Source organism: Harmonia axyridis, chromosome 6, assembly GCF_914767665.1.
Source record: "Harmonia axyridis chromosome 6, icHarAxyr1.1, whole genome shotgun sequence".
In the NCBI taxonomy this organism is placed as follows: Eukaryota; Metazoa; Arthropoda; class Insecta; order Coleoptera; family Coccinellidae; genus Harmonia; species Harmonia axyridis.
Window position 1 is genome coordinate 31,771,394 of NC_059506.1, and position 1,153,433 is coordinate 32,924,826.

The following is a 1,153,433-nucleotide window of genomic DNA, read 5'->3' on the forward strand; positions in this document are numbered from 1 at the left end:
CAATATTTATCAATTCAATTGTCACCTCAGCTGTAGTTTTCATTTTTACCAGTTCATCACATTAATAGACCTGTTACTTCGATTGATATAACGAATACTAATAAAGTTACCTGAAATACTTATCATCTGCTTCACTCCATATAGGGGCACTATGAAAAGACACACTTCTCTGTCACAAGAAAGAACCTATTTGATTCAAGGGATAGGAAAAATGAAGTGTTGCATAAATGAATAAACTCTTTGATTTGAAATACGTCAATGTCCTATAAATGAATATCAGTTTAATATAATTTTTTTTGAAGTTTTCAAACAATTGAAGATATTTCTTTAGATGACAATATAAAAATAATTTTGTATTGTCTGCATCTACTGTACACTATTTTTCACAAATTACATTCAGGACATAGAATCTAGATGTCTAGTATTGAAAATATCCGTTATCAAATTCTTCTACGCAGTGAGTGTAGGATTACCGCTGATGTTTGATATTTTTGAAAGAGTCCATTGTTTACACAGGAAATGAAATGGTTGAAATAAAAGAATAAATTAAAACAACAGGTTCTTCTCTAATATATTTAAGTAATGCTCTTACATAAATATATTACACTAAAATACCAGTTGTATTAATCTATTAATATTTAGTGTGCACAACCATCCTTGTCAATGAAATAAAAGAATATATGTAAATAAATACTAGAATCTTTATGATAATAACCAATTACAGTACACTATGTATCGTAGAAGGTCATGTCCTATTATTTGTGCCAACAGACTTCATGGAAGAGGTACTCAAATATATTACAGAATGTTTATTTTGTCAGAGAGTCCATGGTCTTCTTTAAATCCTTTTCAAATACCTTTTTCGTATCAGAAAATCCATGCTTAGTTTTACCAAATGAATTAGGTCCCGATGATGTAGGTGTATCCCTGAAAACTGAATTGTTAATACATATCTAATAAAAAACTCAACAATGTTTCTGATATTCATAGAAAATACAAATTAATTAGAACAATATCATATAGAAAAATAACTTATGTATTTTAAATTTAATTGTACCTTCCAATGTTTCTCATTCGCATTTTAGCTTCTGGTGGCATTTCTTCCGGTTCACTATCTTCATCTGCATTGAAAACGGCTGCTACCGAAAGTTTTGGTTTATTTATATCTTTAGGCTTACTATTTCCCAATTTCATTTGGATCCCCAAACTTTTCAGCCTGTTTTTCGCTCCTAGAGCAATGTTATCCAATTTCTTTTCTTGTTTAAGGATTCCTTCTTTAGTGTCTTTGGATCGTTCATGAGGGGATCTTGACCTGGATCTTTGTCGAGAATCTTCCGTTCCTAGTAAATACTGACAAATTTAAAAATTTTAATAAAAACATCAAGTATGGCATTTCACTCGAATATCTATTATTAAATAATCAATACCAATACTGCTAACTTACTGTGTCTGTTTTCTCTGATACCTGACTTTTCATCCATATTGATGAAGTTTACTGAATCTGTATGATGAAGAAAGTTACTTTAGAAACTAATTAATGATAATGAGAGAACTTCGAATGACTTTAAATTCAATCGAAGCTATCAAATTTGTGTAATCTGTGGCTGTCAATTATTGGGATTCTATGGATGTCATCTGTCAAGACTGACATTTGAGCACAGTAAAAAGAACTTATTCTTTTCTTTTAATTTCGGTCTTCTACATTATTTTCATCAACAATTCCTTTTGGGTTTTCATAAATCAATCAAAGATCAATTAATTCAAGAGTAAATGCATAACTATTATATTTATCTCATTCATTATATAGTTCAAGCTACCATTAATCATTACATTTTTATTTTCATAAAAACGATTTTCAAATATACAGATTATTTAAACATATATCAAAGATCTGACCAATAGATAAATATTAAATAATAATTATGAATTTCTTTATTTCTATGAAATAGAAAAATTCATACTCATATTGAAAATGAAAGCATTGTTAATCTATATTTCATAAGGAATATAATAATGAGAAATTTATGTCTAAAATTCTATATCACAGTCCGATGATTTGTCTTACTTTTAATGTCTTAATAGTAATAACAAATAATTTAAGGAATTCAAAAATTATTATTAATGAGCTATACGTTATTATAAAAAAATTGCATCAAATTTATATAAGTAGTGCTCATATACATATTTCTGATTAAAAGAATATTCAATTTTTCTTCCACAAAAAAATGATTGTTGAATATTGATATTTTGGCATATTCAACTATTACACTGCTCATATGAGGTAATAATCCAACTTTGGAAACTTCCAAACGTTTTTATCTGCATTCGTATAAAGAACATTACACATTTTTATGACGAAGCATAGAGGGTACAATTGAATTCTCAGAACTGCAGCTGCCAACGGACCTTCTATGTACCCCTTGCATAGACTATTTTATACCTCCGTGCTCACAACAGACACAGAATCGGCTTATCTTCTACAATTGAAGGTCTACTCCGAACTTCTGTGCGCAACTTTTTATCCACGGTGCGAAACTTGCCACTCTGGTGTAAACTCCAGGTCTGTCTTTCTTGGCACAGCCATCTCCCCAGGATACAATGCCTATTAGTTCGTATCTGCCGTAACGTTCACATACTAGGGGACCTCCAGAATCGCCTCCGCACGCGTCTATGCCACCCCTTAGGTGTCCCGCGCAGAGCATAGAATCGAGAATGGGTTGTTGGCGGCCTCCGTAAATTCCCTCCTTGCGACATGTCTCCAGAGATAAAAGTGGGACGGCAGCTGAACGCAGAACAGGAGAAAGCTGATCGGGCGTTTTGGGGTCGCTGGCACCCCATCCTGAGACCTCACACCAGGTGCCAGGGGGTGGGGAGTCATGGGAGAAGCAGGCTGGGGTCACGGCTAGGTTGATGTTCATCCCTGGAAAATTAAAGGATGGTCATAGAGAACAATATGAAAGTGTACGGATCTCGGAGTACTAAACATAGATAGAGGGAGCATATGACATTTTCAGTAGGCAAATTTTGTCCCCAACATGAACTATCAAATTTGACATGAAGCGCGCGGAAATGAAAACATATCAGTGATACGATATTTCACTCAATTCTCCACAAAGTACGCACTTCTTATGTCCCATAGCGAATCAACGTTTCATATGAACTCAAAATATATTGGAATAAATTCCTTAATATATCAGAAATTCAGAAAACAAACTTCAAGCGCGCCAAACAACGTGAAACAACCGATGACACTAGGACAGCAAAAGTTGCCAAACCTTGGATTTAAACAGGTAGATACAGAAAATAATAAATATTCTGCTTATTATAATTTCAATAATTAGGAAAAATATCGGATTCCAAATATTCAAATTTGCATGTTTAATCGGGAATCACTCAAATAAATATCTTCCATTCAATATAATAACAATCATAACGATATAGTAAAATTGTGGATTTGAAAATATATCACAATTCGACAACGTAATCTAACCATGTTGAGGACATCTAATAATTGCGTGTACTCTATGTTTATTACTCTATGATCGGATCAAAAACGCTTTCAATGCTCTCAACGCAAAATGTAAGATGACTGAAATACTGATGTGTCCAGACTGATTTGCAGATTTTGTTTGAGTAAATGTTGGTATTTTGAACTAAGGACTGCCAAGGTTGTTCCCTCTTTTTCTGTAGAACGCCCTAAACCTCCCCTCTGGCTACGCCCATGGTTCTAAACATCTAAATATTGCTTCAAAACGAAGAAAGGTTAATAATATTGGCTAGAGTCAAGAATCTGACAGTGTAAGGTCAATATACAATGTAATAAGACAAATAGGCTAAGGAGATATGTTAGGAAGTGTATATAACCTACCGCAAGCTAGTTTTTTCTGAACATCCGATATACAGGATGTTCCACATGCTTTATGGGAAAATTTGAAAGATGATTGCTGTACTTATTCTGAACATTTTGTTTTCTACGGAGGTAGATCCATTTCCATTTCGTTTAGAAGTTACAATTTTTACTGTTTTTGAAAACTGGCGTCACCACTGCTAGGCAGCAAACTAAGGACTTTCCTGCCTAGGCAGCTAAATGATTAGTAGTCAAGACTTTTTCGGGGTTGATTGTACCATAAAATACTATATTGAGCATTAAGCCTGCCCAAAAGGTCTTAATTATATAGATGTTAAATGGGTTAATTTTTTCGAAATAGTTTTTGTTGAGCATATTTTTATTCCCAGTTTTAATTATTAAAATTAATGTAATGAATTTTGAATTGCAACAATTCATGAAAGAGGTTTTGGTTTTAAATCTTCAATGGTAGGTAGGTATATTTTTGACATAGTTCAAGAATTTTCTTTCTTTCTATAAAATACGTTTTGGAGTCATATCTTTAAATTTAGAAAGTTAAAAATTAAGGCCCCACTTGAAAAAACTTTTTTCGCATACTTGAAATGCAACTGAAAAAATGGAAAATTGTGTAGGTATCATAATATTGAATGTTACACTAATAAATAACTCAATAGTTGAATAACAACGACATTTGATTTTGAAACCCAGTTTCCAACCTTTTGGCGTGAGAATACGATCTGTACATTCTGAAAGCTGAAAAAATAGTTATGGTGGAAAACTATTCACTAGAAACAATGACTTGAAATATATATTCAAAAATTTCACTCTTAGTTACTTGTTCAATATTGCCATTATGTGCAAATTATTACCATTTGAACTGTAGTATCAATGGTATTGCAGCTTTTTGTTCAGTAATAATCATCATCGATGGTGTAAATAATTTAGCAGCCTATTCCGTGAATTTTGAAGTTCACAGAAAAGAAATTAAAACTACTTGTTATAAAATATTTCTTTTCGATTCGATTCTAGAATCTCTATGATAAATGTTTTCACCTTATGGTGAAAAAGTGCGAACCAGATGTTGTAAAAGCTCTTAATTCTTATCACGCAGTGAAACAAGGTGTGTAATTTCGTTGAGAATTCGTAATTTTTATTGTGATTTTCTACCTTCTATCAATCAGAGGCATCCATAATTGTTCAGCTAGGAAACAGCAACACATCTACTCATCAGGTGAGTTACAATCATATTTTCTTCCATTTGTATGAATTTCACCGATGAAAAAATGGTTTTTATCAATTTTTCATCTATATCACGAAAGTTACAAATTGATCGATCAAATGCGATCATAAACTTCTTGAAGTCTGGATGTGTTTGATCAGTTGCTTTTTGTGAGTTGATGAGAAAAAAGTTTCTCCCATTCTACGTATTATGACAAACGAATTTTGAACATTACGTAAATAAAGTTCATATTTTGTAACTGCAGTTCTAAACTCTCGAATAATATCAGAAGATGAAAGATCGAAACTGCAGTAACGAAAAGTTAATCTTACATAATGCGATTCAGTAATCACCGAAGTCTGGTTTTAATTATAATGTTTACGGAGTACCTAATTTGAATAACTGAGAATTGAATTGAGCGTTTCTTTAGAACCAATATAACAGATTTTGATGTTGTTTTAGTGGATTTTTTCCTTATTAGGACCTGAATGATTTTTAGGACACTTGCATTGCAGATACGATTTTTGAAAATTTTATTCCAAGTTTCCTGAAATTTCAATAACTTGATAATATTCAAGAATTATGTTATGGTTATTTTATTAAATTATAATAGTAGTTAGTCTACTCTTGAAATGTATTTCTCATCAATTATAATTAAACATGAATTACTCTTTCGAATAGTAGATATATTTGAAATGGACTAGTGACATACAGGGTATGGAAAATACCTTTCCAAACTTTGTAAACGTGAATTTGGACATTTTTTCTTGTTTCAAATCGAATGCTATGTATATTCTCGATTCATAAGATGCATAAACGAAAGCTCTACAAATGTTATCTTGTATACCATATTCTGAAATCCATTGGTTTTCCTTGAAAAACTTAGATTGTGAATATCCTGCTTCGTTTGCGAGTTACAGGGCGTTTTTGAAAAATTATTGTTTCATCAAATTAGCTTTATATTGGTTTCTGTTCGAGATATTCAAAAAAGGCAAGAATTTCGAGAATTTTTATGGTTAATAAGATACCTACTCATAACAGATCATAAAAATTGATTATGTTTTAAAGATATAGGGGAGAGTTGGTGTTTTTTAAATTGGACACCCTATATTTTTTTCACGCAGTTTTTAAGCAGCAGATTTGTCAAAAACTATCCTGTTTTCGGTTCTTCAAAGTGTCATCCGCTTGACAAAAACATTTTAAAATCTTTCGAATATTTCAGACAGAAATTAAGAAAAATATTTGAAACATTTTTCATAAATGCTCTATAAATTGAGAACCAAACAACGATCTGATTTCCGATATATTATTATTTCGAAAAAAGAGAGCTGGCGTTCTTGAAGTTTTTTTTCGCCAAGCCTTATAGCTTTCGAGATGCTTTAAGTGAGCATCAATTTTGGAACATCCTATACATATAATATAGAATTCAGTGGATTTTACGATTTGGTATAGTACTCAAAACTTGTAGAGCTTTCGTTTGTACATTTCGTTTCCTATTGGGAAATATACAGTATGTTTCATTGATAATTCTCCATATACTTAGTGACTGAAGGACTTAAGTGAAAATATAGATATTTCAACTAAGAAACCAACATGATATATCTCTTTTTAGCAAGCTAAAGGGTATTTCATTATAAAGATCCAAAAATGTCTTGAGGTGATTGTTTCAACACCTTCCTAAAATTTTTCATTTATACTTGTTGGCATACTTTGAATAGTAATAAAAAATAATTTTCTCCTCTTACTAGGGGTGTGAGGTTGCGATACTCGATTTTTTTTTGATACACATCCCACATCAGTTTCGTATATACCAATTTCACCGAGTTAATAATAAAATTGGTTAATAATTAACAGTTTTTCACTCGAAAGTGAACTGAAATCCTTTTTGAATATTTTTACTTTGGGTTGAATATTTCGTTCCAAGTACTATATGGATAATAAGGTACTAAATATTCGGTAAAAATTGAAAAAACATACCTGGCTTAGCCAAAAGCAAAACGGCAATATCATGACTGTAAGGACCCAACTGCCTAAAATTGGGGTGCAAAATACCCCTTTCAACGGGCACCAACTGCTCGAAGGGCGAAGTACCAGTAATACCATGAGCACCACCAACAGCAGTAAGACCCTCCTCGTAGCAATGTGCAGCAGTCAAAACCAATCGATTAGAAATGAGCGCACCACCGCACTGATGTTGATCACCACGTCTGAGCTCCACCTGCCAAGGTACCGCCCCATACGGTGGTACCTCACCACCAACAACCCTCGGTTCCCTCTCAGGCATCCAGGAAATGGCTCTGGCACCACAGGCAGAAGCGGGAAACTTGGGGAACCCACCGCTACGCGTTGACTTGACGGTACTAGCGGCGGTACCGCTCAGCAGGAGTAGTACCGCGAGTACCACTCGTGAAAATCGCGTTTGGATCAAAGACATGACTTCGTCTTAACGGTAGGTACTGCCTCTGCTCAGTAACTTTTGATAATGAAAGTACCGAGACGATTTTATTTCGGTAGTACCCTGTGGTGCAGGTTGGACGGTGCGCGGGGCTTAAGAATTGTGTCGAGCCCCAGCGATATTGTGCCACGGTTATGTCATTGGCCCGCACGAAACAATTGCGTCGCGACACAGTTTGATAGGAAATCACCTTGGCCGAGGATCTTCTCACTTTCTCATAGCTCACTATCTGGCGGTCGAATGCCAGATCCGGATATGATGAATACTAAATACTCTCGCTTTCTGCTAAGAGATTCCGATCGGTGGAAGTCCATTCATCGATGTTGTATATGGGATTGTGGCGGTGCTTGATGCAGAAGTTGGGAAAACCCACTTTTGTTGGATTTCTGAGTCGTTTATTCTGTGAGTTTTTGGGAGACAGCCTCAGAGTAATAGGCATAGATAGAGGGAGCATATGTCATTTTCAGTAAGTAAATTTTGTCCCCAAGATGAACTATCAAATTTAACAGGAAGCGCGCGGAAATGAAAACATAACAGTGATACGATATTTCACTCAATTCGCGAGTTTCTCCACAAAGAACGCACTTCTTTAGTCCCATAGTGAATCAACGTTTTATATTAACTCAAAATATATTGAATTAAATAATTAAATATATCAGAAATTCAGAAAACAAACTTCAAGCGCGCCAAACGACGTGAAACAATGATGACAGTAGAAGAGCAAGAGTTGCCAAACCTTGGATTTCAGCTGGTAGATACAGAAAATAATAAATATTTTGCTTATTATAAATTCGACAATTAGGAAAAATATCGGATTCCAAATATTCAAATTAGCATATTTAATCGGGAATCACTGAAATAAATACAGGGTGATTCACCGGGATGGCCTATCAGATGTTTTTGGAAAACTAATCATAATTGAATTTTGCATATTGGGGTTTGAGACGATGGTATTTCTCCCTAAAATATTTTTAGATCTCTACAACTTCCGGTTGTATATTATTGCATCATTAGATAGTTTTTTGATGACAATTTCGGAATATGCCATACCTTGGGTGAAAACTCAACGGTTCATGAGTTAATCTGATTCTTATGAAAAAAATGATGGCGATGAGGCCTCACATTTTTTCGAATAGTTCTGAAGAAAAAGATTTTTTCGAAAAAACCTTTATCATTTTTGATTCTGCAAATACGTAGTATTATAAACCTGTTCGCGGTGAGGACGAAAATTGTACAGAGTGTTTATCAGAAGATCATGAACTCGGACAATTCAAATTCATCAAAATTCAAGATTTTCAAATTAGAACCTATATTTTTTTATTATTTCAAACTTGAGTTTTGATGAATTTGAGTTGTCTAAGTTCATGATCTTCTTATAAACACCTTGTACATTTTTGATCCAAACTGCACACAGTCTTATAATACTACGTATTTGCAAAATCAAAAATGAAAAAGGTTTTTTCGAAAAATAATTTTTCTGCAGAAATATAAAAAAAAAATGTGAGTCCACAACGTCACCATTTTTTTCGTAAGAATCCCATTAACTCATGAACCGTTGAGTTTTCACCCAAATTATTGCATATTGCCGAAATTGTCTTCAAAAAAGTTATCTAATGATGCAATAATATACTGGGTGTTCAATTTGAAATAAGTAAGTAGTAGTATGTTTCCGGTACAACCGAAAGTTGTAGAGATCTGAAAATATTTTAGGAAGAAAGATCATCGTCTCAAACCCCAACATGCAAATTTTCAGCACAAAATTATGATTAGGTTTCCATAAACGTCTAATAGGCCTTTGCGGTGAATCAACCTGTATTAAAACGTCATTATACGTTCGAAAATATTCGAATTTTTCATATGACACGTTCCACATTTTATTCAAATCGTGTGAAGACTCACCCCTGGAAGATCCAATCAATCGACCTTCCGAATATCCCTCAAAAGTCAAAACAATGCGATAGAGCATCTGGAAGATATCGATTATGCATCTCATATGGTAATGACACACATAATTTATTACAATACATTTCTATTTGCGCGTTATATTATATGTGGGACATGCAGGGGAACCATAATAAAAGCACGTGGATGCATAAATTGCAGAAAGATTATTCAAATGTCGACTATTTTTACTGCGTATGAGGAACTTTCACTATTAGCCAATATACGTTCGTTTCGGTTGATTCTTGACAAAAATTTCAACGGCTATTTATTCCATCTGTGTGTGAATATGTTTTAAAATAATTACTATGCAATTTTCTCCTTCGGCTCTTTATAAACATGATAATTATCAAAATATTGCATAAGCCTCAGAAAGTCGTGGAATTCGTGGATATATCTCCCAGTTCTTGAATCGAATTAAGGTGAACATGGGTAGCTTGATTTTTTATCGAGTTACGTGGTTTCGTTTCTTGAACCAGATTATTCGAGTCGAAAGTAGGTGATTGCTCTGCTCTTATAGGCATGGGGGAACCCTTAATGTCGCGGAATGTATAACGTATGTCCCAAAAGTTTCAGCACGAATTAATGTACCGGGTGTTGAAAAATAATGTTTCAATATTTTGGGAGCTGATTCTACACCGCAAAATAAGTAGAAAGTTTCATATAAACATGGGTCCGCAGAAGAGCCGTTTTGGAGATATACCTTAACTTTTTTTCAAAATACCTCGCCTGATTTTCTAGACATGGTAACAGGTCAATTGAAGAGTTCCCGGTTTACCATAGTAAAACACATTTTTTTGGCAAAATTCGATTTTATTGTTCAACATAGTTGCCTTCGAGGGCGATACAGCGATTATAGCGATTTTCCAACTCTTCGATACCATTTTTGTAGAACGATTTGTCTTTCGCTTCAAAATAGGCCTCAGTTTCAGCAATTACTTCTAATTGGCGCTAAATTTCTTTCCAGCGAGCATTCTTTTGAGGTCTGAGAACAGAAAAAAGACGCTGGGGGCAGATCAGGCGAATACGGTAAATACAGAAGCAATTCGAAGCCCAATTCATGACATTTTGTCATTGTTTTCATTGATTTGTGACACGGCGCATTGTCTTGATGAAACAGCAACTTTTTTTCTTCAAATGAGGCCGTTTTTTAAAGATTTCATCCTTTAAACGACCCAATAACGCTATATAATAATCGATGTTGATGGTCTGGCCCTTTTCGAGATAATCAATGAATATTATACCTTGCGCATCCCAGAATACTGATGGAATAATCTTGCCAGCTGACTGTTGTGTTTTTCCTCGCTTTGGATTCGGTTCATCGAGTGCAATCCACTCAGCTGACTGTTGATTGGACTTCGGAGTGAAATGATGGAGCCATGTTTTATCCATTGTCACTCATCGACGCAAAAATTTATTGCACTTAAATGGCTTCAAATACTGCTCAGAATCATTAAAACGTTGTTGCTTATGATCGATGACTACGTCAACAAACAAAACTGCCGCATTTGGAGTGAAGCTAATCCTCAAGTGTATGTCGAAACACCGTTACATCCAGAAAAACTGACTGTTTGGTGCGCTTTATGGGCTGGTGGAATCATTGGTCCGTACTTCTTCAAAAACGATGATGGCCAGAACGTTACAGTCAATGGTGATCGGTATAGAGCCCTGATTACTAACTTTCTCATTCCTGAATTGAACAACCATGATGTCCAGGAGTTGTGGTTCCAACAAGACGGCGCAACATGTCACACAGCTCGTGCCACAATCGATTTATTGAAAGACACGTTTGGTGACCGCCTAATTTCACGTTTTGGACCTGTGAAATGGCCTCCAAGATCTTGTGATTTAACACCGCTAGACTACTTTCCGTGAAACTATGTAAAGTCATTGGTCTATGCGGATAAGCCACAAACCCTTGACCATTTGGAAGACAACATTCGCCGCGTTATTGCCGATATACGGCCACAAATGTTGGAAAAAGTCATCGAAAATTGGACGTCCAGATTGGACTACATCCGAGTCAGCCGTGACGGTCATATGCCAGAAATCATATTTAAAATGTAATGCCACAAGATTATCTTGCGGATAAATAAAATTCATGTCAATCGAATAATCCATCGTTGTTTTATTGCAATTTAAAGTTCTATAGCTCTAAAAAAAACACCCTTTATATATTATGATAGCACTGTTAATCAATGTAAAGGTGTATATTTAATAGTTCCACTGATAATTCTCATTTCTATGAGAAGCTGCGCATCAATGTGAAAGACAATGCGAAATTCAAGCAGAAGGATAGGATATAGCGACTCCTCTGAATCCTGATGATCAGAATGTGCCTCTTCGCCTCCATGACTGTTGTTTACTTCCAGAGATGCACAGCTGCAATCTCGCGCGTCAATTTCCTTGCTGACGTTAAGGTTAACGCCCTTGATAGCTTCTAGAGGACCCACATATGTAATTATTGTTCATTTTTGGAATCTCCAGAACTGCAATAAACGGATCCTTGGGTAATTTTCGGCTCGTATTTTGCATAAACAAACGACGCGAGAGCACAGGCACTTCCTCAATTTCGAAAGGTCCTTGCTCTTCTCGAAACCAATTTGCTTTATCAAAACACGAATGGAATTCGAAATTGATATCGATTATGGGGTTCTTCCTGGAACGGGTGCAAAAAACAAAGTTCCTAAATTGAAATCAGATCTCGATCTTGAAGGTATGGGCCTTCACAGTGACGTCCTGAAAATTATCGGTATTCTCGAAATCCATCTCGATTGGGGTGATGAAATATGGTGCAATATTTCGTTAGCTTGATTGTTTTTTAGCCCAAGCGTCCCGCCCAGTCTGATTGATAAATGGTGTATCAATAACGGTGCAAGATTGAAACTTTGTAGTATGACATCAAGTCATGAAGGAGCGATAATAACAATAGCAATAATTTATTGATTTTCTATATGCAAGGTGTTTCCAAATTAGACGTGAACCTTGAAGGACGTGTTAGCATGACTCATTTGCTGTCGTTTAAGCCATATTTAGTGATAACCAAAAATCAACAGTTTACGAGATATTTGAGTTCTTGTGTTTTTTAAAAGATCTCACCTCACTTCATTTTTCGTCAATTTTTTCCAGGTTGACCAAATTTGATTATAATATTGGATTATATTCGTGGCCAGCGAGAAGTCCGGATCTAACACTGTTAGAATAGACGAAGCAGCGAGTAGATTGAGAGTAAATTTCAGGTGGAAAGTAACAACCAAAGAAATAAGAAAGAGGCCACGTGATTGTAACGGGTGTTTTTTTTCGAGGTATATAACTTTGAGTTGGCATTACTGTTCGAGATGGCGACCGATTTAACAGCTGTTAAGTGATTTATTCTCGGTTTGGTTTGGCAATTCATCATGAATAGACTCACACCTGAACAACGCTTGCAATTAGGGCAATTTCATTTCGAAAATAATGGTTCTGTGCGGAATACGTATCGCGCACTACGTCCATTTTATCTTTTATCATTTCTGGTTGAATGGCTACGTCAACAAACAAAACTGCCGCATTTGGAGTGAAGCTAATCCTCAAGTGTATGTCGAAACACCGATACATCCAGAAAAACTGACTGTTTGGTGCGCTTTATGGGCTGGTGGAATCATTGGTCCGTACTTCTTCAAAAACTATGATGGCCAGAACGTTACAGTCAATGGTGATCGGTATAGAGCCATGATTACTAACTTTTTCATTCCTGAATTGAACAACCATGATGTCCAGGAGCTGTGGTTCCAACAAGACGGCGCAACATGTCACACAGCTCGTGCCACAATCGATTTATTGAAAGACACGTTTGATGACCGCCTAATTTCACGTTTTGGACCTGTGAATTGGCCTCCAAGATCTTGTGATTTAACACTGCTAGACTACTTTCTGTGGGGCTATGTAAAGTCATTGGTCTATGCGGATAAGCCACAAACCCTTGACCATTTGGAAGACAACATTCGCCGTGTTATTGCCGATATACGTCCACAAATGTTGGAAAAGGTCATCGAAAATTGGACGTCCAGATTGGACTACATCCGAGCCAGCTGTTGCGGTCATATGCCAGAAATCATATTTAAAATATAATGCCACAAGATTATCTTGCGGGTAAATAAAACTCATGTCAATCGAATAATCCATCGTTGTTTTATTGCAATTTTAAGTTCTATAGCTCTAAAAAAAAACACCCTTTATAATTTATGAATATATTTTCTACTAAAATTTTGAGTTTAATTGCAATAAAAATATGTAATTCATCACTTCCCTTTCTTTGCTTCTTTCCTCTTTCAAATCAAAATCTACTGAAACAAAACCAGTGCCTGCATTCTGACGAAAACTTTTTTAGGAAATAGAGAAGGAATTTGGCAATTTTTTTAAAATAATTCTGTCATACATGAATTATGGAATTCGAAAGTTGCAGGCAAATTTATACTAAAAATTTACTATTATTTTCCTCATATATCAACTTTGAAATCATACTAAGTCTTATTCAACATCTAATACAGCTTAGTTTCCTTTTTTCATATATATTATATCCTTTACAGATGAAAATAATCCAAAATTTAAATCAAACTTGGTCAACGTAGATAAAATTGACGAAAAATGAAGTGAGGTGAAAAATTTTTAAAAAAACACAAGAACTCAAATATCTCGTAAACTGTTGATTTTCGGTTATCAATAAATATGACTCAATCGACATCAAATGAGTTATACTAACACCTCCTTTAAGATTTACATCTTATTTGGAAACACCCTGTGTAATATTGACAGAAATACTTTTCGATAGAGTTTTCTATTTGTTTTTCAACATTACTTTGGGGGAAGGGGGTAAAGGTAGATGTGTTCGAAATCAATGGCGCAGCCATCAAATGAGTCATCAAATACCTGGTGGCAAAAAAATTCGAATTTTATGGTTATATTTGAGAAGCAACCCCTTAGAATTTTTTTCCATATAGAAGTTGCCGATCGAAGCAATAAATCATGCTGAGTTTTAAAGAATAAACAGAAATCCATTAGAGACATAATGTTCTTTCCATTGATCAAATTTTTCTGACTTGATGGTATTTTTTGGGGGGGGGGTGTTGCAGTCCTAAAGCCCCTCCTAACTTCGATAGTATTCGAAATCACTGAAACAGTTGTGCAAAACCTTTCATTAGAGGCATTATCCTTCTCCAGAACCAAGTCTTCAGTGTAAAAATATTGACAAAATGTTCTAAAAACCCCCAGACACTTCTCTTAAGTAGAAAATTTCCTCAATTAAGAGAAATCATCATCCAATCTTCATCTAAAATATTGATTGGTACTCAATCAACTAAATATTCACGAAGATCAACGATTTCCGAGTCATTTCCAGGTAGCTACGCCCTCTATGGCACTAGCGAAAATGGGTTTAATATTCAGGCTCAGTTCATATTGGCCGATTAATTAAGGATGTCGTTTAATATGCAGCGCAGCATCCTCCCTTAACAGTTGCCGTAACGGTAACGACCTCGTTAGTGCGAAATAAATACAGCAGGTTGAGAGGATATGCCCTCACGCATTTTAGGACATCGAGTATATCATGGCGCCCTCTAGAAAGGAACTCATGAAAGTTTCAGTGTGAAAGGGGTACTTTGGGAATGAACAGATTGAAAGAAACGAGATGCTTTTAATCTTTGAGTAACGTTTCTGCTCTCTATTCTATTCATCGTTACGAGAAATGTCGAGAATTCAGGGTATGTTGATATGGCTTTGAATCATGAGATTTTCATAAGAAAAATCCATAGATACATCCAACCTCGAGATCTTTTTTCCAGAAACCATGGCTGTTTTTTGTAAGACCTTTGATAGAAGAATCAGATGCCATACTGCAATGGTTTTCCTAGTATGACATACCAGTTGAATTAAATATATAAAATCATGAAATTCATATACAGGATGGTGGCGACGAGGATTCACATTTTTTAAAATATTTCTATAGAAAAAGTGTTTTCAAAAAACCTTTATCTTTTTCAATTCGAGTCGAACTGGTGGTGCCATCTGTGCGATTTTTGAATTTATAAAATATTAGCTAGACAATTATAAAGTTCTTTCTTCATACTTGTTGATGAGTCCTGTGATATGAAATTATAAAATAAACCATAGCATGAAATTTCAAAACTCAGCAAAAATAATCGCAGGTAGTTAAATCAGGATAGTGGAATGGCCACTCCAAATCAAAAATTTGATGAGATCTGTTGCTCAAGCAAGCTATGGATACCCAACACGCTGCTTTAGTGATGAGAGTCCAAAATTTAATTTGCTGAGAAATCCATTATTTATTTCAGATGAGAAGGTACTAACACTTTACTGCATTTCGAGAAGATGACGTTGAGTTGCCCCACCCTGTATGAGGATGTCCTTATGACCCATCTGGTATCAATTAAACAATTGCTACAGTGAAAAAATGTAAGAGACTTTACCAGAGAAACTTCTCCGGAGAGAGAAGACATAATAAATCATTGAAAAAAAACCAACAGTTGAAACTTCGATAATCATGGTATTATACAGGGTTTCACTACCTGGACGGCATATCAGAAGTTCTTACGATTAATTTGAAGATCTGGAAAAATGAAGCAATATACAATTATACAGGGTGATTCATTGTGAATATCTAATCTTTGAAGTGTAGATTGTGACCTCAAAATATGATTTCTGACGTATATAAGTTGTAATATGGATTTTTATTTTCGCAATAATGTTTTCACAATTTCTTTTTGAAAATTTGCAATTGTACATGTTATGGTATGTGAATTTCTAAGTTGGACTCTAATTTGGCATTGCTGAAAGGGCGCTAGTAATCCTTGGTTGTGCTTTTTGAATCAAAGAAAATTTTCTTGTAACTCTAGAGGTTTTGTCCTCCTCGAAGGATTGGACGTCGAGCTGAGTTTGCTTGGTCGCAGAGAAGTCCTGATTTGAATCCTCTGAATTTTTGGTTTAGTTGCAAATGAAACCATTAGTTTACACAAAAAAAAAATAATTACTTGCCAGAATTGCTACAGAAAAGATGCGAACGTGATTTAAAATATTAGACAGTTATTTGATATTGAAAGATCATTGCGAAAACTGATCTTAAAAATGTATAGAAGTAAATTGTGGGCATTTTGATTATTTACTTGGAGTTTTTTATTCTGTTTTTCAAATTGTTATTGTTGAACATTTATGGAATGAAACTTATCATAAAATTAATATGCATTGTACTTTTTAGAATCAAATAAAACTATAACCACCCGAGAGGTATAATAATATATTCTAAAACAAGTTGCAGAAAAGGCTCTTATTCCAACACGAATGCGCAAGAGTGTTGGAATTGCTTTCTGCAACGAGTATTAGACGATATTTTCTCTATTTCAGACAAGTTTTGTGAAATATTGTCGAAATTCAGTGTTTTTATAACTGTAATGAACTCATTACGATACTGAAATAGAGAAATGTTTTTCTGTTATTTCACTCAGTTCAGCGAAAATAAAAATTGCACCGATTAACTAAATTGAATCAATCAAAATTCATATTTAAACTTCAAACGGAAATCAGCAATATTTGTACGAGTCACGTTGGTCAGATTTATCACATTTTGAGGTCTGGAATATACATTTCGAAGATTGGACATTATTGGTGACTCACCCTGTATCATTATCATCTCAAGATGAGCCGGAAAAAATAAACGAGTCGAAATCGAAAGTACCATCGATCGAAAGTTGCTCTGGCATTTCCGAATTGTTGATCTAAATTCGGAATTTATGATAATTCAACTGTGGCCGGCGCCTGGGTGGATTCTGTCTTCGAGTTTCTTCTTTTCGCGCTCGATACACATCCCATTCGTACAAGAAACAGTGTTGCAACCTTCAGGCGTATCAATTTTATTCGAAAAAAGTACCTGTAGATAGTTTCTTACTTATACGTCAATAGGTTACGGATCCAGAATTTCCTGCCTTATTAGTTACTTCGCTGAAAAAAGTTTTAACAATCAAATTATAATGGGGACAGCGGTATATATACAGGGTGACCGATTTTATAGGCATCCAATGTGTAATGGGATCTGAATACTAAATGGAAATAGATAGAGGGGGTATACGCAATTTTTACATGTCCCCAAAATGGTTAGATTATGTTGTCGGATTGTGATATATTTTCAAATCCACAATTCTACTATTTCGTTATGAATGTATTTTATTTAGAATGAAAAATATTTATTTGAGTGATTCCCGAATAAATATGCAAATTTGAATATTTGGAATCCGATATTTTTCCTAATTGTCGAATTTATAATAAGCAGAATATTTATTATATTTTGTATCTACCTGCTGAAATCCAAGGTTTGGCAACTTTTGCTCTCCTAGTGTCATCGGTTGTTTCACGTCGTTTGGTGCGTTTGAAGTTTGTTTCCTGAATTTCCTATATATTTAGGTATTTATTTCAATATATTTTGAGTTGATATGAAACGTTGATTTAATATGGGACATAAAAAGTGCGTTCTTTGTGGAGAAACTCGCGGATTGAGTGGAATATCACTGATATATTTTCATTTCCGCGCGCTTCATGTCAAATTTGATAGATCATGTTGGGGACAAAATTTGATTACTGAAAATGACATATGCTTCCTCTATCTATGTTTATTACGCTGAGATGAGGTCCATATTATAGATAAAAAATTTAAAAAATCCACTAATCTTTTATTACGATAATTGTTTTGCCTATACTGTGGCTTCATCAGGTACATTTCGACTGTAACCTTAAGAATACATCGTCTGTAAAGTTCGGTGAACGAGCGCTCAAAAACAATATTTATGACCTGCAATTTTCTATCTCTATCTAATTGGGCAAAATTTACATTTTTGTTCTCCAGAGGCCAACTAAGAAGGTGTAAAGTTCATCCAGTGTTCTTCGTCATTTTGAAACCCAATTTCCAAAAAAAAATGAAAACTTATCAAGTACAGATCCGTGTAACGTAATTAAAATCTCAATTACAACAATCCAAAGCGTGGAGAAAACGAGTCCGGAATATCGTACGCCCGAAAAAAAATTCCATTACGGACGTATATAGCTGACGAATCGAATGACGCAATATCAGAAATCCATACCCATTGGCCGAAGTGGAGAAAACCGCTATTCGAAATAATTGAAATAATAAATCTCGCCGTCTTGACATTCCCGTCATCCGCCAGATAGCGGAGATGATAAAATAACAATGAGTTCTCCATTCAGGACGTTATTTCGGCTGGTTTTAATAAGGGCACCCACCGATGAGGCGTCTTACATAAGTGGATTTCTCGAAAAGTTCAGATTCATAACGGACGTCAAAGTGTCGCAGTTTGAACTTGAATTATATACACCTCGATGGGTAAATTGGTAGCTGTTTCTTTGGTTTGGAATGTGTTCGGTTCATCTTCAGCAATGGAGAGTATATCAATAACACTACAAGGTTCAATAAAATTTTTTTTGGATCAAAGCATCGTAATCGGGATGTAAATTAGTACAAGTATTATTCTCACCATCAAACTTCCCCCACAAATTAAGTAGGCACGTACAAGAACAAAACAATGGACAATACATAATACAGGGGAACTAGACAAATACACATATAAATAATGAGTAATATACGAAAATATCTACAAAAAACAACAATAAACAACAAACCAAACTAAAAAATCGAAGTCGAATTAAACGTCACTACAAAACGTGGATGCTAATACGAGTATAACAAATGAATAGAGAGAACACAAGAGTACCAAAATAGAGAAAAACGCATGCGCCTAAGCGGTATTTCAACAATGCACATTCAAAATTTTAGACCACATCAGCCTAGGTTGGATGCATGCTCTGGAACTTGAACGAAAATATGTTATATAGGAAAACTATGGCATTTTGTTCAACATGGTTGATTTCTGTATTTTATATTTTGTGTATGTATAGCTGTAGCGGTAAGTGGTAGTCGAAATAAATAGATCGTAGATGTCATAAAATTACCTAAGGTAATTGTAAACATAACGCCATCGAAATAATAGTCGATTTGTGTCTGCATCCTAAAGTTATTCTCGATTGAACATGTCAGCTGACGAGCCAAATTCTCCTCATTTGCGGGAGGTTTTAATTTTCTGAATTAATATGAAGAAATCTGCAGCTGAGACTAATCGAATGCTCTCAAATACCTATGGTGAGGTCGCTATTAATGAAAGACCGTGCAAAGAGCGGTTTTAACGCTTAAAGAACGGTGATTTTGACGTCGAAGATCAGCATAGCGGTGGAAGAGAGAAGGTTTTCGAAGATGCAGAATTGGAGAGATTACCTGATCCAGACTCGTGTCAAACGCAACAATAATTGGCAAGATCATTGGGAGTGACGCAACAAACCATTTCAGAACGCCTGAAAGTCATGGTAATGATTGAGAAACAAGAAAATTGGGTGCCGTACGAGTTGAAGCCGAGAGATGTTGAACGGCGTTTGTTTGGTTGTAAACAGCTGCTTGCAAGGCAAAGACAGAAGGGATTTCTTCCACGTTGACGGCCAAACCGAATATTCATGGTTTCAAGATCATGCCCAGTATTTGGTGGGTCCAGCTGGGCTTAGTGTATTATGAGTTGTTACAACCGACTGAAACAATGACGAGCGATTATTATCGAACGCAATCAATGCGTTTGAGTCGAGCAACAAAAGACAAACCTAACCTAACCTCAATGTTTGAATTAAAACTGTAGTTTTTCAGATTCCTTTCATCATTTCTATTAATTCTTCATTTTATTATTATTTCATTATATTATTTTCTATTAAAACCATTACTTCTTAGAGTTTTTAATATTTTCATCTAGCCTGTTGTCCACAGAATTGAATTCAGGACTTAAAAACAGCTTCCTTCCGCATTCGATTCAATCCAAATATTTATTCATGCAGAAATCCCTACTATACACCCGATTCCATATTAATCAGATTAGCCTCCTTGATTTTTTCCAATTGGTACACTCGAGTCACCCTACCATCACTTATTCAATCAGGTCGCCTTTGCCTACCGCTTCAATCTTTTTTTTTCCCCGTTTCGGATGTTTACATTTCATAAGTTGGCCAATATATATTCAAATAAGGCCAAAGAAAAACCAAGGGCTAATAACTACCCACAGAAATGACGCGAAACGATATCGACGGTAAAAGTTCCAGTTTCCGAAACCAGGGGGCGCGCCGTTCGCCATAAATAATAAGGGCGAAGATTTGAGGCCCTCCTCAATTATTTATGGTTAATTAATACTGGCATAATGAATGCAGTATTTTGACTATGGAAATTCATCCGGGGATCTGGGGGGAAGTGGAGTGGGAAAGAATGGCGGATTTTTAGAGTCCTAAATGTAATTGGGTGTCCCATCAATATTTAAATGATTCGATTTTGGACCGGGGTTTTCAGGGGCGTCGCTAGTGTAAATATTGGCGCTCGACCAACATGTGTGGTGGAATATTAGGGGAGGGAGTTTTAATAAGGCTTGTGTTGGTTGTCGGTTATCTTGTTTGTTTATTATTTTTAACTTGTTGTTTTGAATTATTCAAGGAATGGGCTTGAGGGAATGTTGGATTTCTTTTTGATGTCAAGTAATCAAAACTTTTGCTTATACTGACGCGGAGTCTCAGAGACATATGTCGTTTAGCTTTTGCTTACTTCATTTTGTTTTCCTCCTGACTGTTTCTATGATTTCAATATTGAATGAATCAGAAAATCCTTCTGGAATTATGTATTGAAAATGTAATTTAATGGAACGAAGCTCTGAAATGTGATATATTAGGTGTACAACTTTGCTTTCGCCGTTTTGCAATGGATGGCTGTAGCGTTAAGTGCAAGAACGTGCTGAGAGTGGTTTCAACGCTTCAAGAATGAGGGTTTTTGACGTTGAATAGAGAAGGTTCTCGAAGATACAGAATTGGAGGCATTACTTGATCAAGACTCGTGTCAAACGCAATAAGAATTGGTAGGATCATAGAAAGTGATGCAACAAGCCATTTCAAAACGCCTGAAAGTCATAGGAATGACTCAGAAACGAGGAAATTGGGTGCCGTACGAGTTGAAGCCGAAAGATGTTGAACGGCGTTTGTTTGCTTGTGAACAGCTGCTTGCAAGGCAAAGACGGAAGGGATTTCTGCATCACATTGTGACTGGAGACGAAAAATGAGTTAATTACGATAATCCCAAGCGTAGAAAATTATAGGGATTTCCCGGCCATGCTTTCACGTCGACATCCAAACCGAATATTCACGGTTCCAAGGTCATGTACAGTCGTTGGTGGACCATCTCGGCGTAGTGTATTATGAGTTGTTAAAACCGAATGAAACAATCACAATGGAATAAACATGCATTGATCTTTCCAAAAGATACTTTTTTTTATTATGGAAATATAACCTTTTATTGGACGCCTTCCGGGTCTTGCATTTTTATGTCACGCAGTAAAGCTAGATGAAAAAGTTCAATAAAAACCTAAACCACAAGTCAAACTCATACTCTTCATAAATTGAAGGTAATAACAAAGCCTCCTGTTTTTTTTTTAACCGAAAGAACCAAACAAGTCATCCGCTTCCACTCTCTCGTCCCAACTGATGTAAAGCCCGCCATTAGCTCCCTAACCTCTAAAAACCTCCACAAAACACCGGATCCGGTGAATCCTACGAAATCAGGAATGCAACAATTCCGGTCGTTCTATACGAAACTCCTTTCGTCGGAAATCTCTGAAGAAATTCAAGGAGAGAGGGTAGGGGAGAAGAGGAAGTAAAACGTCTCCCAGTGCAATTTTACGGCCCGGCAATTCGGTTGGATTTAGACCGAGAGGAGGTTATGTTATTGTTAAAGTTTAGGTTTTGGGGGATGAACGCATCCCCCCAAGAAGATCTCTGAGTAAGGCTAGGTGGTGTGTTTTCAACACTTGATTAGGGTGAAAGCCACATCGATTTCTGTCCATCCGGTGGGCTTTAAAGAAGAAAAGTGGGAAGAGAAACAGTCGAGTTAAACGATTACTTTGGGGTTATACGGGGTGTTCACAAGCTCCATGACAGACTAGGACAAATGATAGTTGTGCTCATTCTAAACAATATTTTTTCTTCGAATGAATGATGAGTTTTTGTAGCATTGTAGACAAATGCACCGACAAGAAAGAGTTTCAGAAAAAAGAGGTACCTAACCAAAAGAGAAAAACTCTGGCGAAATATTCCTGGTCTGGATCAGTTTCTTCGAAACTTTGACTCTACAAGATCCAAGAAGTATCTGGATCTTAGTAAGAATATGCTACACCTCCTCACTGGATTCCTCACAGGGCATTGCCGCATTAGAAAACACCTCATGAGAATGGGTCTAACAGAAAATGACAAGTGCAGATTCTGTGGGGAGGAGGAAGAAACTCCGTATCACCTGGTGACGGAATGCCTCGCCATCGCTAGCCAACGCAGAACCTGCCTTGGACACGAAACTTATAGAAGTGAGGAATAAGCCTCCTTGAAGCCATCGCAGATATTGGAGTTCATCAGAACTTTGGAACTGGAAGGCGAGCTGTAGATGACGTTATGGAGAGAATAGTTCTGATGGGGGGGCACAACAGACCATTAGATCGCAGTGAAACGTAACCTCCTTAATTGAATCTAATCTAATCTAAGGTGATGCTCTACCTGAATCAACTGAAATAAAATCAGGGGTACCCCAGGGGAGTATACCGGTCCACTGCTTCATCTCATATATAAAGGGTGTTTTTTTTAGAGCTATAGAACTTTAAATTGCAATAAAACAACGATGGATTATTCTATTGACATGAATTTTATTTATCCGCAAGATAATCTTATGGCATTACATTTTAAATATGATTTCTGGCATATAACCACCACGGCTGGCTCGGATGTAGTCCAATCTGGACGTCCAATTTTCGATGACTTTTTCCAACATTTGTGGCCGTATATCGGCAATAACACGGCGAATGGTTTCTTCCAAATGGTCAAGGGTTTGTGGCTTATCCGCATAGACCAATGACTTTACATAGCCCCACAAAAAGTAGTCTAGCGGTGCTAAATCACAAAATCTTGGAGGCCAATTCACAGGTCCAAAACGTGAAATTAGGCGGTCACCAAACGTGTCTTTCAATGAATCGATTATGGCACGAGCTGTGTAACGTCTTGTTGGAACCACAGCTCCTGGACATCATGGTTGTTCAATTCAGGAATGAAAAAGTTAGTTATCATGGCTGTATACCGATCATCACGTTCTGGCCATCATCGTTTTTGAAGAAGTACGGACCAATGATTCCACCAGCCCATAAAGCGCACCAAAGAGTCATTTTTTTTGGATGTAACGGTGTTTCAACATACACTTGAGGATTAGCTACACTTCAAATGCGGCAGTTTTGTTTGTTGACGTAGCCATTCAACCAGAAGTGCGCTTCATCGCTAAACAAAATGAAATGGACGTAGTGCGCGATACGTATTCCGCACAGAACCATTATTTTCGAAATAAAATTGCACTATTTGCAAGCGTTGTTTAGGCGTGAGTCTATTCATGATGAATTGCCAAACCAAACTGAGAATGGAAGAGGAGAGACCTGCAAGACAGATATGGGAGGCGAGAGTAGACAACAAGAGGAAGAGAGAAAGACCAAGACTGAATTGGGACGATATGGTTCGAAAGGAAATTGTAAAAAGAAAAATAGAGAATAATGGAAAAAATTCATCAAGTTGAAATTGTAGTAATAGAATATTGAATATTTTGTTATTTTACCAAACACCGAAAGTTATATTAAGTAAGATTATATATATAAATATGACACAAAAGCAATAACTGAAACATATGTGGCAAAGGATATCTTGAGGACAGTCGAGATGAAGACTCTGAGAACAATAGCAGGAACGATAGACAGAGGGACACAGTCATAAGAAATAAGTGTCAACCAGATGATATAGTAAAAATGTTGGTCATAGATCTGGTAGAACACCCTGTATAATCTTGACTATTGCAGACAAAGCATCAGTTCCTCAGCTTGTTGTTTGTCCAGAATTTCTCCCAATGAAAAATTGTTGAATTAACAGCCACGAGGTGAATTCACGAAAAATGTCCAGGCGTAACATGCACCCCTATATCCAACCCTTGCGTTCTGTTCAGGCCATCAATTGATGGCCACAACCGCCCAAGAACAACAACAAGAGCAATAGGTGATGAATCGGACCTTCCAGAAAGTGGAAAACGAAAAACGAAGAGTTCAGCCGGTGGCAAACAACTGGTCATCATTTTTATTTTATCTTTTATCTCTTTTCGACCTCAGTACCGGGCCTAAATGCCTATCATCGATCAAGTTGTCGGGAAAACAGAGTTGGACATAAGTATGGGCATAAATAAAAGGAGGTGGAAACTACCTTTTTGTTTGCGGGTAGCCAGAACGGTACGTGCTCTAGATAATAAACTGACTGGGAAGGTGTTGGAGGAGAATTTTCCGAACTGGAGGGGATGGAGTGAAGAGTTGAATGGAAATGTGTTCTTAGGGAAAGTTTTGGTTAGGTTCGTTGGGACGAAGTTAGGTTTTTTGTTGACGATGTGATCATTTCCGATAATGCCTGACCTACTCTTTTGAAAACTTTTTTTTTAGCGGTTGGTGTCTGAGAATGAGGAGAAGGCCATGGATTTTTTTCGAAATTTGACACCTATTTTTGTGTGGTGTATTTGAACTGCTCGTCAAAAGTTACGGATATTGATGTTTTTTCGATACGATCATATTTTCTGGTTTATCATGAAGCAAATTTTTATCAATTTAAACAATCATTTTTGGTTTATGTGAAGAATAAAAACCGTATGCGTCACTCGAAACAACTGAGAATATTTCTAACCGCAATTATTCGAAAATGAGGTTGGTGCTTCTCTTACGGCGAATGTATTGCTCTACTGAGCTATGATTAATAATTGTTTATTTCCGGAATTCAGATATATTACGCTTATTTTCAACTAGGCGGCGCTAAGTGCCACACAGCTATTACTACTACTACTACTACTTCCCAAGAAATATGATATTATTCGAAGATTCACATAGGCGTACAACTTTGCTTCCGCCATTTTTTTCCGAAATTCGAGTATTTATTGGGAAGAACTGGTTATTCTTTCATGATTCAAAGTATTGTCCATCACTGACCACTACTTTCTCCCATCTTTCGGGCAGCGTACGAATTCTATGTTGAAAAAACTGGTCATCTTTTGAAGCGACACACGAATCGATCCAATTTTTTACTCCTTCATGAGATTGGAAGTGTCACTCGTTGTATTTCGGCCGTTTGTTTTTCAATTTTTTCAGTCACAATGCAATGCAGAAATCCTTTCCATCTTTGCCTTGCAAGCAGCTGTTCAAAAGCAAACAAACGCCGTTCAAACACCTCCCGGCTTCAACTCGTATGGCACCCAATTTCCTCATTTCTGAGTCATTCCCATGACTTTCAGGTGTTTTGAAATGGCATGTTGCGTCACTACCAATGATCCTGGCAATTCTTGTTGCGTTTGACAAGAGTCTTGATCAAGTAATTCCTCCAATTCTGCATCTCCAAAACCTTCTCTCTTCCACCACCATGCTGGTCTTCGACATCAAAATCACCTTTCTTGAAGCATTTAAACCACTAACGGCATATTCTTTCACTAATAGCGGCCTCATCATAGGTATTTGAGAGCGTTCGATGAGCCCCAGCCGCAGATTTCTTCATATTGAAGCAGAAAATTAAAACCTCCCGCAAATAACGAGAATTCAGCTGAAATGTTTAATCGACTAATTTTTCGATGGCGTTATGTTAACAAATACCCTCGCAAATACCTAAGCTTATTGTATGACATCTACGATATATTTATTTCGACTGCCACTTTCCGCTACAGCCATCTATTACAAAACGGCTGAATCAAAGTTGTACACCTAATAGTTTCTATTAACAGATCTTCGCAGTAAAAGAACAAATAATAAAAATTATTAACGTGAAAGTAGATCAAATACCGAAAATCTATTAAAAACAGTCGACTACCGAATTTTAGACCCAGTAATCGAAAAAGTAAAGACCTACAGAAAGTGAAAACGCAGCCCTGACGTATTATCCAGATGAAAGTGGTACACCAAGATCACGTCGTGAGGTAATATCGGGGGTAAACTTTTACACCCCAATTCTAGCCAGCCGTGCGACTTGTCCTCTTTTAATGAAAGGGTACAGAGGGGTGGAGGGGTCCTGAAATCAACGCTCAAGAACAAAAGGCCTCGCCGATTAACATAGGAACATGTGCGTCTGAAAATATAATACGGCTGGCTTTGGGTTCGCGTCATAATTTGTCTGAACGCAGAAATAATGGACCGTAGAAAAGTCATTAGGGGTATGAGTACGTCCTGTTGGGGGGTGAAAGGGGTTTGGGCAGGGTGTTAGAGATGAGGAGTTTGTCCAGGTTGGGCTTCGAGCATCTTGGCGTATTGTTTTAGTTCAAGAATATATAAGTTTTTTGTTATTGCTAGTTTTTCTTCTATGATTTTCCTTTTTTATTCTGTTATTTCTTTGTTTTTTATTTTAAAATCTGATTATACTCCAAATAATAAGGGGTGTTTTTTTAGAGCTATAGAACTTTAAATTGCAATAAAACAACGAGGGATTATTCGATTGACATGAATTTTATTTATCCGCAAGATAATCTTGTGGCATTACATGTTAAGTATGATATCTGGCATATGACCACGGCTGGCTCGGATGTAGTCCAATCTGGACGTCCAATTTACGATGACTTTTTCCAACATTTGTGGCCGTATATCGGCAATAACACGGCGAATGTTGTCTTCCAAATAGTCAAGGGTTTGTGGCTTATACGCAACCAATGACTTTACATAGCCCCACTGAAAGAAGTCTAGCGGTGTTGAATCACAAGATCTTGGAGGTCAATTCACAGGTCCAAAACGTGAAATTAGGCGGTCACCAAACGTGTCTTTCAATAAATCGATTGTGGCACGAGCTGTGTGATATGTTGCGCCGTCTTGTTGGAACCACAGCTCCTGGACATCATGGTTGTTCAATTCAGGAATGAAAAAGTTAGTAATCATGGCTCTATACCGATCACCATTGACTGTAACGTTCTGGCCATCATTGTTTTTGAAGAAGTACGGACCAATGATTCCACCAGCCCATAAAGCGCACCAAACAATTAGTTGTTCTGGATGTAACGGTGTTTCGACATACACTTGAGGATTAGCTTCACTCCAAATGCGGCAGTTTTGTTTGTTGACGTAGCCATTCAATCAGAAGTACGCTTCATCGCTAAACAAAATAAAATGGACCATTATTTTCGAAATAAAATTGCACTATTTGCAAGATTTGTTCAGGCGTGAGTCTATTCATGATGAATTGCCAAACCAAACTGAGAATAAATCACTTGACAGCTGTTGAATCGGTCGCCATCTCGAACAGTAATGCCAACTTAAAGTTATATACCTCGAAAAAAAACACCCTATAGTTTATAGAAACTAATTCTCAAATATTCTATATTGATTTCTTCAGTCCGTTCAAACATAAGGCTGAGCAATATAAACTAAGCAAATCGGATGGTTTGCGCATAAAGCTTCTGTTATTGGTCAAACGGTTATAAATCCTATCCCTCCTTCCGCCTTAACAGTGTGCCAGGACCGTAATCGCAATATAATGTCGATCACTTTTAAATTGATGAATTGCATATCCATTTCACAGAATAGTAAGAAAATCTATGGCTATTCTTGTTGAGATATATTTTATGTTGAGTTGTTTTGTATATTTCATTTGTAGATTAATATATGAGGTACAAACTGAACGATTATGTGAATTATCCTTAGGATAAACAGTACCTCTTCATATTCGAAGACCCTACTATTTATGCGTGAATTTGCTTTTATTGCTCCGTCTTATATTTGAATAGACTATAGAACGCATTTCTTGTTAAACGTGGGTTGCCCCTTATATTTATGTAATTGTCAATCCTGATGACCAAATCTCAAAAACGACGTTTGTCGTAAAATTGACGAATGTGTGTTCCTTAATTTTGATCTGGCACAAGAAAATGATAATCAAATGACAAATTTTTTTCTTGGTATTCGACCTGTATTTGGGGACTACGCTTTCTAGATGGGGTTTCATGCTCACATTCAAGGAACACATCAATCATTTTTTTCGGTAGCCCGATTCGTTCAAACAAGATTAGGCAGGGTTATTTCTGGAGCTGTATCAGAAGTTATTACGTATCTCTCAGGAATAGAAGTCCTATGTTGAAAATTTATTGGTGACTGAAGAACAGATAATAATATTTGGATTGAGTGGAATTAGATTGGATTGAAAGATGAGTCCTTATTTCGATGAACCTAATCAGGATGAGACTTACTATATCGTTAGGTTAGCAGTATACGTCGAGAACACTTCGACTTCCACATTATGGATTATTCTGCTTCCGATATACGAATATTATTGCTACGAAAAAATGTTTGTCCCCGATTTCAAAATATCCTTGAGCAAAATGTAGTTTCGTGTCTCTCTGTCGGTTTGTGCATTCGCAAATTCTTGAACTTTCTTAACTTCTGTAATTCATCATATCCGATTCACATTAAATTTAGTATAGGGTGTTTTTTTCGAGGTATATAACTTGAAGTTGGCATTACTGTTCAAGATGGCGACCGATTTAATAGCTGTCAAGTGATTCATTCTCAGTTCGGTTTGGCAATTCATCATGCATTGACTCACGCCTGAACAACGCTTGCAAATAGTGCAATTTTTTTTCGAAAATAATGTTTCTGTGCGGAATACGTATCGCGCACTACGTCCATTTTAGCGATGAAGCGCACTTTTGGTTGAATGGCTACTTCAACAAACAAAACTGCCGCATTTGGAGTGAAGCTAATCCTCAAGTGTATGTCGAAACACCGTTACATCCAGAAAAACTGACTGTTTGGTGCGCTTTATGGGCTAGTGAAATCAAAAACGATGATGGCCAGAACGTTACAGTCAATGAAAGATATTGATGTGGACGACGTTATTTTCAACGAGACGGCGCTAGGTGCCACACAAGTAACGAAACAATGGCTCCACAATTTAAAAGACCTTAAATATGGAATTCGTGAAGGTATAGAGGACATACATCGAATTGCTCGAGGAAAATTGGAAAATGGTGCAGCAACCGCAGCCATGGCTTCCATTTGGCTAATATCATTTTCCATCGTTAATAACATATCTTTCTATTCATAATGAAATAAAGATCCATTGGTTTCTCTGGATTCTCTGGAAATATACACTTTTTTTATTATCAAAATGAAACCTCTTATTGGAAAACCCTTTGGATACACTTCCATATCTCATTTATTTCGTGGAAAGAAGACTTGAAGTTATACAGTTATTATGCAACACAAAATTGCCAAACGAGTATTAACAGAAACGGAAGTTTTGGAAGTCGATGAATACTTCATCATAAACCAATGAATATATTATATTCATTGGTTGAAATGAGAATACAATGAATATCCAAAAGGTAGAACCAGTCATTGTGCAAATAATGAAGTATCCCTGGACTTTCAAAGCAATTAAAAAAAGTCCGAACAACTCTTAACAGTAGCAGAGTTGAACAAATAGTTAATGGGATAATAGAATATTGACCAACAACTTAGAACACATGCTTTTGTCAGAATAGTCACTAACTAATGTAGAATAATAAATGAATTTTTATAAAAGGAAATTGCCAACATAGAAATGGAAAAAAAATGCAATTCATTCAAGTGCTCAAATGCTTCACTGTACTGTCTTCTTCAGAAATGAACATAGAAAAATAGCGCAAAAAAGACAAATGTCTTGAAGGCACCTTCCAACAGATTGAAATCCCGAACGCAGCTGAACCACAGATCCTAGACCAATCCAGCTAGACATAGCACATCTCCCGACCAAAAAGATATATTTTCGACGGCATTATCAATTTATAGGACTGCGTGATATGACGTGCGAGAGCACAGATGGCGCCACCATTAATACGTGCCGTGGGACTCATCAATCTTCCAGGCCACTGGAACCAGAACGCGTTTAATTCGCGGTTTGGCAGCTAGGGGGCGCATTTCTCAATAGAAGGGAGAGTTTAAGGGTTTCTTTTGGGAGAATGAAGTTGAATTTAGTGTTACAAGGAATGAGGGGGTGTCCCCGAGATAAACTGGATGGTGGGATGGGGTAATTTATGAGGCGGATTAGTAGTCCTTTTCTTCGGGTATTTGGCGGATGCGCTAGGCGGATTGTATTCCGTGGACTTTCACCATAGACTGAAATTTACCGGGAGTGATTTTGAGAACTATTTGAGACATTGAGGAATCTGAATTTTAGTTAATTTTCTTCAGTTTTCAACAGCATGAGAAACTACAGATCATTGGATGCCATAGAAATTACCATTTTTTTGCTCAATTTGAATAATTTTTGAAATTGTATTCGTCTAAAATTCAATATGTATAGTGAGTCGATTTAATGAAGAATGTCTCCCATCTATTCTTCCTAAATTTTTCTCAGTGTTCATAAATGAGCACTGATTTTGATGAAATAATACAACTAGCTTTAAATGTTGCTGAAGCGTATCAAGATGTTTCAATCACCTGAGTGCCTTCTTTGGGGATATACAGGGTGATGTTTATCTTATGAGTGAAATTTTACAGTTCAATAACTCTTCAACTAATCGACCGAATAATTTTGAAATTTTGTCACCCTTTCCTATCGCCTTCCTTCAATATTTCTGAATTCGAGTAAATCAGATCCGGACTAGGAAAATTTCAGACTTTTCCTATTTTCGTGAATATTGGAACAACCTGTACGTGAACATTATGATTTTTTCCCATTTTCGGAACCACAAAGAATCAATTCATTATAAAAATTCTAAATCTCTGCTTGGCACGGTCATACAGGGTGATCAATAAACATTCCCTCATGAGTGAAAATTTTTTAGTTCAATAACTCTTCAACAAATCCACCGAATAATTTCAATTTTTGAAGTTTTGTCGCCCTTTACTATCGCCTTCCTTCAATATTTCTGAAATCGAATAAATCAGATCCGGACTAAAAAAATTTTAGACTTTTTCTATTTTCTTGAATATTGGATCACTCTGTACATCAATATCATAATTTTTTCGTTTTCGTAACCACAACGAATTAATTCATAATCAACATTCTAAAACTCAGCTTGCCACCGTCATACAGGGTGAATTTTCATACGTATAATTGACTGAAAGTATAAAAATATAGGTTGCAACTTGAAATTCTTGAGTTTTTATGAATTTGAGTTGTCCAAGTTCATGATATCTCCGTGAACATTATGCATATTTTTGGTCCAAACCGCAAACAGTCTCATAATAGTACGTTTTGCTAGAATATAAAATGAAGAGGGTTTTTTTTGAAAAAAACTTCTTCTGCAGAAATATTGAAAGGAGTGAGTCTTTGTCTTAAGATAAACTAACCGACAACAATGGCATAATACTAAAACTCAAATCTACTTGAAAATGTTAAATTTAAATATCTAACAACAAAACAACAACAATAACTCCAGCATAAGAACCCGAAAGAATTTCGTCTTTTAAAAACAACGACATCTCAGAAACCAAACCACGTACGAAAATAACCTCAATCCTAAGTTAAGTCCCCAAACACATCTCCCCACCCGCAAAACTAATCTCCCAACTACGCCATTGTGAATATTGAATGAACCTATCCAATCAAAACCAATTTACCTCTGAAAAACTTCTCCATTGTGCAAAACTTCCGAATATGAAAATCCAGAAAAAAAAACCTCCTTTATTGCCCAGAATACGCTCACAATTCCACCTCAAAAGTTACAACTTCTTTGTACCGTGCAACAGCGCACGAAAGGAAAGAATAGTAAAACCTGCCGCAATTCCCCATTCAATGTAAAAGCCAATATATGAAAAATATTTCCAAGCCGAACAATAAATCTTCCCAGATTTCTAAAGGCAGGTCCAGACCGAACGTTTAACTGCTGCATGAATGAAAAATGAAACTGACGGAGAAAAATTAGACGTATCCGTCCATCGTTTGGCCTTTGTCCTCTCCTGATTCGACTCTGATGGAATTTAGATATTTCGTTTTGTTGTGTGCCTGTCTGTATCGAGGACAAATTGAAATCCTGCCTTGAATTGGAGAAATGGGACGTATGCTTCGGACTCAGCAGGATGTTTTTCGAATCAATCATTTGGAGTCCTGTGGAATTGAAGGATGAAGGGTAGAAGACGTATTTTTTACAATTGGGAGGAACAGTCAATGGAATGACTGATTTCGAAACAACTTGAAAAACATTTTGGAAAGCACTGATGCCTTTTACGAGCTCATTCAATGACAGTTCAGTAATTATTAATAATTGGCTCAAAACTACGAGATTCTTCAAAATTATAAAGTTTCTACATAGGCTTTCGTCGTTTTTTACGAAATTCAAGGCTTTATTGTAAAAAACTGCTGGCCACTTCTTCCTGCTGTCTTTTTCCGCATTGAAAAAACTGGTCATATTTTGAAGCGACACACGAATCGATCCAATTTTTTTAATCTTCATAAGATTCTTGGTCAGCCAGGCCGTGGGCTATTGATCGAAACAAGTGATAGTCCGAGGGAGCAACGTCTGCAGAATATGGCGGGTGGAGTAGGACTTCCCATTTCAACGTTTCCAAGTATACTTTGACCACTTTCGCAACATGGGGTCGAGAATTGTCATGCTGTAAAATCACTATATCACGTCTTTCGTTGTATTGAGGCCGTTTGTCTTTCAATGCTCGGCTCAAACGCATTCCTTGCGTTTGATAATGATCACCTGTTATTGTGTCACTCACATCAACTCATAATATTCTACCCCGAGCTGGTCCCACTAAATACTGAGCATGACCTTGGAACCGTGAATATTCGGTTTGGCCGTCGGCGTAGAAGGGGATCCCCATGATCTGCGCTTGAGATTATCGAAATGAACTCATTTTTCGTTTCCAGTCACAATGCGATGTAACGGGTGTTTTTTTTCGAGGTATATAACTTTAAGGTGTCATTACTGTTCAAGATGGCGACCGATTCAACAGCTGTTAAGTGATTTATTCTAAGTTTGGTTTGGCAATTCATCATGAATAGACTCACGTCTGACCAACGATTGCAAATAGTACAATTTTATTTCGAAAATTATGGTTTTGTACGGAATACGCATCGCGCACTACGTCCATTTTATTTTGTTTAGCGATGAAGCGCACTTCTGGTTGAATGGTTACGTCAACAAATTAAACACCGTTACATCCAGAAAAACTGACTGTTTGGTGTGCTTTATGGAATCATTGGTCCGTACTTCTTCAAAAACGATGATGGCCAGAACATCAATGGTGATCGGTATAGAGCCATGATTACTAACTTTTTCATTCCTGAATTGAACAACCATGATGTCCAGGAGCTGTGGTTTCAACAAGACGGCGCAACATGTCACACAGCTCGTGCCACAATCGATTTATTGAAAGACACGTTTGGTGACCGCCTAATTTCACGTTTTGGACCTGTGAATTGGCCTCCAAGATCTTGTGATTTAACACCGCTAAACTTCTTTCTGTTGGGCTATGTAAAGTCATTGGTCTATGCGGATAAAGTCATCGAAAATTGGAAGTCCAGATTGGACTACATCCGAGCCAGCCGTGGCGGTCATATGCCAGAAATCATATTTAAAATGTAATGTCACAAGATTATTTTGCGGATAAATAAAATTCATGTCAATCGAATAATCCATCGTTGTTTTATTGCAATTTAAAGTTCTATAGCTCTAAAAAAGAACCCTTTATAAATACCTTTCGTCTTTGCCTTGCAAACAGCTGTTCACAAGCAAACAAACGCCATTCAACATCTCTCGGCTTCAACTCGTACGACACCCAATTTCCTTGTTTCTGAATCATTCACCTTAACAAGTCATGGCATTTTGCTGAAATTGTCATCAATTTATCTGATAATGCAATAGTATACTGGGTGTGCCATTTGAATTAACGAAGTAGTAGTCCAACCTGCAAATTTTCAGCGCAACACTATGATTAGTTCTTCAAAAACGTCTAATAAGTCATCGCGATGAAGAACCCTGCATGCGATCATAAAATATTCCTGAAAATAATTCATCTTTACGCCCACGTTGCGCTAAAAAATTGCCGGCAGTACAAGGTTATAACTTCCCTGTCAGATATCGAACTAAGGGTTGTCGAGCACCGGTCGACGATAAGGGAGAACGTTTAGACTAAGACGGCGCTAGAGCAAATACGTTTAAACTCGCTGCCACGCTCCTATACAACAAGCGATCAATTTCTGCCGCTCTCGAGAATACGTTCCTCCTCCGACAAATTCAACTATCCCAATTTATCAGGAAAATTTAATATGCGACAGTTTCGTCGCGCTACGTTCCGTAAACAAAAACGAATCCCTGTAAAGCGTATTTTTCGACATTCGAACAACCTTCGGGACCTTGTTATGATAATTCGACGGGAAAATACGTCGTTGGAAAAACTCAGATTCTACGCGAGATTGAAGAGATCGTTGTTTTTCCGAAGGAGATAGAATCGCGTAGGAAAATCCAAGAATGAAAAGATTCTTCATCCTCAACGTGGCACTGTTTGGTGCGGTTTTTGGGTTGGGACCTTACTCTTTCGAAAATAAGGCAGTTAAAACTTTTTTCTAATTCTGTGGTTATTCCGTTCATTCTTCCACATCTTGTAGAACAAAATCGTGCGAGAATATATCAGAAACGCACAGTTTTCATGGTTATATTTTATTATTCTATGTTGGTACTCCGAACTTTCCGCTACGGCTTTATCTGTCAATTCATCAATTTGCCTTAAAGAAATCAGTTCTGTCAACCAACATTATTCAATGCAAAAATCACTAAATTATATTTATGGAAATATTTCATTAATTTCAATGAAAATGCAATGAATTAGAGAAAACAATGTATAATACTCGTACAGAAGGCTCATTCTACCACTCGTTCATTCCAAAACTCGCCACTTCGTGGCTCGTTTTTGAATTTTGAACTCGTGGAAGAATATCAATGCCTTCTGCACTTGTATTATAAATAACTATTACAAGACGGCGCTACGTCCCCACAAGCATCGCAACAATCGCAATTTTGCTAAAAAAGTTTCCCACAAGAGGTGATCACAATAGGACACCGAGATCTTGTGATTTAACACCTTTAGACTTTTTTCTTCGGGGCCACGTGAAAGATAAGGTCCATACCAATGCACCACAATCGATTCGAGACCTTAAAGAAAAAAATCATGAAGTTATGGAAGATATACAGCTACAAATGAGCGAATTGGTCATTTCATGAGAAGGATAAGATGCTGTAACTCTAGTTGTGGAGGCCATTTGGCTGATATATTTTTCCATCGTTAATGGCAAACCTGAAGTAACTGACAGGTGCGTTCATCGAATACTGCCCTGTGAGGTATCATCTAAAAACAGAGGAAAAGAATCTGAGGACAAATTGTCAAAACCTAATCCTTAAAAAAAAAAGAAAATTTAAAAGATCCTATATTGGAAGTTTATAACATTCTTTCGATTGATACGATGAAAATTCAATTTTTACGGCTTTTTTCCAAATTTCGAGTTCAAAATTCCCATAAACTGTGAGCTCTACGATCAATCGGTGAGCGATATAAGAGTGAACCATCCCCAATGAGCCGAATTTCGAACTCACCCGAAAATTTTTTGTTTTTCACTAAAATTTTCAATACCTAACCCTTAAAAAAAAACGAAAGTTTAAAAGTTCCTAAATGTGAAGGTTATACAATTCTAACGATTGAAACGATGACGTAGATCGCGAAAAAGGCTGTAGTTAACCGGTTAGTCCATTATTTCAGGATTTATAGGCTGTAAACTAAAATTTTCAAGAAAATTTTTATAATATTCTCGGAGCTGTCAATTCTCCTTGAGGCAAGATACCGACTTGAAACCTCGATATGTTTTAAATCGCATCTCGATCTATGAAAAACGTTTTTATTTGAGGGGGCTATGACAAATAATGCAGAAGATATTACGGATTTTGTGTAGAAATTCAATTTTTACAGCTTTTTTTTGAATTTCGAGTACGAAATTCTCATGTGAGCTCTACGATCAATCGGTGAGCGATATTAGAATAAACCATGCCCAATGAGCCGAATTTCGTACTCGCCCGAAAATTTTTTGTTTGTAAAATTTCACTAAAATTTTCAATAACTAACTCTTGAAAAAAACGACAAATTAAAAGGTCACTTCTGTCACTGAGATAGTCAAACACTTGCTTTGCGAATGTGAAAATCTTAACCGGAAAAAGCTACAACACTTTGGCATTATTGCCAGACCGGTAGGCAGAGCGGGGATGTACAGTAGATCTTTAGGTCAAGGTGCAGGCGAGGTCGGATGATCTCCTCTAATCTAATCTGAATCTAGGATTTCCTAGCCATGTTATTTCTCTGAGGGATGATCACAGTCAGCCAATGAGATCATGTGATTTAAGACCTACAAACTTTTATTTGAAGCCACGTCTATAAAGCAAGATTTGCCGTAAAATTCCAAACTACAAAACTTAAATTGGGTTCTCGGCAAAGTAGGCCATTCAACTCAAACAAACATTAGTTATGTACATCTATATTTCGGATTTATGTTGGCCCCTTCATCAGGCTGATCTAACTGCGGTTGTGTAAAAGACAACAAGAAACATGAATTAGCCAAACAAAATCATTTAAATAATTAAATATAACATTTCTTTCCTTCACGGTGAACTTTTATTAAACCAACGGTTGTTTGAATTGAATGGTCTACTTTGCCGACAACCCAATTGAAGTCTAAATCTAATCATATCTAATGGCACATCTTCCTTTTCACAATGAAATAAACATCCAATGATTTCTCTCAAAATACACAATTTTTTTTTTTAAATAAAAATGAAACATCTTATTGGAAAAACCTATATGTATAAAACTCTGGATACATCCAGACGAACTATACCATAATACGAACAAACCATTCTCTCGTGAACACAGAACACATCCCCCACTACCAAATCTCGATCAGATCAAACTCGCAAACCCGACGAGAACTAGGTAGCTACACCTAAACCCCGCCAACATCAGCCAGCCCAGATAAAACCCAATTTTATTATCGTCACTTTCCATAAATCCTCAGATCTCCTGCTAAACGTCCGCCAATTCGTGTTCCTCGCCTCTAAAAAAGACGTTGCACGTTCAGATCCGCCCTATCCAATCTGGAGGACCATCAATTCAGAGCCGCGGAGACGCGGAAGGCTGGTTTGCGCGAAAACGAACACACTATCAGAAGTGCATTTATGCACTCTTTATCTTCGTCCTAACGAAAACGCCAGCCGTGGCTTTGAGACGTGAGAGGATCAGTTTCCAATAATCCCTATCGGTGGCAACATCTTAGGAGGCGAGGCGAACGGCATCTGATATGCGAGATTGATTTTTCTTATAATAGGGTGCGGTAGAATTGTTGGGATGATGGTTTTGGAAGCAGGACACTTGATGGGGTGACTGGAGAGGATTGGAAGGTTGAAGATGGTGATTTATCGTGGTGGGTGATGATCTTTTATTTCATGAGTTAAATGAAAATGAAGAAAGCACCGATGTGTCCCCTTGGAGGCCCTGACCATATATGTATATTACGAGACATGTTGAACGGCGTTTGTTTGCTTGTAAACAGCTGCTTGCAAGGCAAAGACGGAAGGTATTTCTGCAGACTGGAGACGAAGAATGGGTTCATTAAGATAATTCCAAGCAAAGAGAATCATGGGGTTATCCCGGCCATGTTTCCACGTTGACAGCCAAATCGAATATTCACGGTTCCATAGTCATGCTTAGTATTTGGTGGGAACAGCTCGGCGTAGTGTATTAAGAGTTGTTGAAACCGACTGAAACAATCACAGGCGATCGTTATCGAAAGCAATTAATGCGTTTGAGTAGAGCATTGAAAGACAAACGGCCGCAATACAACGAGAGATATGATAAAGTGATTTTACAGCATGACAACGCTCGACCCCATGTTGCGAAGGTGGTCAAGATATACTTGGAAACGTTGAAATGGGAAGTCCTACCCCACCCGCCGTATTCTCCAGACGTTGCTCTGTCAGAATATCATTTGATCAATGGCACACGGCCTGGCTGACCAGCATTTCCGGTCTTATGAGGAAGTAAAATATTGGTTCGATTCGTGGATCTCTTAAAAAAATGAGCAGTTTTTCAACGTGGAATTCGTACGCTGCCCGAAAGACATGTGGAAGTAGTGTCTAGCGATGGACAATAGTTGGAATTATCAGTTTTTCACAAAAAAGCCTCGAATTTCGGAAAAAAAGGGGAAAGCAAAGTTGTACGCCTATGCAGGTATATACAGGTTTGGTAAATGTAGTCCGAAAGATATGATATTCAACGTTATTCCAGAGAGTACATGTTTCAGTGGAACAGTGAAACAATCAAATATCTTCGTGATACAATATCGAGTTATCGTTCTATTCCAATGGCGAAGTGGGGATAGAGCTCGAATGCGAGGAATTCATTCGTGACAATGAATGACAAAAGACTCCGGAATAACTTTCAATATCCTATCTTTCGGAATGCATTTACCATACCTGTATATGGTCTTCAGGGGCGCAATTGGTTCATTGATTTTTGAAATCTTGTTATAAGCTTTTAAGTGCTGGTTTATTTATGCGCCAATTACACCCTTGGCTGGATGATGTTATCAGCGTTTGATCCTATTTCCAATCCTAATCTTTTTACTATCCTTTTTAGATCGAAACAGAGAACATTAAGCAGCCTAAGAGTATTGAGGGTTGCACCTCTTATTCAGCAATATTCGTTTAACCAGCTATGAATAATAGCAATTTGTATTGAGAAGATCTTGTGTTTTCAAATTTTAATTGTTTCTTCTTGTTAAGGAAATTGTTTCTTCCTGCACAAGTTGAAACCTTCTGGCATGGTTTGTTGCTTCTGCCTTTGAAATATCGAACAGACCATTTCAGAAAAGGATATTATTTGAATAAGAAAAATTTCTATCCACCTTTGTCCTAAACTTCTCTATTTTTGAGTAGAGTTTTGGTGGAATTTACCTATTCTCCTTCAAAATTTGGCAACCCTGCCAGAGGATACAACATACCGACTGCAAGAAAGCGTCTCGTGTATACATGCAAAAAAAATTTCCAGAAAAACCAATCCAACTCCATGTTCACATTCCAGTGAAATCATTAAAGAAATTGCTTCAGAATAATCCTTTCCGATACTAGAGAAACGAGGAGACTGCACAAAGCGAACGCATAACGTCGAAGCAGCGTTGTTCCACTCGGAAAGGGATTATCAGCCGTTCGGGACGGGGTGCGTTGGGTAGGTACAGGGGCGGAGAGGGGGGTTGAGGGTGCGTAATTTACTTCTCTACGTCGCTCACGTCTGCCCGAGCTCAGCCCCTTTCTGGTGTAAGGGATAACGTTCCGGGAAAACTCTGTCAGAGTGGGCCTTCGCGCGAGGCCAGTGAGGTAGGAATGAGGAAGAGGAATCGCCGAGTGTTTCCGCCTAATGAGAATTCAAGATTTGACCTGGTTAGGAGGGTTGCGGTATGAAAAACGTTGCAGATTTCGAAAGGGTTCGTATGGCAAAATTCACGAATAAATAATGAACTAGTAATCTAGATATATGAGGTGTGTAGGAAATTTCCAGCAATATTTTAAGTTGTGATGGAACACCTGTAAATATAAGGTATAGTAAAAAGAAAGTCCGATCGGGTTCCACTGAACGGTGTTAGAGGGATGAGTTTTTGTACTATAAAATCTCTTCTGGCAGTTTTGTGATCAATTGACTCAGTTTAGTTTGCGCGACCGTCGAAGATGAATACTTGCATGGAGAAAATACACTATATTTTACAGTTTTTCTTCGATGAATGCGAAAATGCAAGGTAGGCGGGTGAAAATGAGAATAGTGTTGATGGTCACGATACTATAACAACCAATCACGCGCAATTTTGGTTTCGTCGATTCCGTTCCGGTAATATCGATGTCAAAGATGCGTCAAACAATGGAAGGCCAAATTGTCGAAAATATCGAAAAAATCATGGACATTGTCGAGTCCGACCCTCATGTAAGCACTGTTTCGATTGTCCAGGAGCTAAAGATTGCACAAAAAACTGCTTGGAACCACTTGTTGAGGCTGGTCTCAAGAAGAAGCTCGATGTATGGGTACCACACGAGTTGACGCAAAAAATCTCATGGACCGAATTTCTATCTGCCAATCGCTTCTGAATCGCAACAAAATCAACTCATTTTGAAGTGGTTGGTGATAAAAAGTGTATCATTACGACAACGTCGAGCGAAAACGGCCAGGAAGGTTTTGCTGTGTGTTTTTGGTGGGATTGGCAGGGAATTATCTACTAGGAGCTGCTTTTCTACGACACAACTGTTAACTCGGAACTGAACTGTCAATAAGTCGACCGTTTGTAGGAAGTAATCGACCAGAAGCGGCTTGTTTTGGCCAATAGAAAGGGAATTGTGTTCCATCAGGACAACTCCAGGCCACACACATTGATAGTGACTCGCCAGAAGCTTCGCGAGCTTGGTTGGTAGATTCTTATGTATCCATCTTATAGTCCGAACCTGACTCCAATTGATTACCATTTATTCCTGTCCATGGCGAACGAATTTGAAAATTTCGCTTCAACAGTGGTTTGCGAAAATCGAATGCCTCAATTTTTTGCCAATAGAGACGAGGACTTTTATGAGAGAGTCAAAATGATATAACTTTCAAAATGGCAACAAGTTATTGAAAAAAATGGCGCTTATTCGACCTAAATCGGATCTTTTTAACTATGGTAATTATTAAAGCCTTGTACAATAAGGAATATAAACTAGAAATTTTATTACATTCAAATATTCAAAAGGGAACCGACGGTGGCGCCATCCATTGGATTTCTCTTAAGTATACGATTGTTTGCAACTGCAATTTCTCCAGTCATTTTTTTTTAAGTTTTTTGCAGAAGGAAACCACTTTATTGTACCAAAGCATATAGGAACCAATTACTAAACGTCTCGCCCTTCTACGCCACTGCACCCTCGCCCGAAAATACGATCTGGAATTCCGTTTGTTGTGTGCGGCGACCGGAGGATAATTAAAGAATGGCCAGCTTCTTTGACCGGATCAAGAATTCAACATCAAACGTCGGCTGGTGGCGGTCAACGGCGGTCAGTTCAATCGATTCCTTTCGAACCGAAATTTCCTACCCCAGACTTGGAAATTTCTTGCGCTTTGGCCTCTCTAATTGGCGGACGGTCGGCCAGTCAAGGGTTGCTTCTCGATATTTATCAGAAGATTGGCCGGGGTCTTCAGGAATCGGGAATTTCTGGATTAGCAATCTGACGAAGGGAGGAGGAGGGGGGTCTTATTAAATATTTTCGGGGAAGCGGGAATTCCGGAGAAAAATGACGACCGCCATTGTGGGGTGAAAGGGGTTTCTTGGAGGTTGGTTGGAGCGTCTTGGAGGAGAAAAGGGAAGTATTACTCTTCTTCGAGGTTCGATTAAAATGCAGAAAGGGTTTTGTAGAATATCAGTTGATTTTGTATGAACATGTTTGAAAGTTATCTGATTAAATGAGAAAAGTTCAGAGCTGCAAAATGGCGAATGCGAAGGTTTCAGAATTACTCTAATAAATGTTCAAGAAATTTGATAATTGGCTTTGTATTTAGTCAAAAACCTTCGCTAGATTGTACTCATCACTTTCTTCCAGTTTCATGGCGCTGGGTTGGATGATGCCGTGGTGTATGAAGGACAAACATACATTCATTGATTTTTTGTTCATTGATCATTTCGATATAATTTCATCGTATTGTTGTGTCATTTGGGAGGAAAATATGATAATTTCTAAAAAAACAAACTAAAAACTGTTTGACGTTTGAATCCATTAGTCTGGCGAAATTTTGTTGCAGTAAGTCTTCGAAAAACACAAATTCGATTGAATTGAACTCAGACTTTCAAATGTAAAATTGGAAGATTCTCTTTGAAATGTTGGATATCATGGGAATTTCAAGCCACAGTCGGTTGAAATTTCATGTCAACTTATAGGAACACAGAGTAATAAACAATAGAGGAAGTATACGCTATTTTTACATGTCCCCAACATGGTTGGATTACGTTGTCGGATTGTGATATATTTTCAAATCCACAATTTTACTATATCATTATGAATGTATATTATATTGAATGAAATATATTTATTTGCATGATTCCCGATTAAATATGCAAATTTGAATATTTGGAATCCGATATTTTCCCTAATTGTCGAATTTATAATAAGCAGAATATCCATTATTTTCTGTATCTACCTGCTGAAATCCAAGGTTTGGAAACTTTTACTCTCCTAGTGTCATCGGTGGTTTCAGGTCGTTTTGCGCGCTTGAAGTTTGTTTTCTGAATTTCTGATATATGTAGGTATTTATTTCAATATATTTGAAGTCAATATGAAACGTTGATTCACTATGGGACATAAGGAGTGCGTTCTTTGTGGAGAAACTCGCGAATTGAGTGAAATATCGTATCATTGATATGTTTTCATTAACGCGCGCTTCATGTCAAATTTGATAGTTCATGTTGGGGTCAAAATTTGTTTACTGAAAATGATATATGCTATCTCTATCTATGTTTAAAACTCTGAGACAAGGAATCGTTTTCGATTGTTCCTCCAATTTACAAGCACCCTGGATATTGGGTCATGTAAAAAAGTATATTCGAATCAGAAAAAAAATCTAATAACTTTCAATACGCTTCTCAACATCTCAAGAAACCCCCACACCTCAATTTCAAATCCCATATGCCTCCCTCGAAAAAAATACTCCCAAAAAATAATCGAATCAAAACTCGAATCCGCCTCCAGTAATCATATAAGAACAACAAGAAAACAAGAACGCATCCTCCACCGATCATCCCGAAACAGACGCACCATCACCAAATCCCGACGCCGACGTCGCGACGTCGACGACGTCCAAATTGCGTTAGGCCCCGAACACGCTGCTCCGAAACGAAACCAATTACCGAAACGCGAAGAACAGTCGGCAGCCCGAGTGGGCCCTCTACACGCCGGGCTTTTAATTATTTCGGGCAGAAAAAGATGGAAGGGGAAGGGGTGGGGGGCGTTGAATAAAACGCAACGTCGCTCGTTTGCAGCCTCCCTGTTCAAAGACATGTTTCGAGCCGTTTCGCGAGCTTTTCAAAAGTCGTAATTACGGCTTTTTTTTTGGCCTGGATAGCGGACGTCGAAAGTTACATGATGATGAAAATGTATAACGAGAAAAGGAAGAGGTCGTTGAGCGTGGTGGGATTGAGGGTTTAGGAGTGGTGGGGGGGGATTTGACGTTGTTTTCCGCGGATGCGGGTTGGATAGTTTTGATAAGATGAAGGATTGCGGATTTGTTTTTCGAGTGGTGGTGGTAATTAGGGTGGTTTCGTGGTGGGGGTATTGGAGAATACTGAGAGAAGGGTTTTTATGAGTGATCGGAACTCTTTCTTTACTTCTGAGAGGGTGTTGGAAAGACTTAGGGAAGCACTGACGTGAGGTCAGAAGTTCTTGAAGGCTCTTCATTTATTTGTCCAATGCACATACCACAAGGTGGTCAATATCGGGAACTCTTCATTACATAAACTATCATAGCCACATCCAGGGATCTACAATTTATTTTCATTGAACATTAAGTCAACATCATCAAAATGCCAGTAAGACTTACCGAAAATTTAGTTGTTACTGAAAAAATTGTTTCATCCAAAATTTTTTTCTCTGATAATAAGACTACTACATCAACTTTACTCTGATACAAATAACTTCTCTCAATCAGTAGAGAAAGTAGAGTAGAGAATTGGGGAAGTATAAATTGGATTGAAGAAGATAACATCCTTTTCACAAGTGTCTAAAAAATCTTCTTCAATCCCATATCAACTTCTACAATTCTCTACTCTTCTACAAATAACTTCTTTCAATCAGAAGAAAGAGAAGAGTAGAGGATGTGGAAGTTGACATTGGATTGAAGAAGATAACACTGCACTTTACAAGTGTCCAAAAATTTTTCTTCAATCCCATATCAACTTCTATAATTTTCTACTCTACTACAAATAACAACTATCAATCCGTAGAGAAAGTAGAGTAGAGAATTGTGTACTTGTTTTTGGATCGAAAAAGATGACATCCATTTTAGAAGTGTCCAAAAAATCTTATTCAATCCAATATCAACTTCAACAATTCTCTATTCTATTACAAATAACTACTTTCAATCAGTAGAGGGAGTAGAGTAGAGAATTGTGGAAGTTGATATGGGATCGAAGAATATAATATCCACTTTACAAGTGTCCAAAAATTCTTCTTCAAACCAATATCAACTTCTACAATTCTCTACTCTACTACAAATAACAATTATCAATCCGTAGAGAAAGTTGAGTAGAGAATTGTGGAATTTGATTTTGGATCGAAGGAGATAACATCCACTTTAGAAGTGTCTAAAAAATCTTATTCAATCCAATATCAACTCCCACAATCCTACTCAACTACAAATAACTATTGTCAATCAGTAGAGAGAGTAGAGTAGATAATTGTGGAAGTTGATTGAAGAAGATAAAATCAACTTTACAAGTTTCCAAAAAATCATTTTCAAGCCAATATCATTTACTATAATTCTCTACTCTACTACAAATAACTATTCTCAATCAGTAGCGAGAGTAGAGTAGAGAACTGCGGAATTTGATATTGGATCGAAGAAGATAACATCCACTTTACATGTTTCGAAAAAATATTCTTCAATCCAATATCAGCATCTATAGTTCTCTACTCTACTACAAATAGCTACTCTCATTCAGTAGAGAGAGTAGTGTAGAGAATTGTAGAAGTTGACTTTGGATTGAGGAAGATTGTTTCGGATACTTGTGAAGTATATATTTGTAGCCTTTCAATAAGAGGAAAAAAGAGTTTTTGGATGAAGTTTTTTGGGGAATAACTCAATTTTCGGTAAGCTTTATTCGAAGTTTGTTGATTTTTACTTAATGTTGTATACTGCTTGCAATTATTATTCTATATATACACGCAAAATGTCGATTCTATCGGATATGTAATCACCAGAAAGTGTTTCTTTTAAAATATTCATCTTGAATTTTATATGGTGCTAATTATGTAATAAGCTTGAAATTTTGCACAAGGCTTGAAAATGTTTCTCTTCCAAATTCTCAACTGAGCTATCAATTCTTGATACTTTCCCAACAGAAAAGTCCTGTTTCTAGCTTTCGTACTTTTCTCTCACACCCCACATAATCAGCCGATGAGAGAACCCCAAATTCGACACTCTCACCCCCAACAAAAACAAATTTTTCCCTCTATCCTAGAAAATCCCGATACAGTCCCAACGACCACAGCCTCCTACAACCGAAAGTATGAACCTGAATAAATATCCACCCCCATCAGCCGAAAGCCCTCCAGAAAATGCCAATTGGGACTCCGGAGGATTCATCCCCCGGTCTCTCCTCTTCTGTCTACTTCAGTAATCAGTGTTTGCTTAGGTCTCACTCTCTTAATCTCGGGGGTTGTTGTGTTTGGTTTTTCCACAGGCCAGAACTTGTTTGTATTCGTTTCGAGTGCGATGCCAAACTTAATTTGCCATTTTCCGGACAATGGAGGGGGAAGGGGGTTGGAAAATTGACAGCTGCATGTCTGATTCCCGCTAATCAGGTTAATACAGGGAAATGCAATCCGGTGTACGTGTGTAAAGGGGTGAGTATTGGATGACCTCGTAAATTTTATGAGGCGATGATGGATATTGAGTAAGGGTAGAATTGGGTCACTGGGTGTGCGTTGGCAAGTGTGTTTTACTAGTGGTTATTGAGGGTTTACTGCTTTCTGGGTGGTTGAGAACTGTTCGAAGAATTTATGTTATTTGCTGTTTCCAAAAAGTGGAATACGGCATATTAATAAAAAAAGAAAAAGGTCAAGGTAATGTCGAAGACCAATAATACAGGGTGTTCCTAAATTTGAGGTAAAAACAAAAACGGCAGATTTTCGGATCATTTTACGAAAGAAAAAACCTATAAACATGTGCACACCAATTCTTTGTTTTCGAGATACAGGGTATTGATTTTTTTTCAAGTTTTTTCTTATAGTCTCTCTCCTTCACAAGATATTTAAATTGAATTCAGCATATGTATTCTAATTTAAAGATTTCATCATTTGATATGTGAAACGATTTTGCAAGCTCCTAATTTATGTCACGTTACTGGAATTTGCAGAGACGAGGAATTTGTCAATTCATCGTACGTGATTGGTGGCTGATGAAACGGCTAGAGGAACGCGTAGCTACAGAGAGAATTTTCTGAAAGATTTCGATAAGTTTAGCACAAGTGGAAAATTGTAACGTTAAAAATGAAATTTTTCGTAAAACAGTGTCCGCTTCTTTCTCACAATATTTTTTTGCTGGACCACTGGTAGTTTCGAAAAATATAAAAAAAAACTTGGTCCAGTACTACACTCCTCAGTTTTTTGTAGTTTTTTTCGTATCTGCTACCGATTTCGAGAGAAAAAATTTCATATAATTCTCTAGTAATCCTCAGGAAAATCCAAACTATTATAAAGATCCAGTTAGTAAGCATCAATGAATATATTAATTATAAGTTTTGGTACTTATTTATTCAATCTATAGCGAAGATTAATGAAGATTCGATGAACTGGTATAATATCACAAAAAGTAGGACTACAAGAAACACCCTGTATCTCGAAGACAAAGCGTTCGCGAGTTCATGTTATAAGTTTTTTTTTCATGGAATTATCCAAGGAATCTCTCATTTTCCTTTGTACCTCCAATTTAGGAACACCCTGCATAATAAATTATTTCTCCCTCAAAGGCGTGAAGTCAGTAAAAAGTACTCAATTGAAAACTATTTCATTAAATTTGTTTGATATTAACATTCACATCAATATTGTGAACAATGCTTAACAAATATATTAATGACATTATTGTAAGATGAAAATTGGTCTTTATTTTCCAAATGTTTCTCTGCAAGAATCTTCTCAGTAATCATTTTCTTATTTTCAAATTAATTTTCAGCATAAGTCTCTGCAACACCAGTAGGCAGCCTCAACGCAGTGTGATGGTACTGATATCAGTAACTGTATCGACCACCAAAAATATTGATGAGCGTCCTCTGTGGAGAGATGAATCAGGTATTCAGCTATTTTGTTTTAAATTATATAATTCCTATTGAAACACCCTTTATTTCTTAAAAGGATATATGTTATTTTCATTGATATCATTATCATAACTTCAACGCTCAATCATTTCTATTGGAAAACCCGTTATTTTTTAAAGCGTTATACGTTATTTCCATCGATATCATTATTATAAGTTCAACGCTGCTCTTCAGCTATTCGCACCTGTTACTGCTACGTACGTTAGTGTTTTTTTACACATTTCCACCTTGATCTTCGCCGATAACGTCCTTATCAAAACTATCTTTAAATCAATAGTTATATCAACACTAACAGCTCAAGTGTGTTTACTGAAATACTATACGTTCATTTCATCAGACTACTATCTTCAAATAAGCAATATCTCTTACCCTCATCAACTACCGCCCCTTTCTCATCCACTCTCCAGAATCTTACTGCAAACACCTACCTCCTACTCCGTGTCTCTCGACTCCCTTCAAAAACTCCAATAATGATAAAATCCGACGTGGAGGACCATTCAAGTCCCCCCAATTGCTGGAGTGTGTGTGTGTTCAAGCAACCCGCTACTTCAACGACGCTTTCAATGTTGCAGACTCGGGATTTGTCGCTGCCCCTGCGAAAGGGGTAGATACGCCAAGAGCAACCCGATAGCTGGATAGGAGAGTCGCTTTGAGCACGGCACGGAAAGACGACACTCGGACTCTCAAGGAAACTATTGTCTTTGTTGGGGGATCATCGCGCTCCTGTTCGTCCTTCAGGTGATAATTTGAAGGACTCCGATTTTGCGTCTAATTGAATTAGGGTCTTCTCTCTTTGGGGGCGAAGAGTTGGGATGGTTGGTTGTGGAAATCTGAAAGGAATGCTGGATACTGACTATACTTCTATGATGAAAAAGTAGAGAATATTGCTTAATGCAAAGAAAAACATTGCTACAATAGAATTCGGAAATATTGAACTGTTTCAATTGTTAGTTTATCACCCAGAGTAATAAACATAGATAGAGGGAGCATATGTCATTTTCAGTAAGCAGATTTTGTCCCCAACATGAACTATCAAATTTGACATGGAGCGCGCGGAAATGAAAACATATCAGTGATACGCTCGGTTTCAACTCGTACGGCACCCAATTTCCTTGTTTCTGAATCGTTCCCATGACTTTCAGGCGTTTTGAAGTGGCTTGTTGCGTCACTCCCAAAGATTCTGCCAAATTCTTATTACGTTTGACACGAGTCTTGATTAAGTGAGGCCTCAAATTCTGTTTCTTTGAAAACCTTCTTCCTTCCGCCGCCATGATGGTCTTCGACGTTAAAATTACCGTTCTTGAGACGTTGAGGCCACTCTCGCCACTAATAGCGGCCTCACCATAGGTATTTGAGAGCATTCGATGAGCCTCAACCGCAGATTTCTCCATATAAAAGCCGAAAATTGAAATCTCCCGCAAATGACGAGAATTCGGCTCGCAAGCTGACATGTTTAATCGAGAAAAACTTTATGTTGCAGACACGAATCGACTAATATTTCGATGGCGTTATGTTTACAAATACCTTAGATTATTATTATGACATCTATTGCAAAACGGTGGAAGCAAAATTGTACACTCAATAGTTTCCCAATTTTAAGAGAAAAACTATCAAGGCCATTTCAATTAAAGGGATGTTTTCAATATTCAATCGCGCTTTTCTCCTTATCCTATAAAAGAAAATCATCCACAAAGGCAGCCAAAAATCAGTTGAAAAATGAACGCAGAGATTTCCCATAACCGTTTCCCGAACAACGGCGTTATTTCTAATGGTTTTTCCCCGACAACAGCCACTTCGAAAATGAATGAACCTCGGCTCTTATCAACCATTTCCATTCCACTTCTTGCATTGTGCTGTACAACCCTCATTATTACCCTTTTTTGCCACCTGCCACCATCTGAAAGAGGACGCGCCGGGATGCCTCATTTACCGACGTGGACTTTATTGCCCGTGAAAACAAGAATATATTCACCGTCGGTTATAAGGCGGATGAAAATGGCGCCGTTGTAAAAAGGGCAACGTATATTTCATCTTGATTGACACCGGTTGTTGGAATCTGGAAAATGAATTTTATGATCCTATTAAGGTGTGTTCTGTTATTGCCCTCTTTGTAGTTTCGTGGTGATTCATCCTGTAATTTGTTCGGGAACTGACGTGTTTGGGATTACCGGCACTTTCGCCATTTTGAAACTAGTTAAGTTGTAAGTGACTAACGTTATTTCGTGAACTGTGATTTAATCGCAGTTATCTCAAAATCACAAGTTTTCACAAATCCTCGCCAGTTATAAATAACGTGAATCTTGATCATAGTTTAGAGCTGTGTCTACTCGCCTAGTCACCTAACAGGCCAATTGAAAAGTATACAGTCTACCATAGTAAAACACTTTTTTTTTCAAAATTCGATTTTATTATTCAACATAGTTGCCTTCGAGGGCGATACAGCGGTTATAGCGATCTTCCAACTTTTCGATACCATTTTCGTAGTACGATTTGTCTTTCGATTCAAAATAGGCCTCAGTTTCGACGATTACTTCTTCATTGGCGCTAAATTTCTTTCCAGCTAACATTCTTTTGAGGTCTGAAAACAGGAAAAAGTCACTGGGGGGCAGATCTGGCGAATACGGTGAATGCAGAAGCAATTCGAAGCCCAATTTTGCCATTGTTTTCATTGATTTGTGACACGGCGCATTGTCTTGATGAAACAGCTCCTTTTTTCTTCAAATGTGGCCGTTTTTTAACGGTTTCAACCTTTAAACGATCCAATAATGCCGAGGTTGAAACCGAGAGATGTTGAACGGCGTTTGTTTGCTTGTGAACAGCTGCTTGTAAGGCAGAGACAGAAGGAATTTTTGCATCGCATTGTGACTGGAGACGGAAAATGGGTTCATTACGATAATTCCAAGCGCAGAAATTAATTGGGATATTTTGGCGATGTTTCCACGTCTTAGGCCAAACTGAAAATTCACGGTTCCAAGGTCATGCTCAGTATTTGGTAGTGTAACATGAGTTGTTGAAACCGACTAAAACAATCACAGACGATAGTTATCGAACGCAATTACTATCACTTGTTTCGATTAATGGCACACGAATTTGGTGACCAGTGCAAAAAATTTGATCGATTCGTGGATCTCTTCAAAAGATGACCAATTTTTTCAACGCGGGATTCGTACGCTGCCCGAAAGAAGGGAGAGTAGTGGCCAGCGATGGACATTACTTTGTATCATAAATGTTCAATCAGTTTTTTACAATAATGCCTAGAATTTCGGAAAAAACGGCGGGAGCAAAGTTATACACCTATGTAATTCCTCAAGGTGGCTTGCAATGTAATCACTTACATGATAATCACTGCTATTGATGTGTTGGTTCTGCAATGGGGATGTGGGGTGTATAAGGCAGGGACCACTGAATTTTAATACTGGCGATTACATCAATGGTCCCAGGATTCCTGAAAAAGAGCGCATCATAAAAATTGGCTGACCACGTCTCGCCACAAATGATATTTGACCATGAATTCCGAAGTCAGTCACCTAAAATATCATGCATTGAGAGATGTGGATTATAAAACAACAACAGAACTCGGCGACGTTTCCTATTAGGAATGAAAAGGTTCTTCTGTGTCCCGCATTATTTTATTTATATTGCTTATTCCGTTAGAAAAAACTGTATGATCCTTCAAAGACCCCTTCCCAGACATCTTCCATGATGAGAATTTGAATGGTAAGTAAACTAAAATTCATAATTCAAACCCTCACGAATTTGGCCGGCATTAGACTCTTGTGTAGTTCATTCATAAAGTCGATGAATAATTCAGTAGACCGTATACGTAGTGGACAGACACTAGGCGGTAGCATATTGAGGTACATGAAACTTTGCCATCACCAACGTAAGTGGTATTGAGCAATTTCAGCTCACATCACTCTTTCATCGGCATTAAAGTTTTATTTGACATGACTGGGATGGAGAGGTGTTTCCACAGTTTTATTACAAGTTTTGTAGATGAGGATATGAGGAATTGTATGTTACATTTTCATTATTAAAGATGTGGACATTCCTTTGAAAAGGAATGAAGGGAATTGCGAATTTGTATTCAGGGTATAGGTGCTAATAGTTTGGAGTGTAATGAAAAGTTTACAAAGTTGTAGATGAAATTGTTGTGTATTTGGGGAAAGTTGCAATAGGTGAATTTCCGTCTTTTTAATTTATTCCAGCAGGGAAATGAAGAATTCTTCAATTTGAAGATTCTCTTCTAGAAAATAAAATGTAGTTTTCGAAGATACAATGTTAATTTGATATGGATTCACAATGGCTAGATCATGAAATTGACAGATTTTTGTTCAAGTCTGTTAATCTTCTCTATCTTTATTGATTCTTTGACCAATCAAAACATAACTAACAGCAACACAACATGATGAAGGATTAATTTCTACCGTTTATTACACTAATATATACTCGTATCAAAAACAGTAGAAGAAAGGATCATTGAACAATGTTCTCTGATCTCTTTATACTGACAGAGGGGTTTTCCAATATTTCTTCAAAATTTTAACTATTTGTGTGTGTTATTGCCATCTGCATCCATTTCCATTTTTAGTAATGGCGTAATTATTACTGCTGTCACTTTTGAAGCTGTCAATGTTTGACATTCGACAAGTATTAATTATACCACTTCTAAAAATGGAATGATACAGGTTTCGATAATGCACAAATTGTTTAAATTAACTACAAAAATAAAAATTTTGCAATTATCACAATTCGCAAAACTAAAGCACTTTGAGGTAGTCGTGAAGCACATTCTCGGCCAGCAATTGTGAAACAGGTGGAAAGATTTGACCTGTTGGGATAAGTTAGTGATGTGGAGAATCGAAACCGTATGTGTCGCTCGAGAACAACTGAGATAATTGCTGCTGTAGTCCGAAGTGTTGACAAAAACTCAGGTTTGTCGATCCCTCATCTATTTTGCGAATTAAGCATTCCCCAAAAAACATTACACCTTATTTTGCGTGAAAACTTAGATCTTAAAATCTAAATTTTCAAAATCCAAAATTTTGAAATTCGAAAATTTCAGAAATTCAAAAATTTTCAAAATTCAAAAATTTTCAAAATCCAAAATTTTGAAATCCAAAAATTTTCAAAATTCAAAAATTTTCAAAATTCAAAATTTTGGAATTCAAAAATTTTCAAAAATCCAAAATCTTCAAAATCCAAAAATGTTCAAAATCCAAAAATTTCGAAAATTCAAAAATTTTCAAAAATCTTCAAAATCCAAAATTTTGAAATTCAAAAATTTTCAAAAATCCCAAATCTTCAAAATCCAAAAATTTTCAAAATCCAAAATTTTCAAAATCCAAAATTTTCAAAATCCAAAAATTTTCAAAGTTCAAAAATTTAATCCGTTACAAATAGCGCTATTTTCTGCAAAATAATTTCAGAAAATTCATGAAATTCATTCAAATCGAAATTAAATGACAGTTATACATAATATTTAGTTTTTGTGCTTCGATACATACTTGATCAATTTAAATAACTGTTATTAACAGTTATTCCAGATTTTACATCTTGAATAACTGCTATTAAAAGTTATTTCAGATTTACATCTTGAATAACTGCTATCAACAGTTATTTCAGATATTACGTTATGGATGTTATGAACAGTTACAGTTACAGAAAAAAGTTACGCTTGCCAAAGCAAACTTCGGAACTGACGTTTTTTAACATTATATCTAAACCTCAAATTAGGTCACAGACTTCGAATAAGACTCCAAACAAAAAACCATAAGATCACAGCCTCAATTTCCTCATCGCCAACTAATTTACCAAAATCTCCTTCATCCAACTGAACCGCAAAAGGGAGCGTACACGAGATTTCACTCTAACCCCCCCCCCCCCTCCCCTCTCCAGAAGAAGGGTTGGAGGGACAAGTGTGAACGTGTGAATGTTTGATGGCGCTCTCAGCAAGCGTTGAAATATTGATGGAAGCAAACGATAGTCTTTGAAGCCAGTTATCAACATCCCATTCGTTGTCGATTTGGTCGCATATTGTTGGGACGCAGATTCCGCTGGACCAGTTTTGGCTGGGGAAGATGACGATAAGATGTATCTGAGGAGGGATGATGAGACGTGCGCTGGAGTGTCGCTAATGGATGTTGGGGAATATTGTATGTGGTGTTTCCGGTTTGGGATGCTCGTAGAGCCGTTGCGTAGCTGGAACTGTTACATGAGTTTCTGTTCTCGGATTCGTCGTTTTGCGAATGTATGTATCTACTTAAGGAAGAGGAAGAAATAAGGGAGATGTTGATGGAATATTCACGCCAGGGTGCTTGACACCTTGGTCCTTGTGATGTGACATTATTTTGTTACGTTGTAGGTGAATACGATTTATGTTTAGGAACAAAGCGGAATTCATTTGAGATATCTATTATACATTGCCGTACAACTTTGATTCCGAAATTCGAGGCTTTATTGTGAAAAACTGGTTATACTTTCATGATTCAAAGTATTGTCTATCGCTGGCCACTACTTTCTCCCATCTTTCGGGCAGCGTACGAATCCTGCGTTGAAAAAACTGATCATCTTTTGAAGCGATCCAAGAATCGATCCAATTTTTTACTTCATCATAAGACCGAGAGTGCTGATCAGCCAGGCCGTATGCCTTTAATCGAAACAAGTGATAGTCCGAAAGTGCAACGTCTGGAGAATACGGCGGGTGGAGTAGAACTTCCCATTTCAATGTTTCCAAGTATGTCTTGATTACTTTCGCAACATGGGGCCGAGTATTGTCATGCTGTAAAATCACTTTATCATGTCTCTTGTTGTATTGCGGCCGTTTGTCTTTTAATTCTCGGCTCGAACCCATTTATTGCGTTTGATAACGATCGCCTGTGATTGTTTCAGTCGGTTTTAACAGCTCATAATACACTACGCAGACCTGATCCTACCAAATACTGAGCATGACCTTGGAACCGTGAATATTCGGTTTGGCAGTCGATTTAGAAGCATGGCCGGAATATCCCCATGATTTTCTGCGCTTAGGATTATCGTAATGAACCCATTCTTTGTCTCCAATCACAATGCGATGCAGAAATTCCTTCCGTCTTTGCTTTGCAAGAAGCCATTCACACGCAAACAAACGTCGTTCAACATCTCTCGGCTTTAACTCGTATGGCACCCAATTTCCTTGTTTCTGAATCATTCCCACGACTTTCAGGCGTTTTGAAATGGCTTGATGCGTCACTCCCAATGATCCTGCCAATTCTGTTTGAGTTTGAAACGAGTCTTGATCAAGTAATGGGTCCAATTCTCCATCTTCGAAAATATTCTCTGTTCCACCGTCAAAACCACCGTTCATGAAACGTTGAAACCAACCTCGGCACGTTCTTTCACTAATAGCAGCCTTACCATACGTACTCGAGAGCATTCGATGAGCCTCAGCCGTAAATTTCTTCATATTAAACCAGAAAATTAAAACCTCCTGCAAATGACTAGAATTTGGTTCCTAAGCTGACATGTTTAATCGGGAATAACTTTATGAGAGCTGGGTATCCACCTCGGTAGAGACACCGTGAAGAAGAATAGGTTACGACCTAAATAAAAGAGGAAGAAGAAGAAGAAGAACTTTATGATGCAGACACAAATCGACTAATATTTCGATGGCGTTATGTTTACACATACCTAAGCTTATTGTACGATATCTACGATCTATTTATTTCAACTACCACTCACCGCTACAGCCATCTATTGCAAAACGGCAAAAGCAAAGTTGAACACCTAATACAAAAAATGATTTTTTTCTTGATGACGATCGCAAATGTGTAAAAATTGAGGGAGACAAAAAAATGTATGATAGAATAAAGAATTTATTTCAAATGTTAGAATTCACCAGCTGGTGACTACGGAAAGTTTATTGGGCGAAAAAGGGCTTGACCCCTGAAAAATATCACCTTGTAGCTTTTCATTATCACCCGGCATAATGGATGATATAGACTCTAAAATGTAACCTATATTTCAAATTTGATCTTAATATCTCAAAAACTGAAGGAGCTATGATGAAAAAACAGAAAAAATCTTGAAACTTTAACGCTCTGTAATTCGGCAAGGAAGAGTTTGCGGACACAAGTTTATGAACAAAAAAGTCTTATCTTTACTTGAAAAATACGCCCCTGAAATCTTAATACCGAATTTTGAATCACCCAATATATCGAAGGTGAGCAAAAGATAGACGAAGATTGCCAGGTGTGAGTTTCTCGCAAAAAGGCATCCATATTGATTTTACGCTTTCACACACAAATTCATTCCAACGACGCCTATGACTCACCTTGAGTGAGATGGAAAAGGGGGGAGGCATCTAAAGGGTTTATTTTCCCATGTTTGACGACAGCACAAAATAATTAAAAGAACATCAGCTCGGAATTAATTAAAAGGTGCTCAAGAAGCGATTAAGGAAATTTAGTAGGCTATAAGAGAATATTACCTACCTTGTCGAGCATGCATGTGCCCTTCATTTCGGCAATCTGGGAAAGCGAAAACATTGATTCACTTTCGTTGAAGGTTCATAGGGATGAGATGTTATCGTTGAAGAATTATTATATATAGGAGGCGCACGCTTTGGAGAGTTTCTGGTTTGGAACTGTAGCTGATTTGATTTCCATCGATCTACTATCTGAATTCACTTAGTTGTGTTCTCATTTTTACTTCTTTTTTTTTTTGATCATCGTAGATTCGATTTAATGTAGGATTTGAATGGCAAAAAAAGCAGCTCTTCAACATTTCAACTAATTTATGCCATTTTCTTTTATCCTTGTCAACAATTCCAAGTAGTCTAACATATTGGCTCATCTGACAACGTTCATGAAAGTAATGACTATCACTTTTATGTGTTGCTTTGCAGTGTTATCTTTGGGCTGGTCAGTTCTGGACATTGTCATGGTATGTTCAGCAGATTCCATGTTCACTTTGAACCTAAATTTCTTTTATAGTTAGGCTGCTTCATCTCAGTGTTTTTCATCTTTGGTGTAGTGAAGAGTCTTGCTCTAGCAGGTGGTAATATGCCAGTAAGAATTATTTGTGTAATCTTTGGTCTCCTGTGTTTTCTCGGGGCCTTTTCATCGTAGTTGCAAGACTTCCTCAAAAGGGAGTGTAATTTTTCGCTTTGTTGAAGGTCTTCACCGTTAGTTATATCGTCTAAGAATGGTGTTTGCAGGTCTTCACGTATCTGTATCGAGGAGGTATCAATCCCATATACTTGACCTTGGTTTTCCATTAGATCTTCCTTCCGAACTTCACGATATGTTATTTTGGATGTTCCTTCTTTCAGCTGAAGAGAACAACCTTGCCTTTCTCAGGGTTCACTTCGATTGTCCATAGAGAAAACTATGATGTCTTGAGATGACTTCTTGCCGGTACTTTCTTGTAATTTTGGAGCACCACGAACTGAAAAAAATGGCAGTATCGTTAGCAAAGAGTACCCTGGAGGTTTTCTCTGTTTTTGGCATATCTGATACCTAAAATGTGAACAATGGGGGCGATAGCATAGATCCCTGCAGGACTCCAGAAAAGAGTGTCCTCTCTGAAGACATCAACTTTGACTGAACCAATCCATGCCCTTGTACAATTTCACAAAAATCTTCATCTTATTGTCTGGGTGTATTTTTCCAGAGAGATCTCTCATCTCATCTCTCGTAATGCTGAACTGTAGTTTAAGTCCACAGAAGGGTTCAGATCCAGCGAATGTTATTCATGATGACCCATTTGCTTGCTCATCAGCTCGTTTACTTTCAATATCACAATGCTTGGCCCCCACAGTATAATAACTTTGTCGATTTCAACCAGATGTTGTTCGCATTTCAGGGTAAGCAAAGAGATGATCCCAATATCCTCAGCTTGACCTGAATGTCCACTTCTTTGAGGTCCCTTTTAAGGTAATTTTGCTGAGTTCTGTTAACTCTTATTCCACATCGATTTTCAATATGTGCTGTAGGTTTTTCCCTAATCCTCTGAAGGCATGATTTAATCGATTTTTTTGGCACCTTCATCTACTGAGTTACAAGAAATAAAGGTATGAGGTCAAACGTAGAAAATGTTAATGATGGTTTGACTGATCTGATTAGATATCACCATAAATAACTGCCACATAATTGTATTGAGCAGGTTCTTCGCAAAGAATTGAAACATTTCAACCACGCACCATTTTTTATGCTTTATTGTAGTCATTATTGTTGAATCACCTTCTACATCCACATTTTCTTCAGGGCGCACAATCTTTACGGTGATTGTTTCGATAGGAGTTGAAAATTAATATGAGCAATAACATTTGCCTATCTAAATTGATTCCGTCAACTTTCCCCTGTATCATATTTCACCCCTGGTATGAGTATAATATGACAGCGATTAGACTCCACCCTTACAGGTTCATAGGCGGGCGGTAAGTAGCTAGGTACTCATTACTTCATAGCGGGGTTGCTTTTGTTACATGAATCAGTTTGCAATTAATTGGTTTTCGACTATAAAGTTTCAGGAGATTGGATTCTCTGTACGCTGACGATGGTGGCAGCTCCCCATGTCGTGGGCAAAATTAGAAACCTCTCAGGGACGAATCTAGAGGCTTCGATAGTTGTTCTTTGATCTATACTTTGGTAGAAAAGTGAATGGGCACTTTTAAACCATGAAAGAATTCCATTTCAAGTAAGGAATTTCTTCATAATTTGTCTTTTTGATTTTTTACCAAAATACACTTGGCCTGAAACTTCCTTAGATTATGTTCTTCTCCAACGTTTTTCATTTATGATTCTCTATTACTTTCAAAATTTGGGTACCAGGGCATTGTGGTATCGAAGGTGATGAAAAATCCATTGATCTTGCAAAAAAGGCATCTATACGTCCTGAGCCCTTCTGTGGGTTTGAAAAATACTACCTAATACAAGGCAGCGGTGGGAAGGGGACAATAGGAAAACCCTCTGGAGAAATACTCCGGGTCTTGCTCAGGCAAAGAAATTTGTGATGTTTTCACCAACCTACACCAGAAAGTTCCCGAAGCTACCACGAGTTGAGCTTCGGGTAATGGTTGGACTGCTGACAAGATACTGTCGGTGCAAATATTGTTTGTACCGCATGAGTAAGTCTGCAGATGAGATCTGCAGGCAGTTGCCATATATGTAACTGAGAGTACAAAAGGTTAAATGACCGTATTGAAGAATCCAATAACTAATTATCTTAGAGAACATATTTCTTCGCGGAATGTTAATCTTCCTGATGAGCTTGTGAAGTGGAGACGAAGACATGAGGACGAGAAGTCGGTGGACAGATGACATCAAAAAGAGTGACTGACAACTGGATTCAGGTGGTACAAGATTCAACAAGAAGGCTACAGTTAAGGGAGGCTTTCGTTCAGTAGTGGACGAGATAAGCTTGATGATGATGATAAGCTAAAAAGATTTAGTCGTTTTGTTTTTTTTAGAGCTATAGAACTTCAAATTGCAATAAAACAACGATGGATTATTCGATTGATATGAATTTCATTTATCCACAAGATAATCTTGTGGCATTACATTTTAAATATGATTTTTGGCATATGACCGCCAAGGCTGGCTCGGATGTAGTCCAATCTGGACATCCAATTTTCGATTACTTTTTCCAACATTTGTGGCCGTATATCGGCAATAACACGGCGAATGTTGTCTTCCAAATGGTCAAGGGTTTGTGGCTTATCCGCATAGACCAATGACTTTACATAGCCCCACAGAAAGTAGTCTAGCGGTGTTAAATCACAAGATCTTGGAGGCCAGTTCACAGGTCCAAAACGTGAAATTAGGCGGTCACCAAACGTTTTTTTCAATAAATCGATTGTGGCACGAGCTGTGTGACATGTTGCGCCGTCTTGTTGGAACCACAGCTCCTGGACATCATGGTTGTTCAATTCAGAAATGAAAAAGTTAGTAATCATGGCTCTATACCGATCACCATTGACTGCTCTGGACATCATCGATTTTGAAGAAGTACGGACTAATGAATCCACCAGCCCATAAAGCGCACCAAACAGTCAGTTTTTCTGGATGTAACGGTGTTTTGACATACACTTGAGGATTAGCTTGACTCTAAATGCGGCAGTTTTGCTTGTTGACGTAGCCTTTCAACCAGAAGTGTGCGTCATCGCTAAACAAAATAAAATGGACGTAGTGCGCGATACGTATTCCGCACAGAACCATTACTTTCGAAATGAAATTGCACTATTTACAAGTATTGTTCAAGCGTGAGTCATGATGAGTTCATGATGAGTTGCCAAACCAAACTGAGAATAAATCACTTGACAGCTGTCGAATCGGTCGCCATCTTGAACAGTAATGCCAACTTAAAGTTATATACCTCGAAAAAAACACCCGTTACATTCCTCTGGAGATATGACGGCATATGAGAGATTTCGAGCTAGATGAAAATAATATAGTAGCTTTGATTCGCAATAATATTTTCAAAAATAGTAGATCACTACATCTAGCCTATTCTTAACACCTTGAAAAGGCTGACTATCTCTCCAAAACCTCCAATGGCACTTGCATAAATTTGCGAGCTATAAATCCATTTAGAACTGGCAGAGGAAATAGCCCTTCTCACCTTCCTATAGCAGTTGATTACGAATGCACCCAGCCTGCAGATAATTAATACCAGGCAAGTTACACTGCATCCCTTTCACCCTAGCACTCCAACATCGACATCCTTTAGCAAGTTTGTCCCTGTCTTATCTGCAAACTGTAATTACCCTTTTTCGACCCTGTTAGTTACGGAATTCCGAAATCGAAATCGATAACTTCACATTACCGAGGGGTGAGCAGTCCTGAGAATCCTGAGAGTGTAACCAGGTGATGAATGGGGTACAGATCGTGATGCTGCAGCTAGTTACACCTTTTGAGCGCGGATAGATATCACGTTACAGTCGTTTGTATGTTCAGGAAGATGTTCTGGATGTGATGTATGAATTGGTGGTGTATGGCAAGGATAATTCTGTTTAACACAGAGATTTAGAAATTTGCTGGTTGTTTTTTAAGAGCTTGAGAACTTCAAATGATAATTAAGGGTGTTTTTTTTAGAGCTATAGAACTTTAAATTGCAATAAAACAATGATGGATATTCGATTGACATGAATTTTATTTATCCGCAAGATAATATTGTGGCATTACATTTTATATATGATTTCTAGCATATGACCGCCACGGCTGGCTCGGATGTAGTCCAATCTGGACGTCCAATTTTCGATGACTTTTTCCAACATTTGTGGCCGTATATCGGCAATAACACGGCGAATGTTGTCTTCCAAATGGTCAAGGGTTTGTGGCTTATCCGTATAGACCAATGACTTTACATAGCCCCACAGAAAGTAGTCTAGCGGTGTTAAATCACAAGATCTTCGAGGCCAATTCACAGGTCCAAAACGTGAAATTAGGCGTTCACCAAACGTGTCTTTCAATAAATCGATTGTGGCACGAGCTGTGTGACATGTTGCGCCGTCTTGTTGGAACCACAGCTCCTGGACATCATGGTTGTTCAATTCAGGAATGAAAAAAATTGTAATCATGGCTCTATACCGGTCACCATTGACTAAACATTCTGGCCATCATCGTTTTGAAGAAGTACGGACCAATGATTCCACCCATAAAGCGCACCAAATAGTCAGTTTTTCTGGATGTAACGGTGTTTCGACATACACTTGAGGATTAGATCCACTCCATATGCGGCAGTTTTGTTTGTTGACGTAGCCATTCAACCAGAAGTGCGCTTCATCGCTAAATAAAATTCGCTTATGAAAATCGGGAACAACGGCAATCTCATTTTGGGCCCATTCGACGAATCTACGCCTTACTTGATGTTCGTTTGGCTTCAATTCTTGCACGAGTAGGATTTTGTAAGCACGCAAACCAAGATCCTTCCGCAAAATCTTCCATAAAGTGGATGGACACAGATCCAATTCCTGTGCTCGATGGCGGATAGACTCATTCGGGTCTTCCTCAATGCTACGCTCTACAGCAGCAATAGCTTCTTCTGTACGCACCGTACGGAGTCTCTGGGGATGCGAGTTATCAATAAGAGTAAGGCCCGGTGCACACATCCGACTTTTGCAGTTACGACACCCGTTGCGGTGTCGTACCTATTCAATGCACACTACATACGACACCGTCGTGGTTGCGGAGCCGGATCAATTCACTTCAATGAAGAGCTCAATATCCAATTCCCTCTCTGCCATTGTGCGAACTCACGACAAACGTCGTATGTGTGCGCAGGCCAATTTGGAATAGAGTACTGAGAGATCGCATGTACGACTGCGGCACAGTTGCGGCCTAGAGGGACATGCTACGAAAAAACGATCGTATGCTGGCAGTTACGACGTCGCAACTGCACGGCGGGTAGTGTGCATGCTCCCATTTGATTCTTTGTACCACAGGCCGCAAGTACGACACAGCAACGGTGTCGTAACTGCAAAAGTCGGATGTGTGCACCTGGCCTAAACGTGGTGCGAAAACGTTTCATGGTTAATCGAATTAACTGCTCTGATGGACGATTTTGTCGATGATAAAATGGACGTAGTGCGCGATACGTATTCCGCACAGAACCATTATATTCGAAATAAAATTGCACTATTCGCAAGCGTTGTTTAGGCATGAGTCTATTCATGATGAATTGCCAAACCAAACTGAGGATAAATCACTTGACAGCTGTTGACTCGGTCGCCATCTTGAACAGAAATGCCAACTTGAAGTTATATACCTCGAAAAAAAACACCCTTCAGTTTGTGCTCCTTTTTTGGCAAGTGTGTTGGCTGGCCTACTTATTATCTTTAACTCTTGAGTGACCTCTCGAGGAACTGAAATGGCTATTTTGTGAAGGATACTTGGCGTATATCGTTATGAGAATTCTAAAGTTTAGATTAAATATCACAATTTCAGGGGTGTAGAAAAAATTGTTTCTTCATACATTTCCGAAGGTTCTTTATCACAGATAACAAACCTAAAATATTCAATCCCACCTTTCAAACACGTTAAACAAGATCCCTTTGAACCATAACCTTTTCCATCTAATCCCACCATCATCGTTTATCCTTGTACCGTTACATAATTCATAAACAACCGGCCACCGTTCAAAGAGTTGAGGACCCTCCTGGCAGCATGTGTCACATCCACGTTGTTTATTCGCCCGCACAAAAAAAAAACCCGGAGAGCCTCGTTGTCAAACGTTCATTTTTCGAACGGCGTTACAATGACCGTCCCATCCACTTAACCTAACAATAATTTTCGGACCGTCCACCACCGAGGAAATAATTCGTATCTCGTTAATAAAACAGAAATGTTAAAATGTCCACCCGATTATGCTGGTCGCCCACGCGGAGTGTCCTCCGGTGATAAATCGCCTGTCGAGGGGGCGCCACTTGCGGACGAGACACGTGACCCGGTTAGGTTAGGCGTTTGTTACTGAACGGGTATTGTGAACGGGGAAACCGATGATGAGAATGACGTGGTCTTGGGAAACAAAAAAGTTCTTGTTCTTGATGGGATGGTCGTGATTAACAGATGACGTGATGAATGGGACTGTGCAAAGGACAGTTTGTGTCCTGGGAACGTGGCTTTTTTTAAATAGGTTACATTGCGTTTGCTGAATTTTTTGAGACTGTTATTTACAGGGAAATAACATCATGTCATGTTGATATGATAATTTTCAAATTCCGCAAAAAGTACTTCCTCGAGCGGGACTCGAACCCGCAACCTCCGAATCACTAGTCCAGTGCCCTGAGCTACCGAGAAAGTTCTCCCAGAATCAAATGTTAGTTGTAGGTACACCTCACGAACTATATAGTTCGCAAAGGTTTTTGAAAAGTCGATGTTAGAAAGGAACCTATTTACTGCTATTTACTGGAATATTTCCCTCCTGTCAAAAATTCTTTGTAAATCGAATGCAATTATCGAAAATTACAACGATATTGCATTGTAGGAAGCGAAATAGCACTGCGATAATTGTTGTGTTCATAGATGCATAGTTTCTATGAATCTTACACAGTTCGAATCTATGGCAATTCCATTCTACATCAGTTTGACAAGTGATGTAACAGTTTATTCGGGAAATATTCGTAAGTAATTGCACAAGTGCATCAAAATTACCGATAATTTTGCATGACAGCGTGTTGTCATAAAAACTGCATGAGTTCATTTTCATTTTTGGAGAGAGAGCCCGACACCGAAGGTGGAGGGAAAATGACCGAATGCAGTTTTTCAACGAAAACACGCTGGAATGCGAAATCATCCGGCATTCCAGCGTGTTTTCTTTGAAAAACTGCTAAAAGAAAATGAACTCATGCAGTTTTTATGGCAACACGCTGTCATGCAAAATTATCGGTAATTTTGATGCACTTGTGCAATTACTTACGATAACTGACAGTCTACAGTTAGATGCAGACATCGAAATAAGATTAAGAAAAGAGTATGCTAGATTAGCATTTGAGCGAATGAAAAGACTTTTAATTCGAGGGCGTGGATCTTTTTTCTCTTGGGGTGTAATCAAAAAAATAATTCGTCATCTCAAAGTAATAAACATATATAGAAGGAGCATATATCATTTTCAGTAAGCAAATTTTGTCCCCAACATGAACTATCAAATTTGATATGACGCGCGTGGAAACGAAAACATATCAGTGATACGATATTTCACTCAATGCGCGAGTTTCTCCACAAAAAACGATCTTATGTCCCATAGTCAATCTATATATATGAAATTCCAGAGAACAAACTTCAAGCGCGCCAAACGACGTGAAACAACCGATGACACTAGGAGAGCAATATTTGCCACACCTTGGATTCCAGCAGGTAGATACAGAGAATAATAAATATTCTGCTTATTATAAATTCAAGAATTAGGAAACATATCAAATTCCAAATATTCAAATTTGCATATTTAATCAGGAATCATTCAAATAAATATATTTCATTCAATATAATATACATTCCTGATGATGTAGTAAAATTGTGGATTTGAAAATATATCACAATCTGACAACGTAATCTAACCATGTTGGGGACATGTAAAATTGCGTGTACTCGCTTTATCTATGTTTATTACTCTATGGTACTTATTAAGGTCAATCTTTCTTTTTTGCAACAATTCTGTTCTTAACTAAGAAAATAAGCTCCACAAGGTACAATTGTGCATTTCCTTTTTTCACTCAGAATACGCTTGCAAAGCTTTTTCGTTTCCACCATAACTAAATATGATCCTCGATTATTTGTAGATAGCGTCGACTCTGTCGCTTCCTCAATGTTGCTTGGTAAACCGTTGTCTAAATCAGACATTGTATATTCTTTCATTTCTTTTGACTATCAAAATCACGTAAGGTGACACTAAACAATATTTGCTTCCATAGCAAGTAAGAAATATCTCCGAATTCACTAGAATATTTGAACGACTTTGGCCTATCAACCAGTAATCAAAACTTACCGTGAGTTATCCAGAAAGCTGTATCTGTAGTCAACTTTCAAACCATCATACCAGCTTTTTTGAATTATAGCGGAAAAAATTCACATGACATACGGCAACATGCCTGATGAGTTGAGTCTGATTGATAAAGATTGGATCTGTAGCTATTGTAAGAAGGAGGGTCGTTCACTTCGTAGTGGATCGGTATCATCCCCTTCCCAGCATCTAAATAAACCGGTCTCGACTTTAAACTCACAGTCTTCCTCGGCTTCCTCACTCAGTGGTGATCAATTCGCTGCCATTATGGCAAAATTAAACGAAATGTCTCTTGATATGTCTACCATAAAATCCACCCAACTAGCGATACAGTCAGATTTATCCGAGTGCAAGTCTGTTTTGAAGGAACATTCTGAGGATTTGCGCCGTCATGAGAGCCTTCTCGATGAACATTCCAACTCCATCATTAAGTACGAAACTGATATTAAGGCCTGCACTTCTAAAATGCGGAGTTTAGAGGAATCGAATGAACAACTTTCCGTCGCGATTGATAACGCCAGCACCAAAATATCCGAGATTGAGATTCAGCCGGCTGAAATGTTGGAACGCTTACGTAGGTCCCACAATATACTGATTCGCGGAATTCCTGAAGCTAGCCCCGCGGATGACGAGGCGAGTGTTTCTCAAGTTCTCGACCGCGTGAATCCAGATGCTAATTCGCAACGTACCTCCATCTCTAGAATAGGAGTATCGACTAACAACCGTCCAAGAATTCTCAAGGTATCTTTCAACAACCCACTGATAGTCACGAGAATTCTCAAAGACAGGCGAGTCATCGCCAGCGTACGCGACTGGCGGAAATATAGCATCACTGACGATAAAACACCTTTACAAGTAAAAGAGCTCAATGATTTGCGTGCCGAACTAAAGCACAGAATCGACGCGGGCGAGTCTAACATCAACATCAAATATATCTCCGGTAAGCCTACTATCAGAAAGATCTCTACTTCTAAGAGCGCAAAAAACTAGACATTCTCCATGAGTGGACCATCCTTTATACCAACGCACAGTCTCTGTTCTCCAAGTACTTGGAATTGTTAGCTTATGTGGACGTCCATCATCCAACTTTCATCTTGATTGCGGAATCCTGGCTTCATCCTGGTATTCCAGACTCACTGGTTTCCATACCCGGTTATTTGATTTATAGGCAGGACAGTACAACAACTGTGGGTCATGGTGGTGTTTGCATGTATGTGGCCACGAATATCTCTTTATCTTTTTCTCTGAAAGTAACTAACCTTGACCTGCCAGGAATTGACAATATATTCCTTGATCTGTTGGAGGAGAAGTCTTGCTTCTTTACCATCGGCTGCATTTATCGACCTCGCCCTTGCCAATCCGATACTTCACTGGCTGCTCATCTGGGTAGTCTTTCCACGACCAAGCGCAATCTATATATAGCTGGTGATTTCAACATGCCCGATGTTGAATGGCCTATGACATCAAAGACCTATAATTCGGCATCTAGCGTTTATGTAGACGCTATCCGCGACTACAACCTCTTTCAACTGGTGGACTTTCCTACGCGCTTTCGCAATTTGCAGACTCCTTCTCTTCTAGATCTATTGCTAACGAATGATACTGACCTTGTTTCCAAGATTGAACAATATCCACCCTTAGGCAAATCAGACCACATTACCTTACTCTCCACCATTCATATGAGATCACGTACACCATCCAATAGGTCAAGAAAACATTTGAAAATCATAGACTATCATCAACTTTGTCTGAGACTGGGGGACGTCGATTGGAGTACACTTCTTGCGCCCAATACTGATACTGAGGAGATGTGGGCTGTTTTTACCACAACCCTTCTAAACTTGACCAATGAATGCTCATCTGTGAGAAATATTGTTTACATACCAGCTAAGCCCTGGATCGATCAAAATATCCTTAGACTAATACGTCACAAGAAGTCCATATGGCAACGTTACCTACGTCGTAAGCAAGTAAGAGACTACGAAGACCATCGACGTTTCTCCAATTCACTTTCATCACTAATTGCCGATTCCAAAAGGGAATTTGAATCCAATCTAATACATTCTAAGAACAATAAAAAGTTTTTCAAATACGTCAGATCAACCCTTAATTCTAAAGTTGACATACCATTGGTTCGCAATTCTAGCAATACTCCCTGCTCCTGTCCCGAGGAGACGGCAAACGTCCTAGCTGATTCCTTTGCTGCCTCTTTTACAAGAGGAGCCCACCAACTTCCTGGATTGAACGTTGAGAGGAATTCTTCTGAAATAACAGAGTCTTCTTTCGACCCTGCAGTCGTTGAAGCCCATTTATCTTCACTCAATGTTAACTCCTCTCCTGGTGCGGATGGTATCACTGCTAAAATACTCAAGGAATGTGCCCAACCTCTTTCGTATCCTCTTTCTATTTTGTACAAACGTTCACTTCAAACATCCTGCCTACCCTCTGCTTGGCGTAATGCACTTGTAACGCCTATTTTCAAGAAGGGAGATAAACGTGACGCAGAAAATTATCGTCCAATTAGTCTGGTTCCGATTGTGGCAAAGGTGTGCGAGAAGATCATCTTGAGTGGTGTCCTTGAGTTTGCAATTGGCGGTAACCTTATTCCCGAATGTCAACACGGCTTCCTTCCTGGTAGATCAGTCATTACTAACCTCCTTGAGTGCGTAAACTCCTGGTCTGAGTCCCTTGATATAGGCTGTCCAGTCGACATTGTTTATCTGGATTTTTCTCGGGCATTTGACCGTGTACCACATGATCTTCTCTTACATAAACTCGAACATCTTGGGGTCCGCGGCCGCCTGCTTTCTTGGATTGAAGCATTTCTTACCGATCGAACCTTCCAGGTTCGAGTCGATAAATCTCTCTCTTCGGCGAGACCTGTTGGAAGTGGAGTTCCACAGGGTTCTGTTTTGGGTCCACTACTTTTTCTCCTCTACATCTCTGATTTACCCAAGATCTTCAACTCTCAGTGTTCCCAATTTGCCGACGATACCAAATTATTCGGTAACCCCAACGTGGCAGCTCATCTGATTCAGGAAGATATGGAGAAATTGAACCATTGGTGCCAGGAGTGGAGGTTGCCTCTGAACTACGAGAAGTGTGTTGTTCTGCACTTGGGTGCTCGCAATCCCCGTCGTCAGTACTATATAAACAACAACCCCATCGCTACTTGTAGTAGTCATGCTGACCTTGGTGTAATTGTGTCAGAGAATCTAAGCTGGTCCGACCACATTCTTCAGGCGGTAAACAAGGCCAAAAGAACTTTATTTATGGTTCAGAAAGCTTTTGGTAGATGTGATCCCTCCACCTGTGCTATCCTTTACAAACTCTACGTGAGACCCATACTGGAGTTTGCTGGCCCTGTGTGGAGTCCTTCATTGAGTAGAGACTCGGCATTGTTGGAGAGCGTCCAGCGTCGGGCAACTCGCTTGCCCTACGGCATCTTACGTCCCAGTTATGGTGAAAGACTGTCCATCATGAATCTGTCCACGTTTGATGACAGGAGGCTGCGTGGTGATCTCATCATTACTTTTCGTGCTCTTCACAACTTTTTTGGAGTTGACCTCAGTGGTCTCTTCAAGTTGAACCTGGACGACCGTCTGCGAGGTCACGCTTTCAAGCTGAGGAAGGAAAGTTTCAAGACATCCCAAAGACAGTTCTTCATCACAAACCGCGTGTTTACCGTTTGGAACTCTTTACCTTCATCGGTGGTGAACTCAGTTTCTGTGAACTCTTTTAAAAACAACTATGACATCTGGTTTCGTCGCGAGTGAGTGCTACTTGTGGAGCTGTGAATTGCTTTTTCTTTTGTAATGAATTTTTTTTAGTTTCGGTGTATTTTTTCATATATTTCAATTTTTGTGAGTTTATAGGCTTGGCCTCAACTCTTTACCTTGTAATAATAATAATAAAACATAAAAAGGCTTTATTCAAGTGGGAATATGGAAGCCATTGATGTTCAGGAAGACGTAGTATGTTACACTCCTATTAATAAAGACATGGAGATGCGCAAAGCAAAGAGCAAGTACTGACAAATTAATAATTATGTTTATTCCGGAATCCTCCTTTGCCATGGTAATTTCGACGTGGATTTGCATAAACAGGATGGGGTATTTTGCATATTTGAGTTCACGAGAAAGTCTTTGAACACTGCAATAACTATGTTCTCCATTATATGAGCCGATTATATTCCACTAGAATTGTACATGGTGAAGTGATATGATGATGGTATTTCGTGTATGTGCACGAAATGCTGAGAAGCTTTATATGGAAATGGGAGGTTGATGATTATTTTTTTCAAGTCTCCCAGGTTTAGCAGAACGTGAATAGGTTAGGTAATTACATGTCTTCAATAATCATAATTCCCATTATTAACGGGTATGTCTTTCATTGATATACCCGCGTCTCATGTTTGTCATAATGATATATTGATTATGTCATTATAAATCGATAGGTGACATTTGACAGTTAGTGAGCATGAAGTGTTATCAACACAACGGAAAGTGCATACTGTTATCAGTACAAAAAAAATTCAAGAATAAATCACTGTATATAATATATTGTTGATATGAATAAATCACTGCAGTGACTCTATCTGCCCCAGAGATGGCGTGGTGGGTGTCGCACCGCACTTTACCTTAGTCCCGGCAGATAAAAAAGGGTAGCCGCGTTGCAGCAGAGTTACCTCTCCAGGATGGTGTGAGAGGGTGTGAGAGGGCAGATATGGTTTGTCTATCTGAAGAGTCGGGGCGATCTCGGCACAAAACACCCCTGGGAGAGGGTGCACCTACGTAAATTTGTCTTGAGAAAGACTCGCCAAATCATGATTTCATAAATCTACTCAAATGTGCACTTTTCATCCAAATAAATAAAAAATCCCTTAGTTTTTTTGAGTTTTTGATTATTGCTCAAGTGTAAGTACAAAGTCTTAATGTCGTAAATCAAATTTAACTATTAATGATGTCCTTAGTGATTAAGTTAATTATCTATGGCTTTCACTATACAAAAAAAGCGCGGCAACATTGCCCTTGGTTCTTCAAAGCATTTTCTAGCTCAGGGTGGATCCATAATTAGTAGAATTGTAATTGAAAAAAATGTTCAAGACTTCCTCTATCCGGCAACTTTTAGTTGCCGATTCGAACACTCTAATCAATGCTGATTCTGCTTTTATGCTGTTTAACTTAATTGGATTTATCTTACTCTAATTTTTCTGTTAGTTAAAATCTAGAGGCAATCCAATCTTGAGGTTTCATTCAGGTTTTCTTTTGCAACTTCTCAGATGTTTCCTAGTTGGTTAAGGTACAACGGTGTGGAGAATCAGGATTTTATTTTTCATAACCAAACATATGCTTTTTCTGTATTTTTAGTGAGAGTAAAGCTGATGATGAAAGCTTTTAGACAGCTGAATACAGTTGAAAAAAATGCTTTTTTTCTATTGTTATCTCGTACCAACTGGTTCAAATAAAAATCAATCAATACTAATCGATTTTCAGAAAATATTTTTGCAATCTTGTTATTGTATGAGTTATAGTTTCTATACATTTTCTATGCATTTTGAAATAACTACTCAGTTTGAATTGATTATCAGAGGAGCGTATTAGCTCATGTAAGCCATAAATTTAAATTGGAAATAATAAGTTATACCATATTCATATTTTCAGTTGATATGAAGTTTCAGGAATTGTATTGTAATAGAATTCTCACACTTTTGTTTCATGTTTCATCTTTCAACATTTGTTTTTCTTTCTTGTTATTTCAACAGAACTTCATGGAGAATAAAGGCAGGGATTGAAGAATGAGATCAGTAAAAAATCTGTATATCATATAATAATTTATTTATAAAGTAAATACCTTTATACAGAAAAGATTACATACATAATTTTAATATTCTGTAAATATAATGTACTAAACGCTAGTTTAAGTTTATTGCTTAAAATATAACGGACTAGTTGTGTCGTTCCTCCGGGACCGGTGCTATCAGCCTCTGAAGACTGAGATACTCGTTACCAGACCTCGGTCTCAGCGTACAGCTAGGTGGAGGTGCTTCGCTAGAACTATGCGAGGATAAAGACAGCGTCTCGAAATAATCGGACATATCAGACGTCCCACTACTGGTAGATCCCGAAGGACAGACAGGAACCTCGGCCTCGGCACTGGCAGATTTACCATCAGTCTTGTTGAATTGAAAACTAAGATCCCTAAGCGGATCCGACGACTTAGAACGTCTAGGAAGAGTAGTTGGACATAATTGAACCTTGCGTGGCAGTTCGAATACACCTGAATCGTTGGAACTCGACGAATCCCTGTTGGACTTGCAGGGCACGGAGGAAGACCTCCTTACCGCTATCTGCTGGCTGCACTGGCAAGTCGTTGGAGGCGTCGGTGAAGACATCTCGGTCTCCTCGCATCTGCTGGAGGAATCTGCAGAGTTGGATCTCTTTCGTTGTAGGTTATCCGTGTAGTCTAGTATTTGTTTTCGTTGGTAGATGTTCGCCTGGAACATGGAAGACCCTGAAGGTTTGTTCGAGCGATCTAAGGCTGGTCCTAAATTCGGGTTACTATTAGACAACACCTTCTCCAAACGCTGCTTAACAGCAGGTGACATCGGGAGGTAGCCAGGGTGTGGTTGTGCAGGCTTGTTGGACGGCTCCATCATCAGATAATCCTCTTGAGAATGACCGCACTTCTCGCACGTATCCCTGCATTTGTCCTGGATCTCTTTGGAGTTCTCGTAGAGCTGAAGCGTTTGAGCAAATTCCATGTTTTCGTAGTTGGTGGCAGCTGGAATGGTTGGTGGTTGGGTCTTTTCCGGTGGACGTTCGATGGCTTCGTTATGCGGTGCTAGGTTGGCGTAGTTTGCGTTGCTGGCGGTAGGTTGCGTCCGATGACACTTCTTGCTTTTATCTACAGTTGCGTAAAGGGCGTGTACGTCTTCGGTGGTCGTCCAGCAGGACATTAGTCGTTGGCAGACGCATGGACGATCTGGTTGTTTTTCAGGGTGGCGTTCTGGTTGTCTTTCCGGCTGTTTCTCTCCTTCCGGTTGGCGGATGCGTACTATGCAGCCGCAGGGTTTCTGTACAGTTTCGAATATGCATTCCTTGAGCTTCCTTGGTGTGTCGTAGTGCTCGTCGCCTTTTGATTCCTGGAACAAAGGAGAGACGAGATGAGAATAGAATAAAAAGAAATTGTCGATTCAAAGGGGATGACGAAGGATTCAAGGTAGAATTGTTGGACAGGGTTTGAATGATTTTATGGTCCTCCGACCCGGGGATCGAACCATTGATCCTTTGTTTAGGAGAATGGAGTACTAAACAGCAAAGAAATCGATCCATTTTTGAAGCGGATGGTGACTCAAGATGACAAATGGGTTACTCACAGAAATTTTAAGCAACATATATCGAATAAACGACCAGGAAGGTGTTGGTTCAAATTTGGCTTGAATAGAGGCCTCTAAAAATTGGTTATCCGAGTTTTTTTGCCAATAGGGATCAGAACTTTTACGAGAGGGCATTATGAAGTTAGTTGGCAATAAGCTATCGAAGATAACGGCGCATATTCGACTGTAGTAGGATGATTGTAACAGTTTTAATACGAAATTAGTTTTTCTCCAACCTGCTTCCGCCATTTTGCAATATATGGCGGTAGCGGTGAGTGGTAGTCAAAATAAATAGATCGTAGATGTCATACAATATGCTAAGGTATTTATAAACATAACACCATCGAAATATTAGTCAATTTGTGTCATTCTCGATTGAACATGTCAGCTCAAGAGCCAAATTCTCGTAATTTGCGGGAGGTTTTAATTTTCTGCTTATTAGAGCAGAAAATTAAAACCACAGATTCCTTCATATTAATGAAGGAATCTGCGGCAGAGGCTCATGGAATGCTCTCAAATACCTATGGTGAGGCCGCTATTAGTGAAAAAACGCGCCGTGAATAGTTTCAACGCTTCAATAACGGTGATTTTGAAGCCAAAGACCAGTGGTGGAATAGAGAAGGTTTTCGAAGATGCAGAATTGAAAGCATTACTTGATCAAGACTTGTGTCAAACGCAACAAGAATTGGCAGGATCATTGGCCATTTCAAAGTGCCTAAACGTCATGGGAATGATGCAGAAAGAAGGAAATTGGGTGCCGTACGACTTGAAGCCGAGATATGTTGAACGGCGTTTGTTTGCTTCTGAACAGCTGCTTGCAAGGCAAAGACGGAATGGATTTTTGCTTCGAATTGTGACTGAAGACGGAAAAAGGGTTCATAGCGATAATCCCAAGAGCAGAAAATCATGGGGATATTCCGGCCATGATTTCGCATCGACGGCCAAATCGAATATTCAGGGTTCCACGGTCATGCTCATTATTTGGTGGGACCAGATCGGCGTAGTGTATTATGAGTTATTAAAACCGACTCAAACAATCAAAATTGTTCGTTATTGAACGCAATTAATGCGTTTGAACCGAGTATTGAAAGACAAACGTCCGCTATACAACGGGAGACATGATAAAGTGATTTTACAGCATGACCAATGCTCGACCCCATGTTGCGAAAGTGGTCAAGACATATTTGGAAACGTTGAAATGGGAAATCTTATACCACCCGCAATAATTTCCAGACGTTGCTCTCTCAGAATATCACTTGTTCCATTCAATGGCACACGGTCTGGCTGACTAGCACTTTCGGTATTATGATAAAGTAAAAAATTGGATCGATTCGTGGATCGCTTCGAAAGATGACCAGTTTTTTCAATGCGGAAATCGTACGCTGCCCGAAAGATGGTAGAAAATAGTGGCCAGCGATAGACAATACTTTGAATCATGAATATATAACCAGTTTTTTACAATAAAGCCTCGAATTTCGGAAAGAAGCGGCGGAAGCAAAGTAGTACGTCTATGTATAATGGAGCATCAACTTTTTTTTTGACTCCAGTAATGTAAGAATGTCATAACTGACATTCTAGCTCATTTCACAGGGTTTATTTTAAGCAACTAGCCACTTGAATGAAGATGCAAAGGTGACAGAAGGAGAAGAACGGTTCTGGTGAATCAGAAAGCAAAACAAAATCGTTACTCACCACTGGATATGGTATTTTCGGTACGTCATAATTATCGTAGCTAGGTTGACCTTGATTGGCCTTAGTAGGACTCATAACCGAACAGCCAGGTTTGGGTGGCCTAGCCGGAGGCCTGGTTATCGTCTGACTCCATCCACTGCTGTCCGAACCGCTGCTGATCGAGTGACCATCACAAGTGTGCTCCCAGAAAGGCGTCAAGCCCATGGGTACGGTGGCCGTGGAAGACCTAGACAAGGCTCCGAGTTTGCTGATGCAGCTCATACACCTTTCTATAGGAGGTGGACCCCAACCGTCATTTGATATACTATCTCCACAGCCGTAGTTACTTTCCAGGTCCGTATAGGGCGAGTCTGCCCTGGACATAGAGCCTTCGCTTAGGTCTAGGACTGCGCGTCCATCGCTTCGAAGAGGAGGTCGACGGGGACTGTCCATAACTGGAAGAATAAGAAGATTGGTTATCAGATATATAAAATATGTTTCTTCATGGAAAACTTATGTTTTTGATAGGAAGTGGTGAATATTTAGTGGAGGTTTGAGAAATGGAGACAAATTGGGCTGGTTGGATTGTATTAACACTACCAGAATTGAGAGAAATTGCGAAAAATGTTGCAAATCATTTCACTATTTCCAAATCATATTATATTGACAATTATTGACGTTTGTTGAAATTTGATAGGATTGGAAGAAACGAAAAATATAACTGAAAACGAGCTGTAATGAGTTCATTACATCACTGTTTTAGAACTGTAATGAACTCATTACGATAATGAAATAGAAAAAATACTTTATTTCACACACAACTCAAAACAAGCAGTACTTTTTCCACTAAGTATACACCTTTTCCTTCTCCCAAAAAAACATTACCACAAACTCACCTGACATATTCCTAGAAACAGGCCTCCTTCTAGAACTGTGCAAGCTACCGGTCGCAGCCACCTTGAACGTACTCGTTATTTCATCCCCCTGATCCGTCAGCAAGACATGCAGCCCCTCCCCCTTTCCACATCTGGACCCACCCTCGAAACAGAACCTCCCCTCCACCACTCCATACCTCCTCAGGTTGCTGATGAGCCACTGACCGGATATCCTTGGAGGCACCCCTGTCGTCAGACAGAACCCCCTCTCTTGCACGTGCAACCTGGCAGGACCCTGGGGAATTCTGGATTTTGGCGGGGCGGAAGAGATGAGTACCAAGAAGTGCGGTCCGTCACCCAGGTGTGAACTGAGCTTGACCTGCCACTGCATGAGGCGCTCTCTGTTGTCGAAGGCTAGGACTACTACGACGTCCTGGCATAGTATGGCTACTGTGTGGGATTCCTTGTCTAGGGTGAAGCCTGACTCGAGGCCTAGGAAGTGTTCTAGGGATAGGGAGGCCTTGGTCTGGCCTTGCTTGTAGCGGTCTTTGGAGTCTCTGTACAGTTGGAGATGCAGGCAATCTGGAAAGAAGAAAAATTGATTATAGTTTTGAAGGTAGGCATTTGAAGTTGTTGAAGTGAGTTTGAGGTTTATAAACAGCGTTTGATTGTGCATAAATTGTGAAATATAGTTTTGGAGATATTGACGATATTGCTTCAGAGTCTATCGACGCTAGAGGAAACTTTGTGATCACTTCTGGGTTACCTGGGAAGTTAATATCAATAAGTCCTTCATTTTCAATAGGTAAACACCGAATAACAGGAAATAATCAAACCTAGCAATAAGAAAAACTGAACTACAGCGCAAAAATAAGATGAAAAAAAAACAAAAAAAGAATACAGCAATAAATTGACAATATTGAGTCACAACAATATAAATAAGTTTCTATACGTAACACACTAAAAATAAATACTGAGAATTAATATATTTCAAGAGCAAGGAAATAACCGTATACCAAAAATACAATAATATACGCATCCAACAACACTCAACCTAATCCTATAACATATTTATCGGCAATATACGCCAATGAATCAAAGTGAATGTCACACTCTCTCGCAACTGGGTTCAAAGTAGACTCTATGAACCAAATGGGGGACTGCATCAAAGAATTGGTCCTCGGTGTCACCAAGTGGAATAACTCCACCGCACGGGAAGCAAGTCTTGGAACACCAAATCTCAAAGCAGCCAGAAGAAGTAGACTATCAATACTGTTGTGCAGTAGTTGGTATAGGAATCTGAGACACAATATTCCTCTCCTATCTCGCAGCGAAACCACACTGAGTCGACTAAACAATGCACCATCGTCGAATCCTCCCTCCAAAATAAGACCTTCAAAAAACTCCACTGAACGGCCTCAAGGTGCTATTGATGGCAAAATAAAGAGGATGCCAAATAATGCTGCCATACTCCAACTTGCTTCGGATGAGGGAATGAAAGCGACTCAAAAATGTTCAAGTATAACTGAAATATTTGCCATTGCGAGCAATGAATCCATATCTTTTCGAAGCAGATGAAATAAGTTGGCAGATATGTGGAAATAAAGTAAACTTCCGATCAAAAACCACACCAAGATCTTTGACTCCATCAATACGAGATAAAACTTAATCCCCGACGAAATACTCACAACTCAGCATATTTATTTTTTTTGTGTAGGTAACAACACTTTGCACTTTGAAATATTCAAACTCAAAAGATTATCCTCACACCATTTGGCAACACTATCCAGCTCGAGCTGAAGTTGAACACAGTATTCCAGTGACTGAATTTCATACTATAATTTTAAATCCTTCGCGAACAATCAAGATCATCCATCAGATGATTCACAAACAAAATAAATAGGAGTGGCCCAAGGTTAGAGCCCTGAAGTATCCCAGAAGTGGGTATAAATTCAGATGACCGTACACCCTCCAGCTGCACGAACAGAAGACGATCAACCAGCTATTTTTCGGTCTGGATGTAATATGTAGTGGCAAATTAGTTCTCTAGGAACGAAGGACAAGGAAGCAGTGAAGAGTTAGGAGAAGAAGATCTTATTTCACATCAAGGTTTTTCCCCGATTTTTTTCCCTTCCAAACAAATTGTAATCGGATCCATACGAACATCTGCACTATAACAATTCTCATCATATCCTTCGAGATTACGCATATATGATGAATTTCAATGAAACCCAGATTAACAGCATTACAAATCATTTTGGCCAATCGCCCTATTTTCCAGAAGGGACAAAACGAAGGGTGCAGGCCGTGAGTGAAATGAATCATATTCCACAAGAGACATATCCATTGTTTTGGCCGGCTTAAATACATTTCGTTCGCTATTATTCATTTTCGGTGGACAGGTTTTGGATGTACATATAAATAACTTTGAAGAGGCCTCTGCGCGCTGAAACATTCTCTGGCAATTGAATCATTTTTGGGTTGCGTCGTTATTAGTTTGTGTGAATGGACGAATTTTGGAACGTACACTGCCATCCGTTTTGCGTAATTCGCTTTTGTTATTTTGTATGTTTTAATTGCTGATTGAGTGGTTTTGAATCAACGGAATGGGTGTAGCTAAATTGGCCTTTTGCGAAATGATTATTTTGTGTTTTTGCGATTTGGCGTTTTAGTTCGGTGTTGTTTTGTGATCACCTAATCTTATTAGGTCGATATCGTAGAGTAATAAACATAGATAGAGAGGATACGCAATTTGTACATGTCCCGAACATGGTTAGATTACGTTGTAGGATTGTGATATATTTTCAAATTCACAATTTTACTATATCGTTATGAATGTATGTTATATTGAATGAAATATATTTATTTGAGTGATTCCCCATTAAATATTCAAATTTGAATATTTTGAATCCAATATTTTTCCTAATTGTCGAATTTATAATAAGCAGAATATTTATTATTTTCTGTATCTATCTGCTGAAATCCAAGTTTCGGCAAATTTTGCTCTACTATTGTCATCGGTTGTTTCACGTCGTTTTTCGCGTTTGAAGTTTGTTTTCTGAATTTCTGATATATTTAGGATTTTTATTTCAATATATTTTGAGTTAATATAAAATTTTGATTCACTATGCGACATAAGAAGTGCGTTCTTTGTGGAGAAACTCGCGAATTGAATGAAATACAGTTTCACTGAAATGCTTTCATTTCCGCGTGCCTCATGTCAAATTTGATATTTCATGTTGAGGACAAAATTTGCTTACTGAAAATGACATATGCTCCCTCTATCTATGTTCATTACTCTGAGGGAGCATATATCTACTTTAATATACATTTTTGCCATGAGTTTATTCATCAAACTATACTTATTTTTCAATGTACTATCACCCCCAGAAAGCTCGGTACACGTTTATGACTCACTCTGTAGCTTTAAAACTACAATCAACGAGTTGATCGAAAGTTTTATCAGACCCGTTGTAAGTCGTTTTAGATCTTTCTTTCTCATCTAGGACTCCACTTATCCAACACATTTCTATCACACACATCTGTCCATCAAAACGCGAGAACAAAGAAACCCAAATCGACATTTCCCTCATGTCTGACCATTTGGTTCACAGCATCCTCGCGGGTTTAAGACGCTCCCGAGACGAGATCTTAAGAATCGGCCGGCTCGTTAACGATATCGATTTCTCCTTCGACAAAGCAACATCCGACAACGGCCTGGTCGCCCACTCTGCAATTTCCGGTTCCCGTGTGCACTTGTTAAAACTTGTACTTTGTCAGTGATTTCTTTACGGCCGCCATTACGGTGCGTTATGACGTCTTTGAGACGGCCGGTCGGCCTGTCCTCTATCTTTTTTATGGGTTAACTAGGGCGGAATGTATTCGCCCGCAGGATGTAATGACCTCTTCAGGAACTTTCTGGGAGACGCGTTGTGTTTACGGGAATTTGGCCTCGGGAACTCGGCCTAAAGTGCGGAGTTGGCTCTTGTGTTGTTTCGCTCATTATTCGAAAGTTGTTCGCAGAAAATTTTCTTTCTACTCGAGAAGTATGAGGTTAAGTTTCCTGGTATTGTATTAGGTGTTTAAGACTTTGCTTCAGCCGTTTTGCAATAGATGGCTGCAGTGGTAGGTGGTAGTCGCAATCTTCTTCTTCAGGTGCCGTCTTCGTTCTGAAGTTTGACTATCATCAAAGCTATGCCTATTCTCGATACTGCAGATCTAAACAATTGGCAGTTGTTGCAATTGTACCATTCTCTTCTTCTTCAACCATGAGTTTCTTGTTCTTCCTATTGATCTTTTGCCCATTACCTTTCCCTGGACAATAAGCTGCAGCTACTGCTATCAATCTCCCCTCATAATATGACCCAGGTATTGCAGTTTGCGCTTTTTAATAGTCAGTATTCATTCTTTCTCTTTCTGCATCTTCCGCAAGATCTCCACATTCGTTACTCTCTCTGTCCACGATACTCTTAGTATCCTACGGTACATCCACATCTCAAATGCTTCTATCCTTCTGGTATCGATCTTCTTCAATGTCCACGCTTCCATTCCGTAGAAGAGAATTGACACCACGTAACATCGTACAAGGCGAATTTTAAGTTTAAGGCTCAGATCTCGTCCACAGAATATCTTTTCCATTTTAGTAAATGTGGTTCTAGCTTTTTCCACTCTGATCCAGATTTCTTCAGAGCTATCGTTATTTTTGTTGACAACAGTTCCCCGGTAATTATACTTTCTATACTATACATAACATACATATATTATATTAGTCGATTTTTGTCTACATCTTCAAGTTATTCTCGATTAAACATGTCAGCTTACGAGCCAAAATCTCGTCACTTGCGGAAGGTTTTAATTTTATACTTCAATATGAAGAAACCTGCGGCTGAGGCTTATCGAATGCTCTCAAATACCTATGGTCAGGCCGCTATCAGTGAAAGAACGTTTCGAAAGATGTTTCAACCTTTCAAGAACGGCGATTTTGACGTCAAAGACCAGCGTGGAAGAGAGAAGGTTTTCGAAGATGCAGAATTTAAGGCATTACTTGATCAAAACTCGTTTCAAACGCAACAAGAATTGGCAGGATCATTGGGAGTGATGCAACAAGCCATTTCAAAACACCCGAAAGTCATGGGAATGATTCAGAAACAAGGAAATTGGGTGCCGTACGAGTTGAAGCAGAGATATGTTGAACGGCGTTTGTTTGCTTGTGGACAGCTGCTTGCAAGGCAAAGACGGAAAGGATTTCTGCATCGCATTGTAATTGAAGACGAACAATGGGTTTGTTACAACAATCCCAAGCTCAGAAAACCATGGCTACATTCTGGCCATGCTTCCACTTCGACGGCCAAACCGAGTATCCACGGTTCCAAGGTCATGCTCAGTATTTGATGAGACCAGCTCGGTGTAGTGTATTATGAGTTGTTAAAACCGAGTGAAACAATCACAGGTGATCGTTATCGAACGCAATTAATGCGTTTGGGCAGAGCATTGGAAGACAAACGGCCGCAATAACACGAGAGACATGATAAAGTGATTTTACAGCATGATAATGCTCGACCCCATGTTGCGAAAGTGGTCAAGACATACTTGGAAACGTTGGAATGGAAAGTCCTACCCCACTCGCCGTATTCTTCAGACGTTACTCTCTCAGACTATCACTTGTTTCGATCAATGGTACAAGGCCTGAGTGACCAGCACTTCTGGTCTTATGAAGAAGTAAAAAATTGGATCGATTCGTGGATCGCTTCAAAAGATGACCAGTTTTTCAACGCGGGATTCGTTAGTTTCCCGAAAGATGGGACAAAGTAATGGCCAGCGATGAAAAATACTTTGAAGACTCGAATTTCGGAAAAAACGGCGGAAGCAAAGTTGTACGACTATGTAGATGATTAAATTAATTAGATTGCTTAGAAGCTAAATATGTTCTCACATGAATAACTAAACTCTGTATAAAAAAAGTGGTACGAAGTTCTGTTTGCTTGATACTTTAAAAACCGTTTCGAATATTGTTGACCTAAATATGAAACCCCGATTTGATATCGAAGCCAAACAAACAATGACAGATGAGGTCGTAAATTAGGCCATATTACTGACGGTTCGAAATCTGCTCTGAAAACATCCGAATAAAATTTTCATTATATCGCTAAACCTATAAATGGGTCGTAACAATAACATTTGAAATATGTACGCTCATATAATTTGCATTCGACCACTACTCCGTATGTGTGGAATAGAACATATTTCCGATTGTCACTCGAAATGGAATTCCGATTGGCATGAAGAACGAGTCGATAACATTTCGGGTGAAATTCGTTTTTAACCCAATGGAACTGATTCGAACGAAATCTGATCGAAAATGAAATATTCCATTGATTCCGGTCATTTGTTATTTAGCAGAGTGACATTGTGGGATTAGTATGGTAGGAGGTTTTGTGGATTTTTCAATGTCGATGCTTTTCAGAATCGAGCATTATACACGTCAGTCTGTTATTTTACAGGAATCGACGGGATATTTCAAAGTTCATAATAATGTGATGGATTGGTCTTTCGTAACAAGGATTGTCCCATGTGGACAAGGTCACTTTCGTCTATATTTTAACGCTTTTTTATGTTCATTCCTAATGCGAGAATCCCGACACAAATCTCGCCGATAAATTGAATTCTAAATCTCAAATTATACTAGTAATGGCTGAAATCTAAAACAAGTTACGTATCTTTCTTGAAGACTCGATAATTCTTGAAAATCTTTCGGAAAATTCTCTCTTTTTCCTAATTTAGATACGCGCATCCGCATCCCGACCAATGGCAAACGATGAATTGACAAATTCTAAAATTTTTAAATTGCAAAATCTATTGAAATAAAACTTAGCGTTGGTATTAAAACCATTCAAAATTGTAAGATTACTATTGAAAAACCCTATCCCAAATACAATTTGCAATTTGCACATGAATGAACGAGCACTCAAAAGCTCCTGACTTCACGCCAGCAACCTCCTAAGTGTTTTTCGTTAATATACCTTTATCCCTTTCGAGAAATCGTAAAATACACTTGAGGAGAACCGGCAAATGAATCACAGTAAAAAAACTAAATGACAGACGGTCTTCGCTTGGACTGAACATCCAAAGAACTTGAATTATGTCAATTTCAATTTCCATAAAAAAAACCGACACAGTCGACTGATATGTAAATTTGAATAGAAACAGCCTAAAATCAAGCTATACCAGTCCTGCCAACATCAAACACGAACAAAAAGCCATTGTACGCCACAATACCTCTAAATAAACTTTTGATCGAGTCAACATATCCGGACAATCAATTCAATTTCCAATAACGATTTCCAGAGTAACTCGTAAAAGCTCCTAAATGAATAAATCGATTTTTATTACCGAAAAAAACCCATATAGGATGAAGACATAAACACGTTAAAAATAGCCAGTATAAATAAAGGGTCACGAACATCAAACGATTTGTGCTCTTGTCACTTTGACAAGAGTGGTATTAAAGCGATACTCGTGTTAAGTAGGCCCAAGCCAGCCGGCGAACATTCTTTAAATATGAATGAGGTCTTGTCAGGGACGGACACAGGGTCGTATGATGGATAGACTTGTGAAATTGGTGAACATGACGTTGTTTACCCTCGTACTTTACCTTAGACTGCTTGTGGCGGGTTTGAACGTCAGTCTCCGAATTTACGTTATCGATCATAGAGTTCTTCTTCTTTTTGGCAGGATCGGAGGAGAGTTTATTCACGCCTCTAATTTATTATATAACGTATGCCCTAAACGTTTTTGCACAAATTTCAACTGCATGAAAAAGTTCAAAATGTCGAGTCAGCATTGAAAAGAATAGTCATTCAATAATTTGTCATTTTAAAGACAGTTAAGTTTATGAAATTGATTGAATGCCTATAATTTGTAGCTTAGACATTTGTGATGCAGAATGATCGAGATTGCAGACATTGTGAAGATATCATCTGAACGTGTACATCATATCATTCACGAATATTTGTACATGAGAAAGCTGTGTGCAAAATGGGTACCACGCGATCTCACAACGATCAAAAGTAACAAGGTGTTAATGATTCTGAGCAGTGTTTGAAACTGTTTAAGTGCAATAAACCTGAATTTTTGCGTCGATATGTGACAATGGATGAAACATGGCTCCATCATTTCACTCTGGAGTCCAATCGACAGTCAGCTGAGTGGACTGCACACGTTGAACCGAATCCAAAGCGAGGAAAAACGCAACAGTCAGCTGGCTAGGTTATGACATCAGTACTCTGGGATGCGCAAGGAATAATATTCATTGATTACCTCCGAAAGGGTCAGACTATCATCAGCGATTATTATTGTATAAGGTTATTGGATCTTTTAGAGGATAAAATCTTCAAAAAAGGCCCTATTTGAAGAAAAAAAGATGCTGTTCTCTCAAAACAATGCTTCGTGTCACAAATCAATGAAAACAATGGCAAAATTGCATGAATTGGGCTTCGAATTGCTTCTGCATCCACCGCATTCGCCAGATCTGGCCCCCGGCGACTTTTTCCTGTTCTCAGACCTCAAAAGAATGCTCGCTGGAAACAAATTTAGCGCCAATAAAGAAGTAATCGCCGAAACTGAGGCCTATTTTGAAGCAAAAGAAAAATCGTACTACAAAAATGGTATCGAAAAGTTGGAAGATCACTATAATCGCTGTATCTCCCTCGAAGACAACTATGTTGAATAATAAAAACGAATTTTGCCAAAAAAATTTGTTTTACTATTGTAGACCGTCAACTTTTCAATTGGCCTGTTATAATCGATTTTAGTTTATCAGCGACGTGAATTTTGTGTCGTTTCCCAAATTCAATCCGACGATCAAATTAAGAAATCAAGAATCTTCCATGCCTACAGGTCATTCCCCCCATCGTTGTTTCCACTGAAGTAAAAGTTAATCAATATCAATTCATTCAATTTAATTTTTTCTTTTTTCATCCCCGTTTCTTTTATCCGAGTATCTCCAATTTCAACAAGCCAATAATATTTCCGACTACGTATATTAACCCACGGCCAAAGACCATCATTATTCAATTCCGTTCCGTCCGTCCAATTTGATCCCCCCCCCCCTCTCCCTAAAAATATCCGCGCGCGGCGTATCGGCATCAGACTACGTTTTCTTTTGTGGAAAAAGATCAAACGCTACCCGATATCAAACGGGCGGTAACAAAGGGACGACGTCGACGTCGCGACGTCGTTCTATAAAAGTGAAATATACTTTTGTTACGCGACGCGTCCACGGTAATGAAAGAGGTATGAATCTGACAAGCGGTCCGATAAATAATAACGATATAAATGGAAAGAAGCCACGAATTTTACCGCCGGTGTTCAGAGAGAAAGGGCAGGGAGTTATGTGCATGTCGGAGATATGTATCACTTCCAGTGGCGTGCCGAAGTTATTGGCTTTTTTTTTGAGTCGATGGTTTATTTCGCATAAGACTTTTCCTATGTCATTTTTGTTCTGTGTAGGTTATGCCAGTTAATCAAGAGTATACACTGTGTGTAAAGTATGGAACAAATTCATTTTCAGTTTAACAGACCATTTTTAGAAATAATCCTGAAACACGTCGATTTTTGATTTTAATTTACCGTATTTTAAAATAATCATCTAATATACAGGGTGAATTACTTTCGTCACCGTCATTTTTTTAAATGAAACACCACCATTTTGTCTCAATTTTCCGATTACACTAGCTGAGCTGATTCCAAAAATGTATCACATGTTGATTCCAATTGGTACAGGGTGGACAAAAATACAATTGTTTTCTGTGTGCTCATAAAATAACGCGTAACATTCTTTATTATTTAAATAAACAATCAAAAATCAAAAATATCAAAAATACTTATTGTCTATCGGCAATTGGTTTGAATAAAACACCCTGTAGTTCGTTACATTTTAGATTAATAAAAATGAGCTGTTTCCAAACATGTTTGGTACTTGTGGTCTAGCAGACAGAATATGAAAGGAATTATTCCTTATCAATTCAAAAAAAAACATAGTCGTCTAGTTTTTTGTGAAATGTCATTATTTGTTTATTGCCGCCAGACAATAAGTCTTTTTGATAATATTGTTAATTTAACTAATAAAGAATGTTACGCGTTACTTTATGAGCACACACAAAACTAATAATTCCTTTCATATTCTGTCTGCTAGATCACAAGTACCAAACATGTTTGGAAACAGCTCATTTTTATTAATCTAAAATGTAACGAACTACAGGGTGTTTTATTCAAACCAATTGCCGATAGACAATAAGTATTTTTGATAATATTGTTTATTTAAATAATAAAGAATGTTACGCGTTATTTTATGAGCACACAGAAAACAATTGTATTTTTGTCCACCCTGTATCAATTGGAATCAACATGTGAAACATTTTTGGAATCAGCTCAGCTGATTCCTCCTATCCCATTTGTATAAATAAAAATTAATTTTTCATGGATTTTCAACAGCCTGTACCTTTTCAACCGAGTCGATTAGGAAAAAATGGTGAAGGCGAAAAGTGTTTCCTTTGACCTCAGGAAACTCCGGTTGAAAGACTCACCCTGTATATAGGCACAGAATCCACACGAAGCTTGAAATTGTTATTCTTAATATACACACAAAATCTCAACCAGATCGTATCTGTTGTCGTGTAAATGTTGGATATTTTCAATTTTTTCTTATCTTCTTGAATTTTCTCTGATTTCTCTGATAATGTGATTTAAACGATTATATTCACGGAACTTCTTCGATTTAAGCCCATTAACAAACTTGACCGTGGTATTAGAGATCTGAAACTTCATTAAAAATTTCAAGTTCAGAATCGAATTTGAGGACTTATCATTGAGTCGATCCTCATAGGATCATAATTCGAATAAAACCAACATTATGACGAAATAAAAATGCAATAGCTTCAGGCAACAATCGCTCAAAAAGTATTCATTTCAATAATTCGCCTTTGACATGATATTTTTCACCAAGCTTTAATTTTAATTCATCCGAACTCATAACGCACGCCACTGACTCGGAACGGAAGAGCCCGAATCCTTTTGTTCTTGCTCACGCTCAATCTTCGGTAACGACAAAGCTTTTATAATTAAAATTTTCCTGATTACCACTCGAATTACCAAACACATTGTAAAGCCGGGGTCGGACACATTTTTTTTTCGCATTCCTCCCAAAATGGTCAAACAAGGAGTCCCGATTCCAATTGCTGGAAGGGTTGAACCCGGCTGTTGTTTAATTATCGTTAGTCTTTGTTGATCCTCCGTTTCGCCAACATTTCTCCCCCCCGTCGACCCCCTGCACTGGACTACTGAGTCCTCGATTACCATTTTTATTCCTTCCCTGTTCAAATTTGCGGCATAACCGTAAAACTCAACAATTCTTTCTTGCCTGTGTCTTCATTCACGCTTAGGGGATAAAAGGTTGTTTTCTTATCGGTTTAATTGCTTCACTTTTGAATACTTGAGTGTTTCCATTGGCGTTTGGGAGATTATCTGCTGCTATTATACAGGATTTGCCATGGCTACCTCCTTCTTCATTTTTGGAAATTGGGAACCAATCAAACTAGAAATGAAAGACTCAACAAGAAGGTATCAATATTACATCTTTACTCAATACCATGAGAAACATTAACATTTTGAATGGGACGTTATTCAGAAATGGTTAGTTTTGGGCATTCATTTGCCTGCTAAAGAAATTTTGAGCAATTTTGGTTTTCAGTCATATACCTAAGTTAGAAACGGGACTCAGTGGAAGCAGCTAAACGAGCATTTCGTGTTCATTCAAACATCCGAATGACTTGCAAACTACTACGTGACAGATTCTGACAGTGGACGAAACATGGATTCTTCACTACACACCTGAGTCAAAGAGAGCGTCAGCTGTGTGGAAAGCAGTTGGTGAAAACTTCAGAGTAATGAACATAGATAGAGGGACATATGTCATTTTAAGTAAGCAAAGTCCCCAACATGAACTATCAAATTTGACATGAAGCGCGCGGAAATGAAAACATATAAGTGATACGATATTTCACTCAATTCGCGAGTTTCTCCACAAAGAATGCACTTCTTATATCCCATAAAGAATCAACGTTTCATATCAACTAAAAATATATTGAAATAAATACCTAAACAAACAGAAATTTAGAAAACAAACTTCAAGCGCGCCAAACGACGTGAAACAATCAATGACACTAGGAGAGCAAAACTTGCCAAACCTTGGATTTCAGCAGGTAGATACGGAAAATAATAAATATTCTGCTTGTTATAAATTCGACAATTAGGAAAAACATCGGATTCCGAATATTCAAATTTGCATATTTGATCGGGAATCACTCAAATAAATATATTTCATTCAATATAACATACATTCAGACCGATATGGTAAAATTGTGGATTTGAAAATATATCACAATTCGACAACGTAAACTAACCATGTTGGGGACATGTAAAAAATGCGTATACTTCCTCTATCTATGTTCTTTACTTTAGAAAGGTGGCTATACTAACGAATAAAATAGAATTATCAAGAAAAAATGTGTTTTTCCTGCCTGGGCCCGTAACTTATTGACTGAAATCTTTCCAGAAACCAGGCTTCTCACCGAACCGTATTTCTTCCGACTAAATCAGTGGCCCCTTTTTATAGTTTGCAAATTTTGACTTATCGGACCGGGAGGGTAGCAACGAAACCGATAGAATTTACTGCTTGAAAGCACGTCCCACCCCCATAACTCTCTTAAATTAGAGTTTATTTAAAAAATGAAGTCGGGGAGCTCGACGGTCGCGTCCAGAAGCCATAAAACCAACACTTAGGAAGCTTAAAATGGCCTTTTTCTTCGTAATCGATGGCCAACCCTGAATAATGGTGTTTGTTACCGTAGAGATTATCCGGTTTCGATTCCGGTAGGGAAAAATGGAGAATTCGAAGCGCCCCCGCAATTTGGGGTGAAGAGATATATAGGGTGGAAGTTTTTTTCGATGCGTTCTTTCCAAGATCGGTACAGGAAGAGTTTTGGTCTGGTCTGGAAAATGTAAGGTTATTCAGGCGTTTGTCTACAGTTAATCATGCAAATTGGAAATTTTTTCATTTTTATCTTTAAAGTAAATTTTTCTTTTCTCAAAATGTAGTGGATAAATCTTAAAGAATCAGACTGATGCATGACCTGTGTATTCAAGTTAAATTTAGTAATGCACAAATGCAATTCCTCGAAGTTAGGTGCAATTAATTCCTAACACACTGATACAATTTATTGAACAATGTTAAATTTGTTAAAAAAAAAGATTCTTAAAGCACTTAAATATGCAAAAGATCTTTCAATGCTCACCTCAAACACATTAATCGCTTTCGAAAACGATTGCCTGTGATTGTTTAAGCCACTTTTAACAACTCATAATACACTACGCCGAGCTAGTCCCACCAAATACTGAGGCATGACCTTGAAACCATGAATATTCGGTTTGGCCGTCGACGTGGATGCATGGCCGGGTTATCCTCATGATTTTCTGCGCTTGAGATTATCGAAATGAACCCATTCTTGGCCAGTTATTTCACTAAAAGCGACCTACCAGCTATTTGAGGGTATTTGATGAACCTCAGCCGCAGATTTCTTCTTATCAAAGCAGAAAAAACCTCCCGCGAATGACGTGAATTTGGCTCGTAAGCTGACATGTTTTATCGAGAATAACTTTATGATGCAGACACAAATCGACTAATATTTCGATGGCGTTTACAAATACTTAATTTTATTGTATGACATCTACGATCTTTTTATTTCGACTACCACTTATCACTACAGCAATCTATTGCAAAACGACGGTTGAATGGGGAAGAAGAACAGTGCATGTATAAAGTCAAATAAGGAATAATGATACTACCAAAAAAAATTCTGGTATATTTGTGCTGATTTCAACTATGACGCACCTGAATTACCAACAGGTCAAACCAAAAAACTCAAGACGTAATTTCGTCCCGCATTCCCGAACAGTTATAAATCCAAAAACAAAGACCACAATTGACAAACGTCGTCTAAAGTCTGTGTTCAGCTCTTCCTTCCGGCAATAGTCTATGTCTACCGGGACCATCGAACTCCTCCCCTTGACATAACTCTATCGAACTGCTGTAAGCACTGCACTCACGTCCCCCCCTGTCTGCCCTAATGCGATAACAAGAATCGTTATTCCGAGTTGGCTGCGGAGTCTATCAAATCGAAGGCTCAAGGTGGGACGGTGTTCCTGGTTGCTGCCCCCCCTCGAGGACATGAACGGCTCAGCTTGTCTCGACGTAGCTACAACCGCACCGGTAGATCTATGTTCTCACGGAGCAGAGAATGGGATTTCCTCATTGCTTCCAATTTCCTGTTCGATGGAAGTTTTTTCTATGGCGAGAGAAGACATGACGTATTATTGAGTTGATCCGGTTTTGTTTCAGTGGCGAACTAGGTTGAGCTTTACGGGTAAGTTGATGGAGTCATTTTGGGTTTTTTTAGGAAATGAATGACCATCGAAGATATTCGATTTATTCTGCTGAAGAAGAAGACAGCAATAATGTCGCTGACTGTTCAGCTGACATAACAGATGAAATTATAAGGATAAGTGACATAGAGACTGATTTTTCTAGTACAGTTCAGCCTATGTTCGATTATTGATAATAGTATATTATTCAACGAGCGGTAATGTAGGTCATAACTCCCGCAGATGAAGTTTGCAGCACTCGCCTGCGGCTCGTGCTGTAATTCATCAAGTGAGTTATGACTATTACCGCAAGTTGAATACTATACTTTATCTACGACTATAACAATGAATACTAAAATTCAAGATAAAGAAAGAACTTTATTGACAAACCTTGATATTTACCAATAAACGTCAAAATTGTCAAAGTGACCTTCCTCTCCTCAATAACAATAATGGAATGTTCCGTTTCGGCCAACCGAATAGAAGCACAGAAGTATAGAAGCATAGAGCCATCTTTTTTCCATTTATTATAGTGAGTTATAGCAGCGAGTTATTATAACTCACGTTCTTCGTTAATAGATACTATTAATTTCTCAAAAGCAGTTGAATAATGAAGATATAATTCAATAGGAGTAGATGAAGTGATTTTACATCATGACAATGCTCGAACCCATATTTCGAAAATGGTCAAGACATACTTGGAAACATTTGAAAGGAAAGTTCTACCCCACAAGCCGTATTCTCCAGACGTTGCTCTCTCGGACTGTTACTTGTTTCGATCAATGGCACACGGTCTGGCTGACCAGCACTTTCGGTCTTATGAAGAAGTAAAAATTGGATCGATACGAAGATCGCTTCAAAAGATGACCAGTTTTTTCAACGCGAGATTCGTGCGCTGCCCGAAAGATGTGAGAAAGTAGTGGCCAGCGATGGACAATACTTTGAATCATGAATGTATAACCAGTTTTTTACAATAATTTCGAGAGAAAAATGGCAGAAGCAAAGTTGTACGCCTATAGTTTCAAATACAGGATTTCATTTCGATAGAATATACAGTTCTGAAATTAAGAGGAAGACAAAATAACGATTTTTCATATTCTTGTTCTTTACGCCCGAACGGAAGCATATTCTTGAATCTAAATACAACTTTGCCATCAGCGTGTCGAACCTTATCGTTCGAGACCAACTTCGGCTCACAATTCGAAAATTACAGACTTCGTGACGAAGTGACAGAGCCATCTGTTCGGGAAACAAGATCTCTCAAAAAAAAAATCGACCATCCCAACTCTATCATAAAAACATCAAACCGAAATGCTGCTACTCCCCTGGACACAATTCCTTCGACTACCCGTTTTCGAATTCCGAAGATGTCCCCTGTCGAAAGATCTTATCAGTCTGAGATGTAGGAGCTTACGTGCCTCCTTTTAAGGAGCAGACGCCGTCGAAAACGCGGCAGTAGCCCGTTCTTCATTTGACGATTCGAGCATTCGAATCGATAGATGCGACCCTCTCTCTGACCCCTACGCCTCTGATCCGTGAATACAGATGAAAGGAACATGGGATGCTGGGAGGTGAGCCGATGGGCCAGCAGCCTATAGACGCCATAAAGATAATGAAATTTCGGTGAACAAGAAACGCGTTCATGTTTTTTTTTTCGAATGTATGGTTTTTACGAAAAAGGGAATATCTAAATGAGAATGTTGTTGCTTTTCTGTGGAGATAGAGTCGAGGATGCACCACTAGATTATGTTAGTTTACATAAATTTATCGGTTTCGGGTGTGCAACTTCTGAATTATTCATTTCGGAAGATTATTGAAGTATGTGATTGTGAAATATTTGCTTATTTAAATTAAAGATCAACCTACGTAGAAACCATTCAACTTTATGTTCATGGGCGCCCGCAGGGGGGGGCCAGGGGGGGCCATGGCCCCCCCTGAGATTTTGATTGTCTCATTTTTCATTATTTATTTTCATTTATTTCATTATTTTCATTTATCGTTTTTCAATAATTTTCATTTTGCCCCCCCTGAGAAAAATTTCTGCGGGCGCCCATGTTTATGTTGACGTTGATACTAAAAGTTTGAGCGGTTAATATGAGAAAAGAAGATGAGACCGAATATAAAGAAGCAACGACGAAGAAAATGTGGAACGTTTTGTAGAAATTCCTACAAAAAGTACTATAATGACTATAACATTATGATTGATCCATTTAAGAATATAGTATTTAAATGAGCCCGAGATGCCCACGATGCAATGTTAATAGATCATCTAAAATAGGGATTAGCAACAAATCTAATGTATGGTTAAATTTTGATAAAGACAAAATTTTTTTGTCAAAGGCATTGACAAGTGTCTCATAATTTTATGACAAATTTCTCAAGATCGTATCTTGATGACAACGAGCTTTCGATTATCATAAAATTATCTCGTCTATTATCAATGTCCTAGGGATATTACTACTGAAAGTGAAATTATAGTTATACTGTATTAGTATTTATCTTCGAATCTGTGACGTAACGTTCTATGATTCAGTACAATCTGTCCACTTTTTTTACCTGTCAACAACCCCATTTGCTTTGTAGCTTAGAAAATTACTGATTTCGCCAAATGTCAGTACTCGAATCAAAACAAACTTCTGATATATTTCAGTTCGAGTCAAGTGAGAATAGTTCAATAGACGACCTCGCGGGACAGAGGTAGTTCACCGCGCCGACGGCAGAGGGCGGCACGAGTCTAGGCGACCCGGGCAGGCCCTAATTTGACACGTCCGTCGAGATTAGATCGTGTTTGTGATATATAACGGCCCATTTTACCTTGTTATTCAATATTAACTTTGCTGTCGCGCTAGTTTTGGGTCGTGGCCTACCCGTACACCTGAATATCGGTCTGGATTTTAATGAACTAATAAATTTTTCGGCGATCGCCTTCTTCTGGCGTCTGGACGCGCGGGGACTGGCGTCGTACGAAGTCGGTAGTGATAATTTGCGAGATTAATCGTTGTTTGTTGATTTAACACTAGTTTATTGTTGGTTTGAATTAGGAGGGATTGTAGGGGATTTGCAGGTTAATTTACGAAATTTAGAGGAATCGTACACGATGAAAGTTGTTTGATATTGAGAATAGTGGAGAAAATCCACGAATTTTTTTTTAAATAATTTGATATCGAGTTGAAGATTTTCGAAATTGTCAATTTTAATTCAGGTTTGTCAAGGATGACTTCTTTGTACTCCATAAAATTGTATGAAATATATCCAAATGCTCATATTATGTGTCTTGTGTACTTCATTGTTTATTTCTGTATTGAGAAATATTTATTAGGAATTTTATCTACGAAAAACTTATAATATGTATATTGAACTACTGATTTCTGCAGTTTAATTCCATATAATATTGCTTCAGAAGTAACTAGCATTTATTCATTCTGCTTTTGCAGTCAAAAAATCATTCAGTAACAAAATATATACATTTATAAAACGAAAGTAAAAAGAATTGATGAATTCAATTTCAACGCTTCAAGAACGTTGATTTTGACGTCGAGGACCAGCATGGCGGTGGAGAAGGTTTTCGAAGATGCAGAATTGGAGGCATTACTTGATCAAGACTTGTGTCAAACGCAACAAGCATTGGCAGGATCATTGGGAGTAACGCAACAAGCCATTTCAAAACGCTTGAAAGTCATGGGAATGATTCAGAAACAAGGAAATTGTCGTACGAGTTCAACAGCGTTTGTTTGTTTGTTAACAGCTGCTTGCAAGGTAAAGACGGAAGGGATTCATTTTTGCATCGCATTGTGGCTGGAGACGAAAAATGGGTACATTAGGATAATACTAACCAAAAAAACCAAGGGGATATCCCGGCCATGCTTCCACGTCGACGGCCAAACCGAATATACACGGTTTCAAGTATTTGGTGGGACCAGCTCGGCGTAGTGTATTAGGAGTTGTTGAAAACAAACTGAAACAATCACAGGCGATCGTTATCGAACGCAATTAATGCGTTTGAGTCGAGCATTGAAAGATAAACGGCCGCAATAGAACAAGAGACATGATAAAGTGATTTTACAACATGCCAATGCTCGACCCCATGTTGCAAAGGTGGTCAAGACATACTTGGAAAGGTATAAATGGAAAGTCCTATTCCACCCGCCGTATTTTCCAGACGTTGCTCCCTCGGACTATCACTTGTTCCGATCAATGATACACGGCCTGACTGAGCAGCACTTCCGGTCTTATGAAGAAGTAAAAATTTGGATCGATTCGTGGATCGCTTTAAAAGATGACCAGTTTTTTCAACGCGGGATTCATATGCTGCCCGAAAGTTGGGAGAAAGTAATGGTCAGCGATGGACAATACTTTGAATCATAAATGTATAAACAGTTCTTCACAATAAAGCCTCGAATTTCGGAGAATTAAAACGGGGGAAGCAAAGTTGTACGTCTATATATTTATTCTAAATAGATAAAGTGGCGAAATGGCGAAGGCGCCGGTACACAAAAAAGCACTATCCTAAATTCCAGAAATTCACTAGATTCAATAAGGAACCGGAAGATATATCAACCGGTCAAAAGTCGACTAATCCATTTCTACCAGGGCCGCATCTCCGGTCCCACGAAAACTGGAACATCCGGATACAAGCCACCCCAATTTTACATAAAATATACATAAATATCGCACAAGCCAGAGGAGTCCATGACATACGCGATCGGTCAGGATAGAGGATCACGGCCAACTTTGATCGGTAACGCAGTTTCAGTGGTTCGCGCGCATTTACATATTATAATGATATGAATTCTCTTTCCCCTAATTTGAATAAATCCTGGTTAACTGACCATAAATATACATGAAACTTTGGAACTCTATGTCGAATCAAATTCCGGGACAAACGTGCAAACTGGAATTTTGCATATCTGGGTTACGTATGTTCCCGCCTGTAGCGCCCGCTTTGCGGTTAAAACTATGATGTGCTGGGCTGTCGAGAGTGTTGTATGGTGTTTTAGTTTTCCTTTTGATCTGTCTGAGGTTTATTTGAAGATGTAGCTAGTAATTCATTTGGAATTGTCATCGCTTTGTTGTGGTCGTTTGCCATCAAAAAGAACTTTTACAAGACTAACTCTGATTTTTGTTGCCGAAACACCAAGATTGTGCAATAAAGAGAAAGGTTTTATGTCTGTACTAACCTCTATAGGCCTTCAAAATGATAACTTTAGGCAAAAGTTCGAAAAGATTGAAATGCCTCGAACCAAGAGGTGATCCACATTGACTCATCCTACACATTTTATGTATATAGCAGATGGAATATCATTTTCTTTCAAACATTTGATAGATTGTTAGCAGCTTTTGGACCTCGTTCTTCATTATGACACGTTTTCTGTCTTCCCCTTCATTTCTGTTAAACTTCTTGTTTCTGTGGAGTATATTTCATTCTTGGTCTTCTCTGATGATTCTTTCGTACTAAAGTAGTTAAGGAGGTTTCGTTTCGTGCGACCTAATGATCTATTGTGCCCTCATCAGAGCTATTATCTCAATAACCTGATCTACAGCTCGCCTTCCAGTTCCAGAGTTCTAATGAACTCCAATATCTGGGATGGCTTCAAGGAGATTCCTTCCTCACTTCTACAAGTTTCTTGTCTAGAGGAAATTTTGCGTTGGCTAGTGATGGCGTCACCAGGAGATCTAGAGTTTCTTCCTCCTCCGCACAGAATCTGCACTCGTCATTTTCTGTTAGACCAATTCTCATGAGGTGTTTCCTAAAGCGACCATGCCCTGTAAGGAATCCAGTGAGGAGGTGCAGAATATTTTCACTAAAATCCAGATATTTCTTGGATCTCGCAGAGTCAACGTTTTGAAGAAACTTTTTGGAGTGATCCAAGCCAGGAAGATTCTACCAGAATGTTTCACTTTCGGTTACTTTCTTCTCCTGGAACTCCCTCTTGTAGGTACATTTGTCTACGCCACAGAAAGGTTCCGGTACGACGAAAGGAGTTTGTGCTCCTTTTCTGGCAAGTGTGTTGGCCTCTTCATTCCCTCTTATTCCCGAATGGCCGGGATTCTTGGCACTCCAAAAACATCTTAGAATGAAAGGTATGTGAGCTCAATGCTTTAATTGAAGCCTGACTATCAGAATGTATCGCTATATCACATTTCTGATAGTTTCTTGCTACACATCTTTCTATTGCAAGTATCTTTGCTGAAAGACACTTAGACAGCGTCCTAAAGATATTGCGCATTTGGTACCAGTCCCGAAAACTCCAGCGCCAGTCACCGTCGTGGTTTTTGAACCATCTTAGAAAAGGTCTTATTCAATATTTAACTATTTTCATTTTATGACCTGTTTTCTGTCTTTCCCTTCATTTCTGTTTAACTTCTTGTTTCTGTGAAGTATATTTCTTTCTTGGTCTTCTCTGATGATTCTTTCGTACTACAATATCTTTTATCAATGAAAGATGTCTTATTCAATTTGTTATTATTTCCACATTGTATTCATTAGTTCTTTTTTCTTACAGCAAAATGTCTTATTCTTTCATGATATGTGACTGTAAAAAAGTATTTAATTCGATAAAAATATTTGAAGACTCATCCTTTCTTGATATTCTGTTGGAAAATATTCAAATGAACAGTTCCCTTTTCAAGCAAACCCTCAGCACCTTTCATCCCCAAATTCTACCCGTATCATCCCGAAAATCAACAGCCCTACTGATTTATAGGCCGGAGTTACAAAAACTTTCAATTCAGCCCTTCTCGTCCAAATACGAAAGAAATTAGAAGGTGAGAACCCGATAGCTTATCCGGCCGAATATATGGCCTACCCCTCTCAGCCCCTCCTTCACACCAATCCATTTTCGGACAGTAGGACCTCTTATCCAGATAATTCATTAGTTCAAACGTGGGAAACAAAGACGGCTCGCGACAGAGGAACCGATAGAAGATTTTGGGACCCGAAGAGAAGAATCGGCGCGTAACTAATATAATTTATACGAAACTGATTTCTTCTGATTAGAAATCTCCTCAAAGGGATACCAGCGGAGGGTGTCCCTTTAATTAAGTGAACAAAGGCAGGGCTTCATTAATTAATTCGTTAGACATTTATGAAACAGTATAAATTATTCGGCCAGTTTCCTCCTCCAGGAATCGAATTACCGGGCGGGATTATAGTCTTAACGGGAATTACGACGTTGACGGGAATGTACAACGAGGAATTGCAGCATTTTCGAGAATTTGAGCATTTCTCCAAAAATTGCAGTATTTTTCGAGAAATTACAGTATTGTTCGGAAAAATGCAGTATTGTGCGAGAAAATACAGTATATTTAGGGAATATAGGCATGTTTCGGAAAAAGACTAAATTGTTCGAGAAATCACAGCCTTTCACGAAATTATACAGTATTTTTCGAAAATACAAGCATGTTTCAGGAATATACAGTATGCTCCGAGAAAACACAGTATTTTTTTTGGAAATACAATATTTTTCTTTTAAATGATGGGTGTTCTTTCAAGAATTTCGAAACTTCGAATAATAAATAAGACAGATAATTATTGTTGGAATTAATTTTTCATGATTATAATCTGGTAGATAATTTCATGGCATTCAATTTTAGAATATTATTTCCGGCATATTTTCGCCGTGGCTACGAGTTACATAGTCCATTCGATTAGTCCAATTTTTCACTACTCATTCCAAGCCAATGGTGGCTTGAATATTGGCTGACAATGCTTCAAGAATTGCTGTTTTTCGGTGCATAAACCAATGACTTAACATAGCCCCATAAAGAGCAATCGAGGGGAGTTAAGTCGCACGAACGAGAGGGCCAGTTAACAGAACCACTTCTGGAAATAAATTTGTCAACAAATTGTATTTGCCATAAATTGATGGCGAAGCGCGCTGTATGGCAAGTTGTACCGTCTTGTTGGAAACGAATGTCGTCGATGTTTATCTGATTCATTTATGGGTACAAAAAAAATCAATCTGCATGGCTCGATAGCGCTCAACTTTCACCGTTACTGCAGGTGCTTCCTTATTTCGAAAGAAATAAGGACCGATGATGCCGCCAGCGCGAAAATTGCACCAAACAGCCAAATCAATGGATGTAATGTTAATGGTTTGGGAATTATCTTTGCTCCATATATGGCAATTCAGTTTTATGGCGAAGTCATTTAACCAGAAATAGCTTCATTACTGAACACAAATCTCTGGTAAAAATGCTCATTTTCGACCATAAATTTCCGTTCGACCTTGAAATTCACCAAGTAGTCGAAGGACAAAGGCCAATAAGTTGAGAACGACGACGTTCCTACATTTCGGCGTCTTTTTCAATACTACAGCAATCATGTTCACTTTTTTACGTACATTTCTTGATCTTGTTGATGATTTTGGATTGAGAAGAGTGAAATTAGTACCAAAACGATTAATAACTGCACGAAATGCTTGCTCACTAGGGCGATTATGTTGACAGTAAAATGGACGATGTGCTATATGAACTTCGCCAACAGATTAATTTCTTAAAAAAGTGAATTTCCACAATTTGGAAGCATTGTTGTGTCGCTGAACGATTCATGATGAATTGTCAAACCTTACTGAACGGAAATGTCAACACATTTTGACATTCTCAACTGTCAAACCATAGACAACGATCATCGAAACATCTCATTAGCATATTTAGGAAATGTAAGCATTTTTCTGGAATATACAGCATTTTTCGAGAACTTGCGGTATTTTTCGAGAAATAACAGTATTTTTCGAGAAAATACAGTATTTTACGAGAAATAACAGTATTTTACGTGGAATCTCAGCATTTTTCGAGAATATACAAAAGCACAAGGTAGGAAAATATTTATTTTGTCATCTCCCTTTGAACTAATCACGTCCAAACCCCCCCAGAACACATCTCACTGCCTCATTCTCCTACGACTTGTTTCTCCCAACGTACAACCGGGCCAATTTGCAGCCACCTTCTTCCGTCCATAATCCACGATTTACCCCGCATCCATCCAAAACTGGGTCACCGCTCCGAGCCCCCCAACAAGCAGGCTTCCTTCTACTTCCTTATCGGGCGACTACGACCCGGCATCCGCGATTCCCAGCAGCGTCAGCCACCGTCAAACGGGATCCCCGTAATTCGACGAATTGGTCCGTCGACTCGGATGCAATTTGTAGCTGCGTGATCGCGCCACGTCAATTATTAGCGCTGGGTAAGGAGAGGGGTGGGGGTAAAAGGCGATCGGTTTGAGTCGTCGGGAGAGGATACGATTGAGATTTGCGGCACGCGCGCGCTCGCGAGATTGGAGAAGAAAGTTTTTCGGACGCGGGTCAATTATTAGAGGATTTTCGTTGGGGGTTTTTTGGGGGTATTGGAGTTGGGTTGATTTGTTGGCGTTTTTTTTGGGTGGATTTATAAGGTTAGTTCGATAGGGGAAGCTTTGTATTGTTAATGATTTATACGAAATTTTGTTCTCAATTTATTAATTATTAGGTCAATTGAAGAGACCGCGGTCCTATGCACAGATGGCGGTGCTGGTATCAAATCCATATGAATTTTAGTTAGTACCAACCTTCAAACGATACGTGTTAAAATTTGACAGCAGTCCGACCATTAGTTTGTGAGATATTGCGTTGTGAGTGTAGCTACTTTTGTTATTTGAAAAAAGATGGAAGAAATAATAATTTCGTGTGCTGATAAAATATTGCTTTTTGAAGGGAAAAAATACAGTTGAAGCAAAATATTGGCTTGATGATTAACGATCAAAAGAGGCTGTAACCGAAGAAAAAATCGAAAAATTTCACAAAATAATTTTGAATGATCGTGAAGTTGATCGAGATAGCAGACATTGTGAAGAAAGCCTCTGAACGTATACATCAAATCATTCACGAATATTTGTATATGAGAGGGCTGTGTGCATAATAGGAGCCACGCGAGCTCATAATCGATCAAAAGCAACAACGTGTTAATGATTCTGAGCAGTGTTTGAAGCTATTTAAGTGCAATAAACCTGAATTTTTGCGTCGATATGTGACAATGGATGAAACATGGCTCCATCATTTCACTCCGGAGTACAATCGACAGTCAGCTGAGTGGACTGCACACGATGAACCGAATTCCAAGTGAGAGAATACACAACAACCAGCTGGCAAGGTTACGGCATCAGTATTCTGGGATGTGCAAGGTATAATATTCATTGATTACCTCCAAAAGGGCCAGACCATCAACAGCGATTATTATATACCGTTATTGGATCGTTTGAAGGATGAAATAGTTAAAAAACGGGCACATTTGAAGAAAAAAAGTTGCTGTTTCATTTAGATAATACGCCGCGTCACAAATCAATGACAACAATGACAAAATTGCATGAATTGGGCTCCGCATTCTAGCTCCTAGCGACATTTTCCTGTTCGCAGACCTCTAAAGAATGCTCGCTGAAAAGAAATTTAGCGCCAATGAAGAAGTAGTCGCCGAAACTGAGGCCTATTTTGAAGCGAAAGACAAATCGTACTACAAAAATGGCATCGAAAAGTTGAATGATCGCTATAATTGCTGAATCGCCGTCGAAGGCAACTATGTTGAATAATAAAATAAAATTTTGCCAAAAAAATGAGTTTTACTATGGAAGACAGATATCTTTTCAATTTGTTATGCAATTGTGTTATTTATAATGTAATAGGTATTTTTTCAGCTACATGAGAAGTTTAAATGGTTGTTGTCTATTGTTTGATAGTTGAAAATGTCACAATGTGTTGACATTTCTGTTCAGTAAGGTTTGGAAAATGATCATGAATTGTTCAAATTGTTGTAGCAACAAAGGAGGAGGAATCATAGTGACATATCCATTGGAATAAACAATTTGAAATTTATTTATTCGGAAATTCCATAACCTGGAGTTATCTACACCGACCATTGCCTAATCAGCATCAATTTCACTCGAAGCAGAAACCCAACGACCTGTTTTTGCAGGATTACCTATTTCCACTTCTTCTTCTTCCCGCCCATTCTTTAACGATCGACGTGTCCAAAACCCCGAAGAACTCTAATCCCCCACTCCACGAGCCTGATTTGAATTGTGAAAATGAGCAATTCCCGAATTTTTAATGCCTCTTATCGTCATTAATTTCGAATTTGAAATTCAAATGCAATCCAATTCGAAATGGAACGTTAACGGGTACAATTTCAATTATCTTTCTGCGACTGAAATAAATTGAAGGAGCTGTTTTCGTCCTCCGTAAACTCCGGATGATCGGACAACTACGACGAGAAGTCGGGTTGTGGGGTTTTAGTGTCCGGGGAAACTAATTTTGGAGTTGAAAACGTTGAGATAAAATCAAAAAAAGGTGTGCGTTATTTGCTTCAGAGGCCTACTTATATACTGGTTTGATAGTCATCCACCTTCTTAACATAACCTCAATGCAGAAAGTAATTTCCTTCTACTGCAAAACTCCCTAATCTAAAGTGCACTCTCCCCGCCAGCACATAAATTTTTAGGGATATTTATATATTATGGTGATCTGTGTTGACAAGTCGACCAGACCAAATGTCAAACTGCGGGGTTTCAATATCAATTTCTACACCCTCGGTTGACGCGTACCTCTTAAGGGATGGGGCACTAAGTGGATGACAAAGTGTTTTCATGTAAACCCCGCGGAAAGAGGGTTCCTGACTACATTTGTCATCATCACAGGAGATATTTCATTTTTCTGCTGATCCCTTACTTTTACTTGTGTGTGGCTTGTGGAAGGTTTATTATTATGAGATAATTGGACATCTGGTGGTCAATGCGTCATAGAATGTCTAAGTTTGTCCATAATTGTATTGTTTCCAAATAGAAATTATCCAAACCTATCCAATACTTTGAGTATTCTAGGATACGAGCGACATATGTATATAATTTTTATTATTTGTGATTATTTGAGGAATTACTAATCTTTAAAGTCTTGTATTCTATATTGATGAGTTCTTCCATTAGTGGTTTATCGTTCTCTAAAGATGAAAGGTTCAGAGCATAGAGTAAAAAACATAGATAGAGGAAGTATACGCTATTTTCACATGTCCCCAACATGGTTAGATTACGTTGTCGGATTGTGATATATTTTCAAATCCACAATTTTACTATATCATTATGAATGTATATTATATTGAATGAAATATATTTATTTGAATGATTAGCGTTTAAATATGCAAATTTGAATATTTGGAATCTGATATTTTTCCTAATTGTGAAATTTATAATGAGCAGAATATTTATTATTTTCTGTATCTACCTGCTGAAATCCAAGGTTTGGCAACTTTTGCTTTCCTAGTGTCATAGGTTGTTTCACGTCGTTTGGCACGTTTGAAGTTTTTTTTTGAATTTCTGATATATTTAGGTATTTATTTCAAAATATTTTGGGTTAATATGAAACGTTGATTCACTATGGGACATAAGAAGTGCGTTATTTGTGGAGAAACTCGCGAATTGAGTGAAATATCGTATCAATGATATGTTTTCATTTCCGCGTGCTTCATGTCAAATTTGATAGTTCATGTTGGGGATAAAATTTGCTTACTGAATATGACATATGCTTCCTCTATCTATGTTTATTACTCTGAGGTTCAGAGAGGACATACTTTTTCAAAATTTACGACATTGACTACCGGTTTCGACTGACGCCATCCTCAGGCCAGTATTTTTGAAGTGTTAAATGGTCAATGTTTAGGACTAACTAACTTTATTATAAACAATGACCATTCTACACTTCAAAGATAACAATGAAGTAAAATTTGAAAAAGTTGGATCTTTCTCTGATACTTTCATGTTGTACTATACTTGCATATTATTCTTTCTAGTGATTTATGAACTCGACTGTAGCACGTCTGGCATTGCTATTCATTCGTTATAGTGAATAATAAAAATATTGTATGAATCCAGATATTTATATTGAAATAAAAAATGGTTAGGTTTTGACTTATCTTAAAATATTCGGTACTGTAAAAAAATATAAAATATTTTTCATTCTTTCTAATAGTTATTGTCTGCGAGCAATTCTTATGTTAGGTAATTTCTAGAAACAGCACTTCCTCCTTCGAATTTCTTCAGCTCCGACTGAGATTAACCACGATAAATCATAGAGAAAAAATTTGACACCTAAAATATTCCGTATAGTGAAAGCGTGGACTCAGACGTCAATGCCACTTACAGACGGAAATATGAGGCACTCAGAAAAGCCTCTAACCGGCCCAACCTACCGTTTTCAACACATACAAATTACCCACTTATTCAATATTAAACCCACTAAAAGGATAAAAGGCAAAAACTTTTGTGTGGCTTTGGACCGGTATTAGTTATGACTGTCTGAACGTATCCAAATCGAGAGCTCTCGGTTTAATTTTGAGACCGCCCAAAACGGAAGAAGGCCGAGGTTTCGGGAGCAGCTGTCTCGGATGAAGTCTTCCGAGGAAATGCACTTCATTTGTCATAAAGTAAGCGTGAGCTTTTTATGGCGTTTTGTGCTATTAAACGCAGGAAAGAGTTATCTTAGTTTGGAGGATCTCGAGGATGCAGTATTTTTTTGCGAGGAAATTCTTCTATATTTTCAGCGATGGATTAATGTCTCACTTACTCATATAGCGAAATCTGGGTGGATATCAAGAATTCTCTCTTGTAGAAGTGGATTTTTATATTTAAAGTTCTTGAAAATCGACTGTTATATTTGAAGTCTGGAAAATTGAATTAATTGAGAAAATTGTCAGGAAGGCAGCGATGATGACCACTGGTAGAATATAGTGGAAGAAGTTCACTAAGTATTTTCGAATCCCTATTTACTATCGCATATTTCATTTTAGACTTATTGTCTTTTATAATTCAATGACGAATTTTCAATCAATTATTGGATATTACATATCAGAAACAATGTATTTTTGCCGTATTTTGTACTATTTTGCAGGTGTGTGCCTATGATCACACCATTTACAAATGGAGATAATACATCATAATACACGTCGCCGAGCTGGTCCCACCAAATACTGAGCATGACCTTGGAACCATGAATATTCGGTTTGGCCGTGGACGTGGAAGCATGGACGGGATATCCCCATGATTTTCTGCGCTTGGGATTATCGTAATGAACCCATTTTTTGTCTCCAATCACAATGAGATGTAGAAATCTCTTCCATCCTTGCCTTGCAAGCAGCTGTTAACAAGCAAACAAACGCCGTTCTACATTTCTCGGCTTCAACTCGTACGTCATCCAATTTCCTTGTTTCTGAATCATTACCATGACTTTCAGGCGTTTTGAAATGGCTTGTTGAGTCACTCCCAATAATCCTGACACTTCTTGTTGCATTTGACACGAGTCTTGATCAAATAATGCCTCCAATTCTGCATCTTCGAAAACCCTTCCCTTCTCTGGTCTTCGACGTCAAAATCACCGTACTTGAAGTGTTGAAACCACTCTCGGAACGTTCTTTCACTAATACCGGCCTCACTATAGGTATTCGAATGCATTCGAAGAGCCTCAGCCGCAGATTTCTTCATTTTAATGCAGAAAATTAAAACCTCCCGCAAAGACGAGAATTTGGCTCGTAAGCTGGCATGTTCTCTCCTTGCAAATCAATTTGATTGTAAAAACGTGTTCTTTTGCACCAATCCCATAATTATAAACATACTTATCTTACTTCCGTCATTTGATAGTTGTTGGAATTTACCTGTAACAAAAAAAATATATGAGTTTGATACTAGTATTTCAGCAAAAGGATTTAACGAACAACAAGATTTTGATTTCAATTTTTTTCAACCAGAGTAGTGAAGTAAGTACAGTTGAATGATGTGATTTTTTCAAACTTAATTGTTAACAAGCATAATGCTTATAGGAGTTTGTTTTTTGCCATCAAGAATTCAATATCTGTGCGTGTAACGCTATACTGTATAAGTTGTTATTTAGCCAAATATGCGGGTTTACTAATTGATGGCTATGAAACATAGAGTAATACACATAGATAGAGGGAGTATAAGCAATTTTTACATATCCCCAACATGGTTAGATTACGTTTCAAATCCACAATTTTACTATATCGTTATGAATGTATAAAATATTGAATTAAATATATTTATTTGAGTGATTCCCGATTATATATGCAAATTTGAATATTTGGAATCCGATATTTTTCCTAATTTTCGAATATATGATAAGCAGAATATTTATTATTTTCTGTATCTACCTGCTGAAATCCAAGGTTTGGCAATTATTGCTCTCCTATTGTCATCCGTTGTTTCACGTCGTTTGGCGCGCTTAACGTTTGTTTTCTGAATTTTTGATATATTTATTTAGGTATTCATCTCAATATATTTTGAGTTGAAATGAAACGTTGATTCACTATGGGACATAAGAAGTGTGTTCTTTGTGGAGAAACTCGCGAATTGAGTGAAATATCGCATCACTGATATGTTTTCATTTCCGCGCACCTTATGTCAAATTTGATACTTCATGTTGGGGACAAAATTTGCTTACTGGAAATGACATATAATCCCTCCAACTATGTTTATTACAGTTAGGTATGAAATAAACGGTTTATAGTTTTTCTTCAATTTTTGGAATAGTTCATTTCATCTCATGGGAAAATTGCGACGTTGCCACGTCTATTAAAAATTCAGAAAAATCGGGAAATTTTAGAATTCTTGTTAAACTTTCTAACTTATCGAATATCAGTCAGTTGGTTAGGTGTTTTGCAGTTCTCAGTCTTCACCTACGTTGAATATGAGTCTCCCGAAATTCTCCCCCTTTTCACCGGACAATAACCATCCTTGCTTGCCTCCAATTCCACCCCAACCCCAACAACGGCGATAAAACTATCGCAAAGGGGGTGTGGCAATTCGAGCAATATAACCTCCATTTATCACCCCGCTGCTGCTTCGGATATTTAGGGAAACCTTTTCGCTTCCCAAACTAAGTCGTCTACGCTGATAGCGGCTGCTAATGTCTCGACGTAATATAAAGCTGTCCGCAATAAAAACCCCCACACATCGGGATAACTCATTTGGGGCCCAGGCAACGACTGCGGGGACATTTATCAGAAATCGGGGGCGGTGTATCAAGCAGGGCAGTGGACTTGTGGTGGTGGTGGCGGGGATTGAATGTGGGAAATCTGGGTGAACATTGTTTTCTACGTTCGACGATTGATTTTCTATCGATAAAAAACGACAATCGTTTTAAACGGCTGTTTGATTGATAATCACGGGGCTTTTAGGGATTTTAGAGCTGATTTTAACTATATTTGGGACGCTTAATTTGTAAAGGGTGTTTTTTTAGAGCTATAGAACTTTAAATTGTAATAAAACAACGATGGATTATTCGATTGACATGAATTTTATTTTTCCACAAGATAATCTTGTGGCATTACATTTTAAATATGATTTCTGGTATATGACCGCCACGGCTGGCTCGGATGTAGTCCAATCTGGACGTCCAATTTTCGATGACTTTTCCAACATTTGTGGCCGTATATCGGCAACAACACGGCGAATGTTGTCTTCCAAATGGTCAAGGGTTTGTGGCTTATCCGCATAGACCAATGACTTTACATAGCCCCACAGAAAGTAGTCTAGCGGTGTTAAATGACAAGATCTTGGAGGCCAATTCACAGGTCCAAAACGTGAAATTTCGCGGTCACCAAACATGTCTTTCAATAAATCGATTGTGGCACGAGCTGTGTGACATGTTGCGCCGTCTTGTTGGAACCACAGCTCTTGGACATCATGGTTTTTCAATTCAGGAATGAAAAAGTTAGTAGTCATGGCTCTATACCGATCACCATTGACTGTAACGTTCTGGCCATCATCGTTTTTGAAGAAGTACGGACCAATGACAAACAGTCAGTTTTTCCTGGATGTAACGGTGTTTCGACATACACTTGAGGATTAGCGTCACTCCAAATGCGGCAGTTTTGTTTGTTGACGTAGTCATTCAACCAGAAGTGCGCTTCATCGCTAAACAAAATGGACGTAGTGCGCGATACGTATTCCGCACAGAACCATTATTTTCGAAATGAAATTGCACTATTTGCAAGCGTTGTTCAGACGTGAGTGTATTCATCATGAATTCCCAAACCAAACTGAGAATAAATCACTTGACAGCTGTTAAATCGGTCGCTATCTTGAACAGTAATGCCAACTTAAAGTTATATACCTCGAAAAAAAACACCCGTTACAAGATATTATCGATAGAATTATGCCGAAAATTATAGTTGGCTATTCATCATAGTCTCGGAATATAACCACCGAATATTCTTCCTGGAATAATGACTATTAATACCTCAGGTGTTAAAAGCCACAATTATTAACTCTTGCCAAAATCAATTAACATCTACCAAGAAGGTAACTCTGTCAAAGCGACATATACGTCACATACTTTATATTACAAAAGTATAAGCAAACACAACACAATATTCCAGCATCCCGCATCTTCCCGGAGAAGACGTCCCGGAAAATATTCCGGGAAACATCCAGTTATCGCGGTATATTAAAAATACCGCAGTACTGGCGGAAGCAATCAGACGCGGAAAACTTTTCGGATGCCTCTCCTCTCCCCTACTTGATAATACTGGCGTATCGGCTCGTGCCGTTGCGTCGGGAATATGGGGAAACGTCACAGGTTCCTGACGGAACAGTTCTTTCACCTCGTCCCGGAAGCGGGGATGAGCGACGGGCGTCTTGACAGAGACGCGCGGCCGGGGAGAATTTATGGAGATCACTTTATTTGATGTGCCGTCGCGTGCTTCAGACAGTGGTACACCTGGTGCTTGTGGATTAGTTGCAGGGAAGGGGGAATTTTGTGTTTTAACCGACGCTTGGGTGAAGAGGCTAGTTCGCAAATCTGAAAATTGCATGTGCAATTTTTTTTTTAATCTGTCGAGTTTTACTTGAAATCTACTTCGGTAATTATGAGTCTCTGAATAGGTACACAGGGAATTTTACTTGAAATTTACCTCGAAAAATTTCTAGTCTCTGAAAATACTACGCCACTTTTATCAGGTATCGATCACTCTTTCAGATGCCCACCCTACGCATTGCTGATTTGCTTCCAGGAAATCTTGATCAATTTGATATGAGGGATAGCTACACAGGGCTGCCTCCAATTGAGAGCCAGAAGTGTTTATCGAACAATATATTCTACACACTATTATACATATCGTGCAAAGACTACAATTTTCAACAATGCTTTCACCGTTCTTTCCCGAAACACGGGGGTTTATTGTGAAAAAACTGCATATACTTTTATGATTCAAAGTTTGGTCCATTGCTGGCCACTACTTTCTCCCATCTCTCGGGCAGCGCACGAATCTCGCGTTGAAAAAACTGGTCAACTTTTGAAGCGATCCACAAATCAATCCAGTTTTTTACTTCTTCATAAGACCGGAAGTGCTAATCAGCCAGTCCGTGTTCTATTGATCGAAACAAGTGATGGTCCGAGGAAGCAACGTCTGGAAAATACGACTGGTGGCGTAGGACTTCTTATTTCAACGTTTCCAAGTACATATGTCATGCTGTAAAATCGCTTTATCATGTTTCTCGAAAATTGTTTCAAAATATAACCGCTAAGGCTGTTCCGTTCGGTTTGTTTTCCGCAATTAGCACCAACACCAAACGCATAACCTCTTAGCATTTACCGAGTTGAAGACGTATCTAAATTGATTAGCAACTCCGGCAACTAGAACAAGGCGTGGAAACGGAAACAAACCTAGCGGAAGTGATAACGCCCCTAATAACAAGTTCCAACAAGGAGCGCGTAATAGTTTTCGGCGAGATAATCATAATTCCTATGCCGTTTTAAAAGCTTAATGGAGAACACTATCGAAGTCCGGGACAAGTATCAAGGGCGCTCTCGTGAACTTTGCCAAATGGAAAAGTTATGTTGCGATTCCTAGACCGCGCCACCGTGAAACTTTGCCGTTACTGTTTTATAATAGTTCTGAAAGGAGGGCCGCTGACCCGAGACGCTCGCTTTGAGACTTGAATATATACAGAACTGTATATATCTAAGTGCCAGGCGTGAGCAGAGAAGACAATTTTTTTCTTGAAAAGACGAATTATATTACTCTTCAATGCCATTTCTATCGAAAGATTCGTCTTTGCCAACTTTCTCTTGTAATGACTCTGCATGCCCAACAGATGGCGTTGCTGGCTCCGCATCACTGTCTAGCGAGGTATCGGTGGGTTCATAAAGAATCCCCGAATTAGTTCAGAGTCACCTCCCCACGATGGTGTGAGAGGGTGTGTCTTGGGCAGATATAGCCCAACCGATGAGTTCACTAGTTCACTGTTGGCTTACTTACCCATTTAATCAAACCATCTGTTCTGATTGATATACAAGGTGCGGCACGGAGGGCGGACGTTTTTCAGATGGGCATAACTTTCCCCCACTGAGGACGAGAGAAGTGGGGAAGGTGCCGTTAGACTCGTGTGTTCCTAGCATTTATTAACCCAAAAGCCCAAAAGTTACGGTTTGGTGCGCTGTATCGCAAACTCGCATCATTGGCCCTTACTTCTTCGAAGACGTTAATGGTCGTGCTGTTACCGTGAACTCAGAGCGGTACGTCGAAATGATCAACAACTTCTTTATCCCCGAATTACGACGGCAACGTGTTCCAATCCGACGTGTGTGGTTCCAACAGGATGGGGCGACCGCCCACACAGCCAGAGCATCAATGGACGTTATTCGCCCTCTCTTCCCTGGTCGCCTTATTTCCAGGTTTGGCGATGTTCATTGGCCTCCCCGGTCCCCAGATTTATCCATATGCGATTTTTTCTTATGGGGACACCTCAAGGCTAGAGTATACGAGACCAAGCCCCGAACTCTGGACGAATTGAAAAGGGCTATTCGCGTGGAAGTTGCCCAAGTTGAGAGAGCGATGTTGGAGAGAGTCTACGCGAACTTCCAAGAGCGCCTCCAGCACTGCATCACCGATTTCGGCCACCACATGCCTGATGTGATTTTCCACACTTGACTGTCTCAAATGCTATTTCCTTGAGAATCTGATTCCGTCAATAAATGTGTTTTTGAGTAAAAATTAACGCTTTTATTATTTTTTTAAAACCATCCATCCTCAGTGCCGCACCCTGTATTATCAGCCTGCACCTAAAACCAACTGACGAAGTAATATCAATGGGATCCGTTTCTGTAATTTTTTGTATATTCCAATTTTTTTTAAATTTTGTGATAATGTTTCTCGGACTCGCAATGATGCCAGATTGTAGAATAATTCCTGCGATAAGTTCATCAAAAATATTTCAAAGATCGCTTCGATAGTACAATCATTTATAAAGAGCCAGTATAAGTTTAAAATGTAATTAATGAATATTGTTGGAATGTTCGTTAATTGAAAAAGTATTCGAATGAAATCTCGTTTCCTGTATAAACAAAGAAGCGGAGGTGAATTCCCAGCTCGACTCTGCTCTTTATTCAAACCTGGAACTTCGGATTTGCATTTATTACTGTAAAATCAATGAACACCGTACGTCATTCTGTTCACATCCGCAGAGGGGGGTTCTGGTTTGCGGAATGAGATGAATAAAAAGAAGGTTGACAGTTTTTTTTTCCGGATAAAATATTCTTGTACCGAATATTTCATGGAATGATCTCTAAAAGGCTAAATGAATGGGTTGAAGAATCCAAGAAGTAATAATGGTCTTGAAGAATAATATATGATGAAAGGATACCAAAAAATTATCTGTTTCAATGTATAAATATTAGTCGATTAATTAATAAATTAAATTTCTAATCAGCACGTCTTTCAAAAAATCTAATTAACACTGAAACAGAAACTTTATATTTTGTTCTGTGAGAACAAATTTTACTCGAAATAAAACCAGCAATTCGAAATGCCTTGTTTATTCCTTAAAAATGACAGTGACAAACTTTTATCTTCGAAATCATTTAGATGTGACCGGATTGCACGCCTCTTGTGTTGCCTCAAAATAGAAAATATCTTCATAAAATAGGGTAGGCATGAAAAATTTCGTTTGAATCCAAGTTTTTTTATGGAAGCATAAAAATGATTTTTTCTTGTGAATTTCAATACCCTGGATCGAGATAGAGGTATATAATATAAATTTTCAGAATCAGAACAACGAGGAGACTAACCCATTAAAATTTTAACGATTAAAACTGATACACCCTGTATAATAAAAAATACTTCATAACAGTCTAAAGCAAAATCCCTCATATCGGAAATTTTCCATGTGATCCTGGACGTCAGATGTCATCTGTCAATAGTAGAGGTACATAAACACAGCAAAAATTGAGCTGTTATTCCGTTGGAAGAGACTGACAAATAACACAACATTCGAAAAAAAAGTTCAATCTACAGTCGCCTATCCCGTCATATATCCAACATAAACGAGCAATTTTTCATTCGATTCATTCAAGTGTCAAACCGGTATTCGCAGCCAAAAAAAAAATGAGAGATATTCTCGTTTCCGGCACATTTTAAATAATCCCCGAAAAAGGCCCTATATAAACAATAAACAAACGGTCACAATGGCCCTCCACAAATTCTCCCTTGACGTTCCGATGAATTTTCGATTGTTCGGTATTCATTTCATCGGTAATAAATGAAATGATCTAGTTAGTGAAGTGTTTCATAATTCAGCGGCAGATGGGATTGCGAATAGTTCGAGCCTAATGTGGAAAACGTTGATTATGCGCTATTTGTTCTCTTCAATCGGTTGGAATTCGTTTTAGCATAAATGGTATACGTAATTGGAGGAGTATGGTTCATTATTCAGATATTGAGTGTTTTGAATTGTTATAATGCGAAATACCGACCTAAATTTTACCAGAAAGGATACCGCACACTTTATTGGAGTGCCGCCCCTATAAAAATGCGTAAAAATTTCAGACGACCCAGCATTCTGTCAAGGCTTCAATGGACGTGTCATATTTGGAAATATGAAAAACAATCTTTTTGGAGTTTGTTGAGTAGGGTATTCAATAAAGGATCAAACTAATCAAAACCCTAAAAAACTAATTTCTACGCAAAAAACCCTTACTTCCAATCTAATCTGATCATTTTAAAAAGTGATATAATTTGAAGGTCCCATACAACCTATAAATATTCATGTTCAAACTCCAGTTACTCCTCTTCAGAAAAAACTCAACAAACATCGAGATGATACCGTATCAGCGATTTCACTCAACTCATACTCCCAAATATCCAATATCCCAAAAAATTCAATTTCAACTTCCACCCTCCCACACCGTCTCATATTGCCCAGATCACGCCAACATACCAACCTGACGACAACGAAACTCCTACAAGGAAACAACGTTCGATATCTCCGCGAAATTAATTTTTTCCCTTATCGCTTGGCGTCTTAATAAATTCATCCGCGTCATCAACACCCTGTCGAAAGTCGACAAATATTGCCCCATAAAAGACGAAAGGTTTGACGGCTCCAACCCTCCAGCCCTCGTCTGTTTCCTACGACCTATCGCACCCCACCGCCAGGTGGCGCTGAACAATGCGGTGTGGCGTAATTGAGGCGAGATTAATAAAGTGAAAGTAATTCGGAATATTCGACGTAGACGGGTGTTTTTCTTTGTTTTGCGTTCTTTGTGTTCTGTCCGCCGACAGCGAGGCTTGGGAGCGTTGAAAGTTTTCGCGCTGTTGGGGGGTGTTGGCGAAGTGTTAGTCGAGGTGGTTGGAGATGAAGAATTGGGGTAGAAGGACGAATTATTTTGATGAAACGTCTTAAATAAACAGTTAGTGCTTCCGCTTCTTTCAAGTCGGTCGAAAATAATTGTAACATTTAGTAGATTTTTATCCCTAATCTTGTAATTGAAAAAAATATTAGATATTCCCACATTTACATTGCAAATGTCAGAACTGGCAAAGTACAATAATTGATTTTCTCGACAAGTCAGTTCCGAATCCCCATAATGTAAAAAATGTGTTTTTACGATAATCCGAAAATCATGGGGATATTTCGGCCATGCTCAGTATTTGGTGGGACCAGCTCGGCGGAGTGTATTATGAGTTGTTAAAACCGACTAAAAAAATCACAGGCGATAGTTATCGAACGCAATTCATGCGTTTGAGCCTAGCATTGAAAGACAAACGGCCGCAATACAACGAGAGACATAATAAAGTGATTTTATAGCATGACAATGCTTGACCCCATGTTGCGGTCAAAACATACTTGAAAACGTCGTATTCTCCAGATGTTGCTCCCTCGGACTATCACTTGTTTCGATCAATGGCACTCGGCCTGCCTGACCAGCATTTCCAGTCTTATAAAGAAGTAAAAAATCGGATCGATTCATGGATTGCTCCAAAAGATGACCAGTTTTTTCAACGCGGGATTCGTACGCTGCCCGAAAGATGGGAGGAAGTAGTGGCCAGCGATGGCCAGTAATTTGAATTATAAATGTATGTTTTTATAATAAAACCTCGAAATTCGGAAAAAAAAAACGGCGCGGTGGAAGCAAAGTTGTACGCCTATGTAATAGCCAAGGTTTCCAAATACAATGTCACATTTGCCAATGCCATCGACCAACTCCTTGAGAATTGTTGGTTAGAATATAGAACAAGTCGACTGTAGTAATTAAAGGATATTTTCCAGCTAAAGTATCTCTACATTCAATTCTACAATTAACTTCTAATCCTCCATAAAAATCGATTTTCTGCTCTCAATATTACAATGCACTGTACGTTGAAATAATGATTATAGTTATTGAAGGACGTTTTCTAGCTGATGTTAGTAGTTCTACATTAAAATTTATAATTAAGTCTGAATCATCAATGAAAATATACCTGCTGCAATGAATTTTATAATGCTCTGCTACAGAAAATTATGTTTTACTGGATCTTTAAGTCTTCTATTCGTATTGAGATACACATGTTAGGTTATAGTGGTTTATCTACTTTAAAATGACCGCTTAGAAACCCATCCTTCTGCGAAACCAAGTACTTGAGATTAAAGAAGATTAGGAAGGATCGTTTTAAGAACACTGCCATTGGACGTTTTCTCTTCAGTCTCCGATGAGCACCAAGCAATCCACTATTAGTCACCGTACCAAAATATGCATCATCTGACGTGACTGTCTGGAAGGAAGACCACCCAATAAACTTTGTTATCACCCAATAAATCATGTCACATTCATATAAATTCCTCAGGAACTTCAGCCTCCCCCTCTCCAGACTCTTCGAGCCCATGTTTCAGGAATATTATTCACTAATGAGTTCGGTGAGCAACTGCTGTCATCAAGAGGGGGGCACCAAGAGACGCAAATTGCGCACTCTTCTATTTCCACGTATCTCCGCAAATAGAACGCAATAACTTCTTTGAAGTCCTGTAGTTCGGGATGGGTTGCAATCATATGTAGCGTCAAGAACCAATTTACGGAATTCTTTGGAGTTTTCGCTGATACGGCGTGCATCCTCGATGGAATATAAATAAGCGGAGGCAGATGACGGCGTAATGTCATGTTCGAGCTCGTCTACGGGAAATTCCGAGGGGACACCTTTGTCAGGATGAGAGGAGTTACTGACCTTCGTTAGGGTCGTGCAGTGTATCGTCGCTGACGACGCAATATAGAGAGAGTTGGGAATTGTGGGTTGTTGCTGGTTAGGATTCGGTACGAGATGCTTATTTATTAGTAGATGAAACTATGGTTCATTTTTTGTATGAGGGATTTCAGGATCATAATATGAGAAAAAAATTGGAAATCAGTCAAATCACGTGGTGGCAATCCCTCTTAACACCCAGGCGTCAGGTTTTAGATTCAATACGTATCAGATTACATCATTTTTTGTGAGATAAAAGAGATAATAGGCATATTGAAAAGACCCCGGACTGCCATAGAAAAACACATTTTTTTTGGCGAAATTCGATTTATTATTCAACATAGTTGCCTTCGACGGCGATTCAGCGATTAAAATAGGCCTCAGTTTCGGCGATAACTTCTTCATTGGAGCTAAATTTCTTTCCAGCAAGCATTCTTTTGATGTCTGAGAACAGGAAACAGTCGCTGGGGGGCAAATTTAACGAATATGGTGGATGCAGAAGCAATTCGAAGCCCAATTCATGCAATTTTGCCTTTGTTTTCATTGATTTGTGACACGGCGCTTGTCTTGATGAAACAGCACCTTTTTTTTTTTCAAAAGGGGCCGTTTTCAACGATTTTATCCTTCAAACGATCCAATAACGCTATATAATAATCGCTGTTGATGGTCTGGCCTTTTTGTAGGTAATCAATGAATATTATACCTTGCGCATCTTAGAATACTGATGCCATAACCTTGCCAGCTGATTGTTGTGTTTTTCCTCGCTTTGGATTCGGTTCATCATGTGTTGCCCACTCAGCTGACTGTCAATTGTACTCCGCAGTGAAATGATGGAGCCATGTTTTATCCATTGTCTATCGACGCGAAAATTCAGGTTTATTGCACTTGAACAGCTTCAAACACTGCTCAGAATTATTAACACTTTTTTGCTTTTGATCGATTGTGAGCTCGTGCGGCACCCATTTTGCACACAGCTTTCTCACTCAAATATTCTTGATATGATGAACACGTTCAGATGATATCTTCACTATGTCTGCTATCTCGATCAACTTAACTTAACGTCCATTCAAAATTATATTGTGAACTTTTTTGATTTTTTTGTCGGTGACAGCCTCTTTTGGGCGTTCACTGCTTTCGCCGTCTTCGGTGCTCATTTCACAACGTTTAAACTCAGCATACCAATCAATGATGGTTGATTTTCCTGGTGCAGACCCGGAAACTCTTCATCAAGCCAAGATTTTGCTTCAATTGTATTTTTTCCATTCAAAAAGCAATATTTTATCAGCACACGATTTTTTTTTTCATATTTTTTTAAATAGCAAAAGTAGCTACACTCACAACGCAATATCTCACAAACTAATGGTCGGACTGCTGTCAAATTTTGACACGTATCGTTTGAAGGTTGGTACTACCTAAAAATCATATGGATTTAATACTAGCACCACCATCTGTGCATCAGACAGGGACTTTTCAATTAGCCTAATATATTCCTCACAACCCTTTCATAAGAATGGCTCCATCACATTTTACTGTTTTCCATCGATCCAACCCAAGCAGAATTGCCAACATCCGTCCCCGAACGATCCCAGCGCTTTATCATCGGGAATTAATAAACCAAAAAAGCCACTGATGCCAGAATTTTATTAAGTATACATTTCGGATAGCACAGTCTATCATCTGCATGCATCGCCCGAATTTATGAACTGTAAATGCCAGACGCCGATAGGGTCACTTCAATTCTGAATTTTTATCGCTCGCGTGGAATTTTATGCGCGCAATAATTCCATTGTTCGCAATTCGATGCGGGTTCCGTATTGATTCTTCGCATTTTTTTCAGAACGCGCGGAACGGGTAACTTTATGATTGGCTAGTTATAACAGATGATGGATCTTATGGATGTCATTGGATGTATTGGCGAAATTTGGAGTGTGGGCTTATACTCGTAGATTTTATGTTCGTGATTTATTGTGAAATATACGAGGCTTGTCCTTGTTGCTGTGATTGATAGGCGGATCTATATGTGATGGCGATATGTGACTCCTTTGTTTGGTAGTTTTTCGATAATATGACAATAAATTTTAATGGGTGAGGAAGAAATATCGTTTTTTTATTATAGTAACTGACAAAGGAACTGCAACACCCAGTAGGAGCTGTTCAAATTTTGAATTTTTTTTTGGTAAAACATAGATAGTATAGCGGAGAATAAATGATTGAATTTTGGAAAAAAAATCGTGAAGGTTTTTTCATGTGATCAATTTTTGTGACTCAAATATTCTAGTCGTTTTTTGCAAGTTTTTTAAAATTCACAACCAGCTGTTCGACGAGATCCAAAGTCGATGTTTAGTTGTTGTTGGAATGCATAAAGCACGTGTACGTGGAATTCATTGCCAGCTAAGTGGATTTGAAAGAGGTCGAATTATTGGTCTACAGGAGGCGGGGTTATCATTACAAGAAATCGCAAAACGTACGAAAAGAACTCCAACTACTGTTATGAAATGTTGTCAAGCGTGGTTTGATAATGCCCAAAATCGAAGAATAGTAGGCTCCGGACGTTGAAGAGACACAAATGAAGTTCAAGGCCATTTGAAACCGATTTGCGACAACTCGATCTTTGGCTGATGAGTAGTTAGGAAAACAAGGCCATCCTGTAACTGTCCGAACGGTTTACCGCCAGATAATGTCTTTTGGACTACAGCATTATCGACCCCATCTTGTGTTACCTCTGACGGTTGAGCATCGCCGGCAAAGATTACAGGGGTGCAGAGAACGTCAACATTGGAAAGTGGAATGGCATCAGGTCGTCTTTTCTGGTGAATCTTGATTCTCCTTGGGTCCATATGAGGGCCGGAGAAGGGGTAGACGACGTCGGGGAGGAAGACGTGAACCTCAGTTCGATTTTGAGCGTCATGTACACCGGACAGTAGGCGTTGTGGTATGGGGTGCTATTGCACATGCAAGTAGGTTACCTTTAGTCTTTATTCGAGATAACATAACAGCACTGCGTTACCATCAAGAAATACTGGAGCCATATGTTCTCCCTTACTTTAACCGGCTCGAAAATCCCAATATTTCAGCAAGATAATGCCCGTCCTCATGTTGGTCATGTTAATTTGAACTTTTTCGAAGCGATCCATGTGAATCTTTTTCCATGGTCGCCTAGTTCCTCCGTTCTTTCGCCAATAGAGCATGTTTGGACATCATGGGTAGAAGGCTTGGAGATTTATCCCAGCCCACAAGGACTTTGGCGGCTCTGAGACATGAAGTATAGGTAGCTTGGAATAGTATCCCTCAAGAAGAAATAGAGCATCTTATTGCATCAATGCCGAGACGTGTTGTGGAGTGTATAGATAATCGCGGTGGACAAACACATTATTAACAAATTCATTGAAAAAAATTGTAGCCCCTCCGTTGTTTTCTCCGAAATTCGATCATTCACTCCTTGCTATACTATCTATGTTTTACAAAAAAAAAAAAAATTAAAAAGCTCCTTTTTGGCGTTCTTTTTCAATAAATATATTCTAAATTCTCTATAGAAGTATTGATGGCTTGAATTAGACGCTGCATTTACATCTCTAGATTTGTCTATTCTTACGGTGTTAGGTCCGGACTCGCTTGCCACGAAAATAATCCAAAATTCAAATCAAATTTGGTCAACGTAGAAAAAACTGACGAAAATTGAAATAAGATGAGAAATCTTTTGAAAATCACAAGAACTCAAATATCTCGTAAACTGTTGATTTTAGGTTATTACTAAATATGGCTTAAACGACAGCTAATCAGCCATACTGAAACGTCTTGAACCCTGTATGGTATAGTAAAAAAGGAAATGAATAAGGATCAAAGTGGAAAAGATAAAATAGTTCATCAGGAATTGGGGTAACTACTCGTCCAAACAAAAATTATAGATCTTCAATTTTCACATATATAACTTCCGATGGAAATTCTGCAGCGCAATTTTCCCACTGAATCCATATACATGGAAAACCTCATTTCACAATATGCGTCCCATCCACACTCAAACGGAAAACGATGCTTTTTCAGGCCATTCGACGCCCAATGTCGAACGAAATGAGTTCCTTTGTCGAGAAATAAGCCCACTCCACTCGATGGGAATATTTTTCCATTACATAAAATCCGACGCCTGCTATGATTGAAGAGCGAATTTTTTTTTCGCGCGGAAAAACACCGTCGAGAGAATCGAATACCCGTACCGGACGAATATTCGGTTCTTTCCAGTCGCGTCGTATCGACTAAGGCCTCAGAGTAATAAACATAGATAGAAAGAGCATTTTTAGTAAGCAAATTTCGTCCCCAACATGAACTATCAAATTTGACATGAAGCGCGCGGAAATGAAAACATATCAGTGATACGATATTTCACTCGCGAGTTTCTTCACAAAGAACGCACTTCTTATGTCCCTTAGAGAATCAACGTTTCATATTAACTCAAAATATATTGAAATAAATACCTAAATATATCGGAAATTCAGAAAACATACTTCAAGCGCGCCAAACGTCGTGAAACAACCGATGACACTAGGAGAGCAAAAGTTGCCAAATCTTGGATTTCAGCAGGTAGATACAGAAAATAATAAATATTCTGCTTATTATAAATTCGACAATTAGGAAGAAAATCGGATTCCAAATTTTCGAATTTGCATATTTAATCGGGAATCACTAGAATAAATATATTTCATTCAATATAACATACATTCAAAACGACATAGAAAAATTGTGGATTTGAAAATATATCACAATCCGACAACGTCATCTAACCATGTTGGGGACAGGTAAAAAGTGCGTATACTTCCTCTATCTATGTTCATCACTCTATGACTTCGGCTTATCGATTCACCAGCCCAGAGAATTTCACCCTATATGCAAATCCAGAAAGAACTGGTATATTTTTGTTTGCTATTCACGGACTGATACTCTTGGTGTGGATCCAGGATACCTTCCTGTGCTTTCGAATGGTTTATTCGACGCACGACGTCGCGACGTTTCTCGACGTTGGATAATCCGGGGACGGAGAAGCGGGAGCGTCGGAAAATTCCAGTTTTTCGCGGGAAAATTGTCAGGACGAATTGGGGGGTTTTCGTTCGATTTTTCCGAGGGTAATGATGGCTTTGTCTTGAAGTTGTCGATGTAGGTGAGTTGAATTGCAATTGATGATTGCCTTTTCCTTTTTTGTTGGATTAATTTTTGTTTGTTTTTGGATGGTATGAATTGAAGCTTCACACATGAGTTTTCTGCTGAATATTTACATATTACATTTATATAGAGCTGTAAAAGTTCTTGTAGGTCTGAAAGTCAAGGTTAAATTTTAAAAAATGGTTTTATTCTAGAGCATACACCATCTAGCATGCAGAGTGTACAAGAAACAAAATACAAAAACCGATATCATTTATTTCTCGATAATGATTGCAGAAACATTTGAACTAAAAAAGTTAAAAAAAAAAACGATTTGGAATTTTTTCAATATATCGAACAAAAATCAAGATACAGCGAAATGTTTGAAACAGTCATTTTCCAGAAACACCCTGTAGCTCGAAAACGAAGCAAAATATTTAAGATCTCCTTTCTGATATCTGATTATTTCAAAGTCTTATAGATCTCAAGATGCTATCAATGAGCCTCAAATTTGGGACACCCTGTACAGTGTATCTTGCTATGATGTTAATCTCCAGAAAATTATATGAAGCTCAACATACGCGTCGTTTTCAGGCCAAAAGCCTACAAAACTTGCTGGATATGTCCCACAAAGGCGCCTCTATGTGGTGCCAAATAAACTAGTTATCATGATTCCGCTGTGTTGAAGCCGATACCACCCTCATAACGTCGTTAACTAGCAGTGATAAAACAGGGTGTGTTATCTTTATCGTAAGAGCTGCAAGATTGCCAGATCGAAATGTCGGGTTTTCTGGTCTGACCTGGCTTTTATGAAACCGAGGAAATTTCCAAGTAACGATTACAGTGGTGCAGAGAACGTCAACATTGGAATGTGGAATGGCATTAGGTCGTCTTTTCTGATGAATCTCGATTCTCCTTGGGCGCACATGATGGCCGAAGAAGGGTTAGACGACGTCGGGGAGAAAGACGTGAACCCCAGTTTGATGTTGAGCGTCATCTACACCGGACAGTAGGCGCTATGGTATGGGGTGCTATCGCACATGCAAGTAGATCACCTTTAGTTTTTATTTGAGGTAACATGACAGCGCTGCGTTACCTTCTAGAATTAGTGGAGCCATATGTTCTCCGGTTCAAGAATCCAATATTTCACCCAACCTCATGTTGCCAGAGTTAGTTTGAACTTTTTCGAAGCGACTTATGTAAATCTTTTTCCATGGCCAACTAGATCTCCCGACCTTTCGCCCATAGAGCTTGTTTGGGACATCATGGTAGAAGGCTTGGAAATTTACCCCAGCCCCCACGGACTTTGGCGTCTCTGGGACATGAAGTATAGGTAGCTTGGGAGTGTATCCCTCAAGAAGAAATTGACCATCTTATTGCATCAATGCCGAGACGTGTTGGGGAGTGTATAGATGATCGTGGTGGACAAACACATTATTAAAAAATTAATTAAATAAAATTGTGAACCCTTCGTTTTTTTCCGCCAAATTTCAATCATTTACTCCTTGCTATACTATCTATGTTTTATCAAGAAAAAATTTTAATTCAAACAGCTCCTTCTGGGAGTTAAAGGTAATGGTCAGTCAGTATATGTTGATATATACAACATTGCATTTTTACATCAGATGAACATCCCTAGATCGTAGCTACGTGTGTACTTCATCTGCCAATTTCCATCTTCACATAAATAAGACCAAGCTTTGGCCTCTTCTAGTCTGAAATTCCTACGCTATAAAACTGCCAGATCCTATCTTTTCACCCCCTACGCATTGATGACGATTCGAAAATTCGACCTTTTCCCAAACACCTCAGCATGATGGTATCCCGACCTTTAGAACATCCCCCAAAGAACGGTTCCCCGAAGATTCATTTCGTCACGACATAAAGCAGGAAGGCATCGAGTACGATATCGTCGGCATCTCTCACACCCTCTCTGCCCGGCCGTCTTCATTTTTAATACCATCCCCTCGTGTATAAAGGAAATTGTGATGTAAATTCTCAGCGTTTTCACTTTGAGGTCCCAGTCCGGACCCGGTTGGGGTGGCGAGAAAGGTTGAAGGTGTAGTTTCACCGGGATCCTTAGACGGGAGAAAAATTCCTCCTTGGGGGAGTGGAGAACTGTCTGACGGAATCATTCATGATTGAAGGAATATGTTTATGGGGTGACTTGGTGGCGTAAAGTCATCATTTTTATGGTGATCTCCAATTTCATGAGACTGATGTAAAAAAAAAGGTATAGTCTATTGATATTAGCAATGGCATGATGTCAACGATCGGATGAAAATGACGTCGAAACAATCCGTCTTCTGCTCACCGAAGAAAGTTTTGAGATTCTACTCCGAACGTTTCTTTGTATACTTGAAGATAAATTATGATTCATTCAAATTCTTATGAAATCGATATTTTACAGAGAAGCTGATGAAGAGTAGTATGACAGGTGAAAATTGAATCGAAAACAACCGAAACCAATTCTTATTACGAACGCACAATCGGTATAAGCACATCGCCAACATTGCAAACTGTTGACAACCACTTTTAAAGTATCTTTGATACGTCATCAGTGACGTCATGCCATTGCTAAAACGAATTTACTATACATTATTTCATTGAGAATGAAAATACGATTTTTTATGACGAGATGAAACCTTTAGATGATCCTCTGAAGTACTTTTATCCTAATGAAAGAAATTTTTTTCTCTGCAAGTAACATTGGAATGCGAGTATCGAGAAATTACCTTTAAATACTGAAGAAAGTTTAAACTGAAATCAAGAGAACACTTTTTAAAATTCGCACATCTCAGGATAATTTTTCCCACGGAATTTTTCATGTTGATTTTTCTTCACTATACTTAACTCAGTATTTCAAACACGAATCTGAATTCAAAATTTCATGGGCTGGACATCTCCAATGCATGACATGGCAACATAATGTCATGTATCAGTTCTTTGGAACAAATTTCTAGGAAGAAGAATTGATCTTTTAAATGGAATTCATTATTCCCTTGAAAAATATCAAACTTCAACAGACGCTGGTCAAAATTTCAGATCATTGAGTTAAGTTTGGATGGAGTTATTGAAAATTGGGAATGCTACATGTATTGCTGTTTGAAAAATGGATAAAAAGTATAATGCTTCGTCAAATATCGATTTTTGATGAGAAAAAATAATGTACAAGCAAAGCAATTGCTTGATAAGACTCACTCACCTCCAGGAAGAGAAATTTAACTCAAATGAAAAAATTATTGCGAGGTTGAACCTTGTTAAGAAAACAAGGGCGAAACTTTCTACAGAAAAGGTATTGAAAAGTTATTAGAGCGTTGGAGTACATGTATCACTCTTCAAGGTGACTATGTTGACAAATTTTCACGAACAAAAGTGTTTTACTGGTTAAGCTTGGGGCATTGCATGAAGTGTTATCATATCTAGTTTTCGAGAGTTAAATTAAAATTAAGTGTCACCGTTGAATTTTTGTTGATTAACTTTTTTGTTCAAAATTATTCAACACTTTTAAACGTTAATAAAATGGATATTTTCCAAGATTTACGGAAAATATCGATGTTTCAAATGGTTTGTGAAATTTTATTGCAATAAATGTATTGAGAACTTTCGAGTTGAGACATTAGGTTAATAACCAATGATTCTTGCGGACCGATCCGTTGAAACGAATATTGCCCTGAAGAATACCATTCCGTCCGCTCGAACGTGAAGAAAGGAAGTTATCAGTGCCCCTCAACCCTCAAAACTTCCGTCCCCTCACAAAGGAAAGGAGGAAACAGGACCCTTCAAATCTCCGAATACAAGAAAATTGCGATGTAAATTCCTCACATTCCCGGTGTCTGGAGATCCGAGATCGAACCGCAAGAGGTCGGGAGGTGAGGAGGGGGGGTCCGCCAACACCCCCCTACTCCCCCCAAGAGGAAAATATCTCTCAACTTTCCCACCCTTCGCCCAGTTCGATATTTATACATGGGACAGGCCAAATTCGAGTTGTTTCTTAAATAAAGAGTCATTTTTCATCGGAATGTCCTGCCGTGAAGCGAGGGGTTGCGAGAAACTTTTCGGGAATTATTGGAGGGGGGGACCAAGTGGAAAAAATGTAAACGATTGGAGTCGGCCGTGAAGCCACTGGGGCGTGAAGTTGTTGGCAGCTCCTTTCTTTCGTCGCTTCATATCGGAAGTGGAGTCTGGAGTTGCTTTTAAAAGGAAAAAACAATTTACATGCCACCGTTACAGGGTTATGACTTTGGTTGGGAGAGGGGAGGTGTTCTGGTTTCAATTTGGGCAACGTATTGAGTCAATATCTGATCGAACATCATTTCACATTGGGGAAAAAGTAAATTTGTATTTCTTGCTTTATTTCAACGCATTATTTCATAAAAAGTATTGTAATTTGAGTGAAATATGCGCCGTTCTGTCCAATAACTTGTTGACAATGAGAATCCAACTTCATAATGCCCCTCTCGAAGAAGCCCTTCTTTCTATTGGTAAAAACCTTGGATAACCAATTCTCACAGGCCTCTATTGAGCCCAAATTTGTACCCCCAAGTGCGTTGGCCATATAGACAGGTGGTAGTCACTTGATGCTAGGTCTAGACTATAGATGTGGAAGTATAAGAACTTCCCATCTGAGCTCCTGGAGCTTCTGGTGCATCGTCAAAGATGTGCAGCCTAGAGTTGTCCTGATGATGCACAATTCCTTCACTATTCACCAATTCTGGTAGATAGCCAGCTTCAAGAGTTCGAGTTGTTCACAGAAGAGGGCAGAATTGAGCGTTTAGCCATATGGGAGCAAATCTCGGTAGAATATTCCCTGCCAAACTGAAAGCAATAATTTCCTGGTGATCAATCCTCGCTTGGTCACGGTTTGGGCAGCTTTGTTGGCTTCTGACTAGGAACTCTATCGCTTGGCATTGTCGTAAGTGATCCATTTTTTATCTCCAGTCTCTATCTGCTTCAGAAATGGGTCGATTTTGTTGCAAATAAGCAGCGATTCGCAGATGGATATTCCGCCAATGAGTTTTTTTGCGTTAGATCTTAGAACGTGTGGCTCTCAAACAATCGAGGTGTTTGTTTTATACTAGACCTATTTAAATAGTTCGAAACGGTTTCCCTTTCAACCAGTAAAAATGTAAAGTATGGTGAATTTCTTAATTTGATACCTCCATACTCGACACAGGATGGTCCAAGAATGAACTGATCAAGATCAAGCGCAATTCTGTCGTTCTCGAGTGATCATTCGATTCTGCAATGTTCTTGAAAATATTTTTTTGTTTCTTGAAAGTATTCGACTGTGTTCATCCTCCTTCTTTTCCCTAAACGATACCAATGATTCATTATTGAAATTGGAAGATTTCATTTATGGACAAGATTATTTTGAATCGACATCTGCAATGATATAAATATATTTCCAAGCGAATCACTAAAGATTACTAATGTCACCTCTATTTTGGGTTGGTCAGTAGAGTGTTTTGATACCTAGTATAGTTTCAACACTTTAAGTCGAATAATCTTAAAGTATACTCACTACGCCACTTTGGTTTTGTGAAGGTACATACCTGAAACAGAAAAATTGATATTAGAACAATATTGATACGCAAAAAAATGATTATAATTCATTTATGAACAATTCATCATTTTATATTAAACGTATATTATCATTTAGGGTTATTTCTAAGTGAATTTATCCAAAATTTTAAATTCTAGGCTAATCTGAAAGAAAGATCTATGTCATACTATTCATAATTTTTAGAAAATGACTGATATTTCCAGTTTATTCACGTAATGAACTCAAATATAAAATTTTCCTGTTTAAACAAATATTCCCAAAAGTGACAAAACCCATACTTTTCATACCCGAACCAAAAACGTGAAAACAACGAATAAGCAGCGAATAGTCAGTCATATTGAAATGCCCAACCCCGTGAAAGCTCGTAATATTCCACCCTGTTTGTCGAATCCGGCAACGAATATATATTCAATATGTAGTCGGAGGGGCAATAAACACTGGAGCGTATTTTCCATTTCAGTAAGTTCGATTTTCAGCAACTTTGTCGAGGGATATGCACTTATTCAATGAGGGAGTTGGTTAGAATGTATGGAAAGTAGCAATTGTTGAACATCGACCCAAAAAGAGCGCTGAGTTTGTCTTAATCAGATGGATTCATTGAAAAAAAACACACTGGGTCGATCTTTCAGAGGATCATCAGGATGAGTAAATGATGAGGTATTGGAGCCATAACAAAACCTAGCTGTGATTTATCACAACATAATCGTGACAATGGAGTGATACTATAAAGCTACTGGTTAGATGCAACAACGTGACTTTCCTGTGGGGGCTAAGGCATTGTGGTTTTGGAGGCAATCAAAAGTCGATAAACTTCAGGAAAAGGCCTAAGTAAGAGAACTTTAAAGGCAGTGATCCAGTAGTGGAAACTAAGAAGCAAAGATACCTTTTGGAGGAACACAGCTTCCGGTCAAGGGATTGTTAGAAATTTTAATACTTTGCAAACTGAAGAGCTAGAACTAGCTGGCTAAAGGGGTATGCACCAAAGCAAGCCAGTTCTTAATCCTCACGATTTGATAACTGAGGCTCTTCCGGACGTTCTCTTTAGTTCTTTTTAGTACCAATAGAGCAGGACATCAGAAGAAACTAACATCTGGTTGATAGCATCCATGGTTTTGCTGGATTATAATTACTTTTTCTGCTGAATATCTAATACAGTGTCTAATTTGGTTTCAAGCCTATTAAGTATATAACAATATCTTCCATATGGTATATCAAATTTTTTTTTTAGTAATGGCATAACGTCACACCTAGTGAAATACTTCTTGTGATTGCTTGAAGCGTTCAAGAATCTGTGGATATTTGCTTGCTATGCTGGTTCCATTAATTCACTACGTACACATTCTGTGTTATTCTGATTGAGAATATTTTTACAACGATTTCGAGTTTATGGTGCAAATAGAGAAAGCATCCACAGTCAGGCAAGGATGCTAGAAAACCTTTCAACACATCATTCCACTGATAAAATGACCAGAGTATAACAAAATAACGTTTCTGAGCAATCTTTCAGACATAACATTGAATTGTAACATATTTACTATTTGATCTCTCCAAAGTTTGACGATAAAAGTTGAAAAACACCCCCGTCCCATTCCATCAACCCCTAAATAATTGGAAAATTTTCGCAAAATATCGCAAACACCATTTGTCAACCTTTCACCGAAGCCCCACATTTTCAACGGTTTATGATTCACGGAGAGGAGTAGCAAAAATTAGTCGGACATAAATAACACCCTGTTTACCAACAGTTCCGTTACCCCCCGAATCATCCCCATACATAAATCCCTTCTATTCATTCCCGGTACTCCCGATGGAAACCCATAAACCAGACGAATATCGCCGAACAAAAATAACCGACAGGATCCAGGGACAATTTATCGAGTACGCCACTGCGCGGTCGGACGCGAAAACAGTGCAACAAACAATGGGAGTTCTGGAGGATGTATAGAAGCCTGATCGAAAAAGAAAATAGATTTAGGGACGTGCAACGATATATGGCGCTTTTATACCGAATTTGTTTGAGTCCTATCTTCCGACAGGGGATTTTTAAATTAGAATCACACGCGATGGACTGCTTATAAAAAGGGAAAAAGGTATACGGCGTTTTCCGGCCAGTGGCGTACGCGCTGGAGATCCACAATGGTTTTTATCTCGATTTGATCGCACGGCTTAGGAGTTTATTGAACCGTATCATCCAAATTTCAGTTATGAGCAATGACTGAGTCAAGTCTTTATGGATTTTCCGATGAGAGGTTTCATTTTGAATAGCCCGCTGCCACTTTTGAAGCTGTTATCTTTTGACATTCGACAAGTACCTAAAATCTACGCCATCACTAAAAATGGAACGATACACGTTTGGGGTATCGTTTTCGTGGGGATTATTTAAACACTGATGGACGACAGACGAGAACTTTAATGTGGTACAGCACGTGGAAACATCCTTGAACACTCTACTAACTCAACTGGTCATCAACATGTAGCTTACTCTACTGAAATCTCTTTTTCCCATTCTCATTCCTGGGTTACAAACATAAAATCTTATTGTACACCTTGAATTTCTTCTTCCTTTTCTTATTCTCTAAGTTGTATGTCTGCGCAATGGTATTATAGTGACTGCACATTAATTAGGATAGGGGAAAGATATTCTCTCTTGTATCGATATTTGTATCTGAGAACCTTATGAATGAGAAAGTAGTATGCACAAGTACCATGAAAAAACATTGTTACACTAATGCAGGTACATTTATATTGAATATTTTTAATATGACAATGAAATCTCTTATTGGAATACACTTTAGTATTCTAAGTGGCCTTAATGCTACAAGTGAATCTAGAGCAATCACTCAGTATTGTTCAGCAATATATGATTGTACCGAATTCAAAATATTAATGATCACTACCTGAAATATTGATTAAAAACAATCATATTCTGCTCTGATAGAAATTAATGCATAATAGATGAATAATTTCGAATTGGAATACATTATTTGTAGATGAGTTTCTGTGGAAATAATTTGTGGTTCACACGCTAAATGAACTAATTGAAATATCAATTTATTGAGAGCAATGTTTCGACTACACATTGAATTGTAATCATGATGCAAGTCATGGAAAATTGAAAATAGAATCGGTTGAATTTTTGTAGTAACTATAATTAGAACGGTTATAATTGTCATGATCAGTCTGAACCACAAAAATCACTATATTTCATTGTTTTTTCCTTGCAATAATAATAATAATAATATGTTTTTTCCTTGCAATATTCCTACATAACACAAGAATACTGTAGCGTTTCTTTGCTAGTTTGAGAGATGGCTTTTTGGAATTATCTAACCCAGGAAGATTCCACCAGAGTGTTTCTTTTTCGGTTTTTTTCTTCTCCTGAAACTCTTTCTTGTCAATACCACAGAAAGATTCCGGGCCAATGAAAGCAGAAGTGTGTTGACCTCTTCATTACCTTTAATTCCCGAGAACTTAGTCTGAAAAAACCTTGTTATTCTCATCTATTTCGTTGAGATTTCTTCGATACTCCAAACCATATTAAAATAAAAAAAAAAACAAAAAAAACAAGTACGATTTCCAATTGTGTAATATCATAAGATATTAATTTACTATCTGGTTAATGTTTCGGGAATATGCCATCCACATAACCATTGTCAAACAGAAGATTTCCACGCCACGTAAGAGTCATAATCGAACGTTACCCAAGGAGAATGCATGTCATCAAAGGAGAGTGTCGATATACCGGTTTCACCCTTATTAGGGATCATCAGTACCGCATAACTCAACCCAAGATGACGAACAAACGAAATAGCAGGTACCTTATTGAACGCTATCAGAATATGAGTACGGTTTAGGATTGAATGATTAGATCTTAAGGATTTCTTCTTTTGAAATGGTTAACATCGCCGAGATTTGATGGGAAATACTAAAAAACATTCTAATATGAAATGGACTCGTATAACCCAATCCTGAACGATCAGAGCGATTCCCAGCTTTGAATATATCAGCTTTCTTGTGTATCTTAATTGGATTCGCCAAGAGTCTACCGCACCGTCAACGACCGAACAGACGAGAGGAGAGAAAAAAAAATTGTATCCAGGGATCTTTCGGGCGGAATCCCTGATTTGTTGGGATGTCGAACAATACAAACAGAATCGAATTGCGAAGTTAGGAAACACGTGATGTGCACCAATAGCATTTTCGTCAATCTCGAGGTCGTAATGAAATCACTTACATTTCGGTTTCTCTCTTCGGGAGAAAACGCAGAAATTCAATTTCCTATACCGCCGACTTATCGGTCGTTGTTCGGCGAAAAAAATTAATATTTTCGCTGAGGAATCCACGTTTTTTTTTCATGTCGATGACGGAGGATCGATTGCCGAATCCAGTTAGCGAGGCAGTTTCAGGAAATTATTTTCCGGTGGAGATGAGATTGGTAGCGCTTTAACTAGCGAGGAGAGTGGAATTAAAAAGTTTTTTAGGGGTGTATAGCGCAGGAGCGGATTTGTTGTTTACCGGAAGGTTCTGGAAAAAAAAAGGTATTGCCGTTTTTTTTTTATCCTGATGAAACTGAAACGCAAGATGATAGTAGATGTAGACCCCATAAAGAGCAGTTATTGAGATTTGGAAAATTAGATTTGGATTACAGTTTGCTGAATCACTTCAAGTTAACTATCAATTGGAAATTTAACTGCGGGGTAAAAAAAGCTATACATTTTGCTTTAATATGGAGAAATCTGCAGCTGAGGCTCATGGAATGCTCTCAAATACATTTAACATTAGTGGAAGAACGTGCCAAGAGTGGTTTCAACGCTTCGAAAACGGCGATTTTGACGTCGAAGACCAGCATGATGGTGAAAGAGAGAAGCTTTTCGAAGATGCAGAATAGAGGATTTACTTGATCAAGAATCTTGTCAAATCCAACAAGAATTGACAGAATCATTGGGAGTGACGCAACAAGCCATTTCAAAACGCCTGAAAGTCATGGGAATGAATCAGAAACAAGGAAATTGGGTGCCGTACGAGTTGAAGCCAAGAGATGTTGAACGGTGTGTGTTTGCTCGTGAATTGCTGCTGGCAAGGCGAAGGTGAAGGCGGAAGGGATTTCTGAATCACATTGTAACTAGAGACGAAAAATGGGTTCATTACGATAATTCCAAGCGCAGGGAATCTTGGGGATATGCCGACCATGCTTCCACGTCGACGGCCAAACCAAATATTCACAGATCCAAGATCATGCTCACTATTTGGTGGGACCAGTTCGGCGTGGTATTAGGAGTCGTTAAAACCGACTGAAACAATCACAGGTGATCGTTATCAAACGCAATTAATGCGTTTAAGATGAGCATTGAAAGACAAACGGCCGCAATCCAACGATAAACATGATAAAGTGATTTAAAAGCATGATAATGTTGCGAAAGTGGTCAAGACATACAGGGAGAAAAAAGTGACCAGCAATGGACAAAACTTTGAATCATAAATGTATAACCAGTTTTCTACAATAGAGCCTTGAATTTTTGAAAAAAAACGGCGGAAGCAAAGTTGTACGCCTATGTAGAATCTCTTGAAAATTCTGCCAAAATAGTACGTGTGAGCTACCGAAGCTGTAAAGGCCAGTAACTAGATATGTTGTTCTAAATAAATGAATAAATTATTATTACATAGTTCCCGAACGGTTACCAACAACGTGAACTTAGCTGTCAGCCCCCTACTGTCCTAGATATTGAGATGATCATGGCAGCGAAGTGCTGGCAGCTAAATTAATGGTGTCAGTTACTTTGTGTAAACTGGAGATGAAAAGCAAGGATTCAAATGTCACCTACGATCTACAATGCTTAAATATTGAATTTTTCAATCTTGATATCTTTATTTTTATGCTGAGGTTTTTTGATATTTATGATGATTAGTGCTTACAACGTTGTTTGATTGAACAGCCGAAAATTGTAGCCTATGAAAGTCGTAAATATTAAGAGCTGGCAACCAAAATAATGGTGTCAGGTGTTCGAATTTGTGTAAACTAGACCTACAAAGCTTCAGTATTGAATTCTTCAATCTTGATAGCTACATTCTTCAAGCTGAAGTTCTTTGATATTTATGGTAATTAGTGTTAATAACGTTGATTGATTAATCAGCCAAGAATTGTAGCCTATAAGAGTTCCAATCAATCCGGTGAAACATTGAACAAACCGAATTAATATAAATAACGCTGAGGTATCTTCCAACAGTCTCTGGAGCAAAAGCTAGCCGCCGGCAACGAAGCGGAACATCGTCAGCAGGCCAGCCAACCTCCAACAATCGACGTCAGGCTCACCAACCGGAATAATACGCACCATTCCTTATTGCACATAACGCAATTTGTCCAATGTACGGCCGGACTTCCTATTAGGTGTAATTCTATTTCGGGAATATATTTCTGGCGACGTGCGCCGCTGTACGGCGTTCTTAATTCGTCGGCGAGGCTCTCCACGGATCCCCCAGGTCCCCCCAGGGGGGTTGTTGTGCGGTTTTGTAATGTAACTTAATCCGGAGTCGCTGGACCGAGTGCTATTTAATTTCAAGGTTTGTCTATGCGCTTATTCGTGACTAATAAGTCTTTGGCAAAGCCGCAAGTTGGGGGAATAGGGGACCCAATTCGGATGTCTCGGACTGTTCAAATATGGTGGATGCAAGATGCAAAATAGGGGATGGGTCTTGTGGGAAGCAGCAAAATAGGTTTTTTTCGAGTTTGTTTTTCATTCTGTAGATTATTGATGTGTCTACTCTTCTATTATGACGAGTTTTACTGAAGATACCAAAAAAAAAAAAATTGATGACATCAGGAAAAAGTTTTATGGCAAACACCTAGCTTCCAAAATACAGTATATTCAAGTTTTTTTTTTTGTGGTACGTCACTGCTATCTGAAATTAATTCAAAAGTCTTTGCTATGGACAAAGAAATTGTTCGGGAGAAGAGAAAACTAGATGGCTCCATCTTCCAGGGTTGTATCTAGTCTTATATGCACTAAAGTATATTAGGCCAATTGAGAAGTCCTCGGTCTGATGCGAAGATGGCGGTGCTAGTATTGAATCCATATGATTTTTAGTTAGAACAAATCTTCATACGATACGTGTTAAAATTTGACAGCAGTCCGACCATTAGTTTGTGAGATATTGTCTTGTGAGTGTAGCTACTTTTGCTATTTGAAAAAAAATGGAAAAAAGAATTTCGTGTGCTGATTAAATATTGCTTTTTGAAGGGAAAAAAATATAGTTGAAGCAGAATCTTGGCTTGATGAAGAGTTTTCGGGGACTGCACCAGGAAAATCAATCATCATTGATTGGTATCCTAAGTTTAAACGTGGTGAAATGAGCACCGAAGAGGGCGAACACAGTGGACTCCCAAAAGAGGCTGTCACCGACGAAGAAATAAAAAAAAACACAAAATAATTGTGAATGCCCGTAAAATGAAGTTGATCGAGAGGGCAGACATTGTGAAGATATCACCTAAACGTCTATATCATATCATTCACTAATATTTGTACATGAGGAAGCTGTGTGCAAAATAGGTGCTGCGCGAGCTCATAATCGATTAAACGTGTAAATAATTCTGAGCAGTGTTTGAAGCTGTTTAAGTGCAATAAACCTGTATTTTGCGTCGATATGTGACAATGGATGAAATATGGCTCCATCATTTCACTCCGGAGTTCAATCGACAGTCAAATGAGTGGACTTCACACGATGAACCGAATCCAAAGCGAAGAAAAACACAACAGTCAGCTGGCTAGGTTATGGCATCAGTATTCTTGGATGCACAAGGCACAATATTCATTGATTACCTCCAAAAAGACCAGACCATCAACAGCGATTATTATATAGCGTTAGTGGATCGTTTAAAGGTGCTGTTTCATCAAGACAACGCGCCGTGTCATAAATCAATGAAAACAATGGCAAAATTGCATGAATTGGGCTTCGAATTGCTTCTGCATCCACCGTATCCGCCAGATCTGGCCTCCAGCGACTTTTTTCTGTTTTCAGACCTCAAAAGAATGCTCGCTGGAAAGAAAATCAGCGCCAATGAAGAAGTAATCGCCGAAACTGAGGCCTATTTTGAAGCGGAAGACAAATCGTACTACAAAAATGGTATCGAAAAGTTGAAAGATCGCTATATCGCCCTCTGAGGCAACTATGTTGAATAATAAAATCAAATTTTCCAAAAAACAGTGTTTTACTATGGAAGACCGGGGACTTTTCAATTGTCCTTTCATTAACTCGTGATGAAAATGCTAGGATTGACTTCTCGAGACATCTAATCATAATTTTCGAGAAAAATAGACATAAATTAATCAAATTTCAAAGTTTCAAAAAAGATCTACCATTGAAAATAACAAACCAATACCAGGGAACAAAGAGAAGAAAAATTACGTTTTCGAAACCCGCCATCTAAAAAACAACTCCATCATCAATCCTCCCCATCAAGCCGGATATCATTCGAGTTCCAGCTAATCAAGTTAGCCAAACTTCGAGCCGCGCACCCCCGCCCTACACAGGAAAATGACATTTCTCAAATTGAGATTAATCCAAATGGAAAAGTATGATAAGCGCAGATACAGTCATTGATGATTAATTTTTCAGCCCCCACGGTTTATCGGAGTGTGTCGACCTTGTGCATTAGAAATGTCACCCCTACGAAGGCGGCGTGTGTGTGAAATCCCTTTGTCATAATTGAAGTTCCCTTCGGGGGTTGGAAAGTCCCATCGATATATTTTTTTTTTCAAAGTTCATTCTGGACGGTTGTCAAAATCTCGATTAATTTCGTTCTGCTCGAATAACGGAAGTTTAGGAGTGATATATTGGTTGTATTAAGTCTTTCTGTTTTTTTTTTTTTTGCAGCCTAATAGGTGTAGCAAGTTTCAAAGCCACCCCTTTGAATTTGCTCCATGTGTGGAATAATTTGGAAGTGAGACTGAATACCATTTTGGAGCAAAATCGAATTAAAAATGACGAAGAAGAATGGAAAGTAAATAATATTTTAAGCATTCTACACAAACGTACAAGATACCCAAATTTACAAAAGATTTTTCTTTCTAAGATCTCGTATGCTGAGAATTGATGAATAGGATGCCTGATAAAGAACCAGACACCTGAATTTGAGAAAAATAATTACTGATTAATTCTAAATGTAAATATTGATCTTTGTAGACCTTTATGTCATTAATAAGGAAAACTGATGAGAAGACTCTGGTCAACGCTGGTTTTTAAGTTAATGGTGTAAAGTAGATTCAGATTTGATTAAGGAGGTTACGTTTCACTGCGACCTAATGGTCTATTGTGCCCCTCATCAGAGCTATTCACTCCATAACGTGATCTACAGCTCACCTTCCAGTTCCAGTGTTCTGATGAACTCCAATATCTGGGATGGCTTCAAGGAGGCTAATTTCTCGCTTCTACAAGTTTCGTGTCCAAGGCAGGTTTTGCGATGGCGAGGCATTCCGTCACCAGGTGATTCGGAGTTTCTTCCTCCTCCCCACAGAATCTGCACTTGTCAATTCCTGTTAGTCCTATTCTCATGAAGTGTTTTCTAAGGTGGCAATGCCCTGTGAGAAATCCAGTGAGGAGATGTAGCATATTCTTACTGAGATCCAGATACTTCTTGGATCTTGTAGAAACAAACTTCTGAAGGAACTTTTTGGAGTGATCCAAACCAAGAATTGTTTTTCTCTTTCGGTTACCTCCATTTCCTGAAACTCTTTCTTGTAGGTTCATTTGTCTACACCACAGAAAGGTTCCGGGCCGATGAAAGGAGTTTGTGCTCCTTTTCTGCCAAGTGTGTTGGTGGTATAAAGTAGATATGATAACTTTTGAACCAGGAAAAATATTCGAAAAGTTTTTCTGCTACTTTGCAGATTGAAGGGCTAATCTTCACTTATCGCTAAGGTTTTTTTATGGGCATTTGATACTACTACGTTAATTCATTATTTAGTTTTTTTTCAACGCCCCATATCAATTCTTGTTCATTCAATTCCTTATCCCCCCAACAAATATCAGAGTCGGCGTGTCGCCGAAAATCCCCATAATGCACTAGTTTAGCAAAGTGGCAGCCCTGGCGCATTTTATCGTACAAATCAATTATTCGAGGAACCCTAACCCCTGTGTGTTGCATTCAGCGCGCCAAATGAGAATTTTCACAATAACGTTCACACATACAGGTCGGCGATATGTGCAATGTGTGTGTGTGTGTGCATTGGCGGGGGACCAGGGGGGGTTGAGGGTGTTAGGGGTTCGAAAATTGCGAAATATAGTCGGCCGTGGCGCATTTTGCAGTTGTCGCTATTATGAATTCATGGTGGAGGGCTATGGTCGCGAATTTGGCTTCTCGTTGATTTTCGGGGTTTTGCCCTTTTGAGCCCGTAGGGTGGAAATTAGATTCCGTTATTTCAACGTTCATATTTTACGGGCTTATTTTATGAGGTTTATGAGGTCAATGAAACGGAAGTTTTTGTATGGATGACTACTCAGATGGTTTAATTAGTGTTTTAGTAATTTAAAACGAATTTGGAAACAAACATTGCTCAGCAGTCGATGCTGGTATTTTCTTAAATCGAAGAGCCAACTGATTATAGTTATATTTGAAATATATCGTTTTATATCTTCAAGGTTCGCCAAAATGATATTCACTAAAAGCATATAGAGAACTATAAAAAAAATCTTCGGGAACAATTAATTTATTTGTCACATGCAACAATGATGACAACAGTTGATGTGAAATATGTCAAACTGTTTCTTGGAAGAAAAAAAAACTAAAAAAATTTAAAGTTTATATTCTCATCCTCTTTATCAGTATCAACCCAACTCTGTCAACTCCAAATCGTCCTACGACGTCGAACTGAATACCTCCAGGAAATATACCTGCAACAAAAACCGGCAGGCTCCGTTTACGTCGCATGTAACGCAACACTCCTCTTTATCTCTCTCTCCCTCTAAAGTTCCCCGACTCGAATTGTTTCCTCGCACCTATTAAAATTACTTTAATTGCCCGAAACTTTATAGGCGCGTCTCTCCTTCCCATCCCATCGGATCGGAAAGCACCGACAAAAGATGTATTTCTGTGCGCTGCCGCTTAAAATAATCGTTTTCAGTGTCGCGAGACGCACGGTGATGTATCGCCCGATAAGCGGAATTCCCTTACGACAAGACGGGGGTGTTGATTTCTTACTTCTGACAAAAAACGCGCCGTTAAATTGGCAGCAGACGAAAGAAAGGCGGCCGGGAGGTTCGAACGTAGATGGCGTTGTGTTGACGGAGTGTTCCGAATGACGTATGTCATTTTTGACGTTTGAAGGTTATGAAGGATTCTGTGGTTAGAAATCGTACTTTTTATTTGTGAAATTTACCTGTTAAACGAATTGTTCTCTTCTCGTCGAAACTTAACGTGAATGAGTAAAGTTATCGCATTTGTGACTTGTGACTAAAAATTCAAGAATCATTGTTGAAAATTCTCTTCATCCTCAACGGTGCGGTTTTTGGGATGGTGGGGTGATTGACCTTATTCATTCGAAAATGAGACTCGTTCAACTGTTATGGTGAAGGATTGCGAACATTGTCGAGACTTGTAAAATAAATAAATTTTGAATTAATTAACGCACATATTATAAGGCATTTAATATGCAAAAACCAGTGATGTAACATTTACACTTATGGATTCATCAAGCCAAGTCGCTTGACATTTTAACCAACTACTTGACTTGAAAATTAAGCTCTTGAAAAATTACATAGTTGAGCTTGGCTTCACTCGATTTTAGATATTTATTGCTTGACTTGATATCAAGCTACTTGATATTACTTGAGCTAGATATGCAACGTCGCACGGCATATATTTCTGCAATCTCGTGCACGCTTAGACGAAATAAGGGGATTCCTCGAGCCACGAGAGACTGAAGCATTTGCCAGTGTGACTTTATTCGTAGTATTTTAACATTTCTATGAAATTTATTGGTAGATTTCGGTAATTTAAGAAATATCTTTCCAAACTTGGCCAAAATGGCCAAAGATTTTTTATCAACGCCAGCATCTTCAGTCCCTGTTGTAAGACAATTTTGCAGAGCTGCTCTTACAGTGTCAAAAACCCGCAATAGTTTAGGCGACAAATCTATAAGATGTCTCATGTGTCTAAGATCCTGGATGGAAAATTATGTGATCAAACAAAGTCTGGAGGTGTTTCAATATCAAGAAACTTAATGCTTTTATCATTTTTTATTTTGTTATGATTTATAGTGATTTGATTTTCGTTTCTATTTCAAAAAATTTGATAATTTCGGTTCTTTTATACAAAAAGCTCAATAAATAAAAGTGTTTTTTGCAATGTTCCTTCTCATTTCATCATTTTTTTATTGATGTGACACTACACATAAAAACTGCTGAAAATCTAGTAGCTTGATATGATTTGAGTACTTGACTTGAGCTCGACTTGAAATCAGGTCTAGCTTGAAAATCAAGCCAAGCCGTGATCCCTACTTACACTATAATATAAGTCGTAGATTGAACAGGTTACGTTAGTACCATACCAACAAAGGAAGGAAAACCATGAATATTCAACGATACCAACAATAAGTTCATAACCTAGCAGAAACCGATTGATACGTCACACGCCTCTCCCTCAAATCCGTCCTCTATGAGCACCCTTAAACGGGCGCTAAACAGCGTAAGTGAAAGCGACACCTCGCCTAAAATAAACAGTGTTTGTTTTTAAACACGCGCTCTCAGTAGTTACATTATATCCTGGCGTCATTATCTCTGTTTACCGAGGCAAACAGCTGCGACGCGAGCGTAGGGACTGGGGGTAGACAGGGGGAAGGGGGGATTGCACGCACATATATATATATATATCGGGGGAAGTATATTTTATCAGGCGGACATTCCTATCGTTTGGGAGAAGCGTTTAGCCCGTAAATTAACTGGCGAAGATGGTTTTCTTAGGGCCTAGAGGATGGAGAGAGCTTTGTTCATTTCCGGATTTTGTGGTTGGAGTTGTTCTCTTACAACCCCGTGTCTTGTTTGACATGACCTAAAAACCCTAATAATGAATGGTGAGGATTCTGAGTGAATTGCGTCTTTTGAGAGTACCTACATTTCATCATTTATTTTGGAAAAAAAAAAGATTTTTTTCGTGAAGGTGAAGATTGTTGAATTTATCGAAGCCAGTTCGTGACTTTCTTTAATAGACTCACTTTTAATCCTCAACTAATTATGACTTACAGTATTTCCATTAGGGATTCATCAAGCCACGTAGCTTGACATTTTAACCAACTACTCGACTTGAAAATCAAGCTCGTGAAAAATTACATACTTGAGCTTGACTTGACTTGATTTCAGATATTTATTGTTTGACTTGATATCAAACTACTTGATATTACTTGAGCTTGATATGCACGCGTCGCATGCCATATAATTCTGCAATTTCGTGCGCGTTTAGACTGAATAAGGGAATTCCTCGAGCGCCGAGAGACTGAAGCATTAGCCAGTGTGACTTTATTAGTAGTTTTCTCACATTTATATGAAATCTATTATTGGATTTTGGTAGTTTCAGAATAGTTATTTATAATACAAGTGCAGAAGGCATTGATATTCTTCCACGAGTTCAAAATTCAAAAACGAGCCACGAAGTGGCGAGTTTTGGAATGAACGAGTGGTAGAATGAGCCTTCTGTACGAGTATTATACATTATTTTCTCTAATTCATTGCATTTTTATTGAAATTAATGAAATATTTCCATAAATATCATTTAGTGATTTTTGCATTGAAAAATGTTGGTTGGCAGAACTGATTTCTTTAAGGCAAATTGATGAATTGACAGATAAAGCCGTGGCGGAATGTTCGGAGTACCAACATATAATAATGAAATATAACCATGAAAACTGTGCGTTTCTGATATATTCTCGCACGATTTTGTTCTACAAGATGTGGAAGAATGAACGGAATAACCACAGAATTAGAGAAATATCTTTCCAAACTTGGCCAAAATGGCCCTGGATTTTTATCAACGCCAGCGTCTCCAACTCTTGTTGAAAGACAATTTTCCAGAGCTGCTCTTACAGATACAAAAACCCGCAATAGGTTAGGTGACAAATCTATAAGATGCCTCATGTGTCTCAGATCCTGGATGGATCTGAATTATGCAATCACACAAAGCCTGGAGTTTCTCAATATTGAGAAACTTTATTTTTTCATTTTTTTGTTTGTTCAGTAATGTTTGGCAATTTATCATGAATCGTATAACGCCAGAACACCGCTTCCAAATTGTGGAAATATACTTTCAAAATCCAAGAGGATTAATCTGTTCATAGAGCACTAATAATCCTCTTCTAGATTCAAAATATCAACCAGAAAAAGAAATGTGAGTACCGGAGAGAATATTGTTGCTGTGGCGCGAAGTTTCGAAAAACACACCGAAAAATTGCTGCGTTGCTGTTCTCAAATAATTGGCCTTTGTCCCTCCACTACATGAGAAATTTTATTTGAGGATCTTGTCTATAAAATTTATTTTGTGTAAGAATTGAAGCCAAGTGAACATAGCTCACGTTGCATGTTTGCTGATTGAGTTCATTTGAAACTGGCTGCAGATGAGCTTTTTTCCGAAAAATAGTATTTTGGTGTTGAAGCTCATTTCTGGTTGAAAGGCTTCGTCAACAAGCAAAACTGTGGCATATGGAGCAAAGACAACACTTAAGCCATTAACGAATCACCATAACATCCATTGGAATTGACTGTTTGTTAGGTTCTAATATGGGATCACAGGTAGTGTGTGTATGTTAGTAAGTGTATTTCAGAAAGAAGCATTTAATATCAATATAGTACAATATCAATACAATATACAATATCAATACAGTAGAAATTCACAAGAAACGAGGTTTTATTGTTTTATCTATATCAAGTGACAAGAAGCTAACATTTTTTGATCCAATTCCAATTCAGAATCATTAGAATTACAAAAGAATTATAATGGAGCGATATGTTCCTCAGTTACAGGAAACTTTGATAGTCTGTAAGTTTTCACCAGTGAAACATGAAATGTAATTGTGTTTTCTTTCATTTTAGTTATTTAACCTGTGTTCTTCTACCTGAAAACCAATCAAAGACTACATATTTAGAATTTCTCCTTTGTGAATTTCTTCTTTGAAATGTATCACAAGAAATAACCAACCTGAATCTGCAGTAAAACGTTCTACCCTGTCTCAGAGTAGATTTCCTTCGACAGCTCCGCTGTTAGCACAACCACAACATGGATCCGACGAGGGGTAAGCCCCAAAACTTGACGTTCGTACATCGGGAGAAGTAGTGTAGGGAAATAAATATTTCACGGACAGACATTTATTCACATAGGCCCATTTCCACAAGAACGCGCCATATTCATAAATTACTCAGGCTCTCTCCCCCTATAAAACGCGCTTGTAAACGATAAAATCTGTGTGCTGATTGAATGGGATTGAGGTTTATTAAAATTGTTTTTAAAACATGTCAACGGCTACGTTTTTTTACAAGAATGCGCTCGGTTTGAGTCTGAAGATTTATCTTCGAGGCGTGCGGTAGAAATAAGATTGGATTTCAGGGTACATGAAATTATTTTAGAAATATGTTCGAAGTTATAGAAGTGATATATCATTCTTGTAAATGAATGTGATGATTAGTTGAAGCTGAGTCAGTATGTTTTCACTAATTTTAACATGGATTTCTGAAAGTTGGATCATATAACAGTTCATTTAAAAATTCCAGTAGAACACTTATCGAAAGATTGGAAAATTTATATTCAATTTATATTTATTTCCATTGAAATTTGTTAAAGAACCGCCAGTATGATATTATTCGCTTTTATCTCACCAATTCACCTGTTCCACAGCTTTTCACAAATTTTCATTGTTGATTGAGTTGATAATCCAGAAGATTTTTCTCCAAGAGAAAGTTTATTGAATCACTGTTGATTGATTGCAAAAAGCTTCATCACCCAAACAGCTCCATCGTTAACTTTTAACTTTTTCTTTGTACAATGTACTCATTAAGATTAGAATCGTTACATTTTTGTTTGACAATTTCAATCGTTCAAAAAGTTGTCATTACAACTATTGCATATGAATTTTTTTCTATTGGAAAATCCTTCTTATGAAGCAACGACCTTTTTCCAAAGAGAAGACTGAAGGCAATACCACAAGAAATCCAAGGTATTCACAAAGGAAAAAAGAATCTCTAAAAAATCTTGAGACCGAATTCTTCGTCACTGAATCTGACTTAATGCATCTTCTGTTTAGCCAAATTTTATCTACGTAGAAACACACAATAAGAAATGAATAAATTAAGAAAAAATCAGTTGTTAGTTAAGGACAAACTTCTCTTTAATTATTGAATAGTTATACCAAGGTGATTTTTCAATTTATTCTGTGCAAACTTAAATGATTTCAGTTGAGGCATTAAGTTCTACTTCTTTGCTACCTAGTAAAACAAATAACTATTTTCACTAGGATCTTCAGTACAGCTTCATTGAAATAATCAGGATACGATTGAAAAGCCTTCCAATTTTCAAAGTGATATAAATCAAAGACAATCATCATTTTCTTGAGAAAAATCAATGAGTTTGTTCTGAACTATCATACGAAAGTTCCTTCCAAAACTGAAAAGATCCAATCAAGCATTTTCCGCACATAATCAAAATGAAGATGGACCTAGTGAGAAAGGAGGTGTATACCTTTAATAATGTACCATACCCAGGAGAGAATTTTTCTAAAAATTATTCCAACTTGTATTAAGTTCTGTTGCAAGAATTTTGAACATCGAATTCTCCAAAAACAAAATGACTCACCAACGTTATAGAGCGCGCCACTCCCTCGAAAAAGACCCCTTACATCGACATAATAAAGTCTCTCTTTTCGACGGCCCATAAAGTGATCGGAAGCTCACGGATTGATTCACGTTCAGAACAATAAAATTCGTCCCGATTCGGCTGTAAAATTCGCGATTTTCGCGGGCCATTTCCGTCACGTGATTTGTGCACGCGTGACACATCAGTCAACCCACCCCCTACCCTTCGCGTCTCCCGCACACGTACGCAGCTGTGCGAGCGGCCAAAACGCTCATAAAGATAACGATCGCGACGCCCATAACCTAGGTTATTATTTTCGTGATTGATGCGATGCACTATTTTCGGCCAATTTTCCAGCAGTGTTGATAATCGCCGTGTATTTATCTGAGGGGGAAGAAGTGTATGATTTATACCTTCCTGGGTGTAATTAGGGGAGGAAGAAGTTGAAATGTTTTCTGATGAAGACGTATTATCAAGTTACAGCCTTACGTACTGACCTTATAAAGATATAGGATAAGAATGTTGACAATAAGTAGCATAATGCACGAATGTGCTTCAAGCATTTCAACTCCTTTCCTCCAATACACCTACATGCAACTTAGTAAGTGATGTTCATTGGATAATGCTACATTTCGAACTAGTGAGGGGTTTTTTAATGATTTATTTAAAACAGTTATAATAGCAACACTGTATTATGTTTTTATTTCTTATGTGATTCAGTGTGTTCAGTAGGTCACCCTTAGTGCCCACATTCCTCGGTAATTATACCTATCATTATTGCTTCGTAGTAAAGGGTGTTTTTTTTAGAGCTATAGAACTTTAAATTGCAATACAACAACGATGGATTATTCGATTGACATGAATTTTATTTATCTGCAAGACAATCTTGTGGCATTACATTTTAATATGATTTCTGGCATCTGACGCCACGGCTGGCTCGGATGTAGTCCAATCTGGACGTCCAATTTTCGATGACTTTTTCCAACAATTGTGGCCGTATATAGGCAATAACAGGGCGACTGTTGTCTTTCAAATGGTCAAGGGTTTGTGGCTTATCCGCATAGACCAATGACTTTACATAGCCCCACAGAAAGTAGTCTAGCGGTGTTATATCACAAGATCTTGGAGGCCAATTCACAGGTCCAAAACGTGAAATTAGGCGGTCACCAAACGTGTCTTTCAATAAATCGATTGTGGCACGAACCGTGTGACATGTTGCGCCGTCTCGTTGGAACCACAGCTCCTGGACATCATGGTTGTTCAATTCAGGAATGAAAAAGTTAGTAATCATGGCTCTATACCGATCACCATTGACTGTAACGTTCTGGCCATCATCGTTTTTGAAGAAGTACCAATGGTTCCACCAGCCCATAAAGCGCATCAAAAAGTCAGTTTTTCTAGATGTAACGGTGTTTCGGCATACACTTGAGGATTAGCTTCACTCCAAATGCGGCATTTTTGTTTGTTGACGTAGCCATTCAACCAGAAGTGCGCTTCATCGCTAAACAAAATAAAATGGACGTAGTGCGCGATACGTATTCCGCACAGAACCATTATTTTCGAAATAAAATTACACTGTTTGCAAGCGTTGTTCAGGCATGAGTCTATTCATGATGAATTGCCAAACCAAACTGAGAATAAATCAATTGACAGCTGTCGAATCGGTCGCAATCTTGAACAGTAATGCCAACTTAAAGTTATATACCTCAAAAAAAAACACCCGTTAGAAGCTAAAAATAAAACATCGATGATTATTTCGATGCCATAATTTTATTCCCCGGCAAAGATTGCTGTTATAAGTCCACTCATCTCTCAACACAAATACTCTTTCCCCTAGTCCCATGAAAGCCATTTCTGTTTCCCAAAGTTGCAAGCCAAAAACTGGCTTGTGTTGACGTGCTGTGAATGCGGTTCGTCGACGTGTTGAAGAGTTCTTGGATAACCTGCGAGTCTGGGCGATAAATCATGGAAATTCAATTTCTGCACCGAGATACACATGTACGTTCCTTTTGTTTCACGTGAAAGTTACGTGTTTTTGACAGAACGAAAATGGGATAGAGGCGCGGAAAGAATTTCCACATTTTGTCGCTTTCAAACGAGGTTTAGAGTCGCTTGAGGGAAATCTGGCGTGATGGTCTACGGTTGTGGGACGATAAATGTTGGATCGACAGAACAAAAAAAAAAAAAAAAATACGTTGTGCGTTTGATAGAAATTTATGGAAAATACACTTTTGTCGATGAGTGTTGAAATTTGAGAATGGATAAAATCATTTCTTCTGTATTCTATTTGCTCGGTTGGTTCAGATTCAGTGCTTCTGTTCCGTCGCTTAGTATTCTTGCAATGATTTTCTCAACTACTTTTCCAAGTCCTGACAATAGAATTATTGGCAACAGTAGTGCATTTCATTGTGGGAACGAGTTGTGAATCTGCCAATGAACAATGCGTTTTGATGACTATTACGCAGCATGCACCATCGTCTTACGGAATTGCAATGAGCCATCACAGCTTTTATTGTTTACTGGGTGTTTAAATCAACTTGAAGGTTTTTTTTTTGGTTTAAATATCACTAAAATCGACATGAGAACTAGGAGGTAAACGGAACATCTGAACCTGAATTACCTCTGGCTTCCTCCATTTTTGGAATATGTTCTGCCAATCCGAGAGCTATCTGATACACTGAGAGAAGTGTTTATTTGATATAATCGAAAATGCATTATAGTTAATAAATCATTTATTGGATATGTGGACAAACAAATATTAGTTTCATGGAAATAAATAATTTATTTGAAATTCCACCAATGATCATCATTTATTAATACACTTCATTTATTTACGCATAACTTATATTAAAAACGCTGAAGAAATATCCATTTGAAGGAAATAAATATAGTCGAGGTTAGTATAGCATTGAGTAATAATTAATAAACCTTATTTATATGTAATATGTATCCATGCTGAATAAAAATAATATTTCAATTCAGTAATGGTTAACGTATTTTTTAGATAATTATTTTCGTTGTTCCTTTTTTCCGATTGTTACGGTCTGAGAAGATCCGTTTGCCAAACAAGGTAATTTTTTAGAGTTCATATTGAGGGTATCCGGGTTTGAACCCTAGTCATCTTGATTGCATCTTTCTCCTCTAACCACTGTTCTGCCAACATCACTAATAACTAAGCAGGTACAAACGATCTAAACCCAAAATTCAGTACAGAAGAGCTAAGAGGCGTTCAATGAGCCCATAGTAACACACATTTTATGTTTAAAAAGGAAATTCAAATCAAAGGAGAAGTTCAAGGACCGATCCTTCGAAGAGATGCGCTTCTCTTTGAGGGATGTGTCCTTGAACTTTTCCACAGATTGTATCGCTAGAATTATGTTAGTTTGTTGATTATCAATGAATCCTATATTCTGAGTGATAAATTATTGAATTCTTGTAAGAGTTTATTCATAAATAGCAAATGTTCGTTAACTACCAGTTGAAAATTTGGTGACACTGAATTTATGTTATTTGAGGAGATAACGTAAGTTCATATAAATTATTTATCACCGAAATATATTAAATATTATTAAATACCTTGTAAACAAATATTTTATTCTCTATTAATGAACTTTTTTGAATGCATAATTTAACTATTAATGAATATATCACATATAAATCTGGTGTAATAGTTGTGAATAAATAACCTCCAAATAAGCGCTTTATTAATAAAAAAATATGGATTTCTCTCAGTGTACAGCTCCATCTTGTGGTTTATCTGCTTCTCCAACGTTGACCGCCACCGGACGTTTACACATAGGATCGGATGCATCCTTAGTTATAACCACTAAAATCCTGCGAGTAGGTAGATCCCGTCAGCAGCCCAGTAAGTTACACAAAACTCTCCAGCTAGACTACCTCTAATCCTCAACGCTCTACCGCTAATCTCATCTCCTCCAGACGAACCCTATTAAGCTGGCCGCCAGTGGTCGTTCCAACGGAATCAAATGAGGACTAGCAACGATTAATAATGCCATCAAAGTAAGCGACGGTTCCAACCGCGAGCAGCACGCTTACGGACCGCGACCGGTTGGTAAAGCAGAAGTACGGGTGAGTTATTGCTCGGATCGTGTTTCTGTCATCGGACTGTTGCATCGTCGGATTGATCTACGCTACGCTGTATTGGCCTGAGTTATTATTAGACGTGTACGATGGACAGAGCGGTGTGTTGCACTTTCTCCTCTTGTTATTCGCAAGTACAAAGGGCCGTGTTTCGGTTGGGACAGGTGGAGTAATCTGTGTTAATCGATGGTGACGATCGCAATGGAGGATGTATGGGTTTGGGTACAAGGTGCCAGGTGATAGGTGATTGAATGAGTGGAGAATGTTAATTTGTGTAATGAGGATTTATTGTATGTTTCGTACTGCCTGTCCTAGGCCGCTGGGATACTTGTAAGAAAACCGATTGGTCTCTCTGTTGGCTTTATTTGTGTGAAATTAAACCCTCTAGTGGACTTGGAGAAGAACACTATGAGATGTGTTAAAAATGATAAGGACTTCTTAGTCAAGTTTCCTAGTCACTGAGGAATCAATAGACAGATATAAATGCCAGAAAGGGTGCACAAAAGCCTTTGACTGTTCCAGAACTTTTGTTTTTTGGTTGAGAGAAAAGCACCTATAAGAAAGAGTTTTGAGAAAAAAAAAAGCAGTGAAAAAAACTTTGGCGTAATTTACTAGGGATATCACTGCAAAAAGTACCTTCAGAAAAACCGAGAAGATTTTTGAATGGGCAAGTCAACATCCAAGTGATGAGCTAAAAGACCAATGGGCTACAAAACTATTGAAGATGTTATAAGGATGCCAACATTGCCAACCTATCACGAAAGACCTAGAGATCACAAATTGATATCAAATATCAAAAAAAAAACTCTCCCATGAAAGACATAGTTGTACACAAAAAAAACGACTGAATTCGTGGAGAAGTCACAAACAAAAGGAATCAAAAAGATGATTGATAACAAATAGATGCCTGGAACCTTGGAAAGAGCAGGTTAGGTATAGTAAGCTGTCTTCTTCTTCGAACACTGCTTTGGGATGAAACATTTCAATCTCCAAAGGTAGGACAGGGCGCACCATCAATATTGGTTGAGAATAAAGTAAAATTTACTAGAATAAGATTCGAATTAGGATGAGAGGGAATAATAAGAGAAAAGAACCCCTCGCCTAATATCAATTTCGCAATAATTGTCTACAATAAAATCATGAAAAGATGTAAAAAAACTCATTATTAACATCATCATACAAAATGATCAAAAGCTAACATATTAACTGCTTCTCGAAGTAAAAAAAGCCAATACTGCTTCAAGATCTTTCCTCTTTTTACGCAATATACATGCCATAAACCGTTCTGTTCCCTGCTGTTAACAGACCCGAAAAAAAACTCCCATATTCTACATACGATATGAGGCATCTAACATTTTGTTTTCATAAAAACATCGTCGCCTGCGGCAACGAAAAAGCGACCCTCATGGAAAAACGTTTGAAACGATTTTCCAGTTATGCTACGAAAAACGGATGATTTTCAGACCGCGGGCAATCTTTTCCCCTTCCATATTTCCAGCCGATCGAGTTCTGGTAAAGGAAATGTTGGGATAATTTGCATTTAGATGACCGCATCAGTTTCGAATCTGAAATATTGTCAATTAGGAAGATGGGGAGATTGTATGGGATCAGTATCCGTTTTGGTTTATTGCTTCTGGTAATAATGGTTTTTATTGTATTGAATGAAAATGCAACATTTAAAGTAGAAATGTTGTGTTGTCATTCGACTTCTTTGAGAATGGATGATTTTCGGAGATAAAGGATTTATCTTAGGAGAGAACTTCGAACAGTATAATTACAATCGTAGCTCGTAGCAGCAGCAATCACAGCAACAACCTACCTCTAGAAACGGATCGATAAAAAACGTCAAAAAAGCAAAGTACCTGGTAGTCATTTTCAATGAAGATGGAAATCGTAAAGATGAGATTCAGGAAATAATAACAAAGGAAATAAAAACATTGGAGCACGCAATTCCATACTCTAGGAAAACAATACCAAGGAAGAAACAAAAATCTACTAATCAATAGTACAATATTATGAGATTTCAATTAAACTAACAGACAAAACTGCTGTCTATAAAGATGGATTTTTGAAGGATTTGCAGAGGATCCAGATTGGAGAGTATAAAAAAGATGAACATCGAGTGAGATGCTATTGACGACGTATAGATAGGAAACAATTGATATGGTTCAATGGATGGAACAAGAATGTCAAGAAGAGTGTTGGAATGGATAACTCCAGAAAAACGGAAGGCTGGAAGATCAAGACGGAGCTGGAGAGATAACATAGAAGGAGCCACGGATACAAGAACTTGGAGGAAGAGTGTTTTGGCAGAAGGAGTTGACAACGAATCTAAAGATTGATGTTCCAAAAGAGATGCAAAAAGTGTTGAGCAGACACAAATAGATGTAACTTGCCAGGAGATCACTGAAGAGTTGAAAGAGATAAAGGAAGAGAAATCTATAAACATAGATAGAGGGAGTACACGCATTTTTTACATGTGCCCAATATGATTAGATTACGTTGTCGGATTGTGATATATTTTCAAATCCACAATTTTATTAAATAATTATGAATGTATATTATATTGAATGAAATATATTCATTTGAGCGATTCCCGATTAAATATGCAAATTTGAATGTTTGGAATCCGATATTTTTCCTAATTGTCGAATTTATAATAAGTAGATTATTTATTATTTTCTGTATCTTCCTACTGAAATCCACGGTTTGGCAACTTTTGCTCTCCTAGTGTCATCGGTTGTTTCACGTCGTTTGGCGCGCATGAGGTTTGTTTTCTGAATTTCTGATATATTTAGGTATCTATTTCAATATATTTTTAATTAATATGAAACGTTGATTCACTATGGGACCTAAGAAGTGTGTTTTTTATGGAAGAACTCGCGAATTGAGTGAAATATCGTATCACAGATATGTTTTCATTTCCGCTCTCTTCATGTCAAATTTGATAGTTCATGTTGGGGACAAAATTTGCCTACTGAAAATGACATATGCTCCCTCTATCTATGTTTATTACTCTGAGTTTACGAATAATTCAACGAATCTCCTGGAACTATATAAAAAACTAAAAGCTACACAATCAAACCTCCGACAACGATAAAAAATTCACCAACCACTTAAAACGAACGAACGATGGCAGCAAACGAATAGAACATCGATGTCGACCGACCAAACCCCCCCTCCTCTAACGAAACAAACTTCCCCCCCTCCCACCGCACCAAATCTGCACAGAATACAGATTGTTCTCCCCCTAGGGGCAGAGCCCAAATCGCCCAGGAATAATTCATTCGAAAATCATCTGAATAAATAATTCCGCATTCTCAGATGATGTAAAACAACTGCTAAATATTCAAAAAGTTTCCCGGAAACGGGAAACTGATGTTGTAAGTCCCTCGGGACTCCGGATTTGAGACCGGATCGGGAAAGGGACGATGTCCCCACAGTCAGCATCGATTTTTCATTAGAGTCAAGTAAAAGATTCATCCCGTAAGTATGTCATCTTTTATTGTCCCCTAGTCCCTGGGGATGGGGTAAGGTCGGATAAAAAGGAGAAAACAGGAGTTTGTCCCTCGCATTAGAGACAATACGGAGCCGCTCAGGGGTACCAATCGAAAAATTGCACAACTAGGAATTGAATTCGGTCGTCTACGTGATGACGGATTTGTTTGTGTTTTTCATTTCTTACTTTTTATTTACAACTTTCTTTGTTATTCTTGCTATCGGTATCTGAGGTCCTGACAACCATTTTTCAGTTATACAGGTTCTCGTCTGGAACACATATGCATTCATTCATTTGAGGTCAGTAGGTACTCAGAGTAATAAACATAGATAGAGGGAGCATATGTTATTTTGAGTAAGCAAATTTTGTCCCCAACATGAACTATCAAATTTGACGTGAAGCGAGCGGAAATGAAAACATATGAGTGATTCGATATTTAACTCTATTCGCGAGTTCCTCCACGAGGAACGCACTCCTTATGTCCCATTGTGAATCAACGTTTCATATCAACTCAAAATAAATTGAAATAAATAACTAAATATATCAGAAATTCAGAAAACAAACTTCAAGCGCTCCAAACGACGGACGTGAAACAACCGATGACAGTAGGAGAGCAAAAGTTGCCAAACCTTGGATTTCAGCAGGTAGATGCAGAAAATAATGAATATTCTGCTTATTATGAATTCTACAATTAGTAAAAATATCGGATTCCAAATGTTCAAATTTGCATATTTAATCGGGGATTACTCAAATGAATATATTTCATTCAATATAATATACATTCCTAACGATATAGTAAAATTGTGGATTTAAAAATATATCACAATTAGACAACGAAATGTAACCATGTTTGGGGACATCATTATCAAAAACAGTGAGCATATTTCACCGACACCAATAATTGTTTGAGAGGTAGTTCTTAGCGATCGTGTTTTTGGTGTTTTTTTTTATTTTAGCTTAATTTCAATGGACTGTTCTCCACTTATAATAATATTCATATCCATGCTCTATTTGAAAACGATATATCATCATCGAAAATTGTTCTTCTATCGAGGATAATAGCATATCATCGATATAAATCACGAATGAAATATATTCAAGCACAGAACCCTGGGGCAAACCAGTTTAAAGTTAAAGTCAAAAGACTTGCTAAAATTGATACAAGTTATCTTATCCCTATTGTGAATTGTCCAATGACTGCAGAATGAATTCAATCAATAATTACCTAAACGTCAAAAGTTTAAATGAAAACGATATTTCTGCTACATCATAAAGTGTCTCTTTTGTCAACAAATATATTGTAATTTTTTTCTCCAGGGAAAGAGAGTTGGTTCTTATGTAGAAGTTATTGCCGATATGGAAGCAAAGTCGAATCTTTGTACATAAAAAGCAATGAAGAGGTAGAGGAGCGTTGGAGTCGATGTATGACTCTTAAAGGTAGACTCTGTTGACGAATATAATCGATTTTTAAGACAAAACTGTTTTTGCTAGACGCCGGACTTATTGAGTGAAGTTTCACCTAACTTTAGTTGTTTCTCATCAACTAGTCATCCATCATCTGTATTTCGGTGTTCTTTTATACCGGAAATACTGATTCTGGAAGATTTTCCGACAGAAAGTAGAACTTAATCCATATTTTCCGCCCGACAATTTCGAAACAACACGTTTCCCCCTTCACTAATATTCGTTAAACTCCACCTCACAACCTCAACGACAATTCCCAGTCAAAAGAGACAATCCAATCCACCCGCCGCCTTTCTGACAGGTCTATTTGTGCCCATCTGATTCATACACACACCTCGACAGACAGACGTAACCGAACAATTCTCTCGATTTGTACAGATCGATAGAGAACATGAAGCAAGCTATTCGGTCGACATATTTACGGAACACTGTCTTTGACAAGAAAGACGAACAAAAACATATCTACCAATAGGAGCTGTCGAGCCGTTTTTTCGAGAATGCGTACAATGCGGCCTGTAGGGACCAATTAAAGGCATACCTTGTGTCGCGAGCTGGCCTAGACGGAGATTAGGCTCGGATTCGGCGTTACAAATGGGCACCACGTGCCGTTGTTCTGCCCTGATGGGTGGTAGACGTTGATGAAACGATGAGTGGCGTAGAAGAATGGTTTTGTGGCTTATGGTGGTTTATAGAGATTGATTCAGGTGGTCGGTGAAGTTTGATATGGGCACGAAATAAGGCTCGGCTGAATGATGCCTGGAATCTTATCAGCTTCTGTTTCGCTGTATCGGTCGAACGCAATTATTTCAGAACCTGGCGACTGTTGTTGGAAACATGTTACCAGATTTTCTGGATTTAAACTCAAAAACTGTTTTCGTATTACCACCAAATTTCTTCAATATTGATTGTACCGACGGATAAACTCTCTTTTAGAAACACAAATTACTACTCAGAGGAACTAAAGGGTGTTTTTTTTTAGAGCTATAGAACTTTAAATTGCAATAAAACAACGATGGATTTTTCGATTGACATGAATTTCTTTTATCCACATGACAATCTTGTGGCATTACATTTTAATATGATTTCTGGCATATGACCGCCACGTCTGGCTCGGATGAAGTCCAATCTGGACGTCCAATTTTCGATGACTTTTTCCAACATTTGTAGCAGTTTATCGGCAATAACACGGCGAATGTTGTCTTCCAAATGGTCAAGGGTTTGTGGCTTATCCGCATAGACCAATGACTTCACATAGCCCCACAGAAAGTAGTCTAGCGGTGTTAAATCACAAGATCTTGAAGGCCAATTCACAGGTCCAAAACGTGAAATTAGGCGGTCACCAAACGTGTCTTTCAATAAATCGATTGTGGCACGAGATGTGTGACATGTTGCGCCGTCTTGTTGGAACCACAGCTCCTGGACATCATGGTTGTTCAATTCACGAATGGAAATGTTAGTAATCATGGCTCTATACCGATCACCATTGACTGTAACATTCTGGCTATCCTTGTTTTTGAAGAAGTACGGACCAATGATTCCATCAGCCCATAAACAGTCAGTTTTTCTGGATGTAACGGTGTTTCGACATACACTTGAGGATTAGCTTCACTCCAAATGCGGCAGTTTTGTTTGTTGACGTAGCCATTCAACCAGAAGTGCGCTACATCGCTAAACAAAATAAAATGGACGTAGCGCACAGAACTATTATTTTCGAAATAAAATTGCATTATTTGCGAGCGTTGTTCAGGCGTGAGTCTATTCATGATGAATTGCCAAACCAAACTGCGAATAAATCACTTGACAGCTGTTAAATCGGTCGCCATCTTGAACAGTAATGCCAACTTAAAGTTCTATACCTCGAAAAAAAAACACCGGTTACCTACTTTGTTAATTTCCTCTATAGCCTTGATGAAGTCTAAATATATAGATGAATCGTTAGCTTAGTCCAATTGAACTTAAAAATTTTAGGTATTTTTGTTGGAGCAGTGTGACCACCATTCACCTTCCGAAAATTTACCCCAAAGACATGGAAAATAAGTCTTTTCGAAGCTGCATCCACCTTACACCCTCCTCAATCCTTCATAATCTCAGCTGGAACAATCCATCATCCTAATACCTCCTTCAAATAATCAACCTGTCCGTGCGCACAAGCGGGTTCGGTGATAGATCTTTTCAATTACTAAATTGTTTCTTTGTCCGTCCTCCCATACGAACGGCCGTGAGCCTGGAACAGGACCTTCATTTCCTGGCGTCCTTCACACGGTGACCCCTGCGTTATTACCGCCTCCCCGAGCTAGAAAAACCCTCCAAGAGACCTCCAACTTCCATTATTGCGCCAGCCCTTATTTATTCTATGCTCTGCCGATCCGAAATTGCGTGACTCTCGGAGACACAAGGACCGCGTTTTCCGGAAAAGTGTTTTTCACGATGAATAAGCGGAAAAGGTAACGACCAGCGGAAAAATGCGCGAACGGAATTTCATAAGATGCGATGATGAAATTTCGTTTCCAGAGATTTTCGTAATCCCCATGAGGGGATGGAAGGGGGATGTGCTTTATGAACAGCAACTGAGTTTTTCTTTGTTTGTTTCCCCTACGTCGTTTTTGATATCGACGAAGAATTTTAGGATTTTCTGGAGGAATAATGACTGTTCTGGAGTCGGCTTAACGAAACTGAATGATTTTGTCGGTAAAATCGGTGGAGTCGATGTAAGGATTGAATTTCATTCAAATTGAGAAAAATAATAAAGATAATAAGAGAGTTTATTCAAGAATTACATAAAAAAAACTCTAAGATAATGTAGAGTTGAATGAATTTCGACTGTACTGAATGTGTAATAAAAATATAAATTTCTTGATCTAAAATCGACATCTCAAAGTTTTTCCCGATTAAACATGTTAGCTTACGAGCCAACTTTTCGTTATTCGAGGGAGGTTTTAATTTTCTGCTCTCATATGAAGAAATCTGCGGCTCATTGAATGCTCTCAAATACCTAAAGTGAGGCCGCTATTAGTGAAATAACGTGCCGAGAGTGGTTTCAACACATCAAGAACGGTTATTTTGACGTAGAAGACTAGCAAGACGGTAGAAGAGAGAAGGCTTTCGAAGATGCAGAATTGGAGGCATTACTTGATCAAGACTCGTGTCAAACGCAACAGAATTGACAGGATCATAGAGAGTGACGCAACAAGTCATTTAAAAACGCCTGAAAGTCATGGGAATGATTCAGAAACAAGAAAATTGGGTGCCGTACGAGTTGAAGCCGAGATATGTTGAACGGCGTTTGTTTGCTTGTGAACAGCCGCTTGCAATGCAGAGCTGGAAAGGATTTCTGCATCGAATTGTGACTGGAGACGAAAAATGGGTTCATTACGATAATCCGAAGCGCAGAAAATCATGGGGATATCCTGGCCATGCTCCCTCGTCGATGGCCAAACCGAATATTCACGGTTCCAAGGTCATGTTTTGTATTTGGTGGGACCAGCTGGGCGTAGTGTGTTATGAGTCATTGAAACCGACTGAAACAATTGCAGTCGATCGTATACGAACGAAATTAATACATTTGAGCCAAGCATTGCCGGCACAATACAACGGGAGACATGATAAAGTGATTTTACAGCATGAGAATGCTCGACCCCATATTGCGAAAGTGGTCAAGACATACTTGGAAACGTTGCTCCCTCAGACTATCACTTGTTTCGATCAATGGCACACGGCCTGGCTGACCAGCACTTCCGGTCTCATGAAGAAGTAAACAATTGGATCGATTCGTGGATCGCCTCAAAAGAAGACCAGTTTTTTCAACGCGGGATTCGTACGTTGCCCGAAAGATGGAAGGAAGTAGTGGCCTGCGATGGACAATACTTCGCATTCTTAATGTACAACCAGTTCTCTACAATAAAGCCTCGAATTTCGGAAAAAAAGGCGGAAAAAAAGTTGTTGGCCTATGTACTTATAACTTTTTATATGTGCTGGATATGGGAATATGGTGAAAAAATAAAGTGTTTCAGTTGATGATAAGAATCTATGGGTAAAAGTAGTTAAATCACTTTGAGACTCACTTTGTCAAGTATCCCTGGCTCAACAATCGGTGAGCGAGAAACCTCTAAATATGCTTATCGTAGTTGTAGGTGAAGACCAGACTAGTCTACAGCTAGAATATCCAAAGCCTTCCGCATTATATCAAAAATAGATCAGATATAGCTACCTCAGATTCACCCCAAATCCCTCAATCCATCACCCAATTCCTTCTACGAAACTCCCCGGCGATTGCAACGACCTCCTGCGGTCTCTTTCTCACCCCGTTAAGATGACGTTAGATGGGCGGAAATGGGTGCATGTGTTTATGAGCGCAAACACCACCTTAATACCCGGTAAAACGGCCATTAAACCTGCTCAAACGTACTCCCGACCGCTCTGCGAGGATCCGACTTTGGCTCGCCTCTTAACATTCCAAGATATACGGACTGCGGTAATGGCAGTTTCATTCATGGGACGCCTCGGAATTGCAGAATCTCCAGCCGATTTCACTTTGTGTCGTTTTCGCGGAGGGCAATCCCTCCAATTTTGGTGGAAGCTTTCGTTATGATTTATGTGAAGTCGGGAGAAAGAGTGTAACGAGTTTGAGCATGTGGATCGAGCTGTTGGAGTGATAGTGTGTGATTTTAAAAGGAGAAAGTTCCTAGAGTTTCATTAATAGGAGGATAAAGAACGTAATTTTCCATCACATTTTTTGAATACTATGTCTACTACTATACTATTCTACTCTACTATACATCTTCCTTCATATTTCTTCATTCAAACAGTTTATTTGGCGAAGGTTACTAAGATAATATTCATGATGCAAAACGGAGTTTCGTTCCACTAGCCCTGATGAAATCACAAGTAAGATATCTCAGTGGTCCCTGCATTACTAATCTCTACACCACCGTTAGCGAAGAGAAGTGATTCTACCAGCAACAGTTGGGTTCATATCCCATCATACTGATCATTGCTTACTGCTAAAGGTTTCCTTTGAATGCGATCTTAAGGTCTATCAAATGTGCCACATCAGAGCTATTCTCATAAACGCATCATATACAGCTCGCCAGTTCCAAAGTTTTTTTGAGCTGCAGCATCTGGGACGGCTTCAAGAAGATAACATCACCATCCTTAGAAATTTCTCGTCTAAAGCATTTCTTGCTTTGACCTACAATGGCCAGGTGACCAGATTATCAGGAATTTCTTCCTTCCCCCATAGAATCTGCACTCGTCAGTTTCTTCTAACTCTAATAGTATTCAACTATGTAGTGGCAGAGAGGACAGGGGAAATAAAAATCCTTAATGAGATGCCGACGTTTCGACCTTTATTTCTGGTCTTTTTCAAGGCTGGAAACAGAACGACATTGAAAACATGGGGCATAACATAGTGCCATAATATAAAGAAAGTAGTATACTCTAGTAGGTGCAGAAACAAAATACAACAGAGCATTACAAAAAACATAATCTAAAACACATACCAATTCATATGAATAATCCCTCACAATATTCTGAGGTGGACATAAAACTGTGTCGTCAATTTTTTAAGAACTCAATATACAATATACAATATATAGGTCCACTGGTCAACAGATGAAACTATCTATAATCTTTTATTATAATTTTAGGGTGTTCAAAAGATTTTTCCACATTAAGTACAATAAACAGCTGAAAACTAGTCTCCGTGTCATCTGTCATATGCAGAACGTCGAGCGTCATATGGTTATCTAATGTCAAAGAAAGGGGTATGTTCCTGAAATTCGTCAAGAACGAATCATCCGTTTGTATCTCTCTAAGATGTTGTGATATATTGTGCTCAAATTCTGTACATCAGTCCTCAAATTTACCGTCTCATTTAGAGAAATATGAATCATCTCACCGATACATCTCTTTTTATAGTTTTTTTCTCTTTTTCTAAGATGGTGACGTTCTCGAAATCGAAATTGTGGTCTTCGTTGAAGTGATGAGCGGCTAGAGCGGTTTTTTCATTTTTGTCTTTATTAGTGGGTCTACAATCATATCCGTGCTGGTAGACTCTATTTTTAAGATACTGTTTGGTCATACCTATGTAGCATCTGCTGCAGTCTTTACAAGGGATCTTGTATATTAAATCGGATTGCAAACCATCTGGAGTTTTATCTTTGATTTTCGAGAAAAGGGAACTGACGCATTTCAGTGGATAGAAAGCCAGTCTTGCAGAAGAGTTAGCTTGTTGCAAGGCTCTGCTCATGTTTTCAGATAGACCTTGAATATAAGGAAAACGGTAATATCTGGTTCGTTCATCATTCCTCGAACCTGCATCGTTAGTGAGCACTTTCCTTTTATATTGATTAAGAATACGTTTGACCAAGGTTGTTGGGTAATTATTTCTTGTTAGTAACTCAGTTATCTTCAGTTCATTTTCTCTGTGAAATCTTTCATCACTCAAATGAATAGCACGGAACATCAAGTTTGTTATAGTTGCTATCTTCTGGGATGTGGGGTGTTGTGATCGGTAGTTCAACATTCTACCAGAGGAGGTGGGTTTGGTATACCAATTGGTGCTTATGGTTCCATCTTCATTTCGAATCAACAGTACATCTAAAAATGGTATTGTTGCCTCGGACTCTAGTTCAATGGTGAATTGCAGTTTATGATGAACGTTATTGAATTTTAGGAGTAATTCGTCCGATTTCCCTTTCGGTATAGAGAAAATCGTGTCATCTACATATAGTTTAATGAAATGGACATCAAAGGTTAGCGTTCTTAAGCTTATCGTTATTACTTCATCCATAACTAAGGCGGCTAGTGTGCCGCTAGCCGGATTTCCCATGGCTGCGCCATCAATCTGCATATATATTACACCGTTAAAGGAGAAGTAACTAGAATCAAAAATGTACTCAACTATTTTGCAAAATAAATTTTGTGGAATTGTTGTGTATGCAGATATATATTGCCATCGTTTCTTTATAATGTGCAAAACTAGGGCTTTAGGAATATTGGTATATAACGATATAACGTCGAGTGACACCCATTCACTTTCCTTAGGTACTCTAATTTCCTTGACGAAGTCTACAAAATCTTTGGAATTCGATATATTGTATTCGAAGTTGTAGTTTTCAGCTGTTTATTGTACTTAATGTGGAAAAATCTTTTGAACACCCTAAAATTATAATAAAAGATTATAGATAGTTTCATCTGTTGACCAGTGGACCTATATATTGTATATTGTATATTGAGTTCTTAAAAAATTGACGACACAGTTTTATGTCCACCTCAGAATATTGTGAGGGATTATTCATATGAATTGGTATGTGTTTTAGATTATGTTTTTTGTAATGCTCTGTTGTATTTTGTTTCTGCACCTACTAGAGTATACTACTTTCTTTATATTATGGCACTATGTTATGCCCCATGTTTTCAATGTCGTTCTGTTTCCAGCCTTGAAAAAGACCAGAAATAAAGGTCGAAACGTCGGCATCTCATTAAGGATTTTTATTTCCCCTGTCCTCTCTGCCACTACATAGTTGAATACTTAAAAGTCAGGACACGAATGCCAGTGATGAATCTAACTCTAATCTCATTAGGTGCTACCTGAGACAACATTGTCCAGCCATTTTCACGGCTAATCAAGTTGTAGCAAGAACATGTAGAATGTTTAATGAGATACAGACCCGAATAAAGGATTGTAAGATTGTAAAATAATTTCATGCTTATGAATCAAAACTCGAAGCGGAACAAATATTGCTGAAGTCAGTGTCTTCAAAATAAGATTAATATTTGGAAAGTATATTTCCACGCAAATCTTCATGCTTCGACCAGAAGATTTAGACATCTACATAAAGTGTTCCAAAGCATCAGTCAAAACCCATCTAGTTGCAATGCTATTAAAAGAGAAACAAGAAGAAAAATATCTTCAGTCATGATCGAATGGATTTTTCATTATGTCAGCCAAAATGACGCATAATCTCAATCTTGCACTCGAACTGATGAACCTATCAATACTGAATCTTTTCAATTCAATCCCACAAGTACAGAAAGGCTCCAACTCTCAGTCAGCGTCTTCCTCGACCTTTTTTTTCTCCAAACGCGTTTGTCCCTAACAAACGATGCACATGTCCAGCCTATCAGTGACCATCGATTCGAGGGAAACCGGAAGTCGAAAGGGAGAACACAAGAGAGACGTCATTACGCGAAATAGCCTTTTTCTTCGTGTAGAAAGCCGCTTTCCAATTTTCACGTCTCTTTGTGCGATAATTTATCGCACTTCAACGTGGAGGTCATTAATTATTTCCAGCCTGCGGCCGATAACTTCACGGGCAGGTCGATACGGACAAAAACCGTTAGGGGGGGCTATAAATCATCCTCCCAAATCGGATTTTCTTCCCAGATGTCTTCGGTCGTCGAAGACGATTGTTGCGTCGCTGGTGCTCAGGGGCTGATACCTTCCTGCGCGGTCTCAATCATCCGGGTCCGGTCCAGATACGTTTTTTTTGGGACAAAAGTGTTCTGAACGGCCGGGACGTTTTTCCTACATCGCTTGACGTCGTTCTGACGCTGACGCAGGCTGGGGTTGTTTATTTCTCTGGGCCTCTGGGCCAAACTTGTTTTTTCGCCATCATCGACGTTTTATGTTGATTTATGGGCTTCAGCACGCGTCGCGGACTTGAATGGCGGGAGATGTGGAGGAAATGGGTCATTCCAACATTCAAATCATAAGTTACGAGCCGCTAGAAGAGGGGTAGAGGGGTTCTGGAGACGATAAAAACAACTTGGCTAATGGATGGTTGTGTCGAGGATTTGGATGTATGGAAAGAAAGATGGAGATGGTGTTGAGGAATACTTGCAGCACAATATTTAGTTGGAGTTTTGTTGATGATTTTTAGCTTTGGTTAGTTGGAAATTCATCTTCGTATGGTCACAATGGTTTAACTACAGAGATTGAGGATTTGTAAAAGTGCGAAGTAATTTTATTCTATAAGAGGTAAGATCTGTGAAGTGAGTAGATCTGTAGGATATGTTGATATGCTGACTACATAAGTTTAAATAGTTCATTTACATATTGAGCTGATCCAGTCGTTACTAATTGGTCAGGATGAAAACAAGGTTATAGAGAGTTTTTCAATAAGAAGTTTCATTTCGATATTAACAAAATAAAAGAGTAAATTTCAAGAGGATGGGTTGTTGATGTCATTGTAAAATTCATACCCTTGTCAGGAGTCAGGAAATCAGATTAACTGGCGCCCTTTTTCTGTTTGTTCGACTCTTGATAATAAGGGTTGAGAACCTACCTCTTAGAGCTAGCTGGTCACCTTTTGTCAAAAGAATTTCTTTGATCATTGAATGTTTCCATTTTTTTTACAAGATCAGCCAACTAGCTAGATATACCGATTATGTAGTTCAATATTGAATATGAGCACTAGGTTTTCATCAAATACTAATCGACGACCACTATGAACATCTTAGAAATTCCTTTTGGTTTTTTTAACCAAAATAATCACTTGATCGAATGAAATGAAAAATGCCAGAAGAACTAAAAACAATTGAACAAGTTCCAATATATACTTACAACCAATGGCTAATTGGAAGCATTCAAGAGGTACATACCTGCAAAAAAGAAAAACACTTGTTAGTAAAGGATTTGAGTTGAGTTTATCTGAATAAATGGTAAATAAATATCTCGAATCGCCGGAAAAAAGAACTTCGAAATGTAAGGACAATTTAGGGGTTACTCAATAATAAAAATGAAATTTCAATAATAAAGTCAACTTCAATAAGTTGACTTTGTGATATCTGGTTGACAGCTAAGTCCTAAGTAATAGTGAGTCGATTAAGTGAACAATGTTTTCTAAGAATTCTTCTTTAAATCCTCTGAGTATTCACAAACGAAACTTAATTTTGATGAAAAATTTAACAACTTCTAAACATTGTTGAAGCGTATACCTCAAGCACTCCACAAACACTTTCTATAAAGAATACTTTTCTCCAGATAATGTTGAAGTTTCAACTTTCATCTTTCAACTACCTGCTACCTGCCAAAGCCACGATGATCTCAATTTTTTGGTAGCTACATCTTCTTGACCCTATTTGAGACCTTGCGTATATAGAATCATAGCTTTCATACTATGAGGTAGGTAAGGCATACAAAGGTATTTAGACCACAATCATTTGGATAAAATTTCTTACACATTTCGGCGGCTTGGTTGGATGAAAAGTTCTCACAAAAATTTCGCAGACAAAGGAATTAAAAAAAAAACTGTCAGAAAAACAACACTACGATATTCGAACTAAAGCCTACACCCCACCCAGAAACAATAACCTCACACAACACGACTCAAACGGAACCGCTTGTACTGTATCAACAAGACGGCATACCCGCGCATCAACATCAAAGCAATAAATATCTCCATTCTCACGCGCTATCGAACTCCTACCGTCGGCCAAATTGACTATTCATCCGAACGTTTAACCCCATTCAACCAACCTCCACCCCCCTCTTCTCATAATATTTCGCTTCTCGGCCGCGCCACTGCTAAACGTCATCAGTTCGCCGCCAAAACCGAGCCAATTCTGGCATGCAGGAATACCTCCATTGAATTAAATTAAGGGTACTGGCGCTGCTGAGGCAATGCAAAACAAATAGAGGCGATATGTGGGACTTTGTGCTCGGCCCTCTATGTATATACGTGCATTTCGAACATCCCGTTCCGTTTTTACACTTTGATAACTGGAACGGAAGGCGAGCCTCGGGCTGATGCGGAGAGAAAACCGGACGTGTGGGTTTTACGTCGGACCTTTAGCTGGATGTTTTTTGGAAGAGGGGTGTCTTTTGGTGTTTTTGGAGGGCTTCGGGGGTCTTGTTTTGTTTATTGTCTTATCGTATCGTTCTTGAACTATGTTATCAGGGTTAGGTCTAAGGCTTTTCTGGACGAGAAGGTTTTTTTTTGGCGAGGCTGTGAAAATGAAAGAACGAATATGAAGCTAAAACCCAGTCATTACTGGGTAAACAACAAGTTCAGATTGTCCAGTTCTGTGTGGATACGGATTCGCCATAATAGTCCATTTGAGCGCAGAATTACTGAGACAGTGAAAATACTCGAAAATACTGAATCTGTAACGCATGTTTTGAAGCTCATACATCATCGAAATGCACGCTCGAACGAAAATATTGCTGCTGTAAGTAAAAGTGTTGAAGAAGATCCAACTTTCCTGGCGCGTACAATATTTTGGCCTCTCTTAAGGCACGCTATGGCGTATTTTGCATCTGGATTTACATCTCCATTCGTATTTGGTTCAGTTGAATCAAGAACTAAAGCCAGCTGATCATGGAAAGCTTAGAAAATATGCCGATTGGGGTGCTTGAACAACAAGGTTTGTATATCTTCACATACCAAGTATATCGTCACATACAAAATATACCTTTACATACAAAGTATATCATCACACACAAAGTACAGACGCTGAATATGGACCATTAAATTCCATATCACAGAAATCTACCAATCTCTCAATAAAATTCGAGGTCAACCAATCTTCTTCTTCTTCTTTCTCTTTTCTTAAGACTTAGTCTTGTTTCTTCCACTATTCAGCCTCCTGGGAAACAGATGTCCAGCTTTCGTGCCATCTCTTCGGAGGTCGGCCGGGGGGTCTCCGTGAATTTGGTCTTCCATCCTTTGCCCATTTTGCCCATCGATCTTCCGTCAACCAATCAAATGTCAAATTCATTACGACCCCCAAATACACCAAACCATTCCTCCCGATCAAACTTTCACGTAGGTATCCCTAGAAATCTTATATATTCTTGGCGTCCTCCGTAATCTTGGAGGGTCAGCGTTTAGCCGCCATAAACCGGTGCCATCTGACCAATGGGGCCTCGTTTTGTGTCCTACCCCCCTCTAAACCCCCCCACCCAAAGACCTCGATCCTGCCGATGGCACGTAAGAGCGCCGCGGCGTCACGTACGTCTCAAGATTTTTATTCGGCCAATTTTCGCCGAGGTACGAAAGTAGTTGTGATAAACAGCAACGTTATTCAGATCACGGTGCCGTTACATTTTGCCGAACGATGTATTGGGACCGGAGGAGGAAAAGTGAATTTCATTTATGCATTAGGTGAGTCGGCATAAGACGTTGGAGGTGGAGGGTTTATTGATATTGGAGGGTGGGATGAATGATATAGGGATTTTCGGGTCGTCCAGACTGATGTGGACTTCTTAGAGATGAGTGATACCGTGATTTTCGAATCACGTTATGAAACGTGATCGTTACTTAATGATAACAGTGAAATTTAAGTGTGACGTGATCACTGCTTGGGTATCGCGGATTTGGTCAATATTCGTATAAATCACTTTAATCTTCGCTCGTTTATCTCGAATTGGTGACAATTTCTTAGAGCTTACAGGTTTTTGAAATCCTTATATGGATATGGAAAATTTTGGGCATCCAATAATAAATAATACACACAAATTCAAACGTTAATATATATACAAAAAAATAAATAATAACATTTAGGCATTAATTCAGTTCGCACTTAGTTATATTTCTTTGTAGCAGGTATTATGATTGCACACGTCCTACAAAAATGCTTCCTAAAGCCGACGAAGTTGCCAACGGTTGCTGGGATAGTCATAATAATGCAATTATGTTAGTCAAAAAAAGGGTTATGTGATCTGTACTAACTGTGATAACGTCACGCTCTGTATTCGTTTTGTGGAACTGTGACTACCTGTGAAATTCTGATATCAGTGATTAAATCACAGTTCGTGATATATCGCTGATCTCTAGTTCTTCTAGATGATGGATACGGTTTAGTTTGATGGTAATTGACTTAGGAGAAGGTAAAGGGTTAGCAATTTTCTGGTTCGGGAAGTAAACGTCAATAACAGACACTTTTATATAGAATAACGATCGAATTTTCATTTCAATATTATGTTGATTGGTTGATTATACATACAATGTTCTACAAAAATAATTGTTTCGAGTCTCAGAGTAATTCTGGCAGGACATCTGCTGAATCCACCAATGTAAATACTCAAACTCCTTCATTCGACGATGTTTTTCGCGCAACCAAGAAACCAAATCAATTCGCAGATACCAACGCCCCTGCGTTCCAGCGCACCCCATAAAAATTCAAGGCTGCAACCGAAAAAGCATCGACCTACATCTAAAAACACCTTGTCTTCTTCTTACCCACGCTTGTCCTCGGTCGAGATATACACGGAATATTAAAAAGCGAATAATAAGGGCGCCAGCTGCTCAGCCGGGTTCGCAAGGTGTATTTTATCAACCTCATCGTGTAGAATCTTACGGTAGCAGAATGATTCTCTATGCGAGGGGAATAACTCATGGCAAAAGTGAGATTTCTCGTAAAACATGCTATCTCACGCGTACTGGCGAGTTACAAGGGTGCATAATTTGGGGAGAAGCACCGTTAATGGAATACACATAAATTACGTTGGTATTAAGGTCTTGGCGCACGCCGACGAAGTCACCTCCTGTATAAGAAATGGCTCGTGATGCTTGGATGTCGTCGTAGATTTATCTCTTGAGGAATCGGTGATGAATCTGCTGCGTAGGATGAAATGTTGATTGATCCTGGGATTAGGGATGGTGACGAATACCAGAAGTTAGGCTTTTGGGATGTTATGCAAGTAGCATCGGGTTCTGTTTGCCTAACTTCTGAAAAACGAATACAGGAATATCTGCCATGAGCGATGACAGAAACACTTCTATGTCAATTGAAACTAATCTCGAAAAATGATTAAATATAGTACAACAAACTCTATATTCCGCCTCATGAAGAAATAAAGAGTGTTTCACAACTATTCGAGTGAATTTAAAACTGGAAATCTTGAATGTCATTAGATAGAACCTATCCATGGATGCTTTAGCGTAATAGCCTATTCCACAGTTGCGTTAAGTGTTCGTTTTATTGTTGTCATTGCCATTACCAGTCACTTTCACTTTTACACGCTGGTTCTGAGTACCATTTGTTTGTACTGTCAGTAGTTTCTGGTTCAATGGGATAGTTTACCCGATAATTTTTGGAAATGGGTGGAACCTGATCAAAACTTTTGGATTTATAGCCATGAAATATACAAGGTGTCTCCAAGTTCGATGATAAGCTTTGAGAAATGATAGCTGTATTCATTATGATTTTTTTTATATAAACTTGAGTCGAATTCGTTTTCGTTTAGAAGTTACTAGAATTTATGAATTATTTTCTATCGAATGGATTGAGATGCGGTGAACAAGGTGGCCATGCCATTAGTTAGGACAAGAGTCCTATCTATTTATTCCGGAGTATTCGCAGAGTAAGACATGTCAATCTGGAATGTATTGACACAATAGTTTATTGAAGATGAGGACAGATCAGAAAATATGGTTAATGTGTTTATCAGTTGAACGGGAGAGAGATTGCGTCCATAATAAGGCTGATATTCAATATATTCACATGGATCACTCCAAATCCAAAAGAAAGTTCTGTAAATTACTCTTTACTATTTTCAAACGAACACCAATTCCACGAAAAAAAACCCCAACAAATTTTCTGGAACGAAAGTATAAATGTTACCCGAAACGAAATAACTCAAACGCCCCGCAGGATGAATTAACCAAGCTCTCGTAACAAATGAATTGTTAAAGTTCATTCTACCTCTACTTACTTGCTTGTTTGAAATATAAAACATGAAACAATGAATATTAAACACAAAGACCTCCCACAAAGGGAATAGTGGTAGTTGCTAATTCATTATATGTTAATTCAGTTCTTTAGCAGGGCGCCGGTATACCAGAGTGTTTTCCATTGTTTCTTCCGTGAAATACTACGAGAGGTGTATCACATTTCGTAGAATTCATTCCGGCAATGTGAAACAGCTTGCTGAGAGGTTTTGGACGATGTGATTCGTCAGAGTTCATTACCTCGTCAAATATGTAGATGCCGGACTCATCCTTCAGTAATTTTAAGATTGTGTTTTGTGATATGGTCTTGATCTAATTCCCATCGAAATTTCTTCCATATTTAGTAGTTTCGGGATAAAAAAAGACACAAATTGAAGAACAGAAGAATAATTCTTTCAAATTCAGAAGAACCTCTCAGCCAATTGAAATTCCAAGATACAATAATAAGATATAAAAGCCATATACAACAGATTGATGATAACATTTCTACAACAAAAATTGGAAGCATTATTCTCTAATTGTAAATACATTAAACTATATCGAAGTAAAACATGAATTACATTGAATTATTGATCTATGAGCAAAGCAGTTCCACAGAAATCAATAAATGCCACTCGTAAATCTCTCTTTTACATATCACCATACCTGAAGGTGAATCATTGCAAGGTCGGCGCAAGGTGATTTGGACACTCTATAAAAAGTAATTCGCGGAAAGTAATCTTTGCATATCTAATTATAGAAGCTGCAAAAATGACGAATCTAACACCTACACACAGAAACCTAATTACCGATCTGACCACATCGATTTTTCTAAGAAATTCTCGAACATGTAGGATTATAATTTATACCTCTTCATTAGAATTTGGTTTGATTAGATTAAATTACTGTTATTTATACCGTTACTACGATTATTAGTGAAAACCGAAATTTGGCTCATTGTTCGTAGGAAGGATCATTCCCAAATAGAAGAATCATGTTTATGCTGAAGTCTGACTTGAATTACTCAATTGTTAATAGATTCTCGTTGAATATTACGAAATTTCATTGCAAAATTATCTAATATCTTACTTAGAACACAATACAACGATAAGTAGTTTGAGAATAATTTATTTCATCGTTTTATGTCATATATTCCCTCTGATTTTTTTTCGAAAGAAAGGTAATATCAGTCAATATATCTAAAGGCTTTAGACCACCACCTACTATAGAACTGAAGACTGCCTGTTGAGGCTACTAGGGATTCATCAAGCCAAGTAGCTGGACATTTTAACCAACTATTTGACTTGAAAATCAAGCTCGTAAAAAATGAAATACTTGAGCTTGACTTGATTTTAGATATTTATTGCTCGACTTGATATCAAGCTACTTGATATTCTTCAGCTTGATATGCACGCTTCGCACGGCATATATTTTTGCAATCCCGTGCGCGCTTAGACTAAATTATATGAAATCTATTGGATAGATTTTGGTAGTTTCAGCAATATCTTTCTAAACTTGGCCAAACTGGCCATGGATTTTTATCACCACCAGCATCTTCAGCTCCTGTTGAAAGACAATTTTCCAGAGCTGCTCTTACAGTAACAAAAACATGCAATAGATTAGGAGACAAATCTAAAAGATGTCTCATGTGTCTTAGATCCTGGATGGAAAATTATGAAATCAAACAAAACCTGGAAGTTTCTCGATATCAAGAAACTTCATTTTTTATTATTTTTCTTTTTATTTTGATTTAATTTATGTTTTTATTTCAAAAAAGTTGATACCTTCGGTTCTTCTATACAATAAGTTTGATAAGTAAAAGTGTTTTTGGCAAGGTTCCTTTTCATTTCATCATTTTTTTATTGATGTGACACTACACAATAAAACTGCTAAAATCTAGTAGCTTGATATGATTCAAGTACTTGTTAAATAAATACTTGACTTGACTTGATATTGAAAAACTACTACTCGAATTGAGTTTGACCTGAAATCAAGTTAAGCTCAAGCCAAGCTGTGAATCCCTAGAGGCTTCTATAGAGATTTTGTTTGTGAAAAAACATAGAAAGCCCGTAACGTTACTGAAACTCCCTAATTTTTTTTTGCTAGGACAAACAACACCCCCATAATCAAATCCCGCCTCCACCCACCAATAATGAAGTTACCCCGAATACATCGAACCATTTAAAATTCAAATGCCCCTTCACTCTAAACTTTTCGTCACTGACCCTCTAACGGTCAGCTGATCCGTAACTAACCCGATCGGATTTTGCCCAATTAAGCCATTATCAATTCCAATTGTTTTGATAATGACCGAAATGGTCCAGGCATTGATCGGTCATCCATAAAACAATATGCAAATTGGGAACGAGACCGCCAGGCTAGACCGTTGGATGTCCCTGGTATTGAAAGTGGACACGGAATCAGGTCAGGCGGCAGATCAGATCCCAGTGCGAGAAGAGCTTGGATACAGGGTCGAATGAGGAAATTTTTTTTAATTTTTTCAGTATTAGAAAAGGACATGTGAAAGGGACATCATACATTTCAATGCATGATACAAGAGTTCAGATGAAAACCTCAGCAGGAACTCTGTCTCCCTGTATAGTTGTAGTGATTGATTTGGGTATTTGTTTACAGAATAAGTTGATTTATTTATATTGAAAGGCTTCTTATTCATCCAACCAAATTTTTTTTCATCATTCCTCTTCACCAAAACTTGACGAAACATATATTATAATTGAATCTGTAAATCGAAAGGGAAGAGCCAGAAAGAAATCATAAATGTCATAGCTTCCATTATATTGATTTGAAGTTATCGACCCATTCTAAAAGAGAATCTGAAACTGAATGGATAGCTTGGAAACCACCATGAAATTTATAAAATGGACATCTATTCACCATGTAAGCTGAGAAAAATTTCCTATCTCGGTCACGTTCTAAGAGGACGCCAATACTCTATGCTGCAACTTATAATGAAAGGCAAAATAGAGGGGCGACGAGGAGTTGGTCGCAGACAGATATCGTGGCTGAGAAATATTCGCGATTGGACCGGCATCAGTAGCGCCGAACAACTTCTCAGAGTAGCTGTGGATCGAATGGCACTCTCCGAAGTGATCGCCAACGTTAGGGGGACCTGACACAGCACGTTAAAGAAGAAGAATTCACCAAGTGGGCAATGGTTTCTTCTTCGCCACACTTACAGAGTGAGCTTTCAATAGAATGCCATTTGAAGAGCATACTGAAGCAACGACCATGACCTGTCCTAAGTCGATTTGAAGTACACCAAATTTTCCTATGAATATTGAAACCTGAAACTTTCTCTGAAGGATAAACAATCAGACTTTTGTTGAAGACCTTACAAGAACTCCATTCCGAATTTCCTTATCATTTTCATGAGATTGAAGAAAAGTATTAATCCATAAAGGTTAACGTGACTCTAATCTGGCAGTTCTAGTATCTAGGAGGTAAGATACAATTGGAAAAAGAAATCCCAAGATTTCTTGACAGCAACCTGTCCACGAATACGAGACGGAAGTATATGTGATAGCACTGGTAACCAATGTAAAGGTGTAAATCTGATACTTCACAATAGATTGGTGGTGTAGGATCACAAAAACAGGAAAATGATACTCTGTTACACCACCAATCAATCGTGAAGTAAAATTTTTGGATAACCACTTCAGATCTTGTAAATCTAATAGTTTCACTGATAATTCTCATAGAGACGTTAAGCTGTGCATCAATTTTACGAACATGAGTTCTGTTGAACCAAACAGAACAACAGTATTCAGCATGAGAAAAACCAAGGCCAAAGCTACCGTACGAAGTCTGAAGGCATCAGCTCCCCATGAAGAACCAGCTAATTTTCGAAGAACATTATTCTTCAAATTTCATACGCAAATTTTTCAAGTGGACCTTGAAATTCGAATAAGAATCACGTTCAACTCCAAGATATTTGGGAGTATTATTATGATTCGAGTGGAATTATTGAAAGTTACTTTCAAGTTTCTATATTCTTGATTATTCAAATGAAAACAGGAAACTTCTGTTTTATTTGGATAATAAACATAATAATAATAAACATAATGGGCATAAACGCCATTCAAGAAAATAGAACGATTTTTCCATACTTTTCAGTTCTTCATTCAAAGTATTTTCAATAATTCCGTAATCAGAATGAAGAAACACAAGGGCATTATCATCGGCATAGATGAATTTCTCAGATAAGGTAACAGGGATGCCACATAAGTACAAACTGAAAAGTATGGGAGACAAAACTGATCCCTGTGGAAGCCCATTATGCAACATTTTGAAACTACTACTTTTGTATCTGGGAGGTGAGATACAATTGGAAGTAATCTTGATCTGAACCGCTTAACGAAGATCGCAATAAAACTCAAACCTAATCCATACGTCCGAAATCTTCTCGTGCCTGCCCTGTCCACCTTAACCGCGCCGCCCCGAAAAGACAGAATTGCTCGGAACTCGAGGGGTGCGGATGTGCCTCGCATATCAGACTCGGCCCCCTCGGCACATTTCCCAGGTCCGCGGGACTGACCTCCAGTCTTCCCCTGGTCCTTCGGGCCGACCGATAGCAGGAAATGAACAGTACGAGATGCATTTAGTTGGGATAGTTCGAAATGCCGGCCTGAATCAGAATTAGACGAGGTCGCCATCCGGAGATAGTTCACTCTCTCGCAAAGTTTGGGTCTTCGAGAGTGAATAGCCTCGGCGGAAAATGAAGAATGTGTCGTGGATTTAGCAGCGCTGGGCGTAATGGCGTTGTTTGTCTAATATATCATTGGTATTGATGGCAGTTTGGGAGTTTTACTCCGAGTATTTTTGGTGTTGTACTCCCGAAATGGTTTGGTGCTTTGATATCGGAGTATGATGGCGATTATTGAAGTATCGTGGTCGTATTTTATCCAGAATAGCCTGTTGTTTGTATTCCGTTTGATTTAGAGATGGCTTTTGTACTGAACCTTCAAGAGGTCAACCAAAGTAGCAAATAATCGAGCGCAAGACTCGATGAATAATCAGAATGAAATTCTTGAACTGTTTCGTTAGCTAGAACCGTAAGATCTCATTACATTTTCGTGGTGATTATTGAAACACTGATGAACGAGAGATGAGAACTTCAATGTTTTACAGCACTTGGAAACATCCTTGAACTGGTCATCACCTCTTAACTTTCTCCATTTTTTCCAGTTTTATACCTGGGATAAATACAGAAAATCATATTGTACACCGTGAATTTCTTCCCCCTTTTCTTATTCTCTAAGTTGTATGCCTGCGCAATGGTATCATGGTTCCTGCACACTAATTAGGGTAGGGAAAAGATGTTCTCTATTGTATCTTTCTGAGAACCCTTTGAGTTAGGAAGTATAACCTTTTAACTGAACTGAATCCTCATATATACCATTTTTTGGGTATTATCTTAAAAATGACCTGAATGGATTTAATGGTTGAGTTTCATGATTGAATTTGGGTATACCATGAGAAGATATACCATATACTGACACTAACTCATTGATAAATAATAATAAACTGTTTTCTTAGCTAGAAACGCACTTAGAAACATCCTAGAACACTCTATCAACTCAACTGGTCATCACCTCCTAACTTACTCCACTGAACTATTCTTTTTCCAGTTTTATACCTGGGTTACAAACATAAATCATATTGTATGCCTGCGCCATGGTATCAAGGTGCCTGTGCACTAATTAGGGTAGGGGAAAGATATTCTCTATTGTATCTTTCTGAGAACACTATGAATGCGAAAGTTGTATCCACAAGTACCACGAAAGACTATCGTTACACTAATGCAGGTAAAGACAAGACGTCTTATTTTTTATTGAACTAGCATAAGTAGAAAATAAGGAGAAAATATTAATTGGTTCCTTCTACATTTTCATTATTATTTTACTTTAATAAGTCTAGTTTCTAGCTTTACAATCTTTTTAATCTGTCCTATATGAAATTTTTCGTTCTGAGCCCCATCCTATAAAACCTATTCAGCCTATTGTGAAAAAAGTTGACTGACTCCACTTTTTCTTCTACTAAGTTTCACACCTTTTTAGATTTGAGACAAGTAAAGCCTTAAAATATTCCTGGTTTCTATAAGTGTCAAATGAAAGTTTTCAATCAACATCATTGAAAGCTCTATCAAGTCATTGAACTTCCAATAAATCCCTTAAAAAATCCCACAATTATATCTTCTAGATTTGGAAAGGCGGAACTTCAAAGTTCACCAAGGGATAAAACGCAACAAGGAAGCTCCTGATGGCGAAAAACATCCAGTTCAGAAGCACGATAGATAGGGAATGACTGGCAGTCGGTTTCAATGAATAGCTATCTTGTTGATCGTACCCGATAGCCCTGTCTATTAGAGATCGTGATTCAATTTCAATAGTTCTATTGATCCGCTTAATCAAGGAATCGTTTGTTATTGGGCCATTCATGTAGCGTGAAGACTATGCAGGAAATTGAAATGGAACAGGTTGCCGAAAGAATTCAAAGATGCAATCTCGTGCTACTTAACGATGGAAACTCAATGGAGATGGAATTATTACTACACCTTCAGAATCGAGGATACTGAAGGATTCATTCTCAACTGTATAATTCCTTATGAAACCTTATAAGGGAATAACACATACATTTTTTAACAGAACGACTTAGCAGTAGTATATTGAAAGAATACTACCGAATCTGACGCACTCAGAACATGCAATCAAGATGTTAAATCTTCAATTTCAATGTCATAACAAATTTTGAAAAAAATTATGACACCGACTGGAGTCTACTGAAACCTCCCAAAGCAGAGCAAACCATCATTCTGCGTATATAACAGGTGGAAACTGAGTTACCAACCAAATGAAAGATAGAAAACATTACACCAAATTCCGGTTCTTTGATAACAGTTAGCGACATCGAAAAAACACCCTAGAACGTTTCTGTGGCAACTAACGAACCGATCCGACCCTCGATGCAGACGTCACGTGATGCACCTTTACCGAAAAGCTTCCGCCGAGCCAAATTCCATTAAGTCCCCATCATTGCGATATCCTAGTGGGCCTTTGATGCCGCAACGTTTTATAACTTAAACTTCTCCTTGTTCGGAATATGAGGACAGAATCAGGCAACAACGTGCTCTGTAAATGGAACAGGCTCTAACGTGAACCGCAACGTTACGTAGTGAGTGTTTTCGGATTATTTCCTGAAGGCTTTGAGGCTGCACGGAAGGATTCGGTTGTTGTTAACTTTATGGCATGACTCGGGAAACTATTATGAAAATTCGATGAAGGTAAAGAAGGAATTTTCCTGCCGTTTGGACTTTTCGGCTAGTTCGAGTCGGTTCGGTATGTAATGGAATGATAACATGATGTTTGGGGGAAAGTTGCATCAGTAGCGGCTCGTGAACTGTTTAGGAGACATTTCATACCTTAAGCATAAAAAAAAATAGCATAAATTCCATTTGAACATGGGATCTTATAAGCCTGGTATTTAGTTTTTTCCACCTTCTTTTTTATTATCATAGACGAATTATATTCAACTGTTCGTTGGACATGTTCTTGTAGACTTATTTCGAAATTTGCAGAAGACACTAGGGGATTGAACTTAGCCTTATGCCATCCATGTCGTACAAGTTTCTCGTTAATTTTGTTACGTTGAAATATCTTAACCTGTTTTTTTATTATTCACTGAATCGGGGTTGTTGCAGCTCTGTAAGCCTTCCGGGATTTGCGACCAATTGGATCTTTCGTTCTTAACCCTACCGGTTCATACAAACCCAGGGAGATCGTCGATACGGTTAACAAAACCGACGACATCCTTAGGAGCCTTGGCTATTACTTCTTGAGTATCCAGAATTGACTTTCTCATGTGGCTCTAAGGCCAGTCAGCCTAACTATAAGTTCGGCTGTTTCTACTTCTTTTCCACAGACTTTGCAGATCTTATCTGCTGACTTACCCATGCGGTACAAAAGGTATTCGAACCGACAGTGTCATGTCAGCAGTCCCACCCTTACCCGAAGCTCAGCTCGTGGTAGCTTCAGAAGCTTCTTGGTATAGGTTGGTGAAAGCACCACAAATTTCTTTGCCTGAGCAACACCTGGAGTGTTTTTTTATTGTCACACTCCCACTGTTGGTCCGCTGCCATATATTGTTCTTTTCCAAGCCCAGAGAAGGGCTCAGGACCCCTTTTCAAAGTTCATCGGCTTTTTCGTTTCCTTCAATACCACAAAGCCCCGGTACATCTCAACCTGTATACTGGAACATAATACTCAATTGCTATTGGTTTGCTCAAGGACCTACACTTCAGAAAGGTAGAGCTGTGCCGGAATGCTGACGTATGCAAACGAGTATCAGGTAGATTGAAACGAGATCAGACATTTTCGTTTTCAAATCAATAAATAGAAAACGTTGTTGAAACTTTCCTCCTTCTATCATAGGTGTAGCTCTGTAACTCTTCGACAATAGGCACTCGCAGTTTTCAGGAGGAGAAATGTATTAATTTTAGGGTTTCAAAGTCCTCTATATCATAAACCTAATGGTTTATTTGCAAAGTAATGCTTCTTACGAAACAGCAATTATTCATTTCGGAACATATAGGATGAACTCCGAAGAAAAAAGAAAATTGTTAGGGTCGTTCAAAACAACAAGAAGGCATGGCGTCGGCCAGTTTCGAATGAAGACCTATCATAATGCAGATAAAAACAACCGCCTCGGAGTTCGGGGACAGATTTTTCCCAGCCACATAATTCTCGCCACATAAATTTCCACATTGTCGACTTTTGACGTCGACTGTAAGAAGCACCCAAGAGAAGCTGCGGAGAATGAGTTATTCTGGCGGGGAGAGCAAATATGGGAGCGTAGGGAGAAATCTGATGATTTATCTCGGGCGCAAGGTCAAGAGAAACAGCGTTAAACAATGGCAAGGTCAGGATCAGATGGAGGTCTTGAGTGCGATCGTGCGGAAGAACGATATTTCTCGGGTGTGCACTCAGGAATATTTCCGAACGGCCTTAATACTTGGATTTATGTCTTCGATATGCCTCTCTGAAGAAGCTTCGAATTAGGAAATTGGTCCGTCTGGTTCTTTCCAGCCTCTTGTGGAATGGAGTCGTGAAGATATTGAAGGTTACCTTTGGGCAGTTCCTGGGTACATATCTTTAGAACGTTCTCTTAATTCCTCCTGTAGGATATTCAAAGATAAACCAGGACTCTACATTTTTGAAAAATCCAATCTATTATCCAAGACTATGCCTAAAAAATTAGCATACTCTCGATTCTGTCTACTACCAAAATTCAAACTTGTTTTTTCCGTATTTAATTTTAGAAGGTTCTTTTGAAACCACTCTTCAACATCTTCTAGAGCAAGTTCTTTCTTTTCAAGAAGGTTTTCCATACATTTTGAAATAGTGACAATGGAGGGGTCATCACAATAGATGCTCAAACAGTCGCAATGTTGAAAGCTCATATAATTTATTTATAACAAAAATTGTAAGGGTCCCAAGATTGACCCTTGAGGAACTCCACACTCAATTTTTTGCTGAACGGATATTTCATCCTTCCATTTAACCTTCTGATATCTATTTTCCAAATGAGACTCAGCTCTGTAACGGACTCTGTAATTGGGAACCAGATGAGAAAATCTTGAGTGTTTAATTTCGTATATGATGATCTATATTCAACCTGAATACTAAGATTCCACTACAATCGAATGGACCTTGTAGAAGTTGAGACTGTCACAAAGAAGTGCGAACACTGTGCTACAGGCAGACAAGAAAATAGAGTTGTACAGGATGGTCACAGCTTCGGTAGCCTTGGAAGTAGAATAGTGCTAAAGAAAATAAGGAAGTAACCAATTTGATATCTTCTTATACAGGAATTTCTGAAACTGAAAATTTTTCCAACGAAATCCAGGATTCTTGTCGATATTTAAAGTATCTGTATATAAAGGTTCTGTATACAGAAGTACACCTCATCTTGCTACAGAGAAACCCTCTATCGATACGAAGATTTCGAAACAATGTTAAAATTTTAACCTAAGCAGATTCATCAGATAATCCCTCATAGTCAAATATAGATTTTTCCATCTCCTGCTTACTACCTCTTTCATCCCTCCATCCTCTTCAATTAACAAGCACATCCAGCCTCCCCACGTTTCAACACGCAAAACCCAGCCATCGGGAGGAGGACACACATCAGCGTCACCGTCGTCTACCTCTCCACAAAAGCTCCATTTTAATCCTGGAAGTACACCGGCCTCGTATCAACCCGGTTCATCGAACCCTCCGCCGGGACACAGAGCTGGAAGAGAAGAAGTAGAAGAGCACCACGCACACTCCCGGGACAAATCACAGGGGAACGCTGAAAGGAGTCCCGAAGAGGCAGATTCCCGATTGTGATCGGGTATGGGAGATTCTTGTCGGTTATCGGTCTCACAAAGGAGAAGGGGGGGACTATCAACGTGATCCCGTGGAGTGGATGTGTGTATGGCTTTCGGAGGACGTGCCTCCACTGCGGAAAACCGTAGCGGGGGTGGGAGGAACCCCGTTCTATAGGATTATGCAGAATTACGATCTTTTTCAGGTGGATGCCAATTTCGTCCGATTGAATTCTCCCATTGTGTGTCCTAATGAAGGGGGGTCGTTGTAAAATGGACCGTTTGGAAGGTGGATCGATCACGGATTCGGGTCCAGTTATGCTAATGTATTCGGTCCTAACAGGCTGATGCACAATTTGCCACTGATGATGTACATTGTCGTGGACGGGTCGTGAATTTGAGATGACCCTTATGGAGTCCTAGAGTCCTTGGATGCCAAACTTACGTCCAAGTAAACTGTAGGTAATATCCAGAATAGGGTCAAGTAGGAATGGCCACTAAAAATTAAGATCATCTTGGAAATTGCAGTCAGCTGGTGTTGAAGATGCATAAACTTAATAATAATAATAATAATAATAATAAAATATTCATTCAGCACCCGGCTAGTACAAAAAATAGAAAATGAAAAATCAACACAACAATAATATAATGATTCACAATTCTCTGAAGTGGCCATTCAATCTTCCGCAGAATGCACTCAAAGATGGTGCCGTCTTAATTTCCTCTGGGAGACCATTATACAAACGAACACCCTCATAGAACAAGGACTTCTGTAAAGAAGTTCCTCACTGTGCAGATATTGAAGTTTTTTGCTGACCTAATATTGTAGTCATAAAAATTTCCTCTTCTTACTAAGAGATCTTTCAGATATCGTGGTACAAGATCATGCTCTATCTTCTGAATTAGGGTTAGATTGGCCTTCTCGATATTTTTTCCACAGGTAACCAGTTCAATTCATTATGCATGACTACTACAGGTGTGAACTTACTACATCTTAGGATTATTCTCATGGATTTATTCTGTTGAACTTGAAGTCTACTTATATATCCTTGTGTACATGATATCAGCAGTGCAGAACAATAACTGAAATGGGGCATAATGATTATATTGAAGACCTGTCTCCTGGTCCACTCCGACAAAAAGGCAGAAATACGAGCAAAAAATGAATTCTACTTCCCTAATTTCCTGCACATATATTCAATGTACAGAGAAAAACTCAACTGCGGATTCAATACAATAATCTATATTCACTTCATTAATACATACTCTTAAATTTGATTCAGAAAAGTTTTTACAATCTGATTTTGAACCTAAAACCAAACAATTTGTTTTGAAAGTATTCAGTTTTAATCTATTCTTACAGAGCCAGTCATAAAGTGAGTTCATTTGAGAATTAATTATTTCCGTCCCCTCCAAAAAATTCCTTTCTGCCACACATGAAACTGTTTCATCAGCAAACAAATTAACAAATGACTTCTTCAACACTGTATTTAAATCATTGACATAAACGATAAAAAGCAGAGGACCCAGAATGTTCCCCTGCGGTACACCCAACCTACTTTCAATTTTTTCTGAACACCTATTCTCTATTTTTGTTCTGTTGTATCTAAAATTCGAATAATCTTCAATCCAATTTAAAACCAATCCCAAATTGGTACGCAATTAAGTCATAAGTATACAATATGTAATTCCGAATGATTGAAAATTCTCATAGTGAAATCAGAGAACTTAGTAACTGACGAAAATTGAGCCTTAAATGTGTCAACTTGGAGGTTTCTCAAGCCAAGCCGTGAATCTTTACTGCCAATGGATCCCATTTGGAAATGAATCCCTTCGACTTAACCAATCGTAGAACTATAGTGTGAAACACTTGCAAAAACTTCCAAATTCATAAGAAATGTTTATTATCCCACAGAAGAAACACAATAAACCATTTCATAATTGAATTTCGATCAATATCCCCATTTCTATAGAGTCCCAAAAAAAAATCCCTTACATCAATTCCACTTTTTGTTTCATCTCGCTTACTTCTCTCGAAAAGAAGAAAAAGAAACTCCCCGCCGATCCGCAGAACATGGGGGTGGCCATAATTAACGTGCCAAGAACACACCTCTCCCCCAATATGACAAAACGTTCCGGGAAACTTTAATAACTTTCCAACCGACTTCCTCCACGATGCACCTGAAATTTCCACACTGTCGGCTGAAAGTTTTTCCTCAAAGCCTCGACTCGACAGTTACCTTGTTTCACGAATTTGCGGTGCAAGTTTTGCACGTTCCAGCGCAACTTATTCAAATTCCACAAAGATGCACCAATCTAACTCCGAAAACTAAATCCCCCTACAAAAAAAAAAAAAAAAAAAAATTAGAATACGGAGTTAGGAGTTGTTATTCGTCTTCGTTCGGCTAAGAGTAGGAACGGCAGGGCGTATTCGCTGATCCCGGTTATTATATTCGACAAATATGTATTCCGGATCCAACGTGACGTGTAAAAATAAGCCGTGAAGCAGCCGCTAAGTCCTTAACAATATAAGGAGTTGGAGGACTGGATCCCCTCGCGGGTATAGTGTTGCTATTACGTTGTTATTTCACTTTACCGGCTTCGTTCAACCTCGCGAGGGGGTTTTGCGCCTTGGCAAACTTTTGTAGTTTCAGGATTTTCGAGTCTTCCTCGCGAAGTTTCATCAGATTAGAGAAATTCACGTTTACTTTGCGTGCCGAGACGGATTTCAACGTATTTAGGTCCCGTGATTTGGGAATCAGGGGATGTTATTGTTAACGGATAAGTTTCCAACTTCGTACTCATGAGCGAGGTTCTTATTACATATCCGAAAGACTTAATTCCCTCACGAATTCGTCTTTATCATTCAATTTCTTCTCGAAGACGACTAAATTTGGTATCTGCTTACACTTTTGTTGTTTTGGTATGAGATGGAACGTTGTGATTTTCGTTTAGGTCTTCTTCAGTTTCTCAAGTAGGTACAGTAGGATTAGGTTCTCTATTGGCTAAATATTTAGAGTAATAGTTACAATATTTCTGCCTTGCACAATTCAGATACTCATTTTTAGAGATGTGACTGAAATATTGGACGTCAGACTATTATTATTATTATTATTTGAACTGGGGTCGTTTTGGTTCGGTAAGCCTTCCGGTAACTGCGACCAGGTAGATCTTTCGTTCTCTACCCTACTCATTCATGAAAACCCAAGTAGGTCGTCAATGACGTTAATAAAACTGACAACCTCCTTAGGGGCCTTGGCTGTTACCTCTCTGGTATCCAGGACCGGCTTACCCATATGAATGGTTCTTAAGCCAGCCACCTCTGGACACTTACATACAATGTGTTCGGCTGTTTCAGCTTCTGATCCACAGAGCCTGCAAATCTCGTCTGCTGACTTTCCCATACCGTACAAATGATGTTTGTACCGACAGTGCCCCGTCAGCAGTCCCACCATCACCCGAAGCTCGGCTCGTGACCGCTTCAAGAGCTTTTTGGCGTAGGTAGGTGAAATCGTCACGAATTTCTTTGCCTGAACAAGTCTTGGAGTGTTAGTCCATAGGATCATCCTGTTGTTCAACTTCATAGCTGGACCGCAGCTTTATATTGGTCTTTTCCTAGCCCACAGAAATGCTCAGGTCCAGCAGGTGTTAACCTTAATGCACTTTTTGCAAGTTCATCAGCTTTTTCATTTCCTTAAACCCCACAGTGCCCTGGTACCCATAGTAGAGTCACTTTATTGCCTCTGGCCAGTTGCTCTATGGTGTTACGGCACTTCCAAGTCAGCAGAGACCCCAGGCAACATGATTCCAGGGATCTCAGCGTGGTTTGGCTGTCCGTGGTGATGTAGATATGCGCCCCCTTGAGGTTCATTTTGAGATATTCCTGAGCGCATACATAAACAGTCAGTATCTCGGTCTGTAGAATCGAGGGCTCACTTCCCAGGGCTTTAGAGATACTCAGTTTAGGTCCATATATCCCAATGCCCGTGCCTCTCTCTGATTTTGATCCATCGGTGAACGTTTCAAAGGGCGTTTTAAAATCGAAAAGGGAATGGCATAACATCCGATAGTTTTGCCAAGAGGTTTGAATCTAATTGATTCAGTATCCTCATATGTCCGTCAAATTAAGGATGTTTAACATTTTTGAAGAGATTAGCTCGAAAACCATAAAAATCATAACACTCCATTCACTAAGGCTTTCTGTGCACTCTTGGTACAATGAAAACAACATTATGAACTATTCTGAATATGTGCTACTTTTCGGAAAGTCAGAGTTCAACAAGGCGGTTTCGATTTCTATGATGAAATAATTCCTAAGGCCGCAACTACATTAGGTCCGCATTTCTCCCGATCCGATCCGATCCGACGTTGTCCGATGGTCGGACGACGTCGGAAGAAAAACAAACACCTTTATCTTAATGTTAGTGCCTACAACTAGTCGGCCGTCAAATCGGATAGTGTCGTGTATCGTCGGGAATCGAGAATTCGGAAGCTTCGTTTCAATTGTAGGCACTAACATTAAAATAAAGGTGTTTGTTTTTCTTCCGACGTCGTCCGACCATCGGACAACGTCGGATCGGATCGGATCGGGAGAAATGCGGACCTAATGTAGGTGCGGCCTTAGTCATGTTTGATGCATGGATCACATATTGGAATATACCTACATCTCTATCTTCTTACCCGAAGAGCTCAAAACGATTTGAGATCGAATTCTTCATAACTGAATTTGAATGCATCTTGGAATGAATAGAATTCATTCGACTCTGATGAAGAGAAATATGAAGAACTAAGAATCAAAGCAAATTTCGTTGGAAAACTACAAGATGGTTCTTTTAATGAATCTGCTTAGTATAACCTTTTGATTGAACCGAATCTCAATGTATCTCTTTATATTCTATTATAAAGAAAGATTTAGAAACATTCAACTAGATATTTATAATCTTGAAATTGACCTGAATGGATTTGATTTCATAGTTGAATTTAAGGATTGAATTTAGGTTTTATGAAACACTAAAGTTTGAATCCATTGGTTGGGCTCATTAATTAATTTTGTTGTAGGGCAGAAAATTGAAAAACAAGTACTTATCAATATCATGATTAGGTTAAAGTTATTGAAGAACAAGTAAAAAATATTGATTGTTTTCTTCCTTTTTTTTTATTATGGTACATTAGAATAGAAAACATTGTACTAGCCGGAATTCCAGCATTACAAAACAAACGCCAGAAAAAAATAAAATGCGATACTCTCCTTTATTTAAAAGTCTCTTCTCCTTATCCAAACAACCATTGAACGAACTCCACCTATACTAGGTATATTTCGGTAACCTCCAGCATCAAAGGACTCGGCAATGTTTACCGCTGTCAATGTCAATACCTTCGGAATCCATTTCGACTCTTGGAGTAGGTATTTGGAGATTGCGTGCGTTCTCTTCGATGGCCTGGAAATACGTGCAGGACGTTTGATATCCTATAGGCAAACAATAAACGCGGGACATGTATGAATATTTCCTCTCCTCAGGCATGGATAAATTGAAAAGAATAACGCAGGACGAGGGAGATATTGAGGTTTAACTGGGGCAGAAAAAAATGCGAATATATATATCATGCGGATCAGGGAGATTTGAAATTCAAACCGGGTTATCTTTTGACTGGACCCGCAGAAAAAATATTGGCTGACAAGGAGAGGTGAAGCGTGAGAGGAGTTAATTCGGTTTTGTTGTATTCGGAATGATGGGTCTTTGTGGGATTTGTTGTTCGATATTGTGCTGATGGCTTCTGATCTGGGGAAATTTGGATATTTTGGAATTCGGTATCAGGTTTCAATTGTCTGTAGAAAAATGAGGAAAGAAATGCAGCACCACAAACTAACCTCTAAAACACATTGAGAAAATGAGGCCCTGTTGAATCTTGAGATATTAGGCCGATTGAAAGGTTCCCGGTCAGATGCACAGATGGCGGTGCTAGTACCAAATCCATATGATTGCTAGTACCAGCCTTCAAACGATACGTGTCAAAATTTGACAGCAGTCCGACCATAAGTTTGTGAGATATTGCGTTGTGAGTGTAGCTACTTTTGTTAATTGAAAAAAGATTGAAATGTGTGTGCTAATATTAGTTTGCTTTTTGAAGGGAAAAAATACAATTGAAGCAAAATCTTGGCCTAATGAAGAGTTTCAGGGGTCTGCACCAGGAAAATCAACCATCATTGATTGGTATGCTAAGTTTAAATGTGGTGAAATGAGCACAAAAAACGGCGAACGCAGTGGACACCCAAAAGAGGCTGTCACCGACGAAAAAGTCAAAAAGTTAACAAAATAATTTTGAATGACCGTAAAATAATGTAGATCCAGACAGCAAACATTGTGAAGATATCATCTGAACGTGTACATCATATCATTCACGAATATTTTTACATGAGAAAGCTGTGTGCAGAATGGGTGCCGCGCGAGCTCACAATCGATCAAAAGCAACAACGTGTTAATTCTGAGCAGTGCTTGAAGCTGTTGAAGTGCAATAAACCTGAATTTTTGCGTGGATATGTGACAAGGGATGAAATATGTCTGCATCATTTCACTCCGGAGTCCAATCGACTGTCAGTTGAGTGGACTGCACACGATGAACCGAATCCAAATTGAGCTGGCAAGGTTATGGCGTCAATATTCTGGGATGCGCAAGGTATAATATTCATTGAATACCTCAAAAGGGCCAGACCATCAACAGCGGTTATTATATAGCGTTATTGGATCGTTTAAACGGATGATGTCGTTTAAAAACGGCCTCATTTGAAGAAAAAAGGATGCTGTTTCATCAAGATAAATCGCCGTGTCACAAATCAATGAAAATATTGGCAAAATTGCATGAATTGGGCTTCGAATCGCTTCTGCATCCACCGTATTCGCCAGATCTGGCCCCCAGCGACTTTTTCCTGTTCTCAGACCTCAAAAAATGAGGAACGGAAATTAAGCGCCAATGAAGAAGTAATCGCCAAAACTGAGGCCTATTTTGAAGCGAAAGACAAATCGTACTACAAAAATGGTATCGAAAAGTTTGAAGATCGCTATAATCGCTGTATCGCCCTCGAAGCCAACTTTGTTGAATAATAAAATCGAATTTTGCCAAAAAAATGTGTTTCACTATAGTAAACCGGGGACTTCTCAATTGGCCTGTCAACTGCTAATTGCCTTTGGTAGGCACAAGGACAAATACTTCTGGAAGTAGAGCTGTGACAGATTGCTCACGTATTAGGTTTATTTATAAGAGTATCAGGGAGAAATAGATAAACAATACACGAAATTTTATACAACAATAAACAATACTACTTCCCAAAATTTTGATTATTTCACTGTTTTGTTTTAATTCTTCAAACCGGAGCTGCAACTCTGCAGCCCTTAAAAACCAGCCGCCCCTGAATAGAGCCCAACATCAACCAAATACGAAACAAGTTTACTACCAACCTAAAAGCCCACTAAAAGGAGCGTAAAAACTCAAACCGCTTTGCAATGCAGATTTTTCCAATTTTTGAGTACGCAATCTCGAAATATCGAAAAATACCAGTTTCCCAGATATTCGAAATTGAAATTTGCTCGATGCGATCCAGTAGATCGCTCGTCATTTACAGACGAATCAATTATTATATGCAAATAGACCGATAGAATTCGTATATGTTAACGGAAATATGCGTCATGCATAAAGGCCGGGCACAGAACAGAACCCTGGGGCGGTAATTTCCATAGAGCCGCTCTGGAACATGAATCAAACCGGCGTTTTACCCCCACCACGCCCGGGGGGCAACGAAATAATTAATTTCATTTTTGGCGTGGCCGCGGGGTATCCTCCAATTTTTTGGACATGGCCCTCTATGATGCCTACCGGCCGGGGCGTTTTAATTTTATTCCTGGGATAAGCTGAAAAACCTGAGGACGGAAAATTGGGGGAGAGGGAGATGCAGTTCGTCTTCATTACAGAAATACAGGGTGTTCCTAAATTGAAGGTACAAACAGAAATTCCTCGGATTATTTTAAGAGAAAAAGCCCTATAAACTTGAAGTCGTGAACGCATTGTTTTCGTGATACAGGGTATTAAAAGTTGTTTTTTTTTTCAAGTATATTTCTCATAGCAACTCTCCTTCACAAGAAATTCAACTAAATTTGGCATAAATATTCCATTTTAAGGTTTTCATTCTGTGATATGCTAATTTTGAATGCAAATCTAGGGTGATATTTTTCTGAAACCTTGCCCGATTTCTTTCTCCAGAACTTTTTTTTTTTTGGTGGACTACTGGTGGTTTAGAAAAATATGAAAAGAAAATTTGATCCAGATCTACACTTTTTGATTTTTTTTTAATTTTCAACTATCCGTTACCAATTTCGTGGAAAAATATTTCGTCTTATTCTCAGGAAAATCCGTGTTTATATGAACATCTAGTTAGTAAGCTGTAATGAATAAATTATTATAATGTTTGGTACTCACTAACTCAATCTGTAACGGAGATTAATAAAAATTCGATGAACTGGTATAATTTTCACAAAAAATGAGACTACAAGCAACAACCTGTATCTCGAAAATAAAGCGTATGTAGGCCTATGTTTATAGAATTTTTTTATTAAAATTATCCAAAGAATGTCTCATTCTCCTTTATAACTCCAATTCAGGGGGAATTCAGTATAAAAAGTGTTTAAAAATAATGATAAAGTAGAAATAGAATATTTAATGGATTCGGTCCTTACTTGGCGGAAATTCATTATAAATAAAATAAAACGAAGTAATTTCCACTATGTTATTTAATTGTTAGCAACAATTGTTTCGCCACACTGTGGCTTCATCAGGCTACATTTCTGAACTGATGCTAACAATTAAATAACATGGTGGAAATTACTTCGTTTTATTTTATTTAGAAATAGAATAATTGTCATTCTATTTTCATTGAAACCATAAAGTTATCAACATAGATAGGGGAAGTATACGCAATTTTTACAGTTCCCCAACATGGTTAGATTACGTTGTCGGATTGTGATATATTTTCATATCCACAATTTTACTATATCATTATGAATGTATATTATATTGAATGAAATATATTTATTTGAGTGATTCCCGATTAAATATGAAAATTTGAATATTTGGAATCCGACATTTTTCCTAATTATCGAATTTATACTAAGCAGAATATTTATTATTTTCTGTATCTACCTGCTGAAATCCAAGGTTTGGCAACTTTTGCTCTCCTAGTGTCATCGGTTGTTTCACGTCGTTTGGCGCGCTTGAAGTTTGTTTTCTGAATTTCTGATATATTTAGGTATTTATTTCAATATATTTTGAGTAAATATGAAACGTTGATTCACTACGAGACATAAAAAGTGCGTTCTTTGTGGAGAAACTCGCGAATTGAATGAAATATCGTAACACTGATATGTTTTCATTTCCGCGCGCATCATGTCAAATTCGATAGTTCATGTTGGGAACAAAATTTGCTAACTGAAAATAGCATATGCTTCCTGTATCTATCTCATCACTCTAAGACTAATATAAATCCGTCAACCATGCACAAAAATTCTTGATATTTACCCAACTCTCTCCAATCTACCTCATCAGAAAACAAAAATCCCCTGGTGACGTTCTAGAAATGAACCTCCTGCCATTCGCCTTTATTTATAGCATATTATTGTTGATTGTTAGCAAACAAATTAGATAACGCGACAGGTGCCCAGGTGCACGATATAAATTGCATAATTCACTATGTAAATATATGAGAGGGTGAGCTATATTTAGACCGTGTACAGTTCCTTTTTTCGTCTCTCTCCCGGCATTTATCATTGAGACAAATTGACGAACAGATTGGACCGAACGACTCCAGCGTCAACCCGAGTCCATGAGAATATTTTATATTCTTGTTTGAACACATGTCACGAGCCATCAGAAAGATGTCACAGCGGGTCCCTAAATCCCATGTTATTTGCGAACATTACCAGTTTATAATAATAATACAACGGTTATGGATATGAATATTGAGGACAGTATGTGTTTTAGCAGACGAGTCACGTATGCAGTATTTGGATGAGTGTTTATAAAGTAGGAAATAGACGAGTCAACGATGTTTCAGTGGATGAAATAGATCTTGTGTCAGTTCAACCACCCACCTCGTGTGTTGTATTATTTTCTTTGGTTGAAATGTGATATATATCGTTTTTGGTTTGATGGTCCTTAGAAGTGGGATGAAAAAATTGTGGAAAAACATGTGTTGATCATCCATCACATATTAAAATTCAACTGGATTTGACAGGTTTTTTGTAATGTCTCCCTTGAAGATATATTTTCCCTCGAAAGATTTATTTACTTTAAATTCGTCTGAATGTTTCGAACTATTGTTGAATAAATGCAGATCACTAGAAATCCACCCTCAAAAAATATTATCGAAGCGTGTATATTTCTTTGATTGAATAGCATAACCATAGAGTAATAAACATAGATACAGGAAGTACACGCAATTTCCACATGTCCCCAACATGGTTAGATTACGTTGTCGGATTGTGATATATTTTCAAATCCACAATTTTACTATATCGCTATGAATGTATATTATATTGAATGAAATATATCTATTTGAGTGATTCCCGATTAAATATGCATATTTGAAATCCGACATTTTCCTAATTGTCGAATTCATAATAAGCAGAATATTTATTATTTTCTGTATATATCTGCTGATATCCAAGGTTTGGCAACTTTTGCTCTCCTAGTGTCATCGGTTGTTTAACGTTGTTTGGCGCGCTTTAAGTTTGTTTCCTGAATTTCTGATATTTTTAGGTATTTTTTTCAATATATTCTGAGTTGATATGAAACGCTGATTCACTATGGGAGATAAGAAGTGCGTTCTTTGTGGAGAAACTCGCGAATTGAGTGAAATATAGTATCACTGATATGTTTTCATTTCCGCGCGCTTCATGTCGAATTTGATAGGTCATGTTGGGGAACAAATTTGCTTACTGAAAATGACATAAGCTCCCTCTATCTATGTTTATTACTCTGAGGGCATAACCTATTGAATACAAACGACATAAAAATAATGACAGTATTGCCATCATAACATTTTTTTCTATCATTTCTATCGGATAACTCTTTACTTATTGACAACGATGTTGTCATTCTAATAAACTAAAGGCTAGTGTAACCTTTAGTTTCTGAGGATATTAAAAGCCAAATGACTAGTCTAACTGACGATCCTTATGCCATCTGAATGGCAATAAAACTGCAGAATTACTCAATGGAGATTTTTCCCATCACCTACGCTGTCCCAGTCATCAATTACCATAACTGAATGTCAATGAATAAGTTTGTTTTCAAACAACAACGACTGTTATTGTTGATGAGACCGCCAAAGAACTTTAATCGATCGACAATAATGAAATAATGAATATATGTCGCCAATTGACGAACCCAACGTAATACAGACACAAAAGATAAGCTTATCGGCAGTATAGAAAGCTAATTGAAGCTTTTAGCGGACAGGATATGACTTTCCAGAGGGAAAAATTAATTAAAGTCTTCAATTATTCTATTCTCGTTTCAAAAAAGGTGATATTAAACGGGCAAGTCGGTAGGAATATAATTAATTACTGCAGATATTATAATTTTATGATGTAATCGGGGATTTGACCTCCGACGAAGAAGATTATTCAGGGAATACGTCATTTCTCATTGTTCAGTTGGTATTCTTGAGCAGTTTGATTATTCGCGATGTTTTACGAAATTCACTATTCCATTCTAGGTGAAATGTGGAGTTTTTAGAGGTGGAAACGTTCAATTTTAAAGGAAAAATTAGTGTTTTCTGAGAAAAATAAGAAAGAAAGACGGTAGGTCTTGTTTACTGGTTGCTAGGCCAAAAATGTTAGTAATAATATATTACATATCAATCCTATCGTCTCTTCGTCCCTCTGGTCTTTGTCTTCGCGATCTTACCAAAAAAGATTTTTGCATTTTAGCGCGTCATCAGAAATTTTTCTCTTTGATGCTTGATGTAGCTATTTAGGATTGCTACGACAACGATTATTGCTGTCTTCTGATTTTTATCGACTAATATTATATCTGATTTGTTGCGAAGAACTGTGTTATCACCACCATCCTTGTAAAGTTTGAAGTGATCGTTCTCAAGGATTGTTTTCGTTCGGTCCTTGGTTGTAGTACAATACATTTCCAGACTGTATTTCTCTTTATGCCAATTCTGGATGTATCAGGTGACGTATGTTTTATACTGCATGTTGCCTTTCTTTATATTCGTCACCTGCAAATAATTGACATCCACCACCACCTGTGATATGTTGGAGTGTTCCATTCGTTGGATATCCATCGATCGTCAATGATGGCTCTATCCTTTATGATATGCTTGCAGAAACTTCTCTTTGAGTTCATTTGATCTTGGATGGCTATAAGAAAACCTAACGTTTCTGAATACATCCACCTGATGTGAGCCAAGAGTTCGATGCAGCAATGTCGAGTTGATCCAGATTCACCTCGTTGAAATGTCTTCCAAGTAGGGGCTTCTCCCCCATCTTTGAGGTTTTTCTGGGATTGTCTGGTGGTTGTATGGAACATGTTTCTTGTGCAGTAGTAAAGTTGATGAATCGTCTGCTTCACATAATTTTTGGTAGACCTCTTACGCACTTGTTTGGTCTTTGAGGTATGCTCGTAGGCTTTCTATTAGCCATGAGAAAGTTTGATGATGTCCAGCAGACTTCTACTTCCTTTATTCCTCGGCAATGTGGTCCTCTCAACGCTATCTTTTGACTGGTGATTGTTTGCTTTTGTAATCACTTCTGCTCCATGGAACTGTAACGGAAGCGTTAAGATGGAACATGCATATGTATTGATAGCTCTTTTCATGTAATTGCTGTTGAGGTTTGTTTTTACAAGTTAGACAAGACTTGAGCAGCAGATGGACACTAAGAACATTACAATGGGGACCTCGTGAAACTAGAGAAGTAGAGGCAAAACACAAAGGAGATGGGTGGACGATATCTGAGAGATGGCAGGTAGAAACTGGCTGAATCAGGCCAGAGATTAACAAATGTGGAAGAGTTTGGAGGAGGCTTTCACTTAGGAGTGGATGGTGGATAGCTGAGGAAGAAGTCTTCCTTTATTCTTTGATGGTTGATTCATCACTTTTCTTTTCATTCTTCTGATATTATTATTGTTTTTATTATACAACTTATAATTATATTATTTCTATTTCACCGTTTGGTAACATCAACATGCAACTTGCAGAAGCTGTAAATTTTTATAGGAAGCAAAGAAATGTATACAGAGCAAACCTTAAACATCCATATGGACCATTAACTCAGACTTGTGATAAAATAGCCCAAGAGATAAAACGCATCGCAACCTACTGCACGATATCCCGTCGAACAAGCAACTAATCAGATTTCCGGCAAGGCCGGAAGCAACCTTAAAAAACCTCTCGAATCCGGTTCGAACAGTCTCCAGGCACAGGTGAACGTCCAAATCCAGTTTCGAATCCTGAAAAGAGATCCATTAAGCCCGATTTCCAGACGCGGGATTAAAAGGGTTGGGAGGTGGCGGGCGCTAATGCCCCGTTCATACGCGAACTACGGATAATGCCCGCTCTAGGTAATGCGCCCGGATGGCGATTGTTATGTAAATGGCGAATGGGAAAATTAGCAGGAATGGGCGTTCCAGGTGAAAGTTGGGATTGAAAGGAGTTGCGGGTTAAATAATCCGGTATGGTGTGAGGGGAAAGGGGTTATAGTGCTTGCTACACGACAATTCCTGTTCATATTCAACAGGACTTCATTACAAGTTTCGGCTTCAATATGTTTCCGTTCAAGGGGAAGTTTGTTCGATATTCTTGCGGGTTGAACATACTGAAATGGGTTTCCCTTGGACAGGTGGATTAGAGAGTGAAATTTCTAATGAGGTTGGATGTAACAATGGCCAACTCAACTTATAATACAAGAACAAAACCTGAATTCTAAGATAAACTGTTCATATTAGGTCCAGACACAATGTCGAACTGAATGAAAGTGAAATAAACTTTTTAGAATGAAAGGAAAATAAAGAATATTACTATGGTACAAGGACTTGTCTTGAATATAATATACAGGATTAATCAGAGTGAAGACTTTGGAATTGAAAGTCTCATTTACTTATGATTTGTAGAGATGAAAATGGGTCTCAATGAACTGAGCGAACCTTACAAGTTTCAAGATTCGATGAACAGAATTTTGGGATTCTTTAAATGAGCAAAACTATATTGAGAGACATCCAGTGTAGTGAGACGGCGCATTGTCTTGATAAAACAGCACCTTTTTTTTAAATGGGGCCGTTTTTTTTTAATGTTTTACTCCTTTAAACGATCCAATAACGCTATATGATGATCGCTGTTGACGGTCTGGCCCTTTTGGAGGTAATCAATGAATATTATACCTTCCGCATCCCAGAATACTGATGACATAACCTTGCTAGCTGACTTTTATGTTTTGCCTCGTTTTAGATTCGGTTCATCGTGTGCAGTCCACTCAGCTGATTGTCACTTGGACTCCGGAGTGAAATGATGGAGCCATGTTTCATCCATTGTCACATATCTACTCAAAAATTCAGGTTTATTCCACTAAAACAGCTTCAAACACTGCTCAGAATCATTAACCCGTTTTTTCTTTTGATCGATTGTGAGCTCGCGCGGCACCCATTTTGCACACAACTTTCTCATGTACAAATATTTCTGAATGATATGATGTATACTTTCAGATGATATCTTCACAATGTCTCGATCAACTTCACTTTACGGTCATTCAAAATTATTTTGTGAACTTTTTGATTTTTTCGTCGGGACAGCCTTTTTTGGGCGTCCACTGCGTTCGTCGTCTTCGGTGCTCATTTCACCACGTTTAAACTCAACATACCAATCAATGATGGTTGATTTTCCAGGTGCAGACCCCGGAAACTCTTCATCAAGCCAAGATTTTGCTTTAACTGTATTTTTCCCTTCAAAAAGCAAAGTTTTATCAACACACGAAATTCTTTTGTTTCCATATTTTTTCAAATAACAAAAGTAGCTACACTCACAGCGCAATATATCACAAACTTATAGTCGGACTGCAGTCAAATTTGGACACTCATCATTTGAAGGTACTAATTAAAAATAATATGGATTTAATATTAGCACCGCCATCTGTGCATCAGACCGGGGACTTTTCAATTGGCCCAATAATTCATATCAACTTATCTACCCATTTCATAATGACGAAATTCACCATTTAACTTTTCGAGCGTTGGCTCAACTCAATTTCAAATACTCCATATGTATAAAGGGTGTCCCTCCATTCGAGCTAACGAATAAAGATATTATCACGTGTTCAGAAGCCTCGCTTTCCGCTTTCACGTGTTTTCCCTTTACCTGTACAACACCGAATCAAGGCGGCTGCGTCCCCTAATGACCCCTTTTATTAATGAAGGCAATTTCAAATCGTCGGATGACCCTACTCGCATTCCCATGGCAACGGAAGAGCCGGGATGTTTGAGCGATTAGAGACGTAGCCCAGGGCTGCAACATCGCGAAGAAGGCACTCTGGACCATCGTTCTGCCTCCTTAAGAGTCCTTGGGGACAGGAAGTTTTGCGGGATATGTATTCGAAATGAAAGTTATGAATTACGGAATGAGAAGGATAAGGAGGAAGGGAAAGAAATCGAGATGGGTGTCGATTTGACGTCGATATACAAGGAGTTGAGATGGGTGTATATATCTGTATATTCGAGTGTTTAGGAAAAAAGTTTTATTACAGGGAAAGAAAATCTTGGTTTGTTGTTCCTCACAAAATATACATCGTCAATTTCATGTATACATGCAATACATATATATATTTTTATCGAACTCATCCTTCTCTATCTCTTTGGGAGTTTATATAACCTAAAATTCGCTCATTTACTAACTGAAAAGCTTTATGAGAATTCAAGGTATGTCGACTTGAATCTAAATCGATTAATAACGTAGTATTTATCATCTTTTGAAATCAATTTCATGAATAAGACGTTAGGAAGGAAAAAAATCTAGATGGAAGTCACTTAGTCGTCGATATATATGGAGTTGAGATATGTATATATCTGTATATTCAAGTGTTAAGGAAAAAAATCCTCTTTCAGGAGGAGAAAAACTTGATATGTGTTTCCTTACGAAATGTAGCAGTACGCAATACATATTTTTATATCGAAATCATCTTTCTCTATGTCGCCAATAATTGAGATTGTATAACCTAGAATTTGCTAATTTCCTAACTGAAAATCTTCATGGGAATCCAAGTTATATCAACTAGAATTTTAATCGATTAATTAGATGAAGTTTATCCATCAATTCGAATCAATTTCCTCAATTAGGAGCTGGGAGGGAAAGAAATCTAGTTGAAAGTTACTTAGACTTCGATATACATGGAGTTGAGATGGGTGTATATGTCTGTATATTAAAGTGTTCAGGAAAAATTATTTTATTTCAAAGGGAAGCCAACTTGGTATGTGGTTCTTTACGAAATATATTTTGTTAGTTTGAGGCAAACACGCAATACTTATTTTTATATTTAACTCATCCTTCAATATGTCAGCAATCATTAAGTTTGTATAACCTAGAATAAGCTCATTTCCTAATTGTAAGTCTTCATAGGAATCCAAGTTGACTGATTACGTATAGTTTAAAGATCAATTGAAATCAATTTATTGGATTATGGAAAGCAGAGAAGGAAAAGCAATCGAGATGGAAGTAACTTAGACTTCGTTATACAAGGAGTTCAGATGGATATATATATATGTATATTCAAGAGTTCACCAAAATTAATCTGTTTAAGGAAGAAGAGGAACTTTTTATGTTTCCTTATAAAATATACTCTGATAGTTTGAGGCACAGATGCAATATATTTATTGATTTCCAAAATCATCAATCATTAAGTCTGTCCAACCTTGAATTTGCTAATTTCATAACCGCAAATCGTCATGGGAATCCAAGTTGAATCTTAATCGACAATTACGTAGAATTTATCGATCAATTGAATTCAATTTGGACAGCTCGATAGTTGTGAGAAAAAACCTATTTCTTTCAAGGAAATGGCGACAATTCTAGTTCTAGAAACCGATTATCGGGATTATTCGAGCCACGGGTAGTTTTTCTTAATAAACTTCCTGAAACGGGGGCTCGTGTTTCGCTCTTTTCCCATTCATCAAACGGCTCAAAAGTTTCGAAATGAGCTGACGCCTGTGCCATTAGCAGATTGTGAATTAATTCGATTGCAATTTGGGAATGTACGATCTTATGTGACGTGTATCGATTGCGTGTTCTGCAACTACATAGGACTCAATTCCTATATACAGTTTCCTTGCCACTTGAAAAATATTGGAATGTCGAAGGCAACTTATATAGGGCGTCCCTCCTCAAACGAGCCATTACTCCATATATTTTCTTTTTCGATTTTGCAAATACGTAGTTTTTTAAGACGGTTTGTGTTTATGTTATTATTTCAGTCTATTTTACGTACAAAAATAGTGGGGGTTACTTAAGAAAACCTTATACGTGAAATGAATACTTTGAGAGTTATCGAGGAAGTACTTAAATGAGGAAAACCGCAATTCCTCACTGAGTGGAGTAGTCTGTGACTTCCGTAAAAAAACACAAAAAGAAACTAAAATTCGATGTTTCCATAACTAAATTAGACATCTCATGAATTATAAGTAATTTTTCGTTGGGATTGTTGAAAAATCCAAAAACCAATACAATTTTCAGTTACGAATAATTCATTAAAATTCTTGAAATGTCAATTTTAGTTATGTAACCTCGAAGTCACAAACTACTCCACAAAGTTATAAATTGCGGTTTTCCTCATTTAAAGTTCTAAAACGAGAACTCTTGAAGTATTAATGTTAGGTATAGGGTTTGCTTAACTAACCTCCACTATTTTTGAACGTAGAATCGCCTGAAATAATGAAAAATAAGATCTAACTTGAAAATCTTGAGTTTTGAAGAATTTGAGTTGTCCAAGTTCATGATCTTTTTATAAACGTCCAGTACATTCTTGCTCCAAACCGCAAACATAATACTACGTATTTTTAGAATCGAAAAAGAAAAAAATTTTTTCGAAACACCTTTTTCTGCCGAAATATTAAAAAAAAATGTCTCATAGCCTCCATTATTTTTTCATAAGAATCATGAACCGTTGAGTTTTCACCCAAGGTATGGCATATTATCGAAATTGCCATCAAAAAAGCTATCTAATGATACAATAATATACTGGGTGTGCCATTTGAAATAAGGAAGTAGTAGTCTGTTTCTGGTATAACCGGAAGTTTTAGAGATCTGAAAATATTTTAGAGAGGAAGATCATTGTCTCAAACCCCAATTTGCAAATTTTCAGCTCAAAATTATGATAAGTTTTCAAAAAACGTCTAATGAGCCATCCCGGTGAATCACCCTGTATAATTATAACACTGTAGTGGTTCAAAAACGAAAAGAACACAATTGCCCGATAATTTCCTCACCGTCAACCGTCCCTTTCCCCAAACAACGGCACCGGTTAACCTAGACACAAAAACCCATCCGAAACGATCGTGGCGCACTCTATCCCGTTGTAACAATTAATCAAAACCTCCTCTCTGTGACCCGCGGGCGCGCATTAACAGATCCGTAACACGACAATCGGCGCCATCAAAGCATGGCACTCCAATAAATCATAATAGCCTCCGGAACACAATGTCACAGTTCTGCAACATTGTCGCGTACATGAATTTCCTTTTGTACATTGTAACAGACATCGGCGAAACCGTCGATGCCACTGGTGTGGGCGGTAGTTTTTATTTTTTTCTATGCGGGGCAGGTCATAGACTCCGTCGCGGTTCAGCGACGAAAGCAATTGGGTTATCGAGATGTTCATTATGTAGTTCGATGATTGCAGCCATGTAGTTCGATTACAGAGGGCGTGCTAATTTTACTCTTTGACTGTGATGTTCGACGGTTTTATGGATGTTCGGTTATAGAGACCGCTGTTTTTTCTTTATTTTATGGTGGAAAGTTGCTAGAAAAAGAGGAGAACAAAGACGAAATGACAAACAGAAGCTACGGATTCACATCATATTCGAAAAGTTAATATAATGCTAGTTTGATTACAGAGGGCGTGCAAATTTATTCTTTGAGTATAAAGTTCGATGATTTTATGAATGTTCGGTTATAGAGGTTGCTCTTTGGTATTTATTTTATGCTGAATAATTTTCATGGAAGCTGGAAAAAGAGGAGAACAAAGACGAAATGACAAAGCGAAGCTAAGTAGTCAAATCACTCGAAAAGTTAATATGAATATTTCCCTCCTGTCAAAAATTCTATGTAAATGGAATGCAATTATCGAAAATTACAGCGATAATTGCATTGTAGGAAGCGAAACAGCACTGCGAGAATTGTTCTGTTCATAGATGCATAGTTTCTATGCATCTTACACAGTTCGAATCTATGGAAATTCCATTCTACATCAGTTTGACAAGTGATGTAACAGTTTATTCGGGAAATATTCCCCCGAATTACACTCGTGCATCAAAATGACCGGATAATTTCGCATTCCAGCGTGTTTTCTTTGAAAAACTGTATTCCAAAAATGAAAATGAACTCATGCAGTTTTTAAGACAACACGCTGTCATGCAAAATTATCGGTAATTTTGATGCACTTGTGCAATTACTCACGAAAACAGCTCTAATAGAGAAAATATAGACCTTAAAGTCACTGTCTCTTATTTGAATCTGATGCTTTATGGAAACATCAAGTTCTGAATAAGCTACCAAACACATTCAATGTAACGAGATATGATGTAGTAGAAATGATTCCCAAAGAATTGAAATTTCACATTAAAAATCTACTATTATATGAAATAATATTAAGAAAAAACAAAAACTAGAAAAAAAAGTAACAGCATAGCGGAAATTGAATCATAAAAAATTGGGTTTTTACACTTAACCCTTCGCTAAACCTTTGAATATCTAACAGGTAAGTTGAAATTTTATATTTTGCAGACAAAACAATGTTTTCATGCATATTCACGCACTCTAGGAAAAATCTACTTTTTCCACCAGCAGAAAGATAAAAAATTCCCTCTGTTGGAGCTTCAATATTTATTCAGTAGTTTAAAAATAAACCGTCAGATTATCGGGCTACTCGAATGAGATAATTCCATAAAAAAAGCTTCAAACGTTCGTCGAAAATTTCTATCAAAACCAAGAATTCATTTTCACGGCAGCGGAAAATGTGAAAATTATATTTTATCCAAGTCCATATCAAGTCGTAATATTTCTCGCTAGCTCACGTGAATGTCGATTCATCGCGGTTGCAAAAACATCCCAACGAAGATAACTTCGTTATAAAATTAATAGAATGCTAAAAAATAACTGACGTGTTCGCAGCGTAATTGCTTATTTCCAGCGTTGTCGTTTAATTCCTATGGCTTATTGTTCCAGGTTTATGGGAAAGTCTTAAAACCTCAACGGCATAATTGAGTGATGATTTCGTACAGTTGCATTACCATTATTGAGGTTTTAAAGTCGTAGTAAAACCATTGATGACTTTCCACGATTCTTGTCAGAATAATACGGAAAACTCATTTTGTCAACAGCTGTATCTTATCGGATTTTGTGAAGAAGCGTAAAATTGAAAAAAAAAGACGGTATATACATAATCCTTCCATAATCAGTTCAGTAATTTTAGGAATGGTATTTTGTCAGCAATCTTAGGAAAATGTCATTACCAGACTATCAAAATTTTTTTTTTACTGTTCACCTCTGAGTAATGAACATAGATAGAGGGAGCATATGTCATTTTCAGTAAGCATATTTTGTCCCCAACATGAACTATCAAATTTGACATTAAGCGCGCGAAAATGAAAACATATCAGGGATACGATATTTCACTCAATTCGCGAGTTTCTCCACAAAGAACGCATTTCTGGTGTCCCATAGTGAATCAACGTTTCATATTAACTCAAAATATATTGAAATAAATACCTTAATATATCACAAATACAGAAAACAAACTCAAGCGCGCCAAACGACGTGAAACAACCGATGACACTAGGAGAGCAAAAGTTTCCATTCCTTGGATTTCAACAGGTAGATACAGATAATGATAAATATTCTGCTTATTATAAATTCGACAATTGGGAAAAATATCGGATTCCAAATATTCAAATTGGCATATTTAATCGGGGATCACTCAAATGAATATATTCAATATAATATACTTACTTACATTCATAACGATATAGTATAATTGTGGATTTGAAAATATATCACAATCCGACAACGTAATCGAACCATGTTGGGTACATGTAATAATTGCGTATACCCCCTCTATCCATGTTTATGCTGTTCACAAAACAAACTTTGAGATTATATTCCAGACGTTTCATTTCATACTGCAACATTAACTGATTCATTCAAATTGTTATGAAATCTTATTTCATATAAATGCTGATGATCACATGAGAAGAGCAGATGAGAATTGAATCGAAAACAGCCAAAGCAATTCAAATGTCGTATGAAATAAATACACATAATTGAAATAAGTGAATCAGTAACATAGACAACGGTTGTCAACACAAACTGTAGAAATAGCAAAACTGTGAAGATACTGATAGAAAAAAATTTTCCTGGGATTTCTCGAAAATAGGAAATAAGAGAGAATGACACAACTACATCAGTTTTAACTATCAAGGCCACCTTGTACGATTCAACAACTCTATTCGACCTAACGCAACGCCTGCTGCCAAGAAAATTCCCGAATCTACGCTCATGAAAAATCTAGTAGTACCCCCCAGCAATTTGTCACGAGATCATGTACCATGAAAATTCACACTCCTGTGCAAGATTTAGGATGAATGCAAGGTGAGGGACCTAGAGGGAACCATAAATAAAAGACGAGTCTTCTCTGTTGGCATCAAAGGACTGAGTTAGCATTGTTTCTAGAAATTCACTTCAAAGATTTTCTTTCAACCTGACTACAGAGCGGAGAGAGTGCTCGCGTTACGGTTATGTATTATTCGTCTTTCCTCGAATGTACGAAGCCGTTTTGTCACCTTAGATCTACAGGGTGGCTAAAATTGGTGATACCTGAACTCACGGGCGTAGCCAGGGGGGGGGTTTTGGGGGTTCAAACCCTCCCCGAAATGTTAAAGATGTCAAGAAACTTATTTTTTTTTTCAAAATCTCGAAAATATTTTTTAATGGAATTTGTAAAAAGTGAATGAAATTATCACTCTCAGTTCAATTAATTTGTAATGTGAAATTTGAATTAAATTACCTTTGCGTAATCCAGTCATTTTGTGCTCACATGTGCCCCTCAAAGGAGGGGTTAGTTTGATTTTTTCGATCGTATATAACGGGTGTTTTTTTTCGAGGTATATAACTTTAAGTTGGCATTACTGTTCAAGATGGCGACCGATTTAACAGCTGTCAAGTGATTTATCCTCAGTTCGGTTTGGCAATTCATCATGAATAGACTCACGCCTGAACAACGCTTGAAAATAGTGCAATTTCATTTCGAAAATAATGGTTCTGTGCGGAATACGTATCACGCACTACGTCCATTAGCGATGAAGCGCACTTCTGGTTGAATGGCTACGTCAACAAACAAAACTGCCGCATTTGGAGTGAAGCTAATCCTCAAGTGTATGTCGAAACACCGTTACATCCAGAAAAACTGACTGTTTGGTGCGCTTTATGGGCTGGTGGAATCATTGGTCCGTACGTCTTCAAAAACGATGAAGGCCAGAACGTTACAGTCAATGGTGATCGGTATAGAGCCATGATTACTAACTTTTTCACTTCTAAATTGAACAACCATGATGTCCAGGAGCTGTGGTTCCAACAAGACGGCGCAACATGTCACACAGCTCGTGCCACAATTGATTTATTGGAAGGCACGTTTGGTGACCGCCTAATTTCACGTTTTGGACCAATTGGCCTCCAAGATCTTGTGATTTAACACCGCTAGACTACTTTCTGTGGGGCTATGTGAAGTCATTGGTCTATGCGGATAAGCCACAAACCCTTGACCATTTGGAAGACAACATTCGCCGTATTATTGCCGATATACGGCCACAAATGTTGGAAAAGTCATCGAAAATTGGACGTCCAGATTGGACTACATCCGAGCCAGCCTTGTCGGTCCTATGCCAGAAATCATATACAAGATTATCTTGCGGATAAATAAAATTCATATCATTCGAATAATCTATCGTTGTTTTATTGCAATTTGAAGTTCTATAGCTCTAAAAAAACACCCTTTATTTTTTTGGGTTCTGAATCCGGATCTGAGGTTTAGCACCAAAATTCTGTGACGGAACATTAAAAAAAAATAGAAAAAAAATTTAATCTTCTGACGTTTTCTTCCATAAAGTTTTTTGTCCGAAAAACCTGGCTCAAACGATAGTTCAAAATTGGCGAATTATATCTATCTCTGCTGAAACTCAGTTGATGGGGAAGTTTTAATTTCTTCGATTTATTATCTCTGTTTCTGGGGTACAGAATTCGAATCTGAAGTTTGCCACCAAAATTTCATGATAAAACATTGACAAAAATGCAAAAAAGGTGATAACTATCATTTTTTACCGGTTTTTTGCATATAAACTTTCTACTCATAAACTTGAATTTGAGTACTCTGTTGTATAAATACTACGACGGTATTTTTTTCCTAAATATATTTATAGGAATCGATGTAAAGAAATAAACTAAATTTCAAAAAGTGATTTTGAAAATGCTTTTTCTCTCAAAACATACTTGAAAAATAAAACTAGTGAAAATAGACTGAATGGGTTGGTTCTTTTAAAGTTGATATATTTAAAAAGAAAAACAGAAGATTTTTTTTATAATATGTAAAACCCCCCCCGAAACTGAAACCTGGCTACGCCCGTGCCTGAACTACAACTTTTCAACCCAACGAGATGGAGGAAAATTAATACATTGCGGTTAACTTTATTGAATAACTGTCAGTTGTCAAATCATCGAGAATTATGATTATTCTATGATTCAGCCAAGTTGATATTTAATAACTCAAATTTCGCATATACACAAACCTTATCTAGTCTAGAGGGCGACACATATACTGACAGTGTACACCTGTGTCGCCCTCTAGATTGGGTACAAATGCCAAGAGTTAATATTTGAAGAGTGCATGTGTTATTCGACTACAATTTTCTCCTGGAGTAAGATACATTATGAACCCACAAATCTGAAAAAAAATTCTCTTCACGATCCACAAGATCGATTCACTGACGATTCTACCATTCTAACCTAATAACAACGATTCACAAAGCCAGTGTGTGACAGGAATATAGATTTTAGAAAGGTCAATCATCTAAAGAGATCACGATATCAATATTGTATCATATGAGCTCCGGACGTAGCTCGAGAAAGAAGAAAGAGAAGAGAAATAGGGTTATAAATGAAATGTGATCGACATACAGAGATTACCTAATGTCGTTTTCGTGAAATGCTTCAAACGTGAACCTATAAGAATATATGGTTTCATGCCGAGAATTAATACTTGAAAAGTGCATGTGGAATTCATAATCCATCATAATCGGTTGTGCAACAATATACTTCATGTTCATGAATAGAATCGTACATACAATTTGCTAATTCAAAAAGATAATTCATATATAGCCTAGATGGCGACACAGATGGGTATAAGACGATATGATGTGTGTATAAACGAATTTTACTGTCGCATTCAGATCATCAAGCTATGTAGCTTGACATTTTAACCAATGGCTTGACTTCAAATCAAGCTAGTGAAAAATTATATACCTGAACTTGACTTGATTTTAGATATATATTGCTTGCTTTGAGATCAAGCTACTTGATATTACTTGAGCTTGATATGCACGCGTCGCACGGCATATATTTCTGCAATCTCGTGCGCGCTTAGACTAAATAAGGGGATTCCTCGAGCGCCGAGAGACTGAATCATTCGCCAGTGTGACTTTATTAGTAGTTTTCTTACATTTCTATGAAATATATTGGTAGATTTTGATAGTTACAGAAATAGCTTTCCAAACTTGGCCAAAATGGACAAGGATCGTTTATCAATGCCAGCATCTTCAGCTCCTGTTGAAAGACAATTTTCCAGAGCTGCTCTAACAGTTACAAAAACCCACAATAGGTTAGACGAAAAATCCATAAGATGCCTCATGAGTCTTATATCCTGGATGGAAAATTATGAAATTAAACAAATCCTGGAGGTTTCTCAATATTAAGCAACTTTTGATTTTTTATTAGTTTTCATTTTGTTATGATTTATAGTGATTTATTTTAAGTTTCTATTTCAAGAAGTTGATATTATCGGTTCTTTTATACAATAAGTTAAATAAATGAAAGTGGTTTTTGCAAGGTTCCTTCTCATTTCATCATTATTTTATTGATGTGACACTACACAATGAAACTTCTAAAAATCAAGCTTGATATGATTCGAGTACTTGATGAATAAATACTTGACTTGACTTGAGATGAAAAACTACTACTTGACTTGAGCTTGACTTGAAATCAAGTCAAGCTCAAGCTCAAGTGGCTTGTTTTTTTCGACATAATATATTGGAAAATGGGAAAATATCACCAATGACAAAATTTTTTTGGATTCAATAGCTCCACTATCATATTCGATCCTCGGCTAGAACGAGATATATCGATGAAGCTGCCTATTGCAGATACAGACCAATTTTCCAGCACCCCACTATCAACTTGATTGGAACATATCAGTAACATGTACGAACGTGAACGGTGTTGCCAAAATCGATATTAATTAGGGATTCTCCTGCCGCATCCAATTCGATCACCAGATTACGAGCGTACCTGAAGTTATTACCTGGGGTTATTATGAACAGTTAGCGCAGGATCATGTGATCAATATCTTAAGCCCTTGTTGCTGCATGTTTGCATTACTGGAAGCATCTCCATGTGCGTGATTCGTGACTATTCGAAGGTGGTGGTTGATAAGTTTTGGCATCGGTTTACTCTAAGGCTATGGGGTTGAATGTTGGGGATCATATTCTGGGGTATCCTAGAGGGTTAGATCTTAAGCGGTTTGGAAATCGAGATGTTGATGGTGATCTGGTGGTTCGCTGTTTATGTCACAAGGTTATATCAGGTTTTTTCTGCGATGTAATTTATTCTGGAAATATTCGTTTCGAATCAAAATCGAACAAGAAAGCATGTGTAGACAAATGTCGGCACCAACAGAAGAAATGTGAATGGGGCATCATACATTTTAAGGTATGATACAAGAGCATGGAACCTCGTCTGTCTCCAAGTATGGGTGTATTTCTTTGCAGGATTAGTTGACATAATAATACTGAAGGGATTCTTCTTCATCCAAACAGAATCCTTTCCATCCTTTCTTTTCACCAAAAGTTGATGACGCATATATTATATTTGAATCTATGAAAACAAAAAGGAAATGAACCAGAAAGGAGTAATAAAAGTTATATTTTACATCTTATTGATTCGAAGTGAGCGACCCATTCCGAAAAAAATTCTGAAACTGAATGGATAGCTTGGAAATCACCATGAATTTTATAAATTGGGCATCTATTCACCAAGTGGTCGATGGTTGTTTTTTAAGCCACATAGTGGGCTATAAATAGAATTCCATTTGAAGAGCATACTATAGCAAAAACCTTGACCAATCCTAAGTTGATTTGAAGTACACCTAATTTCCCTAGGCAAATTGAAATCTGGAGCTTTCTCTGAAGGATCAACGATTAGACTTTCGTTGAAAACATTACAAGAACTTCATTTCGAACGCCAAAATTCCTTGTCACTTTCATTAGATTGAAGGAAAGTATTAATCTATAAAGGTTTTCGTGACTATAATCGGGCAGTTCTAGTATCTGGGAGGTAATATACAATTGGAAATAAGTTCGGGTAGAAATGAAATTTTTCACAAGAATTCTTGACTGCAACCTGTCCACGAATATGATGATTTTCTTATTTCAAGTTATGAACATGTGAATGTGAATTGCAGAATAATTCTCAACCCATCGTTTGTCAAGCCAAACCCTTCTGAAACTTCGGTCCATTTCGAAACAATTTTTCTTCCCTAAATTTCCCAGTGGAAATTCTGATTCAATATGAACCGATACTCCCTTAATATGGGTGTGGATTTTTATTTTCGCAATCAATTAAGTAATTGGAAATCGAGCGGCCAGAACGATGCGTAAATTTAGATCTTAATGGGAAGAAATAGGTTAACACAGAGTTTTTTCTCACCCCAATTATCGTAAATAAGGGGAAAGAAACGTTTTAGCTACGATTATTGGAAATCGTTATAGAAAATGGGGTGTGAGATTGATCAATTACGCACACAAATGAGGGTTGATTGAAAAAAGGCGTGGGAGAATTTATTCCAGGTGGATGGGTTCCATCCCCTTGTAAGTATTCTATTAGTGGCTTTCCTGAATGGAAGCCAACAAAGACTTGATGAAGTAGAAATATTGAGATAAAGGACTTGTTTTAACGAATTGAATTCAAATTTTCAAAAAAATGATATTTGAATCGTTCACGCCTACATAATTTGTCAGTATTTCATAACATAATTAATGCTTTCTTCAATTTGCATAACCTACATAATTTGTCAGCAATTTATAACATAATTAATGCTTCAACTTGCATAATTCATTTTATTTCAAACTTTTTCATTTTTTTATCAAAGAGTATTATTTTACTTTCAAATAAATGACTTTAAGTAAGTCTAATATCCTGTTCATTAGACTTACTTAAAGTCATTTATTTCCAACGAAAACTTAACACCTTGATTTTCCGAGTTCAAAATGTAGATGTGGAAAATCGCTTGGACCTGTCAATTTCTAAATCGAGGAGGAACAACTTTTCCGCTTTTTTCATTCCTGTAACTTCAACCCCTTAACGGGGGTGAGCACAATCTCTTGATTTCGAATAGAACTAAGGGGTGTTGCGATAACCAATTTTGAAGATCGTATCGAGTACTATCTGACCCTAAAATTTCGCTTCAAAATATCCATCGATAATGAAATAACAGCGAAAATAGTGAAACAAGCAATGTTATTTTCCACATTTTCATTTCAAATCCGGAAAATCGAGGGTTGAATTTTCGTTGAACCACACTGTATAAATTGATGAATGACGTCTGATATCACTAAACCCTCAATAACTCTATCCAGACTTATGTACCTTCCAAAATTTTGACACGTTTCTCTTGAAGCTCTGTACTAACGAGTAAAAAGTGATATGAAACTGGCGATGCCATCTGTGTGCCCGGTCCGGTACTTTCCGAGTGACATGATATATACAACGGTTCAATCTGAATACAATCACAAACCCTGACCATCTGAAATTAGTAAATATAATATTCGATGTCCTCATAGCATCCTTCGTCGGATTCAAATGAATATCACAGACATTCTCGTCAGAAATGCAATATGCATCAAAAGCGACGTCATGCAACACATTTCAAAGCAAATATCACCAGTTGACTTCAATATATTCATCCTATTCGAACAGATGTTACATTAAACCAAACACTTTCATGGAGAAGCCAATGGATTTCTCATCTTTTCGCAAGCATAGAATCCTAAATTAATCAGTGATGGGCAAAAATAATTCTCAAAGAGATGCCAATCGAATAGGTAAGATTCAAAATGCAATTTTATGTAACGTTACATCAATTACGTCACTTGGAGTATAAACAATGAAAAGCTATAGACGAAATCATGTGTTTGCATCATGAACTTATCATCATCCATTAGTATTTTATTATGAGAAATTACCTTTACTTATTACATTCGTACTGTAGCAATCTGTTCCATGTGAAGATGCATTGTCATTTTGAATTGAAGAGAAAATTGATCTTCCACACTTTCGAAACAATTAGCAACGGAAATAAAAATAAAACAAGTGTTTACATCAAATTGACGTCATCGTTTGTTTGTCCAATCGTGTTCCTTTCTCATCACGTGATAATATGATAGTTATGAGTTGTTCGAGTTCTAAGAGTTCTTTCTGCATATTCCAAAGCATACATTTTTCTCAAAAATAATATAGTTGCTGGATGTTTCATTCATGAGTATGTCGATAAATAGGACAATATCTTTTATACCGTCAAATAGCCGATTCTCGGTGTAATAAGTCCACTTCAAAGGGCTGGCCGAAATGAATATCGTCGGTGGAAAAATGAAAAAACAATAACTCATGCGAAGGCAGAGGTGAAAAGATGTTCCATTAGAGGGGACTGTGACAGACAGATACGCCCTCCCTATCAGGAATTCCATATAGGATGAGACCCAACTCCATGCATTATTCAAACCGCCTGATCTGGCCCCTGCACGGTATAAAAAGAATATTCGTCGACCGATCGGAAATAACCTCAAATTCGCCTGATGAATCTGCAGGTAATAAACTGCAGGAATGCAGGCGCGGATGCCTTTGCCTTTGGTGTTAAATATTCCAGGAACCGAAATGCAGGACTGGTTCGGTTGCGGAATTATCTGAAAAAGATTATTGGAGATATCGTCAGGGTGTTATTAATTAATAGCTCAATTTCAAACCGAAAACCTGAACAGGATTGTACTCGGTCCATTTGTGATCTTACAAACTGAGTTGAAGAGTTTTGCTCAATATCACTGTGACTTCGAATTAATGAAAATTGTAGGTTGTTCGAGTGATAGCCAACTGAATTAAAAAAAAAAAATAGCTGATGTTAACTTTCGAAATCGAAGTATATTATTTGTAAGACAATGGAAATCACAGAAATTATTTGCTATTGTCGCAGGAATTGAAGTTCCACAAGGCCATGTTCTAGTCTCACAATTTTTATTGTTTTTGGGAAAAACATCTATCTTGAGTGACATGATCCAAACCAAATGGTTGTTTTCTATTTTCATTTGACTAGTAAGGAGAAATATAGAAAATTGAAAGTAACTTTCTATTATAGAAGAGTTATATTCTCTGATGCCAAAACTCTTCGTACGGCAACTTTGGCATTGGTTTTTTCTGCTGTTGAATAATGTTATTCTGTCTGGTTTGATAGTGCTCATGTTCATTAAATTGGCATAAAATTCTATGATAATCATCAGTGAAACTATTAGATCCACACCTTTACATTGTTTACCAGTGCTATCACATAAACTTCTGTCTCATATTCGTAGAGAGGTTGCAGTCAAGAAATCTTGGGATACATTTCATTTCTACCCGAATCACTACACCTATACTGGGAGGCAGAGTTTTTGCTGAGGTTTTAATCTGTGCTCTTGTATCCAGGGCCGGCGTTGGGAGTGAAACAGTAAGGCGCTGTTTCAGGCGCCTCTTTTCTAGGGGCGGCAATTTAGCACAGTTTGTGGCCGCCCTTTCATATTTCTGAAACAATATAGTCTTGATTTTTTAAAACAACATGAGGTTGGTCCGCTTTACAGCGTTTACCAACATTCATTGCAATAAAACCCTCCAAACCATCTTTACTAAGCCGCCTTTTCAATAAATAACAGCAATCCAACCAATATAAGCAGCATTGCCTATAACCCTAATTGAATGAGAGATGGAATGTATTTCACAAAGACGAAAAACGACACTTCAAATTACGTGGAAGTTGTTTACACATTCAACATATGGAAAATTCCTACTATTCTGCATTCAAAACTAGTAACTGATAAATGCTAAATGTTTTCAGCGAAACATATATTTTTAATCGCATTCAGTTTTCGAAACTTTGCATGCCTTACCGCCCTTTGTATCTTGTGGCGTGATAGGTAATCTTTCATCGATCGTACGCAGTGTCTTGTGATTGTGAGAATCATATATTACTTACGCATTGTTCATCGGTGTCGAAGAAATCCAGGAATTTATTGTAGGTAAAAATGTCCGAAAAAAAAAACCCAGTGTCAACGACTTTAAAAAGAAACGATTAGCAAAAACGCTAGAGAAATAAAAAAATGGCGAATTATCGTCGGGGCAGGTGATGCTTTTTGTTGGGGGTGGGAGTGTGTTTATTGATTCTTTTCAGCAGGGGCGTCAAAAAGTTCTTTGCTTCAGGTGGCAAAATTGCTCGCGCCGGCCCTGCTTGTATAGTAGGTTGAAATGTTCTTTCTCTTCAAGAAAATATTCCAGAAATTTTGGAAAATGAGTAAAAACGAAAAATTCTACATTTGTCGCTTGTCCTTTCCCAGAAACTCCCTAAAATCATCCCATCACTTCGTTAGAAGTTTACCAGATATAAATTCTTCCGACCGACAATCCAGATGTGAGATTCGGAGAGAAAAATTAATTAGAACGAACACCCCCTAATCGCGGAGCCCGTGACCCTAATTTCCATCGCTTTTCCAGAAAGTTTTACCCCGGTAAAATGCCCTTTTGCACCCCCTTAATTTGACTAGTTGGAGGAGAGAGAGAGGTCGAGGCAATAAGAGTTAAAATCGAAACTCTTAAGAAGACGATTCATTAGGAGTGTCAGCCGTTGGGTATCCAGATAGGTGGCGTTCATTAAATCACTTAAGGTTATAAGGAGAGGAATGGAGAACCCCTGTATCGTCATCAATCCCCTGCGTAGCCGATTCATCCCTTATTCATACAGGGGATTCTGGAACGAACAGTACGGATATTGGGCTGATTGGAATTGAGACAACTGGAGAGCGAAATCTTCGTCACTCAAGTGTTTCAGCGTGGTGAACTTTGGGATGATTGAAAATAAGTCATTTTTTTCTGTGGCGTGGTAAGTTTAAAGCAAATACAGACGAAGGTTTTGAAGTCTAGGTGAGTACGTACCGGAAAAAGTTAAAGGTACATCAACAGCTGAAAGATTCAATGAATAGGATCATAGGTAGCTTAGCTTTAACACCTTTAATGAACTAAAAAGTATCAACAAATAATATCCACAAACATCGAAAAAAGTATAACAATTCTTCGAGAATAAAAGAATAATGTTTAACTTCAACTTCAATAAGGATTCACACAAATAAAATTAACAACTAAAACTGAAGGGTGTTTTTTTAGAGCTATAGAACTTTAAATTGCAATAAAACAACGATGGATTATTCGATTGACATGAATTTTATTTATCCGCAAGATAATCTTGTGGCATTACATTTCGAATATGATTTCTGGCATATGACTGCCACGGCTGGCTCGGATGTAGACTTCTTTCAACATTTGTGGCCGTATATCGGCAATAACACGACAAATGTTGTCTTCCAAATGGTCAATAGACCAATGACTTTACATAGCCCCACAGGAAGTTGTCTAGCAGTATTAAATCACAAGATCTTGGAGGCCAATTCACAGGTCCAAAACGTGAAATTAGGCGGTCACCAAATGTGTCTTTCAATAAATCGATTGTGGCACGAGCTGTGTGACATGTTGCGCCGTCTTGTTGGAACCACAGCTCCTGGACATCATGGTTGTTCAATTCAGGGATGAAAAAGTTAGTAATCATGGCTCAAAACCGATCACCATTGATTGTAACGTTCTGGCCATCATCGTTTTTGGAGAAGTAGGGACCAATGATTCCACCAGCCCATAAAGCGCACCAAACAGTCAGTTTTTCTGGGTGTAACGGTGTTTCGACATACACTTGAGCATAAGCTTCACTCCAAATGCGGCAGGTTTGTTTGTTGACGTAGCCATTCAACTAGAAGTGCGCTTCATCGCTAATGAACGTAGTGCGCGATACGTATTCCGCAAAGAACCATTATTTTCGAAATAGAATTGCACTATTTGCAAGCGTTGTTCAGGCTCGAGTCTATTCATGATAAATTGCCAAACCAAAATGAGAATAAATCACTTGACATCTGTTAAATCGGTCGCCATCTTGAACAGTAATGCCAACTTAAAGTTATATACCTCGAAAAAAAACACCCGTTATATGGACGACATTATACAGGTATTCGACTTACTATTTGTCATATTGTAGACAATTACTGAGCCGTACTTGATACCAGTTTCAACTCTATGTCTACATTCCGACAATTCACTGAAAATTGTTGTTCATGAATTCTTCTTGGATTTCTCTAAATATTTATCAATGAGCACGGATTTCCATTAAAGAATAATTTCACTTATCAATAACCTATAATACTGTACGCCAAAGAATTGCCGTCATAACATAACAGGCCGTGCAAATCTTTCTGTGCTCCGTTTTCTGCCCTACTCGGTATTGTTATTTACCCATTATTGAATAATAACTGGCCTTTGCGATTTGCATATGTACATTCAGATCGCAATCGTGTTCAGATGAACAAATACGATAAGCCAGTCAGCGGTTATTCTGTTAGCGATACAGCTCTCCGATTCGAATCTGGACCATGTTAACTTTATCGGTGAAATCAGCCGTTGCCAATGTATGATGAACGCGAGTTCTTTGTGCCCTTTGGGAGCACCAGTTGTGAGAAAATCCCATTGGGGAAACCTATGAACAGGCTCTTTCGTCCTGGACAGAAAAAGCGAGTTTTGCAGCAGTAGAACTTTTATTGCTACTGTGAAAATAGAATATAACTTTATTTATGTTTAAAAAAAATGTTTTGGTGCTTCATATTGAAAAACCCTTTGAAACGTGTCAGGTCCAGAAAGGTAGTTCAGCATTCAAAAGAATTCAACGGTTATTCGAGATGCTTACATGTTTTTCGTGATTTCAAAATATATTCATTGTGGCAGCAAATCGAACAAATGAGGAAAAGTTAAAAACCATTTCTTCATTCTACATTGATCATATAGACTTCGTTTCCTGTGTTGAATACAATAGTTAATACTACGATAGTTAATGAAGAAAACCTCACCTTAAAACATTAAAAAAAACCCACAGTGTTCTTCCTCTTTTGTCATTATGTTCGATGACTTTGTCCCCTTGTTTTTCGTGGAGCCATTTTGCATAAGCTACACTTTTAGTAGCGGAAACATTATTCAAATCCAATTCAGGAAGCCAGCGGGCGCCATTTAGGGACCCACAACCTACGCCACAACTCACTTCTTAACCTCTTAATGGTTTAATTTTACATTGTATTATAATTGATAACGCAACCGACAAGACAATAGGGGTACTGCATCCATTAATTTTCGAATTAATGCGTTTTGAAAACTTTTGAATAAATACCCTGTCACCGAAATATTAAATGGGTGGAGAAAAATTACGGTTATAATTGGGAGAGTGATATGTCGAAAAAATATACAGGGTGTTCCTCGAAATAAGGAATAAAAGTGTTCCGAATACATCGAAAAAGTTTGATTTTTCAATCGTTAGTTTTTCCTCCGGCTGTAATCATACAAAAAGTGCTTTGAGGCCGATTCTGGCAATTATATTCCTCAATTGGAGGTAAAAACAAAATTGACAGGTTCCTCCAAGTTGTTTCTCCAGAACAAGCTACTTTGCTTCCACCGTCTTGCAATATTTGGCTGTAGCGGAGAGTGGTAGTCGAAATAAATAGATCGCAGATGTCATAACAAAAAGCTCAGATATTTGTAAACATAACACCATGATTTGTGTCTGCATCCTAACGTTATTCTTTATTGAACATGTCAGCCAACGAGCCACATTCTCGTCATTTGCGGGAGGTTTTAATTATCTGCTTTGATATGAGAAATCTGCGGCTGAGGCTCATCGAATGCTCTGAAATATGGTGAGGTCGCTATCAGTGAAAGAATGTGCTGAGAGTGGTTTCAACGCTTCAAGAACGATAATCTTGACGTCGAAGACAAGGTTTTCGAAGATACAAAATTGGAGGCATTGCTTGATCAACACTTGTGTCAGACTCAACAAGAATTGGCTGGATCGTTCGGAGTGAGGCAATAAGCCATTTCAAAACGCCTGAAAGCCATGGGAATGATTCAGAAACAAGGAAATTGGTTGCCGTACGAGTTGAAGCCGAGAGATATTGGACACCGTTTGTTTGTTAATGAACAGCTACTTGCAAGGCAAAGGCGGAAGGAATTTCTGCATCGCATTGTGACCGGAGACAAAAAATGGGTTCATTACGATAATCCCATGAGCAGAAAATCATGAGGATATTCGGCCATGCTTCCAAGTCGACGGCCAAAACGAATATTCAGGGGTCCAAGGTCATTCTCAGTATTTGGTTGGACCAGATCGGCGTAGTGTATTATGAGTTGTTAAAACCAACTGTAACAATCACAGGCAATCGTTATCAAACGCAATTCATGCGTTTGAGTCGAGCATTGAAAGACAAATGGCCGCAATACAACGAGAGATTTTACTCATGACAATGCTCGACTAGAACTTCCAGTCTTATGAAGAAGTAAAAAATTCATCGCTTCAAAAAGATGACCAGTTTCTTCAACGTTGAATTCGTACGCTGCCTGAAAGATAGGAGAAAGTAGGGATCAGCGATGGACAATACTTTGAATCATAAATGTATAAAAACTTTTGAACAATAAAGCCTTGAATTTCGGAAAAAAAATGGCGGAAGCAAAGTTGCACGCCTATGTGAAAAACTCACAATATTTGAATTCGCTAATTACCAGGAAGAGATGGCCAGAACAGCAAGTTTCGGGCAATTACAATCCATAAACAAGCAAGCAAGATCCTCAGTCCTCTCCTCGAATTTTTTATGTTCAAACTTAAACTTCGCAGACGAATAATCCCGAAATTCCTCCAGCTGAAACTCTGCAGTTGTCGAACGAAACTCAACATCAACGAGGGGGGCGCTAATTCCCATCGAGAAGGAAAGAGAAGAGCAACGGATCCATCTCCATGGGGCATCTCAACGATCCTCCAAGCGAGCCGCATCCAAAATCCGAATACCGTCTAGGATGTTTGGAATTCATCATGAAGAACTCTCGGAATGATTAAGAAAGTTCGCAATATACATAAAAGCCCAGGGCCGTTCGCCGCTTCAAAAACACTTTGACAAAAGTTTCGGGGCCATTGTACATAGTTCAAGTTGTACAGAAACGGGATTTGATAAAGGTTGACAGCCCCGAGAGAGTCCATCGGTATTGGAGAAATGCTCTCTTAATCAGGACCCAAATGCTTCCATCAGGGGGGTAAATGTAACGTCTCTGGGGTGAACTGCCATCTTTCTGATTATTCTGGCATAAGCGTGCTCTCGGTAATCAGCCGAGAGATTCTGCTGGTGAGTGGATTATCTGCAACTTCGAATTGAAAGTCAGAAGTCATTTTATGAGAATTGTTCTGCCAGAATCGACACGTTACATTGAACGAACTAGGAATTTCAATTAGTGACACTGTTGCTTTTAGAGCCTGCCAAATTCCTCTGTTGAATGGTGGAATATTTAGGGTAGAACGGCCTTGGAGTAGGTCCAAGTATACCTCTACTTCCTATTGAACATCATTTCAAATATGATGACGCTGTAAATGGTTGCAGCTTCTGGAAAAGTGGAGATTGCACTCTGTGAGCTGTAACTGATCTTATTATTATTGACTGTCACCAAGAGATTCAATAGTATACACCCAAAATAGTGCCTTGCTTGAAATAATAGTTGATTGCACATTTGGTGAATATAATACGCAATTGCCCATCAAAAGTTTTTAGATCAAACCATCATTGCTCCTCCAGGTTGACAACCCAAAGTGTCCATCAGTATTGAAGAAATTATCTTTTAATCAGAACCCAAATGCTTCCTTCAAGGTATTTGGCGTAACGCTAAATGTAACATCTCTGGGACCAACTGCCATCTTTCTGATTATTCTAGGCCAGACTCTGTTCTGGCATAAGCGTGCTCTTGGTAATCAGCCGAGAGATTCTGCTGGTGAGTGGATTATCTGCAACTTCGAATTGAACGTCAGAAGTAATTTTACGGGCATTGTTCTGCCAGAATCGACACGTTACATTGAACGAACTAGGAATTTCAATTACTGCCAGTGTTGCTTTTAGAGCCTGCCAAATTCCCCTGTTGAATGGTGGAATATTTAGGGTAGAACGGCATTGGAACGGATGAAACTTTACCTACTCCCTATTGAACTGTTAGCTTAGGTTTTCATTAAGTTCTCCGATGCCCGACGTGTATACTTTGAATGTTTCGCCTATTCCTCGTTTATGTCGACAGAATACTGAACTTGTCAGATTTTTTTGAATATGATGCTTTCGATGACGCCGTAATTGGTGGCAGATGCTGAACACTCTAGAAGACATTTTTCTATCCTTGGCTTTCACCAAAAGATTCAATACCATATATTGAAAATAGTGCCTTTCTTGAAATAATGATTTTATTTCCCATTTAGTGGATATAATACTCAATTGTCAATTAAAAGTTTTGATATCAAACCATTTTAGCTTCTCCAGCCATTTCGTTTCTTCTAATCTAGGACAAATTGACGTATTTTATAGCGAAAGTTCAACTCCAACACGTTCAGCGGAACTAAAGTCGTTCCCAAACAAATAACTCACTAATGTGTTCTCGAAATTTGCGAAATAGAGGTTAACTTCCAGACAACTCTACACTTTTGTTCGGAATTTCTTGCTTTCAACAACGCCCTTCAGGTGTTGAATCTGAGTGTTCCATTTGGCAGTGTCTTTACGATACGGACAGGGTGGTATCTAGAATTAAGGAGGGGAAGGTCGACATGAAGAGGTAGGTCGAAAATAAAAATATAGGAAGAAAAGATACAAAGAATTCATCTGATACAGGATAGCATACAGTTGTGAATCGTGTCATATAAACACTATAATAGACCTCTTTGGCTAGAAATGATCTTAAAAGACGTTTTTACTTTCATTTTTGCACTTCTGAAACCTAATCCTTTCGTTTTTTCGATATTGACCATCAAATTGTTGATTGTGCAGTCATTTTCATCTCCAGCTACATATCAGTGGAGTATCATCCGCAAACAGGGTTAAGTCATAGTTGGTGAATTGCGCTAGATTACTTGCTCATATTAAATATAGCGAAGGACCCAGAATGGATCCTTGTGGGACACCTATCTGAACTTATTTTGACTCAGATGTTTTTATGTTTCTATTCCATATTATTCCATGCTGATAATTTTTTTAGTTCTATTTGTTGAATAAGATTGCAATTCCTTGTTATTCATACTCTTCCAATTTTGTAATTGGATCTCATGATTGACTTCATCAAAAGTATTTGATAGGTCTGAGCAAAGAGTACAGGTGGTTTTATTCTCGTTATTCATTTATCGTTGTGATGAGTGTATCAAGAGATTGATTGTAACGGGTGTTTTTTTCGAGGTATATAACTTTAAGTTGCCATTACTGTTCAAGATGGCAACCGATTCAACAGTTGTCAAGTAATTTATCCTCAGTTTGGTTTGGCAATTCCTCATGAATAGACTCACGCCTGAACAGCGATTGCGAATAGTGCAATTTTATTTCGAAAATAATGGTTCTGTGCGGAATACGTATCGCGCACTACGTCCATTTTATTTTGATCAGCGATGAAGCGCACTTCTGGTTGAATGGCTACGTCAACAAACAAAACTGCCGCATTTGGAGTGAAGCTAATCCTCAAGTGTATGTCGAAACACCGTTACATCCAGAAAAACTGACTGTTTGGTGCGCTTTATAGGCTGGTGGAATCATTGGTCCGTACTTCTTCAAAAACGATGATGGCCAGAACGTTACAGTCAATGGTGATCGGTATAGAGCCATAATTACTAACATTTTCATTTCTGAATTGAACAACCATGATGTCCAGGAGCTGTGGTTTCAACAAGACGGCGCAACATGTCACACAGCTCGTGCCACCATCGATTTATTGAAAGACACGTTTGGTGACCGCCTAATTCCACGTTTTGGACCTGTGAATTGGCCTCCAAGATCTTGTGATTTAACACCGCTAGAGTACTTTCTGTGAAGCTATGTAAAGTCATTGGTCTATGCGGATAAGCCACAAACTCTTGACCATTTGAAAGACAACATTCGCTGTGTTATTGCCGATATTCGGCCACAAATGTTGGAAAAAGTCATCGAAAATTGGACGTCCAGATTGGACTACATCCGAGCCAGTCGTGGCTTTCATATGCCAGAAATCATATTTGAAATGTAATGCCACAAGATTATCTTGCGGATAAATAAAATTCATGTCAATCGAATAATCCATCGTTGTTTTATTGCAATTTAAAGTTCTATAGCTCTAAAAAAAAACACCCTTCATGTTTCTTGAATTTCTCTATGTATTCACAAATCAGCAATGAAGTTGATGAAGTGGATGAAAGAACAAATAATCATATTAATAACTTTTCGTTTTTCACGAAAAAAATTGTTGATATAGTATTCCCATAAAGCACTGATGTATTTTAGAAATATAAAATCCTACAAGAAATCCTTACGAATGTATCAAACTCTAAATTTATGATAATTTTTAGAAGACTCGTAAAGTACAAGCTTTCGACGAGAGTTAGAACTATTGTAATAATCCTAATTTCTACCGTTTTTTTTTTGTGTTTTCTCTTGAATAAGAAAAACATATATCGATATTTCTCCATCGAATCAATATATTGAATAACCGCTAGCTGCCTTCTTCTGAAGTTTGAAGATTATCAGAAAATCAATATTTTCTGTCAGGAGACCAGAAAAACAAGTAACTGCCTAATTATAACTTAAGTTTCATCATCCAATAAACGAGAACCGTCTACTACTCCTCAAAATCCGAACAAACATACCTTTTTTCATTAAAACCTTCAGCAGATCATCGCAAAATCTCACTCTTTAATTCCCCCCTCAGACAGAAAAACTGCCAGACAGAAATTTCTTAGCCGATCCTCGCTTTCCATCCGGCCTCCTTAATAATTAGAGCCGAGGAAACGTCAGTCCACTAAGACCGGCAAAAGAAGAAGAAGAAAAAAAAGGCGGAAATTAAAACGCATTAATTTTTCATCGCCAAATGTGTCCGATAAAGCTGAGGAACCCTACTCCCATCAAATCCCCATCGTCTTATTATGATGGTAAATAAAAGATCCTTTGTTCTGCCGCCTTCCCCCTCCTTTTTTTTCGATTAGGACCGAAGGAAGTCGATGAATCGGAATGAGAGCCTTGGAGGAAAGCCATAATATTGATAAAAGATTTAACATCTCGTCAGACGCTCGATTAATTCCTTGAATCGAATCATTCTCGACTTCTTGATGCCTCTGCTGCCGGAAGCTGAGCTGAAAGGATTTTTCCGAGCAAGGAGTGGCGTAGACATTGTTTGATTAACTTACGTCCGAGAGGGGATTTCCAGGTTGTTCGACTTCTATTCTTACGTACCTGAAACAAAAAGAATTCAGACTTTAGTCTTTGATATTGGAAAAAAGTGCTTTAATTGTTTTAGTTATGTTTCCATTACGAGATTAATGTTGGAGTTGACTTTTGGAGGATTCAGTAAGAACTTCGTCACTTCTGAAGTGGAATCTTTACTTGAAATGAATGGTGACTCAATAAGTGTGAAGTCATAAAAACATGGCATAGATGATGCAGCGTCTAATTTTGGTCCTCAATACCATAGGCTTATGAGCATAAATCACCAGTAACAATCAACCAAATTTCAAGCAGACCAGCAGATTATGACCAGGAGAGAACTCTTTCTGCTTTATGACAAGTTGTAACATGCTGGTAAAATTACTTGTCTTCATGAACAATATTTTTATCTGAAACTACAAATTGAAAAGGCTGATTCTGAAATCTCACTATGTTTCAGATCAGAACTCGATCTTTGAGAAACGTTTATTTGAGGGGCCTGTGATAAATATTTTAGGAGATATAACGATTTTTGGATAGATATTCAATTTTTACTGTTTCCTGAATTTGGAGTTCAAATTTCCTCAAAACTGTGGGAATTAGGAAGCAGTGTCACAATTGACGATCACTAATCAGCCGAATTTCGAATTCATCTGAAAATTTTTATGTCGAAAAATTTTCTTAAAATTTTCCATACCGTATACCTTAGGAATTTGAAAAAAAATTAAAGTTCCTTCATGAGAATATTGTACCTTTCGAATGTTTGATTCGATTACGTAGATCACGAAAATACAGTTGGAAGATTAGTCCATTATTTCATAAGTTCTAGGTGAAAATTTGAAATTTTCAAATAATAATTCATAATTTTCCTGAGGCTGCCACCTCTCTTGAGAGTTAGCTACGCATTTGAAACCTTCCTATGTTTGAGGAGATTTAACGATAGTATAATGGGCAAATTCGGCTTCAATTCCCTTCGACAATTCTCCCATATTTTCGTGAAAGTTACTCAAAAGGTTTGTTCTATAGGGTATTTTTTTCGAGGTATATAACTTCAAGTTGGCATTACTGTTCAAGATGGCGACCGATTTAACAGCTGTTAAGTGATTCATTCTCAGTTTGGTTTGGCAATTCATCATGAATAGACTCACGCCTGAACAACGCTTGCAAATAGTGCAATTTTATTCCGAAAATAATGTCCACTATGTCCATTAGCGATGAAGCGCACTTGTGGTTGAATGGCTACGTCAACAAACAAAACTGCCGCATTTGGAGTGAAGCTAATCCTCAAGTATATGTCGAAACACCGTAATATCCAGAAAAACTGACTGTTTGGTGCGCTTTATGGGCTGGTGGAATCATTGGTCCGTACTTCTTCAAAAACGATGATGGCCAGAACGTTACAGTTAATGGTGATCGGTATAGAGCCATGATTACTAACTTTCTCATTCCTGAATTGAACAACCATGATGTCCAGGAGCTGTGGTTTCAACAAGACGGCGCAACATGTCACACAGCTCGTGCCACAATCGATTTATTGAAAGACACGTTTTGGACCTGTGAATTGGCCTTCAAGATCTTGTGATTTAACACCGCTGGACTTCTTTCTGTGAGGCTATGTAAAGTCATTGGTCTATGCGGATAAGCCACAAACCCTTGACCATTTGGAAGACATTATTCGCCGTGTTATTGCCGATATACGGCCACAAATGTTGGAAAAAGTCATCGAAAATTGGAAGTCCAGATTGGACTACATCCGAGCCAGCCGTGGCGGTCATATGCCAGAAATCATATTCAAAATGTAATGCCACTAGATTATCTTGCGGATAAATAAAATTCATGTCAATCGAATAATCCATCGTTGTTTTATTGCAATTTAAAGTTCTATAGCTCTAAAAAAACACCTTTTACATGCAATTTATTGCAGTTCAAACTTTGTGGAGAGGAATCTAGAATCCATAAGTCTCCACTTCTTTTACCATAACCTTGAGGTTCTGGTAATAGAGTCATTGAGAATAATTATGGATCTTGAACATTCGAAAAAGAAGGATTATTATAACCAATAATAGAGAAGGTAATCAAAAGGTTAAATCTCCACTTTCATATCAATAACCCTGATGAAGACTTCAATCGAACGAACCCGAAGCTATAATCAATAAAACAGACGTTATCAAACACAAACAAGAAGAGAATCGTATGGGAAAAACTCATCATCAATCCTAACGAACATCTCATCCTCCCCCGGCCTTCTCAATTCCCTGAGATAAATCTCCAAATACTCCTCCTATACCCACCGATAACAGCACGTTCGAAGCCTCGATAGATAATTAAAGAATTATTGTATGTTGTGGGGAGAAGAAAACGTGGATTGAATGAAATATTATACGTAATAAGAACGATAGTTTCGTGTGATGTTTTCAATTATGGAAGATGTTAGGAACATTCATCATTGAGCTCGTGACGGTTGGTAGTCTGTCTCTGAGTCTTCGATATGCCGGAGATGATGGCTGGAGTTGGTCTCCTAGAGACAACCGATAATTAAGATGTGTTAAGCCGTTTTAGATAATTATAGAGGTAACACTTGGTCGCCTCCACTGTCTGGATTATTGGGACGAAGGACAATGCTGAAGTAATGGGAGATTTTATTTGATTATGTGTGTAAACAAAATTTGTCCCAATGTTGAATAGAAAGAGCGATTATGAGGACATTAAAATGATTCAACTACTAAAGGTGCTCTCAAGCAGAAGGAAATATATCAAAATATGTATTCTTGAAGGAATGATTTCACTTGAGTTTCACTATAATTTAATTTTTACAGAAATCACGAAGAGAAGATATTGAAACTTAGAAACATTTATATTTATCATTAACAATCACCATTAATTATGCTGAATTACTGTTTACTTCGCTTGTTGAGTTTGTGTCACTTAACATTATAGTCCTAATTTTGTTAAATCTAATTTGAGATATATAAAATGAAACTTCTGCAGCAGAAACCAACGTTATAATGCAGTCAATGTCAAGGTGAAATAAGCACCGAAGACGGCGAATGCAGTGGACGACCAAAAGAGGCTGTCACCGACGAAAAAATAAAAAAAAATCACAAAATAACTTTGAATGACGGTAAAGTGATGTTGATCGACATTGTGAAGATACCATCTGAACGTGTACATCTTATCATTCACCAATATATCTACATGAGAAAGCTGTGTGCAAAATGGGTGCCACGCGAGATCACAATGGATCAAATGCAACAACGTGTTAATGATTCTGAGCAGTGTTTGAAGCTGTTTAAATGCAATAAACCTGAATTTTTGCGTTTCGCGTCGATATGTGACCATGGATGATATGGATTTGGCTCCATCATTTCACTCCGGTGTCCAATCGACATTCAGCTGAGTGAACTGCACACGATGAACCGAATACAAAGCGAGGAAAACACAACAGTCAGCTGGTTAGGTTATGGAATCAGAATTCTGGGATGCACAAGGATAATATTCATTGATTTTCTCCAAAAGAGCCAGATCATCGACATCGATTATTTCTTGGCGTTATTGGATCGTTTGAAGGATGAAATCGTTAAAAAATGGCCCAAGTTGGAGGAAAAAATGTTGCTGTTTCATCAAGACAATGCGCCGTGTCACAAATCAATGAACACAATGGCAAAATTGCATTAATTAGGATTCGAATTGCTTCTGCATCCACCGTATTCGCCAGATCTGGCCCCCAGCGACTTTTTCCTGTTCTCAGACTTCAAAAGAATACTCGCTGAAACGAAATTTAGCGCCAATGAAGAAGTTATCGTCGAAACTGAAGCCTATTTTGAATCAAAAGACAAATCGTACTACAAAAAGATATCGAAAAGTTAGAAGATCGCTATAATCGCTATATCGCCCTCGAAGACAACTATGTTGAATAATAAAATCAAATTTCACCAAAAAAATGTGTTTAACTATCGCAGACCGGGATCTTTTCAATTGGCCTGTTACATTGTATAAATTCATCTTCGGAAGTTAGATCCGAAAAGAACAATGCTTAAAGAAATGAAAAAACACTGAAACGATGGAAGTCAATGGCTCTGAATTGCTCTAGTCCAAATTCATAACGGAAAAGACCACAATTTCCATCGATATAATTTGCCAATATTACCAATGCTAATCCCCCCAAAGTCCTTGGCATTTGAACATGCTCATGAAAGCATTAGTTTCTCCGTCTACGACTATGAGGAAATTGAACGCCTTAATTAACTCCTTTATCTGCGATATTATCTTCTCCTAATTAGCGCAATCATCCGAAAGTAACTACCAGAGAAACATCCCGAAAATAAACCAATTACCGGGTATCCAATTGAAAACACACGTATTACTTAACATCCCGTAGAATCCATTATCGTGATCATATTTCATAATGTTATGGAAGTTATTTTTTCGATCTTTCTTCGCGGTAAGAAGGCCTATCGCGAGGAGGATACAGCCAGGGCCGGCGTTGAGGGTGAAACAGTGAAGCGACTGTTTCAGGCTCCTAATTTCGAGGGGCGGCAATTCAGCCCAGTTTGTGACCGCCCTTTCATATTTCTGAGAAAATATAGTCTTGATTCTTAAAAACAACAAGAGGTTGGTCCGCTTTGCTGCGTTTATCAACATTCCCTGCAATAAAAATCTCCAAACCGTCTTTATTAAGCCGCCTGTTCAATAAATTACACATGGCAACCCAACCAATATAAGCAGCATTACCTATTACCCTAATTGAGTGAGGGATGGAATATATTTCACAAAGACGAAAACCAACACTTCGAATTAAGTGGAAGTTGCTTATACATTCAACATATGAAAAATTCCTACAATTCTGAATTCAAAACTAGTTACTGATAAATGCTAAATGTTTTCAGCGAAACACATGTTTTTGATCCCATTTAGTTTTCGAAGCTTTGCATGCCTTACCGCCCTTTGTATCTTGTGGTGTGATTGGTAATCTTTCATCAATCGTATGTGATCGATTGTGAATGTGAGAATCACATACATTACTTACGCATTGTTCATCGGTGTCGAAGAAATCCATTCATTGTAGGTAAAAATGTCCGAAAAAAAAACCCAGTGGAAACAACTTCAGAAAAAAACGATTAGCAAAATCGCTATAAAAATAAAAATTGCGAATTATCATCGAGGCAGGTGATGTTTTTTGTTGGAGGGAGGGCAGTGTTTATTGATACTTTTTTAGCAAGGGCGCCAAAATTGCACGCGCCGGCCCTGGATACAGGCTTAGATTGCATGAAATCGATTTGTACGGTCCACACCTAAAGATTCTCCGTATCTCCTAATAGCCTGTCCTGGCGTTCTTCTCGAACGCAGCCTATTATAAGGAGAGTCGTGGAACACATCCTGGTCATTGTTTTTCACGGAGAGAAATCGGAGAATGTTGACACACCGTAAAAAATATGTAATTTTCTGCGGATCAGTACGATATGATGGAACAAATTGCATGGAATCTGGCAGGATAAATAGAGTTGGATATTCTTGATAATGAGATGTCGGGAGTGGATAGTCTAGATTTTTTATGGATTTTTTTTTAGTGGCGAGCTGGTATTTAGACGGATGTATTGTATTTGTTACATGATGCGTGAAACATTGAAATTGAATATGAAATATAAAATAGTTTCACTCGGTGTACTAGAAGTTTTCAACTTGAAGTTTTTTTCTCCGATTCTTATAGTTCTTGCGATGTTCTCAGTGAGCGTCGATTTTGGGACACCCTGTACAATGTCTTTCATTCTACAATAACCAAATAACACTAAGCAAACGAATTACTGTTACTATTCATGAAATTTTAATTGTATATACAACTTATTCACAATTTTTGTAATAACGGTCGCCCCTCTTAGGGAATGTATCTCTCTGTGTATCCCAAAATTGTCATTGTTTTCATTGATTTGTGACATGGCGCATTGTCTTGATGAAACATTTCAACGATTTCATTCTTGAAAGGATCCAATAACGCTACATAATAATCGCTGTTGATTGTCAGGCCCTTTTGGAGGTAATCAATGAATATTATACCTAGCACATCCCAGAATACTAATGCCATAACCTTGCCAGCTGACTGTTGTGTTTTTCCTCGCTTTGGATTCGGTTCATCGTGTGCAGTCAACTCAGCTGATTGTCCATTGGACTCCGGAGTGAAATGATGGAGCCATGTTTCATTCTCTGTCACATATCGACTCAAAAATTCAGGTTAATTGCACTTAAACAGCTTCAAACACTGCTCAGAATCATTAAAACGTTGCTGCTTCTGATCGATTGTGAGCTTGCGCGGCACCTTTTCTGCACACAGCTTTCTCATGTACAAATATCCGTGAATGATATGATGTACGCGTTCAGATGATATCTTCACGATGTCTGCTATCTCGATCAACTCCACTTTACGGTCATTCAAAATTATTTTGTAAACTTTTTTTATATTTTGGTCGGTGACAGCTTCTTTTGGGTGTCTACTGCAATAGCCGTCTTCGTTGCTCATTTCACCATGTTTACGCTTAGCATACCAATCAATGATGGTTGATTTTCGTGGTGCAAACCCCAGAAACTCTTCATCAAGCCAAGATTTTGCTTCAACTGTATTTTTTCCCTTCAAAAAGCAATATTTTATCAGCACACGAAATTATTTTTTTTCCATCATTTTCAAATAGCAAAAATAGCTACACTAACAACGCAATATTTCACAAACTAATAGTCGGACTGCTGTCAAATTTTGACACTTATCATTTGAAGATTGGTACTAACTAAAAATCATATGAATTCAATAGTAGCACCGCCATCTGTGCATCAGACCGGGACTTTTCAAGTCGTACAATATTAAAACCTCAAACTACCCTGCAAATTTCAAATCACTCTTCTTGTTTTGAACTAGAGGATGAGTGCGCAAAATTGGTTATATTTTATTTATAGGTCTTCAGGATTGGCGTTCAACGATATCTGCGCTTCCTTACCCAATTGACGTCAACGTTATATCTCTCCAATTGATTATTATTATCAAAAGCGAGCGAATCGTGTCGAGCGAATGCTGCATTTGATTGCGTTTCAATTCCAAAGTGGAACGCTAGTAGTCGTGCATTATTACTATCAGCTGGAACAAGTTACTTCACTCAAACAGTTTATATCTTCCCCCAATTAACCTCGATGTCTGAGTGACGCAAGAGCACAGAACCTAACGACCCGCTTCCAGTCTTGAAGACGGCCACAGAAAAAAAACTTAAACAATGCGGGTTAGGATTCGAGCAAGAAGTGTTCGCCAATTTACTGGTTCTCGGTTAGAACTGAGGCCGAGGGAAGAGTAAGAAAGCTCGCTTTTTCTTCTCGGGTTTCCGTCACGGCTACTTTAATTCCAAGCCGAAAAATGTACGAATTTAATCTTTTCTCTGCGGAGAGAATTCATCACGTTAACGTACGGGAGTGACCTTTAGGTTTTTTTGGAGTAGGAAGCTGGGAGAGGTATAAACTGCTAGGGAAAAATACGAGGGATTCCCTCCCTAGGTTTTGATTTGAGTGGTTTTACTTTAAAATCATTGTGCAGGAGAAAATTTTTGCATAACGTATTTTGATTTTATGTCCAGCCTATGAATACCCTTAAATTTATTTCTTGAAATGCCCGAAATATACTATCTCTATTTCAGTATCGTAATGAGTTCATTACAGTACTTATACATACATATGGCATACCAACTGCCAAAATACGATACAAAAGTCACAAGGATGTATAATCTGAATTTTTATTGAATTCCGACAATATTTCAAAAATTCCACTCAAATAGAGAAAATATCGTCTAATACCCGCAGCAGAAGGCAATTCGAATTACTCATGCGTTCGAAGATCGTCGAGAGAATTTCAAACAAAGCAACAGCCACAATTGCAGCAATATCAACAGCTGCTATAGTTGTTGCTGCTACTCTTATTACATCAGCAACAACTGTAGCATCTGTTGCTGCTACAGCTGTTATTTTAGCAGTAACATTGACGGCAGCTGCAATAACAACAGCAATGAAAACTAGAGCAGCAGCTGCAACTGTAGTAGCAGTTGGTACTGCCGCGATTGTGAAAGCAACAACTGTAGCAGTTGTTGGTGCTGCTGCAATTGTGGTAGCTGGTTTTTTTCAGAATTTTCTCGAGAATCTTCTCACATGTTTAAGCTTAAAACCCAAAGACGGCCTGGATAACCTCGAATAATATTCAGAAAAATTCGAAGCATATACCAAATTCTGTAAATCGACCTTCTTCCATGAGAATTAACAAGGGTTCAGCCTAGAAATCATGAATGAATCAGTGCTGCTAATCTACTCTAATGTGCTATAAATGCTACTAACAAAACTAATCATTGTGATGTGAATTCTTGCAGGCAACACTTTTAGACCCTGATCCGATTAAATTACCAGCTTTAATTCAGTTACAGTTTCTAGGCCAACTCCATGTAAAAAAATCGGTATTGGGATTTCTGAGGCAGATTTCAAAACAAAGCAGTAGTCACAATTGCAGCAGTAGCAACAGCTGCTACAGTTGTGTCTGCTGCTCTTGTTTTTATTGCTGTTGTTATTGCAGCTGATGTTGATGTTACTGCTAAAATAACAGTTGTACCAGCAACAGCTGCTACAGATGTTGTAGCTGTAATAATAAGATCAATAAAAACAAGAGCAGCAACCACAACTGTAGTAGCTGTTGCTACTGCTGCAATTGTGACTACTGCTTTGTTTCGAAATCTGCCTTAGAGATCCCTATAACGTTTTACTTATTTTTATTGGTGTTATTATTGCAGCTGGTGGTTATGCTAAAATAACAGCTGTAGCAGCAATAGCTGCTACAGTTGTTGTTGCTGCTGTAATAACCACATCAATGAAAACAAGAGCAGCACTCACAACTGTAGCTGCTGCAGCTATTTAACAGCAACAACTGTAGCAGTTGTTGATGCTGCTGCAATTCTAGCTGTTGGTTTTTTGTCAAGAATCTTCTCACATGGAAAATCAAGAGATGGCCTGGATAACCTCGAACAGGATTCAAAAACTTTCAAATAAGTATCAAATTCGGTAAAATAGACCATAAGTATTCACATGGGTTTGGCCTAGAAATTGTAAATGAATCAGTGCTGCTCTAATGCGCGATAAATTCTACTAACAAAACTAATAATTGTGACGTGAATTCTTGCAGGCGACACTTTCAGTTCCCGTAATTCAATTTTCAACTCCCGTACTTCGACAATTCCTGCAGTCTCCAAAAGCGCGTATTCTCTCTGCCGTGATACGTTTTCGCGATTATTGTAATTTGGCCTCGTCAAGCCTCAGGCCCGTTGTCCCTCCGAAGTCCGTTTCGTCAGATGGAAAATAGTTGGAGGTTGAAATTGGAAACGTTTTAATATTCGGCCTCGGCCCGGAACCTCTCGCCGGTTCTAATCCGGACGAAACAAAATATTCCATTAGTACATTAATGAAAATTTCATTCGCAACGATGTTGTACGTTTGCAGAAACAAAATTGAATAATACCAACCCCTCTCCGGTTCTGGAATCTTTGGCAAGATTGTTTTCGCATTCGGACTTGTTTTTCACGGGATAGGTCTCGAATTTGGGGTTGTTTTTTGTGTTTGGGAGGGTCTCGACCTCGGGGGAGTTGTATACAGCGTGTCCCAGGTGGGAGGGTGTCGGCAGGAATTCGTAGCAATTATTTAAATGGAATGGAAATATTGTGGAGGTTCGAATAGTATATGGTATGGTGATTTTACGTTCTACAACAACAATAACAGTGGTTTCAAAGGCGATGAACGAATGGTCTTGCAGAAGGGACATCAAGGAATACACCCGTTGGAACTGAATTCTTCTGTTAACTGGCAGAAGAAGACGAAAGGGCAGCAGATGAGGAATTAGAGCTCAGAGATAAAATAACGTAAACAGACTATCATGCAGCACAAATAGGTGTTTTTTCAGCTGCATGAGAAGTTTCGATGGTTGCTGCCATAGAGTAATAAACATAGATAGGGGGAGTATACGCAATTTTTACATGTCCCCAACATGGTTTGCTTATGTTGTCGGATTGTGATATATTTTCAAATCCACAATTTTACTATATCGTTATGAATGTATATTATATTGCATGAAATATATTTATTTGAGTGATTCCCGATTAAATATGCAAAGTTGACTATTTGGAATCCGATATTTTTCCTAATTGTCGAATTTATTGTATGCAGAATATTTATTAATTTCTGTATCTTCCTGCTGAAATCCAAAGTTTGGTCTCCTAGTGTTATCGGTTGTTTCACATCGTTAGGCGCGCTTGGAGTTTGTTTTCTGAATTTCTTATATATTTTGGTTTTTATTTCAATATATTTTGAGTTAATATGAAACGTTGATTCACTATGGGACATAAGAATTCCGTTCTTTGTGGAGAAACTCGCAAATTGAGTGTTAATTCGTATCACTGATATGTTTTCATTTCCGCGCACTTCCTGTCAAATTTGATAGTTCATGTTGGGGACCAAATTTGCTTACTGAAAATGACATATGCTCCCTCTATCTATGTTTAGTACTCTGAGGTTGTTGCCTATGGTTTGACAGTTGAGAATGTCAACCTGTGTTGATATTTCTGTTCAACTAACGTTTTGAAATTCATCATGAATCATTCAACGCCAGAACAATTCGTCAATTGTGGAAATTCATTTTGGAAAGAATAAATCTGTTCGCGAAATCGATTTTGTCCACGTAATCGGCTTAGTGAGTAAGCAATACTATCAATTATTGATCGTTTTCGCACTTTTTTACTCTACTCGATTCAAGCCAATCAACGCGACAAAGAAATATGCTTACCGAAGAGAATATTGTCAAATTCAATTTGGTGACAACTTTATTTCGAGAATAAGTCCTTTCAATTAGACCCCTGTTACCTTTCATGAGATTGTGTTGAGTCATTAGTTTATGCCAACAAACAAGCAACTCTTGAAGAATTATTGAGAGAAGTAGTGAAAGATTGAACTGATCGAATAGACTATGTCTACCTACATCATATTCAAAGAATGAATGCCATAAAATTATCCACCAAGTTATAATCATAAAAAACTCATTTCATCAAAATTTCTGTCTTATTGTTTGAAGTTCAAAAGCTGTGTAAAAAAAACGCTCATTATATGAAAATCTGAGTTTGATCACAGGTTATGGGCCCAGACACCCATTAGTGTTCTTTTGTATATGAAAAGTAGGTAAAAAAGTCTTCGAAGTGAACACAGACTATTGTACTTCTAGTTAATCGAGGGCGGACTATAGAATTGTTCGGCCGGCAGCATATGACAAACGCCGAGCGCCATTTTGTCGCCGTGATCAAACTAATTGGCCGAATAAACAGTCGGGCGCATCTTTCTCTCCTCCGGACCTTGTATTCCGTTTCGGAACCGACGCGGGATTTAATAATTTATGGAAATTTGTACGGTGCGGCTGAACGGGCACCATCCCCGCTCCGCCATTAGAGTGTTATTAATATGCGCGGGACATTCCGGCCATTCTGCGGATTATCTCATTAATGACGACGTTATGGGGTTGCTTGCGTTGCCGAGATACGTAGTGGGGACTTGTGGCCCGGAAAAATCTAGGGGGGCTCAGTTTTCAATTGGCCGATTCGGGGAATCGGACATCGGAGGAGCTTATGGCGGGGATTGAAAAACGTCATAAATATCGGGTGGGATTTAAGTTTTCGGAATGGGAGTCGGACGATTAAGGATTGGGGATTATTGTTTTTACTGCTATACAGGGTGTTTGCTCATCGTGGAACGGAACTTCAGGAGGTGATAGTCTTCTTCTTCTTCTTCAACAGCCTGTCTGCATCCACTCCTGGACATATGCACCCCCTTGAATTCCTCAATTTCCTCTATCTTGAGCCAACTGGTGCCAACATCGTCCGACCTTTGGTGACCAGGAGGTGATAGTACTCATTAAAATTAAAAAAAGGTTCCAATAAAAATGCTTCCTCTTCGAATCATAACCATCCGAAGGATTCATATCAAACAAACATTTTCTGTGATAACGTTCGATTGATTTATGCCAAGCAACCTTCGACCGTAAAGGGATTGAAGACCAAAATCACTATTGCATCAACTGAATACCACCCTTATTTGCCAACAAAGCCATAGAGGTAATTTATGAGAAATGTTGTTCCCTACATAATTGCTGACAGCTTCAAAACTGACAGCTGAGCAAAGAGCTTCTTCTTCGGGTGCCTATTCGTTCCGAATATTGGCGATCATCCTGGATATGATAACTTTATTCACGGCCGCTCTGAATAACTCGGTAGTAGTTTTCGAGAACCATGTCCTCAAATTTTTAAGCCATGATATACGTCTTCTTCCTGGTCCTCTCTTACCATAGACTTTCCCTTGGAGAACGGATTTTAAGAGGCCATATTTATTATCATTTCTCATAATATGTCCTAGGTATTCCAGTTTTCTTTTCTTGATGGTGTTCATTACTTCCAGGTTTTTGTTCATTCGTTCCAGTACTGATTTGTTGGTCACTTTATCCATCCATGAGATTCTCAATATCCGCCTATAGAGCCACATTTCGAAAGCCTCGAGTCTTCTCTCCGTTGCTTCTGTCAGTGTCCAGCAAAGAGCTGGATATTCAAAATTGAACCTACATAATAGTTTCCCTCTGCTGTTATTCCTAATTCATTCTGTGATATATAACTTTGCTGTGTGTTTGTATCATTGGAGCTATAAGAAAGTGTCCAACTAGGGCATTGAAGATCATTACAGATCTCACACAACTTCATTTAGTGACACAGATAGTGGCCTATGAAACCATCTAAGACTATCCAAGGAGGTGCCAGGAATCAAAGAGCCTGGTCCTCCTTTACTAATTACATACCATCAGCGAACCATCCCAGTGACGGGATGCTAAAGACAATTAGCATCGAGAAAACATTCATCACGATATTAAGTAGAAAAGAAGATTGGGAAAGGGAGTCCACAATCCCAGTTCTCAAAAAGAATACCATCAAATGGTACACAGATGGTTCCAAAACCACGATGGGGACTGGCGCTGGAGTATTCGGGACTGGTACCAAATGCTCAATATCGTTAGGTCGATGTGTAAATGTTTTTCAGGCAAAGATACTTGCAATAGAAAGATGTCTAGAAATCAACATAGCAAGAAAATATCAGAAATGTGATACAGCGATACATTCTGCTAGTCAGGCTGCAATCAAAGCACTGATCTCACATATCATCGATTCTAAGATGGTATTCGAGTGTCGAAACTCAATGGAATAAGCAAGAATAACAAGGTTTTTAGTCTGGATTCCCGGCCACTCGGGAATTATAGGGAATGAAGAGGTCAACACAGTTTCTAGAAGAGGAGCACAAACCCCCAACCTTTCTGTAGAGTAGACAAATGTACCTACAAGAAAGAGTTTCAGGAGAAGGAAAAAATTTAAAGAGAAACACTCTGGCGGAATCTTCCTGGTTTGTATGACTCCAAAAAGTTTCGAAACTTCGACACTGCGAGATCCAAGAAGTATCTGGATCCAAGCAACAATATACAACTGGATTCCTCACAGGGCATTGTCGCCACATGAAACACCTCATGAGAATGGGTCTAGCAGAAAATGACAAGTTCAGATTCTCTGGGAAGGAGGAAGAAACTCTGGATCACCTGATGACGGAATGCCTCGCCATCACTTGACAACGCAAACTCTGCTTTGGGCAAAAAACTTGTAGAAGTGAAGAATTAGCCTCCTTGAATCCATCCAAGATACTGGAGTTCATTAGAACTCTGGAACTGGCAGGCGAGCTGTAGATCACGTTATGGAGAGAATAGCTCTGATGGTGGGCACAATAGACCATCAGGTCGCAGTGAAACGGAACCTCCTTAATTCAATCTCAAATCTTAATGTAATTTTGCTCAAGATAAGATTTTTTTTGGAAAATTGTACTATCTTCGGTAGGTATCAGAAATTTCCTAAACCATTGGTCAAATAATTGAATTTGCATCGTAATCAAATGATAAGTGTACCTCAACGAGAGTACAAAATTATTCCGATACTCCCATACCAAGTTCACTAACTCAACACCTATCCTAAGTAAAAAAAAAGAAAACGACCCCTCACATAGAGAAGCAATCACCGCCGATTCAACTCTATGATCATCGCGATCTTTCCGACGCATTCAGTTGAAGGAATATCAGCTCGAAACCCATTACCTAAATCCCACCCAATTCATGAAGTTCGCCAGCGTCTTAAACGCTGCGAACAAGAAGTCGCATTTCCAACCAAATCTCATTACTCATCTATTGACGAGGACGACCATGGCGCGGGTCGACGTCGATTCGATATAGGTTCAGCCCGAGGCGTCCCGACGTCCGTGGAAAGTTCGGGGATGGGGTATCCCTCGAAACAAAATAACTCATCAGTCCGCGGATGAATATTTCATACTAAATCGTAATGACGGGGCTCAACGAAATAATGTGGCTTCCCAGTCTTCATCGGAGAAATTTGCAAATCAATATCGGGATTCTTTGTGTAATTTAACTTGCCGAGCAGAATATCCGAGCTCGGTCGTGGAACGGGTGAAGTTGATCAATTTTTTATATGGTGGAGGCGATGGAAACTTCGAGGAGCTGACAAATTGTTTGAATTCCGTTATTGATTGCCATTATTTCAATTTTTCATCAATAATAATGATTGAGGTAAAAGGGGACTTTCCATCTCAATGTTTCCAAGTATATCTTGACCGCTTCTACAACATTGGGTCGAGCATTGTCATGTTGTAAAATCACTTTATCCTGTCTCTAGTTCTATTGCGGCCGTTTGTCTTTCCATGCTCGACTCAAACGCTCGCATGTGATTGTTTCAGTCGGTTCAGACTGATCATAATACCCTATGCCGAGCTGGTCCCAGCAAATACTGAGCATGACCTTGGAACCGTGAATATTCGGTTTGGCCGTCGACGTGGAAGCATGACCGGGATCTGCCCTTGATTTTCTGCGCTTGGGATTATCGTAATGAACCCATTTTCCGTCTTCAGTTACACTGCGATGCAGAAATCCCTTCCGTCTTTGCCTCGCAAGCAGCTGTTCACAAGCAAACAAACGCCGTTCAACATCTCTCGGCTTCAAATCGTATGGCACCCAATTTCCTTGTTTCTGAATCATTCCCATGACTTTCAGGCGTTTTGAAATGACTTTTTGCATCACTACCAATTATCTTGCCAATTCTTGTTGCGTTTGACACGAGTCTTGATCAAGTAATGCCTCCAAATCTGCATTTTCGAAAACCTTCTCTCTTTTACCGCCATGCTGGTGACTCTTCATAACACAAAAATGAGAACTTCTGTGTGGAGTTCAATTTTGGAATAAGAGAAAAACTCTTCATTGAACACCACTGCACACTGACTGGATCGATCAGTAGGTCTTTAAAAAAACTATCTCCACTTGTGCAGTGGTGTTCAACTCGTTTGGTAAGTGATTCGAGCCCAAGAAGCTACAAACTTTACCAGAAAAAATATAATCAAGTTCCAAGACTTTTTAGACCGAAGAGTTCTTGAGTAACAGTACAACAAAGAAATGCACGCACACAAGAGAATATTGATTCTTTACTGTAGTACTGTAGTCATCGGTTTGACGTCGTTCTCAAAATGAAATTTTTGTCAAACAACATGATAAATTTTGAAGAAGGTTTGGGTTAACACAATTGAAAAATTCAACTTTTCCAAGACTTGAAGCCATTAGAGTCATTAGACAACCATATAGGTCGTTTATTTTCTGAGTTTGCTCTGGAAAAATGGATGATGATACAGTAAAATGTGAAATGTTTCTTTTGCCAAATGTTGTAGAGAATAATCTGGAGATTGAGTGGTTTCAACTAGATCGTGCCATCCAAGACACAGCTACTTCAACAATCGATTGATTGATAACCTTGTGATTTCTGGCTTGGGTATATGTTCAGAAACAGGTTCATGCCGATAATCCAACAACAACTGAGAAATTAAAAAATAAAATACTGCAAAATTTATGCGAAAAGTGATGAAAAATTGTTGACAGAATGCAATACCTCCGGAGAAGTCATGTAGGTCATTTTGATCATGGTATTTTCCTCAAATCATAATAGCATAATGCAACTTTTCATTTTTGAATTGTATTATCACCATTGGAAATCCCATTATAAACCTCTTCAGTCTGCAAAGTCGAAAGTATTACGTTTAAGAGTTAGCGTGAATATCACATAAACGGATTTTCGAAATTGAACGTCAAGAAGCACCAAACGCTAGGCAGATCTAGGGATTAACGAATAATAGTAGTAAGACTCAAAACCCACGTAACAAATCCGACCACAAGATAGTGGTTCTTAAGTACACCAGGCGAAGTAAAAGACCACCACGGTAGTTTCCATTTAAACGCTAAGATGGCTCGAATAGATCCCTATTCACATTGAATAATACGAACGGAGATTCTTCTCTCTCGTGAAGATTTCACCCAGATTCGTAGGGACCGATTTCCGAGGTTTTCAAGACAAATAAGGATGTTCCGGTTATTGTTTGTTGTTGCACAGTTCTAGCAGGACTTAACTCGAGAACGTGAAAGGGTATTAGAACGGATATTATCGCTTCCTTATTTGCTTTCCGATGGAGTGTCGAATAAGGGCTATTGTTTGGGTTCAACAGTTGGTTTGTTTGTGGATTGAGTTTCTTCATTTTCCTTGTTAATTTACGCGATTCGAATGGCGCACATCTGCCCGGTATCCGGTGGTTTTGGAGTCGATGAATGAGAAGTGGTTCAATTGACGAATCTTTATTTTAGTTGAGATGGTGTGAATGAAGCATGTTTGAATGAGGTTCTGTTTGTTGGGTTTTAAGTGTTTCTAGAGTGGTTTTAACGATGCTTTAGTTACTACTAAAATTAGTTGAGAGTTTTATGGTTTATGAAGAGGAAACAGTCCTGAGACTTTTTCAGGAAACACATTGTGTTATATCGAAGAAATATCTGGGAAAAGTTGATAACGTCAAAATGTATATTGAAGAGTAAATTTTGTTGGGAATCAATAAATTGCCATGAATCACAACAAATGATACCAAATAGTATACTGTTTCATTGATATTAAAAGTGAAACTTTCGTTCCAAGACGGAAAATACAACAATTGCAGATGAACCACAAAAGATTTTTTTCGAATGAAATATGTTATTCTTTCCCATAATATTACTGAGTTCTCCATGCCATGGTCTGGATTTCACAGTCTAGTGTAAAGACATATGTAAAACAGAATCATCCGAAGCGTCATATGCTTAGTGGAAGATTAACCATTTGAAATAATGGATCGTTTATCAACTGCTGAACGTGTGAAAATTGTGAAAACTCCATAAATATTGATTCTGTAATAAGTTTTGTGCATTATAGGCAGATTATGGTCGACATAATCGTTCATCTGAGCATTAAATTGGCAATACAGCAAAAAAAATTGAGAAGGTCAGGTATGTTATAGATATATATCATCGAAATGCAATCTCGACCGATTACTGGTGTTAGTGATAGTGTTGGAGAATCTCCAAAATTTATCCTTTCTTTGGCGCGCACAAACTTTGGGCCTCTCTAACGGCATGCTATGGAGTATTTGCTATCTGGATATCCATCTCCATCCTTATTAGGTTAAGTTAACACAAGAACTACCATACCATAGAATGCGTAAAGCATATGCCAATTGCGTGCTGAACAGCAACGTTTGATAGAAGGTTTGTCACATCGAACGAAGCAGATTTTTTACTCGGTGGCTATGTAAACAAATGAAATTATCGCATATGGGGCAGTGAAAATCTCCAAGTAACTGCTGGGAGACCATTACATTCACAAAGAGTCGATGAATGTTGTGTAGTTTGTGTCAAACTGTCAATTCTCATCGCTATAGCTAAATAATTATCGTTTTTTTTTAACCCGAAAGTAATGATATGGAATTGGAAGAGATGTGGTTCCAGTGAGATGATGCAACAAGGTAAACAACACGACCTGTTTCGGCTTTATTGCCGTTTATTCTCGTTATTCTCGTTTCAGCGATGTGAATTGGCCATCTAGATCTTGTGATTTATCGCCATTGGATTTTTTGTGGGGTTATGCCGATAATCCTCAGACTGTTGACGATCTGAAAACCAACATTCCTTGATTTATTAGTGAGATATTGCCTGAAATGTGTCGGCCAATCTTCGAAAATTACTTCACAAGTGGGGATTCACGGCTTGACTTGATATTCAAGCTACTTGACATGATATTCAAGCTGCTTGACAAGATATTCAAGCTACTTGACTAGAGCTTGACTTGAAATCAAATCAAGTTTAAGTCAAGTAGTAGTTTTTAAATGTCAAGCACTTAATAAATGAATACTTCAATTGACATTGAAAAATTACTCCTTGACTTGAACTTGAGTTGATTTCAAGTCGAGCTCGATTTAAGTAGCTGGAATATCAAGTCAAGTAGCTGAAATATCAAGTCAAGCCGTGAATCCTACTCACAAGGATCGAGTCCTCTAAGAGATCACGCGGAAGATATTCAAATGATGTTGAATTTTACAGATAATGGTAAGGTCCAAAAATTATATTGAGAGTTTCGTTTGACTTGGAATTTGTTTCTTTTCATTTTGTGGAATTGTGATGTCAGGCTCACGACACAGTGAAACAGGACTCCAATATTTTGAAATGTAATAGTAAATTGTTACAATTTATCAAAATTAACAATTAACAAGGCAACAGTGTTCTTGTATCGATAAAACGGCTGGGAAAGAAGCCTCAACTTATAACCAATATTAAAATCCTTACAACTTGGGACTCCCAATTCTCTCCTAAAATTTATGGCATCTTCACCAACGTATGCTACAGCATAGAACCAAGAGCCAACATCCATTGTTATTCACGAAATTGTCCTCTTAACCTCTCGTCGTCGAAGATAACATCTCTGATGCGCCATGGACCCGTGGGTTGTGACATCCGATACATAGAGGTGGTCCGTTCGAATTCCGTATATCCAGCCCGGCGGTTCTAACCCCAGAAAGACCCGGTGCGAGAACCTAAATCAATCATTTCCACGCAAGTGTCTTACGCTATCTTGCCTGATGGGTTTCTGATGATGGGAAGGTGTTTAAGGTGAATGGCAGAATTGGGTTTAATAAGTTTTTTGGTATCTCATTTTCTGGCTCTTAGACACCGAAGGAAGATTGATTGGAGAGGGTCTTTGCTGTGAATCCGAATGCGGAGAGTTGTTTTTAGGTGTTAGACAAGGAACTGTGGGTCAACGAGAATATTCGACATTTTTTTACTGATTATTAGTAATTTTCAACAGAAAAAAAACAATCACGATGTAATGATTAGATGGGTTGATTTTTTAATTTGACGATAATGAATCAAAAAAAGAAACTAATACGTGTTAGCCTTGAAGATTGAGTAGTTACGTAATAATTGTAAGTAAAAAATAAATACATCATGTTAACTTTGAGCTCACTAATAGACTTTGTTATCGATTATTTTATAAGGTTGTTTGGCTGAATTGGAATTTGATTTGGAATGATCTATACTTTGTGTAGATAATATATATTTAAGCAGTTATTATCCTTGAGTGTTATCAAGATAATGATGAATTATCTTAGTTGCCCAAGGTTCGATATCTAGTTGGTTTCCAATTACAATAGGAAATTATAGATTCACAGCTTGGTTTGATTTTCAAGCTACTTGGCTTGAGCTTTTACTTTATTTCAAGTCAAGCTCAAGTCAAGTAGTAGATTTTCAAGTCAAGTCAATTATTCATTTATCAAGTCCTTTAATCATATCAAGCTACTTGATTTTTACCAGCTTTACTGTGTAGTGTCACATAAATAAAAAAACTGATGAAATGAGAAGGAACCTCGCAAATAATACTTTTATTCATTAATATTATTATATAAAAGAACCGAAAATGTAAAATTTTTGAAATTGAAACATGTGTATTGAATCAATATAAATCATAACAAAATGGAAAATAATAAGAAAATAGAGTTTGTCAATATTGTTTCCATCCAGGATCTTAGAGACATTAGGCATCTTATAGATTTGTCGCCTTACCTATTGCGGATTTTTGTAACTGTATGAACAGCTCTGGAAAATTGTCTTTCATCAGGAGCTGAAGATGCTGGCGTTGATGAAAAATACCATTTCGACCAAGTTTAGAAGGATATTTCTGAAACTATCAAAATCAACCAATAGATCTCATAGAACTGTGAGAAGACTACTAATAAAGTCAAATCCCTCGCTTGGATATCAGCGGTCCTCGAAGTATTGAAACAAAATCCCCAGTTTGGATATCAGCGGTCCTCAAACAACCCATTCATGATTTTTAATTTAGGCGAGTCCGTTCACTCACCAACTCGGAAATTGGGATTCCTGAGGCATAGGTAGGTCCTGAAGGTAGACGCTCGATGCAAGGGAGCGGAAACCCTTGCTCCCCATACATGCCCTTATTGGCATGAGGACCTTTTCATCGATTTGCTATCCGATCGCAACCATTTAATCGGAATCCAATGGGAACAGACCCAGCTGTATATGGTCGGGATGAATCACATCACAAACAAATTAATTGAAAATTAGCACGGTCGGATCGAACACTGGCAGTTTCCTATTCAAATCTGGTCACCTAACCGATAGGGGAGATGGGGATTTACGGCTTCAGATAAATTATTTCGGGGATGGGAGAGCTGTAATTGATTTTCTCGTTTTTCTTTTTAATCGTGCGTTTTCAACAATTCACTATCTAATATTCATCAAGTCAAGTAGCTTGACATTTGAACCAACTACTTGACTTGAAAATCAACCTCGTGAAAAGTTATATACTTGAGCTTGACTTGACTTGATTCTAGATATTTATTGCTTGACTTGATATCAAGCTACTTGATATAACTTGAGCTTGATATGCACGCGTCGAACGGCATATATTTCTGCAATCTCGTGCGCGCTTAGACTAAATGATGGGATTCCTCGAGCGCCGAGAGACTGAAGGATTCACCGGTGTGACTTTATTAGTAGTCTTCTCACATTAATATTATTATTATTATTATTTCTATGAGATCTATTGATAGATTTTGGTAGTTTCAGAAATATCCTTCCAAACTTGGCCGATATGGCCAAGGACTTTCTATCAACGCCAGCATCTTCAGCTCCGGTTGAAAGACAACTTTTCAGAGCTGCTCTTACAGTTATAAAAACCCGCAATAGGTTAGGCGACAAATCTATAAGGTTACTAATGTGTCTTAGATCCTGGATGGAAAATTGTGAAATCAAACTGTGGCGGGTTCTCATAAAGCTCCACATAGCAACAACAAACACAGCACTCGGTAGACTCACTCACCGAGATGCGACAAGGTGCCGGGTTCGAGTCCCGGCGGTTCCCGATAATAATAAATTCCCCAAGCGTCTGTGACACGGCACACACAAATATACCAAAGTCACACTGATGAGTCCGGTGTGTGTGCCAGGGACGAAACGCATAAGTAGGCTATGTGAAATCGTACAAAACAAAACCAGGAGGTTTCCCAATATCAAGAAACTCAATTTCTCCATTTTTTATTTTGTTATGATTTATAGTGACTTAATTAAAGTTTCTCTTCCAAAAAAGTTGATATTATCGGTTCTTTTATACAATAAGCTTGATGAATAAAAGTTTTTCGCAAGGTTCCATCTCATTTCATCATTTTGTTATTGGTATGACACGACAAAAAAAACTGTTAAAAATCAAAAAGCTTGATATGATTCAAGTACTTGATGAATAAATACTTGACTTGACTTGAGATTGAAAAACTAGTATTTGACTTGAGTATCTTGAAAATAAAGCCAAGCCGTGAATCCCTATATTTCACCGTCAGATGGTCAACATAGTTGAATAATTATTCTCATGTAAAAAGTTTCTCTAAAATCTACAATAGCCACAGGAGCTGCTAGTGCTGAAGGCTCTAATCGAGAGTTCCGAAGTCAAGATTCCCATATTTATCCCCAATCAAAATTCAGAGGTTGAATCTATCCACATTCGGAAAATCGTTCAATTGCAATCAAACAGGACGAACATGTCACCTACACCGAACGTAAAACTGATAAATGGGCAGTTTAATTAATCGCTTTCGCTGTCACGTTAGACACATAAAGCATTTTAATTCTCGTTTTAATGATGGGAATTTCAAATCGGGACGATTGTAGTTTTTTACCGAGTTCACCTGAAAAAGGTGCGTCATGTTGGACGATGACAGTGAAATGGAATTTTCACATCGCTGGGATGAAATAAAAGTGGGTAAAAAGTGATGCACAACTTTAATATCTTCGGTGTTGACTATTTTGTGGAAAAATGGTCAAAAAGGGCAATTTTAATGGCATATAACTTTCGTTTAACACAAATCATCAAGACACATCGTTTTGTTATTAGATATTTGGATTAAACACTAGAATCCAAAATCCTCAATATCATTCAAATTCAGTTTGAATTATCCATATAATTTATCACGGTGACATGCTCCAACAATACCCAATATTTAGACCACCTGAAAATTGATCCCTACATAATTTATCTAGGTAACTCGAAAAGTCTTAGACGCTAAACGTACCTTATTCTTTAGGTATAGGGTGTTTTTTTCGAGGTATATAACTTTAAGTTGGCATTACTGTTCAAGATGGCGACCGATTTAACAGCTGTCAAGTGATTTGTCTTCAGTTTGGTTTGGCAATTCAACATGAATAGACGCACGCCTGAATAACGCTTGCAAATAGTGCAAATTCATTTCGAAGATAATGGTTCTGTGCGGAATACGTATCGCGCACTACGTCCATTTTATCGTTTAGCAATGAAGCTCACTACTGGTTGAATGGCTACGTCATCAAAAAAATCTGCCGCATTTGGAGTGAAGCTTATCCTCAAGTGTATGTCGAAACACCGTTACATCCAGAAAAACTGACTGTTTGATGCCCTTTATGGGCTGGTGGAATCATTGGTCCGTACTTCTTCAAAAACGATGATGGACAGAACGTTACAGTCAATGGTGATCGGTATAGAACCATGATTACTAACTTTTTCATTCCTGAATTGAACAACCATGATGTCCAGGAGGTGTGGTTCCAACAAGACGGCGCAACATGTCACATAGCTCGTGCCACAATCGATTTATTGAAAGACACGTTTGGTGACCGCCTAATTTCACGTTTTGGACCTGTGAATTGGCCTCCAAGATCTTGTGATTTAACACCGCTAGACTACTTTCTGTGGGGCTATGTAAAGTCATTGGTCTATGCGGATAAGCCACAAACCCTTGACCATTTGGAAGACAACATTCGCCGTGTTATTGCCGATATACGGACACAAATGTTGGAAAAAGTCGAAAATTGGACGTCCAGATTGGACTACATCCGAGCCAGCCGTGGCGGTCATATGCCAGAAATCATATTCAAAATGTAATGCCACAAGATTATCTTGCGGATAAATAAAATTCATGTCAATCGAATAATCCATCGTTGTTTTATTTCAATTTAAAGTTCTATACCTCTAAAAAGAACGCCCTTTACATCACATTAATGGAGTGAAAATATCACAATTCAAATAGACAGTAATACATTTTTAGAAACCTTGAAATTTAAAAAATTCTTTGTTCAACTATTACTGAACCAACGTGAGAATCTTTAAACCTCCAATCAGTCCTTTTATTTCTTTGAAATCACTGTAGGAAAGTTCTGTGCAAAATTAGCACACCTGTATACGACTCCATTAATGAACGTACAAACAAATATACGACTTCCAACCATCGAGCACCGACACATCGGATACATAACTCCCTTGCAAGCAGTTAACAGCATCCTATGACTATCATTCAACCTCTCCCAGATGAAAGTCTCCAGACACACAGAGGATTCTCGTTTCGACTCGCTCAAACCAGCACTTCCTCTCCCTAACTTTATACAAAAAGACGCTGCGACATAAAACGAAAAAAAAAAAAAAACAGCGCGACACACAGGACTCTCGCAGGAAACACCGGCTCTACGTGACACTCGACGCCCAGGCGGCGGCGTCGCGGCGTGAATCCCTCTGTTTCCGGGCGTCTATTTGCAACGATTTAATTTGCAGAAGCTTCAGTTTTCAATTTGTTCCACAAACTTGGCGCCCTTTGATCGGGGATGCGTGTACGCGCGGGGAATGGATGATAGAGGGAGGGGGTGACCCTTTAATGACAGCAACAAACAGGAAAGCTGCAACAGTTGACTGAAAATCATTCAGTTGAACTTTTCCAATTACAGTTTATCGGGATTTCCTGGACGGCAGCAATTGATGCTTTTTGTGGGGGGTTTTTCACAGTTTTTTTTGTTATCGTTTCGTTTTTGTTTCGGGAGAGAGGAGTCTGATGCTCTTTTACGCCGCCATTGGTCACCGGATGCTTTTTTCGAGGGTTAGATTCGACAACGCGGGTTGGGATTTTCAAGCGAGAGTTTTTTCGCATTTAGTATCGAAATATTTCGATATAAACGTAATCCTGAATCATCCAGTTATATATTCCACCGCAGTTTGACTTCCGCCTGAGATAAACCTTTCAACGCCATCAACAGTTAAACACATTCTAATAGTAGTATACAACATTTTCACGTAATATACATTAACTGAGTTATACATTAAACCGCATTTTGACTTCCATCTGAGACAATCCTCTCAACGCCACATATTTATTGTTTTAGTTTAATACATTTTCATTAAAAGCAGCAGGAAATGAATGATCAAATCATAATTGAAGCATTCCACCTAATTTTTTTTCACATCTACCATAACATAGTGATGAGAGCTGGAAAATTACCCAGATATACATTCGACCGCACTTTGACTTCCACCTGAGGCAAATCTTTTAACGCCTCCAGCATACTTACTGCTTTAGTTTAACACATTTTCATAGTCCTAAAGACAGGATATCCATGAAAATGCATCGTTTCAGTTCTTATAACATCAGTTATTCAATAGCTACAACCATTATAATACTTTTTTAAACTCATACATGCTTTCATTAGAAATATATCTTAGCGGTATAGGAATTATTTTTCGAAGTTCATTTACTAAAATCATCAAATGCCATTAGGTTTCTATAAAACATTTTTTTCTACGTGCAACCGCTGTATATTTGAAGGAATAGGATAACACCTTATATCTTCTACAGGATGTTCCTGAATTAGAGGTGAAAAAATTTCAAAAGAAACTTTGATCTAGTACGACACTTTTTGGTTTCTTGTGGTTTTATCGTATTTGGCTATTTCGAGAAAAAATTTCTCTCTATTGCTCCTAACGAAAATCCAAATTATCAGGATAAATCCAGTTGGTAAGCTGTGATAAATAAATTGATTATAAGCTTTGGTACTTATTCATCCAATCTGTAACGAAGATTAATGAAGATTCAATAAACTACAAGAAACCCCTTGTAACTCGAAAATGAAGCATTTGCAGGCCCATTCTTAAAGGAATCTCTCCTTTGTACCTCCAATTAAGGAAAATTCTAAATATACACAATGAACAACTCCATCTTACACAAGATGTTTTAGCAAAATCTGGATAATAATTTTTAAAGAGTCACAAGTGTCGAAATATGCTCAAATTTGAACTATCGATTCTCTTTGTTACGTTGGTTTTAATTTGATCTACTCTCCTAATTTCACAGGGATTGTAGCGAATAAGAAAAACAAACAAGAAACGTAAATTACATCACGAAATATCTACCACTATGATATAAATCTTAGAATTCAATGGAGACACCTTGTATTCATTGAAGTTTTTCAAGTGATCGGTCATATAATTTGATGAAATAAAAATATCTCACACAAAACCAGCGTCATGTTGAAATAACACAAGTATAAAACAAGTCCCAATTTCAACATAACATAAAACATCAGAATTGAATCGAGAATCGTCTACCAGTCTACCGTAATTATTCATAGATAAAAATAAAGAAACTCCATGTATAATTCATCAGTTGCAACCGGTTGACAAATTCCGCGAAAAAAGTTTGAAAAATGAATGTACGGAAAGCGTTATTGTTATTTTACAATGAGACGTGGCTTAATGGTCCTTGAACCGTTTGGGAGAGAAATATCTGCAACGGAAGATAACGAATCGTGCAACCAAAATGCAATAGGATAATTCATCACAGGGCGATGCATCATGCAAGCATAGAATGGAGTGGAGATGTCGTCGAGAATCATGAACTCTGCTGAAGTCAGATGGTTTTTCGAGCAGTGACCAAGGAGGGGTGGAAGAAAAATTGTTGGATAATCGAGTCGGTATTTCAGAAGATTTTCTGGAAATAATAGCTTGAATGAGTCATCATGATGCCCAACTAGAAACAAAAGGCAATATGTAAAAACGCTTGAGCAATCATTTAGGCAATCTCATATTTTTAAAATAGCTTCACCAAAACGATATTCTTGATTTGTGGTTTCAGTTGTTATCCAGTTTTTTTTTTGTGGAGTACTTATACCCTTTTATTTTTCTCTATCGATTTCTATCCCATAAAAAAATGTAGAAATTTTGGGAACTCTTCGCATTTGAACCTTATGAATGTTCATTTATATTTGCGTAAAAACTATAACTATCGTTGCTTACATTAAATGTTTTATTTTCACCCTTCAGAAATGCGCTGAACGCACCTAGAAAGCTGATGATAAGAGATAACAGTTACAAGCTCCTTGCGAAATCTCCAACTGATCCCATCATTAGAATCATAGAAAATTCAAGACGAATAAAAGAAGAGAAAATACCCAATATTTCGGTAATTTCACATCCTATTGAATTCAAATTGAGCTCCTTGCCAAATATTTTGAAGTTACTTCAACCTTGAAACCCGAAATCTTTCTGTGGTATAACCGAAAAGAAAACTTTCGCGGAATCTTCCAGGGTTGGATCATTCCAAAAAGTTTCTTCGAAACTTTAATACTGCGAACTCTAAGAAGTATCTAAATCTTAGCAAAATTAAACTACACGTCCTCACTGGATTCTTCACAGGGCATTGTCGCCTTAGGAAACACCTCATGATAATGGGTCTAGCAGAAAATGTCGAGTACAGTTTCTTTGGGGTGGAAGAAGACATACCAGATCACCTGGTAACGAAATGCCTCGCCATCACTTGCCAACTCAAAATCTGCTTGGGACAAGGAACTTGAAGAAGCGAGGAAGTAGTCTCCTTGAAGCCATCTCAGATACTAGAGTTCAATCACTCTGGAACTGGAAGGCGAGCTTTAGATCACGTTATGGAGAGAATAGTCCTTATGACGCACAATAGACCATTAGATCTGAGTGGAACGAAACCTCTTCATTATTTCTTAACCTCAGCGTCTTCAAGAATGTAAAAAAACCCAAGAAGTATCTTGGAAAAGAGATACCTTATAATTCAAAGATCACGAATCCGAAAGTGTTGATAATTTTGTATGTATATTATGAAGAATAACTATGACAAGATGCAAGCAAGATTTTGTGTTGATAACTTCATCTTCATCAGAACCATACAAAAATGAATTGAAAAAAAAATGAGGAATATACTGAAATCAAGTACGCCCTTGGAAGTCATACAAGGTTTTGAAAGGTGCAATTGGCCCATGATGATCATCGTTATGTTGCAATAAAATGTTCATTGTCAGTAAACAGAACATCCAATATCGTATTCCATAACAACATCTATTCCAATCTTCATCTCTGAAGACGATCAACTCAAAAAACCCGGAGCAAAAGTAAAATTCGCTCTGGAAACAATCAATCGTCCTATACCTTGGTCCCCCATCCAAGGTGTTGTGGTAGTAGGCTATTAAAGCGGTATACGCGTCACGGACGCCATAATGTATGATCTATTGATTTTAATATACATACATAATTTAACGGTTATTGTTTTCATATCCAGAACCGCGTACGTATCCGCCATAAATCAAAAGTTGCAATACCACGTGGTGCCCTCTATCGCGCAGTTATAAAGTTTTTATGTCTGCCGGGAAACAAAAGAATAGTGCCTGCTGGCGAAACGGAACGAATGGTGAGGCCATCGCTTATAAATCAAATGAACGTAATAACTTTTCTGTGCGCGACGTAAACTTTGGATATGGCTCTATGCAAATGGACGACGGGGATGGTGTTAAAGTTCCGAGATTAAAGAGTACACACATATCTGAAAAATTGCCACTTTAAAATATTGTGTTTTCGGTTCAACAGCAACTGCGCGTAGGTGACCAGGAATAATACTTCTCTATGATCTATGCAAATTTTAGGAATGAGGAACGACGTTATTATCGAGCATGTAATTGTCATAATTGAAAGCACAGGATCTTGTTAATGACGGTTAATCAGAGCTACACTACCGGACAAAAAAAAATAGAGCATTTGAGTATAACAAAAATTGTTAGCACTTTATTAAAAGGATACTCAAGCGTATTAAAACCTTTCGCAGATGTATCTAGGACTATACTCAATACTGATATTGTTTCATACCTGGGTACAAACATAAAATCATATTGTACCTACACCGTAAATTTCTTCTTCCTTTTCTTATTCTCTAAGTTGTATGCCTGCGCAATGGTACATGGTGCCTGCACACTAATTAGGGTAGGGTAAAGAAATTCTCTATTGTATCTTTCTGAGATCCCTATGAATCAGAAAGTTGTATGCACAAGTACCAAGACCATTGTTACACTAATGTAGGTACATTTATATTAAGTATTGTAACGATAATTTCGGCAAGACGCAGACATAATGTCTAATTGCTTTTTGTAGCCACAGAAAAATTTTACTCTCTTTTCCGTCTCTAATTTTTCCTATTATTTCGTTCTTATTGTTATGAATACACTTTTTATTATTGATGTTTACTCCATCTCTAGTCACAGCATTCAACAGATACAAAAAAAATAATCGAGATGTAAATGATCAGATTATTATTTTCCAAGAGTTATGTTATGCTAGTAAACCACTCTTCTAATTTCGATAAAATCTGGCGTTTTTTGTCTTTCAATAAATAGAATTACTATTTTATATTGAGTTTTTTCCGATTCCAGTTGAGCATAATATAATTGAAGGAAAATTTCAGTTCCTCTTCAATTTTACATCTAGGTTGTGTGGAATCCAATTGAATAAAAAAAAAGACGTGTTCATCGGACGCAATCTAATATAAAAACTTTCAACCACAAGCAGAAATAATTCACTTCGAAATAACCTTAAATATTCATCGTAAAACATGATGATTTATACATCGGTCTTGAAAAAAGTAAACCCGGAAATAGACGTATCTGACAATTACGTTCTCGATCCAAAAGCGTTTTCATGTTATAATATGTAAAAGAAAATTCGATACAGAATAAGTAGCGGTTGTCTGAGGTCATACATAAAAATAAATGTGATAGAAGTCTATCTCCGAAGCATATGTTGATTTCAGATAATTTAATACATAATTTTCTGAACTAGAAGAACTCGTTTTAGGCAATTTTTATTTATTTAGACATGATTTTTTAGCGAAAGGTCAAGGAACTAGAGTAATCTTGGAATTGAATGCTTAATCCGGAAGTTTCTATCTGAAATGAACAGACAAACAAAGAAAACGTTATATTATTCGTGAATTTTAAAGAGGTGGGTTTCTATGAAAGCGTTTTCAACTTACCAAGAAATATGTAGAAATATAGAGGTTTTATTGCTGAACTTTGTATTTACCTGAAACAAATAAATACATATTAATATAAATACTATGGACCTTTCATTATTTTTGTGTTCATTCAAAAATTTACAGATCTGCGATTATTATAATTATAATAGTTCAAAGAAATGTCGAAAATATTACTCGATATTCGAATCTGAAGGTCGATAAAATTTGTTCGTGTTAACTAGCTTATTCGAAGGAAGATTAATCCTTCTTGTACTTGCAAATATGTTGGTCCACCCCAATTAAATAACGTTAGAGAAGCCCTGCTAATTGTTTGGCCGAACTTTGGAGCAACCAAACTAGTTGTCGGACTTTAAACTTCCCATCTGAGGGTTATAATTCACAAGATGTTAAGGTTAGGGGTCGAATGAGTACCAATGAATTAGTAGAATCCAAAGTATCCTCTTTGTCCCTAAGCAAAACTGCAAGGGCCGAAAACAAAATGAAAAAAAAATAAGAGAAACGGGTCTTTTTTTAACGCAAACAAATTAAATTGGGAATATATTGAGTACACTTCAGCTATTGTTAACAATTTATGGTCAAATAATTGCCATGATACTACTGAGTGTACCGATAAGTATAGTTTATTTTTATATATTTTTTATGTTGTAATGGAAAAATCATCAAATTTTCTAATTTTCCTGCATTTTCTATAGATGTTTTTGAGCAAAGCCAGTTGAAAATTCCACCTTTCACTCCGGAGTCCAATCGACAGTCAGCTGAGTGGACTGCACACGATGTACCGAATCCAGACCGAGGTAAAACACAAAAGTTAGCTGGCAATATTATGGCATCAGTATTCTGGGATGCGCAAGGTATAATATTCATTGATTACCCCCAAAAGGGCCAGACCATCAACAGCGATTATTATATAGCGTTATTGGATCGTTTAAAGGATGGAATCGTTAAGAAACGGCCCCATTTGAAGAAAAAAAAAGGTGCTGTTTCATCAAGACAATGCGCCGTGTCACAAATCAATAAAAACAATAGAAAAATTGCATCAATTGGGCTTCGAATTGCTTCTGCATCCACCGTATTCGCCAGATCTGACCCCAGCGACTTTTTCCTGTTCTCAGACCTCAAAAGAATGCTCGCTGGAAAAAAATTCAGAGCCAATGAAGAAGTAATCGCCGAAACTGAGTCCTATTTTGAAGCGAAAGACAAATCGTATTACAAAAATGGTATCGTAAAGTTGGAAGATCGCTATAACCGCTGTATCGCCCTCGAAGGCAACTATGTTGAATAATAAAACCGAATTTTGCCAAAAAAAAATGTGTTTTACTATGGTAGACCGGGTCTTTTCAATTGGCCTGTTAGATGTGAAAAAAAAAACCAGATCGGATAACTTAAATATCACCTGGACAATTCTGACCTATAGCAAATCACTCTGAGAGACTTTGTTAGAGCATCTAGCCACCAAGTTTAACATCAGTCATTCCAAAATTTTCAACTTCAGTTTGTTTGAAAAAAATTGAATTTGAAATTTGATAGATGCCTGAATGAAGCGCCTAAAGGCCTTGCTTAAGCGCTTGTTAACGAGAAATTATTTAACTAATGAGATCATTCCCATCAGACGTGGAAAATTCAACATAGGGTAACTATTCCGTCTTGAAATGTATACCTTACCTATGTTCAAAAGCCAAGCTCTTTGCACCATTAAGTCAAGCAAACACCCATTAATCTTCAACGTACTGATAAGCGATAAACAGGGATGTAATTACCCCATCGTTCAACCGTTGATAGCAAAATAAGCAACGTCATGCACCCTGACGTGCGTCTTCATATTGTAAACCGCGGAATTAGACATTAGGAATGACGTCACCTAGGGGAAGAATAGTGTAACCCCTAAAAGCAAACTCGGTTCCACCACCTTCAGCCTTGGGCTAATTCGTAACAAGTAAGTAACAACCGGCAGATAATGAGTGTATGCACAAAACGGGGTGAATTGTGTGTGTTTTCACCCTTTACCACGTCTATTCGAGCATTGCCAAGGGTTGTTTTCACCCCCTTGAGCGAGACACGACAAGAAAGAACGCAGAAGCGTCCTTGCGATGTTTGTTTATTTCCTGGGTTTTTGTCTGATTTATTGAACGATGAAATTTCATATGAGAAAAGGGGAGAAGACAGGCTGGTAGTTTTTTATTCTATGTATATTTGGACAGTTCATCTTGTTCAGTTGGAGATGTTGAGAGATTGCGGTTGTCTCATCGAGAAGTTTTTTCAGAAAAAGTTTCTATTGATTTATCGTCGGAAGAATTGTTGTCCATTTCAGTGGATCTCAGAGTTCTCTTGCTCACAGTGGCACTTATTTGAAAGAAAAAATCACTTAGGATTGCAGTTCACTTAGGCAATGAGAAGATTCTTGAAGCATTGAGATTTTGTTACTCAGGCATGCTAACATACCATCCACTTCTTACCAGCATCTTAATATCATCAAGCCATATACTCGAAAATTTTGATATAGCGTTCAGAACATTATTGGTTCCAGAAAGCGCAAGATAGGCAATCTGAAAGAAGACCTAGTTCTAGGAGTGATAAGAAACAGACGGTAAAGTAAAAAACTAACAATACTCTGCCAATGAGTGTGGCACTCGGTGTGGCAGTATCCTTTGCTCCTAAAGAGTCAGAAATACATAATTCTTTGCTTTAGGTCTTCTGTTACTTTTATAGCTCAAGTTCTGATTCACGTTCAATATGTTCAAATTTATTACCAAATTTTGTCCAAATTGCAGTAAAACTCTAAATATTTAGTTACAGAGTATTTCGTATTGGACCATGTATGGCCCAAACTGGATGCTTATACAGTGTGATTGGTGATCAAAGGCTGTTGAATGGCTAACCACAACATGGATAACTAGGGATTCATCGAGCCAAGAAGCTTGACATTTTGACCAACTACTTGACATAAAAATCAATCTCGTGAAAAATGACATACTCGACTTGATTTTAGATATTTATTGATTGACTTGATATCAAGCTACTTGATATTACTTGAGCTTGATATGCACTTGTCGCACGGTATATATTTCTGCAATCTCGTGCGCGCTTAGACTAAATAAGGGAATTCATCGAGCGCCGAGAAACTGAAGTATTCGTCAGTTTGACTTTTTAAGTAGTTTTCTCACATTTCTATGAAATCTATTGGTAAATTTTGGTAGTTTTAGAAATATCTTTCCAAACTTGGCCAAAATGGCCAACGATTTTTCATCAATGCCAGTATCTTCAGCTCCTGTTGAAAGACAAATTTCCAGAGCTGCTCTCAGAGTCACAAAAACTCGCAATACGTTAGGCGACAAATCTATAAGATGCCTCATGTCTCTTAGATCGTGAATGGAAAATTATGTAATCAAACAAAGGCTGGAGGTTTCTCAATATAAAGAAAATATATTTTTCATTATTATTCATTTTGTTATGATTTATATTGATTTAGTTCATGTTTCTATTTCGAAAAAGCTGATATTTTCGGTTCTTTTAAGCCATAAGTTTAATAAAATAAAAGGTGTTTTATGCAAGGTTCGTTCTCATTTCATTTTTTATGGATGTGATACTACAAAATAAAACTGATTCAAATATTGATTAATAAATACTTGATTTGAAATCAAGGCAGATAGCATGACAATCAAGCCAAGCCTTGAATCCCCAATCACCCAATCGGCATATGTTCTAAAGATTCCATGGTCTGTTGGCTTCAATTCTTTTGCCAACTGTGGATAGATATGCAACTCTAAATGAAAATACGCCATAGCATGCCATAAGGGATACCCAAATATTATGCGCGCCAAGGAATGGAGAACTTTGGATCTCCTGCAACAATTTCACTCATAGAATCATTATTAGTGAAGAAAGTTTCCCCAATTTTCACATATGCAGCAATAGATAAACTATCCATATTCACATATACATAAATAACCTAGTACGAGGAATGAAAATGTTCCAAAATTTCATCAGCCTAGCCACACACAACATGAATAACAAACAAAGGACTGAGAGAGTCTAAATGAAAAAAATTTTCACCAGTTTTCCATTCATACAACCCGAATGCATCAAATATCAAAGAGATACACTGGATCTATTCCACCTAGTTGATTCCAGCCATTACCGCTCCCATCTAAAAATGTCGAGTAGACGCAGAAAAATTACCATTATTAATATCCGGGGATCAGTCGGAGAGCAACCTGCTCATAAATATGGAGCACGTTCAACATTCGGTAAGGCCAGACATTCAAAGTTATCAAACTTTCGACGATGAGAGTTCAAAGGGAAATTTCGAGTAGTATTTGTCGAACGAGTTTTTCACCATAGCCGAACGAAATTGTTAGGAAATTGTGTAACTTTTTCCATCTGCTTTAATAAACGTTGAAAGTTTCCACCTCTTTATGTAAGAGAGCAGCATACTTGGCATTTTTCTTAGTCGTCGAAGGTATTCGCAACCGCGTGATTCTTCGGTGTTATTTTGTCCTGGCATTATGACAAACGTCTTGCCGGTTCCGAGAGTTCGGAAAGCGGATGCTGAGTGTCAATTTTGGAAGATATAAGCTGCTGAAACAGGAAACGGAATACTTTGAAGAGAATTTTTATCGATACAAAATGGTTTACGAAATGGTGAATGCGAATGCAATATCGGAAGCTAGAATTAGAACTTCAGGAATCAGAAACACTTCATGATATAAGTTTTGGGCCTTACCAGTAAAACACATAATTTCTTCTTATAAGTTATAATTTCTTTTATATTGATTTGAAGTAAGCAACCAATCCTACAAAAGAATCTGAAACTCAATGGATAACTTTTAAACCACCATGAAATTTATAAATAGAATAAGTATTCACCAAGTGGTCGATCATTTCTTCTACGCCTCACCCACATGGTGGGCTTTCAATAGAATGACATTTGAAGAGCATACTATTGCAACTACCATGACCAGTCCTAAGCCGATTTAAACTAGACCAAATTTTCCTGCGAAGATTGAAACCTGGAACTTTCTCTGAAGGATCAACGATTAAACTTTTGTTTGAGACATTAAAAGAAATACATTCCAAACGCCAAATTTCCTTGTCACTCTCATTAGATTGATGGAAATTGTTAATCCATAAAGGTTAACGTGACTTTAATCTGGCAGTTACAGTACCTGGGAGAAAAGATACAATTGGAAATGAGTTCGAGTAGAAATGAAATTTATCCCAAGGTTTCTTGACTGCAACCTGTCTACGAATATGAGATAGCCAATGTGAAGGTTTGTTTCTCAAAAAAAAATTAAGCTGTGCATAAATTTCATGAACAAGAACACTATTACACCAAAGAGAACAGTATTCAGCAGCAGCAAAAACCAAAGCCAAAGCTACCGTACGAAGGGTGCTGGCATCAGAACCTCATGAAGAATCAGCTAATTTTTGAAGACTGTTACTCCTCAACTTCAATTTCACACGCATTTTCCAAGTGGACCTTGAAATTCAAAGAAAAATCAATTTTAACTGCAAGATATTTATGAGGGCAATAATTATGATTTAAGACGGAATAATTGAAAGATTCTTTCAATTCTCTATATTACTTTTGATTATCTAAATGAAAACAGGAAACTTTTGTTTTGTTTGGATTAAGTCATAAATGCCACTCACATTTATACTTCTTTATATGTTTATTCATGTTAAACTTCATATATACATATTTTATGTATCTATTTTTTTCTCTGTTGACTTTTCCAAAATAATGTAAATGAATGTTCATAATGGAATAAAAATTTATTATTGTTATTCTTACTGAGTTTCTGACTCCCAACTGAAAGAATTATCGAAAATAATCAACAAATCCCGCCATCCCCCTAAAACGAAAGCCTGAAATCGAACTCCGGAAAAAAAAACGCGCCAATATAAAACACACAAACCTTTCGCATCGTCCAAACCGACGGAAATCAACACTTTCGAACCAATGAGGCCGCAATCGAACCGCCTAATTCGCCTACAAACGAAATGAAAATCGCCGACCGTTCCCCATAGTTTTTTTTCCAATTCCGCGCGCGGCCCCACTATCGGATTTCTCGTACGGCCAGCCTCGTACGCGGATCCTTTGAACCGACATGTGGGAGCGCGCGCGAAATCGAATTTCTATGGTGCGCTCGTATAAATTGAAAGCGTCACGTGACCCGTGACCGTACGCGGGGAAATAATCGTACCGTAACGCCAATGAAAATTCGAAACATCGGAATATTTCCCATGATATTTTTCGCCGGTGACGGTTTTTCGACCCCCGGAGCAGAGGCGATGGATACATTGTCCGAGCTTTATTGAGGTTTTCCGATATTTGTGCCGGAATATGGATGTTGCGGAAGATAAATATTGATATGTTTGCGAGAGGAAACTGATACGGGTGGGATCGACTAGGTTAGGTTGAAATGTATGGATCGTTTGGCTACAAAGTAGCCTTTTAGAGCTTCGAGAAGTTTGATCTTGTGTTCTACAATTTCAGAAGAGATCACTGTGTAGTAACTCTCTGGAGGACTGTCGGATGGCGCTGCATGCTGCGCAATACTCGGCAGAACGGCACCACTTGGTTGCCAACTCTTTTTGGAAAATTCACTCCACTCGTGAATGAATATGGGAAATCATCTAAGGTAGTGAACAGCGCTTAGCCTTGATGAAGAATTCTTCAGTGGTCCCCGCTCAAATCACAATTATCACGAAGAGAAAGTACGCTTAATATCTTGGTAGAGATCATCTCGACAAAATACTGACAGCTTTGTCTTACTGATTCAAGAGGATTGCTCAAGAAGCCTGCTTCTCACGCTGGCCTGTAAGAGTTCACCTGTTTTTAAGTTCGAATAGCAGAGTCTGCGAATTCCATCCACCGAATGGACTATGGGGTTTCCTATCAGCAGTCCCGCAATGAACAGAAGCTGAATTTGTGGCAGCTGCATAAGATTCTTCGTGTAGTTTAAAAAGACTTCACGAATATTTTTATTCACACAAATCTCCAAAGAGATATCCGATTCCTGAGCTCCTATCGGTACCCTGTAGTGTTCTTTTCCAAAATCACGAATGCATTGAAATGCGTGATGTTGTTTTCAGTTGATTGACTCATTCATTGCTTTCAATACCACAACGTACTGGCATCCAGAGCGAAGTCACTTTGTTGCCTTTAGACAGATATCTAATGGCACTTCCAGGTAGCACCAACACCAGCACAACAATAATTCACACCCGTGATGTTGTTGCCGTCTTATTCATTGGCTTATCACTATGCATAAGCATCCAGAGCAAACTTATTCTGCTGCCTATAGATAGATATTTTATGGTATAATGACTCTCCAAAGCAGCAAAGAGATTGTCACGTGATTGATGTCCCTCTCTTGATAATGTATTTGAGTACCTTTTCAAGGTTCTTCTTAAGATGCCCTTAGCACACCTACTGACAGCTATCGTTTCTGCCTGCAAGACAAAGAGTTCCTCAATGAATGACGTATGAAGACACCTTAAAGCTTTATCCTAGACACTCCAAATACCTACTCAAGTAACGTATCACATCGAGCCTTTCAGTCTGGATTGAACGTTCAGATGACATCGAATTGTAGACACATATTTCGCTAGCAAGTTATTGCACAATCCACACCTTCATCACAAGGCTCACCCAGTAGTTTCCACTCCAATATTGCCACCACTAGAACCTGCCACACTTTGATCTTCCTGCAGAAGTTTGAACCCCAGGTAACAAACTACAACATACAATATTCTGAAGAGATAATCCTGTTACCTACTCGGCTCAAGTTTGCTAGATAGATAATTATATGGCAAGGACCCTCGATTTCCCTCCACACAAAGGGTTATAGCGATCCATCCTTATTCCGCCTCTGAATAATTCAATCTACTGCGAACTCTCTGTTTGTCATGTGGCCGTAGCTCGGACCTAATTATGAAATCGGCAATTCTCTGTGTGACGAAGTTGAATTATGATTATAACGGTCTACAATATTGTTGTTATGTCAATATATGCTCCACGGGCCAATCATTATTGTCATCTGATTGTACAATTACAGCGACGAGCAATGCTCTCGAAATTGAAATTGATGTGTAATCGATTGTCATTTTTCCATTTGTTATGATTGGATTCCGTTATGCGCACATCGGATCGCAGTGGAGGCTGGATCTGTTGTTTAGCCGGTTTTGTAATTTGCCTTTCCATTTCACTGTGTATATTAAAATCGTTATCTTCGGGTAATTATACTAGTATTATACTTTTGGTGAAGGACTTATGTTCTATCTTTGCTATCTACAACTTTCTCTCCTCTTTGTGATCTCCAAGAAGTGCCTTTACTAGAAAGAAGAGTGTAGCAGTTATAACTGTTACCGTCCCTTCAGGCAACTCAAAAGTGTCAATGATAAAGATGTAGTGTTTCTGTAGTTGTGTTGAGATGGAGAACCTTAGCATTATATGGCCTAGCCAATGTTCCCTGCTGTCCTGGAAATGCCGTAATACCATAAACCAACTGGCTAGAGGCAACAAAGTGACTCTTTCATGGTTGCCTGGCCACCGTGGCATCGGAGGCATTGGAGAGACCGATGAAATTGCAAAAAAGGTAACATGGCAAAAGGCAAAGTGAACTCAGAAGTGAGGAGACCTTCTGGAAGAATACACCCAGACTTGCACCAGCAAAAATCTTTCTGGAATTTTCGTCGTTCTACATCAAGGAGCTTCTGTAGCTGCCACGAGTAATAAAAAAGGATAGAGGGAGCATATGTCATTTTCATTAAGCAAATTTTATCCCCAACATGAACTATCAAATTTGACAGGAAGCGCGCGGAAATGAAAACATATAAGTGATACGATATATATTTCACTCAATTCGCGAGGTTCTCCACAAAGAACGCAGTTCCTATGTCCCAAAGTGAATCAACGTTTCATATTAACTCAAATAATATTGAAATAAATACCTAAATATATCAGAAATTCAGAAAACAAACTTCAAGCACGCCAAACGACGTGAAACAAGCGATGACACCAGAAGAGCAAAAGTTACCAAACCTTGGATTTCAGCAGGTAGATACAGATAATAATGAATATTCTGCTTATTATAAATTCGACAATTAGGAAAAATATCGTATTTCAAATTTGAAATTTGCATATTCAATCGGGAATCACTCAAATAACAATATTTTATTCAATATAATATAAATTCATAATCATATAGTTAAATTGTGGATTTGAAAGTATATTACAATCCAACAACGTAATCTAACCATGTTGGGGCATGTAAAAATTGCGTATACTTCCTCTATCTATTTTGATTACTCTATACTACTGACAATGCCCTGTCAGTAAAACTATCATTTGTGCCAAATGTATCTGTCAGTAAATGAAACATTTTAAGGATTTGTCAATTGGAGAAATGCTGTACAAATGTATTGAATTGTATAAGAAGCACACAAACCTAAGCAGGGACCGTATTCTCGACAAGTGATCTTTCAAAACGTATACGTTCATTCAGTGTTCAGAGCACTGAAAGGACGTATACGTTTTGAAAGATCACTTGTCGAGAATACGGTTCCAGGCCGGTCCTTAATACTCATGATGTGATAAGCTAAAGCTTATCGGGATTTTTTTCAGAGTATCTAACAATTTGAAAGATCTCCTTTAGGAATGATTGAGCACGGTGTTAGAACAGAATCTCAAGAATGTTCGCAGTTCTGAGAGACCAAATGTTAATCAAGAGATCCCAAAAATCTAATCTAATAGCGATGAAAACTAGAGGGAGAGGCATAAAAAATGAACAACCAGTACCACCGGATGATCAAGTATGAAATATACAAGCCTGAGAATCATCCTAACATACATAATTCTATATTCAATAAAAACTAAAATGGAAGGAGAAAAACTTTAAACACCAATAACGAAAAAAAACATCTGATATCAGGTCAAAATGAATCCTTAGATTGAAGAAGAGAATAATCACCCAGCTAAGTCAATTCCCACAATAAAAAGCCATAACCTCCACACTTAAATCCATTCACCATTTCCAACTCATCTGCTCCGCCTTGGCCCCATAAAAAACTCGAAAGTTCCAGATATCTCCAAGGAATAAATCCTCTTTTTATTCCCGCCAAAGACTTCGATGCCTTACGAATTGAACCGGACGAAATTTCTCCTAGACGGAACTAAAAAAGATCATGAAGCAATCCCGAAATAATTGCCCTGTATATTAAGGGCGGTCGGAGATATGCTCGGAGATCCTTTTGCGCGCGAGGATAGATAGCGGAAATGCATTTTTCATCAGGGGGTATTCATACGACGGTACTCGGAGTGAATGAAGAAATACTTTCCTACTACGTCGTATTCCGCCAATCTGGAATTTAATGAATCTTCCATTCCAGGGCCGTAATAACGTTGTACCGTGTAATTTTCATCTTGACTAATGCTACACGTAGCCATAAAACCTCAAGTGCATTGTGTAGGTACGGGTCATAAAAGAAATTAAAACGTAGCCGGTAGCTACGCTAAACGATGGAACACGGTGAGAGACGTCATGGGACTTTACGGGTTGAATATATCGATGTATGTTTTATGTTTTACAGCTCGTTCTTTGATGTTTTCAGCTTGTATATACGTGGAAGTCAGAAATTGGAACGCTTTTGTTTGAGAGGAGGATATGATTATGGGATGTTGTACAGGTTGAAAAATGTAGAATGAGGTGTTATCTGGAGGAGCTTGAACCCTAGGTTGTTTGTTTAGAATTGCAGATGGGATAGACAGAATTTTACGATTCCAAAACTGTCGGACGTAAAAGGTGTTTCAACTTGACGCGGCTCACAAGACAGTCATGATCGCTATGCCAAGTCAAAGTTTGATACATATGTGGCGACAAAAAGCAATTAGACATAATGTCTGTGTATAGCCGAAATTGTCTTCACAATACACAATATAAATGTACCTGCATTAGTGTAACAATGGTCTTTGGTGGTACTTGTGCATACAACTTCCTCATTCATAGTGTTCTCAAAAAGATACAATACAGAATATCTTTTCCCACCATACTTAGTGTGCAGGCACCATGATACCATTGCACAGACATAAAACTTAGAGAATAAGAAAAGGAAGAAGAAATTCACGGTGTACAATATGATTTTATGTTTGTAACCCAGGTATAAAATCTCAATTTGGAGTAGCTCTAGTCTGCCTGGACCTCTCCAAACCTTCACTTTGTAAACCGAATTGTGACTCGTCCGAAAAAAGTACGTTGCGCCATTGTGATGAAAGCCAGTCTTGGTGATGTTTTGCCCATTGCCGACGGGTAACTCTATGTCCAGGTGATAGCAAAAGTATTCTTAAAGGTCTTCTTGCTCTTAAATTCGAGGAATGTAACCGTCTCCTTATGCTAATTGTTGAGACTACCCGTCTATAGGCCCTCAAAAAATGACCTCGAAGGGCTGTTACAGATACCGTTCGATTCCTTCGAGTAAAATTTGTGATATAATGATCTTCCCTTGCAGATGTTACTCTGGGTCGACCAGGCACCGGTCTCCAGGCAACACTGCTAGTTTCCAGGAAAAGTGCCACTATGCGCCTTAGTGAAGTCCTTGGAATATTCAAAATTTGCGCAGTCTGGTAGTTCAACAGAGATTTTTGATGTAGGGCTACTATTCTTGCTCGGTCAAACTGAGAAATTGGATGTCCCGGCATTTTTCACGGAATATTTTCAATTTGACTACTCTCGTTATTCGCTGATCAACTTCGAATACACCTGTATTCTACAGAACAAGAAACATTTTTGCTGGTTTATTGTTTTCATTTCAATGATAAGATAGTGAAGATTCCACACAAGAAGACTTAGAATTGGTCATACACGATGTACCCACTCATACATACTGTAGAAAGAACCCCCACCACAGTGCTCTTCTTGTAATGTCCAAGTACGAGTCAAGCATATAATAACAGAATGTCCGCTTCATTAAAACCAAAGGAAATCCTGTATACTTAGCTCCAAAATGGAAGATGCCCTTAACATCAACAGACCAGAGGCTTTCAACAAAATATTATTTGTTGTAGAACATTTTTGTGAATGAGATGTAAATTTCATTGTACCAAAATCGCTAATGACCCAGGTGTCGAAGCGAAAATTTATGAATAAATAAATAAAACAACACATACGAGGCAACCAGACAGACATCCTTCAATACCGGCCACACCAATTTTTTGCCAATCTCAATCAAGTTGTTACGTGTTCAAAGTTTGTTATGAAATTTTGCATCATTTGAGGTTAATGCTATTGTTTATATTTCGATCTGCGTGCATTAGCGCTACCGGTGTCAACTGTCGGTCATCTATATTCAAGTGAGAAAAATTGAAGGCCCCACGTTGGGCGCCAAAATGAGTAACCTCCGCTTACACATATACCGTACCAAATTCTCTGTAGGATATCGACGTTTTTATACCGGATCCAACATCTGGATTATAATCCGTATCCGCTACAAAAAACCGGATATTCCGCCGCAAACTTGATCCCGAATATAATTATTTGTCGTTCCCGCTCCGGACCAACCCCCCACCACCACGTTTCGGTCCATTAATTGCGCCCCCTGCAGACTCAATCCCAACTCTCGCTTTTCGCCAAAAACCAATTAGAGTGACTTATGTTTGTCATGACCCGGTATATTAATTGGGTACGGTTTGCTCGTCCCATATTAATTATCGACTAACTCGTAATTAAATCTCGCAAATTGGAACTGTATAAGACGGGAGGAGAACGCGGTACAAAGAAAATAAACCGTGTTCTTTCTGCCAGAATTTTCCGCAGTTAGAATACGGTCGCGGGTTGCTTTCAACGTCTTGATTATTATTGGATGAAATGATAGCGCGAGGGGATTTTGATTATTTCGTTTGTGTTTGTAGTCTCGTCTTGATTTATAATTGCGAGGAATGTGAGGAGTAAAATTGGTGGAAAATGCTGAAAAAACTTAGATATATAGATATCGATGGGGATGTATATCTTTACAATCCGTGGGTCTTTGTTGACATTGACAGTTGACATTTTCATAGGTGACGTTTGCACCATTTGATAATTGTCTTTGGAATTGTGCGATACCTTACGGTGTATGGGTATAATTAATCAAATCAACAATTTATTCACCTGTATCTAAACTCAATTAACTTTTTCCACTCTATTCAATATATAGTCATAATTGTTGTCCCCCTGACAGTTTTTCTCTCTTCTTTTATCTCCCGAGTTTCTCGGTGTTGCATCTAATTCCACTTCTCATATTTGTTGTCCCCATCCCATGCAAGTTTCCTCATCGTCCCCGTTGCCCGGTCTACTACAAACTGCTCCAACGACTCTACCCTCAAATAATTCCTTATCTCTTCATTTCTCCTTCTGTCGAATCTTGTCAGTCCCTTCACTCTTTTCAGAAATATCATTCTATCGCCTCGAATTTAATTTTTTTCATCCATATTCCACGTCTCACATATGTGTGATATTAACAGTGTTATTTTCTTCTTCTTTATTGCTCCTTTTCTGAGAAATTCTCTATTCGTTGTGAAATAAAGTTAACTGGCTTTTTCTATTCTCCCTTCAATAATTGGCTTCCATTGGTTCCGATGTTTCAATTTATTCCTCTTTAATTTTCAACTTCAACTCACTGATTACCAATACCTTTGTCTAAGCTAAATAAAGCTCATTTATTTTCATTTTTTTGAAATTTATTTCTATACCATATCTCCACAATTTCTTCCACATACCCACATTTTTATTCCTCTTTTTGTTAATTGCAGTGTTTAACAAATATAATCAATTCTCTTCATATTTCTGTTGCCAAATATTAGACTATCTGTGCGTCCAAAGGATCAGAGTCATTCATATTTTATTCCAAGCCTATCGAATCGAAATGAAAAATTCGAACTTTAGTTTAGTGTCAGTGGGCCTACCAATGTATATAACAGCCTCAACATTTTATCGGAATTTGGTGAAACTTTGTCTGGGAATTTCATTATATCTGAATATCTCGCTCACTTTAAGTACGATTTTGATGAAATTACTCACAAGTAATCGGATTAGGTCGAAAATGATACCATAACAGTTATTCTTTTGGATATAGAATGTTCGTTTGAGCAACAATAAAAACGAAATGATGAGAAACTCAATATTTCAAGTTTGATTTTTATGAAATTTCGTACAAATAATAGGACTAGACCGTATATGAGAGTTACAGTTCTTATGGTGATTCAATATACGTTCAGCATGCGAAACGTGAATTAAACGGAAACTCAATAGCTCGAGTTCTCCAAATATTATTTTGATGAAATTTGTAAGGGCAATGCGGGTTTTCAGCACAGATGCGACCATAACAACCTCAGTTCAGTCGGTGGTATCATCTGTGTTCAAGATATGCAAAAGTGAAATTTACTCAATTACTCGCGTTTTCCGAGTCCAATTTTGATGAAATTTGGTAAGAGTAATGCAGTTTGAATTGTAGATGGTCCAATAAACATTTCTATCCTCTCAAGTGAAAGGTGTGTTGAGCATGGAAAAACGTGAAATTCTGAGGATCTTTTTATCTCATAATCTACTGACACGAGTTTGATGAAATTTGGATGTATTGAGAATTTCAGAACAAATAAACAGTATTTTCTCATTTCAATTGACATTTGTAAGAACTATGCGAGTTTTGAGCGTAGATGTGGCTCAATCGGATGTAAAATCTGTATGCAAGACATGCAAACGTGAAATTTCCGGGGACGCAAAAACTAACGTTCTACGAGTCAAATTTTGATGAAATTTGGTATGAGTAATGCGGTTTGAATAGTAGATGGTCTCATATCTATTTCTGCTCCCTCAGGTGAAAGATCTGTGTTGAGCATGAAAAAACGTTAAATTCTGGGACCTTTATATCTCATGATCTACTAATACAAGTTTGATGAAATTTGAAAAATAGGAATTTCAGAACGAATAAACAGTATTTCTCATTTCCTAAGCCGCTCTCTTTCAAGAATCTCGTAATACAGGATGACTCATCAACATCACTCCAACCCGAGATCAACCACCAACTCTCTGTCTCTCTCTCCTTCCCACTCGCAAATAATCGCTAATGACCTTTTCGCCGACGTCCAAAGCCGATATTTCTCGCCGTCACGACGGCGGTCTGGCACGTCGGAGACTCCCGCTTTAAATTGCCGAAAGATTTACCGGACTAGTTCTGGCGGTCGGCCTGCCCATCCGCCCGGGCGTCGGGCAAAAAGCCCGGGCGGTTGGACGCCTGGGTAGGTAGCGGGCGCTTCTGAAATTAAGTCCTCATTTTCCGTGGACCGATTGTTCCCTCCCAGACCGCGATGTTGGGGGTGGGAGGCAAGGGACGCCGGGCGTCGGTTTCCTTTGTGGGATGAAAGATGAGGGAGACGGAGGTGTCTGGGAGGATAAAGACGTCTGTTAGAAATTATTGTTTCATAGAGAGGCGGGGGGAGTTTGAGGTCACTGGGATTATTTGTGAGAGGTTTGGCGCTGGTTTTTTTATGAGTTTTGGCATTTACTGCGTAGGTCATTAGCCTGTCACGATTGAAACATTCAAGCGGAATGAAGAGAACTATAAAAGAAAAACATAAATATAAACAAACAAAACCACGAAATAGAAATACAGATAAAATCGTAGGAATATAGATAAAACTATTGTATGTATTGACAAAATTATAACAAACAGCATGGAGATAAACTTCTATATTAACACTAAAAGCTAAATATCGACGACATTTGGTTTCAAAAAGACGCCGCAACTTGCTATACAGCGCGCTTAACCATCAATTAAATGCAAAATCAATTTGGTGACAACTTTATTTCCAGAAGTGATTTTGTTAACTCGCCACCTCGTTCGTGTGACTTATCATATTTACAAAACAAATGCCATAGAATACTCCACCAGATTATAATAACAAATCTCAATTTCAACAATATTTCTATCCCCATTATAACCATTTCTACACTCCACATTTTTTAAAAAAACTTTAGCAACCTAAGTCTTTAAAGCAGCGGTTATTGACTATCGAAATTGCGTATTCTCTTCGAATCTAATGGCCTCATTGCTCCAATACCTCAACCAGCACAATAATCACAACTCAACTCTTTCCTTCTACCACTAGATAAACTTAATTCCTTTTTTATGATAATACAGCGATACTCGAAACTGACGTGTTGAATATATGAATTTTCTACGGTAGATACTTATACCTATCGAAAAAACCACATTGGAGCTAATTCGCGGATAACAGAATCGCGGCCACGTTACGATACATAACGTTAGCACCTCATCAGGGTCAACGTAACTCAGGACTATACGAAAAATGGTGCCGCTGACTTTTTCGGACCAGTTTCCAGATATTGAATGCTAATTATGCCCCATAATGATTTGCTAAATATGCAACATTGTTATCTTCTTTATTTGTGCCGGCAATTAGGATCCTCCGAGCGTTGGGAAGTGTGAATTGTAAATTGGATAGGCGATAAGTTGACTAGCACGGGTTGAAGGTAAAATTCGTTAGAAATAATAAGGCGCCCGAGTTCGGAGATTCTAGTCTACAGTTCTCCATCACGGAAGCGAATCGTATCGTGAAAATGATAGTCAATAAGACTGAAACTTTGTGTGATTTATTTAACTGAAATAAAATCAATTTTAACAATTTCCTTAACTGTAGGAGTAAAGAGACATAATTCGTAACGTAGGAAGACACCGTAACTCTTTTTCATTCTTTATCGTAATGGCTTTCAGATACTTTCACTTCATTTTGGTAGTCCTGTTTCCCAAATCTCGCGTCATCTCAATTTTGACACCATGGACCTATCCCATGAGAATCTATTGAGTATCTAATCACATAGACGTACAACTTTGCTTCCGCTGTTTTTTTTCCTGGAATTCGAGGTTTTATTGTGAAAAACTGGTTATACGTTTATGATTCAAAGTATTGTCCATCGCTGTCCACTACTTTCTCCCATCTTTCGGGCAGCGTACGGCACCCAATTTCCTTGTTTCTGAATCATTCCCATGACTTTCAGGCGTTTTGAAATGGCTTGTTGCATAACTCCAATGATACTGTCAATTCTTGTCACGTTTGACATGAGTCTTGATCAAGTAATGCCTCCAATTTTGCATCTTCGAAAATCTTTTCTCTTTCACCGCCATGCTGGTCTTCGACGTCAAAATCACCATTATTGAAGCGTTGAAACAACTCTCGGCACATTCTTTCACTAATAGCAGCCCCACCATAGGTATTTGAGGCATTTGATGAGCCTCAGCCGCAGATTTCTTCATAGTTAAGCAGAAAATTAAAAGCTCCCGTGAATTACTACAATTTGGCTCGTAAGCTGACATGTTTAATCGAGAATAACTTGATGATGCAGACACAAATCTACTAAAATTTTGATGGCGTTATGTTAAAAAATAAAAATACCTAAGCTTATTGTATGACACTTACCGCTAAAGCCATCTATTGCAAAACGGCGGAAGCAAAGTTGTATACATTCGAATAAAAGCTGATGAAAGCTTGATGGCAGACTCGTACATTTTTTCTCGATGTTTTTTTTGTCTTATTAAAATTAACTTGTTTACCATAATAGTTAATTAATCGAATTATATATTCCTTACCTGCAACTGGAGATAACTTTCTCATAACACACCATCTCGATTTCCACTAAAACAAAAATCAATTTATGAAACAATAATTCTTCAGTTTTATTCGACCAAACACTGCTGATATTATACAAAATATGCACGTTGATTGGAGCTTTGTTAATTCCGATGAACAATCTGGTTGGCTGGCAATAGCATGTAGAGATTATCAATATGGCATTTTTCATTAAAACATAACAAACAATTTGATGAAATGCTTTGAAAATCGGTTTGCTGTTCAATTGAAAATTGATGGGAGATTTTTATAGTTCATATATATTGAAAATAACGGATTATTCAACTGCTGTATGTCGGTTTATTGAGAGAGAATAAATATACCCATGTTTTGAATTTATTATAATTTTTGAATTACAGATAGGATTCTTGGTATCATCTTCGTTTTCGATTAATCGCATAAAACTTTTGAGATATATGAGACAGGACGGGAAGTTAGAAGAATTTTAAACAGAAAATGAGATATCAAAAGATTCAAAGCGGTAGCTTCAGTAGAGCTTTTACGATTCATTAACGTACATTTCTACTTATACGTGATTATATGTTCCGTCTCACAAAAACACCTGTACCATCAAGAAATATTTCTTTTAATAAATTTTATTTGAGAAAAATGTCCTGAATATAAATGAGAATATTTCCAACGAAGTCTTCGTTGGCAATAAGAGTATATGGTTGATATCCAAGAAAAACGATGGGGCCAATCATCTAAAGAAGTCTTTATACAGCAAACAGAAGGTTATAAGGGCCTTAAAAAGAGCGAGAGGGAGGAATAGATAAGCGTAAAATAGAAGATATATCATAAAACAAATTGCAGAATAGGCTCCCATTCCAACACGAATGCAAAATTCGAAAACGAGCGACTAAGGAGCGAGTTTTCGATCGCAAGAGTGTTGGAATTGCCTTCTGCAACGAGTATTAGACGATATTTTCTCTATTTCAGACAATTTTTGTGAAATATTGTCGAAATTCAATGAAAAATTCAGGTTATACATCCTAGTGACTTTTGTATGGCATCTGGGCAGTTGGTGTGACTGTAACGAATATTGACAGATTACGGAATTTGAATTTGAATCGTTCGTTTCGAATTTTGAAATAATTTACAATTACGCATTAAATTCGTGAATTATGTCTGATGAAATCGATTTAACACCACCAGAATTGAGAGAAATTGTCACTAATGCTGCAAATTATTCCACTTTATTCAAATTATATCATATTGACAATTGACGTGTGTTGAAATTTGATGGGATCAGAATTCAGTGTAGATAACCACAAAACGAAAAATATAACTGAAAACAATGCTGTAATGAGTTCACTACAGCACTGTTTTTAGTACTGTATTGAACTCATAACGATATTGATATATAGAAACTAATGTAGTGACTCTGTCTGTCCACAGATGGCGCTGTGGGTTGAACAACTCACCAAACTACTATTATTATTACAGTTTCTGTACCTGGCAATCAATTCAGATACATCTCGCATCGTGCAGGTTACCGAACTTATTCAATTTCAAGATTATCGAATGGCACCGTAGCTGGGACGTAAATTTATTCTGCACACCGGCAGCGTACGGTGGTCCTGTCGAAAAACGTGACCGTTGCGCAGCATAACGGCAGGGAGTAAATTATAGTCTTGTGAATATTTTCCGGTCGGGGATTTAAGGGTGTGCTAGTGACAGCTGGTTATATGAAACCTTAACTGGCCAAATTTCTTTCGTAAATAAGAATGGTGCAACCCGATATAGCGCCCGAGTTGAACTATGCCGAGGATGTTTTTTTTTTTGTTATTTCTGGGTTACGTTGGGGGGAGGTGGTTCCGCGAAAAGGACAATAAGGACCGGCTTGAGTGACAATGCCGTTGCTTCGTTAAATCCGTGTGTTATATCTGAAAAATTAGATGGGAAAGTGCATGTATTACAACTGACAACACAGACCAGCAGACATTTTGGTGCCCAGGATTATTGAACTGCTCCTGGTTGATTTTCAGGTGCAGAATCTGATAAAGCACTTTGGTTTTGACCATCAGCGCTGATTTTCCGAGATGTGCTACATTAATACTTTTGTATATTTCGAGTTATGACCATTACTTTTGGCAGTTTGAAGAAAAAACACATGTATTCTAGTATTTATCTACTCTTATTGAATAAGGTATTCATTATTCAACTGCTTTTGAGCTATTAATAGTATCTATTAACAAACAGCGTGAGTTATAACAACTCACTACTATAACTCACTATAATAAATCAGAAAAGATGGATCTGTGCTTCTATACTTCTGTGATTGCATTCGATTGGCCGAAAGGGAACATTCCGTTATTGTTATTGGCGGGAGGATTGTCACTCTGATCATTTTGACGTTTATAGGTAAGTTTTGGAGTTTGTCAATAAAGTTCTTTCTCTATTCTAGTATTTTATTATTTATTGTAATAGTCGTAGATAAAGTATAGTATTCAACTTGCGGTGATGGTCATAACTCACTTGATGAATTACAGCACTCGCCTGCGGCTCGTGCTGCAAACTTCATCTGCGTGAGTTATGACCTACATTACCGCTCGTTGAATAATATACTATTATTAAAAGATAATAATTGCATTCAGTGCAATTATCAATCACTATGACAACACGATTGGGTTCAACACCTTCATTCCAAACAGATTTCAAAACGTCACGTTTTGGCAATGCGTATGTTCAAAGTATACGAAAGTATAACTGCGCTAATCAAAGATAAATTGCTAGAAATACAACATATAGTCACAAATATATTTGGGGAACATTTATGGATTTTTGCTGCGAAGGAGAATATGAATTGAATGAACATAGGAGCTTAGAAGAATTGACGTTGATACTAAAAAGATTGGGCGGTCAATATAAGAAATAGAGACAGAACCGAATATAAAGAAGCAACGGTGAAGGCATTTGGAACGTTTTGTGCAAACTCTTGCAAAAAAGTACTTCATAACTATAACATTATGATTGACCTGTTTACAATATAGTATTCAAATCAGCCCGAGACGCTCACGATGCAATAATGGTTATTAGATCATATATCTATAGTAAGGAACAGCAACGAATCTAATGTTTAGTTAAATTTTAATAAAGTCATAAATTTTTTGGTCGAAAAAATTTCCGCCGAATATCCCTCGGGTATTGACAAATGCCTCATAATTTTATGACGAATTTCTGAAGCTTGTATCTTAGTAGCAGCCATCAGTCTTCGGCTTCGGGAAGTTACCAAGGGATGTTACTATTGAAATGATTTTATGTGCGAAATCTACATGCTACTATTCTTGTTCAAGGGTCCAATTACTGCCTTAGTTCTATAAAACAAGACTCATTAAGACATTTCGAATATTTTACTATTTCAAATAAACCAACTCGAAATGAACCAGAATTCAGCAGCGCCATCTACACGAAATTTACATACTCCTAACAGCCATAAAACAATCGCTATTAAAATCGACTAGTTCAGTCATATCGTTACCCGAAAAACGGATATCACAATTCGAATAATTGCACGAAAAAGAAACCGTTAACAGACGACGATCTGGCCTTTTTTTCTCTCGAGCCGAGCCCATTCCAAACGTCGTAACGAAGATCGTTCTCCCTCTATGGGACGATCCAGGAGTCGAGGGAGCCTCCTTCGATATTAATAACTACCGACTAGAAAAAAAGCGATAGAGAGATGTCTCGGTTATCAGTGAAGCTATTAGTCAAAGGATAATGATAAAGACGATGTTGAAAGATGTAATGGCTGTAATATCCCAGTCGGCCATCCAGCTAGATGGTGGGAAATTTGTTGGATTTTTTTTCTATGAACGGAGACGTTTCATATTGGGGCAGGTGATGAATGAAAAGCAGTAGGGACAGTATGGTGGAAATCGATTTGGCTTTAATCTTTGTTGGAGGTTATTAGCGGGGATGAGGTTTTCCAACGTTTTGGATCAGATGGATGCTTTTACTTTTTCTGGGAATTGAAACGTTATTTGCGTTCTGAGAGCTGAGTATATCCAATTGGAATGGAATAGTTTCTTCTTCTTCTTCTTTATGTACTGTCTCCATTGCGGAGGTTGACAATCATCGTTGCTGTCTTGATTATGAAAGCTGCGGCCTTGAACAAGGGTGGGTATTACAAAGATTTTATTTGTGGTGGTTGTACAATCATCATTTATAGCCAAATTTGTTTCGGTTGGCTACACTGCTCGTTCTGAGAGTTTTCTCTTAGATTTCTTAGTCCGAACACGGAAAGAAAAAGAAAACAATTCATAATTCTGAATGTTGACGCTCCGGTGAACTTATAGAGTAATAAACATAGATAGAGTGAGTATACGCAATTTTTACATGTCCCCAACATGATTAGATTACGTTGTCGGATTGCGATATATTTTTAATTGCACAATTTTACTATATCGTTATGAATGTATATTATATTGATTTAAATATATTTATTTGAGTGATTCCCGATTAAATATGCAAATTTGAATATTTGGAATCCGATATTTTCCCCAATTGCCGAATTTATAATAAGCAGAATATTTATCATTTTCTGTATCTACCTGCTGAAATACAAGGATTGGCAACTATTGCTCTTCTAGTGTCAACCGTTGTTTCACGTCGTTTGGCGCGCTTAAAGTTTGTTTTCTGAATTTTTGATATATTTAGGTATTGATTTCAATATATTTTGAGTTAATATGAAACGCTGATTCACTTTGGGACTTAAGAAGTACTTTTTTGTGGAGAAATTCGCGAATTGAGTGAAGTATCGTATCACTGTGTTTTCATTTCCGCGCGCTTAATTTCAAATTTGATAATCATGTTGGGGACAAAATTTGCTTACTGAAATGACATATGCTTCCTCTATCTATGCTTATTATTTATTACAAATTATATTTCGAGTTGAGGTATGTCATACTCTGGACCTCGCATGATATGACCGAGATAAAGTGTTTTCCAATAAGAAGTTTCATTTTGAAAAAAAAAACTTGTGGAAAAATTTTAGCTGTTGAGACAAGTTAATGATGCAAGAAATCGAAACGATAATCGAAAATCGATAGAGCTACAGGACAGACATTGATAGTATTTTTGATAAACTGATAAAATGATCTCTACGTCATCTTCATTGAATTTCATCATAGGCAGTTTTGAAGTAATTGGGACACCAAATTGTCAGATAGGTATAACTCCAAAACCATTCCGCGGATTTCTGTTAACGTATTTCTAGATGGATTCCAACTTCCAATGAATTCTCGAAAATTTCAAGTCTACGTCTTTTCATTCGAAAGTTATCGTGCTAACCGACATAGAGAGACGACACCACAGGCTATGCAACAAATGCAGCCAGTAATAATGCAGGTACAATGCTGCAACACCATTACCTCCGACAATAAGTTCCAGAAGTTCTCTCACACCCAGTAGTCTAATCAAACGCCAGTAGTAAAGCCAAGACTACACCCCACCGAAACATTACAAACCGACTACCCACGTACCTACTCAAATTAACGTTGAATCATAAGTTCCGTTTTATGATACCCTTACATCATTATAATCCTTTAAGCTCGAACTTCTTGTCCCCTAATCTAGCATATATTTCATCGTAAACCTCTTGTATCGCGCTGAGAAACGGGTCATACTTGTCTAAGAACAAAAACGTAACAAGGCAACGGAGCAACGTCCACTGTCTACCTTGCCCTGGGGTTCCATTGAAACCCCTGGTGCGCGCAGTGATTACACCCCGACTTCTTATGAATGGACCTCGGTCATTACAATTTATCGATTCCTTGTTCTGTTGTTCTTTTAAACGGTCCAGCTACACGCAGAGGGTCTGCTGGGCACATCTGTAGCTACCACCAGCGTCTTCGAGGGCTTTGTTGGGACACCGACCGTCAAGGAACGCCCTGTTCTGTTGGGTTACCCCTGTAATATATTGTTGAGTATACAACCCAACTACCGTTCTACTTGCAGAGGCGGACTGTTAAGTTTTGGTACCTCAGATTGAAAAAAACCACACCCTTGTTCAAGAAATTCTGTTTCGATAATATTTAAGATTTTACGTAAGCAAAATTTTTAATAATGGAAAAAAAAATCTGGATGAGAGTTTCAAGTGTTGATATGGACAAAATTAGGTGAAATAGTTTGGTGAATTCAATTCGAAACGGGGAATATTTTTCAGATTTTCATTTACATAAATTTGGCAAGCTGTTTTTCATACACTGTTTATCACAGGTCCATTTCAAATATGTATAATGTTTGGGAAAATAACTCATGTGTGATATTTGATCATGAATAAATTCCATCATCATAACTTTGTGTTATTAAATATTCGCAGTGACCCATATTGTAATAAAACACTATCATGAATATTTCGAAAACCGTCAATATTTTTGAAGTGAGGATTTGTGTCGAGTTACTTTTCATTTATAAAACTGCACAAGAAGAACTGTGTGACCAAAGATTCATTTATGACGTGGTGCCCGGCAATAAGGATTAGGTCTTCATAAAGCCAAGAAGCTTGACATTTCAACCAACTACTTAACTTGGAAATAAAGCTCCTGGAAAAATTTCATACTTGAGTTCGACTTGACTTGATTTTAGATATTCATTGCTTGACTTGATATCAAGATACTTGGTATTACTTGAACTTGATATGCACGAGCTGCACGGCGTATATTTCTGCAATCTCGTGCTCGCTTAGAAATAAGGAGATTCCTCGAGCGCCAAGAGACTGAAGCATTCTACCTTTTGGTAGATTTTGGTAGTTTCATAAATGTCTTTTCAAAATTTACCAAAATGGCCAAAGATTTTTTATTAACGCCACCAACCTCACCTCTTGTTGATGGCCAATTTTCCAGAGCTGCTGTTACAGTTACAAGAACCCGCAATAGGTTAGGCAGCATTAGGCAACAAATCTATAAGATGCTTCATGTGTCTTAGATCCTGGATGGAAACTTATGAAATCAAACAAAACCTGGAGGTTTCTCAATATTAAAAAACTTTGTTTTTTATTATATTTTTTTTTTGTTAGGATCTATAGTGATTTAATTCATGTTTCTATTTCAAAATAGTTGATATTTTTGGTTCATTTGAACAATAGAGTTCAATAAATAGAAGTGTTTTTTGCAGGTTTTTTCTCATTTCATCATTTTTTCTTATTGATGTGATACTACACAATGAAACTGCTAAAAATCAAGTAGCTTTATATGATTCGAGTACTCGATAAATAAATACTTGACGGACTTGAGATTGAAAAACTACTACTTGACTTGAGCTTGATTTGAAATCAAGTCGACCTCAAGCCAAGTAGCTTGAAAATCAAGCCAAGCCGTGAATCCCTAATAAAGATACTTCATAAATATTAGATTTCTCTCCCTTCCCTAACTAGAGAAATGGAACACCGTGCAGGACCCTGTATAAATTCACCTATGAACATAAATTTGTCGAAAATATTTTTTTCTATTATTATGTGGCTAATTCGTTCATTCTGCTACATCTTGTGAAACAAAATAGTTTCAGAGTTATATTTATTATTATATGTTGGTACTTGGAACTCTCCTGCTAAGAATTTATCCATTCTCTGTCAAATTTGTGTTATAGAAAATTATTCTGCCAACCCACATTTTTCAATTAGAATTCACTTAACGATATTTATGGGAATATTCCATTAATTTCAGTAAAAATGCAGTGAATTGGAGAAATAATGTATAATACTCGTACAAAAAGCTCATTTCAACACTAATCCATTCAAAAACTAGCCACTTTGAACTCGTGGAAGAATATCTATGCGTACTGTGCGGGAAGTACCACATTCCGCACTTTTTAGGAAACTAACAATTGCATATTGAAGAAATTTTCGAATGGAATATTCAAAATAGGAAATTGATGAACCTGATTCAACGAACTCGAAAATTTTTAAAATATCACATCCATTTCCGCCAGTTGACCCACATTACTCATAATATACCCGCAATATACCCACAATTTTCCATCGGACGCAAATGCGTGGAAACGCTTCATTATCCGCTTTTCATCGAATTTCAGTTTTCCATAATCTATGAATTTCATCAGAAATTAAATCCCGTTTTATATGAATAGAGCATTGAAATTTCTATCAACCCCGCTAAACTAGAGTCTGGGAAAAATCGATCAGCCAGTAAAACAATCCACGCGCTCTATTCGCTAGCGTTTCACAAATTAATAACTCTGAACAAGTGGGAGAAACGGGGAAAAACTGCCTAGATAAATATCCTACAAACTAGCCCATATTTCTACTTTACGACCGACGATTTGTTATTCCAGCCATTCCCCCATAAATAAGGCGTGCCGAAAAAAAAGGAGAAAATATGGAAACTGATACAAATTTTATATTCCCAACACCGCCCCTGCCCAGTGCCATTTTTCTTATCTCGTAAAAACTGGCTGGCTCCCTGGCCGTTATTTTCTTTTCAGTTATCGAAAACGGCGAAAATGACGTTTCCCCCCACCCCAATACGTCGACGTATAAAACGTTACGAGGTTAGGAGTGCCTCGCGATAAGTTAGCCGGACGTGTAGATCGACCCTAAGATACCATCGAAATGTATCTGTTTGACAGTTATATTTTTTATGGTCCGCTCGATGACGACCGCTACTGCTTCTGTTAGTTGAGTTTCGTGAGATGTTCGTGAAGGGAAAAGCAGTGGCAAAGATTGCATCGGAGGAGTAACAGTAGATTTTAGTTGATAGGAGAGAAGATGCGGTATTATTGAGTCAAACGATGCATGTTTCATTTGGAACGTAAATATTCTTCTGTGTTCCGCATGACGTCGAGATGGTCTAGAAAGATTTTGTGTTTCGAAATGATTATGAACTCTTTGAGGTCGTTCATTATTTTTGATAATGTGGTACTTGGAAAGGACCAACTAGTTTGTTGAAATAAGTATTTGAGTAATTCTGAACTTTTCATCTCAAATGATTGATTTTTTTTCGTTAAAACTGAGTCTCCAAAGATGCGTATCGAAATTTAGAAATATATAGTAAGTGCCAAATTTGACAGCAGTCCGACCATTAGTTTGTGAGATATAGATGCAGCGAGCTCACAATCGATCAAAAGCAACAACGTGTTGATGATTCTGAGCAGTGTTAAAAGATGTTCAAGTGCAATAAACCTGAATTATTGCTTTGGTATGTAGCACTAGATGAATCATGGCTCCATAATTTCACTCCGAAATCCAATCGACAGTCAGCTGAGTGGACTGCACACTATGAACCGAATCCAAAGCGAGGAAAAACACAACAGTCAGCTGGCAAGGTTATGCATCAGTATTCTGGGATGCGCAAGGTATAATATTCATTGAGAACCTCCAAAAAAGCCAGACCATCAACAGCGATTTTTATATAGCGTTATTGGATCGTTTAAAGGGTGAAATCGTTAAGAATCGGCCCCATTTGAAGAAAAAAAGGTGCTGTTTCATCAAGAAAATGCGCTGTATCACAAATCAAAATAAAACAATAGCGAAATTACATGAATTGGGCTTTGAATTGCTTCTGCATCAACCGAATTCGACAGATCTGGCCCCCAGCGACTTTTTCCTCTCCTCAAACCTCAAAAGAAAGTTCGCTGAAAAAAAATTTAGCGCCAATGAAGAAGTAATCGCCGAAACTGAGGCCTATTTTGAAGCGAAAGACAAATCGTATTACAAAAATGGTATCGAAATCTTGGAAGATCGCTATAATCGCTGTATGTATACTATGTTGAATAATAAAATCAAATTTAGCCAAAAAAATGTGTTTCACTACGGTAGACCGGGAAGTTTTGAATTGGCCTGTTACTTGCAATAATAACTATTATTAGCTCGTAATGTTACTCCTTCTCCGCTTACGCGGTGCTCTTGGTAATTACTCCTCGGTAATAATAGCTATCATTATTTACTCATGTTATTTTGAACCTACTATTTTTGAAAGACTTTGGCAAGCGTCTCATTTTTTTGCCGAAAATTCAAAGAAAAACAAATATAAAGTATCGTCTATGTCGTTTTTGCCATAACTTTCAAAATTAAATATCTGGACTCCCTTTAATTCATCGTCCGATCTCAACAATTTCCCGAATTTCCCCGAAACTCCCACCGGAAAATCCTCGAATTTCCGAACTACGTTCGCAAAGTTCCGAAGAACACCGGAGGTTATCCCAGCGTTTCCATAACGAGAATAACTGACGCGAATTCATTAAAACCTTCTCCAGCTATGGCTCAGCATTGTCTGGGGGGAAAATTGCAACGGCAGTTTCCTTCCGTACGAATTACTGGGAAAATTTGTTGTCATTTTCCGCCGGAACCCCCGATACCCATCTCTCCACGGTATGGAATTAATCAGGGATCCGTTCTGGGCCCGCTGCAATTCCCCCGCGAACTTTTGCATAATCCAATATCAGCTCCGATCGATCCGGTAGGCCCGCGGGTGTCCTAGGGTGGGGGTAGGGAGAAGTGGGGGGAAGTTTGGAAATTAACGCGGATATTTCGAAGTTTGTTAACTTGGAATCCGATATGATGTCGCCGATACCGCTCCTTCCGGCTGTTTAGTTTTTTAGGTTCGTGATCTCGAATTGGATAGGAGAGTTGGCGTTGGAAAGTTTCAGGAGGTCTTGAAAGAAAAACACTGCATATTTTACTTAGTGATTCATACTTTTTTCACCATCCAATACCTTGATTTGTAAGGGTAATTTTAATTCTTGGACAAGTCGACAATGATAGCTTTTATGAACTAATTTGCGTTTGAGTTCTGAGGGGTAATAATGATCATTCTTGCCAGTAGAATACTCTACTTTATCTATTTCATTGATTTAAGATTTCTGACGAAAAGTTTTTTCAGTAAACAATAGCAGAACTTGTAAAGTAACATTACTGCCAAACTAATTTGTATGCTATAATATTTTAACTGGTAGGAGAATCTTAGAAGTATTTTCTCTTGATATATTGTTTTTGAATAAGAAAAATTAAGAATTTAAGCAAAACATTTTAACGATTTATTATAAGTAGACTTTGATGTTTCTGGTATCAATGTAGATATTGTTGCTGCAGCCAGATGTACAATTTCATTTACATGACATAGTATTTTCAGCTATTTAAATATAAATAAGTTCATTTTGGTTCCATAAATTTAGATTATAGAAAGATGAGTGGAAAATAACAAGGATTTTTTTTGAACTTGTGTTCAAAACTGTTAATGAACATTGGTACAGAGCTTGAAAGAAATCTCACGATAATCGGTTTTTCACATATAACTTTCTGAAGGAGTAACATAATCGACTCAAATTTTTGATAATATTTGATGTTAGTGAGATGAATTATTTGCATTTACTACTTTTATTTTATAGATTCATTAAGGGTAATTTTCAGAGGGTGGTTTAGACTTTGTAGCTCTCATTTATATACGAATGAAAAACTTTCCAATTTTCAAAGTGATATAAAAAAAAGGTTTTTTTTTTGGAAATTGTAAGAATCGATCAAGCGAATTCCACACAGATTCGAAAGGAATCTAGTGAGAAAGATACAACCTCAAGAAGATTATTCATTATTAAAGAATAGTTGTTTGTAAAATAAGTGAAGAAGGCATTTATATTCTTTTTGTTCTGTACGAGTATTATTTACATTAATTTCTCTAATATACTGATTTCTTATTGAAATCAATGGAATATTCTCATAAATATCGTTTAGTGACTTTTGCATTGAAAAATATTGGTTGGAAGAACAGGAAGAAGACAGGTAATAGGAGAGTTCCGAGTACCAACATAATAATAAAATATAACCATGAAATCTGTGCGATTCTGAGATATTCTCTCACGATTTTAATCTTCAAGATGTGGCAGAATAAACGGATTAGCCACATAAATAGAGAAATAAATGACTTCACCATGATGAAAAAGCATTCTAAAAACTCTTTTTTTAACACCGCTTCAAACCTCCTAAAGTACACATTCTCCTGGAACCCATCCCATTATCCAGTGAAAGGACAAACTGGACCCTCCACAATTCCACCTCAAAGGAATCATTAAAGGCAGTATACAACCTACCCCCCTCCCCACTCCCAAGCAAAAGGAAACATTCCGTTCGAATCCCTCCCAACAAATTTAACGCTACATTAAATATTCGCTAATACTCCTCCAAAGCACCCACCTCTAATCCCCGCAAAACCCAAACATTCCTATCGTCGAAAAAACTCGACCCCCGAACCCGCAAATCCCCAGTTTTTTCTCAGTCCCCCGCCAGATCCCCCGCCGGGATAATCGCCGTTTATAATCGGGTTGGTGGATTCCGATGAATTTTTCGTGAGGAGGCCGACAGACGTTTTTCTCAGCGTACAAAACACCGTAAGGGGACAGGAAGAATTGAATAAGACCCGAGGAACTGCATCCTAATTCAATCTTCCACCCCTTGTGCTTTTCGTCTTCTTTTCAGACCATAATCGATAGGCGGAAGTATCCGTCCAAATTGGTGTAGAATCTGCCCTAGTTCAATGAAAATCGATGTTTGAGGGATATTTCTATGGAAAGTTGCATAAAGAGGGGCATTTCCTATTACCATTTTCAGTAAAATTGAACTCGAGGACTGACATCACTTTTTCCCACGCCGATGGCGTGATGTCCACGCTTTTTAACCGCTTTCAACAAGAACGCTGCAGTATCCGTAATTTTTTTTTTGGGCCGGAAATGGCCTCAAACGATAGAATTCAATTCACTGATGACAAATCCGTTGTCAAATTCGATGTATGTACATACTGAATCAAATCAGTTTTAGGAATGATAATTTTATTGATTTTTTCAGTCAATTTTAAAATTTGATAAAATAAATAATTTGAAGAATTTTCGGCAAACCAAAAATTTATTGGTGGAATAACACAAGCACTGAAATAATTCAAAATTCAAGCTTATTCATAAGTCTATCCAACAGCCTTCACAACCCATCCAAAGCCATTAAGAACTGAAAATTGTGTTGTATCTATACACCGGTTGTTTTTATTCAGCATCTCCATATTTCTGTTTGTTATTTTTCATCTCGAGTCTAATTTCGAGTTTTGTTATTTCACCACAGTTCCCTCATCTCGAATATTCGGGTCAATTCCATTCTGGTATTGAATAGATGTATTCAGAAAGGGCTCTTGTTTATTTTATAATTTCAGTTGTCATCTTATGGTTTTTCAAAGGACGCAACGAAACTGAATTCCAGGAAGGTTGGAAGTTGACTTATGTTTCCTTTTATTGAGGTCAGTTTGTGAACGGCAACTTGCAAATGTTGTGTTCGCTGGGTTTGAGAATTTATGATGTTTTTATAGGTCAAGGAAGCAGCATCCGGCGTTAGTCCCTAATACTAGAAAAACTTGAACTATTAGCTTTCTGTCCTCAACGAAACCATATATCAGTTATCTTTATTTAATGTGTGCCCTTTTAACAAATATTTGTTTCCTCTTACGATTCTTAGAAAAGCCGAAAGTTATATAATTTAATTTTAGTTACTTTCAGTGAGAATCCTATTGAATACTTCTTTGTTTGAGAATAAAAAATGAAAATTGACACCATTGAATTTTGACTCAGACTTTCATTCCCAAAATAGCAAACAAGAACCAAATGATGGACAATCACAACAGAAAATGAAGTATAAATATATTCTTTGGTAATACATAAGCGTTATAGAACTCTGCTTCCGCCGTTTTTTCCGAAATTCGAAGCTTTATTGTGAAAAAATGGTTATAAAGCCATAGAACTTTAAATTGCAATAAAACAACGATGGATTATTCGATTGACATGAATTTTATTTATCCGCAATATAATCTTGTGACATTACATTTTAAATATGATTTCTGTATGATGTAATCCAATCTGGACGTCCAATTTTCGATGACTTTTTCCAACATTTGTGGCCGTATATCGGCAATAAAACGGCGAATGTTGTCTTCCAAATGGTCAAGCGTTTGTGGCTCATCCGCATGGACCAATGACTTTACATAGCCCCACAGAAAGTAGTCTAGCGGTGTTAAATCACAAGATCTTGGAGGCCAATTCACAGGTCCAAAACGTGAAATTAGGCGGTTACCAAAACGTGTCTTTCAATAAATCGATTGTGGCACGAGCTGTGTGACATGTTGCGACGTCGTGTTGGAACCACAGCTCCTGGACATCATGGTTGTTCAATTCAGGAATGAAAAAGTTAGTGATCATGGCTCTATACCGATCACCATTGACTGTAACGTTCTGGCCATCATCGTTTTCGAAGAAGTACGGACCAATGATTCCACCAGCCCATAAAGCGCACCAAACTGTCAATTTTTCTGGATGTAACGGTGTTTCGACATACACTTGAGGATTAGCTTCACTCCAAATGCGGCAGTTTTGTTTGTCGACGTAGCCATTCAACCAAAAGTGCGCTTCATCGCTAAATAAAATAAAATGGACGTAGTGCGCGATACGTATTCCGCACAGAACCATTATTTTCTAAATAAAATTGCACTATTTGCAAGCGTTGTTCAGGCGTGAGTCTATTCATGATGCCAACTTAAAGTTATATACCTCGAAAAAAAACACCCGTTAGTTGGTTAAAATGTCAAGGTACTTGGCTTGATGAATCCCTATATGTAGAATACACTTCATCTTTCGATTAAAAACTCAATCCCCTACTCTTTACTTATATGTGATCATTATACCCACACCGACCCATGACGAATTCCAAACGAACATCCAAACTTAATCCGTGTTACAAATCCAGCTCGAAATCCCCAATAATTCACTCTGAACAACACGCGATCGTCTCCCGAACGTACTCCACATGGTGAACTCTCATTGTGTGCAACGAATAGATGCGTCAGAACTCAAACAAACGATTGATTCACGGCCGGAAACAATGGATGATCCCCTTGGGGGGATTAAGATCCCCACCTATCCCACCCCCAATCGAAACTTCAATCATTAGTCCCTTACAGTTTGCGGCTTGGATCAGGCCCTGTTGCATAAAATATAACATTTTCATTGCGTCGAATCTAAAGTATGTACATGATAAATTTTAAATCGATTTCGAAGCCGCCCCGTCAGAATCCACCCCTGGGACTGAAGCGAGACTGCTTGATCCTCTTGATCCCCGCAATATTTTTGCTCGATTCATTGGAGTGCGCTTTACACTAATAATTTTTGTATGAGGCTGCTGGGAAGGGTAGTTCAGCACGTTAGTGTTTAAAGTCTAATCGGGCGGTTCTGTATAGACTAATATGTGAGTCATAACGTGTGAGATTAGCCTAGACTACTCTACTCTCAAATGGGTTTCGCAATTTTTACAATGGATAAAACATCCATCGTGATAGAATTTCGTCGAACGAAACGCTTAAAATATTACAAAGGGCTTATTGTTCATGGACTTCATCAAAAATACGTGGGAGCGCCCTCATAAGTTCATCAGAAGTAAAGTTGAATTTGATAGGGTGGTATGGTCTTAGATTTCTTGCCTAAAAAGGCAGTCAGTAAATGAGGATGTTTTATTCAAAATATTTACATGAAGAATGTATAATTTTCAATGAGTTTCAATTTTCAAAATAAAGCTTTTTATGGAGGGAACGTAATCGGTTCGTGAAGATCCCGACATCTTCATTTGGAAGCTGTCTAGAGCTTTGAATATAAATAGATCATCGCTACGCCGCGTTTTGCAGCAAGAACTGAAGCGGCGCCCCTTTAAAATTCAATTGGGGCAAGAATTAAAACCTCAAAATGTCACTCAGAGGTTAGAATTCGAAAACCCGGATATTGAGCGCTTACAAACATCTAGTTTTCGGATGATGCTAATTTCAACCTTAACGGCCACAGTGATAAGTAGAACTAGTGGCTGGGGTGAAATTGTAGAGTAATAAACATAGATAGAGGGAGTATACGCAATTTTTACATGTCCCCAACATGGTTAGATAACGTTGTCGGATTGTGATATATTTTCAAATACATAATTTTACTATATCGTCCTGAATGTATAGTATACCTACTGAATGAAATATATTTACTTAAGGGACACCCGATTAAATATGTAAATTTGAATATTTGGAATCCGATGTTTTTCCTAATTGTCGAATTAATAATAAGGAGAATATTTACTATCTTCTCTATCTACCTGATGAAATCCAAGGTTTGGCAACTATTGCTCTCCTAGTGTCATTCGTTGTTTCACGTCGTTTGGCGGGCTTGAAGTTTGTTTTCTGAATTTTTGATATATTTAGGTATTCATCTCTAATATTTTGAGATGATAGAAACGTTGGTTCACTATGGGACATCAGAAGTACGTTTTTTGTGGTGAAACTCACGAATTGAGTGAAATATCGTATCATTGATATGTTTTCATTTCCGCGCTTTGATAGTTCATGTTGGTGACAAAATTTGCTTACTGAAAATTACATATGCTCCCTCTATCTATGTTTATTACGCTGAGGGCGAAACCCTCACATAATTTCTTCAAACAATAATCCACATTGTAGAATGACAATATTTTTAATTTTCGGAAGAAAAATAAGTTGGTAACTTTTCATTTTTCGTGAAAAAATTGATTATATGTTCATTGTACAAAGCACAGTTATATTTTTAAATATTCGTGAAAAAAACCTACAAAAAATCATTTCAAAAGAGGTAAAACTATAATTCTGTAAAAAAATGATCGACCGTCGTAAAGTGTTGCCCTCTACTTATATGCTCCTTAAAGAGAAAGAAGATGAAGTGAATGTACAACTTCGTACACCATACAAAGTTTGGTCATCGCAGGAGCGCCAGAAGGTAAATGAATGGGTACCTAATGTTTGACTGATACACGGAAAGCCTCGTGATGGTAATCCCTCTTAGCAACCCTTATTTTTTGAAGATGAATAGGGATCGTGCAGTTACTTTGAATTTAAAGCGTTATTTGAGAATGTAAGATAACTTTTTATTGCCTGCATGAACAGCAGAACTTTCGTGAAAATATTCCATGCAAATTAATCTCCAAATCGCCATTGTTTTTCACTAATTTTTTCCAACATATTCCTCCTGTTAATTACGTTATTTTCGCACATACTTGGTGCCAAAGTTCCGAGGTCGCGCAGCATATTATCTTCTACTTTTTTTTCTTTCAAGAACTTGAAATATCCGCATGGTGATTGGCAGTTACAATCAACAACGCGGCGCCGATGTTTTCGAAAATGAAAGATAACCTCCTCTAACCTCAACGGACGTAATTGGCATGTCTTGGACATGGCGCGTAACTCGATACAATGTGCGAGGAGAAATTCGAGATGAATACCAGATTCGCAGTTTCGCATTTCGTACGCTGCTTCTCATTACGATCAACACATGATATACGATGTGAAACAACTTTGCGGCTTGCCGTTTGTGTCGCCAAATGGCGTTTTGCGGGACACCATGTGTATACAGGGTGGGTAACGCGACAGGTTGACAGATGATGGATGTTGTGTTTATTGCTCATTTTTGCACTTGGTGGCATGTTAATCGCAACAGTGAGGATTTGATGGAAATCTTTTTTGTTATAGGTTGGTGGTTTCGTGTTGAAAGAATTCACAGGGCAAAAAAGAATTTTTTTTTGGTGCCTGGGATTTAAGTTCTGATTTTAACTATATTAGAGACCCTGAATCAGTACATGCAATCCGTTTTTCTCTATCAGCTCTACTTTTCATGAGTTTCATTCAGTATATTCATTTATGAGAGTTCTAAAATTATTATAAATTCATTGATGTAGGAACAATAGTTTTATTGTCATTTTGTTATTGAGTAAATTCCAGGTAACTATATAAAAAGTGGAATCCATGCCTATCAGGTCCCTGAACTGACCGTTTTTATCCCCTAACTCGGGTAAGTAAGGAAAAAAAACACACTTCCTCCGTTACATATAAAGTTGGTCTTATTGAAACAATTTGTGAAGGCTCTTGATAAGAATGGATTGTTTTGCATATAAAGGGGTAAAAATGCATCAGTTGAGCACAGAAAACCTCAAAGCAGGGATATTTGACGGCCCACAAATAAGACAATTAATTAAGGATCCTGCCTTCATAAATTCAATGAATCAAGTTGAACGAGAAGCTTGGACATCGATTGTTGCTGTTGTAGAAAATTTTCTAGGCAATCATAAAGCTCAAAACTATGTTGCAATGGTTTACTAGGTGCTTAATAATTTCAAATCCTTAGGCTGCAATAAAAGTATTAGAATACACTATTTACACAGCTACTCGGATCGTTTTCCAGAAAATTCAGGAGACATGAGTGAGGAAAAAGGTGGAAGAATTCACCAAGATATTAAAGTTATGGAGGACCGTTACCAAGAAAAATGGGACATGCACATGATGGCAGATTACTGCTGGAGTTTAAAAAGGGTCTGTTTGAAAAAACATTCTAGAATGTCGCGGAAAAGAAGCTTTCGAAGTATTGAGTGACTATTTGATTTCTTCGAGAACGATTCAAGATATCTATGATTTGCTGTTTGATATGTTATTATTTCAAAAAAAGATATCAAGGGTCTTTGAAGTTTTTTTCTCTAACTCTTATAGTTTTCGAGATGCTTTCAGTGAGCATCGAATTTGGGACACCTTGTACGGTTGTCTTGAATTGTTCCTCCCAGTAGGCTGGAGTCGTAGAACAACCAACGCTCAACCAATTGACCAGTAAGCTGAACAAATATTAACTTTCTTTTGATACACCTTATATAAATATCTCTCATCTTCAATTAATGTGTTCCTTTATCCAAATATTTCGAAAAATCGAATGAAACAACCTATTCCAAAATTTTCTCTGAATCGACGCCACCTACTTAATTGAAAGTCAGCAAAAATACTTTGTTGTATTGTCCAAATTTTCAAAAACTATTTGATACATTTTTAAGGCCAAATAATAAACAAAATGACTTCTATGGTTGCAAAGTTTAATTATCGATTCTGTCGAGTCATTTCGAAACACGTAAGAAAATTATAATTCACCTCTCGAAATCCGCGAAGCTTCACCCCACCAAATTTCCAAACACATCAAATCATCCACCCCTAATTACCCTCCCCAAAACAGAAGCAACATCAACCGACTTTCCCCACAAACCACGCGTTTTAACAACCCCCAAACACCCCCCCAAACACAATCATGGCTCCATACAACTCATTACGTACAACTCCAAACCTTTCAGTCGAATCCTCACATCGAAGCGTACGATCCAGGCGTATATACTTTCAATTCATACATTTCGGCACTAAAACGACGGCATTACCGTGGCGTGGCGCTGCAGACGCACCGTTCCTCCTTTCATTAACCCAATTAGGGGACTTCCCCGCCGACTGGTACTTACACCAGTCTGAATGCCGGCTGATTCCAGTCTCAAGAAAACTAATTCGTTCTTGCCTGGATTATTCATATTCCAGTCGGCTTTTGATGCGTACACGTGAAAAGGGGTTCGTTATTAATAACGTAGTAATTACTAGCAGATTTCATTTCGTTTAGAGAGCAGGAGGATGGGGTTACGTGTGTGCATGTGTTGTAGCCGTTCAGAGCATATTTTTCGAGGCGTGGCGCTTCCGAGGGGTTTCTCGAACAGGTAACTAGGGGATATTAGTCGGATTGCAGGGTAATGAGAACACGAAAGCTCGTTTTTCACGGGGTTTTGTATAAGCGAAAAATGTTAATTAAGGCAACGAGGACGAGGTGGGGATTGCGGGTTATTAAGGGGTTGAGGAGCGAGTAGCGTCATCTTGCTGAAGCCACTTGTCGAGGACAATAACCTTCAAGTGAGACGACAAGGATCTGGCTTATTGTTGCACGTTAATTATCGTCATTTACCTTCATTGCAACACTCAGGTTGGGAAGAAGAAAAACAGCTCGAAGATACATTTCTTTCTCAGGAATTATTCGTAGATTTTCTGTGCCATAAGTGTCATCGAAGAGAAAATGAGCCTAACATAATCGCCATGCACTTTTTGCTGTTCAAGGATCTAGCTGGTGACAGCTTACTGACTCATACATGCCATGACACAAATAGATTAACACATCACTTAGTAAGTTCTGGACCAAACGGGTCAAAACATTATTTATGAAGAATTTGACTTCATTCGTCAATATCTTCTATACCTCGTTCTATACTTTGAAGAGTGACTCATCTTCAGCCTCTTACTTCTCAATACTTTTTCTGTAGAAAGATTCGTCTTTTTATTCGAGGTAGACTTCAACCTCTGCAAGCATTTTAATGTTAGAGCTAAATTTCTTTCCCTGCAGGATTCTTTTGAGGTCTGCAAAAAGGCAGTAATCACTAGAGGCTAGATCTAGAGAATAGTCTGGGTGATCAAGCAGTTGGAAGTTCGATTTGACCATGTTTTTATCTCGACAATAACCTTCAAGTGAGACGACAAGAGTCTGGCTTATTGTTGCACGTTAATTATCGCCATTCACCCTCATTGCAACACTTCGCTTGAGAAGAAGAAAAACGACTCGAAGATACATTCCTTTCTCAGGAATTATTCGTAGATTTTCTGAGCCATAAGTGTCATCGAAGAGAAAATGAGTCTAACATGATCGATATGCACTTCTTGCTGTTCAAGTATCTAACACATTATTTCTTAATAATTCGTAAAAATCTTCTATACTTTGAAGAGTGATTCATCTTCATCCTCTCACTTCTCAATACCTTCTCTATGAAAAGATTCATCTTTGTATGCGGAATAGGCTTCTACCTCCGCAAGCATTTTACAGTTAGACTTGAATTTCTTTCCCTGCAGCATTCTTTTGAGGTCTGCAAAAAGTCAGTTATCTCTGGAGGCTAGATCTAGAGAATAGTCTGGGTGGTCAAGCGTTCAATTCAACCATGGTTTTCATCAATTTGTGACGAGAAATGAGTAAGTCAAGAGAAACATTTCCAGCAGATCTACACACCATCCATTCGTTTGTAAGGGCTTAAAATGTTGCGGAGAAATCAAATAAAAATCATTTCATCTATTTATTTTTTAAATGTGAAATCGACAGGTGGATTAAGAAAATTGTTAAATAAAGGATGGAAAAGCATGTCAGTAAATAAAGAATCTAGAACGCTCTATCGAGCCTTCGTAAATCAAATCAATACGGCTACTAACGTATAATTAGCATAGTCTATGCAGTATCGAAGACCTAATAGCAGTAACTATTCAATTAATCTCGAAAGCCAGATTAAAAATTCGAAGCGAATCGATTCCACGCAACTTAAGAGATCGATTCATCATCATCATCTAAATGAACGGCTCAATCTACAATCAATTACATCCTTAAAATCGCTACTCGTTCCGTAACGCTGATACGAATCTACGCTACGAGAAGAACGTATAGCGTATAAAAAGTAGCTGTTGCTCCGTCGCAGCCTCTGAGGAAAGAAACTGTTATGAAATGAGGATAAAGGCTGTTACGAAGTTTTTATAACTCGTTGAAATTACATGCTAGTGTATCGAATGTGGGGATTTCGAACTTTACTACTTTATTTTACGAGTCGTGTTCATCAGACGTCTGAGCAGCACTTTGTTGCAGTTTGTAGGAGAGTGTATTTGGGATAACAATGCAGCGTTTGCAGTTTACCCTCAGCGAGTGTATGAATGGCAGTTTGCGAAATAGAATCATGATGATTCAATAACTTAGTGACATAGAGTTTTATATCCGGTAACATATAAAGTTCCTGCGGTTTAATGTATTTTATTGGGGCTTTACTTGGTGGAAATCCATTGCAAGCTCAGACTGGGCTAGCCAAGCACAAGAGGAATGGAGCGCTTCTGCTAGTCAACCAACCTCTAGCTGGGCCGCAGCTAGCAGCGAATGGCATTGATTTTTTTTATGAATAAATCATTGTTGAGTCAGGTCGTTCTAATGTTTTCAGAATGAAAGGCCTAGAGACTTGAAAATTTTCAGGGTATGCTCTTGAGATCTGAAGATTTTAATCCTTTTAATAGTTATAGTCATTTGAATTTATTGTGTTCCCACCTACCTATGAAAATTATTAGTGGAACTATTAGATCTAGACCGTAACATTGGTAACCGGTGCTATCACATATAGCCTCATGTTCGTAGACAGGTTGCAGTCAAGAAATCTTGGGATAAATTTCATTTCTACTCGAACTTATTTCCAATTGCATCGTACCTCCCAGATTCTAGAACAACTAGATTAAAGTCCCGCAAACCTTAATGTATTAATAACTTCCTTCAATCTAATGAAAGCAACAAGGAATTTTGGCGTTCGGAATGGAGTTCTTGTAATGCCTTTAACAATAGTCTTATCGATGATCCTTCAGAAAAAGTTCTAGGTTTCAAACTTCCTAGGAAAATTTGGTTTATTTTAAATCGAATTAGGACTGGTCATGGTCGTTGTAATAGTATGCTCTTCAAATGGCATTCTTCAATTTTCAGTTTCATCGTTTGAATAACTTTTGACTTTTGAAGAAAAATTAAAGAATTAATACATTTTCGAAATCTTAGCTTTCCTAAACCTGAACTTTGGAATTCAATGGTAAGGTTTCCTTTCAACAATGCACAAAAACTATTTATTGTCAGTAAATAATACAACACTATTCCCATAGTTTGTCGAACCAGCCTACTGAGAACATATAACTGGATTACTCCCAAATTAGAGCATTAACACAATCCGATCATTAGCAATTCTCACTCGGATAAAAAATACTTTCATCTGGTTCCATTAAACGGTACTTCTTCTATAAATCAATCAAAAGTAGAACGCCAGCTGAGGCAAGGTTCTATTCATAACGTATAGTTATACGAAATAGCGAAGAATCGAATTCTATACGTAAGACTTCTCGAACAATATACACCCGTTCGATAAATTACCTTTTACATCGCCAGACGTTTCGAAAGATTGGTCTTAATGAATTCTGTGAAAGAACAAGGTCGACACATTCGGACAGATTCTAATCGCTCAATTATAAAAGTACCTACTTAACTAGTTTGATAGTGTGGCGTACCAATGTTAACCCTATAATGAATGGAATAGTTATTATTCTCAGGGTTTACTTCAAGAGATGAGTATAATCTAAAAATGGAATAGAAAAATCTATGATGAATTTTATTGATTTAAATACAAACTGCAGAAGTATCCTAGAGTTCAAACTTGGGAAACGTACAAATGGAAAACATACAAAAATATCGAGAAACAAATTTCATCAATTGGCAATTGTGTTTGGATTTCTAACCACCATTATAACATCATTATGAATCTGCCTCGAAAGCTTTCAATTGATAATAGGGATTCTTGAAGTGAAGTAGCTTGACATTTTAACCAACTACTTGATTTGAAAAGCAAGCTCGTGAAAAATTACATATTTGAACTTGACTTGACTTGATTTTAGGCACTTATTGCTTGACTTGATATCAAGCTACTTGATATTACTTGAGCTTGATATGCACGTGTCGCACGGCATATATTTCATGCAATCTCGTGCGCGCTTAGACTAAATAAGAGGATTACTCGAGCGCCGAGAGACTGAAGCATTCGTCAGTGTGAATTTATTAGTAGTTTTCTAACATTTCTATGAAATCTATTGGGAGATTTTGGTAGTTCCAGAAATATTTTTTCAAACTTGGCCGAAATGGTCAAGGATTTCATATCAACGCCAGCACCTTCAGCTCCTTTTGAAAGACAATTTTTCGGAGCTGCTCTTACAGTAACAATAACCAACAATAGGTTAGGCGAAAAATCTATTAGATGCCTCATTTGTCTTAGATCCTTGATGAAAAATTATGAAATCAAACAAAGCCTGGAGGTTTCTCAATATCAAGAAACTTTATTTTTCATTTTGTTATGATTTATAGTGATTCAATTTATTCCAAAAACGTTGATACTTTCGGTTCTTTTATACAATAAGTTTAATGAATGGAAGTGTTTTTTGCAAGGTTCCTTCTCATTTCATAATTTCTTTATTGATTTGACACTACACAATAAAACTGCTCAAAAAACAAGTAGCTTGATATGATTCAAGTACTGATAAATAAATACTAGACTTGAGATTGGAAAACTACTACTTGACTGGAGCTTGACTTGAAATCAAATCAAGCTCAAGCCAAGTAGCTTGAAAATCAAGCCAAGGCGTAAATCCCTCAATGATATATTTTCGGCCACTAGTCATGGAGTTCTTAAAGGTATTTTCCTCTTGTAGCATCCTTTATTCTAATTTTTAAACTACTATGTAATATTTGCAGTGGTTTCTGATAAAGAATAGCAGACACCAGAAGTCATTCATCGACTTGTATCAACTCCATAACGTCTTATTATTCACGGAATATTTTTGTTTAATCATCAACTCATTTCTAAGAACCCATCTACAAATCAACAAGATTTAAAATTTTCGCATTCACTTCTACAATATCGCTGACGTCAATTGTTCTACAATTACATTATTCACCAGCTAGTCGATCACTGAGTATCAATCCTATAAGATTTTCAATTGCAAAAATGATTCACTTACGTCAAGAAATAATTCGAATTGCTTCTATATACATAAATGATTATTCTTTTCAGCGCAGAAGAAAATGACGAATACTCGTATAAGCCGAGTCTTATTGAAATTAAAATCACTAGAATTCTCAGATAAGAAAACAACATGGACGTCTAAACAAAGGAAATAACCAGGTCATGTTCTTAGAATTGACGTAAAAGTTCAGCGTATCTAATTGGTTTTACGATCCACCATAAAATATTAATTCGAACAATGGTACCTACTGGTACCATAGCTTGGAAATGCAAAATTTGCTTGCTATATGTGGCAAGAAATAAAAATTTCTATGAACTACTAAAATGTAGTATTTTCTAAAAAAATCAATTTTATTTTGAGGAAGGATGCTGTATATATATGGGCCACCCTGTATAGATAAAATTGGAGTTTATTATGTGAATCAGAAACCTTCGAAAATTCCACGGAAGTGCCAGCAATAAAAACTCAAAGTACGAATTAGTTATCTGCGGAAATTTCACATAAAAGTTGTGACACACAAACAGACACAGAAATTATTTACAACCTGACAGAGCACTTGACATATATGTTTGCCAGCTTCGTCTTATCTGACTCGAGTGTTTGTTTTTCTTTCGTATCGAATGCTTGTTTGTTTTACCCATTTTTATTGAACGTACAACGATTACTTCATTGTGTGATGAGTTGATTAACTCGAATATCAATATTCTCTGTCTTAATCCATGTTTTGAAATTGTTAGTCATCTTGGAGATATTCGAGTATAGATATGGAGACATTCTACAAGTTGAATGATTGATTGAAATTTGTATAGACAGTTTCGTCAGTTTTTGTCATGGTCTCTCGATAAGAGTCGACTATGGTCTTATAATTTGATATTCATTCGACCACATTTTATTTTATGCCATATCAGTTTGTTATTTTGATTTTATTGCCTAGTTAACAAGGCCATTATTGAGTACATTGTGCCTATCTAAATACTGAATTGCTCTTGGGCGTAATAAAGGGTGTTTTTTTTAGAGCTATAGAACTTCAAATTGTAATAAAACAACGATGGATCATTCGATTGACATGAATTTTTTTTATCCGCAAGATCTTGTGGCATTACATTTTAAATATGATTTCTGGCATATGACCGCCACGGCTGGTTCGGATGTGGTCCAATCTGAACGTCCAATTTTCGATGACTTTTTCTAACATTTGTGGCCGTATATCGGCAATAACACGGCGAATGTTGTCTTCCAAATGGTCAAGGGTTTGTGGCTTATCTGCATAGACCAATGACTTTACATAGCCCCACAGAAAGTAGTCTAGCGGTGTTAAATCACAAGATCTTGGAGGCCAATTCACAGGTCCAAAACGTGAAGTTAGGCGGTCACCAAACGTGTCTTTCATTAAATCGATTGTGGCACGAGCTGTGTGACATGTTGCGCCGTCTTGTTGGAACCACAGCTCCTGGACATCATGGTTGTTCAATTCAGGAATGAAAAAGTTATTAATCATGGCTCTATACCGTTCACCATTGACTGTAACGTTCTGGCCATCATCGTTTTTGAAGAAGTACGGACCAATGATTCCACCAGCCCATAAAGTGCACCAAACAGTCAGTTTTTCTGGATGTAACGGTGTTTCGACATACACTTGAGGATAAGCTTCACTCCAAATGCGGCAGTTTTGTTTGTTGACGTAGCTATTCAACCAGAAGTGCGCTTCATCGCTGATGGACGTAGTGCGCGATACGTATTCCGCACAGATTCATTATTTTCGAAATAAAATTACACTATTTGCAAGGGTTCTTCAGGCGTGAGTCTATTCATGATGAACTGCCAAACCAAACTGAGAATAAATCACTTGACAGCTGTTAAATCGGTCGCCATCTTGAACAGTAATGCCAACTTAAAGTTATATACCTCGAAAAAAAACACCCTATACATATTTATGTCCCATTGAAGGACTCTGTTTGTTTTATGTAGAGTCGAGTCTAAAGTATACTTCTACAATTTTTCATTCAGAACACAAAATGATAAAATTAATATCAGCGAGCTTGCTATAAATAGAGCAAATATATCTAAGGCTGAATCGTCGATTTAGCGTACGAGATTGATAACATTATTTCCAAGAAAAATACTCGCGAAATTAAGCTCTTATCGATCTATCTGCCCCATAATATATACTTCAGATAAGGTAACGAGACAAATGTAAATATTTGAACAAGATATTACAGAACGATATATAGTCTTCTCCCAATTAACGGCAAACAACGTTTATACTCCTTATCGCGTCATATTTCACTCTTGACGCGAACGTAAAAAAAACCTTCGAATAAATAGCAAAAAATCGAAGGTTGAATAAAAATCGACGCCATTAAAATCATGTAATATACACAAGTTGTGACGCAGGTAGATCGGTAAAGGTGAAAACTGTACGGGTTGAAAAGCTTCGTGTATATTTTAGACGTTTCGAATTACAGGGTTACCAACCAACTGTGGACGAAAGCTGATACGTCTTCCACGGTTCGATGCCATTGTTTTTGATGGTGTAGGTAGTTGATTATGAGGAATTATCCACAACTTTTTTATTTGCCACAGCCATGAAGAATTGCGAATTTCTCAATTGTATTTAATAATGGGATGACGTTGGAAGGAACGTACGTTTTTTTTTAGGTTATTACAGTTATTTGCAAGGAGTCGTTCAATTACAACTTGCATAATATTAATGGGCTGTTGTTTTTGTCTTCCTGTTATTTGTTTGCAGATACGAATTCCGAGATGTTGAAATGCTTTATGTTGCATTGTATCAAAGAATTCCAAGACATAATATGCTAGTTGCATGTTAGGTATCATCAGTCATAATAAAGCTATAGAACTTTAAATTGCAATAAAACAACGATGAATTATTCGATTGACATGACTTTTATTTATCCGCAAGATAATCTTGTGGAATTACATTTTAAATATGATTTCTGGCATATGACCGCCACGGCTGGCTCGGATGTAGTCCAATCTGGACGTCCAATTTTCGATTACTTTTTCCAACATTTGTGGCCGTATATCGGCAATAACACTGCGAATGTTGTCTTCCAAATGGTCAAGGGTTTGTGGCTTATCCGCATAGACCAATGACTTTACAAAGCCCCACAGAAAGTAGTCTAGCGGTGTTAAATCACAAGATCTTGGAGGCCAATTCACAGGTCCAAAACGTGAAATTAGGCGGTAACCAAACGTGTCTTTCAATAAATCGATTGTGGCACGAGCTGTGTGACATGTTGCGCCGTCTTGTTGGAACCACAGCTCCTAGACATCATGGTTGTTCAATTCAGGAATGAAAAAGTTAGTCATCATGGCTCTACACCGATCACCATTGACTGTAATGTTCTGGCCGAGGTTCTGGTCATCATCGTTTTTGAAGAACCATGATTCCACCAGCCCATGAAGCGCACCAAACGGTCAGTTTTTCTGGATGTAACGGTGTTTCGACATACACTTGAGGATAAGCTTCACTCCAAATGCGGCAGTTTTGTTTGTTGACGTAGCCATTCAACCAAAAGTGCGCTTCATCGCTAAACAAAATAAAATGGACGTAGTGCGCGATACGTATTCCGCACAGAACCATTATTTTCGAAATAAAATTGCACTATTTGCAAGCGTCGTTTAGGCGTGAGTCTAACAATTGCCCAAAGGAAACCTTCTATAGGCGAACCCTATTACTGATATTCAACTATATATTCTGATGTTCGATAATTCCATGAATATCCAAAACCTGATGTAAAAAACTGTGTTGATGTTAAATACAAACCAATACTGTACATCCTGCGTTCTGTGTCAGGCAGTCAAAGATGGGACAGGCCCTCTCTCAGTATTTCCCGAGAAATATCGAAAAATCATATTGTCGAACGCTGAATTCTCACCTGACGTGGTCAAGGCAAATAGACTTATCGAGTTCGTTCTATTCAAATACGTTCGATGAGCTGCTCTTGTGTACACAAGGATGACAAGAGACTACCAGTTTTCAAACGAACAACCATATCTCATGAGGCATTATGATTCGAGTTGACATTGCCTAACGAGGTGTTAGGAGGATTAAGGAGGGTCAGGATGTTTGTTCAGAGAGTATTGGAGGAAAGATCCCGCGAGAAAATTGCCGGTATCCTTTGGGATTTTGCAATTTGCGAAATTCTTGGGAAAACTACGAAGTTGCAAATACGATTTCTGATGTTTGCACTTTACATATCATCATTGACAGATAATATAGATGATCTACAAATCTACACCCATACTCCATTGAAGATTTCTTCTAAAGTGTAAAACTCTTAAAAGATGATCTTTCTATAGAAAATCTTTTGACGCTATATGCATTGGAGTCATTAGTCATATCATATCATACCTTAACATAGATAAAGAGAGTTTACGCAATTTTTACATGACACCAACCATGGTTAGAGTACGTTGTCGGATTGTGATATATTTTCAAATCCACAATTTTACTATATCGTTATGAATGTATCGAGGAATGTATATTATATTGAATGAAATATATTCATTTGAGTGATTCCCGATTAAATATGCAAAATTGAATGTTTGAAACCAATATTTTTCCTAATTGTCGAATTGATAATGAGCAGAATATTTATTATTTTTTGTATCTACCTGCTGAAATCCAAGGTTTAGCAACTTTTGCTCTCCTAGTGTCATCAGTTGTTTCACGTCGTTTGACGCGCTTGAAGTTTGTTTTCTGAATTTCTGATATATTTTTTTATTCATTTCAATATTTTTAAAGTTAATATGAATATTGGTTCACCATGGGACATAAGAAGTGCGTTCTTTGTGGGGAAACTGGCGAATTGAGTGAAATGTCGTATCCTCGGTCGTATCACTGATATGTTTTCAATTCCGCGCGCTTCATTTCAAATTTGATAGTTCATGTTGGGGACAAAATTTGCTAACTAAAAATGACATGCTTTCCCTATCTACGTTTATTACTCTGAGATTAATACCGTTCAAATTAAAAAATGTTTAATAATAACGATTTCCCTGATAAATCAAGTATTGCAGTGGCCAAATGACATTATCACACAACCTCTGTAAAAATTCAATGAAAACAACGATTCCAATTCACCTTTATGCATGAACTTGCAAACCGATGAAAACGTTACCAATTGAAAATGTTCATTTTCCACGCGTAACGTGCAACATAGATTCATAATAACGTATGAAATTCAATAGGAAAATATGCAGCACCGTCCAATTTGATTGCTAGAGATAATATGATAATAGGTTTTGCTTCTCGTTCACTAATAGATTCCATACATTGAGTAAATATAATCAAAATCGAAATTGTGTTTCAACCTTGCCGATAGGTTATGTTGACAGTTTATTATTTGTTATTGGTATCACTTCCAGGACATTTTGTCCGTTTTCGTTCGATTGTATAACGGCCGAGATAACGGCCTAATAGAAAATTTATGTACATACATTTTGTACCATGTAATTTTCGAAATAATTGTATTTAATACCTACTAATAGGTTTTTTGATTATATGTCAATAAGCTAGACATTTTATTCTGCAAGTATACAGAGTTTTTTAATTCACTATGCGTAATGCACTATGTGCATTTTTGGTCGAATGGTTTATGAGAACAGAAATATAGAGGGAGTATACGCAATCTTCACGTTGTCGGATTGTGATATATTTTCAAATTCACAATTTTACTATATCGTTATGAATCTATATTATATTGAATGAAATATATTTTTTTGAGTGATTCCCAATTAAATATGCAAATTTGACTATTTGAAATCCGATATTATTCCTAACTGTCGAATTTATATTACGCAGAATATTTATTATTTTCTGTATCTACCTGATGAAATCCAAGGTGTGGCAACTTTTGCTCTCCTAGTGTCATCGGTTGTTTCACGTCGTTTGGCGCCCTTGAAGTTTGTTTTCTGAATTTCTGTTATATTTAGGTATTTATTTCAATATATTTTGAGTTAATATGGAACATTGACTCACTATGGGACATAAGAAGAGCGTTCTTTGTGGAGAAACTTGCGAATTGTGTTAAATATCGTAACTCTTATATGTTTTCATTTCCACGCGCTTCATGTCAAATTTGAAAGTTCATGTTGGGGACAAAATTTGCTTACTGAAAATGACATATTCTCCCTCTATTCATGTTCTTTACTCTGAGTATCGCACTAACATTGAAGGTTTTATAGTTTCATCATCGAAAAAATATGTTATATATTCATTGGCTGTCATCTGATGAAGAATAGGATGCTATTCAATGATTGATGACCAGTTGAATCGAAACGTCAATGGGAGATCCTCACAAAGATTGCTAGATATTGATACGTCATGTCAAGAACACAAAAGTTATTGAATGAAATCCTTTTTCAATAGAAACGTCACTCAAAGACTAGCAATCACAACGAGTATTGTGGATGAAGATCGTTCGACTCAAAAAAAAAAAAACAATCAAATACAGTGCGTGAATTTGAATTTCTTACACGTAAAACCAACACGATTGTCAAAAGGATTTTTTTCCTCACAGCAAAAAGCAGGGGGGGCAAGTCAGTGCGATCGTAATTTTTTCAAATTTACGATGGCGTTTGTGTCTAATTTAAATTTTTCAGTTTAAAGCAAAGAAACGAGATGTAATCTGCGTCCCTTCCTTTTTTCGACCAGAGTACAGTGTTGCCAGGAGAGATCGCAGCGAGATAATTAAGATATAATATGGAGGGGAATGGTGTGGAGGTAAAACTGTTGGGAATTAGGACATAACCTAATAGGCAGGAAGGGGTTACGGACATGTATGTGTACAATTTAATTTCAACTCGGTCTTTTTACAGCACATGAGTTACGCATGGTTGGAATTTACGGTAATCGCTGTGTATAAATTATAGTCGTTATTTTCCGCACTATTCACAATTATAATTTTTTATTTGAGTTTTATCACTTTTTCCTATGATTCCATGTACCACCACAAAAAATATTTCACAATAATTATTATGGTGTTTTATTTCCTTTTTTGCCACTAAATCACCAATTTGCATGAAATAAATAATAAAAACACGGAAAGTATCACACGTAGGTTCATTACTACTGCGTTTATTTATTTTTTATTTTTAAATTTCTATGGATGTAAGAATATTCCCTCATTTCCAATTTCATGATGAAGAATGTTTGAGAAAATCAAAAATTAGAAGCATTCAATTAATTTCAAATACGAAACTGCTTCACAAGAGATATATGTGATTTCAAATAACAATTATGAAAATAATTCACAAGATGAAAAGAGAGTATTCATTTCGTATGTATCCGAGTATGTATCTAATGAAGACAGAATAACTAATAATCATACAAATTCACACCAATGCAATATCCTGTTGTATCAAATTTAAAAAAAGAAAAAGAATCTAGTTCAGCATCATGCTTTTTTGACAAGACAGCTTCAAAATCTCGTTCGAAATAGAAACATTCTCGGAAACATTGTAAATTTAACAAACAAAAAACACAGATAAGTCTATTTTATTACTATCCTAAATTTTATTACTTACTAACTAATGAAATGAAGGAAAAATTCAATTTGAGAAGTGAGACACATAAAAACAAAGTTAATTTTAGAGCCGTTTTATAGGACAAATATTGATTTCTTTCTTTTGGATATTGGATATAGAGAAAAAGAAGGTGAAATTTCAGGGAGAATTTCATCTCTTAGTTCTTCAGGAGTGAGTGTTTTAAAAGCTTGATCGGGCTGCATATTACTGTCAAATTATTGTAGAATGAATTGAATTGAATTCAAAGGATGCACAAAATTTCGGTGAAAATCATTTCACTCAAATCGGACACAGAGTATTCTTCATCGTGATGATGAATGTTTAATAAATATTTTTAATTTTTCATCAGTATTTCCTTGTTTTCCCTATTTCTTTAGAATCACCTGTCACGTTTAAGACCGTATCTCAGCTATAAGATCGAAAGTAGAACGAATAATATATGTTGATCTCCTGAAGAGGATGATTCCACATTTTTTGTCTCCTCCCCGATCTATTTTGAATAATTCATGATTCAGATTGAAATCTACATCCAACCCTGAAACGTCTGATGGAAATTTCTACACTGATATCCAGGGACTTTAATCTAGTCCTTCCACCGAATAAAAATGCTGGAATCTTTGAGGAAGACCACCGAATCAAGATAAAATTTTAAGATTAGTTCAGCGTACCAGTTTAGAATCTTGAATTCATTCAGGGCTAGGAAGTGGACAATGAATGAAAAGCGAATTCTCATTTGAATTTTAAAATTCCATAGTGAACTGAAATATCCGTTTTACGTATCTAAAACATAAATTCTGAGCAGCATAAACTATGATAATACGATACGAATACCCATGTTATTATCATTTTTACCATCGTAAATTTCCATGAAAATATGAAGTTGTAATATATAATATTTATATTTAATTGAACGTATAGTCGTCCGGAGTTTTATGGGGTCGTTCGATATTTTCATCTTTTATTATTTTTCCAGATATGAATTACGAAATTAAAAATTTACGATAGACATAATTTTCGGATTGACTGGCAGGAATCTCTGGCAAACCTCTCCCCTAGATGTAAATCGATACTTTTCACAGATACCTAACCGGAGATAAGAAGAAATTATGGGGTCGAAAGAACAAATTGACAGGTTCGTTCAAACGAATTCGGGAGATAAGATCTTTTCTTCACTTCTGAGTTGGGCAAATCTACAGGAGAACCGAAAAGATGAAACCAATCTACGGAAATTGGACAGGCAAAAGGATTTCGGTTCGAAATAATCTTCATGATTTTAGATTGAATTTTTTTGAGTGGTGAATTGAATTTATTTGTCTCTTATTTGCCAATTATTGATGATTGATGATAAACTTCACTTTCAAAATTTTTTTATGGTAAAGCAAAACAACAATAGTTTGGCATACCTATTTTCTACGTCTGAATAGAAATTCATCAATCAAACCAAGAAAAATTAAACAGATTTCAATTGGAATGAAAATACCGAATGGACTAGAAGAAGGTGGTTGTAAGTTGTTTTGTCTCATGAAAAAAACTTGTGAAAACGTAAGTTTAACATTGTTCATCCAAAATTCATATACTTCAATTTCCACTTTTATTAAAAATGCGTTTATAATTTCTCTTTTCCCGAGTCTTGTCCTCTCATATCATTGTTGAGAAACTGTTATTTTTTTATACATTGTTATTGATTTGAAAAATGCCTTGTGCCATATAGTGTAGTAGATAGATCTGATGGGCTAGATCGAGGGCTAGATAGATCTACTGACTATGCAAATCTACCAAGAATGTAGATCTGCTAGCTTATAAGTTTTTGTGAAACTACTGCGATAATACTGATTTTGTTGAACTGGATTTTAATAGAAATACGTTCAGAAGATATTTCCTTGTGTGAATCAGTTTTTTATTACCTATTTGTCCATGAAAGAGATTGGATAGTAATTAGTACCTTAGTTCTCTGTAGTTGTTAATGTCAACAACGCTATGTTCGATATATTAGAACTAGTTTGGTTTATTGGGTAGAAAATATAGAATAAAATTAATTGAAAAATAATTTTGCAATTCAATGTTTCCACCAAATTCATTCATCATATCAGCAGTGTTTGATTGTTCCCCGATATAAAAAATAAATCATCACCTTCTTTCCATCCCTGAACTTGACAGATCCTTCGATAACACAACTGTTGTCCACCATTATGAAAAAATAGTCGAATCCACTGGACTAAAATATAAACCACACAAAAATTCCAAAACGATCGAAAGTAAAGCACAATAATATTCACATATACATATCACATCGTCAATCAATCTTTAACCCTGAAGATGACAATTCGTTAGTAGCGAAACGTTGCGGGCACACTAGATCGTAATATCCCGGTGATAATCCACTGTGAACACGGGACGAGGTCGAGTAACTTTTCCGAGCTGTAGGAGCGCACCCGGTTTGAACGAGAGCCGGAAGTTACGTGGTTTTTCGCGTTTTCCGGGAACGTGGCATAGTCACTACCTCTCGACTCGATGCCCGGAACGCGACTGACGAAGCTTTCCTCTGGATTCGCCGTCCCCTGCCATCTATTACCTTCTAGACCCGGTTCTACAGACCGAGTACGTATGAACTCGATCTTCGACGGACGACGTTTTTCTTCTAGAGCCATATCTAGGCTAGGGATTCACGGCTTGGCTTGATTTTCAAGCTACTTGAGCTTGATTTGATTTAAAGTAAAGAAAAAATCAAGTAGTATATACTCTTACTTACAATAAACTTTACTTAACTTTCGATATAAAAATTCTACTGCAATATGCATGTAACCATTATGTGGAACTAGATTGTGCAACCCTCAAATGATATTCCGACCAATGAAGTAGAAAATCCCATCATGATATAGGTATAACAGAGATTGCCTATGTATCGATGAATTTCGTTTTAAATGTTTTAAATGACGATGATGAATGATTTGATATGATGGTGTACCGTTTTACCTCTTTCTGCAGGATAGGAGATTTCAGGAGGTGCATTTGATCTGTAATGGGAGGCAAGATGGCTAATCGGCATTGCAGAACAATTTTAAACCTCCGAGAGCTTTACCAAAAAAGAACCTTTCATAGTCCAAGCCCACAGTACGATGTTTTGTCGCATCTATGTATAGACATCATTAAACCTTATTGTTTTGTAAATTGAGAATTAATCTCCAAAAGGGTCTGAAATTTCAGAAAAGAACATGAACATACAACATCTGGTTTCATCGAGATGTTGTTAAACACACAAAAGAAGATTTAAAGAAGTATGGTTTTCCTCAGCAATTCATTAGGTAACAATATTCATTAGGTTATAAAGTATACATTATAGTAGGTACATATATTATACTCGTATTGATGCAGCATCTAATGTTGATTGTCATTAAATTGATGGTTTGACCTGTCACTTCAAAGTATATCATGGTCAGTGGTCCAAATGAGTTGAATTGCAAAAAAAAGTTCAGACCACCCAACCAGGAAATGATACGTTTATAAAAGTTGGATAACCATTAATATTTTGTCGAAAATAACTATTGAAATTAGTAAAACAGTAACAAGTTCTGGATGCATAGCTTTTTCGAAAATTATAACGATGAAAATGGAGCTATCGCAGAAAATGATCTTGAATACTGCTCAAGGATCCAATTGTAGACGTTGTTGAATTTAGCAATGAGTAACTCGTATATGCCAATTCCTTTACTTCACCTACTCATGACACCACATAATCAACGTCACGAATGCTTAAATAATGCCTGATACCCCCTTCATTTACAACTCCTTTGGGATCACAAGTACATACCCAGACCTCATCCTCTCGATGCGTGCTCTGAACGAACAGAATGAATTTCCATCCTCGTATACTTATTCCACGTAAAACTCGAACCAGGTTCAATTGAAATACTACCAACGAGTCTGTTGCACGGGCTAGTATGTCACTCAATTTCCACTCTGGCAAATTACCAACCGCCAACAATAGCGCAAATATGCACCTACAAACCGGGCAGGTAGGATTGCCTGGAATCTGGCCGCTGTCGACCTCTTTTCCAATGCCGGCCAGAAAATCCGCTGGGAACGTATTTCAGGAGTCTGGAAATGATCTTCGGTCTGCCGCCCTATTTTTTCCGCGAGGATCTGAGCATACGTTTCATCTACAACAGCGGTAGACATCTTCAGATTCCTCTATTTCGTTGATTGTATTGGTCTACAATTTTGCTTCCACCGTTTTGCAATAGATAGCTGTAGCGGTAAGTGGTAATCGAAATATAAAGATCGTAGATGTCATACAATAAGCTTAAGTATTCGTTAACATAACGCCATCGAATTATTATTTGTATCTGCATCATAAAGTTATTCTCGATCAAACATGTCAGCTTACGGGCCAAATTCTTGTCATTCAAGAGAGGTTTTGGTTTTCTTCTTTGATATAAAGAAATCTGTGGCTGAGGACCATCCAATGCTCTCAAATAACTATGGTGAGGCAACTTTTAGTGAAAAAACGTGCTGGGAGTGGTTTCAACTATTCAAGAACGGTGATTTTGACGTCAAAGACTAGCATGGCAGTGGAAGAGAGAAGGTTTTCGAGGATGTAGAATTGGAGGCATTACTTGATCAAGACTCGTGTCAAACACAACAAAAATTGGCAGGATCATTGGGAGTGATGCAACAAGCCATTTCAAAACGCCTGAAAGTCATGGAAATGATTCAGAAACAAGGAAATTGGGTGCCAAACGAGTTGAAGCAGGGAGGTGTTTGAACGGCGTTTGTTTACTCTTTAACAGCTGCTTGCATGGCTAAGACGGAAGGGATTTCTCATCGCATTGAGACAGGAGACGAGAAAAGGGCACATTACGATAATCCCAAGCGCAGATAATCATGAGGATTTCCCGGCCATGCTTCCACGTCGACGGCCAAACCGAATATTCGTGGTTCCAAGGTCATGCTTAACATTTGCTGGGACCAGATCGGCGCAGTGTATTATGAGTTGTTGGAACCGACTGAATCAATCACTGGAGATCGTTATCGAACGCAATTAATGCGTTTCAGCCGAGCATTGAAAGACAAACGGCCGCAATTTTGTTCTTGATGGACATCTTGCTTTCTGTTTGACGTTCCTCCTCGGAGTTTCTTCGACCTCCAAAAAAATTTCAACGGCACTTGGCCCCTTTTTTTTTCTTGTTCTCCCGTCTGACGAAGCCCTTGAATCACGCCACCCAAGCAATAATCCTTCAGGACACACTCATTACAAGCGAACAAGAATAACGAGCTGCTGCGATTCAGACGTCTCAGCTTCTTCAACACCGAGGATCGATAAGTCTCCTCAGTCGTGTTCCCGATGTATTTTCCGTTTAATCTTCATTCATCTGGCAGGCGTTCATCTCTTCTATACAATGACGGCAGTATCCGACAAGCCTAAACTATAAACCCAAGCTTTTCATTAGTAGAAAGCTTGTACCTTTTTGAAGTGGTTTTTCATAAGGCCATTTTCGTGAATCAAGTTTAAATAGTTTCAATTAATTACACGACATTCAGACAATTTTTCAATTCTGGAAAAAGTACCTACCCGAGCGGGACTCGAACCCGCAACCTCCGAATTACTAGTTCGATGTTGAATGCCGTGAAATGAATTTGATATGTTAATACACAGACGTTAAACCATTATATTTACTTATATTTAAATAGTTTGATGAAGCCTCTAGTATGACTACATTTCCTTCTTGAATATTGACAATATCGAAGGTAATCCTTCAGTATTATTTGGTTTTTTCTACAGTGTAGTGCGCAGGTCACTCAATAGAAAACTACTCATTGTCCACTCACTCATCTACAACTTTCTTGACCTTTTCAAGATCATGCTTAATAACACCGTACTACAGAGTATTGGCGATAAGCAATTTACTGAATGAGAGAACCTGCTCCACGTAATCTGATAAAACGCAGCCTCTGACGAATTCACTCCCAAAGAAGAACACAAAAACAAATGAATTGCAACCGGAATTGACTTGAACTTTCCAGAAATAAACCGGATAATTTCGATTTTAATAGGAAGTGAAACATCGAATTTTCCATGGGTATTATATTATTATGAATGAAATTTTAATCAGTTACAACTTTTATTCAGTTGAAAAGTTCGGCCTCGTCATAAAAACACTTTCTTGGTGTTGAATTATTCCGAAATGTTATTAGCAGCCACCATACAGTAATAAACATAGATAGGAAAGTATACAAATTTTTTACATATCTCCAATATGGTAAGATTACGTTGTCGGATTGTGATATATTTTCAAATTCACAATTTCACTATATCGTTATGAATGTATAGTATATAGAATGAAATATATTTATTTGAGTGATTCCCGATTAAATATGCAAATTTAAATATTCGGAATCCGATATTTTTCCTAATTGCCGAATTTATAATAAGAGGAATATTCAATATTTTCTGTATCTACCTGCTGAAATCCAAGGTTTGACAATTTTTGCTTTCCTAGTGTCATCGGTTTTTTCACGTCGTTTGGCGCGCTTGAAGTTTATTTTCTGAATTTCTGATGTATTTAGGTATTTATTTCAATATATTTTGAGTTGATATGAAACGATGATTCACTATGAGACATAAGAAGTGCGTTCTTCGTGGAGAAACTCGCGAATTGAGTGAAATATCGTATCACTGATGTTTTCATTTCCGCGCGCTTCATGTCAAATTTGATAGTTCATGTTCATGTTGGGGACAAAATTTGCTTACTGAAAATGACATAGGCTCCCTCTATCTATGTTTATTACTTTGAGGCAGCGACGCAAGCGGTATTTTCTCGACATAACCTAAAACGTCAACATTTATTGCGCTCTATCAGTGAACTTTAACGCAAAAGAACAATCGCCTCATTATGCATAAATGGACGAATAGGTCGTGAGGTGCGCATCGTCATTGCATTTGAAATTGATATTTCAGATGGTCCTCAAACGATAATCCCAGCCTGACTGATTTTTTCGCATCGTCGTAGCCTACTTCTGCGTTAAAACAATGGATGAATCAGTGCATAAGTGACTCCAGGCTTTATTTTCTACGATACCTATCTTCTCTTCGGTTAATTTCTCCTTTAGTGCGCAATTCTAGATTCGAAACAACGCTTTACGTTCTCGTTTAGCGGTGGAGTTTCCTGATATCGCAAAGATAAGAATGGTAATTGCGGGGATATCTTCACACCTTCAGGAGCTTTACATGGGTCAGGGATAGTTGAATGCTAATCGGTGGATTAGTGGAGAAAACAGGATTTAATTGAAAAAAATACTACGTTCTTTGAGGAAGGTTAGGACTTGAACAATAGAAATGTTCCACATAATTGATGTTGAGAAATAACAGGGTATTCTTATCGTCAGCTGATAAATTATGGAAGAATAATATATATCTTATAGAAAATGGTTAAAGTACAAATAAAATTTGACCACCATACCATTTTTGATGGTTTATATGGATGGTTTTCCAATAGGAAAGACGTTATTTGAAATAATCGCAATATTTGTTGACATTTCTTATGTCATTCGTGTTCAGTAGGTAATGAAATTTGTTCATGGAAAGATACACGCTTCAATAGCGTTTCTGAGAGAAATTTAGGAAGAATTCAGGGAAATTTGTCTCGTCGATCAACTGAATAGTGTCGTCCATAAATTCTTTTTGAATTTCCCTCAGTTTTCCCAGTCGAACACTGATTTTGTTGGAATTATTCAGCAATAATTTCTAAACGTTGTTGAAGCGTGTATTTACTGGACACAAATAGGGATTCATCAAGCCAAGTAGCTTGACATTTTAACCAACTACTTGACTTGAAAATCAAGCTCGTGAAAAATTACATACTTGAGCTTGACTTGACATGATTTTAGATATTTATTGCTTGACTTGATATCAAGCTACTTGATATTACTTGAGCTTGATATGCACGCGTCGCACGGCATATGTTTCTACAATCTCGTGCGCGCTTAGACAAAATAAGGGGATTCTTCGAGCGCCGAGAGACTGAAGTATTCGCAAGTGTGCCTTTATTAGTAGTTGGTATTGGTAGATTTCGGTAGTTTCCGAAATATCTTTCCAAAATGGCCAAGGATTTTATATCAACGCTAGCATCTTCAGTTCCAGTTGTAGGAGAATTTTCCTGAGCTGCTCTTACAGTTGCTAAAACCCGCAATAGGTTAAGCGACAAATCTGAGATGCCTCATGTGTCTTAGATCCTGAATGGAAAATTATGAAATCAAACAAAGCCTGGAGGTCTCAATATTTAGAAGAACTATTTAGTTAATTTTTTTTTAAATTGTTATGATTTATAGTGATTCAAATTATGTTTCTATTTAAAAAAAAATGATATCTTCGGAATTCTCATACAATAAGTTTTATGAATAAAAGTGTTTTTTGCAAGGTTCCTTCTTATTTCATCATTTTTTATTGACACTACACAATATAACTGCTGAAAATCAAGTAGTGATATGATTCAACCTGTGATTGAAAAATTACTACTCGACTTACAATCAAGTCAAGCTCAAGCCAAGTAGCTTGAATAACAAGCCAAGCCTTGAATCCATAGACACAAATTATGTAGGAAATGTCCAAAAATATTACAATGTTTACATTATAACCTCGTTTGAATTGAATTATTACTATTGGGAAATCCTGTACTGAGTGACAATATTATAAGCTGACGCTAATGAAGTTGACAGTTTTTTACGTTCGCGAAAAACGATAAGGTATTCAAAATATAATCCTCAAGTAATCTCAGCTGGTCAAATCTAGTTACACCTAATTCAGTCTGAGTAAAGTCCAAAATTTCCCTAGAAACATCCGTCAACGATCATCGTTTATGAATAGGGCAAAGGGTCTTCAGATCCTCCTTGTTTAACTTCTATGAATTGGGTCGTTTTGGTGTTAACAGGATGCGAACGCACAGCTGTGTAATCACCATGACACCTCTTATCTCAAGTTGAGTTCGCACAGCAAACAGAAGATTGAAATGTATTTATGCGATCTTTTTATTTTTGCCGACTATCATCGTGTGTGCAAATATTTGACCACGCTTGCAAAGTCCCTATCTTCTCATGTGTTGCATCGAAATGCATTTCGAAGTATGTCAATCTATCCATTCAACATTCGACAGAAATTCGCAAGTTTTCAATGAAAAGTCTGAGATTATTCAACTGAAAAATTTGTTGAGAACCACTGCTTTGATGTAAAGAGTTTTTCAGCGTTCGCCGTTCTGCAACCTTCGATAATATTAGGTGTACTACTTTGCTTTGTCAGCTTACGAGGCAAATTCTCGTCATTTGCGGGAGGTTTCAATTTTCTGCTTCAATAAAAAGAAATCTGCGGCTGGGGCTCATCGAATGCTCCCTTTTTTTTTTTTTTTTTTTATACGCATCTCTCGGGAAAAGACTGAGCTTATAACGCCCTTTCAAGCGCCCCGAGATGAATTTAGAAGAAATCGGTTCGTGCGTGTCTTAAACTGCTGTAAGTTGTAACCAAGGGGGAATACATCTTGAGGTAGGGTATTCCATAGCCTTGCAGTTCGGTAAAGAAAAGCCTTCTGATACACGGATGTCCTAGCTGTAGAAAGATGCACGACAAACTGGTGACTATTATCGGCTAGCCTTGTTCGTCGATCAAATTGAGCCCCTGGTGGAATCATGGAGGCAATGGCAGCAGAACACCTTCCGTGGTAGTATATGTAAAAAAGGCATAAGTCTCCAACCTTCCTACGGTGATCGAGACTATGAAGGTTGGCAGTTAACGTTGGATTGTCTATTAGGCCCACAGCTCTTTTTTGAATGGAATCAAGTAGGAGTAACGAGTGCTTAGGAGCTGAACCCCAAGCATGAGAGCAATATTCCATAGCTGGACGCACTTGAGCCTTATAAAGTAATAAAAGCTGCTTTGGAGTGAACAATTTCCTCGCACAAAATAGATGTTGAAATACCCATGTTGAGGCCACTATTAGTGATAGAACGTGCCGAGAGTGGTTTCAACGCCTCAAGAACAGTGATTTTGACGTCGAATACCAGCATAGCTTGGAAGAGAGAAGTTTTTCGAAGATACAGAATTGGCAGCATTACTTGATCAAGACTCGTGTCAAACGCAACAAGAATTGGCAAGATCATTGGGAGTGACGCTACAAGCCATTTCAAAACGCCTGAAGGTCATGGAAATGATTCAGAAACAAGAAATTCGTTGCCTCATGAGTTGAAGCCGAGAGATGGTGAACGGCGTTTGTTTGCTTGTAAACAGCTGCTTGCAAGGCAAAGACTGAAGGAATTTCTCCATCGCATTGTAACTGGAGACGAATAATGGGTTCATTACGATAATACCAAGCGCAGAAAATCATGGGAATATCCCGGCCATGCTTCCACGTCGACAACCAAACCGAATATTCACGGTTCCAAGGTGATGCCCAGTATTTTGGGACCAGTATTTGCTGACTATAAATTTGGCTCTAAGGTATATTCTCCATGCATTATATTTACAAAGGTGAATCCATCAAAAGTGAATATAAATAATGTTATTGTACATATTTAGTGGCTAAGTCTTTCACCAATACAATGCTCGTTGTCACAAATTGATGATAACCGTGGTCACCTTGAACAAAACAACAAACTGATACATCATAGCATTTTTTTTCCATCAAAATGAGGAATTTTATTTCTAAGATTCTCCTGAAATTCAGCAGGAATATTCGAGTGATTCACGTATAAAATCTAAATTTCAACCAAGTCATATCTGTTGTAACGAAAATATTGGAATCGCAATTTTCAAAATTTTAGTTTAAATTTCAAGTTTTTAGGTTATTCTGTTCGAGGTTTATCGTCCTTAGGTTATCGTTATGGCATAATTGAATTTGGCCACTGATGAAAAATCAAAATTCGGAAAATACAGAGATCGTGACTAAGAGATACCTATAGGTACCTAATGCTCTGTTTGGAGTAAGAGAGACCGATAAAATTATTTTTCTCACCTTCAGTTCCCATGAAGAACGACATAACTCATTGGGTGTCCAACAAATGTTATTGAAAGTGCTACCTATATTGAAAAGGCATACAAACTACGTCACAATTACAGTAGTTAACTTCCAACGCTAAGTGATAATGAAATAGATCGAACACATTAACACTTCGTTATCTTCATCATCACAAATCTACGATGATACAAACACCATCTAATGATATAGCCACCAAGGTAGCCATAGAATTATTACCCTGTTTGGATGTTGCTATAACTGTTATTTGGACATTTATGAATTGATGGCAAACATGAACAGTTCAAGGAGGTTATAATCTATTCATATTTCGTTGATCAATTTTTTAAATGCCCCCCAGAATTTTAAGTCTTCTAGGCATATTTTTATGATAAGCTTCATAACACATACCCAGTCTGAACTTCTCGATCAAAGCATAATTTCATGGGAAACAAGATTAAAAATAAATAAATAATAATCTTAATCTCGTACACCATGCCATATTCTGCGCTACCAACTTCTAGGTCGACAATAATTCAGCACATTACGATCCATAAATTCAAATCAAGGGGATCGAAAAATTCAAAAACAAGACTACCAAACAGCAATAAGAACAAGTTCTATGGCACTGTAACTGTATGAGCGCTCCTGTTCAATTATTTTTATTGTAGGTAATTCATTAGATCGCAAATGGCTTTGACATGTTATTTTATGGTTTGTTTCGTAATAGAATGAATATATGAGTTCGAAATCTTGGGAGTGTGATATATTCGAAGATATTTTTGAAATAGACGAGGCTATTTGTGGATATCTCTCAATTTCTTTATGAGATGAAGGTCGTTATAATTAATTTTTGGTGCTAGTTATTTTTTCTGGTCTAATGGAGTGAAATATTGTTTCAGAAGTGGAATTTATTCCATATTGAAATTTTTTGAACATTCAGTCTTGTTTGATATGATGTTGGAAGGCTTTCATGACAGGATTGTTGAGAATTGTGGTTGGAAAATTCTTTAGTCGGGGTTTAGTCAGTTCTTCATCTGACCAGTACAGCCGTCTATTGCAAAACGGCGGAAGCAAAGTTGTACACTAATACAAGAACCAAAAAGTGTAGTACTGGACCAAACTGTCTTGTAACATTTTTATAAACTACCAGTGGTCCAAAAATGGGATTTCTATGCTGAATTTAAGATGAATATCTTGTGAAGGGAAACATTTGTTGGAAAGGCATTGAACACAACTTAAAAATTTGGTTGTGTTTGATGACTTTCCAACAAGTGTTTTGATAATTTGTTTCAGTAGTCGAGATGTGTTATTCGAATTCCCAATAAGTTGGAACAATCTGTGAGACAACGATAAGAGCAGTTCCTCTGATCGAATATCATCAACAGGGGTAATTCTGTCACCGACCTACCCCTATGACGATACGTCATCCCACTCAATTCACCAAAAATAAAGAACTATTGTCCGTCTGTCTATCCATCTATTCAAGCAGTACCGAGAACCATCGAAATGAATACACTTGACGAGTTGTTTATATTAATAACAGTCCTGGACAAAGTCTCTATTAGGACCACCTGTACGTTTCACATTGTTCTCTCCTCATTCCCTTTCATCAACTCGGTTCCTTTGAAAATAAACCCATCATTTCGATGTCTAGCCCCCACGCCCAAAACGTTTTTGAGCACAAATCGCTAGGAGAATCTGTAACTTTTCGACACCGTAGAATCTCACTAGGAACTGACAGATGTACACGAGTATTTTGCGTTGCGAACTGATTTAGGGGTGACAAAGATGGTGTCGATGATGGGGATAGATGGAGAAAGTATGTGTGAAAGTTTTGTTGGTGTTTTGGTGAAAATTAGTTTTATCGACTTCAATCCAGAGTTTCCAATTCAAACATAACTTCATGTTGATTTTAAATATGAGTTCTCTTAATTTACACTAGTTTATTATGCGAATAACAATTATTTCGCTATATATCCTAAACTTAGTGATGGAATATTCAAAATAAAGGGTTTTCCAATAAGATCATTCATTTTGAATAGCCCGCCATCCGGGCAGCTGTCACTTTTGGAGCTGTCATTTTTTGACACCTGACAAGTTACAACTACGCCCTTACTTAAAATGGAATGATACACGCTACAAAAATGGTGAAAATGTTGAAGCATCAGTCCTTTCTTCAGAAAAGGTATTGAAAAGTTAAGAAAGCGTTGGATTACATGTATTACTCTTGAAGGTGACTATGTTGCTGAATAAAATCGAATTTAAAAAAACTGTGTTTTTGAATATTAGATTGACTCAGTCTACACTTACTGCAAATTAATTTTAAATCGAGAATAGGGATTCATCAAGCCAAGTAGCTTGACATTTTAACCAACTACTTGACTTGAAAATCTAACTCGAGAAAAATTGCATACTTAAGCTTGACTTGACTTGATTTTAGATATTTATTGCTTGACTTGATATTATTGTTATCAAGCTAGTTGATATAACTTGAGCTTGAGCGTCGCACGGCATATATTTCTGCAATCTCGTGCGCACGTAGAATAAATAAGGGAATTCCTCGAGCGCCGAGAGACTGGAGCATTCGCCAGTGTGACTTCATTAGTAGTTTTCTCATATTTCTATGAAAGCATTCCAGAAATATCTTTCCAAACTTGGCCAAAATGTCCAAGGATTTTTTGTCAACGCCAGCATCTTCAGCTCCTGTTGAAAGACAATTTTCCAGAGCAGCATTTCTAGTTACAAAAACCCGCAATAGGTTAGGCGATAAATCTATAAGGTGCTTCATGTGTCTTAGATCCTGGATAGAAAATTATGAAATAAACAAAGCCTGAAGGTTTCTCAATATTTAGAAACTTTATTTTCTTATTATTTTTCATATTGTTATGATTTATAGTGATTCAATTTATGTTTCTATTTCAAAAGAGTTGATATATTCGGAATTCTTATAAAATAAGTTTTATGAATGAAAGTGTTTTTTGCAAGGTTCCTTCTCATTTCATCATTTTTCATTGACACTACAAAATAAAACTGCCTGAAATCAAGTAGCGATATGATTTAAATACTTGATAAATAAATACTTGACTCGAATTGAAATTGAATTTGATTATTTTTTTTTCTGGTGAAGCCAGGAATTATTGGGTGAAGTGTTACAATTGTGAAAGTATTGAATTTCATTGCATTGAACATAATATTTAATCTTCAAACATTTTTGATTTCCTGGCATCATCTCGCCAAGTCCATGATTTTATGTCATATCGATTTATTGATATATATAGTAATCGAAAAAAAAGAACGAACTCGTACAGCTATCACCGCAAATAATAAACAGAAATTCAATAAGGCCCCTTCAAAACGACTCGGGTCATTAGTCACGAAGAACTCCCGTTTATATCCCAATATTTCAAATCCCCCAAATTCTCAAGCCGAAATATCTCCGTTTGCAATTCTAAACGGCATACCAATAAAACCCCAATTCAACCTGGCAGAGGATAACGTCGAAGCTATAACGCAATCACACTAAAACGATTCCTTCAAATTCCAATTCAAGTACCTCGCCATTTCAAACTTCCGAGTTGTCGTTAAACCCGATATAGACTCGGCAGTAGCGTCTTCCTACAACCACATAAAATATAATCCGGTAGAGGAATCACATCTGCGAAAGCTTTAATCGTCTCCAAAAAAAAAAAAAAAATTCAGTCTTTCATTGGTAAAAATCCTTGAAACCAGAATCTTGTCCGAGGCTTAGGTCGAAAACACGCAATCCCGGCAACAATGGAGATGTCAATGGTAACGGGAGATCTTAGAGATGGCTTGTACACATGTATCGATATCGTTCCTATTCAGGGTGTCTGTGTCCTAAAGACCCAAAGAAGAGGATCAGCTGCCTTGACCGAAGCGAATCTTTCTGTTAATCTCCCCTAGGGCGTTTTATTGAATTTACAGTGACGGGAACAGAGAGTAGGGATGGCACGCTTCGAGGGTTTTACGTAAAAGTCGGTGGCAAAAATATACCTACAAGGTGATGTTGCAACAACCACTAACAATTCACATTGTTGTCCTACTAGGGTTCGAGGATTTTGAAGTGAGATATAGGCAACATGGTTGCAAGTGATAAAATATGGCAGCTCCTAATATTTATTATAGATTTCCACGCCATCTTAATGTATTGCATCTGGCCCTTTTTTTTGAGTCTGAATGATTGATGATAGCTGAAATATTCGACCATTTATTAACTATCAAAAAAAGTCAGCATATTTTGCCGATCGAAGACAATGAAAGTGTCTCTATAGTTTGAGATCAGTAGTTGAAGTTTCTTAACCTTGATTATGAGAAGACAAAGGTAATTTTTAATGGACAATGCTCAAATATGAGCTACATTTGAAACTCATCATCTTGTAAATGAAAAAAAAAACCGTTATAAGGGAAAAAACTTGAAACAAATAGGTATTCGTTGTAGGTCACTCCTCTAAGAAAACTTTAATTTTGACATCGAAGAAAGGCATGGCGGTGTAAGAGAGAAGTTTTTGATGCAGAATTGGAGGCATTACTTGATCAAGACTCGTGTTAAACGCCACAAAAATTGGCAGGATCTTTGGGAGTGACGCAACAAGCCATTTCTAAATTTCTGAAAGTCATGGAAATGATTGAAAAACAAGGAAATTGGGTGCCGTACGAGTTGAAGCCGAGTAATATTGAATTTGTTTGCTTGTGAACAGCTGGTTGCAAGGCAAAGACGGAATGGATTTCTGCATAGCATTTTGATTGGAGACGAGAAATGGGTTCATCATGATAATCCCAATAGCACAAAATCATGGGGATATCCCGGCTATGCTTCCACGTTGACGGTCAAACCGAATATTCACGGTTCTAAGGTCATGTTCAGTATTTGGTGGGACCAGCTCGGCGAAGTGTATTATGAGTTGTTGAAACCGATTGAGCCGATCGTTATCAAACGTAATTAATGCGTTTCGCCAAGCATTGAAAGACAAACGGCCGAAATACGAGAGACATGATAAAGTGATTTTACAGCATGATAATGCTCGACCCCATGTTGCGAAAGTGGTCGAGACATACTTGAAAACGTTGAAATGGAAAGTCCTACTCCACCCGCCGTATTCTCCAGAAGTTGCTCTCTCGGATTATCACTTGTTTCGATCAATGGCACATGGCCTGGCTGACTAGCACTTCCGGTCTTATGAAGAAGTAAAAAATTGGATCGATTTGTGGATCACTTCAAAAGATGACCAGTTTTTTCAACGCGTGATTCTTACGCTGCTTGAAAGATGAGAGAAAGTATTGACCAGCGATGGACAATACTTCGAATCATAAATGTACAACCACTTTTTTATAAAAAAGCCTCGAATTTCGGAAAAAACGACGGATGCAAAGTTGTACGCCTATGTAAGACTTTCATTTTGTATACTCAACAAGTGGTTGATAGTATTTACTACATCGTCCATTATCCAACGAATCTCTCATTTTTCTCTGTACCTCCAACCTGTACCTGTAACACATCGTATACAGTTCTAATGGTCTTCAAGGATCCTATTGGCGAATGAATGAACGAGATACACTCAATAACTCCCGATACCGCTTTACTAAATTTTTTTCAAACTCACGTCCTTCACGATCGCCAACCAGCGGTCACGAAACAACACAGAAAACTGGCACGATGTACAACATAAATCTTTCCCGCATAATCGACTTCCGCGCGCGGAAAAAGGTTATTTTGTAAAATTAACGCGATAGCCCCCACTATCAGAGCCCCTTTGATCCTATCGGCCGATGAGAAAAACAAACGCGCTACACCCTGCCCTGATTTATACACTAACACGTTGGTAAACACGTCATAATCCGAGTTTTTTCGCGATAACGCTGATTGGGGCAAGTGTACGCCGCTGTGTCACGCCATTGTTCGCAAAAAAGCCACCCCTGACGTTCCCGTTTCCGCAAACCATAAAAAAAAGTCGTAGATTTATGCGCAAGCTGTGCGACTAACGGACCTCCCTGTATCTAGTTTTTGTGTCTGATTAATGGGGGAGATCATCGAGCGACCTTAGCCGGCTTACTGCGGTGAGATGATCCCGCTTGTTCTTAGCGCAGTCGGCGGTGTTAATCGTAGAGAGTTAGTGCGTGAAGAGGAAAAAAAATGTGTAAAGAGCTGAACCTAGATTCTGGCTTTCTCGTTAAATAGAAACAAATTTGACCTTTCTGAATTTTTTTTTGGAATTCAATAATTGTTATTAAAACAAAATTAATTCTCACAACTACTTTAATATTAGCAACAATTATTCCGCCAATTCAATGGCTTCTTCGGGTTTATTTTAAATTTCAACTAATACAAAACTACACAGAGCTTGTAGACAAACTTTTATGGGTAACAAAATATGATGAGAGTACACTATCAGAAGTAAGTATAACTCCTTTGGTGTTTATGTAGCCTCTTCTTGAATGATCTTCCTGTTTGTCGAATGTATGTATACCTACCATTGCAAATCAACTTGTAGAGCCGAATTTATTTTCTTTCTCAGTTAAATCTTTCTCATTTTGAACTTTTCGTATAAAAAACTGATTCTTATATACTTGACATTTTTTGACATTGAGTAACGAATCTTTTTTGTCTAATTTTGAGCTTTTATAACGTATTTGATGAATCTTGAAGCAACACTGAATATGACATTCACAGTCTACGTTAAGAAGAAACACAGTTTGTGATATCACAATAATTTCTGAAGAAAATAATGGACATCAAAATCGAGGAGAACGGAAAATTGTGAATTATTAAGGTAATTGAATAGCACTGAAATAATCAACGCTGCATTCAGTTGGGAGTGACTGCATCAAAAAGATATCAATAGGACCCTTGTCCGATATCTATCTGATGCCCGATGTCCTTTATTATAGCCGCCATGTGTTCAGAACTGTTAATGTTAGTTTAACGCGAGAAACAGCCTGAAACCAATTATGTAATGTGTATAATATCGCATCAGGGATAATCATCTCCTATTGAGCAGTGCTTCTAGTTTCCTTGCGATGCTATTATGTGGTTGGATCTCGAATGTTCATCATTTGTCTCATTTTCCAGCTATTTTGGATAATACTTCGCTCTTTTCTACTCTACTTAGGGATTTCTCTGAAATTTTTTCAATGAACATGAGATGTGCTCAGTTTACTGCACCAACGTTGCTCTGGTTTGGTTTTGGTTTGGATCGGTCATTTGCCTGAAAGGATTCTTTCTCCAATATTCAGCAAGATCGATATCTTGCTATTGAGTCTATAGGAAGAAGATTGACAGTTGAGAAATGATAAGCCTGAATGCGATCTCAAGGAAAATGTAACTATGCCACGAGATGAATGTTTTACCCGTTTGAAACTTTTTTTCAGTCGACAGAAAATCTGTTATGAACATGGAATACACAAAATTCATTGTGGAAAGTTTATAGAATTGCAATTCAAAAAAACTGCAGCTTCAAATATAAGATTATGAGTTCTATATGCACATGGCTTGAACTCTTAGCCTGCACAAAATTCTAGGGACTAGTTTGAATATCCAAACCAGGATTCTTACCGACATAAAAGGCTGTTGGAACAAAGGATTATGAATCGAAGTCTTGGTCAAAGTCTCTGCTAACCAATTGTGTGTCAGACATTTTGGAGAAAACACCAATATCCAAAAACTATTTATATTTATGTTGGAGTTCAAAATTTCCTTCAACATGAACTCCACCCTGTATCACTTACATATGCAAACCTCATATCCAGGAAATCCCTTAATTACATCCACCTCAAGGTCACGAAGTCTTCCCGAATTTCGTTATTAATTCACTTAGCAGTCCCAGAGGATCGTTCCATGTTCCTAATGCCAGACGTACACGCACTCTTAACGCTCTATTAGTCCCAACTATATCCCCTAATATCGCCACGTCAAATTTCAGGAAATATTGCTATGCAGAATCCATAAGTTTCAGGGGGGACGGCCGTTCACCATAAATTCCCCATTTAATTAAATCTTCTGCGTCTGATACTCAACATTGGGAGTGAATCAAGAGTATGGATCCGACCCTCGTCTGTAATATCTAATGGCCTTATGTTCTTAATGACGGCCGGCCATGTGCTTATGGGTGGAAATGCTGGTTGTCACTGTAATGTAGCAGGATTGTTTACCTCAGGTCGTTTAGCTGATGGATCTTGTGTCGAAAACTGTTGGAGGGATGGATATCAGCATCTTTGAGTGTTGTTTCCAGTTAAGCCAATGGGAATTGAGTTTTGATTGTACAGGTTTAATCTGTCGACATGTAAGACTCAACAAATCTACGAAATACATTTCTCAGGACTGTCGACGTTTGTTAGCTTCATCGAGAGGCTAACCTACCATCGTTGAGACAATGTCTTCATAGAATCGCTCTCAAAACTGTAGAAAAGCAAAAAAATACACCAACATCCACTGCTATGAATCTTCCATCAAATACAAGCGTTCAAGACTTGTACTTCAAATCGAATCTTTAGAATACCTTACCGTGAGTTAACGGTGCAGACAATGAATATTTTCTAAAATTCTTTGGAAGGCATTCCTAATTCCAGAGATCAGCCCCTCTCAGATCGGGATAAAGGAGTATATGACGTTCCAAACAACAGGTTAGGTCGAATTCTTCAAACTGTTTGACTCTTTGTAAGGTAGTTCGTCCATGAGGATTCCCTCTACTTCAATCAAAAGGTCAGCAACTTTTTTCTAGTACATTTTGTATGAAAAATACTGTCATTTAGTTCGTTAACATTATTTTTTTTTATCAAATTATCTTGAGCGGGCTTCTTGAATGATCAATTTCCAACAAAATGTAGAACAAGAAATGTAGAAATAGTAAAATAAGAGTCGTTGAGTTTGAAATATCCTTCATACACTACATATTTGAGAAGATCTTCAAATAATATGTATTATACTTAAGAAGCAGTAAGAGGATATTGTAAAGACCTGGAATTAGAATTTTTTTTGTGATATGTTTATACGTCTTTTAAGTTTCATTTTCAGAGGGCCTGTGTTCAGTTCAGTAATGAATTTTGATTCCGTTGAAGATGGCAAAAGTAATTCTGACAAAAACATAAACAGCTAAGATCAAATACGTTGAATTTTTGGCTAGAAATTCGTTACTGTGATGCAAATTTTCTTTATTCACGAATCTGACTACATCTATGGTTTTTCGGCGCTTCAGGATATCACATTTCATATTCAAAGCAATATTTAATTAAAGGTTATTCGTATGATGGTTTTATCCACTTAAAAATCGGAAAGTACTTCTAAAAGGTTCGTCGATGGGTTGCTAAGTTGGTACAACTACTCTCTGAACACGCCTTCAGGCTTTACCTACCATTTATTTCGTTCACAATTTTTTTTTCATTAACTTATCCCAAGGGTACTTTTCGATTTTCACAAAGGGTAAAACCATTAGACGGAGAATCTTCCTTAAATATCGCTTTGGATATGGACTTTGGTATGCTGAAGTGCAGAAAGTAGAACCATAGATGTAGTCCGGTTTGGGGAACCAGATATCTTGCATAAGGGTAGCGAATTTCTACTGAAAACCTAGAAAATCTGACTTGACACTTTACATTTGTCTGACCAATTTGTTTTTCCAAAAGTCTCATTTTTCTCATTTTTAAAGGAATCAAAGATAATTACTGGACGGAACACCAGCTCTTTGCAGATGAATAGTGAATATTCAATAAACATATCGCAATTAGTATTCTAACTCCATGGATCTCCAATATCTTCTCACTACTACCAAAGTATAACTCGAACAATAAGGACATCTAATCAAACGTAAAGTGAATAAAGAAAATTTAGGGTATTGGAAGTGATCCCTGTGGAACACCGCTCCAACAGCAATATCCCACAATTCGATCCCAAAACTCCACATTATTTCAGCACCGTATCTCCTTCAAATCAACACAAACTCAATTCTCCTCTTATCCTCACCATTTTCATCTTCCATTTTTTGCCTATCCCAAAAAGACCTCGTGTCGAACTCTCATTACGGAGCTTCCCGTTCCAACACGCCTTCCCCCGAAATGAAGAATGGCGATATCGAACTCCCACAGGGCGATTATTATGAGAAATGCGAATCTACAATCAACATCTGTTTATCGACGAGGAATCGAATAAAATATATTCTCGGCCCCCTAGGGGGCGTTCGCGGCGGTAGTTGAGGGCTTTCCCGACCCGTGCGTGTGTGTGTGCACCTAGTGGGGCTTCTTGTACTAATGGACGTGGAGGATTCCTTTCGGTATCGCTTTCGGAAATGGGCAAGATTAAATGGATTGATTGGAAGATAGGAGCGAGTGTTGAACCCTTGTTCTGTAGGTTTTTTTTTGTGTCGAGGGACAAAGTGGCTGTATTTCTGTGTTCTATTGGGTTTGATGCAGAGGTGTACTTGGGGAATAGGAAGGTGAAATTGAATTTAGCTAGGATATTCTCGAATTATCTAGACTTACCTATTTGTCAGCAAATTACTCAACTCAGTGAAGGTATATTCATTGACTCACCTGAAACAGAAATCGAAATCAGGAACTCAACAAAGAACGGATTGGATAAGTTTCGCAATATAATCGTTTTATGAGAAATATTTGGCTATTTATTGACATCCGCATTGATTAGACTCTTAAGAACGATATAAAGGGTTTTCCAATATGAACGATATACTCAATTCAAAATGGTCATAATAGCGACTGTGTTTTATTTTTTGACGTTTCTTGACGTTTCAATAATTGTTAAAATGTTAAACAATTCTCAAATGAGCATTGTTTAACATTTTAACAATTATTGAAACTTTCAAGTCAGTATTCACAAATGTGAATACTGACAGAAATTCAAAAAGAATGGACGACATTATTCATTTGATCGACTCAATATTCATTGTAGACAAATTTGAAAGTAGATCCAAGTAGGGATTCATCAAGCCAAGTAGCTTGACATTTTAACCAACTACTTGTCTTGAAAATCAAGCAGTGAAAAATTACATACTTGAGCTTGACTTGATTTTAGATATTTATGACTTGATATCACTTGAGCTTGATATGCACGCGTCGCACGGCATATATTTCTGCAATCTCGTGCGCTCTTAGACTAAATACGGGGATTCCTCGAGCGCCGAGAGACTGAATCAATCGCCAGTGTGACTATCGGTAGTTTTCTCACATTTCTCTGAAATCTATTGCTAGATTTAGGTAGTTTCAGAAATATCTTTTTAAACTTGGCCAAAATTGCCAAGGATTTTTTATCAACGCAAGTATCTGCAGCTTCTGTTGAAAGACAATTTTCCAGAGTTGCTCTTATACTTACAAAAACCCTCAATAGGCGGTACGCCAAAACTATAAGATGCCTTATGGTCTTAGATCCTGAATGGAAAGCCTGGAGGTTTCTCAATATAAGGAAAATTTTTTATTTTGTTATGATTCATTGTGAATTAATTTATGTTTTTATTTCAAAAAAAGTTGATATTTTCGGTACTACTAATCTATTATTTTGACAAAGAGTAATACAAAAAGTTTTTAAATTCAAACAATAAAGCATGTATAGATAAATGACAGTATTAGTAGAGGAATTGAGAATGAGGAATCATACATTTCAACGTATGATTCAAGAGTACATATGAAAACTGCAGCAAAAACTCTGACTCCACGTATAAGTATAGTCATTGGTTTGTGTATTAGTTTTCATAATAGGCTAACGAAGTTATATTGAATCCGTCCAAATGCAATCTTTTCCATCTTTTCTGGTCACCAAAAGTTGAAGCATACTATCACAACAGCCATGACCAGTCCAAAGTCGATTTAAAATACACCAAAATTTCCTAGGAAGATTGAAACCTAGAACTTTCTCTGAAGGATCAACGATTAGACTTTTGTTGAAGACATTAGAAGAATTCCCTTCAAACGCCAAATTTCCTTGTTATTTTCATTAAATTGAAAGAAAGTATTAATCCAAAAAAGTTTACATGACTTCAATCTGGCAGTTCTAGTATCTGGAAGGTTAGATACAATTGGAAATAAGTTCGTATGACATTTGAAAAGCATACTAATGCAAAATATTCTTCGTAATGCCATTTTGTCCTTTAACAAGATCCCAAAGCCGACGACGATAAACTTAACATTTTATAGCAAAAAACTTCACAACTTTACGCGGCGTTAAAATTTGGCCTCTCGAAAGTAACCGAAAAAAAAAACCCCGGGCAGATTATCAATTAACGACCAAAACGCATTTAACGAGGTCGCCTTCTTCCCAACCTCCGAAATCATTTATTTCGGGCGTTATTATCAATTAAAGGCAACCCTTTTCATTAGTTCGAAAAGTTTTCGTGAAATTTTTTTTAACGGCCGACTACTACGACGGCCATAAATCAATTAGGACCGTCAAATTTAATGAACTCTCAAACCGGATGACGATACGGAACCCGGAGGACTTTTGCTGACGCGTCGTCCTGCTCTATACGAGCCCGTTGTTAACGTCTGTCCCAAATCCGGACAAGTGTCAACTGGGCCAAGTCGATTTGGATAGTTTCGCAGCAATTAGGGACAAAGCCACCTGCGTCTTCGGGACCCTTAGGGGGTAGAATGCCACGTTGTTGTTTGCACACGGGGCTCCCCCCCCCCCACCACGTTCCTGTCTATTGAATTGTGTTTCAGGAAATACGTGGCACGGTGGCAGTGTCTGTTCCGGTCGTTGGCATTGTTCGGTAGACTAAACGGTATTTCTGTTCAGACCATTCAGCGATTTCCTTGAGGTGATTTTGCGATATTATTGGCAGATTTAATATCTCCGAGAAATTTTACTTCTTTTTTCTCTTTTCCTATTTTTTGGTTCGTGTGATTTTTTCGAAAAATATTGAACGCTCAAAACAGAACCATTTGAAAACATTTTCATATCCGTATTTACTTTTGAACATCTGAATAACTATTGATAAATAATATTTTCTCGGAATATCAACGTTCAAATCAGAGTTTCGCAAGGATTCGTTCAAATAATCAAGAGAAATATAGAAAATTGAAACTTACTTTCAATAATTCTGCCTTGAATCATAAATATACTCCCAAATATCATGGATTTGAACTTGATTCTTCTTTGAATTTCAAGGTCCACTTTAAAAATTTGCGTATGAAATTGAAGTCTCCACAAATTAGCTGGTTCTTCATGTGGTGCTGATGCCAGAATTCTTCGTACAGCTGCTTTGGCCTTGGTTTATTCTGCTGCTGAATACTGTTGTTCTGTTTGGTACAATAGTGCTCATGTCCATTAAATTGATGCACCGCTTAACGTTTCTATGAGAATTATACGTGAAACGTTAGATCTACACATTTACATTGGTTACCAGTGCTATGACATACACTTATATTTATATAGCCTTATATTCGTATGACAGGTTGCAGTCAAGAAATCTTGGGATGAATTTTATTTTTACCCGAACTTATTTCCAATTGTATCTTACCTTCCAGATACTAGAACTACCAGATTGAAGTCACGTAAACCATTATGGATCAATAATTTCCTTCAATCTATGAAAGAGACGTGGAAATTTGGCTTTCGGAATGGAGTTCATGTAATGTGTCCAACAACAGTCTAATCGTTGATCCTTCAGGGAATGTTTCAGGTTTCAATCTTCCTAGCATAATTTGGTATGCTTCAAATCGACTTAGGACTGGTCATGGTAGTTGCAATAGTATGCTCTTCAAATGGAATTCTATTGATAGCCCACTATGTGAGTTTGGTGTTGAAGAAACCATTGAACACTTGATGAATACTTGTCCAATTTATAAATTTGATGGTGGTTTCCAAGCTATCCATTTAATTTCAGATACTTTGTCAGAATGAGTCGTTAACATCATCATTTAATTATAAAGTCGTCAACCGTTGTTGAAGACAAGTATGTAGAAGATTCTTGTTTGGATGAAAAGGAAGCTCGTCAATATAAATATGTCAGCTAATTCTGTAAACTAATACACAAACCAGTCACTACATCTATACGAGGAGACACAGTTTCTGCTGCGCTCTAGTATCATGTATGGATATGTATGGATATATGTATGATGCCCGTTCACATTTCCTCTGCTAATACTGAGATTACGTGTACACAACCTTTGTTGTTTGAAGTTGATTATTTTTTTGTATTGCTGTATCTCAAAAGAATAATATACTGACTGAGATACACTAGTTATAGTAAGCTGAACAAACGATACGAAAGAATCTTGATCCAAGAAAGCAAGAGAGCTGTTTCAATAGAATTTTGTAGAGAAATCGATTGCTATACGTTGAACTGAAAGTCAATAAATCGAAACAATGAAGTAAACGGTAACTGAGTGAATTCGACAGGGGTTACATTATTGGATTATGTGAACGTTATTTTTCATTCAGAGAATCTTGATCCAAAATAGTATTAGAGCTGTTTGTGCGGAATCCTGTACAAAAATTGGTTGCTATTGTATCATAAGCATTAATCGCAGAGGCTTAAGAGCCTGTACGCGATACGATACGAGGACTGAAAGTCAACGAATTGAATCCATGAACTCTGGAAAAATTTTACTACATCGAATTACCTAACTGAAACAATGATATTTCGGAAAATTTAAACGCATAATTTGAAATAGATACCTCTGTGTTGCATAGTGCATTAAACGAACAAACGGTCCACAGATGGCATCTCACGTTACCTCACCCTAAGGCTGCATAACATTCGAGCAGTTTCACCGAAAAACGCAATATTTGCATGATTTCAGCATTCATACCTCCAATATCAACTGTTAATATTACAGGGGTGGATTCAAATTATTCTCCCGAATGTCGCCAAATCAAACTTCGACAGACAACTCGAGGGTACGTCGCCCCCTTCCTTCCAACTTTTTTTCTCTCACCAAATGATCCAATCGGAATTGTAAATATCGAAGAGCAGAACAGTTCCCGGCAATTATATCATGGCCAACTCGACCCGAAACGATTATCTCGCCCCGCTGGTGTCAGGGGCGTACGAGACTCCCCCCCACCCGGTTTTTTTTCTGCCGGTTTTATTTTTATTTGTCGTCACAGACGGCCTGGGCATCGGGCGTCATCTGCACACACTAATTAGAAACATTATGCGTCATATATCTGGAATTAATGGTTCGTTGAAACGTCCTCCAGGATTCCGGAGTGTCGCCTGGAAATATTCCCGAGGTGATTTATCGCAGCAGGCTATCGATTCAGGTTAAAATTGCGGGCGTTTGTTTTGTGGAAATGCGATATTGTGTTTGGTTCATAGAGGGCGTGTAGGTGGGTTTGGTTGGTAGAACGGTTGGTTTGCGTTGTGAAGTGTGTGAAATTCCGAGGAGGTGGATTCTGCGAATGGACCATGTGCGTGAAATGTTTGAAAGATATACATTTCACCAGTTTACAATCTACTGAAGAAGGCTCATCAATTGTGTGGTTTCGAAAGTATCAGTTTCCATTATTGCTTTCTGTTGGCTTGTGTTTACCAAAATGTGTTCTTTGGTCTACCAAAGGGTGTTTGACTTGACCATATTTTCTCTATACAAAGTGTTCCTAAATGAGAGGCACGAACAAAAATGACAGATTCTTCGGATCATTTCAAGAAAAAAAAGTCTTATAAACATGCAAGAGCCTTGTTTTCGAGATACAGAATGTTAAATTTTGATTGTCTTCTCATAGCACCATAGATTATCGTAATGAACACATTTGTCGTCTTCAGTCCCAATGCGATGTAGAAATCCTTTCCGTCTTTGCCTTTCAAGCAGCTGTTCACCAGCAAACAAACGCAATTCAACATCACTCGGCTTCAACTCGTGCGGCACCCAATTTTCTTGTTTCTGAATCATTTCCATGACTTTCAGGCGTTTTGAAATGACTTGTTGCGTCATTCCCAATGATCCAGCCAATTTTTGTTACGTTTGGCAAGAGTCTTTATCCAGTAATGCCTCCAATTCTTCATCTTCGAAAACCTTTTTTCTTTCACCTCCATGCAGGTTTTCGACGTCAAAATCGCGGTTCATGAAGCGTTGAAAAGACTCTCGGCATGTGCCTTCACTAATAGCGATCTCATCATAGTTATTTGAGAGCATTCAATGAGCCTCAACGGCAGATTTCTCCATATTAAAGCAGAAAATTAAAACCTTTCGCAAATGACAAGAATTTGGCTTGTAAGTAGACATGTTTAATCGGGAATAACTTCAAAATTCAGACACAAATCGACTAATATTTCGATGGCGTTATGTTAACAAATACCTTAGCTTATTGTATGTCATCTACGATCTCTTTATTTCGACTACCACTTACCGCTACAACTATCCATTGCAAAACTGCGGAAGCAACGTTGTCGAGAACGTTATACACCTAATACTTTGAAATTTCAACCAAATACTACGTTTGCCAAAATTGGTCGAAAACTTCAAAACCATCTTAGTGTTGCATTTATGTTATTACAAAGTAGGTACACATATGTTTTGAATACCGTTTCTAAACTCATAAGTGATTACCTTGATTATGGAAAGGCAAGGCGAACAAAACGCGCAATTTCTCATTAATTATCCACTAATAGGTATCAAAGTTCAAGAGGTTCGATTAACATCCATGTACAGCAAATTCGACATACAATTAACCGCTTAAAAATCCTTCCAACTTAACCTCAATTACCATCGGCCACAAATCAACCAATCCCAGAGGTCGCCACTTCGCGAGAATCTCATTCACAGAAGAATCGCCGAGAAAGGCGAAAATGCTAATAAAGAACAAGAAGTCGTGATTCCCAGCTAATGAAGTTTGCCCATTTGCCTGCCTCTAACAGGCCCGAAAGGCGACCGAAGACGCTCCTAACAGCATGAGGTTACAACGGAAACAAATCGCAGTAGGCCCGGCAAACCGTAGACAAATGACGGTGACAACCGGGTAACATTAATTCGACAAGGCACTTCATCCTTGCGTGATTCTCGACAAACACGAGATCGGATAGTTGAATGATGATCCAAGTCGCCGATGGAACGAACGTCTCTTCCTCGTTTGTTAAGTTTTTTTTCTCCTTTGTTTTATCCGGTTGGCGTTGGAATTGGGCGAAATCGATGCGGAAAACGCGCTGGGACCCAGATATTTATGTACTCTGTGTTTTTGGTGACTGTTATTCTATTGTGCGGTCGGAATGATTAATTCAAGTTATGTCGCAAAGTTACATCGTTTGTTTCGGTCTGCTATTGGAGTTTCTTGTTGTTTCTTATCGAGGTCGGTGGAGGTGGATTATGCCAGTAGCCAGTAGCGTCGATTAGCGTTTGGTATGGTTTTCTGCGATGCTATTTCGACAGAGCTGGCGTGTTTTCGATGTTTTTGAGAATTTCTTCGATCCTCGAACAGAACCTTGTGGGTCACCTTCTCGTTCAGATTATGACGGATGTTGCAACTCAAACGATTTCAAATTGTCGTTTGCATTAATGTTATGCATTGATGCAATTGATCACTTAATGAAGTATATGAAAATATTGATAATTAAAAGGATTGATGTTACTAAATAGGCAAGGATTTTCATCATCTATCCTCATACTGATACATTTCATCGTGATCCTGAAGATTAACGATATCATACTCATGTCGTAACTAAACAAACTTTGCATCATAATGATACAATAGATGGAATGGTGTAGATAGTATTATATGAAGTGCTGATAAGTAATGGGAATTTACGTTATGTAAAGATGACGAGGTGGCCGAGTGGTTAAGGCGTTGGACTGCTAATCCAATGGGCTCTGCCCGCGTGGGTTCGAATCCCATCCTCGTCGGAAAAATTTTGCCAAAATATTTTCAACTCTTTGTCAATCTATACACTGATTAATTTTCATTCTTGGTAATGTTGATATGAAAGGGCTTCACCCTGTAATATATATGCAAGATTCATTTTTCATGAGCATTTGATGTGTTTTTTTGAGTTCCAAATATTGAATATTTTATTACTTTGCTGAGAATTGACCGAAGAAATACTGTTAGCATGAACACTATCATAAACCTTTTGGCTTAACAAGTTCACTCATCAACCTCACTCATTTTGAGTAAGAGTAAAATGTTTTTATTTCTGTGAAAAACTTGAAGGTTTAGCCTCTACTAGAAGAAATTGGAAGTAGAAATGATTATTAACACATTTCATTTAGATCAAGATTGACAATAGGTAAGATAAGGATAGAAATCCACTAATGATTGAGAAGAAATAAGTGATACGTTCCACTCAAAAACCAGCCAGGAAATTGAATTGGGTATACAAGGATATCAAAGGTTAATTTCACTAAAACATCTGATCAAAATGAATATTTATGTGTAGATGAAGAGATCCGAGCAAATAAGTTTTCCAAATTCTTCGTATTGATACTGCTTCCAATAGATAATAAAATTGGTTGACCTATTCCCATTCCTATTAAGGATCTACTGCGCCTCATATATGACGAGGTGGCCGAGTGGTTAAGGCGTTGGACTGCTAATCCAATGGGCTCTGCCCGCGTGGGTTCGAATCCCATCCTCGTCGGATAAAATTTTGTAAAAAATATCTGAATTATTTGACTAACATTAATTCCGATTGATCTACATACTTGATCGTTCGCAAAGGTAATATGAAACTTCACCCTGAAATATACTATACATTGATTGCTGATGAACAGCAAAGTTTTTTGTAGTTCCATAGAAAGATGTCCAAATATCATTTCATTACCTTGCCAATAATTGAAAGAAGAAACACTGGTGGTATGAATGCGATCATTATCCTTTTGGCTCACCAGGTCTACTCACTGAACTCACTTATGTTGTTGATTAGGAGTAAGATCTTGTTCTCATCCTCATCTCTATGAAAATTTTGAAGATTAAGGATCTACTCGTTTTTCTTTTAGACCAAATATCTATAATCATTCGCCTAACAAACTCTTTAACTTCATTAAAGTAAGATAATTCAAGAAAAATATATTATTGAATATGTCAATATATCATTAAAAATGTTACACATTTCAGCTCTATTTTAATTCCATTAATCTTATTTCATTCTCATGATCTTTCGAGGGACTCAGTTTGCATAGAGTCAGACTGCATAGAACAAAGAAATAATATTCTAATCGTGCAAACGACTGGATTTCTCACTAATAATTTCTCAAGAATCTAAGCTTAGTCGATGGTCCTTTATTCTGATTTTGTAAGGATATACATACAAGGATATTGCAGGTTGATTTGGCAAAAACAGCTGACACAAATGAATAATTTCATGTGGATGTCGAGATCAAAGCAAATAAACTCTGATAGTTTTTCAAACTACCTTCATACGGAAGACTCATCGATAATCCTTCCAATAGAGGATGAAATTCCTATTAAGGATCTACTCCACCACACATATGACGAGGTGGCCGAGTGGTTAAGGCGTTGGACTGCTAATCCAATGGGCTCTGCCCGCGTGGGTTCGAATCCCATCCTCGTCGGATAAAATTTTGTAGAAAATATCTGAATAGAATGTCAATCTATATACCGATTGATTTGCATTCTTCTTGGTTTGTAATGTTGATATGAAAGGGCTCCACCCTGAAATATATCTACAAGATATTTTTTTTTGAGTTTCATAGGTTGAATATTCTATTATCTTGCTGAAAATTGACAGAAGAATTACTTGTGGCATGAACACTATCATAAACCTTTTGGCTCAATGAGTTCACTCATCAACCTCACTCATTTTGAGTAAGAGCAAGAAGATGTTCTTATTCAAATGAAAATTGTGAAGATTTAGAATCTGTTTGAAGGAATTGCAAGTAGACATGATTACTATCACATTTTATGTGAGCTCAAAATTCACAATAGTCAAGATAGAGATAGAAATCCACTAATGGTTGATTGGTTGAGAAGAAATAAATCATACGTTTCACTCAAAAAGCAGCCAGGAAACTGAATAAGGTATACAAAGATATCAAAGGTTAATTTGACTAAAACATCTGATCGAAATGAATATTTATGTATGTCCGAATTCTTCTTCGTACGGAAAAAGTATGGATACCGCTTCCAATAAGTAATGAAATGAGTTGGCCTATTCCCAATTCCCATTCCTATTAAGGATCTACTACGCCACACATATGACGAGGTGGCCGAGTGGTTAAGGCGTTGGACTGCTAATCCAATGGGCTCTGCCCGCGTGGGTTCGAATCCCATCCTCGTCGCATAATATTTTGCATGATTTTCAACGAATTTTATCGTTCCATATTGATTTCGGAAAATTTGTACTCAAATCTAAGACCAAAATAATGTTATCTTGCAGAAAACGCAATAAGCAATATTTATCATCTATCACCTATCATATCAAATTATTATGGTTGCTAAAATAAAAATATAAGGATGAGATAAGCTATTTAAATATATACGAAATAGGTATGAAAAATATTTAAATGTAAAAGAATATACACAGAAAAAAGCTAGTATGCAGAAGTAACATAATTATCCGACGCGTGTTGTTATCATAAAAATCTTGGTTCTTTTGAAATTTCAATCAGTGCTGATGGACAAAGTTGAGACAAGTGAGTACGAAAACTGCCGTGTTGGTCAAGACTTTCTCTCTTTCGAAGACTCTGCAACTTTCAGTAGATTTCATCTGAGGAATGACTCGTACTGCCTTCTTTTGTTGCAGTAGGACACACTCAGCATCTGTAATTGCCCCCACAAGATGATACCATATATATTCTGCTGCACTGAGGAAGGAAAAATATTACCCAAGCTTTACAATTTCTGTTCAAACGATTTTTCTCATTCTCCGCATCATAGAATTCCGAGTTGATAATTTTCCACATAAATTAGTTATATGATTCCTCCAGCTCAGCGCAGCTTGGAATTCTAGTCCGGAATACTTCATTTATTCATATCCGTTGTCCAGGTGAAGATGATTTTCTGGCTCTTCTCACTCATGAGGATTCCATATTTCATTTTTCCGGGAAATTGCTTTACTTGGAAAAGGAAAATCATCCATATAAATACAAACTGTAGCTGATAGTGCCTTCTTGAAGACATAATTCATATATATCACGAAGAGGGTCGATCCAAGAATTGACCCCTGAGGAACACCAACAATCACATCTCGCAACCCTGAAACATCTCCATTCCAATTTGCTGTCTGATATCTACCAGACAGGTCAAAACCAAACATCTGTAATGACTTTTCTAACTCCATAGTAATAATAATCGGTGAAATATACAGAACATTTTCGATACTTTATGAACTATTTGAACTGTATTTTAACGACTCGAAAACTAGGCTTACATCACCCTTATAAAAACACCCGAAATGCCCCAAATGCGACAACATAAAGTTCAAGTTACCCAAGTCGATTCCCGTATATAGAAGGGTCAGATGGCACCCCAACTAGGTGGTGTTGTTCGAGACCCCCACTCTCATCGATTCCCAACTTTGGCAGAATAAATCAAAGTCCCAGATATACAACGCGCATCACTTAAGTCCGCCGATCGTACAAAAGCTTCGGGATCCCATATATTATTATCCCGGTAAACAATCCACGGCGTTGACACCGATTAAGGCAAGTTCCGCCAATGGTTGCGGCCCGAGTCTGAAGGTGGCGACACCAGAACCAGAGACGATAAATTCAATTAAAAGCTTCCGGACGCGGGTATGCTGTCCCAGGTATTTGTTGACGTTCCTCCCGATGATGGCGGCGCGAACGTTCCTTTTGCTAGCGATTGTGTTGAGTTTGGATTTTGGAAGTTACGATCGAGTTGTTTTTGGAGTTTGAGTCGGTTTTCTTTGAGGGGATTTATTGGAAATGCTGCCTTGTGATCGAGATTGATTCACCGGATCTTGAGGTGTCTGTAGAATAGCCTACAGAAATAGTATTGACAAAATTTACACAGGCAACGAAAACAATTTTTTTTGTTTCGGTTCCTGGGATTTAAGAGCGGGTTTCAACTATACTTGGGACGCTGAATTTGTACATGCAGTCCGATTTTCTTTATCAGCTCTACTTTTTTAGATACATCAATTCATCTACCAATGTAGGTTTCATTCAGTATATCCATCTTTGAGAGTTCTAAAATTATTATACAGGGTGTTTCCTAAACATGCGGCAAAAATTCAGGGGGTTGTTCCTTGGACTATTTTAAGCATGTTTTGTCCTTGGATGATTTTTGAAAAACCTCTTTGTTTCGAAGATACAGGGCGAACAACATTTTTCATATTTTTAAAATTAATAATAGTTTAAATAAAAATGCGTACCGCACTGTGTTTACTAAGTAGGTACAATTTATTTTTAAATTTGTTTAACAACATTCCAATTACTAAAAACGGCCAGTTTTTTGACTAAAAATTGATAAGTGCAGATGGTAAAGGAATACAGATTAAACCCGGATCATTGCTGGGTGTAACTTAATAAGAAATGATCCTGGTGTTTTTGAAAGGGTTCGGCAGTCAATGAGGAGAAGATTGGATGCTTGTATGCTGGCTAGAGGTGGTCATTTTCAACAGTTTTTGTAGGTTGAGTTGAATTTTCATGTAATTTTTCATAATAAAATGTTATTATCTGAAATTTTGTTTCCCCTATATCTTCGAAACAAATAGGTTTTTCAAAAATCATCAAAGGACAAAATATTCTTGGAATAGTCCAAGGAACAACCCCCTGAATTTTTGCCGCATGTTTAGGAAACACCCTGTATATTCATTAATGTAGGTACAATGGTTTATTTTCAGTCTGCGATTAAGTAAATTCCAGGTGAATCTATAAATAGTGGAACCATTGCCTATCAGGTAACTGAACTGACCCTTTTAATTCCCTAACTCGAGTAATAAGAGCAGGGCCGGCGCGAGCAATTTTGGCGCCTGAAGCAAAGAATTTTTTGGCGCACCTGCTGAAAATGTATCAATAAACACAAACCTCCCCCCTCCCAACAAAAAACATCACCTACCCCGATGATAATTCGCATTTTAGATTTCTCTAGCGTTTTTGCTAATCGTTTTTTCCTAAAGTCATTTCCACTGGGATTCTTTTTTTCGGACATTTTCACCTACAATAAATTCCTGAATTTCTTCGACGCCGATGAACAATGCGTAAGTAATATGTCTGATTCTCACATTCACAAGACACTGCGCACGATCGATGAAAGATTATTCATCACACCACAAGATACAAAGGGCGGTAGGCCATGCAAAACTAATGGGGGTTAAAAACATGTGTTCCACTGAAAACATTAAGAATTTATCAGTAACTAGTTTCGGATGCAGAATCGTAGGAATTTTCCATATGTTGAATGTGTGAACAACTTCCACGTAATTCGAAGTCTTGTTTTTCATCTTTGTGTAATACATTCCATCCCTCACTCAATTAGGGTAATAGGCAATGCTGCTTATATTGGTTGGGTTACAATGTGTTATTTATTGAACAGGCGGCTTAGTAAAGACGGTTTGGAGATTTTCATTGCAGGGAATGTTGATAAACGCAGCAAAGCGGACTAACCTCATGTTGTTTTTAAGAATCAGACTATATTTTTCAGAAATATGAAAGGGCGGCTATAAACTGGGCTATATTTGCCGTCCCTCGAAAACAGGCGTCTGAAACAGTCGCTTCACTATTTCACTCCTAACGCCTGCCTTGAGTAAGAGAAAAAATAAAAATCTCTCCGTTACAGATGAAGTTGAGCTTAATAAGACAATTTGTGAAGGCTCTGATAAGAATGGTCATGTTTTGTATATATGTATAGGGGTAAAAAAGCATCAGTTGAGCACAAAAAAACTTAAAGCAGGGATATTTGTCGACCCACAAATAAGACAAGTTATCAAGGATCCTGCCTTCATAAATTCATAAATGTTTCTAGGTAAACATAGAGCTCAAAACTATATTAAAATGGTAAATAAGATGTTCAATAGTTTGAAATCCATAGGGTGCAATATGAGTATTGAAATACACTTATAATACAGCCACTTAGACCGTTTTCCAGAAAATTTAGGAGATATGAATGAGAAGAAACGAAATCTAAAACTAAGCAATGTAGTGCTAGAAGCAGGTATGCATCTCCGCGGTAATAATACACTTTTTATTAAATTCAAGAGATTCGTTGAGAAGTCGGTAACTTCAAATAAACACTAATATGCTGAAGTGCACTCTGAACTTTCAAGAAGGCATTGCTACAAGTAGAAAACGAAATCCAAGTTTTTCTCATTCCAGCATCACCGTTTCTATCGAGATTCCTTCTCAGATCGGCAAATTTCTCATCCAGATTTACTGCTCTTATACACATCCGAATCTAGATGGATTATGCAGATTGAAACAAGCTTCATCCCCTGCATCAGAACATTTTCGGAAAATACACAGCAATCCTGTGCTTGGAACAATGACGGAACTTCTCTAATCTTTCCTGAACTTCTCTAGTCGCAGGTACAGGATAAGTAGTTTTTCAATTAGGACCATACTAAGTCTCATTATTATATCAGTTACTCCAGAACAAAGATGGGATTCCCTGCAGAGAATTACTGAGCGAGACATCTGAGCGAAGTAGTTCAGGCGATGTCTAATGTCGACATATATCTCGCTGGAATTGAATTTGTGTAGAGAGCTCATTCACTTGAAACTTCGATGATTCAATACGTAAGTGGATATTTGTCTAAGGTTCTGTTTCTCTTTCACGCTTTGAGTTTTATTTTGATGCCAAGTCTCAGCTTGTCTTTGTGTAGGGTTTGGGGAAGGTTATTTCAGACTTCTTCAACACCTGGAGTATTTAGAAACACTCCACTCCAAGTCTTTTAAATATATTCTGTTATGAATTTTTTTATGAATAACTGTTGTCTAGTCTATGAAAACTATAAAAAAGAGTTCCGAGAGAAGGAAAAAACCGATAGAGAAATACTCTTTCGGAAATTTTATAATGTAAGATCCGAAAAGTATCTGAATCTTAGTAAGAATAAGACACACCACCTCTGTAGGCACATAATGAAAAATGAGTTATTAGAAACTGGCAAGTGCAGACTTTATGGAGAGAAGGAAGAAATTCCTGATCACTTGGTCATAGAATACCACGAAATTTTCACTTCTTCTGGTCATAAGCTACGTACTTGAAACCTCATTATGTTTCAGATCACAACTCGATCTCTGAAAAACGTTCTCATTTGAGGTGTCTGCGACTAATATTTTAGGAGATGTAACGATTTTTGGATATAGATTGAATTTTTACTGTTTTTACCCAAATTTCGGGTTCTAATTGCCTCAAAACTGTGATGTCTACGATGAATTGTAGCTACGCAGTTGAAACCTCACTATAGAAGACATCTTTGGAGCTGCCAATATATTCTCTTCACATGCACGACTTGACATCCGAAGAAATTGAAAAAATAACGAGGAAAATAAAAAGTAAAAACACCAAAGATATAAAGGATGTTTTTTTTAGAGCTATAGAACTTTACATTGCAATAAAACAACGATTGACATGAATTTTATTTATCCGCAAGATAATCTTGTGGCATTACATTTCAAATATGATTTCTGGCATATGACCGCCACGGCTGGCTCGAATGTAGTCCAATCTGGACGTCCAATTTTCGATGACTTTTTCCAACATTTGTGGCCGTATATCGGCAATAACACGGCGAATGTTGTCTTCCAAATGGTCAAGGGTTTGTGGCTTATCCGCATAGACCAATGACTCTACATAGCCCCACAGAAAGTAGTTTAGCGGTGTTGAATCACAAGATCTTGGAGGCCAATTCACAGGTCCAAAACGTGAAATTAGGCGGTCACCAAACGTGTCTTTCAATAAATCGATTTTGGCACGAGCTGTGTGACATGTTGCGCCGTCTTATTGGAACCACACCTCCTGGAGATCATGGTTGTTCAATTAAGGAATGAAAAAGTTAGTAATCATGGCTCTATACCGATCACCATTGACTGTAACGTTTTGACCATCATCGTTTTTGAAGAAGTACGGACCAGTGATTCCACCAGCCCATAAAGCGCACCAAACAGTCAGTTTTTCTGGATGTTTCGACATACACTTGACGATTAGGTTCACTCCAAATGCGGCAGTTTTGTTTGTTGACATAGCCATTCAACCAGAAGTGCGCTTCATCGCTAAACCAAATAAAATGGACGTAGTGCGCGATACTTATTCCGCACAGAAACATTATTTTCGAAATAAAATTGCACTATTTGCAAGCGTTGTTCAGGCGTGAGTCTATTCATGATGAATTGCCAAACCAAATTGAGAATAGATCACTTAACAGGTGTTAAATCGGTCACCATCTTGAACAGTAATGCCAACTTGAAGTTATATACCTCGAAAAAAAAACACCCTATACATATAGGATGTAACATGAGTGGTTAGCCCTAGCCTAGTGGTCAATGCAGATATTAGGATACACAACAAGCTACTTCACTGGAAAACCTGCATGACCTGCATTAATCACTAGGCTATTGCCAACTACTCATGTAACACCCTGTACTAATGTGTACTAATATCGTGTAAATGGCTACAATTTTTCTCTATTGATCCACTCCTCGATCTTCTTAGCTTTAACTCAAATCGTAAAAGATTAATCAGAAACATGTTTGGGAAAGAAAGTGGAGTACGCTGCTGATGCTGGTAATCGATTACACCAAGAGGACTCCGACGACAATTCATGTGAGCGTAGGATTCGTGGTAAGCAAGGCAGAAACATCTAACGGGCCAACTTCTGGAAATCCACTAATGGTTGAGTAGAAATAAATCATCCGTAGTAGAAAAAAATGGAGATAAATACGTTTTGTTCCTGGTTCCAGCCTTGACGCAAGATGAGCAGGGAGGCATCCGAGGTATGAGAACGAAGGATAACAGAGGACATCAGAATTCTGTAAACTAAAAGAACTAGGCAAAATTTTCACAATCTCAATTTTTTGTTTGTTTTGTAATACACTGTTCAATTCCATCGTGATTCTAACTTTTTTCTTTATATTAAACGCTTTTATAATGATTGGAGATATTCTACGAGAATAGATATTTGTTTTACTAGGCAGCATAGTAGTAGATTGACTGCTGCGGCTGATAGTTAATTCAGAAGGCAGTCAATCCAATTTGCTGCAGAGTTAAACATATAATTTTATCTTCGATATTTTATAATGATATATGTAGGATATTGTATTTGCAAATTATTACAATTCTTACATTCTTTTCATTTTTCTTGTAGTGATAAATTAAAACGAAATTTGATAGAAAACGCAATTGTTGGAATGGTTGGTTGCTATGGAAATGTATATGTTCATGATAATTATAGTTTGACAACTTATGGAATATCTGACAGTCTTTTGGAAAAATATTGAATATATTTAAATTATAGACAGTGATAGAGACTCAAAAGTACTTACTCCTCCAGAAATGAGGGAGGTGGCAGAAAATATTGATTGTCACAAAATGTAGAATGTTTTATTTTCATTGAGAATAATCACTTTGCTGCCTAGGCGGAAAAAGTAATATTCTGCTGATTGATATGTTTCTGCAAAATTAATATTTGCTGTCAATCGGAGAACATAGTTATCTGTTTTAGTTGGCAGCAAACTAAAGGGTGTTTTTTTCAGAGCTATCAGGTGTGTGAATAAGTCTTTCCCGTTTTTTTTCAAATTTTGAGCCTTTATTGTGAAAAAATGGTTACAAATGAATTATTGAAAATATTGGCCATCGCTAGCTACAACTTTTCCCCATCTTTCTGGCAATATACGAATCCCGTTGCGAAAAAATTCGACCGGTTTGGCCTCTATCCAGTCATCCACCCATTTTTTGGTTTCCTCGTAGGAATGGAAGTGCTGGTCAGCCAGGCCATGCGTCATCGATCTGAAGAGATGGTAATCAGACGGAGCAATGTCTGGACTATACGGCGGGTGGGGTAGGACTTCCCATTTGAGCGTTTCTAAGTATGTTTTCACCGGCTGTGCAACATGTGGGCGAGCATTGTCATGTTGCAAAATAACTTTGTCGTGCCTGTAGGAGTATTGTGGCCGTTTTTCATCGCCAGTCACGATACGATGCAGAAAACCCTGTCTTTTATGTCGCTGAAGCAGCTGTTCGCAAGTGAAAAAACGCCGTTCGACGTCTCTCAGCTTCAGTTCGTACGGCACCCAATTTCCTTGCTTTTGGATCATTCCCATGGCTTTCAAACGCTTGGAAATGGTTGTTCGGTCAACTCCCAATGCTTCAGCAAGTTCTTCTTGCGTTTGACACGAATCTTCATCAAGCAAAGTCGCCAATTCTTGATCTTCAAAGATTTGCGGCCGCCCGGAACGCTCCTTGTCTTCCACGTCGAAATCGCCACTTTTGAAGCGTCGAAACCATCCGCGAACACTTGAATCATCGACACAACCTTCTCCATAAGCTTCCTGAAGCAACCGATGCGCCTCGGCAGCAGATTTCTTCAAATTGAACCAATAAAGTGAAACTTCCCGCAAATGACGTCGACTCGGCTCAAATTTCGACATTTTCACGATTTCAAAAATTTATGATGCGAAAAAATTTCAAATAATGTGTTAGTGTGGAATTGTTGACAGATGAATAAGCTTTGATTATGACATATGTAACCATTAAATACTCGCACAGTATTGGTGGCGCCATCTCTTACAAAAAACGGGAAAGACTTATTCACACACCTGATATATAACTTTAAATTGCAATAAAACAACGATGGATTATTCGATTGACATGAATTTTATTTACCCGCAAGATAATCTTGTGGCATTACATTTTAAATATGATTTCTGGCATATGACGCCACGGCTGGCTCGGATGTAGTCCAATATGAACGTCCAATTTTCGATGAATTTTTCCAACATTTGTGGCCGTATATCGGCAATAACACGGCGAATGTTGTCTTCCAAATGGTCAAGGGTTTGTGACTTATCCGCATAGACCAATGACTTTACATAGCCCCACAAAAAGAAGTCTAGCGGTGTTAAATCACAAGATCTTGGAGGCCAATTCACAGGTCCAAAACGTGAAATTAGGCGGTCACCAAACGTGTCTTCCAATAAAACGATTGTAGCACGAGCTGTGTGACATGTTGCGCCGCCTTGTTGGAACCATTGCTCCTGGACATCATAGTTGTTCAATTCAGGAATGAAAAAGTTAGTAATCATGGCTCATACCGATCAACAATGACTGTAACGTTCTGGCCATCATCGTTTTTGAAGAAGTACGGACCAATGATTCCACCAGTCCATAAAGCGCACCAAACAGTCAGTTTTTCTGGATGTAACGGTGTTTCGACATACACTTGAGGATTAGCTTCACTCCAAATGCTGCAGTTTTGTTTGTTGACGTAGCCATTCAACCAGAAGTGCGCTTCATCGCTAATGGACGTAGTGCGCGATACATATTTCGCACAGAACCATTATTTTCGAAATGAAATTGCACCATTTGCAAGCGTTGTTCAGGCGTGAGTCTATTCACGAATTTGAATTGCCAAATCAAACTGAGAATAAATCACTTGACAGCTGTTAAATCGGTCGCCATCTTGAACAGTAATGCCAACTTTAAGTTATATACCTCGAAAAAAAAACACCCTATATTTTATTTACTGCCGCGGCTGATAGTCCATAGCTGAGCGCAACGAGGCTAGGATTCAGTCAAGGCAGTCGATCTACTTTGCTGCTGAGTTAAACATATCATCAGGTGGCAAAAAATATTGATTGTCAGAAAATAATGAATGTTTTATACGCATTGAAAATAATCACTTCGAAGCCTAGGCAGAAGAGTAGCTACTTTGTTGCCTAGGCAGGAAAAGTAATACTTTGCTGATTGATTTAAGTCTGCAAAATCAATATTTGCTCTTAATCGGAGATAAAATAATGAACCATACTGCAAACTTTACATTTCCTTAAAACTTAAACTTAAAAATTTCAGGGGGGTTCTAAATAATTTTTTTCTTTCCACGATTTTGAAACTTATTATTCAAAATAACAGACTAAAATGTTCCAATCCACCTCTGACAACGCTTCCACTGGTGTTCCTTCCTCCCAAAAGTTATCTGCGAGTGGTGCTGAATGTGGCAAGACGATAAAGAGGAAACTTTTTTTCTTCCTCCAGCGGGTTTTTGCAAAGCGATTCTTTTTTTCAAATCTAATCTATCTTGTGCCGGGATCACGACGAATTTTGGTCTCCTTTAATTGTTATATAATGGTGGGTTTGCGTGAGTTTCCTTCGGTCGGCTTCCTTATTTCAACGAAGAAAGCACGATCGTAATGGATATTTCTCATGATGTGTATTACCCACTTTCGAGAATTCTGCGTTATTAATATTGCGGGAAAAATTTATTGTTCGATGAAATTCGGAATTACGATTGTGACCAACTTTCGCTGAATTGAACTTTTCCTGGCTATACAGGATGATCAACGAATAGCATATAGAAAGAAGGCACATTCGATTAAAATAACAAGTACCTCAATGAAAGATGTTTTAGAAGAAAAAAGAAGAAAGCGGAACAAAAAGAAAATAATAAGAATGAAAAAACAAAAAAAATGAAGCTGTAATAAATCTTGAAGCAGAACAAAAAAAGGGGAATGAGGGAAAAAGAAAAAATAAGATAAGATAGTATCACTGAAAGTTTCGAAGAAGACCATGCTTTGTTCAAGAAAAAGAAATCAACTAGAAAAGCTACAAAGGACGAAAAATAATATTATTGTATGATTTGTACTGAAATATATGAAATTCAAACAATTAGAAACTAGCTATTATATGCAATAAAAGTGAAGGCTGGTCTCACAAAAATTGTACCAGTGGTGAAGCCACGTCCAGAGAATTTATCTGTGATTTTTCTGCCAATTAGCTAAGGTCCGTAATTACCCCACATGCTGTGGGTAATCCGGGACACCTAGGGTTTAGTTTTTCTCTTTAAATTTTGATTTTATACTAAATATTTATCAAAGTTACTTACGAGAGTAGAAGAATGATTAGTGTATGTTGACATTTATCAATAAAAGACTTCTGTAAATTAATTTTTGTTTGTTTTATTACAGTTCTTCCTTAGATGTTCGCAATTATTTCACCTTCCCCTACAATATTTCACATGGCAAATTGAGCTGACAGAGATCTCTATTCGAATAGAAGAAATATTGCTGGAGATAATACTTTATTATGTTTCCAAGGGTGTTATAGTAAAAAACATTATGTCATTATTTATGAACCCTTTCCCTGACTCAGATTTGAAGGGTTGGGTTAGATGTAATAAAGGGTGAAATCATTTTATGTGATGTCTCTCCATATGAGAACAGAGAGTTCATTCTCTTCTATTATATCTTCTCATCGCAATGTTGAAAACTGAATTCGTTTTATACATATTTTAAAGAATGATCAGCATTCTACTATAAAAAAAAAGATTCCTGAATTCAGTCATTAACTGATGGTGATGAAAGTGATTTGTCTTTTTAGTGTAATATTATCTTCAATTCTATGGCGAATCCGTTCATTTTCCAGCATGCCTTGAAGAACAAATTCGTGCAGAAATAACTGAGTTTCACACAGATTCTATGGTTGTATTTCATTATAATATTTTGGTTTTTATCTAATATCTGTCAAATTCATGATACAAAAAACTGTTCTGTCAACCAACATTCCTCAATGAAAAATAACCGAATGATATTCATAGAATTATCCATTAATTTCGATGAATATTTAATGAATTAGAAAAAACTCGGAGTAATAAACATAAATAGAGGGAACATTTGGTATTTTCAGTGAGCAAATTCTGTCCCCAACATGAACTATCAAATTTGACATGAAGCGCGCGGAAATGAAAACATATCAGTGATACGATATTTCATTCAATTCGCGAGTTTCTCCACAAAGAACGCACTTCTTATGTCCCATAGTGAATTTACGTTTCATATTAACTCAAAATATATTGAAATAAATACCTGAATATATCAGAAATTCAGAAAACAAACTTCAAGCGCGCCAAACGACGTGAAACAATCGATAACACTAGGAGAGCAAAAGTTGTCAAACTTTGGATTTCAGCAGGTAGATACAGAAAATAATAAATATTCTGCTTATTATAAATTCGACAATTAGGAGAAATATCGGATTCTAAATATTCAAATTTGCATATTTAATTGAGAATCAGTCAAATACATATATTCCATTCAAAATAATATACATTCATAACGATATGGTTAAATTGTGGAATTGAAAATATATCACAATCCGACAACGTAATCTGACTCCTTTATCTATGTTTATTTCTCTATGAGAGAAAATGATCTACAAATAATTCTATTACAGAAGACTCATTCTAATGTTTTTGAATTTTGAACTCGTGAATGTCTTCTGCATTCACTGTACATATTAAAAATAACTAACCTTATGTAATATATGACGCGATGTCGTTATCGACCCTACAAAATATCCAATATTAGAAAATAAATTTTAGTTCGAATTCATTGAGAAACAATCTCTCCATTCCCTTCTTTATCTGAAACAAAAAAGGAGTGAAGACTTCCAACAACTTTTTCTCCGCCACCTGAACACCACTCCTAAAGGTTGGAACAACATCGGATACTCCAGCAATCTTTATTATTTACAAATTGACGAGGGGAAAACTCGAGGAGAACTTCCCGAGGAACAATCCAACATCGATTTTATCGGGAAAAATGTGTTCACGGGACAGTTACTGACCATCCCTTTTCCCCGTATAGAAAACTCGTCGCATTTCGCGGGAAATCCCAAGAATTTTCCGGGCCACAATCGATTCTCCCAAGTTCTTAAACAAGTTTCCACTCAGAATAAACTACCAGCGATTCCATTTTCCCAACAGCGATATGGAAGTGCATTTTTTGATATTACATTTCTGGCATAAGCGGCTCTTCTCTCGGAAAATAATAAAAGTTTTCCAGAGTTATGCGGCGGAATTTTATTCGATTTTCAGAATGCCATTACGGTGCGGTATTTCAATAAGCACGTATTTGGGGATCAGCGGTTGAATTAAGTTTTTGTTGAATTTTATGCGGAGAATTCGATACATATTGATATCTGAAGAAAATACAAAAAGAAAGAAAAAGAAATCCGATTTCCAAGTGTGTAATATCATACGATATTAATTATCTATCTGGTTAATGTATCAACAAAACCATTGTCTATTCCTATATCATAGGAATCACAATCGAAAGCAAACCAAGGAGAATGCATGTCATCAAGGGAGAGTAGCGATATATCGGTTTGTCTTCATTCATTACCAAGTGCAGGTGTTAGTCAATTTTATATTATTTATTATATTGATATCTTTTGGAGAAGAATTATCTTACTGAAATCATTATTTCATTATATTAGGTGTACAACTTTCCTTCCGGCGTTTTACAATAGTTATTTGAATTCAGGACATTAAATTGGTATACACTGTATCCGTAAAGTACGGAACAAATTCATTTTTAGCTAAACAGATCATTTTAAGAAATAATCCTGAAACACGTCGATTTTTGATTTTAATTTAACGTATTTCAAATTAATGATCTGATAAACAGGGTGAATTACTTTCGAGTAATGACGTTACCGTCAACGCTTGCAAATAGTGCAATTTTATTTCGAAAATAATGGTTCTGTGCGGAATACGTATCGCGCACTACGTCCATTTTATTTTGTTTAGCGATGAAGCGCACTTCTGGTTGAATGGCTACATCAACAAACAAAACTGCCGCATTTGGAGTGAAGCTAATCCTCAAGTGTATGTCGAAACACCTTTACATCCAGAAAAACTGACTGTTTGGTGCGCTTTATGGGCTGGTGGAATCATTGGTCCGTACTTCTTCAAAAACGATGATGGCCAGAACGTTACAGTCAATGGTGATCGGTATAGAGCCATGATTACTAACTTTTTCATTCCTGAATTGAACAACCATGATGTCCAGGAGCTGTGGTTCCAACAAGACGGCGCAACATGTCACAAATCTCGTGCCACAATCGATTTATTGAAAGACACGTTTGGTGACCGCCTAATTTCACGTTTTGGACCTGTGAATTGTCCTCCAATATCTTGTGATTTAACACCGCTAGACTACTTTCTGTGGGGCTATGTAAAGTCATAAACCCTTGACCATTTGTAAGACAACATTCGCCGTGTTATTGCCGATATACGGCCACAAATGTTGGAAAAAGTCATCGAAAATTGGACGTCCAGATTGGACTACATTCGAGCCAGCCGTGGCGGTCATATGCCAGAAATCATATTTAAAATGTAATGCCACAAGATTATCTAGCGGATAAATAAAATTCATGTCAATCGAATAATTCATAGTTGTTTTATTGCAATTTAAAATTCTATAGCTCTAAAAAAAACACCCTTTATTTTTGTCCACCCTCTACCAATTGGAATCAACATGTGATACATTTTTGGAATCAGCTCAGCTAGAGTAATCGGAAACTTGAGACAAAATGGGGGTGTTCTATTTAGAAAAAACTACCGTGACTTCATTACTCGAAAGTAATTCACCCTGTATATTATTTTAAAATACGGTAAATTAAAATAAAAAATCGACGTGTTTCAGGATTATTCCTTAAAATGATCTGTTCAGCTAAAAATGAATTTGTTCCATACTTTACGGACACAGTGTATAAGAAATCTTCAATAATAAACTTTTCGTGAACACCCCTGAAATGTTCCAATGCCAAATCCAGTTCATCAACCCCCAAATAGAAAAACCTATTTCCAGTCATTCTGAATTCTTAAAATTCTGACCTAGCATTCTACCCTACAACCCCACCCCCCTAGTGTCTCGTGTCCTCCCCATTGTGGTACACATACCCCTCTCACGAGTCGGAAATATGCGTCATATAATGTGTGTGTGGGTTGGAATCACCCCCGTTTTAAGAATGCACGTCTAATGGCCACATGCATCATCATGGGCGCCCGCAGGGGGGGGCCAGGGGGGGCCATGGCCCCCCCTGAGATTTTGGATGGAAAGGAAAGTAATAGATTCACAACTATTTTCCGGTTTTCAATGGAATTACATACTATACATATAATCCATAATCGGCAGAGGTATTTTTTGAATTAAAAATTTTTTTAGGCGCGTTGAGCACTTCTTGGTCTTGGGTGAAGAAAAATCATGGAACCGAAAGCACTCCATGCGTGTCAATTTGTTTATAAATTCATCTTATACACTGCGTCCGTAACCGTTAAGTATGGAACAAAATTCATTTTCAGCTAAACAGACCATTTTAAGAAATAATCCTGAAACATGTCGATTCTTTATTTTAATTTACCGTATTTTAAAATAATAATCTAATATACAGGGTGAATTACTTTCGAGTAATGACATCAGCTTCATTTTTTTTAATGGAATACCCCCATTTTGACTCAATTTTCCGATTACTCTGGCTGAGCAGATTCCAAAAATGTATCACATGATTCCAATTGGTACAGGGTGGACAAAAATACAATAGTTTTGTGTGTGCTCATAAAGTGACGCGTAACATTCTTTATTAGTTAAATTAATAATATTATCAAAAATACGGCAATTGGTTTGAATATAACACCCTGTAGTTTGTTACATTTTTAGATTGATAAAAATGTATAAAAATAAGAAATAATTTCTTTCATATTCTGTCTGCTAGACCAAAAGTACCAAACATGTTTGGAAACAGCTCATTTTTATTAATCTAAAAATGTAACAAACTACAGGGTGTTACATTCAAACCAATTAGCGCTAGACAATAAGTATTTTTGATAATATTGTTAATTAAACTAATAAAGAATATTATGCGTTATTTTATGAGCACACACGAAACTATTGTATTTTTGTCCACCCTGTACCACTTTTAGTGATCTTTTGAAATTCAGAGTAGACGCTGGTGATAAATATAAATACAGAAATAGAAAGAAACGGAATACTGATGTCGCCTACGACAATCTTGGATGCCTTATTGTTTTTCAATTATTTTCATTTTGCCCCCCCTGAGAAAAATTTCTGCGGGCGCCCATGTGCATCATCCCCGGCCATTACCGTCAACGTTTTAAAATGTTGCTTTTTTGATTTGCAAAATTGGCTAGAGCAGGAGGGGCGAGCCGACCTCAAGACATTCAGTTAACGAGCAGCAGTGATTTACCGAATTGAGTCGTAAAAACCATTTATCTGATAGGCGACCCTCGACGTTTTTCGATGTTAAACAAGGAAATCTCTCAATTTAGGGGTTTAGGAATGAGGGAAGAAATAAAGGAAGGAAATTGGGCAGGTGACTTGATTGATTCTTCGGTAGAAGCGTGTTACTAGAAATGTGACTGCAAGATGTTCGACACGTGTTATGTTACTTTTTATTCGAAGTACTTTCCAAAATTCTCTCGAAAAATCTTTCCTTTCATCCCTTATTTCTTGATTCACAATCTCAGTAGATTCTTGGCATTTTTTTGAAAGAATCACAGCTGCCAATATGATGTGAGCTGATCTAGTACCGTTTGGTTTAGCTCAAATTATTATTATTATTATTGTTATAAATTTATTGACCGAAATAAAATACTGTCCAGAGTACACTTCCTTACACCAAACATATTTGAATACATTTCAATTTAAATCTACAAAGGCAAATCAATAGACTATTCTTTACCTCGAAGGTGCGTACGCACTTTGATTGAGGTATTTGCATTGGATATTTTTTTTTCTACTCTTCGCGTACAAGGTTGACACCAATCTTTACTAGAAGAAGCACTGAAAGAAGAAGAACCATAATATGCATGTTGAAGTAACAAAAACGCAAAATTAAATAGACAATTCAGTATTACTGAGTAACCTTGTGGACATCGCAAAACATTATCGAGAAAAACTCACAAAATGAAGCAGTACAAACAGACTAAATCAGAAATGACACTCAAACTCCACGTAAGGATAGATAGCACTATTTTTCCGACTAAGCCACAAGTCAGATTCACACAATTTCTTCAAGCGAGCTTGTCAATAGACCAGTTGAGGACCATAATAATTTCCAAATGATAAAATCAATCAAATATTATTTTCTATGGGATAGAAGCCTGGACACTTAAGTTAGCATCTCTGAGGCGAAAAGCATTTGAAATATGGGTCTTTTGCAGAATGTTCAAAATTTCTTAGTCAGATAAAATGAGCTAGACCATCTTGATACAGGTGGAGAGCCATTAATATTTATTAGAGTATGAGAGGTGATCAGTATCGATTACCCCAGTTGTTCAAAAAGTGCAAAATAGTGAAAAGAAGAGTACCAAAAAAGAGACAACACTTCTGGATGTAAAATATGAGTGACTGGGCAGCGATAAATACCCAAACGTTGGTTCACACCGCCTGAAAGAGGGACAAATTAGCAATGGTCGTCGCCAATCTTCACCAGAAAGTCACCTGAAGAAGAAGAATATCCATTTCAAAGTGACAAGCAAGCAAAATAATATAAGCAATCGAGTATTGGACTTGGAGAAACATTGTGGAAATCGCAAAACATTATTAAGAAGAGAACAGAAAGAGCTGTTCTGCCTACTAAGCAACAAGACCGATTTTAAAAATTCTTTCAAAAAAATTTTTGGTCAATTGGGGACCATAATAATTTCCATCAAGATATGATAAAATCAATCAAGTACTTAAAGAAATAATAACTAGAAAATACAATATGGTAGCTTGAGAGATGAGGACGCGCAAGTGCTGGGTGACACCTTAAGCCCATAAAAGTATATCCCGGTATAATTGTGACAAAGATGTATATTTAAGCAAAGCAAAATCTGGAAACATCCAGACGTTTTTCGCTCATACAACGAAAACGAGCCGACATAAATTCAATCCACCCTGGCTTTTTAAAGCCTTCACAGCATCCCCGTAAAGTAGAAACTCTCGTCGCCAACGATTTATTCTACCCGCCGTTTTATTATTTCGGACTTACATAGATAAACGGAAAAGTAAAATGTAGGCGAAATGTATCTATCACACAACGGGACGAATAACAACAGGAAGTATAAATTAGAATGTGTGTGTCTCCAGATTCTACGTCGCCAACATATTTTATTCCCCTCTTTGCCACGCCGCCATTCGCGCATTGTAAGGATGGCTATTTCTTCTTTATTAGCCGTTTTATTTGTGGGGTCATAATAAATTTACGGCAGTTCGGTGTTGATGGAATCGGCCGACAAATTCGAGGATTCCTCGTAGTTCTTGGATTGGTTCCAAGAGGCGTGAGCGCGAAGAATGATCGCTGATCGTTCGTATAAGTCCTTTCTTCAATTTGTTAGGGCCTGACGACAATAACGAGGAGGTTTCGATTTGTTCGCTTTTGGGTGGTTGTTTGGTTCTTCGCCTTTCGTAGTTTGATATTTTTGTCCAAAAGAGATTCTGATGATATAAATAATATTTTTTTTTCAAACGTACTATATAACGTCATATCTCGACTGACAGGATCATCGAAAAGTTCTACTTTTCCTCCGCCGGAGGGAAGAATACTTTTACCTGCAACTGCTATGAAAAGTAGCGTGTTCTTCATAGCTTACTCAATTCCAAAACTATGTATTGCTCATACTGTGGGAAATTTCATTTCTCACGGCCCTTTGCGCACACCTCGCTTGGTAGACCAATGAAATCAGGCTTTTGAGTCGTTTCTATGGAAACGCAATAAATTAGCACATACTGTCAACGAAGACCATTTTGATTTGAATCAAGTTCATTACTCGAATTATTGAAATTTGTGCAATTGTAGGAGAAGTATAGTTAGTGTGCAACATGTGGTGAAAGTCCTTTTCTCGCTCGTGTGTTTGCGGCACTAGCCTTTCAGGCTCGTGCCACAAACTTGCACACTCGCGAGAGAAGTTTGACTTTCCCCACTTGTTGCACAATATACTTTTATTGATGAAATGAAACAGGTCTCAGTCAAGAAATTTTGTGAAAAATTTCATTTCTTCCCGAACTTATTTCCAATTGAATCTATCCTCCCAGATACTAGAACTGCCAGATCAAACTGACGCAAACCTTTATGCATTAATACTTCCCTTCAATCTAATGAAATTGACAAGGAAATTTGGCATCCGGGATGGAGTTCTTGTAATGTCTTCACAGGGGCCCGCACGAGCAATTTTGGCGCCGAAGCAAAGAATTTTTCGGCGCCCCTGCTGAAAAAGTATCAATTAACAACCACCCCTATCAAAAAAAGCATCACCTGCCCCGATGATAATTCGCCATTTTTGATTTCTCTAGCATACTTGCTAGTCGTTTCCACTGGATTTTTTTTTTCGGACATTTTTACCTACAATAAATTCCTGCATTTCTTCGACGCCGATGAACAATGCGTAAATAATATACCTGATTCTCACATTCACAAGACCCTGCGTACAATCGATGAAAGATTACCTATCACACCTCAAGATACAAAGGGCGGTAAGGCATGCAAAGCTTCTAAAACTGAATGGGATTAAAAACATATGTTCCGCTGAAAACATTTAGCATTTATCAGTAACTAGTTTCGGATGCAGAATCGTAGGAATTTTCCATTGTTGAATGTGTAAACAATTTCCACGTAATTCGAAGTGTTGTTTTTCGTCTTTGTACAATACATTCCATCCTTCATTCAATTAGGGTAATAGGCAATGCTGCTTATATTGGTTGGGTTGCCATGTATTATTTGTTGAACAGGCGGCTTAGTAAAGACGGTTTGGAGATTTTTATTGCAAGGAATGTTGATAAACGCAGCAAAACAGATCAACCTCATGTTGTTTTTAAGAATCAAGACTATATTTTTTCAGAAATATGAAAATGCGGCCACAAACTAGTCTTAATTGCCGTCCTTCGAAAAGTGGCGCCTGAAACAGTCGCTTTTCACTGTTTCACCCCTTACGCCGGCCCTGGTCTTCAACAAAAGTCTAATCGTTGATCCTTCAGAGAAAGTTCTAGGTTTCAATCTTCCTTTGCGGTAAGGAATATCGTATATTGTGGAGCAGCAGAGAATATTTTAAATTTTATGATCAGATATCCTGTGTAAAGTTTTTGAGTCATGAATTTTTTGAATTAAGGTTTTTATATTTTTTCTTCAAAATCAGTGAATCGTGTTCTTGTCGTAGGTACTTATTCACACATTTATTTGTACATACTTTCAGAGTATTCACTTTTCATAGATGCCTGAAACGTAAACCCCAAAAAACTTATGAAGTGGACCGAAATTGATTGCATTCTCTTGTTGGTGTCGATGAAAATTGTAGTTATTATTAATAAATAAATTCGACGAGTTTTATCGATTATATTTTCATTCGAAACGCGCTATTTAATCTACTAATATTCCAAATCAAATCATAAATTCATTCAGAATTACCCCGCTGCGACCCTTCAGTAAACATCTTCATTTCAATTAATTTCCCATTTCAGATAATGACGTTTCGAATGACTCTCCTCTTTAGGCTAATACAGCTCTGTCGGAGAGGAGGACTCTAATTACTTTAAAACCCTTTAGTCCTCCAGTAGAAATGCATATTTTCTATTTTAGTGTCAGCTAATTCGCTTTGTTCGCGTATAATGAAGATTTAGGAACGACTGTATTGCAACTACTCATTACTGCGTTAGGGGGGTGATTTACGCCATTTTTCGGCGCCTTTGAAGACCCAAAGGGGGTCAGTCAGGTTGAGCAAAATTTGAAATTAAATTTTTTATTCATATTTTATTTCTTCGTCTAACAGTGGATTGCTAACAGGCCAATTGAAGATTTCCCGATCTACTATAGTAAAACACATTTTTTGACAAAATTAGATTTTATTATTCAACATAGTTGCCTTTGAGGGCGATACAGCGATTATAGCGATCTTTCAACTTTTCGATACCATTTTTGTAGTACGATTTGTCTTTCGCTTCAAAATAGGCCTCAGTTTCGGTGATTACCTCTTCATTGGCGCTACATTTCTTACCAGCGAGCATTCTTTTGAGGTCTGAGAACAGGAAAAAGTTGCTGGGGGGCAGATCTGGCGAATACGGTGGATGCAGAAGCGATTCGAAGCCCAATTCATGCAATTTTGCCATTGTTTTCTTCGATTTGTGACACGGCGCATTGTCTTAATAAAACAGCACTTTTTTTTCTCTTCAAATTATAACCATTTCCTCCTTTAACGATCCAATAACGCTATATAATTATCGCTGTTGGTTGTCTGGTACTTTTTAAGGTAATCAATGAATATTATATCTTGTGCATTCCAGAATACTGATGTCATAACCTTGCCAGCTGACTGTTGTGTTTTTCCTCGCTTTGGATTCGGTTCATCGTGTGCAGTCCACTCAGCTGGCTGTCGATTGGACTCCGGAGTGAAAAAATGGAGTCATGCTTCATCCATTGTCACTTATCGACGCAAAAATTCAGGTTTATTGCACTTAAACAGCTTAAACACTGCTCAGAATCATTAACACATTGTTGCTTTTGATCGATTGTGAGCTCACGCGGCACTCATTTTGCACACAGCTTTCTCATGTACAAATATTCGTGAATGATATGATGTACACGTTCAGATGATATCTTCACAATGTCTGCTATCTCGATCAACTTCACTTTAAAGTAATTCAAAATTATTTTGTAAACTTTTTTTGATTTTTTCGTCGATATTAGCCTTTTTAGGGCGTCCACTGCGTTCGCCGTCTTCGGTGATCATTTCACCACGTTTTAACTTAGCAAATCAAATAATGATGGTTGATTTTCCTGGTACACACCCCGGACACTCTTAATCAAGCCAAGATTTTGCTCCAACTGTATTTTTTCCTTTCAAAAAGCAATATTTGATCAGCAACGATTTTTTTTTTTATAATTTTTCAAATAACAAGAGTAGCTACACTCCCAACGCAATATCTCACAAACAAATGGTCGGACTGCTGTCAAATTTTGACACGTATCTTTTGAAGGTTGGTACTAACTAAAACTCATATGGATTTAATACTAGCCCCGGCATCTGTGCATCAAACCGGGGACTTTTCAATCGGCCTAATACAACCGCGCTTCTCATCTCAATTCTCTGCTTCAACAGTCCAGTTCATTCCCAGAAGAAAAACTTACGCCCGGCCGAAACTTCGTATCTATAATTAAATTCCTGGAACCGTCTAATTGAAATCGAAGCGGAATAACATTAATATACCATTCGAATCAAAAATATTAATTATTCCCGCTCTGGCCAACTACGTAATTTCCCAAGATGTCGACATAATCAGGCCCTGCGTGCAGAACTCTCGAACTTTTTTTCGCGGTGCCGCTTAATTAAAAGTTCCCAGTAACGAAAATTAGTAACAACACTCTCCAATTAAACACTCCCCGCCATTCGACGCCCATGGATATGAAAAGGGAAAACTAGAGAATTCGTTTTCGGCTCGAAAGTTGCGTTTCGAAATGAAAATAAAAGAGGAGAATATGCGGGGATTTGCGGTATCGGGAAAATGGAATTCCGGAAATGGGTCTGGATTTAACGGACAGTAGGTTATGGAGAGTCCTGTTTGGCCTGAAGGTAGAATAGGCTTTATCCACTGTTTCACAGTTCGCAGGTGAGAAATCCTTTACTAGTTTCCTCATACCAGTAAAACCACATGTTTACACAGGAACACATAAACCTTATCATATAAAACAACCAAAATATTCAACTCATAGGCCAACTGAAAAGTCCCCGGTCTGGTGCAAAGATGACTGTGCCAGTATTGAATTCATATGATTTTTAGTTAGTACCAACCTTCAAACGATACGTGTCAAAATTTGAAAGCAGTCCTAACATTATTTTGTTAGATAATGCGTTGTGAATGTAGCTACTTTTGTTATTTGAAAAAATACGAAAAAAAAAAGAATCTGATGTGCTGATAAAATATTCCTTTTTGAAGGGAAAAAATACATTTGGAGAGAAATCTTGGCTTGATGAAGAGTTTTCGAGGTCTGCACCAGGAAAATCAACCATTATTGATTGGTATGCTAAGTTTAGACGTGGTGAAATGAGCACCGAAGACGGCGAACGTAGTGGACGCCTAAAAGAGGCTGTCACCGATGAAAAAATCAAAAAAGTTCACAAAATAATTTGGAAAGACCGTAAAGTGAAGTTGATAGAGATAGCAGACATTGTGAAAATATCATCTGAACGTGTACATCATATCATTCACGAATATTTGTACATGAAAAACTGAGTGCCAAATGGGTGCTGCGCAAGCTCACAATCGATCAAAAGGAACAACGTGGTAATGATTGTGAGCAGTGTTTGAAGCTATTTAAGTGCAATAAACTTGAATTTTTGCGACGATTTGTGACAATGAATGAAACATGGCTTCATCATTTCACCCCGAAGTCCAATCGACAGTCAGCTGAGCCCACTGCACACGATGAACCGAATTCAAAGCGAGGAAAAACACAACAGTCAGATGGCAAGGTTATGGTATCAGTATTCTGGGATGCGTAAGGTATAACATTCATCGATTACTTCATCAACTACGAATATTATATAGCCTTATTAGATCGTTTAAAGAATGAAATCGTCAAAAAAACGGCCCCATTTGAAGAAAAGGAAGGTGCTGTTTCATCAAGACAATGCGCCGTGTCAAAATTCAATGAAAACAATGGCAAAATTGCATAAATTGGGCTTCGAATTGCTTCTGCATCCACCATATTCGCCAGATCTGGACCCCAGCGACTTTTTCCTGTTCTCAAACCTGAAAAGAATGCTCGCTGGAAAGAAATTTAGCGCCAATGAAGAAGTAATTGCTGAAACTGAGGCCTACTTTGAAGCGAAAGACAAATCGTACTACAACAATGGTATCGAAAAGTTGAAAGATCTATATAATCGCTGTATCGCCTTGGACGGCAACTATGTTGAATAATAATATAGAATTTTGCCATAAAAATGTGTTTTACTATGGTAAATCGGGGACTTTTCAATTGGCCTGTTAATGTGAGAAATATTCACCATAAAATCTCAAAATCCATCGAAAAGATACTTCACACTTCATTAGGGAAAGTGGCTCTTTGTCGGTCTGCATTTTTGATTTGTTGTAGTCCAAACCGTAGAGTAATGAACATAGATAGAGGGAGTACACGCAACTTTTACATGTCCCCAACATGGTTAGATTACGTTGTCGTCGGATTGTGAGATATTTTCAAATCCTCAATTTTAATATATTTTTATCAAATCTGTGGGCAACTGAGATAGTCCCACACGATTTTATTCTACAAATCTACAGGGTATGGCAGAATGAACGGATTGGCCACAGTCTTAGAAGAATGTTATTTACAGGGATCCATTGAAATTGTTTTCGTATGATCACATATTTTCGAAATCAATTATGCCGCTGAAAATAATGCCTTATTTCTGGGAGCACAACAATAATATCAATACAGATGGAATTCTAGTCTATGTCCTTCAAGACCGTAAATAATCTCGAGTAGACGGTCCTACTTTGATCTTGAACTTGACCATAATTAGATTTCATTGTTAGTTAACCAAACTTGGCTCTGATTCAATAGTCTGGTGACCATAAGCGCATTCATTTATTCTGCGCCAATTATTAGGTAATTGACCCTAACGACCTTCCAAACCGAAATACAATTATAGATCCTTAATCTATTTCTAAATACAATTCCCACTGAACTTTTTTCACTCCGATAAAACTAGAGTCGATAAAACAGATTTCCCGAAGGAAAGAGTTGTTTCCGGAAATTCGAATTCCCAGCAGCTCCACATGAAATATTAGCTAATGCTCGATGAACGCCATAATTAATTGATGCAAATTCAAAATACTCTCATGAATAAAATCGATACTGTTTCAATTTCCGCATGTTAGTTCAATTTACATACGAGCTGAGAATTGGTTTTTTTATTTCAACACCCAAAATATCAACCGTCGGTTGGTTTTGCAGTCATTTTCCTTGAATTTTCTATGGTTCTGGTAGCGCGATCAAGATGAAATATTACATGACGTTTGGAATTGTTAATTCACATCTAAATACAAATTTTTATCTCGATCAAACCTGCAGTTTCGAAATTGATAGGAATACAAATATTAAAACGGCCATATTTACTGAACCTCTGGTTGGATTTCGCCCATTGACAAGTTTAACTTCGGTATTCGTGCTCCGAATCTACTCTGAAAATTTCAAGCTTTTAGCTCTTCGTTCGGGAGTTATAGTGTTTACGGCCGGACATACTTGAATTTGACCATGAGATCGTCACGTTTGTGATCATTCCTGGCTCAAGATTCGAAAATTGAAGACAGCGCCCAAAAATAACAAATTTTAACGTCCCAGGATCCAAGATACAGGTTGATTCTTGAGTAAATAGACAAATGAACACTGTGAGTATTCAACATCGAGCAGATTCCAAAATAACCCCTGATGGGTATTCGAATTCACCTAATATCCGATATACAGGGTGTTTTCTAAAGTTTATGGAATATTCATATTATAGATGGATTCAACTGAAAATCGTTAATTGACTCACTATTCGCTATTATGGACTCCAAACATCTGAACTTACCTATTCGTAAGCAAAATTTACTCAACCTGGTGATATTATTCCATTAGGTACTCACCTGAAACAAAGATTGAAATCAGAAACTCATAAAAAAATGAATAAAATAATTTTTGCCATATAATCGTTATATGGAAAATGTTTTGCTATTTATTGACATCCTCATGGATTAGACTTTCAAGAACGAATTCAATACGAATGATAGAATTCAAAATGCTCATAATGGCCACACTGTGTATTATTTTTTGTCATTTCTTATGTCAATTGTGTTCAGTAGGTTATGCTCATAGAGTAATAAACATAGGTAGAGGGAGTATACGTAATTTTTACAAGTCCCCAACGTGGTTAGATTACGTTGTCGATTGTGATATATTTTCAAATCCACAATTTTACTAAATCGATATGAATGTATATTATATTGAATGAAATATATTCATTTGAGACAGTCCCGATTAAATATGCAAATCTGAATATTTGGAATCCGATATTTTTCCTAATTGTCGTATTTATAATGAGCAGAATATATTTATTTCTTTCTGTATCTACCTGCTGAAATCCAAGATTTGACAACTATTGCTCTCCTAGTGTCATCGGTTGTTTCACGTCGTTTGGCGCGCTTGAAGTTTGTTTTCCTCACTTCTGATATATTTAAGTATTTATTTCAATATATTTGGAGTTAATATGGAACGTTGATTCACTATGGGACATAAGAAGTACGTTCTTTGAGGAGAAACTCGCGAATTGAGTGAAATATCGTATCACTGATATGATTTCATTTCCGCGCGCCTCATATCAAATTTGATAGTTTATGTTGGTAACAGAATTCGCTTACTGAAAATGACATTTGCTCCCTCTATCTATGTTTATGACTCTGAGGTTCCCATCAATGTGTATCAACCATGTGAGCGTGAAGCCAGCAGCACCTTAAATCTGGTGGACTTGAGTGACTACTTGTTTTGAAGATATCTATAAATATGCAATGGCTCACAGATTATTTCCGATAAAATGGATTGGTATAAGAGGACTGATTCAATGGCCGTCACGCTCCCCAGATTTGACACCTTTAGATTTTTTCGAAAGCCTTTTTCAAATTGATACACCACATAAATTTTCTGTTGGATTCTCCCACCGTTTGCAAAAATGAAGTAATTGGATTGGTCTGAAGAGCTCCTAGGACCTCAAAAATAAAGAAACCCTAATTAACCAGCGCAATCATAATATTCCACCCAAGCGATCGGAAAAACCGTCGATATATATATATTTCGACTTCATCATAGCACCGGGGAAATTTTCCGCCTCGTCCGTCGAGACGGAAGAGACTCATTTTCGGCTGAAATCGAGCGGAAAATAAACAAATCGTCGATTTTCCGTTTGCCGCCTCCCACCCCATTACTGCGAAACTATTAATTGATAGGAAAACGCAAATACAGACCATCTGGAAATTTAACCAATCAACTTTGTTTCAACAGTTCCGCCGGGTCTTGGGTTAATTGTGTTCCATTAATTATCATCTGGGAGGTTCTCTCCATCGGCCCTCTCGATTCGAACATCCATTCTCGCTTGAGCGACAGACAGAACGTTCCGTCAAGGAAATTGACCCACTTTTTCTGTTTGAAAGGGTGAACAGGTAACTGGAGCACGTAAAAAGTGTTTTGTGCACTTTGTGCTATTCGAAACCGGACAAAAAATTGAGCTGAATACTGTTTTAGTTTTGGCTGATGGAGGTTGGTAGACATGGAGTGTGAATAGATTAAACATTTGGTACTTGAACAACAACAAGGGCTGCAGATTGTTCGCAAAGATTCATTTTCAATTTTTTCCGAGCGTTTTCTCTCAGTATGGCAACTCAGTGGTCCCTGCCAAATACACCTCACCACCATGGCAGAGAGTGGCGACTTTGCAGTTGAACAGTTGGGTTTCTGTCCCAAACAGTGCTGTTCTCCAGAGAATTGCGGGGCCTTCAACGCTTGTAAACAGTCACCAAGTACATATTATTGGAGAAGGATCAGCACTCAATGGTCCGATGAGATGCTGGGGGTTCATGCATCAACAAATAAAGTATTCGCAAGGCCCATTGGACAGGTTACACTGATTTGAACTTGTTGTCACTAGTCTAGACAAATCAGAAGCCTATTTAAGTCAAGTGACGCGTCGAATGTTTCCTCAGTAGCTGTTTTGACGCGTCAGTTGATACTGCTCTATTCTGAATCAGAAAATTCAGGACTAACTCATGAGGAAGCAATGCTTTCGAAACATATTACAGTTTGTTGTTTATTGGCAAAAGTTATTCCGCAATGATAAGCTTTTTTTTGGCATTAACTGAAAGCTATTGATCTCCACCACTAGTGGTTTTAGCTTTCAACAGGACGATGCGATTTGTCATACCGTTCGTGAAACATTGACAGTTATTCGTGGATGTATTATCTCACGATATGGTGGCAAAAATTGGCCTCCGTTCTTTTGTGATTTGACAACTTCCAATTTTTGCATGAATGGTTACTTGAAGTCACAAACTAATGCTAATAAATCCTTCAACCAACAAAGTATTGAAGGCCGAAATTAGAAGCAGCATCAGCGAAATACCATCACAAGAAAGCAACATCATCATTTCTGGAATTTGTCAGAAAAAACAAGCAGGCCATTTGAATAATTTGGGTCTTTCACTTCTATTAGAGCATTAAATGTTATTCTTAGGTGCATTCGCGAATCAGTTAAGTATGACAACATCTTAAAATACCTCTTCAAAAATGATATTTGATTTTATGTTGAAATTACAAGCTCACAATCGACCAAAAGCAACAACGTGTTGATGATTCTGAGCAGTGTTTGAAGCTGTTTGAGTGCAATAAACCTGAATTTTGCGTCGATATGTAACAATGAATGAAACATCATTTCACTCCGGAGTCCAATCGACAGTCAGCTGAATGGATTGCACACGACGAACCGAATCCAAAGCGAGGAAAAACACAACAGTCAGTTGGCAAGGTTATGGCATCAGTTCTCTAGGATGCGCAAGGTTTAATATTCATTGATTACCTCCAAAAGGGCCAGACCATCGACAGCGATTATTATATAGCGTTATTGGATCGTTTAAAGCATGAAATCGTTGAAAAACGGCCCAATTTGAAGAAAAAAAGGTGCTGTTTCATCAAGACAATACACCGTGTCACAAATCAATGAAAACAATAGCAAAATTGCATGAATTGAGCTTCGAATTGCCTCTGCATCAACCGTATTCGTCAGATCTGGACCTCAGCGACTTTTTCCTGTTCTCAGACCTCAAAAGAAAGCTCGCTGGAAAGAAATTTACCGCCAAAGAAGCAGTTATCGCCGAAACTGAGGCCTATTTTGGAGCGAAAGACAAAACGTACTACAAAAATGGTATCGAAAAGTTGGAAGATCGCTTTTATCGCTGTATCCCCTTCGAAGGCAACTGTGTTGAATAATAAAATCGAATTTTGCCAAAAAAATTTGTTTCACTATGGTAGACTGGGGACTTTTCAATTGGCCTGGTATTTATAGGACTTTTTTTCTTAAAATGATGCGGAAAATTTGTCATTTTCGTTTGTACCTCCAATTCATGAACACCTGTATGTATCTGCTGTTATGACAATAAAAATTATGCCAACCACCACCTCATTGAATTTCATTTTGCTAGGTCTCACCATTGCCTAATAATAAGTAAGTAGCTCTAATATTAAATCTACATTGATTGAATTCCATCTTTTAAGAAGTATTTTACTCCTTTTCATCTGATACCATTTCTAATGATTATAATGGTTTCTATAGTTGAACGGCATAACTTACTGAATATAAGTGACATAAGAAATGTCAAAAAATAATACACAATTTTGCCATTTCGAACTATATCATTTCTCTTGGACAACCCTACAGATTACCTCAATCGCCAGATTAGGTACTCGAGATGAATAACTAAACTCGAATCGAAAATATCATCCTTGATATGCATCTGCTCTGAAATCCATCCACGAAACACGGGACCTCTTCATAAACCCAAGCTAGAGGAGCACTCCAGTACGAAAAAAGCAGTTATTTGTAACTATCACCTCCAGTTCAGCGATTTCCAGTATTCCACATGGGACTGTCATTAATATAGCAGAGAGGAAGATGCGGCAAAATATCAAAGGAGCAGATACAGATGATGCATCATTCTACTGCGCATATATTATTCATGGCTCCACGCTTTCATCGTGATTGATACGCAGTGAAAAGGAATGGCAAATTCCTGGATAACTTTATACGTTATGACATCTTCACTGGATGGATCTGGTTCGCGTATTTGCTCCACAATCACGCGAGCGATGTGTTGTGTGTCATTGGAATCGCAAAAATGCAATTGGGAGGAGATTCGTTACCGATATTGGTTTGGTGTTTTCAATGAGAACTCGACGTTTGAGTATATTCCAGACATCAGGCGAATATTTTTTGGGATGCTTTGTATTGAGTGTAACATTAGATAGATTTATTAAGCTATTTAACAAATGTATTGGCAAAATTTCGAAGGTATGAAAAACTGTTAAAAATTCGAAATATTTAGTCGGCTTCGAAAAGCAAATTCATTCACAGTCAAGTCATCATCAACGAAATCGATCAGTTATAAATTAGAACTTAGAAAAACTGTTTATGATATATAAAGCACAAAAAGACACACTAATTAAAGATTAAAATGTTTCGCAGAAAACGAAGTATTCTCCAATAGCAGATTGTGGGGAAGTCTCACTTGCCTAAATCTTCCGAAAAGTGGAGGACCTTGACTGTTAAATGGACATAGAGCGTACATGTATCACATGTTGATTCCAATTGGTACAGGGTGGACAAAAATACAATAGTTTTGTGTGTGCTCATAAAGTAACGCTTAACATTCTTTTTCAGTTAAATTAACGATATTATCAAAAATACTTATTGTCTAGCGGCAATTCGTTTGAACGTAACACCCTGTAGTTTGTTACATTTTTAGATTAATAAAAATGAGCTGTTTCCAAACATGTTTGGTATACTTGTAGTCTAGCAGACAGAATATGAAAGTAATTATTTCTTATCGATTTGAAAAAAACAAAGTCGTCTAGTTTTTTGTGAAATGTCATTATTTGTTTATTGCCGCTAGACAATAAGTATTTTTGATAATATTGTTAATTTAACTAATGGAGAATGTTACGCGTTACTTTATGAGCACACACAAAACTATTGTATTTTTGTCCACCCTGTACCAATTGGAATCAGCATGTGATACATTTTTGGAATCAGCCCAGCTAGAGTAATCGGAGAACTGAGACCAAATGGGGGTGTTCCATTTAAAAAAAAATAACGGTGACGTCATTACTCGAAAGTAATTCACCCTGTATATTAGATTATTATTTTAAAATACGGTAAATTCAAATGAAAAATCGACGTGTTTTAGGATTATTTCTTAAAATGGTCTGTTGAGCTAAAAATGAATTTGTTCCATACTTTACGGACACAGTGTTATGGGACAAGTTAGAGGCAAACTGTGGACTCTCAAAGTTTCATTCTTTAAATTGGTTGATTTTATCCATAGACTATTATCCTACGTTGATACGTCTATGATTTTATTCACCAGAATGATGCTCAAGATGATATTATGTCTTGGCCGGATTTATATATTCACTTATTCGTTTAATTATTCATTCATCTTTTTATTATTTGATTTATTTTTTCATTCATTCGTCAGGAATATAACCCAAACACATGCAACCACAACATGAAATAGAAAGATACCCTAGTCATAAAAAAATGAAATCTGAGGTATTAAAATATTAAAAAAGTAAAAGTGAACAAGGCGAATTCGAAAAAAAGTTGATTTGATTACACCCCGAGCTGAGCATTGCATTTTGACATATTATGAAGATGCTAATGTTATTTTTCTGCATTGAATTGATGGAGTTGTCCATTATTTCCAATTCATATCATGTTTCGACATGTCAAAGTGACTTTCGTCGAATGAAAATTCACCGCTGCAACTTTACGTCCTTACAGAGCTAATCAATGAAGTTCTGATGTCTGAACCATCAAAAGACATCGAATTAACCCCTAAAGCTTGCTGTCATAATTGGATCCGACCCCGATCGGCATACAAATAGGCCAGAGGCCAGCAATTACAATAACAAACCCGGAGTCTTCAAATTATAAAGTGGTTCGTTTGGCGTGGTAACAGTCTGAAGTTAACGACCCTGTTAAACGATGGACATCGGTCAAACGGCATGCCGCAGCATTGAAAGGCGATCGCAGCAGTTGCAGTTTGACGTCACTACTTGTTGCATCCGAAAAATGCAAATTAAATAGTTAGACTCAACCAAGAAGTTGATTATACACCGGGGGAATAAAATATATGATTTTTTTCCGAGGATGTGTATGAAGCCTGAGAGCCAAGCTCGAGGGCACTACTAAGTACTTATGGAAAAAAGCTGCAACGATTTTGCACGCTTCAATTCATGTTACAATACTGGAATTTTCCAAGACGCGGTAATTTGTCAATTCATCGTATGCGATTGGTCGGGATGCGGATGCGCGTATCTAGAGCAAGAAACAGATAGAAATTTTTGAAAGATTCTCAATAATTATCGAAACCTTAGAAAAAATACGTACCTTGTTTTAGATTTCAGCCATTTCTAGTTTGATTTAATATTTAGAATTTAATTTATTCGTTCAATATTATTTGTTTAGATTGAAAAGGATCAATCTTTGTATATTTTAACTTTATTGAATTTGTGAAAACCTGGGTAGGAGCTTTGTTACCAAATAAGCCAAACCATCCCCTAGAAATAATCAGTCTCATGGGCATTTGTGCTGTAGTGACTCTTTGCTTGCCCGAAAGATGGCGTCGTGGGCTGCGCATCTATCGAAAGATCGGAACCGCAAAGTGTATTTCGCAGAGATCACGGAGTGAATTGAGTCAGCTATGCTTTTTGACTGAAGGCAGTAAAAAAGAGTATTTTCATTCCCATTTTCAAGGAACAACAATGGCTTATCATAAATAGATCGTGTGAAAAAAATTTATTGAAGCTATTTATGATGGCAGCCAAAAAAGAAAACCATTTCAGGTAAAATTATGCAGATCAGTAGGATCATTAAATTGATACAAACGGACCGAAAAAACCATTCTGGAATAGATAGAGGAATTCCATGCAATAACTTGATGGTTCTGCATTTCCTTCTCAACGCATTGTTCCTAGACGATGAGGAGGATTCGAATCCTTTCCGACAGTTCTGTAATTCCTCACGTTTCATCATCTCCAAGAATAATTTCCCAAATATCAGAAAGTTCCTCTTTCCCTGAGTGACAGCGACCTGGTGATGTAACGAAGAGGAAAATTAGATTTGTTAAGCCCCTTCAAGAAACCTTCGTCCAGGAATTCACGTTGAAGGAATTCATTCTGTTGGGAACAGAAAAAAAAGATTTTTGATACTCAGGTGAGGATACTTTTGATGATCTATTATGTATGAAAATAACGAATATTAACATCAGGTTGGAGCTTTTCAAAATTAACTTCAAATGAAATGGTAATTCTCTGATCCTTGAAATAAAAATACCAAATCTGAATTTACTTGAATCATGTTTTTGTTCCTCAACTATTGACGTGACGAAAGGAACAATAAAGAATGATCACCGAAACACAATGAACGATCCATTCAATAGTCCCCACAGAAGACGTAACCAGAGCACAAAGTGCAGCATCACAACTAATCCACGTCATAATTATTGACGTCGCTGTCGGCCATGTACGAATCAGGATAATAGACTTCAATTCAGGTGCATCCAGTGCACAAAACGAACATTTTGTCGGGTTCATTTGCCTAATGAAGAAAACGTGCACGTAATTTGTCGGATAAGGCGACTATACGAGTCAGAGAGAGGGGTTTTTGTGAAAACGACGGCCCACACAATGGGCCCTGGGTGGTGCCCCGTTCTGGCCGAACAAAGGACTGGCGTTTCACGGCCCGCTGAGTGTCCCATTGTGCCTGAATCATAAATGAAAATCTCCAACAAATGAGTGTTGATCGACGCCTAACGCTGACGTCGGGACGCTGGCTAATAAGAGATAGCGGTAAGATTGAGGGTGACTGAGGCGGGGTGGGGTGGCTTTGACAGATGATGAATGAATGGACCGGCCATATGGAGAGGTGTTGACTAGGTCGGTCCCTGATTCTTTGAAGTTTGGCAGTGGTCCTTAGTGTTTCTCATTAGATGGAGCAGCATAGCGTCTAATGATCTTGGAAGTGATCCTTGGCGTGGAGGAAAATAATACGTTTCTTCCTTTTGGGTGTTATGATGTATTGGGTTTGTTTGGAACATGCTGACGTTCCATATTGATCTCTGCTTCATCGCGTAGGCCTGTAGATTCCTATTACATAGGCGTACAGCTTTGCTACTACCGTTTTTTTCCCAAAATTATTGTAAAAAACTGGTTATACATTTATGATTAAATGTATTGTCCATCGCTGGCCACTACTTGCACCCATCTTCCGGGCAGCAACGTATCCCACGTTGAGGAAACTAGTCTTCATTATTATAAACTCCAGTTAGTCCTAAGCTGTAATGAATAAATTCATTTATTTGGGTGATTCCCGATTAAATATGCCAATTTGAATATTTGGAATCCGATATTTTTCCTAATTGTCGAATTCATAATAAGCAGAATATTTTTTTTTCTGTATCTACCTGCTGAAATCCAAGGTTTGGCAACTTTTACTCTCCTAGTGTTATCGCATGTTTTACGTCTTTTGGCACGCTTGAAGTTTGTTTTTGAATTTCTGATATATTCAGGTATTTATTTTAATATATTTCGAGTTAATATGAAACTTTGAATCACTATGGGATACGAGAAGTTTGTTCTTTGTGGAGAAACTCGCGAATTCAGCGAAATATCGTATCACTAATATGTTTTCATTTCCCCGTGCTTTATGTCAAATTTGATAGTTCATGTTCGGGACAAAATTTGCTTACTGAAAATGACATATGCTTCCTCTATCTATGTTTATTCCTTTGAGGGAACGACTTTTCATTGTATCAATAATTCTGTCTATCCATTGAAAAATGATAACCTAATTCATCAACGATTCACTGTATACAGATAAAAGAAGATTAACACATGAAATTGAAACATCCCCTCACTATCACCAATAATCAATCGACATCAGTCTTCATCGACAGCCCCCGATAACATCATGTTCATCATGCCAAGCAGTTATCTTCCGACCCAGCGCCCCAAGATAGTCTCAACTCCAGGGATGACTAGTCGAAACCACCCCATCCCCTGCTTACCACCCCCTTACTCATGGCCAAATTGAATTTGTTCCCGATATCATTCAACAACGAATATATTCAATCCTAATCGGCCCCTAGGAATTGATTCTAATCGCGCCAAAAGGGTCGACTTTGATGGCACCGATATAATCGCATCTTTTTTCGAAATGGGAGTCCTGCGAGCAACCCCTAATTTGACAGGAAAATTATTTTGGATGCCGTCATGTCCTTTGACCGTTCTTGTGTGAAATCTCCTCAGCTTCGGTCTCTCGTTATCCCATGGATGGAACTTCGAACGGCCGGGCTTTCGATACACAAAGAGAAATGATGATGGCATTTGTTGAAAGTAATTTTTGCGCATTGTGTGGACGGTAATGAAGTTGGATTGTTTTGGGGGTTGTTCGGGATTTGATTCGTTTGGAGATATAGGGGTCGTTGGCGGAGGTCTTTTATATTTGGTGGAGGAGGTTAGGGTTTTGACGATGTTTGGATGAATAAAATGAAGGATGATTGTATTTCGTAGCTGTTCAAAAAGACTTATCAGCTTTTAGGGCTAGATTGATTGTTGAATATAATTGGAAAATTTCTGGCGTTTCAACTGAAGGCTAGTCGGTTTATTACTTAAAGTTTAGCGGTAAGCATAGTCAGACTTTTCTAATTCTATTGAACGATAGCTTCAGATGAAATTTTCGACAAAATGTCAAAAATATTCTGGAGCCTGCCACCTCTTCTTGAGGCAAGATACAGTCTTGAAACCTCAATATGTTCTAGATGACAGCTCGATGTATAAAAAACGTTTTTATTTGATGGGGCTGTGACCAATATTTCGAGAAATATAACGATTATTGTGTAGAGATAAAGTTTTTACGGAATTTTCCAAATTTCGAGTTCCAAATTTTCATAAATTATGAGATGTACGAACAATCGGTAAGCGGTATTGGGATGAATGATCCCCAATTAGCTGAATTTCGTTCTTATCTGAAAATTTTTATAGCGAAAAATGTGTCTCAATTTTTCCATACCTAGACCTAACAAATTTTTTTTTGAGGAAAGTTTCCACATGAAACTTTCATACCATCAAATCAATTGATTCGATATTGAAGATAACGAAAAAGCTTCCAGTTCAGCGGAAAGTCCATTATTTACGAAATTATAGGCTATAAACTGAAATTTTCGAAAACATTTTGAAAATATTCTCGAGGCTGCCAATTCTCCTTGAGGCAAGATACGGTCTTGAAACCTCGATGTGTTTTAGATGACAGTCCGGTGTATAAAAAACATTTTTTTTGAGGTCTGTGACCAATATTTTGGGAGGTATATCGATTATTATATAGACATACAGTTTTTACGTGTTTCTTTTCAATTTCGAGTCCAAATTTTTCATAAACTATGAGATTTATGAACAATCTGTAAGCGGTATTGGGATGAATGATCCCTAATTAGCTGAATTTCGTTCTTATCTGAAAATTTTTTTGGTGAAAAATTTGTCTCAAATTTTGCATAAAACCTTAAAAAAATTTTTTTACGAAAGTTCCCACATGAAACTTTCATACCATCATATCGATTGATTCGATATTGTAGATAACGAAAAGACTTGCAGTTCAGCGATTAGTCCATTATTTCAGATATTATAGGCTTTGAACTGAAATTTTCGAAAACATTTTGAAAATATTCTCGAGGCTGCCAACACTTCTTGAGGCAAGATACGGCCTCGAAACCTCGATATGTTTTAGATGACAGCTCAGTGTATAAAAAACGTTTTTATTTGAGGGGGCTGTGACCAATATTTCAGGAGATATAACGATTATTGTGCAAAAATACAGTTTTTACCTTTTTTTCCAAATTTAGAGTTCAAAATTCGCATAAACTATGAGATGTACGAACAAGTGGGAAATGTGAGGAATCTATTGTAGTGAAGCAATTGTTATTCCCCTAATAAAATAGTGCAAATTAAAATACTTGTAAGTATTTAATATCAATTCTTTACAGTTTTCGCACTTCTTCATTTAAATGCGTAATCTTCTACTTTTTCTGAGAGTTTTTCTGGAGCTGTTTTCCACTCTAAGAAGTAGTTTCTGTGCAGTGGGAACTTCGAAAGCTGATTCAACACAAACGTCTTTGTTTTCGAGGTATCAAGAGGCTCTAGATTGGAAATTTCATCCTCAATTTTTTTCGGCAAAATATTCCCGAACATCTCTCTTTCTTGGTTATTGAATGACAAATACGTTTATGATGCCATCCACCATTGACTCTTTGGGAAGTATTTATTTCCTAAGCTATCTTGAATTCGAGAAATATCAAAATGTTTTTGCCGAAAAACCAGGTTGTTGGTCTTATTGACTTGCATGTTTTATCGCTATGAGAACTTTATCACTACAAATGGAAGTGGTGAACTAGTCATTGAGAATGAGCCAATTTATCATCGTTAATCTCTAATTCATCCAAACAAAGCACATTCGTACAATCACTCCTGAAGGCTCGTTTCCAAGAAAAAAATACCCTATTTCCCATTCGAAATTTTATAGCAATCCTCACATCTCTCATGCAGAAATTAGGCACCCAATCTCATACCAACCTTCTCCTAAAGATAACGCACGCGATAGTTCTTGCAGACTTACCACATCCAAGAAGACTCTCGTCCTCATCCTTCAACATTCACCCCTCTTCGATATCTCCCCCTATCTCGTAAAAAAAGAAAGATATCGAATTGATTGCGGCATTATCTCCCAATATAATTCTCCAAAAGGAAACACATCGTTATGCAGCCGCCCAAGACCGAATCACGGAAGACTAGATTTCGATTCGGAATTGATACAGGCCAGGATTTATGGAGGGGTGCAAAACTTTTCGGTATAATAAAATTATATGCATCGAAGACGGCTATACCCCTCACACGTCTGATCTTTCGGGAAGAGGGTTCGAGGTATCGGGAAGCATTTTGATCTGCATGGAAGTGGAACGGAGAGGACAATCGGCTTTTCGAGTTTGGGAGATGCGGAATATTTGGTTGAGGGGTTTCTTGAATATTTTGTTGAGAGGATTTTCGTGTCGGGATGCGACTTATTTTAACTTTAATTCAGAGAATTCTTGGTTTTTAGGGAGCATTCTCTCTCTCAGAGGATGGTTGTGTTACAAACCTGGGACCACTGATGGAATCGTCAGTGTGGCAACTCAGTAGTCCCTGCCATATTCACCTCTCCATAGTGGAGCGTGGTCACTTGAGGTTCACATCACAAGCGGTACCGTTTTTTCGAATAATTCCCTTTTGTCAAAAATTCTATGTATATGGACAACAATTATCGAAAATTACAGCGATAATTGCATTTTAGGAAGCGAAACAGCACTGCGATAATTGTTCTGTTCATATATGCATAGTTTATATGCATCTTACACAGTTCGAATCTATGGCAATTCCATTCTACATCAATTTGACAAGAGATGTAACAGTTTATTCGGGAAATATTCCCCCGAATTACACTCGTGCATCGAAATGACCGGATAATTTCGCATTCCAGCGTGTTTTCTTTGAAAAACGGCATTCGGTCATTTTCATTTTTGGAGAAAGAGCCCTCCACCTTCGGTGTCGGGCTCTTTCTCCAAAAATGAATATGAACTCATGCAGTTTTTATGACAACACGCTGTCCTGCAAAATTATCGGTAATTTTGATGCACTTGTGCAATTACCTACGAGAATTGCACAGCCTTCAACGCTATCTATCGGGCTAGCAAAGGGACACTACAATTATTTGTGCAACCAATTGGGAAAAGCACTATTTTTCGCAACAAAGTGAGTTATGGGAAATAGTGTTTCCTAAAGCTTTTCATACTATATTTGTTTGATTTTGAATAGGATTTGACTTTTTGCATTCTAAGAACTAAAATAGTCCTTAAGAGCGTCCATCGTAGAATTCTTTCAAATCGTCTAATGAATTCGAAGATATTTATTTGTTACTTCGCTGCTATGGAAGTTAGTATTATTCAAGAGGGAATACCATCACATGGCTTTCCGCGTATCGGAAGTTGTACATTCACTTTATCTTCTTTGTCTTTACGGATCATTTAAGTAGAGGGTAGTACTGCACGACGCGTCGGCTATTTTTTTCACAAAATTATAGTTTTATCGACTTTTGTAATGATTTTTTGTAGAATTTTTTCATGAATATTTTTAAAATATATCAGTGCTGTTGTACATTGAACATATTATCAATTCTTTTGCGAAAAACGAAAAGTTACCAACATGTTTATTTTTCATTCGCAAATTAAAAATATTTTCATTCTAGAACCGGTGGTTGTAAGAGAAAAAATCTATTATTTCGTTCAGAACTAAGCAGTCACGTGGCGGTATACTCTGTTGATGTCGCGTTTCGTGATTTCGATTGTCGAAAAAAGGAGAAAATAATAATTGTTATTTTTCTCGTGAATAATTAATTCATTCAATTTTTTTTTTGAATAAGAATCAATTTGCGTTATATACTTTCAAACCCTATAAAAATCAAAACAGAATCGGTGGAATCAAAATGAAATGGAATCGTCCATACCTACACCTATTATACATATGCTTTATCATAAATATGTGTGAATTCATATGGAACAACAATGTTATCTCTATAACTTTGTTTCCAATGCCAAACGATAGTTATCTTATCAGAGGTTGTTCCAGTAAAAATAATAATGATTTCCGACGAGGATGGGATTCGAACCCACGCGGGCAGAGCCCATTGGATTAGCAGTCCAACGCCTTAACCACTCGGCCACCTCGTCATATGTGTGGTGAAGTAGTTCCTTAATAGGAATGGAAAAGTCTGCTATAATTTCTAATGTAAGCGGTACCCGGTATCGGTGAATATTCTGTATGAAAAGCGATTGGGAAAATTATTTCATTTTTCATGGAGGTAGGCACAAATCTCTTGCCAGTTTAGCTGTTCTGGTGAACTCCTTTTCTAGTAGCAATGATAATTGTGTAGGTACATCCGATTGATTATTTTTGCTAGCTTTTCGATATGATAATTATATTCACATTCATTCTTTACGGACGGATGACTTATTCGTTCCAAACCTTTTGGTGATTTCTATATCTTCTGTGCTTAGTTTAGATTTTGAACTGACATAAACAGTCTTCGTAATGCTCTTGTTATACCTGATCAACTACCAGTATCAGCAGCATCTTGGCAGGTCAAATGATGCAAATAATTACTTCGAACAGAAGTTTTTCATATGGAAAAAATAAGAATATTATCGGAAATATGTTGAATATTTGAAGATTGTTCTTTGATAACAGCAGAAAAAACCCTCTGTTGGAAAGGTAAGACTCTATGCATCAAATAATAAACCTGGCAACAACACAGTATCTCGATAAATACCAATAAAATAGCGGATAAATAAAGAGGAAAACTAACACTAATGCCTACTTAATATTCAAGTTCTTACAAGAATATCAGTTCAATGCAACTAAAGATTAAGAGAAGATTAGCTCTCTTTTATTACCAGGGCTTTTGGTCCCATTTTTTCGTAAAATAGTTTTGGCTCAAGATAGATTTTGATGAAAGAACCAAAATACTGTAAAATGTTCGTTCAGATGAAACCAAGTGACGAACATTGAATATCTTGTGAAGAGTGCAGGTACATTTCCCGAAATCAATATAGAACGATAAAATTCGTTGATATTCATGCAAAATTATAACCGACGAGGATGGGATTCGAACCCACGCGGGCAGAGCCCATTGGATTAGCAGTCCAACGCCTTAACCACTCGGCCACCTCGTCATATGTGTGACGCAGTAGATCCTTAATAGGAATGGGAATAGGCCAACCAATTTTATTATCTATTGGAAGCAGTATCAATACGAAGAATTTGGAAAACTTATTGGCTCGGATCTCTTCATCTACACATAAATATTCATTTTGATCAGATGTTTTAGTCAAATTAACCTTTGATATCCTTGTATACCCAATTCAATTTCCTGGCTGGTTTTTGAGTGGAACGTATCACTTATTTCTTCTCAATCATTAGTGGATTTCTATCCTTATCTTACCTATTGTCAATCTTGACCTAAATGAAATGTGTAAATAATCATTTCTACTTCCAATTTCTTCTAGTAGAGGCTAAACCTTAAAATTTTTCACAGAAATAAAAACATTTTACTCTTACTCAAAATGAGTGAGGTTGATGAGTGAACTTGTTAAGCCAAAAGGTTTATGATAGTGTTCATGCTACCAGTATTTCTTCTGTCAATTCTCAGCAAAGTAATAAAATATTCAATATTTGGAGCTCAAAAAACAAATCAAATGCTCATGAAAAATGAATCTTGCATATATATTACAGGGTGAAGCCCTTTCATATCAATATTACCAAGAATGAAAATCAATCAGTATATAGATTAAAAAAGAGTTGAAAATATTTTGGCAAAATTTTTCCGACGAGGATGGGATTCGAACCCACGCGGGCAGAGCCCATTGGATTAGCAGTCCAACGCCTTAACCACTCGGCCACCTCGTCATATGTGTGGTGCAGTATTTCCTTAATAGGAATGGATTTTGTCCAGCCGGTATTGGTATCGATGAGTATTCTGTATGAAAAATACTTCGAAAATCTTTCAGAGTTTACTTGCTTGGATATCTTCATCTAGACATAAATATTCGTTTTTGTCAGCGGTTTGAGACTGAGTTGAAATCTCGCGTGTGATTAAATAATAAAAATTTCAATCCTCTTGCAAAATATCTTGCTTATAGCACCATCAGTAATGAAAGCACTGACATGAAGTCAGTAGCTTATGACTGCTTGTTCTTTCATGCGCCAATTCTGCATTTGGAGAAAAATATAACATATGCCTACAAAGAATTATGTTCACAGTCGATTCAAGACCTCTTAAAGATAGAAGTCGTGAAATTATCGATAACATGTACCCGCAAGTCTATGAATGGTCTTGCAACCGTAGCTTCAGCGGACATTTGGCTAATGTCGTTTTCCATTGTTAATGGTTGGGCAAGGCGTTCTCAAGCTAATTTTGAAGGTGCGCCTTCTCTGTGAGGATTGCGGTATTCCATCCAGAGATCACTAATGGAATCATCAGTTAGACAACTCAGTGATCTCTGACTACTGCCTAATATGCCTTTCCTCTTCATCGTGATTCGTGAAGGGGTGGCTCTGCCTTAGTGCGGTGGATTTTATATACACACCGGTGCCGCATAGGGTGTGAAACGAAGCCCAGAACGCCATCTCTCGAGCATGTAAGAATCACTACACACTCCCCTGCCAGAACAGACGACGCCCCAGAAAAATGGGTGTGAAGGTTTACTCGGGGAGAGAAAAAGAGAGCAAGCAAGTTGTGAGGGCTGAAAAGCAAGGCGCTGTCGCTGCGAAGCCGCAACATTGTATCAGATCAACCGCCAAGTTGTCAGTATTGAAAGAGGTGTGTCTAGACCTAGTAATTTTCAAGATATCGAACATACTCTGAGCTTCTTGAGGTAGATTGAACGAAAAAAAACCCTTAAGTCTGTCCCAATTCTCATAAAACGAGCCTAAATTTTCACATGTAACACTTTACCCCCTCTCTTCTTCAGCACAATGCGGGAACTTCACGAACGCCATAGAGGCGAGGTTGTTAGGGAACTCATCAGGGCGTTACATAATAGTTTCGATAATTTCGTCGAGTGTGTCGAATCAGTTTCGCGAATTAAAACGCCCATCTCGCGTATTTATGAGATCGAGGTGGCGTGGAGCGTTGCATTCATCTCCCATTTTCCGGGAGAGGTCGACAGAGGGCTCTTCAGTTCTCGAGGCCTTCATTAAATAACGAAACGAATGGGGAGGATACGACTTAACCGTAATTCAGGACGTTCATACGGCGGAAAGTCTCGAGGATAACGATGAGGCATGTTCCGATTGAGACAAAACTTTTATTCGGGAGGAAGTAGCAATGAACTCTTTTTTGTATTTTCGTGTTTTTTTTTGGTTCGGTGTAGATTGTGTCTATTCAATTCGCGAAGAATGGAGTGAATTGAGGAGTTTAAATTAACGTATTCAAGGTTCTTATTTGTAGCTACACCGCGATTTTGAAACACTGTATAATAATTCATCGAGTGGAATAGAAAACTCAACTCAATGATCCATAAAAACTGTAATATTATAATGGATGTTTCATTGAAGAGCTTGAGAACTTTGAATAATATTTCAAGACCGTAAAAATTGTTGAAATGAATATTTTATCATTAAAGTCATGCGGGGAATCGTAAGGCATTTATCTTTTAAATTTAATTTCAGGTATATGTGAAATTTGGAAATTATAGGAATAAATCTGAAATTTTGAAAAAAAAATTTGATAAATTACTCAATGCTGCCACTTCTGCTGGTCATGAACAACGCACTTGAAACCTCACTATGTTTTAGATCACAACACGATCTCTGAAAAACGTTTTTATTTGAGGGGGCTGCGACATATATTTTCGGAGATATAACGATTTTTGTAAAGAGATTCAATTTTTACTGTTTTTTTCCAAATTTCGAGTTCAAATTTCTTTGAAACTAAGACGTTCACGAAAAATCAGTGAGCGGTGTCAGAATTAAAGACCCCTAATCAGCCGAATTTCGAGAAAATATTTTTCCATACTGGCTGTCTTCTTCAACACTACAGTTTTATTTTTTTAAAGTAAATTTTCACAATTTAGGAGCGTTATTCTGGCATTAAAAGATTCGTGATGAGTTGCCAAACCTTACTGAACAGAGATGTCAACACACTTTGACATTCCCAACTGTCAAACCAGAGACAGCAACCATCAAAACTTCTCATGCAGCTAAAAAAAATACTCGTTATATTCTTTGAAAGCCACACGATTCTGAAAGCAGTACCTGATAACAATCTACACCCTTCATTTCTCACACTGACAGACCCCATTCCACATCAATTCTGAAACTGATTGAAGAGCAGCTGTTGAAAAATTGACCACAAATCAATTACAGGTAAAATATTACCCAATTAAGCATCTGTGGATCACAGGAAAATCCAATAAGATAACAAATAACATCATACTTAAAAGTAATGTGAATGAGTTACTTACTTGTGTTTTTTAAATAAATAAATTAATGAATGAAAAAATGAATAGCTGAAGAAATAAATGAATGGTATTCGCTCATAAGCCACTTCATACGATGATGTTTCTAAAGAGTGTTTTTTTAGAGCTATAGAACTTTAAATTACAATGAAACAACGATGTATTCAATTGACATGAATTTTATTTATTTGCAAGGTAATCTTGTGGCATTAAATTTCAAATATGATTACTGGCATATGACCGCCACGGCTGGCTCGGATGTGGTCCAATTTTCGATGACTTTTTCCAACATTTGTGGCCGTATATCGGCAATAACACGGCGGATGTTGTCTTCCAAATGGTCAAGGGTTTGTGGCTTATCCGTCTAGACCAATGACTTTTCATAGCCCCACAGAAAGTAGTCTAGTGGTATTAAATCACAAGATCTTGAAGGCCAATTCACAGGTCCAAAACGTGAAATTAGGCGGTCACCAAACGTGTCTTTCAATAAATCGATTGTGGCACGAGCTGTGTGACATGTTGCGCCGTCTTGTTGGAACCACAGCTCCTGGACATCATGGTTGTTCAATTCAAGAATGAAAAAGTTAATAATCATGGCTCTATACCGATCACCATTGACTGTAACGTTCTGGCCATCATCGTTTTTGAAGAAGTACGGACCAAAGATTCCACCAGCCCATAAAGCGCACCAAACAGTCAGTTTTTCTGGATGTAACGGTGTTTCGACATACACTTGAGGATTAGCTTCACTCCAAATGCGGCAGTTTTGTTTGTTGACGTAGCCATTCAACCAGAAGTGCGCTTCATCGCTAAACAAAATAAAATGGACGTAGTGCGCGATACGTATTCCGCACAGAACCATTATTTTCGGAATAAAATTGCACTATTTGCAAGCGTCGTTCAGGCGTGAGTCTATTCATGATGAATTGCCAAACCAAACTGAGAATAAATCACTTGACAGCTGTTAAATCGGTCGCTATCTTGAACAGTAATGCCAACTTAAAGTTATATACCTCGAAAAAAACACCCGTTACTTAAATCCATGAAGATTGTATATGCTGTATTATCCGACTCTCCAGCCCAGCCCAGCAGTATACTAGGGGTCTCAAAGAAATCCCTAATTAAATTTTGGAGATGGCAAACTTCATCGCCGTCATTATGCTGATGGTCTTCCTCGAGGCGTAAATATCCAAGATAAGCAACGTAATGAAATTACGTTAATGAGTTGTCATAAACGTTGCCAAAATTGTGGAGGGGTACTTTTAATTCTGGGAAGCGGAGAGATTACTAATTTTTCAATGTTGAAGGCAGGAGTTTGCTGTTTGAGTGACTTTGATAGACGCTGCTATCAATCACGAGTCATGCCGGTTCAAAATATCCAAATACATCAACGGGATTGGAAAGTGTTGCATGGGGAGGGGAGAGAGGATGTTCAGGTTCTTGTATCTACGAGTTAACAGGCCAATTGAAAAGTCCCCGGTCTACCATAGTGAAACATTTTTTTTTTGGCAAAATTCGATTTTATTATTCAACATAGTGGCCTCCGAGGGCGATACAGAGATTATAGCGATCTTCCAACTTTTCGATACCATTTTTGAAGTACGATTTGTCTTTCGCTTCAAAATAGTCCTCAGTTTCGGCGATTATTTTTTCATTAGCGCTGAATTTTTTTCCAGCGAGCATTCTTTTGAGGTCTGAGAACAGGAAAATGTCGCTGGGGGCCAGGTCTGGCGAATACGGTGGATGCAGAAGCAATTCGAAGCCTAATTCATGCAATTTAGTCATTGTTCCATCTATTTGTGAGTGTTGTCTTGATGAAACAACACTTTTTTTTCTTCAACTTGGGCCGTTTTTTAACGATTTCATACTTTAAATGATCCAATAACGCTAAATAACAATCGCTGTTGATTATCTGGCCTTTTCGGAGGTAATCGATGAATATTATACTTTACGCATCCCAGAATACTGATGCCATAACCTTTCCAGCTGACTGTTGTGTTTTTACTCGCTTTGGATTCGGTTCATCGTGTGCAGTCCACTCAGTTGACTGTCGATTGGACTCCGGAGTGAAATGATGGAGCCATGTTTCATCCATTACCACATATCGACGCCAAAATTCAGGTTTATTGCACTTAAACAGCTTCAAACAGTGCTCAGAATCATTAACACGTTGTTGCTTTTGATCAATTGTTAGCTCGCGCGGCACTCATGTTGCACAGAGCTTTCTCATGTGAAAGTATCCGTGAATGATATGTTGTACACGTTTAGATGATATCTTCACAATGTCTGCTATCTCGATCAACTCCACTTTACAGTCATTCAAAATTATTTTGTGAACTTTTTTGAGTTTTTCGTCGATGACAGCCTCTTTTGGGCGTCCACTGCGTTCGCCGCCTTCGGTGTTCATTTCACCATGTTTGAACATAGCATACCAATCAATGATTGTTGATTTTTCTGGTGCAGACCCCGGAAAGTCTTCATCAAGCCAAGATTTTGGTTCAACTGTATCCGTTGATTGGGTATGTAGTCAATTATCACAATTTTAGCTGTTTATTGTCTCAGTCAAGCTTTCGGATAATCACTCATCCTTCTTGAGGTCTACTGGAAATTACAAAACGTTGTAAAAACATACAGAAATAATGTACTAAAACTTACATCAATGTTAACAATAATTGTTTTGTAATTTCCAGTAGTTCTAGTAGTAGAAGGATAAGTGATTATCCGAAAGCTTGGCTGAGACAATGAAGAACTAAAATTGTGGTAATTGACTGCATACTCGATCAACTTTTCCATTTGAATACATTTTTAGTCGAGATTAACAACTACTTAAGTATTTTTAGACCTCTCAGATTCTAAAATTCATATTGTTGAGCCATAAAACTAGTTACCACATGTAGATTTGCTATCAGCTGCTCTTTATTTCATCGTTTGGATATCGTATTCGGAGGAGAGCACTTTTATGGTTTAACTGAAAGACACACTTCTACTCCAAACGAAACAATATACCCCCTATTTTTTATTGACTACCACCCCTAAAAGCCACTCGCATCTGATAAATACCCAGTTTTGTTACCATCCTAAACATCCACTTTTTTCCACAAAAACCCATCCTACGCCTCATCTGACAGCAATAAAACGAATAATTCCAAAGTCTCTCTCCCCCTCGAAACCCTAACCACCAAGAAGAGAAAGAAAACCACATCCGCATACCACCCAACCATAAAACAGCATTTTGGCCGTTCCAAATATAAACAAGACATTTCAGGCCTCATTAATAAAACGGAAGAAAAATACCTGGCGATATTAATCGACACCGCGACGTCAGACGACGCGTCCCAAACGTGTGCGAAACATGTGCTAGGCTGTAATTGGACCATGAAGGTGTGTAAGAGAAGGCTCGTGTCTCCGTAGACTTCATTTCCGGTGGTGGAAGTAGGGAAGTTGTTAGGACGTCTCGAAGGACTTTGACGACGATACGGGAATTTTGGGGAATAGAGGACCCGGAGACCTGGAAACGTGAGGCTGTGTTCGGACGATTGTTGGAGCAGAAAGATCCCGGGGGTTCAAAGGGAACGGGACAATACCGAGGGTTCGGATCGAGAGCTCTTCTGTTTCGTTGTTTCTATTGTAGTTGGCTGAGGGGTATTTTACTGGTGGGGATTATTTCTTTTTGGGTATCTGTCTACTTCGGTTCTTATGCGGAGGTTGAAGGAATATTCTCTTCACGGACGTAGAATCTCAGGTTTTCGACGTTAAGAGGAAATATGATTTTCTGACCTTGAAATTCGCAAAGAATTACCAAAAGGAATGACAAAGATATACTAACTTCCGTCTTTCTCCATATGATTCAAATTAAAATCAAATTGACACTTCACAACTACGCTATCTCTATTCGTTTCAAATACCAAGAAAGAAACATTTATTGATTGAATAGAGCAGAAAAGAAATGAAACATAATATTATTCATAATCACTCCAATATTTGTGCCAATTTTTATAATAATATAACGACCCAGAGCTCCAAATCTACGATTCGTAGAAAACTGAAAATCTGGTGATCGATTTTCTATATATTCAACTTTCAACATACCAGTCTTTTTGAATTTTTTTTTAAATGAGTAGATGAACTGCTTGAAAACAATTATGGCAGAAGTACTTAGTTGTGTTATCGATTATCTTAGGTTTTCAAAAAAGTTTTGATACTCTACATGGGTTCTATAGCGTCCAGAAAAAAAAATTATTTCCATACGATTTTGAACGAACGAAGATTATAAGGTTGTTCCCTGCAAATAAGAGAAAAAATAAAACAATGGTTTTTTCCCACTGACAGAATAGGAGACTTACAAATTCTAGAAGAGATCGGAGATAGAAAGTAAGGAATGATGAAATGATGAGAATGGAAATCCAACAGTTAAAGCTGGCTTCACATGCAATCAGTAGCGAGAGACATAAAGGCTTCATTGTTACATTACGCTGCCTTTAAGACACGAACAGAAAGATCGTCAGACAGTGATCCAAAAGTTGATGATTACCTTTAAAAGCACAATGAATTGACTTTTTTCCTCAACATAGTCGCCTCCAAGAGTAATATGAAGTCCCCTCTTACTATTTCATACCTTTTATGTGGAAAGATTCGTCTTTGCTTTCGAAATAGGCTTCAACCTCAGCAATTATCTCTTCGTTAGAGCCAAATTTCTTTTCTTAGAGCATTCTTCTATGGTTTACAAAATGGCAGTTATCACTGAGGGCCAGATTGAAAGATTCATTCAATTTAACCATGGCTTTTATCGGTTTGTAAAAGGGAGCATTGTCTTGAAGGATTTTTTTTAATTTTGCAGCTGAGGAGATTTGACTGATGCTGAGGATGAAGCAAAGCTTGAATAAAGCCACTGCTTTTTGAGCACAGTATTCTTTCTCATGAAAAAGTATTTCATCAATGCACAAATCTAGTTATTATCGATTTTTCGAACAACAAAAAATAGTGCGTCCCTTAATCTTCTATATCCCAATCCAATTCTATGCTCATGCACTATAGATCTTCAGGTCAAGGTGGATTCCTCACAGGACATTGTCGCCTTAGGAAACACCTCATGAGAATGGGTCTGGCAGAAAATGACGAGTGCAGATTCTGTGGGGAGAAGGAAGAAACTCCGGATCATCTGGTGACGGAATGCCTCGTCATCACTAGCCAACACAAAATCTGCTTTGCAAAAAAAACTTGAAGAAGTGAGGAATCAGCCTCCTTGAAGCTATCCTAGAGACTGGTGTTCATTAGAACTCTGAAACTGGAAGGCGAGCTGTAGATCACGTTATGGAGAGACTAGCTCTGATGGAGACACAATAGACCATCAGGTCGCAGTGAAACGGAACTTCCTTATTTAAATCTTAATTTTAATGGAATTCTGACACGCTGTTTGTCACTAAGAAGATACGAAGAAGTAGTATAGAGCTGGTGGTGCTATCTGCGCTTCAGTACCGGAATTTATTGAGTGACGTGATAACTCTAATCATTCCCTCCGCAGTCAAACCACAGGTCGAAAAACTGTCAAACTCAGCACCCTCTCACCTCCAGTTTGCATTTTGAAGCAGCACTCAGCAACCTCATAATTCTCCAGCTTACACACGCAATCCCCATCAAACGCCCATAAAATCCCCTCCCAATCACCCATACCCCCTCCACGTCCTCCCCTTTCCTCTCAACCCGATACGGCAAATCAAAAAACCATTCCTCCTCCCGATACCCCCACCCAAGCTACGATAACTGAATCGTTCGCCGACGAGAAAAAAAAAACGGCAAACGAACAAAGAGCAGAGATAACAATCAATCGAGCTTCTGTCGGAGACGTGAAAAGATGACTTATTCTCCCTCCGCCCGTTTTGGGCTAATGAGGAGGAGAAACGTGCCCGTGCCTGTCGTGAGGAATTTCCAATTCGAAGAAGATATCTTCTAGTCTTTTCCTCGGAACGAAAATGATTGTGCTCTCTGGCTTTGAGCAGAGCGCGTAAGGCCTTCAGTGGGTACACGCTTTATATTCAGATGAACCGCTGGGAGGCAGGACTGATTGGGGTAATGGGAGAGGAAGGAGAGGGGGGTAGGAGAGGGTATGGTGTGTTTTATGAATGAAAAAAAGTGTCCCGGTACTGGATTTGTATGGAGAGGAGCGGATTGGGGAATTTGGTTATAAATGAGGTGTGGACTGAAGGTTTTAGGGAAGGAGGCTGGGGAGAATTTGGGAGGATTTGCTGAAATATGTTTCGCTTTTTAATTCAATTCTTTGGGGAAGACGTGACCGAATTAGAGGCTATTAGAGAGATGGTGATTTGTTCAGACCTGTAAAGCATACAACTTTACTTACGCCGTTTTGAAATAGATGGCTGTTGCTCAAAGTGGTAGTCGAAATAAATAGATACTAGATGTCATACAATAAGATTAGGTAATTGTAAACATAACGCCATCGAAAAATTAGTTGATTTGTGTTTGCATCATAGGTGTCGTTTATAGGAAGACAGGGATATATCCGGAGCGTGGTGTTGATCTCTCCGGCATAATGGAAGAGCTGAGGCTTTCAACCTTATTTGAGCGGCAGGTTCAGCAGTGCGCGAGATTCGCCCAAAAACTCATAGGTGGAAGGATTGACTGCCCATTTCTGCTCTCTCGGGTGAACATTCACGTCCCGAGGATGGCAGCCAGAAGTTCTCCAACATTTAGTCTACCCACGCCTCGGACCAACATACTAAAGCGGGCACCAGTGTATAGGCTTTGTGATTGTGCTAACAAAGTCAATATAAGCCTATTGTAGTTGTTTATTTTAAGTTTTTTTTTTACTTCTTTATATCTATCATTTTTTGGAGTACTTGGCATTTCGTTTAGTTTTTTAGGAAATTCACATGTATTTTCTTTAAGTTGATGTAATTTGTTACCCTGTTACTGGGAAATTTCCTGTTGGGTAAATAAAGTTATTATTTATTTATTTATTATAAAGTTATTCTCGATTAAACATGTAAGCTTACGAGCCAATAGCGTCATTTCCAGAAGGTTACAATTTTCTGCTTCAATATAAAGAAATCTGTGGCTAAGGCTCATCAAATGCTCTCAAATACCTATGTTGAGGCCGCTATTAGTGAAGGATCGTGACGAGAGTGGTTTAAACGCTTCAAGAACGTTGATTTTGACGTCGAAGTCCAGCATGGCGGTGGAAGAGAGAAGGTTGTCGAAGATGCAGAATTGGGGGACTTCCTTGTTCAAGACTTGTGTAAAACGTACCAAAAATTGGCAAAATCATCGGAAGTGACGCAAAAATCCATTTCAAAACGCCTGTTTCAGAAACAAAGAAATTGGGTGGCGTACGAGTTGAAGCCGAGATATGTTGAACGGCGTTTGTTTGCTTGTGAACAGCTGCTTGTAAGGCAAAGACGGAAGGAATTTCATCATCAAATTGTGACTGGAGACGAAAAATGGGTTCATTACTGTAATCTCTAGCGCAGAAAATCATGGGGATATCCCGGTCACGCTTCCACGTCGACGGCCAAATCGAATATTCACGGTTCCAAGGTCATGCTCAGTATTTGGTGGAACCAGCTCGGCGTAGTGTATTATGAGTTGTTGAAACCGACTGAAATCATCACAGGCGATTGTTATCGAACTCAATTAATTCGTTTTAGCCGAGCATTGAAAGACAAACGGCCGCAATTTTTTTCTTGATGGGCATCTTGCTTTCTGTTTGACGTTCCTCCTAGGAGTTTCTTTGTTGAAGAGCATCATTCTGCTGAGTTTCAGAAGTGTTCCACATACAACGCGGTGGAATTTTGAACAGTGTGGACAGAAATGTGTTTGATCAACCATATTATGCCCAGATCAAAAGTCAGACGAGGAGCTCCTCTCAATCTCATTTTGTTTCAGATGAGAGCTTAATCTTTGAAAAACCTCTTTAGTTAAGGGGCCTATGAAAAATATTTCAGGAGATATAACGATTGTTGTATAAAGATTTAATTTCGACTGATTTTTTCCCAAACTTAGAGTTCAAATTTTCTTGAACTTTGAGGTTAACGAGAAATTGGTGAGTGGTGTAAGAACTGAAGATCACTAATCAGCCGAATTTCGAACTGAAAATTTTTATATCATGTCGTACTTTTTCGTCAATTAATTGATTACGTAGCCATAAATTAGAATATTTCAAAAAACAATAACTCGCTGCATTGATGACCTTTTAGAAACGAAGGAACAACTAGGAAGTGATGAAAGCTGTCAGAGTTTTTAATTTGAGAGAAAAACCGAAGATTCGAAGAATTTTTACAAACTGTTTGACTTTTCTACCTTTCTTTACCAGAAGAGGCTAGAATACATCAAAACTGTTAATTTTATCTCATAAAACTTTTCTAGTCGCTCAATAGACCCCTCTATAATATGTGCACCTAACCTCACCTTTTCCTTCCAATTCATCCACGATGATATAAAACTGCCGGACCATCCGTAATCCACTTAGTTTCCGTTCCACCCGCGAACGGATTCGGCCGTACGGACATGTCGTACGGCAAACCCGATCTGTTTTTGCGCTCCATACGAACAAAGTGGCATCAGTTATCCCACGTGAGCCCATTAATAATCTCGTCTCATACGGGGTTGCGAGATTAGTATAGGTTGACGCGATTGTGTTATCGTTACATGTAGACGTTACGTTGCAATGAAGGAAAAGTCAGGACCGGAATATGAAATGAGGAGGTAAATAATTAATCAAGTCGCAAATTAAATTGGTGGGAGTTGGTGGGAGGTTACTTGGATGAAAGTATTACAGTGTAACATGTCAGGTTACAGTTTCGAATGTGTTTTGGCAGGAATATGGGATGTGGAGTGTCAGATTTTATTGATTTGGTAGCTGAAGCTTGAAAACGTTGCCTATACATATACGATGTAAGTGGCTATATCGAAAATTATGTGTAAAGAGAATTGTTACTTTTAGATTCTGCTGGGATGACATAAACTAACTGACAAAGACAAAGAAACTGCAACACTCAAAAGGAGCTGTTCAAATTTAATTTTTTTTTTTGGTAAAACATAGATAGAAAAGCAGGGAGTGAATTATTGAATTTGGAGAAAAAAATCTTGAAGGTTTTTTCATGTAAACAATTTTTGTTGCTCAAATATTGTAGTCGTTTTTGCAAGTTTTTTTAATTTTACAACAAACCAGCTTCTTGAGGAGATCCGAAGTCGATGTTTAGTTATTGTTAAAATGCCTAGAGTACGTGTACGCGGAATTTATCGCAAGCTAAGCGAATTTGAAAGAGGTCGAATTATTGGTCTACGTGGGGTTGTCATTTCGGGAAATCACTAACCGTACGAACAGAAATCCAACTACTGTTATGAGATGTTATCATGCGTGGTTTGATAATGCCCAAAATCGAAGAAGAGTTCTCAATTTCTTTTAAAATTTTGGTCAATTTAGTAGGCACCGGACGTCGAAGGAGCACAAATTAATTTTAAGATCAACGTCTAAGACTTATGGCCATTAGAGACCGATTTGCGCCAACTCGATCTTTGGCTGATGAGTGGTTAGGAGAACGAGGCCATCTTGTAACTGTCCAAGCGGTTTACCGCAGGATAAGGTTTTTTGGACTGCAGCATTATCGACCTCTGACGGTTGAGCATCACCGGCAAGGATTACAGTGGTGCAGAGAACGTCAACGTTGGAATGTGGAATGGCATCAGGTCGTCGTTTCTGATAAATCCCTATTCTCCTTGGGTGCACATGATGGCCGAAGAAGGGTTAGACGACGTCGGGGAGAAAAACGTGAACCTCAGTAGGCGTTATGGTATAGGGTGCTATTACACATGCAACTAGGTCACCTTTAGTCTTTATTCGAGGTAACATGACAGCGCTGCATTACTTTCAGGAAATAGCGGAGCCATCTGTTCTCCCTTACCTTAACTAGCTCGAGAATCCAATATTTCAGCAAGATAATGCCCTACCTCATGTTGCCAGAGTTATTTTAAATTTTTTTGAAGCGACCCATATGAATATTTTGCCATGACCACCCAGATCCCCCGATCTTTCGCCCATAGAGCATGTTTGGGACATCATGGGTAGAAGACTTGGAAATTTACCCCAGCCCCCACGGACTTTGACGGTTCTGAGACATGAAGTACAAGTAGCTTGGGATAGGATCTCTTGAAAAGAAATAGACCATCTAATGGCATCAATGCCGAGACGTGTTGGAGAGACTATAGATATCCGCGGTGAACAGAGACATTACTTACAAATTTATTAAAAAAAAATTGAATTACCCTTTGTATTTTTCTCTAAATTTCAATAATTTACTACTTGCTATACTATCTATGTTTTACCAAAAAAAAATTTAAAATATAAACAGCTCCTTCTGGGTGTTGCAGTTTCTTCGTCAGTTAGTATGTAAAAGAATCAAATCTAGAGCAACATTTGTTATCGCATTATCATAACATGTGAATCAGAATTGAGCTACACGTTGAATTACATCGAACATTCCTGGAAGAAGAGATATATATGAAAGGTAATCAGAATGTGAATCTAGCTCACCAGTGAAAGGATAGCAATATCGATCAATGAACCGTGAAATATGATCAGTCATCCATGTACTGTTTTTTGAGGACTAGCTTGTTATTTATCACTATCTCATTGATGGGAAGCAAGAAAAGATACGCGGTGTAATTTTAATTGAATGCAATTCAGTATAAGATAGAGAGGATGCTGGGAATGGGCTTGATCGCAAAACTTCAGGAAGTTTTTTGATGGAATCGGCTAGTGGAAAGCTATAATGGTTATCCATGCGTATTTTCTGCTAACGTTCTCGCAATTCTTCTAGCTGTGATGGGATTTCGCATAGCTGTCTTGATCTGTACTAACATTATCATAATTCATTTATATGAGTTTATGTCAGGTTTCGTTCGTAATGAAACAAAATAAAAGTAGTCATTAAATTCTGGACTTCAACCATATAAAGATTTTGATTTCATAAGGTTTGTTCGATGAATGAAATATCAGCCACAATATGTTGAGGTTTATCATTCAATCTTCTCTGAGAAGTGTAGAGAATGTTCGATATGTTGCAAGTTACTAGCTGTGGCGGGTTCACAAAAAAAGGTTCACAAAAAAAGGTTCACAAAAAAAGGTTCACACATAAAAAAAAAATAATGAAAAAATAAAGTTTCATATTAATAATCCTCCAAGTTTTTATTGGTTTCTTATTTTTCCATCCAGGATCTAAGACACATGAGGCATCTTATACATTTGTCGCCTAACCTATTGCGGATTTTTGTTACTGTAAGAGCAGCTCTGGAAAATTGTCTTTCAACAAGAGCTGAAAATGCTGACGTTGATAAAAAATCCTTGGCCGTTTTGGCCAAGGTTGAAAAGATATTTCTGAGACTATCAAAATCTACCAACAGATTCCATAGAACTGTGAGAAAACTATTAATAAAGTCACACTGGCGAATGGTTCAGTCTCTCTGCTCTCGAGAAATCCCCTTATTTAGTCTTAGCGCGCACGAGATTGCAGAAATATATGCCTTGCGATGCGTGCATATCAACTAGTTTGATATCAAGTCAAGCAATAAATATCTAAAATCAAGTCAAGTTAAGCTCAAGTATGTAATTTTTCACAAGCTTTATTTTCAAGTCAAGTAGTAGGTTAAAATGTCAAGTTACTTGGCTTAATTAATCCCTAGTGAAGGTCGCGGCGACTCAGCTAAGCATAAACCATGAGGCCATAAAATTATATAATAAGATCCCTAAGCTTTCGAAGTTATGAACAAAAATAAGTTGAAACATGAATTGAACAAAATTTTTTACAGAAAAGCCTTCTACACTATGAGTGAGTTTTGGATTAGCCTTTTTGAATAGTGTGTCATGTATGTGATGTTCGTCTTATACTCGATTATTGACTATCAATATTTTAAGATTTAGCCTCTTCTGAACGTTAATTTATTGATTTTATTAAATTCATTTCAATGTTAATTTATTTTAAATTTTGACTTTATTTGTATTTACTTTTAATTATAATAGCTTCGATAAAACTTAATTTAACTGCTTTGAACTAGAATTTACTGATTTATTGACGCCCCATGAAATATGTTGATGGGTTTAAATTATTTACTTGTATTTATTGTGAATAAATAAATAAATGAAAATGAAAATAAATCAATGGTGCTGATGAAGTCTGTATGCAAAATACATTGTAATGTTGTTTGTGGAATGCCTAACACTACGGGCTACAGCAGTTTTTTTTGAGCGACGCACAAGTTTTCGATTCTGCACATGACAATCTTGTCCCAGAAACTCAAATTTCCTCACCAGGTACTTCACGACGTGCTGTTGTTTCGCGAACTGTAACTGCAAAATTTCACCATTTTGATTATGAATTTTGACCAAGTTCAATACCTATAAGTGTTTGTCGTTCCATTTTTAGTAATGGCGTAAATTGACAGCTTCAAAAATGACAGCCCAACCTTACCTAACTCTTCAACTAAAGATACCTGTTAGCACCTCAACCCAAGCGTCCAAATAGTTTCCTGACCACCTATCCCATCTCTAGAGTCATTATCCTTCAAAAATGACAGCTAACCTAAACCATCCATACCTTTCAACCAAAAATACCTGTTAGCACTTCAACCCAAACCTCCAGATATTTCCTGACCACCTATCCCATCTCACCATCCAGCCAGATCCGGACCCAGAGAGGCTGATCCATCTCTGTCCCCTGCCCCATAATTCAATCCAGCAGGCCAGCGGGCGCAATAGCATTAGCGGAGACGACAGATGTGCGGTCGCATCGCACCAGCTTATCTAGCAAAGCGACCCCAGATCAGCTATATTTCGCTCGCTAATTTGGACATTCGCGCGAAGCCAGAAGAGAGTCCTCACTCTGGCCACCCCCGATTTTTCGACACACGTAAAGGATCGGCTGCAATTTGCATCAGCAATAATGTTATTGGAGCGCTTTGCATACATGACGCACGTTGAGGAAGGGTTGGTGTAGGGAGTTTCGAAGGGTGATTTATCTATTAGCGAAGTTGACGCCTTCATTTGGATGGAGAGTGTAGAAAAATATCATTTTCCTGAACACAACACAATCATAAAGATACGAAGTCCGATATTTTGAGAAGACAAAGAGGATGAGAATGAACAATCTAGAATAGAAAACTAAACTCCAGTAATCAAAAGTGATTCCAAAAAAATGAACTTGCAAAAAGGTTATCAAGGTTATTACCTGTTGGTCCTGAACCCTTCTGTATGCATGAAAAAGACCAATATAAGGCAGCAGCACAACAATGGAAGAGGGACAATAGAAAAACCCTCTGGAGAAACACTCCGGGAATTGCTCAGGCAAAGAAATTTGTGGTGCTTTCACCGACATATACCAGTAAGCTTCTGAAGCTACCACGAGCTGAGCTTCGGGTAATGGTGGGACTGCTGACAAGACACTGTCGGTGCAAATACCTTTTGTATCGCATGGGTAAGTCAGCAGATGAGATGTGCAAGCTCTGTGGAAAGGACGTAGAAACAGCCGAACACATAGTGTGCAAATGTCCGGAGTTGACTAGCTTAAGAACCACTCATATGGGAAAGTCAGTTCTAGATATTCACAAAGTGAAATCCAAGGCTCCTATGGATGTCGTCGGTTTCATTAACAGCATTGACGGCCTCCCTGGGTTTGTATGAACAGGTAGGGTAAAGAATAAAAGATCAACTTGGTCGCAGTTCTCGCAAGGCTAACAGAGCAGCAACGACACTACTTCAGTGAATAATAATAATATCCCTGAGTTCTCAAATTCGACCTGTAATTCTCCTGTTCAATGAGTTTTTACATTTAGTAAGCTGACAGATCCACTTCGCTTATGGGAAAACCAGTGCTCCAGATTTTCATGCGTAAAGTGGAGTTGCTCTGTTTGGACCAAGTATGTTTTTGCCTCAATGGTGCACATTGATCATGTGCAAATGTGACATTTCCAGTAGCTCAATATTTCGAGTTAGATATGAATGGTTTCATAATGCATAGATCGGAAGATATAGTGTTATAAGCCCAAAAATAATATAGTATAGATGATTGATATTTTTCAATTTGAAAGATGAGAACCTAAAGTGTCAAATATAGTGTATTCTGATCTTAAATGATTCTGTTCTGTTAAATGATTTTTGACTGTCGGATTGCAAGACATCTGAATTAATACTTTATTTCTCCATAACTTACAAGCTGTGTTCCTGCAAAGTCAGTGAAGTCTTTTGGACATAATGTAAATTTTTTTCTGCATGTATTCATGTTCCAAACTCCACAGAACCAATTCACATACTCTGGGTACTTTCACACTTGGAAACTTCGTTGAGCCTTCCATAATTTCTTCATTTTATGTGCTCGTCTTTGTTTTAACATACTCCTGCAAGTCTCCATCACGAGGCACCTTACACTGAGCCTATACGCTCTATTAGTGATGACGTCACACACCGCCATTTTAGTTCTCCTGTCAGTGTTCGGAATCCAAACAAACAAATTGTCATTCAAATTAGTACGTTGTCGTTGAAGAAATTGGCTTATTTTGATACATAAGATTATTTAAGGAACGATTTTACTATTAATTGATAGACAGAAGGAACGAGATTAATGCCAGTAAGTTCTAACTTGAAGTTAAACTAATAAACACGACTTTTTACAAAATCTGAGGAATGATACAGGATTCAAACTTACTGGTATCAACTTCGTTCCTTCAGTCTATCAATTAATAATGAAATCGCTGCTCAAATACTCTTATTTATGAAAATAAGCCAATTCCTTCAACGACACCGTACTAATTTGAATGACAATTTATTTGTTTGGATTCCGAACACTGACAGGAGAACCAAAAATGGCGGTGTGTGACGTCACACTAATAGAGCGTATTGCAACCGTTATCACCATAACGACCATACCTAACACAAAAAAATAACGGTCACACCATAAAACCCAATTACCCCAACAATTTTCATTAGTCCATCCAATTTCCTCGTCTACCTTAAAAAGTCAACGGCAGACGTCGCCACAATACCTATTGCGTTAGGGTGGGTTCCGTCACTTCCGGCTTATCGACGAAATCATCACGTCAACAAATATTCAAATTTCCTCTTCACCCCATCTGTGTTATGACAAGAGGGGTTGATGACTCCCATACGTCACTCGCTGAACGGGTAAAAATAGTTTTAAAAAAGCCACTTCCGCCGCCTGATTCATATCCCTTGGAAAAAAAAACGGTCCTGCCATGTGAAGTGTATGTGGCGCAATGTTGCGTGGCCTAAAAATCCTGCAAGTTTGGGGGAGCGTATAGAAACGGCGCGTGGTCAATTTGCTGACAGCTGTCAGTCGACACGTTTTTAATCAAGCCAAGGCGGCGTTGAGTTAGAGTTATTTAAAGATGGATATGGGTGAATAGTTGGACAATGTTTGGGTCTTACGGTGTATTCACACACGATACCTGCATTTCGTTGGCACACCCTGGTTTTCGTTGTGAAGGGTCGTTCAGATGTGACCGTTTTATGTTAATGTATGTGCGGTTTACTCATGTAAGCACGTGACTTAATTTGAAGAGAGATAAGCAATTATTACGTCGTGAGGTGGTATATAATTTTATCGATAGTCACGTGTGTCCAGCATAGACGTGTTTTTCCTAAAATTGAAAATTTTTGTGATCATATCTTTTCCAGTTTTCTGAACGAAAAACTCCATGAGTGTGTCTGATGAATTATCAATCAGTAAAGAAATGGAAGACACACTTGTTTTTATATAGTTATATTCTAAGACAGACTATCGATTTCGGCACTAGGCCATCATCAGGTCAATTGAAAATAAGACATGAACAATATGTAACATGTAAATGTTATATTATCGTCTTATAATTTCATTGTTCATGTTTTATTTTCACTTGACCTGATGATGGCCTAGTGCCGAAATAGTCTAAGAATATAATTCACATAAAAACAAGTGTGTCTTCCATTTCTTTCCTGATTGATAATATCTTTTCCAGATATAAAAGAGAAACGATATACAGGGTGGCCATTTGAAAACGAAACAGACGAGATTACAGACGAAATAAAGTTTTTCGATAGAAATGCTCCGACAGGTCGATTTCTGTTTCGAGGGGGACAACTTAAGATGTAGGTTACGGACGCATAGCGCTTCAACCCTTGCTACTACAACCCTCACCCCCAAATTTTGAATAGGGAAGATGGGGTGAGTGATACCTCATTTGAAAGGTATTTTCATACTGATTTCAGCACAGTAATTGTTTTTTCATTTTATGCATTAGTTCTCGAAATATTCTTAACTAAGTATTTGAAAATGAAGTGGTGTTTTCATGGCACTTGTAGTGTTTTGTGTAGCAGCAAGGGTTGAAGCGCTATGCGTCCGTAACCTACATCTTAAGTTGTCCCCCTCGAAACAGAAATCGACCTGTCCGAGCATTTCTATCGAAAAACTTTATTTCGTCTGTAATCTCGTCTGTTTCGTTTTCAAATGGCCACCCTGTATATTCAATCTCGTATAATACTTACTCATAAACTGGTTAATTTGTTGGAGAAGACTATAAATGAGTACCAATATTGCTACATTCAGTAGAACTGTTGAAGTAAATGAAAAATATAGGTTCAATCAAAAGTTGCCTTTGGTTTATCACCTCTTAGGTATTACTTGTTCGTACTTCTGTTGTTTTTTATTTCTTCATTTTGTTGATTTTAATTCAATTTTTCAAGACTTCAATTTCTAGTTCTAGGTTGGTCTTTCTATTACATTTATATTGTGAAGCTACTTCTTCAATATTAAGGAACCTATTCTCCTTTCTTGTTATTTTTCAGATTGAAGTGTATACTAAATGAATTCAAAAGTCTCTTATGTTAAGATCGAACGAGCCTTTCAATTTTCACTTTATAAGAGCTAAACAAAAAACTTCTTCTACACCAGTCGTTCCATGGAACAAAGTGAGGATATCGAGCGAAATATACCCTAAACAATCACGGAGAGTAAGTGAAACTTGATACCACATGAAAATTAAGGATATATCCGCTCCAGTTTATTTAGATGTGGTGTATATATAGAATTTCAAAGGAAATGTGGCAAAAAGTGCCTTATGAATACCTCTTTTGAACATGCGAAGGGTTCTTTCAAGCCAGCGTATAACCTGTCAGATCCTTCATTTTTCTAGTTGAACACAGATCGTTATGATGGTAAAAAAATCATATTGTTTTGATAAGAACGGAAGCCATGAAAGAAACGTAATACTATCTTTACGCATTAAGTTAGGTATGATGTGCTCATAGAGTAATAAACATAAATAAAGGGAGTATACGCAATTTTTTCATGTCCCCAACATGGTTAGATTACGTTGTCGGATTGTGATATATTTTCTAATCCACAATTTTACTATATCATTACGAATGTATGTTATATTGAATGAAATATATATATTTTAGTGATTCCCAATTGAATATGCACATTTGCAAATTTGGAATCCGATATTTTTCCCAATTGTCGAATTTACAGTATGCAGAAAATGTATTATTTTCTGTATCTACCAGCTGAAATCCAAAGTTTGGCAACTATTGCTCTCCTAGTGTCATCCGTTGTTTCACGTCGTCTCGCGCGCTTGAAGTTTGTTTTCTGAATTTCTGATATATTTTGGTATTCATCTCAATATATTTTTAGTTGATATGAAACGTTGATTCACTATGAGACATAAGAAGTGCGTTGTTTGTGGGGAAACTCGCGAATTGAGTGAGATATTGTATCACTGATATATTTTCATTTCCGCGCTCTTCAAATTTGATAGTTCGACAAAATTTCTTTACTGAAAATGACTTATGCTTCCTCTATCATTGTTTATCACTCACTGACGACTCCATAATAATGCATTTTATTTCACAAAAATTGAAAACAGAAAATAAGACAATTTCGAATATATTTATCAATTTAAACTACTTTGAAACATAGATAAAACATTAGGAATTAGAAACAAGCTTATTGTTCCTAATATTTTTTTCACTGAGCAGTTAGAAACGAGTTAAAAAACAAAAAAGATGTGTACAAAAACGTAATGACAGAGATATGCCTTGCTGTCAGCAATTCTGGCATGAATCTGAAGACTCTCGATATTACGCGTGAAACCCAGAAGCTTAGAGTCGAAGAGGATGACATTACACTAAATATTCCTGCTTTTATCTGATGCAATTCCAGTTGCACGCCCAGATTACAACCAGCCGAAGACCACCAAGGGAATTGCATCATCTGACGGCCGCATTATAATAAATTCAACACTTTATCCTCCTTACTAAAACATCCACAACATTACGATGCTTCTAATGCACATGCGGGAATCCCTAATACCGTCTAATCTACTCCCTGAGCCGACAATAATTCAACCCTTTTCAAAACCAAGCAGGGAAATCCGTTATGCATATGACTCAGCCACTTGACAAGACGACCCGTCCTCTCTCTGTGTGCATTATCGGTACGCAGATCGCCTCTCTGTGACACACGACCTGTCACACAGAGACGTAACGAGTGACCCGCGCCACCAGTGTTGCCAGGTGGCCATTTATCTGTCTTTGAAGTAGTAGAAATCTGTATTAAATTTGGATGATCATAAAAATTTTTATCTGTGGTTGATTTAATGATTGTTTCAAGAGCTAGGGAAATCTTTAGTTTTGATTTAATTCTTTTTTGTCATTATTATCACTGGGATGTTCACTTTCACAATCGGACAACAAAAGAACTAACTCATGGTTCGAAACGATTTTTTGTTTAGGCTTACTGATTTTCTTAACAGCCATTGGGATAAATATTTTCTCTGAATACTAAATTCCATGAGTGTTTGCTAGATTTTAGGTCATAAAAGCTTTTTGGGATTTGCCAAATGTATTTTCCACTAATGATTGAACTTTTGCATCACTCTCGGTTTTTTAGACGCTATTTCATGAATTATTTTCGAATAATCTACTTTATTATTGTCCGATATCTAATAATCTCGACTAATGCAACTTCACCTTATGCGAACTATCTAGGAACTACCTAAGATGTCTGAAATACTGGTTCACTGTTCACTGATTAGATTTTGTTTAAGGTAATTCTGGCGACTTGGCTCGGCAATGGTCTATTTTAACTTTTCTTCCTTAAGATGGCGCTATACAAATAATTGACCAATCAACGGCATCATTTTTGAAATTTTCATTTGTTCTGTCAAAAGTTGATCGACTTTTGATTTAACCTCAAAACGACATTGACAGAAAAACGACGTGAGCGCCATAAGAAAGGTTGCCTTGTCCCTTTAAAAGTCGCCACTTTGATCTTAAGGTTTTTCAAGAGTAAGTGAGCACACCAGTGTTTTAGATATTTCCCGACCGGTTCTGAACTTTATGTCTCTATGTTAAACGCAAGAGATCGATGTTCTTTATTTTTTCCACCGCGTTCAAGTTTATAGTTAATAATTTATTATACTAAATGATATTCATGAATAAAATGATAATTCTAACCAATATGTGAAAATTCTGTATGAAAATCTGTATTAGGATTCAACCTGTATCAAACCTCAAAAATCTGTATGAATACAGAGAAATCTGTACTTCTGGCAACACTGCTGACTCACGAACTGTCACCCAGAAACGTAACGAGTGACCCGCGCCACTGGTCCCGGGAGCACAGAACCCGGCAACACGGAACAGGCGAGCAGTTTCAATAATCGTTCCGCATAATCGGCTGCATTAACTACGCTCCTGATTACCATAATCCCCGCTATTAATTACGGTGGCGCTGCTATCGCGGCCGTTATCTGTGCACCCTCGCAGCCGCGATATGCGAAGGAGGCTGCGGCTCGGGCTGCGGCCGGTCGGACGACTCTCTTCTATGTCGATCGTAGAGGTTATCTGGAAGTGGGCGTGGTTTTTTGTCGTGGGGTAGGTTTTCTGTGGTCTCGTTTTCTATTTGTCTCCGTCGATAAGATAGGGAGCTTGTCTGTCAGGAGGTGGTTGAAGCAGGTAGCTGGATTTTGGTATCTAGTGAAAATTGTTATCTGTTATCTAGCTTTTTTTTTAAATGTTTCTCAAGGTTTGAGATTTTGAGATGCATTGGGCGTGCTAGGAACACGAGATAACTTGGAGAAATACCAACGATTCGATATATAAAATAATCCTTGTTCATTACTCTGTGTTCTTACATTTCAATGGTGAGGTGACAAAGAGGTAGTTTCAATTGGGCATGGGAGCAGATCTATAATGCTCTTTCTAAGATCAGAATATGATTATTTTCTCTTATAGAGCACTGAAAGTGTTTGTGGTGATATTCCCTTTGACTATATTCCTTTGAACCAAAAAATATCATCGATGAAGAACCAATAAGATGTAAACTTGTATTTGAAGACAATTCTATAAAGCAAGTAATGGAGCTTCATTTCCTGGGAGAGTCACCTGACTAAATGCATACCATCAGGGAACCTTCCCTGATAAAGCATCGAAAAAACCTTCATTTCGATACTAAGTAAAAAAGAAGGTTGGGAGGAGGGAGTCTACGCTCCCAGTTCTCAAAAAAAAATACCATCAAATGCTACTCTGATGGTTCCAAAATTACAATGGGGACTGGCGCTGGAGTATTCAGGACTGGTACCAAATGCTCAATATCATCAGGACGCTGTCTAATTGTTTTTCAGGAAGAGTTACTTGCAATAGAATGTGTAGAAATTAACCTAGCAAGAAACTATCAGAAATGTGATATATTGATACATTCTGATAGTCAGGCTGCAATCAAAGCACTGAACTCACATACCACCGATTTTAAGATGGTATTGGAGTGCTAAAGAAAACTCAATGAAATAGGCAAGAATAAAAAGGTCTTTTTAACCTGGGTTCCTGGCTACTCGGGAATTAGAGGGAATGAAGAAGCCAACACACTTGCCAAAAAAGGAGCACAAACTCCTTCCTTCGGCCCGAAACCTTTCTGTGGCGTAGACGAATGTACCTATAAGAAAAAGTTTCAGGAGAAGGAATAAACCGAAAGAGAAACACTCTGGCGAAATCTTCCTGGTTTGGATCACTCCAAAAGGTCTCTTCGAAACTTTGTCACTGCGAGACCCCAAGAAGTATCTGGATCTTAGCAAGAATATACTACACCTTCTCACTGGATTCCTCACTGGGTATTGTGGCCTTAGGAAACACCTCATGAGAATAGGTCCAGCAGAAAATAAGAGTGCAGATTCTATGGTTAGGAGGAAAAAACTCCAGATCACCTGGTGACGGAATGCCTCACTATCACTAACCAATGCAAAATCTGCTTTGGACAAAAAACTTGTAGAAGGAGGAATTCGCCTTCTTGAAGCCTCTCCAGCTACTGGAATTCATGAGAACTCTGCAACTAGAAGGCGAGCTGTAGACCACGTTATGGCAAGAATAGCTCTGATGGAGGGCACAATTGACCATTAGGTCGCAGTGAAACGGAACCTCCTTAATTAAATCTCATTCTTACTAAGACAAGAAATTTGTTGAGGTGGCTAGAACCATTTAATGTCTATATACCAACATTCCCTTCAATATAATTTCGACAATCGACATAAAGCATTAAATGCATCAAAATAATGAACTACCCATAATTCGGATATAATAAAATGAAAAGACCCCAAGACAAACGACAAATTAACATCGAACAACCTTCCTTTCAAACGCAATCCAACTCCAACCCGAAAAAATAACGGAACGAGTTGAAATTCAAAACCCCACCTTATTAATAACTGACATCCCGTCAAAGTTAATTTCCATCAATACCCTCATGCCCGAAAAAAAAAAACGGACCAAATTCAATTAAGGGACCCCAGCCCTGTACATGTGTTTTCTTCGTAGACTACTGCATTTCCATTATCATCCGTTTGATTGATACAAATTGACTGACAATGGATTCGATATAACCACAAACATAATTGAATCAACATACACAAAGCCTGAAGGGTTACCGTGTCCTATGTTGCGGCCGTCTGCGTGTACGTGCGGGCGGCGTAACGCCGGAAAACGTTATGGCTCAATCAAGGGGAACGTATACTTTGAAAATAATGAAATTGCCGGTTTATTTTTTCGTAATTATCGGTTTTCGATGTCAGATGTCAGAATTTTTTCTATGATTACAATTATTCTCTTCTGTGTTCGTTTTCTATGTCGTTGGTTCGTTTTATGGTTATTGTCCATGCTAGAAAAGTAGATAAGATGAAACTAAGATGCATAGAAAACCTGGTCTTGCACTGATTCGGTGTCTCAGACTTTTTGAGATAGTCCACCTGTTGCTTTGGTGTTTTGCTTACAAGAGCTCTGTAAGGTGGCGCTTTTCAGATTTGTTCGAATTTCTGTCTGGTTTGAAACACTTCAAACTTTCACAAGATACTACAATTCAATTCATATCGAATTCTGTATGAAATTAATGAACAGACGGCTATTGGCCTATTCAGACTATAGAAGATTGTCACGAGAGTCGAGAATCGCGAGAAATGTCAAATACAAACGCTGTAAGCGCCATCTCAAATTGATGCGATCTCTCGAAATAAGGTAGGTAAAAATTTGAAAAATCTCCCTTTTGTCTGAAAGTTCTACAGGTATAACTAGACACACCAGGTTTTCTATGGATCTTAGATGAAACATACCTCATTATTATTTTTGGGATTACATTCAGATTTGTAATTTGAATAAATACGATAGTGTCTCGAATAAATTACAGTTTGTAGGTAAGGTTGATAATAATAATAATTATAATGCAGAACAATATAAAATATCCACAAAAATCCACAAGAATTTTGTGATTATATAAAATATTTCCATACAAATTATTGCTTTCGGAAGATATTTTAGAATATGGAAAAATCTAGACAATATTGACTAAGAGCAACGCTTATGAAAAATACATATTTTCTGGTGAACATAGTGTTTGTTGAATAAATATGCGTTAGTGTGCGCGAAATATGGAAGAGGTTGAAATTAAGGAGACTATGCCGTTTCCAGAATGAATTTATTGAAATCTACATATTGTAGTACATATAATACAATATGTAAATATTCTTCCAATTTTATTCCTTATTGTCAATGAAACATAACACAGAGTTGCATCCCTGAGTGAATTACCTCATGAAATGCAGTTGAAACGATCACAGTGCCATCTAGGAGCTGAACGCTCAACGAATATAATGAAATAGAAGGATTCTTTAACAGGGTTATCGATTTTTACCGCTGAAGTTTTCTGCTCAGATGGAACTTCCGCTTCTCATTCATAGATGGAGCCACTAAGAAAAGATCACGAGGTGAGGTTTGGAAAAGGATGGAAACTTAGTTTTTGGGAAGAAGTGGAAGAATATGGAGATGTGACTTCTGTTCCGAGAAGAATTCTAGAATATTATTCATTGGTTGATAGAAGACTTCTGTAGGTATTCGAAAGTTTCGCTGTAGACATGTTAGATGTCACCATGATAGTGACATCTAACGTTTCTGAAGCGAAGCTCAGAAAGAATAATCAATTCTTAAAACACGTTAGATGTCACTGGTGAACGGCAAATAAAAGGTTCCTCAAATGAAATAGTGCATGAATAGTGATTTGAATAAGGACTTAACGTTCAACGATTCATTATTTTGAAGGATATATGGATACATGATGGAATCATACCCATTTTGAAGAGCAAATACCTATAGTCAGAAAAATTAATAATTTTTATGTAATGAAAATGTTACAAGGACACTTTGTTATTTAATTTTTCTTCCAGTCAGTGGATCTATGTTGCCAACTCATTGTATTTTCTATGTTTGAATCTGTAGTCTGCTTAGCAAATTTTACCTCTAAGGACCTGCAAGTGTCGGCAATATAATATGTAGTTGATAGATTTACCTAATATTTTTATGTGGGATATTTCGTTCAGTGAAAAAATAATAATTAATCGCTATAGCCCTCAGAGTTGGAAATCCATTGTATGTATTCATTGTTCTTGGCTCCTGGAAAATGCATAATAATAGAATGCCCTTTACCTCTAGTAACAGAGGTTAACCAACCAAAAGAAAAGATCTGAAAACCAAATCAATGTTAGTTATTGGTCTAGGTTTGGGTTTGATTCAGGAATGGATAAACAAAATATGAATTACTAAGAGTTTCCATTTTTCAGGAATAATACTGAGTATTTTTGAATAAACTTCATATGAAGTGAGAAACAGTTATTTCTTTGAACTAATCTTGAACTTTCAGTTCAAATTGAACCGGATGATACCTGATGATACAAAAACCAACTTTTCTCTTTCAAACTGCTTCCACACCGAATTCCCCTATCGAAAAAATACACATCCAAGTTTCTCATCAAACTTTCCCTTACAACCGCATCTTTATATATCAAGATGAGAAACTGTCAAACTCGAAATTAATGAATTAAAATTGAAACCCCCCCGCCACTTTGAAGCGTGTCGGTAAGGAAGGCAGCGATATTATCAGACGGGACAGCACGCGCCACGTCAAAAGTTAATTTTATGCGAATTCCCCCTCCCGATTGACGTTCGCAAAATAACTGTCACTTGTCAGTCACGGATGTAACGAATGCATCGCAATTGCACATCAGACGTCAGTTTACCGGCGGTTGGTCCCCTCTTTTGGCGGATTATAGACCTATGTTCACGTTGCGGTTGTTACGAACCACCCCTGTATAGCTTCTGGCGAAAACGACTGGATGAGAATAACACAACGGTAACACCTGATACAATAAAGTGATTTTGTTCGAGTATCTTTTTGGGGTAAATCTGAGCTCGAGGGGTGTCTATCCATTGACTGAAGCGTTTTAATTTATGTTTTCATAGCGTAGAGGGATGAATATTGGCAAATTGATGTTTTTATTGTAAATTGAGAGATCATTTCAGTAAGTATAAGTTCTTCTTTTTTATTCTAAGGGAACCCCATTTATTTCAAACCCTCAAGTTGAGTGATGACCTTCAGAATTCCGAATGGCAATAGGGTTTGATTGACACATCATTGATGAATATGCAAAAATATGTCTGTTTGGCGTTCGTTTCATTATAAAATCAAGTAAGAAGTGATCAAATTCCTGTAAGAATTTTAATTGATAGGAGATGTAATCCTGCTTAGCATAGTACCTATTTTTCTATGTAACCTCTATATCTCTATCTCTATATAACACTTGTTAGAGAATCTAAAAAAAATTCGAACCAAGGCACTATTAGTCTTCACAAATGGGAAGGTACGCAATCTGAAAATCTTATTGAGCTGAATTCCTAAATTTTCAAACCCAAAAGAGTATATTGCAATTCAAGATTCTTAAAGGAGGTTTGCCACCCCACTCAAAGAATGATCGTATACTCACGTAATTGAAATCGAAATAAAATTGACCAGTCTGTTTCATGTGGGACATCATGTAAATTAACAGATTTGTAAGAAGATTGCAGTGAATAAAAGTTGGTGACTTACATTTATAAATGTGTTAAGTGTTGTGCCCCCAACATAATTTGATTAAGCTATATGTATAAGATCTCACTTGCAAAGACGACAAATCTTTTGTTTATTGCTGAAGAGTTTAAAAATCTTTGGCTCTTCCAAAATAGGAACTTCTTAGGCTCTCTACTCTTCATACCGCTATCCACCCACCATTTGTTTCGTGTGTAAACATCTGTGCATTTAAGACTTTATAAGTAGTCCACGTTGTTGATGAAACTGTATGCATTTGTTTCTGTCTGAAGCATAATTAAATTGGTTCCTTTAGTTTGGAATATGGAGACAATACTATCACTATATCTGAAACAGATAAATTTTTTGGAATCCATGTGGAGAGAAATTTAAGATGAACTGCTCATTATGATGTCTTCAGTAAAAAATTGAACAGTTCAGTTTTGTAATCGCCAGAATCAGAAATAGTTGACCTAGGAGCTCTGCAATGAATGTATACTATAGCCTGGTATATAGCCATTTGTCTTTATAACAGTTTGCTCTGGAGAAGTAACTATGACCTCTCCAGAGTTTTTACAGATCATAAAAGGGTCTTACATAGAATATTCAACCTAAATATGTATTTGAAATGGAATCTCAACTCCACCCTGCAGATTGAATGAGCAGGTCATCATAAATATCTAAATTAAAATATAAAAATTTTTTTCTATCACCTAAACATAGGACGAATAAAATTGAATTCTCCTAGTTCATATCCAAGCATCATTTACCACCATCTGTTCTGAATTTAAAATTGTTTAAAAAATGTATCAAGAACTTTGCCTTGACAGGAATTTTCTATTCTGTAAATGAATATTTATGTTATTCCTCAGTTCTTTAGTTCTCTTATGACCTGTCCTACACATCATATGGTGTTTTGAGGAATTATTCAACTTGGAAGCTATTAATTGTTGAACAATTGTTTGAACGTACTTGTAATGACAGTGTTTTGTGAAATAAAACAATTCTTTACAACTGACACTTTTGATTGTTTTTAACTAACCGATCCTATATATCCTGTTCAAACTCATCAGAGTTTATAAATCCTGTAAATGGTCTGTCCATGTGTTGAGGAAACCTATTACACTGCATCACAAGCCATTGCCTTCTAGTCTATACGTTATGTCGTTGCAACTTTTGGATATCGCAACTTTTGGATATCGCGTTGCGTGGAAAGCCAAATGTATCTAACGAAGCTCAAGCGAGGAACTCACTACAGGTCTTCCTATACTTGGAGTAAACTGCCCAATCAACACAACTACTTCGTTGCGACTTTCGAGTATCGCGTTGCTTGGAACGCCATCTGTCGGGCAAAACCAGAAGTATCTAACGAGGAATTCATCGGAGGCGACAACGTGTAGACAAGCTGACCCCTATATTCAACGCAAGTCAGAATAAAGGCGAACATATCACATCGAACTGCAGATATCTACCCAAAGACATCCCCAGCCTATCCTACTTCCGTTTCAACGACACCCCGTCGATCCCCGTTATCAAAACGCGCTCGGGGGATCCCCATTCTCGCACCTAATTGCGAATTTCTGTCGCCGGACTCGAAACAGAAGCGAATTCCCCGAACCGGAATCATAACGTCGGTTCGCGTCGAGCGGATTAACGGATGGAAATCGGCGCGAGAAAAAAAAAAGAAGGCCGCTGATTCCGGTGAACCGGAATCGATGTCGGCTCCCTCAGCTGCCGTTAACGATTCCGGGGGGCAGTGTCGCAGCTGGAAAACGAAAGCCGTCGTATCGGGGAAGACGACCCTGAACTCTCCACACTGGTGGTCCCTTCCTGTCGTCACAGATGGAGGAAGCGAATTGTGATTTGTAATTTTACGGCAGCCGGGGTGATTGAAATGAGAACATGGAGTTAATTTTTTTGATCAATTTTATTCCCCTAGAATGATTCTTGGTGAATAATAGTATATTAATCAACGAGCGGTAATGTGATTCATCAAGTGAGTTATGACCATTACCGCAAGTTGAATACTTTACTTTATCTACGATTATTACAATAAATACTGAAATACAAGAATAGAGAAAGAACTTTATTGACAAACTCCAAAACTTACCTATAAACGTCAAAATTATCAAAGTGACATTCCTCCCCTCAATAACAATAATGAAATGTTCCCTTTCGGCTAATCGAATGGAAGCACAGAAGTATAGAAGCACAGATCCATCTTTTCCGGTTTATTATGGTGAGTTATTTTAACTCACGCTGTTTGTTAATAGATACTATTAATTGCTGAAAAGCAGTGGAATAATTAATATATAATTCAATAGAAGTAAATAAAAGGTTGAAAGTTAGGGATAATGATATTTTACGAAGATGTATACTAACTGACGAAGAAACTGCAACTGCCAGAAGGAACTGTTTGAATTTTGAAATTTTTTCTGGTGAAACATAGATAGTATAGCAAGAAGTAAATGATTGGAATTTGGAGAAAAAAACGAAAGGTTCACAATTTTTTTAATAAATTTGTTAATAATGTGTTTGTCCACCGCGATTATCTATACACTCCCCAACACGTCTCGTTATTGATGCAATAAGATGGTCTAATTCTTCCCAAACCTGTACTTCATGTCTCATAGCCGCCAAAGTCCGTGGGGGTTGGGGTGAATTTCCAAGCCTTCTACCCAAGATGTCCCAAACACATGGTTCGCTTCGAAAAATTAACTAACTCTGGCAACATGAGATCGGGCATTATCTTGGTGAAATATTGGATTATCGAGCCGGTTAAGGTAAGGGAGAACATATGGCTCCACTATTTCTTGAAGGTAACGCAGCGCTGTGATGTTACCTCGAATAAATACTAAAAGTGATCTACTTGCATGTGCAATAGCACCCCATACCATGACGCCTATTGTCCGGTGTACATGACGCTCCACATCAAACTGAGGTTCACGTATTTCTCCACGACGTCGTCTAACCCTTCTTCAGCCATCATATACACCTAAGGAGAATCGAGATTCATCAGAAAAGACGACCTGATGCCATTGCACTGAGGATCTGCTCAGTATATTGATGCCTGTTTTAACGATTGAGTTTTACTCTTCTCTAAAGAAGTATCAAGAGTGAAAACTTGAGTATATCTCTGGAAGAGTATGTGTATGGACATACACGTCCCGTCATTTGAAGCAACCGTAGCTCTGTCCAAGAAGTCCATTCTTATCGAGAAGCCACAATTTTGATTGAGGTGGAGTTTGTTTCGATGTCAGAATAGACTCAAAAGTACTTTCAAGAATCATTATATGTTGATGAATGGATCAACGGCACCTCTAGCATCATCTCCAAAAGCCTCTGATCGAAATCGAAGCTAGCAGGCTTGGCACCATTAACAGGGAACACACAAACCACAGCAGGAGACTCTTTGATAGTTCCGATTTGCCAAAACTCTGGCACGAATTACTTGGTGGAACCCATGTAGAGGACATCCCAAGCAGTTGTTGAAGCACGTAGTGGTCATACTTTGTATTGAGGGTGAAAACAAGTATGAAGTTTTGAGAATTTTGGTTCTTTGTAAGTATTCGACTTTGAACCGACCAATGAAATTGTAGAATCATCTCAAGCGCGACCACCTATCCAGATACCGACCCTGTCCAACACAGGCTTTCAACGAAAACAAATTTATGTCAATTTCTTACAATTATTCTGCAAAAACCATCGTTTTTTCTGCTCGAATCACCATTGAAAAGGGTCTTCCAGACTCCCACTGCATCGATTCCCACCGCAGCCAACTGGCAAGGGTTATAAATAAATATGTATATCTCGACGAGAGCGTAGCAAAAACATTTCAGGTGGATGTTTTTCCAGTTGGGTCACATGCCCCTCTTCCACCTCTCCACCCCGCTTTGCAGCGTCTTCTTCACGGCCAAAAAAACTCCCGTGAGCCGATTTCACTTATCCCACCACATGTCGCTTTCTCATGACGGCTAAGGCTCGGGCCCCGCTGCCGATCCATCGGATTCAGATTATGGCCCCTCGGAGACTGCCCCACTTTAGGACGATCCCGATCGCACAGGCGATGGAAATAAATGACTGTTTCGCTTGGCGAGGCCGACTTTAATTTCCTGAACGTTCCATCAACGGCTTGTTGGGAGGAGATGGCTGTGATTTCGTCCGTTGAAGAGGGTGGGGAGAGGGTAGGATGATTCTTCTTCTCGTTACGGTTTCTCGCAATTAATACGGGGGTGCGGCTGTCACATTTGACGTTTATGAAATGACGTTCGGCGTTATGAATTTTCGGGGGTGTTTGATGTTTGTCGTTTGTTTGGCGTGGTTGTTTCATGAAATGGGGTGCTACATTCAGATTGGATTATGAAATCTTTTCAGTTTTTTGTGAGCTGTGAATGTACTACAGAATTTTTATTTGTGATCAACGTCGTTACAATAACGACCCTGTTACCTCCGTGAACTGAGATTTACCGAGACTCAGGAGTGTTTTCTCCTTCTTGATCCTCTCTTTTTCCTTATTTTGTGCTTTATGATCAACTGGAGCTATTACTATTGATCACCCATCAACAAGTAGGCTGTTTTCCGGTTTTTAATAGCTCTATTCACAAGGTCTAGCACCCTATCATTCGACAGCTTATGCGTTCAACAAATCTGAAGAATTGTGCGGAAGACCCACATTTCAAATGCTTCGATTCTCCTCAAAATTGGCAACCAGACTACCTGCAATGACGTTCTTTCTTGTTCAAGGATACTTACCATCTCCTCAAATGCTTTCTGAGCTTATTTCGAAAGGCCTTCAATGGCGATACCGCGATTATAGCGATGGTCCAACTTTTTGATACAATTTTTGTAGTACGACTTGTCTTCCGCTTCAAAACAGGATTCGTTTTCGGCGATAACTTCTTCACTGGATTTCCAGCGAGCATTTTTTTGAGGTCTGAGAACAGAAAAAAGTTGCTGAGGGCCAGATCTGGAGAATACGGTGAATGCAGAAGCAATTCAAAGCCCAATTTTGCCATTGTTTTCATTGATTTGTGACACGGCGCATTATCTTGACGAAACAGCACCTTTTTTTCTTCAGATGGGGCCGTTTTTAACCGATTTCATCCTTCAAACGATCCAATAATGATATATAATAATCGCTGTTGATGGTCTGGCCCTTTTTTGGAGGTCATAAATGAATATTATACCTTATGCATCCCAGAATATTGTTGCCATAACCTCGCCAGCTGACTGTTGGGTTTTTCCTCGGTATGGATTCGGTTTATCGTGTGCAGTCCACTCAGCTGACTGTCGATTGGACTCCGGAGTGAAATGATGGAGCAATGTTTCATCCATTATCACATATCGACCGAAAAATTCAGGTTAATTGCACTTAAACATCATCAAACACTGCTCAGAATCAATAACACGTTGTTGCTTTTGATCGATTGTGAGCTCGCGCGGCACCCATTTTGCACACAGCTTTCTCATGTACGAATATTTGTGAATGATACGATGTACACGTTCAGATGATATCTTCACAATGTCTGCTATCTTGATCAATTTCACTTCACGGTCATTCAAAATTATTTCATGAACTTTTTTGATTTTTTCGTCGGTGACAGCCTCTTTTGGGCGTCCACTGCGTTCGTCATCTTCGGTGCTCATTTCACTACGTCTAAACTTAGCATACCAATCAATGATGGTTGATTTTCCTGATACAGACTTCAGAAACTCTTCATCAAGCTAAGATTTTGCTTCAACTATATTTCTTCTCTAGTAGAAGATTTACATATGAACTTAGGAAAGAAAATGAAAGCGTGAAATCGTCTCTGACCTAGATAAGAAAGCTCATACATATAACACGAGTGAAGCTTCGAATTATTAGCTATTCATCAAAGGAGAGGTACTGTCCGTATAAAAACCTTCTGTACTGCATTGACCTATCAACAAATGAAATCAGCAAACCTGATGGCTGAAGTTTTAAAAGGCTGAATCTTCTAATCTTGCTCAAGGCATAACTACTAAGAACGTTCTCCCTCAGCTACACAGCAGAGGGTAGTCTCTCAATTCTGTCTGGTGACTGCACACATTAAAAACCAAAGTATTCAATACTTTTTCAACCGACTAACCCACTAAAACGACCCCTCGACATCGTAAAAACAATCCCAAAAGCCTCCAAGGCTCCTAACTACCAATTTTCCAAATTACTCCACACCATTCGAGGATCCAGGCGAAATATGCTGATTTCGAACTCTAATTTTCGATATCCGGGGACAGTTCATTTGCAAATGAGTCAGAGGGGCGAGGAGGGAGATTGGAAGGAGAGAGACGCGAACCCGCCACCGCGCGGTTTCCATCTTTGAACATCGCGCGCGTACACACGGAAAACGTTGATTAAAATTGGTCGGCTGACGGGGAATGTACAATGCGAAACGGCTCTCGGGATGAAAGTAGTCGGGACGTTGGAAATGAATATCAATATAGGAAAACGCGCGAGGCCTCTCACGGTCGAGGAGAACTCCTGAAAGGGGGCGAGTGATGGACTCGAGTAATTATCGGCGGAGAACCGCGAGCAGGGTTATGAATCTGGTAGTGGGGCTGATGAATTGCTGGTTCGAGAACGTCCGTGATTACGGCCGGGGAGAGTTTCATCATCGCGAGATGGTCGTTTCGGAATTGATAGTCTGAGTGGTTTCGACGAGAGATGGTGTTGTATTGAATTAGTGTTTTTTGATACTCTGTTTTATGCAATTTGTTGCTGCATGGATTCAACTCGATAGCGGATATACAGGGTGGCCATTTGAAAACGAAACAGACGAGATTACAGACGAAAGAATGTTTTTCGATAGAAATGCTCGGACAGGTCGATTTCTGTTTCGAGGGGGACAACTTAAGATGTAGGTTACGGACGCATAGCGCTTCAACCCTTGCTGCTACAACCCTCACCCCCAATTTTTGAATAGGGAAGATTGGGTGAGTGATACCTCAATTTGAAGGTATTTTTATACTGATTTCAGCACAGTAATTATTTTTTCATTTTATGCATTAGTTCTCGAAATATTCATGCGTTAGTTAGTTAGGAAGGAAGCCACAGTCATGGTTGTTTTGAAGCTCAAAATGTCGATTTTTCACAAAACACTACAAGTGCCATGAAAACACCACTTCATTCTCAAATACTTAGTTAAGAATATTTCGAGAACTAATGCATAAAATGAAAAAACAATTACTGTGCTGAAATCAGTATAAAAATACCTTTCAAATGAGGTATCACTCACCCCATCTTCCCTATTCAAAATTTGGTGGTGAGGGTTGTAGTAGCAAGAGTTGAAGCGCTATGCATCCGTAACCTACATCTTAAGTTGTCCCCCTCGAAACAGAAATCGACCTGTCCGAGCATTTCTATCGAAAAACTTTATTTCGTCTGTAATCTCGTCTGTTTCGTTTTCAAATGGCCACCCTGTATATGAATATAACTGCGATCAAAACTAATACCATGATAACATCCATAACACTGCTTAGATGCGAACAGGAGGCAGACAAAATCGACAAAATACGAAGTCCAGGAAGACCTAGTTTGGTAAACGCTTCTTCTCAGAACCGAATAATCATTCCTTTTCAGGAACAACAGCCTGAAGACGACAGATAAATGCTTCCCGAAACGTCGGTAATAACTAACTGCACATATGATAGAAACAAGCCAAATAACTATCCAACATAATATAATTTTTGGTTTACAACTTTATATGAAATTCAGGTATTTCGACATATTAATATCCAGATTTGGAGATGCTGAAACAAAGGTGAGCCACATCGCATGTCTCAATAGCACTATATAGGGAAATGGACAAGGATCTACAAGACAGCGATCAGACCCATATTAACATACACTGCAGAAACCAGGCTGGAAACCTCTGAAACGAAGCAAATCCTAGAAACCACAGAGATGAAAGTAGCTGGCAGGCCACTTATGGATCTGGTAAGGAGAGAAAACATCAGAACTATATTCGAACTGTATTCGATAACAGCAATGACTGGGTAGTGCAACGAAGGAAGGAGTTGAGGAACACATTAACCGCATGACCAATGGTGAAGATAAACGATGGAATGCAAAGCATCGGAGGAATGATAACCTACCAATAGGTTTAAAACTGGCAAAGAACCCAAGAAAGACAAGTCAGTTTGCTTACACATAAGTTGGAAGAGGAAGAAGTTGCAATCTAGTTGGGCGTATATTGGTTTTCTCGAAGTGAAAAGATTGAACTGCAACTGATGCTTCATATTTCTTCCTCCTCTCCAACTTGAAAATAATTCTTTCACGAAAACCTTATCAATTATCAAATCGCAGTTGTTACCAAGAAATACAAGGGTTGGCTTATGTTTTGAGAATTGATATCAAACTCACTGTAGATATCATTTGAACGGCTTCATTGTTTCTCAAAATTTTCCCTAAGAAGATTGAATCACTTCTACATTACTGCACACTTCAAGTTAATAGATTGCTGTGTACAACTAAGAATTGACTGGTCTACGTATAGTAGTAGTATAGTAGTCACATGCCCGGTTATAACGAAGAAACAGACAAATATTTGCTTCGAAGTTCTTTTAGCCCCAACAAATTTTGTTGAATTTTGGAAAAACTTGATGCATCAAATTCATGACAGTTCCAGAAGCCTACAGATGCATCAAATCATATCTGCCGTGCCCAATGTTTTTCGACACACAGTAAAAAAGTCTTCACATAATCCTTGCGTTTCTGCTGAACCCCAAAAATTCTTTATAGTTTTTTTTCAAGTCCACAGTTGGGTTCACATCAAATTTCAATTGGAGTCATTTCCAATTGATGAAGAAGACTCAATACACCTGGAAGGCATAAATTTTCTCATCTCAAGAATTTCCAACAAGAGAATAACTGTTGAAGTGTATTTGAGAGTGCAATAACACACAGCGAACAAAAATATAGGTCACACAACCTCCACTTCATCTCCAAACAACACGCCACTTCCTTACATCCCCACATTTGATATATATGACAACCTCACCCCCCAGTTCTCACTCCAACCTAACCTCAAACCCTCATAAATCAACGGTCACATACGAACAGACCCATTCTGGGCCACCGGCATGTCCAGGCAACTAACGCAAGACGCCTGTTACCCCAACGCGCTTCGTCGATCGCCTACTAGATGGATGTTCCAGGTCCTTCCGCTGACATCTCGGCCTGTGTTGTAGACGCTACGACCTCCGACCGTTGCATCAGTGGCGTCCCCTAATCGGGTAATTAATAGGGCGCATAAATCACCATGGTAATATCGGACCATTGAGCGATGTAAATAACCGGCCTGTAACGTTGTTGCGGCAGAGACCGCTGAAAGCGGTCATTTTTGGGTCGATGTCGAGTCGGACACAGGATTCTGTGATCGATGTTGAGGGATGGGTAGTAAGGGGTGGTAAGTGATTGATTCTGATGCATGAGGGGAGGTTATTGCTATAGCGTTGTTTCGTGATTTGGTTTTTTTTAGGGTTTGTTTTTGCGTCGTTTTGATGGACGGCATTACCGGTGGGAGCATAAGGACGTTATTGATTGGAGATGGAAGGATTTGCTTTTGGAATTAAACGAATGGTTGTGTGAGATATCTGGAATATTTATGGTGATACTTATGGAGGAAAGGCCTGCCAGCTTCAAACGTTGTCGTTATGACATCTTGATGACTCTACTTTGAGCGTTAGTGCTTATTGAGATTATATAAGCTTCAATCTATGAGTCAATTAGCTACAAAGCCGCCTTCATTAAATAGGACTACTTTGATTACTCCTTGTTTTAATGCTCAACAATTTCCAAGCTAGTCGTCACCATATTGGCCACTCTGAAAACGTCTGCCTATCACTTCGTTATTATTCAGAACTGACCAGACCAGAAGTATGCAGCCTGGGACAGTATTCTCGACAAGTGATCTTTCAAAACGTATACGTGTAGGATCCGGTTTATTGTTCCCTGTAAATAATTGAGATGGTCAACCGGATGAGTGGAGCCCTATTAGTCTCTTCAAGTGCCAAGGGCATGACAAATTAAAAGAATTTACAGGGAACGAATGGTTATTGTACATAATTCACAAAGGATGTGTCTTCGGGGTGTCGAAGAATGTCATATGTCGATTGTAAAACTTAAGGGATTTATGGGGTTGGGAAAAGTTTCTGAATAAGACGATTATGCCAGATGGGTTACATATGTTTTCTCAGGCTTCTAGAATATTCGATTCCAGGAATCCGCGAAGATCTTTGGGGGCGGTACGACAAAAGATTTCATTGGACTAGGAGATGGATGGTACCTTCCCCTAAGGGTGTGGTCAAACCGAGACAGGGTAGTTCCAATCGGCAGAGAGGACAGTTAAAATTAAGCCGAAGACGGAAACAGTTCAGATTAAACCAAAGACGTGTACAGACGGTACAGTTCAACTCAAATCAAAGACGAGACAAGTTCGGTCGGTCAACTTAAGACGTAAGACGAAAAGACGGTTCGCGGACTAGATTAAGACCAGTCGCGAACAAGTTAAAGACGAGACGACCGAAAACTTGAAGTACGACGAAGACGTTTCGAGTAATCAATTAAACGAGAGTTAAAGACGAAATTCAGTACCGTATACCGTATAGTAGTGAGAAACTTGTTATTAGGAGGTTATTGGGATCTTCTCAATACTGAGTTTTCACTGTATAATTGTGGCTTTGTAAATAGATGTAAATAATTCAAAAGAGTTTCATTATTACAAATCCAACAAAATCACAGAAAAAAGACGAAAGGCCAGGTAATCGAATCATACCTCTAGACGATCGATTAACCAAGCCTACATACGTACTTTCAGTGCTCTGAAGGGTCCCAGTTCTGAAGTTTTGCTGAAAGTGTTGTTTCAGTAAATATCTGATTAGAGAAGTCTGTAATATTCAGACTGATGGTATTTTGAGTGGATGGACCTATACAAGTGTATTGACAGCTGTATCTCATGCATCAAAGGAATACAACACGAAACTAAGTTTTAATGCTACTTCATTGAGTTCATTTTCAGGCATTTTTTCAATTATTTCTTCAAGGCGATCTTCATCTTATTGCAGATACGTTGGGATGGCTTGAGTGTTCAAATGGCCGATAATTTCAATAAGCTGTTCCTAACCGACATCTTTTTCTGCTAGAACGTGTCGAATGACCAGTTATCTTCTTTTTTTTAGGAATTAGGGCTGCTTTTTGTACTTTCTAGCAGCTCATTGTATTCTGTCCTAAAGGATTATTCTCACACCGTGCTCTGCCTGACTTCCTAGAGGGGTTCACAGTTGAAAAAAATAGATCTAACTCAATTTAAATCAGGATTCGTTTCATTTTTAACCAATCATTCGTTACTGTTGGGAAACACTTAACTATAAATTATTTTCACTGGAATCGTCTGGAGCTGCTAGCTCTTAGTTTGCTTAAGCATTCATCGAAATGTATTTATCTAAAATTTTTCAGTATTTTTTGTGGTGTCATTGACAACTGGATATTTTTGCTGTGCAATTTTCATCCTATAGTGCAATTAAAGCTATGATTCTTGGAAAGGTACATTTCTGTTATGAGACATTCTAGGTAAGGGTAGAGAGGTAGAGGTAAAAATTCAGGGTAGGAAGTAAGAACTTCCAGGAATCTTTTATCTTGATTACTTCGTTACCTAGTTAGCATTCAGAGAGAGTTCACATCTTTCAAATCTTATTGAAGAATTACTGCTCTATAGTATCCTTCAGGTCCAGTAGTTGTTCTCATGATCTCCCCAAAGAGTTCAAAAATTTTCTATGATCTGGCAATCACAGCAGATGCTCTAAAGCTCCTGCCAGAATGCGATTATCAACTCCGAATGATAATTGCTCTGTCCGGTGAGAAAAGAAATATTACCACTGCATCAAATATTGACGAAATTTTCAATAGCCACATATCATATCTGCTTTGCCCGATGGTGACACACAATAATAAAGTCCACAAAAATCCAAGTATTTCTTTCAACCCCTAAAAATTCTGACATTCCAAAGGTTCCACATAGGCCTATATGTCACCATTCGCTCCACATCAACTGTGACACTTCACTCCATTACCCCTTTGTACCACTCAATATCATTCCAATACGCCTCCCATTACGACAAAGAACAATAACCTCGTCAGTTCATACCGACCCACCATGACCAACAACAACAACAACGGAAAAGGGTGGCAATACAGCCTATACAACGTCCGAAAAACATTTTTTCCACTCCCGAAACTCTTTTCAATGCCGCAAAACAAAACCGGACCGCCCCCAGTTCCATTTGACGTGACCAAAGGCCAACTCTCGTAAATCACGGCTGCAAAAGCGCCCGTTTATATTTATTCGGAGTGCGTAAACCGTTGAATGGATTACGTTCGAGTACCGACCGGCCCGATATGGAAAGTCGCGTCAGAACTCCGCGTGAGAGGGATCAAGCCTCGTTTACCTCCGGCCAGATCCGAAAATGGCGTTGCTCACTCTTTGTGAGCCGATTTCGAATCGGGTTGGATAGACTCGTTTGTGGGATTCCGACCGAGCTTTATGCAGACCCGTTAATGTACTCGTTGGAAGTGCTAGGATTGGGAGTTCGGGGAAGGTCTTTAATAACGATTACCGGTATTATTCGGTGGATTTCTTCCGTATCCGACGGTAAATGCGAGAATCGTATTCGGGTGACTTGGTAATATCAGATTCTGTGTTGAATTAAACGAGTTGAATCGGTGGAGATGAAATAGAAAAGTTCAACTGAAGAATAAGGTGCAAAATCAATAACTTAGACGAATTGCTGTTCATGTCTTCATTCAAATAGTTTCATGATATTGAATAATGGTAAAAAGAACGGTCATGAATAACACATCAAAGCCATTAATACTCCTAAACTCCCAAAAAGAATAAGCTAGCATTGCTCCACTTTGTCTCCAAATAATAATAACTTGACAATGCTGAAGAGTCATTTAAGGTGTACTTAGGAGGTTATAGTGACCGTAAATTTCTTAGTTTTTTTTCGCATTCGATACTCATCAATAACTGAGTTGATATTAAACTTCGAGAAGTGGTTGAGCTCACTGTCACCAATGCTTCTTTTCAGGAGAATTTCAGAATGGCACATGGATATTTTCTTGCTTCAGCATTCCTTGTTCAACGTGACTCATGAGATGGGACGGTCAAGTGAGTTATCTATTGAATATTCTTTAGACTAGAACATTGCTAATATATCTGTTCCTTTGATTTTTAGCCCCACGTGATGGGAAATACCACGAAGAGTTGAAATTAACTGAAATCATCTAAACTTCCAATCAAAAGAATTAATCTATGCTTGAAGAAGCCTTGTATATCTGTGAAGTCCCTAGCAACTCAAGTGACCATAAAAAACGTGCATGTGAGTATACGTTCTTTACCTACAATTCATTCTCCATTTTTTTTCTCAACATTGAAACTTTTAACCCAGTAATAATACTGGGGCTTGAGTTTTGCAGATGCTTTGAGATAAAATCTGAAAAAAAAATCAAACTAACTCGAAAACAAATCGTTCGCGGGCCCATATTAATGGGACTTTTTTCTCTTCAAATTATCCAGAGAATCTCTCATTTTTGTTGTATCTCAAATTTAGCAACGTTCTAATACACTTGGAGAAAAAATTAAATTTTGACCAGTAAGAGATACATAAGATAAGATAAATAAGCCATCAGAATTAGTTTTTTCGAAAACTGATAGTGAATTCACATTGTTTTGTAGATGCCAATCGTTAAAGGTAAAATTATGTTGCATTTCAAACGAATTTCGATAGATTCAATATTGGTGTTGTAAACTTCTTCAGGTTCAAAAGCTGAAAAATAATTCCAAGTTATTATGAATCCAGGCAACCTTTTTGAATAAGTCGGAAGAGCGAGTGAGGAATATTACTTCATATTCCATAATCCGAAAATATAATTCTTCGTACAAAATTGTAGGTATGCTAATAATTTACCGGAAGTTGTATCTATAAGCTCAACTTAGACCTCAACATAAATTGATGAGATGTTTCCTTCAGAATTCCATTTATTAAAAATTGTAAATTCTTCAAATATAACACTCCATTAGAAACTCCATCAAAACTCTCACAAAAAAACTCGACTAAGTCTGCATTTCAAGTCAAGTCTCAAGTTCAGTCTCATTTAAACGCATCCCAGTTAGTCACAACCTCTTCCCTCATCAGCGTCCCTAAGGAACCCTTTTGAGAAAATTCATAAAGATGCCGAATTTTTCAATCTAACGACTGCAAACGGAATCGCCAGACCTCAACCACTCAACTAAATGAATATTAACTTAAATCCATCAAATTAATCCGGAAATTTTACGTTTCCCCAAAGAATCCCGGAAAAGGGGGGTTCAGGATCAGCCCTCAGCCGACTCTCCTTTCACGGAAAATTCTTCATTTTCCCGTCCGGAAAATCCGATGTTTGTCTCTACATTCTCTAACAAACTGAGAAATGAGATTTCGCAAATGAAGCAGATCCCTGCCTTACCGACCGATGTTGGGTCTCTTCTTCCTTCCGCACCCCTCATTTTAATACTGTCGACTAAGCAATAAGCGGAGACCGCGTAATAAGTTTCTGAGGTTCTTGAGGTAACCGGAGATATTTACTAGGATTCATAAATTGCTTGTAATCCGAAATCGCTTCTCAAGTCCCTGCCATTAGAGTTTATGATGAAGAATCGATAGTCGGTTCTATGCTGTAGTTTGTTCGTTCGTTAGTTTCCGTTGTGAACTATTCATAGATGATAAAAAACGTGGCGAATTTTCTTCGCAGGTTTAGTATTTCTTCGTCATAATGATCTCATCGTATTCTCCAACTTTTGAGCATGTGAATGGAGCATTGGATTACAGTTTTGATGAAGCAATATTAGAAACGTTTTGGCAACAGGGTTAGTTGTGACTGAATCAGTGATTTGGAGTTTGAAATGGGATTAGTCACTCGTTTATTGGAAAACTCTGTACTCCAGATTTCTGATAAGCTACTTTCATCACATTTTACTCGATTACGAAGATCCGAATGAGTCTATCCGCCATCGAGCACAGGAATTGGATCTGTGTCCATCCACTTTATGGAAGATTTTGCGGAAGGATCTTAGTTTGCGTGCTCACAAAATCCAACTCGTGCAAGAATTGAAGCCATACGATCATCAAGATTCGTCGAATGGGCACAAAATGAGATTGCTGTTGTTCCCGATTTTCATAAGCGAATTTTGTTTAGCGATGAAGCATACTTCTGGTTGAATGGCTACGTCAACAAACAAAATTGCCGCATTTGGAGTGAAGCTAATCTTCAAGTGTATGTCGAAACACCGTTACATCCAGAAAAACTGACTGTTTGTTGCGGTTTATGGGCTGGTGGAATCATTGGTCCGTACTTCTTCAAAAACGATGATGGCCAGAACGTTACAGTCAATGGTGATCGGTATAGAGCCATGATTACTAACTTTTTCATTCCTGAAATGAACAACCATGATGTCCAGGAGCTGTGGTTCCAACAAGACGGCCCAACATGTCACACAGCTCGTGCCACAATCAATTTATTGAAAAACACGTTTGGTGACTGCCTAATTTCACGTTTTGGACCTGTGAATTGGCCTCCAAGATCTTGTGATTTAACACCGCTAGACAACTTTCTGTGGGGCTATGCAAAGTCATTGGTCTATGAGGATAAGCCACAAACCCTTGACCATTTGGAAGACAACATTCGCCGTGTTATTGCCGATATACGGCCACAAATGTTGGAAAAAGTCATCGAAAATTGGACATCCAGATTGGACTACATCCGAGCCAGCCGTGGCGGTCATATGCCAGAAATCATATTTGAAATGTAATGCCACAAGATTTTCTTGCGGATAAATGAAATTCATGTGAATCGAATAATCCATCGTTGTTTTATTGCAATTTAAAGTTCTATAGCTCTAAAAAAAACACCCTTTACACAAATCTGTGACTACACCTATATGGGGAGAAAGAGTTTTTGATGAGGTTTTTAACTGTGCTTTTGTATCATTGTTGGAATGTATGATGCTCCGTTTACATTTCCCCTGCTAATACTGATGTTACATCTTTACATGCTTTGTTGTTTGAAGTTCATAATTTTTTTGTTTTGCTCTTTCTCAAGAGAAAAAATAAATTTTTCATATGATTCATAAATATCTCAAAAACAGCCAAAACGTGTGTGTGTGTGTGACAGTCTGTTTACGCTCAACGAACCGAAAAAAATCATTTTGTGGTAGGTGTTTCTATGGCCGAAAGCAATATAGGTTACGAGTGCATTCTTCATGGCAACAGCCAACATAACGATGCCATTCCACACCATATCTCGATTATTCCTGCTCATTTCCGGAAACGATAGCTATAAAAAAGGAACTCAATCATAACACCTCCCTTCCACGTATATTCGCGTGACCAAAAATAATGGCACCACTTTCCGAATTTTCCAACTACATTAATGTGATGAATTCATTATTTCTGATTGGAAAGATCGGATCTATATATACGGAACCCGCCGGGCCCAAAATCGTGTACGTTCCATTCGCGTCAGTTCGGATTTGATTCATCTGGAAATTACACTGACCGATTGTGGCGTTTCGGACGCGGAAAACAAGATTGCGATAACTTAAATCTAATTAATTCAGATTTGATGTTGTTGTGATAAGGAGTGTAACCATTTGTCAAACGCGATTAAAGCAATAAATTCTTATTTGATTTGTTGTGAATGTAGATTTCTGATTAATTATTTTGAGGAGCTACAAATCATAAATGGAAAAAAAATTAAGAGAAACTAATAGAACGAATTTTTTGAATTTCGTGGTCGAATCTTAAGACGTCTCTATTTTCAAAGACTAAGGTCCAATAGGATGAAAATTGATGTAGACTTTGCAGAACATATCAGGGATACCAGTCTCTCTATAAGTTTCAGACTTTTCTTTTTTGTTAACCTTGAAAAAAATTTTTTTTTAGGAAAAATTGAAAGTTCCTTCATTGATTGATTCTGTACCTCTCTATGAATTGTTTCGATTACGTTGATCACGAAAATTCTTGCAGTTGAAGGATTAGTCTATTATTTTAGAAATTATATGTGATAAACTGAATTTTTCATAAAAAATTTGATAATTATCTCGAGTTGGCACATCCAATTATTTCTATTATAGATGAAGCACAAGCATTTATCTGAAACTCAATAACAATTTTTATCCACTCCAACTATTTAATTTTGTCCTACTTCATTTCAAAATCATCCAGTACCTAGTACAAGTCAGGTTCTATGAAAAATAAACTGAGTAAAGCGAGTCGACTGATCTGCCTAGCGAAAGATCAACATAAAAAAAAAATTGTAAAAAAAATCCAATATTTTCCCAATAGATGGCTTTAGTTATCTGTATCTTGGGTTGTATTAGTTCAATCGGGTGATAAAAAGTGGATCACTTACGACAACGTCAAGCGAAAACGGTCGTGGTCGAAACTCGCTTAGACGGCTTAAACGGTGGCCAAGTTAGGATTGGCGGCCAGAAAAGTTTGTTTGTGTCTGGTGGGGTTGGCAGGGAATAATCTACTATGAACTCGGAACTGTATTGTCAAAAATTGTATCGTCTGATATGAACTCAACCATAATTTTTTCACAAGCTCTCTGGAGCTCAACACAACTTCGAGCAGCGATTACGACAGATGTGTCATCAGCAAATAATAAAACTAATAATAATAAATGAAGGGATAAGTCATTTATCAAAAGCAAGAATAATAGAGGTCCCATTACAGAGCGCCGTGGAACACCTATATCCATATTATATTCTCTGGAATAATGTTTAATGTATACAACCGACATATCTACAGGGCCCGTAGATGCATAGAAGTGATAAGACTTCTGAAATTAATCGAAAAAGCTCCTCCAGCTGATTTGAAAAATTCATAAATCCATACCCGACTCATATCAGCTGTGCCAATCCGAAATCGAAGAGAATCCCCCAACTCAAATAAAAAACGCACGGTGCAGCCTGCAACCTCCTTCTAAAAGCCGATGCATTTCTTCCCGCGGCCATCTCCTTGTTTACAGTGTATGAAAAGACTGGAGCTATGACATCAATAATGCAAAAGGCGAAGCGCTGCATGCGGATAGCGACAAGATCGAACCCTGCCGCAAATATTGGCCTAGCTGATTGGGCCTGATTCATGGCCGACTGCAAATAATGGTGCATTATTTAGAGAATCACGGACAACTGGAGACGCTTAAAAGTGGGGAGTTTTATTGGATCGAGAGGACTAATACGGATCTTGTCGTGTACGTGGCCTTTATAGTCGTGAAGGGGCACTTGGAGAGATTCGAGGCTGCTTCTTGGGTATTCGAAAAATGAGGTATGATAAGTGGCGCAACCGGGGAGATATCGTCATATTTTGATGATCGTTTTGGGGTGGTTTGGGAGTGGGTTTTTTCTTAACTTGAAGAAGATTAGAATCTAGTCAATATTTTATAAAACGCTGGATAATTGCGCAGTATGCCCCTGATTGTTCTATCCAACAATAATAAGTGTCATCAGTTGAAGTCACAATCATTCTGTCACAATGCCTGTAATTTTGTGATTTAAACCAGAAATGGTCTAAAACGGTGGAAATTGTGAAATTTCTTAGAAAAATTGAAAGATCCTCCATGGAAATTTCGTACCTTTCCATTAATTGATTCGATTACGCAGATCATTAATGCTTGCAATTGAAGGATTGATTCATCATTTCAGAAATTGTAGGTTATAAACTGAAATTTTCAAAATAAATTCGATAATTTTCTCGAGGTTTCCAACTATCCTGGAGGCAAAAGATGGACTTGAAACTTCATCGTGTTTTTTCAGAAAACTTTTTTATTTGAAAGGTCTGTGACAAATATTTTAGGAGATGTAACGATTCTTGTGAAGAGATTCAATTTTTACTAATTTTTCCCAAATATCGAGTTCAAATTTTATTATATTGTGAGGCCTACGAAGATTCGGTTAGTGGTGTCAGAATTGACGATTCCTAAGCATCCAGATTTAGAACTCACCCGAAAATTTTTATATCGAAAAATTTTTGGTCGAATTTTCGATACCATCACATCAAATGTTCTTTCATGGTAATTTTGTACATCTCCATCAATTGATTCAGTTACGTAGATCACGGAAATGCTTGCAGTTGGGCAATTATTCCTTTATTTCCGAATTTATAGGTTATAAACTGAAATTTTCTCAAAAAAATTGATAATTTTCTCTAGACTGCTACCTCTCCTGGGCATATGATACTTCATCTGGTTTAAGATCAGAGCTCTATCTTCAAAAAACGTTCGCATTTGAGGGGTATGTGACAGATATTGCAGGAGATAGAACGATTCTTGTACAGTGATTTAACTTTTACTGATTTTTCCCAAATTTTGAGTTCAGACTTTTCTGAACTGTCAGATCTACGGAAATTCGGTGAGCTGTGTTGAGCGAGTTTCGAACTCGCCTTAAAGTTCTGTCGAATTTTCTATACTGGGACCTTAATGAAAGATAATTTTTTTTTGAGAAATTTAAAGTTGAAAATTTATGTCCAATAATTTATGTTCATGATCAATTATATTTATTTTTCTGTTAATCTTTCTGAATGAATTAAATAAATGAGAAAATTATGAATGGCTTCAATCCAATAATCGAAGGTATAACAGGCGTTTTTCATATAATTACTTCATCACAATTTCAAATTTCTATTTACAAAACCATAAACCAGTTCAAACGGAATTATCATTCAGAGAAAACGCTAGTCGAAAGAGAAATTCCTCAATTCTTGATATCAGTTAACATGATAGTTCCCATGTAACTATCTAACCAACTAATTTCCACGTTCTACGCCACTGTGCCGAACAAGAGCCCCGGAATTTAGTGCAAGGGACGTGGGGATTATCCAATATTATTTGACTTTCATTGAATTACCATATTTATCTTGCTGCAACTGAATGAAAACGGATTTATATCTGCAATTTCCGACCCCTGCTTACACCACCGTTCCCTCTGTCCTTGTATTTCTCACTCGTGTATTTTCATTATTGCCCATTCGGATTTTTGATAAGGAGGACGTGATCCGACATTTAAAAAGTTGGGTGTTTGAATTGAGGGGAGATATTTCCGTCTTCTTTTTTATTCTGACTGTTTAGATTGAGATCGTCGAATTCGAATTTTGAATATCAATCGATTTCAGAGCGTTTGAATGGATAGGCACTTTGAAATCACAAGAATATATCGTATTCGTGATTAGAATTCACGCTGTTTGAATGGATATGGAAATATTTTTTCATGATTAGCAACGAGAATGTGGGGAATTCTATTTCACTGTTTTTCTCTTATAAATTGGGTGAGAGATACTTACCGAATATTGATTTCAGGATACAGTTAGATAACGCTGATAATATGAGGATTGGAAACGAGACTCACCTGAAAAAAAAAAAACAGATTTCAATATTTGTGAACAATTTATATTATGGAAATTGACATATTTATGAGAATATTACTCGAATATTCACATAACAATGACTGAAATTATGATATTAACTTCCATTCAATTGAGTAACACCCTCTTCACCAGTTCTTTTTTCGATAGAAGAAGTAGAATATTCTCTAATTTTTGTTGGACATATGACACGCAAATCATAAGTATCAGGGCGAAATAATTATGACCTTGAGCCAAAACTAACCGCGCAACACACAATACTACTGATCGTCAGGCTCATCGTCAGAGTAACAATCATAGACAGAGGGAGAATATGTCATTTTGAGTAAGCAAATTTTGTCCCCAACATAAACTATCAAAATTGACATGAAGCGCGCGGAAATAAAAGCATATCAGTGATGCGATATTTCACTCAATTCACGAGTTTCTCCACAAAGAACGCTTTTCTTCTGTCCCATAGTGAATCAACGTTTCATATTAACTCGAAACATATTGAAACAAATACCTAAATATAACAGAAATTCAGAAAACAAACTTCAAGCGCGCCAAACGACGTGAAACAACCGATGACACTAGGAGAGCAAAAGTTGCCAAACCTTGGATTTCAGCAGGTAGATACAGAAAATAATAAATATCCTACTTCTTATAAATTCGACAATTAGTAAGAATATTGGATTCTAAATATTCAACTATACATATTCAATCGGGAATCACTCAACTAAATATATTTCATTCAATATAATATACACTCGAATATACATTCATAACGATATAGTAAAATTGTAGATTTCAAAATATATCACAATCCGACAACGTAATCTAACCATGTTGGGGACATGTAAAACTTGCGTACACTCCCTCTATCTATGTTTATTACGCTATGGGCTCATCCATTCAAACACTCCAAACACAACACCATGCGAAGTCCCTCCAACATGTGCAACACCCTATCCTGTTATCTACGCCACGGACAATCAAGCCCCGCACCGGCTAACAAGGTATCAACTACGATAACTGCCATAACACCATCCACAGCAGCCACCCCAACGTAGGATAGAAACCAATCTTATCGTTCTCCCGGAACACCTACACAGTCGGACGCTTATCAAAGGGGCCTGTCAGCCGACAAGCTAATATCCAGGATGAACGGCAGTGGCACCCCCGAAGGCACGCGAAACACCCCAGACGTCACACATGGGGCGCTAAAGGGGGGTTCGTATGACTACCTCACGAATTGTCGTGCTTTGGGGAGGGTAGTTTCGGCGACAATAAGAGAAATTCTACGTCGAAATTCAATTGTTTCGATTTTTGACGTTTTTGAAGGGGTGCTGATGGTAGACCTCTTCGTAGGGTAGCTTTGGCCTTGGTTTTTTGGTTTAATAGTGCTTATGTTCGTGAAATTGATGCACTTGCAACGATTTTTCACGCGAATTTTCAAAGAAGCGGTAATTTGTCAATTAATCGTATGCTATTGGTCGCCGATGAAGCATATGCAATTGTAACGTTACACATTGCTTAACGTTTCTGTATGAATTATCAGTAGAACTATTAGATCTACTCCTCTAGATTGGTTACCAGTGCTATCGCATATACTTCCGCCTCATATTCGTAGACAGGTTGCAGTCAAGAAATCTTGGGAAAAATTTCATTTCTATCCGAACTTATTTCCAATTGTATCTTAACTCCCCAGATTCTAGAACTGCCAGATTAAAGTCAAGTAAACCTTTACGGATTAAAACTTTTCTTCAATCCATTGAAAGTGACAAGGAAATTTGGCATTCGGAATAGAGTTCTTGTAATGCCTTCAACAAATATCTTATCGTTGATCCATCAGAGAAAGTTCTGGGTTTCAATCATTTCAGGAAAATTTGGTGTATTTTAAACAGACTCAGGACAGGCCATGGTCGTTGTAATGGTATGCTCTTTAAATGGCATTCTATTAATAGCCTTCTATCTGAGTGTGGTAAAGAAGAAACCATTGACCACTTGAATACTTGAATACAATTTATAAATTTCATGGTGGTTTCCAAGCTATCCATTCAATTTCAGATCCTTCTTCAGAATGGGTCACTTACATTGAAAATACGATGGAAATTAGAACATTTAACAGGTCAATTGAAAAGTCCTCGGTCTACCATAGTAAAACACTTTTTTTTTTGGCAAAATTCGATTTTATTAGTCAACATTGTTCCTTTCTAGGGCGATACAGCGATTATGGCGATCTTCTATGTTGTCGATACCTTTTTTTGTATAGTACGATTTGTCTTTCGCTTCGAAATAGGCCTCAGTTTCGGCGACTATTTCTTCATTGGCCCTAAATTTCTTTCCAACAAGCATTCTTTTGAGGTCTGAGAACAGAAAAAAAGCACTGGGGGCCAGATTTGGCGAATACGGTGGATGCAGAAGCTATTTGAAGCCCAATTAATGCAATTTTGCCATTATTTTCATTGATTTGTGACAAGGCGCATTGTCTTGATGAAACAGCACCTTTTTTTTCTTAAAATGGGGCCGTTTTTTAACGATTTCAGCATTCAAACGATTCAACAACGCTATATAATTATCGCTGTTGATGGCCTGGTCCTTTTGGAGGTAATAAACGAATATTATACCTTGCGCATTCCAGAATACTGATGACATAACCTTTCCAACTGACTCTTGTGTTTTTCCACGTTTTGGATTCGGTTCATCTTTTGCAGTCCACTCAGCTGACTGTCGATTGGACTCTGGAGTGCCAAATGATGGAGCCATGTTTCATCCATTGTTACATATCGACGCAAAAATTCAGGTTTATTGCACTCAAACAGCTTCAAACCCTGCTCAGAATCATTAACAACTAAAAATCATATGGATTTAATACTAGCACCGCCATCTATGCATCAGACCGGTGACTTTTCAATAAGCCTAATAATACTGAGATTCACCTACTCATGCTTTGTTATTTAAAGTTAAAATTTGTTTTGTGTTGCTCTTTCTCGAAAGAATATATATATATGTATATATACCCCAGACATCACATATTGGGCGAAAAGAGGGTTGAAGCACCTATCTCACTACTTCTCTGACTATGGGGTGGATTTTTTCGGTGGCAATAACCAGAATTCAACGCCAAAATTCAACCGTTTCGATTTCAGACCGATAGGGACATGTGCCTGGGATGGAGGTATCAGTTGGTGCCGCCAAAAATGCCTGTGGGGGGTGAATACGTTGGAGTTTTTAGGGGTTTTCGAGGCGGATATTGAATATAAGTTGCTTCATATTCGCGGGATATTGTTTTCGTTTAACGTTTTCAGTTCGAGCGTGAAGAAGCGTAATGGGTTGCAGCCACAGGAGACTGTTATTGGTCTATATACTATCCGAGTTGTGGATTGGACCAATTTTAGGGGACAGTTGGAATTTTTCTGTTTCCATGTACTCAAAAAAATAGGAAGAAAATCAGTTATTGTAGGTATGAGTCGTCCCAGTCTGAAAATTATAGAGCTATCTGAGAATTTTATTTTTTACATGAATGATCTCAAGTTAAGTATGAAGACATCCAAAAGAATATCAAGAACCTTTTTTTTTTGTAGACGATAACCATTTTTTCATGAGGGATACTAGTGTTGAGCAGCTACAGCTGTTGGAGAGATCTACTTTAGGCAAATGGTTCCACTACAACTGTCTATCCATCAACGAATGGAAGACAACAACAATTACAAGTAGGAAGGAAAACACTATCAAACTCTCCGAAATAACTATGGATGGAGTTTTGTCATGGGAACCACACATTGAGGAGATGAAAAAGAAGCTGTCCGTATCTATATATTCACTATCAACAGTGAATAAAATATCTTCAAGGCACGCAGCTCTGATTACTTATTTTGCCAACTTCTATTCTGTGGCAACATATGGAATACTCCTATGGGGTACCTCAGCCCTAGTCTTCGACCTCCTAATTCTCCAAAAGAAGGCTATAAGGATAATCATGAATCTCAAACAGTCAGACAGCCGTAGGGTTCCTTTCCAAAAGTTGGGAATTCTAACCATACCAGAAGTATATATTCTTGAATACGCTACAAATGTTCACAAAAATCTGAACCATTTTCCATCCAATGGCCTTTATCATCTCTTCAATACTAGAGGAAGAGAGAAGCTCAGCATTCCATTCCATAGATGGAAATTTTCTCAACTTTGACTTCTGGGGCCCAAAAATCTACAATAAGCTGCCTGAATCAATTGAGCAATTATCAGAGAAGAATGGTGTGAAGCAAATCCTTTTAGAAAATACAGTATTCCTCAGAAGAATTCTTCAAGAACTGAAATGTCTGTTTTTCTTTTTTTGACCTGGCATGTAATTCTTTGATGCTGTCGTTTATTATATTATTATTATTATAATACTGAAAACTTCATGAGGGGTTGACGTGTTGAGATATTACCAATATTGAGGTTTCCAGAAGTATGGTACAAAATAGTGTTCAACTCCTCAGAAAAGGAGGGAAGTTGAAGTTGGCTGGTATGCAAAACGAGTTTTATAGCTGCCATTATTTTCAACTGATAAATATTTTTTCCTCATTCATCTAGAATTCACCCCAAAACACCGAAACTTGCCCACCCAAAACACGGCACAAATCAGAACCTAACCTCCAATCAAGCTATTCGTCATTCTCGACAACCTGTCATTATTTATGAATTTCTGACCGTCGATTAGCATGTCTCCAGCGCCCTCACACGTCCGAATGTAACACTCGATCGAATTGACAGACAACTGCATCCACGTCACTCATACGCCACTATTGCAGGCTCGTCCTACGTCTAATTAAGAAAAAAAGGGGGCCTAGAACCGCCTGGGGTGCCCGACGAATTTGCATGGAACGCGAAAGGGGGGTAGCGTAGGAGATAAAATATGGCGGTGTCTTATTTCACAAGGGTGAACATAAAGATTTTATTAAGCAATTCTGTTGTGGGGATTTGAGTCAACTGAGACACACTCTGGAAATTATGGAGGGATAAAATGAGAGTGGTTAGAGTCGGTTAGTGTACAGGGTTGTTAGTTTGGGGGTAGAATTAATATAATTTGATTTTTTTATTCGTTTTGAATACGGTTACATGAAATTCGAGGTTTATTATTGATATTAATGAAGGCTTTTTTTTTCAATCGTTTTTGTGATCTCATTAATTTCTTTTTTTTTTATGGAACTGATTATCATTAATGAATCAATTACAAAAATTTCAATTTGCTTGATGACGGATAAGATGATTTATGATGAGCAGTTTCTCTGAATTATATAGGTTTAATGAGTCTACTTGATAAAGGATATTCGATATAAATATAAGAATCCATACTAGAGAAACAGTTACGTTTAGTTAGTTTGAAGTTCCTCAATTGCAATTTTCGTAAAGTAGATTCAGTAATTTTCTTGAACTATAAGGCATTGATGAGAAAAAATTGTACGTATGTACTTCTGTCTTTATGTTAACTTAGTTATTCAAGTTGTAAACCGTTTACTCAATTTGTACAGTTTTAGTTATTTTGAATTTTATTTTGGTTGGTTATAAATTTTGTCTTTTTTTGAATTGTATTCCAAAACAGAAATAAACCAAATATATCATAATCCTATATTTTTGTGAAGGAATAGACACAGAATCGGCAATTTTTTGATATTTGCATTTTTCTGAATTAAAAACCATCTTCATGTAATTTTTGACGTTGTTGCACTCTAGGCAAGAACACTTAAACAAAAAATTGCAACCAAAAACAATACAGACAAGTAACAAGTCAAAATTCTATGGTTACTAGATTATTTTGAATGAAATTCCAATCAATTGCAAACTTCAACTAATCAAACATTACAGCTGAATTTGGTCGAAAAATTCCAACGCTTTCTTTGTGTTTAATGTCATAGAGCATATTTCAACAGTTTGGAGTCAAATCCATGGGGTTCAATTATCTAGTTGTGAATTATTGGAGAATCTCCATCAAAAGAACTAATTATGAGGGCACAATGGAACTTTTCTTTCCTTCCTTCAGTTGAGTCCGGAGAGGATCAGGTGGATAATGAAGCTTTGAATAAATCACCATCAATGGATAAGTGTCTGATAGCATTATGAAGAACGTCTAGCCAGAAGCTGAATGAGGAAGTCATCTCTTTGTATCGGAAATGGATGGTTATTCAATCTGAGAGATTTTCTATCATGGAATTTAAAAAACCTTAGGAGATAAAACTAACTGATATTAAGATCAAATCTTGATCGAAATATATGATTCTGATGAGTTTAATAATTTTTGGTTCGATCTTCATAAAACTAACCAAATATACAAGGTGTTCCTGAATTGTATAAGGTGTACAACTTTGCTTCCGTCGTTTTGTACTAGATAGCTGTAGCGGTAAGTGGTAGTCGAAAAAAATAGATCGTAGATGTCATAAAATAAGCTTAGGTATTTGTAAACATAACGCCATCGAAATATTAGTCGATTTGTGTCTGCATCATCAAGTTATTCTCGATTAAACATATCAGCTCAAGAGTCGAATACTGGTCATGTGCGGGAGGTTTTGATTTTCTGTTTTAATATGAAGAAATCTGTAGCTGAGGCTCATCGAATGCTCTTAAATACCAATGATGAGGCCGTTATTAGTAAAAGAACGTGCCAAGAGAGGTTTCAACGTATCAAGAAAAGTGATTTCGACGTCAAAGACCAGCATGGCGGTGGAAGAGAGAAAGTTTTCGAAGATGCAATACTTGATCAAGACTCGTATCAAACGCAACAAGAATTGGCAGGAAATTGGGTGCCGTAGGAGTTGAACCCGAGACATTTTGAACGGTGATTGTTTGCTTGTGACAGCTGCTTGCAAGGCAAAGGCGAAAGGGATTTCTGAACCGCATTGCGACTGGAGAAGGAAAATGAAATCATACGACAATCCCAAGCGCAGAAAATCATAGGAGATCCCGGCCATACTTCCACGTCGACGGTCAAGCCGAAAATTAATGATTTCAAGGTCATGCTCAATATTTGGAGAGACCAGCTCGGCGTAGTGTATTATGGGTTGTTAAAACCAACTAAAACAATCACAGGCGATTGTTATCGAACGCAAATAATGCGTTTGATCCGAGCATCAAAAGAGAAACTGCCGCAATACAACGAGAGACATGACAAAGTGATTTTACAGCATGAAAATGCTATATCCCATATTGCGAAAGTGGTCAAGACATAATTGGAAACGTTGAAATGGTAAGTCCTACCGCTTCCGCCATATTCTCCAGACGTTGCTCCTTCGGAATATCACTTGTTTCGATCAAAAGCACAACTCCTGGCTGACCAGCACTTCCGGTCTTATGAAGAAGTAAAAAACTGGATCGATTCGTGGATCATTTAAGCCTTAAATTTCGGAAAAAACGTCGGAAGCAAAGTTGTACGCCTATATACATTCGACTAGATTTCAAGATGAGGATTTCATCCTCACCAGGAATAAATGTGTCAATACTTAGTAGCTTAGGGTAAACATGAACAACATGGCAGTGGGTTTAACGCAGCAAATTCGAAGAGCACCATCGAAAATCTCCAAACTGGCACCCCAAATCCGCGGTCTGCAATTCACACACCCCATTCTAAGCAGCCCACCGTGGAAAAGCGAGGGTAGCGTGTCGAACGTCAATGGAACTACGGCTAATGTTTATTCGATTCTGAAAGCAGCTAGTTGCTAGTTGTGTTTAGTGATTAGTGCTCTGGATTATGGTCGACTTACAGTTTCCGGGTAGTGTTCCGGATCTGGAATAGAATCTAGACACGCCATGCGTATCGATAAAGTTTGTATTGCGATGGAATTATCCGTTGGACTGGAAGTGACAATCTGGGGTAGATACCGCAGCTCGAAGAAGTTGTGTTTTCTGGTCTTCTTTTGAAGAATTCCTTGAAGTATCTAGTACTGAATGAGAGCAAAATGTTTCCATCTTTCACGTCTTCCAAAATTCAGACGAATCGAGTCATCTCTTCGGCAGGCACCGGATATGTCAAATATTCAAAATATAAAAACAATTTGCTATTTATAGAGAAGTGTCAATAACATATTATTTAATTTCGACATGCACAAGATAAGTTTCAGACTGTGGCTACACGTAGAGAGCCTTTGAGTACTTGTCGAATCACGGAACAGCGGCTTTTGAACGCTTCTGATGTTTTGATTTCGATTCAAACACTTGGACTATAAAACGCCACCCCATCTTTCTGGAATTGTCGATGAAGCTCTGGAAATACCTGGTATTCCACACTTGGCCTTGCTGTCTCGGTCGCCAAACCTCAATCCCATTGAACATGCTCAGGATCAGCTACAAAGAGCTTTAGATTCTCACCAAGTCCTTCCTCATACGCAGTAAGAACTCAGACGGCTTCTACCACAACTCTGTAGAGCAATTGGTCAAGCCTACTTCAACACTCTGATTAGAAGAATGCAAAGGCGTTGTCAAGCTGTGGTTCGAGGGCCCATACTGAACTCATTTTTTCAAATTTTTGAGTGAACTGATTTTGTTCTACATAAATTAAAAATAATTTTCCTACTGAAACTGTGAAACTCATGAAAGAATGAGAAGAAAATGATTTATATATGTGAGTTAACGTTTAGATTCCTCATATTCGAAAAAATTGTGAAAAAACAAATAAACACTTTTGAAACAGTCCCAAAATGTCCGAATTTTCTTAAATTTAGTTGAGCAGTAGATAGCGTTTTCATATTAGTATAAGGAAAATGTCAATTTTTATATTAACACTGTTTCATTATTGTTTTTCGTTTTTTTGTCGACTCATACTCTACGTAGTCAATATGAATGAGGACCATAGAGTAAAAAACATAGAAAGAGGGAGTATACGGAAGTTTTACATGTCCTCAACATGGTTAGATTACGTTTGTCGGATTCTGATATATCCACAATTTCAATATATCATTATGAATGTATATTATATTGAAAGATATATATTTATTTCAGTGATTCCCGATTAAATATGCAAATTTGAATGAATCCGACATTTTTTCCAATTGTCGGCTTCATAATAAGCAGAATATTCATTATTTTCTGTATCGATCTGCTGAAATCCAAGGTGAGGCAACTATTGCTCTCCTTGTGTCATCCGTTGTTTCACGTGGTTTGGCGTTTGTTTTAGGATATATTTAGGTATTCATCTCAATATATTTCGAGTTGATATGAAACGTTGATTCACTATGGGACATAAGAAGTGCGTTCTTTGTGGAGAAACTCGCGAATCGATTGAAATATAGTATCACTGTAATGTTTTCATTTCCGCGCGCTTCATGTCAAATTTGATAGTTCATGTTGGGGACAGATTTTGCTTACTGAAAATGACATATGCTACGTCTATCTATGTTCATTCCTCTGAGGTGAGGACTATTGCTGTTATTATTTTAATTCTACAGTATAATACTGTCATTGGATTCGCGTCATTGCCATTCAAGACAAAACATCCCGTTATCAACGTGTCATCCCGCATACCAGATAAACGCCTCCCGCATTTTCAAACAGGCAACGGATGCATGTAACTGTGCGTGCACCTTGTTATCCCGCGCCCTGCAAACTGCACGAGAGGAAAAAAGTCGCAATCAGAAGCTGCGGATTCAGGCGCAATGCGGGCAGTCCAATTAAAAAGCGGCTTATCGCAATCCCACGGGAGCATCTCCGCCTAGTTCTGCACGGATAATGCGATTTATACAACACACCATTCGGTTTTCTGTCAGTCCGATTCCCACGCCGATCTGGGCTGACGTTGCGAGAGGTCAGTGGATTCCTTTTGGAGGCAGAGTCCGAAAAAATTTCGTTCTTCGCTTTCGACTTCGGTAGTTAGAAATGTAAGAAATTGTTAATTTGAATATGCTGCGCGAAGATGTGCAATTGTTGCAAATAATCAAGCGCCAGTCTCGATTAATAAGAATGAGGTTTCTAAGACAGAAACATACTACAGTCGACGCAACGCAACGCTGGCTAGACCGGATGGATGCGTCGATTGAGCTTATGTGCTTGTGTTAAGACCCAGTAGACACGTCAATTCACTTTTATGAGTATACGGATCAGAAAAATCTTGGCTTTTGAGCTCTCTGGCGTAAAATTTGCGTATTATTTTAATCTTTATTTATTACATTTAATTTGAAATGAATTTGACTTTAAATACCTAGAATCAAATCCAGTCACCTAAGAAAGAGAATCAACAACAAGACCTATTCATTGAAGCGACAGGCCGAATGCACAATAAGACTTTTGGGATTTTTTCAAATTATCCATCTCCGAGACCACTGGAGAGCTGTTCTTCCAGGGGGTAGAAAGAACACAAACCGAAGACAAGTCAACTTGTTCACATCGATGACCCATCGATAAAGATTAGTCAAATTATTGAGAGTGCCTACACAATAACCAAAATGTATCTATAGCAGTTTTTCTGATGAAGTTGATGAGGAGTAAGAAGGAGTAGCATTAGCTGTGGTACTACAATCTCCTCATAGGAAATATTCGGTAGATATACGAAATCTTTCAGAATATGGAGGAATGTGGTGAATTCCATACTCTTCTCGAATTACTACGGTAAACAGAGAATAGCGATAAAATTTTCATGTATTTTATGTTCAAGCTTCGAATTTAACCCTTATATGACCTTGACGAATGACAGACATCTGGATTCATTAGATTGGTAGTCGACGGTCACCGTCAACCAGCGTCAAATTGGGCTAGTGTGTTCGTTTATAGGGAAACCTGTGCTCTTATTTTCGTACGTATGTAACGTCGGTCTGCTCTGCGTGTTTCTGCTTTTAATATTGGTTTATTACTGTATCGGATGCTGTTTTGGATTCTTGAATTAAATACTGATATGTAATTTTCTATAACCACAAGTGTGGAATTCGATTATAGTCATTTAAAATATAGATAAGTACTGGATTGGTGCTGTGATCGCTACGTTTCGATTTGAAAGAATGGAAAGAAATACTTGGTTTTCAATTCGAATCTTCATCGAGTTTCTTTGAAACTCTAGAATAGTCATTTCAGTTCTATGGAGATCCCTATATCTACGCCACTGGATAATTGTGGCAGGCGTCATTAGAACGTAGATACCTCAACATTGAAACAATAAATATTATAATGCGGGTAATAACCAAAGTAGTTGATGCTGCCAAAAATTTATCAAATAAAATGAATATAATAATACTAGAGTTGTGGCGACAAAAAGCAATTAGACATTATGTCTGTGTCTAGCTGAAATTGTCGTCACAATACATAATATAAATGTACCTGCATTAGTGTAACAATGGTTTTTCGTGGTACTTGTGCATACAACTTCCTCATTCATAGGGTTCTCAGAAAGATACAATAGAGAATATCTTTCCCCTACCCTAATAAGTGTGCAGGTACCATGATACCATTGCGCTAGCATAAAACTTAGAGAATAAGAAAAGGAAGAAGAAATTCACGGTGTACAATATGATTTTATGTTCGTAACCCAGGTATAAAACTGGGAAAAGGAGAGTTCAGAGGAGTAAGTTACGAGATGATGACCAGTTGAGTTAGTAGAGTATTCAAGAATGTTTCCAAGTGCTGTACCACAATAAAGTTCTCGTCTGTCGTCCATCAGTGTTTTAATAATCTCTATGAAAACGCGATACCCCAAAGAGTTATAAGTGAAAAACTGTATTTTGAAAATGGAGCTTGTCAGAATGTATATTTATATGAACATTTTTCATGAAAATAGTTGTTTTATCCTACGCCTAAGTTATTGGACTAAAATCAGGACCATCCCGTATCGTAACAAAATTATAGAACGATAAGTTCGGGGAACGAGCACTCAAAAATCAAATCACAAACATTTTGAAGAACATAAAAACTTCAATGAACCCATCGGAAGTACCAGAATCCCAAAACAAACGCGCGTCGTTAATAAAGGAAGAGTCCCCATAAACTTTTGTTTCGCCTCTCCAAGATCCCAGGAACACCTGTTCGTTCTCAACGTCGACGTCGGTCTCGGAAATAAATAACCCATCCGAACCTCCTCATCAATAATCGATGAATTATTTCCCCGGACGAAAACTCATTATATCCCGTCCCTTTATTGCACATTCTCCACGTTTATGTTCCAATAACGAAAAATTAAAATGGTACGCCAGCCGCTCAGCCCACTCTGCCACGTCGGTCGTCGGTGTTTTATCGCTTTTGGCTGCGGTGATACCACGCGACGTATTCATTTCGACTTTTACTACCTCGTGACGTGAAACTATCATACGTCTATGACGTTTTGCAGCCGTTGACGGGACGACAATGTAACGGGTAGTGGCGCCTTTACGACCTGATGAAAATGTGCTCGGGTTTGAGTACGATTTGGATTTGCAGAGAGACTTGATGGAGTTGAGACTCTTCTCAGTTCGTTGTATGACGACGAACACCTCGCATTTTGCTCGCCATCGCTAGCCAACGCAAAACCGCCCTTGGATACGAAACTTATAGAAGTGATGAAAAAGCCTCCTTTGAAGCCATCCCAGACATTGGAGTTCATCAGAACTCTGGAACTGGAAGGCGAGCTGTAGATCACGTTATGAAGAGAATAGCTCTGATGGGGGGCACAAAAGACCATTAGGTCGCAGTGAAACGAAACCTCCTCAATCAAATCTAAATCTAACCTAACTGATTAAATCCTCTTAGAATGTCGATATAGACATTCTTAGAGCATCTATATTGACCAAAACACAGATCTATATTGGCCAAAGCTCCATAAGCTTCACAAAATGACCTAGCTGATTGAAGATGATGGAGGTTTGAGCAATATAGATCCTCTCAGAATGTCTTCTATGAGGATTCAATCGGCTAGGTCATTCTGTGAAGCTGATGAAGTTTTGGTCATTATAGATCTGTGATTTGGTCAATATAGATCCTCTTAGAATGTCTATATGGACATTCTAAGAGGATTCAATCGGCTAGGTCATTTTGTGAAGCTGATGGAGCTTTGGTCAATATAGATCTGTAGACAAGGTCTAATGCCACACTATGGCATTAACAACTTTCATCATCAAAAATTCCTCGTCTTGGGATGTACACATGAATTGATTGACTTCATCTCTAGTGAGCATTTTGTATAATTTAGTTTTCGGTATCCAACATTTTTCCTCTTGATAAACATACCATATTTGTCAATTTCCTCTCTTCCTTTCGAAACAAGTTTTTTATATGGAATATATTGAACATGAAGATGAAGGTGCATTTTTTTGCGAGTTGAGCAAAATACGTTTGTAAAATAGCTTCTTCAAAAGTCACTCAATTCATCTGTACATCCTAAGAAGAGGAATTCTTGATGATGGAAGTTGTTCTGGGGAATTGAGAAAAACAAAATAATTGTGATTATTTCAGACACAAAAACTAGCAACAGAAAAAATTAATTGCAGTAGTATCTAATAGTGACATTGAACCTTTACCATTATTAAAAATATCTTAACCTTGCGACCATCTCATATTACACACTGAAGACTCTTGAAAGGCTATAGAAGAGATAAATGAACATTTCAGCCTAGTGGTCTTCACTTCTTACCTAAAATACCTGAAAAAATTCATATCATAGATATCTCAGTCTGAAAAATCCAAGCACTGTACGAGAAGATTCACTCCAACATTTCTTATCAACGTGCTTAGATCTGCAAGAGCTGGATGGATGGAAGTCAAGTAAGAATGTCAAGAGGTTCTTCAGAAAAAAATTAGACGAAAAAAATTGTAAATGTCTAGAAGATCCAGATGAAAGACGTTTAGATAAAGAATTTTACAAATAGGTACTAATGTTGATAGCAGGACAACTTTCTTTATCTTCATGCTCACACTATTTGTTAAAGACTTCATCGAAATGGATTGCTGTTATTTTCTGGAAACTGTATACAAAATTTTGATATCCAAAACGAGTGAAATTCCATATAAAAATCCTCTCTTCCCTTTCCCTTCACAGTAACACCACCTCCAATCTAGCCCAACCAAAAATTGGCACAACCCAAACGCTAACCACCGATAAGTGAACCTTGTTTGGAAAATATTCAACCACCAAAGGCGGCGTCGATCACTTCAGTGACGGAAAGAGAATTTTTCAATAAGCTCATTATCGACGCCCGTTTCACCGCCGGAACCGAAGGAAAACAGATTTTTACTGCTTTCTTTGTGGTTCTCCCGAACAGCCGTCTAGTCAATTTCGGTGCCTTTCAGTGCATCCGATAAATCTTCGGTCTCTGGCCGTTATAACCGAGACGTCCCACCTCCGGGCGCATCCAGAGAGATGCCGAGATGAATGGTGGAGATAAACGCTGCCTTCGTGTGGGATATTCCTGGCATCAATCAAATTCGAGAAGGAAAGAAATAAGACGGAGCGATCTAGACTGTTGATTCGTGATAAAATGAGAGAAAAATGAGGCGATGGGGACAATGAAGAGGTTGGAGAATCCATTGGAGAATAATGAAAACATAGAGCTTCAAACGTTGGACAGCTTAATTACATATTTCCATCTGACGTGAATCAGCAATTAATGAAAAACCTTGCTTGCCTTAAACCCACACAGATCGATAAAGAAATCAAATATTGGACACGAAGACAATTTTTTGGTATATAAAACCGAACCTTTCCAGTTCAATTTGATGAAGGAAGAGCTAATCGAAAACACAACAGAGCCCCACCTCCAAGCGTATCCAGAGAGATGCTGAGATGATTGGCGGAGATGAATGCTAACTTGGTGAGGGATATTCCTGGCATCAATCGAATTCAAGAAGGAACAGAATAAGACAAACCGAACCGACTGTTTCGTGATAACATGAGAAATAATTGAGATGATGGAGACAATGAAGAGATTCCAAAATCTATTGGAGAATGATGGAAACATAGAATTCCAAACCTTGCATGGTTCAAGTAGATATTTCCATCTGATGTGAATCAGCAATTCATGATACCTTACATGCCTTAAACCTACATTTACTAACTGACAAATAGATGCAATACCCAGAAGGAGCTGTTTAAATTTTAATTTTGTTTGGTGAAACAAAGATAGTAAAGCAAGGAGTAAAAGATTGAATTTGGTGAAAAAAAATCGTGAAGGTTTCTTCATGTGAACAAGTTCTGTTACTTAAATATTGTAGTCCTTTTTTGCAAGTTTTTTGAATTTTACAACAAACCAAGGAGATCCAAAGTCGATGTTAAGTTGTTGTCAAAATGGCTAAAGCAGGTGTACGCGGAATTTATCGCCAGCTAAGTGAATTTGAAAGAGGAATTATTATCGATTTATTGGTCTACGGGAGGCGGAGCTGTCACTTCGAGGAATCGCTAACCATAGAAACAGAAATCCAACTACTGTTATGAGATGTTGTCAAGCGTGGTTCGATAATGCATAAAATCAAAGAATAGTAGGCACCGGACGTCGAAGGGACACAAACGAAGTTCAAGATCGACGTCTAAGACTTATGGCGATTAGAGACCGATTTGTGACAACTCGATCTTTGGCCGATGAGTTGTTAGGAGAACAAGGCCGTTCTGTAATTGTCCGAATCGTCTACCACCAGATAAGGTCTTTTGGACTTCAGCATTATCGACCTCATCTTGTGTTACCTATGATGGTTGAGCATTGCCGGTAACGATTACAGTGGTGCAGAGAACGTCAACATTGGAATGTGGGATAGCATCAGGTCGTTTTTTCTGATGAATCGCGATTCTCCTTGGGTGCAGATGATGGCCGAAGAAGGGTTAGATGACGTCGGGGAGAACGAGAACCTCAGTTTGATGTTGAGCGTCATGTACACCGGATAGTAGGCATTGCGGTATAGGGTACTATTGCACATGAAAGTAGATCACCTTCAGTCTTTATTCGAGGTAACATAACAGCGCTGCGTTACCTCCAAGAAATAGTGAAGCCATATGTTCTCCCTTACCTTAACCGGCTCAAGAATCCAATATTTCAGCGAGATAATGCCCTACCCCATGTTGCCAGAGTTAGTTTAAACTTTTCCGATTTGACCTATGTGAATGTTTTGCCATAGCCTATAAGATCTGCGATCTTTCACCGATAGAGCATGTTTGGAAATTTACCCTAGTCTTCATGGACTTTGGCGGCTCTGGAACATGAAGTACATGAACCTTGGGATAGTATCCCCCAAGAAGAAAAAGACCATCTCATTGCATCAATGCAGAGACGTGTTGGGGAGGGTATAGATAATCGCGGTGGACAAACACATTTTTTACACATTTATAAAAAAAAAAATGTAAACCTTCCGTTTTTTTTCTCCAAATTTCAATCAATCACTCCTTGCTATACTTACTATGTTTTACCAAAAAAAAAATTAAAATTTAAAAAGCTCCTTCTGGGTGTTGCAGTTTCTATGTTAGTTAGTAACTCTTTCTTCACTAGAACCTACTTTTTCCCAATTTTCTCATCTCATCCACATCAAACCACCCTCTGACTCTTCCAGCTTTCATTCACCACCAACACAAAGCCTCAAAGCTACCCCGCACACATCCACGCAGATCGATACCTATATATATATACGCGCTGTGCCGCGGTGTTCGAACCTGTAGTCGACATGCATTGCATGAATGAGAACTAACGACGCCACGGTCGTCGGTCCGTAATAAAGATGAATTATAGCGCGGGCAGATCGAGAGCAGCCTTCTCTGGAGGTGAAACATCGAAATGCACTCAGCGAGTCTCTCCCGGTCGAATTTATCCCTTCCCGCCTCGTCCCATATCACCCTCCTAATGATAGATGTACCCCGATTGATCGTTGCCGACTCGACCGAATAAGGGAATGCGATAAACGTTCACGACACCGGAATCGATGCCTTCAGAATTGAACATGAACCGTGTCATGGCGATGTCGGTTCGAACTGCGGGCGATATAGGGTTTGATTGCCACGTAGATCGGTCTGTGTTGTAAATGGATGATATGCAAATTGGTGTTTGTTGATTTGGGCCATTCGCGGTAGAAGATGGGAAGATGACGAATGAACCAAACAAGACCCTAGATTAGATATATTTTGTGGAACCGAAAAAAAAAATTGAGAGAGTTCTACAGCTTTATCCACCTTTCGAATAGAAGTTTCGAGTTACCCTGAAGGTTTACAAGAGCGATATCAACCTTTTCAATACACCCAACATAAAACTGAAAAAAAAACTGAAACGTTTATAGATTCACTCGATCGGCAACAAAGATTACCCAACATATATTCAATGGTCACATTGCAGAAAGAATTCTGGAACAAAGTCATAATCTACAGAAGAAATACTATCCGTTTTGTAATCTGGAAACATGACAAAGATGTGAAGAAACATGGGTAAAATGAGTTATGTTCATTTGACAGATACAGATATTCACACTTGCATTATCATAGGCATTCTGAGGGTGATGGTATAAATCTTTTGATTTTGTTGTGAAGAATTCTGGAATTGCTGATATCATTAATGGCTCCTCTGAAATGATTTACATAATGAAGCTAGGTGAGAGTCTTATTCATATCTACTTTTATTGAAGCTAACAATGATGAAGATTCTTATATTCTCATATTTTTTAGAATGGTTTCAGTTAAGATTTCATTTTATCTATGGAATTATTACCGGATCTCAGAGCGACAAAATTCATTTCAACAGATACCTGTTTTGGGTGAAAATGTGGTCAAGATATACTCAAATACTACCATTACCACCAAAAAGCACCAGGTTTTGAATATGACGAACTGATTCATAACATCACTCTAGTAACCATGAACTGGACAGTGCTGAAGATGTCTTTGTGGTATCACTTTTGCAGTGGGTAACATATTAGATTTATTTTTCTCTGTGATTATGTTAGGATTGATCTCAAGGCATCTCTTTGATATCCAAAACGTGAATTGATTTTCGCTGAAGGGTTGTTGGCCGAAGATAGTAACTGGTTTTCAAATGAGAACCACACAATTCAAAATGGTTTAAATGGCAACAAGCTGTATTAGTTTTGTTATTTTTTATTTTATTCAATTGTAGAGAGTAAAAAGTTTCAAAAACGCTTGAAAATTGTTCAACTGTTTCGTCGACATTATTGCTGATTGATGAACAATTCAATCGAAAATTTTTAGTCAATGGATTATGATACAGAACAATGATTTTTTGTTGTTGTTTGTAATCTGGAAGATATGTGTATTTGGTTTTGGATATTGATTACGAAAGAATAAACATTATTGAACATGATGTAACCAGCTCAAAACAAATTCATTGACAACAAAATTTTATTATAAAATCATTTCAAGAGGTGGTCGAGTTGATTATACACTCAGCTGATTTTACACCATGTGTAGATATGTTAAGTCACAAGCTGATGCTGATAATCCAACAACTGACCTATTGAAAAGCAATATTTAAAGAACTTTCGATGAAATGAAGCGAAATTCATGTGAGAAAGTGATGAAAAATTAAGAAATAATCTATAAAGCTGTATATTGAGTTTAAAGAAAAGATGTGTAGGGATCGAGACATGAGGCAGTGAGCATAGTACGTAATATGGATTTGGAAAATTTACACTATCAAGAACGTACATCGAAAATTTCAATCAGGGATATTACTGATTCCTCCTGACAATTTCAAAAGAATGATAACATATGAACAGAAAGGCAATCATTGATACGCTAGATCATAACTCCATACGTAAAAACCTGATACACCCCCTCTGAAATATCTCATAAACCAACCAACGCGCTACCAACTCGTAAAATAAAGAAAAAAAGGCCAATACAACACCAGAAAATGCTTATGCAGATACCCAAACGAGCGTTACACGCGAAATATCGCGCGCTCGTGAGAAACAGCCAGCACATAAGCTCCTCTAACATGTGCTGCGGACCAGCTCCGTCATATTTCATCCGGAGTTTGATAAAGTCGAAGCTATAAACGGACCCCGCGTGCAGCCGAACGAACAAACCGCCGAAACGGCTCGAAACATATCTCCGAGCATATTTCCGCGAAATCCGCACTAAATTCCCTTGTCCGCGCGCAAGAGAAGAACGATCGGTCCAGATCCGCACGTAGGGATCCAACCCAGCATCCCCGTTGCTGCTGCTGTATTATTCATGCGGTAATAAAGTCATATTTCTGGTTATTCGCGACGGCGTTGCCATTACCGCGGATGCGCTTTTTGTCATGTAAATCGCGGAAGTGTGGCGGCTAGAAGAATCGTCGCTTTTCGTACGTGCGACGGTCGCGGGACAATGGGAAGAGGACGAGACGCGTGTCACGGCTTTCTTGCATAAACTTTGCAATGCGGGACGTTTTCGAAGTTTCGCGATTGTTCCCAAGATGAAGAAGTTTCGGGCGCGGATGTCGGAGCTGGAGATTGTCGCGTACTGGCGTATTTTTGCGAAAGGTCGGAATCAGAGGCGGATATCCGGGTGTTTGGAGTGGAGAGACGTTAAAAAACCACTATTTCGACTTATTCTTTGGCTTAATATTGTAACGTCACAATTGCCCATGAGACTCTGAAGACTGATTTCTAGGGGTGGTTTGGCCTATTTGGCAAGAAAAATTAAAATATACAAAGATCGATCCTTTTCACTCTCAACAAATAATATTGAAATAAAAACTTAACTCAAATCGGTTTTTAATGAATTACTGTGTTAGGATGAAACCTCTTCTGTAGATCATTTTCAGCCTTCTAAACACCAGATCTTTGCAGGAAGCTATAGTACTTCAATTCCCATTCAGCGAAGTTGATGTAATAACGCTCGGTGTTACGCAGGTATTCTCTCAGTTTCAGGAACTAAAGTGGTTTAAAGTATCTACTATTCCAAGTTCTATATCTCAAGGAAGTACTACTTGATATTTTTCAATCCCAAGAGAGGTTTCTGTTGTTCCAATCCCACGGAAGGTGCTTTGGGAAAGTGAACAACGATAGTTGAATATGTAAACCTGAATATACAACTCCTTCTTGGATTTCTAACCAAGAAATTATGAAAGAATCATTACATTTATCATAAAATAAACCTGAGAAGGAGTTTTGTTGGAATTATTTGACACAAAAAGAATTCTACCAAATCTGAAATACGTTTCTACAAGATGGATGACCCTAAAAAAAAAACTACTGTTTCACATTTGATCAATTCGTCCTGGTAAGATTATCACTCAATAAATGCAAATATTCATGTCAACAATTACCGGGAAATCCGACAAAATTCTCGCCTATATATTAAATTCCAAATCTCAAATCAAACTGACAATGACTGAAATCTAAAACAAGGTACGTATCCTTCCTGAAGTCTCGATAACTATTAAAAATCTTTCAGAAAATTCTCTGTTTCTTTCTCCAGATACGCGCATCCGCATCCCGACCAATCGAATACGATGAATTGACAAGTTACCGCGCCTTGAAAATTCCAGTAGCGTAACATGAATTGAAGTGTCAAAATCGTTGCAGTATGTTCGGATGGTCGGAAGATTCAGAAATCTGAATCATGCTGAAGTAGCCATAGGTCGACAACGATGCGGGAAAGGTTACTAGAGTCGTGATGATCACTGACAGTGAATGGGTTACTTTCCAAAAACTACTAACATTTGATTCTGGAAGAAGTGGTTCCTCGTATGCGGTTGAAACTTTTAACTTCCTCTGTAGCTCAGAAAAATCTGTTGGAAATTTCAGTTCACAATATATGATTCTGAAATAATGAACCAATCGCTCAGAACAAGCATTCGTAATCACCGTAATCGAAAACATTAATGGAACGGTATGAAATTTCTATGGAGCAACTATCATTTTTTTTTCTGAGATCCGAGTATGGAAAATTAGACGAAAGTTTCTCGATAGAAAAATAATCAACATTTTTCAAAAAATTTCAGTCTACAATATACAATTTCTGAAATTATGGACTAATTTCTCAACAGCAAGCATTTTCGTGATATCGACAGAATCGAATGAATTAATAGGACTATAAAACATTCCCATGAAGCGACTTTTAATTGTTCGTCAATTAAATTGTTTCCATGTTCTTATTTTCTTAAATTGAACAAAAATTGTTCGATCTAAAAATTTCCGGTCAACTCTAAATGAATTATAATCCATCTAAATCTTCCTGTTTTGATTGCCCCTCAAGAAATATTTACCATTTCCCAAAACCGAAATTTCACACTCACCCTTTGAAATTAAAGGCAACCATCCACGACGATATTTCACGTACATTTTCAATAATTCCGAATTTGATGTATACGCTATGCAGATCGAAGGGATTACGTTTATATTTCGCCAGAATGCGGGGATGCGCCAAGAATTATTACCCGGCATAATGAATCCTTGGAACATTTCATTATTTCATTCGTGACGAGGTAATAGATTACCAAATGCCGACGTATGGGAGACCCATTTATCCAACACAATGCAGATAGCTTTCTGATTGTCTCGATATGATGGCATGCAGCGTAATAGCCGGGGCCCATTGCTGAAACATCAAATTCGGTATTCCATCTCCTATGCGCTACCCGCGTATTGAACCAGTTCAACCATAATATTCATGTTTTCATTTCTGTAATGGTTATTCGGTAAGTTCGTAGCGTACCCGCTTCTGCATGTATTGCAGTACGGTAAGTTATGCTGTTTTTTCGATACCTCGATGCTCGTATGATATAAATTGAAGATGTAGATGCTTCAATTCATCCGGATACAATAAATTTTTTCTATGGTAGTAACAACGACACTGATTTGTCTGTGTCGTCTATACCGTTAACTTGGTCTGATATCGATTCAGAACATTACCTAGATCCAAGATCGATGCATCATAGATTTGATCTCGGCAAGAATTCTTAAATCAATTGCGCATCTAAAAGCAGATAATGTAGTATACCTCATCAACTCATCAGTTTCCTCTGGTTCCTTTTCATATATACTTAAACTAGCTAGGGTATTACCTGTTCATAAAAAGGAAGCTGAAGACAATATAGCTAACTATCGACCAATTTCAATATTTAGCCAATTGTCAAAGGTTCTTGAGAAGATTGTTCACCATCGTATTAGCCAATTTCTCATGAAATATTCTATCTTATCGAATCAACAACATGGTTTCAGGATTAGTAGATCGACCCTGACTGCTTGTACAGATTTTTTGGAGTTTGTTTATGATGGATTGGATGCGGGTACGCATTCGGCAGGTGTCTTTTTTGAACTTTTCCGTGCGTTCGACTGCCTCCAGCACACATTTTTGATGGATAAGCCCTATAAGATGGGTTTCAGAGGTATATTTCTTGAGTGGATTCGGAGCTACCTCTCTGATCGCTCCATATTCGTGCAAAAGGACGACTGTGTGTCCAAGCAATACTTCAATAAGTTAGGCGTCCCCCAGGGTTCAGTCCTTGGACCACTACTTTTTTTATTGTTCGTCAACGACTTGCCAGAGCGTCTTGTTGAGTGTATAACATTTTTGTTTGCGGATGATACTTCATTGTCTGTAAAAGCTGATAGTGTGGAAGAATTTAGGGCAAAGTGTGAGCTAATCATTCAGTTTTTTGAATACTGGTGTCGGAAAAATTCACTCATTGCTAATGCGAATGAAACTGAAGTCCTTGAATTTGGTATTCGTGATTCAGATTCAATTGTGCCATCGATTCTTCTTGAGACCAGCTTTATGCAAATCGTTAAAAAGGGTTTTATGCACTCTTCATCTCTTCGCAATCGAAACAGTGCTTACATGACGGTCGGACTCAACAATGCCCATGATTTTATCGACATTTCCGACAATTGGCCTTCCAGTGCGTGGTGCATCTTTAACATCGAAATTACCGGAACGGAATCGACGAAACCAAAATTGCTCGAAATTAGCTGCTACAGTATCACTATCACCAACATTATTTCCATTTTCAGCCGCCTGGCTTGCATTTTTGCCATTGTCGAAGAAAATCTGTAAAATATAGCGTATTTTCTCTTTGCTAGTGTCCATCATTGATGCGCGCTCAGACTAACGTGAGTCAACTAATCACAAACGGTCAGAAAAGTTTTTGTAGTACAACATGTCACCTTTCTAACACCTTCTAGTGGAACCTGATCGGACTTATACAACGCTAGATTCAGATAACTGAAGCTATCTAAATTGGAAAAATAATCAATATCTTTCTACTCCACCTAATACATCTCTTTATTATTGCATTAACAAAGAATTTTCCCGTTTGAGATATAGCCGGTTTTCTTTCAAAAACAATATTTTCCTCTCGGCCCTGCTACCTCAGGGACTCAAAGAGACTCCATAGCCGAAATCAACAACGACTAAGTGACAATAAACCTTTCTAAGCCGGCGGAATCGCCTCCAAGCCCCTTTATTTCCAGAAGAGATACACTCATCCCATCGCAAATTTACAGCCAGGATTAGAAGGCATTCGCCAGCGCTAAAACACATCAAATAATCTCCGCGGGAGCAGTATCGGCCCGAATGAAAAAACGGATACATCGATATTTCTTTGTCGCAAAAGCTGTTAACGTCTTCTCTCACTCCAATGGCCCACTTGGCCGTTATGAGAATTATTCGGCCATAAATCAGTTTTATCTGGTTCTGCGCGCCGTACGCAGTTACTTCCAAAGTCGTAATTTCATTCTTTCCATTAATTTGGAGCTACGGTCATTTCAGCTACGGTGCTGCCATTGTTCCGAAGCTCTCAGGATGGTTTTGCGGGCGGGAGAGATGAGAATGAAAGACTGGGTTTTCGGTGTATGGTATGAAAGTGAGAGGTAATATGTTACGGCGTTCTGGCAACTCTGTGAAATAAAGATGTATCGCGCTGATACAGGGTTGATTACGAGTTAAGTAGGTTTGTTTGTAAGCGGGGATGAATTGTTTTATGTTTCGGTAGGAGAAAGGAGGTTCTACGTTATAATGAACCCGTTTTCTACTGGATTGTGGTAGAAAGGGAATTTTAATGCTATTCACGCGACGTGTTATAAGTCTTCATCTTTTTGATGTAGGTTTTGGTTTAATTTTGTTGAATATACCTAGTTCCTGTCGAATAATAAATAAAACGGCTGATATTTGGAAATGAATGATGAATGCATTCAAAAAGGTGCCTGCTATTTCGTTTGTTTGTCATCTTGGGTAGAGTTATGCGGTACTGATGATCCCTAATAAGGGTGAAACCGGTATATCGCTATTCTCCCTCGATGACATGCATTCTCCTTCGGTTACTTTGGATTATGAATCCTACGTAATAGCGTGGAAATCATCTGTCTGACAATGATTATGTTGATAGCATTTTGCTGATACATTAACCAGATAGATAATTAATATCGTATGATCTTATATATACTATTGGAAATTGTACTTCTTTTTCTTTTCCTGTAGAGATTGTAATGGATTCGGTGTTTCAGTGAATATGTTGAGTTCAATTAAAAGGGTGAGAACCAATGAAATTTAATGGCCAAATCGTCTAAGCCAAAGTTTCGTCGATATATACTAACTAACAAAGAAACTGCAACACCCAGAAGGAGCTTTTTAATTTTAATTTTTTTTTGTTGATTAAACAGATAGTATAGGGAGGAGCATACTATTGAAATTTGGAGAAAAAAACAGAGGGTTAACGATTTTTTTCAATTAATTTGTTAATGATGTGTTTGTCCACCGCGATCATTCACCAAATTCCCCAACACGTCTCGGCATTGATGCAAGAAGTTGGTCTATTTCTTCTTGAAGGATACGAAGCTGCCTGTACTTCATGTCTAAGAGCCACCATAGTCCGAGAAGGCTGGGGTGTATTTCCAAGTCTTCTACCCATGATGTATCTAACATGGTCTATGGGCGAAAAATCGGGGGATCTGGGCGGCCACGGTAAAAGATTCACATAGGTCGCTTCGAAAAAGTTTAAAGTAACTGTGGCAACATGAGGTCGGGCATTATCTTGCTGAAATATTGGATTCTCAAGCCGGTTAAGGTAAAGTATGGTGCCACTATTTCTTGAAGGTAACGCAGCGCTGTCATGTTACCTCGAATAAAAACTAAAGGTGATCTCCTTGCATGTGAATAGCTCTCCATACCATAACGCCTACTGTCCGGTGTACATGACGCTCAACATCAAACTGAGGTTCATGTCTTTCTCCCCGACGTCGTCTAACCATTCTTCGGCCATCATGTGCCCCCACGCAGAATCGAGATTCATCAGAAAAGACGACTTGATGCCATTCCACATTCCAATGTTGACGTTCTCTGTACCACTGTAATCCTTGCCGGCGATGCTCAACCGCCAGAAGTAACACAAGATGGGGTTGATAATGCATCAGTTCAAAATACAATGGATTTGCACTAAAAAATTTCGGAATTGTTAGTCCATCTTCCAGTCATCTTATTAGAGGTTTGACAAGACTTCAATATTTTCATTCAAGGCATTCTCATCTTCCTTTATTCAATCCATCAATTCAACTCCATCGAAAAGTACTAAAATTTAATTATCCTTCATAAAATTTCAACGTAGATTTTAATCACCAATCGAAGAGAAATTCATCCTTTTTCCGAGTGGATAATAAATTTTTACATTTACCGTATAGCTTCAATATAGGCCAGACTTCCCTAGCGGAAAACAATAAATTGGAATAATATCCAAAATTTATGACGTAATATAAAACACATTTTAAAATGAACACCAACGCCATGCTGGTCGTCGGAAAATTATTTAACGCCTTCTTATATTATTTTCTGGACTTTTATGTTACGCCAGATCCCTCGGAAAGAATGACCATGCCGAGGATGGATGGTCAGATGTTGGAATTAATTCCGTTTGCGGTATCATATTTTCGAAGGAATGTTTCTCGTATTCTCGGCCCGAAGGATTCACGTCCTTGTTTTATTGGTTCGTAATATTTACTATCACGTTTGAGATGGTGTGTAACGTCAAAAGCGCGAAAGAGATATATTTCTGTTATTAATTCTGGAGAGAAAAGGCGTTCTTCAGTCTACGATCCCACAAGTTGTGTGTGTTTCTTCATCGTAAATGTTTTGATGAGTCTGTAGACTTTTCGTATTACAACCCTGGTTTGATCTCTTATTGACTTTAGGATGGTGTAGTGCGGTTGGATTGATATTCTGAAGGCAATCGAAGAGGATCAGATAAATTTCAGACGCCAAGATACTCTCATCTGATATTTCTGCTAAGCAACGAACTTTTCAAGGTGAAATACGAATCGAAAAAACTTTTGCTGATCTAGATCGACGAAAACTTGCCCTACCGGTATTTCAGTGGAAACATTTCAGGCAATTGATAGTATACGCCTCAGAGTAATAAACATTAATATTTGGGAGCATATGTCATTTTCAGTAAGCGAATTTTGTTCCCAATATGAACTACCAAATTTGACATGAAGCGCGTGGAAATGAGAACATATCAGTGATACGATATTCCTCTCAATTCGCAAGTTTCTCCACGAAGAACGCACTTTTATATCCCATAGTGAATCAACGTTCCATATCAACTCAAAATATATTGAGATAAATACCTGAATATATCAGAAATTCAGAAAACAAATTTCAAGAGCGCCAAACGACGTGAAACAACCGATGACACTAGGAGAGAAAAAGTTGCCAAACCATGGATTTCAGCAGGCAGATACACAAAATAATGAATATTCTGCTTATTTAAAATAAGACATTTAGCGAATTAGCGATATTTTTTATATTTGTCGAATTTATAATAAGCAGAATATTCATTATTTTCTGTATCTACCTGCTGAAATCCAAGGTTCGGCAACTTTTGCTCTAGTGTCATCGGTTGCTTGAAGTTGCTTGGCGCAATCGTTATGGAACGCAATTGATGCGTTTGAGCCGAGCATTGATGGACAAACGGCCGCAATACAACGAGAGACATGATAAAGTCATGTTTCCTACAACTGCTAAGGAAAGTAGTGCATTCTTACTCAATTTCAAAACTATGTATTGCTCATACTGTGGGAAATATTATTCCCCACGGCATTTTGCCTACACCTCGCTTGGTACACCAATAAAATTGGGCTTCACATACTGTGAATGAAGGTCATTTTGATTTGAATCAAGTCCATTACTTGAATAATTGAAATTTGTGCAGTTGTAGGAAAAGTATAGTGTGCAACATGTGGAAAAAGTCCTTTTCTCGCTCGTGTGTTTGCGGCACTCGCTTTTCAGGCTCGTGCCACAAACTTCCACACTCGCGAGAAAAGTTGAACTTTCCCCACTTGTTGCACAATATACTATTACAGCATGACAATGCTCGACCTTATGTTGAGAAAGTGTTCAAGACATACTTGGGAATGTTGGAATGGGATGTCCTACCCCACCTGCCGTATTCTCCACACGTTTCTTTCTCTGACTATCATTTTTTTCCGATCAATGGCACACTGTCCTAATAACCAGCACTTTCGGCCCCATGAAAAAATAAATTTGATCGATTCCTAGATCGATGATTAGTGTTTTCAACGTGGGATGCGTACGCTGCCCGAAAATGAGATAAAGTAGTGGCCAGCGATGACATTACTTTGAATCATAAATGTATAACCACAATAAAGATCCAGAGAAAAGTTGTAGGCCTATGTATTATTCAAATATTCTGCTCTTTCTTATGATTAATATAATCGAAATCGACCACAAAACTAACGATGTCAAAAATTTATTATGAAATTATTATTTTCAGCTACATGCAAAATTTCGAGGTGGTTAAATCTTCAAAAGCATAAAAAATTCAAGAATACTGGACGAGAAATACTCAATACTAAATGTTAATAATAATAAAAATGCTCAGCTATAGGGATGGTAGGTGTATATGGCAGGGATCAAGGAGTTACAATACTGATGATTTAATCAGTGACAGTAGATACACTGATTTGGTCTGAAAAAACCCGTTTTTTGATATTTCATTTCAAACCATATCTTTTTGAATGAATTCTCGACAATTCAACACAAAATAAAGCCGTCTCTAGAGACACGAGACGAGGACTCGAAAAAGCTTCATTCAGCACACGCGTGTTAAAACGCGGGTGAAAAACCCCGAATCAAGTATGAATGGAGAAAAAGCGTATGGAGGTAATTAAAAAGTTCTTCAAAAACGCCGACGCGGCAAATTCGACCAGGAAAAAGGGCTAGCAAGCGCCCGTATCGGCCTATCAGCCGGCAGGAGATGAAAGGGATTATACTGCTACTGCTGAACTTTCGACTCCGCGCAGAAAAATGTTTTACACGCCAGTATTTTTCCTGAGACAGTGGGAGAGAATGGCTGGGTTTTTCATTAGGCCCCGACTGCTACTGCGGATCAACCTGCAGAACTAATAGTTCTTCTGTTACGGCTTATCTTGTTGGAAAAAGTCCATTAAAAGTTCGTGAAAAGTCTCGAGGATAGATTGCTGTGTTCGAGCCAATAACTCTCGATGCATGTAATGGTTCGCTCTAAGATAATAGGCAACTTTATCGAACGATATCCCTATAAATTAGGAGAGTTACACCTTGTCTATTTCACTGTAATACCTTGTAATCAAAGCGTTTATGGTTTTCAAGAGAAATATTCGAGAAAACTTTATTTTAAAATTTGACCGGCGCCTCCACCATTTGGTACCCTAACATTGAGATTAAGATGTATTTTTTCACATGTAAATAAGATGCCTAAAACACTGACGTGCTCACTTGTTGTGCACTGGTGTGCTCACATTAGTCTCTTTGCAGTTAAATTTCGCATCGTTTCTTATGGCACTCATGTCGTTTTGAGGTTGAATCAAAAGTCTATCAACGTCGTATCTTCGCTGATTGGGTGCTAGAAATGCATCAAAATTATCCGAATGTTCATATCATCAGTGATGAGCACCATTTTCATCTCGGAGGCGACGTTAATAAAAAATGATTGTTGAAAAGCCTCTCCATCCTCACTCCGATTTTTGAGGTGGTGATGTGATTGGACTTTAACTGATTGGAAAATGAAGCTGAAATGGAAGTGAGTCGGAAGGAACCGCCCCTGGAGTTTGACTCGTTCCTCCCGACTCACCCTGTATATTTAGAATTCATTGTGGCTATTAAAAAAATGAACGGAATATATTTGAGTTGAAGTAACAAATATGAATAAATAGAAGAAAGATTAAGTTTGAAATATTTACCTACCAAGTATATAATAAATACGATTTGAACAGTGAATACTGGAAATTAACAATTTGTTGAATGAATTAAACCTAAGAAAGAACGACAAACCTACAAATCTAAAAGTATATTATGAATGTCACTGTCAAAATGAACTGTTCACTTTTATTAATACATATTTGTTACTTGAACTTATGAATATTCTGTTTGTTTTTACTATAGCCCTGATGAATTTTAAATATAAAGATGAAACGTCGACTGACGTCTAGTATAACACTATAGACACTATTTCTTGCACTAAGTTTATTCTATTGTCATCCAACTTGATAACAAGAACTTGATACAGGTTTATGCACCATTGAGTATATAAAAGTTAATCTAACCTTCTTCGTTAGAAGGGATTACCCTCATAGACTAGAAGTAGTCAGACCAACAAGTGAACAGAAATGTTTATAACATTGGTTGCAACATATTTAAAGTGGGAAATATAGGTTTTTTATTGGTTACTAATATTTACATGAAAAAAGTGGAGAATTTAGGGATTGGCCTATGTGAGTGGAAGGGAAACGGAGACGAAAATATTACATAGAGCACCCTACCAAATATATAATACATAGTAAATCGTTAAATTCCAGATATGCAACAAATTCCACTTGAACCAATATCTGTAGATATCTGTGACGAAATAGTATCCGATAGATCGACTACAGCGACCTTGACTATTCTCGGATCAAGGGTTTTTCATTTGAGGTGACACCAGATGACTCAAATAAATCTCTTACATTCCTTCGCGTGAAAAAACTGAAACGTATTCGTCCTTTTGGGTTGAGATTTGTGACTAAGAGAGAGGTATGCGGATTTCAAGTCTTAATTTCCAAGGATGTGAAACATGAATGGATAATTCGATGTCCTACGGCGTGAGAACCAAAAAAAATTGGAATAATTGTCTATTCATTTCTTTCACATGAGACACAACAACAATTTCAAGATCATTTTCAATTTTTGTTGTTTCCTCTGGGAAATAATTCACTCAAACGGATATAATAGAAAGTTTAACAGAATTATTACTCGCGTGCGTCCATCACATCCCTCTTTCGCGCGATAACCCACCAACAATGAAGCTTACAAAGACGCATCCCGCAACCGGAACAATCACCCACAAAAATCTCAATTCATCGCTTCTCTCCTCTCGCGACGTATACGGACGCCTTCCGGTCGGCATGATATACTGGACTTCGAACCGTCCCTTTCCATCGAAAAAGGCACGGGTTTTTACCCGCGAACAAACGCGGGGAACATGCTGAAACTCGATAATTTGAATTATTCATCCGGACAGAGCGTTCCGATAAATCCGGCGCCCCGGAGAGGTCGGACCGTAGTATAAATCTAATCCCGGACTCGACACGCGATACGGAGAAATATCGGCTTGAACGGCAGCTTCGTATTAGAGATAATTTCCATATCGGTCCACCCGGTGACACCTCCGGTATTCATGACGCTTTTCGGGGGTTCCGCAAGGTGGCGGGGTCAGTTGCGACGCGGAGGTGATGAAATAGGAAGTTATCTCTTCAAAGGGGATGTTTTTTTTTCTTCGTCGATTTTAAGTTGCCGATTATCAGGAAGTGTGTCGAAAGAAGCCAGAACGTATGTGGAGTACTTCAGGGTGATGTTTGTGGTCCACCCTTATATTTTGTATGTCTTATATACGGTGGATTCACATGAAAGTAAAACGATATCTACTATACGGTTTTAATCGCACTTTTATCCCACGTTACCAGTGCTATCACATATACTTCCGCCTTATATTCGTAGAAAGGTTGAAGTCAAGAAATCTTGAGAAAATTTTATTTCTATCCGAACTTATTTTAAATTGCTAATAACCAGAATAGCCTGATTTAATTCTCAGGAAGCACTTCATTAAAATCTAGCTGCTATGGCGATGCCTGGCCATCGCTAGTCAATGCAAAATATGCTTCGTATAAGATTTGTTGAAGTGAAGAAGCAATCTGCTTGAAGCCATCCTAGATACTGGAGTCTATTAGAACAATAGATCTGTAGAGCGAGTTCTAGACTATGATAACTGATGGCGAGAATAGCTCTGATGGGGGCATGAGGTCACAGTGCAATGAATCTCCCTTTATAACATAAATATTATCTAAATACAATACATATTATTATTATTATTTGAACTGGGGTCGTTTTGGTTCGCTAAGCCTTTCGGGAACTGCGACCATGCAGATCTTTTGTTCTCTACCCTACTGATTCATAGAAACCCAGGGAGGTCGTCAATGACGTTAATAAAACTGACAACCTCCTAAGGGCCTTGGCCGTTACCTCTCTGGTATCCAGGACCGGCTTACCCATGTGAATGGTTCTTAGTCCAGCCAACTCCGGACACTTGCATACCATGTGTTCGGCTGTTTCTGCTTCCGATCCACAGAGCCTGCAAATCTCGTCTGCTGACTTTCCCATACGGTACAAATGATGTTTGTACCGACAGTGCCCCGTCAGCAGTCCCACCATCACCCGAAGCTCGGCTCGTGACAGCTTCAATAGCTTCTTGGCGTAGGTAGGAGAAATCGTCACGAATTTATTTTCCTGAACAAGTCTAGGAGTGTAAGTCCAGTGGATTATCCTGTTTTTTAACTCCCATAGCTGGACCGCAGCTTCATATTGATCTTATATTGGTCTAATATTGGTCCAGCAGGTGTTAAACTTAATGCACTTTTTGCAAGCTCATCAGCTTTTTCATTTCCTTCAACCCCACAGTGCCCTGGTACCCATAGTAGAGAAATACAATACATTAAACAGAATAATCGGCCAGTATCGAATTAGATTGGTTCAAAATTTATATTATGTTGAGGTGAGGTATGGCTCCACCGGTTCAATAATTCCTCACACTTTTTGCAGTGATAAAAACACCTGAGTTCGAACAACATAAATTTCTCTAATCGATAATATCCCACCACGAAAATAATCCTCCAAAATAATCTTCAACGAAATTGAACGAAATCGTTTACGTATCACGAAACGTGAAGTGGTCATGCAAGTAATACCAATATATCAAACTTAAATTCCTTTAATTGGGTGAGTTATGCCGCGTTTATTCCCTCGAAACATACCGATCAAAATATTCAATGCAGAAATTGTTTTTGCGACATGCTCTAGTTGCATGTGAATCGACAGTTAAGAATGCGTCATGTTGCATGGTTTTCACTGCCGAATGAGTTATGCAGCTTGAACTTCCTTCCTGCTACATTCATGAGGCCATATTCTTGATTTCAAATCGCTACGGCATATAAAAGAACTTTTCTGAATTCGGTACTTGTCAACCAATAATTTTTACATGTAGAAACTCACTACCTGAAGCATTGAAAATTGATAATGAACATTATAATGACAAACTTAAAACTAAAAACAGACAAAAGGCGCTGGGGGCCAGATCTGGTGAATACAGTGGCTGCAGAAGCAATTCGAAGCCCAATTTATGAATTTTTGCCATTGTTTTCATTGATTTGCGGTACGGCGCATTGTCTTTATGAAACAGCACTTTTTTCTTCAAATGGGACCGTTTTTAACGATTTCATTCCTTAAATGATCCAATAACGCTATATAACAATCATCGCTATTGATGATCTGGCCCTTTTTGGAGATAATCAATGAATATTATACCTTGCGCATTACCCGAATACTGTTTCCATAACCATGCTGACTGTTGTGTTTTTCCTCGCTTTGGATTCGGTTCATCGTATGCAGTCCACTCAGCTGACTGTCGATTGGACTCCGGAGTAAAATGATGAAACCATGTTTCATTCATTGTAACATATCAACGCAAAAATTCAGGTTTATTGCACTTAAACAGCTTCAAACACTGCTCTGAATCATTAACACGTTGTTGCTTTTGATCGATTGTGGCGCGGCACCCATTTTGCACACAGCAAATATTACAAATATTCGTGAATGATATAATGTACACGTTCAGATGTTATCTTCACTACGTCTGCTATCTCGACCAACTTCACTTTATGGTCATTAAAAATTATTTTGTGAACTTTTTTTTTTTTTCGTCGTTGACAGCCTCTTTTGTGCGCCCACTGCGTTCGTCGTCTTCGGTGCTCATTTCACCACGTTCAAACTCAGCATACTAATCAATGATGGTTGATTTTTCTGGTGTATGGAAACTCTCCATCAAGCCAATATTTTGCTTCAACTGTTTTCTTTCCCCTCAAAAAGAAATATTTCATCAGCACAATAAATTAGTAGCTACACTCACGCAATATCTCACAAACTAATGGTCGGACTGCTGTTAAATGTTGACACGTATCATTTGAAGGTTGGTACTAACTGAAAATCATATGGATTTGATACAAGCGCCGTCATCTGGGCATCAGACCAGGGACTTTTCAATTGGCCTAATAGCGCCATCTAATGGAAGGAAAGGTATGTTTGGTCAATCTGGAGTTCAATGGTGTGTCATCTTACGTAGTTATAATCAAATAATTTTTTAGTATCATTTGAGGTCTTACATCAAAGATTTCAAACTGAAAATAACGAAGCAATCAGTCTATAGCTTAAGGAGTCTTGTTGAACCCACAGCAAGTCCTTCAATTATCTGTCAAAATATTCCAGACACATCTCGCCTTATTTCTCACCTCTTTCAAACAACCATCCAATACATAAAAACAAGAAAGGGGATTTTCTTGGCTCAAAAACTCACTACAAGGGATGAGTTCAATTGATATTGCTGTTGGGAAATCCTTTCCAATAGAGAGTTCAACATTAGGAAGTCTAGCCGTGTACAATCCCGCGCTGTGTAAAGTGTCACGAATCGTTTTCGTTATTGGGTTAGGTTTTAGGAAAACGAAGAAAGGTAGAGTTGGATATAAAGTGCTTTTAAATAGTTAATAATGAATAATATTCAGAAGATATAATGATTTTTGGAGGGAAATTAAATTTTTTCCCAAATTTCGAGTTCAAGTTTACTCGAAACAGTGAGGTCTACGCAAAATCGGTGAGCGATGCCAGAATTGACGATTCCTGATTAGCCGAATTTCGGCCTCACTTAAAAAAATTTTTGTCGAAGAATTTTCGTAAAATTTTCCATACCTAACCCTTAAGAAAATTGAAAAAAAATAAAAGTTCCTTCATGGAAAATTTGTATCTATTCATTGATTGGTTTCACTATGTAGATCACAAAAATGCTTGCAGTTGGGCGATTCGTACATTATTTCAGAAATTATGGGTAAAAATCTGAAATTTTCGAGACAAAAATTGATAATATTCCCGAGGCTACAACTTCTCCTTGACGTAAGCTACGCCCTTGAAACCTCAGTATGTTTTGGATCGAATCTTGATGTTCGAAAAACGTTTCATTTGAGGGGTCTATGACGAATAATTGAGAAGATAAAACGATTTTTGGAGGGAAATTCAATTTTCTCCCAAATTTCGAGTTCGAGTTTCCTCGAAACAGTGAGGTCTACGCAAAATCGGTGAGCGATGCCAGAATTGACGATCCCTGATTAGCCGAATTTCGATCTCACCTGACAAATTTTCGTAAAATTTCAGATTAAATCATTAAATTTGATGCGACGCAACCACGAACCAATAATATACGATTCCCAGAATATACGCCATATACTTCACAACCCTTGGAACTCCGATTCGTCGAATTCCCAACGCACTCCGGGCAAACGACACCCGATCATAGCACGTCGTCAATTAAAACGGAAAGCGGAAACGGCTATCATCCACGCACTTCCAGACCAATAAATAGATCCATATCCGTCCCTCCAAAAACATAATTAAAAAACGTCTGCTAGAGTATCCAAAAAAAAAAAAATCGAGAGCGTTTTTGCCCGATCATCGTTGATTTTTCGGACGCGGCGGGACCGTTCAATATAAATGCAAATGGGGGCGGCGATGGGCGCCTTCGGGGGCGCCGGGAGGCGGCAAGACCTGCGAAACAATAAACGGCCCGGGCGCCGCCGTCGAACACAATGTATCCTAAATTCGGCAAGCGATATCGATATTGTAGTCCCGCCAGTGCGCTAATAGGATTTGGTGGCGTTTTACGAGGGCACACTCGCCGATTAAACGGTCTATATTAACTGTTTTATACAGTGATTCGGCAATTTGGCGAGTTATGAAGCTGTCACGAGTGCGGTCTCGCCCGCGCTCGAAATCGAGCGGTTAATATGGACCCGCTCGGCTGCTGATTAGTGGCTGTTTTATGTTGGGTTTTTACGAGGACGTGATTCGGCGTTTAATTCGTGCGGTTTTTGATCGCCATACTCTGCTGTGTGGCTATTTTGATGAATATGTTAGGCCAATTGAAAAGTCCCTGGTGTGATGCACAGATGGCGGTGCTAGTATTAAATCCATTTGATTTTTAGTTAGTACCAACCTTCAAACGATACGTGTCAAAATTTGCCTGCAGTCCGACCATTAGTTCGTGAGATATTGCGTTGCGAGTGTAACTACTTTTGTTATATGAGAAGATATGGCAAAAAAGAATTTCGTGTGCTGATAAAATATTGTTGAAGGGGAAAAATACTGTTGCAGCGAAATCTTGGCTTGATAAAGACTTTCCGGGGTCTGCACCAGAAAAATCAACCATCATTGGTTGGTATGCTAAGCTTAAACATGTTGAAATTAGCACCGAAGACAGCGAACACACTGGACGCCCGAAAGAGCCTGTCATCGACGAAAAAATCGAAAAAGTTCACAAAATAATTTCGCTTGATTGCAAAATGAAATTGATCGAGATAGCAGACATTGTGAAGATATCATCTGAACGTGTACATCTTATCATTCACGAAAATTTGTAAATAAAGAAGCTGTGTGCAAAATGGGCGCCGCGCGAGCTCACAATCGATCAAAAGCAATAACGTGTTTTTGATTCTGAGCAGAGTTTGAAGCTGTTCGAACACAATAAACCTGAATTTTTGCGTCGATATGTGACAATGGATGAAACATCGCTCCATCATTTCACTCCGTAGTCCAATCCACAGTCAGCTGAGTGGACTACTCACGATGAACCGAATCCAAAGCGAGGAAAAAAACCACAGTCAGCTGGCAAGGTTATGGCATCAGTATTCTGGGATGCGCAAGATATAATATTCACTGATTACCTTCAAAAGAGCCAGACCATCAACAGCGATTAGTATAATATAGCGTTATTGGATCGTTTGAAGGACGACATCGTTAAAAAACGGCCCCATTTGAAGAAAAAAAGGTGCCGTTTCATCAAGACAATGCGCCGTGTCACAAATCAATGAAAACAATGGCAAAATTGCATGAATTGGGCTTTGAATTGTTTCTGCATCTACCGTATTTATCAGATCTGGCCCCCAGCGACTTCTACCTGTTCTCAGACTTCAAAAAAATGCTCGCTGGAAAGGAATTCAGCGTCAATGAATAAGTAATCGCCGAAACTTAGGCCTATTTTGAAGCGAAAGACAAATCATACTACAAAATTGTTATCGAAAAGTTGGAAGGTCGCTATAATCGTTGTATCGCCCTCGAAGGCAACTATGTTGAATAATAAAATCGAATTTTGCCAAAAAAAAATGTTTCACTATGGTGGACCGGTGACTTTTCAATCGGCCTGTCATTTGAAGAATTCATCCTTACTCTAAAGAAACAAGAAAAGCTTTCAGCCCTAGAAAAGAATCATTTGAAAAACGTTGGATTTCCAGATTTCTGATGGGAAAACTAATATTCATAGACTCCTCAGTTGTGACCAGCATGACAATGGCAGTTCCATAAGACAAAATTATCTACGAACTTTGGGGATGAAATAGAGAATCTCAGTCAGCTCTTGCTCGTCCAGTTAATCCAGGATTCACCTCAGGAGAATGTGCTTCGTCCTTTTTTTTTCATACACTCAACGCCAAAGCTATTTTTCGCGATCCAATCATGACAATGACACCCGCGTCAAACGTCACACAATGAAGTGAAACGTCAAAAACCGCTCCATAGCCATTTGAAGTCATTCTTCTCCCTATTAATTAATCATTTCCGGGCCTCGAACCCGGGACAAATTCCCCATTCAAACTTTCTCCTCCGGCAATTTTTTTTTTGCGCTCGAGCGTCAAGACCCGACGGAAGTAGCGCCTCGTGAACCGAGGGCGCCATCACGGTGGAAGGGAGAAAAAAAATGGCTTTTAAAAGGGCTCGACCGATCTTCACTCTACCCGCACAAAATGAATTCAGCACTCTGTCATGCCGCCATATTTCAACTTATCTGTCATACACTCGAATATAAAATTAAAAAGTGCTTTTCGTGATTTGCCGCAAAAACCAATTTATCGCGGTCTGCTTTATGCGAGCGAGCGAGCTCCAGGATGGAAAAAAAACACGGTTTTGCTCTCTTTGCCCCGCTTTAGACGTGTGAGATTATGGTGCTGTAGGGTCTGTCTTTGTAGATGGTATTTGTGCGGGTATTTGGTCTGTTCTTTGACGGTGTATGACCCGAAAAAAAATTAGGAATGGAACTTTCCAAAAAAAAAAGGTTTTCACAACTTGATTTCCTTGTTTGCATGAAATTTAATTTGAAGAGAAAGGGGGTTCACAACCGTTCACACAATGTTAAATACTTAATCTCTGTCTATCAGCGTTGAATGAGATAGACGATGCGAAAACAACAAATATGTTAGCAGAGGACAGGTAAGTAACGGGTGTTTTTTTCGAGGTATATAACTTTAAGTTGGCATTACTGTTTGAGATGACGACCGATTTAACAGCTGTCAGTTTGGTTTGGCAATTCATCATGAATAGACTCACGCCTGAACAACGCTTGCAAATAGTGCCATTTTATTTCAAAAATAATGGTCCTGTGCGGAATACGTATCGCGCACTACGTCCATTTCATTTTGTTTAGCAATGAAGAGCACTTCTGGTTGTATGACTACGTCAACAAACAAAACTGCCGCATTTGGAGTGAGGCTAATCCTCAAGTGTATGTCGAAACACCGTTACATCCAGAAAAACTGACTGTTTGGTGTGCTTTATGGGCTGGTGGAATCATTGGTCAGTACTTCTTCAAAAACGTTGATGGCCAGAACGTTACAGTCAATGGTGATCAGCATAGAGCCATGATTACTAAATTTTTCATTCCTGAATTGAACAACCATGATGTCCAGGAGCTGTGGTTCCATCAAGACGGCGCAACATGTCACACAGCTCGTGCCACAATCGATTGATTGAAAGACACATTTGGTGACCGTCTAATTTCACGTTTTGGACCTGTGAATTGGCCTCCAAGATTTTGTGATTTAACACCACTAGACTACTTTCTGTGGGGGCTATGTAAAGTCATTGGTCTATGTGGATAAGCCACAAACCCTTGACCATTTGGAAGACAACATTCGCTGTGTTATTGCCGATGAATTGGACGTTCAGATTGGACTACATCCGAGCCAGCCGTGGCGGTCATATGCCAGAAATCATATTCAAAATGTAATGCCACAAGATCATCTTGCGGATAAATAAAATTAATGTTAATAGAATAATCCAACGTTGTTTTATTGCAATTTAAAGTTCTATAGCTCTAAAAAAAACACCCTTTATTATTACCTATCAAGATTCTATAATGTATATTGTGTATAAGACGATATACAAAGTGTAGAAGCTTTCATAGGCCGTTCATCTTCAGTAGTGAAAGCATTGGAAAAGTTCAAACTTATTCCAACTCACGAATTGGTAAAGTGGACAGCAGTATTAGGAACCTTAAAGAAGTAATTTAGTCTTGAACAACCAATGACTAAACACCAAATTCCTGCTGATAGTGAAACAAAAATTTATTTATTTGCTGACATATATAATAGTTGGGATGGGAATTTGTGTGGTTCAAAATATATTCAGTAGCACTTTGGAAGCCGATGTCCAATTTTTTTCTACTGATGACCATCTATATGTGTTACTGCGACTATATAGAGCTAGTGTGCAGTTGTGCAGTGACAACATTTTATGTAAATCAAGTCAAATTGCTTCGACCAAGTAAAAGAGTTGTACGTGAATACGCAATTCCACTTCTGATGTCAATAAGTACAGAGTGAGCTATGGTTGACTCACATATTTTAGAGAACCACTGTGGGGCAAAAGGATCTTCTTGTAAGTATTACCCAGCTGACAGTACGGTTAATCGTCATTGGTGAGAATCCCTGAGCAACAAACAGCTATACCACATCCTGCATATCGTAAGTACAGAAAAGATTAAGAATAAAAACGAATATACAGTGTTGTTGGTGCTTTATATAAAGAATTGAAAGAAGTAAAACAATCTATTGAATGAAGGAGGTTATGCACTTGAATATTATTTTTTTTCTTCTTCTTCTAGTGGAAATTGGCTACAACAATGGAAAATTTGTCCCTCCTTTTGGGCGATATGAATTAACGTTTGAACATTCATTCCTGTCGTTTTTCTTCTCTTCTTGATGTTCTTCTTTCAAGTGATTGGCGATGATTGGCGACAACCATGGCAAATTCATTTGGATATTCAACCCTGTCCAGACTCTTACATTCTTCCTCCTGAGGTGTTCTCTTCTTCCTAGTTCTTGTTTTCCTTATATTTTGCCCTCTATGATCAACTACAGCAATTGATATCGATAATCTTTCAACACGTGTCCGAAGTAGGCCGTTATTCACCATTGTATAGGTGTTAAAGCTCTCTATATCTTTAAGAAGAGTTGATACGAAGAATGCAGTGAACACTCTGGAGGTAGGCAAGATAGAGCAATCTTTGCCTATGAAGAAGCAACAATGAACGGCTGAGTTAAATGCAAAAAAACTATCCCAGCAATTCTAATCGTCCTTCCGTCTAGACAACAACCTCACCGCATTTGGAAAAACCCAGAATACGAACCGCTCCAGGCGATGAGAATCTACACGCAATCTTTCGACCGAACCAAACAGGCGTTGATTGGAAAACTCCTCCGAAACATCACAATGGGAAATATTATTTCCAAGTGGGGAGGGGGGTAGGAACCTTCCCTCTCCTCCCCCAGTCAGTTATGCTCGACAGGAAAAAAAGGGAGCAGTGTTATTTCCATTTCCTTCACGTTTTCCAGGACTCCTCTCCTCTCCCATTCTCCTCGGTGGTCTTATCGTAATCGAAAAATGAAATGTTCCGTTCTTGTGTGCATAATCGAAGCAGCGCGGGAGAGATCGACGCTGAGATAGGGCTGCGTTCCCTTGCGAAAGGGTTGCGGCGGGGTTTTTCACGGCACAATGGAGGACTGAATGTGCATTTCCGTGTCCGATATGGAAATCTCGCAATTGCATGTTGCGTTGTAAGCCGTTTTTCGGATGTTCGGTTTCGGAGCGTGCATCGGGACACATCGTTGGACACATGATGTGATTTGTAGATTTTTGGGGGTTGTTTTACCTTCGTATGAGGGTGGGGAAGATGAGGTAGCGGAAATTTGCTCGTTTTCGATGTCTGTTACAACTTTGCTTCAGATGGTTCTTCCGAAATTCGAGGCTTCACTGTGAAAAACTAGTTAGCCATTTATGATTTAAAGTATTGTCCATCGCTGGCCACTACTTTCTCCCATCTTTCAAGCAGCGTACGAATCCCGCGTTGAAAAAACTGGTCATCTTTTGAAGCGATCCACGAATCGATCCAATTTTTTTACATCTTCATAAGACCGGAAGTGCTGGTCTGCCAGGCTATGTGCCATTGAACGAAACAAGTGAAAGTCCGAGGAAGCAACGTCTGGAGAATACTGCCGGTGCGGTAGGACTTCCCATTTCGACGTTTCCGAGTATGTCTTGACCACTTTCGCAACATGAGGTCGAGCATTGTCATGCTGTAAAATCACTTCATCATATATGTCGTTGTATTGCGGCCGTTTGTCTTGTGATGTTCGGATCAAACGCATTAATTGCGTTAGGTAACGATCGCCTGTGTCGGTTTTAACAACTCATAATACACTATGCAAAACTGGTCCCTCCAAATAATGAGCATGACCTTGGAACCGTGATTATTCGGTTTGGCCGTCGACATGGAACTATGTCCGAATATCCCCATGATTTTCTGCGCTTGGTAATATCGTTGTGAACCCATTTTTTGTCTCTAGCCACCATGCGATGTAGAAATCCCTTCCGTCTTTGCCTTGAAAGCAGCTGTTCTCGAGCAAACAAACGCTGTTCAACATCTCTCGGCTTCAACTCGTACCTCCCCAATTTCTTTTTTTCTGAATCATTCCCATGACTTTCAGGCGTGTTGAAATGGTTTGTTGCGTCACTTCCAATGATCCTGCCAATTCTTGGTGCGTTTGACTTGATCAAGTAATACCTTCAAATCTGCATCCTCGAAAATCTCTTCTCTTCCATCGCCATGCTCATCTTCTATGTCAAAATCATCGTTCTCGAAGCGTTGAATCCACTATAGGCACGTTCTTTCACTACTACTGGCCTCACAATATGTTTTTGAGAGCATTCGATGAGCCTCAGACGCAGATTTTTCTTATTGAAGCAGAAAATTGAAACATCCCGCAAATTACGAGAATTTAGCTCGCAAGCTGACATGTTTAATCGAGAATAAATTTAGGATGAGGACACATAGCTTGTTGCTCCTAATGATCCTGCCAATTCTTATTGCGTTTGACACGAGTCTTGATCAAGTATTGACTCGAATTCTGCATCTTCGAAAACCTTCTCTCTTCCATCACCATACAATATTCGCACATTCTATAGAATGTCTCTTTGTAGTGAATCAAGCGCGTATAAACCTGTACCTAGAGAAAAACTCAGAAAAATACGGAACTAAGAAAAACTGCAGATTGGACAGTAATGGAAATTGATGGATTCATCGAAGAGTTCGGGAAGTGTTCGGAATCAATATTGAGAAGAGTCTGATGAAATAATTGATCGAAAATTCTTCATCCAACAAAAATTAAAGCACTTTCTTGATTCTTCAGATGACTAACTCCTCTGCGAAAACTATTACACCAATAAGTGAACACTATTCTTCTAGTTCGCAAAAGTCATTTAATCTGAAAAGGATTTTTTTTCGAATGACAAGAAACTTCTGAAAGATACTTCAGAGTTGATCAACTTTCAATAATGAATGAGGTTATCGTGTTCATCAATGCTCTCACAACTTTCGTCGACTTAAAATACGGGCGAAATCTCCTGAAAGAAAATCATTTATTCATTAAGTTCTCCGAAGACATTCGAGAAGTTTGTGTACTTTTCACTTTGGGTGTAGAACGAAAAATGTTTTCATTGTTTTTATCATTGGTAATTATTTACAGAGTTCCGCTATAATTACATCCTGTGTTTCTTTCGAAGGTTTCATTTAATTTTTACAACCGTTAATTACTTTTAGATTACATGAAATTATCGGAAATGGATCATAGTCGCGTCGGTGGAAACGAGTTTTTTCCCAAGCGATTCCTTGAAAAGAATTTGATGAATGACATTCGAAAATGAAAATTTGTACGAGGATTTTTGTTCTGGTCATATACATGGTGATTCATTGCGATTGCCTATTAGACATTTTTGGAATACGACTCATAATTTTATGCTGAAAATTCACAGGTTGGGGTTTGAGACCATGATCTTTTTTCAGATCTCTACAACTTCTGGTTAAACCGGACACAGACTACTACTTCCTTATTTCGAATGGCACACCCAGTATATTATTGCATATTTGGATAGCTTTTTTGATGAAAATTTCGGCAATGTGCCATACCTTGGGTGAAATCTCAATGATTCATGAAAAAAATGGTGGCGACCAGAACTCATATTTTTTTGAATATTTCTACAAAAAATAGTTTTTTTTTCGGGACATCCTTTTTCATTATCGATTCTGTGAATGCAAATCATTATAGGACTGTTTGCTGTTTGGACCAAAATTGTGCAGGGTGTTCATCAGAATATCATGAATTTAAAAAACTCAAATTCAACAAAACTCAAGATTTTCAAATTAGAACCTATATAGTTTATTATTTCAGTCAAGTCTACGTATGAAAACAGGTGGGTTACATGAGCAAACCTTATACCTAAAATGAATATTTATGAAGAGTTATCGAGGAACAACTTTGAATTCCTAACTGTGGAGTAGTCTAAGACGTCCGGAAAACACAGAAAAAAACTAAAATTCGATGTTTCGATAACTAAATTTGACACTTTATGAATTGTTATCAATTATTCGTAATAATTCCTCAATATCTCAAAGAACAATTGATTACCATTCAAAAATGTTGAATCTAGTTATAGCAACATCGAATTTCAGTTTCTTTCTGTGTTTTCCGGAAGTCACAGACTACTCCACCTTCTGAACTCAAAGAACGAGTGCAAAATTAAAATCATTAACTTATATTCGTCGACGTCTAAGAAAAATAATACACAGAAAACACTAGAATTCGAATAGATGAATATCCCCAAAACTCCGACTAACAGAAGAACACTTTCCAACAAGAAAAATAACTATCATAATGGACACGAACGAGAATGGAAAACGACGCAATAATGATAGTAAACGAGAGGGAAAACGACATTTCGCCTCTCTATTCCGGATCCAATATAAACTTTAGCAAGATTCCTTCCACATAATTGATTTAATGGACCAAACTTGTTAGTAGTTGTGCGATGGAGCTCATAGCAAGTGCTAACAATAAACTCCGGTTGAGGATGTACAGTTCACGCTATTTCTAGCTAATAGAACATCTCTTTGAACATGAATTGTCTTCATCATTGTTATGGGATCGATAAAACACTCTTGGATAGGGCAAAGTTTAGTTTGTTAGAAGGGGTTTCTTTTTGAATTTCGAATTGAAGATATGTATTTGAGTAGCACTATGAGGTTATAATATTCAAACTGCTTTGGAACTTCTTCGCAGTATCAACTGACTTGACAGACCTCATCCATCAATATTGAAAATCTACCTAATCCAAAGATGTTATACACTGTGTACGTAAAGTATGGAACAAATTAATTTTTAGCTAAACAGATCATTTTAAGGAATAATTCTGAAACACGTCGATTTTTGATTTGTCAACAATATAACTCTCATTGACAGCCTAAAGTTGGGCTATCTTCTTCTTCTCAAACAGATCAATCTTCAGCCACTATTGCCCTGATTGAGAGTGTCTGAATATGGGCTCAGCCTGAGAGGCTATGTACCCAATCTCGGTAGTGTGAATGTCAGTCTTCATCCCTGGTCCTGTGGCAAGAGGAGTCTTGGAGATCCAATCCCAGGACTGGTTTTCTCAGAGTTATTTCAATTAGTTCGAGAAATAAAAAAAAGAAGGAAATTGCTTTAAAAAGTTAGGTTATCAGTTCATGGTGCAATAGAAAAATAAATGAAAACATTCTGAAATGGTTCAACCTGCTTCTTCTTCTCGTTCTTGTTTCTGAATAGGCAGTTTGTCTGTTCTACTTCGAAAATTCTCCTATGACTCTATGTCAGAATTGGCTTCATTTTAGTTTCATAAATTCTTGCTTTCGTTTCTATCTCAAGATATTTATGTCGGAAAATTGTCTGGTTCAAATGAACAGCTGCTCTTGGTGCTTATCGCTTGTTCTCGCACTTTTGATTCTATATCACCTCAACTTGATAATTTTATGATACCTGCTTATTTTGTGAATTGACTGAGGTTGAAGAACTGAACATGAAGTATTTATCGAGATGATTTCCATATCCTGATCACGTACCAGCTGAAAAGTGACGTCAAGTCAAACTGACTATATTTTTCATATCTTCTCTCCAAAAACTTATTGTATCACCTTCAAATAGGTCTAAGAATGTCAATTTGGGCAAGACAACCAAACTTGTATTTGCTGTTCTAGATAGAATTCTGTAGAATTCTTCATTACAAACACTAGCAGTCAATGTATCTGCGAACTTTGGAATACTTCAGAATATAGTAAAATTTTTCAATAAACCTCCTCGTTCTCATCTCCCAACTATCAATGGACAAACACAAAGTATGAGATCGAACAGTCCAGCTCAGCGTTTCTGAAGCGAGCGCACATCCGGCTATCCATCCCCTCTCCGAAAGTCAAACAACCGGAGCAATTGTTGGCCAATTTCCTATCCTCAATTAAATGTTAATCATAACTTCAAAAAGTTGAACTGTAACGAACGGTCTGTTCGCCTCCCTCCTCCCCTTGGACTTTGCAACCAGCAAATCTCATTTTAATGAGGCGTTCTAGCTCATTGAAACGTCCGAAGTTGGAGAACTGGAGAGCATCGCCTTGGACCTGGATATATCTGAATTATTCGTTTTCCCCAGATGCAGTCGGACGGTTCCGGCAGTTTGGAGTTCGAACGGGTAAGGGAGGAGAGGCGTGGAGAAGTCCTGGGAGTTTATTACTTCGTAATTTGCTGCATGCACCATTAGCGAATGGGGTTGACTAGGTGTTATATGACGGTTGATTTGCTTTGTGTTAATTGTTTCTTGTGTTGATACTCGTATATTGAAAAGTTCTTCTTTTTTTGTTCTTCATTTTAAATGAAGTTTTCGAATAAAGTGCTCATCTGAAATGAAATGCAATTGAGTGGTTTATTTTCTCATTCATTTATCACTAAAATATAGAATTCTTCCTCAGTTTGTCAGTGCTTTGTAACACATATTTTCCTACAGTTTTATGTTTGCTCAAAACCTTGTTCAATACTGTCTACTGCATTTCGTAGTGATTGAGTGCTTTGATGGAATAAACGAGTTAAATATTCAGGTTAATGTATTTTTATTTTATTTCCGAATCCCTTCTTAATGTTTCAAGAAATCAAATCTTCTAATGACTACTTATATCGGTCAGAATACTGATTTATACCTTTCATCCTTCTTTTCAAACGGGGGATAGATTATATTAGATTAGAGGAAGGGCGAAAGATCATCCGACCTCGCATACACATTAACCTCAAGATCTATTGTACATCCCCGCGGTGTTCACCAATCCGGCAATATGTCTCAAAGAACTCTATAACTTTTCTGGAAGCTGCATCCATCACTTGTTGCGACTTTAAAACCCACGACCGAAGGTATTGAAGCATCTTCCGGTGAACAGCTTTACACCCGCATAGCAAGTGTTTGACTGCCCCTGTGGCGTCTTGACAAAAGCGACATGTGTCCTCAGACTCTATTCCCATGTTTTTCAGATGATTCCTCACAGCACAATGTCCCCTGAGTGCGCTCGTCAGTTTCCTCAGTTCCTGTTCACTGAATGAGAGAAGTTTTATATTCCAACTCGTCGAATAGGAGATCAGTGACTAAGTCTGTCTTTAACCATTGATTGTCTGCCAGAACGCAAGCTTACTCTTTTGATTCCATTTCTTAATTGCCATCGCTTGATGGGCCAGATGGTCTGCTGTTTCGTTGCCGGGTATCCCAGAGTGGCAAGGCACATAACATTGACTTGGTTCTTTTCTCCGAGTACGTTAAAGGACATTCTACATTCCCAGCCTACCTTTGACTTAACAAGTGGGAAGTCAAGCGCTAGCAGGGCTGCTCTGCTGACGAATATCATATAAATTTTTCCTCTTAGGTAGTTGCGATCTGTACAGAGCGCAACGCACTCCCTTATGGCAGAGGTTCCTGTCTGGAACGCCGAAGGGCAGAAACCCATTGGTATTGCTAATTGGATCAAGAGACTGTTAACACCGACTTCCACTAGTTCATCTTCAGTTTTCAAGCCATCGGTATAGAATACTGCAGAGCCTCTAGTGAAAACCACTTCATTATTAGCTCATAGCTCACGACTTGAAAATGTCGTGTTGAAGTTTTTCTGAAACTCAATCTCAGTGGTAAGTTATCTGTGACCACATCCAGGAGCTCCTTGCAATCATTTAGAATGCGAAGGTGTCCTAAAGAGTCACCAGTTTTCAGTTCATACTCTTCTGTCATCCTGAGAGCCCATCTAGCCGCCTCATTCTCCAGAAAAATATCTACAAGACGCAGGTCCAAGATGACATTCAAGGCAGCAGTTGAGCAAGACCGTGAATCTTCTGCGATAGACAGACACGCTGTCATCATTTAATCAACTAATCTCGAATAGATCGAGATCGAAAACCAATAGGAAAAAGGTACCTGGAAGAGCAAGTAAAAGTTGGTAGGATATCAGGGTCTCCACTTCAACAGAGATGCCGTGAAGAAAAACAAGTTAAGACCTAAATGAAGAGAAGAAGAAGAAGGATCTCGTAAGTGCTTCCAAAACTAATATCTATCTATTGCTCTTTTCATTCTGAACCTCTCAGTAACTTCCAATCTGTTAGGTACCTCGAAGTTTTTTGAGTTACATAAGCCGAGTGGATTCTTTTTCACCGCTCTTCAGAATAACACAACCATGAGCAAGTATTACTATACCCTTCAACTCTTAGGCGTCGCTGCGGCATTTTTGACTCGACAAAAACCAAACAACCCCAAAAAGCGCCAAGTATCCCCCTGTCCCATAAATAACAGACACGACTTGCAAGCTCAACCTGTAACTTTCCCCCTTAACTCTTTCAACCCCCACAACATTCGAAAGGGGGCTTCGAAACAGTAGCGCGACAACCCCAACGGCCACGCCACCTTCAAATACCGTGGTAGTGAACCGAATCCCCACCCCTTCGAACTAAGTCATAAACGTCATTTACACCGCCTAAACTTCCTACCAATCTACCCGAAATAATGGTATGTCTGTAGTAGAGCCGCTACCGCCATAAATAAAAACGAAAGTTGGGGATTTATCGTCGATTTTATAGTTGATAATTACAGTTTGCGGGGTTGCCGTGACGCGGGAGGGGTGAGTTTTTCGCCCGGGCCGAATTGCTCTTATTATATTTGATTGAAAGTGGTATGATAGAAGTTTTACGCTGAGTGCGGCAGCAGAAGTTTTCGGCGGGCCGAGCCCGTATAGTTTGGGAACTTTATTGTTGGGATTTTGATGTAGCCACGAAGCACTCTGCTCGATTTTTCGCTGTTTCTGGCGGTTTTATTTGATGTACACTCAGCCCAGCGTAAATTATGCTTCGGGGGGTTTGGCTGAATGTAGGATTCGATTCTTGAAGCTGTTTCGTTGGTGGAATGGGGGTTTTGGAGGATTTTGTAGGGTGCTTGAGACTTTTATACGGGGAGGTTTATTAATATCACTGATATTCCTTCAGATCTTGGGCTACATAGAGTTGTCCCATCGACATCTTGCCCCTAATGCTGTTCTATCCTAATAATAATAGACTGAGCCTTGTTATCTCTTTGGTGGTTTTTATTTTTTCATTTTTTTCCTACCCCTCAAATGCTCTATTACTCTATACAGTATGTAACTTTTTCGATATTGAACTATACACTTCTGATACTCACCCATCAGAAAGATATTGAAACCTACTTTGTCGGGCAACAGGAACAGTTTTAGTAATTCAAGGTTGAAATCAATAGAATTAGCTACTATTCGTCGCATTGTTGACAATAATTCGTAGAAAAGGTGGGATCTGTTACTTTGCGTGCACTGCAGCTATATCAACAGTTGATCGGTAGCATTGAAAGACAAAATGGTATAATGTGGATGTGGCGAATCGGGCTAATGTTTAGTTTTTTGTAGAAGCCCTCTGTGAAGAGCGATATGATATCGAGTTGGCTGCCGAAGGATATGTACCCAGGTCTGCTGAAGGATATTACCGAATGTGTAATCCGATGATCATCTATAAATCACGTTACTACCTTATCCTAATCTAGAAAAAAAATAAGGAAACTTCGGGATGTTCTCCAATTCACAAACTTCGATGCTTTTTTGAATATAATTTGAATTCAATGAACTTGGCCATGAAAAAAGCTGCTGGTAAAGGTCATCAATCTGAAAAATCTAAACTAGGGTCATGAAACTATGCTCGTTCCAGACAACTTACATAATTTGTCCAAGATTTTATTTAAATTCTAGCGGACAGAAAGATGCATACCATATTTGTACTCTTCAAGTTGCTATACGTTGGCTTGCATAATCAGGTAGTTCATCCGTTCATAATCTCTGAATACTAGACATAAGTTCATACATATTTAACACTTCACTCGATATGTCCCAACCCTAACCTAACCTATTCAGAAAAAAACTTATAATTCCTCAGAAAATCTAATTTATTCGTTAATATAGGTAAACGCATTCATGAACTCCAATGCTCCCAATACCTTTTATGTTCTTTTCCCTGTTTTCGAATTAGGCTTTAACCTCAGCAATCACAGCTATTTAGAGCATAATTTCTTTCCTTGGTACATTCTTTTGAGTACTGCAAAGAGGCAGTAGTCACTGGGGGCCAAATCTGGAGAATAAGCTGGATGGTCCAGCAATTAGAATTAAACAATCCGTTCAATTTGACCATGGTTTTCAATGATCGCAATGATCGATTAGACGGCTTTCACCTAATGTTTTCCACCCTTTGACTCAGAAGTGTAGCGATGAATCCAGGTTTCATTCACTGTCATATATCGAAGCAACAGCCCCAAACAGCCTTTTGAATCGACGATGCATTGTTGCCTGTCATTAGAAACGTAAATAAAACAATAGCGGAAACAAAAGGTGTGGAAAGCTTCCTCCAAAAATTTGGAACTAGAATACCTACCTCAGACAAAAATGGACCATACTATCATGAAGAAGACGATTTACAGCATTGAGCAACACATAAAAAAGGTCACTACTTGAAGTAGACATAGGAGAGGTTAATTCAACAGATATAATGAGAGCCGGTTAGCTTAAACCAAGCCAAACATAGGAAAACCATCGAGTGGGTCACCAAAGACATGATATTCAAGCTAGAAAGATAATAATGTCTTCAATAACGAAAGGAAAAAAAAAGAACGAGAACCTTATGGGATGTGATTACTTGCAAATGTTGCATTTTCATTCTTGTTCTGCAACAACTTAACAGACAAGAATAAACCAGTCCATTTGTGTTCAACATTCCCAATAACACTGACTCCACTCAGATAGACTCGAACTACCAAAACCCCAACTGTAAAACAACCGAACTCCTCATCATCAAACGAAGCCATCCCACCCCGAAAGTAATCAAGAACGCTTCGATAATGGATTCCAGGGGAATTTTTATGACGGGTCCTAAACGCGGCAATTAATCCAGAACTCCGGAACCCGGAGGAGAAGAGGAAAGAGAACTACGCTCCCCGGATCCTCGCGCGACGGGAACGTTCCCGTAATCGCCAGATATCAGCTCGGAAACTCCTGTCTCTTCAATATTTAATTGGGAAGAAACATTGTGCGAAACACAAAAGCACCTGCCTAAGTAATTTTTCCTGTTGCCGGAATCGCACGCCAGGCCCGCCCCGGCAGGAACAATAGACTCTCTCCACTTTCGGAGTCTTTCCCAATCCCGGAACCCTTGTCTCTGGACGCGTCCCCTGTCTCGGGAGATGACGAAGATGTCGCTTTATCCTCCCACGCTAATTCCGGGGACGTAACAATACAGCGTTTTCGGATTGTTCGTCCGATGGGATTAGATCTAGGGCGACTGGATCGGGAATGATTTCGCCGATGACGCCTTTGTCAGCAGGTCGAGATTAGTGGGATGGCGTCGACGACGTTGCTACGGATTGATTCGCCCGGTAACTTTTGATATTAATGGATTTATTCGAATTGTTCGGCGTCCTTCGGGTTTGGGAATGTTTGGAATTTTTGTCCTTAAGGTGCGGATCGAGTACACGATTTGGCAACGTTGGAATTTTGATAAGGGTTAATTTTTGTGATTTCTTTGGTTTATGGTTCGTTTGGTAAGAGTTTGGGGAATGCTGTCAACTGAAAAGTATGGTAAGCTTATCTCTTTTTAGTTTGAAGGAATCAAATAATTTATATTGAAAGTTAGATGACTGAGAATGAACACAAAGACAAAATAAATAGACTCGAATAGCTTAATAAGACTTTTTGTATCTTCAGAAAACAGAACGATAATATCACAAAATCCAAATTACAAAACTCGTTTTCTGTTCTTTTTTTTAGCAAATTCATCCAAACACATCGTTTCTTGAGATTGGATGACTTCTGTAAACAGACATGAGACCTAGACTGTATTTTCTGTCTTGCGTTTCTCAGATACATCTTCAGTCATCATTAGAGAACCTCCTCTTAGCTGTTGCAGTGCAAATATTTTCAGTAGTGTGAATATGTTAGGGAAAAATTCTCTATTTCACTCCCTTAAGGCCTCAATGGCACACGAAGGTTTGTCTTGTTTATTTTCCTTTCCCAAAACAATTTCCACAGCGAGTACTCTCCAGATTATACCTTTAGAAAAATAATATTTTATATAGTTTAACAGATTCAACGTCTTAGTCGATTAGGTTGATATAAAGCATTCAAGTGCTCCCAGAATCTCTTTGTGGTTGCTGAATATGCATCTGAGGTGATCCAGAAAACTGTCTGACATCGGGAATGCCGCCGATATTCTAAAATAAGCTTGAGGATCTGTAGTAGAGAAGTTACTATTGTGACAATCGCGAGGGGAGAGTCTGGTAAAAGAATTTCTTCATCAACAGCACTCTTCAAGGTTTCTGCTATTCTGAAAATCTTGAAAAAATCAAGATCGATTGTGCTTGGAATGTCGAAGCCAACATCTGCAATTTAAATAACCTGATAGAAAGAAAAAGCACTGTTGAAGTTGTCATGAAATCTTTCATCCCTCTAGCTGAAGATATAGTTATAGAGAGTATGTGTGAGAGATAAGAAGGGAGGAAATGAAAATAAGAGTCAGTGAGGTGAGAAGGGAAGAGAAATAATGAGGAGAAAAATAGAAGAGACAGCGATTTGAGGGAGAGAAGAGATGAAGAGAAGAAAAAAAAAGAGAAGCGAGGTGATAAAGACGAAAAGTAGTGAGGAGAGAAAAAAAGAGAGAGCGAAAAAAGAAACATGAAAAAGAAGGGAGAAAGAGATGAGATAAAGGAACATAAGGGATAAAAAAGGAGACATAGGGAGAAGGAGGAGTAATAAGGGAGAATAGAAAAGGAAATTGATATTGAATCAATCCGTTTATTCAAATTGAATTCGAACTCACAAATAACATGAGAAACAACAAGTTATTATTGTAGGGTGTATCGATAAATATGAATTTTGTTTGTATGTAAGTTTTCATTATGATTCCTTCAAGATAAATAAATAAGTGATGAGCAGTGTTTTCAACGAAAGAGTGGACATACCAGACGACTCAAACTCTTCTTCCACATTCACCTCACATATTCACAACGAAAACTGAATTAAATTTCTTCATTATCTCAGTTAACCAGTTGAATTATTCCTCCGTACGAAATCATCTCAAAAGTGCTCCTCGAAGTGAATTCATAAAGGCCCCTCTCAATAGAAAGCGATCTTCAATTCACAAGTTATCATCCTATTCGATAATTATCTCCCCCCCTTCATTGAATCAGAACGCTCTCCGTCATCGCTGTTATCATTTCCCTCCATTTAATTTCCTCATCTCGAACTTCCGAGACTAGGGGGGGGGACACCCCCCACCACCCTCATCCCTACCACCCCTACCCACCTCCCCGCCTCACGCACTGCATACTATTCCAATATTAACTTTGCAACCGGGCAAAAACTATGATTCTAATTAGGCTAAAACGGGGAGATAAGCATCGGTCTTCGGCCCGTTTTTCCGACCCCTTTTCCTGTCTTTTCGGGGTCCGCATTAATTCGGCGAGCACCGGCTGCTGAAGACCCCCCTCCACGCTGACCACGGAGGTCTCCGGAGATATCTCATTCATTAGGAGGAAAAGGGCCCGTCGAAATCTAATTATTTTGATTCGTTACGGTGAATTTTGCAACGGTAGTGGAACGGCGAGGAACAGGACCGGACCTGCCACTACGGGGGTGTTGTTAGGTGGGGAGGACTTTTTGGCTCGATATGATTATTTTTTCGTGAACGTCAAAACAATCGATTTTAATATTGAACAGAGTATACGGCTTTCCAATAGAAAGATCCTCTTGAAATAGAAGAATACAAAAATCTATAGGAACATCAGAGGTGCATCATACATTGCATCGTATGATACAAGAGCACAGAGAGAAAGTTCAGCAAAAACTCTGTCACCCTGTAGCGATAGCTTTGTACATTTATCACAGGAGAAGGTGACATATTAATTTATAATGAAGGGTTTGTCTCCATCCAAACAAAATCTTTTTTATTCTTTCTTCATAAAAAAAATGTGCCACTTAATGGATAACTTGGAAACCACCATGAAAACTGTAAATTGGACCACTATGCCATAATGTTTGAATATTAATCAAAAGTATACTCAATAGCGCCTACTGAAAACATAAAACCAACGGCTATGATAATTCTATTCGCTAACAAAGATGTCTTGCTATCAGCGGAGAATATTGCCACACCATCTAAGTATAAATTGATCCAACAACATCACCAAAGGACGGTTACACTCACAACATATCTAGTAGAGTGTCAGCATGTGGTATTATTCAACTGTAAGGATTTAGTTCTGAAAGTTCACAGTTAATGATTTTTTATATAATCCAGTTCCGAATGTTCTTAATTTCAAATTGTCTACTATGAGTTTGATTATATTAGATATCATCCTTAACCAAACCCAACCTAACAGAAAATAGATTAGGTTAAGTTAGCTTAGATTAGGTTAGGTTACGTTCTCTCCCCAGGTCAAAACCTCGCCGTGGTGGAAGGGCTTGTAGTAACTGTTTCCTGTAATGTAGAGAGTGAAACTAAGACTAACTAAAAAATGAGGCTCTGCTTATCCCAGCCTGCAACATTCGCCATACCTCAACAATATCATATTCCCCAAACACCACATTCTTGACAATACCTCGCCCACTCCTAAAAAAGTCCTCAAAGCGTCCACCAAGGAGACGGTAGAGGCACAGAACCCTCCAGATAGAGGCCATGAAGGTAGGTGGAAACTATGGAAAGGTCTAGAAGAACGAGACACAAGGGTCCGAGAAGGAACCAAGCAGATGCCAACATTTAAAAACTCCCCTCTTATAACTTCCTGGCAAGAACTAAGGTGAATGCTGTGAAGACTTAGGATTTGCGTTAGTCATGTTATTATAATTTTCAAAGATCGCGAGAAACTTGGGTCGAGACTTAGATCAAGAGGCGTCTCCTTGTGGAAGATTGAGTTGAAGGAAGGAGACCGGCCAACCAAGTCCCTGCGGGGATCTACCTCAGGCTTAAGTTCCTTAATCAGAGCTATTAGGGAAACCAAGAAACTAGGGAGCTCATAGGAGGGTAGTTGCATCACGCTTTTTAGGTTACCAACTGGATGGCTCTACCGAAAACGAATTGCTTCTGTCCTATCCCAAACTCCTAGGGTTGAACACAAAGACGAGCATTTCGCCGTAGAGTACCAAACCCTTGGTGAGACGGACGCACTGAGGCTGAACGCGTAAGAGGAAGGTTTGCGTCTTTGGAACCTTTCTCTATGGGTTTGGCGGAGGTGTAATGGAAGTTTTTAGTGAGTATGCCCTTCAGGAGAGCCTTACACTACCCAAGAGGTTCCGGCAGAAGCGGTCAAGATTTGTTGGGTGTCCATAAGGGGGACTTGGACTTCCCTCCATTAAACAAAAATGAAGTGACCTTAGTGAAAACTGCAGTACTCAGTGATTTACACACAAAATTAGTTAGTCTGAAGAATCAGTTGCATTTTGTTCAGGTAGTCACCAAGTCCCTCCCTGCACAACGTCCCGACGTGCCCGTTTTTCACCGATCCAGTTATCCCGGGACTAAGGGAGACGTCTGTATGCTGATTCCTTCTTCCCGATTTGCGAAATTTCGCCGGCCGTACCGACCAGACCGCATCGCGTCCTCGCTAATTTATGGCGTATCCAGTTCTGACAAATTAACACATTACACAAAACTGCGTCCGATTCGCAATCCCATCTCTGCGAAATAAATTATGCCGAATTGGGACGTATTTCAGCGGAAAATTCGTAACGGACGCTCTGTAATGGGTCGCTGTACGTGGAAATCGATTTGGGCGCGTTTTCATCTATCAAATATGGACGTATTCAGTATTTGAAAAGATCAGAAAGGGGTATATGTTTTTGAAAGCGGCGCCGCGCTGTTGGGCGCGAAGTTTTACCGTTTTTCTCATTAGTTACATGATTTGGAGGAGAGTATTTCATCCTCATATTATATAATCTAACGATGTTATATCGGGAGATCTTGGTGTTCACCGAATATTTCAATTATCTGAAGTTCCCAGATTCTCATATTCATTGGGAAGAGGCTGATTGGTAAAGAGTTCTCTTCACAGATGGGTCTGGATTCTGCCTCTACCATTGTGATCGACGTTCCCTTGTATACAGACGTCCACATGAAAGATATGCTCAGTGCACTCTTTCCCAATCAGCCTCTTCCCAATGGATATGCTCTCTCGCAAAATCCAAACGCGCCCTTCGATGGGCTGGGGCAAGAGCTGGGCCTCTTGCCGCGACACAAGGCCTTAAAACATATTCTCTGAGGCGATTTCTTATTGTCTGAGTGCTAATTTCAACCCCATGAGTTTGCTCAAGCTGATTTTGAAGGAGGCGTGCGATTGTAAACCGTTGTCTCAACGAAGAAACTCTCAAGTAACATTCTTGAATGGCAGTTGTTACCCGTGGTCTACCCTGTCCTGGTCTTCGGACATTCATACCTGTCTCCCTGAATCGCTGCAACACACTTGTATGGGAAACTCCAAACCTTTCTGCAATTCTTGTGTATGTCCACCCTTCTTCTCGCAAAACTACCGCTTGGGCACATTCCTCTTGGGTCAAATTGCGTGTTTCGCGTTGCATAGCGAAGAGAAAATCAAACGAAAGAAAAACTATTGATCACTAGAATTGATCGAGAACAACTGATTTCAGAATGGAGCCAATACATTCAAAATCTGATTATTTCATCTTTTTTTATTCCTGCTGGGAAAAAACATCTGTATTGAAGAAGAACGTTGAAAGTGGATACCATATGCATGCATAATTGTGATAAAAATAATTATCATTGAGAACACCTTCAGTTGTGGAATAAATTTGAGATTTCCATAATGTGCGTTAATTCTTTTGCGCATTGTATTTCATTCAATACAATATCATTACGATATAATAAAATTGATGATTTGAAAATATATCACAATCCAACAACGTAATCTAACCATGTTGGGGACATGTAAAAATTGCGTATACTTCCTCTATCTATGTTTATTACTCTATGCAGAACGTCAACAAAAAGCAAGAAACAAGACGTGTAGTTAAGTCTTATTTTTGGACAGTTTTCTAGAAATTCTCGCCCGTAATTTGCTTCATTACCAAGGTAACAGTATTCACATCTTCGCCAAATCCTATTAACGAATCAAAAAACCCCAAATCCTAATTGGTGTCGTTGACCCACATCCACAACTTTTTTAATTGAAGAAATCTCCCGGAAAGCCGTAACATAAGGACACTTCTCACGGAACTTGATCGAGCGTCCGCAAGAGACGTCCAGCTCTGCCTCAAATGAGCTGGAGGAGAGGATGATCCTTCTTTCCTCGAGACACATCGTCCCGGGGAAGGACCCTAATCCTATCCTAGGCCATTAACAATATTGATTGTCAACAATTAGGGCTTATCGTCTGTCATCGTTCGTCTTTCGCCGTTGGCAACTCTGATTACTCGACATTTGAAAGACTCGTTTAATCAGAGTTTGGGGATGTTCGTTCGGAACTTGACAGATGAAGAAGTTTGTTAGTCGATCCGGTTGTCTACAGGGTGGAAAATTGACTCGTCGACAGATCTAGACGTCTATCACTTCTTTCTGCTGAACTGATCGAAAGATTATAACGAATTGGGATGAGAAATTAATTGAGACAGTGGTATTTCAAAGATATGCTTTCAGTATACAGTTCTTCGTTTATTGTTCAATTATTTTCCTTATTTTGTGGAAGAGACATATAATGAAGACTCAAAATTGAAAGCATAATGAAGTTTGATTCAAAAACTTATGAATCAATATAGGTGCTATTCAAGTGGAACTCAAAAAACCTTCAGCTCATTCAGAAATAGAGTGTTCCTGATTTCAAAGCCCTGTTTCAATGATATGTGTCAAACAGAACTGTTATCTGAAGCGTCATATATTCAGTTGAAGGTTAGCTATTTGACAATATGGATCGCTCATCTACTGCTGAACGTGTAAATTGTGAATCTGAGCTTAAAATTGCTGAAACAATGAAAATATTCGAAAATACTGGATCTGGTACTGATGTCTTAAGACTCATACATCATCGAAAAGGAATCTAGACTGAATATAATGGTGCTGTAAGTGGAAGTGTGACAAGGATCCAAATTCATTCATTTCTCGGCGCGCACAAAGTTTGGGCCTCTCTCACGACAAACTATGAAGTATTTTTCAACTGGATTTGCATCTCCATCTTCATAAGGTTCATTTGATATAAAAACTAAAGCCAGCTGAACATTGAATGTGTATGCTGGTTATTTCATGATGATTTTTTGCATAGAATTTTTTTCAGTGACGAAGCACATTTTTCATTCAGTGGCTGTGTGAACAAAAAACGTCGCATATGGGTAATTCAGAACTTACTTGCGAGAACACAAAATGGATAACCCTTTACTCCACTCGATACGAATTCAGCTATCTGGTTGAAGTCATCCCTCTGATCGTTCAATACTTCGGAACTAATCTTTTCCTCAGGGGTTGAACTTTATAGTTTTTCTCCGGATTATACGAGTTTGCTCATCAAAATTTTGTTATCCTTGATTAAACAGGGATTAGGTCTTTCCAAGTCGGTCCTCAGAATAAACTTTAATTGATGTCTTTCCCTAGCTTTCTATTCATTTCCAGCCACAGTAACTACTAGAGGGTGTAGGAGAAAGAATCGATCGAGAAATATTTTTTTTTGTTAAACTATCACTTGCTAGATACACTTTCCTCTTCGACGGTCGAAAAAGTAATTCATCGTTGACATGGCAACATTTTTTTCTTTGGCGGAGGAGAATTAGAACTTTTCATTGATTTTTTCAGTCAAAATATGACGTTGTTATGACACGTGTGACAAAATATACGGATTCCATAACTTTGCCAGCTGATGTACGAGATTTTGATCGCTTACGACGGCTTTCATCGGTTAGTTTCCACTCAACTGAGGCTCTCTCACTCAGGAGTGTAGTGATGAATTCATGTCTTATCCAGTTTCTCATATTGACGCAAAATATCCTTTTATTCCGTTTGCACAGCACCAAACAGCGATTGAAAAAGTTGATGTGGTGTTGCTTCTGATCAGCAATCAGCAGGTGAGGGATTCTTTTCGAGCAAAGCTTTTTCCTGGAAAAGTTTAAATTTTAAGCAAAATAGTTCAGCTATGTTCAACACCAACTTTTTCTCGCTCAACTCAATTTTAGGATCGCTCAAAACCATTACCTGAACTTTTTCGATATTTTCTGAAATAACTGCCGAATTCCAGAGTGTTCAGCATCATTCTATGTTCCAAAATGTTGACAACCATATTTTCAAGCTTAGTACGAACGGAAAAAATTTGGTTGAGCACTGGTGCTGCCAGTCCGTCTTCAGGAGGAAGTGCTGCATGTTTCTTCAGAAAATTAATAGCTGTAACAACTACGTATTTTTTAAAACAAGTTGCAGAATGGGCTTCTATTCCAACACTAATGCGAAATTCGAAAACGAGCGACGAAGACGCGAGTTTTCGAACGTATGAGTGTTGGAATTGCCTTCTGCAACGAGTATTAGACGATATTTTCTCTATTTCAGTCAAGTTTTTGAAACATTGTCGAAATTCAATGTAACATTCAGATTATACATCCTAGTGACTTTTGTATTGTATCTTGGCAGTTGGTGTGACTGTCACGAAAATTGACAGATTACGTAATATGAATTTGAATCGTACGTTTCGAAGTTTGAAATAATTTACAATAACGCATTAATTTCATGAATTATGTCTGTCGAAATAGATTTAACACCAACAGAATTAAGAGAAATTGTATATAATGTCGCAAATCATTTCATTCAATCCAAATTATATTATATTGACAACTGATATAACTTAAAACAATGCTGTTATGAGTTCATTAGAGCACTGTTTTCAGTAGTGTAATGAACTCATTACGATACTGAAATAGAGAATAGTATATTGTGCAACAAGTGGGAAAAGTCCAACTTTTCTGGCGAGTGTGGAAGTTTGTGGAACGAGTCTGAAAGGCGAGTGCCGCAAACACACGAGCGAGAAAAGGACTTTCTCTACATGTTGCACACTATACTTTTACTACAACTGCACAAATTTCAATAATTCAAGTAATGGACTTCAAATTAAAATGACTTTCGTTGACAGTATGTGCTAATTTATTGCGATTCCATAGAAACGACTCAGAAGCCCAATTTCATTGGTCTACCAAACGAGGTGTGGGCAAAGTGCCGTGAGAAATATTATTTCCCACAGTATGAGGAATACATAGTTTTGAAATTGAGTAAGCTATGAAGAATACGCTACTTTTCATAGCAGTTGTAGGAAAAATACGTTTAAGTGATAGTACCTCCAAACAGTTGGAGGTCTGTATCAGGGCAACAATTTTGTCTGACAACTAAAAGAACCCCTGGCCTAGATTGAGCCCAAAACTCTCTTAAACCTGCCAACAACCATACATCCTCACAATAACCGTTACGACATCGACACGGTAAAGTACCGGAAAGCCCAATAAAACGACATAAAGCGCGTGGCGCAAAAGTTGAAACGATTTTTTCACGCTCTCCTCCCGTCCCCTTCATAAATGGCCAATTCGGAAGGAGTCATTCCAGGATATCGCACCTCCGAGGATCTTTCCGGGTGCGATTTTTTCTCCGGGATAGAGTGATTCCAACTTGGATTACACGAGATGTGAAAAGTTTGCACAAATATCTGACGGCGTCGGTGGCGCGGGCCCGAATCGGGAGACGCCGGGAGCGTCGAGATTGGATAAACTTTGTGCCGGAGAGTTCGACATATGCCGGGCGGAATGTATTCCGTACGATGTGCATAGAAATTGAATATTTTCCCCGTTTCTTAGAAGAGGGCATCGCGCTTCGTTGTCGAGGTTCTTCTGGAGACGTCGCGTTGCCTGATCGATCAATTGGCGGGGTCGACGTGGTGGTTGAGGGTTGTTGTGCAGTTGGAAATTGGTATTGGGAATGAATAAACCTTCTTGTTTGGGTTCAAATATCACCTCTCTAATTCTGTGGCAAATCTAATCATTCCTTGTATGTCAGTCATTATGCTGATGATAACAAACTGCATGCTGACCCCAATAGTGGTCATGTAATGCTGATGGAAGAGTTGAACACTTTAAGAAAGTGGACAAGAAAATTTCTAATCAAACTAAATTCCGACAGAACTGTGGTTCTGCATCTTGGATAGACCAACCCTGTATTGAAGCTGCTTCAATACTCCTATGGTGTAGTCCGCTTGAGTCCACTAGTAAATAATGCGTTCTGGCTATCACTGTATGTGGAAACTTCAAATGAGACTCACATGTGAATAACATTACAAAGAAAGCTGATCCAAAAAGCTATGTTATCCGTGAAGCTTCCAAAGAAATAAATGAGAATATGTTGCTGATAATTTACAAAATTTATATACGTCCACTAATTATTCTGCCATAACTTGTGAAACAAAATCGTCCAGGAATATTTCAGATGGACATCGTTTCATAAATAGCATTATTATATGTTGGTACTCGAAACTATCCTGCCACGAATTATCTACCATCTGTCAAATTTGTGATACTGAAAACAGCTCAGCCAATCAGCATTTTTCAATGCTAAAATCAGTAAACTATATTCATGAAAATATACTAGTACAGAAGGCTCATTCTAAGACTGGTTAATTCAAAAACTCGCCACTTTATGGCTCGTTTTAGAATTTGGAAGTCCTGGAAGAATATCAATGCCTTCTACACTTGTATTATGAATAACTATTAGCAAAAGCCAAACTATGTGAACTTTTCGATGTGAAATATGAGGTTCTATTTCATGAACGCTATATTTTCGTTCGGATGTAACAGTACGAAATAGTACTGGCCGAATGGAATAGTGATTTGACAGAAATTCAGAAAAATTGAATATTGAATAGAATGATACAAAATTAATTTCAACTTGTCTTTTAATATAACCAACAATTGTTTCACCATTAACCATAAACTTTCTTGAGGTTAATTTAACATATTACCATTTTACCCTTCAATAGTAGAATAGAATAGAAGAATTGGTTTACCATTTACAAATGGAAGACCTTGTAGGGAATCTATCGATTCCCTCAAAAATATTTTAAGTCTGAGAACGAAAATGCTAAAAACGATGTAAGAACTTGGAATGATCAAAACCACACCCCTACGGGATCTATAGAAAGGCTTTGCTAACGGTCGAGTGGAAAACGGCCTGAATGCCCATAAAACTCGGTATGCCAGGGCGAATAATTCAACTGAGTTCAGACCAGTCTACAACTACAACATATGTTCAACACTAGCACCGACAACGAGAAGATTAAAGATTTTCACATCTGTTCCCGAGACCGACGAAAAAGTACCTGCAATGACCCAAGTGACCAGCGACCCTAAGAATCGATTAGACAAATTATCATCTTTTTCACACATTTTGTGATAAGTGTTCCTATCCCGTTCTCTTATTTCCCTAAATTAGTAAATTGTCTTTGGCCGTGAACTACTTTAGTTACAGTATAAGGACCACAACCCATAACCTCGACTGCTAAGTAAGTTCATCGAAAGTACCACCGCGTTACGATATTTCCAAGGATACAATTTCAAATTTTTACAAATGAAAGAAATATCTAAAGTATACGACAAATTAGTTTTCTCGAATCAAGAGCCGTTCTTTGAGGCACATTTTTTCAATAAAAAAGTCTTCTTCATGGATAATGAAAAGTACTACTACTCAAAACAACCTGCAATATTAACAAAATTTTCGAGTTGTGACAACATAAGATATCCCCCTGATCAATAACGTCCTGTTTTCAATCGAAGGAAGACACTCAAAACTATTTCGATAAGGTAATTGATATAAATTGACACTGTTCGTCTTCTATATTCAATATTTAACTTTTTTTTATTAGTTTTCGTTGTACAGTTCAGTTCACAATTTCAATATCAACATATTTTAAAACTCACAAATCAGCAAATCATACTCAATTATTTCTACCTGTGTTGTATCTCTTCACGTATCATTCAACCATTCTTTGTTGAATTGAATTAACAATGGTAGGCTTGAAGTGACGTTGAGATGCAGAAGGAAAGGGGTAGAAAACATTGCCACTTTTCATAATATCAGATGTGATTAGGAAATACACAACATAAAACATCAATTCAGATACACGAATACTGAAATATTTCTCATCACCTCTCTACAAAAGTAGTACCATATGGCACTCTTCAGCACTGTCAACGTTGCAGAAAGAAATTTGTTCATCCAATTTTCTAATCTAGCGCCAGTCCTGTTACTAGAAATAACTATTTCATTTTATCAACTCTTTGAATTGTTGCTCTTGAATTATTTGAAATTTTGGCGTTTTTGTTTCATCCCATACACCTTAATAAAGAAGTTAAACACCCAGATTTGTTTCCATCCCTTTAAACATCCTAACACGATCCCTTCCGAACCAGAGCGCACGATCCCCGAATAAGTCATTCGCGACGTAACTCCATATAGATTCCCCAACATAAATCCTAACCTAACCTCGCCCTCAATTTGTTCACCGAAATGCTCCCTACGTAAGCACGTTTCATACGAGTCCCTTATCCTTCTGGCGAACGGCACTCACCCCCGTAGAGGTAGAGCGACTAATAGCCTCGAGATGAAAACCCAATTATTTTTTTCGGTCCTGGATGCCAGATTGGCCAGACCGTATCGTCGCGGCGAGGGAAAAAGGTTAGAGCCGAGCAGGCTCGAACTGTCGCGCTCGGTGAATTACGGCCCTGGAAATGGAGTCGAAAACAAAGCCGGAAAAATTAGCACTCCTTTATCTGACAAATGTGACACTATTCAAATGGAAACGGAGGGATATATTGTCGGTGGTATTTCTTTGAAAGGAGGCTGTTTGACTCCCTTGCAGAAGGGTTTTACTTTTTTTCCTGAATGGATTCTGTCCCTTTTTTTGTGTTTCTGGTGCTTGACTTGGAAGTTGTTCTCTTGGATTAGACAGGGAGTTATGCATTCGCTAAGAATTTTTATTATAATAATAATTGTGATATCGCAACAAACTATGGACTCTGAGCAAAAATCTCCGAACATATCAAGGATGAAATTCAAGAACAAATTTTCAACTATTTTTGGATCACAAAAACAACAAAAATACTGTGGTTAAATACTTAGGACAAGCCATATAGGCTCAAATTTGAATAATCGATAATAAGGACTTGAGCAGAGGTTGATTCCTCTCAAAATAGAGTGAAATAATAGAGTAATATATGTGGTTAAATCCTTCATAAATTTTTCTCCTTGCCCTATAATTTGATCCTCGATAATCCTTTCACATATATTTATCAGGACTGGGTTTTCACGCAGGTAGCTATAGCTTCCCACGAGGTGATGTTGGTTGTTGCCCGAAAACCCATTGGATCTTTCTGCGGAAACCACAAATGGACGGCTGGCTTCTGTTGTGAACTCCGTTTGTTTGTTGTTTTTCTTCAAGTGTTGCTCATCTAGCACTTTTTCACCGTATGAGGGCCGAAAGCCCAAAACACGTGTCTACGGTTAGCACTTCTCCTGAGGGCATATCCAATATTTTTTTTCCTTGCTCTATAATTTGACCCTCGATAATTTTTTCACATACCTTCATGAACGTCTTCAAGAAATGTGTTTCTTTTCCAGGACGGATTATGTTCCATATTATATAAGAATTCTCCTAAATTAGTGGAAGTTGAGAAATTTCTTGAATAGTTTTGAGAAAAAAGTCCGATAAGCATGAACCCGCAAACGCTTTGTTTTCGAGATACATGGTATTTCTTGTAGTCCCACTTTTTTGTGATGATAATACTAGTTTATCGAATCTTCATTTATGTCCGCTACAGATTGTTTTAAAAAATACTGAAACTTAAAATTAATTCATTCATCACAACCTTCTAACAGGTGCTGCATAATAATTTGATTTTCCTCAAAATTTCGAGAGAATTGTCTGAAATTCACTCTTCTCGAAAAAATGCCTGTAGATTTGCATTCAGAATAAACATATTACAGGATGAAAACTTCAAATTGGAATATCTATGCCGAATTTAAGTTGAATATATTGTGGAACGAAGGTGCTAATAGAAAGAAAAAACATATTTGAAAATTTGTACTCCAAAAACATAGTGTTTTCAGGAACATGTTCCTTAGTTTTTTTTTCGAATGGTTTGAGGAATCTGCCATTTTCATTCGCACCCCCAATTTATTCGGGAACACTATACAGTTTCAGAAGTTAAACATTTTTTACTCGAACGATTCCAAATGTCTGCTATCGAAAATAGTAAAAGAAAATATGAATACACATTTATAGCGCCAAGCATATGTACCTACTTCACTACCCATAAAATCCAACAGAGGATAAAAAAATTCTAATAATATGTCCATCCGATCAAAACGTCCCCCATTCATAGTCAAGTACTGGAATTCTGAGTGGAAGAATTCCATTGTACTGTAGAATAATCCACTAAATCTTCACCGTCCCCTGTCTAACTACCCATAAAATTACAATACAGCAAAGGCCATTCCTTCAACTTCGATCAAGTCACCCTAATATGGAGTTTGATGGAAGTATCCCCCTAAAATACATATTTTGACGTATAGAATAAGTAAGAGATTGTAGTGAGTTGTCATAATTCATGAGGTTAACATGTAAAGGGGGACGTAATCGATTCTAGGGAGTGAATGCATTAGATGTAGAAGATTGATGGTTGTTGGTATGATTCTGATAGATGAATCGAAGATTAAGTAAGCTGATCTGTTTCTTCTCATTTCTTTTTCCTACGGTTAAATATCTCATTTGAGACAAAATTGAATTGAAAATATTCGAGTTTGAGTGGATTGAATAAATGTGACCATATGGAGAATGACTAGGGATTCATCAAGCCAAGTAGCTTGAAATTTCAACCAACTACTCGACTTGAACACCAAGCTCGTGGAAAACACATACTTGAGCTTGACTTGATTGATTTCAGATATTGATTGCTTGACTTGATATTATTTGAGCTAGATATGCACGCGTCGCACGGCATATATTTCTGCAATTTCCTTCGCGCTCCGACTAAATAAGGGGATTCCTCGAGCGCCGAGAGACTGAAGCATTTGCCAGTGTGACTTCATTAGCTGTTTTCTCACATTTCTATGAAATCTATTGATTGATTTCGGTAGTTTCAGACATATTTTTTCAAACTTGGCCAAAATGACCAAGGATTTTTGATCAAAGCCTTCATATCCAGCTCCCGTTGAAAGACAATTTTTCAGAGCTGCTCTTACAGTTACAAAAACTCGCAATAGCTAAGGCGACAAATCTATAAGATGCCTCATGTGTCTAAGATTATAGATGGAAAATTATGAAATCAAACAAAGCCTGAAGGTTTTTCAATATTAAAAAACTTCATTTCTCATTATTTTTTATTTTGTTCTGAATTATAGTGATTTAATTCATGATTCTATTTCAAAAAAGTTAATATTTTCGGTTATTTTTTACAATGAGTTTAATAAATGAAAGTGTTTTTTGTAAGATTCCTTCTCACTTCATAATTTTTTTTATTGATGTGACACTACACAATAAAACTGCTAAAAATCAAGTAGCTCAATATGATTCGAGTACTTCATAAATAAATACTTGACTTGACTTGAGATTGAAATACTTCTACTTGACTCGACTTGAGATTGAAATACTTCTACTTGACTTGACTTGAGATTGAAATACTTCTACTTGACTTGAAATCAAGTCAAGATCAAGTCAAGTAGCTTGAAAATAGTCAAGCCGTCTATCCCTAGAAACGTCGGTTTATAACTAGAGGGTTGTCCACTAAGTGATTCTTTTTTGATACTAGAAAAAAAGTATATTTCATTTTAGATGAAATCGTGAAAAAACTTGTACTCTTTTTCACTTTTTGCACAACATCCTATTGCGTATCTAGTTAGTTCGTTTCAAAACGTCGATGAATGTCGAAAAGTGTCACTTTATATGTAAAAATATAAAACAAATATTCACTTTTAATTCATCATGTATAGACCAAAGGATTAAGATTTCAACCAATATTGGATTATTGTCATTTCATACTATTAATTCAGTATCCATCAGAGTAAAGAGGAGGCAGAACCCAAAAAATCCTTGTCATTGTTGTGCATTCATGATGTATAAATATTCACTGTTCCTAAAAAGTGTAAATGACGCATATTTCATTCCTCATATTCCATTGAAATAAACCCACCAGGTCGAGATGTACCATAAAAGGAAACTCCACCAACCCCGCTCGAAAAACATTACCCTTATTGCCCAATGCATTTATGCTGATATCATTGCTTCGAGCACACTCTCAATCTTCACCGTAAAAATTACAACTCGACTTTATTCCGGTGAATTTTCATGAACCGTAAAATTGCGCGAAAAATACAGTCTAATTCAGCAAGAATAACGTGAATGCAAATGTAGAAATTACACATTCGGAACAGTCGTGAAATATTTTTATAACGTGGAGCCCAGAAGAGCTTTTCATGATGCGGTTGTTCGACGATCCAGATGGAATAGAATTGAGTGCAGGAATAGGATTTTCTACGATGACATAACTGTTCGCTGAATTCGAATTCAGGTAAATATGAGTTTCGAATGTCACTAAATGGTTTTTCTACGGTTAGTTGTATCACTTCTTTTTTCACGGTTCCGATTCAATAACGTTTTTTTGAAAACCCTCAGGTTACTTTTGAGTGGTTCAATGCAGATGCAAAAAAATCCACTATCGGATATAACCAGAAACAAAACAGGCAACGTTTTGTTTCTGGTTATATCCGATAGTGGATTTTTTTGCAACTACGTTGAACCACTTAAAAGTAACCTGACTAAAAATCCACAATCGGATATAACCAGAAACAAAACAGGCAACGTTTTGTTTCTGGTTATATCCGATAGTGGATTTTTTTGCATCTATGTTGAACCACTTAAAAGTAACCTGAGGGTTTTCCAATAGGAGGTATTATAACTTCATATACTAACTGACAAAGAAACTGCAACACCCAGAAGGAGCTGTTTGAATTTTAATATGTTTTCCGAGAAACATAGATAATATAGCAAGGAGTAAATGATAGAATTTGGAGAAAGAATCGTGAAATTAGTCAAGTTATTGGTCTTCAAGAGGCGGAGTTGTCATTTCAAGGAATCAAGTGATTTATTCTCAGTTTGGGTTGGCAATTCATCATGAATGTGCAATTTTATTTCGAAAAAAATTGTTCTGTGCGGAACACGTATCGCGCACTACGTCCATTTTATTTTGTTTAGCGATGAAGCGCACTTCTGGTTGAATGGCTACGTCAACAAACAAAACTGCCGCATTTGGAGTGAAGCTAATCCTCAAGTGTATGTCGAAACACCGTTACATCCAGAAAAACTGACTGTTTGGTGCGTTTTATGGGCTGGTGGAATCATTGGTCCGTACTTCTTCAAAAACGATGATGGCCAGGACGTTACAATCAATGGTGATCGGTATAGAGCCATGATTAATAACTTTTTCATTTCTGGATTGAACAACTAAGAAGTCCAGGAGCTGTGGGTCCAACAAGACGGCGCAACATGTCACACAGATCGTGCCACAATCGATTTATTGAAAGACACGTTTGGTGACCGCCTAATTTCACGTTTTGGAATTGTCCTCCAAGATCTTGTGATTTAACACCGCTAGACTACTTTCTGTGGGGCTATGTAGAGTCATTAGTCTATGCGGATAAGCCACAAATCCTTGACTATTTGGAAGACAACATTCGCCGTGTTATTGCCGATATACGGCCACAAATGTTGGAAAAAGTCATCGAAAATTTGACGTCCAGATTGGACTACATCCGAGCCAGCCGTGGCGGTCGTATGCCAGATATCACACTTAAAATGTAATGCCACAAGATTATCTTGCGGATAAATAAAACTCATTTCAATCGAATGATCCATCGTTGTTTTTTTGCAATTTAAAGTTCTATAGCTCTAAAAAAAACACCCTTCAGTTAACTCTTATTGAATCATTTCATTTGACACTCTCATTGATGTTTATATTCGAGAGGTCACGAGTGATATCACAGAATTGTGTTGAAAAAACTTTTCAAAACTCTATTTTCGCGAAATAGGTCAAGAATAAAAAAAAGTACCAATCAAACGTTCCACCCGCTCCAAAAATATTCCACTCCTCCACGTTTAATTGACGGACAACCTCCATTCGACAAAGAAAAAAACATACCGAAATGGCTCTCCCGGTCTCTCTGTTTTTCTCCTTCCCCACGTCCTCTGCCGGGCTTCAAGTACACGAACGTGTGTGTTGTGGCTCCATTCAAGACCGGGAAATTGAGCTGTCAGGCGTGAGTTGGTCTCTTGTCACCGCTAAGTATGGCCGTCAAACAATTTCAGCCTTGGCTTTTCAGATATTCGATTCAATTTTTCCGTACCGCGTGCCTCGCTGGAGATGATTCCCCGCCTCGTCCTGAGTGGCCTCTATGGAAACGCCTATCATGACGGTTTAATCGGCTATTTCGCCAGTCGACGTGGGTGGTGACGATCCGAACGGAAGTTCAAGTCGAGCCGTGATGGAAGACTCCGATTAGAGAAATCAGCATTTTTCGTATTTTCGATTATGATAATGTGGTACCCCGATTTGATTTTGTGGATAGAAAACATGCCGTGTGTGGTAAGCTTTAGTATTCGATCAAGATCGGCATTCGTTAGACATTGCAACATCATTAAAAGGTTGCAAGGAGACTATCCAGCCAATAAGTATATAATTGTTCAGAGGCAACTTGACAGCACTGAAGAGGCTTATAACGTACTGCCAACAGTGTTGTCACAAGTTTCTTCATAGAATTTTAAGAAGCAAACATGATTTGACGGTATATTTTAACCAATTCTGTTAGGCACTTGAGCAGTTGCGAATTTAACTCAGAATGACCACAGCTTCACCTCTTATTTGTCCCACTTGAGACATGGAAATCCCAAAAGTTGATATCGCGCACCGAACTGAAATTTGGATCTCACATTTTATGAAAAATTTTCGATATTTTCAGTTAAAAATCCGTCGTGTCCTTCAATCTTCAATTACTCATAGCTCATTTCATTATCCATGACGATGACTTTGTTATCTACAAAATGGAGGTGCCTTAAAGCAAAGCAACATCTCTGAATTTCTGAAACTGGTTTTGTGTATATTTTATACATTTCTTTCTCTTACGATATACTATACCTATTCTCTTCAGTTCTATGGCATTTGAATCTTTGGAAACACCTTAACCCTTTGTTAGTTTCCTCAATGACTTTCCAAATGTATTCTTGGCACTTGTAATCGATTAACTGATTTGTTTTATTTTCAGTTGTGAGTTTAGGCATTTCACTTTTCGAAAGATTCAAGCATAGTTTACTTTCTCCAAATTATGCTTTTAGAGTATGAATCATTTTCCTTGAAATTTCAACTTTTTGAGTACAAGGCTCAAATATAAAAAATTTTTCTAAGCTTCGATTCCATTACGGCGCAATCGACGAAAAATCTGAATGAATAGCTACATATTCAAAAGGAATAACATAATTTGAAAATTCAAGAAAAATCTATAATTAAATCATGCATATTAGGGATTCTTCAAGCCAAGTAGCTTGGCATTTAAACCAACTACTCGACTTGCAAATCAAGCTCGTGAAAAATTACATACCTACTTGAGCTTGGATTGACTGGATTTGAGATATTTATTGCTTGACTTAATATCAAGCTACTTGATATAACTTGAGCTTGATATGCACGCATTTATTTCTGCCATCTCGTGCGCGCTTAAACTAAATAAGGGGATTCCTCGACCGCCGAGAGACTGAAGCATTCGCCAGTGTGCTTTTATTAGTAGTTTTCTCACATTTCTTTGAAATATATTGGTAGATTTTGGTATTTACAGAAATATCTATCCAAACTTGGCCAAAATGGCCAAGGATTTTTTATCAACGACAGAATTTCCAGCTTCTGTTGAAAGACGATTTTCCAGAGATGCTCTTTCAGTTACGAAAACCCGCAATAGGTTAGGCGACAAATATATAAAATGCCTCATGTGTCTTAGATCCTGGTTGGAAAATTATTAAATGTAACAAAGCCTGCAGGTTTTTCAATATTAAGAAACATTATTCTTTTATTATTTTTTATTCTGTTTTCATTTTAAGTGATTCAATTTATGCTATCTCAAAAAGGTTGACATTTACAGTTCTTTTATACAATAACTTTAAAAAATGAAAGTGTGTTTGGCAAGGTTCCTTCTCATTTCATCATTTTTTTATTGATGTGACAGTACACAATGAAAGTGCTAAAAATCAAGAAGCTTGATATGATTCAAGTACTTGCTGAATAAATACTTGACTTGAGATTGAAAAACTACTACTTGACTTGAGTTTGACTTGGAATCAAGTCAAGCTCAAGCCAAGTAGCTCAAAAATCAAGCCAAGTCGTGAATCCCTATTGCATATCCATCAGAAATATTGAAAATCAATTCGTAACAACAAATAATCAGTAAATTGAGTTGAAATGTGGCACATGTCATTTCCAACAGGATGAAATGACATCAACTTACTCATTCCAAAGGCCTATTGACGTTTTGAACGTTGAACTGCATCCTGTAGTTCAAATCAGGTGAATTTTGGTGCGGTGTTCACTCCCAGGAATCGAAATACGACCGGTTTTTTTTTCAGCAATAACCCACCGAGGGTGAAAAAAAACTGCAATTTAATCAGCAACCCCCCCCTTGTAATGTAATTCGAAAAAATTCATAACTGGCCGTTTCAAAACGGGTTGCACCCGATTTGTAATTAGCAGCCCCTACTACCCCGTTTTAATCAAGGCAATTATCGTTATCTCTGTCCCGGGTCGGGGAGAGATGTTATGGCCCAATTAGATTATTGCCCCGACTGTGTTATAATTGAAACCTGTTACTGCACGGCGGAGACTAGGTGGACGGGGAGCGTATCCACCCCGGAAAAAAAAATTGGGTAACGAGAATATGATTCCGATTTGATGGCGGGTGGGATCTTTTCACCGGGAGAGATGAGGCGAAAACCCATACATATTTTTGAGTTAACGATAGAATAACAGGATGGAATAATCCGGGAAGGAGGGGGGTATGGAAATTTAGAATCAAAACAGGAGGAGGGCTTGGAAATAGGAGATCCGGATTTTTATACAAATTGGTTAACTGGAAGGAGCGTATTAACTGGATGCAGAAAGGTGCCGCAGGAGGCAGGACGTAGGAATATGTTTTCATCGAACGGAGATGGAATACGAATCCATTATTTTCGGTATGTTCGTTTATGGAGAAATTCTGGAAAATACAACTTTGCTTCCGCCTTGTTTTCCCGAAATTCGAGTTTTTTTTGTGAATAACTGGTTATACATTTATGGGGTAAGTCTAAGAGACAGGATTAGAAATGAAGAGATAAGAAGAAGAACAAAAGTCTATGATGTTATCGAGCGCATAGTTAGTTCAAAGTGGAGTTGGGCAGGACACGTGATAAATGGACCAAAGTACTGTTACAGTGGCGTCCAAGAATGTCAAAAAGAAGCGTCGGACGTCCACAGGCGTGATGGAAAGATGGCATCCAACGACATGCGGAAAAAAACTGGATTCAAACCGCCCACAAATGTTGACATGGAAGTCTTTGGAAGGGGCCTATGTCCAGTAGTGGATATCTAGAAGCTGAAAGAGAAGAAGAAGACATTTATGACTCAAAGTATTGTCCAATGATGGCCACTACTTTCTTTCATCCCCCGGGCAGCATACGACTGACGCGTTGTAAAAACTGGTCATCTTTTGAAGCGATCCACGAATTGATCCAATTTTTACTTCTTCATAAGACCGGAAATGCTGGTCAGCCAGGCAGAGTGCCATTGATCGAAACAAGTGATAGTCCGAGGAAGAAATGTCTGGAGAATACGGTGAGTGGGGTAGGACTTCCCAATTCAACGTTTCCAAGTATGTCTTGACCACTACGCAACATGGCGTCGTTTTATTATGTCTCTCATTGTATTGCTGTCGTTTGTCTTTCAGTGCTCAGCTCAAAGGCATCAATTGCGTTCGATAACGATCGCCTGTGATTGTTTCAGTCGGTTTTAACAACTCATAATACACTTTGCCGAGCTGGTTCCACCAAATACTGAGTATCCTTGAAACTGTGAATATTCGGTTAGGCCGTCGACGTGGAAGCATGGCCAGGATATCCTCATAATTTTCTGCGCTTGGGATTATCGTATTGAACCCATTTTTCTTCTCCAGTCACAATGCCATCGAAAATCTCTTTCGTCTTTGCCTTGAAAGCAGCTGTTCACAAGCAAACAAACACCATTCAACATCTCTCGGTATCTACTCGTACAGCTCCCAATTTCCTTGTTTCTGAATCATTTCCATGACTTTCATGCGTTCTGAAATGATTCATTGCGTCACTCCCAATTATTCTGCCAATTCTTGTTGCATTTGACACGAGTCTTAATTAAGTAATATCTCTAACTCTGCATCATCGAAAACTTTCTCTCTTCCACCGCCATGCTCGTCTTCTACGTCAAAATCACCGTTCTTGAAGCGTTGAAACCACTCTCGGCACGTTCTTTGACTGATAGCGACCTCATTATAGGTATTTGTGAGCATTCGATGGACCCCAGACGCATTAGACGAAAATTAAAATCTCCCGCAAATGACAAAAAACATTCGGCTCGTAAAAATCGATTAATATTTCGATGGCGTAATGTTTAAAAATACCTAAGCTTATTGTACGACATCTACGATCTATTTATTTCCACCACTACTACAGTGACTTGATAACCTATAGTGGCGACAAGCGTGGTCTCGTTTTTGATTGGCTGAGCCTAAATATGGCGGTTTTTTTTCACATTCTTCGTTTTCCTGAATTTTGGGATTCATTTAAAATGTAAGGGCCATTTATTAAGTCACTGTAGTATTCTTCAGTTGAATAAATTTGTTCTATATACAATCAAATACAATCAGGCCCAATAATTTCAATTTTGACAAAGTGTCAGTTCAGCTAAGTCAATTGTATTCTTAAGTTTTATAGTTCTATGTTCCCATTCGCCATTCTTAGGCTATATGTGAACGAATTGTCGTCACTATGTTTAATGAAGTCACTATAGCTACCACTTACCGGTACAGCCATCTCTGTTATACCGTACCAAAAAACAAACATTTCAAACCTATCAAAATCTATGGACAAACTCAACCAACATAGAGTTGCAGCGATTCCTCTCGTTTCTGCAACTAAGCCCCCTACCAATTATTTAGGATTTAATCGTATTATATATATCAGATCGGATTGGATCACATTCGATCTGTCGCAGTCTGCTGAATTCGAAATGGAAAACCAAATCAGATTGTGATGCATCATCGATACGCATTCGAGCGTGAATAATGCAACATAAATATTAGTTCGAGCTCGATTCGGTGCTTGTCGGCCATCTGCATGTTTACGCACAGTAGTTTTAGCCGTTTGCCAAATTATGCATGAAGATCTAATGATTGACGTTGTGTCCGAATCTAATGCGTTATTAACTCGAAATATTATACAATTTGAATGACAACTGCAAAACTGTATTAGATGATGACGTGTGGAAATCGATATGTATATAATCGAATGGGAGATTTGAAGTGGTTATTCATATTGTGTTCGTTGAAATCGTTATGGATGAATGGACCTATTGAATTGACAGTGTCATTCTCTCGGAATTTAATTGAATTTTGGGATTTACTGTAATTGTTTTCGCTTTATAACGAATTGTCACTACATATTTCAACTTGGCTTTGCAGAACTTATATTGTTGATTATATGAAAGATGTTTACTCACAGTTCTTTTTTCAGATCATCATGGTACATACCTGAAATAAAGATACACTACATTAATATTTAATCATCATAGAACTATGCAAAATCAATGATCCAATAATATGTAAATAGCGTAAAGAGTGAGAGGAATCGACACCAACATAGGAGTGAGATGCATTATGTTTGCATCAACTGACTAAGGACACAACATATGTTTGATTGGTTCTAGATATTGAGCCAGTCAATTCCATTGTACGTTGGTTGAAATTGCAATATATTTATCCTCCTCTTCAAAGTCATGTGACAGGAGGCTCAACATTTGTCTTTTGAATGTTGAAGTCAATTCTAGGTATTATTAGATGATCATGTGAAATCTACACTTACTATCTCTCTTTCTTTTGAACTAATTACGTTCTTATTTATTTACTTTGAAATATGTCAGCTATAACAAAATATAGTATAGTTTTATAGTTCTCCAGAAGATAGCCTCATATGATATCACTGATTTAAAATTGAGGTGAAAAAAAGGGACTCATTATTCAAATTTACAATAGGATAGGATTAAAATATCGAGGATTGTTATAATTACGTATTCAGTAATATAGTACCTAGAAATTTGGACAATCAATGATTCTGTTGTCGTGAGCTTCAAGATTTCAAAAGTCCCGGGGTGTCAACGCAAATTCATGATAGCCAATTTTCGTTATCTCATAATCATGTTTTGAATCAAATGAAAAGTAAATAGAGACTTTGATCAGAATTCAGAGACTACATAATTTTGAAGATGATAGAATGAAGAATATTGAAATGTGATGGTCAAGTTCATCTGTAGTTATGAAGACAGTAATGTAAAGAATGTATTATAAATTCTATTCTGAAGACATCGACAATGTAATGAATAAAGCTAACCATTTCATATTGCTATCTACAAGAATCACCAACAACTGAAGAATCAGGCTTAGTCAGTAAGTAATGACCGATCAGTATTCTTATTTTGTTATTACAAATTTTTGTTTTTTTTTATAGAGGTTGAGTAAAAGTAGCTATGCTAAACTTCGCCTCTTGATATGTATTTTTCTTTTCTTTAATGAGGGCAATTTATTATTTTCATTATATATTATAATCAGTGGCTTCAAACATGTTGCTTCAAGTGTACTGGAAGAGGTGAGAATAGTGATGTCATAAGATGAAAGCATCTACTGTGGCTGGCCAGGCATTAACATAGAGAACAAAGAAGAGAAGCCCAAGAATGCTTCCTTGGGGATCTCCCCCTGCGAAGATGTATATGAAACATTTTCAATTTGAGCCGATTTGCTAGATAATTCTACACAAGTTGTTTGTCCCTCACACCATATATTTCCAATTGTACGTTAAACATAACAAGAGGAATTGACGAATATTGATATTGATAATACACAGTAGAGTATATTAAACGCAAAAAAGCCATCGTGATCAATAACACCGACATTGATGGAACGTCCCACTTATATTATTACCTTTCCAATTGACAAATTTCCAAGGTGTGCAACTACATACACGTCTCCATCCATTACCAGTGATGTATCTAGCATCTCACGTCAATCTAGGATCCCGCAGGAACCGCAGCATTATTTTCATATCATTCTCCCTATCCCAGGCAGCGCGCCAACCAGAAAGACATTATAACTAACGTCTTTATAACTCCCCGTATTATTCGCCCACATCTCTCGCTTTCTTACGCCGCCTCTTGGCAGAGATCTGTAATGCCCACTAATGGCGGAAGCTCACGTCCAAATGACTTCTGGGAAGCTTCCTACTACGGTACGTCAATTATTCACCATAAGCAAGTATGAGATGATTTCCAGATGGTTGCCCTAGACGTCTGCATTCGCGGAAATTGAAGTTCTGGAAACACGATTACGATTATGTATTCAATTTTGAGGGGAACAATATGCGCTTTTAAATGCGGGTCGTACATGGTTTGTTCCGGTTCAACTGTGGTATTTGTTCGGGTGGATTGTTTTCTGTGGTTTTGAACCCGCTGGAATAGTTTCTGTTTGATATTTGGTGAGTAATGTTTGGAATGAAATTATGTGTTTTTATTCGAACATAGCCAAATCCTTTGTAGCCAAATGGCAGATTAAAGTTACGTAAACCTTTCAGATTTAATACTTTCCTACAATATAATGGCAGTGACAATGGAATTAGAGAGTTCTGCGAAGTACAAGACGTAGTACGATTGGCTAAAAGAAGACCAAGATAATGGAGAGACCACGTAGATAGAATGCTCAAAAAGCGACTACCCAAAATAGCAAAGACAGAAAAGCTCAACATCGTGAGTCTCCCAGAAAGACAACCATAATTCTCTATTTCGTGAATGTTTACTTACTATTTCCAATCGACTGTCATGACAGTTTATTGATACACAGATTAACATTTCTATGAGGATTATTATGAGTGAAAGTATTAGAACTACACCCTTACTTTGGTTATCACTGCTATCACATTTACTTCCGCCTCATATTAGTAGACAGGTTGCAGTCAAGAATATTGGGATAAATTTCATTCACACTCGAACTCATTTCCAGTTGTATCTCACCTTCCAGATACTAGAACTGCCAGATTGAAGTCACGTAAACCATTATGGATTAATCCTTTTCTTCAATCTAATGGAAGTGACAAGGAAGTTTAGCGTTCGCAATGGAGTTTTTGTATTGTCTTCAACAAAAGTCTGATTGTTTGTCCTTTAGAGAAAGTTCCAGGTTTCAATTCTTCCTAGGAAAATTTGGTGTACTTTTAATCAACTTAGGACTGGTCATCGTTGCAATGGTATGCTCTTCAAATGGCATTCTACTGAAAACACACTATGTGAGTGTGGAGTGGAAGAAATCATTGACCACTTGGGAATAGTTGTCCAATTCATAAATTTCATGGTGTTATCCAAGCTATTAATTCAGTTTCAGATACTTTGGATGGCTAACTTCAAATCAATAAATGGAAACTACACGGAACATTATAAAGTAGATGTTCACTACTGGGAGCTCTACTACTAGTGGCCTTCAATATGAACCTGGAGAATAAAGCCTTCATTTGTTGATATGAAGTCACCTCTAGCGAGTCTAAGAGCAAATTGTGTTATATAAATCAGACAGAGACATGATGGGGTCGAATAATTCCCTATGTGATTCTGGTTTAGGCAGCACTAATATGGTAATATCAACATGGAAAACTGAGTGCTTGACAACGGAAGAAATACAGATACTCACAATGTATCTGTGTCAGGATATGGTGATATTGGAGCCAAAGTTCAAGAACAGAATAACAAAGCCACTAGAATAGCAGACAACATGCCTTAACAACACTATTTGACCAAACAATATTAAGTAGCTCAATATCAAGTCAAGCAATAAATATCTAAAATCAAGTCAAGTCAAACTCAAGTATGTAATTTTTCACGAGCTTGATTTTCAAGTAGAGTAGTTGGTTAAAACGTCAAGCTACTTGGCTTGATGAATCCCTACTCAAATCTGCGTTTTAAGAATGTCAGATGAACGCTGCCATAACCTTCAGAAACAATCACCCCCAAAACAACTCTCAGTACACCAATATCCTCAACAGCCAACTTCATACCGCACTCACTCATATCACTCGCGTCACTCTCGCATGAAATGGTCCTACAAACGACCAGCGATCCTCCAGCCTCCACAACAACAGCCTCTCCAATCGAGGGTATACAAGCTGAGCAATCGATCCCATAACACCGTGTTTTAATTAAACCAATTACCTTATCGGGGCCAAAGTTCAGACCGACTCAATTACATTGATTACTGCTACGGCGAGCCGATACAACGTTTCAATTCTACGTTACAAGAGCAGAATATCGAAGGAAAATTGCCGAAGCGTTCCGAGGCGGTTAATGTTGAATTATATCGACGATTGTTGTGATAATAACGCAGTCCGTTGGCAGTATGCTACGTATTTCCGGCCTGGAGCTTGCATATTTCACCTCAAGTCGATAGTGGTAGTTTCCTGCTGGTCGCTTAAAATGTGGGTGGTAGCTGTATCTGAAGAGATTTCTTTATGAAAGTGGAATTCTAGAATTGCAAACAAGTTTTTACTGACCGTTACTCCTGCTGATTATATTTCCTGCTGGTCTACGTTCCTGCAGGAAATATTCCATAAAAACTGGTTTCCACTTAAATTAATCACTTGCAAGCCTACTATCTTACAGGTTAACATTCCTGCTGGATAGAGGTAGTTTCCTGCTGGTCGCTTAAAATGTGGGTGGTAGCTGTATCGAAAGGATTTCTTTATAAACAAGGAATTCAAGAATTGCAAACATGATTCCACTGACTGTTCCTCCTGCTGATTATATTTCCTGCTGACACACTTTCCTGCAGGATATATTTCACAAAAACTGGTTTCCTGGTAAATTAAATTCCTGCCAGCCTACTATCTTGCTGGTTGTCATTCCTGCTGACTTACTTTACTTCTGGATCGCCCTCCTGATAGTTATAAGAGATGTTCCTAAAGTTTGGGTGGTAGCTGTATCGACGAGATGTTATTTAGGGCCCTTGCGGATGCGTTCCGAGGCGGTTAATGTTGAATTATATCGACGATTGATGTGATAATAATGCAGTCCGTTCGCCGTATGCTACGTATTTCCGGCCTAGAGCTTAAATGTCGATAGTAGTAGTTTCCTGCTGATCGCTTAAAAAGTGGGTGGGAGCTGTACCGAAAGCGATTTCTTTATGAACATGGAATTCAAGAATTGCAGGTTTAATTCTAGTAACTGTTCCTCCTGCTGATTAATTTCCTGCTGACCTACCTTCCTGCGGGATATATTTCATAAAAATTTATTTCCAGTTGGATAGATTTCCTCCCAACCTACTATCTCGTTGGTTGATATTCCTGCTGACTTACTTCACTTCTGGATCGCCCTCCTGATAGTTATAAGAGATATTTCTAAAGTTTGGGTGGTCGCTGTATCGATGGGATGTTTTTAGGACCATTTCTGAAGTGTTCCGAGGTTAATGTTGAATTATATGACTGTTCCTCCTGCTGATTATATTTCCTGCTGACCCACTTTCCTGCAGGATAAGTTTCAATGGTTGTTGTCTATGGTTTGAAAGCCGAGAATGTCAAACTATGTGGACTTTTTGATCAGTAAGGTATGGCAATTAACAGTCAATATAAAAATTCAAATAAGCAAGCAATTTGTGCAATCATCAATCAAGACAAAAAAATGTTATTTATGTCCTGTTTTATTATTTATAGTTCTCAAGCTCTGAATGTAACACCCAATATTTCCTTCGAATCATTTTAACTATTGAAATTATTTCCTGCAGGCGAACAACTTGCCGGTTAACTTTCCTACTGACTGCCTTCCCTGCTGGCTAGCCTTCCTGCTGGTTACATGAGATGTTTGTATCAGCTCTTCTCAGAAATCTCATTCGACACGACTTGTTCTTCTCAACAAAGAAAAAATGTAATTTTTTCGTAGAAGAGCTCATTTGATTTTCCCGCAGGAACCTACTATTTTCCCCCATATACTCCTGGAAAGATAATCAACGAAATGTCAAATCGAGACCTTACAGACAACCCGATGATTTTCGGCAGTCTGTTACACAAACGGTTCGTTATAAGTCCATTATTTTAATCGAGTCGTTGGCAATTAGAGCATACAAAGAAGCACGATGTTAATAAGTTTAAGTGGGGAACAATGAGAAAAGTTAACGAAATTCGTTAATTGACTCGAAACACGCGAAATGGATATTAAGATACTCGTTAAGATTAAACCGCGAGGTCGGATTGGCAACCCCCACAGTTTTTGGAGTGACGTTTGGGGCGGCACAAGGGGGTTGAGAGTCAGACACAGAGGGTAGGAATGAGGTGAAAGTGATGATTCTGGAGGGTGAGTTGGATTTGTACTCATTATATTTTTTCTTGTTATTTGATTAATACTTAATTTTGTTTAGGCTGCTTTTTGAGTATAAAGGGACTTTAATTTGGTAATAATTGTTTTTTGTCAGTTTATTAGATCCATAATCTTAGCAGCCCTAACATTACTTTACCCTAATCATTCGCTCAAAGGCTTCTTAATTTACGTCAGTGGTTTCTGCATTTTTCGATATTATTCTTGATTTTTTCAGGTAATGTTCATTCTTATACATAATATATTAATCTCTACGACTATTATTATTATATTCTGCATTGTATGTCCAAAAAAGAATCACTAACTCCTTTCGATGGCCTATAACCTCTACGTGGTATTGGGAAAGCTCGTACAAGAAAAAATTTCAGGAAAAATAAAAGATGAACATTATGGCAGAATCTTCATGGTTTGGATCATTTTAAAAAGTCGCGAGATCTTTGCGAGATTATGCTGCACCTCTGAACTTGATACCTTACAGGGTTTTACTGTCTCAGGAACCAACTCGTGGCAATGAGTCCAGCAGAAGATGACGAGTGTAGTTTCTGTGGAGAGGAAGAAGAAACTCCGAATAACCTGTTGACGGAATGCTTCGCCATCACTATCCAATGAAAAAATGCTTTGGACAAGGTACTTGTAGAAGTGAGAAAGTAACCTCCTTGAAACCATCCCAGATATTGAAGTTCATGAGAACTCTGTTCGAACGTGGTGAAATGGGCACTGAAGACGGCAAACGCAGTGAACGCCCAAAAGAGGCTGTCACCAACGAAAAAATCAAAAAAGTTCACAAAATAATTTTGAATGACCGTGAAGTGAAGTTGATCGAGATAGCAGACATTTTGAAGATATCATCTGAACGTGTGTCATATCATTCACGAATTTGTACATGAGAAAGCTGTATGCGAAATAGTTGCCGTGCGAGCTCACAATCAATCAAGAGCAACAACGTGTTAATGGTTCTGAGCAGTGTTTGAAGCTGTTTGAGTGCAATAAACCTGAATTTTCGCGTCGATATGTAACAATGGATGAAACATGGCTCCATCATTTCACTTCGGAGTCCAATCGACAGACAACTGAGTGGACTGCACACGGTGAAACGAATCCAAAGCGAGGAAAAACACAACAGTCAGCTGGCAAGGTTATGACATCTGTATTCTGGGATGCCCACAGTAAAATATTCATTGATTACCTACAAAAGGGCCAGATCATCAACAGCGACTATTATATAGCGTTATTGGATCGTTTAAAGAATGAAATCGTTAAAAACAGCCCCATTTGAAGAAGAAAAAGGTACTGCTTCATCAATACAATGCACCGTGTCACGAATCAATGAAAACAATGGCAAACTTGCATGAATTGGGCTCCACCGTATTCACCAGATCTGGCCCCCCAGAGACTTATTTTAATTCTCAGACCTCAAAAGAATGCTCGCTGGAGAGAAATTCTGCGCCAATGAAGAAGTAATCGCCGAAACTGATGCCTATTTTGAAGCGAAAGACAAATCGTACTAGAAAAATTGTATCGAAGAGTTGGAAGATCGCAATAATCGCTGTATTGCCCTCGAAGGCAACTATGTGGAATGATAAAATCGAATTTTGCCGAAAAAATGTGTTTTTCTATGGAAGACCGGGGACTTTTCAATTGGCCTGTTATACAAGCTTTTTAGAATCGTAAAAAAGTGAAGTATATTTCTTTTCTGTGAGGAAGGTTCAAATTCTATTGATTCACTATTTTTTCAGAAATACTTATAATATGTCGAAATGTTAGGTGAACAGAAACAATTTCGAAAAGAATTAAAAATCCAACATTTTACCCATCCCCTGACATAAATATTCGAAAACTATCGTCCTTTCCCTTCCAAATATAGGCCCTTCTCAATCCGTACAACAACACAAAACCCATACATAACCTAAACAGTTATCAACTTCGAAGGTAATGACCCCCTGATCTAGTTCGAAATCTCTTGGAAGCCACTCTCAAACACGACCTACTTCCGCCCCCAATACATCACGAGGTGAGTAATTACGGTTGGGACCATAGAAAACAAGATATGTGAGGTTAATTAGATGAAACTCCACTTTCTGGAAAGGAAGACGGAGAAGAGTTACCTGAAGTGTCTTGCCGGTTGTTTATCGGATTAGGAAAGTTGCAGTTGGTGTCTCGGAAATATTTTGGGGAGTACGTCGACTTTCTCATGATAAATGTTCGAGGGTTCTTCATAACAACCGTTTACAGGAATTATTTAGGTTATAATCTGCCAGCTGGATTATACCAATTAGGTGTCCTTGTTATCGATTGTATGTTTTTGCTGGGAATTGCTTGCATGGTATGAGAAGATATAAAGAATTGAGAACAAGATGTTGGATATACCTTGTGTCCTTTGATTTCTCACTTTACAAGATACAACATATAAAAAAATCACATTGCTGGAATGAATTGCGTTTGGAAGAATAATTAGCGTAGATTCTAGTTAGCTATTGTCGAAAGAGCAGCAGGGTTTTATTGTGTTGACATTCAACAGAAATGGCTAGTATTCACAACCAGGAAATTATTTTTCTTCTGTCGAGATTATGACATAACTGATTTTGGAATGAAAGGGATCAGGAACTCTATTTGTCTTGCATCTGGAGAACCTCCGAAATCATAGCTCAAATAAAAACATCTATTCAACTCCAGCTCTTTCTTAAATTTTTTTTCGGCTCTTCAAATTTGCAAGTGAATAGTGAAGCGTATTCTGCACCTAGAGTTCTACCCATACCCTAGATCATGGTTCCTCAAGAGACTGAAGGAGATGTGTTGATTCTTGCCTAGTGATCCTCCAACATAATTTTGTGGCTGACCGATTAATCTCACTTCTATATTAAGATGTATCAATAAGTAAAATTGTTTTAACTGGCAATTGAAAACCCCTTAGAGCAATTTGGTGTGCTATCTTGGCTACATTCATCATTGCGTCCTGTTTTCTTGGAGAGACAGCTCACTATTACAGTGAACCTTGACCAGACTATGATGTTTTCATTGACAAGTACCTTTATATTTGAGTCATGGAATTGGCATCAGCAGAACAGGCCAATGAAATTCAAGGAAGAATAGGTTTGTTGGGAGCAGCGTTCAGTAGATTTGGACTTATACTAAGAACTGATGTCCCAATGTGCTTGAAGAGGAAGGTCTTCAACTAAAGTTACCTGTTCTCATGTATGGAACAGAATCCATGTGATGCAATGGAAAAAGGAAAGGTCAATTCTGGAAGTTACTCTCAGAGATAGAACACTAAACTGAACCATGAGGAACCGAAAAGGAGTAAGGGACGCAGCTCAAACGGAACTGTGCTGGATATGTGGCGAGAATGAGCTATGGAAGATGGACGAAGAGACTTGTGAATTGGAGACCAAGACATGAGGCCTACAGAATTAGAGCACGACCTCCTATTCGGTGGACAGATGACATCAAAAGAGTGGCAGGAAACTGGATTCAGAACATAATGTTCAATGTTGAAATTTTCTGGAGAATTTATGTTTTTTCGGCGTGTCTTACATTTTTAAGAGTCTTCTGAATTGTGAGAAGTCTGAAGAATAGACATCCTTCAATTATATAGAAATCCTTCGTTCCCTAGATAAGTTCCCCATTTCTATGTCTCTATAAAACAAATTTGACCCATGATTTCTTCAATTTATAATGTTCAGAGGGGGATTAGTAGACTTTGGACACAAATAGGCGTGCCTTCAGTTCCCCTAGCCAAATGGTCATCGTCTCTTTTCCTCTGGGACAGTTTTGTCTCCCCTCGTTGACCATCTGTTTCACTCCTTCAGATGGAGAGAACAATCTGAGAATCAATATTGTGGTGACAGTTATTATTGGAAGTCTTATTTATCTATTCTCTCTTTACTCTAAATCTGCAATTATACTTTGTGTTCTCTTCTAACGTTGTGACTTTAACAGATTGAAGGCCATTCTAATGTGAAATGTATGTTGATATATTTTCTATTCAATTCATCAGCTAGTTCATTCACCTAAAATAACAGGAGCTGCTTGTCTGAATGATTAGAACTAATTCACACGCTTTGTCACACATGTTTATCAGATTTTTCTATAATTCTCTGGAAGAAACATAAAAATATAAAGTAACTGGTTGAAAATTGACCCTTCAAAGTTTGTCGCAACAACATAACAACATATTGTACCTTATTGAAGGTGTTAGAGGTGAAAGACCTGCTCTACAAGTCTGTTCTATAAGCGGAAAAAAAAGATGCCGAAAACCAATTCAGCAAATTCTCGCTCTGAGTCCATCCCAAGATTAAAACGTCCAGTAAATCGCATGACTAGTCAACATTGAACCCCTCATTCAGATCTCACCATCTCCAAATTCCGAACTTCATCGGAAGTCGGTCGAGCGCTCAGTAATCTCCCAAATTAGACTTGATCTACGGTTTTATTTCTGTTTTAATTTAATCCACTCCCCATTGTGGAACGTTTTTCTTTAATCAGCGGAGGTATGTTCCGGATACTTCCGTTCCCGATTCCAACATTCCCTATCTAATTCGGGGATTACTTCGAATTTCTTCCTTGAAGTTATGTAACTAATTACCCCTGATGGTCTTCAGCCTTCAGGACTAAATTACTGTAGGCTGGCGGACGCTGAAAAGGCGTTTTTGGGAGATTCGTGGATTTTATAAATAATTTAGGAGGGAAAAATAAAAATCTTATTTTTTTGGGGAATGAAACCATGTTTTTTTTTTCAACCAACAAATTTTCTGGGAACAAGGAATGCCCTATCTGAATTTTGAAGTTGGTGAAAAATTTCTCCCGAAAACACAATTGAAAGAAATATGAAAACACAATAAGTGAAAGCAGAATATTCATTATGAATTCAAATATGACGAGATTATTCACAGTTAATCTTCTTCAGATATTTTAACCATTCAACTTGCTCAAAACTCAAATGAACTCGTCTTAATTGAAACCCGAGCTGAAACCTGAAATTTTCAGAGAAGACAAAGTGTGAATGATTGAATAAGCGTGAAGAAACCAATAATCTCAGCTGGAATTATAGTGTCAGTAACATAAACCAGAAAAATATGGGTCCCATTTTCGACCCTTGTGGAACTTCAGTTGTAATCAGCTCCAACTCTGAACTCTCCGCCCCAATTTGCACTCGTTGATATATATGTCCTTTGAGTTAGTAAATAGGTCAAGAGCCACTACACTTGTCGATTTTATGAATTTTATGGTAATTCCCTCTGAGGTAATTCCCAATGCTATCCATTCAGTTTCAGACTCAGATTGTGACATTTTGTTGCGAGACTGAATAGTCAACTGGTCAAGGTCGATGTGATAGTATGCTCTTCAAATGGCATTTCATTGATAGCCCACTATGTGAGTGTAGTATAGAAGAAACCATCGATCATTTGGTGAATACTAGTCCAATTTATAAATTTCATGGTAGTTTCCAAGCTACTGGAATTTTCGAAGACGCGGTAATTTGATCGTGTACTATCGGTCGGAATGCAAATGCGCGGATCTAGAGAGAATTTTCTGAAAGATTTTCAATAACTATCGAGACTTCAGGAAGGATACGTACCTAAGTTTTAGATTTCAGTCATTATTAGTTTAATTTGAGTTTTGGAATTTAATTTATCGGCGAAAATTGTGTCGGCATTCTCGGTAAGTGTTGACATGAATATTTGTATTCAACAAGTAATAATCTCACCAGAACGAATTAATTTAATTTGAAACAGTAGTTTTTTTTTAAAGTCATCCATCTTGTCGAAACGTATTTCAGGTTTGGTAGGATTCTTTTCGTGTCAAACAATTTCAGCAAAACTCCTTCTCAGATTTATTTTATGATAAATGTAAAGATTTCCTTATAATTTCTTGGTTAGAAATCCGAGAAGGAGTTGTAAATTCAGTTTAACATATTCTAATATCGTTGCTCATTTTCTCAAAGCACCTTCCGTGGGATTGGAACAACAGAAACCTTTCTTGGGATTGAAGAATATCAATAAGTACTTCCTTGAGATACAGAATTTGGAATAGTGTGTACGTTAAACCACTTTAGTTCCTGAATCTGAAAGAATACCTGCGTAATACCTGGCGTTATCACATCAACTTCGCTGAATGAGGATTGGGATACTATAGCTTCCTGATAAGATCTGGTGTTCAGAAGGCTGAAAATAATTTACAGAAGAGGTTCCATCCTAATAGCAGAGTAACTCATTTAAAACCGATTTGAGTTAAGTTTTTATTTCATTATTAGTTTAGAGTGAAAAAGATCGATCTTTGTATATTTCAATTTTATTGAATTTGTAAAAACCTGGATAGGAGTTCTGTTGCCAAATAAGCCAAACCACCCCTAGAAATTAGTCTTTAGAGTCTCATGGGCAATTGTAACATTACAGGGTCGCTAACTCAAAATCAATATAATGGAAACTAACATTCATTACTCCTTTCTAGTTTCTTCCTATTTTGTTTTCAGATTTAATTATGAAGTCGTTGGTGGAGAGAAAGGATGGAGAAGATTCTTGTTTGGATGAAGCGGAAGCCTTTCAACCAGAGTTTTTGCTGAAGTACTTTTGTATCATACCTTGAAATGTATGGAGCCCCGTTTTCATTTCCTCTGCTAATACTGAGATTTCATCTTCATGCTTTAGTGTTTGAAGTAAATAATTTTTTGTATTGCTTTATCTCAAAATAATTTTCATGTATTGGTGCAATAAGTAATTTTGATGGGGCAAATGCAATTATGAATCAATAATTTCTAATGAATAAATACTTTACTTTACTACTCGAAATAAAGGCTTTGATACTACAAGTAAAATTTCATAAATCAAAATTAATAAAAACTTTGTCATCACAACAACCCAGTTCAATTTTCCCCAATTTATAATATCATGTTCCCCAAAAACCCACTAGGGAAATCCGACAACCACCACCCTCCCCAAATCCACCTAATACACCCTCCCCCCTTCCCAAAACCCCCTTGAATATTCAAAAGACCCACACCGAAAGAGTTACAATACCCCTTCGAAAAATAGCCCTGGATCAAGTTTCATTGTCGGGTTGTACGCTGCCAGTCCTATACACGCCAGGCCCTTTTGTTTTATCGGCTTCACGCTATTGCTCCCGAGACATAAATTCACTTTGCGGATAGCTAAGTAATTCATAACACGCTATTAGCCGCAGACAATAGTTACGGAGATGGCTTGCAGGTCCCCGGAGGCAATCCGGCTTAGGCGGTCCCCCTCTCCCGGAGTTCGTGACACGGCACTGTCGATATGTGATGCTGCACGTGACCGAACCCGGACGGCCCGATTCGACGGGTCACGCTACCCGTTTTTGTGCGAGTGGAGCTGGAGAGAGGAAGGAAGAGGTTTTTGTGCGACTAAAAGCGTACATAAGGTCGACGAGGTGTAACGGATCTTTTTTCGATACGCAGGTTGAATATGGTGGGGTATTTTCGTTGGGTAGGTTGGTAACGGGTGTTTTTTTCCGAGGTATATAACTTTAAGTTGGCATTACTGTTCAAGATGGAGACCGATTTAACAGCTGTCAAGTGATTTACGCTCAGTTTGGTTTGGAAATTCATCATGAATAGACTCACGCCTGAACAACGCTTGCGAATAGTGCAATTTCATTTCGACAATAATGGTTCTGTTTCACTACGTCCATTTTATCGTCGGCAAAATCGTCCATCAGAACAGTTAATTCGATTAACCATGGAACGTTTTCGCACCACGTTTACTCTTATTGATAACTGCATCCCCACAGACGCCGTACGGTGCGTACAGAAGAAGCTATTGCTGCTGTAGAGCGTAGCATTGATGAAGATCCGAATGAGTCTATCCGCCATCAAGCACAGGAATTGGCTCTGTGTCCATCCACTTTATGGAAGATTTTGCGAAAGGAACTTGGTTTGCGTGCTTACAAAATCCAACTGGTGCAAGAATTGAAGCCAAACGATGATCAAGTGAGGCGTAGATTAGTCGAATGGGCCCAAAATGAGATTGCCGTTGTACCCGATTTTCATAAGCGAATTTTGTTTGGGGATGAAGCGCACTTCTGGTTGAATGGCTACGTCAACAAACAAAACTGCCGCATTTGGAGTGAAGCTAATCCTCAAGTGTATGTCGAAACACCGTTACATCCAGGAAAACTGACTGTTTGGTGCGCTTTATGGGCTGGTGGAATCATTGGTCCGTGCTTCTTCAAAAACGATGATGGCCAGAACGTTACAGTCAATAGTGATCGGTATAGAGCCATGATTACTAACTTTTTCATTCCTAAATTGAACAACCATAATGTTCAGGAGCTGTGGTTCCAACAAGACGGCGCAACATGTCACACAGCTCGTATCACAATCGATTTATTGAAAGACACGTTTGGTGACCGCCTAATTTCACGTTTTGGACCTGTGAATTGGCCTCCAAGATCTTGTGATTTAACACCGCTGTTGGAAGACAACATTCGTCGTGTTATTGCCGATATACGGCCACAAATGTTTGAAAAAGTCATCGAAAATTGGACGTCCAGATTGGACTACATCCGAGCCAGCCGTGGCGGTCATATGCCAGAAATCATATTTAAAATGTAATGCCACAAGATTATTCTAAGGATAAATAAAATTCATGTCAATCGAATAATCCATCGTTGTTTTATTGCAATTTAAAGTTCTATAGCTTTAAAAAAAACACTCTTTATAATGTTTCTGCTGATCAGTGTGATTATCTCAAGTTGAAATTGTTGTTGAATCTTCTTTTCACTGTTTTCCACCCTTCCTTCGCATACACGAGTCCCAAAGATTCATCTAAATGATTAACATCATTATCATTCCTACTACTCCACCAAAAAAACCATAGACAACGCCCGCCTAATGGAAAACCAACACCAGCCTCAATGGTCCCTGGAACGTATCACAGAATTAAACCAGAAACTGAAGGATTACGTGTCAAGTTAACCGAAACGGTTAACCTATTCATCTCTGATATATATGAATCCGAAACCCTCCGAGTCCGCGTTATTATGAATCTAGCAGCACTATCTCTCGCGCGCTGGGATCCGAATCCCTAAATTCAATTAGCCAAGATAAATGGCAACCTCCACATGCCGTCAAATGTCGGAAACATCAGTCATTCTGATTGCGGAGCACTCGGAATGACATTAAACGGGATAATTTGTTTCGGGGTGGGAGTTGGCAATCAAATAGTTTCCAAATATCTGACAATTCCGGACGAGCGGAGATCGCCATCATCCTCGTCTATGGTTCGGGTAGATGCGGATTAGATGGTCAGTTAACAGCCGTGTTAGACGTGACGTAATCTCACTTATGAAGGTTGCAATGTTATGAGGCTGGACAAGTTTATTATTATCGTTCAGGAAGTCGTAAGGTTAAAGCTTTATGGGTGGAGCTCTGGAAGTAAACCAAAATAACTATACCATTAAAAGGGTCTTTTGAATCTCCTTTTGATGAGTATCCGATTCCACTTGCTCTATGTAGATAATATAGCTAGGCATAAATGCTCTCGTTCATCTGTGATAATCGGAAATCACAAATATATACTTTTGAAAAAGAGCAATACAATAACAAATTGTCAACTTCAAACAATAAAGCATGTGAACATGAATATCTGTTTTAGCATAGTAAATATGAACGTAGCATTATGAATTTCCTGTGATATAAAAGCTCAGATAAAAATCTCATCAAGAACTCTATCTCCTCGTATAGGTGTAGTGATTGGTTTGTGTATTTGTTTACAGTATGAGCTGATATATTTATATTGAAACTTCATCCAAACAAAATCTTTTCCATCCTTCCCTCCTATAATTAATAATTATAATATAATTAATAATTATAATCTGAAAAGAGGAGACACATCAGAAAGGATTAATATTTTTTATAGTTTCCATTATATTGCCTTGAAGTTGGCTACCAATTCTGAAGAAGAATCTGAAACTGAATGGATATCTTGGAAACCACCATGGAATTTATGAATTGGACTAGTATCATTTCTTCTACATCACACTCACATGGTGGGCTTTCAAAAGAATGTCATTTGAAAAGCATACTATTGTAATAACCATGACCAGTCCTAAGTCGATTCAGAATATACCAAATTCCCTTAAGGAGATTGAAACCTGGAATTTTCTCTAAAGGATCAGCGATTAGATTTTTGTTGAAGACATTACAAGAACTCCATTCCGAACGCCAAATTTCATTGTCAATTTCATTAAATGAAGGAAAGTATTAATCTATAAGGGTTAACGTGACTTTAATTCGGCAGTTCTAGGAAGACAGTTCGTTGGTTGGTACGTAAGGGAACAGAAATACAGATATAAATATTATAATCAGGGTAATTCTGAGAATCAGGTCAAAAGCATAGTTCTAGGAAAAAAGTAACAAGGAAAAGAAGGCGATATTTAAGAAAGTTTATGGTAGCAATACAGTTTCACTCTTAACTTTTCTGACGTTTGTTTTGTAGTTGCGTGTTGTATTTCTTGTTCTGTAACGATGGATTGTGAAATCAATAGATTGAAAGATTCAAATGATAGCCTAGAAAAGGATAGTTTCATTGAATTTCACCTAAATTCCTGGATATATTTCTTGACAATGTAGTGTGAAGAAATATCCGCCATTTATTCTTGTGGAATACTGCAATATTTTACCCTAAATTTGGGGATTAACCATAAAGGAAAACAAAGTAGAAAGTTAAGAAATTTATCGTTTTTTTTTTTGTTGATGTATAGTTGTGTTTTGGTTTGGGATGTATTTGGAAAACGAGAATATCCGTACTCCAACGTAAGTACGAGAATATTTCAAACACAAAAGTTTGAATCTGTCATAGTCCAGAGGTCTGAAATCACCCCTAGTTTGAAACGAATCATTCGAAAGGATGAAAGAGAAAGCCAGTTTTTGGCCAAGTCCTCGAAAATATATTTTTGTTGAGTAAATTTTTAAGACCTAAATTTATGAATTTCATTCACTGCTACACCTTTTTCCACAAGAAGTTCTTCGATACACTGAGCCATGATCCTTGTGCGACGGGCTTAACCCACGTTTTCTCCTTTATTAAAGGAGAAACAACTTCAAAACATAATAATTTTCATTGACCAGTGGAAAGCCGCTCTTCCAATGATCACAAGAGGTGATGGTTTATTACACATCGGAAAGATTACTCTATTATAACGTCACTCAACCGAGGCATTCAAGATCGAACCTTCCTTGCAAATTTCATGTTCCTAGGTCTTTTCGTTCGAAAATTAGCGTGTACACACCCTACCCAGACAGACAGAATCTAATTTGATGAAGTTTTCTACAACAATGAGTCGAACCTCATCATTCGAGACCAAAATTATAAGAAAGAGCTCTCAAAAAATGCTCAAATGTCGTAAAACTAGTCTTCGTTGAAGCCAACAATCACATTTCATCAAAAGCTTGTTGCCAACTCCCCTAAATTTCATTCAACGATCCCTAGTCTGCGAATTCAATCCTCTATCCAATTCCAGCAATTCAGCCTCTGGACCGCTCTCTTCTAAATACTCTGCAAGCTGTCTTACATTCCCCTACGCGACTGTGGATATTCGAAATCATTGCCTGTTATTGCTCTGGAGAATGTCTGCAGGATTAAGGATGGGTGCAACCCTCAACTATGAGGGAGGATAGTTGAAGTTCTCATTGAAATTGCATTCTGGTAGTATGGCAATATGTGTCTATGAACCCTTCTGATTTATTTCTAGGTCTAATGGAAGTTTCATTGATGACTAATCCTAGTACAATAGGAGGATATTGGTTTCGAACGTATATTGGTATGTCGGAATGTTGGTGCATTAGTCTATTTTTATATTGGAATAGCGATTTTCTGGTAAACCAATATTTGCTACGGATTCATTCCATCGGAATCTTGGCAGATATAAGCTCCAGCTTAGAGTTATTATGCATCATATATTTTCAATTATTCATACGCTATTCTAGGACTATCACTAACATAATCCATTGATGGAGATATTAGTAAAATGAGGTAATCATTGAAGAACGAAACCGTCACTCTTCATAATTATAATACTCGCAAACAGTTGAGTTCTGATGATTTATCAAGAGAGAATATCATTCGTTTTTTCCTGACAAATCATGACCTAAAGCATATAACTGAAAAGGGCAACTTACTCTATAACAACTATCATCCATGAATCATGAGATCAAACATATTGAATGCAAATAAATTCTCTCGGTACCCTCATTTGATACCAAAAATTTTCATCGAATATGTTACTCCTTCTGAAAGTTATTTATAGGAAACCGGAATGAAAAACTGTGCAAGCAAAACAATGCTGAAAGTTCTGATGGTCGCCCCAATTCGGCAGTTGTTTTAGAAAACATCGATTTCAGCGATCGTAAATTGAAGTAAGATAGCTTTGAAGATGGAGATATCAGAAGGCAGTATGCTCACTATTTCACCGAACGTTTACATCACGAATATTTGTACATGAGAAAGTTGTGCGCAAAATAGGTGTCACGCGAGCTCACAATCGATCAAAAGCAACAACGTGTTAATGAAGCTGTTTAGGTGCAAAAAACCTAAATTGTTGCATCGATATGTGACAAAGGATGAAACATGGCTCCATCATTTCACTCCGGAGTCTAATCGACAATCAGCTGAGTGGACTGCACACGATGAACCGAATCCAAAGCGAGGAAAAACACAAAAGTCAGCTGACAAGTTCATGGCATCAGTATTCTGATATGCGCAAGGTATAATATTCATTGATTACCTTCAAAAGAGCCAAAACATCAACAGCGATTATTATATATCGTTATTGAATCGTTTAAAGAATGAAATCGTTGAAAAACGGCCCCATTTGAAGAAAAAAAGGTGCTGTCTCATCAAGACAATGTGCCGTGTCACAAATAAAAAAAACAATGACTAAATTGCATGAATTGGGCTTCGAATTGCTTCTGCTTTCACCGTATTCGCCAGAACTGGCCCCTAGCGACTTTTTCCTGTTCTCAGACCTCGAAAGAATGCTCGCTAGAAAAAAATTTAGCGCCAATGAAGAAGTAATCGCCGAACCTGAGGCCTATTTTGAGCGAAAAACAAATCGTACTAAAACTATGGTATCGAAAAGTTGGAAGATCGCTATAATCGCTGTATCGCCTTCGAATGTTGAATAATAAAATCGAATTTTGCCAAAAAGAATTTGTTCTACTATGGTAGACCGGCGACTTTTCACTTGGCCTGTTATTGTTCATTGACTATCTTGACAAAACTGGAAAGAACAACAGTCAATATTTCAAAAAGTTATTGAGTCAATTGATTGAAGAAATCAATAAAACATGTCATAATATGCAATAGAAAAATGTTCTCTTACATAAAAACAATACTCCTTGTTAAGAATGAATGAAAACCATAGTCAAACTGAAAGAATTGCGCTTCCAACTAGTTGACCACCTAAATTATTCTGAGGACTTAATCAATGTGGTCTTCAAAAAGCACGAGGAACTCGAATAACTCTCAAGTCGTCTTCAAAAAACCCAGATGACAAATTGCCGAAATTTTTCCTCTGTACCAAACAATTACGCAGTGCATCAAGTGTCTCTCCCATTCAGAAAATGAGATAATTCCACTTTCATGCAACGGTGAGTTGGCTAGGGAAAGTAAATTCGATAAGAAGTGGTAACCCATTTTTCAACCGGGGGGCGGAGATGCCCCCGTGAAAAATGGCCTGTTCTCGGGTGAATTGCAAAAGTGTATCCCTTGGGGGAGAGAACCCCCCCTTCGGATGAATAATATCAACTTCCCCTTCTCCAGGTAACCGAACAAACATTAGGAAATGACAGCGCTGAAAGTGACCGCTGATACCGTGGATGGAGTGAAAGTTGTTTCCTTTTCGTCCCCTTATTTTTCCTCTCCCAACATCTCCTCTCGAGTTCATCGTTTTGTCGGAACTGGGAGAGGACAAACATAAATATGCAGGATGCCCTTGAGTTCCGGTGACAGCGGAAATATTGCTGGAATATTCATTGTGTATACTCGGCCTGGTTTTAATATTTCTCTGCCTTAATTTTAAACAGTTTTTTAGTCGAGATGCAGATTTTTTCTACTTGAAATGAGGTCAACGAGAAATAAGATGAGAAATACTTCATCGTCTCAGAATTGTCTTAGTATTCATTCCATAGAACAATACACAGTGAGTTAAACTTGATTAATCTTTTAATTTCAAGGAGCTCCCAGATACTAAACTGCCAGATTAAACTCACGTGAAACTTTGTGGATTAATAAATTCAATCTAATGAAAGTGAGAAGGAAATTTGGCGATCGGAATGGAGTTCTTGTAATATCTTGTAAGCCTAAAAAATAAAGCATTTGTAGATAAATCTCAGTATTTGTGGAGGAAATAAGAACGAGACATCATTTCAATGTATGATACAAGACCATCGATGAAAACTCCATCAAGAACTCTATCTCTCCGTATAGGTGTAATCATTGGTTTGGGTATTTGTTTACAGAATGAGCTGACATATTTATATTGAAGAATCATCTTCATCCAAACAAGATCTTTTCCATCCTTTCTTTCCACCAAAAGTTGACGACTCATATATAATAATCAAATCAGAAAACAAAAAGAAAAGAACCAGAAAGGACTAATAGATACTGAAATTTCTATAATATTGATTTGAAGTTAGCGATCCATTCCACAAAAAAAATCTGAAACCAAATGGTTAGCTTGGAAACCACCATGAAACTTATGAATTGAGAAAATATTCACCACGTGGCAATGGTTTCTTCTACGCCACACTCACATAGTGAGCTTTCAAAAGAATGCCATTTGATAAGCAGACTATTTCAACGACCATGTCCAGTCCTAAGTCGATTTAAAGTACACCAAATAGTCCTAGGAAGATTGAAACTTCCACTGAAGGATTAACGATTAGACTTGTGTTGAAGACATTACAAGAACTCCATTCCGAACGCCAAATTTCGTTGTCACTTTCATTAGATTGAAGCGACGTTTCAATCCATAAAGGTTTACGTGACTTTAATCTGACAGTTCTAGTATCTGGGAGATAAGATACAAATGGAAATAAGTTCGGGTAGAAATGAAATTTATCCCAAGATATCTTGACTGAGACCTCTCTACGAATGTTCCCAGGGAACTGCAACCTGGAACTTGTTGAAGACTATATCTTTCTCAGAAATATTCGAGCATTCATCCTGTACCTATATAATCAGTCACTGTAGACTATAGAGTATCATCTAAGTAAATATTATTATACTCCATTTGAATCAAAAAAAATTAAGTAACAATCTAGGAATCTCAGACTCAATTCGACCAAAACTCTAGAGATAATAAACGATTTGGAGTTCTCTGAATCACAGCCGAACTCTAATCATCTCCCCAACGCCGTCCATCCTAACCGTTGACGTGAAAAACTATGTATCGGACACGATATCTCACCGAAAATCCCAAATCAGCACTTCGACCCCAACACCTCGAACAGACAAAATTATTGATGACCCCCAATATTTCTCCGCCCGGGAAAAAATGCCCTACCTCTCCGTCTCCCCGCTAAAGTTTCCCTTCCATCTGGTCCTTCGACGTCGGATTGGGAATTAGTAACACCGTTGTAAGGGTGTTGTTTTTAGAAATAGAGAACTTCAAATTGCAATAAAACAACGATGGATTATTCGATTGACATGAATTTCAATTATCCACAAGATAACCTTGAGGCATTACATTTTGCATATGATTTCTGGCATATGACCGCCACGGCTGGCTCGGATGTAGTCCAATCTGGACGTCCAATTTTCGATGACTTTTTCCAACATTTGTGGCCGTATATCGGCAATAACATTGCGAATGTTGTCTTCCAAATGGTCGAGGGTTTGTGGCTTATCCGCATAGACCAATGACTTCACATAGCCCCACAGAAAGTAGTCTAGAAGTGTTAAATCACAAGATCTTAGAGGCCAATTCACAGGTCCAAAACGTGAAATTAGGCGGTCACCAAACGTGTCTTTCAATAAATCGATTGTGGCATGAACTGTGTGACATGTTGCGCCGTCTTGTTGAAACCACAGCTCCTGGACATTATGGTTGTTCAATTCAGGAATGCAAAAGTTAGTAATCATGGCTCTATACCGATCACCATTGACTGTAACGTTCTGGCCATCATCGTTTTTGAAGAAGTACGGACCAATGATTCCACCAGCCCATAAAGCGCACCAAACAGTCAGTTTTTCTGGATGTAACGGTGTTTCGACATACACTTTAGGATTAGCTTCACTCCAAACGGGGCAGTTTTGTTTGCTGACGTAGCCATTCAACCAGAAATGCGCTTCATCGCTAAACAAAACGGAAGTAGTGCGCGATACGTTTTCCGCACAGAACCATTATTCTCTAAATGAAATTGCACTATTTGCAAGCGTTTTTGAGGAGTGAGTGAATTTATGATGAATTGCCAAACCACACTGAGAATAAATCACTTCACATCTGTTAAATCGGTCGCCATCTCGAACAGTAATGCCGACTTAAAGTTATATACCTCGAAAAAAAACACACTATATATTGTTTGTCGAATCGCGTGCGATCGCCGTATCGGCGAGAACCGATGAACTGGCGGGAACTGATGAACCGTCGACGAGAACTGATGGTTCTAGAGAACGGACCGGGTAGAGATGGACGCACCTGTCTTGGATCGGCCTGATAAAACGAGGTGTCAATCGGAAAGAGTGGAAGCCCGCGTAGTAGTACGGGAAAATTCGGATTTGCTTCTTCCAGGTTTTCCCGTGAGAACGGGGCAGGTTTGGGAATTGGGGATTTGCATCTCGAGTAGATATTTCCCGAGGATTTGTTTCGGCAGATTCGAATGTTGCAAGACGATTCTGGGAGTGATCGAGGAGTTATACATGACTCGGTGATGTTTGATCGTGTTATGGATGTTTTATCGGAGTTATACTTATTTTTTGCTGTTCGAACTTTTTGTGTTGTATTGGATCGAATTGAATGTAGCAATCGATTGACTAGAATGCAGTCTTTCAGAATTTATTTGTTCAGTGTCCAAGTTTCTGTTCCGTATGTAAGCACCGGAAGAATACATTGATCAAATATGCGTGCTTTCAAAATGTTTGGTATTCTCGATGTTAGAATATTACGAAGTTTGCTAAACGCCCACCAAGCTAATAATATTCTTCTTGCTATATCGGCTTTGAGATTTTCTTTCGATAGTGTTAGTTTTTGACCTAAATAAATATACGATTCTGTTCTCTCTATGATATCATTGCCTATTGTTAGTATGTAACTGTCATTTGTGGTTTTATCAGTCATGTATTTCGTTTTTGAGATGTTCATTTTCGAACCGATATCCTTGGATTTGTTATTTAGTTCTTCCAACATTTCTCTCAGTTCTTCTTCACTGGATGCAATCAACACTATATCATCAGCAAACCGTAGATGATTGAGATATTCGCCATCTATCTTTATACCTTTGTCTTGCCATTTGAGGTCCTTGAACGCGTCTTCCAAAGCCAATGTAAATAATTTTGGTGACATTGTATCTCCCTGTCGTACACCTCGTCTCATTTGGATTTTTCCAGTATTCTCTCTCAGGGCTACCTGAAACGTTGCTCTACTATATATTTTCTTAAATAATGAGTTCTACATATCTTCCGTCTATCCTGCAGTTGGTCATGGCGTTCAAAACAGACCAGGTTTCAACTGAATCGAATGCCTTCTCATAATCAACGAATGCAATCCAAACGCTGATGTTATATTCGTTAGCTTTTTCTATTAGTGTTCGCATAACCTGAAGGTGTTCCAAAGTACTGAATTCTTTTCTGAATCCTGCCTGTTCTCTTGGCTGGTATTGATCCAACCTGTTTGTCAATCTCTCTTTCAATATCTTGGTGAAGAGTTTGTATAATACCGAGAGTAAGCTTGTGGGTCTATAATTGCTTAGTTTGCATCTGTCATCTTTTTTGAATATTTGAAGGATCATAATTGCATTGTCCCAATCAGTGGGAATGTCAATTTCACAGAGTAATTTGTTATATAGGCTCTCAAGCATCCTTAATATCCTAAATAAACATTGAAATTTTTCAACTAGTCTTGGTAGATCCTTCAAACAGCAAGATCAAATTTCAAATGAATAATTTTTGATACTGCGTAATTTCGCTCACTTATCGGCATAAAAATCAAAGTGACCTAATCAAAAACCAATTAATTCAACTCCATTCAAAACACTTCTAATGAGTGAACCGATAAACTTTCAATCATCCCTTCCAAAATTGATATATCCCGAAACTACAGAAACTCCCAAACCCAGCGATCAACCATCCGCATCTCTCAAACTCTACCGAATAACTCAACCGACGCTCAGCACAACTCCAATCGATAATTCAATTGGAAACCCTCAGGGCGCATCCTTTCGGAACCCGACATTCCAATAACTCCAAATTTTCACTATCTTCTTCACGCATAATTCCCCTTTACAGGTCATCGAACCCCCCACCCCTCCATCGATTCCCATCCCTCCCGTTACGCACAGCGGTTCCAAATTAAATATTTAACCCGGTTAGGAGAGGCAAGATCCTCAGACTACGATATACAGAGTGGCCACTTTTTGAATGGGATTGTATTGGTAACTTTAAAACCATAAGAGTTGGTACATTTTTTGATAATATTTGAAATAAATTGGGACAAAAAGAAAAATCCAAATGACAAAATTTACTTTTCTTATGATATCTCAAAAACCGGCCCTGATAATCTCGATTTGTTTGAACTGCTTGATAATGCTTCTATGCATACAACTTTTTCTCCATTTGACTGACCTTCTAACTCTTATGGTTTAAAAGTTACCAATACAATCCCATTAAAAAGTGGCCACTCTGTATATTAGGTCAAATGAAAAGTCCCCGATCTGATGCACAGATGGCGGTGCTAGTATTAAATCCATATGATTTTTAGTTACTACCAACCTTCAAATGATACGTGTCGAAATTTGAGAGCAGTCCAACCATTAATTGTGTACCTACTTTTGTTATTCGAAAAAGATGGCAAAAAATAAGTTCGTGTACTGATAAAATATTGCTTTTTGAAAAGAAAAAATATAGTTGAAGCAAAATCTTGGATGATGAGGAGTTTCCGGGGTCTGCACCAGGAAAATCAACCATCATTGATTGTTATGCTAAGTTAAAACGTGGTGAAATGAGCACCGAAGACGGCGAACGCAGTGGACGCCCAAAAGGAGCTGTCATCAACTGATAAGCAAAAAAGTTCACGAAATAATTTTAAATGATCGTAAAGTTGATCGAGATAGCAGACATTATGAAGATATCATCTGAACGCGTACATCATATCACTCACGAATCTTTGTACATGAGAAAGCTGTGTGCAAAATGGGTGCCACGCGAGCTCACAATCGATCTAAAGCTACAACGTGCCAATGATTCTGAGCAGTGTTTGAAGATGTTTAAGTGCAACAAACCTAAATTTTTGCGTCGATTAGTGACAATAAATGAAACATTTCACTCCGGAGTCCAATCGACAGTCAGCTGAGTGGACTGCACATGATGAACCGAATCCAAAACGAGGAAAAACACAACAGTCAGCTGGCAAGGTTTTAGTATCAGTATTCTGGTATGCGCAAGGTATAATATTCATCGATTACCTCCAAAAGGGCCAGACCATCAACAGCGATTATTATATAGTGTTATTGGAACGTTGAAAGGATGAAATCGTTAAAAAAGGCCCCATTTAAAGAAAAAAAGGTGCTGTTTCATCAAGACAATGCGCCATGTCACGAATCAATGAAAACAATGTCAACATTGCATGAATTAGGCTTCGAATTGCTTCAGCATCCACCGTATTCGCCAGATCTGACCCCCAGCGATTTTTTCCTGTTCTCATACCCCAAAAGAATTGTGGCTGGAAAGAAATTCAGCGCCAATGAAGGAGTAATCGCCGAAACTGAGGCCTATTTTGAAGCGAAAGACAAATCGTACTACAAAAATGGTATCGAAAAGTTGGAAAATCGCTATAATTGCTGTATCGCCCTCGAAGGCAACTATGTTGAATAAAAAAAACGAATTTTACCAAAAAATGTGTTTCACTACGGTAGAGCGGGTTTCTTTCAATTGGCCTGTTAGTTTAAGGCAAGATCACGAAACGGCGCGCCGTCATGTTGGCCGCACTGAAAGGTTGTTGTTGGCCGGCCTGGGAGGAGTTGAGCGATTCTGCCGCATCGAAAACTCAGCATCGTATAAATTTTACAGTATTTTCGGGATCGGGGGATACAAACGATCCAATTATACAGGTAAATTAGGGAGAATCGGCGTCGGTACGCACGCACATACTTCAAGCGTCAAGCGCCGCGGTGGTTGTGGCCACGGAAATGTATAATTTGTCATGGAACGTTGGTGTGCAGGAGGTACACCGCGGGATTTGTTTACTTTGAAGACGTTATCGAACGCTTTCGGGGGTTTAGAGTATGTCAGACAAGCCGCATTCGTTTTGTTTCGGAGAATATGGTTTGTATTATGTATAGGCTAACCTAGCGGTTCTCAAACGTTTGCTTTTCGAGCTCCCATGTTGTAATTCAAAAAATTTTGCTCCCATGTATCCGTAATTATACTCCATTGAAGAATAAACCTGTCTTATCAATAAAAGAAGAACAACTGATAGATGTTTCATCAAGTACCTTACAAAAGTTACAGAAGCTGTTAATAAATCTTTAATAAACTTCTAGACTGAGCTACCTAACAACTATTCCATTATAAAAGCCTAATTGCTTAAGATCCTCTTGCCTTTTCTAACGTCTTAACTTTGTCTAATTGGATTTTCTTCATTTGCTACCTGGAAATCCAAAAACATAAATAAACATCAAGCAGAAACTCCGAGTAGCTATCTCTAACATGGAACCAAATTTAGAGAAATTGTGCCTCTTAAAACAAGCTTATGTGAGCCATCATCAGTTAATCTTTAAATTGGTTTCTGGTCATTGCTATATAAAGTTTCAATGAATGGTTTTTGGAAATCTCTTCCGCATTTTATCTTTATATTTTATTTCAATTTATTTTCTCAATCATGTAGATGAGCCCAAAAGTTCGAGAAACGCTAGGCTAATCAATGTAGTCGCTTGGTCAACCATTTTTTCTTTTGATGTTTAGCTGCACGTGAAGTGAAATACCAGGAACAATTTTAAATGTCTGCCACCTAAAAAATATACTTGAAACTTGTAAATATGATATATAGATGTGATGGTCGGTTGACTTTGATAATGCCATACTTTCAGGAACTGCTAATATCATTGCACCCTTCCTTGAAGATGAAAATTCTATTTCGACAGTCCTATCTCTAGCTCTTAGAAAACTTGGCGAAGGAAATATCTTTCAAGATCTACAATTGGATGAAAAACGTTCTTACAACTAGGACGATTCATTATAGATGCTTGTTCTCTTGACTTCTATGTTATTCTAAAGATGTTATTGAACTATTCTGGTTCTTGTTCGATGAGCCACTAGATATTTTCGTCCACCCATATCTTTCTCAAGGATTGCCTCAATATTCTGACCTCGAAAGAGTCCTTAAAGAGACCTCGCAAGACAACTTATTTAGAGATCATTATCAAATCGCTGTTGTACTTCAATTTTCTCCATAGATTGGACAAAGATATATCGAGTCCTGATTTTCGTTCTCCTGGCAGCCGGCTGGGAATTTGGTGCGCCCATGCATTTCTCAGTGTTTGGTTCTTTTGCAGTTATATTTCAAGAGCTCGAAGTTTATCAAAAATCCGATGAAAATACAATTGACACAAAAATACCACCCCAGACTATTACTTCAGCCTCAGAAATAACAGAATCCATGGAGTAACTGAAGACTCCGGAAAGACAATTGATGAATTCTTTGTTTCTTATCATTAGGAAAAATATCATAGAAATAACAAAGGAAGAGACTAAAGAGAAGAAGGTTAGGAGAAAAGAAAGGAGAGAAGACTAGAAACATATGTGAACGCCACCAGCTTCACTGCAATATATCCAATAAAACTGTAGTCAACTTAGGCTATTTTAACTAACAATTCGATTTCCCCCATTTCATCCACTTGTTCACGAGTTGTCTCAAATGTTTTCAGTTCAATAACACTGCAATGCAAAATTAAAATTCATCATAATCAAATCCAATATGTAAACATACCTTGAAGTCAAATATAGAATAAAAAATTATCCATTCACTCAGCTTGTTCAATTTCATGATCATTCAGAGTCTTAAGAGCAATTAGTCCTCCTTGCATTTAATTCACCCCAAATTCTCATTGTTCCCACCACAACGCCAAAACGAATCACAAGAACTAACGTATATACATCCCGATTCTCATAGATTCAACCGTACAAATCGATACCGTCTGCTAGCGTGAGACAATACCGTGCTAATAGCTTTTCAATTGATCCCATTAAAACATTCATGAGTCTCGAAGATACAAAGACAACATATAATATTCAATATCAATTTTTTTTCTCGATCTATCGAGGGGCTGGTACGTCGTTCACTTATTCATGGTGACAGTGAGGACGGGATCGTACAAGAGATATCGATCAGGCTATCAACACTGGGTGCTCTCTGTTCGAGGTCTTTGTGCCGGCGAATTTGCATCTTTAACGGTTGAAGTTCTCTTTTGATTCGTACAACTTGCTTGATTAATCTTCCATAATGGTTGGTATGAAGGCGGCTTGTGAGGTGGCTGTTGCTAATAAGGCGGTTTATTATCTTCGATCTTTGGGGAATCGGGGTTGGTATTCGATTACGAATTGGAGCAGTTTAGACTGTTGGGGAGGTTTCCGAGTCATTTAAACTTATAATATGATCGACTTTCTAGTCGTAGTATTGTAGATTTATTTGAAAGTGAATGTCAGTTACAAGATTCAAGTAAAGCTCGGTTCTTGGTATCGTATAAAAAAGTTCCCTTTCAAATTTTTCTGTATTGACTAGGGATTCAAGCCAAGTAACTTGACATTTCAACCAACTACTTGACTTGAAAATAAAGCTTGTGAAAAATTGCATACTTGAGCTTGACTTGATTTGATATATTTATTGCTTGACTTGATATCAAGCTTCTTTATATTACTTGAGCTTGATATGCACACGTCTCAAGGCATGTATTTCTGCAATCTCGTGCGCGTTTAGACTAAATAAGGGGATTTCTAGAGCTCCGAGAGACTGAAGCATTCGCCAGTGTTACTTCATCAGTAGTTTTCTCACATTTCTGTGGAATCTATCAGTAGATTTTTGTAGTTTCAGAAATATCTTTTCAAACTTGGTCAAAACGATCAAGGATTTTTTATCAATGCTAGCAGCTTCAGATCTTGTTGAGAGACAATTTTCCTGAGCTGCTCTTACAGTTACAAAAACCCGCAATAGGTTAGGCGTCAAATCTATAAGATGCCTCATGTGTCTTAGATCCTGGATGGAAAATTATGAAATCAAACAAAGCCTGCAGGTTTTTCAATAGTAAGAAACTCCTTTCATTATTTTTCATTTTGTTATTATTTATAGTGATTTAATTTATGTTTCTATTTAAAAAAAGTTTATATTTTCGGTTCTGTTATACAATAAGTAAAATGAATAAAAGTGTTTTTTTGTAAGGTTTCTTCTTCTGATTCAATCATTTTTTATTGCTGTAACACTACACAATAAAACTGCTAAAAATCAAGAAGCTTGATAGGATTCAAGTACTTGATAAATAAAAACTTGACTTGACTTGAGAATGAAAATCAAGCCAAGCCGTGAATTCCTAGTATTCACCTATTGAGGTATCATTGGATGAAGCAAAGCAATATCGTATAGTATAATGTTGCCACTAAATCAAACAATTACCACTATTAGGTCTAAAATTCAAGATCTCCTGGAAATCACAACGATACTTCAATTTTAAAATAAAAAAAGCATCAATTGAATCAATAATCAGTGCATGGACTAAGAAGATGCCAAAGAGACTATAAGAAGAATGGTGAAATCAGGAATAACCCCTCTTTGTCAGAGAAAATTGATAATGATATGCGAATGAGTGTTCTTGCTGGGTATCCTAGAGGACTTCATCGCGGTCAGAAGATTGGAGCAATACCTGAGAAGGATCTGAGTGGGTAAAAACATGGGTTAACTCAACAAACGACAAAAGTTTAATAACACCTCAACTTAACATATAAATCAATCGAGTACAAACTTCAGTGTCATCGGTTCTTGTTGATATAATTCATAAAAAAGCAATGATTATAATGAGGACTTCAATCCTCACTGTATATTTTGAAATATATTGTTTCAAGCAAGATTTTCAAGAGCTGCAGACAGGACTGATCAAAATTGAATTTCTATATTCGAGAAAGAATCGTTTTAAGTTGATACATGTAAAAATGGCAGCGAACAACAGACTTCATAGCCGACTTTCCTTGACACGCCAAGTTGGTAGACTTGCGAACATGTCTGTATCAGGCTTAACTTTTAAAATTTGTCTACAATACGAAGATGAACTGAATAATTTCATCACTGAATTCTTCCCCAATTTCTCCCAGTATTCACAACTAAGCACTGATTCTGATAACACAATTTTAAAGGTTTTTGAAGAGTATATCGTTAACTGTTTGATTGTCTCAGTCTTTACTTGTCGGAAATTCATCTTGATGATTAAAAAGTAAAATAACTTATTTCCGCTTTATATCGTTAACGATTGAATTACATAACCTGCTGAACACAAATAACATAGGGAATGTCAAAAAATAACACACAGTGTTGCCATTTCAAATTGTATAATACCTATTGAAAATCCAGAATGAAAGCTTCACCACCAAAACAAGAAGAGACAAAAAGATCTACAAATATCTAAATATTGAGGTCAAACGTTCTATTATTCTGTATTTATCGAACTTAACCTTCTACCAAACCCCAAAAAAACGTGCTTGTTCGATTGAAAAAAATACAAATCCTCAAACAGCGTTGCCAAAATTGACAAAAATTCCTGGATTCCCTTCGACCCTCTCTTCGAATGAACCCCTCACCACAGATCATAATAAGGAAGAGTCGCAGAGAAAAATCCTCAAAACTTATTATGCAGTCGTTGTACCTTGGAGACTTCCGCATGGATTGAGAAGAAACTTCGATCATTATATCTCATTTTGGGGTCTTCCGTATTCCGCACTGTACGATGACGAGATTTTCCGTTTTATTAATTTCCATTTCGCTGTTTGGAATATCTGAAAAGTTGCGAAGGGGACGGGAGGAGAAAGATTGCAAACTTGGCCGGAACTCAAAATGTTGGTAAACCACTCCAGAATTATCCGCATATCGTTTTCATATTGAATATTCAGTGGAAGAAAGTGGAAAGCCACATTTTAATGAGAGGAGCTGCTGTCTCAGCTCCGGTTTCCACTCCTGGAAGGGTGAATTCGTTAATTCTCGACAGTTTTGGGTGGAAAAGTAACTAGTCGATGAAGAAATTCGGGGGGGAAAGAAAATAGGAAACTGCTGACTTCAATATTGATGGAACAGTGATGATGCAATTCATACCAATCGACGAATATAATAGAATTTAATACAATCAGTGAAAATGAGAATAGGTAAAAAAAAATAATTCTATATAATTCTCCGAAATCATGTGACTTACATGTTATTAATATTTCTTGTATTGCTTTTTCAGTTTGTTTATATTTATTTGACATATGAGATAATTGGGTAATCTATTGAATATTCTCAGAAAATAATAGGCTGTGAGAATCTTATTCTCTCTGAATGAACCTTTACAAGATCCTTTTTACCTAAGTTCAATAATGAATTTCAAAACTTTTTTCCGGGTAACAAAGATGCTATACCATAGCTGGCTGAACAGGGACCGAGTTGTTTATTTGATATTCTTATAGAAACATAGGCCAATTGAAAAGTCCCCGGTCTAATGCACAGATGGCTGTGCTAGTATTAAATTCAAATAATATTAGTTAGTACCAACTTCAAACGATACGTGTCAAAATTTGACAGCAATTCGACCATTAGTTCGTGAGATATTGCGTTGTGACAGTAGCTACTTTTGTTATTTTTAAAAAAATGGAAAAACAAAATTTCGTGTGGTGATAAAGTATAGCTTTTTGAAGGGACAAAATACAGTTGAGCAAAATCTTGGCTTGATGAAAAGTTTCCGGGATCTGCTCCTGGAAAATCAATCATCATTGATTGGTATGCTGCGTTTGAACGTGGTGAAATGAGCACCGAAGACGGCGCGAACGCAATGGACGCCCAAAAGAGGCTGTCACCGATGCAAAAATCGAAAAAGTTAACAAAATAATTTTGAATGACCGTTAAGTGAAGTTGATTGATATAGCAGACATTGCAAAGATATCGTCTGAAGGTGTACATCATATCATTCACGAATATTTGTACATGAGAAAGCTGTATGCAAAATGGGTGCTGCGCGAGCTCACAATCGATCAAAGGTAACAACGTATTAATGACTCTGAGCAGTGTTTGAAGATGTTCAAGTGGAATAAACCTGAATTTTGGCGTCGATATGTGACAATGGATGAAACATAGTTCCATCTTTTCACTTTGAAGTCCAATCAACGATCAGCTGAGTGGACTGCACACGATGAATCGAATCCAAAGCAAGGAAAAACACAACAGTCAGCTGGAAGGTTATGGCATTAGTATTCTGGGATGCACAAGGTATAATATTCATCAATTACCTCCAAAAAGGCCAGACCATCTACAGCGATTATTATAAAGCGTTATTGGATCGTTTGAAGGATTAAATCTTTAAAAGAGGCCCCATTTGAAGAACAAAAAGGTGCTGTTCATCAAAACAATGCGCCGTGTCACAAATCTTTGAAAACAATGGCAAAATTGCATTAACTGGGCTTCGAATTGCTTCTGCATCCACCGTATTCGCCAGATCTGACCCCCAGCTACTTTTTCCTGTTCTCAGACCTCAAGAGAATGCTCGCTGGAAAGAAATTCAGCGCCAATGAAGAAGTAATCACCGAAACTGAGGCCTATTTTGAAGCTAAAGACAAATCATACTAAAAAAATAGTATCGAAAAGTTGAAAGATCGCTATAATCGCTGTATCGCCCTCGAAGGCAACTATGTTGAATAATTAAATCGAATTTTGCCAAAAATTGTGTTTAACTATCTTAGACTGCGGACTTTTTCAATTGGCCTGTTAAATAAACGAACCCATGGCCCACAAAGATAAAAAACGTCAAATTACGCCCCACTAAAGTCGCAGACAAACAAGATAAAACATCCAACAACGTGTGTGCGTGAAAGCGAAAGCCCAAAAAGCGAAATTTTCACCTTCCGAGCGGCTGCAACCCTTGCAGAATCCCCGGTAGGCTCACCTGACACGAATTTTTTTTCCCTAAAAACTGACACATTACGTTTTAACGGCCGCATTTTCATGCTGCGCCCGGGGACGTCACACGTCTCGGGAGATTAATATCGGAACACATAGGAATGCGATTATTTATGATCCAAACAGATATCACTTCGGAACGCACCCCCGGTTTTCCGGAGATTTATCTCCGAGCCCGTCGTTAGGGGGCGCACCGGTCGCCCGGAAGGGATGCGTGAATTCATATTTCTCGGGTATGTCTCCTTTTATCGCGAACGCGTAGGTATATAGGGTGAGGCTTGACTGTGTCTGGGGAGAGCTTTCCCGAAATGGAATTTTTTTAGAATAGGTCAATTTTTGAAAAATTTGAAAATTTTTCAATGAAACTGTTAGACAGAATTCTTTCCTTTTCTTTGACCAAAAATATTTAACATTCTCCCAAATGATCTAAAAGTTATAAAAACCCTCAAAATATTCATTAGATCTAATAAAAGAATTGGTCAAAGATCTGCTCCTTACTTGGCACCTAGAATTTTTGCCGTTGTACCGAGTAGTCTGAGAAACACAATGAATTGTTCAGCGTTCAAAAAAAAAGTTTCTGAATGGTTAAAAGATCCTGAAAACGAAGGGGCACTCAAACATATTCTCGATGGACTAATAGGATGGAATGATTAATTACGAACACAAGATAATGAAAACGAAAAATCTAAGAAAACATAAAGGTATACTGGATGGATGAATACAGTGGAAGAAGACATGATGAACGAAAAAATGAATACGGAAGGTAACAAACATCTCTGGTGCGAGATCTCTGCCGCGAAAGTTGTGGGGAATGAGATTACACATAATTTGTATATTAGAGTTAAGGTTAAGTTAGTGAATGTTGAAAATTATAGAATAGTTATAGGTCATAAGTACTTTAATTTTTGCGGGGAGTAATTGAGGAATTTTTTTATTTTTATGTTTCTCACAATATTCATTAGGAATCCTCTGTAACGAATTGTATGTTTATTGACAATATTGTCTTAATAAACTTATTGATTGATTGATTGATTCATAAAAGAAATAAAAAAGTACGTATCTAATCATCCTGACAAATTTCCACATTTCTACTGAATCATATATATATTTGTAAATGTGTTTCTTGTATATACATATATAAGTTTTCCACTTTCTTTCTCGATAGATCCATACCAAATTGTGAATATTGTTTAAGCAAAATCAACACGTTTAGAATTATCCAATCTCAATCGAATCCTGGTCTGTATCTTGGTCTTCATCTCAGTTTTAATTTGAGTGTATAAATTTTATTTTTTTTCCTTTTTCTTCATTGTCTCCACCATATCATAAAACCTAACTGCGCTGCTGCGAATGCCATTCATAAGAACATACACGGTAAATTCCTTCTGGTTTAGATATCACAACACCGGCTTCATTAGCCTAGCGTGAGTCGACTCCAGTGATGCATCTGAATATAGAAGCAAGCCATTGGTTGAAGAAAATAGCTATTATTATAGATATTGACTTATTGTAAACCAATTTGAGAATGGTACTGATGATAAATATTGTATTATAATACATTGAATAAATTTTGATTTGATTCGTGGGAACTGTTGATATTTATTTATAATGAAAATTTTTTGACAATTTTAACAAGCAATCAAATTTTGTCATTTCGTGTTATATGATACAATTTAACGCAATTATGTCAACGTTACACTGCTAATTGCATTCAGTCTCAGAGTTATAAACATAGATAGAGTGGGCATATGTCATTTTCGGTAAGCAAATTTTGTCCTTAACATGGACTATCAAATTTGACAGGAAGCGCGCGGAAATGAAAACATATCAGTGATACGATATTTCATTCAAGTCACGAGTTTCTCCACAAAGAACGCACTTCTTATGTCCCATAGTGAATCAATGTTTCATATCAACTCGAAATTTATTGAAATAAATACCTAATTTTATCAGAAATTCAGAAGACAAACTTCAAGCGCGCCAAACGACGAGAAACAACGGATGACACTAGGAGAAAAAGTTGCCAAACCTTGGATTTCAGTAGGTAGATACAGAAAATAATAAATATTTTGCTGAGTATAAATTCGACAATTAGGAAGAATATCGGATTCCAAATATTCAAAATTGCATATTTAATCGGGAATCACCGGAAAAAATATATTTAATTCAATAAAATATACATTCATAACGATATAGTAAAATTATGGATTTGGAAATATATCACAATCCGACAACGTAATCTAACCATGCTGAGGACATGTAAAAATTGCGTATACTTCCTCTATCTATGTTTATTACTCTAAGGTTTCATACAACAAAACTCTCAACAACGTCGAGAAGTTTCCCTCCGTATGACACTCAAGAAAATTGCGATATAAGCGGAAAGTGAATAGGACTTTTATGTGTTGATATTAGTCTAGAGATCGATAGAAAACGAACGGAAATTGACGATAAAATATTTGTTCAAAGTTTTCCACTCGCTATGTCCACATAAATTCCATATATTGTTCGAGAAGAGTCCGAACACTTTGCTAACGAGCAAACAATGGGAAAGTTACTTCCCAACTTCTTTCCTCCTCTGTCTCGATGTAGAATCGAATCTTCGTATCCTTATGTTATGTGTGTCTTTATCGAGTGAACTGATGGTGTAATCTGATTCTTGCAAGTACATTGCAAAGCCAATTGTTGTTTCGTTTAGTTACATGTCGACTTAGAACTTATGGTATTTCTCCTGTTTTTACGTATGAATGTTAATTTTATTCTGGCAGTATCAAACATCTACAGCAAAAAAAATCTGGGAAATCACTGCCACTGGTTCAAAATCTTTTGTACGCTTGTTCAGTGATTATTTTTTTTATGTCAAAATCTGACATGTTAGTGGTTTCAACTAAGATGTCTGAAACACTGGTGTGCTCAATTACTCTTGAAAAACCTTAAGATTAAAGTGGTGACTCTTGAAGGGACCAGCCTTCTTGAATTTTAATGATATTGGTCCCTTTCTCAGAGTAATAAACATAGATAAAGGGAGCATAAGTCACTTCAAGTGAACAAATTTTGTCCTCAACATGAACTATCAAATTTGAAAACATAAAATTGTACAATGCACTTCCAAGTAATTTAAGAATTTCATGTAACCTGAATGTATTCAAGAAAAGGCTGGAAAACACTCTTATAAATATTGAGTCATATTCGCTGAGCGAATACTTTGAAGCTACTAAACTCTTGTAGTTATATATTTTTTTTTGTGACATATCAGTGGTACTATATTTCACTGAATTCGCGAGTTTCTCCACAAAGAACGCACTTCTTATGTCCCATAGTAAATCAACGTTTCATATTAACTCAAAATATATTCAAATAAATACCTGAATATATCAGTAATTCAGAAAATAAACTTAAAGCGCGCCAAACGAAGTGAAACAATGGACACTAGGAGAGCAAAAGTTTTCAAACCTTGGATTTCAGCAGATAGATACAGAAAAAAATAAATATTCTGCTTATTATAAATTCGACAATTAGGAAAAATATCAGATTCCAAACATTAAACTTCTGCACCGTTTCTTATGTCAGCGTTCAGGTCGTATTTTTGTCGTTTTGAGGGTAAATCAACAATAAACTACTTTTGACAAAACAAACGATAATTTTGAAATGATGCCGTTGATTGGTTTATTCTTTCTCCAGCGCCACTTTGAGGGAGAAAAGGGAAAAGTGAACCCTTTCCCCTTAGTGATCCCTATAGAATAGCAAATCCAAGCTTCGTGCAGAATTTCATAGATACAGGGTATTCCAGAATTGGAGGTGCAAATAAAAATAATAAATCCCTCTGGTAATTTCAAGAATTACTAGGAGTCCTATAAACATAGGTCCGCAAACACTTTGTTTCAAAGATACAGGGTGTTAAAGTTTTTTTTTTCAAGTTTCTTTTCATAGCACCTTCCCTTCACAAGATATTCAACTTGAATTTGATATAGATATTCCAATTTGAAGTTTTCATGATGTGATATGCTAATTTCGAATGAAAATCTACAAGGTGATATTTTTTCTGGAAAAGTGTCCATTTCTTTTCTACAAAGCTTTGTTTTGGTGGAGTACTTTGGTCCAGTACTATACTTTTTGATTTTTTGTAGTTTTGTCGTATCTGCTATCAATTTGGAGAAAAAAAATTTCAAATAATTCTCCAGTAATCCTCAGGAAAATTCAAGGTATTATAAAGATCCATTTAGTGAGCTGCGATGAAGAAATTATAAATTTTGGTTCTTATTCACCCAATCTTTAGGGATGATTGATAAAGAGTTGATGAACTGGTATGAACATCAGAAAGAAGTAGGAATACAAGAATCAACCTGCATCTCGAAAACAAATCGTTTACCGGTTGTAGGACTTTTTGTCCTTAAATTCATCCGAATTATTTTTTTTGTCTGCATGTACCTCCAATTTAGGAACACCCTGTACAGCGTCGTTAAAATCATCAAAAATGCAATCAGATCATAAAAAAATAAATAAATCAAGAACTTCTGAGCGCTCCGAAACAATATTCTGCCGAAGATTACGCTTAGGTTCAGTACCAAATAACAATAATAATAACTCGTTTTTTTTGCCACCCTTTCCTCATCAACGTATAAATCCCACAGTTATCATCCCCCTCTCCAATCATACACAATTCCAATTACGAACATAACCCGGACACCATCAGGTTATTTTTCACCCAAATTATCGACAACAAAATCTGGCCCGATAGCAAATTGAAATGTAAAGTTAATCAGGTCGGTTGTAATACGTCACCCCTCGTCAAAGCATGAACGGAGTGACAGGTACCCCACGGATGTTAACCGTCCAATTTGTTGCTGATTTAGCCCGTTGATAGACATTTCACGCCAGCATCCAATTGTTCCACAGTTTTGTGTATGTTCCAATTCATCCCGGAGGATGATGATGATGCGGGGCAACTTTTCCAGCTGGATCCCAGTTTTCGGGGTGGGATTTTGTTTGGGGTGGCCCACGTAGAATAGTCCTCATACTTCTCTAAACGCCGAAGACAGGTCAATTTTTCATTTAGAGGGGCACATCTTGTGAGTGCAATTTTGTGAGTGTACAATCATTTTCCTCAAGCAACCCTAGTTCTGCCATTCTATTAACGATTCATCAAAAATTTCAAAGAACACGTCAATAGATTGGTCTTTCTAATTTTGGTATGAAATTCATACCCACAACTTCACCTTCTTGGGGTCAGCGGCTAAGCTCTTTTGCAGTGTTTCTCCCTTATCTTTGTTTCTTTTTTAATTGATTTAATCCTTCTCGGGAACATAATTTCAATGAAAAATTTCAAAGAACACACTTATATATTGGTCTTTCTTGAGGGTCTCATTTTGATATGAAATTCATACCCACAACTTCATCTTCTTGAGGTCAGCAGCTAAGCTCTTTTGCAGTGTTTCCCTTTTATCTTTCTATTTTCTTCAAGTAATTTGGTCATCATAAAGAAATTCAACGGTTCATTCAAGAGAAAACTGAATATTCGAGATTTTTTCTCATTTTTATCGAATTTTCTGTTTTTCTCAAACAAAATATTGCCCATTGAGTTTATCGATGATAACATTCTGATTAACACTTCTTGCAGTTTCGTCATCATGTTATATTGTTAGTGCTGATCCTTTGATCACACCAGTATACTTGCAAAAGTTGGTAAAAACGTTGAATAAGAATTCAACTCCTCCTAGAAACATATGATAACAAAAATCAACATTTATCTTCAACATTGATTTGAAATCTATATGACTTGATGTTTTTCTCGCACCACTTCCCAAATTTTTCTCACACCTTAACGAATGGCCAACAGAATTTTCAAGAAACATATTCATGAATGGGATGGAGAAACCTTCAAAATGATGTGTTACTCGACTCCTAACACAACTGTTCGAAGGGGTTTCCACCCTGTTCAAGGGGATGATCTTAAATCCACAAATTGCATTTACAATATATCTCTCCAAATAATTATTGACCTGCCTTTGACTTGGACAAAAATGTTCGGCTAGACTTTTTTTATGTAGTCCCCTCGATGGCCAGCCTGTATGTTTGAATTCACCCCAAGTCAACTTCTCCGGCTGGACCCTATATCTCCATGAAACTCTGTACCTCCCTCTGTACTGGCAAAGTGGGTCATGAAAAACGTAAAACGTAGGGGAAACATGTTAACATGCATTGGAGCGCTGATATGAGACAAGGTTGTTGACTCGTAGGACAAAGAACAAGTGTTTACAAGTGGCCGTCATTTATTCTCTGTCATGTTTCGTTCTGTTCTGTTTCATACTGCCCCAGTTGAGGTTCTTGTGTGAATTCTTGGAATTTAGGAATGCATATATTTTGATCTTGTTTTTCCGGAATTTTTGTAACGAATTAGACAACAAAAATTACTCTACTAATAGGTATGGCACAATGACTCTTCATTTTTAGCTCGCTTGAGTCCTTATGAAACCTACTGATGACCCAAATTGAATCCCACTATCAATTTTCATTGAAGTCAGTAGTAAACCTAGGGTTAAGCTGTTATCTACGACCGAGTAAGCAAATTTTGTCCTCAACATGACCTATCAAATTTGACATGAAGCGCGGAAATGAAAACATATTAGTTATTCGATATTTCACTCAATTCGCGAGTTTCTCCAAAAAGATCGCACTTCTTATGTCCCATAGTGAATCAACGTTTCATATGAACTTAAAATATATTGAAATCAATACCTAAATATATCATAAATTCAGAAAACAAACTTCAACTGCAACAAACGACGTGAAACATCCGATGACACTAGAAGAGCGAAAGTTGCCAAACCTTGGACTTCAGTAGGTAGATACAGAAAATAAAAAATATTCCCTCCACCTTCGGTGTCGGGCTCTTTCTCCAAAAATGAAAATGAACTCATGCAGTTTTTATGACAACACGCTGTCATGTAAAATTATCGGTAATTTTGATGCACTTGTGCAATTACTTACGATAACTGTGTCCTTACTCTTTAATTTTTTTTTTAATTACTTTCACATATTGTATTGAGTTTATGGGTTTATCACTTCAACCCTTTTTGTATCTAATGATAAAAATAATACAACCTCTTCTGTACCAGCCCCGTTATGATTACCTCGAAGAGAAAATTCTCCCGGATTTCTACCGAGCAAAAAAAAACAAATAGCCCAAAAAACGAACTCCAGCCTCCTTCCTCTGGAGGAAATTCCATCTAAACTCGCACCCTCATCCTACACCTAATTTCCAATCGAATATCCGCCCTGCTTCCCCCACCCCCTCATCGACACATATAACGGAAGACAACAACGGATGGGCGCGTTGGGATTTCCATCAAATTTTTCATTTCGTTGGATCGCGCGCGAAAACATCGGCCTTCCGATTGCACAGGGTTTTGCTGCGAAAACAATAACACGTTGTCAAGTCTCTCCCTCCTCTTGCACCCCTCCAACGGGCCCGGGTAGAACCGGGGGGCTCGGAGCTACTCTGACGGATTTTCCGATCCAATATCTCTCTACGTGTATAATGAAGCTAGCTGCAGTCAGGAAAAGTAAGATTTTCCATCGCGCTGGTGTTTCGGTGCTTTCACTTTGGGACTGGCGAATGGGTTGAATAGATTGTTAGGTCTGGTTGGCACCCTTCTCGATTCGTGGTGAGTTTGCGGGTCGTGAAAGCAAGAGAAGAAGGGTTGTCAATAGATGGAACATTCAAGCAATAAATAGCGGTTTCATTTTATCCAATTCATAATGTACTGAAACTGATGGAAGCACAGTCATGGAGTCAGGAGCTTAAATTAGTTCAGATTACATTTGAGGGAGCACCATTGGAATGTGATCTGCTGGTCTATTCTGCCCCCTTCAGAGCTGTTCCCACCATTACGTGATCTACAGCTAGCCTTCCAGTTCCAGGGTTCCAATGAACTCCAGCATCTGAAATGGCTTCAAGGATGCTACTGCCTCATTTCTACGAGTTTCTTTGTCCAAAGCCAATTTTGCGTTGGCTAGGAATGGCGGGATATTCCGTCACCAGGTGACCTAGAGTTGCTTCCTCCTCCCCACAGAATCTGCACTCCTCATTTTCTGCTAGACCCATTCTCTTGAGGTTCTTCCTTAGACGACAATGCCCTGTAAGGAATTCAGGGAGGAGGTGTAGCATATTCCTGTTAAATCCCAGAAGCTTCTGAGATCTCGCAGTGTCAAAGTTTTGAAGAAATTTTTTGGAATGAACCAATCTAGAAAGATTTAGCCATAGTTTTCATTTTGGTTTTTTATTTCTTCTGAAACTCATTCTTTCAGTGACTATATTCTGTTACTTTCTGATCTTGCCTCTTCAGTATTTCTTGGGACGTAGAGATCTAATTTTCTCTTCATCTTTTGGTTGGTCCTCCTGGTGGTCGTGTGGCGTCTGATGGTTTTTTGTTTTGGCCCTGCACCTTCTTCGTCTAAGTCTATCCCATCTTACCACGTCTTGAACCTCACACTTCTCTCCTAGAATTACATTTCTAACTCTGTCCAGAAGTGTCACACCGCTTGTTATAATTAACGTTTTTATTTCTAATATTCCTAATATGCTTTTAGTTTTCGATGTTTCAGCACGTGCTTCTATGGTATAAGTACCATAAATGTTTATGGGTATATTTGTAGTGTCCCAAATGATTCTAACTCAATGACAGTGCTCTCCATATTTTTTTTTAATTCTTTTTTAATTTCTTATGATTCTGATGACGCATGTAGGCACAAAATTATTCAAAGGGCTTGATTGACGATTAAGGTCGCCAGAGATCGCTACAGCGCATAGCGATGATGATTTTTTTATTACCTAAAATCATCTCCAAATCAAATAATGAGTTGTTCCACAAAATATCTTTCATGAGCTCGGTCAATAATAGGTAGTTTAATGAATTTCACCAATTAAGATGAAGAATCAACTAAATTGAAATCTTGATTGTGCCTACACACGCTTACCTTATCTTTTTATTTATTAGTTTGCGTTATATCTGAACCGTTAACTATTAATCCAGTTAAACAGAAATTGTTTTATATGATACGAAATTAACTATAATTTCATCCAAAAGAAGCAGTGACATATATCAATAACGGGAAGTTATGCAGCAACTCACTAAATTATGAAATATTTCTATGAGCAGGATTACTCGGGAGTCCTTCAATTGATATAATGAATCAATGAACCCGCAAATACATAGTTACGTATCGCTCCCTATCCATATCCTGGAATAATATCTTCAGTAAGATAATGCAAGATACCTTATTCTGCGTCTATAATCAATCTTGGAAACAATAACACCAGTCAGCATAAATTCTGTAACTGAAATGCTAGACATCGTTCATTATACACTACTACAACTACGACCTCATCAATTTCTTGCCAGTCTAAGACCGTATAAATCATCAATAGTTCCAGATATTTTAGAAATCTACCCTTTCCACTTCCCGAACGGAGATTTGGCCGCATAGAACCAATATCTTTCCTCAGACCGTCGCCACATTGAACTTAAACGGATATATAGCTTTAACGTATACAGGAGGCATTACTGCTGATAGCCTACCTAATCTTTTTTTTATTCGAGGCTTGTCCCTTAATCGAAGGTTCCTACATAAAATGCTTTAGGGTAGAAAAGGGGATTTTGTGGAAGAGGACACAGCTTCTTAGCTGAATTTCTGCAATGCCCACATATAAATTGACCTAATATTTGTTTATCCGATGTATATAAGATGACACAGGCATAACGATTTTTTTTTCAGAAAGTATTCTAGTGGGACAAAAAATATTTCAGTATGGTCCATGATTTCTATAGAATACTCGTAGTTAATGGTTTTGCTAGAATACGAGGGCTGCCCTTTATATTTTGACAATTTGTAACTGCATAAAAAGCAACATTACTATTGGTATGATTTTTGACAGTAAAAAAAATTAGATCCCTCATTATTTGGCAATCTCTTATAAGAGGCTCGTGTCAATTGGTGCGAAAGAATGCTGAAACAATTCAATAGCGGTTCTTCAGAAGGCTTTCATGAGATCGCGACTGCTAACTAATCTTGGATATATGCATATGAACCCGAAACCAAACAGCAGCTGACCGTATGGGTCTTCCAAGATGAACCAAATCCAGCAAAAGCAAAGGCATTTCGAAGCAAATGGTCGCCAGTTGCTTTTCAATAACCGGACTTGAGGCTACTGTATCGTAAATTAACATAGAATAGTCAATTCAGCATGGTAAACTACCATTCGTTCACCTGACATGTTGGTGAAAATTTGAGAAAGAATCATCTAACATCATAACAATACAAGCTCTGACTCTTCGGCTCAAATAAATTTCTGAGAGGTCAAAACATCGAATTGATGAGTTTTCTACCGTATAGTCCTGATTGAGACCAAACTCTAGTTCTCTGAAACAAAAAAACGAAGAGTGGCGAGCGTTTTTCAACTCCAGAAGAGGCAGTTGACTCCTTCAATGCAAGTTTTAGAGTTACTCGAATCGAAGTTGAAAACTTGTTATTGGTACAAACAATAGAAACATTAAAGCTGTTTAAATAATATCTACAGTATGTTTTCCTTCCCATTCTCAAAATATAAAAGACAACCCTCATACCTTCTCCTCAAAACCCGAACGAGCATCCACCCCCTTACCATAAAACGATCCATTAAGTCAAGTACAACCCTTCCGAATTAATTCTTGCACCCTTAAGGTCCACTCCTGAAGGAAGAGGACCTCGGTTCATAAATCGCATAAGTCATCGTCTTAATGACCGAATCTCGAACGTCCTCCGGTCCGGTCCAGAGTCTTCCTGCTCGTCTCCCCCACTCGTAAAGGCCATCACACGCCGTCCGACGAGCCGCAGAACACACAAAAGGAGGTATTATATGAGCAATTAACAATACGGCGACCGTCTCCCTAACCTAATGTCCGAAATAAGAAGATAATGGTTTTCGTCAGAAGCGGTGCGATCCGTTTTGCTGTCGCCTCGGAGGTGGCTATCGATCCGTCTTGTTCTGGCGTGAAGCTCCAGAATCAATCTGTCTCTGTCGTCCCTTGTCTTCGGGGGTAATAGAACTACGGGTTGCTTAGCGATATTTTACCGATGTGGGAAGCGGTGGTCGTTATGTATATGACGGTGTGTTGTTCGATGGTCTGGAGGATGTTCGATGATCGTGATTTAGTGCAAAGTGGTTGTTTCGGGGAGTTGAGTGAATTTTTTTATGGTTTGCTTTGTCGTTTATTTTGTTAGCGGAAGGAACTTGTATCTTGAAGATTTCGGAGTTATTTTGACGTTTGAATTTGCTGTTTGAGTTCATTAATTGTTAGATTCTGCCAGATAGTTTTGAAATTATGAATAGGCGTACAATTTTTCTTCCACCGTTTTTTTTTTCGAACTTCGAGGCATTATTGTAAAAATCTGGTTATACATTCATGATTCAAAGTATTGTCCATCGCTGGCCATTACTTTATCTCATCTTTTGGGCAGCGTACGAATCCCGCGTTGAAAAAACTTTTTATCTTTTGAAACGATCCACGAATCGATACAATTTTTTACTTCTTCATAAAACCGGAAGTGCTGGTCAGCAATGCTGTGTGCCATTAATCGAAACAAGTGATGGTTCGAAGGAGCAACGTCTGGATTACGTCTGGAGAACGGGAAGTCCTAGCTAATGTTTGCAAGTAGGTCTTGACGACTTTCGCAACATGGAATCGAGCATTGTCATGATATAAAATCACTTTATCATGTCTGTCGTTATATTGCGGCCATTTCTTTCAATGCTCGCCTCAAACGCACTAATTTCATTCGATAACGATTGCTTGTGAGGGTTTCAGTCGGTTTCAAAAACTCATAATACACTACGCCGAGCTGGTCCCATCAAATACCGAACATTACCATGGAACCGGGAATATTCGGTTTGGCCGTCGACGTGAAAGCATGGTTAGGATATCTCCATCATTTTCTGGGCTTGGGATTATCGTAATGAACCCATTTTTCGTCTCCAGTCACAATGCGATGCAGAAATCCCTTCCGTCTTTGACTTAAAAGCAGTTGTTCACAAGCAAACTAACGCCGTTCAACATCTCTCGGTGTCAACCCATACGGCACCCAATTTTTTTGTTTCTGAACCATTCCCATGACTTTCAGGCGTTTTGAAATGACTTACTTGATGCATTACTCCCAATGACCCTGCCAATTTTTGTTGCCTTTGACAAAAGTCCTGGTCTTGGTCAAGTTATGCCTCCAAGTCTGAATCTTTGACAACCTTCTCGCTTCCACCACCATGCTGGTCTTCGACGTCAAAATCAGCGTTATCGTCTTAGGATTGATATTTGAGCTTTGATTCCTACATGGTCCATTTCCGCACATCTTTGGATTGCAAGTATTTCTGCCTGGAAAACACTTGGACATCGGCCTAACGATTGTGAGTATTTGGTGCCAGCCACAAATCCTTTAGTACCTGTCGTCGTTTTGGAGCTATCTCTGTACCATGAGACGACTAACTTTGATCAGTTGATTGCAGTTTTTTTATTGATAATTTTAAAAATATGATTTCATTATATCTTATTACATCTTTTTTTTTTTGTTTATAATAATGTTGAAAGTTTTTACAATTGTCAAAAAAGGCTGATTTCCACCCTGAAACATTTCAGATATTTTACAATACCCAATTTCCCAATTAAATATCAGAGATTTGGACAAATTAAAGCTGATAATTGCTTTGGAACAAGCACTCAACAATATAAATAGTTCTTGAGATTTCCATAAGCTCTTATCTATTTATTCATTTATTTATTCAATCATAAACAGACTTGCTATTTTACAAATATTATGAAGTATAGAATAAAAATTAACAGATGAAATTATCTTCTGAAAATTATCTGGAAAAAACCTAAGACAAACAACCCAAACAATCAAAAACATTTCGGAAATTGTCATCCAAATCCAGAAAAACACCGAAAGTAATCTCACAAAACTCCAGCAATTCCGTTCAATGCAGATATTCACATCTCTCGAAAACCTTAATACAATTCGCTCCTTCCTTTCAAATACGTATCAGACACCTCATAACGATATAAAAGTATCGAGATTTTCCCAGTCACCGTCTACTTCGGATAATGGGGTCTCAAATGGATTTGTAAGTCTTGAATATGTATCTCGAGCTTTTCGAATGCGCTTTGCACAGATTGAGACTCTTAAGCGGCTTCCTCAAATTGATTTCTTGATAAAGCTCTCGAAAAAACTTCGTCGAGGGGTGGCGCATTCAGATTATGCATTTGCAGGGGTGTCAGGGATTCACACAGTTGGCACTTATGGATCTTTGGTCATGAGGAAGTAAATATGACGTCATTGTTTAGGAATTACTGACTATATGAAGGTATAGTTTAGTTATTGTGGTATTGCAAACATAAACAGGTATCACCTGAAAGACTTTCTGAGACAATTTTACAAAACCCTTTAAAAAAACTCACTATCATCGTTAACCACTTGGAGAAAGTGTCACCCATAACACAACCCACCTTCAGACCATGACGACATGGAAATTTAAAACAAGAACAATTGCTGCCTAAAATCCTTAGAAACCTGTTATCTATACATATAATAACGGGTGTTTTTTTTCGAGGTATATAACTATAAATTGGCATTACTGTTCAAGATGGTGACTGATTCAAAAGCTGTCAAGTGATTTATTCTCAGTTTTGTTTGGCAATTCATCATGAATAGACTGATGCCTGAACAACGCTTGCAATTATTGCAATTTTATTTCGAAAATAATGGTTCTGTGCGGAATACGTATCACGCAAAACATCCATTTTATTTTGTTAAGCGATGAAGCGCACTTCTGGTCGAATGACTACGTCAACAAACAAAACTGCCGCATTTGGAGTGAAGCTAATCCTCAAGTGTATTTCGAAACACCGTTACATCCAGAAAAACTGACTGTTTGGTGCGCTTTATGGCTTTATGGTCCGTAGTTCTTCAAAAACAATGATGGCCAGAACGTTACAGTCAATGGTGATCGGTATAGAGCCATGATTACTAACTTTTTCATTCCTGAATTGAACAACCATGATGTCCAGGAGCTGTGGTTTCAACAAGACGGCGCAACATGTCACACAGCTCGTGCCACAATCGATTTATTGAAAGACACGTTTGGTGACCGCCTAATTTCACGTTTTGGACTTGTGAATTGGCCTCCAAGATCTTGTGACTTAACACCGCTAGACTACTTTCTGTGAGGCTATGTAAGGTCATTGGTTTATGCGGATGAGCCACAAACCCTTGACCATTTGGAAGACAACATTCGCCGTGTTATTGCCGATATACGGCCACAAATGTTGGAAAAAGTCATCGAAAATTGGACGCCCAGATTGGACTACATCCGTGCCAGCCGTGGCGGTCATATGCCAGAAATCATATTTAAAATGTAATGCCACAAGATTATCTTGCGGATAGATAAAATTCATGTCAATCGAATAATCCATCGTTGTTTTTTTTGTAATTCAAAGTTCTATAGCTCTAAAAAAAACACCCTTTACATACAGTATGAGGACATAAAGGCTTTCAATAAAAAATATTTCTATTCAAAGGAACATAGATAAAATCCTATTGGTTGAATAAAGAACATCGATTTGAGGTAAGAGGGGTACATGTAGACATGTTAACAAGTGAAAGTGTTTATTCAGAATGAAAATTCTCAATCTGCAAAAGGCTCTTATGATAGTCTAGGTGAAAATTGAATAACTCTAAGGATATGATACAAATCTCAGAGATGAATATTTGCAGAGGTGATTGATCGTCACTATTTGTGGGAAGAAATAGAAAAAACTTTGTCAATCTCCGTTTGAAACTCGAGTCAAAACTAGTCCGAAATAATAGGATCCTCACTAATGCTGTTGAATAGAAATATATTTCCTGATAAATCTAAAACAAGAATGAATTGCAAATAATAAACTTCATTTATCTACTCCTATTGAATTATAAACTCATTATTCAACTGCTTTTGAGCAATTAATAGTATCTATTAACAAACAGCGTGATTTATAATAACTCACTACTTATAACTCACTATTATAAATTGGAAAATATGGATCTGTGCTTCTATACTTCTCTGCTTCTGTTCGATTGGCCGAAAGGGAACATTCCATTATTGTTATTGAGGGGAGGAATGTCCGAGGGAATGTCACTTTTGACGTTTTCAAATTAAGTTGATATCTAATTATTGTGAATGTTTTGCTGAAAACGATTAATTCAGATAGTGAAGATGAAATATTATAAAGGTATACATTTCCGAAAGACAAACAGCTAATGTTACCATACAGAATTAATTGCCCGAAAAAATATAAAGGAGTTTGAAAAAATTTTCAAGATTGGTGTAGCAGTAAGATCGTAATCGTTTACAGGGAATATTTTTTGGTATATTTTAATGCATTTTTATAGGCAATTATTAAGGTTTCTATGTCTGTACTATGTACTGGATTCGAGCTAGCCGAAGCTAGTTCGATTGTGATTGGTAGCACTAAGTTTCCATCTCTCTTGTACGGGATCGAGCACATTATGTTTATTTCCCGTTCCTTCTGTCTTAATTCTAAGTCTGTATTTTTTTCTTAGTATTTATTGATATAGTCGTAGATAAAGTATAGTATTCAACTTGCGGTAATGGTCATAACTCACTTGATGAATTACAGCACTCGCCTGCGGCTCGTGCTGCAAACATCATCTGCGTGAGTTATGACCTACATTACCGCTCGTTGAATAATATACTATTATCTACTCCTATTGAATTATAAACTCATTATTCAACTGCTTTTGAGCAATTAATAGTATCTATTAACAAACAGCGTGATTTATAATAACTCACTGCTATAACTCACTATTATAAATCGGAAAATATGGATCTGTGCTTCTATACTTCTCTGCTTCTATTCGATTGGCCGAAAGGGAACATTCCATTATTGTTATTGAGGGGAGGAATGTCCGAGGGAATGTCACTTTTGACGTTTTCAAATTAAGTTGATATCTAATTATTGTGAATGTTTTGCTGAAAACGATTAATTCAGATAGTGAAGATGAAATATTATAAAGGTATACATTTCCAAAAGACAAACAGCTAATGTTACCATACAGAATTAATTGCTCGAAAAAATATAAAGAAGTTTGAAGAAATTTTCAAGATTGGTGTAGCAGTAAGATCGTAATCGTTTACAGGGAATATTTTTTGGTATATTTTAATGCATTTTTATAGGCAATTATTAAGGTTTCTATGTCTGTACTATGTACTGGATTCGAGCTAGCCGAAGCTAGTTCGATTGTGATTGGTAGCACTAAGTTTCCATCTCTCTTGTACGGGATCGAGCACATTATGTTTATTTCCCGTTCCTTCTGTCTTAATTCTAAGTCTGTATTTTTTTCTTAGTATTTATTGATATAGTCGTAGATAAAGTATAGTATTCAACTTGCGGTAATGGTCATAACTCACTTGATGAATTACAGCACTCGCCTGCGGCTCGTGCTGCAAACATCATCTGCGTGAGTTATGACCTACATTACCGCTCGTTGAATAATATACTATTATCTACTCCTATTGAATTATAAACTCATTATTCAACTGCTTTTGAGCAATTAATAGTATCTATTAACAAACAGCGTGATTTATAATAACTCACTGCTATAACTCACTATTATAAATCGGAAAATATGGATCTGTGCTTCTATACTTCTCTGCTTCTATTCGATTGGCCGAAAGGGAACATTCCATTATTGTTATTGAGGGGAGGAATGTCCGAGGGAATGTCACTTTTGACGTTTTCAAATTAAGTTGATATCTAATTATTGTGAATGTTTTGCTGAAAACGATTAATTCAGATAGTGAAGATGAAATATTATAAAGGTATACATTTCCAAAAGACAAACAGCTAATGTTACCATACAGAATTAATTGCTCGAAAAAATATAAAGAAGTTTGAAGAAATTTTCAAGATTGGTGTAGCAGTAAGATCATCAAGTAATCGTTTACAGGGAATATTTTTTGGTATATTTTAATGCATTTTTATAGGCAATTATTAAGGTTTTTCAATAAATTTCTATGTCTGTACTCTGTACTGGATTCGAGCTAGCCGAAGCTAGTTCGATTGTGATTGGTAGCACTAAGTTTCCATCTCTCTTGTACGGGATCGAGCACATCATGTTTATTTCCCGTTCCTTCTGTCTTTATTCTAAGTCTGTATTTTTTTCTTAGTATTTATTGATATAGTCGTAGATAAAGTATAGTATTCAACTTGCGGTAATGGTCATAACTCACTTGATGAATTACAGCACTCGCCTGCGGCTCGTGCTGCAAACATCATCTGCGTGAGTTATGACCTACATTACCGCTCGTTGAATAATATACTATTAAAAAACATAAACGAAAGAAAAACCACTCACGTAAATTTTCGTGATTGTGTAAATCATAATCATTTCGTTCCAACGAATGAACCTCATCGCTGAGAGCCAAGAATATAGACCGTTTCCGTTCTCTCCTGACTTTTTAATACCCCCAAAAAAAAGAGGGCCTATCGCCACGCTTCAGCGATATAATTGAAAAAACACGTTTGAACGCAAACACTCGCCAGCTGGCCATCCGTTTGAAGTTAATTAAGTGTTGATTTGCCGAGGGTTGTTGATTTGAAATAATTGTGCTTTTCGCTATCTCGTCCATTCCATCTACACGCTCTGAGCGTCAGTTTAACGCTTAATTTCGTTGGGTTCCAAATCGTGGAAGCTCATTTGGGGATCTTTGAATTTTTTCAATATACAAAAGTTTTTTGAGCCTCGTTGTTCAAACTGAACGCTCTGACATTTCTTCCTGGTGTCTATAATTCTCAACTTTTGAGCTGGGATTTGGCTCAAACGAATCCATCCTCAAATTAGATTATGTCTATACCTCTGATAACTACAATAGTGGTAGAGTCTTCAACCAAACTCATCCACTTTGTTGACATGACATTCTATTTCTATCGGATGTTCCTGGTCGAAAAAATGTTTTGTCTTGGAGGCGCCAACTCGAAACAACAAATTCTGCAATGGCTCATTATTTACTGATACAACTCCCAAAATGATCGATTAATTAAGGACGCCTATAGAGCTGTATCTATCTCTTTCTACAAGAAAATTTTAGAATTATCAGAACTATATGCAGATTTGCACACTGATCTCGAGATGCCCCTTTAAAAGATGTTGGTTGTACAGGAATAGTCCCAAAACTTTGTGGCAGCGTGTTGATTATTGGATAGGTTGTACTTCCACGAATTCTTCTGGACTAACAATTCTCTCAGTCAGGGTTGCTGATACTGGAAAATTGACAGGAATGGCAAGCTCGAAGGCTCCACCAGACTTCTCCACGATGGTGTCACTCTTATAGTCAACTGTGAATGACTCTGTGACATGCTGAAGAGTATTTTCCTTATGCAAATATGAACAGTTTGATTGAAAAAAGTCTGTTGCATGTAGATTTTAGAACCATTGCACCCCAACATTATGGTCTATTGTGCCCTCTCATCAGAGCAGTTCAAGCCATCAGATGCCGTATTCTACAGTTCGCTCTCCAGTTCCAGAGTTCTAATAAACTCCAGTATCTGGGATGGCGTCAAGCAGGTTACTTCCTCACTTCTGCAAGTCTCTTGCCCAAAGCATTTTGCGTTGGTAAGCGAGAGTGGGGATGTCTAACAGAAAATGACGAGTGCAGATTCTGTGAGGAGGAGGAAGAAACTCCGGATCACCTGGTGACGGAATGTCTCGCCATCGCTAGCCATCGCAAAACCTACTTTGGACACGAAACTTATAGAAGTGAGGAATTAGCCTCCTTGAAGCCATCCCAAATATTGGAGCTCATCAGAACTCTGGAACTGAAAGGCGAGCTGTAAACCACGTTATCTGATGGGGGGCACTATATACTTTTAAGTCGCTGTAAAACTAAATTTTCATCTAAGGGTGGGGATTCCATCACCGGATGATCTGTTTCTTCCAGGTGGTGGTAGAGCTCATTGTCCACATGCTTTTCTCTAGGAGATAGCACACTTACTGGCTTCATGCTCTGCAAATTTGGAACTATGTGGATTCAAATCAATCTGAAGGTTATCAAACTTTATCCAAGGACCCTGGAAGAACCCAAGATTGCAACTGAGAAATGAAAGTCTGAGATAACCTTCCCCACAATAGAGTAACTTGTGTGAAACTTCTACAATAGGCTCAATAAATCTATTTTCTTTTTTCTCAATCTCTCTTCCTTTTTTTGAGAACTCTCTGTAGGATGCTAGCTGGCCATGGTGTTACATCTATATTACACTTTCAGGCATCAACAAGACTAGACAAAACAGTGCATGGCATTCTTCAGATTCCCCTGACATTTCAAAGGATGACACATTGCCATAAGCATTTCATTAAAGCCTTAAACCACACACGACAAGGTATACCCATTGCCATCTCACAAAATCCTAAAGAGTACCACACACAACAAGGTATACCCATTGCAACCTCTCGAAATCCTAAAGAATACCACACACGACAAGGTATACCATCAAGAATGGAGAATACAAATTTTTGACAAATCGAATTACTTCGTCATCCCACCATTTCCTAACGGCTGATCGACCATGCTGAAAAATAACCGAAACACACCCTCTACATCCATCAAAACGTCCCTTCCAAGCTTGCGCCGCTCAGATAACGTAACACGCTTGTTCGCCGAAATATCCGCATTTGTCTTCTGCTCGCGATACGGTAATTAGTCCATTTGCTTCCATACCATCCTATGAGGAATTACGACTATAAATAACATCGAAAACTCCATAAGGTGTTCGGAACAGCGTGGTCGGAACGACGGACCTCGCTATCTTGATGGGAGCGAAAGAGGTGTCGTGACGGTAGAAGCGCCACGTGAGGTTAATTTCGTCCGATTTAGTTTCGCTTAAAAAGTGCTTATGGAGCGCGGTGGATTCCGGCGGTCGGCTGGAAATGGCTGAACAGTGGTGTAGATTCGGTAGTCCCTCTAACTAACAATTTATTAGAAAAAATCATTAATATACACGAAAAATTGTAGATATAGCAGGCCAATTGAAAAGTCCCCATAGTAATAGTATATTATTCAACGAGCGGTAATGTAGGTCATAACTCACGCAGATGAAGTTTGCAGTAATTCGTCAAGTGAGTTATGACTATTACCGCAAGTTGAATACTATACTTCATCTACAACTATAACAAGCATAGAGCTCTTTCCATCTTTTCCGGTTAATTATAGTGAGTTATATCAGTGAGTTATTATAACTCACGTTGTTTGTCAATAGATACTATTAATTGCTCTAAAGCAGTTAAATAATGAAGATATAATTCAATAGTATTAGATAAACACATTTTATTTGGCGAAATTCGATTTTATTATTATATAGTTGCCTTCGAGGGCGATACAGCGATTATAGCGATCTTCTAACTTTTCGATACTATTTTTCTAGCAAGATTTGTCTTTCGCTTCAAAATAGGCCTCAGTTTCGGCGATTACTTCTTCATTGGCGCTAAATTTCTTTCCAGCGAGCATTCCTTTGAGGTCTGAGAACAGGAAAAAGTCGCTGGAGGCCAGATCTGGTGGATACGATGGGTGCAGAAGCAATTCGAAGCCCTATTCATGCAATTTTGCCATTGTTTTCATTGATTTGTGACACGACGCATTGTCTTGATTGAATAGCACCTGTTTTTTCTTCAAATGGGGCCGTTTTTTAACGATTTTTCCTCTAAACGATCCAATAACGCTGTATAATAATCGCTGTTGACGGTCTGGCCCTTTTGAAGGTAATCAATAAATATATACCTTGCGCATCCCAAAATATTGATATGCCATAACCTTGCCAGCTGACTGTTGCATCTTTCTACGCATTGGAGTTGGTTCATCGTGTGTAGTCTACTCAGCTGACTGTCGATTGAACTACGGAGAGAAATGATGAAGCCATGTTTCATCCATTGTCACATATCGACGCAAAAATTCAGGTTTATTGCACTTAACCAGCTTCAAACACTGCTCAGAATCATTAACACGTTGTTGCTTTTGATCGATTGTGAGCTCGCGTGGCACCCATTTTGCACACAGCTTTCTCATGCACAAATATTCGTGAATGATATGATTAACACATTCAGATGATATCTTTACATTGTCTGCTATCTTGATCAACTTCAGTTTACGATCATTCAAAATTATTTTGTCAACTTTTGTCGTCGGTGACAGCCTCTTTTGGGCGTCCAATGCGTTTGCCGTCTTCGGTGTTCATTTCACTTAGCATACCAATCAATGGTGGTTGGTTTTCCTGCTGCAGACCCCGGAAACTCTTCATCAAGCCAAGAATTTGCTTCAACTGTATTTTTCCCTCCAAAAAGCTAAACTCAAAACGCAATATCTCACAAACGACTGGTCGGACTGCTGTCAAATTTTGACACGTATAGTTTGAAGGTTGGTACTAACTAAAAATCATATGGATTTGATACTAGCACCGCCATCTGTGCATCAGACCGGGGACTTTTCAATTGTCCTAATATTTAAAAAGATGCCACGAACAGGTGGTTATAATATCCCAGTTGTATCTCACCAAACTCAACGCTGAATGCCAGATACAAATGAATCATTTGTTCATCAGATTCAATTGAGACTTGGCTGAAAAGTAAAGCTCGATCTATGTAAAAAATAACATTTAAGGGGTCTGTGAGAAATATTTGAGGAGATAAAACGATTCTTGTAGAGATTACATTTTTAATGATTTTGTCCAGATTTCTAGTTGGAATTTTCAATTTCAGTTGATTTTGTTCAATCGCTTTTATTAAGGTAGAATCAAACATGAAACAACACTTTTCAATCTCTTGAAGTTTATGAATTTTTCAATATTGTCATTCCGATATAATACTGATTCGATATGATACTTGATTCGAGCTTACGATGCTCCAAGATTCTTCAAAGCCTTTTTTTTAAGTATTCTGATTTCATAAGATTTTATAAGATATAAAAAAGCTCATTGATCACAACGTAAAATTTGCAGTAGGTTATGCTCATCCTATCACACTTTTACCGAAGCTGCCATAAGCTCACACATTTCTCCATCAAATCAAAGCTCCTCAACATTTTTTGAGGACAATCTATGATAAAAAGAAGTTCCTCGATTAATGCACTTTTGCCAGTTCCCAGAGTTTTAGTCTTCACTGCTCTTTTAATGTGTTGTTTGTACAAACTATATTTCTGTTTTTTTTTTGTCTGTGGATTTTTGTTAATTGTATCTATTGGCTGGATTGTCAGACTTACTTGATGACAAGACACTTTATATGTGTAATTCTCTGTATGGAATAAATAATAATAATGATAATAACATCGCCGAACCCCTTGCGAAAACCCCTACGCCACTGCCCCCGTCCATAAAAAACCATCCATGTCCATACACACATAGCAGCGCCGCCGAGATTAATCAGCAGTCATTTGTTTTCGACGCACGAGCCGAGGCGCACGGCTCCCTCGGGCCCCACGAACGGCCTGGAAGATAAGCGACGGGCGTCGCGGCGGCAGGTTGAAGGTCGACGGACGACGCGTACGTGCGTGTCCCGCGACACTTTGGCCGAACACCTGTTTTTGCTTGTAGCGTTTTGGCGATGGAACTTCGATGAGGGAAGGGGTGGCTAAGGCAGTTTCATTCCCTCGTTTCGGACCTGAATTATGGCCCTGGGGGCATGAAACGTCGATAAAACAAAGAGGGCGGTTCTTATGTTGTCATAGGGGAAGCATAGAGTTTTTTACGATGATGGACTGCCCGGGGATAGGGAGATAAAGTTTCTATGATTTGACGTGTTTCCTTATTGTGAATCATTCCATGTCGAGCTGTGGGACTTCTTGTAAAGATGAATTCAACCATTGGTGTCAAGCATCTTCAAGTATATCCTCTCGAAAACCAGTCACAGTTTTTGTGACTCCTATTAAAAACCAGTCACAAGAACATTCCGAAAAACTCCAGTCCCTTCTTCAGGGAACGCCTTCACTCAGAAAGAATATTTTTTCTTTAACTCTTATATCTGGAAATTCCTCTCCACCTTGCTCCTCAAATGAAGCTTGAATATCAATTATACAAGAATGAGTTTGAGACGAGGAGGTAGCTTGAGTGCTGAACTCCTCACGTTTTAGATGCACTTGAGAAGATCTAGGAAATTACGAGTAGGCTCTAAATATGCCTACAGTAGAATTACCAGAATGTGCATTTGTGGAAGATCTGATCATCATAGCGGAGGATGCGAATTTTCTCAGGAATACGGTAATTTAGAATGAAGTTTCAAGCAAATTTGGAAAGTAAGTGAATAAGGATAAAACGAACACTATATAGCTCATATAAGAACTCTATAAGTAGAACATATAATAGATATCGAAAAATACCAAAATGAGTATATACAAGGCAATTTGTAGTTCAATACTTGCCTTTTCATGTGAATCACGGGTACTGCATAAAAAACAGAAGAAATAAACGAAAACGAACTGCATGCAATGAAAAATAAATGAATTAGTAAAAACATCAAAGTAGAAACATTTCACGATATTAAGTATTGAAAACAGACAATAATTCGCTGGTGGATATGAATGAATTGAATGAACTATGAAAGACCTGGAAGAAAAGTATACGAATCTAAAATTTTGGGTAGATGAAAATGTGGAAGACCTAATAAAACCTGGTATGAACAACTAGAGAAAATAATGGCTGGAAGAGGACAAATATGGAAAACGGTGAGGAATGTAGTGACAAACAGATCAATGAGGTTCCAAATGCTTTTTCTTCTCTCGGTTTTGTTCTTGAGAAATCTGTGGGAATCAGTGATAGTTTCTGGGGGAACAAAAAATGGTTCACACTGAAAATCAGATAAAGCGGTGCGAAAAAATTCAACTTCATTAAATTGTGAACACAATTTCAAAGATGATGGAATGGAAGAATGCAATGGAAGAAAGAATGTTTTCGAAAATACTGAATTGGAGGCATTACTTAATCAAGACTCGTGTCAAACGCAACAAAAATTGAGAGGATCATTGGGATTGACGCAACGAGCCATTTCAAAACGCCTGAAAGTCATGAAAATGATTAAGAAACAAGGAAATTGGGTGCTGTACGAGTTGAAGCCGAGATGTGTTGAACGGCGTTTGTTTGCTTGTAAACAGCTGCTTGCAAGGCAAAGACGGAAGGGATTTCTGCATCGTATTGTGACTGGAGACCAAAAATTCATACGATAATCCCAAGCTCAGAAAATGATGGGGATATCCGGGCTATACTTCCAAGTGGAAGGAAGTTAAAAACAAGTTATCAAGCATGCTAAAAGCGCTGAAATTTGAACAACCAAATGAAAAACGAATAGGATCAAATGTGTTATTTGAAATTTCGTTTCACATTGTGGTACTTATGCGAAATTGAAATACCCATATTACATTTGCTCAAAAACATCACTAATTAATTCAAGAGAATTTGAAAAATCTGTCGAATATCCTATTTACAGAGATCATCGAGACTTCCATTCGCCAGATGGCACCTCACGTTGCATATTACCGAGAAGAGTCGTTCCTTCAATCTGAAAACGCGCAATTCCCAATTTTATAGCAGAACTCCGACTACACCTGTGTCCAAAGCAAGACCCCTTGTCTTCCGCATTTTCCGGAACCTACCCAACTATACCAAAATCAATTCGGCCCAACAGCCCTATATTCCGACCGATCCGAATTCGACAACCCGTCACGTCCGGACGCTGGGCGTCGGAACGCACGCACCGGCCTCCCGCAGGCAGATTAATTCCCCGAACGGGACCCGCAGCCCCCCTCTCCTCACCCCCTCGGTTCTAATAACGCCGACATAAATCTGGGCAAACGGTCTCAACGTGCGACATTTTAATACCTTTTTGTAAATTAAATTCTGGGCCCGGTTTTCGGCTCACACAGACGTCCGACACATAAACAGATATTAAAATGGAAATCACGGAACGGGCGGATGCCGGAAATACGACCGGAACGGCCGTCCGGAATTTTCCAGGTTGGGCGCGCCAGTTTTTACGGCACGAGAGTGGCAGATCGGGACGTTTCCGGTTTTGCTGTGGCGTTTTTTTTGTGAGGATTTTTTGCGTAGGTTTTGTCGTTGATTTTGCGACTGTTTGGGGAGATTGGAAAGCTGAAATTGCTGCCAAAGTGGTTGTTCGGATGTGATGAAGTCTAAATCTAGAATCCAAAAGGTTTTTGGAAAGTTGCAGTTCTATGGGCGTCGTAGCATATTCAACATTTTGATGTTATGATGCAGAAAAATCAACTTTGAATTGAACTATTAGAAATATGACAATCCAAGCTGCTATCAAAACCTGAAAAACCAAAAATCATTGAGTTAGACATAACAAATGAAGTCTTTTTGGTCTGAACCTCTGATCATTCTAGATTCAAAGGAAACGAGGTGACCAATACACCCGTCTGAAGAAAAACATTAGCGTCTTTTAGTGGCCTGAAACACTTCTATGTGATAAGTAAATACCTACACCTATAAGAAAGAGTTTCAAGAGTAGGAGGAATCCGAAGCATAAATGCTTTGGTGGAATCTTTCAAAGATGAATCTAAAAGCTTTCCTTCAGAACTTTGTATCTCAGCAAGAACAACCTACCTCCTCCTTACAATTCTCCAGGTAACACCTGATGAGAATAAAGTTATCAGAAACTGACTTCATGTACTGTTTGGGGGTGGAAGAAACTATCAACCGCCTAGTCAGAGAATGTTTCGCCAATGTAAACCTAAAGAATGGTAAGGAGTGAGGATGTGACTTCCTTGAAGCCATACCAGGTACTGTAGTTCTTTAGAACTCTGAAACTGGAAGGCAAGCTTTAGATTCTTCAGTGGTCAGAGCAGTTCTAACAACTCAACACCTGAAATATAGTGTTTAGAGAGTAGGAGGAATTCGAACGATAAATACTCCAGCGGAATCTACCAGAGATTGATCTAAAAAATTCCCTTCATATTTCTCTCTCTGTATTTCAGCAAGAACCCATATATCTCCTCCCTGGCTTCCTTATAATTTTCCAGGACACACCTGATGAGAACAGAGTTATCAGAAACAGACTCCATGTTCTATTTGGAGGTGAGAGAAACTCTCAACCGCCTGGTCACAGAATATCTCGCCGGTATAAGCTTAAGCATAGAATGCTTTCAATATTGAGGATGTGACCTTCTGAAGCCATCCCAGATACTGTAGTTCTTTGAAATTCTGTACTGGAAGGCGAGCTTCAGATGGTTCAGTGGTCGGAGCAGCTCTAACAGCTCGTATACCTATAAGAAAGAGTTTCGAGAGTAGAGGAATCCAAAGCATAAAAACTCTGGCGGAATCTTCCAGAGGTTGATCTCAAAAATTTCCTTCAGATTTCTCTCTCGGTAAAAACAAGTCATACATCTTCCCTGGCTTCCTGGAAATTTTCCAGGACACACATGATGAGAATCAGTTTATCTGAAAATAGCTTCATTTTCTATTTGGAGGTGGAAGAAACTCTCAACCTCCTGTTCGCAGAATGTCTTGCTGGTGTAAGCCTACGCATAGAATGCTTGTAGGAGTGACGATGTAATCTCCTTGAAGCCATCCAGATACTGTAGTTCTTTAGAACTCTGGAACTGGAAGACGAGTTTTAGATGGTTCAGTGGTAAGAGCAGCTACAACAGAGAGCATAATAGACCTTAACATCGCCAACAGTTTGTGTGAGAGTTTGTCAGTTTATCTAGCCTAGGTTTTCAAACATCGTCTAAAGGATCCTAGATGATCTAAAAAAGAATTGAGTGAAAAATCACCCAAATAACCCCCACCTCTCTCTCGAAGAAGTCTCATGAACTTGTACTGAAAGCGTAATTTGTGTATTTACAACCTCAACTCTCCTTTGCAATAAAGATATTATCTTCAAAATCCCATAATGTCTACCTACATTCCATAATTTTCCTGATTTTGTTCTTCATTTTATGCCCCACACTATTCTCATGGAAACTTCTAGAAATTTCCTTTAGAGTCTTCATCAGGGCTGCGAAATTGAAAAATGAGGAGTACAATAGAATTCTCTTCAACAATCTTTCTTACAAACAGTAGTTATCATTTCGAATATTCTTATCGTAAGCAAACGAATAATGAATGTGAGTTGAAATTGGTATTCGTTCTGAAGAATCATAATGCAAATCCTATTCTTCACAAATTCATTTGTTTTTGTTATTTTGAATAAAGTTTTAGGTTTATTATTGTTGAACATGAAAATTGTATTGTGGATCCTGTTATTTCATTTCAGAACCTTGATGAAGACTTTAAAAAGTTGAAACTAGCTGACTCTCCTCCAAAAAAAGTTGGTTTTTTGAAAGAAACCTAGGAACCAGTTAAATATCACTCAATCAGACAGATACTACCTACAAGACTCTCCCAATTTCCTCAAAACCTGTAACAGAACATTATTCTACCGAATTGAAGTCAGTATTCCTTTAAACTCTGTCCGTACGTCATCGCTATCACTTTCCTCTGACCCGAATCGAAAGGGAAATTTCAGACGTCCATATAGAAGGGTAAAATGGCCCAATTCAAAAATGTCACATCTCCTATAAATATCGCCGGTCCGCTTTCGGCACAGAATGTCAGATATAATAATAACGTTGAAATATACTTCACGAATTGGGGATTTCCGGTTTCTATTTCCCGGAGAAAATCACGTAGAGATGTCACTTTCAGAGACATCTTTCACTTTCGCTTTTGGCGCCTCCGTTTTATTGAGTTTATAGTATTTATTTTCGTAGGGTTGAGTCCGCCCCAGTTGGGGACGTTTTCGTTCGATATTTTGCAGAGTGTGCTGAGACGGCTATATACTGGGTGAGCAGAAAAAATAGCGAGATCAGGTTTTGTGGCACTTGTGGTTGATTACCGTAGAAAAGGAGTGTATGGCTCTTAGAATACAATCCTTATTTATAGTGGAAAGATTTATCGGTACAAACACAAATTTTCGCATAACTCCACAAAAAAATCTAAAGGTGATAAATAACAAAATCTTGGTGGCCAACTCATATCGCCAAAATTACGCATCCTTGAAATTTATTGCGATAAAGACAAAACTGTACTTGTTGTGTGGCTTCTTGCACCATCCCTGCTGGATTCACATCTCTTTCAATTCCATATCGATTATTTCAGGCAAAACAGTAATCATTTGGCTATAGCGATGAAAATTCACGGTCAATCAGTCCACCAGAACAAATTGACTTTGCGTGGATGTAATGGTCTTTCAGTAGTTATATTTTGCTTGTTTAAATAGCCACTGAATGAAAATTTTGCTTCATCGCTGAAGAAAATAAGAAGCGAAGAATCGTCCTCTTAACGTTGTTTTTCAAGCACCCAATCTACATATGTTTTACGCATTCCAATTATCAACTGCATCTTATAAGGATGAGGATGCAAATCAAGATGCCGTAAGAGAGGCCCAAATGTTGTGCGAACCGATCAACACTTTCACCTACAATAGCTATGGTTTCGATCAAGAGTGCATTTTTATAATGTACGAGCATTTAGACATCAGAAACATATCCAGTTCCTTAAAATTTTCCCAATATCTTATTGATTGTGCAGAGGGAAGATTATGTCTACCATAATCTGCCTATAATGCACGAAACGTCATTATTTTGTAGTTCTCATAACTGTCACAGGTTCAGCAGAAGATAAACGATCCATATTGTTAAATGGCTAACCATCTGAACATATGACAGTTCGGATGACAGTTCTTCTTGACATGTGTCTTTGAGACAGGGCTGGACCAAGTCATGGTTAACCCAGTAATATACAAAAGAAAATGTTACAAGGAGAAAAATTCTCCAAAAACACTTTTACGTTTGTCTCAATTGTCTTAAAGGAACAATTCAGCATCTGAAAGATATGATTTTTACGATGAATCATGATCTTTATATATCATAATTGTAGTGAAAGTAGAAACTGTGGTTATTGTACTGTGATATCAAAGTCATAAATGGACCCAAGTATCTAGAAGAAAACGAAGAATATCAACCACACCTCAACACACAGCATCATGCCAGAAATATCAGACAACTAACTCTACGAGACATCACGCTTCTTCGCGATAACCTCCCAAACTCATCAACAACGAGAAGAACGAATTTAACGACGTCACAAAATCCTCCCAATAAACATCCCGATATCACTCATCATTGTTCCAGTTCATTGAAATAAAACTTTACTATCGAAAGATATCGTCTTCTATCGAGATAACTGCCGAAGAGGATAGAACATAGAACAGCGATTCGTCAACTTCACGGTTGAATAACCGACGTTCGAATTGTAAACGAAAACCGTAAACGTATTCTTTTATGACACAACCATAAACCTCAAACAGGCAGACGTGTGTAAGGCCCTTTATTTTCGTCATCGGTGTCGCTAATCCTGATTCAATGGTGCAGATCATAAATGAGGAGGTTCTAAGTGATAAATTTGGGAGGGAAGAGCTTTCTGGCTGTTCAGCCGGTTTGGGCCAAACTCAACACACTACATAAATTCTGAGGGTTGTTGGTAAATACGCTAGGAGTTGATAAGACAACTTGAGTTAAAGCTGGAGTAGTGGTGTTTAGGGGATATGTTCTGGAGGAACTTCCTGTGTTGTTAAAAGATTAGGATCTGCATTTTGGCAGCTGGAGAATGGTTTATTAGGAGTAAAATTGTGATATTTTGTTGCCTGGCTGAATAGTTGACAATTTCAGTTGAGCTACAAAAAGTGTTTGACTCTGATAAAACTTGCTATTTTCTTCGCTTAGCGAACCTTAGCTATGCGGTTGGCAATCTTTACCCTGGTAGCAGCTGCTCCAAAAAGCGATTTGTTGTTAGTGGAAGTATTAGATCTTCACCTTTACATTGGTTCCACTGCTATCACATATCTATACTTCCGCCTCATATTCGTAGACAGGTCTCAGTCAAGAAATCTTGGGAAAAATGTAATTTCTACCCGAAATTATTTTCAATTGTATCTCACCTCCGAAATACAAGAACTGCCAGATTAAATTCACGCAAACCTTTCAGGATTATTACCTACCTTCAATCTGATGAAAGTGACAAGGAAATTTGGCGTTCGGAATGGAGTTCTTGTAATGTCTTCAACAAAAGTCTAATCACTGATACTTTAGAGAGAAATTTCTAGGTTTCAATCTTCCTAGAAAAATTTGGTGTATTTTAAATTGACTAAAGACTAGTCATGGTCATTTTAATAGCCCACTATGTAAGTGTGGTGAAAAAGAAACCATTGACCACTTGGTGAATACTTGTCCAATTTATAATTTTCATGGTGGTTTCCAAGCTATCCATTCATTTCCAGATTCTTTTTTAGAATGGGTCGCTAACTCCAAATCAATATAATGGATACTAACATTCATTAAATCCTTTTTGATTCAACAGATGGAACAGATTATAGTTTAGATGAGGAGGAAGCTCTTCAATATAAATATGTCAGCTTTTTCTGTAAACAAATATACAAACCTATCACTACACCTGTACAAGGAGACATAATTTCTGCTGAGGTTATTATCTATGCTCTTGTATCATACGTTGAAATGTATGATTCCCCGTTCACATTTCCTCTACTAATACTGAGATATCATCTACATGCTATGTTATTTGAAGTTGATAATTTTTGTATTACTCATCTCAACAGAATATATGTACTGTCTGATATTTTTCAGCCATAATGTTATTTATCTTGTGGACTCAATTACAAATCTTGCCCTAACTTTTCGCTCATTACGGCGGCATGCGTCTCCAGAGCTTTTTGGGCCGTAGATTGTATCTCGAAACTAGATTTCTTCCAACGCCGTTATCAATATAACAGTGCAGAATATTCTGGAAATGTACAACTACTTTATTTTTTGAATTGACTGCCTTATTGAAGACGAAGAGTTGAAGGAGAAGGTCTTAATATTCTATGATTACATATTACCAAACATTACAATATTACCTTGAAAAAAGCTGAGTTATATATAATAACAACAAAAAGTCGAAAGTATTCAAACAGGAGCAAAAAATGCAACAAATTTTTCATGCAGCTTTATATGACCGAAATTTTGTCATTGAGGCGGATGTAATATTATGTTGGCAACTTATTTCTACTCATCAAAAATATTTACTCACCTCCTTCAATTACAGATTTAACTGTGGCCAGATGAAGCCACAGTCAGGCGAAATAATGCAACAATTGCAGACAATTACATAGTTTAGTGAAAACTACTGAGTTTTCATTTTATTTTAGATTTATTGTTTCTATTCTTAATTCCACTGGAAATATTTGTTTTCATCCAAGAATTTATCTTAAACAATATCAATTCATATTTTTCTGATATCCTCGAAGCAATCACAAATTTTCTCACTAAACCATTTAAATCAAAGCGATTCAATTTGCTTGCAGGCGGAAATTAGAACACCTAGTGTATAACAACGTCGACAATTACCAATATACAACCAATAAACTAGCAAGACACTGAGAAACGCTCGAACTCTTGCCAAAGTTCCCGCTATAATAATTCAGCATTAATATTTCAAACTATCACGAAGTAGATAGAGATATACTACTCTCTACGTGAACTTACTATGATCGCTGCGCCCTCTAGGACTCAATTTATTAACACAAAGAGATGAACTCAACATCGCAAACTAGTAAGCGTCAGATGCATACCGAATTGGGCGACATGTAAAATACGACAACAAATTTTTTAGCGGTCTGGCTGACAACGCAGCATCGGCAAGACAAAGGGCTCATAACAGCACCATCTCTCTGATTAATTGATGCACTCACCTGCAGCTGGAGACAATTTGGTGATGACGCCCCATCTCTGCTTCCACTGAAACAAATGAGAGAGGGTTTTAGTACGTTCTGTGGTTCGCGATCACTGAATTATTCATTTATTACTGGACATGTTCGGGGTTTATTGGGAATAATGAATTATAAAGGGGGAGCTGTAAAAAACGGACGGGTTGGATGGGTTGCAATTGCTGCATCATGTAGATGTTGGATTAGTCTTCTTAAAATGTATAGAATTATACAATAGGATTGTGAGTTCGACCCTGGAATTTTATATGGGCCATTTCCAGTCCTGAAAGCAATAACAACTAGATTTATTTGATGATGAGCTTCAAGATATTCAAAGAGGTAAACATTGTGGTACGAGCACACCAAAACAATTTCCATATTGCTTTGTAATGGGTATATTTTTAGCTATATGATAAGTTTCGATGGTTGTCTATGGTTTGACAGTTGAAAACGTCAAACTGTGTTGAAATTTCTGTTCAGTAAAGTTTGGCAATCATGAATCGTTTAATGTAAGTACAATCCTGGATAGTAATTCCATTCTAAAATGAAAAAAGATAGGATATTTTTATGAGATTCAATTTGTTAGGTTTGGCTTCATCTTGAATAGCATAATAAATATCAAAACTTTGGAAAGATTCAGGAGAAAAGGATTGGGAATTATAAAATGAGAAACCAGGTGTTCCAAGAATCGTGACTTTTTGAGAAACTAGAGAGCAACATGGCTGACCCAGTTCAAGTATTATTATCTGATAGTAGGGGGATCCTTCTAATTTATTATGGATAATAAACGTATCAATTGATAATAAATAAGAAGAATCCCACCACAGGATAGTTGAAGTTTTTAAAGGTTATGATAATTCAACAATCGATGTCAGCTTGCAGGATATATTAGGCCAATTGCAAAGTCTCCGCATGGATCTGATGCATAGATGGCGATGCTAGTATTGAATCCATATGATTTTCAGTTAGGACCATCCTTCAAACAAAACGTGTCAAAATTTGGGAGCAGTCTGAAAATTAGTTTGTGAGATATTGGGTTGTGAGTGTAGCCACTTTTGTTATTTGAAACAAGATAGAAAAGAAGAATTTCGTGTGCTGATAAAATAGAGAAAGAAAACAAAAACAGTTGAAGCAAAATCTTGGCTTGATGAAGAGTTTCCGAAACATCAACCATCATTGATTGGTATGCTGAGTTTAAACGTGGGGAAATGAGGACCGAAGACGGCGAACGCAGTGGACGCCCTAAAGAGGCTGTCACCGACTTATAATCTAAAAAGTTCACGAAATAATTTTGAATGACCGTAAAGTGAAGTTGATCGAGTTAGCAGACATTGTGAAGATATCATCTGAACGCGTACATCATACCAATCACGAATATTTGTACATGAAATAGCTGTGTGCAAAATGGGTGCCGCGCGAGCTCACAATCGATCAAAAGCAACAACATGTTAATGATTCTGAGCACTGTTTGAAGCTGTTTAAGTGGAATAAACCTGAATATTTGCGTGGATATGTGACATTAGATGAAACATGGCTCTATAATTTCACTCCGGAGTCCAATCGACAGTCAGCTGAGTGGACTGCACACGATGAACCGAATCCAAAACGAGGAAAAACACAACAGTCAGCGGACAAGGTTATGCCATCAGTATTCTGGGATACGCAAAGTTTAATATTCATTGATTACCTCCAAGAGGGCCAGACCATCAACAGCGATTATTATATAGCATTATTGGATTATTTGAAGGATGAAATCGTTGAAAACTGGCCACATTTGAAGAAAAAAAGGTGCTGTTTGCATGAATTGCATGAATTGGGCTTCGAATTGCTTCTACATCTACCGTTTTCGCCAGATCTAGCCTCCAGCGCCTTTTTTCTGTTCTCAGACCTCAAAAGAATGCTCGCTGGAAAGAAATTTTGTCCCAATGAAGAAGTAAACGCCAAAACTGAGGCCTATTTTGAAGCGAAAGACAAATCGTACTACAAAAATGGTATCGAAAAGTGGAAGATCGCTTTAATCGCTGTATCGCCCTCGAAGGCAACAATGTTGAATAATAAAACTATGGTAGACCGCAAACTTTTCAATTGACCTGTTAAGTTGAAGTCAGTTTTATATACAACAAGATCGCTTCCGCTATTATATGATCGGTAGCGATCTTATTATGAAAGTTATTCTGCATCCGAAAAATTAATATTTTGATTTTGATGTTTTGCCTGAAAATAATTTTTGTCTTCTATGGTTTTTCCCTGCACAAAAAATGACGTTATCGCATTACTTCGAACGTGTTGCAGCTTATAAAGAGATTACTCTCCCAAAACCAAAAAGATTTTCACAACCAACTGAACTGTCTGAAACTCCTGGATTCATCATCAGATAAACCTCTCAAGTTAACTGTAACTCTTCAGTTTTCGCCCTATCTTCGTATTTCGAGATAATTTCGCCAGAGTTTTCACGTTCTCGACAATGAAAAATCTTCTTCGTCCCCCTCCCATCAGAATTTCCACCTTTTCCGCGTCGACATCAATCAAACACGCTTAGCGACTTCCTTTTTTCTCTGTTTTATCGTTTATATCGTCAATCTATCATGTTGACACAACACACACACCGCACACGATGCTCTCGTCTCCCGTTCCCTTGATTGTTGATGAATTATGTTTGTTTATCAAACGGATCTATCTCGGTGTTTCCATAATCTGTTTGTTGGCAGATGGCAGTTCCCAAAGCCTGACGTCAGAGGAGGAGTGCTGGAATGATAATGGTCCCTTAACTATTCCATTTTATTGGGGAGAACATTTTGATCGTCTGCGATTAGATCATCCTGTTCTGGTGTTTGGTTGAAAAAGGTTATGTTGAAATATAAAAGAGAAAGTTTTAGATCATTAAAATTGGCTATGTGGACAGGGGATAATTGTACTATTAAAAATGAATGGATTGAAATATTGTTGGCTGTTTCATTCAAATGAAGAAGCTGGTGGGAAGATCTGATGACACTTATGAAGATCAATTACAGAATCTATCAACCTTCAATGAACCAAAGGATAATTGATTATATCCTGAAGGGATATAAAAACACACAAAACAAAACGGGAGTTTTTCCAGCTTCATAAGGATTCTTAACTGGTTGGCTTTCGTCCTTCGACTACGTAGAAAATTTCAGACTTTCGCTTATGTTCCTATAAAAAACAGCTGATGCAAAAATTGGGGCCAAATGACCATCGTTTCGATACGTCACATTTTCAGTGATTTGGTTGATTTGAAACTGGAGATTCATCGAGCCAAGTAGCTTAACATTTTAACCCACTACTTGACTTGAAAATCAAGCTCGTGAAAAATTACTTACTTGAACTTGACTTGACTTGATTCAAGAGATTTATCGCTTGACTTGATATTCAGCTATTTGATATTACTTCTGCACGGCATATTTTTCTGCAATCTCATGCGCGTAACCAAAATGGTTACACTGTGTATAATTTTTTGACCTTTCTTATGCCATTTGGGTTCAGTGAGTTAAACTATTTTATCATGGAAAGATACACCCTTCAACAACGTTGAATTTCCAAAAGATACCTTTATCGTGAGTGAATATCCAGTCATCAACTTTTATTCACAAAATAATAGTTAACGCAGAAAAAAACTGTTTCTGCCACAGAAAGTAGAAAATGTAGTAGTCATAACAAACTTATTAACCCCCAGCCTCAAATACGAGTAAAACAACCGCCAATTCCACCCCTATACAACCTCATTTCGAAGAAACTCATAAGTACGCCTTTACCCACAATCTATACCCCTATTCTCCCCAATCCCACAGGACTCCACTGCTTCCCACCGCTTGCCCCACATTCCCGTAACGACCTTCAACCGTTCCCCGCAACTAAACCATGCCACTGTGCAATGGCGGCCAAACATCATAAGCACCGACCGACCAACTGCACGCTCTACCAACCTGCAACTTCATGCCGTTGCAAGATGCACGAAATTCTGCACGTAGAGGCGATAAAGCGTAACAATGGTACGCCGCTGGCTCTCGCCCAATACGAATGAATAAATTGCGAATATTTATTGGACTATTGGCACAGCAATACCGTTCGGTAAATACATAAAGCTTTCCGAGCGTTATGGCTAATAGAAGTTGTGATGAAGCACCGTCAGAGGGCGGGGCGGTAGCGATGGCGGATGAAAGGCGCATAAAAGCGGGGAAGTACCGGAGTTATGTCGCTTTCGGGCGATTTTTCTCCATTCTATGCCTTCGTGAATTGATTATGGTTATTGGGTATAACGGTGGCGTGTTTATTCTCAAACGCTTGGAGGTCTGTAAATGGGATGACTGAAAAAATTTAATGACTGTGGTTATAAAGGAAAGTGGTTTGGTGTTGGTTTCGTCGTGAAAACGGCCAATGATGACAATTTTTTTTCAACAAGAGGGACAGACATTCTTGTATATTATGCCGTTTAACATAATTTCAAAACACCGACAATTTTACGCTTCAGTTAGTATGAAAAATTGAAACCGCATAAAAATATGAATACAATATGATTCTGCCTAGGCAGAAAGTAACGACTTACCTGCCTAGGCAGTAAAGTGGTTATTTTCAGTGGAAATAAAACATTCGACATTTTCTGACAATCAATATTTTTTGCCAACTCCCTTATTTATGTAGTAGTAAGTACTTCTAAGTCTCTATCACTGTTCATAATATAAATATATCCGATATTTTTCCAAAAAACTGTCAGACATTCCATAAGTTGTCAAACTATAATTTTTATGAACATATACATTTCCATAGCAACCAACCATTCCAACAATTGCGATTCCTATCAAATTTCGTTTCAATTCACCACTACAGGTAAAATAGAAAGATTGTGATGTGGATTGTAATAATTTGCAAATACAATATCCTACATATATCATTATGAACAATCGAAGCAAAAAATATATGTTCAACTCGGCAGTAAATAAGATTGACTGCCTTCGCTGAACTAGTTATCAGCCGCGACAGTCAATCTACTATTTTGCTGCCCAGTAAAACAAATAACTATTTCTGCCCCATGCCCCAAAGCCAAGAGTGTTCCTGTATTTTCGACAAAAAAAATAGAGGAGTTTTGTCGTGGCCAGGGAATTCACCAGACATGAACCTCATAAATAACATTTGGTGGTACCTCACTAAGCTGGCAATTGCAAAAAAGATAACCAGCAACAAGCGTCAGTTGATAGAAACTTTAATGAAGTAACATAACAACTCATCGCTCAAAGAACACGAAAGAGCCTTTATAGCTAGAGAGTATGTCTGACGCATAGAAGTATTCATAATAATCTAAAACTATAAAAAGTGAGACTCTCAAAGCAAGAGACTATAATCTTTGAACAGTTACAGAACATCTAGAAGCAGTTATCTAGTTCGCTAACTTCCTGCACTCATTTTTCGAGAAATGTTGGTGTCAATTAACCTGTACTAAAAAACTCTCACTGGTGCATAAATTCGACTCACGTAGAGCATCCCTTCTGTATGTATTAAGAAGACCACTCAACCTCCTCTAATGGTCTATTAAAAGTAACGAGTTTCTCCACAACCTCCAGCTAATCATCCACGTCAACATCTCAACGATTTAATCCAGGAGAAGACCTGACGACAACTCTCTTCAATCCACCACGAGAAAATCAAACGTACCAGCCAATTCCCCCCACCACTTCCAAGTCCGGACTAATCATCGGAAGTTATGTCAACCGACGAAAAAACATCGTCTTCTTCCTGCTGAGCTCGTCCAAAACGAAAATTCAATCATGGGCTAGATGCCGCTGGTTCAACACATCACGTTTTTGCACTTGACAGACTTCGCTCTGCATGAATATCAAATAGAAGGATGAATCGGAAGTTGGCTTCGGGTCATGTCGAGACAGAATTCAACGTCCTACATTTTATCTAGGGAAAAATGATGCGTGTAACGGGCCTTCGGTTCTGGTGGGAGAATCTGTTCGAAAATTTGGCTCAAATTGGGTGAATTGAGATTTGAAACATCGGGAAGGAGTTGGGAGTTGTTTTGTGCTGGTGCCAATTGAAATTACATCGAGATTCGTTGAATTTTACTAACTGACAAAGAAACTGCAACAATTGAAAGGAGCTGTTTAGATTTTATTCATTTTTTTTTGTGAAACAAAGATAGTTGAGTAAAGAGTAAATTATTTAATTTGGCGAAAAAAATCGTGAAGGTTTTTTCATGTAGATTTCATGAAATTTACAGAAAAAAAACGAAGTGTTTACAATTTTTTTCAATAAATTTGTTAATAATGTGTTCGACTACTGCAATTATCCATACACTCCCCAACAAGCCTCGGCATTGATGCAATACGATGGTCTATCTTCTTGAGGGATACTATCCCAAGCTACCTGTACTTCATGTCTAAGAGCCGACAAAGTCCGTGAAGGCTGGGGTGAATTTCCAAGCCTTCTACCCATGATTTCCCAAACATGCTCTATGGGTGAAAGATCGGGGGATCTGGGTGGCCATGGCAAAAGATTCACATTGGTCGATTCAAAAAATTTCAAACTAACTCTGGCAACATGAACTCAGGAATATTGGATTCTCGAGCCGGCTAAGGTAAGGGAGAACATATGGCTCCACTATTTCTTGGAGGTAATGCAGCGCTATCATGTTACCTCGAATAAAGTGACCTACTTGCTTGTGCAATAGCACCTCATAGCATAGCGCCTACTGTTCGGTGTACATGACGCTCAACATCAAACTGAGATTCACGTATTTCTCCCCGACATCGTCTAACCCTTCTTCGGCCATCATGTGCACCCAAGGAGAACCGAGATTCGTCAGAAAAGACGACCTGATGCTATTCCACATTCTAATGTTGACGTTCTCTGCACCACTGTAATCGTTGCCGGCAAAGCTCGACCGCCAAAGGTAATACAAGATGGTGTCGATAATGCTGCAGTCCTTATCAAGCGGTAAACCGTTCGGTCAGGTACAGGATGGCCTTGTTCTCCTAACCACACATCAGCCAAAGATCGAGTTGTCGCAAATCGGTCTCTAATGGCCATAAGTCTTAGACTTCGATCTTGGACTTCATTTTTTCCCTGTACACGTGCTCTAGGCATTCTAACAACAACTTAACATCGACTTTCGATCTCCTCGAGCAGCTGGTTTGTTGTCAAATTTGAAAAACTTGCAAAAAACGGCTACAATATTTGGGTAACAAAAATTGTTCACATGAAAAAAACCTTCACGATTTTTTTCTACAAATTGAATCATTCACTCCTTGCCATTCTATCTATGATTAATCAAAAAAAATTCAAAATTTAAACAGCTCCTTCTGGGTATTGCAGTTTCTTTGTCAGTAAGTATATCTGTCTTAGTTTATAATCGTTGATATCAAGCATGTTATCAGGATGAATATTGCTGTTTAAGAGCCAGTGGATGCCCTAGTATGAAGTCTAGAAGTTTTGTGAGCAATGTTTCCAATAAGTGGAGGTGAAAATGACTACTAAATAGTTGATTGTTGTTACTTTAGTAGTTAACAAGTGATAAAGGTGTTTGCAATTGGGTCCCAACTATTTAGAAGTATAAAAGCTGAAATGTATCATATTACTTGGACAATTACCAAAAGATAAGATAACAATTTCCAAAGAATGATCACTTTGTAGTAAAGCAGACTCAATATGGTAACAACTCCTCTGACATAATTCATGTCGACACCAGCAATTTAAACCCATATTTCGTCCGATAAACTCCAAATGACCGACATGACGCAGAAACGGCTTATAAAGTATACCTCGTTTAATCAACCGAGTCTGCCCAATATATAATAAACATACCCAATAAGAAGCTAACGACGCAGGCCATAATCCGTTCAGGAGCTTATGGAATCATGTTGATCTATAATTAATCAAATCGTTCAACGCTTTGATGGTTATTGATGAGGCACAGACGAACGTGGTAAGTGCCGCGTATAACTTGGTCAATATGGCATCTATCGTATATATATATATTTGGAGGGATCCATTAATTTTGTTCGGGCTTGATGTGTATGAGAAAAATATGAGTCAATATTGGTAGTAGCGGGAGTCGTTTGGGTTGTAATCACTGTGATTATTAGGAAAGATTTCCAGTGAATTGCATCGATTTTGTTGAGGGTGATTGGGTTCTTATTTTTACTACAGGGTGCGCCAGGCTTTGACCCAGAGGGTATGAGTGAACTGTTGTTTCCAATCTTCATTTTGCCTTGTTCGGGAGACCAGTCTATTGAACACAACAGTTCTTTAGCTTTTATACATGAGTTGTGTTTCATCAGTTGCCAGAACTTACAGAATTATATCTTGAGAGATGGCCTCTATGGATCAGTCCATCTTCTTCTGCATGAAACAAGCCTTTCAGGCATGTTTTGGACCCTTTCTAATGATCCTGGTTTATCTAGTTAATATGCCTCCATGTAGGGGTAGGGATTCATCAAGCCAAGTAGCTTGACATTTCAACCAACTACTCGACTTGAAAATCAAGCTCGTGAAAAATTACATACTTGAGCTTGGTTTGACTTGATATCAAGCTACTTGATATTACTTGAGCTTGATATGCACGCGTCACACGGCATATATTTCTGCAATCTCGTGCGCGCACAGACTAAATAAGGGGATTCCTCGAACGTCGAGAGACTGAAGCATTCGCCAGTGTGACTTTATTTGTAATTTTCTCACATTTCTATGAAATCTATTGGTAGATTTTGCTAGTTTCAGAAATATATTTCCAAACTTGGCCGAATTGGCCAAGGATTTTTCATTAATGCCAGCATCTTCAGCTCCAGTTGAAAGACAATTTTCCAGAGCTGCTCTTACAGTCACAAAAACCCGCAATAGATTAGGCGACAAATATATGAGATGCCTTCAGAAGCCGTATTTAGGTACTATTGCGCCTGTGTCAATATATTAGACAGCGCCCTCCATTAGGCGACAAATATATAAGATGCCTTATGTGTCTTAGATCCTGAATGGAAAATCATGAACTAAAACAAAGCTTGAAGATTTCTCAATATTAAGAAACTCTATGTTCTTATCATTTTCAATTTTAGTTATGATTTATAGTGATTTAATTCATGTTTCTATTTCAAAAAAATTGATTTTCTTGGTTCTTTCATATAAAGAGTTTATTAAAAGTGTTTTTTACAAGGTTCCATCTGTTTTTTTGTGTAGTGTCACATCAATGAAGAAATTATTAAATGTAATAATTTCTTCATTGATGTGACACTACACAAAAAAACAGCTGAAAATCAAGAAGCTTGATTTGATTGAAGTACTTGATCAATAAATACTTGACTAGACTTGAGATTGAAAAACTACTATTTGACTTGAACTTGACTTGATTTCAAGTCAAGCTCAAGTCAAATAGTAGTTTTCAAGCCAAGTAGCTTGAAAATCAAGCCAAGCCGTGAATTCCTTTATAGGGGCTCATTCCCTTATCTTTGCAGTTTTTCTGAAATTTGGTGGTTGTAGGAAACATGCTCCTTGTGCTGTTGTAAAGGAGTGGATTCGACTGTTTCACACACTATTTGCTCTGAAATACTTGCTTGGCCTCTAAAGTGTGATCCTAGGCTTTCTATTTGCCCATGAGCAATTTCCACGTTGTCTACGAGAACTCTGCCTCCTTTATCATTATAAAATAACCGAAATGAAATTCTTACCATTTATTCTATCAAAATCTGCATTTTCCCATCATAAACCTCATACACCTGCCTTCCGAAACCCACCTAAAGGAAACCACCCACGACAATATTTATGCGCACAAATCCACGGAACTCCGGATACAGGCTCCAGAAGGAAAAACATAAACTTCCGGCATCCAATCCACTCCAATCGACCCGAATCCACCCCCTCGCCTCCCCTCTTCACCCCCAAGAGGACGATCACATAAAATCCGCCCATGCTGTCTTCCTGCCCCAGGTACAGCTTCGATCTCTTCATCTAATTTGTGTTACTACTTTTATTAGCGGCGTTAGAATCGTTTAATCTAGTTTCTCGGCCGTCTCGGCAGGGTCCAAATTGAATTCGGGCAATTCACTTCCGGCGGAGGTGTGTATCCGTTTCGCCATGTTTAATGGTTGGCAAGACTGCCAACAATGGCGTACGTGGTTGATGAGAATCCTGGACGGGACCCTGGGTATTAAATTGTGCCGCGTTTTGCGCATTTGGCTGTTTGTAACTATGCCGCTTAGTTTCGTTGAACTATCCGGGCTATTTGGTGAGCATAGAATGCGAGGAAAATTGAGAGAGCATAGGGAATTGTCGGACGTTCAAGGAACCTTCGAATCAGCCGGTCAGAAGTTGTATGATGTATGTCATAATCTCTCTCAGCAGTCGATGATCACATTTTTTATCGTTCTTCAATAGTTTTGTTGGTTTTATGACACGTGGCGTCATCTTGTTCAAATTAGTTGATTTTCATTCACAATAATTGTAATACATTAGGAGCACAAACTTCTTACATCGGCCCGGAACCTTTCTGTGGCATAGACAAATCTACCTACTTGAAAGAGTTTCAGGATAAGGAAAAAACTGAAAGAGAAACACTTTGGAGGAATCTTCCTGGTTTGAATCATTCCTTGCCATCACTAGCCAACGCAAAATCTGCTTTGAACACGAAACTTGTAGAAGTGAGGAATTACCCTCGTTGAAGCCATCCCAGATACTGAAATTCATTAGTACTCTGGAACAGGAAGGCGAGCTGTAGATCATTTTATGGAGAGAATTGCCCTGATGGGGGCACAATTGACCATTAGGTCGCAGTGTAACGAAGCCTTCTTGATTAAATCTAATCTAGGTTTAAGTTTATAGATAAAAGTTTTGTGAATTGCAACCTTTTTTCTCTACGAACAATATTTTACCTGAGAATGAATTTAGCTTAATCTACATGTATGCATTTGTATCCATAGTCTAACCACATCATCATAGTCTTTCTGTTCTAAGTATCGAATTGTAGACACATGTTTCCCATGTTTCAAATGGTCATCGAAAAAATATTAAAAAGCTTTTAAAAGCTAAGTTAAGGAAATAACACTATACGAATTATATCCTCGGCGGTCACACATTGAACTTTCCGTAGAAGCATGGATTTCTTGAGGGTGGAATCATCTATATTCCGTAGCTTTTTTGCCAAGCTACAATATTATCCTTAAAGGATGATGACTCTCTGGATCAATTTTTGGGAGACAACATTCTCCAGTATGCAGCACTGGTCAAAACTGAAATGTAACCATTACACTGCCTTCCTCAAAGAAGTTAGGTTCGATAATTCCTTTAGAATAGACAGCAAACCAAATTATAACTTTCGAGAGATCTCTGATGAAGCTCTCTAGAATTGTTAATTGTCTAGTAGTTGCAGACAACCAACTACTAGACAACCGGTGATTTGGTGCCTTGATACACCCTGAGAAATGGAATCGAGTTTCACTGCTCATCTATAACACTGTAGCTCGAGCAATTCGCTCAAGGGTCACCTGGCAGCAGTTGATATGTTGCCTCCAGTCCCTTAGGAACAATTCCGTGTCAACTGTTATCTTTTATGGTTGCATTAATGCAAAATCTGCTTTATGTAGTCGTGGGCTCTTTGGCTACAGGTTTTGTTCACAGTTAAAATAATCAGCATTTCTCCTATGGTCTGAAAAGACCCAGGAAAATAATGAGATAATGTGTTATTAAAGAGCCACTTGGCTTATTAGAATTTCCGGCAGCACTCCTCAACCCTTCACTGCTTAATTCCTTTCTAAACTTTCAACTTTATGCCCCTTATTGGCCTCTTTTCTTCCAGCCCAATTTAATGAAAAGGTCCAGCGGTTACTAACTTGAAGTAACGTCCAACCTCCCAAACTTCCCTAAAGGCCACCACGCCCGACAAGATTTACCCGCAGAGAAATCCCAATCTTCCATCCGCGACTTTCGCGATTCAAACGAACCGAAACGCGTCTCGGAAGAAATATCGACTGCACAGCCATCTGAGAGCGCGAAGATTGGTTCATTCAGTCCCGTTCCCGTTCTATACACAAATTTTGTTTTATTTGCAGAAGTTTTCGAATGAAAATTTATGGGGCCCTGCCTGTCTGAAGCTGGGCTTCGTATACTCCGTAATTTATGTCCACAAACGCCGTTGATGTTTCTATTGTACGCCGATAGTTGGCACTACGGTAGGTCTGTCTCGGATTTCGATTTCCGGCAGAGACTAACGAAGGAAGAACCTCATCGGGGAATCCGGGATTGGATAATTTATACGAATCCGAAGGGAAAATTGGAAACTGAAAAGAATGGATGAATAATATACCGACATAAATCTGTTGGTTCTTTTAGGGAGGAAAATGTTTCAACAATGGTTCGTTCTTGAGAAGATGCGGACTAAATATAGCTCGTTTTTTAAATGGCTAGTTGGTACTACTTCTTTATTGAAATATAGAACATTAAAAAAAACAAAAGGGATTATGTATCGGGCAGACATAGAAGTTTTATTTTTACATAGATGTGAGTCTCTGTATTATGTTTCTGCCTGATTTTGTACTGTTGGGTTCAGATTATTTGTAAGTCCTGATTCAGATGAGCAATGAGTTCTTTATTGACTTTTGTGATAAAAATTGTTTCTTGTGACCTAAAAATGGCCATGTGAATGGTCGAAAGCTTGGCTAAATTTAATGAAGAACCTAACTAAGATCCTCAAGTGACTTTCTGCCCAATACATAATTCCTTTTGTTCAGTTACAATCTTGGCGTTAAACTTGATTCTACTTTGAAGTTCAAGGTCAACTTTGAAAATTTGCGTATAAAATTGAAGTTGGGGAATAATATTCTTCATAAATTAGCTGGTTCTTCATGGTGGTGCTGATGCTAGCACTCTTCGTAGGGCAGCTTCGGTTTTGGCTTTTCCTGCTGCTGAATATTGTTGTTTTGTTTGGTTTGAAAGGGCTCATGTTCAAAAAATTGATAAAGAGTTTAACGTTTTCATGAGAATTATCAGTGAAACTATTAGATCTACACCTTTACATTGGTTCGTTACAATAGTATGCTCTTCAAATGGCATTCTACTGATAGCCCACTATGTGAGTTTAGTGTAGAAGAAACCATTGACCACTTGGTGAATACTTGTTCAATTTATGAATTTCATGGTGGTTTCTAATCATCTATTCATTCAGTTTTAGATTCCTCTTTGGAACTGGTCTCTAACTTCAAATCCATGTAATGGAAACTTTAGCATTTATTTCTTCTTTCTGGTTCTTTTTTTTTTTGTTTTCAGATATAATTAAAATACTTATATGCATCGTCATCTTTTGGTGAAAAGGAAGGATGAAAAAGATTTTGTTTGGATGAAGAACCAGCCCTTCAATATGGATTTGTTAGCTTAATATGTAAACAATTACACAAAACAAACACTACACTTATACAGGGAGACTGAGTTTTTACTGAGGTTTTTATCTGTGCTCTTGTATCATTCGATGTTCCGATCAGATTTTCTCTGCTAATACTGAGATTTATCTACATATGCTGTATTGTTTGATGTTAACAATTTTTGTGTTGTACTTGTTAAGCTTGAAAGTTATTGAGTGAAGTGTAACTTCTAGTTCAATATCTGTTTCATTATTACAGTTTGAAGATTGATAATTCGAAGTCAATGAATCGCAAAAAGAAATATAACTCAAATATTCAGAAGGAGTACGAATATGAAAAATCTTAAACAGAGAAAATTCGAGAGACATATTGAAACTGGCCTTGTAAAATTATTTTAATGATTTTCCCCTTCTTATCCTTCCAAAAGTATGTCCAATATTGTTTATTTATACTGAAAAATCATTTGAAGCCGAACAGTAGGTCCCAAAGGGTGTTTACACAACAAACACCACAAAGTTCAGCCACCTACGTTAAGAGTTGTCACAAAATTCATGACATACTATTAAATCTGACACGAGAAATGATGTAGGCTGAAAACTTTCAGGTATGGACGCTGATTGATCCAAGAACAACAAACATCTATCTCAAGACGAATTGAACAATGTAATATCCATCAAAACCTCACACGTTGTATTAGGTACAAATGCTTTAGTGTGTCATAGGATTCATCATTTACAACAACTTACTGTAGTAAATTCCATTTCGATATTTGTTTTCATTTATGGAATATTGGATGTTCATTCAATAACAATAATAATCAAATATTCTTGACAGCAAAATTTGCTTATAAATGAAACCAAGTTGGAGATTGCTCTGGTTTTCTGATTCTTAGGTTATTCACCTTTGAATGTGCTGCAACAATTTATACAATGGTAAATCTCGTACACCTAATCATTTAAGCAGTAAATATACACTCTTATCCCACTTCATCACACACAAAATACTTCCATAATCGAAAGATTCAAATCGACCCCACAGATAAGTATCGCACTGCAAAAAACACAGTTCTAACCTCAAAACTAACCACGCAACTACACCTCACACACTCAACCTAACGTTTTTCTAGCCACTTGATCAAGAGGCCCATTCCTTTAATGGCATGCATATGAAATTCTGTTACCGCATAAATACTCTTGCAACCAAACACACTGCAAGTTCAGATCTTCTGACTGAAACCACTTTTCATGATTCCAGGCACTTAATTCGGTAATGGCACTCTGGAATGTCAGTAGAGGGTTAGTTTCAGCGTTTACAGCGAATAATAACACCTGTCAGTATGGAGCATGTCACAACGCATTAAAATTATAATTACCGCTAACGTGGCAAGTTCGTACACATTCGTGATATCGAATGGGCATGATGGTGACTTACAAATTGGGCAATTTGTCGGTGTGGAATACCTGAAGTTTGTTTTCGAGGGTGGGTTTGAAGTCGCATTGCTGCTTTGTTTGACTTTCTGGCCATTTCTATCGGTAGTTGGCGTTTCACTTTCGCTTGATGGGGAAAAAATTGGTTATGTGACTACTAACCCAGTGGAAGTGCCTTCAATGATATAATAATTATATTTATTCAAAGAATCAATAATTCACATGCTCTGTTACAACTACAAAGTAATATTTAATTGTGTTCGAATTCTTCAAGGCTTTACATTGAGCAAAATTTCTTTGAAACGGTGTTTATTTTTCCTTGGAGTTGTTTCAGGACATTGAGAAGCTTGTTTCAAATTTCGGATCTCCAGTATTTTACTTCTTGTTCTACATACTTCTGGCGATGGTAACTGGGTATCAGCTTCATGAGTCAAATTTTTAAAATAAGCATTGGCTGGAAAGTTTTCTCTGTTCTTTTGAACATAAGTGACATTTTCATGCACGAACTGCTGGTTTGGTGAGTATCAGAAGCTCTTGAACCTCCATAGGTCTGTTTCAGCCCTACAATCATTCTCACCGTCTTGTTCTATAGAATGAGGATGTCACTGGCATGTAGGGATTCACGGCTTGGCTTGATTTTCAAAAGACTTTGCTTGAGCTTTACTTGATAGCTAGTCAAGCTCAAGTAAAGTAGTAGTTTTTCAATCTCAAGTATGGTCAAGTATTTATTCATCGAGTACTTGAATCATATCAAGCTACTTGATTTTTAGCAGTTATTGTGTTGTGTCACATCAATGGAATAATGATGAAATCAGAAGGAACCTTGCGAAAAACACTTTTATTTATTGGAATTATTGTATAAAAGATCCGAAAATATCAATTATTTTTTAAAAACAAAATAAAAAATAATAAAGTTTGTCAATATTAAAAAACTTCCAGGCTTTGTTTGATTTCATAATTTTTCATCCAAGATCCAAGACACATGAGGCATCTTATAGATTTGTCGCCTAACCTATTGCGGGTTTTTGTAACTTTGAGAGCAGCTCCGGAAAATTGTCTTTCAATAGGAGCTGAACATGCTGGCGTTTGGAAATATATTTCATCAAGTCAAGCTCAAGTTTGTAAGTTTTCACGAGCTTGATTTTTAATTCAAGCAGTTGGAAAGCTGCGAATCCTAAGTTGGAAAAGTAGGAGATCACTGCTACATTCCTGTAGGAGCTACAATTAATGTGCTCCATCCAATGTTATTTCCAGCAATTCGATGGTCTCATTTTCGTGAATTTAAATTTTTAGGTACCTATCACGTTTGAAATTATTGATGGGAATAATGCTGCACCAATGGTGGGATGTCGATATAGCTCCAATATATCCAGATCACCAACCTTCAAGAAAAAGAAGGTATCATCTGCACAAACATGATCTGCTCATATTTTGACAAATTCAGCTTTAGTATTAGAAAGAGTTGAGGCCCTAGTCTTGGTCCTTGAGGAACTTCAAATTTTAGGATCCTGTTTTTGTTCCAGTGGACTTGTTGTCTTCTATAAGATAGGAACGAACATATATACACAGCAGCACCTCTCAATCTGTAACATTGAATCATACTATTCAGGATATCATGATCCACGGTATAAAAAGCTCTCGATTAATCCTGTGAAACAATTTCTGATGGCTACTTCTCATGTAAGACCTGGTTTATATCTATATCTATATCTCTAATAATATTCAAAATATTTCAGAATCACTTCCAGATATATTAAAATTTCAATTTTTCAAGCAGTTGATAAAAATACTAATACTAAATAAGTGAAGTTATTATTATTGTTACTAACACAATAATTAAATGGAGCTTCAAACAGTTTTTCCCTAACAAAAAAATCACTCTGTATCTCAATAAGGAAGCATTTCCAATAGAGAGTTGCTGCTTAAAAGGTATTCAACAAACATAATGAACAAAATAAAACTGTATGACATCATTCAGTTCATAAAAAGTGGATAAATAAGTTAAAGAACCATTCTTCCAACTGAATTCCTGAATTTTATTCATCGCACCATTCAGACTCCAAGTGCACAATACCCCTGAAAGGAAATGGACCCTCGATTCTAAAATCTAAAGGGTCTGGAGTCTAGACGAATAAAGTAAACATAAACATACAAGTGATGATATTTACCTAACATAAAACGCCAAATTATTGAACGAACAAGAATAAAATCCCAATAAAAAAACGGGGTAGCACTCACGTCATTTCCCAAAAGACTCCACAACCCTCCGTAATAACCGTTAATAATTCATTGGGGCAGGTCAAAAGTACAAAGAAGATCACTTTAAAGCGTACCATACACGTCACAACTTCTTCGCGCCATAAATTCCCGTATAAATATGCAAAACGAAAAATTTCCATATGTATTGAGTACATAACTCTCTGGGAATGTCTTTTTTATTTCTTTGACTTGTCGAACAAGCAGTGTACAAGCCGAAATCGTTTCCAGGCGTATATATTATCCACGTAGGGAGGTGGAACGTTCTTTTTTCTCGAATTATTAGGTGAAATAAATTACGTCAGGGCTGTCAACCCCGTATCGAGGAATTGCCTCGCGTTGTTCACAAGTTATTCAATAGGACTGTCACGGTAAGTCATCGTGAATGTATGGACTTCCTAAAGGTTGCCGTCTGAGTTATTCGAAAAGTTACTGATGGAAAATGGATTTTTTTCTTGTTGAGGGATTGACTTTTTTATTTTCGATGCATTTCCGATGGATTCTTGGAGAATAATATACAAGTTAGGAAAAAAGTAGAGAGTTAGAAGTTGGAAGGTTCGCAGATGCTTAGGAGATTCGGGATTGAAAACATCAGACAGTAAACATGATGAGAATAGTTAGCAGAGAGAATTTTTGAACATATGTTTCTTTCTCAAGTTACCCTTACTGATTCACTTTCTTGTCAGGTCATATTTCCTACGTGTCATACTTTCCCCATAGGCAATAGTTTTCCTGAATTATTCACTACTATTAATGCAATGCTCCAGCAAAATCTGAAACACTCTCATTTATGTACAATTCAGTGAAAGAATACATTTTTTTGAACCTTTCCTTTTTATAATCACTTTCTCTCAGATTTTCTCAAGGTCACTATAGCTGTTGTAGTCACTTTTTTTTTAGTTGTTACTAAGTCTCTTCTTTGTTGGTTGCCTCTCAAGGCTCATTTTTCTTCTAGTTATTTAGTTTTTGCATTGGAACTCTTTTCTCCTTTCTCTGAGAAAGTTTTATCCATAATTTTCACTATTCTTCAAATGGCTATATTTTTCAATTCTTCCCAAGAAGTTAGTAATCAGTGTTGTTGCATGTTGAATTCTGCCTTAGTTACTTTTTTCTATCAGTCAATGTTAGATCACTATTTTCTTTTGATTCATTCTTTCCCTTGACAAGTATAGTTCTTGAGTATTTTTCTGAAAACTCTTATCCCTTGATTCTGCTCCTCCTCAAATGATTGTATTGTTTGTTGTTATTTTCTCAAGTGACTATATTTTAGGTCTCTTTTTCGGGTCACTATTATCCTATATGCCGGCTTTTTCCCTATGAGTTACCATTCTTTTATAAATCACTTCTTTTACCAGTGTCTCTTTCCTGAGTCACTCTTTTCTGAGTCACTATTTTTTCAGGTTAGCTATTTTTTCTGAGTGCCTAACTTTCCATATCGATTTTTGAGCGCTCATTCTTTGCACTGAGGTGAAGTTACGATTGCATTGTCTTGAGATACTTATCGATTCACTATATTTTAGGGGACATTTTTTTTCGAGTCACTATTATCTTATGTGCGGCTTTTTCTCTATGATTTACTATTATTTTATGAATCACACCTTTTATCAGTCACTATTTCCTGAGTCACTCTTTTCTGAGTCACTATTTTTTTAGGTGAGCTATTTTTTCTGAATGCCTAATTTTCCATATCGATTTTTGAGCGCTCATTCTTTGCACTGAGGTGAAGTTACGATTGCATTGTCTTGAGATACTTATCTTCTCGATTCACTATATTTTAGGGGTCACTTTTCTTCGAGTCACTATTATCCTGTGTGCGGTTTTATCGCTATGATTTACCATTCTTCTATGAATCACTCCTTTTATCAGTCACTATTTCCTGAGTCACAATTTTTTAGGTAAGCTATTTTTTCGGAGTCACTAATTTTCCATATCGATTTTTTAGCGCTTATTCTACGCACTGGCGTAAAGTTTTGAGCTTTTGAGCGCTCGTTCGTCCATGCACCTATTGCGCCTCATTCATCACTATTTTTTCAATTTCACTATTCACTCTTTTTGGGTCACTATTTTCCTGAAATCACTCTCTTACAAAATGAATCTACTTCTTTAACGATTATCTCCCGGTATTGAGTATCAAACAACTCAAATTATCATAACAAAAAATATCGAAATCACTATTCGACACTTTCAACTCAAAAACCACCCTCCGACATCGTGTAAATCACTCCAGTAACCGCCGACGACGCCATCGCTCAGTCCTCTGGAGTTCTTCACATCCACGAACGTGCGGTCTTACGGCCGTCCGACGAGATTGCTTTTTAAATTTACGCCCAAACACTCTGACGCCATCCGTCACCGACGCGAACCAACCCTTTCGGGGTTTAGAGGGCCGCGCCCGACTCTAGTTCAGTACGGGAACATCAATCGTGGCCGGAGCGGGCCATGGTATCGACTCCCGGAGCATCCACGTGACTTCGATGTATCGCGAGTTTTTCTCCGGAAAATCTCGTTATTTCCAATCCCCAGAAGGGATAGTGTGCTAGATTGATCCTCCTTTGGATTATATACTCCGGGTGTCTGCGTGTCGGACGTCGAATCAACGGTAGAGTGAATGAGGACGCTGCTTTTCTATTACTAGTTGGTTTCCATTGTGACTGGCACATTGGAGGAGTGTGATAGGAGCTTTATTGAAGTTGGACGGCATCTAAGGGAGAACTGGAAGTGAATTTCAATGATGTCCTTAACCGGATAGTGATAGTCAGGCTATTAACCAGGGGTGTGGAAGTCGGGAAAGCTTTACTTACACTAAAATTATAAAAAATATCGAATTATCGAGGAAGTGGATGAAGTGATTTCATTTGGAATTGAAGAGGAACAGAAGGGATTCAAGGAAAACAGGTCTACTTAAGATGCTTCATTTGATGTGAGAACCAAAAATAAATTGCTCTGTTAGCCTTCTGGTAACTGCCATCAATTTGATCTTTTATTCTTAACCCTACATATTCATTCAAACCCAGGGAGGTCGTCGATACGGTTAACAAAACCTACGACATCTTGAGGAGCCTTGGTTATTACTTCGTGAGTATCCAGGACTGACTTTCCCATGTGAGTGGTTCTTATGCCAGTCAGCCCCGGACATTTGCACACTTTGTGTTCGGCTGTTTCTACTTCCTTTCCACAGAGCCTGCAGATCTCATCTGCTGACTTACCCATGCAGTACAAAAGGTATTCGCAACGACAGTGTCCTGTTAGCAGTCCCACCATTACTTGAAGCTCAGCTCGTGGTAGCTCTAGAAGCTTCCTGATATAGGTAGGTGAGAGCACCATAAATTTATTTGCCTAAGCAAGACCCGGAGTGTTCCTCCAGAGGGTTTTTCTATTGTCCACTCCCATTGTTGGACCACTGTCTTATATTGGTCTTTTCCAAGCTCACAGAAGGAATCAGGACCAACCTTGATGCCCTTTTCTGCAAGTTCATCGGATTTTTCGTTTCCTTCAATACCACAATGCTCCGGTACCATTAGTAGAGTTACTGAGTAATAGTATACTTGTGACAACTGGAATCAGACAAGGAAACAGCCCGATCTTATTCAGCAACATTATAAATGAGAATAAACGAAGTAAAGCAAGCTGGAAGAAGACACCCAATAGAAAACAAAGAAATAAAAATAAGGCTCTCAAAAACTATTGAAATGCGAACGCAAAAATCAATAACGGGACATATATCATTTGACCACAAAAAAAAAATCAAAAAACGAGGGAGATACGTGACATCCAGGATGTGATAAGATCGGCAATGAACCGAAAAAGGAAATGGACAGACTACTTAGACAGAATGTCCGATGATCGGTTGGCAAACATTGCAAAAGAGAATAAACCAAATTCATCCCGACTACAAAGACAACCACCTGGGAGAAGGTATGAAAGCTGGTCTTCATTATCCCAACTGCAACTAGGAAACCGTTGATATAAACATAGGACAAAGTCCTAACGTACGATGAAGAAGAAAGCACAAAACAAAAATTCGACAGTTTCGAAAAATGTAAGGTATTGGCAGAAGAACAATACAAACTGCAGACAAATCGAAATGTTGTTTCTGATGCTGTGATTCTGGCGATGATATAAAAGAAATCAGAGGTAAGGTTTAAAGGAAACTTTTTGACACACTCTCCAAACTGTGAATAAATCAAGAAGTGTATTGCTGAAAAAAGTAATACTACTATTTTATCGTTGATAATTATTATTTGAACTAGGGTCGTTGTGGCTCGTTAAACCTTCCGGGATCTGCGACCATGTAGATATTTTTTTCTATCATTGTTTATTGTTGATAATTGATTGTATTCAATAAAATTGGAGAGTTGAACTATTGTGTATTTCCCTGTTGAATTTCTGCCACAACTATTTCTATACCTACGTTAATGATGTCAACATTTTTCAACTTTCACCTAAAAAGATTATTTCATCAAGATTCCACCAGTATTTGGTTATCACTAGATTGACATCATTGACAGTTTCTATTCACCCGAAACATCCGCTCCTAAAGAAATAATTTCCTTTCCGCAGCAGCAACTCAGCAAGGACCCAATGATCACCCCAGTCGAGAATGCGATAGAAAGCCGAAATGAGATCATTCGCTCTGTCGCCTCTCTCATCCTTGCCAGATGGAAATTAATCCGAAGACAATTTTTTCATCCTAATTAAATCTTTCTTTGTTGCGGACACGGAAATTGAATTCGGGGGTTGAATTTATTCTCTTGCAATCCCAGAGACTTCGGTCTACCAAAGGGAATTCTCGATTTGAGTAGCTGCTGAGCGAAAGCGGTTGTAGACTTTCTTCGCTTTGTTGAGATACCGCGAATAAGAAGGACTTCGAGGTCATGACCTTCTTATTTGAATTGTATTTCTGGACAAGTAGTTGTTAATGATTCTCAATGACAGACCGTCCAAAATTTTAATTTAAATAATTTACATAGTGGAATTCAGACAAAAAAAATTGTTGTGAATACTTCAAAGCCAAATCAGGTGGTATTGTGTGGCTTGTTGGACCATCTTACTGGAATCAACTCTCTCGTGCCAAAAAAATCGTTAATCATTTGACTGTAGTGATGGGAGTTGAGGGTTGACGGTTTCTGTGTTACCTTCTTCAATTTCAAAGAGGCCATCTCTCCACCAGGCCAATTTGCAAACCATACTTGACTCTTTGTAGATAAAATAGTCTCTCAGCAGTTACATGAGGATTTTCATTGCTCCAATTCTTGGTTTTGTACATTGCCACGGAAAGAAAAATGTTTTTCGTCATGCTTAAAATTTTAATCCAAACGTTGTTGTTCAAGCACCCATTGAGCATATATTCTACGTATTTCTTGGTCAGTTGGCTCTAGTTCTGGGTCAACTGAACCATGGAGATGCAAAGACAAATGCAAAATTTGCCATAGCTTGACAAAAGAGAGGCTCATAATATGTTGTGCGCGTCGAGGAATGGATAAATCTTTTTCAATACTTTCACTTACAACAGCAATATTTTCGGTCGAGAGTTCACTTCGTTAATGGTTTGGCCTTAAGACATCACTAACAAATCTAGTCTCTTCGAATTTTCCACTGTCTCACCAATTGTACGTTCTGATGGACGATTATGTCGACCATAATCTGCATATAAAACTAGAGAATCATTGTTTTTATAGTAACGTTCAGCAGTAAAGAAACGATGTATATTGTAGAATGGCTACCTAACTTCCAACTAAACATGGCTCTTTGATGACAGCTCCGTTTGATATAAGTCATTAAAATAGTCCTATGAAATCTGAACCTACACATGTATGTAAAACCCATTTCATTCCAACTGACCATTATTACATATTGGAGAAATGTAGGTTCCCACGTACATAGCTTTTCCTATGTTTAATTATCATTAACAATTACATGATGGGGTCCAGTTGGTGATGATTGTTTCCACTTGAATCAAAAAACACAGCTGAAATGCAACTTTTGTGAAAAGCTGAATTATCAATATGAAAAATTTCAGAAACCAATTGAAAATTCCCGAGTAAGTAGACTACATAACAAGTAAATACATGATAATACATCAAGAAAAAATAAAAATATATGAACGAACGAACAGACTGAGAAACGAACATCAGAGCAAATTGAATAATATGATATAAAATTTATGTGTTTGTTTAAGGATTACTGATCGAATTAATGAATGAAGTTTCAGATAATGAAATACAAAAGCATAAAATTAATAAAGATTGAAATATATTAGAATAAATACATAAATATAAAATCATAAACATTTTATAGAAAATTTCTCGAATGAAAATGAATTAACAAATATATACATGAAGCACTCCATAAAGAAAACCATAAATTTTTACAATCCTGAAATTTTGAGACAAAAATGATTCAAGTTAAACGAACCCAACAAAAATTCCTTATGGATTCAAACAACGAGGCATCTCCAACGCCAATAACACACCAAAACCACATCTAACCCCCCTCCCACCCCATTCAAGATCAAATGTTATGTCTCTCCTTCCCGTTGTTCAAAACCCGGAAGAACCACCGAATCGTACGCGTCTCTTCAAGCGACCAAAACGCCACTCGATGACCATATCTTCCCATTCATCGGCCTCAGCACAAGGCTGGACATCGCCTTTCACTACCTCCGACAGGGGGGCCATAAAAAACCACTCGAATTACGTGCCACAACGGCCCTGATTTATGTAAAGGAGCCCAAACGAACCCATTGAACCGCTCGTTACCCCCACCACCCCGCGCTGACCCTCTGCTGCGGCCGGCCGGTAATAACAGCGCCCTGTAAAATCGACCCGGAATTATAGACTACTAGAACTTCAATCGCTCGCGCCGAGGAAATGAACGAGGGGGCAGGGCGAGGAGGGGGAGGAGGTGGATGATAAAAAAGAGTGCGGTTTTTCTTCGGTATATCGACATTTTGCTGGTCCGTCTGCCGGATGTGAGATCGTTAGGGGAGGGGAGAAGGCGAAAGAAATATATTATCTGCGATTTTTGCGTGGAAATGAGAACGGTGTAAAAAATAGGGAATGGGAGTGGGAGAATTCGGGTTCTGTCTTGTCGGGGGGGCGGAGAAACAAAAGAAGGAGTATGTCGGATTGATTCAATGTTTTTTGGTGATAAACGGAATTGATTTATTCTGGTGACGTGTTACGAAAAAGTGAGATTCTTCATTTCTGTGCGGTTCCTGTTTGGTGCTTTGAATATTTCGTGGAAATTATGGAGGATATATATCAGTTGTCAGTTTCTTTATTCGATATGTTTATCATACGTGAAAGCTTCATACGTGAGAGCTTCTTCACCGCATAAATTTGTATTTCTTAGGATAACTAGATTGCTAAGACATTCAACGAAAAATAAAAACACTACACTAAAGCTGGAGTACCGTATATTGGAGTCAAACTACCAACAAATGAGAAAAGCAGTGAAAGGAAATCAAGAGATTTTGGGCGCTCGTTTAGATTAGACAAAGTTTGATCATCGCAGGCGCACCAGAAGTGAAATGAATGTTTGAATAATACGCGAAAAACCACGTGGTGGTTATCCCTCTCAAGGGGTTCCTATTGCACTGTGACCTGGTCCTTTATTGTGCCCTGCATCAGAGCTATTCTCGACATAACTCGATCTACAGCTCGACTCCCAGTTCCAGAGTTCTAATGAACTCCAGTATCTGGGATGGCTTCAAGAAGGCTACTTCCTCACTTTTTCAAGTTTCTTGTCCAACGCAAATTTCATCAGGTGATCCAGAGTTTATTCCTCCTCCCAACAGAATCTGCTCTCGTCATTTTCTACCAGACCCATTCTCATGAGGTGTTTTCTAAGGTGACAATGCCCTGTAAAGGGCATGCCCTATCCTTTTCAAACGTAGCAAAAAAATATGTAACTTATCAAATTTTGTGAACTTCGACCTTAGATTTTAATGGTAGCAGACATCCTTCCAAATGCAGGTTTTGAGACAACTTTAAGGATGTCAAAATACAAGTGATCAAAGTACTGAGCTCAGATATCATCGTTTCGATTCGATGGTATTGGAGTGCTGAAGAAAACTCAATGAAATAGGCGAGAATAACAAGGTCTTTTTAATCCGGGTTCCCGGCCACTCATGAATCAGAGAAATGAAGAGGCCAACAAACTTGCCAGAAAAGGAGCATAAACTCCTTTCATCAGCCGGAACCTTTCTGTGGCGTGAACAAATATACCTACAAAAAAGAGTTTCAGGAGAAGGAAGTAACCGAAAGAAAAATACTTTGGCGGAATCTTCCTGGTTTGGATCACTGCAAAAAGTTTCTTCGAAACTTTGACTCGAGATCCAAGAAGTATCTAGATCTTAGTGAGAATATGCTACACCTCTTCACTGAATTCCTCACGGCCATTTTCGCCTTAGGAAACACCTCATGAGAATGGTTCTAACAGAAAATGTAGAGTGCAGATTCTGTGGTGAGGAGGAAGAAACCTGGTTACGGAATGCCTCGCCATCGCTAGCCAACGCAAAATCTGCTTTGGACACAAAACTTTTAGAAGTGAGGAATTAGCCTCCTTGAAGCCATCCCAGATATTGGAGTTTATTAGAACTCTGGAACTGGAATGCGAGCTGTAGATCACGTTATGGAGAAAATAGCTCTGATGTGGGGCACAATAGACCATAGGGTCGCAGGCCAACGAAAGCTCCTTAATTGAATTTTAATCTAAATACATCTTAACAGTGTTTTCATATATAAATAACATCTGACTACCCTTCACGTCGCCATCGTCCATCGAATAAACATTTTCCCGCCTTTCAACAATTCATCATATCGTCTCTCCGGCGTCCATCAAAAGACGTGTATACCAGCGCGTCCCGGTCAAAGAAACGCGGAGTTTGCGACCGCAGCGCGGCAAAGGCCAAAAGCATTCATCTTGGCCCCCCCAACTTCGTCCGCATCCAGCAGGGAGGATGGAATGCGTGGTCTCTCCTATCCGACCGCGCTCTCTCTCCTCCTCTTTAGTAATTCATGAGCTGCATTCTGGCAGAATCTCCCAGGATAGATCGGGAAAATTACTTTGGAAGCCCATCAAGTTTCGGTTATTTGCGAGGAGGTAGAGGGGGGAGGGAGTGGAGGGGGGTCGAAGAAGGAGGTGGGGGGGGGTTTATTGGAGATCATCGTGTCGGTTCGTCGGAATATCATTACATCTGAAGCGGAGAATTTAAATATTTCATGACGGCAAGGAGCAGACGATCGGACAGAGGTGGTGAAGGGGGGGGAGACAAATCCCCAATCAGATAGGGTGTAATGGTATTCATAGGACAATCTTCGCGGTGTGATGTGAGGTTTTTTTATGATGCCGATAGGTCGATTAATGTTTTCTTGACAGAATTAGATGATTCCGGGCTTCTTAGACGTGCAGAAGGTCTAGAAGGTTCAACACCTGACGTTTTGCTTGCTAAAGCGGTGAGCATCTCCAGAGGTTTCTAGGGTGTTTTTTTTCGAGGTATATAACTTTAAGTTGGCATTACTGTTCAAGATGGCGACCGATTCAACAGCTGTCAAGTTATTTATTCTCAGTTTGGTTTGGCAATTCATCATGAATAGACTCACGCCTGAACAACGCTTGCAAATAGTGCAATTTTATTTCGAAAATAATGGTTCTGTGCGGAATACGTATCGCGCACTACGTCCATTTTATTTTGTTAAGCGATGAAGCGCACTTCTGGTTGAATGACTACGTCAACAAACAAAACTGCCGCATTTGGAGTGAAGCTAATCCTCAAGTGTATGTCGAAACACCGTTACATCCAGAAAAACTGACTGTTTGGAGCGCTTTATGGGCTGGTAGAATCATTGGTCCGTACTTCTTCAAAAACGATGATGGCCAGAACGTTACAGTCAATGGTGATCGGTATAGAGCCATGATTACTAACTTTTTCATTCCTGAATTGAACAACCATGATGTCCAGGAGCTGTGGTTCCAACAAGACGGCGCAACATGTCACACAGCTCGTGCCACAATCGATTTATTGAAAGACACTTTTGGTGACCGCCTAATTTTTGGACGTTTTGGACCTGTGAATTGGCCTCCAAGATCTTGTGATTTAACACCGCTAAACTACTTTCTGTGGGCTATGTGAGGTCATTGGTCTATGCGGATAAGCCACAAACCCTTGACCATTTGGAAGACAACATTCGCCGTGTAATTGCCGATATACGGCCACAAATGTTGGAAAAAGTAATCGAAAATTGGACGTAGTAGTAAAAAACACATCTTTTCACACACGTCTTTTCAATTTCTCCTGTCAAAACACTCACAACGAAGCCAAGTTGAAAGGATATCCCAGTAAAGTGAAAAATGAGCCGGTAAAACCCGTACGCCACTGCTCACTTCCCGGCCATTTGATCTCTATAAATTGTTTCAACAAAAAGTCAAGTTGCGGTCTGTCGGAATCCTTCACAGAAATTGTTCACAAACGTTTCAATACCATCGTAAGCCCTATCGATCGTTTGAAGGGATAATATTGTTTGAAGTTTGGAACCCTTTCGATAGAAGTTTGATGGACCGGTCGGTTGAATTTTCCTGTTCAGTTCTGGTGGCATCAGTTCCGGGAAATATTGAAAGAAAGGAGGGATAGGGAGGAATTTGTAACGCTCGATATCCCTCAATTTTCGTCAAATGAAAAATTCCATTTCCGATATTTCGCGAAGAAATTATGATTTACCCGTGCTGAAAACAAGATTGGATTTTTCATTTGAAAGAATTTTTTTGAAGTCTTCAAGTTCCTCCTAATTATCAAATTAGTGAGTTCAATCAGATATCTTTCTTTCAGTCAACAAAAATAACATCAGTAGCATTAAAAGTGTTATAGCCTGAAGAAATAATTTCTTCGACTGGATGTTAAATGTCACATAACATTAATAATTTAACCAGCTCTACGTCTTTCCAATTAAGATCTCACTTGACAGAAAAACAATTCTTTAGTGAGTTGTCAAATAATCTGTGTTCAAATCATTAACCTAGTTTTCAGACACTAATAGCAAACTCTCTGTACTCTTCAGTTTCAGCTTCTCAGCTGTTCGTTTCTGTAAGCTCAGTATTTTGTTTTCTGCCTTTCGGCATTAATACAGTTCATAGTAAAGTCAAGTCTGAAAATTTTCTGAATTTACCAGAGAAGTTTCAATGAAGAAAACTGTTGTTCAAGCGAGTAATTCAACTTTTTTTTTATTATTGCAGACCTTTTTATGCTGAATTGTGTATTGTGCACTATATTAATAAGTGTTTCTATTACAAGTGCAAATATTCATCTGTGTTCCGCACTTAGAAACTCTGGAAACTTGAAATTTTCAGAGTAGATTGAGATCTAGTGCTTCAGTTAAGATCTTTAATACGTACTACTAGGAGTTTCGTAAATATGTATGTAACTTCATGAACTCCAGATTCGATACAGATTAAAATTTGCATTGGGATGACATTTCAAAAAGCTCATGCGAAATATTATGTTGATCGCTCACTCAGAAACATTTAAAATTGAGAAAAAACATGGAAAACATATAACCTAATATTTATATTCAGGCCATTTCAAATAGAGGGACGATGTTTGTAGAAGAGCCTGTCTGAGAAGTAGAAGAAGAATAACCTAATATTTCCTTGTCCACAAAACCAATGGAATTGAAATTCAGGTTGTTCCGTCCAAATTTCAAGCTCAGCACATCATCAGGACCATTAAAATTCAGGAAGAATATTGGAAAAGAAATACCTGATATTTCAGTAGCCATAGTTTCGACCGATTTGAAATTTTGCGTGTATATATAAACTAACATTTCAAAGCATTGTGTGGAATTGCATGTGAATAGTGACTTCAGAACCATAGAGTTCAAACAGCATATCCATATGAAAAATTACGAAATAACTGACGTGAAGTGAGGTGCTTTCTAGTTCAGATAAGCCAATTACATCTTCAAAGACCTCATATGAGGATATACAGTTCTGCAGTCTCCAAGGCCACAATTGACTCATAAATGAAAAAGCGCTCTAAAGCTCATTGACTTGAATTCAGTGCTCTCCTCATTTTCCAGTCAGACATCAACACCTCTGTGATATTTCCTTATCAATCAGTTATAAAATTCACATCACTCAAGGTTAATAGGTCGTGTAATTAGTAAGTCCAAGTGTTGAAGAAACATTAAATTTTTCCATCCGAAATTAGTTCAACATCTTTTCCATTATTTTCACTACCAGTTTACTCAACTCCACTGACGAAGTGAATGACGTTCGCACAAGTACTCAGAGATCTATCGATATTCTAGCAGCTAAGCTCACAGTGTCAGTTAATTCTTGGCAACTGGAAGTGAAACGAATATGCCTGACTACCTAAAGATATATCCATTTTCTCTTTTACAGAACCAAACCAACAAAATCTGGCGGTGTCATTCAAATTAAAAAGAAAAAACGCAATATCTCTGCGTTCGACGAAATCGAAACGAACCAGACAAAATCCATAAACTCAGACGAATTTTTTTTCACGAACGACAGCTCGCGTTTCACGTCGACAGCCAGGTGTGTACGTCGCGGTTTCAACATTAATTGACACTGAACCCCCTTCCCTCGCACGTGAACGCAGCCGAGTAAGGTGCGACAAAACAACGTTCAGCACAATTACGCAAAATATGCAAATCCGGGTACGTTTGTTCGGGCATGTTGTCGACATGCAATTCGGTCAATTAGAGGAGTTATATTCCTGAATAAACATCTGTGCGATGCGATATAGTGGGTGGTCGTTTTGTGTTCGAATCAGTCGAGATCCGATGTTCGGATGATGTTGCTATTAGCATACGTCTGGTTTGAGTGCCGGTTCACGGTGTTCACTTGCCAGACAACTAGGTGAAAATGAGGGCTTTGCATGTCATATTTGGATAGTTGAGTGGTGTACCTCAGGGGTCGGCAATCTTTTAGTGCGGGAGCGACGGAGTTTTAGCATTAGCTTGAGTGCCGGCTCATAGTTTGGTCGAATGTAATGATAGTTCTTTCTGAACACGTCTAGTGGGCTGAGAGAAAAGTGCATTCATTTGTTCCGAAAACGTCGCATATTTACGACTTTATTCACCTTACTGCATAATGCTGATGTTTCAGTACACTTTTTTTCAGGATCTGATAAAAAATAAATGATAATTTTCTCGAGGCTGCCTACCCTCCTTGAGGCGAGATAAGGACTTGAAACCTCAATATGCTTTAGATCTTAGCTCGATCTATTTTTTTTTTAAGTTCCCACATGGAAATTTTATAATATCATATCAATTTAATCGTTAACGTAGATGATGAAAATGCTTGCAGTCCAGCGATAAGTCCATCATTTCAGAAATTATAGGGTGTAAACTGAAATTTTCAACAACATTTTTGATAATATTCTAGAGGCTGCAAACTTTCCTTGAGGCGAGATACGGACTTGAAACCTCAATATGTTATAGATCACAGCCCGATCTATAAAAAACGTCTTTATGTGATTGGGCTGTGAGCAATATTTCAGGAGATATTACGATTATTGTGTAGAGATTATATTATATTATTCTATTGATAGCCCAGTATGTGAGTGTGGTGTAGAAGAAACTATTGACCACTTGGTGAATAATTGTCCGATTTATAAATTTCATGGTGGTTTCCAAGCTATCCATTCAGTTTCAGATTCTTTTTTAGAATGGGTAGTTAACTTCAAATCGATATAATGATAACTAATATTTAGTACTCCTTTCTGCTTCTTTTTTATTGTTTTAGGATCCAATTGGAAATTATAGAGTCGTCATTCGATGAAGAAAATTTTGTTTTGGTTGAAGAGGAAGTCCTTCAATATAAATTATGTCAGCTTATTCTGTAAACGTTTACACAAATCAGTCACTACACCGATACGGGGAGACAGAGTTTTTGCTGAGGTTTTTATCTGTTCTCTTGTATCATACGTTGAAATGTATGATGCCCCGTTACATTTCCTCTGCTAATACTGAGATTCATCGACACATTTGCTTGATTGTTTGAAATTAATAATTTGTATTGCTCTTTCTCAAAAGAATATATATATTACTGAATTGACTTTTTTCTTTTGAACTGTTGTGAAACGTGTTCATGAATCTATCAGCTAACCTGGTTGTATTTCTTGAAAATATTCTCCTGATTCTATCATTCAATATCTCTTCTCGTAGAAATAGCAAATTGTCAAATACATTTTACTGTTTTGTATTTTTAAAAATCAATCAAAATTTTGTGAATTCAACGTTTTCATATTAGCTAACATAGCTGAAGAGAAAAAGCCTCATAATGCTCTCAAATGAAATTACTACTAGCTTCTAGAACTATTCCGATCTATTTCTTGAATTCTACTCTTTCAAGCTATTTCAAAAGTAAAATATCGCAAGCAACGAACGAAAAAGAAATAATCAACCATTTCTCGTAGCTCCACATACAGACCAGCAGGATTTCCACTAAACCGAAGATACTTTTTGTTTTCCAGCACGATTTATCGAAAACCAGTGAACTAAACTCCAGCCAACCCAGATCTCAAGCAGGAATTGTTACTTCGTATTCCCGCGGACAAGAACACTCCTTAAAGTGCCCAAAGTGGGTACTTTATGACCGGTCGTTGAAGAAATTTACGACGGATTCGTTTTCGCTAAAGGCTCCCCCCCACCACCGCAGCTTCCCAGCTCACAGATTGCACAATAGAAACCGAAGCTCGAGATGAATATATTCGGTGCACCTTGCAGCGCCACCTACTCTATTTGCGATCTTCCGACGTTGTTACAGCGCCCTCTGGTTCGTTTATTTAAGCTCTTTACTTCCAGCCCGGAGAATATTCTCGTAGAAATTTTCCGGTCCTTTAACCTTAGATTTGAATTTCTAACGAGCTTGTTACCCGTTGATAACACCGGAAAAACGGAGGATATTGACACGATAATTAGAAACAGGAGGATCGTCGTTCGGACCTGAACGGAAGTAAGAAGCGACGGGATCTTGTTCAAACAGCGACAATATAGATTGTAGACGGGGTTGGCTCTGGAAGTTTGTCGGGAATGGTTGATTTTGGCGATTATTCGAAGAATCGTACGCCAGTGTCTAAGAGATGGAAAGCTGTAGCACTGGTTCCTAGATTTAGAAAAACTGAAGAAATCTTCAACATTTTAGTGTTATTTCTTTTTTTCCTTCTTTCTCAACCCATATTCATTCACTTCTGGACATATGTCTCTCTATCAGAGTAATAAACATAGAGAAACCATATGTTATTTTTATTATGCAAATTTCATCCCTTACATGAACTACTTTCAAATTTGACATGAAGCGCTCGGAAATGAAAACATATCAGTGATAAGATATTTCATTTTATTCGCGAGTTTCTCCACAAAGAACGCACTTCTTATGTCCCATAGTGAATCAACGTTTCATATTAACTCAAAATATATTGAAATCAATACCCAGATATATCAGCAATTCAGAAAATGAAATTCAAGCGCGCCAAACGACGTGAAACAACCGATGACACTAGGAGAGCAAAAGTTGCCAAGCCTTGGATTTCAACAGGTAGATACAGAAAATTATAAATATTCTGCTTATTATTAATTCGACAATTAGGAAAAATATCGGATTCCAATTATACAAAGTTGCATATTCAATCGGGAATCACCCAAATAAATATATTTCATTCAGTATAATATACATTCATAACGATGTAGTGAAATTGTGGAGTTGAAAATATAGTACAATCCGACAACGTAATCTAACCATGTTGGGGACATGTAAAAGTTGCGTATACTCCCTCTATCTATGTTAACTACTCTATGGATTTGACACTTATCTGAAAGTCAAAATAATCTCCATCATCGCACTAGTTTGGTGATGATATCTAAAATATCAAACTGATATTGTACAATGTACATACTTACAACTGAATCTTACTGTTCAATGAATTAATTCCTGATGCTGACATGCATCTAACACTGTACTACATTATGTTGAGAGTGTAAACGTCCTTTGTGGGTATTGTGGGATCAATATCTTCAGGTGTTCAGGCAATATTCTCGTTATTAGGAAGACATCTTTGTAAGCACCTAGAATTGTTATAGCTAGACTCTTCAGGTGACGGAATTAGATTTCCAGCGACTTTGTTCTTTCATGGTTGATAGATCATCGCCAGAATCAGCCAGGAGAGAAATTTAAGACCTCTGAAAGCATTGCTCAGTGTATTCCTTCGGATGAGGCAAATGGAGAAAATGGTCAATAAGTCTTGGAACAAAAGGTATGGTAAGCATATCAATAGGTTGCTTGATGCATTTCTCTGCTCTAAATCCAATAAAGTGTCGTTGATGGTCGCAATCGTTATGTCTCATTTTAATCACCTCTACAAGATTCAAACCCTTTATATTTCCAGATTTTACAAAACATTCTCAACGCAACTTTGTCATGATAGTTGGAATTATGACTTGAAGGTATACTCCTTCGTCCCTAGCATTTTCTCTTACTCTGAAACTTTGCAATAGGTTGACAAAAGATATTCAAGATACATTCCATATATGCCCATGAACCATGAATTTCTAAATTCCATATCGAAACACATTTATCTGCGTAGAGGATTCTGAGTAATACATTGAATGGACGAAGAAATATTTCATGAAGGAAATGATTCAAATTTCATTACTCTCATACCTTCAACAAGGATTCATCCAATCTTCTGATGTTTCCTCCTAGCAAATCACATTCATATACTCAAATTCCACCGTTAAATCGGAGCAATGATGCACCAATCCATAATACATGAACGACTAGAAGGTGATGTGTATTCGAGGCATAATAACGGAATTAAATTCGTTTATCCCTCGTACAAGCCAAAATATTTGCATCAGGGACATAAAATATGCAACAGACCGCAAGACACAGCATGCATATCCAATATGCTCGGGAGATTTCCCCCAATGTTGACGACACTGCAAAAAAACGGGGAATATCTGCTTGTTTTACGTCGCTTTAAACTGGGCTGTCTTTTCAATCGATATCGTCTTCTGTCTGGTTTGTTCTTCTTTGATGAGGACTCTTGTTTGTAGTTTTGACCACAATAATCTCTCGTAAGGTCAGCATATGATACAAAATTAATCGAAACCTAGCCCACTGCAAAGCCTAGCCATAGATGCAATTGATCATAATCAACATTGTTTGCCTTCTGAAATATTGACGTATAAACAAACATAAAAAAAACAGAAAATTGCAGTATCTAGGCCACGTGATGAGAAGGGAGAGGTATACGCTGTTGCAAACTATTATATAAAAATACAGGGTAAAAGAAGTATAGGAAGAAGACGCATCTCCTGGTTGAACAACCTAAGGCAGTGGTACAATAGTAGCTCTGATGAGTTGTTCAGATCCGCAACCTCAAAGATGAAAATTGCCATGATGATAGCCAACCTTCTTAAAGGAGACGGCACATAAAGAAGAAGAAGAAACAAACATAGAGCTTAGAATCAAACTCTATAAAAATGCCTTTTTTACAATTCAGCTAGGGATTCACGGCTTGGCTTGATAATCAAGCTAGTTGACTCAAGCTCAAGTAGTTTGAGCTTGACTTGCAATTAACTCAATTTCAAGTCAAGTATTTAATTATTAAGTACTTGACTTAACATTGAAAAACTACTACTTGACTTGAAATTGAATTGATTTCAAGTCAAGCTCAAGCTACTTGAGCTGAATCCCTACATTCAACCTAGAACTTTTTATAGCCAAAAGAAACCATTTCACAGCAAAATCCTCAAGCTCCCAAAAAACATCATACAATAGAAACTAACCAATACCCTCGTTAGCCAAACACCAACAACTTCACGATCAAAACTTAACGTTAATACCTACAATTATCCACCGATACACCAATAATTGGAGAAAAGTAGTTTCTATGACATGACTGGAAACAAACTTATTTCGAATTCCTTTGTACAAAGACCGGGGTACAATTACAAGTTGTTATCATACAAATGGACTTGCAATAATTGTCGAAAACTTATATTTTATTCAAACTTCTTCCTCCGGCACGAAAGAATTGATCTGATGGAACATTACGCCTTCATCAATGATTCGTGGCTATTTGAAGATCAATTTTCATTAATATTTGAACGGGACAACAAGGCTTATTACGGTGAATGCTATGTTTTGGTGCATGACGAAAACGCCTTGTGTTAACCAGGTTACTTTTTCTACTCCTTCTATTTAAATTCAATCTATTGTATTTAGGGATTCTTGACTTGGCTTTATTTTCAATCTCAATCTCAAGTCAAGTCAAGTATTTATTTACCAAGTACTTGAATCATATCCAAGTACTTGATTTTTATCAGTTTTATAGTATAGTGTCACATCAATAAAAAAATGATGAAATGAGAAGGAACCTTCCAAAACACACTTTTATTTATTGAACATATTGTATAAGGAACCGTAAATATCAACTTTTTCGAAATAGAAACATAAATTAAATCACTATAAATCATAACAAAGTGAAAAATTATGACAAAATAAAGTCTCTTGATATTGAGAAACCTCCAGGCTTTGTTTGATTTCATAATTTTTCATACAGGATCTAAGACATATGAGGCATCTTATAAAGGGTTTTTTTTGAGAGCTGTAGAACTTTAAATTGCAATAAAACAACGATGGATTATTCGATTGACATGAATTTTATTTACCCGCAAGATAATCTTGTGGCATTACATTTTGAATATGATTTCTGGCATATGACCGCCACGGCTGGCTCGGATGTATTCCAATCTGGAAGTCCAATTTTCAATGACTTTTTCTAACATTTGTGGCCGTATATCGGCAATAACACGGCGAATGTTGTCTTCCAAATGGTCAAGGATTTGTGGCTTATCCGTATAGACCAATGACTTTACATAGCCCCACAGAAAGTAGTCTAGCGGTGTTAAATCACAAGATCTTGGAGGCCAATTTACAGGTCCAAAACGTGAAATTAAGCGGTCACCAAACGTGTCTTCCAATAAATCGATTGTGGCACGAGCTGTGTGACATGTTGCGCCGTCTTGTTGAAATCACAGCTCCTGGACATCATGGTTGTTCAATTCAGGAATGAAAAAGTTAGTAATCATGGCTCTATACCGATCACCATTGACTGTAACGTTCTGGTCATCATCGTATTTGAAGAAGTGCGGACCAATGATTCCACCAGCCCATAAAGCGCACCAAACAATCAGTTTTTCTGGATGTAACGGTGATCCGACATATACTTGAGGATTAGCTTCACTCCAAATGCGGCAGTTTTGTTTAATGACGTAGCCATTCAACCAGAAGTGCGCTTCATCGCTAAACAAAATAAAATGGATGTAGTGCGCGATACGTATTCCGCACAAAAACATTATTTTCGAAATGAAGTTGCACTATTTGCAAGAGTTTTTCAGGCGTGAGTCTATTTATGATGAATTGCCCAACCAAATTGAGAATAAATCACTTGACAGCTGTTAAATCAGTTGTCATCTTGAACAGTAATGCCAATTTAAAGTTATATACCTCGAAAAAAACATCCTTTATAACATGAACAGTGATGACAGCAGATAAAGCTAAACTAATAGCTTATTACAACGAAGAGGCTTCTCCAAATATTCTCGAAATAGCCAATCATTCTCCAACTGCGAATGGACTCCCTTAGGACCTTCCGAATGGAGGATGTTCCACCACAAGAAGACCCGATCAGACCTTGTACAAAAGCAAACGTGATAACCAATAATCTAAATGCACCACATCCAAAATTCATGAGTAGCCCGACGACCCTCTAGACAAACAGACGCCTTCCACTTCATCCTCCACAGTGGAACAATAACGTTCTCCCCATACCTGGAGAAGCTTGCCAGATGGAGGCGCGACGTGGCAGATTGACATCCGCCAGAAGTCCAAACAGCAAGACAAGAGCAATTAGAATTAAGTCAATAATAATTATGGGTTCATTAAGAGTCGACTTGGGGAACAACAGTCATTAAGTGGAGGCCAAGGATCACGACGACGACGCCTGCAGGAGAAAGCGACGCCGCAGGATATACAGCGTCGGTGTGGCGGAAGTGCAGAAAGATGAACCTCGGTTTTTGGATTATCCAGGAGGTGTCATTATAAGAAGCTCGTTAGAGTAGTTGAACCTTGAGTTCAGGCAAGTGTTGTATTTCTTCTACATTAAGGAATATTTGATTTGTTGCTGATGTTTGCAATAAGTTTGTTATGAATTGTGTAAATATATATTAGGACTTCATCTAGCATCTGATCGTGTACCGTGTTCAAAATTAAAAAGTTCGATGGATAGTTTTAAGAGTTTAACAAACAAAGAGAAGCTTCTAAAATGAATTAATGAAAATGAAGTTGAAAAAAGTTAAGGGGAAAAACAGAAAAATGAAACTGTAATTACATTGAATCTGAGCAATTCCAGACGAAAAACCAAGAACAATGTGAGATTCATGTTTAATCAAAAGGTAAAAATGGCAATCGGGAGCCTGGCCCGAATCTAATCGATATGGAGTTTTCCTTGGGAACGAATCGAGCGTTTTGCTTACGCGTTAAGAGGTTTCTGTTATAATCGATATTTTGTAATTTAAATGATATCCCAAGGATATCTTTCATTCAGAAATGGGTTTAAAGTTTGAGAAATTAGAGCGTCTTCATTTTCGATTCCATAAGATTGGATTGCACTTTGAACATTCAAACACAATATGCAAGAATATGTTGACTGGAGATCTGGATGCGTTTGTATCTAATTTCCTTCATGGAGATTGTCTTATGATTATACGTTTCATAAGACACAATTCGGTACAAATAGCTATTCAATAATATACCTTTTTTGTAAGAAGTACACATTTGATGAAAAATTACTACAACCATAAATTAGATTGGATTGAATGAAGGAGGTTCTGTTTCACTGCGACCTAATAGTCTGCTGTGCCCCCATTAGAGCTATTCTCTCCATAACGTAATTTACAGCTCACCGTCTAATTCCAGAGATCTAATAAACTCCAATATCTGGGATGGCTTCAAGGAGGCCAATTCCTCACTTCTACAAGTTTCGTGTTCAGAGCAGGTCATGCGTTGGCTAGCGATGGCGAGGCATTCCGTCACCAGGTGATACGGAGTTTCTTACTCCTCCCCACAGAATCTGCACTCGTCATTTTCTGTTAGACCCATTCTCATAAGGTGTTTCCTAAGGCGAAAATGCCCTGTGATGAGTCCAGTGGGGAGGTGCAGCATATCTCTACTAAGATCCAGATACTTCTTGGATCTCATAGAGTCAAAGTTTCGAAGAATCTTTTTGGAGTGTTCCAAACCAGGAAGATTCCTCCAGAGTATTTCTCTTTCGGTTTCTTCCTTCTCCCGAAACTCTTTTTTGTAGGTACATTTGTCTACGCCACAGAAAGGTTCCGGTCCGATGAAAGGAGTTTGTGCTCCTTTTCTGGCAAGTATGTTGTCCTGTTTATTCCCTCTAATTCCTGAGTGGCCGGGAACCCAGATTAAAAAACCTCAGTATTCTTGTTCTACAACCTTACTATTGGGATAAATTCAGATATCGTCCATATCAATAGTATCATCGAAGAACTTTATGTCTTCTTGTCTTCTGGTATTGCTTTATCAATTCAACAATAAACCAATATACTTATTAGCGTTTCAAATACATAAATTCAACAATTTTATTTTTCTTCTAAGAATCATCCTTCTCCAACCTCGAGGATATATTTCCATCTAGAAATCAATACCGTCTGAATATAGATAGCATGCTAAGCTGAATTAACCATTCATTGTTGACATTAACATCCATAGAATTATTGAATATTCAAACGCCGCCTATCGATGAATCAGCAGATATCTCAATGGATTAAGATCACAAACAGATAAACGGCTTTTTGGCTTGAATCCTGATTTGTTATTTATCGTATGAACTTGTTAGCTCAACATTCAAAGCGAATTAGATATAGGGTAACTAACTCTTCAATTTCTGTCAAATCCTGTTTCGTTCTCGAACATTTTTGTCAATCACCCATTAATAATAATTGCCACCTAGATATCAAGACTCAAACACTCCAACCCCAGATGCTTGAAGTATTTCCACCCTTAATTGATGGATGAATCAGTGAACGCGTTTTATAAACAGCAGGGATGAAGTGATATGCCACCCAGATGAAATCATTACAGTTTGCAATTAACCTGAATAAACAGAAATACGTCTAATGAAGATGGATATCTCATGTTGGGGGCGGCTGTGTGAAAGGAAATTTTAAGTGAATGATTAGTGAGTTTCATCTGACGATATCTCCTTTATTTTGAGTCGGAGACATCCTTCTGAATACAGGATTGGACGAAATAGATGTAGAAATCCTATCTTTATTTTAACCTTGCAGCAATTCTGCTAATTCTGATGCAAGTCCATACATGTGTGGAAATCTTTAGGTGTACAACTTTGCTTTCGCCGTTTTGCAAAAGATGACTGTAGGTAGCGGTAAGTGGTAGTCGAAATAAATACGAAGAGATCTTCTGCTGAGGCTCATCGAATGCTCTGAAATACCTATGGTAAGGCCGCTATTAGTGAAAGAAGGTGCCAAAAGTGGTTTCAACGCTTCAAAAACGGTGATTTCGACATCGAAGACCAGCCTGACGGTGGAAGAGTGAAGGTTGCAAGGTAAAGACGGAACAATCATTAACGAAAAGACAAACAGATGCAATACAAAGAGAGAAATGATGAAATGATTTCACAGCAAGACAATGCTTGACCCTATGTTGCAAAATGGGTCAAAACATACTTGGCAACGTAGAAATGGGTCCTTCCCGACGTATTCTCTAGACGTTGATTTCTCGTACTATCACTTGTTTCATTCAATGGCACACGGCCTGACTGACCACCAGTTCCGGTCTTATGAAGAAGTAAAAAATTGGATCGATTCGTGGATCACTTCAAAAGATGACCAGTTATTTTAACGCGGGATTCGTGCGCTACCCGAAAGATGGGAGAAATTAGTGGCCAGTGATGGACAATACTTTGAATCATAAATGTATAACAATTCTTCACAATGAAGCCTCGAATTCCGGAAAAAACGGCGGAGGCAAAGTTGTACGACTATGTATTCACTATAATTTTTCAACAAATATATCGTTCTTTGTTTCTGTTGACCAGAGCATTATGAAATTCACTTAAGAAATCGTGCAGAAAAGTAAATGCCCAGATCACAATTTATCCAGATTCGAGATTGATGCATGGTGTTATCAGCAGCTTTTGCACGGTCTCAATTGCAATTATTTTCATTTCTTCAAGTGCAAGATCTTCAATTGATATATGTTGAATTATCAAAAGTTTCTAATGTAAGAAATATTACGATCACACAGGATGCAGAGTTTATTATAACAAACACAGTTGAAATGACTTACTATACAGGATCTGAGTCACAGTGCAATCAGTCAGGGCCGGTTCGAAAGTGAATGAATGTTAGAGCGACAGTACCTTGGTACCTGTTTTGTAGATTGGGTTCGATTATACAGACTCATGCGCGTAATTCTGACAATTATAGCCTCTGCATGTACGTATTTTGAAGATTAAAATTCTTGTAATTCCTAAACTAAAATGACTCGGACCTATATCCTCTGTCTGAGTTTGTCATAGAGCTTGTAAAACTTCCTGTGTAAATATCTATATCCACCAAATTTGATCTTACTTGCCAAGGTTAGCTTTTTTTCACAGAAAAAGCGAGATATTCAATTCTTGGCACGAGATTCGCAGAAAATATACCACACAAAATAATTTCAATACTCCCATCAAACCACACCGTCACCTGCACCTGACCTCACCGACACCGACTTCATCAAGCAGCCACCCTCCATCTCCTCCCTATAAACCCCACAAAAACCATAACTAGGGAACGATGAAGGGGTAGCAGCAAGAGGGGCGGAATCAACTGTCGCTTCCCCCCCAAAGAGCCACTCACAACATGCAGAGAAAGAGGAACAGAAACAATGCAACAATGCGACACACGAAGAAACCTAATACACTGACGCTACTTGCGGTGATAAGACGTAGAGGAGGAATGGAAAGCCTGTTAAGTGGTACGTCGGATCACATTGGCGCACCGATGTGGGTTTAGCAGGATTAGGCAGTGTTGGCGCTCTGGCTAATCTCCTAATTTGAACGTAGGACGCTCTCGGGTCTAACTAAATGCATATGGCGGGCGGAAAAGTACGTTTGGAGTTGCAGCTGAATGCTAATTGGGCGGTTTGGGAGCGTAAGGCGTATTTCGGATTTTTCTGGGGATGTTGCTTGAGTATAAAAGTTGGGAGCTATTGAGAGAAAACTGTCGGTTATCATTACAATAACACTGCTTATACGGGGTCTTTATAAGTGATTGTTACATCGCAGTTGTCTTTGAATTATTATTATATAGCGTTTCATGTAAATACTCTTTCTTCCTTGATTTGTGGCGACAAGAAGTAGTTAGGCATAAAGTCTGTGTCTAGCCGAATTTGTCGTCACAATACTTACATTAGTGTAAGAATGATCTTTCGTGGTACTTATCATAAGGTTCTCAGAAAGATAAAATAGAGAATATCTTTCCCCTACCCTAATCAGTGTGCAGGTGCCACGATACCATTGCGCAGGCATACAACTCAGTGAATAAAAAAAGGAAGAAGAAATTCACGGCGTACAATAAGATTTTATGTTTGTAACCCTGGTATAAAACTGGAAGAAAGGAGAGTTTAGGGGAGTTACGAGGTGACGAAGAGTTAGAAGAGTGTTCAAGGATCTTTCCAAGTTGATATAGAACGAGACTGACTGTGCTCATGACAAATATTACCACACTTTCTTCTTTGTTTACATTTTAATTGTGACTTAACAATACAATTGTTAAGTTTGTCAATTCCATGACTATTCAAAATGTTTTAATATACAGGGTGTCCGGGAAAATGTGGAAAATCTCTCGGATTCGGATAAAACAAAAAAAAATAAGATGACAAGTTCCCATCATTTTTTTTCCTAGGATTCCCGATGGACCCGAAATTCAGTTCTGCTCTTCTATAAAGTTGAGAATTAAGGAGGCCATACAAAAGGTTCAACAGAGACAGTAAACTAACGTCAGTTTTGATTATGGATGATTGGAAATGATACAACTCAAATGATTATAAGTGCAGCACTGTGTGATTTTTTTCTACATTTCTTTCCTCATTTATATATGAAAGACAATTCAATTTGAGTATGAAAAGATACACGCTTCCACAACTTTTAGAAATTGTTAAATTGTTCCATCAAAATCAGTGGTCATTTGTGAATACTGAGTGAAATTTGGGCTGATTTTGATGAAACAATTTAACAATTTCTAAATGTCCTGACCTACTGAACACAAATGACATAAGGAATGTCAAAAAATACTACACAGAGATGCCATTATAACCATTTAACCAATATAGTATTTCTCCAATATAAGATGAGTCGGAAAATCAAGATGTTAAGTTTTCGTTGGACAATTTCGAATTAGTAGATAGAAAGCTGGGTTGGGATCAAAATTGTGAAGTTTTATCATCAAAATTGAGGAAATTATCTCACACTGAAGGCACTGAAGATCAATTTGATCTTGATTTTGATGCATATTAAAGATATGCATATAGAGTGATGTTGCTTTCCTCATTTTTTTGTTTTTTTTTGGTATTCTGCTTGAATATTCTATGCTTCTGGTTCTATTCGAACGAAATTTCGCACGGAACTTGATAATATAATGTCATTTTATTATACATCCAATACTAGAACGAAGAATTTCTTAATAAAAAAACGAACGCTCCAAATTCCTGTATCATCCCGATCATGTTTCATCAACACGCGGGCATAAAAAAAATCTCCATTATCCCCTCCACAATCTCCACTCATCCAGCGACATGACAAGCGAAATGACGAACAACACAAGCGAAATGACGAAGTCGTTTCCTAAAGCAGGAAGTAGTCTTACTGTCCTCATAACGCGGATTATTAAAAATCGGCCCCCCATCAGACCCCTGACGAACACCCCGAAATAGTTAATTGAAACATATTTCTCGAAGGAGCTTGAGCTCCTGCGTCTCCTTCAGGACTCTCTACGACCTGTCATTGTCGCGCTATAATCACGCAGACCTCGGGATTTCATAATTTACCCGGGAACAAGAGTAGGGAGGATACGCAACTAGCGATGGCAACGTCGTTCCGGGAGGGTGGGGGGACCGGGATGTAATAATCAGTGGCGTTCGCGGCATTTCCAAACGATACCAATTACGACGTCGACGTCGGTCGGGCTCGTAATTTTGACAGAGGATCTGATTGCTTTCGGTTTTGAGCGGGATATAGGTGTGTTGTAAAGTTTCGGAGTATAATCGATGGGAAGCGGTTCAGTCGATGAATTTTGAGTGAAATTGAAGTTATTAACGTATATACTACAACTTGACAAGAATTGTGAATGTCCCAAAACCTCCTAAAGAGTATAGGGTTTTCCGATATTCAATTCACTACGCGTCAGAACTGACACTTTCACCAAAGAATCTAGAAGATTCAACTCATTCAGTGCCAATTTCTAGAGATGGACAGCATCCTTTTCCGTAACATCTGGGAGCTGGTCATCATAAACTGTGAACAGTATAGGTCCCAGGTTAGTACCCTGAGGTACCCCAGCATTGAAATTTTTCCGATTGCAGATAATTTCTATCGAGAGTTCTATTGGTTATCTAATACTACAATTTCAATAGGCAACAATTGTTCAACTAACGTTTCCCAAACTAATGTCCATTAGTAAAAAAGCATTTTCACTCCATCTCGTCAATCTGCCAATTCCATGATTCATCAACTGCAGTGCGTTAAGTCTTATATGATACTAAGGGGCTGAACAATTATACGACTACAATATCCCCTCCATGATGTATTATATAGCAATCGAGGGACAAAATACGTATTGATTGCTTTCTTTGAACTATAATCCTATCTCGGCCCTCCCTAGACTCCAACAAACTAATCCCATCTAAGCAGATTTTATGGATTGTAGCTAAGAAGATAAACTCGAAAGTTTTTCGGTTGGGAAATACTAGCAATTTCACTTCGAACACTGCCAGTTCTAGGATAACTTAATCTTATTGGAAAAGGGTGACAAATGGAAGTTTTGTTCCTCGTAATGGATCCTCAGGAATTTCCGAGGATCAGTGTGTTCCCAATCAATCATTGTTCTGCTTGTTCCCTCGATAATAATTATAGGAGTGAGGAGCTAATGTCTGCAATCTTTATGAGCGCACATTCCTCGAACATTGATTAGTTTATTTCTTTATCGTATTTTGAAACTGTCTCAACTGGTAAGGTTAGACTCCTCACTGATGATGAATCTGTTATCGAAATACGACAACGGAAAATGTTCCTGTCCATTCAGCCAGCCATCTAGCCTTGATCTTGATAACTCTCGAACGGAAGACCTTAAAACTAAATGGGCAAAATCCATCAAACCTTTTTCGTTACTTTGAATCGTTAATTTTATGAGGGGCCAGATTTCTTTCCTTGGAGCAATCTCCAGAGATTAGCAAAGAGCTAGTAATCACAGAGGGTCAGATCTGGAGAAGCGCAGTTAGTTCAATTTGATCAGAATTTCATTGATTTGTGACAAGGATCATTGAATTGATGAACGAGAATTTTCTTTTTTATAAAGGGTGTTTTTTTTAGAGCTATAGAACTTGAAATTGCAATAAAACAACGATGGATTATTCGATTGACATGAATTTTATTTATCCGCAAGATAATATTGTGGCATTACATTTTAAATATGATTTCTGGCATATGACACCACTGGCTCGGATGTAGTCCAATCTGGACGTCCAATTTTCGATGACTTTTTTCAACATTTGTGGCCGTATATCGGCAATAACACAGCGAATGTTGTCTTCCAAATGGTCAAGGGTTTGTGGCTTATCCGCATAGACCAATGACTTTACATAGCCCCACAGAAAGTAGTCTAGAGGTGTTAAATCACAAGATCTTGGAAGCCAATTCACATGTCCAAAACTTGAAATTAGGCGGTCACCAAACGTGTCTTTCAATAAATCGATTGTGACACGAGCTTTGTGACATGTTGCGCCGTCTTGTTGGAACCACAGCTCCTGAAAATCATGGTTGTTCAATTCAGGAATGAAAAAGTTAGTAATCATGGCTCTATACCGATCACCATTGACTGTAACGTTCTGGCCATCATCGACCTATGATTCCACCAGCCCATAGTCAGTTTTTCTGGATGTAACGGTGTTTCAACATACACTTGAGGGATTAGCTTCACTCCAAATGCGGCAGTTTTGTTTGTTGACGTAGCCATTCAACCACAAGTGCGCTTCATCGCTAAACAAAATAAAATGGACGTAGTGCGCGATAGGTATTCCGCACAGAACCATTATTTTCGAAATAAAATTGCACTATTTGCAAACATTGTTCAGGCGTGAGTCTATTCATGATGAATTGCCAAACCAAACTGAGAAAAAATCACTTGACAGCTGTTAAATCGGTCGCCATCTTGAACAGTAATGCTAACTTAAAGTTATATACCTAGAAAAAAAAACACCCGTTATTTGGAAGCGTTTTTTTTTCTAACTTCCAAGCAAATCTTTCGAAGCTTGGTGTTAACGATGAAAAATGGTACCTGGGGCTTATTGGGCGACGTGGTACATGTGGTGGTTGATGTAGAGAGTCCAAAGGTCCCAAATTGCAAAATATTGTGGTCAATTATTGTTAATACTCGTAGAACTAGAGATGAAGTTACAGAAACAGAACAGGTTTGTAGTTTATAGCATTGCTTCTGGATCGTCTTCGAATGAAAACAGACGAACACTCTGTTTAAATCTAAGGAGAGCGACCACCAATAAAAAGAAGAAAAAAAAAATCGGTCTTAGAAGTCCAGGATTGCCTCAAATTGAATGAATAAAGCTTCAATGAATCGTACTACCGCCCAAAGAGCAAGATTAAATCCAAAGAGATCCACAAAAACCTCCCGAAAGCATCCTATCCACTACCGATAAACTTATAGCATAAAACGACGTCCGCTTCGCATATATATAGTGTCTCGGCCCGCCTTCCATGACCACAGAGTATAATTTTCGGTGTGAGATTACCCAAGATGAATTCCTCCAGATTCTGATCTCCGTGCTCTTTGTGCTCTAGCACAAGGCAAGGCGGAAATTCAAACGGATAGAGGACTAACGAGGCCCAATCCATCCGGGCGGCCATTTGCCGGTTCATTATTCGCAGTCATGCAGTAAAAAAGACCAGGGTCGTTGAGAGCTGAATGCGTCTATGCATCATCCCCTTTTTTTTGAAGGTTCGGTGTTGTGTTATATCGCGTCGTGTTACTGGCGAGATTAACTCCAAGGCTCGAGATGAAATTTAGTGGTGGGCTGCGCGTGCCGTGTCGTGTCGTTTCTTATTTCTTCTTCTTGGTCGACTTGGTTGACTTTATGGGTCGTTGTTTGGGATTGCTGCCGGGTGACGATAAGGGTTATGGCGTTTTATCTGTTGACGTTTAGTTTTTTTAGGGATGGTGAAGGATTGGAGATGAGTAGTGTGATTCTTTGAGTTTTTTGCAGTTTGGGTTTTGAGGAGTGAATAATCTTAAAATATACTAAGAAGTTAAAGCTCGAGTTCTTGCCAAATACTCGAATAACTTCTTACCAATTACTTCCATAACTTGGCAAGCATGAGGGGTATATGAAGGTCTATTTCCCGAAAACATTTTAAGGCAGAAGTAATAAATAACGAAAAAGTACTAATTTTGGATGAATAGGTCTGTCATGCCAATAAAACGTCACATAATGACCATATTTGAAGAATGCCTAGCAATCAATATTTTAATTTGCATAAACATCATTTGTTTCTTCATTTGGTATAAAATAAAGAGGAAAATATGAATTTACAAAAAATAAAATCACTGCAACTGCAGTAATGGATGGAATTCACACAAAGAATATATTCATCTTTCAGTTGATTCCTTCAAGATTGTTTGTTGATCTTTCTAGAACGTTTGACTGTGTTGCTCATAGTCTGATAGTCTACTTTTACGTGACCTACTCTCAAATCGATAGGTAGTTATCTCAATAACAGAAGACAAGTCGTAGATTTGAACATGAATGGAGAAACGATACATGATTGAGATTTCGAATTACAAATTCGTCGGACATAGATTAATTGGTAATCACTTGGCCCAATATCAAAAAAAAAAGATAATGAGGATTCCCAAACTCAGCACTTCTGAGCTGAGAATATCAATAAGAATTTGATTTCTATCAAATTCTTATTTTTTTTTCGAAATTTCGATTTCAATTTTCCTCAAAACTGTTAGGTCTACGTAAAATCGGTGAGGAGTATCAGAATTGACGATTCCTAATTAGCCGAATTTCGAACTTTTTTGTCGAAAAATTTCTGCAGAATTTTCCATACTTGCCCCTTAGATAATTTGAAAAAATCAAAAGCTCCTTCATATAAATATTGTATCTTTTTATCGATAGATTCGATTAAGTATATCACGAAAATGCTTGCAGTTGGGCGATAAGTCCATTATTTCATGAATTATAGGTATTAATCCTAAATTTTCAACTTGGACACAACCTACACACTTGAAACCTCACGTTGTTTTTGATCAGCACTCGATCTCTGAAAAACGTTCACATTTGAGGGGTCTGCGAAAAATATTTTACGAGATATCACGGTTCGAGTTCAAATTTCCTGAAAACTGTGAGGTCTACGAAAAATTGGCGAGCGGTATCAAAATTGAGGATCCCTAATTCTCCGAATTTGGAACTCGCCCGAGAAGTTTTCTGTCGAAAAATGTTCGTATAATTTTCCATATCTTGAAAATTTCTAAAAAATTAAAAATTCCTTCATTGGAATATTGAATGATTCGATTACGTAGATCACACAGTTGGCGATTACAGTTCATTATGACATAAATCATACCACGACAAAAAAGGTCTGACCTGCCCTTCTCCAAGAAGTATAAACCGACAATCTCTCCAAAACCCTGTCAAAGAAATCCCCAACTCTCATCAAACCAAAAAAAAATCGACAAAAACTTCCAAACCCCGGAAATGGTCCCACCTATTATCCACCTTCCGGAACACCTCTTCCGCCCAATTCACCACAAACGGGGAAACCCCCGGAGGAGAAATCCAATTTATAAAATATAACACTTCGACGGCACGTTGTAAACTTCCTGAGGCACCGATAACATCTGTGTGTTATTCAATTTATTAAGACAATTCCCTTTGTGTCGAACTGGTGGAGGGGGAAGGAGTCGGTAAAGTTCGGGCGTCGATCTGTCGAAACCGGAAAAGAAATTGACGTCGGCTCCCAATAAGTTATCGCCGTCATAATCTGGGATTATCGGAGGTCCTCCATCTAGTGGCCTCCCCGTGAACTAATTTTTTTATAGACGGCCTTTGAGGGATCACTCTTATCTTTTGCGGTCACCACAAAGGGCGTTTGAAGTTTTGAAGGGACCGAGATTCGGGTCTGGTGAATTAATTTTTGGATAAGGTGAGTCATCGGAAGGCGTCTGTTGTTGTTTTGTTTTGTCTGACTTCAACCAGGGAGAATTTGATATTCTCGAGTCTTGATAGAGGCTCAAAATGGCCAAGGACACAGGAGTTGTGAAGAGAATGAGCATACCGATGACCCTCCAGACAAGATTAACACCTACTGGACGATCCAAGGATACTGAAAGGGTAGATAAAATTAGATTAGTTTTAATTAAGGAGGTTTCATTTCACTGCGACCTTATGGTCTCTTCATAACGTGATCTACAGCCTTCCAGTTCCAGAGTTCTAATGAACTCCAGTATCTGGTATAGCTTCAAGGCGACTAATTCCTCACTTCTACAAGTTTCGTATCCAAAGAAGATTTTGCGTTGGCTAGTGATGGAGAGGCATTCCATCAGCAGGTGATCCGGAATTTCTTCCTCCTCCTCACAGAATCTGCATTCGTCATATTCTGTTAGACCCATTCTCATGAGTTGTTTCCTGAGGCTACAATGCCCTGTGAGGAAAACAGTGAGGAGGAGTAGTATATTTTCTATACTTCTTGGATCTCGCAGTGTCCAAGTTTCGAAGAAATTTTTGGGAGTGATCTAAACCAGAAAAGTTCCACCAGAGTGCATCTCTTTCTGTTTACACCTTCTCCTGAAACTCTTTCTTGTATTTACATTTATTTACGCCACAGAAAGGTTTCAGGCAGATGAAAGGAGTTTGTGATTTTTTTCTGGCAAGTATGTTGGTCTCTTCATACCTTCTAATTCTCGAGTGGCCGGGAACCCAGACTAAAAAGACCTTGGTATTTTTGCCTATTCCATTGAGTTTTCTTCGTCACTCCAATACAATCTTAGAATCGATGATATGTGAGCTCAGTCTTTTATTTCAGCCTGACTATCAAAATGTATCGATATATCACATTTCTGAAAGGATACAAGAAAAAATTCTTACAATTATCTATTATTTACACATAAAAGCGCATTAAGGGTATCATGCCCGATCTAAGCCTATCACCTTCGAAAATAGCACGTTTCTCTGTAATTAACTTTTGTTATAGATTCTGCTAGTCAAATTTTCTAGGTAATCAATGATAATTATAAATTAGTATATCTGATACCAAGAGTATCATTCGTTATCTTCAAATGGTTTGACACATCCAGAAATCTTTTCAAATGGAATTCTTTTTGTACATGCCAAATTTGGGCAGAATATCGCGAAGTTGCAGATTCTTAGGGGTCATGATGAGGTAACTCGAATCTACTAATCTCATGGGGTTTATTTGATATGTAAATTGACATTTTAACCTTTGGACTGATATACTGAAATTTATTTCTCTTGCATTCACACATTGATATAGATTTCAAAAGTTATCAAGCAAAATAATAAAAATCAATCTTTCTATCCCGAATTTCCAACATCCCAGAAGCCAACACCAATTCATATCAAGTTCCCCGAACATAAAACAACCTCCCCAACCTCTTTCATCTTCCCTGTAATCATCCTCACATCAACCCCTCCACTAACAAGAAACACAACACAACAACCTTCGACAGTAAATCGACTCCAGAAAATCCTACCTTCTTGTTGTCCCTGAACTTGAGCCACCCGGATATCACGGTCTGTTCCGGCGGTCCGGGCACCTCCGTGGCCAGATTGTCCGCCCCGGACCCCTCTCCGTCTGAGTCCGTGGAGATGTCCATGGTGTGGCTTCCGATGCTCCTCGCCGGAGAGCTGCAGCAGGAGTCGTTGAGCATCCTTCGAGGGAAGAGAGGGGAGTTGTAGGCGCTTTCCGACATGTTTGAAGGTGGTGGGAGGTTGCGGTGGTCGAGACGGGTTCAGTTTTTACCTGAAAAAAAATGATGTGATTATAAGGGTAAAACAATGAAGAAGAGAAGATTCAACATTCCGCAAAATTACAGAAGTGAAGAATGATAACATAACAGAGATGTCGTGCTGACAAATTTTGAATTCTGGAAAAAATACCTCCTCGAACGAGATTCGAACCCGCAACCTTCGAATCACTAGTCCAGCGCTCTAACTACTATCCATATCCTTGGTGGCTCAGTGGGTAGAGCGCTGGAATAGTAATTCGGAGGTTGCGGGTTCGAATATAATAATATATCGATCTTTTCTGTTCAAGAGCGCACAATAATTCAGACACATAACTGATAGAATTCCAGAAATCGATCAGTTCCAAACAGTCACATCCAATCAACTGCCTAAAGTGGGCTATTTACTGAAAAAAGCCAGTCAGAAGCATATCAGTTATCCCAAATTCCCCCATAATTCAGCTGACCCAAATCAGAAGGAAATGAGCGTCATACTTCAAAAAATCCGGAAAACATAAGAGAAAACCTGCCGTCAACACGCTCCTATATTGAGCCAGCAGAGCTAACAGGCAGTTTTTCTTCAATGAATAACGACGTGAATCAATACGACGAAATTTAGCGGAAACCTCGACTCCCGCAATGATCAATCTCCACCGTAAAGGTGGGGACCGACCATCCGTTCTCCCCGATACAACATATCTCAACGGCGGGTCCGCGCTTTTTGCTAACCCCCTCCCGCATAGGGATTCATCAAGCTAAGTAGCTTGACATTTCAACCAACTACTCGACTTGAAAATCAAGCTTGTCAAAAATTACATACTTGAGCTTGATGACTTGATTTTAGTTATTCATTGCTTGTCTTGATATCAAGCTACTTGATATTACTTGAGCTTGATATGCACGCGTCGTACGGCATATATTCCTGCAATTTCGTGTGCGCTTAGATTGAATAAGGGGATTCTTCGAGCGTCGAGAGACTGAAGCATTCGCCAGTGTGATTTTATTAGTTGTTTTCTCACTTTTCTATGAAATCTATTGGTAGATTTTGGTAGTGTCAGAAATATCTTTCCAAACTTGGCCAAAATGGCCAAGGAGATCTTATCGACGCCGGCATCTTTAGCTCTTATGGAAAGACAATTTTCCAGAGCTGCTCTTACAGTTACAAAAACCCGCAATAGGTTTGGCGACAAATCTATAAGATGCCTCATGTGTCTTAGATCCTGGATGGAAAATCATGAAATCAAACAAAGCCTGAAGGTTTCTCAATAATTAGAAACTTTATTTTTCCATTATTTTTTATTTCGTTATGATTCATAGTGATTTCATTTATTTATAATTCAAAAAAGTTGATATTTTCGGTTCTTTTATACAATAAGTTTTATACATAAAAGTATTTTCTGCAAATTCCCTTCTCATTTCATAATTTTTTTTATTGATGTGACACTACACAATGAAACTGCTAAAAAATAAATAGCTTGATATGATTGAAGTACATGATATATAAATACTTCACTTGAGATTGAAACTATACTACTTGACTTGAGCTTCATTTGAAATCAAGTCTAACTCAAGCCAAGTAGCTTGAAAATCAAGCTACACCGTGAATCCCTAATGATCAATCTTCACCCTAAAGGTGGGGACCCATCATCTGTCCACCCCGATACAAAACTCATATCTCAACGGCGCGTCCGAGCTTTTTGCCTACCCGTGGAAAAAGAGCAGTAACAATCGAAAAAACGGCTCACTTAATATTTATCCCGAACAGCCGGATTCCGACAAGTTTTGTTGGAACGGCATCAAAGTTTCCGACTTTTCCATAATATAAGTTTGCGCGTTATTGTGCTCCCGGGTCACTGTCCGCGTCCCAGATGGCTTCTCGCATCAAACTAACGGGGAGAAAATGAAAAACGGTCTGGATCTCGGCAGCCCTTCAATATTGTATGCGGGACGCGGCATCTACGACCCCGTTTTCGAATCCAAATTCGGATTTATTCAAAAGCCCGAGGCGTATTGGGGTTTATTGCCGGTGAGAAGGAGGAAGAGGAGAGGTTTTTTCTTCTTGGCGGAGAGGGATTATCAAGTTTGGATGAGACTGGAATGCGGAAATCTTCAATCCCTTGTGGAGCGATTAGGAGGGGAGGTGCGTTATGGAGGGGTATATTGGGGGTTTTACGATATACACTGGTGAACAAAAGAAAATGGGTCACTAAAATTTTACTCTTTTCATCATTGGTCATCGAGAAGTTTGTTTTTTTTTCGATTGACAGATAATTAGGAATTTGCAGGCACTTATCAATCAGCAAAGTAAAGGGTGTTTTTTTAGAGCTATAGAACTTTAAATTGCAATAAAACAACGATGGATTATTCGATTCACATGAATTTCATTTATCCGCAACACAATATTGTGGCATTACATTTTAAATATGATTTCTGGCATATGACCGCCACGGCTGGCTCGGATGTAGTCCAATCTGGACGTCCAATTCCGATGACTTTATCCAACATTTGTGGCCGTATATCTGCAATAACACGGCGAATGTTGTCTTCCAAATGGTCAAGGGTTTGTGGCTTATCCGCATAGACCAATGACTTCACATAGCCCCACAGAAAGTAGTCTAGCGGTGTTAAATCACAAGATCTTGGAGGCCAATTCACAGGTCCAAAACGTGAAATTAAGCGGTCACCAAACGTGTCTTTCAATAAATCGATTATGGCACGAGCTGTGTGACATATTGCGCCGTTTTGTTGGAACCACAGCTCCTGGACATCATGGTTGTTCAATTCAGGAATGAAAAGGTTAGTGATTATGGCTCTATACCGATCACCATTGACTGTAACGTTCTGACCATCATCGTTTTTGAAGAAGTACGGACCAATGATTCCTCCAGCCCATAAAGCGCATCAAACAGTCAGATTTTCTGGATGTAACGGCGTTTCGAGGATTAGCTTCACTCCAAATGCGGCAGTTTTGTTTGTTGAAAGTGATAGCGACTTAGAAGTACTTAGTCCTCCAGAAATAAGGAAGGTGGCAAAAAAATATTGATTGTCAGAAAATGTCGAATGGTTTATCCGCAGTTACTTATGAAAAGATACACATGATGATCGGAACCATTAAGCCAACTCATACTCTCAAGTGAAAGGGACACAAAATCTTTTGCTTTGTAATGACTGGTTCTTCCGGTACAAGAATTAAATGAAGAACTGAAATATTCTATTTTCAAGAGATTGTAATTGAAAATCACATATTTCTGTTACCTTATCCAAATGTTATGTTTAGTTATTTGATATATATTATATACACCCTGTATTGATTTTCCTTGCTGTTAGATAGATTTTGTTAAAGAGGAAATTACATACCTATATCACAAATTTAGAAAAGATACTTATTTTATTGAAAGACGGAAAATTCGAGTGTTCATCTTCCTATGAAATAAATATAATCAATGATGAAATGATATGGAAGATTTCATTCTGGTCATATATTTAAATTCTATCGTTGCAGGAGGTTCAATGAAACATTATTCAACACCTTATCCATACCATTCCTAAAAACAAATCCCCATACAGGCGCATCCACTTCGTACCAAAATGGCGAAGGAGCCGGTCCCAAAAATTCAAACGCGACCTTCCCTCCCTCACAAACAAAAACAGCACGAATTCTCCCATAAACTCCCTCGGAATATTCAAGCCATACTAAAAAACCCATATTCAAACGAGCCATATGCTAATACGAGCGGAAAAAAGCAACACCTCAACCTGCGAGAGAGCATCCCACGGAGAAAATTCAAAACGGCGATAAATAATTCACTTTCAGACAGACAGACAACGGGCGTAAGCGGGCGCGCGGCTCATGAACAAGCCGAGGCCGCCATTTTATTATTCAGGACGCGACGCGGCCAAAACACCGCGGCATCGGGCGTCCGCGGCATACAAAGCGGCATTTTTTCTTTGATGTCCGTCCGGCCGGTTGATCGGAACGTCTGTGCAAACATCGCGATCGTTTGTGTGCCCGCTTTAGCGTATATGATTACGTGAACGACGAATGTCAATATAGAGATTACGCACGGATCCGGTTCCTCCGGTCGGATCCGGGACATTCGAAACGGTCTCGGATTTTGGGGGTGAATTGATTCAATCGACGATCAAAGTCGAGGTAGCGAGTTGGGATTATAACGACGAGAAGCGGTTACGGTGGTGGGAGGTGTCAGTTTGATTTATCCGGTGTGGTGGACCAGTAAAGGTGATGTTTAGGGAATGGTTTTGAATCGGTATAAAGGAATAAAGATTACATCTACCCAAGATTAGTTTCACAGCTTCGCAGATACAGATGGAATATAGATGCATAAAAATTTATAATTCACTACCAATGAGAATGAAGACTTTGAATAATATAAAATCATTCAAGAAAGAATTATTTAAATATCGTATAAATTCAGAGCCCTACAGATTTTTTGAATTGTAGATAGACCTATTGTTTTGTTTTTGACGTTGTTTCTCTTCACTTGTGTACACTGTATGTAGGGTGATTATGAAATAAACAGCTGTTATTATTATTATTATTATCTGGACGGGAGAAGCCATAAAAAGAACATGAAGAAGAATGAAAAAACGCAGAATATTACCAAAGAAAAATGGAACAACTGAAGGAAGAATGGAGTTACTTCAATAGTGTATACAGACGGACGGATTTGTCATTAGTGTGTCAAACCTTATCGTTTGAGACCATTACCGGCTCAAAATTCAGAAAATACACCTTGACAAAATAATAAAACGATCGGTCGGTAGTCGAGCCCTCCAAAATCACTCCCAATTTCATCGCACAACAAACAGCCAATTCTTCCTCTTCCCAATTATCCGGTTCCCGCTCTCCCTGCCAATAGTCTATCTTTATTCTTCTAATTACCCGAATATGAGGCCTCGGCCTCTGCCGTCTCCAGAGACTGCCAGCTGAACGCACCCCCTCAACTTTTCTCTGTCGATGTTTATCTTAGGTGACAATGTTTACTTATCCGGCACCGGAAAATATTCGTTATTAGGGATTATTCCTACTGTCTCTCCCGTTTTGTGAGGTGGAAAACGCGATGGGATTAAAAAAGAATGTAATCTAGTTTGTAGTGCCCGTTCGCGCCGAGGGGAAAGAGCTCGAGAAATAACGGGGAGTTGGAGTCGATCCCCGAGTGTTAGGGGATGGTTTTGGAATGATGCGAAATTATGCCTCGTTTTCAGGTGCTTCGAGAGGGGTATGCATAAACTTGGAGTTGATACAGGGGGTTTGACTGTTTCCTAATTGTGCGGAAAAACTTACGGAGGTTATATTACTCATCAAAATATTAGGTGAAAAACTTTGCTTACAGCTTACAAGCCAAATTCTTGTCATTTGCGAGAGGTTTTAAATTTCTGCTTTAATATGAAGTAATCTGCGCCTAAGGCTCACAGAATGATCTCAAATACCTATGGTGAGACCGCTATTAGTAAAAGAAGGTTCTGAGAGTAGTTACAACGCTTCAAAAACGGTGATTTTAACTTCGAAGACCAGCATGCCGGTGAAAGAAAGAAGGTTTTCGAAGATGCAGAATTGAAGGGATTACTTGATCAAGACTCATGTCAAACGCAACAAAAATTGTCAGGATCATTGGGAGTGACGCAACAAGCCATATCAAAACACCTGAAAGTCATGGAAATGATTCTGAAACAAGGAAATTGGGTGCCGTACGAGATGAGGCCGAGAGATGTTGAACAGCGTTTGTTTGCTTGTGAACAGCTATTTGTAAGACTAAGATGGAAGGGATTTCTGCATCGCATTGTGACTGGAGACAAAAATGGGTCCAGTACGATAATCCCAAGCGCAGAAAATAATGGGAATATCCTGGACATGCTTCCACGTCGGCGGCCAAACCAAATATTCCCGGTTCCAAGGTCATGCTCAGTAGTTGGTGGGACCAGCTCGTCGTAGTGTATTATGAGTTGTTAAAACCAACTGAAACAATCACAGGCGAACGTTATCGAACGCAATTAATGCGTTCGAGCTGAGCATTGAAAGTCAAACGTCCTCAATACAACGATAAAGTGATTTTACAGCATGACAATGCTCGACCCCATATTGCAAAAGTGGTCAAGATATACTTGGAAACGTTGAAATGGGAAGTCCTACTCCAACCACAGTGTTCTCCAGACATTGATCCCTAGAACTATTACTTGTTACGATCAATGGCAAACCGCCGAATCGCACTTAAAAAAAAATTTTAATCGATTCATGGATCGCTTCAAAAGATGAGCGGTTTTTCAACTCAGAATTCGTACATTGAGAGTAAGTAGTGGCCAGCGATGGACAATACTTTGAGTTATAAATTTATAATCAATCCTTCACAATAAAGCATCGAATTTCGAAAAAACGGCGGAAGCAAATTTGTACGCCTATGTAGTACCTTGAATTCGTTGGAGTATAAAGTTCAATTTTTGGATATTTTATTAGGGGTGACTTAAAAAAATTCGTCATCCATCTGCCAGACTTGCCTTTTCAAGGTTCTGAACTTCTGAATAAAAGTACTGACAGTAGAAGATGTGATTGGCAACTAGGCCAAGACAGCAAGACTATCAAGTCAAATATAACCCCTACAAATAAATAAACTTTATGCGGAAATCAGAACTTTGGATAATATTCAATAAATGACAAAATTATCTCTATTTCCCATAGAAATAAAATTACCATCGCGTGCCAAAAAATAATACAAGAAACAAATCTATAATAATTTGCTGGAGGAAACTTTCCAACACAGTCACGGAAAAGTCACCTGGAATCACAGAAATAAATCGCAGAATAACTACCAACACCCCAAAACGAAACGTCCCCAAATCTAAAATATCGCACGAATTTATTTATTCATCACCTCACGTTAATCCAACCGACTCATTAATAATAAACTCCATTTCGATAATATACGTTAACGGTCGAAATATATAGGCCTTTTTGGCAACAATAAGTGCCATTGCATGTTCCAATTTGTTGAAAAATTATCGAATTTATTACGAATCCCGGGGATCACTCGTGCGAAACGGATATTTTGATTCATTCGTTTTCGTTCTCATCAGCGCAATTAAATTTTATTCGACGCAATATAAATATATACGATTCGCTTATAATAAACGGGACTTGGGATTGTACTCGATGTGGGTGGAAACGGGGCATAATTTGGTCGGTAATTGTTCCATAAATCCAGGAAAATAAAATATTGTGGGAACGATTTCAATTCGAATCGTGTATTTTAATGCGACTGGTGTTGAAATGTTTCAATAAAGGGATAGATTGTGTATGTGTATGAAATATGAAATATAGTCGGAAGATCGTCGGAGATATTTAGGATGATCTTCGGAGATATTTTCAGAAGATATTCGGAGATGTTCGAATATAAAATATGGAAAGAACTTCCGAATATCTCCGAAATATCTCCGAAGATCTTTCGAAATATCTCCGAACATCTTCGGAGATATTTCGGAGATATTCGAAAATTCTTTCGGAGATATCGGAAGCCCGGCCTTGTCTTAAAATCAGAAAGTATTTGTCAATGCCCGAGGAATATTTGGCGGAAAATTTTTGACGAAAAAATGTATGATTTCATTAAAATTTAACAAAACATTAGATTCGTTTCTGTTCTCTACTGAAGATGGTCTATTACCATTGCATCGTGGGATTTTTGGGCTGATTTAAATACCATATTGCTAAATGGGTCAATCATAATGTTATTGTAGGTATAGTATTTTTTTGCAAGAGTTTACACAAAACGTTCTTCATTGTCTTCACCGTTACTTCTTTATATTTGGTCGTATCTTTCTTTCTCATATTGATGTTCGGTTGTGAGAACTGTCACAAAATTTTCATAATAAGCATTCCAGGATACTGACCCTAGTCTACTGAATACCTATATCATACAATTTATTTTTCTTTTATATCTCTTATATCAACTTTCCTACCAATGATTCGATTCCAAAAGAACTTCTTATCGCACCAAAAGTAAATTTAACCACCGGAAATATTATCGGGGTAGGTTCAAGGTCCGAATATCTCAGTTAAGATCATTGAAGACATAAATTCCTTTCAATGGTTCTGAAGTTATACCCATATGGTATTTTGTTTTCCTAATAATTGATGAAATGAGCATCTGATCGAACTTTAATTTAGAAATTAGTTGGCTTCATACAACATAGCGATTGATTTTATTCGACATAGACAAATTTCAAAGAAAAACGTTCTTCTATCATGATTTGGTAACGAAATGATGTAACTGATAGGAGAAAAATCGATTCATCCAAGCCTGCATTCATTATTTTCATTTACTTTTCTCTTTTTCTGAATGAAATTGATCCAAAAAGTTATGAACGACAATATGTTGAAGGTATCATGTAATTGTGTATTTTCATGATATGTCCCTCAATAGATTAATTGAGTTATTGTATACCATTACACCTTGTAACAAAATTCTACTCATATCGAGTAGAATTCAACAATTCAAATAAATTAATATGCCACTTTGGAATAATGTAACATAAAATAATAATAAACTCAATTTCATATATGTTCATTTTTCTTATTGCCAATTTGGAAAGAATGTGAAAAGTTACGAAATGGTTTGGTGCGATAAGCCCCTGAAGAAGGCATAGTGGGACGAAACAAGTTTACGTACTTAAAAATATTATGGTTATGTGAAAATAAAGTTGATTATTGTTTATTCGAAATGAATTTTCATCAAGTGATAACCAAATTCATAGAACAATTATATAACTTCCACTTTCAATGTAATATTCAAGACAGATTCTCTTTTCAATATCCTTATCCATTATAATATCCTCAAAACACACTAAAAATGAGCACTGTAAAGAGAAAAAAATGATTTATATATATATGATTTTCATGGCTATCTTCTACAACAATTTTCTATCTCCGTCAGCCATTCCGTCCTCCAAAAAAAGCGTGGGATTTCCCAAGAAAAGAAATCTAGCAAAGCACGAAATGAATCGGACCTAACATAAGTTAATAATCCTTACAGCTGGTCGCAAAGCCCTCTTATTCTCGCAATATTGCTCTTCTCCTACAATAACCACAGAGTGTCACAATCGAAATCAATCATCTTTTTATAAATAAATACGACATCTCTGGAAAAGTCCCAAAGATATCGATATATCATTCTGGGAGAGCCAACTGGGATTTCAAAACTTATCAATCTTTTCCTTGGAAGGGGAATCTAGAGTTTGAGGTTATTGGAACAGAAGTGTCACTGAAATCTGATTGAAAAAAAATTGAAGATAGGTAAACCTATAAGATTGAGCTTGACTGTAATATTTCGATCAGAAAATTAAAATTGTAAACTTACTCAATCTATCTCATTTCATTAAAGTTGATGATCCGTTTAGATTATAATGATCAACGTAATAAAGTAAATTGATACGTATTGTTTTAATTGCAGATAGTAACTCAGGAATATTTCATCGGATATCGTGGAAATCGAACAATTTTGAAACCAATAATCAGTCAATATCGATATCAGTCATGAAAACGTCAAATGGAATTTTAAATGTTAGCTAACATCAATTATTCAAGATATAACTGCAGATACAATAAAATTATCGATCCACATACATTTTTGCAGCAAAAAATTATAATACTTCTGTGTTGATTTAAAGCAAACTGTATTTTATGATCCCGAATTAAATGAAATATGGAGAATAATACATTTTGACAGACAATAACTTGAATTATTCGTGTTTCATTGGTCCAATGATATAATTAACAGGGATTTTTTGGTTTGGAATGTGAATTAATAATGTAATCATTTTTGTATGGAGGGAATACGATGAAAATTACTGAATTATACTTGTTAAACTTATTTAATGTGCTTGATGCATTCTTTCAATCCTTCTATATAGTTAATCTATTCCATGATATAGTGAATAATTGAATCGAAGAAATTCATTTATATGACGATCTATTGCAATAAAGCATACTATAATTAAAATGTCATTTTCATATAATGGTTCGTCATCAATATGATCCATAAATTATCGAGAGAATAAAAAACAACATAAAATTTAATATTATGAGAATTCTCAATTCAGAAGAAACATTTTTTTCCGAAGATTTTTGTGTATCAACTTAATTCGAAAATAGCTTTTTATCTCGAAAGAAGTAAAGAGCAGATTTCTTGTGGCCAGACTTTAATGAATCAATGTCAGTAGAGCGACAAGAAGTACTTTCTTTCAAATATAATATGCTGATTTTCTGGAAGCGTCATTCGAACATAAGAATTAAAAACATGTTTTTGAAAAAAATGGCAGATAATAAATTTTAAATAATGTAATAGTTTTCACATTCAAGTGGTCGACAGTTTGTTGTCTGTCAAGGTGAAAATACAATGTAAGAAATGAAATTTTACATTAGGACTGTGAGTTTTCAATTCAGACAAAAAATACTCAGGAAATTTCAAATTTTAACGTAAATGTGAAATATGTCACGTTTGTCTGTCTATCCAGTACATTGTCTATCCAGTAGTAAAAGCGATATTGTTTGCATACTTCTACTATTTTTCTCTCGATTTGTCTATGATATTAAAAGGATCTACATTATGGTCAAATAACTCCAATCTCATGCTGAAAACTACACTCAGTACAAGGGAAGATGTTGATATTTCACAATATTCTAAATTTCTTGCTTTTTTGAAACGCCAGAATAATAAATTGTCAAATGAGAAAGGTTGTACACAAGAAGTGGGAATTTTTCAACCCAACCCTAAACAAATGAATATATAGGACATTCTTTCATTGGTCATCTGCATCAATTTTAGTCGATGCTGGAGCAGCTTTAATATTTTTTTCAAATTCTCAACAGTTGCCGCAGGATATATTCAAGGATCCTTGATCAATAAAATGAAAAATCTTTGGAAATGCATACATTCAGAGTGGCTAGCGAGAAAGAGAATTACGTTTAAGGTAGATTTCATTATTTTCAATAAATATACAAACTACAAGGTAACTATAAACATAAAAAAATAGATATAATAAGTTCTTCATATACATATGTATCTAATAATATATTCAATAAATTTATGTTTTCGATGGGGGAGTATGTTGTAGTCCGTATTTATTTCAAGGAAGGAAGCATTCTCTAAGGATTTCAAAAGAAATATTTGCGAAAAAACGTACAGCTGGTAAATTTGAAGTAATGTTATACCTATTTCATTCAAGTTTTCAATAATTTTGTGGCTATCAAGAGAATGAAATATTACAAGAATCGAAGCCTAAGACTAGGACTAAGGGTTTTGGATGCAGACAAAAAATTAGTGACTTCTAAAAGAACTAAATTTCATCATATGAATTGACATAAAGTGGACATTTTTACGTTTGGAAAAAAAATGTTCAAGCATGTTGATTTCACATATCTGATAGTATTATAATGATGAATATAACATATTGAGGAAATAAAGGACTCAGGCAACAATCTTTTTTTTTTGTTCTCTCCCATAACACCCCCAAAACAACCCGTCGAAGATTAGTCAATCCTTCAACGCTTTCAAAGACGAGCTGAAACCTTGATGAAACGATGAACAGGGAGAATTAGAACCCCTAATCCGTCTAATAGAGTGGAATGCACTGAAGGGTTGAATCCACAGTATACGGGGGGACTAAAATATGCAAGCCGTCCCGCTCGTCTACTGTTTCAGGCGAACCAATTAGCAGGTGTAATTGAAAAGATATTGTTAACACTTAATTGAACTAGCCAATTTCGATGATGAGAATGGATAGCTGAAAGAGATATCTGAGAGCGATCTGCCCGATTCGAACGAATGCATAGCTTTCACCTCCCGCACTATACCAGTTTCGATGGAACTGGATTCGGTAAAACGTTTTATTGCTGAAGCTGATAAAATAGAGGACTCTAAATTGAAGTGTGGTGGGGTTTCGACACTACGGCAATGAACATCAGTGTAGCTGAATTTAGAATGTAATGAGATTAGTACCTACTTGATATGTACAGTAGGTATGGGATTCGAGTTAGTAGTCATTGACATCCATGTTAGGGTTACATGTTTGGAAAATCGATGCTTCTGAATATACCTACTTGAAACTAGAACGAAATTCTTCATCGACATAAATAATTGAAATAATGAAATATAGTAGAAATCAAATGTGAACACCTGTAGAAACGTAAAGGTTCGATCAACGTACGTCTATGAATCTCAAAGCTTTATACACAGTGTGGTCCAACGAAAACTTATAACACCTCGATTTTCCGGCAACCTCCTAATTTTGAATAGGGATAAGGTGTGTTGCGATACCTCATTTTCAAGATCTTATCGAGTATCATCTGATCCTGAAATTTCGCCCCAAAATTTCCCCAAATTTCCCCAAAATTTTGCATGACAGCGTGTTGTCATAAAAACTGCATGAGTTCATTTTCATTTTTGGAGAAAGAGCCAAAAATGAAAATGACCGAATGCAGTTTTTCAAAGAAAACACGCTGGAATGCGAAATTATCCGATCATTTTGATGCACGAGTGTAATTCGGGGGAATATTTCCCGAATAAACTGTTACATTACTTGTCAAACTGATTTAGAATGGAATTGCCATAGATTCGAACTGTGTAAGATGCATAGAAACTATGCATCTATGAACAGAACAATTATCGCAGTGCTGTTTCGCTTCCTACAATGCAATTATCATAAGTAATTGCACAAGTGCATCAAAATTACCGATAATTTTGCATGACAGCGTGTTGTCATAAAAACTGCATGAGTTCATTTTCATTTTTGGAGAAAATGAAAATGAGAAAACACACTGGAATGCGAAATTATCCGGTCATTTTGATGCACGAGTGTAATTCGGGGGAATATTTCCCGAATAAACTGTTTGCCATAGATTCGAACTGTGTAAGATGCATAGAAACTAAGCATCTATGAACAGAACAATTATCGCAGTGCAGTTTCGCTTCCTACAATGCAATTATCGCTGTAATTTTCGATAATTGTTCTCCAGATACATAAAATTTTTGACAGGAGGGAAATATTCGCTGTAATTTTCGATAATTGTTCTCCAGATACATAGAATGTTATTTCATTATTGATGGATATTTTGAAGCGAAATTTTAGAGTCAGATAGTACTCAATACGATCTTCAAAATTAGTTTTTGGTACATCTCTTATTCCTATTCAGAATCAAGGGGTTAGGCTCACCCCTGTTAGGGGGTTGAAGTTATGGGGATAAAAAAAGTGGAAAAGTTGCTGCCCCTCGAATCAGCAATTGAGGGGTCCGAGCAATTTTCCATATTTCCATTTTAAAGTCTGAAAATCGAGGTGTTTAGTTTTCGTTGGACCACCTTGTAAGAAGATAGTCGAAGAACAATTTTGAAATAGTTTTTTGACTTTTAGTCGATTTTCGACAATAGAACGAAGTAATTTCCACCAATTTTTCAATGTTTGCGACAATAGTCGTATCTTGAGGATAGAAAACAATGCGTGGAGGTTAATGGAGTCGTGAGTGAGGGGCAGGAGGTTTTGACCGGTGTGCCCCAGGGGACGGTCCTAGGACCTGTACTATTTCTCATCTATATAAATGGATTCCTGTCTCTTGAGGTGGATGCAGAGATATCGTCCTTCGCAGATGACACTGTGATCCTGTTTACTGGCTCTACCTGGGAGGAAGTTGTGGATAAGGCCGAGAATGGAATGGAAGAGATGAGAAATTGGTTAAGTGAAATGGACTTGATGCTGAATATGGAAAAGACCAAGTGCATGGTATTCTCTAACAGAGTATCTGGCTTACCCAGGATTCAGAATTTGGTATTGAGGAATGGCAGTGTAATTGAGTGCATAAAATCGAAAACTTATCTTGGAGTGGAATTCGACGAACACCTTAGATGGGACCTTCACATCGCCAGGGTGACGAAGAAACTTAGATCCCTATTATTTACATTCAGATGCCTGAAAAGAATCATGGACGATGGTATTCTCAAAATTTTGTATCATGCACTGGTTGAGTCGCACTTACAATATGGAATATCATCCTGGGGTGGAGCGTACAAATGTCACAAAACACAACTCAAAGTTTTACAAAAAACCTTCCTCAAGATTATATATAACAAGGAAAGGACTTATCCCACCCAAAAACTCTTCGAGGAAGTAACCATGTTAGAATTGGAAAAACTTTATTATTTTAGAGTTCTTTGCCAGCAGTACAAAAGGAAAACGGAATTGCCGTCTATAAGCCATACTCACGACACTAGGCACAAAAAAAGATCGGAATATGTCACTGAAAGAGCAACAAAAGCAGTAGGTCAGAGATCATTTTATTATATGGCTCCAAGAGTCTTCTCGCTGGTTCCGCTTCATATCAGAAATGTGAATAGTCCAATATTATATAAAAAGTGGTTGAAGATCTGGTTGAGAGGTATGTCCGCGGATGAGATTGACAGGATTACCGTGAATTCTGGTTAATGGCACTCTTAGAACATTGAGAGCGATCTGTTTTTAATTTTCACTATTTCATACGATCCCGGTTTGGATTGCTGATTGTTTTTTTTTCTTCTTGCATTTTTTTGTGAATTACCTACAAATATGATTTTTCATAACTGATTGTATATGTATTAATTTCTGGGAAATAAATCTAATTATTATTATTATTATTATAGTTTCGCCAACACTAGGCCTTCTTTAAGTTACATTTCGACTGATAACAAAACTGAGCTTGTAAGCACAACTTAGTTGTATAGGTGACAAAATATGAACTGTGACCGAAAGAATATGAATACTAAATATAACATGAACTTCGTTAGACATTTGTAGCCTGGGATTTCCAAACTATCTGAAGAAATTCGAATGTTGGGATCAGTTAACATTTGTTTGTTCATTAGAAAAATATTTTGGTTATTATATATGTTCATTTCAAGGGATTCTAAGAGTGTTAGTCAATTGCATTTATTTTCCATATGGAGAAATTCGAATCTCAATCAATCAATCAATGCCATCAATTCCAGAAAACTAAAAATAAACGTGAATCGATGAGAAAGTTATCGAATCAGTTCTAAAGAATGAAAATCAATAGGTAGTTCGAATTGGTAAAAAACTGGATGAAAAATAGAATAAAATTTCAATTATGAACCTGGGTTCCACTTCAGACACTGAATATTTCAAATTTAGATGAACCGAGAAGGAGGTAGATCATTTTTAAGTCATCGTGAAATCTAATGGAAAATTTCTGTTCAATATTTTTATTTTTCTTGCAAAAATTATTGTTGAAACGGTTGCTATTCAAGAATCATCGAAACGAGGAAAAAAAGTTATTCAAATTTCTCAATAGTGATAACTTTTTCAACATGAAAAAAGTAGATTACAAACTAAAAAGAATGAAATTCAAATTGGATGAAAACCTCCAACAGCTGTTGATAGGATATTTATAGATTACAAAAAATTTTTGGGGCAGTATTCCCTTTTTAGTCTATTTTGTCTAAATTATGGAAAAAACAATATTATATGTTATGAAGAAATATTATCATTAATATTATTGTTTAAAGTGTATAAGGTTGAAGGACTACGGCTGATGACCTTTGACCCTGTCAATAACAGCGATTATTATTATTTCTAATTATTTTTTAATATTCTTGAAATTGTAATTGAGTTGAATTGAGAAGGAAATAAAGAATTTTTAATTCTTCGTCATTATATAAACCAGAGACCCAATAAATTTTCAATTGCAAAAATTTGGGTTGAAACTATACAAAAGTCATCCATATGTTCTGAGGTAAAACATGAAAGTTTAGCGAAATTCCATTCAAATTTCAGATAATCAAAAAGAATTATAATTAGCTTGAAGTTTATCTAATAGCCATATATAGGAAGCGAATTTTTCACAAACTGCTGATATTCTTATTTCAAAAATACAAGAAAAGATGAGTTCGACAATCAACATACAAAGTGTTAATGTTCATTTAGTGAAAAAGTTAATATACCTCAAACACAAGAGCCATGTAGAATTCAACGAATTCCCATATTGTTGAAATACTATGTTGAGTCCATTCAATAAAAAAAAAATTACAAAATCAAAACTTACTTCTCAACTTTATTAAAAAATCGAAAATTTCGAAAGATCCAAAAAAAATATTGTATTAAATAAAAAAAAAACCAGCAGAATAACTCACACCCCTACGTACCATATGCAACTCAACACAACACGATTCTGCACATTTCCCACAAAAAAGCCATCAACTATTCGACAAACGCACAGTAACTCGATCAAAAAACATCAACACCATCCGAAAAAAAACGAAACGCTGACGCGATAAAAGTACAAGAATATTCAAATAAAAAAATATAGCGCAACACAGTCACAGTTCACGGTGCAGATGCGACGTACTACGTCGAAACTACGCGGAGAGACCGGAAACGGATGCGGTTACGCGAAAGTGAGGTTATGAAGTTGCCACGAGCCCGGCGGTAGACGGAATGACGACGCCGGGCGTCGTGGCGTGCCACTCCGGATCTCGCGAACGCGCAGCACGATTCTCTCTAGGACTTCTCGAGGACCAGACTGTGTGTCGGAATTTTTTGGTTTAACGTATATACTTTTTCGGTTGTTCGGCATGTTGGGTTCCGGTTTTGCGGAATATGAATGTAATCTTTTGTTAGAAAACTAATTTTCGAATTGAGAAAATTGGTAGCGAGTTGAAGGAATTGGAAAAAGGCGGTCAGCAATCCAGATAATGATCATGCCGAAGGCTGTTTCACTTCCTGATCTGAAAAAAAAATTTTCTCTAATTCTGTGGTTATTCCGTTCATTCTTCCACATCTTGTAGAACAAAATCGTGCGAGAATATATCAAGAACGCACAGTTTTCATGGTTATATTTTATTTTTATATGTTGGTACTCCGAACTTTCCGCCACGGCTTTATCTGTCTATTCATATATTTGCTTTAAAGAAATCAGTTCTGCCAAACAACATTTTTCAATGCAAAAATCACTAAATGATATTCATGGGAATATTTCATTAATTTCAATAAAAATGCAATGAATTACAGAAAATAATGTATAATACTCGTACAGAAGGCTCATTCTACCACTCGTTCATACAAAAACTCGCCACTTCATGGCTCGTTTTTGAATTTTGAACTCGTGGAAGAATATCAATACCTTCTGCACTTGTATTATAAATAACTATTCTTGCTATGTAGGACTGTTTCGTTAATGCATTCATTTAATAATTGGGTAATGCGGAATATGAACAAATTGAAACAAATATGTTAGTCGTCCATATACACTTGAATTCCAGTTCAGAACAATTGTATTTCCTTACTTCGTATAAAATAGCCTGTTTTTTAGATAATCCATGTCCCCAGAATATGGTTAGTATTTTTTGGGGTTCTTCCTGAATATTCTAATGATCTGGTTCCAGATGAACCTAAAATTTTGCACGAGAAATTGTAATTTCACATCAGGATGTATTTTCTCGATCTTCATCGAATATGCAGTTTTGTAGTTAACAGGGAAGACAAAGATATAATAAACGGACATATTATTGAACAGGATTGAACCTTATCGTTTAAGACAATTATTAGTTCATAATTCGAAAAGTTGTACAAAATTGTTACAAAATTATAGAGCAATCGGTTCTGAGACGAGCGTTTGAAAAGGAATGAGATACTTGTCTATCGATTCTTATTTAAAAAACTTTTGAAGACTGAAATAAGATATAGATAAGAATAATCGTTGCAAAATGGCGGAAGCGCCGGTTTCAGATTCTCAAAGTTAATTTTGCAACAAGTTTTCGCTTTGAAAATTGATATAATAAACGTTTAAAATTCCAGAGAATCAGAATTACGTATGACTATAATATAGATGATTGTCAATTGCAATTATACTTCACTGTTTTACTAACGATACAATATAAATTGTTGCTATTAGAAAAGAGGTTCAAATTATTAGGTTCACAACAATGCTCACGTCGTTTTGCAATAGTTGGCTGTAGCGTGGTAGTCAAAATAAAAAGATCGTAGATGTCATACAATTAGCTTAGTTGATTTGTGTCTGCATCATAAATTCATTCTCAATTCAAAATGCCTGCTGACGAGCCAAATTCACGTCATTTCAGGGAGGTTTCAATTTTCTGATTTGAAATGAAGAAAGCTGCTGCTGAGTCTCATCGAATGCTCTCGAATATCTATAATGAAAACGTACCGAGAGTGGTTTTAACGTCGAAGACCAGCGGTGGAAGAGAGAATTTTTTCGAAGATGTTGAATAGGCATTGCTTGATCAAGACTCGTGTCAAATGCAACAAGAAGTGCCAGGATCATTGGGAGTGACGCAACAATCCATTTTAAAACGTCTGAAGGTCATGGGAATGATTCAGAAATTAGAAAGTTGGTTGCGTTACAAGTCGAAGCCGAGATATGTTGAACGGCGTTTGTTTGCTTGTGAACAGCTCCTTGCAAGGCGAAGACGGGAAGGATTTCTGCATCGCATTGTGACTGGGAACGAAAAATGGGTTCATTGCGCAGAAAATCATGGGGATATCCCGGCCAGGCTTCCATGTCTACGACCCAACCGAATATTCACGGTTCCAAGGTCATGATCACTATTTGGTGGGACCAGCTCGGCGTAGTGTAACAGGCCATCGTTATCGAACGCTATTTATGCGTTCTGAACCGAGCATTGAAAGACAATACAACGAGAGACATGATACAGTGATTTTACAGCATGAGAATGCTCGAATCTAAGTTGCGAAAGTGGTGAAGACATAGTTGGAAACGTTTAAATAGAAAGTCCTACCCTCTCCACCGTATTCTCCAGACGTTGCTTCCTCGGACTATCACTTGTTTCGATTAATGGCAAACGGCCTGGCTCATCAGCTCTTCCGGTCTTATGAAGAAGTAACAAATTGGATCGATTCGTGAATCGCTTCAAAAGAAGACCAGTTTTTTCAAAGCAGGATTCGTGAGTAGTGTCCAGCGATGAACAATACTTTGAATTATAAATGTATAACCAGTTTTTTACAATAAAGCCTAGAATTTTGGAAAAAAAAAGTCGGAAACGAGGTGGTTCGCCTATTGCGATTTCAGAAAAATTTAGTATGTGCACACATTCCTAAATCCCAACGTTCGAAAATTCACAATTTTCTCCAAGAGAATATCACTTTCTCCACTAGACACAAAATGTACTATTTCATAATTAACCACTCAGATCTTCCTTATAACCCAATGTTCACACCACAAATCAGCAAAAGAACCACGATCACACCCAAATCGACGTCAAATTCCTGCACAAAACTCCAACAAAAGCCCCGTTTCCGGCGAATAAAAGAGATGTAAGGCCAGTAGAGAGAGAAAAAGAGAAACCGGCAAATATTTGCGGCTTCCTGTCGAACGGATATCAATTGGGCCATCGGAAAATTGGCCACGTATATCGCCGCTAAATGTCCGTGTCTCCTCTTCTGTTGATCCAGATAAAATCCATTATTCCTAGGTGGCCCGCTCGCGCTGAACCCTGCAATACGCCCCGGAGGCGGACGGCGATGAAATATCAAGCAGATCTGCTCTGCGGCCGGACCGTAAGTCCGAAATTCGGCGGCGAATTTATTGCGCCATCGCGCCACGGAAGAAAGAACGAGGGATTGATTGCTCCGCAGGAACGGTCGCCCGTCGGATTATCAGCAGGAACAGCTGCGGGCGTCTTCTAATCGCCGAGGTTCATTATTTCCGACGGAAAATTTCGAGGCCGAATTTGGGAAAAGGTTGGACGCCAACTGGGCCCGAGCTGTTAAATATTCATATACGTGTGTGGTGTGCTTTAGACTTTATGAAATATTTCAGATTTATCTTTGGCTTGATGTTGTTCGAAAAACGTGAATCCTGCAGATGTCGCTGCATGTCGACGACGACTTATTTCTGAAGCATATATAAGGTGTAAAACTTTGCTTCCGTTTTGCAATAGATGGCTGTAGCGGTAAGTGATAGTCGAAATAAATAGATCGTAGATGTCATACAATAAGCTTATGTATTTGTAAACATAACGCCGTAGAAATATTAGTCGATTTGTGTTTGCATCATAAAGTTAATCCTGATTAATCAGCCAAATTCTAGTTATTTGCGGGAGGTTTTAATTTCTTGCTTCAATATAAACTAATATGCGGCTGAGGCCCATCGAATACCTATGGTGAGGCCGCTTTTAGTGAAAGATAGTGGTTTCAACGCTTCAAGAATGGCGATTTTGACGTCAAAGACGCCGTAGAATAGGGAAGGTTGTCGAAGATTCAGAATTGGAGGTATTACTTGATCAAGACACGTGTCAAACGCAACAAGAATTGGCAGGATCATTGGGAGTGACGCCACAAACCATTTCAAAATGCCTGAAAATCATGCGAATGATTCAGAAGACAATTGGGTGCTGTTCGAGTTAAAGCCGAAAGATGTTGAACGGCGTTTGTTTACTTGTGAACAGCTTCTTGCAAGGCAAAGACGGATGGGATTTCTGCATCGCATTGTGATTGGAGACGAAAAATGGGTTCATTGCGATAATCCCAAGTGCAGAAAATCATAGGGATATCCCGGCCACATTTTCCCGTTTCCTAAGGGGCTAGCGCAACCAGTTGCTCTAATCCATTAGGGACGGAGGCGCGCGAGACAACTCCGTTCCCTATGTGGTTAGCGCAACTACACTAGTTGCCTACTCCGAACTCATTCATTTTGTGTGCATTGTATGATTGTAGTCAAGTCATAAAGAGGTGTCCCATTACCACCGTTACATCCAGAAAAACTGACTGTTTGGTGCTCTTTATGGGCTGGTGGAATCATTGGTCCGTACTTCTTCAAAAACGATGATGGCCAGAACGTTACAGTCAATGGTGATCGGTATAGAGCCATGATTACTAATTTTTTCATTCCTGAATTGAACAACCATGATGTCCAGGAGCTGTGGTTCCAACAAGACGGCGCAACATGTCATACAGCTCGTGCCACAATCGATTTATTGAACGACACGTTTGGTGAACGCCTTATTTCACGTTTTGGACCTGTGAATTGGCCTCCAAGACCTTGTGATTCAACAACGCTAGACTACTTTCTGTGGGGCTGTGTAAAGTCATTGGACTATGCGGATAAGCCACAAACCCTTGACCATTTGGAAGACAACATTCGCTGTGTTATTGCCGATATACGGCCACAGATGTTGGAAAAAGTCATCGAAAATTGGACGTCCAGATTGGACTACATCCGAGCCAGCCGTGGCGGTCATATGCCAGAAATCATTTTTAAAATGTAATGCCACAAGATTATCTTGCGGATAAATAAAATTCATGTCAATCGAATAATTCATCGTTGTTTTATTGCAATTTAAAGTTCTATAGCTCTAAAAAAACAACCTTTATCATTACTTTTCTGCAATCCATTGTGGTGTATCCAACTATCCATCAAATCTCCTTGCATCAACCTCAACTGAAAAAAAATCAGGATCGGCTCCAGGTTCATTGCCCCTCTGCACCAACAGCCTTGCATTACCAAACCACCATGCCAATCAGCATCCACCCATCCTCAACCCTCAGGAGGAACCGAAACAACGCAATTAGAATGCACCAGTACATGGGAATTTGATCAATAAGCCGTACACGAAACGACCAATAGATTCGAAATTGTCATCGCTCTCACCGGCACCAGTATATACAGGGATGCGTTCCCTGTTCCTGATCCCAAGAGAGATGGTCCTCTCAATGCGCGGGGGCTTATAATAACCTCTATTCGGACTGTCCGCGCGCGTTTGGGGCCACTGGATGCGGTCATGAGTCCGTGAATTCCGGCAATTACAGCCAATTTCATCTAGAGTGCTACCAAATAGGAACTTAATGATGGCCTATTGAAGAAACGAGTAGGGGTTCAGGATGCAAGTTTGAGAGGAGGGGGGGTTTGGGAGGTTTTTGAATGGATTCAGTTCGGATATTGAGTGAAATGCAGGGATTTCCACATGAATTGATTGGGGTCTGGAATTGTTTAAGTTTGAAGTTACAGGATGCATCTATGGGACTTTGAGCATGAACCAATCTTGTATATGTCAGTAACTTGGTCAAATTTTGAGTCGGGAATGGTCTCGAACAATGAGTTTCCACTCGCTGATGAGGAATACGTCCTCAAATTCATTTCTGTTAGTCCTTAAACACGGTAACTCTCGAATGTAAAGACCAGAAAACTTGAAACATTCAGGGAAGGTTCTTCTTCTTGATTTGACGCGATTAAGTACCTTGAAGAGTAAATTTCGACTAGAGGTTCTGTAAATATGGCCGTTGAAAATGTTGTTATTTTGTTGATTTCAAAACTGTATATCTGATAGCGATGAAATCATGAGAATGCATTCTGATGTAGAATGACAATTTCAAGCCTCGAGCAAAATTTCATGTTGATGGCATAACCAAGAAGCTTAGGATATTCAAGAAAAATATCGGAAATTTACGGTGTTGATAAAGAATTTTCCAATTAAGGGTTCCATTTTGAATAGCCTGCTATCCGTGCACCTGTCACTTTAGGATCTATCTCAGACAAGTAAAGGGTGTTTATTTTTTAGAGCTATAGAACTTTAAATTGCAATAAAACAACGATGGATTATTCGATTGACATGAATTTTATTGATCCGCAAGATAATCTTGTGGCCTTACATTTTAAATATGATTTCTGGCATATGACCGCCACGGCTGGCTCGGATGTAGTCCAATCTGGACGTCCAATTTTCGATGACTTTTTCCAACATTTGTGGCCGTATATCGGCAATAACACGGCGAATGTTGTCTTCCAAATGGTCAAGGGTTTGTGACTTATCCGCATAGACCAATGACTTTACATAGCCCCACAGAAAGTAGTCTAGCGGTTTTAAATCACAAGATCTTGGAGGCAAATTCACAGGTCCCAAACGTGAAATTAGGCGGTCACCAAATGTGTCTTTCAATAAATCGATTGTGGCACAAGCTGTGTGACATGTTGCGCCGTCTTGTTGGAACCACAGCTCCTGGACATCATGGTTGTTCAATTCAGGAATGAAAAAGTTAGTAATCATGGCTCTATACCGATCACCATTGACTGTAACGTTCTGGCCATCATCGTTTTTGGAAAAGTACGGACCAATGATTCCACCAGCCCATAAAGCACACCAAACAGTCAGTTTTTCTGGACGTAACGGTGTTTCGGCATACACTTGAGGATTAACTTCACTCCAAATGCGGCAGTTTTGTTTGTTGACGTAGCCATTCAACCAGAAGTGCGCTTCATCGCTAATGGACGTAGTGCGCGATACGTATTCCGCACAGAACCATTATTTTCGAAATGAAATTGCACTATTTGCAAGCTTTGTTCAAGCGTAAGTCTATTCATGATAAATTGCCAAACCATACTGAGAAAAAATCACTTGACAACTGATAAATCGGTCGCCATCTTGAACAGTAATGCCAACTTAAAGTAATATATCTCGAAAAAAAACACCCGTTGGACCAATACTTGCTTTATGCATTGGAAATATTGAAATCGTCTACAGATTTTACAGTCACAGTTCACAAAACTAAATCAGTTTTGGGTTATCGTTCTCGGCCATCAATAGTGAAACTGATGGAAGAATTAGAGCAGTTGGGACTAGTTTGTGGTGTGTAGAATCTAAACCATGTACGTTGCTCAAGAACAACTGAGAATATTGCTGCTGTAGCCAGTAGCGTTCACGAAAACTGGGGAATTAAAGATTTCACAAACGACATTACACCGTATTTTGTATTGAGATTGAGGTCTCAAGGTTTTTTACATTCAGTTAACATAAAAACTCAATCCAGTGTATCACCAGCAACGTCATATCTTCGCTGATTGGGTCCTTAAAGTGCATCGAAATGATCCAGATTTTCACAGAAAATAGTCTTCAATGATGAGGTCCATTGGAGGTTATGTTAATAACCAGAATTGTCTTATTTGGGGCACGGAAAATCCAAGAATGATTGTTGAGAAGCCTTTCCATCCTCAACATGTCACTGCTTGGTCCGGTTTTTGGTCTGGTGGTGTGATTGGGCCTTAATTATTCGAAAATGAGGCTGGTAGTACTAATACTATTGATGAACTGTGCCACCATTTTTTTTCATAAGAATCATTAACTCATGAACAGTTGAGTTTTTATCCAAGGTATGGAATATTGCCGGAATTGTCATCGGAAAAGCTATCTAATGATTAAATAATGTACTAGTTGTACTATTTGAAAGGAGGAAGTAGTAGTCTGTTTCCGGTATAACTGGAAGTTATAGAGATATGAAAATATTTCAGACAGAAAGATCATTTTCTCAAACCTCAAAATGCAAATTTTCAGCTAAAAATTATGATTTGTTTTCCATAAACGTCTAATAGGTCATCCCGATGAATCACCCTGTATAAAAAGTGAAATATCCCAATAATTCTTAGAATTCTCTATATTTCTCATTTATGAAACGATCGAATCAAATTACAGAACTACATAAATCTAGAATAGTAATAGAAAATAATACCCTGAAATTCTAATTGCCCAGCTGCATTTTCCCTCATTCCACGAGCACAATGGAAATATAGCAGTTAAATCCCATTCCCGCTATAGGGTCCTGCAGGAACATTCACTTGAATACGGCACAATTGATCCTTCGGAGGCATGTCTGGTTTTCCATTTAAAAACCCGGTCATAAAATAGACATTCGACGAATAAGATTTAAGGTCCGTCTTTATGGCGCACTAAAACTATATCCGATAAGACGGGATGCTTTTAAAATAGGGAAAATCATTATATTCCGGAGTTTAATAGAGAATTCCGTCAGGGCCAACTTCGATAACCCTTTTGTAGAGGCTTGGGGGGGTGAATGAAGAGATTTCATTGCTTTCTGAGAAGGCAGTAAAATATTATAGATGTACGGAAACGGAGATCATAGAAATGTGTATTCGATTCGGTTATGCTATCCGGAAATTGAATTCAACAGTTTAGATCTATTGGGATTATATCTTTCCAGCTGGTGGATAATGGAGAATTAGGAGACTGAATTGATGGTCCAAGATGCCAACACAAACTTTTTCAATATATGATAAGTTTGTGGATAATATTTTGTGAATTATCGAAAAGTTGAAAAGTTCACCATTTCGTAAAGAAAGTCAAATTTATTCTTATGATTGTTCTAAGATTAAGATTCAATTAGGGAGGTTACGTTTCACTACGACCTAATGGTCTATTGTGCCCCCATCAGAGCTATTCTCTCCATAACGTGATTTACAGCTTGCCTTCCAGTTCCAGAGTTCTAATGAACTCCAATATCTGAGATGGCTTCATGGAGGCTAATTTCTCACTTCTACAAGTTTCGTGTCCAAAGTAGGTTTTACGTTGGCTAGAGATGGTGAGGCATTCCATCACCAGGTGATCCGGAGTTTCTTCCTCCTCCTCACAGAATCTGCACTTGTCATTTTCTTTTAGATCCATCCTCATGAGGTGTTTCCTAAGACGACAATGCCCTGTGAGGTATCCAGTGAGGAAGTGTACTATATTTTCACTAAGATCTAGATACTTCTTGGATCTCGTAGAGTCGAAATTTCGAAGAAACTTTTTGGAGTGATCCAAACCAACACGATTGCGCCAGAGTATTTCTCTTTCGGTTTCTTCCTTCTCCTGAAACTCTTTCTTGTAGATACATTTGGCTACGCTACAGAAAGGTTCCAGGCAGATGAAAGGAATTTGTGCTCCTTTTCTAGCAAGTGTGTTGGCCTCTTCATTCCCTTTAATTCCCGAGTGGCCGGGAACACAGATCAAAAAGAAGACCTTCTTAGGATCGGTAATATGTGAACTCAGTGCTTTGATTGCAGCCTCAGAATGTATTGCTATATTACATTTCTGATAGTTTCTTGTTAGTTTAATTTCTACACATCTTTATATTTCGAGTATCTCTGCCTGAAAGACACTTAGACAGCGGCCTAGCGATAAATGATTGTTGTAACTTGTGAGAGTAAGCAAAATTCTACTGAAGCAAACCGAAGTGGGATATTCATTTTTTTCAATCATTTCTGTCACATTCAAGAAATCGATCATTTCCGCGTATATGCATCAATTTCGGACTCAATCAATCATAGATATATTTGGAAGAGCAACTGAATACTATTGAAGAATATTGAACAGTATTGTCCAATTGTTCGATGAATAAAAGTATATTACAATCGAATCATGATGATATATAATATTTTGTCTAGAAATACAAATTCATCTGACAAAACAGTGAAATCAACCAAAAGAAAAAAAAATATAAAACTGTACTACAGAGTGAACAACTAATGAATTAAATAATTAAATTAACATAAAGGCAGATGAACGTTCCGGAATTTTGTAGTTTCTAATTTCTGTAGTTTTTCCTGATCAGTATCTTTCAGTGCAAGAAACTTAATGAATTTATTAACTTACAACTTATTATTCATTTCACCAACTGAGAACACTGAAAGGAATGTTTTTCTGGTATGATTATCATAAATAGCCATCACAACAGGTAAATTCCTAGATCTTTTCTCTTACTCTTCTGTGAAATGGGTATACCATTCACCATTTTCATTTGAAACAACAATTCTCGAGAATTTTATTTTATTTTTGGGTTGATGGTAACTCGAATCATTCATTTCAAATTGTATTCATATATTTCATCTTTATTATTTCTAAACCATCACATTTCTTAGACAAAATGGTAAAAGTTACACGCCTTTGCAGGAAGAGTAACTTTACTGAACAGAAAACTGTCTGGGAAAAGTTATTTGCCTAACAACGAATCAAAATACTGGAGTGTTTTGTAGTCTAAAATTGCTCCGATAAAGTGGGCATTCTTGAACTCATGTCTTATGAGTGCAACACAACTTTCACCACAATATGTACAGTTCCAATTACTGACAGAAGAGTTTTGAAATCCCCCATTTCGAATCTCGTTTTCTCAACCAGACTCGAGATGATGCCCTCAAACCCATCGAAATCCGAAGAATCCGCCGATAACAATCGTCAGTTAACCGAGTAAAACACTGACCCATAAAGACGGCACATCAAAGGAGACGTCGAAAAGCGAAAATTCGAGGATCTATGTGTGTGTGCACCCCATCGTTCCAGCATCAAAGAGGATCTCCTCCTTTTCTTTGCGCAATTATCTACATAGCCGTGGATTCCCCACACCCCCTCTTCCACCGCCAGCGTGGGGTCGATAGCGGTAGGCTATTAGTTCCAACAATAGACAATCAATGACCCCGAACTATCAATCAAGGCGGCCGGGCATCAGCCAAATCAAGGAAAACGGGACGGTGTCCTGCTGATGCCTACAGGACCTCAGATTAAAAACACGCCTACTTGCGGCAGGAAATGTTTGACTATGGCGTGTTAAAGATAATTTGGTGGGGTGGAAAGGGACGAAACTGCATGTGTGCCGAATGAAGAAGAAGAAATTGATATTATGAGTTCTGTGGTTTGATCGGGGTTGATGTTTGAAACGTACATTTATATGACTTCAAGTTTCTGAAAATGGACAAAAGAGTAAATTGTCAAAGGGGCAAAAAAAGCTTGAATTCAGTTCATAGACGCGAATATCAGGTCATCCTCAAAGGGATGAGAATTCCTCATTATTATTAATATACAGTAAGAGATAAGATTCCTATAAACTCAAAGTAAAATAACAGAAACATACTACATTGATATATACCAGAAAAAAATTACAAAATAAGTATGTTACTGCAGAAATGCGTACGGTCGGTTCTTCAACGTATTCACAGATGATGATTCCGCAACACAAATAGGAAGGCGACTTCATCTTTCGAAAATCCTATTCGAAAGGAGCTATTCTTCAAGTGTCAGAATCTTGGTCTGATTATGAATGAAACACTCTCTTAGTATAAGCAAATTGCCACCTTGAGTAGAAAATTCTTTCATTGCTTGTATCAACTTCGTCTCCTTAAGAATTTATTGTCATTCAAAACTAGTGAAGGCCGTTATTTTCCTCTTTTTCTCCCTTCACTTGATTATGCCGATGATGTTTTGATGGGTCTAACGATGAATCAGTTGAACAGATTCGTGCACTTGCAGAACGCTGGTGTCAAATTCATCTTCAATTTGAGGAGGTTCCATCACGTCGTTCAGTTCCAGCAACATCTAAATTTGTTAACCTTGCCACAACACCGCATTTGGCATACGCTGCTCTTGAAATATAAGATTCTGGGATCGCGGGAATCTATGTATGTACTTATATTGCAATCTGCAGCTTCTTGGAGATGACGTTCTTCAAACATGAGTACTTGGCAATTTCCGAATACCTGTATATCTCACAAATTTTTCCCATAATAGTTTTCCAGTGAGTTTTCCGAAGTTTTGGAATAGTGGGATATTCCGAAAAAACCTTCTCTAAGTTCGTTTGAACTTAGTCCTAAAAGGTATTGAGTTGGTACTACAAATCTGTGAGTCCTCATATTTTTAAAACTGTCCTTAGATATATCTCTCCCCTCTATTCCCCGTCCCAAATCCCATTTCCCTCTCTTCGTCTACTTCAAAGATGCATAATTGGAGGCAGACCTTGATCAAGACTCAAGTTAAACGCAACAAGCCATTTCAAAACGCCTGAAATTCATGAAAATAATTCAGAAACAAGGAAATTGGGTGCTGTACGAGTTGAAGCCGAGAGATGTTGAACGGCGTTTGTTTGCTTGTGAACTGCTGCTTCAAAGGCGAAGACAGAAGGGATTTCTGCATCGCATTGTGACTGGAGACGAAAAATGGGTTCAATAAGATAAAGCCAACCTCAGAAAATTATGGGGATATCCCGGACATGCTTCAACATCAACGGCCAAACCGAATATTCACGATTCCAAGGTCATGCTCATCATTTGGTTGGACCAGGTCGGCGTTGTGTATTGTGAGTTGTTGAAACCGACTGAAACAATCACAGACGATCGTTATCGAAAGCAATTAATGCGTTTGAGACTAACATTGAAAGACAAACGGCCGTAATACAACGAGATACAAGATAAAGTGATTTCACAGCATGAAAATGCTCGACCCCACGTTGCGAATGTGGTCAAGACATACTTGGACACGTTGAAATAGGAACTCCTTCCCAACCCGCCGTATTCTCCAGACGTTGCTCCCTCCGACTATCACTTATTTCGATCAATATCACACGGCTTGGCTGTCCATAATCGATTCGTGGATTGCTTCAAATGATGACCAGTTTTTCAACGCAGGATTCGTACGCTGCCCGAAAGATGGAAGAAAGTAACGGCCAGCGATGGACAATACTTTGAATCATAAATGTATAACCAATATTTCACAATAAAGCCTAGAATTTCAGATAAAAATTTGGAAACCTATGTAATTTGTGGACTATTTTGTAAATTATGTGCATTCAAGTCTCAAGCTATACCTCTGTTTGAGTTAAACCTTTTACATTCAGCACATAATGATTTCAATGATCTCTTATCAACATAAACCGACTCTAGAATCAATTTTCAGTCATTTACTCCTAAAATATACTGTAAAATCTCGATTTCTCATGGCGTGCCCCACAAGATTACCATCTATCTCGATTTTACCCCCGGAATGATACCAAAGTAATTCGACTTCTTCAGATAACTGACATAATGTAGTCCGAATTGAGATTAATACGAAATTAGCTTATATTTTATCCGTTAAAGCTCATTTTGTTAGTAAGTTGGAATTTTTATGGATATTAATAACAGACATTAGCGGTGTGGAGAAGTGGTGTTTAAAAGTTTTATGAGAAAAGTTGGCCACGGCGCGCTGAAAGTTGAATTATAATTCGATAAGAAATTAGATAACCGGCCAACAGACATACGAAACCCACAAATATAAAATGTAAATGAGAAAATTGCGTAGTCTGGGTTGGTTTTTCGGAACGGGGACAATTATGGAAAAAGAAAATTAGAGTTGATGAAGGAAATTAATGGAAATTATACTTTAACGATCAGTCGTTTTTCTTTTTGTTTTCAGACTCAACAAGCAACTCCTTGGAAGAAACTCGCTCGAATAATTAATAGTCTATAATTAATTATATGAAGCATCAGTTTTTACGCATTTGAAAAACAGTCATAACCAGTAAAAACACATTTCTTCTTGAAAATTCGACTTTATTCGTCAACATAGTCAACTTATTCAAGAGTGTGCAAAGGGTGTTTTTTTTTAGAGCTATAGAACTTCAAATTGCAATAAAACAACGATGGATTATTTGATTGACATGAATTTTATTTATCCGCAAGAAAATCTTGTGGCATTACATTTTAAATATGAATCCTGTCATATGACCGCCACGGCTGGCTCGGATGTAGTCCAATCTGGACGTCCAATTTTCGATGACTTTTTCCAACATTTGTGGCCGTATATCGGCAATAACACGGCGAATATTGTCTTCCAAATGGTCAAGGGTTTGTGGCTTATCCGTATAGACCAATGACTTTACATAGCCCTCACAGAAAGTAGTCTAGCGGTGTTAAATCACAAGATCTTGGAGGCCAATTCACAGGTCCAAAACGTGAAATTAGGCGGTCACCAAACGTGTTTCAATAAATCGATTGTGGCACGAGCTGTGTGACATGTTGCGCCGTCTTGTTGGAACCACAGCTCCTGGATATCATGGTTGTTCATTTCAGGAATGGAAAAGTTAGTAATCCTTTTTTTTATTCATTTTTCAAACAAGAACTAATGTAGTGTCACGAAATTTTGTCACGCGTCGTATGAATCTCGGTACTAACAAAAAACAATTGACCATATTCACCGTTGCCATATTGTTGTGCGACAATACCAACTACCCAGTGTTCCCAACGAAGAAATATTGAGTTTACTAGAAAAATTCCACAATATAAAGTTTATAAGTGAAGTTTATGTGTACCTTTTCTGGGTGCTACGCCAGATAGGCTTGTTTGGGACAATATTTTGCAAAAATTTCACCTTTTGGAAATAAAAACATTAGTGAAAGGTGGTTTTCTGAACAAATAATTGTGGCCGAGTGAATCAATGAAGGCTTCGCTCCATTTTTGAAAATAGTGGAAGAATAGTCTCTATGCCTGATAGTATTTTTGATATTAGCGGTATTTTTCTAGTAATCTCAATATTTCTCCGTTGGGAACACTGGGTAGTTGGTATTGTCGCACAAAAATATGGCGACGGTGAATATGGTCAATTGGTAAGGCACAGCCATCTGTGCGGAGGGCACGAGACTTAACGAGTGACATGGTATGTTAGTATTCTGAAATGCCTGTCATCGTAAACAAAAATTTTTCCAACTCTTTCAGATTCATAGCTATATGAAATTTAGTAAAGTTTTGATATCCTCATGTAGATTCATAAAGCTCGTTCATTTATTAAAGTGCGTTTCATCGTTTCCGGAATTTCTACATTTAAACATTTCTCCCTATTAGAGCAGGCAATCGCAATAAGAAGTTTCATTTAGAATATGCCATAAAGTTAATGACCTGCACTTCTCTCATATAAGCCAAACGATTTCTCGATTGTATTCCCAACTACCGAATAAGAGAAATAATTAGCTTGCATAATGTCTCAGTCGTAATTTTCAGTATTACCACTCGTGCATGCAGGAGCGTAGAGAATATTTCCATTAAGTGTCATAAACTTCGTGAAATATGTATACATTTCGTTCCATAAGAAGCAAGATTTATCCACCTCTCAACATACTTGGGGATAGTACAATGTTGTTAGTCGTACAAAAATTAGAATACGAGGAAAGCTATGAAGCAAAGATTTTGCAAGCATGTTCATCTGTTTTTTGTCATTTTGTATCATATGAAACAATTTCACCCTCAGAGTAATAAACATAAGTTGAGGGAGCATATGTTATTTTCAGTAAGCAAATTTTTTCCCCAACATGAACTAACAAATTTGACATGAAGCGCGCGGAAATGAAAACATATCAGTGATACGGTATTTCACTCAATTCGGGAGTTTCTCCACAAAGAACGCACTTTATATGTCCCATAGTGAACCAACGTTTCGTATTAACTCAAAATATATTGGAGTATATACCTAAATATATCAGAAATTCAGAAAACAAACTTGAAGCGCGCCAAACGACGTGAAACAACCGATGACACAAGGAGAGCAAAAGTTGGCAAACCTTGGGTTTCAGCAGGTAGATACAGAAAATAATAAATATCCTGCTTATTACCAATTTGACAATTAGGAAAAATATTGGATTCCAAATAATCAAATTTGCATATTTATTCAGAATCACTCAAATAAATATATTTCATTCAATATAATATACATTCACAACGATATGGTAAAATTGTGAATTTGAGAATATATCACAATCCGACAACGTAATCTAACCATGTTGGGGACATGTAAAAATTGCGTTTACTCCCTCTATTCATGTTTATTACTCTATAATTTCACCTCATCATGTCAACATTACACTGGTAATTGCACTGATAAGTTTCAAGTTTTTTTTCTTATAGCACCTTGCCTTCACAGGATATTCAACCGAAATTTGGCATAGATATTCCAATTTAATGTTTTCATCATGTGATATGCTAATTTTGAATGTGAATCTATAGGGTTATACTTTTTTTGAACAGTGTCTGTTTCTGTCCTACAGAATTTTTTCTTTGCTGGACCACTGGTAGTTTAGAAAAATGTATAAAGAAACTTTGGTACAGTACTACACTTTTTGCCTTCTTATAGCTTTGTCTAATCTACTACCGATTTCGAGAAGAAAATTTCTTTTATAATCCTCAGGAAAATCCAAATTATTATAAGGATCCAGTTATTGAGCTGTGAGGAATAAATTAATCATAAGTTTCAGTATTTATTCACCCATTCGTAACGAGGATTAATAGAGATTCAATAAAATGGTATAAGTATCACAAAAAAGTTGGGCTACAAGAAACACACTGTCTCGACAACAAAGCCTCTGAGTGCCCATGCTTATAGGACTATTTGTTCTCAAAACTATCCAAGAAATCTCTCATATATTCCTTTGTACCTGCAATTTAGGAACACTCTGTAGAATTTTGTGTTGATAACTTCATCTCCTTCAGAACCATCAAAAATTCCTGAAGAATATTGAGAGAAAATGGGGAAAACACCGAAACATACAGTTTTGTGGTCTTCAAGTGCCCAATTCGCGCATGAATAAACGAGCGCTCAAGAGCTCATGACTTCACGTTAGTGGTTCACACGTTTTTTTCTCTTATTCTGGCGGTATTCCGTTCCTTGGGATCTCTAGGAATTTCGGCACTTACCCTCACCTTGGGGATGCTGGATTTAATAGGATTTCTTAGACGGAAGATGCAAGAGAGATATTCCATATATTCCAACTACATGAGCAAGCCGAAGCCTTAAACCTTCGTACACGACAGACGCATTAGTCAGACTTACAACTCCACAATTCAAATGGCTGAAACAAGAAGATCAGGAAACGGGAGAATCATGGTACAAGTGGAAAAAATTGGGGTTGGAGACGTTCGAGGTTTTCTGGAACGTTGGCTGTGGAAGTTTGCATAATTTTGTAGAACTTAGTTTTTTTTGTTTTCGCTTTTCATTTTGTTAGTCTTGCTGTTTTTTGTTACTTGGTTTTATTATGTTTCATGAATAAAGTCTTTCGTTTTGTATTTTTCTTGTTCCTCCAACGTTGTTTCTTTTTCTTTTTGTATTGTTTGTCATTCTTTATTCTCTTTTCTCGGCTTTTTCAATCCCTACTTTCCTAATTTGAAATTGCAATTGATATAGGTAAAGTGATTCGTTCTACTCAGAATATTATGTAGGTATTTGTATTTTCATTTCAGTTTGAATCATTTAGATACAGGTTTATCTACATTTAGATACATGGTTTTATTATGTTTCATGAATTAAGTCTTTCGTTTTGTATATTTGTTTTTGTTGTTCTTCCAACGTTGTTTTTTTTCTTTTTGTATTGTTTGTCATTGTTTATTCTCTTTTCTCGGTTTTTTCAATACCTACTTTCATAATTTGAAATTGCAATTAAAAGGTATAGAGATTCGTTCTACTCAGAATATTATGTAGGTATTTGTATTTTCATTTCGATTTGAATCATTTAGATACAGTCCATCCCTCTACATCTATAATGAAGGTGATATCTCCATTAAACGTATATAATTAGAGGCTTCCTCCATGGTCTATAATCTAGGATGTAACTTAATTTCAGGGAAGAAGGAATAATATCTTTCAGGAAATTATGGACCTGACATAAAATTCGTGGAATCGATATGTAAGTAGCGTTCAATAGCCTTCTGTGAAATAGTTGACTGGAATAGGTCGAAATTTTATTTATTACGATTTGAACAAAATGAAATATTATATGGCTCCTACGAAATTTTTTTTCTATGGTGGATATTAATTTATTGGTTAGTATGTATTAGTATATTTCAGAAAAAGAGTGTAGTATTGTCCGATTTTAATAACCTTCTCTCTATTTCAGTATCGTAATGAGTTTATTACAGTTCTAAAAATAGTGCTGTAATAAACTCATTACTGCATCGTTTTCAGTTGTATTTTTCGTTTTGTGGTTATTGTCTATACTGACTTCCAATCCTATCAAATTTGAACAAACGTCAATAATTGTCAATCTAATATAGTTTGGATATAGAGAAATGATTTGCAACATTATTCGCAATTTCTCTTAATTCTGGTGGTGTTAAATCGATTTCGTCAGGCATAATTCACGAATTCAATGCCTAATTGTAAATTATTTCAAAATTCGAAACGTACGATTAATATTCAAATTCCGTAATCTGTCAATTTTCGTGACAGTCACACCAATTGCCAAGATACAATACAAAAGTCACTAGGATATATAATCTAAATTTTTCATTTAATTTCGACAATATTTCACAAAACTTTACTGAAATAGAGAAAATACCGTCTAATACTCGTTGCAGAAGACAATTCCTTCTGGAATTGCCTTCTGACTTCTTCTGATTAAGACGTAATGTAGATCTTCTCAATACTGATTTTGTACTGTTAGTGTGGCTTTGTAAATAGATGTATCGGGTTCTTCACCATAATTTGACCCCCCCTTTAACTTTCTTACTAAAAGAGGTACAAAAAAATGTTTTCTACAAAAGTTTCACGAAATCGACTAGTGTTTTCAAAAATGATTTCACAAAACGAAAAATATACAGAGTGGGCAACATATTGGTTGCAACTTCATTTTTTCAAATGGAACACCCTGTATATTTTTCTATATTTGACTTGCTCTTTTTTCCCTGATTTCGAATATATAACATATGTTTGGTCTATTTTTCTTATTCTGAGTACCACAGAGTTTCAAATTTCAAGAACCACCTGGCAAGCTAAGTAATCAGTTTTCAAGTGGAAGGCTGCGATAATTCAAAATGCTCTTTTTTGAGTTATCTCGTTGGCAACGATATACGTTTCATACACAGAAAGAGGAAAAATTTGAAATATTTTCACTTGATGTGAAGAACAATAAAAATAAGAAAGCTACAAGGGGAGAATATATGGAGTTGCATCCAAATCATCCAATTCCAATTTATAGTGAAAAACGTATATCATATCGTTGCCAACGATATAACTCAAAAAAAAGCATTTTGAGTTATCGCAGCCTACCACTTGAAATCTGATTACTGAGCATGCCAGGTGGTTCTTGAAAGTTGAAACTCTGTGGTACTCAGAATAAGAGAGATAGACCAAACATGTGTTATATATTCGGAATCAGGGGAAAAAGAGCTAGTCAATTATAGAAAAATATACAAGGTGTTCCATTTGAAAAAATGAAGTTGCTATCAATATGTTGCCCACCCTGTTTACATTTCATTTTTTGAAATCATTTCAAAAAACACTAGTCGATCTCGTGAAACTTTTGTAAAAACATTTTTTTGTACCTTTTTTAGTAACAAAATTAAAGGGGGGTCAAATTATGGTGAAAAACCCGGTACATAATTAAAAGTGTTTAATTATTACAAACCCGAGCAAAGTCAGGAAAAGAAGACGAAAGGCCAGGTAATCGAATCATACCTCTAGACGATCGATTAACCAAGCCTACATGTATATTAATTTTTTCACAATAAAGATTTTAATATCGGAAAGAAAATAATGTAAGCAAAGTTGTACGCCTATGTAATTATCTCATAGTACATTCGAACTGCATCATAAGCTCAGTCAACACATCAACGAAATTTGAGGCTCCCAGCTAGCATTAGCACTGACCCATCTACTCCTAGTGTGAGCAAAACGTCTCAAAAACCTGTTGAACATGTTTTATATCCAGTAAATTTCGTGAAAAACGCGAAAATGAAAGAAATGCATCTCCTCACCTTCGAAACAACAAGATTGCCCATATCCCCTGACAATACTCCTATCTCACCTCAGACAGCACCTCATCTCGCGTTTCAAAAACGGAAAATCAACGACCTTATAAAACGAGACTTCATCGCACGTCTTCCTAGACGCTTCCGACGCCCAAATCCCGGACCTATTTCAACCCGGAGTGCGGCAACATTCCGGTATGTCGCTAGGGGACGCGATAAAAGTTGATTCCTGTGTTATTTTGATGTACAGTCTCTCCACGCCGTGAATAGAGAGCAGACGGATGGCGCTATAATTCTTTGCGCCATTTCTGGAACTGCCAAGATTTAAGGCATAAGAGCTTTATGCCCCGGCCGGAGACCATTAGCGCCGTCCCATTCCGATTCAAGCCGGAAAAAGGCATATTTTAGCGTTTCCGCAAAGGCAGTGCGACGTCTGGGAATGGATGTAATAAGGATGTTTAAGGATCGGATGCCGCTCGTACGACATGGAATATTATGTTGATTGCATATTTCTGGAGGACTGGATGGGAATTTCAATGGGGGATTCGTCATCCAATTGCCGGGTTTCATCTGGATGTTTGAGGAGTTGTCGGCGTTTATGGGATGTGGTGGTCGATAGAATTTTTTTTGGAATATAATGTATTTCTAGTGTTTTTTTTTTATTTATTCTCTTTTTCCCGTCTCCCAAACAGTAAAATTTGCTGGTATCAGAGGCTTACTCTCAACTCGTCTTAGCTTAACTTCCTTCGACTTAGATCGAATTTAAAACTGTCTACCGGCTGGAACTTACTGACCTCTCCTGAATATCGACTTTCCTTCTTCCGGCTTGACCACACCCTTAGCACCACTCCGATATCGGGTGAAAGTACCAATTATCACCCCTAGTCCAATAAGAGTTTTGCCGTACCGCCTCCAAAGCTCTTCGCGGATTCCTGGAAATCGAATATTCTCGAAGGACCAGCACCCGATACGCAGATGTGACATCCGGTACCCAACCCCCAGTAAATCTCTTAAGATTCACAACCGACATGACACATCTTTAACCCTTCCTATTCTTTTTATATAGAATAGCCATTCTGTAAATTCATTGAAACTGTCATGCCCTCGACACTTGAAGAAACTTATAGGTCTCCAAGCATCCTTTTGACCATGTCAATTATTTACAGGGAACAATGACTGGATCCTACATACATTTATGATTCAAAGTTTTGTCCATCGCTGGCCACTACTTTCTCCCATCTTTCGGGCAGCGTACAAAAAAACTGGTTATTTTTTGAATCGATCCATGAATCGATGCTATTTTTTTTTCTTCATAAGAACGGAAATGCTGGTCAGCCAGGCCGTGTGCCATTGATAGACTTTCCATTTCAACGATTCCAATGTCTTGACCAATTTCGCAACATGGAGTCGAGCATTGTCATGTAAAATCTGTAAAATCACGTTATCACTTCTCTCTTTGTATTTCGGCTGTTTGTTTTTCAATGCTCGGCTCAAACACATTAATTGCGTTCGATAATGGTGGCCCGTGATTATTTGAGTCGGTTATAACAGCTCATAATACACTACGCTTAGCTGGTGGTAGGCACCAAATACTGAGCATGACCTTGGAACCGTGAATATTCGGTTTAGCCGTCGACGTGGAAGCATGGCCGGGATATCCCCATGACTTTCTACGCTTGGGATCATCGTAATGAATCAAGTTTTCGTCTCCAGTCAAAATGCGATGCAGGAACCCCTTTCGTATATGCCTTGAAAGCAGCTCTTCACAAGAAAACAAACGCCGTTCAACATTTCTCGGCTTCAACTCGTACGCCACCCAAGTTCCTTATTGCCATGACTTTCAGGCGTTTTGAAATGGCTTTTTGCGTCACTTTCAATGATCCTGTCAACTCTTGCTGCGTTTGACACTAGTCTTGATCAAGTAATGCCTCCAATTGTGCATCTTCGAAAACCGACGTTAAAATCACCGATCTTGAAGCGTTGAAACCACTCTCGGCACGTTCTTTCACTAATAGCGGCCTTACCATAGCTATTTGAGAGCATTCGATGAACCTCAGCTGCAGATTTTTTTCATATTGAAGCAGAAAATTAAAACCTTCTGCAAATGACGAGAATTTGGCTCAGCCTCATTTTCTAATAAGTATGATCAGATCCCACCATCAGTCCTAAATTCGCACCAATCATTGACACGCTGAGGACGGAGAGACTTTTCAACAATAATTCTTGGATTTCTAAGCCTCAAATTCGGAAATTATGCTTACTGAAGAACCCCTCTCAGAGGTCAAAATGGGCACTGAAGATGATTTTTCGATGAAAATCCGGATCACTTCATTGCATTTCTAGGACCCAATCAGCGAAGATACGACGTTACTGGTGATTGACCGATTCGAGTTCTTATGATAACTGTACTTGTAAAGCCTTAAACCTAGTATTCATGTAAAATATACGCTAATTTCGTTTGTGGAACACCTAATCCCCAAGAACCTGGGATTTCGTCAACACTACGGCTACAGTAGCATTATTTCTAGTTGTAATTGGACGACGCACACGGTTTCGATTCTTCACATCACTAACTTGTCTCAACAGCTCAAACTGTTTCACCAGTTTCGCAATTGCCGGTCGAGAAGAGGCTTCACGACGAAGCAAAGGTGCTTTAGTTTTACGAACTGTAAGAGCAAAAATTTCATTATTTCTGTAGTGAACTTTAACCATTTCAATGCATTTTTGGAGCGTGTATGGTTACATTTTTAGTGATAGCGTAGTCAATAAGGTCAAATATGAAAAAAAAATGACAGCTCCGAAAATCCAGAAATTCCAGATAGCTGGTAATGAAACCCCTCATTTAAAAACTCTTTACTAACCTATTTATCATTAGAAACCAAACAATCTTCTTCAATCCAAATTCAAACAGTGCTATTTCACAAAAAGCAATCTCCACCCTCACTGATCATGTGGAAACACCCGCACAATATTCATTTAGGGTGATATTTTCGAAACGTCATATCCAGTCGTAAACAAAACAACATAAATTCCATCACAGGCCATCATGCTTCAAATTTTGATATCGCTCAACCGAATATTATACGTCTATCGTCTGTCAGACTCGAATTTATGGGATAAATATGAAAACATAATGAAAATATAGCGTCACTTCATGTGTGATACATGCCGCCAGTTCGCCATTAGGTTTATAACTTTTAATCAGATCTGTTTTGTTTTTTTTTTGGCTCGTCATATTCGGAGCTCCCGCTGTGGTGCGTAACACGAATTCAGGAGAGCAGATTTTGATTTACGCTTTATTTACTCGGTATCCATCACTGGACGCGGATCGGGCTGCGTACGGATGCTGGGAATCTGGTTACAATAATTGTTGTTTCGAATCGAAATTGTTCATTTTGGTACGAGCGATCAGAATTTTGTTACTGGCGGGTAACATGCTGAATAGTTGGGTTACAACTTGGGATTGTGGGTATTCGAATGTAGGTGGTAGCCTACTGGAATTTCAGGAACCTAATCCTAGAAGTGCTTCGTTGACATTGTAGGTTTTTATCGGTCCATCCATTGTATAGCTTATTAGGCCAATTTAAAAGTCCCCAGCTGATGCACGGATTGCGGTGCTAGTATTAAATCCATATGATTTTTAGTTACTACCAACCTTCAAACGATACGTGTCAAAATTTGACAGCAGTCCGACCATTAGTTTGTCAGATATTGCGTTGTGAGTGTAGCTATTTTTGTTATTAAAAAAAGATGGAAAAAAGGGTTTCATGTGCTGATAAATATTGCTTTTTGAAGGGAAAAAATACAGTCGAAGCAAAATTTCGGCTTGATGAAGAGTTTCCGGGGTCTGCACCAGGAAAATCAACCATCATTGATTGGCATGCTAAACTTAAACGTGGTGAAATGAGTACCAAAGACGGCGAACGCAGTGGACGCCCAAAAGAAGCTGTCACCGACGAAAAAATCAAAAAAGTTCACAATATAATTTTGAATGACCGTGCAGTGGAGTTGATCGAGATAGCAAACATTGTGAAGATATCATCTGAACGTGTACATCATATCATTCACGAAGATTTTTACATGAGACTGCCACGCGAGTTCACAATTGATCAAAATCAACAGCGTGATTCTAATTATGAGCAGTGTTGGAAGCTGTTTAAGTGCAATAAACCTAAATTTTTGCGTCGATATGTACAAAATGAATAAAATATGGCTCCATCCTTTCACCCCGGAGTCCAATCGACAGTCAGCTGCACACGATGAACCGAATCCAAAACGAGGAAAAACACAACAATAAGCTGGTAAGGTTTTGGCATCAGTATTCTGGGATGCGCAAGGTATAATATTCATTGATTACCTCCAAGAGTACCAGACAATCAACAGCGATTATTATATAGCGTTATGGTTCGTTTAAAGGATAAAATCGTTAAGAAACGGCCCCATTTGAAGAATAAAGCTGCTGTTTCATCAAGACAATGCGCCGTGTCACAAATCAATAAAAACAATGGCAAAATTGCATGAATTGGGCTTCGAATAGCTTCTGCATCCACCGTATTCGTCAGATCTGCCCCCCAACGACTTTTTCCTGTTCTCAGACCTCAAAAGAATGCTCGCTGGAAAGATATTCAGCGCCAATGATGAAGTAGTCGCAGAAACTGAGGCCTATTTTGAAGAGAAAGACAAATCTTTCTACAAAAATGGTATCGAAAAGTTGGAAGATCGCTATAATCGCTGTATCGCCCTCGAAGACAACTATGTTGAATAAATTTTGCCAAAAAAATTTGTTTTACTATGGTAGACCGGGGACTTTTCTTATGGCCTGTTATCCATATGGAAAGTTCAAATGACTGTATTTTATCTCCCAAAATAGTACCTTAGTGATATGTATTCTTATCTAAAAAAAAATCAATCTACTTTATTGAAGATTCGTAGATAATCAATCAAGATCAATCAAGATGATCAATTAATCTTCGAATTAATTTAAATGAGATATGATTACTTCAAACTTAAAAAAAAACCGAAGATTTTCATTGAAAACACCCGGAAAATTATGTGCGACAACCAGTTGTTTTAATTCGGGGGTTGGATTTCGTCTAATGTTCAGCAATGCAAGCTATGTATGTCCGCAGTAATTTGCTCGAGTCTACAACACCTGCAGAAATTATTACTTCGAAGGGGATGCGGTATAATATACGGCCAGTAGCAGAATGTGTGGAAACAAATAAAATTCCATTTCGAAGTGGGAATCATAAATTGTTTTCTTGTTTGAGAAATTCACACACGAGTTCACCGGATTCTATATTTCACAAGCCTGAATTAGTCTGGATATTTCGTGTATAGAGCTTTGATGCAGTTTTGTGTGTGCAAGTTGGAAATTCCGCGCGATAATCCATCAGTCCTAAATCTCTTATTTCCTTTCATTCTAATAATTCGTTAAATACCCCGTCTCTGATGGAAATCTGCATTATCATGAAATGGAGTAATATGAATGTGCACTCTATAATCTGTCAAGAAAAAAGTCTGCCTGTACGGATTCCTCCATTTATTTATTAGTTGACATAATGTTGGTACCATGGAGTTATAAACAATTTTTAGATGTCCCCAACATGGTTAGATTACGTTGTCGGATTGTGATATATTTTCAAAGCCACAATTTTACTATATCGTTATGAATGTATATTATATTGAATTAAATATATGTATTTGAGTGATTCCCAATAAAATTTGCAAATTCGAATATTGGAATCAGATATTTTTCCTTATAGTCGAATTTATAATAAGCAGAATATTCATTATTTTCTGTATCTACCTGCTGAAATCCAATGTTTGGCAACTTTTGCTCTCCTAGTGTCATCGGTCGTTTCACGTCGTTTGGCGCGGTTGAAGTTTGTTTTCTGAATTTCTGATATATTTAAGTATTTATTTCAATATACACTGCGCAAAAAAATTAACGCACATTATAGAACTCTCAAATTTATTCTACAACTGAAGGTGTTCTCAATGACAATTATTTTTATTAGAATTATGCATTCCTATGTTATCCACTTTCAACGTTTTTCTTCAATACAGATGTTTTTTCCCAGCAGGAACAAAAAAAGATGAGATTTTCAGATTTTGAATGTATTGGCTCCATTCTGAAATCAGTTGTTACCGATCAATTCTAGTGATCAATAGTTCTTTCGTTTGATTTTCTACACTCGATCGCTATGCAACGCGAAACACGCAATTTGACCCAAGAGGAATGTGCCCAAGCGGTAGTTTTACGAGAAGAAGGGTGGACATACACAAGAATTGCAGAAAGGTTTCGAGTTTCCCATACAAGTGTGTCCAGAATGTTGCAGCGATTCAGGTAGACAGGTATGAATGTCCGAAGACCAGGACAGGGTAGACCACGGGTAACAACTGCCATTCAAGAACGTTACTTGAGAGTTTCTTCGTTGAGATAACGGTTTGCAACCGCTCGCCTCCTTCAAAATCTGCTTGAGCAAACTCATAGGGTGCAAATTAGCACTCAGACAATAAGAAATCGCCTCAGAGAATATGATTTAAGGCCTCGTGTCGCGGCAAGAGGCCCAGCTCTTACTCCAGCCCATCGAAGGGCACGTTTGGATTTTGCGAGAGAGCATATCCATTGGGAAGAGGCTGATTGGGAAAGAGTTCTCTTCACAGATTAGTCTAGATTCTGCCTCTACCATTGTGATCGACGTTCCCTTGTATACAGACGTCCACATGAAAGATATGCTCAGTGCAATTTCCTGAATACTACTGGTTTCGGGGGAGGATCGATTATGGTATGGGGTGGAATATCTTTGACTACTCGTTGATAATGGAGCTATGAATTCTGATAGGTATATAAGGAACATTCTTGAAGAGCATGTAGTGCCATTTGCCGCATACATTGGTGAAAATTTCATTTTTATGGACGATAATGCCAGACCCCATCGTGCGCGCATCGTTCAGGAGTACCTTGAAGAGGTTGAAGTCACTCGAATGGAATGGCCAGCAAGAAGTCCAGATCTCAATCCGATTGAGCAGGTTTGGGACAACCTCAATAGAATGCTGAGAAGTTCAGAAAATCATCCAGCTACTCTTAATGACTTAGGAATCCAACTCAGAGAAATCTGGGAAGGATTGGATCAGAACATTTTAAGATCACTCATTTTGAGTATGTTTCGTTCAAAACCTTCCCGAGAGGACATAAAAAATAAGTTATAAAGTCAATGTAGAGTTAACTTTCATTGAAATTGAGATTTTCAGAATGTGCGTTAATTTTTTTGCGCAGTGTATTTTGAGTTGATATGAAACGTTGTTTCACTATAGGACATAAGAAGTGCGTTCTTTGTGAAGAAACTCGCGAATTGAGTGAAATATCGTATCGTATGTTTTCATTTCCTCGCGATTCATGTCACATTTGATAGTTCATGTTGGAGACAAAATTTACTTACTGAAAATGACATAATATATGCTTCCTCTATCTATGTCTATTACTCTGAGGTAGGTACTATGATTCACTTTGTCAGTGTGTTTTTCAATTTTCACTATGGATGAAAATATCGAACAAAAAACTGTATGATATTTGTATCTCAAATTGATTCACCAATGAGAGTATAAATTTCAAACTTCAGCATAATAAAAATTGAAAAACGAATCAAATTAAAAATATCCATATAAGTGTGCATTCTCTATATCCAGAAAAGAAAAACCAAGCTAAAACAAACCAATCGCCAACGTTAACGTTATGAAGAATTCCTCCTCAAAGCCAATTCCGATGTTTACCAGATATTAACGCCCATCTGTCGATACAACTAACTGCACAACGTAACATTTATTGTGGACATCAGGATGGTCTACAGCCCTAATGGTTTTCCAATAATTAAATTTTGATCGGGAGCATATCGTAAATTTCTTGAACAGTAATGGTAGCTTACAGTGGAATGGAGTTAAAACTAGAGGAGTCATTATTTTCTGATGGATGCGAGGAAAATAGTCGTGTTCCTGCAGAAATCGATAGTGGTGGAAGTTGGTTGACCTTCCATCTTCTTTCTCTTCCGTTCCAGGCTATCATATTAATTTTTGTGGAATGAAAGGGTCAGGTATCAACCTTCTGTTCCTTCTTATCAAATTAGTGTATCTTCAAATTTGAGAAGTATCATATAAAGGGTGTTTTTTTTAGAGCTATAGAACTTTAAATTGCAATAAAACAACGATGGATTATTCGATTGACATGAATTTTATTTAACCGCAAGATAATCTTGTGGCATTACATTTTGAATATGATTTCTGGCATATGACCGCCACGGCTGGCTCGCATATAGTCCAATCTAGACGGCCAATTTTTGATGACTTTTTCCAACATTTGTGGCCGTATATCGGCAATAACACGGCGAATGTTGTCTTCCAAATGGTCAAGGGTTTGTGGCTTATCCGCATAGACCAATGACTTTACATAGCCCCACAGAAATTAGTCTAGCAGTGTTATATCACAAGATGTTGGAGGCCAATTCACAGGTCCAAAACGTGAAATTAGGTGGTCACCAAACGTGTCTTTCAATAAATCGATTGTGGCACGAGCTGTTTGACATGTTGCTCCGTGTGGTTGGAACCACAGCTCCTGGACATCATGGTTGTTCAATTCAGGAATGAGAAAGTTAGTAATCATGGCTCTATACCGATCACCATTGACTGTGACGTTCTGGCCATCATCGTTTTTGAAGAAGTACGGACCAATGATTCCACCAGCCCATAAAGCGCACCAAACAGTCAGTTTTTCTGGATGTAACGGTGTTTCGACATACACATGAGGATTAGCTTCACTCTAAATGCGGCAGTTTTGTTTGTTGACGTAGCCAGTCAACCAGAAGTGCGCTTCATCGCTAAACAAAATAAAATGGATGCAGTGCGCGATACGTATTCCGCACAGAACTATTATTTTCGAAATAAAATTGCACTATTTGCAAGCATTGTTCAGGCGTGAGTCTATTCATGATGAATTGCCAAACAAAACTGAGAACAAATCACTTGACAGCTGTTAAATCGGTCGCCATCTTGAACAGTAATGCCAACTTAAAGTTATATACCTCAAAAAAAACACCCGTTATATGCTTGATATGCAGATCTAGCAATCTGAGTAGCTATGCGGGTTTCATAAAATGAATTTGTATATTTTTCTCCTTAGTAAAAATTTTGAAACGTTGCATTCAACCTAGAGTTTGGTCCGGATCGAGCTATATTCAAGTAGCTTTTCTTGCCAATACTCATCGTCTTCTATAGCTCGCCCTCCAATTCCAGAGTTCTGATGAACTCCAGTGGGAAGATGAACCATATTCTTGCTAAGATCCACATATATCTTAGATCCTGCAGTATCAAATTTTCGAAGGACCTTTTTAGAATGATCGAACCCAAGAAGATTCTTCCAAAGTATTTTTTCCTTCTCTATCTTGAAGAACAAAGTGGAATTTTCGAGGAGAAATGTGTTCGTTTTTATTATTCCGAATTCATTTTTCAGTTTGTCAAATACTGGTGTGACGAATAATGAAGTGCCCAGCATTTAAAGGCCTGAAGATTCTCGAGTGAAACTAATTTTGGGAAGTAAAATTCAGAAGAGTCCTGTATGAAAATCTCAAGAATTTACAAACTTAAACTTTCTTTTTTTTATTCTTGTCCTCTTGTTGCTTCATCCAGAGAACTCTACAATTCCACCGCTCCTATATGCAATCCCCCCCCCCCAAACACTAAACACAGCCTTCTGATTACGAATAATTAACATCGAAAACGAAAGTCCCGTAGATGAAAGTGCCGCGTGACTCATCAGTCTGTGCGGACACAATGCGACAATCAGGAGAACTGAAAATTTCAGTTTTTTTTGTCCTTGCCACCAGGATGACTCCTAATGGATGCTGGAAGGGCAGGCTTTTTGTTGACACACGACCATAATATCGCCTCGTACTGGTTTATTATCATTAGTTTCCTTTTGTACGGCCGTCTACGCAAAAAGGAGGGTTAGTGCCCTTTCTGCGCGTCATACAGTCGATCTTTTCATTCTGTGGAGGGGCCTATTAATATTCCTCTTATATAGCCTATTCATTTAGCGGCATCCAAAAAATGAGGTTGTGGGTCTGACGGGTGAATATGATGGGAAAGTCATAGAATTAGATGTTTGGGAAGAGGAAAGGAGTGTTTTAGAGACCATCCTGTAGTTGGGGATTTTTGAGGAAATGTTTTTCAGTGTTCACCTCTCAGAATGGAAGAATTTCTAAAATTATTTATATTGTAACATTCAATCAATTAAATTCAGTTCTTGATTTTTTCGGTCTTTACTTGACGGAAATTCATCTTAATATGATTAAAAAGTAAAACACTTTATTTTCGCTTATATTTATTGATTACACAACAAGTGCTCAGTCAAATTATTTAATGTAATATAAATACTAACAGACAAAGAAACTGCATCACTCAGAAGGAACTCTTTAAATTTTCAACATTACATAGATAGTATAGCAGGGAGTAAATGATTGAAATTTGGATAAAAAAACGAAATGTTATAATTTTTTTTTAATAAATTTGTTAATAATTAATAATTGTCTACCGCGATTATCTATACACTCCCCAACACGTCTCGGCATTGATGCAATAAGATGGTCTATTTCTTCTTGAAGGATACTATCTCAAGCTACCTGTACTTCTGTCTCAGAGTCGCCAAAGTCCGTGATGGTAGGGTAAATTTCCAAGCCTTCTACCAATTATGTCCCAAACATGCTTTATGGGCGAAAGATCAGGGGATCTGAGGTCGGGCATTATTTTGCTGAAATATTTGATTCTCAAGTCGGTTCGGGTAAGGAAGAACATTTGGCTCCACTATTTCTTGAAGATAACGCAGCGCTGTAATGTTACCTCGAATAAAGACTAAAGCTGACCTACTTGCATGTGCGATAGCACCCTATAACGTAACGCCTACTGTCCGGTGTACATGACGCTCAACATCAAACTGAGGTTTACTTCTTTCTCCCCGACGTCGTCTAACCCCTCTTCGGCCATCATGTGCACCCAAGGAGAATCGAGATTTATCAAAAAAACAACCTGATGCCATTCCACATTCCAATGTTGACGTTCTCTGCACTAGTATAATCGTTGCCGGCGATGCTCAACTGTCAAAGTTAACACAAGAAGGGGTCGATAAAGCTGCAGTCCAAAAGACCTTATCCAGCGGTAAACTTTTCGGACAGTTATAGGATGGCCTTATTCTCCTAACCACTCATCAGCCAAAGATCGAGTTGTCGCAAATCGGTATCTAATGGCCATAAGTCTTAGACGTCGATCTTGAACTTCATTTGTGCCCCTTCGAACTCCAGTGCCTGCTCTTCTTTGAGTTTGGGCATTATATTATATTATACTGTATACAGACAGTATAAATGTTTATCTTGCATCTTGTGATTTTGATACTGAATATATACAATATATACTACAGTATATACAAGTACCAAAACTTATAATTAATTTATTCATCACAGCTTATTGAATGAACCTTTGTAATGATTTGGATTTTCCTGAGGATTAGCATAGAATTTATCGAAATTTTTTTTAGAATCGACAAAACTACAAGAAACCAAAAAGTGTAGTACTGGACCAAAGTTTCTTTCCGCATTTTTCTAAACTACCAGTGGTCAACCAAAAAATGTTCTGAAGGAAAAAAGCGGACTCTGTAGCATATCACATGATGAAAACTTCTACTTGGATTATCAATGCCAAATTTGAGTCAGATATCTTGCGAAGGAAAGGTGCTAGGAGAAAAAAACTTCAACACCCACTATCACAAAAACAAAGCGTTTGCGGGCCCATGTATATTGAACGTTTTCCTCAGAATGATCCGAAGAATTGAATCTCTCATTTTCGATTGTACCTCCAATTCCGAAACACCCTGTATATCTTATTATGATATTTCTTTTTTTATATCTAGATGTATGATCTATATGGCCGTCATGATGTCTAAGTAATATCAATCCCCGGTTATTGAAAAATTTTTGACATAAACCTTCCCCAGCGACCAGAACTGATATTATCTTATCGAATAATCGAAATATACATCATCCTAGCCCTTCAGAACGTCACCGTAATCATTTTTGAACGGTCAGAAGTCAGGAGTAGACCAAGGGGTGGTTACAGTTAGGGATCCTGGGCAGGATCTTCCAAATGACTTATTGAATTCGGTCGTTCACGTTAATGTCTAGAGCAGGGATATTTTGTAGATGAGGTGGTTATCCTGGCCATAGTTCATGCTTGACGTTCCGTATGTTGGTAACCGTTCAGGCCACGAGAAGGGACGGTGTCTTCAGGGGTGGCGTTGAAGTATTGAGTAGTTTGTATGTATAAGCTTGGGATATTTTCGTTCCTTTTTCTTAGTGTTCATTGTCCTAACAGATTGTTTCATTATTGGAAACAATATCTGTAATTTTCGAGTTCCTTTCTAGCGAGCATTTTTTTAAAGTCTGTGTTTAATGTGAATTAAACATTAAGGAATATCAAGAATTCAAATTCCATGGAAAATTATAAGGGAGCAGTTATCGACCTCATGCACTCAATATACCATATCTAGGCCAAATAATATGCGAATTTTGCAGATTCCAGCAACTCCGAAAGGCGGTCAATGACGAAAACTGTGTCGTCACAACTAATATAAAAGCTATACTCATTGTAATTCTCAACAACATTATTTTGTTCAAAGTTACGACGTTAATAAATTATTTTAACTCCACCGCGAGTTTTACTTGGTTTGTAGTGGATTTACAACCCTCTACTCACCACAACTTACTCACTGCTACTTCAACGGAGTTACGAACCGTTGAAGAAAGTAGAAACATATCTTTAGAGGATAACCTCCAAAGATACAGTCTGAGAACAGTAAAAAGTCGCTGGGGGCCAGATCTGGCGGATACGGTGGATGCAGAAGCAATTAGAAGCCGAATTCATGCAATTTTGCCATTATTTTCATTGATTTGTGACACGGCACATTGTCTTGATGAAAAAGCACCTTTTTTTCTTCGAATAGGGCCGTTTTTAACAATTTCATTCTTTAAACGATCCAATACCGCTATATAATAATCGCTGTTGATGGTCTGGCCCTTTTGGAGGTACTCAACGAATATTGTACCTTTCGCATCCCAGAATACTAATGCCATAACCTTGCCAGCTCACTGTTTTTCCTCGCTTTGGGTTCGATTCATCGTGTGCAGTCCACTCAGCTGACTTTCGATTGAACTCCGAAGTGGAATGATGGAGCCATGTTTCATCCATTGTCACATATCGACGCAAAAATTCGGGTTTATTGCGTCAGCTTCAAATTCTGCTCAAAATCATTAACACGTTGTTGCTTTTGATCGATTGTGAGCTCGCGCGGCGCCCATTTTGCACACAACTTTCTCATGTACAAATATTCGTGAATGATATGATGTACACGTTCAGATGATATATTCACAATATCTGCTATCTCGATCAACTTCACTTTACAGTAATTCAAAATTATTTCGTGCACTCTTTTTATTTTTTGTCGATGACAGCCTCTTTTGGGCGTCCACTGCGTTCTATGTCTTTGGTGCTCATTTCACCATTCATTCAAACTTAGCATACCAATCAATGATGGTTGATTTTCCTGGTACAGGAAACTCTTCATCAAGCCAAGATTTTGCTTCAACTGTATTTTTTCCCTTCAAAAAGCAATATTTCATCAGCACACGAAATTCTTTTTCTTTTCTCTTCTATCTTTTTTCAAATAATGAAAGTAGCTACACTCACAACGCAATAACTAACAAACTAATGGTCGGACTGCTGTCAAATTTTGACACGTATCGTTTGAAGGTTAGTACTAACAAAAAAATATATGGATTTAATACTAGCACCGCCATGTGTGCATCAGACCGAGGACTTTTCAATTGGCCCAATACTATTGTGTTTTGTACAGATACTCACATCATTTTCCTCCAAAATATTCTCTTCAGACTCTAGAAACATTCCCAAAATTACTCATCCTACCCTGTCCATCTCAACGAAGAGGAAGCTGGCTCCTCGCGTTATTGCCATCTCCCACACACCCCTATGACAAGGGGGTGGTTTCTCACGGTGTTAGTGAATAATGAATTCGCCAGAGGTTGAAGACGATCGTCTGTCGCCGATATATGTCTACTTCTGGTCATTGTTCCAGACTGGGGTCCAACTTCTATACCCACCCTACTTTGTCACGGTTTCGCTTGGATGACCTTCGCTGAAAGGCACGCTTTACCACCCGAACAAACCGGGGCATTCAGGTGGAAATGATTCATCCCAAGAGATGTCGCTCCGCTATCTATAACACCAAGTTGGGTGAGATTCAGGGTTCTTTTCGAGGTGCAAATTTAAAACGTGAGTAATGAATAGATGTCTTTGGTTTGTGTGCGGACTACTTGGCTAAAAATGAGGATAGTTTGTCATATATATTTCTTTCAAATTCTCATCCACTCTTAAGATAGAACCCTTCAAAAGATCGAACAATTTTTTTTCTCGTGAATTGGTAACAGCGTCGGCATGAAATTTTTCAGAAATGAAAACCTTTTTAAAGCGCTAATAAACAATTTTTCGACCTCCCACTGTACTTTTGAGGGGTTGAAATCCCCTACCTCTTGCAGTTTTTGCCTCAGAACTTTTCGATGGATAGATATATTTAAATGATTTTAGCACTATTGCACAGCTCATATGATTTTAACTTTCTTAGCTGTCTTCCATATTTGTCTTCTGACATTTCTCGATTTTAATTCAATTTTGAGATTAAATGCTTCATTCTTTGGGAAAATGTTTATTTTAAAATGCGACAGTGTTTTGAAGAATCATTGAAAATTGCAGAATTGGTTGCATATACATCTACTGGATTAGCGAATATTAATTTTATCTATAAAATATTTCAAATCTCTAGTACATTCTGTTCAATAGTTTACGTATTTAAGACCACCAGACAGCAATATTGATTTTCACCTCAAATTCTTCATCATTGAGTCACACCCAATCATTCAGAACCATTCTCAGCTGAAAATTCTAAAATAACAAAAGTTTTTGAGATCCCATTGTCTACAAAAGTGCAACTTCCACGTGTGCGTGAACACTCTTTATTTATGACTCAGTCTATCGATTGATCAATCTATTATCTGCTGATTCGTGTGGATTATTGTGAAAGTTTCCAAAGAGAATTCGTTTTCACTTTGTCTCTGTATCTTGTTCTTATTGTCGCAGAACATGCAATTCCAAGGATATAAAGATCTTTCCCCTCAAGAAACCAGGAGACATGCAATCTTCCTAACTGTATTCTTACTGATCATGTTTTTGTCAGCAATTCCTAATTGTATCCCATATTTTATTGTTTGTTTTGTTTTCTTATTTGTTGTTTATCTAAATTTTTATTATTTGTTTTTCTTTCAATCATATATACTGTGATATTCAAATGATACTCTTCTGTAAAAATCTTGAGCTGGCAAAATAGCACGATACAAGCAACAATGCCTATGTGAGTTTTCCTGCTACAAGATACAAATAGAGAATATCTTTTCTCTACCCTAATTAGTGTGCAAGCACCATGATAACATTACGCAGGCATACAACTTAGAGAATAAGAAAAGGAAGAAGAAATCCACGGTGTAAAATATGATTTTATGTTGATCAGATATACAACTGGGAAAAGGGGAGTTCAGTGGAGTAAGGTACTAGATGATGACTAGTTGAGTTGGTTGAGTATTCAAGGATGTTTCCAAGTGCTGTACCATAATGAAGATCTCGTCTTTCGTCCATCAGTGTTTTAATAATCACCACGAAATCGCGATACCTCAAATTGCAATTGAATTGTATAATGCGAAACATAGTTTCAGAAAACCACAGTGTTGACGAAACAATTATTATCAAAATCAAAAAATTTGTAGAAATTTTTTTTTTATTTCCTTTATTCCTTTATTGACGATGGAGTATCGATATAGACCCTGAATGTATATTTCAAACGACCAAATTAAGTTTCCAACGCAGAAGATCCAATCCTTTTTCTTGAAGTCAATCGAGAAAAATTCCAGAAGGTCCTGGCGATGCCCTTCCTTATGAGTCAAGGGTAATAATCACCCTCTCCAGGAAGCAACCCTCGAAGGACTCTTCATTTTCCCCACCTGACCCTATCATTCTTAGCCCTTGGGATCCCTTGTAATTCTTATGCCACTTGAGGAAGACGACCCCTTATAAAATATTCGAATAATTTTTTGAATAGTCATCCTCAATTAAAACAGGATGACAGGAGAACGGGTAGAGATATTGGAGGTATTATAAAAGGGCAACTCGTCGGGTCTGGAACAAAGGGAAAACTTTTGGGAATTGATATTTATATCAAGATGTACTGCAAGAACTGTGCAAAGTAATAATAATTATAACAATCTTGCAGTTGTCCTCACCGAAAAATATATATAGGCACACAACTTTGCTTCCGACGTTTTTATCTGAAATTCGAGGCTTCATTGTGAAAAACTGGTTATGCATTTATGATTCAAAGTCTTGTCCATCGCTGGCCACTACTTTATCCCATCTTTCGGGCAGCGTACGAATCTCGCGTTGAAAAAACTGGTCATCTTTTGAAGCGATTTTCCTTCTTCATAAGACCGGAAGTACTGGTCAGCCAGGCCGTGTGTCACTGATCGAAACAAATGATAGTCCAAAGGAGCAACGTCTGAGGAATACGCGGGTAGGTACGTTTCCAAGTACGTCTTGGCCACTTTCGCAACATGGGGTCGGGCATTGTCATGCTGAAAAATCACTTTATCATATCTCTCGTTGTATTTCGGCCGTTTGTCTTTCAATGATCGACTCAAATGCATTAACTGCGTTCGATAACGATTGCCTATGATTGTTTAAGTCGGTTTTAACAACACATAATACACTTCGCTGAGCTGGTCCCACCAAATACTGGGAATGACCTTGGAACCATGAATATTCGGTTTGACCGTCGACGTGGAAGCATGGCTGGGATATCCCCATGATTTTCTGTGTTTGAGATTATCGTAAGAACCCATTCTTCGTCTTCAGTCACAATTCGATGCAGAAATCCCTTCTGTCTATGCCTTACAAGCAACTGTTCACAAGCAAACAAACGCCGTTCAACATATCTCGGCTTCAACTCGGCACCCAATTTCCTTGTTTCTGAATCATTTCTATGACTTTCGGGCGTTTCGAAATGGCTTGTTGCTTCACTCCCAATGATCCTGCCATTGCTTGTTGCGTTCGACACAGTCTTGATCAAGAAATGCCTCCAATTCTGCATCTTCGAAAACCTTCTCTCTTAGTCTCTGTCACCGCCATGCTGGTCTTCGATGACAAAATCACTGTTCTGGAAGCGTTGAAACCACTCTTGCCACGTTCTTGCACTAATAGCGGCCTCACCATAGGTATGTGAGAGCATTCGATGAGCCTTAGCCGCAGATTTCTTCATATTAAAACAGAAAATTAAGACCTCTCGCAAATAATGAGAATCGACTAATATTTCGATGGCGTTATGTTAACAAATACTAAGCTTATTGTATGACATCTACGATCTATACAATTCGACTAATACTTACCCTCACAGCCATCTATTGCATAACGGTGGAAGCAAAGTAGTACACCTAATATATTAAATGTAGCAAAATTTTCTGTATCTCATTTTAGAGCCCTGAAAAAGATTTCAGACTGAAACCGAAACATGTCAAAGTTTTTTTAAAAAGTGGCTTTCATATACATAAACCTTCAACCTGTCAGCAACATCAATAATTCGAGAAAAAAAGTCTATATTCTACAACAGTTATTACATACAAGAAATTGCCAAATCTCCTTATCATTCGAATGGAAATAAGATCGTTGGTACCAAATCCTTTTAAATCCGGACCTGTAGTGCAAAAATTCGCATTCGAACAATCAGTGGCTGCACTTCCATCGGAACGACACGTAGCATCCCCCCTAACATTAGCGCCCCCTCTCATAAATTTTCGAAGCTTTTAATTTTATAATTGCTGTGTCGATTTATTTGCATACGTATATAGCTATGTCCGTTCTAGGGCAGTCCTAACAGGGGATCAATGAATGGAAGCGATAAAAATTCTAATGAGGGTTGCAGTTTTTGTGCTAACCCCTAGAATCGGTGATGTATAGCAATAATTTCGCATACAAATTATGATATGACGCATTGTTTCCGCATATTTATAAATTATTGGGGTTTCGCCGTTGGAGGATCTACATTGGAATACAGTGTGATTCTTTGAGAATGTGCCACCTCTGAATTGAAAATTCTAGACCTAGATATATACTTCTGGTTTTCAAGATACCGGTGGATTTATTTATTTATTTTTTTTTTTTTTGTTGAGCTGAACATCCAAGGAATGCATTCTATAATTCTGACTTTTAATTAAAGGTAAATACTAAAGATAATAAAGGTAAATATTTGGTGTACAACTTTACTTTCGCCGTTTTGCAATAGTTGGCTGTTGCGGTGAGTGGCAGCCGAAATAAATAGATCGCAGATGTCATACTTAGCTTACGCATTTGTGAACATAACGCCCTCGAAGTATAAGTCGATTTGTGTCCGCATCGTAAAGTTATTCTCGCTTAAAAATGTCAGCTTACGAGCCAAATTCTTGTCATTTGCGAGAGGATCTGATTTTCTGCTTCAATATAAAGAAATCTGCGGCTGAGGCTCATCGAATGCTCTCAAATACCTATGGTAAGGCCGTTATTGGTGAAAGAACGTACCGAGACTGGTTTCAAAGCTTCAAAAAAGGTGATTTTGGCATCGAATACCAGCATGGCGGTAGAAGAGAGAAGGTTTTCGAAGATGCAGAATTGGAGGCATTAATTGATAAAGACTCGTGTCAAACGCAACAAGAAATGGCAGGATCATTGAGAGTGACGCAACAAGCCATTTCAAAACATCTGAAAGTCATGACATTGATTCAGAAACAAGGAAATTGGGTGTCTTACGAGTTGAAGCCGAGAGATGTTGAACGGCGTTTGTTCGATTGTGAACAGCTGCTCACAAGGCAAAGACGGAGGGGAGGATTTCTATATCACATTGTGACTGGAGACTGGAAATGGATTCATTATGATAATCCCAAGCGCAGAAAATCATGGGGATATCCCAGACATGCCTCTATGTCGACGGCCAAACAGAATATTCACGGTTCCAAGGTCATACTCAGTATTTGGTGGGACCTGCTCGACGTAGTGTATTATGAGTTGTTAAAACCGACTAAAACAATCACAGGCTATCATTATCGAACGCAATTAATGCGTTTGAGCCGAGCATTGAAAGACAAACCGCCGCAATACAACGAGAGACATGATAAAGTGCTTTTACAGCATAACAATGCTCGACCTCATGTTGCGAAAATGGTTAAACATACTTGGAAAAGTTGAAATGGGAAGTCCTACCCCACTTGCCGTATTCTCCAGACGTTGCTCACTCGGTCTTTCACTTGTTTCGATCAATGACACACGGCCTGGCTGACCAGCACTTCTGGTCTATTGAAGAAGTAAGAAATTTGATCAATCGTGGATCGCTTCAGAAGATGACCAATTTTTTCAACGTGGTATTCGTACGCTGCCCAAAAGATGGGAGAAAGTAGTGGCCAGCGATGGCCAATACTTCGAATCATAAATGTATGACCAGTTTTTCACAATTAAGCCTCGAATTTCGGGAAAAAAACGGCGGAAGCATAGTTGTACGCCTATGTATATCTAAAACTATATATTACTTTCATTATTTTTGGCAAGTATCAAAACCGATATAAATAAACCTGTACCTCAAAAAATAGAGCTGATTTGTTTGCTTATTTTTTCAATCACCACATTAAAAACATTAAAAATCTGACACCAAAACTTGCTTTTTCATTATATCGCCTCGTGTTATCGTACTCATAAAATCTGCTATGTACCTAAATTTATTAATCAACAGCAAATCGAGTGAGCACCATAGCACCAATTCGCACATGATAAAGCCCGTTCGAAACGTTTTACGTTATCGTTTGAATCAAGAGTATCGATTATATGCATACACACACACTACCGAATGAAACCGATTTAATGAATTGGGCTGAATATGTTCGAAACAAAATGCTGGAAATAATAACCCATGAGACTATCGGTTTAAATTTCCAACGTGTTTGGTTTGCTATATAAATAGGTTGGCTGTGTTCGGGCTTTCATGCGACACTGTAGTGATGATAAGCGGGTTTGGGACTCGAACATGTCATTTTTGCGAGTTACGATCCGATGGCAATCTCAAGTGGAAAGGCCGTTTTGTCTAAAAACGGGAATTAGCGATTTGATAGGGTTTGTTTTCGAATACTTTAACAAGCATTAGACTTGGGGGTTTTTGTAGGGTTCTGCGGCGATATTTTCGTTGAAAACGCAATGGTTGAAGTCATACGTATCTCAGAACTTTGCAGCTGGTAGCTATTCTGGGCAGTAATTAAAAGATTTTTCAAGAAGAGGTTTCATTTTCATATTGAAAAAAAATTGTAAACTTTACTACCGCCGTTTTTTCCCGAAATTCGAGGCTTTATTGTAAAAACTGGTTATATATTTATGATTCAAAGTATTGTCCATCGCTGGCCACTACTTTCTCCCATCTTTCGGGCAGCGTACGAATCCCGCGTTGAAAAAACTGGTCATCTTTTGAAGCGATCCAATTTTTGACTTCTTCATGAGACCGGAAGCGCCAGGCCGTGTGCCATTGATCGAAACAAGTGATAATCCGAGGGAGCAACATCTGGAAAATATGGCGGATGGGGTAGTACTTCTCATTTCAATGTTTCCAAGTATGTCTCGACCAATTTCGCAGCATGAGGTCGAGCATTGGCCTACTGTAAAATCACTTTTTCATAGATGGTTGTATTGCGGTCGTGTGTCTTTCGAAACTTGGTTCAAACGCATTAATTGCGTTCGATAACAATCGCCTGTGATCGTTTTAGTGGGTTTTAACAACTCATTATACACTTCGCCGAGCTGGTTCCGCCAAATACTGGGCATGGCCTTGGAACCGAGAATATTCGGTTTGGCTAAGATGTCTTTAAAAATGGTGAATGCACTATTCAATTTTTGAATGAAATGACATTCGACCAAATTGAAAATATAAGTTTTATTTCGTGGCGGGGTGAATGCACTATTCAATTTTGAATGAAATGACATTCGACCAAATTGAAAATATTAGTTTTATTTCGTGGCGGCGCCGCAATGTCATACCTTTTATTTAGATCTTTTTTCCTTTGATTTTGACAGGATACATCAATTAAAACCCGATCCTAGCCAATCAGAAGCTTAAACTAATATTCTCAAAATTGGCAAAACAAAAGCTAACCAGTCCATACACCAGGTTTTTAGACATCTCAGGTTTGGCCGACGACGTGGAAACATGGCCAGGATATCCCCATGATTTTTTGCGCTTAGGATTATCGTAATGAACCCATTTTTCGTCTCCAGTCTCAATGCGATGTAGAAATCCCTTCCGTCTATGCCTTGCAAGCAACTGTTCACAAGAAAACAAACGCCGTTCAACATCTCTCGGGTTCAACTCGTACGGCATCCAATTTCCTTGTTTCTGAATTATTTGCATAACTTTTAGTCATTTTGAAATGGCTTGTCGCATCACTCCCAATGATCATGACAATTCTTGTTGCGTTTAATAGAAGTCTTGATCTAGTAATGCCGCCAATTCTGCGTCTTCGAAAACCTTCTCCCTTCAATCGTCATGCTGGTTCTCAAGTCAAAATCACCTTTCTTGAAGCATTGAAACCACTCTCTGCACGTTCTTTCACTAATAGCAGCCTCACCATAGATATTTGAGAGCATTCGATAAACCTTGATCTCATATTTCTTCATATTGAAGCAAAAAATTAAAACCTTCCTCAAATGACGAGAATTTTGCTCGTGGGCTGACATGTTCAATCGAGAATAAATTCATACTTTGAAAACCATATACACATTGTATATCTGATCATAATTTATGAAAATTCAAATAGAACTGCAGTGAAGCAAAAAACGCAGTTGTTTTCCTTCTTCCTTCAACCCTGCGCACCGCAATGAAGATGGTAGGTGTATTTGACAGGGACCACTGAGTAGTCCCTTAATTCGGTCAAATTTGATTGCATAAAAGATATAAAACTGTACATATACATAAACATATTAATAAATAAAATGGATGATACTTGGTAAAGAATGAAGAAAATACAAAAAGGAAAAGAAAAATAAGTACAATTTCAAGTATGTAATAATATCATACGATATTAATTATCTATCTGGTCAATGTATCAGCAAAAATGCCATCAACATAACCATTGTTAAACAGAATTCACGATATTTCGTAGGAATCATAATCGAAAGTAACCCAAGGAAAATGCATGTCATCGAGGGAGAGAAGCGATATACCGGTTTCACCCATGTTAGGGATCATCAGTACCGCATAACTCAAACCAAGATGACAAACAAATGAAATAGTAGGCACCTTATATAGAATATATATAATAGAACGGGGAAGAAACAGTGATAATATTTTTAATCGCAATTTGTGATACCAAAGAACCCAACCAAAAAATTCACCGCCTACCAAACGATAAAACATGTAGAGTGAAGTGCGAAGTCAAAGAGTGATTCAAATAAAAAAGACAACGGGACGTCTGCAATGAATTATCATTCCCCCTTTGCAGAGGAGGCCTAGGGTTCGGATAATGCCAGTAATAGGATCAGCTTGAATTTATTACTAAACGTTAAATAACTTCAGTTTTATTTGGGGACAACTTTGTATTCCGCACAGCTCGTTGCGTCTTGTTTGAGATTAGAATACAATTATTGAATGACAGTTTCGTTATCTGGGATTTTCAGATTATTGGATGAATTCAGCGGGGGTTTTTTTAAGATTAATTTTTATAGATAGGGAGGTTAGACGAGAATTTTGGAATTATGATTCATCTGTGGATTCGACCTCTGAATTGTTTTATCTATATACTGCCCTATAGTAACTCATTTGAGCTGTATTTCTATTGAAACACTATTCAGTGAACCTTTCTCAGACAGCTTTGTCTAATCAATATCTCAAAATAAATTCATTCTGTTACTGTTGAAATTGAAACACTAATTATTGTTTCTATTGCGAAAGAACGAATTAAAAATGAGAGAGGCACTGACCTGAAGTCAAAAGTGTTGCACCTTTGTTCAAATTGGTATTCACTTAATTTTTTCACAACATTTCGCATGTGAATAGTCGATTGAATATACTCAATTCAATCTTCTGAACACAAAAAATCTGTCAAACTGCCAAAACTTTCTGGTCTGTGACATGCTTTGACGCAGCATAGAAGGATGTGATAATTTCAAAACAATGTCATTTATGGAACAATTTTTTTGAGAAAACCAAAAGGCATATAAAAACAAATCTTCTAGATGCTATTTCCGTTTTTACAGGTAAAGTATAGTACATACCTCATGTTCAGATTCACTTGTTTATATCTGAAAATTATCAGGTTATTTGGACAACTGGAATTTTTTCAATGGTTTCTTGAAGTTTCAACAACATCCACAGAATAACAGATTTATTTCTCTTGTCATGTGATCTGACTAGGCTTGTTTCACTATAAAGATAGTATCAGCAACAATCATAATGAACTTGTAGAGAGAGGCATTGTAGAATTCAGAAGCAATTCAAGGAAATAGCCAGAAAAAGTCTTCAAAGTTTAGAAGCTGTCCTTGAAGAAAGTAGGAGAATGTCTGAACAATGCATGTACATAGAATTACTGCCCAATTCAAAACATCTGAAAGGAAAGCACTCAATGATCAAATTCTAACTATATAGAATACTTGATCTTAATTCGATTTCAGAAACGTTTAATGTCAACGTCTGGGGTTTGGGGTTTCTCAACAATAACCAATAAATGTTATAGATAATCGTTTGAATGCAGATTTGTATAAAAATTTTTGGAGTAGGTAAACATTTTGACTTCATTGATGATCTAGAACTCAACATTGTTGGAAATAAGTTGTATCAGCACGATAATGTACCACCACATAGAGGAAGATAAAAAGCTACTCCAGTTGAGTGAAAGTTTCCCGAATAAATGAATACTTAAGTCAAGGGGGGCTAATACCATGAGCACATAGCAGTGATACGATATTCCAGTCAATTCGCGAGTTTCTACACAAAGAACGCACTTCTTATTTTTCATAGTGAATAAACGTTTCATATTGACTCAAAATATATTGAAATAAATACCTAGATCAGAAATTTAAAAAACAAACCTCAAGCACGGCAAACGACGTGGAACAACCGATGACACTAGGAGAGCAAAAGTTGCCAAACCTTGGATTTCAGCAGCTAGATACAGAAAATGATGATTATTCTGCATATTATAAATTCGACAATTAGGAAAAATATCGGATTCCAAATTTATAAATTTACATACTTAATCGGGAATCACTCAAATAAATATATTTCATTCAATATAATATACATTCATAACGATATAGTAAAATTGTGGATTTGAAAATATATCACAATCCGACAACGTATTCTAACCATGTTAGGGACATGTAAAAATTGCGTATACTCTCTCTATCTATGTTTATTACTCTATGGTTCATACCGAAGGGGGACATTTAAGTTAAAACAATATTTAAAGCAATTCCTAAATGAAAACGAATTGGAACTACGTTAATAGGAAAAAATTTTCATATTTAATGCAGCTACGATCTGTTAAAGTTTAAAGCTCCATTCCAATATAGCGCCTTCAAAAGCAAAGAAAATGCAAGCAGAATATCGAAAGATATGAAGCATTCAGGATGTTTCGAGCGCTAGCATGTTCCAATGTTGGGCACCACAAATTGTAACACATACACAATTGTTCTCCAAAAGCGCAACTAGCTCATGAATGACAACCGCTCAAAAGCTCCTGAATTCAAGCCAGTGCCTTCAACATTTTTAGTGTGTTGATTCGAAATTTAAAACTTCGTATCCCCAGATTCAATTTAAATGCTAACATTTCAACACAAGACCGAATCCCATCTACCGAACTCATGAATATGAAAAGAGATAAAGCGTTAAAACCATAAACCTCCACTGTCCCCGACCTAGGCCCCTCTTTTCGATTACAGCTAGTCTAATTCCAAGCCACGGAACCCCATAAGATGAAACTCAAAATAATTTCAACGCATTTATGCACCCTTGTCAAAAAGGTCTTCAACGTCGTAAAACGTATCGACTTCATCTCAAAGAGGAGTGCACCTTTGTTATTAATAACCATACCGCCCCCAATCTTCAGCAGACTGCAAAATACCGGGAGGAAGCGCCACCATCAATGCTTTTGTCTGCTCATAGAATGCACCCTTTCTTACCCTACCCAGGGGGTGCTGGATCATTCGTATCTTCCACTACGTTTGAGAACAATGGGACCAAGATCTGGATTTGCATACATTCATCTGTTTTGGCTTGAGTCCTGCAGGAACCCCTGTCGCGATCTGTATGTGATTCTCGCCAAATTAAACTTTAATTTAAATATTTATTGTCTAGGGTTCGAGCTGGTTGGTTTCTTCGTGTATGGAATCTGATAGCGAAGGATTTTCGATGAATGGTCATTTCCCTCAGTTCATGACTGGCGCCATCTATTGGATTTCTCTATGATTAATAAAAACTACAATTTCTCCAGATGTCTTATGCAGAATTAACTAACATCAGTGATGGTTCAACTGAAATGGTACTCGATGAAAAACTATAAGTATTTTCAATATAATACTTTAAGCAGAGAACAGAAAGTAGGTTGATACTCACCCACTTCTTGAAAAACCTTCTGATTCATAAATACAGTTTGTTGGTAGGTGTGTTTCCTATCCTTGTCAATTTACTGAATATGGAAAGAATTTCAACAAAATACAGTGACAAACCAGAACTGCACATAGCAGCCTTTCCAGATTTCCGTCATCTTTGTGTTTTATTGAATATAGTGTCAGTCATTGTGGGATAAATGCTCCTTCAGAAATATGGGCAGATGTTAAGATATTGTGGGTTGCTTCTCAAGAATAACCATAAAATTCGAATTTTATTGCCACCACCAGTAAGGTAGTAGTTCAGTAATTGAAAACCATGATACAAAGAAATATTATTATTTCTTTGTATCAAGTATCGTGGTTGAACACGTCCTATAAAAGTACTTCCTGAGGCCGTAGCAGTTGTCGTTATGAATGTATATTATATTGAATGAAATATATTCATTTGAGTGATTTCCGATTAAATATGCAAATTTGAATATTTGGAATCCGATATTTTCCCTAATTGTCGAATTTAAAATAAGCAGAATATATATTTTTTTCTGTAGCTACCTGCTGAAATCCAAGGTTTGGCAACTATTGCTCTCCTAGTGTCATCTGTTGTTTCACGTCGTTTGGCGCGCTTGAAGTTTGTTTTCTGATTTTGGTGTTATATTTAGGTATTCATCTCAATATATTTTAAGTTGATATGAAACGTGATTCACTATGGGACATAAGAAGTGCGTTCTTTGTGGAAAAACTCGCGAATTGAGTGAAATATCGTATGACTGATATGTTTCCATTTCCGCGCGCTTCATGTCAAATTTGATAGTTCATGTTGGGGACAAAATTTCACTCCAAAAAAGGACATATGCTCCCTCTATCTATGCTTATTACTCTGAAGTGAAAAAAAATGTGGCTTAAAAGGAAATGACAAATGATACATATGAATGTGGAATTCCATGCGTTTTCCGTATTTCCATTGTATGCTATCGATTTCCCTCGCTGCCTATAGGACGTAAAGCCAATGTAATCATGGTTGATCGTAGTGTAACCCCACGAAGGGTATATAATTACTGCACATTCTGTTCCAGCCTTAATATTATGATTTAGTACGCCATGAAATGTCCCATGCCGTGCCAAATTGTAGTTAGTCTCCACAGGATGGTCTAAAGTTATTTCCTTGTTCGAATTGCTGAGATGCAAATTTTATTGATGACTCTTCATGCATTCACTGATTTTATTGGTTTGTCCTAAAAAATCATAGACAAGGCGTTCTCAGCCACATTTTCACTGTTAGTAGGTACTTACCAAGCTTATAATGATATAATAATAAGTAGGGGACGTACAGCTTTGCTTCTGCCGTTTTGTTCCAAAATTCGAGGCTTTTTTGTGAAAAACTGGTTATACATTTATGATTCAAAGTATTCTCCCATCTTTCGGGCAGCGTACGAATCCCGCGTTAAAATAACTGGTCATCTTTTGAAGCGATCCACGAATCGATCCAATTTTTTACTTTTTCATAAGACCTGAAGTGCTGATCAGCCAGGCCGTGTGTCATTGATCGAAACAAGTGATAGTACGAGGGAAAAACGTCTGGAGAATACGGCGATAGGTGTAGGACTTCCCATTGGCAATATCGTAATGAACCCATTTTTCGTTTCCAGTCACAATATGATGCAGAAATCCCTTCCGTCTTTGCCTTGTAAGAAGCTGTTCAACAGCAAATAAGAGCCGTTCAACATTTGTCGGCTTCAACTAGTACAGCACGAGCACCCAATTTCCTTGTTTCTGAATCATTCCCATGACTTTCAGGCGTTTTGAAATGGCTTGTTGCATCACTCCCAATGATCCTGCCAATTCTTGTTGCGTTTAACACGATTCTTGATCAAGTAATGCCTCCAATTCTGCATCTTCGAAAACCTTTTCTCTTCCACCGCAATGCTGGTCTTCAACGTCAAAATCTCAGAGGAAAGAAAAGATAGAGGTGCCTTATAGCATTTGTTGACATCGCTATAACATTTTTGTTTACAAACACTTATAATGTACTGCGTTGCCATTCTGAGGAAGAAGTAATCTTCTCCGTTCTGTGGCATAGATGTTTTGCGAATATTCTGAGGATTTGGCAACACGGTTCTGTTGTTGTTATTGCACGTGTCAACTAGAGGTGCGTTAAGGGTTAACTGTTCATTTTAATTTCACGTTTGTAATCGGCGTTATTTCATACAAGTTTGTGAATTTTAAGTTACATATTGTTAATTTTAATCATGGTAAATACTCGAAAAACATGTATAGTGTGTAAAACATCGGAAATGAAAACCTAACCTATCATAGGTAAGTTCACGTTTTGAGTCCATAGGCGTAGAATATATCTCGTCTATGGCGTAGTATTTGTGAGATATCGAAAACTTAATTCAATGCTAACATTTGTAGGTTTCCTTCGAATAGAGAATTTAGCAAAATATGGTGCCACGTATTAATATTGCAAATGAACAATTTGCCGAAATATGCATATGTTTGTTCCAAACATTTCAGCACCGAAAACTTAATAAGAGGCAGTAAGAGAACCATTGACTACGCCACTGATATGTTTACCGCCCCTCTAGTTGTCAATTTTGCAGGTTTGTTGTTGTCCTATCTCACTTTATCATCATACTGTTGCAATTGATTACAATACAACGCTATTTACTTCTAAGGGCACCTCTATCTTTTCTTTCCTCCGAGGTCAAAATTACCATTCTTGAAGCGTTGAAACCACTCTCGGTACGATCTTCTACTAATAGCGACCTCACATTAGGTATTCGAGAGCATTCGATGAGCCTCAGCCGCAGATTTCTTCATATTGAAGCAGAATTGACGAGAATTTGCCTCGTAATCTGACATGTTTAATCGAGAATAGCTTCATGATGCAGACACATATCGGCTAATATTTCGATGGCGTTATGTTTACAAATACCTAAGCTTATTGTTTAACATCTACGATCTATTTATTTCGAAAACTACTTACCGCTAAAGCCATCTATTGCAAAAGTGTCAATATGGTTTATAGTTTTAATTCGATTACGATGTTCACTCTAAAAACAATTCAGAAATCTTACGCGTTATGCAGCTATTTCATCGCATTCACTCAAAGTCGACAAATTATAACTCATTAAATTCAATATATGCGAGGAATAACTCTATTTTAGTCATATACAGAACCATCTTACGTTTTCCATTTAGAGAGTATTATGTTTTTTATTATAAGAAGCATAGTATAAGGAAAGGATAGTAAGCCAGTGTAGTGCTTTTTTCGATTTTGTTGATGTTGAGCGCCATCTAGTTGTATTCACGTTTTACTCGAATTTTACTGTCAAAAATTGGTCCGTAAAGTGGAGCCCTCTGAAAAAATCGGTGTTATTTTGAAGAACTAAAATATTTGAAATAGAGTGGTCAGAAGATTTCTATATTTTGATATTTTTCTGCTCTGTAATAAGCATTTACACCAGTGGCGTGTATTTGTATTTGTATACTCAATAATAACATAAAAATTGTTGGCAATGTCATGCGACCCCTTTTCAACCACGCCACTGAATGAATTATCGTATTATTTCTGTGCCATCTATAGCTCATGATTCAGCGCTATCTATTATCGAGTTACTTCTCCAAATCCAACTACAGTAGTGACCCCTAGTGAATACTTCCTTGCCGTCAAACGGCGCGGCGGTTGGCTTACTATCCTTTCCTTATACTATGTAAGAAGTTAAATAAATTTCGTTTCAGCAGTATTATAAAATTGATAGATTTTAAATAGAGGATATCTTTTCTATGAAGAGAAAAATTGAAAATGGATTTAATTCAGTATAAAGAAAATTTTCCACCAATGGGTGTGACAACACAGACTAACTAGTAATCTGTGGTGACAATGCTTCTTCTCTCTTAAAAAATCTACCCACGTTTGCGCATGAGGAAGACGCATGTATAGTGTACATTCGAACCCGGGTATTTCGTTCCGATATAAAAAAAATTCAATAACTCTAATCCCAAAATTAAATGAGCGGTAAAATATTTAAATTTCATAATTATACTACTAAGTTGCCGCGCAATCATTTCGTCTTGAACATTTTATAAATATTCAAAATTATAAATATAATATAATATAAAATAATGTTTCAGTAGTTTAAAATCTTGGGCAATATTTTATTTCAAAAATATGTGATAATTATTTTGATTCATATGTTCCTAATCCCCTTATACTACAGTGGTGTGCAACTAATCATACCGTGTAATTAAAATTCCTCTGGAAGAGTATGATCATGCTCTATGTCATCTCTATGGTTCATCTGACTGCGTGTAACCTCAAACATAAACAAATAATAATCCAAACCAAAGGAATTCTTACAGAAAACAATCAGATCAACTCATCAATAGATTATTCCACAAACATCATCTGAAATTGGCATATTAGTTCCCACAACCTAGTGATAGAAGTCAAAGAAAAACTGCTTTGTAAAAATTCCAGTGGTCCTTTCCTGAAATGAGTAAACGTCGAAATGTAAGTCATTTTTCTCAATTTGATTCATAACATATATAAAATCAACCACAAAAATTTTTCTTTTAGGAATTTCCTCAACGAGAATCACGTCAGTCTTCTATTTTTGGAGATGAAGATGATGAGGAATACTTGGAGAATGCTAAAAAATACATTCTTGAACATGGAATAAACCCACCTAAACCAAGACATTTGAAAGGGAGAGCTATAGGAATGTGGCATTCAAAAATGTCGAAATTGAGGAAGTCCTTATTTTTAGAAAATGCTTCTCAGGAGGAGAAATTATTTGATAATGCAGTAAGTGAATTTATTATTTCTCAAAACTTCATTAAAGTTGGAAACTCTTATATATTTGCCAATAAAGCTACACAGAAAGTTCCAATTTACACTACTCTACTAGAGATCAATATTGTTATATGTGGGTGAGATTTGAACCAATACAAACTAACTTGATATTAGATTTATTGCTCACAATAATGATTTCGCTAAGAATCATGAACAGCCCATTCGTAGATTATATATTGGACAGTATTAATTTATCCATTAGTCTAATTAACTTTTCACTCCTTAGATGGGTGATATTTCATTGACAAGAGCTCAGAAATCTGAAATAAAATCAGTACTCGAAGGTCTACCTGATAAGGCAGCATGTTCTTCAGATTCATACAATAATATCGAAGATTCTGAATTCAAAAAAAAGTTTTTGGAAAATATCAATGGCAAATTAGAAGATCGTATTGGGAAAATGGAGGTAGAACAGCAAAATGCATATCTTGATCAAACACTTTTTGAAGAATTAGAACAGAAATTAACTGAAGAGGAATATATAGAAATGTTGGAACGTCGAAGTAGCCTACCATGTAATAAAATGAAGGAGAAAATAATAGAATTGGTTGAAACCCACCCTGTTGTATTAATTAGTGGTGAGACAGGATGTGGTAAAACAACACAAGTGCCCCAATTTTTATTAGATCACTTCATCGAACAGAAAAGAGGTTCACTTTGCAAGATAGTGTGCACTCAACCTAGAAGAATAAGTGCTATATCTGTAGCAGAAAGGGTAGCAGAAGAAAGAGCAGAAGCATTAGGATGGAGCACTGGTTATCAAATACGCCTTGAAAAGTGAGCCATTTTTTATATCCAAATTGGTAGTTTGTATACTTTTCTATTCATCCTATTAGTTTTGTAGTTTGGTTAATATTTGTTTAAATATACTTTCTTTTATCTTCTGACATAAAAACATCAGACAGCAAATACTAAATTAGAGAAATGGAATTTATCGAAATTGTTGGAAAAAATTTACACTCTGAAATGTTTCTCATCTCTTAATAATAAGATACACACAAAATTTTGCATGAACATTGGTTTCAATATTTTGCAAATGACTTCTGAATTTCACTTTAATTGAAAAGGTATTTTGTTGAAATTATTGGGTAAACAAGATGTGGGATCATGAATCTAGTCTTATAATTTTATGTCTCATGCTCATTCCAGACATAATTGATTTTGACCTTGAATTCTTCATCAGTGAATAACCATACTGTTTGAACATTTGAAAACATTTCAGCAAAATGATGATGATAATCTTTAATTGATGAGTTTGTGTAAATGAATTCAGTTTTCACTCAATTTGTAGTTTGTTGGACTGGTATTTTCATAATTCCATATAAATTACTCCAACTTCTTCAAAACGCAGTTGCCTACTGAGTGATGAAGTTACTAAAGTAACAATGTTGCATAATCAAATAGCACCTGATGTCATCGTATTGAATTTTATTTAAACACAGAGCTTCAAATGGTTGTTCTGGCTGAAATAGAATGAAATAGAAATACATCTTAGTTGTGTCAAAAGTGTCAATTCCTGAATGACTCAAAACAATATTGAAAATGCAAAATATTTGGGAATGTTCAATTAAGATTTAGGTACTTCAATATCAAACGAAGATGTCTGTATCTGATGTCACTGAATATGACTACAGCTGTTTCACTTACACTGAAATTCAAGATTACTTGAGTGAATTACGTGAATTGATGTCTTATGCAGAATTAACTAATATCAGTGATGGTTCAACTGAAATGGTAGTCGATGAAAAACTAAGTATTTTCAATACTTTAAGCAGAGAACAGAAAGTATCATACATCCAAAGATTAATGGAGGAACTCGAAACAACTAACGAGAATATAAGAATGAAAGCTTCTCACGCAATTCTTTTTATCGCTCTTGGATGTATGGATGTTCCAATGATCCTGGAAAAAGTTGATAGATTTTCTGAGGAGAACACAATCCTTTTATTTAAATTAGGTTGATACTCACCCACTTCTTGAAAAACCTTCTGATTCATGAATACATTTTGTTGGTAGGTGTGTTTCCTATCCTTGTCAATTTACTGAATATGGAAAGAATTTCAACAAAATACAGTGACAAACCAGAACTGCACATAGCATCCTTTCCAGATTCCAGTCATCTTTGTGTTTTGTTGAATATAGTGTCACTCATTGTGGGACAAATGCTCCTTCAAAAAAAGTCAGAGAAATATGGGCAAGATGTTAAGATCTTCATCGAAGAAAGTTTATCTGCGCAGGAAGAAGATTCCTTATTATTCATTTTATTGGATATGATGACAGAGTTTGCTTTGTCAGAAAAACCTGGATATCCCATCAAAAAAATTTTATTGTTAATCTGGAAAATAATAATGATTTCCTTCGGAGATATTAAAGATCTGTGTTTACAGAAGCAAGCAAAAAGAATCAGGTGTGGATTGAACAATAATCATTCAAATCGATTAGACATCAATACAGAAATGTATAAATTTCCTTTTTTTCAAAAAGTTTCAACGGAAGATTTGGATGAATACATTCATATTATGTCACTAAAGCATCGAGAAATGAATACAACTATAGCTGCTGAAAGTATTGAATCCCTGAAAAAACATCTATATGTTTCGCTTTCAGAATTGCAAGTACAAGAAAATTTTCAATTACGTGATGAAAAAATCGAAACTCTTTATGAGAATATGTTGCCAAAAATGGCTGTTTACGTAAGAAGCTTGCTGCAAATTTTCCAGAGTTCTGTTTGTTCGCCAATAATGAATTTGTATAGTGATAAAGACGATGAAATTTTGCCTATGTCTTCTTATACTTCATTGATGGTATTAGGCAAATTCCAAATGTTCGAACATATGGAAATTATGAATAAAGCAATCAGTGGAATTCTGTTGCTACTTCTGAAGCATTTCAAGCTGAATCATATTTACCAATTTGAATATATTTGCGATGAAATGGTGTCATGTGATGCAATTCCACTCATGAGAACTTATATAGAGACAGCAAGCGACATTTTCGTCATTTTCACAAAAACCTTGAACCAAAGAAATTTGTATACCTGTGTCAACGTTTTGAGAATTCTCAATAAACTGTTGAAGGGAAAATACTGCCGAATGGTTATATTTATGGGGTTGAATCACAAGCATCTCAATTCGCTGGCATCATTGAACAACAAACATTTAGAAGTGTACAGTTTAAAACTGCTTAAAATTCTGTCCAAACTGTTAGGGAGGAAGTGGCGTCAAGATAACATAAAAGTTATGAATAAAATTTTTCAGAATGTTAGGCATAGACTTCTGGAAGACTGGAATTCGATCTTTCAGAATAATAACGATGATGAAAAATTGTTAGAACAAAAAATCAATTTCTTCAACGCTTGTTACACAGATAATAAAAATGGCAAATATACCGAAGATGCAGAAATTAAAGTTGAATTGACTGATTATTTCAAAAGAAATTATGAACGCTGGTTGGAAGAAGAGGTGTTTAAAAATCCCTTTGATTGGGATATTCTTCTGAAATTATGAATAATAAAGTAGTCGAATATATGTGTATTATTTGAGTTCGATTCTATCGTATGTGGAATTATACAGGGCCTGCAACAGTGCTCTATATCTCAAGTTGGAGAAAAGATAGAAATCCAACTATTTATAGAGATGATAAATGAGTTACTAATTTGAGCGGTTTATCTAAAATGAACCAGTGATATACAGGGTATGGAAATCGTCTTGCAAAATGTTATAGATGAAAATTTGCTGTTGAACTTTTATTTTCATTTATTTCTATAAATAAATAGAAGTCTAATCATCATTGATCCTTCAGAGAGTTCCAAGTTTCAATCTTCGTATGAAAATTTGGTGTAATTTGAATCAAGTTAGGACTGGTCCTGGTCGTTGAAATAGTATAATCTTCAAATGGCATTCTATTTGAAGCCCACCATCCGAATCTGGTGTAGAAGGAACCATTGACCACTTGGTGAATACTTGTCCAATTTATAAATTTCATGGTGGTTTTCAAGCTATCCTCCCAGTTTCAGATTCTTTTTTAAAATAGGTTGCTAACTTTAAATGGATATAATGGAAACTATAACATTTACTAGTCCTTCCTGTTTCTTTTCTTTTTTGTTTTCAGATTTAATTATACATAATATATACATCCTCAACATTTGGTGAAAGGAAAGGATGGAAAAATTTTTATTGGATGAAGTAAAAGCCCTTCAATATAAATATGTCAGCTTATTCTGTAAACAAATACACTAACCAATCACTACACCTATATGGGGGAGACAGTTTTTGCTGAGGTTTTATCTGTGCTCTTGTATCATACTTTGAAATGTATGATGCCCCAGTCACATTTCCTCTGCTAATACTTAGATTTTATCTACACATGCTTTACTGTTTGAAGTTAATAATTTTTTGTATTGTTCTATCCCGAAAAAAAAAAATATAATCCTCAACTCCTATTTCCAGAGTAAGTCCCAGAAACAGAGGTTCCATGATATTCTGCACAACGGGAGTTGTGTTGAGACAAATGCAAGTAGACCCATGCCTTTCAGAATATACGCATATTATAATAGATGAAATTCATGAGAGGGATATCCAGTCCGATTTCTTGATAACCCTGCTGAAACAGGTGATCGCGAAAAGGAAAGATCTTAGAGTGATTCTAATGAGTGCCACTTTAAATGCAGAAACTTTCTCTGAATATTTCGACAACTGCCCCCATCTCAATATTCCAGGTTTCACTTATCAAGTCAAAGAGTACTTCTTAGAAGATGTGCTGCTGAGGACCAGGTATAATTTTGAAGAATATGCTACTTTGAGGCAGGCTCGAGGACAAACCCTGAAAGTGAGGGAATTCATTTCTCTCATTGAACCTCACATAAAGAAATTGAAGGAAGAAAATGCGTACGACCAGTATGTGTACGATCAACTGAGAAGTCCACTCAGCGAGAACCTCGACTTGAGTCTGATCTATAGTCTACTTTTGTATATTTGTCATTCAGTAAGTATATTTTGAAAATGTTGAAAATTTAGTACCTCTAAGCTATCAATCTCAGAGTAATAAATATAGATAGAGGAAGCATATATCATTTTCAGTAAGCAAATTTTGTCCCCAACATGAACTATCAAATTTGACATGAAGCGCGCGGAAATGAAAACATATCAGTGATTACAATATTTCACTCAATTCGCGAGTTTCTCCACAAAAACGCTCTTCTTATGTCCTATAGTGGATCAACGATTCATATTAACTCAAAATATATCGAAATTAATACCTAAATATATCAGATATTCAGAAAACAAACTTCAATCGCGCCAAACGACGTGAAAATGAAAATGAAAACTTATCAGTGATCCGATATTTCACTAAATTCGCGAGTTTCTCCACAAAGAAGGCACTTCTTATGTCTCATAATGAATCAACGTTTCATATTAACTCAAAATATATTGAAATGAATACCTAAATATTTATTCAGAAAACAAACTTCAAGCGCGCCAAATGACATGAAACAACCGATGACACTAAAAGAGCAAAGTTGCCAACCTTGGATTTCAGCAGGTAAATACAGAAAAAAAATGAATATTCTGATCATTATAAATTCGACAATTAGGAAAAATATCGGATTACAAATATTCAAATTTGTATATTTAATCGGGAATCACACAAATAAGTATATTTCATTCAATATAATGTACACTAATGTATATATCGATATAGTAAAATTGTGGGTTCGAAAATATATCACAATCCGACAACATATTCTAACCATGTTGGGGACATGTAAAAATTGCGTATACTCCCTCTATGTTTATTACTCTAAGCTATCGATTCATTTAACGTCAAATTTATGATTGACGTATTCAAGATATTGCGGAAATTTTTTTTCCCTAATCCTGTGGCAAATATGTTCACCTTGTAGAACAAATTTGTGCGGGTATATCTCAGTTTCACAGTGATTTCAAATTTATATTTCATTATTATACAGGGTGTTTCCTGAACATGCGGCAAAAATTCAGGGGGTTGTTCCTTGGACTATTCTAAGAATATTTTGTCCTTTGATGATTTTTGAAAAACCTATTTGTTTCGAAGATATAGGGGAAACAAAATTTCAGATAATAACATTTTATTATGAAAAATTACATGAAAATTCAACTCAACCTACAAAAACTGTTGAAAATGACCACCTCTAGCCAGCATACAAGCATCCAATCTTCTCCTCATTGACTGCCGAACCCTTTCAAAAACACCAGGATCATTTCTTATTAAGTTACACCCAGCAATGAAAACCGTGTTTAATCTGTATTCCTTTACCATCTGCACTTATCAATTTTTAGTCAAAAAACTGGCCGTTTTTAGTAATTGGAATGTTGTTAAACAAATTTAAAAATAAATTGTACCTACTTAGTAAACACAGTGCGGTACGCATTTTTATTTAAACTATTATTAATTTTAAAAATATGAAAAATGTTGTTCGCCCTGTATCTTCGAAACAAAGAGGTTTTTCAAAAATCATCCAAGGACAAAACATGCTTAAAATAGTCCAAGGAACAACCCCCTGAATTTTTGCCGCATGTTTAGGAAACACCCTGTATATTGGTACTCAGAACTCTCTCGTCGTTGATTTATCTATTAGCTGTCAAATTTGTGATACAGAAACAGTTCTACCAACTAACATTTTTCACTGCTAAAATCACTAAATGATATTTATGGAAATATGCCATTAATTTCAATAAACACAGGGAATTAGAGAAAAAAAATTGTTCAGATAGGGTTCATTCTAATACTCATTCATTCAAAAACTAGCCACTTCGTGACTCGTTTTTGAATTTTGAACCTGTGGCAGAATACCAATGACTTCACTAAGGAGGTTGTCAGTTTTATTAACGTCATTGACGATGAGTTTCTATGAATGAGTAGGGTAGAGAACAAAAGATCTGCATGGTCGCAGTTCTCGCAAGGCTTACCGAACCAAAACGACCCCAGTTCAAATAATAATAATGCCTTCACTTTAAATTGAAATTTTATTGATGATATTGTTTTTCGTTTGACAGGAGGAAGATAATGGTGCAGTGCTCATCTTTCTACCTGGTTTTGCGGAGATTTCTGCGCTTCATAAACTCATAACAACGTCTGATGACTTCCCATCATGGAAATACTTAGTTATACCGCTTCACTCTCAAATGCCCACTATTCAACAAAAAGAAGTGTTCCACAAGCCTCCTTATGGTGTAAGAAAAATCATTATATCCACAAACATTGCAGAAACTTCGATTACCATAGACGATGTTGTGTTCGTTATAGATTGTGGCATGATGAAAGTGAAATCCTACGATAAGTACAGTAATTCGGAATCGTTGGAATGTAAATGGGTGTCAAAAGCAAATGCAAGTCAGAGGAAAGGAAGAGCTGGAAGAGTGAAACCAGGTGTCTGTTTTCACCTTATAAGTAAAGCAAGATACGAAATGTTAGAAACCTACACGTTACCTGAAATACTTAGAATAAGACTGGAGAATGTTATTCTCACTGCCAAAATCCTTCAGTTGGGGAAAATAGAAGATTTCTTCGCCAAACTGATGAATTCGCCTGATCCAAGCGTAGTATCTACCTCTTTAGAATTATTGAAACGTTTAGAAGCATTAGATGATAATGAATCGTTAACACCGCTGGGATATCACCTAGCTAAACTACCTCTGTCTCCACAGATCGGAAAGATGCTGTTGTTTGGTGCACTCTTCAACTGCTTGGAGCCTATATTGAACATCGCGGTCGTCTTGGACTACAGAGATCCATTTGTTCTTCCCGTTGGTAGAGAAAAAGAGGCTGATAAAAAAAGGAGAGAATTGGCTGACAGGTGCACCAGCGATCATATTTTTATGCATAATTTAATCAAAGATTTCGAAATCTTGAATGATCATGAACGTGAACAGAAAGCTTTTTGTTGGGAATTCTTTTTAAGTTGGGGCACGATGAAACAACTCTGCCAATTGAAGCAGGAGTTCATGCAGAACCTTGAAGAGCTAGGTTTTGTTCCAAATACGAAGCCCAATTGTAAGCAATGCAATTGTAATTCGAAAAACATTGATCTCATTAGAGCCGTTATATGTGCAGGATTGTATCCGAATATAGTAATAAGAAGGTATATCATCTTGATTTTTCAATGAACGTTTATAGGGCTAGAGGCTAGACTGTTCTACATAGTTAGAAATATATTAAATTAATCTCACGGCATTCAGACAATTTTTCAATTCTGGAAAATTACCTCCCCGAGCGGGACTCGAACCCGCAACCTCCGAATCACTAGTTCGTTGCTCTAGCCACTGAGCTATCGAGGCAATTGTAGATTCTCCGTGACGAGGAGGAGGTACTTTTTCCAGAATTGGAAGATTGTCTGAATGCCGTGAGATTAATAATATTATTAATATGGCTTTATTTCTAATATAGGCATACATGATATCAACGTAGTACCCAGAAAAGTAACAGTTGTAGATTAATTTAATATATTAATATATACAGACGTTAAATCCATATTTATATAGTTAGAAATTTTTGGCTCTTTAGCAGTGGTGTAATCCATAGTCGAGTTACAATCTATGACCAATAAATCTCTGAAGATGATTACCGCAGTTTTGACCGAAAAACTTATTAAACCATTACTTACTTTTTCAAAACAATCAAGCTATGAGTAAGAACTATAGTATATGAAGTTTGTTGTCAGTGTTATCATCTTCAGAAACAAAATGGTACTCAAGTATGATTGATTTTGTTGATAGGTTGAAGGTAAGTTTATACAGGGTGCGGCACGGAGGATGGATGGTTTTAAAAAAATAATAAAAGCGTTAATTTTTACTCAAAAACACATTTATTGACGGAATCAGATTCTCAAGGAAATAGCATTTGAGACAGTCAAGTGTGGAAAATCACATCAGGCATGTGGTGGCCGAAATCGGTGATGCAGTGCTGGAGGCGCTCTTGGAAGTTCGCGTAGACTCTCTCCAACATCGCTCTCTCAACTTGGGCAACTTCCACGCGAATAGCCCTTTTCAATTCGTCCAGAGTTCGGGGCTTGGTCTCGTATACTCTAGCCTTGAGGTGTCCCCATAAGAAAAAATCGCATATGGATAAATCTGGGGACCGGGGAGGCCAATGAACATCGCCAAACCTGGAAATAAGGCGACCAGGGAAGAGAGGGCGAATAACGTCCATTGATGCTCTGGCTGTGTGGGCGGTCGCCCCATCCTGTTGGAACCACACACGTCGGATTGGAACACGTTGCCGTCGTAATTCGGGGATAAAGAAGTTGTTGATCATTTCGACGTACCGCTCTGAGTTCACGGTAACAGCACGACCTTTAACGTCTTCGAAGAAGTAAGGGCCAATGATGCGAGTTTGCGATACAGCGCAAATAAAATAAAAAATAAATAAATGCTAGGAACACACGAGTCTAACGGCACCTTCCCCACTTCTCTCGTCCTCAGTGGGGGAAAGTTATGCCCATCTGAAAAACGTCCGCCCTCCGTGCCGCACCTTGTAGAAATAAAAACCACTTCTTAAAACAACGCTGACATGTTCCAATTTTATTCTAAAATCTTCTTCAGGGCTTTGAAATGAAATAAAGAAAATTGTACTACATCAAAAATAAAATGGGGGAAAAATTACCACATTACAATAACAAAATTGAAAACGAAATTACAGCTAACAGTGAAAGCCTAAAATTAAGAAAAAACAACAAAAAGGATAAAATCTATCACATTGTTTAGGTGTGGAATCAACACTTTCATTAAATGTATTTTTAGGAAAGGATAGGTTGTGTCCTTTTATCGGTTTTTTTTTCTTCAATTTTAGCCTTTTATTGTTAGCTGTAATTTCATTTTCAATTTTATTATTGTTATTTTCCTCTATTCATGTTAGATGTACAATTAGAATAAAATCTAAACTATTGCCGTTGTTTTAAGAAGTGGTTTTTGTTTTAATAAACTGACCGTTAACCAAACATAAACAAAATCAATCATTCAAGAAGAAAGGTGTCTAATCTACAACTATTGTATCGATTTCAATAAATAAAAAAATATATATATTCATCTTAGCGGTGAAATGACATAGTAAAACGTTTCACAACAATCTTGCCAGTCTGTAGATGTCTAAGTTTCACTATAAAATCAACATCAAAAATTGGTTGTTGAAGTATTCTAAATCTTTGAATTTTGCTTTTAATTTCCAAAAACTGGAATAACATGGTATTGTTATATTATTCGAGTTACCTAACCAAACCAATTTTGAAAATATTGAATTTGAATTACAAATCGGCAACATCGTGAACACTTCAAGCAGTAACAAGTAGGTTTTGGTTGGTACCAAAATCTCACTAGATATGATGTAATTTCGTACCTTATGAATACACTATAAGATACTTTCTCTATTTCAGTATCGTAATGAGTTCATTACAGTTCTAAAAACGGTGGTGTAATGAACTCATTACAGCATCGTTTTCAGTTATATTTTTCGTTTTGTGGTTGTCTACACTGACTTCCGATCCTATCAAATTTCAACACACGTCAAATTGTCAATATAATATAATTTGGATATAGTGAAATGATTTACAATTTCATTCGAAATTTCTCTTGATTCTGGTGGTGTTGAATCGATTTCGTCACATATAATTCACGAATTTAATGCGTAATTATAAATTATTTCAAAATTCGAAACGTACGATTCAAATTGAAATTCCATAATCTGTCAATTTTCGTAACAGTCACGCCAACTGCCAAGATACAATACAAATGTCACTAGGATGTATAATCTGAATTTTTCATTGAATATCGACAATATTTTACAAAAAATATTTGCAACATTATTCGCAATTTCTCTTAATTCTGGTGGTGTTAAATTGATTTTGTCGGACATAATTCACGAATTTAATGAGTAATTGTAAATTATTTCAAAATTCAAAACATATGATTCAAATTCCGTAATGTGTCAATTTCCGTAACACTCACACCAACTGCTAAGATATAATACAAAAGTCACTAGGATGTATAATCTGAATTTTTAATTGAATTTCGACAATACTTCACAAAACTTGACTGAAATAGAGAAAATATCGTCTAATAATAAAAATTTTAGAATATACTATTATATAGAAATGAGATTATGTTTTTTATATTTATTCTATAATTGATATTTTATTTATATATTTTCATTTTCAGTGCACAAGGCGCACAAGGCAGGAGGCCTATTTCTGCTCTGCATCTTCTCAATGGCAAGAGAGTAGAATTTCACCCCAAATCCATACTAGCCAAACAAAATTTACCCTTTCCTTTGTTGGTTTATTATAATCTGGTGAAGAGTAAAAGCATGTATATTCATGATGCAACTCCTGTAGATCCGTTACATTTGATATTTTTTGGAGATAATTTTGATCAACTCACAGAAAGGGGTCAGCAATTTATCACAATCAATTCACTGAAATTCAGGTGCACACAAGGTTCATCTGGTGTTATTAAAGCGCTAAAAAACAAACTCAATAATTTTCTAGAATATCAAATATCTCATCCAAATGTTGTCGATTTGAGAAAACGCAATGAAGCATCAACGCTGTTCAAGTGAGTGTCCAATTTTTTTTTCAGGGATATCCTTGAGTTTTATCAATGGAGTTAATATTGGGGATGAGAATCGAACGATCTTTAAAACGAACTCCTCATCTCAGCTGGGGGAATTTAAAGGGTTTCAAAGATCATTCAATTCTTAACACAGATATTAACTCCTTTGTAGATTCATGAGTGATAGATCCTTATTTCAAAGTACTCTTGCTGAGTGTGTTTGTGAAATACATAAAGATATCTCTTGTGCCTTTATTGTTAATCATTATGATAAGTGTTTTACCATATTTTTATTTTTCAGAACAATAATAGAAGTTTTGAAAGGCAACGGAATGAGCAATTATCCCTATAATAGCAACGAATGGAGTAATTATATTGAACCAAATGGTTTAATTCAGGGTACTTATGTGAACCAAGATGGATATCTTGTGCTTTCATATATAGCCTGACAATTGGATGTCTTAAAACAGACTAGTTCTGAACTGTATATTCTGACTTGTCCAGCACAAAAATCAGTATTTCTCGTGAATGTGAACAAGTATACCTCAAATAACTTATGATCTATTTCATTGCATAGAAAAAATAAATTTTTTAAATAAACGTTTTTATGATTTTTCTTCTAATCCTTATCTTTTTTGCGCTCTTATTCCTTTTTCAGTATAATAATTTTGTAATCAATAAACACAAATATATATATAGCGTGTTCTTAATGATATGCTAATATTTAAGAGGCGAATCTTGGGACCATTTAAAAATACTTCATATGAACGTATGTGCAATAAAACGTGTACAAAATTTCATAGAAATATGTTTAATAGCATTATTTCGGTTATGAAAAAAAAATTACTGGAAAATTTACCATCCTGTATCTAAAAAGTTGTCACGTTTTCGGCATATGCATTATGTTTTCCTTAAAAAGGCCCAAGAATCGCTTCCTCAAATATTAGCATATCATTAAGGAATACCTGTATATAACAAAAAGGGAAACTGAATGCTCAGCTTTCCTCACATAACAAATCTGTTCTTCGTTCTTCGAAATAGCATATCAAGATATAAATGTTATAAGGCTTACATCATGGACCATAAAGATATACAACAAACAAAGGTTCTCTGTCATGGATTCTTTGACTATTGATTTTTATATTCTATGGGCAAAGAAGGATCTGTGGTCAGATTAGGGTATTCCCCTAATTCTGTATCGAAGAGTGCGGTCGGACTGTCAGAGTTGGAGTGGAACTCTGTTATTCTAGTATAGCGTAAATTTCAATCGTGTATCTAAAATCGTATGAAGCAGTTTTGAAAAAATAAAATAATTTTGGTTATCTTCACATAGAAGACTTTGTGAGATATATTTCAAAGTAATTGCATTTTCTACGAAGTTAATCTAATATTGCCTGAATATCTCTCAAAATGTATAAATGGAAAAGGAAGATACAGCACCAAAGCTATCAAGTAATTATAACATTGAATTTATTTATTTATTTTATGGAGAGAAGTGCATATACATATATAATTTTCTGAACTGGGGTGAACATCTAACAAGCCTCAAACAAAAATTAACATCGGTCATATATTCATTTCGGGTGTTATCTCAACAAGTTGATCAAAGTGTGATGAAAGTTCTTTATTTCGCCAACTTTCAATCACATTTGAATTATGGAATAATTGCTTGGGGAGGTTGTTCTGGTATTGAGCGGATCTTTTTAATGCAAAAGTTAAGAATCATTTTTGGATTACCATATAGACAATCATGCAGAGGTTTGTTCAGGAATAATAACTTTAGCAGGCCTTCACATCTTTAGATGCCTTTTATTTTTCCACCAAAAAAGACATGAATATTTCAAACAACACGAAAATACAAATAGTACCAGACGTAGACTTCCATTACATTACATTACATCTCTTACACTCACTGAAAGGAATGTCGAATACATGTGCATCACATTTTTCAATAAAATACCTAAAGAACTACAAGCTATTGATATATTTCACATCTTTAAATCCAAATTGAATAGGTTGCTTATAGATATTGAACTCTATACTGTTCAAGAATTCCTTGCAACATGAGATCTAAACGTTGCATTGCTTCTTTTGTTAATGTTGTAATATTCTAGTGAAATAGAATTTTCTTTTGTTTTTGACGTGTTCTCTATACATATTTGATGTGATTTTGAGAATAAATTTCTATTATTATTATTATAACATGTGTGTATTAATATATATTATGTTATTTTTTGAGGATAATGATCGCCATTCAGATTTCAAACTGCCCAAAGTATTTCAAAACGCAGGAAATGCCAAAACAAGAGCAGAAGATTATTCTTTCCATATATTTGTACGTTCCTCAATGCTGGCATCATCTATGGAAAGAAATTCAGTAAGTCTGCAATACCTTATCTTAATCGTAATAATAATATGAGTAATAACATATTGAATTAAATTAAGCCTTTAATGCTTTTAAAATGATTCATTAATGTTTTATCAGCAAGAGATTGATAACTTTTATTGCTATTGTTCTCGTTATCAATATTACAAATCTATTTCAGATTGGAAAAATTCAAATATCTCCAGCAAAGCTAATTGAAATCAATAATTTATTGAAGCATCTTCCACCTATAGAGGATGTTCCATATGAGAGGATGGTTAATTCCTTGTTTAAAGTCCATTTTCTTGAAAAACGTACGATTACATTGGACCAGAAACAGGATTTCTTTTTAGAAAAATTAGAAAGGAAATCTGATATAGATCATGAATTATTTTCCACATATAATAAACGATATGAAGATCGAGAGTTTTTAGCGATGTATGAAAAACGTAAAAGATTGCCATCATTTGAAAAAAGAAACCAAATAGTTAATATGGTGAAGAGCAATCAAGTAGTTCTTATAAGTGGAGAGACAGGCTGTGGCAAAACTACTCAAGTCCCTCAGTTTTTGCTTGATGAATACATCAGTTCTTATCAGGGATCTCTGTGTAAAATAATCTGTACCCAGCCTAGGAGAATAAGTGCCATTTCTGTTGCTGAAAGAGTGGCTGCAGAAAGAGGAGAAGATCTAGGGATAAGTGTTGGTTATCAAATTCGTTTGGATAGGTGAATAACTCAAATGAAATATATATATTTTATCCTTGGTTTTATAGCTATTCTTTGATCATTCTGTTGAAGAGTTTTGTTAGTTCTTTGAGCAGTGCTTTTCCACATTTGATTATTTCATTGGGTTCTGGGGCCTTTCTCGCCCATAGATTCTTTAAGCATTACCAGTTAGTTTCCCACTAAAAACCTAAATTTTTTTCAGGATCCTTCCCCGTAAATATGGTTCTATTCTTTTTGTTACAACTGGTATCATCATAAGACTGATGGAATCTGACCCATCACTCAACACTATTTCACATTTGATAATTGATGAAATTCACGAAAGAGATATACACTCAGATTTTCTACTCACCTTGGTGAAACAACTTATAGTGAAGAGAACAGATCTGAAAGTAATACTTATGAGTGCAACTTTGAATGAGAAGCAATTCAAGGAATATTTTGATAAGTGCTGTCATGTAGAAATCAAGGGTCTCTCTCATCATGTCGAGGACTATTATTTGGAAGATATTTTAAATAGATTGAATTATTTTTTTCCATCTAGTGCTTCAAGAACAGAGAGTATGGAACGAAACACTATGATATTTCAGACTAAAGTCAAGCCTTATATAAGTGATGTATTAGAAGGCCGTTATCCATATGCAGTGTGTAGAGAACTTAAGAAACCACATAGTGAAGAGCTAAACATTGATTTAATCTTTAAACTGGCAGTGGATATCAGTCGAAATGAAAGAGAAGGCTCTATATTAATTTTTGTTACTGGCTACGATGATATAAACAAATTATTTAACCGTTTCTATGATTTACCTGAAGACGATTTCTTTGTTGTAGCCTTGCATTCCGAAATAGAAATGGAAAATCAAATAAGAGTATTCGAACCATCACCACCTGGAGTACGAAAAATAATAATTTCAACAAACATTGCAGAAACATCTATCACAATTGATGACGTGGTGTATGTTATAGATTCAGGATGGGCAAAAATAAAGGTATACGATCCTAAGACGAACACTGAAAATTTACAACCGAGATTCATCTCAAAAGCTAATGCTATTCAAAGAAAAGGTAGAGCCGGTCGTTTGAGAGAAGGAAAATGTTTTCATCTCTACACTAAAGCGCGGTTTGAAAATTTCTACGAGTTTCAGCGGCCAGAGATATTGAGGTGCAGGCTGGAAAGTTTAATGTTGCAGATGAAATTCCTTCAGCTGGGGAAGGTTACAAGTTTTTTCAATAAAATGATCGATCATCCAGATAGTACTACGGTTGCAGCATCTTTGAAATTATTGAATGCGCTCGGTGCTTTGGATGAAGAAGAAAGCTTGACGCCTTTGGGATTCTACTTGGCGAAGCTTCCAATCGCTCCCCAACTTGGAAAAATGTTGTTACTTGGAGTATTCTTCAATTGTTTGGAACCTATAATGAATATTTCTGTATGTTTGGATTACAAAAGTCCTTTCAATCTAGTTTTGAGAAGAAATAACCAGTCGCGTGAACTTGATCCAAGGATAATCGAGTTTGCTGAAGGCATTAAAAGCGATCACTTATTGTTGCATAAGGCAGTTTTCCTCTATCAGAAATTTGATAAAAGAACAAGACAGCAATATTGCGAAAAATATAATATTAATTCCACCGTTCTGGATATGCTAAAAAAATTGAAGGTTGAATTTATGGAAAATCTACTGTCGTTGGAACTTGTGCAAACAACTGATTCAAACTTTAAAGAGTTAAATACTAATTCTACAAATATTGAGTTGGTGAAATCAATTGTTTCTGCAGGTCTATATCCAAATCTACTTCTTGCCTGGTGAGTTTTTATTACCTCTTACACTGTTTTTTTAAGATCGAGTATATGCATACATATACCGGGTTTTTCAACAGTAACGCGCTGGAAGAAATAGAAAGCAACTTTTTACAGTTACTTATTTGTTTGAACACCTGGTAATGAAAATATTTTCGGCTACAGAGTGTTCAGCTTTTTCTGTACAGGTCCCAATTTTGTTTCTGCAATGGGAAACCTAGAATGGACGTTAAAATTATTAACAGGTTTGTAACTTTAACTGGATCGTATTAGTAGAATGAATAAAGATTCCTTGGTTTAACACCAATATCACTATCAGATATGTTTATTGCGAATTAGTCGATGTATCGGGTGCATTCATATATATCTTTCAAAGACTTCGATTTATTAGGCCAATTGAAAAGTCCCCGGTCTGATGCACAGATGGCAGTGCTAGTATTGAATCCATATGATATGATTTTTAGATAGAACCAACCTTCAAACGATACGTGTCAAAATTTGACAGCAGTCCGACCATTAGTTTGTGAGATATTGCGTTATAAGTGTAGCAACTTTTGTTATTTGAATAAAGATGGAAAAAAAGAATTTCGTGTGCTGATAAAATATTGCTTTTTGAAGGGAAAAAATACAGTTGAAGCAAAATCTTGGCTTGATGAAGAGTTTCCAGGCTCTGCACCAGGAAAATCAACCATCATTGATTGGTATGCTAAGCTTAAACGTGGATGGCAAACGCAGTGGACGCCCAAAAGAGGCTGTCATCAACGAAAAAATCAAAAAAAGTTCACAAAATAATTTTGAATGACTGCAAAATGAAGTTGATCAAGATAGCATACATTGTGAAGATATCATCTGAACATGTACATAATATCATTCACGAATATTTGTACATGAGAAAGCTGTGTGCAAAATAGGTGTCGCGCGAGCTCACAATCGATCAAAAGCAACAACGTGTTAATGATTCTGAGCAGTGTTTGAAGCTGACAGTCAGCTGAGTGGACTGCACACGATGAACCGAATCCAAAGCGAGGAAAAACACAACAGTCAGCGGGCAAGGTTATGGCATCAGTATTCTGGGATGCTATAATGCGCAATATTCATTGATTACTTCCAAGAGAGCCAGACCATCAACAGCGATTATTATATAGCGTTATGGGATCGTTTAAAGTATTAAATCGTTAAAAACAGAACCATTTGAAGAATAAAAAGGTGCTGTTCCATCAAGACAATGCGCCGTGTCACAAATCAATGAAAACAATGGCAAAATTGCATGAATTGGGCTTGGAATTGCTTCTGCATCCACCGTATTGGCCAGATCTGGCCTGCAGCGACTTTTTTCTGTTCTCAGACCTCAAAAGAATGCTCGCTGGAAAGATATTCAGCGCCAATGAATAAGTAGTTGCCGAAACTGAGGCCTATTTTGAAGCGAGAGACAAATTGTACTACGAAAATGGTATCGAAAAGTTGGAAGATCGCTATAATCGCTGTATCGCCCTCGAAGGCAACTATGTTGATTAATGAAATCGATTTTTGCCAAAAAAATGTGTTTTACTCTGGTAGACCGGGGACTTTTCAATTGGCCTGTTATAAAACAAGTGTGATATTCATTATCAAATTTATATCTATTCCGAGCAAAAGTCTGTTTTATATATTCAGGATTTTTCAGTTAATTCTCTGATCACATATACTTGCTATATTTATTATTGTTGCCATTAAAATTATTGTTATGAATTCACTTTTTGTTACAGTACAATATCAGGACAGCCAAAAGTGTTGTTCAAAACATTGGATGATACTAAGGTCGTTCTTCATAAGAAATCGATTCTGTCATGCGACAGATTCTTTTCATGTCCTTTACTTGCATACTATAACAAGTTAAAAACTAATCTGGATATGGTATTTGATGTCACAGTATGTTCCCCTTTACCTGTGATATTTTTTGGAGATAAGTTTCGAATTGAAAAGACTATGCATGATAATTACATCAATGTTAACAAACTGAGGTTCACCTGTGATAAGAACACTTCAAGTATTATCGAACAACTGAGAGCTCATCTTGAACACTACATTTTGTTTCGGTTAACACAACCTGGATTAATGTTGCCAGCCAATACCGACAAATTTCTGAAGTAAGTTTTTTCAATAAATTACAGAATTCCTTCCATTACTGAAAATAGCCTCAGGCGGTGGTTCCCATCTATTATTTTCTTATTAATCATACAATAATCTCTGTATAGAGATTTTTTGATAAATATGGTTTGTAAGAGTATTAAATTATGATTTTTTTTCAGAATCATGGTTGATATATTGGCAAGTCCAGAAGTATAAGTAGTTTGCATTACATATATTTCAGTTATAAATTTCGTGTTTAATAAATGTTTATTCTGTGGATAAATTTCTATATTTATTATATTATTCTTTTAGCAAGTAAATAAGCAAAGGAATTTTTTTTGATACCTAACCCTTGAAAAAAAAATTGTTTTGAAAGTTCCCACATAGGAATTTTATACCATCATATCAATCGATTCGTTAACGTAGATGACGAAAATGTTTGCATTCAGCGTTTAGTCCATCATTTCAGAAATTATAGGGTGTAAACTGAAATTTTCAAAAAATTTTTTGATAATATCCTCGAGGCTGTCAACTCTTCTTGCGGCGAGATACGGACTTGAAACCTCAATATGTTTTAGATCACAGCTCGATTTATGAAAAACGCTTTTATTTGATGGGGCTGTGACCAATAATTTAGAAGATATAACGATTATTGTGTAGAAATTCATTTTTTCGTTTTTTTTCAAAATTTTGAGTTTAAAATGTTCTTGAACTGGGAGGTCTACGAACAATCGGTAAGCGGTGTTAGGATAAATGATCCCCAATTAGCCAAATTTCACACTCACCCGAAAATTTTCTGAACGATAAATTTGCCTCAAATTTTCCATACCTAACCATTGAAAAAAAAAATTTTTTTTAAAGTTCCCACATGGGAATTTTATACCATCATATGAATTGATTGATCGTTAACGTAGATGACTGAACACACCTTGTTAGTCTTGCCTATTTCCATAAGAGTTTAGTATATCAAGATTTTGTCTATTCTCAATTTAAAATTTTTATCACAAAATGGGTTCTGTTAACAATACTTGAAAAAGGGAGGTGACCATTCTTTCAAGTCCAAGTATCAAGAGTTGCTTGCCAAAACATTTCGTGGCGCTAGATAAACTAATAAATAACAGTGAAAGTTAGTTCTTAATGTTGCAAGGGTGGCAACAACCAAAAACTTCTACCCTGGACGTTATGGTTGGTTCTGTTCATTAATTCGACAAAATTTGGCAAAGTATCACATGTCGTTTCTCATTATTGTACGGTTCCTTTCCTAAAGTACCTTTGTAATAATTATAATATAATTATTCATTCGAATACCGAACTGAATCTCTTAATAACTAGGTTGCTGCGTTAGTTGATCATCTAGTAGAATAGAAAGAAAGATACTGATTTCATAGAAATTTGTAGTTAAATAACATGTAAAGGCATATAAATATATAAAGGATGTTTTTTTAGAGATATAGAACTTTAAATTGCAATAAAACAACGATGGATTATTCGATTGACATGAATTTTATTTATCCGCAAGATAATCTTGTGGCATTACATTTTAAATATGATTTCTGGCATATGACCGCCACGGCTGGCTCGGATGTAGTCCAATCTGGACGTCCAATTTTCGATTACTTTTTCCAACATTTGTGGCCGTATATCGGCAATAATAATAATAATAATAATCTTTATTGGTCCCTCAAGACACCTAAGTGTATGGGACAAGTCAAAGTCAAAAATAACATGGCGAATGTTGTCTTCCAAATGGTCAAGGGTTCGTGGCTTATCCGCATAGACCAATGACTTTACATAGCCCCACAGAAAGTAGTCTAGCGGCGTTAAATCACAACATTTTGGAGGCCAATTCACAGGTCCAAAAAGTGAAATTAGGCGGTCACCAAACGTGTCTTTCAATAAATCGATTGTGGCAAGAGTTGTGTGACATGTTGCGCCGTCTTGTTGGAACCATAGATCCTGGACATCCTGGTTGTTCAATTCAGGAATGAAGAAGTTAGTAATCATGGCTCTATTAGGATCACCATTGACTGTAACGTTCTGGCCATCATCGTTTTTGAAGAAGTGCGGACCATTGATTCCACCAGCCCATAAAGCGCACCAAACAGTCAGTTTTTCTGGATGTAACGGTGTTTCGACATGCACTTGAGGATAAGCTTCACTCCAAATGCGGCAGTTTTGTTTGTTGACGTAGCCATTCAACCAAAATGGACGTAGTGCGCGATACGTATTCCGCACAGAACCATTATTTTCGAAATAAAATTGCACTATTTGCAAGAGTTGTTCAGGCGTGAGTCTATTCATAATGAATTGCCAAACCAAACTGAGAATAAATCACTTGACAGCTGTTGAATCGGTCGCCATCTTGAATAGTAATGCCAACTCGAAACCTCGAAAAAAAACACCCGTTATAAAGATTGCTGAATAGTAATAATAATGAAAGTTTATTAAGCAAGAACATTGATCTCAGGTGCAAGAGTCTGTACGCGTTTGAATGCAATATAATATCTCAAAATGAAAATAAAAGATGATGAAATTAATTAAACCATAAATAAGAATATAGACTTGGCAAGTCTTTCTCAAGTCCAATTACGTAAGTGCGCCCTCTATCTGGGGATTAATATGTTTCGTCCCGAGATCGCTGGTGGGCTCTTCTGTTAGGCAATCCAGTGGTATCTGCTTCAGACACCCTCTCACATCATCGTGGAGAGGTGACCCTGCTGCAACGCAGCGACCTCATAAACCCGCGCAGCAGTAGAGTGTGGCGCGATACTCACAACGCCACCTCTCGGGCGGACAGAGTCACTACGACCGCACCGACGACCCTTGGATATTTATATCATTGTGAAAAGGAAGGTATGCCATTAACGATGGAAACCGATATCACCCGAATGACCGCCATGGCTACGGTTGCAGCACCATATCTTTTTCATGAAATTTTCTACAACCAATTCTCATATTTCAGGCTGTATATCCTCGCGGATAACTTCACGAATTCCATCTACAAGGCATTGAATCTAATGTGGAGCATAGACTCTACCTTCCTCGTGATCCCAAAAAAAAAAGTCTGCAGGGGTTAAATCACAAGATCGCGGTGGCCAATAGTGATCACCTATTCTAGAAATAACACGACCAGGAAACTTATCTTGCAAAATTGCGATTGTTTCGTTAGTCGTGTGGCACGTTGCGCCGTCTTGTTGAAAATGAACGTCGTCCAGATCTTCAAATTCTGGCCATGAATAAAATCATTCATCATAGCTAGGTAGTGCAATTCATTCACCTTAAGAGTTGCAAAAAAAACACACCAAAAAGTGAAACGTTGAGGTTGTCGAGGCTTTTTAACAAACTTTCATGGATTTTCCTACACACAGCTGTGACAATGGACTAGTTTAGTGATGTTGATAATACTATATTTGACACGATAGAATTAAAATATAGAGCAAAACTGATAAATCAGTGAAAACATTTTGAAAATCCATCAATTAATGACTGAGAAATAGATTATTTAAATTTACGTATTTTAGCGCGGATTGCTTTGGTCTGTGACGTCACGGCACTGGCCTGTGATCGCTACACCATAAATTACGTTTAAATACTTAGCCGCGCCAAGGCTCTCGCGCCGTTTGTAGTTGTACAGTGTAGTTTTAACTCCAGTTTTGTTTTTATGTCACCATAATGGAAGAAGGCTTCGTGAAAGGACAAAGTGACAATTTGCCTAAAATAGATATATTTTCAGTGATGGAGTTTTTTTCTTCAAATCCATCTTATGTCAGTGCTGAAATAAAAGGAGTTAAACTTTTCAAGTAAGTATCTACTTTTGAGTTTGCTTCATCATGGTTCAATTTATAACGATGATTTATTTAAAAAACGTTTCATAAACAGTTTGGAGTTGAGTACTGGTTGTTGAAGTCTATCAATGGCAAAACATATTTATATGAGGAGTAAAAAGTAAAAAGAGAAAAAAGTAATTTATATGTATGTATATAGTAAGTTATTTCAGCCATCGTGTAACGAAGAAAACACGACACGAACGGCAAAAGTGATTGTACACCAATGAATTCGTAAGCACTCTGCGAATACCAGTCGTCTAGTGTGTGACGTCACGACACTTACACGTACTATGAAATTATTCTTCCAAGCGCAACTTCAAAGTCCCATAACTTTTTCATTTCTAGAGATATTTCAATGATTTTTCCACATTTTTGTTTCATTTTACTTAAATTTTTAGAATTAATCCTTAACAAAAAAAATGAAAACTAGTCCATTCTTCTTATTAACGTAGTCTCCGAGGTGAAAATGGGCCTGATGATGATTTTTCGATGAAAATCCGGATGATCCAATCAGGGGCGAAGATACGACGTTGCTGGTGATCGACCGGCTTGAATTCTTATGTTAACTGAACTTTAAAAGACTTAAGACCTAAGTCTTTATGTCGAATACGGTGTAATGTTGTTTGTGGAATGCCTAATTCCCAAGATCGACGAGGAATCGACAAACCTGAGGTTTCGTCAAGGCTACGTCTTACAGCGGCCATATTCTCAGGGTCGACGCTAGGGGGTAGGCTGGGTAGGCGGTCGCCTAGGGCATGTGTAGAAATTCAAAGTACCAAATGAGATTTAATTCAGTCAGCAACAACAGGAAGGAATACCAACAAATTTAATTAACACCAAAAACCATCAATGGTACCCATCAGGCTTGTCGGCGTTCGCTTTACGTTGCCGAATTTTATTGCCACTTGGGGTTCTGGATTATTTTCTTTTCCATTCTCTGATCAGAATGTTGATTCTTCAGAATGGAATTCAATTTATAAGAAAACAACTCCATTTCATTACTTCCAACTGGTCCTTCTTAAGAAATATAAGAAGTTTCATCATTTCATACCACATTTCATTATTTTATAATTTTCGATTATGCCGTTTTTAGCATTCTGCAGAGTGCAGAGTGAGCTTCTGTTAGAGCGGCAAAATGGGTTTCTGCTTAGGGTGGCATTTTGGCTAGCGACGGCCCTGCATATTCTCAGTAGGTTTTGAGCGAGGCATACGGTTTTGATTCTCCACATCTCTAATTTGTCTCAACAGCTCAAATTTTTCCACCAGTTTCAGTATAGCCGGCCGAGAAGATGCTTCACGACGATCAAAGAGTGCTTTTTAGTGTTTCGAACTGCTATTGCAACATTTTCACCATTTCCATAGTGAATTTTAACAATTTCAGTGCGTCGTGGAAGGTGTATCGTTCCATTTTCAATAATGACGTAGTTTTTACTTGTCAGAAGTCAAAAGATGACAGCTCCAAAAGTGACAACTGCCCAAATGGCGGGCTATTCAAAAAAACCTCTAATCGAAATATATTATTATTATTATTTTTATTTTTATATACAACTAGTTCTCTAGTCTTTAAGGACGCATGAATAAACGAGTGCTCAAAAGCTCCTGAAGCCAAGTAGGCGCTTCTCCCGAATTTCTTCCTAAAGCATCCCATACCCTCGCCAGTTTCTTTTTCCTAAAGTATCCCATACCCTCGGTGGTTAGTGGAACGATCGAATCGGCAATCTCTATACGGAAAAACGAGCAGGCCGGGAACAGGTGAGGGATAAACATCTGACTGTCAGAAACGGAGAGAAAACAAGCGAAGGCGGGCTAGTACTCGACGCCGTCGCCTGACCGTTCTTCAATCCTACTTTTACATTTCGGCTCAGTTTCAGTCCGATCGCCCTGAAGTACGGATGAACAGCGCACGAAGCGCTCTTACACGTGTGATAAGCGAGAACGATCAGGCTGCGTATCTGCCCAACCTCGAACATGACCCACGTAGATTTTTGACATTCGCGAGTGACAGAACTTCGTTTGGCGGGCCCTTCAAAAATTTAGTGAAAGTGTCCATCAGTTTCGTCAACAGCCGACTGCGATGATTATATCAAAAGATCTGTTTCTGCTGGGGGACCAAGACTACTTGAGACTCCCTAACAAGGACGAGAAGAGACAGACGAATATGCCAAGATCGATTCCCAGACAAAGGTAAAATCGGCCTTTCTACTATCTCCACCTAACACGATGACTGTCAATATTTCAGACCTTCTCTACCTACTTACCCAGTTTCGCCAAAACAACGCCAAATAACAGAACCAAAGTGATCTCATCGCGCCGTTAGAGTTTTTCCCGGCCTGTGACACTGTCACCACCAAATCTTCTAGGTTAGGACCACCGAAAATTACTTATTTAGGGCATAACAAATAGGGCATAAAAATGATCAAAATTCCGATGACTACCAAAAATACAAATTCCGTGATTAAAATTCCGATGACTACCCAAATTCATTTTCCCTGGTCTGAGACACTTGTCACCACCAAATCTTCTAGGCTAGAAACACCGAACAGTCACTCATTTAGGGCATAAAACATATAAACCATGAAAATGATTGAAATTCCGATGAATACCCAAATTCAGTTGAGTTTTCCCTGGTCTGCGACACTTGTCACCGCCAAATCTTCTAGGTTAGAACCACCGAAAAGTCACTTATTTAGGGCATAGTACGAATAGAGCTCGAAAATGATTAAAATTCCGATGACTTCCCAATGTTCCCGATGTGACGTAATAAATTAGGATGATTTTTGGCCTTTTTGGGACTTGAATCACCAACTGGATCCTCATGCTAGTGGTGAACATGTTTGAGGGTCTTCCATCTTGTCACGCAATGTATTTCTCGACCGAGCCAAAACTATTTCTAGAAAAGTTGCGTTGCCTTGGAATCTAACTAACCACAGCCGGAAATAGAAATAGTCAAACAAACAGAAACACATTTAGCGAAGATTAGAGAAGCCTCCTGAGATAGAAAGCTTACTGTATTAACTTTAAGCGCGTTGCGTTGAAAGGAAAAGTTTCTGTTCGACGACCTCAACTGATTCGATATTTTGTGTTTGAATTGCTTGGGAAGTCGTTGAAAGATCAATCTGTTCTTATAGATTCCAAAAACTCTTAGTTTATGTTGAAAAATTATACTGATAACAGTCTTATCTTATATCCAAAAAATGCTTCTCTTTATTTTTTTCACTTTTAATTATTCAAAAAAGTACCAATTATTAATCATATTAAACAGCTCTAAGGGCTGTTGTTCTTTTTTTTTGCTATCTTCCATATTCAGAGTAGTTTGAGCATCAAACAACTTCATGAATTTCTGGCTAAGAACTCAACAAAACCTATCGAAAAACCGTTTCATCAAAATATATTTTACCTTTTCAGAGTAGTTTTCATTCGATAAAAATAATATATAACTTGGTGGAATTTGTTTCATTGATAAATTCTCGCTAAACTTTTTTCAAAATGATTTATAAGATGTCTTTTATTGTAGATGCTAGATGCATTTTTTACTGAAATCACAAAACATTATTATGTGAAACTACAAAAAGTAATATAAAAGTTGAAAGAAGCAGGTCCCTCGCGTTACACGATAACAATAACAGCTGTTTTTGTAGATTCTGTTTGATTTCTGATTGGTCTGAAAATATTTGCAGACGTAAGAGTAAATTTTCAACAAGTTGTTGGGTAATTATTTGACCAAGATAAATTTCTACCTCACAAACAAAATTTTGTCAGTAACAACATATTATGACGATTATAATGAGAAATATTCTAACGGGGAAGATATTCAGTATGAACTTGTTTTATAATCTGAAATGTTATATGTACTATGTATTAATTGGTTAGGATAATTCATTATGAGGCTGTCAAAAATCAATTTGATTGATATCACTTTGATAAAAAGATGAATCCAAACTAAATATTTCTTTGGCCTTTGCCATTAGACAAGATTATAACATCAATGGTAAAAAAATTCTTATTATTATTATGTTGTCGAAAGATTGAAACAGGATACAAATTTTCCACGGAAAAAAATAATTTAGAGGAAATAGCATTTTTCTGAAATTCGTTTTTTTCAAACTTAATCGACTCCTTTATAAAATCTGTTATTCATTAATTATTTTGAATCAAGCTACAAATACTTCAATAATGAGTATATACTCACATTTTTTGAATACTCGATATTTTCAAACAATGAATGCCAAGAATACAGGAGGATATTTCTTTATTAATATTGAGGTCTGTGTTTTGTATTGAATAAAAATTGAGTACGATTCATATATACAATTATGACTTATTAAAAAATAACTTAGGGGAAAAAGCGTTTCTCTGAAATTTGATTGTTTAAATTTTATCGACTCCTTTTATATAGGTATCTGTTCTTTATTAAATTTTTTAATTCAAGTTTTGAATACTATAGATAATAATACTCATATGTATTGAAGCTTGAATTTTTAATAATGATATGCCAAGAATGCTTCATCAAAATTGGAGTCTGTTTTTTTGAATTCTTGTGTAGTATTATAAAAGAAATAAAAATTGAGTACGGTACATATAAACAATTATGCTTTGAAAATGTCCACAAATGTGAATTCACTTGCTCCTGTAAAATGAGTTCAAATCTTCGATAATACATACTGAGTCAGAATATCAAGTGAGGATGTTGTTGATCTGATATTGGGAAATAAGGATGAATAAACTATGTTATCTTTTCATTAGAAAATTCCCTCCAAAATTCTTGAAGAAGAATAAACTGTATCGAATATTGCATTTATTCGGTCCTCACTTGGAATTATTTCGGAAATAAATAATAATATCTCCACTTATTCTGAAAATTTAAAATCTGAAGAAGATAGAAGATATATATGCGTCAGTTAGGTTTGAAAAATATTGAACCTAAAGAAGCTACTGTGTAGCGAAATAATTGTTGTTTATAGATTCAAAAGGTGGAAATATTATAATTGTCATTTTATTTTCAATATGAATTGTATTTTTCGAATAATAATAATAATAAAGTTTATTTGCTTTCAACACAACCAAATGATTTCAATGATTCCATTATCAAATCATCCTTGGAGTCATATTCTTTTTCCCTCAAATTATACGTGCATTCCATATTTATCTCTAACATTTTTCTTGCAATAAAACTGGTAGTTTTGTTCCTTATCGGTGATATCGCATGTAAAAAAGTTGTATCAAATATCAAAACATTTCTGAAAACCGTCTGGTAAAATACGATTACACAAACAACAGATTCTCTTCATTATGGATTTGGTGAGAACGATAATTTGCTGAGCTCACTTCTCGAGAAATTATAAATTGTTATGTATACAGGTGTCGAGTATCAAATTTCAGTGTGTTGTATCAGAGTAATTACAGAGGTTATGCGGAGATTTCCCATTCTGATTGGATACTTACGATGTTGATCTTTTCTTCAATCGTAACATATCGAACGTAAGGATTTTCGATAACTTTTTTCATGAAAAAAAAAACAAAAACAAAACAAAGAGTATTCTACATTCAAAAATTACATAGTTAAATTCTGTAAGGCCTCTGTACCTATTTGATATAGGGTGTTAGTGAAGAAGTGGACAAACATTAGGGAGTGATTCTACATGAAGAAAATATGGCAGTTTGCTATTGAATTCTTGTTTGCAAATCCATCATATTCCAAGATTTCCCTTGAGTATGAAACCATGAACTTATACATGTTTCGGGTGTCCCAAATTCTTTGTCTAGTGAGGGAATTTCAGATTCCCTTCAAGCTAGAAAAAAAAAGAATGAAACACTTTTGGGCTCGATTTTTTTGGAGAATTCATTCGGTGAAAAGCGCAACCTCATAAATTCTACTGTTTTCAAGTTATAAGAGAAAATTGGAAAAGGGCGTGAAATGAAAATATCTCATAGCTTCTTTATTACTGGAGCTATAAACATGAAACAAAAACATTCTACAGGCACTTTTTCAGTAGAATCTATTGGTATTTGTTCTTTATTGCAATTAGTTTCGAAGTTAAAACTCAAACTTGTGTTTTCTTTTAAATACAAACCATAAAAATTTCTATGACAGATAAAATCGTTTTTTTTCTTTTCGAAAATATAAACAATGGATTATACTGAAAAAAGTGTCTGTAGAATTTTTTTGTGTCATGTGTATAGCACCAGGAATAAAGAAGGTATGAGAATTTTTATTTCACGTCATTTTCCAATTTTCCCCTTTAGCTTGAAAACAGTTGAACCATTAAGGATTCAATTAATTCTCTCAAAAATCGAGATCGAAAATGTGCCATTAATTCTTTTATAGCTCAAATGGATTTTGAGACAACCTCACAGTAATAAACATTTGTCCCCAAAATGAACTGTCAAATTTGACATGAAGCAGCGGAAATGGAAACATATCAGTGATGCGATATTTTACCCAATTCGCGAGTTTCTCCAAAAAGAACGCACTTCTTATGTCCCATAGCGAATCAACGTTTCATATTAACTCAACATATATTGACATAAATACCTAAATATATCAGAAATTCAGAAAACAAGCGCACCAAACGACGTGAAATAACCGATGACACTAGGAGAGCAAAAGTTGCCAAACCTTGGATTTCAGCAGGTAGATACAGAAAATAATATTCTGCTCATTATAAATTCGACAATTAGGAAAAATATCGGATTCCAAATATTCGAATTTGCATATTTATTCGGGAATCACTCGAATAAATATATTTCATTCAATATAATACACATTCATAACGATATAGTAAAACTATGGAATTGAAAATATATCACAATCCGACAACGTAATCTAACCATGTTGGAGACATGTAAAAATTGAGTCTACTCTCTCTATCTATGTTTATTTCTCTATGGAAACAACAAATTTTGTACACTCGGTAGGTATATTTTTTCGAAAACATTGAATAATTTCAATTCTTGAAAAAAATTCGAAATCCACAATTTCTCGAGCCTACCTCGCTCACATGTTGAGATGTTTTAAATCGCAATTACTGCCAAAGTCGAGTCGAGTCGAGAGAGTTTTACTGAAAATAGGTTATACGTACATCTGTTGTCCATCATTTTGTTGGAAATTACACAGTAATTTCACATACGGTGATCATCTTAATTCTAAACAAAACATTATGAAATTTTAGATGTTTCCGACAGTCTGTTCGTAATACATATACATGTTACTCACGCCCAAAACGTTCAACTAAAATTAGGTCGAATTCATGGATTGCTGGATGACTGTCAGATATTACTTTCAAGATATATGCGTTGTTCATTAATTTTCCATACGTGATATCATCATGTTTTATTCGTATTTTCACGATTCGATGTCGTGAATTGAAAATATCGAAGAAAAATGAGGAAAAATTAGGCAATTTTCATTTAAGCTCAAATACACTTGTCAGTTCATTGTTATTATTATTTGCATCCATCTCAGAGTAATAAACATAGATTGAGGAAGCATATGTCATTTTCAGTAAGCAAATTTTGTCCCCAACATGTACTATAAAATTTGACATGAAGCGCGCAGAAATGAAAACATATCAGTGATACGATATTTCACTCAATTCGCGAGTTCCTCTACAAAAAAAGCACTTCTTATGTCCCATAGTGAATCAAACTTTTATATTAACTCAAAATATGTCGAGTTGAATACCTAAATATATCAAAAATTCGGAAAACAAACTTCAAGCGCGCCAAACGACGTGAAACAACGGATGACGCTAGGAGAGCAATAGTTGCCAAACCTTGGATTATAGCAGGTAGATACAGAAAATAATAAATATTCTGCATACTATAAATTCGACAAGTAGGAAAAATATCGGATTCCAAATATTCAAATTTGCATATTTAACTGGAAATCACTCAAATAATTATATCTCGTTCAATATAATATACATTCATAACGATATAGTAAAATTGTGGATTTGAAAATATATCACAATCCGACAACGTAATCTAACCATGTTGGGGACATGTAAAATTTGCATATACTCCCTCTATCTATGTTTATTACTCTATGGCATCCATATAAGAATACATCTTTGTTGTAAGGATTCCCTCATCTCAAACGCTTCTGACAGTTTTCTTTCAACAAAAAGAAGAAAAAAGGTAAAGGAGTTAACCTAACCTAAGGGGTTGTCCATTAATCACGTGATCTTTTTTTAGCATTTTTTAAACCCCCTCCCCCATTGGTGATATAGTGAGGTTTAAGACCACCCCCCCTCCCCCTTCTCAACATCACGTGTATTTTTAGTACCTACAACGAATCTTAAAATTTTCTGAATATTAACTCAATTTAAATACAAGTACAAACTATAATCTTTCTTCTGAAATTAAGGACCATAATAAAAATGTCTACACCAGGTTGCAAGTTTTTTTGATTGCCATAACAATAATAATAAACGAAAAGTGTAATCATAGGAAAAACATGTATTGTACTAGTACATGAATATATTTAATGTAGTCAAGGTCACTACACGCCGCGCCGTGCCGCTTAATATTTGTTTAAAAATCGCGCGTTTGACGAAAAAATAAATACACGTGATATCTTACTACACCCCCCCTCCCCCTTGTGATATTTTCGTGATTTTTATCAAACCCCTCCCCCCCTTTCAAGCCTCACGTGATTAATGGACAACCCCTAACCTAATCTTATAATCAATTGTCATAACATTTATGTCAGCTCTTGGAAACAGTTATAACAACCTGCAAAAAAAATACAATTCATAAGACTCTCTGTTTGAATTAGTGAAACTGAATCGACTGTTATATATTTTTTTTTCGTTCATATAACTCCGCCCTGTAGCGAAACATCGTCCTCGTTTTTATTTTTATTTAAACAACGAACGCAGCTTCAGCGATGTAGCAGGTAGATGAAGCATAAATCCAAGCTGGAGACATAAAAATGAATTGGGTGTTACTAACTGAAAAAGAACGTTGAAACAAACATATTATACCGTATAAAAATAGAATCCAATGTTTAAGGAGGTCTAAAAATATTGAATTACCTCTTCACACAACCTTGTTTAACCCTACAGACAATTTAGAGATATCTACATATGATCATTGGGACGGATATGCTTTCAGATCGATCACAATTATTGGAGAGGATATATGATATTTTGATTATGCGGACAATTGGATTATATCAAGAAAAATTTGATTCCATGTCAAGCAGCTGCGTAAGTTTAGGCGACTATTGAGAATCGGAAAATTTTGAAGCGACGATTTTGGAAAATTGTATTCAGAAAAATCATGATATATCACGTTTGAAATTTTATCATTCTGTTGGGTCAATTTCTGTAGACATCGATTTTTTAAAAATTTGATTCCTTGATTTTCTACTTTCAAAATTTTTAGATCATCTGAGCTAGGAGGTTCATTGCGGTTTGACAAATGACATGTCTGTGATAAGGTTAGACTCACTGATGACGAATCCATTCTAAAATTCGATTCTGTCCGTCCGGTCGTATACACGATAACTGCCAAACGAAAAGAGCTAGAGACTTGAAAATTTCAGAATAGGTACGGATCTCTAAGGTCGCAGTTGACTTTGTTAATGGCATAGAGTAATGAACATAGAAAGAGGGAGTATACGCAATTTTTTCATGTCCCCATCATGGTTAAATTACGTTGTCGGATTGTGATATATTTTTGAATCCACAATTTTACTATATCGTTATGAATGTAAATTATATTGAATTAAATATATTTATTTGAGTGTTTTCCGATTAAGTATGCAAGTATATATAATTCCTTTCATATGATATTCTACTGCAATAAAAGATATAATAAACAAGAAAAAAAAAAGAGCAGAGCGCTGAGGTGAAGTCAGGAAGTAATGTGGTCTCCATACGTGCAATTGGCGTATGAATAAACGAGCGCTTGAAAGTCCCTGATATTCAGTATTTCCTAATTATTTATTTCGTCTTTCCTGGTCAAAAATTCATTCCCCAAAAAAAATATCTTTTACAATTATTGTTCCTTCAACTTTATCCTGAAAACGACCATTAGCGAAATCATGTTTATGGTTCTCCCTCCAACTTAAGAACACCCTGTATATTGCTTCCTAGATAGAGTGCTAAAAACAGTGATAACCCATTCATATTCTATTATTGTCTGTAATCCCACTTCCATAAGAAAAAATCGTCGAGTTGTTTGTCGTTGAACATTCAATGCAAGAGGACAGCTCCCAAAGTTTATTTTGTGATGCGTGAACATATCAATTGTGTATAATGATAAAGTGCATTGACCTAAAGCCACATGTATGTCAGTTTATCGTAATTATACTCAAACAACGCTGGATTCAAAAGCATATCGCGGGTAAAAAGTAACTAGGTATTTTTTCAGATAAAAGCGATTCGCTCAATATATACTTTGATTTATTTGCCAAGTTAAAACAATGGAGACTCTCCCGTATATTGAAATAGAAGACTTTTACAGATAAAGTAGGGAGTGATAATCTTCGGCTTCAAGAACATTGTAGAAAGAGAAAGTAATCCACAAGATGCAATCTAAACGCTTTAGCTTAAAAGCGCATCTAACAACTTGAGTTTTACCGTCACAGACCATAGAAACTTCTCGGATACTGACAGCAGAATCTGAATTTATCTGATTGAGAAATGGCCTCTGAGCAGATTATAATTGGCCGATCGAATCTGCAGTTTCCAAATGAACAAAAAAAACAGTATTTCGAATGGCCATATTTACTAAACTTCTAGTCGGATTTTTACCATTAACCTCAGAGTAATAAACATAGATAGAGGGAGCATATATCATTCTCAGTGCGCAAATTTTGTCCCAAACACTATCAAATTTGACATGAAGCGCGTGGAAATGAAAACATACCAGTGAAACGATATTCCACTCAATTCGCGAGTTTCTCCCCAAAGAACGCACTTCTCATGTCTCATAGTGAATCAACGTTTCATATTAACTCAAAATATATTGAAATAAATAACTTAATATATCAGAAATTCAGAAACAAACTTCAAGCGCGCCAAACGACGTGAAACAACCGATGACAATAGGAAAGCAAAAGTTGCCAAACTTTGGATTTCAGCAGGTACATACAGAAAATAAAAATATTCTGCTCATTATAAATTCGACAATTAAGAAAAATATCGGATTCCAAATATTCAAATTTGCATATTCAATCGGAACTCACTCAAATGACTATATTTCATTCAATATAATATACATTAACAACGATAAAGTAAAATTGTGGATTTGAAAATATATCACAATCCGACAACGTAATCTATAACCATGTTGGGGACATGAAAAAATTGCGTATACTCCCTCTATCTATGTTTATTACTTCATGCCTCATTCTAATACTTAGTGAGATATACTAACAAACCGATGCGTCAAATTTTAACCATTTTTTTTCAAAGCCTGTCAACTCTAATTCTTCCACTCATCTCCAACCGTCTCTGCGGGTACGTTCGATATTCAAAACCAAATATTTCATTCATTAGGCACGGATCCATGTAGGCCTTGACCTTCTCGCCGAAACCATAGGTATACGCAACACCTGGAACACCATATTGTCCACGTCTGTGTTCCCATGGAACCGATAGAAGAGTGGCCCAATTGATGGGCAGCCGGAGATGGGGGCATCTTTATAGAACAACTTTATATATTCGGATGGATCCTGTGGGAACGGTTGGGAGAGGCCATAGAAATTCTACGTTCTGGAATTTTAGGCGGGCATTGATTTTCCCATACTCCAGGTTGCTTCCTGGCAGGTCATGAAAGGTCATCGTACTCGAAGCGATGTATAAATGGGTCAAAAGGAAGGCGAGGTGAATACTGGGAGTTCCAAGAGAGCGTTAGGCCGTTTGGATGTGACGTAACAGTCGTTTCCGGTTGATTTTTTGAGGAATATTTGGAATCTAACCTAACTTAACCTAAAATAATTGTCTATAATGTCAACTCTATGATTTTGATTTGAACTCTATGGTGGATCCGAGAAGGAACTGAATTTGAACATAGAAAGTATTTGGCTATGCAGTGAAAGCTTTTTTTAGACGATTATCGGGTGTGATCTTAATCAATATGTCACTATCAGTGTTGTCCACCTCAGAAACAACTTTAGAATTCATTTCTTTTTTATTTTATATTATTTCACTCAATTCGCGAGTTTCTCCACAAAGAACGCATTTCTTATGTCCCATAGTGAATCAACGTTTCATATTGACTCAAGATATCTTGAAATAAATACCTAATTATATCAGAAATTCAAAAAATTAAATTTACGCGCGCCAAACGACGTGAAACAACCGATGACACTAGGAGAGCAAAAGTTGCCAAACCTTGGATTTCAGAAGGTAGATACAGAAAATAATAAATATTCTGCTCATCATAAATTCTACAATTAGGAAAAATATCGGATTCCAAATATTCAAATTTGCAGATTTTTTCTGGAATCACTCAAATAATTATTTCGTTCAATATAATATACAATCAAAACGATATAGTAAAATTGTGGATTTGAAAATAAATCACACTCCTACAACGTAATCTAACCATTTTGGGAACATGAAAAAATTGCGTATACTACCTCTATATTTATTACTCTATGGAAAAACTAAGATGTCTAAAATATTGGTGACTCAGCTGAGCATGGGTCCCTTTTCTCTTTTCTTCCTTAAGGTGGCGCTATACAAAGAATTGACCAATCAAGAGCAACAGTCCAACTGAAGCTTTTACACTTTGTTTTAAACATTGAGATGAGCACCAACAAAATTGAATTTTTATCCTCTTATCGGAATTTTCCCATGGAAAGTACAAGGAAGTCACCAAGAGAATGTTGAGGTGAGAAGAATGCTACCGAAAGACCTTGGAAAACCAGTTTCCAAAAATAGATGAATTCGAAAATTAATTTAAACTTTAATGTAACGCGGCAAAAACTGCCGTATCTTTGCCATCTATTAATTACTGCTTATATGTGTTAATTCTCTCTTTCACGTCTATTATAAAGATTTTTTGACGAAATTGCAGGAGAAAATTGTTGATCGAACACTCTTAATTGCCACTCTTAAGAACTGTTAGTCGAGACATATAGGGGTTCAATAATCTTTTTATGGTAACTAGGAAGTGACAAATTGCCCACACTTCTGAACCGAATCTTCTAACAATTATCCCAATAAAATCGAATTAATTTCTTCTATTGAAATTGGGGTGCCTCAAGGATCGATTTCCTTGATCTTGGTTTTCTTATGGCAACTGTGAACCCCATACGGGACTATTGTTAATGGATTACAGAACTGTGTTGGAAGATTTTACAGTCGAATGTGGTATTGTCGAGGTGTAGGTTGTGACTAGTGGAAAAAAAGTTTCTTTCCTCTTGAAGTTAAGGGAATTTGGAAATTATGAAATACCCTGCAGCTATTTTGGTTGATCCGATAAAGAGGTAAAATTTTTTCACATGTCTTGATCATTTCTATTCTTTTTTATGAAGTTTCCTAATATTATGTATTCGATTTTCATATTTACCATCTTAAAAACGTCGAATTATATTTAATATTGATTATGGCAATCATGATGAAGAATTTCCAGTAATAATTCAATGTATTCAAAGAAAGATTTTGAGACAGAATAGATATATGCGATCATTACCAATTAAAATTGTAAAATTCCTTTATATGATAAAAATGTCAAATCTCAGCTGAGTCATATATAATTCAATGAATTTCATTACAACGATCAATGAAGATATCACACAAACACATATTAACGGACTTGCAAAAAATACCAATGATTCATCACACTTAATAAACATTTTTGGAATTCATCTCATATTCAATCTTTCTGCTCCATTTCGATTCTATTCGCGTCATCTCTCTTGAACATCATTCCCTATATAAGATTGGATCAACAACCTCATTGTTTCTTGGAAGAATATTTTAGGATCCAAAGAGCCCAGTGGATTGAATTCCAATAATTCCTAGAATCTAAGCGATTCTTGATAGAGTTTGTTACGGTTTGAACTTACATAACCTGTTCATTTTGGAAGAATATACTAGACAAAAAGTGATAGGGCACCACTAAGATTGTAGCATGTTGGTAATCATATTGATCACGTCACCAGAAACAGAAAAAAATTAAAGAGAATATAATAAAAAACCTGTTATTTCTGTGACAGCAAATCGAGTTGGAGTTTCTCATGCATGTATATGTAAAATAATATTTCAAGCTTTATGAAAAATTATGTGTTGATCGCCTCATCACAATAATAAAAAATTCAAGCAGAATATAGAGAAAATACCGAATATCTCCGTGACAACAGAAATAGAAGCTTTTCGTTTGAATTTAGAAGAAATGATCAACTAGAAAAGGGTGATAATTGATAAATATTCCAAAGAAATTGAACAAAAGGTAAAAGCATTTTTTATTAATAATCACAGAAAGCAGAGAACAGCAGTTTTGGTGTCGAGGTTGTTTGAGCTGATTTTATATCAATTTGATGCCCTGAATTCAAATAACTTATTTATTTTTACCTAGGAGTTCAAATTTTTAAGATATACAATTTTAGAGAAATATAAGTAACATTATTTCAACTCAAATCCGTAAGTGCAGTAAACAAAAGTAGATACGAAATTTTTATTTTTGTAAAACAAAATAAAATATTATGTCGTACTTACAAACAAAAAAGCATCGAATAAATCAAATAGTACTCAACACTTCGAAAGCTCCTTTTCCGCGATATTCTTGAATGTTTTTTCAAACAGTCCCTTTTTGAACTCCAGCAGTAATCTGCCATCATGTGCATGTCACATCTTCCTTGGTAGCGGTCCTCCATAACTTTAATATCTTGGTGAAATCTTTCACCTTGTTCCTCTGTCTCCTAAATTTTCTGGAAAACGGTGTAAGTGACTGTGTAAATAGTGTATTTTAATACTCATTTCGCACCCTAAGGATTTGAAACTACTTAGCATCTTGTTAACCATTTTAACATAGTTTTGAACTTTATGTTTGCCTAGAAAATTTTCTACAACTGCAACAAATGATGTCCAAGCTTCTCGTTCAACTTGATTCCTTGAATTTATGAAAGCAGGATTCTAAGTTAATTGTCTTATTTGTTGGCCGTCAAATATCCCTGCTTTGAGTTTTTCTGTGCTCAACTGATGTATTTTTACCCCTTTATATGCAAAACATGTCCCATTCTTATCAAGAGCCTTTACAAATTGCTTCATCAAGCCCAACTTTATATGTAACGGAGGAAGTACGATTATTTTTCCGACTTACCCGAGTTAGGGGTACTCTTGTCTGTCGATTTACCTACTTTTAAACTCTCTTGTGAATATTCCAATATAATAACGGGTGTTTTTTTTCGAGGTATATAACTTTAAGTTGGCATTACTGTTCAAGATGGCGACCGATTTAACAGCTGTTAAGTGATTTATTCTCAGTTTGGTTTGACAATTCATCATGAATAGACTCACGCCTGAACAACGCTTGCAAATAGTGGAATTTTATTTCGAAAATAATGGTTCTGTGTGGAATACGTATCGCGCACTACGTCCATTTTATTTTGTTCAGCGATGAAGCGCTCTTTTGGTTGAATGGCTACGTCAACAAACAAAACTGACGCATTTGCAGTGAAGCTATTCTTCAAGTGTATGTCGAAACACCGTTACATTTAGAAAAACTGACTGTTTGGTGCGCTTTATGGGCTGGTGGAATCATTGGTCCGTACTTCTTCAAAAACGATGATGGCCAGAACGTTACAGTCAATGGTGATCGGTATAGAGCCATGATTACTAAATTTTTCATTTCTGAATTGAACAACCATGATGTCTAGGAGCTGTGGTTCCAACAAGACGCCGCAACATGTCACACAGCTCGTGCCACAATCGATTTATTGGAAGACACGTTTGGTGACCGCCTAATTTCACGTTTTGGACCTGTGAATTGGCCTCCAAGATTTTGTGATTCAACACCGCTAGACTACTTTCTGTGGGGCTATGTAAAGTCATTGGTCTATGCGGATAAGCCACAAACCCTTGACCATTTGGAAGACAACATTCGCCGTGTTATTGCCGATTTACGGCCACAGATGTTGGAAAAAGTCATCGAAAATTGGACGTCCAGATTGGACTACATCCGAGCCAGCCGTGGCGGTCATATGCCAGAAATCATATTTGAAATGTAATGCCACAAGATTATCTTGCGGATAAATAAAATTCAGGTCAATAGAATAATCCATCGTTGTTTTATTGCAATTTAAAGTTCTATAGCTCTAAAAAAACACCGTTTACCATTAGCGATCACCCATCCAGATGCTGACATCGTCCAACGCTGCTTAGTTCCAAGATTAGAAAAACTAAATCTTTATTCTCAAGTGAATTAGATAAGTTCTAATCAGTTTTGTCCAGTGTTGTCGGGGACCATGGTCATGGTTACGTAACGCGCTCATATCAACCAGGAAAACGCGCTATCAGCAGTCATGTTTCGTAACATTCCAAACTCTGGGAGATTCAGATAGACAACACAGATGAAGTTCTACCTCCGCAGATCACGTGGCTGGGATAAGGAGCCTCGATTAGACTACACCATGGCGACGAACTTGAGGTACCTATTTAGTTTGTGTGGTTCGACGACCTCACCAATGAGTTTCGTAAGTGCACGCATCGCACACTTAAACCATGAAATTCCGCATAGACGTACTGAGCTAAATTGGGCTTCCTCAGGGACACATTAGTTGGCGTTTTTTAATAAGCGACCACGTGACCTCGATGTGGACAACTTTGCGTTTTTTCTTGGGTTTGTTCTGTTTGGATTGATTTGATGGATTTGAATGATAAAAAGAACTGTAAATGACAACTTTGGAATCGTTTTTGGGCCCCTTTCACTCAAATATTTAATACCTAGAACTAGAAAAGGCTTAGTTAACCGATTAGGCCATTATTTCAGGATTTATAGGCTTCAAACTGAAATTTTAATGATATTCACGAGGCTGTCAATTCTCCTTGAGGCAAGATACGGAGGAGTTGAAACCTCGATATGTTTTAGATCACATCTCAATCTATGAAAAACGTTTTTGTTTGAGGGGGCTAGAAATTCAATTTTTACGGCTTTTTCCAAATTTCGAGTTCAAAATTCTCATAAACTGTGAGCTCTAAGAACAATCGGTAAGCGATGTTAGAATAAACTATCCCCAATGATTTTCGTGATTTTCGTAATCACCCAAAAATTTTTTGTTCGAAAAATTTCACTAAAATTTTCAATACCTAACCCTTAAAAAAAAACGAAAAACTAAAAGTTCCTACGTGAAAAATTGATACCATTCTTCCAATTGATACGATGACGTAGATCGCGAAAAAGGCTGTAGTTAACCGATTAGTCCATTTTTTCAGGTTTTAGAGGCTGTAAACTGAAATTTTCAAAGGAAATGTTAATAATATTCTCGAGGCTGTCAATTCTTCTTGAGGCAAGATAAGGATTTGAAACCTCGATATGTTTTAGATCACATCTTGATCTTAAAAAACGTTTTTGCTTGAGGGGGCTATGACCAATATTTCAGGAGATATCACGGTTTTTGTGTAGAAATTCAATTTTTACGGTTTTTTTTTCCAAATTTCGAGTTCAAAATTCTCATAAACTGTGAGTTCTATGAACAATCGGTAAGCGATGTTAGAATGAATCATCCTCAATGAGCGGATTTTCGTAATCACCTGAAAATTTTTTGTTCGAAAAATTCCACTTAAATTTTCAATACCTGACCCTTAAAAAAAATCGAAAAATTAAAAGTGCCTACATGAAAAATTTATACCATTCTTCCGATTGATGCGATGACGTAGATCGCGAAAAAAACTTTATTCAAGCGATTAGTCTATTATTCCAGGATTTATAGGCTGTAAACTGAAATTTCCAAAGGAAATTTTCATAATATTCTCGAGGCTGTGGAATCTCCTTCAGGCAAGATACGGACTTGAAACCTCAATATGTTTTAGATCACATCTCGATCTACAAAAAACGTTTTTGTTTGAGGAGGCTATGACCAATATTTCAGGAGATATTACGGTTTTTGTGTAGGAATTCAAGTTTTACGGTTTTTTTCCAAATTTTGAATTCGAAATTCTCATAAAGTGTGAGCTCTACGAACAATCTGTAAGCGATGATAGAATAAACCATCCTCAATGAACGGATTTTCGTTATCACCCGAAAATTTTTTGTTCGAAAAATTCCACTAAAATTTTCAATACCTAACCCTTAAAAAAAACGAAAAATTAAAAGTTCCTACATGGGAAGTTTATACTATTCTTCCGATGGATACGATGACATAGATCGCGAAAAAAGCTGTTGTTGACCGATTAGTCCATTATTTCAGGATTTATAGGCTGTAAACTGAAATTTTCAAAGGAAATTTTAATAATATTCTCGAGGCTGTCAATTCTCCTTGAGGCCAGATACGGACTTGAAATCTCAATATGTTTTAGATCATATCTCTATCTATAGAAAACGTTTTTGTTTGAGTGGGCTATGACCAATATTTCAGGAGATATTATGGTTTTTGTGTTGATATTCAGTTTTTACAGTTTTTTCCAAATTTCGAGTTCAAAATTCTCATAAACTGTGAGCTCTACGAATAATCGCTAAGCGATGTTAGAATAAACCATCCCCAATGAGCGGATTTTCGTAATCATCTGAAAATTTTTTGTTCGAAAAATTCCACTAAAATTTTCAATACCTAACCTTAAAAATTTTTTTCTGAGAAAGTTCCTACATGGAAAATTTATACCATTCTTACAATTGATACGTTTACATAGATCCCAAAAAAGCCTCAAGTTTAGCGATTAACCCATTATTTCAGAAATTATAAGCTGAAAACTAAAACATTTTAAGAATTTTTTCGGAACTGCCAACTGCCTTTGAGCCAAGATACGGACTTGAATTTTCGATATGACTTATTTCGAAGCTCTATCTATGAATAACGATTACGTTCTAGGGTACTGTGGTCAATATTTTAGGAGTATAACGATTCAATAGTAAAAATTAGGTTTTTACTGTTTTTTTCCAAATTTCAAGTTGATTTCGTGATAGTTTAAAAATAAATTAATATAATATAAACATAATTAAATTGAAAGTTCCCACCTTCCGACGCCGCTGAATTTTTGTGACCTTGTAAGCGTCCGAAGACCATGATGAGCTAGCGGCAGCAAGTGGTAACATCAGCTCATGGTGACCAGGATGGTGCGGTGCGTGTACCCTCCAAATTGAAATTCAAGGAGCAGACAATGAAAGTATAATTAAAAGGTTATAACTGTTCTTTCGGCTGTTCCTGTCTCCTGGACCGTTGGAATATGCGAATAATTTCCGCAGATGAATTTTGGACACCAGTAATGTCGCCATTCAGTTAAAACTGGTCGTGGCAACTCACATATTGATATTAGACGTTGTGATTCTTCTTCCAATATGAATTTTTTCGAGTTGATGGCGAACAAAGTATTCTTATAATAATTCTTAAACAAGGCTGACTGATTTTTCATTCAGTATTCCACATAAAGTAATGAACATAGATAGAGGGAGTATACGCAACGTCCCCAACATTGTTAGATTAAGTTGTCGGATTGTGATATATTTTCAAATCCACAATTTTACTATTTCGTTATGAATGTATATTATATTGAATGAAATAAATTCATTTGAGTGATTTCCGATTAAATATGCAAATTTGAATATTTGCAATCCGATTTTTTTCCTAATTGTCGAATTTATAATAAACGGAATATTTATTATTTTTTCCATCTACCTGCTGGAATCCAAGGTTTGGCAACTTTTGCTCTCCATGTGTCATAAGTGGTTTCACGTCGTTTAGCGCGCTTGAAGTTTGTTTTCTGAATTTCTGATATATTTAGGTTTTTATTTCAATACATTTTGAGTTAACATGAAACATTGATTCACTATGGGACATAAGAAGTGCGTTCTTTGTGGAGAAACTTGCGAATTGAGTGACATATCGTATCACTGATATGTTTTTATTCCCGCGCGCTGCATGTCAAATTTGATAGTTCATGTTGGGCATAAAATTTGCTTACTGAAAATGACATATGCCCCCTCTATCTATGTTTATGACTTTGAGGTATACAATATTCTACAATTTGATACCTAAGAGCATAAGCGTAAGAACAACATCTAAAGGGTGTTTTTTTTAGAGCTTTAGAACTTTAAATTGCAATAAAACAACGATGTATTATTCGATTGACATGAATTTTATTTATCCGCAAGATAATCTTGTGGCATTACATCTTAAATATGTTGTCTGGTATATGAACGCCACAGCTGGCTCGGATGTAGTCCAATATGGACGTCCAATTTTCGATGACTTTTTCCAACATTTATGGCCGTATATCGGCAATAACACGGCGAATGTTGTCTTCCAAATGGTCAAGGGTTTGTGGCTTATCCGCATAGGTCAATGACTTTACATAGCCCCACAGAAAGTAGTCTAGCGGTGTTGAATCACAAGATCTTGGAGTCCAATTCACAGGTCCAAAACGTGAAATTAGGCGGTCACCAAACGTGTCTTTCAATGAATCGATTGTGACACGAGCTGTGTGACATGTTGCGCCGTCTTATTGGAACCACAGCTCCTGGACATCATGGTTGTTCAATTCAGGAATGAAAAAGTTAGTAATCATGGCTCTATACCGATCACCATTGACTGTAACGTTCTGGCCACCATCGTTTTTGAAGAAGTTCGAACCATTGATTCCACCAGCCCATAAAGCGCACCAAATAGTCAGTTTTTCTGGATATTACGGTGTTTCGACATACACTTGAGGATTAGCTTCACTCCAAATGCGACAGTTTTGTTTGTTGACGTAGCCATTCAACCAGGCTGTATTGCCTGTATTTGCTCGCTGACAATTGTGATAAGTTCCTGGACGGGAAAACCCTGATGATGGTCTTCAATTAGATCACAAGGGCTTGGTTTTTCACTTGAAAATAAATCACACTGAAGTACTCCCGATTTATTCATTAATCCTCTGGTGTGTACAGCCATCCCTGCAAGTATCTATATAAGAGTTTCTAGAAATGAAAATTAAATAATAAGACTTGAATGACATAACCTATTAAACACAAATGACATAAGAAATGAATAATAGACAGTGTTACCATCATAACCAATCTTGAAATCTATCATACCTAATAGAAAACGCGTTATTTCTCACCAAATATAGTACTCATGCCTTCAATGGAGCACCTCTGCTTCTAAAAATGCTCAATTTGTTGTTAATTAGCGAAAGAATCATAAAAAATTGTAAATCCGATCAAAAATGAACTCTGGACTCTCTAAGATTCCTACAGTGTTTCGATCCAATCTAATGAAGAAACAAGTTTGTGAAGAACTTCATAGAGGTACAAAACACTGGCTGAATCAATTCCATAAAATTCTGAATAAGGAGAAAGAAATATGAATTATCAGCTCATTCCAGTTTTTAGTAGTGCATACCAGATGAAGCAATAGATTCCTTGGGAAGTTGACCATATTGAGAATTAATTCGCTCACCATTGAGATTCGATGAACAACAAGCATTAGTATTCAATGCGTCTTCACACGATAAGGTGTGAAGACTCCCTGTGAAGTCGTGGAAGTGAGTTCTAACACCACAGGTAATATCTACAGGATGGAGATATTTCTTCTTCGTTGTCTCTGAATCGGATATGCGAATCGACGCGATTTTTAGTTTTTTTTTGGTTACCGTAATATTATCTGACAGTGGACGTCAGGATTATATGACTTTGACAGTCGATGGCAAGAAGTACAGAGTGCTTCATTACTTTAAATATCTAACTGAACTAAATTCCAACCAAATTGGTTTAAGAATATTTTTGAAATATTATAAATACCTTTTTTTCTTCAAACTTCTCCATGCCTCATAAACAAAGCAGCTCCGGATACATTCATAGCAATTTTTTTTAAATGATCTATCGAATCCCCTTCTGAAGTTTCCTACTGCACTAAGGAAACACCCTGTATGATATGTCATGTTGGCAGGCAGTCATAAAACTGGGGTTGAATTACAAATGCTAGAGTAAATGATTAATTAGTTGCTAATACAGGCTGATTCGAAACTCCAGGTCATAAGTTTATTGAAATGATAATTCTAATTAAAATAAGAAGTTCTTTTAAGTGAGGCATTGTAGGAACTCAAAATAAAACATAAAAATATTGGAAACCCTCTGAGTACAATATCCTCCAAACTTCAAACGCTTACCACGCTACCCATTCAGAATTTGTAAAGAAAATTGACATGAAAAATAAATTGAGTTCAAAAGCCTGTAGGTATCTCTGAAGTGCTTTGAGATAGAAAAAAGATTAACTTGAAAGAACTTCTCATTTTAACTAAAACTATCACCTCATAAAGTCAGAAATAGAATTGTCACAAACAAATATTGATAAACAATACATAATGAAATAAGGAAAGTACATATAATGTTTTTCTGATATATTTCTAATTTCTATCACAGTGACTTCCCACATATGCTTTCGAACATCAAAGTTGCTTGAGAGTAGAAATAATGAATATTCACGTTGACTTTGCAGCTTCTTGAATCTTTCAATGGATCACAGCAGATATGTCAATGTCAAGCGTTGTAGTAATGGTCGATGCTTCTGAACCGCTGGCCGCCTGTGTATTTTTAATTTTCTATTCTTGCTTCTCTCTAATCTAAGTGCGTAACGCAGCCACGAAATCCTGTGAAAAATGAAGCGAGTATTAGAAGAATACACCTTCAGCTATTACTATTATAATCGTTTTGAATTAATTTGGGATCATTCAAAGTCATTTGGAATATTTTCACTGTTCTTCCATTAATATCTTGAACTTGGTTTTCATTGTTTTTGATTTTCACGCTTCGATATTCAAAATATTTCCCCCTTTCAATTTCTTTCTCATCAATTTTGAATTCATCTTCCCGCTTGTCACTTGTCATTAATTGACATAACCATATCTCCTTAGTACTTCATTTCACACATCTACATTTCTATTTACACTCTATCTTGTTCCTTCGTTAACACATTATTTATTTTCACTTGAATTTAATGAAATCTATCGATCTTTTAAGCATTTCTGAAATTAAAGACAAACTTATGGGATCAATTGAATAACGAGTGGAATTTAATCAGACTATTTCACAAAGTGAAATCCGGAAGAATTATTTATATTTGACGTTGAACTGTCACATACACATCCGGAAACATCTCGACACTTGACAGCCAATCAGAATCAATAGTTATCGTATGTAAAAACGATAATACTAACTTGATTGAAGCTATTGATTGGTTGATTCAACAAGAAATTGAATAATCAGACTAAATATATCGTAAGTAGGGATTCACGACTTGGCTTGATTTTCAAGCTACTTGGCTTGAGCTTGAGTTAATTTCAAATCAAGCTCAAGTCAAGTAGTAATTTTTCAATCTCAAGTCGAGTCAATTATTTATTTATCAAGTACTTGAATTATATCAAGCTAGTTGATTTTTAGCAATTTTATTCTGTAGTGTCACATAATTAAAAAAAATGATGAAAGAGAAGGGACCTTGCCAAAAACATTTTTATTTTTTGAATTTATTGAATGAAAAACCGAAAAGATCAACTTTTTTGAAATGGAAAAATAAATAAGATAAAGTTTCTTAATATTGAGGAACCTCCAGGCTCAATTTCATAATTTTCCATCCAGGATCTAAAACACGCAGGCATCTTATAGATTTGTCGCCTAACCTATTGCGGGTTTTTGTAACTCTTAGAGCAGCTCTGGAAAATTGTCTTTCAACAGGAGCTGAAGATACTGGCGTTGATAAAAAATCCTCGGCAATTTCGCCCAAGTTTGGAAAGATATTTCTGAAACTACCAAAATCCACTAATAGTTTTCATAGAAACGTGAGAAAACTACTAATAAAGTCACACTGGCGAATGCTTCAGTCTCTCGACGCTCGAGGAATCCTCTTATTTTGTCCAAGCGCGCACGAGATTGCAGAAATATATGCCGTGCAACGCGTGCTTATCAAGCTCAAGTAATATCAATAATAGTAACAATAGTTTGATTTCAAGTCCAGCAATAAATATTTAAAATCAAGTGAAGTCAAGCACAAGTAAGTAATTTTCACGAGCTTGATTTTCAAGTCAAGTAGTTGAAATATCAAGCTACTTGGCGTGATGAATCCCTTATCGTAAGATGAATAAAAAAAAAACAATGGTTACAGAAATTCTGTAAGTCTGGTGTGAAGTAAAAAGAAGAAAGCTAAAGGAATTCCTATCCAGTACCTACCACGTCTGCATATTTCACAGATTCATTGTTGACTCACAAAAAAAAAACAGACAGATCAAGACCAAAATTAGAACCCATTCATCACTTCTTGTACTAATTTCAAAAGAACCACCCATTCATTAACCGCCCCACAACAAAATTCATTCACATTAAAGCCAAATTCCTCTTGAAACTCGCCCAGCTAACTAACGAGGAAACAACCATCGGAACTGCAACAAAATATACTTTTTCTGACCCATCGACCATCCTGATGGCAGCTGCCACAATGACCTGGTACCATAACTTCTCCAACAAATCAGTGGGAACGAGCAAGAACGACGATCCAAACATCCAAGTGCTCGTTTTCAGCGGACTGAGTCTTGTGGAATATATCAAACTTTGAAATTTATCGTTGGCGAACTGGGAAATTTGTTTATACATAAACGTAGCGTGGGCGTCCGCCTGGTACAGGCCTACCATAAATCCTGCTGTATTGAGAAAGCTGTTCAGCGACCGTTACCGAGAAAAATATGCCTGCTCTTGTATATCGCGTTTGTTTCCGTTTGTTCCAATTCGAAGTAAACGATTGTGGTGGGGCGCTCGAGTTTAGGGTATTGTGTTTAATTGCTTTCAATGTTCGAGGAGGTATTGAGCCTACTATGAAAGCAAACGAAATTCGAAAGTCGAAATATTTTATTGTTCAACATACTTACTCTGCTTTTAATTGGATGCATTTATTAAAACGGACGTAAAATCCCTGTAGATCCTTAACAAGGATATTCGATCACTCACTCATCGAACAGAACCCTCTTTATTTCGAGAGAATGTCTGTATTATTCGAATTTTGAGACGGGAATCGATAAGTTTCGACGTCACTGATGACGTCATGGTGGTATTTATTTTAGGGATTTTTACTAACGAAATTAGCTGGAATCTTGAAATTTTCAGGGTAGGATTGGATCTGGAATACCTCAGTTAAATTCGTTAATGGGCAAAATCTGACTAGGGGTTCCGTACATATGGCCGTTGGAAATTTTGTTTTTTTCTTCATTCCAAAACTGTATATTGAATCGAGATGAAAATTTTCATTTGGATGTAGGATGCAAATATAAAGTCTCATGTGAAATTTCATGTTTTACGCGTAGCCAGAATCATAGCTAGGAGACCACAAATACCTATACATCTGTGGTATCAATGAACAAGCGCTTTTTAAAAATTTTTTTGCACACCTGGCCACCACAGCTTTTGAAGTTTTTTCAGTTGAAGAAATAGGGATGTTTACAGGGTGTCCCAAATTCGATGCTCACTGAAATCATCTCGATATCTATATCACTCAGACAAAAAATCTTCAAGAACCCCTGATCTCTGTTTTCGAAAAAATATATCAGAAAGCAGATTATAGATATCTTGATTCGTTCTCGAGTTACGAAGCGTTTCTGAAAAATTACTGTCTCAAATATTTCGCTATATCTTGGTTTCTGTTCCAACTATTTGAAAAATTTTTAAACAGGTTTTTCAGCAATTTTTTCAGTTTATCTTATTATCTTATTTTAATCTTATTGGATCGGGGCTTCTTGAAGATTTTTCTCGTAGTCTTAAAGTTCTCGAAATGCTCTCAGCGAATTTCGAATTTGGGACACCCTGTAACCTGTATACTATTCACTACAAAATTTTCGTGGCAGAGTGGTTAACGTGTTGGTGTAATTTCAGAAGTTTTGCAATAGTTTTTATGAGTGGAACGCTACAAAATTGCTTTCCTTTCGGTGTCAAAACCACGTTGGAAGTGATGAGTGAAGAGCATCAAGTGGTCGAATTTCTATCAGATTTTGAATCGGAAGTGACGATTAGGAAAATCGCAATTTTATGATCCTATTACACCCGAAAGTTGAAAATTATTAATATAGTAGCTTCATTATCAAAATCAGTCTTCGCGAGATAGCAATCTTTCGCAAACAAAATTTTTCCCACATACAGTGCAAACGTTATCTAATCTTTATTTCACCTAATTTATCGCAACAAACAGTCTAAATAAAGCTCCCAAAATAACCGAATTAATGTTGAGCAAAAAATGCCAAGATCGTGTTCCAAATAGACGTCGGATAAAAAATCTGCACCATAAAGAGGAGTTTGGCAATTGAAGATGTACTCAAGATAGATCCCATGTTATTTACAGATCCCACAGCCTTGTAGAAAGGTTCGGTTCCAAAAAAACAACCTACCTTCAAAAAAATTATAGAGGCCTTCTGCTGTTGGTGAGGATAATAACCTATATAGAGCGGTGCCGAATAGGATATGACTTATGGTGATGACATAATAATACATATATATTTTGTCCCTCTGTTGGCTTCAAATTATCTGAAGCTATGCTTCCTCATCAAGAAGTCCTGAAGTCATTAGTTCAGTTGGAGAGGTTCCAAAAAAGAGTATGGGGTGGAGATATTAATGAACTCGCTCATTTTGGCTGGCCCTCCCAACGTCGTAAAAACGAGGAAGAAATAACACTGCAGAGTTTCTGCCCAGGAATAACAATCAAAGACCTTTTCCAATTAAAGCCAAAAGAAACGCGGAAACGTATTTTTATGGATTTGTCATCACATGGGGTCTCCAGAGAAATCCTTCGAGATTATCTCAATTTCTATCCGCCTGAATCTTCATCATAACCGGAAATATACTCTTCAGGGAATTCAATATTACGTTTTCATTAATTTTGTTACTTTGGGGAGACTATATGCCCGTGGAGTTCGTTAATAAACATGTATGTGTTTTATAAGGGCTGTATGCTACAAGGAATTTACTCTTGATATTAAATTATTCGTTTGTTAGAATTGTTGAGTTTTGTAGATCTACTGTGTTGCTTTTTATTCTTGTACTTCATACTTTGTTATCTCTCTTTTTCTCTGCTTCACCACGTGAATACACCAGATGAGTAGATCTATAGCTGCTCAATGGACCAAGTATAGGCGACTATCGGCTCAATAGTTCTGTGTCAATCTGCTACCTGTAGATCTACCGGCCTGAAAACTTGTAGGCTTCTAAATGCTACAGGATATGAAGAAACACCAGCGGCTATGTAGATCAACAGATTTCGTAGATCTACATACTTTTGTGAATCTACTGGCTGCTAAGTATTGATTAAACTGACTGACCATAATATAGCGGTTGTTCTAGATGCTACCTAGATCTAAAAGTAAATTTAGTGCCTTCTTCGTTGCCGAAACAACCCCGATTCAGTAAATAATAATAATAGTAATAAAAAAAGAAGAAGAATTGATACCATCCTTACATAGTGCAGTTAATCCACAGTGTTGAAGATGAAGAAGGTTAACACCTGTTGGTCCTGAGCCCTTCTGTGGGCTTGGAAAATATAAGTCAGCGGTCCAACAATGGGAGTGTGACAATAGAAAAACCCTCTGGAGAAACACTCCAGGTCTTGCTCAGGCTAGGAAATCTGTGGTTCTTTCACCGACTCATACCAGAAAGCTTCTGAAGCTACCACGAGCTGAGTTTCGGGTAATGGTGGGACTGCTGACAGGACACTTTCGGTGCCAATACCTTTTGTACCGCAAGGGTAAGTCAGCAGATGAGATCTGCAGGCTCTGTGGAAAGGAGGTAGAAACAGCTGAACACATAGTGTGCAAATGTCCAGGGTTGACTGGTCTAAGAACCATTCACATGGTAAAGTCAGGTCTGGATACTCACGAAGTAATAGCCAAGTCTCCTAAGGATGTCGTCGGTTTCGTTAACCGTATCGACGTCCACCCTGGGGAATAGGTAGGGTTAAGAACAAAAGATCAAATTGGTCGCTGTTCTCGAAAGGCTCCCTCTCCAAGGGATTACGCTGTTTCGTCCCGAGACTCATCAGTTAAGCTATCCATCGATCTCTGCACACCATCGTGAAGAGGTAACTCTGCACAAATTCGTAGATTCTTTATGAACCCACCGATACCCTACTAGAGAGTGATGGGAATCCAGCAACGCCACCTCTCGGGCATGCAGAGTCACTAAAATGATAATAATAATAAAAAATGAAGAATTCACACCATCTTTACGTAGTGCAGTGAATCCACGGTGTTATAAAAACAGTTCAACGCGTTTTTTTGCAACCCACGGTGTACCCAGCCGGTCGTCTCAAATCTCGACACAATCAGCATGTTCGCATCTGATCTCGTCCGTATTTCAATAAATTTAAATGTCCCACTTCTCCGGGAGGGCTACCGTTACGCCATCCGGCAAAATAGATTACCGGATCGCCAAAACGAACTCTTGTCTCTGGCCAGGTCACGAGCCGTGTCCGATGCATCCTGCGACCACAGAGAAAGACGAGAACCATCGTCTGTGCCCGAGAGTAGAACTATAGAGAAGAACATGCAGTATACGCAGGCCGTTATATTTTGCCAAACAGGAGCGCCCGTTGCATCGCATCGCCTGCTTGATGTGTGCCAAGCAGCAGGAGCGTTGGACGGAGGGAGTGGGGGGGACAGACGTAGCTGTGGGTCAACGGCCGCTGAAAGTGAAAAGAGAGGAGGAGTTCTGCACAAGGATATTCGCGCTGCGTTGCCACATCATCCGAGATAACATAAATAGCGTGAAAAATCGTCTGTGCGTATCGCTAGAGATGCGATAGCTATAATTGGATGGGTGATTTTGAGAGGAATATTAGCGGATTGTGGCTTTTTCTCTAGACTAACTCCTAAATTGTGAAAGATCAATAAATTGTATTACTCTATTTCTGTATCGTTATGAGTTCATTACAGTACTAAAAACAGTGCTGTAATTAACTCATTACAGTATTGTTTTCAGTTATATTTTTCGTTTTGTGGTTGACTACACTGACTTCCGATCCTACCAAATTTCAACACACGTCAATTGTCAATATAATATAATTTTGATATAGTGAAATGATTTGCAATATTATTCGCAATTTCTTTTGATTCTGGTAGTGTTAAATCGATTTCGTCAGACATAATTCACGAATTTAATGCGTAATTATAAATTATTTCAAAATTCGAAACGTACGATTCAAAGTCAAATTCCGTAATCTGTCAATTTTCGTTACAGTCACACCAACTGCTAAGATACAATACAAAAGTCACTAGGATGTATAATCTGAATTTTACATTGAATTTCGACAATATTTCACAAAACTTGACTGAAATAGAGAAAATATCGTCTAATATTACTCGTTGCAGAAAGCAATTCCAGCACTCATGCGTTCGAAAACTTGCTCTTTCGTCGCTCGTCTTTGAATTTCGCATTCGTGTTGGAATAGGAGCCCATTCTGCAACTTGTTTTAGAATACTCTTTTATTTGGTGATATTAATTTTTTTTGATACCTTCGAGGAATAAAATCGTGAATTTATATCCATCTGTCATATGACGCTGAACGCAAATCAGAGCGTATGACGGCACAGTTTACCAAACAAACATATTCAAGCTCAATTTATAAGTGAAAGTAGATCGTTTTTTTATAATTCTCCATATACACAGGATGTTCCTAAATTGGAGGTACAAATGAAAATGAGAGATTATTTGAATAATTTCAAGAAATAAAATCCTTTAAATATGAACCTGCAAACTCTTTGTTTTCGAGATGCAGGCTGTTTTTTTAGTCTTACTTTTTTGTTTTGATTATATAGGTATATCGAATCTTTATTAATCTTCGCTATAGATAAGGTAAATAAGTATCAAAACTTATAATAAAATCATTCATCACAGCTTACAAACAGGATCTTTATGATAATTTGTATTTTCCTAAGAAGTACTAAAGAATTATTTGAAATTTCTTCTCAAAATTGAAAGCCGGTCTGACAAAACTACAATAAACTAAAATTGGTAGTTCTGGACCAATGTTTTTTTTTTACATTCTTTTATACACCAGTCGTCCACCAAAAAAAAGAAGGAAAAAAGCAAGCATTTTTCCAGAAAAAATATCAGCCAGTAGATTTGCTTTCAAAATAAGCATATCACAATATGAAAAAAAAAGAATCAAAAATATATAAATCAATAGATAGAAATCAGATAAGAATGTTGCTATTTTTGTGAATTCGAAAAACGAAAGAAAAACTCTCGGAAAACTCTTCATGTTTCCAAATAAACAGAAATCTTTCCAAAGATTCATTGATTTCACTCCAATATCGACTCATTCAATATTACTCATAGTAATTTGTAGACTTTAATTTTATTGGTTTTCAAATTATTATTTCATCATGAAAGACAAAACATAATTTTGGAGGAGTCCATTCAGAGCCATACAATAAGATTTATTAACCTATTCACATTTTGTGTTTCATTGATCAATTATTGGTAATTTTTGATATAGAGATACCTGAAGTTTTTTCAGATCTTAAAGATCTGTTGGTAATGCAATTACCTTCATTCTTCAATTCTCCAGGTATCTAGCATTCGATTGAATCTCTATTAACAAAAATCTCAAAAAATCATGTGCACGACTTCATTATTCCTTTGAAATTATTAAGTACCTTCAGGTCATAAAACAGCAGCTTTAAACACTGATTCATAATCGAAAATATGGATCTGTGTTATATAATTTTTCTTATACTCCAAAATGTAGCTCGAGGATTTCGGAATAGGAAATAAGCTGACCTTCAAGAGCACAAGCGTCTAATTGTGGATTTAGATAAGGTCTAGTTATTGCTGTAATGGTATTGATAATGATACAGTAGAATTACAAATATTGAAATGATGTTGGCTAATGATATTTAATGTCATAACGTTTTTACTGTAAATTTTTTCTGTTCGGGATTGTTCTAGATATGACCCCTTCACCATTAGCACTTTTTCAACCTTCAATGGTATAATTTTAAGCAAAAATTGGAAAAAGTCTAACGGCAATATATCGGGAAATTCCACTGCCCGATAAAGTGCCCTTTCTTCCAGGATTAATAATGTGAATAACCTATGCTCGACTTTCTTCTCCTTCAACATCTTCCTCTTCAATGTGAATGTGAAAAAGCATTAAAACAAGATTGCCAACCTTACAGCCCAAAACCGTTAAACGGTAACACAGAGTTCACTCAACGTTAGTTCTCGGAATCCTATCCCAAAAAGAAGAAAGTCTCGTAGAAAACACAAACACAACCAGAATGGCAACACTGCAGGAGAGTGAGAGTGATATTAACGACTATTTCGATTTGCAGCAACCGTTCTTGGCTGCCTCACTGCTGCTTAGGGACATTTATAAAGGTGGATTCACATCCTTAGTTACACGAATTACGTATGGCAATGTGTTGAGGTCTTAAGCACAACATTGTATTTCTTTCGTTTCGGATGTTTTTATTAGGGTCTGCGAAGATAATGGGTAAAGATTACCAGTTCTACATAAACCAAGTAACAGTGTAGTAGTTGGGTCTTTAAAAACGAGGTAGAAGCGATATATACTTTCTAATTTCTGATATAGGCGCTTTCGATATCTCAAGATCTATTTTATGGCAACGTTCACTTGTTTATGGTCGAGTTTTGTTTCTGCTTTTTTCGGTTCGAAAATTTCTTGGTCACCCAGAGAGCCTCACGAAAATACAATGTGGCTCTTCGATTGTTTTAAGGATACAGAAGGCCAAATTACCACTCCCGATGAAATTATTTTTATCTGTCTGATTTCTTATATAAAGGGTTTTTTTTTAGAGCTATAGAACTTCAAATTGCAATAAAACAACGATGGATCATTCGATTGACATGAATTTCATTTATCCGCAAGATAATCTTGTGGCATTACATTTTAAATATGATTTCTGGCATATGATCGCCACGGCTGGCTCGCATGTAGTCCAATCTGGACGTCCAATTTTCGATGACTTTTTCCAACATTTGTGGTCGTATATCGGCAATAACAAGGCGAATGTTGTCTTCCAAATGGTCAAGGGTTTGTGGCTTATCCGCATAGACCAATGACTTTACATAGCCCCACAGAAAGTGGTGTTAAATCACAAGATCTTGAAGGCCAATTCACAGGTCCAAAACGTGAAATTAGGCATGTTGACATGTTGCCCCGTCTTGTTGGATACAAAGCTCCTGGACATCATGGTTGTTCAATTCAGGAATGAAAAAGTTAGTAATCATGGCTCTATAGTCTATATCGATCATCATTGACTGTAACGTTCTGGCCATCATCGTTTTTGAAGAAGTACGGATTCCACCAGCCCATAAAGATCACCAAACAGTCAGTTTTTCTGGATGTAACGGTGTTTCGACATACACTTGAGGATTAGCTTCACTCCAAATGCGGCAGTTTTGTTTGTTGACGTAGCCATTCAACCAGAAGTGCGCTTCGATGATAAAATGGACATAGTGCGCGATACGTATTCCGCACAGAACCATTATCAAACAAAATCAAACAAAATCACATCCTAAACGGTACCATCTAGAGCAAAAATGACATGAATAAGACCCCCTTCAAAATCGTCTCGAAGCTGCAGGAAAACTTCCAAACCATCGATTTTCCTCGCGGTTTTCGAGTATACGGGGTGTTGCGGATTGTTTTGACATTATAGTCTCATTCCTGAGGCTCACAATCTCATATTTGATTAATTATTATATCGATATTTGAGGTTTGATGTTTTGCTTGATGATAGAAATTTTGATACTCTTTCTTTTCACCATTTTTGTCATAAAAAAAAGTTATTTGCATCAAATATTTCCATGTGTGCAGGGGCCAAATGGTAGGTTCCAGGAAAAAGTCATTTGGAGTACTCCTGGGTGTCCGAAAAAAGCGAGCAAACCGTATTTCTCCCCATTTACTCAATTATTGCTTCTTCCAGATGAATGAATAACTTTATTAATTTATATTTTTTTTTTCAGGTGGGTGTACCAAAGTGTTTGGCGGTATGTGGTATGCTAATTTATTGATAATATCACCATTAGATTGCTTTCATTTCAAATTATCTAACCAAATAGTTAACAAGCAAGGCTGTTCATGAAAATATTGCAGTATACTCTTGTTAACTTTCAGAAGTGAATAATTTTGTGGTTAAAAACACTGTATATAAAATCCTCATATCATGTTTTTATATTGGTTCTTCTAACTCACACTCTGAAAGTCAGCATTGAACATTTTACAGGAACTAGTTTCTTTCAAAATTATTCCTTGATTATCACCTCCAAGCAGCCAAATTCTTTGTATCTTTGAACGAAAAGAAATGGATGTTGATTTCACACATAAATTGTCTTTTACGATGAGGAAACCAATTTTCACCTTGATGACTTCGTTAGCAGACAAAACAGTGCTTCCATGTCGCATCATTGTTTGGTGCATTGGGCCTTTTTCCTCCAAGAAGAGCCAAGCAATGTAGTAACGGTGAATGGAGAAAGATTTCGTGCTATGATGAACCAGTTTTTTGTGTCTCAGTTGGAGATAAATGATTCCAGCCATATGCCAATGAATTGGCCGCCACTTTCGGCTGTGGGGTTATTTGAAGTTACAAGTTGTTGCTGATAGAGCTGCGACCATTGGAAGAATTTCTGCATCTTGGTTCCTTATAAAGGGTGTTTTTTTTTTCAGAGCTATATAACTTTAATTTGCAATGAAACAACGATGGATTATTCGTTTGACATGAATTTTATTTATCCGCAAGATGATCTTGTGGCATTACATTTTAAATATGATTTCTGGCATATGACCGCCACGGCTGGCTCGCATGTAGTCCAATCTGGACGTCCAATTTTCGATGACTTTTTCCAACATTTGTGGCCGTATAACGGCAATAACACGGCGAATGTTGTCTTCCAAATGGTCAAGGGTTTGTGACTTATCCGCTTAGACCAATGACTCTACATAGCCCCACAGAAAGTAGTCTAGCGGTGTTAAATCACAAGATCTTGGAGCCCAATTCACAGGTCCAAAACGTGAAATTAGGCGGTCACCAAACGTGTCTCTCAATAAATCGATTGTGGCACGAGCTGTGTGACATGTTGCGCCGTCTTGTTGGAACCACAGCTCCTGGAAATCATGGTTGTTCAATTCAGGAACGAAAAAGTTAGTAATCATGGCTTTTCACCGATCACCATTGACTGTAACATTCTGGCCATCATCGTTTTTGAAGAAGTACGGACCAATGATTCCACCTGCCCATTAAGCGCACCAAACAGTCAGTTTTTCTGTATGTAACGGTGTTTCGACATACACTTGAGGATTAGCTTCACTCCAAATGCGGCAGTTTTGTTTGTTGACGTAGCCATTCAACCAGAAGTGCGCTTCATCGCTAAACAAAATAAAATGGACGTAGTGCGCGATACGTATTCCGCACAGAACCATTATTTTCGAAATAAAATTGCACTATTTGCAAGCGTTGTTCAGGCGTGAGTCTATTCATGATGAATTGCCAAACCAAAATGAGAATAAATCACTTGACAGCTGTTAAATCGGTCGCCATTTTGAACAGTAATGTTAACTTAAAGTTGTGTACCTCGAAAAAAAAAACACCCGTTAGATTCACCCTTTAGAATACAAAGGAGATCTTACTAGATGTTGAAAACATTAGTTTTGAATGCTCTGACAATTCTTGACCTTTAGTAAACTTCCGCATAGAACTTGACCTCACCTGACAACTTGAATAAACCTATTCATACTTCTTGAATATGTCATTTAGAATAGCTACCTTCCAAATATCGACTTCAATTTCAAACTGAAGTAGATATTTGAATTGTTAATGTTTGATAAGAATAAATTTTGATCAGGTTGTCGACCTGTCGAAACCAAGTAGTTACTTACTAAATTTATAGGTGAGCGCTTCACTCGGACATGTCGAGCGAGCGGCAAAAAAAGTGTGTAATGAATTTTTTATTGATTTCGTGTTTACCTTTGCGATTAGGCCGCAGGCATTCGATGCAAACTCAAGGCGATATTGTCCTACCGAAAATATCACCTGGCATTGATGCCTGTGTCGTGTTCTGTCAGTTGCACAGAAAGTGTGCCCATGATTGGTTTTCGGATGGGTGCGTTCCCAGACGTTTTTAATACGATTTTAATTATTTTATCGACGGTTTGGATTGATGTTTTTTTTGTCTTAATTGGCTTTATCTATGTAACGTTAATTCGAGACCAATGAACGCTGAAAGGCTTGAATTCATGTTTTGGACGTGTTTTTTGATTGATTTAGTTTAATTGAAGTGTCAAGTGAATCTCTTGCGTATTTTTCTTGAAAGCCAACGATTGATTATGTAAGGGTGCTTACGCATTAACGATTTTCAGTCACGTGCACCTGCCACTCAATGATTAAAAAGAAGTCCATGTGTTCTACTTAGATGGCAGGGGTTTCTTGTTTGAGATTGAATATGGAAAGTGCGTATATACACCTTGAAGGATATTAAATCCAAATTAATTTCGAAAAATACCTTATTCCATCAAAGTACACAAAGATTACCTAAATTCTTTTTTCACGGAGTTTGAGCTGTATCTATTTTAGTTTTACAGAAGGTAAAAAATACAATTTTCTACGATCAATTTGCACATTTGCGGCTGTATGCCCTCGATAACTTCACGAATTCCATCTTTAATGTCTTAAATTGATTGTGGAGCATTGGCCTACTCTTTATATTTCACTTGGCTCCAAAGAGAAAAGTCTGAAGGTCTTAAATCACAAAATCTCGGTGGTCAATTGTGATCAAGATTGTGTAGCACGTAGCCCACTCTTGTTGATAATGAACGTCGTCCACATCAATATCTTCCAATTCCGGCCATAAAAAAAACATAAATTATAGCTCGGTAGCGCAATCCATGGACAGTAACAGTTGCACCAGCCTTATTTTTGAATGAATTAGGTCCAATCAAATCAACAGCCCAAAAACTGCACCAAATAGTGATACGTTGAAGATGGAGAGACTTTTTAACAATCATTCTTGGATTTTCCTAGCTCTAAATGCGACAATTCTGCTTATTAATGTAGCTTCAGAGGTGAAAATGGGTCTCATCACTGAAGATGATTTTCCGATGGAAAGTTAAATCATTTTGATGCATTTGAAGAACTCAATCAGCAAAGATTTGTTGTTGCTGTTGATCAATCGGCTTAAGATCTTGTGTTAACTGAACTTTGAAAACCTTAACATCTAAGTCTCTATGAAAAATACGGAGAGATGTTGTTTTTGGGTTTTCATCAACACTACGGGATACAGCCGCAATATTCTCAGTTCTTCTTGAGCGACGCACACGGTTTCGATTCTTCACATCACTAACATGTCCCAACAACTCAAAACTTTCCACCAGTTTCACTATTGCCGGCCAAGAAGGTTTCCGACAGCCCAAAAGTGTGATGGCAAAATTTTCACCATTTTTGTACGAATTCTAACAATTTCAATTCGTTGTTGGAGCATGTATTGTTTCAGTTTTCACTAGTTAAATGTCAATATATGACAGCTTCAAAAGTGACAGCTGCCCAGATAACAGGCTTTTCCAAATGAAACCTCCCATTGGAAATAGGGATTCACGGCTTGGCTTGATATTCAAGCTACTTGACTTGATATTCAAGCTACTTGGCTTGAGCTTGACTTGAAATCAACTGAATTTCAAGTCAAGTAGAAGATTTTCAATGTCAAGTCAAGCACTTAATGAATAAATACTTGACTTGACACTGAAAAACTAGAGCTTGAGTTGATTTCAAGTCAAGTTCAAGCCAAGTAGCTTGAATATCAAGCCAAACCGTGAATCCCTAACTGAAAAACCCTTTACATGATTAGGAATGAGGGAATAATCGGCAGCTTGACAATTTGGGCTTGTTCAAAGCGTACTTTTTTTTTTTTAATTCGTATGGAACTATCCACAGCCTAAACTAGATACTCACACTAAATTTCATTAATATCGGATTAGAATTGTGAAATTTTAGGCTGTTCAAAGGATTTGCGGACACACAAACTGACAGATTAACAACCTGCCAGTCCTAGACTTCTCACCAACAGACAGACACTCAACAAAAGTTGTTCTGATAGACCGAAATGCATTTTGCGAGCGAAAATGTTGAAATCAGAGACCTGAAAGCGTTTCTTCCATCTCAAAAGTGGCCACAAAGCTTCGGTAGATTCGTTATCAAAACGGAAAATAAGCGTACGAAAGTTTCCCAACCGCCAGCGTTGAAAGAGCTCCCGTTGAAACGTTCGAAATGTCTGGGCAATTGATTGATATTCAATCGATCCAACTGAAACCGAAAGAAAAAAATCTCGAAAGGCGAAATCGCCTGTCAGTTGCTAGTTTCCTGTAATTCAGACAGCACGTCGTCGCTGTTGTCGTCTAGGCAGGGGGACAATTCGCAAGATCAAATTGTGCGATTACTGCTGCAGAAACGTGATTGAGAAGCTCATTATCGATCAGAGACCTATATCCTATTGATGATGGTTATCATCACTGCCAGTCTCGGTTCATGTGCCTATTGACACGTTTTGAGGCTAGGTTAATGGGTGGATTATGTCAGTATATCGTCCATTTAGAATTATGCTGATACAATACTTCAATCAATAGGTTACGGGTCCAACCAGTGAAAATACATTTTTCTCAAAACTGCGTTTTTATTCGTCTACAAACGAAAAAAACATCACTGAAGCTCTTAGACACAAGACTACTCTCAATTAAAATCACATTATTATTTGTATATAAGAAAATTCCGAAGAATTAAGTTAAATCTTTACATTGTTGATAATTATATAAATAAGAAAATCCCGAAGAATTAAGTAAAAGTTTTACACAGTTGATTAACCTTTCGATGCCCCTTAAGCTCCATCATTGCAAATAGTGAATCGAAAAACGTTCCGTCAATATCAGCTGAAAAAATGACACACATTTACTCGATAGGCAATTTAGACGTCAAGGCTTCTTATTGATCATCATGGTCATCGATCAATCTGCGTCCATAGACACGCACAATATGCCTAGAATATGAAAATCGCGCTCTTGCAGATTGACATTGGCGAATAATAGATCTATTTGTCCCTACACTAATTCCTTTATTTTATGGAACTCCGTTCACAGGCGGTGCGAGACGGCAATTGGTGTCCATGGACTGCTAGATCGACCGGGTCAATCTGTCAATTGATTTGGGACAAATAGATTCTAACTGGGTAATTTGTCTGCAGATTTTCGACGGTTATAGCGTGTTTCGAGAGTCTTTTTTTTCAATTGGCGGGCCTTCTGCGTCGTTGAATTCTCGGATGGATACAGTGGTTTCCTCAGGAGTCAGTGTCGGGGCCGAGATTTTTCACAAAATAAAGTTTAACACATATTTTTGAATGAATTCGAATGTAACTCATTTATTACATTTTTTTTTAATGTCTGTTTCAACGCCTATTTTCATAGCTGATTTTTGATTGGCACTATTACACTGTGCTTTTAAGACGCGTTTTTTAGAGCTAATTGCATTCCTGTAAACCTTGAAGTTATTTTTGAACTCAAGTTCATGTTTTGTTCATAAATATTCGAGAGATTTATGTCTTATTTTCTGTATGGATACATTAGTAACTAAAAGTAAAAACATGCTGTTAGAGATACTCTCATTCCTAATTTGGAGTACCTATATAATATCAAACTGATGAATATTGTGTTTGTAAACCTGTATTTTAGCAAGGGAAAAAGTTCTGTTTGTAGGTATAATAATCATTGATTACTTCCAAAAGGTCCAGACCATCAACAGCGATCATAATATAGCGTTATTGGATCGTTTAAGGGATGAAATCGTTAAACAAATGCCCCATTTGAAGAAAAAAAGGTGCTGTTTCATCAAGACAATGCGCTGTGTCACAAATCAATGAAAACAATGGCAAAATTGCATGAATTGGGCTTTGAATTTCTTCTGAATCCCCCGTATTTGCCAGATCTGGCCCCCTGCGACTTTTTCCTGTTCTCAGACCTCAAAAGAATGCTCGCTGAAAAGAAATTTAGCGCCAATGAAGAAGTAATCCCGAAACTTTGGCCTATTTTGAAGCGAAAGACAAATCGTACTACAAAAATGGTATCGAAAAGTTGGAAGATCGCTATAATCGCTGTATCGCTCTCGAAGGCAACCATGTTGAATAATAAAATAACATCGAATTTTGCCAAAAAAATGTGTTCTACTATGGTAGACTGGGGACTTTTCAATTGGCCTGTTATGTTTTAGTTGACACAACTATTATTTTTCAATGATACAATCTGACAATCCTACAAAAGATATTGAAGATACCAAAAAAAGCATAAACATAAATACATGCATGTTTACTCTTGAAGTCTGAGATTTTCAACCTTCAGTACCTGCTTAATTTGGTATTACAAACAATAAAATAACCGTAGTTGAAACATCGCAATTTCCATATTTATGTTTCGAAAAATACCGAGAAACATGGAATGCAATTTATCCAGAGTTGGGAAAATCAAAATGATACCTTAATCCTTAAGGTGCATCAAAAGCTATAAAAGTATTTACATTTAATGCTCATTAAATACATAAACATGACACATGATATTTCAAACACTTATCGTTTTAATCAGTTTTTGCAATTCGCTGGCTGCTTGCATAAACGGCTCAATCTGATAAATAAAACTGACCTAGGCTAAGGTTATACTGAAGCAAGGAACATGTTTTTTGTCGTTGTGCTTTCTGATGTTTATTAAGCTACCGCTACCAATTAAGGCAAGAGTGACTCATTTTTCAGATTTTTGTAGACAATATGGAATTTGAAATGGGGCACATGATCATATTTTCACGAGATGGCTTTGAGGCATGGTGTGCAGAGGCAATGGGCAGTTTTTAATGGGATCTTCTGTTGAATAATAAGAAATTCCTCATCGTTTTTTCCGAGAAAGAGAGTGGACTGTACTGAATAAAAAGTAATGAACTGAATTTTTAAGGCGCGATTGGAATATCGATGTGTGTTTGTTTGGTAGGTTGGTATACCTCGCGTATAGTTGACATAAGTTTCGTGACTTTTGTTTTGTTAGGTTAGGAATAGCAGCTTTTTAGGTACTCACTTAACAAAACCAAGACAAGCTTCGTCAGTGTATGTATCGTGTGGCTTAACTTCTTTTGGGTAGAATTTACATAGGCTTACAACTTTGCTTCTGTTGTTTTGCCCCACCCATTTTTCGTCTAAAGTCACAATGAAATCCTTTCCGTCTTTGCCTTGCAAGCAGCTGTTCAAAAGCAAACATCTCAAGATCTCTCTACTTAAACTCGTACGGCACCCAATTACCTTGTTTCTGAATCATTTCCATGACTTTCAGGCGTTTTGAAATGGCTTCTTGCATCACTCCCAATAATCCTGCCAATTCTTGTTGGGTTTGACACGAGTCTTGATCAAGTAATGCCTCCAATTCTGCGTCTTCGAAAACATTCTCTCTTCCACCGCCATGCTGCTTTTCGACGTCAAAATCACCGATCTTGAAGCGTTGAAACCACTCTCGGCACGTTATTTCGCTAATAGGGGCATCGCCATAGATATTTGAGAGCATTCGATGAGCCTCAGATGCTGATTTTTTTATATTAGAGCAGAAAATTAAAACCTATCGCAAATGACGAGAATTTGGCTCATAAGCTGACATGTTTAATCGAGAATAACTTTACGATGCAGACACAAATCGACTAATATTTTGATGGTGTTATGTTTACAGATACCTCAGCTTGTATTGAATTAATTTAGTGAAAACGGTAACCTTATAAATTCAACTGTTTTCAAGCTATAAGAGAAAATTGGAAAATGCCGTGAAATAAATATATCACATAACTTCTTGACTACTTAGGTGCTGTAAACATAAAAAAAAAACTTTCTAGTGGCACTTTTTTTTAGTTTTTTTTTTACAGAAAATGTCAAAATATTTGAAAATGTAATAACGTTGTATCAATATTTAAGGTGAGAAGTGTTTAAATGGAACAACTTTATTTGAAAAACATCCTAAACATAATATTCAACAGCATTGAAATTCGGCTACATCCAAGATCGATCATCTATCTAGTCGGCCGTGTATAAGTAACACGTGTACAATGTATCGACGAAAAAAAAATGATTGAAACCTTCGCAGATGTTATTTGCGAGTGCCATTCTATAGAGGCTGTCGAACACCCTAACCTCTAGCCATTCGATGATCCCAGTTTTATTGCATAGCTATGAAATAAAAAAATGAAATTTTACCTGCGCCTCATCGCACTCGATGTTGAAGGAAATTAAACCCAGGTTATGGTTGCAAATTCGACAATGCCATCTACCGGGGACGTCCGAAATTTCTGACTACTTAGACGAAGATCTGTGTGGTTCTGTAAAAGTTGTTATTCTTTTCTTCTTGGGTAGATAAAACTACTTCGAAAATGAGGACTGCACTGGCGTGATGTCTGGATTGATATTCAAATTAGTATATACAGGGTGAGTCTTTGACTTGTACATATTCGAGGTGTACAACTTTTCTTCCGCCGTTTTGCAATAGATGGCTATAGCGGTAAGTGGTAGTCGAAATGAATAGATCTTAGATGTCATACAATAAGCTTAGGTCGGTTTTTGTCTGCATCATAAAGTTATTCTCCATTAAACATGTCAACCTATGATCCAAATTCTCGTCATTTGTGGGAGGTTTTGATTTTCTGCTTAAATATGAAGAAATCTGCGGCTGAGGCTCATCTAATGCTCTCAAATACCTCTGGTGAGGCCTCTGTTAATGAAAGAACATGACGAGAGTGATTCCAACGTTTCAAGAACGGTGGTTTTGACGTTGAAGAATCGTGTCAAACGCAACAAGAATTGACAGGATCATTGGGAGTGACGCAACAAGCCATTTCAAAACGCCTGAAAGTCATGGGAATGATTCAGAAACAAGGAAATTGGGTGCCGTACGAGTTGAAGCCGAGATATGTTGAACGTCGTTTGTTTGCTTGTAAACAGCTTCTTGCTAGACAAAGACGGAAGTGATTTCGGCATCGCACTGTGACTTAGGACGAAAAATAGATACATTACGATAATCCCAAGCGCAGAAAATCACAGGGATGTCCCGGTCATGCTTCGACGTCGACGGCCAAACCGAATATTCACAGTTCCAAGGTCATGCTTAGTATTTGGTGGGACCAGCTCGGCGTAGTGTTTCATGAGTTGTTAAAACCGACTGAATCAATCATAGGCGATCGTTATCGAACGCAATTGATGCATAGATTTTGCACAAAGTGTGAAATGGTTATTTTTCATATAGGTACATGCAAAATTTCAACCCGATGAAATTGATAATCATGGAAATATTAAATATTTCTTGTGATCAGCTTGAAATTTTGCTCCAAGTTTGAAATTGATGAACCCTACCTGTTGGGACCATTCCTAGCTCAATATTTGAAAAATACAGACATGTATACACATACAGTATAATACATTCGTCTAGACTTCAGCCTCGGCAATCACTTCTCTATTGGAGAATTTCCCTGAAACACTTTTTAACAGTTGTTGTCGATAGATTATTGTCTGAAAAACATTTATCACGCCATTGCATTGCTTGTGAAGTATTTTGACCATCAGAAACCAGTGTTTTATCACTACATTATTTATCAATATAATGTACCTGTTTCAAACAAAAACAAATTTAGAGTATCTACTAACAAGAAAAAAATCATGGCTGAAGAACAATCTGAAATCGGGATATTTATAAAGAATCAGTTGAAGCCGCTGAGCTTTTAAACTTTGGTCTAGTCTGTTTTTCACACCACTAACAACTTCATTATCGTAGGTTGTAACTGAACACTAGATTCCTCCAAAAAATCCGTTAAAAAATGCTTGAGAAGGCCGAAAATTCTAGAGACCACCTCAAACAACTAACCTTCCTATTATTGCTATCAACTTTTCAGTTCTCGAATAAAAAAATATATTATACACAAAACGATGATTGTCTAAACGACCTCAGCAACTCAAGCTTTGTCATCTCGTATCCTCGAATTGAATTGAAAACGTCCATCTATTACATATTTTATAGAGACAGCTATTTGATTAAATGGAGACCATTGAGATTAACGCCAAAGATGTTTGAAGATGGAATTCGTATAATGTCGGACGTATGATCATTAGTAATAGTATTCATCGTATTTCATGATTAGGCCTTAATGATTTCCGCCATTATAGTACATTCCGTCTCATAAATAAAGATTATGACGAGGCAAGACAAAATACCCTTTGGAGACCATAGAATCGCGGTTGAATTATTATTTATAGAATAGGTCTTTCAACGCGGGATTAAATAGTTTGAATCCAGGTGCCTTTGCTTTGTTCCTTCTTGCGCTATTCGGGTTTTGTGTTTGTATGCTTAGGTATCTCTATGGTCTAGACGGATTAACCTACAATCTTAGGGGTTTCAGAATACTGGTTATTGTGTATTCGAAATGGAATTTTGACCACGCCACTAAATTCTATCTGAGGGTATTAGATTTGAGAAATTTTCAAACGGCTTAGAATCTTGACTAGCATACTTTTTTATTTTAACCAAAAAATGTTACTGTTAGTATATAGAAAATTCAATTGCCAATTCCAAATCCATCCCGTCCACTAAAAATATCATGTAAAATTTTTCTAAATCCTTTTTTATGAAAGAATACTAAAAGATCAAGATCTATGCAGATTCAGTTCATTTTAATATTATGCTAATATACTGAAGAGTTCGAAAGTAATTAGTCCATTATCTTTAAGAAAAGGAGTTTTTTATATCAGAAAACCCTGATTGATTTTTCCGTGTGAAAGCTACATATCTAAATTTTTGAATAACTGATTTTGACATTTCTCAAATTGAAGACAGCTTAGGAAATTGATACCTATTTGTAAAATAATCATTAAAATTCGTATCCCAAACTTATTTGTCGTTTATTCATTCGAAAAATGGGCCACCAGGAAAAGAATAGATTCAGAAATATCTCTTTGAAAAAATGAAATCGACCAATTTATTAGCAGAAAATAAGAAGTCCTGGTTCAATCGATTTTCGGAATTTCTTCTCTACAGAAAGAAAAACTGCAGAAAAACTGGCAGAAATATTAAAATAAAAATCTCGTACTCAAAATTGTCAAGCAACAATCAATAAATTTTGTCAGCAGAATTTATCTCTATTGGCATAACACATAACAAAATTCCACTGATATCTCACTAATATATTCAATTCAAATTTCGTAAAAAAAAAATGTTTCTAATCGCCCAATGATATTAGAATTTCACATGAACATTTGTATCAAAATTTTGCAATTGCTTACAAAATTTCAGTCCGATCGACTACCTATATCATTTTGCAATTATTGAGAAAACGTAGACCTGATTCTACCCATCAGTAAACTGAACTCAAGCATTTAAACTCTAAAATAAAAGACAATTTGGCTGTTTCTCATAAGATTCGATTTAAAAATTTTATACTTAATAGATGCCCATCCTGTATAAAAACCAATCATATCATCGAAGTAGAAAAGAATCTCTTAATTACAATTATCTAAACCTTCTTAGATAATTGTAATCAGTGTCAACCAGCTATCACCAAGAATTCAAGGCTTTCTTTACGGACGTTAGACTTCCATAATAACCTCATGACCTGAAACTTTTCCAACAGTCCCTGTACAGATGACGCAGATACGAAATGTACCTCTGGATGGGCAAGAATCACGAGATAGACCATTAATAATTGGCAGTGAATCATTTGGTCCATTGCGTGTTTTCAATTTGTAACTTCAATTTCGCTTTCATTCGAAAGAAGTGGATGCCTCCAGGTATTCGAAACCCGAAACCTTGTAGAGATTCCTATTAATTGAGCTACTGTTCTGACTTATGCGAGGATTACTGAAGAATTTGCGTGTAGAAATCGAGGAAATTCGTTGTAATCAACTTTTTGCGTTGTTTTTCTTGGAGGAAAACCTGTTAACCCAGTTTTCTCGGTGTGTTGATCGCCTTAAAAGTTGGTCAAAACATTATTTGTGGTTGATTTTTCAACTCAGCTCATTGTTTTTAATTACGCTAAGATTTTAATATTCCGAATATACCGGTACATGAAAAAAGAGATAAATTGGTCTATAAAACGCACCAAAACATGATGCTTGACATCTAATTTACTTTTCGTAAATTAAATAATTAAGTCAACGAGTATCACAATAAGAAATACGTTTTTTATGTACTAGTTGAATTCACAGAAGTTGAGAGGGATAGTAATAAATACTAGTTGAATTTTTGAACTAATTTTTGCACCATATAAATTCAATACATTTCCTGATTTATTCATCAATCCAACAGTATTTTGTGTAGGGTTGAAAGATCTAAATTTCTCTTGACTCCTCTCTTAAATAAAATTATTTCTAAAATTTCGACTTAAATCGTGAACTTTCAAAAGTGATACATATACACCAATGCTCATCTGAATTTTCAATACCTTTTTGTGTACAAAGATAGGTATTTGCTTTCGAAATAGGCTTTAATATATTCTTCATCAGATCCAAATATCTTTTCCTGGAGAAATTTCCAGATCCAGAAAAAAACAAGCAATACTCAGGCAAGATCTTGAGAATAACACGTTTTCCCATGAAAATTAGTCTTTCTTCGTCAACCTAGTCTTTTAGTAGAGTTTTTTTATGTACTACAACGTTTTAATAGTTTTTTTTTTTGAAAATTATGTATTTACTTTCGAAATAGGCTTCAACCTCAGCCATTACTTCTTCAATAGAGCCAAATGGTGGTGTAGTAGCCTTCATTCTGTTCTTTCTAATAAGATGGTTGCTTTATATTTTTGCTAAATTGAAATATTCAGTAATGATTTCATTATTAAGATGCCTTCAAACTGTTTTCATCATTGCATCAAATATGCACAGTCCTAGAGTTAGGATCTTTATATTTTTTTTTGCCTTGTCATCCACAGGACTAGCCTGAATAGATGGATATGTTTACAGGGAAGATGACAAATTCCTCGGATCATTTTAATGAAAAAAAGTCCTATAAACATGGGCAAACGATTTGTTTTCGAGATACAAGGAGTTTTTCTCCTAGCACCTTCCTTCAGAAGATAAATTGACTTAAATTTGACATAGATATTGCAATTTAAATATGTCATTATGTGATGTGCTAATTTTGAATGAAAATCTACAGGGAGATATTTATTTTGGAACAGTCCCACTTATTTCCTCTAGAACTTTTTCTTGTTGGATCACTAGTAGTTTAGAAAAATATAAAAGAAATTGTGATCCAGTACTACACTTCTTGGTTTCTTATGATTTTGTTTTACCTAATACCGATTTTGAGAAAAAAATTTGAAACAATTCTCTAATATTTCTAGAAAATCCAAATCATTATAAAAATAAAAATCCAATTAGTTAGCTGTGATTTATAAATTGATTATAAGGTTTGGTACCTATTCACCCAATCTATAACGAAGATCAATAAAGATTCGATGAATTGATATTATCAACACAATAAAGTTGGACTACAAGAAACACAATGTATCTCGAAAACAAAGCGTTTGCAGTCCCATGTTTATAAGACATTTTTTCTCAAAATTATCAAAGGAATCTCCCATTTTCATTTTCACCTCCAATTCAAAAACGCCCTGAAAATAGTTTAACATTTTCCTGAATACATCAACTGCACTACAATTATCTTTGGAAATATCTTGTTAATTCTATCGTTTGAATGCTGTATGCGGAAAAATAACATGTTTCAATCAAAGAAAGGCATTTTGTGGATACTATTGAAATTGCCGGTGATTCAATCTAGCAACAAAAGTTACAATTCCACTTATAATAAAACAATATAGTATTTTGTGGATATTCCTAACAAAATACCCTATATTTCAAGGATACCAAGATTAAAATCAAATAGATCCCAGCAGGAATAGCGAAAAGAACCCTTCCCATCAACAAATTGGCTCCAAAATCACCCATTAGTGCCAATCACTCAGTAAGTCAGTGCAGCCAATTGCAAAAACCCGAACGTACCCAGACAAAAACCCGAGCAAACTAGATCTTAACGATGTAGAGCAAAATGTCTCAATGATAAACATTATCTGTCGATCCACCGGGTGGTCTTACGACAACCCGAGGTGATGGGGAAATTTTTTTTGCGGCATATCGGTCATGAAAACTATTATTTCGATACTCGGGCATCAATCATCTGACGGTAGGCGTCATAAAACAAGTCCACCTTTAAAACATAATGATTAACAAGAGATGATCGAGATTAATGAGATCGCGCAGCATAGGGGAAGCATCAATCAAGAGCTAAAAAGTTGCAGGATGGGCACTGCAGATCTACCCGTCGCACATCGCGCCATCTCGGCGATACAATGAAAATGATATGTTTTTAATAGAGTTATATAACATCACGTAAATTGCTTTCTTGACATGAAAGTAAACTCCATTCAACAAATACATTCACAGTCATTGTTCGAAAATGCCGTAAAACACCTTTCGTGATAAAGTTGACATTGACATTGAGTGTTTCCACGGGATTTATACCTAAGTTTAGCATACTTGGTAGGGAAGTCGTAAAATGTCATTCGCTAATTTATTTGCTTTTCATATCTTGGTATTATGGAGAAAGACGGTAAGGTACCAAGGCAGTTCTATGGGGTTAATTTATACAGCATCTTTCAGCGGGTATCATATGACAATTTTTATGTGGCAATTAGGAATCAGAAACAGCGACAAGAGAATTTTGTTGAATTTTGGGCGTATGACATTCCAGAGAAGCATTGGAGTCGAGTCAAAACCTTTTGCTAGCAAGTTGAGCAGTAGCTGATTGAATTTCACTAATTTAAGAAGTTGCAGAATGCTGTTATCATAAGTAATTGCACAAGTGCATCAAAATTACCGATAATTTTGCATGACAGCGTGTTGTCATAAAAACTGCATGAGTTGATTTTCATTTTCTCCAAAAATGAAAATGACCGAATGCAGTTTTTCAAAGAAAACACGCTTGAATGCGAAATTATCCGGTCATTTTGATGCACGAGTGTAATTCGGGGGAATATTTCCCGAATAAACTGTTACATTACTTGTCAAACTGATTTAGAATGGAATTGCCATAGATTCGAAATGTGTAAGATGCATAGAAACTATGCATCTATGAACAGAACAATTATCGCAGTGCAGTTTCGCTTCCTACAATGCAATTATCGCTGTAATTTTCGATAATTGTTCTCCATATACATAGAATTTTTGACAGGAGGGAAATATTCCATGTCATTTTCGATAATTGTTCTTCATATACATAGAATTTTTGACAGAAGGGAAATATTCATTACTTATGAGCTTACTTGAGCTGTAGGTATCTACTTTAGTTCGTTATTTTACACTTGTATGAAATTTGTTGAATTTAGATTGAGAAATTGAATTATAATCACTAAAGTATTCTTATTTTAAAAATATTGACGTTAATTGAAAAAATGGCCTTCAAAAATACTATCCTTAGAATGAATTTCATTTATTTTTTTCTTAAATTAACTCAGCAGAAATTATGCAACTTGGTATGACTCTAGTTACTTGGGATCTTTAATCACTACTATAAACATACTGTGCAAATATCAATCATGTGTCTCAAACTGGAGACTGGAGATATATTTTACAACAATTTTTGAGTACCTACCTTAGTATTTTCAAATTTTGAGGCAACATTTCTATCATGCAAAGTTCACAAATCCGTTTTTTCATGGCCAAATTAATCGAATTGCGCTTCCATCTGCTTGACCTCTCAGCGTTTACTCCAAATCTGGATTATGGTAACTACTGGCTTCTTGCAGACGTCAAAAGAATGCCCCAGGAAAAGGAACTTGGCTCTAATTAAGGCAAAAAATAATTTTCCGACTGAGATAAGATTTAGATTTAATTAAGGAGGTTCTGTTACACTGCTACCTTATGGTCAATCTACAGCTTGCTTTCCAGTTCCAGAGTTCTAATAAACTCCAGTATCTGGGATGGCTTCAAGGAGGCTAATTCCTCACTTCTACAGGTTTCTTGTCCAAAGCAGATTTTGCATTGGCTAGTGATGGCGAGGCATTCCGTCCCCAGGTGATCCGGAAGGCCTTCCTCCTCTCCATAGAATCTGCACTCGTCATTTTTTGCTAGACCCATTCTTATAAGGTGTTTCCTAAGGCGACAATGCTCTGTGAGGAATCCAGTGAGGAGGTGTAGTATATTCTTGCTAAGATCCAGATACTTTTTGGATATCGCAGTGTCAAAGTTTCGAAGAAACTTTTTGGAATGATACAAACCAGAGAAATTTCCGCCAGAGTGTTTTTCTTTCGGTCTTTTCCTTCTCCTGAAACTCTTTCTTGTAGGTACATTTGCCTTTACCACAGAAAGGTTACGGGCCGATGAAAGGAGTTTGTGCTCCTTTTCTGGCAAGTGTGTTGGTCTCTTCATTTTCTCTAATTCTCGAGTGGCTGGGAAACCAGACTCAAAAACCTTGTTATTCTGCCTATTTCATCGAATTCAATTCGGCACTCCAATACCATCTCATCTTTTGAATATGAATTTTTATATAACTCATTTTTTCGATGTCCTATATTTCAACAGTTTAATTCCGTTTGAATCGGTAATATTTGAGTTATTAGAAAACACATCCAAATGGTTATAATTCAAAAACCATTGGACGGATAATTTCAAGTCACAGTCAAGTTCACAGTCCCACAGAATACCAATATCACGCCGAATGAAAAACTATGATTTCAATGAATCCCTTGTCCAAATTTCGCTCGCGAAGGCACCCATCCTTTGGCGTACTGAATGAACATGGTTATCGCAGAACCCGTACCACCATGGCCTGCTTCACCATCCGAACTAAGGTCGTGCCCTTGACCTTCATCAAAGAAATGGGAGTGCTGAACTCCATGCGTGCATCGCGTCAATCCATCGTAAATACGTGCCCATACGTTTTCACAGATCTGTCATTCACGCTGTTTCCGGTTTGGGATTCAAGACGACATCGACGTTCTTACCATTCTGTACCATAGCCAAAGTTATATGGTGGTCAGATTAAACCATTAGTCTATTTTCTAAAGGTTTCTACACATGCCTTTTATAATTCGGGAATTGGCAACCCTGATAATGAACGTCAAAAGTGACATTACTATCGTGACGTATGACATTTACTAGTTCAAACGTATTCAGAACGTTCTAACATTCAACTGCAAATTTTTGTGTTTGCAGTGATTCAATGTTTTGTTGAATTGTTCAACTAAATTCTGTTAAACCTGGATAATGAGACACTAACTGTACAAGATATACAGTGTGGTCCAACGAAAACTTAAAACCTCGATTTTCCGGCTTCAAAATGAAAATGTGGAGAATAGCTCAGACCCATCTAATTCTGATTCGATGGGTACAACTTTTCGGCTCTTCGCATCCCTGTAACTGTAACCCCCTAATGAGGGTGAGTACAACACCTTGATTTTGAATAGGAATGAGGGGTGTTTCACATCTCGTAGAACAAAATCGTGCGAGGATATATCAGAAACGCACAGTTTTCATGGTTATATTTTATTATTATATGTTGGTACTCCGAACTTTCCGCCACGGCTTTATCTGTCAATTCATCAATTTGCTTTGAAGAAATCAGTTCTGCCAAACAACATTTTTCAATGCAAAAATCACTAAATGATATTTATGCAAATATTTCATTGATTTCAATAAAAATGCAATGAATTAGAGAAAATAATGTATAATACTCGTACAGAAGGCTCATTCTACCACTCAAAAACTCGCCACTTCGTGGCTCGTTTTTGAATTTTGAATTCGTGGAAGAATATCAATGCTTTCTGCACTTGTATTATAAAGAACTATTACTACTAAATACCTTTGAAATGTTTCAGATACGAATAATATTCTCGAGATAAATTCCACATTGTCTTTTACACTATTTTGGCTGTTATTTCATTATCGATTGATATTTTGAAGCGAAATTTTAGGATCAGATAGTACTCGAAACGAACTTCAAAGATAGGTATCGCAACACCCCTCATCTATATTCAAAATCAAGGGTTTGTGCTCACCTGATGGGGATGTTGAGCTTTGCTAGGGTTTTCACGTACATGGTAATAACGTAACCCAGGCCCCTTATTGGTCCACATCTATGTCCTTGCTCTTAGTTGCGACTTGAAAATGATCATATGTTGCCTGAAAAATGCCCCTCTTCTATTTTTAGCCCAATTGATACCTGTAGGGTTCAGCAAGACAGTGACTCTTGAAGTTGTGGTCTGAATTTGTTCCGATAAAGTAGGAATTATTATTATATTATTCACTGAATCAGGGTTCTTGCGGCTTTGTCAGCCTTCCCAGAACTGTGACCATTTTGATCTTTTGTTCTTGACCCTACCTATTCATGCAAACCCAGGAAGGCCGTCGATACTATTAACGAAACCGACGACATCCTTAGGAGCCTTGGCTATTACTTCGTGAGTATCCAGAACTGACTTTCCCATGTGACTGGTTCTAAGACCAGTCAACTCCGGACATTTGCATACTATGTGTTCGGCTGTTTCTACCTCCTTTCCACAGAGCCTGCAGACCTCATCTGCTGACGTACCCATTAGATACAAAAGGTATTTGCACCGATATTGTCCTATCAGCAGTCTCACCATTACCTGAAACTTAGCTCGTGGAAGCTTCAGGAGCTTCCTGGTAAAGCTCGGTGAAAGCACCACAAATTTTTTTGCCTTAGCAAGAGCCAGAGTGTTTCTCCAGATGGTTTTTCTATTGCCCCGCTCCCATTGTTTGACCGCTGCCTCATATTGGTCTTTTCCAAGACCACAGAAGGCTTTAGGACCAACAGGTGTTAACTTTAATACCTTTTTTTGCAAGTTCATCAGCTTTTTCGTTTTCTTCAATTCCACAAATCCCCGGTATCCATAGTAGACTACCTTTATTACCTCTGGCAACTTGCTTTATCTTATTACAGCTCTTCCATGTTAGTAGAGACCCCTGGCTGTATGATTCCAGGGATCTCAGCGTGGCCGGGCTGACCGTAGAGATGCAAATACGTCCTAAAGTAGGCATTCTTGAACGATTAAAGAAAAATAAAATATCGACATCGAATTTGGGCCACCCTGTACATCTGGAGAAAGTACACCGGATCCCGAAGTACCACAATAATAAGCCACTTCGTTCCTACTTGGTCGATCTTCTTGAAAATGAAAGTTAGACCCGCTATCCTCAAGACGATGGTATAGGTATCGGAGCGTGTACCAAGACGTAAGACGTTGAAGTTTAAATCGCCAGATTTATTCAGTGTTAATTGATGGAATCCGTAAGAGTTGAGATGGTGAATCAGAACGTGTTATTGATCCATAAAATATTCGCGATGTGTTAATGAATTAGATAAGTTGGTCTGCTTCAACGTCGCCAGAAAAAAAACTAATGAGAAAGGCAAATATATTAGTGTTTTTTGATGGACGTTGCTTCTTGAATTCCTCAGCAGGGACGAACAGATGGAAGATAGACTTGTATATTCCCTCAAGGTCGTTGAAGTGTTAGAATCGATCAATTCAGTAAAATTATGTCACAGAGAAACTTTGAAATATAAAATATCAATATGAAATGGAATTGCAACAGGATTTCTGTTGGTTTTAACAAACAAATGTTTCGTCAACTTTTACCGTTAAGTTGAGACCAAAGCAATTAAACATGTCTCTTCTTTGTTTTTTCGGTGATAAAGGTAATTATTTTCTGGAATCCTCGAATACAAAAGTTTTAAGACTCCTTAATGAACAAAACTTTATATTATTATACCTATTAGGATTCACGGCTTGGTTTGATATTCAAGCTACTTGGCTTGAGCTTTAGTGGTAGTTATCCAATCTCAAATCAAGTCAAGTATTTATTTATCAAGTACTTGAATCATATCAAGCTACTCAATTTAAGCAGTTTCATTGTGTAGTGTCACATCAATAAAAAAAATTATGAAATGAGAAGGAACCTTGCAAAAAACACTTTAATTTTTTGAACTAATTGTATAAAATAACCGAAAATATCAACTTTTTTGAAATAGAAACATAATTCAAATCACTATAAATCATAACAACATAAACATAATAGAAAAATAAAGTTCCTTAATATTGAGAAACCTCCAGGCTTTGTTTGACTCCATAATTTTCCATCCAGGATTCAAATCTTATAGATTTGTCGCCTAACCTATTGCGGGTTTTTGTAACTGTAAGAGCTGTTCTGGAAAATTGTTTTTCAATTGGAGGTGAAGATGCTGGCGTTGATACAAAACCCTTGGCCAAGTTGGGAAAGATATTCCTGAAACTACCGAAATCTACCAATATATTTCATAAAAATGTGAGAAAACTGCTGATAAAGTCACACTGGCGAATGCTTCAGTCTCTCGGCGCTCGAGGAATCCCCTTATTCAGTCTAAGCGTGCACGAGATTGCAGAAATATATTCCGTGCGACGCGTGCATATCAAGCTCAAATAATATCAAGTAGATTGATATCAAGTCAAGCAATGAATATCTAAAATCAAGTCAAGTCAAGCTCAATAGTATGTGATTTTCCACGAGCTTGATTTTCAAGTCAAGTAGTTGGTTAAAATGTCAAGCTACTTGGGTTGATGAATCCCTAATACATATATTTCTTGTACAAAAATAATTATCACAGAAATGGAATTCCCCCTACTACCCAATAATCAACATAAAGTGTTTTGATAGACGATTTCAGCTGTTCGTAGTAGAAATGAAGTCTTCCAATAATCCTCAACCTTTGACCTGTATCGTTTCAGGTCTCAAAATAGATGTTCACGATTTTACATGGTGAACACCAAGATCAATTAACCATTGTAATGAAATTTCCAACCTATCCTCATAACAAAGCTGCGAAATACGAAAATGTTAACAAGCCAAGACCAAACACTAAGTCGACGATGATACATTGAACTTGTTAACAAACTGGAAAACAATCGCCTTTTCTGTCTTTCGCACTCTGCGTATTGAAAACCTAGTTACATTATTTTGCACCTCTCCGGGTTAAGGTGACCACACACTGCTAGGGTTTACCTTTCGGATTCATTTCAAAATCTGAGTCGTTGCGTTGTGTTGGTTTTGAATTGATTTTTTTACATTTCCATATCTAAAAGAGTCGTCATACTTAGAAATAGTGCAGAATGTTGTTGTTTCTATGGGTTTCAAATTTTCCAGATAACCTATAGGGTTTTCCAACAGAAATGATACTTTTTAAAATGGTTATAATGGCCATACTCTGTATTTTTTTGTATTGACTCGGTCTTTATTTGATGGGAACTCATTTTATTCGAAATTAAATGACAGTCAATATACACTCACCGAAAAAACTCGGCTTGAACAACGAACTTCAGCAAAATTTAAGGTGGCCGAGTTTTTTTGCCGTTGAGTGTATTTACTTTTTATGATTAGTCAAATCTGAAATAGATACTGTGGAGCGCAAAAATTGTTATTTAATTGATGAAAAAAGTGGAAATAAAATAACTGTAATTTAATTTCTATGAATATTTCCCTCCTGTCAAAAATTCTATGTATCTGGAGAACAATTATCGAAAATTACAGCGATAATTGCATTGTAGGAAGCGAAACTGCACTGCGATAATTGTTCTGTTCATAGATGCTTAGTTTCTATGCATCTTACACAGTTCGAATCTATGGCAATTCCATTCTAAATCAGTTTGACAGGTAATGTAACAGTTTATTCGGGAAATATTCCCCCGAATTACACTCGTGCATCAAAATTACCGGATAATTTCGCATTCCAGCGTGTTTTCTTTGAAAAACTGCATTCGGTCATTTTCATTTTTGGAGAAAGAGCCCTCCACACCTTCGGTGTCGGGCTCCAAAAATGAAAATGAACTCATGCAGTTTTTATGACAACACGCTGTCATGCAAAATTATCGGTAATTTTGATGCACTTGTGCAATTACTTACGATAATTTTTTGACACTTCCTATGTCATTTTTGTTCAGTAGGTAATGCCATTTATTCTTGCAATATGCACTCTAAAACAACGTTGTGTCTTTTTATGATTAAATGACCTACTAACTAAACACAAATGACATAAGAAATGTCAAAAATAATTCACAATTTTGCCATTACAACAATTTCAAATTGTATAATTCCTATTGGAAAACCCTTCATTTCAAACAATATATTCTAGACTTCTCTATGCAATATTTTTCGACACAATAATTTTGTATGCGAAGCATAAAAAGCTCCAAATATTACAACAAATTTATTGAGGTTCATTCAAATAGGTAGAAGTTGGTAAAGTTAGCAAAATTAACTACAGGAATGAAAGGATATTACTAAAGCGATCCCTTGGTAGCAAGCATTATCTACACTAGGATATTCTGTAATGAGTGTTATTATCGTAAGCATTTATGAATATTACCTTTTCCAACTATCATACTACTACCTACAGTGTGTGAACACCTTAATCGATGTAGAAGACCCGAATGCATCCATTTAGAATTTGTTTCTTCGAGTTATAATTGCCTCTTTGTTCCTTCATAGTTCAATGAAAATGAGGTCGAATGAAATTAAAACAGACTCTACCATAATCATGTAATTGGTTCTGTATCCAGGTATAATTCGTTTGTTTTGTATCTTCTCTTGGTATATCACTGTTCTCTAACCGTGTCCTTGTCTAAGTTAAATGCATCGTGAGTAATGCATTCAGTCCAACTACCACTTCAGGTAATATTAGCAAGAGCGAAACCGTTTATAAATGATACTTTGTGTTCGGGAGTTTCTGCAGAAATTTCTCAATTTTTGAAGGATGTAGCAGTCCAGAAACATAATTTTTCAATTTGCGATTCAGAGAGGTAAATATTGAACATGACTCCATTATAAAACCGTTATAGGATTCTCGAAAAAAAACGCCACTTGACAAAACCTTAAACAAAAATAAAGTCTGAAACTTTTGGGCGCTAGTTCATTCTTACACGAAAAACCACAATTCGGTCGAATCTATCGTGTTTCACCACTTTCGGACCAGCCTGTGGAGTCAAAAAATAATTTAAGCTTATGTGTTGAGTACTGTCGATTACGTCAAAATTTGAATCATTCTACTAGTCTAAAACTTCCAAGAGTTATCGACTGATAGAGCACCATTGACTCACCCTGTAAATTTATGAAATTACCGGTAAGAAAACATTTCGTACGGCCATATTTACAGAATCTCGTTTCGGACAATGGATGAAACATGGTTCCATCATTTCACTCCGGAGTCCAATCGACAATCAGCTGAGTGGACTGCACACGATGATCCAAAGCTAGGAAAAACACAACAGTCAGCTGGCAAGGTTATGACATCAGTATTCTGGGATGCGCATGGTATAATATTCATTGATTACCTCCAAAACGGCCAGAACATCAACAGCGATTATTATATAGCCTTATTGGGTCGTTTAAACGATGAAATCGTTAAAAAACGGCCTCCTTTGAAGAAAAAAAGGTGCTGTTTTATCAAGACAATACGCCGTGTGTCACAAATCAATGAACATAATGGCGAAATTGCATGAATTGGGCTTCGAATTGCTTCTGCATCCACCGTATCCACCAGATCTGCCCCCAAGCGAATTTTTCCTGTTCTCAGACCTCAAAAGAATGCTCGCTGGAAATAAATTTAGCGTCAATGAAGAAGTAATTGCCGAAACTGAGGCCTATTTTGAAGTGAAAGACAAATCGTACTACAAAAAATGTATCGAAAAGTTGGAAGATCGCTATAATCGCTGTATCACCCTCGAAGGCAACTATGTTGAATAATCACATCTAATTTTGCCAAAAATATGTGTTTTACTATGGTAGACCGGGGACTTTTCAATTGGCCTGTTGGTAACGGGTGTTTTTTTTTCGAGGTATATAACTTTAAGTTGGCATTACTGTTCAAGATGGCGACCGATTTAACAGCTGTCAAGTGATTTATTCTCAGTTTGGTTTGGCAATTCATCATGAATAGACTGACGCCTGAACAACGCTTGCAAATAGTGCAATTTTATTTCGAAAATAATGGTTCTGTGCGGAATACGCATCCCGATTTTCATAAGCGAATTTTGTTTAGCGATGAAGCGCACTTCTGGTTGAATAGCTACGTCAACAAACAAAACTGCCGCATTTGGAGTGAAGCTAATCCTCAAGTGTATGTCGAAACACCGTTACATCCAGAAAAACTGACTGTTTGGTGCGCTTTTTGGGCTGGTGGAATCATTGGTCCTTACTTTTTGCAAAAATGATGATGGCCAGAACGTTACAGTCAATGGTGATCGGTATAGAGTCATGATTACTAACTTTTTCATTTCTGAATTGAACAACCATGATGTCCAGGAGCTGTGATTCCAACAAGACGGTGCAACATGTCACACAGCTCGTGCCACAATCGATTTATTGAAAGACACATTTGGTGACCGCCTAATTTCACGTTTTGGACCTGTGAATTGGCCTCCAAGATCTTGTGATTTAACACCGCTAGACTACTTTCTGTGGGGCTATGTAAAGTCATTGGTCTATGCGGATAAGCCACAAACCCTTGACCATTTGGAAGACAACATTCGCCGTGTTATTGCCGATATACGGCCACAAATGTTGAAAAATGTCATCGACAATTGGACGTCCAGATTGGACTACATCAGAGCCAGCCGTGGCGGTCATATGCCAGAAATCATATTTAAAATGTAATGCCACAAGATTATCTTGCGGATAAATAAAATTCATGTCGATCGAATAATCCATCGTTGTTCTATTGCAATTTAAAGTTCTATAGCTCTAAAAAAACACCCTTATTAATATTAATTGCTGAAAATGTGATCACAGAAATTGCATTCTTTCATCAGCACAGATTAGTTCTTCCTATTTCTCGTGAAACATGTAGAGTTACAAGTATTTTCTTGATTTAAGAAATTCAACCTTTGGTTGACAAAGATCCTGAAACTCTGAACTTTGGAATCGCACAATAATATTGATGAATGGAATTTTTTTGTGTAATTTATTTTATGCCCAGAGGTGTATTTCGAAGTTTTTAGTCAACTCCCGTGCTCCACATGTTTCCTGAGTTACCTCAGATTTTGCATAATTGCAGTTATGTCGAAATGACGTACCTACCCACTTAGTGAAGTTTTTATTGCATACAATTTGTCGAAATTATGGTCATTCTTTAATGTTTGTAATCTTTTTCCCTAGACTCATATTCGGTGCATATGATTCATAAAATTATACAGGCAATTTGTTCAGTAAGAAATGTTTATCGTTCGTAACGTCTGGTTGTGGGTCCCAAGCTATTCAGACGACCTTGACCAAGAGATGATAATTTGGCAGTATGCAATATAACGCTGTCATGAACATCGGGACATCGCAAAAAACAATGCAATTTTTCACACGAAGGCTTGTTTTTTTGTTGGGTTTTGATCGCAAAACATGAAAATTTATTATAAACAAGCAATTTGATCGTTCTGTCACTTGACAAAGCTTGAGAAGTAAACCATAGGATAGTGGGACGAAGATTATTTTGGTTTTTGGAAGGCTAGTTAGCAGCTTTGAGCATAGATCAAGTGAATGTTAAAGGCTCGATTAAATTGAGGCTTTTGGATGATTGATTTAAATAATATCTACATATTTATTCTATTGCCGTTCCTTCAATGGAATTAATTATCATCTATTATTCCATTCCAAAAAAGGGTATCATGCATAAATCAATTGAAAAAATAACTAACAAATAAATGAACACACAAATGAACCACAAAGACTGACCTATCTTTCGAAATGTTTGGATTTTTTTTATAATTTTTCCTCATTAGGATTTTATACTTCAAAAAACTTAATACTGAAAAATCAAACTAATATATAGAAACTTGATGGCTAAAGATGAAAACAGAAGTAGCATCCCAACCACAAAAATTAACAGATTATTTGTTTCTTTTCTATATGCATGTCTAAAAGTATATTTTCAAGATTCAAGTTATTCTGAAAATCCGATTCTATCTATTGATTGATAACAGATAGATATGTAGATATAAATGAATTCTATGAATGTTCCTTTTATTAAATGACCTTTACGATTGACTAATTCGAATATTTTAATTTGAATAAAAGAATAGATGCTTTCAATTTATCTGAGATGAAGATTTATATTTGACTATGATAAATATCAAATTTAAACCATTTTCTGTCGACCTCATAATAATAGCTCAGTTTAACATACACCAATTTTATCGTTAATGCAAGATTGTCACTTCTAATCACAGAAAATCACCTCTTATTTCTTCACAGCACCCTAGAACATTAATTTAAATGAACCTCAGAGTAATAAACATAAATAGAGCGAGCATATGTCATTTTCAGAAAGCAAAATTTGTCCCCAACATGAACTATCAAATTTGACATGAAGCGCGCGGAAATGAAAACATCTCAGTGATACTATATTTCAATCAATTCGGGAGTTTCTCTACAAAGAACGCACTTCTTATATTCCATAGTGAATCAACATTTCATATTAACTCAAAATAAATTGAAATAAATACCTAAATATATCAGAAATTCAGAAAACAAATTTCGAGCGTGCCAAACTATGTGAAACAACCGATGACACTAGGTGAGCAAAAATTGCCAAACCTTGGATTTCAGCAGGTAGATACAGTAAATATTAAATAATCTGCTTATTATAAATTCGACAATTAGGAAAATATCGGATTCCAAATATTCAAATTTGCTTATTTGATCGGGAATCGCTCAAATAAATATATTTCATTCAATATAATATACATTCATAACGATATAGTAAAATTGTGGATTTGAAAATATATCACAATCCGACAACGTGAACTAACCATGTTGGGGACATGTAAAAATACCGTATACTTTATTATATATTCTTTCTATGTTTATTACTCTATGAAATGAAGACACGTTAATATGCTTGACAGGTAGAAATGTCAAATCATTTTGATCATAGAAGAGTTAAACTGACAGTTCTCTTGGTTGAATAACACTCTGATTATCCTTTTAGAACCTTTTTTTCGAAATATCTATCAATGTTATCCAAGGAAAGGACAAACATTACGGCGTCATAGTCACAAGCTATGACATCATCACCATCGGGTCGAAGTCGCTTCCCCGCCAAATGTGTCATCGTCAGCCTTACGAAGTGGCCATAAAAATGAGAACACATCGTTTCCTTCTTTCTTGCCTTTCATGGACTTCCCACATCTTCCTTGGTAATCAGACCTCTGAGAAACCAGTCGGGGGGCAAGTGCAAGTGAGCAGAGTTCCAACGTACTATGCACAGAATTTCCTGCGTGGACTGAAGTCAAGGCTAACTTGCGTATTCCCCTTGATCGTTGCAGATAAAACGGGCAAAAATGCAAAAATATTCCTACGGTTTATATTCGAATAATTGTTGGCATGAGATGGTAACGAGAGTTGCTGATACCACTCCTAGGATATTAAAGTGATTGTGAACGAGAAATTTTGTACACGAAACAGTGAAACCATATTAAGGCGAATGGAGAGGATATATTTTAATGTTTCTACGTAAGGCACTTGTACGTTTTACCTTGGAATATGGAAAATAACCGCGTGACAAAGAAAACAAAGAAAACGTGATATGCAATGTGGAAAAAAATATATTCTTAGTAATGAGGTGAATAAAAATATGAATTTTTAAGCAGTCGTTCCAAGAACAGAATCATTTCGACTGAAGTATCTGAAAGTTTCGAATTTTGATCCGGAAGTGGTCATCAAAGATAAGACTCGACTCACTGATGACGAAATCGAGTAAAGGGTTGTCCAATAAGAAGTTTCATTATGACTCTTTCTGTCATCTTTTGACATTCGACAAGTAAAACTACGCGATTATTTAAAATGGAATGCATTGAAATTGTTAAAATTCACTCTTAACGTGAGAACGTTCCGAAAAACTAAAGAGCTTTTGGGTCGTCGTGAAGCATCTTTACGACCTGCAATATTGAATCATGAGTGTCATTTTCCCCTTGGAGCAATTTTGCATTAATTAACGAACGCTCAAAAGCTTTTGACATTACGTCAATGGTTTCCTCATTTTTGTAAATATATGAATAGGAAATATGTTGACAAGACAATCAATTTAATTCAACAGATTTTTTTTTAGTTTTGGAATGTTTTGTAAGCCAAGAGCCAAGAATTATACCTAATAATTATTTTCCTCATCTTTGAAGGGCTATAAATTGAAAACAAATTGTTTACATCTGCTGCAGATGATTTTCCATTCAATTACATGTTGAGTTCTTCGAGAAAGATCAAGATTGTGATGATGTAGAAAAAGATGCGAATTTTCCAACCACGATTACATTTCTAAAGCATCGTGAATAGTTGTGAATATAGCTCCAATCATAAGATCACCATGTGGTCAGCTTCTTGACTGGTTATGCGTATGAAGTTCTAAAATGTCTAATTAGGTAGAGAATCAACTAACGAATGTGCCTTGCTGTGATGTTGTTTATGATGTTAGTACACAAGCAAGTTGCTTTAATTGAAACCAACTCTGTAATTTAGAAATGCAAGAGTACCCTGTATACCCCTGTTGTGGTTTCATTATATGGTACAAATGGAAATCTAAATTAGAAATGATCATCATCAAGAAACAATATGAAATAATTAGAAATTTCTTTCTTTGGTGTAAACAATGGAATGCCACAAGGGTCAATATTAGGATCACTTCTATCAAAGGGAAAAGCAATGAGAGGGCTAAGTTTTCTCAGTATTCCATGACACTTATTGATTTTTAATTGAAAACAATCTATATGTATAAGGTGTACAACTTTGCTTCCGCCGTTTTGCAATAGATAACTGCAGCGCTAAGTGGTAGTCGAAATAAATAGATCTCAGATGCCATACAGTAAGCTTAGGTATTTGTAAACTTAACGCCATCGGAATATTAGTCGATTTGTGTCTGCATCATAAAGTTATTTGTGATTAAACATGTCAGCTTACGAGCCAAATTCTCGTCGTTTGAAGGAGCTTTTAATTTTCTGCAAATATGAAGAAATTTGCGGCTGACACTCATCGAATGATCTCAAATACCTAAGGTGAGGCCGCTATTAGTGAAAGAACGTGCCGAGAGTGGTTTCAAAGCTTCAAGAACGGTGATTTTGACGTCGAAGGCCAGCATGGCGGTGGAATAGAGAAGGTTTTCTAAGATGCAGAATTGGAGACATTATTTGATCAAGACTCGTATCAAACAAAACAAGAATAGGCAGATCATTGGAAATGACGCAACAAGTCATTTCAAAACACTTGAAAGTCATGGGAATGATTCAGGAACAAGGAAATTGGTGCAGTATGAGTTGAAGCCGAGAGATATTGAACGGCGTTTGTTTCCTTGTAAACAGCTGCTTGCAAGGCAAAGACGGAAGGGATTTCTGCATCGCATTGTGACTGGAGACGAAAAATTGGTTCATTACGATAATCCCAAGCGCAGAAAATCATGAGGATATCCCAGCCATGCTTTCACGTCGACTTCCAAACCGAATATCTACGGTTCTCAAGGTCATGCTCAGTATTTGGTAGGACCAGCTCGGCGTAGTGTATTATGAGTTGTTAAAACCGACTGAAACAATCACAGGCGATAAATGCGTTTGAGTTGAGCGATGGACAATACTTCGAATCATAAATGTATAACAAATATTTGATTGATTCGGTCTTCACTTGATGGAAATTCATTTTAAATAAATAATAATACACTGCTGATTTCCACAAAATTTTGTGGAAATCAGCAGTGTATTATTATTTATTTAAAATGTATAACAAGTTTTTTACAATAAAGCCTCGAATTTCGGAAAAAAAAAACGGCGGAAGCAGAGTTGTACGCCTATGTTTATAACAAAACATTTTATTTAAGGAAATCTGTCTACATTTATCTCTACTAATATATTGTTTTCATGTTACAGGTAAGAACCATCCTCCTCGAAGGATCTTCAGTCCATCTAGAATCGAAGGTACAGTGTAGCACAATGTGGTTAATTTATAATTGAACCCTATTTTCACTAGATCATATCTTACGACATTCGATCGTGTTGAACCAAGCCCTCGGTCAATTAAAAATGTATCATCATACAGTTTAAGGAGGTAGAGAGATACAATTGCAATAATAACAGACCTATTGCACTCTTGAAATTTCTAAAAATAACATAGTATATTTTTTGTTGAACGGTAATTACATTTTATAACTATATTTAACGAGCGTCCGCAAAAAAACAGGATGCAAGCATATAGAATTTATTTTGAAAGTCGTCTGAAAAACATTGGAGGATTTTCATTGTGATAGTTCGTCATAAAAATTCACAGACTAAATTCAATAAATTGTAATGGCCGAGCAGTAAAAATATAAAATATATAAGCGTGGTGTAAATGTCCCTGGAGGCTGAAATATATTTTTGAGACAATCTCACTCCTTGAGTAGATTATTGAAAAAAAAATTGAAATTTTCAGTTTTTTTTTGGGTAGAAGGAATCATAAAAAAATGGAATAATTGGCGTTTTTCCTATGAGGAGAATGATGAAGTTGTTGGGCATTCAAATAAATATTCAGGAGAGCAAAATAGCTCGAAATGAACTTCAGGCAAAGGCTCTTTCCTTCAGAAAAAAGGTATAGGAGGAACATGGATTCAAGAATGAGGCATATACAAGTTCTTCAGAAAAATTATTCGGGTTCAACAAATACAAAAATTTTCAGACGAAAAGTATCTGGTTTCCAGAAAAAGCATGCGACTCTGAAAAAAAGCCTTTCACTTTTGGAAAAATGAAAATTTTCCTGAAGAATATGTGCTTTTTTTGTCAACACCAGTACTTTTCTGAGCAACTGAGAGTCCTTTTCTAAACATACGCGGACTTTGGGAAAAAAAGAACAACCGTAGCATTTTCCCTCAAAAATGTATCTTTTTTTGTCAACAACAGAACTTTTCCGAGAAAACTAGTGCCTTTTCATAAAGATACGTGGTCTTCGGTTGGCAAGAACAGTAGCTTTTTTTCCTGAAGACTATATACTTTTTCTCTGAAAAATGTGGGTTTTTTGTCAACACCATCATTTTCTGAGAAATTTGTGCCTTTTTCCAAAGACCGCGGAAAAAGGCACAAATTTCTCAGAAAAGAACAGGTGTTGACAAAAAGCATACATTTTCATCTTGAGTCTTTTTCCAAATATACGCGCTCTTTGGAAGCATTTTGTCAACAACAGTACTTTTCTGAGAAATTTTGTGCCTTTTTTTAAAAGACCTCGGAAAAAAGCCCAAATTTCACTTTCACGTTTCACTTTTGATAAAATGCTTTTTTTCCGAAGAATATGTGCTTTTTTGTCAACACCAGTACTTTTCTCAGAACCTTGTGTCTTTCTGAACATATGCGGTCTTTCGAAAAGGGCACAAAGCGTAGCATGTTCCCCGAAAAATGTACCTTTGTGTCAACACTAGTTAATTTCTGAGAAACTTGTGTCTTTTTCCAAAGAAACGCGGTCTTTGGAAGAAGGTTAGCAACCGTACCTTTTTTCCTGAAGACCGTATACTTTTTCCTGAAAAATTTATGCTTTTTGTCAATACTAGTACTTTTCTGAGGAATTTGTGCCTTTTTTGGTGTCTTTGAAAAAAGGCACAAATTCCTCAGAAAAGGACTGATGTTGGCAAAAAGCATACATTTATCAGGAAAAAAGCACAAATACCTAATTTTGCCATCCTGATCATTTCAAATTGTATAATTTCCATTTATTAACCCTTTATACCTCTTAGGAAAATTCTTTCAAGTGAAAATAAGCTAGCTAAAATTGCAAAACCACGACAGGAGTATAACAAATCTCCGTTTAAACCTCAAAGTGTCTTTCACCTCTAAATTAAAATGGAAATCACCGAGACCAAAGTCTTGCATTTCCCATGCACACTCAAGGAAAAAAATCCCTGAATCGATAAAACACTCAACCGACAACAAAAGAACAAATTTCCACACCACTGGATAAAAAAACTATCCCGCAACTTCGATTTGCATTCCCCCAAGAGCTAGATCGTCTTGATTAAATGTTAATAAAGGAAAAAGAGACTGACTCGGACCGAAAGAAACAGAAACAGTTAGCACATTGTAAAAATGGGAAACGCTGGCGTGCGGCAGGGAGGGGAAGTCCAATGGCAAGGAAAACCTTGAATTGAGTTTCCTAGTATCAAAGACCGGGGAAGGACCTTGTTCTAGAACCATTTGCTAATTTCCCTCACGTATGGCTCCCGACCTATCCTAAGGCTCATTGTTATGCCGAGCACGAGGCGGGGTGAACACACTAATTCTATTGTCCCCTGATGCGTTTTGTACGGTGCCTCGATGCATTCATATTTCATAGGTTCGCTGGCATCTGCTGCTGCTGTTGCTGTCGACGTTCGCATGGCGATGTCTTCATAGGACTAGATGCGGTAATTGGCCGAATAATTGGATGAAATAGATGAGAGATAAGGGTCTCGAGTTTATCTCAGAGTTGACGGACGGAGCTGGCATCAGAAGTCGCGAAGAGTCTTGCTGCGCTTTGAAGGTACTGGTTCATCGTGTCCTTTGATGCTCTTCGAGTTCTGTTGGTTGTTTTTGTAGAGTTAAGTGTTTTGATAGGAGAAACGACGTTTTAAATCGCATTGATATTATATTTATTCCTTTGAGATAGACTAATACAAATGTAATCTCAGTATTACCAGAGGAAATGTAAATGGGGCATCATACATTTCAGTGTATGATACAAGAGCACAAATAAAAACCTCAGCAAAAACTCTGTCTCTCCGTATAGGTGCAATGACTGGTTTGTATATTTGTTTACAGAATAAGCTGGCATATTTATATTGAAGGGCTTCCTCTTCATCCAAACAAATTCTTCTCCATCCTTTCTCATCACCAACGCTTGTCGATTTTATAACTAAATCTAAAAACAAAAAAGAAAAGAACCAGAAAAGAGTATCAAATGTTATAGTTTCCATTATATCGATTAAAAATTAGCGACCCATTCTAAAAGAGAATCTGAAACTGAATGGGTAGCTTGGAAACCATCATGAAATTTATTAATTGGACAAGTATTCACCAAGTGATCAATGGTTTCTTCTACACCTCACTCACATAGTGGGCTTTCAATATAATGCCATTTGAACTGCATAATATTGCAACGACCATGACCTGTTCTGAGTCGATTCAAAATACACCAAATTCTCCTAGGGAGATTAAAACCTAAAACTTTCTCTTAGGATCAACGATTAGACTTTTGTTGAAGACATTTCAAGAACTCCATTCCGAATGCACAATTTCCTTGTCAAATTTATTAGCTTGATTTTATGGTTTAACGTATGTCTCAACATTTTTGGAATAATTGTATGAAGACTTTAAGATATACGTTATTCAAGAATTAACATTTTTGATGAGTAAGTGAGAAGAAATGTTTGAAAGAAGAGAAAAATACATTGTCACGTTGGCGTGATGCGCAATATAAACTACTTCTTCTTCAACAGGCTCCTGGACATAAGCCTCTCCTTGAATTCACCGATTTACTCGATCTTGAGTCAACTGGTGACAATATCGTCTAACCATTGCTCTAATATCATCTAATCAGCGTTTTGTTGGTCTTCCTAGACTTCGCTTTTGTTCTCGTGGTCTCCATTGTAAAATTTCTTTGGTTCATCATATATCTTCCTGTCGAGCAATATAAACTAGTTCCCAAAAGTTATCAACTTCTTGAATGGTCAGATTTAACTGTATCATTTGTTCTTCAAAAATTATGACTTTCAACTTCGTTTTCAGTTTCTTGGATAAAATTGATCCTTTTAGACTGAAACATTAATCAATTTTAAGGATTGAGTATCAAATACTGACTCAATTTTATTGAAATTCATCAACCCCTATACTGGGTGTTCAGATTTTCCTGATTCCTATGGGATCATAGCTTCACCTTTAGGTGCGTCGACACATGGAACAACCATAACCAATTTATGATCACAACACCACGTGAAAGATCGGCCAATGTCGAAATGACGTCACTCATTTCATTGGCCAACCGAAATATGCTGAGGTTTTCCAAACTCGTTTGCATTATAGAATGAAGGTGCACCATGTGAATTTCCTGTTGGAACGTGCTAAGAAGCATTCGGAACGATGACGCACGGCTTCACACCATTGCCGAATTCAGATCATTGCCGTCAAAATCTCTGCACCAAATTCCCTTCTGAATCCGCTTTGGTTGTGGTAGCACCGTTAGGCCAAGGCGACACCTTGAAAATGCAGTTGTAAAAGTGCGAGCAAATTCGGATTTTTATGTGATATTTAGCGGTGTAAGACGGGTTTTTGAGCGCAGATTTCGGTGTTATGAATAATTTATTGTCCGAAATATATTCCGAGGCCGTTGTAGGACGGTTGATATTTCGCAGGTCAGTTATAACAACAAATGCAATTTCTAGGACGTATTTTTATGAGTTTGAGGTTAATGGTACTCGCAGTCAGACGGTCGAGATTGCAGGTATATCTGTAAACAGGCCAATTCAAAAGTCCCCGGTCTACCATAGTAAAACTCAATTTTTTGTCAAAATTCGATTTAATTATTCAACATAGTTGTCTTCGAGGGCGATACAGCGATTAGAGCGATCTTCCAACTTTTCGATACCATTTTTGTAGTACGATTTGTCTTTCGCTTCGAAATAGACCTCAGTTTCGGTGATTACTTCTTCATTGGCGCTGAATTTCTTTCCAGCGAGCATTTTTTGAGGTCTGAGAACAGGAAAAGGTCGCTGGGGGCAGATCTGGCGAATACGGTGAATGCAGAAGCAATTCGAAGCCGGGTTCATTCAATTCTGCCATTGTTTTCATTGATTTGTGACACGGCGTATTGTCTTGATGAAACAGCACCTTTTTTTTTTCAAATGGGGCCGTTTTTTAACGATTTCATCCTTCAAACGATCCAATAACGCTATATTATAATCGCTGTTGATGGTCTGACCCTTTTGGAGGTAATAAATGAATATTATACTTTGCGCATCCCAGAATACTGCCGCCATAACTTCGCCAGCTGTCTGTTCTGTTTTTCCTTGCTTTGGATTCGGTTCATCGTGTGCAGTCCACTCAGCTGACTGTCGATTGGACTCCGGAGTGAAATAATAGAGCCATGTTTTATCCATTGTCACATATCGACGCAGAAATTCAGGTTTATTGCACTTCAAACACTGCTCAGAATCATTAACACATTGTTGCTTTCGATCGATTATGAGATCGCAAAGCACCTATTTTCACACAGCTTTCTCATGTACAAATATTCGTGAATGATATGATGTACTCGTTTAGATGATATCTTCGCAATGTCTGCAATCTCGATCAACTTCACTTTACGGTCATTCAAAATTATTTTGTGAATTTTTTTGATTTTTTCGTCGGTGACAGCCTCTTTTGGGCGTCCACTACGTTCGCCTTCTTCGCTGCTCATTTCCCCATGTAAAAACTCGGCATAACAATCAATGATGGTTGATTTTCTTGGTACAGACCCCAGAAACACTTCATTAAGCCAAGAATTTGCTTCAACTGTATTGTTTTCCTTCAAAAAGCAATATTTTATCAGCACACGAAATTCTTTTTTTGCAACATTTTTCAAATAACAAAAGTGGTTACACTCACAACTCAATATTTCGCAAACTTATGGTGTTAAATTTTGACCCGTATCGTATTACGATAATCCCAAGCGCAGAAAATCATGGGGATATCTCGGCCATGCTTCCACGTCGATGGCCAAACCGAATATTCACGGTTCGTTTTGTCGAAATGAATGTTTCCAAATAAAAGTATTTGTGAATATAATGGCATATAAGCCAAATCAAAGAAATCATCAAAGGATTATTTCTTTGATCCAATCTAGCCCAAACTAGCCAAGAAAAATGGACCGTTCGATGACTATCGACTCACCCTGTATACTAGTATTAAGCCTGTTAGTTGATCCAGCTAGCTGGCCGATCTACATTGTTTATTACAATCAAGCGACAAAAAAATAGAATCAGTTTATGTTATTTTCATCATTTCAATTGAAATATCATTTAAAAGAAGATTACTGGCAGACTGGCAGTTCGTATTGCTTAATATTGCTCCGCTGCCACGATAAAGCATAGCCATCTCGATCCGAAATCATAGCCTACGGTGAAACATCGCACATACTTGCGAAAATATTCCCAAATTATCTGACCTTGAACCGGCCCACAGAGAGCCACATCTTGGCAGTTTTCTTACTTATAACCCTCCCCGGTTTAGAAACATAAAAATTGTTATTGCCTAAACAAACCGGTAAATAGAGATAATCGCCTGCCTCTCTGTTTATGCAGTTGGTGCATTTCAAATTCTTCTTCTTTACGATGGGCACTTAAGTTTATTAAACTGGTAGATGTCACGGATATGTGTGTATTCCCCTCTGTGACGCGCATAGAAATATAAACAGAGGTCAACGGCTTATCTAATAATATTCATACAGGGGGTCCAGAACCGACTACGATGAACCGATGAAGTGTTTTCTCTCGGTTCATTCCAACAGATCATATCTGTTTTTTTTTCTGTGACTCATTCGTACGTTTGCAGTTTGAAATTTTAATCGTTTGGATTCATTTATGTGCGGAATGTGTTTGGTATGCAGTTTCATTGTTTTTCGCTATCGTCGATCTTGACATTCGAGTTCTGTCACTTAGGTGTCGTTAGGGTTTGGTGTGGATGTGGTGGAAATTGAAATATTCGATATTTTTCATAAGCGACGTCGAAAATGTACATATTGTTTTTCAAGCATAAAGATCGATCAGTATATTTTACTGATTGAGTACAATTTTTGCGGGAGAGAGTTGTAATGACTCCAATTATCTTTTGAAATCGGTAACTCTTTTTGCATGATCCTGTCATTTTTTCCTTGATTTTGATAAATTAATATTCACCATAAAGTAAGATAGAGGAAGTATACGCAATTTTTACATGTCCCCAACATGGTTAGATTACGTTGTCGGATTGTGATATATCTTCAAATCCACAATTTTACTATATCTGTATTAATGTATATTATATTGAATGAAATATATTTATTAAATTGATTCCCGAATAAATATGCAAATTTGAATATTTGGAATCCGATATTTTTCCTAATTGTCGAATTTATAATAAGCAAAATATTTATTTTTTTCTGTATCTATCTGCTGAATCCAAGGTTTGGCAACTTTTGCTCTCTTAGTGTCATCGGTTGTTTCACGTCGTTTGAGGCGTTTGAAGTTTGTTTTCTGAATTCCTGATGAATTTAGGTATTCATTTCAATATATTTCGAGTTGATATGAAACATTGATTCACTATGGGACATAAGAAGTGCATTCTTTGTGGAGAAACTTGCGAATTGAGTGGAATGTCGTATTCTGACATATTTTCATTTCCGCGCGCTTCATTTCAAATTTCATAATAGTTCATAATGGGGACAAAATTTGCTTACTTGAAATGACATATGTTCCCTGTATCTATGTTTATTACTCTGAGATATCCACCTAATTACTGAAAAGTCAAAAGTGACATTTATGAAGGTTTTTCGAATGAGAGGTTTCATTTTGGTACTAAAAAACGAGTATATTGCTAGAAAAATCAATGCATTATTGTTTCATTGTAGTAAAAATAGGTATGTCATTAACGATATCAGCCAAATGGCCGCCACGACTAAGGTCTAAGCACCATATACTTCCCATGAAATTTTCTATGACCAAATCGCGAATTTGAATTTGTATGTTCTCTATAACTTCATTAATTCCATCTTTAAGGTCTTGAATCGATTGTGGCATTTTGGCGTAGACCTTATCATTCACGTGGCCCCAAAGAAAAAATCTAAAGTTGTTAAATCACAAGAACTTGGTGGCTGATTCGAGAAATAATACGACCAGGAAACATTTCTTGCAAAATTGTAACTGTTTTGTTGTTTGTGTGTACGTAGCGCCGTCTTGTTGAAAAAAAATGTCATCTACATCAATATCTTTCATTTCCGGCGATAAAAAAGCATTAATCATAGCTCGGTAGCTAAATCCATTCATTGTAACAGTTGCACTAGCCTCATTTTCGTATAAGTTGAGTCCAACCACACCACCAGCTCAAAAACCGCACCAAAAATCGATGGAGAGACTTTTCAAAAAGCATTCTTGAATTTTTCGAAAGCCAAATACGACAATTCTGCTTATTAACGTAGTATTTGAGGTGAAAAAGCGCCTCATCACTGAAGATGATTTTTCGATGCATTTCAAGGAACCAATCAGCGAAAATGCGATGTTGCACCAATTTGTTGAAATACAGTCAAAAATATGGGTTCATGTGAGAGAGTAGAAGCAGAAAGGCAATCTTCTAAATTCAGGAACATAAAGAACAAGGTTTCACTGTCGAGCTTGAAATTATTGGAAAAATACCTGCTTTATGCAATTGCATGAGATCATGTTTTCTTATACAAGCATATACAATACTCCCGATGACCTTGAGAAGTTTCCTCGTTAACGATGACTAATTTTTTGAACTTGGGATCATTGCCTTGGTGAAAGTGAATCACAACTAACGATTCCGACGAACATGTGGCTCCAATATCCATCATTACCCTATCCAAACACTCTCCACTCTCAATTAAAAAAAAAATCAGTGAAAGTGTAAGGCCGAACAGAACAAGACCAAAAATTACCCAATAACGTGCAAGCCATAACAGCCAATTAGCGATGAATAAATTACCAGAATATCGGTTGTTTCATGCATGATTTTAAATACCAATCTGCAGAGCATATACGTTGTTCTGTGGTCGATTCGTCCTCTATGACCGTCTAGCCGTCCCAGTCGCCCAGACAAGGAAACAAAGGTGGAAATAATGTAATCATAAATTCTGCCGCGTACAAAAACGATTTGGGACGTCAGAAATTTACACATAGGTGTGAAAAAATTGCCAAAATGTCTAACCTTGAGATGACTCGTCGGCTTATATATGTTTTTGTACGAATTACCTGAGCTGGTTTAGAATATGAACCTAATAAAAGTTATTAGTTACTGTGGGCGACGTGTACGTACAGTATAACGATATAATAATGTCTGTTGTCAGTCATTACGACTCGGAATAAATGTGTTTAAACTCCTGTTAATGAATAAAGTTAGACATGTACTTAATTTCTTGTATAGGATGGCAACAGGATCTGTCTTGATTTGAGGTCAGTGTTGACTGTAGAATGGAGATTGTGTTGATGGTCTATTAAAGATATCATTGCCAAGGAACACCAGACGATTTTATTGGTATATAATTCTCTTGAAATAAAACTTTAACTTATCGGAGTTCGATAAGAAATATTGAAATATAGTACTTTAGACCAGTGTTCCTTAGACAGAGTTATCTTATTCTGAACATCTTTCACGTCGAATGCCAAAAACTGCAACTGCATCCTCTATAATTGCCAATTGGATCCTAATACAAAAAAAGAACCAGAAAGGAGTACTAAATATTAGTTTTCATTATATCGATTTGAAGTTTGCGACCCATTCTAAAAAATAATTTGAAACTGAAGGGATAGCTTGGAAATCACCATGAAATTTATAAATAGAACAATTATTCACCAAGTGGTCAATGGTTTCTTCTACACCACTCTCTCATAGTGGGCTATCAATAGAATGCCAAGAGCGAACTATTATAACGACCATGACCAGTCCTAAGTCGATTTAAAATACACCAAATTTTCCTAGGAAGATTGAAACCTAGAAACCAAATTTCCTTGTCGCTTTCATTAGATTGAAGGAAGGTAGTAATCCATAAAGGTTTGCGTGATTTCAATCTAGCAGTTCTAGAATCTGGGAGGTAGGATACAATTGGAAATAAGTTCGGGTAGATATGAAATTTATCCCAAGATTTCTTGACTGCAACCTGTCTACGAATATGAGGCGGAACTATATGTGATAGCACCGGTAACCAGTGTAAAGGTGTAGATCTAATAGTTCCACTGATAATTCTCATAGAAACGTTAAGCTGTGCATCAATTGTATGAACATGTGCACTATTGAACCAAACAGAACAACAGTATTCAGCAGCAGAAAAAACGTACGAAGAGTGCTGGCATCAGCACACCATGAAGATCCAGCTAATTTTTGGAGGACTTCAATTTCAAACGCAAATTTTCCAAGTGAACCTTGAAATTCAAAGAAGAATCAAGTTTAACTCCAAGATATTTGGGAGCAAAATTATGATTCAAGTCGGAATTATTGAAAGTTACTTTCAATTTTCTGTACTTTTGTTGATTATTTGAATGAAAACAGGATACTTCTGTTTTATTTAGATTAGGGCATAAGCGCCACTCAAGAATAGTTATTTATAATACAAGTGCAGAAGGCATTCATATTCTTCCACGAGTTCAAAATTCAAAAACGAGCCACGAAGTGGCGAGTTTTTGAGAGAACGAGTGGTAGAATGAGCCTTTTGTACGAGTATTATACATTATTTTCTCTAATTCATTGCATTTTTATTGAAATCAATGAAATATTTCCATAAATATCATTCAGTGATTTTTGCATTGAAAAATGTTGGTTGGCAGAACTGATTTCTTTAAGGCAAATTGATGAATTGACAGATAAAGCCGTGGCGGAAAGTTCGGAGTACCAACATATAATAAAAAAAAATATAACCATGAAAACTGTGCGTTTCTGATATATTCTCGCACGATTTTGTTCCACAAGATGTGGAAGAATGAACGGAATAACCACAGAATTAGAGAAAATAATTTTCCGTGATTTTTAGATCTTCATTGTAAGTATTTTCAATGATTCCAAAATCAGAATGACGAAACAAATGAGCAATATCATCGGCATAAATGAATTTCTCAAATGAAGTAAAAGGGATATGACACAAGTATAAATTAAAAAGTATGAGAGACAAAACCGATCCCTGCGGAAGACCATTATTCAACGTTTCGAAAATCAAATATTAAACAAAAGTTTCTTCTTAATATAAAGAAGTTCACATTTTTTATAATATTTTATAGTTAGTTGAATCCTTGGGCAAGGTAGATCTGTCAGTAAGGTAGAGTTGCAAGACGTGCTAGTATGCATTCTAATAAAAGTCCCTACGGACTTCCAAGCTTAAAAAGAAACACAGCAATCCCTTATTTCCAGCATTATTCTTCATCATTCCCCCAAAAAAAAAACAAAACACTCCTTCCGTACAAATAATCCCAACAAATATCATATTTCCTCCAAGGGTCAACATCCAGTCTAGCTACCCACTCAATCTCCAACAATCCCCCCTTTTTCAAATACCAACATAACGAGCCTAAGTCCTCGGAAATTCCTTCTGCCGGACTCCAAATCCCACGAGCCCCGGAGGCAATACAGTGGAGGGGGGGGGGGAACAACCGGAATTCCTGAAATCCGTGGCAAGTTCCGGAGCACACGTTGCATCCGCCAGGATCTGCAACAAAGTGCTACAATGTCGAGGGTAGCAAGCGCGCGGAGGTGTGATGGTTGGCAATACTGGCATTCTCCAGTTGAGCGATGGACCAAAATAGCATCGGGAATTCCACAGACGTCTTGGAGTAATTACTGTAGGAGTTTTCGACGTTCCGGCTGAGAGCGAAAGTGAGAACTATAAAAGTTTGTTTATAGTTTTTTTTTTCCGAACGATAATTGTTGTTGCGTGAAGGGAGTGGGCGGTGACCAACTTTTGGCACAGTTTGGGTACTCCGGGATACGCTCAAGTCCCTTCGGACTGGGTTAAGAAACTGCTTTTTTATAGGGGTCATTAATTTTATCTTCTTTTATATCTTAGTGGGGTACTGCAAGGGTCGCTGTTGGGGTCAGTTATTTTATTGCACATTCGTATGATATAGGGTTTCTTTCTCTGGCTTTCACGTAGAGGATGCTTCTTGAAGAAATCCATGAGGAAATGATGAAATGATCACGTTTTGAATACAACAATTCAATATGTAAATATACGAATATATTAACTAGACTTTATATCAATTAGAGAACAGAATATTTTGTCAGAATGATGTCCCAATTTTGATATTTGTATTGAAATTCTTCGTTTTATAATTTCTCATTGAAAGCCAAACAAATGTCTTTCAATATCAAAAAGTTGTAAGTATAACTGCAAAAATAGATAACACTCGAATACATTCCAAAAACAGTTTTCTCGTGATATTATCAAACATACTGTTTCCGCTAATTAGGCAGATTCGATTCAAGACAGAGGAAAACCATGAAATATTTGAGGTTTTAGATTTGACTATGCTTCAAACGATAACTACACAATATTGTTCATTACATAGACCGATTCATACAGTAGTGATAGACGGTCTACTTGTTAGACGTGAATTTAGTCATGCATATGTGTTTTGTGGTCATGAATCCTAAGACTAAAAAGAAAAAGAGGAAGGGAAGCAGTGTGATAGTTCTCAATCATAACAGGTGAATTATTTTATTTCATTTTGGTCCTTAATATCATAAGTATTTAAAAGATTGATTCTGACTTCAATAGATTAGATTATTTTATTATAGAAAACTTTGGTTCCATTTTATTGACTTGTATATGTCAGAAAAGGTTAGGGTAGGTTAGGAAATATATACTATGTCTTCTCAGCCTTATAGTTTGTTTTATGACGTGAAATTTTCATCTTGATCGAATCTATATAGGAACTCTACATTTTTGTACCGTTTTTGGATATAACATTATGAATATTGTCATATTTATCTCAAATGCTTATCTCTACCTTCGGTAGTCTCCAAAGAGTAATAAACGTAGATAGAGGTAGTATACGCAATTTTTACATGTCCCCAACATGGTTAGATTACGTTGTCGGATAGTGATATATTTTCAACTCTACAATTTTACTATATCGTTATGAATTTATATTATATTGAAGGAAATATATTAATTTGAGTGATTCCCGATTAAATATGCAAATTTGAATATTTGGAGTCTTTCCTAATTGTCGAATTTATAATAAGCAGAATATTTATTGTTTTCTGTATCAACCTGCTGAAATCCAAGGTTTGGCAACTTTTGCTCTCCTAGTGTCATCGGTTGTTTCACGTCGTTTGGCGGGCTTGATGTTTGTTTTCTGAATTTCTGATATAGTTAGGTATTTATTTCCATATATTTTGAGTTGATATGAAACGTTGATTCACTATGGGAAATAAGAAGTGCTTTCTTTGTGGAGAAACTCGCGAATTGAGTGAAATATCGTAACACTGATATGTTTTCATTTCTGCTCGCTTCATGTCGAATTTGATAGTTCATGTTGGGGACACAATTTGCTTACTGAAAATGACATATACTCCCTCTATCTATGTTTATTACTCTGAGGGTCACTCTGTACGCTGACAGTAGTACAAAAAAGTGACATATGTCAAATCAAACTATTGCGGGAAGCAGTGATGAAAAGCATCAACTAACAGTTTAAAGAAGACAATTATCTTGTAGGAGCGTTAATATTCGAATACATCGAAGAGAAATGCTTGAATCAGCCCGAGAAAGCATAATCTAACCTTTTCTCTCCACGCTACCTACTCACATCATACCGGTTCATTTGCAATGGGCGCGATCATAGATTAGCATGATGTAAGATCGAATACAACAGAGAAATGCATTCATAATGGTTGCAATGGCAGCTTTTTCTCATTGCCGACTTCCCAGTCTATGGGCGGCAGGCATTCAACTGCACATAAACAGTGTTCCTGTTCTACTAACCCCATTTTCTCGTTCATATTTTCAATGTTAATATTCAATTTCCCCTAGATTTTATTGCAGAAGGATGTTGGTAGCAGAAAATTTTAAAATAGCCTCGTTCTCTCTTTTCTATTTATGATACTTGTATCGTTTCACGTCTCGTGGAGAAGTAGGACTTTAATTTTTCTTGTTTATCGGTAAAAGTTGGGAAATGTTGCTGCAATTGTATGTCGTTGACCTCTAACATGAATGAATATGTTCTTCTGATAGGCGAGACAGAAGTTTGTGTTGATTCATAGGGATCTTGGAGTGTTGACTGGAAACAATTGTTGTTTTTGTTTCATTATCATCTTATATATCACCTTTTAAAGAACAACACAGGAAATTTTGAACTTCAGCATAAAAATATACAAATTTATTGTACTCTTAGTATTCATTCTAATGAAGTGATTGTTGCACGTTTATTTTATCTACACAGGCTCACAACTTAGTTTTCGCCGTTTTTTTTCAAAATTGGAGGCTTTATTGTGACAAACTTTATCCCATCTTTTGGGCAGCATGAAAATCCCACGTTGAAAAAACTGGTCATCTTTTGAAGCGATCGGTTAATTGATCACATTTTTTACTTCTTCATAAGACTGAAAGTGCTGGTCAAGCAGGCCGTGTGCCATTGATCGAAACAAGTGATGGTCCGAGGGAGCAACGTCTGGAGAATACTACTCGTACGGCACCCAATTTCCTTGTTTCTGAATATTCCCATGACTTTCAGATGTTTTGAAATAGCTTGTTGCGTTACTCCCAATGATCCTGCTGATTCTAGTTGCGTTTGACACGAATATCAATCAAGTAATGCCTCCAATTCTGCATCTACGAAAACCTTCTGAAATTTGGCAACAACATTCTAGGGATTATTTTACATACCCAAATTGGTAACCCAGATGACTAATGTTAAAAGCAAAGTTACCATTTATCAGCATAAATGTACTTTCGCAGATTCTTTTTAACATTCATCACTGAATCACAATTTTCGAACAGTGTCTTAAATTTAGGAGCATTCACACTATCTGCTTTGTTTTGCATTTCTTCAATTTTTAAAATATATTTTCCATGATTTCATTGTTTCTAAAACATGATTCCATTGTTCACATTTTACCTCGACTTGTAATTACTTGTTAATAAATTGATAAGTTTATTGCCTCAATTATCTGCACAATTTCGAATGTATATACTTTACCTCGATATCACAAACTTGATTTATAAGATAGCTCGTCATATTAACGAAATCTTGTCATTTGCTGCAATCTACACCTTCGTAAATATTGTCAAAAGTGTCATAATTAATGCATTTGTCAACCTGAAAAACCCGTTCTTCATTGTTGTTATAAAGTCTCAACCAATTAATTATTTTATTAACTATTAATTTGAATGCTCTCAAGACCCTCCATATTGAGGAAATGTTCGTTTCATTTTCTCTAATTGAATTCAATACATTTCGAATAATTATCCTTCACGTGAGAAAATATTTTAACGATGAAATTATAACGAATATGATTGTCGGTTTTTTGTGCCTGGCCTTCTAGATCGCCGTTGAAATATGGCATTTTTACGCAGGTACTTTTGCTCTTTTAAGTTACAATAAATCAAGATATGGCAAAAAATTTGGTGAATAAGGCGATTTAATATCGTTAGACTTGAAAAAGACGATCTTATCTTTCTTTGGGGCGGTCTACTTGATATTCTGCTAATTAAAATATGAGATAGCATAAAGGCACCATGCTGTTAAACTTGTGAATTCTGAATTTTTAAGCAGATTTTGTATTGATTGAGATGTTTCAAGAACCTTCTTGAATTTTTATGTTATATTCAACATATCTTTTGTGTGAAAATCTTGTTGATTCAATAGTTTAATTTATTTTATAATTTTTCTTGAATGTGAGGTATTCATTTAAGTGTGTTTTTTTTTAGAGCTATAGAACTTTAAATTGCAATAAAACAACGATGGATTATTCGATTGACATAAATTTTATCTATCCGCAATATAATCTTGTGGCATTACATTTTAAATATGATTTCTGGCATATGACCGTCACGGCTGGCTCGGATGTAGTCCAATCTGGACGTCCAATTTTCAATGACTTTTCCAACATTTGTGGCCGAATATCGGCAATAACACGGCGAATGTTCTCTTCCAAATGGCCAAGGGTTTGTCGCATAGACCAATGACTTCACATAGCCCCACAGAAAGCAGTCTAGCGGTGTTAAATCACAAGATCTTGGAGGCCAATTCACAGGTCCAAAACGTGAAATTAGGCGGTCACGAAACGTGTCTTTCAATAAATCGATTGTGGCACGAGCTGTGTGACATGTTGCGCCGTCTTGTTGGAACCACAGCTATACCGATCACCATTGACTGTAACGTTCTGGCCATCATCGTTTTTGAAGAAGTACGGACCAATGATTCCACCAGCCCATAAAGCGCACCGAACAGTCAGTTTTTCTGGATGTAAGAGTGTTTCGACATACACTCGAGGATTAGCTTCACTCCAAATACGGCAGTTTTGTTTGTTGACGTAGGTATTCAACCAGAAGTGCGCTTCATCGCTAAACAAAATAAAATGGACGTAGTGCGCGATACGTATTCCGCGCAGAACCATTATTTTCGAAATGAAATTGCACTATTTGCAAGCGTTGTTCAGGCGTGAGTCTATTCGTGATGAATTGCCAAACCAAACTGAGAATAAATCACTTGACAACTGTTAAATCGGTTGCCATCTTGAACAGTTATGCCAACTTAAAGTTATATACCTCGAAAAAAACACACTATATCATCATCCAAAGTAACTTTCAATAATTTCGTCTTGAATCATAATTATATCATCAAAAATCTTGGAGTTCAACTTTATTCTTCTTTGAATTTTAAAGACTACTTGAAAAATTCTTCAAAAATTAGCTGGTTCTTCATGAGGTGCTGATGCCAGCACTCTTCGTCCAACAGCTTTTGCCTTGGTTTCTTCTAGTGCTGAATACTGTTGTTCTGTTTGCTTGAATGGTGGTCATGTTCATAAAATTTTAAATTGTTTTTCATCTATTGGAAAACCCTTTATTATATAAATTCATCGAAATAAACTTCAATAACTGTCCTCCTTATCCAATAAATGTTTTTTGTTCGATTTTTATTGATCTTAATTTACATAATCGTCTTCCTGCACTTGTATTTTTAAATCCATACATTTCAGGTGAATGTCAGTGAGATTGAAGTAAATTATATTTCATGTTCTTACAAATTTGGTTGTGAGGTTTTAACGACTGAGGACGGTCCTGTTCCAAACCATTCCTTCAAGGAATCGTACAAATGCTTTAGGTAGAGAGTAGTTGCGTATGTTTACCTTTGGTCTTTGATATTTAGCACTAGCATCAGGATACTAAATACCTAACACGAGTACATATTATTCAAATAACTTCAGGATTTCTCTTGTTGGTTGAACTAGCTAATCTTGCAGTGGAGTACATGTGGGGTGAGGTAAGGGATTACGTAGCTCGGTTGAATTAAACACGTATCAAAAGAATAATGTTTCTTTGAAAAACATAGTTACCTTTGAGAGTTTCGTATTAACATTCGACATATGAATCAACAACATCAGTGCCAATTTTTTTTTTCATAGAGGATTCTTTTGAAGTCTTCTAAACGTCATTGAACACTGAGGGCCAGATCTGGAGATCTGGTCAAGCATTAGGAAGCGTAATATTACTTTAATTTGACCATGATTTCTATAAAAAAATCTTCATGAGAAAGTTAAGGCGTTGTACCTATTATTCATTCTTCATTGGTTTACCGACCTGTTCTAATTGTTTACTTTTCTCTATCGAAATGTTGGTTCTACTGTAGTGTCAGTATTAAGATGTCTTGAACCATCTCCAGTTCTTACTTTAATTCTACAGTAAATAAGATGACTTAACATTTTTCGTTTATCTTATCTGTTTGAACCAAGCAAATTCATGTTTGATAATGTTGGAAAATATTAATTATGTAAAGTTGAGAAATTTATCAAAAAACATTTCGTTCATTATTCACGTGGTCATAGAAATGTATTGATGGTTTTTTATGAATTGATTATAACTGAATCTTTTTTTTTCAGGTAAATTGACAGGATTGCTTATTCAACCCAAGTAGCTTTTTTTGTGGTAAGACTGTAAAAATATAATGTTAACACTTTAGTTGGCAGAATCAACCAAATATTCATCCACATATTATCTTATTTGATATAACATAACTCGAATGGAAAAATATGTACATATTGCAGATCACAAAAGATTTGTCAAAGAATATATAACAAGGGTCAGTCTAGAAACCTTTTTTTTTTCTTGAATTCTACTGGATCGGAATAAAAAACCTTTATGGAACCAGTTAAATTGTCATAAAGCTTTCCATACATCTTCTCATTATCGATGATCGCCTTGAGCTTCTGTTAGGTAGGAATAATCTATTAAGCTCTCTATCGAATACTTCGAATAGTCCAAGCTCCTCAATTTTATTTGCACTAGATCATTAGGGATATTATTCTTGCTCGGCATTTCTAGATCCTTTTAAACCAACTGGGAATTAACATTGGTCCTCCGCGTTGCATCACAACAATTAATAAGGATTTTCACTCCCTCATCTGTGAACTGGTCAAATGACGAATGGCCAATTTGGGTATTTTGCGATTAAAAGTTAAACTTTTGTTGCACTAGGTCTTATCGCCTATTTTCATGGCTTATCTTTGGTTGATTGCTGACAGACGTCTTGGTCTATTACACTGACGTTTGTTTTAAAGCTATTTGCAAAGCTGCAAAATTTATATTTGGGGTTATGTTTATAAATTTCTGAGCGATTATTATCACATTTTCTGTATTGATAGAATTAGACAAACAACAAAATATGAAGTGAAATAATTGTTTAAAACATAAGTTATCCCTATTTTTAATAAGCTTCCTAAATGTACATATTTTAGTCGTTCAGATAATGAAAACGAAGATTTAAAAAAACATGTATCACTGTAGAAATTTGGAAAATCTGAGCCCGTGCCGAATAAATATAATAAAAAAATATCTTATCGATCAGAGCAAACATCAGACGTTGAGAATAATTGATAATGTGGACAAACACCTCTTTTTCTCGTCAGAATTTAGATTTGTAGACGTACTAATCTCGAAGATCATCGAACAATATAAAAATCTAGAAAGTAAACACCCGATATTACCTCCGAAATATCCGTATCATCAAAAATGGGGGTCAAATACCTCGGCTGATAAAATTTCGTAGATTTTCCGTGTATTCCAGAACGATTGTTTCCAGTTCAATGTCAAATACTGCTGCAACTGAACATTAGAAAAACACTTCCTTGTGGTGGTACTTAGTTTGATAGGTGTCGCATTCTCATCGGTTACTGCAGTATTATCCACTCGAATTGAATGTGAGTAATCTGAATTTATTCATATGAATATTAATCGATTCAATTTTGAAAAATTTTTTACTTAACTTTTTTTTTTTTTTGAGCTGCCATGAAATATTTATGGGTATATTAGTTTTGATCGAATATTTTGTATCTGATTTTAATTCACTTTAAGGTGTTTCAGTTTATTGACTTCATTTATATTAAACCTAAACTGATTATACATCTAGTCAATTTGAAGTCTACAAAAATTTATTTCTTCAAATTAGAAGAATAAACTAAATAAACTATTGGTACTTATACTAGTTCTAATTGAATAGTTTGTATTTCATTTCTGAGGATCAAGCCTTGATTCACTTTGGGGTGTTTCATTTCATTATCTTTTAAGTTAAACTAAAACTGTGAGTAGCATACGTCCACTTAATTTGGAGTCTTCAAAAATGTATTTCTCCTTTAGATGTTAGAGATTATTTTCATTTCACTATGAAAATTGATTCATTAATTTATACCCACACCCACCCATATTTCGATGGAAAAATTACAAAAGTATAACTTCTTCAGAAATCAATTAAACGAAAAATTGGAGATATATTTTGATTATAATTTGATAATAGGACATCGGTCCCCAAATTACAATTGATTGATTGATAATATCGATTAATATGACTGAGACTATTATCGAAAGCGCTCGTTTCATGAACCGAGCTGTTGGGATGCCTTAATTTTTGTTGTTGTTTTCAACAGTTTCCGAGATATTCGAATTCTTGGCTTTTTGAAAAATGTTCTCACTCTTTTCGTAAATTTTCTCTACGTTGACTGAGTTTGATTTGAATTTAGGATTATTTCCATCAGAAAAGGATAAATGTCTGAAAAAAGTATAAAACTATGCTATATTAGATGTTAAATAAGAATTCGTATGATTTCAAAATTGGTATATGAAGAAAAGAATAGTCAATTTCTGATTTAAATTTTCCTGAAACTTTCAAATTCGACAATTTATGTATTTTAAAATCATTTCAGAAATTTGACAAAATTCTTTTTTATTTCCTGAAAAGTTTTTCATTAGAATGCAGTCACTAGTTTTGTTTCACGATATTTCGAATTGAAAGTAATGAATCCAATATTTTTTTATTGCAATCAAACACAAAATTCCAGTAGAGAATGTATTCATTGATTTATTATATTTGAATTGACCTTCATCATTCCTAATTCAAGTACGTGACATTTTTCCTATTTCTTCAGTTGTTACTTTCAGCCTGAAATTTAATTCCAATCTTCTCGCTGCTTCGTCTATCCTAACGGTGTTAGATCCGGACTTCTCGCTGGCCATGAATATAAACCAAAATTATAATCAAATTTGGCCAACGTATAAAAAAATTGGCGAAAAATAAAGTGCAAGGTGAGAAATCTATCGAAAATCTCAGGAACTCAAGTATCTCGTAAACTATTTATTTTTGGTTATCACTCAATATGGCTCAAACGACAGCAAATGAGTCATACCAACACGTCTAATTTGGAAACACCCTGTATAACTTAATTCGAAATGAACACCTCAAAATATCTTATCAATTTCGAAATTATCAAATACATATTCGATGAGTGCTAAAGGTTGGTCCCCACGTTCGGACCCTTCAACTCTCACGATATCCAAAAATCTGAGTCATCCGATCGGAGGAGGACAAGGAAGTGCAAAATCATCACGAGGTCGTAGCACACTGAGAGAAAGCCGATAAAGTTAATACCTCCCAAATCGGAGGCGATAAAAGATCGATATCGTTGGCAAGTTAGCAACATTTCAATGGCTCCGTTGAAACCGCAGATTTGTCCGATACGGCCCGCCCATCTCTCTCAGAACGAAACTCAATAGCTCGTCAACGTATCGGCTACTTTCTAAAACGATACTAGGAAAAAAAGCGAACCGATAAAAAAGTCAGTGAACTGAACCGAATTGATGCAGCGGAGAGCACAACACACCACACACACACACACACCAGATGTAAATATCTTGGCTAAAATTCGACCCAGTTTGCAGATTCCCAAAGCTGGCGGTCGTTGAACCTTGCTGGGCTTGTGAAATGCTATGGCGATGAAAATTCGGGTTCATGATGTCGATACAATAACGTAATTCTTAGTTATTCCTCATTGTTTTCGAGCAAAGGGTTCAAGTGGCACGTGCGTTGTGTCTTAATTGATACAGCAACGTTTTTCCACACATTGCACTCATTTGGAAAACTGTTTTCGTCTTTGTTCAGTTGAAAATATTGTTACTCGTGCTTTGGTCACTTATGACATTTCGTGACGTTTACTTTGTGAGGTTAGAGGTTGCTGCGTTTTAATTTGGTATCCACAAGAATTGAGAATCGTTCAAGAATAATTTGAGAACTGTCGCAACGCTTGATTCATTATTATTTGAATGAATATCACTGATTACGTTTTGGCAGTTCTTACAACCAATCAAATTTTTTTCAATTTTGGTCTTATGAAACAATTTTACCTAATCATGTCAACATTACACTGAATATTTCCCTCCTGTCAAAAATTCTATGTAAATTGAATGCATTTATCGAAAATTGCAGCGAATATTTCCCTCCTGTCAAAAATGCTATGTATATGGAGAACAATTATCGAAAATTACAGCGATAATTGCATTGTAGGAAGCGAAACTGCACTGCGATAATTGTTCTGTTCATAGATGCATAGTTTCTATGCATCTTACACAGTTCGAATCTATGGCAATTCCATTCTAAATCAGTTTGACAGGTAATGTAACAGTTTATTCGGGAAATATTCCCCCGAATTACACTCGTGCATCAAAATTACCGGATAATTTCGCATTCCAGCGTGTTTTCTTTGAAAAACTGCTTTCGGTCATTTTCATTTTTGGAGAAAGAGCCCTCCAGCTTCGGTGTCGGGCTCTTTCTTCAAAAATGAAAATGAACTCATGCAGTTTTTATGACAATACGCTGTCATACAAAATTATCGGTGATTTTGATGCACTTGTGCAATTACTTATGAAAAGTCTATCTATCTATACTCGTAAAGTGCTTTTTATAAATATTTTAAATTGATTTTCTGAATACTTGTGGATCAAAGGAGATTGTAATAAATTTATATCGTCTTGAAGCTGTTAGAGCAATAGATAGATTGACTAAAACTTCCTATAAGCCAACATTCATTAAATATAAAATTATGATAAGCTTTGTGATTGAAGTTACAGAAAATTAGCGTGTATATGATATGAGATCTGACTGTCATTCATATAATATAAGATTTAAAATAGACCTTGACATAAAGGGAACTCGGATAGAAAATTTACTATACTAAGACCCTACAACAGACTTTCTGAAACAGAAAATTCTTTCAAGAAAATCCAACCTGATTCAATTTAATATTTCCAACACTATTTCATAATTGTGTACCAATCGATATATTTTTGTAACTTAACGTTATTACGATGTAATTCTAATAAATATATCTATCTATCTAAACTTTGCAACATGATATCGATTGAGAAAGGCCCATAAACTTTGAAAAATGACTTATTCTATCGTCTATTGACATATAATCACGAAACCGTGGATTTTTCTGTTTTGATTTAGTTTCTTGCATATTATTTTGTATAGGTATGAAATTTTTTGGATGCCCCATTTGTTGAGGGTCGAAAAAATTGGTTTCTTGAACAATTCCAAAAAATTCTTAATGGAACTAACCAACTTTAAAACACCTCAGTGGTATTCATCATGGGCCTCACTCTGGCCAATCCTTTTCCGCTCTTTCAACGCCTGAGCTCTGGGTCCTAAACGAACCTGAGTGAAAAATTGACGTTAACGGTACAATTAGACTGACCTGTATCACCAAACCAAGTGGCCCACTTCAGGGACATGCCCGAATCGACTCTTGTACGTTTGACCGTACGTCTTTTGTTGATCTTCCGGAAACAATCTATTATATCAGGACACGACCGAATTTGTCCAACGTTAAACTTGACCTTAATTTGAATATCCGAGGCAAATTTGGGCAGTGTCTTTTTGTTGCTGGTCCTTCAATTTGAGATCGTACAGTTGACAAAGAGAAATTAGGCCAGCCCTGCATAAGAGTAATGATGTATGTGAGCTTTCGTGGTTTATATATTCAACTATCTCGGTTTTTGTCTGTAGTTTCTTCGGCGCTTCAGGTTCAAGAGGTTTCCTGTTTTTTGTTTGTTTTTGTTTCAACCAGTGATCGGGTCTGTATTTCTTCTATTTAATTTTATTTGAACCCTTCACCGTGAAGGCTTCACGTGATCTTGAATGAATCACCAAACCAAATCAAATTTTTTTATTGCTCACTAAGTTTACTGTGAAAAAAATATAACTTAATTGCCACAAGGGAAGAGCTGTTTTGGTGACTTGGTGTAGAGATTTTTTGAGCTAATTCTACATCAATTTGGTGTTCTGAATTCAAATAACGTATTCATTTTCACCTAGGAGCTCGAATTGTTACGATATATGATTTTAGAGAAATATAAGTTACATTATTTCAACTCAAATCCGTAAGTGTAGTAAACAAAAGTAGATACGAAATTTTCATTTTAGTTATACAAAATACAGTATTATGTCATACTTACAAACAAAAAACATTGAAGAAGTCGAATAGTCACTCAACACATGGAAAACTTCTTTTCCGCGACATTCTTGAGTGTTTTTTTGAACAGTTCGTTTTTAAAATCTAGCAGTATTCTGCCATCATGTGCATGTGTTCCTTGGTAGTAGTCCTCCATAACTTTAATATCTTGGTGAAATATTTCACCTTGTTCCTCACTCATGTCTCCTAAATTTTCTGGAAAACGGTCTAAGTGGCTGTGTAAATTGAGTATTTTAATACTCATATTGCACCCTAAGGATTTGAAACTATTAAGCATCTTGTTAACCATTTAAAAAGAGTTTTGAGCTTTATGTTTGCCTAGAAAATTTTCTACAACTGCAACAAATGATGTCCTAGCATCTCGTTCAACTTGATTCATTGAATTTATGAAGGCAGGATCCTTAATTAATTGTCTTATTCGTGGGCTGTCAAATACCCCTGCTTTGAGTTTTTCTGTGCTCAACTGATGCATTTCCACCCCTATATATGCAAAACATGACCCATTCTTATCAAAAACCTTCCCAAATTGCTTCATTAAGTCCAACTTCATATGTAACGGAGGGAGTATGATTGTTTCTCTAACTGACCCAAATTAGGGGATTAAAAGGGTCATTCAGGTACCTGATAGGCAATGGTTCCACTTTTTATAGATTTACCTGGAATCTACTCAATTGCAGGCTAAAAATAAAACCATTGTACCTACATTAATGAACATATAACAATTTTAGAACTCTCATAAATGAATATACTGAATGAAACCCACATTGGTAGATAAGTTGATGTATCTAAAAAAGTAGAGCTGTACAGATTCAGCGTCTGAAATATAGTTAAAATTAGCACTAAAATCCTAGGCACCTATGTTATATATGTTTTAGATTTTTGAATTGAATTCGTTCAAAGAAAATACATTACATCTTATGTGTAATTGAGTGAATATCCAAGAACTCAAAAGGAAAGAAAATTTTAAGAAACTGCTCTTCCAATAAACACCAAACAATCCTGAAATAAGGCATAAGCTGCAGGTTTCTCCAAAGTAATTCTCGTTTCACATCTGAACATATCCTCGTGATCTAAACAAATAGAAATAAATAAACGTGTTTTGAGCATTACAGCCTAGCAGACTTCCCAACATAAATAAGAACCAATCCCCTAGGAAAACAGTAGACTAGAATCCATCCTATATTCCAATTATTCCAGTTCGTTCAAGCACTCAGAGAATCGCGAGGTAAAGTACTTTATTTGAACTACCTACAGTCTCTTACATCTCCCACACAATCTAGTCAGAGCTACCGTTGTTCTATAAATTTCAGAGCAAGAATGATTTCTCTTGGGGCTCTCATTTATTTATCGTCGAACTGAAAATATAACGGTTGTTTCCCACCCAGCTTTGCCTATATAGTTGATGCTGATGGAGCGCCGTACTAACCAATCTGAAGAATTTGGGTTATGTGAGGTTATGTTTCGGAGTTTTTTCGGTTTGTCAGCCGAGCGCACAACAAACTCTGGCTGGTGTATAGTTTGAATATAATTTGGATCGCGCTGTCTGGACTAGTACGAGTGTATATGTAACCCAAACAAGAAATGTGTGTTGGATATGTGTGTAGGAAACATACGTGTCGGATTGTGTTCAAGGAAGTGACTGCATGGAATTTCTGCCTAGATTAATCTGGTCTTTTATGGGGAGATTGAATTTCTTACTTTGCAACGAATCTTTTTTTGCATTTGTGAAAAGCTGATGTGATGGATAAGTTATACAGGCCAACATTTTCTAGCTGTTTCTGTTTATGTTTTGGGTGCAAAACATGAAACATCCTTCAGATTTGGTTCTATTTTTTGAGATATGCTCCATTTAGTATTTTCTATTTTCAAATTGTATAGATTTCACGTTTTAACTCTTACCTTTGCCAGTTCGAAAAAAAAACACATGGATTCAAGTGTTTATTACAAAATTTACATTACATTTGGCACTTATCACTTGAATATTTCCTTTTATATAACTTTTGAGTATGCATTTTAGTAGCATAGTTTCGCTGAAGGCTTTAGAAGTATTCGGCTATCATAGTTTTAAGGTCCTGATGAAATCTTTCCTCCTTATCTTTACTAAAATCATCCAAGTTTTCTGGAGTTGGATCTAGGTGACTGTTGAGGTAAATCTATGTAATTCTTTGCTTCATGATCATCGAAAAATTTGATACCACTTGAACTAATTACCACCAAGACTCGGATTCAATCTTCTTTATTGATGTCATGAATTGTGGGTCTTTAACAAGCTGCCTTAGTTGAGGAATTTTGTTTTTCCGTATTGATTCCAAGAATTACTTCAACAACTCCAACTTGATAGCCAAAGGCGGAAGAAATATTTTTTTTCTTTATCAAAGCTTCGTAGTGTTTTCCTCTCAGACATCTCTGGAATGCCAATATGTGTTAATCCAGTATTCTTTTTAGCTCTGCGCTCCCAGAGGGTGTTTGGTATAACCACTTTGTTGTTCATTTTTCAATCAACACAAATTGCTCATTGATGTTCTTCGAATTTGATTTTTTTCTCAAAACTGGTGCAATTGTTTCATATTCCTCTTTCATGGTAGTAGACTGACCAATAGGAATTGCGCCATATGTACAAATACACCTTTAAAAGTAATTTTTGAACTGCCAATAACGAGGTGCTAATCGTCTGGAATGTATTTAGTCAAATCCATTTTTGCTGAGAGTCTTTATATTTTGTTATAAAATATGAAGTCTTAACATATACAATTCTTATCTGATTTTGAAGAAATTTAGTATGGTTATTCAGTTTTTGATGCAAAGAGCTCAAAACAGAAAGGAATGTGTAGAAATGGGGCAGGCTTATGTTCAGCAGTGGATACAGAGAGCTGAATGATGATGAATCCATTTGCCAATTTTTCAGAACACACGTCTTCCTTGAATCTCAACAAAATTTGATAATCTTTATCATCGAGATTTTTGATGGTGTAGTGACTCTTTGCCAACTCAAGAGATGGCGCCGAGGGTTGTGTATCTTTCGGAAGAACGGCACCTAACTCTTCTACGGCTAAGTCCTGTCCGCTATGAAGATGGTAGGTGTATATGGCAGGAACGCCTCGCCGAAGGTTTTTTAAAGAAATACAAATCTCACATCGAATCCAATTTCGAGTATAAACTAGCTAATTGTAATTTAAAACAAGTCTACGTGCGGCACATATCCAAACGAATCGAAACCCAGTTCTTAATGTGTTTATAATACCTAGGAACGTTTCCTCTTACTCCCTTCGTGTTATTTCGTAACCAACCGAGTGCTGGTAATTTTTCCTTTGTCGAGAACTTTCGAAATCGGCCTGAAAGAAGTGAATAGCGTGCGCTGGAAAGGTTCCGATTCTACAACGTATAATTTGAAATTGGAATTTTTCACCTATCGAACAATGAGAATGAGAAAGACCGTTGCTACGATCTCCTTCAAGGCTTAGAAAATGACGCTTCAAACAATAGTCATTCGGTTGAAGAACGATGTCAAGGTCGTCTAAGGTGTGATCTAATAATGTTATTATAACTAGCTGGGTTCAATGTACCGAGCTAGCACAATTCAGTCGTCTTTTTACACATTTTTTTTTCGCGATTTGAATCGATTGAAATTGGCGTGTAAGAAACGTTGGAATTGTAGTTAATTATGTTGTTGTTTTAGGTTTGGTGCGTGTTTTGCGTTTTCTCTTTTACGCAGCTGTTTGCATTGTTGTTTTAGGTTATTTTGTTTTCTAATTTCTTGTAATGACACTTTCTACAATTTTTTTCATTTATTTTTACATTTTCTCTCTTTATTTCAATTCTGATGAGTTGTAAGTTATCTTTTTTCACTTGGATACATGGAAACTGATTCTACTGGTTTTTCTACTTTTTTATGAATCTATAAACTAAAAGTATATTTTAAATCAAGTTGCAGAATGGGCTTCTATTCCAACACGAATGCGAAAGTCGAAAACGATTGACGAAGGAGCGAGTTTTCGAACGCATGAGTGTTGAAATTGCCTTCTGTAACGAGTATTAGACGATTTTCAGTCAAGTCTTATGAAATATTGCCGAAATTCAATGAACAATTCAGATTATACATCTTAGTGACTTCTGAATTGTATCTTGGCAGTTGGTGTGAATGTTACGAAAACTGACAGATTACGGAATTTGAATTCAAATCGTACGTTTTGAATTTTGATATAATTTATGATTACGCATTAAATTCGTGAATTATATCTGACGAAATCGCTTTAACACCACCAGAATTAAGAGAAATTGCGAATAATGTTGCAAATCATTTCACTATATCCAAATAATTTTATATTGACAATTGACGTGTGTTCAAATTTAGGATCGGAATCCAGAAGTCAGTGTAGACAACCACAAAACGAAAATTTTAACTAAAAACAATACTGTAATGAGTTCATTGCAGCACTGTTTTCAGTACTATAATCAACTCATTACGATATTGAAATAGAGATATGAATATTATGAAATTGTCTTATTATAGACAAATTTGAAAGTGATTTCTTCACACGATACAACAAAGTTGGAAAATGGAATTTCTTCAATGTAACATTTTTCGTAGAAAAGCATCTTGAATGGAACACTTTTGCCCGACAAATATTGCTTACCCATAAGTCAATAATTTTAGACTGGTTTTCAATGAAAATTATTGTTAGATACGGGGTGAGTCAAACATAATTTAAAATGAAATTCCAATTCAGTTTTGAATTTTTTTCAAAACTATGATTATTGTTTCAACGTTCCTTAATATTTAGGCCTTAAGTTTTCATTGAGCTCTCCATTCGTGATTTTACCACTTATAAATTTCCAAGAAACTAGACAGATATTTAATGACCATCACCAAAAAAGTTCTGCAGAACTATCAACGACGTCTACCATCTGTTTATTAGACCAGACGAACATAAGGTCTAAAAATGACCATGGTTCTCATTTTTTTTCTGTTCAAACCTGAAGAGGAATATCAGGCAAATTCATGATGAAATTATTCGCAGAGGTTAACAACATCGTAATTCGTTATCCATATAAATAATGTGATGTCTTTTTTCAGTTTGCATGTATGAATGCTAATAGCGTTAAGGAAGAATAATAAGAAGTAAGTGAAAAACAATGGCATGTAGTTTTTTTAATCTGACGTTAATTGTATACCCACTCTCTGACAGTGTTATGTAATCTCTTCTGTTCGACTTGAATCATTTACTCCCAGCATGTTATATGCGAAATAATTTTCTGATATTAGGTGAATATTTTTTCTGTAGGAATCTTTTAATTTTAATTATGAGTTATTACGTCTTTAGGAACACTTAGAATTTTGCAATATGGTTTATTATTTCCTTCTATATGACAGATTACTCTAACTCGTATAGAAAAATCATGTATTTTACGTTACAGGGTTTGAACCCGAAACTATTCATAACAAAAAAAAAATTAAATTGCTAAAGTTAGTTGAACCAAAACGATCAAGGCTGGAAAATTACGTTAAAAAAGTATTTTCAAGGATCGTTTTATTCAATAAACTGAAGATAGAACGATTGTACTCAAAATGGAATACTGAAAATTCTTCTATATCAAATATTGAAAAGACTATCAGATGGAATTTCAGCACCTGACACAATTCCTGGCACGTGATTGCTCGTTATGTCTACCGAAATTTGATTGACAAAATTGCCGTTATAATTTGTGGGATTGTGTTTTTAATGCGGATAATACGTGAGTAATTTCAGAAATATTTGGCGCCTCTAGTCCATTGCTACTCACAGGCTTTTGACAGTCAGATTAGTTGAACACATTGGGGGAAAATTATTCGAAAGAATGCATATAAATTCATTTTTAAAGGTACGATAATTATTCATCTGTTCTTGCTTGTATTGTATGAAATTTTTAATATTGTTTTCTTTATTCATATATGTATATACAGGGTGATTAACCGCTATGGCCTATTAGTCGTTTATGAAAAACTAATCATAATTTTGAACTGAAAATTGGGGTTTGAGACAATGATCTTTCTCCCTGAAATATTTTCAGATCTCTACAACTTCTGATTATACCGGAAACAGACTATTACTACCTTATTTCAAATGGCACACCCAGTATAATATTGCATCATTAGATAGATTTTTTGACGACAATGACAAAATTTGTTTATTTTTCGATTCTGAAAATACGTAGTATTATAAGACTGTTTGCGGTTGGGATCAAAATTGTACAGTGTGTTTATGTTCATGAGGAGATCATGAACTTGGACAACTCAAATTCATCAAAACTCAATATTTTCAAATTAGAATCTACACTTTTTATTATTTCAGTCGATTCTAGGTACTAAAATAGTAGGGGTTACTTAAGCAAACCCTACTCTTAAAAAGAACTCTTAATTGAGAAAAACCGCAATTTATAAATGTGTGGAGTAGTCTGTGAATTCCGGAAAACACAGATAGAAACTAAAATTCGATGTTTGGATAACTAAATTTGTCATTTCATGAATTATAATAAATTTTTCGTTGGGATTCTTTAGAAATCCAAGTTCTTTTGTTTTGCTCAAGAAACCCTCACTAGTTTTGGACATAGAATCGGCTGAAATAAAAAAAAGGTTTTATTATTGAATTTTGAGTGTTGATAAATTTGAGTTGTCCAAGTTCATGATCTTCTTATAAACACAATGTACATTTTTGGTCCAAACCGAAAACAGTCTTATAAGACTACGTATTTCCAGAATTGACAAACAAATATTTTCGAAAATATAAGAGAAAATGCGAGTCCTCATCGTCACCTTTTTTTTCATAAGAATCCCATTAACTCATGATCGGATGAGTTTTTACCCAAGGTATGGCATATTGCCAAAAAAACATTAAAATAGCTATCTAATGATGCGATAATATACTGGGTGTGCCATTCGAAATAAAGAAGTATTAGTCTGTATCAATCTCATAAAATCCCATAACAAAGTTCCACCAACGGAAATGTTTTATAGATTTTTCTATCAACTTCACCCTGTATATCCTTTCAGAAATTAAGAAAGAACAAATACTGGTGTCTGATAATGATAAAGAACCATTCAGATAAAGTCTTTATATGATATTTAAACATTACTTCCCTATTTTTGGAATTTATCACTGACGATGTTGAGGTGATCCAAGGCTCGTATCACTCAAAATACAGTGATGTGTAGCTTTCATAACGATAGAGATAGAGAAGCTACAATTTGACCTTTTCTTATCTAGAACAAAGTTTTGTTCTCAACAAACAGTCTGTTTAGAAAAACTTAGGCAGACATATGAAGGAAACAAACTTTTCATCAGTTCTAGTGGTGTTCAGTGGTAGCTAGGCTGTTATAGGGATTGCATTGATTTGTAAGTAACAACACAAAGCAGTATTTCCTTCAGCCACGACTCGGGAAAATTATAATTGGATGTTGAACACTTGATTTACGAAAATAGCGCCGCGTTTATAGAAAACCAATTAGCCTGGAAATGTTAGAGTTTCAGAAAACCGACAAATCCACGTTGTCTTGATTGATTAATAGGTTCCATTATGGGATTGTTCTATTTCGCTCGATTCTTGAAAACTGTGTGAATTCCATAGAGAGGTTTTCGTTTATTTGCCGTCTAATAACTTGTGTATTCATATAAAGAAACTTTTGGTTTGAACGTAGTTGGCAAAATTTACAGATTCATCATTTTTAATCGAACTTGGTCGAATGGATTATGGAGATTCTTTTTGTAGCTAATTTGTCATAACTTTCATTTAGTCATTCATATTCTGTTCTGCGATTTTCAATGAATGAAAATATTTGAAAAAGTAATGTCGGGTTCATATAGTAAAAAACATATATAGAGGAAGTATACGCAATTTTAACATGTCCCCAACATAATTAAAATATGTTGTCGGATTGTGATATATTTTCAAATCCACAATTTTACTATATCGTATGGATGTATATTATAATGGATGAAATATATTTATTTCAGTGATTCCCGATTAAATATGCGAATTTGAATATTTGGTTTCCGATATTTTTCCTAATTGTCGAATTTATAATAAGCAGAATATTTATTATTTGCTGTATCTACCTGCTGAAATCCAAGGTTTGGCAACTTTTGCTCTCCTAGTGTCATCGGTTGTTTTACATCGTTTGGCGCGCTTGTAGTTTTTTTCTGAATTTCTGATATATTTAAGTATTCATTCCAATATATTTTGAGTTAATATGAAACGTTGATTCACTATGGAATATAAGAAGTGCGTTCTTTGTGGAGAAACTCGCGAATTGAGTGAAATATTGTATCACTGATATGTATTCATTTCCGCGCGCTTTATGTCAAATTTGATAGTTCATGTTGGGGCCAAAATTTGCTTACTTAAAATTACATATGCTCCCTCTATTTATGTTTATTACTCTGAGGTCTGGTTTGACAAATATACAGGGTGTCCCAAATTCGATTCTCAATGAGAACAAGAACATCTCGAGAACTATAAGACTTTCGAAAAAAATTTCAAGGAACTCTGATTTCTTTTTCCAAAATAATAAGATATCAGAAATGGGACACTCTATATTTTTCAACGAAGTTTTTCAGCTGCAGATTTATCGGTTGAAAAACTACATTGAAAAATTTTAGGTTGTCCCATTTAAGAAACACAAAAATCGGTGATTGATTTCGAAAATCTGTTATGAGTGTCATATGACCCATAAAAATCACTGAAAAAAACGTTTCAGAATTTTTTTAATATCTCGAACAGAAACCAAAATATAGTGAAATATTTGAAACAGTCATTTTTCAGAAACAACTCGAGGACGAATCAAGATATCTATGATATGATTTCTGATATCTTATTATTTCGAAAAACAGTCTAATAGTTCTCGAGATGTTTTCAGTGAGCAACGAACTTGGGACAACCTGTACCTACAATAAAAATAGTATAGGCCCTAGAACAGTACCCTGTGGGATGCCTTTTATAGAATTACCTGGATCTCTATATATATTTCTATTTGAAAATTAATTTAGAAAAGTGAATATACCTAGATGTTGTTCTAGTAACTAGGTACTGTATCGAATGCTTCAGTCTGCCAAATTCCTTCTATTGGGTTTAATCAATTAAAAATAATGCTTGTGACTAAGATCGATCCAAATCAAAACAAGACAACGTGACCAACTGTCCGACACCTACACTGACATTTCCGTCAATAAAATTCACAGTGACATTGATCATCTGGTACTCCATAATCTTATAGAAAACGATAAGGCATATCTAAGCTTTCTCGTTGGGTTAAATCCATATCAATATTTATGCTCTCAGTGTGTTGATTATTCTTGTTGTGGTCTGGGGTCAACATTCGTTTCTATGAGACTACGATAGTGTGTCTACGCGTTCCACTCAAAAGCTTCCATCGATTGGAAAGTTCAGAACGTTGAATACTGATAAATACATCGTTGTTACATCACTTCTGATGACGCACCTAAGGGAAGTCGGGAACGAGACTTGTTCGTAAAGTTTAACAAATTGCCGAGATACTGAAATGAAAAAATAATAATGTCTGGGACTGAGTCGTTTGGAAGAACGACTGGATACTATAATCGGTAGATAAAGTTGACTTGATCGGGTAATTCACTGAAACTAATCGAAAATGAGGTAGAGTGAGGTTAGTTTTATGGTAACCACTATTTGTATTGAAATCGAGTGAATAGTGACTTGAATATTGAAGAGAGCAATTTTTGTTTTATTTTCGATAGGATTCCTACCTCCGGAGTTGGTCTAGCAAAAAAAAATTATAATTATTTACTTTATCACAAACTGCAGTGAAGGAGATGAAATTTTCCAGACTTAACAATTTTGTGCTGTAGATTACGAATCCGTAATCTGATCGCCTTAAAAAATTTACGAATATTCATCAAGGTAACTCCACAATCACCAAAAATCATTTTTAACCTAACCTAACCTGATCTTTTATTTGTTAAGTTATGTTAGGTAGGGTTAGATTGAGTAAGGTTAGGTTAGAAATGTTTTGGTGGTTGTGAAGTTACCTCAATCAATATTTGTATATATTTTTTTCTAACCTAACCTAACTCAATCTAACCCAACCTAACATCACTTAACAGATAATAGATTAGGTTAGGTAAGGTTAGAAATAATTTTTGATGGTTGTGAAATATTTGATTATTTTTTTTGAGGCGATCACAGTTTGTCGGATTCCTAGTCTACTCTACAAAATCTGGAGAATATCATCTTGTTGAGAGCAGAAAAACTTTAAGTGAATGATTACTAAAAACTTTTTACCCCTTGAATTTTCACAGCTGACGCTTTAGAATTTCAATATTGATTTAAAAAAATACAAGAAAAGTATCAGTTAAACGTCAAGAGTTTTTAGCGCAAGTATCTTCATATGCCTATTGTGCTCTTATAGGTTGCAGAACAGTACCTACAGGGTATTCTACAAGATCTATGATTGATCATTATATGCATACTAAATTTCAATATCGGATCTATTGCTACAGAAGTATTGAGAATTTTTTGTTCAATATTTTGCTTGAGCTTTCAATAGTTCTAGCTAGAAAATCAACATGAAAATTTTGTACAAAGTTAGAAATTGTTATTGTCCGTTATATAATCACTGAAATAATAGGTTTTCTTTTCTATATTTCGCCTGAATTTTCTATTATCCATTTTCATTCTAGAGACAGTTGTGGTACGTACCTACGCTAAGTAACAAAATGTTCTGTTCGCTAATAACACAGTTGCAGTTCCAGCTATTCAAAACGTAGAATGTAACTGCCGATTGGAGTATTAGCCTCGTATATTCACGATAGCCCATCGGGCCAATAAATTTCTCAAGATCGATAAGCAAAAGCAGAGGAAGCATTCAATTTTGTTGGGCACTTCCGCAAATTAGAGAAAATAAATTAGTTTGTTTGTTAGATGGTTGAGCGCCCTATTTCTTCCTACCAGAAAACGGAAGTAGACGAAATTGAATGCAATGTCTACAGGAAAGATTGATCTGTTGATATAACAGGGTTAACGTCCTCCTGACAAGGATAACTAGCTGATAGACAATGTGAAAGTGAAGGTGAACACTATTTTGGTTCTATATGCATTGAACTGCACTAAACTATGGACATTATAGATTAAAATGAACGCATCAGTTATAAAATAAAAGAAAAATCAAAAGAATTAGACAATCAATCACAAAATCAATGAAAGTATATCAACTAGAATTTTACACAATCAGATTATATGTTTGTGATCCCGTCGATAGTATTTTTGTTTTCCCGACAATTTCAAAAGTGACAATTTGAATTATTTGAAGCATTTGAATCTCAATCAACGGTTTCAAGTTTCACGACAGTTTCATATTTATCAGCATACCGAATATTTCCGTAACAAAATAACAAAATATTCTTCTTGGTTCAAATTACCTTTGTATGTAAAGGTTCCCAAATTAGATGCTTACTGAAACCATTTCGAGAGCTATAAGACTTAAAGAAAAAATCTTCCTGATGATCTGTTATGAGTATCATATAAATCATAAAAATTACTGAAAAAATTGTTTAAGAATTTTTCGAAAATCTTGAACAGAAACCATGATATTGCGGAATATTAAAAAAGGTCTTTTTCAGAAACGCCCTGTAACTTGAGAACCAATCAAGATATCTATGATGTGCTTCCTATTTTCTTATTATTTCTCGAGATGCTTTCAGTGAGCATCGAATTTGGGACACCCTGTACATATTTGTAAAATAATCATTCGAATGTGAATTCCAAATTTCAGGAGGATATTATCGATAGAAAAACTCATATTTAACTATACAGGGTGATTCATTATCTCACCGAAAAACTTTGTCATAATATGAAAGATCATATAATTTGAAAAAAAAACTATCATTTGTTTGATTTCGAGTTTTTAAGGAAATGAATAACTTCAAAAATTTCATTCATTCTATTGATGTGATTTATTGATAACAAAAAAAGTATGCTTAGAAAGAAACAAGCGTAGATCCACTTATCTGTTCATTGTTGAAGTTTGTGACACTTATTAACTAACACCCTGTACAGTCGATGCTTTTTATAATTGATTCAATAATACTGATTTATGAACCGAATGTTTTCTTGGAACAGAACTGTTATTCCCATGAAAGTTGGCTATTAAAGTGAGAGGTATTTTCATTCACGAATTATTCACAAATTGCTTCCGTCGAGATTTGGGTCAAACTAAAACGCAAGGTACAATTATATCTGCAAACACGTGTCAAAGTGCACGAACATTTTTCTAACGATTAATAAACATTGATCCGAATGTATTCATTGTATAATTTGTTTGACAATCATTTCTAAAAACTGCATTCGAATAAACAATTTCATATTCGACTTTTAACCAACTCCGGATCATAGAAATCCACAATCGAAGGACCAGATTTTTTTTATACCCGCCATCATAACTCTTTAACATCAAAAATAATTCGGCTTCATTACGGCAACAACCGTAACTGCTTCAAATGGACGATCAATCGATATTAATTGAGCTATTAACTAACAAAAAGTCCGACTGGAGATGCCCCGACAGACGTCGATTGTTTCCTGGACATATTTCGTGAAAATTACGTGATGATCTCACTCTTGTAAACAGGGTTAGTTCGTTCCCAAATGAGGACGATTGAACCGTGAATATACAGCGGGTGAACCACGGTATACTTTGAAGTTTGTAGTGTGGATCGTTTTTCAGTCTGTTTGATTCGGTAATTAGGGTTCAACGAACTCGACTTTCGGTTGGTTTCAGGTGTTTCTGGCCTGAGAGACTTTGTCGTTTGGGGATTTTGTTAATTATTCGAATTATGGGTAAAACTGCGTTATGTTGGTAGTGAAGAGGAGGAGTTTGAATTGAAAATGAACGAAAATTTTCAAGATTAGATTAGATTTCAAGGTTGAAGGAGTTTTTGCTCGAGCATCTGTCAATTTTGTGACATCTGACTTTTGAGGTTAGACATTTCAGAGTTTTGACATTTGAATAGATCAGTATCGTAATTCGAGTTTATGATGATAATTCTTTTCGATTCCCCTAGAATTAAATAAGTAATATATCAGAAAAGATTACTAAATACTCAAGAGAACAATTTAGTTGTACCAATAATGATACGAATACTCTAAATTTTGAAATTCTGCATATGGAAATTGACAGTAGAAGACTAACACGCTTGGAATCTCTTGAAATAACTAACAGGCCAATTGAAAAGTCCCCGGTCTACTATGGTAAAAAACATTTTTTGGCAAAATTCGATTTTATTATTCAACATAGTTGCCTTCGAGGGCGATACAGCGATTATAGCGAAGTTTTCGATAACATTTTTGTAGTACGATTTGTCTTTCGCTTCAAAATTGGCCTAAGTTTTTGCGATAACTTCTTCATTGGCGCTGAATTACTTTCCAGCGAGCATTTTTTTGAGGTCTGAGAACAGGAAAAAGTCGCTGGAGGCCAGATCTGGCGAATACGGTGGATGCAGAAGCCCAATTCATGCAATTTTGCCATTTTTTTAAATGATTTGTGACACGACGCATTGTCTTGATGGAACATCATCTTTTTTTCTTCAAATGGGGCCGTTTTTTAACTATTTCATTGAAAATGTCAATTGTTTGTGTTATTAATAACGTAAGCTATATATTTATTATACGATGTTCGCCCATCCAGATATTGAGCCCTTCATGACTGCTTCGCTTTCAGAGTATTCAATATAATTTCTCTGTTTTCATACCGTTCATTGAAGCGTGTAATAATCAAATTAAATGTTGGAGCGCACCCGAAAATAATGAACAATATCTTAATTGAAATTCAGTCCTAACTCGGCCGGTTCAATCTATTTAACCAAAAACTTTTGGGGTCCGTGAACTCATGAAAGTTTCTAATTTCATCAAACTTTCCATATTAAGGTGTTATAGGGCCCAGATAGAGGAGTTTCGCTGACTTCGATCTGGGTGAACGAACTCTAGCAGAATGTTTTCCTGAATTTTCATTATATTGAGAGCTTTTCCTTTCGATTTTAACAGAATAGCTGAAAGTTTGGTTATCTTTTCGTTTCCCGATGATATTGGTTCGTTATTTTCGTTTATTATCTTTGTTGAATGACCTCTGGGTGAGTTCGTGGGAGAAATAGGAGAGAAAATAGAAATAAAATCATAAATTCAAGTTATATACAGGGTGATTCACCGCAATGGCGACTGTTTGCAGTTTGGACCAAAAATGTACAGGATGTTCATAAGAAACAACTCAAATTCATCAAAACTCAAGGTTTTCAAGTAAGAACCTATATTTTTTATTATTTCAGTCGATTCTACGTATAAAAACAGAAAAAGAGTTTGCTTAAGTAACCCCCACTATTTTTGTACGTTGAATCGACTGAAATAATGAAGATTGTAGGTTCTAATTTGAAAATCTTGATTTTTGATGAATTTGAGGAGTCCAAGTTCATTATCCTTCTTATGAACACCCTGTTCATTTTTGGTTCAAACCTCAAACAGTCTTATTATACTACATACTTGAAAAATTGAAAAAGGAAAAAAAATATCGAAATAAACGTGGCGGTGAATACAGCGAATACACGGGAACAAAAAAACTAGAAAGACATCTAATTGAATGGCCTATCATATACTCGAATCTTGCCTCCTTACCTGCAAAATTTAATGAACTACTTGTCTTGGTTCGAGAAATGCGCCCATCTCTCATCTTTATTACAGAAACTTGGCTTCACCCTGGGATCCCTGATGGTTGTTACAAAATACCTGGTTATTCTATCTATCGTAGTGACAGTGTAACTACCCCTGGTCATGCGGGAGTATGTACATATATTCTTGCTGACATTTTGAAATCCTATAATGTGACTGAATTTTCCCTCAATACACCGGGCCTAGATAATATTTTTATTGATATCCAATCGAAAGATATTTCACTTAGTGTAGGCTGCATCTATCGTCCACGCGCTTCTATATATGATCAACTGATATTTGACTATTTAGAAAATATGTCTTTAAATAAGAAAAACGTGATAATTACTGGGGACTTTAACTTCGGCGATATTCGCGAGTGGCCTCCGAAGAATCTGCCTTCACATGGCTCTCCTGCTTTTCGCTTTGTTGAGATGTTGAACAAAAGTAACTTTAATCAGGTTGTCAATGAGGCAACCAGATTCAGAATAAATCAGACCCCTACCACACCAGATCTGATACTTGTTGATGATATTGAACTATTATCCGACGTACAGTATCTTCCACCAGTGGGAAAGTCTGATCACCTTGTGTTGTCGACTAAAATTCAATTCCATACGTGTGAGAGAGCAGCGGTTCAGGAGAGGAAGATGAAGCTCACCGACTACGAGGAGGTTAAACAAATACTCTCGGAAATAGACTGGTCTACAATCCTGGATGGAACAGATGTGGATGTTATGTGGAATAAGTTCCACAGAATTGTTTTGGATATTGTTAGTAGGTGCACAACTGAAAAAGTCATTAGGTCTAACCCCAAAAAACCATGGATTGACGGCAGAATTCTTGGAATGATCAGGCTCAAGAAGAGGTTGTGGCAGCGCTACAGACGGAGTCATGCAACCCATGATTTTATAAATCATCGACAGTATTCAAACTACCTCTCCTCAACAATTCGCGAAGCCAAAAAATCTTTCGAGGGAAAACTAACACAGGCAAAAAATAGGAAAACATTTTATAGGTATGTTCGAAGCCAACTCAACTCAACCGTATCTTCGCCAACACTACGTGAAAACGACACCCTACTGACTGATCACGAGCGAATAGCAGAGATCTTCGCAGAAACATTTTCTGGAAACTTCTCGAGTGAACCGAATACTCCTTTGCCTCGAGTGAGAGCACCAAGAAATGGACACAGTTTAAGTGAAATAAAGGTGGATGAAGGAATTGTGGAGGGGCATCTTCTCGGTCTTGATGCGAACAAGTCTCCAGGTCTTGATGATGTCACGTCTACTTTCCTCAAGTTATGTGCTCCATTTGTCAGTTCACCATTGACTAAAATCTACAAGCTCTCACTCTCAACCGAAACTCTGCCTGAGTCTTGGTCTTACTCTTCTGTAACTCCTATTTTCAAAAAAGGAGATAAACATTGTCCTCGGAACTATAGACCAATCAGTTTAACTTCTGCAGTGCTGAAGGTTCTCGAGAGAGTCATCTCCTCAGAACTTCTGGAATTTCTGCTGACAAGCTCGGTTATTCCTGAAGAACAGCATGGTTTTATTCCGGGAAGGTCTATTTTAACCAATCTGTTGACATGTGTTGATACGTGGACTATTGAATTAGATCGTAAGAATCCGGTGGACGTTATCTATCTGGATTTCTCCAGCGCATTTGACAGGGTGCCGATTAGAAGGTTACTTCATAAAATGGAACACTTTGGTGTTCGAGGCCGTCTACTTGGCTGGATGGAGACATTCCTTTGCGGACGTTCCTTTTCGGTCAAGGTTGGTGCTGCGCGCTCTTCATTCAGGCCAGCTTCGAGTGGTGTTCCTCAAGGCTCAGTTTTAGGCCCTCTACTGTTCCTGCTATACGTCTCTGAGTTGCCCAGCCTGATATCATCCACTAGTGCTTGCTATGCCGATGACATGAAATTCTTCAACAACCCGTTTGAATTTAGTAGTGTCCTACAAAATGATTGTGATGCCATATTGAGGTGGACTGAAGAATGAATGTTACCCCTCAATCTCACGAAGTGTCGAGTGTTACATCTTGGTCGAAACAACCCCAGAATGAAGTATTATTTAGATGGATATCCGATAGAATCTTGCGACTCGCATAATGATTTGGGTGTTGTAGTGGATAGCAACCTAACATGGAGTTCACATATATTGCACTGTACAACCAAGGCCAAGAAATCCCTGTACATGGTTCAAAGATGCTTCAATCGGTGTAGCTGCCAGACCTTGTCTTCTCTATATAAGACTTACATACGTCCGATACTAGAGTTTGCTGGACCGGTGTGGCATCCTACTTTCAGGCAAGATGAACTTCTGTTGGAGCAGGTGCAGCGGAGGGCGACCCGGATTCCTTTTGGAAATGTAAGACCAAGTTATGAGGAACGGTTATCCATGATGAAGCTGGATAAATTCACAGACCGAAAACTTAGGGGCGATATGATCACTGCTTTCCGAGCTGTAAGAGGGTTCTTTGGAGTGGATTTATCCTCGCTTTTCACTTTCAATAGGAATCAACTGAGGGGACACCACTATAAATTGAGGAGAGAGCAATTTTTCATCCGAGGACGGGAATATTTCCTAACGAACAGAGTGTTCCTGCTTTGGAATGGGCTACCCTCCGGGATAGTGAACGCTTCTAGTGTGAACGTCTTCAAGAATAGGTGGGATGCGTGGAGGCGTGAATGATGATTGGCCAAGACATTTTCTTTTGTTTGTTCTTTTTTCTCAACTTGTGATTTTTTTTTTTTTGTTGGAGAGAATATTTATTAATTTTTATTTTCTGTTTACAGGAGTGTGAATTTTTTTATTTTCCTTTGCATTGAGTTATATAGATTTGTCTCAACTCATTTGTACACTATAATAATAATAATAATAATAAACTTTTTCTGTCGGAAAATTCAAGAAAAGGTGAGTCATATAGCTGAAATTGTAACCAAAAAAGCTATTTAATGAATGCAATAATATACTGGGTGAGCCATTTGAGATAAGGGAGTAGTAGTCTGTTTCCGGTATAACCGAAAATTGTAGAGATCTGAAAACATTTCAGGGAGAAAGATCATTGTCTATGATTAGTTTTCCATAGATATCTAATAGGTCATCCTGGTGAATTACCCTGTATAGGTTTGTGATTTTGTGAAATATGACAATTAATTCAGCAAGAAAGCACTCTTATCACCCCAGACAATTATTATTTTCTATCAATCAAATTTAATGGATATTCCAGTAAAAAGAAACAACACAATACTCAAAATTATGCCATTATTTTTGTTCACTCAACTGAAATATATCGTCTATGAATTTTTCTTTAATTTCTCCAAGTATTCTCGAATGGGCATTGATTTTAATAAATCAATTCAACACTTTCTAAACGTGTATCATTCCATGATTAAATGGCATCATAAATGTCAAGAAATAGTACACAGTGTTGCCATTAAAACCATTTCAAATTTTATTATTCCTAGAAAACCCTATACATTTATAAGACTGTCTGCACCTAAAAAAAATTTTACTGCTATCTAGCATAATATATCCAAATGCCATTAAAACCACGCTTATCTCTATTCGGCATTATGTCACAACTCAAAGATACTCAATAATAAGATTACCTAACATCGTTTCGTTAGAAGAAACATAACTATCGTAAAATATACAGTCGTATAGATATGATAGACAAATTTATATTCTACTACCGTTCAAATGTCAAGATCGCGTAGGTATGTTCATCGGTATCAAAAATATTCAATGTCAACCAATTTCGAAACGTCTAGGTCAATAAAGCTCTAAAGTTCAACCGTCAAGGACACCCAAGTGTTGAGCACCGAAGATTTTCAAGGTCAGGTGCTGTCTCGATTGAATCGAGTGTACAAACAAATATTTGATAAAAAGCGTAAAACAGATGGGCTAATCTAGCTGTTGAAGAAGGGACGCAGGGCTTGGTAGGGAGAGGAGGGGGTGGAAGAGAGGTCAGTGGGGGGGAGTTTTCGGCTATGCGCCTGTTGGAGTGCATTGCCCCCTGTCAGTGTTGGGCTAGCTATTTTGGGGATTGATTTTCTACCGAAAAATGTTTCCCTATTCTTGTGCATTCTAAGATAGTGTGTAGAAATAGATAGTTCGGTTGTATAGAGTGCTCTAGAAGATAGTTTTGATGTTGGAGTACACGGGAAGAAGAGAAGTTATTTATTTGTTTATGTTTTGTTGGCACAACTTCATCATCAATTCGAATGTAAATAATCCTTGAAGTATTTAGTTTTTACATTAATGTCAACAGATGTTGACTCCAATAACATCAGTAAAATTTAGTTGACTTTTATTTTATTTTACGTTGTAGTTTACAAATTCAACACACTTCTTTATTTAGTTACCAATGAAACTAAATTTTTTACACAGTTAAAATTGTCTGCCATCAAAATTTCGACTTCCTTATTTGTGTTTTATCGACGTCGACAGAATTTTGATCACCAAAAACTCCATTCAGGTTTACTTAGAATTTGACCTTAAGTTTTTGTTGGTTTCTTTGGGAATACTCTTGAATTCTTGATAGTATAGCCTTCATTCAGCTTCTTGAAATAAGATCGCAGCTTCATATATTTTCTAATTTCTAATCCATGTTACATATTCAATAATCATGGTATATGAGACCACATTATTGAATTTTTATTCTTCAATTTGGTTCTTAATGTACAAAATTGGCTAGTAAAATATCTTTGAATGTTTTTTTCATCGCACCAAGACTTTAGTCATAATAACTTATTCCTAAAAATGCACTTTTCATAATTCGACTGAGTAACTCAAAACTCAATCTGACCTCTATTGAAGCAATATATTATCTTTAACGTATTCCATTTCTTGTCATAGGTGTCATTCATGTGAATAACTTATAGTTTCGATTTTGGTCCATTATTTTCAATGAAAAACCTATTAAATGGGTCAAGAAAACAATTCAATATCTCTGAGGTTTCCACAGTTCACGTTTTGGAATATGTAGTATCTGAAGATCGATTAAAAAATCTGTACGTTCACCGTTTGCCTATCAGAACTTTTCTTGGAATATATGAGAGATATTTGAATGAAAATCGGTACAAAAAATAGTTGTTATACCGCATTGATCTTTTCAGCTCGAGATTACGATTATTGAATTTTGACAAAAAATCAAGACAACAATATTGAAACAAATCATTTCTCCTCATATAATTATGAAATTTAAAACACATAATAATATTTTCCACACATATTTATGTGATCTTCTACGTAATAGATTTAATCTATCGATTCCAAATTTCTTGTAAGCTTTATCAAATAATTTTCGGGCTATATTAATTTTCTAATCCCAATTTTATCCTAGCAAACACTGAGAAGCTCCATGAAATATGCATCCATTCAGTGTGGAATCCCTCTAAAGGTCTAAAAGCATATAAGCTTCGACATCGTTCCATTATACAGCTACATAATGAAAATTTCATCGAAGTAAACAGGAACTATTCTCTAACCGATGCATAATACAGGCTTCACTTAAACTCGAAGGAGGAAGTTGATGAATATTTATCTTTTAATATCCGTTTCAGGGTTCCGTTCTTATAGAAATTGCTGCTGGATGAGCTGTTTGACAGCTTCAATAACTCAGTCATTTCTGTCGATACTGTTTAGTTACTTTTATGCTTCGCAGTCTGATTCTCTAATTCAACTCCTTTCCACAAATCTGAATTACCTTAGCTCTGTTTTATTGCCTCATTGTTCATACTTTGTAAGAGTTCTACTTTGATTGCAATCAGCTCATCATGTTATTTATTGTTGTATCAGTTCATTGAAAGAGTGTTTCCGCTATAAAAAGTATTCTGATTGAATAAACAACAATAGGAAATCAAAATATCTTCTTTACTCTTCGAATGGCTATTGTTGACGGATTGATTGTTGTTTACAAATTAATTGGGATTGTAACTGGATACTACTTATCTCAATTGACGCAATAATGAATTCACTGCTTAAGAATAAATTGAGAACTGAAACTTACAATTTTAAGGCACCTCTGATATTACCTCGGATATTACCTTCATATTGAACGATCCTCTACATAAAGTTTAATTTTTAATGATAATAAAAAATAAATAAATGAAAGTGAATGCTACCTAACCAACAAGTTTGAATTTTCGAAATACGATTATCTTCTATCCAGTAAGTACTGTACTTACTGTTCTTTATAGTCAAATACTTGTATTGAACACCATTGCTAATTTTTGATTCATTTGAACCTTGAATTGAATATTATGAGTTGATCAATTCAAATAAATACCTTTTAATTATGTTCACAGTAATGAATCAAATGTAATAACAGGGTTCATTGATCTCCGACGTTAAAAATTGATAAGTTTGCTTCGGATTCATTTAACTCATAATATAAGGAAATCTTTTTATAACCTCAGACCCAATTAGGTCACTCATTCAAGATAACAATTGAATTGTGTAAGAATTTTGTGGAGAAAAAATAATAATTTTGTGATTCTTTGATGGTTATTGCTATAAAAGTGTCATTTTCATTTCAATTTTGAATGGTCTCATTTTATTTTTACGTGTACACTACTTTGTTTCGAGGGGTTTGATATTCTAGAAGTTCGTCTAATCAATTAATTATTGTATAGATCTTACGCATTCAATAGAGAGAGATTTATTCAGGAAATTCCTTAGATTTGAGGAATCTAACCCTTACGTTTAAAACAATGCCAGATCTTCCATAGAGATTACAGGGGTACATACTAATGGGTAGTTCAGACAATGCATGGTCTTTGAACATATACAGGAAGTTCTGCTGACTTCAGAACATTAGCAGTTTACATCAACTCCTCTTCTTGGGCCTATTCAAATAATTCGTAGAATACCTCAATTAAATTTTAAGGATTGTTCTTGCAAATTCCGTCCATATTATTCGATAACGTGATGAACTTGCCGTTTTGAGCGCTTGTTCACCGAACAGATCGCTATATCGACCTATTTTTGAAGCGGTTGGAGACTGGTGATGAAAAGCGGATCAATTACGACAACGTCAAGCGAAAACGGTCGGTGAGCCAGTGGAAATTGATGGTTGAGCTAGGATTGACGGCCAGAAAGGTTTCGTTGTGTGTTTGACTGTCTCAATTTTTTGCCAATAGGGACGAAAGCTTCTATAAGAGAGGCATAAGGATATAACCTTCAAAATGGCAACAAGTTATCGAACAAAACGGCGCGTATTTTGACCTAAATCAGATTACAGATTATTCTAATTATGGTTATTGAATCTTTGTATTTCATGCAAAAATCACACACTTCATATATTATTATTGTTATTATTTCTAATGCTTACTTTTTTCGTTTACGATTTATTCAATTTCGCAAATTATCGTCTCAAAGACCAATCGTTTGGAGCTTGCAGAATCTCTTCCCCCATCATATCGCATAATCCTTGACACGTACCCAAGTAATCGATCGAAGAAAGTACACCTCTTCGCGATATTGATTGATACCTTCGGAGAGAGACCATCATAGCGAACGAAGTAATCTGCTAACCCACTTCTTCTAAAGAGAGGACGCATTCTCATGCTAATGTACCCAGAAGATCTTACTTGCGCTTCCTTCAAGCGGACACATATGATTTATTCATAATAGACAGTTATTGAATTTCAAAGTACTCGGACTATTAAATTCAATTACTGTAATACGGATCCGGCGTATGCTGCTGCAGTGATTATCACTTGGGATTGTTCAACACCCACCTATTCGCTGGCTCGTTGCGTTTTACTGAGGAACTTTCCTAGTCAACATTATAACCACATTAAAATGAGTTATAGTTGGCAGACTTTCGCGTTGTGGATTTTAGATTTATGGGTGAATAAGACGGTTGCCTGCCCATTGTGGAGGTGAAGCATTTTCTTGTATGGATGATGAATATGTATTGATTTGGGGGCTACATTGGTTCTCCGAAATTTTAACTCCTTGTACCTCTAAAGTTGATAGAAACTAAGGAGTATCAAACTTTAATAATGATGCTTAAATGCTAAAAGTTATACACAAGGAAACGAGTTGCCAACGTATGTGAGTAGCGATAGACCACTCCTGATATCTTATAACCAAACGTGCATGACAACCTAATGAAAACAGGGGCTATTTGATTGAAAGCCAGCAGAAATACTCCACATTGTATGAATCGATGCCCTGATGCCCAAACACCTGCGTTTTCTTCCAATGGTGACTCAAAAACTAGATAAAAGGTTATCTATTTTGTGGTTCCAAAAGTAAAAGCAACTAAAATATGCCTCGATCCATTTGAATTTTCATTTCAATTTGATGCTTGGACTCTGCCATCATTTTTCATATGTCCTCGGCTTGAGCTCTTACAGAAGGTAATTTTTGATGACTCGCTGGCATCTTTTGGGCAGTAGCTCACTAATAACTTTACAGATGTTGGTTTTCAGATCGTCAATAGTCGATAGGATTATCGCCTTGACGGTTTGAGTGACACCTTCTTCATTTTCGAAGAAGTACTAGCCAATCACTCCAATCAGAGCAAATTGCACACCATGCATTGACTTTTTGTGGAGGTAAGGCTCTCAGAAGTTACATGAGGATTTCCACTGCATCATATGCGACAATTTTGCTTGTTTTATAGCCACCAAGTGAAAAAAACGTAGAAATGTAAATCCAGATGCGAAATACGCTATAGTGTGCCGTAAGAAAAGTCCAAAAGTTCTGCGCGCCGAGAAATGGATAAATTTGGATCTTCTTCAACACTTTCACTCACAGCAGCAATATTTTCGGTCGATTTCACATTTAGACGTTGAATAGGCCTCTTCGAATTTTTTTAAGACGATTATGACGATAATAATCTGCCCATAATGCATTACATTTGTTACTACAGAATCATTATTTTTGTAGTGAGTTATCACAATTTCCACACGTTCGGCAGTAGATAAACTATTCAAATTGCTAAATTGCTAACCTTCAACTAAAAAGACGCCCGGATAATAGGTCAGCAATAATAAAAATGATGAAGGATCACACTTTAATAAGTGCGTCTCTCACTACTCACATTCGATGGATGCACTTTTCCTCCTGGTTGATTTTTACCCTAGATTCAGCTAATTTTTTCTATTATTCATGAAAAACTTTTTTAAGGATCAGTATACTATTTTGAAACAACCTGTTCAATCATTTATAAGAAGAAGAGGCTAGCCGTTGTTGAAAATGCAACATTATTTCACTGTGAAATGACTTATCATTCCTATGAGCTAATTGAGTGTGATTATGTCCTATCTGAGTGAGAAATGTATGATTAACCCTTTCCTCACATCATATCAAGAAATGAATATCACATTGTGATTATGCTTGCATGTTGGCACGATTGACCTATAACGATAATGCCATTTTTACTATGAGTGCATTGTATCTTCCTCAGCGCGAAATGCAGGTTTTTTAGACTTATATTCACTGTTTTGGGTACTGGGAAACGGAAAAATCATTGAAATATTTTTCTTCAGGTATGAGCTGGGCAATGGATCATGTTAAATGGTCAAGGTTGCCGTGCTAAAATATTGCTCTCGAGGATATGTAGTTTTAGCAGTACGTCTCTATTTCTTGTTATATATTTTTTTTGTTATTGTTATTTTTGTTGTTGTTATTGTTATTTTTGTTGTTGTTATTGTTATTTTTGTTGTTGTTATTGTAATTTTGGTTGTTGTTATTGTTATTTTTGTTGTTGTTATTGATATTTTTTTTGTTGTTATTATTATTCTTATTGTTTTTTTGGGAAACTGCAGGAGCTGAAATCTTTGAATCAAATGAACTCAAAACCATCATTGAAGCTCATTTTATTTGGATGTTGAAGTTTAAGGATATTTTGCAAGCAGATAGTGGTTCAAAAAATTCAAGCTACCCAAAAATACTTCTGTTCTCCTTTCAGTTCGAAACACAACAGGAAAACTCCGAACCTCGATTTCTCGAAATCCCCGTACATATCATCATCACATACTTATGAAACAAAGTAAATTACCATACGAGAATTTCATTACTCCTATGTGTGAAAATTGCCTCTATCCACTCCGTGTGTTATATAAACAACATTCTATTTATGTGGACAGTCAATTATCTCAGTCTAGAAAACAACTTGAATGTTTGTACCATTCGAAAGAGTTATGCATTTGTGTAGGGAAAATGGGACGATGGGAGTATATTTTATCAGGTGATATTTCCACGGATAATGCGATTCGGAAGGATTTACATACTTACATACTTGAGGCTGTTATGAATTATTTATATATCATGTACACTCGGAGATCTTGTCTACTGCAGATTTTCAGGAGATATTAAAGGAGTTTTGAGGTTGCTTATAAAGGTGGAAAATTAAAAATTGTCTCTTTGATCGCCCATGTGCATTTCTTGGAGAAAGCTTTGTAAGACAAATCCAAAATTGCGTTTAAAATTGGCTGTTTGTCTCGATTGAATCTTGAATGAATGTATCTAATTGGGAGGATATGTTGAAAATGGTTCTATTCAGGTGCTACATGGCAACAAAAGCTTATATTGTTCGTATGTCACATTGTTGACACTTATGACAGGATCAATATAACACCATCAAAGTTGTGTATGGCCTCAAATTTCAATGAATGCACTTAATCAGAAATACTTGTTGAAGATTTCTCTATTTAGGTAGTATATAACGATATATCTTATCATTCAAGTGTGCTCCTATTATGCCAATTGAAAAGTCCCCGGTCTGATGCACAGATGGCGGTGCTGGTATTAAATCCATAAGATTTTTAATTGATACCAACCTTCCAACGATACGTGTCAAAATTTGATAGCAGTCTGACTATTAGTTTGTGAGATATTGCGTTGTGAGTGTAGCTACTTTTGTTATTTGAAAAAATATGAAGAAACAAGAATTTCGTGTGCTTATAAAATATTGCTTTTTGAAGGGAAAAAATACACTTGAAGCAAAATCATGGCTTGATGAAGAGTTTCCGGAGTCTGCACCAGGAAAATCGACCATCACTGATTGGTATGCTAAGATTAAACGTGGTGAAATGATCACCGAAGACGGCGAACGCAGTGGACGCCCAAAAGAGGCTGTCACCAACGAAAAAATCAAAAAAGTTCACAAAATAATTTTGAATGACCGTAAAGTGAAGTTGATCGAGATAGCAGACATTGTGAAGAACGTGTACATCATATCATTCACGAATATTTGTACATGAGAAAGCTGTGTGCGAAATGGGTGCCGAGCGAGCTCACAATCGATCAAAAGCAACAACGTGTTAATGATTCTGAACAGTGTTTGAAGCTGTTTATTTGCGATAAACCTCAATTTTTGCGTCGATATGTGACAATGGATGAAACATGGCTCCATCATTTCACCGCGGAATCCAATCGACAGTCAGCTGAGTGGACTGCACACGATGAACTGAATCCTAAGCGTGGAAATATGCAACATTCAGCTGGCACGGTTATGGCATCAGTATTCTGGGATGCGCAAGGTATAATATTCATTGATTACCTCCAAAAGGGCCAGACCATCAACAGCGATTATGATATAGCGTTATTGGATCGTTCAAAGTATGAAAGCGTCAAAAAACGGCCCCATTTGAAAAAAAAGGTGCTGTTTCATCAAGACAATGCGCCGTGTCACAAATCAATGAAAACAATGGCAAAATTGAATGAATTGGACTTCGAATTGCTTCTGCATCCACCGTTTACGCCAGATCTAGTCCCCAGCGACTTTTTCCTGTTCTCAGACCTCAAAATAATGCTCGCTGGAAAGAAATTTAGCTCCAATGAAGAAAGTAATCGCCGAAACTGAGGCCCATTTTGAAGCAAATGACAAATCGTATCACAAAAATGGGATCGAAATGTTGAAAGATCGTTATAATCGCTGTATCGCCCTCGAAGGCAACTATGTTGAATAATAATATCGAATTTTGCCAAAAAAATGTGATTTACTCTGTAAGACTGGGGACTTTCAAATTGGCCTGTTATATGGCAATAGATTCTCATAATATTCGTATTACACATTGCTGACACTTATGATCATCAAAACAACATTAAGATTCGGTTCGGTTACAGATTTGCTGCTCCGCTCATCTAATCAGGAAGGCACATTGAAAATTATTGTATTAAGGTGCTATATAACAAAAACATATCATAATTTGGTCATGTAAGTTCCTATGTCACATTGTTGGCACTTATGACAAATTCAAGAAATCACCAATTACGTTATGAATTGGTTGGTTATCTCGATTAAATATTCAATCAATGTATCTAATAACAGAGATATAATATTAACAATGACTGTGTTAAGGTGCTATCATGTGCCAATTATGAAACCTTTAATATTCGATCATGCTTGTTCTTATATCACATAGTTGACACTTATGACAAAATCCTGTTTACTCAACATCTGCTTCTATAAAAAACCTATCGATATCACTGTTGCCTAGGAAGTTACATTTCGACAGACGAAACTCCGTATGGTCATAATAGCCCTGCAATTCGAAGCTGCACATACCGAAACAGGGATTTCCGCGTAGTCCACCTAATCTAAGAAGGCGACGGATGGCGTAGGTTTCACAAAGATCTCTCACTGCGGAGTCGTATATGGCAACCCTATTAGAAAACGAATAAAAAATGGAATCTCTCCGATCCCAGAGAGTTCATTGCTCGGATGATTGAGGAGCTCCGAGCGCGTTGCCAAATCGACGCGGCACTTCTGTTTTCGAGAGAATTTGAGATGAGCGGTGAGAGGCTGGAGGCTGTTCGTGAGATTACCGGATGGGTAGATCAATGTGGGCCACGGTAATGGGTCATTCGAACCATCTAGATCTTCGGATTCGGCGGTCGAACCATGGTTGGCCCAGATATCGGACGGAAAGTGAGAGTGAATTAGGGAATGCTGGCAACGTTGGAGTTTAGGTTGGCAGCCTTGTGGATAAGTCAGCTGTCAGTGAATATTAGTGGATGAAGAGTAAAATTTTCGGTACTGTGATCATTTTTGTGAAATGGATGACTATTTGCGAATATTTTGTGAAAATTTCTGCTCATAAGCTCAACAAATCTGTACTTATCAAATTTTCCATACCATGATAATTTTTTTTAAGTTAAGATGAGTTCCCACATGGGAATTTTATACCATTATATCGACTGAATCGTCAAGGTAGAAGACGAAAATGCTTGCTTTTCAGCGATTAGTCCATTATTTCAGAAATTATATCTTGTAAACAGAAATTTTCAAGGAATTTTTTGATAATATTCTCGAGACTGCCAAATCTCCTTGATGCAAGATGCGGACTTGAAACCTCAATTTGATTTAGATCACAGCTGAATCTATGAAAAACGTTTGTATTTGAGAGAGCTGTGACCAATATTTCAGGTGATATAACGATTATTGTGCAGAAAGTCAATTTTTACGATTTTTTTTTCTAATTTTGAGTTCGAAATTTTTACATACTGTGAGGTCTACGAACAATCGGTAAGCGGTGTTTGGACTTTTTTTGGTCTTCTGATATAGCCATTACTCAAATGGCCACTTTCAGCAGTTAGAAGTCTCAGATGACATAAAAGTGCAATTCTTCATTATTCACTCCCTACTATGAAACTGATCGAGAAATAATTGTAATGCGAATTTTCAAAATCAACAAACTCATTAGAACCAAAGTACTTTCACTAAAAGCCGAAGAAGAATCAAAGGATCAAAGATCAACAATGTCCCCTTTGATGTTTGTTTATTCGAAAAATCTCTGAAACACATCGTTACATTTTGTGAGTTCACCAAATCTGGCTGCTCTTACGATCAATTGGCATGCTTACATTTCAATCAATCGTCTAGTCGTACGGGTTATTTTTAGTCGAGAGTTGGTACACCTGCGTGGAATCCCATAAACTCTGGGGATAAGAAGAAATCAACACAGGATGTCCGCTCATAGGCCAACTATACTATGTCTGTTCTTGGAAGTGACTACTCGTTATAATTGTGGGAGTTGATTCGATGAACTGGAGTGCTTTATGATGGATTTCTAGGCAGAAGAGTTGATGAGAGTGATAATGTTGTCTGCTGTTCAAATTGCAACTCAAATATCCGAATCATAGACTTCAAAATAAAAGACTATCTAGTAGGAAAGATTCTTTTTTGTATCTCACAATATTGACACTTATGACAATATCGCTAAATCATCTACCTATACATCCACCAAAAAACAACAATGGTCCCGTACTGCCCCATGTGGTACTCCATTCGATTAATGATATTACAGATAGTATATTGTGTTTATAATATGAGATAATTGAAAAGAAATAGTTTTAAATTATTCAATTGGAATGAGCCAATTTTCAATCTGTCCATCTAATCGGATATTGATGTTGGAATTGACTCTGTTAATGTGATGTTAAATGGAAATGGAACTTCTATACTTTCGGTATATTATGTTCGTATTTCACATTGTTGACACTTATGACAAAATCACTTCCATCATTCGGTAATCACAGTGTGTTGCTCCACCAAAACAATAATAAACAACTCTGTTTAGGTGCTATATTCAAATTTTTTTTGTATCTTACATTATTGGCACTTATGACAATATCGCTATATCATCTACCTACCAGAGTATGTTGACTATACACCCACCAAAAAACAACACTGGTTCCGTACTGCCTCATGTGGTACCCCAATCTTTTCGATTATCTCATATTAAAAACACCTATTGTGTTTTTTATTAAGATAATTGAGAACGAGTAGGTTTTAAATTATCCAATTGAAATGATCCAATCTTCAATATGTCTCTCTAATCGGATAGAGATGTTGGAATTAACTCTGTCAAGGTGCTGTCAAATGGCAATGGAACTTTTATACTTTCGTCATATTATGTTCCTATTTCACATTGTTGACACTTATGACATCCGAGAATCACAGTTTGTTGCCGCCGTTGTTGGTATGTACACCCACCAAAAACAATAATGGCCCCAGTACTGCCCCCTGTGGTACTCCACTCATTTAGAGAAGTCTCATTATTGTATACGAGAGATACAAAGTGCCGTAACTTCTACTACGAATTACCTTGACTGCTACGACAATCCTGCGGTGGGTGGAAACCTTAACGTAGAGGTGGACGCCCTGCGAAACGGATGTCGTGAAAAAAACCGAAACGACCGAATTTCTTCTGGGACCGCCATTCACCGCTTCAATTTGGGTGCAAGACACCGTCCGCTTTTTTGCGGTGCCATGGCGAAGGTGCCCTTTGCGGTCCGGGACCGCAAACAGCGCGCGTGGCGGTCCCTGGCGTAACCTTCGCCGAACGGTACTACGGAACGCAGGAAAGCTGACAGACCGCTATCGAATTACCGAAATGTTAACATTGGTATCACGCATCTCGGACCTGTCGCTTGACGGGCGGTGGCTTTTGCCAAAATACTGGTAGGTGAAGGAGTGGTGGAGAGTTTTTGGGTGCTTTATTTTATAAATATTTGATCGTATCTCACATTGTTGACACTTATGACACTATCACTATATCATCTACCCACCATAGTTTGTTAACTATACTCCCACCAAAAACAATAATGGACCCCGTATTGTCCCCTGTGGTAACCCAATCGTTGTATGATTTTGCGGATTCACTTTTTCCATATTATATTGTTTTTGATATGAAATGATTGAAGAGAAGTAGGTTTTATATTATTCAATTGAAATGATCCAATTCTCAATGTGTGTATCTAATCAGATAGAAATCTATGAATTAACTTTGTTAAAGTGCTGTCAAATAGCAATTGAACCTTTATAATTTCGCCATATTATGTTTGTATTTCCCATTATTGACACTTATGATTCTATTGATATATGATAATCCCAATTATTATGTTGATTAGACACCCACCAAAAACAATAATGGTCCCCGTATGGTCCCCTGTGGTAACCCAATCGTTGTATGATTTTGTAGATTCTCTTTTCCACTGCTATATTCTGTTTTTGATATGAAGTAATTGAAGAGGAGTAGGTTCCGAATTTTTCACTTGGAATAATCCAATTTTCAATCTGTGTATTTAATCAGATAGAGATCTCGGAATTAACCCTGTTAATGTGCCGTCAAATGGCAATTGAATTGCGCCATATCATGTTCGTATTCCACATTATTGACACTTATGACACTTTCGTTTTATCATCTACCCACTACTACTGTAGTTGTTGTTGACTATATTCCCACTCAAACAATAATGATCCTCGCACTGTCCCCTGTGGTAACCCAATCGTTGTATGATTTTGTGAATCCTCTTTTCCACTTTCATACTGTGTTTTTGATATGAAGTATTTGAAGAGGACAGGTTTTGATGAACTTACTTGAAATGATCCAATTTTCAATCTGTGTATTTCATCAAATAGAGATCTTAGAATTAATTCTGTTAATGTGCTGTCAAATGGCAATTGAACTTTTATAATTTCGCCATATCTTGTTCGTATTTCACATTGTTGACACTTATCACAGAATCGCTTCATCATCTACACACCCACCAAAAACAACAATGATTCCAGTACTGTCCCTTGTGGATCTTCAATCGTTTTGAGATTTTGCCTCGTAAAGTATGTTGTGTTTCTATTAATTTAGAAATAAAATAGGAATAAAGAATCAATTATTCTACTTAGAGGGGTAGGGGGTTTTGTGGTTTGATTTTGGGTGTTGAGGTTTTTATGGTTTTGATTATAATTTTCGAAGTTAAAAGGAATGATCCTGGAAGGTATTGATGTGCAGGTATAATACTCTGCTAGTATTCGATTGCTAAGGCTCAGTCTTTTAGAATTACGACCATTTTTCTTTCATATCCTATCCAATTAGTCCTAGAAGATTTTCTGAATCAACCTAAACTAACCTAGTTAGCTTAGGTAAAGAACTCATAGAAATTGATATTGAACTAACCTAACCTATCCTAACCTAGTTAGGTGATATTGAACTAACCTAACCTAACAAGGTTAGGTTAGGTTAGTTCAATATCACTTTCTATGAGTTTTTTACCTAACCTAACTGGGTTAGTTTAGGTTGGTTCAATATCACTTTCTATGAGTTCTTTATATCGGAACTGGATCCTATGCAGAACTAACCTAACATATTTAGGTTAGGTTAGTTCAATATCACTTTCTATGAGTTCTTTACCTAACCGAACAAGGTTAGTTTAGGTTGGTTCAATATCACTTTCTATGAGTTCTTTATATCGGAACTGGATCTTATGCAGAACTAATCTAACTAGGTTAGGTTAGAGTACAGGAAATTGGTAAATGGGGCTGAAAATATGTATTTCACGACTTATTAAGACTAATGAGTCGTGAAATACATATCTATATTTCTATTGACCAACTCCCCATACTCCAAATCATTATTATAGCCTGAAGAAGGCCTCAACATCACATCGAAACCATCCCATCCCTTCTCGCGATTACAAAACCCACAAGACCGATAGCAGCGCATCCAAACCAAAGCAGCCTCTTTCCTGGCACCATCTGCGGGCGGTGCAGACAAAAGAGACCGCAGAATGCCCAGCCACCTATGCCATATTCCTGATCGTCGATAAAGGAAGGAACAAACGATTCATTTGCGTGCGACTCTCCACCGTCTTCGTCCACCGCGGTGGATATTCTTTACCTGGCGGAAATCGAGGCAGCTGTTGCGCTGAAACAAAGGCGAATCGCATGATGGCCCCGCTCATTACAGAGGCCGCTCTCGGACTTTTATTTCTCGTGCAGGGGTATTCGATTGCAGTTTGGAACCGGAGAGGCTCTATTTGAGGAAGCTCTGTCGTCCTCATTTTACGAGGAGACAGGTCGTAATGTGCAAAACGATACTGTTATGCGAGGTTCTTCCTATGCCGTGTGGGGCGCTGTGGTCGTTTGCATCAGGTACGGTTGGGAAAGAGAGCAGATGCGGATGCAGGCTGTCTTGATGATGATTCTGTGTTTTGGACAGCTGCGAGGGTAATGGGTTCTGTTGTCGTTTGGACTCGGTGTGGTTTTAAGAGGGATTACTACCGCGTGGCGAGGGATGTCAATATTTTCTCAAAAGAAGACGGACCAAAACTATGTATGATGTTGCCACGATTGAATGAATGGAATATTACAATAGTTCCAACTTTCATCGAAAGGAAGTGCTTTACGAGTCTTTTTTTTTTTGCGAAAAACGAGAAGTTATCAGAATTATAACTTTTTTTCATTCTCAAATTGAAAATATTGAAATACTACAATGTAGATTACTGTTTGAAGAAACAATATGAAAAACCTATACAAATCGCTGATTTGTAAGACGAAATATCTTCCATTTCGTTTTGAACTGGCAGTCACGTGGTGGTGTTTCCTCTTATGAAAGGTTGTTCCAGATGCTTGATTGGTTCTCAAACAAATAGCTCTCTGAGGAGAAGATGTTGATGGGATCTATCTCCTAAGCTGACACTGTAATTTGGAAATTGAAGACCAAATGAGAGGATTGTAAAACAGAATGAAAATGCTAATTATTTAGAGGTCTGGAATCTACAATTAAGAGATTGAACATTCTTAATGAATCACCCTGTATTATTTATCTAATATTATTGTATCTTTTTCAACGAATGATTTTGAAACCCTCATTCTCTTTTATATCTATTGTTTGAAAACAGTTACGTCGAAGTTGAAAGATTTTGAGTTAGGTAGGTACCATATCAATGAGTTCATTACAGCACTGTTTCTAGAACTGTAATGAACTCATTTCGATACTGAATTAGAAAAAATCTAATATAAATAAGTATTTTTCACTTTTTAAGCCGAAGAAGTTTTTGACAAACAAAATTTATGTCTTTTTATTTTATATGAGCACAACAACGAATCAAGAAAAAGCTGTTCGCCAAAGTACACAGAAAATTACATATAGATACATTTCGTCCCACCGAAAACGTCCTAACCTCACATCACCCACAACCGATTCATTTCCGTGGCCCACATCCTCTCTCGACCACAGAGAAGAAAAACTCTTCTTCTTCCAACTTTCGTCCATCGCGTCGTTGGAACTCCTCCTCCGCCTGCCGCTACCGCAAAAAACGAGAGGATTTCCTACATCGTTGTTCGCTCGACCATCTGTCGATCCAGTTCGTATGCGAGAGCGTCGCGTCGAGTCGTCGATACACCGAAAATACTATTTATCCATCCCTGGGCCGCGTTCGCGAATAAATGTCATGGGTATCTTGGATCGTACAACGTACACTAACTTTCTCGTGCGGTCACCGACCCCAAAGCGCGGCCCACTTCTCACTCAGTCAGTAAACCGGCGACTAAGGACGGCGCCATCTTGCCAGGCGCGTTGCCAGTTCGGGCGCGAATTCCTGAAGATAGGGATTTTCGGATGAGTGTCTCGCACGACGACTGTGATGAACTTTGGTACTTTGAATTTTGTGTCCGGCGTAACCAGCGCTAGGTTTTGATTGCGAAAAACTGAGATTAAAGACAAACGTAAGTAGGAAATTGTGTTTTTCAATCGATTTTTGCTTAGGTAATATTTGGACCTTTCAGTAATACATATGATAAAAAGGGAGATTAATACGAAAGTTTTTATTGCTTTTAACTCGAAACATCGTCGTTTGAAAGATAATGAAAACAATTGAACAATTCATAAAAAACAATGTGTTCTTTTGAGCTTTTGTTAATTGTCTCCTTTTCGATAATAGTTCCTTGATTTTACTATGACTGTTTGTTCTTTTTATTCTGAGAACGTTTTTTATCAATTCAGAAGTCAAAACGTGGAAAAACATTACACCGAAACAATTACTCTATCAGGAAAAACTCTGAAATTGTAGGCACCGACCTTTTCTCATTTTCTTCCTTGGGAAAATATTCAGTTTCTGCCTAAAATTAACTATTGTATAATATTGGAATCGAATGACAGTTATTCTATTTCAACTTTTCAATTATAGAAATAACAAATGTTTCGCTCCACATTAGATTCTTCAAATTTTTCATTTTGAATGATAGTCATGTCATGACGATTTTCAAGTAGTCAGTTCTATTGAATTTGATGAATGTTTCCATTCAGAATTGAAGTTATCACCCATTTAGGGGTCATAGGGATCCCCAACATGAGTATAGTATTCCTTTTGGTTGTCGAAATTACTTCCGTGACTAAGTTCCCCAAAGTGTTTTCAGTTAAGGACCTCGCTTCCAGTCACCAATTTTAACATTACGAAGAACGTTAAGAGAAACGCAATCGATTAAAGCAAGATTCTGCGAAAGTAGAACGGAAAGTACTTTGTGACACTAGTCTCTCGAAATTCGAGGATAAACTCCACGTACAACCGGCAACACCGCCTGTCACACATTCGTGCGCTCACAGTACCTATCTATAATCTCTTAATAACAACGTTTCTAGTTATCTTTCAGCCCGATAGGAAGTAAATCATGCGTTGAATCACATTTATATTTAATAGGAATTTCTCGGAGAGAAATTGCTGTCTTATTAAGTCAAAATATGAGATTTTGTCATAGAAATATTGCACAGTTTGAGTTTGGACCACCTTGCATCTAGAATTAAACTAACAGTAACACCTCAGTTGATTACGCTGAAAGTTGTGACAATTGTTGACATCGACAAATGGTTCGAATTTTTTTGTAGCTGAGAGCCTGTGTTTCTGCCAAGCTTTTCGTCAGTGACACCTGAGGTGAATTAAGAGATTGCGTTGGAATTATTGTTTAATTTGGTATGTTGTGAGGTTTGGACAGCTGGAAGAATGCACTTTTGATATATTTATCGAGTTTAAATTGATTCCCACGCAAACGTATGTTTGTTTCGAATTCAGGAATTTTACCTAAAGTATATGGAAGTTTGAAATTCAATTGTTGATTCCATTAGGTGTCCAGAAGTCGTAATAACTCGCTCAAAACGTATCGATTTCGTATAATGGCTATGCGCGGGGTAAATTGAAATGAATGGAATGCATTATACCGCCTGCTTGATAAATTACTTGAACATAATGCACTAGTCGTTATTATTTCGTTGGACAATGAAAAATGATGATTTATTTTTGTTTCGGAGATAATTAATTCTACAGAAAGGAGTTTGGAATTTGGTTGTTGCTGTTTTGGATTCAATTTACACACTTTGTTTGCTGTTTCTTATTGAATATTGAAAAATTATGTTCCATAGTTTCTGTGGGTACTCTATTTTGATAATATATCATCAAATTTGATTAAAAGTAGTTTTATTTCACGACAGACTATTGGTTGCAGAATGGTGAATGCGCCAGTTACTTTTCTCAGTTGAGTTAACAATTTATTCAATAATATCCAGGTCTAACAAGTGTTTTTCTTGTGAATTGGTCATTATTTGTCGATATAGTCATCATCAATAGATCATACATGTCCTCCAATGCTTTTAGAACTATTTTTTGATAGTTACGCCGTTGAGATATTAAACCAACAAGGATATGTTAACATAAAAATTGTAGTTTTTCGTTATTCTAATACAAAATGAATTTTCATCAAATGAAATCCAGCTCTTGATTGGTTAGGTTGATTACTTTCACGTTTATTCAACTTCAACGAGTATCAAATTCAATAAATTTCAGACATTGTGAAGATATCATCTGAACGTTTACATCATATCATTCACAAATATTCGTACATGAGAAAGCTGTGTGCAAAATGGGTGCCGCGCGAGCTCACAATCGATCAAAAGAAACAATGTGTTAATGATTCTGAGAAGTGTTTGATACTGTTTGAGTGCAATTAATCTGAATTTTTACGTCGATATGTGACAATGGATAAAACATGGCTCCATCATTTCACTACGGAGTCCAATCGACAGTAAGCTGAGTGAGGAAAACACAACAGTCAGCTGGAAAGGTTATGGCATCAGTATTCTGGGATGCGCAAGGTATAATATTCATTGATTACCTCCAAAATGGGCCAGACCATCAACAACAATAACAAAAGAAGCTACACTCTCAACGCAATATCTCACAAACTAATGGTCGGACTGCTGTCAAATTTTGACACGTATCGTTTGAAGATTGGTAGTGACTAAAAATCATATGAATTCAATAATAGCACCGCCATATGTGCATCAGATTGGGGACTTTTCAATTGGCCTAATAACTACAAAAACTGTTTCGTCAATGATTATAACATCGTATCAACTACAAATAAAATGTAATTCTCATCAATCAAATTCAAGAAAAATAAGATATGAAATTATTTACCTACACCTTATGTAGAAGGCATAACTTTATTCTTTAGATTTGATAATTTCGAAAATCAAATTCCATCTTTGGTTAATCATCTTTGGCTCTTGGAATCGTGTATTTACATATTAAATTATAACATTTCAATGAGTCACTTATGAAAATTTGTTTTAATAACAAAAACTTTGCGGAACTCTGAATGCCTCTCTAAAGTTCACAGAGTTCAACAAGCTGCAGTAAATTCTGCATAACGTTAATTGCAAAAAACTGTGGTTTAACGTCTGATCTAGAAAAAACCCAAACTAATGTTTCCATAATTGCAAATCACAACACGCAAAATCTCCATATCATTCATGTGACAAAACTGTTGAACGCACGTCGTTCGATCAGTTCTAAAAACTACAGTTTTGCAATCATTCGATATGGTTTCCTTGTTGGAACTATATCCGTATCCAGGTTAATCGGCCGTGATTTTTTTAACAAAAAAAACGGTGTAGCAATTCGCATTTGTTCATACATGCAACAAGACTATTATATGAAATTGAATATGCTAATAAGGCATTGTTTCTCGTCGAGTATTCCTTTGTCTCTGGTTTTTTGAGAAAAATTTGATGAATAGTAAGTGATTCGAATGATCCACCGGGTTGGTACTGTTATATCACGGGAGGCGGGTTGTAGAATTTGATTGGGTATAGTAGTAATCGATTATTTATTAATTTCTGCTTCATTGAGATGTGTGATGTAATATGAGAGGTTGTTGTATGAGTTGTCACCGCATAAGTAAGCTGAATTGAGAAGGTTATTGAATCGGGATACCTTTGGTTCGGAATATTCAATGAAATGATGGAGAAATTGTTTGACAGGATCGTTATCTAACTGGCAACTGAAAAGAAAACGCCAAAAATTCCCCAAAAAAATATTCTTCCTTTTCCATCAACAAAAATGCAATAATTGTTCGAAAACTACGAAATTCTCATTCATAGTTGTATAAATTTTTTACATGAACACAGAAAAAACTTCAACTCTTGAAAATATTGAATTTGAAGACCGTTCAAGTTAAATAACAGGCCAATTAAAAAGTTCCCGGTCTACCATAGTAAAGGGTGTTTTTTTAGAGCTATAGAACTTTAAATTGCAATAAAACAACGATTCGATTGACATGAATTTTATTTATCCGCAAGATAATCTTGTGGCATTACATTTTAAATATGATTTCTGGCATATGACCGCCACGGCTGGCTCGGATGTAGTCCAATCTGGACGTCCAATTTTCGATGACTTTTTCCAACATTTGTGGCCGTATATCGGCAATAACACAGCGAATGTTGTCTTCCAAATGATCAAGGGTTTGTGGCTTATCCGCATAGACCAATGACTTTACATAACCCCACAGAATGTAGTCTAGCGGTGTTAAATCACAAGATCTTGGAGGCCAATTCACAGGTCCAAAACGTGAGATTAGGCGGTCACCAAACGTGTCTTTCAATAAATCGATTGTGGCACGAGCTGTGTGACATATTGCACCGTCTTGTTGAAACCACAGCTCCTGGACATCATGGTTGTTCAATTCAGGAATGAAAAAGTTAGTAATCATGGCTCTATAACGATCACCATTGACTGTAACGTTCTGGCCATCATCGTTTTTGAAGAAGTACGGACCAATGATTCCACCAGCCCATAAAGCGCACCAAACAGTCAGTTTTTCTGGATGTAACGGTGTTTCGACATACACTTGGGGATTAGCTTCACTCCAAATGCGGCAGTTTTATTTGTTGACGTAGCCATTCAACCAGAAGTGCGTTTCATCGCTAAACAACATAAAATGGACGTAGTGCGCGATACGTATTCCGGCACAGAACCATTATTTTCGAAATGAAATTGCTCTATTTGCAAGCGTTGTTCAGGCGTGAGTCTATTCATGATGAATTGCCAAACTAAACTGAGAATAAATCACTTGACAGCTGTTAACAGAACAGCTGTTTAGAGTTATATACCTCGAAAAAAAGCACGCGTTACTTCTTCTACTTTTTGTTGCCCTTCAGATGACGAATGAAGGTCATTCCAACCTTGATTCATTCACGAAATAATTAAATATCGAATGGAATAAAGTACAAACAGTCTGGCTTCGGCACTCAAACGAACTTTGACATTTCCCTGAAGCCATAGACAGAAATCACTCATTTTCTCTCATAATAATCAATTTTCTCGATAATAACCAACCTGTTCATTCCTTTATGTTCATTCAAAACTCCCAGGAATCAATACCTACTTCGATTTTCCCAAGCCTTACGACTGACCCAAATCCCCACACCACTTCGAGCTGTCTTGACAGATGCTTGTCATTTATAGCGTGCACAGAAAACGGTTCTTCTTCACGTGCACGTACTTCTAACGGCCGAATGAGGGGCCTAAAAAGCTCAGTTTTCGTATCTGAGGGCCATTTGAGTGGCTTAGGAAGTTATCGAACTTGGCACGAGGCAGCAAAGAGCAAGGACCTCCGTTGAAGGATCCCAAAATTCGGATTTAATGAATTTCCACGCTGCAGAGAACTTGAAATCTGCTGAAAGTTGTTCTAGGGAACTCAGAAGGATATTTTTGTTCATCCTTGTGATCCTCTGGCTCTAGCTGCACCAATTTATTTCCATTGGAAAAAAGTATACTAGAATATAAATAGAAATAATGAGCATCATCATAGTTAATAAGTTGCTATGTTATTCATCACATGTTCTAAATTAACTGAATCTTTGTTTTTGTTTCAGGTATGGATTTTTCTAAATATTGGACGATCCTGACAACTAAACTCTTGACTATGAAACTTCTCAAGAATGCGTAAGTTTAGATCATGGTCTACTTCGAAAGTCTATTAGGAATATCAGAGCCTAAAATCTTCTTAAGTGATTTATCCTTCTTTGAAGTGATTTCAACATTAAATAATTGAAATGTCACTTCCGAAAGACTTGATCAAAGAGATCCTTGTGAGACGTCCAGATCTGCATTTGCAAATGATTGAATGCGTTTCGTAAACTATTAAAATCGTTGTATAATTTACTGCGCTATATTTACATTCCATCTCTAATTAAATTATAATTTTGTCATAAATAACAACATTTAATTGGCACTTGACTCTGCTGTTATTAACGCATTCTGATAAATTGCACTTGACTGTGTCTTCTTTATTAAACGTTTATATCCTGACTTTGGTGTTTCGTGACAAATTGAGTGGATAGCTACTTTAAATATTTATATTTATATCATTTAATTTGTTTTTCGAAATTGGAACGTAGTGCGCGATACGTATTCCGCACATAACCATTATTTTCGAAATGAAATTGCACTATTTGCAAGCGTTGTTCAGGCGTGCGTCTATTCATGATGAACTGCCAAACCAAACTGAGAATAAATCACTTGACACTGTTAAATCGGTCGCCATCTTGAACAGTAATGCCAACTTAAAGTTATATACCTCGAAAAAAAAAACACCCTTTACATAAATTCGAATCTTGTATTATTCTTATGTAAATAGATAAAATATCAAAGGGCGAACTCAACCTTGTTAATGAGTATTATTTATCGTCTCTTTCTCTTCGTTATAGTCTCAAATTGGACTGGTGAACCAACGAATAACAAATTCAATTATGAGCGTCATTCTCTCTCTAAGCAAACGTATGAATTTCATTTGGGACTGTTATAAAAGTAAACACGAATTTCTGGAATCTCGAGCTATTAAAATTGAATATCATTATTAAACGATTTATGCCACTAAATTAGCATGAGCTAATTGAAATTGCTCGTGTATCAATATTAACATATCTTTACGAAATTATATAAGCAATTCTCGCGAAATTATGAATCAGACCAGGGACTGAATGTTAATGATAATTTTTTTTTTTTTTGAGAAAAAATGCAGTGTTGTTTGGGTTCAGTCTCATCGAATATATTTCAGGGATAGTGAGCCAAAAACTATTATCTAATTTGTCGATGACTGTTCACCATCTGCTTTGACTTCATGAGCGGAATTTACAAAATTACCATCAAATTTCCTCTAAGATAAGAAATTGTTATACTAAAGTATCAAAATTTATCATAAATCATACCCGTACACTAAAATTGTCTCATTAATACTAGGAACCTCTGCCAGACACAAATCCTCTTAGCTGAAATACACGTTGGAAGTTATTACATGCTGATATTATTTAATCAAAACGTTCTGCTACATACAACTTTATTATTATGAACATATAATTATAATTTGGCAACGCGTTCAAAACATATAAACGTTGAAAGTGGAACGACTTGAAAGAATCAGTATTTTGACCCGGGAAACGCTCGCCCACGTGGTTTGGATGCGTTTGTGATGTACGAAGTCATTCGATGTTGGATTTATATCGAAGTAACATAGTTAGGCACCAATTTCTTTTAGTTACAATTTTTTATTATACGATTAGTCCAGGGAAGTTGATTTACTAACGTTAGCTGTAGTTTCAAAGGAGCTCCACAAGAAAAAATCCGTAGGCGTCAAATCAGGACTGCGAGTGGGAGAGAAATGAATATAATCTCTCCTGTAGATTAATTTGAGTCATTTCTTCGCGCTATAGTCCAGTATTAACTTTTTTTAAATTTTCGTACGCACAACGCGCGATACATTCCCGAGAAGCGCCTCTAAGCGACTAAATTATAATGGGCCAGGCTACGAATTGACATAATCGAGGTGTTAAGTTTTCGTTGGACCAAACTGTATATAAACCCTTTTTTCAAATAATTTGCAACGTAATCCAAAGATTTTCCCTCATGCCTTCTGTCGATTGAGCTGAGTCCTAGTTTTTCCTAGACTGAAGTCCTAGTTTTCCTAGACATAATATGCAAAGCTTACATTTATGAAATTGACACCCACAATAATTCCCTGTAATATGGAACATCAATCAAATCTGACGTTTGCATAGCCAAATCCAGATCGAGTTGATATTTCTAGCAACGCTATCAATTTGATGTCAGTTCATCAACTTCAATTATCGAAATTTTATGTCTTGCCGTCTAATGAAGCTGCGTTATCCATCAATCTGTTATTCTTGAGTTCTAAAACATTCTTCTATAAAAATAACTTCTGGTTTCTCAACAGCGGGACATGGTTCTGAGTTATGTAAATAGGAGAATTAACATAGAAGCTTGTTGTCTGTTTTGTTGTTTTTTCGGTGTTGTACCACAATTATTTTTAGATAGTTCATAGAGTCCTAGAAATTAATTGACCAATTAATACTCAACATTATGACCAGCTAATCAGTTCTTGATAATTTGTATCAAACTAGTTGTAGGAGGTTGATAAAAACTATAATGATATTTTAAAACTGATGATAATCTTCACAGTTTATATTTTTTCATTTGACAGTTCTAACAACCACTTAAATTTTGTCATTTTGTGTCATGAAATAATTTCACCGAATCATGTCAACATAACACTGATAATAATTAGTGCAATTATCAATCACTATGACAACACGATCGAGTTTGACAAATTCATTCCAAATAAATTTCAATACGTCACGTTTTGGCAATGCGTAAGTTCAAAGTATAACAAAGTATAAATGCGCTCATCAAAGAAGAATTCCCAAAAATACAACATACTGTCACATATATATTTGGGGAATATTTATGAATTTTTGTTGCGAACAAGAATATGCATTGAATAACCATAGAAGCTTTAGAAAAATTGACGTTGATACTAAAAGATTGGGCTGTCAATATGAAAAAAAAATGGGGGACCAAATATAAAGAAGCAACGGTGAAGACAATGTGGAATGTTTTGTGCAAACTCTTGCAAAAAAGTACTGTAATGACTATATTATGATTGACCCGTTAACCATATAGTATTCAATTCCTACGATGCAGTGGTAATAGATCATCTATGGGAGAGAACAGCAACGAATCTAATGTTCAGTTGAATTTCAATAAAGTCATACATTTTTTGTCAAACAATTTTCAGCCAAATACCCCTCGAGCATTGACAACTGCCTTATAATTTTATAACAAATATCTCCAGCTCGTATTTTGTTACCAAGGAACGAGCTTTCGATTGTCTTAAAATTTATCAAAGTCCTAGGGATATTACAACTGAAAACAGTTCATCTTGAATTTTCAACAAAGAGATTAATGAAGTGTCAACTGAACAAAATTACATGGCAACAAATAACTAACAGCTGAAAACTATTATCACATACTGATCGTTGAAAACAGTAGGTTCAATAATCTATAAGCTAGGAATTCTGTAGTAAACTGAAACTTGGCATTGTGCAAGGAATATTTCATCTGGATTAAATTTACAGACCATTGAACTTTGAACATGAATATTTTTGTTGTCCTGTTAGCTGTCTAATCTAGTTATAAATGATTTTATTTCACATGTAGTTTTTTTCTCGGAGCCTTTAGAAAGTCATCAATAAATCTCGAACAGAAGTGAAATTGTTAACACTCTTCCTTCAAGCTTTCACATAGTTCTCCAGGAAAAAAGTCATGTTGATCAGCAGTTGGAGGCATTGCTCTTGAAGTTATTTATTCAAACTTCCCAGAATGTCGTGTGCTGAGTGTATTGAACCCGTTAGTTGTTATAAATAAAAATGCTCTAATTGATTTATTATCTGAAAAGCACATTAATGCGGTACTCTACCCGGCAGATAGTTGTTTTGCAACTGGCAAGATATTTTGCACCAGCAGCAACGATGATGAATGTTACTATGTACGAAATATCCCGATCAACATATGGTTCAGTTATCCCAATTTATTGACCGCTCGAGTTCTTTGGCAGATCAAATTAATTGCGATAAAGCCATTAGATCTGAATGTCCATTTCGGAATCTGTTTTCATTCGGCAAATAGGTTATAATTTGTTTTTACGATGGTGTCAGGAATGGTGTCATCGTCAGATCTGATTGTTATATCTGAGGTCCTTGTTAATTCTTCAGAGAGTACACACATCGTCAAAAGTGTTGGTCCCACCTATCTACTGTCAACTTTTTGAATGTAACATGACAATTTTTTGTGTGTGGAATCTTCACTATCTTATCACTTGAATGAAATCAATAGACCAGCAAAAATGTTTCTTGTTTGGGATGATACAGGAGTATCCGAAGTAAATCAGTTTTCAGCAAATACTGAGAGTTGAAATATTGAGAATATTCTGTGGAAAGAAGTTGTTCGAACCACCAGATTTCGCAACGTTTGAATATTCCACGCACTTCAGTAAGGCGCATAGTGGCCCTTTTCTTGGAAACTGGCAGCGTTGCCCGGAGACCAGTGCCTGGTCGACCCAGAGTAACATCTGCAAGGAAAGACCATAATTACGCAAATTTTTGCTCGAAGGAATCGAACGGTATCGGTAACAGCCCTTCGAACTCATTTTTTGAGGACCTATAGACGGGTAGTCTCAACCAGTACCATAAGAAGACGCTTCCACTTCTCAAATTTAAGGACAAGAAGACCTTCAAGAGTACATGCCTATCACTTGGACATAGAGCTACCCGTCGGCAATGGGCAGAACTCCACCAAGACTGACTTTTACCACAATGGCCAAAAATTACTTTTTTTTGGTTTTTTTTAGGTTTACAAAGTAATGAAGAAAATACAAAAAGAAAAAGAAGTACGATTTCCAAGTGTGTAATATCATACGATATTCATTAACTATCTGGTTAATGTATCAACAAAAATGCCATCAACATAACCATTGTCAAACAGGGTGATATACCGGTGAAACCGGTATATCGCTACTCTCCCTTGATGACATGCATTCTCCTTGGTTTACTTTCGATTATGATTCCTATGAAATAGCGTGGAAGTCTTCTGTTTGACAATGGTTATGTTGATGGCATTTTTGTTGATACATTAACCAGATAGTTAGTTAATATCATATGATATTACACACTTGGAAATCATACTTCTTTTTCTTTTTGTATTTTCTTCATTCATTACCAAGTGCAGGTGTCAGCCAATTATATATTATTTATTACAAAGTAATAGTCGACTAGAAAGGATTGGGAGAGGTTCAGGCAGACTAGAGATCAAAGGGTGAAGAGAAAACTGAAATACAATTCATTATCCAATCTGAAAATTTCAAATTTTTGGAGGTGAATCAACAATATGAAGCATTATCAATAAATTGAATGTGAGAAAATACTTAAATTCAGGGGAATATTGTGAACGATCACTCAGCGCAGAAGGAAATGACAGTTTTTGGGTGGTTTCTTAAAATGATGTGTTCCTAGTTAATCCAAGCACTGACCCATGCATAAAGATCGCCGATCTTAGGAAGCCATTGAAAATGGCTAGCTTTTCATATAGTTGATGTCGTTGAGAACATAGAAATGTTGTCAGATCTCCACTAAGCGATAAAAAGCTCCATATACCCCTAAAACTGAGATTTGAATTTATGTCTGCATGTGAATAGTTAAACTTCTCTGTCTAGTGTCAATTTCCTGAGATCTCTAGTTAATTCACGAATTCGACGCTTATCGCAGCAAACCCCCCCAACTTGAACCCTATGAGGGCGATATATATCAAATTCGTCTGCGATTCACCCCAAGAAAATCAGATAAGAAGCTACTTCAAAGCCACCTTCCGTTTCGTCCCTAGGGTTTTTTTTTTTGGCCGGTCATATTTCAGACTGACGTTCCCTTACTGAAAACCGGTGTCAACGACCACGTTTCACGGCTCTTCTCAGAGATGTCACTCTGAGACGGGGTGGAATCGAATTTACAACACTCGCAGCTCTAACCCTAAATATAGATACGTGGTTCAACGTACTTACTTCAGATTGTTGGCGGTTTAATTGTCCTGTATGCCGAAATTGCATGGAGTGATTCCTTGGTCGAATGTCAACCCGTAGTGCTACGACGCCAGTGGCGTAGAGGGGGAACTCAAATAATTTCATGAATTTATTTTTTGTTCATAATGGTAGTGATAATTTTGTCGTTTCATCAACTATTTTGATTCTTTTATGTAACTCACTTTTAATTTAATAATTTTATTCTTAATTTTTGGGAACATCATATTGAAGCAAATGGTAAAATTTATAAAACCATAGTTAGATATATATTAACACGAATTATTTTTGATTTATAACATGAATTTCAATCTTTTGACAACTTCCAAAATCAAGGTGATTTCCTTGTCATCCATTGCCGAGTATTCTTTTGCTCTATTGCTTCTGATTGTGGATGATTCAGCACCCATAACTTTCAACTCTCCACGTGATCCTGCATACAAGACTCGTGTCAAACGCAACAAGAATTGGCAGGATCATTGGTGTGACGCAACAAGCCCTTTCAAAACGCCTGAAAGTCATGGAAATGATTCAGAAATGTGGAAATTGGGTGCCGTACGAGTTGAAGCCGAGAAATATTGAACGGCGTTTGAATGCTTGTAAACAGCTGCATGCAAGGCAAATACGGTAGGGATATCTGCATCGTATTGTGACTGGAGACGAAAACTGGGATCATTAAGATCATCCTAAGCGCCGAAAATCATGGGGATATACCGGTCATGCTTCGACGTTGACGGCCAAACCGAATATTCACGATTCTTGAGACTGCAACTTCTCCTGGATGTAAGCTGCGCCTTTGAAACCTCACTATATTTTAGATCAGAACTTGATATTCGAAAAACGTTTATACTTCAGGGGTCTGTGACGAATAATTCAGGGGATATTACGATTTTTGGGGGGAAAATCAATTTTTTCCCAAATTTCGACTTCAAATTACCTCAAAACCGAAACCTCAAAACAGAATCGGTGAGCGGTGCCAGAATTGACGATCTCTGATTAGCCGAATTTCGATCAAACCTGAAAAATTTTGTCGGAAAATTTTCGTAAATTTTCCATACTTAGAGAATTGAAATTAAAATTTTCCATACTTAGAAAATTGAAAAAAAATAAAAGTTCCTTCATGGAAATATTGTATCATTTTATTATTCGACTATGTAGATCACGAAAATGCTTACAGTTGGGCGATTATGTTTTCGAACCTTATCTGATTTTCGAATATATATTATTTAAGCCTAATTTTCTGCTCTGAAAGTTGTCATAAGAGATGTATCAACAATTTTTTCAGATATGTTCTCTGTAGTTAAACGGCGCATCCACCATTTAGTAATTCATTTTTCTGTTAGATGCTAACGTTAGTGTACTATTTTCGAAGGGGCTATCTTCAATTTAAAATACGTTCTTGAAATTGTGGTCGAAGATTCTTTGAATTTATGTTCTATATATCTGAAGGGGATGAGGTATTTAGAAGAAGAAGAAAATTAAACTAGAATATACATACTAGATAATCTTAGAAGAACGTTCAAAGTTTTATAACAATAAACATGATTTTCACTAACTTTTTGTTCATTTCAATCTTTCAAGGTTTAATCATTATTGTCTGTTGGATTCAAATTTTCTCCTCATGAAATATTATGACTGGTTCTTCTCAATCCGGAGTTCTAGATGCGAATAATTATTTTTTAACCATTCATAACATTAATATTCCATTTACCTTCGGTCGTTTCTCCTAGTATCACAACAATAATATTTGTTTTTGAGAAAATTAATCTGTTCTTGTTGATTGTTTTTTTATGTTATTATTCCTCGCTTAATTTAATATCCACTTACCGTCATGCATAATTACACTTCAAATATTTCATCTGCCAAAACATTATCGAGTATTACCGCTATTCAGATCAATCTTACGTTTTTAAACCTCATAATTGATCAGATTAACAAACCCAAACACGGTCAAATTTTTTCCATCTCTCATCTCCATCACATTTAATCTTCAGAAGATGAGAAGTACGACCAGGTGAAGCATAAACTCAATTTTACAGTTAACAAAATACCGTTTTTTATTGCTTATTGGTCCACTCTTTGAAGATGTTACGAAGGGTATTATGCAATCTTGCTCTTCTGGTTTTTATGGCCATCTGCAACATTGGATTCTTCGACACCTTCACGAGGTCAAGTTGAAGGACTCTGTTGATTTGTTTGTTATTATTGCAAGAGAGGTGTCATAAAAAATAAATCTCTATTTTTATTGAATTTATACTTTATAGGTTTGGTAGATTTTCTGTCGAATATTTCGACCTACGCCTCTGGCCTTCTCACCATGTAGGGGACCATAGAAAGCTAATAATATACTGCCGAACCTAAAGGACAATACCCTTCGTAAATATATGTGCTTAATGGTTCAACACGTATATTCATTACCAGCTTTGGTTCTCATTATTCTCACATCTGTTAAACACAGAATATCATTTGGATATTTTCGATTCCCAGAATATTTTGACTGGGCAGGACCACAACTAGCAAAGAGCATTCAGGCACGTTTTTAGATCTCCAGTCTTCGGGAAGAGTTCATTGACCGATATAAAGATATTTTAAGAACTTTTCGGGAGTCTAGTGGCTAGAGTTTTTCAACCTTTTGCCCGTCTGGTTTTATTTGTTACAGAAATATATTCATTTCATCAGTTAACGATTATTAAAAGTATTTTCACACTTTTAGTATCTTCTCGTCCTTTAGGTATTAATGCAAAAGGATTGACTTTTGAACTAATCCAATTCTGCATAATGTTGATATTGTTATTATACATCTGCAAACAAAATTTGAACTTGATCGGATATCTCGTCATTTAGATATTGGGTGTTTACCTTCGTTTAATTTCTTTGAAGTTTCTATGGTTGTGGTGATGTGATCAACATATTTACGGAACCCCTTATCGAATTATACCCATTTAAAACCCAACAGGGGGATTTCAGATCCAAATCTACCTTGGGAATTCAAATTCTTAATGCTTATTCTTCCGTTTACAGGACTGAATTGGGAGTACTTCAGGGTTCTAATTTGAGACCTTTCCTTTTGATTTGAACCTCTCATAGATGATGTTATTTCAGGATGATTGATTTCATTCTGAGAATTTCGTGTGAATTCAGAAGGGAGGAAACCCTGAAGGTTTTTATTTTTCAATTTTTCAACTTTTTCCAGTTAATGTTAAGTAATATGTAAAATGCCCATCTTATACTGAAAAAATTTGCCTCGGCATATATTTCGTGAAGAGTCAACTTAAATCCTATTTTTAGGTTTGAATGAGTGAACTTCCTTTATAATTAACTTGTCCCTCATCTGAACTAGAACCTATCGGATTTGTATAAACAAATCCTGAAGAACCTTCCCACTCGTAATGATATCGTGTTTCTTAGCCATCAAATTATAAATAAACACAAACTGACTTCCCACAGTTCTGCATTCAATTTATGCACCGTTTATTTACAATATAAACAAAGCAACGGAGTTGTTGCCCAATCCGTGGAGTCATGATGGATATATCAACTGCCGATTTGAGCGATTTTGAGTTGCGTAAGATACGTGTGGTGAAAGTCATACGAAAATAAATATAGGCCTGATGGGACGGCGAGTTAAGTGTTCTTCAAGTATCATAACATCTTCCGACGTTAGTAATACCTCTTCTTACCTGTAATCAACGGTTAGTGAGGTTGAAGTGGTTTCACGGCGAATTTTTTTTGTTGGCACTTCGTGCGTGGAGCGTGTGGTAACCTTTAGCACGTTGCATTGGGACGTTCACCTGGTGAATTGGTTTTTGATGGAGTTTCAGGTGATTGTTAGAGTGATTCATGGGATTGTAGGTCACTTGGGATTCTGTGGAGAAAATGTAGAATGGACATTTACAAGAGTTTTTGAAGAGTGTTCCAATAAGAGTGCAAGATTTTAGTTTGGCGTCTTTCTCTTCTTTCACGCACAAAGTTGGTTTTGGTGATGATACACTTTTTTACCTCTGTGACAGCTCTGAAAAGTGCGAAAAAGAGATCCTATATTCGAGTTGTATAAATGATTTTGTTGGGTTTTTTCAATTATGAACATTTGGAATCATTCGAAAAATCAAATATTGACCCCTCCTAAATTTTCACAATTCAAAGGTTTGGCAACTTTTGCTCTCCTAGTGTTATCTGTTGTTTCACGTCGTTTGGCGCGCTTGATGTTTTTTTTTTTTTGAATTTCTGATATATTTCGAGTTAATATGAAATGACTTGATATTAAAGCTACCTGACTTGGGCTTGACTTGAAATCAACTCAAGTTCAAGTGAAGTCGTATTTTTTAAGGGGTTTTTCAATAGGTTAGAGATTCATGGCAGGACTTAATATTAAAGCTACTTGACTTGGGTTTGACTTGAAATCAACTCAAGTTCAAGTCAAGTTGTACTTTTTCAATGTCGAGTCAAGAATTTATTCATCAAGTACTTGACTGGACAAGGAGCTTCAATATCAAGTCTAGTCGTGAATGTCTACATTGAAAAATTCCTTTCCTCTGAAAAGTGCGAAAAAGAGATCCTATATTCGAGTTGTATAAATGATTTTGTTGGGTTTTTTCAATTATGAACATTTAGAATCATTCGAAAAATCAAACATTGACCCCTCCTAAATTTTCACAATGTAAGTTTTGGAATATTTGATATTCAAATTCCGAATTGAGAAAAAATCTATCGTACGCCATACAAAATGGAAATTATGAGAGCTGTTCACCTAAATTTTGTACAAAAATCAGTTAATTTAGGAAAAATTAGAAAAAGATCAAGTTCAACAGAAATAATAATAGTAATTTAATGCAAAAAAAATTCATTTAATTTTCACAAAAATCAAGGTTTTGAGTTTACAAACCGAATAAATCTTGAATAAGAATTATTATGGAATGTTATAACTGAAAATCGATTGACATGAGCTTGGTACGTGTTGTGTTTCGCCTCAAAAAAATATGCACTTTATTATTGCAAGACTAGGATTTTATGAGTTTTGTTCAAAATTAGCTAACTATATGCACTTGAAATTCAATCTTCATGTGAGTTCTTGAAAATCCCTATCGTGCTGTAATAAACATTTTTTTTTGCACGACTGTTAATGTACGTGTATGATGCTCTCGGGGACTACTATTTTCAGCAAGACAATGCTACGTGCCAAAGCACTCGAGAAACATTGACTGTCAACAAATTCATGACCATCGAATCGTCGGCTGTGTAAATCATCAATGAATTACCACTACTTCGATGCAGTTCTCGAAAATAAAAAAAATTGCTACGTGAAGTGAAAAAAAAACATTATGGAGTAAAAAATCAGTCTCTGTTGCAGATTTGCATTCAAAATCAGCAGAGGAGATTATGAGAAATTCAAATTGAAATATCTGAGTCAAATAAGTTGAATATCTTGTGAAGGAAAAGTGCTATGACAAAAAATTGAAAATTTTTTTCAACACCCTGTATCTCGAAAACAAAGCGTCTGCGGCTCCATGTTTATTGAACTTTTTCGCTCAAAACGATCCAAGGAATATGTTATTTTTGTTTGTACCTCCAATTAAGGAACTTCATGAATTTGCACAACAAATTCGCAATGTTGCAAAATGGCGAAGGCACTGCTAACTTCGATTATGCAAACTCCTATCGAAGTTGCTATTTTCTGGTCGCCCATCTAAAAATTGAACCAAACTAACACGAATCGATATAAAACAGTTTCATAATATTGCATTCTCTTGTGCATGCAGTATAACATCACTCCAATCGCCCAAATAACTCATAATATACCAAGAACATGCCAGATAGGTAGAAATTCTAACACCTCCATTCTTTAACGGTATGCCCGATAAATTCCATGGATTTCCCATCATCCCCTCTTCCAGTATAAATTAAATTCGTACGTGGCCGACATCTGGGCGACTCCGGGCGTTGAACCCAGGTTCTCCTCTTATCTCTATTTCTGTCCTCGTGTTTAGGAAATGGACCCGTTGTTTTGGTAGGACCTGAGTATTGTTGGATAATAACAGAACTTCGAATGAAAAATTCCGAGTCAGTGAGCACACCAATGACCAGATAAATTACGCAGGTGACTTTTATTTCACGAAATTACGGTTTATATTCGAAATGAGATTTTTGTGGAGACAAGGAAGTAGGCTGGAAAGTTTGCACGCACTTGTATTAATGACACGCACCGTTGCCACGTCACATTAGTTGCAGTGGTAAGGTAGAATAGAGTTTGGTAATAATATCGTCAGGTCAGTTTTGCTGGGAGTAAAAGGCATAAAATATATGGTGTCAACATCCTTTTGAAGAGCGGTGTTGAAATTGCAAGAAATGAAGGTTTTTGTTCTCCTTTGTGCATTTGTCCACAAGTCGATTCGAAACTGTTGACTATTATTAATGTTTTATGATTCAACTAGGTTCTTGACTCATCTACTTTTGTCCCTATAATCTTATATATCTTAAAATCTTAAAAATTCAATGCTCAATATAATCAATTCCTTAGGACTTGTAAAAGGATATTATGAAAGTGGAATAATTATTTATACAACATGAATGTCAAGCCATTTTTTTTGCACGTAAGTTACCGAACTTCGAAAGTACAAAATAGAGGTTTTTCATATCCCTCTTGATTTTTTACTAGATGTGTTGACATACAACTACTTTTTATCGTCAACATGTTGGAAGGAAGTTTGAATCTTTATTATTTTGACAGCCACATTGTCACTAAGCAAAATTCAGACGTCGAAATACATACCTTCTAGAAAGTATTAAACAATTTCACAGTATTTCCAGTAGTGATATTGAGATAAGTGGAAATTTCAAATTGAAAGCAAAAATATTTGGAAGGTTCTTGTTTTATAATAACTTCAATCATCGATTGGGATCAACAAACATAATAACAATTCTATTTATTGACTATACTTCATGTTCAGAGACTGAAGGTTCTGCTAATAGTTCACAATATTTATAGGAATTCAGGTACGAAAAAGGTGATAAGAAAAACCAAAAACAGACTATAACATTTGGTAAAGAAGGAGAAAACATATTTGACCAATATGCAAATGTTCAAAATGGCTTGACTTGATATTCAAACAACTTGACTTAGGCTTGACTTGAAATCAACTCGAGTTCAAGTCAAGTAGAAGTTTTTCAATGCCTTGTCAAGTATTTGATGAATAAATACTTGACATTGAAAAACTACAACTTGACTTGAACTTGAGTAGATTTCAAGTCAAACCCAAGTCAAGTAGCTTAAATATCAAGTCAAGCCGTGAATCCCTACCTACTAAATAACCCTTAGAAAAGTTCGTTGAGTTCACAGCGGATAAAATAGTAAATTAAAGTTATAACAGTAGGCATATAAATCCACAGAACGTTTCGATATAAATGTTGTCATCAGAAGAAACAAAAAGTTACAAAAAAATGACAATATCGTTGCCGAAACGTTCGTCAACCTCTCATAAAAATTCTATGGATTAGAGTGGTTGCTACAACTCCATTAAAATGACCCCTTGTTTTTTCCCAAGTCGATGTAAAACAGCAATTAATTGAAACATCGCAACGGCAAGCATTTCACGAACAAATCAACACACATTTAAATTTATATCGCATTATGTCACTTACGCTTTCAATTCTCATCAACGGGCAACGTACCCTAGCATATCATTGTCCTGCAGAATCTTTTCACTCGGAAAAGTCCGTTGCACCACCATTTAAATTAGGTATGTGCAATATCCCAATTATGCCGAGTCGGTGTAGAGTTCCTTGACACTGCGGTGTCAACGTTTTCGAATGACAACAATTCCTGCAATACGAGAGATCTCTGGGGGACCAGGGTGAGAGATCGCGTACGTAATGTTGAGTTTGCGGAACAGATGACGTATGACTTATCGACAGCGGGTTCAACGTTTTGTTGTTGTGCCGAAATTGAAGTGCATAATTCGGGGATCAGATGTCAAGTGTTTTTATTGACAGGCGAATTTGGTAATACTGCTGAGCTGAGTGCGTTGATCTTGGAGTGTCACAGGTCGGATGTTCTGTTTATAGATGCAGCGCTTCCTGCTTCGCGTTCTTGGATTTCTGGATGGCTGATGGAATTTTTCAGCAGGATTTTTTCAGCAGGAATTTTCCAGCAGGATTTTTTTCTCAGCAGGAAATTTAGGAATTTTGAAGTTGCGGTTCATTTATAATGAAAAATTGTCTGCAATGTTAGTGAAGGTTAGAACAATCTTTCATGTTACTCAATTCATCAATCATCAGTTAGTATACGAGTCCTTTTATATTTTCATGAAATGTACTTATTAGTTGGGCATTCCTTTCTGACTTCTTAAAGATTCATGTGGAATTTCTTGAACAAGCGTTTTTTCCATTTAAAATATATAGGGTGTTCCTAAATTTGAGGTACAAAGGAAAATTATAGCTTTTTTGGATAATTTTTAGAGAAAAAGTCATATAAAAATGGGACAGCCAACGCTTTGTTTTCAAGATACAGAATGTTTCTTGTAATCCTTTTTTTTTGTGATGATGATACCAATTTATTGAATCTTATTAATCTTCGCCACAGATTGGGTAAATGAATACCAAAACTTATTGATTAATTTATTCATCACAACTTACTAACTAGATATTTCTTACAATTCGGATTTTCCTGAGGATTACTAGACAATTGTTTGATATTTTTTTTACGAAATCGGTAACAGATATGACAAAACAAGAAGAAATCAATAAGCGGAATACTGGACTTTTTACATTTTTCTAAACTACCAGTGCCACCAGAAAAAATACCACCCTGTAGATTTGCATTCAAAATGAGCATATCACATGATGCAATTTGGGGTAACTATGCCAATTTTAAGTTGAATATCTTGAGTAGGGGAGGAGCTATAACCAAAAAGCTTGAAAAATATATCAAACTTTAACATCCTGTATCTTGGAAACAAAGTGTTTGCGGGCTCATGTTTATAGGACTTCTTTTTCTCAAAAAAGCCTGAAGAATCTGTCATTTTTGTTTGAACTTTGAATTTAGGCAAATTTTGTTAGGTTAGATGCGCAAACTTTTCGCAGTGTGCAAAATGGCGAAGGAGCCAGGTACCATATTCGCCAAAATCTGCGAATTTCTATGTCGGAATTTTCTGTTTATTTTCAAGTTTCTCTTCATTACTCAATGAAGGCTTGATATAAACAATGCTATCCATGAGCGAGAGCACTCTAGCGATGAAAACAACCTCTAAAACAAACAAAAAATAAATAAACTCCAACCAATCAGCGTTTTAACACCTGAACACAACAGTTGCGATCCTATCAGACAGTACAAAACCAAGCTTTTGTAATTGCTGGTCATGAATAAAACATCCTTCAAATATGTATACATTTTCGGTGTATTGAACCCGATTTTAAAATAAGCATTACCTTGGAAAGTTTCCAAACGTTTCCGATTCGATTCAAAGATACCCCAAACAAACTTCCCATTGATTTTTGGCGATTCAATTCACATCTCACGCTTACGCAAGACCTTAAGTTTCACCTTGGAGGAAGTCCGATCTAACCGTGTCAAAAAAAAATTGATTAGAATGTGAGATTGATCTATTGTTTACGAATACAGTTACGTTTGGAATAGAGGCACGCACAATGTTTGCCTGCGGGCTAGAATAACGCGTGAGTGCGTATCAACTACCGCTACGTGACTTGCTAAAGCCACGATCATACTGGGTTTCAACACGCGCTGTTGCCACATCTCGGTAAGTTTCTTTTTTGGACATTGTCATGGTTCATTTACTTTTATCTACGAGTCTTGTTACTTAGGAACCTTAACTACGACTGTAATACGAAAATTTCAATCAGGTGCGTCTCAAACTGGAGGATTCAAGGGTAATTTTCAAAGTCAAATTTTTCCCAGCTGAAATTTTTTAAGATTTTTATTGAGTCACTTCCGGAAAATAATTACTAGTTTGCTGTTCATGTGGTAAAGTGCAAAATTCAAGAATGAGAGAAATGAATTTGTGAGAAATTTCAAGAATGAAAGAAATGAATTTGTGAGAAATTTGTGTAGAAATCATTTTTTATCTTCAGAAATAAGTAATGGAAAAAATGGAGGATTTTTGATCTATTCTTATTCAGATCTTGATCAAGAGTCTCAAATTAAGCTTGAGCAAGTCTGTGCCATTGCAGTCTTTGTTTTCTTGCTTTCACTATGAGGTCAGATTTTGCCATAAAAATAGTGGAAAGATTAGAAGTATAATATTAATTTCAAGTGAATTTATTCGATTAAACGATGTTTGATTGATGTTAATTGAAAATTCACAAAAACAAAATTCTCACTTAGTATCCATGTACTGGTATCTCCTGAAAAATCGTGAACTGCGGCATCATGGCATGTTTCTTCGCGTTTTCGATTTTGAAAGCCCCACACGCACAACTCGTTACAGTATTCTGTCACGTCGCGGTGGAGAAATCTACGCACGACAACTTTATTGCACTGGAAAAATTAGGATCCGTTATACATCTTGGGAACACGTTTCGAATTCTTTTTATTAGCCGTTTCGAATTGGTCCGAAATATAGGGTTACCAAATGGAGGTAATTGAACTCTGTTCTCTCTTTAGGTAGGGAAAATATAGACTCATGCGTGAACTCACGCACTATACATACAGAGTATCATGGGTCTGAAAAATAAACATAATTTTGCTATTAGTTCTGCAAAAATTGTATAGGCATGTCTATTTTGCTTCGCAGTTAGATGTTAGGATTTCCAGACTATCTGGAGATACTCAACAATTTCATATGGAAATAACTTCAAATCTATATGTAATTACAAAAAAAATTCTCATATCCTAAAATTATCGATATTTTCCAATTGTTAATTTCTTACTAATTGCTCAATTTATGTTTATATTCAAATTATTCACAAAATGTTGAATGAACCATGTCTGGTTTAGGTCAATCAACTCATAAACTTAAAATTCATTGTGTTCATTCATTCCTTTAGTTTTCGAAGGAAATTTCAAAGTATAGTTGTAGTAAGTGGCACTAAAAAGACACTTTACAATAGAACTCTTTTTTGCATATTCTACTCGTGGAACTTAATGATTGAATTATAGTCTTATCTTCTAGAATAAAACAAGAGAAACATTTAACCTCTCTAATTATATCCTCAACAAACTACTGACACAAATCTTATTCAAATTATTTAAATTTTGGATCTGTCTGAAACAATAGTATTTTCAGTTCAACGGGGCTATTCTCATTCTAACGAAAGTGTACTCAATCCTGGGAAGATGTAGATATGATATAATAATATTTAACACTTATTTCCCTTCCATTATACATGCAGATGTAGATATAGATGGGGGAGGTTTTTTGCAGCATCTCATCAGAGCTGTTTTTCATCGTAATCTACAGCTCGTCCTCTAGTTCTAGAGTTCAAATGAACTCCTGTATCTGAGATGGCGTCAAGGAAGTTACTTCCTCACTTATAGAAGTCTTTTGTTCAAAGCATCTTTTGCGTTGGCTAGCGATGGAGAGGTCACCAGGTGATCCGGAGTTTCTTTCTCTTCCCCACAGAATTTCCCCTTGTTGTTTTTTGTTAGACTCATTTTCTTGAGGTGCTTTTCGAGGCGACATTACTCTGTGAGGAATCCACTGAAGAGGTGTAGCATATTCTTGCTGAGATCAAGATACTTCTCAGATCTCGCAGTATCAACGTTTCGAAGAAACTTTTTGGAATAGTACAACTCAGGAAGATTCCGCCAGTGTTTCTCTTTCGTTTTTTTCCTTCTCCTAAAATTCTTTCCTGTAGGTTCATTCACTTATACCACAGAAAGTTTTTGGCCCAATGAAAGTTGTTTGTCCTTTTTTTCTGGCAAGGCTGTTGGCCTGTTCATTTCCTGTAATTCTAAGACTGAACAGACCTTCTTATTCTTGCCTATTTCATTAAGTTTTCTTCAACCATTCTATTATAAATATGTCGATCAAGTATTCATGAAGAAATTGTTGCCTTATATTGAATAAATTTTCTTCAGAAGAAAACGAAAACGAAGTTGCATGAGTCATGTCATGAGAAGAAATATATTCAGAAATGAAAGGTAGAATGAAAGCGTATACTCAAAGAAGAAGAGTCACCGCAAGCTAGATGTATAAACCGACGAAGTATATATGTATTATTTGGAAATAAATAATCACAAAAGCAAAAAAGTATATATATACTTCCATCTCCAAACTCCCAGAGCCATCAAAACCGATCACCCGACACTTTGAAGTCCACCCCCACTCCTCCCCAATCTATTTTCTATCTGTTTTTGGTCGGATCCCCGGAAACGGGAAACCGGACGCACAGTTACGCGTCCCGTTCACCGAATTGCGTGTGCTCCGGGCCTAAGGAGCCGACGCAGCGTACGCACCGTCGTCAGAAATAGCCGAAAACAGACACAGCACGAGAGTGAGAGAGGTCTTTGAACCCACCAGTGGGTTACTGGGTTATAGCTGAATTCGGTACTCTGTGTGGTGTTTGTGTTGGGGAAAAAATATATATAATCTGAGGAACCGATACCGCGGCTCCAATTTGCTACGCACTGGCCGAAGCGTCGACTCGTGCGTAAGATACCGGTGGTGCGTTCGGAGATGCACTGGCGTTGTGACGCGTAGCGTTTTGTTATTATTTTTGAAAATTTGTGACTTGTGTTTTTTTTTTTTAATTTTTTCGAGCGGTTATCATGTTGAGTGGTGTGCGTAAGGGTGTCGATGATGATGTGCTGATAAGGCTACACAATCCGTGCGTAAATTTTGAATAATCTTACGTTGAATGTTGGTCTAACAAAAGTACGAGAGTGTGGAAATTTTGAAGTTGAAATTTTGTCGAAAATTGAAAATCTAAATTATTTTTATCACGAAAAGGTTTGATTTTTTAAATTGGAAATTTTGTTATATAAATTTGTGATTTATCACTTGTTTTGGTTGTTTGTTTACTTTTTGGAAATTTTGTTTAATAAATCATAAAATTATTTTCGCTTGTGATTTATTTATTTTAATTGATTCAAAAATATTCTTTCGATTTGTTTTTGAAATAGATGTACAAAAAAGAAATTTTGTTTTGAAATTCTAACACATTCTTCTTAATTTTAAGGCTTTTGGTATTTGTGAATGGAAATGGGAGCTTATAAATCAATTGTGTATATTTTTCCGCTTTAATTTTTAGTTGAGATATTTTTCCAGACTTTTCAGATCAATATTTCCATATTATTTTTATTGTTTCGAATTTATGATTTCATAATAAAAATTTTGTGAAATGAGTTTCAAAATTTTTGCTATGTTCGTGAACGCCTTAATAATTTATTGTCGAAATTTGTGGTCTTCAATTATGTGGAAAAAATAAATTGTCTTATTTTATAAATGTGAATATGTATTTTTTTTATGCGGGAATGTCGTTCATAACTGAAAATATTCGAGTGTTATACTTTCTTTCGCATTTCATAATCTGATTTATCGAATTCTCACAATTTGTAGATATATTATAACTCATGTATATATTTTTTTATTTTTTCATTTATTCTTCAGGTTTTTTTTTCACATGTAGGCGGTAACTGTAGAATAAACTTTGAGTGAAATATTTCAATGGATTCGGTCTTTTATCGATGGAAATTCATTATCAAATAAAATTAGAGGAAGTAATTTCCACAAATATTTCAATGTTTACAGTAATTATTTGTCCAATACTTTTTCAGGTTAAATTTTGAAATGAACTCACAGTATTGGCGAGATAATTATTGTAAAAATTAAATAATCTGTGGCAAATATTTGTTTCATTTTATTCAATAAGAATATAATATATTCAGGGCGGCTTCAATCATATTCTATGCATTTGAATGAATTGCTCCAATGAATTTATAATTAATGCACTGCTGTATTTTTCTCTGTGTTGTGGTGTCTATAGAATCTTCATTTCATTTTTTTTCTGATGAAAAATAGTCCAAAACAAAAAAAAAATTTTTCTATTTCTGGCTGAAATTAAATAAAAGCTCCCAAATTTTTCATACTTATTTTCTAATATTCTAGATTATGTCAAAAACATTGGACGAATGCACTGGTTTTTACCGGAAAACAAAATAAATAGATAAAAATAATTTGTTATCAGAAAACATGAGTTTGTTTTCATACTGGGGATGATAAGGATAACAAACATCATTCGGATCAAATAACAGGTTAATATTGGCTCTCAATTCGAAAATGCAACATATCATGTTTTTTTTTTTATTTCAGTGGAGTAAAAAAAATATTAATATTGAAAAAAATTTACAACTCTTTTCGGAGTTGAGAAAATTGGAAAACAAATTTTGAGAATTTATGCACAATGTTGCACCATATTGCTTTTAGTACAATATTCTCGAATTTCATTTTATTCTTCGGTTTTTTTATTTCGTAAAAATAATGGAAAAGTTTCAAAAAAACAATGAAATTCAACTTTCAATCGAAAAGTATTTCAGTAAACTCGAAGAATTAGCCTAGCACATATTATGAAAGATTATTCATATAATCTCAACAATATTGTTACATTCTACTTCTCCTATTCGATAAGATTGGTGAAAAGCTTGATTTAATTCAAAAATATCACAATTTTTATCTGAAGTCTAGTTTCCTTCGAGATAACGATATCTCTAACTCCTGAAGAGAGAAACATTCAAACATTTTTTGACGGTGAGAATGCATATCTTGAGTAGGAAGAGATATCAAAGTGTTCCCACACTTGCATTCACACTTCCTACGGTTCTCAAGCAATCTAACGGCTCTATTGGACTTACTGCTGTCCCAATCCCTATCAAAACTCATGTCGAAATTTTCTTGCTATCGCCCAATCAGAATAACAAATTCTAATTTCATTCATTCATGTTCAACGCCCAAAATACGACAAGCAAATCGTTCCATGGGGACCTTGTAGTTATTAATTTTTGAATAATTTCGGTCTCCAAAGTCAAACGCAAGCCGCATATTCAGATGCAGGATTACAACATCACAGAATCAAGCAGGATTCCTCTAATAAATGCATATATTTGTTTCGAAATGGTTTTCGTTGAATGCAGTCGAGATTTCGGTATACAAAAAGGAGATAAAATTGATAGCCCAATCAAACGGTATATTTATGCTTAAGAACGTTGGAGAATTTTTATTATAAGTATATGACTATCATCGACTTATTGCATCTATAAAATTTCACTAGTATATTCAAGTGTCGAACTTTTCGGGAAGTACTCAAATTTAGATTGCTTTGGATGGAAGATCAATGAGGAAATACGTGGAAGAAGCTAATTTCATCGTAATATCGTGATTAATAATATCAACTTTCATGGTGGTTTGTCTATTAGATGTTTGAAAGTTAAGTGCTCATAATAATTAGTTCGATGCGTGATGGACTCAATATTGACTATTCTTGAACATCTCCTTTCAAAATACATACTGATATTTATATTCATGGGAAGATATGAGAATTTCTTTAAGCACAATTCGTTTTTCAATAGGTTGTTGTGAAGTCAGTTGCATATGTCGTATTCTGAATATCTGGAAAAGAACTTTCTCTTGTATTTTCACTGAATTGACGGTAAATGAACTTTGAACACAATTAGAAACTATATGGTGTATTTAGGCATTTCGTGGATAGTGTATTAGTTTGTTGATTCGAAATGAATTGTACTTGAGAATCTATTATATAAAAAATTATGTCTCAAAATTTGCCTCAAAATATAATGGTACTGATTATGAGGTTTCAATTGAAGAGACAAAATTTTACCAATACTTGAATACCTTCTTGACATCATACACTTGAAAATATACAGGGTGTCCCTGAACTATATTTACCAGTGAACTCTACAGGGTTTTCCAATAGGATACAATTATTATTCATAATGGGTATAATGGCAACATTGTGTAATAATTATTGACATTTCTTATGTCATTTGTGATCAGTGATTTATACCATTTATTCATGAAAATAAAACACTTCAATAAGATAAGAAATTGTTTTACCAAAATCAGTGCTCATTTGTGAAATAGGGCTCGATATTTTCTTTTGACAAATGTTTCTCGACGAAGCAACAGCTATTTGAAGGTTTTAGGCGACAAAAACAAACTTTTTTAGTGGCTCTAACTAAATACGGTGAACAGATTAACGAAGAAACGATGAAAATTCAAATCAGATGCGTCTCAAACAAGAGTTTTCGAAGGTAAATTTCATAACATATTTTTCGTACCTCAATATTTTCCAACATTGACGTAATATTTCGAAAACTGAATGTATTGTCCTGGAAAGACTCTATTTCGTTTTTGAGAAAACCAAATTCAAAAACTTTTCATCATCCTCAAAATCAGAACATATTGTGGCAAGAAAATGTTGGTGTAAAATTTACCCTTAAGCCTCAAATCTCTTTTATATGATGAGGCATACCACATTTCGTGATTATCTATGTAAGTTAAAGAAAATTAATGAAATAATCTCAAGAGTCTTAAATCGAGCAACAATTTTCAAAAAAATTTTTGCTTTCCTCGATTTTTCATTGTAGAATACAGTGGTGAATTATTGACCACTAATTCTGAGATCCTGTAGCGTGATATGATTTTTTTTTAACACGGAATGAGGGATTGGAAAATAGAATCAACCAAGTTGAATTCAGTGGACACTAAAATCCTATTACATGTGGATATGAATCAATATCTATCAAATTTTAATGTAAACTGCTTCCACTGCAGGAAACAGCTACTTTTCCTTTCAATATCTGTCACATTTCTAACGTATCGATCGAATAAAAACACAAATTTATGCTTCCCACCAACTGTCGATGTTAACACCAAATAAACCAATCAGCATCCAAATAAATAACGATTATCGGAAATAAAGACGTCTGAAGCTACACTAAATAATAATTTTATGGCTACGTGAGCATTTTATGGTTTCTACATTCACTTCGTTTTTTCTCTTGTAACGGAGAAACTCCATTGTATGTATCAAGTTTCAGCCCAATATAGTTTTTTACGATGCACCATTTTCGACAGATTTCGTGATTTTTATTATCGTATCTGTACCATGTGAATAAGAGCAGCAAAAAATGAAGGATACGGAAATTCATCAAAATGAAGAGAAAGAATATCCATTATTTTCATTTCAAAATTTCGAGGTCTCCCACATCACTCGAAAGTAGGACACATGGATTGTTACGTTAAAGCAAATTGACTCAACAAAAATATCTACAAGTTAAATTTCTCATTCTGAAAATATGAGAACATTTGATAAATAATATGAACCATTATCTCAACAATTAAGTTTCTTGTGGAAACAATTAAACGGATTTTTCGAATTATTCAGTGATATTTATTGAGACCACTAAAAGTGAATATTTTCAATTCGCAACACAATTAAAAAAAAACTAAATTCCTAGAGGTCTGAGAGGAATTTAATTTAATCAAATCTTCGACTTTTGATTGAGGAATCTATCAGTATTTACTTCAAGAATCGAAAAAAACCTCCAATTTAGTCATCAACCTCAGAGTAATGAACATAGATAGAGGGAGCATATGTCATTTTCAGTAACTTAATTTTGTCCCCAACATGAACTATCAAATTTGACATGAAGCGCGCGGAAATGAAAACATATCAGTGATACGATATTTCAATTCGCGACTTTCTCCACAAAGAACGCATTTCTTATGACCCATAGTCAATCAACGTTTCATATTAACTCAATATATATTGAAATAAATACTTAAATATATCAGAAATTCAGAAAACAAACTTCAAGGGCACCAAACGACGTGAAACAACCGATGACACTAGGAGAGCAAAAATTGTCAAACCTTGGATATCAGCAGTTAGATACAGAAAATAATAAATATTCTGCTTATTATAAATTCGACAACTAGGAAAAATATCGGATTCCAAATATTCAAATTCGCATATTTAATCGAGAATCACTCAAATAAATATATTTCATTCAATATAATATACATTCATAATGATATTGTAAAATTGCGGATTTGAAAATATATCACAATCCGACAACGTAATCTAACCATGTTGGGGACATGTAAAAATTGTGTATACTTCCTCTATCTATGTTCATTACTTTATGTCGTGAACCGATATGAAGAATTCTATTCTGCTTTAATTATGAGAATGCCAATAAATACTGCCAATGGGCACATCTATAATTCGGATGTCAAATATAAATTTCTTGATTATACCTAACCAACTTCACCCGTAGAACAAAGATCAATTATTTGTCTTCACCCGGAGTACAAACCAGATAAGATCAATTATTTGCCGCCATGTATTCACTATTATGTACTAAGTAATCTCCAGAGTCATCCCCATAGGGGTGAAAGACATCATGAACTTCCCCGTCAAAAGTTGCCTTATCGCATTTGAACTTTACCGTAATATTCTCCATTTTATATGGTTCCAACGAACTTGAAACTGAATTTGCAGTTCCCTATGTTGAACTTCTCGGTAATTATCCTTCCGTTGTGCCTCCACTATCCCCCAGAATGCTCTGAATATTGAATGAATGCAGAGGTCGTGAACCTGTCCGGTTTCTCTGTTTGTTTTTGCTTACGATCGAATGAACGACATTATGCAACTATGTGTTCAACACGTTGCTCGAAGTGCTCCTGAAACGATCCATATGATGTGAGGTTGAGTTTGGAGAGCAGTTCGAAGGGGCAGTGTTGGATTTAGGGAGGGTAGAATTTTGAATTTTGTGAGGCTTATTCCAGAGAAAAAGTTAGGACTGAAATTATGGTTTACAAAAAAAATTGTGAAATTTTGAATGGAATTCAATTTTTAAAGAAGTTATCGGAGAATCAATTTATGACATCTTCACACTGACGATGGCAATCAAGTTTTCTTGATCTTCATTGAGTATTGAGAAACCGATTTGCGACAACTCGATCTTTGGCTCATGAGTGGTTAGGAGAACAAGGCCATGCTGTAACTGTCCGAACAGTTTACCGCCGGATAAGGTCTTTTGGACTGCAGCATTATCGACCCCATCTTGTGTTACCTCTGACGGTTCAGCATTGCCGGCAAGGATTACAGTGGTGCAGAGAACGTCAACATTAGACTGTGGAATGGCATCAGGTTGTCTTTTCTGATAAATTCCGATTCTCCTTGGGTGCACATGATGGCCGAAGAAGGGTTAGACGACGTCGGGGAGAAAGACTTGAATCTCAGTTTTATGTTGAGCGTCTTGTACTCCGGAAAGTAGGCGTTATGGTATGGGGTGCTACTGCAAATGCAAGAAGGTCACCTTTAGTCTTTATTCGAGGTAACATGACAGCGCTGCGTTACCTTCAAGAAATAGTGGAGCCATATGTTCTCCCTTACCTTAACCGGCTTGAGAATCTAATATTTCTGCAAAATAATGCCCGACCTCATGTAGCCAGAGTTAAACTTTTTCGAAGCGACTCATTTGAATGTTCTGCCATAGCCTATCAGATCCCCTATCTTTCACCGATAGAGCATGTTTGGGACATCATGGGTAGAAGGCTTGGAAATTTACCCCAGCTCTCACGGACCTTGGCGGCTCTGAGACTTGAAGTATAGATAGCTTGGGATAGAATCCTTCAACAAAAAATAGACCATCTTATTGCATCAATGCCGAGACGTGTTGAGGAGTGGACAAACACATTATTAACAAATTTATTAAAAAAAATTTTGAACTCTTCATTATTTTCTCCAAATTTCAATCATTTATTCCTTGCTATACTATCTATGTTTCACCAAGAAAAATATAATATTCAAAGAGCTCATTCTGGTTGTTGGTTTTTTTTGTCAATTAGTTTATTATTTTTTCTACATTCATGCAAAAAGCAAAACTTTATTGAACTATATTTAGTGGAAAAAAGAAGTTCTTTATTGCACTCATCTGTCATTCTACTTCAACGTGCTGATGGAAATCGTCTACAGTAGCGGAGGGATACGTGGAGGAATCACATGCAAACAAACTCAGTGTTGCAAAACAAATATTTCAGCCTGAACGAAATAACGATGTACAGTTACCAAGTACTAGTCCGTTTACAGAAGTAACAAATCAAGAAGTGGATTTGAAAAGTACTTCACTACGAAATATTCATATTGAAAATTGCACCAATTGTTCATTCACTTTTAACATTGGGGGTAAAAATAAAGTTTGAGTGAAATTGTTCGTAACGTATTAGTTCCTGTTTCAATGCAAATCGATATTAATAATAAAGAATTCAAGTTGCGCTTTTCATTTTCCTACACCTTGTGCCGCACCTCAATAAATCATTTTTTGCTTTCTGCATGAACGTAGAAAAAATGTTGTATGCAACTCGTGCAAAAATTGTTTATTGCCCTTGACGTGTTGTCCAACTCGGACTAACGGCCTCGTCGGACAATTTCACGTCGAGTGCAATAAACATTCACTTTCTGCACTTGTTGCATAAATAACTAGATAGTCAAACTTATAAAGCATCAAACTTGTTTTAAACATGATAAACCACCAAGTAGTAACAGCTGAAACAGTTCAACAATAACATAACCGAAGCAACTCTCTAAAGCAACATACCGTGTAGTTCTCAACGACAAGAATAGAGAATTTCCATCATATCCGAAGTATCCATCCTTATTACCTCTCTCTAAATCTCCACAGCCATCAGGTTAACACCCTCGAGATCTCCTTCATCATCCAGGATAATATTAATGTTGAAAATGTACCTCTGCTGCATTCTGCATGCATAGTGAATTAGTTATGTTGGGATAGGTACAGGATATGTCCCTTATGTGCGCCAGAATGGGTTGTTCGAGTTTGCGGGGGTGAGTTCTGATGTTGTTCACCCCGAATACATCTCCGAGTTACGTGGGAGGATGCTGAAACGTACGGATCTCTCAACACTTATTGCTTTCGTAACTCGGATGTACTCTGGGGAATTCCGGAAGAGAAATCCAATATGGATACTTGTTCCTGGTTTATGCAGGTAGTGGATGGCTTATATTTCTTTGGGTATTATAAAGGAATGGCAGGAATCTGTTCTGTGAATTTAAGATAGAAGAAAAGGAGCAGATCCTAAAACTTGAAATTTTATATTGATCGCATAATAAGAAGTAGGGAAAATTCAAGAAGAATTTGGGGAAAAAACTCGAATTTCAGTAAGAAAAGATCTGACTGAATAGAGATATTGAGTGTACGTATTTTCTCTGGGTATAACACTTCTGTAGTTACCGAGTATACACCTCATACCGATGCAAATTGGCGAAAGCGCTGGTTGCAAATTGGCGAATGCGTTTTAACAAAATGGCGAATGCGCGGCTATACAAAACCTCTCCTTAAGCTCATTAACTGGGTATTCACTTGGAATTTAATTCAATAAACTTATCACTGCTGTTCAAAATAACTAACAACCGCCTTTTTTTTCAGACCAGCTGACACGACAGTACATTTTCCCTGTCTAATCACCGAGAATCGTCCTCTACCAGTTCACTTAGCCTTCAGAGGCATAAGCTATGCTTCCGCTGGTCGTAAGATCCTCCACGATATCGATGGTTTGGTCAGACCCGGCCAGATCCTCGCTGTCATGGGACCTTCAGGATGTGGCAAAACCACCCTGCTCAACTGTCTTAGCGGACGTCAGAAACTTGACTCCGGACAGATCACACTCAACAGGGATCCTATGTGCAAAAGATGGAAGAGGAAGATCTGCTACGTCCTCCAACAAGACATCTTCTTCACTGATCTCACCCTTAGACAGACTCTGGAGTATACCGCAAGGCTTAGGTTACCTGATACCTTGAATTATACGCAGAAGATGCAGTATGTGGACCATATAATAGACGTGCTAGAGCTGCAGCATTGTCAAGATACCATTATTGGAGACTACATGAAGAGGGGACTGAGTGGTGGAGAGAAGAAGAGGGCTAATATTGCCTGTGAACTGTTAACCAATCCATCACTCATGCTTCTTGACGTGAGTATTCGATTTTCTATGTTGTTGTTTCTGTGTCGACGAGGAGAAACTATTGTGTTGATCTTTCCAATCGTGTAATCGATGTTATTTAACTTCCAATTCACCAACAATATAGTGGTTGTCACGGTTATTTACCACTTTTTAAAAGGATCTAGACAGAAAAGTATAAGTAATACTAAGGCTATATTTTGGAAGTTCTATTGTCCAAAGGATGCTCTCAGCGGAAAAGACATATTTGTTTTATGTAGAAGTTTTGCATGATTTTCTTATTTCGTTCATTACCACATCATTAGGTATGAATCATACAGTAATAAACATAGATAGAGGAAGTATACCCAATTTTTACATGTCCCCAACATGGTTAGATTACGTTCTCGTTGAATATATTTTCAAATCCACAATTTTACAATATCATTATGAATGTATATTATATTGAATGAAATATATTCATTTGAGTGATTCCCGATTAAATATGCAAATTTGATTATGTGGAATCTGATATTTTTCCTAATTGTCGAATTTATAATAAGCAAAATATTGATTATTTTCTGTATCTACCTGCTGAAATCCAAGGTTTGACAACTTTTGCTCTCCTAGTGTCATCGGTTGTTTCACATCGTTTGACGTGCTTGAAGTTTGTTTTCTGAATTTCTGATATATTTAGGTATTCATTTCAATATATTTTGAGTTAATATGGAACGTTGATTCACTATGGGACATAATAAGTGCGTTCTTTGTGGAGAACTCGCGAATTGAGTGTAATATTGTATCACTGATATGTTTTCATTTCCTCGCGCTTCTTGTCAAATTTGATAGTTCATGTTGGGGACAAAATTTGCTTTCTGAAAATGACATATGCTCCCTCTATCTATGAAGTTACTCTGAGAATGAAATCAATGGGATTGAATAATTGAGAATGTTGAGACAGAACGTAAATTACTGTAGATTTTCAAAATGACCACTACTTTTGATACACAAACAGTTGTGCTCCCGACATTATCTTCCCGAACTTTATAAAACATTTTAACGACTTCCACGAAAATGGGTCACCCTATATGAAGTGCACCCAGTCAACTTTATCGAAAATATTGAACCAAAAATATAAAATTTGAAACTAAGCAATAATTTTTTTTTTCAGGAACCTACCTCTGGATTAGATTCCCATGCAGCTCATAGTTTAATACAGACCTTAAAAAAATACGCGGTGAACGAAGGAAAAACAGTTGTGTTAACCCTACACCAGCCTTCTTCTCAGATATTTCATTTATGTGATAAACTTCTTCTTTTATGTAACGGACAAACCGCATACTTCGGTGATACTTCCAAAGTAGTGGATTTCTTTAGTAGTATTGGGATGCAAATTATGCCACACTATAATCCTGCAGATTTTATATGTAAGTATCTGTAGATTCTATGTTTATCTGAAATTGGTTCGAAGTTATATGAAAAACAATAGGCCTCTGATTTGAAATAACTTCCTACAACGTTTGATTCCGTATGAAGTAGTTCCTCTTATGTGGTTGAACTTGCGGCTTTCTCGGTGGCTGGATTGGTGAGAGCGTCGGACTAGTAATTCAGAGGTTGCGGGTTCGAGTCCCGCTCGAGGAGGTACTTTTTTCGGAATTAAAAAACTTGTCTGTCATGCTAATATATACAGGGTGGCCATTTGAAAACGAAACAGACGAGATTACAGACGAAATAAAGTTTTTCGATAGAAATGCTCGGACAGGTCGATTTCTGTTTCGAGGGGGACAACTTAAGATGTAGGTTACGGACGCATAGCGCTTCAACCCTTGCTACTACAACCCTCACCCCCAAATTTTGAATAGGGAAGATAGGGTGAGTGATACCTCATTTGAAAGGTATTTTTATACTGATTTCAGCACAGTAATTGTTTTTTCATTTTATGCATTAGTTCTCGAAATATTCTTAACTAAGTATTTGAAAATGAAGTGGTGTTTTCATGGCACTTGTAGTGTTCGACATTTTGAGCTTCAAAACAACCATGACTGTGGCTTCCTTCCTAACTAACTAACGCATGAATATTTCGAGAACTAATGCATAAAATGAAAAAACAATTACTGTGCTAAAATCAGTATAAAAATACCTTTAAATTGAGGTATCACTCACCCCATCTTCCCTATTCAAAAATTGGGGGTGGGGGTTGTAGCAGCAAGGGTTGAAGCGCTATGCGTCCGTAACCTACATCTTAAGTTGTCCCCCTCGAAACAGAAATCGACCTGTCCGAGCATTTCTATGGAAAAACTTTATTTCGTCTGTAATCTCGTCTGTTTCGTTTTCAAATGGCCACCCTGTATATTTCTCAATAGGCTTTTTAGTTCAGTCTTTTGAGTAGTCATCATAGTCCCCTACATTTGAACAATAAATATCATTCGAAGCCACATTAATATGCTTTGAAAAACCCTTATTTTTCATTTTTATCTATCAACTTCATAATACAATTAGAACACCCTTCAGGTTATCTTATTCTTTGAATAATCAATGAAAAAAGACACTAATATGAAATAATTCTTCCTAAAACCTAGATTTATTTATTTTCCATCGTTCTCATAACCATCATATCCTGTCATCATAATTTCTTTGATTGCTATAATACATAATATCCGAAAGGAAGTTGGAAACAGTAGACGTCAAAACAATATGTAACGTATCCGAAACTTCTGATTGATTTTTTCATTCAATTTTTTCCAGTGGAACAAGTAAAAGGATCTTCCGAGACGATACAAAGGATTACAAGCGCAGCAAGAGAATTAAGGAATAACAGTGATTATCCTTCGGAACTACGCTGTCATAACTGCTCTTATGTCAACGAGAAATTGAATAATCACAACAATACGTTAATACCAACTGGAACCTATCCTGCCCTTGAACGTAAGTAGTCATAACAAAGTTTTCTATGATTAATTATTCAGAAAGACATAGGCGTACAACTTTTCTTCCGCCTTTTTTATTCGGAATTCGAGGATTTATTGTGAACAACTGGTTATGCATTTATGAAACAAAGTATTATCCATTACTTGCTACTTCTTTTTCCATTTTTCGGGCAGCTTATGAATCCCGCGTTGAAAAAACTGGTCATCTTTTGAAGCGATCCACGAATCGATCCAATTTTTCACTTCTTCATAAGACCGGAAGTGCTGGTCAGCCAGGCCGTGTGATCGCCTGTGATTGTTTCAGTCAGTTTTAACAACTCATAATACACTACGCCGAGCTGGTCCCACCAAATACTGAGCATTACCTTGGAACCGTGAATATTCGGTTTGGCCGAGGACGTAGAAGCATGGCTGGGATATCCCTGTGATTTTCTGCACTTGGAATCATCGTAATAAATCAATTTTTGGTCTTCAGTCACAATACGATGCAGAAATCCCCTCCGTAGTTGCCTCGAAAACAGCTGTTCACAAGCAAACATCTCGCGGCCTCAACTCGTACGGCACCCAATTTCTTTGTTTCTGAATCATTCCCATGACTTTCAGGAGTTTTGAAATGGCTCCCAATGATCCTACCGATCCTTATTGCGTTTGACACGAGTCTTAATCAAGTAATGCTTCCAATTCTGAATCTTCGAAAACCTTCCATCTTTCTTCCATCGTCATGCTGGTCTTCGACGTCAAAATCGCCATTCTTGAAGCGTTGAAATAACTGTCGGCACGTTCTTTCACTAATATCGGCCTCACCATAGGTAATTGAGAGCATTCGTTGAGCCTCAACCGCAGTTTTCTTCATATAAAAGCAGAAAATTGAAGCCTACTGTATGACATCGACGATCTATCTATTTCGACTACCACTTACCGCTACAGGCAACTATTGCAAAACGGCGAAAGCAAAGTTGCACACCTAATAACATTTCAATTCTCTTGCTTCAATTCGCCAAAGTACTTCATTGAAGCAGTCTTTCCACATCCTAATTTTTTTTTCTATGTTTTTGAAAATTTTCAGAAGAAACTATAAATTCAATGGAACCAGATGTCAGAAGATTATGGCTGGACACGCACTCTCACGCATCCTCCTCAGCAAGTTCCGAAACCAGTGATTCCGATTGTTATTTCGCCTGGCCAACTAGTTTTTGGACGCAACTCAAGGTCTTAGTAGAAAGAAACTTCCATGAAGCCAGGCCTAGAATGCTCTCAAAACTGAACTGGTTGCAAACGATAGGCTTAGGTATTATGGCAGGAGCACTTTGGTATGACTTGAAGAGAGATGAAGAGCATCTGCACGATATTCAGGGATGGATGTTCTTCTCAACGACCTACTGGATGCTTTTTGCGCTTTTTGGAGCACTTAGTTCATGTAAGTATCAATAGCTAAAGCAAAATCTCATGTTCTAGATAGGTTTGATCAGGTTAGACTATTTAAACTATACTGTTTTATGTTCTGGATAGGTTGTGAAGTACTTTTTTCTGGCAGTCTTTGAGTAACTTCAAATCAGTGCAGTGTGTGTAGCTGAAATGTCATTAGATTTTTATCTTAGTTGTGATTTTCTTAGGTTCACAGTGCACAGCGTCTTCAAGGACTTTTATGCCTCCACGAGACCTGTTATCGCCAATGCACCATCTTTAGATCGCCATCCAGTTCCAGAGTTCTAACAAACTCCAGTATCCTGGAGGTTACTTCCCCAAAACCACCATCTTAATCTTTTTTGTTTGCTGTCTGTATTTTCTTTATTTGTTTCATTTGGTTTGAGGAAATGAAGATGAAGTTTCCAATATTGCTCAGTCAAATCTAGATTTTCCTCTTCTACAGCTTCTAGTGCTTATGTCAATGAGTTTACAATATCTTGCCAGCAGACAGTTTAAGATTCAAACTCCAAAATCGTAGCAAAATCTTACTTTTCTTCCGTCATAGTCTTATATTTAGTAGTTTTGGCAGTTAGGTTTCAGTTTGTGAATTACTTCGATCCACCTAGAATTATTTGGCTGTTGTTTAACGGATACTTGTTTTTTTTTCAGTTCCTCCAGAACGGGACGTCGTCAATAAAGAAAGAAGATCTGGCGCTTACAGATTATCAGCATACTACCTCGCCAAGATGATTGGAGAGTTACCATTAACCATAACATTACCAACATTATATCATTTTATATCTTATCCCATGTTGGGTAAGTTCAACATCATATACGATCCTTTCCAGATTAAAATGGTTTCTCTAATTAATATGAAATAGTATATATAATTCAATCATTCACTGTGTACCTCAACTGCTCAGATGGAAAATACTCAAGATGCTCTTGCATAATGCCGAAGCCCAATAAATATAATATATAATATTTGTGTCCTGGTGGAGTTTCTTGTTTCTGATATTCTTCCACCTAAATGCAAGTTTCGAACGAACATTGCATAGATCATAGAAATAAGTTCAGTATCTTCGATCGACAATCTATGAGTCAAGTTTCAACAACTCTATCAATGTAAAGGGTGTTTTTTTAGAGTTCTAGAACTTTGAATTGCAATAAAACAACGATTGATTATTCGATTGACATGAATTTTATTGATCCGCAAGATAATCTTGTGGCATTAGATTTTTAATATGATTTCTGGTATATGATTGCCACGGCTGGTTCGGATGTAGTCCACTATGGACGTCCAATTTTCGATGACTTTTTCCAACATTTGTGGCCGTATATCGGCAATAACACGGCGAATGTTGTCTTCCAAATGGTCGAGACTTTGTGGCTTATCCGCATAGACCAATGACTTTACATAGCCGCACAGAAAGTAGTCTAGCGGTGTTAAATCACAAGCTCTTGGAGGCCAATTCACAGATCAAAAACGTGAAATTAGGCGGTCATCAAACGTGTCTTTCAATGAATCGATTGTGGCACGAGCTGTGTGACATGTTGCGCCGTCTTGTTGGAACCACAGCTCCTGGACATTATGGTTGTTCAATGCAGGAGTGAAAAAGTTAGTAATCATGGCTCTATACCGATCACCATTGACTGTAACATTCTGGCCATCATCGTTTTTGGAGAAGTACGGACCAATGATTCCACCAGCCCATAAAGCGCACCAAACAGTCAGTTGTTCTGGATGTAACGCTGTTTCGACATACACTTGAGGATTAGCTTCACTCCAAATGCGGCAGTTTTGTTTGTTGACGTAGCCATTCAACCAGATGTCCGCTTCATCGCTAAACAAAATAAAATGGACGTAGTGCGCGATACGTATTCCGCACAGAACCATTATTTTCGAAATAAAAATTGCACTATTTGCAAGCGTTGTTCATTCATGATGAATTGCCAAACCAAACTGAGAATAAATCACTTGACAGCTGTCGCCATCTTGAACAGTAATGGAAACTTGAAGTTATATACCTCGAAAAAAAACACCCGTTATATTAGCTTCCCCCTTTTAATGATTTCATTTAGGCAAAGAACTTTTCGTACACTAGAGTGTAAATTTATGCATTTTCTCTGCAGGTTTCCAGTCGTACTATGTGATGTTCACCCTGCTGGCGTTTCTGCTGCTCAACACGATAGTAGCTCAAAGTGTGGGATTCTTCATTGGTGCATGTTGTATGGACATGCAGGTCAGCATTACAGTCAGCGCACTCTACACGTTGGCAACTCAACTCTTTGGTGGATATTTAGCAACCAACATACCACCAGCATTGTCGTGGATGAGATACTTCTCTATGGTCCATTACGCTTATCAGAATATGCAGATCATCGAATTTGGTGAAGGGACGCCGATAAAGTGAGTTGGATCTTCATTTTTTTCGTCACCAATATTGATCAAGTCGGCTTGGTTTCAATATCTGGTAGTTTTTGTGTACTTATGCAATGATACAGAGCCTCACTTGTCGCAAAATCGTTCAAGAATAGTACTCATTTGTATCTAGGATAGTGGGAATTAAATGGAAAATGTTTTGGCATAAAAGGTCTATCGCTACTCACTTCGATAGCAAACATTCACGTGTGGTTTAAGTATGAATCTCATTTTTGTTTGATCGTAATTAGTGCTGCCACTGCATCCAGTAAAGTTCCATCAGTTTGTGCTTTTCACAGGAAGTTTTGGGGTAGTTTTGATTTCTTCAATTTTATATATATTTTGTAGTTCTGAAACCGAATCTGGGGTTTTCAAATCTGGGGTTTTCGTGACGAAAACATATGAAATCGAAGAAATCAAAACTACCCCAAAAAGGAAATTTTTGCAGATGAAATAGGTCAATTTTCAACTATCTTTTTAGCCAAATCGGTTCATCTGACAAAAAACTTAGTGGAGAGACTCTTTAGGAAATTTTATAATCTTTATTTTCATATGGGAAGGTCATTCACGAAAAAAAATGATATTTTTCGAATAATATGCTGATAAAAAACAAAAAATTATATTTTTTAACTTTTTTTGCCTTTTTTCAAAGTTTCGTCACGAAATTTTGGTGGCAAACCTCAGATTCAATATCCCGAAAACATGTATAATCGAAGGAATCAAAATTACCCCAAAACTTTCCCTTGAGGGGTCCTTGTGATTCTAAGTTGACTGGACTAGTATCAAATACGATAATTTTGTTAGAAAGTTGGTGTATTTTTCAACATTTTTGTTTGTTTCAGATGTGGCAACCACTCCAAATATCCTATATGTGAGGTTTCCGATCACATACCAGTATCTGTCATATTGGAGGCTCAGGGAATATATTTATCATTAATGGCAAACATCATTCTTTTATTCATGTTCTTACTCACTTTCCGGAGTTTAGGATATTCAGTTTTGCGCTTCGTCCATAACCCTAAGTGATCCTAAAAAACTTTTCTGAACCGATGCATCTAGAAAATGTGATAATATACCTTAGTATAATCAAATGAATCATCCCTGAATTATCGATTGATTTCCTCTAATCGATGTCATTTTTAAATATTCGAGCTCCTCCAATTTATAGAATTTTAACTGACGTTGTTCATCAACTAGGAAAATTGTTGGTAATTTTAATTAGGCCGAAATCCTATGAGAACGTTGTTTTTACTTCACAATAATATTAATATTAATAATTGACAGTTTTGACTGCTGTAAATTTATTTTACAAATAGGCTGTGCTTACATTTATAATAATAATACTATAACTCAATTCACGTATCTTTCGTTTTAAGATAAGGTTATACTATGTAATCATTCATTCCAACTTGTATCGTTTTTGTTTCAAAGAATTTTACCTGTTAGTGTTTAGGTGTTCACGACTTTTGAAACGAAAGGCCATTTCAAATTTCACTCCAAAGACAGACAGATAGATGCGTTTGGATAAAATGTGTACACCATGTACATTAACATGATGAAAACATCGAAATATATTTTTTTTTCGAGAGAGAGGAGAGTTTTTTAGGATTGTGCCTTGGTTTTTATGAACTAATGTGCCAATGATCTACAACCAGCTACGGTAACTGCCCTTAACCGATTTGTATTATAGAAGGAAATTTATAGGGAGCTCAGTATGAAAATGTTTCGATATGTGGACAGTACTGAGCTCCTCGACTTTATAAAAATTTTTATCCGAGTTTATATTGGATACTCGTAAATTTGGTATGTAAGAGATATGCTAAGTAAAGGTTACTTCATGTTAAATGGAGGAAATTTATGAAATAGCGCGGCACTGCATCGATATGAATTTTTTTTTAGAATCATATTTTTGTGATCCTGATATGGATGTATTAGTTCCTGGCTGCAAAATTGAAAAAAAAAGAGATTTTACGACTCTAACTAACCAACTGGCACATATGAACTTTCAACTGATAAGACTGTTTTTCCACAATCATCATTTCATAAATTTCCAAATACTCATACATAATCGATTATTCTTATTGTATATTTTTATTATTATTGTAATTTTAACTTAGGGACATCACTGAAATAAAGAGTAGATTAAAGAGAAAATTCTATATTATTGTTTATTTTTATTTAATGTAAATTAGAAACCTAAAATATTAACCATAACCACGTTTGTTGATTACCAATCAAGTGTTCATGCACTCAGTCAAAGTTGCCCAGGGTTCAAGTCTTTTCTGAAAAATCACCAAACTAATGTAAGGTTGTACAAAAGTTATATTTATACTGTTTCGTTTTTTTCTCGGAGGACTTGGGGCTGTAATATAACCATATAAATAATTATTTTATTCATTGAATCTGCTTTTTTTTTATTTATATTACTTGTAAATAAATTTTAATCTTGACCAAACTGAAATTTGATTTTTTTTTCTTTTGCATATCTCTGTTTACAAGCCTGCGACACTTGTTCGTTTGTTGAGAAGTTATGCACTTGGATGTGGACATTTAAAGTTTTGGTGTTGCATATTTTGAATATTTAGGTGATGATATATTGGTCGATGTGCTGATTCAAATTAATTTGGAGATAAAATATATCCATTTTCAGCTAATCAAAAAAATTTGAATAGACAATAATTTATTACTTTGCTGGATTTGGTCATATAAAAATTCATTATGTTAATGAAAGTTTCTTTCTGTTGTAATAATATTTGAGAATATTCGCTTGTGCTTACTCCGAACAGTTTATGCTAGTCCAAAATATTCGATATATGTTGTGAGATTTACATATTCTGATGGAGCACCAATGTGAGAAGTGTTTGACAAAAATATTCGTATTTTGTGAGCGGATTTCACTGCTAGTATTCAAAAGACAGGATGTAAAGGACGAATTGATTATGTATAACCCTAGATTAGCGTTTGAGATGTATTTCTTGACTGTTAAAACCAACAACTACTGGGTAAAAAAAATGCTGCCAAAAGTGATTAAATAGATAAATTGAATTTTTGAGATTTGATATCAAAATATTTATCATATCACCTTATTGTGTATGCTCTGTTTCGTAATATTTATCAAATGCATCTTTTAATACTTCCATTTATATGTATGATATGTACAAAACATGAAACTCATGTAGAATATTCTATGTTATAGCTACTCCTGGTCAATGCCAGGAAATATCTATCAATATATTGATTCTTTAATATTATACCGTTGTATTAATTCACCTGTTTCTGTTTAATTTTTTTTTCAATGAAATAATTTTGTTTGATGGATAAATGAAAAATAGATGGAATGATCAAATTATTGAAAGTACCAAAAAACCTTCAAGTTTTTAGTTGCTATGTTAATAAGTGAATAAAAGCTTTTTTGCTTGTGTATATACTTGAGTAAGTTGTAGTCACTTTTAGTTTCCGATTCCGAAATACTTTTCAGACAATCCTGAACAACATTTCTTACGTCTGTTGGTCTTGTAATTACATCCTTTTTTGATTTGATTTAAATTCTCTAGGATGTATCTCAATATTTAACATTCTACAAATTCGATTTTGATGCAATTTGGTATGGGTATTCAGATTAAAACAGGTTTTTTTGAAGTCTAAATCAGAACTTCTTGGGAGATAATAGTGTTATAAGAATAAAAAATCTCATATTGTGCTGACAATTTAGAAAAGAGTGATCAAGAAAAATAATGTAATACCTATTCGGAGTTTTCTTAGATTGAGAAGTTTTGTCTCATTAATAATGAGAAGAAATTTCATGAAAATATCTATGAAATTATTATCATCTCATTATGTAACACCCTGCATACAGTATTGTATGCTTCAGAACCCAACATCAAACAAAAAATATCCTATAAGAAATAAAGATTTTTGCCTGGTGGAGCAGATTTCAGTTTCAAAGGAACAACAAAATTTCTGGATATCACATTGGATGAACATCTTAGATGAAAGGAGCACATAGAAATTAGGAACAGCTTTTTGAATTCGGTATGTTTTACCATTAGAGTACTGACCAAATACCTGAGTAAAGAACTATTGAAAACTATCTATTTTGCTACTTTAGAATCAAAAATGATATATGGAAAATAAAGGTATGAATCGAATAGACATATTAAAAATTTCTTTGATGAACAGCCAAAAGTTATTTAGGTATAGAATAAGATTCCTCAGAGTCTATGCAGTTTACATCCAAGAAATGCCTGAATTTTCTTATACAAAATAAACAATTTTTCTAAAATAGTTCGAGTCGAAACAGTTATGAAAAAGAAAGACCCACAAACATGTATTCTAAGAATCATCTTAGAATAACTGATATTACCCAATACAAATAAATATGAAAACATTTGAGAAATGTAAATAAGTCAAGATTCTTATGATTTTGGAGAATTTTACTGTTATTGCTGATTATAGTTACTAGAAATAAAGATGTTTTCTATTCTAATCTACATTGCCGATGTCAGGTGAACCCAAAATAACAACACACAAATGCGGAGTTCCACGAATTGCATTGAAGCGTAGAAAGAGAGATGAATGAGTATATGGTGCCAATGAACTTAGGTATACAGAGTCAAATACAGATAAAAGCTCATCGCAAGGTACCATATCACTGACCTACCCTTCTTCTGGGTCCCTTTTCGAGGATTCAGGTCCAAAATATCCACCCACCGTAACAAAAAGAACCAACCGAGTCAAACCTACCAGATCATCATCATGGGTTCAGGGTCACTCGGTCGTCTTGGAAATAGCTTTGAGTTGGTTAACACTCTTCGTCCGGCAGGCAGACCATCTGTTGTGTTATGTTCGGAGCGTTGTATTCACTTCAAACGTCATGTAGAGGTGCGAATTCAAGGTTTTTCGTGTTTTGCGTTGTGTTATATCAGGAAGGATAACTAGCGAGTTTGTGAGTATCGTATTCAACCTATTTGTGATGGTATTTTTGATGAATTAGAATATTACATACCGGTGTTTTGTTTCTATGAGGTTGGATAGTAATATTTCGGCTTACTGTTTGAATGACTTCCTACAGGTTGGGCAACTGTTACTTTGTTAACGCAGTTTTGATGATTTTAGAAGCTGGAAGTTGTTTTATTTTACATTAATTCTCGAATTTTGTGGCGATATTTATATACACGTGTGTAGAGACTTTTGAGTTGTACAGGCTGTTCTTGAATTGAAGGTTCTAATGAAAGTCCTAAAAACATTGGACCGGACCGCAAAAGAACAGTGTTTTAAAGTTTGACTTTTTTTGATAGCATTTATAATTCACAAGATATTCAACTGAAATTGGCCATAGATATTCATCACATTATAGCAAGTCTATTCAAGAACTCAAGAACTTTATTGGTAGACCATTGGTAGTTCAAAAAAACGGAAATAAACACTGATCTACTTTGGTTTTTTAGAGATTCTCTCGAATTTTTCATTAGGAAATCCAACTAATCAAAAAATCCAGTTAGTGAACTGTGATAATGAATTGATTAACAGTTTTGCTGAATATTTTCCCGATACCTACGTAGTAATGGTTCATAAAGTTCGACAAACTCGTAAAATTGTAACGAAAAATGGGACTAAATATCCCTAAATCTCGAAAAATAAGCGTTTTTTCTTAAAATTGTTCGAATAATCAGTCATTTTTGTTTGTACCTCTAATTTAGAAACACCCTGTATATTACAGGAATCATTTTACATGCATTTCAACAACAGAAAAAGTTTATTCAGAAGTTAATTATTATAGGATTAGTTAATGTACAGTTGAGTTCATTTACACTTCTAGGTAAAAAAATAATAGGAGTTTGACTATGAAACAAGAATAATATGTTTTTTATGCAAATTTCGTTTCGTCTTTGAATGCGGTTGTATCTAGTCGATTCTCTTTTAGATCTTCTATAGGTAGAAGGAAAACTTTTCAAGCATCTGTTTCGATTTATTGTCATTTAGAAATTCATTCATTATAAAAATTGAAGATATACTTTTTTGGATATTTTCAAAAATCGGGAAATGCTCTTGAGATGGAACTATAAATTGAAGGATTGCTTAAGGATAACTCTCAAATTCAGCGTGAGAATGAGATACTTTTCAATTTTCTCTTCTCTCCCATTTATATTTTCCTTTTATCTGAGGTTTCAATATTTGCCCACATTTCAAATATTTTTATTTTTATCCACTGGTTCTCATGGGACCTCTCTGCAACTAAAACACATAATACTCATTTTGTGAATTTTGTTTTCTTCCTGCTCATTCTATGCTTGTTCTTCTCATTCTAGTATTGCATTCTCTAGAGAATTCACCGCAGTCGATAAAAAAATCCATGAAGGTGTTCAACATCTATATTCAATGATCTTGTGTTACAATCATCTAATTAACGAAAACAAAAGAATTGAGACGTAATTCCTGCTTCCTTCGATTTATGATGTTACGCACTATCTCTTCTAGATAGCGGAACTAGAATACCGTAAATGGAGTGTTCAATACATAGGCGGACATGCCAACAAGGCGAAGGGTACTCAGGAGATTCAATATTCAAAAACGAACAAAATTTCTGTTTGTGTTAGAATTGATTTGATTCAGAATGGATGTAGGATGAAATACAGATTTATACAGAAGGAAGTTAATCTAGTAAAAAACAGAAACACAGCTGAGATCAGGTTCCAATCGAGTAATTTTTTTTTGCACAATCCAGTTTTTACTAACGCTATATGTTGTTCAGAGAGTAGGTTTACTGTTTGATAGGCCAATAGCGTCGGTATGTCTCTATAATAATCCATCCAATTTCACAAAAAATTATAAACAGAAATAAGAAAATAACGAATAATTTATAAAAAAATTAAATACATTAAATATAAACGTTTCTTCAGTGAAATTGTCTATAGTAATATCGTGTATTGCCTTTAGTATATGCTTACAGTTCTTGATACTGAAATCAAATATTTAGCCTAATACCTTTGAAGTGCTAATTGAAGAATAGTTATTTTAATATCAAGGGCATGATCTGAGGATCACGACTAGTAAATCCCAGTGCCGTTGGCTCGAGAGGTATTAACCTCTTTCAACACCCTTGGTGCATACAAACTTGCAACATTTGGAAACAATTTGAAAATAGCTTTTAGGAACTCTAGGAACCGTCATGAAAACTAAAAATGTATGGAAAAAATACCTAGTTGCGCTACTGTAGACTATTCACTTTTCTTCGAAATCTGTAGAGTTCTTACATCACATCCAACAAGTTATCAATCGCTAATAAATTCACTGAACACAATCACGATAACAGCGATTAAAGTGTTGAAAGTCTTCAAAAACGCAAATATTGCAGTATAATTGGTTGATAAATCGTTTTTAATCGAAAAATACGTTTCAGTCCGTTGTAATGAAAGCTACTTGGGAGGAGTATGTTACCAAGAATATCACGAAAACTAACGAGGATAGTTTTGGCGGTGATACTAATTCTTTCCGCTGTGCTGATAATTTCCGACTTGAATAGAAGAAGAAACTATGACCAGAAGAACGAGAAGATTCATCCGAAGCATATTTTTAGGTGAGTTATTGCTGTTTATATTCAATTTTCTCTTTACCCCTTCAATAAAAGTGTAATCTTAGATATTAGTCATATTTTTCAGCTTTTCCCATTTTATTTCATCAATAACTTTGTTCTTTTAATCTTTAAACCCTGGTTTACATTGACATAATAAATAGTAGAGTTCACTGTCATACTTTTTTTCGAAATACTCTATTATGCTCATTTTGGTAGAGTAACTCTATTCACGTTTGTTAGTAATTTAAAAAGATTGTTCTAAGGCAGAAGTACACAAGCAGCTAGAAAGACACTTTATCATCTGCTGAAATGAAACTTGTGTGTGTGTTTACATTGGTATAGTCAAAAAACAAACCAGTAGAGTAGATTTAGATTGTGGAAGTGGGGGTAGGATAGTCGAGAGTACTCTATCACAAGTGATATTCACTTAAGTCTCCCCTGCACTATCTTTAGTACTCTACTGCCACTAACAAAACCTGTTTACATTATTCTAGTAGAGGAATAATAAGCTCTCTATCACCCAACTCTACTAATTATACCAATATAAAGCAAGCACAATGGGTGAAAACCTATCTTGAATAACATTAAATATTGCTAAAAAATTTTGAACATGTATATTGTTCCGTAACGTTAGACCTACTACTTAACAATAACTTCAGCGCTTCACCTGTTTTAACACATAACAGTCATGATGAATTTTACTCGAGAATAGAGCAAACACATTTTTACATTACATCTGAGACATATTATGACATAACTTTCTGTTTATTTTGTAGGGAAAATCAGGAGGAATACATCGATAAGCATGGCATCAAAGTGGTCGTGGGTCATTACATTGGCAACGATCTCAAGAATGTACCAAATGCGACCTTTGAAATTATGAACACGAATTTTTTCAATCCAAAAAAGGATGCTGGTAAAAATGGAAATCCTGTGTTTGTAGAACCAAAAGACTTGATTCGTAGTCAACAGCTGTACAATATTAATAAGTTTAATTTATTAGTTAGTGATAGTATTCCATTGAACAGAAGTCTGCCAGATATGAGAAGAAAAAAGTAAGTCTATGAATATAATGGAATAATAAAATTTTCCAGCTGAATCGATATTCACCTTCATAGAAATCATTACCAATATCTTTCATGCTGTTATATCTTTTATTTTGCTCTTTCTATCTTCAACAAGAAGAATCTATTGATGACTGAAGATCGATATCATGAATCATTGAAAACAAAAAAGCCTCTTATCAATACATGCTCTTTATTCGTTTTTTCTGTGTTGTATAGAAAAAAATAGTATTATAAACTTCTTCTCTAATTTTCAGATGCGCTCATATATTCAATGAGTGTAAAGACTGCCCAAAAACTAGTATTATAATTGTCTTCCACAATGAAGCTTGGTCGACTTTATTGCGTACTGTATGGAGTGTCATCAATAGATCACCTCAAGAACTGCTGAAAGAAATTATTTTAGTGGACGACGCTAGTCAAAGAGGTAAATTGAAGACTATGACTAACTTATAATTGATATTATCACGATGAAGTTGTTTTTACTTGCTTGTGTATTGTATACAATGTGATTCAAAAAGTATTTGATCTTCTTTAAATACTTTGTTTCATTGTATATAACAGTAAATGCTTGATGATTTTCAAGTTTTCAAATCAATTGACCTTACAATGAACATTAGGTACACACATCAGATAATAACGTTATTTCCTGCTTATTGGTTGATATTTTTTTTAAGGAAGTATTATTTCTAGATTTTCACGCTGTTACTAGAGTAGAAACTTAAGTAATAGCTTTATAATTGAACATAATGCCATAATTACCTGTAGGTAGAGTTTCAGAATGAAAAAACCTCAACATAACAGTCAGTGTCAAGCACTTGATACCTACATATTTTTTGTTCATTCATTAAAACGTAATTATTGTCATAAAACTTGTAGAAATTATTTTACTGAGTTTGGATTGAAGATAAACTATTAATATAATGTCGATAGGAATATCAAGCATAACGTGTGGTACCTACATAATTCCATTTCATGATTTGACTTCCTAACAATTCTCTATTGGTTTTCAAATATATTTTTGAAAATTAATATAGGTATGTGATCAACTCTTCGACCGATGATTTCTTTTATAGAAACAAGTCTAGAACTATTCAAAGGACCTAGTAGTTCATAATCAGGCATCTACATTTTAATGTTTCTTTATCCTACAAAAATGTATCAACAAATTTCTTTTCTCGACAGATTTCCTGAAGAAGCCACTTGAAGATTATGCAGTGAGTCTTCCTATAACTACCAAAATACTCAGAATTCCAGAACGTGTAGGACTTATCAAAGCCAGACTCAAAGGTGCAGCTGAAGCAACTGGAGATGTACTAACCTTCCTAGACGCACATTGTGAGTGCACCAAAGGTTGGCTTGAACCCTTACTCACAGTAATAAGAGATGACCGAAAATCTGTAGTATGTCCAATCATCGACATCATCAACGATCAAACTTTCGCCTACGTGAAGAGCTTTGAACTCCACTGGGGTGCTTTCAACTGGAACCTTCAATTCAGGTGGTACACTCTTGGAGGTAACCAACTCAATAGGAGGAAATTGGATCCTACTTTACCATTTGATACTCCTGCAATGGCTGGAGGTCTCTTTGCTATAGACCGGAAATATTTCTATGAAATAGGGTCTTATGATGAAGGTATGACGATATGGGGTGGAGAAAACCTTGAACTTTCATTTAGGGTATGGATGTGTGGTGGCAAAGTTGAAATAGCGCCTTGTTCTCGAGTTGGTCATGTCTTTCGCAAAGCATCACCTTATACCTTTCCAGGAGGTATTGGAAGAACCCTATATGCGAATCTGGCAAGGGTTGCCTTGGTTTGGTTGGACGAATGGACCGACTTCTTCTTCAGGTTTAACGATGCTTCTTATAGGGTTAAAAACGATCAGAATGTTACAAGCAGGCTGCAACTGAAGAAAGACTTGAAGTGCAAGAGTTTCGAGTGGTACTTGGAGAATGTTTGGCCCCAACATTTCTTCCCGTCCAAAGATAGATTCTTCGGACAAATCAGAAATGTGGCAACTGATTGGTGTTTGATAAAACCAGATACAAAAGGCATTTCTAATCAGCCAGTTGGTTTGGCTACTGTTGAGCCTTGTCTGCGTAAGAATGTTACTCTGGAGATGTTTGTGATGACGAAGGATGGGTTCATTATGACAGATGACTCGATATGTTTGGATGCCCCTGAAGCAAATACTACCACTTCTGGTAAGGTGAGGATTATGGCTTGTAATGGGGCATCAAGGCAGAAATGGATGTATGTAAAAGAGGTGAGAACAAGTCCAGAAACAATCATTTTTCATTGAACTCGATGTTAATTGAATACCTATGTTCCAATATAATTCAAATCAAAGAAAATCATAGAATAGAATTGAGTAGAGGGAGGTTTCCAAAAGTTCCTAGTTTTGAGGAATGATTTTTAAAATACAAACTTTTTTTTTCAAATTTTGCTTACCATTCACGCATTATTTTGCCAGAAATCGATTACATTTGTATTGTGACATATATTTTTGTATTTCAGACTAAAGAATTAAGGCACGTGACAAACCAAAAGTGTTTAGATGTACCAGATACATCAAAATCTGCGGATGCTCTTGTGATACAAGATTGTAATGGAGAAAATTCACAAAAATGGAATTTAGATGCTGTGAAGTGGACGAATAAGTACTAAATTCACAAACTAATTATTTATTATATTTATTGAATTGTAATTTATTGTTTTCGATTCCTATTTTTCATTCTGTGATAAGTAAATACAAATATAAAATTGTCAATTAAGATAGACATGGTTTTTTCATCTTTTCTATGATATCATTTTTTAGGGAAGAAATCCTGAATGCCACACATATATGTATTGAATTAGAAATCGTTCTTTATATATCGATTAAATTCAATAATTTGATGAAGGATTTCAGTTAATTTCTCCTTATGTTTGTGACGTCGAGATTTCTAGCATTGTATCTTGTATCAGCTGTTTCTTCTGAACGGATTACCATCATATGAGATGTTTACTAGTAATTCATTCTTCAAATTGTAAAATACAATTGTAGTTGAAATATGAATTGATGACCTCAATAGTATTCCTAATGATGATAATATTCAAGCAAGAAATTTTGCTGAAAAAATAGATGAAGATGAAGAATAAAATTCTCTTTGCTAACAGCTACAATAATATTATGTACTTGAAGAGTATTATGTTGTGAATGTTGTTGAACATTGGGGTTGTCTGATATATTATTGTGATTTTAATTGAGATATCTCCAAATTCTTTTAATGTCCATGATATTTTTACTTTTACTTATCTGCAAGCTATATGATTGGTGCAGAAGATGTACATGTCATCAGTGTATTACGCCCATGTAATGTTGATATCCTGAAGCAATTTTTTGAAGTATCCTCAACATTTTCTGTTATAATATTAATTTTCTTAGCTTCTATAATGTCTCACAAAGGCTTAGGAGTGTCTGAATGACTGAAATCTTTTTCCACGAAAGGCGTTGAAAGCCACTAGTAGATATCCTAGAGAGAGGTAAAAAACTGAACTAGTATTATTTGTCTTCCTAGAATCTCTAGAATAAGTGTACAGTTGGTTACTAAAAAGTTTTGGTCTTGCTATATTCACTCAGAATTTTGGCTATTACAGTTTCTTATCAAAAATATGATCATTAAAACAGCTAAAGGATGAATTTGTGTTAGCATTTCCAAAACTAATAAAGCTAGATGTTATAAGCCAAGTTTGAATATCAGAACTATTATTAGTCATTGAAGTAGTTATTGAACATCTTAAAAGTTTTATATGATTAATGGTATTTTCACATAATTACGAATAAATACAGATATATGTCTGTGGCATCATTAAACATACCTTTCTGGAAAAAACGCAGATTCTCAGGATTGCCTTTCACCTGCACCATAATTACCACTCTTAAACAAAAAAACTTTTCGAAGAACCGATCAAGCAATCAAGTGTCGAAGATGACAGTTTAAAAATGCACAACAAACCATGACCTTGCCAAGTGAGTCACGTCAAGCGACAGGAGAGAATCTCTGGTTTCGGAAAAAGAAGGACGGTTACTTTTTGCACCTGAAACTCTTCTGTCGATATCTGTAATTACCAGATAGCAGATAGTGATGATATATTGCATTGTTTTGCATTCCGATTTCTTTCGATCAGGAATTTCTCATATTGTATGATGATTTGCAGTCTTGGCATCCATCATCGGATTTCTTGTCGGTGTTCTTAGTTAGGACAGGGGACGTTAAGTGATTGAGATTTATGACGTCTATGGCACTGAGGAATCCACGACTGCTTTTCTATGGACGAGGAAAGTTGATGTGAGATGATACCATTAGTGGGTATGATTTTTGTGACAGATGATTATTTTATATTGCTGAAGAGTAAATAATATTTATACAGTTCTAATGAGACTTTCAATCAGTTTCTTTATACAAAACAAAGAAATATATACCAGTGATGAGTTGATTTAATCGAAGCTTTTGACTTAAATACCAAATAAATTATAATAGGTAGTCTGAGATTCATTGTTAACTCTTTTGGTAACGAAAATAACCCGCCATAGACTGTGTTATTTGAAAAGCCTGAAAAATACAAAGCACTCAAATTGTTTTGATTACCATAACGTGAAAAAACATGTTCAGCAAAATAAAGAAGGGATAAAATAAAGATGAATAATAAATAAATCTCTTTTCCTGTGAAGTTCAATCGATGTCAATGTTCAAATCAATCTTAAACTCTGTCACATTGGTTTTGGGTCACTATTCGTCTTTCTATGATGAGTTGCTGGAATCAAAATTTTGTCTTGAAGACCAAAGAGATAAGAAGATGATGGCTAGCCTCGAGTACCTTTTTTATTGTCGATTATTTTGAGAGACCATTGATACCTCTATTTTTTCATTAAACCTCCTAATAAGATGTACCCCACATGCTGTTCAGATGGTAATTAGTCAAGCACTTGAACAAATCCAAATCCTAGCACTCTTAGATGGAATAAATGAAGTTGAAGAATAAGGATACAAGTGTCAAAATAGATAGTCGTTTTCATAAAGACCTTACTGAAAACACTAAAAAAAAGTTTCTTGCTAACTAGAGTACTAGAGAGTACAATCATTCTCGATAATAATTCTATGATGATATCAAACCAAAAAGATGATCTGATATTGGATAGACATGAGTCACTCTTTTTCATTGCCGAATTTTTTTTGGGAGATTATAGCAGAGCATAATTGAATGGAATGAATGAAAATGAAGAATAATTGAGGAAACAGCTGAAAAATAGTTTTTTTTCTGTCCAAGAAACTTTGTGGTTACTGGCCAAACTGAGTAGGTACTGATACATTCGTTTTGAAGACAGTAGATCCCAATATTAATAAATACATTATTCCTTTTTATATTTTGCAATACAAATCATATCATATCATATCATTTGAATAGCTTTGTTGTTTTTCAGAATTTTCTCCTTGAAGATTTATACACTTTTCCATACGTTTCCAATTGTAGTGACGCTGTCTACCCGAGAGGAGGCGTTGTGGGCGTCGCGCCACACTTCAATGCGATCCTGGTGGGTTTAAGGGAGCCATTACGTTGCATCAAAGTCACCTCTCCAGGATGGTGTGGGAGGGTATTTCGGCAGAGATCGCTAGATTGCCTAACTGACGACTGTGCCAGCGATCTTGGAACGAAACACCATAATCCTTAGGCAAAGGGCGCACTAGAACGACTCGCCTAACAAATTTTCCCATTCCAAATCAGGTAGCTTCGAAACATTCATTTTCAAGGTATCATCTACCATTTTTGGTGTTAACAAACGCTCATCACGTAATTTATTCTTCATGTAAGAGAACAAAGACAAGTCATTGGGTGCTAAAATAGAACTGTACGGTGGATGACCCGAGCATATTTTTTCTCGTCCGAATGTTTATATAAAATCAAATGTATACTAGAGGAACTATTGTGCAAACGTGTCTATATTTCGTATACTACGATCTTGTATCGTCAATTTTTGCCAAGCATCGTTATTTTCTGAAACAACCAGTTTAAAGGACCTTCACGAGATATCTCAGCAAACGCTGACCACGACAGTTGTTTTTGATGCTGTTTCATCCCCAAAAGTAAAATTAACCCCATTGATGCATGTTAATGACAGTTATAAAAATTTATTTCACTAAAATGTTCACGAGTTAATTTTGTTCCCTTGCTGAGGTGAATTTTTGAACTCAACGCAAACAAAACAATTTGTGTTCGTTTGAAGGTTCTGAGTATGTTTATGCCGAAGAAAGTCATACTTTCCGATATAGTAACGTAGGTTCTGACGTTGAGTCATGAGGGTTGCCAATTCCCGAAATATAAAAAGCACAAACACTTCTACTGAATCTTTCCAAGTATATTTTGAAAGGTACCAATTTATATTGGTGTGTCAACATCTAAGTGGAACCTCCAAAATCAATATTAACCAAAGGAAAACCGCAATATTCAATTTTTGGCAGCTTTGCACGAAGGAAATCCTTATTATCAAGACATTGGCATGTAAACTCCAAGGTAAAGATAGAATTGTAAAAACTACCATGAATTTTCAATCAACTTCTACTCATCCTCCCAATACCACACCACACCATCTAAATCTTCACTCTAACCGATCTTGAACCAGGAAGAGCCTCCAACCAGACACGCAAAAATCAGTAAACTATAACTCTTGTCATAAACATCGAGATACACAGAGATACCACAAATCCCCTTCATCATAAACCGTATCTTCTCCTAGATCTGCCCAGCAAGACCAAAGGCTGGAAGGATGCGAAAGTCACGATTGTCAGTTAAATTCGCAGCTACCTTAACAATGCTCGACTAAATCACAGCGGCCGGTCATAGAAGAAGATTTAGAAATATATGGTTATTTCTGTGGACGCGCAGCGCGCATGCAACTCGAGGCAAGAAGTCATTTGATTTGTGATCCCACATCTGCTCGAAAGTTATATTAAAATGGTGGTAGGGGGCAGGTTTCAGGATCGTATCGGGAGATGGAGGAGATTGTTGGATGATAATAATACTAATAATTTATTAGATACCCTCAAAATTTTACAGGGAGTATCAAAGAATTGTATGATAATCTACATCATAATATGAAAAATGTATACATCAGACAGATGCTCTCTGCCTCTCTCTTTCTGCCTTTAGTTTTGTTACTATATTTTGCTAGAAGGATCATCAGACTAAATGTTTGGCTTAGATGTAAGAAAAAATAAGTGTGTTTAATCTCGGTCCTGCAATATTTAATTCTTGTTATATCTTTGAACACCCCTTATGGAAGATGGAGAGCACAACACAAGTTGCGACTTAGGTGCGTCCATCCTCACATGAAGGGTAGATAATTTGGCAGATTGTATGATTGAAATTGTATTTATTTTTCGAAGGAATAAAATTTGAAATTTGATGGAGATGAGGAAGTGATAGTGGAGTATTGATAGGCCAATTGAAAAGTCCCCGGTCTGTTGCACAAATGTCGGTGCTAGTATTAAATCCATATGACTTTTAGTTAGTACCAACCTTCAAATAATATGTGTCGAAATTTGGCAGCAGTCTGACCATTAGTTTCTGAGATATTGCGTTGTGAGTGTAGTCCTTGTGTTATTTGATAAAAGAGGTAAAAAAGGATTTCGCGTGATGGTAAAATATTGCTTTTTGAAGGAAAAAACAGTTGAAGCAAAATCTTGGCTTGAAGAAGAGTTTCCGTGGTCTGCACCAAGAAAATCAACCATCATTGATTGGTATGCTAACGTTAAACGTGATGAAATGAGCACCGAAGACGGCAAACGCAGTGGACGCCCAAAAGAGGCTGTCACCGACGAAAAAATCAAAAAAGTTCACAAAATAATTTTGAATGGCCGTAAAGTGAAGTTGATCAAGATAGCAGACATTGTGAAGATATCATCTGAACGTGTACATCATGTAATTCACGAATACTTGTATATGAGGAAGCTGTGTGCAAAATGGGTGCCACAATCGATCAAAACCAAAAAATTGTTAATGATTCTGAGCAGTGTTTGAAGCTGTTCAAGTCCATAAACTTGAATTTTTGTGTCGATATGTGACAATAGATGAAACATGGCTCCATTATTTCACTCTGGAGTCCAATCGATAGTCAGCTGAGTGGACTGAACTCGATTAATTCAAAGTGAGGAAATATAACAGTCAGCTGGCAAGGTTATGGCTGCAGTATTCTGGGATGTGCAAGGTATAATATTCATTGATTACCTCCAAAAGAGCCAGACCATCAACAGCGATTATTATATAGCGTTATTGAATCGTTTAAAAGATGAAATCGTTATAAAACATGCCCATTGGAAGAAAAAAAAGGGGCTGTTTCATCAAGTTTATGTGCCGTGCCAGAAATAAATGAAAACGATGGCAAAATTGCATGAATTGGGTTTCGAATTGCTTCTGTATTCGCAAGATCTGGCCCCCAGCGACTTTTTTCTGTTCTCAGACCTCGAAAAAATGCTAGCTGGAAAGAAATTCAGCTCTAATGAAGAAGTAATCGCCGAAACTGAAGGTTATTTTGAAGCGAAAGACAAATCGTACTTCAAAAATGGTATCGACAAGTTGGAAGACCGTTATAATCGCTGTATCGCCCTCGAAGGGTTGAATAATAAAATCGAATTTTGCCAAAAAAATGTGTTTTACTTTTAAATTGGCCTGTTATATCTTAAAAATTTGAGCTCTAAGGTAATAAGGAATACGTTATTTGAATTCAGGGCATCAAATTGATATAGAATAGAATAAGCTCAAAAAACATCGACACCAAAACAGCTAATTCATTCGAGGCATAATGGTCTTTCCATTGACAATTTTTCTCTGAATTTTTCGTATTTTAGGGTGGGCTCTGCAACCTCAAATCCAATGACCTACCATGTAGAATTTTTATAAACTAAACTAAATCGGTTCATTGATACGAATTTCTACAGCGAGCAGCGCTCTTGAAGCTAGTCCATCCCTGTCTCCTTCACGGATTGCGGAAGCCCTTACTGGGCGTGGTACCAAGAAGATGCAGTATTCTCTAGGATGCAGAGCGCGGGTCAGGTCACTGCGGTATTCGTGTTCGAGTGCCTGAAGATTATTGGAAAAAAAGGAACACCTGTTTATTATTAGATGTAATACCGATAATACAGATGAGGAATGTTGTAAGCGTACTTTATTCTACCTTCCCAGCTGAGGGTATTCATCATGCCCGGAGCTGAATGTACGATGTGACTGTACTTTGCCGTGTTCTCTATTCCCTAACTTGGCGATGGGTTGTGGCTGCTTGATTGAAATGGCTTGTAGCCAATCTTGTCCGAGGGGGCTCGATATGATTGCGTTCCGGCCGGTCACCGGGCTCGAATACTGTAGTTTTTTTTTCGATGTTATTAACTCCGGTGAATCTGTCAGATTGATGCGATGCAAAGTGCATTGAGGTTTGTTTCTTCCTCTTCCTTACTCAGTATGTCCAGGAAACATGATAAAAGCATTGACGTCAAGTCAGAAGCTTTAGCACGCTCCATTTGAATTTATGTAATTTTTTCGTATGTAAATTTTCGTTGCAATATCTTTAACACAGTCTGAACATAAAACTCAAGTCAGAACTTCCTGGTCTGTGCCATGAATTACTATGTGATAGTTTCAACAGCAGGTCATTCATCACTTTTTGTAAATATTCCATCAGAAGAGAAGAGAAATAATTAATGCTTTCTTGAAATGTTAGATTTTCCTCCTTCGATATATGTCTTTATGAGGGGTTTTCCAAAAGCCATGAAATAATTTAAAAATTAAGAAAAGAAACTATTCAGTAACACGCAAGGTTAGGTTATGCTATTATATGGAAAATAACATCATACAAATCAACACCTTGACTTCTCTGTATGTATTGCATTTTGTCAACTCAATTTTACATCACTTTTCCATATAAATTTGGCTGTATTTCACCGAAAGTATGTTCAATATTGATTATTAATTGCTCAATTGTTGTGAGTTAATCAGCATAAACTTGTGACTTGATATATCCTCGAAAAACAAATCACAATCCGAACTATGCAATTCTGATTGTTCATATAATTATTCAACAGAAATTGAGGAGGACTAAAGAAGGTACACCACCATGTGATTTTCTCTTGATCTGTCAATATTTGCCCAGAGGAGGAACAAAAATAATGTACGATGTTGATAAAACGATTGAATGATCAGTAGAAGTTAGGAATATTACAATAGTTCCAAATACATCAATGCTTTGAAGGGATACCATATCCTCAATTCTTTTGCGACAAAATACTGTTTTTTTTTTCCGAAATTCGAAGATTTATTGTGAGAAACTGGTCATTTATCATTCAAAGTATTGTCTTTGCATTGCAAGCAGCTGTTCAAAAGAAAACAAACGTCGTTCAACATATCTCGGCTTCAACTCGTATGGCACCCAATTTTCTTGTTTCTGAATCATTCCCATGACTTTCAAGAGTTTTGAACTGGCTTGTTGCGTCACTCCCAATGATCCTGCCAATTCTTGTTGCGTTTGACACGAGTCTTGAAAAAGTAATGCCTCCAATTCTGCATCTTCGAAAACCTTCTCTCTTCCACCGTCATGCTGGTCTTCGATGTCAAAATTACCGTTCTTGAAGCGTAGAAACTACTCTCGGCACGTTGGTTCACTAATAGCGGCCTCACTATAGGTATTTGAGAGCATTAGATGAGCCCCAGCCTCAGAATTCTTCATATTAAAGCAGAAAATTGAAATCTCCCGCAAATGACGAGAATTTCGCTCGTAAGCTGACATGTTAAATCGAGAATAACTTTGTGATGCAGACACAAATCAACTAATATTTCGATAGCGTTATGTTAACAAATACCGAAGCTTTTTGTATGACATCTACGATCTATTCATTTCAATTTTCACTTACCGCTACAGCTATCTTTTTCAAAACGACGGAAGCAAAGTTTTACTCCAAAGATTTATTTTTTTCCTCTTAATTGCTGAAAACGACGTCAAATTGATAAATTTGAAATCTTTTTGAATTTCTGCTACTAACCCAATATTTTCAAATATATATTCGAGCCTGCCCGTCGCCTGCTAAGAATTTTCTCATATTACTTGCTGCACCCCAGTTGTTCTTTTTGTTTTTTTAAATTTCCAACTATGGGCCACATACATTAGTTCCTTCATATTTCTCTAGAAATTTTTGGGTACAATTCCAGTTGTTGAAATCATTCTCCACCTTATTATTACTTTTTATTTGGACTTTGAATTCTCCCTAAGTGAATAAAACCCAATTATTTAAGACTCAAAACTCATAAACATTTAGACAAAAGACCAAAGTGACAAAACTCATACCAGATGTTCACAAAAAATCTACCACCCTTCCAGAATAATAACCAAACATACTTTCACACCCTAAAATTCTCAAAAGATCCCACCAATAGTTCTCCTTCAGTCACTGACTACAATTACCATAATACGACACCAATCGAATAGTACTTTCCACCCAATCTAACGCAATTGCTCGAACACGAACAACACCATACAGTCTTCTCCAAAACAGGTTCCAACCATTGACCACTCACATTATATTTTTCTGCCATGCCCAGCGTACCTATGTGTGTGCAGGTGGATAAAATAAACGTCCTTTGGTCTTGAATCGCCTTAATGTTAGCGTTATCTGAACGGTAGCTTATGGTAAAGTGGAGTATCTTGTATTCCGGAGACCCCAGATGATCTTAGATTGCCGATATAGCTACCGAACGATGGTCATTTGAATACATTACAATGCTGTTACATATTATAATCTTTATCTGATGCACAAGGAATCAAGTTTATGTAATACCGCTGCATGTGCACTTACCTCAAATCGCTAAGGCCGTTATTGGATAGTGGATGGTGAAAGTAACACTCTGGTACATGAAGAGAGAAAAAAATATCCACAAAAAATGAGGAATGCACCGACGTGAAGTCAGGTGCCTTTGAGCACTGTTTTATTTATGAGTGAATTGAGTTCTTGGAGACGTCAGAATTGTAGTTATTCATGTACTTTAGGTACATAAGCGTACAACTTTGCTTCCTTTTTTTCCGAAATTGAGGCTTTATTGTAAAAAACTAGTTAGACATTCATGGTTGACTACTTTTTCCCATCTTTCGGTCAGCGTACGAATCCCACGTTGAGAAAACTGGTCATCTTTTGAAGCGATCTACGAATCGATCCAATATTTTACTTCTTCATGAAACCGGAAGTGCTGGTCGAAACAAGTGATAGTTCGAGGGCAGGACTTTCCATTTCAACGTTTCCAAGTAAGTCTTGATCACTCTCGCAACATGAGGTCGAGCATTTTCATGCTGTAAAATCATTTTATTATTTCTCTCATTCTATTGCAGCCGTTTGTTTTTCAATGCTAGGCTCAAACGCATTCATTGCGTTAGATAACGATCGCCTGTGATTGTTTCAGTCGGTTTTAACAACTCATAATATACTACGCCGAGCTGGTCCCCACAAATACTGATCATGACATTGGAACCGTAAATATTCGATTTGGCCGTCGACGTGAAAGCATGGCCGAAATATCCCCAAGATTTTCTGCGCTTGGGATTATCGTAATGAAACCAATTTTCACAATGCGATGCAGAAATATGTCTTTGGCTCGCTAGCAGCTGTTCATCAGCAAACAAACGCCGTTCAACATCTCCCGGCTTGAATCCCGACTTCTACTCGTGCGGAGCCCTATTTCCTTGTTTCTGAATCATTCCTATGACTTTCAAGCATGGCTTGTTACGTCACTCCCAATGATCCTGCCAATTCTTGTTGCGTTTGACACCAGTCTTCGAAAACCTTCTCTATTCCTCCGGAATGCTGGTCTTCGACGACAAAATCGCCGTTCTTGAAGCGTTGAAACCAATCTCAGCACTTTTTTTCACTAATAGCGGCCTCACTATAGGTATTTTATAGCATTCGATGAGCCTCATCAGCAGATTTCTTCATATTAGAGCAGAAAATTAAAACCTCCCGCAAATGACGAGAATTTGGCTCGTGAGCTGACATGTTTAATCGAGAATAACTTTATGATTCAGACTACAGCCATGTATTCCAAAACGGCTGAAGCAAAGTTGTACACCAATATCATCCCATGTATCTCAGAAACTGGTCATAGCAAAGCCAATACCTACTGTTTGACATTATAATCATCATCATCATCATTCTCAGCTGAGAATTACATTATAACAGGATGAATTAAGAATCAAACGAATTTCATTTTGAATAATGATTGACTTACCCCATATCTAACGTAGGGTATCTCTCCTCCAATATTTTTCTTGAATTCTTTATGGTTCTAATAGAATGATGCAATTATTGTTTTATATTTACACCTTATATCTCATAATTGTTGGTTTTGTGGTCAAGGAACAAAGAACAAAATATTTCCATATGCCATGCCATATTTCTGGCTCAAATTTCAATATATCGGTTTAAGATTCTGTGGCCTCCAAGGAAGGAATAACCACTCGAATGAACGAGCACTTGACATCAAGTCAGTGTTCTTCTCGATTTCTTTCAGTTTCAATCAACTAATTTAGAATTGAAGTGATTATTGTATTCTGTCATATATGAATCTATTATCCGAAGGATTTTAAAACGATGCTTATAGAGTTATTTCAACCAATTCCACTCCAGTGATCCAAAATAGAACCACACAATCTCGAGAATGTAGATACACCTCCAGAGGTAGCAGCCAACAACATTACTCTGCATCACCCCATAAAGCATACATTTCTAAAAGATAAACCATTTCATGGAATAATACACGACATCGTTATGTCCTGCTCGAGGTGCTCGAGATGGTCTCAGACCACAATTGCATAACCAATCTCTACGCGAATTTAATTCAGCGCAATAAATAACAGAATTGTCTTTAACCCACAACCAGTTGAATTAATCTTTGCAGTCTATCGTAAAATATACGAATGATAGCGCTTTAATCGGATCGGATACTATAAAACCATCAGGTGAACACTCAAAGAACATTCTTAGGTGGGTGGATGGAAGTCTATAAATTCAACACTTTAATAATGTAGGGATGATTCAATTTAGGAGACGCTCAGAAAGCCAGTAATCATTGTTCTACGCCTCCAGACTCCATTTGTAATTTCTAACACCAGAAGAATGGAGTGCAGATGGAATTTTAATTAGTCCGTGGTGGGTAGAACGAATATCTCAATAAACTCCTTGAAATCACTTAGCATATTAATACAACTAATAACCTTAATATAGTTATAACTTGCATAAAATATGGCTTCGGTAATGTGCGAACTGTATTGTTAACGTACGCTTGCCAACGAAATATTTATCGATTTGTGCCTCTTGGCAGAAAACACCACATTTGGCTGTTTTCTGGGCATCCTCGGCAAGCTGAAGCTCGTGCACGGCGTATAAATTAAGTTCCTCCTTCCTCCTATTCATTACAGACACGGAGGTGTAAGAATTTCAATAAATTCAGTCTATGTTTCATAATGCTGACGATAAATGGTATTCTGTTTTGTGAGATTTACATATTTATGTGTCTTTACACGGTATAAAAATAATATGTTCTGTAGGGAGCCACGGAATGTTTTTCATGTCAGCCATAGAATCCACACAAAATTATCTGTGTAAGATGTGAGATTCGAATTCGGTAGGAGAGCTTTCGTCGTTTTTTCCCGAAATTCGAGGCTTTATTGTAAAAAACTGGTTATACATTTATGATTCAAAGTATTGTCCATAGCTGGCCACTACTTCCTCTCATCTTTCGGGCAGTGTAAGAATCCCGCGTTAAATAAACTGGTCATCTTTTGAAGCGATCCACGAATCGAACCAATTTTTTACTTCTTCATAACACCGGAAGTGCTGATCAGCCAGGCCGTGTGCTATTGAACGAAACAAGTGATAGTCTAAGGTTGCAACGTCTGGAGAATACATAGGGTGCGGAAGGACTTTCCATATCAATGTTTCCAAGTAATTTTTGACCATTTTCGCAACATGGGGTAGAGCATTGTCATTCTGTAAAATCACTTCATCATGTTTGTCGTTGTATTGCGGCCGTTCGTCTTTAAATGCTCGGTTCAAACCGCCCGTGATTGTTTCAGTAGGTTTCAATAACTAATAAATACATTAGGCCGAGCTGGTCCTACCAAATTCAGAGCATGACATTGGGACCGTGAATATTCGGTTTGGCCGTCGACGTGGAAGCATGGCCGGGATATCCCTATGATTTTTGCGCTTGGGATTATCGTAGTGAACCCATTTTTCGTCTTCAGTCACAATGCGATGCAGAAATCCCTTCCATCTTTGCCTTGCAAGAAGCTGTTCACAAGCAAACAAACGCCGTTCAATATGTCTCGGCTTCAACTCGTACGGCACCCAATTTCCTTGTTCCAATCACCGTTCTTGAAGCGTTTAAACCACTGTTGGCACGTTCTTTCATTAATAGCGGCCTCACCATTGATATTGGAGAGCATTCGATGAGTCTCAGCCGCAGATTTCTTCATCTTAAAACAGATAATCAAAACCTTCCTCAAAATGACGAGAGTTTGGAAAGAAGAATTTCAACTCTGTCGGTTTTATTGTCATTGAAATATAAGGTTTTTGTTTTTCGATATTCTTCTTGAATTTTCTATCGTTGTTATTGTGCTATCCACAGGAAATTCTGTACCAAGCTCGAAATGGCCATTTTTCATATACACCTACAATCTCAACTCGATAACTTTTGTAATAACAGAAATATTGAGTATTTCCTTTCGAATTTTCTATGGTTCTAATAGACCGAATTTCTCAAAACTGTTGTTTTTATGGTCTCGGAAATATTGGATGACTTTGTGTCAATAATCTTTTTGAATATTCTATGGTACTGAATATGCTATCAACATGAAATTTCAAACCTATGCTGGTCTTCGACGTCAAAATCACCGTTCTTGAAGTTTAGGAACTACCCTCGGCACGTTCTTTCGCTAATAGCAGCCTCATCATAGGCATTTGAGAGCATTACATGAGCCCCAGCTTCAGATTCCTTCATATTGAAGCAGAAAATTGAAACCTCCTGCAAATGACGAGAATTTGGCACGTAAGCTGACATGTTTAATCGAGAATAACTTTATGATGCAGCCACAAACCGACTAATATTTCGATGGCGTTATGTTAACGAATTGCTAAGCTTATTATATGACGTCTACGATCTATTTATTTCGACTTACCTTTACAGTCATTATTACAAAACGGCGGAAGCAAAGTTGTACAACTAAATAAATTTTGATTGAACAAAATCAGGAAAGCACTATTGTGAAGTCAGGGGCTTTTGTGAGCTTTTTATAATTTGTATTCATGCAATATGCAATTGTTATCCTGAATTATGAGGAATCTCATTCTAGGCCAGTTGAGGAATCTGTTTTCCAAAATTTCATTACAGCAGATAAGATTGGTTGAAACTTAAAAGCAAATTGATTTCAACGCAAACCAAGCCCCATTGTATGCGAAGAAGACATGATTACAACAGATTAAACCCAGAATTCATCTCAGGCACCTATCATCAAAAGTCATTACTGATCATTGACGAAATGAAGACCAAGACATTCAATTAGTTTCATTGAAATCGTGACTAGAGAATTTTCATTCATTGCCGGTAGTTAATAAAACACGTTATAAAACGCATTAAGGAATTTCTACCTAGATACGTAATGTATTCATTAAGTTATGAATCGTTTTAATGCTATAGGTAGCATAAGTTTGATGAGGGTGTTGCATTAGGAAACTTCGTGAGTCATACTTAATCGTGATACCGATCAAGATACATTTTTGTTTATTTTTGGATGTTTATACTCAAGATGTGCTGTGAACTTCTTGATTTCTCAGAGTGAACTCTAGTTAACAATTTAAATCTTCTTTATAAACCAAGAATTCGAAAAGAAGTTCTATAATTGAAAACCTCGCTATCTAGACAGATTTCAGTTGAAGATGTCAATTTTTTGACATTTGACAAGTAAAACCATTACTGAAGATGAAATCATACACTGAGAGAAGTGTTTATTTGATATTATCGAAAATGCATTATAGTTAATAAACCATTTATTGGATATATGGACAAACAAATATTAGTTTCATGGAGAGAAATAAATTATTCGAAATCCCACCAATAATCATCATTTATTATTACACTTCATTTATTTACGCATAACTTATATTGATAATGCTGAAGATATATCCATTTGAAGGAAATAAATATAGTTCAGGTTAATATATCATTGAGTATTAATTAATATGTCTTATAAATAATAATGCAATATGTATCCATGTTGAATAAAAATAATATTTCAATTCAGTAATGGCTAACGTATTTCTTAGATAATTATTTTGGTTGTGTCTATTATCCGATTGTTAGGGACTGAGAAGAACCGTTTACCAAACTAGGTAATTTTTCAGAGTTCATATTAAGGGTATCCGGGTTTGAACCCTAGTCATCTTGATCGCTTTTGCTTGCTTTTATAGTCTTTATTATATTTTAATATGTACATGTTATAATGGTTTACATCATTTGTTGTTTGATATTTTAGTAGTTCCTATCTATACATGATTTACCTACAATAATAATAATATTTTGGCTGGACGCCTTTAGATATTCAGAGGTTTTGTTTTTTTTTTATGTGTTAAGTTAGCACTAAAGTTCATAGTATTCACAGGAAAATGTAGAGAAAAACCTGTTTTCATTGTTTCCCAGTATCCTGGGCTTATCTTGATCGCAACTGTTTCCTCTAACCACTGTTCTGCCAACATCACTAATAACTAAACAGGTACAAAAGATCTAAACCCAAAATTCAGTACAGATGTGCTAAGTGGCGTTCAATAAACCCATAGTAACACAGATTTTATGTTTGAAAAGTAAATTCAAATCAAAGGAAAAGTTCAAGGACAGATCCTTCAAGGAGATGCGCTTCTCTTTGAGGGATGTGTCCTTAAACTTTTCCACAGATTGGATCGCTAGAATTATGTTAGTTTGTTAATTATTAATAAATCTTATATTCTGAGTGAATAAATTATTGTGAGAGTTTATTCATAAATAGCAAATGTTCGTTAACCACCAGTTGAAAATTTGTTGACAATGAATTTATGTTATTTGTGGAGATAACGTAAGTTCATATATATATTATTTATCACCGAAATATATTAAATATTATCAAATACCTTGTAAACAAATATTTTATTCTCTATTAATGAACTTTTTTGAATGCATAATTTAACTATTAATGAATATATTAAATATAAATCTGCTGTAATAGTTGTGAATAAATAACCTCCAAATGAGTGCTTTATTAATAAAAAAATATGGATTTCTATCAGTGATACTTGAGATGTGCTGTGACCTTCTTGATATATCAGAGTGAACTCTAGTTAACAATTGGAATGTTCTTTATAAACCAAGAATTCGATAAGAAGTTTTATAATTGAATAGCTCGCTATCTGGACAGATTTCAGTTTTGAAGGTGTCAATTTTTTGACATTTGACAAGTGAAATCATTACACCACGCTTCATCAACGTGATAAAGCCACAAAAATGATAATAAATAATAAATATGTTATTGTTTCGAATAATGCATCAAAGATTTGAAATATTCAGAGTACTCAAATATCGAGATAATAATTGATTTGAAAGGTGCACTTGTTTGTCACCAGTTTCATTGTTTTCGCTTCATTGAATAGTTGGTGAAATCACAATTTTTTTCATTCTGCTCTAAATCATCAAAATTCCATGATTAAACCGTGAATTTCTCAGATCAATTGGGATCAGACAACCAGACAACAACCATACTTATACAAAAAAAAGAAATTCCTCCAGAATTGTCTACACATGTATATAATCATCACCTCATAATTCTCACGTTTGATGCTGTTTTCCCTTGACACTGAACAAAAAAAAAAGACTGAGACATAATGATCATCCAAGTCGAGCATAATGAACCACCTAGTTGAATTGTAATGACAATTTATTTAATTATTCAGATGGTTTGAAATTATGGCTGTTTGAATCCTAATGAGTATTGTTTAAGGTGTTTTGTACCATTGTTTCCATACGGAGAATGGAGCAACTGTCACCTGGTTCTGAATTATTCAGCAGTTTGATGTCTAATTGCATTCTGAGTAATGAATCGTCTACTGACTGTTGTACTGATTGAGACTCTTCCGAAGATTCGTTGATTGTTTTTGAGGAATTGGACCGGATTTAGCAATTATGCAAGTGTTGCATCAATCTTTCAGAGAAATTAGCTTTAATTGAAGGATACTTGGTAACTGTTTTATTGGGTATGTGGTTTCTTGTCGGATTTGTACATATTAGGAAAATATCGTGTGTGATACTCTTTAGCATTCAACAATATCGATGAATGGATTTATATCATAGCTCGACAATTTTGAACGACTAGTTCTTCCTGATTATTATCGAATTTCAAGTGATAAAAGTTCCAGCAGAAAGATACTATATGTATATTATACGAATTTCGATAGATAGATAGATAGATAGATAGATATTTATTGGTGAGTTACAATAGAATTGTTTTCACAAGTCGAGAAATGAGCATAAACAGACAAAGTCATACAAAACAGTGGGAATGTATATAATAAATAAAATAATAATAAATATGTTAAAATGCAAATAAATATATAAACATATAGGTTAAAAGGCGCATAAATATATACATACATAAAATATATACACACATATAAAGGTATAAGCAAATGTAACTAAATAAATATTTCACGAACAGAGTATCATAAAAAATCTTCGTTGTCCATCGTCATCTTATTAAATTCGTCAAGTGAATAAAAAGCTCTTGTCGTTAAAATCTTAATCAGCTTGGACTTTAGCTGCTTCGTTGGCAGGTTTTTAGCCCCACCAGGAAGTTTGTTATAAAGTGAAACTCCCCAAAATTCCGGCCCTTGCTGTGATCTCTTTAGTCTAAAAAAGTCTCTTCTAATGAGGGACTTACCTCTTGTGTCATGATCGTGTATATCCGATTGGACACGGAAATCATCTTTTTTTTTGTGAATATACATTATATTTTCTAAAATGAAAATTGATGGAAATGTTAAGAGATTCAATTTCCTGAAGGTATCTCTACAGCAATCGCGATAGGAAAGACCGCCCAGAATCCTGACTGCACGCCTCTGCAATCGGAAAATGGAGCTGGCATGGGAGCTGTTTCCCCACACCAGTATACCATATCGCATGTGCGTTTCAACCATAGCCAAGTATAGCCATAGCTACACGATCTCACGTGAAAAATTTTTTGTATAAAAATTTTCGTAAAATTTTCCTTACCATTTCCCTTAGAAAATGGAAGAAAAATAAAAGTTCCTCCATGGGTGAATTGTATCGCTTCATTTCTTTTTACACTGAACAGGCAAATTTGGCGGTTTATGTTCCCGATGAGTTTTGAGTAGGGATCTGCGCAACTCAAAACGTGTATGATTTATAAAAATAACCATATAAATTATTTTTCTATGGACATAACCTGATCGTGTCATATTATATGTTTGTGTTTGATTTTGTTAGAAAATTCAAAATATTCAGATTCATATCATGAGATCATTTAATGATTATTTATAATAATAATAATAATATGCCAAAACTTTGGTCAAAACTGAACGGCCTATGAGTTAATGGGATTTTTATGAAAAAGAGTGGTTACTACTAGGAATTACAATTTTTTAATATTTCAGCAGATTATTTTTTTTTCGAAAAAACTGTCTCAATTTTTGATCAAATGGACAAATTATGGTCCCGAGGTGTTTCTTGTAATGGATATTGAAATGACCGAGAAATTGAGCGATAAAATACGTCTGAAGCCAGCGCCCAAGAAGAAGAGGGTTAGATTTATGACAGTTTCGAATGTTGTTCGGTGTTGTTCTTTCGAAAAGAAATCTAAACTGGTTGAGTTTTTCTATGAACAAAGACTGGAAAGTAATCTTCATAATTCTTTGTCGAATGTCAATGGTAAATGTCAATTGCCATGAACATAGAATGGCAATGACGTGGAGTCGGCGAGCTTTGCGCATTTGCACCTCTTAAAAATGGTTACAATTGATACAATTGCACAACAATATCAACCTAATACAGGGTGATTCACTGCGATAACCCATTAGACGTTTATGGAAAAATAACCCTAATTTCGTGCTGAAAATTCGAAAGTTGGGGTTTCAGAGTTTGACCTTTTAGAAATTGATTCCTCGAATATCCCTTGGTGAAACATAATTTCAATATTAAATAAAGAAACTAAATAAAACACTTGACTATAAGTTTCACAATTTTGAAACGTATAATAATAAATAATGTTTTTTTTTTAATATAGAATGATCTTTTTCTCTAAAATATTTTTAGATCTCTACAAATTTTGGATAGGTATACTGGAAACAGACAATTAATTTCCTATTTCAAATGGTACATCCAGAATATTATTGCATCATTAGGTAAAGCTCATTTGATGACAATTTCAGTAATATGCTATAACTGTTAAAACTGGACGGCTCATGAGTTAATGTGATTTTTATGAAAGAATATGTGAAATGAGGACTCATATTTTTTTAATATTCCTTTCAATTCCTTTTTCAATTTTTGATCCTGCCAGAATGTAGTACGATAAGACTGTTTGCGGTTTAGACCGAAAACGTAGACTGGGGGAAATCCATATTTTTGTATTAATAAAGCACTTATTTGGAAGTTATTCATTCACAACTGATACAGCAGATTTATATTTGATATATTCATTAATAGTTAAATTATGCATTCAAAAATGTTTATTAATACAGAATGAAATATTTGTTTACTAGGTATTTAATAATATTTAATATATTTCGGTGATAAATAATCTATATCAACTTACTTTATCTTCACAAATAACAAATTCTTTATCAAAAAATTTTCAACTGGTGGTTAACGAACATTTGCTATTTATGAATGAACTCTTACAAAAGACTTCTATAATGTACCTATAAATATGGGATTAATTAATAATTAACAAACATAATTCTAGCGATCCAATCTGTGGAAAAGTTTAAAGGTATATCCCTCAAAGAGAAGCGCATCTCCTTGAAGGAAATGGCCTTGAAATTTTCCTTCAAAGCACCGGAACGAGGACAATAAAAATTAACGGAATGCGCCTCAATTAACATAACGTTCAAAAATGCTGACCGTTTCAAAGATATTGAGTTTTTCGAAATTTTTTGAAAGGACACCTTATAAATGAACATTTTTCATTTACTTCAAAATATAATTTATTTTGTGTCTATTTTATAATTGTAATCTAATCATATATAGGGCGTCCCATTTGAAAAACCTCAACTTTTTCTCTATATCTCTTGAAAGAAAATTAATTTCTAATTGAATGGGACCACCCTATATATGACTGGATTACAATTATACCATTAACACAAAATGATATAAATCTCGAAATATATGAAAAATAGGCAATATCTAGCTTATTCGACAAGATAATAAAAAAAATTGATCTGAATAACATCAAAGTACCTTCCGAATGATGTATAAAAAAGGTTTCTACATTTGACAGCCATGTGGTAGCTACCCCTCACTTTTTATTTTCTCAAATGACACCCCCTTTATATTGTTAGTGAAAATTGCGTGTCTATTTGGAATACAACATTACAACGACAGCACATACTTTGTATTTTTTTAGTGATAACAACAAAAACAATAATATTTCGTGACGTCTTTTACGTTATAAAAATGAAATGCTGCCACCCATGTTTGTAAAAACTTCAAATATGGGAAGTAGATAAATTTTTTGTTTCAAGGAACCGAATAATAATATGAATATTAAAAAATTGACAAATTCGTGTCTGTTCCCACACAATAATCAATATATATGATATTGGTTAATTTCTGTCTTGGAATGAAATTTCAATTCTAAAAGAGGAAAAACTAATAACCAATCAAAAGAATATTCAAAATGACTAAAACTGTACTTATTGAGTAAACGGTTAACAAATTGAGTAACTAAATTAACATTAAATCAGACTCAATGAACTTTGATGAGATAATAAATAATTTGGAACATTTGCTTTAAATAATAACCAATTATCCATAACATTGTTTTCAAAATTATGAAGAATGACATAAGCAATAGAGGAAAAATAATCATTTGCAGTTGTTAATATACAAAAATTTATTTCAATTTATTCTAAATATTGTATAAAGAATTGAATAGACTTGACCAATCCTTATTCAGAAGCAAATTCTAGAGGTTTTAGGCATGTACATTAGTAAATGGTGGAAATGAGTTCTCATGTCTAAATATCCAGGATAATAAAATTTAAAGAAATCCAATCTGACCTTGGACAGAACTTTTTTTTGAGTAATTGAAAGCATTATTCAACTAAGTTTTGATTTTCAAGTGAATTAGAGGACCAATAGAAAAAAGAAATTTTATAGTAATCAGAGACGAGAATTCTCCAAAAAAATTGTTCTGACCCAGGAAAAGGAATAATAGAATATAAAACGGAAATTAATGAGAGTTTTGTTTTGGGTCATTATAGATATAGGTTAATTCAGAGTTCATGACTGGTATATTTGTGAAACAAAAAAAAATTACATGATTCGAGTGCATGAGGTACGATCTTCCAAAATATCCTCATTTATCTAGGTTACAGAAGTAGGAGAACGTAGCGCCGCTGAACACAGGGAAAAATTATAAAGTTTGGTCAAGTTTTTTTTTATCACATTGAGCGAAATTCACCTGATTTCAAGAGCAAAGAAAAAGGAATAAAGAGTCCAAAGTCCTGAAATAGCTAATACTGTTTATGGTTTATTGGAATTTTCACGAAGACGATCTTTTTTTCCTTCTGAGATCGTAGTTTTTGCAAAAATTTAATTTAAGTTTTAGGAAAAAAAATTTCTTCAAAAAAAAACAAACAAAATTTTACATTTATACAAAGTCCGTTTATTAAAATATAATATTTATTTTTTATATACATATATATAACATTGTATAGTCAATTTATCATATTCTCCCGAAATACAATACATGGCATAACTTATGAAACAACAGAAAAATATTACAATGTTCAGCATCCTTAAAACTAATCTGTACAAATTAACAACTATATCAATGAATTTTTACACTTCACACCGTATCACTCCTTCGATAAAATAATAAATAAGGAACTCTATCTCCTTGACGTTTAAGAACATCTTCTTCCGTAACTCTGTTTATTTTAGAGTCATCAAACCTCAACCATGTATTATACCCCGAATGGAAAGTATCTGCTATATAATGCCCATAGCTGGCCTCCTTTCCTACATGGTATACTACAGATATCAGTTTATATTTTCTCTCCGCTGGAGTATTCGTCCTTCCTGATAATATTTTAGAATCAATCTGCAGATTGATGGGAAATTCTATAGTCTTCATTATTTTAGTGCAGCCATTCATTCTGTATTCGAAGCATTTCAAATGTAATACTAAAACTACAGGCAACTTCTCTATCATCACTTGCTGCCATGCTTCAACCGGTTCTTTCGTTTTCGATGATGTCAGACCCTCTAGTTTGTTCTTGGTTGTAAGGCCTTCTAATGCTTCAGCTATGTTATTTGCTTTTTTAATATTTAATGGCAATGTTAGGAATGGTTCAATATTTTCTGAAGTTTCATCTCCGGTTTTATGGATTCTTGAACAGAGAAGTCCTCCGAATATATCACTAATCGGTGTCTTGTCCATTTGTATTTCTCTTGTTACATTCCCTTCTATTTTAGCTGCTTGAATATTTTCGTCATGGCTAATCAATTTCATTTTTCCCATCATTTCATCATTGAGCCCATTTAACAGAAGGCCTAAGAACTCTTCGGCGTCCTCTTGTCGTCCTTCAACAAGGAAAGAATCGCTACGTGTTCCGTTTAGCATCGTATAAAACGATGAGGCCTCAAACGAATTGCCATTATCTATATTGACGAAAGTTTGCTTCTTGTTCTTCTTTTTTGAACGTGACTTGCGTCTTACATTGGGCAGATTATCGAAGTTATTCATAAATTTACACCTGGAATAGTTGAATAATTAAAATACATATATAAAATTGTTATTCAATCAAAGTTGCAAATTATATTAATTTATACTTACATATTTTCACTCATTGTTATTGATTTCAGTGCATTATTGTGAGTGAAGTTCTCTGATAGCCGTTTGAGGAGATTACAAAGTGGTGGGCAAGCAAGTAAGGCTTGTAATATTGAGTTTATATAACAAAAGTTACTTCTGTTTCGTAAACCCCTGGGTTTAAAACTGATTTGGGTCCCATCAATTTTATAGTTCTTGAGAAATTCTGAAAATTAAAAAATATTACTAACCATGATAAAAACTTGAATTTTCAGTGATATTTGTAGGTGAAAACCAAAGCATTCCACTTTTCATCAAGTAAAATGGGTTCAACTAAGTAAAATAATTATCTACTGTAGATGTAAGCAAATTGTTAGTTGAAAGTAAGATAAATATATAAAAAAAAGATATGGTTTTGAACTCACCTCCTAACCTATGAGTGGCTGAATCTATTTTTTTGACTACTTCTGTATGTTTTAAAGATGTTACATGTGAATCATTAATTTTATTGTCTATTTTTCCATTCGATATTGTTTTAACATCTTTATCAAATAGACTAGCCCATGATTTTTTTAATACATTTACTGTGGGCTCCTCAATTTTAGATTCATTTTTATTCGAGATGCTACTTTCAATTTTTTCAATTGTCCCATTTGAATCATTTTTAATTATCTGTGTATTATCTCTTGCAATAATTTCAATTGTTTTTACAGCTGAACTAGAGGGAGTTGAAGGTTTCGAATGTTTTCCTGTCATCTCATTCTGGATAATAGGTTTTGTAATTGATAATCCATTGTAATTGATTACAGATTTTCTACACTGATTTTCTGAAAAAGATGATATTAGTTGATTCATTATTATATTACATATTCATATTGACCATAAATAATTCTATTAAGATCTCTATACTTACTTGCAGAAAATTTTTGTTTGACTCTACGGGGTAATACTAATTTGTATTCACTAGAATTGGTAAATAATATAGAATTTATTCGGACCTCTTCTTCTTCTGACGCAGTTAATTCTGAGAACTGTAGATTCTGAAAAAAAAATTACAATATAATAGTGGAAATCATTTTGGAAATTATAATATTTCTGTATATAGTATATCCAAAGTCGCTTGAACTAGTCTATAAAAACTTGGCCAGAGATAATTGCAAAACAGTCATAAAACATAGGAGCACACTTTTCAAACCAGTTTCACATGTGAATTTGATAAATTAACCGATAGTTTAATTCGAGATCGTATTGTCATGGGAATTACAGACAGAAATTTGAAAGACACTCTTCTAAGAATACCAAATTTAGATCTTCAAACAGCAATAAATACGTGCAAAGCAGCAGAGCAATCACAAAATCAATTGGAAAAAATTTGTTCATCCCAGGAATTGAATGAAATGTCCAGAAGAAAATTTAAAATGAATAGAATTCAACAAACTGGAAACTATAAAAGGCCAACAACATCAAGAGCACAAGAGCATCCAATTCAATCGTATCAACAAAATCATGCAGGTCAGAAGAAACTATCAATGAACAAGAACCAACTTCATTTTCATCGCCATTGTCAACGATGTGGTCTACAACATCAACGTGGGAAATGTCCAGCATATAAAGCTAAGTGTAACAATTGTCATAAACTAAATCATTTTTCGAAAATGTGTAAATCTAAAAATATCAGTCCTTTAGAGAACAATACTCCAGAAGATGAATTTTTTCTAGGTTCTTTAGAAATATCTCATATTGCAGATGAAACTGAGTGGTATGAAAATTTGAAATTGAATAATTTTGTGAATGTTAAATTTAAATTAGATACAGAAGCAAAAGGTGTTAATATATTGCCATATTATAAATTTAAAAAATGTCAAACTAGAAAACTTTACCGGAAATATCAATACTTATGGAAATGAAACTTTCAAAATTTTGGAAATTTGTACATAAGAAACAAAATATAAAAACATTATTAGAAATGTAGACTTTCATGTAATGAATACTGATAAATGTGCAATATTAGGTTTACAAGAAATAATTAAATTCAAGATATTGACCAAAAATAATGAAGATCATAGTATAGGTATTTCTGAAATATCAAACGAAAATAAAAATGAAACTTATGCTAAATTTTTTTCCAATTATAATGATCTGTTCACAGGTATCGGATGTTTGAAAGATGAGTATCACATAGAAGTTGACCCAAATATAACTCCAATAATTGAACCACCGCGAAAAATTCCATTCAATCTTCACGAAAAACTGAAACAAAAACTTCAAGACTTAGAAGACGAAAATATTATAGAGAAATTATCGGAGCCAACTGATTGGGTCAGCTCAATGGTAATCGTTCGTAAGCCCAATAATGATATAAGAATCTGCATTGACTACAAGGACTTGAATAAAGCCATAAAACGAGAACATTTCCATGTGCCATCATTAGAAGAATTAACGTACGAGTTATCAGGAGCTAAGTATTTCAGCACTCCAGATTGTAGTAACGGTTTTTGGCATGTTAAATTGGATGATCAAAGTAAGAAACTTACAACTTTCAATACTCCCTTCGGAAGATACTGTTTCAAAAGATTGCCATATGGTTTGCGTAATTCATCGGAAATATTTTTCAAACGTATAAGTGATTTATTTTCTTTGGCTAAAGGTATCAAAATTTATGTAGATGATATTTTAATATTTGCAAGAAGCATTGAGGAACATAACAAAATTTTAAAAATTGCATTGGCTATTTGTAGAAAAAACAATATTAAACTGAACAAAAACAAATGTAAATTTGGCATTACCGAAATCAAATACATGGGTCATATATTAACTTCTAGTGGAATAAAACCAGATGAAGAAAAAATTAAAGCCATTGAATTTTATAAAACTCCTTAGAATAAAAAAGACGTAGAAATCTTTTTAGGAATGATTACATATTTACAAAGGTTTATTCCAAATGCATCTAGTATAACAGAACCGCTAAGAAATTTATTAAAATCAAATATTGAATTTCAATGGAATCATGAACAACAAGATTCATTCGAATCGTTAAAAAATATTATTTCAAAAGAACCTATATTAGGATATTTTCAACCGAATGAAGACATAATAATATCATGAGATGATGTAATATTTTCAAAAGGTCTTGGTACTTGTATCAAACAGAAAAATAAAATAATTGCCTATGCATCAAGGTCAGACAGAATCTCAAAAATCTTATGCGCAAATAGAAAAAGAAATGCTCCCAGTAGTATTTAGTTGTGAAAAATTTCATCAATATTTATTTGCAAATGGAGATATCACTATTGAAACTGATCATCGATTATTAATATCAATTTTCTCAAAACCTCTTGTTAAAACACCTCCTCGATTGCAAAGAATGCTTTTGAAACTTCAACCTTACCAATTTAAATTAGTATATAAACCGGGGAAGGAATTGAAAATTGCTGATGCTTTATCAAGAGCCTATATTGATGAAGAATATGAATTTGCAGAAGATATTGATTTGCATATTTGCTCAATAATAAAGAATTTACCTGTATCAGATTTAAAAATAGAAAAGATCAAACAAATAATCAAAACTGACAGTCATTTGCAAAATTTAGTAATATTAATAAAAAATGGCTTTCCTAATAACAAAAAGAATTTAGAAAATGACATGAAAATTTATTGGTCCTATAGAGTTGAATTAACTTTTATGGAAGGTTTAATATTCGAAGGTGACAAAATTTTAATATCGGAAGAATCAAGACAAGATACATTAAAACAATTACATATAGGACATATGGGTAAAGAAAAAATTAAAAACAGAGCTAGAGAACTTTTGGCAAGGTTTATCATTACGAATAGATAAATTGAGTGATTCTTGTGAAACTTGTAACCTATATAGAAAACAAAATGTGAAAGAACCTCTAATTAATCATGATATTCCTAATGAGCCGTGGATTAAAGTTGAAATCGATTTATTCTACTGCAATAATAAAAAGATCTATTACTGTTGGATTATTATTCTAAATACATAGAAATATCTAATTTGAATATGAATACGACTACAAATAATATCAGGATTGTCGGAAGAGGACAGATTCAAATATCTAATTTTCAGGATTATCATGAATAAAACTGCAAAAATCAACGTCAGTAAAAAAGCATGTAAAGATATCACGTCAAAAAACCACTTATGGAAAATATTTAAAACAATCGCAATATACTTATATAAACACCTTATTTTTTACTATGAATTTCTGTCCCAAAAAGTTTCGAAACATGAAATAGCTAGAAGGACGGAAAAGAATTTTGGACAATTTTCATTTTCTAATAATTCCTTGAACGAATTCTTCAATTATTTTTGATTGATTTCAGTTTTTATAATTTCAATTGCAGTTTGAAAGGTGATCAGTTATATCAATTCGCGTAGAAACTTATTTTGAATCTTTAGTTAGTTTCAATAATAAAGATAATACAAGAATTATATGTAAATATATTATTTTTTTTAATATGGTGACTTTCTTAATTATAAAATGAAAATTATATCATTGAATAATATGCTAAAATAATTTGAAAAAAAATTCCTTTATAACTCCTAAAACAAATATATATATATATATATTTCTTTTCAGTTTAACATTTTTATTGCAATAAAAATTGTTATAGGAGTAAATTCAAAATTTATTCAATTCTTCAGAAGATGATATTTGACAATGAATGGTGAACCTTTGAAAAATAATGAACTTTCCTAGGATCGTTAATGTATCCCATAGAATAAGTATACAAAATGAAATATTTCTAGCCACCACGAAATTTTAGATGATGATTCGTTAAGTCTTTTCAAGAAAAAAATTCTTACAATACAATATTTTTAACTATAAATTTTTATTTTTAATTGTTCCGAAGTTTGAATCCACTGAAAGTAAGAAAAAGTATTTCGAAAAATTTTAATTTTATAATATTTCTTGAAACTGATTTTAAGATTATTCACTGAATTTTTTGTTTAAGATGAAATTTAGATGAAATCACAAGCCACCGTGATTTTATCAATGGGTGTGTTCTCATATTTTATTTTTTTTGAAGCACTCGTGGTATAATTTATAAATACCGTTTTTTGAAAAAATAAGTTAGGAATTCATCCTGCAAAGAAAAATTGAAAGATATTTGTTGAAACTGTATGAAGAATAAAATTAAAATTTTGATGGTTATTCATAGTTATCAGAAAAATATTAATGAAATGAAAAGAAAAAATATAATAAGCTCACCTCACTGCTAACTTCCGCTTCTATTACACTAGACATATTAAATATAGAATTTTAAACTATAACACAGAAACACCTCTTCACTAGAAAGCTCAAAACTTTATGATGGCTTCGAAAACATCTCTGAGTTTATATACTCTTTCTGAATTTACTTAATGACTTTACTTAATGACTCAACGAATTCATGCGCATGGAACTTCTTGTTTTGATATTTCATATTCTTCTTCTTTTTTATACTTATGTTTATATTTTAGTTATTATTATTTTAATGATATGATAAAAAAGTTATAATAATAGAATATTTATTTATCATTTCCATTGTAGTTTAAAAGGTGATCAGTGTATATTTATATCAATTTGCGTATGAACTTATTTTGAATCTTCAGTTAGTTTCAATATAGAAAGATAACACAAGACTTATATGTATATGGTAATTTTCTCAATTATAAAATAAAAATTATATCATTAAATAATATGCTGAAATAATTTGAAAAAAAATATTTTTTTATAATTCCTAAAACAAATATATGGATATTTCTTTTCAGTTTAACATTCTTATTGCAATTAAAATTGTTATTGGAGTAAATTCAAAATTTATTTATCTAATTCCTCAAAAGATGATATTTGACAATAAAAAAAAACCTTCGAAAAATAACGAACTTTCCTAGGATCGGTTAATGAATCCCATAGAATAAATATACAAAATGAAATAATTCTAGCTTCCATGAAATTTTAGATGATGATTCGTTAGGTCTTTTTAAGAAAAAAAGTCTCAGGAACAAATGTCCGAAGTTTTAAATTTAGTATTCAATATTCATTCCCAAGAGGAAATCTTATATTTTGAATTTTATATATATACAGAATATTTTGGTATATATATATATATTATATAGGTACACAAATTAAATTTTCAACTATAAATTTTTATCCTTAATTGTTTCGAAGTTTGAATCCACTGAAAGTAAGGTGAAGTATTTCAAAAAATTTTAATTTTATAATATTTCTTGAAACTGATTTTAAGATTATTCATTAAATTTTTTGTTTGATGAAATTTAGATGAAATCACGAGTCACCGTGATTTTATCAATGGGTGTGTTTTCATATTTTATTTTTTTTTCTAAGCACTCGTTGTATAATTTATAAATACCGTTTTTTAAAATAAGTAGTTAGGAATCATTTTGTATTTTCAGTGTTCAGAATTCATTTTCATATGAAAATCTTATGTTTCGAATTTTATAACAACATACACCTTGAATATATTGGTAACCCATATTTTTTACTATAAATTTCTATCTTCAATTTTGCCGTATTTGAATCTTCACAAATTAGGTATATATATATAAGTATATCGAAAAATTTCATTTTCAGTAATTCCTGCAACAAATTTTCAGATATTTTTATTAAACTTCTTGTTTTCTGATAAGGAATGACAAATTTTCGAAAATATAGAATTTTCTAGAAATTTGTGGAGAAAAATTAAAATTATAATGTCCTCGCTAGAAAGTAATACAATAGTCTTTATCATTCAGTTCTCTCATAATTCAATGAGAGTAACAGGGTGTAAATAATGTTTTCCGTTATCTATACAAGTAGTTAATGAGGATTTAATGCTTACCTGAATCATGCCTACTTTGACTAGCGCAGCTAGCTAGGGCTGCCAAATTCCATCCCCTCCACAAAACAAGATACCATCAATTCAGAGAAAGTTGACAATGGAAAGAACATTACGTCTCTAATGGATTTTCGTTTAAATTAACAAAATTATATGAAATAGATTTAGGAACAGGCAACGAAAAAATCCTGAATATGAATTCAAGATTTAGAAAAAGAAATTATCAAAAATTCTCGATTCAAAATATGATGCAAAATCAGTACTTTTTAAATATGATGTGCAGTAATTTCCTAACATATCTACCGGGTGTCCCTAGTTATCGTATATAGGCAATATCTAGCTTATTTGACAAGATAATGAAAAAATTAAAAATTTGCTTTGATAACATCAAAGTACTTTCCCAATGATGTATAAAAAATGTTCTTACATTTGACAGCCCTGTGATAGCTTCCCTTAATTTTTTCTTTTCAAATGGCACCCCCTGTATATTGTCAGTGAAAATTGCGTGTTATTCTATTTGGAATACAACGATAGCACATACTTGGTACTTTTTCCTTAATAACAACAAGAACATTTTATGAAGTATAAATTGCAACCAAAATACCTACTATGCACACGAATCCCCGTAATTTTATCAATCGGTTTATTTTCATGTTTTTGCCACATAAACACGTTTTCGTGGAAAAGAAAAAAAATATCGATAAAATTTGAAGCACTCGTGGAATTACCTTTGATAATTTATGAATCATTATAAATGTCTTGAAATCAGTAGTTAGGATTTTTTTTTACATAGGAAAATCTTATATTTTGAATTTTATAGTTTTTCTTAAAAATTTAGGTATACAATATTTTTTATTGAAAATTTTTATTTTTTCCGATGTTTGAACCTGCTGAAAGTGAGGTAAAGAATTTCGAAAAATTTTAATTTTTAATAATTACGGAAAAAAAATTTCCGAAATTTTAATTCTTTTTTTCTTTTGAGCAATGCGAACTTTCGACAATATAACATTTTCTTCTGAAAAACATTTTAGTTGTAATGTCCAACTTACTTTCGTGTTAAAAAGTGAGATAACAATCTTTATCTTTCAGTTTTGTAAGAATTTTATGCTCGAATAATTACTACAGTTTTGTAAGCAGGTACTGAATAATTCGAGTTCAAATAATTTCTTCCGTTATCCAAGTAGCTACTAGCTAATGAGGATTAAATGTGTTCCAGAATAATATGTAAGTATGTAATACTTGTTTGTTGTTAGTTACATTGTGATGTTTAATCAAGTATGTTTTTTATATATTTTACAGGCTTGGTGCCAGAATTGAAGATCTCTGATTAGCCAAATTTCGATCTCAGCTGAAAAATTTTTAGTCGAAAAATTCTGGTAAAATTTTCCATACCTAACCCTTAGAAAATTAAAAAAAAAATAAAATTTCCTCCATGGGTATATTGTATCATTTCATTGATTGATTCGACTATGTAGATCACAAAAATCCTTGCAGTTGGACGATCAGTACATTATTTCAGAAATTATAGGTAAAAATCTAAAATTTTTGAGAAAAAAATTGATAATACTCCCGAGGCTGCAACTTTTTCTAGACGTAAGCTACGCCCTTGAAATATCAGTATGTGTTGGATGGGAACTTGGTGTTTGAAAAACGTTCTATTTGAGGGGGCTGTGACGAATAATTCAGGAGATATAACGATTTTTGGAGGGAAATTCAATTTTTTTCCAAATTTCGAGATCAAATTTCCTCGAAACTGTGAGTTTTACGAAGCATCGGTGAACAGTAACAGAATTGACGATCTCTGATAAGCCGAATTTTGATCTCAGCTGAAAAATTTTTTGTCGAAAAATTTTCGTAAAATTTTCCATACCTAACCCTTAGAAAATTGAAAAAAAATTAAAGTTCCTTAATGGACATATTGTATAATTTCTTTGATTGATTCGACTATAAAGATCACGAAAATCCATGCAGTTGAGCGATTAGTACATTATTTCCGAAATTATAGGTAAAAATCTAAAATTTTTGAGAAAAAAATTGATAATATTCCCGAGGCTGCAACTTTTTCTAGACGTAAGCTATGCCCTTGAAATATCAGTATGTGTTGGATCGGAACTTGGTGTTTCAAAAACGTTCTATTTGAAGGGTCTGTGACGAATAATTCAGGAGATATAACGATTTTTCGAGGGAAATTCAATTTTTTTCCAAATTTCGAGTTCAAATTTCCTCGAAACTGTGAGTTTTACGAAGCATCGGTGAACAGTAACAGAATCGACGATCTCTGATAAGCCGAATTTCGATCTCAGGTGAAAAATTTTTAGTCGAAAAATTTTCGTGAAATTTTCCATACCTAACCCTTAGAAAATTGAAAAAAAATTAAAGTTCCTTAATGGACATATTGTATCATTTCTTTGATTGATTCGACTATAGAGATCACGAAAATCCATGTAGTTGAGCGATCAGTATATTATTTCAGAAATTATAGGTAAAAACCTGAAATTTTCGAGAACAAAACTGATAATATTCCCGAGGCTGCAACTTTTCCTGGACGTAAGCTACGCCCTTGAAACCTCAGTATGTGTTGGATCGGAACTTGATGTTTGAAAAACGTTCTTATTTGAGAGGTTTGTGACGAATAATTCAGAAGATATAACGGTTTTTTAATGGAAATTCAATTTTTTCCAAAATTACGAGCTCAAACTGTAAGCTGTACGAAGAATCGGTGAGCGGTGCTATAATTGACGATCTTAGATTAACCGAATTTCGATCTCACCTGAAAAATTTTTAGTCGACATCTACGTAGAAAACATCATTGAAGCAATCATTCTTCTTCAGCATCTTTCGATCAAAAAAGCCATATTTTTGGTCGAGCGTGCATTTTGATCATGAATGACTCTTAAGTCATCAGTAAAAAATCCAGTCTTCACTGTCTTACCAATTATATGCTCAGGTGGACGATTATGTCCACCATAATCTACCCGTAATGCATTAAATGTGTTTACTACAGAATCCTTATTTTCGTAGAAGATACCACAATTTTTAAACGTTCACCAATCCATAAAAAATTCATATTTAATGGCCAATTTCAAATAAAATGATGACGTTTCGGATGACGTTTGTGTTTGACATATGTCATTGAAACAGGGCTGTGAAATCTGGAGTACGACCTGGATAACCCAGTATTATTGATATTTGCTTTAAAGGTGAAGAATCGAATACGTCTATTTCTATTGTACCACACAAGTCGCCCTGACGAAGTCCCTCAAGTCCAATTTTTTCCGCACCGCTGCACCATCGCAACAGTTTCATTGAAACAAAGACCGAATGAATAATAATCTCGGAAGAGAGAGGCGTACCGTTTCAAAAAATCTTCACCGTCAGTATAATAATATCGACCGTAATTATCATCAGTAACAACTGTGTCAATATTGCTGGCAGGGTGGGGCAAGGTCACACCACGCACGAAAAAACTCAATCGATAAATTAATGATACTTTTACTTCTGAAATTAGATAATCTGCAACCGTCTCTCAATAATATCGAGCCAATCAATTGTCTGTTGCGACGTAGATCGTGCTCCAAGCAGCATCAGGTGCTGACGCTGGATCTGGTGTGAAATTGGGAGGCTGGATTGTTAAACGAGAACGTTGTTCATTATCTTTTGACGATCGGAGTTTCGGGTGTTTGGCCGGGAGGACGGATTTCGACAACGTTAGAGCGGAAGGACGAATTGTTGTACTTTTACTGTATGGCTAAATATGGTTTTGGAGTCTCTGGCTTCATTTGGTTCAAGGAGTATTCGAAAGATCGGTATCAGGGTTTTGAAATGTAACATCATGCCGTAGGTAGATTTTACATGTTGGGGAGTTCCACAAGGAGATGTGTTTGGTCCCACGTTTTTCATTTTTATAATAAAAACCATGAAAAATGTATAATACAGCCATCTGTTGGTGAAATTGATATAAATTCTTTTGAAATAGAGCAAGACAAAAATTATCAACTTCAATCAACAAAGCATGTGTAGATGTAATCTCAGTATTAACAGAGGAGATGTGAACGGGGCATCATATATCAATACAAGAGCACAGATAAAAACCGCAGCAAAAACTCTGTCTCCCCGTATAGGTGCAGTGACTGGTTTGTGTATTTGTTTAAAGAATAAGCTGACATATTTATATTGAATGGCTTCTTCATCTGAACAAAATCTTCTCCATCTTTTCTCTTCACCAAAAGTTGACTACTTTATAATTAAATCTGAAAACTAAAAAGAAAATAACCAGAAAGGAGTAATAAATGTTAGTTTCTAATCATATTCATTTGAAGTTAGCGACCCATTCTAAAAAATAATCTGAAACTAAATGGATAGCTTGGTAACCACCATGAAATTTATCGGAGAAGTATTCACCAAGTGGTCAATGGTTTCTTCTACACTACACTCACATAGTGGGCTTTCAATAGAATGCCATTTGAAGAGTATACTATTGCAACTACCATGACCAGTCCCTAAATCGATTTAAAATACACCAACTGATATGAACAACGATTAGAATTACGAGTATAATAGAATGAATGAATTATTATGGATATAATATGATGTAATGATACAGGCTGTTTATCAGAAGATCATAAGATCATCAAATTCATCAAAACTCAAGATTTTCAAATTAGAAACTATTTTTTTTATTATTTCAGTCTATTCTAAGTACGAAAATAGTGGGGATTACTCAAGCAAACCCTGTATCTAAAATGAATAAGAAGAAGAAGAGGAAGAAATTTAAATGAGAAAAAACCGCAATTTCCAACTGTTTGGGGTAGTCTGTGACTTCCGGAAAACACATAAAGAAACTAAAAGTCGATAACTAAATTTGACATAATAAATAACATAGGTTCTAACTCGAAAATTTTGGGTTTGGGTGAATTTGTGTTGTCCAAGTTCATTATCTTGTTATAAACATCCTCTACATTATTGATCAAAATTGCGAACAGTGTTATAATACTACGTTTTTTCGGCATAAAAAATGAAAAAGGTTTTATCGAAGAAGACTTTTCCGTTAGTTCCGTTAGTACTCCTCATCTAAATACAATAACCGACAAAGATCATAAACTTCTACAGTTTCCAATAGGTGGACGAATGAACGAGCGCTCAAGAACTCCTGACATAAACTGAAACACAAAAAGACATGTCAATCATCAGAATGATGCCTTACGAAACAAACTAATTCAGATAGAAAATCACGCAAACCAAATACACCTCTTCACATAATTTTTCACCGCCCAGATGGCCTAAACACTATCTGACTAGAAAACGGCATAACGGATAATAACTTAACAAAGTTAATGAAGCGAAACAAAGAAAACTTCCAAATACGTCCGCAACTAATCTATTACATCTCAATAAGCAAACACCGGCAGAGAGAATACCGTTCGCCATAACTTATCTTCAGATATTTCAACTTTATGAAATATTACATATATCAACATAGCTTCTCGGGCATATTACATTGCCTTTCTGGCAAAGATAGATTTATCACTAGGTGTCAATTTAAATAAGTCTCGCTTGCCGTATAAGGCATCGCACATCATCGTGGGCATTCTCTAATATATATAAGCCGATATTTTTGCAAGTCGATATGTTACGCGAAGCCACTCATGTTAGTTACTGTCAAGATTTGTCGGGGTGTGGCTGAGTTGCTTGCCACCCACTCTGGCATCGGCTGAGACGACTTGCTGCTTTATGGCATTATTGGAGCAGTCGTTTTGCATAAACGGTCTACGGGAGCTGTCGTAAATATTTTTGAAGAAACGTTGAAGAAGATTTTATGGTTAACGACATGAAGATAAGGTTTTTTCAACGAGAAGAAAGTTAAGGGTGGGTGGTCCAGTAGTACTAAGCCGAAAGTAGAGAGATCAAACTTCAGGCCGAAAAGGAATTTTTTTTTGGTTTTGAGGATCTACCAAACATTAGCTGCTGGGTAAAATTTAACAATGTTGCACCTAAAGTGGCGATGGGATACAGTAACAAAGCCTACACAGGATACAACAGTTTTTTCCTACTCGCATACATGTTCTAAGCTATTGAAAGGTCTCAAAGATTCAGTGGAATAACACTTCATTCAATAAGTCTGGGTCCTCACAAGTTAAACCACTTCTTTTCCTGAAAATTCGACTATAATCCTTAAAATAGTCACCTTCAAGAGTGATATACAGGGTGTTTCCTAAACATGCGGCAAAAATTCAGGGGGTTGTTCCTTGGATTATTCTAAGAATATTTTGTCCTTTGATGATTTTTGAAAAACCTATTTGTTTCGAAGATATAGGGGAAACAAAATTTCAGATAATAACATTTCATTATGAAAAATTACATGAAAATTCAACTCAACCTACAAAAACTGTTGAAAATGACCACCTCTAGCCAGCATACAAGCATCCAATCTTCTCCTCATTGACTGCCGAACCCTTTCAAAAACACCAGGATCATTTCTTATTAAGTTACACCCAGCAATGATCCGATTTCGCAAGTCTTCCACATTTTCTACTGGAGTGGTATACTTTACCATCTGCACTTATCAATTTTTAGTCAAAAAACTGGCCGTTTTTAGTAATTGGAATGTTGTTAAACAAATTTAAAAATAAATTGTACCTACTTAGTAAACACAGTGCGGTACGCATTTTTATTTAAACTATTATTAATTTTAAAAATATGAAAAATGTTGTTCGCCCTGTATCTTCGAAACAAAGAGGTTTTTCAAAAATCATCCAAGGACAAAACATGCTTAAAATAGTCCAAGGAACAACCCCCTGAATTTTTGCCGCATGTTTAGGAAACGCCCTGTATAATATCCAATGCTCTTTTAACTTGTCAATAACTTTTCTGCAGACAAATTCGTCTTGCTTTCGAGATAGGCTTCAACCTCGGCAATCATTTCGTTATTACAGCCAAATTTCTTGCCCTGAAACATTTTATTGAGGTCTGCAGAATGCAAGTAAGTAATGGATGTCAGATCTGGTGAATAAGCTTGGTGGTCAAGCAAGTTGAAACTGTGAGTCGTTCAATTTGACCATTTTTCAATATATTTGTGACAAGAAGCATCGTCTTAGTTTGAGAAAAAGTTTTGTATCATTCTCTGTTGAGGTCTTTACTTTTGCCAAAAAAATCAATGAACACTATACACAGCTGATGTTTGAGATTTTGGTCACTTTGGACGGCTTTCACAGACTGCTTTCAACTCAGCTGATTGAAACACTGTCACATATAGATACAAATTCTCGTCATAAAGAAATCTGCGGCTGAGGAACATCGAATGCTCTCAAAGACCTATGTTGAGGCCGCTATTAGTGAAAGAACGTGCCGAGAGTAGTTTCAACGCTTCAAGAACGGCGATTTTGACATCGAAGACCAATATGATGGTGGAAAAGAGAAGGTTTTCGAAGATGCAGAATTGAAGGCATTACTTGATCCAGTCTAGTGTCAAACGCAACTTGTTGTCATTTCTTGAAATGGCAGGATCATTGGGAGTGACGCAACAAGCAATTTCAAAACGCCTGAAAGTCATGAGAATGATTTAGAAATAAGGTAATTTCAATTTACTATCACTCAAAACCTTCTCTTGAACCTTTTCGATGTTTGCTGAAATAACAACCAAATTAGAATTTTTCAAGCAATTGATAAATAAATCAGAACTTGCTGTGACCATGAAGTACAGATGCCTTATGATAGGATCTCCGGAACAGCAGCAGTGGTAAAAAAACGAATGACATATTAAGTTGCATCATATTAAGGCCTGCCACTAACTTTTCCAAAAATAAATCCCTAATGAGGCTGATTCTCATCTCCTTTGACATACTTACTTATTCTCCCACGATTTCGGGTTTCAAATTTTATATTTGCCTAATTGAAGAGGAGTGTGATATGTTTTTCGTGGTCATTTTGCTTGAATAAGAGGGCACGTAAAGTTTGTGTCAAGCTGGTTGCCATGGAACTTTACGGACATCACGTTCCCGTCGTTAGTGTCATAAATTATGCTATAAAACTCTTAGGATAAAGTGGACAACATTTCTTGGACATGCGACTCAATTACTTCAAATGGGTCTCAGTTAGTTAGAACTTTCGTTTTATATCCTTTAGAAAAATGAAATTGCAGAAGCTTAGAGTTATATTTCAACTTCCTCTTAATTTTAGTAGCTATTTGCCTTCAATATACTTGGTGAGTTTTGTCATCAAAAGAAAAGCTTTTTCATTCATTTTATTAGATTCGGCTTGAATGAAGACCGTCAAAAAATAAATAATAGTTGTCTTTTGTAGCTTAACATGATCATTCAGATTCAAATGAGGTGTTGTTGAAAGAGAGCTAGTATTGAATCCACCTCATTTTTAGTTAGTACCAAACTTCAAACTATACGTGTTGTTGAGATATTGCTTTTTGAAGGAAAAAAATACAGTTGAAGCAAAATGTTAGCTTCATGAAGAGTTTCCGGGGTCTGCATCAGGAAAATCAATCATTATTGATTGGTATGCTAAGTTTAAACGTGGTGAAATGAGCACCGGTGACGGAGAACGCAGTGGACGCTCAAAAGAGGCTGTCACCGAAAAAAATCAAAAAAGTTCACAAAATAATTTCGAATGACCGTAAAGTAAAGTTGATCGAGATAGCAGACATTGTGAAGATATCATCTGAACGTGTAAATCATATCATTCTCGAATATTTGTACATGAGAAAGCTGTGTGCAAAATGAGTGTCGCGCGAGCTCACAATCAATCAAAAGCAACAACGTGTTAATGATTCTGAGCAGTGTTTGAATCTGTTTAAGTGCAATAAACCGGCCTTTTTGCGTCGATATGTGACAATGGACGAAACATGGCTCAATCATTTCACTCCGGAGTCTAATCAACAGTCAGCTGAGTGGAGTGCATACGATGAACCGAATCCTAAGCGAGGAAACACAACAGTCAGCTGCCAAGGTTATGACATCAGTATTCTGGGATGTGCTAGGTATTATATTCATTGATTACCTCCAAAAGGGCCAGACCATGCATAGACAGCGATTTTTATATAGCGTTATTGGATCGTTTAAAGGATGAAATAGTTAAAAAACGGCTCCATTTGAAGAAAAATAATGCGCCGTGTTACAAACCAATGAAAACAATTGCAAAATTGCATGGATAGGGCTTCGAATTGCTACTGCATCCACTGTATTCGCCAGATCTCGCTCCCAGCAACTTTTTCCTGTTCTCAGACCTCAAAAGAATGCTCGCGGGGAAGAAATTTAGCGCCAATAAAGAAGTAATCGTCGGAACTGAGGCCTATTTTGAAGCGAAAGACAAATCGTACTACAAAAATGGTATCGAGAGGTTGGAAGATCGCTATAATCGCTGTATCGCCCTCGAAGGCAACTTTGTTGAATAATACAATCGAATTTTGCCAAAAAAATGTGTTTTACTATGGTAGACCGGGGATTTTTCAATTGGCCTGTTACATGGTGAGTCTTGTTATCAGATAGAGCACTTTTTATTCTCTATTTTTGCTAATTCGGCTCGAATGAAAAGATGAAGAGTGTTTGAATTAAAAGAAATATTTTCTTTTGTAGCTTCAACATGATCATTCAGAAATGAGGTATTGCTGTAAGAGAGAAAAAGTAGTAGTAGTAACCACAGTAGGTTGATTACAAACATTTGTTGATGTACCAGGAAAGTCCCATATTTCATTTTTAGCTCCATTCCAAGCACAAATCTGAATGAAAACGCGATGAACCAACCGACTGTTACACCAACTTACCCACGGTCTTAAGAAATACGAAAACCGGGCATAATACATATCCAGCAGTGATAGATTTCCATCTTCTCGTCGAAACAATGAAACAATCACGAAATAATAACAAATTTGATTCGAGACGGAATAATATCGAATAGTAAAATGAGAGAACCGATTTCGATGATCCAATTCAATATTATCACAGTGAGTATGTAAATAAGTATGCATAATTATTGTACAATGGTATAGTGGCGGTACGGCAGCTGTTACAATGGTTACAAAGGTTCAACTAATTCACGAGAAGTTATGTTGCAATTAGTGCTTTGTGCACGGTTCCTTTGTGTATCGATAGGTATTGCTGAACCGTTTGGAATCTGATACATTGGCGTGTGTAGAGATCGATTGTTCTGGCTGCTCGTGCAACGCCCAAGACATCATGAAGGAACGTAGGTTGGAGATAAGACCAGGAAGAGAGGAGTCACAACGAATTTATCTATGCCTTTAAGTTATTAAGTATGTTTTGAATAGGAATTCACGGCTTGGCTTGATTTTCAAGCTACTTGGCTTGAGCTTGACTTGATTTCGAGTCAAGATAAAGGGACCAGCCTTCTTGAATATTTATGGTATGAGTCCCTTTTTCTTATAGAGACGCTGACGTCATTTTTCTGTCAATGTCGTTTCAATGTTAAATCGACAATAAACTACTTTTGACAGAACAAAAGAAAATTTTTCCGTTGATTAGATATTTTTTTGGAAAGCGCCATCTTAAAGAAGAAAAGAAGAAAAAAAAAAATTATCAGTGAAAACTCCAGTATTTTCTACATCTTAGCCTAAATTATGCTAGTAAATCACTTATAATGAATGAAAGGCTTAGGTATTCATGGCTTGACTTGGTATTCAAGATACTTGACGTGAGCTTGACTTGAAATCAACTCAGTCCAAGTCAAGTAGTAGTTTTTCAATGTTGAGTCAAGAACTCAATGAATAAAAACTTGACTTGACATTGAAAAACTACTACTTGACTTGAAAATCAACATGTACAGAGTTTTATAATTACTATGGTAGGCATGAGGATATTCCCTATGTAGGTATTCCCAACCCTAAAACTAAAAAATACTAGTTTTCTTCTACTTTCGCGGGAAAGAAGTCATTCAATTGTCAACCCAAAATTTAAAAAGAAATTGTGGAAAAGCAATTCAAAAAAAAGACCAATAAGTTGCTTTAGTGATGATTTCATCAGTAGTCCTCATAAAGTAATATACATACATAGGGGAAGTATACGCAATGTTCACATACCCCCACCATGATTAGATTACGTTATCGGATTGTGATATATTTTCAAATCCACAATTTTACTATGTCTTTATGAATGTATATTATATTGAATGAAATAAATTTATTTGAGTGATTCTTGATTAAATATGCAAATTTGAATATTTGGAATCCAATTTTTTTACTAATTGTCAAATAAATAATCAGCAGAATATTTATTATTTTCTGTATCTACCTGCTGAAATCCAAGATTTGGCAACTTTTGTTCTTCTAGTGACATCGGTTGTTTCACGTCGTTTGGCGCGCTTGAAGTTTGTTTTTTGAATTTCTGATATATTTAGGTATTCATTTAAATTATTTTTAGTTAATATGAAACGTTGATTCACTATGGGACATAAGAAGTGCGTTCTTTCTGGAGAAACTTGTGAATTGAATGAAATATCGTATCATTTATATGTTTTAATTTTCGCGCGCTTCATATCACATTTTATAGTTGGGGACAAAATTTGCTTACTGAAAACGACATATGCTCCCTCAATCTATGTTTATTACTCTGAGGTAGTCCTAGATTATATATCACAATCCACCGATAATCATCATAAAAAATAATGAACTGTTGAATTTATATCTAGATAATTATGTGCAAAATTTGGAGTGAATCTTCATTTAAAAGTCAAAACTAACAATTAGTGCAAATACTCCATATTCAACGAAGATCCACCCAATTGGAAGAACAATACTGAAACCTGTGTGTGGCAGAGATGCCCACTTTGTTAAAGCAGTAATTTAAACTTTATTTCCTGATAAGATCTCACCACTTATCTGGTAGTTGCACAGTCATGGGCATTTAAGCTCACTTGTTATCCGTAGGAGGGCCATTTGTAAATGTTTTATCGCCATCGACAGTATTTCACATAATTAGATGCGGTACCGCGATTTAATGAAGAACTCTATGAAAGTTTAGCATTAGCTAATAATTCGCATCTTCTTTCTTTCGAGAAAGGAATAATTTGTCATGCATAACAGTTCACTGTATGCGATTCATCAATTACATTCGTGATTTTATCTGGTCGCATTTGAATAAATCATGCAGTTTGAAACAATGTTTTAATAGATCATTGGTTATTTCCTCGGATAATAGAAATTCATTGGGATAAAGAGTGTACAACGGCATGAAAAGCATTATTATCATAATCGCTGTTCCTTTTGTTGAGCTTAAGTTGTGACATTACAAGGAATCTCCCAGGGATGTTGAGTGATCTAAATGAAAAAATATTTATATACGACTAATAGGTCTATTATAATGTCAGTATAATACTTGTAATTCTTGCACGTTAACATATTATTTTCCCTTAGGGAAGAATTAAACCTGGACTGAAGGAGTTGTTCTTTACAAACCAAAAACCACAAAAATCTGTTGACGGATTTGAAAGTAAATACTAGGGCTGGGACTTTTTGGCCTTTTTGTATTTGAATATTCATTCTTAAATTTATTCGATTATTTGAATTGTTTCGTAATCACGAAATATATACGAGAATGTATTGTTTGTTTTTTCATTATGAGGGACTTCTCACAAGTTTTTTCTTTATTTTTAAATTCAAGTTTTGAATATTCTGCCAACGAGTTGCGTACAGCTACCTTTTTTGTTGGCGCATGTGCGTGGTGGTTAAGCAGAAGACAGGAAGACAATTCTTAAAAAACCGCCACGCAGATAAATTCTATTTTTTTCTATTTTCGCTATTTTCGCTATTTTCCAAAAGTTTGGACGCATTTCAACTATTTAACTTGTGATCAAGCCGCTATAGTTCGTGAATACACACCAAAGGACATAGTGTTGTGTTCATCTCCAGAAAGAAGGGCCCTTCAAGCAGCAGCAGAACCATCCTTTTAAGGGTAAGTCGCAAATCGTTGGTTTTGTTTCAATATTTATTTAATTTATTGATTTGTGAGGGGTCCTATTCGCTATTATTGAATTTTCAGCGGAAATCTCGAGGATTGAGGTCCAATCAGTCCACTTTAATTCTCTCCGGCCTTTAACAACTTAAAGTTCTTAAAGCATCTTATTTTGAGCTTTGTAACATGGTCCTTCGAGCCGGATATTAAGGCCCTTCGTTCTCTTTGATTTTTGTTGGAAATATACTCTAAATACCAATTTTCATTTTTTTTCAAAATTGAATTACATCTCTTTTTGCTGGTCATTTCAGGCCAATCGCTTCGAAATAACATTTTGAATGAATTTAATATATTATTCAGTACATTCGTTTTGATTTACCGCAAAATTTCGAAAATTTTTCATTTCCTGAAAATTCGATTTAATTCATTATAAATTCGACCATCTTGAAGATAATTTATCTCCTGAAATCATATGCTCAGTTCAGCCGTTATCAGTAGTCATCCTTCAACGTCATATTTTCAGCAGTCATTGTCAAACTAGTTTCAGGTTAATATTTGTTCAGAGGTTCGCATTGTTTACAAACACAATATTATAGTTGCGTATTGAATTCACTCCTTTTATTATTGATACAAACTTCTAAAAATGTCTGATAAATTTCGTAAACAGGTCGCTCTGAGACAGAGTTGTGTAAAGGAGATGGAAATAATTAACAATTTAGCTATATCAGTTAAAAAGGATCACAAGCTACAAACGAAATTCAAAGTTCGTTATACTTCTCTTGATTTTCTGAATGAAGAATTTCAAAAATATCATAGTGGCATCCTATCTTTGTTATCAGCTGATAAAGACTCAGATTTGAACGCAGAAGATGATCTCAAGCGTAAGTTTCTTGAAATGTTTTATGATGTCAAATCGATTTATGCCGAATTATTTGAAAACGATGCAATGTCTCCTTTGAATGCGACTGTTGCCGCAGATAAAACCATTTCTGAAATTGCGCACGTGAGATTACCTCAAATTGATTTGAAACGGTTTTCAGGCGATATTAGAGAATTTCCTGCATACAAAGATATGTTTGATGCCTTAGTTCATTCAAATTCAAATCTCAAACCAGTTGAGAAATTTAATTATTTGATCTCTTCGCTAAATGGTACGCCATTAGATCTTATCAAACACCTCAAAGCAACTAATGAAAACTACCAGTCAGCTTATGATACCTTGATAAAACGTTTCACAAATCCCCGAGCCCAAGCTCGAGCTTATTGGCTTCCTATTGAAAACTTCGCTCCTTTAAAAACTGAAAATCCTTTTTTACTCCGCAAACTATTGGACACTTTCTCTATAAATTTACAAAGTTTGAAAAATATGAACGTAGATATCAAATGTGATTTTGTCCTGACTCATATGTTATTATCCCGACTTGATCCTGATACTGCTAGAGCTTTTGAGAATGAATACGGTTCAACAGAAATTCCGGAATATAAAACTTTGTTTGAATTTCTTGAAAGGTACTGCAATGGTTTGAACAATATTTCTGGAAGCAATACTCAAAAACCCATTTCTAGATCCACTAAACCATTAGCAAATAAATCTTCAAATAATTTTCTTGCACGCCGAGATTCTAAAGCCGCACAGTGTTTATTATGTAATGAAAATCATCATCTCTACAATTGTGAACAATATTTGAATAAAACGCCCCGCGACCGGTTTTCATACGCCAAGAGTAAATTTCTTTGTTTTGCTTGTTTGAGTGAAATGCATATGTTGAATAAATGTAAATCAAAGTCATCATGCCGAAAATGTGGAAGCAGAAAACATCATACAACTTTGCATTTTGAAAATGAACATTTTGAAAAATCTGTTCCTATAAATTCGAATCGATACCGGAATGAAACGGCGACGCCCGGTGCTGACATTGCTGCATCTTCTTCGATTGCGTTCGATAATAATAATTCGTTCGCTGCTCAACAACGATCCCGTACTGTTATGCTGGGTACTGCATTGATTGAAGTGCGAGCTCGTGATGGTACGCACAAGAAATTTCGTGCGTTACTGGATTCTGGTTCAGAAATTTCGATTATATCGCAAAAAAGTTTTAACGTTTTGAATCTTCCGAAAATTAATTCAGACGTAGTCATTAACGGCATCGGCAATACTCAAGTTGCGAACAATGGGATTGCTCAACTTTTTTTGAATCCCATTGGGAATTTTGATATTTGTTTAACTGTTGACGCCCTTATTTTGCCCAAAATATGTGACAAAATACCCGCTTATCCTTTAGATTCCAAATCTTGGAAATATTTACTCGGTTTACCTCTCGCTGATCCGCATTATTATATTCCTAATGAAATCGATGTTTTATTAGGATCAGATATATTCGCACATATTCTATCAAATGACCTCATTTATGGAAAAGATGGAGGTCCAAACGCGCTTCGCACCATTTTTGGGTATGTTTTACTTGGAAAAATTGAGAAAAGCCCAGTAGAAATAAAATGCAATTCTTTTATTAGTACACTTTCAGAAAATAATTTGGACGATACAATGAGAATGTTTTTCGAAATTGAAACTGTACCTGGAATTAATTTAGATATGCATAACACTTGCGAGGATATTTTCAAAAATAACGTTTCTCGCTCACCTTCTGGAAGATATACTGTTCCTCTTCCATTTAAAGAACTGAATCCAGCTTTTCCACAAAGTCGTACGATAGCAATTCAACGTTTTCTCGCTTTAGAAAGGCGTCTTCTACGCCAACCTAATTTACATGAACAATATTGTTCTGTAATTAAAGAATATCTCCAATTGTCACAAATGGAAATTGTTGATCCACCACAAGAAAATACAAACTTTTTCTATTTACCCCATCACGCCGTTCTACGACCAGATCATGCCACTACGAAGTTGCGTATTGTTTTTAACGCTTCCGCAAAAATGCCCAATAATAAATCACTTAACGATTGTTTATTTATTGGTAATAAGTTACAGAATGACATAAGCACAATATTATTGAAATTCCGGTTACACTCAGTATGTTTCACTGCAGATATAAAGCAGATGTATCGCCAAATTTTGGTAGATCCTTCATACACAGATTATCAGCGTTTAATTTTCCGCTTTTCCCCTAATGAAAAATTATTAGATTTACGTATAAAAACATTATGTTTTGGCTTCAATTGTGCCCCATATCTGGCGATGCGAACCATTCACCAATTAGTAGAAGATGAAGGTAGAAATATGCCTTCAGCCTCGGTTGCGTTAATTGAGGAGACTTACATAGACGACGTTTGTAGCGGTGGTGATTCTCTAGAAAACGCTTTAAAACTCAAAGACAATATAAATGATATTTTGAATAAGGGTGGATTTCACCTTCGCAAGTGGTCTAGTAACAGTGCTGAATTTTTGTCTAGCATACCTGCAGATCAGATATCTTCAGGCACGCATTCACTTGATTTGCAAGATAATTGTTCAATCAAGATATTGGGACTCATTTGGGAACCAAAAAATGACTCCTTTCAATTCAACGTTGAAACAATTGATCGCAGTTGTACCAAACGCAATATTCTGTCCGAGCTGGCCAGAATATTTGACCCTCTAGGGTTTCTTGCACCTATTACTTTTTTGTGCAAATACCTGATCCAAAAGATGTGGTTAGCAAAATTGGAGTGGGATGAATGTCCGCCTGATGAAATATTACGAGTTTGGACAAAATATAAGAATGAATTGACATTATTGTCCAACTTACGTATTCCGCGCTTTATAAATATTCCTCAACATTGTATTGCACAATTACATGGGTTCTGTGATGCTAGTGAACGAGGTTACAGTGCTGTTATTTATTGTAGAGTCACAGACAGTGTTGAAACTATTAATACATTTTTTTTATGTAGTAAATCTAAAGTGGCCCCTTGTTCCAAAAAATTAAGTATTCCTCGATTGGAACTATGCGGTGCAGTACTTTTGGCGAAAGTTTTACAATGGGTTACAATCACTTACCGCGATAAGATTTGTTTCGATTCCATTCACGCTTACACCGATTCTGAAATTGTACTAGCCTGGTTGAATTCGTCACCCCACAGATGGCAGGTTTTCGTTGGAAACAGGGTTTCTTTCATACAAGAAAGGGTACCTGCTTCATCCTGGTCACATGTCCGATCCACAGAAAATCCTGCGGACCTAGCTTCACGTGGTATGTTTCCCTCGGAAATCATCACTAATGAAGTATGGTTTCAAGGACCTAAACATCTCCGTTCCATCCACCAGAAGTTCGATATCGTTAATAATTTCGAAACGCAAGAAGAACTTCGAAAGTCTGTTTTATTAGCATTTGAAGAAAAACATTTTATTGACGATTTATTGATAAAATATTCAAATTTTTCTGTTCTTCAACGTATCTTGTGCTATGTTTTACGATTCGTTTTTCGCTCCACTGAGCATATACATAAAGATCATGCTTTATCCCTATGGGAATTAAATCGTGCTACCTTGACATTTATTAAGAGAACCCAACAGTTATATTTCAATGAAATATTTGAAACAAAAATTTTCCCTAAACCTTTTAAGAAATTAAATGCATTTATAGATTCTCGAGGAATCATAAGAGTTGGCGGTAGACTCACTTATTCAAAATTATCTTTTGATAAAAGGCATCCGGTATTATTGCCCCAGCGGTGCAGACTTGTTGAATTATTAATTGATTTCTACCACAAAAAATATCTGCATGCAGGATCAGGAACGCTTCATTTTTTAATTTCGCAAAATTATTGGATTTTATCTGCACGAAGGGCTATACGCTCAGTCCTATCAAAATGCTTAAAATGTTGGAAAACAAACCCTGTTACGTCGCAACCAATAATGGGAAATTTACCGAATATCAGAATCTCTCCAGCCAAACCGTTTTCTCACTCAGGAGTAGATTTTTGCGGTCCCTTTCTAGTCACAATGAGTAGGCACCGAGGAGTTAAATCTTCTAAGGCTTATGTCTGCGTTTTTGTGTGTATGTCCACCAAGGCGATTCACCTAGAATTGGCGTCCGACATGAGTAGTGACGTGTTTATAGCTGCCCTACGCAGATTTGTGGCACGACGTGGAAAATGTTCACATTTATACTCTGACCGTGGGACAAATTTCGTCGGTGCTAATAGGGAGCTAGTAGCTTTAGCTAAAAAATGCGCTGAATGTGAGTTAATCACTCATCATTTTCTGCCAGGTAATGCCCCTCACATGGGCGGATTATGGGAAGCGGGCGTACGGTCAGTAAAAACTCACCTCAAAAGAGTGATAGGTGATCAAGTATTGAGCTATGAAGAGTTTTATACGCTCTTAGTACAAATTGAGGCGGTACTCAATTCTCGCCCTCTTACTCCGATGAGCTCAGACCCGAATGATTTAGCGGTATTAACTCCGGGACATTTTTTAACCTTGGAACCATTAGGTTCTGTTCCGGATGAAAATTATCAGGACATAAATATAAGCCACTTGAAACGGTGGCAACTTATTCAACAAATGCAACAACACTTTTGGCGTAGGTGGAAAAACGAATATTTGCATACTCTCCAGCAAAGAAATAAATGGTTAAAATCTTCTCATATGCCAAAGGAAGGTTCTTTAGTTTTAATAAAAAATGATAACCTGTCTCCTTTAAAATGGGATATGGGACGAATACTCAAGCTTACACCGGGTTTAGATGGTGTTGCACGAGTTGCTGATGTTAAAACCAAGTCGGGTACTATAAAACGACCTCTGAACAAATTATGTCCTTTGCCTGTTGAATAATTTTCAACACAAATGATATCTGCTGAACAAGCATATGCTACATTTTTTCTTTTTTTATTATTCGTGGGTATTAAATTTTGCATTATATCTCCACCTTGTAGAGATTTAATTTTTTAATTAATTATTAATTTTAAGAGCAAAAGGCTCATTACAGTCGCCTTTGGAGGCGGGAGTATGTTTCGTAATCACGAAATATATACGAGAATGTATTGTTTGTTTTTTCATTATGAGGGACTTCTCACAAGTTTTTTCTTTATTTTTAAATTCAAGTTTTGAATATTCTGCCAACGAGTTGCGTACAGCTACCTTTTTTGTTGGCGCATGTGCGTAGTGGTTAAGCAGAAGACAGGAAGACAATTCTTAAAAAACCGCCACGCAGATAAATTCTATTTTTTTCTATTTTCGCTATTTTCGCTATTTTCCAAAAGTTTGGACGCATTTCAACTATTTAACTTGTGATCAAGCCGCTATAGTTCGTGAATACACACCAAAGGACATAGTGTTGTGTTCATCTCCAGAAAGAAGGGCCCTTCAAGCAGCAGCAGAACCATCCTTTTAAGGGTAAGTCGCAAATCGTTGGTTTTGTTTCAATATTTATTTAATTTATTGATTTGTGAGGGGTCCTATTCGCTATTATTGAATTTTCAGCGGAAATCTCGAGGATTGAGGTCCAATCAGTCCACTTTAATTCTCTCCGGCCTTTAACAACTTAAAGTTCTTAAAGCATCTTATTTTGAGCTTTGTAACATGAATAATTAATTCAAACAAATATTCATGCTTGATTATTCGTTGAATATTCAACGAGTATTCATTGATTATTCAGTTATTATTCAATGAATATTCAATGATTAGTCAATGATTACTCAATGAATATTCAGTCAATATTCAGTGATTAAACTAACGTTTTAATGAACCAATAAAATACTAGCGTTTTGATGAGTGAATATACTCTTGACGACGTGGTATAATCGTTTTGGTGTTTCGTCCCATATTGCGATCATTTCCACAGTAACGTAATTGGACGTTTGTCTAAAAAAAAAATAAAAGTCAAGCTCAGTGAAATGTCATTGAATTTTGCAAAAGGCTGCACTACCGCTACAATTATAGTTCAGTACTACCCTGGTTTTACGTTTTACCGAACAAATTGTCATATTTTTATAATCAAATTGTCGTTTGGTAAATGCAGAAATTATTTTTATTACATGACAACGTACAAAATACAATAGATCCTTAAATAGACGCAGTAAAACCTTTGCTGGGACAATACAATCTACATAGACCCATTACAGGTCTACAGGTACAAAAAGAATAATCAAGCGGATTTTGAGAACATTTAATCCTTCAAGAATACACTTCGTGTTCGATTATACGAAATTTTCAAAAAACTTGTTTTACTGATTCAGTCTTGTTAGAGAAGGATGTTACTCCAGTTGATGTGTGTACATTTTAAAACCTCAGATTTGAAAGAATAGAAAGATTCGTCGGTTCGCAATTCAGAATCAAGCAATATTAGACCAATGAAATAGAGTAATGTCTAGAAATGGCAATGCATACGGAATAGGAAACCAAAACTCTGCAATCGATTAAAAAGACGGCATTAGATTTCGAATGTAGAATCTTATATTATCATTAAAACTTTTTATTGCTAAATTCATATTTTAGAATCTTGAATTCCATTTTATATTTTTTCATTGATGACATCCCAATTATATTATTTTTTCTTTGGATCGTTTCTACTATTAAATTAATAATTTTAATTCAATTGTATCTATCTATCAATAGATGTAATTTCCAGTTATTTTAATATTAATAAAACGTGTCTCAGCAGCTTGGCCATTATTTTAATCATTTCTTAATAGTGTGTTAAGTGATCATTAAAACTTTCATTCGTAACCTCACAAATGATTCATAAATATCCAACTAGTCACTGAATAGAAAACTTTTCACTGTATAATCAGTGAATACTCAACTATTCACTGATTATTCATGAATAGACAAGTAGTCATTGATTATTCAACTATTCAGTGAATACACAACTATTCACTGAATATTCGAATATTCGAATAATTCAAAATGCAATTATTCGAATATTCATTCAATGAATATTCGAATATTCAAATCATTCATTCATGATTCCCAGCCATAGTAAGTACCATTTTAAATTTCTCCCAAATTTCGAAAACAAACTGTTTCTGGAAAACGAAAGTTTTGAGGAGACTTAAGACGTCATTTCTCAACTCACACAGATATTCTTTATCGTCATCTGACCGTTGTCCTGAGAGTCATTAGAATTCTGTATGAACTTTGAAAGGAGAACCAAACGGACATAATCTGACGACACCATTAAAATATCTATGTTGCATAATGGCTTCAAACCGAATTTCCTGAAGTTATCTCCGGAAACAAATGAGTTCTACAGAAAAAAAAGAAAATCTCGATTTTCAGTTTTTTCGAGATATCTCGGGAATCATTGGAGATATTTTAGATCTCTTCACACCAACAAAATAATCCCTAAATAACGCAACTTTTTTGTAATTCAAGCCACCCAGTATTTCTAACGGTTTTCGATATCCCTTCAGTGCCCTATGAATAGTTTTAACCCTGTTTAATTGGGTCAAAAACCAACAAATATTTTCCATTCCTATATCTTCGATAAAACAAGATGCATTAACTATAAATGACAAACACTCGAACTAAACATCAGAAACCGTGAAGCTATGAAACGGAGAAGACTCTTTTGTCAGCAGATCCATATCCTATGACAAGTAGTTGCAAAAAATGGAATGTCGTCACAGGATATCATATTTTCTATCAAGTTTCTATGGCGCAATGAATGTAGCATCCTTGGGAATGTGCCTATGTTAAACATATTTCCTTACATGCGTTTTTTTTCGGATCCTGAGGACGGTTTAACCTTCACGGGAAGTTGCATTAGGATGATATCTGATTATTGGAATTTACAGTTAAGTTGGTGGTTCAATTTATTAAACAGTTTTTAGTCCAAGAATTTTTATTTTCGAATTATGAAACCAACTCCTTGCAAAATCATGATTATTCATATTGAAAATAACATGGTGCTTTTGGATGATGAATTCAAAATCTTGTTCTGATGGACTGGTTCAATCAAGAATGTTAGTTATAATAACGGGTGTTTTTTTTCGAGGTGTATAACTTAAAGTTGGCATTACTGTTCAAGATGGCGACCGATTTAACAGCTGTCAAGTGACTTATTCTCAGTTTGGTTTGGCAATTCATCATAAATAGATTCACGCCTGAACAATGCTTGCAAATAGTGCAATTTCATTTCGAAAATAATGGTTCTGTGCGGAATACGTATCGCGCACTACGTCCATTTTATTTTGTTTAGTGATGAAGCGCACTTCTGGTTGAATGGCTACGTCAACAAACAAAACTGCCGCATTTGGAGTGAAGCTAATCCTCAAGTGTATGTCGAAACACCGTTACATCCAGAAAAACTGACTGTTTGGTGCGCTTTATGGGCTGGTGGAATCATTGGTCCGTAGTTCTTCAAAAACGATGATGGCCAGAACGTTACAGTCAATGGTGATCGGTGTAGAGCCATGATTACTAACTTTTTCATTCCTGAATTGAACAACCATGATGTCCAGGAGCTGTGGTTCCAACAAGACGGCGCAACATGTCACACAGCTCGTGCCACAATCGATTTATTGAAAGACACGTTTGGTGACCGCCTAATTTCACGTTTTGGACCTGTGTATTGGCCTCCAAGATCTTGTGATTTAACACCGCTAGACTACTTTCTGTGGGGCTATGTAAAGTCATTGGTCTATGCGGATAAGCCACAAACCCTTGACCATTTGGAAGATAATATTCGCCGTGTTATTGCCGATATACGACAAATGTTGGAAAAAGTCATCGAAAATTGGACGTCCAGATTGGACTACATCCGAGCCAGCCGTGGCGGTCATATGCCAGAAATCATATTTAAAATGTATTGCTACAATATTATCTTGCGGATGAATAAAATTCATGTCAATCGAATAATCCATCGTTGTTTTATTGCAATTTAAAGTTCTATAGCTCTAAAAAAAACACCCTTTATGAACTTTTGAATCTCTTATGCACTTCGGGTAAATCCTGTGAAAATGTAAAATTATTACTTCTTTCTTCCCAATATTCAGATTTTCACTGATTGTCATTAGTTTTCTGCTATAACGAATATATTTGAAATTAAAAACAGAAGATACTCCAAATTTTGTCTGCCATATGTTTCCCGAGTCTTAATTTACCATCACATTCCTCTATTCACATCTGGCTCATCTCAAACTCTCTGAAACCCTACAGAAAATTCGTGTGTGGGCGTCATACGATAAGAAATCATAATACTCATATTAATATACAGATTATGAAAACCGATATTTTGCACGAAATTATACACTCGAAACTCCACTCAGCGACGTGTGTGATCTATGATTTTATGGGGAATTGTGTTCGGTGATCGAGAAGCCTTAGTTTCGTTGGAATTTGGCTATACGATCTTCAGTTTCGCTCATGATCACGCACTGATGATGATATTGTATTTTCTCACAGATTCCTCGACTGTTGAATGAATTCCAACGGTTAGGTTGAAGAATATCATGATGAAAAAAATATTTTTATTGTTTTATTATGACGTACACCGAATAATTTTGCCTACGTGTACCTCCCTACTCTCAAAGTCATTTTAGAAGAGGAATTGTTCCCTAGGTTTTTCAAAAAATGAACAATATATGTTCTGGAAATAAGATGATTATTTTCCTCTATTTTAACTCCAATTTATTTGATAACACAGTCCAGGAACACCGCCAGACATTTTGGCGCCCCAGCAAAATGAAATTTTGCCGCCCCGCTTTGCCTTATTTATCTGAATTTTCTTTGAAGGAGCGTCTGTTATTCCCCTCAGGCATCTTTTCAATTTCTTATGAACTCAACAAAAGAGACGACGTAGTTATGAAAGGCGCATTTTAGTACATATTTGTATTTTCATAACTAGTTGAGAGAACCTATTTGATTTTAAAAAATTGGCCCTTGGAATAGTATATTCTAAAACAATTTGCAGAATGGGCTCCTATTCCAACACGAATCCATGAGTGTTGGCATTGCCTTCTGCAACGAGTATTAGACGATATTTTCTCTATTTCAGTCAAGTTTTATTAAATATTGTCTAAATTCAATGAAAAATTCAGATTAAACATCCTAGTGACATTTGTATTGTATCTTAGCAGTTGGTATGACTGTTACGAAAATTGACAAATTACGGAATTTGAAATTGAATCGTACGTTTTGAATTTTTAAATAATTTATAATAACGCATTAAATTCGTAAATTATGTATGACGAAATCGTTTTATCATCAACAGAATTAAGAGAAATTGCGAAAAATGTCGCAAATCATTTCACTTAATTCAAATTTTATTACTTTGACAAATGACTTGTGTTGAATTTTGAAAGGATTGGAAGTCTGGGTAGACAACCACAAAACGAAACATATAACTGAAGAGAATGCTGTAATGAGTTCCTTACAGCACTGTTTTTAGAACTGTAATGAACTCATTACGATACTGAAATAGAGAAATTTTATTATTTTACTACTTAAAAAACATTTTGTGTTAAAAAGTATGTCTTGTTTTATTAACTGACTTTGCGCCCCTACAATTTGGCGCCACGGCAAAATGTCCGGTTTTTCGGTCCTGGCGGCGGCCCTGACCGTTTTCAAAAGGATAGCTGGTGCTTAAGGTGAGTTAACCAGAGAAAACCAGTCACAATTCATTCATCGATTACCACCAATTACAAGCAGTGAGATAATTAATCATGCGAATCTCACTCTTCGCCTGTCGTATTTTTCGACCTGCTATCCCCCCACCATTAAATATATAAGGAAAAGTTTCTTGTTCCTCGACTAAACCATCGGAAGAGTGAATGTTGTCTCTTGAAAACGAGGGCGATACGCCATATAAACAAACGGTGAAACAACGAATTGCTCACATGTCCCTTTGCAACGAAAAAATGTAACGAGTAAAAGTTGTTCAGGTCGTTAACTGGACGCCTACGATGAAAGCGAAGACTACTGTATTTTCGAAAATAATACTCGAAATGAGTTCGGACCGATGGCAGGTGCTTGGTATGAGTTTAATGGTTGTTTTAATGTCGCTGATTTTTATGAGTGTTTACAACGGAAGAGTGGTGCTTCTGAGAGAGGCTGAGGCCAAAGAGGAAATTGAATGTTTTAGGGGACTTAGAGATATAAATGTCGCAACAGGGGTGCAATTGGTATAACAAAATTTTGTGGTACGATACGCAGAATGCTTTTTGTGGGTTCTATCAGAACAAGGAATTTTACAGAAATTTTCGTTTTTCTCCGATTGACAGCAAATATTAATTCTGCAGACACATATCAATTAGCAAATTATCACTTTTCCTTCCTAGTCAGTTAACTTTTGGAATGAGTAGGTACTTCTAAGTCGATATCACTGTCCATAATATGAATATGTATATCTATAGGTTAATAAACATAGTAGAGGGAATATACGCAATTTTTACAAATTCCCAACATGGTTAGATTATGTTGTCGGATTGTGATATATTTTCAAATCCACAATTTTACTATATCGTTATGAATGTACATTATATTGAAAGAAATATATTTATTTGTGTGATTCTCAATTAAATATGCAAATTTGAATATTTGGTATCCGATATTTTTCTGATTATCGAATTCATAATGAGCAGAATACTTATTATTTTCTGTATCTACCTGCTGAAATCCAAGGTTTGACAACCATTGCTCTCCTAGTGTCATACGTTGTTTCACGTCGTATGACGCGCTTGAAATTTGTTTTCTGAATTTCTGAAGTATTTAGGTATTCATCTCCATATATTTTGAGTTGATATAAAACGTTGATTCACAATGGGACAAAATAAGTGCATTTTTTGTGGAGAACTCGCGAATTGAGTGGAATATCGTATCACTGATATGTTTTCATTTCCGCGCGCTTCATGTCAAATTTGATATTTAATTTTGGGGACAAAATTAGCTTACTGGCTTCCTTGGTTGAATTCTGAACTATCAGCCGCGGCAGTCAATCTACTACTTCGCTGTCTAGTAAAACAAATAACTATAGTTTCACATTGCTTAGTTTGAGTCGTTTGAATATCTCAGATTTGACTGAACGAACAAAACTTCTTAAGTGACTTCCTAAGAAAACTAATGAGCATTTAAAAATAATGAATTCGTGCGACATATTTCATTATACAGGGTGATTCACCACGATAGTCTACAGGGCGTTTATGGAAAACTAATCATAATGTGCTGAAAATTTGCACATTGGGATTTGAGATAATGATCTTTCTACCTGAAATTTTTTCAGATCTCTACAACATATGAAATAGGCCATTACTTTCTTATTTCAAATGGCACACTCTGTATATTATTGCATCGTTAGATATCTTATTTGATTACAATTTCAGCAATATGCCGTAACTTGGATGAAAACTCAATGATTCATGAATTAATGGGATTCTTATGAAAAAAACTGGTGGTGACGAAGACTCACATTTTTTTGATTATATCTGCAGATAAGGTTTTTTTTAAACAACCTTAATGAATTTTCGATAGGACCAATTCGTTGTATTATGAATCTACTATTTTGGCCACCGATACCGTAAACATAAGTAATTCAGAAAGCTGAAGAGTAGAAAAAATTATATTTTTAAGAAAATTTAAATCTCTGTGGCCAAGTAGTGAATGAATAATTCGTCCTATTTGTTGAAGTAATCAAACTCTACTTCAATATACAACATCAAAATCGGTAAACAAAGATATTTTTGGGAACACCTATCTGAATCAGTGACAGTTGGACCATAATCATGAAAGAAAGGAAAAACAGTTATGAAAACCTTTTTTTCATATCTATTAGTAACATTCATTCACCATTCAACATAACGAATGTTTCTAACGAGGCGACAGTGCTATAATGGTGTTCTTTAAATTGTTTTATGAACTACCATCGATAAACAACTTTCTACACATTAAGAGATCACTAAATTGTTCATAAAAGTGTGAAACTGTATCCTTATAGTGATATAAAATTGAATTGAAGTCAGTTTTCGTCTAAATTTGCATTTTAACACTATAAAGTAAAAATTAACAACAACCACACTTGACAAAACGGTTGGTGTTCGATTAACATTTTTTTTCGAGGATCTTTTATATTAAATGTGAAACTTTTCGTTTATTTGAGAACAACTTTGACTTATAATTGAGTTCAACCCTTTTTGAACTGCACAATCTTCGTTGTAGAGTTCACAGATGGGTGAACATAGAGCAGGACGTCATCGATTCATTCTCTTACTCTTTCACCATCGTCTTCAATTTCAGTCAGCTTGAGATCGACCCTGCCCATCTAAGATTTGCCATATCACTGGCTCACAGCCTACTTGATTTGAATTTATTACGGCGTGGTATGTGTTGTAACTCGAATCTATAAGTTTACTCAAGGTGATACACTTTTCTCGATATGATATTCTTTGCTAGGATTCTTGATTCTCTATGAAATTCTACCATTTTTTCCAACGGATCGGCCTGTTCATAGAAGGTGGTTTGGCCTTAACATTTAAGAAAATCACTCGCTTATGTATACAATTAGTTGGATGTTTTATGGCATTTCTAGCGATTTTTGCGTTTTCGCTTCCTGAGAATGATAAAAAGAATGATAACTGGTGTTGCTCTATCGGATAGCTTGATTAATTGGTCACCTTCAGCTTGTCGGGATGATTGACACCATTCTTGCTCAATTTCTTTATTCAATAATATAAATTCATTCAATTAAAATTTTTGTCTTATAGAGAGAACTTTTTTTTTTAGTTTTTTTACTTTATTTACGTCAGCAAACGATGGTTTTTATATCATTTTTTTTTTCAATAATAAAATGAAGTCCAGACATAACTATTTCAAACAGTCAAGATCCAAATATGGGTTCGTAACATTAAGGAAATAGGAGATAAGGTTTTTTTTTAGATTTAACAAATCTCTATTCAGAAATAGTTTCGAAAAACTAATGCATTGGTTCTATCCTCACAAAAAATTGATTTATTCACTTCATAAATTAAATATTTGAATTTCATTTTTGAAATAATTTGAATTTAGACAATAGACAAATGAGTATGATGAAAAAAGGGAGCCATATGAGATACCTACTTGTTTGGAAAAGTATTAGATTCTCTTTTACATGATTGAGAGTAAACACCAACACGTGACTGCTTAGTTCAAAACGAAATTTGAGATTTTAACTTCTATCAAATCAAAGATTGTTATGGGGTTTTCACATCATTTTTAAACTATAATCTACATTGTAGTATGTCGATGTTTTTAATTTGCGAATGAAAAGAAAATAATAATTTAAGTAACTTCTTGTTTTGTTTTCAGTTATGATATGGTATCACTAAAAATCACTGATTTATTCTAAAAATAAGCGTAAAAAAATCCTACGAAAAAAACATCACAAAAGGGGAAAAATTCTGTGAATTTTCAAAAAGTACTTCTTTCCGATGAAAGTTAGAAGTAATGTAATATTCTTAACTTCTACTGATCATTCAATCGTTCTGATAGCAACATATTATTTCTGTCCTCATCCTGTAGGCAAATATCAACAGATACCGAGAATGTCACATGGTGGTGTTCTCTGTCAATCACTATTTTTCGAATTATCTCTTGAATCTTTCCATCTTGTGATTGTGATTGCTTTCGGGAAAATAAAAAGCCAGCTAAATATCATCGTTTTTATTTATTTGAGTTATATAAAACAGAAAAATATACAGATTAAATATTGCATCTTTATTTTGTAACAAATTATCATTATTACCAATAATTTTATCTCTACCAATATTTACAATTTTCTTATTACATGACTAATCGAGCCATTGGCTCTCTAAACAATTTATTCAAAACTTGGTAACCATATCTGACTAAAGAGAAAAATACTAAACAATATTGTATTCGAAGTATGGCGAGAAGTCTTTACAAAATTTCTACTCCTAAGAATTGTACAATAGTCAATAATTTACAAAAAGTCACTATCTCACTTTTGTTCGATGTGAGACAATCGAAGGTAACTTACAAAGAAATTGCACTTCTGCACGTAATTCGAAAAAAAAATTATAGGAACAATGAGTAAACTTCATTAACAAGGGGAATGAATGTTAGAAAAAGGATTCATCTTAAAAATATGTTAGAAAAGGTGCAAATCTTCTTATTCTGTTCAGGAAGTGCTCTTATGAAATATTGGAAACATCCAGAAATCTCATCCATAATTGTGATTAAATTTTGGTAAACTTTGGTCGAGAGGAGTTCAAGATGTATTTTCTGGATGAAGAAAAGTATATAATTAAGTCACTTCATCACATAATCGAGATGAGTAAGGAACAATCATATATTCGAATAGGTACTGCTTCATTTAATTATGAAATTATGTTGAGATCTGAGTCATTTCATGAATCAACAAGTGAGTTCATGAATTATTGAAAAAATTACCTGCAATTATTAAAAATTGTGAAAAAAAATCGAGTGATTTTCGATATTTAAAAATAAACATACATAAATATCCGCATTTAACAATGGTATTTCTTGATTAACATCTTCTTCTTTATGATTTCATTGGCTGGTCCTTGACATCTTCAGAAATGGACTAATTTTTATGGCATTCCAATAATAGAAAGGTCATCTCTCACATATAAATTGATATATTTTTCAGAAAATGGATCGAAATTCAATATCATTTTACGATCGTTCGAATAGTTCAACAAAAAACTTGTTTCACAAGATCTTCTTCCTAAAGATGATCATGTTTTCAGAAATATGCCAAAAGGATATGCCTATGTATTGAATTCAAAATGTGACATTTGATAACATTTGGTTATTTGGATATGTATAAGATTCTTATCTCGAATAATTAATGAGGATGTTTCATTTCAAGCATTACAATTCAATAAAAATCACTTTGAATCCACATATTTCAATCCTACAAATGAGTGGTGGGAATTTACACTTTTAATTTGAGTGCAGATTTAGTTATGAAATTGATTAATAGATAAATTGCGGAGACTCCAACAGTGGGTAAGACAAGAAACCAGGGAGATATCAACAGCCGACAAAGCGACAAACATTAGATGAAATGATAAAATGGCAGTTTTCTTTACATGATTTCGCGAGGAAGGCTTTGATTTCAGACTGAAACGAATAACAGGGTGTGACCGAATCCTAATAAAACGCCCTTATTCTGATTCATTCATGTATTCTGCCTCGCCATTGTTGTAAGCAATTTTCGCGATAGGGTCGTAAAGAGTTTTTTTTCAGCTTTTTGTCTGAAAATGCAAATACCTGCCATAAGGAAATGGCCATTACCCAGCCGCCTACATCACCTGGACTGACTATACATGGTCGGTGTAATATGTAACCCGCAACTCAGATTTATCTTTATGGTTGTATTTTTTACAATAGCTAAGATGTTGAAGAGATAGCCGGTTGAGGAGTAGAATGGTTAACTATGAGTTTGAAATTTTTGTTGGTTGAATTACGGAGAAGTTTAAGATAAACCTATAAAGCAACCCAAAGAGTGTTATTCCTTTCTTATATAAGATCATTGAATATACCTCCAAACACTCTCAAAGTACCATGAAAGAGATTCGTACCTACTGATCTTGTATTGCAACAGAACTAATAAATTTTAATTAATTCAAGATCAAACTTTTTGCGATTAATTCACTCGAATACTGAATTGTCAATTGAATCTTGTGGTTTTATCAGTAGTAAAAAAAATTTCAGTGCTTTTTTTGTTTCTCATTGCTGAGTTACACAATCAAAGTATTTCATCTCTTCAATTTGCGATAACATGATAGCAAAAGAAGCACATTAGTTTTCGGGAATTCGTCTGACAAAAACACTCGATCTTTATTTGAGATAACTTGGGATTCTTTGGATGAACATTAATTCTAAAAATAGACTAGTTTTTCTTTAGAACAAACGATAATAGAAAACCACAATCCAGCTGTTCTGTTTGTCTCGTTTAGATTTATTAGCAATCTAGTTTTTTTATAGTGAACGTTCAACTGATGAATTTTCATTGTCTTTTTTTTAATAAAATTTCAATTTTCCTCATTCGGAGGTTGAGGTTTCAATTGCATTGTATCTACATCTTGAATTAATTTCTTATAAGATGAGTTAAAAATACTAATAGCCCTGCTGTGCGCTGTTGCCAATTCATGAACCACAAACAAAGTAATCCTGAATTTGTAATGATATTTTCTGCCGCAAATTTCTGAATAACGTATGTATGAGAAAGGGTGGAATGATTTAAAGATTTTCGGAAGCAAACAGATGATAGAACTTCATCTTCGAAGCGAAAACAGGTATTTATCGAGCCAATAAAATAAATCACCACGAGATATACATCATTGGAAAATATTAATGCAATCCAGGCAATAAAGCACCTTCTATCAAAAATTCCTGAATAAATGGCATTCGATAAACATCAACGGATTCTTGTATAGCAACGGGGATCCCTTTCAACACAGCTTCTACCGCGAAGAATCTACCCCTCTATTTCTACCAATATACACCTGTGACCTTCAGTAAATCACCTTCAAGTAGATTAATGGTCCTAGATGGTTTTGCATACAGGTAACTATGCAGTTTGCGCAATCTGCAGATCTCAAATTGAAGTTATTCATTTCATTTGGACTTATCCGCATAGAGAATCATTCAGATTGATCTTCTGGAAGTAGTATCTTCGATCTGACAGTTTGGATATTGGTTCTCTTGGTGCAATGCTGAGAAATGTTATATACGCTTGCGATTTGGCGACATTTTGACGTCCATCGAAAGGAAAGGAGTTGGTAGGGCCAATTTTTCATATATATTATTGGGAATTGGTATCGGTTTATCCTGATGATCTTCTCTAAGTCAAATTTTTGATCTGACCCTTGGTGCAATGCTCAGAAATGTTATATACGCTTGCGTTTCATGGTATTTCGACGTCCATTACCGAGCAAAGATTTCATCCAGTTCGCAGGACCAATTCTGAACGTATTTTATTGGGAATTGATATCAATTTATCCTCTAAATTCAAATTGCGTACAGATTTACGATGGGAAAGGATCCTCGGTGAAAGGTACATAAAAATCCATGCGTTTAAATTCGCGATAGCCCCCTTTTACGGTGAAATCTGCTACGCAACAAGGCAAAAGACATCATCTTCCATGTTCGTTCAATTACGGCCTTTTTCCTTTGATCTTTTATGTTGGTCTTCTTCGTGTCTCAACAACGTCGGGTTTTATCTGATTCGCCCGCTTGCATTTTAACACTTTTTTGTTGTTATTGTCGTAGAAGTCAATTATGTCGGGACCTTCGTGTTTTCGACAGCTGAAACGACGCGTATTCCTGAATTTGGAGGCGTTTATCAGTTAAGAGAGGTTATGATGAAGTGACCCGTCGAGATTTTTATCTCTTTGTCGGCTCTTGCGACGTTTCCATTGATGTTTTCGATGTGCTTCACGTGATTGTTAGGTCAAGATGCTTCGAGTTAGAAGTAGAGCATTATGTAGGATGTTTTCTTGTGAATTCATAAAAAATAGTGTTGAAGTTCTATTCCAGATTTTTTTAAATTTTGGTGAAATGAAAAAGTGAAGTAAGTACAAGAGAAGAAAAAGAGAGAATTTCATAAAGAAGTGAAATATCAAAAAAAAAGAAGAAAAGAGAAACAAATTTTCAAAATGAAAGTGATAAATAGTAGTTTAAAACTCAATATTCTGGAGAAAAAAGAATTTCTAATCCAAACAAACTATAAATTTTCTGAATAATAGAAATTTCAATACGAATTTAGTTTTGTAGGCACTGAAATTATATTGTAATTTGTTGAAATGAAAATATTTCGAGTCAATTCAGAAATAACCATTTTGAAGTAATCAAATATTCTATTCTCAACAAATAGGTTTGAAGCTTTCAATTGATTTTTCATAAAACTAATGGGTACTTGTGTGAATACTGAAGAATATTTCATTCCTATTTTCTTCAAAACTAACAGATAACTATCAAATGGTTGAAGTGTTAATCGTTAAAAAAAAAGTCGATGAGATCTATAAATTATCAACTAAATCATTAGTTACAAAAGAAAAAGAAAGAAAATTAGGAATGCAACAGCATAAGAAATAAAAGGAAGAAAATACAGAAGGGAGAGTCATAAAAGGAAGAAATGTAATGAGAAGGAATACAGATGTAACAAACATTCATGTAGTAAATAAGTAATGATACTAAATAAGAAATAAAAGAAAAGGAAATATAAAGGAACTATAAAAGGAATAAATAAAATGAAAAAGGATAGATATTAAACGATAATCCAGTTCTAAATTAGGTATTCAATGAAATTGTGTTTAGTTTATATCATGAAACAGAATAAACAAAAACACTACCATAAATTGAAAAGTTTCGGTTGTCAAATATTTTTCGAGAAGAAATAAATTAATTCGAATTCCATCGGGACTTCTTCTCCACTCGTTAAGTCTACTCTTTGCATTTGCCGAAACAAGCTCCAGGCAGAGATTTCATCAGACAGATATGAACATGTTTGACGAAAGCAATCCTGAAACATGAAACACCACAGGCTAAGCCTCGAACAACGTATTTGCTTCTCGAATCAGATGACATAAACAAGGTTCGTTATTTGCCGTCGTCCCACTATGGCCAACTGCGATAGAGAGGAGATGATGAAGTATTGTTTCGATATTATTGTAGGTAGAAGAGTGATCGACTCTGCTGCCAACTTGTGTTATTCCAGGAGATAATGTCAGCGACGAAGCCGGAATTTTACGAGGCGGATAATAGAGGGCGTTAGAAACGCGTCTCACGTTGGCCGAACTGATACGACTCTTTATCCGGCGATATTCTCTTGTCAAGAGGGCTTATCGCGCGAACGAGGATCTGAATCGGGGAAGAACTTGTTTCTTTATCCTCCAAATAGACGGCATTGACTTTCAGTATTCATCAGATTTTTTCGAAGGTTTGGCAACGTCGTAAAATTTCAAAAATCAAATTTTCGAATATTCTGTGGTTATGGGAAAAGCAAGCAGCATTTGGCAACGTCCCGTATCCCGCGTTATCCTGCTCATGATTTCAAGGAGCTACGTAGAGGCTAACGAAGTGCTTCAGGAATCCCGCCCACACTAGCGGCAACGTTCTGAACTAATAACGACCGCGCGTTTCAGCGCTGATTGCAAGATTGTCTATTATTTAATGCATTGTGTAGTTTTTAGTTGTCGCCCCTGGATCTACCGTGAATGATGGGAAATCAGTACCGATTGGAGGAATTTTAATACCGATGTAGCAACAACGAACGGGTTGAAATATCGTTATGACTCTTTGTCTGTACCTCAACACAGTCGCAACTCTTACTTCGCCATCAGATCTTATTATTTTAACAGCATTTTTATTTTCCTTAAATTCTAGGAAAAATCAGAAACTTGGCAACGTCGATTTTTCATGTTGATCTTCGCAGAAGGACTCTCGATTTTCAACCAAAAATGACGTCGTCTCATAAATTCAGTGCTTATCTTTGCGAATATCCAATTTTTAATTGGCGAGAAAAAAAGCGTCGAAGGTATTAATAAAAATCACCGAAATTCCTTGCCTTTACGACAGCTTACGTGATTAATCGTTTGGGATGAAGCAGCAGTTGACACTTTAGGTTAAATATGGCGATGCTCGAAAATGCTACTGGTTTTTGGTAGAACAAGGTTACCAATTAACATTTTGGGTGTCCCAGAAGTTCATGTCATCACGACAAGTTTTTAATTGGAGAATGTCTTAATGTGTATCGCATACGCAACAAGTACGATGTTTTGTGGCCTCAAAAATATATACTTATTTAATAAATTTTCCTTTGCAGTCACAACATGAAGAAATTATTAGTAATGACACAATTATCAAGAGAAAAATGACGATTTATTTAATAGCTAAACTGACTTGCTGAAATTTGGCACAATTACTGTCACATACACAAATCTGAAAAAACCTGAACTTGACAGACCAATAAAAAGCAAGATTAAAGTACATAATATTCGATATTTTGAACTTGACGAAGGTTCTGATGGTTTATTTGACAAGAGCGTGAAATTGTCACTGTAATAAATACATAGAAACTATGAATGATGATACCGAAGATGTTGATAAGGAAAAAGAAATGAATGAATAGTATAAAAAAAGAAAGAAAATCATAGGAGTGAAAATAAAGTTTTGCATAGATTTTAAAATGGAAATGAAGGTATATGAAGTTATCTAAAAGAAGGATAAAAACAATAACAAGGCGAAGGTTAAAAGCAAAAAATATTGTTAAATGAAAAAAAACTGAGGATGAAGAAAATATCATACTATAATTGGTAGTTCTAATGTTATTGAGGTTCTTAAGCCAAAGTAATTGAATCATACAGAGATTTTAATAATAAAATAACACAAATATGAATTACTTCAAAAGAACAAGAAATAACATAATGGAAAAATGAATGTTGATAATAAAAGAAATTAACTACCAACTTGTTAAATAATTTGAGATTATTTCAAACGCAGAAATTATTGAATGAAATAGGTTATTTATTACTTTCGTACTTGATCAACTGCTATATTATACAATATTTCAAGTTTCTGAACGTTCCGAAAATTTCAAAATGAAAATAAAGAAATATCGAGATGAAAGCAAGCATGCACATACGATAAAGCAACAGAAATCAATGCACAAAATGAAAAACCATCACTTAATATTTCAACTTGTGAAAATGAAGAATTGGGTACTCCTGAATCATGTTTTAAGAAAAAGTTGTTAGTTTTTTCTATCGAATGAAGTTGATATATTATATTCTCCTGTCTAATGACCATTAAGTACGCTATCATTTCTAACCCATAGAAAAACCAGAAAACGAGAAATCCATAACGAACCAATTTATCACGTGGGAACTGCCAACACCAGACACTTGAGTTGAGCAAAGAAGAACTACAGTTATCTACGATGACATTGCATTACCATCCAAATGGCTTATAAATTACAGGTTATCCTAGCGTTATATTGGTTGAATTAAGAGGATATTTATTTACATGGGAAAATAACTATATCCAGTCGCATAAACATTTGCCGTCCAACTTCCAAAGAACAAACCTCTACATAATAATTTAATTCACATCCGAGCATTCCGTGTTTTTCAGTTGTCACTAATTTGAATAGACGCAGTCAACGCAGATATGCGGCATCTCTAATTCCACATACGTTTGTATATAATTAGTAAGTAGTAGTTGTAAATTAATAGTTCAGATGAAAGTTTCGAGAAGACATGGAATTGTCACATCCGAAAGGTTCACACGTTTTTGTCTGATTTTTTTTAATGGTATTGGTATCACTGGGAATTGGCAAAAATATGATGTGAAACGCTAATTTTGGTAGAAGCCTGAAGTGAATTATTTTCAAGATTTACATTCGAAAATATGTAGGTATGCACTAGACATTTTGGCGCCCCGGCAAATTAAAATTTCGCCGCTCTGCTTAGCCTACTTTATTTGGCTCAATAAAGATTGGATTTTGTTGCACTATTTAGGTTTTTCAACAAAAAAAATAACATGGATTCACTAAACGTCTGAACCGTTTTCTGTGCAAAAAGTATTTCTTGTTTTATCAACTAACTTTGCGATTCAACAATTTGCCGTCCCGGCAAAATTTTCGGTATGATCTGTGTTTTCATATGTTTTAAAAGGTAGTATAAAACCAACATTAATTTATGGTGATAATTTCTACTAATCAGATTTAAACAGTGAATTAAAGACTCTGATTCACTGGGAATTGGCAAAAAGTATGATGTTAAACGCTAATTTCAGTAGAAGCCCGAAGTGAATCATTTTCAAGATTTATATTCGAAAATATGTAGGTATGCACTAGACATTTTGGCGCCCCGGCAAATTAAAATTTCGCCGCTCTGCTTAGCCTACTTTATTTGGCTCAATGACGATTGGATTTTGTTGCACTATTAAGGTTTTTCGACCACAAATATATCATGGATTAACTTAACGTCTGAACCGATTTCTGTGCAAAAAGTATTTCTTGTTTTATCAACTGATTTTGCGATCCAACAATTTGCCGTCCCGGCAAAATTTTCGGTATGCGGATCCCTGTACATGCAAAAATATAAATTAATATGATCTGTGTTTTTATATGTTATAAGAAGTATTTTGAAATCAACATTAATTTATGGTGATAAATTAAAAGTTCAGATGAAAGTTTCGAGAAGGCATGAAATTGTCACATCCGAAAGGTTCACACGTTTTTACCTGATTTTTTTTTTTTTTTGGTATTGGTATCACTGGGAAATGGACAAAAATTAGATGTTAAACGCTAATTTTGGTAAAAGCCTGAAGTGAATTATTTTCGAGATTTACATTCGAAAATATGTAGGTATGCACTAGACATTTTGGCGCCCCGGCCAATTTAAATTTCGCCGCCCTGCTCAGCCTACTTTATTTGGCTCAATATAGATCGAATTTTGTTGCATTATTAAGGGTTTTTTGACCAAAATTATATCACTTATTCAAAAGACGTTTGATCTGTGCAAAAAGTATGTTTGTTTTATCACTGACATTGCGATCCAAAAATTTGCCGTCCCGGCAAAATTTTCGGTATGCAAAAATATGAATATGATCTGTGTTTTCATATGTTATAAGAAGTAGTATAAAATCAACATTAATTAATGGTGATAACTTCTACTAATCAAATTTAAACAGTGAATTGAATACTCGTTCCGCAAAACCAAACGACTACAATATCAAACATTACAACGCACGATGATTAATTTATAGCGATATTTACGTTTGGCGTTACCGCAAATGAACCGATTGAATCTTAAACCATAGCCTTGAGGTCACAATGCAGTTTATTTAGGTTTTTCGTCAAAAAATATATCATGGATTCACTAAACGTCTGAACCATTTTCTGTGCAAAAAGTATTTCTTGTTTTATCAACTGACTTTGCGATCTAAAAATTTGCCGTCCCGGCAAAATTTTTGGTATGCCGGTCCCTGTACATACATGCAAAAATATGAATATGATCTGTGTTTTCATATGTTATAAGAAGTAGTATAAAACCAACATTAATTTATGGTGATAACTTCTACTAATCAAATTTAAACAGTGAATTAAAGACTCGTTCTGCAAATCCAAACGACTACAATATCAAACATTACAACGCACGATGATTAATTTATAGTGATATTTACGTTTGACGTTACCGCAAATGAACCGATTGAATCTTAAACCATAGCCTTGAGGTCACAATGCAGTTAGGTCCACCCACTTCCTCTAAGCTCAAGAAACTGGACCACTTAAGCATTTATGAGTTACAAGTGGCACTCTCGAAGTGACCTCTTGAAGATCTGTAGAGGCTGGTCAGTAATACACACTCAACGGGAGAAATTTCGAACTATTTTCGTTGATTGGATTGATTGTTTCCGCTGAGGAATTACCAGAAAGAAGAACAATTATATTCTATGGTCGAGTTTGGTCTCTATGGGTGTAATTATTGGAAAAGTCATAGAAAATCACCAGTAATTGGGATACAATTACATCAATTATTTGAAATGAATACCTAATATACTTTTCGTGTCTGACTGAGAAATATGAATGATTATTTTTTGTTGTTTCCTTATTGGCTCCTTCCAACAATAAAAATGTATCCGTTTGTTGTACACACAAAGATGTAGAACAAAAACATATATCTAATACAAAATTTTACGAATTAAATTACTAATTTATGCCTTGTTTCTAGTTTCGATGTCTCTTGTAAGATACTTCTGGTCCGACCTGTTTGTGGCTTAATAGCAGTATTAAAACAACCGGAAACTCACTCATATTGTAGATTTTTGATGCAACACTAACCTGAATAGGTGCTTAAAATTGCTTACGCCTTCAGAAACGTCCGAGTAGTCTAATTATGTCCACACCGTTTACTTCTTTATTATTGCAATTTATCAACCGAAGTCAGCTCGTGAAATCTCTAATCACATCTAACGCCACTTCAGATTCCTGATTTCTTGCAAGAACGCCCCTGTGTATTTTTATGGTTATGTCTCTGCGGCAGAATTCTTTCACGTAGTCTCCTCAAATTGGCCAACGGTCTTCGCTTCAAATTCGTAATGAGAGCACTTGAGAGGTATCGAACGGTACAATTTTTTCTGTTTTTGCGGTTGGTAATAAGCCCAAGTGTCATTACTGATTATAAGCGAAAGTTTTGGTATACCACACTCTTGATATGATGGGTAATGATGCACTTTCGACGATTTGGACCAATCTTTATGACTTCCTACATGAAGACGATTGGTAATTTTTATGCTTCCAGATGATTACAAATTGCAGAATTGATCTGGAATGAATATCAATATGCAAAGGATCCGTGAAAGTTTTCACATCAAAACAAAATTGATATTTGATTTGCCGAGCACTGATTCGTATTGGTTTATCATTAATTTCACAGACAGAAAAGCATAAAATAATATATATGTAAGCAGAGGTAGATAAGCAAGAAAAATTTTAGTTATTGATGAAAATTATAATAGTCAGATAAAGATTGATGGTTATATAAGAATGATTCGAATGAAATAAATTTTCAGTGATGGTGAAGTAAAGAAGAATAAGAAAAAGAAACGAGAAAAGTTTTTCGAGCTCAAATGAGTAAACCGAGCTCATTTAATATAAAGTATTCTGAAAAATGAAACCTAAATCTAAAAAATTATGCAGTTAAAAATGAAATTAATCAAAAATGAAGCACCAAATGGAATAAAACGCGAAAAGAATATGAGGAAAGATGGTACAGTATTAAACAACATGAGAAGTAGGAAAAATGAAGAAAAAAGTGGAGAACAGAATACGAAGAAATTACTTCAATACTATTTAAAAAAGAGATTGATGTATGAAGTATAAGGAAGATATAAAAGAAGCTGAAAAAAACAGAAAAGGGAAATAATGAAAAAAAGCAAGGGTAGATATGCAGAACAAATACAATAGTGGATAAGTCATATTGATAAGTATTAGTTAGTAAGAAAAAGATGAAAAGTTATTTATGAATTATTCGAATGAAATAAGTTTTCAAGGATGACATAGTAAAAGGTAAGAACAAGAAACGAGAAAAGCTTCTGAATTGAAATGAGAATATTGAAAACGTATACAAATCATGTAACCCTTACAATTACATCTGGTTATTCGTATATATTTGCCTTGGATATTTCATTCCAATTTGATTTTTTATTTCGAATTGAATACTGAAAGAAGTTACACTCAACTCATTATTAGGATTAATGTTTATATGAGTATTAGCGAGATTATTAGCAATTTGAGATAATTTTCCAGTTGAAATAATCACTCGTGTCATTAAATGAAATATGATTAACACAATTATATTGTGGAATATTTAATTAAAATGTGTTAAATGTTAATTTTAGAGATATATGCAGTTGAAAATCAAATTAACAAGGAATAGAGGAAAAATAGAATAAAACGTGAAAAGATGAAAATGAAAGAAAATTGAAGAATTAGTAGACAGCACGAGAAGCGAAAGAAGTCACATTCTAAAGTAAGAAATATAAAGACAAAGAAAGCAAAATAGGAAGAAAATCAAAGAAGAAATATCAAAGCAAATTCGGGTAAGAAGAATATTATCAAGTGAGTATAAGCATTGAATAAATAATTCAGAAGGAGGCTCATATTCGTACAATCAGATTTGTCACAATACAGTCTCGTTTTCGAAATAAACCATCCAGCTAAAGATATTCTCGTACCCAAAACGCACCAGAGAAAGTTATTTCCTTCAGAGTGAAATCACCGAAATATCGACAATTTTGATTGATAGAAAAATGTCAGCCCAGGGCAATCCTTGATCGTTTTAGTTCCACGCTAGGAGCTATTTGAATGCAATTAGCCGGGATCCGATCCTCAGAAACAGTCAGAGTCTTACACCTACTAATTAGAAATCAGATGATGATTTAATCCAGCAGTTCCTACTGCCAAGTTTTGCTTCCGATGATTATTTATTACCGGTTAATTGATTGAAGTCGCATCGTTCACTTTCTCGATCAATTTTTTTTTTTTTTTAGGTGGAGTGAATGCGTTTGATCTAGTTTAGCGTTTTAATTGGTAACTTGACGTTGTTTGGTATGATGAGGATTCATCGGACAGGTCACGTTGTTTGATATCGCTCCTCGGTTTCGTAAAGGAGGAATTCGAAGAACGCATTCTTAATTCTTGGATGCTAAGGCATCTTGATGTCCTGTTCTAGTTATGTCAAATGATGAAAAACTTTTGATTGAGTGGAGAAGATGGTTTCGGAATGAGTTGAATATAACCACGTACAAACGACATTTGTTGCCTGGACGTGGTTTGAATATTTTTCTACCGAATGCTGGAATCTTCATTACAAACTGTTTCCATGAAATCAAGAATCGGAAAAAAATGTTAATGATAGAAAGTGAGAATTCCGTTGAGATAAAGAAAAACAGAGGAAAAAACTGGATATCAATTGATAAAGAAAAAATAATAGAATGAAGAGAAAATGAAGAAATGCATAATAAGTGGAGAGATCAATAGCAAAATGTATAAGAAAAGTACACTTAATAACCATCAAGAGAAATACTGAATACTGAAAAAAGAATAGAATAAAGAGGAAATGAAGAAATGCATAATAAAAGAAGTGAGAATTTATAACAAAAAGAACACATAATAACCATAAGGAGAAAAACTGAAATTTTCGAGTATGAATTAGTAATGGAGATAAGCTAGAAAAGGGAAAATGAAATGCAATATTAATTGAAAAAGGGTATGTGGTATACATTTACCTAAGAAAGAAAAGACGAATAGTATAAGATGAGTACACATAATAATAATCAAGACAAATACAGATAGAAAGAAATAGTAGTTTTTAGTAATGTAGACAATTGAAGAGAATAAAGCAAGAAAAAAAAATATTAGCTGATATAAAATCGTATGATATGACAAAACTAAATACTATATCGAATGAATTGAATTTAAATGAAATTAATCATGGTCATTTATTGGTTAGTTAAAAGAAGTTCTGAAAATTTATCATGCAATTACAATTCAATGAAGAGATAAACAGTAAGGACAGAACAGTGTATTGAAGTATTGAAGGTAGATGTGAAGAAGGAGAAGAAAAAAGAAGGATAAATATATTAAAGAAGGTTAAGTTCTGTGTATGATACAATTAATATACATAACTTTGAATCGATGAAAACAAAATAAAAATGAAATGAACATGCAAATGAATGAGTTTCGATGTGAATGATTGAGAAGAATGAAATATGATGAGAGAAAGAATAAGGTAACATTTTTTAGTATATGTGCAGCAACAATTTTCATTCGCACTCTTCCACGAAAAATCTGATTTATCTCGCTGAATGAGTCTGAAATACGTCGACGATTATCATTCAATTACAATCAAATGCAAAGGGATGAACAAGTGACAGAACAGTGAAGTATTGGGGGAAGATATAGAAGAAGGAAAAAAAGAGGGAAAGAAACATATAAATGATTACAATTACAATTAATCTACACAATTCTGAAACGATGAAAAAATCGATTAAAATGAAGTGAACATGCAAATGAATTTGTGTAAATGATTGAGATGAATGAAATATGATAAGAACAAACATAAGAGAGAAAGAATAAGCTAGCGTTTTTTCAATATACAGCAACAATCTTCATTAGCACTTTTCCACGAAAAATCCATCGCAGATCATAAAAAAATCTGATTTATCTCGCTGAATGACGACGAAATGTACCAGTACACCGAATGTTTTATTGATGATCTTCTTGCTTCAATTCTCGGGAACTGAGCTACGGACTCCATCCTCTAGGTTTATTAGTCAAGAGGTGAGAATCGCCTATACTACCGGTCGATTGAAACTTATGTAAAAAAGTGCATTTTTACGCGGTATTAAATCGGTAATTAACTACTGAGTCCGAATAACTCAAACCTGGATAATTTGTAATCCGATGTTGCTTGCAATTAGAGGCATTACAGCAGTCTCAGAACGGTATGGGGACATTTAATTCCTAATGGTAATATTCTTAATTAGCGGAGCGGTTTCCCAACACTTTAGATTTATTAAATCCAGATATGGTTGCGCCTTCTCAACTTTTTTGCCTCTTCTTCTTCCTATTTGGTTGGCAGTACTGCGAGCGTCGCCGACAAGGCTAGAATGAAGGCGGAAGGTCTGTTTTTTGATACTGTACTTTCTCGGGGGTTTTCTGATCGTTTCTAGAATGTTTAGTAGAGCTTCTTTCAAATTTGAAAGAAAGTTATGATAAAGAATATGTTAAATCTCAAAATAATTATTTAGATCTCAACAAAACATATGGAGATTATCAAGATGAAGAAATTGAACATTTGCAGAAATAAATTCAATAGAAAGAGTAAGAATAAAAAAGAAAAGGAATGAAAAAATGAATATTAATGAAATAAAGAAATTGAACGTTTGCAGAAATGAGTTCAGTAGAAAAAGGAAAGATAACAAAAGAAAATAAATGAGAAAGAAAACGATATAAATCAAGAGAAATTGAAAATATTATTTCATAATAGATTAGAAACTCATTCGCAAATACAGAGAACTCAGATAAAACAGACACGAATACAATGAAGTAGAAAATGCTGAAATAAGAGTAATGAAATAAAAGATAAATGAAGGATTATATGAATGAGAATAAAGTTGAATGAAGATAAAAACAAGAAATATAATATATGCTACATGCTACTAGTTTCAATATCATATATCAAATACAGAGATATAGATACTAGATTCAATTGATAATTTTGATGAAATTCAGTAGGAAGTTCATGCTGAAGAAAAATTATTTCGAAAGAAATGTATACAAATTGAAAGCAAATAAAAAAACTGTTTTACAATACAAGGAGTATGTTCTGAGGATCTTTCCTTTCTAGATTTTGGTTACCTATATTTTGGTCATTGATGAATTACGGATGAAGATTTTATGTAAGGAGCTATAAGAAAGTTATGAAGAAGAAGTTGGAAACAGAAAAAACAGGATAGAGAATAAAAATAGAATGATAGTTGAAGAGATAGTTTAAAGAGAAAGGATTTGAAAGTTGAATTTGAAATGAATAAATTGTTATTAATATTTGCAAGTGAAAGATAGAATTTTTCAGTATATGTTTCAATTTTTAATTATTTCACATCAAATTCATTCGAAATGTAATATAAAGAGAGAAAGAGTGGTGAAAAAAAGGCCGTATAGAAAAAAAGAAAATACATTGAGTAATGGAAAGGAGATGAGGTATTAATATCAAACAGAAAAGAAAAACAACGAATCTACCTGAATTATCGAACGACTTTGGAGATATGTAGAAAATAGATTTGAAATAAGTGAAACATTTGTAATGAAAGTAAAAGAAATGGATAAGAAAGTTATAATTCGAAAATATAACTAAAAATGAATAGATTCGAAAAAGATAACAAGAAGAGAAGAAATAAAGATAGAGCATTTAAGAAATAGGAGTGAAATAAAGAATCGTTAAAAAATAATTAATTGAAATATTAAACATAACAAAAGTGCCAATACTCAAATACTAGGAATTTCTTTCGGATGCTCCCTCATTATAATCAAATTGCATCACTACCAAACTCCATAAAGGATAAAATTATGATCACTTCGATCCTTAATGAAAATTTTGACACGTTTCATGACAGACTAAATCACATCAATTCCTCTGGTATGTACCACGATAAAACCGTATAGAATTGCAGTAATTAATCTAAACCCAGATCAGTCTGTCAGTAAAGTCCGTAGAAGCAACACTCAATGGCACAGTATCCCCTAATAAAGTACAAACAGTAACGTATAAATAGCAAGCTCCAGTTTTTTTAAAGACGAGTTATAGCCCGTAGAAAAGATGCGTATCTAAGTTGGGAACGGATATCAAATATGCTTCACAATATACTGACTCGTATGAGTTATCCTACTTCTTTTGAAGTTGGAAGTTATATGTGTGACTTGTAGACAAAGAGTGAATTTTTGCCTGGTAAGTATATGGTTGGGAAAACTGCATTGACTATTCTGAGAGGAACGATTTTCTCACATGAAAAATATGGTATGGGGTATTCAAATATTCGAGGAAGCAGGATATGAGAAATTCATGTTATTGGCTTTCCATTAGGTTGAAAATAATTCCACCTACTATTTGATTGATTTGATGGATCTCCATTTAAATGACTGAAGGTTTGTCTCAGAAAAAACCTTATCAGAATACCTAGGTTTTATAGAAACTGACAAGTGCAGACTCTGTGATGAAAAGAAAAAAATTAAGAGAATCCCTAGCCATTGAAAGTCAACATAAAAATAAGAAGTTTACAAGAGTGAAGATGTTACCTCCTTGAAACTAACGAAGTTCATGAGAAGTTTGGAACTAAAGGGTGCAATAGACCTTAGAGTCATGGTTCAAGGGTTCAAGGTAACCCCGTAACAGTTCTGGGGAATACAACAATTGTTGCCTGTACGTGGTTTGAATATTTTCCTACCGAATGCAGGAATCTTCATTACAAACTGTTCACATGAAATCAAGAATCAGAAAAAAATGTTAATAATAGAAAGTGAGAATTCCGTTGAGATATAAAAAAACAGAGGAAAGAACTGGAAATCAATTTATAGAGGAAAAACAATAAAATGAAGAAATGCAAAATAAGTGGAGAGATCAATAGCAAAATGTATGAGAAGAGTACACATAATAATCATCAGGAGAAATACTGAAATTTTCGTGGATGAATTAGTTAATGGAGATGAGCAAAAACAAAAATAAGAATCAATTGAGAGAGAAAAAATAATAGAATAAAGAGAAAATTAAGAAATGCATAATAAATGAATAAGTGAAAAGATCAATAGAAGAATTTATAAGAAAAAGAAAACATAATTACCATCAGGAGTAAAACTGAAATTTTCGAGTATGAATAAGTAATGGAGATAAGCTAGAAAAAAGAAAATGAAATGCAATATTAATTGAAAAATGCGGTATAAATTTACCTAAGAAAGAAAAGACCAATAGTATAAGATGGGTACACATATCAATAATCAAGACAAATACAGATGGGAAAAGAAATAGTAGTTTTTAGTATCAGTTCTGGGGAATACAAAAAAGTGACAAAATATAAGTAGAATAATCTCTATCAATTCTTAATTTCTTGTTAGATGAATGTGAAACTTCTGGACAAGGAAATTGTGCACTAATGGTAAATCATAGGTCATTGCTTTGTCGAAAAAAGTCAGGTTATGCTAAAACAAAAAAGAATCCAAACAGTAGAATTGCTGGTAGCCAGGACTTATGCGTTCAACCCATTTGTTAACTTATGAAATCGTGCTTCATGATACTTTAATTTCCATTTTTATTGCTCTTGAGTAACTGCTGATTTCGTGGGAACAACCACTTTGTCTCAATTTCTCCGAAAAAATGGCAGGAAACGGATTATTTCCCCATAAGTGTGTTAATTTCTCATTTAATTACGTTTGCAGGCGAACATATCAAGCACAATTTCTTCTATCAGAGAAACTGTACTCGAAGCGACCTCTATATAGGCCTAATGAAGCGGATAAACAAAGGATGCAATAAATCGTCCTGAAATCATATGAATTATAATTATTGTCCGTTCTCGTTCTGCTTCCTTTCATAAACTCGATTTTTTTAATAATTTCGTGATTTACGCTTTAACAGTATTCGACGTTGACATTCATTGAAGGTGATTCGATGTTGAAACCAAAGTCGTTGATATCATTAAACGGTTAATTTATAGATCTGAAGGTCAGCTTTCACAGTTTTATATTAGTTTGAAATATAACAATGAAATATCATCGAGAGTATTTCAAATATATGGTCAAAGACGGAAAAATATTCAATATAAGCAAGCCTAAGTTTGTTCAAAATTTTTGAGTAATTTTCTGGGGAATTCGGGAAAAGCTAGATATAATCAGATTATTCATTTTAAAACTAGAACGTTATCAATGGAATTGTCTCATTTCGAGATATTCAGGGATTTGTGAAAAATTATTGGCATAAGTGTCACCAATGTGATATCGGTTGGAACTGAAAAAAATGTCTTGGTGGCCAGCTAATTTAAAACCAAGTTGGTTTTAACATGATTTATGAATGCTTAATATTGCTAGATTGAAACATCTAACGAATTCAAAAAATTCGAAGAAAAATGTGAGACAAGGAACACCAAAGAAAAGAGTGGAGTTCTTATGAATCTTAAAATGAATCTAAAGACAAAATAAGACTTCTACCATTCCAGAAGCTCCTCATATCATATCCTTGGAACACAACTTTCATTTTTCCTGACTGTTACCGGAAAAAAAAATGAAAGTACCAAGGATGTAGTACCCCAAATAAGATGTTGCTCAATTCCAACAAGAACATTTCGAAAATTCTGAATCCTCTGGCATCACGAACAACAAGCCCCTTGAATACACAGGTGCTCTTATCTACGTAAAAATCAACGCTTGAAGGCAAACTGATTTTAAACGGAGTACAAGCATCTAATTCGACCTAGCACAAGAGATGAGATCATCTGGTTGTAATTGGGTCCAGCTAGAGAATTATTAGACGAAAATGAATTCTCGATTTGCACCAAAGCACCTGATAATTGAAATTTTATACTTTCGTCCAAAACGTACCACGAATACCTTGAAGCGTTTTCTTCAAAAATAGATGAAGGAATTTCGTGACTTCAAAAAAATGAAAAACCTTGTAGATGGCAGATATTGAATCCAATTGAATTTGGAGTGCGGAAGATTCGGTCTCGGATTAAAAAAATTTGTATGGCGTTATTGACGAAAACAACGAGGTTTTTGTTGTGGTGACCTCATTTTCGGTGATCTTAATTCTTTTTGCGGCTTTGAGTTGGTCCATTGGAGAAATAGAGCAAACGCGAGTGAAACTAATCAGTTTGAAATGGCCCAATTGGAAATATTTGTGACGAAGAAAGTAGGTGAATCGTTTTTGTGAGTTCTCGTCATTCAAAAAAAAAAATTTTAATCTCTGACTTAAACTCAAAGTGAATACATATTGAAAGAGCTTCAAATATATGCAGTGAATATGTGAGAATTTAACTGTTTTTTGATAGAATCTCATAGTTGTGTAAAGAAAAAATAAGCCTTGTGCAGTAGATTCACATATCGCTTCGGGGAAAAATGTCTAAAATACTGGTGTGTTCATTGATTAGATTTCGTTTAAGATAATTCTGGCGTCTTAGCTCGGCATGGATCTCTTTTCTCTTTGCTTCCTCAAGGTGGCTTTATACAAAGAATTAACCAATCAACGGCATCATTTCAAATTTTTCACAGGTTCTGTCAAAAGTAGTGTATTGTTGATTTAACCTCAAAACGACGTGAGCGCCACCATAAGGAACGATGCGGAAATCAAGTGAAAAAGGACCAATACCATTAAAATCCAAGAAGGCTGGTCCCTTCAAAAGTCACCACTTCAATTCAAGAGTAAGTGAGCACACCAGAAAAATGACCAATACCATTAAAATCCAAGAAGGCTGGTCCCTTCAAAAGTCGCCACTTCAATTTGAGTTTTTCCAGAGTAAGTGAGCACACCAGTTTTAGACATCTCAAGGTTAACCTTCAGTTGGAATCTCAAAATAATCACATTATTCTGTATTATTCCACAACTATGTTTATTCTACTCGTTAAACTGTGAATAAATATTCCATTTTAAATGACCGTTTTTGATTCAATACTGAAATTGTATAACTTGAATGGAAAATTTCGTTTTGAAGTGAATATTTTGGCAAACTTCATCATTATGTGAAGAATACGATTTAAGTTCCATAAAATGACACTTTTGAGGTTAGTCTCCTTTTTGAAAATGTTATTATGGTTTTAATCTATGCTGGTCACGCTAATAATTGAATAATTATCAAATAATTCAATTTTGTTTTGAAATATCCGAAGATGACCTTTCGAAATATTTTCAACCCATTCCTATTTTTTTGCATCTGCCTGAAAAATTCCCACAAATCGAGCATACTTCCCATAGTCGACTAATATGATCATCAATTACTATCGGAAACCTGAAATGACATACTGAAACGACCTATAAATCAATTTTATGTCTTTTCCTTCAAACGACCGTGAAGTAACATCCATGAGAAACTGTTGAGAATTTCAGGAATTCTGGAAAATCGTAATTGAATTAAACATGACTTAATAGCCATCCAAATCGGTTTGAGTTACGTTGAAGCTGAATATGACAGGACCTTGACAATTTTAATTTACTTTATGCAGTTAATTTTGTATGGTTTAGTTGAACTTTTGTGTGCAGGAAATGACTGAGATCATAATTTACAGTAATAATGGAATTGAAGGAAGGACTATGTCTTGAACAACATTTAAATGTCAATGCTCATCACGAGATATCTATCTTTCAATATGAAGAAAAATAAATAAAGAATCCATCGAGCCGATGAGCCAAAAGAACTACTCACTACAAAATATGAAAATCACAACGAGATCACGAAGATCATGTATTGTTGTTCTTATCGTTGCAGTTCTCATCCGTTTGGTACTTCTCATCACTACATCTATCCTCACTTTTCACTATCTGATCCTCCTCTTTGCCCGATGGTGATTCGGAGCCTGTGGAAGACCTTGAAGAATAACCTTCTTTATCTGAGAAATACGAAGAATCCCTTTTGGTTTCATCAGGCGAAGTGGCATTCTCTTCAAAGTCATTCGCAGCAATGTTGAACACTTTTGGTGTTTGGAAATTAGGGAATTTATTGTTTGGTTGAAAATGTTGTAGGAGCCTGCTGTCTGTTACTTTACCCATAAACGATCTGATCTCTTCGAAGCAAGATTCCTCGCTTAAGTTCCTAGTTAATTGTCTTCTTTGCATATTTCTTTCGTCTAAAATGGTAGGACCATCAGCTTCGTGTTTCTTCAGATGTCTATCTAAATTCGTTTGTTGCCCAAAGCATCGTTCACATAAAGGACACTTGAAAGGTTTTTCTTTATTGTGGATATTCCTTACATGCCTTTGAAGGTTGCTGGATATACTGAATGATCTTTCGCAATATCTACATTTGTACGGTTGTTCTCCAGTGTGAGTCCTTAAATGTCTAGTGAGATTGGCAGATCTAGGAAATACCTTACCACAAAATTTACAAGCGTAACGATCTTTGAGCTTACCACCGTTGCTGTCGAACACTTTAGGAGCTTGTGGAGGCGGTGCATTTCTCATAAGATCGAAAGGAACTTGGTTGACCGGAGGACTCAACATGTTAGGGTTTAGAAAAGGAAACCTTTGCGGATATCCTGGATTTGAGTTTGAGTACGGAAGTGACAATCTTGGCAGTTTATCACCCCCTTGTACCCTGTATATCGCTTCCAACATCATTGGGTGGATGGGTTGTGGAGGAAACAGCATACCAGGATACCCAGACATCTGGGGTGAGAAAGTTTTTGGGACATTGTTTGTAACTGGACTCCTTCGCTCTTCAACAACGATCTCGTCCTTGGAACTATTAACACTAGGTGTTGGTGATATAAGATTCCTATTTTCATCCTCCACTTGCCTCCTCGACATCAGCAAGGATTTCTTGTGGTCCATTCGGAGGTCTAAAGGTTGATCTTCGTTTTCTTGTGGACCCGCTGGTGGTCTTCCTGCAGGTGACATGTGAGGTCCTGGAGATCTGGTGTTTCTGGAGAGGTCGAAGGGCATATCGTCCCCTGGAGGAACTCGGATGGATAGAGGATAGGTGGCTGCTTGCTTTGGGGAGCTGTGGCCTCCTGAGGCAACGAGCATCTTGCGTGGCGATGAATCTTTCTCTCTCATGGTTAGGGGCAGTGTTATTGGTAGTGGTGGTAGGTATCTGAGCCAGGGCAGGCCCGTTTCTACCAAACTCATGGGAGTTCCAAGTGAATGACCTGAAATGAGAGAGAAGTATAAGACACAGGCTTCCAAGAGATGAATTTTATAGAAATGTTTAGCTATTTTCATAGTGACATAAAATTAGTAGGTACATCGTTAATCTTACAAGAATTCTAATATTTAAAAGCTTCAATTTTGTATCAGGTGTGTGAATAAGTCTTTCCCGTTTTTTGTAAGAGATGGCGCCACCAATACTGTGCGAGTATTTAATGGTTACATATGTCATAATCAAAGCTTATTCATCTGTCAACAATTCCACACTAACACATTAGTTGAAATTTTTTCGCATCATAAATTTTTGAAATCGTGAAAATGTCGAAATTTGAGCCGAGTCGACGTCATTTGCGGGAAGTTTCACTTTATTGGTTCAATTTGAAGAAATCTGCTGCCAAGGCGCATCGGTTGCTTCAGGAAGCTTATGGAGAAGGTTGTGTCGATGATTCAAGTGTTCGCGGATGGTTTCGACGCTTCAAAAGTGGCGATTTCGACGTGGAAGACAAGGAGCGTTCCGGGCGGCCGCAAATCTTTGAAGATCAAGAATTGGCGACTTTGCTTGATGAAGATTCGTGTCAAACGCAAGAAGAACTTGCTGAAGCATTGGGAGTTGACCGAACAACCATTTCCAAGCGTTTGAAAGCCATGGGAATGATCCAAAAGCAAGGAAATTGGGTGCCGTACGAACTGAAGCTGAGAGACGTCGAACGGCGTTTTTTCACTTGCGAACAGCTGCTTCAGCGACATAAAAGAAAGGGTTTTCTGCATCGTATCGTGACTGGCGATGAAAAGTGGATCCGTTACGATAATCCGAAGCGAAGAAAATCATGGGGACTACCCGGCCATGCATCATCATCGACGGCCAAGCCAAATATTCATGGCGCCAAGCTCATGCTCTGTATATGGTGGGACCAGCTAGGTGTGGTTTACTATGAGCTTCTGAAACCGAATGAAAGGATCACAGGCGAGGTCTATCGACGACAATTGATGCGTTTGAGGCTCGCACTGCGAGAAAAACGGCCACAATACTCCGACAGGCACGACAAAGTTATTTTGCAACATGACAATGCTCGCCCACATGTTGCACAGCCGGTGAAAACATACTTAGAAACGCTCAAATGGGAAGTCCTACCCCACCCGCCGTATAGTCCAGACATTGCTCCGTCTGATTACCATCTCTTCAGATCGATGACGCATGGCCTGGTTGAACAGCACTTCCATTCCTACGAGGAAGCCAAAAAATGGGTGGATGACTGGATAGAGGCCAAACCGGTCGAATTTTTTCGCAACGGGATTCGTATGTTGCCAGAAAGATGGGGAAAAGTTGTAGCTAGCGATGGCCAATACTTTCAATAATTCATTTGTAACCATTTTTTCACAATAAAGGCTCAAAATTTGAAAGAAAACGGGAAAGACTTATTTACACACCTGATAATATGCAAATTAGAGCGCATAAAGCATCTTAAAAGTGCTTCTTTCACACATTCTTCACAATTGAAAACTTACTTTGGAAAAACCACATCTGCTGTAATAAAATTTAAGAATTCCTAACAAGCTTAAGTTCAACACATATGGACAGAATAAAAGTTCTAACAAAATATACGATGTTGTCAAGACTATCGAAAATGCATAAAATTCAGGATTTCTTAGAATTCCTTGGAATTTATCTATCAGGTGTGTGAATAAGTCTTTCCCGTTTTTTGTAAGAGATGGCGCCACCAATACTGTGCGGGTATTTAATGGTTACATATGTCATAATCAAAGCTTATTCATCTGTCAACAATTCCACACTAACACATTAGTTGAAATTTTTTCGCATCATAAATTTTTGAAATCGTGAAAATGTCGAAATTTGAGCCGAGTCGACGTCATTTGCGGGAAGTTTCACTTTATTGGTTCAATTTGAAGAAATCTGCTGCCGAGGCGCATCGGTTGCTTCAGGAAGCTTATGGAGAAGGTTGTGTCGATGATTCAAGTGTTCGCGGATGGTTTCGACGCTTCAAAAGTGGCGATTTCGACGTGGAAGACAAGGAGCGTTCCGGGCGGCCGCAAATCTTTGAAGATCAAGAATTGGCGACTTTGGTTGATGAAGATTCGTGTCAAACGGAAGAAGAACTTGCTGAAGCATTGGGAGTTGACCGAACAACCATTTCCAAGCGTTTGAAAGCCATGGGAATGATCCAAAAGCAAGGAAATTGGGTGCCGTACGAACTGAAGCTGAGAGACGTCGAACGGCGTTTTTTCACTTGCGAACAGCTGCTTCAGCGACATAAAAGAAAGGGTTTTCTGCATCGTATCGTGACTGACGATGAAAAGTGGATCCGTTACGATAATCCGAAGCGAAGAAAATCATGGGGACTACCCGGCCATGCATCATCATCGACGGCCAAGCCAAATATTCATGGCGCCAAGCTCATGCTCTGTATATGGTGGGACCAGCTAGGTGTGGTTTACTATGAGCTTCTGAAACCGAATGAGAGGATCACAGGCGAGGTCTATCGACGACAATTGATGCGTTTGAGCCGCGCACTGCGAGAAAAACGGCCACAATACTCCGACAGGCACGACAAAGTTATTTTGCAACATGACAATGCTCGCCCACATGTTGCACAGCCGGTGAAAACATACTTAGAAACGCTCAAATGGGAAGTCCTACCCCACCCGCCGTATAGTCCAGACATTGCTCCGTCTGATTACCATCTCTTCAGATCGATGACGCATGGCCTGGCTGACCAGCACTTCCATTCCTACGAGGAAGCCAAAAAATGGGTGGATGACTGGATAGAGGCCAAACCGGTCGAATTTTTTCGCAACGGGATTCGTATGTTGCCAGAAAGATGGGGAAAAGTTGTAGCTAGCGATGGCCAATACTTTCAATAATTCATTTGTAACCATTTTTTCACAATAAAGGCTCAAAATTTGAAAAAAATCCGGAAAGACTTATTCACACACCTTATAATTTTTTTTGTTAGCGCTTGTTCATCGAAAAGATCAACAATGAAATAACCTCAAGCCTAAATCCATCACCCATTAGGATGGAAGATCGTAGTCCGATATCCATAAGACTCGAAGTAACATAGCTCATCGTGTAGAAAGCAAAAAAAAATTCGCTAAACCAGATAAATGAAACTGATATAATCCAGTTATCCATCATTTACGTACAAGGAAGTCTCCGGCAAGACTGACGTAAAGTAAAAAACCAAAGTGGAAAAATTGATACGACAAAAGACAGGCAAAAACCAAGCAACGCCCGATGTAGACGTGGAACGTCCTGTGGAGCAGATAGAGCAGATAGAGCATCTCGGAGCGCATCAAATTAACGATTCGAGCGTGTTTCAGACTGTTTTCCACCCATAACCGTTTCAAGATGATTAAATTCTAAGCGCCTTCGATCTTTTTGCTGGCCAACTTATATAACATTGATAACAATATCGTAAAGAAGATTATAAGAGATCGTTTGTAATCTGTGATCGCCGTCCGGTCTGGTTGTGTGGTTTTTCTATGGTTATTGACGATGCAACGCTCGAGATAGCTATGAATGACGCTGTAATTCTCTGACTGAGTTGATGCAGTGGTTCCCAAACGTTAGATGTGCAATAGGTGCGTCAAACAATATCACTTCAGATTTTTGCGCTATTACTTCGCCAAATTTTCGAATTTTGATTGGTTTTGAGGATTGGGTGGAGATCGCTCATGGGAGAATTTAAAGCGAGGAACATATATGTCCGGCTTCCCATCAAAATGTGTATGATTTGAAGGATGATGAAAAAATACGAATTTCAACAAAAACGTTAAAAGCTTCAAAATTCACATTGGTGCTTCAATCATTTGTTATTTATTTTGAGCCATTTAAGTTTACTATTATTTTCGCACCCATCTGAGAACTGAACTCTAACAGGAACTGAAACAAAAACTGTTAATGATAAATTGTATTCGGTGGGCTGAAGACTTCGTAGGCTAACACATAGATGGCACTACCAGTATTAAATTAAATTAAAACTCAACTGGTGATCATCTCGTAACTTATTCCACTGAACTCCACTTTTCTCAGTTTTATACCTGGGTTATAAACATAAAATCATATTGTGCACCGTGAATTTCTTCTTCCTTTTCTTATTCTCTAAGTTATAAGCCTTAGCAATGGTATCATGGTGTCTGCACACGAATTAGGATAAGGGAAAGATATCCTCTATTGTATCTTTCTGAGAACCTTATGAATGAGAAAGTTGTATGCACAAGTATAGTATATCCAAAGTAACTTGGAGGATGCCAGGATATTTCGATTATACAAGGGTTGTCGAAGTTTCCAGAAATTTCTTTGGGGACTGTGAATTAATTGCCTTACAATACTTTCAAATAAACCCTGGTGTTTAGCGGATCGCGGTATCCACTACAAAGGGACATCTATAGCCAAGCGTTTTTAAGGACTAGTTCAAGTGACTTTGGATATGCTGTATCACGAAAAACCATTGCTACACTAATGCAGGTATATTGATATTGAGTATTGTGACGACAATTTCGACTAGACCAAGACATTATGTCTAATAGCTTCTTGTCGCCACAGACTAATAGTTTGTTAGATATAGCAACTCGAGTGAAGAAAATTTTGTTAAAACGGATAAAAAGGAATTTCTTGTATAAATGAAGTATTACGTTTTGGCTAAAAGGTATTCTATTTCCACTTTAAATTTTTTTTTATAACTGTCATTTGATTTCTCATAATGAATTTCCATCAAGTGAAGACCGAATCAATCCAATATTTGAAAAAAATAGTGTTGAAGCCAAAGCTGGCCTTGATATTTATAAAAAAATATTGACTTTTGCGTTGAATTTGCAGCTTTTCCAATCAAACCTTATTTCGTTCATCTTAACAAAGCTCAAGATAGCACTCACCAGAGCACGTAGCATCCTCATTCCTAAAAACCAAACAACAAAGTATACCAAGAAGAGACCAAAAGGGCAATACCGCAGACACCTAACGACCGTCTATCCGACAAATTAACAGCATCCTCCAATTATCTCTGTACCAATCAACACTGAGAAGAATTCGAACACTCGTTTGCCTGGCCCCAAGAGCGCGAGAAACGCACAGCATCCTCATCCCATTCTGGACCGCTGGGACTCGAAAAAAATGACAATTAGAAGGCGTAACATCGGTTATTGGTTCTTCTCAAGATTTACAAGTTCGATCCTCGAGCCCGAAATGGACAAGATGGGATGTTCGATGTTCTTTTACGGTTTGCACGTCAATTAGAGGATATAATCTACGATTCCACACGTTTCAACGTATGTACGCGACGGTATTTCGTCTGGACAGATTAGAATGAGGGTTCCGTTGTGGGAAATGCAGATTGTACGGGTCGCATAATCCGTGGAATTGTCTGATTTTGAAATAATCGGGTTTTTGTAAATTATTGGCATAAGTGTCACTAAAGTGATTTCCGTTGGGACTGAAGAAATTATTGCCTAATTGGTAAGTTAAATTGAAATCAAATTGAGTCTAAAATGATTTATGAATACCTGTATTCTATCTAGAGTTCATACTAGCTTTTGCCCGCAAATTTGTCCGCGTGAAAATTCATTTTCAAACAATTTTTTTCAGTTTCATTCAATTTGAAAAAAAACGAAGGCTACATAATGCTCCTAGATGAGACTAATCTACGTTTGTAATCTGTGAGGACACTCCATCAGTATTTTGGAGAATATTGTGAACATACAAACACATAGAGAAGAATTTTCAAAATGCAATCTTGTCTTGTTGCTTCTTTCTCTTAGCCTGCATCTAAAGGGTGTTTTTTTAGAGCTATAGAACTTTAAATTGCAATAAAACAACGATGGATTATTTGATTGACATGAATTTTATTTATCCGCAAGATAATCTTGTGGCATTATATTTTAAATATGATTTCTGGCATATGAACGCCAAGACTGGCTCGGATGTAGTCCAATCTGGACGTCCAACTTTCGATGACTTTTTCCAACATTTGTGGCCGTATATCGGCAATAACACGGCGAATGTTGTCTTCCAAATGGTCAAGGGCATTGTGGCTTATCCGCATAGACCAATGACTTTACATAGCCCCACAGAAAGTAGTCTAGCCGTGTTAAATCACTAGGTCTTGGAGGCCAATTCATAGGTCCAAAACGTGAAATTAGGCGGTCACCAAACGTGTCTTTCAATAAATCGATTGTGGCACGAGCTGTGTGACATGTTGCGCCGTCTTGTTGGAACCACAGCTCCTGGACATCATGGTTGTTCAACTCAGGAATGAAAAAGTTAGTAATCATGGCTCTATACCGATCACCATTTACTGTAACGTTCTGGCCATCATCGTTTTTGAAGAAGTACGGACCAATGATTCCACCAGCACATAAAGCGCACCAAACAGTCAGTTTTTCTGGATGTAACGGTGTTTCGACATACACTTGATGATTAGCTTCACTGAAAATGCAAACTTCTCTTGTTTTTTCATTCTTCTACCCTGCACCTCTTTTGAATAAATTCTTTGAATGTACAGCCAGAGGGTTTTTACGTCTGCTTTATTTGTTTCTTGTTAATTTACTATGTATTGGTCTCGAAATTCGTTGTAATGTATAAAATCTACCCACAATTATAATTATGGAGGATAAATTAGATATTGATCAGAGGAAAATTCCACGACTTCTTATTCTTTCAGTCTAGTCAACCGAAGAATTCATTTTCCAATTATGAATGACTAATTTATAACCAGTTGTGAATGAATTTTCTAGGAATTGATTACTACTTTTATGTTTAAATGATTGGCAGTAATAATTACCACTGCGATTATTAAATGTTTCTCAAGAACGTTAAAAAAGCTTTGGGAAGATAACTTCGTTCAGTCCGGTATTCCTCAAGTCACTTCATTATTGCGGTTTAGAACATTCCTATCGTGTCCTTCATTTCCTTTATTTATCCAACATTCCATATTAATATAATTTGAAAAAATGTTTAGTAAAGAACTGGAGAACTTTCATTCAATGTGGAGAAACTATAAACAAGGGATACCTTAACGTAAGACCAACCAGTTCTCATTTACTAGTCTGGAACACCCACGCCACTTTGATGGAATTAAGAATTCTAGTAGATAGTAGATACTGATCTTTTTGCATATTATGTAAAAGTAGCAACCATCTGCATTATAAATTCCATATAAATCCTTATAATGAAATTAAAGAAAAAAAAATCGTGTAGAATTTGAGCTGGATCTCTCACTTCATTTTTCTGTTGACACAAGACTCGTATGTCTACATACAGGCAGCCTGCTAGATTCACTTGATTAACGATACCCACTTCATCATCTCCATCGTTTCGATGTTATTTTCTACGTGTTTGTTGAACACGTTTTTCATTACTCTAGCAATTTTTCTTTATCTGGACGTTTAATCAAGTGGAGGCTCCTAGAAATCTATACCGCCATTTGTTACATCAGCATTGACATATGTGAAAACATCATTATGCAATGAGATACTGATTGAAAATCGCTCAGAGCCAACTGTGATGTAGAATGTTGTTTCGTTTGGTTTTGATGCAAATTCTATTTGGATCCAAATCTATATCAGTTAGTTTAATAATATGAGGATGGTTGTGAAATTTGTACGAGTTGGTGCTGGGTGGATAACGAGAAGGAATCTTTAATGTATTTCATTTTTTACGCTCGTCTTGTAACTGATGGAGTTAGAAACGTTCTGTTCGATTTTGAAATAGAAATACACTCAATTCAGCAGATCATTAGATGTATCTTCAACATAACCAAAAATATTGATTTCATTTCATGTTGTTTTGAATTTGACTGCTATTAAAATGAACAATACCTTATGACAACTGTTTTTCATCAAAACTTAATCACCTATTCTCTATAGTTTCAGAATTAGTCTCTGAAAGATAAACAGTTGATATTTTAATGTGATTTGAGATACTAGACTCATCAGAAGCATCATGAGAGGTAATTTCACTGAAGAGTGAAGTCAGATTAATGAATCTCAACATTGAACATATAAAATTTCAATCAGAACAAGTGAATGCAATAAAAATCTGAACATTTTAGTAATACGAGTTTTATGTTGTGTGGATAATGCTATTTTATTTAAGGTTGAGTATTTAAACCAAAATTTATTACGATGTATCATTGTAGGTACGTGATTTTGCTGAATCTAGATAAAAAATTTTCGCCTGTTTTTCACTGGCACAATTGAGTGAGTTCATTTTGTTTACCTGAAATTTTCAATCTAAAGAATCAAGTGATTGCAAACAAAGAAAGACCTATTAATGCCTCATCGTTATTTCCTAGGTAATAATATATTTCATTATGGTGTGAAAACTATTGAGGATCAATTTAAAGGTGGGGCCAAGAAGGGGTAAAACCTGCTACTCATACCTAGTAGTAATATTTCCATGAATAACTGATATAACCTACTAAACACAATTGACATAAGAAATGTCAAGAAGTAATAGACACAAATTATATGTATCATTCTAATTGCAGAACCTTTTATATTAGTCGTTGATAAATCATCTTACTGATTATATTTTTTATAAAAGTATTCTGTTGTAGGTGCTTTATACTTTATAATTCATCATACGTCAAAGGTATTTGATTAGGTTAGGTTAGGTTAGGCCTCAATACTTTGTAATTATACGTTAAATGTAATTGGTTACGTATTCAACAAAAGCCATCCAAACAAGAGTTATTGTAAGTATTTGTATTCTAGTAATATCGTGATGGATATTTTAAAAATACATAAATAATTAAACTGAATCCTATGAAATCATCAAAGTTGAAGAACAACAGCCCTTGCTTTGCAAGAATGACAACCTCCCAAAAAAATGTCACGTTACATAACCAATTAAACATACTCATTATCCAACCTAACCTAGATCTCTACAAAACTAACCTATATATCATAGACGAACACGATTCATTATTCGCGATGTAAATGTCAGTAAACCACAGAAGTAATCCATTATAACCGCGCCGCAGCGTTTGGGCAATATCGCCCAAACGATAGAACGAAAAAGACGCTTCAATGAGACGTAAGAACGCTAATAACAAAAATACGTGCCTGGAGGAACAATAAAAAACCCGAAACAATGCATGCCTAATGGGTAAAGATGCCAGTTGGAGATAAAGACTCGAGCCTTGTTATTAATTAGTAACAATGAAAAAGAAGGCTATTTATTGAAGAAAAGCGGCCGGTCGGTGGTTTTTTGATACGCCTACTCGGATATGTGCACGGGTACGTTGATTCGAAGCTGAAATCTGAAGGTATGCCGCCCGAAGTCGGCTTGGTTTTTATTAATTGCAAGCGATTTATTATGTCTCGGTTGGAGCTGGTCCTTCTCAGTGGATTGATGAGTGTTACGTAACGTTGTTGTGGATTTTTTTCGTTATTATTTTCGGCGTCTTCATATGTGAGTTATGTGGAGTGCTGGCGTGAGGATAGACGGAGATATTCGTTTGTTTATGTTCTGTATTGATGATGTTCATTATTAGAGTGATTGACTGGAATGTTTGCTAATCAGTTGGTAGGGTTTGTGTTTCTAGTTTAGAGTTCCATTGTGGAACATTCTTCTACTTTATTACTACGCACCTTTTTTCTTATTTGGACTTAAAGGGTGTTTTTTTAGAGCAATAAAACTTTAAATTGCAATAAAACAACGATGGATTATTCGATTGACATGAATTTTATTTATCCGCAAGATAATCTTGTGGCATCATATTTTAAATATGACTTCTGGCATATGACCGCCACAGGTGGCTCGGATGTGGTCCAATCTGGACGTCCAATTTTCGTTGACTTCTTCCAACATTTGTGGCCGTATATCGGCAATAACACGGCGAATGTTGTCTTCCAAATGGTCAAGGGTTTGTGGCTTATCCGCATAGACCATTGATTTTACATTGCCCCACAGAAAGTAGTCTAGCGGTGTTAAATCACAAGATCTTGGAGGCCAATTCACAGGTTCTAAACGTGAAATTAGGCGGTCACCAAACGTATCTTTCAATAAATCGATTGTGGCACGAGCTGTGTGACATGTTGCGCCGTCTTGTTGGAACCACAGCTCCTAGACATCATGGTTGTTCAATTCAGGAATGAAAAAGTTAGTAATCATGGCTCTATACCGATCACCATTGACTGTAACGTTCTGGTCATCATCGTTTTTGAAGAAGTAAGATGTAACGGTGTTTCAACATACACTTGAGGATTAGCTTCACTCCAAATGCGGTAGTTTTGTTTGTTGACGTAGCCATTCAAGCAGAAGTGCGCTTCATCGCTAAACAAAATTCGCGCGATACGTATTCCGCACAGAACCATTATTTTCGAAATGAAATTGCACTATTTGCAAGCGTTGTTCAGGCGTGAGTCTATTCATGATGAATTGCCATACCAAACTGAGAATAAATCATTTCACAGCTGTTAAATCGGTCGCCATCTTGAACAGTAATGCCAACTTAAAGTTGTATACCTCGAAAAACAACACCCTTTATTATATCGGGTGTCCCAAGGTGAGTGGCCTATTAGATTATTATGGAAACTATTGATGGTAAAAATTTCAAATTTTGTGGATAGATATTTGGCCATGTTAGGTACATTTTTGAAATAATTTCACATTTGCAGTGTTGCCGGATGTACCACAATTCGGCAACAACTTTGTTATTTTGAATAGGACATCCGGTATTTCTATTTTTCTTATGATACTCCATAAAATATTAAATCTATTCACTCTTACCTATCCATCCCTATCTTCAACGGTTTTTGAGTTATTAATTATTTTTCGAAATTTTTGATCAAATTGGAGTATCACGAAAATGACTCTAGTTCGTTCAATATTTGAGATTTAAGTCAGAAATTTTGCAAGGTTAGATATTGATCTGATCTGTGTCACTGCTCTTATGTTGTTATGGTTGTCAATAATACAGGACGGACCAAAAAAATTCATCATTTGCCAAGTTACAAAATTGTGAAAAAGTCTATTTTTTCAAATTAGACCCCTAGTATATTTTTCAATTTTTGGAATCAGTACAACACACTCTACAATTTTTCTATTCACGTCCCTATACCTATCTCAACTGGATTCCGAGTTATATGCGTTCATTAGATTTCACATTGATTCAATAAGTGTTAATATCTTTTGTATTGTTATGTTCTCTATGTGGTTCATAGATCGATATATCAATGAATCAGTTCAATCCATAAATGTCAAAATAAACAATAATTGCCTAACAGGTGTTTTGTTCCGAGGTTTTTCTATAAATAATGGCTCAAGAAAGATATACACATATAACGCATATAACTCGGAATCCAGTTGAGATAGGTATAGGGACGTGAATAGAAAAATTGTAGAGTGTGTTGTAATGATTCCAAAAATTGAAAAATATACTAGGTGTCTAATTTGAAAAAATAGACTTTTTTACAGTTTGGTAACTTGGCAAATGATGATTTTTTTTGGTCCGTCCTGTATTATTGACAACCATAATTCAAGAGCAGTGACACAGATCAGATCAATATCTAACGACTTGCAAAATTTCTGACTTAAATCTCAAATATTGAACGAACTAGAGTCATTTTCGTAATACGCCAATTTGATCAAAAATTTCGAAAAATAATTAATAACTCAAAAACCGTTGAAGATAGGGATGGACAAGTGAGAGTGAATAGATTCAATATTTTATGGAGTATCATAAAAAAAATAGAAATACCGGATGTCCTATTCAAAATAACGAAGTTGTTGCCAAATTGTCGTACATCCGGCAACACTGGAAATGTGAAATTATTTTAAAAATGTACCTTACATGGCCAAATATCTATCCACAAAATTTGAAATCTTTACCATCAATAGTTTCCATAATAATCTAATAGGCCACTCACCTTGGGACACCCGATATATAGATTATTGAGCATCTAGTGGCATAGACCCTATCTTTCACGTGGCCCTAAAGAAAAAAGTCTGAAGGTGTTAAATCACAAGATCTCGGTGTCCAATTGTGATCACCTCTTCGATGAATGAAATGGCCAGAAAACTCCGGTTGCAAAATTGCAATTGCTTCTTTGCTTATGTGGCGGCGCGTGGAGCCGTCTCGTTTAAAATAAACGTTGCCCACAAATATCTTTCAGTTCCGGCTATAAAAATCATTAATCAAAGCATAATTCCCAAGATTGACGAGGAATCGACAAACCTGGGATTTCGTCAACAGTACGGAACGATATATGGTGCTTCGATTCTTCAAATCCCTAACTTGTCCCAACAGCTCAATTTTTTTCAACAGTTTCACTATTGCTGGCCGCGGAGTTGCTTCACGACGATCCAAAAGTGCTTTAGTTTTGCCCCCTGTGACTGCAAAATTTTCCCCATTTTTTAAGTGAATTTAAAGGATTTCTATGCATTGTTCTAGCATGACTAATATCTATGGTTCATATTGTCAGCTGTCAACAGCCACCATCTGGCGAGTCCTCTCAACCGTCAACAAAGACCTTACTATAGTCGATAACATATTCATTGCATGCATTGGCCACAATGGCGACACGACGGACAAATAGCCTAACCGTCAACTGAATCACGCCCATTTTTCGTGCCGTCGGCGTCGCCGGACTCCGAACACCGAAACAATCAAGGCCAATCGACGCATTGGTACAAAAACATTTCGTATCATGGGTACATCGTACGGCTATTAGCATGTTAGTTCTATTTAGCGTGTTATCTACGGATCGGAGCACATAGAGCTACGTGCTTCTAACGGACCATAGACAATTTGTCCATGTAGGTCTGGCGTGGTCACGACTTCTCTATCGGCCGTTCCAGCCACCAGCGCTGGGTGTGGGTGCCTGACAGGACAATTTATCCGCTACTTCCGCGTACAGATCTGCTCTCGCGTTGCCGCAGCAACTGGAGCTTGCCGCTTGACCGCACGTCGTCACAAAAATGTGCCGATCGGTGTCGTCGAACTGTCGTTGGGATTTTGGCGCGCGGGGGCGCGTTTTTCAGGGCCTGCTTTAGTGTTCCTGCCGTCCGAGCAAAAAATTAAATGGCGCCCTAGCAGGGACGGGATGAGGATGAGTATTTATTCAGAGGTTTCTTTTGAAAAGTTTTTAGGAGAGGAAGATGTTTTGAGTGTGATTATTCATTATTGATTCAAATTTAATTATACTTGATTACACAGGGCAATAAAAAAAATTTTTTTTTGGTGCCTGAGATTTTAGAAATGCTATCAACTATATTTGGGACGCTTTTCTCTATCAGTTTTACTCTTTTAGATACATCTACTTATTTACTCATGTGGATTTCATTTAGTATATTCATTTATGATCATTCTAAAATTATTATATATTCATCAATGTAGGTACAATGGTTTTATTGTCAGTCTGTAATTGTGTGAATTCCAGGTGAATCTGTAAATAGCGGAATCATTGCCTGTAAGGTACCTGAACTGACCTTTTAAATCCCATAACTCTGGTAAGTAAGCGAAAAAATCATACTTCCGTAATATATGAAGTTGAGCTTAATGAAGAAATTTGTGAAGTCTCTTGATAAGAATGGGTCACGTATTGCATATATAGGGGTAAAAATGCATCTGTTCAGCACAGAAAAACTCAAAGCAGGGATATTTGACGGCCCACAAATAAGACAATTAATTAAGGATTCTGCCTTCATAAATTCAATGAATCAAGTTCATCGAGAAGCTTGGACAATATTTGTTGCAGTTATAGAAAATTATCTATGCAAACATAAAGCTCAAAACTATGTTGAAATGGTTAACAAGATGCTTAAAAGTTTCGAATCCTTAGGGTGCAATATGAGTATTAAAATACACTATTTACATAGCCACTTTGACAGTTTTTCAGAAAATTAACGAGACATGAGTGAGGAACAAAGTGAAAGGTTTCACCAAGATATTAAAGTTATGGAGGAGCGCTACCAAGGAAGATGGGACATGCACATGATGGCAGATTTCTGCTAGATTTCAAAAACGGACTGTTCAAGAAAACATTCAAGAATGTCGCGGAAAAAAAGCTTTCGTAGTGTCGAGTGACATAATATTGTATTTTATATATTAATATTTTAGATTCGAATGCGCCCACGACAACACCAGTTTATTTGATATGAAAAATCATCTATGAAATTCGTTGAAATTATTCAATACATTCTTTTAGCAATTCAGGGAAAAGGTATAAAATGCCGCCCTCCAATATTTGCTGCCCCGGCAAAATGTCGATTTGCCGGTCTCTAGAGCGGGTCCTCGCATTTCTGCAAGGAGAGCGAATAATACGATGGACAATATTAGTGCGGTTAGAACCCTTGCTCCCATTTCTTCAAAAAAAGGAGTTTCTTCATATGCTTTGATTTATGTCATTCGAAACTATTTGTTCCATACATCTGAGCCGCCACCACACATTTTGGCGCCCCGGCAAAATATAATTTCACCGCCTTAATTGTCTAATTATACCTATTGCTATTAAATTGATATGTTTTGTTATTTACAAGAAAAAAATGGATTTTGGCAACTGGGGGCTCTGTAGAACAACCATTACTAAATACTCCTCGAAGTTTGTCAATTTCATTGAAAAACTCCCTGAATGTCAAAACTTTCGAGTTATACCTACGTTATAATTCAAAAATACGCAAAATTACACCTAATTGCTCAATTTCGTTTATTGTCCATCATACTTCTACGAACTGACCATCACGATTTCTAAGATGTGCAGTCTTCATATACGCCGAAGAAATCGTACGAAAACTCACTCCTATCCAATTCCTACCGATGCCTAAGATCACGATAAAGCAATGAAACTTAATTACCTCCGAACATTTCCCCATCATCTCGACCACACATCCACCATCAGACAGACCAATCTGCAGAAGAATAAGAACCATAAATAACATCTCCATTCTGTGACCCCGTGTAAATAGAGGATGTACACCGGACGGGGCAACAACAGTGAGTATCTTTCTTATCATGGCACAACCTCTTCACTCACAAATCAGCCCATCCAAGCAATAATAAAGTACCGATGCCTTCTGGCCGGCGTAATTACAGCTTCTACTTAATTGAAGAGTTCTGTGACCGGTCAGAGTCATAGAACAATGTTACCATGTAATGTCGATGAATTATTAACTGGGTAATATCATACATTGCGTTATTGTGAGGTACCTATAGGAGTATAGTTGTTTGCCTTGTGGTGTTATAATATGACGTGGAAGGTACTGAAGAGTGCCGCTGTGGTGTATAACTTTATTACCCACTGGTTAGTTTGTGGATGATCACCGATTGCTATTTTCGTTGAATGTTCGTTTGCAATATACGCTATTTTTGAATCGGCATTCTTTGATGTCGCTTTTTCTTTAGAAATCATCGGTGTTTATTCTCAACGTTTGGAAATAGTACCTATATAACGATACAAGTGTATAAATATATATTTACAGCACGAGCACATTAATTTGAGGGCATAAACTGAAGTGTTATTAACGTTGCTTTCGATGCAAATTGTCATTTTATTTCCACATGCAGAATTTAATCCTTATTTAAAACTCAGATTGGAAACTATCAAGAAAACTAAATTTTGAGAGGTCATTTAGAGTGTTTTTTCTCGAGGTATATAACTTTAAGTTGGCATTACTGTTCAAGATGGCGACCGATTTAACAGCCGTCAAGTGATTTATTCTGAATTTGGTTTGGCAATTCATCATGAATAGATTCACGCCTAAACAACGCTTGCGAATAGTGCAATTTTATTTCAAAAATAATGGTTCTGTGCGGAATACGTCCATTTTATTTTGTTTAGCGATCAAGCGCACTTCTGGTTGAATGGCTACGTCAACAAACAAAACTGCCGCATTTGGAGTGAGGCTAATCCTAAAGTGTATGTCGAAACACCGTTACATCTAGAAAAACTGACTGCTTGGTGCGCTTTATGGGCTGGTGGAATCATTGGTCCGTATTTCTTCAAAAACGATGATGGCCAGAACGTTACAGTCAATGGTGATCGGTATAGAGCCATGATTACTAACTTTTTCATTCCTGAATTCCAACAAGATGGCGCAACATGTCACACAGCTCGTGCCACAATCGATTTATTGAAAGACACGTTTGGTGACCGCCTAATTTCACGTTTAGGACCTGTGAATTGGCCTCCAAGATCTTGTGATTTAACACAGCTAGACTACTTTCTGTGGGGCTATGTAAAGTCATTGGTCTATGCGGATAAGCCACAAACCCTTGACCATTTGGAAAACAACATTCGCCGTGTTATTGCCGATATACTGCCACGAATGTTGGAAAAAGTCATCGAAAATTGGACGTCCAGATTGAACTACATCCGAGCCAGTTTTGGCGGTCATATGCCAAAAATTATATTTATAATGTAATAATACAAGATTATCTTGCGGATAAATAAAATTCATGTCAATCGAATAATCCATCGTTGTTTTATTGCAATTTAAAGTTCTATAGCTCTAAAAAAAAAACCTTTATTTATAAAACCTCTCGTCGTATTTTGCTGATTGAAGAATTTTCCCAAGTTAACATTTTATCCTAGCAAAAGTCATCTTATTTATTGCCGGATGGGAGGACAGAATTGATTTTAACAATGTATTCCTCATCAAACTTGAACAATTCAGATAAAAATATAAGAATTATATTCATTATTAGCTAGCAATCTTCGAAACAAAACGTGTTGAAATCTGGAATTTTCTAACACTGTCCACAAAACAGTATTATTAGTTGGATAAGATGAAAAAGAAAGCTATCAAATAGGTAGATACGACACATAATTTAATTTGAGAATGAAACATCTGATAGATATTAACTAGATAGCCATCATGATAAATTTTTACAATATTTCTCTTGATGATACCACCATATAGAAACGTTGCTTTGGGCTAACAAAGAAGATATCCTGATATCATCTAGCCTATAAATCGTAAATAAAAATGTGACTGCTGCTAGCTATGAAATTTTGAATCAAATTTATATTTTGCAGAAGACGCATAAATTTGAAAGTTTCTCCTTCGATGAAAAAAAAACGTGTTCCTGAGATCCCGAACATAAGGCGTTATCTATTCTGAGATTCTTTGAAGAATTAAGCGATTTCTATGTTAATCCTCACTTTAATACATTGATAGATATCATCGAAGTGAAACTGAGACAATAAAACATTATCTCCACAATTGTAATTCCCACAGAACCGTATCAAAGAGGATAGTAGTCGGCATGAGGATGAAATAAAGCTGCATGGTACGAAAATATCTCTTATACGTGACAAGAGGGACATAATATGGAGAGATAACAACACTCCACGCTTGGGTACAACGCTTTTAGATGTCTGAAGAGTCATATGTACTTATACTGTGACATTCGTGGACTCATAGATGAAGTTTTGTCGGCATCTTGAAATGTTTGAGTTATGTATCTGATTGTTCGACTACTTTCGTCGCTTCTGCTTCATGAGATACTGGGTGTTGGCACTGAAAAAAGGTTGTGTTTTAAAAATTGAGATTCATTCAGAGAATTACGGTAGGAGCTATCAGTATTTTGGAAGGCATAAGTTTATATTTCTTCGAAAATCAGAATGGCCATTTTCGTTTTTGTTTTCTCCATCTCTGTCTGATACGCCAATGTATGCATGTGCATACACTGCATCTTCCAGTAGTGTTTGAACTAGGGCGGACTAGAAAAAATGAGAGTTACCATTTCAACGCTTCCAAGGATGTTTTGACCACTTTCAGCAATAGTAACTTCAACATCTACACCAGGTTCAATAGAAATTGAGGTAATTTCCTTGACAACTTCGGAAGGCGAGTGTAAATCGATAACCCTTTTGTGAATTCTCATCTGGAATCTGTCCCAAGTTTTAGAACCTTCACCACAAGGAGTTTTACGGGTGGTAATACGGAGTGTTTTGGTTGGCATAGGTACAGGCCCCTTAACCTTTACGTTCTTCTTTTTGGCTTCATTGATCAAATCTTTACAGACTTTCTGCAGAGAACTGACGTTACGTGAGGACAAGGTGATCCTGATGCAGTGGACAGGGGTGGTTTCCTGTCCAATTTTCTCGGGATTTACTTCTTTAGTGGCCATAATGAATATTTCCTTCTGGTCGAGTTAATCAGTTGATCAGCGCTGAACCAGAAAATCAAAGAAAAATTCCTTAGTCTTTCACAACATGGGATCAAGCATTGTCATGCTGTAAAATCTCTTGCGTTCGATAAAGATCGCCTGTGATTGTTTCAGTTGGTTTTAATAACTCATAACACACTACGCCGAGCTGTTCCCACCAAATACTGAGCATGACCTTGGAACCGTGAATATTCGGTTTGGCCGTCGACGTGGAAGCATGGCTGGAATATCCCCATGATTTTATGCGCTTGGGATTATCGTAATGAGTCAAAATAATGCGACGCAGAAATCCCTTCCGTCATTGCCTTGCAAGCAGCTGTTGACGAGCAAACAAACGCTGTTCAACATCTCTTGGCTTCAGCACCTAATTTCCTTGTTTTTGAATCATTCCCATGACTCTCAGGCGTTTTGAAATGGCTTGTTGCGTCACTTCTAATAATCCTGCCAATTCTTGTTGCGTTTGACACGAGTCTTGATCAAGTAATGCCTTTAATTTTGCATCTTCGGAAACCTTCATTCTTCCACCGCCATGCTGGTCTTCGACGTCAAAATCACCGTTCTTGGAGCGTCAAAACCACTCTAGACACGTGTTTTCACTAATAGCGGCCTCACTATGGGTATTTGAGAGTATTCAATGAGCCCAATCCGGAAGCAGAAAATTAAAACCTACCGCAAATGACGAGAATTTGGCTCGTAAGCTGACATGTTTAATCGAGAATAACTTTATGATGCAGACACAATTCGACTTATATTTCTATGGCGTTATGTTTACAAATATCAAAGCTTATTGTATGACATCTACGATCTTTTTATTTCGACTACCGCAACAGTTATCCGCCAAAACGGCGGAGCAAAGTTGTACGCCTAATATCTTTTTGATTTGTTGTTCTTTTCCATTCTTTTTTCATTTATTCTCTTTATATCGAATTATTAACGTTGATTGTGGTAGTACTAAACTATGTTGGCAGAATTAAAAGATTTTTTCAACAAAACGTCGAAGGTCCTTTATAGTGTCATGATATAATCAAAGTGTCATAAGTTTCATTGGCGTACGTGAAAACTAACATTCAAATGTTTATGATAAGAAATATAGGATCAATATCGAACAGTGAACTTCAACAAGGCGTGTTCCTAACCAGCTTGCAGATAAACTAACACACCGTTCCTAAACGACCTTGCGAAAGTCGAAACAAGGAAACTATTGAAAGCAAAAATATTCTTCCAATCTACAACCCAGAAACGCCCAAACGACGCGAAGTATGGTCATTACCCGCTCTAGAACGATCTCCTCCCGTCCAGTCTGGATATTTGGTTTCGTAAAAAAGATCTAATAAACACTGAAATAGGCAATTAAAACGAGAAAGTGATACACTTACGTCAGAAGTAATCGTCAATAGATTTATATATGATGCTCTTCGGGTGCGGCCGTTCCACAAATATCGACTAATTGGCAGAACTGTATAATAGTTTTGCTTTGAAATCGCCTATTGATCGATCTACAGGCTCCAGAAAATGGACCAACGGTTGGGTAATGAAAAAACGGATTTTTACGAATGACTATTTCGGAAATTTCATTCATTTAAATTGTAAATTATAAATATATAAATTAAAGGGTGTTTTTTCAGAGCTATAGAACTTTAAACTGCAATAAAACAACGATTGACATGAATTTTATTTATCCGCAAGATAATCTTGTGGCATTACATTTTAAATATGATTTCTGGCATATGACCGCCACGGCTGGCTCGGATGTAGTCCAATCTGGACGTCCAATTTTCGATTACTTTTTCCAACATTTGTGACCGTATATCGGCAATAACACGGCGAATGTTGTCTTCCAAATGGTCAAGGGTTTGTGTCTCATCTGCATAGACCAATGACTTTACATAACCCCACAGAAAGTAGTCTAGCGGTGTTAAATCACAAGATCAAATCAACATCAAGATCAAATTCACAGGTCCAAAACGTGAACTTAGGCGGTCACCAAACGTATCTTTCAATAAATCGATTGTGGCACGAGCTGTGTGACATGTTGCGAGTTTGGTTGGAACTACAGCTCCTGGATATCATGGTTGTTCAATTCAGGAATGAAAAGGTTAGTAATCATGGCTCTATACCGATCACCATTGACTGTAACGTTCTGGCCATCATCGTTTATGAAGAAGTAGGGACTAATGATTCCAGCAGCCCATAAAGCGCACCAAGCAGTCAGTTGGATGTAACTGTGTTTCGACATACACTTGAGGATTAGCTTCACTCCAAATGCGGCAGTTTTGTTTTGTGACGTAGCCATTCCACCAGAAGTGCGCTTCTTCGCTAAACAAAATAAAATGGACGTAGTGCGCGATACGTATTCCGCAGAGGACCATTATTTTCGGAATGAAATTGCACCATTTGCAAGCGTTGTTCAGGCGTGAGTCTATTCATGATGAATTGCCAAACCAAATTGAGAATAAATCACTTGACAGTTGTTGCCATCTTGAACAGTAATGCCAACTTTAAGTTATATTCCTCGAAAAAAAACACCCTATACCTTCAATTTAGGAACACCAGGTTTTGAGCCGCCACCGGGTATAAGATTTTGAGCACCGAAATGAAACTAATAAAACATATTGGCAGAATATTACAGCTCTGTAGTTGTCTATAATGGGATTATTTTAGAAAAAGCTCGAATTGATGCCAAAATAATCTATATAAATTCTGATTATTCGAAAAGTCAAGATATTGATTGATATTGTTGTTTTTTTATCATGTTTCAGAAAAGACCAAAAAAATAATCAATAAATGACAAAATACAAACCACTACACGAATGACAGATAAAAACTGAATCATTGAATCAAACATGTCAGGTTTGTGTGTCCCCTCATCTCAACGAAATTTATTTGGAAAATTGTGGTCTTTGATCCATCAAATAATGAGTAGAATAATCATTCGTTTGTCTCAAAGTTAACTCTGAAAATGATGGTCTGTGATCAGGTCAATTCACAATAAGGAAAACAGCCAATTGAATCTCATACTTGGGGAGATTTGGTAAGTTAAAAACACAAAAATCGTAGCTGATTGAGAAATAAAACAAATCCATTGTTGATTTCAATCTAAAGACTATTCTGTAACTAAAACCTAGGGCGATCACAACCTCAGCTTCAAAATCGATACAATCCAAAACCCTACGTTTCAATCGTACCACAGAACAGCTCTTAAATCACAGACATTTCGCCCATCGACATACCCGATCTTCGACCATTGAAACCGACCATAAAAAAGAAACTATCCTCGGTCCGTCCATAGATCCAGATCGTTCGGCTCATAATTCAGGAAAGCAGTGCGAACAAACTTTATCCTTATCTCTGTCGTTAGCGCTATTTCTCAAAAAGGCAAGAGTGAAAGGCGTGTATGCACAGAGCCGCCTACAGTTTTCTCGTCAAAGGCACGTGGAATGAGCTCTATATAAGAGATGTCATTATTACAGTGATCGAAATCATACTTTATCGCATAATCGGTAGAGTGGCACGGCTTGGCTTTCTTTGCCCGGGGTCTTACGAATCCGGACGGGCATAGATGAGGCACGAGTCCACGTCGAGACGTTTTTTACCAGCCGAAATGCACGCAGCATTCCTCGGGCATAGTCTTGGATCGTTCGATGTCATTATGACATTCTGGTACGTCGGACAGAATCGTCTGCTGATATTGGGATTTTTTGCGAGGATGCTCTATGGTTTCGTCTGTGGTCGGGGGGGTGTGAGCATAGAAGAGGAATTGGTTTTGATTGTAATGTTTAGAAATACTGGTTTGTTCGCTTTCGTAGATGGCGCTGTGTACTGATTCAAATCGGATTAAATCAATTACAAAATTCCCTAGTAATGTCTTACACTTTTTCTGAAGGGGAAGTAATGCAGGTCATTTCACTCGTTATCTTTATCTTCTTACTTGGAAAATTAGGACGTTTATGGTAGACATTGTAGTGATTAATTTAGTGATTGATAAGTGAAACTACTGACATACTTCTCTGAGAGAATCACAAATTCTCCAAATTTTTCAATTACAGGATTTTTCAATAAGATATATCATTTTCAATAACAACTGAAAATATTGCTGCTGATTCCTTCAGTGTTGATAAAAACCCTGGATTGTCGATTCCTTGACGATTTAAGAGTAAGACTATAGTTAATGATTTTTAATGCTCGGAATTGTAACCGGGTGTTTTTTTTTCGAGGTATATAACTTTAAGTTGGCATTACTGTTCAAGATGGCGACCGATTTAACAGCTGTCAAATGATTTATTCTCAGTTTGGTTTGGCCATTCATCATGAATAGACTCACGCCTGAACAACACTTGCAAATAGTGCAATTTCATTTCGAAAATAATGGTTCTGTGCGGAATACGTATCGCGCATTACGTTCATTTTAGCGATGAAGTGCACTTCTGGTTGAATGTCTACGTCAACAAACAAAACTGCCGCATTTGGTGTGGAGCCAATCCTCAAGTGTATGTCGAAACACCGTTACGTTCAGAAAGACTGACTGTTTGGTGCGCTTTATGGTCTGGTGGAATCATTGGTCCGTACTTCTTCAAAAACGATGATGGCCACAACGTTACAGTCAATGGTGATCGGTATAGAGCCATGATTACTAACTTTTTCTTTCCTGAATTGAACAACCATGATGTCCAGGAGCTGTGGTTCCAACAAGACGGCGCAATATGTCACACAGCTCGTGCCACAATCGATTTATTGAAAGATACGTTTGGTGACCGCCTAAGTTCGCGTTTTGGACCTGTGAATTGGCCTCCAAGATCTTGTGATTTAACACTACTAGACTACTTTTATTGGTCTATGCGGATAAGTCACAAACCTTCGACCATTTGGAAGACGAGATTCGCCGTGTTATTGCCGATATACGGCCACAAATGTTGAAAAAAGTCATCGAAAATTGGACGTCCAGATTGGACTACATCCGAGCCAGCCGTGGCGGTCATATGCCAGAAATCATATTTAAAATGTAATGCCACAAGATTATCTTGCGGATAAATAAAATTCATGTCAATCGAATAATTCATAGTTGTTTAATTGCAATTTAAAGTTCTATAGCTCTAAAAAAAACACCCTTTATAACGATTCTTGAATAGATTTCAAATTTTCAGTTTTTCAGTTGTTATTCAATCAGATTCTATTTATTTCAATTATTCAATTCTTGAGATAAATTGCCATGAATATTCATTCATACAAAAGCCTTATTAACGAATAATTTATATCGTAATCAGAGCTCACTTCGATCCACAACTGGAACAGTCAACGTCTCACAGAGAAATAGGGTCACGATGACAGGAAACTGTCAACCAGTTAGAGCATCCGATACACCTTATAAGTACATAGGACAAACAAGCAGACGTACAGACTGATAGAAAAGTTAATAAGACACTCAGCTTAGAGATCTACGGTGCATAGGTAATTATTTCCTGTTTTTAACTTGTCAACCTACTTCATCCAATTTTATTGTGACAAAAATGGTCCCGCAGACCAATTATGTTAACCAGATGTCTCGGAAGTCTACGTTCTGCCCATTAAGGAGGAAAATATCGGCCTCAAGTTGTTATAGGGGTTTAATATATGCGGAGACGTACATGTTGAAAGGTAACAGTTGGCGTATGAAAAAAAAATCTGCATAAATCGTAAATTATATTGGCTCGATGTTTCTCGGAAGATGCACCGAGAAATCGTCATCCCAGGGAAATTTATGAGATCGTCAACGTATCACGTCGTAATGAAATGACTAAGTGATCACGTTATGTCCACAATGGATTGCATCAACTCAAGAAATTCGAAGGTTTGATTTTGCGTTATGGGGAAATTACCAACTGAAAAGTCTACTGAAGAACTTGGTCTTCAATATGTTGGACTTCTCCGTCATTCGCAACAAAGTTCAACAAGTTACAGATCATTCAAAAGAACTTCCTCGGACGCCTTGGTTTGTTCGCTTTGTTAATGTCTCAAAACATTTAAGAAAGCGTTAACAATGAATCTTCCACCAGATACAAGCGTCCAAAACTTGTGAAGGGTGTTTTTTTCAGAGCTATAGAACTTTAAATTACAATAAAACAACGATGGGTTATTCGATTAACATGAATTTTATTTATCCGCAAGATAGTCTTGTGGCATTACATTTTAAATATGATTTCTGGCATATGACCGCCACGGCTGGCTCGGATGTAGTCCAATCTGGACGTCCAATTTTCGATGACTTTTTCCAACATTTGTGGCCGTATATCGGCAATAACACGGCGAATGGTGTCTCCCAAATGGTCAAGGGTTTGTGGCTTATCCGCATAGACCAATGACTTTACAAAGCCCCACAGAAAGTAGTCTAGCGGTGTTAAATCACAAGATCTTGGAGATCACAGGTCCAAAACGTGAAATAAGGCGGTCACCAAACGTGTCTTTCAATAATTCGATTGTGACACGAGCTGTATGACATTTTGCGCCGTCTTGTTGGAACTAGAGCTCCTGGACATCATGGTTGTTCAATTCAGGAAAGAAAATGTTAGTAATCATGGCTCTATACCGATGACCATTGACTGTAACGTTCTGGCCATCATCGTTTTTGAAGAAGTACGGATCAATGATTCCACCAGCCCATAAAGCGCACCAAACAGTCAGTTTTTCTGGATGTAACGGTGTTTCGACATACACTTGAGGATTAGCTTCACTCCAAATGCGGCAGTTTTGTTTGTTGAAGTAACCATTCAACCAGAAGTGCGCTTCATCGCTAAACAAAATAAAATGGACGTAGTGCGCGATACGTTTTCCGCACAGAACCATTATTTTCGAAATAAAACTGCACTATTTGCAAGCGTTGTTCAAGCGTGAGTCTATCCATGATGAATTGCCAAACCAAACTGAGAATAAATCACTGGACAGATGTTAAATCGGTTGCCATCTTGAACAGTAATGCCAACTTAAAGTTATATACCTCAAAAGAAAACACCCATTATAAGCTTCCTGGTAACAGAAATTTTTTCCAATATCTCTCGTATTTTTTTTTTTTTTTTTGAGAGTCTTCTCAAAATTTGGAGCTAACTGAAACACCACACTTAGATGTGCAAGTTTCTGCCCAATGAAACTGAGTTAAAATGTTGTTTCGTCAAGAAACTATCAAAGACCAAACGTTGATAATGGTTCTTACAGAAGTTCAACCCGAAGAAATTATTTCTGTTGGAAGCTCCTGTGTTATTTCTAAGATTATGCATCCATGGAGACATTTACAATGCATCTAATTGGCTGAATTTGAATGCACTCGCACGAAAGTGTTCCTTGAAGGAATCCAGATAAATGAGAAGATTACCATATAGAGCACAAGACAACAATCTAGCGGTCGATTCGCCAAATGTCATTCAGCGTATGTGGGCGTACAATCTCTGCTTGTGTTTTGTTACTTATCTAAAAATTGTGGAAGCGTGTGTTCGGATATGTGCAATTGTTTTCTCTGTTTGCAGATTATTAATGGTCGACAGCTAATAGAAATCGAGAACGATGTGAGAGTGTATGAAATATGTCCATTTGCGGTAACAATGGAATGGAATACGCCCTAGCTTATCGAAAGCATTCCTGTGCTGTATTGGAAAAGTCGTTCAATGAATTTCTATCTGTTGCATAACGGAGATTATCCTTTGGTTGTGGTAGATCCTTTCGATAACGAAAATTCCAATTCTTTGAAAACAATCTTAAACACCTCAATCGGTATTTGACGGTATTTCGATAAGGTGCTGTACAGGGTGTTTGGATAACGCTCAGTTGAACACAAAGGGCGACTGTATGAGTTGGGTGTTCTAGTGAATAGCTTGGTTAAGCAACTAAGTTCCTGCTGTAAGTCAATATATGGCTTCAGGAGCAAGTGCTGGTCGATTTTGATATCTCCAAAACGTCATAAACGAAGCTTAGATATATCGTGAACAAATTGTTCTAACACATTAGTGATTTTGTTTTGGCGTCATATACTTTTGGTTGAGTAAATATGTAGGATTTTGTGCCAAATAATCGTCATTTGTGGAAGTGTTGATTTTCCTTTTTCATTTGATGAAAACGTTGGCTGAAGTGCATGGAGAACTCCAAAAAGTTTACAGAGATGCTGCTCTAAGTGAAACAACATGCTTTGATTGGTTCCATCGCTTCAAAGACGGTGATTTCGATGTTGACAAACGTCTGCGTGAGGGAAGGCCAAAAACCTTTCAATACTCTGAATTGGAGGTACTGTTTGATGAGGATCTGTGCCAAACGCAAGAAGATCTTTCTGCAGCATTACGAGTCACCAGCCAAGCCATTCCTTGCGTTGGGAATTATTCCAAAAAAACTAACTTGGGTTCTGTATGAATTAGAGCCAAAATACGTTGAACGTCGTTTTTCACCTGTGAACAACTGCTTCAGCGTCAAAGAAGAAAGGTTTTCTTAATCGCATCGTGGCGGGTGATGAAACATGGATCTATCACAGCTACCCAAAGAAGAAAATTCATGAGGACTGATTGGTTATGCTCCTACGTCGTCGCCTGGACCGAATACTCACGCTGGCCAGGTGAGGCCAGGTCGATGCTTTTGATTATGAGCTGTTGAAACCGAGATAAATCAGTACTGGGGGACAGTGGAGCACTAAAAACGGCCACAATACAAGCTGGAGCACTATAAAGTGAATCAATAGGATGAAAATGCTCGGCCTCGAGTTACTGAATCCATTAAAACCTATCTAGAGCCATTCAAATGGGATGTTCTACCCCACTCTTTGAATTACCCAGATATTGCATAGTCAGATTATTACTTGCTGGTCGATGGCACATGGTCTGGCTCATCAGCAGTTCCACTCATATGAAGACATAAAAAAATGGCTTGATTCGTGGAAATCCTCAAAAGATGAGCACTTTTACCTTAAAGGTAATAGAGCTCTGCCAGAAAGATGGAAAAAAGTTGTAGCTAACAATGAGCAATACTTAGGATTTCTCATTTAGAACCATTTTTTTCACAATAAAGTTCAATTTTTCCAAAAACCAGTGCACCATATCTGAGTTGGAATGTTTCAGTGAGCATTGCTCTCATTCATTCTGAATGCTTGTTATTTTCAAATTTTGAAATTTTGTGTTGAATATGGACTTACAACTAGATTAGAGTTACTATCAAAGAATTTTTGTTAAAATTCAATCACCAACGTACGTCGATCAAAAACTTACAAGACCCTCATCACACGCTGTCTAAGATTGACGAGTCCTAAGCCCACTCGTCTCATCAATATTAATAAATACACTCTGGACAAATTATTATACTCAACGACGTAAATTAAGCTTCTCTTTTATTCAATACGCTGTTGTGCGGTGGTCAAAGTTCGCACCTCTTCCCGTGCGCTTAGATTAGAGACATCTGCGGCAAGACGAGAACAAAAAGCCATCGGCGCAAGCGAGACGTCCACGTGCCTTATAATTATTCAAATCCATTTATTGATGAAGCACCGGCGACACTTTGAATAATTATGGACGTCTTGCATTGTGTGTTTGTGGAAGATTTATCTGCCATTGTGATGGTTTCGAAAGGTCCATCTGCATATTTATTCGACGGTTTTGTCGGAAAAACTGGAACGGAATGATGATGGAGTTTCTTTGGTTCATACAGTGTGGGTCAGTTGCAGTTTTCGCGAACTTGTCTTGTGTTTCTATCATTTCGACACAATTTTAGTATTCTGTGGATCATTTAGACATAACATTAGTATTCTGTGGATCATTTACACATAACATTAGTATTCTGTGGATGATTTTACCCAATATTAACAGTCTGTGAATCATTGTGGTACAATGTTAGTATTCTGTAAATCATTTCGACAGAATTTGAGTAGTTTCTTCACACAATTTTATTATTCTGTGGATCATTAATATATAAAGTAGGAACTATGTGGATCATTAATTAATATATGAATATTAGTACGCTGTAGATGATTAGTAATCTGTGAATATTTTCGACACAATTTCAGTATTCTGTGCACCATTATGACACAATTTTAGTATTTTGTCCATCACTATGACATAATGTTAGTATTGTGTGGATTATTTCTATCAAATACAAGCAGGCTGTGGATCATTTCGATACAATGTTAGTATTCTGTGAAGCGAATCATTTCGACACATTGTTATACAATATATTCTTTGTATCATTCCTCAATATAATATTAGTAGTCTTGTGAATATTTTCAACACAATTTTAGTATTCCATGCATCATTATGACATAATGTTAGTATTCAGTGGATGATTTCTGTCTTATACTAGCAGTGTGTAAATCATTTCTACACATTGTTAGTATTCTTTGGATCATTTGGACACAATTTGAGTGTTTTATGGATCTTTTTTCTACATAATTTTAGTATTCTGTGGATCATTAGTATATGAAATAAGTACTGTGTGGATCATTAATATATAACGTTAGTACCATGTCGATGATTTCTACCCAAAATTAGTAGTCTATGAAAAATTTGGACACAATTTTAGTATTCTGTGCATCATTATGACATAATATTAGTATTCTGTGGATGATTTCTGTCTAATACTAGCAGTCAGTGACTAATTTTTACACATTTTCAGTATTTTTTGGATCATTTCGACACAATTTGAGTATTTTATGAATCTTTCTTCTACACAATTTTAGATTCTGTGGATCATCAAGATATAAAGTTAGTGCTGTGTGGATCATTGATATATAACGTTAGTACTCTGTGGATGATTTTTACCATATATTAGTAGTTTGTGAATAATTCGGCCACAATTTTAGTATTCTGTCAATCGTTCAGACATAACGTTAGTATTCTGTGGATTATTTTTACCCATTATTAGCAATGCGTGAATAATTTCAACTCAATGTTAATATCCTGTGGATCATTCAGATATAATGTTATATCTTGTGGATCATTTCTTTATACAATATTAGTAGTCAGTGAATAATTTCGACGCAATTTAAGTATTATTTGATCATTTCAATATAATATTGGTATTCTATGGAGCTGTCTAATCATTTGGCCGTAAACTTGATAACTCAACAAAGAAATTGCAAATTTCAGAGTACAATTTTTTGATCTAACTTCGTTAATGAATCAGATTACTACATCGCCATTTGTAAAATGGGCCCATCTGAAACTTTTTGTTGATTAAGTGTATATTATATCGATCAGTTTCCAATATACTATTATTTTCACTCATATGTAGTTTAGCATTTCATGTTCATGATTTCTTCCAATAGTTCATGAAAAAACTGACGAGACATGCTTGAAAGCCTCTACCAGTCTATGGCATTCAAATTTTTTTTATAATATGACAGTTATTCTATTCTATTTTTTTTTAGATGAATAACAATTTTTTTCTACACAATAGGTACCTTTTTGAGATTTTGATTAACTTTTTCGACATTTTTGGCAATTCTTTTACCCGCTCATTTCAACGAGTATTTATCACGCATCCCATACCTTCTAAAAACGTAGAAAACGTAGGCACCACACGCAGAATACTTGACGGAATTCGTATAAAAACCAAACAATTATTAGTCGAATTAACGATTCAGACCTTACACGTCTCCTCTGCCAAGAAAACAAGATACTTTGCCAAATCGGGCAGCACCTGTCAGAGATACCTTATCCCTTAAGAAGGTACCGCTCAATTTGAGTTCACTTAATTTTATCATTGCCACCCACTGATTGGAAATCGCAAGATATTTCACCATTGGCAGGACAGGCCTTCCGTCTTATGGTCAAAGCATCAGCGCTCTTTGATCGTGATCAGAATTTTCAATGAGTCGGATGATGTGGACAATTCAATTTAATTAGAAGAAGAATGTCCCCTATTCGGAGGATAGTTGGTGCACAGAGAGTTATTCGAACTGATTCTGTGACTGGAATGTTTCCTAACGACCTGTTGTAACACAGCTTGAAATTGAAATGGGATAGCTTTAAGCTCATTCCTATATCGGACGCTTTCAGTTGAGCTTCGAAGAAATTGCTTCATTGAGATCATAACGATGTATTCATCTATTTCTCCAGGCAGTGATAACCGAACTGGAGAACAAGAATAATGATGTAATAGGTATCATATGAAAAATCAAACAACCTTAGTATACTAAGGGCCAGATAGATCTATTGGCAAGGTATATAGCTGTGGTCTGATTAGATCTGAAGTCATTACATACTATAAAACTCTATTTGAAAATGCTGGCACCCTTGCGTAAGGAACAAAATCGGAGAAGTCTTATGGTCAAATCATAGAGTTTCTAGGTTTCCTTCCTAGATTTATCTTGCTTATGAGCGTATGAAGGAACTGAAGTTAATTCAAACACAAATTAGTCATCCGTAAGTCTAACCTTATTGAATCTCATCTCCAACTTCAACTAACCTTGTTGATACAATTTCTGGTTCAACCCCTCGAAAAATACAAGCAATATAACTAAATCGAAGGGTGCTCTGTTGAGCACTAATCACTTCAAATTAGAACTCAATCACAATCCTGTAACTAAGTGCACACTGAAATATTCATTCTAGAAGAATTCCAATAATTTTTTTACGAATCCCACAGCCATAGATCAACTTAATCATTCTCTACATATTGTTAGTATTCTTTGAATCATTTCGACATAATTTGAGTATTTTATGGATCATTCCTCTGCACAATTTTAGTATTCTCTGGGAGCTAAGTTAGTACTCTGTGGATCATTGTTATATAACGTTAGTACTCTGTGGATGATTTCTACCCGATATTAGTAGTCTCTGAATCAATTTGACTCAATGTTAATATCTATACTGTGGAACATTCGAACAAAATGTTATATTCTGTGGACCATTTCCGTTGGCAAGGTCGATTCGTAAGCAAGGTAGATCTGCAGGCTGATTAGATCTGTGATCTGATTAGATCTGAAGTCATTCCTAGCTAAGGATTCATCAAGCCAAGTAGCTTGACGTTTTAACCATCTACTTGGCTTGATAATCAAGCTCGTGAAAAATTACATATTTGAGCTTGATTTGACTTGATTTTAGATATTTATTGCTTGACTTGATACCAAGCTACTTGATATTACTTGAGCTTGATATTCACGCGTCGCATGGCATATATTTCTGCAATCTCGTGCGCGCTTAAACTAAATGAGGAGATTCCTTGAGCGCCGAGAGACTGAAGCATTCGGCAGTGTGACTTTATTAGTAGTTTTCTCACATTTCTATGAAATCTTTTGGTAGATTTTGGTAGTTTCAGAAATATCTGTCCAATCTTGGCTCAGGATTTTTTATCAGCGTCAACATCAATTTTCCAGAGCTGCTATTACAGTTGCAAAAAGCCGCAATAGGTTAAGCGACAAATCTATAAGATGCCTCATGTGTGTTAGATCCTGGATGGAAAATTATGAAATCAAACAAAGCTTGGAGGTTCCTCAATATTAAGAATCTTCATTTTTTCAATTTGTTATGATTTAAAGTGATTTAATTTATATTTACGGATTTTTTATACAGTAAGTTCAATAAATAGAAGTGATTTCTGCGAGGTTTCTTCTCATTTCATCATTTTTTATTGATGTGACACTACACAATAAAATTGCTAAAAATCTAGTAGCTTGATATGATTGAAGTACTTGAATCATAAATACTTGTTTTGACTTGAGACTGAAAAACTACTACTTGACTTGAGCTTGTCTCCACTTGAAAATGCTATCACCATTGCGTATGAAACAAAAATCAGGAGTCATAAGGTCAAATAATAAAAAAATTTAGGTTTTCTGTCAAGATTTATCTTACTTATGAGCGAATGGACGATCAAAATTGTATTAAATCCTTTGAGGATTAATCGCTCAAAAATCAGAACTCAATCACAATCCTATGATAATATACATATTAAAAGATTCATCTCAGAAGAATTCCAACAGATTTTTAACGAATCCAACATCCACAGATCAACTTAATCTCTCCCACAAGACCATCGAACTCGTCAAATGATCAGCTAGTTTCACGATACGGGCATGTCCAAAAGCATAAATAGTCGCTAATTAAGAAATTGCCTAGAGAGCGGAAGCTGTGCGTCTTTCGACCGACGGGTCCAGCCAGACGCGTCGTATGTCCAAATACGCATCATTGCTCTCTTATCTTCAACTCAGCTCCACTTTCTCAACGTTGAAATATAGATGGATCTATAACATATGAGATGCCACTATTTGATGTAAATCGAACCACTTTCTCTGCACGTTACAAGTGCCAGTTGACCATTAAATGAAACTAATGCTGATTTGTGACTTCTAACCGGTAGGTATATATTTTAGTGAACACTCCACGTCCTCTTATTTCTGTAATGAGATGGTTTGTTCCAATGAGCTGTTTGGTTTTCCGCCTTTAAAATTCAGAGGAACGTCCTGGAAGTCTGCTGTATCAAATCTGTAGTAACTTATTCAGAATAGATTCCTTTTTGCTCATCGAAATCATGTATGATCACAGTTTTTTGCAAGTGACGGTTACTCAGTTTAACATAAGAAATCGACGAAAATAGATAAAATTGAAAAATGGGAAAGCTTTAACAAGGTTAACGTTTTCTTGCAATTCTAAAAACTCCAAAAATTATCACTAGAATGTCTGACCTGAGTCCTTCAATAGTTGATGATAATGATATATGATTTTTCAAAGGTTATAGACTTTAGATAATTCGTGACCAGTTGTAGAAGATATATTGGCACTTTGACAGACAGTAGCTTGGCTACAGATTACAAAACTAGTAAAGAACATTTTTTTGCGATTGCTGCACATGGGTATTGTTCCTTCGCCTGAGCTCAAGTGACGAGCCATTATATAGTTATTTATAATACAAGTGCAGAAGGCATTGATATTCTTCCACGAGTTCAAAATTCAAAAACGAGCCACGAAGTGGCGAGTTTTGGAATGAACGAGTGGTAGAATGAGCCTTCTGTACGAGTATTATACATTATTTTCTCTAATTCATTGCATTTTCATTGAAATTAATGAAATATTTCCATAAATATATTTTAGTGACTTTTGCATTGAAAAATGTTGGTTGGCCGAACTGATTTCTTTAAGGCAAATTGATGAATTGACAGATAAAGCCGTGGCGGAAAGTTCGGAGTACCAACATAGAATAATAAAATATAACCATGAAAACTGTGCGTTTCTGATATATTCTCGCACGATTTTGTTCTACAAGATGTGGAAGAATGAACGGAATAACCACAGAATTAGAGAAAATAATTTACAATATTTTCTCATAAAATAAATGATCTTGTTATTGAATACTTATCAGTGACCCACAATGAATGAATATTTGTTTGAGGTTGCTGCAGGAGTATCGCCCTTCTGCCTGATCTCAAGCGACGGATCACTCTGAGAATTTCAGATACTCTATTGTTATTGAATACATACTGATGTAACTCTATTCACCCAGAATTCTAGATATTATTACCAATTTGTAAATAAGAAATCAAAGAATTTAACACCTAACTCAAAAATAACACGAAATCTTCGTAAAAATAAGATCACATTGAAGGAGATACGACTTTTTTCAGAAACCAAAATATTAATCAAAAGCACTTCATCTTGTATCATTATCGGGTAAAAGAAATCAAAATAGTTAAATTTTTGAAAGTACTGTAACAAGAAATGATGTGTTCCTAGTGTAACAACCATTATTTCTTCTGAATTGCAAATTGATTTATGGAAATTTATAAGAATTATATTTGTGATGTTTGCAACAACGCAATGAAATTGTTATTTTTTTTTTCATATTGAAACACCTTTTCGGCCGGCAATGTTGAAACTGTTGGAAAAATTTCAGCACTTGAAACAAGTTAGTGATGTGAAGAATTGTAACGGTGTGCGTCAATCAAAAACAACTAAGAATATTGCTGATGTAGCCCGTAGAGTTGCCAAAAGCCAGGTTTGTCGATTCATCGTAAATTTTGGGAAATAGACTATGAATAATGAATTTTTTATGACAGGAATTGGAACATATTGATGTAGACGACATTTATTTTCAACAAGAAAGCGTTACATGCCACACAAGCAACGAAATAATCTCAATTTTGCGAGAAAAGTTTCCTAAACGTGTTATATTTTTCAAAAAATCACAATTGGCTACCGAGATCTTTTGATTTAGACCTTTTTCTTTCGGGCCACGTGAAAGATGAGGTCTGTACCAGTGCTTCACAAAGTATTCGAGACCTTAAAGATGGAATTTGTGTAGCTATCGTTTACCATCGTAAATGGTGAATTAACACAATAAAATAAACATCCATTGAGTCCTCTTAAAATACACTAGTTTTTTTCAATATCAAAATTTAACCCCTTATTGTTAATGCTTGAAATTTCTCGATAGCGTTGATACAACAATAATTATAAAAGAGTCATTCATAAATAAAAATATCTGCTTCATTGTCAAGCGACTAGGAAACTGCAAGCACCAACGGCTACCACACGAACAACAACCAATAACAACACCACGCAATGCCAATCAAATCAATGCAAATCACACTCGAGAACGTGATCAACAAATCAATACAATTATCATCCGCTTAATAGAGAACCATCGTTGCAAGATCAAACCGCCATTTTTCCTCTCCACCTAATCGAAAATTGTAAAACGCGCACGTACATAGAACACAGACAGCGTAATAGCGCGGGGAAGAAGAACAGGTTCGCCATAGAAGATCGACGAAAGAGAGAGAGAAGATACAGAGCGCTAGTTAACAAAGCTGGATTCAATTATTATTCAGCCTGTAATAACACTGCAAGAGTCGCTCATTTCATTATTGATTTCATGTTGGCATGCCGGTTTTTATCAAAGCTGAAATCATGAATACACAAGACAGTGTTCCAGCAGCGGATACGGCATCGTCCACATACCCTCGAGTTCCCTGAAATAATAACATTTAACAGCTGAATTCCCGAATTTTAATTAACTGCTTCTCGGAGATCGCCGACTTCGAGCGCGCTCTGTGATCGGTCACAGAGACCACAGACGCGCACCGACATCTTGTTCTTCGTGATGCCGTGGATGCTTTCGCATGGCGCTCAGGATTGGTAAAAAAGTCGCGAACAAGACATCATGGGACCGTATGGGTTTGGGTTTGGAATTAAATTATCGTCATCGGGCCTATTAAGAAGAGAATTTGGTGGGTTAACTCCCGATTAGGAGTAATGAAGGGAACATTTGGTATACTGGTCAGGTGGATGGTTAACGAGAGGATCGATGGTGAGGCAAAAAGAGCAGGTTGGGATTTGGTCCTGACTTGATTGTGAGAAGAGCTTTGTTGGTTTTTTATGGGTGAGGATTTGCATAGATTTTGGCAGTTGGTTGGTGCGTTATTGGCGTGTTTGGCGGTCGTAGAAGGCTTGGGAATTGGTGATTCGAGTGGGTAAAATTGCTGAGATAACATTGGATGTTCTCAGAAGGATACTTCAACGTCGAAATAATATCTATACATGACATCGCTTAACCTATGATTTGAAATATATAATTGTTATATGAACGCTTTGGTTTCAAGATACAAGTTGTTGAATTTTGTTTTGTTCTCATTGCACTTTTCCTTCCCAAGATATTTAACTTGACTTTGGCATAGATATTTCAAATCAAACAAATCATCATGTGATATGCTGATTTTGAATGCAAATTCACTGAGTGATATATTTTCTTCCCTGCAAATTTTTTCTTGATGGACTACTGGTAGTTCAGAAAAAGAAAAACTTTGGTCTAGTACTACACTTTTCGATTTTTTGTCGTATCTGCTAGCGATTTCGAGAAAAAAATTCCAAACCATTCTCTAGTAATCCTCAGGAAAATCCAAATGATTATGAGGGTTCAGTTAGTATATGTAGCGAAGATTAATATATAATTGATAAACTGGTAAAATCATCACAAAAAAGTAGGACTACGAGAAAAACTTTAAATATCGAAAACACAGCATTCGCGGGTCCATGTTTATAAAACTTTTTGTTTTTAAAATTATTCAAGGAATCTCTTATTTTCCTTTAGGCCTCTAATTTAGGAACACCCTTCGTAATATGATATTGTCACATGCTACAGAATATCATAAGAATTCAAGTTACAAAAAATTATAACCTATCCAATAAAGAGGCTATAATATTCAGTAATAATGACTGAGAAAACATTTTTAATAGTCATGCAAATGTCTAGAATTTCAGCTAATAATTGGACGAGTTGAATGTTTTGAAAATACACAGTTCTGCTAGTTCCGAGGCTGGTTCCTTCATAGTTTAGAATCTACTTCTGAGGACTAAAACTAGTTTTAATCAATCAGATCAACTAACAAATGGTAACGGTTGAAACTCATCAATCATTCTCCAAGAAAGGTATTGAAAAGTTAGAGCAGCATTGCATTTCATGTATCAATCTTGAAGATGATTATGTTCGACTATAACTATGATGAATTTTCAAGAAAAGAGTATGTTTCCACTGGTAAGAATATCTCTCATCTGTATATAAGAGCAATCTACTGATCTCAAAAGAAAAATAAATTAAGTACTTTTGGATAAAAACTATTATGTGAAGTATTGTGGAATACCTGAATGATAATATATATGCTTCATTTGAAATTAGCTCCCATTGAAATATTTTCATGTACTTTTCACGAAAGTTATCAATAAAACCAATTCAGATTACCAATAAGTCTACCCGACCACACCTCTATCCTCCATAGCACCAGGAAGAAAGCTCACCTGAAACAAAAAAAACTTAATTAGTACCATAACCAAACAGGAACTGCCGTACTGGCAACACCTCAAAACCAATTTTTCAAACGGAAAAGATCTAACTCGTGCAGAATATATTACAAACCAAGCTTCGCGATAACTTCCACATTCTGAGATCTCGAGGGATCACGAAAATTAATACAACGTTAACTGTTGGCAGAAGTGATAGGACAGCCGTTATGTCAGAGAATAATAACCATAATAATCACTCTGTGACTCCGTGTTCTCGTTTATACCACTTTTGGTTTACATTTAATTAAGATTTTATCGTTATTATTATCTGCAAAAACCACCGCCATAGTAATTGGTAGTGGGCTGCTCTCAATTTGCCTTTACACACTAGCATGGTCAAGTGTATGGATGGAGGGATGTAATATAAATATATACGAGCGTATATTCGTTATACATCGCTTGGATGAAGCAAAAGCGCACCGATCGGCATATTGAAAATAGAACTATCTGGTTAATTACAGTTATTACAGGGTTATAGAGTGCAGTTCATTACGTTTGATCACATAGTAAGCCAAACGATTCTTTCTTGGGTGTAACGGCGCGGTGTAATCAATTTTATGGGTTCATCTTCGGAGAGACGTCACGAGAGGGCGCTAAGGAATATCGTATATGTCATACCTAGATGACGACTGCAATGAGGTTGATGCGATTCAAATAGTTCTAAGAAAACTATTTGTAGTGGAGACATCAGAATATTTAACTTGTTGTAAATATCATTTCATGCCAGTGTGCTGGGTGAATATGCAAGCTATTTAGCTTGCATATTCACCCAGCACACTGGCATGAAATGATATTTACAACAAGTTAAATATTCTACATATTTAATCCAACAAAATTTGGATATTAGTTATTTGGGAATTATTTGGCCAATTGAAATGTTCCTGGTCTGGGGCACAGAAGACAGTGCTAGTATTAAATCCATGTGATTTTCAGTTAGTACCAACCTTCAAAATACGTGTCAAAATTTGACAGCAGTCCGATCATTAGTTTGTGAGATATTTGTTATTTGAAAAAAGAAGGACACAAAAAATTTCGTGTGCTGATAAAATATTGCTTTTTGAAGGGAAAATATACAGTTGAAGCAAAATCTTGGCTTGATGATGAGTTTCCGGGATCTGTTAAGTTTAAACGTGGTGAAAAGAGCACCGAAGACAGCGAACGCAGTAGACGTCGAAAATAGGCTGTCACCGACGAAGAACCAAAAGAGTTCGGAATATAAATTTGAATGACCGTAAAGTGAAGTTGATCGAGATATCAGACATTGTGAAGATATCATCAGAACGTGTAAATCATATCATTCACGAATATTTGTACATAAGAAAGTTGTGTGCAAAATAGGTGTCGCGCGAGCTCACAATCGATCAAAAGCAACAACGTGTCAATGATTCTGAGCAGTGTTTGAAGCTGTTCAAGTGCAATAAACCTGATTTTTTGCGTCGATATGTGACAATGGATGAAACATGGCTCCATCGTTCCACTTCGGAGTCCAATTGACAGTCAGCTGAATGGACTGCACACGATGAACCGAATCCAAAGCGAGGAAAAACTCAACATTCAGCTGACAAGGTTATAGCATCAGTATTCTGGGATGCGGAAAGTATAATATTCATTGATTACCTCCAAATCGGCCAGACCATCAACAGCGATTATTATATAGCGTTATTGGATCGTTTAAAGGATGAAATCGTAAAAAAAAGGATCAATCTGAAGAAAAAAAAAAGCTATTTCATCGAGACAATGCGCCAAATCAATGTGAACTATGGCAAAATTGGATGAATTGGGCTTCGAATTGCTTCTGCATCCACCGTATTCGCCAGATCTGGCCCCCAGCAACTTTTTTCTGTTCTCAGACCTCAAAAGAATGCTCGCTGGAAAGCAATTTAGCTCCAACGAAGAAGTAAACGCCGAAACTGAGGCCTATTTTGAAGCGAAAGATAAATTGTATCGAGAAGATCGTTATAATCGCTGTATCGCCCTCGAAGGCAACTTTGTTCAATAATAAAATCGAATTCTGCCAAAAAAATGTGTTTTACTATGGTAGACCGAAAACTTTCCAATTGGCCTGTTACCTAAGTCTGAAGGAGAAATAAATTCATTGGTTCCTTTGATTTTTATGATTTGTGATATTTTCTGTTCAACAGAATTTTCTCTAATTGAATTTTTCAACCATTTGTTTGCAGCTATTGTATTTATAGTTTCCATTTCAGTTCAGCTGTTCACTTTGGATGATAGTAAGGTAAAAGCTCTGTGAATCATCGATCGAAATTCTAAAATGTAGTGTTAATATGGAAAGTTTGAATCTAGTGGGATTCATATATCTTTGCATATTGTAAGCACTTTAAATCCATCCTTAAATAACAAACTCCATCTCAACTGCCGTGTCCAGCAATCCTCTCCTAATAAAACCCAAGTAACACAATTCCATATTAATGGTCCTTCGCCTCGGACAAGGCAAACCAATTTACCCGAACAAGAAGAAGAGATGCACATTCTATGCTTCCGAAAAGCAATTAACCAGCCGAGTCTGAGCGGCGTGAACTGAGCAATGACGGACTTATTATTACATCATGAAAGGTCAAGTCGTAGAAGGCGCGGTCTACGGCGTCTCGATTCTCGCCTCGTCCGAGATTTTTCGGCGCTTGCTTGTCGTTAATTAGGCGTTCTGGAACTCTCTGGTTGCGCCGAAACTGACCTTTAGTCCATTCTGATCGAGTGGAGAGAAATCTGGTTGGATTTAGGTCAAGCGAGTGACGATGCTAAAAACAATAATCGGAGTCGGGTTCTTGAAGATATGATATCATAATATTTATGTCGATGTGCTCGAGGACAATAGCTGATGGCTATTGGCGTTGCTGAGGAATTCTGTCTTGTTATGATCTGCGACCGAAACTTACGACTGGGTTGTTAAAAGTGATAACTACTAATAAATTTGAGTTTTTCTGCAAACGTTGTAGTTTATTAGTGTATGTTGTTGAAGATTGATTTAACACACGATAATTTTTCGTGAGTGCATGAAAAACTACTATATTATGCGCTTACTGACGGATGAAAAAGTGATATGACCGATATTCATAGGGAATGATATTACCAACTTGAACTTTATATCGGATTCTTCTTCTTTAAGTGCCATTTCCGTTTCAAAGATTGGAAATCATCAAGGATATCTGAATCTTGGATAAGGCAGTTCTTAAGACCAATTCAAGCTCTCTCTCTCAAGTCTTGCAGCCAAGGATGATCTCTCATTCACTTGATTCTTCTTTGCATTTCTGACGGAACGTCCACTTCTTTTTCTTCTTCTTTCTTTGCATAGCAGTTTCGTTTGTAGATCGGTCAATACAACTTATTCTGTGAATCCTTCGCTACAATCTTAAAAGCATGTAGTTTTCTTATTTCTATTCCTCGAGGTTCAGAAGTCCATCCCGGAAAAGAGCACCGTGAACACAAATATTCGTAGTAATCTATTTCAGATTACACAGTACAAATGCTTCTGATTTGTCAACCAAAAATTTCGTGTAGTTGTTCAACAACTACAACTACTAAGGCTCTTTAATTCTCAATTCTTCATTTCTGGTACATTGGAAGAATTACTTTCAACAAAAGCTGTACCGATTTCTACGACCTTTATATTATCATTTACTTGCATTCAGAGCAGAATATTCTGCATGTTATGCGCAGAACCATACAGTTCATGACTGAACAGTAAAATACTGTTCAGAATCATTTCTCACGGTGCACAATGGTTCCACACAGTTACAGAAATTAATGAAATATTCCATTCTAAAGTTTAAGTTGATAATTTTCCGAAAATAGTGAATCATTCAATATCGCCATAACAATAACCATTTTTACTGCATAAGTGTTGAAACAAAAGGTATGCTTTGTATTCCTAGTAGTTTGGAATCGTAAATATTGAAAAACTAATGTGTCATCTATTCAGCTTATGACAACTAAAATAATGCTCAAGTGTATCCTACGAAATTCATTTTGGATCAACACCAGATGATGGTCTTACAATTCCTCAACGTTGGCACTAACCTATCTGTTTCACTTGAGACCACTCTGAAGATATTGCACAATCCAGGAAACCATCAGTTAACATTTCAAACGATCTTAACAGAAAACAATGAACTTTATTTGCTATCATCAAAATTGCAGGGTATCTTTGAAATATCTCCAACCTTCTTCTTATGTGTCGGAATTGCGAGATGCTGTAAATCAAGTACCCTACATCCTGGACATCGCAAAGATTCATCTTCGGCTCCATCCCATCATTAACACCCACCGGACAATTTTCGAATTCCAAAATCGATAATTCAGCAAAATTGATAATCAAACGTTATTATAGGAGGCCGGGCGATCAATTTGTCATGTTTAAACCTTCATTTGTTCTTGTGTCAGCTCGGCCGTCATTTATACTCCGTAACATAACCTCAATCCTCGAACATGTGGACCGTTTTCGAGTGGGCCGAGGTAAAATCAATTGATATTTAGATATTTTACGACCTTTGAAGCGTCTCAAGATGTGACTTATGGCACTCAGAAACCGATTTAAATTTCTTGTCGAACGAAAGCTAGCATTTAGTGAAGTTGGTCTTGGTATTGATGAATGGTTGCAAAGCGTTGGGAAGATCAATGAGTGGGCGTCAGATACAAAATAGAAGGTGGGCGTGTGAGATGGTTATTCACAGATTCACAGATCCTATCAATAAATCATAAACTCGATAATAATTCATCACTTCCGTAAGTTGAAAAGTTTATGTTACAAGGGAATTATTTATCTTGAAACAATTTTGTATTTCGTCAGAGGTTATTTTGTTCTGTAAATAACCATGGGCGTTTTTTTTTTTGTGATACTTTAGGTATATTATTATGTGGTGCACGATTTAATGTGTCAATAAAAGAGGATTGAGAGAAAGCTTGCCTCGACATCTGAGTAGAAGAATAACTAGATCTGTTCATTAAGGAATTACCAGTTATTATCTTGAGATGTTTTCATAAAGACTTGAGGATAACTAGGTTGACCCCTGCATTTCCTGTTTCCAGGGTAATTAAAAATATCTCTTATTATTTTGTAGGGAAAACTATAAATATTTATACCAATTGTAGTTATTATTTTCATTCACATTTGTCACGATATTGATTTTTTTGTCTATAAGCTATATTTATGAATGCACTAAATCCTGTTCATTTTTCCAACAACAAACTTGCGTAGCAATTCAAAATTTTCTTTGATAATTCTCATAAAAGATGTGTTATTTTTCATGACTTTCAATTGTCAAAATTTGGTTTTGTATTTTTTCAAAAATAGAGGAAATGGATAGAGTATTTGCTGAATTGCTGAATGGTGAATGCGCAGGTCACTGAAATGAGATGTTTTTCCAATAAGAGGTTTCATATTGATATTGAAAAAAAAAATTGTATTTTTTGAGAGAAATCAATCGAAGTCAATTTACTTGTGAAGAATAAGATATGCTATTAACGATGGAAAACGATTTCAGCCACGGCTACCATGTGGCCAACTGTGATCAGGCTTTCGAGAAAAAAAACGGCTATGAAACTTTTTTCCATATCCCAGTTCAAGATTAAATTTCATATAACTGAAGACAAACATGTTCTTCTAAGGATTTTGTTGCCAAAATTCATTGACTAATTTTTGGATTCTTCGAGCAGAAGGAAAACGTAAACAATTGTGTGAAATTTTCAGTGTTTTTCATAAAATACGAAAACACCTAGAGTCAGAGAAAATTGCAAATAAATACCAAATACCATATCTTGACTTTCTTACGATTTGAGAAATACTCTTCACCACGTCCGCATCCTTTTCTGCTGCAACATTCAATGAAATAAACCAATTTAAATTTCGCAACCAATCACGATACCATAAATACCAAATAATTCGTAATGAATGCAAACGACTGTACCAAGTGGAGATCCACATTATTTTCTATCGCCCCGAGTGGAGAAATTACACAACATTCAGGAATTCCCCTGCGCTGCTCGTACGTGTCTTTAAGTAGACAAAAATAGTGTGAACCTCCGGGCTCCTTAACGGTCAGATCAAATTAATTTGTATAATTGATAGAAATTGGACATTTCTCAAGCTCACAATTTACCATTAGGGGGGTCTTTAATTGAACGTGTAAGACCAAATACTGAACTGGACGCGGCGATTGTTTTGCAATTAAAATTAGAGTAGATTCCTTAGCAGGCGAGGAAATAATTAATTACGTGATTATATAATGATTAAGTATATGGGCACTTCCAACTATTGGTGATGGATCAACTTGTAGACTCTGAGTTTCGGGTTTTTTGTAGTATCTTTCAAGGAACTAGGTATTTTTATAACTTCTGAAATATTTATAGTTTCTTTTTTTTTTAGTCTTTTATGTAACATAGTGTTGCACTTTGTATTATTGTTAGGTTTAGCTTTTTATAGATCTCATGTAGCTTGCCTTATTCAGTTATAATTTCATACCCTGATACAAGTCTTCAACACTTATGTTTTTCACTCCAAGTATTTCAAATGAATTTTACTCTTTCTAAAACGTTATTATTATTACTATTTCGTTTAGTTAGTAATAAAATAACAATTTTTTATCATGAATATGTGAAAATTAAAAAGATCATATCTATTTTCGATTCAGATGGATTTTTCATCAATTCTGGGATTGTTCACACTCGAAAACTGATTAATTTTCCTAGATAAAGCAAGAATCTAAAACGTTTCTGGTTTGCATGCGAGAGCAGTATCAGGGTAGAAATATGCATCTGTGATATTCAAATTTAAGGATAGAAGTCACGTAAGAAGACTCAAGATTGTGCAAAATAAATTTAACAAATTCAGTGCTTTCAAAAATAATATTGAAGAAGATTCATCATTGAACCATAGTCTGTGGGGAATTGAAGATCATTATTCAATCCAAGAGACGAAAAGTGTCAGATATATTGTTATATAAGGTTAAACGTAATAACTTCCAAGTGGCAGATATGTTAAGGCTGATACTTCTTGTGGTTTCAAGGATATCTTTCACCTTCCTTTCAAGAAGACTAACCTATCCAAAACTTGACCTCTGAATATAATGTTTACCACTTGCAATCACTTTTGCCGTTCTTACAATGCTGTTTTCTTCAATTTCTTACTCAATCATCATAAATTGTTCTCTGATGGAAAAACGGTGGCCAGCAAAACATTGTTCTAAGAGTGTTCAGACTTTGCTTCATCGAGAACAAAGGTTCAAAGGTGGTTTGCTGACTGAACCACCAATGATTTCTGAAACCCAGAGGTCCAAAGGTTCGAGAAATGGTTTTGGGCGATTGAAAATTGAAGTTTTTGCGTGGATGTCCAAGAGAAAGCTTTGCTCAAAATTGCTCCAATGCTTGCTCACCGCTTCTCAAAATCAACAACGCATAGTCGATTTCAAAAGCAGTTTGGAGCTTTTCAAGCGGGATTTTTTGCTCCAATATGTGACTGAAGTGATTCAAGCATGGCTTTATCACTAGACTTCTGTGTCAGCTGAGTCAAAAGCAATCTATGAAAGCTGTCCAAAATGATCAAAATGTTCAAACATCAGGTGACATGGTTAAATCATTCATATTTTGGGACCTTCATTGTATATTGTTCACTAACATAATCTTGACAGATTGAGTACAGAAATCAGAATAAAACACCCTCAAATGCAAAGAACAAATTCTCTTTCACCAAGGCAATGCTCCTGGTCACATAACGATAAAAGCAATAGTCAAATTGAAAGAATTGGGCTTCCAACTGCTTGGCGACCCATTTTGTCCTCCCGATCTGGCTCTCAGAGATTACTGGCTTTTTGGAGACCTCAAATACTTGCTCCAGGGCAAAAAATGTGCTCTAATGAAGAAAAGATTGACGAGATTGAAGTCTATTACTAAAGTAAAAACCACTCTTTGTACAGAAAAGGTATTGAAAGTTAAGAAGAGCGTTGGAGTATATATTTCACTGTTAAAGATGACTATGTTGATGAATGAAGTATTTTTTTTCTGAACAGGACTGGAACTGAAGTGTTTTTAATGTATTTGTGAGCTGTACTCGACAAAGTAAGGCTTAATTTGACAGTACTACTTTTGGGCTGAAAACCTAGTTGTCTCTATTTCGTCAAATAACTAAAATGACAATTTTTCATTATAAATCTCCAAAATCGAGTCTGTGGTAGACCACCAAACCACCTTCAGTAACACCAAACCCTCCAAAACCCTCCAAGAACCCCCCATCTCCCCTATCCATACCCTAACTCCAGCTCCCAACCCCCAGATGTCGCACCCGTCTAAACATCGCCGATTCATCCTCGCCCGTCGCTTTGAAATACCGCGTGCCTACAAAGTCCGCCGCATCGGCAGCGGCACAGCGCTCGGTCGAATGCACCCGCGGAATTCGCCTCTATTCGTGATCGGGCCTGGGCGTGTACCCTCCTCTCGAACCCGTCTCGGTCCATCCGCTCGCCTTTCCGTCATGTGCAACCGTTCTCTCCTCGCTTTATTAGAGTCGTAAGTCCTGCGGTGCCTGCGCCGAGGTCAGATCCTAACAAATCACGCTTCGCACTTCCGCTTGCAATTTGTTTATCTCTCGCAACATTTTCATATTGCGGCTACGTCGAACGGGTAACGGGTCGATTTTTTTGGCCGATGGTTGGTTGATTGGAGAAGAGGACGCTTGCGGTCGCTTTGGGCGCACTGGGATACTTGTGGAGACCGGTTGGGTCGTTTTTTGAGCCGTTGTGGTTGCTGGATGGTTCCGAGTCAGTTTTCGATGAGATGAACTATTTTAGGTCATTTTTATACCATCCTGCTTTATTAGTTTTATGTTGTGGTGTTGAAAAATTTGTCGATGAGACTTGGAGGTCACAACGATTAACAAGTCTCTTGAGAAGATGAGTTTTCGATTATATTCGTTAAGAAAACGATATCGTAACAGTTTTGGATCTTCCTTTCTTTATACAATCCTGCTTAACAGTTCTACGGAGATAAGTTGTGGTGTAAAAAAATCTGTCGACGAACCTCAAAAGTCACAAGGACCGATGACCTTCTCGACGAAGTTTTTAACTAATCTCGATCTGATATGAACTATGATGATTTGAAATTCACCACACACTGTTCGAAACATATACAGCTCACCTTCCAGTTCCATAACTGATTATGTGGTGAGGAAGACCAAAGTACTGATATCTTGGTCACAATATGACTCGTCACTGCAAGCCTAACTGCCTTGAAGCCATCGGAATGGCTGCAAGGAAGCACTAGGAAGCTCTCAATCTTCAAATCTTCAGACCTTGATCTTCTGGTCTGGTCCTTTGATTCAATCGAATCGTATGTGCTCTCAGTAAAGGCAACACCTTCTCACTAGCTTCAATTTTCGGTTGAGGAAGCTCTCAAAGGTTATCCAAAACTAACGAGTTCTGATTCTGTGATGAGTAATACAAAACTCCTGATCTCTCGGTCACAATATGACTCGCCACTGGAAGCCTAACTTCTTTGAAGCCATAGGGATGGCTTCAAGAACTTGGAGCTAGTGAGAAGTTGTAGCATTTACTGAGAGCACATACGATTCAATCGAATCAAAGGACCAGACCAGAAGATAAAGTTCTGACGATCTGAAACTTAACAGCATGCTTGAATATTACTACATACGTCATGCCATTAACTCTAGGATCTGTTTAGAATGCTGATTAGATCGGCTGGTTTCATTCACTCAACGAATTTCAATCCAGACTGATGGACTTGACGTTAAGATCACCACAGCGGGAGTAATGCAGGGACAACTGAAGATTTGTAAATCAATAGTATTGATCCACAGATCACCAGTAGGCATATTTGGGCTTCTTCTATATTGGATTTGATAAGAAACGATACCTAAATTCAACCTCGATTCAAACAAGGTGCTGTTTACAAGTATCTGATGGATAGAACTTGGATCCAATGTAGTTCAATTCGTAGGCTGATTATTTCTGAACACACAATCTGCAAGATCCATTCCAAACAAATGGTTTATCTACAGTAAGTACAACGAACACTTGAAGCTCAGCTCAGTATAAGATGTCAAAGATTTTTCAATATTTTTGCTTGCGCTGATCCGGCAACAATACAAAAGACATACATTATACAATACATTTCGTATTCTCTGCCCTTGCTAGCATGGACCCTCTCACCTAAAGACTACCAGAAGAGACGGAGAGACATTGTCAGTACTGTTAGAGCTCAAAGGATTATGTAATTATTGAAAGCGAATAATCAATATCCAATATTGCATATAAGATTCACATATCTCCCCCTACTTTACGTTTCAAGTTTTCCATTGGCTCTGAAACGCCTATCTTCCATTCGTTCCTCCAATATTACATCATTGCAAAGTCAATTCCTCAATTGACGACCGTATTTTATAACCGACTAGGATAAAAACGCACATTCCACTTATTGTTTCCTACTCAATGAATGAAACTGATAATGAGATTTGTAAAACGAGTAACCGGTTCTACAGGTCTGATTCTAGCAACTACAAGTCTCGACTCCAGATCGCTTAACGATCTCTGATTGATTAGATGGTTAGAATATAGATGGGCGTAAAAATAGGAGAAAAATAGCTTGAATTCATTATGACTATCGTAGGTTTGATATTAGCAATCTGTTATCATTGAAAGACGCATTTTTGAAATCTTTTTTCAACGATTGAAGTTATGAGTGACAACGCTTGCGTGTCTAGGTTCATTGAAGATCGTATAGAGCATAGACTTTCAAAGGTGAAAGCTTTCTTCTTATGTTGATATTAGTATGTCTTGCTGAGGTCAAAACGCTCCATTTTGAATTTTATGCTAGGTTTTATAACTCACCAAAGGTAATGTGACTGTGGACAGAGAACATTATGTTGTTGTTAATGATGAAGATGACTTTTTTCCTGAGAATCTTGAAACTTCTTCTGGCTTTTTCGTTCTGATTGAACAGAAGTAGTTGGAGCCTCTACCATTATAAATATTTTGATTGTCTTTTAATTCTTCGAACCCTAAACGATGATAAGATGACATTGAGAAGGCAAGAAGTCTTTGCTAGAACCATGAGGCTTTCTTGCCCTTCCTATTACAACCTTTTGGAACTGGAGATGGTCCGTTAAGACTTAATTGAAATCTAAGTCACCCATAAAAGACATCCAAGACCTTCTCATCCGCTTCTCTCAGCCCACAGGCTCATTGATTCGTCATGGACGCGAAGGGAACATTGAACTTGATCTATAAAAACCACGCGATCGCAGCATCTAATGTAAGGACATCAGTCATGCCAACCTAACTGTTTTCATCGGGTCGATTTCCCTATAAATTCGTCTGGGCGGCAATTACAAATGCATTGAATTGAGAATATCATTGCACCTTCGTGTCACTAGCATAATGCTGGGTATTCATCTAGTACCCATTCAGGTATTTAATACAGCGGTTAAGTGGATAATCTATTATTAATGCCTCCTGTGTTATGAGGAAGACGACAGGGTCGGAGTTGGTTATTCGGTGAAGTATTCTCATTTCGAGTTGAAGCTCAATTTCCGAATTGATTGAATAACTAATGATATTGAATGTTGAAGAGGCACACGTCCTACTAGAAATTCGTGCATTCATGTCATTTAATAAATTTACATAGGCATATTTTCAGTTGAAACCTCGAACTCATTTCGAATTCTGAAACGTTGGACTTTTGTCAGTCGAAATCCTAGAATTTTAGATAGTTAGAGTTACCACAGATAGGTATTTAACGACAAGATCATTTATTCTCTGAAAGAGTATCGAAAATAACTTAAAGTGGCTCGTCACTTGAGCTCAGGCGGAGGACCAATTCTTAAGAGCAGCAAACTCAAATAGATCTTCCTTTGGATTCAAAACAACCTTTGTGGGTCAGTGGTAAGTATTCAACAATAAGAGCATTTATTTTCTGAGAGAGTATCGAAAATTATTTATATTGGATCGTCACTTGAGCTCAGGCGGAGGACCATTACTTTTGTGCAGGAATCGCAAATTGTTTTTTTAAGTCAAAACAACTTTTGTTGGGTCAGTGATAAGTATTTAATAACTTGATCATTTATTCTCTGAAGGATTATCGAAAATTATTTAAAGTGGCTAATCAGTTGAGCTCAGGCGAAGGACTAATGTGCAGGAATAGCAAACTCATTTGGAATTCTGAAGCGTTGTATTTTGAAAGTCGTAATCCTCGAATTTTAGGTAGATAGAGTTACCACAGATAAGTATTTGACAAACTATAATTTATTTTCTTTGGGAGTATCGAAAATTACTTATAGCGGCTCGTCACTTGAGCTCAGGCGGAGGACGAATACTCATTTGCAGGAATCGTAAAATGATGTTCTTCTGGATTAAAAACAATTTTTGTGAGTCACTGGTAAGTATTCAATAACAATATCATTAATTTTCTGAAAGATTATCAGAAATTACTTATAGTGGCTCGTCAATTGAGCTCAGGCGGAAAACCGATACTCATCTGCAGGAATTGCAAATAGATGTTCTTTTGAATTCAAAACAACCTTTGTGGGTCAGTGGTGAGTATTTTATAGCAAGTTCATTGATTTTCTGAGAGATTATCAGCAATTATTCACAGTGGCTCGTCACTTGAGCTCAGGCGCAGGACCAATAGTCATGAGCAGGAATCGCAAATGAGTTTTATTTTATTCATAACTACATTTTGGGTCAGTGGTGAGTATTCAATAACAAGAACAGTCATTTTCTGAAATTACTTTGGTTAGGTATTTAGCTCTTTAAGTCCTTTATGAATTAGTGGAACTTTTTATAAAAATAATCTTTGAGTTGAAAGATACAGTTCCATCTGAAAGTTATCTTACTTTTTGCAGAAAAATAGAAGGAACTAAGATACAGTTACTCAGATACTGCAGATTATTAGCTTAAGTAAAGTAGCTAAAATACTAATTTTTTTCTCGTGACACCTAAAAGTTATTTACATATCAGATGAACTAGACGTTTTCCTTAAACTGCGTCCTCACAGCATCATTTGCAATCCTGCAACACCTATCTGTAAGCCCATCCCTGTCACTCAAAAAGCTCCTCTTTCGCTTTACCGACCCGTTCGCATCCATCTAGTAGTCATGGCTAACGCAAGAGCGGTTTTATTAAATATGGCATTCAAAAATTATAATTAACTCCACCATAAAAGGTCACATCTCATATTTGCCGCCACGTCTGGTAGCAGAATGTTCTGTCCCACCCCGTATTTAGAATCGAATCGCTTACGTGCAGGATGCAATTAATTTGGGATTTTTCAAACGTCTTGATGGGTGTTCCTGGACTGCATCCAATCATGGAAATTCCTCTGCGATCGACGTGAGAAATGGGAGTCAGGGGGGACAGGAATATTTCTATGATTCAATATGGACTCCTTGCGTTCCGAAAATGGAATGGTATCGTGAGATGTCCATCGCTGTATTATTCGCACTCAGTATATCTGATCACGACCTCCGATCGATATGACGTTCCGGGAAAGATATTCGTTCAGTTGTTTGGTCAGAGATGGACTTGGTTTGGTTCTTGTAGCTACCCTTTTTGGTCGTCATAAGTCATTGCGTTATTAACTGTTTTTTTTGTAGAGTTGATATCGACGCCTCTGTGATTCATAGAATGATGCTTTATGAATTCTTGGATCACATTTTATATGTCTTATGTTCCTAAATTGGAGGTACGAAGGATTATGAGAGATTCCTTGGATAATTTAAAAAAAAAGTCCTATAAACATGATCCTGTAAATGTTTATAGTCCTACTTGTTGGTGATTGTCAAACCAGTTTATTGAATATTCGCTACAGATTAGGTAAATAAATACCAAAACTCATGATTAATTTATTCATCACAGCTCACTAGTTGGATCTTTGATATAATTTGAATTTTCCTGATGATTACTAAAGTATTTTTTTCTCTAAATCGACAGCAGATATGACATAACTACAAGAAAACAAAAAGTGTAATACTGGAGCAAAGTTTCTTTTTAGATTATTTTAAACTACCAGTGGTCCTCAAAAAAAAAGTTCTAGAGGAAAGAAGAGGGCACTGTTCCAGAGAAAATATCACCCTATAGATTTGCATTCAAAATTTGCATATCACATGATAAAAACTTCAAATTAGAATATCTGTCCTAAATTTGAGTTGAATATCTTGTGGAGGGAAGGTGAACGTAAAACAGTCAAATTTTAACCCCTATATCTCTAAAAAAAATTTTTTCTCTTAAAATTATTCTGAAACATTGTCATTTCAGCTTGTACCTTCAAATTGGGAACACCCTGTATAAAACCAAGTAGGGTTTCCAGACCATATAAAACTCAAACACTGGTGGTTTCATATCGTTATATTTATCTAATGAATTTTCGACAATCACGAATGGTGGACATGGGTACTATCAAAATATATGAATAATTCATGACAAAATTTAAAATTGTTAGATAAGAAGTTATCGACGATTTCAGGAATTTTTAACAAATCTAGAAACTGGAGAATTTACTACCTAATTGGCTGAACCGAGTCCCATAATATTACCTGAAAGTAAATGTGGAGATATCAAGTTTCAAATCATTAATAGAAGTCATTTTCATAGACATTGTGTTGGCTGCCGATCAAAACCCACGATGGGGTTAAAACTGACCCACAACGGTTATTTTTGATTCGAAATAACATCTGTTTGAGATTCCTGCGCATTAGCATCAGTTCTCCCCCTGAACATAAGCGACGCAGCACTAAAAGTTGATATTACCCAAATTATCGAATAACCTATCATTGAAAGGTTGTTAAAATATTCCAGAAAATTCTTTTTTATATTAAGTAGTAGACCAGCTTTGAAGAATCATTCAAGAATTAAGTAACATTGATCTTTTCACGTTTATTATCAAGTTCTGAAGTGAAACTCTCTTCCTCAAAAATATCCACATAATCACCCAACTCTCACTAACAGTCAGTTTGTGAACATCCAAAAACCATCCATCTACTCTCCACACCAATAAAATACGTATAAAAAGCGCATTTGCTGCAACAAATCTCTAGAAACGTCTTGCAATGTCACGGTATCTGAATCCGCCTAACGGGCAGCTTCAAACGCGGTTTCTACACTCGAAAAACAAACCAGAAGTACCCCAGGCCACCGGATCGCGTCTCCAGCCTCTAAAAACAGACCAAATGGTCTGCACTGAAATCAATCGAAAGCTGTTTTCTCTCTGTCACCGCATCTTATCTCTCGGAGAGAAATATTCAATCTTCTTTTTTCCCGATACAGTTACCCGTTCAACCATCTTCCGCCACAACTTACTAACGACGTTTCTTTCTGTCTCTGCGACGTTAGACAGAAACAAAAGACGGTCGTCGGGCAATAAATATTATCGATAGCGAACTAGATCACAGATTTAGTATCTGGTCTCCGTTGGACTGGCGAATGGACTTCGGTTTCTCTTTCGTTAGCAGAACGTACGACGGGATGCGTTTGAAATGAGACAGAAAGTGGAGCAGTCGGCTCCTCTGTACGCATTGCCGATGAGCCTTTCTTCCTGGTTGCATCACACCTGATTAACTTTGCTCTAGTTTCGAGGGATTTTTAGGTGGACTAAACTCGTATGTGGACTATACTTTCTTTGTCGCGTTTCTGTTTATGTAAGAGGGTAAGGTTTTTCACAAGTTTCTGCCTGGAGTATGTCTCCAAAGTTTCGGCACAAATATCAACTTAAAGATTCAAGAAGTCCTGTCTACTTTGAACAGAATATTCATTCAATTTCATATAAGTTGGAGCCTCAGAGTAATAAACATAGATAGAGGGAGTATATGTCATTTTTGGTAAGCAAATTTTGCCCCCAACATGAACTATCAAATTTGACATGAAGCGCATGGAAATGAAAACATATCAGTGATAGGATATTTCACTCAATTCGCGAGTTTCTCCACAAAGAACGCACTTCTTATGTCCCAGAATAGATCAACGTTTCATATTAACTCAAAATATTTTGAAATGAATGCCTAACTATATCAGAAATTCAGAGAATTCAAGCACGCCAACCGACGTGAAACAACCGATGACACTAGGAGAGCAAAAGTTGCCAAACCTTGGATTTCAGCAGGTAGAGACAGAAAATAATATATATTCTGTTTATTATAGATCAGACAATTGGGATAAATATCGTATTCCAAATATTCAAATTTGCGTATTTAATCGGGAATCACTCAAATAATTATATTTACTTCAATATAATATATAGGGTGTTTTTTTTAGAACTATAGAACTTTGAATTGCAATAAACAACGATGGATTATTCGATTGACATGAATTTTATGTTTCCGCAAGATAATCTTGTGGCATTACATTTTAAATATGATTTCTGGCATATGACCGCCACGCCTGGCTCGGATGTAGTCCAATCTGGACGTCCAATTTTCGATGACTTTTTCCAACATTTGTGGCCGTATATCGGCAATAACACGTCGAATGTTGTCTTCCAAATGGTCAAGGGTTTGTGGCTTATCCGCATAGACCAATGACTTTACATAGCCCCACAGAAAGTAGTCTAGCGGTGTTAAATCATAAGATCTTGGAGGCCAATTCACAGGTCCAAAACGTGAAATTAGGCGGTCAACAAACGTGTCTTTCAATAAATCGATTGTGGCACGAGCTGTGTGACATGTTGCGCCGTCTTTTTGGAACCACAACTCCTGGACATCATGGTTGTTCAATTCAGGAATGTTAGTAATCATGGATCTATACCGATCACCATTGATTGTAACGTTCTGGCCATCATCGTTTTTGAAGAACCAGCCCATAAAACGCTCCAAACAGTCAATTTTTCTGGATGTAACGGTGTTTCGACATACACTTGAGGATTAGCTTCACTCTAAATGCGGCAATTTTGTTTGTTGACGTAGCCATTGAACCAGAAGTGCGCTTCATCGCTAAACAAAATAAAATGGACGTAGTGCGCGATACGTATTCCGCACAGAACCATTATTTTCGAAATGAAATTGCACTATTTGCAAGCGTTGTTCAGACGTGAGTCTATTCAAGATCCATTTCCAAACCAAACTGAGAATAAATTACTTGACAGCTGTTAAATCGGTCGCCATCTTGGACAGTATTGCCAACTTAAAGTTATATACCTTGAAAAAACACCCGTTATTTGATTTAACATTCACCTATGGAGAACTAAAAAACAATCGCCATGTAAGATAACTTAAACATTATCAATATTCACTCACTTACATACAGGATGGTCCAACGAAAACTTAACACCTCGATTTTCCGGCTTTAAAATGAAGATGTAGATGGTTGTTCGTGAATCCTCTATTTTCTCTTGGTTTGCCAAGAGTAAATAGAGAATTTACGAACAACCAACGGCATCTTCATTAGACTCAAACACTTCCACCTTCAGAACATTGATTAATCGCCATAGCCCCTTCGAAAAAGTCCAGTTTTCCAATTTTCGATCGCCAGCATTACATCCAACGACTTACCCAATACCACCTAGCGTACCAACGTACATCCCATGATCTATTAGCTAAAATTATAGAGCACACAAAGACGTTGTAGCGGCTCGAGAAAAATTCCTTATAAATAATAACCAAGATCGATAGGCGAGCATAGAATTGCCGCAATTTTACAACGTTAAATTGGTCGATCCAGCAGGCGTCTTTTACACGTAATCGATTCGTATAAAAGTAACGAGTTAATCTGATATTTGTTTGCTCAAGATTATAAGGAAGTGAATATAAGTGCGTTGTGCGCGTCTTCAGACAGGTGGTGTTCTTGAGATTGCAGCAGACGAGAAATTGATCGATGTTATGGAAATTATGGCGCGACCGTTATACAGGGAGGCTTCAAGGAGTTTCCGATGAGATTTTGTAGGTGAAGAATCTAGCTGAAATTACCACAGAATTTTGTCATGAAAATTTTGCAGGAAGATTATTTTTCAAGCTACAAGATTCCTAACAGTTATTTATCAGGCTAAATGAAGAGACCAACATGAATTTTCATATGTTATATGACAAGAAGTTGTCATTCTTCTTTGTATTTTTGTAATGTTTTTTTAATGAAAAACAATCAGTTCAAGTCTATGGGAGATGATTCCTCAATATTTGTGGCCTATAGCGATCTTGATACACCTGAGGGTTCGAAAAATCATCGAATACAAACCCTTCAATACTCTTCAACCTAGATATTTCGATATGATTCTCTCTCAACCTTCAATTCATTGTGGTGATTTCAATTATTCTCATAATTTAATGTTTTATATAATGGCAACTAACGGGTGTTTTTTTTTTTGAGGTATATAACTTTAAAATGGTATTACTGTTCAAGATGGCGACCGATTTAACAGCTGTCAAGTGATTTATTCTCAGTTTGGTTTGGCAAGTCATCGTGAATAGACTCACGCCTGATAAACGCTTGCAAATAGTGCAATTTTATTTCGAAAATAATGGTTCTGTGCGGAATTCGTATCGCCAACAACGTCCATTTTATCATCGACAAAATCGTCCATCAGAGCAGTTAATTCGATCAACCATAGAACAAAACTGTCGCATTTGGGGTTAAGCTAATCCTCAAGTGTATGTCGAAACACCGTTACATCCAGAAAAACTGACTGTTTGGTGCGCTTTATGGGCTGGTGGAATCATTGGTCTATACTTCTTCAAAAACGATGATGGCCAGAACGTTACAGTCAATGGTGATCGGTATAGAGCCATGATTACTAAATTTTTCTTTCCTGAATTGAACAACCATGATGTCCAGGAGCTGTGGTTCCAACAAGATGGCGCAACATTTCACACAGCTTATGCCACAATCGATTTATTGTAAGACACGTTTGGTGACCGCCTAATTTCACTATTTAGACCTGTGAATTGGCCTCCAAGATCGTGTGATATAACACCGCTAGACTTCTTTCTGTGGGGCTATGTGAAGTCATTGGTCTATGCGGATAAGCCACAAACCCTTGACCATTTGGAAGACAACATTCGCCGTGTTATTGCCGATATACGGCCACAAATGTTGGAAAAAGTCATCGAAAATTGGACGTCCAATTTGGACTACATCCGAGCTAGCCGTGGCGGTCATATGCCAGAAATCATATTTAAAATGTAATGCCACAAGATTATCTTGTGGATAAATAAAATTCATGTCAATCGAATAATCCATCGTTGTTTTATTGCAATTTAAAGTTCTATAGCTCTAAAAAAAACACCCTTTATAAGTGTTAGCACTCCTTTCTTTATTGTTTTCAGTTTTAATTATAATGCATTATCAACTTATGGTGAGAAGGAAGGATGAAAAAATTTTGTTTGGATGAATAAAGAGCGCTTCAATACAAATATGTTTATTGATTCTGTAAACAAATACACAAACTAATCATCACACCTATACGGTCAGACAAAATTTATTCGAAAATGGAGAAAATAGGAGAATAACTTATTTGTTATTATTGTTCGAAGGTTTGAATAGCACTTCTTGAAAAAACAGCACGAGTACGTGAAAAAGCTTCCAACTTCAAGTCAGTAGTGCTTTTTTTATGATGTATTTGCACGCATACCTTCCGTCAGGAGTCTGCTAGATAGGGAATTGTTAAAATATGGGCGAATCTTCGATTACTTAATCCTGAAGACTCCATACCATCGTAATCAAGAAGTATCTTTTCTTGTGTCGTGTTCAATGGACCGTTCTGTAGTTCGCAAAAACAGCTCTTAGTCAACATAAATTAAAGCGTTTGTCTGTTTACGGAATTCCCTTCTTGTAAAGCTGTCATTTCCGATTAGAACTCAGTTTCTTTTATCCGATATACTGCCTCAAGTTGGTTAACAAGCGTGTTCTGCACACGACTTGAAATCCTATGAAGATTCAGCAGGGAATATAACTGTTTTTGAGTTTTTCTTCAGGATGGGATGGAATTTGTTCGTCCTTAAGAAGAATGCAGACGAAAAACTTTTTTCAGGTTATGGTTTTGGTTTAGTTACACCATATTTAACTTTAGAATGGTTGGTCTTGAATTGTGTAGTAACTTCCAAAATATAGTTATATTTCATCATTATCACAATTTTTTCGCTACACAGCAGCTTTTTGGAATTTCACATTTTTAATAACAGAAATTTTTTAATACCCATACACCGAAAGGTAACAAATGGGATAAAGATTATATATAAATTTTTTAATTGAATCTCTCTTTTATATAGGTGAATATGGGTACATGTTATCAATAATGAAACTAAGGGATTTCAGTAGGCGTTCATCAAGCCAAGTAGCTTGACATTTCAACCAAGTACTTGACTTGAAAATCAAGCTCGTGAAAAATCACATACTTGAGCTTGACTTGACTTGATTTCAGATATTTATTGCTTGACTTGATATTACTTGAGATGGATATGCACGTGTCGCATAGCATATATTTCTGCAATCTCTTGCTCGCTTAGACTTATTAAGGGGATTCCTCGAGCGCCGAGAGACTGAAGCATTCACCAGTGTGGCTTTATTAGTAGTATTCTTACATTTCTATGAAATATATTGGTAGATTTTTGTAGTTTCCAAACTTGGCCAAAATGTCCCCAATTTTTCATCAAAGCCAGCACCTTTAGCTCCTGTTGAAAGACAATTTTCCAGAGCTCTTACAGTTACAAAACCCGCAACAGCTTAGACGACAAATCTATAAAATGCCTCATGTGTCTTATATCCTGGATGGAAAATTATGAAATCAAACAAAGCCTGGAGGTTTCTCAACATTAGGAAACATTATTTTTTCATTATTTTTAATTTTGTTATAATTCATAGTGATTTTATTCATGTCATTAATTCAAAAAGTTGATATTTTCGTTTTTTTTATGCAATAAGATCAATAAATGTAAGTTTTTTGCAAGGTTCCTTCTCATTACATCTATTTTTTATGATGTGACACTACACAATGAAACTACTAAAAATCTAGTAGTTTTAGATAAATAAATACTTGACTTGACTTGAAATTGAAAAACTACTTGAAATCAAGTCAAGCTCAAGCGAAGTAGCTTGAAAATCAAGCCAAGCCGTGAATTCCCAGATTTCAGCAATTAATAGTTTACAGCAAGATATTCACAAGCAGCAATTTTTTAACTTCCACTTGGTCCTTCAATAATATTCTTAATCTTATTGTGTCTAAATATTTCTGAAGCTTCTAAGAATTTTGAGCAATAAGGTTTATTTGCGCAGTTAGTAGAATTTCAAGATTATGATTAAACAATTGTATTAATTCTACAAGTGATTAGAACATATTTTTTGGCAATCATGACTCAACAAACTCATATGAAGATTTTCGTGATAAGATATACTATTCCGATGGAGCATCCTGTATATCCCAGTGCATTCCAGATAATATCCTCGTATCTGACATTTCCATCTAAGGAATGTATCCTTGATATCGAACTAACAGGAACGATAAATCATTCCTACATATTCCATCATAGAATCTATCATTATGAATCAGAAGAAATACATACTCCTATTGAAGAAAATGAAGAAATATATCACTATCAAGATGTGCCTCGTCCAACCCATGGCCAATCACACACCCAGAAATTATCAAATACCAATCAAACGACAAATGTCACATAATAATTCGATCAAAGAACGATCCACTCACAGATAGCGCAGACGTAGTGGCTCGTTACTTCCTCTATGGTCTCGTTATTAAAATGATAATAAAAGTGTTTTCATACATGGAAAGCTCACCATTATTTACATATACAATGGAAGATAGTAGGCTGCATCAATTTGAATTTAACATACCATCCTTATTATGTTTGACACACGATGAATTATGTATGGTAAACTCCGTCTTAGATACGACTTTAGTACCTCTAGGTTATACTGTCGTGAACAGAAGAGCCTATAGTGATGACTGCTGGTTAAGTGGCTATTGAAATATCGCTTTATTTTGCTTCTGGAAATGCCGATGGTTCATTTGGAGGAGATTAGATGGGATTAGATTCGAGAGCATTTCTCACCCGACGTCATTTCAAAATTTATCTCGAAATTTTCTCGCTTGGTTGAATGTTGGAATCTCCAAACAAATATACTCAAAATTATTTTAATCAGAAAAATATTCGTAGTCGGACAATTTCAACATCTAGAATTTGGGTATAGTCATTTGTTTCTTGCTTTTCCTAATGGCATTTCAAAATCTGCACATTTCTAAAATTCTTCATGTTATTTCCAGAAAATAATGTTCAGGAATTGATCATAATATGATTTCTCCGAATCCGAAAACAATTATATGCTGTTTTTTATTTCTCAAGATATACAATTCCATAGTTTTACTGTTGTTGTCATTCTCTTTGTCATTTCAAAATATATGTCTTAATATTCGCGTTCATTTGCCTGTTGTCAATTTCATCTAGGATTTCGTAACAGTGTCATTTTTTTTTCTTCTAATGAAATCTCAATGGTCTATTTTCTATTTATTCATCACAAAATGAAATTTTTACAATCAAAAACACACGAATGTCATTTTGTTCCACTCAATATATTGAAATACATAATTTTGCTGATGCTAATGCCACTCTTAACGTCATTTCAAAAATGTTTCTTTTGAAAATATGTGGGACTACCTCATCAATTTCTTTCGGAAATTCATCAAAAATGATTTAATCTAATAACGAAACCATTGAGTGCAAATTTTAAATATTATTTTTGTAGCTGTTATTTTCAGTGTCATTTCAAAATCAATGTTCGCCTGTTGGCGTTGATGTTTTTTTTGTGGAACTCATCGAAAAATCAATACAATATCACCCATAAAACGTGAATACTATTTGTAGCTTTCAAAAATTCATGTAAGGTCACCAGTTTCATGTAACATTTTGGGACTAGTGTCATTTCAAAATTTTCTTTCTTGATCGCCTGTTGGAATCTCCGAACAATATTCTGAAAGTAGATTTGTTTCAGCTTCAAATATATGGGAGATTTGCATCTATTAATGAAATAATATAAAGAAATTGTCTGTAGGCCGTGGAGAAATCAAAATAAATACTCCAAACCCACAGATCTACCTTCTTTCGATCCAGAGTTCAGCAGTGCCATTCCTCATCAAATAACCAACATTATCCATTAGCTTTCAATACCGCATCCACCTTGAATGATTCTTTTCCCATCTAATTTCCTAGTAACGTCTCGATGATAGTAAAATAAAAATTACATAATGCGAGTATTATCATATGAACAATGATCCGAGTACTGCCCATAATCGAGTTGACGCCTAAATCAAATGTTAATTTAAACAGTCTAGGATGTCACATTTCAAACGCAGTACGAAATACATTAACATATAATATGTTGTTATTCTTATTTAATAACAATGCCGAGGTGTGATGCAGCCCTAACCGAGTCATGGCCTACTCGTCATCTGTCGTGGCAAAGGGGTACGTCGGTTCTGGGATGGCATTTGATCAAGTTGGTGTGGGTAATATGCGCGCAGTTTTCGATACGCGGAACAATGAGAATTTTTGTTGGCGGATTGCTAAATGTTAATGGGGATTTTTGTTTGCATGCGTTGTAAGAGTAATTAGTTTTGGTGTGATAGAGGTTGCATTGAGTGGTTGACTGTTGCAAAAGAGGCCTCACATGTGGTTTTGGGAGGAGTTGTTGCGATATGCAGTTTGACGTATTGGGAAGTTCTTGTTCTTTGAGGGAGGGGTGGATTTAATGGTTTCTGATCTTTTGGAACCTTTCTTATTTTGTTTTATGTCTATGAGAAAATTATAAAATCAAATTAATTACGAATAGAGAATCAAATAGGTTTTTGTTGAATATGTCCAACAATGAAGAAGCTCAAGTACCTCATTGCTTACCACTTGAATATTTTTGAATTTTTCTTCAAATTTTTTATGGTGGTACGTTTAATTTATTCGAGTTATCATGATGATTTTATGCATCCAGGATGATCCTCGCCAATAAAATTTTATGAGTTATTTTTTTAATCCTGAACTTGAAGATACATGACTTGACTTGCATCAACCCAAATTCAATTTATGGAGTACAACTAGGAATTCACGGCTTGACTTGATATTCAAGCCACTCGACTTGGCTTGACTCGAGATTAACTCAAGTTCAAGTCAAGTAGTAGTTTTTCAATGTCAAGTCAAGTACTTGATAAATAAATGATTGACTTGACGTAAAAAACCACTACTTGACTTGACATAAAAAAACCACTACTTGACTTGAACTTGAGTTAATCTCAAGTCAAGCCAAGTCGAGTGGCTTGAATATCAAGTCAAGTCGTGAATTCCTAGTTGTACTCGATCAATTGAATTTGGGGTAATTGAATTTGAGGTACAACTTTGAGACTAACCCTGCATATCGGTAAATTATTTTTCAATTTAACTAGACGAAAATCTCGGAAAGGTAGAATGTTATGGAGAAAATGTTTCAAACAAAATGTTATCATAATAGTCTTGAGGACGAAATCCACATATGCCAGAACTAGAGACTCTTCAAGTCAAGTAGCTTAATATTTCAACCAACTACTCGACTTGAAATTCAATCTCGTGACAAATTATATACTTGATCTTGACTTGATTTGAGATATTTATTGCTTGAGTTGATTTTAAGCTCAAGTAATTTCAAGTAGCTTGAAATCAAGTCAAGCAAAATATATCTCAAATCAAGTCAAGTTGAATAATTTGATATCATGCAACTTGACTTCGCTTGAATTCATATCATGCTGGAGTAATATCAAGTAGCTCGATACTAAGGTAGTTGATATCAAGGTACTTGATATCATTTGAGATTGATACACTCGAGTCGCACGGCATATATTTCTGAAAGCTCGTGAACGCTTAGACAAAATAATCACCTGCGATTGAGTTTCATAAATAAAAGTGTTATTTGCAACTTTTCTTCTCATTATATAATTTTTTCATTGATTTGCAGACTACACAATAAAACTGCTGAAAATCAAATAGCTTGATAGAATGTACTTGATTTTGCAAGTACTTGACAAATAGATACTGGAATTGACATTGAAAAACTACTACTTGACTTGAACTTGACTTGATTTCAAGTCAAGCCAAGCCGAGTATTTTGAATATCAAGTCAAGCCGTAAATCTCTAGTCAGAATCTCTACAATTTGGATGTTGTTCGGACTTTATGAATGATTATTTATTCATCCTATTTGCATATTAAATAAAACAATTCTTCATTTCCTAGTGGTTTTTATGTGAAATTTCAGGCATTTAACTTATCCAATCCTTCAAAGAAGTTCTGATCTGATTCATCGATTCTAATATTTCAAATACCAAAATCTAAGAATCTCAACCGCTCACAAATCTCACAAAATTTCATCACAAAACTCCAATCCCATTCAAATCGACGCTTCTATCCATCACCATCCATCCACCACAGAGTTTTACGCCTGTAAATGGTGTTCCCCAGCGCGGATTTCGTGTCCTGCAATTTTTCTCAAACCTCGGCATGCTTATGGCCTAAGCGTACGTAGCCCCGCATCTAGAGACACAGGTGATTTAAATAGTACAATCACCGTGGCCATAGTTGGTACACTGAAACAAGCGTATCATTCTTCGAAAACATACAGGGAAAGTTAGAAACATCTAGTCGGCCTGGACCGTCCATCAAGATTGGTCCGAGGTGCCAATCAGCATCGTAAATATATCTGGCCTGGCCTGAACGGATTCACCGCAACAGCTACCTATATTATCGGCCTGGCTGCTTTAACGACTTTTATAGGCCATTAGCTTAATAAGCAAACTCCAAGATAGAAAAGTCGCGCAGCGTGCCTTGAATGAGATTAATTCCGATGAGATTTTTACGATTTGAGCCGCAATCAGATATGTCTTTGCCTGCTTTATGACGTCGTGATATTTTCAATTGAATATCTCAATTACATTCGACGATTATACGGCGATAGTTCTTGCGCGAGATGAATGCAGATCGTCTGCGTAGAGTGTACAGTGTTTTTCACGGTTTATATGTGGAATTATATTTATGTTGTAGCTGCGTTATTGGCTATCTGCGAGATGTGACAAGTAACATGATATCTTCGAGCTGTTTCGCTCGTAACGTTAACTTATGTCGATAAATATTTTCGCCTAGGGAACGAAATCGAGGCTTTGCGAGAACTCTACACATAAAGATGGGAATTGAATGTGTTGATGGAGCTAGTCAGAGTATCATTTAGTTGATCTTCGGTTACTAGTTTCCTTATTATTTTCTCATTTTGTTGTATCAAATTACTGAAGATGATGAAATTGGAAATTGACGGTGGTTGTTGAAAAAAAATTCATTTTGTTTTGAAAGAAGCTTCTCATACATAGTGTACATAGCTATGTACACAGGTTGTTTCTGAATTATAGCTACAAAGGAAAATGCGGAATTCCTTGGATAATTTTGGGGAAAAAATTTCTTTAAATATGAGCCTGCAAATGCTTCGTTTTTGAGATACAGGGTATTCCTTTGTAGTCCTACTTTTTTCAATGATTATCACAGGGCAATAAAAAAAATTCATTTTTGGTGCATGGGATTCAAGAGCTGATTTTTTTTTTACTATGTTTGGGACGCTAAATTTGTACATTCAATCAGTTTTTCTCTATCAGCTCTACTTTTTTAGATGCATCAACTTATCTACCAATGTGGGTTTCATTCAGTAAATTCATTTATGAGAGTTCTACAATTATTATATATTCATTAATGTAGGTACAATGGGTTTATTGTCTGTGATTGATTGAATTCTAGGTGAATTTATAAATGGTGGAATCATTGCCTATAAGGTACCTGAACTGAGCCTTTGAATCCCCTAACTCGGGTAAGTAAGAGAAAAAATCATACTTCCTCCGTTACATATAAAGTTGGGCTTAATGAAGCAATTTGTAAAGGCTCTTGATAATGAAAGGGTCATGTTTTGCATATATAGGGTTACAAATGCATCAGTTGAGCACAGAATAACTCAAAGCAGGGATATTTGACGGACAACAAATAAGACAATTAATTAAGGATCCTGCCTTCATATATTCAATGAATCATGTTGAACGAGAAGCTTGGACATCATTTGTTGCAGTTGTAGAACACTTTCTAGGCAAACATAAAGCTCAAAACTATGTTGAAATGGGTAACAAGATACTAAATAGTTTCAAATTCTTAAGGGGCAATATGTGTATTAAAATACACTATTTTTACAGCCACTCAAACCGTTTTCCAGAAAATTTAGGAGACATGAGTGAAGAACAAGGTGAAAAATTTTACCAAGATATTAAAGTTATGGAGGACCGCTACCAAAGAAGATGGAACATGCACATGATAGCAGATTACTGCTGGAGTTTGAAAAGGGACTGTTAAAAAAAACATTCAATACTGTCGCGGAAAGATGAGTTTGAAGTGTTGAGTGACTATTTGATTTCTTCAATGTTTTTCTTTGTTTGTAAGTACGACATAATATTATATTTTATATAACTTAAATAAAAATTTCGTATCCACTTTTTTTTACTACACTTACGGACTTGATATAATGTAACTTATTTTTCTCTTAAACTGTATATCTTAAAAATTTGAGTTTTTAGATAAAAATGAAAACGTTATTCAAATTCAGGACATCAAATTGATATAAAATCAAATCAAAAACCTCGACACCAAAACAGTTGTTCCCCTGTGTTATAAATTTAATAAATAAAATTGAATGGAATGAAATGAAGAGAATAAATGAATCGAAAAACAGAGAAAAGATAATTTAGAAAAAAATGAAACGAATATGACAATAAGACACAGAAACTCCCTACATAGATTCAATTTTTGAAGAGAAATGCTGAATAATTATAACAACATTAAAATCATAAAAAAGATATGTATATTATAAAATTAAACAGACCAAAGAGAAAGAACGAATGAAGAAGAACCAAAATGCGTATCCAACATTTCGGAAGACTATGCAGACCTACACACCAAAGGAGTTAAAACCAAAGATAATGCAGATATTCCAATATTTCAATGACAGAGTTTATTCACACTCCTATAAAAGTTTATTGTCGATTCGAAAAAAATATTAAAACTGTATTATACATTCGATAGCATACTCTATCCTGGAGTTACCTAATCCAAAGTCTTGTTTTTATTCAAACCAATCGTACCAACATTTCGAAACAGAAACTCGTGCAAACATTCATCACATCCCGTTCACCACTCCAAATATTCTAATCATCGCGACAAATCACTATGGTACCGACCGACAGACCGTCGGACATTTTTATTTATGATATTTTTCACGCTGTACGAACGCTTCGCGCCTTGTAAGGCGACCCGGACCGTGTTCGGAGATGACAGACGGCCCGGAATCGCTGATGAAACATTTGCTCCGGTTTTCAGGAAACGTATAGTATGTCTACGTTGACTTTATTGCAGATCGCGGCATATTTCAGCATTTTTACGATCCGGTTGCGATCCTAGTTGCCAGGCAGTTCCTTTTCCGGAAGAAAATTGTTGCGTAGATTGGCTTCGCTCGATTGAGAAGTTTTCGATATTTTTTTTTTTTTTACTTTTTATCTGAACGTCGTTTTTTTCCATTGGAATATGAAACGCGTAAGAACAATTATCTCCTAGTGAATTATTTCTTTTTTGAGCAATCGAAAAAATCATATAATTCATGTGGATGATACGATAGGGGTGTTCAGCAGGGCTCCTAGTTTGGGCCAATATTCTTTTTTTCATTCATATTATCCACTGATTATATATTAGTGGCGAAGTCCTGGAAAGATTTCTGTAATCTGTATTATATGGGTTCAAAAAAGTTTCATAAAACGTTGAAGATTAAAACTGAATAATGGATGAGATAGCAGAAACATTTGAGTTATCGAATATATACATTAATAATTGCTTATGTTATTGAATTGTTGAGTATACACTTGGGAAGCTTAATCTAAAAGTGGAGTAAATTATAACAAATCAGTGGTTAAATTCAATTCGGTCCGTACGACCTCTCGATCGGAAAAACTTTTGAAATTTTTATGTTGGGTTCGGTTTTTGAATGTCGCTTACAAAGAAATGTTGTTTTCTCTATAATTTCAAAACTGAATATTTGGCCGTGTTTAACTTTAGTATGCCATTAAATAACAATTTCAAGCTTTATGCTAGAGATCGAGTTGACTGAGTACTAAGAACTATTGAAGATTCAATATTCAATTCGATATACTTAATATCGAACAAATTCCAACCCAAATGAAACTTTGTTGATGCTCAAAAACAATTTCAAGCATCAGGCCAAATTTCATGAGAGTAGCTTCACCAAAATCATAAAAAATTCTAGCAGAATATCGAAAAAACTCCAATGTTTACGTAAGAACAGAAAGGACAAAGTTGAAAATCTATTTGGACATGCGAAATAATTACTTGAGCATTTGAACTCATTTTCAAGAAGAACGTATCTTCAGAATCACTTAGTAAGATTCACATTCACATTTACATTCAAAATTCACATTCTTATTCACAATTCACATTCACAATAATTCATAATTCACATCTCACATGTCTATTCGTTTGATAGTTTTCAAGGACACAATAGACACATGAAGAAACAAGCGCTCAAATTCTTTTCTTTTTTATTGTGTTTCTTTGCACTTTTGATTACCAGGGTTCTTTTACTTGAAAAATCTGAATGAAAATTAAATGAAATTTCTAGAAAGTGATGAAAACGAAACTAATGAGCGTATGTACCAAATAATTAGTGGAACAGCAGGAATCAAATTAATCTCTATGCCTATTTCGAATTATCAAGAATAATCTGTGGTCTTCGAACTCATAATGCTCTACTTCCATGCCTCCTTCAAATGGGCACGTATACACAAACCGTAATATTCTGAAAAGCCTCCATCAATCAATACAATGAAGACAGATAGGCGTCCCAACTCATAGAAGACGAAACTATTTATCAATTACCCAATAAAGACCTCCAACGTATTAACATTATTAACACCTTTCAGCCTTTGTTCCTTAGGACGCAACAAAAGCGTATCTTTTTGCGTAAAACGTCTATGGTTTAATCCATTCTATGCATAAAATAGCTTTCACCACTCAATGGGCTGTAATTGATCTATGTCTATATTTGTTTATACGGAAATTATCTGTGGTTTCTGTCGCTTTGTTGGTATTTAGTATTGTTCCGACATTTTTGCTTTCCAACTATGAAATATTGGAAATAACAGATTACGTTCCTTTGAAATTACGTGAGGTCTGTCCATTGTACGCCAAATGTCATTTCCAGTGGTTTTATGCGTTTGATCAGTGCAGCTGATTCGTTTGGAACATTCACTTATATTCGTGATTTTCTTATGATCGTTTATAAATGATCAGATTTGTGATTCGTGATGAAATACACAAAAACCAGCAATGCTCTATGTTATAGTTGAATTGATTTCTCTTATCCAGTTGAGAAATTCATACTATAGTTTATACATGATGATTGTTTCACCAGAACCATAGAAAATTCAAGCTGAATATCGAAAAATATTACCTAATATTTCTTCAGCAGCAGATCTTACTTGATTGAAGTTTAATTTTTATGAGACACATATTCAGAAGATCTATTCAAATCTTGAAATTTCCAGTTTTTTCGGGGTATATAACTTTAAGTTGGCATTACTGTTCAAGGCAAATAGTGCAATTTTATTTCGAAAATAATGGTTCTGTGCGGAATACGTATCGCGCACTATGTCCATTTTATTTTGTTTAGCGATGAAGCGCACTTCTGGTTGAATGGCTACGTCAACAGACAAAAAAGCCACATTTGGAGTGAAGCTAATCCTCAAGTGTATGTTGAAACACCGTTACATCCAGAAAAACTGACTGTTTGGTGCGCTTTATAGACTGGTGGAATCATTGGTCCGTACTTCTTCAAAAACGATGATGGCCAGAACGTTACAGTCAATGGTGATCGGTATAGAGCCATGATTATTAACTTTTTCATTCCTGAATTGAACAACCATGATGTCCAGGAGCTGTGGTTCCAACAAGACGGCGCAACATGTCGCACAGCTCGTGCCACAATCGATTTATTGAAAGACGCGTTTGGTGACCGCCTAATTTCACGTTTTGGACCTTTGAATTGGCCTCCAAGATCTTGTGATTTAACACCGCTAGACTACTTTCTGTGGGGCTATGTAAAGTTATTGGTCTATGCGGATAAGGCACCAGCTCTTGACCATTTGGAACATTCGCAGTGTTATTGCCGTGTATATGCCAAAAATCATATTTGAAATGTAATGCCACAAGATTATCTTGCGAATAAATAAAATTCATGTCAATCGAATCATCCATCGTTGTTTTATTGCAATTTAAAGTTCTATAGCTCTAAAAAAAAACACCCTTTAGAAGAAGCTTGCCGTGACAAGTATTATAATAATGAGAAGAAAATAATTTTTTTCTACAAGCGGCGTAAGAATCATAAAAACTTCAAGCAGAATATGGAAGAAAAAGTATATAATTTTCCGAGACGAGCACTTTTTTTATTTCACCTCTTCAGATTGCCAAATCTTTAATTAAAACCACGTGTATCATTCTAAATCATTGCAAATTCTCTTTGTGTGCAAAAGAACCGAAGTGAGAAGAGCATCATAGTTTCAAATTGCCGGAACAATGTATATTATTCAATTTTTTTTGTCTGTCCAATTAACACTTCATTCAGATGATAAAGCTGTTGAAAAGTGCCATTTTTCTACTCTGTGAAGCATGTTGTGGATAATAATTAATCAGATATGCTCTAGCGAAAACGATAATGAAACAATCGAGTACGCATATGATGGTATTTTTCACGCGTTTATCAACATTAATTCTTTCAACTATGAAATCAAGTGATTACTATGTCCATAAACCTTTACTCACCGTTTCTATATTCGGATATTGGATGCTTAATTGTTGAAGTACCGTAATGTCTCACCACCTATATACGTTCATGCTTTTTTGTGTCAGAAAAAATTCAAACTGATTGATTCCATAAATATTTATTACAAAATAATATAAACGGTGTGATTATACTAGGTCAAATATACATAAATTATTACATATGCATATCCACTCTAAGAAAATGAGAATCGGAAAAAGCTCTGTGAATTTGAATCTTCTAGAAATTAGAAATTTCAGCATCTGAGATTTTTATTCATTTCACTCACGTTCTACTCTCAATATGATCCAAATACAAACCCAAGATTGCATTTATCATACTCTGACTTAGACTGCAACTTTAAATATATTCTATCGTGCTAATAGAGCAGTAATCATCAATCATATTTCTCTTCAGTCCGCCAGATGATGATCTCACGCCAAATAGCTTATAATTAGTAGCAATTCGTGAATTTCAAAGATTCATTTGCTGTTTATTAAACTACGCTACTTCCTGTTCATCACGTCCCATTATTTTTTATATTTCCCGTGATATATTCGAGAGATATCGACGATGGGTTAGACAGGAAACCCTGGAGACTCCAACGACAGATCAAGCGAGAAACTCGAATATCAGATAAATTAATTATCAGTGATTAGAGCCTTTCTACCGCTATGGAAAAGGTTGGAGGACAAATTCTGACATCCCCTCCATCAGATAACATTGCTGTTTGCTGGATTTTATTATTCAATTCGATTTAAAATCCTTTTAACATATATTATTCTCTAAGAACATAAGTTCTTGGATTGTTTAATACTGTCATCTAGCTTATTGTATCTACAACAGGAGTAGACCTTGTTCTACATTATTGAAGTATGTGTTCTCCCCTAGATCAACAGCGAATCGAACATTCAAGGTGTTAGTGCCACGATCCAATCTCGGATCCAATTTAATGTTATAGTTGTACCATTAGAGTTTCATTGCATTAACATATACCACCCAAGTTGTCTAGGAAACTTATTTGGAAGTAATTTACAATCAATCTCGTCGAAATCATTAGTTAAGCCAGGTAATGAGACATTATAGGCCCCGATACAAATCCAATTGACAATTATCTGGAAACGGTAGCAGATGGTGCTTCTGCTCTTCTTTAACCACGTTAATTAATGGTATCTGCATTTCACCATGGTAGGATAAGGCGAAAGAATGCTCATCCCAATATGTTACAGTTGCATTAGACTTATGTCAAACGCTATTCGTTTGATGGTCGGTTTTTGTGACGTCTAGGGAAAAATACGCCGAGAACGCAAAAATTTCACTTCGTTAGCGCGATCTGGGAAAATCGTTAGGATTCTGCTTCTGGCGATTCGCAGAATGATTATAAATCGTTGAGAGAGTATCTCTCTTAACGAAGGATGTAATTTCGAGAAATTGAGAAAAACGTTGAGTGATTTTCGTTTTTTGCAAAGACACTTACCAATTAGGGGATATACCATCTGCAGAAAAGGTTATCTTCATCAGATTTATTAGCAAGCATTTCTCATACCAGTATACAATAGGTATATGCTGAAATGTCACCAATTAATTACAATTTTTTTAGAATAAAAGATTTTCAGGCTTTGTCAGTTCTCAAAAAAAAGCTTTTGCATACTGCTCGATATTTCTTCAAATATACAATTTCTTCATTCGCACAATTCATAAATTATAATTTCGGCTTTATGTCTTTTGGGATAGAAAAAACAAGTATTTGGTCTATTTTTTCAACAGCGGAAATTTTTCAATTTGGGCTTGGTTTTGATAATTTGTGATAAGAAGCGTTGCAAATTTACGAAACTCGTTTTCATCTATTTTTCAAACAACAACAAATTTAGCTTCAACTAACCCTCAATATCTAGTACCAAACTAACTATATGTTCTGAAATTTTAGCACGCAACTTATTCTGATCTTTTCAGATCCACGCCTTGCCTTGTGCTCCACCCTGTATCACATAGGATGGTCAAACATCGTATAGGGTGATTTTTTTCGAGGAATATAACTTTAAGTTGGCCTTACTGTTCAAGATAGTGACTGATTTGACAGGTGTCAAGTGATTTATTCTCAGTTTGGTTTGGCAATTCATCATGAATAGACTCACGTCTGAACAACGCTTGCAAATAGTGCAATTTCATTTCGAAAATAATGGTTCTGTGCGGAATACGTATCGCGCACTACTTCCATTTTATCGTCGAAGCGCACTTCTGGTTGAATGGCTACGTCAACAAACAAAACTGCCGCATTTGGAGTGAAGCTTATCCTCAAGTGTATGTCGAAACACCGTTACATCCAGAAAAACTGACTGTTTGGTGCGCTTTATGGGCTGGTGGAATCATTGGTCCGTACTTCTTCAAAAACGATGATGGCCGGAACGTTACAGTCAATGGTGATCGGTATAGAGCCATGATTACTAACTTTTTCATTCCTGAATTGAACAACCATGATGTCCAGGAGCTGTGGTTCCAACAAGACGGCGCAACATGTCACACAGCTCATGCCACAATCGATTTATTGAAAGACACGTTTGGTGACCGCCTAATTTCACGTTTTAGACCTGTGAATTGGCCTCCAAGATCTTATGAATTAACACCGCTAGACTACTTTCTGTGGGGCTATGTGAAGTCATTGGTCGATGCGGATAAGCTACAAACCCTTGACCATTTGGAAGACAACATTCGCCGTGTTATTGCCGATATACGGCCACAAATGTTGGAAAAAGTCATCGAAAATTTGACGTCCAGATTGGACTACATCCGAGCCAGCCGTAGCGGTCATATGCCAGAAATCATATTCAAAATGTAATGCCACAAAATTATCTTGCGGATAAATAAAATTCATGTCAATCGAATAATCCATCCTTGTTTAATTGCAATTTAAAGTTCTATTGCTCTAAAAAAAACACCCTCTATTACCCTTCCTCAAATGGAAATAAATCACTTCAAAAATTCTCGAGAAAGCTGCTCAAGACCATCATAACACCTGCCCCAAGATAATCCAATAGATTTACAGCTAATCGATCTAGTCGTCTCTCTCCTCATCTCCGCTGGTCACTTCGACTTGGATATGCAGAGTGAATTCGATTTCCGGACTGGTTATTACCAACATCAAGTGCTAAAGAAACCGCTCGGTGACAGAAATGTCGAAAGTGGAATCGTAAACTAAGACACCAAGGTCATTAAAAAATTATATGTAAATCAGCGTAAATATTTTCACATCGGTGAATTTATTATATGGATTTAATTGAATAATAATAGCCTAATGGTTATCGCTTGTGAGGCGGCGATCTGTTTGAAAAAAATGAAGATATCAACATGGTGTGAGAATTGGCATTTGGGTAACCTGAAGGTGCGTAATATTTTTGTGTTATATTGAGTCTTACGTTGTGAAATCTCGATTAGAATTTGAAACGGTGGGTAATTTGATGTTTTTCACGGTTAATTGACTATTCAAACTAGATTGGTTTTGAGCTTGGGGAGCGTTTTTATCTAGGTCTTTATTAGCGATCTTCTTTCGACATGTTATTGCATTGTTAGGTATTCGTCATCATGAAGGAATTCGAACTTATTTCAATATGTTAATTATGAATTTCAAGATCAACTATATGTGAAACTTTGAATTGTCTATGTACGATTTTTTTTATCATTTAATGACTTGAGCAAGCTGATCCTCTCATTCATGAACTTGAGCATATAGGAATTCAAGGGTATATCATCTCTTGGATTGGATCATTCCTGGCATTCAAAATGAGGATGGTGGCGTTCTTCTCACACAAGATAAAAAAGTCACAAGCGGAATGCCACAAGGATCGGTTTTTGGTCCAGTTTTTTTCTAATGTACGCATCTGATCTTCTCCGATGGATCAGTGTCAGGTGCCTTATGTTTGCTGACCTTATCAAAGCTGCAAGCTCTCAACATTAAAAGTTAATTTAGAATATGTGCTTTTTTCAATTATCTTTTTGGGAATTTTTTATAGGCGGATCTTTTTTTTTTCAATGTTGGGTGTGAACGTATTACTTCCACTCTCATTATTGTTTGATGAAAATAACATTGAAAAAATTGAAAGAAGATCTGAATCGATTGTACAAACCCTGTTTAATATTACTATTAAATTAAACCATTCGTTCAACGTCCTGTAGATGTAACTTTCGAAACTATGAGGTGGCTCATCGTGTAACCCACTCGAAAATTTGAATAATTTTGAATGAACCCATTACTATGCATGCGATCCTTAGTCAAACAAATATCATATTGTCAATACGTTCATGAATATGTGAGATTTACTTTCGATTTAATTGAATTCAACGCCTGCTCTTCCATGGTAAAAGGAAACAATGGAAGTGAATTTTTTCACTAGTCATTCAGGTGTAATATCTATGCAAGGTAAAAATCAATTATTGAAAGATAGGAGTTGATTTGACGATAAGATAGGTGGGTACGTCTTTCAGATGTTACGTGAGTATATATGAGGTTGAACTAGTACTAAATGCTGAGGTAAAACTTTAGAAAAAGAAGAATTTTTACGTACCACAGAATACTAATAACTACAGAAGCCTGTAAGCAAAATTTTCATAAACATTGTTTGATATTCATCAATTTAAGTCCAGTGCTTGTTCAATATAACATTAACTAGGTAAAAGTGATGGGTCTCCCATTTCTTCCTTCAAAATCTCAAACAAGGCCAGTTGGTGTCAAACAGAACACACCCATTTTAATAGGTCAGCTAGTCAGCTTTCAGTGATGTGGTCGTCAGATAAGTTTTCAACCGTTTTCTGATATTCTGCAATATAATTACAGGTGACTTGTTTGATTAATCAACGGCTGGCGCAAATGTGAACTGCAAACGTGGAATATCATCCAGAGAAATCACAACTGACAGTTGAGGATAGATGGCAAGATGCAAGATATCAAGAACTGGACATGTTTGAGCCGATATATCAACGAAAAATACAACTATTTGAAATGGGTTCAATAAAATAAGTATTGAAACGAAAATTAATTTTGAATAGATAAAATTGAAGAAGTGCTGCATGCATTTATCTATCAACGTTGAAAAGGTTTTGTTTTTTCCTTTCAATATATGTTACCATCATAGAGTAATACATATAGTTAGAGGGAGTATACGCAATTTTTGAATGTCCCCAAAAAGGTTAGATTACGTTGTCGGATTGTGATATATTTTCAACTCCACAATTCTACTATATTCTTATGAATGTATATTATATTGAATGAAATATATTTATTTGAGTGATTTCCGATTTAATATGCAAATTTCAATATTTGGAATCCGATAGTTTTCCTAATTGTTGCATTTATAATAGGTAGAATATTTATTATTTTTTGTATCTACCTGCTGAAATCCAAGGTTTGGCAACTTTTGCCCTCCTAGTGTCATCGGTTGTTTCACGTCGTTTGGCGCGCTTGAAGACTGTTTTCTGAATTTCTGATATATTTAGGTATTTATCCCAATATATTTTGAGTTAAAATGAAACGTTGATTCACTATGGGACATAGGAAGTGCGTTCTTTGTGGAGAAACTCGCGAATTGAGTGAAATATCGTATCACTTATATGTTTTCATTTCCGCGCGATTCACGTCAAATTTAATAGTTCATGTTAGGAACAAAATTTGCTTACTACAAATGACATATGCTCCCTCTTTCTTTGTTCATTACTCTGAGGTTAGTTTAAAGCAGCACCAAATCATAAAAAAGGACATTCTGTATTAAAATTTGTCTATTTCAGAAGCAATCGATATTTTATTGAAATTCACAAATGTAGTGATTCAAAGCTCGCAAACTTCAGACATCACAGTCATTTCTGTCTTAATTTTTTAAAAGACACTCCGAAACCTCATTCATCCTTCTGGCACTAATAAAACTCATCATTCAACTAAAACTCCCCATTAATCAACTCTGACCCCAAACGCATGTACTTCTCGAGGTTATCACCAACAAATCAACCATCCTCTAAAAAACACAGAACTGATAAAGATGATTTATATAACCAACATCCCAAACCATAATTTAAAACCATCTCCATCATCATCCCACACCGGGCCCAGAAGATGGTCGAGAATCTCCATCTTTATAACAGAAAACGACCTTACCGACCCGAAATCTACATAATACAGATGGCGTATTCTCCAATTCGGCAGTTTAACTTTCTTTAATATCACAATTAGAGGCCCCTAAATGTCCGGTCGTGAGCGACGTAGGTGGTTTAATTTAATTTCGTTGAGTGCTCTAGAAGAGCTTCTCAGTGCTTTCAGGAGGTCCGCAGAAGAGATCATGACCACAGATAGCTTGGGACAAGCGTCCTTTTTTTGATATAATTTATATTTATTCGAGATGGTCATGTGATGAGGGAACCGTCCGAACGTGGAGTTATTCAAGGTTCTGTCTTTGTCGTAATGAGTTTGGTAGGATTTGATGGTTATGTTTCGAGGAATTTTTTTCTGTTTGTTATTAAGATACGCAGATTGGTATTTTCGATCTCTCGAAAACTATGCTGACTTTTTAGAGATATGTGATTTTGAAGCAGTTTTATACTCAAGTTTTCAGGTAGAGATATTCACACGTATTTAAAGCTTTTCCACTAGGAATGCCTATTTTTTTATATTTCTTCTGTTATTTGTGTTCAATAAGTAATGCCATTAAATCATGGAAAGGACACTATCACATAAACTATCTGCACATGCACCTGAGCTCAAGCGACGCACTAGATAACGCTATTTATGTCTCTTGTTAAGGGCTTCGAGGTTCTATTAACCTCGTTAGACCAAATACTGTTTATTGATTACATGAGGTCCCTATTGCATCTATATTTTTGTACTCATTATTGAATTATTAACTACATTTGTCAGTGCACATGAACCGAATCCAAAGCGAGGAAAAACACAACAGCATCAGTATTCTGGAATGCACAAGGTATAATACTCACTGATTACCTCCAAAAGGGCCAGATCATCAACAGCGATTATTATATAGCGTTATCGGATCGTTCAAAGGATTAAATCGTTAAAAAACGGTTCCATTTGAAGAAAAAAGATGCTGTTTCATCAAGACAATGCGCCGTGTCAGAAATCAATGAAAAAAATGGCGAAATTGCATGAATTCGGCTTCGAATTGCTTCTGCATCCACCGTATTCGCCAGATCTGGCCCTCAGAGACTTTTTCCTGCTCACAGACTTCAAAAGAATGCTCGCTGAAAAGAAATTCAGAGCCAATGAAGAAGTTATCGCCGAAACTGAGGCCTATTTTGTAGCGAAAGACAAATCGTACTACAAAAATGGTATCGAAAAGTTGGAAGATCGCTATAATCGCTGTATAGCCCTCGAAGGCACCTAGGTTGAATAATAAAATCGAATTTTGCCAAAAAAAATGTGTTTTAATATGGTAGACTAGGGACTTTTCAATTGGTCTGTTAGAATACCAGGTATCCGGCTCGAAGGACCAACGAAGGCACTTACCAACTCATAATCGTTTATTTTCGATATAATCCTATATAATTGTTATTTTTATTATGTTATTTGAACCATTTCTCTAGATATATGGTGGTTACTATCAAAACATCCAAACCAAAATCCCTATTAGTTAGAATAACCCCCTAATAAACAATCAAGTTGTAGAGCAATTACCATAAGAAACTGTTATGCCATTTCCAAATAATTCTCACAACGAAAAAAGCCAACTACAACACTGTAATTCCTGTTACCTTTCCACCTCAATAATGACTAATGTCTCTGCATTTTCCCTCATTAATACAGTCAACATCGGTACTTCAACTTCGAAATGACACAAACACATACACACAGACACAAAAAGATCCTAATCCTGACCCGAATATTTCTGCAACATCGTTTTGAATAAGATTGCAGTCGTTTAAAAACGCCATCAAGAAACAGACAATAGAGGATGGTAGTCCAGTTCTCATACCGTTAAGTAATACGTTTTTCATATTCCCAGGCCATAATAATGCGTTTAAGCAAATCTGTACACAAACAGAACCGTGCATACGATTAGAATGTATTAAGATAAGACCGACTGGAAAAAATTAGCAAACAGAATAACGCAATAATGCTATCTTAATAGCTGTCATCTCGGCCGGTTCGGAATTATGACAGCGGACGTCTATCAACGTCAAACTACTGGCTCGATGGTAGTTTTTCGGTTTTGGAGTTGTGTAACTAGAAGACGGTGGTTCCATCTTTCACAGGATTGTTGTTTGGCGTCTGTGGTATCATAGATCGCAGATAAGGGTTTTGATTGATTGGTCTGATTCTGTGGTTGGATGTCGGAATGTCGGAAGTTTAATTACAAAATTCTTTTCTATGAGAAACTTTGGGCCAGTCGTGTAAGTCGTCATAGAATATTATAATGAGTATAGAGAGGCCCACACACCTAGTAAAGTGAGTTCTCGTCACTTATTTTCTGATTAATAAACATTACATCCATGGTGATATACATATATACGGGTGTATATACGGACGCCAACCGAACCACATTTTCAACAAGATAACACGTGACCACATATGAACTAACGTTGAACCATTTTGAAGACAATTCAAGTCGATTTCTTGCATTGACCCTTACGATCTCCATATCTTTCACCCATTGATCACATTTGTGATATTATGGGATACTTTACCTCCTGAAGTCCAAGACATTTCAAGGTTTAAATTGATATAAGTGTATTTCATTGAAGAGATTGTAAGGATTCAATAATTGTTTTCTGCATTTTTGGAATAACCTTAGACATATAACAACCACCGACGACTGTAAGTTGGCTTATGGAATGTTTTCGAATAAAAGGTTTTATTTTGATATCAAACGAGTATATTTCAGAAGAAATCAACACATATTCATTCCATTGAAAAGAGTCTTCATTCAAAATGCAGTGTAATGTTGTTTGTGGAAGATCGACGAGAAAGGTTTTCCTCAACATTAAGGGCTAAAGCAGCAATATGCTTAGTTGTTCATGAGTGTCGCATACGGTTTCGATTCTTCACATCACTAATTTGTCTCAATAGCTCACATTTTTCCTTCAGTTCACCATTTTTGTAGTGAATTTTAACAATTTCAATGAGTTTCTGCCCTGATAACCGACTATTCGAAATGAAACCACATATTGGAAGGCCTTTTTCATCTGATTTGTGGAATGGATCGAAACACATGGTTTTTTGAAGAAGAATAATGTTTTTTCTCTATTTCAGTATCGTAATTAGGTCATTACAGTACTAAGAACAGTGCTGTAATGAACTCTTTTCAGCATTGTTTTCAGTTATATTTTTCGTTTTGTGGTTGTCTACACTGACTTCAACACACATCAATTGTCAATATATTATAATTTGGCTATAGTGATTTGCAACATTATTCGCAATTTCTCTTAATTCAGGTGGTGTTGAATCAATTTCGTCAAATATAATTCAACAATTTAATGCGTAATTATAAATTATTTCAAAATTCGAAAAGTACGATTCAAATTCAAATTCCGTTATGTGTCAATTTTCGTAACAGTCACACCAACTGCCAAGATACAATACAAAAGTCACTAGGATGTATAATCTCAATTTTTCATTGCATTTCGACAATATTTCACAAAACTTGACTGAAATAGAGAAAATATCGTCTAATACTCGTTGCAGAAGGCAATTCCAACACTCATGCATTCGAAAGCTCTTTTCGTCACTCGTTTTGAAATTTCTTATTTGTGTTGGAATAGGAGTCTATTCTGCAACATGTTTACTTGTTTTAGAATATACCATTATCGCTTCGAAGAAAAATGAAATATCTGATCGATATAATTTACGAAAATTTCAAAAACAAAAGTGCTGAGATATTTTGAAGGTCATTTCCCAACTCACACAGGTGCCCTCTATCTTCGCTCAACAGACACCTCATATAAAAACGATGATTCAACTAAAGCCTTATTCAATAACAACCAAATTTAAGTGACACTCAAATTGGGGGATTATCCAGTTATTCCATAATAAAAATATCATCGGAGTCTCCAACCTCACCAAACTTGGAGTAGGCGAGGTCGTCCTCTTGTAATCACGTGAAATATCATCGAAATTTACTGTTAAGACCATCGCACATAGCACCGAAGACCTTAATCGATCGAACGAGTCTGTGGTCATTAATTTAATCGCGCAGTTTCATCATCACTTATGGTATTGCTTTTCATTCCAACAGTCATAATACTCATCATCGTATTGTTATATCATCCTTTTGAAATATCGGGCCTAAAAAAATCGTGCTCGGCTTTCTTTGGTGCTGGATACTTGAGTATAATGAATGAAGTCGTTCAATCATCCAATATACTTCATTATAGGTTACATCAATAATAACGGAGTCGAAAATGTGAACACTATCGGCTAGAACCTTTGTTCGACATTGGATTCTGGGACGATTTGAAAGTTAGGAGGGAATGGAACGCCCTGTAGATGGTATCATACAGTGAATTGATGTTTTTTGTTAGAAACTTGCACATTTAATGAAATGTAGTTATATTACAATAAAACAACGATGGATTATTCGATTGACATGAATTTTATTTATCCGCAAGATAATCTTGTGGCATTACATTTTAAATATGATTTCTGGCATATGACCGCTACGCCTGACTTGGATGTAATCCAATCTGGACGTCCAATTTTCGATGACTTTTTCGAACATTTGTGGCCGTATATCGGCAATAACACGGCAAATGTTGTCTTCCAAATGGTCAAGGTTTTGTGGCTTATCCGCATAGACCAATGAGTTTACATAGCCCCACAGAAAGTAGTCTAGCGGTGTTAAATCACAAGATCTTGGAGGCCAATTCACAGGTCCAAACGTGAAATTAGGCGGTCATCAAACGTGTCTTTCAATAAATCGATTGTGGCACGAGCCGTGTGACATGTTACGCCGTCTTGTTGGAACCACAGCTCTTGGACATCATGGTTGTTCAATTTAGGAATAAAAAAGTTAGTAATCATGGCTCTATACCGATCACCATTGACTGTACCGTTCTGGCCATCATCGTTTTTGAAGAAGTACGGAACAATGATTCCACCAGCCCATAAAGCGCACCAAACAGTCAGTTTTTCTGGATGTAACGGTGTTTCGACATACACGTGAGGATTAGCTTCACTCCAAATGCGGCAGTTTTGTTTGTTGACGTAGCCATTCAACCAGAAGTGCGCTTCATCGCTAAAAAAACTTCTACCATTTTTTTTCCATAATTTGAGGCTTCATTGTAAAAAACTGGTTATACATTTATGATTCAAAGTATTGTCCATCGCTGGCCACTACTTTCTCCCATCTTTCGGGCATCGTACGAATCGCGCGTTGAAAAAACAGGTAATCTTTTGAAACGATCCACGAATAGGTCCAATTTTTTACTTATTCATAAGACCGGAAGTGCTGGCCAGTCAGGCAGTGTGCCATTGATCGAAACAAGTGATAGTTCGAGGGAGCAACGTCTGGAGAAAATACGGCGGGTGGGGTAGGACTTCCTATTTCAGTGTTTTCAAGTATGTCTTGACCACATAATCGACTAAATCGATTGCGTTATATTCACAAATACCTAAGCTTCTTGTATGACATCTACGATCTATTTATTTCGACTACCACTTACCGCTAGAGCTATCTATTGCAAATCGGCAGAAGCACCTAATATTTCAAACTTTACATATTTGTTTCCGCAGTTTTCAATGATATAAAGTATTTATTGAAAACAAATCTTTCCCTTGCTGACATTGTCACAATTTTTCAAACGTCAATTTCCTCAACGCTTAATTCCATTATATAATGACTCTATAATAAATATTTTCTCTTCTTCCAGCTGTAGAACAATAGAGGATCATCAGGTTCACTCTTCTATGAATAAATTACTCAGGTATTCAAGTCTGTCATATCACAGTGAAGGACAACATCCGCCTCAAAGTCCTTACGTATTTCGTACAAAAAATTAATAATAATACAATGTACTTTCGCCTGATTTCATGGTTTAAATTAAACGACAGTTATTTCTAACATGGGACAGAACATGTCAACACATAATTATCTAGAAAGTGTAACGTTCTCGTGGACTTTTTTTTGTTAGGCGATCCAAGAGGATGACAATCGAAGTGGATCTGAAGCATATAATTCAATTATCCTATCGATTTAGCCAAGAATTGTAACTTTTACTTGTTGCATATTCATCGAAATCTTTCTACGACCTACGTGATCCAGTGTTTAGCATAAAATTCATCATTTAAATTGAGTAACTCGTCCCTAATGATATAGGAAACGTTGATTAGGTTTGCGCTTTCGGTTTATTAATAAATGAATCATTAATCCTTTCTCATTCTGAGGTCCATTTCAACAGTTTAAAATTTGCGTGGTACGAAAAAATTCGGTGCCAAATTATTTCCAATAGTATCTATTCTCACATCGATATAAAAAAATGATATGAGTGCATAAATCTGAAGAAACGTAGATGTGGTCTTCAAGGAAGCATTTACGCATCAATCAGTGCTCCTAACTTCACTTGTCACTGAATGACTGAAATATTAGGTTTCATTTTTCAATATTCACCTTGAAATTGAGGTTATCGTAAGTAATTGCACAAGTGCATCAAAATTACCGATAATTTGGCATGACAGCGTGTTTTCATGAAAACTGCATGAGTTCATTTCCATTTTTGGAGAAGGAGCCTGACACCGAAGGTGGAGGGCTCTTTCTCCAAAATGAAAATGACTCAATGCAGTTTTTCAAAGAAAACACGCTGGAATGCAAAATTATCCGGTCATTTTGATGCACGAGTGTAATTCGGGGGAATATTTCCCGAATAAACTGTTACATTACTTGTCAAACTGATTTAGAATGGAATTGCCATAGATTCGAACTGTATAAGATGCATAGAAACTATGCATCTATGAACAGGGCAATTATCGCAGTGCAGTTTCGCTTCCTACAATGCAATTATCGCTGTAATTTTCGATAATTGTTCTCCATATACATAGAATTTTTGACAGGAGGGAAATATTCGCTGTAATTTTCGATAATTGCATTCCATTTACATAGAATTTTTGACAGGAGGGAAATATTCAACAAGATATTTTACAAGAAGCTTGAAATTATCCTTCTGAATGGGTAAATCTTAAACTTTTATATTGTTCTGGTTACGCAATGAAGTTTATAAAGATTTTTTATCTCCAAATGCCAATTTGCATATCAATTGAATTTGCCATTTTGAAAACATAATTTCAAACGGTAATTCTAATCGAGTTTCGATCATTATGAACTCATTTTTTGAAATTCTAAACTTTATTCAGAATATTCAGCTTTTTTATCGATGGAATGGACAGACATTCTCGAATTTGGCCACAGAATCGTGACAAAATGATAGATCATTATATTCGAGGAACCAACGATCAAAAAGATGAATCATCATCAGTTGACACTAATAAATAAAAAAAATCAACGAATGAATTATTCATATATGTCCCAACCCATAGTCTCGACTACAAATCACTCGATTGAAATATAACTGGATCAAGACCGTCTCTGAGAATCTGCAATAAATGATGTGATCCAATTAAAGGCCACATGCGAGAAGAAACAATGATTTATTTTGCAACTATAAGTCAGCGACAACACCTTGCAGTTCCACAAGAGATACAGCAGAGTGACCCTGAAGACGGTACTGTTGGCAACACGCGGTGTGTTAATTGACCTTCGTCTAATACGGTCCAGAAAAACTACGGTCTAAAGGACCCATACACCCCACGACTTCTAGGTCAGAACAAAATATAAGGTTTGAATTAGCAGAGCTCATTCAAATATTGACATTCAAGCATAAATGGATCCAAGTGAATTAAATCTATCTTGAAGGAGCTCTATTTATTATAATTCGATGTTTTATACATTCGCCAGCAGTTGATAGACCAAATATTGTTGAATGAAAATTAAATGAACATTACTGAATGAATACTGAGCATACTTAAGTATCGAGCACTTAAAACGCATATCATCGTTTTCGAATCTTTTTGCTTTGTGTGGTAGAGATCAAAGGTCACATCCTCCCGTCCATGGAACCCTTAAAGCTCGACCGGGCGTTGAAGATCCAACAAACGCGTTAACATCATCAGCTGTTCGTTATTACGTTATAAAGAACTGGATTCAACAATTGCGGGAACATATTGTTTGAGTAAATTAAGTGTCGATTAAGCAAGTTCCACAAACGCAATTTGTCCTCAAGATGAATTTCAGAACAATTAGCCATTGTGTTTGGTGCTTAATGGAAGTAGAAACTTCGGTTTATTCGTTTTCACGAAATATCTGGAATATTTGTTTGTTTGTTTACATTATTATTTGGAGTATGTGTATTTTATTTCGTTGATTTACCACATTGAGTCTTTTAGTTTGAGAATGTGATTCTCTTGAATTTTTAAGGCTGAAAATCAAGCAATAAAATTCATAAACAAAATTCTCGAGAAATTTAAATTTAGAACTTATTAGCATTCACAAAACTGAAAATGAATGTTAGATCAGGAGAATCAAAGTTCCTTTCAATTTTCGTTGACAAGCTCATTTTATAATCCATGTTATTGATAATATCAAAATGGTTAAACATTAAAGAGAACTATCATCCCAAATTTAGTTAGTATGTGAAATTTTCCACTCTATTGTTGTTTTATTGACTTGTCCAATACGTATTTGTAATATGTCGCTGTAGATGAATTAATTAATATTGTTTTTATTCATTTTGATTCAATTATAATGATTCAATTCATGAATGCATTTGAAATAACTGTCGGTTAGGTTTTTGTTACCTATATTATCAATCATTGAAATACGGTGAGTTTTGATCATTCAAGGCCAAATCTAGGTATGAAGCAAAACTAGGCAACTTGAAATTCTGTGGTTGACACCATAGATTGTCGAAACCATCCGAGAAAATCCGACCTACCAAACCGACGATGCGTACGACAGTATTTCGTCAAATTCTGGTCTCTCTCTCCACACTTTGCTCTACATGTCGCAACTTCCAAAGCGCAAACAAAAAAAACTTTTATTGTTACACTTCCCCGAGTCGCAATTGCGAACGTTTAGAAATCAATCAATCTCCTGTATCTAATGCGGAGAAACTAATTCCTCAATTATCTACCGACCAGAGTTAAACATCCTCTCAATCAGGAAAGACATGCAGTATCGTTTGAAATACTCCAAGAATTTCTATGCCAGTAATCCTTCCCATGACGAAAAGGGGGTAATTGGTTCATTCCTGCGAAAAAATTGTCTTGGAGTTTTTGCGTCATAAAACTCGATGTGAAAATATGGAATAAGTCAGTCCTTCGGCAGAGATACGGAGTCCGGAGAGCCATGTGAACGTTCTTACGGTTTTTATGAGGTTACGAAGTATTTTTTTTTCTTGGATGCAATCTGCTAGTATTGGGGGGGATTCTTGGAATAGTTGTATCGATACATGTGAGGATTTATCTTGTATGGGATGTCCTTATATTGAATGATAATAAAAATTATGATAACAATTATTACAATCATTTTTCCATAAGAGGGATTAACTAAGAATGTTCATTGTCTCTGAATTGTAGATTCTAGAATCTAGGATCTAGAACTCAAAATATGATGTTTCAGCCTGTAATTATTATTATTAGATATACTACCATATTCACACTATTTTTCATTAATTTTTTTTAACAACTTGAATCTCCATCTTTATCTATTCTTTAAGGCGTTTCCTATTATAATATTTCTTTTGTCTAGTACCATCTGTTGTACGATTCTAGCTTCACGTTGATACTTCTTTAGTTTCTTTTTTTAGTTGTAGCTTGTTGAATCGTGTACTATAGCAACATTCTCTCTTCCAGGAACTGCTCAGTTCCATTTTTATCAGTTATTTTCCAGTTTTTCCATTTTTATAATTTGCTTATCTCTTTCTCTATCTCTCTCTCTCTCTCCTTGTAATAATTATATATAGCAATTCACATATTTTTTTTTGTTAGAGCTAAGTGCTCGATGTTTCAATGAAAGGTTTTTCATACCAAATACAATTTGCGTATTTTTAATATGTTTTTTTTTCAGGACATCTATTTCACTTTTTCATATAGTATTTTCTTCTTTCTAATTATTAACCTTCTGTTTCAGAAAATGTTTCTTCTTTATCAATTTTATCCCACGAGCAGTTACAACCTTTTTGACTTCATGTTTGAAGATATCAGCTCTGCCGAAATTATTGCCAATTCAACCATCTCTGATGTATTAATCTCCCCATCAAGTGTGGTCACTAATTTAAATATAAATTGAGTTCTTGATGCATAATTTCTGTTTTTTTAACTACTTCATTTTTTCACTTATCATCATAGATTGATATAAACCACGACATATGAATTCGAAATATTCAGTTACGTTAGTTTTCGACAACTCCGACGAAAAAGATCTTTATTATCATTATAAAAGCGCATTTGGAATGTTTTATTTCTTAACAGGTTGAAGGGTACCACTTCAAGACTTCGTTTTTCAATTCAATGAATTCAATTTTCAATGGTTCTTCAAAAACAAAATTATACAGAAAAATCTTTTCACGATCTCTGCAAACCAACTAAAAATGCTTCCTGAAAGATATCTGGTAAAAACCTGATCTGAGTACCAACGGATACTACATGAAAACTAGAGCTACAATTGACTTCCTTTACTGTTCAAAACCCAAATTTTCTTAAATAATACACATTTCGTGTATTATTGATCAATTACCGCTATTTTGTCGGCAAAGTAATGAATAATGAAGAGAGATATTGGTCAATAACTCAAATCATCCGTAAAAAACCACATAAAGTAATTAATAGTGATGGAATAAACCATACACAGATTATAGAGCAATTTTTCGTGGAGACCCCAACGCAAAGTTAGACGCGAAACCACGGAGATCACAACGCAAAGTTAGACGCGAAACCTTGGAGACTCTAACGCTAGGTTAGACGCGAAACTTCGGAGACTCCAACGCCAGGTTAGACGTGAAACCTGGAGACCCCAACGCTAGGTTAGACGCGAAACTGGAGACTCCAACGCCAGGTTAGACGCGAAACTCGGAGACTCCAACGCCAGGTTAGAAGCGAAACCTCGGAGACCCCAACGCTAGGTTAGACGCGAAACCGGAGACTTCAACGCCAGGTTAGACGGGAAACCTTGGAGATCCCAACGCCAGGTTAGACGCGGAACTTGGGAGATTCCAACGTCAGGTTAGACGCGAAACTTGGAGACCCAAACGTTCGACCAAGCGCGAAACCTTTCATACCAAAGTTGTTCAGAGATATCAACGCCAGGTTAGAAGCAAAACTTCGCAAACTTCAGCATCCAACAAAGCACGAAATCCTCGTTTAATAAAATCCTTTTTTCCAACAAATACCAACCGAACAGCTACGTAGGGACGCACCTCGTTCCCGCATAAACAACAAGGCACGTAGTACCCTAACAATCCGCGATTCCTGCAACAATGATCCTAACCACGCCGCGGCAAAATGCGCCAGCGATTCGAGTAAGGTCAAAGGTCGCACGTGACGGTCCTAATGAACCGACACGCGCTCAATTCATAGATCGGTGTAGTACGAATGCCGTCGTGTTCGCGCGCCAAGACCGGGACACAGCTTGCGCCATCTTTATTACAATATTGCCAACATCACGACTTCAAACGGTTACCATCGCGGGTTGATTGTTTTTAATTAAGACCGAATTCACTCTTCGTTGGTCGCTTTGTCAGGTTAACAGGACCCGTTAGGTTCGGTAACGTGATTTTCTGATAACGTACCGTGTTGTCGGGGCTTAATCGTTTTGATGGCGGCGTCATGATTCTTATGGTAGATTCAATTAATGATTGGTTGGAGGTTGTGGGGATTGATAATTGAAATTGGAAGGTCTATCTTATGCTGGAGGATGTCTGGAGTCGTTACAAAGGATAGTTGCATACAATTAAAACGATTCAAAATTACCCGATATAACTTGGAGAAAATATCATCTTGTATGTGCATATAAAGGTTAGGGATTGTATCAACTTGATGAGATAAAGACTTTGGACTTCACGGAATTGTATATTCAGATCAAAAGGTATGAAAAAGAATAAAAGAATGGATATCAATACATCTATCTCTGGTAACGAATTGGCGGATGCGCAGGTTTTATTTCGAAGAGGAAAGACTTGGGTTATGTTGTTTGCTCAAATTGAAAACGATAAGATCTTGATTCAGTCTCTTTGATAGTCCATTCTTTCAACCAATTTATCAACATGAAAGTCGTATGCAAGCTCCTTATGTAAACTGAACGAAAGAAATTATATAACAATAAGCCCTATAAGAATGTTGATATTCCGAAATATCACTTCTTTTCCAAAATAAAACTCGTTTTTTTTTATTTTAGTAGACCCAGCAGTCATTGTTCAAAAATTGTGCATTCATTTTATTTCCTAAAAATTCAATTCCAATCAACTCTCAAAAATAGATTTGCATTTTTGAAAATAATTACATAATTTTCACTTTCAATTGAAATCTCAGAATTCAAATGAATTCTGATGAATTTGCCCGTTTATTGTCCATATTTATTTCTTCGAAGATTACGTCAACCATATCTTGACTTGACATAGATTGTGAAAGCATATTCTGACGTTTAGTGTCAGATGATATCACAAATATGAACAATGTGATCTGAACAATTTTCGAAATGTCAGAATTTCGAGAGAACATTTTTGTAGTTGCTTTTTTTTATTTTCGTATTATTCTTCGTACGTATTTCAAACACGTTTTGATGAAATTTCTTTAATTCAAAAGTTACACGACATAAGACATTGTTCTTTCAAGTTCACTTTTAAAATATTAAGAATATACCAATGGACAAAACATTGGGCATATTTCCATTTTTTGCAGTTTTATATTGATATTTCTGGAACTATTCGGATAGTTGTTCAGAATTGAATACTTAATCGTAACAGAAAAAAATTCCTGGATGAAAAAAAGCATAGATTACAATTTCATTTGACAGGATACTAATAGCCGCAGTTTTTAAGAATTTAAAAGGCACTCGAACATAGGACACCCTGTATAAACGAACTTCTTGAATAGATTGAAAGAAATTTAATTGAATTGGTTATTTAAGTGTCAAATTAAGCGGAAACTATTACGGTTGGGACCATAAAATTCATATCCTCGATAGTTAAAAAGAGAGATTACACAAGTGTCAAACCCAATATCCTCTTGATCTAGTTCATCTCCAGTGCGTTTGAACAGTCCATTTTCGGAGATTAACACTGACATAACAACTGACGAAACTTCTCGATTAAGCCAAACAGATTTCATTAAAGATTAATCATTCGTTTAAAGTTATCGCCTTCATTACGTAAATCAGCTTCCTAATTAAAACCAATCAGGATTTTACCGCAAAATTCTACAAGGTGTTGTGCATCTTGCTTAACGTGATGATGGATTGAAATGGATGATTTCCTCCAATAAGAGTTATTCTGGTTTGAATTTTCTAAGATATCAAGAATTTCGGTTGAATCAACTTCGCAAGCGAACATGACAAAAATTCTAAAAATGAATCAAAGTATAAAAATGAACAATAAAAAAAATTGATAAAACAATAATTCAGAAATAACCATACGTTACGTTATAATGATAAAAGTGTCTATTAAATTTGGATTAAAAAATTACCGAGAATAATATGAGGTATTATAATTGCAGAAAATTTATAATTATTGAATGAATATTGAAGAATTCACTTCTGTATATTCAACAAATTCTCCTCAATGTTTTTTCATGGTAGAGAACTCTTACATATTACTTCCTTAATTTAAGTCTATCGGACCCATGTCAGGACAATATGGTGGTTTTTGCATTATATGGGTTTTTCGTTGAAAACTTGATAATGTGTCATAACATCCATTAGTTTTCATCCCAGAAGTCAGATTTTAACTTCACAAAATTTTATTTAAGAAGCAAAATGAAGACAAATTGAGATTAAACTAAAGAATATTCTTTTACCATTTCCACTTGATGAAATCATTGTTACTTCACATATGGTGAGAGTTTTTCAATCATAATTTCGTTCAATAATCTTCTCATCAATAACAAAGCGAATATTTATGAACCCACTGCTAGTCTACGATATGAACAGCGACGGTATCTCCGAGTTGTAGATACGTACAATAAATCAAAGCTCATTCTGATCACTAATCACTCCATTGATTTCAGAACATGAAAAGGCTGACCACTTATCGTTGATCAATGTGACAACAGGATATTAAAAAATGAATCAGTGAATTTAAATGACAACATTCGTTTTTATTTATGGCCAGTATTGATCTTTATAGTTGACACAAATGTTAACAACAGGATTCTTTAGTGATATCATAGTTTTTTCCAATAGCTTCATGGAAGTAATGCTGAAATGTGAATTGCTCATTTGAAGTTGCTGAAAATTTGATTACTCCAGATTCTCTTTGAGCAATAGTTCATTATCTTTTTGTATTTTTTTTTTGGGATAGTCGAAGAATGTTATAGTAAATACTCGTAATGATCCAATCCGTTTGGTATTCTTATACGACAATAAATTCTTTATTGTTAACTCAATCTCTTTTTACATATAGTGCATATTCTTCGTCATTATTGGTGCGTGAAATCATTTCAATAGCGTTTTTTTTCACAGCATCTATCGACAAATCGCCAATTCAAGAACCAAATCAAGCATTAAATGATTTCCTTTGTGTAACATTTCACAGCATTTTTCCTATCATTATTTCGAAAGTGAGAAGAATGAAAGTTGTAGGTATGTATTTTTATCAATTTGTTTTGGATTGCGACTTAATTTATTTCCTATCGATCTAGAGACGTTGAAAGTGTTGGAATAGATACACAGATGATGCGATATTCGATCTTATTGCTTTTGCGGTTTTCATCCATTCGCAGTTAGTTGTGGATATTCGATCGAAAATTTCGACCTACTTTTACAGACCCGTGGCATGAATGTGGTTTCAGAAATAATTTGATTACTTCTTGAGTTACTCGAGAGTTTGAAGCTTTGCAAGATTATATTATCATGAAATACTGCAAATCAAATCTTCTCGCAACTGTAATATGCATCCCATTACTACACAACCAACCGCAGTAAAATTTAATATTTTCATGACTTACACTATTGGAAATACCCAAATAACTGTACCAAATTTCAAACGCTTAAAAATTCAGAGATTTTCGAGGAATATCATAAATTTGAATTATTTTCAGGAAATGCGAGATTCATAGATACGAATATTTAGATTTTCATGAGATTTGAAAACGCTGATGATCAGAAATATCAAGTTATTCGAATGAAATAATTTCAATATTACCAAAAGAAGAGGAAATTTTTAGTTTTTCATTTTGTGATTTCTGAACTTTTGATATTGATATTTCATCATTTACTGAGTTTTGAGTAGGTGAGCTGAGTAATGAACGAACGGAATTGTAATCTTATTAAATTTGAAATCTTACGTATGAAATTCAAGAGGTCAAATCAAGGGTACAAACTCGACAATTGATAGGTATGATGGTAGTCCGTACAGAGAAACCCAAAATATTTTTACGTAAATGATAATCTCCTTAGTGGATTTGTAATTTTTTGATGTAGGTAAACGATTTTTGTTTATTGTGATGAAAGATTGAATTCAATGTTAACCCTTCCAACAAAAGTTTTTTCTGTTTCTTCAAATTTTAAAGGAATTGAATAAATCACAAAAAAATTGGTGATTGGTGTGACTTACCTTATAGATTTTTTCAACAAGGAATCAAACCGTGCACTCTTGAAATTTCATTGAGAATGATACCTTGCAAGCACAATACCGACCACAGAAATCTATTTCAACAGTACCAAACCACATCAGTCAATAATCCTTTTTGTACTCTTAAACAAGAAACAAAACACCTACTAATTGAAGCACTTATGTCAAGTCGAGTATATCTGAACGAGTCTCGGCGAAAAGCACAGCTAAATGGAGTTCGTTTATCGGAATATCATCTGTTTAACAAGTTCACAAGTTCAACAACACCACGCCTTCAGATATATCAGCTCATGTAATTCTGTTTCACTTTTGTTCTCGGACAACTCTTATATATACGAAGATTTTAAAGGTCCAGTGTCAGCTTGAGAAATACCCGATTTTGCACTGCCCAATTCAAACTGTCAGAAGCCGCTCTTAATGGGAATAATTTACGACAAAATCACTTATACACGTACAATCCAGGGGATACGTTCGTCGGAGATATCAACGATGGGTGAGACGCGAAACTTTTGGAGCACTGTTGTCGGTCTTATCAATCGACCCCTTTGAAGAGTAAATACGGGACGCACGTGAACGTAGCTGGTACGTCTGTGGCAAGGCGTGCGTTCTCAACAGCGGTTGAAAAGCGACTGATGAACACCGCCTAAGAGTATACAAGATACTGCTCCAGATCTGACGTTTTAGAGAACGAAAGTGTTTCTCGGATGGACCCGACTTGATACCGTTTAGGTTTTGTTTGTAGCGGTGTTGGCGGGGTTGTGGCCAGTTCCTGGTTGATTTGATCGTCGTCGACGTCTTGGACGGCGGTGCTACTGACCAGCAGGATGTGCAGGAGAACGGGTAATTAGATACGGTTTGGGTGTGTCGAAAATTTGATGTGGAGTTGTGTTAGACGTAGATGGCTGGGTGATTTATTGGTGGCGTTGGTTTTCGCGTGGTAGGCTAGGGGTTTTTTGGTGTTTTGGTTGGGGTGTGTTACTTCTGTGATCTTCTTTCTTATGTCGTCAATAGCTTTTCATTCTGGAATCTAATATCTAGTTTTTTTTTGTTATATGAGGAATGATGAGAAAAATTAAAATTCTCAAATATGTTATATCCTTCTTTGTCATCTTTGGACCTAGTTACTGTTCAGAAAGATAGATGAGCTTAATTTAGATATGCTTGAAATAACAACCTCTGATGTGTTTCAAGGTTAGTTGTTTTGATATTGCTGTTCAATGAAGGAATAAAGGGTTAAGGATTTGCACAAAAATTAAAGGTACCAATTCTTCTCCACGAGATTTAGTTGGTCCTTAGGACTGAATAGATTAGCATTGTAGCTTGTTCTACTCACAGAGCTCTCTATACCTACAGATCATTTTAGGGGCAAGCTGACGAGGACATGATGACAAACTTACCTATCATCTTGCCTCTCAAAATTGTCATTATAATTTGTCAGATGAATCGTAATTATAATACAAAAACTGATCAACAGTTTTGTAGTGAAAACAGTTCAATTTCTGCCATGTATGTTATTTATGTTAAATATGAAAATTTGGCAGTTAAGAGATTCATGATTTAACAGAATCAACACTACGAGTATGTAGATATTTTCAGAAAAAACAGGAGAAACGAAGCAGCAGATTTGGATTTACTTCAAAAGAACAAGAAAAGAAACAAGATAGCTTTATCAATGATTTTAATGAAGGGTGTTTTTTTTGAGCTATAAAACTATAAATTACAATAAAACAACGATGGATTATTCGATTGATATGAATTTTATTTATCCGCAAGATATTCTTGTGGCATTACATTTTAAATATGATTTCTGGCATATGACCGCCATGGCTGGCTCGGATGTAGTCCAATCTGGACGTCCAATTTTCGATGACCTTTTCCAACATTTGTGGCCGTATATCGGCAATAACACGGCTAATGTTGTCTTCCAAATGGTCAAGGGTTTGTGGCTTATCCGCATAGACCAATGACTTCACATAGCCTCACAGAAAGTAGTCTAGCGGTGTTAAATTTCAAGATCTTGGAGGCCAATTCACAGGTCCAAAACGTGAAATTAGGCGGTGACCAAACGTATCTTTCAATAAATCGATTGTGGCACAAGCTGTGTGACATGTTGCGCCGTCTTGTTGGAACCACAGCTCCTGGACATCATGGTTGTTCAATTCAGGAAAGAAAAAGTTAGTAATCATGGCTTTATACCGATCACCATTGACTGTAACGTTCTGGCCATCATCGTTTTTGGAGACGTAAGGACCAATGATTCCACCAGCCCATAAAGCGCACCAGACAGTCAGTTTTTCTGGATGTAACGGTATTTCGACATACACTTGAGGATTAGCTTCACTTCAAATGCGGCAGTTTTGTTTGTTGACGTAGCCATTCAACCAGAAGTGCGCTTCATCGCTAAACAAAATAAAATGGACGTAGTGCGCGATACGTATTACGCACAGAACCATTATTTTCGAAATAAAATTGCACTATGTGCAAGCGTTGTTCGACCATGAGTCTATTCGTGATGAATTGCCAAACCAAACTGAGAATAAACCACTTGACAGCTGTTAAATCGGTCGCCATCTTGAACAGTAATGCCAACTTGAAGTTATATACCTCGAAAAAAAACACCCGTTACTATTGGTACGATTTCTAGAGGCCTTAAAGAAAGATAGATTCGACTCGAGAAAGAATTTTTTTTGGATAGATATAACTGCTTTGGAATATTTGGAATATTATTTTCGAATTTATTGCTTTTCGATACACCCACCACCAAGCACCCCACTGAGGTTTAGATAGCCTACCCTTACAACTCCATCTCATTCAGAAATATTTATTAACAATTATTGACTCAACAGCACAAAATTTAAAGGATTGGACTTCTTGTTTAATACCTTCATACCACGCCACTGTCTCTAATGAATATTCACTGCTATATTGACTTCAGGAATGACAAAACTCCGTATCGTATTCCCTGTTTTTTCCCCATTGAACCATCTATCATTCTCACCACCCACTATCTACCTCCTGGAAAATCCTTATTCCTGTTACAAGCACTAGTCTCTGTAAAATCCCAAACCTCTGCAATCCTACGAGATTGGATCAGACGGATCCTCCTGCAGCCAAGCTTCCGTATACTCCGATCTATATTTAATCATCGGCAAACGCCCATACAAGGATCTAGAACAAGGTTTCCGAAGAACTCCAGCATAAATTAATACAGTGAAGCCTATAATAACAATCAGTAATCAACGAGAACAATAAAATTATAATAATATTAGAATAATCATATTCAAAAACACGACTCAGATGTCGGTGCCATGCAAATGCTATATAACAGGAAGCGAGGACTCTATAGCTCTACTCCTGCACATTACATTTCTAGTTTTTTCGAAATGAGTGTGATCTGTTTGGTTGATTGAAACAGCTGATCGAGTGAACTGGGATTCGGTACAAAATCTGTTGAAATTTGGAATCAATTTTGTCAGGTGAAGAAAATTGATGAGAAACCATAGAGTAATAAACATAGATAGAGTAATAAATAGATAGATAGCAGATTTGAAACTAAAAATCTTTTGAATTGTATATTGTTTCATTGTAAATTTAAATTATGCCAGACCTGTGATATTTTCTAGTCAATAACTTTTAGTAATGCTCATCTTTCCTTTATTTTTGTAAACACCCTTATCAATGTTACAAATGATGTTTTCCGTAAATTTTGTAGAGCCCTGAGGATGGAAATTAATTTTTCCGAAACGTCTGCGAACTAACAAAGTATCATTTTCCTGTTTCTCTGATCCTACACCACCATTCTATTGTGAAGTAAAATTTTTGGATCACCACTTCAGATCTTGTGAAATAGATTGAGGAAGTCGTAGAACCATTCTCAAGAAACGATTCGAGGCGATTAAATCCTCAAGAACTAGGCTACCAATTGACAGATTCAAATTTTGATATGTTGAAAATGAAGGACGTCAAAATCCAAACAAAAAAAAAGAACATGACATGACTCGACAAAGGTTCTGTGATAATTAGGAAAGTGAGTTCTCATTGTGTAAAAACTAAATAAAGATTAAGTTACTAAAAGATCCAAAGTTGAAAAAACTTTGAATCCTTTCCAGACTCAAAATCCTAATTCATATAAATTTGACCTCAATATGAATTGTAACATTAAAAAAAGAGACCCAGAACAGAACTCTGAAGAAGCCCGAAGCGCCACAAAAAATTCCTAAACCATTCCATCACTGATAATAATCTTAAACTCATTCTCAGATCAAATGCTCTCATTTTCCCAGAATCAAACGTTGACAATCTACTACCCGGAACAAAATATGAACATTTGATGACAAATAATCAGATTATTCTCACAAAAAAACGAACACCAATTCCCTAGAAATCCTTGTCTGTCTCTTCAGAACCGTGATGACAATGATAATTCTAGTTTTTTGTCTCATAAACAAGGATAAGGATGCTGAAACTGAAAATCCACAGAAACCAATCAGTTATGAATGTTTTTTCCTAGCTACCGGATTCTTCCAATCAAATTTCCAGTACCTTCAACGAATCTTATTACCAATTTTTACCGATACAAGGATGCGATGTTGTACGTGATCGATCAGGATCGATCTATAGACTGTCACTATAGAATTTATATCGGAATGACTAGATGAAGTCATTCCGAAGCACAATGAAACAAGATGGAAAAATGCATTTGAATATGCATATGTGGTTAGTTGTATTAATTAAGAATCTTCGAGTTTAAATTAGTTTGCAACTAATAAGTCATATACGAGTATCTATTCTCATTAAACAATTGATCGACAGTCAGAGAATGATCGTGGGTTTTTTGCAATCGTGTTTAAATGTTTGATAGGTATTCACATCCACCTGAATTGGCTATTATCTGCAAGCTGAACATAAAATTCATGGTAATGGAGAAGATTACATGTTTAATTCATTGGATGATAGATGGAATATTGAAACGATGACTTAATTTAGAATTTAAAGTGATAAAACGACCTTTTAACCTTTTCGTGATGACGTTTTTATATTCCGTCGGAATATGGATCAGTGTCAATGTTTTTGATTGTATTTTTCCATGGTCCAGTTTTGATGGAACAATATAGAAATTCCTTTCTGTGAAATAATGAGAAAAATAGCTATTATTACAACTAGGGAAATATGAATAGTATATTTCCCGAGGTTGTCAAAGTTACATCCCGAGGGCGGAGCCCGAGGGATGTATAGACAACCGAGGGAAATGTATTCATATTTCCCGTGGTGTAATCAATAGTTTTTTTCTGATTGAAACAATCTGATAAGGAAAAATTATTATTAGATTGTATATTTTTGTAATAATTAAATTTTTAACGTTGCTATGGGCCATGTTTCTGAGAATCTTGGTTGACTGGTTTCATTTTGACGTCTTGTCAAAAATAAAATTAATGAAAAAATGTCGAACTACGTCGAAACTCAAGCGGCAAAGGCCCGTGAATCTTTGGTTCCAGCCAAATCTCAAGCTGCCTACAGTAAAGAGTACGAATGCTTTCAGGAGTGGAAAAGAAAAAAATTGGTGGACGGTGTGAGCGATAGTATTTTGTTAGCATATTTCCAAGATTTGGTATGTTGCTCTGATTCTTGTTATTCTTGATGTATGATTAATTCATTCGATCCCCAGTCCCAGAAATATTCTCCAAACACGTTATGGCCGAAACTATCGATGTTAAGATCAATGCTACATTTGAAGGAAAAAACTGATGTCAAATTATTCGATGAAGTCGAAGCATTTGTTAAGAACAAAAATAAAGGATACGTTCCTAAAAAATCATCAGTGTTGTCCCGGGAGCAGCTCAAGACATTCTTGAGTGAAGCTCCTAATGACGTTTTTTTGATGTATAAGGTAAAAGTTTCATTTTGATTTCCTCTGTTGATAAGATTTTTACATTCATAATTTTGAAGGTTGTTTTAATAATGGAAATCTTTGGCGCCTGCAGAACACGAGAGTTGGTGAATATGCTATCTTCAGATATCGAAGATCGTGGTTCGGTAATCATAATCAAAGTCTCAAAGACTAAGAATGATATAAACAGAATATTCACTATAATTGATGAAGAAGATCTGGGTGCTGCTCGTTTGGTGAGGGAGTATTCAGCGTTGCGCCCGCAAGGCGTTCTTAGGTTCTTCGTAGCTTATAGGAATAAGAAGTGTACTCTTCAGCCTGTCGGCAAAAATACCTTCGGAAAAATTCCGAGTAAGGTTGCTGAATGGTTGGGTTTAGATAATCCGAAAACCTATACAGGTCATTGTGGAAGACGAACATCCGCGACATTGGTTGCCGATGCGGGAGCCTCAATGACAACACTCAAGAGACATGGTGGTTGGAAAAGTTCGTCTGTTGCAGAAGGCTATCTGGCGGACAGTATGCTGCACAAAAATAAGGTAGCGAAGATGATAGCAGGTGTGGAGGGTGAGCCATCTGCAGCATCACAATCTTTGAAGACCGTTTTGGGAGAATCGTCCGAGACTGCTGCTGCAAGGAATGTTCTCAAGAAAACTGTAGTCTCGTCGTCGAATAATTATGAACAAGATATTTCTTCTTCCTTTGTATCTGGTGGAAATACTTTTAGTGGAAATTTCAACAATTGCAGTTTCCATTTTGTTACTAAATAAAGAAATAGTTTCATATTTCCCTAGGGAAATATGAACTGACGTTTCATATTTCCCTTGGGAAATATGAGTGTGTTATGACACATGGTAACTAAGGCGATATAGCTCAATATTGGTTCGATCAGAAAAAAACTAAATTTATTCATCAATTAGGTTCGATTAATTATAAAGGGTGTTTTTTTAGAGCTATAGAACTTTAAATTGCAATAAAACAACGATGGATTATTCGATTGACATGAATTTTATTTAAACGAAAGATGATCTTGTGGCATTACATTTTAAATATGATTTCTGGCATATGACCGCCACGGCTGGCTCGGATGTAGTCCAGTCTGGACGTCCAATTTTCGATGACTTTCTCCAACATTTGTGGCCGTATATCGGCAATAACACGGCGAATGTTGTCTTCCAAATGGTCAAGGGTTTATGGCTTATCCGCATAGACCAATGACTTTACATAGCCCCACAGAAAGTAGTTGAGCGGTGTTAAATCACAAGATCTTGGAGGCCAATGCACAGGTCCAAAACGTGAAATTAGGCGGTCACCAAACGTGTCTTTCAATAAATCGATTGTGGCACGAGCTGTGTGACATGTTGCGCCGTCTTGTTAGAACAAAGCTCCTGGACATCATGGTTGTTCAATTCAGAAATGAAAAAGTTGGTAATCATGGCTCTACACCGATCACCATTGACTGTAACGTTCTGGCCATCATCGTTTTTGAAGAAGAACGGACCAATGATTCCACCAGCCCATAAAGCGCACCAAACAGTCAGTTTTTCTGGATGTAACGGTGTTTCGATATACACTTGAGGATTAGCTTCACTCCAAATGCGGCAGTTCTGTTTGTTGACGTAGCCATTCAACCAGAAGTGCGCTTCATCGCTAAACAAAATAAAATTGCACTATTTGCAAGCGTTGTTCAGGCGTGAGTCTATTCATGATGAATTGCCAAACCAAACTGAGAATAAATCACTTAACATCTGTTGAATCGGTGGCCATCTTGAACAGTAATGCCAACTTAAAGTTATAAACCTCGAAAAAAAACACCCTATATATCACCTCAAAACTAAAAAATAATTAAACTTTAGTAAGCTTATCCTTCATTACCACAATCTCTATCCTCTCTAACACGCCGACATGACTACAACATATGGTTGATCCAGCATCCAGCCGCTTCCAATGATTGGCAAAAATTCCGAAAGTATCTCGAATCGACCAGTTCTTCATCTCTCAACTCCTTCAACTCCGATAAATCTGCATCTTACAGTTTATTAGAATAAATGATACTCTTCTTCCCACTCGTTAGGCCAAGATGTTCAACGTCCACTAACGATGATAAATCAGAGCGGTTTCCGAAGAAATCCGAATCTTTATATTTTATACGTGCGTCTGTCGATTCCGCTAGTCAGGTCGGTACTCTAACGTATCGACGGAGCGTGGAAATGCTCCAGATAGGTGATGCTGCCTAGTGGTCAAGCAGGAACTGATCTCTGGGATTGGGTTCACCCACAACGCTTGGATGAACGATTTATTACATACTTGTGCAGATTAGGTTGCAGTGGCGTAACTGTAGACTGTTTCACACATGTTCGGTTCGATTCGACTTATCTGATATTTTACTGTTTATTTTGGGAGATGTAGTTTTAATCTTTATTTTAGTTTATGGGTCGACTATTCAGGTTATGAGGCAATAACTTACTTGAACAGCTTCTCAATAAGAGGTTTCATTTTCAATTCGACCTGTAAAACCTACGCCCTTACTAAAAATGAGACTATACACGCTTACACAACGCATTCATATTGTTAAAATTCGCTACAAAATGATGAAATTTCTGCCGTCAAAGTTGAAGCACTTTTGGGTCTTCGTGAAGCAACTTTTCGATCGGTTCGTCAATACTGAAACTGGTGACAAATTTTGAGCTGTTGGAACTAGTTAGTGATATGAAGAATCGAAACCGTGTGCGTCGTTCAAGAATAACTGGGAATATTGCTGCTGTAGTCAGTAGTGTTGACGAAAACCCAATTTTGTCGATTTCTAGTTGATCTTAGGAATTCGGCATTCGAAAATCGACATCACACCATGTTTTGCATGACAAGGTCTTAAGATAATCAAAGTTTAGTAAACACAAGAACTCAAGGCAATCGATCACAAGCAATGTCATCAAAGTGATCCGTATTTTCATAGAAAAATCAGTAAGTGTAAGAAAAATAAGATCTTTGTGTATACGTGATATGTAGAATTTGATAGCATAAACAAACGTTACCTTACCACAACAATGGAATGTACGTGGCCAGTGATTGAGATATTACTCTTAAGTAGACACATCGTCAATAGTTTTGGCCTCCCCAATCAACTCTCAACTTTTTGCATGTAACGTGTCATTTTTTTGTGTGTGGAATCTTCACTATTTTATCACCTTAAACTAAATGAAAACAATAAACCAGCAAAAATGTTTCTTGTTCAGCAGAATATAGGTGTATTCGTAGGTAATCAGTAGTCAGCGAGTAACGAGAGTTGCAATATTGAGAATATTCCGTGGAAAATGCCGGGACATCCAATTTTTCAATTTGGTCAGGCAAGAATAGTAGCCCTATATCAAGAATCTTTGTCAAACCACCAGATTGCGCAACGTTTGAATATTTCACGGACTTTCAGTAAGGCCCTTTTCCTGAAAACCGGCAGCATTGCCCGGAGACTGGTGCTTGGTCAACCCAGAGTGACATCTGCAAGGGAAGACCATTATATCGCAAATTTTACTCGAAGGAATCGAACGGTATCTGTAACAACCCTTCGAAGTCATTTTTTGAGGATCTATAGGCGGGTAGTCTCTACCAGTACCATGAGGAGTCGATTGCATTCCTCAAATTTGAGGGCAAGAAGACCTGCTATCACCTGGACATACAGCTACCTGTCAGCAATGGGCAGAACACCACAATGGCGCATCGTACTTTTTTCGGACGAGTCACGATTCGGTTTACAAAGTAATAGTCGACGAGAAAGGGTTTGGAGAGGTCCAGGGAGACTAGAGCGACTCAATTTCGCTCGGGAAGTTGTGTCCTTCCAAGGAGGATCAGTAATGTGCTGGGAGGCTATAATGTTCGGTCGCCGAACCCTTCTTATTATTATTGAACGAACAATGACTGGTGCCATTCACGTCGAAAACATCATTGAATCAATCATTATTCCTCTGGACAACGAATAGGAAAATAATTTAATTTATCAGAATCATAGCACACCGCACACGAAGGGTACAAAACATTCTTCAAGAGAATAATATCCAGAGAATGAACTGGCCAACAAACTCACCAGACATGAATCCAATTGAGCGCGTATGGGAGTACCTAGGGTGAGCAATATTCAATCGCCAAAACCCACCTTCAACTTTTCAGGAATTGAGTTTAGCCCTTCAAGAAGAATGGAATGATATGCCTAAAAATTTCATTTATGACTTGATTCGTGGGATCCCTAGGCGTATTGGGAAGTTGATTGAAAGAAGAGGTTGTGATACGGACTATTGCATTCGAATTAAGTTGTGGAATAACTATAATCAAAAATAAATAATCGATAAATTCAGGTTTTTTCCCTATTTTTTTTATTTGGTCTCATCCTGCATGAAGCAGAGATTAATAAACAAAGATTTTCCATAAATATGTTGCATTTGAAATAGAGGGAATTTATCGCATTTTCAGAATATAGATTGTTCCTTTCTTGAGAAACCTAAAGGGGCCAATTAATTCAATTCATCGTGGTCAACAAATGATCCATCCATCACAAACCAAGAAATATACCGAACAAGGCGTCTCCTCGTGTACCAACCCAACCACAATAAAGAGCCATACTCCTCCACTGTCCTCATCATGCAAAGTACATTCCTAGGCATCTTGCAGTCGCGCCAATTTTTCAATAAATAAAACCGCTTTTCTCTTTTGTGTAACACACTGATTTTCACAGAATTCGCGTGCCAACGTCCATTACGTCTGAGCTGTCGTAATTTCTGAGATAAGCTATCTGGGGCGTTCGATGGTGTTTTGTTGGTCCACTGAGCACAAAACGCGCCATAGAATTGAGATAGAGAAACAACGGTACACGCCTGTATCAGGGTTTGTTTATGGCCGTTGTTCAGAGTTGAGGATCTCTGTTTTGAACAAGAGGTTTGAAGTAACAATCTGTTAATGTATGTATGTCTTATACTCAGCTGAAATGAATGAGCTAGATTTTTTAAACTATGCACGCTTAGGATTTTGTTGTTCTTTTGAGGTTGGAAGAAATCGAACGAACATTGAGTTCAAGAACTCAAACACAGGAGGACAGGAAACTGATTAAAACAATGGGACAAGTCTGAAGAAGTGCTGTGCATAAAATTGACCTGCTCCCTAAGGGTCTGTGTATCTGTGAAAATGTTCACAACAGGTCTACCAAAACAGCATTGGATTCAGAGGTAAAGCACACGAACTGTCTTACCGATAAAATTAATAGGATAACAAATACTCCTAAACTTCAATAATGAATGAGAAAGTTATTGAAAAAAACAAACAATCCAATGTCATCCATTCCAATGAGAAGAAGATACACCATAAATTCATGGTGCCAATTTACCATCCATATACCGAGTCTAAACTAACAGAAGATATTCAGTATTTTGTTATGAGATCAAATTAAAATTAATAAAATAATGACAATATTTTATTAATCTTTCCACTAAATTAACTTATTTTTTCAGGTAGGATTCCATTATAAGTAAAAGAGTATTATTTAAAATACTAATTGGTCTTTATTATACTAACCGACAAAGAAACAGAAATAGCAAGGAGTAAATGATTGAAATTTGGAGAACATTTGTCATTTGTCAATAATGTTTTTGTCTACTGCGATTATCTATACACTTCCGAACACATCTGGGCATTGATGCAATAAAATGGTCTATTTCTTCTTGAAGAATACTATCCCAAGCTACCTTTACTTCATGTCTCAGAATCGCCAAGGTACGTAGGAGCTAGTGTGAATTTCCAAGCCTTCTACCAAATCTCCCAAACATGCTTTATGGACGAAAGGTCGAGGGATCTAGGCGGCCATGGCAAAAGATTTACATGGGTCGCCCCAAAAAAGTTCAAACTAACTCTGGCAACATGAGGTCGGGCATTATCTTGCTGAGATATTGGATTATCGAGCCGGTTAAGAAAAGGTAGAACTAATGCCTCCACTATTTCTTGAAGGTAATGCTGCACTGTCATGCTACCTCGAATAAAGACTAAAGGCTACCTACTTGCATATGCAACAGCACCCCATATCATAACGCCTACTGTCCGGTGTACATGACGCTCCACATCAAACTGAGGTTCACGTCTTTCTCCCCGACGTCGTTTAATCCTTCTTTGGCCATCATGTGCACCCAAGAATATTCGAGATTCATCAGAAAAAGCGACCTGATGCCATTCCACATTCCAATGTTGACGTTATCTGCACCACTGTAATCGTTGCCGGTAATGCTCAACCGTCAGAGGTAACACAAGATGGGGTCGATAAAGCTGCAGTCCAAAAGACCTTATTCGGCGGTAAACCGTTCGGACAGTTACAGGATGGCCTTGTTTTCCTAACCACTCATCAGTTAAAGATCGAGTTATCGCAAATAGGTCTCTAATGGCCATAAGTCTTAGACGTTGATCTTAAACTTCATTGGGGCACAAATGAAGTTCAAGATCTCTACTCTTCTTCGATTTTGGGCATTATCAAACCACGCTTGACAACTAAACATCCACTTCGGATCTCCTCGAACAGCTGGTTTGTTGTAAAGTTTAAAGAACTTGCAAAAAAGCGACTACAATATTTAAGTAACAAAAATTGTTTACATGAAAAAACCTTCACGATTTTTTTCTCCAAATTCAATCATTCACTTCTTACTATACAATATTTCACTAAAAAAAAATTAAAATTCAAACAGCTTCTTCTGAGTGTTGCAGTTTCTTTGTCAGTTAGTATACTTATTGGTCTTTAGTATTTGAAATCTTTTAATTTCTCTATTCTATCCATCTATTTAATCATTAATGAAATTCCCATTTAAAGAACTAACAAACATAGGAGATACTGTAACTGTCGAAGATATCGCTGAATCTTCACCAGTTGATCCAGTTCGATAATATTCGAACACATGTGTTGAAATATTTTTCCTAATCCACACCATATTCGGTGAGCGGGAAGCACTAACACCAAATTATGTTATTAGTAGTTCTAACTTAGATAATTGATATAATTATATGATTTATTCCTGTCTCAAGTAACTGTTAATGGATATAGCAAAAACTCGATCAGTTCTGTTGAACATTGTTGAGCGTTTCTCTCTGTAATTGCTCTTTTTATCATTTTATTATTTTAATGGAGATCGATTTGGACCACCTATAGGGTGAATATGTTTATTATTGGAAATTTTGATGGTTTAATTATCATTGTTATAAAAAATGGAAAATAAGTTCGAGAGGATTTTTGATTTTCATTTTGTGAAATGTTTCATTGGTCTGGGATATTTTATTTAAAAGTGAATGAAATCGGTGATTTTGTTTCATATGTAAAATATTTCTTTGATCAATTTAAAAAAAAAAACGATCAAATATTTCTCTTTAATAACTCGTAAAAAAGTGATATGCTTGAACAATTCTGCTTAACCTAATTTTTTCATGAAAGAAGAAACTTTTATTTTGGAAGTTCATGCCAGCTGTGGAAATGAGCAATATATTTGCAGATCATTAAGTAGCAAGGTAATATTTTTACTGAGTTATAGTCTACCAGTTCGTAATAAACTTTTATATTTTATGATCAAAAACTGCACAAATTCCTACGCTTACGTGATACCTTATTAAAAATGATATCGAGAGTGATTACCTAAACTGTAGATTAAACGAAAATAATTATTGATTTAACTATACCTATTCCAGTTTTTTTGATTAATGAAGATTATATAGTTTCAGCATAAATTTCAACAGAGCGAAGGAACCAATTCAACTAGAAAGTAGTGAATTCTGTGTTTTTTTTTAATTCCATTCAATCCCATATCATTTTCACATCAATCATGCAAGGCTACTATCTTCTATAAGAAGGGCAGTTCACCTTATCGTTTGTCATTGAAATATAAGAAAAAGTTGAAATGCAATGCGTCAAATCCTTCTTAACGATCTCCCATTTCTCAGAGAAGTGAAGGGGGTTATTATAACGCATAATTTTGTATTTAGCCATAATCAATTCGCTATCAAAAAAAATTGTTGCGAAACAAGCTTTATCTCTGATTTATCACAAATTGATTGTTTAAAACCGACTTGTTGCTAGGCTGCCCAACTTATGTCTTCATCATGGATACTTGCTCTTCGAGAAGAATGGTACTTTGGAAATTTTGGTGTAGTAACATTTAATGAACAGACCAGTTTAGGCCAGATTAATTAAAAACTTGGTTTTACGATATTTCGATTTGCGGAGTTCTATTCTTTTTTTTTTTTGGCGTACGAAATTGTGAGATTTAATGACGCGATAAGGATATCGTTTTTTTGATTTCACATGTAAAAGGGATATTCGATTTTATTCTTGTTTTTATGATACCAGTTGAACGTTTCGGCTTTCGCAGAGAGGCTCGTCTGGTAGAAATTTTATGTTCAACACTCCATAAAACAGCGATTGATATTTATTACCAAACATGAATTTTATTTGACTGCCAGTTCGTTTAGTTATTTTCTCCTCTTGAAGATGAGAAATGCATACGGAAAAGGAGATTGCTTCTCTTCAACGCTCAGTTATGAAAACATATTTCGTTCGAGTAAAATACATTTTGGAGTATTTGGTATACAGGGTGATTCATTTTTTTTTTCAGTTGAAAATAAGACTTTTTCCTCTAAACATGTTTCTGCAACCGCTTCATTAGATACCTATTAGTCCTATTGAAATGTCCCCGGTCTACCATATTAAAACACATTTTTTTGGCAAAATTCGATTTTGATATTCAACATAGTTGCCTTCGAGGGCGATACAGCGATTTTTTTTCAATACCATTTTTGTAGTACGATTTGTCTTTCGCTTCAAAATAGGCCTCAGTTTCGGCGATTACTTCTTCATTGCCGCTAAATTTCTTTTCAAAAAGCATTCTTCGAGGTCTGGGACCAGAAAAAAGTCGCTGGGGGCCAGATCTGGCGAATACGGTGGATGCAGAAGCAATTCGGAGCCCAATTCATGCAATTTTGCCATTGTGTTCATTGGTTTGTGACACGGCGCATTGTCTTGATGTAACACCACCTTTTTTCTTCTTCAAATGGCGTTTTTTAACGATTCTATCCTTTAAACGATTCAATCAGGCTATATAATAATCGATGTTGATGGTCTGGTCCTTCTGGAGGTAATCAATGAATATTATACCTTGCACATCCCAGAATTCTGATGCCATAACCTTGCCAGCTGACTGTTGTGTTTTTAGCCGATTTGGATTCGGTTCATCGTGTGCAATCCACTCAGCTGACTGTCAAATGGACTCCGGAGTGAAATGATGGAGCCATGTTTCATCCTTTGTCACATATCGATACAAAAATTTAGATTTATTGCACTTAAACAGCTTCAAACACTACTCAGAATCATTAACACGTTGCATACCAATCAATGATTGATATTCCTGGTGCAGACCCCAGAAACTCCTCATCGAGCCAAGATTTTGCTTCAACTGTATTTGTCCCTTCAAAAAGCAATATTTAATCAGCTTTTTTTTCAAATAACAATAGTAGCTATAGTCACAACCTAATACAATATCTCACAAACTAATGGTCGGACTGCTGTCAAATTTAACACGTATCGTTTGAAGGTTGTTTACTATCTAAAAATCATATGGAGTTAAAACTAGCACCGCCATCTGTGCATCAGACCAGGAACTTCTCAATTGGCCTAATATTAAGATCAAATTTGAAACGAAGCATCATAAGGAATTTCAGTTTTTTAAGTAATTCGGTACCATGTTCATGAAAACGAATCTTATTTCACCCTGTATGCCTATAAACAGTCCTCTGGTATCCAAGGTGGTGCATAAATGAATGATCTCTCAAAAACTTCGGCCGTGAAGGGTTATATTTCTTCAATTTTAAATTTTTATCATATTTCCTCATTTTTCGATATTCAGAATTCATTTCTGAGTCGATATAGTTCCTGGTGTAGAAAAATTCCTTTTCATCCTTATGAACTCAACTTTTTACTCTCGTTTCATTCATTTCTGCTCTCCATACTACAATTAAACTTGTATTAGCAATACAGATATTTCAATCAGCTTTTAATTGAGCCCCAAGCTGCAAAATTAGACTTGAATAATGTCAGTTATGCAAATCACAATAAATAAAGAGACAGAAAGCAAATGGAAATATCACTCGCTCAATAAAGTTATAAATCGAACGAATTTTTCGAATCTCGAAAAGTTTACGCGCTTATTCCATTGAAGAAAATGATACTTGTATGACAGTGCAAGGTGTGTAGATCACATTTCTTGACGGGCAAGGTATCATTTCGAATTCAGTCATGGGAAATGTCCCTCCTGCTGATATATGCAGTCTAAAATAGATTAGTTGAAAGGAAGTTATGTTAGAGTTACGCATTTTGAGTATATAATGAAATTTTTCATACGACTTATATGATCTTATGATTTATGGAAGGTTTTATGTTTCAGAATGAGTCAGGTGAAGTATTTATTGCTTTCTGTGGATATGAAGCCTGATTTGTATGTTCTGTGGTGACATATCATTTTCATTTTTGTGATTTTCCAGGGAAATTAATGTGCGTGTATTGAAGGAGTGACCACTGGTACCGTATGGAAATTCAGGAGAAAAAAATTATTTGTGAGAAATATAACTAGGTTCGATATCCTTCATTATAATTTATAGCTCTTTCATAATAAGCTCTAATGGTTTGGAGTTCATGGAGAAGATGAACGTTATAGAAAAGTATAAAGGATCACTACGAAAAATGAATTTTGAAAGTCGCGAAAAAGTCTATGTAATGAATTATTAAGGAGAAATATAATAGCTCCAATGAAATGTTCCATAAATATAGAGTGTTTTCTTTTCGAGGTATATAACTTTAAGTTGGCAATACTGTTCAAGATGGCGACCGATTTAACAGCTGTCAAGTGATTTATTCTCAGTTTGATTTGGCAATTCATCATGGATAGACTCACGCCTGAACAACGCTTGCAAATAGTGCAATTTCGAAAATAATGGTTCTGTGCGGAATACGTATCGCGCATTACGTCCATATTATTTTGGATAGCGATGAAGCGCACTTCTGGTTTAATGGCAACGTCTACAAACAAAACTGCCGCATTTGGAGTGAAGCTAATCCTCAAGTGTATGTCCAAACACCGTTACATCCAGAAAAACTGACTGTTTGGTGCGCTTTATGGGCTGGTGGAATCATTGGTCCGTACTTTTTCAAAAACGATGATGGCCAGAACGTTACAGTCAATGGTGATCGGTATAGAGCCATGATTACTAACTTTTTCATTCCTGAATTGAACAACCATGATGTCCAGGAGCTGTGGTTCCAACAAGACGGCGCAACATGTCACACAGCTCGTGCCACAATCGATTTATTGAAAGACACGTTTGATGACCGCCTAATTTCATGTTTTGGACATGTGAATTTTCCCCCAAGATCTTGTGATTTAACACCGCTAGACTACTTTCTGTGGAGCTATGTAAAGTCATTGGTCTATGCAGATAAGCCACAAACCCTTGACCATTCAGAAGACAACATTCGCCGTGTTATTGCCGATATACGGCGACAAATGTTGGAAAAAGTTATCGAAAATTGGACTACATACGAGCCAGCCGTGGCGGTCATATGCTAGAAATCATATTTAAAATGTGATGCCACAAGATTATTTTGCGGATAAAAAAAATCCATGTCAATCGAATAATACATCGTTGTTTTATTGCAATTTAAAGTTCTTCAGCTCTAAAAAAAACATCCTTTATAACAACAACAATTTTTTTGGGTGAGCAAATGAGCGAAAAGCATATAAAATTATAAATATCTGCTTGAATGGTTCAACGCATTGAAATTATTAATATTCAACGAATATTGTGGAAATTTTGCAGACGCTGTTCTCAAAACTAGGTAAAGCACTTTTGGGTCGGCGTGAAGCACCTTTTTGGCCGTCAATTGCTAATTCTGAATGCACTGAAAAATTTCGATGAACGATATTGCAATTGAAAACTCGAATGAGAATATTGCAAGAGCAATTGATGTTCTGGATTTAATTCTTGATTTGTGACATGCTCTGATTTCATGGCATGATATAATACTTCAGGTACTTCAACCCCAATATTATTGTCACTGCTTTGGAACAATTTTTTTGGGTAAGCAAATGAGCAAAAAGCATATAAAATAATATATATCTGCTTGAAGAGTTAAACGCATTGAAATTGTTGAAATTTAAAAAAAAAAGCTGGAAATTTTGCAGTCGCTGTTCTCAAAACTAAAGCACTTTTGGGCCGGCGTGAAGCACCTTCTCGATCGTCAATAGCTAATTCTGAATGCACTGGAAACTATCGATGAACGATATTGCAATTGATAACTTGAATGAAAATATTGCAGAAGCAAATGATTTTTTGAATATTTCTCTTCCATTACTGTCGTGCATAAATGTGAAAGAACCATCAGCACACTATACCTTTCTCGTATAAAATTCGAATTTTAGTACGTCAGCACCACTTGGCGATATTAAGTGTAATACCATCGAACTTTCGTTTCGGTCCGAGACCATAAAAAACTCATTTCGCATCTTCTCTGGTCAATATTCGATACGATGCAGTAAAATAAATCTTGAAGCGCTTCACGCTCGTACAGTTGAAATTCCCTCATTAGTACTGAATATTGTGAGTGAATTTACTTGGTAGGTTTCCTTAATTACCTCATGTGGGCTTTTTGAACTACCGCTTCCTAACTAATTCATTATTAATTGAGTCGATATGCGAAGGCTACTTTCACCGAGCGGCGTTAGCGCTGACAGGATTGACAGATTTTGAGAGCTTGATCCCCGAACAGAGTGGTACATATATCTTTTTGTCGCGATGTCTGCATTCCTCGAATTTTGATATTTCACCATAGATGGACGAAGAAGAACTCGTATACGCAATTTTTACATATCCTGTCCCCAACATGGTTAGACTACGTTGTCGGATGGTGATATATTTTCAAATCCACAATTTTAAAATATAGTTATGAATGTAACGGGTGTTTTTTTCGAGGTATATAACTTTAAGTTGGCATTACTGTTCAAGATGGCGACCGATCTTTATATCAAGTGATTTATTCTCAGTTTGGTTTGGCAATTCATCATGAATAGACTCACGCCTGACCAACGCTTGCAAATAGTGCAATTTTATTTCGAAAATAATGGTTCTGTGCGGAAATTGTGGATCCAACAAGACGGCGCAACATGTCACACAGCTCGTGCCACAATCGATTTATTGAAAGACACGTTTGGTGACCGCCTAATTTCACGTTTTGGACCTGTGAATTGGCCTCCAAGATCTTGTGATTTAACTAGACTACTTTCTGTGGGGCTATGTAAAGTCATTGGTCTATGCGGATAAGCCACAAACCCTCGACCATTTGGAAGACAACATTTGTCGTGTTATTGCCGATATTCGGCCACAAATGTTGGAAAATTGGACGTCCAGATTGGACTACATCCGAGCCAGCCGAGGCGGTCATATGCCAGAAATCATATTTAAAATGTAATGCCACAAAATTATCTTGCGGATAAATAAAATTCATGTCAATCGAATAATCCATCGTTGTTTTATGGCAATTTAAAGTTCTATAGCTCTAAAAAAACACCCCTTATATTAAATTGAATGAAATATATTGATTTCAGTGATTCCAGATTAAATATGCAAATTCAAATATTTGGAATACGATATTTTGCATTATTGTCGAATTCATAATAAGCAGAATATTTATTATTTTCTGTATCTACCTGCTGAAATCCAAGGTTTGGCAACTTTTGCTCTTCTAGTGTCATCGGTTGTTTCACGTCGTTTGGTCCGCTTGAAGTTTGTTTTCTGAATTTCTGATATATTAAGGATTTATTTCAAGATATTTTGAGTTGATATGAAACGTTGATTCACTATGGGACATAAGAAGTGTATTCTCTGTGGAGAAACTCGCGAATTGAGTGAAATATCGTATCACTGATATGTTTTCATTTTCGCGCGCTCCACGTTTTATTTGATAGTTCATGTTGGGGACAAAATTTGCTTACTGAAAATGACATATGCTCCCTCTATCTATGTTTATTACTCTGAGATGAAGCCGTATTCTACAATAGAGGAAAAATTCAGTAAAATATCTGTTACCTAGTCTTTTGAATAGATACGTAAGTTCCTTACTCTAGTGTGGATATGAGGTTTACCTCAGTGCCTTAAAATGTTTTCTTCCTTGAATTATACCAAGGTTTTTCAGCTTGGAAAGACAACCCAATAGAAATTAATATACAATATTATTAATATGCAGGGAGTGTAAAAACTCAAGACAACATCCTTGTAATTGAAATTAGAGCTCTTGTATGTGAAAACTACATACTTCTCACGCTATCTTGAGTCTCTACGACAAATTCCTCATGTTAACAAACATAACTAATCTAATAATTCCCATACGCAATTCCCAAGCTGAAACCCATAATCAAACGACACCTAGCAAAGACAAAAAAATCCTTCCCAAAGGAGTCAAACACCTCTAACACCAAAACAACGACAGTTCTGGCGTCAATCACAAAACGGTGCCAATTAGATACCACAATAAGAGCATCGTTAAGTGTTGAAACGGTGTTCACATACTCATTAGGCATCCTATCTACAATTCCATTCGCTAACAATGAACATTATAATCATAATAAATAGTGAACTTTCTATTTTCCTTACCAGCTCCCTCGTGATCACTATTGGTCTATTCTGCGTTAAGCAGTTCGTAAGTAGATGGTGGGGGGGATTCATAGGTGCTTGTATTCGCTAAATGTTGGTCGTGTGTGGGAGGCATCAATCTGAAGTAGATATGGGAGGGAAGTCTCTGTGCATCAGCGATGCGACGTGAGATGTTTCTGGTATTAGGTGTCTTCTTATTTGATGTCTATATGCTTCTATTGGTCGTAAGGAGTATTTGTCGGTTTGGAATTGCCGAAACTGGTGAAGGTCATTTGGAATAATTATTCTGAGAATCTATGTTTATATAGAAGCAGTGTTTTATTTGATGAATTCACAGAAAATAAGGTGTTTTGAGAGCTCATATACGGTATAAAGGAAAAGGGTTTTCCAATAAGACGTTTCATATTAAATGGCCCGATAACTGGACAGCTGTCATTTTTTAAAGTAAAAACTACGTCATGACTTTTATATGACAGGCCAATTGAAAAATCCCCGGTCTACCATAGTAAAACACATTTTTTTGGAAAAATTCGATTTTATTATTCAACATAGTTGCCTTCGAGGTCGATACAGCGATTATAGCGATCTTCCAACTTTTCGATACCATTTTTGTAGTACGATTTGTCTTTCGCTTCAAAATAGGCCTCAGTTTCGGCGATTACTTCTTAGTTGACGCTAAATTTCTTTCCAGCGAGCTTTCTTTTGAGATCTGAGAACAGGAAAAAGTCAATGGGGGCCAGATCTGGCGAATACGGTGGAAGCAATTCGAAGCCCAATTCATGCAACCTTTTTTTTCTTCAAATGGGGCCGTTTTTTAACGAATTCATCCTTTGAACGATCTAATAACACAATATAATAATCGCTGTTGATGGTTTGGCTCTTTTGGAGGTAATTAATGAATGCGCATCCCAGAATACAGATGCCTTAACCATAACCTTAACAGATGACTGTTGTATTTTCCTCGCTTTGGATTCGGTTCATCGTGTGCAGTCCACTCAGCTGTGTGTCGAATGGACTCCGGAGTGAAATGATGGAGCCATGTTTCATCCATTGTCACATATCCACGTAAGAATTCACGTTTATTGCACTCAAACAGCTTCAAATACTGCTCAGAATCATTAACACGTTGTTGCTTTTGATAAATTGTGTGCTCGTACGGCACCCATTTTGCACACAGCTTTCTCATGTACAAATATTCGTTAATGATATGATGTACACGTTCAGATGATATCTTCACAATGTCTGCTATCTCGATCAACTTCACTATACGGTCATTCGAAATTATTTTGAGAACTTTATAAATTTTTTCGTCGGTGACAGCCTCTGTTGGACGTCCACTGCGTTTGCCGTCTTCGGTGCTCAATTCACCACTTTCAAACTTAGCATACCAATCAATGATGGTTGATTTTTCTGGTGCAGACTCAAGAAACTCTTGATCAAGCCAACATTTTTCTTCAACTGTATTTTTTACCTTCAAAAAGCAATATTTATCAACACACGAAATCCTTCTCTTTCCATCTTTTTTCAAATAACAAAAGTAGCTACACTTGCAACGCAATATCTCACAAACTAATGGTCGGACTGCTGTCAAATTTCGACACGTATCTTTTGAAGGTTGGTACTAACAAAAAATCCTATGGATTCATTACTAGCACCGCCATCTGTGCACCAGGCCTGGGACTTTTCAATTGGCCTAATAGTGCTGCAACCGTAGCCGTGGCGGCGATATAGCTGATATCATTTTTCATCTCTTAGGGTATACTTCATCTTTAAAATTAAATGAACATCTATTGATTCCTCATAAAATATACAATTTTTTTTATATCAAAATGAAATATTTTAATGGAAAACCATATATTGTAAAAGTTGGCGATAAAAAACAATTCCCTTATTCTAATTGTTATATTTTATTTCTATTTGCAGAAAAAAATTGAGCATTCTGCGAAACTTGTAGTGCTCATTGAAATAATCAGCTGAAGTGAAAATCTTGCAGTACTTCAGTTGAATCGCAAGTATAATGTTAAAATTATCCACAAATTATTCACCTGTCGTAAAACTCAGCCAGAAATGAAATTAATGAAGATTCCACTCTGACAAGTTTCAATTTGTCCTTATTTCATTTTCGCGCTCGATACAATTGGCTACACTGTTCGAGAAGTATTTACCAGACATCGTTATCTGTTACTTCGATTGAAAAGGCTGTTGAGAGAATCCTGGCTGTGATCATTAATTCCACTCGAGAGCATTATTAAATCGCTTATTATTTTCCAAAATTGGTCTTAATTAGGATTAACATGCCTCTGAATTTAATGACGGAAAGAGAGACATGGCTTATCCGTTTATGCTACTTTCGAATGGGTATATACAGGGTAGGGTCTCTTTAAATGATTGTAACATTGCTGTTTTTTCGAGTTATTCTTATTTCTTATTATGCGGTTTCATATAAATTGGGTTAGTTTTTTTTTATGAGACTGACGGAGCTCATGATGAATATAATCACTGGTTCTTCTTTATTTACATTTAACCGTCAAATGAATTGTATCGCAAATACAATTCTCATAGCTGTCCATTCCATGACAATAATTCTTTCAAAATTAGTTTGATTTGGTAACAATGATAAAAAAAGTATATAATACTTTGCAAATTATAGATACAGTTTCAAGAAACTTATATCAGGAATATATAAAGATTTAATTTTTACTGTTTTTCCAAATTTCGATTTCGAATATCCTTAACACTGTGAGGTATATGAAAAATCGGTCAGCACTGTCAAAATTGACAATATTTAATTATAGCGTATTCGACTGGATGCACTAATATAATGCGAATTAATTCGAATTTTTGTAGAGCTAACTGACATAATTAGCTCGAATTGATTAGCACTGGTGCAGCTAGTCGAATACGCTATTAGTCGAATTTCTAACTAACCCGAAAATTTTTTTGGCGAAAAATTTTCCTAAAATTTTCCATACCTACCCCTTAGAAAATTTCAAAAAATTTGAAAGGTCTTTCATGGATATTTTGTACTTTTTCATTGATTGAGTCAGTAACGTAGATCACGAAAATGCTTGCAGCTGGGCTGGTGGGCAATTATTTCATGAATTATAGGTAAGAAACTGAAATTTTCAACAACAAAAATTAATAATTTTCTCGAGCCTGAGTTATATATCTCGTTCTAAGACCATAGCAACAAAATAAGCAGACTAAGGAAGAGAAGACATGTGTAACCTGACCGCTTCGTGGAAGATGGCCCGTTTCGTGGAAGATGGCTAAGTCCGCAATTCTTACCAGCGACACGGACGCTTTATCTTATCTCAGTCTGTAATAAACATCTAATACGAACACTTGTATTTGATTTCAATAAAATTCTATCGTAGAATTCACTGGTAATTTCAATTGTAATATTAAAGTTTTTAAAAACAATCTTGCTGGACCAAAAAACATAAGTGGCGCAGTCGACGGAGTTTTCGCGAGTTTTCATTGTGAAGGACTTTTGAGTTTCAACTCATTAAGCGAAAAAACGAACCCATCAAAAAGACTTGGTGCAACCGTGAAGTTCCATCGAGGATACAATCACGCAGCGAGGCATGAAGATTTTGATGTTCAACTGGATCCTGTAAGTGAATTGAATATTACCATTGTTTATGTCAGACTCCTCTGATTCCAATCCTATTGATTCAATTTCCGAAAACAATTCTATTGAGTTAGAGACAATTCTTGATTTAATTAACACATTTGATAATTTAAACATTACTGACGAAAGTAATACAGTAAATATGGCAGTAACGCCCAATTTTGACACAAAGAATCTTTGTATCGTACCGGAATTTGACGGTAACCCAAATAAACTACACAGATTCGTAAAAGCTTCTGAATCGCTTTTACTTCACTATTTTGATGTTAATAACCCTAATAACTTTCAAAATACCTTACTGATTAATGGAATTTTGAATAAACTTCAAGGCAAAGCCGAAGAAGTAGTAGCTATTCACGGCGCAACTAATAGTTGGGAAGAAATAAAAAATTCTCTTATTCTAAATTTTGGCGATCAACGAGATGAAAACTGTTTGAATCAAGATTTAGTTAACTTGAGACAAAGACCAGGAGAATCTCCCCAAAAGTTTCATGAAAAAGTTTTAACCCTTCTTAACACCATTTGCAACTACATTGACCTTAAATGCGAAGAAACAGAACGTAAAGCCAAGAGAGAATTTTTCACCAAACAAGCTCTCAAAACATTTTTAGCTGGATTAAGAGATCCACTAGGACCAATGATACGCGCTATGAGACCTAATAGTTTAGCTCAGGCACTTCAATTCATCATTGAAGAAGATAATATAAAACATTATCAAAGTCCAAATAATTTTCAAAATTTGAGAAAACCGAATCCACAAAATTTTTCGACACATCAGCAATTTTATCGATCACAAAATAGACCAATTCTGACCCAACAACAATACATTCATCCCCAAAACAGCCAAACAAATTCACAAAATAATTCTAACTTCAAATACCAGCAATTTCCTAGTGTCCCCATAAATCTCCAGAGGAATCCAAATTTCGTTCCGCAACGATTCCCAACCAACTCCCAAGTTTTCAAACGATCCCAAAATTATCAACAGAATAAACCTACACCAATGAGCATTAGCAGTTCCCTTAATAGTAAGCAGCGAACTCAAAGAAATTTCCAAAATACATCCTTCCAAAATACCTCTCAAAAACCAGATTTTATTAGCGAAGAACTTTTCAATACTGAACATTACGATAACGGACAAGAAAACATAGAATTCGACGAAAACATTGAAATTGACAACCCCGAAGAAGATTTCCCAAATTATGATTTCCCCGAAAATTTTCAGACGGACGCTTTCTCGGAACAAGAGACTTAATTGAAACATATATATCATCGGATAAAAGAGAACTACCGTATATTCAGATAAAAAACCCTCCTTTGAAACTACTAATAGACACTGGATCAACAAAATCTTTCATTAACCCAAAAATCGCTCATGAAAATTATCCAAATCAAATTTTACTAGAACCATTCACAGTTTCTACAGTTTTTCAATCAGAAACACATCAACATTGTGCCGACATCCCAATCTTTCCAGAATTCAAACAAAATTTCAACCTTAAATTTTACCTTTTCAAATTTCATAATATTTTTGACGGACTCATAGGATTAGATAACCTAAAATTATTGAACGCTCAAATCGACTTAATAAACTCCAAATTAATTACCCCTGTAACTACTATTCCCATTAAATATCAACCAAGCCAAGTAAACCAAATTTTCAAATTAAGAATTAATCCTCATACCCAAATTATTGCGAATGTACCCGTAAAACAAAACAACGGCGATGTTCTTGTACCACATCAGATTATTCAAAAATGCGAAATACCGGCAACACTTTCGAAAGCTCAAAACGGTTTTGCAAAAATTCAAATCTCTAACAAAACAGACGAAGATATCATTATGAATTTAACACAACCAATTAACTCATTCCCGTTTATAGAAAGCAACTACGAATTTTATCACTTAGACTCACAAAAAACCGGCAGTACTAAATTCAACGCAGAAAAATTAATCAGAACCTCGCACATGAACGAAGAAGAAAAATCCCATATCCTAAAATTATGCAATAAATATTCCGATATTTTCCACATCGAAGGCCAACGTCTCACCTTCACAAATCAGATCAAACATTCAATAAAAACAAAAGACGAAATTCCTATTTATACTAGATCCTATAGGTATCCATTTGTACACAAAGACGAAGTAAGGCGACAAATTAATTCCATGCTAGAACAAGGCATAATTAGGCCAAGTAATTCACCCTGGTCTTCTCCAATTTGGATCGTACCCAAAAAGAACGACTCATCCCTAAAGAAAAAATTTAGAATCGTGGTAGACTTTCGGAAACTAAACGAAAAAAGTATTGATGACAAATATCCTCTTCCAAACATCACCGATGTTCTCGATAAACTCGGGAAATGCAACTATTTTTCAACCATCGATTTAGCCAGTGGTTATCACCAAATTGAAATGAACCCTGATGACATTCCTAAAACCGCATTTAGCGTCGAGAACGGTCATTACGAATATCTCAGAATGCCCTTCGGATTGAAAAGTGCCAGTGCAACCTTTCAACGAGTAATGGATAATATGCTTAGGGGATTACAAAACGAAATATGTCTTGTATATCTCGATGACATAATCGTCTATTCAACATCACTCCAAGAGCATATCGTCAATCTTGAAAAAGTTTTTCAGAGACTCCGCGAAACTAATTTCAAAATTCAACTCGACAAGTCAGAATTTTTAAGAAAAGAAGTAGCTTACTTAGGTCATATCGTCACCCCTGACGGCGTCAAACCTAATCCAGATAAAATCAAAGCTATCAAAAAATACCCAATCCCTAGAACACCTAAAGAAATAAAAGGCTTCTTAGGACTTCTCGGATACTATCGAAAATTTATCAAAGACTTTGCTAAAATTACTAAACCCCTTACTCAATGTCTAAAAAAAGGTTCAAAAATTGAACACACATCACAATTTATAGAATGTTTCGAATACTGCAAAAATCTCCTTACAAACGACCCCATTCTTCAATATCCCGACTTCGAAAAAGAATTTCTTCTTACAACCGATGCAAGTAATGTTGCCATAGGAGCCGTACTTTCACAAGGCCCCATTGGATCCGATAGACCAGTTGCATACGCATCGAGAACACTAAACGATAGCGAACGAAACTATAGCACAATAGAGAGGGAGCTTTTAGCCATAGTCTGGGCAACTAAATATTTCCGCCCCTATTTATTCGGTAGAAAATTTAAAATATTATCCGATCATCGTCCACTTCAGTGGGTAATGTCACTGAAGGAACCAAACAGCAAACTCTTAAGATGGAGATTAAAACTATCAGAATTCCAATTCGAAATTCTATACAAGAAAGGCAGCTCAAACAGTAATGCTGACGCACTTTCTCGAGTCGAACTACACAATAAAGAACTTTTTGAATATATGCAAAAATTTAATGAATCATTTTCAAAATCGAACGATAATGATAAAGACAACGACAATTTTTCTATGTTAGCGAACGTAAGCGAAACACCGAATGTTAACGAATTACCGGATCCCGAAGCAGGTCCATCGGTATCTCGACCTCTCGAAGGGGAGGATGCGACGGCAAGCTCATCTCACCCATCAGTCAATCCTCCAGATTCCGACGACGACGATACAGTTCATTCAAGTTCTGAAGAACCAATACAAGGAATCCCAATAACAGAAAAAGCACTTAACATTTTCAAACATCAAATTATCCTAGATTTCGTTTACCACTCACCAGCAAAAACAAAAATAGAAAATCTCTTTTCAACAAAGCGTAGAATTTATTGTCAACTCTCCGTGAACAACTTAGAAAGTGATACCATAAAATTATTCAAAAATTACATAAAACCAAACACAATATATGCGATAAATTTCAAAAATGATGAGTATGTCCCAAAAATTTGCGAATTCTTGAGAAATACGTTCAAAAACTCTGCATTCAAATTGATCAAATGTAATACCGTTTTAAAAGATGTAGAAGATAAAGAAAGACAACAAGAACTCATTAAATTTCTCCATGAAACAAAAACCAATCATAGAGGAATATTAGAAACAGAAAACCGTATAAAACAAACATATTATTGGCCAGGAATCAAAACCGACGTAAGTAACTACATAAATTTTTGCGACATTTGCCAAGTCAATAAATACGACAGAAACCCTCCAAAACAAAAATTAATGCTAACACCGACCCCAATCAAACCTTTTGAAATAATCCACATCGATACTTTCCAGACACAAGGACAAAAATTCCTTACTTTGATAGATACATTTTCCAAATACGCACAAGCATATCCATTAATTTCCCTATCAGGTATTGAAGTTGTCCGATCTCTATTGACTTTTATGACCCATCACGGAGCACCGACTACCATTGTAATGGATAACGGAAGCGAATTGAAAAATTCGGTTGTTCAAGAATTTTTAAAACTCCATCAAATTCATCCCCATTACATTACTGTGAACAATAGTCAATCAAACGGATCAATCGAAAGACTTCATTCAACTTTAATAGAACTACTTCGTATCATAAAAGAAAAAGACAAAAATTCAACCAACATTCTAAACCAAATGCCTTACGCTATATTAAGTTACAACAACTCTATTCATTCCGCGACAAAGCAGAAACCAATAGACGTAATCAACGGACACTTAAACACAAAAGACCCCCTTAATATTGATATCAACGAAAAATTCATAAACAACTACATCGAAAATCATCGTGATAAAACACTCGAAATATACAAAAACCTAAATGAAAATTTGGCCAAGAAAAAACAAGCTACAATCGAGAAACACAACGAAAAACGACACGAACCATTGACATACAAACCCGGAACTACAATTTATCGCAAAATTACATCTAACAATCGAAATAAACTAACACCAAAGTTCTCAAAAGATCAAGTAATCCAAAACAGAAAAATTAAAATCACGACCCATCGAAAAACCCTCCACAAACAGAACTTAAGAAGACCAAAGACTAAACAAAATGAATCTTTACAGGACGAGCCTAATCGCAATAGCGACGACAGCAGATCAGAAGATAACAATAACTAACCTCAAAGACAACCCAGGAATTCTTCCAATTGACCTAGGCAACGCCAAAGTAAAATTGAAATCCCACAATTTCATCCACTATTACAATCTCCTACCCATACACACTGAGTTGAATATGATAAGAAGTCATTTCGACAAAATTACTGAAACAATTCTAAATAATAAAAAGAACCCATATTATTTCGAATTGCAAAATTTCGACAGAGCTTTGAGTTACCAATTAAACATGGCAGAACAAAAATTAAACATAATTTTTCCGAAAACAAGAGTCAGACGTGGTCTCATTAACGGTTTAGGCACAGTAATTAAAGGCATTTCAGGCAATTTAGATGCAAATGATGCAGTTCACTACGACCAAATTCTTGACGATTTAAAAAATAACCAACAGGAGATTGTCACTAAATTAAATACCGAAATTTCAATAACCACAGAAATAATCAAGAATTTCAATAATACAGTTTCATTCTTAAAACAAAATCAGGAAGAAATTAAATCTGCACTTTCTCAGACAGTATTCCAATTAAAAGAACTAAATTTCAACTTCTTTAACTACCTCCAAGCAAGAAACGTCTTAGATCAAATAAATGTATGTTTAAATATAATATTGCAATTACTTAATGATATCGAAAACGCTATAAACTTTGCAAAGCAAAGAATACTTCACCATAGCATAATAAAACCATCAGAGCTACACACGATTACGAAATTCGTTCTAAAACATAATAAACCAGAAAACCTCCTTTTCGTTGAGGAAGCAGAGATTCACAAATATTATAATGTTATAGATGTAGATGCATATATTTCTGGCAACAGAATTGTTTTCATCCTATATTTTCCAATAATATATCCCACAAAATTTTCACATTACCACCTTTATTCGATACCAACAAAAAAAAATACAACCATAATTCCTGCCAACTCATATCTGACAATGAACGAGAAGTATTTTCAATACACTCCAACACCATGCATAGATTTGCACCCAGGATACTATTGTACCCAAAACAAACTCACCGATGGTACGAAACATTCAGATTGCACATTCCAATTACTGCAACTCCAAGATACCTACAAGGATTGTCAACACATCCCTATATCATTATCAGAAAGTTTCATCGAACAAGTAGACAACTCGAAATACATTGTAGTAGCACCAAAAGAAATGAAAATTCTAACAACCTGTGAAAGAACCGATTTTGCTACTTTGAAAGGTACCTTCTTAGTAGACATTCCCTCCGGATGCCTATTCGAAACTGAAAACAATCGATACAGAAATGATAAACATATGATTAAGAATCAACCAATGTTCCTGCCACAAATAATTTCAGAATCGAAGAACTCTACACCCCAATACACCAGGATACATCTACACAAAATTCGCTTAGACAAAGTACATGAACTTCAAAAACAACAGGAGCAGATAAAACCCCTAATACCAAAATTTCAAGAAACAAAATCAACAAAATATTGGATCATTATCATCTATTTACTAATTATCCCATTATGTTTCTATTTTATTGTGAAAAAATTGACAAGACTAAATTTGTGCAATCGAAGGGCTACCAATAGATCCACCTCAGCTGAAGACACCAACAGCCCAAGGACATTCACCATCCCGTAGACGACACTCTGAGGATGGAGGAGTTATATATCTCGTTCTAAGACCATAGCAACAAAATAAGCAGACTAAGGAAGAGAAGACATGTGTAACCTGACCGCTTCGTGGAAGATGGCCCGTTTCGTGGAAGATGGCTAAGTCCGCAATTCTTACCAGCGACACGGACGCTTTATCTTATCTCAGTCTGTAATAAACATCTAATACGAACACTTGTATTTGATTTCAATAAAATTCTATCGTAGAATTCACTGGTAATTTCAATTGTAATATTAAAGTTTTTAAAAACAATCTTGCTGGACCAAAAAACATAAGTCCTGCCACTTCTTCTGGACATGAGGTACGCACTTGAAACTTCACTATGTTATAGATAAGAACTCGATCTCTGAAAAACGTTTCATTTGGAGGGTCTGCGACAAATATTTCAGGAGATATAACGATTCTTGGAAAGAAATTCAATTTTTACTGTTTATTCCCAAATTTCGAGTTCATGGAGACTTTGTACATCTTTATTTATTGAGTCGGTAACGTAGATCACGAAAATGCTTGCAGTTGAGCTATAAGGCAATTATTTCATGAATTATAAGTAATGAACGGAAATTTTCGAAAAAAAATATTGATAATTTTCTCGAAGCTGCCACTCCTTCTGGACATGAGGTACGTACTTGAAACCTCACTATGTTATAGATCAGAACTCGTTCTATGAAAAACGTTTCTATTTGAGGGGCTGTGACGAATATTTAAGGAGATATAACGATTCTTGGATAAAAATTCAATTTTTACTGTTTTTTCCCAAATTTTGAGTTCGAATTTCCCCAAAACTGTTAGGTCTTCGAAGAATCGATTAGCGGTGTCAGAATTGACGATTCCTTCTTAGCCCAATTTCAAACTAACCCGAAAATTTTTTTGTCGAACAATTCTTCTAGAATTTTCCAAACGTTCAGAAAATTTTGAAAAATTTTAATGTTCGATTATGGTAACTTGGTACCATTTTATTTATTGATTCAGTTACGTCGATCATGAAAATGCTTGCAGTTGGGCTATAAGGCCATTATTCCATCAAAAATTATAATATACTGAAATAAAAAAAAAATTTGATAATTTTCTCGAAGCTTCCACTTCTTCTGGACATAAACTATGCACTTAAAACCTCACAATTTTTTTAAATCAGAATTCGATCTTTGAAAAACGTTTTTATTTGTGGGGTCTCTGACGAATATTTTAGGAGATATAATGATTCTTGGTTAGAGATTCAATTTTTACAGTTTTTGTTCCCAGAATTCGAGTTCAAATTTTTTCAAAACTGTGAGGTCTACGAAAAATCGTGCTCCATTTCATTATTTGGAGCTAAATGCAGTATTTCATGCTAGACTTGAGATTGCTTGGGTAATTTCATAAAAAAAGACCTATAAAAAGGGTAGCAAAGTTTTTTTTTGAGATCCAGATACTTTTTTGTAACGTTTATCGAATCTTTATTAATCTTCGCTACATATTTGGACAATTAGTACAAAAATTTATAAATTAATTTATTCATCAAATTTTGATCAGATCAAGTTTCAATCAAATTTTAAGATCTTTATCTCGGAAATGAAGTGTCTGCGTGCCCATGTTTCTGGTAATCATCCGACGAATCTGTGATTTTCATTAGGTCCTTCAAGTTATGTATTTTCATATATTATTTTTCTTACAAATAGAAGCCCAATTTTTTGTATTATTATTTTATGAGATAAGTCCAGTTTAACTGAGTCTCTATTCTCATCACCGTATTTGCATTCTAAACTTCCACAACAAATCGCGAAAACAAATCCAATAATCTCTAATAAAACAAATCCGACACCGTTGCGTAACAAAAAAAAAATCTATTACCTTCAACACCGATTCGCCACCGCTTATCCTTATCGATTTCAATTTCCGCAATTTAATTGAAATTGCCCGGTCGCATTACCAACCGGACCGCACGTACCATTAGATCGTGCTACAGTACAGGCCCGCGGGCCTCTCTACGCCCAAGATCCGAGGGCCCCAAACAATGCGGTCGGCCTGGTGAAAACGCACCGGGGAGAAAAAAATCGCCGAAGAAAGGTAATCAGTACGAAGGCTATTGTATTAAGTGGTAGCAAGTTATCAAGTTGGCCGCACTGGTAGCGGCGGGCCCCGACGCAAAGAGGTAACAAGTAGTTGTTGCGTAGGCTGGACGGCCTCGCCCGTGTTTGTTAGAAAGCAAATCTTGTCTCAAAGCAGGGTTGAACGAGGCGTATCAGTCATTGTTCCAACTTTGAGACCACCACACACGCCCGGCTCTAAACTGTCTCTAATAAAGCTTACTGGCTGTATTATAGCTCTGCCGGTATCGTGACTGAGTATGGCGTAATTACCGGACGTATTTGCATTTCTGCATGTTGGCAACAGTGGTTGGGAGAGGGGATTTGGTCCCCAGGATGCGTTGTTTACTACAAAGGCGCACAATTTTGCTTCTGCCGTTTTTTCCGAAATTCGAGGCTTCGTTCTAAAAAACTGCTTATTCATTCATGATTCAAAGTATTGTGCATGGCTGGCCACTACTTTCTCCCATCTTTCAGGCAGCGTACGATTCCTGCATTGAAAAAACTGGTAATTGTTTGGAACGATCCACGAATCGATCGAATTTTTTACTTCTTCAGAAGACGGGAAGTGCTGGTTTGCTAGGCCGTGTGTCATTGATCGAAATGAGTGATACTCCGAGGGACCAACGTCTGGAGAACACGGTGGGTGGGGTAGGACTTCCCATTTCAACGTTTCCAAGTATAATGCTGTAAAATCAATTTATCATATCTCTGGTTGTATTGCGGCCGTTTGTCTTTCAATGCTCATCTCAAACGTATTAATTGCGTTCGATATTGATCGCCTGTTATTGTTTCAGTTGGTTCTAACAACTCAAAATACACTTCGCTGAGTTCTACCCAACAAATACAGAGCATGACCTTGGAACCGTGAATATTCAGTTTGCTCGTTGCATGGCCGGGATATCTCCATGATTTTATGCGGTTGGGATTTTAGTAATGAAGCCATTTTTCGTCTACAGTTTCCATGCGATTCAGAAATCTCTTCCGTCTTTGCCTTGCAAGCAGCTGTTCACAAGAAAACAAACGCCGTTCAACATCTCTCGGCTTCAACTCGTATGGCACCCAATTTCCTTCTTTCTGAATCATTTCCATGATTTTCGGGCACTTTTGTGCCTCCAATTCTGCATTTTCCAAAAACCTCCGAAAATCTTCCACCGCCATTCTGGTCTTCGAAGTCAAAATCAGTGTTCTTGAAGAGTTGAAACCACTCTCGGCACGTTCTTTTACTAATAACGGCATCAACATAGGTACTTGAGAGCATTCGATGAGCCTCAGCAGCAGATTTCTTCATATTGAAGCAGAAAACTGAAACCTCTCGCAAATGACGAGAATTTGGCTCGTAAGCTGGCATGTTTAATCGAGAATAACTTTTTGATGCAGACGCAAATCGACTAATATTTCGATGGCTTTGTGTTTAAAATTACCTTAGCTTATAGTATGACATCTACGACCTATTTATTTCGACTACCACTTACCGCTACAGCCATCTGTTGCAAAACGGCGGAAGCAAAGTTGTACAACTAATATATGAGCCGCTGAACTCATTTTACTAAAATGGATAAATGACTAAAGATTTTCAATAAAATGAATTATTACTCTATTATGCACGTGAAATTTAAAACAGTGGATTCAATACGAAAATGATGTGCTGCAAGGGCGATTGTAACGGTTGTTTTTTTAGCTGCATGAGAATTTTCGATGGTTATTTGTTTCATTTCATATTTCGAAAATGAATGCCATGAAATTATCCACAAGATTAAAATAATAAAAACTCATTCCAACATTATTTCCGCGTTACACCAGTGCGACAAAATCACTCAAAAATACGCGGTCTAGATTGAACTAAATAAAACTCTAGATGTACCTACATTATCAAAACTAATCAGCCAAAATCGCCCATATTCCATATTTCGCTCAAAACTGAAAAGATACCCGTCTGATTGAGGAACTTATTACCGTGCACAATCGCAATCCATTGGAATGGTCCCTCGAGCTCGGATAAACGGTGATAATTTATTCAATACCTTGTTTCGCGACTTTAATTGAGGATGTTCTAAGAAACAACGACGACACAACTGTCTAAGAATGTTTATTAACTTGAACATCTGCTCCAGTTTTCCTTTGGGCTATGGTAATGAGAAAATTATGTCCAGTCATATATTGTGCGCCGCTATTGCAGTGAAATCATTTTTATTACAGGAAATATACCAACAATGTAGTTACCTGAAATGTTGTGACACGGAGAGTACAATCATCAATTTAATTACAGTCGCATCTCAAGGATTTAACTAGTGTTCTCCAGGGTATAGATAGTAAATTAAATCTGGTCTCAGTTTCAAGCATTGGTGTGACGTCAAGAGCTTTTGTGCGCTCGTTCATTCATAAGTCAAGTGTACCCATAATGAACATAGAACTATTCATAGTTATATGTGATCTCCAACGCCACAATTTAAGCATGAATGGTTTTTCTATTCACAGGGTGATTCATCAAGCTTGACCAATTACTAAATTTAAGATTTCAAACCTCAAAATATGATCATTTTACCCTACCAGCCTTATACAAATTCACACAAACTACTAGAGGATAACAGTCCAAATGAAAAGTCCTCGGTCTACCATAGTAAAACACATTTTTTTGGCCAAATTTGATTTTATTATTCAACATAGTTGCCTTCGAGGGCGATACAGCGATTATAGCGATCTTCCAACTTTTCGAACCATTTTGTAGTACGATTTGTCTTTCGCTTCAAAATATTCTTCAGTTTCGGCGATTACTTTTTTTTTTGGTGCTGAATTTCATTTCAGCGAGCATTCTTTTGAGGTCTGCGAACAGGAAAAAGTCGCTGGAGGTCAGATCTAGAAAATACGGTGGATGCAGAAGCAATTCAAAGCCCAATTCGTGCAGTTTTGCCATTGTTTCCATTTGTGACACGGCGCATTGTCTTGATGAAACAGCACCTTTTTTTTCTTCAAATGGGGCCGTTTTTTAAAGATTTCATCCTTCAAACGATAGAATAACGCCATATAATGATCGCTGTTGATGATCTGGCCCTGGCCCTTTTGGAGGTAATCCATGGATATTATACCTTGCGCATCCCAGAATTCTGGTGCTATAACCTTGCCAGCTGACTGTTGTGTTTTCCTCTCTTTGGATTCGGTTCATCGCGTGCAGTCCACTCAGCTGAGTGTCGATTGGACTTCGGAGTGAAACGATGGAGCCATGTTTCATCCATTGTCACATATCGACGAAAATATTCAGGTTCATTGCACTTGAACTGCTTCAAACACTGCTCAGAATCATTAACACGTTGTTGCTTCTGATCGATTGTGTGCTTTTTTGAGATTTCTCATGTACAAATATTCGTTAATGGTATGGTACACGTTCAGATGATATCTTCACAATGCCTGCTATCTCGATCAACTCTACTTTACGGTCATTCAAATTTATTTTGTGAAATTTTTCGATTTTTTCGTCGGTGACAGCCTCTGATGGGCTTCCACTGCGTTCGCCGTCTTCGGTGCTCATTTCACCACGTTTAAACTTAGCACACCAATCAATGATGGCTGATTTTCCTGGTGCAGAACCCGGAAACTCTTCATCAAGCCAAGATTTTGCTTCAACCGTATTTTTATCAGCACAGGAAATTTTTTTATTCTTATTTTTTCAAATAACAATAGTAGGTAACCTCACAACGCAATATCTCACAAACTAATGATCGGACTGCTGTCAAATTTTGGCACGTATCGTTTGAAGGTTGGTACTAACTAAAAATCATATGGATTTAATACTAGCACCGTCATCTGTGCCCCCAACCAGGGACTTTTCAATTTGACTAATATTACAGCAGTACTACCTACTTTACAAAGTGATGCCCGCAGCGTCATCTTACGGTATTTCAAAAAGTCACCAGTATATATTCCAAAGTGGAAGAGCAATACCTGAGTAAAAATCTTTTTGAGTCTTCTGGTGTAAACGAACCCTGACAAGACCTCAACGCACCAATCATAATCACCACTGCACCTAACGATGTCAAGGATCTGCCGTTAACGAATCCCAAGACAAAAATCCTTCAACTAATACGCCAGACTATCAAGACGATTTATTAAATCGTTATCTGAAAACCGCCTGGATCCCCGATGTATCTTTAACGCTCACATATATACATTTACAATGTATCTGGAGGATGCTCCGGGCCACAACTGCATCCTATCATTAGGCAATATTACGAGAGCACCCCAGCACGCGAGTTCGAGACGATTCGGGCCGATCTGAAGGATGTTTCTCAACAGGATGTACGCTGATTTTTTCGCGCTCGATCAATCGTGGCCTGATTAGGATCTGAGAGGAATGCGAGAGTGTAACGAAATAGTGGTATCTCTAAATATGGGTTTGATACGCGCTTTGTGAATGGGTGGAGTAGGTATCTACTTCGTGTGGTAATATACTCGTAGAAATAGAAAATGTAACATCGAGAAGATGGTGGGATTTTGTGACCAAATTTAGTAGAAATGTTTGGCTATAAGTTGAAGGTTGGAGTTAAATGAAATTTCATCCAAAACAGTTGTAGTAATACTTGCTGTTACAATCGAAATTATCTGCAGATGTATTTCTCGAAAAATTAGCTCGATTTCAGTATTGAGTTTCGTTGCTATTCTTTTTTGTTTCTGATCTTCTTTATTATTTGAGGCTGCATTATGCCCAGATTACGATTACGTCAAAATTTTCGACAAATGAGTGGTTTTTATAGAGACCTGGATTTCCTGAAATTGGTATTTCATTCGTTGAAATTACTTTTCGTCTTAACCGTAACCTTAGTGGAATCTTCCTGGGTGGTATCATAACAAAAAGTTAAAACGAAACTTTGATACTGCGAGATCTAAGAAGTATCTGGATCTTAGCATGAATATGCTACACCTCCTAGACTCAGTAGTCCTCCTAGATCTCTGGATTCCTTACAGGGTATTGCTGCCTCAGGAAGCATCTTATGAGAATGAGTTTAGCAGAAAACGATGAGTGCAGATTCTGTGGGGATGAGGAAGAAACTCCGGATCACCTGGTGACGGAATGCCTCGCCATCGCTAGCGAATGCAACAAATGCCAAGAACCTTGGAGAAGTGATGAAGTAACCTCCTAGAAGCCAGATACTGGAGTCACTTATGGGGGTACAATAGACTATAACATCGCCAGGAAATGAAACCCCATAATTATAACATCTACAATCCAACAATAAGTAATCCACTATGGTACGGTTATGAAGCATGGTCTAGAGACCCTTTGTACAGTTTATCGCCGAATTGCAGTCCTATAGCCCATATGATATGCTGTTGTTGTTTGAATTGTGTTACGAGATATAGACTTCATATTATTGAAGTTTCTCAAAGTTCAAATTTGTTCAGATCTTTATAAAATTCAATTGGTGCAAAAATTTAAACCTAAGGATGCTATTCAGATGTTAGAATTGATAATCCAGAAAAATTGATCGCTCAAAAATGTTAATATTTTTCCACAGAAGCTTATTTTACCTCAATTGCTACGTAAGCAGAACTGTAGCCACTGGACTGCAACCAATCTGATATGCAAATATCAAAAACCTCTTTCACCAAAGGTGATAGTATGAGCTGCATCCTGTGAGAATATTAGATAAGCTCTCGTTTCCTGAACTGAATAACTTTTCTGGCTATAACCAAAGAACATGGTTCCAACAGGAACCACATTCGTACAATGGACAATTTCAGATCATGATTATTTTTGGAATATTTGTCATTCATATTTTGAATATAAGCTTACTATTCGAGTGAGTAAATTTATTTTCTCTTGTGTTTTTTATGAATGATCCTTTTTATTTTCTGTCTGAGGTCAAGTGAGGTAACATAAGTGAAAATTCGGCTTGTCTATTATTTGAATAGTTCCGACAAAATCCTTAATATTGTAAGACTCTATATAAGCAAATTCGATCACTTTCTCAAAAATTTGAGTTTTTCCCTCCTAGAATTTCCTCCAGCTGCGGAATCCACCAAAGCACTTGGAGGCCAATGGTGGTCGCTCCCTACAGCGAATTAACATTCATGCAAATGAAGGCTTGTCAACGAAGAAAGGCAATAATTCCCTGGCAGCACTTCCATCCACTATAACACATGCACATTACGCAGAAGATATGTCCACCAATTAATCTGACCAGAAGATGATAAAGCTCCTCACCTATAAGTTATGAAAACGAATGGCCTAAGTACATGTTTAATACGAGAAATCTCATTATCCTACGGTATTAAAAGCGATGCAAAGTATGTGTTGAAATTCCGCAAAACGGAAAAGATATTTTCACCTGCGAGATGCAAGTGGCTTAGCTTGTAATTACCATTCATCAAAGACACTGTGCGCTCTTAGCGGGGTGTTAGTCCGTTATCACATTAACATAAGGAGGTTGCTCCTGGCGAACCTTTGAAGTGCTGAAGAATCAGGAATTGGTCGATACTTTTTGAACTATTATGTAATGAATTATAATAATAATAATCTTCCTGGAGTATAATTCAAACACCACCTGTTTTGATGTGATAATAACTTCATCAGAAGGTGGAATTCATACTGATGGAATTGTGTATTCAAATTGCAGAAAATGAGAAAAACGTCCTCGAATGCAAAAGAAAAATTTTCTCTTTCTTCAAGACAATGCTTCTTGCCACAAATCGATGAACTTCAAATTGCTTGACCACCCAGTTTATTCGCCAGTTCAGGCCATCGGTGATTACTGGCTTTCGTAGACTTCAAAAAATGCTCTAACAAAGGAAATTTGGCTCTAATGACGAAGAAATTTCATGAGTTGAACCCCATTTCGAAAGCAGAGATGAATCTCTGAAGCAAAAGGGAGACGAGCGTTGAAGCCAAACTTAGAGTAATAACCATAGATAGAGGGAGTATACGCAATTTTTACATGTGATATATTTTCATCTCCTCAATTTTACTATATCGTTATGAATGTATATTCTATTGAATGAAATATATTTATTCGAGTAATTCCCGATTGAATATGCAAATTCGAATATTTGGAATACGATTTTTTCTAATTGTCGAATTTATGATGAACAGAATATTTATTATTTTCTGCATATGCCTGCTGAAATCCAAGGTTCGGCAATTTTTGCTCTCCTAATGTCATCGATTGTTTCACGTCGTTTGGCGTGCTTGAAATCTGTTTTCTGAATTTCGGATATATTTAGGTATTTATTTCAATATATTTTGAGTTAATATGAAACGTTAATTCACTATGGGACATAAGAAGTGCGTTTTTTGTGGAGAAACTCGCGAATTGAGTGAAATATCACTGATATGTTCTCCTTTCCGCACGCATTATGTCAAATTTGATAGTTCATGTTGAGGACAAAATTTGCTTACTGAAAATGAAATATGCTTCCTCTATCTATGTTTATTACTCTGAGGAGCCAACTAACGCCATTTGAGAATTATCTCCAGAGATCAGTGGGCAAAATTTTAGCAAAGTTTCAACGTAAGTTGCTAGTGCTCTAACCAAAGTTGCCCAAATCCCATTTGCTTTGTCTTTATGAATAGTTCTCTTTGTAAGTGAATATTGTAATTTGATTTCAAAATATAGAAAGAAATTGATGAAGCTCTCAAAAAAACGAAATGCATTTCAATTTGTCTTCTACAATTCAATTATACCACTAATTCGTAGATACGTGTTTGCTGAATTCAAAATCACTATGATGAAATCAAACCTATAGATAGAGGACCAAAAACCAAAGAAAAAGATTAATATCTTCCCTGGAATCATTACAGTTTACGTTTTGAAATGTATTGAATCCATGTATACAACGCTCTTAAACAAATCCCCACTGTATTTATGAACGAACTCAGTTACATAATTTTGACAAATTGCTATAAATGAGTTTTCGATAGATGCCAGTACTTTTATTCAATTGTGATAAATAACGCAAGATCGAAAGGTTGGTAGTGAATACAATATAAAACAGTATTTAGGTGTACCCCATGGGGCTATACTGGGACCCTTATTCTTTTCAATTCTCGTTTATCATCCGCTTATTTACGATTAATACCTAAATTTTAAGTCGAGGATGTCTTCAAGCAATATATAATCATCCCAATCTTAAAACATCGACGCTTTCTTCATCAAATAAACAAAAACCAAACCACGACAAATCCAACACCACAAACCGCAGCACCGTGTCAAGGCTCCTAACGCCCAATTTTTTTCATCGGATATTGTGCATGATCGTCTTTGTCAACACGACCGTAATCTGAAAACCTACCGTATTGCAAGTCATTATTACTGCCACCATCAGCTTTCCCTCTTGCGTACAGGCCAACCAACACCTTCACCTGGAAGCGATAGAGACGAATCGGTAGCCGAGCGGCGTACGAAAAAAAAAATTGAGATAGATAAGAAACGAAAACGTGCAACGAAAGTTACGCAGCTTATCAGACCGCGTCTGAAGAAATTTCGGGCGAGAATATCTGGTCCAGGCAGATCGGATCGCGGTATTTTTCTAATGAGATGAGGAAACCGATTCTCTCTAATGGTTGACTCGGGGCGTTTGTTTGGATTTCGACACTAGGCGAAAAATCTTCTGAATTTGACGTAGTTGGCTGGTTTAGAAAGTCCGGGCGGTTTTGTCAATAGGAGGCGTAGGTAGGCTGATCGGTAAGATCGGCGATGGTATGATTGATGGGACGTTTTTGAGATGCTGGGTGATGCCGGATTTGCTCGGGGTGTAGGATTTGATATATTGGGTGTTCGTGGAAGAGCTGGATGTCGATGGTTTTAGTCACCGGATGTGTTTGAAATTTGGTGATTTCAAGAAGTGAGAAGTTTCGCAAAATGAAATATTGCAAAATAGGCACAAATCCACGTGGATTGATTGAGGAAAATACTTTCCTCTGAAATAAATATCAAAATCATGTCATCATTGTCCAAAACCTTCAATATTTGATAATATATCTTTTTGATACAGAAATAAAATACTAAATTTGCAACTAGAATAAAAATGAATTATCTAAAACTGTTCAAATTGAGTGAACGGTTAATATACTGACTGACAAAGAAACTTCTACACCCAGAAGGAGCTGTTTAAGTTTTTTTGGTAAAGCATATAATGTAGCAAGAAGTAAATGATTGAAATTTGGAGAAAAAAACGAAGGGTTTTGAAATTTTTTCAATAAATCTGTTAATAATGTGTTTATCACCGCGATTATCTATACACTCCCCAACACGTCTCGGCATTGATGTAATCAGATGGTCTATTTCTTCTCTCAATCTCAACCTACCTGTATTTCATGTCTTAGAGCCGCCAAAGTCCCTGGGGGCTAAGGTAAATTTCCAAGCCGTCTACGCATGATGTCCCGAACATGCTCTATGGGCGAAAGATCGGGCGATCTGTGCGGCCTTGGTAAAAGATTCACATAGATCTCTTCGGAAAAGTTTAAACTAACTAACAACTTGCATGTGCAATAGCACCTTATACCACAACGCCTACTGTCCGGTTTACCTGATGTTTAACATCAAACTGAGGTTCACGTCTTTCTCCCCGACGTCGTCTAACCTTCTTCGGCCATCATATTCACCCAGGGAGAATCCAGATTCATCAGAAAAGACGACCTGATGCCATTCCACATTTCAATGTTGACGTTCTCTGCACCACTGTCATCGTTGCCGGTGTTGCTCAACCGTTAGTGGTAACACAAGATGGAGTCGATAATGCTGCAGTCCAAAAGACCTTATCCAGCGGTTAACCATTCGGAGAGTTACAGGATGGCCTTGTTCTCCTAACCACTCATCAGCCAAAGATCGAGTTGTCGCAAATCGGTCTCTAATGGCCATAAGTCTTAGAAGTCGATCTTAAACTTTCGATGTCCGGTGCAATTTTTCTTCATCAATGTCTAATAGACCAAAAAATCCATGAATAAACAAAGTCAAAACTCGAAACGGAAAACTCAAACTTAGGAATCAGAGCCTAACTGAAACTACTGTTATTTTGGTATGGATTTACAGTTTACTTTTTTGTATAGAAATTTAATTCTTATTGATGAAGTGTTAAAATCAACCATAAAAAAATAATTCATTCAAAACTGTACAAGTTGATTAAACGGTAAACAAATTGAACAACTCAATTAGCATAAAGAAAGACGTAAATTTCGGAATTTTTGTATTTTCAAAACAAACAGTAAATAAGTATTTCAAAGTTCAAAAAACTGATCAGATTTACAAACTTACAATTTTTATATTATTCTCTATAACTTGCAGTTCCGGACACCGTTGCCAGATAGAAATAGACTGTGTTGCTGGAACAAATTTACAGAGATTGCAATCTCAAAGGTAGTTAGAGATGTTCGCTTTTACTCTTCTGTGAAATGGGTACACATATCGAATTTAGGTACAATTGAAATAAAATTACTTTAAATATCTAAATGATTACTTCAAATAGTAAATTGAAAATATCAAATGAATCTACTTGGTAAATATAATATTTCGTCGCCAGTGCTTTTAAGTTCAAAAAACTAACTGAATTTACAAACTTACAATTTGTATATTCATTTCACTAACTGGCAGTTAAGCACTGTTGCCTCATTGAAATTAACTGTTTCACAGCCCACTGGTATGTATTTACAGAGATAGCAATCTCAAAGGTACTCTTCTGTGAAATAAATACACAAACTCACTTTTACAATCGAAATAAAATGACTTTGAACAATAAATGATTACTTCAAATGATATTATAAAAATATCAAACGAATCTACTGGATGAAAATAAAATTTTCTCATCAGTTAAATTTAAAAATACTAACTGAATTTACAAACTTACAATTTGTATATTCATTTCTATAACTGGCAGTTAAGGACACCACTGTCATATTAAAATAATCTGTTCCACTGGTATGGACTAACAGAGATCGCAATCTCAAAGGTAGTCATGTTTCCTCTTCCTCTTCTGTGAAATGAGGACATTCTCAATTGAAATAAAATTTAAAAGATTTCAATATGATCCAAATATGGAACTTATTAAGTGACGTGGTACTAAGTTTCACACTTTTAAGGCAGTAACTAACTATTTTACTACCCTACTTTGGTTTGCAAGAGGATTTGAAGAAACTTGATCAAACCATTATATAATCTCTTTCAGATCTTAACCAACATAACAATATAATCAGCATCCGGAGGTGGACCCAATCAACAACCTCTGTTTTATCAGCACAATTTCAACCATCATCTCTCACCACCAAGGCTTTCAAAGAAGCGATTGAAACACAAGGAGTGCGCTGTACACGTTCAGGAAGAATGCACTCGATAAAATTTCAATACCATAAGCACATCTCGCTGGGATAAATCACAAATGAAATGTGAAAATAGTTGACCTTTTGCAAATTCCGATCCTGCCTCTCTCTAGGCACACACAGGAAAGGTGGAGCCTTATCAACTTCTTAGCAGTTTCAATATCTATGTATTTCATTATACCGTGGCCTGGGTCTCGGGCACGGATAATAAAAAAATTATAACATCGGCATATGAGGTTATATAAGGTATCGTGATTTACGATATCATAAATATATTTTATTGATTATCGATGGTTATTATACTGGTGGCAATATAAGATCGCATCTGGTGTAAATAATGGAAAAACTGAGAAATGAATAGATTAATAGATTAGATTCAAGTTCATGTGGTAGCGTTAAATTTGCGGTATGTATGGTACTGCTGCTGTACTTGCATCAGATTTTACTGCAGATTCATTCCTACTGGTCATTTCAGGATCTATTGTTTTAGTTAGGGATCGGAATTTCGATTGAAGAATGTGCAAACTGTCTTTTTGTATAATCTATAGCTTTATGGATTGTTTGAGGTGGAGGTGTGTGAGTAAAATTGCATTCTTCTCCAAATTTCAAACTGTCAAACCGGATATTTTGCCGGGACGCCAAATTGTAGAGGCGCAAAGTCAGTTAATAAAACAAGTAAGTGAGTATTTAAGTAGTGAAATATTAAAATTTTCAAGAGCCAATTTTTTTTGTCAATAGACGCTCTCCACTAGGTACAGTTATGCAAATTCAAATAGGTACCAAAATGCACCTTTAAGAACTACGTCGTCTTTTTACCATAAACTTGTAGAGCGTCGTACTTTCAACTAATTCAGGACTTTTTCTGATAAATTTGACAAGGTGAATTTAAGTTGAAAGAGATGATTTCATATGAAATTGTAAAGAATCCCTGGGGTTTTTTCAAAGGGAATTCAGTTAAATAAGGCAAAGCAGGGCGGCGAGATTTTATTTTACCAAGGCGCCAAAATTCTGATGGCTTATTCGTTATTCACTGCTGGATATCCTTAAATTTAATCTCTAATACATCATCAATGAATCTAGCTCAATCGTTTGTGATCAATCCTGACTCAAAATTCGAAAAATATAGGGTGTTTTTTTTCGAGGTATATAACTTTAAGTTGGCATTACTGTTCAAGATGGCGACCGATTTAACAGCTGTCTAGTGATTTATTCTCAGTTTGGTTTGGCAATTCAACTTGAATAGACTCACGTCTGAACAACGCTTGCAAATAGTGCAATTTCATTTCGAAAATAATGGTTCTGTGCGGAATACGTATCGCGCACTACGTCCTTTTTATTTTGTTTAGCGATGAAGCACACTTATGGTTGAATGGCTACGTCAACAAACAAAACTGCCGCATTTGAAGTGGAGCTAATCCTCGAGTGTATGTCGAAACACCGATACATCCAGAAAAACTGACTGTTTGGTGCGCTTTATGGGCTGGTGGAATCATTGGTCCGTACTTCTTCAAGGACGATGATGGGCAGAACGTTACATTCAATAGTGATCGGTATAGAGCCATGATTGCTAACTTTTTCATTCCTGAATTGAACAACCATGATGTTCAGGAGCTGTGGTTCCAACAAGACGGCGCAACATGTCACACAGCTCGTGCCACAATCGATTTATTGAAAGACACGTTTGGTGACCGCCTAATTTCACGTTTTGGACCTGTGAATTGGCCTCCAAGATCTTGTGATTTAACACCGCTAGACTACTTTCTGTGGGGCTATGAAAAGTCATTGGTCTATGCGGATAAGCCACAAACCCTTGACCATTTGGAAGACAAATGTTGGAAAAAGTCATCGAAAATTGGACGTCCAGATTGGACTACATCCGAGCCAGCCGTGGCGGTCATATGCCAGAAATCATATTTAAAATATAATGCCACAAGATTATCTTGAGGATAAATAAAATTCATGTCAATCGAATAATCCATCGTTGTTTTATTGCAATTTAAAGTTCTATAGCTCTAAAAAAAACACCCTTTACAATCAGACGAAACGGATACAGCGATCGAATACTCCCAAGTAACGACTACTAGTACCCGAACCTTCAACAACAATTACCAACAGAACAGAAGTCGAAATGACAACGTCAGATCCGTCGAGTCCGCTTTCAGGAAACAGATTGACGACCTGTCACCGGCCAGACTGCGAAACCAGCGTTACCAACCAACGAGAGACAATGCATAAATTATTCATTAACGAGAAACGGTAAGGTTATTAATACCTGCGTAACATTTCGCAAATTGAACGATTATATTATTCGGGTATCCGACTCGAATTTCGTAAGTACCGATCTGCGATCCGATCCGACAACTACTACCAGTCGAAAGTACCCAATTAAAAGAGCCGCTTATCTCTGTAAGGCCGATCTTTTGTTGTGATCCCAATATGCCGAAAATCTACCGATAACTTTTCGATTGTTGTGTAGAGATTCAATTTTTACGGTTTTTTTCCAAATTTCGTGTTCAAAATTTTCATGAACTGGAAGGTCTACGAACAATCGGTAAGCGGTGTTGGGATAGATGATCCCCACTTAGCTGAATTTCGCACTCACCTGAAAATTTTTCGAACGAAAAATTTGCCTCAAATTTTCCATAGCTAATAACCTTATACAGGGTGGCCACTTTTTCAATGGGATTGTATTGGTAACTTTTAAACCATAACAGTTAGAAGGTCGGTCAAATGGAGGAAAAGTTGCACGCATAGAAGCATTATCAAGCAGTTCAAACAAATCGAGATTATCAGGGCCGGTTATTGAGGTATCATAAGAAAAGTAAATTCCGTCATTTTGATTTTTCTTTTTCCCACTTTATTTCAAATGTTATCAAAAACTGTTACAGGAATTTTTATTCGACAGTAAATTGTTCTCAATTTGACGTAATCAGATTTCGTTTCCAACGTTTCGTGCTCTCTGGGCCACCCTCAACCTCAGTTTTTTCAATACGGACCAGTTTATTTTATGACACTTTTCGAAATAACTTTTAACGCTGAATTCAACGATATATCATACAATATCATTCAAAGTTGATTTTCAGGTGATTTTGACCCTTATCCAAATTTCTTTGAGTCGGATCTGTATTACATTCATGTACCTTTAGTTTAATTAACAACCTGTAATACATTTCGATGAGAAAATCAACTTACTCATCTTGAACTTAATGGAACATATCAGAATCAAATCAAGAAACAAGTAATAATTATTAACATATTTCAATTCATAATAATTAAACGAATTATCACTTAATGAAAGAAAAATCGAATGATTATTCGAAAGTAAATGAAAATGAATGAAGTAAGTGTTCGAAATGTCCACCATTTCGTAAAATGTACTTAACGGTTCTGGAACCCATACTTCTTATACATTTGTTTATTTCGTCTTCTTGAATACCTTCCAATACATTCTCAATCTTCTCGCGAGTAATCACTATTGTTGGATTTGTCATTTGTTCCGTTGAAACAAATTACAGAATCGAACTTGATTTTGATATCATTACGATATAATTTTTGCAAGGCTTGGTATTCAAAGTTAAAATAATTGTATTCGCGTCTCTTGACTATTTTATTAACAGCAGTTTTTGATAAATTGCATTCACTACAGATCCGACCCACAGAAAATTGGATAAGGGTCAAAATCACCTGGAAATAAACTTTGAATGACATTGTATGATATATCGTTGAATTCAGCGTTAAAAGTTATTTCGAAAAGTGTCATAAAATATACAGGTCCGTATTGAAAAAAATGAGGTTGAGGGTGGCCCAGAGAGCACGAAACGTTGGATACGAAATCTGATTACGTCAAATTGAGAACAATTTACTGTCGAATAAAAAATTCCTGTAACATTTTTTGATAATATTTGAAATAAAGTTGGAAAAAAAGAAAAATCAAAATGACGGAATTTACTTTATTTCTGATATCTCAATAACCGGCCCTGATAATCTCGATTTGTTTGAACTGCTTGATAATGCTTCTCTGCAGGCAACTTTTTCTCCATTTGACCTACCTTCTAACTCTTATGGTTTAAAAGTTACCAATACAATCCCTTTGAAAAAGTGGCCACCCTGTATATTACTACATTGAAATTTCAAGTATTTAAGCTTCTGCTTTGTAATGTTGAAAAAACCTTGAAAAACAATAAATTATTCATTGACAAGAAACGGTAGGATTATCAATACCTGCGTAACATTTCGCAAATTAAACGATTACGGGTATCCGACTCGAATTTCGTAAGTACCGATCTGCGATCCGATCCGACAAGTAGGTACTACCAGTTGAAAGTACCCAATTAAAAGAGCCGCTTATCTCTGTAAGGCCGATCTTTTGTTTTGATCCCAATATGCCGAAAAACTGCCGATAACTTTTCATTAAATCGATTATTACAACCTGGATTATAATCAATGAAAATTACGGGTGACAGTTAACACCCAATTAAAGTCGAGTTCTGTGGGCCGATATCGAAGCACATTCTTCATCATTTTCCTGGTAATTTGTCATTTTAATGCGCTAGTTTGATTGAAACGGGTACGGAGTATAATCGGATGGACCAATAAAAAAAGTGATCGTGGGTTAGCTTCGAGGAACCTTCGATTTTGGATACGCTCACGTTTTCTGCGTTACCGAAAAATTCGCCTCATTACGCCCGAGTGGAAGATTGAAGAGAAACGAGCCCGTAATTGGTATTGATACGTAATTACTTTAATATGACGCGTAAAAGTTGATTTATAGGTTTCCTTTCCGTTGCGTATGAGGTCTTTTTTTTTGGGGATTGTGCGGCTGTTCGAATTGAAGTTGGTTGGGTTGTTTAACTTTCATATAATGTACAGCCGGCTGGTTTGCATATGCGCGATAAGTCCTCCGTTTGAAAAATTACAAACTTGACATTTTTAGGTTAGGTTTGGATGCCGAGATTCGACAAGTAGTCCCGTAATTTCATGTAGATTGACATTTCGAAGCCTGATAAAAAATTGCATTTTGATCGCGTAATTAAAACCATAGAAAATTGAGGAGGAATATCGGAAAAAAATAACCTGTGTCCATAAAAACTGACGGGGTTGGGATTTTGGGCTTCCGTATGAAATTATTTTTGCGAAATTTCGTTCGAAAGACAAATCAAGGAGAATATTGGAAATATTTTTATGATTACAAATACGATAAAGTTTTTTGTAGATTTTGTATTTATTTGTAGAATTTCAAGGTTCTTCTCCGTATGTGTCGATAGTTCCATCAGAAACGTGAAAAATTCACGGTGAGTTTGGTCTACCACAGTAAAACATATTTTTTTGGCAAAATTCGATTTTATCATTCAACATTGTTGTCTTCAAGGGCGAAATAGCGATTATAGCGATCTTCCAACTTTTCGATACCATTTTTGTATTACGATTTGTCTTCATTGGCGATTACTTCTTCATTGGCGCTAAATTTCTTTCCAGCGAGCATACTTTTGAGGTCTGAGAATAGGCAAAAGTCGCAGGGGGCCAGATCTGGCGAATACGGTGGATGCAGAAGCAATTCGAAGTCCAATTCATGCAATATTGCCATTGTTTTCATGAATTTGTGACACAATGCATTGTCTTGATTAAACACAGCACCCTTTTTTCCTTCAAATGGGGCCGTTTTCTTAGCGATTTCACTCTTTAAACAATGCAATAACGCTATATAATATTCGTTATCGATGGTCTGGCTCTTTTGGTGGTAATAAATGAATATTATACCTTGCGCATTCCAGAATACTGTTGCCATAACCTTGCCTGCTGACGTTGTGTTTTTCCTCGCGCTGGATTCGGTTCATCGTGTGCAGTCCACTTATCTGACTGTCGATTGGACTCCGGAGTGAAATGATGGAGGCATGTTTCATCCATTGTCACATATCGATGCAAAAATTCAGGTTTATTGCACTTAAACAGCTTTGAAAGCTTGCTCAGAATCATTAACACGTTGTTGCTTTTGATCGATTGTGAGCTCGCGCGGCACCCATTTTGCACACAGCTTTCTCATGTACAAATATTCATGAATGATATGATGTACACATTCAGATGATATCTTCACAATGTCTGCTATCTCGATCAACTTCACTTCACGGTTAGTGAAAATTATTTTGTGAACTTTTTTATTTTTTCGTCGGTGACAGCCTCTTTTGGGCGTCCACTGCGTTCGCCGTCTTCGGTGGTCATTTCACCACGTTTAAACTTAGCATACCAATCAATGATGGTTGATTTTCCTTGTGCAGATCCCGGAAACTCTTCATCAAGCCGAGAATTGGCTTCAACTGTATGTTATCCCTTCAAAAGGCAAAATTTCATCAGCACACGATATTCTTTTTTTTTTTCAAATAATAAAAGTAGCTACACTGCTGTCAAATTTTGGCACGTATTGAATCTATTTAGAAATAAAGTTACAATAATATAGTACGGCCGGAAATATTCAATCTCAATTTATGATTACACTGTAATTTACAGTTTTCAATGATGCATGATACCAGAGCAACCCTTTCTCCCAAATTACCTTCTTTTCAGACGTCCGGTCACGAAAAACAACTTGACGAATCAATCCAATAGGTATCTTTGGACCAGGCCATTCTAAAATCAATCAGATCGATATCACAAAAACGTTCATCGATTAGCGATTTCGACATGATACTTTTACTTCTCTAATTCTTCATTCAACGATCGTTGGTCATCATAATAAGCAATTATCTAGTTTAGGAATCTGTTTGATAACCGCAACACAGTTGAAATAAACGCAAGACCATAAGAAATTTGAACAATTGAAGCGGACGTGGCGACGTACCAAAAGAACTAGTTTTAACTTTCACCACACATATATACAACCGCCCTGATAGCAGTTTTTCACCAGTCCATGCCGTATTAGATACACTGGCGCGTGCTGAAGAAAGGACTAATTATTTTTAATGGTCTTTTATGTAACGTGATACAGTTTGCTGGACGATTATGTTCTACGTCTTTAGGAGATCTCAGAGGTCAGGTACTTCTCCGAGTACTTAAGGGGTCCCATTGTGGGTTCTGGGTTGTGATGATGGCTTTGGAGAAATCTCAATGAGAGGGCAGGATAATGATTTGATCATAAAGATGTCTAGCTACAGATCTGGTCTAAAGATTTAAACTTAGCTTTTTGTTGTGTGTGAATATTTCTTTCTTTCTTTCATTTGAAGGCATCAGATATTATAATGAACTAGGTTCCGTTGAAAGCACAAGCTTCCCATTTTTTCATTAAACTTTGCAATAGGAGACCATTTAAATTATTCTCCTAAATATAATTTTGAATTATATATATTTGAGAATTTCGAAGATTTAAACTAAGCTTTTTGTTGTGTGTGAATATTTCTTTCTTTCTTCCACTTGAAAGCTTCTGCAATCATAATGAACTAGGTTTTGGGTGAAAGCACAAGCTTCTCGTTTTTTCATCAAACTTTGCAACAGAAAACCATCTGAATAATTCACCTAGAAATGACTAGTAAAATATTGAAATTGATGAAATATTGAGGCGTAAGATCTTATCACATCCTATACGATTGTTCTACATAGATGTACAATTTTGCTTCCGCCGTTTTTTTTTCCTGAAATTCAAGGCTTTATTGTGAAAAACTGGCTATACATTTATGATTCAAAGAATTGTCCTTCGCTGTCCACTACTTTCTTCCATATTTCGAGCAGTGTATGAATCCCGCGTTGAAAAAACTGGTCATCTTTTGAATCGGTCCACGAATCAATCCAATTTTTTACTTTTTCATAAGACCGGAAGTGCTGGTCAGCCAGGCCGAGTGCATTGATCAAAACAAGTGATAGTCCGAGGGATCAACTTCTGGAGATTACGGTGGGTGGGGTAGGACTCCCCGTTTCAACTTTTCCATGTATGTCTTGACCCCTTACTCAACATGGGGTCGAGCATTGATATACTGTACAATTACTTTATCATGTCTCTCGTTGTATTCCGGCCGTTTGTCTTCAATGCTCAGCTCAAACGCATTAATTGCGTTAGATAACGATCGCCTGTGATTGTTTCAATCTATTCTAACAGCTCATAATACACAACGCTTAGCTGGTCCCACTAAATTATGAGCATGGTTTGGCCGTCGACGTGAAAGAATGGCCGGGATACCACTATGATTTTCTGCGCTTAGGATTATCGTACAGAACCCATTTTTCGTCCCCAGTCATAATGCGATGCCAATCCCTTCTGTCTTTGCCTTGCAAGCAGCTGTTCACAAGCAAACAAACGCTTTTCAACATCTCTTGGCTTCAACTCGTACGGCACTCAATTTCCTTGTTCCTGACTTTCAGGCATTTTGAAATGACTTGTTGCGTCACTTCCTGCCAATTCTTGTTGCGTTTGACACGAGTCTTGATCAAATACTGCCTCCAATTCTTCATCTTCGAAAACCTTCTCTCTTTCACCGCCATGCTGGTCTGTCACGTCAAAATCACCGTTTTTGAAGTGTTGAAACCAGTCTTGACACGTTCTTTCACTAATAGCGGCCTCGCTATAGGTATTTGAGAGTATACGATGAGCCTCATCCACATATTTCATCGTATTGAAGCAGAAAATTAAAACCTCCCGCAAATGACGAGAAGTTGGCTCGTAAGCTGACATGTTTAATCGACCATAACTTTATGATGCAGACATATCGACTAATATTTCGATGGTGTTATGTTTACAAATACCTTAGCTCATGATATGACATCAAGTATCTATTTATTTCGACTACCACTCACCGCTACAGCCATCTGTTGCAAAACGGTGCAAGCAAAGTTTTACACCTGATATTTCAACGAAAAAGAGCAAACCATCCAAGTAAATATCATTAGTAGTCCAAGCAGAGGCAGTCATATACGCACAAGGTCATCAATCGCAGAGTTTTCTTCAATTACATCTTCTTGAAGGTCGGAATTGCTCACCAGAGAATTCCCAGAAAAAAATTTACGATGATCCTTTCATTATTTACGGTTATCGTGGGTGTGTCCCCATAGAGAGAAAACAAGGCAAAAGAGCCGCAGAATTATACGATAATACAGAATAATGACGAACACATCGAGGTAGGCGTCGGATAAGTGTGATGCTCTTTTCTTTCATTCACGGATAACACGATCCTTATTGCATCGGATTTATGTAACGTTTATGTGTATCCTGCAACACAGATGGAGTTGCAGAAGATATATATGCAGACCCAGTAACGCTATCGCTAAAGGTTATTGGGGTGATAAAATACAGAGACCTTTGCAGTTTTTTGTTTATTTGGGTCGATGAAGATTCCGATGAGTCATCGGCGGATTGTTTGGTAACCCAGTGTTGGGCGGTGGTCGTAATATATAATCTGAGTGAGATATTCCAGGCTTTTGGTAACTGCTGATTTTGTATGATGTGTAGCTCCTAGTGTATGAGATAGATCGATATAAAATTCCTCATGAACATTTTTTAGAGGGTGTTGATCGATAATCTGTCAAAGAACATAGTCATAACTAAAGGTAAATATACTGACTGACAAAGAAACTGCAACACCCAGAAGTAGCTGTTTAAATTAAATTTCTTTTTCGGTAAAACATAGATAGTATAGTGAGGAATAAACGATTAAAATTTGGAGCGAAAAAAAAGGGAATTTGTTAATAATGTATTTGTCCACCGCGATTATCTATACACTACCTAACGCGTCTCGGCATTGATGCAATAAGACGGTCTATTTCTTCTTGAGGGATACTATCCCAAGCTACCTGTTCTTCATGTCGCAGAGCCGCCAAAGTCCGTGGAGGCTAGGGTAAATTTCCAAGCCTTCTACCCATGATGTCCCGACCATGCTCTATGGGCGAAAGATCGGGGGATCTGGGCGGCCATGGCACAAGATCCACATGGGTCGTTTCGAAAAGGTTTAAAATAATTCTGGCAACATGAGGTTGGGCATTATCTTGTTGAAATATTGGATTCTCGAGCCGGTTGAGGTAAGGGAGAACATATGACTCCACTATTTCTTGAGCTATTTCAGCGCTGTCATGTTACCTCGAATAAACACTAAAGGTGACCTACTTGCATGTGCAATAGCACCCCATAGCATAACGCCTACTGTCCGGTGTACATGACGCTCAACATCAAACTGAGGTTCACGTCTTTCTCCCCGACATCGTCTAACCCTTCTTCGGCCATCATGTGCACCCAAGGAGAATCGAGATTCATCAGAAAAGACGACCTGATGCCATTCCACATTCCAATGTTGACGTTCTCTGCACCACTGTAATCGTTGCCTGCGATGCTCAACCATCAGACGTAATACAAGATGGGGTCGATAATGCTATAGTCCAAAAGACCTTATCCGGCGGTAAAGCGTTCGGACAGTTACTAACTTCTAACTACTCATTAGCTCAGTTGTCGCAAATCGGCCTCTAATGGCCATAAATCTTAGTCATCAATCTTGAACTTCATTTGTGCCCCTTTGACGTCCAGTGCCTACTATTCTTTGATTGTGGGCATTATCAAACAACGCTCAACACCTCTCATAACAGTAGTTGGATTTCTGTTCGTACGGTTAGCGATTTCTCGAAATGACAACCCTGCCTCCCGTAGACCAATATTTCGACATCTTTCAAATTCAGTTAGCTGTCTATAAATTTCAACGAACGTTTTAACAACAACCAAACATCCAGTTTGGATCTCTTCGAACAGCTGGATTGTTGTAAAATGCAAAGAGTTGACAATAGGCCTCCGAAATCTTGTGATTTAAGACCTTCAACCCATTTTTCTTCGGTGCCACATAAAGATAAGGTCTATGTCAATGTAACACTATCGATTCAAGACCTTGAAGTTAAAATTTTTGAATTCATCTAGGACATACTTTCGCAAATATGCTAATTGGTGATGGGAAATTTCATGAAAAGGATATAGTGCTGCAGCCGTTCCATTTTCTGATGTGCTCTTTGGTATTAGCACAAAGAAATTTGAAACATATTTGCCTTAAATCCTTCAATAAGCAACCAAAATTTCAAACCTTATCTGCTTTCACAGAGTTTAGGAACTCTATTCGAAAGCGACTACTGTATCTTGAACTTTATTACTCTATAAAAGATTTTCTGGATACCGATCTCCAAATTTGAGACTTATTTTTTCTGTTCCTGACATCTCATCCTTAAGGTATATTATGCATTGATTTGTTTTCTATTTAGAATGTACTCTGAGTATGAAAATGAATTTCTATCATTATCTTTAATCTATTTTGGAAACCAGAAAAGAACGATTTCAAAATCACCATCATTGCCATGGAGTTCCTTTGACCTCCGTCCATCATTGCATCTTCTCCTCCATCTTAACAACCATAATTTCATCCCTGATTTCAGCCCTGAAAACCAACCGATCAATCAAACGTCTCTGCGTCTCACCTCAACAAACCCGATACGAGGAAACAAGCCTTACCAAACGCAAAACCTTGTATCCGACAGCCGATTTCGATCTAGCTAGCGGTGAATTCAATTATGTTTTCATTTAATAAGGGCATAAACAAACGTCAATTAGACCTGGGTCGGACCCGGACGGCATCCGGCTGGTTCCGTGCCATAAATAAACTAGAGGCCCAACCACATGCCGTTCTTACGTAACGGAGTGCAGTAATAATGTTTTTTCGCTCCGGGTTCCTAAATCGCATTAGGTACCGATCTGCAACAGCGGCTGTTTATGTCCACTTTGACGCGGCCGGTTGTTGTGCCGACGCCACTGCGTGAATTAATTGCTTGTTCTTCGGGTTGTTGGCCTGGAAGAAATTGCTTCCTTATTTGTCTTTCCTCGAGGTTTGGTCCTCTGGTGTGTCGGAGGAGTGCGCGTGAACGAGGTGGATGGAAAATTTTGATGAGGTGATTCGTGAGGGGTGAACGTAAACGGAGTGAACTATGTTTTTATGGGATGTGACGTGAATTCGCGGAAGGAGAAAAGGAATTGAGAGTTTTTATAGCGAAGGATGAAGCTCTGAGTTAGAGAAAAAAATTCAAAAAACTGATATTTGGGTCATCTGTTCAAAAATGTATTCTTAAAATGGAAAATCTCGGAATCATTCTTTAGAAAGAAAAATTATGCATTCAGTTACAATTGCTTGATTTCTTGTTCAATAAAACTGTGTGTATTTTCTTCTGAGATAACAACCTATCAACTATTTTATTTTATCTTTCAAGTGTCTAAGTTATCAAGTATCAAGAACCTAAACAAGTGATAGTTCGAAGGAGCAACGTCTGGAGAATACGGCGTTCGATAATGATCGCCTGTAGTTGTTTCAGTCGGCTTTTACAACTCATGATACACTACGCCGTGCTGGTCTCAGCAAATACTGAGCATGACCTTGAAACTTTGAATATTCGATTTGGCCGTCGACGTGGAAGCATGGTCGGGATATCTCCATAATTTTCTGCGAATAGGACATCGTAATGAACCCATTTTTCGTCTCCAGTCACAATGCGAGGCAGAAATCCCTTCCGTCTTTGCCTTGCAAGCAGCTGTTCTCAAGCAAACTAACGCCGTTCAACATATCTAGGCTTCAACACGTACAGCACACAATTTTCTTGTTTCTGAATAATTTCCATGACTTTCAGGAGTTTTGAAATGGCTTGTTGCGTCACTGTCAATTTTTGTTGCGTTTGACACGAGTCTTGATCAAGTAATGTCTCCTATTCTGCAACTTCTTAAACCTCTCTTCCACCGTCATGCTGGTCGTTGACGCCAAATAACCGTTCTTGAAGCGTTGAAACGACTCTCTGCACGTTTTTTACTAATAGCGGTCTCACCATAGATTTTTGAGAGCATAGAACGAAAGCTTTTGCCTGAATTCAGGCAAAAGCTGATGTTGCATATCATTGAAACAATACAGTCTTGGTTGGCACAGAAAAATACTTGTTACCCAAAGACTAGCACACTATCAGAATATTCCAAGATGCTTCACGATAAAAGTAATCAAATATTTTATGAAACAATCTAATCTCAAGAATGCAATTTCCTCGAACACCTAAGTTCATTGGCATTCCCATGTAAGATAGAAGCTTTTTCTGTCAAGCCTGACTGCAATTTCAATCGCATAAAAACTTAAAGCGATATATTGCAGCCGATCTTTTGTATTTGCATTTATTATAATAAATCCAAAAGATAGATGTGACTTGAATAACACCTGCTGATCAGGAAGTGCCCCCACAGGCTGTCTTGGATAGATTTTTGAAAATTCCAAGGATTATATTATCGAACGTCGTTAACCGTAATGACAATATTCCATCATTTCGCAAGGCTTCCTTGTTTCCAGAAGACACAACGAAGCCACGTTGAAAGAGCCGTTTTGCTCCGACAATAACATGAATCAGGGTCGTAGTCAGCGGTTGGGTATTGCCTGGGGCTCACAAAATACAGAGATTGAAAGGAATAAAGTTGCCAGGATATATTAATGGAGGAAATGAATTTAATCAACAAAAAATTGTTACGACCTAGATGAACATAACAATCTGGGCAGATTTGATTGAGTGTTTGAAAATTTCAGCTCTTCTTCTTCTTGATGGATGTTGGCAACCAGTTTTTGTTTGATTGAAGAGTTTTTGAAAAGTTGTAACGAAGTTGGACCGAACCATTTTCTCAGTTATTCCCTCATAAAATGAAATGAACATTCACTGATTTCTCTTAAAAGATACCCTTTTTTTGATGTTACATAGACATACAACATTGCAACCGCCGTTTTTTTTTTTCGAAATTCGAGTGATATTTTAATAGTTATACATTCATGATTCGAACTATTGTCCATCGCTGGCCACTAGTCTCTTCCAATCTTTCGGACAGCGTACGAATCACGTCTAAAGAATACGGTGGGTGGGGTAGGATATTTTAACGTTTCCAAGTATGTATTGACCACTCTCGTAACATGGCGTCGAGCATTGTCGGTTTTAACAACTCATAATACACTACGCCGAGATGATCCCATCAAATATTGAGCATAACCTTGTAACCGTGAATATTCGGTTTGGACGTGGAATCATGACCGGAATATCCCTATGATTTCCTGCGCTTGGGTTTATTGTAATGAACCAATTCTTCATCTCCAGTCACAATGCAATGCTGAAATCCCTTCCGTCTTTGCCTTGCAAGCAGCTTTTCACAAGAAAACAAACGCCGTTCAACATCTCCCGGCTTCAACTCATACGGCACCCAATTTCCTTGTTTCTGAATCATTCCTATGACTTTCGGGCGTTTTGAAATGGCTTGTTGCATCACTCCCAATGATCCTGTCAATTCTTGTTGCCGAATCTTGATCAAGTAATGCCTTCAACTCTGCATCTCCGAAAACCTTCTCTCTTCCACCTGCTTGTCTTCAACGTCAAAATCACCGTTTTTGAAGGGTTGAAACCACTCTCGGCACGCTCTTTCACTGATAGTGGCCTTACCATAGGTATTCGAGAGCATTAGATGAGCCTCAGCCACAGATTTCTTCATATTAAAGCAGAAAATTGAAACCTCCCGCAAATGACGAGAATTTGGTTTGTAAGCTGACATGATTAGTCGACAATAACTTTATGATGCAGACACAAATCGACTAATATTTCGATGGCGTTATGTTCACAAATGCCAAACGATCTATGTATTTCAACTACCACTTACCGCTACAGCCATCTATTGCATCTATTTTCTGAGACCATTTGGCTGATATCGTTTCTCTTGCAATGAAATAAACATCCTTTGGTTTCTCTTGAAATATACTCTCTTCTTTAAATGTTATATTGCCTCGAATCTAAACAATATTCCGAATTCGATATAACTCCAAATAGTCCAATCAATGACGTCATTCAGTGCAGAAATCCGAATCCCAAATCGAGTTTAGCATAAATAAACCACTTAATTCTGTTAAGTTATCAACAGTCACTAAAGAGATCAAACTTGTTGATCCTTATCTCATAAATGGAATTATGTAAAACATCAGATTTCCAATCTGTAGGTGTTTAGTTATTGATAATTTCTTGCAATGGCCCATCGTATTGGAATTCTGATAAAATTCGGAGAAAATAATGACAGAATTAGCACTTCATTTTGTAAGATATTCAACATAATTTCAAGAATGTTGTAGCCAATGATGTAGATCAATGTGTTAGTTAGTTTCTCTCATTACCAGCAAAAAAGATTGGCAACCTTACTAGAATCTCAAACTGTATTACAATGCTTCGATACAAAATATATTCAAATTTTTATTTTCATTGTTGACTTTTATTTGTGCCTACAGAGATTTGTGCGAAAATCTCTGTCTGCTCTTACATTTCTCTTTAAACTACTCCAAATCATCATCAATGAAATTAATAGAACAAAATTATTTCTCATGTGATTATTGTTAAACATAATTTGTCCTGCTATTTCCTCATTGCAGAAGAATTAATTGAAACCAATTCGATACTCAATATGCCACTGTGAGATCATATTCCAGTAGCAATCAAGTCGATAAATTTTGTAACATTATAATTCCAACACCAACTATGCAGATTCCTTCGATAGGTAATTTATTTTATCGTTTGACACGATGGAATCCATCCTGAGGAACGATATCAACTGGTATATAAAATGCTACATGGAAAAACAATTAGAAGCTCATAAAGTCGATACCAAATCCCCTATAAAAAATGGTTTTTATTCCTTCATTCCCACGAGGATCCTTTTGTAGAATGAAAAGGTGTTTATTTTACAGGATTGAGATTGATACTACTATATAAAGGTCAACAACAGAAAAAAAAATTATAAATTAGGCCATTATACTGGAGAGATTTTTGATTTTTTTCTCAATTTTTAATTGGTTGAGGAATTTGAAATTTTTTCATTGATAAATGTGAATTGTTTCGAGACAATGGGTATCGTAAAAGTCAGATTAAATGTTATAATCATGAAAAAGTTCCCATTTTGGAATCAGGTGTTCTAAAATCAAATTGCGGAGCTCAATGACTCAATTTCAATATTACTCAAAACACAAGCCTTAACGAATGATATATAGACAAGGATTCAGATATGAAAAACATAAAATATTCGAAACAAAAAAAATCAGATTACTCTGAATTATGTTCTTAATACATCTTAATCGTAGGTTATGATTTAATGCATGCACATCTGAATATTCATAGTTTCTCTATTTGGAATCAGCATTAGAATTTATGATCAAATAAATAACTGTGTTTCATCACACGAGTCAATAAAAATGCAAATGTTTGTTTAAACTGAATCCGTTTATTGTTACATTTGGCTATCGATCCAGTGACTTTAATGGGATTGAAGCTACTTGTTGGACTCTCAATCTTGAAAAAAAAACCTGAAATAATAATGAATTTCCAAAAAGAGGTTTCATTTTGAATAGTCCGCTATCTGGGCAGCTGTCACTTTTGAAGCTATCATCTTTTGACATTTGACAAGTGAAAACTACGCCATCTTCAACAATGGAAGGATACACGCTTCAACGATGCAACTTATTGAAATTAACTGCATAAATGATGAAAATTTTGCAGTCACAGTTCGCAAAACTAAAGCACCTCTGCGTAGTTATGAAGCACCTTCATCATCTTCAGTGATTTTCATTTTCACCCCGAAGGCTATGTTAAAAAGTTGATTTGTCTGATTCGAGGCTCGGAAAATCCAAGAATGATTATTGAAAAGCCTCTTCATCCTCAACGTGCCAATGTTTGGTGCAGTTTTTGAGATGGTGGTGTGATTGGACCTCAATTGATCGAAAATAATGCTGATGCAACTGTTACCATGAATGAATTGCGTTACCGAGTTATAATTAATGATTGAACGATTGAAATTTGGAGGAAAAAACTAAGGGTTTACAATTTTTTCAATGAATTTGTTAATAATGTCTTGGCATTGATGCAAAAAGATGGTCTTTCTCTTCTTGAGGGATTCCATCTCAAGCAACCTATACTTCATGTCTCAAAGCCGTCAAAGTCCACGGGGGCTGGGGTAAATTTCCAAGCCTTCTACCCATGATGTACCAAACATCCTCTTTGGGCGAAAGATCGGGGGCTCTGGGCGGCCATGGCAAAAGATCCACATGGGTCGCTTCGACAAAGTTTAAACTAACTCTGGCAACATCGGTCGGGCATTATCTTGGTGAAATATTGGATTCTCGAGTCGGTTAAAGTAAGGGAGAACATATGGGTCATCTATTTCCTTGAAGTTAACACAGCGCTGTAATGTTACCTCGAAAAAAGGCTTAAGGTGACCTACTTACAGGTGCAATAGCACCCCATATCATAACTCCTACTGTACGGTGTACATGACGCTCAACATCAAACTGAGGTTCACGTCTTTCTGCCCGACGTCGTCTAACACTCCTTCGGCCATCATGTGCACCCAAAAAGAATCGGGATTCATCAGAAAAGACGACCTGCTGCCATCCCACATTCCAATGTTGATTTTTCTACACCACTATAATCGTTGCCGGCGATGCTCAACCGTCAGATGTAACACAAGATGGGTTCGATAATTCTGCAGTCCAAAAGACCTTATCTCGCAGTAAACCGTTCGGACAGTTACATGATGGCCTTGTTCTCCTAACCAATCATCAGCCAAAGATCGAGTTGTTTGGATCTCCTTGAACAGCTGGTTTGTTGTAGAATTTGAAGAACTTGTAAAAAACGACTACAATATTCAAGTAACAGAATTTTTTTCATTTACTATACTATTTATATTTTACCAAAAAAAATTCTAAATTTCAATATCTCCTTCAGGGTGTTGCAGTTTCTTTGTCAGTTAGTATAATTTAAATCTACTCATCAGTGTCCTTCATCAATTCCATATTGAATGAAGGATTAATGATGATTATATAAAATTGACATTCCATTATTTATTCAGGTTTTGAAGAGCCATAATTGTTTATTGCCACTTCTCACCAACTTATTCTATTGGAATAACAATTTGTATAATTTGTTACATGATACTCTCAAATTATCTCTCCTAATCAGTTCATACCCTGTTGGAGACTAATTGAATTAGACCACCTAACCATAAAGAAGACTACTCCGAGGACTGCTCAACGGTGGCCGGTGTTTTTATAAAATCACACATTTATAAAATCTCAGAGGCGGGTAATTTATAGCATGCCATCTGAGATAGAGGTCAACTTGTAGTCATGCAAAACAGGAAACTATTCCAGCTCATTAGCTGAGTTTTGATGATTTTTTATCACATGTTTGGAATTCGTGACATCAGATCGCTGCTTTAGAACCAGATGAATATGCGAAAATGAAGTTCAGGTGGCTTATTAATTAATCTTCTTGGAGATGATTTGGTCCAGATTGTTTTCTGTGATATAACCTGAAATCTACCTAAGTTTCTGAGAATTTCAACCTTTTGAATGACTATACGATGTGATTCAATATTTACTGAAGAAAATTGCACAATTTTCAAGCTGTAATTTATAGCTTCATCATATAGAAAATCAAACAGGTATGAAGTTTATAATTAGATAATTTTTCAGGTAACTACCTGAACTAAGGGGTGTTTTTTTTCGAGGTATATATAACTTTAAGTTGGCATTACTGTTCAAGATGGTGACCGATTTAACAGCTGTCAAGTGATTTATTCTCAGTTTGGTTTGGCAATTCATCACGAATAGACTCACGCCTGAACAACGCTTGCAAATAGTGCAATTTCATTTCAAAAATAATGGTTATGTGCGGAATACGTATCGCGCACTGCGTCCATTTTATTTTGTTTAGCGATGAAGCGCACTTCTGGTTGAATGGCTACGTCAACAAACAAAACTGCCGCATTTGTAGTGAAGCTAATCCTCAAGTGTATGTCGAAACACCGTTACATCCAGAAAAACTGACTGTTTGGTGCGCTTTATGGTCTGGTGGAATCATTGGTCCGTACTTCTTCAAAAACGATGATGGCCAGAACGTTACAGTCAATGGTGATCGGTATAGAGCCATGATTACTAAATTTTTCATTCCTGAATTGAGCAACCATGATGTCCAGGAGCTTTGGTTCCAACAAGACGGTGCAACATGTCACACAGCTCGTGCCACAATCGATTTATTGAAAGACACGTTTGGTGACCGCCTAATTTCACGTTCTGGACCTGTGAATTGGCCTCCAAAATCTTGTGATTTAACACCGTGGGGCTATGTAAAGTCATTGGTCTATGCGGATAAGCCACAAACCCTTGACCTATTGGAAGACAACATTCGCCGTGTTATTGCCGATATACGGCCACAAATGTTGGAAAAAGTCATCGAAAATTGGACGTCCAGATTGGACTACATCCGAGCCAGCCGTGGCGGTCATATGCCAGAAATCATATTTATAATGTAATGCCACAAGATTATCTTGTGGATAAATAAAATGCATGTCAATCGAATAATCCATCGTTGTTTTATTGCAATTTAAAGTTCTATAGCTCTTAAAACACTCTTTACTTGCAGAGTCATTGTTGTGGAAATAAATTTTCAACATTTCCTTCCTCTCCTCCAAGGTGTAAACCATTTTGTAATTTTTATTAAGAACTAATGAAACGTACCTGTAATAATTCTGCAATACAGAATACTGAAACGAAATTTTCTGAAAGCAATAATCTCTTTGCGTATTGCCTACTCCTGGCAGTGCAGATTATGATAAGCATGAATAGAAAAAAGGCATTTAACACTTTTTAATCCCCTTATTGTTTGTTTTTCCTTTGTCTTCGAACAAAAGATAAGCACGGTTTTATAACTGCATGCAATCTAGTGGTGAGGAATTTGTGGTGAATTTTTACTAATACTGTTTGCTGAAATTTTTTCTTTCAATAGAAATAATAACATAATTAGAATATATCTGTTTTATCGGTACAATGATTCCATAAAAAACACCCTGTAGCTTTGTGAATATTCACTTTACAGAACACAATCTGCAGGTTCATACAAATTTGAATCTATGCATATATTTGTGCTACAAAACTACCAACACTCCCTATACAAATTTCTGATGGGGTTGCAACCCTCTCCAGGGGGTTGTTAGTGAAAACAAGCTTTGTATCCCAGATCATATCCCCCTGTCCAAAAATCGACCTGTCTGAGTGTTTTCACAAATTCTGATTCTTTTAAATGAGACACCCTGTATATATCGTAAATAAATGATAGAAACGCCCTGTTCGGGGATCGAACGCTCAAAAACCAGAACAATTCCGGTGACCTGCTGGCATTGATCCTTGATTCCCACATGCATATGAATGAAGAGATATGTTAGACTATCTGTACGCCTCTGACCCGACAGAACTACTGAAACAATGTTTGTTGGTGATTTACATCCAGTCATAAATTTTCACATGCCCAAAAACCTGTTTCGGTGCCATAATCAGGAGGACCAGCTGAAATCCATAAATAACACATCTATCGATTTGTGTATCAAACGTTCCTCCATTTTATATATTATTAACAACTTAACGACTTTGTTCGTTCCTTGTATGGATTTCAGGATATGGGGAAATGGGTATATGAGTTTTGTAAACATACTGGAGTTGTAAGCGATATTTCATGTCTCATTTTATGTTTCACGCCTCGATGTTGGTCTGTATGACGCATATGTGCAGTCATTATAGGACCAATTAGGATTGATTCCTTCTGAAGGAGATATATTGACATTGATTGGTGTTTCTATGAGTTCGATGTGTTTTCAAGTGGTTCACTGTTGAAGATTGTTTTATTTATGCATTACCCAATTATCTTTGGAGAGAAAAAAATTGTATGTGATTTCATTGAGTATTGTAAAATTATGTAAATGACGAAGATTGGTAGACCACACTGGATGATATGATAAAAATGGTAGAGGTCTTAGAACACCTCCTTGTGGTACTCTCTTAATTTGTCTCTTGATTTTTTATGGTATGCCTTATTCACTTTTTTGACTACTTTTGAAAATCTAGTAAACATATTTTAGGATATCTTATTTCTTCTATTATATACTCTGGGATCTCTTTCAGACAGTAAACCTGTCTGTTATTCATTTTCAAAACCTTCTTTTCATTTTTCACTAGCTTACACTCATTCAAAAATATTAATGTTGAATTATCTGAAGTCCCTAATGTAGGAAATGATACCCAGGATGCAGAGTTTATTATAACAAACACAGTTGAACTAACTTACTATAGAGGATCTAAGTCGTAGTGATACCATTGAGAGACATCTCAAAATTGTGTGTTGGAGCGCCGGTACCTTGGTACCTACCCTGTGGTTGGGTTCGGTCATAGAGACGCATGCACGTAATTGCAATTATGAGGGTTTTTTTATGGTCTCGGAATACATGGGCTCAGTATTAAATAATGAATTGCAAACATTTATATTATATACTCCTTTCCAGCAAGCACTTTTTGATCAATTTTCAAACTTGTTTAATCTTCCTTTATAAATATATAGCGATTTTTAATTTTATATACATTAAACATAGTTTTTTTCATTCATATTGTTATCGGATTTTCATCTATAACTTTCCACAACTTGTGAAGTATTTTCTAAGAAACCAGCCCAAATCGCACCAAACATTGACATGTTGAGAATGGAGAGGATTTTCAACAATAAAGCTAGGATTTTCCGAGCCCATCACTGAAGATGATTTTTTTATGAAAATCCGGAACATTTTGATGCCTCAGATGACATTGAGACAATCTAGCCGTCTTGGCTCTGAAGATATTTCTCAATAATTATTGGTCGGACAAGTACCACCAGGAAGATAGAGCTGTGCTGGATTGCAGATAGGTTAAGAGATATATCAGAAGGACAGATAAATAATGTACTTTGTTACAAGAACGAAATACTTGGCAATATTCATTTACAAAGAAATACTCGATATAACATCTCAATATATTCGAAGATTCAGGTCTTAAACACCAACCGCCACTGTAAGACAACTCAAGGTCTTTCATTGAGATATCTAAGGAGTCTGTCGTGTTTGATTTTTCTCCCCAAATCAATGAAATGGCTATGAGTTGAGTTTTTCCACTAAAATTTGTATCATTCTATATGACTGATAACTCACAGGCCTTAGAATAGACTCCTGAATCACTTCCAATTGAGTGTGGTACTTATCTATGTCGAGTTGGAATATTCTACCTCCACAATATGAACTCGAAAATAAAACTCTCAATCGCTTCATCGATTTCGAATAGTTCTATAGTTGGCATAGATGGTCCATAAAGATAAATAATGATAAACAACAACGGTTATGACCAACCGATCTTCTGAGATATTCCTATCGAAAAAATGATAGGAGTAGACAACGCAACGATGTATTACTCATATTATCTTCCAAGATCAACATCATAAAGAAGGATATATAAGAGTTGCGTAAGAGTCACTCGCCTGCAGATATCAATTTCATTCGTAAATCCAGTTCAGGTAATACAAGTCATCCTTAAACGTTAGGTAGCTCAGAATCGAAAGTCTGAAACCTAGATATCCGATAGGACTGCTGCTTCAGTTTCGATTTCACATACAGTTTAGTCTTAGATGACTGCGAGCAATTTTTTTCATGTTGTGATATCTGATCTGTGGTTATTCGGTAGCGCTGGCAGTTTTTGTTTTTGAGCTATTTCCTAGTTTAATTCTCCGGAAATTGTCGATCAGCAAGCAAGGTTCTGCAGATAGATAGATAGGCATCGACCTTGGGCCCTTCAGCCTGTTCTTTCAAATACCTCATTTTCACATTTCTGGTATTGAAAAAAATTATTTCCATGTTAAATTTTGAATATAACAGGCCAATTGAAAAGTCCCCTGTATTCCATAGTGAAACACATTTTTTTTGGCAAAATTTGATTTTATTATTCAACATAGATGCCTTCGAGGGCGATACAGCTATTATGGCGATCTTTCAACTTTTCGATAACATTTTTGTAGCACGATTTGTCTTTCGCTTCAAAAGAGGCCTCAGTTTCGGCGATTACTTCTTCATTGGCGTTAAATTTCTTTTCATTGAGCATTCTTTTGAGGTCTGAGAACAGGAAAGAGTCGCTGGGGGGCAGATCTGGTGAATACGGTGGATGCAGAAGCAATTCGAATCCCAATTCATGCAATTTTGCCATTGTTTTTATCGATTTGTGACACGACGCATTGTCTTGATGAAACAGCAGCTTTTTTTCTTCGAAAGGGGCGGTTTTTTAACGAAAGTTGTGTTTTTCCTCGCTTTGGATTCGGCTCACCGTGTGCAGTCCAATCAGCTGATTGACGATTGGACTCCAGAGTGAAATGATGGAGCCATGTTTCATCCATTGTCACATATCGACGCAAAAATTCAGGCTTACTGCACTTAAACAGCTTCAAACACTGCTCAGAATCATTAACACTTTGTTGCTTTTGATCGATTGTGAACTCGCGCGGCACCCATTTTGCACACAGCTTTCTCATGTATAACTATTCGTGAATGATATAATGTACACGTTCAGATGATATCTTCACAATATCTGCTATCTCGATCAACTTCACTTTACGGTCATTCAAAATCATTATGTCGACTTTTTTTATTTTTTTGTCGGTGACAGCCTCTTTTGGGCGTCCACTGCGTTCGCTGTCTTCGGTGCTCAATTCACCACGTTTAAACCTAGCATACCAATCAATGGTGGTTTATTTTCCTGGTGCAGACCCTGGAAACTCTTCATCAACCCAAGATTTTGCTTCAACTGTATTTTTTCCATCTTTTTCAAATAACAAAAGTTGCTACACTCACAACACAATATCTCACAAACTAATGGTTGGGCTGCTGTCAAATTTTGACACGTATCGTTTGAAGGTTCGTACCAAGTAAGATGTCTAAAAACTAGGTATATGAACTGATTAGCTTCTGTTTTGCCAATTTTGAGGATATTAGTTAAGCTTCGTTATGTCAACTGTAGGTAGCGCTATCAACAAATTAAGATTCTTGTTATTTATTATTTATGAGTTTTGTAGCATTATGTACCTATATATGTATATCTTTCATTATTGTTATGATCTATGTAAGCAATTCGTGTAATTGAAATACCAATAAACTCTCTCTCTATTTCAAATATTTGAATTCATTCCAGTAAACGTTTCGTGTTTTGTTTCACGACTTTGCACGATCATACTCGGTTACACATCGCTTTTGATTGGTCAGTATCGGGTTTTAATTAATGTATCCAATCAAAATCAACGGAAAAAGATCGAAATGACAAGTATGACATTGCGGCGCCGCCACGAACTAAAACTAATATTTTCAATTTGGTCGAATGTCATTGCATTCAAAATTTGAGGAGTGCACACACCATGGTTTTAGACATCTCAGTACCAACTTAAAATCATATGGATTTAATATTAGAACTGCCATCTGTGCGTCAGACCGGGGACTTTTCAATTGGCCTAATATATTGATTAGATAATTCAAAAAATATTCTCGGAGCAAATTCTCGTCTTCGCCCATCAGATAAACTTCCTTCGAAGAAACCCAAACCTCGTTTATAACCAACCGCACCAAACGAGGTGTTGGAACGACCAAACGGTAATAAGCCCAGCTTGTTTAATGTTTTTCTGACGGTCGAAACCACCAGTGCGTCATTCTAGTGCCGTTAGTAAGACCATAGGAACGCTCATAAACAAGCGCGTACGATGAAACAAATATGTACACAATCTCGATCTCGTTGTGTAACGGTGAAAGGAAGGGCAGCATCTCCGTATGGACCCCGCCCTGGCCTGGGGCCCTGGCCCCCGCAGAGCGCTACCAGAAGCCCCCCTGCCCCACCCAGCCCACATCTTTGCGAACTGAACCTTATAGAAGTGGCTGCGTTTATGCGCGAACAGGTGGGATTTTTTGGGTGGGTGATAGTTTGTGACCAAAAGTTGGGAAATCAATTTTGGAGGATTGTTCTCAGTCGATAATTTTGAAAGATTATGGGGTTTTTTAAACATTTATAGAATCATCAGCAAAGCTATTCAGTTTATGAAAAGGGAGAGAAAAAAGTCCTAGAGTCCCACAATCTTTTTTTCCTCTTCTTTTTCATGATAAGTTATCCACATTTATCAATTTTCCAGTTCTATTCAGTTCACTCTTTTTATATAGAGTGGTTCAAATTAGATGTTTATTGTTTATGATGGGATTTCTGATACTACAGCAGTCAGATGAGAGCAAATGGCATGTTTTCTAGTTCTTTTTTGTAGAACAGAAGCAACAGGTACATCAGATTTACTCAAATACTGTTATAGTATCAAGAATAAAAGAAATTATGGTGGTATGATGAAAATTTTCGCTCATAGAATAAAATTGAAAGGAAATATCTACATGCTTTTTCTGGTTTTCCTGGCTTCTTGAAAACAGAGCTGGAAAAATTACCTACCAAACATTTTGCTCTAACTGATGTAGTTCCGGAGATGCCATAATTCAAATAATGCAGCTTGTGGTGCCATACCATTGGTTTACGAAGAGTCACTACAACAAGAATGTTCATAAACATTGGACTGTCATTTTCCTACCACTACATCAAATACCAGAAATAAATACCAAAAGACGAGACAAAACACTGACAGAGTATTCGCATTCTATTAAATTAGTACCATAAGTCACTTGAGTCCCATATCTCATTGAGCTAAGCCTGGATCGAGATCTTGGAGGTTAAGTGACGCTTCATTTTTTGTTATTTACATTGATGAAGCACTGTTCTTCAAAGGAAGAAATACTGTGCAAGCAAAACCATGGCTTGCTTAATGTTATTCAGACTCTGCTTCAGCAACACCAATGGTTATAAAGTGATCAAAGCAAAAAAATCGTCTAGGGAAATAAATTTGGCTCTATAGAAGATGAAGCATATTTCAAAAGCAAAAACGTATCTACAGATACTGTATTGAAAATTTGGAGGAGCGTTCGAGTACATTCATCACTTTCGGGGATGTTGAAGAATAAAGCTGAATTTCAAAGAAAAAATGTGTTTTATTGGGTTTACAACTTTGATTCCGCCGTTTTGCATTAGATGGCTGTAGCGGTAAGTAGTAGTCGAAATAAATAAATCGATAAGCTTAGGTATCTACTTGTGAACATAATGCCATCGACATATTAGTCGATTTGTGTCTGCATCATAAAGTTATTCTCGATTAAACATGGCAGCTTAACACCCAAATTCTTGTCGTTTGCAGGACATTTTGCTCTCAAATACCTATGGTGAGGCCACTATTAGTGAAAGAACGTGCCAAAAGTGAGTTTAACGCTTCAAGAACGGTGATTTGGACGTCGAAAACCAGCATGGTGGTGTGGGAGAGAAGGTTTTCTAAAATGCAGAATTGGAGGCATTACTTGATCAAGACTCGTGTCAAACGCAACAAGAATTGGCAGGACCCTTAGGAATGACGCAACAAGCCATTTCAAAACGCCTGAAAGTCATGGGAATGATTCAGAAACAAGGAAATTGAGTGCTGTACAAGTTGAAGCCGAGAGATGTTGAACGGCGTTTGTTTGCTTGTGATCAGCTGCTTGCAAGGCAAATACGGAAGGGATTTCTGCATCGCATTGTGACTGGAGACGAAAAATGTAACTGGTTACACTCAGGACTTATTCAGTAAAGTCTTATTAGGACTAGTGAGCCAGTAGTTTCATCTCACCCAGAACTATAATAGAGTTGTCTCTTTATGGTCACTAGATTCTAGATCAAAATATGAGTTGTGATTCGAAAGTTGTATAATTATAGAGTCCCTATAGTGAACAGGTATATTTGCAGCTCCAAAAGCTCTAGCATGAGTTATCAACCCATCTATAAGACTTAAGGCCGACTGTCAAGCTGCAACTGCAAACGTCCTCAAGATATCTATAACAAAACTGCAGAACCTTCTTAGTTATGTGTCACTCAATCCCTATAATCATCTGAGATTCTTAAAGGATACTCAAAAGGAATAGTCGTACACCTACGAATTTGTAATTCATTCATTGCAGAAGAAAATTTACTGAATTTCCGACATAATGAAGTTTTGAAGTTTATATCAATTTTCTAAGCATCATCATCCTTTAAATTAGAATTATTATCTGTAATAATAGACTAAACTAAAGGTTCCGTAGGACAATCCGGAACGGCCAACATCCAGTCTAATACCTAATAAAATTAGAATAGTACAGAATAAAATTAGCGTACTTAGATTATAACCGAACCCATTGCACAACTCAGAACACCTGCTGCAGATTAGAGATAAATAGATGCATATAGATGTTTTATGATATGTCAATTCCACATCATTAATTAGAATTAATAATCTTAATCTCATTGTAGTAATAACAGGGTACAGATGTGAGTTTAATAATGTAATTGGAGGTTGGAATTGATTTCGGTTTCGATACACAATCTAATAATCAATTAAATTTTTTTTGTCTATAAGCTATCAATGCGGTTGATCGAGAAATGTGTGGCTAGTTGGTATTCCAATTTGAGGGAAAGTGCTGAATTACAGTAGAATTAATTTCAGCTTCTGTGCCTTTCATTTCCATTTGAGGTTCCTATATCGTTTCAGAAACTGTCGAAAAAAACTTGATCTCAACTCTCAAGCTTTCATTACAAAGCACTTCCCTCGATAGTGATGTATTTTATGAACTTATCAAGATATCATCACAAGATGCCCTATTACCCAATAATAATTTTGAACAATGGCAGGTCTTACTTTAATCTCACTGATATATACTAAGTGATAGAAAAAAAGCAGTCAGTATCAATAAAGTTATTACAACAATTTTTGTTTGCATGTGTCTTAGGGTTATAGGTATCAGTGATTCATAAACATTTCTGAAGGATTCGAACGTTGAAAAAAATATATGATATCAGTAATATGCTTGCTGTTGAGCGACTAGTTCATTATTTCAAGAATTATAGGTTGTGATCTGAAATTTCCATAAGAAAATCCTCTCCTCAAGGTAAGATACAGACCTGAAACCTCAATATGTTTCAGATCAGAGCTCGATCTCAAAAAAAGATTCTATTTGAAGTGGCTGTGCTCAGTATTCTAGAAGATATAACATTTCTTGTAGAGATTCAATTTCTTCCGATTTTTTACCAAAATAATCGGTGAGTGGTGTTGAAATTGGCGATGATCTTGCCCAGAAGAAAAATCTTGGCTTGATGGAGAGTTTCCGGGGTTTGCACTAGAAAAATCCAACATCATATTCTAAGTTTAAACGTGGTGAAATGAGCACCGAAGACGTCGAACGCAGTGGATGCCCAAAAGAGGCTGTCATCGACGAAATAATCAAAAAAGTTCACAAAATTATTCTGAATGACCGTAAAGTGAATTTGATCGAGATAGCAGATATTGTGAAGATATCATCTGAAAGTGTACATCATATAATTCACGAATATTTGTACATGATGAGCTGTGTGCAAAATGGGTGCCGCGCGAGCTTACAATCGATCAAAATCATCAACGTGCTAATGATTCTGAGCAGTGATTGAAGCTGTTTAGGTGCAATAAACCTGAATTTTTGCGTCGATATGTGACAATGGATAAAACATGGCTCCATCATTTCACTCCGAAGTCAGTCAGCTGAGTGGATTGCACACGATGAACCGAATCCAAATCGAGGAAAGATACAACAGTTACAGATGCAACAAGGTTTTGGCATCAGTGTTTTGGGATGCGCAAGGTATAATATTAAGTGATTACCTCTAAAAGGGCCATCTACAGCGATTATTGTATAGCGTTATTGGAACGTTTGAAGAATGAAATCGTTAAAAACAACCCCATTCGAAGAAGAAAAAGGTGCTGTTTCATCAAGACAATGCACCGTGTCACAAATCAATAGAAACAATGGCAAAATTGCATGTATTGGGCTTCGAATTGCTTCTGCATCCACAGTATTCCCCAGATCTGGCCCCAGCGACTTTTTCCTGTTCTCAGACCTTAAGAATGCTCACTGGAAACAAATTTAGTGCCAATGAAGAAGTAATCGCCGAAACTGAGGCCTATTTTGAAGTGAAAGACAAATCGTACAACTAAAATGGTTTCGAAAAACTGGAAGATCGCTATAATCGCTGTATTGCGCTCGAAGGCAACTATGTTGAATAAAAAGGGTTTTAATATGGTAGACCGGGGACTTGTCAATTGGCCTCTTACAAAGAGCAATCCTTGTGAATATCAAAGTTACAAGATGTCCTCTCAGCAAATAAAAATTGACCTGTTCTCCGTTGAACTAATACCTAATATTTCTCTGCTTTGTGTTACAAACTGATACAATACAAACCATGTTTGGAACATACAAACGCCAGACAACACAACCAAAAAATTTGCAAGAGCCAGTAGCGCCCATTGTTCGATCATCAACAAAACCATGACTAACTACAATATTTCATTACAGCCCTTTCACACAGATTCTAGATATGGAACTGAGCGATAGCCAATTTTCAATATGATCCAACGAACAATAGAAGCTGTCCTAAACACCTGGCCCAAGTGTGTCGCATGCGCCAAAAGCAGAAATTCACAATGGCAATCTGGATTTTTACGCACCAAGCTCTAATCTAGCACAGAAGGAACGTGTTCTTTGCAGTTTGCGTCCGTTGAGCTCAAGTCGCTTATCTGGAAGCGATTTCTCAAGATTTCATGTTTCCCGTTATTTATGTGTATTTCAGATAATGATTCATAATTGGTCCCCGGATCAAAGTTGATCTATTGGGTTATGGTACATTGAATGTGCATTAGCTTGGAGCCTTTGTCTTGCCCATACCTACCGGTCATGGGGGTCTTACGTTGGTCTATCACGAGACGATTGATGTGAGGGTGTGGAACATCGAAATTTTCTGGTAGAAATGCCATGATTTAATGAAAGATTGAGGTGAATTCAACTACGTTTTATGAGGAATGTTGGTTTGATATGAAATGATTCGGAAAGACCATAGAGTAGTAAATATAGTTAGAGGGAGGAGTATACGCATGCCCCAACATGGTTAGGTTACGTTGTCGGATTGTGATATATTTTCAAATCCACAATTTTACTATATCGTTATAAATGTATATTATATTGAATGAAATTTATTTATTTGAGTGATTCCCGATTAAATATGCAAATTTGAATATTTGGAATTCGATATTTTTCCTAATTGTCGAATTTATAATAAGCAGAATATTTATTTTTTTCTGTATCTACCTGCTGAAATTCAGGGTTTGGCAAATTTTGCTCTCCTAGTGTCATCGGTTTGTTTTCTGAATTTCTGTTATATTTAGGTATTCATCTCAACATATTTCGAGTTAATATGAAACGTTGATTCACTATGGGACATAAAAAGTGCGTTCTTTGTGGAGAAACTCGCGAATTGAGAGAAATATTGTATCACTGATATGTTTTCATTTCCGTGCGCTTTATGTCAAATTTGATAATTCATGTTGGGGACAAAATTTGCTTACTGAAAATGACATATGCTCCGTCTATCTATGTTTATTACTCTGAGTGATAACCCAATTTTTCACATAAATTCGTCTGTATTTCATCAATAGTACTTTTAATTTTGATTTTCAATTGCTTAGTTGTTGTTGATTTATCAGCATATACTAGTGACCTGACCTATCCCCAATGAAAAAAATCACAAGGTGTTGAATCACTGGACCTGGCAGGATAAATGAATTGATTGTTGAAGTGGCGATATCGTCTTGTTGAAATTACATACTTCCCAATTTATTCTGAACTAGAGCAGGAAAAAATGCAACAACATTTTTCTGCATCGTTCTCCGTTGACAGTCACTCTTTGATCATTTTCTGCAAAGAAATATGAATCAATTATGCTTTAGCATTTAGACTAAATTGCACACCAGACATTGACTTTATCTGAAAATAATAGTGTCTCAAAAGTTTCGTGTGGATTTTCATCACTGCAGATTATGCAATGCTCTTTGTTTACATAATCATTCAATCAAAAATGAGTTCCGGAACTGAACGAAGTCCAAACATGTGTCCGGCTAGGTCTCCTGACTTAACGTCTACCATTAAATTATATTTTTCAATCTTCCCTAAAGGAAAAAGTCCATAGACGTTAGGTCAAGCGACCTAGCCGACCACCTGTTGGGAAAAATATCGAGTAGGCTATATTTTTGGAATGATAATTTTCAGTTCTATCCAAATATGTAGAAAAATACGGGGTGTCACATTTGAAAACAAAATTTCATAGCGATATCTCATGAAATATCAGTTTGCAGAAAATTGATTTGAGGTTGCTACAATAGTTTTCACAGAAATGAAAAATTTTCAACAAAGAAAAAGTTACAACTATATCTCGAAAATGAACATTTTCGAAGAACACCCTGTAACTATGTAACGGTGATAGCTATGGAGTTGCGGTTTTCGCCAATGAGTTTCTCATGGAAACATCAGTTTTAGTTTACCTATTTCAGAAATAGGACCCATTCAAAAGTGTCTGATTTGGGACACCCTGTAGATACAAAATATCTGTAGAATAAGATGAAATTTGATGAGTAATAGTCATCTGAATACGACTCAACAGTCGAAAACGAATCAAAGCGATAATTGAAACGGCTGTGAAGTGTAGCCTAGGCTTTACACACCTCGGTTCATTCACAAACCGACAGACAGGTCGTTTCGGCTGGCCAGGTAAGTATAGAGTGTATAGACGCTCTTAACGGAGAATAATGCGTGATATTATTCGCGCTTCGATTGACTAACCTCGGGCCTCTATCTATTTTGAATATTTTAACGCGGAGCGAGTGTGTCGACAGTGTGGCGAATGCACCTAATTATTTCGATACATCTATCGATTTTTCTCGGCTGCAGTCGGAAGCTGAGAGTATAACCAGGAATTACTGCAGATTTTTAGATAGCTGGGGAAAAGTTGTAGTTAAGTGTTGACGACCTCTGGTTGTTTTTTTTGCGAGAGGAAAGGCGAGATATCGTGAAAATCATTGATCAGGAACGTCTGAGTGTTGGGTGGATTGTTGCCAACATAATAAATATGTGAGCAATTATTTTAGATTCAATTTGAATTTAATATGGAAAGTATTTTTTTTTTTTTGTTGCAGACTATAATTATAATCTTTTTTGCTATGTAGTTGGTCAGAAGTGCTGCTTTGAAATATTTCCCTCATTTTGGATTAATTATTAAAAAAATTGAATATTCTGCGGCAAAAACAGGGTGTACGAAGAAAAATTAGAGATTTCTTGTATGATTTTAAGGAAAAAAGCCCCATAAACATGTGCCCACAAACGCTTTGTTTTCGAGATACAGGGTCTATTTTTTCAATAGATTCGGTGAAGTACCAAAATTTATGATCAATTCATTCTTCTCAGCTTAATAATAATAATAACATCTATTCATCATCATCATAATAACTGTATCTTAATAATAATTTGCATTACTAGACAATTGTTTGGAATTTTTTTCTCGAAATCGGTAGCAGATGCGACCAAATTATAAGAAACCAAAAGGTGTAGTACTAGACCAAAGTTTATTTTTACATTTTTATAAACTACCACTGGTCCACTAAAACAAAGGAGGAAAGGACTGAGCACTGTTTAAAAAAAATTACCCTGTAGATTTGTATTCAAAATTAGTATATCACATGATGAAAACTTAAAATTGTAATATCTTAGCCCAATTTAAGTTGAATGTGAAGGAAACGTTCTATGACGAAAAACTAACAAATCAAGAAACTGGAGAATTTGCCAAAAATTGATTGAACCAGGTCCCGTATACTACTTGAAAATAAACGTCAAGAAATCAAGTTTCAAATTATAAATAAATGTTATTTTGATAGATATTGCGTTTGATGCCGATCAAAACCCATGGTTGGATTACAACTGACCCATAAGGGTTATTTTCAATTCGAAATAACATCTGTTTTAGATGCCTACACATTCCTCACCCTGAACTCAAGCGACGCAGCACTATAAGTAAATATCACCTAAATCAAACTTTAACACCCTTTATTTCGAAACAAATCGTTTGTAGGCCTAGGATTATTCACGTCAAAATGTCACAGTGGATGAAACAAGGTTCTATCGCTACACTACAAAAGAACGTCAGTTGAGTGAAAAGAAGTCGATACAAGCCGTCCAAAGAGAGACCATAATCTCAGACATCAGCTGACAAGGTTATGGCATTCGTATTTTCGGACATGCATGCTATATTTTACATGACGGTATCAGATTGATTGAGCACATAAACGAAGAAGAAAGATCCCCAAATGCAAAAGACAAAAATCTCTTTCACCAAGAAAATTCTCCTTGTCCCATGTCGCTGAAAACTATGAAAAAATTGAACGAATTGCGCTTTCAACTGCTGAAATACCCAGCTTTTTCTCCAGATCTGACTCTCATTGATTACTGGCTTTTTGCAGACCTCAGAATAATGCGATGTTCGAGTTTGAAGCTTATTACGAAAGCAAAGACGAATGTTAGAAGTGCGGATCGTATTACAATCGGTCCACAACATTCGAAATATAGATTGTGCCTTGCGTTTGACTAATATAAGTTTGCTATTTGAAGGGAAAATACCGAATGTACCTATTTATGGGAATCCAATGGGATTAAATTTCAATTTATCTGAAATAAATTGTGCTGAGAAGTCAGTTCAGTTCAAGGAGAAGTCAGGATGTTGATTTTTCCCCCAAATTTTGAATCTCTTCTTGATTGACATGACTGATAACGTTTGAAAAACTGGTTATTTTCAGTAAGACTCATTTAATCGAAATTCTTCACTTTGCCAATATCTACTCAGGCTCCTTCTCACCTATAATTAAATAATAAACAACAAGCTTATCTCAAGATGAGAATCCGCGATAGCAATGATAAACACCTTACAATATTCATAAACTGCACGCATATTATTAAGTGAAACCCAAACATCTATAAATAATTCGGCGTTGAATAATTTATAACATCGATTTCCGAACCCTTGCCGATAAAGTCATTATGCATCAACAGATGCAGCGCTGATCTGATCGCAGCATCTCTCCCAAATTTCGCTTTACGGGAGTTCACTCATTATTTCGGCAATGAGTAATAATAAGACGCCTTAATGCTTAACTCGATTCGAAATCTGAGATCATAATTCATCCGATGAGAATAAAACTTCAGGACGGTAGTGTAAACGGTGTTGTAAAATGAAATGTTTTCGCACATGTAGTTTTTAATGAATATAGTTCGGTACTTTGTTATTTGGTTTCGTTTTGTTGGCACGGCGCGCTTGGTGGCAGTGGTGTGCTGGTCTTGGGAGGTGGGCCGGAGAGATGTTTATCGTCATTAATTTTGGATTAATGTTCTCGACTTATTTTAATATTGCTTCGGCGTCTTAAGTGAAGGGAGTTGTTTCAGTTATAATTATCCACTATGGAGTCGTAAATAATCCTTTTTCGGTTTATTGAAAACAAAATTTGGTAATAATTTCATCTCAAAAATTGATACACTTGATTATCCTTCCAGGTCACCTTAAGATTTATTTCTTGCAAATCATTTCACTATATCCAAATTATATTATTTTGACAATTATTGACGTTTGTTGAAATTTGATAGGATTGGAAGTCAGTATAGGTAGAGACAACCAAAAAACGAAAAATATAACTGAAAACGATGCTGTAATGAGTTCATTACACGTACTGAGTACGATAACAAAGCAAACTCCCCTTTTCCATGCTCCTTGACCCGCCAATGCTTTCACGCGCATACCACTGTCATCATCCGTTTCTGGTAAGCGTCACTTTCAAAAAGAGCCATAAAAGAATCAACTTCTCATCTTGGACACTCCGAAGGTACTTTCATGAAAAGTGGGACGTATTGACAGAGGGTGACAGGATAAATGAAGTTTGCACGTGAAACTGCCGCGCTGTCATGTCATCCAAGAATCCGACAATGTATATATTAAATTACTATAACGTGTAATCTTGGAAATCAGCATGCGAATGAAGAGGTCAAGTGAACATAATGATGATGATATGTTTAAGTTTCGTAAAGGTTGAAATTACAAGACAATTACAGAATTTCTACCCATTGTGACACAGACTTAATTTCGTATTTTGGTGAAATGACTCATACGTGGAGCTGTAGAAATGCAGTTTTATTGGAGAAAATTTGTTTTGTGATTTATATGGGTCCAAGAAAATTATTACTAGATGAATACTGGTAGAGATATAATTGATTTGAATTCTATGGATTACCGATATATCTATATATCTTCCGCTCACTTCTTGAAGAGAATATACAGTCGTATATGCGATATAAGATCTCGAATTGTCTAGTTTAAGACGGAGGTACAAAAAGTTAGCTTCATCAAGCTGTAGAGAAGTGTGTAGGACATCAACCTAATGCTCTTTTGTGAGGCACCAACCAACGAAGACAAGGAACGATTAACGAAAGACGTTGAAGTCCTCAAAACAATCACTCCAATAGTCCTGGGTAAGTGCATCTTAATAGAAAAGCAAACATGACGTCGCTCATCCTTTTAAGACTATCGTGTATAGCTAAAAAAAATTTGCAATTCTTCGCTGAAGATTACATTATATCATTCTGTCTAGCAATATTGTCTTTCTCTGCACCAGTTCCGGTTCTCAAGGGAGTATCAATGTAAGACTGTATTGAAATAGTTCAATAGATGTTTATCAACGATATTGGTTTCCGACAAACATTGTTTTTCTCATGATACTCGTAACAAACCATCTGAAGTTTTTTCAGAAAATTAATAAACTGAGAGACCAGATATAAGTTGACGTGGGGGTGCCACAAGGCACATTGTGGAGGCCTTTATTGTTTCTCTTTCGCAGCAACAACTCAATATCAAGAATTCTAAAGGGTATCTTTGAATACTGTTGTTCCCTCTGCCTCTTGAGATAGCTTAAGATCTGACTAGCGACAGTAACAGTTCTATTTGGAATGAACTATGTTTTTCAGCCCACCAATCATATCGTTCTCTGAATGAGTTATATTACCAAACTAATTTGCCATTGCGATATACGATATAGATATAGATGGATAGACGACATAGTCGATGTAGCCAGCAAGCAATGGATAAGAACAGCAAAAGACAGAGAAGCATGGAAAAAACTGGAAGAGGCCTATGTCCGACACAAGATGACAGAGGGCTGAAGAAGAAGAAGATATATGATATTGATTTAGTCGACAAGAAACCTAATATAATCGACAGAAACTTTAGCATCGAACGAATATTCATGAACAATTGCCTGTAAATACTTAAGTATGTTTACTATTTTTGTTGATTATTATACAATCAAGAGCTCTTCGTCGGCACTTAGGAGTATTGTTATGCTGCTCTGGATACAAAAGATCTACATGGTCGCAGTTCCCAGAAGGCTCTGTTTTCTCTTTGGTTGATTAATATTAGTGTTTCCCTATCTTTTCCTTTTCCACATATAACACACATGCATCCCAACATCTCTTATTTTATTTATTCGAAGCCTGTTTCAATTAACCACTGTATAAAATTGTATTTTGGTACAAAATAGTTGAAGATATTATTTCTTGTTGAAGTTACATTTTTTATGTCACTGAGTTAATTTGCTTTTTAGTATTTATCTTGAAAAGGATATATCTCTTAAACAAGCTGTTAAATCGATATTATTATTCGAAAAATCCAATCCTCCTTATATCCAATGCACACCTCGTTAGTTAGAAATACGAACCTGTCCCCCAGATACTTCTCGCAGGGAGTCCACTCCATAAACTCTCAACACGAAGAAGACCTCGTGGACAATCGGAGGAAGCCGATGATGAAGTCCTAATCAATCCAGATCGTCTCTGCAACAAATCCCAGAACCGACGCTCTCCATTTTAGTTCTTCATTTAGACCATCTGATGGTTTATCAGCGACACATCACCTTAGAATGAACCCATTGCTGGTATTTCTGACCATATTCAACTACGATCCAGATAGCGTCCTTTTTGGGAGAGAGTCCAAGATACGAGAGACCAGTTCCACGCCAGGCTAATTGGCCGATCCGGTCTATAACGCCTTTTTTGTTGTTTTTGTCGCTTCATTTCGCGAAAAACTTCCTGAATAATGATAGCCAGACGTCCGTTCTGGGACTATTTATGTATAAATCTAATGGATTGGCAGTGGCGAGTGCGGTCCGATCTAGCAGGCGTAGAAGGAATTGTACGACGCGGTCCCATGAATTATTTAAGTGAGGATTGGAAGTCTGTTTGAATTAGGTCGTTTGCAACATATCATTGGAGACGTTAAGACGCTAGGCGTCGTTTAACGATGGTGGTGAACGTCTACAGCCATCGCTCTCTTCGGGATGGAAACGTTTTTTCAGAAATTTTATCAACTGGGAAGTTCACATAAGGGGTTCCGCAAGGATCAGTGTTTGGGTCTTTATTGTATAAACATGCGAATGAAGAGTCAACTTAATGATGATTTTAGGTTCAAGTTTCGTTAAGGTTCGAATTGCAGGATTTCTCTCTTTGGGGTACAGACTCAACTGCAACTGGACCAATCAATTCTTATTAAAATAATCCTTTTGATCTGTGTGGATCTGGAGAAATTATCACTGGTAAATATGATACTGAATCGAATTCTATTTCTGCTGAGTTTCACTTTCATAAAGTGCCATAAGAGAATCAACTTCTTATATTGGACACTCCGAAGGTACTCTCGAGGAAAGCGGGGCGTATTGCCAGAGGATGACAGTATAAATGAAGTTTGCACACTGTCATGTCATCCGAGAATCCGGCAATGTATATATTAAATTACTACAACGTGTAATCTTAGAAATCAGAATGCGAATGAAGATGTCAAGTGAACAGAATAATGATGATATGTTTATGTTTCGTTATGATTGCAATTACAAAAATATTACAAACTTTCCACCATTATGACACAGACTTGGTTGCATATTTTGATGAAACAAACCATACGTGGAACTCTAGAAATGAATCTTTAATGCAAAAATTCAGTTTTGTAATTCACAATATGGATCCAAGGAAATTATCAAACCTAACATTCCTATATATCGCTCACTTCTGGAAGAGAATGTACAGACGAATATGGAATATAAGATCGTGAATGGTCTTGCTGAAAAAGAAGCTACACATCTTCATCAAGCTGTGAAGTGGAGTGTAGGACATCTTCAACTCACTTCTTGAAGAGAATATACAGTCGTATATGCAATATAAGATCTCGAATTGACCTGCTCAAAGAGGAGTTACAAAAAGTTATCTTCATCAAGATGTAAAATGGTGTGTAGAACATCTTCAACATAATGCACAGTTGTGAGGCAACAATAAATGAAGAGAAGTGACGATTAACTACCGAAGAGAAAACTCTCATGAACAATCACTCCAACAGTCCATGGATACGTTCCTCTTTCAATAGAAAAGCAGCTTTTCATGGAGACGTCTTATTCTTTTAAGACCATCGTGCATACCTATAATAGATAAAATACGATACATCGCTGAAAATGACTTGCACTCTCTGTGCCAGTTCAGGTTCGCAAGGAATTGAGGAATATTATATTGAATAAGTTCAATAGTCGTTTATCAATGATATTGTTTTTCAAAAGTATTCCTTTTTTCGTGAAGTATTTAAAGAAAATTAATCAACTGAGAGACCTATACTAAATGGCATTAGGGTTTCCACAAGAAACGGTATTTGGGCCCATATTATTCTATATTCACAGCAACTATTAAATTTTAAGGATTTCAATGAGGATATGAAATCACAAATGCCAAATAATACTGGTATGCCCACTGCCTTTTGATAAAGCTCAACAACAGTGATAACTCTTTCGAATTGGTAGGAGATTGGCTGTTTGATTTGATATCCACAATATGTGGACTGCTATTTCTTTATATATGTAGGTTCATTGACAGAATGAAAGGAAGCTTTAAACAATCTCTAATTTACATCGCAGTAGGTAACATCTGAAAAAAATTCCCAGTGGACTCACCTGTATTTCTAGACATATTCATTATATCTTACACAGATAAAAGTGTGATAATAAAAAGAACATCCTGACGAGCTTTCAAAAATGATACCTTTTGAAATTTTTCTTCAATTCAATCTGCACCATATTATTGATAGTTTCCTTGCAGGTTTGATTGAAAAATCTTTCATTCTTAAATCCTGATTATTATGGTCCAAACCTCCTCTAAGCTGTATTATTATTCCACGCCTCGATTGAACTCGAAACCTCGTCCAAGATGAATTAACACCACTCGCAGGTAACGTAACAGTTATAGCTGCACCTACTGCAGTCTCCAAAAAACATGACAACCATCCAGTTTTTCTGCAATTCTCCATCGTAACCAATCATCAACCTCACCTGAAAAAACGATGTAATACGATCAAATCAGGACCAAAACAACAATAACGATCAATAGTAACCATCAATCAAACGTGCCCATTTTTTCCTCAATTTTTTTCACAGACATTGTCCCAATTAGTTGGGTCAATTCTCAAATATATCAACTGGCGAAAGACTAGCAGACCCATTCGATCATACACTATGTTAATAGATCACCCATTGACCGAGCTGATTAGCATACGAAAAAACGTATTTGACAAGTCGAATAATTGCATCTTGCATTTCCAGTTCTTCGTTATTCAAGCAGATATCGATCTGGAGGGCGAAATGCATGAAGAGAATAAATCAAGTTAATGCGATGCCGAATCGAAGAATGCAGACCATTCATTAATGAGATTGGATTTGTTGTGAAAAATTCGGGGAACCCAAAATTGCAGTTGTGACATCAGTGGGTACTTTCTCTGCTAATTTGAAAAGTTGTACTGTTATTTCAGGATGCAAAGAAGGAAGCTTTCGAGCGAGTAATTTTGATAGATTTCTGTTTAGCGATCTGTTCATTTTTCGTTTGGTTGGGTTCAACAGTTCTAAGTAATTTTCTGGTAACACTTCTATAAGTCCAGGTCCTAACCAGTCAACACAAATTTTTATTGAAAAGTCTACAAGATAGACATCTTCAAGCATGATACATGTAGGTATTTCAACGTTCCTTAACTTTTCAATACCTTTTCTCTAGAAAAATGAGGCTTTACTTTAGAATTAGCCTTCAACCTTGTCAATTAATTCTTTTCCAGAGCCAAATTCCTTTCCCTGGGGCATTTTTTTGAGGTCTGTAAAAAGCCTGAGATCACTGAAAGCGCAATTTGTTCCATTCAGCTATGGTTTTCATCGACTGAGTCTTGGTCTTGATGAAGAAGAATTTTTTCATTTTGCATTTTTTTTTTAATTGCTGCACTCAATGAAATATTCACTGCTGGGGATACTGATTCATGTAAGTGAAGATACATAACAGATTATTGCCTTAGACTGAGGAATAAAAAATACATTTTTCTCCAATAAATTCGATTTATTTAATCAGTCTAATCATCTTCGAGAGTGTTACATGTGATCCAATGCTCCTCTAGCTTTTCAATACCTCTACTGAAGAAAGAATTCTCTTTTCTTTCGAAATAGGCAATCATTTCTCCATTATCACCAATTTTTTTTCCATAGAGAATTTTGTTGAGGTCTGTTGAAAGCCTGAAACCACTGAGGGCCAAATCTGACGAATAAGTTGGGTGGTCAAGCAATTGGAAGCACAATTGTTCAATTTGACCATGGTTTTCATCGATTCGTTAAAGGAGCTGTTGGTGATTTTTTTTTGCATTAGAAGACTTTTTTTTTAATTACTACTCTCAATCGATTCAATAACGTTATGTTATATTCACTGTCGATGGTTCTACTTTTGTCAAGACCGTCAATGAAGAATAACCATGCACGTCCCAAAAAACGGATGCCACAGCCTTGCCAGCTGATGTTTGAGATTTTGCCACTTCGGACGGCTTTCATCGACAGATTTCTACGAAACTGGCGCTCTCTTTGACTCAAAAGTGTAGTGATGGGTTCATGTTTCATCCACCGTCACATAACGACACAAACAATCCGGTTTCTTCCGGAATTCTTCTATGAATTCTTATTAAATTTTTGTCTGTATTCAGCATCGATTCATTACATGGAATATTGTCAATGCACGAAATCGTTTTTATCTATTTTTCAAACATCTTTTGAAACTTGGTAGTAACGAGAAAAAAGTGTTATGGCACCTATAAACAAAAAATATAAAGTGCTAAAATAATTCTTTTCATTTCATTGATTCATTACGTTTTTACTCAGGTTGAAATGTGAAATCCAAATAAGCAGCAACAAACTGAAGGAGAGATAAAATAAAAATACTTTAGTGTTTACTTTAAATTGGCGTCATAAGTAAGTTAACCCAATTCTGGTGAGGGCATCACTTGACTAAAGTTATGGATTATTAGATATTTCAGAGCTTTTTGTTTATTTGATAATATATTTTTCCGTCGAATCGATATAATCATATCTTCCTCAAAGGTCTGATTTATGAAAATACCGATCTATCGATCGAAGAGAACACTATTCATTATGTAATACTAGAAATCCAGCTAGCACAATTTAAATTTCTGATTCAGGAATATTTCACTAGAACAAATGGAATGTCTCAAAGTGTGAATTCTATTGAATAACAGAACATCTAGCAAAACCAAGTTGACTGAAAACTTTCGTTCCAATCGTTCAATTCTTCACAGGTATTCCAATTTTTTCGATACCGCCATATTACAAACGCCGAGATTACTTCACAAATACCTCACGAAACCCACCTCAAGATCTTTAAAGTCTCACCTAATCCATTTTCATCCCGATTACAGCGGCGTTCGTGAGACCTCCCAAACGGCGGAATCCGCGAATTGGGCAAGATGCACCCGTGCAAAAACGTCGTATTCCTGAAACATCAATTGCGCAACGCTGTCGGTGTTCGGGCACGAATGGCGCAAAAGGGATTCATTCTCGTGCTTGTCCATTAATTAAAATCATGATTAGCGAATTTTCCGGCATCTTGGCGGTGTTACACGCACGAAAATGTCGTGACGTTCGGATGAAATCCAGTTGGGCAACTGTGGAGCAGAAGAACCACTTTGGGGTACTCGAAAGGTGAGTTTCAATTACAAATAGCGTGTTGAGATGGTGTCATACCGTTCACAAAAGGCGTCGACGGAGGTATCAGACTCGATTTTCGGTCCGTAATCGCTTATTAAGATGAAATTGTGCAACTATTATCCCGTTTTGGATGCGAAAAAGTGTTCCCTTCACTCTTTTAGCAAATTTTCGACACTTTCTTCACGGTGGAGTGGTGGTATTCAGAAAGGGGCATTCTTATCATCGTATTTTATGCAAATTATGGGCATGCAAAGGATTCCCCTTTCTCTTAATCAAGCGTTGAGGCGCTGGAATTCATTAATACTTTCGAGAAACATGAAATGGCCATTTACACTGAGTAGTGAAGTTTCAAACTGGTATAATTTAAGGTTCCTCTCAACTCTTTTCAGGAAGCGGACTTCGAAGGCCATTTTAACCTTGTTATAATTGATGAAATTGTGAATATTTCGTAATCTAACTGTTTTTGAAACATCTGTGTTCAAAATCAACTTTTTAATAGAAAAACTCAATGGAATATCTGAAAATACTTTTCTCTATTATTCGTGTCATACTGTATTCATAACACCAAGATAATGGTTTATTAATTCAATGAAAAAATATAATTATTTTGGTGACTATGTTCCCACTATTGGGTTAGCTAACTTCTTGAAAACAAATATTGAATTATGGTATGGCCAATTCTATAAAATTTTGAGCATTTTTTGTGAATTTCATTGGCCCCGATTAGTCTTTTGGCCGAAGCCAGTCCTAATTCAAAGATTTTCCAGATTCCAAATTGAAGCTTCTTAAATAAAGAAACAGCAACACTGTAATTTCTATTCAATAGATGATATCACGTACTGAAATACACCTAGAAACATCTAATACAATAAGTCTCAAGCACAGATGGCTCCACCAGTAGGTACTTTCAAGTGGCGCCATCTTGTGTAAAACCATTCTGGCGTCTTCTTTGAACATCCCTTTTGTGATTAATATTGATAAAATCAACTAGTCTCTCAAACAGTATATTGCAAAATTTTAGTAATGGATCCAACATAACAAAAGTTCGAATAAAACTGAAATTATAGGTAGCTTATTACTTGATCCAACTGATTTATATTCATCGCATATGCCTACTTTCGCCCTTCAATTAAAATAAACTGGACTAAAATGAGTTGGAGACTAGCAAGTTTCTCTCATCTGACTTGATCTCAACTGTGTTCAATAATTACCATCCTAAAATGGAATACTGAGATATTCTTCGCAAGTTGTGAGAATATAACTATATGTGTAATATCTTTAATTGACGGGAGTTGACATATTATTTATATTTAATTTTTTTTCATATTTTATGGAAATCGTCATAATTACCTTATGCAACAGAACAACTTAATAATAACAGGTCAATTAGAAAGTGGCAACAAATAAGGCTGAGATCGAAGACAATGTTATAATTTATTGTAAACTATCGTGTAATTATAACTATGTATTGTAAAACAATGTATGCAGGAGAGCCTGATTATTTTGTCTATCGGCTATGTCCGATGTGGAAGTTGTTGGAATATTTATTAGAGGATTGCCATTGGGAAGATAATCAACAGAACTGGAACAAGTATTCAGTATATAATCGCTTCTGCTAATGGAAGTCATTATCAACTTTTCCACAACCCTCTGAAGGTGAACAATGCTTGTGAAATGTTTTTTGTTGTTCAGTGTCTCCTCTCAAATATAATTATGAAGGTTACCTTTATTCATTGCTGTGTGTTTTTGAAGCATTTCACATGGCTTGACGTTCCTGCTGCACAGTAAGGTCGTTTTTGGCGGGTTTTTTATTGGTTTATTCCTGAATGAGTTGCTTTTTCATCATTTGAACTTACGGGTATAATGTAAACAATTCTAATTGTCACGTATTCACACAACAGTATTTCAATAAAAGTTTTCATCGGTGAACTTTTAAATTACTTTTATACATTTACACGCAGTTCTCAATAGGCCTAGGCCATTTGAATACTCAGATATTGGGTATTATTCATTCTATAATTTTGAATTTTCTCTGGTTCTGGTAGTGCCATGAATATGGAATTTTGCAGTAAGGTTGAAATTGTTTTTATACATTTGCACGTTATCTTCAGGCAACTATGTTGTTACGAAAATCTCAGGTGTTTTATATTCAGCTTTTATTTTCTATGGTTCTATTTATTAGATGAAATGTTGCAAGGTTTTGAAATTGTTTTATATCTACACACGAATTCTCTGGTTCTGGTGGTGCCTTTAAAATGAAATTTTACATAAAGCTTGAAATTGTTTTTATATTTGAATTTAATTTTAAATCGGTCGGATCTGTAGTCACTTGCATATTAGGTTTTTTATTTCCTCTTCAATTTTTTATGATTCTGACTTCTGATGACGCCATAAACATAAAATATGTTGCACGAAGCCTGAAATTATTGTTTTCTATCTACACAAGACTTAACACAAATCTGTTAGCAGCCAGGTATTGTATATTATTTTTCCGATAAACTTCTTTAATTTTCTCTGGTTCTGGGTGCGCCATCAATATGAAATTCTGCATTAAGCTTGGAATAGCTTTTATACATACACAAGCAATCTTAAATCGGTTGGATCTATTGCTAATAACATGTTAGGTATTATCAATTCTGCTCGAATTTTCTCTGGTTCTGTTGTTGTACAAAACTTGGAATTGTAATTGTATATCACACGCAATCTCAACACGATGGAATCTGTTGTTACTAAGTTATTGAGTATTATATTTCCGATAATATTCTTGGATTTTCTCTGGTTCTTGAGGTGCCATAAACGTCAAATTTTCCAAGATGATTCAAACTGGTATTCTCCGTCCGAGAGTTATACCTAATGTTTGCCGGCCGGCGAACAGACATAGGTCAATGAATTTTAATACATATTCATTATCATAATTTACGGCTAAAAATTTGAGAATTACAGACATTGTGCCGAAATAAAAGAGCGATCTGTTCGAAAACAACCGATAAAATTATACGAGGTAAGAAGAGAAAAATAAAACCAAACACGATCGTGAAAAGTAGATATTAAATTTGTTTCTAACGTTATTCGTTTCATCAAGTCCTGTCAAATTCAAACAGTCAATGTCAAATCCGAAACCATAGACAGGAAGAAGAACAAACCGACACGTTCACCGTCCTCTCCTCTATGCTTCCTAGCTGTTATCATCTCGCGTGTCTGTGAACACGAAGTGCAAACGCCGCACGACATCCTTGTCTGGTCAGGTTCCGATAGGACCGAGTGCACACACACATACCTACGTGCATTTTTTCCTCGACCACAGAGTCGATTGATAAAAAGGGACAATATCGCGGATGACGAAAACTGCACCATTAGCTTGCGCAACTGCGTCGGCCAGTAATAATAGAATTGAAAGTGATTGCCATAGAATATGAACATGTTACCGATATATCCGCAATGTCGCTTTGGATCTAGTTCCCTGGCAAAAATCACGGTGGTTGTAGGTCGACGGTCGGGCGTGGTCATTCCATCTCTATGCTAATCAGTGGCGGCTCGTCGTAGCCTATTATGTGTACAACTTTGCTTCCGCCGTTTTGCAATAGATGGTTGTTGCGGTGAGTGGTAGTCGAAATAAATAGATCGTAGATGTCATACGATAAGCTTAGGTATTTGGATCATAACGCCATCGAAATATTAGTCGATTTGTGTCTGCATCATCAAGTAATTCTCGATTAAACATGTCAGCTTACGAACCAAATTATCGTCATTTGCGGGAGGTTTTGATTGTATACTTTAAAATAAGGAAATCTGCTGCTGGGGCTCATCGAATGCTCTAAAATAACTATGGTGAGGCCGTTATTAGTGAAAGAACGTACTGAGAGTGGTTTTAACGCTTCAAGAACGGTGATTTTGACGTCGAAGACCAACATGGCGGTGGAGGAGATGAGGTTTCAAAGATGCAGAATTGGAGGCATTACTTGATCAAGACTCGTGTCAAACACAACAAGAATTGGCAGGAACATTGAAAGTGACGCAACAAGTCACTTTTTTTTTCGAGGTATATAACTTCAAGTTGGCATTTCTATTCAAGATGGCTACCGATTTAACAGCTGTCAAGTGATTTATTCTCAGTTTGGTTTGGATAGACAATTCATCATGGATAGACAACGCTTGCAAATAGTGCAATTTTATTTCGAAAATAATGGTTCTGTGCGGAATACGTATCGCGCACTACGTCCATTCTACATCTGGTTGAATGGCTACGTCAACAAACAAAACTGCCGCATTTGGAGTGAAACTAATCCTCAAGTGTATGTAGAAACACCGTTACATCCCGAAAAACTGACTGTTTGGTGCGCTTAATGGGCTGGTGGAATCATTGGTCCGTACTTCTTCAAAAACGATGATGGCCAAAACGTTACAGTCAATGGTGATCTGTATAGAGCCATGATTACTAACTTTTTCATTCCTCAATTGAACAACCATGATATCCAGGAGCTGTGGTTCCAAAAAGACGGCTCAGCATGTCACACAGCTCGTGCCACAATCGATTTATTGAAAGACTCGTTTGGTGACCGCCTAATTTTCCGTTTTGGATCTGTGAATTGGCCTCCAAGATCTTGTGATTTAACACCGCTAGATTACTTTCTGTGGGGCTATGTGAAGTCATTGGTCTATGCGGATAAGCCACAAACCCTTGACAATTTGGAAGACAACATTCGTCGTGTTATTGCTGATATACGGCCACAAATGTTGGAAAAGTCATCGAAAATTGGACGTCCAGATTGGACTACATCCGAGCCAGCCGTGGCGGTCATATGCCAGAAATCATATTTAAAATGTAATGCCACAAGATTATCTTGCGGATAAATAAAATTCATGTCAATCGAATAATACATAGTTGTTTATTGCAATTTGAAGTTCTATAGCTCTAAAAAAAACACCCTTTTCAATAAAGCCGGAAAAAAACGGTGGAAGCAAAGTTCTACGCCTATGTAATTTGTGAGGGGAGGTCGAAGCAGTTAAGGATATTCAAGCTGATTGAATTGTATCGAAATGGATTAAGGATGTATGCTGGCTTGCTTGGGGATCGTTGCGTAAATCATGGCTAGGAAGGTTATTGTAAGGATGGTATTTTTGTCTAGTTCTTTTATTGAACGTCTCATGGTCTCGTGGCGTCAGTGTTTCCTGATGTGACTAGTCACTATATTAGTTCTTCTTGCTAGACTAAGTTTTATAGTTCTCTACTAGGATTATTACTCATGTCATGCCTCATATTAGTTTTTTTTTTTCATTTTATGGAATTATGGATATATATAATGAAATCACCGCATTATTATAATTGTACAGTAACGGTAATATTTAATTAGAGGGGAGACAAAAAATAACAAGCTGTAAAATTCACAATGACTTCTATGAAAATTGCATGTGGTTAGGTACTTCATAATTGGTTTGATCTCATCGCAAATTTATACATATCAGTCGATTGTGGGAACTTTCAACCGCAGGTTTTTTATAGCACATCTTCACATTTTTTCTTGAAGATGCGGATTGTACAGTTAGATCAGCAGTAGAACTCTCATCCAGCAATGTCTTCATATTATACCATAATAGGGTAAGATTGACAATGATAAAAAATTTCTTCACTGCACTACCTATATTTTTTTAATGTCTATTTGCATGCTTTCAGGCTCAAGTCAGGCATGAAATCAAAACAAACTTTTCTTCCTGAAATGTCAAAATGTCTACCAACACCAGTCTTATGTTAGACGTGACTCCAATTAAAAAGAACAGGATCTAATTTAATTATACGTAATGTTTTTCTTTATTTCGCTCCATCTATTGTTCCTTGTATGAACAATTGTAATAATAAATAGAATGTGATAGTCTCGAAAATATCTGTCAAACATAACTTCAAGGTTAGTAGCTCGGTAATTATCACAGAAACAAGCGTCAAAAAGACATAGTGTAATATGATAATTGCCTTTTATATTTCAAAAATTGACAATCCTGATGACTAAACATCAAAATCGAACGTACTCAGAACGTTTCAACATTTGAGCGCAAATTGTATTGTTTGCAGAGACTCAAAAAATTCATCTTGGTGAAGAAAATGAAATTGGAACTCTTGCAGATTTTCGAACAATATTTTTTTATAATTTTCAACGTAGAACTAAACGATAATGCATTGATGTACTAAATACATCTTTTTGGTATGGACTATGGAGCACAATACCACTGTTTACCTCTGGTAAAGTGAATTCAGTCGTAGTTGCCTTTTGCCGAAGGAAGAATTTCTTTAAGGTCGTCCAAAATCGGTTTCTCTGTCAGAAAACATGAATGCTATGCAAAAATTGATATTGATAGCTCAACATGTAACTTATCATGAGATAAACCAAACATGAACCAACCATGACAACAGAAGTTTTCAGACTTCGGCTCAACAAGTGGATTTCTGGGTGCTCGAAATGTAGAATTGATTGGTCATCCGTAGTATAGGGTGTTTTTTTTCGAGGTATATAACTTTAAGTTAGCATTACTGTTCAAGATGGCGACCGATTTAACAGCTGTCATGTGATTTATTCTCAGTTTGGTTTGGCAATTCATCGTCAATGGACTCAAGTCTCAACAACGCTTGCAAATAGTGCAAATTCATTTCGAATATAATGGTTCTGTGCAGAATACGTATCGCGCACTACGCCCATTAGCGATGAAGCGCACTTCTGGTTGAATGGCAACAAACAAAACTGCCGCATTTGGAGTGAAGCTAATCCTCAAGTGTATGTTGAAACACGGTTACATCCAAAAAAACTGACTGTTTGGTGCGCTTTATGGGCTGGTGGAATCATTGGTCCGTACTTCTTCAAAAACGATGATGGCCAGAACGTAACAGTCAATGGTGATCGGTATAGAGCCATGATTACTAACTTTTTCATTTCTGCATTGAACGACCATGATGTCCAGGAGCTGTGAATCCAACAAGACGGCGCAACATGTCACACAGCTCGTGCCACAATCGATTTATTGAAAGACACGTTTGGTGACCGCCTAATTTCACGTTTTGGACCTGTGAATTGGCCTCCAAGATTTAATACCGCTAGACTACTGTCTGTGGGGCTATGTGAAGTCATTGGTCTGTGCGGATAAGCCACAAACCCTTGACCATTTAGAAGACAACATTCGCCGTGTTTTTGCCGATATACGGCCACAAATGTTGGAAAAAGTCATCGAAAATTGGATGTCCAGATTGGACTACATCCGAGCCAGCGGTGGCGGTCATATGCCAGAAATCATATTTAAAATGTAATGCCACAAGATTATCTTGCGAATAAATAAAATTCATGTCAATCGAACAATCCATCGTTGTTTTATTGCAATTTAAAGTTCTATAGCTCTAAAAAAAACACCCTTTATAAAAGGCAACCTTTATGATACCAGACATCAGATAATCACAAGAAAACTCAGAAATTCACCTTGAAAAAAGACATAAAAATAGGCACCACCAAGGCATAACGAACAAGATGAAGCAATTTCGCATGTATCAAACGAAGCTTAGACTACAATTAAGCTGCATCAAGTTTATTTTTAATGTTTTAGCCTTTCTACCTTTCAACGGATGTTCCAACCTACAGGTTTGATCTGCTTGTGTAAAAAGCAACAATAAAATATCCGTCTATATCCATCAAATGATTTCAAATCGTAATTCCTTACAATTTCGTTCGATAGAAGGGTCATTACCAAGCAGCAAAATTCCAATACTCCTCAATCAGCCTCTCTACTCTAGCCTTAGGTAGATCAACAATTCACGTTGTGACGAAACTCCAAACTGCAATTCAAGTATCAAATATCGCTCTCCGATTTCAAATCCGATGGATGTTTTCGACCCATTTAGCTTTTTTTTTCGGTACGGCTATTATGTTCTGTTCCACAGATCGATTTGCACGATATTGTATGCATTATTAGTTTCTGGTATTGTGGCACAGATAACGAATAATATTGTCGTTCTTGCTCGAGCAAGGCAAAGATCGGAGTGAGTATTCTGAGAATTGTGCAACTTATGCAGTTCGTACATTATTGGGTTGAATCTTGTAGAGGCGTTTGTTAGGCATCGTAAAATTTTACGATTCTGTTCACAATACAGACGTGTGCTGTATGTTAGAGAAATTTTGATTTAGGTGAGTGTGATTACTGAGAGAATGAACTGCTAATTGAGACATTCTGCAGTGGTGTAGTGATGGTGTATACTTATCCATTTCCACTGCTAATGGCAAGAATTTTTTGACAAAATTTATCGGAAATATTGCACAATTGAAATTCGCCAAAAAAAGAGGCCCAATTTGGGAACATCTGAGTAATTGCTGCATTTAGTTATTAAAACATTCATTCAGTGCAATTTAGCTACTCATATTCAATATTTCACATGGGAGTAAAACTTTGCTTCCGGTTTTTTCCCGAAATTCGAGGCTTTATTGTGAAAAACTGGTCAAACATTTATGATTCAAAGTATTGTCTATCGCTGGCCACTGATTTCTCCAATCTTTCGGGCAGCGTACGAATCCCGCGTTAAAAAACTGGTCATGTTTTGAATCGATCCAAGTGCTGGTCAGCCAGACCGTGTGTCATTGATTTAAACAAGTGAGAGTCCGAAGGAACAACGCCTGAAGAATACGGCGGGTGGGGTAGGACTTCCCATTTCAAAGTTTCCAAGTATAATATGTCTTGACCACTTTCGCAACATGAGGTCGAGCATTGTCATGCTGTAAAATCATGTCTCTCGTTGTATTGCAGCCGTTTGTCTTTCAATGCTCGGCTAAAACACATTAATTGAGATCGAAAACGATCGCCTGTGATTGTTGCAGTCGGTTCCAACCATTCATAATAGACTAAGCCGAACTGGTCCCACCAAAAACAGAGCATGACCCTGAAACCATGAATATTCGGTTTCGCCGTCGACGTGGAAGCGTGACCGGGATATCCCCATGATTTTTTGCCCTTGCGATTATCGCAATGACCCCATTTTTCGTCTCCAGTCACATTGCGATGTAGAAATCCCTTCCGTATTTGCCTTGCAAGCAGCTGTTCACAAGCAAACAAACGCCGTTCAACATATCTCGGCTTCAACTCGTACAGCATCCAATTTCGTTGTTTCTGAATCATTCCTATGGGTTTCAGGCGTTTTGAAATGGATTGTTGCGTCACTCCCAATGATCCTGCCAATTCTTGTTGCATCTGACACGAGTCTTGATCAAGTAATACCACCAATTCTGCATCTTTCGAAAACCTTCTCTTTTCCACCGCCATGCTGGTCTTCGTCGTCAAAAGTACCGTTCTTGAAGCGTTGAAACCACTCTCGGCACGTTTATCCTCTAATAGCGGCCTCAACATAGGTATTTGAGAGCATTCGATGAGCCCCAGCTACCGATTTCTCATATTGAAAAGAAAAATTGAAACCTCTCACAAATGACGAGTATTTGGCTCGTAAGCTGACATGTTTAATCGAGAATAACTTTATGATACAGACACAAATCGACTAATATTTCGATGGCGTTATGTTAACAAATACCTAAGCTTATTGTATGACATCTACGATCTATTTATTTCGACTACCACTTCGGAAATGTCCATTTTCGAAACATTGCTGTAACTTTTATTGTCTCGAAAATTTTTCAGTGTATCTACCTGTGTTGAACAATTTCGGATATACATACCATCTGCTATTCATTTCAAAACAATTTCTATTTATAATTTCATTTATTTGAACTCTGTAACACAGCATTCGTAATCATCTTATAAAACAGTTTTTATTTTGGGAATAATCGGATTCTATACTTTTCTCGGAGGTATTTGAATTTGTTTTTGCATATCTAATCTAAATCCACAAGGAAATATGCCACAAGACTACAAGATGGACCACCTCTTACATCTGTATATCCACAAGCCACGACATTACATTATAATGTCATAAATTGATCGAACGCTAGTTATGAATTATGGGTGGAAACAATGGTAAGAATGGTAGGAGATAATGTGTGTTTATTACATAAATACCTGATTCAATAACTATTTTCTCCATTCTAAGTGAACATTATATGGGAGTCAATAAATCTATTATGATAGGACAGGAAAATGCATTTATTTATCTAGAAAGTTCAGGGGTCACATGGAATAGATGTAATGCACAAGGTCAGCGTGTAGTTAAGAACGATTTTTATCGAATCACTTGCAAATTACTATAATTCATTCAGGAATACCTACAGTTTCTTCTGAATCACTTATGGAGATAGGAAGTTTCAGGTGTTCATCACTAATTTACTGCTGGCAATGAAACACACATAACAAAACCAAGTTTGATCCTTTGATAAAAAGAATGTGAGTAATTTCAACAGTTAGATATGGTATCCAAAGATGCAATTGGTGAATGAATGAATGAGTGCTCGAAGTCTCCCGATTTCACGTTAGTGCTACCTGAATTTTTTTAAATTGTTATAATTTTTTTGTAACGGGTGTTTTTGTAGCTGCTGGAAAATTTTCGATGGATGTTGTATATTGTTTAAAAGTTGAGAATGTCAAACTATGTTGACATTTCTGTTTAGTGAGGTTTGGCAATTCATCGTGAATCAGTTTGGTTCCAACAAGACAAGACATACAGTGCGCTCAACTAATTTGGTGACAACATCCTCAGAAGTGATTCTATTAACACCAATCGATTTCTGTTTATGGGGCTCTGTTAAGTCAATGGTTTATGCTAACCACTACCTTTTGAAGCTTTGGTAGCCAATATTGAAGCTGAGAGATGTTGAACGGCGTTTATTTGCTCTGAACAGCTCCTTGCAAGGCAAAGACGGAAGGGATTTCTGCATCGCTTTGTGACTGGAGACGAAAAATGGGTTCATTACGATAATTCCAAGGGCAGAAAATCATGGGGATATCCCGGCCATGCTTCCACGTCGATGGCCAAACCGAATATTCACGGTTTCATGGTCATGCTCAGAATTTGGTGGACCAGCTTGCGAAAGTGGTCAAGATATTGTTGGCAACCCCTATAACAATAAGCCTATTCATTAGTACTTTCTGCTGACAGCAGCATTTATCATATCAATATGAAAGAAGCAGCACACCGCCATTAAATCAGTTCTGATCTTTCTTCCGAGTAGTATAGTTCTGATCTGTCTTCCGAGTAATGTAGATAGTCCACGTCGTTCACACTTATCAGTTTTAATAGATATCGTTCTTAATATATCGTATTCTTCCTTAACAAGTGCATTTCCTACAAAAACCCTAATAAGTGAAAATGAAGTGTAACTATAAAGTGAACTCAACCCATCATCGCATCTACCCCATCAGCAACCTCTTCTCTTCTCATCTCATCAAGTTTTACGGAGCTTTCCTTCATAAAGCTGCCCTGGTGACAGCAATCCTGCTATTCTTTCTTTATTATCGTGAATTATTCCAATATACTTGGAAACGTTGAAAAAGGATGTCCTTCCCCACCCTCTGTATTCTCCAGAAGTTGCTCCCTTGGACTATCACTTGATAGTCAATTGATCAATAGTGAATCGCTTCAAAAGATGACTAGTAGTGGCCAGCGATGGACAATACTTTGAATCATAAATGTATAATTAGTTTTTTAAATAAAGCCTCGAATTTCTGAAAAAAACGGAGGAAGCAAAGTTGAACGCCTATGTATGTAACAGTGATAGCTATCGAGTTGCAATTTTTACCAATGAGTTTCTTATGAAAATTGGCACTTAGACACCGACATCAGATTTCGGCTATCTGGTACAGAAATACAACTCATCCAAAAGTGTCCAATTTGGCCCAACCTGTACAGTTTGATACCTTTTATTTATTCTTCGATTTTGATCATCAATCAGCTCAAATTGCACCTTTCAACTGCCTCCGTTCAAATTGAGTCACTATCGAGTTCCTGCATCTGAATCCAGTTCACTGAACCGATTTAGAAATCGTGCCTTCGTCGAAACGTCAGTGAACGTCAAAACACGCAAACCGCCAGATCTAAATCATCTCTTCATATGGTGATTCGAGCATCATCAAACTTATAATTACGTTATACTCCTGACCATAGAACGCTATCTTATTGCAGTCTATAACCACCTAATAATTACATCGGCTGAATACCAAATACCGCAGCTACTTAAACAAGAGTGTTAAATATGTGTTAGGTTTATCTTGAGATGCAGAAGCTCATTTGAAATTTCACGAGTGTTATGTAGCGTTTCCGTGTTGAGGAGAACGTGATGGATGCTGCGAGATGATTGGATGGCGAAAAAAATCATGATAGAGTTGGATTGATATGTGGTGTTTATGGTTGAGGAGTCGTGGTCCAACCCATGGGTTTCCTTCAGCATGTGGTGGAATGTTGGCAGGTGGAGTCCCTGTCATTTTCGTGCATGTCTTCATTTTGGCGAGCACCAGGAAATGTTCTTTTAATGCTTGCTCCATCTAGTTGTTGAAAAGTAAATAAAAGGGAAATTTTAAAAGGGGCGTTTCAGCTACTAAGTCATCTTGACAAAGTACTAAATGTAATCAGTTATGCTTAAAGTCTGAAGGCGGTTTACAGGGTAGTTTGAAAATGGCTTTCTGTCCTAACTGCCTGTTGGAGTCTTTCAAATACTCTGTATCTTATGAGAGGATAATAAACTAATGTAATTAAGAATTATTTTCACACGATCCGGTTTTCTGGATTACTCTATTGTTCTGTAGCCAAGATGTTAGGTCTCTGGTTGCTAAGCTGAAGAGATCAATTGGTAATTTTACTAACCACTTCATTATTCACTTGTAGGTGACTCTTGACGAATAAAGTCGAATTTTTGCGAGAAAATGTGTTTTAACTTATTGAGTGGAGTGTTATTCATCAACAAAATAACTCATAAATTTATAGTTAGACCAATTTTTTATGATAATGGATTAGTGAAATGAGTATAAGGTTAAGTAAAAAGAAATTCATAATTTTTTTTATGTAAAACCATTATGTAAAAACCATTTGAAGATAATATCATTATGTCTCTCTCATTGAAGCTCTTTTCCCTATTGGCAAAAAATTGATGCTGTCGATTTCAACAAGCCTCTATTGAGGCGAATTTTTCACCAGCCAAATTGCTCGCCATGGACAGGAACAGATGGTAATCACTTGGTGCCAAATCCGGACTATAAGGTGGACGTATAAAACCTTCCAACCAAGATTCCTGAGCTTCTAGCTAGTCACAATCGATGTGTGTGGCCTGGCGTTGTACTCAATGAACACAGTTCCTCTCCCATTGGCCAAAGCTGACCGCTTCTGTATGATTGCTTTAGACGGTCCACTTGTTGAGAGTACAGTTCCGAGTTAACAGTTGTGCCGTAGAGGGTAGTTCATAATAGATAATTCCCTGCCAATTCCACCAAACACTCAGCATAATATTCCTGACCGTCAATCCTAGCTTGGCCACCGTTTCGACCACTACCGTTTTTGCTTGACATTGTGATCGTAAGTGATCCACTTTTCATTACAAGTCCCCAACTGCTCTAAGAATGTTGTGATTCAGCAGCGATTCGCAGATGGAAATTCGGTCCATTAGATTTTTTGCGTTAATTCGTGTGGTACCCAGATATCGAGCTCTTTCTTGAGATCAGCCTTATGCAAATTGTTCCAAATCGATTTTTGTGCAATCTGAAACTTTTGAGTAATCGAGGCAGTGCCTACATGACGGTAGGACTCGAGAATGTCTATGATTTTTACCGACATTTTCGACAATTGGCCTACCAGTGCGTGGGCATCTTTGACATTGAAATTACTGGAACGGAATCGACGAAACCAAAAATACGCGTGATTTGCTGTTACAGTATCAGGACCATAAAAACTATTTACATTTTCAGCTGCCTGGCTTGTTTTTTCGCCTTTATCGAAGAAAATCTGTGAAATATAGTGTATTTCTCCTTTGCTAGTATACATATTCAACGTACGCTCAAACTAAACAGGGTAAACTAATCACAAAACTGTCAGGAAAGTTTTTATAGTACGGAATGTCATATTTCTAACGCCCCCTAGTGGAACTCGATAGATTTATTTATTGGAAAAATAATGGATTTCTTTTTTCTACATCTAATTTTCATTCAGAGGAAAAATAACTTCGATGTAAACGTCATTTCATTGACCTTCATTCCTCAAGGTCAAGGTCATTCTCACCTTCCACACGCGGCAGTATCATCTCGAATCCGTATCAAAATCCATGCATGTTCCTCGAACGTGAAAAGCTATAGATGAATAATAGGATGACTCGATAGAATCAAAACACCGTATCCAATTACTCATCAAAACCTCTCGACGCCTCAAATATCACGTTACATAACCGTGAAATGACGAACAGCCATTCGATATCCACAAATCAAAACAAATTATTTGTTAATCGTCGATGATTCAGAACGTCCGACAAGGGAAAACATCCCGCGACTGGAAAACCATAGAAAAAAAATCGTAGGCGCGCCAAGCGCCATTGCTGTCGACCATAGAAGAGCGGCATTTCCGTTTTGGTCGTCGATCGAATGTCGTTCAGTGATTTCAAGGCGAAGGAATAGAAAAAGGCCACTTTTTATAAGGCTGTACGGGTTTACTCGGTCGATCTTGCTACTTGAAACATGGACATTAGCTCGGGTTCCCACACATCATAACGGTACGAAGAGATACATGCGGTATAATTGATGCATTTCAATATTATATCGTTTCCTTTTTTTTTTACCGCGCGACATTCGCGTAACCAAAGAACGGCCTTGCGATTGGTGGTGTTCGCTTGAACTTTAATTCATATTTATATGCATACGAAAAAGGAGTCGGCATGGTTTTTTATCGGCGTTTTCACAACAATAGATCGATTAATTGACGCGCCTTAGTGTCGATAAATCATTTCTTGCATGATCGATTCATGAGCGCGGAATTCCTTGACGTTGTGCTGAGTGTAGGTATGTGGCGCTTGGGTTTCCGCCACTTTCGTCCAGAGGGCGTGACCTGATTCCATCCCACGTTTGGAGGACGAAACGGGATATTCTATGTTCTCGGATCTTAGCCATAGAAGAAGTTACATATTTGTATAAATATCAAAAATTGACAACTTTGTGTCCATCTCCTTCACAATAATATATCTTTATGATATTTTTGTATTAGACTACAATTTCAATTATAAAAATGACAAAATTAATAACCAACCGAAAGAAACTTCACAATAACTAAAACTGTACAAACTGAGTAAACGGTTAACAGATTGAATAATTAAATTAACATAAAGACAGACGTTCGTTTCGAAATTTGCGTATTTGGTAATACAATTCCAAGACAAAAATATATCAAATAACAGGCAAATTGAAAAGTCCTCCGGACTACCATACTAACACATTTTTTTGGCAAAATTCGATTTCATTATTCAATATAGTTGCCTTCGAGGGCGATACAGCGATTATAGCGATCTTCCAACTCTTCGATACCATTTTTGTTGTACGATTTGTCTTTCGCTTCAAAATAGGCCTCAGTTTCGGCGATTACTTCTTCATTGGCGCTGAATTTCTCTCCAGCAAGCATTCTTTTGAGGTCTGAGGACAGGAAAAAGTCGCTTAAGGCCAGATCTGTCTAATACGGTGGATGCAGAAGCAATTTGAAGCCCAATTCAGGAAATTTTGCCCCATTGTTTTCATTGATTTGTTACATGGCGCATTGTCTTGATGAAACAGCACCATTTTTTTTCCAGTGGGGGCGTTTTCCAACGATTTCATCCTTCAAACGATCCAATAACGCTATATAATAATCGCTGTTGAAGGTCTGGTTCTTTTGGAGGTAATCATTGAATATTATACCTTGTGCGTCCCAGAATACTGATACTATAACCTTGAAAGCTGACTGTTGTGTTTTTCCTGGCTTTGGATTCGGTTCATCGTGTGAAGTCTACTCAGCTGACTGTCGATTAGACTCCGGAGTGAAATGATGGAGCCAAGTTTCATCCACTGTCACATATCAACGCAAAAATTCAGGTTTATTGCACTTAAACAGCTTCAAACACTGTTCAGAATCATTAACACGTTGTTGCTTCTGATCGATTGTGAGCTCACGCGGCACCCATTTTCCACACAGCTTTATCATGTACAAATATTCGTGAATGATATGATGTACACGTTCAGATGATATCTTCACAATGTCTGCTATCTCGATCAACTTCATTTTACAGTCAGTCAAAATTATTTTGTGAACTTTTTTGATTTTATCGTCGGTGACAGCCTGTTTTTGGCGTCCACTGCGTTAGTCGTCTTGGGTGCTCATTCCACCAAGTTTAAACTTAGCATACCTCAATGATGGTCGATTTTCCTGGTGCAGAACTCTTCATCAAGCCAAGATTTTGGTTCAACTGTATTTTTTCCCTTCAAAAAGCAATATTTCATCAGCAGATGATATTCTTTTTTAATCCATCTCTTTTTCAGATAACAAAAGTAGCTTCTACACTCACAACGCAATATCTCACGGACAGGCAAAAGTTTTTCTATAGTCTAGTTTTGACGATAGAGACCCATGAAAACTCTCACTTGTTCTTTATTGTTAAACAATACAAAACGTTTTCCTAGATAAAATAATTCAATAATTTCCAAACATTATTGAAGCGTGTATCATCACATGATTAACTGACATAACCTTGAATACAAGTGACATAAGAAATGTCAAAATATAAAAACCCAGTGTTGACGTTATAACCACTTTAAATTGTATCATTCTAATTGGAAAACCATTTTTTTTTCCGCACGTTGCGTTATTCAAATCATTCGATAGCAGTGGCTCAACGATTACCAATTCGAACGACATTTAAATAAACTTCGTCGCTAACGATGCATTCAACCAGAAAATGTACAAATCTCTGCGAGGCACCCTTTTATGGCCGATGTGAAAATTATTGCATCAATAATACGTAAAAACGCCTTATTTGCATAAGTCCCTTATGCTCCACTTGTCCGATTTTTCACTTTAATCGATATTTACCATACGTAGGTATATTTATGTGTTGCATCGATGGGTTGTGGTTATTTCTTGATGCTCGGGGCATGTCTTTGACTTGTTCCAGATACCTATCTTATTATGTACCTAGTTGCAGACGCTGTTATTGAATAATGATGATTAGTTACGTAACAAAACTATAATATGTCTTCTATGAAGCATAAAACATACGTGTTGCTGTTTCGGTGTGGTAATTGATGGTTGATCAAGTGTGACGAGATCAATCTCAGAATAAATAGGGTAGCGGGACTTGAAGCTGATGCAAAAGATTCGAATCAACGACGTGGAATTAGGAGCCCTACAGCTCATTTTGGAAGCAGCGGACTGTGACCTTTTCCACCTGCCTGTAGTTTTTGAATTTTGGATTCAAAATTATTTTTTCGGTAAACGATAAATCAGAATCCAGAATTTCGTGAGCTAAAGATTGCACAAAAAAACCGTTTGGAGCATGAGGCTGGTCTCAAGAAGAAGCTTGATGTATGGGTACACATGTGTTAACGCAAAAATGCTTATAGACCGAATTTCCACCTGCGAATCGCTGCTGAATCGCAACAAAATAGACCCATTTTCGAAGCGGTTGATGACTGGAGATGAGGAGTGGATAAATTACGACAGCGTCAAGCGAAAACGGTCATGTTCGAAACGCCATGAGAAGGCGGAAAATGTGGCCAAGCTAGGATTGACGGCCAGGAAGGTTTTAGTGTGTGTTTGATGGGATTGGCAGGGAATATTCTACTATGAGGTGCTTCTTTACAGCAAAACTGTTAACTCGGAACTGTACTGTCAACAATTTCACCGTCTGAAGGAAGCAATCGCCCAGAATCGGCCAACTCTGGCCAATAGGAGAGGAATACATCATTAATTATTATTTTTGTCAATAAAGACACTATTATTATTATTACTATTATAAATTTTGTTCCATCAGGACAACGCCAGGCCACACACATCGATAGTAACTGGTCAGAAGCTCTGAGAGCTTGGTTGGGAGGTTTATATCCTTATAGTCCGGACCTGGCACCAAGTGATAACCATCTGTTCCTGCCCATTGCGAAAAATTCGCTCAACAGAGGCTTTTGAAAATCGAGTCTCTCAATTTTTTGCCAATAGGGACGAGAGCTTCTATGAGAAAGGCATAATGATATTACCTCCATAATGATAATAAGTTATCGAACAAAACGGCGCATATTTGACTTTAATCGGATCATTCTTTTAAAAACACCTCATTTATAAAATTCATCATTAAAGTGTTTTATTTAAACATTTATTCAGGCACAGATAAAATTATATATCAAATTTTCCTGATCTGATAACCATAATAATTCTTGAATTGAATGGAAGTGTAACCTAGTTACGTGTTGAGTTGTTCCGTTTATGATCGAAAAACTTGTTGAGAGGTTGCCTCTTGTGAAATGTCAAAGATTTTTGCCAATATCAATAATTAAAGATCGATTTTTTCTGAACGACTCCGCATTATTCTCAATCAATTTGCAACTGGAAATTACATGAATCAAACTAATTAGTATCAACAGTGATTATCAAGGCAAACCTATATATTCCTCAAAAATGGTTAATAAAACTCAGTAATCCGTGACATTATTGAAGTTGAGAGATATGGCAATAAAATCGAACAGATCAGAGTTAATTGGTTAGTAAAGAAAATTCGACAAAACTCTCACAAATCTCCAGCGTTTCCACATATTCTAAATCCCTTCACATTGCTTTTGAGTTTTTGTCAGAGAATGTATTAGGCCAATTGAAAAGTCTGATACACAGATGGTGGTGCGAGTATTAAATCCATATGATTTTTAGTTAGCACCAACCTTCAAACGATACGTGTCAAAATTTGACCGCAGTTCGACCATTAGTTTATGAGATATTGCGTTGTGGGTGTAGCTACTTTTGTTATTTGAAAAAAGATGAAAAAAAAATTTCGTGTGTTGATAAAATATTGCTTTATGAAGGGAAAAAATACAGTTGAAGCAAAATCTTGATTTGATGAAGAGTTTCCGAGGTCTGCACCGGGAAAAACAACCATCATTGATTGATATGCTAAGTTCAAACATGGTGAGATGAGACCAAAAACGGCGAACGCAATGGACACCAAAAAGAGGCTGTCACCGACGAAAATATCAAAAAAGTTCACAATATAATTTTGAATGACAGTAAAGTGAAATTGATCGAGATAGCAAACATTGTGAAGATATCATCTGAACGTGTACATCATATCATTCACGAATATTGATACATGAAAAAGCTGTGTGCAAAATGGGTGCCGCGCGTGCTCACAATCGATCAAAAGCAACAACGTGTTAATGATTCTGTGCAGTGCTGTTTGAGTGAAATAAACCTAAATTTTTGCATCGATATGTAACAATGAATGAAATATGGCTCCATCATTTCACTCCGGAGTTCAATCGACAGCCAGCTGAGTGGACTGCAAACGATGAACCGAATTCAAAGCGATGAACAACACAACAATCAGCTGGTAAGGTTATGGCATCAGTATTCTGGGATGCACAAGGTATAATATTCATTGATTACCCCCCAAAAGGCCAGACCATCAACAACGATTATAATTTAGCGTTATAGGATTGTTTAAAGAATGAAATCGTTAAATAACGGCCCAATTTGAAGAAAAAAAAGGTGCTGTTTCATCAAGACAATGCGCCGTGTCACAAATCAATGAAAACAATAGCAAAATAGCATGAATTGGTCTTCGAATTGCTTCTGCATCCACCGCATTCACCAGATCTGGCCCCCAGCGACTTTTTCCTGTTCTCAGGCCTCAAAAGAATGCTCGATGGATAAAAATTCAGCGCCAATGAAGAACTAATCGCCGAAACTGAGACCTATTTTGAAGCGAAAGACTAGCCGTACTACAAAGATGGTATCAAAAAGTTGAAAGATCGCTTTAATCGCTGAATCGCCCTCAAAGGCGAATAATAAAATCGAATTTTGCCAAAAAAATGTGTTTTACCATGGTAGACCAGGGACTTTCCAATTGGCCTGTTAGTTGCTGACTGCTGATATCAAAATTGGATCCCCCAGTCTTTATTATGGTACCACGACTATTATTTCAATCAGAATACCTCATTCTGAATTTCCATTCCAAAATGCCAAGTTTTTAACATCTGGTAGATTTTCATGAGTTCGCAGAAAAAAAATGTAACATCAACAAAATTAGTTATGGCACGAGCAAGGTTGGCGACAGTGCACAATGGGAGGACAGATATAAAGCGTGGATAATTGCAACTTATGGGACATTTATATTGCAATCTCCCCAACCCACGTGGTTTATAGTCTGTCTTTTCGACCTACGATGCATCACTACTACTAGAAGATAGTCGGCTGGTATTCGAATGCAGACGGACTTAGGCTCGTATTGAGTATATCTTCAGAATTTCTAAGAAAGAAAGTACTAATCAAAAATTTTATTAGTTAGTAGAACCCACGGCTGAAAAGGAGGAGTATAACTAAGTGATACTTACTCAGAGTTCAAGAGTCATTTTTCTTTTATTCTATCAATAGTACTTTTGTCAGTTAATCTCACTGTATTTCAAGCTCTGCATATAAAATTGGTATTTTTATCGAACAACCATCATATTCCCCTGATATGGTTCTGGTCGATTTTCTTCTCACTGCATAACTCAAATTACCATTAGCTTCTGATCGAAGATTATTGAACCTTATCGTTTGAGACCATTTCTGGCTTCAGACATTGTGACGAATGTGGATTCACAGCTTGGCTTGATTTTCAAGCTACCTGGCTTGATTTTCAAGTTACATGGCTTGATTTTCAAGCTACTTGGCTTGAGCTTGACTTGATTTTAAGTCAATTGCAAATCAGGTCAAGTATTTATTTATCAAGTGCTTGAACCAAATCAAGCTACATAGTTTTTGGCAGTTTTATTGTTTAGTGTCACATCAATAGAAAAATGATAAAATGAAGAAAAGAAACCTTCCAAAAATACTCTCATTCATCAAAATTATTGTATAAGAGAACCCAAAATATAAACTTTTTTGAAATAGAAACAAAAATTGAACCTCTACAAATCATAACAAAAAAAAATAATAAAAACTAAAGATTCTCAATATTGAGAAACCTTCAGGCTTTGTTTGATTTCATAATTTTCTATCCAGGATCTAAGACACATGAGGCATCTCATAAATTTATCGCCTAACCTATTGCGGGTTTTTGTGTAAGCAGCTTAAGAAAATTCTCTTTCAACTTTCAGCTGAAGATGCTGGCTCTGATGAAAAATCTTTGGCCATTTGGCCAAGTTTGAAAAAATATTTCTGAAACTACAAAAATCTACCAATAGATTTCATAGAAATGTGAGAAAACTACTAATATAGTCACACTGGCGAATGATTCAGTCTCTCGGCGCTCGAGGAATTTCCTTATTTAGTCTAAGCGCGCACGAGATTGCAGAAATATATACCGTGCAATGCGTGCATATCCAGCTCAAGTAATATCAAGTAGCTTGATATCAAGTCAAGCAATAAGTATCTAAAATCGAGTCAAGTCAAGCTCAAGTAAGTAATTTTCCACGAGCTTGATTTTCAATTCAAGTAATTGGTTAACATGTCAAGCTACTTGGCTTGATGAATCCTTAGTTTCAAAGGAGCGCTCAAAAACGAACAAAATCTGTTCAATAGCATCGATGCTTCATTCGTGTAGCTGTGAGAAACAAGTTGCAAATTACTGTTTCATGCATTCTAGGTTGAAATACATTTTTTATTTGTCACTTACAGCTATAAGAAAAAAGGAGAATCTTCGTTAAATTTAAAAATCTTTTCCTACAACTGCTATGAAAAGTAGCGTATTCTGCATAGTTTACTCAATTGCAAAACTATGTATTGCGCATACTGTGGGAAATATTATTCCCCACGGCACTTTGCCCACACCTCCCTTGGTAGACCAATGAAATTGGGTTTTTGGGTCGTTTCTATGGAAACGCAATAAATTAGCACATACTGTCAACGAAGGTCATTTTGATTTGAATCAAGTCCATTACTTGAATTATTGAAATTTGTGCAGTTGTAGGAAAAGTATAGTGTGCAACATGTGGAGAAAGTCCTTTTCTCGCTCGTGTGTTGCGGCACTCGCCTTTCAGGCTCGTGCCACAAACTTCCACACTCACGAGAAAAGTTGGACTTTCCCCACTTGTTGCACAATATACTATTTTTATTTGTCAATTACAGCTGTAAGAAAAAACGAAGTTTCTTCTTCAAATTTAAAAATCTCATCCATTCAAATAGAAACCCAGCATTTAGCTTATGGTTATGAGGAGTCAATTCTTATGGTTTAAGTTGTTATTTATATGACCTAAAGTATTAAAACCTGCAGGTATAGCTTCATTTTCTCACTCTAAAGATGTCAACTCTATTCCAGAAACATTATCAACCCTGAGTTATCTACCAAAAAGATTCCCCTCACCATCCTGCTAGAATTCAGTTCGGTCCTGCGTCTTCATCGCTCTTAACTTCCATGTATGCTAATTCCGAGAGCCATTCGAAGCAGCCCTAAAAAATCATCTCACGTACCATCAAGTCTCGACTTCTCGCCATCTGTGCCTCAAGTCCATATCGAGAGAGCACAGAGTGTAGGCTATGTCGTGATTACAGGGATGGTTATTTACTGGTGGCGTTCGTCAGGGTGATTACCTTGGACGCGTAGAAAATGCTGACTTACATCTTACGCCTAATCAAGGTGGCGGTAGGATTCTGCCGTATCGGAGTGTAGCTTGGGTGCCTTTTAGGTGGGTTGGGAAGTGTTTTATTGTGTCTTCATCAGGATGGTGAGGATTCTGGATGCGTTTGAATGCAAAATCCTTTGGATAAAATATCGTTTTCTCAATACAATAATGGACTAGTTTTCAGTTTTTTGCTAAGGATTAATTCTGAAAATTTAAGTAAAATGAAATAAAAATGTGGAAGAATCATCGAAATATCTCTAGAAATGAAAAAGTTATGGGACTTTGAAGTTGCGCTTGGAAGAATAATTTCATAGTACGCGTAAGTGGCGTGACGTCACACACTAGACGACTGGTATTCGCAGAGTGCTTACGAATTCATTGGTGTACAATCACTTGTGCCGTTCGTGTCGTGTTTTGTTCGTTACACGATGGCTGAAATAACTTACTATATACATACATATAAATTACTTTTTTCTCTTTTTACTTTTTACTCCTCACATAAATATGTTTTGCCATTGATAGACTTCAACAACCGGTACTCAACTACAAACTGTTTATGAAACGTTTTTTAAATAGATCATCGTTATAAGTTGAACCATGATGAAGCAAACTCAAAAGTAGATACTTACTTGAAAAGTTTAACTCCTTTTATTTCTGCATCGACATAAGATGGATTTGAAGAAAAAACTCCATCACTGCGAATATATCTATTTTAGGCAAATTGTCACTTTGTCCTTTCACGAAGCCTTCTTCCATTATGGTGACATAAAAACAAAACTCGAGTTAAAACTACACTCTACAACTACAAACGGCGCGAGAGCCTTAGCGCGGCTAAGTATTTAAACGTAATTTATGGTGTAGCGATCACAGGCAAGAGTCGTGACGTCACAGACCAAAGACGTTCCGCGCTAAAATAAGTAAATTTAAATAATCTATTTCTCAGTCATTTATTGATGGATTTTCAAAATTTGTTCACTGATTTATCAGTTTTGCTCTATATTTTAATTCTATCGTGTCAAATATAGTATTATCAACATCACTAAACTAGTCCATTGAAGAAGTAATCATTTGATCTAATTGCTAGACTTGATATCAAGCTACTTGATATTACTTGAGCTACTGCAATCTCGTGCGCGCTTAGAAAAAATAAGGGGATTCCTCGAGCGCCGAGAGACTGAAGCCTTCGCCAGTGTGACTTCATTAGTAGTTTTCTTACATTTGTATAATATCCATTGGAAAATTTGGTAGTTTCAGAAAAATATTTCCAAACTTAGTCAAAATGGCCAAGGATTTTTTATCAACGCCAGCATTTGCAGCTACTGTTGGAAGACAATTTTCCAGATCTGCTTTTACAGTTAACAAAAACTCACAATATGTTATGCGACAAATCAATAAGATGCCTCATGTGTCTTAGATCCTGGATGGAAAATTATGGAATCAAACAAAGCTTGTAGGTTTTTCAATATTAAGAAACTGTATTATTTTTTATTTTGTGCTTTATAGTGCTTTAATTCAGGTTTCTATTTCAAAATATTGGATATTTTCTGTTCTTTTATGCAATAAGTTCAATAAGTAAAAGTTTTTTTGCAAGGTTCCTTCTCATTTCATTAATTCTTATTGATGCAACTCTACACAATAAAACTGCTAAAGATCAAGTAGCTTGATATGATTCAAGTACTTGATAAAAGAATACTTTACTTGAAATTGAAATACTACTACTTGACTTGAACTTGACTTGATTTCAAGTCAAGCTCAAGCCTAGTAGCTTGAAAACCAAGCCCAGCAGTGAATCCCTACTATAAATGTCAATCAAAAGCTCGATCCTATTCGAAATAGAAGTGTTAAAGTTTTAAGGAAACCTTACAGCTTCTATTTCAATGAAATTTTGATATATTAAATTTTTTCGTAAATGCAAATGCAATTTCGTCATGATTTTAATATTTTGTTATCATGTTACTGAAACAAAAGTAGACATAAATACTTCTACTAAGCAAAGGACATCTATCCATGATTTCCACACAGCAATAGCATCAATCAACACACTCATTGTTACGAGACTCCTATCTTCTACTCCAAGACCATCCTTCGGTGAAACGTGCCACAGACGCGTATACAACATCATCTTCAGTTCCTCTTTCACCCACAGACAAACCTGCTCGTTATCCTTTAACAATAACAAATCAACCCACTTGACCAAATGACCCACGACCTTTCAGCCTTGGCACTGTTTTCTGCCCATATTTGAGCAACACCGTCTTCTTCTATCTGATGAACGAGTGGTAATCATCCATTGTGGAGGATGATTTTCGGACATTGAATATCGTCGTGATGCAAGGAAAAGTCCGTTCTTTTGTCATCCAAGAGACGTTGTGTTGAAAGACGCAACAAAGGACGGTGACTTTACGTCAATTAAAATTTAATTGGATCGTCATCGAATCCTGTTTTGTTCACTGGGTCTGTGGGCCGAACATAAGACGCTTTGATGGTACCTACAGGGAAAGTGAACGTCGGTTACCAATCGGTCGAGTTATTGTGAAAATGCGAAATTTTCGAATATGATACTTTCTGATGCGAACGCAGATAAAGCCCACTTGAAAAAATGAGCGAGACTGTGGATAATAATCCAGTGTGCGCTGGGTATAATCGACGCCCAGTTTTATTTCGTTGGTACAAATGTAAAAATCGAGTTTAATCAAGCCTACACAGGTAATGATGTTGACATTATCGATAACTGAAATCTTGAACAATTTATCTCAATTTAACGTGATCGCAGTGGACGCCCAAAAGAGGCTGTCACCGACGAAAAAATCAAATAACTTCTCAAAATAATTTTGAATGACCGTGAAGAGAAGTTGATGGAGTTAGCAGACATTGTGAAGATATCACCTGAACATGTACATCATATCAATCACGAATATTTATACATGAGTAAGCTGTGTGAAAAATGAGTGCCGTGCGAACTCACAATCGATCAAAAGCAACAACGTGTTAATGATTCTGATGAGCAGTGTTAGAAGCTGGATGAAACAAGGCTCCATCATTTCACTCCGGAGTCCAATCGACAGTCAGCTGAGTGGACTGCACATGATGAACCGAATCCAAAGCGAGGAAAAACACAACAGTCAGCTGGCAAGGTTATGGCATCGGTATTATTGGACGCACAAGGTATAATATTTATTAACCTCAAAAGGGCCAGACCATCAACAGCGATTATTATATAGCGTTATTGGATCGTTTAAAAGATGAACAGCTCCTTTTTTGAAGAAAAAAGTTGCTGTTTCATCAAGACAATGCGCCGTGTCACAAATCAATGAAAGCAATGGCAAAATTAGGCTTCGAATTGCTTCTGCATCCACCGTATTCGCCAGATCTTGCCCCCATCGAATTTTTCCTGTTCTCAGACCTCAAAAGAATGCTCGCTGGAAAAAAATTTAGCGGCAATGAAAAAGTAATCGCCGAAACTGAGGCCTATTTTGTAGCGAAAGACAAATCGTACGACAAACATGGTATCGAAAAGTTTGAAGATCGCCATAATCGCCGTATCACCCTCGAAGGCAACTATGTTGAATAATAAAATCGAATTTTGCCAAAATTAATGTGTTTTACTATAGTAGACTGCGGACTTTGCAAATGGCCTGTTAGATTTTGACGAAACACAACAATAACACAGAAGTTATAAAAGCTCGCTATAAATTCTTGTTTTTTTTTAACTGTATAGTTATAATATTGAATTTCCCTTGAAAAGTTTATTGACAAAATCAGATCAGATAATTCTGTTCCTTGAGGTGAAAAGAAACATTGAGTTATTGAAAAAAAATGATGCAATATTAGGCTAATTATTTCAAAAATATTGAAATTGCTTACATAAATTTCAATATTAGAATATACCTACATCTATCACCATGATTCGAATTTTGAAATCTATTAATTGAAACGACTGAATCAAAAAATTCTAATAACTTTTTCTTCCCATTAATTCAAGCAGAATTTTAATAAACCTACATGCGAAAAAAATATTCAATTAATAGTTTCGAAACAATTAATCGATGTAATGATTGCCGGTTGCACAAAAATATTAAGACGACTGACATTAATAAAAACGGATATTGCTACTAATATATCGAGAGCTGAGCGAATATAATCAATTATTCCAGATGTTGTAACGACACAATACAGTAATCTCCTTGTTTTCAAACATTATTACATGTGAGTCAACGATTATGTCTGGGAAAATTGTTCGATCAAGTGAAAATACATTATTTATGTACATGTGATCATTGAATCAAGGAGGTTTTACTCTCGTAATAAACGTGGGAATTTTTTTAAAACTATTGATTTCATGGATTGACTAGGCATACAAGATCCAGTTGAATGGATCTCTGGCGTATCGAAACAATACAAATGCAAGATATATGGACTCATTATTTCTATGTCATTTGTATAAATTTTCTGCAAGTGATTCTTGATTCATTTGAAAAGAGATCAATGTTTAAATAAACATGAATTCAGAAATTTCGATTCATTTCTTAGTAAGATCATATAATTTGTATCATAGTTTCACTGATTCATCAGAATTTTTCGCAGAATTGAAATATTTTGTTAGTCAAATTTGCCTTAACTCTTTATACTCTTATATTTGTTGAATAAAAGCCTATAGAATTGCACCCCATTTATTCTTCAAGTTGCTTAGCGTTTGTAAATCTCTTGCTTCTTCTTTCAAAAATAACGGAGCTTTTTTGTTGACTCTTAATTCATGTTTGATATTTTCAAATAACTTCCTCGTGAACTATTGGGACATCTTTTTCCTTTTTCAACTAGTATCACATATTCGATGGGCGGCAATTTAGCCCAGTTTGTGGCCGCCATTTCATATTTCTTGATTCTTAAAAACAACAAGAGGTTGGTCCGCTTTGCTGCGTTTTCAACATTCCCTGCAATAAAAATCTCCAAACCGTCTTTGCTAAGCCGCCTGTTCAATAGAGAACACATGGCAACCCAACCAAAATAAGCAGCATTGCCTATTACCTTAATTGAATGAGGGATGGAATGTATTTCACGAAGACGAAAAACAACACTTCGAATTGAGTGGAAGTTGTTTACACATTCAAACATATGGAAAATTCCTACGATTCTGAATTCCCTTTTAGTTTTCGAAGCTTTGCATGCCTTACCGCCCTTTGTATCTTGTGATGTGATAGGTAATATTTCATCTATCGTATGTGATCGATTGTGAATTTGAGAATCAGATATATTACTTACGCATTGTTTATCGACGTCGAAGAAATCCAGGAATTTATTGTAGGTAAAAATGTCCGAAAAAAAAGAAACCCAGTGGAAACGACTTAAGAAAGGAAACGATTAGCAAAATCGCTAGAGAAATCAAAAATGGCTAATTATTATCTAGGCAGGTGATGTTTTTTGTCGGGAGGGGGTTGTTTAGTGATACTTTTTCAGCAGGCACGCCAAAAAATTATTTGCTTCAGGCGCCAAAATTGCTCGCGCCGGCCCTGTTCTAATCTTCAGGAAATGAATCATTAAGAATTGACTCTCTTCAAGCTTCGAAGACAATGAAAACAAGCTATCTACAACATAAAACAAAACCTTATCAGCTACACAACCCTGCAGCCAATTTTTCTAGATCCGAATACGATTCCAAGTATTCGGATCAAGCAACCAGCGTAATCATACCAATTCATTTTCACATCATTAACAAGCTCCTTTACAGGACAAATTAGTTCGATGCCTATTGGTCAGCTCACTCGTTAACATCAGGAAAATCATGTATCTAGACGTGAAGAACAACCTCGATTTAATAAAGCCATACTTACATACAAGTTTCACTCTTGCGTCTAATTATTCATGTTTTTCGACGGTACATTGAAGTATTACCTTCGACTACATGATTTGTCGATTCGTTTTGGTTCTCTCTTGCATGATTGTTTCCGTTTAGAATGATATAAACATTCATAAAGTGTATGGATAGTTTTGCATTCGAACATTCTCCGTGTTCATGTCTACAATAAATTGTGATAAGAGTTTTTGCAGGGGGTTTGCGTCATTTTCAAAGCGTATTATTGATAACAAGGCTTTTATATGGGTGATATTTTCGTGAAATCACATATAATTGTGCATTTTATGCAAAATCGTTATTGACAATGTACACAGGTATATTTTTATTGTTTCATGGTTGTCGATTCTATATATGAGTCTTTGTGGTTCTGCTCCTGTGATATTTTATTGAGATTGTTATCGATTGGTTCCAGTTGAATAAATTAAATGGGAGTCTTGTCATTTGTGTTATGGATTGAAAGTAAGGACAATTATAAGGCAATAAAAAATAATGACGGTATTTTTCGCTTATCTGGGAGTTACACAGACGG

General features: G+C 36.8%; 12 protein-coding genes and 7 non-coding genes across 25 annotated transcripts; 10 read left to right on the top strand and 9 right to left on the bottom strand.

Moving 5' to 3' along the window:
* Positions 1-683: 683 nt before the first annotated feature.
* On the bottom strand, positions 684-1,614 carry LOC123682514 (PEST proteolytic signal-containing nuclear protein-like). Of its 2 annotated transcripts, none has more exons than XM_045621159.1 (3): positions 1,445-1,614; positions 1,058-1,350; positions 684-927 (listed from the first exon to the last, which is right to left on the bottom strand). In XM_045621159.1, the coding sequence occupies exons 1-3, from the start codon at positions 1,475-1,477 to the stop codon at positions 810-812; spliced, it is 444 nt and encodes a 147-aa protein (XP_045477115.1). In that variant the 5' UTR covers positions 1,478-1,614; the 3' UTR covers positions 684-809. The 2 variants fall into 2 exon arrangements, with proteins under 2 accessions (XP_045477115.1, XP_045477116.1); XM_045621160.1 differs by having other exon boundaries at positions 1,058-1,340; positions 1,445-1,612.
* Positions 1,615-1,764: 150 nt separating this feature from the next.
* Positions 1,765-7,763, bottom strand: LOC123682817 (trypsin-2-like). The gene is made up of 2 exons (XM_045621623.1): positions 7,044-7,763; positions 1,765-2,920 (listed from the first exon to the last, which is right to left on the bottom strand). The coding sequence occupies exons 1-2, from the start codon at positions 7,498-7,500 to the stop codon at positions 2,478-2,480; spliced, it is 900 nt and encodes a 299-aa protein (XP_045477579.1). The 5' UTR covers positions 7,501-7,763; the 3' UTR covers positions 1,765-2,477.
* Positions 7,764-71,025: 63,262 nt separating this feature from the next.
* LOC123682021 lies at positions 71,026-665,108 on the bottom strand. Of its 2 annotated transcripts, XM_045620397.1 has the most exons (6): positions 664,982-665,108; positions 605,218-605,486; positions 555,046-555,091; positions 75,151-75,711; positions 74,276-74,709; positions 71,026-72,349 (listed from the first exon to the last, which is right to left on the bottom strand). In XM_045620397.1, exons 2-6 carry the CDS (start codon positions 605,434-605,436, stop codon positions 71,153-71,155), a joined length of 2,457 nt encoding a protein of 818 aa, XP_045476353.1. In that variant the 5' UTR covers positions 605,437-605,486; positions 664,982-665,108; the 3' UTR covers positions 71,026-71,152. The 2 variants fall into 2 exon arrangements, with proteins under 2 accessions (XP_045476353.1, XP_045476354.1); XM_045620398.1 differs by lacking the exons at positions 555,046-555,091; positions 605,218-605,486; positions 664,982-665,108 and adding exons at positions 263,215-263,260; positions 297,377-297,781.
* Trnas-gcu lies at positions 323,960-324,041 on the top strand. The gene has a single exon. It is a non-coding gene; the product is annotated as a tRNA-Ser (tRNA).
* On the top strand, positions 324,694-324,775 carry Trnas-gcu. The gene has a single exon. It is a non-coding gene; the product is annotated as a tRNA-Ser (tRNA).
* On the top strand, positions 325,628-325,709 carry Trnas-gcu. The gene has a single exon. It is a non-coding gene; the product is annotated as a tRNA-Ser (tRNA).
* On the top strand, positions 326,354-326,435 carry Trnas-gcu. The gene has a single exon. It is a non-coding gene; the product is annotated as a tRNA-Ser (tRNA).
* Positions 365,627-365,708, bottom strand: Trnas-gcu. Its single transcript has one exon. It is a non-coding gene; the product is annotated as a tRNA-Ser (tRNA).
* Trnas-gcu lies at positions 366,629-366,710 on the bottom strand. Its single transcript has one exon. It is a non-coding gene; the product is annotated as a tRNA-Ser (tRNA).
* On the bottom strand, positions 367,362-367,443 carry Trnas-gcu. Its single transcript has one exon. It is a non-coding gene; the product is annotated as a tRNA-Ser (tRNA).
* A 6,778-nt stretch (positions 665,109-671,886) lies between the features above and the next one.
* On the top strand, positions 671,887-684,647 carry LOC123681603 (ATP-dependent DNA/RNA helicase DHX36-like). Of its 2 annotated transcripts, XM_045619794.1 has the most exons (7): positions 671,888-672,122; positions 672,189-672,416; positions 672,691-673,241; positions 676,913-677,447; positions 679,499-680,583; positions 683,651-684,046; positions 684,345-684,647. In XM_045619794.1, exons 1-7 carry the CDS (start codon positions 672,105-672,107, stop codon positions 684,490-684,492), a joined length of 2,961 nt encoding a protein of 986 aa, XP_045475750.1. In that variant the 5' UTR covers positions 671,888-672,104; the 3' UTR covers positions 684,493-684,647. The 2 variants fall into 2 exon arrangements, with proteins under 2 accessions (XP_045475751.1, XP_045475750.1); XM_045619795.1 differs by lacking the exon at positions 684,345-684,647 and having other exon boundaries at positions 671,887-672,122; positions 679,499-680,495; positions 683,651-683,862.
* On the top strand, positions 673,248-676,083 carry LOC123681605 (striatin-interacting protein 1-like). The gene is made up of 2 exons (XM_045619797.1): positions 673,248-674,421; positions 674,481-676,083. The coding sequence occupies exons 1-2, from the start codon at positions 674,064-674,066 to the stop codon at positions 675,968-675,970; spliced, it is 1,848 nt and encodes a 615-aa protein (XP_045475753.1). The 5' UTR covers positions 673,248-674,063; the 3' UTR covers positions 675,971-676,083.
* A 579-nt stretch (positions 684,648-685,226) lies between the features above and the next one.
* On the top strand, positions 685,227-691,373 carry LOC123681604 (ATP-dependent DNA/RNA helicase DHX36-like). The gene is made up of 6 exons (XM_045619796.1): positions 685,227-685,495; positions 686,283-686,420; positions 686,590-687,134; positions 687,337-688,938; positions 690,678-691,058; positions 691,221-691,373. Exons 1-6 carry the CDS (start codon positions 685,454-685,456, stop codon positions 691,255-691,257), a joined length of 2,745 nt encoding a protein of 914 aa, XP_045475752.1. The 5' UTR covers positions 685,227-685,453; the 3' UTR covers positions 691,258-691,373.
* A 5,281-nt stretch (positions 691,374-696,654) lies between these two features.
* LOC123682056 (ABC transporter G family member 14) lies at positions 696,655-859,439 on the top strand. 3 transcript variants are annotated; one of them, XM_045620446.1, is made up of 9 exons: positions 696,655-697,052; positions 821,451-821,520; positions 848,919-849,465; positions 850,604-850,859; positions 852,178-852,357; positions 853,426-853,776; positions 854,436-854,582; positions 855,900-856,176; positions 857,031-859,439. In XM_045620446.1, the coding sequence occupies exons 2-9, from the start codon at positions 821,453-821,455 to the stop codon at positions 857,212-857,214; spliced, it is 2,010 nt and encodes a 669-aa protein (XP_045476402.1). In that variant the 5' UTR covers positions 696,655-697,052; positions 821,451-821,452; the 3' UTR covers positions 857,215-859,439. The 3 variants fall into 3 exon arrangements, with proteins under 3 accessions (XP_045476402.1, XP_045476400.1, XP_045476401.1); XM_045620445.1 differs by lacking the exon at positions 696,655-697,052 and adding an exon at positions 815,602-815,968; XM_045620444.1 differs by lacking the exon at positions 821,451-821,520 and having other exon boundaries at positions 696,656-697,052.
* Positions 859,440-860,982: 1,543 nt separating this feature from the next.
* On the top strand, positions 860,983-867,609 carry LOC123682516 (polypeptide N-acetylgalactosaminyltransferase 13-like). 2 transcript variants are annotated; one of them, XM_045621162.1, is made up of 6 exons: positions 860,983-861,133; positions 863,588-863,764; positions 864,538-864,816; positions 865,083-865,252; positions 866,011-867,095; positions 867,347-867,609. In XM_045621162.1, exons 2-6 carry the CDS (start codon positions 863,619-863,621, stop codon positions 867,494-867,496), a joined length of 1,830 nt encoding a protein of 609 aa, XP_045477118.1. In that variant the 5' UTR covers positions 860,983-861,133; positions 863,588-863,618; the 3' UTR covers positions 867,497-867,609. The 2 variants fall into 2 exon arrangements, with proteins under 2 accessions (XP_045477118.1, XP_045477119.1); XM_045621163.1 differs by lacking the exon at positions 860,983-861,133 and having other exon boundaries at positions 863,469-863,764.
* Positions 867,610-889,004: 21,395 nt separating this feature from the next.
* LOC123682504 (ubiquitin carboxyl-terminal hydrolase 10) lies at positions 889,005-890,188 on the bottom strand (the record flags this gene model as incomplete). Its single annotated transcript, XM_045621147.1, has 2 exons — positions 889,005-889,914; positions 889,995-890,188. Coding segments are annotated over 2 exons (1,104 nt in total), but the record flags the coding sequence as incomplete, so codon positions are not given.
* Positions 890,189-914,669: 24,481 nt separating this feature from the next.
* On the top strand, positions 914,670-915,503 carry LOC123683144. The gene has a single exon (XM_045622042.1). The coding sequence runs from the start codon at positions 914,670-914,672 to the stop codon at positions 915,501-915,503; it is 834 nt and encodes a 277-aa protein (XP_045477998.1).
* Positions 915,504-945,218: 29,715 nt separating this feature from the next.
* Positions 945,219-1,038,853, bottom strand: LOC123682493 (histone-lysine N-methyltransferase MECOM-like). The gene is made up of 2 exons (XM_045621130.1): positions 1,038,109-1,038,853; positions 945,219-947,541 (listed from the first exon to the last, which is right to left on the bottom strand). Exon 2 carries the CDS (start codon positions 947,519-947,521, stop codon positions 946,136-946,138), a length of 1,386 nt encoding a protein of 461 aa, XP_045477086.1. The 5' UTR covers positions 947,522-947,541; positions 1,038,109-1,038,853; the 3' UTR covers positions 945,219-946,135.
* On the bottom strand, positions 964,956-965,719 carry LOC123683145 (40S ribosomal protein S20-like). The gene is made up of 2 exons (XM_045622044.1): positions 965,242-965,719; positions 964,956-965,018 (listed from the first exon to the last, which is right to left on the bottom strand). The coding sequence occupies exons 1-2, from the start codon at positions 965,629-965,631 to the stop codon at positions 964,956-964,958; spliced, it is 453 nt and encodes a 150-aa protein (XP_045478000.1). The 5' UTR covers positions 965,632-965,719.
* Positions 1,038,854-1,153,433: the final 114,580 nt, after the last annotated feature.

Excerpts from the sequence above, each read along its gene's own strand:
- LOC123682056 (XM_045620444.1), top strand. The coding sequence starts at position 696,943 with ATGATTATATCAAAAGATCTGTTTCTGCTGGGGGACCAAGACTACTTG. Across the intron at positions 850,860-852,177 it reads TAATCCTGCAGATTTTATAT|TGGAACAAGTAAAAGGATCT; the intron begins GTAAGTATCTGT and ends AATTTTTTCCAG. Across the intron at positions 852,358-853,425 it reads AACCTATCCTGCCCTTGAAC|AAGAAACTATAAATTCAATG; the intron begins GTAAGTAGTCAT and ends GAAAATTTTCAG.
- LOC123683144 (XM_045622042.1), top strand. The coding sequence starts at position 914,670 with ATGAGTAGGCACCGAGGAGTTAAATCTTCTAAGGCTTATGTCTGCGTT.
- LOC123682514 (XM_045621159.1), bottom strand. The coding sequence starts at position 1,477 with ATGAAAAGTCAGGTATCAGAGAAAACAGACACA. Across the intron at positions 1,351-1,444 it reads TATCAGAGAAAACAGACACA|TATTTACTAGGAACGGAAGA; the intron begins GTAAGTTAGCAG and ends TAAATTTGTCAG. Across the intron at positions 928-1,057 it reads CGAATGAGAAACATTGGAAG|GGATACACCTACATCATCGG; the intron begins GTACAATTAAAT and ends TTCAGTTTTCAG.
- LOC123681604 (XM_045619796.1), top strand. The coding sequence starts at position 685,454 with ATGTATAAATGGAAAAGGAAGATACAGCACCAAAGCTATCAA. Across the intron at positions 686,421-686,589 it reads CATCTATGGAAAGAAATTCA|ATTGGAAAAATTCAAATATC; the intron begins GTAAGTCTGCAA and ends AATCTATTTCAG. Across the intron at positions 691,059-691,220 it reads AATACCGACAAATTTCTGAA|AATCATGGTTGATATATTGG; the intron begins GTAAGTTTTTTC and ends ATTTTTTTTCAG.
- LOC123681605 (XM_045619797.1), top strand. The coding sequence starts at position 674,064 with ATGTCTGTATCTGATGTCACTGAATATGACTACAGCTGTTTCACTTAC. Across the intron at positions 674,422-674,480 it reads AATCCTTTTATTTAAATTAG|GTGTGTTTCCTATCCTTGTC; the intron begins GTTGATACTCAC and ends TTTTGTTGGTAG.
- LOC123682493 (XM_045621130.1), bottom strand. The coding sequence starts at position 947,521 with ATGAGTTTGGTAGAAACGGGCCTGCCCTGGCTCAGATACCTACCACCA.
- LOC123681603 (XM_045619794.1), top strand. Across the intron at positions 672,417-672,690 it reads AGAAATTATTTGATAATGCA|ATGGGTGATATTTCATTGAC; the intron begins GTAAGTGAATTT and ends TTCACTCCTTAG. Across the intron at positions 677,448-679,498 it reads TTTTGTATATTTGTCATTCA|GAGGAAGATAATGGTGCAGT; the intron begins GTAAGTATATTT and ends TTCGTTTGACAG.
- LOC123682021 (XM_045620397.1), bottom strand. The coding sequence starts at position 605,436 with ATGTCGGAAAGCGCCTACAACTCCCCTCTCTTCCCTCGAAGGATGCTC. Across the intron at positions 555,092-605,217 it reads AGTTCAGGGACAACAAGAAG|TGGAAGCAGAGATGGGGCGT; the intron begins GTAGGATTTTCT and ends CATTTGTTTCAG. Across the intron at positions 74,710-75,150 it reads TGTTTCTAGGAATATGTCAG|TTATGGACAGTCCCCGTCGA; the intron begins GTGAGTTTGTGG and ends TTATTCTTCCAG.
- LOC123682817 (XM_045621623.1), bottom strand. The coding sequence starts at position 7,500 with ATGTCTTTGATCCAAACGCGATTTTCACGAGTGGTACTCGCGGTACTA. Across the intron at positions 2,921-7,043 it reads TTTGCTTTTGGCTAAGCCAG|GGATGAACATCAACCTAGCC; the intron begins GTATGTTTTTTC and ends TTAATTTTCCAG.
- LOC123682516 (XM_045621162.1), top strand. The coding sequence starts at position 863,619 with ATGTTACCAAGAATATCACGAAAACTAACGAGGATAGTTTTGGCGGTG. Across the intron at positions 865,253-866,010 it reads GGACGACGCTAGTCAAAGAG|ATTTCCTGAAGAAGCCACTT; the intron begins GTAAATTGAAGA and ends TTTTCTCGACAG. Across the intron at positions 867,096-867,346 it reads AATGGATGTATGTAAAAGAG|ACTAAAGAATTAAGGCACGT; the intron begins GTGAGAACAAGT and ends TTTGTATTTCAG.
- LOC123683145 (XM_045622044.1), bottom strand. The coding sequence starts at position 965,631 with ATGGCCACTAAAGAAGTAAATCCCGAGAAAATTGGACAGGAAACCACC. Across the intron at positions 965,019-965,241 it reads TCCTTGGAAGCGTTGAAATG|TGCCAACACCCAGTATCTCA; the intron begins GTAACTCTCATT and ends ACCTTTTTTCAG.